Here is a 1,148,410-nt window from a genome sequence, read left to right on the forward strand (position 1 = left end):
CAATCCACAATATTACAACTTTCTTATATTTGATAAAGGGGCTAAAAGCATGCAATGGAGGAAGGATAGCATCTTCAACAAATGGTGATGGGAAAACTGAAATCCATATGCAACAAAATGAAACTGAATCCCTTACTCTCGCCATGCACAAAAGTTAACTCAAAATGGATCAAAGAGCTTGATATCAAATCAGAGACTCTGCGCCTGATAGAAGAAAAAGTTGGCTCCGATCTACATATTGTGGGGTCGGGCTCCAAATTCCTTAATAGGACGCCCATAGCACAAGAGTTAACAACTAGAATCAACAAATGGGACTTACTCAAACTAAAAAGTTTTTTCTCAGCAAGAGAAACAATAAGATAGGTAAATAGGGAGCCTACATCCTGGGAACAAATTTTTACTCCTCACACTTCAGATAGAGCCCTAATATCCAGAGTATACAAAGAACTCAAAAAATTAAACAATAAGATAACAAATAACCCAATCAACAAATGGGCCAAAGACCTGAACAGACACTTCTCAGAGGAGGACATACAATCAAAACAAGTACGTGAAAAAATGCTCACCATCTCTAGCAGTCAGAGAAATGCAAATCAAAACCACCCTAAGATACCATCTCATTCCAGTAAGATTGGCAGCCATTATGAAGTCAAACAACAAGTGCTGGCGAGGATGTGGGGGAAAGGGTACTCTTGTCCATTGCTGGTGGGACTGCAAATTGGTGCGGCCAATTTGGAAAGCAGTATGGAGATTCCTGGGAAAGCTGAGAATGGAACCACCATTTGACCCAGCTATTGCCCTCCTCGGACTATTCCCTGAAGACCTTAAAAGAGCGTACTACAGGGATACTGCCATAATGATGTTCATAGCAGCACAATTCACAATAGCTAGACTGTGGAACCAACCCAGATGCCCTTCAATAGATGAATGGATAAAAAAATGTGGCATTTATTCACAATGGACTATTATGCAGCACTAAAAAATGACAAAACCATGGAATTTGCAGTGAAATAGATATCATTAGAGCAGATTATGCTAAGTGAAACTAGCCAATCCCTAAAAAACAAATGCCAAATGTCTTCTTTGATATAATGAGAGCAACTAAGAACAGAGCAGGGAGGAAGAGCAGGAGGAAAAGATTAACATTAAACAGAGACATGAGGTGGAAGGGAAAGGGAGAGAAAAGGGAAATTGCATGGAAATGGAAGGAGACCCTCATTGTTATACCAAATTACATATAAGAGGTTGTGAGGGGAATGGGAAAAAAAACAAGGAGAGAAATGAATTATAGTAGAAGGGGTAGAGAGAGAAGATGGGAGGGGAGGGGAGGGGAGGGGGGATAGTAGAGGATAGGAAAGGTAGCAGAATACAACAGTTACTAATAGGGCATTATGTAAAAATGTGGATGTGTAACCGATGTGATTCTGCAATCTGTATTTGGGGTAAAAATGGGAGTTCATAACCCTCTTGAATCTAATGTATGAAATATGATATGTCAAGAGCTTTGTAATGTTTTGAACAACCAATAAAAAAAAAAGAAGCACATTAGAAGAACCTCAGGTACTCTCCCTGAATCTGCAGCCAAGGAGCACGCAGCCTTCAGAAACAACACTGAACAAATGGGTTGTTAAGTTTCCTCCACTTTATTACTGTTAGATCATAACCTATCATCTCCACTTTATATCAAACCTAACACAAAAATTCAGGTCTTAACTGTTTCTTCATATCTTTTTTGCCTCCGGTACTGGGGATTGAACCCAGAGATGTTTTCCACTGAGCTTCATTCCCTGGCCTTTCTTAATTTTTTTAGATTTATTTTTGAGACAGTGTCTTGCTTATTTGCTTAGTGGCTTGCTAAGCTACTGAGGCTGGCTTCGAACTTGGGATCCTCCTGTCTCAGCCTCCCAAGTCACTGGGATTGTAAGTGTGGACCACCACACCCAACTTTTTGTTTGCTTTTGAAGATTCTCATGCTATGTAAAACTTACATTAAATATATTTGTTTGGTTTTTTTCCTTGTTAATCTGTCTCTCGTTATATGGACTATAACTGTAAACCTAGGATGGGCAGAGAATATATATATATATATATATATATATATATATATATATATACACACACACACATACATAAACATTTTCCCCTACAGTCTAGAGGATGGAAGATGTGTTGAGGATAAAGAACAAACTTGGATATCCAAAGATCATGTATTCATCTTCCTAATCCTGAGTGCTTTCACTTATATGAAACAAATAACCCTCAAACTTATTCTAACCAAATTATTTTCAAATTTTGTCACTCAGACTGAACCTAATCCTAATTAAAACAGATTGTTTTTTTTTAACCATCTCTATTTGGCAGATGAAAAAACTCAGAGGTTAAGTTGATTGCTCAAGGTCACATATCTAGGAAGTAGCTGAGCTGGGATTGAAAATGGACAGTCTAGAGTTTGTGCTCTTGCCCACCATGATATTTTGTCTCTGCTATTAGAAAAAGAGGAAAATGCTCAGCAGAAAAGGAGCAGTTGATGATATTTTAAAGAATAGGTAGCTGGACTTGGTGGTAAACACCTATAATCCCAACAATTCAGGAGCCTGAGGCAGGAGGATCGTGAGTTCAAAGCCAGCATCAGCAATGGGGAGACGCTGAACAACTCAATGAGACCCTGTCTCTAAATAAAATACAAGTAGGGTTGGGGACGTGGCTCTGCAGTCAAGTGCCCCCGAGTTCAATCCTTAGTACCCAAACAACAACAACAACAAAAAAGAATAGGTAATTGTTAGAACGAAGTTCTTAGGAGGTGATAGAGATGGTAATGAGAATAGATATATTTATAAAGTTCTAGAGAAAAATTTGCACATTCATAAACATTAAATTTAAACATTTTATGAAACTGTGAATTAGGGTTGCTTTATTTTCAAAAGAGCAAGTCTATCTTTCTTGCTTTCTCCTACTGTTTATAGAGTTATTTAAATGACATGTAATTTAAAAATCTGAAGTTCCTAAAATTTCAATTGATACTGCTTATACTTTAACCCAATTTGCTTTAACGTCAAAGTTAATGTTTCCCCTCTACTCAATATATAGACTTCATAGCCTGTGTTTCTGCTTACCAAGTCCCTGAGATTAATTTAATTTTCTTATAAAAGTAAATTTTGCCAGGTATGGTGGCATATATCTATAATCCCAGCAACTGCAGAGCCTGAAACAGGATGATCACAAGTTCAAGGCCAGCCTCAGCAATTTAGTGAGACCCTAAAAAAGAATTGGGGATATAATTCAGTGATACAGGACCCCTGCCCTCAATCCCCAGTACCCCTGCGACACATAAATATTCTATTAATTTTGAAGTACTCACTTCCTGATGAGTTTCTATATGTAATTAGGTCAACATTTACCTGAGATCCATTTGTAAAAGTATTCAGCAAACACATTTCACCTGATGCTAAAACAGTAAGCCCAGTTTTTAACTTAAAAGCAGGGTTGCTAAAATATTTTTCATGTGGAGGCTTACTTTCATGATTCTTGTCATATCTTCTTACTGTGTGTGGTTTTCTGTACCTATTTTTTTTAAATGACTCTCTTTAGAGAACTTTGTTATTGTAGTCCTAGAAAACTAATACATTGGGTCATTACATTCACTGTCATGGTGATGAGAGTTCATTCTTTACAAAATTTATGCTCAGAATGAAATGCCAGTTTCATCATTTCAACACCTCAGTTTATAAAGAATCAGTGTGCAAATAAAATTTGTTAAAAATAATAGAGATGGTTCACTTTAAAAATATTGAATTGTTTGGCTTCTTTCCTGAGCAAATCCTTAAAATCATGGGTTTAAAATACTAAATGACTGCCTCTCTGTATTACAGTTTATACTGCTCATCTGTCTCCTAAGCAAAGAGAGTAGTGTTGTGGACTCCCCTGTGAGTGAAGATTTGCACAGCCACTGACAGGAGTGTGCTCAGCAGATTGCTCCTTTTAGACCTGCAGATGCTAATGACCTTGGAGTTCAAGGTCACATCTTCACAGGCAGCCTGAGCATGGGAACCAAGACAGGCAAGGGTAAACAGGCCTGACCATTTCAGGCTGATAAGAATCAGCTCTGGCAGTATTTGCTTCAGAGCTTTCTACCCCAGGAGTGGCTAAGACTAGGTCAAGCCTGCTTTGTACTTTGACTTTTCTGCCTAACCCTACTTTTGCCCCTTCCTTTCTAAATTGTGGATTCTTAATTAGCAGTTTATATCTCAGTCTCCATCTCAGGACCTGTACCCAGTATCAAAATACCCAAAATATGGTATCAATACCATACTTGGGGAAATACTGTCCTAAATATTTTTAAGGGCAACTGTCAAAAAGGCTTTATAAAGACTTTAAAATATAGCATGCAATTTAAAAATAAAAGCCATGAATGTGATTTTATGTGACTGAAGGCAATTTAGGGGTTTTATACAAGGTATCCCAAAACTCTTAGTGCAATTTTAAGTCATCAAATAAATGCTAAATGTACTAGCTATTTGAGAGTCATGAAAATACTAGAGCTATTCAGACAGTAGTTAAAAATTGAGCCAAGAAAATTATTATGATGGATTTAAAAAAAAAAGAAATTTTGAATCCCAGGACAAATGTTGTTTTTAAAAATTGGAATCAAATTATACTTTTTGTAATTCACAAACTAAGCCTCAAACATATTTCAGAATTTGATTCCTTTTTAAAATGCCCTGCATATAGAGAAATGGGCAGAAGAGAAATTGCTGTAAAAGAATCATGTTTGAAATCCATAGGCATAAATATAATTACTGCTTAAATTTCATGATTTAGGAAAACTGTCCTACTGCCAGCCTATTCTGAGTCTAGGAGACTCAATACATGTGAATCAGCAGAGTACTGTTTAAGGCTGGTATCAAGGAATGTCTTAAAGGATAAATGGCTCAATGAAATCTTTTAATGCTGAAATTATGATAAAACTAGTTAGGTTTTGGAAGAATACTTATTTACCCTTGATTCTCTTATGTTATCTTTTATAGCTAAGCATTGAATAAAGATATCTGTTTCTCAAAACTTGCCCTAATGGTAAGAATTACCTGGAATTCTTTTTGTTGTTGTTTTTATTATTATTATTTTTGGAAGGGGTGGGGTGGGTATTGGGGATTGAACTCAGGGGCACTCAACCACTGAGCCACACATCCCCAGCCCTATTTTGTATTTTATTTAGAGACAGGTTCTCACTAAATTGCTTAGGGCCTTTCTAAATTGCTGAGGCTGGCTTTGAACTCACAATCCTCCTGTCTCAGCCTCCTGGGTTGCTGGGATTACAAGTGTGTGCAACTGCACCCACAACCTGGAATGTTTATAAAATTGATTCACCTACTCTTCTCCTAGATGTCAGAATTCAATTCAATGTGGGGACAAGGACTGAAAATTTGTTTCATTAACACAATCAAATGTACCTCTTATATTTAGACTAGTTTGGAAAATATCTAATTAAAACATTTAAAATATTAAACCTGCTTTTAGAAGTCATGCATTGCTGCTTTAAGGGCTGTGATATGTATTCATAAATACCTGAATAATGTTTGTATGCCACTGGCTCTGTGAATAAGACAATAGTTCATACATTCTACAAACATGTGTTTTGACTAGCTTCTCTCTGTTCCAAGAACAGATTATTCTCCAAATCTTCATCAGCTATCCAACAAAAGAAACTACTGATTGCAAAAATGTCGGACCACCCTCCGACAGAGGTTGAGGAGAATCACTAGACCAGCTAGTGAGTGTCTCTGGGCTGAGCGAGACGGTGAGTGTCGCGACCCAGCCTGCCACCCTGCCTGGCAAAAATCACACCGAGTCGGGAGTCAGCCGAGATGGCGCAGCAACTCAGTTTATTGTGGAGGGAGAGGACTTATAGAGAGAGAGGAGAAGGAGGGGGGGACAAAGGCAGGGGCCAATCAGAGATCGGAGAGTCCCCCAGGTTGGGGTAGCCTAGGCACCCCAGTTACAGAAACAGAGCCCCATTACCCCAGTTACAGAAACAGAGCCCCATTACCCCAGTTACAGAAACAATACCCCATTAGGTATGTGTGCCCCGTTGCTGGGGAGTTATTCTTTGTGTTTGCAGAAGCCATATCTTGGGGCCGTTAAGGCACCTATATGGAAGCCATTTCTCAAGCTCTAACTGTCATGTACATGGAGAATCACAAAACCAGAATCACAAGACTGGGGATTTCTTTTTCCCCAGCGATTGCACTTCCATGGTCAGCAGAGGTCCCAACAAAAAAATACCAGAACCTTCTCAAATTGAAAAATTCAGAGGCTGGGGCTGCAGTTCAGTGGTAGACCACTTGCTAGTAAGAGACCCTGGGTTTGATCCCCAGTAACAAAAAAATTCAAATCTGTCACTACTGCTAGGAAAGGCAAGTTTAAAAATCAAACAAAACTAAGGTCACTTTTATTACTAGGTAAAACCTAAAAGTATTTTTAAACCACCACAATGTATTTCTTAGTACAAACTGAAAGGTTAATAAAATAGGTACTTGTCACTCAGTTTTTCTGTATGCTTAACAAAACACTGTTGAAATCCTGAGAACTGTTTGCTAATCTTGTTCCCAGAATGTGCCGTCCCCAACTGCCAAACTGCATAATGCACTCCCTCACTGGGTTGCAGGCAAACCGCCCACTCGCCCTGACCCATCAATGAACTTCCCTCCCTGCCCTCTCCAAGAAAAGTATATAAGCTCTGCTTAAGCTGTTCTCAGGGCTCTTTGCTTTATCTCTCTTTGCTCTAGTGAGCTCTGAGCCCCAGCATGCTGGTCTCCAAATAAACCCTTTTTGCTGTTGCATGAGACAGTCTCTTGGTGGTCTCTTCCTCCGACGTTTCGCCGGTCCCTTACAAAACTACTTTAAAAACTTAGAAATTCATTAATTAAAATCTTTTTTTGTAAACTTCCTAGTGAAGTGTGTCATACATATAGAAAAGGACTTAAATCATGTATGTAAATTTTCCTAAAATTTATTACATATTTATGGTGAACCATATTGTATGTGAGGTTTTGCAAAGCAGGCACACTCATTAGCAGGACTCATGTCAAGAACCAGAACACTACCAATATTCCAGAAGCCCCTTTATGCCACAGTTCTGCTATTAATATCCTCTTCCCCACATCTTGACTTCAAATAGATTTCATTTTTAAATTTTATTTTTAAAAGAGAGAGAGAGAGAGAGAGAGAGAGAGAGAGAGAGAGAGAGAGAATTTTTTAATATTTATTTTTCAATTTTCGGTGGATACAACATCTTTATTTTATTTTTATGTGGTGCTGAGGATCGAACCAGCACCCCATGCATGCCAGGTGAGCACGTTACCACTTGAGCCACATCCCCAGCCCTCATATTTAAATTTTATATAAATAAAATCATACAGTATATTTTGTTTCGCTTCTTTAAACATTATGTCTATGTATGTTAATGCATTAACTCTTTTCTGTATGTTTCATTGTGTAAATATATCACAATTTAATTCTTCCAAATCACCATTCAAGTAGATTCTAGTTTGGGCTATTACAAATAGTGATACCATGTACATTTTGGTATGTGTCTTTTGGTGAACAATCAGCTCAAAAGGTAGAGCTTAATGCAGTATTACATGCTTTTGTGATGTTTAAAGATTCTGTATTTAATTTATTTTCTGACAGTTTGTATATAGTTAATGCTGTAAATTCCCTTGAAGATGCTGGTAGGATTTCCCCTTCCTCTACTGTTTTCTCTTTGTTTTCTGCTATACAAAGTTTAATCTGTGACAGAAAAGATCCATTCTTTATAGGACATATCAGGGCACATACAGGATTGCCTGGAGCCCTTAATTTGGGCAAGGATTTAGCAGATAAAACCACACATGACATACATATTTTTTCTATACTAGAAGAAGCTACAAATTTTCACAAATCCTTCCATGTCAATGCTAATACCTTGCAAAAGCATTTTAGAATAACTAAGGAACAGGCTAGACATATAATAAAACAATGTCAAAATTGTGTGACCTTTTTACCACAGGTTAATCTTGGAATTAATCCTAGAGGACTAATATCTAATCATATCTGGCAGATGGATGTCACACATTTGCCAGAATTTGGAAAATTAAAATATTTGCATGTTACAGTTGATACTTCTTCCGGATATTTAATGGGCTCCCTTCATACCAGAGAAAAAACTAAAGATATTATATCTCATTGTTTACAAAATTTTGCCTCTGTGGGCATTCCAAAATAGTTAAAAACAGATAATGGCCCTAGCTATACTTCTACTTCTTTCAAGCAATTTTGCTCATCTTTTGGGATTACTCACATAACAGGAATCCCGTATAATCCACAGGGACAAGGAATAGTTGAAAGAGCTCATCAAACTATTAAAATGTACTTATTAAAACAAAAAGAGGGAATTGGGAAGGGATATAAATCCCCCAAAGATAAACTTAACATAACCCTTTTTACGTTAAACTTTTTAAATTTGGATTCATCAGGACTTTGTGCTGCGGAAAGACACATGTGTCCAAAAAATGTACATAAGCCAAAGGTACTTTGGAAGGATATTCTAACTGGACAATGGAAAGGTCCTGACCCAGTGATTGTCTGGAGTCGGGAGTCTGTTTGTGTGTTTCCACAGGGAGAACAGCAGCCAATTTGGATTCCAGAGAGACTAACTAAAGCGATATCTACAGACCAAAAAGAAGATGATTCGGCTCAAAATCCATAACAGCTGATATCCAGAACTCCAGTTTAGTTATCCTTACATTTGTGACAATGGTTCCCCCACACCTGGAGGCTAATGAATAATAAGCACCATTATGGCCTATTTCAAATGCAAAAAACCTTGAGGTTTACTTGTAGGAATACTTTCAAACCCATATGCAAGTTACAAGAAGAATTTTTCTATTTTATTTTTTGAGCTCATATAGATCTGGGATAATGTTTTTCTGATCAGTTTTATTTTTAAATCAACTGTGGAGTTTTTAAACATTGCAATGGAGATTTCACCTGTGAAAAGCTATAAGGCCTTTACTATTGTGTTATGTGTGCACACTTGTGTTATGTGTTGTATGTCTGTATGTGCATATGTCCATATATCAGGAGTGCTGATGAAAAAATGGATCCAAATATCTTTTATTCACGTGATTTAAACAGTTTAATTTAAATTGGGTATTGTTTTAATATGTGAACAAAAAAAGGAGGTTAACAGGTCTGTTTGTTTACTTTCACCTTTCCTTTTCATTATATCTAATAATTCTGTTCAGAATAATGTACTAAATTGTTCAGAAAATTGTTTTCTTAGTGCCTGCTGGAATGCTGCACAATTTTCTTTAGCCATTATTGCCAGAATTCCTACCTTAAGACAAAAATAGAAGAATTTCCAGTATTACTGAAAAACCAAATGAGACTTCAGAATTACAGCTACCATCATCACAGCTGTTGCTGTTTCTGCTGCTGCTACTACAGCTTCTGCGATAGCTATCACACAAACTGTACAAACTGTTGCATTAATATTTACTTCAAGAAGAAACTGACATATTAATGGATTCCTTTGCTTTAAGATGCTTGTGGAACTTACCTGGACTGTGTATCACTTATATGCATTATGAACTGATATAACAAATTGTAATTAGTACCAGGGTATCTTTGCTGACGATGTCATCTGTGGTACAGTTTTTCCAGGGGTTTCTCACTTGGAGCAGTCAATGGCTTGATATCGTGGCATTTTGTATCCTCCTCCCTTCTGCTTGTGGCAGGTTGTTTATGGTGTTTGTGTAAAAACCACTATGGTCGTTATCCAAAAGTATGGCTAAGTGTGTTGGGCCGGTTGTCAAAGACAGGTAAGATCCAATTACAATGGTACCAACCTAAGAGAGGAGGCTGACGATTTGAGGTCAGACCATCCAAGGACCATATATAGTATTGGACAACCTAAAACAGGCACGGTCCCTAAGCCACATACTTGTTTAATAAAACAAAAGGGAGGAGATGTTGGGGATGCAAATCAAGTCAAGATGGCGCCTGGCAGTTTGCCAGAAGGAGTGATTTGTGAAGTAACACCAGCGAGCCATTAGGATGATAATTCCTTATTGACTGACTGCTGTATCTAGATGATGTTAATTGAGTTAAGCTGTGTGTAATTAGTTGGGTATATGTACCTCTGCTGTCCCGCAGAGAAGCGGCTCCTGCTACCTTGGGTGCCCGCTACTTTGAGTTCTTGCTCAGTTCACGCTGAGTTCACTCGCAATAAAGTAGTTCCCATTTCAACCTTCAAGTTGCTTGTCACCCCCTGGTTATTTGGCCCAGCAGGACTGCGGCACACCAAAAATGTTTTTTAAGTTTCAGTTGCTCAAAAATCTCACCAACAGTTGGTATTTCCTTTCCAATTCAGCCATTCTAGCGTGTATGAAGAAAGTTATCATGATATATTAACTTATATTTTCCTAAGGACTAGAATCTGAGCACCCTTTTCACACAATGTGGCCTAAGTCTTATCTATTTACCTTTCAAGATCTTTCTTTTTTTCTTAAAGGAGTTCTTCTTATATTCTTGAGACAAGTTCTTTTACGACATTTATTGTTCATGTTGTTCTTTTCTCTTTAAATACTTCTGTATTAATTTGGTAAAAATCATATGTATCTACTTCTACATTCATTCTCCTAAACTAACTCAATTGTTAATAATTTCTGAATCACATTGTAAATGAGTCCTTCTACTGTACTACCCATGTCCACCTTGTGTAGCCAGTAATTTTTCTAACTTACTTTTTTCCAATTTATTTTTCTCATCTTTATTCAACTTAATTCCTTGGTTCTGAATAAAAAGTGCAGACACAAGGGAAAGACAGTATGATTTAAGTGCAATCAGACTCTGGAAACCAAAAGAACTGAATTCTCATATAAAGAGCTGTGTTTGACATTGAGCAAATCAACTAACCTTTCTGGACTTCAAATTCCTCTTTTTTATAATGGAAGGGCTATAAGAAATGATCAAAATCCCCATTAACTTAAGAAGCTGTTTACTTTCAGGAGCATTAAAACCCACATTGGTCTATTTATCACCATAATTAGCACATGTGTGTGTATACTTTCTGCTCTTTAAAACACATCTTTTCTCCCAGTTTCTTGATCCTTTAAAATGGTGTTTCCTTATTTTGCAGAACAACGGCTTTTCAATTACTGATTGAATAATTCTTTTTTTTTCCTGGGTTCTTAAGAAGCCTCAAAGAGTTGCTGGTAATATTCCACCATTCTCTCTTCAGCTATGAGTTATCATTCAGTGCATGCTAACCTAATATCCCAGGGGATTTTGTATGTCCACCAGGCTTCATCTATCTGTATGCATGTGTTGGGCATTATTTTTCCTGTCTTTGTAAGAACAGTTTGCAATGGAAAATTGATAGGAATTGGCCGTCAATGATTGGTTAAAGTACTCACAGGTGTAATAATTAAGATGCATGTTCTTCATTTGCTCCCAGAATTCAGCAGCAAGATTGGGTTCCATAGTCCAACAGTATTAATTTGTTTAACAATGAATATTTATAATCGCTTCTTTTTATTCTGTCCCAATTCTCTACTCCCCTATTGGTGTTTCCTAGGATCATCTCCCAAATAAACTACCTAAACTCAAATACTTGTCTGAGAGTCAACTTCTGAGGAAAATGGAAACTATTAAAACAATGTCCACAGCATTTTATCACACTGACTTTCAAAAGTGAGTTTTCTTCTTCATGCTCTTATGCATAGCAAACCATTAAAACTAATATGAGGAAGATATTGGGATATTACCTAAGGGACTAAAAACTACCCACTCTATAAGGAAGAAGTCTTCCTGTGAATTCCTAAGTATTCCTCTACATAAACATGGCACTTAGTAGGAATATGAAGTTGTCCATTACACCTTGCTTTTTCACTCCTTTGGAAATACAACATTCAAGGAAAATTAAAACATATCCTAAGCTGGTGTGGTGGCACACGGTAGTAATCCCAGTGGCTTGGAGGCAGAGGCAGGAGGATTTCGAGTTCAAAGACAGACTCAGCAAAAGCAGGTGCAAAGCAACTTGGTGAGACCCTGTCACAAAATAGGGCAAGAGATGTGGCTCAGTAGTCAAGTGTCCCTGAGTTCAATCCCCACTACTAAATAAATAAATAAATTTTTAAAAAAAGCATATCCTAGATAACATATCGGATAACTACACAATGAATGTTGTTCATTGCTACATTGGATCTAAAATAATTCAGCTTGCAAAAGCATGAATTATAAGGCTTTGTTCCCTTGCCTCGAACTGAAGTATCACTGATCTTTTTTAATTTACAAGTTGATTTTCAGAAATCCACTTACATTTCCAATTTAAAGTACCATCAGAATGGATAAAATTCCATGTGCTATATTTTTAAATCATTGTAAGATACAATGATGGGAGGATCTTAAATAATCTATAAAGAAAATAAATAAAAAATTAAAAATGTCATGCTAAAATACTAAGCCCATATACAACAAGGTGGCATGTTTTCTAGCAGATTTTCCTGCCACCCAAAAAGAGAAGACAAATAATTTAAATCCATTTTATTCTTTCATAGATTTTAATAATTATACATAACTTTTAACATAAAGACAGTGAAATCTCAAGGATAAGAAGGCAATATATATGGCCTCTTCTATTCATTCTTTAGGATAGACGGAAATTTCCAAAGGATACAGTGTGTGAGATTTAACACTGGAAAAATACATATGAAACTTGTTTTACTGGCTGCACTTAGGACAAGGTACAACACAATAAATATAGAACTGCATAATCTTTTTAAAAGATTGCTGTAATTTTAACACAGCCTTACTAAAGAAATACTATCAGTGACTAATTTGGAATTCTACAACATATATGTGAAGGGACACTTACAATGAATATCTGAGCATAGTTTCTCAAGCATCTTCATATTCATACATCAGCATTCTTAAAAGGAGGAAGAATGCATGTTTCAAATTCAGTACAACAGAAAACACACTTGGTCAATTAGTTTCTTCATGTCATTCATTATGATCACAATCCTAGCTTGCTGGTAGATTTAACAGAAGTTTTTGAAATCCTTTTAATTTCCACTAGTCTTAGGACCTCTGGGTAGGAAGTCTCCTACACTGGAAGCAAACTGATTAAGCAGCACCATTAAGTCCACATCTCAACAAACCATTGCATAATTCTGTCAATATTCTGAAGGGTTAAAAAAAAAAGTTCTATGGAAGAATATCTTTCCTGAATAGCAGGCTACTGGAAAATATGTAATCTTCAAGGATTTACACAAAACTATACCTGAATTCACTACTGAACACATCTTTCTTTAACAGACCAAAAGAAATGCATTATCCCAAAATTAAATAACATACTGAAGCATAAAATAAATACTTTATTTGTGCTATTACACTGTGTATCAAATCATCACATATGCTCATGTACACCCTTTCCTTTTCCCAAAAAGGAAGCAATGGTGCCACCTCTATTGGTCAGAAAGAGTAAATGGGAAACTTGCTCTCAGTGCTGTTCTGCAGCGTGCCTTAGTACATGAACACAGAGATTTATTATTTTTAGACATATACTTAAAAGATAGGATGAAATGATCTTTTTTTTCACATGACTCAGATTCTGTTACCAGCAGATAAAAGAATTAACTTCATCCCTATTAAACAGAATGGAAACTGTCACACTACTATGGCCATAGATATTCTGAGAAACTCCAAGTCAGAAAAAAACCCACGAAAGCAATATTCTCTACAATTGGTAAACTGGTTGTTCAAACATTCAACAAGCAAATAAACATGCAAGCATGTGACATGTTATTACTTTGTAAAAACATAATGTCACTCTGGCCCCAAGAATCACTACAGCCCAGCTGGTTCTTAAAGGGGCAAATGGCCTTTTAACCACTACTAAGTATCTTACCTGTGGCACTTTACTGATCATCGCATTGCCACATGATTCTTAAAAACTTAGGCTTCCAAGATGTTTGAGGAAAATAAGTATGTGATATAGATCAAGTTTTCGATGATTGTTTTAATGTAATTTAATGTAGTATATAATAGTCCTTGATACTGAATTTTTCCTAGCGAAATAAAGTATGGTTTAACAAGATGATGTTAGCTAAGTTTGACCACCTGTCTTTTTTTTCATGCTTTGAGAGGGTACTGATTCATATATTATGCTGAGCTCCATGAATATCTTTTTAAAAACAATGTAGTTCCCAATAGCTTCCCATAAATATTCCTGATTTATACTGGGAAAGCAATGCATAATTGGAACATTAACCATCAAAGTTTTTTAAAAGTAAAACATTTCCTGCAAAGTAGTTACTTAGCAAAATGTTAAGCTGCAAGTGACCACATAGATAGTAAGTCATTTCACAAAGTACCTGTCAAAAGGTTTAAAAATATGGCCTTTCATTCTAAATCTACTCAAAGAGAGTATATGCAGTAAGTCCTGTTTTCAATTTAATGGAGATGAGGAATGGGCAAACCTAGTACAAGGAGGAAGTTCACCCTACATACAGGTTTACAGTAGTGTAGCCATTGTATATCATATTTACTACATTCACCACTTCAGATAAAGTATCAGGGAGGCCCTTCAAACACTGGAGGAAAGGAATGTTTGTTTTGTATAAGACCTACCAAATAAACAGCAAAACAAAATAAAACACACATAGGCACTAGTCTCAAAGCTGCACAATAAAGAAGCAAAGGGTTTGAGATGAGAAATTCAAGAAAATATACACAGATGAGCTTGCAGAGGAATAGGAGGAAAGGAATCACAGTTCTAATCTTCCAAGCTTCGGAATGCATTCTGCATATCTTCAAGAAGTTGTGCATAGTCACCCTTGATCTTTGCTTCACCATCTTTCACTGGATCCTGAAAAAAGATATTAAAAATTCAATTTACCTTTGGAAAATAATTTTCAGAATGTGTGATAAATTCCTTATATTTAAAAAATTTAGATGCATATGACTGGGTGTATATAATTGGAAATTAGTAAAAACAATATATTATTCAAAGTCTGATAGTATCAAACTGTGATGCAGAACTGAAATATGGAAAATAAATTTTAAAATGTACCATACTTAAAATCCTCATGGAAGGCAATTTAATTGAGTAAAATGTGTACAAGACTTTAAAATGCCCAAAGCTCTCTGACCCAGTAATTCCACTAGTATGAAAATAAACAAAACCAAGTACATGGTTGTCCATACCAACAGCTGGAAATTTCCTAAATGCCTTGTAAAAATATTACTCTCCCAAAGCATTAAAAAAAAACTAGTGATGCTTTTGATACAATAAGCATGTAAATAGAAAAGTTTTCACCTTCAATCACACTACTAGAAATCATTTTTATAGGTTTATTTTTCATCTTTTTCCTAAGTGAATTTTTAAAGACAAAATTTAAATCAATTTATATATGATTTTTTTTTATAAATTATTTTTTTCACTCTATAATGTATTTCTTCATGTTTTTGGGTATTTGGAAAAAAAATTAATGCCTTCATATATTTTATCCTATGGATATGGCATAATTGATAGAGTGCTTGCCTAGCATGTATAGGACCCTGAGTTTAATCCCCAGTACTGCAAAACAAAACAAAACAAAAATCTCTGATTTTTTCCTTGGTTCACATATCTCAAAGTGGAATGACAGGACCCAAAGATTGTTAATAATAATTCTTGATATAGTGAATATTTATACAGATTTATATTTTTAATCTATACTGTAAATATACATATATAAATATATAAATATACATACATATATTCTATGTTATGTAAAAATTTAATACATTATATATACATGCTGAGAATCATTCTCAGTAGGTAATTAGTAAATATGCCTGAATGTCATGACTTAATTAAATTAAACACAATTCAATTGATCAAATATTTTAAAAACAATCTTATACATTTGAGTTTCTACTGGTAATTTAACATAACTACCTATTTTTATCTTGTGGGTCATGTAAAAGTAAAAATGTGTACTACATGATATTTGGAAGAAGTAAATAGAGCAGACATCATTTCAGAAGAACATGGGAGCTAGATGTTAATAGGCACTTGAAGTAAGATAATTGCTGCTCAACAATGAATTTAGCTCTAAATTGCCTGGCAGCTAAGACAAAAGAGAAATAGTCAGCATTTATTTTAGATGTGACATACTATAATTTTTTATCACTGGAATTCCTACTTGAATATCACCTCAAGACCTGTTCTGGTTATATACATCCTGAGCATATATGAAAATGATAAAAGCAAGTTTCATACCCCAGGTTTGGGACTCAAACTGTTAGAGGAAAAAAAAAAAATTCCTACTAAAAAAGTTACAGCAGAACCAAAATATACCTTGAATTTCATGGAGGAAAGTTTATAGAGGATCTCCCCCATGTGCTCACGGATAATCGACCATGTGATTTTATTGTCACTCTGGGCAGTGGTTTCAACAGCTCTACGGGCCATATCATAAAATGCAATCATGTTGGACAGCATCCCTACTGTCTTGTAGAATGGGCAGAACCTAGGGTAAATGAAGGTCAAAAGAATGAACAAAAAAAAATTCCAAAGTGGGTTCATACTTTCAGTATGTAAAACGTTAACTATAAATTACCAGGGAATCAGCTTCTTTATTTAAGTATGCAAACTGCTTATATTTATTAGATGATACATAAGAAAAGAAGAACAATACAAAAAACCAATAATTATTTAAGGAGAATTTTTGGGCAAAGACACCTCAGTACTGGTATGGATGGATATGGAGATATCTATTTTATTTGTTTTAAGGGTGATGTTTATTTTTGTCTGTAAATTCATCAAATAGGAGGGACAATGAAATAATATTGCTACAATATAATGCCCCTCCCAGGATTTGTAGTATTTGTAGGATTTGTAGGTAGGTAAGTAACTCAAATGAAAAATAACTGAGTTGTAAAGACTCCTTTGTGATATTAGTTAAGGTTTAATGAATAATAGGAAGGGGGGAACTGCAAATTGCTGTGAGTTAATAATAGTAGCCTCTTTCTCTTTAATGTGTTCATTTTCTTTTACTCATACCTTTTTGTAACAAAGAAATAGAGACTGTACGTACACATGAGTAAATATCAATTCAATCACATTTGTCCTTATCAGTCTTCTAACACACTCCTAGACATCTGCATACACAATTTCATGCATAGTCCTATCACACCTTTTCCAAAGATTTTTCCCTAGTTGAGTTATCTTTGTGTAGGCGGTTTTGTTCCTAGAGCTTCTTAAGTTCCCGATTTAACAGATTTCGAAGGCTTACTGACATACTGGCATATTTTCTGCTTGCTCTATGGTCTGATTAATCCTATTTGCTTAGTTCTCTGGTTCTTATGTGGAACCAAATATGATTTGAGGGAGAAAAGCTAGCCTGGGAGAAAAGGGCTCAAATCCTCACAGTTTAAAAGAAATAGGAACTTTCAACATGCCACAGGAGTGGCAGAGACAACAGTGAAAAAAAGCAAGCACTGGGCAGGAGTGAAGGGGCTGGGACTGGCCGCAACAAAGGCTTTGGTGGAAAGAAAAAGATACAGGACTCTTGACAAACAAGGCAGGAAAGAATAACATAATTATCTAAGCGAAGAGTACAAGAGACATGGGCAATGAAAGGAATTAGCAAAGATAGTTTCTAATGCAGGTAATGATCCCCAGGCTCTGCACACTAAGCCATAATTTAGTCTAATTATAGACAGTTGTATGAGTGAAAATACTGTCATAATTTCACAAATGAGCAAATTGAGAAAAGGTGATGATTTCAACCATTAGATGTCTGCTATGAATATACAAAATAAACCAATATATTGAGTCAGCGTTTATCTGTGTGAGGAAAAAAAGGTTTTAATGTGTAGGTAGCTCCTTGCCCAAACACAACAGAAAATCCTCAAATAAGGAAAGAAAATCAGAAGGGGAGGTGAAGGGGAAGTACTGGGCAATAAAATCGACAAAATTATGTCTGTGCATTTACATATATATCACAATGAATCCTATTATTTTGTATAATTATAATGCCTCAATTAAAAAAAAAGAAAAGAAAAATCTGTATAGCCTACCTGTCATAAGGTGTATATCCATTTTGTTGTAGGAAGTCATCTTTGATAAGCTTTGCTACCTCCAGAGTGATTTTATCAGTTTCTGCTAAAGAGGCCTAGAAGAGAAAAAAAAATTACATTTTTAGAAATTTTGTTCCATCATGTCGGTACCAATGGTGATAATCAGTTAAGCAAGCAGAAATAATATAATCAACACATTATATTTAACCAAAAATTTTATTTTCCTGGTACTGGGAATCAAACTGAGGGGTGCTCTACCACTGAGCTACATCCCTAGCCCTTTCTTACTTTTTGAGAAAAGGTCTTGCTAAATTGCCAAGGCTGGTCTTTAATCTGTAATCTTCCTGCCTCAGACTCCCGAGTTGCTGGGATTACAGGGATGTATTAATAAATTTGCTTTATGACTGCTTTTGATTGTTCTTGTTTGTGGTTAAAAAGTATATAACATAAAATTTGCCATCTTAACTATTTTTAAGGTTCAGTTCAGAGGTGTTGTGAAGCCGATTTTCAGAAGTTTTCTATCTTGCAAATCTGAAATCATATGTCCGTAAATAGTAAGCCCCTCTTCTTCCCTCCTCCAAGATACTGATAACCACCATTCTATTTTATGTTTCTATGAACTTGACTACTTTATTGTAAGAATATCTTTCATAGTGCATTATAGTTATACATAAAACTGGGGTTCATTTTGATGTAATCATACATGCATGGAATATCATTTGCTCCATTTCAGTTCCTAATACATCCTCTTTCCCTCTTCTCCCTTCTCCTGTTCCCCAAACTCTACTCAAGTCGTCTTCCTTTCATTATTTATTGTTTTTTAAATGTTTTTATTAGTGTATTATAGTTACACATAATATTGGGGTTCATTTTGACATAATCATACATGCTCCATTTTAGTCTCTAGTGCGTCCTCTTTCCCTCCCCCTATCCTCCTTCCTCTACTAATCTTCCCTCTATTCATTTATCCATTTATTCTTAATTGGTGCTTTATAGATATACATAAAGGAGGAATTCACTGTGGTATATTTATACATGGACACAGCAAAATTTTGTCAAGTTGATTCTGCGTTTCCTCCACCTTTTTGTCTCTCCTCCCTTTCCCTTTTTCCACTCCAATGATCTTTTCCCTTTATGCTTATGATACCCGCCCCCCACTTCCCTATCCCCCCTTACTTTGTTGTAATTTCTGCATATGAGAGAAAAAATTCACTGACCCTTGATTTTTTGAGTCTGGTTTATTTTACTCAGCATGATGTTATCCACGTCCATGTATTTACCAGCGTATGCCATAATTTCATTCTTCTTTATGACTGAGTGAAACTCCACTGTATATATGCCACATTTTCCTAATTCATTCATTTATCGATGGGCACCTGGGTTGATTCCATAACTTGGCTATTGTGAACTGCACTATTATAAATATTGATGTGCCTATATACTATAGTATGCTGATTAGTATGTTGATTTTAGTTTAGGATTTTTTCCTGCAAAAATAGCAAGGAATGGGATAGATAGGTCATATGATGGTTCCATTCCTAGTTTTTTGAAGAATCTCCATACTACTTTCCAGAGTTGTACTAATTTGCACTCCCACCAACACTATTATGAGTGCACCTTTTCCTCTACATTCTCGCCAGCATTTTCATTATTTATATTCTTAAAAATTGCCATTCTGATTGGATTGAGATGAAATATCAATGTAGTTTTGATTTGCATATTCCTGTTTGCTAGGAAGTTGAACTTTTTTTTCCTGTTTGTTGGCCATTTGTATTTCTTCTTCTGAGAAGTATGAGTTTGTCTATTTTAGATAGTACTTAAGTGAAATCATAACAGTATTTTTTAAATGAATGGTGTATTCACTTTGCATAATGTCCTCAAGGTTCATTCATGTTATAGCCAGAGAAAGGATTTCCTTTTTTAAAAAGGCTGAATAATATCACATTGTATGAACATACCACTTTGTTCATTCATTTATTTATAGATGAACATCTGAGTTGTTTTCACTCCTAGCGCTGTTGTGAGAAGGGCTGCTATGAACATGAGAGTACAAACTGAATAATGTTGGTTTTTTTTTAATTGCTTTTAGTTGTAGATGAACACAATACCTTTATTTACTTTTATGTAGTGCTGAGGATCAAACCCAGTGCCTCACACACGCTAGGCACCGCACTCTACCACTAACCCACAACCCCTGTCCCTGTCCCCTGATTAATGTTTTTTTTTTTTTTTAAAAAAAATACTTCTTCTTATCCTGGTTTATTATTTTAGTTATTTAAATTCTTAGTTTTAAAAATTTCTTGGGAGTTGTGAGAAAGGGACAGGCAAAGTTAATTGCATTCTTCTATTATTTGTATGTATTAAGTTTCTTAGGTAAGGATCAGGTCTTTTATTTAAAAAAAAAAAAAATCCCTTCTATCTCATATCCCTTCTTCAATCACAGGTAAATATTAGAATGTGTTTTATTGTTTCCTTTTATTTATTTAAATTTATGTGAAAAGTACATTTTGTATTAGTATTTTCATTATGTAAATCATTCTCATTTGTGCCTTAGGCACTGTTTTTTCCAGATCCATCCATGACACCACGTGCCATACAGTTTGCTGCACCTAGCTCTTGTACAAACCATTCTGTGTTTTTTTTTTTTCTTTGTTCTTTCTTTACCTTTTTTTTTTTTTTCGGTCCCCTGGAGAAGATACCCAGATTTCCTCTAATTCCCCACCATCATTAATGTCCACTTTAGGACTTGTTTGAGAATTTCTCTGGAGATAAATATCCAGAAGCAGAGCTACTAGGTTCCATGGCGTGCAAGCAAGTCCCATTGGACTGTTCTTTACAATGGTAGCACCAGATGACATGCCACAAGGAGTACACTAGTTCCTCCATTCCCACAACACTTGGCAATACCCAGTTTTTCTCACCAGAGTAATGTGATACGTCATGGTTGTTGGAGAATTTTACCAAAGGTCTTTAATCTTTTGGGTTTTCTCTTCCATAATCTGTCTGATCTTTCCTTTGGTCATATTTGTTGGGGTTCTAGTCTTCTTGTTAACTTAAAGTTAATATTTTAGAAAGCCCACCAGTTTTACATCAGTTTGTTACCTTTATTCATGGGTAAGCCTTTGTTGAACAAAAATTCTTACTTTTATCAAAAAACCTTTGTTTTCTTTTAATGTGTTCAATGAGGTTTGTTTAAGAAGTCCTTCTCTAATCCTAGATCAAAATGTCATCCTTAATATTTCTTTTCTATTAACCTCTTCCCTCTAATAGTTAAATTGATAATATACCTGGAGTCTACCTTAATATGTGGAATTTAGTAGCAATCCAGTTCTATTTTCTCCAAATAGTAGTTTTCCACTGTTCACTAAAAGAACCTATCCTCCTCTCACTTGATTTGTGGAGTCACTTCACAATATCAAGGGAACGCACAAACACAAGTCTATACCTATTCTGTCCCACCACTGTTTGTTATTTCACCAATACCATACTGTTGTTCTTACTATGGTTTTTATTAAACAATAGAGGGAAGTTCCTTACTTTTTATTTTTATATTATTTTTAAGATTGTGAATCTTTGTGATGGCAAATAGATTTTGGAATGATTAGTGATTTGCTCAGAAGATTCAACTAGAAATTTGACTAGCATCACATTGAACTTATATTTTAAAGAGAAGTGGCAATTTTTTAATAAGTCATCCATCCAAAAGAGTAGACTCTTTTTAGATCATCTTCTGTTTTATTTTTTAGTTTAAAGATATTTTCCATAACAGAAATATGGATTTCTGGGTAGTGCATATACTCTATTTGTTGTTGCTATTACGGACATCTTATTTTAAATTTTATTTCCTAATTAGTATTGCTTGTATTGAGAATTTTTATTTTTCAGTGCTTTGGATAGAACTGAGGGCCTCATGCATGCTAGGCAAGCACTCTACCACTGAACCACATTCCTAATCCTAGTGAAATTTTCTTTATTTATATTTATCTTGCATTGCAACTCCTTCTTATATTCTTATTATTTCTATTCCTCTGTTGTTATTTTTGTAGTTATATGAACATATTATCTATGAATAATGACATTTTAATCTCTTCCTTTACAAGGTGTCTGATTTCTAACATTATTAATAAGGACCTCTGTATTCAATTGAACACAATGATAACAGGCATTCTTATCTTGATATTGATTTAAAAAAAATAAATTGTATCAAATATTTCCCCTACATTTAGCATGCTATTTTTATTTTATTTTATTTTTTTTTTAAGATGGGGTCTTGCTATGTTGCTAAGGCTAGTCTCGCATTCTGGGCTCTTTGGCCACAGCCTCCACAGTAGCTGGTATTACAGACACATGCCATCACATTCAACTTAGTATCTTTAAAATTTTTTTTTTTCTTTTAGTTGTAGATGGACACAATACCTTTGTTTATTTATTTTTATGTGGTGCTGAGGATCAAATCCAGCACCCCATACATGCTAGGCAAGCGCTTTACCACTAAGCTACAACCCCAGCCCCTCAGCTTAGTATCTTTTAACAAACTAAGGAAGTTTACTTCTATTCCTTCTTGCCTAAGAGGTTTCTAAAACTCATAAGAAATAAACTTCAAATATTTTTTCCATATTGATTAAGATATTCTTTTCTGTTACATTAATTATACTGGGAAATTATAATAATACTGTGTTGAATCACATTTGCATTCCTTTACTTGTTCAGGATACATTATTCTATTTTGAATAACCTATTTGGTGTAACAAATAAACATTTCATACTTTTATATCTACATTCATAAACAAAATAAACATGTAATTTTATTTTCTGTATTGCCTTTATCTGGTTTTGCAGGTCTTCTGTTTGTTGTTAATCTCAGAGAGCCACAGTACCCTATAAATAATAAATATTTAATACATGCTATACATGTTAGTTATTTAATAAAACTATCTTTATTGGGAAAAATTAGGAGGTGAATTTTTAAGGTATCATCAAAAGAACAGAATCAGGTGGAGAACTATAATAGTCCTTACCTTTTCTTTTTTGGTACTGGGGATTAAACCTAAGGACACTTAACCACTGAGCCACATCCCCAGCTCTGCCCCGCTACCTGCTGCTAAATTGCTGAGGTTGGCCTTGAACCAGCAATCCTCCTGCCTCAGCCTCCTGAGTTGTTAGGATTATGGGCATCTGCCACCATGACCGGCCCTAAAAACTTATTTTTTCTTTTTGTGGTGCTAGGAATCGAACCCAGGGCCTTGTGCACATGAGGCAAGCACTTTACCAACTGAGCTATATCCCCAGTCCCTCTAACAGTCCTAACTAGTTCTGCATACTATATGAAAAGTCATTCAATTCAGCAATTTAATTAGGCTACATTTAATTAAACCATCACCATCATCACCTTTTTTAGGGTGGGGTACTAGGTACCCAGGGGTACTTTATCAATACCCAGTTCTTTTTACTTTTTATTTTGAGACAGGGTCTTGCTAGTTTGCTGAGGCTGGCTTCAAATATGCAAACGTCCTGCTTCAGCCTCCTGAACCAATGGGATTATAGGTATGTACCACTGCACCTGGCTCACCATCTTCTTGTGAAACATGAAGACATAAGTATAAGAATGTAAGTTACTTGTTTAAGATCCATAGTTAATTAATGGATGGACTAGAATCCAATCCTTGATTCCCAGTCCCAGTGTTCTTAAAAAATTTTATGTTAAAGACACTACCTCTATCACTTCTAGTTTGATTGGTTGATGGATACATTTCATTTAAAGAACTCAAAGAAAATCAAGTGGTGTTTTGTTTTGTTTTTTTCCTCTCTCACCTACAATAAACTCAGGACCATGCTAAGGGCTATAAAGAATAAAAAATTTGGGCTGGGTCGTGGCTCAGTGGCAGAGCACTTGCCTCGCATGTGTAAGGCCCTGGGTTGGATTCTCAACATCGCATATAAATAAATAAAACAAAGGTCCACTGACAACTAAAAATAAAGAAAGAAAGAAAGAAAGAAAGAAAGAATAAAAAATTTGCCAGGTGTGGTAGCACACTACTATAATCCAGCAGCTCTGGAGGCTGAGGCAGGAGGACCACAAATTCAAACCCAGTTTCAGCAACTCAGTGAGACCCTGTCAATAAATAGAATGTAAAAAGGGCTGGGGATGTGGCTCAGTGGTTAAGCATGCCTGGATTCAATCCTCAGTACGCCGCCCCCCTCAAAAAAAAAAAAAAAAGAGAATAAAACATTTTAGTTAGTTTTAAAAATATTTAAAACTTATTATTAAAATTGAATTTAAGTTTAGGATTTATTCATTTTGCTTGGTAAGAATATACCCAAGGTTTTAACTGGCCACTGTAACACTATACCTCATGGGATTTAACAACTCACCTTTCCCACAAGCTGTACAATTTCTGCCAGGTCTTCTTCTTCCTGAAGAATTTCCTTAGCTTTGGTCCTCAGAGGAACAAACTCTGTGAAATGTTTGTCATAGTACTCGTCCAATGCACGCATGTACTTGCTGTAGCTGATGAGCCAGTTGACAGAGGGGAAATGCTTACGTTGGGCTAGTTTCTTATCTAATCCCCAAAACACCTAATAAAAAAAATAATTTTCTTAAAAAGTTTTTAAGAGTATTGAAGCATATTTGTTTTTCCTAAATATGTTATGTTTAATTTACTGGACAAGTTATTTAATTTTTAGTATGTGTCAAGTGTTATCAAAACAGAATAAACTTGTAGAAAATGTTCATTAAAAATGTATTCTCACTTTCAGGGTGGATAATAATACAAATCAAATTCAAATTTTATCTAACTTTCCTTAATAATGTGAAATGTGATAGCAAAAAGGCAAATTGACACTTTTGAAGATTAGTATGGTACAATATAAACATAAGAACAAGAAAAGGCTTACTGAAATGGAACGGATACTTTACTTTGATTAAAAACCTCTAAATGTTCTGATTAAATTCAGTTTCCTATCATTAAGGAGCAATGCAATAAAATTTGACATTCATGCTTCAGAGACTAAACTTTCATAGATATTTTATGAATTTCTAACTCTTCCACCTTCCCTCATAATTTAAACTCAAAATTTTAGCATAGGTTAAAGACTTTAAAAAACGTAAACTTAGCCTCTGCCATTTCTTCTGATACTGTCAGAAACACAGGTAATTATTCTGTTTTTCCTACATGAATTATACATACATACTTACTTATGATTCATTCCTTCATATAAACTTTTTTTTTTTTTTTTTTTTAAATTATAGCTCTGAATCATATATCTTTTTCTGGGTACTGCGGATTGAACCCAGAGGCATCAGGGGCACTCAACCACTGAGCCACATCCCCAGACCTATTTTGTGTTTCATTTAGAGACAGGGTATCTCTCACTGAGTTGCTTAGCACCTTGCTTTTGCTAAGGCTGTTTTTTTTTTTTAAATTTTTTAAAAAATATTTATTCACAATACCTTTATTTCACTCAATTTATTTTTTACGTGGTGCTGAGGATCGAACCCAGGGTCCCTCACGTTGGAGACGAAAGCTCTACTGCTAAGCTACAACCCCAGCCACCCCACCCCCCCCAGGCTGGTTTTGAACTCACAATCCTCCTTGTCACAGGGAAGCAAATGCCAAGGCATTAAGTATATTTTCTGATTTTGCTGTCATCTAGATATAGTTAACAAATGAGTGAAATGACTGGGTCACTTTTTTTTTTTTTTTAAGAGGAGGGGTACTAGGGATTGAACTCAGGGGCACTAGACCACTGTGCCACATCCCCAGCCCTATTTTGTATTTTATTTAGAGACAGGGTCTCATTGAGTTGCTTAGCACCTCACTTTTGCTGAGGCTGGCTTTGAACTCAATATCCTCCTGCCTCAGCCTCCTAAACTGCTGGGATTAAAGATATGTGCCACCATGCCCAGCTACTGGCTCCCCCCATAAAAAAATGTGGATGTGCCATCTCTACAGTTTTCCCTTGTAATTTCCAGATGATTACCAGGCGAGGTGATGGTAGAGCCAGAAGATGGAACAAGCTATGGAATCCAACTATGACAGAATGAAATAGAACCCCTTTTGGATAGGATCATCTACCCTTGATCATACTTTTGAGTTAAAATAAACTTCTAGGTTTTTGCCATTACACAATTAGTTTTTTAATTAAAAAAATTTTTTTTTACTTGTTGATGGACCTTTATTTCATTTGCTTATTTTAATGTGGTGCTAGGAATCGAACCCAGTGCCTCACACGTATGAGGCAAGCACTCAACCACTGAGATACAACTCCAGCCCCTATTACACAGTTTTTGACCTGTTTGGACCCTATAGTTACAGTTATCTGTGCATATTGTCCATGAATATATTAAGTTTAATATATTAAACTTAATATATTAAGTAAAAGAGCTAAGGAAAAGCAGTATTAAAGGCTCTTGGTGTTAAAGATATTTCTAAAACATACTTTACCACTCTTTTCTCTTTAGTGACTAAATTAAATTTTACATGGTGACTTAAGTAGTGTTAGAACAGCTAAGAAGAACAGCACAGGAGGAAAGACTCAGAAACTAAATACACTACGGAAGGACATACCTGAACAATACCAAGAGTAGCAGATGTAACTGGATCAGAAAAATCACCACCAGGTGGAGAAACTCTAAAATAAAAAAATAATAGTAATGATATAGTCAGCAGAATGCTATAAAAAATAACACGTGAAAGCCAAATTTTTTGAAAGTCAATTTTTAAGTTAAAGCTTATTTATTTATTTGTTTATTTTTGGTGTTGGGGATTGAACCCAATACCAAAACAAATTGAACAAAAGATAAACACAAGTTCTATGACTGGGCTGTAATTCAAGCCCTAACTTTTTAACATAAATAAAATTGGAAATTTTATTAGAAATTATTTCTAATTAGAAATAAATGATCCTTGGAAAGAAAAATGTTACATAAAAATCTTAAAAGCCAGAACTACACCGCAGATAACAATGAATTTTTGAACACCTTCTAGTGTGAGAAATAAGATAATCTTTTATTACAATCAATTTCATTATTCTATTCAAACAGATGAATAGGAAGGAAGGAAAAGCTGGAGAACTAAGTATGGCTTTATGTAGTAATCATAAAATCTTCACTATTTATTTATTGATTTTTGGTGTTAGGGATTGAACTCAGAAGCATTTAAACACTGAGCAACATCCCCACCCCTTTTATTTTGAGACAGGGTTGCTTAGGGCCTAAGTTCCTGAGGATGGCATCAAAATTGTGCTTCTCCTGCCTCATTCATCTTCCCCCATTTCTAGGATAACAGGCATGTGCCACCATGTCTGGCTTTACTTTGCTTTTACCATGATTTAATTTCACCATGTCTATAATTTTTTAAGTTATTCCTAAAATACTGTGACTCAAAAACAATACATCAGTGAAGGTACAACTATAGAGTCCGAACATGTAGAGATGACCTGTACATCTTCAAAGAACTACTTTGAAGCTCTGTGGCAATGGAATGCAGCCCTGGTTAAGAATCACTGCTACCAGAGAAAGTAAAAATATTTTCTCTTTTAAATCTTTTTGCTTTTGAAAAGTAAACCATTTGGGTGCTTACGCTCCTACAATGCTGACACTTCCTTCTCTTTCAGGATTTCCAAGACATTTCACTCTGCCTGCTCGCTCATAGAAAGAAGCCAGACGTGCACCAAGATATGCAGGATATCCACTATCTGAAAAATGAAAAGAAATTTTAAAAGAGGGGTTCTAAGCCAGCTCCCAAAGTCCTATCAGTCTTGCTTACATGATAAGCAACACAAAGACTTACCTGCAGGCATTTCAGCTAAGCGACCCGAGATTTCTCTAAGGGCCTCGGCCCATCTTGAGGTAGAGTCAGCCATCATACTGACATGGTAGCCCATGTCACGGAAATATTCTGATAGTGTAATGCCTAAATTGAGAGGAATATTACAAATTACAATGTTAGGATATACATTTCTGACTTTTTACCCTTAAAAACTTTATAGCATTAAATATATGAAGTAGACTGTTAGCTGTTCCCCCAAATCTACCCTTTCCCTTGTGGGCATGAAGGTGAAGCAAGTCACAGACTTTCCTCCATTTTTCTGAGAACACCCAGAAGTATGAAAGCTATGTGTTAAAAACTAAAAAATTCTTTTCATCTTGGACTCCAGCCTAGTTGACAAAGAGCCCCTGACTACCTGAAATAAACATCTATTACAATGAACAATTAAATGTTTGGTAATATTTGATAGCACAGTCTATCCTATCCCAACATAATACACATTTTAAAAAACAAGAAAAATTTTTCCCCCTATTCTGTGTTGAAACAATTAAGTCTGAATTAATTTCCAAACGTAGTTTGTCTAATCTAGATATCACATATACATATGGATACTTAAAACTCAACTAATTAGCTTTTATGGTTATTTTTAAAAAGTAACAAATGTTGTTAATACAAGAAATATTTCAATTTTCAATCTTTCTGGTATGTAGATCAGGTCCTGTCTTGTAAATTCACAAAAAAAGCTAATATATACAAGGAAGCCTCAGGTTCTGATTCCTGTGCTGCTGTTATCATTAGTCTAGGAACTCAGGATGAGTTTTCTAGTTGTCAAAAGCTTTATCTGCGTTGTAAGCCTCAGATGAATTCTTGGTGCATGAAAAACAACTACCAACCAAAAGGAAAATGGAGAGAAGATAGCTTTTAAGGGTTAATACACACAAAAAGATGCTAGTTCACTGTTAAGAAATACAAATAGGATAGCTATCTAATAAAGTAAGAATATTTAAAATGTTAGTTAATCAGTCTAGGTGCTGGTATGTGCTGGGGTATTCACTGTAATATTACTTTAATTTTCTATTGTTTGATAAGCATATAAGAAAGTGTTTAAAAAATACTAGCATTGGTGTAGAGGTGGGTAAACAGAAATTTGTCAATAGTTATTACGTTTTTTTTTTTTTGCAATGACATACCTTCACATTTATTTCATCTTTTTCTTTACAACATCTTTATAATCTGAAAATGTATATATCCTTTACATTTTTCATTTGGATATAGTTATTCCTTCTGAATGATTAACATAATTTAAACTCTATATTAAGTGTTCTATTCTCAAGAATTTTAATTCTAAGAAATTACTCTTAGAAATTGTGTACAAAGAAATAAGCACACAAAACATATGTATGCCCCCGCCAAAAAATCCAACTGACCAACCAAACAACAAAAAAACAAACTCAGTATAAAACACATGCATAAGGATGGTTTAGTGATGCATTGTTTGTGGTAGTAATCAATCCAACTGTCCAATAAACAGATGTTTATTCATTAGATTATGTTATCAAAGGGGCATGGAGCCTGTAATGGTGCATGCCTGTAATCCCAGCGGTGCTGAAGGATAAGGCAGGAAGATCACAAGTTCAAAGCTGGCCTCATCAACTCAGTGAGTCTTAAGCAACTTAGTGAGACTCTGTCTCTAAATAAAATACAAAAAAGGGCTGGAGATGTGGCTCAGTGATGGAGCGCTCTGGGTTTAATCCTTGGTATCAAAAAAAAAAAAAAAAGATAGAAAGAAAAAGGGGGGTGGGGACATGAAGCCACATAAAAAATGAGGTAGATTTTCCATATTAAAATGGTAGATGTTATGGTTTGGATGTGAGGTGTCCCCCCAATGGGTTATGATAGCCTTAACTGAATCAGTGAACTAATGCCCTGATAGGAATTAACAGAGTGGTAGGGTGTGGCTAGAGGAGGTAGGTCACTGGGGGAGTGCCTTTGGGGTCTATATTTTGTATCTGGCATGTGGTGTCTTTCTTTCTGCTTCCTGATCATCAACTGAGCCACTTCCCTTCACTACACTCTTCTACCATGATGTTCTGCCTCTCACCTGGATCCCTGAGGAATGCAGGCAGCTACCTATGGACTGAAACCATGAGCCCCCAAATGATCCTTTCCTCTTTTAAAATTGTTCTTGTCAGGTCAAGTCACAGCAGCAAAAAAGCTGACTAAAACAGTAGATCAGGTCCTGTCTTGTAAATTCACACAAGAAGCTAATATACACAAAGAAGTCTCAGGTTCTGATTCCTGTGCTGCCATTAACCTTAGTCTAGGAACTCAGGCTGAGTTTCCTAGTTGTCAAAAGCTTTACCTGAGTTGTAAGCCTCAGATGAATTCTCTACCTTCTCATAAAAGTTAACTACCAAACAAGAACAAGAAACATATAAATTCAATTATCAAAAGGTAAGAGACACATTTAACACTTTAACAAAATAATGAGGAAAGCCACTTGAATGAGTGAAATCAAACTAAAGTGAGTGGAAACACCAAGAATTCATCTGAGGCAACACAACTCAGATAAAATTTCTAAAAACAAGGAGACACATTCTGAGGAACAAAACCAAAAATCCTTTGTTTGAATCACTTCAAAGGACTACATGATTAGTGGCAGGAGTTCCCTGGATCCAGTATGGCATCAAGGAGAAGCAGGGAGATAGATGTGAACAAAATACATGTAGGCACTTCCTATTTTCACTACATAAAAAGTGTGAGAGGCAGGGTAGGAAAGAAAGAATTTGCCTTACAGCTACTGACTTCTGTTGGCAGGACAAGTAAAAAGTAAAATAATTTAGTTACACAACTGCACCCTGCCACAAACTGTAACCATGAAGAATTCCAGTTACTCTGGACCACAGTCATAGCCAAACCCTGCTATCTCCTACACAGAGATGAATAATAGTGACAATAAATATAAGCATAGGATATCTAAACAAAGATGTAATATGATAAAAGATAGAAGGGGATACAATATTGGCAAAAGAACCTGACAAGGAACAGATGAAAACTATGACCGAGTTGAACCATAATAATGCATCCTACCACAAAATAAAATCTTAAGGATCATCTAGCAAGAAACAAAAAAAAGAGATGTTTCAAGAGCTGGCAGAACTCAACAAAGAACTGGTAGGAAAAATAAAACTATTTTAGAAATAAAGATTTCATTAGAAGCAACACAAAGAATAAATGTCATTTATTCTGTGTACAGACAAAAGGTTAAAGAGAAGGGACTGGAGAAGAAATTATAATATATGGAAGAGAGATAAGATATATTAATAGATTGAACAGTTGTATCATGTCTCAGGAAAAATTAATCAAAGATATCAATTTGAGACTTGAAATTTAAAGAGAAATTCCTTTGGGCAAATAGAAAAACCAACTCTAAAAGAAAAAAAAAAAGGTCAGTCTCAGATATTTCTCCAATATTTAATGCTAGAATAAGAGTTCTCAAGGGAATAATATTGAAGCAAGACTTTTATACTAAGCCAAACTATGGTTAAAGTTGAATAGGCATCAATTCAATTCCATATATCATATCCATTTAATCTATAAAAAAAATTTTACTCTAGTAAACCTAGTAGATCATAACATTTATGAAACTCATATACACTAATGTTTTGTCTGTTTTATCTTCCTCCCAATAAGTGAAAACCACCAGACTAGAATTAATAATTGAACCAAAAATTTTATATTCAAATTACTATTAAAGCTTAAAGGCAACAGGAAAAATAAAACAAAAAAGAAAACTTATGAAGAAACAAGAATTCAGGAAATATAGTTTCCATGAGCCTGTCTTGAAGGAACTTCCAGGCAAATCCTTTTGGATTAGCCAAAGGACTGCTAATGAGCATTAACTCCATTTTGCTGCAGGTCTAAAGCTAAATTAGACTGACTTTTGAAAAACAGAAATAAAAACACTAAAAGTTGAGATTGAAGTGGGAGTAAAGATGGAAGTTAATATATAAACACACCAATTTTCTTATCTTTTCTATCACTCGTCAAAATATATAATTTAAAGCTGATAATCTAAGCATATTTAAAGACAGATCAATGGGAAAAGCTATAAATATATCATTTCATGGTCATTAAAAATACTGGAGCAGTTCTATAAATATCTTCTGTTTACTTACTTTCAAGATTAAAAAAGCAAAATATCTTTTTAAAGTTAGGATGTAACTATATAAAAGTATCATAGAATGAAAGAAAAGTTCTCTGAAAAAGGAAAATCTTGGTGCTAGCTAAGTTTAAGAACAGGTATTAATTGCTTTTATGACAATCTGTAACTCACCAGTATAAATAGAGGCTTCTCTAGCAGCAACAGGCATATTGGAGGTATTGGCTACCAAAGCTGTCCTCTTCATGATTGACTCTACCTTACCATCAACTTCCATAGTGAGCTAGAGGTAAAAAAAAAATCCATAGGTAATCTCCTGAGTTCTAAATGTAACATTTTGGTTTCCCAACTCTATCTTTCACAACTTGTCCATGTTTAATTCCTCTAACCCATATTTCCCAAATAATATTCCCTATTACTCTAACTGCTCTTTCCTGTACCATGGTGCTATGCTATGAAGATAGATATTATTTCCATTTCATAAATGAAATCTATTATTTTATGAAAAAGAAAATATTTCTACAATAGAAACTAGTAGATCACAAAACCTATGTAAAGTTCACATACATAAATATTTTTGTCTGTTTTATCTTTCACCTCCATACCAAAAAGAGAAACTTTCAAGAGTCTGACTGAAAAATTTAAATTTCTTTCCTTCAATATAAAATCATAGATATTTCTTTAAAATATCCTTGACAAAGAAGAGCATTACTCCAGACCCAATATTAAGCTTTATTAACTGCCATGAAAGTTGATATGTGGTATTTTCTCTAGAATAGTATTTCAAGTTTTCCACATACAGACCTCTGGGAAGTCCCGGAGGACTTCAGACATCTCGTTTCCTCTTTCACCACATCCTACATAAATGATCACATCACTGTTGGAATACTTGGAAAGAGACTGTGATATCACTGTCTTTCCACAGCCAAAAGCTCCAGGGATAGCAGTAGTTCCACCTTGTACACACCTAACAAAGAAATAAAAAAAAAAAAAAATTAATGAATCGCTTTGCTTGCTAATAAATACTATTAAATATTTAAAAGTAGGTAAGTGAAAGAAATATAAGGAAAGAAAATGCTCTGAAATATTCTATAAACACACATATAAGATATACACACATAAATATAGTAATTGTTCCCCTTTTTAATATCTTTAATAATATCTTTTAATCATTATTCATCTCTATCATCTTTACTAGCAGAACAGGCCAAGTATATTTCATAAGGCACCTGAGAAAGAGGAGTGTGAAAATACGATAAGATGGTGCTAATGTTCTGAATGCTTATAAAAATTAGTTCATGACAATACAAGACAATACAGGAGGATAGGCATGGTGGCTCACATCTATAATCCCAGCTACTCAGGAGGCTGAAGCAGGAGGATCACTAGTTCTAGGCCAGCCTCAACAACTTAGTAAGACCTTGTTTCAAAATAAACAAAAAAAAGGACTAGGGATGTAGTAGCTCAACACCTAATACTGCTGGGGTAGGGGGGAAACAGTACAGGAATTAAAAATAAAAAATACAAACAACTATAAAGTTTAATGAACAAAGTTTTGTTAAAGTATTAAGTTAATCCTCTTTCAATAACTATTTACTGAGCACTTTTTTCTAGGTACTAAAAACTGTGCTTGGAGATGCTGGAGAGACAACAAACAGCCAATAAAACAGTGATGTTCTTGTATTCACAAAGCTCAGATTCCAGTGGGATAAACTAACTGGTGAATCAGCTGGTGATTATGATACCATTTAGCTGCCAAACTCTCCATAAAAAGTGGCAACAGAAAGTGGATGCCACTCTTTGTGTGTGTGAGGGAAGGGTGTGATCAGGAAAAACGGGATGTAATTCTAAAGGAAAAGTCTTTGTAATATTATGCTTTATCTTAAAAATTCATGGAACCATTGCATCCTTAATTATAAAAACAGACTTTTTTCCAATATAAAACTAATATGCATCAAAACTGTTTTCCTCCAAACCTTTTAGGTATTTGATAGACTAAGGCATGTCACGTCTGACACTGGTTTGGAGCAGGAGGACCTGAAAGTAGGTAAGACTTGAAGGAAATGGAAGTCAGCCAGATAAAAGGAAATACCAATCCAAGCAGAGGGAACAGCATGCCCAAAGGTCCAAGGGCAGGAGAGACCATTGCTTGAGGAATTAAAAGTCTTTCCAATATTCCTAGAAGATGGCCTTTAAGGAAGTAGTTGGGCAGATGAGTGGCTGAGTCAATGCTGGAAAGTAGGCAATAGCCAGATGATGGGTGACTTTGTAAGAAATTCATGATATGTATTATTTTTTAAGAGCAATGAAAAATACATAAAGAGTTTTAATTAAAAGAGTGCAGGATCAGATATGTTTTAGATGGACCATTATGTCATATGGAAAACCACCTAGAAAGAAAGCAAAACTGAGGACAGCAAGTCTGATTACAAGTAATCATTGCAGGAATTAGGGCGGGGCTTTAACTACAGTAATGGAATAGGAATTAAAAACACAGATAAAAATATTTAGAAAACAGAATAAAAGCATTTGCTGAACTAGATATGGGAAGATAGATCAGTCCTTGAGAGGTCACAGAAATGACATCTGTGAAGAGGCAACAAAGAAAAGGAACAAGTTTCAAAGAAGGGGTGGTGATTAAGGTGGATTCAGTTTTGAATATGCTGATACTGAGGCACTTGTAGGATACTCAAAAGGTATTATCAGAAGTAGATATATAAATCTGGAAGTCAGGAAAGGTCTGGGATAAAGATACAGAAAAGAGTCATCACACATGGATGAATATTTAAATCAGGAGAGTTTATAAAAGTCATCCCAAGAGACAGAGTAAGTGACAGAGTAAGGACAAAGAAGCTTTAGAAAAGTAAAAATCCTAAAAAGTACCAAAACTTAAGGGGAGAAGTTTACAACAGAATAAGAACTTGTACACAGAAACTATTAGGAAGAACAAAAAAAAGAGGGTGTTTCAAGGAAAGAGTGACACCAATATTCAAAGCTGTAGGGATTAAGAAAATATATTTCTTGATCAAGAATGGGAGTGACTGATGACAGCAGGGAGGTAGTTCAAGGGATTCATATTAAAAAGGGCAGAGTATGGTGAGAGTGGGAAAAGCAGAGACAACTTTCTTACTCTTTCAAAATGTTTGTCAATGAAGATGAGGAGAAAAGTAATGACAAGTTGGAAAGAAAGAGAGGGTAGAAGATAGACTTTTATCATTAGAGAGGAGAGAAAGGGAAGATGACTCTGATCTTTGAGGAGACATGACAGGAGATAAGCTCCAGAAAAAGAAAAGAGCTGGGCGCAGTGGTGCACGCCCCTAATCCCAATGACCTGGGAGACTGATGCAGGAGGATCAAGAGTTCAAAGCCAGCCTCAGCAAAAGTGAGGTGCTAAGCAACTCAGTGAGACCGGGTCTCACTAAATAAAATACAAAATAGGTCTGAGTATGTGGCTCAGTGGTCAAGTGCCTCTAAGGGGTTCCAAAACTCATGCTTTACAATTTCTCTATGAAAGATCCAGAATGTTCATTTATAAAGAAAGAAGAAAGAAGGGTGGAGTTAAAGATCTGAGGCAAGTGGAATATTTTGAAATAGCTGCTGAGAAGTATAACTAGTGAAATGCAGAAGGATTGCTACCCAATAGTAGAGTTAGATACCTAAGAGTAGAGTTAGGAAAAGGAGCTAGCTAGATTGATTTTGCTAGGTGGTATGTTAAAATACAGAGGAACAACAAGATTTATTACATTAGTAACAAAGAGCCATAAGAATGAAAGACTATTAAGTCTAGTCTAGGCTGAATAGTGAAAGGTATGGAAATAGGAGGTACTGACTAATAAGAAAAAAGAGTCAAAGGATGAAGATTTTTAATTTTTTTAAGTTATACATAACACTAGGATTGATTTTGACATAATTATAAAACATGGAATATATTTGCTCTAATTCAGTCCCTAGTAGTTCTCACTATCCTCTTTCCTCCCCGTTTCCTTCCCTCTATTCTACTGATCTTTTTGCTATTTACTTCCTTTTTTTTTTTTTTTTAAGTTAGTGTCTTGTGGACATACATGATGGTGAGATTCACAGCAGTATATTCATATATGTACAGGGGTAAGTTAGGTCAGATTCATTCTACTGTTCTTCCCCTATCCCATCTCTTCTTCCTTCCTCTCCATGCCCTTCATCTAATCCATCCGTCTCTCTTCTATTCTGATGGAATCCCCACTTCCCTTTCTTTCTCTCCCTACTCCCTCCCCCACTTACTCTGGACTAGCTTCCACAAAGCAGAAAACATTTGACCTTCAGCTTTCTGAATTTGCCTTATTTCACTTAGCATAATAGTCTCCCACTTAGAATGGAGATCTCAAAGAGATAATAATAGCAAGAACAACTCAAAGAGTAACTTAAAATTAAGTTAAGAAAAAGTTAAGAAAATTCCTTAAGAATGCACAGGAGGGACGGCCTGAGGCAGTGGCACAGGCCTGTAATCTCAGCAACTCAAGAGAGTGAGGTAGGAGAATTGCAAATTCAAAGCCAGACTCAGTAACAGCAAGCCCTAAGCAACTTAGGGAGACCTTGTCTCAAAAATAATAGATAAAAAGGGCTGAGGATGTAACTCAGTGGTTAAGCACCCCTGTGTTCAATCCCCAATACTAAAAAAAAAAAAAAAAGAAGTGCATGGGAGGGTGGGAATGCAGCTCAGTGGTAGAGGGCACAAAGTCCAGAAGTTCAATCCCCAGCACCACACACACAAAAAAGTGCACTGGTTTGATCAGAGGTTGAGGAGCTCCTGCCTTGCAGTTTCAGTCTTTTCTGTGAATTAAATGATAAAGTCATTTGTTGAAATAAAGCAGGATATGATAAAGACTAAAATTTACAAATAAAGGAAAAGATTTTTTAGAAAAGAAAATAGTAAGAGCAGACTACAAATTAAGAAATAATGCTGGCTGCATAAAGAGCCTAGCTGATTTTAGAAATCATTAATGAACAGTAACACCAGTCTACTAATTCTAAGATAACTTAAGAGCAATACATTGTTTTGGCACAGATATTCTTATGGAAATTTTAGTTTTTCAGAACATTTTAGAAATAAACAATCGTGTTTGCCTCCATGGGGGAAAAAACTTATTTTTAATGGTTTGACTCTATAAACATGAACCATATTACTCTGGATAAAATTTATTATGGTTTCAAGCACATAACACCTTTATTTACAAAGATAATGAAAAGATAGGCACATATAATAACTCTGAGAGAAAACTGTAGGGCACATCCCAAACTTACGGAAAAAGGGCATCAAGGACTCTCTGGCCAGTCAGCAAAGGATGATTGGCTGGCAGCTTCTCAGTGACAGGACGAACTTGACGAACAGGCCATACCTGGACCATGTTGAACTTCTCCTTTATACCTTCAAATTCAAGCTCCAAGACAACATCCTATAAAAATACAGCATGGTTTTAAGTGCAGTCAAATTTGTAAATGTTTCTTCCTCCAAAATTTAAGTAATCCCCAATTTCTCTTGGGAATAGGAAGGTGGTACATGGAAGTGAGAAGGGAGATTGATATTTTTTATTGTCAATTTTAAATACTGTCCTAAATTATTTTTAACCAGGTACATTATTGTTTTAGTGATTTTTTTAAAGTTTAGAAATATATTTTTAAAAAGGCATATATCAAGCTATAAAGAAACAGTTAAACAAGTTATATGTAAATGCCTGGGAAAATCTTAAAGGATATATAGTAAGATGCTGCTGGGACTAGGGAGAAGTAAAAATTTCATATTTACTTTCCATTCTCTGTTTTGTCTGTTTTATTATAATGATCTTATACAGCTTTAACAAAAAATAGCTATTTATTAAAAATCCTAAAATATTTAATAAAGTTGAACGTTTTTTATTTTTATTTTAGTATATGTGCTGCCGAAGCGAGCACCGTTTTTTATTTTTAGATGAATGTTTTAAAATACTTAAATATTTATACAAGCAAAAAGGTAATGAGTAATATAATAACACTTGTGAACACAGATATTGTTTTAACTATTCACACACAACTTAAAAGTTCAAGACCCTATAGAATTCTGTAATTTTCTTGAAACACAAATTTAACTTATCTGTTTTAGGGTGGTTTCTCCATTTGGAATGAGTGAGTCTTTAAGGTATTATGTAAAGCTAGGTGATTACCCAGAACTATAAACTTAACTCAGCTCTTGTCCTTATATATTTTAGAGCACAGACTTATTTTTGTGAAATTATTTAAAAATTATCCCTTATCACATTTTATTAGGAGGAAATTATAGGTTGTAATGATTTTCTCAATAAAGTTATCTTCATGCCCTGTAAAGATGATTATAATTGATATTATGTGACTATAAATAAAATTAAAGAATTAAGTTTTAAGTGGTTCAAAGTGAGAGTTTGTATTATCCATTAGACAATGTGACATCACATCACATACATATATGATATACATACATATATCAATATGCATACATTATGTGCACGCTATTGACAAAAATCAAAAGTATATTCAATCATATGATATATCAAGAAACATGTAATGTTTTGAACAACCAACAATAAAAATAAAATAAAATAAAACATCCTTAGATAAATAAATATTTGTTGTGATAATAAAGAAATATTTTGTTCGGAGACTTTAAAAAAAAAAAGAGAGAAAAAAAAAAAGTATATTCAATCTAAGCCTGAAGAATAAGGGATTTAAATAAATGTAGCATCAGTTAAGAAGGCATAAAAACAATATTCTTACTAAAAAAGAAACCATATATTCTGCTTTTTGTACTCCCAAGTCCAAGTTAAAACAAAAATAACCTTAAAAAATAAGGATATAGGAGCCTGATGTGGTGGCACACAGCCATAACCCATCTCCCTGGAGTGCTGGGGTAGGAGTATCACAAGTTCAGGGCCAGCCTTGGCAATGTAATGATATCCTTGTCCCAAAATAAAAAAAGGATTCAGTGGTAGAGCATCCCTCCTGAGTTCAATCCCCAGTACCAAAAGTAACTATTATTATTATCATTATCATTATAAGTATAGGACTGGACCTGTAGTTCAATGCTAGAGTGTTTGCTTAGCATGATCAAGGATCTGGGTTTGATTTCCAATACCCACACACACAGATACACGCAAAATTAGGAGTCACTCAAAACCTACATCAATTCTTTTAACTACTTACAGTATCAATCACTTTTTTTTTCTTTGGTGCTGGGGATCAAACCCAGGGCCTTGGGCATGCAAGGCAAGTACTCTACCAACTGAGCTATATCCCCAAACTATTTACAGCATCAAAATGGAGCAACTATAATATATAAATAGGGCTGCTCTGTGGGATAAAGTTCAAGTGATACTTACAGAGGTATCATAATTCCCAGGTGGGGCAATATAAGTGACAGTTCCTCGGTTTCGTGGGGGTAACATGATTTTGTGTTTGATGAGCGAGTTCTCATTGACAATTCCATAAATATCTCCACCGGTGATATGACTACCAACCTAGAGAAAAATGCATTTAACATTTAGTGTTCAAATAAACAAATAGAATCACTTCTGATGCTATAAAAACAATTTGCTTCACTTATCAAAAAAACATACTGGTTCTTTAATCCTACAATGCATTTAAGGAAAAATTTAAACTATGCTCATGTAGTCTATTTTTATTTGGACTAAGAGTACAAAATAGTTCACTAAACATTCATTTCACATTCTTTCACCAACTTCAGAAATTCTTGGTTATGTAGACATACCCGTAGGTTTTTGCATGGTGTAAAATCCCATTTAACATCTCTGCTAAGAGCAGACACATTTACTCCTCTGGGGATGTAGATACTTTGGGTCTGACTGCTGATATCTGACAAAGGTCTTTGAATACCATCAAAAATGGCTCCCATAATGCCGGGACCAAGCTCAACGGAGAGAGGTTTCCCAGTTCGGAGTACAGGGTCTCCAACAGACACACCAGCTAGAAATAGTGGTTGAGGAAAACTCACAATGAAAGTTTAAGGATATGATCAATAAGAATTATCACAGTTTAAAAGTAGAGGTTCCCTAACTTTCTCAATTCACAGCATCCTTAGTAGTTCAAAAATAGTTCACAGTGTCCCAGGACAAAAAAATTATAATTTCAATTAATAAATAGTTATGTTTAAACAACTTAACAAATACATAAATATGTGAACAACTGAGTATCGATGAAAGAATAATATGCATCAGTTGAAAGAAAAAATAGTATAAATTTCAGCCCTAAATAACCGTAATTCTTATGAACAGGATGTATATGCCTATTTTCAAACTTTGCAATCACAATGGAAACCCATATTCCATACTGACTTTTACCTACTTGCTTTTTAGCTTAGCAACCACCAAACACTCAGCTTTGCAAAGATATGACACCACCAACAAGAATGTAATACAGCAAAATAATAAAAATGTTTATTATCTCAAGCTACTAGTTCATGTAGTATCTGACAAGATATCTAATATTTCTGTGTTAACCTCAAAAATTTTAAGTATTCTGGGCATCACATGAGTTTACTGCAGTTGCCCAGTGTCTTTGCAGTTTGGGAACCACAGGGCTAAAGATAAAAGACAAGCCTCTCATTAATTCATCATTTCAAACACACCACTATAGAACAGTAGTCTCCCTAAAAGACAATAGTACCTGGACAAAAACATAAAGAACTAAAGAAGTGACTTTGAAAGGAAAAGTGTAAAATATGTAAATAAGCACAATAAATTCACCTTGTTCTCTAGTATTTGTTCATAAGAGTAAAATCAGTACCACTTTTCACTGAAAGCAATTTAGCAATATCTATTGAAATTAAAAATGGTTAAATCTTTTTTTTTTTAAATGGTTAAATCTTAACCTAGGAGCCAACTTCTGTGAATTCATACCATGGTTACACTGTAGCACTGTTGATAAAAGCAAAAGATTAGAAACAATTAAATTTTCTGTCATTAAGAAATCAATTAATAAACTGTGATACGCCCATATGATGGAATTACATGTAACTAGAAGAAAAGGATAGGAGCATGTATGAATCTCTCTAGAAAGCTCTCCAAAATAAACATTTTTATTCTCAGTATCTGATTATGAAATTTTTTAAACCTAAACAAAGCTGAAAGAATTTTTCAGTAAACTCCCTCTATCATCTAGATTTTACCAATATTTTATTTTATTTAATACATTATTCATGCACATCTTCTGTAACGCACATATTTTTAAGTGAAAAAAGTAGGACACAGAATAGTGCACATAAAATGCCATCTTGTGGGGGAAAAAGAAAGGAAAAATACATATTTGCTTAGTTGTGCAATTAAGAAACAAGAAGGATATATAATAAAAGGAGTCAATTAAAGTGGTTGTGTATTTTGAAAACTGACAATGTACAGGATAACAAAATTAGGAAAGGTTGCCACTGTATTTATTTTCATTTATTTTAAATGTTTAAGCCATGTAAAATATTAAATAGGGCTGGGGTATAACTCAATGGTAGAATTTGTGCTTAGCATGGAGAGGCCCTATTCAATGTCCAGCAGGTCCCCTCAAATGATTAAATAAACATAAAGGTAGCAATAGGAAAAAAAATATTTTTGTTTAGATTTATTTTTTCAGATGATTTTGTTTTAAATTAGCACCCAGTATTTGAACAGGAAAACCAGTTACCAGCAAGTATGAATTTTAGAATGGTCAAAAAGTAGCATAAAATAAAACTTGATTAAATACCCAAATAATTAATGCTGATTTAAACAAAGATATATATGAATGCCCCCAAAGGTGATTCCTCTTCACAAGACTCAAGTCTTAAACTCTTCATTTTTCAAAGAAAATTGTTTAAAAGCCAGTATATTAATAACCAAACAATAAGGATTTCCTAGTGCTAAAGTTGTAATGGAAAGTGTCACCTAGTGCTATTCATCAGAATGAAGACAGACTGGTAACTGATTTAACGATAGCTTTATTATTTTAAACAGAAATTATGGCTAGAGAATTTTAACCACACAAATCAATACTGTTATTCCATTTATGCCTTATGTGTCCTGAAAAAATTCCAATTGCATACCCCTGAAGTCTATGAACTCCTGAAACATCAAGAGCAAAGAAAATTCAAAACATTAATACTAATTCCTTAAAATAACAGTACTGATTCCTAGCACCTTTTCTCCTTTTTTCAATATACTCCTATATCAGAAGCATATATACATATGTATGCATGTATATATAAACATGTGTATATGTGTATGTATGTGTATGTATATATATCCAGACTCTTTATGACATCTACTTTTTCTGCTTCTAATATGACTAGCAGTTGCTGCTTTTACCTTTGGCTTAAATACTTGAATTCAAATACACAGAAAGTGGCCGGAAATTGAATTAAAAAGGATACAAGTTTCTTCATACACCTGAATAGTAGCCATGTCACCTTCCAATCGAATAATCTCTCCAACCAACTCACTGTGACCCACTCTTACCAGCTCATACATGGCTGCACCTGCCATGTCACAGGCCGTAACCACTGAAGAAAAAAAAGACTGTTTAGATGACTTAAGACTTTGGTGCTCTGTAAATACAATAACATGACTTTATAATGCATTCAAAACAAAGATAAAACTACCATTATGGAACACACTCGTAGTTTCACATAAAGATGTATGTTTAGTACATGACATAAAGAGGTAAACAAAATAAATTAGGCTAAAGTTTATTAATTTATACACTATACATGAAAACTATTTTCAAATGTCTGACATCTATTAGGCAAATTCTTTCCTGGTTATCCTGAGGCATATTCTGATGAACTCAGGTTACTATAAAACATGTAATAATGGGGTTTCAAACATTTAAAAAAACATTTTTACTTTCTAATATTTAATTCAGTGGTTCTTAAAACTATCCTGGAAGCCCTTTTTATAAACTAATGATAGCTCTACATAGAATAGCTCACATGCATCTGTCAATTTTTTTTCATAAACAATGTTTATAATTAATCACCGCCATTGGATAAAGTCCCAATTATGAACCCCAATTTCTTATAAAATTTGAGTCAGAATAAGATCTTACTATTTTTTTTTTTGCTGGGGTTGTGGCTCAGTGGTATAGTGCTCGCCTAGTATGTGTGAGGCTCTGGGTTTGATCCTCAGCACCACATATAAATAAATAAAATAAAGATATTGTGTCCAACTACAACTAATAAATAAATAAATGAATAAATCTTACAAATCTGGACCATGTTGTCTAGTAAGCAAAAATCTCTTCTGGAAGGAAAAGAAAGTTGCCATATTTTTAGAAATATGCAGGAATAAAGCCATTCTTAATATTTAGCCTTCTGATATAACTAATTAGAATTACATAATAGGCAAGATTTAAGCGGAAACTCTGAAAGTGTTAATATTTACCTAACCTGTTATATATACAAAGATTTGATATTTACTTTTATATCTACTATAAGAAAAATTAAGATCCATTGAAATATTACAGACAATGATCTTTAAAATCCTATTTCATGAGCCAAAAAGACTGCTATTTCTCTATTAGGTACTTAAGAATTAAGACTGGTACCAGGAGCAGTTTACCACATTTCTGCAGAATGATTTTACCTAAAGTCTTTGATGTTGTTCTTTTCTCTGAAATTTCTTATGTTTACTTTGTCTGTCCTAAAGACCCTCATTATCTTTAAGAGGAAAATTGTTTCTCTTAATGGCAAAAGAAATTGTAAACAATGAAATATATAAATGAATAACTGTTTTATTATATGCCAGTGAGCAAATACCAAGTTCTTAGGAAAAAAGAGGCACAGTGACCGATAGCCTTCATTTGCATAAATAGCAAAAATAGTATAATCATTTCCACCATGACTAGAGTAAGAAAAAGACTATAGCACAAGATTTATAAGAAGACTTAAGGAAAAATGAATTTTCAAGGCATTAACAATAATAAATCAATGGGCATGTTTTACCTAAGGATACTGTGAATCAAATTTTGTAGTGAAAATGTTCTACAACAAAATGAATAATGAAATGAGATTCGTTATGTAAAAAGTAAAACTCCCACCTAGCACAATGGCACAACGCCTTTAACCCCAGCTGCTAAGGAGGCTGAGGCAGGAGGATCAAGTATCAAAGTCAGCCTCAGTAAAAGCAAGACGCTAAGCAATGCAGTGAGACCCTGTCTCTAAATAAAATACAAAATAGAGCTGGGGATGTGGCTCAGTGGTTGAGTGCCCCTGAGTTCAATCACTGGAACCCGCCATCCCCAGCCAAAAAAAAGCAGTATTCTCAAGTTTTGGCAGAATGGATATAAAGTTTAAAAATTACTTTCCATAGCAGTAAGGAAAGTCCTCAGAAAACTTGGAATGGAACTATAATTTGACCCAGTTATTTATCCCACTCCTTGGCTTACACCCAAAGGACTTAAAATAATCATACCACAATGATGCAGCCACATCAACATTTATAGCAGTTCAATTCATAATAGCTAAACTATGGAACCAACCTAGGTGCCCTTCAACAGATGAATGAGTAAAGAAAATGTGGTATATATACACAATGGAGCTTTCCTCAACCATAAAGAAGAATGAAATTATGGCATTTGCTGGTAAATGGATGGAGTTATAATGCTAAGCGAAATAAGCTAATCCCAAAGAACCAAAGGCCAAAAGCTTTCTCTGCTATGTGGATGCTAATTCACAATAAGGCTTGGGGGTGGGGCAGGGAGGTGTTAGGGAAGAATAGAGGTATTTTAGATAGAGGGGAGTGAAAGGAGGGGAGTGGGTATGAGGTAGGAATGATAGTAGAATGAATTGGACATTATTACCCTAAGTGCATATATGATTACATGACCTGTGTAATTCCACATCATGTACAACCAGAAGAATGAGAAGTTATATTCCATTTATGTGTCAAAATGCATTCTTCTGTCATGTATAACTAATTAGAAGAAATTAAAAAAAAAAAAGAAAAAAAACTGCTTTCCATTACAGTATTAGGTCCTTAAGTTTCCCTCTCAAAGGTAGCCAGCTAATTATCTTCTTTGAAGATAATTATTAAAGTTCAAAACAAATTAATAGATTAACAGAATGCCTGCTATCTTCAAGGCATTACATACTAAAAGCTATAAACTTTATAGCTTTTTTTTTAACCTCTAATTTAACAACAAGAAGAAAATAGAAGATATAGGTAAAAATAAACACCAGTTATACATTTACCTAATATAAACATAAATAGGATAACACAAAGTAGTACCTCAATGACTCAAATTTACATGATCAATGCTAGATGAACTCTTATGATAGAGACATTACTTTAGTCCACAGTCATTAAAAGATCTTTTAAAGGCAGAATTTATTTAGGTAAACAGAAACTTGCATGCCTCTACCTAAAACATCCTGAAAAGACATTAATCAAAGTTAGTCTTACACATTACTTACCAGGCCCTGAGACCCCATGAACATAACCAAATGTGCTTTCTTTATCTTCATCGATTATTTTGGGTAGCTTGGAGAAATCCATCATGTTAATTTACCTATGGTTAAAAAAAAAAAGGTCAGTGGCTACAATAGTTATGAGGGAGGGATAAATAGGCAGAGTACAAAGGATTTTTAGTGCAGTGAAACTTTATGTTTTTAAGGTAGACACATGTCATTAAACAATTGTCCAGGCCCACATAATGTACACAGGAGCAAACCATAACATTAAATATGGACTTTGGATAATAATAATGTACCAATGGGAGTTTCATTACTGTCACAAATGTACTACTCTGTTGGGTAATGTTAATAATGGGGCAGGCTCTGCATGTGTTGGGTCAGGGGATATATGAGAAATCTCTGCTCTATATTGCTATGAACCAAAAAATGCTCTAACAATAAAGCCTACTTCTAAAAAAGTAAGTCAAGAGTAAAATCAGAGAATAAAATCACAAAGAGATATAGGAGGCCTTATAAGTGAGCAGTATATGATCTGAGGGGAAAGAAAAATGTCAAAGAACATACAGGTGGCACTGGTAGGTGGTGAGGGAGAAAGTAGGGCAGCTTGGTATTTTGTTTATAAAGATAGGGTGTATTCTGGATACATCTTTTAATTGAGAGACAGAGACCAAGGTTTTATGTCAGACCTACTTGTTTTAGTTAGCATTTTTGCTACTATGATACTACTAAATACTATGATACTTCTAAACCAGATATTACAGTCGCAGATGTCACATAAAAGCAAATAAACATTACTAGGTGTCTTCTGTAGCAAAATTAAATTGGAAGGGAAGTCCAGGGAAGAAGAAAAGAAAGGAAACTGGTTTATTACGATTTTTGTCCTCTTGAAGATACAACAGAAGAAGCCACTAAATAAGAGCAGGTATGGGACTGAAAAAGACTGGAATATAAAGAGACAAAGCAAGGTTTTTAGAAACTACTAGGTAATGGGGTGGGGAATAAACAAAATCTAAAGATAAATATGTTAGGAAATGGATTCGGAAAAGTTTTAAAAGAAGTATGAATAAGCTAATATGGTCAACTTTTAATATTCAGAAAAATCAAAGATTTTCAAAGTCAGAAGGGTATCTGACAATCATCCAGACTAACTTCTTTCCCAAATATGGGCATTTCTTCTGTAGCACTAATGATACATGGTCATCTGCCTTTTAAAGTGGAAAAGAGCACAAGATCTTGAGTCAGCAGACTTGGGATCTCATTCTGGTTTTGCCAATTATATGCTGCAGAAGCCTTGGACAAATCAGTATCTTACTATTTATCTAAAAAATAGAAATAACCCTACCACTTATTCTAGAGCTGTGATTAAATTACGAATTTGTTTAAATGCTCCTTCTGGCATTTAAAATGCTTACAAAAATTTTATCAGCAATTTTACTACTTGAATAGGGCCTTAGTTTTGGAAAAGTAATTTTTATTTTTTATTTACTATTTTTTTTTTTTTTTAGATGGAATTTCACTGTTTCCCAAGCTGTTCTTGAACTCCTAGACTCAAGGAACACTCCCACATCAGTCTCTGGAGTAACAGAAAACAGGTGTGCACCACAATGTCTGACACTGCCATTCTATTTTTAGAAATTTCTTCCTAAAAAGTTTTGCTTAAGATAACCTAAATCTACCTCCTGGTAACATCTGTTCTCTGGCCATGGTTTCTTCCAACTTCTGTAGACATACAGAGAGCATGTTCCTTCTCTAAGCAAACCCTTCTTAATGCCTTCAGCTGTCCCTCAAAGCAGTCTTGCTCAGATTCCTCTCCCCTTTGAAGACCCATTTTCATGATGCCAATATATCTTTTTAAACGAACAAAACAAAACAAAAACCAATACTCCAGATGTTGTATAAGCAAGTACTAAAGAGTATCCATCTATTCTGGATACGTCTTTTAATTGAGAGACAGAGACCAAGGCTTTATGTCAGACATATTTGTTTTAGTTAGCCTTTTTGCTACTATGACCAAAAAAACCTGACAATTTTAGAGGAGGTAAGGTAGAACATCATGGCAGAAGTGTGTGGCAGAGGAAAGCAGCCAGGAATGTGGAAGCACAGAGAGAGAGAAAAAAAAAAAAAAAGAGAGAGAGAGAGAGAGAACTGAGAAGGACAGAAACAAAATACATACTGTAAAGGTACATCCCCCCAATGAAACACCTCCTCCAACCACACCCTACCTATGGTTACCAATCAATACCTATCAGAGAATTAATACATTGATTAGGTTAAGGCCGTTATAACTCAATCATTTTATCTCTAAACCTTCTTACATTGCCTCAAACATGAGCTTTGGGAGACACCTAATAGTTAAACTCTAACAAACATGAATTTATAAATTGTGGACTTGAATAAATCACATTCTTTCATCTTTTTAAGCCTCAGTTTCATCTGCAAAATCTAATGGGGTATGGTGGGGCATCTAATAGTATGCCTAACAGAAATACTGATGACTACTAATTTTACTGTGTTAACTCAAGCTAAGATATGCTTAACTTCTAAAAAGCATCTAATGTATCCTTACCTTTTTGTTATTTGAGCCAAACAGAGGCTGTTGCCTAGTTCCCCCACTAGCTATAATGTTTAATTTACCACAACTTTTTTTCTGGAACCACATGAATTGTTTTTTAAGCATCAATAATGGTCATTTGCTTATATTATGGGGAGAAAATAAAATGGAGAAGATATAATCTTTCCCCCAAGCATATTCTGGTATAGTGGGATAAAAAGACAAATATGTAGTTACAATGAGATGGCACATGTGATCTCATAGGATTGGTACAGGTTGATTTAGAAGAGCATACAGCAAAGTTATCTAACCTAGACTTGGGCAGGATGAGTGTGACTTAGAGTAAGCTGAGACTTCAAAGATGAACAAGAAGGTATTAGAATACACAGTAAAGCTTCCCTACAGATGATTCAATTCTCCTGGGGGTGTAGGAAGGTGTTCTAAAGAGTTCATGAGGTAATAAAAGTGTCCTGATTTTTTAAAAAGTATTTACACGCTTTCCCTTTAAAACTGAACAGTGAGGGTCTCCAAATGTATGAGCAATGATTAGTGGAAATTAAATGGGTTTGTTCATGATTCAGCTGTCTTGTGGGCTTATTAGCCAGCTGGATAATTCTAGCCACCATGGAAATACTGATGAATCTACCATTTTCAACTTTTTAAATTTTAGGTACACATTATTTAATTTATGCCAAAGACAAAAGGCATTAGAAACAGTAACATCAAACTAATAAGTAACATAAAGAGCCTAAGTGATAATTCTACAAATTTACCTACAGAAGACTTTCATCAGAGACACAAATTTGCATTCATTTGATTACTATTCTTACATAGCAAGATAACCCTACTTTTTAAAAAGCCACTGCTGAAAGGAAAAAAAAATCAACCAAGTATGAATAATTTAGCTTTATCTACTCCATTGTATTATATGCAAAGAGGTGGTTGCAAATACATCCCCAAACAGCTCTGAAATATCTTTCAGGATATCAGTTTTAAAGTGTAAAATTCTAAGCACTTTTGATGTTTTAACACATTTAAATTCTTATCTCTGCCACAACCACACAGACTCTGACACTTGCTGTGCTCATGACTGGAATATTTTTTCTTTCCATGGTTCATTTCTTATCATTTGGTCTCTGCTCAAATATACCCATCCCCAAAAGCCCTTGCAATAAAATACTCACCCTCTTTCCATTGTCCTTCTCAATTCTCTTACCCTGCTTTTCTTAACTTCTGACAGAAATGGTCAAAACAACAAAGATAATATACAGAAAGGGGATAACATTGGGGCCTCTGTGGGGGATTAAGTACCCAGATTCCCTTTCAAGGAAGAGCAGGAGAGTGTGGTTAGTAGAGAAGCGATAAATATCTGCCCTTCAGGGTCAGCCTTAGATACACAGAACCACTTAGCCTACTCTCACACCTTTCATAGGACAGCCTGAACCTTGTAACTAAGCAAAGTAGAGGTACAGAGGCCCAGCCATCTCAGCCTCATGTGGATACTATAAATTTCCCCATGTGGTTGGCTAAGGCTTTGTCCTGTTTGCATTGCATTTTGACTTCTGCCAACTCCATTTCCATCTCCTTTCTTTAGGGATCACATATAGATTCCTAAAAAAAACATCTTCCATAACAAACTTTCTTGGCATTCCACTGGTGAGGTGGTGCACACCTATAATCCCAGCACCTCAGGAGGCTGAGGCAGGAAGATCATAAGTTCAAAGCCAGACTCAGCAACTCAGTAAGACCTTATCTCTAAATAAAACAATAACAACAAAAAAAGGTTGAGGATATGACTCAGTGGTTAAGAGACGCTGGGTTTAATCCCTGGTACAATATCAAAACAAAACAAAAAAACCAATATTCCCAATTAGGGGATTTGATTTTTTTTTTTTAAAACAAAGCAATCATGATTATAACTAAAGATTTTACACATCTGTCAGATTATTTCCTTATAACTTTCTAACAATAAAATTCCTGTAGAATTATGTACACATTTATAAGACTTGTTGGTATGTAATACCACCAATTGATCCCAGATAGTTTACATTAAAAATGATCTCTTAATGTTTTCCATTTCAATATTTAACATATACATCATTAAATTCACATATCAATTATAACTAAAAAACTTTAAATGTTTTAAATTTATGTATTTGAATTTCATGATTATAATTTTTAATTTTAATTCCACTTATGGTTATAATCATATTTTATATATAAGATTCAGTGATATTTTGTCACATAGATATGTTTTCTCAATTTATAATTTACCCTTTTAGGTTTTTATTTCTTTTTGTATAATTTTGGCTTTAAATGTGATACCACCAATCACATTTTCTTTATGGTTGCTGTTTTTGATACCAGATTAATAATATATCTCTCTATTGTAAACTAATAAAATATTTATATACATTTTCTTCTTGTATATATCAATCTGAGTAGAATTAATTAGAGGTTTGGTATGTTTTTACCAAATGGTTAGCCAACTGTAAGATATTATAATCAAATATAAGCTTAAAATTCAAAAACCTGCATTTAGAGAATCCAAAACACTCAAATAATGAACAGACTGGAAAATCACTCCCCAGATAACTGAAAGTTAAACTCACACTTAAACCACCACAATTTTTGGTCTGTTTTTCTGTCTGAGGCCTCTTGTAATTATTTATTTTCCAAATGGGGAAAGAGAATCCAAAACTGGCTTTGGAAAGCAGGTCAGATAGAGGATGGATCTCGTCTAAACCAAACAACTGACAGAATCAGGCACTCAAATAGCCAAAGGCTTGATTTCTATAAGGAAGTTGGTCCTCCTCATTCTTCAAAGTAAACCTTAGATAAAGCCCTATAACAATACAGATAGATACCCAACAGTCTATTTAGTTCTAAAGTACTAATTTCTAAGAGTTGGAAAATATGTTCCTAAGATCCAGGAGTTTCAGGTTCCAACTTAACAGTTAAATGCTGGAAAAAACTCCAGAACTGGTCCAAGATAACAGGCCATTTTGAAGTATTTAAAATTCTCACAACTCTGATAGAAGATTTCCTATTGTAATTTTCAAGATTTTTCACCTAAGTACCCCAATTACAGAAAACTCCCATCAACACTCTAGTTCTGGACAAGGAATAGGATGCTTAAGTAATCTATTGTTAACGGCATTTTCTTGGTATGCTCTTGTATATTCTCTTTAAATACAAACAAATTTTACAGTCTAATCTATCAAGTATATTATTTGCTTTATAAGAAAAATACAAAAATGCTTTCCATGAGTAAAATTATTCATCAAGCAGACATGCTATAGTGACTTGATGACTGAAGAGGGATAAGCATATAGCAGTTTGATAAGCATGGTCATACAACATATTAATTTGTTATCTACCTTTTCTTATTATCTCTGAAAATAGTAAAAATAAAAACACCCTACTAAAATTTTCTGCTTATGCCTTTGTGAAAAAGCACAGACTTTTAAAAAAATCTTAATACAACCTTCAAAACATTAACTTTCAATATAAAAATCACTTTGCAAGTTACATTACATTAAAAGTCAATATTATCCCAAATCTCCATGATATAAGAAGAAAGCTATGAAATAATTTAGTGCTTCATAAAACAGTTTTGTTATCTCTTTAACAACTCTTTCCTAATACAATATATAGCTATCTTTGTTCAGTGGTAGAGTAGTTGTTTGCCTAGCATACTTGAGACCCTGGGTTTGATATCCAGCACACTGGAAAGGAAAAAAAGTATGTACTATATACTTTCACATAAAAATATGTGGCATTCAGAGAAAAATCAGCTCAATGATTACATAAAAATTTTGGCTTAGCTGTTTGATTTCTACCTTAAGGATAAAAAGTGAATGCAATTTATAACTAAGAAATCATTTAGTTAAACATTATAGCCCTCCTCCATACTTGTGAAATGTTAAAAAAACAAAACAAAAAACCCTCTGTAGGAAAGGAAAAATCCAGAAGGCAGCACAGGCAACCATCTGAGCCCATGAGTCATCAGTCCCTCCCCCGCAGGCACCACAGCAGAACACTGCAGTGGCAAATAACAACAGGGGCCCACTTATTTTCCCCTTCCATTTTATAAGGCCCAAATTGCTACTGGTTAATACATTATACCTAGCAATTTCATTATTCTAGAAATAATTCTTTTTACTACCAGACTTTCGGACAATGTAGCTGTTAGGAGGAATTGATATATAAAAGCTAAATACTAATGTTCCAAGGTAATATTTATTCACATACAAAATCTTAGGTCACTTCATTGATAATAAAGTATCATTTTTATGTAACACTTGATAAAGTATATTCTATCTAATTCATTATTAATACCTACCTTTGGAAAATATAATTTTTTTGAAAAGATGATGAATTCAACAGATTAATCAAATACTTATTTTCTCATATTGTTTGAATTGTACATATCTATGAAGTACATTATGATCTTTTGAGATAACCCTGTAAATACTTTAGAGGTACTACATATATACTATCTTTATATGTACCACATATTTATGCTTATATAATACTTACATTAATAGTACTATAGTACTATAAAAATAATATATAGTATCATATAAATATAATATATAATAAATGTTATACAGTCATTTTGTGAAGCACTTTCTATTCATTTCATTTAATCCACCTAGCTAGCAACCCTATTAGAAAGGCTTATGTGTCACATTTACTTCACTATGCATACTGAGTTTCCGACTTTTTGCTTTGTCAATCAAACCTCAACCTTGTTTAGATTTTGGTAAGCCTAACATGGCAATTCTAGTTTCCTCGGCAATGACTGATTTAGAAATAAACTTGTTTGATAAACATACTTATTATGAGCAATAAGAATTTCTTTGTTTTTTCAAAAAAACATAGGCTAAACTGAGTATGTGGTGCATGCATGTAACCCCAGCAACTCAGGAGGCTGACTAAGAGAACTGGGAATTTGAGACTAGCCTTGTTAACATAACAAGACCCTGCCAAAAAACAAAATAAAACAAAGCAGAGGCTATAAAAAACAAAACCAAAAACACTCTCCTTTGGGAGCTGGTTATCTGCATGGGATGTCTGGAACTGTGGCAGCCACTGGGATCTTGAAGGGAACTGAATTAAGCAGGCAAGCCACTTTATGAAGAATGACAAAACCATCTATATCCCTGTTGTTTTTATTAGTCCACTGAATTAACCAACATAACAAGAAAAGAGAGAACTTCAAAATAGTTTATACACATACATAATTCATAGTGCTCTATTTTAAAAAAGAACAACAAACATAACAAAATTTACAACTAAAGGCAAACATAAGGGTCATTAGTGAAAGTGAAATAGTTCATAAAAATTAATAAAATGTATAAGGAAATGTGAGGTCAAAAGTGGGAATCAAACAGTAGAGAATACAATAAAATCACAGATGGCAAACTTGCCTAATGGAATAAAAAATATGTATTCCTATCACAATAATTTTTTGAGGAGACACTCCCCCTTCTATTTTTATTTCTTTTCTTCTTCTTTTTTTTTTTTTTTTAAAGAGTATTATAGCTATACATAGTAGCTGGGTTCATTTTGAGAAAATCATACATGCATAGAATTTTATTTAATTCATTTCAGTTTCCATACCCCAACCCTTTCCCTCCTCTCTTCATTTCTCTATTCTCCTTCCTCTACTTAAGACCTTTCATTCACTTGTTTATTTTTGACTCACACTTTTCTGTTTAAGACAGTCCTGGAAAAGAAATAGTGAAAATAAAAGGTAAAAGAAGACATTAAAGTTGAGAAATGAATTCAAATTGTATTATTTTAATGTTAACACTATGCTGGTCCATAAACAATTTTTATAGCATTTCTAAAAATAGATTTCTTTCTTTTTAAATTTTTGTAGATAAAATTTCACAATATTTAGTATGAAAACTCAAAGTTTTAATGAAAGTAACTAAATACTGTACTCAGTGTGTAAATTCCACAATATCTATTTACAGGCTAGAAGGCTATGATCAATGCTAAAACTGTTATATAAGTGGATTCATGTATTCCTGCCCTCAAGAGGAATATTTATTATTCTTATACTTCCTCCATATACCACAGTGCCTTGTAGAGCAGTTAACCTCAATAAAATATTCTGAAATTAAAAATAGATAATATTAGCTACTATTTATTAAACATCACACTCTGACATTATGTTAAAAATAAACATATCCTTTTAAATTCTTAACAGTACTATTAACTAAGTGTTACTTGATTATTTGATTCAAAATGACAAACTGATAAGAGTAGTGACAACAAAATTTGGTCTTATTTCAACATCTAATAACAAATAATTGAAAAGATCTTAACATCTAATAACAAATAATTGAAAAGACCTTATTGTAGCCAATATCTTAGCCTTTAGCTAGCTCTTTTTTTTTTTTTAATCCTATGTTATCATGGACTGAATGTCCATTTCCCCCAAATTCATACGTTAAAATCTTACCACCCCCACCACCCCCTCTGTGTAATGATATTAGAGGTGAGACCTTTGGGAAGCAATTAGTGCCTTCATAAGAAGAGAAAGGAAAGCAATGACCTCTGTTCTCCACCACATGAATATACAACAACATGGCAATCTATAAACCTGGAACTGGAGCCCTCACCAGACAAAGAATCTGCAAGTACTTTCATCTTGAAATTCCCAGACTCCAGAGCTATGAGAAATAAATGTTTGTTGTTTAAGTCTCTGTTATAGCAGTCATACTGAATATAATTCCAGGAGCTGCTTTTCTATTATTTGACAAACTATTTATCAAAATGACAATGGATAATACAAAAGAAAAAGGAGTAAGCAGAAAACAGGAATTGACTGTTCCTAAATAATCTCTCTCTTAAAAACTATTTTCCCTCCCTCCCTTCCTTCCTTTCTTCCTTTCCTTTCCTTTCCTTTCCTTTCCTTTTTTTGTACCAGGGATTGAGCCCAGGGGTGCTTTACTATTGAGCTAGCAAAGAGATAAACCTTCTTTTTCCTTTTTCTTAAAAAAAAAAAAAAAAAGGGAGGGGGAATAGTGAAAAATTTCTGGTTAATAGAACTGTCATAAATTTGAAGCTGCCTAAAACAGTATTGAGTGAATCCTCTTTTTCTTATTTCTTAGATAAAACTTGGTAAACTGAAAAGTAAAAAGTTATAGTAAACCTAATATTAATATTCCATAAGGCTGGTCTGTAAATTTCTAGGAAATTTTCTTAATTTCCTTTATGAAGGAAAAAATGAGACCAAAGAAGGTTCCCAACACTATAAAGTAAGTAAAATACTATAAAAAAAGTAAGGAAAATAAGCATGCCACACATCTTTCTTTTAAAAGTTGTTTTAGAAGCAAATATGGGAACATCTTACCATTTGAATATTACTGGCTTTTATATTATGTCCACACAAGCCATTTTGTTCTTTACATAACTGTAATCAATAGTATAATACAACTTCATACATTAGTTCACTTCAGTTTCTTCATATGCTACATAGTCTTTATAAGTTATCATCTTAAACTGTATGCTATTTGATAAAATGGATTCCATAACTTATCCAGTAACAATATTTCTCACTGGGTATCTAGTGTGTCCCCCCTCCCCCACCTTTTTGTTTTGATTTTTTTACATTTTGCTAGAATATTTTTATTTGTTTTAACTTTAAAGCCAAAGTAAGGCAACAAACTAAGGATCAATACTATAGATATTTTATGCTGATTTATCACAAAAGCAATTTTTATAAACACACACATATACTCCTATCTAGTAGTAATACCATATTTCATCTAATCTAAGATAATAACAATTATACTAAACTCTTTTATTTGATATACTACTAAGGCCAAATGTTGAGGAGAAAAACCTTGACAAATTAAACTATGGCACTTTAAAACTATAGGATTGGTAATAATTTCAGAGCTATTAAAAATGTGTGTATCGGGGGAATGTCCTAGAAGAAATCAAAATTAGTATCAGAACTAAATTCAGTACAGTACATTTTTATACAGGGAAGGGAAAATTGGCCAACTTCAAGTGGAATAATCAGAACCTAAGAAATAAGAACAAAAACATGGAATACGCAATAAGGCCCTTAAATATAAAAATTGTACTTGTGGATTTTCTCAGGAGTGTGAACAAGGACTCAACAATTACTTGTGTTTACTTCAGCAATATAATAATAAAAAATTAGAAATAGCTTTAAAATCTGAAAATAACAAAATGAAATTATTAGCTTATTTGAAATCCTATAGACAGTTTACCCAAAAGTATATACTACTACTACTACTAATAATAATAATGAAATTTCTTATGTCAAACAGTGTGCAACTCCAAATTCATAGTGACAAGGGCTGTTATTAGCAGATTCTCTCTTGGAAAGATCCTCAACCTTCATAGCTTCTTAGTACTACAATAGTTGTATAGGTTTTAAATAGGCTTTTTCTTTTATTTTTTTTAACCAGCTAAATTGCTTATGAAGTGGCTAGCCATTTTTTTTAAATGCAAGTAATCATATATGAAAATTACCCTCTTTAAGAGTACTCTAAAAATTGTACAACTCATTTTTTAAAAACTATTGTTTAAAATACGCATAAATTTCTTTTGAAAAGTGTCTACATTCTCATCAGTTCTTTAATGAAAAAAATTTTGACTGCTTTGTGAAGAAAATATGAGTAGCCAAACAAGCCAAATATAAACAATGTAAGTATTTGAGACCAATGTACATACAAGGCGTATACAAGATTTAGCATCAATAATGGTTCCATAAAAATACTATTATATTTATATTATAAAATGATGTCTTTACAAAGAAAAGAAAGGTCACAAACAGTGCAAAGGCATATTAATAACTCAATGTTTAATTAAATTAAGTTCACCTCCAACTCACAAATTTAAGAAAATCTCTGCAATGAAAATATGAGCCAAAGCACAAGGAAAGAATAAAAGAGGAAAGAATGCTGCCTAATTTGGCAAAAAACAAAACAAAAACCCACTTCAGAACCTGGATGGAATTATGTAACTACAGTCAAATATTCACAGACATATTCAATTTAGAGGGCAAGAAATCTGCATTTCTTGCCCTCTAAATTGAATATGTCTGTGAAGGTAGGAGACCCTCAATGTTACACAATGTTATGTCTGTGAAGGTAGGAGACCCTCAATGTTACACAAAATTACATAGAAGAGGATGTGAGGGGAAAGGGGGGGGAAACAAGGGAGAGAATTGAACAACAGCAGATGAGGTAGAGAGGGATGATGGGAGGGGAGGGGAGGGTGGATAGTAGGGGATAGGAAAAGCAGCAGAATACAACAGTCACTAATACGCCATTATGTAAAAATGTGAGTGTGATTCTACAATTTGTATTTGGGGTAAAAATAAAAAAAAAAAAAGAAATTCCGGGGGGGGGGGGGAAGACATTTGTTAGTTGAAAAAATAAGTTACTAGCTAGGAGAAAATAGTTACAAAACATGAATCTGATAAAGAACACATAATCTGAATAAAGAACTCTCAAAACTCAATAAGAAAACAATCCAATTAAAATAGGCAAAATATTTGAACGTACATTTCATCAAAGAAGATATATTTACAACAAAGAACTACTTGAAATATGCTTATCATCATTAATCACTGGACACATCAAATGAAACCACAATGAAATGTCCTTCAACATGTATTAGAATGGCTAAAAGTTTAAGACTGATCCATGGATTAAATCTTTATTGATATGGATTTAAAGCAACTAGAACTCTAATATACTCCAGGTAGGAATGTAAAATGATAGAACCACTTTGGAAAACAGTTTAGCAGTTTCTTAAAATGTTTAATATACACCTACCATACAATTCAGCCATACTTCTCCCATGAGATAGGAAAGCTGATATCCAAACAAAACCTTTTATATGGATGTTCTCAGAAGCTTTATTCATAATGGTCAAACAATATAAATAGAAATCAAATATCCACGAACAGGTGAATAGATAAACAAATTGTGATATTCCATAAAATGGCACATTCAGCAATAAAAGGAAATAAATTAATAATATATGTAATAACTTCAGAGAATCTTAAAACAATTATGATGAGTAAAAGGCAAACAAAAAAAATAAATATTTATATTTATAAAAAATTCTAAATATGCAGGCTTACCTATAGTAATAAAAAACAGATCAGTAGTGGTTGCCTGGGGAAGTATGGAAGGAATGGATTTACAAAGAGGCATGTTTCTTAGGGCATGATAGTTATGATTCAATATGGACATATTGATTACAGTGATGGTTTCATTAGTGCATACATACATCAAAACTTATCTAATTGTAAATTTAAATGTACTCAATTTAAAGCTCAATAGAACTCAATTAAACCTCAATAGAACTCATTTTAAAAGCACAAAGTATTGAGCTGGGCATGGAGATACATGCCAGTAATCCCAGTGACAGGGGAGGCTGAGGCAGGAGGATTGCAAGTTCAAGACCAGCCTCAACAATTTAGTAAGACCTTTAGCAAATAAGATTCATCTCAAAATAAAAAAAGAAAATGGACTAGGGATGTGATTTAGTGGTAACGCATCTCTGGGCTTAATCCGTGGTATCAAAAAAGCACAACATATTGGCAGTACAATTCTTGTAATGGCATAATATGTACAGTGAATATATATTTACTTTTGTTTTTCTTGCCAACTAACAGAGTAGTTATAAAAGACTACATGGCCAATGAGAAATTGATTTTTAAAAAAATCCACCTTTTAGCTTCAGGGAACCAGATAAAAACTTAAATCAAATGGATTTTGGTCTATTTCTTAAAAATGAATGCATGTGACTCCTTGACAATGGCACTCTCTTGTTCAGTCCAGCTCAATGAATCCTGAGAACTTCCACAGTCTCTTAATAGCTCAGAAGCACAGTAGTCAGATATGCATCTGCAATACTATATGCTCAATATTTTCAGGATAAAGCATAATAGTTTACAAAAGCTTAGATGAGGCATGAGGCACAGAAGGGTTTCTCTTCTAAGACAAAGGCTAAGCTCTAATATTTTGGACATCAAAATTGATATGATTCAATGGCTCCTTTAGAAGGTAGAGATAGGTATTTCCTGTTGTTTCATGCTGCTCTAATTTGAGACAGAATTAATTTAAATGATAAATAATTATTATCTGAGGTCATACTTAAAACACACACAACTATGAACGATACTAAGTACTATAAATGCACATTCAAACACTTGCAGGTGTAGTATGCTGGGGATCTGAGCAGATTCTGTAATTCTAAACGTATCCTTTGTATCACACTAAAGAGTTCAATCACAGTGCTTCTTATATTCATAAGAAATATTTTTTTTCTTTCTTGAAAGAAAGGAAATAGAAGGTATTGAACAGAAGATATTTCACTTGAAATAATTTGTGGATTTTGTAATTCATCTGAATAAAGTTCCTCAATGTCTAATTTTGTATTACCTAAAATTGGAACTCATGGATTTTTGATAATTTATTTTTCACAGAAAAGGATAGTATTACTCCTACATTTGGCTCACTAGTATACTCAATGATCATATTAATTGAAAATTCCCTACTTATGTAAGTCTCTTACATAATTGTATTGGTACACAAAATCAGCAAATTTCACAATTAACAATTTCTAAAATATTTTACTCTTTCAATAATATACACAAACTTCAATTGATAGAATTTCAATGTATAAGTCACATAAGAAGCATTTCAAGTTATTTCTTCACTACTTATAGATTAATAAATCCAAATGTTATGTCTTTTTCTTATACTGACACTGTTACATTGATCCCATTTGACTGTACCCTATGCTATCATATGATAACAGATGGCACACAACTCAGGGAAGCTAGAAATGTTAAATTCAGCTACTCATTCTTTCAAAGACTCAAGTTAAACAGCAGATTTCAACAAATTACTGAGGACAAAGCTGAACTTCTGTGCAGCCCTAAAATGGAAATTAATCTGACAACACCTATCAAAATGCATCCTTTGATCCAGCCATTCCATTTCTAAGGATATTCTGTATGTGTACAGTATGTTCTATTAATAAAACACCCATTACATTACTGTTTCTTATACAAAAGATTAGAATGGACTTGGCATGGTGGTGCTTGGCCTGTAATCCCAGTGACCTTGGGAGGCTGAGACAGGAGAATTGCAAGTTCAAATCCAGTCTCAGCAACTCAGTGAGGGCCTAAGTGAGACCCTGTCTGTAAATAAAATTCAACCCCCAGTACCTCCCCCTGCAAAAAATTGGAATGTCCATTAATATGAAGACAAGCTTAACTTGTGATATAATAGGCTATAAGTTTAGTGTTATTAAGACAGCAATCTCCGGAAAGAGACTCCCAGAGTTCAAATCCTGATTTCTTCCACTTATGAACTGTGTTACACTGTTGGTCATTTAACCACATTTTGCCTAATTTTAATCATTTGTTAAATGAGGATAAAAAAATATTAACTAAATCTTAGAAGGTTGTTCAATGAGTAAATACAACTAAAGTATTAAGAAAAGTACCTGGATCAGGAATAAACTCTGAATAATAATCTCATTGTAATCACCATAATGATGATACATTAGTACAATTGAATACTTACCTATCATTAAAAAGCATGAGAAAGCTTTAACTGTATAAGTTTGGAAAGATCTCCAAGATAATATTAAGTGAAAAAAGGAAGGTCCAAAATAATATGAATAGGTACTACCACTTGTAACAAATATGTAACCGGGGGACAGGCTGAAGATTTGGGACAGTAAGAGAAAACAGAAATATATAAATATATAATTTATATCACATTTGAACATGGATTATCCAACTTAAATATTGTTGAATAATTCAATGAATGCTAAAACAATTGAGTCAAAAAACAAAACTCTCTCTCTCTATATATATATATATATATATATCCAATTAACTAGGCAAATTAATGGCAAATATTAACATTGCTCTTAAAAGTCAAGTTATTTAATCATTTTTCTTATACTATCATTCCTTTAATCATTATAACACTCAATGAAGAAAACTCTTTTTACCTTTATTTGAAAGGTGAGAAAAACGCAATACAGAAAGACATAAGTAATTTTTGCAAAGCCACTCTACTAAGAAGCACAAACCCCTGATTTTTTTTTAATACTTATTTTTTAGGTGTAGATGGACACTACACAATGCCTTTATTTTTTTTATGTGGTGCTGAGGATTGAACCCGGGTCCCGCCCGTGCTAGGCGAGCGCTCTATTGCTGAGCCACAATCCCAGCCCAGAAACCTCAGAATTTGAACCACACTCTCTGATGTCAGTACTAGAGTTCCTCCTATGTTGCCTCTTAACATACTCTGAAATTACTTTTTTCCCCCCATATAACCTAAGTGACTTCAAAACAAATTTGTAGAGTTCACAATAATGGACTATCATATAATGATTCTGTCATTAGAGTAAATCAGTTTACAGAGTCTATCCTTGTACAAAATGCTCTATATCACTAAGGCAGAAAGTATTTCTGGAACACTTAATACCACACCAAAAACAAAATGTCAATTTGTAACTTTATCTGGTAATACCTATTCCTATTATTTTCTAATACAGTATTCATGATACTTATTGGATATCCAAGAGTTATTACATACATAAAATTAAGGATAACTTATGGAGTTATTAGGATAATTTATTCACTTTTCTCTCAGACACCTAAGATAACAACAACAACAATAAATATTTTAGGTAAGAGTCATTTGGCCATTTCAAATGTATTTTTCCTTTTATTAATTTCTTCTTTGCTCTATCTGGCCTTCTATTTCTTTTCTAAAATGTTAAAAGGTTTTGTTTTTTTTTCCCCTAATTACTAAAACACTACATGTTCATTGTGAAAATAAAAACATGTAATAAAGAGCTGGGCATGGAGACGCTCGCCTATAACAAGTTCAAAGCTAGCCTCAGCAGATTATTGAGGCACTTAGCAACTCAGGGAGACCCTGTCTCTAAATAAAATATAAAACAGGGCTGGGAATGTGGCTCAGTGGTTAATCTCTAAATAAAATATAAAAAAGGGCTGGGGATGTGGCTCAGTAGTTAAGGATCCCTAGGTTCAACCCCTGGTACAAAAAACCAAAACATGTAATAAAGAAAAATACAAGGAAGAAAGCAAAAATAACCTGAAATGCCCATTTACCCACTGAGATAACCACTGAACAATTTGATGATCATCCTTTCCTGCAATACACTGCATATGTAGGCATGTGCAAACATGTATTTTTATATGCATGTGATGGCAGATACAGTACCTTTTCTTCCTCCCTTTCTTTCTCCTTCCTTTTCTGTTTATTTTCTTCTTCCAATGTCAACAACCTATATAAACATACACAAAAGTCATGGTGTGTTTTCACACAGTTTTATAAAAATAAAATCTCACTATACACATTTCTTTATACTTAGCCTTTATCACATAAGAAACATGATAGAAATCCCTCCAAGTCAATATAGATTCAACTGCTATCATTGAATGACTTCACAGCATTCCATAATGTGTCATAATTTACATAATTCCCCTATTAACAGGCATATCCCTGTTCCTAGGTTTTTGCCACTACCAACATTTTGGCAATCAACATTCATGTAAACACTTGTTTAATTATTGGTGCTTTTATGTGTAAGGAAAAGATTCCATGGAGGGAGGCTGACTAATGGAAAAATACGTATTTTCAGGACTAACAGACATTATCTGATCATTTACTAAAAATAAAAACCTGTAGTAATTCACATTTCCACTAGCATTTTGTGAGAAAAATTCTTCCTTGTACATCCTTATTAGCAGATTTATCACTTAATTTTTGCTAGTCAGAGATGTAGTATTTCATTGATAATATATTGATCACTAGTAAGGTTACTTTTCATGCTATAGATTTTTCTTCTCATTAACTTCTGGTCACATGCTTTATTTATGTTTGTATCAGGTGAACTTCTTAATTTATAAGAGTTCTTTAAAATGTTAACTCTTTTTATAAGTACTTTAAACTTTTGTCCTTATCACCACTGAAGAAGTCTTTATTTCTATATAGGCTCACATGTTTATTTTTCCTTTATAATTTTTACATTTTCTGCCTTAGCTTAGACTGCATTTGCAAAAAAATTCAGAAGATTAATATTTTAAGTATTTATCTCTTACATTTCAGTCTTCAATCAATCTGAAATAGGTTTTTGTATATGTTGCAAAGCATTGGCTCCATTATATTTTTCTCCAAATGGACCAATTGAATTAGTTATAATATACATGTGCCTATTTTCCCTACTGGAATTTGTTTTATCATGTAGCAAATCCCTATATATACTAGCATTAGCTTCTGCTTTTTAAAATTCTGCTGAACTTACATTTTTTAGCCTAATAATACATCTATACATATAAGATGAAAGAATTCAATGTTTTAATTTTCCATTTTCCATATCGAGCAAAAATTGTTTACAATGTTTATTGATTATAAAAAACCAAATAAATAGATGTAGAGTAATAAATTTTGAATCTTTCTTTAATGTTCTAGAGATCCTTATTTTTTTTGATGCATTTCCTGCCAAATTTTTTCATTCTGTATATATAGTCACTACTATACACATGCCCTTTCTTCAATTTTACAGGTATTTCCCAATCTCGCCTTCTCTATTTTGTTTTTGTTTGTCTATCAGCCGTGCGTGCACACGCGTTATGTGCTTGTGTGTGTGTTGCTGAGGATCAAACTCAGGGCCTCATCCATGTTAGGCATGCATTCTAATACTAAGCAACACCTCAACCCTTTTTATACGTTTTATTTTGAGAAAGGATCTTGCTATATAGCCTTGAACTCACAATCTTTCTACTTCAGCTTCCTATATACCTGGGATAAGGGGCATGTGCCATCATGCCTTGCCTCTATTTTGCCTTTAAATGAACATTTAAAAAAAAATTTAAGAAATAATCAGAATAAAACAAAGTCTGGCTGCTTTTCATTGCTTAAGTACATCTGGAACTCTTGTGTGTCATATCATTCACCATTCACCTTATTTTCAATAAAAAGATTCATCATCAAAACAACAATAAATTTCTACAGGTAGAATTAAGATTTAAAACTGAAAAATTTTGGTTAGTTATAATAACAATAAAAATAATGGTGACAAAAAATCACAGGCTGTAAGAATGAAAAAAAACCAGGATATAAAAATTCAAATCTGAAAATACATAAATTTTTAAAGAAGGCTATTCACAACTGTGAAATGTACTAGAACTAATTACACAGCAATGGACAGGAAGGGGTATCTCACATACATCATTACATAATTTTATTCATAGTAACAACTAATTTTAAGATAGTTTTAATAATTTCCAGTGAAAAGAAAGACCTGGTACTATAAAGATAAAAATCCATTTCAGCTGCATCTGTATAGACACAAACTTTATATATTTATATAATATGTACAATATTGTATAGTATATGTACATATATAACACTACTTAGAAAATACTTATATAACCCAAAGATTTTTTTCATTTCATAATATGAAAAAAACAGAATAGTTAAACTTTAAAATTCTCTACAGAAATTAAATGGAATACATTCTTATTAGTCACTATTTATAATAAACAATGAATATATGTATAAATTAAAAATGAATGTATGCATTTATTATATTTTAAGTTTAAGAACAGAGAACTGACGTTAAAGAAAATATTTAATCTTTTAATAAAATCTTTCCTTAGAATGAAGGAGCAATATTTTTTATGATTAAAATGACATATAAGCTCACAGAAGCTATACTTTAATTACTGTTTAACTTACTGATATTTACCATTGCAAAACTATTAATCCTGTGAGTATTAATTTAGGAAAGGAAAACTATTATCTAGTTCATGTATCCTCGGTTCCTTACATTTCTTTGTCAATTTCATGAAGATAAAAATAAGATATAAAATAACACCACTCTACAGCTTGTACAATATATTTCTATTATTCATTGTGGACAAAAAAATTAGAAATAGAAGAACTGCCTCCTTAAATTGATTCCACACATTAATTACCACATGCTTTGGAAAATCTTCGTGCAGAAAATACTAAATCACTATAATTGATAAAATACAGGACTTTTTTGCTGATATTTCTCAGCTCCTATTAATTATTTGTTAGAAGCTGGGTAAGATGGTGTGCACCTGTAGTCCTAGCTATTTGCGAGTCTGAGACAGGAAGATCATTTGAGCTCAGGAGTTCAAGGTAGCCTGGGCAACACAGTGAAGTGAGATCCTCATCTCATAAGAAAAAGAGAAAGAAAGAAAAGAAACGAAACTTTGCTAGACATATATTTTTTCTGCTTTAATTTTTCCTTAATAGCCTCATTTCATATGCTACTTTCTTCACCATATCTAACCTGGTGCTCAAAAATGGGTGTTAGTCAAGTTTTGTAGGATACAGTCTCTTTCAGGAATTCAGTTACATAAAATCAAAGTAGATGCCAGTAAAGTTAATAATAAAAAAAACTTTACAAGTGTGTACTAGACACTGTACACTCATCTAAATTTAACAGCACCTATGGGATAGAGTTAAACTTGAGGAAACAATCTTACTTAAGTAATGTGCCCAAGGTCATTCAGCTATTAAGAGTTGGGGTGAGACTCTAAACCCAGGCTTCAGTTTGGGAAATCGAAATGTAAAGACAGTGGTACTGAGGGTTGAACCCAGTGCTTCACACATGCAGGCACCCTACCACTGAGCTACAGCCCTAGCCTCACCACTTTAGTTTTTTTTGTGTGTGTGTGGTGCTCGGGATTGAATCTAGGGCCCTATGCATGCAAGGCAAGCACTCTGCCAACTGAGCTATATCCCCAGCCCAACCACCATTTAGTTTTAAAAATACTTTCTAATAGATTATCTAGAATCATCTCATTCTAACTCACAGCTTTATATACCCTCGATATCAAACCCGAAACCAGCACTCCCAACAAAGGCATGTAGCATAGAACTAAGCTGGCACAGCTGAATGAAGATCCTCTGTTTTAGTCTACTGCAACTTCACTTGTAGATAATAGAGTTAATTTTTCATTTAAAATAACTTACTCCTACCACTTCCCTACCATATCTGGATGATAGCCGTATCTATTATTAAATATACATACTGTGAACCTAATGAAGTCTATATGAAGTTTGTTTCTATTCTATTGATCATGACTTGGAAAACTATTATTACTGACTTATATTTAAAAGCTAATACCTTATATTTAAAAATATAAAACTTATATCTAAAAGTGTATGAACTTAGAAGGAGTTATGATCTCCAAAAGTTAAAATAGTTTAATCTCCTTGTCTAATTGTTCAGCATTCACTCAATCAACAATTTAATGAGTACCTCTCAGGTACTTCTGCATTCTTGTGCAGAAGAAACAACAATAAAGACATAGTCCTTGAACTCCTAGGAGCTTTATGATTTAAGGAGGAACAGTCCAACTAACAGCAATATGCCAGAAATAAAAACAGAAAAAGATTGTGTAGTAGTCCACAGGACTGCAAGATTACCTCTGCTTATAGGGGAAGGAAACATTCTTAGTGGTTATAACAATCTATGAAGGCAGTAAAAATGAGAATGACCTCATAGTAAGAAAATAAGAGATATCAGGGGCCCTAACACAAAAATCTTTATGTATTGTTTTATAGTGGATTATAACACACTTTCTCAATAAATGTTAAAATTTCTACATGTAACACTCACAAATTGATAGTTAGTCTGTAAAATGCCTTCCAAACTTCAAATCATGTGTGTGTGTGTGTACCTATACAACAATTTAGTCACCAATTCCTGCTGCTAATTTTCCAGATTTCATCAGTTGTGTGAGTTCTTTCTTTCATAAGTTCCCTAAAATTGGAAGAACTGTGAAATAAAACTGCAGACTCATTCAACCTCTTTCATATTGGTATTTTCCTCTCTTGTACTGAACTTGCTTTTTAATTGGTTTTTTTCTTGCCTATTCTGGTGTACCTGGACAGAACAGGTTTTGATTTCCAGAGCACTTAAAGAATTCTCCTTATTGGTGTGATGTCATCTGGGCAAGGAAGCAACACTATTTTTTTCTCTCCTCTAAAGATCAGGGAACCTCACTCTGGACAAATGAAATGAACAAAAATATATTCACATCTGTAATAGTCATGGCTATATAAATATATCAATGGTTAGTGTATTGTCCAGAATAGGTCATAAGTACAATGTGCGAAAATTCAAAATCCACAAAAAAGACAACAGTGATCTTTATTACTTGGGTAAATATCAAGAATCATTAAGGTTGTGTTTTCTAGTAAGAAACATCAATAGGCCAGTTTTTCCATTTTGCCATCATTTAATAAGGTTTAACTTTGAGCTTTCCTTAACAAAACAAGTTCAATTTGGAAGATACAGAAAAACAAAAATAAGTCAGCACATTCACAACTCAAAAGATAATGATTCCATCTTCCTCATTTTTCAAGACTTTTAAAGAGATTCTTCAATTACACTGGTTAGAAAACTACAAGGTTTAACTCAGAATGTGATTTTTCATATTAGGTGTAATTCAAACTTCAAAAATCATATTTGTAATTTTTGGTAGGGACTTTCAATTTAAAAGAAACAAGAACTTTCTGAGTTTGCGATACAAATAAAAAAGTTTAACCCCAAACTGGAACACATTCTTTCCTAAAGTACATTATTTAGGGTAAAAACATTGGCTGTTGCATTATATATTAAATGGAGAAGCACTGGGTAGTCAAAAATCTAGGCAAAACAATTTCTGTATTTTCACAAAATACTATTCACCACTGGGAAAAACTAAGGAGAAACACAAGCTTTATTTAATTCAAATTTACCACAAAGTTGGTCAAGGTATTGATTGGGAGTGTCAATTAAGTAGATTTTAAGGAGGAAAGGCAAAAAGAATGACAAAGGCAGAAAACAGCCAGCAGTATCTTTACTTAATCATCTTGTCTTTTAAGTTATGGTCAAATAAATTTGGTTTAATTATACGCCCAGCCCAATCAGTTTCCAAAGAATTACTTCCCTTTCAGGAAAACCTAGTCACTTTCCCATAAGCTAGCCTGGGCCTACTGCAGACCAACACACAGCAACACCATCTTTCAAAGACTCTCCATTCAATCGAGAATGTCGCATTACCAACACCCTTGTTTTGAAGACAGCATATCTTTATTCCTTCAACTATCCACCCTCTCGAAGAAGAAAAAGTTGTAAGTTCTGCTTTTACCCTTCCATTCCCACCCAAAGGAGATGGACATCCACAGAACCTCTCCTGCAAGGATGTCAGATAAAACCCTTAGAATTACTGAGAAAACACATTCGAAAGGAAGCTTTTCAGTGACTGCAGTGAGGGCCATATCAGTGACATTCCCTCCCAAGCCTGTTTCACCGCAGACGTCTCTGCCTCCAGGGTTTTTCCTGTCTTCCTGCTCACCCGGGTGAGGGCGTTTGCCAAAGAATAGGCTTTGGGGAATGGGGAGTGGGGGCTGGCGGCTATTGCAGACCCTGAGGAAAGATTGAAGCAATCCTACTACCTGTAGCACCAAAGATTCCAAATAGGGAACCATAATGGCCGCACTCACTCTCAACCCCGGAAAAGGTGGACACCTCAAATCACAGGTAGCGGGACAATCACATTGAGGGGTGGGGGGTGGGGGGGGTCAAGAGATGTGGAGAAATAAGCTCCTTGCCAGTGCACGGTGACAGCGGGGAGGAAACCCCAAGCAGTGGAGGCCACTCTTTACAGTCTCCCTTGTCTTCTCCTACTCCCTTCTACAATCCCCACCAGTCGCCAGTTACCGGTCGCAGCTCACCTGCTGGGGCGCGAGGTGCAGAAACTGTACCGACCACAGATCCAGAGACTCTGTCACTGCGGGAGGGGTTGTCTTCAGCTGCAAGGGGGCGGGGCGGGTCTAGTCAGTCACGTGACCTCGAGCTCCGCCCTGCATCCTCCCCATCCTAGAGCGCTGCATCCCACGAGCTGGGATCTGCAGATCTCTTGAACATTTTTTTTTGTTTTGTTTTGCGTCTAAAGAAAAAGTGAGCATATATTTTTACAAAGATTGTGCAATGCAGAAGGCGAGGATGACAAGGGTTAAAGTGCATTGCTAAGGAAGTGACGTTCAAGCCACAAGCCAGGGACCGGAAATGGCGATGGAGTTCCGTCCCTCTGAGGCCCGCCGGTGAAATCCCAGGCTGTAAGGTTTGGGCCGATCACGTGATTTCAAAATTTGAGCTGTGCTGGAGAGTAGCCAAGTTACCCTGCCGGTTGTTGACTGTGTTTGTTTTAAAAGCACCTCATTTAGTTGAGTTTTCTAGGACTTCCTTAAGAAACAGCTTTATAAAGCCTTATTAGGATACGAGTGTTTGAAGGTCACTCTGGATACTACCAGCTGGGAAAAACGGGTCGGGAAGGGTTTATCTTGCTGAGGTGGGAGAGAAGAAGGAGGGGCAGAAAAATCCGGATTTTACCGCCAGGGCCTACCAAGCTAGCCCCACCAGTAGTGTCGTAAGAGATGGGAGGAGGAGCATAACGCCCGAAGGCAAAGCCCAGGAAAAAGATGGAGGTCCCGAAGTGGGGGTGGGTGGGAGGGAACGTAGAGGCTAGCAGTGCGGCTGCGCGCGAGGCGGCGGACGCGCCGGCGCGCAGAGGGGGCGGGGTTAAAGGTCACGGCGCGGCGGCGGGTCCGGCTGGCGGCGGGTCCGGCTGGCGGCGGCGGCGGGCGGGAGCTGAGTGCCCTGAGTGCACGTGTGAAGAAGCCGCGGCACCAGCGCGGCTGCTGGAGACACCCCCGCCCCCTTCGGAGACTCAGGGCCGCCCTCGACTTTCGCGGCCTCCGTCACCCCTTCAGCTCTGTGCCCTAGGCGAGGAGGCCGGCTTGTGGGGTTGAGGGCGCCGAGAGCTCGGGGCGGCGAGGACGACGGCGTTGATAGCGGTGGTAACGACGGCCTCAGCAGGCGGGGAAGATGAAAGGGTGAGGAAGGGCATCCTGCTAGGGCCCGGCGGGCAGGGTGTTGGGGCCCGGGCCCGTGTAGGGGGAGTGTTGCGAAGAAGGGGAGAAACTAAGGGCGATGACCGGGCGAAGGGAGATTTCCAGGCTTCTCTCTTCCCTCTGTTCCTAGAGGAGGCGGAGGCGACCAAGGCTGTTGGCGGGCTGAAGGGCTAGCGGTGGCAAGAGTGGTGAACCTAGGATTTTGTCCTGAGGATAAGTGTGGCTGGGTAGGGGCAAGAAGGAAAAACTATTGTGAGGCGCCTAGGGCCTCTTACCCCGGAGCGGACTCCTGAGCCACCTCCGGCCCATTTCTGGTGCAATGGTCAGGTTGTCCTCTTATCCAGATCCATGCTTAACAACTGGAACTACAGTCTTTGACACCTTTCCATTTCATTCGCATTTGGGGTCCGTGCAGAACCTTCTGGCGGGAGAAGGAATTGGAATAAAGAGCATGGGCATGAGTATTAAGAGCTAGTGACTCAACTAGATTTGGGTTGGGTCAGAGGGAGTGGAGGAGGGGGAATGAGCTCAAACAGTGTAGACTTGGGGTGCCAAAATGTTTAAGGAAGTATTGTGAATCAGTAGGTGGAGCTATTGCTTCAGCAGTTGGTAATTGCCCCCTAAGTGCTTCTGAAGGGATTCTGGGTTACTATGCTTTCTTCAGCATGGTTGACAAAGTTAAGATTCGATTTTTTTCTCTCTCTTGAATAAAATTAGGGATTATTTTGATTTAACTGTTTCCGTTTGCATACCATGTCTTCTTGCCATTAAATTATATACTTACAGTATTAGTTACATTATAGAATTGCTTAAATGAGTATTTGGGAGCTTGCCTTTAGAATCCTCAGAGGAAGAAAGAGAACCTTGTAAAAGCTTTCTCTGACGCCTGAAAAAAAATTTTTTTTTCTTACTATCGTAAATCGGTTGAAGGATTATAATTATGCTTTAAGTTACCTAAACTATTCAAACTATTCAGCAGCTCTTTTGAAGATGAAGTAAGTCACTTTATGGAGTAACTTCATACTGCCTAAAATTAAGGTTTAAATATTATCTCTATTTATGTTTGAAATGTAGAAGAGATTCCAAGGAAGTTTATTTATTTGGTTTTAGGTCTGTAACATGTTTTCCTACTCTGATTTGCTTTAAATACCCGAGATCCATTTCAGTGTTGAATTGTATGTCTTGAAATTATTTTTCCCAATTGGGTCGTGATCCAGGAAGTTGGGGCTATTTTACTTTGATTCAGCATATTTGGGGAGTCTCTTTTTTTGTTTGTTTGTTTTCTGATACACAGTACTTGAGTGTAGATGCTGTGCTGTCTCAACTCATTTTTTTTTTGTATTTTTTTCCATATGTTCAATACATATTTATCGTGTTTTCTTAAAGTAATAATGAGGCTGAAGAGTTCCCATTTTTGAAACTGTGCCAAGTATCCAAGAAATTGTTCTGGATGTTTTGATCCAAAACCTTTAATCTAGCTCATTCTCCATAGGGTGTAATGTCTTTCTGGTAATTCTCTTGGAAATAGAAATGGGGCCAGTTTCTACTTTGAATTAATATACTCATGAAGCAGTATACTCTTTATTATACTCTTTTTATTTTAAATGGATATTTAAGTGTGGTGTGATGGAGGCAGATCTCTAGAAATGAGGTCGGTGTTAGAGAAAAGTTATTGAATCTGTAATTTATGCCAGCAACCATGCATTAAGAGTCCATAAGCACAGTTCTTATTGCTTATGATTGGGAGCTTAGAATCATGTTCTTGAATGAAAAATTTTAAGATGATTTCACAGGAATAGTCCTTATTCCCACTCACTCCCAGGAAGTTGGGACTTGAAAAAAGTTGTTGCTTCTTAGTATATAATTAAGGTGCTGAAGAAATGAAGTTAAGATATACTGTATTCTTTAGAAGATGTTGAAGTCCTTGAGTTTCAGAACTTGTATCACTATGTGCAATGTAGTCAGTCTTTTAACTCTTGATTTTGAAAGGCCTATGGGAAATAGTGGTCTTGATTATGTGGTTTTTGTATGAAACTTAATTTGCTACATATTGTATATTGATCTAACAAGACAGTAAGTTAAGTAGAAATATCTGGAAATGGGAAACTGTAGGACTCCCAACTCCTTATCAGTGTATTTAAACATTGTGCATCATTACCTGTATTTCCTGTTGTTTAAATTTTTAAAACTTATTTTCTGATTTTACTTCCTATTTTTACTGTTAGTATTCTGTTGTATTGGCATGTATTTGTATGATTTTGTGGGGGGATTCTATTGGGGATTGAATCCAGTGGTGCTTGTTCTCATGTTTACCATTGAGCTACATCCCTGTTCCAGGCCCACCCCCACCCCCTTTATTTTAAAGACAGGGTCTTCCTAAGTTGCCCAGGCTGACCTTGAACTTGAGATCCTCCTGTGAATTGCTGGTATTACAAATGTGGACCACTGTGCCTAACATAAACTGGTTATTTTTGATCTGTTTGTTATTCCTCACTAGGGAAGATGATAGTCAAGCAAGAAATACGCTGTAGATAGCTGTGACTGGGGCGGCAATGTAATTGGTCATTAATGTAATAGAAAAGAAAGCTAAAAAGTAACTATTTTGAATAAAATTAAAATATAAGATTCTTTAGTCAGAGATGAAACTGTGTTGGAGAATTTAGAGTAACAGTTACCACTGATAGTGTATGGACTAGGAAAGGGCACAGGGAGTTTTTTGGGTGCTGGAAATATTCTCTTTTTCTGGATATTGGTCACATAGGATGTGTATATACATGCATGCATACATACATACGTGTGTGTGTGTGTGTGTCTGTGTTGTGTGTGAAAAATCATTGGGCCATAAACACAATTAGTGATCTTTGCCATGTGTCAATAAGATTATATTGCTCTTTTGTCAGGGGGGAAAAAAGCCAGTCAGGCTGAAGTAGCATTTGATAACTTTATAAACCTGCAATTCTTACTCTTGCTACTGTGAAATCAATAATTTGTTGTTTGTTGGCTGAGAGATTGAATTTTAACAAATACTTTACTTTTTGATGTTCCCTTTGCTGTATTAAGATACATTCATATAAAAAATGACTTTAAAAGAACTTTTTAAAAAGTCTGTAATGTGCTAACCTGGTGTAAAAGAAATACAGAAAATTAAAATAAAATCTGTTTTCGTCTAGTGATCAGGTACAACTATAAATAATAGGAAAATCAGTTGCTTACATCTGTGAATGGAATCATTGTATAATAGGAAGTATGCCTCCTGTCTATACAGTTGTGTGCACAGGTGACTAATCCTGTGTTGCCCTCAGTAGTGTGATTTTTTTCTGTCAATTAATTCAGTCCCTAACTCAATAGCAAAATATTAGTCCATTATAGTTGTAGCTGAAACAGTTGGCAATTGAGCTGCTGAAATGTGCCTTTTGAGGCTAAGTAACTGAGTTTTTAAGTTTAATTAAAAATTTTAAATCAAAATTTAAAAATTCAGTTATTGGACAATTTTAAGAATGCTTGACACACCTTGTATATGTAGATCTAATTTAGATTTCATGAAATGTAAATATAGATGAATGATTTCCCAGCAAAATTAACATCTGAATTGAGGTATGCTACAAAAACTTATTGTGGAAAAGGGTTTTTTTTTTTTTTTTTTTTAAGAGAGAGGGGGAGAGAGAGAGAATTTTTTAATATTTATTTTTTTAGTTATCGGCAGACACGACATCTTTGTTTTGTATGTGGTGCTGAGGATTGAACCCGGGCCGCACGCATGCCAGGCGAGCACGCTACCGCTTGAGCCACATCCCCAACCCTGGAAAAGGGTTTTTTAAAAAGATAAATTATTAATGTTCTGTTTTTATTATATGTTGAAATTATTTCTCCTGTTTGGCTTGTTAATATAGGTACCAGAAAATTTTAAATTATGTATGTAACTAAAATTAGGTTTCTATTAGACATTGCTGTGCTAGACCCTTAAAACCAAAGTTGTGACCTGTTACATACACCTGTAATCCCAGAGACTCTGAAAGCTTAGGCAGGAAGATGGCAAATTCCAGGTAAACCTCCACAACTTGGCAAGACCCTTTCTCAAAATTAAATATAAAAAGGACTGGGGATGTAGTTCAGCAGTAAAGCACCCTTGCATTCAATTCCTAGTATCAAAAACAAACAAACAAACAAACCAAAGTTGTGTAAAACATGATCTCTTCCCTTAGAATATAGTTCTCAGATGATAGACATGTCTAAATGTTTCAAGTTGTGGGCCAACAGTTGATTTATGGCTATTTATACTCTGGGAAAGGATTCTGATGCCACTCCTAGTTTTTGTTTAAAGTCTTGTGTTCCAGTCATCTTGACTGCCATGGGTGAGGAGCATAATCAGAATTGTGTATTTGTCTTTCCTGAGCTAGTGCAACCTCTGTTCTGCCTGTTATTATTGAAGTTGTTCTTCAGGGAGAACCTTGTTTTTTAAGTCCTGAGGCTTCTTGTCTTATTCCCCTAAGTGCTGTAGTGGACGCTTGTTCATAAAACTACTTGACAAACATCCTTAATTATTTCTTTTGGATAATTCCCTAGGAATAAAATTTTTGGATCAAAAAATACATTTTTTAAAGCTCTGATGCAGTTGCCCTCCTAAAGTAGCAGTTTATACTGTTAGCCCTGTTATGAGAATGTCCTTTCTTTCTCCCAAGGTCAGATTCAGAAGGGAAAGGAAATTTGCAAAAAACTTAAGAAAATGGATGAAAACGTTGGCTACCATTTCAACCAAGAGTTTTATAAATTTTTGTTTCAATTGTGATATTGACTTTGTTGTTGTAGATGGACACAATACCTTTATTTTAGTTATTTATTTTTATGTGGTGCTGAGGATCGAATCCAGGGCCTCACATGCTAGGCAAGCATTCTACCATTGAATCCCAGCCCACAAGTGTGTTTTGAGTACATATTCTTATAGCCTTAACTCTACTTTTACTTGGCTGATTAGGTGATAAATGGATAAATTTATTTATTTATTTTTGAAAATTTCATTACTTGGTGAAGTTGGGATACTTTCTACTTTTACTGGTATTTATATATCTTTGTGACTTATTTGTTTATAAAATTGTTTTTAATTGGGATACAGATTGCGCAGACTTGAAATTACAAAACAGTCAAAGACACTGCTGTTTAGAAAATGAGGTTGAGACATTCAGATTAGTAAATTTTTGTTAAAGAGTGATGTCAGTTGACCCAGCTAGCCTGAAGGAAAATTCTAAGGTATATTTGGATTTTTTTTCCCCTTCTAGTCTATGTAGTTTATTATATAAGGGAAACTTAACTGTAATACAAACATCATTTAACTAAAAGGCACCATGTTTTGTTCTATTTTTTTTTTCTTTTTTTAAATTAATTTTTAAATTTATATGTGATTGTGGAATGCATTACAATTCTTATTACACATATAAAGCACAATTTTTCATGTCTCTGGTAGTATACAAAGTATATTCACATCAATTTGTGTCTTCATACATGTACTTTGGATAATAATGTCCATCACATTCCATCATCATTTCTAACCCCATACCCCCTCCCTTCCCTTTTCACCTCTCTGCCCTATCTAGAATGCCACCAAGTTTTATTTCAGTGTGCCACAAATGATAGCTAGAAATAGGGTTATTATAATGAGACTCTTGGATCTCTGGGTCTTGGTTTCATTCTTTAACAAGAAAGACTTGAACCTGAACAATGATGACCAAAGTTTCTAACTCAGGTGCAAGTTCTAATTTACTGTTGGTATTTAAGGTGTTGATGGCTTTGTTGAGTTCTCAGACTACAGGAAAAAGTGCTGTTATTGACACCTACCCATGACTGCTATGATATATGTCTGATGTTTAGCACTGACTTTCTACGATACCAAGAAATAAAGCCTTGGAGTCATATTTGAAGTGTACTCTTTTAAACCACTTTCTCTTATTTGCTTTTGTGCCTGTTCTTGTCCTTTTCACTCATGACACTCTTTTTTTTAACTGCTACCTGATATTCCTACTGGGCCAAGTAATGGATTCTCATTTAATCATTAAAATATCCCTGTACAGATGATGTGATATCTATAATCTCCTAGTTAAAAAAAAAAAAAGGCAGAAATAAGCCAAGAATGAAAAACAGCTTAGTGGATTCTGGGATTTTTTTAGTAGTTTTATGTGACCAAAAGTTGTTGAGGGTGGTAGGGAGAAACTAGATCAGTAGCTGTAGCTAGGTGATAAAAGTCTTTGTTTCAAAGTGGTGCTGAGGCGGGAACCCACACATGCTAGGCAAGCATTCTACCACTGAGCTACAATTTCAGCCCCAACAGTTATTGAAAGATTTTGAGCAGAGAAGATTATTTATTTTAGGAAGATTATTCTCATTGCATTGTGATGGCTATCTCCTAGGTGCTAGACTTATTCTCCTTCATTAGGCTCTTAAAATTAAGGCTGAAATAGTGGCCTGAATTATGATGCTAAGAGAAAGGGTATAAGAATAGGTTATGATGGTATTTGAGGAAGCAAAACTAATAAGAATTGTAAAAGGATATAAGGATACATCAGAATTAAATTTCGATATTGGATGAATGATGGATCTATTTATGAAGACAGATATGAATAGAGGTAGATGCTCTAATTTTTTGTAATTTGAATTGATTTTGAGATTCCTGTGCAAATAACCAATAAGCATTAAGGAATACATTTTTGGATGCTAAGATTTGGAAATAAAGACATTAACATTTACTTGGTAATAAAGGTAAAACCATAGCTCAGAAGGAGTTCTAATTTAATATGTGGATGATAATGGAAATTTTTTTCACAGAGTAATTAATTCTTTTTAGGTAAAGGCCTTGAGTACATTGTGTCCATGTGTGTATTTAGCATTAGCAATTAACCAAATAATTTCTGAGGGTTTTTTTTTTTTTTTACACCTCTGATTCTTGCAGTTTAACAATTAGGAAAGCAGTCCACCCACTACCACTTTGTTTTTGTTTAAAGATTTATGCATGTATAGATATGGAGTATATTGGTCTTATTTTTTGACTGTTATATGAAAAAAATAAGTATTTTTAATATTTATTTTTTAGTTGTAGTTGGACACAGTACCTTTATTTTATTATTTTTATGTGGTGCTGAGGAATGAACCCAGAGCCACTAGGTGAGCGCTGTGCCACTGAATCACAACCCCAACCCCCATACTACCACTTTTTTGATGCTGCTAAACATGTAGAACAATGATTCTCTACCAGGAGCAAACCTCTCCTCCTGCACTCCTCCCTAATTACTGATAAATGCTTGAAGAGTTTTGGCATCTAATAGCTAGGGATGCTGCTAAACATCCGACAATGCACAGGAAGGCTTTCTCTCAAGAATTATCTAGCCTGAAGTGTCAGTTGTACTGAAATTGAGAAACCCTACTCTGAAATCTAGATGATATGATAAGAGTCTGATCAGTTAATATTAAGGTCTAGAGTTCTTGTATTTACTGAAAATAATTTGGTGATTCTTTGAAATATTGGGGACTTGCTCTAAATATTATAGTTTAGAAGAAAAGACAAAGTATAAAAATAAATGCTTATGGAAGTACTGAAATGTGTCCTGGAAAGGCAGAAGCAGTAATAAATTTTTTATGGGTAGAAGACTGGGGAGACAGGTTAAGGCACCGTGAGCAGTTAGTATTTAAGCTGTGCTTTGAGAAATTTTGAATGGGCTTTTCTGTGGAAGAAGAAATTCTCTAGAGGAGTTAACCCTTTCATGTAATTACTGAAAGCAAGAGTTTAGAACAAGATTACTGCCAGCTAAGAAAAAATTATCTACCTGTTCGAAATTTTTTATTCTGAGGACCATGGTCATAATTTGATTCTTGCTAGTAGACAAACTTTGAGTTTTATACAACTGCACCATTATCATTACACATAAGATTAACACCTCTTACCCACCTCTCCCCAATACACACACTTTGAGAATTCATGACTTCTTTGAGGGAACATGATATGACTGATCTTGTACTAAAATGGAAATTCCTAGACCTAGGCCTGATTCTGGCTTTATTGATAACTGTCTATAAAACTACAGATTTTATTTGTCTCTCAGGGCTTTGGTTTTATCATCTGTAAAATGAAGGGGGAATAGACCCAATGGTTTTCGAGTTTTTTCTGGTCAAAGAGTGCAAGAAGTGACCGTATAGTTAAAATTTTGTGCCAAGGTATGCTATACCCATTGATAGCATAAACAGGTTTTGAGCTTGCTTTTTTATTTTCACTTTTTACTATATAACTTTAAAAGTCATACTTTGCACAGAAACCCATTTTTGTGGAATCATCCCCATCTTGTGGCCTTTCAGTATAATGCCACTAAATTCGAAATCATCGGCATGATTGACACTCAGAACATTCAAATGCTTGTTATGGTTTATGTTGCTATGCTAAACGTGGGGAGACATTATCTCATTTTGTCACTTAGCTTGTTTACTAAACCAAAAATAAAAGTTTCCTATTTCCATATTCTAATCCCAAAGATTATGGTTATAAGATTTGACTGAATAACAGACTAGTCTTATGCTGACACAAATTACTAGCTAATAGGCTATGTAGATGTATACGGTTATTTCAGATCTGAGGACTTAATTGAGAATTCTGAGTGCCATTGTAGTTGCTCTTTCTTGTTTCTGTCAGTCTGCCTGCAGTTGGATCCATAGTATAAGGATTGCTATATGAAGATGACTTGGGATTTGATAGTTATAGCTTTGAAATCAAGAAAAAAATAATGTCACATGGATTTACTTGAGCTAAGATATTTTAGTTCCTTTAGTAATCGCTGTCTTCAGTTTTCTAAGAGTTGTAAACTCCCATGCCAGTAGGAACGAGCTGGTAATGTACATGAGTAAAATGAGAAATTGCAAATTTAGGCTTTATGTAAAATCCTCTCATTTAAGTTTTAGCATCCAACTTAATTTAAAAATCAAAAAAAAAAAAAACACTGTGGGTCAGTAGCTGTGATCATTTGACTGATTCGGCTTTTAGGCAAACTTTCAGGCTTATGTACAGAATAGAAGTCTTAAACTACTGATAAATGGTCTACCTTGTTAACTTGAACTCTTTTCAGAAGGCAAACCATCATTGTACATTTTTAATCCCACATTGCAGGGACAGATTTGAATTTGAATCACAGGTCCTCTTACACATAAATTGCTGTTACACATAAATTGGAACTATAGTGTAGCATTCTGTGCTAATTGACTAGGGGAAATAATTAATATTTGAAGTCAAATTTACTCTAATCATATAGCATACTTTTTCCATTGACCTAATTCTTTTTGCCATGGCCACCATAGCCTATATAGTGCAGATACATTGGACATACATAGTCTTTATTTCTGGTACTGATTCCTCAGCTTTGTAAATCACACATAAGGGATGTTTTTTTCTTAAAGTAATTCTCATTTATCCCCGGGGTATATGTTCCAAGACCCCAGTGAATGACCTGAAATCACAGAAAGTATTGAACCTGATATATGCTATTTTATGCCTATGCAGTATATACCTATGGTAAAAGCTTAATTTATGAATTAGGCATAATAATAAAATAATAATAAAACAAGAATTTTAACAATATTATAAAAATTATGCATATGGACTTTTAAATTTTTTTATTTAATTTTTATTTATTTTGGGGGGTACCAGGAATTGAACTCAGGTGCACTCATCTCCAGCCCTTTTTTGTATTTGTTTAGAGACAGGGTCTCACTGAGTTGCTTTGTGCCTCACTGTTGCTGAGGCTGGCTTTAAACTCACCATCCTCCTGCCTCAGCCTCCCTAGCTGCTGGGATTACAGGTGTGCTCCAGTGCACCTAGCTTGTGCATGTAGTCTTCTCAAAATATCCTAATGTACTATAATCACCCTTCTTCTGTGACGTGAGATGATACATTGCCGACATGAATGATAGGCCTTGTGATGAATTATTAGGCTACTAAGAAAGGGTTACTTGAACACAAGCACTGCAATACTGGGATCTGATAACAAGATGGCTACTAAGAACTAACTGGCAGGTAGCCTATATAGTGCAGATACATTGGACAGAAGGATGACTCACATCCCAGATGAGACTGAGTGAAAAGGCACAAGACTTTTATCACTAATTAGGATGATCCACAGTTTAAAACGTATAACTTGTTTATTTCTGCGATTTTCCACTTAATGTTTTCAGACTGTGGTAACTGAAATTATAGAAAGCAAAACCTAAGGTAAGGGAGGACTACTATAATTTAAGTGGGTGTTAAAATGGATGTTTTATGTAACAAGATTTATTACAAAAGTAAATTCTAAGATGGAAGTTTGCACTGTGAATTTTGAGCAAGGTTATTATATATTCCCAGGTTAGGAATCTATTGGATTTTGTGACACTGCTTCTCCAGGATTTTTCTCCTACTCTAGAAAATTTTTTTCCAACATCTTTATAGGTTGCTGTTCTACCCCTAAAACTCACATGTTCTTTATGGTATATCTGTTCTGTGTTCAAGGAAACAACTCTAAAAGTAATGTATAAAGAGGTAGTCTTTCATATAAAAAGCTAACTGTATTCCCTTTAGAGTGTTTGACACTAATCTAATGAAAAATATGTCACTGAATCTCATACTCTCATGTCTTAGACATGTAACAAGTTTTCTGTGTTCTTTTTCCTGTTTTAAATATGTCTAGAGACTGGGGTTAGGGCCCAGTGGAGACCCCAGATTCCATCCACAGCACCTTAGGAGAATATATATATATATATATATATATATATATATATATATATATATATTAACATACACATATCCCCTCACACACATACGCATATGTACATACATCAGTATACATACATATCTCAGATGTTTGGTTTAGGTATTTGGAAGGGAGATCTGTACCTAAATGGAAGACTCATTCTCTTACTCAGCTTCTCCCACAAAGTGAAAGCTTGGTACAGCTAGAGATTGAGAAGTTACTATTTGTTAAAAATGTGAAGTTCTTGCCTCCTTTTGCTTGTCTTTTAAACAGTAAAGAATAAATGAGGCATCAAGTGTTGTTGTTTTTTTTAATGAGTTTTCATATCACCAATAACATGTCTGTTCTTTCCTCACCAAGTTGATACAAAACCTAACTTCAAAATTCTGTATCTTGTGCTTTATTTAATGAGTGGTGTTTGTATTTCTTTGTTTTTTTATGGAAATTTTCACACATATAAAAGTAAAGAAAACAGACAATAAACAACATCTTTCAATTCTAGAAAGTAGTAGGGTCGATTCCCATGTTGTTTCATCTTTGACCCTTACTTTCCTTTTCAGCCGGAACGCTTGAAAGGAAATCCTACACCTACTATCTCACTGTACCTTTAAATAGTTCAGTATGAATCTTGAATAGAAAAGTTTTTTTCCTAACATAATTACAATAGCTAATATGATTAAAACTATTAATCTGTAGTTTTCCTGCCTTATAAATGTCCTTTTAATATTTATTTACATCAAATTCCTACACTCCACTGATTGCATTTGGCTGAAATGCCTCATCATCCTTTAAAAAAAAATAAAATAAACTTGTTGGGCTGGGGTTGTAGCTCAGTGGTATAACAATTGCCTAGCATGTGTAAGGCACTGATTTTGATCCTCATCACTGTGTTAATAAAATAAAGGTATTGTGTAAAAAATTTGGACAGAAGGATGACTCATATCCCAGATGAGACTGAGTGAAAAGGCACAAGACTTATCTCGCTAATTAGGATGATGCACAGTTTAAAACTTATGACTTTTTTATAAATAAAAGTAAATAAAATAAAGGTATTGTGTAAAAAAATTTTTTTAAACTTGTTTTAGATTTACAGATAGATTGCAAAGATGTTGCAGAAAATCCTAAGACAAGCCACAATTGGAACAGAGGAGTTGAAAATTATAATTTTGATTATAGGACTTATGTCCAGAATATATATTTTAACTCACTTAAGACAGACAATTCAATTCCTTACGAATTTAGTCATTGTCAAAATCCTAGGTTTAATCCCAGGTCTATGCCATGGGCAAAAAACTTAAACATTTCACCAAGAATATACAAATGACTGGTAACCATACAGAAAGATTCCCAGTGTCAGTAATGATTAGAGTAATGCGTGTCCAGTGTCACATTGCTAGAATGACTGGAAACAGGTAATAAAAAAAATAATGTAGGAAAACTTGGAGGGTTATAACCCCAATACATTAATAGTGAGAATATAAATTGTGTAGCCATTTTGTAAACGTGTAAGTGGTATATTAGTTTTCTGTTGTTGCTGAAACAATTCAAACTTTAGGGCTTAAAGTAACACAAATTTATTGTCTTACAGTTCTTGAAGTCAGATGTCTGAAATGGGCTCCACTGGGCTAAAAGTAAAGGTGTTGGCAGATCTAGTGATTTAAAAGTTACCACTAAATATTCAAATCTACCCAGATTCTCAGCCTGTGACCTTATTTAGAAATATAGTCTTTAAAGATAAAATTAAGTCAAGGTCATACTAGATTAGAGTGGGTTGTGAATCCATTGACCTAGAGTCTGTCTAAGAATAGGAGAGGACACAGACTCAGTGAAGACCCATGTGAAGGTGGAAAACAAACACTACCTTGAACCAAGAAATATATAGGGCCACTAGAGACTAAAAAAGACTAGAAGAATTCTTTCCTATGGGCTAGAAGGCATGGCCCTGCCCTTAGCATAATTTCAGACTTCTAATCTCCTGAACTGTGAGAAAATATGTTTTGTTGCTTTAAGTCACTAAATTTATGTTAATTTGTTAAAATAGCCCTATCAAACTCTTATAGCAGGATTGTATTTCTTATAAAGGCTCTAGAGGAGAATCCGTTTCCTTGCCTTTTCCAGCTTCCACAAGGGCAGCTAGATTCCTTGACTCAAAGCTCTTTCTTCGTCTCAAATCTAGCAGTGTGAACTCTTTGCTGTGCTCTGTTGTCATCTCTATTTATTTTTTTTGGGGGGGGGTGTTGTTGTTGTTGTTGTTGTTTTGATATTGGGATTGAACTCAGGGGCACCTCAACCTGTGCCACATCCCCAGATCTATTTTGTGTTTTAGAGATAGGGTCTCACTGAGTTGCTTAGTATCTCGCTTTTGCTGAAGCTGGCTTTGAACTTGCAATCCTCCTGCCTCAGCTGCCCGAGTCCCTGAGATTACAGGCATGGGCTGTGGGGCCTGGCTTCATCTCTGGTTCTTAAGGACTTTGGACCCATCTGGATAATCTTGGTTAATTTTCATATATCAAGGTCTTAATCTGCAAAATACATTTTTTCCATGTAAAATAATGTATGTTACGTTGGATTAGGAAATGGTTACCCTTTGAGAGCCATTATTATACTTTAGTAAGTAGTTTCTTAAAAACCATTCCTGCTATCCACCCCACAATTCCACTTTCAGGAAAAAAAGTAAGGCATATACCTGTACAAAGACTTGTATACAAAATTCTTAGCAACTTTATTTATAATAGCTAGGAAGTACACATCTGTCAGATGCTCATCAACTGGTAAACAGATAAGCAAAACGTTATATATATTCATACCACAATGAAATAAAAGGATTGAGCTTCTAATATACTACAACATGGGGAAACCTTAAATATTATGCAGCAGGAAAGAAGTCTAGTGTAAAAGATAACATTATTATGTGATTTCATGTTGGAAACGTCCAGGAACAGCAAATCTGTACTAAGAGAAACTGTACATTGTGGCTTACTGTGAGTAGGAAAGAGGATTGACTGTATAAGCACTTCCAAAGCTGAATTGAGGTTGATAGTTGCATATCTTTGTAATTAATCAAATAATCTGTGACCTTTAGTTAAGCAAAAATTTCTTAGGTAAGACCCTGAGAAGTATTTCCCAAAAGACATTCAACCAAAATGTAAAGCTCCTACTCCATAAAATACAGGAAAATTGGGGCTGGGATTGTGGCTCAGTGGTAGAGTGCTCGCCTAGCATGTGTGAGGCCCTGGGTTTGATCCTCAGCACCACATAAAAATAAATAAAATAAAGATATCGTGTTCAACTACAACTAAAAAATAATTTTTAAAAAAACCCAGGAAAATGAAAAAAGCCACAGAATGAAAAAATTTTTTGCGAAATGACTCATAGAGAATATGTATGTAGCTATAACTTATAGAGGACAAGATGCTTACAAAAACTAAGTTTTTTAAAAAATGGGCAGAAGATTTGAACATAAACTTAACCAAGGAAGACATGGTAAAAAGTAAGTACACGAGAAGATATTCAATATCATTTGTTATATAGGGACATAAATAAAAACCACAATGAGATGTCTTAACCCACTAATTAGAACAGCATAAAGTTTAAAGTTGACAATGCCCAGTGTTGGTGAGAATACAGAACAACTGGAATTCTCATGTACTTACCCATAATTTAGCATTCCCACTCCTTGGTATTTATTAAAAGAAATGAAAACACATTCACGAAAAACCTATATGCAAATGTTAATGGAACTTTGTAATCTTCAAAACTTATAAACTCATAATGCTCTTCAACTAGAGGATAAAGCTAGGAGTGTAGTTCTGTGTATGTGAGGGGCCCTGGGTCCAATCTGTAGCATAGCAGTGACAAAGTATGATACATCTGTCTATAAAATGAAATACTACTCAACATTGACAAGGATGGAATACACTGTTGTATCAGGAATTATGCTGAATGAAAAGCTAAACAAGCACTGTGTATTTTGTGATTCAATTTTTGTCACATTCTCGAAGGCAAAATTATAAAGAACAGATTAGTGGTTGCCTGGGAGTGGTATGGTTATATGTAGGAGGTTCTTAGGGTGGTAGAACTATTACATATTTCACTACATGATTATATGTATGTGTATAATAGTGGTTACATGATTTTACATATTTGTCAAAACTCAGAGCTATACACTCTAAAGAGTGAATTTAAAGTTTAAAAAAAGCCAAGAGAAAATTGATTCCCCTATGCCAAAAAAAGTGGAAAATAAAAAACGACTAATAGTTGGTACAAAAAATTGCCAGCTGGTGGACTTGGATTGATTGAATTAATTATTGCATTGAGAGTTTGACTGGACTAGATACTCTAATTGTCAGATGAAAGGAGTAGGACTTGAGTGTGTATTGTTTACAAGAAATTTTATTTTTTATTTTTACTTTTTAAATTTATTAATAGAGTCCCAATGTGTAGTACAGATTGGTCTTGAACTATGTAAGTGCTGCTGCTTACATGGCACTTTAAGGATTTGGGGAAGTTTTAAAAAAAATTTTTTTAATTGCTAAAAGATACACCATGCATCATTGATTAGGTGAAAGCTGTGTCTATGTGATAAATAAAGCAGACTTTAAAATGAGAAATATCATCAGTGAAAATGAAGGATGTTTCAGAATTATACAGAGGTCAAGTTATCAACAGTTTATAACAGTCCTGAGTACTTAACATTCCTATTAACAACCTGAAAATACCTGAAGCAAATATGAGCAAAGCTAAAAAAGAAGGAACACTTCCAAACTTTGAAGCCAACTTAATCCTAATAAGAAAGCCTGTCAAGGACGGGGGTTGTGACTTGGCAGTAGAGCTCTCACCTAGCACATGCAAGGCCTTGGGTTCAATCCTCAGCACCACATAAAAAATAAATAAATAAAATAAAGATATTGTGTCCAACTTCAACTAAATATAATTTAATAAATATATTTTATATAATGTATATTAATAAATATATTTAACAAATATATATCTTTATTTAAAACAAAGAAAGCCTGTCAAGATTATAAGAAAACCATTTGTGTTGAAGTAAGCTTTCTTGAGATGTTATTTGGACAAAGACTAAAAGAAGGCAAGGGCAGTACACAGCCAAGGATGAAGAGGCCACCAACAAAAATGGGGAAAACTGCAGGTTAGACATTTTGGGGGAAGGGTCCGTATTTTTAGTTTCCAGTATATGTACTTGCGGGGAGTGTTACTAGAGTTGTTTCGAATCAGATTTTGGAATTCTGAATGAAGTTTAGGCTACATACAAATTTGGAAGTAGGCAGCATTAAAGTCATAGGAATGAATAAAATCACCAAGAAAATATGTGCAGGGCCCTTGTAGAATTGTTTCAACATCAGCTTTCTTAATGTACCCATGGAGTAATTTATATTTTAGCCTTACCGAACAGGTTACAATTTTGGAAATACACCATTACTATTTTGTTAATGTTTTACCTTCTCCTTAGACTGTACATCTTACCTCTTCCCACAATAAGAACTCAAGAAAAGTTTAAATTCACTGAGTTCTTAGAAACTGTGTTTTTATATTAATTTTCTAATAGAGATTTGGGACTTCAAAAAACTTTGGGAGCTCTTCTACTTTTTGGTTGTTATAGTCATGGGATATTCTCATTTTCTTGACATTTCTACATATCCCTTATGTTGAAATTATCCTATGCCTTTAATACTGCACATGTTCTTTGCTAAATTATAGGTTGATATTATATTACTGATATATTTAGAATATCCACATCTTAAAATAATTTTGGAGCTAAGTGATCAGGATTACAGAAGTATTCCATTTCAATTAGACATATCATGTTAATGAAAATAAACTATATTTGAAGCTAAATTTTGCTGACAGTTGTACCTTTAGTCACCACTTTGAAATTGTTTCTAGTATATTCTGACCATCTAGTAAGAATCTAATTAATTTTTCAGACAGCTACCAAACAGTACATGTTTGCATATAGAAAAATACTGAGAGACTATGTCAAACTATTTCTGGTCTTGTTCCTCAGAATAGTTTCACTTCCTAAGTCATTTCTATGATTATGCACCTAAAAAAAAAAAAACAAGACTTGTAAAAAATTAAGCAAGGAAAGATTAAGCTGCTATACTGTAATGATTCAGTTTTGTTTCTTCAATATAGGCTTGATCTGCCAAGCCTAATGAAAAAAAAATTTTTTTTTAGTACTTATTATCCTTCAGAAAATTATAAATATACTTGAAGCCTGGTAACTGCCAAGAGGTCATTCTTCAAATTTTAAAAACTATAGTCTTTTCACTTATCATTTAGAAGCTTGAGTTCCTAAGTTCTTTAGTTACTCATTATTGTTTAAATTTAAACTTAATGTATTTTTCAGTCACTTTTAAAATACAGAGGCTAAGACTTTTATTTTAAGAAAATGCAGTGGAGTAGTTTAAGTGATATCTCTGAATATAATCAAGAGAAGCTATATTGTATGTAAAATAAATTACTGTACCCAATTTGTGGCACTATGGGAAGTTAAAAGAGAAGATGGTATAGGTAAGATGTGATCTCCTTATTTAATGGAATCCTATATTTTACATGATACCAGTATCTGCAGAATATTTAAAATAAGAGTGGTAGACAGCAAGGCAGTAAGCCCAGTGGATTTCAGTTAAGAAAGGGTTTGGTACAAGATGTAATTTACTTCAGTTTTTTTTTTTAATGTGGTGCTAAGGATTGAACCTAGGGCCTTGTATGTGCTAGACAAGCGCTCTACCACTGAGCCATAACCCCAGCCCTAATTTACTTCAGTTTTAAAAAAGAAAAAAACAAGCTACGCTTCAATGAAGAGGAGAAGTTATTATGAATGAGGTGAAACCTACTTAAAGAAGACATGAATCTTACACAGGGAATTCAATGCAGTTGTCAGATACTTTGGAGAATACCATATTTATTTGTATGACCAGAAAATTGCCTATAGTTTGTGCTATATATTTAAAAATATCCTTTTCAGATATTTTTCTGTAGATATGAACAAAAGTTGGAGTATTGAATATATAGGTGGAATATACTTTTTTCTCCACAAAATTATATTACAACATATTTCTGTGCCAGAAATTTGGATATAGTATGCTTTACTTTAATCAGTCTCATTATCAGTAAACACTTTTTTATCTTTGCTTTTTCCTTTTTACTATTCTAAGTATGGTAGAATGTAGACATTCTTGTTGAGTCATTTGCCCAACACACCCCAAATGTGATACAAATGATTAATAAGCATACTTGTTTGCAATTCATTGCTGTTAGATTCGAATGCCTTTATAATCTGAAACTAACAGCTTTATAGGCAAAATAACTTGGTTACTGTATGAAACTTTTTAGTTTTAATCCCTTTTTCCATGGAATCAGTTCTTTTGATTACATAGTTTTTGTAGAAATTTTTTCCCCCCAAGAGTGACAGAAGTAGGATTTATTCATGTGTGAAGAATAGAAACAGAACTCTGGCGGGGATGGGCAAAAATGGACCCAATTCTTGATAGATAATTTTCAAACTTAATGGGAGTTCATAACCCACTTGAATCAAATGTATGAAATATGATATGTCAAGAGCTTTGTAATGTTTTGAACAACCAATAAAAAAATAAATAAATAAAAAAAAATTTTTTTCAAACTTGTGTTTTTCAAAATATAGATTCTGTTTCCAGAGATTCTGGTCCTGAAAGGTGGGGTGGGATGTCCAAGAACGTGAATTTTGAGTACCACCACTGTGACTTTGAAGTAGGTGGCCCCAGGAGGGCCACTATTCTCAATTAATAGGCACATAATTATTACACAAGTTATTTTCTTGGGATAAATGTTAGAAGTAGGATTACTTATTTCAGTACATTGTACTAGATTTTTTCTCAAGAGATACTGTATATTTACCATCTGCAAGGTTTAAGAATACCATTTGCTACTTCTCTTGCTAATATTAGGTGTCATTCTTTTTGATCAATAGTTGTATCTAATTTTTTGAATAGTAAACTACAGGGAAATCTTTCCCATTCATTGTAAGATATTATTCTGGCTTTCTTAATAGTTGCATACTATATTTGTCCCTTGTATGAAAGTTACTAGCAAAATTGGTATTGAATATCTGGCCATATTTGCTTAAATGGTAATAGTTTTAGGGATATGAAGTCATTATGAAAATGTTGGATTTGTCGATCATGAAAAAAAACTTGATACCCATTTAATATGTTATCTTTATAAATGAGAAGCTAATTATATTTTATTGAGTACATATTGGTTTGTTCCAGTAGCCGGATCGAGTTGGGAGATGTAACACCACACAATATTAAACAGTTGAAGAGATTGAACCAGGTCATTTTTCCAGTCAGCTACAATGACAAGTTCTACAAGGATGTGCTGGAGGTTGGCGAGCTAGCAAAACTTGGTAAGATATGGCTTTTTTCTTTATTTCTGTTTTAAAATTTGTAGTTTTGAACTTCACCCGTTACTATTAGAGCAAGAAGGCTTAACTAATTTGTCTTTTTATTTTACAAGTGAGGTTAATGGAGTGTTTCAGGTTCTCAAAAAAAATATAGAATATTTGAATTTTAAATGGAATCACTAAATATTCTTTATTACTTAGTGTTTGCCTGTATGTTACCAATGATTTAGCTTTACAGCCTTCTGAGACAATGTAAGAGGTTTTTGAAGCCATTGATTTTCATAGGATAGCTAATTAAAATTTAATGCTTATAATAACAACTTAGTCTCTTAGAAAAAATGATTAAATGTGTTGTTTTGTCTATTGAACTTTATGTCTTTATATTTTCTATGGCAGCCTATTTCAATGATATTGCTGTAGGTGCAGTATGCTGCAGGGTGGATCATTCACAGAATCAGAAGAGACTTTACATCATGACACTAGGATGTCTTGCACCTTACAGAAGGCTAGGAATAGGTAATTCATTGTTTCTTTCCTTCTTCCTTCCTCCCTCGCACTTTCCCTCCTTCCTTCAAAGCCTAAGTACCTTGTTAAATCTTTTTGATATAATAAGTCAGTTTATTTATTTTATAAAATAAAGTGAAAATAACTAGTGTTTACTAATATAATTCAATTGAAAAACCCTCCATAGATTTGTCTAATTTTCCCCCCACTTAAAAAAATATCTATCTGTAAATATTTGTATAAAAAATTGCTCTATATTTATCTCTTAGTGTCTAATGTTACCTCTTAAATTTTATTAGGTCCCAATAAGTAGTTCAGTTGGCAAATAGGTATAGAATTTAAAGGTTGCCTTTTAAGGTTACTTATTTGTTGTTTGTATTATTAACAGGAACTAAAATGCTAAATCACGTCCTAAACATCTGTGAAAAAGATGGCACTTTTGACAACATCTATCTGTAAGTAAAATAATATTTAATGTTCTTATCTCAAAAGTTTAAATGTCAATAAAAATCATTACTAGAAATTTTAAAATCTGATCACTTACTGTATCTTAAAAAAATACCATGGAATGATTGTTGCACAGTACCTGTATAACATTGCTTCTAGGACCCACTCCCCTGGTCCCCCTCATAGATACCAAAATATGAGTGATTCAAGCCTCTGTATAAAATAGCAGCGTATTTACGTAAGACAGATATCCTCCTGTATGAAATCCAATTAGATTACTTATAATATTTAATATAATGTAAGTGCTGTGTACATTTATTATTGTACTGTATTGTTTAGGGAATGACAAGGGAAAATACAGTGTACCTGTTCATTCAGATGCAATTTTCTTTCCTAATATGTTAATCTGTAGAAGCAGAACCCCGGAATGTGATGGGGCCTGCTGTAGTTGTAACAATGCTTTGTTGTTGTTGTTATTTATTTATCCCTAGTCCTTTTTTTTTTTTTTTTTTTTTTTTTTTTTTTGAGATAGGATCTTGCTGAGCTGCTTAGGGCTTTGTCAAATTGCTAAAATTGGCTTTGAACTTGTGATCCTCCTGCCTCAGCCTCCCAAAATGCTGGGATTACAGGCTAGCAGTGTATCACTGCACTGGACTACTTGTTACAATGTTTATTTGGTTTGTTTTAGTAATAAATAAAGAATCTGAGACACATTGCTACATTATATTGGGATGGGAACTACAAAGTCATATAAATGAAGTCAGGATTAAAATTCATTCAGATTTAAAACCATTCATATTATTAATATTATTTTTTTCATGCCTTGCTGTTTGTTCCAATTCATTCAAGGTTATCAGTGATATGCCCATTTATACTACAATTTAAAAAAATCAAAATCAGAGGTAATTCTCTGAGGTTATATTTGACTCTTAAAAGGCTGCAGATTAAGAACAAGACTAAGATTATTACTGGATGTTTGTAATTGTAATTCAGTTTGGTGATGGCAGATATTAAATAATATGGTATTATTTTGAAGAGTAATTGAGAAAGCTCTAATTTCTTATTTTTTTGTTGTTGATGTTGTTTTTGCTGGGAGCAGTGGCACACATCTGTAATCCTAGAAAATTTGGGAAGCCAAGGCAGGAGGATTGCAAGACCAACCTCAGCACTTAGCTAGGCCCTAATACCCCCCCCCCCCCAATTCAACATGTGTCTTTCATTTCAAAGGAAGACAACAGATTTGAGACCCTAGTTTTAAAGTTTTTTATCATTATTTTTCTGCTTTTGTCTGTATGGCCTCTGATTCCTGCCTACGGTTATCTAAACCTCACCCCACCTTTAGTTTCTTTTTTGTATTGGAGATTGAAACCAGGAACACTTTACCACTGAGCTACATCTCCAGTTCTTTTTTATTTATTTTGAGACAGCATGTCACTAAGTTACTGAGGGTCTCATTAAGTTGCTGAGATTCCACTTGAACTTCTGATCTTCCTGCGTCAGCCTCTGGAATAGCTGGGATTATAGTTGTGTACCACCACACCCAGCTATTTAATCCATGTTTAATTACAGGAATCTTTTTTTTCCCCCGCTTACTGGCAAAAGTAGGGCTAGTTTTCCCTTTGTTAACTGTAAGACTAAATATTCTTACTGAGCCTTCTTCTCCTAGCCACGTCTTTCGAATGGAATAATTCAGTTAAAAATAAAAAATCATCAATTAGTGGTAATTGATAGTATTAGTTGATTGTGATTGTAAAGAAAATGTACAAAAAAAATAACATTCTAATTCAAAGTTGAAGCTCTGTGTGGAGAACACTTAAAAGCTGATGAAACTTTAATTTACTTTCTTTATAACCTTTTATATCTCAGGCACGTTCAGATCAGCAATGAGTCAGCAATTGACTTCTACAGGAAGTTTGGCTTTGAGATTATTGAGACAAAGAAGAACTACTATAAGAGGATAGAGCCTGCAGATGCTCATGTGCTTCAGAAAAACCTCAAAGTCCCTTCTGGTCAGAATGCAGATGCGCAGAAAACAGACAACTGAACAAATTACAAATGAACTTTCTTGCACTTGCTTGTCGCCAAATAAAAGAGAGGCCCATTGATTCCCTGCCCCTGTCCCCCGCCTTTCCTAAGTTTTCCTCCCTACTTGTTCCTTTTTTTCCTCATTTCTTTTCTTCCTCTAGAAGTTTTAATACTTTCAAGGACTTTTAAAAATAATCATGTTTGGATTGTTTTAGTTTTTCTTTTTCTCTCTCTCTCTTTTTTTTTTTTTTTTTGGTGTGTGTGTGTACGGTGGTTGTCTTGAAAGAAGGAGAAGGTAGATCTGTTTAGTTTCACAGTTAAAATGTATGGTCCCAAAATTTGGGTGTCAGATGATTTCAATTTTATTTTTTTCCTTATTTCCTGCTTTCACATTGAAGGGCAGAGCCTACAGATATTGTTTATTTCTAAAGATAAAAAGAAGCAGCAGCAATATCTTGTTCTGTAATTCATAGACAAGTTTAGTGTGTTTGTGGTACTCTAGGTTCTTAAAAACTATTTGTGGGATGTTAATCCCTAGACATTGCCTTCACTCCACCTTTAGTCCTTCTGAGCACTTTCTCAGAAGTTGGACCATTTTTATCTTCGTAAGAAATATCAAGTTTATTTAGGTTTTTAAAGCAATTTTTTCCCCGACTGATGGATGAGGCAGTTTGGGTAGGTTGTGTTATATTTTGGTCTGAAAGCATTTGAGTTAAACTGCTTTTTTGCTAATGAGTGAGCTGGTTATTAGAAGATTTGTTTTTCTTTGCTATTGATATTAGAGTCATTAATTTTTAGAGTATGAGCTGGTGAAAAAAACTTTTTTTATTCTCCCAGCTAGAGATATGGCCTTTAACTGACCTAAAGAGCTTTGTTGTGATCTTTTTTTTTCCCCCAACCTTTTTCCTTCAGCAAACCCAATAATAGTCTAACCTTAAAAGTGGAGTTGATGTCCTTATAGGTCAGTATCCCTAAGTCAACCTAAAGCAGGTATTTTCTCGTAAACATATTAAAAAAAAATACCTAAAAGGAAGCCTAGATGGACTGTGGCACAATAAATGCATTTAATGTCAACTAATGCAGGTTGTTAATTGAAAGTGTGGCCACTGAACATTTGATTGTATAGGAAAAAATATCTAAACAGTATTTTTGAGAATAACATAGCTACGTTATTGCTTATCTGTTGGAGAACATCCCAGATTTGCTTATACTCTGTGCCTACAATATTGAGTTTAAGGATTTGGGATAAGGGGAATTGTTAAACAAATTGCTTCTAAGAAAGATAGAAGCATAAAGTGTTAATAATGCAGATATCACTGTGACCTCCTCTACTGACAGACTGGTTTTTGTCAGAACATTTTCTGACACGTAGAGAGTGGCTTTAACAGGTTGATAACTTTATGAGAGACATCTGGAATACTTGTGTTTTACTCCCATTGCCCCATCTTCAACATTTAGAATTTTTTGGTTTGTCAGTAGTGATGGTTCAAGAAATGCTCTCATTAGACTTTACAAACAATGCACAGGGCTTGAGTTTTCTGTCATTTGACTTTAAGGAAGTTTGATTCGTAATATTGATCCTCATGTAAAATTCTGGTATAAAAGTCTCATCTCCAAATAGATTAAATGACAATATTATTTTATAGAATGTACACACTTTATATCCTTAAGTTTTTATTTGTAAGTGTGAGAGTACAAAGTAAAATAGACTTCCATAGTCTTGAGTGCCAAGAAAAATATAAGAAAGGAAGATGGCTGGTGAATGAATTTTTAGTGTTCTAATCTTAAATTAGTAAAAATGTAGAAAGACCACACTGTTTTCTTCATTATCAATTCCTTAAACAATCCAAATGTAGGCTTAGAAGAAAAGTTTAGCATTAAGCACCTTTACCTTTGTGGATAAGATTCAGCTTGCTCTTGACAAGAAAAGAGTGCTTGAGTTACAGGAAGTGTAATTAGTGTGAAGAATTCAGCCTTTTTGTAAACTTCCAGATATCAAAATAGATTTTGATATATAACTGAGTTTTCTGAGATGACACTGCCTCTATTTCTATATCCATTTCACCTGGACTTTCTAAGCAGTCCTATGAATGTATCCCTATATGTGGTTATCAAAAACCGAATAGCTGCCTCACGACAATTAAGTACTTGTTATTTAAAGAGGGAAAAATATTAAAGTTTGAATTGAGTTTGTAGGCTTTCTGTCATTTAGTTTCTTTTTCCACACTAGTTAAAAGATTTAACCTAAATTCTGAGTGTTTGTAAAGGGTTAACTATCCTACATCAAACTTGTGTTAAATAATTCCATCCACTTATACAAGAAGAAGATTTGGAAGAAGTAGAAGTTGGGCACTAGTTTGTATGCCTATGAGTCAGTAATACCCCATATTGAGTTGATTATTTTGATATATGATAAAAAATAATCTTTGAGGTAAAACAGTAATTCTGTTAACTGGAAGATCACAGGATATATCCATCATATTTTTCAGGACAGATAGTTTTTACAGTGGGGCAAGTAGGTTAAATTTATACTGTATGGAATTTGCATTTAGGTTCTAAAGAAAAGAATCTGTAGAGAAATCTATGCAATGTATAATTTGTCCAGATTAGTGTTCATTTGAGGAAAGGAGTTCTGAAATATCTTCAAAGTTTACTCATCAATTGAAAATCTTTCAAAAAGAGATTATTAGGAAACTGGTGTGTGGTGGTGGAAAAGAAAAGCTCCCTCAGTTTTTGGAGGGAAAACTTTAAAATTACTTTAATGGCTAAGTTTACTTGGTGCAGTTAAGAATTAAACTTGTCAATTTTAACATTGCTGTTACATCTGAAATAAACTTATGTGATGTTCTGGTAGTGATCTGTGATGTCCATAAGTGTCAAAGAATACCCTGCATTTTGCTGAATTCTGCAGTTGGCAACTGTATATAGTCATTGTATACTGTTGCCCACACTATTTACTTCATATTTCTTTTAAGTCTAATTTAAAACTCATTACAATAGCTCAGGTGTAACCAAAGCATCCTAATTCAGACCTTTTGGAACTCACTAGAAACACTTTAAATATCTATAGTTTAATCCTATCGGAGAAAAAATATCCAAGGAGCTGGCCTGCTACTGTTTTGAATCTAATTTTTAAAAAATACATGGCACTTAGGCTGCAATATAATCAATAGTGTGTATATCTATAGATATGTACATTCAGATTTTTTCTTTTTTAAATATAGTTTTGCACTTAAGAATCAATTAGGGAATTTAGGAATTGGATTCTTTTCCTGATATCAAACAAATATGAATTGAAAATTTTATTTTTAACAGCATGAACTTAATAATACTTAATATTTCAGTCAAGACTGGTAATTTAATTTTACTTATTCCATTCAGGAAACAATGGGCTATCTTTGCCCAGTGTGCCTTATTTATAACATAAAATTAAGCAGCTTAAAATAATAAACACTGTCTCCCACAGTTTCCAAGGATCTAGGTGCGATTTACCTGGCTAGTTCGGCTTGGGATTTCTTCGGGTTTGCAAAGGAGCTGTCAGCCAGGGCTGCTGCATCTTGAAGGTTTGACAAGGGCTAGACAAGCCACTTACGAAATGGTGCAGTCACCTAGCTGTTGAGCCTCAGCTCCTCATTATGTTAAGTGTTGGATTTAAGTTTCCATTACAAATTAATATAAAAATAACCACATTTGGGGTTGGGGTTGTGGCTCAGTGGTAGAGCACTTGCCTAGCATGTGTGAGGCACTGGGTTCAGTTCTCAGCACCACATATAAATAAAGGTCCATCAACAACTAATAAAAAAAAAATACCACATTTGTGATGGAAGCTTAAATCCAACATTTAGGAAGATATCCTACTGTCCACAAAACATTTATTTAGAGTCCACAAAAATTCAAGACATCTGCCAGGCGCGGTGGTGTGCACCTGTAATCCAAGTGGCTTAGGAGGCTGATAGGAGGATCGTGAGTTCAAAGCCAGCCTTAGCAACAGTGAGGTGCTAAGCAACCTCTAAATAAAATACAAAATAGGGCTGGGGATGTAGCTCAGTGGTCGCGTGCCCCTGAGTTCAATCCCTGGTACTAAAAAAATAAAATTCAAGACATCTGAACTCATAAGGGATTTAAGTGGAAATTAAGGATGTGTTAAATGGCTGTAGAGTCAACAGGTTATCTGATTAACAGATTTTTTTCCTTTGGCCAAATTTCTGAACCTCATGTAGTTAGCTCATCTTTGAAAAGTCATTGACAATATCAAAAGTGCTCTGAAGATTTAAACATCTTGAATTTTATCACTGGCAGTCTACCCTAAAGCATAGTAAAACTGTCAAGATTCTGTATATGTATTATTTCCACAAATTTTCTGGGCACCTGTTCTTCTAAATTCTGGGTCTACAGTTAGCAAGGCAGTACTTGGCCTCTTTTAAGGTAAGTAAAATTCTATTTTAAGTAGAATTCATGTGACAGCCTTCCTTTACTAAAGTGAAAATCAGTTCCCTCAAAGGTCTTGATTTTACTTTTAACTTTGAAAAGAACTTGACGGAAAGAAATATTCCCTACATTGATAGGTTTTTCTCTTACCATTGGTTCAAGTATAAACAAAAAGACTTAATGATCACAGATTAGCTTAAATCTGGTGATTTAGCTTGAGATCATGTCAGACAAATTAGGATTGATTTCCTACATAATTTGACACTTTATCTCAGGATCCAAATGCCTCATTAGGTCTTTCCTTCATTTTGGTTTCTGATTAACACAGACTTCTCCTCCAGTTCTAGGAATTCCTTTCTTTTATTTATTTTACATATAAGCTGAGTTGTATGGCTCCTGATTATATTTGCCTGTGCAAGTGACATCATACTTTGTCTTATTTACTATGTGATAGTTTAAACACTTGAATTCAAGTGTAACTTCCCCAACTATTCAGCACTTACTAGCCTCTCCATCCCCCACCACTTTTTCCCCCTAATCTTGGTTTACATAAAATTATCTAGTGTCTCCAAGTCAAAATTCTGCCTATAATATGTACTCGGGAACAAATTAGTGTCCTAGAATATCACAGGTCCTCAAGTTTTTTGTTGTTGTTTTGTTTTGTTTTTAAGTGCTTGTAATTTACAGGGTTAGTATCCAGACTTACAGGATCCCACAAGCATCAGGCACTGACATGAAATAAAAAAAAAAAGGGTGTATGAACCTGCCCTGGTATTGCCTAGTAGAATGGTAGTAAACATTTATTTTTCAATTGTCATGAGAGACTGTTGAGATGGAAGGCATATTTTTTACAGAGTTTTGGAGAAAACAATTTTGAGTCAATACAAACAATAGTTAACAATGTCATTCTTTTTGCATTTTTTTTTTCCCAATTTGTTTCCTCTGACAGGTTACAAGACAGTCTGAATTTGTTGTTGGTTTTTGTTTTGGTACTGGGGGTTGAATTTTACCACTGAACTACATCCCCACGCCCTTTTATATTTTATTTTGAAACAGGGTCTTTATAAGTTGCTGAAGCTATCTTTGAACTAGTAATCGTTTCTCAGCTTCCCAAATTGCTGGGATTACAGGCATGTGCTATAATTCCTTGTTTGCTTGAGTTTTAAGAGTGAAGGGGTGTCTTTTTTTTTTTACACAACAACATTCATTGCCAACCAAATGAATTTAATAAAGCTTAACGGAAATATCAGGAACTTTCTACCAATTAGAAACTGGAAAACACCCATTCACACTGATCACAAAGGAAATAACTCAGTAAAAACAGCTTTCACAAAGCACAAAGTTTCTTTGGTACTTAAAAAGGAAGATGTACTGAATGAGTTAATGGAAGAGATGTCTTATTCATGGATATAAAGGGTATAAATTGTCTATAAAATGTCTGCAAAACATTGAAATTTAACACAATTCTAACAGGCATACTCAACCAGGAAACTGATAATTAAGTTTAGATCACTGTCACGAGAAATGTTGTTGAGTAAAATATTTCCATTGAGATATCATAAGGCCATAGCAAAGAAGTGTCTTATAACTGGTGTGAGGTAACTAGTTAACAATGGCAAAAACAATTTAGGACCAAGGTAATTGATCAAACATCAAATACTAGGGGGAAAATATTAATCATTAATTTGTAAAGCTTTATAGTTGGGCTGTAATAAAAATCAGATTTAATAGAACTACAAACTATGTATTAAGAATGAAAGTTTTAGCTGGGCACAGTGGCACACACCTGTTATCCCAGTTGCACGGGAGACTGAGGCAGGAAGATCACAAGTTCAAAGCCAGCCTCAGCAAAGTCTAGGCGCCAAGCAACAGTGAAATCCTGCCTCTAAATAAAGTATAAAATAGGGCTAGGAGTGTGGCCCAGTGGTTGAGTGCAAAAAAAAAAAAAAAAATTATTATTTTTTTTTTGGTACATGTGGGAGGTCCTGGGCTTGATCCCCAGCACTGGAGAAAATGATGTTTTTGTAACTCAGGGTTTAAGAACTCATGCCCCCCCCACCCCCCAAAATCAATGAGATAATTGATAATGGAAATATGATTAAGGAAAAAATAATAAACAGGCAGTTTACAAAAATACTGCTTTGCTTTTGCTTAATGATGACAGTTTTAGGATATTTTTTATCCTGCCAGGCCTAACTACACTGCTTCGTGTTGGATTCATTATTTACAATCACACTTGAGACCTTATACTGTATTAGGCACTGTGATTGGTGCCATTTTACACTCTACTAAGAGCCTTGTATTATATACTTATAAATTTGCTAAGATTTTGGGGGTGTAGCTGAGTGATAGAGCACTTGTTCAGCATGTTCAAGGTCTTGGATTCAGTCCCCAGTACTGCAAGATAAATATTAAAGTTTGCTAAGAGGGTAACCTTTTGTAAGTGTTCCTGAAGACAGAAAAAAACTAGGAAATGGTGGATATATTATGACATTGTGGTGGTGGCTTCATAGATATGTACTTTCTCCAAATTCTTCAAGTTCTGTAATGTGTGTACAGCTTTTTGTAAGTCAATCATACCTCAATTAAATCCTTTTATTTTTTAAGCGTTGACCAATTAGACCAAATCATGGGCCATAATGTAAGCCACAATACATTTACAAAGGTTGATACTATATCTGCAATATCTCTATATAAATATTTAGAAATTAAACATACTTTTAAATAACTCATGTCTTAAGAAGTCACCAGAAATTAGAAAATATTAAACAAGGAAAATTAAAAGTATATCAAAAGCTGCAGGATGCAGTTGTAAAAGTGTTTGAAGGATAATGTATATTGGATGTATGCATGTAAAAAGAAGATCTTGAATCAAGGACCTAAGTTTAAATTTTAAGAAACTAAGAAAGGCTTAGTGCAATGGCACACACAGATTACCAAGATTAGAATGAAAGAAGAGACTCACTATAGAACTTAAAATAAAAGATTAATAAAAGAATATTACAAACAACTCATCCATTAAATTTAACAACTTAGATGAAATAATTACTAAACTCAAGAATGTCTGACAGTTCTGCAAAAGGTTAAATAGTGAGATAGGATACAAAAATTTCACTCCTCAGTATATATGCCAGAGAAATGGAAGACATACCTACACACAAAAGCATATCTGAATGTTCATCACAGTGTAATTCATAATAGCTACTGTGGAAATGACCCAAAAGTCAAACTGATGGATAAATAAAATGTGTCATACCCATACAATGTAATATTATTCAGCCATAATGGGTGAGTTGTTTAATATGTGAATTATATTTTAATAAGTCTGTTTTCAAAAGAAATAGAAAATGTTAGCCTTACATAAATGAAGGAAACAGAATTTGTAGCTAAAAACCTCATCACAAAAATCCAGGCCCAAATGGCTTCATTTGTGAAACATCAAATGTGGAAGAAATAATATCAACTTTACATAGTCTTTTCAAGGGAATAAAAATAGTTTGGCCCAACCTTTTTTATGAGAACAGCAGCACTACACTTATATTCAAAGTAAATTTTATAAGAAAAGTATAAATCAGTAAATATGAATAAAGACAGAATAATTGTTTTAAGAAAAATATTAACAAGTTTTAGCTAACAATATATTGACAGGACAAATCATTTTCAAATAGGATTAATCCCAGGAGTGAAAAGCTGGTTTTTAACAATTGAAAATCATTGTGATTCATCACATTAACATTAATTTTTCCTGAAAGGAAAAAATGATTTTCTGGATACGGGAAAAATTATTTGGCAAAATTCAACACCCATTCATGACAAATTTTGAACAATTTAGAAATGAACGGGTTATCTATAAAAGCCTAAGAGCTACCGTCATACTGGTGAAGACTATTTTACTCCTAAAATTGGGAGGAAAACAAGAATAGGTGCTCTTTCACTTCTGACACAATTTTGTCCCTGGATGCCCTACCCAGTCCAATAAGAAAATAAATAAATAAATATAAGCATCAATGAAGAAAGTAAAATATTTTTTACTTGTAGAAGACATAATTAAGTTAAAAAATGCTAGGTTTTGTTTTTTAAACTAGGGATTGGTCCCGGTGGCATTTCACCATTAAGCTATGTCTCCAGCCATTTTTCATTTTTTATTTTGAGAATGGGTTTCAGGCTTAGAGCCTCACTAAGTTGCTGAGGTCAGCCTTGAACTTGTGATCCTCCTGTCTCAGCCTCCCAAGTCACTGGGATTCAATATATCCTTAAAGAAAAGAAAAGGAAAAAAAAGGTATTAAGAGTATTAGAGCACTGGGAATATGGCTCAGTTGCCTAGCATGCCAGAGGCCCTGGGTGTGGTTCCCACAACCTGAAAAAAGAGAAAAGAAAACACTGAAATGGAGAGAAATAACATGTTCATTGAACTAAAGACAATTACTGAATTGTCAATTCTCCCCAAATTGACTTATAGATCCTGGTCAAAATTTCATTTTTTTTTAAGTTTTATAAGCATAAGTCTATATGGGGATGCAAAGGCTTTAAAATAGTTAATACAATTTTAAAAGAAGAAAATTGCAGGCCTCATACTACTTGACTTCAAAACATAAAACCACATAAAGACAATCTGGTGCTGAATGTGGTAACCAGGTACTAGGGAGGCTGAGGTAGGAGGATCACAAGTTTGAGGCCAGCCTCAGAAACTTACCAGGACCCTGTCTCAAAAAATAAAAGGGGTTGGGGATGTAGCTCAGAAGAGCACCTCTGGGTTTAATCCCCAGTATACCCAAACAAAACAACATGTGGTCACTTGATTTCTTTTCAAAGTACAATTACAAATTTCAGTGGCTAAGTATAGTCTATACAATAATTAGTGCTGAAAAATTGGAGTTCCCAATACCAAAATATGAACTTTAATCCATACCAACACAATATACAAAAACTCATTTTAAATGTACCTTTGCAAGGTGCAGTGGCACATGCCTGTAATCCTAACTACTTGGAAGGTGGAGGCAGAGGAATGCTTAGCCCATGAGTTTGAGATCAGCCTGGATAACACAGTAAAATCCAATCTCAAAAACCAACCAAACAAAAATCCATAAAATGCACCATGTGTCTAAATGAAAACATAAAGCTTAAAAAAAAAAAAAAAAAAAACTTAGACCCAGTGAAGAGGGTAAATTTTGAACACTTCACCAAAGATGTAGAAATAGTTACTAAGTACATGAAAAGATGCAGCATCATTGTTCAATAGAGAAAGTTGCTTAAAATCACAATGAAATACCACTATGTGCCTATTCAACTTGCTAAAATTTTAAAAATCGGTCATATCAAGTGTTCACAAGGATATAGAACAATTCAAATTCTCATACACTTCTGGTGGTAATATAAAATGGTCAAACTTTGAGCAGCAGTTTTTTAAAAAGGTGAACACATCTACCATATAATTCCAACTATTTCACTGGACAGTTACCCAAATGCTATACAAAGTAAATGAAAGCAAATATGTGTGCCAAGATTTTACCAAGATGTTCATGGCACCTTTATTTGTAATAGTTAAACACTGGAAACAATTCCACTGTCCACAAACAGTGGAGAGATACATCAACATTTATTTGATACATCCACACAATGAAAGGCTTCAGCATGTAAAGCTAATACGTTATTGACGCATACAATAAAATGATATTTTTTTTTTTTTGGTGCTGGGGATCAAACACAAGGCTGAATGAATCTCTCAAAAGTTATGTTGAATGAAAGAAGATGGTGTTACTGCATGACTTCATTTGTTTAAAATTCTAGAAAACAAAAATAATTTATTGTGACAGCAGATTAGTGTTTGCTGGGGAACTGACAACACTGCCTAATGAAAGGAAGAGGAAGGAATTAACTTTACATGAGGAAATGGGGGTAGGAGGAGTGGATATGTTCATTTTTTATTTTAGAGATGTTTTCACAGGTGTGTGTCAAAATTCATCACTTTAAATTGTTCATTTTAAATATGTTCTGTTAATTGTGGGTCCATCGTATCTTAATAAAGCTATTTTGGTTTTGTTTTCAAGGGCATTTCACAACCTGGGTGAAAATATTTGTATAAAGTATCTGAGAAAGGACTTGTATCCAGAACACATAAAGACATTTGAAGTCAATTATGAAACAAGCATCCCTGGTTTAAAATGGGCTAATGGTTACTAGAGATATGAAAAACTAAAATCACAATGAGATATCACTTCATACACTATAATGGCTGGCATTAAAAAAGACTGACAATATCAAATGTTGATGGTGATGTAGACTATCAAACCTTCATATATTGCTGTTGAGCATGTGGAATAAGTAACAGGAGCACTTTGGGAAAGTTTGGCGATTCCTTCGGAAAACAGGGAAGTGGATTTAAGAATTCCCCCTCCTTTTCGGAAAGCAGAAGTTGGGCTTCTAAAAAGAAAACCCAATCCAATTCACTCTCTGACACAGGAGAGTTAAAAGCAAGCCACACAACGTTGACGAGGGGGTCCAAGGAAGAACGTGAGGGCAAGTGAAGAAGGGAAGATGAAGGAGGCAAGAAAAAGTGAAAGAGGCAGGCAAAGGTCATCTGGTGTGAACTTGGCTGCCCGGCCAGGGCGCAGGGCAAGCTCCCAACCAACCTGGCACCGCTAGCGCTGCGAGGACGACTGGCAGAAGAGGGCTATGGGCACCTCCAATGCTCGCATTGGGCCGGGCTCTGCACATAGGGGTCTCCAGGAAGGAGGCACATTTTACTCAGCCCTAATCTCTAGGAGCAAGGAGTGGATAAGTGGAGCTGAGAGAGGTGCCGTCCCTGTCCAGGCTGTCAGTGGCCCCCTCCGGCAGTTCATCTCCTAGGTAAAAAGAAATGTCATGAAATGAAGCTGGGGATGCAAGCGCTACCGTGTAAATCATGCAAATAATCTTTCAGCGCCATGGAAGGATCTCAAGGATGTAGGTGAAAATCAGATTCATTCTGTCCTTCACAAATGAACTTGACCTGGAGACAAAACAGTTTCACTTGACTACTGTATTTTCTTATCAGTATAGGTACTACTATAAGCTCATGCCAGCTAGCCTGAAAATGGGACGACGAATGGGTAAAGCTAATAAAAAAGATCTCTTGTTGGAAGCTGGACTTCAGTTAGGAAATGAAGATTAAATTAAAAAGCAAATATTCTGAACTTTATCAAACAGAAGCTACTGTTAGCTTCACTTCTAAATCCTATCAGAATGGTAATTAATATGTATTTTTTTAATGGTGTTTCAAACAACAACGACAAACATCCCACAAAACTCTTAAATCTTGCTTTCTGAATTAAGACTACTTGTGTGGTTTACTTTAGACACATTAACATTACACAATTTCATGGTGGTGTTATTGACATTACTATTATAGCTCTGAATCATAGGGTCTTTCTGATTGGCAGTTTGAATCTGGGAGTGCCAAATCCATTCAAAGGCTAAAAAATTTTCCAGATTCTATTGGTGCCATAGTTTTCTGGCAACCTTAATGGCCTGTTTCATCACAGCTTTTCAAACTGTTTTACAAACATAAGATGGGGAACTGTTTACCCTTTTTCTCAATGCAGTTCTCTTTCCTATGTAAAGAGACTCTAGAAATTCCCATTAAGCCATGCGCTGTGTGTACGTTCTGGAAGTTAACTAGTCCAGCTAAGGGACATCTAAGATCAGAGACATTTCACAAATCTAGTTGTGGAAGAGCCCAGAAATATTTCAACGCCACGTGGTGGTGGACACCTGTTTCAGGACGAGAGGGTTTATGAAATATGAAGCAAAACTAGGAAAAGGGAGTTGTGACCACGGTTCTAGGGTTCCAAATCCACCGTGTTGTTAGGGGTCCCTCACGTCTCCATTCCATATGGGCGGCCCTACACTTCCAGAAACAGGTCTAGTAACCTAAGCTTGGGTTTCCAAACTTCATCACTCAATGCCAACACTCTCTTGCCTCCGCTGGGAGATCCACAGGGCATTTCTGGAAATAACCATCTCTAGTTCACAGGAATCTTACGATGTTTCAGATACAAAACAACAGGAAATCACAGCCTACGAATTCAAGTAGTGTTAGGTCGACAAGGATCTTGCAGTGAAAGGGAAATCAGAGACCTCTGAATTGTCTTATTTTTCCCCCACCTTCTTATGGAGACAGCCTCTTTCCTTTCTTGCCTTCTATTTCACGAGGAGCTCTCTAATCATTTCGAAAGTTTTCCGTGCCCTCTTCCTCTTCATTTTCTCCACTTCCAAACTCCCATTGAAAGACATGAAAAGCAGAACAGAGACCAGGTCACAAAGAAGTTTCTTAAAACATCTTCTTTTCTGGGTTCTCAAGGCGTCCCCTTTAAGGAACCAGGCCCACCTCTTTCCCAATCACGTACTGGCTTTCCTTCTTGCCCATCACTCTACCTTTAAGAATATTTCCTGTTCCTTCAACCCAACTTGCACACCTCCGCCCCCCGGCTCTCCTCATTGGGCAGCCCGAGGCCCGTTCGCTCCTCGGTTTTTTTCCTCCACCTCCTGCCAGCTTCTAGCCCAGCGCAACGGCGTTCCTGCTTCTGATTGGCCACCATAGTAGCCTTCCCGGCTCCGGATTGGCGAGTTCCGTTACAGGGGCGGGAGCGAAGTGCACCCAGGGTAGGCTGTTCTGGTGCTGAGCGGCGGCCTCGGGAAGGGCGGGGAGGGGCGGGGGGGAGGGGGGCTGGGAAAGTTGAGGCCGCTCTGCCGCCGGGTCTCCGGCCTTGAGGGCTCGGGCTCGCAGCGGCGGCGGTGGCCGCAACAAGAGGCGGCGGGGGCGGGGGGAGAGGAGGGCCTGGGCCCGCGCTCCCCCAGCCCCGAAGGAGCAGGCGGCGGCCGCGGACACAGAGATTCGCTAGAGCGGTCAGACACCCCTGCTTTCCCCGCCTGGGATCATGACCCAGGCGGGGGTCGCCGCTGCTGCCGCCACTACTGCGGCTGAGACCACGCAGCCCGCGGGTAAGTGACTGCGGGAGGGGGCCGCTGACAGCCGGGGCGGGGCGCGGGGGCCGGGGCTGCGGGGGCGGCTCCGGGGGGCGGCTCCGGGCTCAGCTCCACCCACCCCCTTCTTTGCTCCCAGAGGCGAGGGCTGAGCAAAGTGTGCCTTGTTCCTGGGGACCCCTGTGTGCGGAGCCGGGCCCCGTGCGAGCGCTGGAGGTGCGCGCACCCCTCTTCAGCCAGTCTTCCTGGCGCTCTCGGTGCCAGGCTGGTTGCTGCGCCCCGGCCCACAGACGCGCGCTGGTCGAGAGAGGCCCCATGTGGTCCTGGGTGCATAAAGAGCCTGGCAGCCCGGTTCACACCGGATGGCCTTTGCCTGCCTCAGTCACCTTTTCTTGCCTTCTTCATCTCCCCTTCTTTCCTTGCCCTCAGACTTTCCTTTGGACCCCTCGTCAAATTCGTCGTATGGCTTGCTTTTTAACTCTCACCCCTATGTCCAAGAGTTAAGGCTTGCATTTTCTTTTTAGAAGCCTATCTATCTTTTGCTTTCCGAATAAGAGGGGTATAAGCAGATGATCAACTCTTCAATCTGTTTCTTTATTTCTCTAAGAAACACGAGGTTTCTGGGCCCTTGTTTAGGTTCACCAGTTTGTTGAGTTCTCTCCTACTCACTCTTCCAACCCAACCCACCCTTTTACGCTGTGTTATGGGTTTTTGTATTCATTTACTTTATCTGGAAATAAACGAATAATAAGCCCACATACCAAATCCTAACTGATGTGCAGATAACATTTCTGCCAAGCAGATACAGTGTACTAACACCGCACAAAGCAAGACAGTTTTGACCAACTTTTCAGGTAAAGGGATAGTAGAGGTTAGGAAAGGCAGCAGAATACAACATACACTAGTATGGCAGTAGGTAAAAAAGTGGATGTGTAACCGATGTGAGTCTGCATTATGTATATAGGGTAAAAATGGGAGTTCATAATCTGCTTTTCATAATCTGCTTGAATCAAATGTATGAAATATGATATGTCAAGAACTTTGTAATGTTTTGAACAACTAATAAAAAAAGAATATAGTTGCTTACTTATTTTTTTTTTTGAGAGAGAGAGAGGAGAGAGAGAGAGAGAGAGAGAGAGAGAGAGAGAGGAGAGAGAGAGAGAGAGAGAGAATTTTTAATATTCATTGTTTAGTTTTCGGCGGACACAACATCTTTGTTTGTATGTAGTGCTGAGGGTCGAACCGGGCTGCACGCATGCCAGGAGAGCGCGCTACCACTTGAGCCACATCCCCAGCCCTAGTTGCTTACTTATAAACAATGTCCAGATTTCTTGAGTGAAAATTATGGTGAGGAATAGTGACCCTGGAGCATTTCCCCACGTTTACTTTAAGCAAAAAGACTTGCTTTTTGAAAGATCAACAGGCTGTCACACTCTTTATCGTCTTGCCTTTTTCCTCCCCTTGTAGGACTCTAGTTTAATGTCTGAGTTGCTATGTAGGATACATGTGTTTCCTTTTATTTGAAGTGCTCTGAAAGTATTTGTTACAGAATAAGTAAAGTACATTGTAATCATTGGACTTCTGAAACCAGGAGTGATATAATGTTTCCAAGCACTGCAAGAATGAATACTTTATCTCACATTTTGCTGTAATCTAAGCAGTATGACTTTTGTATCCTTTGGTATTAGATTCTTTTTGTATTTGAGAGTTTTATAAAATTTGCACATGGGTGCAGCCTAGAACATTCCCAAATAAGAAAGCACTGCACTGCAGGGATGCAAAGGGAGCTTAGAATTGAAATCACAGAAGTGAATTTCTAAAGTTGCAGACCATACAGCCAGTGAACTAGCTGTCTATGAGAAACTGGTGGATTCTTTTTCTGTATTCATAGCTTTGCCTGTCAACCGGGGGAAGAAACATGAAGAAAACAGACTGTTTAACTTAGCTTAGAAGATAACTTTCAACAGGTAATCAGCCCAACACTGTCGTTTAAAAACAGTCTTAAGTCAAGCTTGAGTCTTAACCATATCTCACATATGTTATCTTTCTGTTGTCTATCCCAGTGGTTTTCAAACTACACCGCACATCACCTTGTGTGACTTTAAAATTTAAGACTCATGACATTTCCCCCCAGAAGTTACTCTTTTTTTCTTTTCTTTTCTTTCTTTTTTCTTTTTCTTTCCTTTCCTTTTCTTTCTTTCTTTCTTTCCTTTTCTTTTCTTTTCTTTTTTTTTTTTAAACCACCAGTGATTGAACCCAGGAGCACATAACCACTAGGCCAAATCCCCAGCCCTTTTTTTTTTTTTTTTGGAGGGGGGGGAGCTACTGGGGATTGAACTTGGGAGCACTCAACCATTGAGCCATATCCCCAACCCTTATTTTGTATGTTATTTAGAGGCAGGGTCTCACTGAATTGCTTAGTGCCTCACTGTTGTTGAAGCTGGCTTTTGAACTCATGATCCTCCTACCTTAGCCTCTGAGTTGCTGGGATTGTAGGCATGCACCACTATACCCAGCTCAGAGGTTACTTTTGACCTGGAGTAAAGGTTACTTTTGACCTTGAGCACATCTTTTAAAAATGTCCAGTGATTCTGTTCAACAGTACTAGGGCTGAAAATTCCCATACTTCTAGAATAATATACAAATTGCTAGGCAAATATTATAGTTTTTCTAATGCAGGTCTTCACTGTGTGCCCCTACTGTGTTCCATTGTGAACCTTTGGAACAACCTCAGTATGTGTGTGTGTGTGTGTACACACACACACACACACACACAATTGAGATTCCTGCTTTTGTTAACAACATTGCCATTATAAGGATATTGGTCCTTCTCTCTGTAATCTCCCTCCTCACCAGCAATAGTTTTGATTATACTTTTATGAAGGTTTTTCCAGACAGCTTAGTCTAGTTCTTAGTGATTGGCTCTCTTTAAATTTTCATAATACATATCATTTAAAAGATTCCCTTAGTGTGCAAGCATGGTATCGTTTAACTTCTTATGTATACATGTTTCATTAGGCTCCAACTTATCTTGATTAAGTCCCCAATGTTTCTCTCTGCATACCTTACTAATATTGAATTCATATGTAGATGTCAGTTATTTTCTTATATTTTACTAATTTATTCAGTAGGTTATTTTCTATTGCCCCTTAACAACTTGCATGTATTTCTCCATTAGCACTTATCACATTGTCATAAGTATGTGTTTATCTACTTTTTCCTCCAGATTTTTACCACTGCCCCCAACCCCAGTTCTTCCGCATTGGTGGATATATATGGTTTACATTATATTCTTAAATACAGTGCAGTGTGGAAGAGCTAGAACCCAACAAACATAGGTCTGTGTTCTTTACCTTTGTATTTTCAGGACCTAAAGTTGCACTTGTCATTAGCAGGCACTTAATAAAGTGTGTTAAATGAGTAAATGACTTCCAGGTTATATATTATTCAAACGTAACTTTATATATATTTAGCATAGGTTGAATTGGCATTACCTTTGCTATTAAATATGATGTTCTGTACTTCTACTATGGATTTACTAAGAATTAGTAGAGTGTAAGTAATTGTCTAAGTAATTACAGTTGTGACAGATCCCTTAAATATATAATCTTCTATCCAGTGTGCACAGACATATGCACCTTGAATCTTTTGCTCTGAGCTTGTTATCCATAAAATATTTGTGGAATTCTTGCTAAGAGAAAAGCTGTTAACTGTCCAATTGGATAATTTTTCTTTTTCTCATTAAATTTGCCATATGGGTACAATTGCAGTACTTCAGAAGGCCAGATCTTTTAATTAGATCAGTAGGACATGATAAGTTACTCCTATTAATGTGCTAATACTGCGTTTTTAATTCAGTTCATCAAGTATTTATTGAATACTTACCATGTGCCCAACACCATTAGGTGCTAAAGAGAATACAGAAGACATAAAATAGTAAACTTGACTCATAAGGTATTTTCAGACTTATTGGGAGAATTGGGGAATACTACATAAGATGCTAAATTAAACCTATGTACACAAGATCTATGATGTAATAATTATACTGAAAAATTAGCAAAGACTAGATATTCTTTCAAAGGACATTGATTACACTTAGTACTGAGTACTAAATGTTGAGAACACAAATATAATATATGTGATTTCTACCATTTAGAAGCTTATAGCTAATGGGGAAAACTAATTAGCATATAGAGTATATTTCATGTTAAAACTTTATGTCATGATGTTTGGAACTATGGAGAAGGGTAATCTAATCCAACTTCTAGGGATCAGAGAAAGTTTCAAAAGAGGACAGTAGAAGTTCCCATTAGAGAATCCATAGGGGCATTCAATTCAAAGGAACAGTACAAAAGCACGGAAATGAGAAAGACATTCCTTGATTAAGTACCTGCAGGTAGATTGATATCACTAGAAAGTGGAGTGTTAAAGGCGTAGACTTTGGAGTCATACAGATGTGGTTTACAAACTTTTGTTTCTGAGGGTCTGAGCCCTTGAAGATTTTGCCTTTTTGAAAAACTGTCATCTTCTGGTAACTTCACTGCTAGTCTTAGTACAAAGAGGTACCCTAAGATTCCTCCAGTTTCTATATGTGCTCTTTGTAATTTCCCTTTTATCTATTGGCTGGCTGCACGAGGAGACACAGATAGCCTTACTTCCCTATTAATGAAGCCATCTTGGGATTTCCTGGTGAAAGCATTCTCATATTAGCTATGAGAAGGGCCAGAGCGGGGAAAATTGTGAAGTAACTGTGAGAGATAACCACTTCTACCTCTGTACCACTTTGAGGACCAGTTCTTTTTGGTTGTGAACAATAGACATTGATTTGGCTAACTTAAGCTGAAAATGGGGACTTATGGGTACATACTGGATAAACTCAATGAAATGAAAGAAGGCAGAATACTGAAGTCTCAGGAATGTCTGAGAACAGAAGTTTCTGGGATCATGTTAGTCTGTGGGATTAACTTAGACCCAGCCAGCTTTCTTTTTTGTGTAAAAGTGTTATTGGTCAGCTACATTCCCACCCCTGAGGTGAGCCAGTATGAAGTTCCATCAGAACTCAGAGATGGAGCAGATAGCTCTCCAAAAGAAAAATGGGGTATTATTACCAGAAGGGCCAAACAACAGGTATTTCCTACAGACTCATTAGGTTTGGCATTGTAGTCTTTTGGTGATCTTGGTGTAAGCAGTTTTTAGAAATGAAAGTTAGATGACAGCTGGTTGAAGAGTAAATGGGAAATGAGGAAGAGGGAACAGTGAGTGTAAACTAGTTGTTTAAGAAGCCTGATGGTTGGGAGGAAAATAGAAAGGGAACACTTAGTTAGAAGTTCAGGGGGAAAAATAGTTTAGGCTTTTAAGTGGAAAAAAAATCAAATAAGGATCTATTTTAATGAAAAAACACTAAATAATATATGAGAGAAAAGAGATTATATAGCAAGTTTATCAAGTAGTTAGAGTTGAGTATAGAAAGGGTTTAGTGTTAGCTAGAAATCTGGGAAGGTTTTATAGATGAGGACAAACTTGCCCTGGACTTTAAATGGTTGGTGGGATTTGAGTAAGCAGAACAAAGTGGAAAGGGTATATCAATGAGAGAATAGCGTGAATTTGGCAAAAAAGTGAACTTGTTGATAAGGAGCATGGGGAAGAACCTATTTGAATTGGAGAGGAGGGAAGAGTTAACCCTGTTCCTCCATGTGTTATAACAGTACATAGGTGGAAGTGGATGGGTGAGACTGGTCAGTGAAGAAGACAGAGTTATAAAAACCAGGACCCACAGTTTGGATGTGATGCAGTTGTCAGTAGGAAATGGTACAGTTCTCTGTTGGTATCTATGGGGGATTTGTTTCAGGACTGCCCCCAACCAAAAGATAGGAAAATTCAAGGATGCTCAAGTCACATATAAACAATGTACTATATACATATAACCTATTACACATCCTCCTGTATGCTTCCAATCATCTCTGTTACTTATAATGCCTTTTATAATGTAGATAGAGTCACTCATTGCTTGATGATGGGATATGTTCTGAGAAATATGTCATTAGGTGATTTAATCATTGTGTGAACATCATAGAATGTACTTACACAGACCCACATTTGTAGCCTGTTTTCTTAGGCTGCAAACTTGTACACTGCTGAATGCTATAGGCAATTATAACAATGATAAATATTTGTCTAAACATATCTAAACATAGAAAAGTTACAGTATAAATACAAGGCAACGGAAATTTTTAGTCCCAGTATGATCTGGACCGCCATTGTATTTGTGAGCTATTATTGATCAAAACATCATTATTCAGTGCATGGTTAATATTGTATTGTTTGGGGGATAAGAAAAACAGACACCTCCCCCTCAATATTTTTTTGTCTGAGATTAGTTGAATTCATTGATGTGGAATTGTTGGTTAAAGTTTGGTGTCACTGATTAAAATTGAGCATTTGGAAGTAGATCTTTTAAGAGAAAACACAATTTCATGTGTTTCAGGCAGACCTGTTTATTTGTTTTGAAATGAAATGTTCCAAAGGGAATTTTGCCTAACAAAAGATTTGGAGCAAGATCAGAGTTGAAAAGTAGTTTTATTTTATAGAACCACCATATGAACCAGCTATCCCACAAGAACTAAATTCAGCATACTGTAATGATACAACCACCTCAATGTTTATAGAAGCACAATTCACAATAGTCAAGTTAGGGAGCTAACACAGATAAGTATCAACAGATGAATGGATAAAGAAAATGTGGTATATGTACACAATGGACTTTTACTCAACCATAAAGAAGAATGACATTATGGCATTTACTGGTAATAAATGGATGGAATTGGAGAAAATCATGCTAAGTGAAATAGAATGAGAAAGTCAGAGACTGGAATGTTTTCTCTCATATGCAGAAGCTAGAGCAAAATAAGGAAAAAATGGGGGGTAGGTAGGGAGCAGATACCATAAAAATAAAGGGGAGATCAGTGGAGGAGAAATAGAGGATTCGGGGGAGGAAGAGGGAAAGGGAGGAACTGCAAATGAAACTGACATAATTATGCTATGTACATATACATGAATACATCACAGTGAATTATCCCTTTTTGTATATTTATAAGTACCAAAAGTCAGCCTCAGCAATGGTGAGGCACTAAGCAACTCAGTGAGACCCTGTCTTTAAATAAAAAATACAAAATAGGGCTGGGGATGTGGCTCAGTGGTCCAGTGCCCTGAGATCAATTCCCAGGACTACCCCCCTTCCCCCAAAAAATGAGATTAAAAAGTAATTGTATTCAATGTTTATAGCAGCACAATTCACAATAGCTAAACTGTGGAGCCAACCTAGATGCCCTTCAGTGGATGAATGGATAAAAAAAATGTGGTATATATACACAATGGAATTTTACTCAGCAATAAAAGAGAATAAAATCATGGCATTTGCAGGTAAATGGATGGCGGAGAGAAGATAATGCTAAGTGAAGTTAGCCAATCTCCAAAAAACAAATGTGGAATGTTTTATCTGAATAAGGAGGCTGACTCATAGTGGGGTAGGGAGGGGGAACATGGGAAGAATAGATAAATTCTAGATAGGGAAGAAGGGAGGGAGGGAAAGGAAGGAGGCAGGGAATTAGCAAGGATGGTGGAATGTGATGGACATCATTATCCAAAGTACATGTATGAAGACATGAATTGCGTGTCAACCCACTTTATATGCAAACAAAGATATGAAAAATTGTGCTCTATATGTGTAATAAGAATTGTAATGCATTCTGCTGTCGTGTATTTAAAAAATAAAATCAATTAAAAAAAGTAATTTTATTATAAAATACAATGACCTTTACACAGAAAAAAGTGAAAACTTTTTAGGGAGAAAACAAACAAAAAAAAGAGCACTAAGACTGGGAACTCAAATGAGAAAGAAAAAGATTCATATTAAAGAAGAGGGTGCATAACTGGATAAGAAGATGACAAGCTAAGGAGAGAGTATTTCAAGGAAAGGGAGATATCAATAGCACAAATCATACCGAGAGAAGATTGAAAATAGACAAAAGATCTTTGGTGAAAAATAGTCCCTGTCCTCTAAGGAAGCAGTTTTGGTTTGTTGGAGCCTTTAAAAGGCATACTGTCATGGATTTAGGAGGCTAATGAAGAAAAGTCAGAAGTTTTTAAGGAGGAGTGGAATGAAATGGAGTGGTAGACAGTTTTTGTTTAATATGAGGAAAATCTTTGCATTTTGAAAGCAAAAAATATATGGATAAGGAGAAAATAAAGTGCTGAAGAAGAAAAAACAAGTATAGAGTCCCTGTTCATGGATCAAAGAGTTAGCTTTAGGAAGGTATGGACAGCTGAAAGAACAGATATTTAGATATAAACAGGGTTTCTTAGGGGAATCATAGGATCCAATTTAGGAATTCATACTAGATGATCTTCATCTTCTTTATCAGTTGGGGGAAAAGGAAGAAGAGCAACTAACATATTTAACACCTGCTATATACTAGGGTTGTTGCTAGATCCATTAAATATATTATTATGTGAACTCCTATTGGTCCTCTCAGGCTTGATGAGACTGTCCCACTTTTAAATGTGAGGCTGCTGAAGAATACTTACTTCAAAACCAAATAGTACATTTTTTCTTGAGTGTGACATTAAAGGCTATTCCCATCTCTTTATATCATTCATTGATGTGGAGTGAAGGATACATGATGGACTGACATTAGTTGTATTAATTACTACAGTGACTGTGCCTCAGAATCATTTTAGTGCTTTATTTTGTTTGTTTTTTTTAATTTTTGTTTAGTTTTTATATTTTCCAGGCTGGCCTTGACTCCAGGTTCAAGGGATTTTCTGCCTCAGTCTCCTGGAAAACTGGGACTATAGGTGCATGCCACTATGCCTGGCTCCATTTTAGGAGCTTTACAAAAATTCCTGCATGTTCCAACCCAGTCATTCATTCAGCAAATTCTTATTGAGTACCCACTATGTGTCTAGTATTGTTCTAGGCACTTAGAATACATCAGTGAATGAAACACACTCAAATGCCTGCCCTCAAGGACACTATCTGCAAACCAATCTCTGGAAGTAGATCTTAGTGATCCAATGATTAATCAGATTTTGGAACCATTACTCTAGGATTAAGTAATGAAAGATAGACACCGACTGCTGAATGACTTCTAATGGGTCTCTTCTGCACAGAGCGCTCAGTAACAGAAACGTTATTGGAAGATGATCCTAGGGGACTAGCATAAGATCCAGGAGTTAAACATGGAATTAACTATTATGGTTTAGACATGCAGTGTGCTTTAAAGGCTCTTATGTTTTTTTTTTTTCTATTTTACAATTTGATTTATTAAAATATTTTCGCAAATTAATTGATATCATTCTCTACTGTTTTCTTTTTTTTTTAATTGTTGGTTGTTCAAAACATTACATAGTTCTTGATATAACATCTTTCACACTTTGCTTCAAGTGGGTTATGAACTCCCATTTTTAGCCCATATACAGATTGCAGAATCACATCAATTACACATCCATTGATTTACATATTGCCATACTAGTGACTGTTGTGTTCTGCTACCTTTCCTATCCTCTACTTTCCCCCCTCCCCTCCCCTCCCCTCTTCTCTCTCTACCCCCTCTACTGACCTTCATTTCTCCCCCTTGTATTATTTTTCCCTTTCCCCTCATTTCCTCTTGTATGTTCTTTTGTATAACCCTGAGGTCTCCTTCCATTTCCATGCAATTTCCCTTTTCTCTCCCTTTCCCTCCCACCTCTCATCTCTGTTTAATGTTAATCTTCTTCTCATGCTCTTCGTCCCTACTCTGTTCCTAGTTACTCTCCTTATATCAAAGAAGACATTTGGCATTTGTTTTTTAGGGATTGGCTAGCTTCACTTAGCATAATCTGCTCTAGTGCCATCCATTTCCCTGCAAATTCTATGATTTTGTCATTTTTTAATGCAGAGTAATACTCCGTTGTGTATAAATGCCACATTTTTTAATCCATTCGTCTATTGAAGGGCATCTGGGTTGGTTCCACAGTCTTGCTATTGTGAATTGTGCTGCTATGAACATCGATGTAGCAGTGTCCCTGTAGCATGCTCTTTTTAGGTCTTTAGGGAATAGACCAAGAAGGGGAATAGCTGGGTCAAATGGTGGCTCCATTCCCAGCTTTCCAAGAAATCTCCATACTGCTTTCCAAATTGGCTGCACCAATTTGCAGTCCCACCAGCAATGTACAAGTGTACCCTTTTCCCCACATCCTCGCCAGCACTTGTTGTTGTTTGACTTCATAATGGCTGCCAATCTTACTGGAGTGAGATGGTATCTTAGGGTGGTTTTGATTTGCATTTCTCTGACTGCTAGAGATGGTGATCATTTTTTCATGTACTTGTTGATTGATTGTATGTCCTCCTCTGAGAAGTGTCTGTTCAGGTCCTTGGCCCATTTGTTGATTGGGTTGTTTGTTATCTTATTGTCTACTTTTTGGAGTTCTTTGTATACTCTGGATATTAGGGCTCTATCTGAAGTGTGAGGAGTAAAGATTTGTTCCTAGGATGTAGGCTCTCTATTTACCTCTCTTATTGTTTCTTTAGCTGAGAAAAAACTTTTTAGTTTGAGTAAGTCCCATTTGTTGATTCTAGTTATTAACTTTTGTGCTATGGGTGTTCTATTGAGGAATTTGGAGCCCAACCCCACAGTATGTAGATCGTAGCCAACTTTTTCTTCTATCAGACGGCGTGTCTCTGATTTGATATCAAGCTCCTTGATCCATTTTGAATTCACTTTTGTGCATGGCGAGAGAAAGGGATTCAGTTTCATTTTGTTGCATATGGATTTCCAGTTTTCCCAGCACCATTTGTTGAAGCTGCTATCCTTCCTCCATTGCATGCTTTTAGCCCCTTTATCAAATATAAGATAGTTGTAATTTTGTGGATTGGTTTCTGTGTCCTCTATTCTGTACCATTGGTCCACCCGCCTGTTTTGGTACCAGTACCATGCTGTTTTTGTTACTATTGCTCTGTAGTATAGTTTGAAGTCTGGTATCGCTATACCGTAAAGGCTCTTATGTTGAAGTCTTGGTCCTCAGTGCAGCTGTGTTCGTGGGTGAGGCCTTTGGAAGATTTGGGTAATAAGAGCTCCAGTCTTGTCCATGAATTAATCCATTTATGGACTCATAATTTGGGAGGTGGTGGAAACTTGGTAGGGGAGCTACTTTGGAGGAAGTAGGTCCTTGGGGTGTGTCCTTCCTTTGGCCATGGCCCCTTCCTCTCTTTTTCTTTTATCTACCATGGAGTAAGCAGCTTTGCTGCACCACCCACTTCCCACTCCCACCATGATATTCTGCCTCACCACAGGCCCAGAAACAATGGAGCCACATGAACATGGATCAAATCCTCTGAAACTATGAACTAAAATAAAATCTTTCCTCCTTTAAGTTGATTTTCTTCTGGCATTTTGTCACGGCGACAGAAAGCTTACTATCATAGTAATACTAGAGTCAGTTATACTACAAAGGAAGCTTATTAATGATCATAATAATACTTTATATTTAGGAATTTAGCTATATTAGTTATAGAGGTGCATTGTTTATTCACCAAACAGTTGAGTAATACAACTGTGCACACATTGTATTAGGCCCTTGAGATTCTAAGACAAAGTTGTCCTCTTCTAAAAGAACTTATATAATGAAAAATTCTAGTTAGGCCACAAAAAGTAAGAAAATAAGGATACACCATAATTTTGAAAAACTGGGAAGAGTATCATGTTCAGATCAGAAACTTTGAGGAATTTGTGAAAAACACAGAATGTAAATTCAGATTGATTGCAAAACTGTGCTGTGTGGAGAAATAGTCAACCTAATTCAGGCTTAAAGAGGAAAGATTTTCCCAGTACAATTCTGGTAAGCCCCAGAGCTCAAAGACTTCAAAATTCACAATGGTTTGAAGGTGGCCAAAAGCTACCAGGTAACATTAATTGCCATATTTGAGAACAGCTGTATCAGGGACTGCTAGAACATGCTTATATAGGTTGGGTTATCTCCAACATGGGCTTCAGGGCCAAAGAGAACACCAGGGTACCAGAGAGAACTGGTTGCTATTGTGAATGTGAATTTCTTTCCTTCAGAGGCATCTCATGGCTGCACACCTCTATTCTTATATGATACTTTTGATAGCCAGAACTCTTACACTCAGTATGCACCTTCATGGCAGGGAGGAATGATTTTCACACAAAAGTGAAGCAGTTGTGTAGTGGTAGGTGCACATAAAAATAACCTAGGGAGTTTGGCACATTGGTATACATCCTAATCCTAGCAACTTGGGAGGGTAAGGCAGAAGGATCACAAGTTGGAGGCCAGCCTGAACAACTTAGTGAGGCTCTGTCACAAAATAAAAATTTAAAAAGGCAGGGAATATAAATGTAACTCAGTGGTAGAGTACACCTGGATTCAATCCCCAGCACTGCAAATAAAAACAAAAAATTACCTAGGTATTTATTTATTTATTTATTTATTTAAAAGTGATTGTCATAGTGCAGCTAGAGTTGGGACCCACTGTGCTGGGAAAACCAATATTAGCCACCAATCTGATTAATTGAATTCAGAATCACAATATATTTAAGGAAAATCAACAGAATGAAAGAGACATCACACTGACCAAACAGAGGAGCCAGACTTTGAGAAAATAAATTGAATGTTTTAGACAAAAAAATAATTTTTTTGTTCAAAAATATCTTCAAAGATTTGAGAGAATATAATTTCCACAAAATAACAATGTGTGCTGTGAAAGAGAAATGAGAAAAAGAAAGTTTGGGGAAATTCAATCTGATTTTTGAGAAAAACTTAAAGTAGTAGGCTAAATGGCAGCATGGTTGTTAACAGATGACTAAATTAATGAACTAGAAAATCAAGTCAAGGAATTCTTACAAAATATGGTGCAAAAGGAAAAGAAGAAAATGATGCATTGTTGAGGCATGGTGTACAGATCCAGGAGGGGAATTAACATTCTAGTACTATATTCCAGACAATTTTAATAAGTCCCTGTGAGGTGAATGGAAGACGGTGGGTGATAGAGTATGTTGAAACTTTAGTAGTGGAAAGAGTGGAGACAATAAATACAGGTTTAATAGGGGAAAAAAGGTTTAAATTTTAATACATTTGGTTCTCTGTATCTGTAGGTTCTATATATAGAGATTTGACTAACTTTGAAAGTATTCAGAAAGGAATGGGAATGTAACTCAGTGGGAGAGCTCTTGCCTAGCACATGTGAGGCCCCACACATGCACGCGAGTACACACATACACACAAAAAAATAATCATAATTAAAAATAAAAAATAGAGAAACAAATTGTATCTCTAATGGACATGTTTTTCATTATTCTCTAAATGATAAAGAACAACTATTTACATAGCATTTACATTGGATTCTGTATTATAGGTAATTTAGAGGTGATTTAAAAATATCCAAAAGGATGTATTTAGATTATATGAAAATACTACACCATTTCATATAATATACCAGAGCATTCTCTGATTTTGGTATTCATGGAGGGTCCTGGAATCAATCTCCTGTGGATTCCAAGGGGTTACTGTTAGGATATTTGAGATTATAAGTATGTGACTCCATTTCTCTGTCTCTCTGTTTTGCTCTTCTTTGAGGGTCTATTTTATCCTTACACTGGCTTCCCTTTTTTACAAGATGTCTACAAGTTGGAATTACATGCTTTCTCTTTTAATCAGAAAGAAAAAGCATAATTTTCCACACCATCAAAGAAAGTCCTACCTTTGTTCTAATTCACCGAACCTGATACCAAACCGTGTGGCTGGAAGAAAGTCACTTGCCAAGACCTGCTACAACCTGGCACTGAAAGCACAAGTGCCATCTTTTGGAGAGGTTACATCAGTGACAGTTTGGGGTTTTCATGAAATGAAGAGAGGAAAATATAAATGTCCACTGCAGTATGTTTCTTAAAATTGTTAAGGGACACTCATGAGTAAGATTGAAATAAAAGGAAAAAAATTGAGGAAAATATTATTAGGCAAGTAAACTAAAAATAGATAAGGGGAAGAGAGGGAAAAGTATGTGACCAAATATAACAAAAATTACAATAAATATGACTGAAATAAATTCTTGCTTTAAAAATGCATTTATAGAAACAAATCTCTAGATTTATGTTGTTTCAGACAATTTAAAATAAAGCAATGCCAGAGGGTTAAAATATGTGTACATACTCCTAGCAAATGAAAGAAAATGCATGGTAATATTGTTATTAGACAAAGTTTAATTCAAGATAAGAAACAATTTCTAAAGTATTTTGTACCTAAGGAACTAATAATATACACTCATGGAACAATAAATAAAAATATGTAAGAGCTACAAAGAAAATATCAAATTCAAAAAAGTAGATATTATTTATTGCCAAACATAATACAAGAAAACAGTTAATAAAATAAGTAAGTAAATAGAAGAGTAACCAAAAAGGAAATATAACTATTTGGAGAGCTCTTTAGTCTAACTCGGGTTGAAGAAGATATAAAAATTGGAGTTAAAGTACTGGGGAGGTTGAATAAATGGTAAAATGTTTGCTTAGTGTATGTGAGATCCAAAGTTTGATCCCAGTACTAGAGAAAAAAAAATGAAATTACAAGGAAGAAAAAGTTGAGGTAATAATAATAGAGAAAATCAAAGAAGATAGGTAAATATTTATAGCATCTGAAAGGTATTCAGCTTTACTAGTCATAAAGGGGATTCAAATTAAATAATACTATGCTACTTTTGTTGCCTTTGGATTGATAAAAATTTAAAAGGTATTTATTACAGATATTTTTCCAGCATGGTTATCTATATAAACATATTATCACATGCACAGAAATTTTTTATAAAACTGAAATCATGCTATTTGTCATTTGAAATATTCTTTATTTTTAAAGTTGATGCCAAATTGATTTCCAGTGGGAGAGATTAGAATTGAAGAGGTAGTATTGGATATTTAATAATTTTCATCAAAAAAAGAAGCATTAGGGGTAATATTCTTTTATTTTTCAGTATTTTATTTACTTTTTTATTTATTTGGTGTTGGGGATTGAACCCAGGATCTTGCACATGATATACATACTCTGCTACTGAGCTATACCCCAGCCCATTTTCAGTATTTTAAATATATCAACAATTTAACAGCAAGTCTTCCTTCCTCACGGGCAATCCTTCCATAGATACTCTCATTCCAAAGGGATAGATATTATATACAATAGTTCATAACTTAAAATTTAAAAAAAATATATAATAATATTAGTTTTCTAGGACTGCCATAGCAAAATACCAAAGACTGTGTACCTTACACAACAGATATTCATTTTCTTATAGTTCTAGAGGCTAGGAGCCCAAGATTAAGGTGTTGGTAAGTTTGGTTTCTTATGCTTGGCTGGCAGACTTGGCTTCTTGCTGTGTGCTCCCATGGTCATCCTTGTATTTGTGTTGTCTGTGTCCTAATAGCCTCTTATAAAGACACTTATCTCATTGGATTAGGGTCCACCATAACAACCTCATTTTAAGTTAATTACCTCTTAAAAATTCTTTATCTCTAAATATAGTCACATACTGAGGCACTGGGGTTTAGTTAGGATTTCAATATATGAATTTAGGGGAGCATAATCTAGTTCTCTGGATACATACATACATACATACATACATACCAGTGGTAGTATCACTGTATTGTATGGATGGAGATATTAGTTTGAATCATCTGAAACTGAGGTTTCAAAAGGCAAAAATGATTGTATATAGGCAATTACAGGTAGTTCAATATAGTAGTGAAGTTTAATCAGTCTCTTTTGATGAGAGTTTAGGTATATCCTTATCTTTTGGTATTTCAGACAATGTTGCAGAGAATATCCTTAAATAAATGTCATTTTGTACACATAGGAATACATCCTTAGGGTAAATTTCTTGGAATTATTGCATTAAAGATCTGTGTGTTTATGTGGAACAGTTGTGGGCAGATGTATGCACCCTGCTGCAGGACTTCCTGACTAGGGCAAGACTGCTTCTGTAGGAGGAACTGGAGCTATAAGGCTACAGGCAAAAGTCAGAGGCTGAGGGAGAAAGAAGATACTGGGTCAGGAGAGGCATTGTCCACATCAGGAGAATTTTATTGAGATATTCTCAGTGAATTTTTCTGTGATTAAAAATTTTTGTTGTATAATTATGGCCAGTAAAGTCACGGGATCTGCCCTGAATTTTATGCAAGAAGTTGGATCACCATATAGAAGAGATTTGAATAGGCAGTGGAAAATATACTATTTGAATTTTATGGGTCTTGTTCTCAGTGTGACACTTATATGTACATAAGTAATTGCTTGGACATATGTAGGAAAATGTGTGGAACTGATACCACCAAATTGTTAAAAGTAGAAAATATTGGTATTTCATTTACAGTTATGCTGCTTAAAGTTTTTACAAAGAGCAAGGATTAGTTTTGCAATTGAATTTTAAAGAAGCCATAAAATGTGAATTTCTCTCCAAATTTAGTTACAATATAATTTCTATGCCAGAAGTATTTGTAGTTTATGTGGGGCAGAACAAGGAAAAGGTTTAAAAAATGTCAAACTGAGCCTGGAGCATTGGCACATGCCTGAGGCTGAGGCAGGAAGATTGCAAGTTCAAGTTCAGCCTGGTCAATGTCAAGACCCTGCCTCAAAATAAAAAGTTAAAAAGGAGCTGGAGATGTGGCTCAGAGATAGAGTGCTTGCCCAGTGTGTGCTAGACCCTAGGTTTGATCCCTAGTATGGGGTGGTGAGGAGCCAAGCTGTTTACAGTGGTTATCCCTTATGAGTGGGACTGTAGAGCAAAGAAAATTTTCCATTTAAATTTACTCTGCTGTATTCTTTGAAAATAATTTGTTTTGCAAACTGATTACTTTTGTAGTTTGAAAATAAACATTTAAAACTGTATCCAATAAATTATTCCTTTGACTCATGTCTTTTTCTTGAGATATAGGTTGGCTGAGCTTCACATGAAATTTCTTTCTAGTGTCAGAACATGAAATAATGAAGTGCATTCCAAGAAGAGAATTTTTAACCTAAGATGCTAGAGAAGATGGTTACAGATAATAGCTCATATAGCAAAATAAATATAGCATTTATGGTATTGTAAATGCATAATCATGATTTTCGTTATTTAATGAAATGGAGAAATGTTCATATTAAGTAAAATTCAGAATATAAAGTTGCTTATGGCCCAACATTTGAGAAAAATCAGATGTACAGAAAAAGATCCAGAAAGGAATTCCTAAAAATGCAGAGTGAAAGATGTAATAAAGTAGTTTTCTATATTGCTTTGTTTTGTAGCTATATGTTACTTTTATTATAAAGTAAAACCATTGGAGCAAGGTGATCAAAATAAGCAGAGTTCTTTTGTTATAGAGTGTAAAAGGACAGTAGATGCAGACCAGGGATTTAAGCTTTTCAGTGGATCATATACTAATCCAGTAGGGGAAGTTATTTTGACTGGAAAAGACTGTAGGTTGCTGGAGTTCTCAGATAAAGCAATGGAACACATTTAAAAACTGTATCTGTGTAACCATTCCATAAATTTTTAAAATAATTATAAAATATTTAAGAATGCATTAAACAATAGTAAAATGAAATTATAGAGATTGAAAGTATTCTGAAACCATAGATAAATATTTAAGCAATAAATCGCAAAATATTTCCTTTTTAAATTATTTTAAATTTTTTAATCATTTTTCTTTTTTGACAAAATATTTTCAAATCAAAACATTTTAATTATAACTTGACAATTTAAGGTAAGAATTAGATTTTTGTTAATTTAATTTATATATTTTTACAATGCAAAGGTTTGAACCCAGGGCCTTGCATATGTGAGGCAAGTGTTCTACCACTGAACCATATCCACAGCCCCTTAGATTTTTATTTTTTGTATCTAAATAACACAATTTAAATGAACCTTTTTCACTATTGTAATTTGCTTGTTGGTGGAAGAAAACATGGTTTGCCACTGAACTGCTAGATTTGGTTTTCTCCTAAGTACTTGCCAGCATCACTTACTCTGGTTGCTTCTCATTTTCCTTAAATGGAGAGATTGGATATGGTTGGTAACTAAATAAAAGTTTGAAATTATGTGCTGAAAGAAATGAGATGCATATAAACTGATGAGGAAGGAAAGAGCAAATGAGTAGAGAATTTCAGATTATCTATAGACTTTCATTAAAGAGCTCCTTTTTTAACAGCTTGATTAGATATAATTCACATAAAGTTTACCCATTTAAAGCGTAATTCAGTAGTTTTTAGTATATTTACAGAGTTATGCAACCATTACCATAATCTAATTTTAGATTAGATTATGACATAATTGATATGTCTCTTTCTCCATTCTAGACTTTTGGTATGAATGGAATCATGTAATATGTAGGCATTAGAACAACTAAATATATATGTGAGAAAAAAGGAATTTTGACCCTATCTCAAGCCATATGTAATATGGATCATTGACCTAAACATAACAATTAAAAATATATACATAGAAGCAATCACAGATGAAAATCTTGGGTAAATGTTTTTCTTTGAACAGGATGCAAAAAAGAATAATCATAAAAGAAAAAACTGACATTACTTTTCATCAAGAAATTTTGCTCACAAGAGAAACTATAAGAGAATAAGTAGGCAGACTATATAATGGGAGATAATATTTGCAAAATATATCTCAGTCAAAGGACAGATGTCCAAAATGTATAAAGAATATAATATGTAAAGACTTTCAATAAATCTGTAATAAAAAGGTATAAAACACAATTTAAAAATTGGCAAAGATATGAACAACAAAAGATGTACAAATAGCCTTAATATGCACATTAAAGTGTTCAATATCATTAATCATCCAGGAAGTGCAAACTAAACTGAGATGGTACTATATTTCTACCAGATTGGCTAAATTAATAGACTGACAACACCAAATTTTGGTGAAAACATGAAGCAACCATAAGTCTCCTACATTGCGGGTTAGAGTGTAAAATGATATTACCACTCTGGAGAAAGTGGGATATCTGTGGATATTGCCTTTCATTTGTCTTGGGTGAATACCAGGGAGTGAAAATGCAGGGTATATGATGAGCATTTCCACTCCTGTGTATTTACCCAAGAGAAATGAAAGACAATATCCATAAAGAGACTTAAGAATGTTTATGACAGCTTTATCCATAATAGCCAAAACTTGCAAACATCCCATGTATCAACAGAAAAAAATGAATAAACACACTGTTATAAGTTCACACCCATTTATAGGTTTACACTTGTCAATATGAAAGAACAGACTACTGGGTGAATTTTGAAAACATACTGAGTGAAAACTTGACTCAAAAGAATTCTCAGTTAATATATTTACATACAATTCTATGGTGAAAATAATTAGGACAGTGGTTTCTTCTAGAATAGGGGAAGGAATTGCCTAGGAAAGGTCATGAAAGAATTCTCCCATGATAATGTTATGTATCTTCATGAGGCATGGGTCACACAGGTGTGTGTATTTGTCAAAGCTCACTGAATTTAGTACTTAAGAGTTGTGCACTTTATGTGTGAGTTTTACTTGTAGCCTTTCAAAAGTGCAGCAGGAGAAAGACTGGAACTAAATTATTAGTCAGATGCTTAAAATTTCATCAGTTAAAGATTCCTGCTTCGAAGTTCTGGAGAAAAGAGAACCTTTACCAGGTGTTGGTAGAATGTAAATTAGTATAGCCATTATAGAAAACAGTATGGTGGTTCCTCAAAAAATTAAATATGGAACTACTGTATGATCTGGCAATCCCATTACTGGGTATATATCTAAAAGAAATGAAATCAGTCTATCTATCAGATATCTGTACATCCATGTTTTTGTAGCACTATTCAGAATAGTCAAGAAATGGAGACAACCCAAGTGTTCATCAGCTGACAAAAGGATAAAGAAAATGTGGTACATATACACAATGGGATTTGCAGCAACAAGGATGGAAATGGAAATTATTAAAATAATTAAAATAAGCCAGGCATAGAAAAACAAGTACCACATGATCTCACTCATGGGTGGAATCTAAAAAAAAATGTATCTGATAGAAGTCAAGAGTAGAATTGTTACCAGCAGTTAGAAAGAGTAGAGAGAAGGGTAGGATGGGGAAAAATAGATTAATGGGTATTAAGATGCAGTTAGTTAGAAGGAAGAAATTCTGGTGTTCTGTTGCATAGTAGGGTGACAGCTGAGAATGATAATTTGCTATTTATTTTTTTTTAAAGCTAAAGAGGATTTTCAATGCCTTCATCATAAAGAAATGATAAGCTGGATATGATGGGACATACCTGTAATCTCAGCAATGCAGCAGGCTGAGGCAGGAGGATGGCAAGTTCAAGGCCAGCCTCAGCAACTTAATGAGGCCCTAAGCAAATTAGTGAGACCCTGTCTCAAAAATAAAGAGATCTGGGATATGGCTCAGTAGTTAAGCACCCCTGGCTTCAAGGATAAAAGTTTGATAGATTTACCCTGATTTGAACATATACAATGTATAAATGTATTGAAACATCACGTTACTCCCTAAATATGTACAATTTCTATGTATTAGTTAAAAATAAAAGTTAAAAAGTCTAGAAATAAGTCTAATAATGAAAAGCAGAGCAGTAGTTTTCTGTGAATAGAGGGAAGAACAGAGAGAATAGATAAGAAGTTTTAGTTAGGTGATAGAGGAATTCATTTTCTTGATTGTGGTGATAGCTTCTTGGGTATCTATACACCTTAAATAAGTACAATTTATTGTATGTATTTATTATATGTCATTATACCTTAATAAAGGTGTTTAAAAAAACAAAACAAAAAAGATATTTCTGTGTTTCCAAATTTTCCCTGTAAGGAATCACCTAGGGCATTTATTAAATTTTAGACTTCTCCCTTTGAGATTGGATTCACTGAGTCTGGAAGGAGCTGAGAATTCGTATTTTAAAACAAGTACAGTTGTCCTTGGATATCTATGGGGGATTGGTTCCAGGATCCTTCTTGGATACTAAAAGCTGAGGATGCTCAAGTCACTCATTAAATACTGTAGGATTTTCATATAACTAGCACTCATGTATTTATCTATAAAATAAATATATATTTACATATAATAAATCTATATTTATACTTAAATAGATATATGTGTATATGTTTATTTAGATATGCTGGGGGCTGTTATTCCTTGTGCATGCTAGGCAAACTTATAATGAGGAGCTGCACCCCTAGCTGCTCCTCCTTTAAAGCATCTCTACTTACAATATTCAATATCACTCCTTCCAGGTGCCATGTAAATGCTATGTAAATAGTTGTTTATTGTTTAGGGAATAATAAAAAAAGTGTGCACATATTTATTACTGATGAAGGTTTTGTCCCAAATAATTTTGATCCATGGTGGATGAATCCATAGATGTGAAATCCAGGGATACAGAGGGTCAACTCTACCTATAGGTAATACTTAATCATCCAGAATGTTTGGGAAACATTGCCCTAAAGTAGAATTAATTTTCTCAGACTTTTTTGTACTGGGAGGGAGAGAAAGATGGAAAGGGAGACAGCCAGGGGAGAAAGGAAGAAGGAAAATTGCCCAAGGAACTTGTTGAAAATGAAAACCTCTGGGTCCTCCCAAACCTTCTCATTTGTCAAGTCTGGGATAAAGGCCATAAATAAACACACACTCAGTGTGTGTGTGTGTGTGTGTGTGTGTGTGTGTGTGTAGTATACACACATATATAGTATATATGTGTATATATTGAGAAAGAGAGAGTGTGTACATACAGTGGATAGGTCTGAAGGCTGTTTTCTAGTGTCATTGCCTTGAAGGAAGGTCCATGGGTAAGTTTTGTCACTTTTACAGGTGAGAAGGTAAAAATAGGAAATGAAGATAATTTTAGAATTTTTTAGAATTTTTTAGAATTAAGAACATACATGGAGGATTTTAGGTAAACTACAGGCAGTGCACCTGCATAAGAGTAGAGGGAATCTCCTCCCAGGTGCCATATATTGACTGTCAGACAATCAGCTTTGTGGGGTGGAGTATGGGTAACCCATTAGAAAGGACTTTTTTTTTTTGGTACTGGGGATTGAACCCAGAAGCATTTTACCACTGAGCTAAATCCCAGCCCTCTTTTTTGGGAGGACAGGGGATGGGTGGGTACCAGGAATTGAATTCAAGGGCACTCAACCACTGAGCCACAACCCCAGCCGTATTTTGTATTTTATTTAGAGACAGGGTCTCATTTAGTTGCTTAGCCTCTTGCTATTGCTGAAGCTGGCTTTGAACTCCTGATTCTCCTGCCTCAGCCTCAAAAATTAAAAATAGATTTAAGGCAAGATTACAGGATTACAGGCAAGAGACACCATGCCCGGCAAATCTCTAGCCCTCTTTATTTATTTATTTTTTTAAATTTAGAGACAGTGTCTGGCTAAGTTGCTTAGGGTCTCACTAAGTTGCTGAGGTTGGCCTCAAGTTTGTGATCCTCCTTCTTCAGCCTCTCAAGGTACCAGTATTATAGGTGTGCCCCATTGCACGTGGCTAGAAAAGGACTTTTGAGAGCAAAGGCATTCATTTACTTCTAGGTGGTAGGGAGAATTCAGGATATCCCACATGTCACAAAAACATCTGCATGCCATTGGTTGCCAGCCCTTGTCCCATGTGCTGCTACTGAATACCTAGAGACCATACACCAACTGGTTTTTCTCTTTTGTAGAAAGAAGAAAACATAATCTATAGACCATCTTCTGGCAAAACATGATAGATTTGGATCAGAAACGGGAGGTATTGGAAGCTAGGAGTCAAAAGTAAAGAAACTCTGCAAGACCTTGGGTGGAAGAGGTAACAGAGATTGCATGCTTATTAATTTATTATTATTATTATTATTATTATTATTATTATTATTATTATTATTCAGTTACCTGATATGAGTGTTCTAGGCCCATTAATTGTAGAGAGAAGGTAGAGTAGGCGAATAGGAGTGAATTGCTGGAAATGGGTCTCAACCACACATTTCTCTGTGGTGTGCTTCAGTCAGTACTTTCTGACAGCCTCTTGCCTGCATTCTTTTTACTTATTTCCCAGGACCCTTCCCCTCCTTTCTGTGGCTGGAGCTTACCCTGAAATACCTCATTAATAATCATAGCTCACATTTATCGAATTGTTATTACTGTCAGGTACCATAGTGTTGTGCTCTCTTTGCATTCATTCCATTTTCAAAATAACCCAATAACATAGACAAAATATTTGAGATTTCAAGTGGTTAGACAACTTGCCTAAGACCTGATAGCTAGGAAATAGCAGAACCAGATTTTAAACTTATGTTTTCTGACTTCATACTGCATACTTGCTGTCTTCTTTCCTCTTTCAGAGGAAAAAGGGCAAGCCACACTAGCACTTCTTCCAGTAAACCAGAACATGTACCCCAACTTGGTGGACCTCTTTTGGAAGGTGTTCAGTTCCTATAATTTAAAAGCATTAAAATTTTTGTTATGAAGTTTTTGACAATCAGAGAAGAGAAAAAAAAGCATTGCTGACCTTTTATAACTATAATTAATAATGTTTCTACTTCCAGGATTTCCCTATATATATGTCCATATTTCCCTATGGTAACATGTTCTTTATTAGTATCCTGATATTTTAAATATCAATAAGCTTTTTATGCCTAGATTTTAATGACTCTCAAGTGATAACATGAGACTTCTAGCAGCTTAAAGTTCAGCTAATGAATAAATCCTTGCTTCCATGTAAGGAATATTACATTTGTTCACTTGTCACTTCTGTTTTTTGTTTTTTGTTCTTTTCTGTATTCAGAGAGGGGGATTACTGTTCTAGTGGAATTTATTTATTTATTTTTAATTTTGTGGTGCTGGGGATTAGAACCCAGGGCCTTGTGTATGCAAAGCAAGCACTCTACCAACTGAGCTATATCCCCAGCCCCTAGTGCAAATTTTGTATTACATTTCAGTTTCATGAACAAAGAATGTACTTTTCCAGCTTAAGAATGTTTGACCTGTCTTTCCAGATATTGTTAAAATTCACATCTCCTTTGGGCTTTTCTTGGTTTCCAAGCCCACAATGGTATTTTTCTACTCCAGTCTTCTCAAGCACTTTCTGGTTATACTTCACATTTGATATTCACTATGTTTTACATCTGCTAGTCATAATATTTTGTACTATTATACTCGTTCCATTCACAATACCTAATACAGTGCTTTAATGTCAGTTTTTTTAGCATTTTTATGTTCAAATCAAATTATTATTGATCAATTTCTCCAAGGTTTTAGAATGACTAACATTCTGGTGTATCTTTCTATCCCTTTATAGGTTCCTATCACTGTCACCATGCCAGAAATGACAGAGCATGAAACTCCTACAAAAAAGCAGCATAGGTATGTCCACAGACCAAAAATAATATAGTGCAGACTTAAGAAGCAGAATTAGATCCCATTTTGCTAAGTAGGTAGTCCTTAATGAACTTTTATTATTCAGGCTAGAAAATAATCTCCGAAAGTACATGTAGATTAAATATAGATTTACTAAAAGTGGTATATGTTTAAAATTTACCTGTCTTCCTTATTGTACCAAAAATGTAACAAGTAATCATAACCATCAATAGTTAAAATAATATATCAAATCTATGCTAAATGTTTAGTTTCTAGTGACATTTTTACCAACATACAGTATGAATTTTTGTAGATCCCAAAACATTTAGGTCACAGTCAGTTTGAATACATATTTTTGCAACATTGTGAAATATTAATGCCAATATGCCTACATAATATGACTTTTGTTTTTGTATAACCCCTTTTCTGAATTTGTAGCATTTTGGGCAATATCTGCTTAGAATTGCATGGCCTGCGCTTTTATTAGTATTGAAGTCACTGTTCTCTTTCTTTGCTGCATAGCTATTTAAAGATAATAATGTATTGAGAAATGATGTATAACAGGGAAAAATCAATGTCTTTAATAGATGGACTTTTAAGAAATTTAAGAGTTTGGACAACCTACTAAGTAAATGCAAAAGATGACTCAAATGTCAATTGTCAGTGCCTAAGTGTGCTGTCACCTACCACATTTCCCTACCTGTGAATTAAAAAGCTACTCTCTACTGTTGCTCATCGCTCACACATTCACTCTTGCCTAGGTTGCCAAGGCAGACATCAGAAGTCACCTATGAGACACATCACTTGAGATTTTACTAGCAACTTAATTACATGTTTCAAATAGTTATGGTCTTCAGTGATTGATTCTATTCTCAACCCATGACTTCTGAGTATCAAAGATTAGAGAATTGTAGTTATAGAAATGGTGCCTTCTGAATTTATATGGAGGTATCTTTAGTTATGTTTTTATACCATAATATATTAAGAAAAGTTTTCTTCAGATGGCTTATTATTGATGCTGAAAATACAAATTTGTAAAACTTATTTTATGGTTCTCAAAATATAAAGTGGTAAAAGTGCTTTCCAGTTATCTTCATGTTACCTTTTATCTATACTTTTTGTTTCAGAAAGAAAAACCGGGAAACACACAATGCAGGTAGATACAGTAATTTAAATTTTACTTGTTAGCATTTTTTGTTTTTAAAATGAAATTATAGCATAGTTGATTGTTAAGTTTTTATGTTATAAGCATAGAACCATTATTTATTGTATTATAAGAAAATGTACCTTTATTGTTTTTAATTGACAAAATATTCTCTGGGCTGGGGATATAGTTCAGTTGGTAGAGTGCTTGTCTCACATGCACAAGGCCCTGGGTTCAATCACCAACATCACCAAAAAAAAAAAAAAAAAAAAAAAAATTCTGGGTCTCATGGATAATGATATTTTGATTTGTAGTCTATTGGATAAATTAAGAGATTAGTATATTCCTGGAGTTAGTGTTTGAGGGGATTTCACCCACCAAAGAAATCCAGATACACTTCTCAGTAGAATGAAGGTTATGTGCCTGTCTGAATAAATTCCAGAGGGGACAGCTATCTAGAGGGGTAAGGAAGAGATGAGCAGTGGACTACAGGTCTTAAAGGGACTTATATGTGAACAGTCTTAAGTTGTATAGTCTTCATTTATAGAAAGAAATGTAGAAAATAAATATTTGATTTTTATCTCAAACATCAAAAGTATAGACCAAAGCTAGATAAACATATATAGAATTGTGCATACATTTTCAGTTTGGCACATTGTATGCCACTTTATTTTCCATCAGGAACTTCATTCAGACAAAAAAAAATGTTATAATGCACACATATATTATTATGAATACTTTTACATATAAGTTGATTTCTATTACTCTATAAATAATATCTTTCCTTAAGGAAAGGACCTTTGAGAAATTTTTATCTATGGAAACATGTCTTAAAAACTGGTGGGATTGTTTTCCATAATAAATAGATTAATGCCTTTGAAACCCCAAATATTACTATAGGCAAAGAGTCTTAATATTGGGTTTAATTTTTTTAACTCCACACATTTAAAAAAATCTGCTCTTAGATACCAAGAAATATTATTATTGGAGAATTCAGAAGAAAGGTAGGCTCTAATTTATTGCTTTGGATTTCTGGGATGTATGAATTCTTATTTGGCCATATGAACTAAATTTTTTCATTAGGATCAACTCTCTTATGGTGCCATAAATATGTCCTGACTGTGCCTTAATAAGAGAGGGTAATTAAATATCATTAAATAGACTATTCTTAGTGCTAGATCATGAAGCAAAAAATATACACATTTTGTAAAACAAGTTCTTCTCAGGGGATAATCTGAAAAAGATGTCTTAGAAGTCTGCTATCCTTTGTTAGAAAGGAAAGATTTTAGAAAACTTCCCAATATAAAATGTCTAAGAGTAGTATTTCTACTTACAGTGCCTTATAGAAATTAGATAATCTCTGTATCCTTTGCCCCTTTTAAAGTTATAGTGTGGAAGTCTGGAATATTTTGCAGTTAATTGGGAAGTTGTCAGTTGCCTGGTTTTTAGATAGAAAGATTCTGCATGACCAGAGTAGACAGCCCATACTCCAGAGAGAAAAAAAAGCCAGTGCCTTTTGCTTTCTGTTTTAAGTCACCACTAATAGCTGTTTCTATTCCAAAAGGGCCATCTGTTCACCCAAAAGGTGTTTTCAGGTTCTTTAACCTGTGTAGAAAGGTCTGATTTTATAAAAAGGCAGTTTTCTGATAACTTAGGTTGCTAATGGTTATCATTAAAATCTCTTAGTTACTTGAACTGTAATAAATGATTTATAATAATATAACACAGTATTAATCATTCCTATTTTTTATAATTTGAATGTAATTATTATAGATGATTTTCTTTCTTTCTTGCATGATATTAGGGATCAAACCCAGAACCTTATGCATGCTAGGCAAGTGCTCTACCACTGAGCTACATCCCCAGTCCATAGATGATATTTTTTAAAATGCTAGTAAATTTATTGCTTATATTGATTTTATAACATTATATCTAAAGTATTGCATTGTTAGAAATCTGATTTGCTTATTATGGTTATTTGTCTTCAGTAGTAATGTTTGATAAACATTTCTAATGGATTTCTTTACCTAAAATTTCTTTGCCCAGGGAAAATTGGGCACTTCAACAGAGTAATATAAGGTTTGACATATGGATTTTTTCCCTTAATCTAGTGGAGAGGCATAGAAAGAAGAAAATTAATGCTGGGATTAACAGAATAGGCGAGCTGATCCCATGTTCCCCAGCTCTGAAGCAGGTAAGAATCCACTCATATTTTCATTCATTGCTTATGAACAGAGAGTTCCCTAAATTTTTTCAGTACTTAGAATAATTATTTTTGTTACCTGCCATTTATGGGAGTCTTTTGAAGTTCATAATTGCCTCATTTTTCATTTGCTTCATTTTTTATATACCTAGTATTAGTTTTCCCCACATTTCTAACAATGTCAGTACAACTTTCTACATGGTCAAATGTACCATACAATGTCTAGATCCTTTTAATAACAGTCTCATGATTATGTTTATATACTCTGCTTATAAGGTCTATAACCTTTTGTTTTCTGCCAATTCATGTGTTTTACTCTTTTTAAATTCTTACCTAGAATCTTCCAAGTATCTCTTTATTTATTCTCCATGCCCTATCAATTCCCAATAGTACTTAAAAATCTCAGCTTTCAGTTTTCCCTCATGGAAGATAGCTTTTAGTTTCTTCTGATAATGAGGATAAAATATGCTCATTGAAAACAAAACAAACAATTGAAATGATATTGAAAGCAAAAAAAATATTTTTTAAAAAATTGGTATCCCACTCCCAAGTTATAATTACTAATAAAATATTGTTGCATGTCTCTCCAGACATTGCTTTCTAAGAATATATGTGTATCTATCCAGCACTGTTTCTTTTTTTTTGTTCGTTTGTTTGTCCTTCTTTTTAATGGTGCTGGGGATCAAACCCGGGGCCTCACACTTGCTACTCAAGCATTCTACCACTAAGATATATTCCCTGTCTTTCAGTTCTTTCACAATCTGCTTTATTACCTTCACTCATTACACAGTAAAATTTTGGTTTTAGATACCTCTTCTCTTATGATCTACTTTCCTTTTAATTTTAATAATAGGATATCATAATTAGTGGTAGCTTTTTGTTAATTAATTTTAATTAAATTCTTTAGACAAAGAATAATATATGCACATAGCAAATAGCACTAAAAAGCTTAAAACAAACATTAATCTCGTACCTGCATCCCAATCCGAACACAGCTCCTCAGAGCAAACATTCTCAACTGTTCCTCCTTGTGAAATGTACTACTGTGTTCTATTCTTTCTTTTCCTTCTCTTTCTTTCTTTTTTTCTTTCAGTACTGGGAGATGAAACCAGAGATTCTCCACCACTGGGCTACCCCTCCGTACTTTCTTATTTTTATTTTGAGACAGGATCTTGCTAAGTCACTAAGGCTGACCTCAAGTTTGTGTCCTCCAGCTTCAACCTCCCAACTCACTGGAATTGTAGACATATGCCATCATACCTTGCTTACTGTTATATTTCAAAATAACATACTTACATTTCTATATCTTAACTTTTCCATTTTAGATATTATCTATCAAAATCCTATTGGAGTTGTGGCTCATTGGTAGAGCGCTTGCCTAGCATGTGTGAGGTACTGGGTTCAGTTCTCAGCACATATTTATATAAACAAAATAAAAGTCCATTGACAATTAAAAAATATTTTTAAAAAATTCTATTGTGCTTTTTCCCTGACTTTCCCATATAATTCTGATTAAAATTGATATTCAGTTTTTATATTTTTTATATTATTAAGAATATGTAACTATTGTTTGTGGTTGACCCAAGGAGTATATTATTATTATGTTTCATTTCATATGTAACTCATAGTTTTTCATTTGCTTAAATTTCTATATATTTGTCTTTAATTCTTTCCATCCTTCCAACAGGCTCTTCATAGTTTTCTGGATGGTCAAGTTTACCACATAATTTCCATTTTCCATTTCCTTCCTTTGAAAGTTTATTTCTGAAACCTTCTGTCTTCCTTTTTCAATCTCAACTAATTGATCTCTTCCAACTCTCCTGTTTAATACCATATGTTAATTATGTGGATTTGATAACATCTAATCTAATTGAATGTTTTCTAGGATTTTTTCTGAAGTTTTCTGATTTCTTCCCCCCTTTTGTTGGATGTTTTATCTTTCTTTTTGGAGGCTTTTCTTAAAGCTTAGTGACAGGTAGCTATTTTTTTTTTTTTCTGACTTGAGGATAGGCATTTAAAAAGCTGATCTAATAAATAGGCTTGTCATTTGGTGTCCCTGACTATTGCATGATTAGATGGTGTACTAGTAGTTTTTTTGTTGTGGTTGTGGTAGAACTAAAAAAAAAAAAAAAAAAATCTGAGGGATAAATACTAATTTTCCCCCCTGAGAAGGAATCTGTTAGTCTCTTACCTGGGAGTGGAAATGGTGGGAGAGGAGTATGAGTTTGTTTGGTAATATTTCGAATTTTGGGTCAAGGATGGTGGGGATAGAAAGTGTCATTCGTTGGTAGGGAGAATTTTACTTTACCCTGTTTTCACTTGGGAGCCTCATCGTGTCCACTTTTGTGCCAAGTATCTCTGAGGTTAAAATTCTCTGGTTCAGATTTCACAGAAAATAAACTTGTTTCTTGTGGTTGGGGCAAGAAGGGGGAAGTCATCCAGCTGCATAGGATATATGCATGGGGAAGTGGTTCCTATTACTGCTTTATTAAGAGCCTTTCAACAAGTCCTCTCGGTCAAGTCCCTGTACCTTGCCCCACCTTCTGTAGCAACTGGTGCTTCTCAGTATTGAAACTTCCTAGGAATTTAGAAGACAAAATCAACTTGCAGCTCAATAGTATCCCCCTTGGCAAGAATGTAGACTTCAGTTTCCTTTCATTCTCCCCTACAGAGTGGATTTAGACTTCCACAAATGTGTTTTTTAAGTCTTCTAAAAATGTATTCTTTCTTTAACACAATGGCAAACTATGTCTTCTGATTTTTCTTTCTCCGAATTTTAATGTATAATAGGTGTGCTCACTAAATATTGGAAGTTGCTCAGCAAAATTATATTTTCACGCTTTGGGCTTTCATGAGTTTCTCTGAAGAAAGGAAAACATACCATTTCTCTTCCTTGGTGTCCTAGAATGTGCAAAGAAAGTCAGTATTTGGCTCCCAGAAGAAGAGTAGCCTAAAGTTTTTCTTGAGCATTGCTGCCGGCTCTGCCTGCTATCTCTAGTAAAGGGTCAGGTGCCTGGGTATTTATCAGGTTCTACCTTGGTTCATATTCTTATTTCAAGAAAGGACAATATTAGTTTTCTCTTCTAAAATAGTTTCCTTGGTTTATATTACTGAGTCTCTACTGGGACTTAGTATGAAGAACACAGAATTGAAGTTTGTTGAAGCAAAGCACTAAATTACAGTGATTCATACATGAAAAAAGCAATCCATAGTTAAATATTTACTGCCACATTGTTCAGTAGCCAAAGAAGGAAATCAGAAATGGCTCTTAGGTAACTTAAATGTTTATCAGGAATAGACTGCTAAGTAAAATAAATACAGCCATTAGAAAGAATAAGATAGACTTCTAAGTTCCGCATGATGATATGTAGAAGATATATCTTTAAATTTTAAAAAGTACACTGTACTGTTTATAGCATTCTTTGATCTGGATTTTTAAAAAAGATATATATCTGAGCTAGGCACGGTGGCACATGCCTATAATCCCAGTAACTTGGGAGGCTAAGTCAGGAGATCACAAGTTCAAAGCCAGCCCCAACAATTTAGCAAGGTCCTAAGCAACTTAGCAAGGCCCTGTCTTAAGATAAAAAATAAAAACATCTGGGGATGTAACTTAGTGGTTAAACACCCCTGGGTTGATTCCTGGTACAAAATTTTTAAAAAATATATATACATGTACATATTGGTATAGCATATTTATGGAAGGATATACAAGTAAGTTTATAGTTATTACCTCTGGAACAGGGTGTGGAGAGCTAAAACACAAAGGAATGTTACTTTTGATGCCTATTCCTTCATATATTTACTTTTTTGCCAAGTGACTATTATGTTTCAGTTTTTAAAATTATCAATTAAGAATAAAGGAGCACTTTGACATAAAGCACAATCTTTTTGAAAAGCTTAGGAATGGAATATACTAGGAATATGACACCAGAACTCAATCAAGTGATGTTTCTTTCTCACCCTGTTACTTTGGATCATTTATAACTGCAGCTAACAGTAGAGAATAACATTAAGGTCTGAAATATTTAAATGGTCCTAAAGGCTCTCTCTGGCCTTTTCTTCTACCACTCTTCCTGATGTGTAGGATTCTCACTCTACTTACCTCCTTGCTGTTGTAGCCTTGCCCAGCCCAGCCCTGCCTGAGAACCTTTTGCCTTCTGACCTCATACCTGGGCCCTCTTCCTCCAGATGTCTACAGAGTGTGCTTTTTACTTCCAGGTTTTTGCTTAAGTATCACTAAACAGGGTGGCCTTCCCAGAGAGTATCTTAATTCAGCCTGCTGTAACAAAAACACCATGGACTGAGTGACTTAAACAACAAAGATTTATTTCTCATAATTCTGGAAGCTGGGAAGTCCAAAATCCATATTTGATTCTTGGTTGTGTCCTCACATGGAGGAAAAGGAGAAATCATCTCTCCCTCTCTTCTTATAAGGTCCCTAAACCCATTCATGAGTAACCGAATACCCTCTCAAAGGTCCCACCTCCTGATACCATTCCATTAGGGATTAGGACGTCAATCTATGAATTTGGTGGGAAGACACAAACATTCAGTGAACAGCACAGAGTAACTTCCACCATCAATTTAACCCCCTCCCTGGGACCCTGCTTTTTTATTTTGTATGTGTGTGTAATCTTGTCATCACCTAATTATTTTGCATATGTATTTATATTCTTCAAGGACAGGTGCTTTGTTTTATTACTGTATCCCAGTGCCTCAAATACAGAGCTTGACACATAGTAAAAGTCCAATAGAGGGCTGGGGATGTAGTTCATTGGTAGAGTGTGTGCCTAATAAGGCCCAAGTTCAACCCCCAGTACCAAAAAGAAAAGAAAGACAAAGCCTGATAGATATTTAGTAGAAGTGTTTGAATATGGTGCCTGCTTTAAATTTTGAAATGTTACATAACACATGTGAGATGAAGCCAGAGATTTCAGTTTCTTCTGGAAAGTTTTTACCCTTCAGTGAAGTTTTAAATCATTAATTTTCTTTGGCAGAGCAAGAATATGATCCTGGACCAAGCCTTTAAATACATAACAGAATTGAAAAGGCAAAATGATGAACTCCTGCTTAATGGCGGAAACAATGAACAAGGTAACAACTTTGAGAGTCTTACTTTATGATTTTTGTTAAATGCTTAGATCTTTGTGTTATAGTGAAATTTATATAGATATAGAAGGGTTCCCTGCCCCACTACCCCCACCCCCCGCCAAAATCCCCAATAACAAAACCAAATCAACAAACAAAAGCATTATTAAGACCTTGCACTCAAGGGGTCTAGGAGAATAATATTTCAAATAAAGTCACTTTAACTCTGCTGTCTCCTCCAGGAACAACTGTAATCTTATGTGTATACATGGTTTTGATTTCAGACTCTTCCGTGGACTTCATGTTTGCCTCACTCATGATACTAATAATACTAAATCTCCTTTATCCCAGTTGGATCTTGTAGCTAGGGGATTCCCATAAGAGGATGTGGGGAGGAGTTCTGCTCTGTGTGACTTACTAACAGGATAGGATAGGCCTGTGCCAAATCTTAACTGCATTAACTCAAAAGGTCAAAACATTCATTCATAATTGTTTGTGTGGATGTAATATATGCATCCAGCTGTCTGATCATTTAATAATATTTGATTTTTAGATAGAAATGACTTTTTTTTATGCTGTCAATGAGTTTTACCACTTTTAGAGAGAAGCCGAAAACAATAATATCCCAGGCAAGTGTAAAGCTCAGGGTGATAGGACAGTTTGAATTGTTCTTTATTTATGGCTCTGATAAGAGCAGAGAATATTCTGTGACAGGTCAGTCAGCCACCTTAAAAGGAGAGAAACAAGGCAGAATTTGCTGGGCTGTTTATTACAACACATGGGAAGGATATTTGAAAGTATATCCAGGATGTCAGATTTTGGAATTCTCTTTGTTAGCTTTTAGTGAAATAACAATTTATCCCCCTCCTAGGTCAACTGTCTTTTATGGTCTAGCCTGTTTTGTGTGATGCTGCCAGAGAGTTAGATACAATAATCTGTGTTCCATTATGAGGTACCTCACAAAAGGAACAGGAAGTCAGAATGATATGTAGACTCTTTTAGAGAAGGCTCCTTTCATTTCAAAGCATGGAGGCTGAGGCATTCATGTTACCTTAGGGAAAAGGGAAGCTGTTGAAAAAATACAGGTGCATGGGACTCAGGAAAAGCCAAATATCCAGGCTAGGGTTTAGGGGTAGCACAGAAATGACTGAGTCATCATTTCTATCACTATTATTTTTCTGGTTCTTTTTGTGCTTCTGCTTTATGCCTCCCCCCCCCCCCCCCGAGTGACTGCTTTTTTTTTTTTTTTTTAGTTGTTTTTTATTTATTTTTATGTGGTGCTGAGGATTGAGCCCAGTGCCTCACATATGCCAGGCAATTGCTCTACCACTGAGCTACAACCCCAACCCCTGGTGGCTGCTTCTTTATACTCATCATTCACATGATACTCCAGCACAGTGGTCAAAGCAACGCCTTGGAGCCAGGCCCACTTGGGTTGTAGTCTCACCTTTGTTCTCTCACTTAGTACCTTTTGGCCAGTTATTTAATCTCCCCAAATTTCAGTTTCCCTATTGTTTTTATTCTTCCCCCTTCCCCCACCCAGTATTAGGGATTGAACACAGGGCCTTGTGCATACTAGACAAGGACTCTACCCCTGAGCTACATTCCCAGCCCCTTTTATTTTATTTTTGAGATAGGGTTTTACCAAGTTACCCAGTCTGGCCTTGAACTTGATCCTTCTACCTCAGCTTCTCAAATAGCTGGGATTATAGGTATCTTAAAATGAGGATAATCAGAGTATCTACATGGATGATTTTAGGCAAATTTGATAATTACTCTGAACCTATTTCTTTTATCTAAAATGGTAATAATAATAATCGGTAGTTCTCATTTTATAGTTTTTATGAGAATTAAAAGAGAGAATAGAGGTAAAACATTTAGACTAAAGCCTCACACATAGTAAATGCTTGGTAAATATTAGCTGTTATCATTGGTGTGGTTATTATTAAGTGAGACAATGAATGAAAAGTGCCAGGCACTAAATGTGTAATAAGTAAAAGCAAAGATTCTTATTATTTGGTTCATAATAGCTATCTTTTAATTCCCGCTTCCCTTTCTTTAGCAGTATTGGTGGAGATTAAACTCAGGGACACTCTACTATTGAGCTACATCCCCAAATCTTTTATTTTTTAATTTTATTTTTTGTAGTTGTAGATGGACAGAATGCCTTTATTTTATTTTATTTTTTATTATTTTTATGTGGTGCTGAGGATCAAACCCAGTGCCTCATGCTTGCTAAGCAAGTGCTCTGCCACTGAGCTACAAACCCCAGCCTGTATTTTTAATTTTGAGATAGGGTCTCACTACGTTGCTAAAACTGGCCTCAAATTTGTGATCCTCTTGCCTCAGAGCTCTTGAGTCCCTGGGATTACAGGCACATGCCACTATGCCAAACAATTATCCTTTAAGATTCTAATATTTGTCTCGTAGTTTAAGTACCTGACAAATATGATCTGCCAATCTCAGGTCATCCTTGTTGAAATAAAACTCTTCATTTTAGGCTACATCCTAGAACATGAGTCTTGTGGGGCAAGGATAAGAATACCTACCACTATGACAAGGCAGATGGGGATGTATCAGGCAAAGGAGTCAAGAGTATAAATACCATCAACCAACGCTGCCCCCGTAGGACCTGTGGGTAAAGCTGTCTCTCTCATAAAGGAGAGGGGTATAGCAGGTGTCTTCACTGCTCAGCAGTGCACCTGCCGTGGCCCTACCAAGGAAAATGCAGGTTCCATTGCTGGTACTCTCTTTGATACTCTACCACTCTACTTCTGATATGTTCTCGTTCCCACTTCAGTCACCATTGTTTGTTTCAGAGGGTAAAATGAAAGCTCAAACCATTTATAAGGACCTATTTGGTACTACCGCAAGTCATGTTAGTTATTGCAGCATTTAAATGGTATTATAGGCATTTTCAGTGTAAGTTTCCTACCATGTTATCATTATATCAATAAGTCTTCCTTTGCTTTACTTGCATAGCTACTCTATTGGAAATTTTCCAATTGAGAATTTTGAGATTTCTGCCTTATAAGTTATTTTCCAGTGGTTGGCCTTTAAAGATAGATACTTTTAAAAGAATGGGATAGGAGCTTGAGTACCATTCTAAAGAGAAGAAAGAACTTGTATTAGCAAAGAGCTAAGAATTCTCAGTTGAGGTTTCTAGAATGCTAGCATTAGAATTCAGTAGTTTAGTATACAGTTATTTCTCAAGTTATTGTAAAAACTAACATTCACTAGTAATTTTTAATTTTTATTTTTAAAATTATAGCTGAAGAAATTAAAAAATTACGGAAACAACTGGAAGAAATCCAAAAAGAAAATGGCCGCTATATTGAATTACTGAAAGCAAATGATATATGCTTGTACGATGACCCCACAATCCACTGGAAAGGAAATCTTAAAAACTCAAAGGTGTCTGTTGTTATTCCAAGTGACCAAGTTCAAAAAAATATCATTGTTTATTCCAATGGGAGTCAGCCTGGTGGAAACAGCCAGGGGACAGCTGTTCAGGGGATAACTTTTAATGTCAGTCATAATTTACAAAAGCAAACCGCCAATGTGGTGCCGGTGCAGAGGACTTGCAATCTTGTGACTCCTGTGTCTATTTCTGGAGTTTACCCTTCTGAAAACAAGCCGTGGCATCAGACCACAGTTTCTGCACTGGCTGCCAACCAGCCTGTTCCTCTTTGTCTTCCTGCTACCATTTCTGCTCAAAATATTCTTGAGCTTTCCACCTCTGAAAGTGAATCAAGTGTGCTTGGTGCCACTGGAAGCTCACTAATTGCTGTTTCAGTTGGGTCTGAGCCTCACCAACATCGGTCTTTGCACACAGGTCTAAATGATCAAAATTCTTCTGAAACTAATAATGGGCAAGAGAGCCCTAAATTATTAAAGAGGACAGCCCCTTGTGTTACAAGTGTCCCCCCAAACTCCTCAGCACCTGCCACTAAAGTGCACCGTGGAACCAAGTCCTGTCTGAGTACACAGGACTTCAGAGGTGACTTTCAAAACACCTTTGTTGTTTCAGTTACCACTGCAGTCTGTTCCCAGCTCCCTAGATCTGCAGGTGATTCTTCTCCAGTGAGTGTTAGCAAGTGCACAGTCTCGACAAGTACAACCTCAGTGGTGGCACCATCTGCCACTGGAGTAGGGAAAACTACTACTCCTGTAAGCACTCTTTCTACAAATCCTTTGGACAGTGGTTGGACTCTTTCTTGTTCTTTGCCTTCTTCAAGTGTTAGTGCTTCAGATTTGAAAAACATTAATAGCCTTACTCGAATTTCTTCAGCTGGAAACACACAGACAACGTGGACTACTTTGCAGCTGGCAGGAAACACTATTCAGCCCTTAAGCCAGACACCATCTTCCACTGTGATTCCAGTACTAAATGAGTCTGGTCCTAGCCCCACTGCAAGCAACCACAGTAGACACATGGCTACAGGCATCAACTTAAATAATTCCCTTCCAACAGATGGGTTATCAGTTGAGCAAGTAGTTGTAACCTTGCCTTCTTGTCCATCTTTACCTATGCAGCCACTAATTGCCCAGCCACAAGTTAAATCTCAGCCACCAAAAAATATCCTTCCACTGAATTCAGCAATGCAAGTGATTCAGATGGCTCAGCCAGTTGTGTCAGCTGTTAATGCAACTCCAGCTAATCAAAATGTTATCATTCTTCAGCCCCCCAGCACTACCCCATGCCCCACAGTGGTGAGGGCAGAGGTTCCCAACCAAACAGTAGGTCAACAGATAGTCATTATCCAGGCAGCTAATCAGAACCCATTGCCACTCCTCTCTGCTCCACCTCCTGCATCTGTTCGACTCCCTGTCAATGGAGCCAGTGCTATAATTGGGTCTAATCATTCAGTGCAAAATGTTTCAACTCCACAAACTTTTGGAGGAAAGCACCTTGTCCATATATTACCAAGACCTTCATCTTTGTCAACATCTAATTCAACACAGACTTTTTCTGTTACCATGTCAAACCAACAACAGCCTCAAACCATTTCTTTAAATGGACAGCTCTTTGCTTTGCAGCCTGTGATGTCTTCATCAGGAACTACAAATCACACCCCTATGCAAATTATTCAACCCACCACCAGCGAAGATCCAAATACCAATGTTGCCCTGAATACATTTGGTGCTTTGGCCAGCCTCAATCAAAGCATCTCACAGATGGCTGGGCAGAGCTGTGTACAACTATCTCTTAGCCAGCCTGCCAATCCTCAAATTGCTGCAAATAGTCAAACCTCCCCAACTAACTGTGTTTCATTAACAACCACTGTTGCACCTCCCATGACAACTGACAATTCGGCCATACCCCCTGGTACTTTTAATCTTGTGACTACTTCCTCAATGAACACTGTTGCTTGTTTGCCACCTACCACAAAGTCAAAAAGATTAAATAAGAAGCCAGGTGCCAAGAAACATATAGCAGCTAGCAAACCCACATGTCCTCTGAATCCAGTCAGAGAGGTGGGCAAGTCAGACTGCCCCAACATGGAAAGCTCAGCAGAGCCATCATGTACTCCTGGACTGCTGGAAAGCCTTCCTATTGTGCTACCACCTGCCACTCTGTCCCAGGCAAATAGTGGAAGTGTTTCTGCTTCACATTCTTTGGACATGCTAAATTCGGAATCAGTAATACCTGAATCTGTATCCAAATCTAACTCAGCAGAAGAGTCTAGCTCATCCTCCCAAGAATCTGGAATAAGTGAACATTGTGCAGTAGCCCCAGCAAAATCCAAAGATTCTACCCCCATTTTGCAAAGAGAGACTTCTCAGGATAAACCACCAACTAGCTTAGCATTATCAGATGCTACCAAATCCTGTACTTCAGCCAATGTATTGATTCCATCTTCAAATCCTCAGATTTTGGTTTCTCAGGTGTCTGGTTTGTCATCCTTCACAAGGACTACAAGTACTGACTGTGTTTCTGAGGTAGAAATCATTGCTGAACCTTGCAGGATGGAGCAAGAGTCATCTGATACAATGCAAACTGCAGGTCTCTTAAAGGGGCAAGGGTTAACTACATTACTATCTGATGTTGCTAAAGAAAAAGACCCCCAGAAATCAACTCTTTCTGACCCTATGGATCATCCTGACTTTTCTTCAGAAAATTCTAAGATAATTGATTCAACTGTTGATTTACACCCCAAGCAGGAACTGTTACTGATGAACAACGATGATAGAGATCCACCACAGCATCAGTCCTGCCTCCCTGATCAGGAAGTTATTAATGGTTCTTTGCTCACCAGTAGGCAAGCTGACTCCCCCTCATCAACCAGCTCTGGAAGTACTCGCAGTTTTTCAGTTGCATCCATGCTTCCCGAAACAACTAGAGAAGATGTGACCAGCAGTACCTCAACTAATACATGTGACAGCTATACCTTTGCAGGGCAACCTGATATAGTAGCTCTTGCAGCAACAGTTATTTTTGGCCATCACAACATTGAGAAGGGAAGAGTTGATATTCAGGCTGATATAAGGGAAGGTACTTCAAAGCCTTCTGAAGCATCATCTTTAGAAGGAGACCAGTCTTTCAAATCACAGATCCCTAAAGAGAATGGCACAGGACAGACAGAAGCAACACCAAATGAACTTAACTCTCAGGATTCAATTGAAGTAACAGTGGACAGGCCCCTTGAAAAACCAAGTTGCTCTCTAGGAATTAAAACATCAAATGGTTCCTTACAGGTTTCAACTTCTCAGCCACCAAGCCTCACCAGTTTAAGTGTGAATAATCTCATCCATCAGAGCAGTATCAGCCATCCGTTAGTCAGCTGTGCAAGTCTGTCCCAACCTTCAGAGCAAACAACTGCTCCTGCGACAGTTAATCTGACTGTTTCCTCTAGCTCCTACAGCAGCCAGCCTCCTGGACCACCTCTGATGACAGAATATTCTCAAGACCAGCTAAGTACTATGAATAATACCATACCGAATTCACAGATTCAAGAGTCCCTCTTAAAGCCAAGTCACGAAAGCCGAAAAGATTCTGCTAAGCGCACTGTCCAAGATGACCTTTTACTGTCTTCAGCCAAACGTCAAAAGCATTGTCAACCAGTCCCCCTCAGACTTGAAAACATGTCCCTAATGAGTGGAACTCCAGACAGCATTTCTGATCAAACTCAAATGATGGTTAGTCAGCTCCCTCCCAATTCTTCAAACTCAGTTGTGCCTGTTAGCAACCCAGCACATGGAGATGGCCTTACACGATTATTTCCACCTGGTAACAACTTTGTGTCCCCTGCATTGAGGCAAAGTGAAGTTCAGTGTAGCTCTCAGCCTTCAGTTGCCGAGCAGCAGCAAACCCAGGCAAGTCAGCATCTACAAGCCCTGCAACAGCATGTTCCAGCTCAAGGTGTATCTCACCTTCACAGTAACCATCTGTACATCAAGCAGCAGCAGCAACAGCAAGCAGGGCAATTAAGAGAAAGGCATCACTTGTATCAACTGCAGCATCACGTACCTCATGCAGAGAGTGCTGTTCACTCTCAGCCCCATAATGTGCACCAACAGAGAACTCTGCAACAGGAAGTTCAGATGCAGAAAAAAAGGAATCTCGTTCAGGGCAATCAGGCCTCTCAGCTTTCCTTACAACCAAAGCATCATGGAACTGACCAAGCCAGACCCAAGAGTGGCCAGCCCCATCCCCACCATCAACAGATGCAGCAACAGATGCAGCAACACTTTGGAAGTTCCCAGCCAGAAAAGAGCTGTGAAAACCCTTCAACTAGCCGGAACCATCACAGCCATCCCCAAAACCACCTCAATCAAGATATTATGCACCAGCAGCAGGACGTTGGAAGCAGACAGCCAGGATCAGGGATTTCTTCTGAACATGTGTCTGGGCATAATCCAATGCAGAGGCTTTTGACATCAAGAGGCTTGGAGCAGCAAATGGTGTCCCAATCGAGTATTGTAACAAGACCTTCAGATATGACCTGTACTCCACACAGGCCAGAGAGAAATCGCGTTTCCAGTTATTCTGCTGAGGCACTCATTGGAAAGACATCTTCTAATTCAGAGCAGAGAATGGGTATATCAATTCAGGGTTCCAGAGTTTCAGATCAGCTTGAAATGAGAAGCTATCTTGATGTTCCCAGAAATAAAAGCTTGGCTATTCATAATATGCAGGGTCGTGTAGACCATACTGTTGCCTCAGATATTCGCCTTTCTGATTGTCAGACATTTAAACCAAGTGGAGCCAGTCAACAGCCCCAGAATAATTTTGAAGTACAGTCTTCAAGAAATAATGAAATAGTTAACCCTGTATCTTCATTGAGGAGTATGCAGTCTCAGGCTTTTCGGATTAGTCAAAACACTGGCCCACCACCGATCGACCGGCAAAAGCGATTACCATATCCACCAGTTCAGAGCATCCCAACAGGAAATGCTATCCCACCAAGGGACAGTGAAAATACATGTCACCAAAGTTTTATGCAGAGTTTGCTTGCCCCTCATCTTGGTGATCAGGTCATTGGGAGCCAGAGATCACTCCCAGAACATCAGAGGAATACACAGTGTGGTCCATCCTCTGCAATTGAATATAATTGTCCTCCAGCTCATGAAAGTGTCCATATTAGAAGAGAGAGTGATAATCAGAATAGGGAAAGTTGTGACATGTCTTTAGGTGCAATTAACACAAGGAACAACACCTTGAATATTCCTTTTTCAAGTTCCTCTTCCTCAGGAGATATTCAAGGTAGAAACACAAGTCCCAATGTTTCTGTACAGAAGTCCAACCCCATGAGGATTACTGACAGTCATGGGACCAAGGGCCACATGAACCCTCCTGTCACAACCAACATGCATGGGGTTGCAAGGCCAGCTTTGCCACACCCATCTGTGTCTCATGGAAATGCTGACCAAGGCCCTCCTGTACGTCAAGCTAATTCTTCAGTTCCCCAGAGATCAAGACATCCCTTGCAAGATAGCAGTGGTTCCAAAATTCGTCAACCTGAGAGGAATCGTTCTGGAAACCAAAGGCATAGTAATGTCTTTGATCCAAGTCTTCCCCATCTTCCTCTCTCTACTAGTGGCAGTATGATTCTTGGACGTCAACAGCCCACTACGGAGAAGAGAGGAAGTATTGTTCGTTTCATGCCTGATAGTCCACAAGTCCCTAATGATAATTCAGGTCCTGACCAGCATACGCTATCACAGAATTTTGGTTTTCCTTTTATTCCTGAGGGTGGTATGAATCCACCAATAAATGCTAATACTTCTTTCATTCCACAGGTTACGCAGCCCAGTGCCACTCGAACTCCAGCCCTCATTCCAGTAGATCCTCAAAATACTCTACCTTCATTCTATCCCCCATATTCTCCTGCTCATCCTACACTGTCCAATGATATTTCAATCCCTTATTTTTCTAATCAAATGTTCTCAAATCCTAGCACAGAGAAGGTTAACAGTGGAAGTTTAAATAACCGATTTGGATCAATTTTATCTCCTCCCAGACCTGTTGGCTTTGCTCAACCAAGTTTTCCTTTACTCCCTGATATGCCACCAATGCACATGACCAACTCTCACTTATCCAATTTTAATATGACATCTTTGTTTCCAGAAATAGCAACAGCTCTTCCTGATGGCTCAGCAATGTCTCCTTTGCTTACAATAGCAAACTCCTCTGCCTCTGACTCTTCCAAGCAGTCCTCGAACAGACCTGCCCACAACATAAGCCATATTTTAGGTCATGATTGCAGTTCAGCTGTTTAAATATAGATAAACTAAATGTGAAGATATTAAAGGTCTTGAGTGAGATTATAAAAGTGTGTGCATGCACACGTACATGTACGTGTACATGAAGAGAGGAATTTTGTGTGTGTTTGTATAATCAATTTTCAATTATCTTCTGAATGTAGGGATCCATGTCCATGTCTGAGATCATGCAAAATTTGTCAAAAACAAATTATGTTTTTTTTTAAGTGCATGGAGTGTTTTTTATGTTTCAAGCTTTAAGCATATTGACATTTCCAAGTTTGATTTGTAATTTTATATTCCCTGAATATAAGTCAACTGAAAATTGGGGGAACCTCACCTTGGTATGTGCTGAGTGGTAGGAAGGGACTGAGATTTTAAGCATCGTCACTGGTAATTTTTAAAATAGTTGAGTTGTTATTCAAAACATAAGCAACTTGATAAAGCCAATGGCTCATAACCAGATGATGGATGGTCAACATCTAAAAAAATTTCTCAGCTGAAACGGTGTTGAATTGATGTTAAATTAAATGTCCATACAGTCAAGCAGATAGCAGATAAATTAATTATCTAATAAACCTTCATCCCAAAGTTTGGCTTAGGGAGAGTCTTCTTTCTTGATTCTAATTATTCATAAGTTATCTGTTCTTCAAAATAGGGAGCCACATTGTACTTTAATGTGCCAGGATCTTTAAAGCAAAAGTCTTCCCAGACAATTAGCCTTAAAAATAGAAAGGTAAAAAGTAAAGGACACAATTGTTCTCCATCACGTACTTGTATTTTGCATCAGGCCATAAGGATAAAAGCAGTTATATAGTGGAGTTTTTCATGGAGTCATTAACAATTGGTGTTTTGTCAATTGAGTTTTGATTTAGTGTTCTCTCTTCATTCATTTATTTGACTTTGAAATAAATTCTTTTCCATTAATTTAAATATTAGGACTGATCAGCAAGTCATGCATTTAGAATATTTACATTTATTTGTAAAGATACATTTGAGTCTTACTTTTAAAAATATTTCTGAACAGAGTTTTAAGCTCTCTCAGCATTTTCATTTAGTAATATTTATATTTTAAATAAGGCATTGTATATTGCATTATTATCCTTTATACAGAATTATCATAATGAGAAGGTTTATTGGTTCAATATTTTCTCTTGATGGTAAATGTGAAATGGTGCTTCAAAAAAATACAGTCTTTATATATGTCCATGTGTGTATGTGAGAGTATATATGAAAACAGACAGATTTTAAAGTATAAACTGGTCCCTACTATTCCACAATGTATACATACTTAAAAATACCATGTTGTGCACCATAAATTCATACAATTTTATTTATCAAGTAAATAAATTTGAGAAAACAATAGGTCTGCCATCTGAAAATAGGAAATTAAGACCTGCTAAAGTATAGAAAAACTTGATGCAGGTGAGGTTTTTTAATAAAAACACCCAGGAATTTAATAATAAATTTTAAAACATGCGTTGAATTTTGAGAACTAAAACAAATGAGCAAAACCCTAAGAAAACAGTTGTAAATGATATGCTGATTTTTTAAACCCTGTTAAACTATGACTTTTTGTTGTTATATTCTGCCCAAAATGGAATGAGGTGGGGAAAATGCATATAAATTGTTCTGTCTGCTCTGTTAAAAAAAAGTAAAACCTGGGACCAGCATTTATTTCCATCCTAACAAAGCCTCCTGTGGCCTGGTCAGAGCAATTACCTCCTGCATCCCTCTTCTGCAGACTGAAATGGTCACTTATGCCTCTTCACTGTTCTCACCAAACCTTACCATCTGTTTCTGCTGCCTGCTAAAGCAGTCTCCAGGAGTAAAGAAACAGCATAAACCATAGAAACCTGTATTGCCTCCCTTCAAAATGGTCTTGGGGAGAAAATAGGAGAACTTCATGAATAAGTTACTTAAATAAAAATGTATAAACACAGCAATTACACTTTTTGGAGAAAAACCACAGCAAGATCTACAACTTGTTTTTTATTTCTCTGAATTTTAAGCTTTAATATTCAATTTTTTTTTAGTACTTGGAAGGTTCAATCTGCCAATTTTGGAGGGGGGAGTACTGGGGATTTAATGGTGTGCTTGACCACTGAGCCACATCCCCAGTCCTTTTCATTTTTTATTTTGAGACAGGGTCTCACTAAATTGCTTAGAGCCTCACTGAGTTGCTAAGGCTGGCTTTGAATTTGTGATCATCCTTACTTAGTCTCCCAAGTACCTGGGATTACAAGATTGTGCCACTTGCCTGGCTAATCTGCCAATTCAAGAAGGGCAGTTTTCTATATATTTATCTCTTCCTCCCCTCCTCCTTCTTCTCTGCCTGTCCCTCTCACACATGCCCCCACATAAAAGTGGCCATTGAGTTCTGTAGAACTAGAGGCTTCTGTATATAACTGGAGCAAAGGTAACAGGCCATAGTGAAGCTCAGTTCCCTTCCACCTCTAGATTGGGTCTTGTTACCCAGGCTAGTTCCAAATTACTGGGCTCAAGAGATCTTCCTGCCCCACCTTTGCAAGTAGCTTCTCTAGGGGCTCTCCACCACACCCAGATGAAGAGTTCAGTTTAAACGTTGCAGTTCAAAGGGCTCAAAAATCTGTTACTTTCAGTTATTTCTATTGCATTGATTGTATTTTACTCTTCATCTATATTCAGAAATAGCATTTTCATTCCTCAGAACTTTTATTCCAAGAATATAACACTGATATTGAATGAGTCTAAGAAAGGCTTGTTGTTTGACTATCTGCAAATCTTTGGGCTCCAGCTTATATGTAACTTTAATTATCTTATGGACAAAAGCATATATATGTTAGAGATCATTTTATATATGGGATCAATTCTGAGTGTTCACACCAAAGTACTCTTATTTGATTTTAAAGCATGAGTACTTACCAGCAGTATTAAGTATTTGAATTGAGGTACATGGTTTTGAGCAGGAAATTTGTTATATAGGACTTAGTGATATCAGTATATAATCTTTTGGTACAGGAATGGCAGAAAATGCAGTCAATTTTGGCTATTGTAAATTGAAATGTTATTCTTGGCTTGCTCACATGATATACAAAGTTAAACTATTTCCACAAATAATTTTTCAACTTCTGAAAATACACAGATGTCTGAATCATAAGTGAGAGTCATTGAATCATTTCTCTTTTAGCATTATTGATTACATAGAATCAGTTAAAGAAAATAGTTGATTCTTCTCAACATTTAATAAGTTCTATGAAGTGAAAAATTTTAGATTTTTCCTCATGTATAAACCTTGTCATTGCATTTGTTAAATATATAAATCATAGATGAAATAAATTAATTTTGGAAGTATTTATTTTTTGGAAAATACAGGTTGCTTTGGGATGTGTCATGTTTTATGCCACGTCAGGAAATTTAATTTTGTTTATTGTCAGATATTTTGGGACACAAGAATTTGCACTTTTTTTTAAGTAAGGATGAGAATTCCATAGTAATCATGATTTATAAAATTTAACATATCTAAACTGTGGGAAGGAAGGCCATATTGTTTCACAGCAACTTCTAGTCATAAGTCAAGGTTATGTTGAACTTTAAAAACTCAATGTTATTAAAGTACAAAATCATTTAAAAATTTTAAAGATAGTTCATTTATCTTGTTCTTGCCTTCTAACATCAGTCATTTCATTGAGAGGCTAAAACTTATACTACAAAAACTGTGGACATGCATTTTAATGGAAGTGATATTAAAATTTTGAGAAAGACTTATTAATGTGCATCATCTCAGCTTTCTCCTTTCTTTTCTACATAGGTACCTATGTTGTTATTATTTTATATCTGTTCCATATCAAATAGGGGACAAGGAGCCTGGTCATTTCCTTAGCAGGATAACTAACTATTCATTTGCCTTGAAACATTTATTGGTTCTATTAGATTAGTTTGTGGGAGTGAGTCATACTTCCAAATGAGTGATTCCCAATTTTTGGCTTTGGGAACCATATTCTTTCTTCCTATTCTCTTAAGTAGCAACAACAGTATTAGTTCAGAATTTGATCTAAAATATTTCAATATGTCATATGGCTCTTCCCTAGGTTTGGTGGACTTGTTTTTTTTTTTTTTTTTCCCACTGTGGAATGAAGAAAGGGCAAAGGTGATAACAAAATGAAATAGCTTTGGGTTGATTTCCTGAGGAGCCTAGAAGTCATTGCAATTCTGTTATCTAGATAAGTGCTGCCTTTCCCTTAGGTAATGCATCTATGGTTGTGTACATCTAAAGGGCAATAGTAATAACCAATGACCAGATAAACTGGTGTGGAGTTGATCTCAGTGGTGATTTTATGATACCAATATGCAAATTAAAGGCAGAAATTAGTTTCTTCCCGATATGCCTTTTTGGCTGAATGTTACAATTTTTCCTTCCCCAGAGTTCTACATAAAAGGGTCCTTTTTGGACTTAACTATACTCTCTGCATTTCACTCTTCCTGGGTTGTTTTATCTAAAAGAGTGAAACCTAGAGAGTGTTTCTATGAGTCTGTAGGCATCACCAAACTTAGATTGAGGCAATTCAGATATACTTGGCATAAATATTGAGGACCTTGTTGGATGCAGAGTTTCTATCTCTTTCCCAATGCCTCTCTGCTAATACTGCATTTTACCTAAAACTGTGCCTCTGGTCCTTAGACCAGATATTGGAATATATCATCACCCTCTCCATGATAGAAAGGACCAGCCAGGATGGTGCAAGGTGCGTAATCAAACACCTCCTAGAAGCAAGTACAATAGATTCTCACTGTTGCCTTATCATTCTCTGAGCCATCTTCAAAGTTGATCTTGTTAAAACAAAACAAAACAAAAACTAGTTAGTAGCAAAACTCCTTTGAAACACAGAGATTATATATGGTGGTCATTTAGCATCCTTATTTCTGGATTTGCACAAACTATCAACTGTAACCTTTTTCTGGCATATGGTGGTCAATTGCTTCATAAACATGAGTTAAGTTGAAGATGTTGGGCATCATATCCACAATGGTGTTACTTTGAATGACCACATAATCTCTCACTAGAGATGTCATGAGACATAGAAAGTAATTTGATTTGTAATGTAACATGTTTTTTAAAAAGATGATCTTTATTTTTTTTTTTTTTGCTTGGTTGTATGTACAGCTATACACCATACTATGCCATAGGAATTTAAAGTTTCATCTATTTAAATCCCTTCTTCACTTTTCTGAGAGCTCTCTGCCCTCCCACCCCTGAAGTCTTAAGATCACTTTCATCTGTGAGGTACCGAGGCACTGGGCTTGACTAGAGTGGTAACCTTGATGGGAAGTTAAACTGTTGATCTTCCAAGAAGAAAGGGACCAGACAGTGTTGCTTAAGATGCTGCAGTTGTGTTACTGTGAAGAAAAGATTTGCTTCCACTTTCAGCAGGTTATATAAATATCTATACATATATATATATTTTCATTTTGGAAAAAAAAGTTTGAAAAATCTGAGAACATAATTCCTTCACAAATTATTTATAGATACACTGGGTGAGAAGCTTACTGTAGGGCAGTCATCAGATAAAAGCTAAGTTTAGTGCTTCAATAGTGTAATATTTGTATCTATTATTATGCCAGCAGGGTCTGCTGTGCATTTTGTCCTATTTCTGTAAATCACCTGGTTTGTAATTCTAATAGAAATCAATTTGTTTTTTTAATGGAATCCAGAGCAGATATGTATAATAAGATCAGGATTGTCCTACAGTTGTAAATAAGAATGGGTCCTGTTTATTTTGACATCTTTTTACAAATGCATTGTATTAGGGTGTGAATATTCTGAACCATGCTCTTGTTTAAAGTTTTGAAATTTTTATTGTTAAATGTAACATTTTAATGGTTGTAATAATTATTTGTATAGATATGAATATAGTATTTTATTTAAGAAAATAAACTTTGCATTTTTTGCATTGTGAATTCAGTTGTTTCTGATCATTGCATGTGCCACTTCAAACCTATTGTCTTCCATACTGAAATATTCAAACAATCTTTAAAAATTTTCCATATGTCTGAAAATAATTCTGTGATACATTTCTATAGGGGTTGTGTTCCTAATCAATTGACCTCAAATAAATAATGAATAATAATTATGATAGAACCATGTTGTTAGAACAAACTATATATCCCTATACTTATAAAAAATTAAAATTAGAATTTCAGTTCTGGAAGAGTATTTAGAAACAATCCAGTTTTAACTCTCTTCTGTGGAGAAAACTGAAACACAGAACTTGGAGATAAAAGATCTATTGCTAAAGTTACCCACAAAAACTTAGTTAATACAACATGATTTTTGAGGGGAAAAATTGAGAGAAATTTGTATTAGATAAAATTATACAAAGTTAAAATGCCTATAAATCAACATTGCCTAGAAATAGCTGACAGGTATAGTAAAAATGATAAATTAAGGAAATGGTAAATGCAAAATTCAGGATAATGAATACATTTTAGGAAAGGCTAGGAGTCTGGTATGAAGGAATGCTTCAAAAGTGTTAGTATTCCATTGCCTGGGTAGGAGATACTCAGATGTTGGTCTCACTTATGCGTGGTCTTATGAATGGATAAAATATATCCTAATATATTAAAAAATGTAAAATAATAACATCAAAGTCATTTATTCCCACATGTACTCCAGGAAATTAAAATTCATGACATTTTCCTTGACTTCAGATTAAAACTAATCTTTCTGCTGCCAAATATTAAATGTTCATTCTACCATTGTACATTACCTCCCAGAGAGATAGCATAGAATAAAGTCTAATATGTCATAAAGGGTATCTAAACTGCAAAGATGTCACTACTTTGTTGAATTCTATCTCCCTAAAATTAATGTGTAAGTTATGGTAGTTGTATATTTTACAGTTTTGTTAATTTTCCAGGTTAGTTAGATGTTTGAGGAAAAAAAAATATTTAAATAACATATCTCTTTAAAAACATACCCAAGAGATTTTTACTTTTGGGTAGGAGATAGTAGTTGTGGCAGGTCATCAGTCTCACTATAACAAATGGAACAAAAGGATAAATTAAAACAATCTTATTTTAAAAGGCATTGAACACCATTAAGTATAAGAAGACTATCTAAACAAAATTTCAGAGAGGGAAAGGCCCTTTGTGGATAAGCTGAGATCTGTGGCATTTCTTTTTAACCCTGGGGACATTTGATGAGTATGGGTTGAAAAGGCAAGTGAAAACTCCCACAGTTTCCTGACAGTTAGGGGATAATTCCTGCAAGAAGGAGCAGTTCTTACCCTTGAGACATTGGAAACCAGATGTGAACTGAATTTAAGTAAAATTGCACCCCAGCTTTCACCCAGCTCAACATTCTGTCTGCCAAACAAAGGTGTGAACTTGCTCTGGTAGAAAATAACATTAAATTCAATCTTTACAGTTTCTTTATGTATGATGTCTATTAAACCATGACACAAAGAAAAGACCAAAGATTCCAATTTTAAATCAAATTAAAGCAAGCTTGTAATTCCAACCAGCCAGAACTGTCCCTCCCAAAATCCGTGGAGCGCAGTTTTATAGCACAAAAAGTTACAAAGGGGGGTGTCTTGAGAACATATAGATATAACAGGATTTTGACAAGCATAATTCAAAGTCAGGTAGTAGGTTAATGGTCTGAATGGTTCAGTACTTCGGGAGTAAATTTAGATCCCAACATCAGAATTTATGAGGTGCCATTAGGGTTTCAGAGAGGGTTGTTATCTGGTCAGGGAAAACCAGACAGGGGTGAGTTCAAGGCATGGGCAGGCATTTCAAGCAAGTTTAAAACATCAAAATAAGGCCAGGCCAAATAAAAATCCTAATATTTTACAGAAAACAGAAATGAATCTTTTATAATTTTTGACAAGATGGCTCCTGATCTTAAGAGGGAATTAGGCTGGGTTTACCAATGTCCAAAAAACATAGTATGTTCAGGAAAATGTGAGCAAGAAGCAGAAGAAAAAGCAGATAGTAGAAGTAGGTCCATCAATGATCCAGATGCACAGATGGGCTTTGAAAAAAGCTGATAAATATGTTAAAGAAAATAGAAGAAAAGCTGGAGAAGTTGAAAAAAATAAGATAAAAATGATTTTTTTTTACAGAGGATTGCAATTTTTAAACCCTTGAACAAGTTTATAGCAAAGCACACATCAACCAACAGAAAATATCAAAACACAAAGAGACGAAACCACTAGAAAAGAGATATTATCAGAATACAAGAGATAATGTGTGTTTTAGTTAGCTTTTTCACTGCTGGGACCAAAAGACCCGACAAGAACGATTAGAGGAGGGAAAGTTTATTTCAGGGCACATGGTTTCAGAGGTCTCAGTCCATAGACAGCTGGCTCCATTCCTTGTAGCCTCAGGTGAGGTAGAACATCATGGTGGAAGTGTGTAGCAGAGGAAAGCAGCTGGGAACATGGCACCCAGTAAGCAGAGAGGTATGGTGGTGAGAGAGAGAGAGAGCGCTCTGATCAACCAGGAATATATATATCTCCCAAAGGTCTGCCCCCCATACCCACCTCCTCCTGCCACACTCTGCCTACTTTCAGTTACCACTCAGCAGGAGATTAGTTCACTGACTGAATTAAGGCTTTCATAAGCCAATTATTTCACCTCTAAACCTTCTTGCATTGTCCCAAATGTGAGTTTTTAGGGGACACCTCACATCTAAACCATAATAATTTGGAACCAGTCAAAATATCCAACATACATATCACTAAATCCCCAAGAGGAGAAAGAATGGGAAAGAAGAAATATTTAGAGAAATAATGACTGAAGATTTTTCAAAACTCATAAATGATATCAAGTATAGATTTCAGATATTCAGCAACCCCAAAGTAAGATGAATACAAAGAAAGCTACACCTACACTTCATATCATACTTCTGAATCCTAAAAATAAAGGGAAAATTGGAATGCAGTCAGACAATGGACACATTACCATCAAAGGAATAGTAAAACTTCTGACTTTAGCACAAAAAAATGGTGAAGGCCAGAAGATAATGGAATGACTTTCTTTTTTGTTTTCTTTCTATCTTCTTCTTCCTCCTCCTCCTCCTTCTCTTCCTTCTTCTTCCTTCTTTTCCTCTTTCTCCTTCTTCTTCTCTTCCTTCTCCTTCTTCTACTGAGGACTGATGCCAGGGTGCTCTACCACTGAGATATATTCTCAGCCTTTGCCTTTTTAAATTTTGTTTTTTAAAATTTTGAGACAGGATCTCCTGAAGTTGCCCAAACTGGGCTTGAACTTGTGATCCTCCTACTTCAGCCTTTTGAGTCACTGGGATTACATGTGCATACCACCACATCCGGATGGAATGACATTTAAGTATTTATTAAAAAAAAACAAAACTCTGCTGACCTATAGTTTTATAAATTAAATGCCCTCAAAACTAAAATATATATATATATATATATATATATATATATATATATATATATATATATATATATATAAATCTGAGCAATCTTGTCTTTTATCCATAGACCGATACTAGAAGAAATTTAAAGGGCATTATTCAGTTCAAGGGAAAATGATCCCTGATGAAAATGAAGAACAGTAATGGAGAGAAGCTGAAAGGATAAATTGAAGTTAAGTGTAAAAGAGTACGAGGGCTTAATAGGCTTATAAGGCTTACGGATATGTAGAAGTAAAATATGTGATAATAGCACAAAATAAGAGTAAAGAGTGGAGTGAAATTTGGTATTGGGATATTTCACTGCTGAAAAGCAAAAATGATAATTGAAGGTAAATGTTCTAATAAGTCAAGTCTGTTTATCATAATTTCTAGTGTTACTACTACTACTACTACTACTACTACTACTACTACTAATAATAATAATAATACAGGGAGGTAATACAAAAGGCTAATAGAAGATTAAAGGGAAAAACAAAAGTACTCGTTAATAAATGCATTGAATCTGACATGTATTTGAGTAACACACTTAAATAAATCAGGAAAAGATATATTAAGAACAAAACAGGGAAAATAGAAAACCAGGGCTGGGGTTGTGGCTCAGTGTCAGGGTGCTTGCCTCACACAGGTGAGGCACTGGGTTGCATCCTCAGCACCACATAAAAACAAATAAACAAAATAAAGATATTGTGTCCATGTATAACTAAAAAAAATATTTTTTAAAAAGAAAAAGAAAACCAATAGCAAGTTGGTCATGGTGGGATATGCCTGTAATCCCAGCAGCTCAGGAGGCTGAGGCAGAAGATTGAAAGTTCAAAGCCAGACTCAGCAACTGAGCAAGGCCCTAAGCAACTCAATTAAGACCCAGTCTTTAGATAAAATACGTTTTTTTTAATTGAGAGAGAGAATTTTAATATTTATTTTTTAGTTTTCGGGGGACACAACATCTTTGTTTGTATGTGGTGCTGAGGATCGAACCCGGGCTGCACGTATGCCAGGTGAGAGCGCAACCGCTTGAGCCACATCCCAAGCCCCAAGATAAAATATTTTTAAAATGGCTGAGGATGTGGCTCAGTGGTAAACGGTCCCTAGGTTCAATACCTGGTACAAAAAAAAGAAAAAGAAAAGAAAACCAATGGCAAAATGTTAGACTTAAAACTAGTATTTATGTTATTATAGATCAACAAATTTATTTAAAATTAAAAAAAATTTAGTCTAAATTGAAAAAGTCACAATTAGCTTTGTGTTTGTTGTTTATAAGAGACAAAAAAAAAGAACACATTTTAATTATAAGAAAACAAAGATGAAGTAAAAGGATGGGGAAAAGGTACATAAGATATGTAAACACTAACAGAAATAAACACAGCTATATTAAAACCAAGGTGTTATGATCTAACTTTGCTGCTGGATCTGCTACTCCCTCCCATTCCTCCCCTTTAAAGCCATTGGATGTCACAGCACAGGAGAGCCATTGACCACAAGCAGTTCAAAGGCTTACTACTTATTCAGGAATACGCAACTTAAAAAGTGGGAGGAGCCCCTGGGGGGTCCATCACATGAAAGAGGGCTCTCTAATGTCTTCGTAGAGGGAGGGAGGGGAAGGACAGAGAGACTTGGAGTATAAATATAATGAGGTTGATATGAAAACAATAAGGATAAGAATACCGCAGAAACTTGCTGATAAGATTTTTGACTCACGCCAGAAGACTGATTCTGGGTGGCTCCTCCTGGTAAAGGATGTAATGGTGGAAGATCAGAGGGGTGGAGCGTGTGAGGTAATCAGCATAGCAGAACTGAGTAGGGCTTAGGTGTCTGATTGGGTTCATCCGGGCATGTGTTAATGGTTTATTCAAATGTCATCTTGCTGTCAGTGATTTCTTGAATCAATACTACTTTTCCACATAGAAGAAAGACTTTAAGGCAAGAAGTATATTAGAAAAGAGACATTTTCTAATAAAATGCTCAATGCTATTAGAAGACTTTTAAAACCCTTAAGTTTGGGAGCTGTTCAAGATGGGAGGTGTTCGAGATGGCAGAATAGAGAGGGTTGCTTTCCTGGCTGCTCCATGGTGTGAAAACAAGAAAGCAGATAGGTAGCTTCTCACCAAGGTGAGTGAAAAAAAAAAAAGGTTGGGTGGGGGGCTTTACTGGAATTTAATACTGGACATTCAGAGCAGATTGGGGACTCAGGAGGTTGGATATAATAAAATAAGAAAGAAATCCCCAGCACCACCACCACTGCCATAGCCTTAGGCACCAGCCAGAGTGGTTTTTCTGTGAGCCAAGTGGAGGGATAAGGGAATTTTTTTTTTTAATTCTGTATTTTTGGAGGCATGAGGTGTGTCTGGTGTGGAGAGTTTAGAGATCAAAGACATTGCCTGAATAAACTGAAAGGCATTCTGCACAATATCCTTGTCCAGGGAAAAAAGCCTCATCTTTCTCAGCTGTGTGCACAGGACAGAGGAAGGAGCCATTTCTCAGCTGCAGCACAGGGGCTAACACCTGGAGGAGCTGATTCCTGGCAAACCCAAGTTTGGCCAGAAATAAAGGCCTGGCAAACCCACACTGCATGACATAGAGTGTGTCTAAGTGTCCAGAAGAAAATCAAATGTGTAGAGGGATTTACACAGGGAAATACTGGTCGTGGAAGCTTGCGGCTCTCCTGTCCCCCTTTAATCTGGCTGTTAGCAGTACCCTCTGCGAGAGATGTGCCTGACTGGGAATTTGAAAGGGCAGGGGAGGGAGGTCTTGACTTTGGAGACTGAACCCAAGACCAGGAAATGCAAGGTCCGCAGGTGATGGAGTAGAATAAGAATTGGCTTTTTCCTCCACTGCAGAAGAGGAATCCAGGGGAGGTTCTTGGGGTGCAGTGTTCCAGCGTGGACTGGCAATTGCTGGGCTCTGGAGGTGTGCTGATTTAAAATCTCCAATTGGCACTCACCAAACAGACTGGAGCCTACCTAAGCCTAAACCCCACCTCCAGGAATTCCGCCTATGGATTACCACTCTCATTCCAGCAACCCCACCCTGAGGGTGAAGCAAGCATCACACTCTAGATGATCCCACCTGACATGGCTGAGAAGGGAAGCAGAGAATCTTTGAACTCCAAGGGAAACAACTCTTTAATTTTTCATGGAGATCTTTTTTTAAAATTGTAACCTTAATGGTTCATGAACATTTATACATATGCATACTTATTTTTTCCCCATTTACAGCATTTTTGAAGTCAGTTAATTTTCATGGATCAGTATTTTGAGGACTAGGATGTTACTGTTTTTACTGTAGGCAATAACTGATCATATAATTTCTATTTATTGTGACAATTAACATTGTAGGTGTCAGAGCAGGAACAATTTGGTTTAATGCTGTATATTGTTTGCATTTTTTGTTGTTATTATTTGTTTCTCCCTAAATGGTGAGGTACTGGAAACGTTCAGGGACACTATAAGTCCACGGGGTAGAAACTCTATTCATATCCTTACTGTTAAATGGGTAGACACACAAACAACAAGAAAAAGTAAGGGAACAAATCTCCCCAAAACTCTAAGTTTAAATGCATTTTTGACATTGCTTTTAAATATATAAAGGAAAATACAACCAAAAGGATTATTAGACAAATTTAATTTGTTATTGTAAATTTTAACACATTTCTTTTAATAATTATGTAGCAAGCAGATGAATATGTGGATTATAGAGACATAAAATGTCTTAGTGTTTACCTAGAGTTAGAAGTTTTGGAGAAAAATGTGGACTAACTGCTAATGAGCATAAGGTTTCTTTTTGGGATCATGAAAATGTTCTAAAATTCATTGCTGTGATGGTTACACAACTCTGAATAAATGAAAAACTACTGAACTGTCTACTTTAAATAGATGAATCTCATAGTGTGTGAATTATATTCCAATAATGTTTCGTGTGTGTGTGTATGTGTGTGTGTGTGTGTGTGTGTATGATTTGCTGGGAATTAAGCCCAAGGCTTCATGCATGCTAAGATTGTGCTTTACCATTGAGTAACACTGTTTGTTTATTTGTTTTAATCTTTCCACAAAGAAAACTTCAAGCCCAAGTGGTTTCAGTGGTATATTCGTCTAAACATCAACCCAAATTCATGAAAACATTAAGAATCCTGCTGAACTTGGTTTAAGAAGTTAATATAATTTTGATAGCCTTAACATCAAATTCTGGCATGATATGATAGTAAAAGAAGATTATAGACTGATGCCTCTAATAAACGTAAATAAGAAAATTCTAAACAAAATGTCAGCAAATTTAATCTAGTAACATTGGAAAAGTATAGTGTATCGTGACCAAATGATGATTATTTCAGGGACACAAAGTTATTTTTAATATTTTTCAAATTGATTTACACAGCTCATTATATTAACAGAATAAAGAGAAAAAGCTTTACGGTAACTCAAACAGTTGATAAAATTCAGCATTCATTCCTGGGGAAAGCTCTGAACAAAATAGGAAAAGAATATTCTCAATCTGATAAAGTGTATCTATAAAAACATAACCTACAGTTAATATCATACTTAATGACATTGCCCTGGGAATTGAGAACAAAACATGAATGCTCATCATTAGTCTATTTAACATTTGTTGTCATTTCCCTGCCAGTGCCTCACCAAGAAATAAAGTTTGCCACCAAAATCTATAAAATGTTGCTGAGAAAAATCAAAGGAGACTCAAAAGATGTCAAGGTGATATAATGTCATTAAGATGTTAATTCTGCTCAAATTTATCTACACATTCATGCAATTACAATTAAATCACTGCAGAAAAAATTATTTTTTTGGCTAGAAACTGTTATGGCTTAGATGTGAAGCCCCCCAAAATACTACATTAATGCAGGAATATTCAGAGGTAAAATGATTAGATTGTGAGAGTTATAATCAATCCATCTTAGTTTGAAGGGACTAACTGGGTGATAACTGTAGGCAGGTGGGTGTTGCTGGAGGAGGTGGGTCAGTAGGGGAGAGGCCTGGAAGGGTTCATCTTCTCTGAAGCCCCTTTTCCTTTCCCTATCTGCTTCCTGGCTGCCATGAGGGGAGCAGTGCTCCTCTGCCATGATGTTCTGTCTCATCTTGGGCTCAGAGAATGGAGTCAGCCTACCGTGGACTAAACTACTACAACCATGAGCCAAAATAAACTTTTTTCTCCTCCTCTAAGTTGTTCTTGTCAGGTATTTTGATCACAGCAAAGAAATTAACACAGAAATTGGTAAATTGGTCCTAAAATTTATATAATATGTAATATAATAACCATATAACTGTAAATGTATAATCTAGACCATCTTAAAAAAAATTAGAAGAAGACTTAATCAGACAATAACAAAGTGGAAAGACTTAAATTACAGAACATTATTGTAAAGTTTTATTAACTAAAATAATGTGATATTGGTGATGGATACAGTAGGCAAAGGAAGGCAACAGAAATTTCAAAAATAGATGACTCACATACTCACTGGATTAATGACAAAGGTATCATTGTATTTCAGTGAGTAAAGAATAGTTTTTTTAATAAATGGGGCTGCAATAACTAGATATCTGCATAGAGGGGGAAAAAGTGACTCACCTACTCACTGGATTAATGACAAAGGTATCATTGTATTTCAGTGAGTAAAGAATAGTTTTTTTTTTAATAAATGGGGCTGGAATAACTAGATATCTGCATAGAGGGGGAAAAAGTCTAGACCCCAACTCCCTACCATATGCAAAAAATTAATTTGAAGTGGGTCATAAACCTAATAGTGATGGTAAAACATTAAAATTTCTAGAGCAGTGGTTCTTAAATATGGTCTTCAGAATTTCTGGGGTTTTTAAAAAACCCTTTTAGGGTTCTTATGGAGCCAAAAATATTTTCATGATGGTACTATGATGTGATAAGCCTATACGTTGTGTTGACAATCATTTGCACTAATGGTGCAAAAGCCACGATGGTTAAAACTTCTGGTACTTTGGCACAAATCAAGACCACTGTGAGGGACTGGGATTGTGGCTCAGTGGTAGAGCACTCACGTAGCACGTGAGAGGCCCTGGGTTCGATCCTCAGCACCACATAAAAATAAATAAATAAAATAAAGATATTGCGTCCAGTTACAACCAAAATATAAATATTAAAAAAGACCACTGTGAGATTGACAGGTTCCCACTAAGGCTTCTCAGATGAGGTCAATGGTGATATTAATACATAATACATATATTATGATTAACAACATATTATACACACATGTATTAACAATCAAATAATAAAATGTGTAAATGTTTGGAGGGTTTGCAGTATTCAGTAAGCCAATATTTTCCAGAAGGCCTAGGTATACTATTGCACAATCACACAGTAGTAAAAAGATGAGTTCAAGTGCAACATAGATCAATGGGTTTCAATGTAACAAAACATGAAAAGTTCACTGATATGGTTTCAAATTCCATATTGTTTTGGTGTAGTACCAAAGAAGAATATCAATAGTTATCTGAAAAGTCCACTAAAATGCTCTTTTCTTTCCAATTATACATTTCTGTGAGATCAGACTTTATATACATAAGCAAAACACATATTGCAGCAGAACAAATGCAGAAACCCATGAGAATTCGGCTATCACTAAGCCAGATATTAAATAATTATAAAAATGTAGAACAATGCCACTATTCTCACAATTTTTTTTAGAAAATATAGTTATTCTTAGAAAAAATATATTTGTGTTATATGGTTGTTTATTAATTTAAACTAAGTTAATAGATATTTATAATTTTTCCATGTTTATTTCTTTTTTAATTTTTTTTAGTTATTGATGGCCCTTTATTTTATTTATCTATCTATCTATCTATTTATTTATTTTTCCTGCCTCTGGATTTATGTGTACAAATAGCACAGGAGGACACCAGTTCCCATAGACAGGGGCTCAGGGGTCACACCAGTCCTTCTGTCCTCACACCCAGAGGCTTTTATTATGGAGCCTTTGCAGGGACCTGAGCACCCTTGGGGGCCTGGGCACCTTTGGGAACAGGAGCTGGAGCCGGAGCTGGAGTTGCAGCCTGGGTCTTGGCTTGGGGCTTTGGCCTTTGGCCGGCTAAGCCTGTGATCCCTGGCCATGTAGGCACGAGCACGCTTCCCGTGCTTGAGATGGGCTAGCAAGGCAAGGCGATCAAGCTTGCGGCTGTCACCCTTTGGCATCTTGGGCTTAAGTTCCTTTGGCTTTGCAAGGGCCTTGATAGCCTTGGCATGAGCACTCATGGCCTTGGCGTTGTTTGCCTGAATTCTTTTCAGGCCCTTCTTATTGTGCTTCTTGGCAAAATGCATATTTCTCAGAAACTTGAGGTCTACCCCCTTAAGAGATTCATATCTTTGTGATCCGGGTTTCTTGATACCATTTCCGTGCCATTTTCGGGACTGGTTGTGTGTGGTGTGGTTCTTGGACTTGGCCATGTCTGCACCTTGGGCCGCAGCTCCTGGAGAGGTTGAGACTGGAAGAGATATTTTTATTTACATATATGTGGTGCTGAGAATAGAACCCAGGGCCTCACACATGCTAGGCAAGTGCTCAACTACTGAGCTACAACCCCAGCCCTCTATGTTTATTTCTAATATGGTAAATGTTACTAGGTAAATTCACAAAAACTCTTTTGAGGTTCTTGATAATTTTTAAGGGTGTAAATTGGTCCTAAGATGAAACATTTTGAGAACTAAAATTTGAAAAAAAAACTAGAGAAAATATCTGACTATACCATAATAGAAAAATTTATTATCTTAGACTTCATTAAAATTAAGAATTTCTCTTCATCAAGACACAGACTATGTTTTCTCTGATATAGAGAGGCTGACTTATAGTGGGGTAGGGAGGGGAAGCATGGGAGGAGTAGATGAACTCTAGATAGGGAAGGAGGTGGGAGGGAAAGGGAAGGGGCAGGGGAGTAGCAAGGATGGGGGAATGTGATAGACATCATCATCCAAAGTACATGTATGAAGATGCGAATTGGTGTCAACATACTTTAAATACAACCAAAGCTATGAAAAATTGTGCTGTGTATGTGTAATAAGAATTGTAATGCATTCCACTGTCATTTATTCTTTAAAAAATCAATTAAAAAATAAAAAAAATAGAAAAAGTATATTGTTACAATCTAAAAAAAGAGAGAGACACAGATTATACATATCTAAAAGATTCCCAAACTGATTTTTTAAATTGGCAAAGAACTTGAATGAATCCCTCACACAGATACCCAAGAAGTCTATGAAAAGATGATCAACATCATTAGTCATCAGATAAAGGCAAAGTAAAATATGATGAGGTACCACTTTGTTGTCACTTTGAGAGGCTGAATGACAAATGCTAGGAATTGGCAAAGATGTGGAAAAACTGGAGCTCTCACACAGTGCTGATGGGAATGCAAATGTGGTCAAACTACTTCGGAAGACTATTGGTAGTATTCTTTACTAATAAAGACATCTGCCCTCTAACCCAGCAGTTCCATAGTGACCTGAGAATATATCCGTGGGAGAAGTTCACCAAAGTACATGTAAGAATGGTCAGAGCAACTTTCTTTACAATATCCCCCAAACTGGAAACTCCAATGCCCATCAGTAGGAGAATATATAATAAAATGTCACATGATCACAAAATGACACTACCGCTTCACGCAGACAGATCTTGCAGATGTCCTATTGAGTGAAGAAGCCAGACAAAGAGGAGTTTATCCTGCATGATCCCATTGATTTGAACTTCAAAAGAAGATTTTTAAAAAATCAATGTGATAAAGTCAGAATATTGATTATCTGTGGGACAGAGATGAACTTAGAACAGGTCTAAGGATGCCGAAAATGTCTTGCATCTGGGTAGCGGTTACATACGTAGGTATGTGTACATTTGTGTACATGGATATTTACATGTGTATGTAAAACCCATTGATCTATATCCACTTAAGATGAGTGTACATTTTGTACATTACTGAATATATCTTATACTGAATCCATTACTAAATATATTTTATACTTAAAAAAGTTAAGGGGGGCTCAGAATGTGGCTCAAGTGGTAGCGCACTCGCCTGGCATGCGTGAGGCACTGGATTTGATCCTTAGCACAAAATAAAAATAAAATAAAGATATTGTGTCCAATAAATATTTTTTTTTAAAGTTAAGGAAAAACTATGGAAGTTTGAACTAACATTGGTGGTTTATCTTGATAAATTTCCTTTGATTCAGTAAAATCTAAAGTTATTTTTCTATCTTTTCTTTTTTCACTGCTGGGGTTCAAACCCAGGGACCTGCACATACTAGACAAGTGCTTTACCTCTGAGCTACATCCCCAGCTTTACTGTCATTCTTTAGAAAAGACAAGATCTTGGCACTTTTTATATGAATCTCCCTTGTTACCTGGCTGAGACTTTAGGCAAGTGGCACAACTTCTTCATGTCTAGATTATTAGTGTCCTTAACTGTTTATTGTTGTTATTACCAGTCCTGCCTTTCTCACAGGGTGTTATAAAGGACAAATTAAGTGTTACATTTGAAAGTGTTTCTAAATCATTGCAAAGTAATACTTAATGCATCATGGAAATTACTTTCCACGGCTTTCCTCACGCTACCCTCCCCACATGGGAGACTGAAATGAGGTATCTCCATTAGGATATATTTAGCTGGTCAGTGTCAACAGATGCTTAGACTATTTCTTCTTCCTGTGAGAAATTAAGGAGATGTTAGTCTGCTTGATAGATAGATTCAAAAGTCAGGTAGGGTGGCTAATTAGTGTCAGTGTGACACTTAATTTTTCACACATTCAGATAAGCTACAGAATTAAGGGAAGTTATGGAAATGCCGCTTTTAGCTAAGTTTGTGCAGTGTGGGTTTAGCTGTTTGTAGTGTTTTCTTATATTGCTTTATCACATTCAGCAATGGCTCAAATGGCTGAGTGGATCACATTTCCAGGCTGTAGTCTGGAAAGAGGCTGCAGTCAAGATTATCATCATGGAGAATTTCTTGCTTCAGGGTGTTTTCTGAGAATTCAGGATTCAATTAGTTTAGGTCCCCCCCCCCTTTTTTTTTTGTGGTGTTGGGAATTGAACCCAGGGCTTTGTGCATGTGAGGGAGCATTCTACCAACTGAGCTGTATCCTCAGCCCTTAGGTCCCATTCTTTTGAATGATGCTGTGGGGTAAATTTGAAAATTCATATTCAAAATAAAAAGTTCAACAGACATCTATCTCTGCACAGAATAAAATTGGTTAGCGTGTTCTTGTTTCTAACCAACTTGTGTCACTTTCTTATTTTTGTTTTGTTTTTGAACAAACTTAGAAACATTTCTCACTATTCTCACTGTACTCCAAATGAAGAAATATGATTCCCTAGTTCAATGCAACTACTTTGCCTAAATGTGACTGTGATGAATCTACTCCTTCTAAGAGGAAAGTTCTGGGCCCAGGACCAAGAGCAAAGATTGTTGAACCACTGAAGTGAGTTGAAGATTTGGCCCTCAGCTCAGGCCAGTAGAGGCCAATTTCAGAGGTAGATTTGGAGGACTTCTGGACTCTTGAAGATTTTTTGAGTCTCTGAATGTTTTTTAGAAACTGAAAAAGCCTACTACATTCCTTTGCTTTCTCTTTATTTAAATTTTTGATTTTGAACCAATGGGCTCCTAGTGGTAACCTGACACTTTACTGGGATGTGTATTTTAATTTAAAATGAATCTTTGGGTCTACTTTGCCAAGTGCAGGACTTTGGTTCTTAACAAGCCCAGAAAATGATGCAACAGCCCTCACAGGAATCCAGCTGTTCCAGTTTAGAGAGACTAACAGATCCAAAGCCATGCTGTAGCTGTATTAGATGGCTTTCCAAAAGCACTGTAAATTTCATTGTTACGTGGAATTATATGATAATCACAGATATTCTGAATTTTGGAAAAACATTCTCTTTTTGTTAATATGTTGAATAGTTATATAATTCTAGGCTGTGTTTTGCCCCTATGTATCTGCACAGATAAACTGTTGAATGCTCACTACAGCACTGTCTATCTTCCTTTTCTCTGGTTGGAACCTGAACTACTCACTTTGATTACTTACCAGAGTTCTGCACCATTCACTTTACCTAGCAAACAGTGGCTTCTCTAAATTTCAGTTTCTCCATTTAGGAAATGGGGATAATGTTAGAGTCCTAACTTCTTAGGGGGCTTTCATGATGAGATTTGCAATGTAGGTAAAAACCCTTGGCAGAGTGCATAATGATGAGTATTTGCTGTTTTAATAATCAATTCTGCTGACTTTCATATTCTAGGGGTTGGAGATGGGAACTGAGGGTAGTAGTGGCCAATGGTAAAATCACACTAAAAGTACAAATTGAGAACTTCAGTTCCATGATTGTCCTCCCATCAGGGAGGGGTTTTCTGAGAGTTTGGGAGACGAAGCTGTTTTATTTCTTCAAGGATGGATTAAAATGATCCCCACCCCAACCATCTTATCTTTCTCTTCAGATTTTTATTCTTTGCGGTGGTTAAAACTGGGACTTGTATTTTTCTTATGAAATGTTTGAGGTTTCCAATTCCAAACATCTCTTATGTTTTTGCTTCTCTGCCTTTATCCAGACCGACAGCTTTTCTTCTCCCCATATAAGTCCAGAGGGGTGTCAGCTTGCCTGTTAGTCCAAGTACGATGTTTTAAAATACTTATTGTAGAGCTGGGGCTGTAGCTCAGTGGTAAAGTGCCTGCCTCACTGTGTGAGGCACTGGGTTCGATCCTCAGCACCACATAAAAATAAATAAAGATATCATGTCCATCTATAACTGAAAGAATTTTTTTTTTTTTCAAATAAAATACCTCTTGTAGTAGCTGCAGTTGTCTTTGTAGTCTCAGCTCAAGTGGACCCAAAGGTCTTTTTCTTTTTGCTATCAGTCTATCTGAAAACAAACAAAAATAAACCCCCCACATCAGAAGTTCGGCCCTCCCTCTTTGGTCCTATCTTCCTTCCTTAACTCTTTTTCCAGAGTTCTCACTAAAATGATGCTCTGTAGGCTTCCATTCATCATGTGTCACCAACACTACCGCGCATGGATTTCCATGAAGTTAATCAATTTTCTTTCCCTTCTAGCTTACCTCTATTTTCATCACTCAAAAGCTATCTTTCCCTCTTTGTCACAAACCAGTCTGTTATGGTTAGATATGAGGTATCCCCCCCAAAACTCATGTGAGACAATGCAAGAAAGTTCAGAGGCAAAAGGATCGGGTTACAGAGCCTTAACTGAATCAGCACATTAATCCACTTCAATGGATTAGTTGGGTGGTAACTGGAGGCAGTTAAGGTGTGGCTGAAGTTATGAAGGTCACTGCGGGCATGCCATTGGGGTATATATTTTGTCTCTGGTGACAGGAATGCTCTCTCTGCTTTCTTGTTACCGTGTTCTGAGATGTTCTGAGGTAAGTGGCCCGGCTCTGTGAGCACGCAGGCTGTCTGCATGCTCACTCCCCTCTGCTTCTGTATGTGGAGCAGCCATGACTAGGTTTACACTTCCATTACACAACCAGAACACAGACAGAACCTATGTAGCTTGCACTGCCAAAACAGTGCAGTTCAGATAGATCAGCATCCAGAATGAGAAACGTGAGTGTTGATTTGCTGAGACTTGTATTTTGGGACCCTACAAGAACTTTCTGGTTGATGCTTGGAGGTTCAAAGTAAGCAGCTGCCACTGTTTGCCCCAAGTAGCTGGCTCAGGGATAACCTTCAGTCATGGAAAGTCCCTTCCCCAGTTAGTCTCTGGTTTTCCACTGGCTTGTCTTGCTGCTAAAATAAAACTAGGGTAATCCCTCAGCCATCCAGCATAACAGGTGGGGCTGTCTCTCCAGCCCCATTTGTCAGAGGTGTGAAGAGGTCATTTTTTACCCTCTGGCTGCCACAACTCTGACCTGCTCCAGCTAAACTGCTCTTATTCTTTCTGGGGTTGCTTTGCCAAGATCATCTTCACAGTTACTGCTTTCTCAGTTAACCTCCCGCTGAACTTGGCCTCCAGAATTAACCTTGCTTTTGGTTTTGAAAAGCTAAGTCTATGAGCATAGGCAGACGTTAGCATAGGCACTGTGCTACCTACCAAAGATATATCATGAAACTACTAAGTTCTGGCTGCTCCCTTCTACCCAGCACTCATATGAATCCCACAGATGCAGCTCCATGACTTTCTTATGTCCTCCAACCACAAGATTGGTGCTATAGAAAGAATTAGCAATACATACACTTAGAATTTATATTTATAAAAGCAGACTTAGTCTGGGTTTTTAGTCCTGCTGCAGAGAACAAAACTGACCACAGTGTGTGACTTGATTGCACAAGACAGACATTACCAGAACACAGCAAGGAACAGTCCACCCCTTTCTGCAGGGGCCCTCCCCATTTTCACTGATGTTTTTCCCAAACAAGCTTCTGGAGACATTTATTTACTTGGGTGGACTTTGTTGTTCATATCTTTAGTGTCTCCTTTGAGTGCCTTAAAAGAATTACGCCAAGTCAGTCATAGTGAAATAGGTTCAAAAATTTTTTTACATGTTAAATTGACCCAACCATTTAATTGGTGGCCTCTGTGTGACCTATGGAAGCCAATAATTTTTAAGGAATAAAGAATAACAGAAGATCAATTACAAATTTAGGAGATTTTTAGAAAAAGCACATAAAATATTTCACAGAAAGCACATTTGTGTTTTTAAAATTTAGGAAAAGCTTACTGTTCAAACTTGCAAAGTATCTTTTTTTGAACAGTATGCAAATATTTGAGAGGAAAAACATTTTAAAGGAGAATGTCCAATCTACTTCTCTAATGAATGACTAGGAAAGTAGAGATGAGAAGTGATTTCAATTTCACAAGCAAACACGTATGTGTGCATACATTTGTATGTCTATTTTCTGATTACATCATACTCCTGGCAACCAGATGTTCTGTCAAAATGGGACTTCTCAGAGGCACAGCTGCCAGACAGTGTGAGAAGGGAACCAGAATGCTAAGCTTTTCAACACCATGCTGGGGAGGGTCAGGTACAAAAAGACACAATGTTCCATTAGCTATACTCTTTGCAACCAGAGAGGCAGAGGAAAATGTGTTCATCCTGAGAACTTCAGGGAGAAAATCTGGAATTCTGATCATACAAGCTGAGGGGCTCAGTTGTGGAGGCCCATAGAGTGATGCCCCTGGTTAGAACAGTTATTTCTCTGCCAAAGGTCACGTGGGCACATCACTAATCTGTGTGAACTGGAGGCTGAGCAAATACTGTTGTTTCACTGGATTTTCTCCAGTAGCCCCAGTTCACAAGGCAAAGCCTGTCTGCTTGATGTTTCCAGTCTCTTAGTTCTGTGAGTGATTTTTCCTGCTCCTCCTACTGCCAGAAGAAATTTTCCCATTTCTCTTCCCATTTTAAGATAAGTGGGTTTAAGGAGTAACAAGGTCTTTCCAAGAAGGTGGAGCCAGAGTAAAGGATCAACACAGCAGTGAGATTAAGACACTGAGAATAGATAAGCACCCAGGCATTGGTCCCAGTGATAGTTTCCTGTTCAGAAGAGTGTGTGACAGTGTCCAATCCTGAGTCCTCATGGTGTCAGGAGCCTGGGGGAACATTCAGTGTTCCTTCTGAGGAGATGACTAGCTGGGCTACCAGCTGGGTGGGGGCTTGGTCCACCTCTGCACCCTCTCCACAGTACAGTGAGAAATCACGATTTCACAGGACCTTGCAGAAATGAGATGCTGCTTTGGACCTCTAGAGCAGTGGGCATCACAGAGGTGCGAAGGCCACACCAAGGTTTCTGGGCAGGAAATCCAAGCTGCTGGTCTTTCTGGGCATTCCCGTGGCCCAGGGAAGTATGCAGCCATGTTCTGATAAATGTCAGGTGAGAGTGGGAGGGTCCCAGACAATGAGTTGATTGTCATGCAGCTTTTGTCCACGTCTAACTTTCTGAGTTGACAATGCAGACACAGGTTGGGTGCTTCTGAGCTTCTCAGGGTTTGCCTCTGTCTGCAGCTGTGGCTTCTTTTCTGCCTCCCTTCTTACAGGGTATAGCTCTCCCCCAGCTCCTCTCCTTCCTGTGTGAATGAGAGTTGACTCCACAGAGACGAGTGGAGTGTTTGGCAGTGGGTTCGTTGCTGCAGTCATTGTGTTCTTCAAGAATCAGCACCAAGATGGATCATTTGTTGTACACTTCTTTATGCTGGAGGCTCAGAATACAGGGATCTGGTCTCTCCGAACCACATCCAGGTCATCATCCAGAGTTAACAAAACCTGAGATGAGAGCGACAGAGAAATGAAAAGAATGCTTAGTCACAGCCACACCACATCCCTATTTTGTGATTCCCACAGAGTAAAAACACTGTTTCCTGAATTGTCTTCCTTATCCTCTGTGGCTCCTGCAATGTCTTGCTCATAACAAGCACTTATTATAACTATATAGTTCATTTGTTAATTAATTCAAATAGTCATGAGAATTTATTAGGTGTTATTCTAGATGCTGAAGATATAGTTGGAGTAAAAGAGAAATATCCCACCCTCATGGAGTTTCCATCCAAGAGATGGCTTTCGACATGAAACAAATGCATGGGTAAAACACAGTATTTTAGAAAGCTATATGAGCTAAGAATGAAAATTAAACTAGGGAATATAGGACATGTGGGATTGGGTGTGGCAAATTTTTACAGGGTGGCCTGGGAAGTCACTTAGAAGGTAACATTTAGGTCAAGACTTAAAGAAAATGCAGTCTTTTGCACAGATTAATGCTATATAAAAAATGGAGCCTTATCCTCCAATTCTAGTTCCCTTGGCCACCACTTTCCCCATATAGAATCCTTAGCTCCATTTTTCGTTGTCGATCTCTCTCAAGAACAGGACTATCAAAAAGAAAAGTCCTACAGAGTATTCATACAGATTGGATGAACTTCCCAAAGGTGACACTAGGGGGTAGCCCTGCTCCACTCCTGAGGTAGTACGGCCAGCCTGAGACTGCTTCAAGTGGATGATGGCTTTGGGAGTCCAGTGGTGGTGTCAAGGGAACCTGTGTGCAGGCATGACAGACTTTTAATTCTGAAATGTGAAAAACAAGATTAGAGGATGCTGGGAGATATCATCCCAGGTTGACATAAATATGCATGGCTTCTGGGAAAGAATTTTGGGCAGAAAATAGAGGAATTACAGCAGAGATTTGGCACAGACGGTTAGAAGGCAACACAGGCCTGGTGGCTGCCCTGAACCACTCTAGGAATCTGTGAATCATTCATAAAATATTAAGTGAGAGCGGAGGAGTGGGAAGAGAAGGAATAACCCAATGTTATAGGAAATTTAGTGAATGCCAAAAGTGGTTCCTGGAGGGACTTCTAGGCATATGAGTCTAATAACCAAGTCAGTCCTGATGTGCTGTGTTAGTTAGGAAGATAATTTTGTCACTCTGTGTCTAAAATTATTGAAAAGTAAAAGCAAAATGAAAATTGAGATACAATATTTTTAAAAAAGAAAATAATATGCATGTTGAATTATAATGAGGAACTGGAAAGGGAAATTATAGAGGAATATAAAAGAGGATGTAAGGAAGAGTGGAAGAGACCAGAATGTAAAGAGAAAAAGCAATAAAAAGACATGATAAACTCACCAAGAATGAGAAAAACAGGGCAGTAGCAGAGAGAAAGTGCCAAATGTCGTGGTCATCAAAGAAATTCAGCAGGATACACTCACGATTCTTCTCTCGAGATTCTGCGGGGGTTCCCTGGAGGAAGGCGAGGCAAGATAGGAGCAAGATTCCCACAATTCAACTGTTTCAGGGTTTCATATCCAGGAAGCCATAAAGATGCTACTAGATAGCTCAAAAAATTAGCTTCCAAGAAAACAGACCTGCACACAAAACTTGTACACAAATTTTCACAAAATCATTCATAAGTCAAAAAGTAGAAACAGCTCAAATGTCCATCTGTGGGTGAATGCATAGATAATGTGGCGTATCCACACAGTGGAATATTATTAAGCAATAAAAGGATACAAAGTACTGGTACAGCTGTAGCTGGGTGAACCTAAAACATTATCCTGAGAGAAGAATCCTGACTGAAAGGCCATATGTTATTTGTTTCCATTTACATAAAATGTTCAGAGGTGGATTTATGTTGCTGATCAGGGAGAAATGGGAGTGACTGCTTATAGTTACAGAGTTTCTTTCTGGAATGAAAAAATGTTCCAAAATCAATTGTAGTGGTTGCCATGATGGAGAGCTGAGACTTCGTCCCTGCCATGTGCCTCAGATACAGTGCTGATTTCCAAGGCCTTAGTTTTCCTATCTTGGAGGGGATGTAGTAACAACCCCAACCCCTCCCAATCCCTTGGTTTTTGTTGATAGATGGAGGGTGATGGTGATGAGAAAGATGGAGAAGATACACTCATCAAACATTTACATACAGTAAAACTTTACTGGGAACAGAATCATCATACAACATATAATGAAGATTGAATTTGCAGTGTCTATAGGTTTACAAATTCATAAAGTATTACTCTGAAAATGATGAGCCCGTGTCATGGTTGAACATTTATGTGTGGACAATAAAACCCATCCCTTGGGTTGGGGGTGAAGCTCAGTGGTAGAGTGCTTGCCTAGCATGCGTGAGGCCCTGAGTTCAGTCTCTAACACCACAAAAAAATGAAATAAATAAATAAAATAAAATAAAACCTATCCCTTCTGGAGGAAGCTTTCAATTTAGAAAATGTAAAAAATATTAAAAGCAGCAAGCACGATAAAGAGGGTGGTAGGAAAGTACAAAGGAAAGATGGAAAGAGAACTGCTCACCTCCCAGCTGCTGAGATTCTGGAAGAAAAAATACAGGGCAGCAGCCCATACCACAGCGGTGGCCAAAATGCAGAAGAGTGGCACTGGCAGGACCTTCTCAGAGCTGCGAAGCTGTTGGGGAAACACAGTGGCAGTGAAGCTGAGGCCATAACCTCTGCCAGGCAGGGGCCCTCCCAGCTCCCCATACCTGCACTTACCTTCATGATGATGTAGAAGGCCAGGTACAGCAGCAGGTTGCAGATGAAGATGCCCAGCATGTAGGATGCAAAGTCTCTGGGCCGGTAGATCAATCCAAAGAGGGCACTGAGGACATGGGAAGAAATATTTGCAGTGGAGAAGGCAGCTTCTTACATCATTGCCTTTTCCCTGCCCTACTCTGTTTTGGAGTGGGAGGAGTTCATTAAAAAACCCACTTTAACACACTGTCACACATCACTTAATGATGGGGATGTTTTGAGAGATGAATCTTTAGGCAATTTGGCCCCTGTCAAATTGGCAAGCATCCTGGAGTATACTCACACAACATAAGGACGGCTGCTACATCACTAGGCAATATCATCTTATGGGACCAGGGCTTATATGTGGTCTTCCACTGACTAAAATGTCACTGTGCAACACGTGACTATATGCTGAACTTTTAAATAACTACATCTTCAAAACATTCATGTCTAATGACTATGTAAAGTTCACATAAGTGAATGTGCTGTATACAGTCATCTTCCCTCTATGGTTGGTTTCTTCAGTATCCTTCAGTTTTTCATGATCATAAACATTTCTGCAATGAATAAAGGAATACCTTCACAATATTGTTCAACCTAATCTGCAATATCCCATGTAGTAGCATCATGTGGTTATTTAAATTTAAAGTTATTAATTAAAATTAAATAAGATTTTGAAAATCCAGTTCCTTAGTCACAGTAGACACATTTCAAGTTCTCAGTAGTACTAATAGATCCTGCATTGGTCAATGAAGTGCAGAACACTTCTATCATTCCAGAAAGTTCTACTGGATAATGCAGAGGTGGTCACTATACTCTCTGTCCCTCCTTACTTCTGTTTATCTTACTTTTCAGGCTTTGAAATTTTCATCTAACTGGACAAATAAATTTCAGAATAAAATCCCACTAATTTAATTCTAGCTCTAAATCCAAATTTATACATTAAATTAAAAACAGATGTCTTTACAATAGTTAACCTTCCCACCCAGACCCTGATACTTCTCTTCATTTAGTTACGTTTTCTTTTGTATCTCCTAATAAGGCAATCGAATTTTCTGAAAAGAGGTTCTACACATCTCTCAAAATTTATTCCTAAGCATGTCAACTGTAAAACTGTTACTAACAGACTCTCATTTGATTCCCTTTGAATCCCAACTGACTTATAATACAGAAAACTTCTGCCTTCCAGATTTTGAAATCTTCAATAAACTAAAAATCTCTTGCATAGACTTTAATCAGATCCACCAAATATTAGCATTTTGCATACTTGATTTTTGATTCTTACTCTCTCTCTTTAATCAAACATATACACATATATATGTATGCATTTAATAGCCACAATTCTGTGTGCACATATATGTATATACACATCTGTACAAATGCATACACATACAAACGTATACTACATACCTCTCTACACACACACACACACACACACACACACCATTATTATTCTTCATATCATAGGAAAGTGATTCTCTTTAAAACACCATTCATACCAACTCACAACGTATCTTTGCAGAGCTACTGAGAGGGAGAAGCTCTCTAGCAGGTAATCAGGGTGTTAGTGTGTTATAGCACCTTGTACGTGTGTAGGCCCTAGTATCTCACAGAGGTGTCTAAGAAGAGAGAGGCCATTTATCTTATCTTGTGAGCAGACTGTGGGTTTGGTTTTGATTGTGTGTGAGGCAGAGATGAGCCAGGTGATTCTGAATTCCTGGGGTCACAGTCATAGGTTGTTCATTATTAAGAGGTTGGTACAGGTGGAGCATGGCGGCACATGCCCACCATCCCAGCTAATTCTTTTGGGTTGATTCTGAAGGTCTGTCTCTTTCTTCATGCCTTCATATGTCTTAATGTGTGCCAGGAGCAGGCAGTCATTTTTCTATCAAAGGTCACTGACCCAGAGAAACATATCAGCTAAGAGCCATAAACAAAAGCAGCTAAAATTACTTGTTTATTTTCAAGTTATCAATAAAATATATCACATGGTCAAAGTGAGACTAGGTTGCATAAAATATTTCAGCTATTTTGAATCTCTTTGAAGAAAAGGGCCAAGAGGATGACAAGAGACAAAAAGAGGAAGAAGAATGATAAAGGTGGAGGAGGAATAAGGAGACCCAGAGGGAAAGAAAGAAATAGGAAAAAGACTTGCTCTTGCTCTTATGCTCCGCCACTCCCCCATCCCTCTTTGACAGACAGTTGCATGCACATAACAAAAAATAGAAATTCTACCAAAAAGAATGCCTATGGGGGGGGGGAATGTGCTCAGCAGTAGCACACTTGCCTGCATGTGTGAGGCACTGGGTTCGAGTCTCAGTACTCCATATAAATAAATAAACTAAAGGCCTATTAACAGCTTTAAAAAAAAAAGAATGCCTATGGGGTAGCCTTTATAGAAAAGTTCTATGAAATAATTTAAAATTGTATTGCATCTTTGCACCTATGAGCAAGCATAATCTATCCATCCATCCCATCCATTCATCCATCCATATGATCTGATCTGTCCTCATAGATGTTTCTCTTCTTGAGCAAATGAACTCAATCACTGTATCAATGCTTTAGAAGAAGCCACTATTGTCACTTTAGTGTTTTATTTTCAGGGAAAAGAAAACAAAATCAAAAAACAAAAACAAAATCTTTTAATCTTTTAATCAAGTCTCTAGGGCAAGCATATGCTTACCCTTTTCTTAATTTCAGATTTCTTTGTAAAAATGACAGTCAAGAAGTGCTGGGACTGTGGCTCAGTGGTAGAGCACTCGCCTATCATGTGTGAGGCACTGGGTTCGGGCCTCCACACCACATAAAGATAAATAAAGGTATTGTCCATCTATAACTAAACAATAAAGATATTAAAAAATGACAGTCAAGAAAAGTTAAACCACAGTATTACAGACATTAATAAAGACAAAAACCTATTTTTCCAAGACTACTTACAAGGACCAGTTAACCAGATTGCCCACAATGAGCAACACCATTCTATCCTGGAAAAGAGGAAAGAAAACATTAAAAGAGAGGTCATACAGGCTGATTTTTTTTTAACCCTATTGTGGTGTAAATATCAACCAAGGGAAAATGATTGCTTGTTGACTACTGTGTTCTGTGGTTCTAAGAAAGCCTTACCTATCATCTGAAACTAAGCCTCTACAAGAACTAGAGGGCAAGCCCCCCCACTGAAAACAGACATGACCTTGTCCCCAGAAAAGAAAAGGAAATGCGGTCAGCAAAGTAGGATGCTGGCTGTTTCCCCCAAGGCTCAGCGGAGCTGGGCAGCTGGACCCACTTCTTAGTGTGAGGCTGGTGGTGAGTGCTGATTATCTAGTAGTTAGATTTCTGTCCCTGGTTCTATGTGATTGAGGACCCATTCTCTGATTTGTGTTTCTTGGTTACCTCCATTGCAACTGTCAGGACCACTGAGGGAGTTAGTTTTGTACTAATTACTCTGGCTCCAAGGAGGCCCTGCAACTCCCAGGCTTCTGGTCTCTACAACACACAGTCTAGACAATATAGCTACTGATTAGAGGATAAAATACAGAGGAACAGTCCATCTTAAAGTGTAATTGCTTTGATAGAGGTTTATTCATAATCTGTTCCTGCTTCTTTGCATACTACTTCAAATTTTAGATACTAAATAATTATATTTTAATTTCCATGGTCACTTATCTTCTGTTTAAAACTAGCAGTTCTCTGTCTTTAGAGGGGATCCACCCAATTTGGAGGAAATGTCTTTATTTAAAAAACAAAACAAAACAAAACAAAAAAAAAAACATTAATTCACTGATTAGAATGGCCCAATTCCCAAACTCTGACAACACCAAATGCTGAAAGGGTATGGAATGATAATAACTTTCATTCATTGTTGATGGAAATGTAAAATGATACAGCCATTTTGGAAGACAGTTTGGCAGTTTCTTATAAAACTAAATACATGCTTACCATATGATTCAGCAATTGCTTTCCTTGGTATTTTCCCAAATGAGTTGAAAACTTATGTCCACAACAAAAGCCTGAACACATTTGTTATAGCAGCTTTATTCATAATTACCAAAACTTGGAAGCAACCAAGATGTCTTTCAGTAGGTGAATGAATAAATAAACCTTTAGATAATGGAATATTATTCAGCACTAAAAAGAAACTAGTTATCAAGCCATAGAAAGATATGGAGGAACCTTAAAAATGCATGATACTAAGTGAAAGAAGCCAACTGAAAAGGCCACACATTATGTGATTCCAATAACATGACATTTTGGAAAATGCAAAACTATGGGGACAATAAAAAGATTGGTGGTTAGCAGAGGTTAAGATGGAGGGATTGATGAACAGGCAGAGTACAGAGGACTTTTAGGGCAGTGCCACTGCTGTGTTTGGCATTACAGTTGTCAGTACATGCTATTATTATTTGTTAAAACTCATAGAAAGCACAACATAAGTGAACTCTGTGCGAACTATGGGTAGGGTGAAGATGTGTCAATGTTGGTTCATTGATTGTAACCCATGGACTGTTCTGTTGGGGATGATGACAGAGGGGGAGTATGTGCATATTCAGAAGCAGAGAGGATACAGAAAATCTCTGTACCTTTGCTTAATTTTGCTATGAACCTAAAACTGCTATAAGCACCACTTAATGTAAAACAACAACAAACAAACAAAATATGAATTGCCCTTCCTGGTTCGCAGCTAAAACATACGTAACTCTCAAAATACACATAGGTCCTAATGGGCTTTTTAATTCACCACCTGAATAAACCCTCTACCCTCAATTTCCTCAATTTTTTAGTGCCTGTAGTTCTTACCCAAGCTATAGAGGGCTATAAGATTCCCATGTTCTTTTACGTAAAAATCAGTCTGATTATAAACTATTAGCAGGTATTTGTTGAACTCCTATGTGCCAGGCCCAAATGTATCACTAGATCTGACCAAAGGCTCAGGCAGTAAGCTCAGAGCAGGCAAGTAGCCTTCCCAAGATCATTAGCCAGTGTGCCAAGACAGCTGGCCAGGGCCCTCGTCTCTAGGATGAATATAGAAATGGACAATATGCTAAAAACTATAAGAGAGGACTTCTAAAGTTTATTTCAACCACAATTTTTGCTTATTGTAAAAACCAAACAATGCAGAAATATTTAATGTAAAATGTATTAAACTCCTAATGAATGTGACTGAGTGACTACATGTCCCAGTATGCTTGAGACAACTCTGGTTTTTACCTGCTGTCCTGGTTAATAGATTAATAGCCTACCTTGTTATTTCACCAGGGTACCTCTTTAGGTGATTATTTATAGGGATATTCTCTCTTGATCCTCTTCCACAACAATTAACACTACTTAAAGTTTGAATTTATTAATTTTCTTTCCCATAGATTAGCAAACACTTCATTTACAAAAATGGGACCATCCTAGCTTGTCTTTTATGAAAAGGAGTAAACAACATGCTTCCTCCACTAACTGGATCCCAGCCACTCTGAGCCATCTGGCCCTTTGGATTTTTGAAGCTTTGAGTGACTGCCCCAAGCCTGTCCCTCCTGCTGTTCCCCCCCCCCCCACTTTTGGGGAGAAGTCCAAGGAACAAGGGAGCATGCACGTACCATGTACAGTGGCCGGCTACACTGATGGATACAGTCTGTGTATATCACCATGACTGCCCGCCGGAAAATTCCCAAATCTGCTGATGATATAATCACACCATGATAGTCAGAGAAAACACAAACACTGGGAAACAGTTGAAGCTTTAGGGGCTGGAATGGTATAGTCTTCATTTATGAAAATGTACTAGAATGCTTTGCACCTAATAGGTGAGCAATCAACGTTTGCTTTAAAAGTTGGTGTTGTCATGGGGGGAATGCCATATCCATGCATCATAACCCAGAACAGCAAGCAAGATGGACATGAATAACAGGCACCTGCAAACGACATGAGTGGCTTGGTGTCCCTTATTCTATTTCCCTGAGCTGGATTCCATTTATTTACAGTTTGCTCTGCAGGTATTTCTTTCACTGCAGAGATGTCATGGGTCCCCTCAAATCAACCTTAAAATATTCCACTTTCCTTAGATAATGGGAAATCTTAGCTTGTGAAGGTTCCATCTCTATTTCTCAGTGTATGAGTTAGTAAGAACTGAACCAAGGGATCCTGGGCTGTACTGTGTTCAGAAAGCCTATCTGTATTGAAGCAATAGTCAAAAGACCCAAAAGAATGTAAGTTAAGTTGAGAAGAAAAAGACAGGGAAGTTTTTTAAAAAATGCAATCTATCAAAGGAAGATATGAAATGTAGTAAGTGTGTGTGTTATAATTGCTATTGAATAGGGTCAAGGTCAAAGGTGGGGCTATCTTTATGTAAGTCTGCCCACATTATAGACATCAAATGCAACACTGGATCTGTGTAGAATAATAATTTTAGTTCCCAGTTCTGTTGAGAATACTATTTTATGCCTATAATCCCAGCTATTTGGGATTGGGAGGCAGGGGGATTGCAAGTTCAAGACCAGCCTGGACAACATAGTGAGACCCCATTAGAAAACAAAGCAAAAAATATCTAGAGGAGAATGAGAATGCTACCCCTTGTTAAGGATACCCCATACACTGAGTTTAACCAGGAGTGAGGGGTCTACCTATGTGACAACCCAGAAGAGGTTGGGTTGGAATTCAGCCTCGGCTCTGAGCCTCCCTCCACTCCACCACAACAATCTTGCCCGACCTGTCCACAGAGCAGAGCTGACAGCCTGATGGGCTTCTTTAATAAGGAAACAATCGAGAACATTGGGAAGGATGGCAGGACATTACCTGTGTCAGACACATCTGAATCAGTGGGAGGCAGAGAAGAAAAGAGAGAAAGAAATTATTTGTAAGAAGGAAACCAAACAGGTAGACTACTGGTCATTTTATTATTTTCTCAAAATGATGACTATAACTTTATTTTCTAATTATAAAGTAACATTTGCTCATCAGAAAGAACACAGAATCTTTCTGCCTATCTCAAACAATCAGAAATTTACTCTTCAAGGAATGAATCAAGACTTTTCTCTCTTCCTATTTCCTTTTGTGCATGAATTACAATTTATACTCCATCCTCTCTCATGAACAATTCCTGAAGTCCTTTTCTAGAGCTCTGGGACTAAGGGACATGGTTGTGATCAGGTAGCTCTATGACTTTCTGTTCTATTTTTGAAATGTTCTGTTTCATCTCTGCTGTCTTTCCTATGTCTATGCTTATTTTCTTGAGTGACCTCAGGCACACTCCTATTTAAAAAGCAATGGTAGCGTGGGAAATGGATAGAGAGGTCAGAGTGGGTTCAACCACTGTCCACTAATCACCTCTGACTTTTGAACTAACTGTAAACATATTCATTGTCACCAGGAAATAGCAAGCTTTCCTTCTGACTCTGGTAAATCTATAACTGCCTGGGAAAGACTCCCTGGGCATAGAACTTGAAAATACTTAGTTCAACTCTATGCCAGCCATTGTCCTGTTGCCATTTGTCTCTTTGTCCTGTGCCTCCCTGGGGAGGCTGTATGACTACAGTGGGTTCACTCTCTGTCTTTGGATGAAGAAAATGGGGAGCACTGGCAAGACACAAGGGACAGAGGAAGGAGAAAGAGCTCAGAGAGGTTATTTCCCTGCAGTCCTCCGAGAGAGGGGAGACCATGTCTGTCACTAGAGGTCACTGTTCCTTTCAGAGTGACTTCCTCTCTATGACACATTTTGGTAGCCATTTCCTACCTTCCTTTGGGGTTTATGGATGGTAAAGGCCCAATGCCAGTGAGCCTTTCCATTCTCCTCTACTCCACCCATGTCTTGTGACTAGTCCCTTTGTGAATAAATTGTCACCAATTTTTGTGTGTGACATCATTTTCCTGTCAGGACTCTCATAAATTATTGCATGGTCATAGCATAACATTGTTTAAAAGGTAAATGAATTTAATATTGTGTTACCATTGGTCCCATTGGGACCATTAGGAATAAATGAATTTAATATTGTGTTACCATTGGTCCTATTGGGACCATTAGGATAGCATGACCATGGCGGTAGTCATTACCATTACCTATGTCTGTTTTCAAGTTGTTGTTTTGTTTCCTTAACTCTAGAAGAAACCAGAATGACAACATTCTAATTTGTTTTCCTTATCAAAGTCTGGTTTACGTGACTTCATTCACCTTTGTGCTGGAAGATGGGGCATGACCAGAGCAACTTATCAAATGTTCTATACCACTGGCTAGTGCCACTGGGGTATTTGAAGGTACACTGGCTATGTTAATGCTAAGGGTAGGTCAACTTACCATGCCCAAAGAAAATTAAACTGTGAGCATGAGAATGTATCTTATTTGATCTTCTGGACTTCAGGCCATTTGTTTATATTGAATTGCTCTTAGACCTGGGCCAAAGGGGTCCTTTATTTTAGAGGACATTCATTCCCCCATGAGTGAGAAGTCTGCAGGGTAAGGGGACTAACCCTTCCTTTTCTGGATCTCATTCTCAATTCCTGGAACTAAAAATTTCCTTCTTGGATAACCATGGTGCTCTCAGGATCTGCAGAGCTCCCTCCTTTGGTTTATATTCCCTGAGGGCAGATGACACCATTAGTGTACAACTCTGTCCAAGGAAGGCAAGCAGAGCCATTTGTGGGGAATGTGGATGGACACTGGATATTGGACAAGGATGTCTTTATGCAGATCTGAGAAACCCCTAAAAACAGAGAATAGAGAACAGAGCCAGAGGTAGGAAGAATAGCTATGTTCTATAGTTGTTCTTTTGAGGGTCCCAAAATTCTAAATCTGAACCTGGACCTTCTAGGTTGTAATGAAGATAAATTTACCAGTTTGTTATTTTCTTTCTTTCTTTTTAAAATTATTATTATTATTATTATTATTATTATTATTATTATTATTATTATTTTGGTGCTGGGGATCAAACCCAGGGCCTTTTATATGCTAAACACATGCTCTACCACTGAGCTATATTCCCAGTCCTTCCTTCTCTCCCTCCCTTCCTCCCTTCCTTCTTTTTCATACTTAATAACTTTGAGCCTGTTTTATAAATTTGACATTTTCACATATATGTAAGTTTGCATTCTTCCCCTGGGCTCTGTGAATATCAGGGGCAGGCCTAAGCTTGTATGTAATGATCTGTCTTTAAATATACAAAATAATATTTAAATTTGACTTCATGCACCTTAAAATGATTTTTTTTAATGTAAATGCTCTAAAACAACTTAAACTTCCTCCAGTGTATGACAACTGAACAGCAGATCACAAGCATGCAGAACCCTCAGTGCTCCCTGATCAGTTCACACTGTCCTTGGAAGTTAAGCAGGTACCTACAATTGACAAACTTGTCTCAAAAAGTTCTTGCTCTAGAGCCTGGAAATGCTATCTAATCTATTCTTGACAACCATTTCGCATAGTTAGAGGAATGCTCCTTTTTGAAAACTGCAAATGGAAAAATGTTCCTCTAGGTGGGACTAGTGGTATGACGAACATACCATTCTTCAAATGTACTTTCAAAGTTGAGCGAATTATATGGTGTTTGCAACTAGGAGCTGGAGGTATGTCTAGGCTCTGAGGTGCAGTAGGTTTAGTTTCTTAGCTGAAAACAAAACTAGTGATAACAGCTAATTCAATCCTATAAGGGAGAGGAATCTCTTGGAGAGAAACACAGCACAGACTTCAGAGCATGCAGTCATGGTGACCTGTTGTATCAGTTAGGGTGAGTGAGGGCAATATCCTGCTTTTTTAGGGGAAGTCAATTCAGGTGTTCACTATAGAAAAATAGGTGACTCACCTATCTTGAAACGACCCATGTAGTAGATCTGGGTACTGAGGGCCAGAGAAGCCAGAATATGGATTGCAGACAAGATGACCCAGAACCACACATCATTTTTTCCAAACACCTAGGAATAAAAATGGAGGTTACCTTGATCTACAGCCTTCTGGGGACTCATTAAATAAAACCATTCTCTTAGGCATACTTAAGGAGTCAAAAACTGAGCTGTGTGTGTGTTTTGTTTTCTCCCCCTTCTTGGAACTCACAGGGATCTTTCTGCACAATGGACAGGAAAAAGAGTCTATCTGGCCAAATGGAAATGGAAAAGAAAAAGAAAGGGGGGGAAGGCAGCAGAATGGCCACAATAATGGGGCCATAGGTCTAATGTAGGGGCTAACGCTCTTCAAATAAATGAAGACCATCAACACTGTGGTCCAGGCACATTCAGAAAGTAGGTTCTGTTTTTTTCAGGTTGGTCTCTCCAAAATCAGCTGGGATGTTTCTATTCCAATCTCAGATGAGTCAGGTCTCAGCTTAATATTAAAACTATCCAGGGGTAATTTTACAGGAGCATGTCACATTGTTAGAAATAACCAGCTGCATAAGTAAGAGTGCCTTGAGTGGACCCAGGATGAGAGTGAACCAAAGATTACTGTAAATCCAAACCTGTGCACTTGAGGTCCAACAAACAAACAAACAATACAAAAAGCCCCTCAAGAGAGCACTTTTTGAGAGCCAGATAGAAGGCACATATATAGAAAGGAACGTACCACTCCAAGGACAGTGATCATGATGACCACGGCAAAGGAGGCATAGGCAGAGTAGGCGCTGGCATTGATGTCCGGGTGGCGGGTCTGATAGAGCTTCAGCATGCAGAGGCCAGCGATCATGTACATGAAGGAGGTGTCTGATGACCCAGAGGAGGAGAGGAGACAAGAGGTTTAGTGGGTGACAGACAGATGACACACTCCTGTGTTTCCTACATACTCTGAGTACCCCCTCACTCAGTGCATTGTAGTATTTGCTGCCTTCAGATGTGTGTAGACCTGCAGCAGTCAGCCTCTCTTGCTGCACTCTCTAGGCAGACCCAATGTGCTCCATTCCTAACCCTTCTCCAAGGCCATGCTTGGCTCTTAAAAGAAAAACACATAATAGGATAACAATCAACTATCCCCACTTGCACAGTGTTTGCTTTTTAAAGGCTGATGTTCAAGAGTGATAGCAAAAGAATCCCTAATGGTGACAGTTTAGGCAGTGTGATGGTAAGATGAATGTCAGGTGGGTGTAGGAGGTTGCTCTCAGCACCCTGAAATATAACCTCATTGATTACTCTGTGTGTGTGTGTGTGTGTGTGTGTGTGTGTGTGTGGTTTTATAGCCTAGTGATGGAAAATAGCTAGTCATTAAATGTAGCTTAGCTGAATTAGAACTGGGAAATGGGAAAATGCAAAGCAGAATGACAATGCAGGGCCCTATATTACTCAAAACTTTGCAAATAAATTAAATGTCTGATAATAACAAAAGTTAATGGTGGTGTGGGGGAAATGGAAACTCACACAGCTAGTGGAAATACAAATTAATACTCTGGAGAGAAATTTGTTAATTTTTGGCAAAATAAAAGATGCATATACAGGTGACTCACAAAATTCTAGGTCTCCCCGGAAACCTCTCTTACATCTGCACAAGGAGACATTTATAAGGATGTTCATTGTATGTAATAGCAAAATATCGGCATCTAAATGTTGTTCAATGGAGGAGTTAATGTGATATCTTTTATAATAGAATATGGTAATCCTTAAAAATGAATGAATTCCATGTTCTTGATTTGGTTTTGAAAAATCCTGAAAACACTGTTGAATGAATAAAGAAGGTAGAAAAACGATGTGATAAATTAACATTAATTTACTACATACGAACGTAATAAAATATAAAAATAAACTGGAAGGATAAATATCAAATTAATCTTAGTTGTTCCTCCAGGGAAAATATTGAAAAATGAATTTAGTTCAATTTTATCATGACACTTTGTTTCTTAAAATGTAAGTCTAAGGTAAATACTTGAAAGTGTTGACTTTTTTCATTCAGAGTGGTGAATGATATTGTTCTCTGTAGTTATTTCTACTAAAAAGGCTTTCTAATTTAAAATATTTAAATATAACAGAATTATGGTGGTGTTCTAACAGCAGGAGGCCAGAGAAGAAATATAAAAATGACTATTTTAAATATCCTTACCCTGGAGTGTGGAGGACATTGCTAATTGGTTACCAGCTCAACTCCTCCCTTCCTCCTCTTGTAACAGCCTCAATACTGACTCAGTTTTTAGCCCTTTCAATTTAGAAATAAACATGCTTCCAGCCCCTTGGCTTCAGGAAAGCTAATCCTGCCCTTGGTTCCAGGGATGGGTCTGATTAGTCTAAGGAAATCCCAACTCCTTTGCTGACTGGTGTAGCAACCCAGGCCTGAGCTAACCAGGATTTAGGGAATAATTCAGGAATGGGCTCTTGAGGTGTAAGAGAACATTCTCTGGGGGTTTCTTGAAGTTTCCTTGTTCTTCAATGATGGCTCCTAGAAGTCAGCTTGAAAGCCCCTCTGGACTTGGGGAATGGTGATGTGAAACCAGCACCTGCTCTAACTACTTTTGCCACCATGAGTGAAGTTAATCACGGTATAAAACCAACATATTGGCTGGGTACAACCAAAGGGATTCCATAGAAAAATGGAAACATAGTCAACAGATTCGTCAACCATAAACCCTTTCTATCTTTGTACTTTGAATGTGCTATTAGATGTCCTTATTACTCAACCCAATCTGAACTGGGTTTTCTATTATTTTTACTCCAGAGCAGTTTAACTGCTAAATTACACCAAGTTATTCCAGAAGTCTGTTGATGGATTCTCCATGACTTGCTGCCTAATGCTTAGCCCATTGTCTTCCTTTAGATCTCTCCATGGGATTATCATTCAGCATCAAGTGTTTTCTAGTCTAAAACATGGTGTAAAGGAAAAGTGGTAAAATGTGGAAATAACACTTTGTGTTAGGTGCTCTCAGATCACTTCACCTCACACAAAATGACTTTTAATTCCTGCAAGTTGAGTTGAGCATTTTTGGAAACGTCCCAGAATAAGACTCCTAGAACTCAAATCTTTGTAGTTGTCATAAATTCTAATTACCAAACTGGAAATTGGAGTAATTAGGACAGACATGGTAACAAGCACTAAGCACTCCTTCCATCATCAGTGCAATGCCCATAGCGTAGAAGAGACCAAAGTGTTTGGGAATCCCGTACTCCTGAAAAAAGAAAAAGGTAGGTCAAAAGGAGGACACTGGTTAGTGATGTGCCCCAGAATGTGAAAGCCTAGGCTTTTGGCCTCAAGCAGCTCATCAAGCCAGATGTCCCTCCCCTTTGCAGATCCTGTCTGGAATCATGGTTATTCCCAGCTCCTACCTCTGATTTGCCCACCCTGTCCTCACCATAGCAAAGATGTCCTTGGCTTCCAGGGCTCTTCGATGGAGAATGTCCCGGCGCAAGACTATCAGCAGGAAGAGGAAGCCCAGAAGCACATGGCCCAGGTTACTCAGAATATTGTTGAAGGCACTAAGGGATGAGCGAGAAACCATGAGGGTGAAGGTTATCAAGAGAATTCAGAAAATGAATGAATGCACAAATGAGTGAGTGAGCTCGGCATTTTTACCACCAACCTGTCCTTAAGATTTCAGGATTGGAAAGTCATAGAAAATCCTCTTTAACCTAGCTCCTTCATTTTAAGATGCTTATTTAGCTTATGATAATATGTCTGTTCCCTTTCAGGAATGCCCGCTCAGTATCCCTAACACTGGCCCCATCTCTTCTTGTCTCCATGGCACAGCAAAGTATAAGTCCTAGGAAAGAAAGCTGACCCAAGTTTGTAGCAATATTCAAGTTATATAGCATATTCACTAACTGTGAACTTAAGGATAAATGTTGGCCAATCACAGCCAACAGCTTTATATCAGGAAACGAAAGCTGATTTAGCCAACCTCCAGAAAAGTGTTCTTTCCTTGTCATCAAGTTCTAGCTAGAGATCAGCCATGATGGCTGCAGGCCTGGGGTGAGGTCCTCACACACTAACAGCTGAGGGAGCTTCAGCAAGTCCCTACCTGGCTATGCCTAAGCATCTTCATCTAAAAAATGCTGGCAATGAGCATCTATCTCGTGAGTTTTTGGATAGACTGAATGAGACCACAGGCTGCCAGCTCACGTCCATGAGCTCATGCCATGACAACTAAGGACCCAACCTTTTCAAAAACACTGATGCCTGCTTCTCAGCAGGTGATTTTAGGAATGTGGCCGGAGGGCTCTCAGGAATGAGAAGCATACATGCTGTTAACCACTGGGTTTAGTTCCTCTTTACCCTAATTGGAGTAGTTTTCCACAGTTGCTTTTAATGTTTTTGAAAACTGAAACCACATTAGACAGAAAGGAACCTCTACATGCCTCATGAGCAACCAGAGGACTGGGTTTACCTCAGGACGCCCAAGGGGTGAGCACAGAGGAAGTTGTAGTAGCAGATGTCCTGGTTGCCAGTGACATTTACCACCTGTAAAATCAAGTATGAGAAGAGGAAATGTGGTTTTTCTCCATCCTCCGAGCCCCACCTGAAGTCACAAAGAGCAGACGGGGCTCCCAGCCATGTCCTGTCAGTGGCTTACTGTGTATAAGGTGAGCTTTCCTTGTTAGGGTTGGATCATTCTTTACCACTGTTGCATATCACAGGCATGTTTCCCATAAATGTTAGCATTGTGCTTTTTTTTTTTTTTTTTGAATTGGGGGATGAATTCAAACATGCTTTACCACTGAGCCACATCCCAGTTCTTTTTAATTTTTGAGTCAGTGTCTCACTAAGTTGCCTAGGGCGGACTGGGGCTTTAGCTCAGTTGGTGGGGTTCTTGCCTCGCATGCCCAAAGCCCTGGGTTCAATCCCCAGTACCGCCAAAAAAAAAAAAAAAAGTTGCCTAGGGCCTTGCTAATTTTCTGAGGCTATCCTCGAATTTGTAATCCTCCTTCCTCAGCCTCCTGAGTAACTGGGATTATAGGTGTGCCCTTCCAGGTCCAGTACCATTGTGCTTTGAATGCAGACATTCTATGTGCCTCACTAAGTGGCCTCAAGATGGAATTCAGCCAAGTGTAGGTCCTTTGTTATCATAATAAAAGGACTAAGAAAGAATACTATAATTGGCACCTGCTTTCTAGGTCTGCCTTGCTAGGCCCTATTTTCTTTATAAATGCTGGGGAATATGGAGTAGCCCCATTCTCTGGGTGGAAGTGATAACCGCCATTAGCAGGTAGACTTGTGTGCATTCTGCTGTCCATATTTATCGCCATCTATCAAGAACCTACCCAAGCCACAGCACGGCCACAGCTGTGTTTTCTCACAGGGGCCCCAAAGTATGCAGAGAATATTTACATTATAAACAGTGTTTTTTCAAACCTCATAAAGTCCTTGCCCTCATTATGTAACAAGTATGGAATGAACTAAATATTTTTAGACCATTAGCTCTCAAACATGGCTGTACTTTGGAATCAGTAGGGGTTTAAACAACATTGATACCTAGTACCACTGATACCCTGATCTTCCTGGGGCCTAGCCTAGACACTGGGATTTTTAAAAGTATCCCAAGCAATTTTAATGCACAGCAAAGTTTAAGAGCCACTGCAACAGAAATGTCTTCAGCCCTGTGCTGTTCTACAGTGGCTTTCTCATGTGCCTCAAATTCTGGAGAATTCACACTTAAAGTTACCTGGACTCCAAATTAAATTCTCACATGTAAGTGATTTAGACCCTCGGGTTCTGTGAAGAAGCAGTGGGAATTCTCAAGCTGTTTTGACATTGTCTTTATTTGATGTTTAATTTTTTTTGTTTACATTTTACATTTTCTTTTTGTTTTAATATTTTTCTAGCTTCACGAAGCTGTTTTTCATTGTACAAAACCTATTTAACCTCCATGAGAAGGCATGGGTTAAAATAGATATCAGATTTCTTTGTTATGGTTTGAAACTTTACTCCTTATTCCATGATGATCAGAGAGCTCAGACTGGAAAATAACAGAAGCAATTGGTAAATATTATAAGTGAATGAGTGCAAGGTAATAATTTCAAGTTGGTAGACAAAACAATATAAAAAGTCCAAGGTTCCTTTGTGATCAAACAGTTGGGAAAGAGATTGAAACCTGGTAAAAATCAGGCAATGGAGAAGTCCAACTGGAACCCAAATGGAAAAGTAATTCTTGAACTGATTCCAAGTTACACCTTTCTGGTAGGTCACAGTGAAGACTTTCCTGAGATTCTGGGGCTAGAGGCAGCACTTACTGTCTGGTAGGTGATGACCAACTGGATCACAGGCAGTGCATAAAACACAGCGATGGTGATGATGTTCCTAAGCAGGCAGAAAGAACCGCAGACAGACATTTCCAAGTTAAGAACAGAATCTTTGTTCAGTTTAAAAAAAAAAACAAAAAAAAAAACTCTATAACTTGCAAAAACACCTAGAAGCTGATATGTGGCTCCTGTTTCTCTAGTTTTTCTCTTCTCTTCTTTTCCATTTGGTACACAATATCTTGACTAAAGGGGAGGTCTGTTTATCATTAGCTTGTGAAAATATTAACTTAAATGATATATTTAAAGGCTAATGATTGGCATCTAACAAATATTAGTCTTTTCCCTTTCCTCTTTATACAACCATTTGCAAAAGAGTATAAAATTTGCTTCTGGTTCAACTGCATAAGAAAGCCTAAATTTTTAGGATGCTGTTATGGTTTAGATATGAGGTGTCCCCCAAAAGCTCATGTGCAAGACAATGCAAGAAAATTTAGAGGTGAAATGATTGGGTTATGAAAGCTTTAAGATAATCAGTGCATTAATTCTCTGATAGGGATTAACTGGATGGTGACTTTAGGCATGTAGGGTATGGCTGAAGAAGGGGGCTCCTGGGGGAATGCCTTTGGAGTATATATTTTGTGAGCTGAGCTTAGTTTCTCTCTCTGCTTCCTGGTGGCCGTGTCCTGAACTATTCTCCTCCACCAAACTCTTCTGCCATGATGTTCTGCCTCACCTCAGGCACAGAGTAATGGAGTTGGCTATCTTTGAACAGAGACTTCTAAAATTATAAGCCCCAAGTAAACTTTTTCTCCTCTAAAATTGTTCTTGTCAGGTCTTTTTGTCACAGCAGTGAAATAGCTGAAAATGGATGCCATTAGATTAAAAGTGATCAGAGTGCAAGTAATGGACTAGTGACTGCACGCCAAGGGTGTAGCTCTCTTAGATAACTCTTAGTTCCATAATGATGGTCCCTCTAGGAAATTCTATGTGGCCCCATTGTCCCTGTTTTCTCAGTAATGTCTGTGTTCAAGGACATAGGGCATTCTTCAGTAGAAAAGAATGGGAAGGGTTGCTTCACAAGAGGGCCTGGGCCTTTCTCAGGGGAGGAGGAGCCCTGGCCTGGTTGCTCAGCCTTTTGGCTGGGTGGGAGGCTGCATCCATGGGTATGACCACCACAGGTCTATTTATCATTAGCTGGTGGCATCATTGCCTATCCCTGTGCCTCATTAAACATTAACTTGTGACATAAGGGTTGCGGTTTTTACAAAGAACTTAAATTTAAGGAGTTTGATTTTATTTAGGGAACCATGGTCCTACGGGTCATCCACTTACCAAAAATAAATCTTATATTTTTTGCTGACAATTCTCCGGTCCTTCCTGGACAGATCTGACAGATAAAGGAACATCTGAGATACCAAAGAAAAAGAGAACACAAATCTGTACCTGGATTTCCTTGCATAAAACAGGGAGACAGACAAATTTCAATTAAATCCTTCCCTAAGAATTTAAATTATTCAACAAGACTTTTCTTTTAATTTTGCTTTCCAAGGATACTTCAATAAAAATCCTTATATTTTCTTGAAATATTAAGAACTGGCTGATGGGAACCATGATTAGGTGTCTGGAGGCTTCTTATATGTTGAGTATTGATTTCCCAGCTTTTAGAGCTATACACCACATGGTTGTTGAATTATAAAAGGTTGAAACTGCATGATTATGTTCATATCTTTTACTGGTACAATATGATAAATATATGGCAGAAAGTAATAAACTTTACTCCTGAAAGACGCTATGTGTAGAAACTGGGAACTGTTGCAGGTCCGCCCCTCTAATGGATCTTTCCCTCTGGTTGAATCCCTTCATCCCTTCTTGTCCACAGTTAGCCACCTCAGATCCTGAGAGTGTTTAATGCTCTATCTTTAATTGCTCACATTTTCCCCTCAAAAAAGTGTTAATGAACAACGTATTGCCTTGATTATGTACTTATGTTTTAACTAAACTTTCTAGGAAATTTCATTTTCTTGAAGGAAACCGAGGTACTGGTGAAGTTTATTCTATAGTTGAACTTTCTTGCCCTCTTAAAAAACATGGCCAGACAGAAGAAGTACCTTTGTCCGGATGACGTTTTTGTCACTCTCAATATCTGGCATGGTGTCAAAGTCACTCTCTTCCACGGAGCTGTCTGTGTCTGAATGGCATGGCTGCCCACCATCAGAGGGGGACATCTGCCTTCCAGGGCTGGAGCTCGACTCATCTGAAACAGAAAACTCACTAGCCTTTAAGAGCCAACGACCCCTATGAAGTCCATTTCTCTGCATAAAGCACAGTGCTGACTCATTCTAGAAAGTACCATATTGGTCAAAAATCACTCCTTGCCCATGAGGCATGCTCTTTCCCTCATACCTTCCCAATGGACATTTAGCTTTCTCTTCTATTTTTATATTTAGCTTGTCTATCTTCAGGGCTGAATATGTTTTAGAATATAAAGACATCTGCTCTATTAACAATTTGGATACAAAAATAACACTGTGCTTTTATTGCATGTCTCATATTTTAAAATGTGATAACAAATATATAAACATATATATGCTTATAGTTATGTGTAGCATCTACCATTAAGATGTGTAAACACACACGTACCCAGCAGCTATGTATTTCTCATGGATAAAGTATTTATACACAGAAATCCCCGACATGCCATATCTATGATTATATAAAGAGAACAACATTCTCAGGCAGAAGGATTCTTCTGTTCCCATGAATGTTTCCCAGAACAGATGGGATTTGTGCAGCTTGAGCACATGAGCGGAGCCTACCTTCCGTTTTATTTCTTCTGTCAGATGGCTTAAAAAAAAAATCCTGTTCTTACAGAACTAAAAATAAACAGCCTACACTGAGCCCACATGCTCAAAGTTACAGAATAACAGGGTAGGAACACAGGACTCCCAGTTCCTGGACATGGACATTTTAAGGAGCATCTTTGACAGGCCCATGGGTATCCTAGAAGGGGCAGGGTGCTCAGTGGGCTCCAGCTCACAAGGCAGGAACAGTGATTCTGTTCTTTTGAGGCAGCTTAATTAGTGCTGGGTTTGCCACAGGAATGACTGGGTGGCACTGAGCAGGCTCAGTTGTGAAGGTAGCCAAAATGGAGGGCTGTCAGGCTACCGCCATGGTTCACCTGCCAAGCTGCCTCAGTCTTCCCACTGCCCTTACTCCACTGAAACCTGAGAATGCAATGACTGATCAATTGATGTCAGGCTCACTGTGACACATCTTTCATGCCCTAAACTGGGGCTGAGTATGTAAAAGTCCCTAGTAGGCCTTGGGAGTTGATGGAAAACATTATAGGGAACAGATTCAGGTGTGTCTAGCAGAACCAAGAAATGGAACAAGAGAACTTCAGAAACTTAGAGCTGGAAGGAAGCTTCCAGATTATCTAACCGACTCCTGTTATAAATAAAAGACTATTTCATAGGAGACTGACTTGCCCATGATCATGGTTCTTAGTGGCTGGAATGCCATTTGTATGTTAATCTATGCAGGATCAGGAAACAGTTCCACCAATAGGCTCATCATAGGAAATACCTATTGTCCCATAATTGCTCCTCCCTTCAGGTGTGCTAGCAGCAATGGGATGTGACACCGCCATGTTTCCAGATCCTGTGAAAAAAAATCAAACAGGCAAACATTTTATGTCTAGCTGCTAACACAAAACAATGCAACTCTAAGTAGCTCTAATCCAGATCACAGTATTTTAGATATAATTTTCTTTTTACTCTGAAAGTCACCAAATTGTAGTCCTTAGGCCAAATCTAGCCTACTAGCTGCTTTTATATGGCTCTTAAACCAAGAATGGTTTTTACGTTTTTAAATGTTTGGGGGAAAGATCAAAATAAGAGTAATATTTAATGGCAGATGAAAATTATATGAAATTCGAATTTCAGTATTCAATTCTAAAGTTCTAGTGAAACACAGCTACCCTTGTTTGAATATAAATATGGTTGCTCTTGTGCTACAATGGCTGGTTGAATAGTTGCAACTTAGAGTATATGACCTAGAAAGCTTGACATATTTATTATTTGACTCATTACAAAAAAAAAAAATTGATGACTCCTGCCTTACAGTATTGCAGAAGCATAGTATCCTGGGTCTGGAATCACTGGGAGGAAGGCTACCACCGAACAGAAATACCAGAGATAAACTAGTACTGTTAAGTCATAGTAGTTTGGAGGTTCATTGTTATACCATTTAGCAGTTCCCTAACTATAGTCAGGAAATCCAGGTAAGATGGAAGTTACTGCACTCACTGCAGCAGTAAGTGCTGACAACATGAACTCAGGACATGGAGACTGTGGCAGTGTGTCTATACTTCTACTGGCTGCTGTTTACTGGAAACTTACTGTACTAGAAACTTTTTTAAGTTCTCCCCAAGAATTTAGTCCTTTGACTTTTCTAGTTCTTTGAGGAATAGACTGGAGGCAAAATAGGTGTGTTTGTAGTCAACTGGTTTTGATAGTAAGAGAAAAATAGACTCAGATAATGCTCCTCAAAAGTTTCCAGTGAAATAAAGACTCCTAGAGTCAGGGAGAGTGAACTCATTGCTCTGAGAATCTAGGGATTTTTCTGGAGCCACCCCATCATAAGCACCAGAGAAAAATATTTCCCAGACTTCTTCTTAATGGCTATTAGGCAAGATGCTATCCCTTTAAGTTTATGCCTTTCTGAGAATTAAACCAAACTGAACCGAGAGGATGAGATCTATGAACTAGCAGGCATCCAGGCAGGATCTCGGAATCTGACTTAGTGCCACAATGTTTGCAAGAGCCGCATCACCTATGGAATTTCATGAAAACATATCTTCACTGCCTTCTGAACTCTGCCAGGGATCTGGATAATGTCAGGCTGATGGGGATGTCAACAAATTCCTTTCTGAGAGGTGAAATTGCTGGTGTCACATGACAGATAAAGAGAGTCTGTGAATCAATTAACCAGTTTGTCTATGTCTCTGTCTCTCTTTTTCTCTCTCTCCAGTGCTGGAGATTAAACCCAGGGTCTTGCACATGCTATGCAAATGCTCTACTAGTGAGTAGAACCCCCAGCCCACTGGTCAGCATCTTACATTTCTTCCAGGATATATGTTTTAAGTGAAGAAACTTAGTAGAGAATATTCTAAAATATCCTTACTATAAATACATTTCTGTGTCTTCAATGAAAATTTAATTTATTATAACTTCCAAGAAAGGTACAATGCACAACACATGTAAAAGAACCTAAAGCCTCAAATATTTCCTAGTTGTCAGTCAACTTTCTTCATCCAACTTTCAAATTTCATTTCCTTTGGTGGGTCGTAAAAATATTCAATACCCACTTTGTAGGTTTGATTTTTTTTAACTCTTTGTGTACCCGTTTGTTTCCTCCAGGAAGAAAAATAATTCAATGTTAAGGTTCCACACTTTTAGCTAGGTGATGAGAAACAAATCTAATGTAGTTGGAGACCCGTTTTCCTTTGGTGTCTTAGCTAAGAGCTGGCTGAATTGCAAGGCTTTTTGCTAATGCAAGTGTTCTTGGCAGGCAAGGTTGTTCCCAGAGCTCGCAGAATGTAGACTTTGACCCTTAGAGTGCATGTTCCCTGGCGTTCTTAGTAAGCTTGATATGTTTATTATTTAGAGAAAGAAAGTTCTTGACCTTCCTTGGGCTAACCCATGCATATGCAACACAGCATCAATACCACCAATGCTTTTCACCCAAGTTTGAGGCAAACAAACAAAAGTAGTTTACCTTCAGTCTCTTAAGTATGAGGGAGCAAATCTTTTGAGCACAATAAATGTTAAGTGAAGATGCTCTGTGCAATTTGTCTTCCTTTTTTTGATGGAGGGCAGATTTGGCCATAGTTATAGCACAGAGCTTTGTTGTGCTTCTGCTACTGCTACTATTGACAAGTACCACCACAATTACCACCCCCTAGTACTGCTGTAGCTCCTAATGCTTTTATTGCTATTATTGCTGCTACTACTTCTACTGGATGCTGTTTATTGGAAACTTAATGTACTAGACACTCTTTTAAGTTCTCCCCAAGAATTTAGTCCTTTGACTTTTCAATAACCTATAGATGTAGGTACTCTTATTATCATCATTTTAAAGATGATAAAATGGAGGTACAGAAGGAACAGTTTGCCCGGTCACTTAGACAGAGGATGGTGAGTGCTAAAGTGTTAAAATTTACCTTCCTTTTAATTTAAATTTTTTTAATTGTTGATAGACCTTTATTTATTTATATGTGGTACTAAGTTTCGAACTCAGTGCCACACACGTGCCAGGCAAGTGCGCTACCACTGAGTCACAACCCCAGGCTTTATCTTCTTTTTTTTTGAGGTTCATTTTTATTGTATATATTTAAGATGTTTAACTTATTTTGATAGAAATATGCATAGTGAAATGGTTACTATAGGAAAGCAAATTAACATATCCACCACCTTTCATAGTTACTTCTTTTTTATTGTAAGAGCACCTAAAAACCACCCTCTTAGAAAAAAGTTTTAATATAAGATACAATACTATTAACTAGAGTCCTCCTGTACATTAGACTCATTCGTCCTACATAAATACAAGTCTGCAAGTCTACTCACTGTTTCTATGTCTTATTCAATGTGTTGTCTGTTCTAGATTTCACATATAAGTAAAATCATACAGTGTTTTCTTTGTGTCTAGATTATATAATTTAGCAGAAGATCCTCTTGGTTCATCCACAGAATCATGTAAAAAATGGTAGTATCTCCTTTTAAAAGGTGAATAATATCTCATCGTATATATATATATATATATATATATATATATATATATATATATATATATATATATATCCCAAAACTTAGGCTCTTAATTGAAAAAGTACAGATATTTTCCTTCAAACTATGAATAACTGGCAACAAACATGTTACTTTCACATAGTGTCTGAGAATATGTTTTAAGGAGGCTGTGGTTCCTTTGTATCTCCACTTTAATAAACTCCTATTTTTTAAAAAGTAAGAACAACTTTTGCTGTTTAGATTGGCTGGTGTGTCTTGTCAATGATTCCCTGTAGGGTAAGGCCACAGTGCTCCTTTTTTTTCTGTCTAGTTTATTGCCAGAGTCTAAAGATAAACCCCTGCTGTGGTCTCATGCTTAGATGATGTTGTAGTCTTTTACATTTCCCTCAGTATTTTTATATTAGCCTTTAAAGTTTAAGCTTCCTGTTTTTAACCATTAACCTATATATTTTGTTTAAAAGATAATTTTGAAAAGTTATTACTTGTGCAAATAGTACATAAAGAATGACATGGGAAACCGTTAGACTTTCAGTGTTAGTGGGATATGGAACAAGTGGAAGTGTGCACAGAAAAATGCCTAAGTTCTTCTGTGGTAGGAGGTTGAAATGTTCCTGGGAAGGTTTCAACCTGTTCTGGGATGTGTAATCAAAAAAGAAACAGGGCTGGGTTATATTTGCCTCACATGTGTGAGGCACTGGGCTTGATCCTCAGCACTACATAAAAATAAATAAAGATATTGTGTGTCCATCTACAACTAAAAAATATTTTTAAAAAAGAAAGAAAAGCCAAAAACTAAAATCAAAGCAAGGGAACAAATAAGGATCACCAGTTTTGTCAGGTAACAACTACATTAAAATGAAAAAGTCAGCTGTATAGGTCTTTACAGACTTGGATGAACCACTGATGTCTGTGCTCTGCACTGGCTCCTAATTGAGCACGCTCTGATTTTGGTTTAGTTGCTGGCCCTGTTCACTTGGAGGCAACTGCAATATCATGGCTTCTGTCATGGATAGGAACACCAAGGTTGTTGTGTACAGTACAACTGCCAGATATAAAAATGAGTGACTCTATGGGTTTATCCATGCACAATTTTAAATATGAGATCAACCAAGGTGAATAACAAAATTCTGTTAATTTTCCTTATGTCTAAGGCCTTTTAAGAATGCAAAAAGTCAAAGCATATCCTTCTAAACTTCAAAGTGTAATCATGGTCATATTTATATTTTAAACTGTACAGCATTTAAAAAGCAGAATTAAACACAAGATAACAGTTTACAGGACAGATCAAAATGTTCTGGATGGGAATAGCAGACATAAGATTGTGAATGAACACATCTTAATGAAGACACTTGTTTGGGTATATTTTTTCTCTGAGCATGAGCCTCTTGCCATCTGTCTCCTTTTTATCCTAAATGCCCTATGTGAAAAGAAGAAATTCATTTCCAGTTGGGCATGTTTGGGTCTTTCAGGGACTTCATATTTATAGTTGTCCTGCCCCTTTCTTCTGTGAAGAGTCATGAGATTGGAAACTGAAGAGAGTCAGAAATGATGTGAACTAGCCATCAGGAAATGTTATCTTTATACCAATAGGCTACTACTCCAACTAGTCTCATGTTTTGTTTCAAAAGTTGAAGAAGACTTGAAGAGAACCATTAATCTTTACAGAGAGATATAAAATTAAAACTTCCATAGAGGAAAAAATGGGGGGGGAGTCAAAGAAATTTTGAAAAAGAGTAGAGATCAGGACTAGAATTTGAAACCCATTTCCAGGCAGGCTGATGATGGTTTTGTTCCTTGAGTTCCCCAAACTCAAAATGCTCTTTGTCTTATCCCCATCGGACCCTGCTCTTTGATAAGTAGCTTATGAAATAATGACTCTATTGAAGACACAGTTTGGTCAGTGCCATGGTTTGAATATGGCTTCAGTGTATCCTTCAAGGTTTATGTATTAGAAGTCTGGTCCCCAGTGTGGCAATGTTGAGAGATGGGCCCTTGTGCAAGGTAATTGGATCAGGGGATTAATAAAGTTCTTACAGGACCCTAGTTAGTTCCCAAGAGAGCAAATAAAAGAACAAGCCTGGGCTTCGAATCTCTTCAGGTTCCTGTGTTGTCATGTGACTCCTTTTGCACATGGTCTATCTACTTCCTCTGTCAAGCTGTGGTGCAGCCAAGGGGGCCCTCACCAGGGGCTGAACATATGGGGCTGCTTGATCTTATACTTTCAGCCTCTAAAACCATGAGTTAAATAACCTCTTTTGTTTACAAATTTTTAGCCTCAGATATTCTGTAATAGTGACCCTGTGGAGAGCAGGCTTTGCTCTGCTCTGAGTTGCTCCATGATTACAGAACAACAATTTTCAGGCTGTGCTTAAACTTGAGTTACTCCATGTTGAGTTTAAGTGCTAAGGTGGAATGATTCCATACCTTGTTTGTACAAGTAAACAACCACTATCTGCCTGGCACAACCATGAGACACAAACTGATAAATAAATTAATCACGGCAATAAAAAAATGACCACCTTTGAACTTATGAAAATAATCAGAAGCATATATGGATGCATGGGCATATCAAACTCATATTTGGAGACCCATATGTGAAGAGCCCCCTCAAGAGTGTATATGGCAGCATCCTGATCCCATCACCTGGTCGGTCACTCATCATAAGCCTTGCCCAGGAAAATCGCCACAGTGACAGACCTCTGAATCTCTGTCTTTGGGATTTAACAAATGGCCATTTCTATTGCCCGGGATGATCATGCATGGCCCACTGCAAGCTGACATCTCAAGCTGATATTGTGAAACTGCTGCCCATCTGGACCTTGGCCTAGAATAAGTTCCTGTGTTTTGACAGCTCTGCACCCTGAACAAATTCTTTGGTTCTTAAACTTATCTAACTACCTCTAGTGAGTCTTTGACTCTGCATTCATCTCTCTCTCTGCTTGTGTTCTTGGCTCAGCATCCTGTAACCCTGTGGCTGCCTGAATCCTTTCTTAACTCTTTCTGTGACCTTTTACATATCATTGTGTGAAGTATGATGTGTGACGTGAGTGTTGTGGATATTAGAAATTAAGATTGGAATAGTAGAATTTGTATTTTCCTGGCTTATGACTATCAGGTGACTGTGAGTATTTGGAGAACCGCCACAAGGGGCATAATTTATTGTTATTCATTGTGGAAAGAGACAAACGTGTTTGGTCTACGTTAGTGACACAGCTTGTTCATACAGACAGAAAATGGACTAACAGTTGACCACTGCTTCTTAAATCTACTATCTTGTTGGGCTTGTCATCTCTCTCACTTGAGAAAGTAACCTCCACTTAACATTGCCCCTGTGGTTCATGGCTCAACCATAAGGAGTCCTGCAAGGAAGGCTTCATTCTCTCTCTTCTCCGTTGGCAACTGAGTTTCTATAGAGGCTCTTTAGTAAGTATTTGAAATTTGAGGTTTCTCCACTGATAGAGCCAGTGGAGGAAATGCTTCAAAGCACAGAGCCTTACCCAGTGTCCCTCAGATCAAAAACACAAAGCCCTTTCCTTTATGAAGTGAGGACTCAAGAATCCACTGTCCAGCTATTCCGACCATGACAAAAAAGTCTCTTCCCGGTCGGCTCTTTACCAGCTGTTTCCACCCCACCCAGGTTCCGGAGTCTCATCTTCTTCATTCCATGAAGTATGAAAGAAATCCATTTGCTTGTTTAGTAGAGTTGGAGCCAACATTTTGTATTTTTCAAATAAAACTTAGTTAAACTACAAATTCAGAGTAGCCAGCAGATTTTCGGATGCAGCCCTTCTATCATTACCTAACAAGACAGAGCCACTGCCATTTGGCAGCTTATATAGCACCTGGCTGCATTTCCTTCGCCTCAATCAAACCTAGGGCGGAAGCATTATACTAAAGTTCTCTTGATGTTTAGCTCCACGGAGGTGTGGGATGCCTGTGAGTCTTGAATCTCTGTGTGATACCATCCCAGTTCCCCTTTCAGAAGCTCTCCTAGCATTTTCTCTGGCCTCCAGCCCTCAGAACATTTCCTGTAGCTCTGAGCTGCAGAGAACTTCTGTGCCCTATGTCACACTGATCCTGACCTCAGGAGAGAAAGACATTTCTGTTTCCTTGTGCTTCTCCAAAGGTCCCTCCCACGGCTGTCTCACATTAACTTTCTGATCTTCCTGACTTGCCTTTGACTCTCTCTCCTGGCTGACTTCTCAAGCTCTGACCCAGTCACTGGCTCTTCCCTCCAGAAGAGCTTGTCTTTTCCTGCTCTTGATTTAAACAAATTGGTCTTGGCTTGCAAGTGGTCATGGGACACTGGAGGTGGTGCCAATTTTCCAAAAGCTTCCCTATATTACAAAGGCTCCTATTCTCTATGCCTCAAGCTGGCATTTCATCCAAGCATTCTCACCTGTGCCTGGCAGCAGATGTGTTAGGTTAGGGATTCTCAAGCAGGAGAAGGGGGTCACTGTTGTCTCAAGAGAATATTTGGTAGGATCTGGAGACATTTTCAGTTGTAAAAAGGAGGAAATGTACTCTGGAATCTAACAGGAAGGCTGAAGGATGCTGTTAAACATCCTACCATGTATAGAAGAACCCCAATGACAAAGGCTTATCTGGCTCATCATGTCAATGATGTTGATTTTGAAAAACCCTAGTCTTAGAGGATCTCCTTCTAATTCTAAAAGTGAGTCTGCATGATGTGTACGTAGACCTTTTCCTTGCAGTGACTAGTTTAACAGTATGTTTCCCTGAAGACCAGTGAAACATGAGAAAGTTGCTGGGGAGGGACTTCGGAAAAATGCCCTCCCTCTTCAGTTGGCAGGTAGGGGTGTGAGCCTAGACGCTTCTTCCCCACCAGTCCTTGGAGCCAAACAGAGTTGAGGGAATGACAGGGAAGTGGACCAAAGCCACTGGACTCCTTCAATCCTGAACCCCATGGCTCTGCTCACCTTCCAGGTAAAGGAACCTCAAATTGTTTTAGTGTGTTTGAGGCATTATTTTGTTGTGGTTACAGTTTTTGTTCTTTGCAGTCAGGTAGATCTTAATGATGTAGCTTCATTATTTTTGGTCACTCATTTATTTCTGCTTGTCCTCTGAAGGTTGTCTGTACCTCTTAGCTAATTTTTAGAGCCTTCTTGATCTTGGACAATGATCTGGTTCAAATATCAACACTGCTTATTTATGCTTTATTGTTCAAGAAACTGGAACATGAATTCCTTTAATTATTATCACAATGAAAAAACAAAAAAAAAAAAACGGCACTTGTACAATAAAAAATGCCATCCATTCCCAATGAAATCCATCCAACTGGACTTAGTCCCAAGTTTGATTAGACCTAAACTAATAGCAAAACCTATCATTATAAGAAAAAGATAAGATTCAGAGGAAGATAAATTTACTGAAACATTTTGTAAATAAAAGAGAAAACAGCACTTGGCATTTAGAGCTATGAGAGTAGGTCTTCTTCTGCACAGTCTTTTATATTGGCAGTTGTTCAGTAAAACAAAGTGCCTGCAAGGCTGGAAAAATAGACATGCTGACTTTAAGGAAGATGAAGATTAAAAAGAAAAGCAAGCCTTCCAGCAGAGGGAGAAATGGTCCTGCTGGGTGGTTGCAGGGCGAATTTGTATCTTTCTAAGATTCCTGTGGACTCATTAAGTGGGGCAGATACAGAACAAAACATCTACTATCTGTGACTTAAAAGTTCGCTTCCCACTTCATCATCTCTTCTTTCAGATTCTTACTCAGTACCAAATACTTTATCAGCACTGAGTAACTTATCCTGATTTAGGCTTTTCAAAAATGAATACTTTTAAACTTTTTAAACTTTTGATAAGATGATCAGGCAACTGAATTCCTTTGTTCAAATTCTTAGATTGGAGGAAAGGGCAGATAATGATGGTTCCATATTTAATCACTCTGGATTACCCCCACTTATCATATTCCTTATTATACTTGACTAATCTCAAACATTTTGGTTTTCTAGAAACCTAGTAAACAAACAAAAAAGCTTCTACCTCAATCTAGGAAATGTAAACTCTTTATTAGAGTTGACACAATAAATTCTTACTGTTGTTCCCAAATCAGTTTTGGGACAAGATAGATATGAACAATTATTTCTAGGAAAAGAAGAAATGCTTTTAAAAGATGAGGGCTGACAGAAGGTCTCTGAATACAAGTGACCCTCCAAGTTAAGGTTTTTAGTGTGAGCTCCATGTCTCAATAATTATCAGCTACAAAATCAATTCTCACTGGCTCTGCTTCTGCAGAAAGACTAAAGATTAGACTATGTGGGATAGGAATCAAGGGAGGGTTTGTAAATTACAAAAGGCAGAGAGTCTAACATAGCACAAAAAGGATGTTATCACGCTATTCAACATCATTCTGAATTAAAACTAGGGATTTTTTTTCTTACCATCATTGGAACCAAAGCTTCCATCAATGGATTTTCTCTGAAACCTGCAAACAAGCACATATATGCTTCTAAGACAGTGAAAACTTCAGCATTTTACATTTGTTTGCCACGCAATCTATTGCAGATTTGTCTGATAGGATCTCTTTAAAATAGGTCTTTGGGGGCTGGGGTTATAGTTCAGTGGTAGAGTGCTTGCCTAGCACGTGTGAAGCACTGGGTTTGATTCTCAGTACCATGTATAAATAAAATAAAAGTACATTAACAACTAAAAAACATTTTTTAAAAAATGGACCTTTGGATATAGGGAAATTGGAACCCTGATACATCACCAATAGGAATGTAAAATGGTACTGTAACTTTGGAAAACAATTTCACATCTCTTGAGAAGTTAGAGTTACCATATGAACCAGCGATTCCATTCCCAGGTACATGTACCATTCATTTAATAGCTCAATAATTTATTATTTTTCAGATATAATTCACATATTGTAAAATTCACCCTATAAAGCACACCTATTCAATGAGTTTTAATATGCTCACAAAGTTGTACAACTATCACCATTATCTGATTGCAGAACATTTTCATCACCCCCCAAAGAAAGCCTGTTCCCATCAGCAGTAACTCCTCCTTCCCTCCTTTCCAGTCCATGGCAATCACTAATATACTTTCTGTTTCTATAAATTTGCCTATTATGGACCTTTTGTATAAATGAAATCATACTGCATATGAACTATTTTGACTACTTCTTTCACTTAGCATAATGTTTGCCAAGGCTTATCCATGTTATAGCATCCATCAGTCAGTATTCATTCAGTCTTTTATGGCTGAATAATATTCATTGTGTGTATATACTACTCTGAAGAGCAGTGGTTTTAGACCATGGTCTTTGACTGCCTTAGAGCTGTGGCTACGCTTTGTTCTGTGAACTTTCTGTGCAAAGGTGTAGGACAAGATTGCCCAGGAGCTATGATGATGCCCTGAGGAAGTCCTGTGTAAAGACATGGAATTATAGTCTTGACCCTGAGTTCAGATACCAGCTGCCCAGAACAGAGTTCTGAGCATAACAAGATAACCACAATATCTTGCAAGTGCTGTGGTTTGCAAGCCTGCCTGCTTTGCAGAAACTTTCCCACAAATAACCTTTTAACGGTAAAACCTATATAAAAAAATGTGCTGTGCTAGCTCTGGGACACTGTTCCTCCATCAGAGGTCAGTGTTCCACCTGGTCCCAGCTTTCTCTTTGTACATGTTTGTGTGTGTGTGTGTGTGTGTGTGTGTTTTCAATGCTGGGGATTGAGCCCATGGCCTTGTGCATGCGAGGCAAACACTCTACCAACTGAGCTATATCCCCAGTCCTCTTGTGTCTTTCTTAGTCCCCTATCACCTCTTGCCGATCTTTAGGGTTTAGCTGTGTAAGTGGCAGCATACTACATTTCATTTATTTATTTTCACTAGATGGATGTTTTTGTTGTTTCCACCTGCTAGCTAATGTGAATAACACTGCTACAAACATTGCTGTACACCATTTTTCTGTGGATATGTTTTCAGTTTGTTTGAGAGTATACCTAGGAGTGAATAGCTGTGTATGAGGTAACTCTGTATTTAACTCTTTTCCCAAACTGTTTGCCATAAAGGCTATGTAGTAAGAACTCTTTTGCATGGATGAGGGTTCCAATTTCTCTACATCCTTGCCAACTTTTCTTTTCCATTAAAAATTTTTATTATAGCCAGTCTTTTGGGTATGACATCTCTTTGTAGTTTTGATTTGCACTTCCCTAATGGGAAATGATGTTGTTGAGCATCTTTTTATATAATTATTGGCCATTTGTAAATCTTCTTTGGAGAAATACCAACTTAAATCCTTTGATGATTTTTTTCCCTTTACCCTATTATCTTTTTACAATTGAGTTGTAGGAATTTTTTATATAGTCTAGATATTAGACTCTTAGAAGATATGTGGTTTGCAAATATTTTTTCCTATTCTGTAGGATGTATTATCAATCCTTTGATAGTTTTTTAAGCATAAAAGTTCTTGTTTTTATAAAGTTCAATTTATTTATTTTTTCTTATATTACTTGTGCTTTCGTGGTCTAAGAGACTATTGCCTAATGCCAGGCCACAAAAATTTACATCAATGTTTTTTTTTTTCCTAGAAGTTTTACAGTTTTGGCTCTTACATTTAGGTGCTTGGTCCTCTTTGAGTTAATTTTGTATATGGTTTGAGGTAGGGGCACAATGCCATTCTTTTTCATGTGGATATCTGGTTGTCCGGGCACCATTTGTTGAAAACAATATTTTGCCAAGTGAATTATCTTGGTATTCTTGTCAAAAATTGACCATAAATATAAGAGTTTATTTTTGAACTCTCAATTTTATTCCATTGGTCTATATATCTTTATGTCAGTCTCAGAGTCTTGGTTAATATAGCTTCACAATAACTTTTGTTATCAGGAAATATGAGTCCTCTTTGTTCTTTTTCCTAGATCATTTTGGCTACTAAGGACCCTTGCATTTTTATATGAATTTTAGGATTCACTTGTCAATTTCTGTAAATAAGCCAGTTGGGGCTTTGATAAAGATCATATTGAATCTGTAGATCAGTTTGGAAGGTATTGCAGTGTATATTGGTTTTCTACCACTTCTGTAACTGATTATCACATATCTAGTGGCATTAAACAATAAAAATTGATTATCTTACAGTTCTGGATGTTGAAACAATAAAACATGTTTTATGTGGTTAAAATCAAGGTGTCAGCAGGGCAGGATTCCTTCTGGAGGCTGCAGGGGAGTCCATTTCTTTGCCATTTCAAACACCTAGAGGTGTTCTACAATCCTTGACTCATGGCCCCTTCTCCATTGCTGCAGCCTCTGCTTCCTCCTTCACGTTTCCTCCTTCCACCTTTGGTCTTCTGGCTACCCTGTCATAAAGGCCTTTGTGATTATACTGGGCTCTCGTGGGTAATCCAAGAAAATCTCCATAACTTTATTACATATGCATGTAAAGTAAGAGATTCACAGGAATTCACTGGAGATTAAGACATGGACATCTTTGGGGACCATTTATTCTTTATACCACACCATCTCAACATTACAGTCTTCCAATCCATGAACACAGGATGTCTTTCCATTTATTTCATTTCTTTCAACAATGTTTTATAGTTTTCAATGTACAGATCTTATACTTAATTTGTTAAATTTTCTCCTAAATTATTATAATTTTTGGTGCTTTTGTAAATAGAATTATTTTCTTAACAGCATTTTTTGGTTGTTCATTGCTAGTATACAGAAATACAACTGATTTTTATATAGTAATCTGTACCCTGCAATCTTGTTGAACTCAGAGCTTCTTTTTTGGAATGAAAAAAAATGTTCTGAAGTTAGATTGTGGTGATGGTTGTGTAATTATGAATATACAAAAATATATGAATTGCATACTTTAAAGGGGTGAATTTTATAGTACACAATTTAATATCAATAAAGCTATTATTAAGCTAGATCTATCATTTGGGAGTATTTATAAAAAAAATTAGGATATGAGTGGCTTTCGTCTCCCAAAATGAGCCACCTTTTTGGATGTGAGGTTGGAAGGACTGGGGAGACTCTCTAGGATCCAGAAGTACTCATGCACTTCCTGTAGAGAAGTATAGAGGTTGCACACCCTGATCCTAGTATGTTTGGTGGAATAACTTCCCCCTCAAATCTCTTTTGTTCTTAGGCCACACAAAACTCATCCCTGCCTCAGGGCCTTTACTCTTGTTCTCTGCTTCAGATCCTTACATGATTGGCCACTCTCCTCAGATCCTTACATGATTGGCTCCTCTTCACTATTTAGGCCTTGGCCCTTAGAGGTCTTCCCTATTGACCAAATAAAATCTAAAGTGGTGTCTCAGTCCAATCACTATCGCACCACTGTCACTAGCTGGAATTATTACTTTTTTAATTGCTTACTTGCTTGTATGTTTCTTCCCTCTCATGTAAGCTGTAGTTGGGCAAGGATCTAGATTCTTTTGTTCTGTTACGTCTAGCCTGGAATATAAGAGATGCTAATTACATATGTGTTGATTGAACAAAGCATATCACTAAGAAAAATGGTTACAATTTGGCCTGACTGTTCTAGCTGGCAAATGAGGCTTTGGTGAAATTGCTTTTTAATAATTGTAGTGATATCAACTGGCCAGCATAGAAGACTATGTGTTTGTATTAATGGTCTTTATTCCACATTTGCACTAGGTTTTGGAACTGATAAGATTCTTTGTTAGAGTTAAATGATTTACAAAGCTAGGGGGAGGCAGGCAGTATCCAGTGAACAAATCACAACATGGCAAATGAGAACTGGTCTAGTTTGATTGCAAAAATGGCTGTTCTTTGTCAATCAAAAGGTAGTGTCTACATCTTCATTTCTGGAATCTGGGCTGGCTTCATGACTTATTCCCCTTCCAGTGGAATGAGGAGGAAGTACTTCTGAACCAACATGTTAAGGAGGCACTGCACTCTTCTGCTATCTCTCTTTGATATAATAATCCCAGGCTAGCTTGCTGGGTGATGAGAGACCAAGAGCAGCTGAGGACAGTCTATAAGAACCAGATCCTAGCTGAACTTCCAGTGAATCACACTTTATGACTGCATCCCGCTGAGATCTCTGAACCCAGGCCAGATTAGCAGAGCCATCCAACTGACCCATGGATTTAAGAGCAAACTCAAATATTCATTGCCATATGCTGCTAGAATTTTGTGGTTGTTTTTTTAAAGAAGTATTATTGTAGAAATGGATAACTAATAAAAGAATCAAAGGGAAGGATGAGTACTCAGGATTAGGTAGTTTGGACTCAACATCTGGCAGGGTTTTGTGAAGAACAAGTAAGAGAACACACATGCAGTGCTTGGCCTGAGGCCTGAACATTCTTTATAGAATGCTGAATGGATTGGGGCTGGAAGATGGGCAGGAAATGGTGCTTACGTGCCAATACAGCATAAAGGTACTACAATCTTAGCTCCCTGAGGGCAGGGCTCTGACTCTTGTCAATATTTCTCATCATGATCTCATAGCACAAATTCCACTTGTACTAATAAATACTAAAGTTTAGGGGACCCATCAAGTAGATGGCATTATGCCGAGAAAATTGGTTTCAAATGGTTTTTTTTTTTTTTTTTTTTTTTTTTTTTTTTTAATTTTTTATTGTGGGTTGTTCAAAACATTACAAATTTCTTGACATATCATATTCCACACTTTGATTCTAGTGGGTTATGAACTCCCACCTTCACCCCATACACAGATTGCAGATTCACATCAGTTACACATCCATTGATTTACAAATTGCCATACTAGTGTCTGTTGTGCTCCCCTGCCTTTCCCATCATCCACCCTCCCCCCTCCCCACCTCTCCCCTCCCCTCCCCTCCTCTCTCTCTACCCCCTCCACTGTATAACCCTGAGGGTCTCCTTCCATTACCGTGCAATTTACCTTCTCTCTCCCTTTCCCTCCCACCTCTCATCCCTGTTAAATGTTAATCTTCTTCTCCTGTTCTTCGTCCCTACTCTGTTCTTAGTTACTTTCCTTATATCAAAGAAGACATTTGGCATTTGTTTTTTAGGGATTGGCTAGCTTCACTTAGCATAATCTGCTCTAATGCCATCCATTTCCCTGTAAATTCTATGATTTTGTCATTTTTTAATGCAGAGTAATACTCCATTGTGTATAAATGCCACATTTTTTTTATCCATTCGTCTATTGAAGGGCATCTAGGTTGGTTCCACAGTCTTGCTATTGTGAACTGTGCTGCTATGAACATCGATGTAGCAGTGTCCCTGTAGCATGCTCTTTTTAGGTCTTTAGGGAATAGACCAAGAAGGGGAATAGCTGGGTCAAATGGTGGCTCCATTCCCAGCTTTCCAAGAAATCTCCATACTGCTTTCCAAATTGGCTGCACCAATCTGCAGTCCCACCAGCAATGTACAAGTGTACCCTTTTCCCCACATCCTCACCAGCACTTGTTGTTGTTTGACTTCCTAATGGCTGCCAATCTTACTGGAGTGAGATGGTATCTTAGGGTGGTTTTGATTTGCATTTCTCTGACAGCTAGAGATGTTGAGCATTTTTTCATGTACTTGTTGTTCAAATGGTTTTGCAGAAAACTTTGTTTCACTTAGTTCAGTGAAGGAAGAGATCTCCCATTAGCATTTCCCCCAGTCTATTCCTCTGTTTAGAATGCCACATGGTTCTTATGTCTCCAGATTTCTATTTTCAGTTTGTCTATCTTTAGAAAGAATATATGCTTGTGCATTTGACTGTAGCAAAATAATTTGCAGGTAGAAGTTTCAACAGAGCCTTAAGCTACAAGTTTCGAAATCTGTGCTCACTTCAGTTGGTTGAATAACAACTTTAGAGAGATTTCTAATCGGCTATTTACTTAATTTTTTTTTTGTCTCTGTGTTGATTATACATGCTAGCTAAGACTAAATCCTATTTTTTAAAATCAGAAGTGGAGATAGTCTAAGAGAGGCAGAAGAGAGCTCCAGAACATTGGAGCTCATCTGAAGCAAAATTGGAAACTTTGGGGACCATTTTAAAATTGTATCCTTGCTGGGGTGCCTAGGCTTTTGGTAAGGTCTCCCTCGCCAGGACTGTCTTCCTTCACATGCCCTGGCCACTCCAGACCCATCTTGATCAGTCTGCCTAAGATATCAGGAGAGGAACCGGCCTGCCTGAGTTCAAAACCTAGCTCTTTCATTTACTGGCTGTGAATTTTTGGTCAAATTGCTTAATCTCTCTGTGCCTCAATTTCCTTAACTGTTACATGGTGATAATAGTGGTAAATACTGTTGGAAGCATGAGATGAGAAAAACTACTTAGAGGGCTCAGCACACTGCTTGGCACAGAACAGGTACTTGTTAAATGTTAGTGACTATGATCTGATAAATTAATAAAGCTGATGATCAGTTAATATATATACTTTCCAGGTATAAAATTTGCCCTACCCTGAGGTTTTGGTTTTTAACTTTTTATTTGAAAATAATTTTAAGAATAGAATATAAAACATCCATATCCCATTACCTACATTCACTTATTATTAGCCTATTACTCCATTTGCTTCTATTGTTCTTTCTCTGTATGTGTATCTAGCTAGCTAGCTATCTATGTATTTCATGTATCTATCTAAATTTTCTTTCTGTACCATTTGACAAATTGCATATGTTGTAGAGTTTTATCCTTAAATATTTCCAAAGAGTAAAGGTATTATCTTACATAACCATTATACAAGTATCAAAATTTCTAGTACAAGATCCAATCTGAGATCAGGTATTATCTTTAGGTGTCAGATGTTTTTACTCACCTTTGATATGAAACAATTTCATATATCCTTTGTCTTCTTCAAAAAAATTTTTTTGTAGTTGTAGATGGACAGAATGCCTTTATTTTATTTGTATATGGTGCTAAGGATCAAACCCAGTGCCTCACACATGCTAGGCAAGCGCTCTGCCACTGAGCTATAGCCTCAGCCCTATCCTTTGTCTTCTATGAACATTTTGTGTCTAGTTTTTCCACATGATTAAATTCAACATATGTCTTTCTAAAACACCACCTATGTGATGTCGTGTCTTCTTCAGGGTGTCATGTTCAGAGGACCACCCTCTCCTTGGTGATATTAATTCTAATCAATGTGTTTGATTAATTCTGTATAGTTCTTATCTTTTCCCCTTACAACTAGAAAGCAATTAGTGAGAATATCCGTTAAGGTCACACAAATATCTTGATTCTCATAGGATTTCCCCTCTAAATTTAGCATCTGTTGAAAATGTCTAACCTGATCTAGTCTTTACTATGATGTTTCCAAAATGATAATTTTTCCAATTCCAGGATCCCCTTCCTATCTACTAGTCAGCTCTTGGTCTTCTGCTGTAGGCAAAAGCCCTCCCTTTTACTGTATTTGCTAGAGGCAACTTTCCCTAATGGGTATCTGTTTTAGTGAAGTTGTTGAATTCATTGGATATATATCCGCAGATATTTAAGTCTTTCCTTTATTTATGATATATGGGCTCATGGCTTTCCATTTTTCCCCTAATGATTTGTAATTCATTGTTTTCAATTATTTTGGTGCTTAAATTCTCCCAGATTTGGCTAGTAATGGTACCAGGGTTTTTGAAGGCAGTATCTCAATTCAAAAGCTTCCTAAAGATCAGAAAGGACTTGGTTGAGTCAAAGATAGTTTTCAATCATTGAGACAGCTGTATCATTGAGATAGCAGAGAGATTTTCCTATAGACTGATTCATCTTGCTCAACAGTCCTAAAACTCCATGCTGGCTTTGTTTTCTTGACATATTCAAGGGGAGAGAGAATATTTGTTTATTGTAAACCTCCTGCCATTCTTTAGTACTTGTTTCCCAGAAAGCACAACAAAGAATGGAATTCTCAAGATAGTCCTGCTGAGAGTGAAAGAAAGATTGGCTTTTTTTATGAAGGGCTTGGGAAGGGAAATTTCTTTGGTTAAATTATGGCACAATTATCTCCCTTCTTTTTCTCCAAAGGAACATTTTTACTGGAAAATTGATACTGTAATAGTAGAAAAGCACCTGGTAATGTGGTATCAGAACATATTACTCTTGCTACTTATGGTACCTCAAGATTTATTTTAGGTATAAAATTTACTTTTTGATAGAATGTTTAAAGCGGTTTCATGTTAGTTCCATGTTAGGGACAACTGATCATTTCCTACAGTCTATAGGATTTCAGTTTAAAAAAATAAGCTGGGCTGGGGATGTGGCTCAAGTGGTAACGCGCTTGCCTGGCATGCGTGGGGCGCTGGGTTCGATCCTCAGCACCACATAAAAATAAAATAAAGATGTTGTGTCCACCAAAACCTGAAAAATAAATATTAAAATAAAAAAAAAAAATAAGCTGCCTTTCGGTTGAGTTTTCATTATGAAAATAGCTAACACCGTATCAGCACTCACCATGTGCATGACCCTGACATGAACTCTGCTAGTTACACTATTCTATGAGGTAAATTATTATCTTATTTTACATGAGAAACCCGAGGCCCAGGATGTTAAGTAGCCTACCCAAGGTCACAGTCAGTGGCTGAGGTAGCTTTGACCCCAGTCAATATGGCTCTAAAATCTCTGCTGTCATTACATGGAGACAGGCAAAGGTGTGAACAGTCCTTGAAACTTTGGACCTACCTCACATAATGAACAAACACCATGAGCAGGCATCCCACGTAGAAGGAAAAGAAGATGAAGACACTGAAAAGACTGGCTTTCACGTAAACAGATTCTGAGAAGAGAGAAATGACGTTGGTCAGGTTGTCCTCAGGAGGAGGAGGACTACGTCTGGAACAGGACAGCTTAATGGGCCCACCTCCATCATACCCCTTCTTAAGTCCCAAGAAATTTTCATTCAGAGCAGCAAAGGTGCAGGAGGTCATCCACACATCACCCCTTCTTATTATCCTCAGGCAGCTGGCTTCCTCAGGGAAGACTTGGGAAGGACTGCTGTATTCAGCTCTAGAACTGGGTTCCCTTTCTAATGAGGTGTCCTGATTCCCTCTTCTATCTCTAAGGCAAATGGACTTTAGTTTTTCTGTGATGATCTTCTCTGGGAGGATGACAGTGTTGAACCATGTGTGAGAAATGTCCTGACATAGGAGTCTCTCCACCACATCCCAGAGTCAACACTGACCTTTAATGGAAGGAACGATGGTCACTTTAAGTTTCTTTGTTCGTTGTAGATTCCAAGTCTGGTTCTCATTTTCTGATAAAACAAAACAAAAACCAAACCAACCAAACAAAAACAAAAACAAAAGACCGAAAACAACAACAAAAACAAAGCAGAAGGTGCAATAGATCAGATATGCAATTCTTGTCCTCTCTTCTGAGTAGTTGTACAAAAATGTCCAGAATTAACTCTGGCTGCTGAATTTCATGTTAACAAGAAAAGGAGGAAAATCTAACTTTCAAATCTTCAAACTATCTAATATTCCTTTTGGTTAAAAGTCTCAATTTGGCCTTTGCCTCAATACATTTTAGTTGTACCAACTGATGCAAAAGAGACTGCAGAGTCCTTCCTTCAGTGAAGAAGGATTTGGTCCTTCTCTTTATGTCCACAGAGATCTGAAGAAAACAGTTGTAAAAACCAGAAAGCTATGTCTTCCTTTATTTTGCATTTTTCTTCTGGCCAGTAAAAAGTTGTTTTTTCCTTGAGCGGCTTATAGTTTACTAAGGAACACTGACACTGGTAAAACTCCACAGCTATGTAATTAAGAGATTAAAGAGCATGCTAGCAGAAATTTCACCCAAACACTGAATAAACCATGTTATACTCAACAGTAAATACTCTCTGTGTTGGTCATAAATTGTTCTTCAGCAGGGGATGGGAGATCTATATTGTCAATTAACAGCCTATTCCATTCCCAAGGGAGAACTGGGTAGTTACCCATAACTCTTTGTACTATGCCTGAGAGCTCACATAACCCCTTATCTTTGGGATAAAGCCATCATACTCAGCTTTCTTACTATCTTATGTGGTATAACTTTGGCAACCTAAATGGTAAACTCTAAATTTTTCTTGTACGTATTTATAGAAATGATTACTACTGATAAATATAAGGGTTCTATCTTAGGAAACTCAGGAAATAGACCTTGACCCACTGTGTAATATCTTTACTTCACAATTAGAAATATTTGCTGAGTAAAGGGCCAACGGAGCGAGTTTACTTACATGGCCTGAGGGAGTATAAGACTTTAAAATGTTAGGATGTATTAAATGACATTTTGCAGCATCAATAATACCTTTAGTCTGTTATTTTCTTCCTCAAGTGTCTCTCAGACTGCCCTGCCAAGTCACTGCTGATGGACCCGTAATGGGAACTAGAGATAAACTTGTGGCTTCCTTTCATTCCCTTCCAGGTATTTCTCACTATCTCTTACCCTGGATGAAGAATGATCCTCCACACGCGTAATCTTCAGGTTTTATCACAAACACCACGAAGAACTGCTCATCTGGAAAATCCTTCTTCTGTGTAAGACATAACAACCTTATGATAGGCCCATAAGGAAGACAGTGAGAAGAAGGGAGAAAGTCCATGGGGGTAGGGACACAAAGAAAGAGGAAAAGTAGAGTTCACGCCAGCCCTTTACCCACTTGGAAAGGACTCTCACATAACTGTAATTGATTCCAGATTATCTACAATAAGATAATTATTGCATCAAAGAAATTAAACAGATACACTACTATGGTTTGAGTCTATTTTGTGCCCACATGAGTGCTTAGAACTATGATAGGCACCATACAAATAATGTCAATAACCTACACTTAATAATTAATATCTGCATATTAAGTTTTTGTTTTAAAATCTAATGATAAATGACTTTTCTAAAAGTTATACACTCAGCAGTTAAATAAATAATTCAGGTGAGGGAGGTGAAGGACCCAAGTTGGGAGTCTTGATTTTGACTTTCTCTTTGAGCTTCTCTGTGTCCCAGTTTCCTCATCTATGAATGTACTATGGTTGATAAGATAACCTTTAAGGTATATTAGAGTTCTATAACCCTGAATTATTTTTTATCATCCTCAAATTTCTGGTATTATGTTTTGCCCACTGAGAAAATGGTCTAAGACTGAAGAGGGGACTCCAAAAGAAGTTTATTGACAAATACATCTAAGGCAGACATGAACTGATATGCCTTGCCCTTCATTAATGAAGTATTCTGGGTGAGGTAAAATCTGAAGTTCCCTATTATTTTTCTGTCATTTTTAAATTTTGGACCACGTGATGCTGAGATGCTAAGGAAGAAATACTAACAACAAGAGAAGATATTTGGGATATCAAGTTTGAGACCCTTGAAAATTAAAGTTAGACTGATAGAATTTGTGAGTCCTGATACCTCTTCATTCTATGCTTATTATTCAAGGAACAATATCACCTTTCCCTAGAGAACAGGTCAAGTCACAGGTTCTTTAAGTCAGTACCACTCCAAGGGCAAGGACAGAGTTTCTTTGAAAATATGCTGCTATGATGTATGTACCTTTTTGCATGGAAATAATAATTTAATTACAAATACCAAAGGAGTAAACTGCTGCACAAAACACTTCATATTGCTTCATATGAATCTGTCATTTTGTCCAGTCGTAGTCATATTTTGCTGTTATTGGTACAGACTATTAGAATATATTTAATTGCTTTAAGTGGATCTGATAAACTTCATTGTAAAAATTGGCAACTTCCAATGAGTAGAATTCTTTTGTCCTTATTTCTCTAGGCAGTGTGTCAGATATATGTCCCACTGCACCATGGGTTCCCAAGAATCCCCATGGATGGGGAGAAATCCCTACCTAGAAGAATAGCATCATTTGTGATCACTCAGCTTTGGTTTTACCAATAACAATCTTAGTTTTAAACCAATCAGAGAGGAAAGAAATCCAAGGTATACAGGGGATAGCCATCTCTTTTAAACACAAATCCAGTAGGTAAACTGACTACTGATTAATCATTGTCATGACAACAGTGGACACAGAAGCAACGTCTCACCTGTAGTGTGATGGCAGCTTTCTTGGTCATGGACTGATAGACACCATTAAATTCCACATTGTGGTCAAGATCATACACTGGGCACTACAGTGTGCATAAGGATTAAAAGGAAAGAATCATTAATGTTACATAATGTCATGTCACATGTAGAACCTGTCCAGGCTTTTCCACCTGAATCACAGATCAGGGGAGTCCTTACTAAGCCAGAAACCATGAAAGGTTTCTCCCCAGCACAGTTATGAAATAGCCCACCTAAGATCTGGTGTCTTTGCCTCTCAAGTTAAAGTCACTTTACACTCAAGATAACTATGAAAAGATTGTCTTAAAGTATATAACATATTCCCCATTTCTTTTTGTTAACACCTGGTAACATTGAATATTACAGTAAAAATTTTAAAACAGAACAAATGGTAGGTTTCTATTCTATTTTCTTGTGGAACCCACAACTTGGTCTTCCTTGTTCTTTATCAAGATCCATATTACCTCTTACCTTCCTCTCTCCTTCCCTCTCTTCAACTCTACTTTCTTTCTTTTGGTGAGAATCCAACTATTCTTTGTCTTTTATCTCTCTAAAAAATGTCTGCAAACATGAACATGCACTTAGGTGCATAAGATACTGTTCTTATTATTGATCAATTTGGGGGAGACACATAGTGTAAGAGGATGCTGTGGTCCTTGCTCTTCTCTTTCATTTATTCTAGATAATACAATACTCCCTATTAGAAAGATGACAAATATCAGGACTCACCATGATGTTCTGGACTGAGACAACAGAACATGGATAAGCCATTTCCGATACCACTTTAATGATAACTGAGTCCACATCTTTGGGAAATTTGTATAGAAAATACTGAGAAAAAGAAAAGGACAGGCATGATTTGTTAATATTAATAAATACTTACAGTGATGGACTCAAACTATTTTCACACGAATAGGACTGTATTCTCTACTATCAAGTACAAAGTTCAGATGCAAATCTCAATGAATTGTTATTATTTCAGATAGCACTCATCTCATACATATTGAGCAACTGACAGCTCTGCCAGATGTTAGAAAGATTTAGCAGGAAATATGACAAAGTCACCCAAAGATGCCATTTCATTTTATGGTGTGACCATTTCTTTTCAATTAAATTGTTCATTTGCTACTTAAGAAGTAACTGCCCAACACACACACAAACCCTTAGAATTAGAAATATGCGGATATAACATGAGGCAAGATTTATTTCTGTGTGGCCAATGTGAAATATGAAGCCTCACCTTGAAAAGCAGGTAAGCCTGTTCTTCAAGCATTTTGACCACTTTCTCATAGGCAAGAATTAGTACTACACCAATCTTTCCCTTGGACCTTCCACCAAAGAATCTTAAGAAGACATTTAGATTCCAAGATGAGATCCTATATCTAGCTCCTAAAATATGTTCACAATCTTGGGCAATCTCAGGCATATTTAAAGGTACTTGCCAAAAAAAAATCATCAGAATCAAAACATTTAAAAAATCATCAGAATTGGGAAACATTTCTAATAGAAAGAAGTTATACTATTTACATATATAGATTAATCCATAAGTATTGACTCTTAAGTTTTAAACATGTCACTAATGATGAAGAAAGGGACAATCTGCTCAATAATGATAAGCTTGGGAAGTCAATGAGAAACTATGTCAAGCTTCTGATTAAGATTTTGAGGAAAATAATGCAAGTGAGCCCCACATCCTAGGACTCTAATAAATCCATCACTTTAAAAGACAAGCAAAACATGACACAATTTGTATTCCAATATCGTTTTTACTAATCTTGTTTTGAGAACCAGAGCAATAAAAATGGAATTTTTTCAATAATCCAAAAGTTTCTGATGGGGAAAAATCATATTAAGATAATGCTGCTGTTTGAAGTTTATTCATACCTTGGAACAGTCAGTAATACCTCCAAGAACCCTCTTCATTTTTGAGTTTGATTCAAATACATATAATACAGGGCTCTTTAAAAGGTAGAGAGCCTGGAATTCCCAAAAGGAATTTTTGATGCTCAGGGGAATGGCATTTTGTAATTCAAGAGGATTATTATGATTACTATTGGCAATGTTGAGCATCATATATATTTCTCATGATGATTTGTGCAAGCAGTTGCTACTTATAGACACCGTATCGATATGTTCAAGTATTATCAATCTTGCTTTCTCTAAGTTACCATAAATCCCAAACAAATGTTTTTGACCCCTGCCCTGAAAATCTATTTCAACTAGAATAAGCAAATGATAAGTAGGCACAGCAATGGCTGGAATTTAGGCTAAAAATCACCATGTGGGTCCTGACTAGCCACCTAGTTTCTGCAACCAGTCAGTTCAGCAACCTGCTTCTACCTTATAGGAGGAGAAGCAGTGATTGACACAGGCTGTCTGGGAATGTACAGTTACATTCACTTTAGATGAGTTTACAGCATTAGAAAATCTCTTCTGTAAGCAAAGAGGATAATAAAATACAGGTCAGATGGGAATAGTTAAGAGTAAAGTAAGACATTTATAGGTATCAAAGACTTTTCATGTTTTATTTTATTAGTTTGTTCTAAGTATTTGTCACTCTATTGTGGGCTTATATACAAAGTATTTAGGTTTTTACATTTACATATTTTTAAAAATAAAAGGAGCCATAATATATAATTGTCATTGATTATTAGATTACAAGCTCTTCTATTATATTGTGTATACAATATTCATGGATCGTATTTGTCATAGTCTGTGCATGCTCATTAGACTGCACTCTTCCTGTAGATAGTGCAAGTTGTTCTGTCTTTTACTAGGTATCCCCCATTGTACCTAGTAATATTCCTTTTTTTTTTTTTTTTTTAATTAAATGGTCAATAAATGTTGAGGGCAACCGATTATGGTCTATGGCCCTCTCCTGCCACAGGGTGGCAGCATATATGCACAGCACAACAGAGACTTTCACTGAAAGGGGCAACTTTTTTTTTTTTTTTTTTTTTCTGGTACTGGGGATTGAACCCAGAGCCTTGCTCATATTAGGCAAGCACTTAACCTCTGAGCCCAAAATCTTTTAAAGGTTTTTTTTTTTTTTTTTTTAATTTTGAGATAGGGTCCTGTTAAGTTTCCCAGGCTAGCCTTCAACTTATGATCATCCTGTTTTAGTCTCTGCAGTCAGCAGGGTCACATGGATGTGCCACCACACTTTTTAAAAGATGTGTAGGAGTCAGTTCATACAGACTTGGGAAAGCTCATTGCATGCATCTCTTCCCAACTCTATGATCTTGAAATCAGCCATGATAGAGGTATTTACACTGAAGGAATGGGCAGATGTTATAAAATAAATGAAGGCATTTTCTCTGAGAAAAGCTACTCAATATTTACCAGCACAACAGTAACTGTAATAGATTTACAACAGTTCAAAAATATTTTAATATCAGATTTACTATATCCAAAGCAAAAGCATTTAGGACCAAAGTTGTATTACAGCCTGCAGAAATTTTATAATAAATACTAAGACAATAAATAAACCTGTTTTAAATTTGCTGTTGATACTCTTTAGAAAATAACCAAAAAAAAATAGCTAGAAATGTCACCAGAAAACAGCCTGAAGTAATCAGCATTTCATTGCATTTATTCTGTTTGTGATTATGACTTCATGAAGAACACCAAAAATAATTAATTCTCCTGTTACATTTTTGTCAGCATTCCTACTCTTTTTTTTATGCCAGGAGAAACTTACATATTCTAGCAATAATATTATAGAAATTAAAATGTGGCTTATTTTTGTTGTACTCTCGAATTAATTATTTGTGTATCTATTTGGTGTGAGCCTTCCACTCCCTAATCCTCCATCCCATCCCAAGTATCACATCCACAGTGATAGAATTTGTATCTCTCTCTTCTTTATCCTGTGCTCTCAGCACTTGATGCAATCTGCATTGTACTTGGGACATAGTAAACACACAATCTGCTCAATGAAGATTAAACCATGGTACACCAGGAAACAAATATCATGTCTTCCATTTCACATCAACTAAGGGGATAAAATTAAATGTTGTGTCCCAAATCCCAGTGACAGGAGGAACAATCTGGATTGCAAATACATCTCAAATTGTGAAAGGTCAAGAGCCACATCTCATGCAGATTCTACGTTACCATGGTTTCTGAGGGTAATACCAATAGGTGGGCTCTTAATAACTCTTGGGGCCCTCACTTACCTGAGGTTGAGAAGGGCTGGCAGTGAAGTGAAAGCCAACATTTGTCCTGAAAAATGTAAGTGGGAGAAGGGAAAGAGGGAAAAGTGAGAAAAAAGCATGAGTTAGCATGCAGAAATCATTTACTTAAAAGAAAGTCATCTTAACCTAGACGGAAGGAGGGCCTTACCCTTTGTGAAGGGAGTTTATACCCTCAAACTGATAAATTAAATGGGGAGTTGGTGGTTTCAACTCTTAAGAATGATAAAATTGGAGAAGATGATTTTTATATCTTTAAATATCCATGAAGACCTACCTATATAAGTCAGTGCTTTGATTGCTTTTAAGGACACTTTTGCCTTTGGGCTCTTATTTTTACAATCAAGTACAGAGTTTTGGTATTAGAAGTGAGTTGAAAGAAAAGAAATGAAGACTTGGGGATAAGGTAAGGTAATTACATTTTGGATAATGTAGGTACCATTTCAAAATAATTTTGATGGATACATGACAGAAGATAATTTTAAAAAGAAAACATGATGACTAGGTAATCACTGTAGCATGGTTGCTGGTGATAAACACATGCTCTTTCTCTCTCCTGTTGCCTGACACACCTGCTCAAAATTCTCCAAGATTTTGACTTTCTTGGGTTAGGCATTGCCTTCTAAGGCCCAACTTTAAAATGTAAATACTACCCAAAGAAGCTATTTTCTCTCCAAATGGAAATTTACTGTGAATCATTTTATTAGATATTTATGACAACAATGATCCAGGCACTAAGGAATGGAGAACTCAAGGAGTATGAAGGATGCATGCTTTGAAGGCTGCCTGGAGGGAACATCTGAGAAACAGCTCAAGAGACAGGAAAACACAAAGGACAAATTGGTTCTTCTCTACACCTTGTGAGAGTTGCTCTTGGGCTGTTTTGCTTTTTCTGGCTCCTGCTTCATTGTTAGCCTTGGAGATCTCACATACAAGTCTACTGTTCTTGAAATTCTCCAAGCTGCTGAAACACCTCTTCTAGGGATGTCATACCCTAAACCTGTCTAATGTACACCCCTCTCTGCTTTTTTGGGAATTTGAACCGGAATTTTTGGAATCTGTCACCATCCTCATCTCCTGGAGCTCTGTGAAGATTCTTTCTTCCCACTCCTAATTTTCCTCTTTTAAAAATTAAATATCTTTTAAACTTAGAGCTTCCTTTATAAGGGGCATGTCAAGAAATTTAAGCAAGATATGTATAATTTGAGGTTTTATTTAGAAGCATAAGACTTGAACACTATTTAAATAAAGACAATGGCCATGATTTAGGCTTTTATTGAACTGGGCTCAGAATTTAGCTCACAACAATGGATGAAATTCTTATATATTCCCTTTCAACAGAAATCGTCATTCATGTAGAAGATTGGTTCTGCTATAGCACTGTTGAAAACTCCTGGCCTTAAGTCACCTAAAGGAGCCCAAGTCCATGTGAAACCCCGTTGTGAGTCTCTACTAAAGATCCACAACCTGAGTCAGGATCTGTGGTTTTGTGTGTGGCCTGAGAGTCATCTGCTGTCATCAGGGCAACAGGGGCACAGAGCTCACTTTGTTGACAGGTCAGAATAGGAAGAGGACACTGATTTTCTTGGTTAGCAACAGACAGCATGAGATTTCCTGAAACAACTGTGTACTTAGGGCAGAAATTTTATTTTTATCTACCTCTTCATTTGAATTCCAATTATAACAGAATTTATGGACATCAATATGCACTTTGTTTTTTTTCTTGTTCGTTATATTTTATTTGCTAGTATAATGCATGAAAACTTTGAAAGTATATCACCATCATCACCATTATTATTATTTTTTTGGTACTGGAAATGGATCCCAGGGGTGCCTTACCAAAGCTACATCCCCAGCCCTTTTTAGTTTTTATTTTGACACAGGGTCTCACTAAATTTCTGAGACTGTCCTCGAACTTATGATCCTTGTCTCAGACTCCCAAATGTCTGGGCTTACAGGCATGTGCCACCATTCCTGGCTGAAAGTACAGTATTGAATTTAAGACTATTACATTTAACTCCTTTTTTTCTCTTGGAGTCAACAGTATTTGCATAATAAATGTTGTTTGTTGGGGATGAAATATTGTTTCTTCTTGTGTGGTTCCTAACAGAGGTGGAGATAGTTTTATCAAGGGTCATTAACCATAAGAGTAAAGCTAATAGAAATTCATATGTACTTTTAGTTTTAGAGAAAGAAGCATCAAATTTTCAACTTGTTTGTTGTAAAAATCAAGAACAGGAAACAATACTTATTCAACAAATACAAGAGATGAAAGTGCAATTTTTGTTTCTTTGTTTTGCAATTTCAAGGAAGGACAGAGGGAAAAGAAACAGATGGAATCAAGGGCAGGTGCAGATGAAGGAGAGGGGGTAAAGAAGAGGCAGACAGGAAACCATGGGGACAGAGAAAGAAACAATAAATCATTTTTTTAAAAAAAATTTTTTGTGTGTGTTTCTGGGGATTGAACCCAGGGCTTTATGCATGTAAGGCAAACACTCTACCAACTGAGCTATATCCCCAGCCCTTCTGTGTATATTTTTTGGGGCAGGAGTACAGGGGATTGAACTCAGGGGCACTCAACCACTGAGCCACATCCCCAGCCCTATTTTGTATTTTATTTAGAGACAGGGTCTTACTGAGTTGCTTAGTGCCTCACCACTGCTGAGGCTGGCTTTGAACTCTCAGTCCTCCTGTCTCAGCCTCCCGTGCTGCTGGGATATAGGCGTATGCCATTGTGCCTGGTGAAACAAGAAATCTTTACAGGAGGATAATAAAATAGATGAAAAAGGAAAGAGGGTTGGGAAGAAAGGGTAAGTGGAAGAAGAGGCAGGCACAAAAGTTCAGTAGTTTTTTTTTTTTTAATTGCATATTTTAAATACATGACAGCCGGAAAAAAGTTCAGTAGTTTTTGAGGTGAGTCCCAGAGAGGTCTCTCAGAATCACAGCATCATACTCATCATCAAGCCCCTGACACAGAGAGCCATGGGTGTTCCAAACTTTTATTTGTTGAAGGAAATGATGCTGTATTATTGCCTTGGACTATGGACTTCATTCCCTATAATCTTCCAACTGACATCTGTGCAGGGTTCCCATCACTGCCCAAACCTTTCTCCAGCCCTTCTGTCATCTCCAACCCTGTCTCTGCCCTTCATCCCTCTGGTCTAAGTATGAACTCTGTGCTTACATGCTAAATTCTATCCTTTCTATCCTTCTTCAGGACTTGGATTTTACAAACCAACTTTTCTGTGAGTTTAATCTGCCTTTCAACCCCTTGGTTATAAATATATCCCAGTCTTGACCATTTTCAAAATAAATAACAAACCACCCCAACATTATTCTTCCCTTATCTCTGTTTCTCCCTTCTTTAATGTAATCCTATACCCTTCCTTTTCTTCACAAGCCAGCTTATTTATTTAAAGAGTTTCTATTCTCATTCATTTTTCCTTTTGCCTGCTCTTGTCATGGTTCCTTTCCCATAATCCCCTTGAAACTGCCTGTGCTGATGGGAACAGTGCCCTCTTGTCTCAGTCCATTTGGGCAGCTGTAACAAAATACCATAAACTGGGTGCTTACGTTTTTGTTTGTTTGTTTGCTTTCTTGGCTGGGTGTGGAACCCAGGGCCTCATGCATGCTAGGCAAGTGCTCTATCACACTGAGCTACACCCATCATCTGTCAATGGAGTACTTACAAAGGTTAGAAATTTATTCCTCACAGTTTTGAAAGTTGGGAAGTCCAAGATCAAGATGCCTGCAGACTTGGTGTCTGAAGAGGGCCTGCCTCTTTATTGATGGTACTGTCTCACTGTATCCTCATGTGGTGGAAAAATGTGAAGAGTCTCTTCTACAAGAATGCTGATCCCATTCATGAGGGCCCCACCCTCATAGCCTTTTCACTTCCCCAAGGTCCCACCTCCTAGAACCATCCCCTTGGTGGTTAGGATTTGAATGTATCAATTTGGGGGAACACAAACCTTTAGACCATAGCACCTTCTAATAACTACATCTAGAGACTTAACCCTCAACTATCTTTATCTCTCCATGAATCTGATATTGACAATCACTTTCTCTTTTTTTTCCTTTCCACATTTTTTAATTGGTGTAATAGAGTTGTACATAGTGATGAAATTATTATTGCATATTTGTACATGAACATGACATAACAATATAATTTGGCCAATATCACTCCCCAGAACTCCCCCCTTCCTCCCACTTCTTCATCCATTTCTTCTACTGATCACCCTTTGATTTTTAGGAGATGTGCCCCCAACTTTGTTTTCCTTTCTCGCTTCCTTATATGAGAAAACCATATGACTCTTAATCTCTAAGTTTTGCTTAACATGATGGTCTCTAGTTCCACTGATTTTCCTGAAAATGCCATAATTATATTTTTCTTTATGGCTAAATAAATCTCTGATGTGTGTGTGTGTGTGTGTGTGTGTGTGTGTGTGTGTATCCAACATTATCTTTATCCATTCATCTGATGATGGACACCTGGGTTGGTTCCATAGTTTGGTTATTGTGAATTGTGCAGCTATAAACATCGATATGCATGTATCATTGTAGTAAGATGACTTTAATTCTACAGGATAAATACTGAGGAGTGTATTCCTGGGTCATATGGTGGTTCCATGCCTAGTCTTTTGAGCAACCTCCATACTGATTCCTATAGTGATTGTACTAATTTATAGTCCCACCAACAGTATAAAAGTGTTTCTTTTTCTCCACAACCTCTCCAGCATTTATTATTACCTGTGTTCTTAATGATTGCCATTCTGACTGGTGTGATATGAGATCTTTGTGTAGTTTTGGTTTGTTTCTCTAATTGCTAATGACGTTGAATATTTTCTTTATTTGTATTTTGTATTTTGACTATTTGTATTTCTTTTTTGAGAAATATTTGATTAATTCATTTGCCCAGTTATTAATTGGGTTATTTGATCTTTTGGTGTAAAGTTTTTTGTGCTCTTTATATATTCTAGATATTAATCCTCTGTCAGAACAGCTGCTAACAAAGATTTTCTCCCATTCTGTAAGTTCTCTGTTCACATTCCTAATTGTTTATTTGTTATGAAGAAGCTTTTTAATTTGATGCCATCTAATTTATTAACTCTTGGCTTTATTTACTGAGCTTTAGGGGTTCTATTGAGAAAGTTGTTGCCCATGCCTACAAGCTTTCTGTGTCTTGAAACACTTCCCTCCCCAGGATTTATGATACCTGCTTTCCTGGGTTTTCTTTCACATATCTAACTGTATTTACTCAGCCTCTTTTGATAGCTCCTATTTCTCAAACCATTTTTTTTTCTCAAGCCATTCTTTACGAGATATCAATCATAGTTCTGTTCTTGATCTTCCCATCTTTCTTAGCCACATGTATATATTCAGTTGCCATAAATACTTCAGAAGTAATGGTGAATCTCAAGTTTCTCTGTCCAGCCATCTCCTGGGCTCCAGTTATAGAACACAGATTACCTGTTAAGCTTCTGCCCTTGACCATTCTTCAAGCACCTCAAACTCCACTCGATTAAAATGGAATGTACTGTCCCTTCTCTGATTCCGACTCATCGTGTCTTTTTGACAATAAACCTCACCAGACTTCTAGCATCACCATAGGCTTCATCTCAGACTTCTCCCTACCACCTTCCATTTGAGTGATCCTCTCATTCTATTAGTGTGAAAGTTACGTGGATGTACTTGTTCCCCAACCAAAACATCATCTTTGCCCACTATAGCATCAATAACAAAAAGTAATATAAATGTTTTGAGTCTCTCTCAAAATACTAAGGGATGATTACATAGTATAACACATAGTAGAATCATCCAAGTGCCTCTTAGCCATCCATTTCCTCAACCAAACAACAAAGAAAACTACTTTTGCAGCATGGTAGTTATATCTCATTTACACATTTTATCTGCTCCAAAAAAAAAAAGATTCAAGATCTTTACTTAGAAGGCTACAGAGGGTCAAAGGCTATAAGTATTCACATAAGACTATAATTTTTATTATGTCTCTTATATCTGTTGAATTTGTGAATTTGCCCCCGGTGTATTACTTGACTCTTCTTCTTCCTTACAACTCTGTTACCTCTATAATATGTTCAGGTTCTAATTATTATGTATTTTTCTCTATTCAACTAACTTTTCATTTGTCCATTTGCTTGTACTCTTTCCTCCACTCTGATCCATCTTCCACACTGCCACTGAAGTCATCTCAAAGGTCAGATACATTCATGTTATTTTGTTGCTTAAAACCCTTCAGTGGTGTCCCAACCCTCTCATTCAGCCTCCAAAACCTTAAACATCAAGGCTGGGTACTGTGTGTTTCTCCAGACCTATCTCCCATAACTCTGTCTTAGGTGCGATGCAGAGGAGCCTTCCTGAAGGACTTTTACTTAGCGGGCCTTTCTTTTGGTACTAAGGATTGAACTCAGGTGCACCCACATTCCCAGCCCTATTTTGTATTTTATTTAGAGGGAGGGTCTCACTGAGTTGCTTAGCGCCTCACCATTGCTGAGGCTGGCTTTGAACCCTCGATCCTCCCGTCTCAGCCTCCTGAGCTGCTGGGATTACAGGCATGCGCCACCATGCCCAGCTCGTCTTCCTTCTACTAAAAGGACATTTTAAAATTTCTTTTAGTTATACATAAAAGTAGAATGTATTTTGACACATTATAAATATATAGAATATAACTTCCCATTTTTGTGGTTGTACATGATGTGGAGTTATGTTGGCCATGTATTCATGTATGACCAGTATGAAAGTTATGTCTGATTCATTCTACTGTCTTTCCTATTCCCGTCCTCCCTCTTTCCCCATCATTCCCCTTTATCTAATCCAATGAACGAACATCTATTTTCCCCTCCCCATCCCATTATTGTGTGTTAGTATCCACATATCAGAGAGAATTTTAGGCCTTTGGTATTTTTGGGACTGGCTTATTTCACTTAGCATGCTAGTCTCCAGTTCCACCTATTCACTGGCAAATGCCGTAATTTCATTCTCTATGGTTGAGTAATATGCTGTTGTGTGTAGATAGCACATTTTCTTTATCCATCATCTGTTGAAGGGCACCTAGGGTGGTTCCACAGTATGTGAATCGAGCTGCTATAAATATTGGGATTGGGCAAAGAGGAGGGAGGAAGGGAAGGGACATGGAAGTAGGAAAGATCATGGAAAGAGATGAACATCATTGTCCTAGGTACATGTGTGACTGCACATGTGATGCGAGTCTACATTGTGTACAACCAGAGAAATGAAAAGTTGTGCTCCATCTGTGTACAATGAATCAAAACGCATTCTGCTATCATGTATAAACTAATTAGAACAAATCAAAAAAAATTTAAAAAGAATACAAGTAACAATAAATGTTGGCAATGATGTGGGGGGAAAGATACACTCATCCATTGCTGATGAGACCACGAAAGCAGTATGGAGAGTCCTCAGAAAACTTGGAATGGAACCACAATTTAACCCAGTTATCCCTGTCCTTGGCATTCACCCAAAGGACTTAAAATCAACACAGTATAGTGACATGTCCACTTAAGTTTTGTCAACTTCACTTCCTAAATTTTTTTTAAAGGAAAGGTTTATTTTATTTATTTATTTATTTTGAGAGAGAGAGAGTGTTTTTATTAATTTTTTTTAGTTTTTTTTCTGCAGACACAACATCTTTGTTTGTATGTGGTGCTGAGGATCGAACCCGGGCCGCACGCATGCCAGGCGAGCGCGCTACCGCTTGAGCCACATCCCCAGCCCCACTTCCTAAATTTTTAAAGTCACCTTCTCTTTATTTATCTTGACCACTGACTGCATCAGCCTTCTAGGTCCTCTGCCTCCAGTCTTGTCCCTTTCAAATCCATTCCCTGTGTGACTATGTAATGTAGACAATTATCTAAATTTCTTAACACCCCTCTGAACCTCCTTCCACCCTGTGATCATGTGCCTGCTTGCTCCAGCAAGCCCCTGCTGCTTCCTGTCTACAACGTCACACTGAGCATGGGGGGGGCACTTTGGGAGTATGTGTAGTAGCAAAGTTGTATACGTGTGTGTGGTGTGTGGAGGGAGTGGGAGAGAACAGCAGTGAGTGAGTGCTTTAAGGCTGAATTGTTTTATTTAAAGTTGGATTTAAATAAATAAATGTTTTATGGAATTGAGAAATATATTTAGGGGAACATAAAAATTGGAAGGACAGTTTTAAGCACAAAGTAGAAATAGCACATGATGATAAGAACTCCAAACTGAGAGTCGGAAGCAAAGTTTAGCCCTGATTTTACACTTTCCTAGTTGTGTGATTTTGGAAAAGCCACTTAACATCTTTGAGCATCTGACTCATAGGTAGTTCATGCCTGTAGTTTCAGTTACTCAGAAGGTTGAGGCAGGAGGATCGCTTAAGCCCATGAGTCTGAGGTCAGTATGGGCAATATAGTGAGACCACCTCTCAAAACAACAACAACAACAAAAACAAAGGAACAAAAATATCCAAGTCATCTTTGAGCATCAGATAGCTCATCTGTATCAATGAAATGGGTACTTTAGACTTCCAAAATTCTTTCAGTTCTTAAAGTGTATGGTTCTAGCTGGGCACTGTGGTTCATGCCTGTAATCCCAATGACTCAGGAGGCTGAGACAGGAGGATTAGAAATTCAAGCAACTCAGTGAGACCCTGTCTCAAAATAAAAAATTAAAAGGGATGGGGATGTAGCTTAGTGATAGTATAACCCTAGGTTCAGTTCCCAGTACCTACCTCCTGCCCATAAAAGTATGATTCAAGGGGGTGAAAAAAACAACCCCAAAACATGTTTCATATATTTTCTTGTCTGCAAAAACTACAATGTCAGGAAATTCTGAGGTAATTCTTAAGTTTTTCTCTCAATAGCTGGAGCCCAATTCTTATAGCAGTCCTCAGTCATAGATTCTTAGCCCCTGGGGCTGGGGTTGTAGCTCAGTAGTTGAGCACTTGCCTCGCATGCGTGAGGAACTGGGTTCGATCCTCAGCACCACATAAAATAAATAAATGAATAAATAAAACAAAGCTATGTGTCCATCTACAACTAAGAAAAAAAAAAGATTCTTAGCCCCATTCTCTGGATTTCTGGGTTATCAGCGATGCTGATAGAGCCAGGGAGGCAGAAACACAAATATCTCAGCTACCATTTTGGACTTATCTTGATCTCATAAAACTTGGTAACACTGTGCATTTTAAAATGCTCTCCATTTCTGGTTGCAGAGGCTAAAAGAGGCTAAATTGTATCATAAGATGTGGAAACAGAAACAGATGTGACAGAATAGATTTGCAGTTTCACTGACATGGGAATCATTCATTAACACTTTCACAGAGTTGTGACTTTATGACTTCAGTTTCTCAGAATTCAGTTCTTCAGGGGGTCCAATTACCTCCCCCAAAACCCACATTATAATTCAAGTACACTGCCACCGGGTGACAGTGGGGTCAGAGACACTGATCAGCAAAGGCAAGTCTTCTCTGAAAGGTTAAACTGCACTCACTGTTCAGATAGTGTGCTGCCACCCCCACTTAATGTATAACCATGGATTCCCATATGGTTTAATATCAAACTGATTTTAAATTATTAAGTTAAACTGGATAACCACATTTGGAAGTTGTTTTAGGGTAATGGTTCTCTACTCTGGCTGCATGTTGGGATCATCTGGAAAACTTTAAAAACTGTTTCAGTGCACAAATCTCCTCACTAAAGACCCTGATTTTTTTTTCCATTCTTTTTTGGGGGTGAACGGAGGGGATGTCTTTTGCTCTTAACATTATCACATCATCTTTTCAACACCAGAATTAATGCAAGGACTTAAAACAAACTGCTGTGTCTACTTCTCCAACCTTCTGACCATTCCTTCAGCCATTTATCCAATTGTTTTGATAGGTACAGTAGTATGTCCAGGATGCGGTGAAGACTAACATAAATATTCAGTTCCTATTAGCAACTCCACTTGCTTAGACTTCTTTATAAATGGCCTTATTAAATGTAAAGAGGGGCTTTCTAATAGAACATTTTGTTCAGAAAAAAAAATGAGCTGCAAAATAAGGTAGCATATACTATTTTTTAAAATCCTGATTTTTAAACTAACTTTTTTTTTTTTAAATTTTTTATTGTTGGTTGTTCAAAACATTACATAGTTCTTGATATATCATATTTCACACTTTGATTCAAGTGGGTTATGAGCTCCCATTTTTACCCCATATACAGATTGCAGAATCACATCAGTTACACATCCATTGATTTACATATTGCCATACTAGTGTCTGTTGTTACTGCTGCCTTTCCTATCCTCTACTATCCCCCCTCCCCTCCCCTCCCCTCCCCTCCCCTCTTCTCTCTCTGCCCCCTCTACTGTCATTCATTTGTCCCCCTTGTATTATTTTTCCCTTTCCCCTCACTTCCTCTTGTATGTACTTTTGTATAACTCTGAGGGTCTCCTTCCATTTCCATGCAATTTCCCTTCTCTCTCCCTTTCCCTCCCACCTCTCATCCCTGTTTAATGTTAATCTTCTTCTCATGCTCTTCGACCCTACTCTGTTCTTAGTTACTCTCCTTATATCAAAGAAGACATTTGGCATTTGTTTTTTAGGGATTGGCTAGCTTCACTTAGCATAATCTGCTCTAATGCCATCCATTTCCCTGTAAATTCTATGATTTTGTCATTTTTTAATGCAGAGTAATACTCCATTGTGTATAAATGCCACATTTTTTTTTTTATCCATTCGTCTATTGAAGGGCATCTAGGTTCGTTCCACAGTCTTGCTATTGTGAATTGTGCTGCTATGAACATCGATGTAGCAGTGTCCCTGTAGCATGCTCTTTTTAGGTCTTTAGGGAATAGACCGAGAAGGGGAATAGCTGGGTCAAATGGTGGCTCCATTCCCAGCTTTCCAAGACATCTCCATACTGCTTTCCAAATTGGCTGCACCAATTTGCAGTCCCACCAGCAATGTACAAGTGTACCCTTTTCCCCACATCCTCGCCAGCACTTGTTGTTGTTTGACTTCATAATGGCTGCCAATCTTACTGGAGTGAGATGGTATCTTAGGGTGGTTTTGATTTGCATTTCTCTAAACTAACTTTTTAATCAAAATAGAATAAACATACAGAAAAGTACAAAAATTGTAAGCATATTTCTTAGTGAGTTAATAGAACCACTATTACTATTTCCTTCTTTTTTTAAATAGATCAAATGATTTTATTCTCACGGTCTAAAGTAGCATATTATTACATAATATGAATGAAAAATTCTTATACTACATATTTAAAAGGATTTTAAAGAAAAATTATGTGACTTCCCTCTCCATTCAATATTTACACTTTTTTCCCTAATATTCACATTTTCCATCTTCTACAAGTTTTATTTATTTACTATTTCCTTCTTAAAGACATCACTATCTTGGCTTCTAATATTACAGAGCAGTTTCCACCTGTTAGTAAACTTTATATAAATGAAACCAAACAGCATGTACTTTTGGGGGGTGCGGGTATTAGGGACTGAACTCAGGGCCACTCGACTACTGAGACACATCCCCAGCCCTAGTTTGTATTTTATTTAGAGACAAGGTCTCACTGAGTTCCTTAGCGCCTTGCTTTTGCTGAGGCTGGCTTTAAACTCTGTCCTCCTGCCTCAGCCTCACAAGCTGCTGGGATTACAAGCATAAACCACATGCCTGTTGCATGTGTTCTTTTGTTCAACATTGTGAGGTTTTCCCATGTCATTAGGTACAGCAATAGCTTGTCCACTTTTATTGTCATGGATATTCCACTGAATAAATATCACAATACCACAACCTCTAAATCCAAGAGTGGAGTATTTAGTTAGGACTGGCACTACATCATCAGGCCTTTCAAATGATAACATTTTGGTAGTTGTAGTGAAATTTTATTGTGGTTTAAATTTATATTTCTGACAGCTTATGAGATGGCTTTTTTTTTTTTCTTTTGAGGGAGCTTCTTTGGTGAAATGTCAGTTTCATGCCTATTTTTTCCAATGGGCTTGCCTGTTTGTTTTGTTTTTTAAAAAACTGGGGGAAATATGCTAGTTACTCCAAAGAAGGACAAAGCCACATCCCAACCTCAATGAAGAAAACTAAAATAGCAATTAGGATAGGAAAATTAGTTGAATCTTCCTTAAAACAAAATCACAACTTCTTCCAGGAGTGTGGCAGTGGTTAGACATATAATGGTATCCAGACACCAATAATTTTTGACTGGATTATAGGCAGGACTGAGCCATCATGCAGTCTTCCAAAAATGGACATATCTATGAGACCAACAGCTCTTTCCCTCTGCACCAGTCTCCTACTACCTCCCTTGTGATTAGATTAAGGCTTTGCTGGGCAGGGCCGTTCAGAATGTGTTAAAATAACATACTAAGTGGATTATTTCCTTGCAGAGTGCTAATCAGTAGGGATGGAAGCCAAATTGAACATCTACAAGCACAGGAAGTACAGACAAGCAGAGAAAGGCCGCATGAGTCCTGCTTACCGGAGCTGGAAGTTCTTGATCTTGGTGACCAGCAGTTTGTAGTGGGCACCAAGTGGTGCCATGGATGCCACGTCTACAAATATCAGTTGTTCCAAAGGTCCTGTTTCATTGGTTGCTTTTGAGGGACATAAGGTGCGACTGACTTCCTGGTAGTTGTAGCTCCTCTGGTATCTGTAGCAGATAAAGGAGGGCAACATCAGCAAGAATAAGGAAGAGACTCCGTAAGCCAGCAGGGGGAAAAGATGATCTCATTCCACTTCTTTCCAAATTGCTTATTTTAAATTTTAGGCTGGATCTATTGATAGTGATTTTAGAACTGGTGTTGTTGGCCAGCCATGGTGGCACATGCCTGTAATCCCAGCAACTTAGTATCCCAAGTTCAAGGGCAGCTACAGCAATTTAGCAAGGCCCTAAGCAAGTTAGTGAGACCCTTGGCTCAAAAAACAAAAAGGCCTGGGATGTTGATCACTGGTTATGTGCCCCAGGTTCAATCCCTGGTACATAAAAACAAAAGTCAAAAAAACAAACTCAACTAGTGTTATTGTGGCCTAATAATGGGGACGTGAGAACTGCTCGGTGATGACCAGTTCACTTAAGCACTGTCTACATTAGGTCAAGCCGTCTTCCCATCTTCCTATTCAGTGAGGAAAAAACATCAGATATTGAGGGGGATGGACAACCTAATTTAAAAAAAAAAACTGGTTGATTCCATTTTTCTACTCTTTTAACTGTTGTTAAAATAGAAGGTAAAGAAAATCCTAGATCTAATAGTCTAAGCTATCAGAGCCACTATTTCAATCTTCAAATTTCTGAACCTTTGAAAATGTCTAATACCATATTCTGTGTCTTTGGATTTTCCTTATTAGTGTGGTAATGCCTTACATAGTTCTTCCCTGAGAAAATGAAAACTCGGTGAGGACAAGGACTTTTTTTTTTTTAATAGTTGTATCCTCAGCACCTACCACTTAATAGTGATCTGTAAATATTATTGAATGAAGAGTACATCAGCATGGGGGTGGGGGAGGTTACTGCTTATTTATATGCTCACTGCTAGGCCTAACTCACCGAATGGCTATTGGATGACCCATTTCCCAACCAGGAGAAAACTATGGTAGATTTAAAAACTGTAAAAGGGAGCTAGGCATGGTGGTACATGCCTGTAATCCCAGTTACTTGGGAGGCTGAGGATGGAGGATTGTAAGGTTGAGGCCACTCTGGGCAACTTAATAAGACCCTGTCTCACTATTTAAAAATAAATAAATGAAGGAACAATTTTTTTTTCCAGTTGCTGCAAATCTAAGAACAGTGCTTATGTGAAATTCAAAGCAGATGGAAATGGAACGGAGATGAACAGTTCAGGGTATGCACCACAAACATTATTTGCACTTTGCATTCATGACATCTCAATGTTCCCATGTCTGATTTCTCCTTTCACTAGAAAACCAACTGATCATTGGTTACAGGACATTGAAGAAAACAAAATGTAATGAAACCATCTGGGAAAAGAATCACTTACAGTCCTTGGAAGAGCAGCGGAACCTGCCAAGATAGCACCTCTTTTTGCTGACGAACCACAACAAGGACTGGATAGTTGAGGTTCTCAGAGGAACTGTTCACATAGACCCGCACGGCAGTCACCTGCATGGCAGGGCAGAGAGAAGAAATCCAAACCATGTGCATGCACACATACACATGTGCACACACACCCACAGCACAGATGCCATCCCAAGCTGAGGCAAACTTTGATTTCTGCCATTTGTTTCTCACAATAATTCAAGTGACCCAGTTGTTTCCCTCATTTTATACTGTAACCGGAGAGAGTCTCAACCTTGATTGTATGTTGAAATTACCTGAGGAAATTAAAAATAAAATTGATGCTTTGGTCCATCCCCTTCCCACAAATTCTGATTCAATTGGTCTTGGATGGTGCCAAATTATAGAGCCTTCAAATAGCAGGCTGAGTTTGAACTGAACAGTTAACACAAGGTTTTAAGAATAAGCCCAGAATAGAAAAGGAAAAGATATTGATGTTTTTATTTTTATTTGAATATAAATACAAAAGATACAAATATCTTTTTAAAAAAACCTCACCTCCCCCCCCCCACCACCAAATTATTACCCGATAAGACCCTCAGTTGCTGACAAACTTTAACTTTGATTTGGGGACTCATTTTGTGTTTCAAATCAAAATGTTATGGCCACATTTTATTAAAGCCTGATAGAGGGTTTGATATTCCCATGGACAAATCATGATGTGTCCCAGGACCAGAGACTACAGGGGCTGAGCGTTCATCTCCTTTCCCTGGTCCAAGGTATAAACCAACCCCTTACCCCACCCCACAAAAGGTTCCTTTATATCAGCAGTTCCATGGCTCCTTCCGAATACACATATCAATTCAAGGTCTTAATCCTGTCATGCCTGTTTTGAAGATAGAAAGTGATGTCGGATGGTTTTGTTGTTCTACTTCCAGTTTTACAATAGCATAAACAATGTCAAAGAGAACAAAAGAGAAGAAAGGCAAGTTAAGAAAGAAAGGTAAAATTTGATTTTCCACATGATTTTCCACACTGCCTTAGTGTTCTCTTGAAAACTCCTTTATAAAATAAGAAAATCTTGCAATCAGACCTGAAGATCTATAACACATTCAAAATGGAAACTGAGAGGACACAAAGGTGTGTGCATTCTATATTGCAACTTAGCTCATAGTGCCCACTCACCTTGATCCAGTCACTGTTTCGCTTTTTAAATATTCACACAGTCTAAGAGTAATTTGTTAATTTGATCAGAAGCACTTGCTCATGAAGGGGAGTGTTTTCCTGTGCCTACACTCTACATGTTTCTATGGAAATTATGCTGCAGTTGGTAATTGTCAAAACTGTATCTCTAGTGCAGACCTCTCTCCTAAGTTCTGGATATTCCACAGGCACTTGAAAGTCAATGTCTCTGAAATGGAACTTATCACTGTCTTCAGCCCTCACTTTAATTTTATTGAATTCCTTTGCTTGATAAATAGTTTTACCATGCAGTTCATCTAAGCCAGAAACCAGAGTGGCATACTTTATTCCTACTTCTCTAGCTCCTTCAATCAATAGTTCTACTGATTCTAAGTCCTTCATACTGTTCATTGCTAGGGCCTTCTTCCACCCCAAAGACATTCTCTTAACTCAGTCCATCACCAGTGTGACCTCCTTGACAGCCCAGTTAGGCTTTTTATGCCTGGTGCTATATCCCTTAGTTAAGCCAGATTTAAAGATAGGTAGTTAGTGGAGTTAGGTAAATCGGGTCTGATATAAACTCTTGTTCTAAGACCCTCTAAACAGTAATCTTTCTTTAGTTTTTCAGAGCCCAGGTCTTCTGATGGTCTTCAGATAACATGAAAGCATGATCTACAGATTTGCTAATCTTGTTCTTTAATTAAATCTGAAATAATGTTTAATTTTCAGGCAAACAACATTTATTGATTGTTATTTTAAGGATATTCAGGCAGAAAAAAACAAACACAAGGCTTGGATGATAAAGTCATATGGCTGTGACCCTGAGAGCTGAGGCTGGTAGGCAGCTCCTGCTGTGATTAGCAGTCAACACTGAAATGGGCTTTCTTGGTTGCAGAGGCCTGAAGTTTACATAGACCCCCCCAACTCCCCCAGTAAATAGGAGAATCAAGTTTTGTCTCAAACTCTGATTTCATAATCTCATCAGATTAATCCATTTGATGGATTTATAATTTGAATGGTCTTCTGGATGGTAACTGGAGACAGAATGGGGTGTGAGGAAACAGGTCATTGGGGGCATGCCTTTGGGGATTATATCTTGTCCCTGGTTCCTTGCTCTCATTCTTGGCTTCCTGACTGACATGAGCTGAGGAGTTTTCCTCCACTATGATACTCTTCCTTACCTTAGGCCCACAGAAATGAAGTTGGCTGACCATGGATTGAATCTCTGAAACTGTGAGCCCAAAATAAACTTTTGCTCCTCTAAATTGTTCTTATCAGGTAATTTGGTCACAGAGATGAAGAACTGACTAACACAATGTTTTTAATACTTTGGGATATATACCCGTGAGTGGAATTGCTGGGAGACATGGTCACTCTAGTTGAAACCTTTTAATGAATGGCCAAAATGTTTTCCCAAAATGTACATCATTTTACATTCTAATTATTTGTATAATCAGTGATGTATAGGTTTCCATTTCCTCTACATCTTTTTCGACACTTGTTTATGTCTTTTATTATAACCATCCTAGTGGGTGTGAAGCTGTATCTCATTGTGGACCACACAATGTTTTAACTGTTAGTTTAGTTTTGGCTCTTGGAAGCTGCGAACTTCATCTTTGGCATGCTAGAGACCAGCAGAATGATTTACATTAGAATGCTTATTTTTGAGGTATAATACAAACACCAGCATTATAGAGCAGGTTTTAGTCTGGCTTAAATTCATAGCAGTCAGAACCAAGGTAATCCTAAGGAAAACTGTGAAATAGGTAAATTTCATTTTTAGCTGTCTTCTTTCCTTTTATTCACTTAGGAATCAACCTTATTTGCCTTTCTTAGGTACTTAGTACCAGAGGGGATTGCCTTCAATTTTTTTTCACACTTTTGAGATAAAGGCAAGGATTCTCAAATCTTAGCAATTCATATCTTTAAGCCAACCACGAAATTTCTGACTTAGAAGATTAGGAATAGAAATTTAAACAATGCATTTTTAACAAGCATGCTGGGGTATTCAGATGTACTTGGTTCGGGACCTAACTTTGGGAAGTACTGTTCCCAAGAAATGATCTAATGGATGACCCCATTTGTCAGCTGATCACCAACTGCCCATTATTATGAGATGCATATCTAGGAGCTCACCAATGTTATAACACATTTGGAAGCTGGTGTTTGCTGGGGCCAAAACTGGGCCTGCACAACAACTGTAAGATTGCCATGTTTATCCTCACTCCACTGTTCATCTTCCCACCCTGGTGGATCTTGTAATCCACTTACTTTTTATTATTTAATAATGTTCTTACTAGTCATACTAAAACCAGGAGCTGACGATGCTGACATAATAAATTACAATGAAAATATTAGAGTAGGAGATAGAGGACACTGGGCAGTTTTTCAAGATGAATAGATAATATATTACCCTCAGGAAAGGATAAAGAGCTCTGTTCAAAATTTGTTTCCAGAAGCTAATGTGCAGCTGAGAAAATTGGATTACATTTGCAGCTGTGAAGTCAGCTGTGTAAAGGCAGAGCTAAATGAAGGATAGAGTACTGACCATACTTAATGGGTTCTGACACCTTGTAACAGACCATTCTTAAGGGCTAAGAGTTTTCCTCCTGTTGTTTCTTACTGTTGTCATGACAACTCAAGTATTTTTATTACGTAGATTTGTTTTCTCCTACATTTACTACAAGCAGGGAATTGCATTACAGCTAAAAGAGAATTTATTTAAGTATTTCTACCTCTGATATTATATAGATCATGATTATGAAAGGCCTCACAGCTTAGAGACTCCCTTTTTAATCTTTTAGAATACGTCGGTAGGGAAAAGTTCAAAATTGTAAGTAATAAATTTCTGTTGCACAAAAAGGACAAAAGTGAGTTTAATTCAAACTCTAATTTATTTTTGCTAAAATAATGACAATTCAGCCTTTTAGTTGGAACATCAGATTACAACTCAGAGAGTATTGGCTTCCATTATTAAGTACACCAGAATTTGCCTGTGTGATCTTCAAAAATAGACTCCACTTGTAAAACAGCTATAAAACTATTTGCTGATGGTCCTTTTGGTTGATGTGTAAATATTTTAACAACTCTCCTGTGTTCACTGGGTGAATATCTGCAGCTGTTTAAGACCTTCCATTCTCCCTCCTTTTCTTCCCATGGTCCTGTAATCATTCATTAAACATTCACTGAGGGTTGACCTAACTTGGGAATTACAGGGGATGCTGAGGATATGCTAAGGCAGCCCTGTCCTAAAGGGCTTGTGATCTACTCAGAGGCACAAATAGTACTCACACTGATAACAGCACAATGCCAGGAGAATTGTGACAGTAATATGAGCAGTTGCTGTGGACACAGTGAGGATAAGGTGACTACTCCATGGGGGCGTCAGGAGAAGTGACACAGAGGCTGTTCCTTCACGTTAGGGAAGTTGGGCTCTCCTGCCACTGCCTGTTTGTGCATAAGAGCATGACTCATAGTGTTAAAAACCTACTGGGAAGGTGCTCAGGGAGATCATCTATCCAACTCTCCCATCTACAGATGAGGAGCCCAAGCCATGGGGGTAATGGAACTCCAGTGATGCTCAGTCATAGAAGAATCATGACTAGAACCCAAGCTTCTTCCTGTGTTCCAGTCTCTACAAAATGGTTGGTCAGAATATCCTGTCATCACTATTTTAGATCCTTGACTCCACTAAACAATACTATGAATCTTCTATTATTCCACTAGGAAATCTGGAAACTATATTAGCACCATAAATCATGAAAATGACAAGCCACAGACTAGGACATGTTATTCTTCCCTTCTTCCCTCGCTCTTTCCTGCCTGCCCCCATCTTCCTATTAAAGATTGAACCAAGGGGCACTTTTATCACAGAGCTACATCCCCAGCCTTTTTAATCTTTTATTTTGAGATAGGGTCTTCCTAAATTGCTGAGGCTGGCCTTGACCTTGAGATCCTCCTGCTTTAGCCTCCTCAGTCGGGATTACAGGTCTGTGCCCAGTTTATTTATACATTTATAATAGCCAGAATACCAGTAGTTTAAACATATAAACATACAAAGAACTCTTAAAACTCATCAGATAAAAACACAACCACCAATGGAAAAATGGGTTAAGGATATAACAGCAACTTAAGGAGACAAAAATGACCAAAGAACATGTAAAAGGACATTCACTACTGTATACTCATCAGACAGGTAAAACCTCAAAAGTGTGATGCTACCATATTTTCAAAGATGTAAAGTAAAAAAGGACTTTTGCATATTGCAAACCAAAATGCAATTTGGTACAACCATTCAGATGGAAGATGAAGATGAATTTGCATTACATTTTAGCATTTACACTCTTAAGTTTATACACAAAAAAAATTCCTACATATGTACAAAGAATCATGAACAAAAAATTTCACTGCCAGCATTATTTGCAATAATAAGACTTGAAACACCTAAATGACACAAAAATAAACTACACAACAAAAGTATGAATGAATAAATTGTATAAATTTAATAAATTAAATGCTATACAATGGTTAAAAGTTAATGGACTGGGTAGATCCATTGATAAATCTCTAGAGGATAAATTGAGTGTATTTCAGGTTTCTGGAGGAAACATACTGCATGGTCCCATTTATGTAAACTTCGAGATCAAGTAAAACAATACTATATTTTTACATATTCATCTTTAGTAAAATATACATAATGAAAATAATAAGTGCTAAATGTGAAACTGTAGACTTCAAGAACTCTGGAGGATCTGAGACTTTACCCCATTTGCTAAAATTTCATCAATACTGGGAGAAGATAAAAGTCTCCTGGCTTGAAGACAAAGAACTTTATCACTACTGTCATGACAAGCGGTATTGGCATCACTTCTGCTTGCCCAGAACTGTAAAGGTATAAATGGGGGCACATACATGCAGTGAGTTGCACAACAGGGTTCCGAGGAACCCTGAGATTTTAGGGAATCAAAATCTTTTATAATGGGCAGTAAGCCTATCTGCTATTTGCTCCAGAGGGAGACACTGTCTTTGTTTCCAGTCAACACTTTTTTGTAAGATGTGCAAAAATCAAGAGGGCTGTGAAGGATCATCTCCTAAAACTGGTTACTTTGGGAGATGAGGAAAAAGGATCAGGGTGAGGGTAAACAGATAACTATAATTGTTCTTTTCCTAAGATGGGTAATACGTCTTTTATATTATTTGCTATGCTTATTTACTTACCTAAAAAGTTTCATAATAACGATAAAAAAAAGCCATGATATGTCGGCCTTTGCATTTACTTACTGATGAGCAATAACTCTCATTTCCTAAGGCTTCTTCTTGCTCAAGGATGTGGCAAACAGGCAGTCAAGCAAAACTTTACTTGAGCTATTGCTTGTCAATTCCTACATTAAGGAAAAATGAAGCTAAAACTAACCAATCAGAAGCCACAGACTATTTTATATTACCTACCAATATAACCAACTTACAACCCAACAGGATATACCAAATATAGTAATTATAAAACTATAACCAATCAAATATTTTCTTTGCTTCATCTCTGTATTTACGTTTCAAAATGTTCTTTTTTCGTTCCTTTGGCTAAGTACCCAAACCATATCTGGTTTGGAGCTGCATGACTGATGAATTGTCATTTGTTCAAATAAACTCTTTAAAAATGTTATTGTGTCTCAGTTTACCTTTCAATACTGTGATACTTTTTTTTCCTAGTGTAGATAATTTTATTAGTAAGTAATTTCAAATTTTTGAGGGATGGATATATATATATATATTATTCTAGACATAGAAATAAAACAACCAGAATAATTTATGAACCAGTTGTCATCAAGACAATCAAATACAAGAGAAATTTTTTAAAAATGAAAGCTATTTTTATATGTAATAGATATCAACACAAAATACTCAATAAACTTCTCTGAAGCCAAACTCAGTTCAACAGTTGAATTATCAAGAACTCAGAATGACCCTGGCCTAGGCCCAAAGGTGCTTTATAAGGAAACTTTTTTTCTTTTTCTTCCCCATGTTTTTTTATTGGTGCATTATAATTATACACAATAATGGGATTTGCTGTTACAATCAATATATGCACAAAATATAACAATATAGTTTGGCCAATATCACTGTCCATAGTTTGGCTATTGGGAACTATGCTGCTATAAGCCTATGTATGTATGTATCACTCACTATAGTATGAAGACTTCAATTCTTTAGGGTAAATACTGAGTGTGGTATCATTGGGGAGTGGTATCACTACTTCTTTTGAGAATTGTCTGTTTAATTCCTTTGGCCATTTGTTAATTGGGTTATTTGATTTGGGGGTGCTGTTTTTTGAGTTCTTTTTATATTCTTGATATTAATACTCTGTCAGAAGAGTAACTAATAAAGATTTTTTCCCATTTTATAAGTTTTCTCTTCACATTCCTAATTGTTTCCTTTGCTGCAGAAGCTTTTTCATTTGATGTGATTCCATTTGTTAACTCTTGGCCTTATTTCCTGAGCTTTAGGGATCCTATTGAGAAAGTCATTGCCTATGTCTATATGCTGGAATGTTTGGATCCCGTGTTTTTTTCTAGGAGTTGCGTAGGTTCTGGTCTAATACCTGGGTCTTTGATCATTTTGAGTTGTTTTTTGTGCAGGGTGAGAGACAAGGGTCTATCAATTTTCATTTTCCCAGCAGCATTTCTTAAAAAGGATGTCTTTTCTCCAATGTATGTTTTTGGCAACTTTGTCAAGGATCAGATTATTGTAGATGAGTGGGTTTTTCTCTCGGTCTTCTATTCCATATCATTGATGTAAGTGTCCACTTTTATGCCAGTACCATGCGGTTTTTTGTTATTATAGCTCTCTGGTATAATTTGAAGTCAGATATTGTAATGCCTCCAGGGTTACTTTTCTGGCTTAGAATTGCTTTGGCTATTCTGATTCTTTTATTCTTTCAGATGAATTTTAGGCCTTTTTTTTCTAGTTCTGTGAAGAATGTCATTGATATTTTGACACTGAATATGTACATTGCTTTTGGTAGTATGGCTATTTTAACAATATTAATTCTGCTTATCTATGAACATGGGAGGTCCTTCCATATCTTTGCGTCTTCTTTAATTTTTTTCTTCAATGTTCTACAGTTATCGTTGTAGCCTTCTTTCACCTAATTGGTTAGATTTAGTCCTAGGTATTTTTTTTTAGACTATTGTGAATAAAGTTGTTTTCCTGATTTCTTTCTCAGCAGGTTCATTATTGGTATTTAGGAAAGCTTTTGATTTTTATATGCTGACTTTGTAATCTGCTACTTTGCAAAATTTGTTTTGTAAGCTTGCATGTCACCGTTGAGAGCAGGACTGGTAGGAGCACTCACATGTAACTGGTATATAAAAACAGCTAGCTGCTGGTCAGCAAAACAGCTGCTCAGTCCTGGATCCCTTTCTCATTGGAGGCCAGGGCATCCTATAAATGAAACATTTCATCCCAAGATTTTCCTAACTATATTACATTAAGCTTAGCAGCTTCAATCAAAAGTTATACTTTTTTAAAAAAAATTATAAACATGAAAACAATTCCTGACATTATTGATGTGACTGTTTTAATTCTCTCAGTCCAATTCAGCCTCAGAAAATTTTCGTATACTTATACCACATTGAAGAAAGATATATAGACGTGGTTTCTATTTCTGGCAGTAATATCTACAAACTTGGTGGCCTTTGATGAATCTGTTAAATTCTCTGGATCTCAGGTTCCTCAATTATAGAGTTAGAATGATGACACCCAGACTATTCACTTCTCTGGGCAGCATCCATTGTCAACCAAATGGCAGGTGATGTGGAATGGTGTTGTGACCTGCAAAACATCAGGCAGAAATGTCCCAACTGTGCTTTGGGTTGGGATAACACTTTTCCACTCCTATCCATTCATCAATCAATTAGTAACTGACTGCCTGTTGCCCTGGTATGGAGACAATCTTATAAGCCAAATCATCCCTGACACAGGAGAAGCTTTAGGTCCATATCCCATAGGGTATTAATTTCCTTTCACAGCCTGGCTTCTAGAAACAGTTCATTCATCTCATTGAAAAGAGCAGTTTATCCCTTGGGAACTATTTGCTTCCTATGCTTTCAGATTCTCAACATTTTGTATTCAGTGCATTTCTCTATGAAGAGTGCTTTATAGACCCCATCACACCAATTTCATTATGCCAACAATGATCTCAACATGAATATACTTATATAAGCCTTTACATTTTAGTTTATGATCTAAATTTTATATTAAAAATTTCAATTCCGGGGCTGAGGTTGCAGCTCAGTGGTGGAGCACTTGCCTCACATGTGCAAGGCACTGGGTTTGATCCTCAGCACTACATAAAAATAAATAAATAAAATAAAAGTATTGTGTCCATCTACAACTAAAAATATATTTTAAAAATTTCAATTTCACTAAAAACATGGGTAACCATTGAAGAGATGTATAATCATTGGTGGCCCAGGGATGCAGAACAATACACAGTCAGACTCTGGTTATTTTAAGATAAACTGTGTTTTTTCAATAAATATATGACTCCTTACCCTGTGTCGAGCATTACACTGAACACAGAGATATGTCAATCATCACCGTGAACTCCTTTCCTCATGAAGATCAGAGGTTTGCATGCTGGATAGCAATTAACCCGTTTTATCACCATTTAAGCTTCTGCAAGAGTGCATAACATAGATATTTGGGAGAATATTTTCCCTAAAAGATGAGTAGAAAAAGACCAGAAAAATGGGTTGGTGGGTTGGGGCAGAGCAAGAAAAGTTTACAAATAAAAGGAATAGTGTAGAAACATAAGGAAAGGGGAAATGAGAGAGAAGGTGAGAAACATGTTTAAAGAATTGAAGGAAAATCAATTTTCCTGAAGCATGGAAGGCCATTATTTTCCTGAAGAGTGTTATAAACCATGTTAGGTACATAAGGGCTTTATTCTAAGGGCAACAGAAAGCCTTTGGAAGGTTTTAAGTGCTGCCACTGTTTCCACAGTCATCCCTGGACACACAACGTTGCTTCAATTGCTGCTGAATAACTTCTTCCTTGCATCATTGGCTCCCAAATCAAAATCTGAGGAAATCTGTTCTTATTGGCAGCACCTAGGCTATATGCCTATGCCTGAGTTGGACGGGTGTGGGGTTGTGAAAGCAGGAGGGAAGATGAGAAAGCAAGTACCTGGTGTTCAACTCTGACATGGAAGGGGAACCACCTCCAGCTGAGACCCATGAAGTGGGGAATTCCTCCAAACACATGGGAATGGGGTTCACATGCTGGACAGTCAAAACATGTCTTAGTTCTAAATGCAGTGTCAAGACTTGTCTTCTAAAACAATTATTCCATGAAGCACACTTTAGGTAATATTGTCCTAGATATTTTTCACAGGAGCTGATGTCAATACAGGTATGTCCAGAAGACTCTAACCTAACCGTGAGCTGCCTGTGCCTCATGCTTCAATACCTACCCGTCTTCTGTCTCAACAGGGTTTCTCTCCATTTTTGCATTGGTTTCTCAATTCCACTGGCTTATCTCTGAGCATCTCCAGGCTCAGTTCCTGGGACACAGCCAGCAACCTGTACTAGTTCACCATTCTTTTGGGTATGAGACTGTTCATTTGTATGTGATTCCTTTTCTCCTCTTTAAATTTCCTGCCTCCTTCTATCTCTTGCTCAGTCTTTTCCTATAAGGAGACTTTCAAAAAATAATTATTTTATGGTTGAGCCAAACCCAAGGATCCACTCCCCAGATTTTATTTATATGCTGACTGATTGCACAGCAGGCAAGCTCCTCCTAGAGCTATTTTGAAGCCTACTTAATTAATGCTCTGAAGATGGAGAAGCATCAGAAAATTTTTGTGATGATTGTAAATTATCTGTGCTTATTAGCTATTTATTTCTGTATAAAATTTATTGCCCAATTGGTGCCATTTATAACTGTAAATAAGTGTTTATAGGATATAAGTGCTATCTAAAGGAACTGCTTTCTAAACAAGACAAAATTGATCATCTACAAACATGTTCCTTTTCAAAGTCTTCAAAGACAACTTCTCAAGATAGCAGAAGGGGCCTTAGGGGAGAAAAAACTATGTCTAACTGTGGAGTGACAATATGGCAGAGGTGAAATATCCTCTTTGAATTCTTTTCTGAAGAATTCAGGTGAGATGCTCCTCTTTAAATGGGAATAGATAGAAGGTAGTGTGTGCATACCAGTGTTCTTCCTGCCAATGTCTGGGTTTACATTAGCTATTCTCCAACAAATGCACTAGCTTCAGTGCACCCCATGAGGCACTTTTCTTTTTCTTTCTTTTTCTTTTTTTTTTTTTTTTTTTGATACCAGGGATTGAACTCAGGGGCACTCAATCACTGAGCCACATTCCCAGCCCTATTTTATATTTTATTTAGAAACAGGACCTCACTGAGTTGCTTAGTGCCTTGCTTTTGCTGAGGCTGGCTATGAACTCCATCCTCCTGCCTCAGCCTCCCAAGCTGCTGGGATTACAGGTGTGTACCACCGGGCCTGGCCCATGAGAGCTTTTAGAAGGGTTTGTTTGTAGCTGTACGGCATCCAAAACTGTTGCATGTTATGGAGGAAAATCCCCTATTCCATCCCACTGTGTGAACTTTATGGGGGATGGACAAGGCAGCCTATAGATCCCAAAGGCTCAGATGCATGACCTATGCATCCATTTGGCACTTTCAGTTGAGAGGAAATGACACAAAGATGAAAGGAAGTTTAGATTTCACTGGTGATGGAGGCATCAATGGGGCACATGTGGAGGCTATATGCAATGATAGTAGAGGCAGTGATGGCAGAGTGGGCCATTCCTGCTGCGTAACTATGGCTGTGGTTTCCTATGGCTTAGTCTCTTGGTCCTCAATGTTGTCTCAGGCTGGTAACTCACGTTTCTCTACTTATGTTAGCAGGTTGATTTCTGTTGTTTGTAGACAAGAAACTTGCCTGACTCTATGTCCTCTTCCCTTCCCTGTCCATTTCTCTTGCACCTAATAGTCATTTGGGGGCTTCACTATTCATAATTTTCCCTGATCCCTCTTCACACCAAAACTTCACCACTGTTTGTCTCTCCTTATCCTTCTGTTTTGAAGATAATCATTGTCTCTCTTTCCTGGAAACATATAATTCTTCCTGGTGAGAGTGGTATGGAAAGGGAGGAAGACAAATACAGGAATCTTTTAGGCGGTAGATGGAAGAAATAAAACTGTGGGCATTCCTGTTTGGGGCTCACAACATATGCTTCCAGTTAGGAAGTTAATTATCATAGCTATGAGTCACTCTGTCCACAACAGGGCAGTTAATCTCGAAGGACAGAAACAGTCAGTTAGTCCTGTTTATTGTGGCTTATCTTCATGGCTGCTTAGTGAGGATCCAGAAATACCAGTTCTAAGGAATAACACTGCCCTGAAGTAACAGGTTAGTTGCATGGGCCTCCAAGCTGCCCTGTATCTTGATGAAAACAAAAACCCTAAAGGGATGAAGACAGGCCCTCTGGGATCCAGAGAGGTCACTTGTAAGCTCATGTTTGGTGGTGGCTGTGGTTCTCTGAAATACTTAAGAAAATCTGCCAACTTCATAGCTTGACTTAGTTTCTGCCCTGCTTGCCTGATATACACAGACCAAAGAATGCTTGGATAATTCATGGGGGAAAAACAATGATAAAAATCTTGTTTCACTTTTCAGTAATTGTAAGGAAGCTAAACATGAGTCTTAAACCAAAAGGTATGGCTGTGAGAATGAGACTATAGTATTTTAAGGTTATTGTTGTTGATAATCATTACAGGTATATATGCTCTTGTGGGAAGGAGAGTGATTTAATAGAAATATCCTGAGAAAATATCTTCTGGAACTTAAGATACATTCTTAGATTTGCTTTAAACTAGATTTGTGATTTTTGGATAAGTAATTTATTTCACTGGCTTTCAGTTTTCCTCCTGTTAAGTGAGAAGAGATTGACTTAAAAGGTTCTTTAATCTTAAGTTTAAAACACAATTAGCCCTTTCTTTTGGTTTCAAAGAATATTTTATATAAGTTTCTTTTAGTGATAGAAAAAAGAACAGAAAGTCTCAAGGGAAGTCTCAAAAAAATTTCATTTCTGTAGCTAAGCAGACTTGAAAAAGACAACTATTTTGACTTGAGCAAAGGAAAGAGTGGCACATGAAGTCAACTCAAATATTGACTGTCTGCCCCAATAACATTTCCTTTTCATCCTCCACTGTTGGTACTGTTCAAACTCCATAGCAAAATCTTGGTCATCAGGACACCAGCTTCTAGTAACTGAGTTATTCATCATGGCTCTGAACCAGGAGTAAGAAACAAAACTTACCTCCTGGAACAAATAAGACAGAGTATCTTTGCAGTTAGCAAAGCCTCAAGCAAGTAGAGGAGATCATGTCCAGAGAAGCAAGGAAAACTTGATGGAATGTCCATGTTCATAAGAGATTGGAAAGTTAAAAAAATGAGAGATTCATAGAAACATAAGATGCAGAGCAAAAAGGAGAGATAAAAGAATGTCAGGCATTAGAGGTGGTGGCAGCAGAAGGGAAGGTGGGGAATGATAATAAGAACACTAAGTACCAGGTGTGGAGTTGCTTTGTTCCAAAGCAGGGCAGTAAATGCAAACATACTAAGAATATAGGGAGGGTTTTTCAACATATGGTGCTGAACAAATGGACAGTATATGCAAAATAATAATAATAATGGCCTAAATAGAAACCTTAACCTTGAGATCTGTTAAATAAATTTGAGTTTGACTCTTAAAAACAAAACAAAACAAAACAAAACAAAACAAAACAAAACAAAACAAAACTTTGCCTTTCACAAAAAGGAACCTCAAATGGATAATATACCTAAACACAAAATATGAAACTATAAAACTCCCAAATTTCTGGATATAAAACCATTGGTTGATATTAAAAAAGCCAAAGATTGTTCTCTGGGTACAGAAATGCATAATACATGTCATTAAAAGACAAATGCGTCAGTTTAATAAACATAAGAGACATTTCCAGGGAAACATTTCAAATTCTATGACAAACATTCAGTTCTGTTATTTAAAGCCTCAGAAGAGATAACCTGTTGTGCAGTGGTTAGATTTTTATTTAAGGGCTTCTTATTACCATCTACCTTACACAGAAACATCTGGTCATTGCCTTGCCAGTCTCTACAAGGATATTCTCATTTCCCGGTACACTTCAGTTTATGCCCTCTGTCCCAAACAGATCCCTGGTGACTTTCCAACAAGGTGATTTCCTTGTAGTATGAATGAGCCCTGTGGTTACAGAACACCCTGTTTGCACAGTGTAACCCTATTCCTCTTAAAGAACGTCTCCAGAAACTTCCTTTCCAGAGAGATGAAATGAACCTGATCTTGCCTAACCTGCATCTTCAGTCATTATCTCCATTATTTTTCTTCACACTAGTCACTCCACTGTTTTAGGTTTTTTTTTTTTTCCCTAAATGGCAACTTCATATTTATATGACTCTATGGCTGGGAGGCATACAAGACTTTTCCTGGTGCTGAGTCCAGCTAACTTAGCATGACACGGCTGGGTAAACCCATCCTCTAGGACAGCATTTGGTATGGAAAATGCGGCTGATGGAAAGTATTAGGAGCAAGGCACCCACAACTCCTTTCTTTCTTCACCAAAGCCTAAATTTATATTAGACATTCTCCTGAAAGGCAAAAGAAAAACAAAGGAAAACAACAATGGCTTGAAGAGGAAGGGGTGAAAGATTAAAACTCAAAATTTTTTTTTCTAAACCTCAATTTTTGCTGATTGAAGAAAGGTGATGGGAAATAACCCTGCAGGGAAAGAGACCCTGACCAACTGAGACATTGGTCAGGTTAGTGGAAAACCAGTCTAGTCTAAGTTTCTGCTCTAGAGATTACAGATCTTTATTTAGCAGAGCTCCTTAGTGAGTTTGAAGTTGACAGTGGAGGGGGAAAAAAAGTTCAACATGAGAGAGTAATAAAAATTTAGAGTGTGGAGGCCAGCATTTGGAAAATGTTGGTAGTTCAGGGCCTGAAAGAAAGAGCTACCCTCTTGAGATCTCCCCTTAGATAGTGTTGCCTAAGTTTCTTTCTTTCTTTTTTTTTGGTGGTGGTGCTGGGGATTGAACCCAGGACCTTGTACATGCAAGACAAACACTCTACCCACTGAGCTATATCCCCAATGTCTCACATACCCTGTGCTGTGGTACAATTCCCTTGTGTTATTTCAAACCTTCAGTAAAATTCTGCTACCCCCACCACCTATGTTCATGACATTGTTCTTCAACTTGGGGCAAAGCAGATCAAGAAGAGAGGAGGCCATCAGTAGAAAATGAGAGTAATGGTTTGGACAGAAAGATCTGGAAATGGTCATCTCTGGAAAAATCAACAGGAACATGGCTGGAGAGAAGAGGGTAATTTCCTATGGTAAGTAGATTGGGGGTTCCACTCTTTCATTTACATATTGAAAATATGTCTCAGAAAACTGTAAGGTTTGACATCTGTTTTATATTAGTGCATACCGACATTAAAATAATTGAAATGATTCTCAAGTTTGTATTTCTCAGACTAGTAGTAACATTTTAGTGAAAATTCAAAGGACTGTAAGGTTGACAACTTTTTAAAAAACATTGTTTCATAAAATAAAGGTACTATCTTTTTTTTTTTTTTTTTTTAATGGTGTCTTATTATATTGCTGGTTGGCTTTGAAGCCAAAATCCTCCTGTCTCAGGCTCCCAAGTATCTGGGATTACAGAAATTGGTTTCAATAAAAGACATTTAAACACACATACAGGCAACATATAAAGGACACAATAGAATATTTAAAAATTTTTTGTTCCTCTTAAAAGTAAAATTTATTTTTGTTTTTATCTGAAATGATCTCACATATTCGAACCTATTAAATTGAAAGCAATGCATATTTTAACTTCAGCTTAAAGGTGTTGTAGACTTTTATTCACTTACTTGTTCATTTTTTTAAAAAAATTATAAATCTATATGTGCCAGGCACTGCACTAGATACTAAGATACAGTAATGAACATGATTGTATCTTTGTCTTCAATAACTCAAGGTTTAGTAGGAAAATCAAGTAGGTGACCTCAACTGCATACACAGCAACTTGTGCTGTAGTAGAGAAATTTACACAGAACTAAGGAGGGAAAATCAAAATCAGCATTTAAAAAGCAGTCAATTTGGGCTAGGGTTGTGGCTCAGTGGCAGAGCACTTGCCTTGCATGCGTGAGATACTGGGTTTGATCCTCGGCACCACATAAAAATTAATAAATAAAATAAAGGTATTGTGTCCATCTACAACTAAAAGGATTTTTTTTTAAAAAAGCAGTTAGTTTATCTCAAAGCAGCACTGCAAGAAACATCAAAGTCTGATGCTAGGATTTACTTTGCATGTGTAAGCTGTTTCCTTACCAATGACTGAGGGAGAAGCTGATATTATACCGCAGAGATCATGGGGTTTTTCAGACTTTTCCATTCCATGGGAATCACAGGGCTGGGAACATACCTCATGGGTAATATATCAACCAACCAACTTGTAGGGGACCTCATGCTAGATAGGAAGAAGTTGAGTGGGTTTGGGAAATAAAAACTGCCCCCTCCCTCTTGTCTGCAATGTAAGTTACTGCCCATAGTCCCTCTGTCCATTACAGGACATACAACCTGAAGGTGACAGGAGGATGGAGCAGGGTAAGGGCTGTGCTGCCATGGACATAGTGCCACAGGGTTGTCTGACAGACTCAAGATGGGAAACTTAGGGCACTTCATCAGTACACAGAATTGGAAGATATCTGGGAGTAGCAAAAGGCACCTTTGTCCCCCTCCCCGGCCCCACCACAATATAAGCCCTTTCTAGTTAAAGCAAGGAGGTTTTCCAGTTGTGAGCCTGAATGAGAATAAGAATCAGAGAAGGAGAAATATGGTGGTATCCCAATCATCTGGTTCTGGAATTTTCCAAAGGAGTTGGGAATGCTGGCACAGTAAGGTACAAATAAACGCATCAATATGGGAAGAAGATCCAGAGGCAGGTACACTGTAGATTCTCTCTCTCTTGTTCTGTGATCCAGAAGGTACCATATTGAAGGGACAAAAAAAGCGAACCACATACATTTTCTTAAAATTATGTAATCAGAGTATATATGTCAAAAGCACAGTTATTGAAACAATCCTCCGCCCTTGTCTCACCTCAACTTTCTCAGAAATAAGTCTAGAACTTTCACACAATTATTCATCCTTATTTAAGATAAAATCCTGGGCAGATCAGGTGATGGCTGCAGTTCCAATGTCTTTGACCAGGTCTTCTCGCTTCTCTGAAGCACATACTGTGACAATGGTACCGAAAGGCAGGACGTGACTATTGAATACACAGAGGTTCTGCAGCTTTCGTCCATTCTCACACGATTTCCATTTTAGAATCTTAGCAGCTCTCCCTCCCCGTGCGCAATGAAATAGAAGGGTCTTGGATCACACAAATGAAAGGAGATTCCTTTCCCGCACGGGTTTGGGAACAGAGGTTCGGTCTTTCCTGCCCTCCCGCAAACCTAGGAATTATGACTTTCCTGGAGAAAGGCCCAGCAGGGAGCAAGGACCCGCAGAAGGTGCAGGGAATTAGCGCCTCTGCAGAGCCCACAATTACCAGTGACCAGGCCGGCGTAGGCGCGAGGTGAAGCGGAGTTGTCTGCGAGGCTGGCTGTGGCAGCTCTGGCAGGGCAGTGATTGCTTTTCGGGAGAAAGGAAATGACGGTTTCTAAGTCCCAAGGCCAATTCTCAGGGGAACCCAAAGCAAGCGACCCAGGTGTTGAAACCTGGCAAGTTCTAGGAGTCGAGCGAGGGGAGCAAGTGTCTTACCTGGCCAGGCTGGCTGGTGTAGTTGAAGGAGTAGATGTTCTCGGTGCTGAGGTTCACTATCCCGCTGTAGACGTGATTGAAATCTGCGCCCCTGGCGGGGTCGCTTGGGGCGCCGCGCAGCGCTGCGGACTGCGTGGGGGGCTTCGCTGGGCGACCCGGCGCCACAGCCCACAGTAGCCAGGGCAGCGCACAGAGCAGCGTGTGCCGCTGGCAGGCGCGCATGGTGGGCGCCGAGCCGGGCAGGGAGGAGAGCCACCCTGGGGAGGGGGTGATCCGGGAGCCCGTCCTTCCAAAGCGGTTTGCAGAGCCGGCGCCGGCTTCAGCGCAGTGAGAGCAGTGCCGGGCCAGCCCCGAAGGGCTGATTAAATATTGATGTGCTGCCTGGGGTCTCCAAGGGAGATCACTGGTGGAGAGTAAGGGGAACGCGTGCTGTGGGGGCGGGGGTCTGTTGCTTTCCCCTCCTGCTTCTAAGTCTCGCCTTCCTCATCGCAGGGAATCTCCCACTTACCCAGACAGAATTTCAACCGATCTCTTCCCCCTTTACCTCAACAAATATAATAACAAAAAAGCTATTGAGCTATTGAATACATTAGCCTGGAAAAATCGACCTGACCAGCCATCGAGGAGGAAATACGGTCCCTTTCAAATATGCACCTTGGCTGCCGGTGAGCAAATAGAAAGCAAAAGAACCTGTCCCCCAAGAGGATGCACGAGTTCGGTTTTGCAGGTTGCTCTCTGCAGAGAACTCTTGGGGGTGTGAATGATGATTATTCTCTATTCTCCCTTCTCTGAAAGGAGCCCTTCTCGGACACCTGTTTTATTTCCTTGTTACCTCCTATTCTCTCAGGAGAGCCTCACGTCATCTCTCTCTCTCTCTCTCTCTCTCTCTCTCTCTCTCTCTCCTTCTCCCTCCCTCCCTCCCTATATGTGTCACGTATGTAAATATGAACAGTCATAAAAAAATAGATATGGTAAAGAGGACAATTTCAGCTCTGCCTGAAGTCTAGTCCCAGAATTTGTCAAAGAGGACTAGAGTAACTAGATTTATGCAGAAGGCATTTCTTCCCAGCGTCTTTCTTGCTTTACCTCTGCAGTGACTTCTTGCAGATTCCAGGAGAATTCCCAGTATCCTAAATTGCTTTTTAAGAAACAGAAATCACAGCCCATCACAAAAATGAAATACCCTTCCAGCAAAAATTGGGGCTGTAGATTTAGAGAGCAATACTACCAGGTAAGGAGTAGAGTAAGAGGATCCATGGTAAGTCCTTGGAAAACAGCCAAGTTAGGTGTGGGAGAAGACTGACTGTTTTATTTCAGCATTTTGTAAACTGGAAGAAAATAGAATTGTTAACCTGAAGGGACATTAAAAGAAAAAATCTACCAAGAAAAAAGACCTTGTTCAAAGATTTAAGATTAGAGATTTAAATCTTAGTACTTGCCATTCAAATGAAGGAGGATGTTTGTTTTCCTCATTGAATTCCTACAAATTATTAAAGTATCAGGAATAAATGCAGTATCTATACAGTTTTTAAACTGTAATCAGAAAACAATGCTGATGGAAGATTGACTTAGACTACTCCTTATTAGGACAATTTTCACTTTAAAAAAATAAGCTCTTGAAAATGTATACACATGTAAGCAAAAAAAAATTTTTTTCCTTCAAAGAAGTGTCTAGGAGTAAAAATTTTAAGTAGAATTTACTATTTTTGAGAAACATAACAATTTCACCCACAATTTGAATGGCTTTAAACTGCTTTATTGATAATGTGTATTTCTCTTTTCAAAATCTAACAAAATTTCACTTTGAACTTGAAATTTATGAAGACCTTTGAAATTAGCTGGGGTGGCCAGTCCAAAGCAGTCTCTAGAGATGTAGGATACTGGAGTCTTAAACATTATGAGACACTAGGAACTGGCTGTTTCACAAAGCAACACCTTCTTTTCTGGACAAGCATCTCATTTGAAAGATATTTCAGATTCTTAGTTGAAACCTACCTTTCTCCCAAATTCACTTATACTAGTCCAGCCCTCTGGAGCCACTGGAATAAACCTAATCCTTCTTCCACATGACAGCCTTGTAGATATTTGAAAGGATTCTTCCTTCAAAACTTTGTCCTAACTTTAAGCCATGAAATTAGGAACAATTGGAACAGATTCTTGGACACAGAATGAATATTTATTATGTAAGTATTATTCCTAAGCCATTGTAGGTGGTATCTATTTTCTTTTTTCTTTTTTTTTTTTAAATTTTTTATTGTGGGTTGTTCAAAACATTACAAATTTCTTGACATATCATATTCGACACTTTGATTCAAGTGGCTTATGAACTCCCACCTTCACCCCATTCACAGATTGCAGAATCACATCAGTTACACATCCATTGATTTACAAATTGCCATACTAGTGTCTGTTGTGCTCCGCTGCCTTTCCCATCCTCCACCCTCCCCCCTCCCCACCTCTCCCCTCCCCTCCCCTCCTCTCTCTCTACCTCCTCCACTGTATAACCCTGAGGGTCTCCTTCCATTACCATGCAATTTCCCTTCTCTCTCCCTTTCCCTCCCACCTCTCATCCCTGTTAAATGTTAATCTTCTTCTCCTGCTCTTCATCCCTACTCTGTTCTTAGTTACTCTCCTTATATCAAAGAAGACAATTGGCATTTGTTTTTTAGGGATTGGCTAGCTTCACTTAGCATAATCTGCTCTAATGCCATCCATTTCCCTGTAAATTCTATGATTTTGTCATTTTTTAATGCAGAGTAATACTCCATTGTGTATAAATGCCACATTTTTTTTATCCATTCGTCTATTGAAGGGCATCTAGGTTGGTTCCACAGTCTTGCTATTGTGAACTGTGCTGCTATGAACATCGATGTAGCAGTGTCCCTGTAGCATGCTCTTTTTAGGTCTTTAGGGAATAGACCGAGAAGGGGAATAGCTGGGTCAAATGGTGGCTCCATTCCCAGCTTTCCAAGAAATCTCCATACTGCTTTCCAAATTGGCTGCACCAATCTGCAGTCCCACCAGCAATGTACAAGTGTACCCTTTTCCCCACATCCTTGCCAGCACTTGTTGTTGTTTGACTTCCTAATGGCTGCCAATCTTACTGGAGTGAGATGGTATCTTAGGGTGGTTTTGATTTGCATTTCTCTGACAGCTAGAGATGGTGAGCATTTTTTCATGTACTTGTTGATTGACTGTATGTCCTCCTCTGAGAAGTGTCTGTTCAGGTCCTTGGCCCATTTGTTGATTGGGTTGTTTGTTCTCTTATTGTCTAATTTTTTGAGTTCTTTGTATACTCTGGATATTAGGGCTCTATCTGAAGTGTGAGGAGTAAAGATTTGTTCCCAGGGTGTAGGCTCCCTATTTACCTCTCTTATTGTTTCTTTTGCTGAGAAAAAACTTTTTAGTTTGAGTAAGTCCCATTTGTTGATTCTAGTTATTAACTTTTGTGCTATGGGTGTCCTATTGAGGAATTTGGAGCCCGACCCCACCGACTGTAGATCGTAGCCAACTTTTTCATATATAAGACGGCGCGTCTCTGATTTGATATCAAGCTCCTTGATCCATTTTGAATTCACTTTTGTGCATGGCGAGAGAAAGGGGTTCAGTTTCATTTTGTTGCATATGGATTTCCAGTTTTCCCAGCACCATTTGTTGAAGATGCTATCCTTCCTCCATTGCATGCTTTTAACCCCTTTATCAAATATAAGATAGTTGTAGTTTTGTGGATTGGTTTCTGTGTCCTCTATTCTGTACCATTGGTCCACCCGCCTGTTTTGGTACCAGTACCATGCTGTTTTTGTTACTATTGCTCTGTAGTATAGTTTGAAGTCTGGTATCGCTATACCGCCTGATTCACACTTCCTGCTTAGCATTGTTTTTGCTATTCTGGGTCTTTTATTTTTCCATATGAATTTCATGATTGCTTTCTCTATTTCTACAAGAAATGCCGTTGGGATTTTGATTGGCATTGCATTAAACCTATAGAGAACTTTTGGTAATATCGCCATTTTGATGATGTTAGTTCTGCCTATCCATGAACAGGGTATATTTTTCCATCTTCTAAGATCTTCTTCTATTTCTCTCTTTAGGGTTCTGTAGTTTTCATTGTATAAGTCTTTCACCTCTTTTGTTAGGTTGATTCCCAAGTATTTTATTTTTTTTGAAGATATTTTGAATGGAGTGGTTGTCCTCATTTCCATTTCAGAGGATTTGTCGCTGATATACAGGAATGCCTTTGATTTATGCGTGTTGATTTTATATCCTGCCACTTTGCTGAATTCATTTATTAGCTCTAATAGTTTCTTTGTAGAGCCTTTTGGGTCTGCTAGGTATAGAATCATATCATCTGCAAATAGTGATAATTTAAGTTCTTCTTTTCCTATTTTGATGCCTTTAATTTCTTTCGTCTGTCTAATTGCTCTGGCCAGTGTTTCGAGAACTATGTTGAACAGAAGTGGAGAGAGAGGGCATCCCTGTCTTGTTCCAGATTTTAGAGGGAATGCCTTCAGTTTTTCTCCATTCAGAATGATGCTAGCCTGAGGCTTAGCATAGATTGCTTTTACAATATTGAGGTATGTTCCTGTTATCCCTAGTTTTTCTAGAGTTTTGAACATAAAGGGATGCTGTACTTTGTCGAATGCTTTTTCCGCATCTATCGAGATGATCATATGGTTCTTATTTTTAAGTCTATTGATGTGGTGAATAACATTTATTGATTTCTGTATATTGAACCAGCCTTGCATCCCAGGGATGAATCCTACTTGATCATGGTGTACAATTTTTTTCATATGTTTTTGTATCCGATTTGCCAGAATTTTATTGAGGATTTTTGCATCTAGGTTCATTAGAGATATTGGTCTGTAGTTTTCTTTCTTTGAAGTGTCTTTGTCTGGTTTAGGTATCAGAGTGATGTTGGCCTCATAGAATGAATTTGGAAGTTCTCCCTCCTTTTCTATTTCCTGAAGTAGCTTGAAAAGTATTGGTATTAGTTCTTCTTTAAAGGTTTTGTAAAATTCTGCTGTATACCCATCCGGACCTGGGCTTTTCTTAGTTGGTAGTCTTTTTATGGTTTCTTCTATTTCCTCAATTGATATTGTTCTGTTTAGGTTTTCTATATCCTCCTGACTCAATCTGGGCAGATCATATGACTTAAGAAATTTATCTATGCCTTCACTATCTTCTAATTTATTGGAGTATAAGGATTCAAAATAGTTTTTGATTATCTTCTGTATTTCTGAAGTGTCTGTTGTGATATTGCCTTTTTCATCCCGTATGCTAGTAATTTGAGTTCTCTCTCTTCTTCTCTTCGCTAGCATCGCTAAGGGTCTGTCGATTTTGTTTATTTTTTCAAAGAACCAACTTTTAGTTTTGTCAATTTTTTCAATTGTTTCTTTTGTTTCGATTTCATTAATTTCAGCTCTGATTTTAATTATTTCTTGCCTTCTACTTCTTTTGCTGTTGCTTTGCTCTTCTTTTTCAAGGATTTTGAGATGAAGTATGAGATCATTTATTTGTTGGTTTTTTCTTTTTTTAAGGAATGAACTCCAAGCAATGAATTTTCCTCTTAGAACTGCTTTCAATGTGTCCCATAGATTCCGATATGTTGTGTCTGTGTTTTCATTTATCTCTAAGAATTTTTTAATTTCCTTCTTGATGTCTTCTATAACCCATTGATCATTCAGTAACCTATTGTTCATTCTCCAAGTGATGTATGCTTTTTCCTTCCTTCTTTTATCGTTGATTTTCAGTTTCATTCCATTATGATCAGATAAGATGCATGTTATTATCTCTACTCCTTTATATTGTCTAAGAGTTGCCCTGTGACATAATATATGATCTATTTTTGAGAAGGATCCATGTGCTGCTGAGAAAAAAGTGTAACTGCTTGATGTTGGGTGGTATACTCTATATATGTCAATTAGGTCTAGGTTATTAATAGTGTTATTGAGTTCTATAGTTTCTTTATTCAACTTTTGTTTGGAAGATCTGTCCAGTGGCGAGAGAGGTGTGTTGAAGTCTCCCATGATTATGGTATGGTGGTCTATTAGACTCTTGAACTTGAGAAGAGTTTGTTTGATGAACATAGCTGCACCATTGTTTGGAGCATATATATTTATGATTGTTATGTCTTGTTGGTGTATGGTTCCCTTAAGCAGTATGTAGTGTCCCTCTTTATCCCTTTTGATTAACTTTGGCTTGAAATCTATTTTATTTGATATGAGTATGGACACTCCTGCTTGTTTCCGAAGTCCATATGAGTGATATGATTTTTCCCAACCTTTCACCTTCAGCCTATGTATGTCTTTTCCTATCAAATGCGTCTCCTGTAGGCAGCATATTGTTGGGTCTTGTTTTGTGATCCATTCTACTAGCCTGTGTCTCTTGATTGGTGAGTTTAAGCCATTAACATTTAGGGTTATTATTGAGATATGGGTTGTTCTTCCAGCCATATTTGTTTATTTCTGTTACTAAACATGGTTTGTTTTCCTCTTTGATTATTTCCCCCCCCCCTTTACTGTCCTACCTCCCACTGTTGGTTTTCATTGTTATTTTCCATTTCCTCTTCCTGTAATGCTTTGGCAAGGATGTTTTGAAGAGATGGTTTTCTAGCTGCGAATTCTTTAAACTTTTGTTTATCGTGGAAGGTTTTAATTTCATCCTCCATCCTGAAGCTTAATTTCGCTGGATACACAATTCTTGGTTGGAACCCATTTTCTTTCAGTGTTTGAAATATGTTATTCCAGGATCTTCTAGCTTTCAGAGTCTGTGTTGAAAGATCAGCTGTTATCCTGATTGGCTTACCCCTAAATGTAATCTGCTTCCTTTCTCTTGTAGCTTTTAAAATTCTCTCCTTATTCTGTATGTTGGGCATCTTCATTATAATGTGTCTAGGTGTGGATCTCTTATGATTTTGCACATTCGGCGTCCTGTAGGCTTCTAGGATTTGGGATTCTGTCTCATTCTTCAAGTCTGGGAAGTTTTCTTGTATTATTTCATTGAATAGACTGCTCATTCCTTTGGTTTGGAGCTCTGTACCTTCCTGTATCCCAATGACTCTTAAGTTTGGTCTCTTAATGTTATCCCATATTTCTTGGATGTTCTGCTCATGGTTTCTTAACAGTCTTGCTGAGCTGTCTATGTTCTTTTCCAGTTGAAATACTTTGTCTTCATTGTCTGATGTTCTATCTTCTAAGTGTTCTACTCTGTTGGTAGTATTCTCCATTGAGTTTTTAAGTTGGTTTATTGCTTCCTGCATTTCTAGGATTTCTGATTGTTTGTTTTTTATAACCTCTATCTCCCTGTATAGTTGATCCTTTGCTTCCTGGATTTGTTTGCGTAATTCGTTGTCGAAGTGATCTTTCATTTTCTGATTTTGCTGTTTAATGTCTTCCTTGATACTCCAGATCATCTGAAGCATGTATATCCTGAATTCTTCATCTGACATTCCATCTGCTGCAGCTGTTACCTCTTCTAAAGTTGCGTTGACCTGCATTGCTTGTGGTCCTTTCTTTCCTTGTCTTTTCATACTGCTTGCGTATCTTTCCTGCAGGTGCAGGCGGCGGCTCTGCTCTCTCCTTATTCCAATTGGGGTGTCATGGCTACCACGCCGGCAGGTCACTGGGCCTGTTCTGGGAGCTGGCGGCGGCTCTGTTCTGCCCCTACTCCAATTGGGGTGACGAGTGTACCACGCCGGCAGGCCACCGGGCCTGATCCGCCAGTCGGTTGCAGGTTTGCCTACCCTGCAGGCGCGGGCTGCGGCTCTACTCTGCCCCTACTCCAAATGGGGTGACGTGTCTGTCGTACCGGCAGGCCACTGGGCCTGTCCCCCTGGTCGGTCGCAGATCTGCCCACCTTTCGGGCACGGGTGGAGGCTCTGTTCTGCCCCTACTCCAATTGGGGTGTCGTGACTACCCCGCCTGCAGGATGCTGGGCCTGTTCCTGGCACGGGCGGCGACTCTGCTCTGCCACTACTCCAATTAGGGTGGTGTTTGTACCACGCCGGCAGGCTCCTGGGCCTGAGCCTGATCCGCCGGTCTGTTGTAGGTCTGCCTACCTTGGAGGCGCGGGCGGCGGATCTGCCCTGCCCCTCCTACCACGCCTGCGGACCCCTGGGCCTGATCTGCAGGTTGATCACTGGTCTGCTCACCCTGCGGGCACGGGTGGCGGTTCCGCTCCGCCCCCACTCCAATTGGGGTCACGTGACCACCGCACCGGCAGGGCCTGATCCGGGCGTGGGAGAAGGATCTGCTCTGCCCCTACTCCAGTTGGGGTGACGTGTGTACCACACTGGCAGGCCACTGGGCCTGACCCGCCAGGCTGTCACAGGTCTGTTTACCTTGCAAGCGCGAAGGGCGGCTCTGCCCTGCCCCTCCTACCACGCCCATGTACCACTGGGTCGCGGGTCTGCCCACATTGCGGGTGCGAGTGGCGGCTCCGCTCTGCCCCCTCTCCAATTGGGGTCACGCGGTCACCATGCTGGCGAGCCGCTGGGCCTGCTCCGGGCGCTGGCGGCGGCCCGGCTCCTCCCCTCTGGCTCGACGACAAATTGAGGAGACTCGGGTGACTGTGCCTCACCCCCCCTACCAGGAGACCAACTGCTTATGTCACCGCTGGTATTGATGAAGTTCTCTCCTCCGCCGCTTTCTGCTGACATCAGATCTCTGCCATGTTGGTATCCTATGCGAATGGCAGCATTTCGTTCCCCTTGCCGGGCAACCAAAGCAACGGGTGAGTCCTGACCGGCCCTCAGCAGGACCCGGACCGAGAAGCAGTTTCCGCGGGCTCCTAGCCCCGGTCCAGGGAAGTTCCGGGAGCCGGAACTCAGCCGCTCCGTGCTTGGTGTAAGCTCCTATAAGTGTGGTATCTATTTTCTACCAGAAAACTTGCCTTATGTACTACACATGATTCTGTGCTATGATCTAATCCTGATTCTGGAGACCAAATCCATTGAGTTATTTTCAATAATTAATCTCAGAATCACAAGATTGTTGTAAGGATAAAAGGAAGAAAAAAGTATTTAAAAGTATATTTAAAAGTTTATAATCGTTGTACAAACTAGCATTATTATTGTATGACTGCCAGTTCAATAACCAAAAAATAAAATATGGTTCATTGGTAGGTATTTTTAATATCTACAGCTCCAAAATTCCACTTTGAGAGACTGAATATCCAAATGGGCATTGGGAATAAAACTTTGGCCCATAACTTCTGCAGCTACTGACTCAGGAATCTGACCTATAAGCTTAGTGGCAACCAGTTCCTTGTACCAAACCACAACCTTGGCAGCAAGTGGTACAGAAAGTTAGGATTGGCCAGTGAGTCAGCTTACCTAGTTTTTGGCCCTGCTTTCAACACAAGATCTACTAGAGGAAGCCAAATATGCTCCTCAAATCATAAAGTGCCTTGCTTCTAGTTAGCCTTCCTTTAGCTTCTCCACACCACAAGCCAATCAGCACGTACCTGAAATGCTCTCTTGTTTTTTTTCACTACAAAGATTTCTCTCCCCTGCCTACCTTTGAGTCTATGCCAAGCACAAGTGATGGTGGCTCAATTTCTTGCTACATCATGCTCCGAATAACCTGTATTTGTTTTCATTTTATTTCCATAATTTTTCAGAAGATTCCACAGAGGTACTATCTGTATATCCTGTTACTGTGCATCCTAGTTATCTACCAGGTGTGATACTCACCCCTTGTGCACACAATATGCATTAACTTGTCAGACCAGCACTGTGTCTGAACCCAGCTGTCTTAGCTTTTGCTTTGGCTATCTAGGCTCATTTTGGTACAGAATTTTGTTTTTGGTTCCCATTGTTGGCCACCATTTTTTTAAAAAAATATTTTGTTTATTTAGTTGTAGTTGGACCTTTTATTTTCTTTTTATGTGGTGCTGAGGATCAAACCCAGGCCTTGCATGTGCTAGGCAAGCGCTCTACCGCTGAGTCACACCCCGATCCCTGTTGGCCATCTTTGTATGAGTTGGGCCATTCTTTTTTAAATCCCCTTTTGCTCTCTTTTCTGCTTCTGTTTTGTGTTGTGCTGTCTAAAAGTGTCACAGAGTAATAGGCCCCATAACCTTTCAGTTTGAGTTGGCCTTTACCCATCAATGCGGTTCTTATTCATTCAGACAAACTTTGCAGTAGGTCACCAATAAAACCAGATAGAATCATCTTTCCACCTGAGAATTTGGTCCACAGAGTGTTCTCTCTGGTGTTCCACCTGCCTGTGAGCACAGATTGTCAAGTCTGCATTTGGAGGCAGCTAACAATAAGTTGGGGGCTCAAGATGCAAAAGTGCAAAGCTTCACTTTTGACCAACCATTGCTGGTTCTTATGAAGTCAACTCAATCTGATTTTTCTCTTCTTCCAGGAAAAACTCCATCTTATATATACACACACCACAATCCTAATTCTTGCATTTAACTCCCTGAATGGCACAACTTCACCAAAGATAATAACAGCTTTCAGTGACTATTCTGGGAAAACAGTAGATTTGAACAAAATTGTGAGATAGATCCTATCAAATTGTTAACACCCAAACTCTCCCCAATATCCACTGAAACCAAAAGCAAAGAATGACTTCAAACTTACAGTTGAGGGCTTTATATCCAAAAGTGCACTAGCCCTTGTAACATTCCTATGCCACTAGGAAAGTAACCAAATGGACAAAGATATTGATTTGTTCAAGATCTCAGGAAGGAGTGGGGATGTAGCTCAGTGGGAGAGTACTTCATGAGGTCCTGGGTTTGATTCTCAGCACTGAAGACAAACAAACAAACAAACAACAAAAATCCCAAAAAACTCAGGGCCACAAACAAATGGTTACTTCTCATTCCTCATTAGCATTGAACCTAAACACTATCCTGTAATTAGCTCCTCCTCAAATTCTTCCTCATAGAGGATTATTGCCTTGCTTTTTTCAATGTTTAACAACAGTTAATATCTTTTTGCTTTCATCTGAGAGGATGACACCATACCGGGATGGTAAGACCCCTGGGACTCAGTGAAATCCTTTCCCATTTCCCCTAGGCCCTTAATCAAGAACGAATAGATCCAATTTCCCTTGTTATTAAGGTTGGCTATATATGTACATGATCTCCTACCTTGTTCAGAGAAACCTAGAAAAAGCATTCAATTTACTTGCTGTAAGTATTAGTAGAAAAGGAACATAAAGTTTCAAGAAAGGTAAATTAGTATTTGCCAAAACATAGTTTTGGAGCATGGCCTATTTAAGCTAAAGACTGTCTAAACTTATTGGAAACCCTAACAAAACTCCACTGGCAATGACTTCCGTGTCTAACTGTATGCTTATGACGATTTTGGATGCCAAGTTTTTTGAGACTGTGACACCTCTATGAAATGGGTAAATCCCCAACTACAGCCCCTGTCTTCTGAGAGCCAGTGTATTGAATGAGTCTTCTATAATCTGAAGCAGGCTCTTCAATACCCTTTTCCCCCTGGCATCTTTAACTACAAAAAACCTTTTCATCTATTTCTGCATGAGTGTTCTGGACAAACCTCAGGGGTTTAACCCAACTTCATGAGAACCATCAAAATACATTACTTACTACAACCTCAGCCTCAACCCAATTGCAAAGCCTTTGCCTTTGGGTAATAGCACCACTCTAAAACCTGTTGAATTTGTCCCAGGCTCCATTATTGACCTTATGGTTCCTCATGCAGTACAGACTTTACAACTGACTGAGAACATGAACACTTTCCAGCCTATTAGCCTCTCTTTTTTAATGGACTATCATTTTACTGCCTATTTCTCTCTCCCTTAAGCTTCTTAATCTCTTCAAAGTTTCTGTTTTTCTTTCTCACATTACTATTCATTGCGGCAACACTCTGACTCCTGCCACTCTCCTGACCTTACCAAAAGAAGAGGAACCTTATGAATATCTTACCTTACTAGAGAATAGCCTTGCAACATCTTGCTCGGATTTATTAGAAAATTCCACCAAAAATATTCACAAATAATCTTATAGTATTTGTTGATGGGTCACACCTCAGAATTGGGATTACTGAGCTACCACAAATGCTATTCCTATCTGAGCTTTCCTCTAAAAGACAGTCTTCTACCTGAGGTAAACCCAGATGAGATTGCAGGACTTGTCACACTTATTAGGGCTTTTCAATTAGCCAAAGACGAAGGAGTAAACCTGTATTAGATGGAAGATATGCTTTTGGCATAGTAAATGATATTTTGGAAATAGAAGATTTTCCTGGAAATGTAAGGGTTTCTTACCTCTGAAGGAACCTTCATTAGATATGAACAACAAATGGAGGGGTTTTTAGACACATTCCTACTTCTAGTGAAATCATTTTTATAAAGATTGATGTCTAAAGGGACAATATGGAAGTTAAACTAAATGCTCTAGCATAAACAAACAGCTTTAATGAAGATTTTGATACTAACTAAATCCCCAAAGGATAGCTTTCTAGACTAACTGAAAGGTGCTTACATAAAATATAAGCATTTAGTGTCTGACTTGAAAAAAGAAGAATGGAAAAAAATTTGGTTTTTATCCTTCATTCAGATAATCTTGACACTCCTAAATTGGCTATTTGGTGGTACCAGGTGATTTCAAATGAATAGTTGAATTTCTTTATGAAACTATTCATCACGGTAAAAACAGATTAATTACTATCTTAAATCACCATTGATGGGGAAACTTTAAAAAGACATCTGAGATTTGTTTTGGGGTAACAAGTTACTTGTAAACAAAACAGTATTGGAAAAATGATTAAGATGAAGAATGGCCCAAAACTGAATCCTCAAGGAATCTTTGAACATCTTTAGATGGGATATTTCCTACTTTTAGGATGGGTTGAATGTTTCCTTGCTGAAAATCTCCAGCCCTTATAGTCTCTAAAAAATTGTTTGACTTTGCACTTGCAACTTGGGTTATATCAACTTACTGAGGCACACAATTTACAGGAATTATTGCAAAATAATTTCACAATTATTACAAAAGAATTTTACCCCATTCTCAACTACTACACAACCCTTACCAACTACAAATTGCTATGCAGATTGAAAATACCAGTGGAATCCTTAAATTAAAATAAGCAAAACTTTCAAAACTTCTTGAGCCACCTTGGCTAAAGACATTCACACTAGCCCTTATGGACATATGATCTATTCTCTCAAGGACACATTGGTTACCCTATTAAGAACCATCAACAGAAAGGCCTCTGTTTTTAGAAATTTCATCCCTAGTACTAGACTCTGTTAGAGTCTGTAAACAAGTCAAGACGGCGCCTGGCATTTTGCAGAGGGAGTGGTTTGTGAAGTAACGCCAGCGAGCCATTAAGTGTGGAGATTCCTTATTGGTTGACTGCTGTATCTAGTTTATGTTAATTAAGATAAGTTGTGTGTAATGTATATATACCCCTCCGGTCCTACAATAAACGGCTCCCACTCCTGCTGTATCAATCTACACAAGTTGCTCATCACCCCCCGGTTATTTTGCTGCAGCCGGACTGCGGCAAGACTCTTCCCTGATGCATGTAGATTTGGTAAAATATTGCAAGGGACTCATGTACTGTACCTAGTCCTAAAAAGAACAAGTTAAGGCCTCCTTCCCACAACATCTTCCTAAATGAACTCCTCATGAACATCAATCAGGAAATTTCATTTATGGAGAGGGACATTGGATAACAAGTGTTGTCATTTGAAAGAAACTTAATCAGGTATTATACTTATTAACAGATACAGCAGTGACATTCCAGCAAGCCAATCTTGACTTTATGTTTCACCACTGTATTAGGAAGCTTCTCATTACTTTAATGAAACTGAAATAATTAACTTATAAAGATCAAAGGTGTATCTTGGCTCACAGTTTTAGAGGTTCTAGCCTAAGATCAGGTAGACTCACTGCTTTGGGCTTTTGTGGGTATGCTGGATGGCAGTGGAGGGGAGCGCATGGCAAAGCAAACCAGGAAGCAAAGGAGAAAGGCATCAGGGTCCAAAAATCAGAAAATTTCATTTAATGAGAGACAAATTGGAAGAAAACTGCTCTTGCACTTCATTGGAAGGAACCTTAATCAGGTACAGTTATTAACTAATATAGCAGTGATAGTAAACTAAGTGACCTCAGGACCTCCACCTGGGCCCCAGCTCCTAAAGGTTCTCCTCCAATAGCACTATCCGGAGGACCATCCCTTTAATTCATGAGTCTTTGGGGACATTCGAGGTCCAAACCCTAACAACAACTAGAGAAAGAACTCAGAATTCCATACTATTGGAAGGCTCCTCCAATAGGGGACCTCAAGCTGAAAATTCTCAAAGATCCTCAAGAAGCAATTTATCTCAGGAAATAGCCACTTGACTATCTTTGGAACAGAGAGATGACCTCTTAATAGATAGCTTCTACTCAAGACCTCAGACCAAGACCTCTGTTTAATTCCTGTTTTGTTTTTAACAGCTTATTGATAATCATTCTTCTCATTTACTATAGGCCACTGGTTACAGACAACTCCAAATAGCCCTTTTTCTGTTTTCACTTCCTCTTTATTGTAATTGTTAAATTAGAACATGTTAATTCTAACACAATTCTTATATTATCCCAAACAGTAGCCACTGTCACCAATCTTACTATCTGTTGGATATGCCATCCATTACAGGACCATTATAATAAAAGTCTGTCGGTGATTCCAGCCTGATCAAATGAGATCATAGGGCCTTACAGCCCATGTCATTTCCACCTACACTTACATGGACAAAATTAAATATTTTAATTCACATTAAAATGTGAATTGGCTAGTTTCTCTTCTTCTAAAAAGAGAACCAATTATTAAAATCTTTTTATCAGATAAGTAATTCTAAGATTGAATTCAACAAACTATGAAGGTTGGTCCCAAATACTTGCCATGTGGAAAAGACTAATAGATATCTAAATACATAACCCAACTAATGTAAGGCCTTGGTTATGACTTCATGTTATGAATACTTTTTTTCTTTTTTGGATTATGGGCCACTACCCCTTTTGGAAGCAGGACACATGGTCTCTTTGCCTCAGACTAACTCTTCATGAACTGTAATAACTGTATGCCAAGTCTTGTCTGCACACAGTCTTTTGTCATGATGCATTGTGTTAGATATATGTCTTTTGTAGATGTATTTAATCAGGTTGAGGAGGTTTGTTTCTTGCTCTTTCTGGTTAACTGAGAGTTTTTTATTAAGAATCAGTACTGGGGCTGGGGATGTGGCTCAAGCGGTAGCGCGCTCACCAGCATGCGCGGGGCGCTGGGTTCGATCCTCAGCACCACATAAAATAAAAAATAAAGATGTTGTGTCCACCGAAAAAAACTAAAAATAAATATTAAAAAAATTCTCTCTCTCTCTCTCTCTCTCTCTCTTAAAAGAAAAAAGAATCAGTACTGGATTTGTTCAAATGCTTTTTCTGTGTCTACTGAGATGAATATCTATATGTCTAAATCTATCTATTACCTATTTTTTAATGTGTTGAATTACATTGACTGACTTTCAAACAAGTCCCATTTGTTCACAATGGATTCTTTCAGTATATTTTTAAATTCAATTTGGAAAATTTTGCTAAGATTTTTTTTTTGCAGTTATCTTCATGGAAGAATATTGGCTTGTAGTTCTCTTTTCTCATAATATTTCCTTCTGTTTTAGACCATGGGGTAGTACCAGCCTCATTGAAGCACTTAGGAAATATCCCCGTCTTCTTAGTTTTTCATTATATAAAATTGTTAATATTTCTTCCCTAAATGTTTGGTAGAATTTGCCAGTGAAGGCTTTGGGGACTATAGCTTGCTTTGAGGGAGGGTTCTTAACTACAATTTCAATTTAAAAAATATGTACATTTTTTAGTTGTTGGTGAACTTTTATTTTATTCATTTACTTGTAGTGCTGAGAAGTGAACCCAGTACTTCACAGGTACTAGGCAAATGCCCTACCACTGAGCTACAATCCCAGCCCTGGCAACTTAATTTTTAAAATAGATTTAAGGGTTATTCAAATGATCTACTTGTTTCTTGAGGCTTTGGCAATTCGTGTCTTTCAAGGAACTTGTCTATTTTTATCTGTGTTGCCACAAATTCAAAATATTATATAATTCTTAATTTTTTTTTATCACAAATGGGTTTCATTTTATTATTCTTTGGGATCTATGAAGTCAGTAGTATTATTACCTTTTTCATTACTGATATTAGTAATTTATGGCTAATTTTACCCTGATGAGTTTGGATAGAGGTTTATCAATTTGATTGATCTTCCCAAAGACCTATCTGTTGATTTTGTCCCTTGGTTTTGTATTTCTGTTTCATTGATTTAGCTTTGATTCTAAATATTTCTTTTCTTCTGCTTTTTTGATTTTAACTTGTTCTTTTTTTCTAATTTCTAATGGTAGACTCAGATCTTTCTTATTTTCTAACACAGGTGTTTAGTTCTGATATATTGCATTTTCATTTTCATGTACTTTAAAATATATTCTATTTTCTGTTTTTATTTCTTGCTTAATTAGTGGCTGTTTTAGTCCATCTGCACTACTAAAACAATACAATTTAGACTGGGTAATTTATAAGTAAAAGAAGTTTATTTCTTATAGTTCTGGAGCCTGGAAGGCCTATAATCAAAGCACCAGCAGATTCAGTGTCTATCCACCATCTTCATAAGGTGGATGGGGCAACTATCACATTTTTACATAGCAGAAGGGGTAGAACGGCTAAAGGTCCAAATAAGCTCCCCCAAACCTTTTTATAAGGGCACCTCATAAAAGTCTCACCCCTTAATACTATTCCATTGGTGAATAAGTTTTAAACTTATGAATTTGGGGGGACACATTCAGACTATAACAATGGCTTGTTTAGAAATATTATTTTTTTCCTTCCAAATTGTGGTGGCTTTTCCAAGAATAATTTGGTTATTGATTTCTAATTTAATTACATTGTGGTCAGAGAACACAGCTAGTGTGATTTGAGTCTTTTTGAATTTATTGAAACTTGTTTTGTCCAGATTATTGCCTATCTCCTAAACATTCTGTATACAATAAAGAACCTGTGTATTCTGCTGATTATTGGAGGAATGTTCTATAAATATTAATCTGCTCAGGATGGTTGGTGTTGTTCAAGTCTTTTATAAACTTGACAGTTTTCTCTTTAACTTGTATTATAAATTAATCAGAGAAGGACGCTGGTTATAATTGTGAATTTTTCATTTCACAGTGGGGTACTATCTTTTTTGCTTCATGTATTTTGAAGCTCTGTTATTAGGTGTGTGGATGTTTGGGATTATTACATCCTTTTGATTAAATGGTTCCTTTGCCATTATGAAATGAGCTTCTTTGTCTCTGGCAATATTCTTTGTTCTAAAATATACTTTGTCTATCATCAATAAAACCAGCTTTTTTGGACATATCTTTTTCTATTTTTGTCCTGTATACTTACTTTTGTCTTTATCTTTAAGGTATTTTTTCCCTTACAGGCAGGAATTTGTAAAATCTGATCTGATAACCTTTGCCTTTGAATTATGGTGTTTAGACCATCTATGTTTAATATGATTATTAAATGCATCATCTCGAGGTTTCTTTCCATTTTCTCATCTTTGTTTATTTTTTGCTCTTTTCTGCCTGCTTTTAGAGTAATCAAGTGTTTGTTTTATTATTCATTATATCTTTTTACTATACATTTTATTATTTCAACCATACATCAGGAATGGTATAATATTCCTAAAATGCATAATTCTATTTCCCTTCTCTGATCTTTATGCCATTGTTCCCCAGCTTTGTACTTTTACATATATCGTATAACTCATAATACATTTTTATTATATTTTTAAACAGTCAGTAATGTTTAAAGAGATTTAAATAATAAGAAAAATAATCATATATATTTATCATAGTAGTTATCCTTTCCATTGCTCTTTATTCTTTTATAAAGTACAAATTTCCATCCGGTATCATTTTCCTAATGTTTGAAGTACCTCTCCCTTTAACATTTCTCATAATGAGAATCTACTAGTAATAAATTCTACCAATTTCTATATGTGTGGAAACATTTTATTTCATTGTTTTTTTAAAATACGTTTTTGCCAAAAAAGACTTATAAGTTGAAAGTTTGTATTTAAGCTATATTGTCTTCTTGCTTGCTTTGTTCTAATAAGAAACTGATATTATCCTTAGTTTTGTTCTTTTATACATGTCTTTTTTACCTTTAGCTGCTTTTAAGTTTTTTTTTTCTTATCACTGGTTCTGAGCAATTTGATTATGATGAACCTTAATGTAGTTTTCATTATGTTTCCCGGGCTCATGTTTCATTGAACTTCTGAAGATGAAAGTAAAGATGAAGTCTGTGAGTAAAGATGCTGATAGGAGGATTAAAGTAGTGATGAGAGCTTATTGAAATTCTGATTAATTCAGTGTTACTAATGAAATAGGTCATTGGCTGAGATTCAGGATAGAAGAAAAGATGTTGAATATGAGAGAAAGTATAAAATTGTCATCAAGGAGGGTAGAAGAATGGAGGAACAGGGAACTTGAATAAGATTTTCAAGCATCTTTAAAGACCCACTTAAAGTTAGTGATCTTGAATTTAAAACCAGCATTGTTTTTTCTTCTATCAGGTTCAGCTGCAAGAGTGCAACACTTAGTAAGTACAAAGTTGGGATGACCAGTATTGGAGAGTTGCCCAAGTGATTACAGCATCTCAGAGATGGGCAGACATTGAGAATATAAGCAAGGGCATGATTATATTGATTGGCCATAAAATAGATCTACATCAAACTTCCTTAATCAGAGTGGAAACTATTAGAAGACAGTTCCTTACATTGAATATACATTGGTTGATCCAGTGTTTATTGGATGTATAAACGTTTCTTAATAGTAGAAAGGGGGCTAAAGGAAGTTGTATCGGAGCCAATTAACAGTTTTTGAATGACGTGTTATGTGTACAGTTTTGCCTGTCCTGGCTCCTGGGCAGCCTCACGTTAATACCAACCACTCACTGTGCTCTCAACTCTAGACACACTGGACTTCTTCCTAACCCTTGCCATACACCTTTGCATATGCAGTTGCCTCTGCAGAAATGCTCTTCCATTACCTGGTAACTATTCATTTTTGCATCTAGGCTTTCCTGAGATATTCAACTATTCCTATAATAAACTCAGTATTTAGTTAGTATACTTCATTCTTAGCACTCATCACCGTTTTACTCTTACATTCGTGTCTTTGCTAGCTTTCTGCTACTATGCTTAAGCTTCCTGAGGACAGAGACTTGTCTATTTTCAGTTCCCATTGAACCTAGCATACTCTCTGGTAGATAGGTAAGTGGTAATAAACATTTTAAAATAGAGGGGAAAGCAAATAAGTGCCATATGCGAAGACTAATGTCTCTCTTTTTCTTTTGTACCGGGGATTGAACTCAGAAGCACTCGATCCTAGCCCTATTTTGTATCTTATTTAGAGACAGGGTCTCACTGACTTGTTCAGCGCCTCATTTTTGCTGAGGCTGGTTTCGAACTGGCGATCTTCCACAACCTCAGCCTCCCAACCCGCCGGGATTACAGACGCACGCCACCGCGCTCGGCATGTCTGTTCTTCTTTTGGAGAATTCTGAAGGCCCTGACTAACACTACTTGCCTATCTTTCAATGCTTTGCCGTGAATGCCACAGAGAGCTCACTGGCTGAAAAGAGACACTAAGAACCTGGTCCCAGAGCGGAGTCAGATTCTGGGAAGCGCCAGCGCACTGAGCTCGCCGGATATGCGCAGAGGCGTGGGGCGGGGCTCTGGTAACCCAGGCAACAGCCCGGAAGCCGCTGGCTGCATTGACCTGTGGCGCGCTCCGTGGTTCCTGAGCCTGAAGTTTTAGTCGCGGTGGAGGCAGTCGGAAAACAGTAAGGCAGGTTGAGATGCGGGGCGTAGGTCTGCAGCCCCCAGGCCCTTCAAGCCGCAGGGACCCGGACTACGGACAGGGTGGGGAGAACCGAAGTGGTGTCTCTTTCTGTCCCCCAGGTCCGGGATCCTTACTACAGTAGGCCCGACGACACTCTGTGTGGTTTGACTGTGTGTGTTTCTGTGTTTCTGTTTAGCGTTTAATGCGCTCTCGGCGCACCTGAGTGTGCGCATGCACACTGTTTTGGGGCACGTTTGCAGCGAGCTGAAAATTGAGGGTACTCGATTGTGTCTTTCAAAGGGTTTACGTACCAGCAGGTGAGGAGACGAGCTACCTTGGGGTACTTTGGGATAAGGAGGATCGTTTCGATTGATGGGTGTTCAGAGGGATTTCTGAGAAGGGCCCTCGAATGTTTTGAGGAGGGAGGAGGAGAAAACCCGGTAGGGAATGGAGTGAGCTTCTCAGGGGTGTGTCAGGCACAGAAAAAAGAATGGAACTATGTGTAAAGATGAGAGCTTGGTTTGGGGATGTGTGGGAGATGTGAGGAAAAAACTGAAAGGTCAGTCGGGTCACATGGAGGGGGAGATCTGAAGCTGGGTTCACAACAGTGGGGCACCCTTAAACTATTTTAAGGAAGTGAGTAAAGGACTGAGATCTATACTCTATTCATGTATCTAGGTAGGGTTAATGAAAGGGTTTGGAAAGAAACCTTATTTCCCATGTAAGTCGAAGTGTATTTGCTGAAATTCTGTTCTAACTCCCTGCTTAAAGTTCTTCAGTGGTTTTCTGTGTGTTCAAATTGCCCTGTCTCCAAGGCCATGATCTGCCCCTCTGCCTTTCTTTTTAGGCTCTTCAGCCTATCACCCTCTCAAATCTTTGTTAAATGAAACTCATCAAGCTGTTGAAGTGCCTTCTCTGCCTAGAGCATCCCCTTCACCCCTTCTAACTTCTATTCATGCTTTAGCTCTCAGATTAAACTTTTTGGGTGAATAGAGAGAGGAAGCAGCCTTTTCTCATTGTGTAGAGTAAGTTAGGTATTTCCATGGCACATGGAATTTACTTCCCACGTTGCTTTTTATTGTAATGACTTGTTTAATTGTGGTCCTCTGAAAAATTCTTGTGAGGGCACAGATGATTCTCCTTTCTTGCTGTATCAGGTGCCTGGCTCTTAGCAAGCTCTTTTAAAATATTTGTTGAACTATTAGGTGGATAATGAAGTGAATGAATGATTGAGTGAAAGGAAAACAAAAGAAATGATGAGAACCTGGAAAAAATGTTCCTAAGAAATAGAAAAGAATGGATAGGTGGGAGACATATCTTAGGTAAAGAATTAATAGGCTCTGGTATCTGAGTGACTTAAGAGACAAGAAGGAATAGGCTGTGATGCTAACTAAGGTTTTAAACTGGAACAACTAGAAGGATTACAATTCTGTAAGTTCAGATTAATTCAGCAGGCATTTACTGAGCACCCAATTATATATCAAGAACTAGAGGTTGAAGGGAATATGGATGATGAGTTGCATTTTGTATACTGTCTTTGAGATATTTGGGAGATATTGTACAGTGGCAGTTAGAAATAAACATTTAGTATTTTTAGGAAAGGTATGAATTTTTGATTTGGTACTCAGTTCAGCAGTTTGTGTGCCCACGGTATTCACAACTTTGTTTAAGGGATTTGGTGAGATCACTGAGGGAAGATGTGATTATCCCTTGGTGATCTAAAAAGTAAGCTCTATAAGAACTGACATCATATTAGAAATTTTAGTATTTTATCTCCAATGCCCAGCCAGTACATGATATATAATCTACTTCCCCAAACAATTTTTGGATTTAATGGAAAGGTAATAGGGCTGGGGAAGAACTGGGTAGAGTCCTTGCTTAAGATGTATGTGAGGAGGAGTCAGAATATTCTGTGAGGGAGAAAAAAAAAAAAAAAAAAAAAGGAGAAAGAATGTCATGGAACCCAATGGAGGAAAGGGTTTCTAAGAGTTGAGAGTCTGCACTGAAGGAAAGTGTCTGAGAAATAAGAAGGAACCAGTAATTTTAGTAATTGGAAAGTTGGTAGTATTTCAGATTTTCCAAAGATAGGCCTGGATTTTCTGGGCTGTACTAATTTTATTTGATTTCTTAGCACAGTAAACCATCAGAATACCTCTGTCCTCACATATTAGCAATAAATAATGCATTATTTTTTTTAATATTTATTTTTTAGTTTTAGGTGGACACAATATCTTTTTTTTTTATTTTATTTTTTATGAGGTGCTAAGAATCGAACCCAGTGCCTCATGCATACTAGGCAAGCATGCTAACACTTGAGCCACATCCCCAGCTCAATAATGCATTCTTATGATCTCTGGTTTCTATAAGTGGCACAAAATTTCTTTGTTAAACCACAAAGTCTGATCCTTTCTTGAGAAAAATGTCATCACTACTATTGGTGATATTCAAGAGAACATTTTTCAGTGCAAAGATGGGATCAGAGTTCTTATGTTAGCAGAAACTTGAGGTATAATTATGTTAGTAAATAAGTGTTAAAATTTGCCTCTTTAGGAAGTTTGTTGGCAAAGGGAAGGCCAGAGATAGGTTAGCTGCGTAATTACTTAATCTTAGTTATCTTACAGGGCTTATTTAGAGTCAGCCGGTTGCTAGTTTACTATTTAACAAATTACCACAATTTAATGATATAAAACAATTACACATTATTGTGTAATTTATTATTATTATTGTGTAATATTGGGCAATTTATTAAGAAAAGTTTTATTTAGCTCATAGTTCTGGAGTCTGAGAAATCCAAGATCAGGTAGCTACATCTGGTATAGATCTCATGTTGTTTCATAACATGGTCAGAAGAGGCAAAACAAGAGGGCAGCCTCTTTTTATAAAAAACAGCCCACTCTCTGGATACCCAATCCAGTTCCAAGAGAATTAAGCCAGTCCTCAGAAAGGCATCAGTCTCTTTAATGACCCAATCATCTCTTAAAAACCCAACTTCGCAACACTGCCACAAAGGCAATCCAATTTTAACATGAGTTTCAGAAGGGACGAACCATATTCAAACCTTGACATTGTCTCAATTTCCATAGGTTATGACTTTAGACAAGCTTAGCTGAATTCTGTGCTTAGGGTCTCACAAAGCTGTAAGAAAGATGTTGGCCAATCAGCATTGGCATCTGGAGGCTCAACTTGGTAAACTCCACTTCCAGACTCACTGAGGTTGTTGGCAGAATTAATTTCCTTTAGATGTCTGTATCACTGAGCCTCCCCTATGCTGCCCTCAGCTTCTTACTGAGTACTGCCCTCAGATCCTCAAAGCTGCTTGAGTTCTGTGCCATGGGCCTTTTCCACAGACATAATGTGGCATTTTGCTTCTTCAAGGCCTATAGGAGAGCATCTTTTGCTATGGTCATATCTATGACTATGTTGTGTAACATAATGCAATCACAAGTCATAGTTCCTGCCCAAACATAAGGGAGAGTTATACAAGGGTGGGACTCATTAGAGGTCATTCACAACTAGCTTTACTAGGTTGAATTACCAAGTGAAAATATGAAAACAGATGCATCCTTTGTTTTATCACTGTGTCACATGAATATGGTTTCATTGAATAACATTTTCTTGTGTTAAAATTGGCAACTTTTCACATTCATGCTAATACTTAGGTATTTGATCATGTCCTTATATTAATTTTCATATATTTTTGCTTAAATTTTTTTGTTTGGGTGCATTGTATTTTCTATCACAAGTCATTATTAGTGTACAAATAGCATGATAAAAGACTTCTTAAATTTTTGTTGTTATATCAGGGCTTCTTCTATGAAAAGAAGCAAATATATGGGCCTTTTGACAACTGGTTTTGGCTATTCAGAAGCCCTTGTGTCCTTCAGATTCAGACTGTTTTTTAGAATTGAGGCTGGTGGAATTTTACTATCTAAATAAGAGTAATATTTTAAACATTAAAACTTCAAATAAAAATTCCCCCTATTTTAAAGAGTAACATAGATTCATTGTAGAAAATTTGGCAAATATGAACTCAAGCACAGTTAATCCAGTTTTATCAGTTTTCTAGTTTATACTTTACAGTCAGTAAGACCTGGTTTTGAGTGTCAGTTTTCTGCTCTTCTTATTATTTTTGTGACTTTGAGCAATTAACTTATACTCTCTAAATCTTGTTTTTCTCATTTGGGAAAGGAATTAATGATTGTTTTTACTGACATCATTATTGACAGCTAAGCAGGACTTAGTGTCTACCAGGCAGGGATTCTAAACACTTTGCATATTGAATTAGTTCCATTTTAGAGTTAGTGGCAAAACCAATTGTGTACCCAGTCTGTATCTAGATTGTTCTCTTCCATATTTTTTCTCAAGACAATACATGCCTCCTAGAGTTGTGGGATTAAATGTGATGCTTTTTAGCACACAGAATTGTTTTATTAATAATGCATATAAGCATCATTGAGGATGTATTATACACAAACTTCTATATTCTATTCATATAGATTTATTGACATTACAATTCCCCTTTGCTTCTACAGACTAAATTAGAAATCTAAGTGGTTAAAGATCTAGGTGGTTAAAATACACTAGGTTCCTTTTATCCAGCAACTATTATATTTTCCTATTTTTTTTTAGATAACACCTTTATTTAGAGATAATTAGCAATCACAAAATTTGTCCTTTTAAAGAATACAATTTAGAAGGTTTTAATATATTCACAGAGTTGTACAAGCATCATCACTCTTCCAGAACATTTTAGTCATCCCACAAAGAGACCCTTTGCTCATTAGCAGTAGCTTTCTTTTCTCTCCTCCCTCCAGACCTAAGCAACTACTTATCTACTTTATATGTCAGTGGATTTGCCCATTCTGGACATAGATAAATGTTCTTATACAATATGTGGTCTTTGTGTTCAGCTGTTCTTATAGTGTAGTTTTCAAGTTGTATCCATGTTGTAGGATATATCAGTACTTAAATTCCTTATTATTGCCAAATAATATTCCATTTTATGGATATATCACATTTATTTATACATTTATCAATTGGTAATTATTTAGGATGTTTCCACTTTTTGTCTATTAAAAATAATACAGCTATGAACATTCATGTATAAGTTTTTGTGTGACCATATGCTTTTAAATCTCTTGGGTATATACCTAGGAATAGAATTGCTGGGTCATGTGGTAGCTGCTTGTTCAACTGTTTGATGCATTGCCAAACTGTTTTCCTGAGTGCCTATATCATTTTACATTCCCATCAGTAAACATATGAGGATTCCAATTTCTCCACATCTGTCACTGCTTATTGTTTTTTATTATAGCAATCCTAATGGTATGAGATGATATCTCATTGTGATTTTCATTGGTACTTCCCTAGGGATTGCTTAAATTGAGCCGCTTTTCAGGTGCTTATTGGCCTTCTGTAGTATCTTTTTTGGAGAAATGTCTATTCAAGTCTTATGCCCATTTTAAATTATTTAAAAAAATTTTTTTTTGTAATGGAGTTATAAGAATTCTTGATATATTTTGAATATACATCCTTTATCAGTGTTATAGTTTGGATCTTAAATGTCCTGCAAAGGCCCATTTGCTAAAGGCTTTGTTACCAGCCAGTGGTGCTATTGGGAGGTGGTGGAACCTTTAGAGAATATTACTTAGTAGAAGGAAGTTAGGTAGTTGTTGGGGAGAGGGTGTTTTTCACAGCAGCAGAAAGCTAACACAATCAGATACAATAATTTGCAAATATTTTCTCCATTCTGTCGTTTGTCTTTTTACTTTACTTTCTTAAAGGATTGTGCCTCTGTGCATAAAATTTTTAAATTTTGATGCTGTCTAATTTGGTTTTTTTAGTTGCTTATACTTTTAGTGCCATAGCTAAGAAACCATTGCTTAACTGGAGTTCCACAAATATTTATGCTTATGATTTCTTTTTTTTAATATTTATTTTTTAGTTTTAGGTGGACACATATCTTTATTTTATTTTTATGTGGTGCTGAGAATCGAACCCAGTGCCTCACGCATTCTAGGCAAGCGCACTACCACTTGAGCCACATCCCCAACCGCTTATGATTTCTAAGAGTTTTATAGTTTTAGCTTTTACATTTAAATGTGATTCATTTTAAACTAAATTTTTATATGATATGAAGTAGTGGGATAGCTTATTCTTTTTTTATATGAATATTCAGTTGTCCCGACACCATTTATTGAACTGATTATTCATTCCCCATTGAATTGTCCTAGCACTCTTATTGGAAAATAAACTGACAATGAATGTAAGTTTGTTTTGGACTTTTAGTTCTATTCTATATCTTTTAAAGTGATATTTATGTCTCTGCTACTTACTGTGAACTTTACAGTTGGATAACTCTGTTCCTTAGTTTTCTCTCTATAAAATAAGTAATAAACGGTTAAGTACTTCATGGAGTTACTGTGAGGATTAAAAAAGATACTATGTGTAAGATACTATACTTAGCATAGTATCTGGCTTATAAGAAATAATCTGTGATAGCTGATGCCAATATTACTACTGTTACAATTATCATCATCATCACCATCATCATGCATTTAAAAAATTTGATATTATTCCTAGATGTCATTGGTCAGAGTGAACCATTACTGTCCCCGGGGAAGTGGAAGAAAAACACTGAAAGTGAAGAAGAAGAAAACTTCAGTGAAGCAAGAATGGGATGTAAGTCTAGGTGGGATAATAAATAATATAATGTTACTCTGGAGGAATAGACACGATGACAAGGGTCTAGCCTCTCAGAACCATGTTTTGAATGGGGCTCAGTATTTAATATGGTAGAAGAAGTTTCTAGGCATGTTGTATCCTTGATTTTAGAGGAAAAAGCAAAATTCTTTGGGATACTCATGTCCAAGCTCTTTTAAAGAATTATAAATTTCATGAGGCATAAAGTATTTTTTAAAAAAGTCCCTTCTCCTCCACTTTGAGAACTCATTGCTCTAAGGCAACTCTGATTAACCTGTGTCACTGAAGTCTATGAATTTTTTAAATTTTGGTACTTTTTTTAGATTAGCCTTTAATAACCAGTGATACCATAATTATGTGGGTGGCACTTTGGACTGAAAACGTGGGTGAACCTGGCTCTCTTACCCCTTGATTTATTTGTTGCATACCCAGAGGGTAGTCAGATTCAGTACAAGATTCTCTTAAGTACCTGGAACATATGAATCCTGGCTTCTAACCTGAGTATTACCTGGTATTATCTTTTGCAGCTTGATACTTAGGTATGGACATTAGACTTTAGGTGCCTTTACTTTCCATTGTGGAGAGTAACTAGTCAGAGACTAGTTTGGATCTCAGGGATTTTATTTTGGATTTGGAATATTCTGGATAACACTGACTGCCTTAGTCAGATATTTTGGGCAGATCTGATTGGCTAAATAGTTATAAGTGTTGTCTCCTTCAGAATAGTTACTTTGGGAGGTTCAGGATTTATTCATTATGTAACTATTGGTCAAAAATTGAATCAAAACCTATCATTTGAAATTGTGTCAAGAACCTTCCTTGTTTATGCTTTTGTTATCTCCAGTGCTGGAAAAATTTTATGTTTTGGAGGTAGACTGCACTTGGAAAATAGTCATAGATTTTTTGGAGTGAATGGGGAGAGATCAAACTAATTAATAGAATTTTGATAAGAATAGCAAAACAGGTGGAAGAGGTAAGATGGCGGCCCTGCGTGCACTTCTCCTTTGTAGTTAGGCTGTTTTTTCACCCTTTCTGTTGTCTCAGAGCGGCTGCCCCTCCTCAGGCAGCTTCGGAGTCGCTCTTCTACTATAGACTCCTGGGAACCAGCTTCTTCGGTTTTGGTATGAACAGGATTCGGATTCACGTCTTGCCAACCAATCGGGGTAGGATCACCCCAGTGCCCAGGTCTCAGGAGCTCCTGTCTTGTTCATTTACTCATCGCCCGTGCTCCCAACCTCGCCTGGAGGGCCAGGAGTTTTGCATTAAGCATATCCTTGAAGACAAGAATGCACCCTTCAAGCAGTGTAGTTATATATCAACAAAGAATGGAAAGAGATGTCCCAGTGCTGCCCCAAAACCAGAGAAGAAAGACGGGGTGTCCTTCTGTGCTGAACATGCCCGTAGGAATGCCTTAGCACTTCATGCTCAAATGAAGAAGACCAACCCAGGGCCTATGAGTGAAACACTCTTGTGCCAGCTGAGCGCATATGCTAAGACAGAACTGGGCTCTCAGACTCCAGAAAGTAGCCGCAGTGAAGCCAGCCGAATACTGGATGAAGACAGCTGGAGTGATGGGGACCAGGAACCCATTACTGTGGATCAGACATGGAGAGGTGACCCTGACAGTGAAGCTGATAGCATAGACAGTGATCAAGAAGATCCCCTAAAACATGCTGGTGTCTACACGGCTGAAGAAGTGGCCCTGATTATGCGGGAGAAGCTGATTCGTTTGCAGTCTTTGTACATTGATCAGTTTAAACGACTTCAGCATTTGCTGAAGGAGAAGAAGCGTCGATACTTACATAATCGCAAAGTGGAACATGAAGCTTTAGGTAGTAGTCTCCTTACTGGCCCAGAGGGACTTTTGGCCAAAGAACGAGAGAACTTAAAGCGATTAAAATGTCTTCGACGGTATCGCCAACGCTATGGAGTAGAAGCCTTGCTACACAGGCAGCTAAAGGAACGCAGAATGCTGGCCACAGATGGTGCCGCCCAACAGGCCCATACCACTCGTTCTAGTCAGAGGTGCTTGGCCTTTGTGGATGATGTTCGTTGTTCCAATCAGTCTCTCCCAATGACCAGACACTGCCTTACCCATATTTGTCAGGATACGAATCAGGTTCTCTTCAAATGCTGCCAGGGATCTGAAGAGGTACCTTGCAACAAACCAGTTCCTGTAAGCCTCTCTGAGGATCCCTGCTGTCCACTGCACTTCCAGTTGCCTCCTCAGGTGTATAAGCCCGAGCAGGTACTGTCTGTGCCAGACGATCTGGAAGCCGGCCCCATGGATCTGTACTTGAGTGCTGCTGAGCTTCAGCCCACTGAGAGTTTACCACTGGAGTTCAGTGATGACTTGGATGTTGTTGGTGATGGTATGCAGTGCCCTCCTTCACCCTTGCTTTTTGATCCTTCATTAACCCTTGAAGATCATTCAATCAAAGAAATTGCTGAAGGCCCAGTGGATATCTTGGGCCAGATGCAGATGGTTGGAGATGGTTACAGGTCCCAGGGATCCCGAAATTCTGAGAAAGCCTGTGCACCATTGCCTCAAAGTGGATTGGCTACTGCAAATGGAAAACCAGAATCCACTCCTAGCAGTTGATAGTTTGTTCTGGGAACCATATGACTTCCGTGGATTTCACTTTCCCATTCTTCAAACAAGTATCTCTGATCATCTCTCACTAAACAGGGGCAACCCAGTTGTTTTGTTCTGGGTTATAGAATGTCGTAGTTAAATAAAACCATACTTAGGGGGATGGGCCAGTAGTGTCAAAGTTGTGTTTCTTTCTACCATGGGCAAGGAAGATAGGGATTACCTATCTCTGAAATTCAGTATTTGGGACTGTGCCAAAGGGGAAAGTGATTCTTCGTAATGGGATTTCTTAAGTCACAGATAGAAATCCACATAGATGATTAGGTGAGGGTTGTTTTTATAAACGGTGCCGTTGAGATATTGGTCGCCCCAGTGCCTGGTTATCTTTACCTAAAGGCCTACAGTTTAGCTTTTCCTCATCTTCACTTAATTGAACAGTTTGCACCCTTTCTTCAGTGAACTCCCATCCTTATCCTGAGACAGTTAAGGACTGGGCCCACCTTAACTATTCATCTTGCTTGTAATCTATGTAAATTTCTGCAGTGGCTATCTTATGTAAAATATAGTAAAAAATTATTGTATATAGTTTCTATTAAATGTTAAAATGTTATGAAAATGTAAAAAAAAAAGAATAGCAAAACATTTTCTGAAATGGCTTATAATTAGATTTAAAGCAATTTCAAAAGAAAATAGTTCTAAGCAATAGTAGTACTGGTAAAATGATATTTTCCCCCATGAAAGCTAATTCTAAGCATGTCACTTTTTTGTATGCCTGAATTTTACTAGGATTATTAAAAATAGTTGTACCTCTCTGCATCAATGTGTAAGGAATAACAGTTTTTGCCTTAAAAAAATCCTTGATCTAAATACAAATCATGGTCAAAAAATTTAGTTTTGAATATATTGGAAATTATTTTGGTTCAGTTTTCTTAGTATATCCCACCATTTAGAAGTGAAACTCAGCCAGTGATAGTGGTACACTCCCATAATCCCAGGACCTCTGGAGGCTGAAGCAGAATGATTACAAGTTAAAGGCCAATCAAGGTCAATTTAGCAAGATCCTGTCTCCAAATAAAAGATAAGAAGGGGTAGGGATGGAGCCTAGTGGTAGAGGGCCCATGGATTCAATCCCCAGTACTGGGAGAAAAAAAAAAGTAAAATTTTAAATTGTTTTTATTTTCTGCCTTGTTAAATCTGTGACAAAATGACTGATGTCATTTTGGAAAGTGCCAAATTTCAGGACTGCTATTTAGAGCTGTGCATCACATCATTCAAGGGGTTGCTATTAACATGGAATAGGATATTCATGATACTTCCTGGAGTTGTGCAGTGAGATAACCCTGCCATGTTGGTTTAATGCCTTTTATATAGGTCACTGTTTTCATATTTTATAAGGTTATGCAATGCCTATACATTTCATCTCTTATTGTAATAATTTCTATATTTAAGGTATTTGAAGATTACAATTTTAGTTAAATTTACTCATTTTGAATATATATTATCCTTGTTTATTCCTTGTTTTAATGTAACTGAGTTACTTATCTTCTGTAAGACATCTAAAATTGGCCTGTTACTTTCTATAACACTGTAAATAATGTGTTAATTTTATATTGAGAATACTGGTTTCTAGAAAGAAAGAATTTTTGGTATTAGCGTTTTGAATCAATTTTCAGCCATCAGAACCTAGTAAATGTTAATATTTTATAAGAAAACTTTTTTTTTAAAGTGTCTTTTTTTTTTTTGGCAGAATACTGTGAATGATCTAACAGTTCATCGGGCAACTCCTGAAGACCTGGTAAGTTTAATATCAAAAACAAAGTCAGTTGTCATTGTTTCATTTGGTATTTGATTTCTGACCTTCAAACTGGAAACCATAGTGACTTCTTAGGTGTTGTTCAGTTATATTTAATTTTTCTTATGCCTGTATAAAATAAAAAACATATCTTCTGGACTCTTGATTTTACCTAGTTATGTCAATTAATCTTAGAATTTCATTAGATAGATTTGTTTTGCACTTCAAATATCTCTAGTCTAAAATTGCCCTGTATACATCTCTTTTCCTATATGTCGATATCTTCAGCATTATTTATTACTATTTCATTATACAAAAATATTGATCTATCAGTATAATAATTTATCCCTTGAATATGCCATGCTCATATTTCTACATTTGAGCTATAATTCATGCTATTGTCCTTACTTTAACAGTTTCCCCATTTTCTTTTCCACCTGTCTAAATCTTGCTTTGCTTCTTTATCCTAGTTCAAATCCTACCATTTTCTTTTTTGTGAAATTTCTATTATAGGTGTTTTTGTCATTTCAGAATGAATTTTTTTAAAAAAAATATTTTTTTAGTTGTGGATGGACACAATACCTTTATTTTATTTATTTATTTTTTTGATGTCCTCAGGATTGAACCCAGTGCCTCACACATGCTAGGCAAGTACTCTATCACTGAGCGACAACTCTAGCCCCTAAAAAATTAATTATTTTTAATTGACATAACAATTGTACATATTTGTAGGGTTGTTTGACTTGATACACATATGTAAATTAGGGTAAACATCTATCTCTTCAAGCATTTATCATTTCTTTGTGGTGAATATATTCAAATTTCTTCTTTAGATTTTTTGAAATATACATTTTCTTTATCTGTAGTCCCCTTAATGTGCAATATACTGTAGGTTTTTAAAAATGGATTTATTGAGATAAAATTTACATAGCAAAAAATTTACTCTTTGAAAGTGTAAAATTCAGTGATTTTTAGTATATTCACAGAATTGTGCATCCATCATCACTATCTAATTTCAGAATGTTATCATCATTCCCCAAGAAAACCATATGCCCATTAAGTCATTCCCTATGCCTATCTCCTTCCATTCTGTGTCAATGACTCATCTGCTCTCTGTGAATTTGCCTATTGTGGAGTTTTCTTATAAGTGGAATACCATATATGACTTTTTGTGTTTAGTTTCTTTTTCTCAGCATATTTTTTTTCTCAAGATTGATACATGTTGTAGCATGTATATGTACTCCATTCCTTATTATTATTGAATAATATTTCATTGTATGGCTATACCATATTTTATTCATTCATCAGTTGGTAAACATTTGCATTGTTTTTTGTTTTTGGCCATTTTGCTGCTGTTAACATTTGCATACAAATTTTTGTGTGAACTAGGCTGTCAGTTCTTTTGTATACATACCTAGGAATAAAATTTCTGGGTCAGATAATATCTTCATATTTAACTTTCTGAATAACAGCTGAACTGTTTTCCAAAGACACTGTATTATGTTTATTCCACTAGTATGTATGGGGTGTTCAGTTTCTCCACATTATTGTTATTGTCATCTTTTTAATTTTAGTTCTCCTTGGGTATAAAATGCTAGCTCTTTGTGATTTTGATTTACATTTTCCTAGTGAGGAATGATGTTGAAAAGATGATGAATATCCTTTAAAGTGTGTATTGGCCATTTTTAGTTTATTCTTTGGAGAAATATCTGTTCATATCCTTTAGTCAATTTTAAAAGAATTATTTGTGTTTTTATTGTTGAATCATACAATTTCTTTACATATTCTGGATACAAACTCCTTATCCAGATATATGATTTACAGATTTTTCTTTACTTGTCTTTTTACTTTCTTTTTTTTAAATTTTATTTTTTAGTTGTAGTTGGACACAATATCTTTATTTTATATATTTATTTTTATGTGGTGCTGAGGATCGAACCCAGGGCCTTGCATGTGCTAGGTAGGTGTTCTACCACTGAGTCACAGCCCCAGCCCTTTTTTTACTTTCTTGATGGTGTCCATTAAGCATGAAAGTTTTTAATTTTTATAAAGTCAAATCTATCTATTTTTCCTTTTGCCACTTGTACTTTTAGTGTTATATCCAAGAAAACTAACCCATGGTTCATAAAGATTTATCTTTCATTCCAAGAGTTTTATAGTTTTAGCTTTTATAGTTAGGTTTATGATTAATTTTAAGTTTTATATTTTTATATATGGTGTGAAGGAGGGGTTCAACTTCTTTTTTTTTTTACAAGTGATATCCAGTTGCCCAACCACCATTTGTTGAGAAGTCTCTTCTTTTTCCCATTGAATTACCTTGGCAGTCTTGCTGAAAAACCAGTTGTCCATTAGTGGGAGGGTTTATTCTACACTTTCAATTCTATTCCATTAATCTATATGGCTTTCTTTATGCAATATCACAGTTTTGATTATTATAGCATTGTAGTAAATTTGAAGTCTTGGTGTTTGAAATTGCCCAACATTTTTTCTTCTCTGAACTGTGGCTTCATTTATTATGTAAATAAAACAGTGAGTATATGACATCTGTTGCATATCATTTAACCTTATATGGATATACCCAGTCTCTCTAGGCAGATTATTAATGCTTTGGGAGATAGAACGTAATTGTACTTATCTTTGTAGACCTTGTAGTCTTAATCCTATTAGGTACTCCTTAAGTATTTATTGAGAATAATAATGATACCCAATTGACTAAACATTTTTAAAAAAATATTTTTCTATTTGTACATGGTCACAATAACTTTATTTATTTTTATGTGGTGCTAAGGATTGAACCCAGTGCCTCACATATGCGAGGCAAGCACTCTACCGCTGAGCTACAGCCTCTCCCCCTTAACATTTTTTTTAATGAAAAATCGCAAACTGAAGTCAAAGTGGAGACAGAAATATAAAGAACTCCTTTGAAACATCAGTTATTAAATTTTTACTATAGTTGTTTTATTTATCACATTTTCTTCCTTCGCTGAAATATTTTAAAGCAAACTCCAGAGAAAATGTCATTTTATGTCTACATATTGAGCTTGCATTTTAAAAATACAGACTTAAAACATACCAACAGTGCCATTATCATATTCAACAAAAGTAAAAACAATTTTGGGGAAATATTTAGTACATGTTAAAGTTTCTGTAATTGTCTCAAAAAATATTATCTTTGGGTTTGTGTGTGTATATGTGTGTGTGTGTGTGTGTGAATCAGAATCCTTGCATATTTGTTTGTTAACCTTTTAGTGGACAGATTTCTTATTTACATGGTGAAAACTCAACAATACCTTTTGTTAGATGACATATGAAGTTTATTTACGTTCATAGTCCTGAATGCTAGAGTATTGGTAATGTCAGTTATCTGCTTTTATTCTTTAGCCACCTCAGTGAATTCCTCCCTTTTAATTCTTAAGACTTGTGGCTGCATATCTCTTCTTCTGCCTGAGGAAATCCAGTTCCCTGGATTTCTGTATTTGCTGTTACTCACTTCCACATGAAACCTTTAGGGCTATAAAAACACTGTTTTACATTGTTCTGGGTCAGTGTGTGTATAAAATATTAGTTTTGACACACTAATTGATATTACCAGCCATTAAATGAGTTCTATTATTTGAAAAACTAGTTTAATGGATAGTCTTATACAAAGGAAGTAGAAATCAGTATTATTTTCACTGTCTTTTTAACTAGGTCTCCTAGTTATAGAGAGCTCCTTTTTTTTAAGATCATTTTTGAAAATTTAGAGGCCTATGAAAATTTGCTGTGAAATATATATAAACATGCGTATGTTGGACTAGAAAGGATTTAAAAGTGATTGAACAAGACTATGTTGTCCCACTATCCGAATAAGCAAACTCTTTGTTACTGACAACATTCCTTCATAAATTTTTTCCTTCTATATAGGTACGTCGTCATGAAATACATAAATCGAAGAATAGAGCTTTAGTGCACTGGGAACTCCAAGAAAAAGCTTTGAAGAGAAAATGGAGGAAGCAGAAACTAGAATCTTCAAGTCTTGAGAAAAGAAGATTGTCTATCATGAGAGAGGTAATGCTAAAATGCATTACCTTTAGAATTAGAGGAAAGAGATAAATAGGTTTCTTTTTCCCTCAACTTGATTGATATTATAGAGACTAGTTATTACTATATCTATATGATCTACATGTAGATTTTTAAAGTAGCAGCAAATGATGATTTGGCAGTTTGAATTCTTGCTCCATAACTTACTAGCTGTGTAACTTTAAGCAATTTATTTACTTTCTTAGCCTGAATTTTCTCATCTATAAAATGCCTTCTTTTGAGATTTTAATGATATAATACTTATATAGTGATCAGCACAGTCCTTGGTAAATAATTAGTTCCTTTTATATGTAAACTGCTATAGTTATTTTTCTCAGTTCAACAGCAGTGCTGTTAAGTTACTTAGCAAAACAACAAAAAATGAATGCTGTGTCCTTTATGGTTAGTAAACTATAAACCTGTGTGATTCCACACAGGTATTTGGCTTAACCTTTTGCCCAATATAGGATTTTTGGACAAGTAATCAGATAATATATGGATAAACAATGTGGGAAATAAGAGGAGACTATAACCATAATTTTTTTCTTTTAAATTTGAGCTGAAATCATTGTAAAGAAATGTATATTGTGCTTCTTGTTCAGATTAGAGTCTATGACACTTAGCTGTCTGGGTAATCTTTCATTGCAGGTGTAAATCACACTGTTTTTTTCAGAAATTTATTAGGGTTTTTAATGAAAAAAGGAAGTCTTCATTTTATACATCATCAGGAAAAATTATACCTACCAAATAAATGTTTCTTGTCCTTGAGAAAAGAACAGTGAATTGAAAAGAGAATGCTCCTTTCCAGATAAATATATTTTGGTGATTTTGGACAAGTTCACACACATTTAAATGTTATATGCTAATTCTCTTCAAAAGTCCTAAAAATACACATCTGACCAGGAAAGAAACCCAGTCCCCCTGAAATGTATCAGACCCTGAGATTTTGTTTTCCTTCTCCAGTGGCTCCTGCTCATGTCCTAAATTTCTCATATAAGTAATAGATGTGGTAGAAGTAAGGTATTGGAAGTTGAGTGGTGAGAGGATGAATAAGGTTGCTCTGCCTTCTTTTGGTAGTGCAGCTTCCTTCAGTTCTAGTGTAGTGGTTCTGCACATTAGAATTACCATGGTTGAGAAGCTTCATTAAAAAATTATTGCTGTATCTAGAGGCTGAAGTTGTAGTTTAGTGGAAGAGTGCTTGCTTAGAATGTGTGAGGCAGTGGGTTCGATTCTTAGCATTATATATAAATAAATAAAATAAAGATCCATCAACAAGTAAAAAATGTTTAAAAAAATTATTACTGTATCTGGACCTTTTACCCAGAGTGTCTGATTTAGTTGACCTGGAGTGTGATTCCACACAGGTATTTTCTAGACAGTTTCCTGTGTGATTTTAATGCGCTGGAGGGGTTGAAAACCTTTGCTCTTAATGGGATTCACTTGTTTCTCTTCTCTTTAACAACGTATTTTGGAATTTATTTCATGTTAATACTTAGAAATCAACATTTTGTGTGTGTGTGTGTGTGTTGCTGAGGATTAAATCTAGGGCCTTGTGCATGCTAGGTAAGCACTCTTCCATGGAGCTACAAAGAGAGCCCTCTAATTTTTCTTTTTAACTCCCAGTAGTGTATAAATATACTAAAGCTTATTTATCATGCTTTTTTTGGTGGACATTTAGGTTTTATATTATAATGCAGTGTAAATTTCTGGAACAAAAATCCTCAAAACATAGTCATTTAAACCAAATAAAGATTTATTTCTCTTTTATAAAATAGTTCATTTGTAAATGGTATTTGGTGGGAGACCTGTAGTCCTTCATTACATGACTTCTGTCTTGAGTATAGAATGACTGTTGCAGCTTTCTTCAGTTGTATGCAAGCCAGCAAAGAGAGGAAAAGACAATGTACTCCTTTTACATACCATCCAGAAATGTTAGTATCTGTCCTGGTGGCCAGAAAGTCATTGCATGACCATTCTCACTTGCAAAGATGGTTGGAAATCTACCTATATACTTGCTAAAACTTGGGAGTCCTGCTGTTAAAGCACAAAGCAGAAGAAAGGGTGTTAGTGGATAAGTAGCAATGTATGCCACCCACAGATTGCTTCCTACCTTGCTACTATAAATAATGTAATGAATATTCTTAAGTATGTTTTTGGAGATATATATTTGTAAGATAAATTATTAAGAATTGCTGAGTCAAAGGATAAGTGTATCTTTTATTTCAGTGTTACTAAATTTGTAATGTCTATGTTTAAGGGATGTCATAATATTAAAAAAATTCTCAATAAGAATATTCATGTAGGCTTAATCATTATACACTGAAGCTCTCAGGACCCATCTCCCTGAAACTGGACTCCTAGATTAATATAAATCAAGAGGAAAGCTCTTTGGCTAGTATAATCTTAGATTTCATTTACTGTATGATATAATAGGCCATAGGAATCAAGCACAATTAAGGTTCAAATTTAAGAGGAAGGGAGCCTTTCATAAAGCCTTTTATAAATTCCGAAAGTGTAATAAATTCCTAAGTATCTTTGTAATTTCTCAATTTCATCTGGTTTCTGTTACCATGCAATAAAAGGGCTAGGATGAGGAGTTTCCGATAATGTTTTTTCTGGGCTCCTGACTGATCCTTTGAAAATCTAAGATGTACACCACTACTTATAAGTTTAATTTTTTGCTCTGCAAAACCATCTGGAGTATAAATATATACAGATGGGTTTACAGAGATCAGTTTACCTATCAAGAGAATTGTTTTGTGAGAGGAGTGCTAAATCTCCAAAGAGCAAAGAAAATCCAGCACATAGATCTTTGGTCATTCAAACCATGTACCCAAGGAGCCTGGTCAGAGGCTAGAAGAAGGGGGTAGAGCAGTAGGTTTACTTGAGACCTCAATTATAACTAGTATCAGTTGCATCTCTGTAATTTCCTTCTGTTTCTTTGTTTTGTTAGATCAGTACTCTCTTTTAAAAAAAATATAGTGAACTCTTAAAAACTTCCATTAGGATTTGATTCCTATCACCACAAAAATAAATAAACAACAACAATAACAAAAAATCTCTTGTCATTAAGAGATAAATTTTTATAATTTTTTCTAGTGTAGTGATAGATTAATAGATCACATTCTTTCCTAAGCTTTTAATTGCATGCACTTGTAAGAGGACTCATCAGTGATAGAAATTTGGTTTATAGGATAATATAATTTACATCATAACAGTAGCTAAAGCTTCTCTAGAGTGCTGCATAAGTTTCCAGTGTGTCTACATCCTTGTAGCATCTCTGTAGGATTGAGGAGGTGTTTGCAACTTGGGAAATTAAGTTTAAAGAGGTTGGATTTTGCTTAGCATTTTTTTGTCTGGGCCTAGAACTCCAGTCTTCCAGCTCCAAATGTGCTCTTGATCTTACCCTTCCAAAGCTTACTCTTTGTGGAAGGAATAAATTCAGGACTTCATTCTTATCAACTGAGCTAGCTGACCTGCTTGGCCACAGCAAGTGAAGAAGGGGAAAAGTAACTTATTTTTCTTTCTGTATCATAAAACTACAACTGAGGTTATATTGTGTAATTATTTCCATGATACAGAAAAATTCTGGTAGGAATATTTGTTACCAGATGTTTTGACTTGAGTCAGTGTTGGAAACTAGGTAGCTTCTTAATTTTGAGACTCCTTTCAATTTAAGAATGCCATCTGGTGGTGGTAGATGGAGTTGACTCATTTTTGGCCTGTGGCTTTGCTTGTAATTATGAAAGTTCTGTCCTGGAAAAGCGTGTAATCAGAAGCAGGAATGTAATGTGATTTCTTTTTTTTTTTTTTAGTTTCCAAATCTTTGGGATTAAAGAAACAACTTTTTTAAAACACAGAGACATCACCTTTTTGTTTAATTCTAACACTCATTTTTTTTTTTTTTAATGTAACTCATGACCCAGTGTAGATTATGAAATCATTTAAGTGGTTGAAACACCTCTGAGTTTATGGCTCAAAGATTTTTATATTTGATCTTTTTTTTTCAAATTGTGGATGATAATTTGTTAATGGATTATGAAGTTGAGTTAGTATCTTGTCACCATCATTAAAAAATAGAAGTGAAAAAGAAAATATAATAGTACTTTTAATGCAGAAAGTTTGTTAAATAAACTTTTGTTTCATATACATTTACATGTATGTGAGTGTTCTGGGTTACAATTTTAATATGTATTACTTTGGATTGCAGCCAACCATTTGCAAACTACTAATTATTGTGATAGCCCCATCTACTGGTACTAAAGGATATTGTAACTGAAGGATTTTAGGTGGTGGTTTATGGTTTATGCTCTGTGCCTTTGTATAGTCTTTTCCTTTGTGATTTGAAGAGTATATATATATATATATTTTTTTTTTTTTCTGAGTAATATTTGTTATTAACACATGTCTAGATTCTTTCTGATCAATACCAGATGCAGGATGTTTTGGAGAAATCTGATCATTTGTTGGCTGCAGCAAAAAATCTGTTTGATGTTCCTCGTAAACGAACAGGTAAATAGTTAATTAAAATAAAGCTTCTTTTTCTTATTAACTATAGCCCACAAGTGGGTGTTTAGAAGAAATTTAAATTCATTTCTCAGGCATTATATTATTTGCATTACAAATATTCAAGGTAGGTAGTATATAAGGTTGTTAGGGCTAAACTTTATGTAATTTTTTTGCTTTTTACTAAGATTATTAACTTATAAATTATTCAGCAAAGGAAGATAAATCATTATATACTAAAATATGGTGTAATACCAGAAAAAACAAGTAACCCAATTAATAAATGGGCCAAGGAACTGAACAGATACTTCTCAGATGATATACAATCAATCAACAAATATATGACAAAATGTTCAACATCTCTAGCAATTAGAGAAATGCAAATCAAAACTATTCTAAGATTTCATCTCATTCTAGTGAGTATGGCAGCTATTAAGAATACAGACCAATACATGTTGGCAAGGATGTAGGGGGAAAAGGCACTTACATTGCTGGTGGAACTGCAAATTGGTGCAACAACTGTGGAAGGAAATGTGGAGATTCCTTGGAAAACTTGGAATGGAACCACCATTTGACCCAGTTATCCCTCTCCTTGGTCTATACTCAAAGGATTTAAAAACAGCATACTACAGGGACACAGCCACATCAATGTTTATAGCAGCACAATTCACAATAGATAACTGTGGAACCAAACTAGATGCCCATCAGTTGATGAATGAATAAAGAAAATGTGGTATATATACGCAGTGGAATACTATTCAAGATTAAAAGAGAATAACATCATGGCATTTGCAGGTAAATGGATGGAGTTGGAGAATATAATGCTAAGTGAAGTTAGCCAATCCCCAAAACCAAATGCCGAATGTTTTCTCTGATATAAGAATGTTGATTCATAATGGGGTTGTGGGGGAGCATGGGAGGAATAGACAAACTCTATATAGAGCAAAGGGGAGGGAGGAAAAGGGAGGGGGCACGAGGGTAGGAAAGACGGTGGAATGAGATGGACATCATTACCCTAAGTACATGTATGAAGATAGGAATAGTGTGATTCTACTTTGTGTACAACCAGAGATAAGAAAAATTGTGCTGTATATGCATAATATGAATTGTAATGCATTCTGCTGTCATATATAACAAATTAGAATGAAAAATTTTAAAAAGATCTTTTATCCTTTATATGGATAAACATAAATCAAATTTTTTCACTTTGTTAAGAAAAAATCTATTATTGTCTGATAATAACAAAGTAGCTTGTGTTGGATCAGTTCTCCCACAGATAACAAATATAAACAATATGAAATATTATCTTGCTTTAAATTTTTAAAAAATATATGCTTATTCAAGGAAAAATATGGTGTAATATACAGGATTTCATAATTTAAAATGAGGCTTGCTTTTCAGCTTATTAATATGTTACCATATAATTAAAATACTTGTATTTATATATAATCTGTGTAAAACAATTTGAAACTAAAGCAAATTTATTTTCTTGCTAAAAGAAACTTTGAATTTTAGTTTACTGATCTGTAAAATAATCATAGTACCTACCTCATACAATTTTGTGAGGGTCAAAATGAGTTAATATACATATAAGCATTTGGAACAGTGGCTGATATATAGTAAGCAATATATAAGTTTAAGCTGTTTTTATTATTTTAGATTTTCATATAATGATGCATATATATGGCATAGTAGAACTTGAGAACTCAATTTAGTTAAACAAAATCATCATGACTTATTTTCTGTCCTCAGGGTTTCCAAATGTAACAATGGCTCCTGATTCCTCTCAGAGTCCCATAATGGTAAATCAAGATCCTATTGCCCAATCTATCCTTAATGAGTCTGTCATAGACCCTCAGGTAATGTGATCTACTCACGACTATAATGCTCATGCTGAAATGAAGTTTAAGTTGATGTAGGCATTTTGGTAAACATTTTAAAAGCTTAAATATCAATAACTTCTAGTTGTGGTTGCTAGTTACTCAAGCACATTGCATTTTATATGAGTACCATTTGCCTAAATAAGATTGGAGACTGGATAGTAATAGCCAACGTTTATTGAGTGTTTACATAGGATCTAGGTACTGTTGTTATTCTCATTTAATAGAAAAAGAGACTGAGGTTCGAAAAAACTAAGTGAGTTGTTCAAGATCATGTAGTTTGCAGCAGAGACAAAATTCTAATTTAGGTCCTGTGGCTCCATAACACTGTCAGTACCTCTTAAGATATCTGATTTTCACAGAGTGCTTTTTGTTCATTTTTATTAAATTGGAATAAAATATACCTGACAACCTTGTTGTATGGATCTTGAGATAGATTACATAAAGTATTTAGCATGATACCAGGAACATAGTACTTCATTAAATGTCAGTCTCTTTTAATGTATTAGTATATTTAAAAGATATCTGCCCAGGAAACTTGGAATTTATGGGAAAATAATACTACATGAGGAAATGATACTATACTAATAAAATATTAATTAGCCAAAATCTAAGAATTGAAATTTTTAGTCAAAATGTTAAGAATTTTGAAATAGTACATTTTTTAAAAGCTCATGAAGAAATAAAGCAGCTTTTTAAGATTGACTAGGACTTGCCTAGTCACCTGTTTATCCTAAACTATATCTTCCATGAAATAAAGGAAGAATCTTAAGTTGGGATGATTCTTGGGAATGCAGGTCCAGAATCATAAAAGACAAGTTAATTATATTGTTTTCTACTTAAAGGAAATTAAGTAAAATGTTAAACATATTTAAAGTAACCAAATCCATTAGCTAAGCAAAAAAACATTTATGCTTTGGCACTTGTTGAAAAATCAACTCTCAGGTATTCAGAAATTTAATCATCTTAGAACATCCTACTGTTGGAATATATTTGATGGAAGCTTTTTCATTTACTTAAATAAATTGTATAATGTAGTGTTCTATTTATTTGGCAATCATACTTTCAGTCATTTGGAGCTGGGAAACAAGTGTACGATGTATCCTAGCATCAAAGAATAAAGCAGTTAGATTTCATTCTGGTGAAGAGAAGAGTCCATCCTCATACGCGAGCCAGTTATGTTATTAGTAATTTCAAAATAATTTTCTTGATATAATTAGGTTTCCTAGCTGGCTTAATTTCTTTCTGAATTTACAACTGACAGATTAAGATCAGTGAGGTAAGCTTCTGAACATAAACCTGAGATAGCAGAGGAAAATGGCAGTGAGGGAGGAGAAAAAAGACACTTTTATAGGTAAGGAGAGAACCACTATACATCAGAAAAGAAACTGATGTTGCAGTAGATATCCTGGAGCCTCCAAGAAAAGATGCATTTATAACTGCATTACTTAAATTCTCTGGACCTTACTTTAGAACAGGAATGAGTGAGACTAAGTTTATATACTTGTTCATAGTGTAGTATATTAGGCCCTTCACTAGAGGTTGGGATACATGGATGAATAACGTATGTCTTCATTGGGATGGAGAAGTGGCAAGATCTGAGGTTAGAGAAATAGGCAGGAGTAGGTCCTGAAGGGCTAAGGACCTGGAAATTAAGAATAGAGCCACTAAAGGAGTTTAAGAAGCATGTAGTCATGATGAGATTGAGTGGTGTGGAAGATGAATTGGAGAGAGGCTAAGACTGAGAGAGGGTCTCTGTCCTAGCCTGGCTTTTTTTTTTTTTTTTTTTTGCTGCTAATAACAAAGTACCACAGACTGGATTAGTTATAAAAATAAAAGTGGTTTATTTTGGCTCATGGTTCTTGTCCAAAATTGAGGGGTCTAATCTATAGATGACCTTGCTTCCAGAGTTTTGATGTGACACAAAACATCACTTGGTAAGAGAGAGGTAACAAGAGAGACCTAGGCATGCTGGCTTTTAAAAGCAGAACCACTCTTGAGATAATCCATTAGCCTATTAATTCATTAATAGCATGAATGGATTTATGTACTCATGAGGGCAGGACTGTCAGTACTCATGAGGGTCCCACCTGGACCTACCTCTTAATATCTCATAATTGGGATTTAAATTTCAACATGAGTTTCAGAAGGCATAAATCATTTAAACCATAGCAGCCTGGTTAGAAGACTTAGTTTGGAATTGTGTTGAGAAATGGTAAGGGCCTGGCTCAAAGTAGTGCAAGAGGAAGTAAAGGATAATGATACATTTGAGAGAGGTTAAAATGAGATAGAGTTGACAGGATTGGGTGGCTGATTAGTTGTGATGGGTGAGAAAGAAGGATAAATTTCTTTTTTGCCAGCTTGGGCATCTGACTAGATGGTGGCAGTGTTCATGGTTTTAGGTAGTATTGGCAGAAAAAGATTTCTGTAAGATTGCTGGGAAAGACTTAGGAAGATGTTCAGTTTCAGACATATTGAGTAGGAATATCTTTTAGGCATTTGAATATAAATGTCTATGGCTCAAGAGAGTTCTGGTTGGAGAAAGAGATTTGGAAATTAACAGCATATGACTTGTAATTGCAACTTTGGACTTGGATAAAATCATTGAGAAAGTAGATCAAATGAGAGGAGAAAAGGCCCAAAGGGAGGACCTTGAGTCCCACCAGATACTAGGGAAGAGTAGAAAAAGAAAACCAATAAGGTAGATTTGGAAGGAGCAGCCAGAGAAAAAGAAGAAATTTTTAAAAAATACAGTATCATGGAAGTTAAAGAACAAGTTTATCAAGAAAAATTTTAAAAGAAAGAAATGAATCATCATCAGAATCTAAGGTGTCATAGAATTGAGGGAAAACAAAGACAGAAATATTCATTTGATTTAAGAATAAACATGTTGATACTGAGTTTGCAGTGAATCATTTAGAGCAGTAGGGCAGAAACAAAATTGAAGGGTATAAATGGCATTTGAGAAATAGGAATAAATCTTTAAAGAAGTTTGGTGGTGAAAGAGAAAAGATAGTCAAGGTAGCTATGAGATCAGAGTAAGATGGGAGAGGCTTGCTTGCATTTAAGTCTTTGATGAACTTAAGCCAACAGAGAGATTAAGGGTGAGTGCTGGAGAGAGAAACTCCAATGGAGTGGAAGCAGGTAAGAGGGTTTGGGTTCCAGAATGTGTATGGAGTGATTAGCCTTAGGGAAGTCTCTTTCTGTTATGATAGAAAGAAAGGATGAGAGTATATATAGTCAGCTTGTGTTGTTATTTTTATTATTGTTTTGAGATAGCCTCTTAATGAAATAGATGATGAAGGAGAAGAAGGAATTGTTAATAGCCAGTCAGAAGAAAGTGAGAATGAATTGGATAACTCTCTGAACTCTGAATCTAATACGAACACAGACAGGTATGTAAATATGGCATAAATAGCTACAGCTTTTACCTTTTTTTCAAGCCTATTTCAAATGTTTATTGCATCTTTTTTTTATTAACAAAGGGTATATTTTTATTAAAAGTTTTTGTATTTTGATATAATTTCTGAAAAGTTTTAAAAATAGTAGAAATACCTCCTCTGTACTTTTCACCCAGATTTACCAGTTATTAACATTTCCCATTTTTGTTTTATCATTTTTCTCTTTTTTGTGAATTTATACACATACACACACATGCATATGTACACATACACATTTTTTTAAAACATTTTTTTTTGTAGTTGTCGATACACAACATGCTTTTATTTATTTGTTTATTTTTATGTGGTGGTAAGGATCCAACCCAATGACTCACACGTGCTAGGCAGGTGCTTTGCCACTGAGCTATAGCACCAGCCCCTACATACACATTTTTTGAGAACCACTTGGAAGTAAGCTACATAATACATGTTCCTTTATCTCCAAATACTTCAGTGTGGACTTTCTAAGAGCAAGAATATTCATTCACAGAACCACAATACACTTATCACAATCAGGAAATTAAGTTAATACCATACTACTATCAATTAGAGTTCTCTAATTGCCCCATTCATATTAATTATGGTCCTTTTTTATTGTTTGGAGAACCAATCATGATAGTTTATTGTATTTATTTTTCACGTTTCTTTGACTTTAAAGATCTGGAACCTTTTAAAATCTGATTATAGTGTTTGTCTGTCATAATATCTTTGTGATTTCCAAGAAGTACACGAGCAGTTACTTTATAGAATTTCCTCTGATTTGGTGTTCTCTGTTATTTCTTTGTTATTAGACTCAGGTTCTACATTTGGGGCAGGAATATCTCTGAAGTGATGCTAAGTCCTTCTCAGTGTATCATATAATTACACAGTGATGTCATGAGTGAGAAAGAAGGATAAGTATTGATGCTGTTAATTTTCATCACTTGGTTAGTGATGCCTGCCTGGTTCCTTTATTAGTTAATTATGTCTTCTATTTTTATGTTCATTTGTCACAGATTTGGCCAATGGGAGCATCTTCAAGTCATTCCTGTGTACTTTTTACAAATTATCCCCCTGTCCCCAATTTAATTTCTGGTACAACAGTCATGCCCTTGGCCTGGAATCAGCCATTTCTTTGAGAAGTCCTTATTTGTTTTATTGAAGAAGGGTGTTTAGAAATCAAGATCTAAGTATTAGGTGTGCTTATTGCACCTGACCATCCTGGTTTTTAGTACCTTTCAGCAGGTACAAACACAGATACACATATGCACCTATGGTCATATGCATATGCACATATCCATATTAATATTTTTTTAGTTATAAATTATGAGCTTATACTGATACTTTCAAGGCCAGTTTAACACTATTGGATTTTGATTAATCTTTCTAATCAATTCTATATTTGTATCTCTCTTCTTTCACACCGAGATGCATGTTTCTATGCATAGTATGTTTTCTTCTATTCAAGCCTACAACGCATAGAAAGTAGTTTTGGAATTGTTGCTCCCATACTACCACAGAAATAAACCTACTAAGCAGAGTTCAAGGTTGTTAGAGGATTTTTTTTAAAGGTTATTCTATTCATTTGAAATATAATTAGGTACATTTTTCTATTTATATTCATTTTTAAGTTTTTCACAAAACCATACAAAAAGCTGTTCTCAGGGTAGTGTTATCCATGCCCTATCCCTTCTAATGATTTGCCATCTGTCCTTACTCTGTACATAACTAGTTTAATTAGTTTTGGTTTTATTCTTCCTGAGTTTCTTTTTATAAATATAAGCAGATGCACATATCTTTTTTTACTCTACTTATGTAGCTTACTATATTTGCCTTTATCCTGGAAATCACCTCACAGCTATTTAAAAATTTATAGGCTCTCTTTTTTCCCCCCACTTTTTTATTGCAAATGAAACAGGTGCATACTTCTGAACTGTGTGAATGTATTATGGTTTGACCACTCTGGCCATTTAGATTTTTTGCAGTTTTATAATTCCAGAAATACTGCAGTGAATAACCTTGAAGATATATATTTTTTTATTATGGGGGAGTCCATATTTAGGGAAAATTGTTAGACATAGGATTTAGGGCTTAACAGGTAAATGCTAAGCATTTTGTGAAGGCCATAATATTTTAATATTTTGCATTCTTACGGACTATATGTATGTGTCTGATCAACAGAGTGTATTGTCAGGATTTTTAAAAAAATTTTGCAATAATCTCATAGGTGGCAGTGATATCTTAGTATAGGTTTACTTTTCATTTCTTTTATGAGGTAAATTGAAATACTTTTCATATGTTTAAGGGACCTTATAGTGAATTCTCTATTTGTGTCATTTGTCTATTTTTCTAGGATTTGATCTTTTCTTCCTTAATTTGCAAATATCTTTGCACATTAAAATATTAGTCTTTTATCTGTGTAATCTAATGTGCTATAAATATTTTTCCTAGTTTATCTTTTACATTTGTGGTGGCATTTTTTTTTCTTGCCAGCAAAATATAGTTTGAACTTAACTTTTTTTTTTTTGCATGTGGATCCTGAATCATACTCTGAAATAATTTCCCAAAACCCATATTATTGAGGAATTCAATCATGTTTTCTTTTAATACTTGTGTGGTTTATTTTTTAACATTTAGTTCTCTGATCACCTAGCTAAGATTACTTAACATTTTTGGGGGGTATATAATATGAGGTCTGTGTCCAATTTTTCTTTTGTTAGATGACTATCCAGTTATCCCAATACTATTTATTAAAAAGACAAATCATTCTTGCCCTACTTATTTGAAATGCTACCTTTGTCACATTGCTGCAGTCTGGCTGGGTACAAATCACGAGCCACTCAAGCAGGAACAAACTTTATTTCCAAACTCCACCAGCACACACCCCGGGAACTCTCCTGAACGCCACCCAAGCAGCTCCTCCAGGAACACACCACACACCAACCGGAACCTCCCCCTCCCTCCCCTGCGTGTGCACTCACTCTTGGAACCTCCCGAACTCCAAAGTAGCAGGCGCCCATTGCATCATCCTATTACCAGACAGTACAGGCGCCCATTGCATCATCCTATTACCAGACAGTAAAGGTCTAATATACAATTGAATCAATCCAGCATCATCTTAATGGCTCGCCTCTCAACCATTACTTCTGGCAAAATGCCAGGGGCCATTCCGACTGGGCTGTGGCTCTCAACATCACATATTAAATTACCATAGGTACTTGGATCCATTTCAGGATTTTGTACTCTAATTTGCAGGCCTTGTTTCTCCAGTCATGCTTCAGTACCACACTGTTTTACTTAGAGACAAATTATAATGTTTTAATAGACTCACTCATAGCTTTTTTTTTTTTTTTTTCCCCAGAGTTTTCTTGGGGATTCTTACGTATTTTCCATTTGAACTTTAGTATTAGCTTGCTTAACTTTGTATAAAAGCTTTTTGATATTTTCTGTTAGGACATGCTATATCATTAATTAGTGAGAATTGATGTCTTTTTGATGTTGAATTTTACTAAGAATAAATTTATTTTTCCATTTATTTCAAGTATACTTTTCTAAAAGGTGTTTTAATCTTTTTCTCCTATAGATTTTACATTTTCTTGTTTATTCTTAAATATTTCATGACTTTTTTGTTATTTTTTAAATGGCTTTATTATATGTTCTAGTTAGTTATCATTTGTGCTTGTGAAGGCTTTTGTATCTATTTTATCTCGATATTCTGTTACTTTATTGAATCTTGAGAGTTAGTTTTAGCATTGATTTTTCTAGGATTTCTAGGTTTACTATCTTGTTATCTGCAAATCAATAGCATTTTTACTTTTTTTCTTAGATTATTATTCTAAATAGTTTCTTTTGTGTATTATTTATAGGAGAGTATTAAATAATTGTGGATATAGTGGCATCCTTGCTCTGTTACTGATCTTATGAAAATGTTTGTTTTTTCTTCTTAAGGTGCTAGCTTCTTTATTGAAGCCTTTAAAAAAATGCTAGCAAATGTCTATCAAGTTTTTTTAACATTTTTTTTAGAAGTAGTTGGACACAATACCTTTATTTTATTTATTTAGTTTTATGTGGTGCTGAGGATCGAACCCAAGGCCTCACACATGCTAGACAAGCACTTTATCGCTGAGCCACAGTCCCAAAGTTATAGTTTTTTTTTTAGTGTGTGTGTGTGTGTGTGTTGATGTTGTTTGTTTGTTTTTTGTTTTTGTGGTGCTGGGGATTGAACCCAGGGCCTTATGCACGAGAGGCAAGCACTCTACCAACTGAGCTATATCCCCAGCCCACTATGAAGTTTTATTAAGTGTTTTTACCAGTAGTGATTGTTGAATTTTGTCAAGAACTTTTTTATTGTCTATAGAGATAATATGAAATTTCTTTAGACCTATTAATATGGTACATTATTTTATAGATTTTCTAATATTAAGCTATCTTTGCATTCCTGAAATAAATTTTACTTGGCCAAGGTATATACTTTTCATTAATATAGTGTTGGATGTTTTTTATTACTATTATATTTAGTATTGCATTAAATTTCGTAAGTGATTTATCTGTAATATTATTGTGTCTGGAGTCAGGTTGAGGTAACAATGTGATACTTGATTTCATAAGAAACATCTGGAAGTTTTTCTCATTTTTCACAACAAACATTCTAGAAGTTTTAAATTTCTTTTGTGTTTATGAAGGGTGTAATTTTGTGTAGCTTTGGGGTTGTCTATTCTTTGAAAGCTAATAGCTTTCTTCTGTAAAGCTGTTTGTGCCTGGTACTTTTTTTTGTTAATGAAGGTTGAAAATATATATATATATATATATATATATATATATATATATATTTAGAATATATTTTCTTAGGAAATTTTTCTATTTTATTTAGGTTAATCACTAGATTTCTGTAAAAGTATGCCAATAGCTCTGTACTTCTGAAAAATTTCTTACTTGGATATGTGAGCACTTGGTAAATGAGCACTGTTACCCATCATATATTTTACTCTTCCTCTTTCCTTAAAATTAGGCTAATTAATGATTTGTCCATTTTGTTAATTTTTCATAGAACCAGGATTTTCTTTATTTATTAGAGCTGCTAGTTTCCTGATTTCTTCTTTATCAATTTTTGCTTTTATTCCTTTCTTATTCTTTCTTTTGGTTTACTTTGTTTTTCTGGCTTTTTGAGTTGGAAAGTTATTTTCATTATTTTAATATCAAAAATAAATTAGTTAAGGCTCTGAATTTTCCTCTAATTACTTCAAATGTATTCCATACATTCTGGTGTAGTAGTGTTTTGTTACTTTAGAAATGAAGTAGTTTCAATTTATATTTTCCTTTTTATCTAAAAGTTGTCTATTAGAAAATTTAAAGAAAATTTCCAGAGCCACCTTATTGTTTCTAGTTTTATTACTTTGCATTCACAATGTGATTTGCAGTATTTCTTCTTGTGGAACTTAATGATGTTTTCTTTGTGACCTAATATATGATCACATTTTTGTGAATGTTCCATGTGTTTGCTTGAGAAGAGGTTATAACTCTATTAAAAAGGTATAAAGTTCTATAGTATTTCCATAAGATCTGCCTCAGGGGTTATGCTGTTTCTTCCTTCCTTATTTTTGCCACTATCTTATACTGAGAGTAATGTATTAAAAGTCTCCTATTAATGTGTTTTTGTTTCTCTTTGATTTTTTGCTTAAGTATATTTAATTGCTTAAATCTTTTTTTATAAAGATGATGTGTTTTTTGGTACCTGGATAGTCATAAATGTTATTATATCTTTGGTTAATGACTTTTTAGAATTGTAAAGTATCCTTTGTAACATTTAATGCCTTTTGGTTCAGTTCTGTTTTATCTCGTATTAAGAGTAAAACCTCTTTTTTTGTTTCAGGTTTTTTTTAATTTTGTGTGTATGTGTGTGTGTGTGTGTGTGTTTGTGTTGGGAGTCTCTCTCTGTTGTTCAGTGTGGTCTCAAACTCATGGGTTCAAGGGATCCTCTTGCCTTACCTTCCCAAATACCTGGGACTATAGGTGCACACCACCTGCCAACTTCTATCTTTACTTTTTATATTTAGTCTTTTTTATTTTATATTCTTTTACATCTTTTTAGAATTGTTTTGTATCAGGTATGTTTCGTATTCGGTGCAGAGTTGAGTGTGATTTTCTTAGACAATTTGAAAATATTCTTCTTTTAATTGGTGAAGTAAGCTTGTACATTTTTTGATATGGTTGGTATGTTTAATGTTAATTTTTTAACATTTTAGTTGTAGATGAACACAATATCTTTATTTTATTTATATGTTTTTATGTGGTACTGAGGATTGAACCCAGTACCTCATGCATGTAGGCAAGTGCTCTACCACAGAGCTACAACCCCAGCCCTTTAATGTTAATTTTGTCTTATTATTTTTTAGTATGTTGTATTGTAATACAGTTTTCCTTTTCTATGAATATTTTTAAAGTATTTCTTTCAGTGTTTAGGAAATATATAATTTTGTTTTGTTAACTACTTTTTTTATATATACTTTTTACAGAGTCTTTAGTCCTGTTTTCTTATTTAACCTTTTTTATCTTTGATAAAATTATACAAACATGGAATTATTCTAATTAGGACTCCACTCTTGTGGGTGGGCACGATGGTGGGATTCACTTAGGTATTTTCATATTTGGACATAGGAAAATTATGTTAGATTTATTCTACTGTCTTTACTATTTCTATCCTCCCTTCCTTTTGTTCTCCTTTGTCTAATCTACTGAACTTCTCTTCTCCACCCTGCCTTTATTGTGGTTTAGCTTCCACATATCAGCAAAAACATTTGACCTTTGGTTTTTTGGAATTGGCTTATTTCACTTAGCATGATAGTCTCCAGATCCATTCATTTACTGGCAAATATCATAAAGTCATTTTTATTTATAGCTGAATAATATTCCATTACACCCCCTCCCCCCCACACACATATGTATGTATGTATGTCACAATTTCTTTATCCATTCATCTGTTGATGGGCATCTAGGTTGGTTATGTAGCTTAGGTATTGTGAATTGTGCTGCTATAAACATTGATGTGGTTATATCACTGTAGTATGCTGATTTTAAATCCTCTGGATATATGCTGAAGAGTGGGATAACTGGGTCAAAGAGTGGTCCCATTCCTAGTTTTCTGAGGATTCTCCATACTGCCTTCCAGAGGGGTTGTATCAGTTTGCAGTCCCACCAGCAATGCATGAGTGTTCACTGTTCCCTACATTCTCACAAACATTTATTATTATTTGTATTCTTGATAATTGCCATTCTGACTGGAGTGAGATAAAATCTCAGTGTAGTTTCAATTTGTATTTCTCAAATTGCTAGAGATGATGAACATTTTTTCATATATTTGTTCATCATTTGTATTTCTTTTGAGAAGGGTCTGTTCAGTTCCTTTGCCCATCTATTGATTGGTTTTTTGGTTTTTTTGGTGTTAAGCTTTTTGAGTTCTTTGTATATCCTGGAAATTAACACCCTATCTGAGATGCAGTTGGCAAAAATTTTCTCTCATTCTGTACATTCTGTCTTCACGCATTCTATCATTTCAACAATGAATCAGTTGAAAGAGAAATCAGGAAAACTATCCCATTCACAATAGCTACACACATAAAAGTAAAATACTTAAGAATCAATCTAACAAAAGAAGTGAAGGATCTCTCTAATGAAAACTACAGAACACTAAAGAAAGGAACTGAGGAAGACTTCAGAAGATGGAAAGATCTCCCATGTTCTTGCATAGGCAGAATCAATATTGTCAAAATCACCATACCACCAAAAGTGCTATACATATTCAATGTGATTCCCATCAAAATTCTAATAATGTTCTTCATAGAAGTATAAAAAGCAGTCATGAAATTCATTTGGAGAAATAAGAGGCCCAGAATAGTTAAAACACTCTTTAGTGAGAAATACACAACAGAATGCATCACAATTCCAGATATTAAATTATACTACAGTAACAAAAACAGCATGGTATTGGCACCAAAATAGGCAAGAAGACCAATGGAACAGAACAGAAGGTACAGAGACAAACCCACCTAAACACAGTTATCTCATACTAGACAAAGGCACCAAAAACATACACTGGAGAAAAGATAGCCTCTTTAACATATGGTGGTAAGAAAATTGGAAATCCATATGTAAATCCAGGAAGAAAGTTAACCCCTGTCTCTTACCAGCACAAAAATCAGCTCTAAGTGGATCAAAGATCTAGAAATTAGACCAGAAACCCTAAACATACTAGAAGAAAAGGTAGCCCCAACATATTGACACAGGAACTGACTTCTTGAACAAGACTTCTAAATACAAGAAATTAAAAATCAATAAAATGGGATGGCATCAAACTAAAAAGCTTCTTCGCAACAAAAGAAACAATCAAGAATGTGAATAGCCTCTATCTCCCTGTATAGTTGATCCTTTGAACCATAAAAAGACTACCAACTAAGAAAAGCCCAGGACCGGATGGGTATACAGCAGAATTTTACAAAACCTTTAAAGAAGAACTAATACCAATACTTTTCAAGCTATTTCAGGAAATAGAAAAAGAGGGAGAACTTCCAAATTCATTCTATGAGGCCAACATCACCCTGATACCTAAACCAGACAAAGACACTTCAAAGAAAGAAAACTACAGACCAATATCTCTAATGAACCTACATGCAAAAATCCTCAATAAAATTCTGGCGAATCGGATACAAAAACATATGAAAAAAATTGTACACCATGATCAAGTAGGATTCATCCCTGGGATGCAAGGCTGGTTCAATATACAGAAATCAATAAATGTTATTCACCACATCAATAGACTTAAAAATAAGAACCATATGATCATCTCGATAGATGCGGAAAAAGCATTCGACAAAGTACAGCATCCCTTTATGTTCAAAACTCTAGAAAAACTAGGGATAACAGGAACATACCTCAATATTGTAAAAGCAATCTATGCTAAGCCTCAGGCTAGCATCATTCTGAATGGAGAAAAACTGAAGGCATTCCCTCTAAAATCTGGAACAAGACAGGGATGCCCTCTCTCTCCACTTCTGTTCAACATAGTTCTCGAAACACTGGCCAGAGCAATTAGACAGACGAAAGAAATTAAAGGCATCAAAATAGGAAAAGAAGAACTTAAATTATCACTATTTGCAGATGATATGATTCTATACCTAGCAGACCCAAAAGGCTCTACAAAGAAACTATTAGAGCTAATAAATGAATTCAACAAAGTGGCAGGATATAAAATCAACACGCATAAATCAAAGGCATTCCTGTATATCAGCGACAAATCCTCTGAAATTGAAATGAGGACAACGACTCCATTCAAAATATCTTCAAAAAAAATAAAATACTTGGGAATCAACCTAACAAAAGAGGTGAAAGACTTATACAATGAAAACTACAGAACCCTAAAGAGAGAAATAGAAGAAGATCTTAGAAGATGGAAAAATATACCCTGTTCATGGATAGGCAGAACTAACATCATCAAAATGGCGATATTACCAAAAGTTCTCTATAGGTTTAATGCAATGCCAATCAAAATCCCAACGACATTTCTTGTAGAAATAGAGAAAGCAATCATGAAATTCATATGGAAAAATAAAAGACCCAGAATAGCAAAAACAATGCTAAGCAGGAAGTGTGAATCAGGCGGTATAGCGATACCAGACTTCAAACTATACTACAGAGCAATAGTAACAAAAACAGCATGGTACTGGTACCAAAACAGGCGGGTGGACCAATGGTACAGAATAGAGGACACAGAAACCAATCCACAAAACTACAACTATCTTATATTTGATAAAGGGGCTAAAAGCATGCAATGGAGGAAGGATAGCGTCTTCAACAAATGGTGCTGGGAAAACTGGAAATCCATATGCAACAAAATGAAACTGAATCCCTTTCTCTCGCCATGCACAAAAGTGAATTCAAAATGGATCAAGGAGCTTGATATCAAATCAGAGACACGCCGTCTGATAGAAGAAAAAGTTGGCTACGATCTACAGTCGGTGGGGTCGGGCTCCAAATTCCTCAATAGGACACCCATAGCACAAAAGTTAATAACTAGAATCAACAAATGGGACTTACTCAAACTAAAAAGTTTTTTCTCAGCAAAAGAAACAATAAGAGAGGTAAATAGGGAGCCTACACCCTGGGAACAAATCTTTACTCCTCACACTTCAGATAGAGCCCTAATATCCAGAGTATACAAAGAACTCAAAAAATTAGACAATAAGAGAACAAACAACCCAATCAACAAATGGGCCAAGGACCTGAACAGACACTTCTCAGAGGAGGACATACAGTCAATCAACAAGTACATGAAACAATGCTCAACATCTCTAGCTGTCAGAGAAATGCAAATCAAAACCACCCTAAGATACCTAAGATACCATCTCACTCCAGTAAGATTGGCAGCCATTATGAAGTCAAACAACAACAAGTGCTGGCGAGGATGTGGGGAAAAGGGTACACTTGTACATTGCTGGTGGGACTGCAGATTGGTGCAGCCAATTTGGAAAGCAGTATGGAGATTCCTTGGAAAGCTGGGAATGGAGCCACCATTTGACCCAGCTATTCCCCTTCTTGGTCTATTCCCTAAAGACCTAAAAAGAGCATGCTACAGGGACACTGCTACATTGATGTTCATAGCAGCACAGTTCACAATAGCAAGACTGTGGAACCAACCTAGATGCCCTTCAATAGACGAATGGATAAAAAAAATGTGGCATTTATACACAATGGAGTATTACTCTGCATTAAAAAATGACAAAATCATAGAATTTACAGGGAAATGGATGGCATTAGAGCAGATTATGCTAAGTGAAGCTAGCCAATCCCTAAAAAACAAATGCCAAATGTCTTCTTTGATATAAGGAGAGTAACTAAGATCAGAGTAGGGATGAAGAGCAGGAGAAGAAGATTAACATTTAACAGGGATGAGAGATGGGAGGGAAAGGGAGAGAGAAGGGAAATTGCATGGTAATGGAAGGAGACCCTCAGGGTTATACAGTGGAGGGGGTAGAGAGAGAAGAGGGGAGGGGAGGGGAGAGGTGGGGAGTGGGAAGGGTGGAGGATGGGAAAGGCAGCGGAGCACAACAGACACTAGTATGGCAATATGTAAATCAATGGATGTGTAACTGATGTGATTCTGCAATCTGTGTATGGGGTGAAGGTGGGAGTTCATAACCCACTTGAATCAAAGTGTGGAATATGATATGTCAAGAAATTTGTAATGTTTTGAACAACCCACAATAAAAAATTAAAAAAAAAAAGAATGTGAATAGAGAACCTACATTGGTAGCCCATTTATTAGCCACCTGTAGATGATATTGTATTTTTGTTGTTATGATTATTTCACATAACTGACTCTTAAAAATATCATAAACATTAGAGATAATAATATAGGTGTCGGACGGGTTGGAGTTTATTTGCCCAAATTGTGTAGAAATCTCATTATAGTACTTCTTGAGATTTATCCGGAAGGTTGGATTTATAAAGGGCTCTTTCTGCTGCTTTGTTAATTAGTTCCCTTTGAATGAACTGTATCATGGACATTTTGCTAAATATAGCTTTTAGCAAGTAGTGTACTAATGTGCCACCCATATGTTGCTTGACTCCCCTAGGCTAAGGTTTTAGAGCCACTAAATAAGATTCCCTTTTCCTCCCTCCCTTCCATCTTTCTTTCAACAGCTTTATTGATTCATAATTCATAGATGTATAGCATGCTCATTAAAAATGTAATATTCAATCCTTTTAGCATATTCATAGCTATACAATCACTAACTGTTTTAGGAAAGTTTTATTGCCTCAAAAAGAAATCCCATGCTCTTTAGTTGTCAAACCCCATATCCTCCCAAACATTTTGGGCCTAGATAGCCACTAATCTACTTTTTATCTATAGAATTTGTCTGTGTATATGTTTTTTATATATATTTTTACAAATATTTATGTATTATATATCTCATATTTATGTATTTAATATTATATATGTGTGTGTATATATAATGCATTATGCTCTGTTTTGTCTGGTGTCTTTCACTTAGCACCTTATTTTCAAGGTTCATCCATGTTGTAGCATATGTCAATACTTCATTCCTTTTAAAAGCTGAATAATATTTTATTGTATGGCTACACCATATTTTACTCATCCATTCATTAGCTGGTGGACATTGAGTTGTTTCTACTTTTTGGCCCCCTACCTCTTTTAAATATCAATCCAAGTAAGAAAATAGATACATGAATCAGACTAGTCAAATATTAAAATATCAACTTAATCAGTATAAAGATGTTTATAGCGTAAAGCTTAGATCTGTAATGAAAGAGCTTGCAAATACTAAGCCCTAAACTACAGCTTTTCTTTTTACTTCTTCTGTTCCCTGCCTGATACATAGGGTCCTGTTCTGCTCCAATGAATTTACTTCAGTAGGAGCAGTGGCTGTCTGCTCAGTGGGCAGATTCTTTTGTAGGAGAGAGAAACCAAAAGGAGCTGAGCTGTATATACTTAATTACTTTAGAGAAAGGGGAAGATGGAGCCATACCACAAAACTGCAGAAGAGGCAAATGCTTCTATATTAGGGATCCAAGGTAGATAGGAAACTGAGAAGCAGATGGGATGATTCCCTCTAACACAAAGAGGATAGATATTTTAGCTACCTACCTATTTTATCAGTTAAAGAGAAAGTTAGTTTTTCTTTGTGATTTCTAAAAATCTTTCAAATCAAATATGTAAACATTTGGACAGTTTTAATGATAGTACTTTTTAACACTACTGTACGTATTGTCTTGAAATTTATAGGTTTCTCCACCAACTAACTGAAGAGAATTCTGAGTTAATTAGTAAACTGTGGACTAATATTCAGCAGAAAATAGCAACACAGTCAAAAATAACAACCCCTCCAAGAACTCCATCTGCTGTTTCATCAGGGGAACAAAGAGGTTTGTTCCGTCTTTGCATTATTCCTAGTAGCCTACTTGATTAGTTTTTTTCTTAAATACAGTAATTTATTTATTTATTTATTTAGGTATTAGGGATTGAACTCAGAAGCACTTTACCACTAGCTATATTCCCAGACCTTATTATTTTTCATTTTATTTTTAGACAATCTCTCACTAAGTTATTTAGGGCCTTGCTAAGTTACTGAGGCTGGCTTCAAACTTGTGATCCTCCCTCCTCAGCCTCCTGAATAGCCGGAATTACAGGCATGCACCACAACACACAGCAAACAATAATTTTCAAATGAATGTTGTTTAACTTTTGACTTCCTTATGTAACCTAATTATTTAAAATACTAATGGATCTGTCATTTAAAAGACTTTTCAGAAAAAGTTTGTTCTCTTGAGATAACCTTTTTTCATTGTTCTTCCTTTTAGCTGCTCTGAATACTACTGATGCTGTCAAGAAACTCCAAACCAGGCTTCAGCCTGAAGAATCTACTGAGACTCTAGACTCAAGCTATGTTGTAGGACAGGTGCTCAACTCAAGGAAGCAAAAACAACTGCTAAATAAAGGTTAAGTCTCTTTTTATTTTGCAAAAATGACTTCTAAACATGTAACCTGATGTAGCTATTTAATCTCTTACTAAATTTTTGCCCCCTTAAGCTCATCTATTGGGATCTAATTAAGTAAGAGTTTGTTGGAGCTTAGCTAAGAAATCCTTCCTAATCCATAAAATTCTGGATGGATGATTCTAGTATATTCATTATAGTATAAACCTTGTTTAAATTGAATTGATTTTTATAATAAAAATGGTAATAACTTATGTAAAAACTTTTTATATATTGTGAATAATTAAAATATTTTTCTCGTAATTTTGTGATTATAATTTTTCCTTGTCTTGAAATACAGTTATTTCTGTCATTCTCAGTGAAAAGAAAACCAGATTTGCGTGCTCCTTCCAAGCAGAAGAAAAACATGTTATCAGCTAGCACTACCTCTGCAGACTTATCAAAAAGCAATAATTCCAGCTTGGATGTCCTCAAACATATGATACATGAAGTGGAACATGAAATGGAAGAATATGAGCGGTGGACAGGACGTGAGGTCAAGGGACTGCAGAGGGGTCAGGGTCTCACAGGCTTCACTTTGTCTCTGGTGAGCTCTCTCTGTCGCCTGATTCGGTACCTGAGAGAGGTAAGTGCATGACATGGCTTCTCTTCAAGCAGAAATATATGTGAATTTTTTTTCTTAGTTTATTGTAACCTTCAAATAAAATTCAGTCAAATTCAAATAACTTTTATTTGAAAATTCAGTTTTAGACTATCTGCAGTAATTTGGTTTTAATCTACCCCTGCTATTTAGTTGATACTTCCTAAAATAGTCTATTTGATGCAAATATGAGCTTTAACAAATTTTAATTAGTAAGGGAAATCTGATGTAAATAAAATTATATCTTGTGCTGATATTGAGATTATTAATAGTCTATAGCTGCCAAACAGCATAGATTCTGTTTGGCAGCTATAGATTAAATAGCACTATTAACTGGGTCTTCATTCTCTTGCCTTTCTCTGCTTGCTATACCCACGTTAGTTCAGTTTGGAGTTCTGTATGTAGATTAGATAGGTGGGAAAATTTCTCATGTTTTTTGTATGATTGGTAACTCAGTATGGCTTGATTTTTTAAGTGGCAGATGTTTTATTGTGAAAATAATTTATAAAACAAGCAAGAATTTTTTGTTTATAAATACTCATCAGTATTCAGAATGCCATAGAATTAGAATTGGCTATGCATTTCATCTTTTATAAAATCTATTTAAACTTAACATTCATAAATCTATTAAACAAATATGACAAAATGTTTAAGGAAATTTTATTTAAAAAATAAAATTTATTACTCTTAATTGAGGTGTTTCAATTGCTCTGGAGCTGTTTTGCTAAGATTGCCTTTTAATGAAAAATTTGTGGTAGTCTCAGACTTTAAATAAAGTGTTAACATTCTTCTACCCTTAAGTCAGGAGTCTTCAGGAATGTACTTCTGGTGCTTGGAAAGTATTGCAGGCTTAGAAGAATGTCCTTTTTAGCTAATCACTTACTTTACAAAGATAAACCATTTAATGGATGTATTTAAGAGAGTTTAATGTTATTTGTTTTTAATTATAGTTTAGCAAACTTAATTTTTGAATTGATGACTTGTCATAAGGTGTGAAATTCAAAGATACAGAAGATATAAAATGAACACTCTAGTTCTTATCTCTAACTTCCAGCTAACCTATTTGCTTTCTTGTGTCCCGCTATCATTACTAGATACCAGTGTGCCTTTCTAGAGATAGTCTATGTATATTCAAACAATATATATGTATATCCCTTCAGTTTCTTTCATGAAAATATAATTATTTAATGTTACATACCATTTTGTTTACTATATTCTATCTTAAAAAGACGAGGATAAAGCAGCTTGTTTTATTCAATTAAATATAATAAACTTTGTAATACAATTTTTTAATTTTTGTTACTATCTTATAACATGTAAATATTTGTAATTGTCTTCTTTGACACTTTGAGTAGAAACTTTTAGTTTTCAATATATGATGCTAGTTTTGATTTTTTTTTTTGGTAGAGTGAGCTTCAACTACGTAAAGAAGTAGAGACAAGGAAGCAACTGGAACATGTATTAGGTGATCATCGAGAGCTCATTGATGCTCTAACAGCTGAAATTCTTCTTCTGAGAGAAGAAAATACTGCCACACAGGTACTCAAATGCTATCCCAGACTTTTCCATGTTTTGTAGTATGGAATATCTTTGCATATGTGCAGGATTCTCTTAGGGGAGTTGATTTTGTTTTAGCTGTGCTGATGTGATTTTTTTGACATATTACCATCATCGATGGTTGGTGTTATTGAACATTTATTATATTGGAGGTACTATAGTAGAAGTTTAGACTACAAATTGTATATAGAATAAGAATATAAAATAAGTCTGCTGCGTTTAATACACATACTATTTAGGGTAAAAGACAGAATATATATTGAAATGATAACTGCCGGTATTATAGTGGTTAACCAAAATGTGCAATGTTTTGATAGCTTAAGTGTGAGTGTTATGGGTGCCACTTTTAATTTCAAAACAGCAGAGGATAGCTGTTGCAGAACTTTCCTGCAAATTGCTTCAGGTGCTATTTACAGTTAACAAGTGTCTTCATATTTGATTTGCCACTTGACTAAATGCCAATGCCTTTTTTTTTTTTAAGGCACACAGTATCTCTTCTAGAAAGCCTATTGCTTGGTTACTGCATTAAGTACTTCCTTTATATATTTTTGATGCTCTCTGGATATTGCTATCATTGCATTTACATTATGTTATGGTTATGTGTATTTTTATATTATCACTTTGTGCTACATGAATGTAGAGGCTATCTTGGTCATCTTTTTGTTCTTATGGGTATTTATTATTTATCAGCTACAAGAGATTAGAAAAGAATAGACAAATTATGTTTGTGTCAATGAACACTAGATGTAAAATGTGTAATTAAAAAAAATTGATAATGTAGTCTGCATATCATTAAGTCCACCCTTTTAAAGACTTGTGTACCAGAATATTTTCAATCCAGAATATTTTCATCTTCCTGAAGAGGAACCATATGCCCATGAAGAGTCATGCTAGATTCGCGTCTTTCTCTAACCCCTGGCAGTCACTAGTCTACTTTCTGTCTCTATGGATTTAATCCAGATATTTTGTAGCAGTGGGATCTGTGGTCTTCTGTGTCTGGCTTCTTTCATTCAGTGTATTTCTTAAGATTCATCCATGTTGTAAAATATATCAATATTTCATTTGTTTATATCACTCAATAATATTCCATGTTATGGATATGCCTTTTATTGGTCCATTCATCAGTCGATGAATAAACATTTGGATTATTTCCATTTTTTTGTCTATTACATTGCTGCTATGAACATTTATGAACATGATTTTGCATGAATATATTTTCAGTTCTCCTGGGAAGATGTGATGTGTTAAATTATACTGATTCATTTCACAAATCTTTATTGTGTGTCTACTAAGGACCTGGCATTATTTTAGATGTAGTAAATACAACTGTGAACAAAATATAGAAATCCTTGTCCTGGTGGAGCTTACATTCTAAATAAGTATTCAAAAATAACGAAGTTATATATGTAGTAAATTAGGTGTTGATATGTACTTTAAGAAAAATAAAGTAAGTAAAAGGCATAGGAGGGGCTGGGGATGTGGCTCAAGCGGTAGCACGCTCGCCTGGCATGCGTGCGGCCTGGGTTCAATCCTCAGCACCACAACAAACAAAGATGTGTCTGCCGAAAAAACTAAAAAATAAATAATAAAAAATTCTCTCTCTCTCTCTCTCTCAAAAAAAAAAAAAAGGCATAGGAAATGCCTAATGGGTGTGGAATATAGTTATAAATGGGATGGGCCATGCCTTCTGTAGAGGTGACATATGAGCAGAGGCCTAGAAGAGGTAAGGGAACGAGCATGCACATAGCTGAGAGAAGAACAGAGGAAAAGGTAGAGGAAAAGCAAGGCAAAGCTGGCATTGTGTCTGTGAACTTAGAGTCATCAAGGATACCAGTGTGGTGGGAATGGAGCATGGGAAAGGGAGAGCATTGGAGACGAGATCAGAGAAGCCAGGTCACATAGGCATTGCATACTATTTAAGGATTTGGGAAAAATGAGATGGGAAACTGGCTTTTGAGAGGATCTGGTTTACAATCTTGAGACTAGATTAGAAATGCTGCCTTGAGTGATGGTACCCTTAGTGATTCATGGCACACCTTGGCCAAAAGAAATATCTAACAGTTCCATTTATTAAGAAGTTAGGTCCAAACAACTCATGTCTAAAAACTTAGGAGCTATTATAAACAATAATATGCATAAATTGAAATACAAAGTGTGTATTTATTTAATTATTAAATAACTACAATTATTTACCAGTGGTATATGTGTACCTTTTGAGCACTGCACAACTTTTCAAAACTTAGAATGTATTGAACACCATTGCTCTTATTTCCTGTATTTCTACTTAGAACTTTTTTTTTAGCATAGCAATTGCTGGAAAACCAGCCATAAGAAGATTTGACATTATTAAAAGTAATGTAATCTAATCTTATGTTGACATTATGAACTGCCTGAAGCTAATAGTTCACCAATGTCTGATAAATGTTGGACTTCACTATTTCTCTTGAAAATTTAAAATGTCTTCTGGGGACCTGTGAGTTCATTCTTGTGCTCTCAGTATCTCTATATACAATTTGGGAACAGGAATAGACTAGGTAGTCAAACCCTGAAGCAGGACATTACATATAGGAGTTATTGGAATAATTCAGTTGAAACATGGCAGTTTGGTCTACAGTAGAAGTGGCAGAGGGTGTGAAATTGATCAAATTCTGAATACATTTTTGAAAACCAGCCAAACCCATTATAGATATGGGGTGAAGAAGAGGATGTGAAAGAGTCAAGGGTGATTCCAGAGTTTGGGACAAAACAATTAACAGTTTCTACTTACAAGGTAATGAAGGCTTCAGGAAGAGTTTGGTTTTGTATCTTAGGTTTGAGAAGTCTATTTGAGTCTTAGGTGGAGATATCGAAGCCACTGCATATATGAGTGTGAAATTTGGGAAGAAATATCAGCTGGTGATATAAAAATGTTTAGCATGCTTTCCCCAGTTATATCATTCTACTGTATCATAATATTTCTAATATGTCTGGATCAACAATGTATATCTGTAAGCCTATGTGATACATTTATATACTTAGATAGTTTATCACTACATATCATCCTTGGTTTCTCTTACTTAATCTTTTCAAGGTCTGAGCAATTTATACAACTTCCCTTTCTTTCCTTCTACCTGCTGTCTTCTGCTATGAAGTATTTGCTAAGTACTTAGCTTAAGAAAGACCTGCATTATGTGGTTGTAATTAAACCTAGTGCTTTTGATTGACTCTTGATCTTAAGTGTGGAAAAGATAAGAACAGCAAGTTCATCTAAACTTTTGGGCAATCTAGTTGACTTTTAAATATAAGAATGGAAATCCAAATACATCCAGCTGTTTGATATAAAGTAAATCAGTGGTGAGGTATTTTGTGAATGATCTTTTAAGTAAAAGAAAGCCTTATATAATTTTCTAAAAATTTATGAATTATGTATACATAGACAAATATGAGAATACATATGTGTGTACATATATAAAAATAATTTAGACACATGTAAAGTGTAAAGTTATAATCATTGAACACGGAATTTTATGCTTTCTTGTTCCTTCACCATTATTTCATATACATTACCATAATTTTTTTTTCACATTTCACATTAAATGAAACATATTTAATAGATATTTATAGATAGGTTTCCAATCAGGGTAGTTTCCTTTGGACTAAGTTGAAATAAGTAATTAAGAAAGCAAAACAAAATTCATCTACTATCACAGTTATTTTAGTGCAACTGAGTTATATTTCAAGACAGTGTTTTGCATTTGGATTGCATGAAGTAACCTGAATCAGAGCAAGGTAGGTGAAAATTTCCTTGGGTGGTCTCTTCAACAACCTTGTTTCAAATACTTTATTTTTTTTATTATTTTTTATTTTTGTATTTGTTTTAATTAGTTACACATGACAGTACAATGACTTTAACATATCATACATTTGAATAGAAGGGATATAATATCTCATTTTTCTGAGTATACAGGTTGCAGACCATAAATCTTTATAGTGTTTATGTTTGCTAGTTTAAATGCTTGAGGAATATTTTATTGTTTCCTCTACCTAATGTATCAGTCTCTTGGGGTAGCTTGAGAGTCAGTTGAAATAATATTATATGAAGAGGTTTTGTAAATTGAAAGCCTTATAAAAAAGGTTAATTCTTATTTTTATAGCAGGGTATTAATTGGCCATGATTTATTTAACAGTTTATCTTTCATGGGACTTTTAGAATATTTATAATTATGAATAGCATTTCTTTAGAGTTTTAATGAAAGTCTGGAATTCTTGGAGTATTTAAAATAAAATAATGATGTTATGCAAACATTCATATCCTTTATATGATTTTATTTCTAGTGATGATTTGATGTTTTTTATGCTGATGATTTTATTTCATTTCTTCCCTTCTCCAGGCGAGACTTCAGCAATATATGGTCACAACAGATGAGCAACTTATATCACTCACACATGCCATTAAAAATTGTCCTGTAATAAATAACTCCAGACAAGAAAGTCAAGCAACAGAAAGGGAAGCCACAGGTAGAATTATAGACAATCCAAGTAGGTATAGTCTTTTTATTCCAGATTGTCTGTGAACTGCTAAATGCCTTTAGAATAACAAGCAAACAAATCAAATCCTGAACCTCTAAACTTATATGGAGTTATTACTACTTGTGGCATATACTGAATTATCACTATTGCAATTGCCACTGCTTTACTAGCTGATATTTATTGAATACTTTCTATTTTCCAGGTACTTTCTGAGTCTTACATGTATTATCTCATTTAATCCTCATAATAGCCATATGAGGCACCTGTTTTGTTATCCCATTTTTAAATGAGGAAACTGAGGCTTAGAGAGGGTCAGTAACTTAGCAGTCATGCAGGTAGTACATGGGAGAACTGAATACCTAGGCCAGGTGAGATGTTAGTGTTAAGTTTAATCATGGTGTCCCAGATTCAGAAGAGATGGTATTGAAAACAAAACACCCCTGAGTTTTAGAAATTCATAACTTTTGTTCAGATGTGGTGATGTTTCAAAATCCTCTCTTCACCTGTGTGCCTTCATGTGTTAATAGGCTGAATAAGACATTTAGGCTTTTTCACTTTTCATTTGTAAGCAATACTTTGATGAGTGTCCATGTGTAGAGTGTTTTATGTATTTAGAAGTATTTTCTTAGGATGGATTCTAAGTAGTGGCAGCCTAAAATTTGAGTTGCATGAAGTATCTATTTTTGTGGGGGATTTCTATTAATATCTCAGTCAAAGATATGTGCTTTGCTATTATCTGAGTCATTTCACTAGTGAGAAAACTTTTAGTTATTCAGAGATGAGAAAGGTGGGGTGTGAGTTTATTATGATTATTGTTAATTCTTTTTATTGTCTGTGGAAAAAGTAAGATTTATATATGTGAAACAAGGTTATTAGCATCTGAGTCTCAGCTCTTATAACACTTTTAAAATAATATGGAAGGTGATAGTACATGACTTGTGAAATTACCTTGTTTGGTAGTGAGCCTTGTATATGGACAGTCCCATTCTTGTCGTTTTGTTACTTCTAGGACCATTAAAAAACAATAAAAACAAATCATGAAAAACTCTAAAATGCCAAGTAAGATTTTTTTTTTATGAGTTCCTAAAAAGTGACTTTCTTTTTATGACTTTGTGGCGCTTCGTACTTTTCTCAAAAATAGCAACTTCTTCCCAGTGCCGGCTCCACAGGAAGCTGCCTATGAATTACTGGCAAAGGAGAATATAGCCTAGGAAGTGAAGGCTCTAGGGGCTGAATGGATTTTGTATTCTATTTATATGTATGTAAGAATTAACACCTGAGGTGTGCTCATACTTTCCTTACATATTAATGTCTTCTTGTCTTCTTTAGAGGGTCCTGTTGTAAGTGCTAATGTCTCTGTGCCATTGATGTTCAGAGGGAAAGAAGTGGTTGATTTTCCACAGGAAGAGTTGCCTGTTAAACTGTCTCAGGTGCCAACCCCCGCTGATAGCGTGAATCTGACCACCAGTTTTCCAGCACGTATTTTTGAGCCAGCTGTGTTGTTAACACCACCCAGGCAGAAAAGCAACTCAGAATTCTCTCCTCTGCAGGATGGTAAGCAGGCTTCTTCTCAGGTTTATGGAAGTTATTTTTTTTTGCTTCATTACATAATATATTGTGTTCACTGTTACCTACAAAATAGAATTGAAAAACATTGATTACTGACCACAATCTTTAGCTGAAGGAGGAATTTTCAGTGTGCTTTTTATTATGTCTTATATGTATAATGAAGTACGATAATGAGTTAATTTCATTATATGTCTGTTCCATTAAACATTGTGAATATTAAACTCAGATCCAAGGATCAAAGTTCTTAGCATTAAGATGCAAAATAAGGGGAATTCCCTTTGTCCCTATGGTCTAGGAGCATATGAAGGAGGAAGAAATAAAAGGAGATTAAACCTCAGATAATAAGGAAAGTTTATACCTCAGATAATAAGGAAAGTATGACTGAGGAAAGAGTAGAACTGGGACTTAAGGATTTTATAAGTCATATCTGATCATGTTAACCTTTTTCTCATTGGATGTTCTCAACTCGGTTGAGGAAATTTTTACAAGAAGTAGATAGACAATTAAAAATAGCTTTAGAATTACTTTTGTTGTCTACATATAGAATTTTTTAAAAAAATATATTTAGATGTAGATGGACACAATACCTTTATTTTTTTTTTAAAATAATTTTTTAGTTGTCAGTGGACCTTTATTTTATTTATATGCAGTGCTGAGAATTGAACCCAGTACCTCACACATGCTAGGCAAGTGCTCAACCACTGAGCTACAACCCAGCCCCATTATAGTTTTGAAAAAAAAATGCTAACTCTTTTGGTAATCCTTCATTCAGAGTTTCTTGCGTTTCATGAATGGTCTTCAGAAGTTCCTCATTGTTGGGAAAATTTGTCTGCATGTTCATTTTTTTTTTTTTTTTTCCTGAGCTACTGCCTTTATTTCATTTTTCAGAGTTTTTTAGTTAAAAAAAAAAACAAAAAGATAAGAACCATTACCTTAGATTCTCCTCTAAAGTTTCTTTGAAAATATTATTGAGCCTTGATTTGCCTAAATTTTTATTAATTTTAAAAGTTTGTCTATATTTTTCTGTTGGGGACCAGTCAAAAATGACTTTTGTTGTCATTGGGAAAGAAAAATTTTGTCAGATTTTTGCACTTTCATCTATGTTTCCAAAAAAGCACATGAAGTGGCCATGAAGGGTTAAAGAAAATGACAAATCCTTGCTATGAAATTTTATTTTGTTATTTATAGTGTAAATGTAGTGATTGTCAGTTCAATGTGGTGTAGAGGAGACAGTGCCAGGCTGAGAGAAGTGCTGGCAGACAGTACTTGTGAGGCGTGGGGCTAAGATACTTACCTTCTCTGGACCTCAGTTTTCCCATCTCTAGTATGAGAAGATTTTTCTTGAATATTTCCTCCTGCTTTCCAATTCTGTGATTCAATATTTCCTCTTTAGAGGGCTGGAGAATGTTATTAATTAAGGAAATTTAATTTCAGTTCTAATATCTGTTAAGATTAGATTTTTTTTTCTTTAAAGTAACTGTTCAGATGTTTTCCTGTTGTTAAGAGGCTGTTCCAATGATTTCTTCTCAAGTATTATAAATCATGTTTCATTAGTAATGGTAAACTAGTTTAAAATTCTTTTAAAGAAATGATTATAATAAATATTTTTACTTTTGATTGCAAATACACTAAGTGCTCATTAAAGCAAGTAATGTAATTACTTATAAAGCAAGTAATTACTTTTACAATGTGCAGAGAAAGATGTTTTGTATATGAATTCTGAATTGGTAACGTTGTATTTTTCAAGCAATGTGCTTGGAATACTCACATGTAAAGAATTGTTCAAAAAAAAAAAAGAGTTGTTCAGTTAAACTTTGCATTCAGATGAAGGTAGATAAGGCCTCATTGGCATTTAGTTATTTATAATAAAGTTGTCCTGTAGAAATTTCTGTGATGATAAAAATGTTTTTAATCATCACAAAAATCCATTTTTTTGAGTGCCTGATATGGCTAATGTGACTAAGAAGTGAATTTCAAATTTTATGTAATTTTAATTAATTTAAATTTGAATTTGAAGAGTCACATGGCTAGAGGCTGCTCTACAACTCTGGGATTTTCTGTCATAAATGTTGTCTTCTGGCTAGTAACTTATTTTTACTTTTTTTTTTTTTTTTTAAATAACTGTCCTTGAAAGAGGGTGCGTACACACACACATATTTTCATTTTCTCTCTCATTCATACTTTATTTTAAAGTATTTTCTAATTCATATTTTCATATGGTTAAAATACATATGTCTCCTCCCCCACCTCTAGGCCTGTCTCCATAGGCAATAATTTTTATCCTAATTTGATTTGTGCTTTATCTATTAGTTATCTTTTCTTGAGACAACACAAAAATTAGAGACCCTCAATTACAGAAGAAATGATGTAACTCACTTTAACACCTATCTCCCTTTTTTAATTTGGATAGCTATTTATTTTTAATTTTTCTGTGCTCAACTTTGTACCTTTAAGTACTTTTCCATTTCTTCTTCATTAATTTTAGGTGGCATCTCCTTGCTTTTCACTATTTCACTCTTCCTCTCCCCTTCCTCTACCTTTCCTGTTTTCTTTCCCCACCTTAAGTCAGCTATACCTTTCATTTTATGTTAATAAGTTTAATTGCACCAATATTCTGTTCTACTATCACAATTATGTTTTCTGTGTTGTTCTATGTGGACAGTGAAAAGTGAAAACAAGTAACATTTTCTTTCTGAGTCCCTTGTTACTGCCAAACCTTATGCCAAACTAAAAAAAAGTAAGTTCTGATTAAAATCAAAGTGAATTCTCATTCTGTCAGTTGTTGAAAACCTTTTGATTTGCCATATCATGACTTTTTGTTCAGTTTTTGCTTTTTCTTGACTTTCAAATTGTTTTTACCCTCTTGTTGATGAAAGAATAATGTGCTTTCATCACCTTCAAGTCCTTTCATCATCTATGGCTTAAAATTCACATTCACTTAGAGATTCTTTCCCTAAGCCCTTAAGATTTGTTCTAGTCTTTACTGATTGCCCTTGGGCCTGCTGCATAGTTCTTATCTTGGGACTTGTTATCCTTATACTTCTAGGTTGAATCAGCTATTTCCTGGGTTTCATTTCTTCTTGATCATTTCTTTCAGTAAACTGAGAAGGAAAAAAGAAGAAATAAAATTGTTTTCATTTTTCTTCTCTAGTTGGTTGATAATATGACTAGATAAAGAATTCTAGGCCATAGTCCTTTTTTTCTCTGTGAACATAATGCATCTTTCTGTTCGTGTCTAGCATCCAGTGTTTAATTGAGATGCCTGATGTTATATCTAATATTTATTTCTTTAGTTTTATGGGATTTTTTTTCTGCTATGAAAGCTTTAAGTATTCCTGTATTTTTATCCTGGAATTGCTCAAGTTATGCCTAAATATTTTTTCTCCTCTTGCTCTGTGGGACACCAGTGGGACTTTTTAGTCTGAAAATGTGACTTTCTTTATTTTCAAGAAAATTTCTGTTGACCTTCAGGAGTATTTTTTTATGTATTTGGCTTTGTGTTTTCCTTCTTATATTCTGAAAGATTTTTTTCACATTATGTTCAGATCTGTCTTTTGGATTTTTTTTAATTTTCATAGTATATTCTTTAATTCTTCTCATTGATTTCCAGATCTAAGGCTGTCATAAAAGCCAGTGTGGCTATAATACTGTATAGCAGGGGATAAAGAATTGTATAAAATGAAATCAGCTTTAAAACCTGTTTTAAGACAATTTATTAGAGCAAAGGCAATGAGATGTCAGGGTAGTAAAAAGGAAGGTGGGGTGGCCCTAGTGAAGGACCAAAGACAAAGTAAGTAATAGCTACACTGCTGACATTTCATTACATTCTAATAAAGACTGTATGCCTGATAACCTAGTGGTAATTCATAAGTTTAGTAATTTTGCAATATTTTTAGGAAACATATAATATTAATATGCTTTTAGTAAGGCATTATAAGAGTGATATGATTACTATAATCCTTTAAAAAAGCCTTGGTCCATTTCAAAAGATCAACAATAAATTTTTAAAAATCAAGAGGAAAGAAAAATAAGTTGTATGCCCACCCCAAATACATAAGAACCACTTGCTGGCATTTGTTTTATATTTTAAAGGCCTGGAATAAAATTGGCCAGATTTTCAAAGGCAATTAATAACTTGTACAAGGACTCGATTCATTTGATTTTAGCACCAAGGAAAATAAGAGTCAGTATCTCATGGAAGACACTGTGGGGTTTTCCTCTACCTCTCAAATTGCACAACTTTTACCAAGCCAGGATATATAACCATGCATCCTTGTTGCCTTGCTACGGAGTCTAAAATGATTTAAGTTTTAAAATGGCTGTTCAGATGACACCTGCAGAGTTTTTTCCCTTTAAGACAGGATCACAATCAATGAATGCTATTAAGTATCAATTTCTTTGATCAAGAACAAAAATCTTCTTTAAGGAATAGTTACTTTCCTGGTCCTTCTTAACCTATCTTGTAAATTCTCTATTGCAATATGTGTTTGCCATTTATGTTGGGTGTTAGTCAAGTGAACATCCTCCAGGTATGCCTGATCTATTTCTATTTCCTTAACGATAAAGTATGCTTACTTTACATAGCACCATGGGTTTTCTCTTTTCTTTATTTTTTCTTTTTGCTATAACTTGTTTATCAAGGCATAGTGTATGTTTAGATCAAGAAAAAACTGACAAGTATATCTTAAACATACATTTCTTAACCTCAGTAACATCTGAAAACGTAAGATTTTATTAAATTTTCCAGTGACAAGTCAGTGTTGGTGCTTACCTAAGAACTTAAAATGTCAATTTTTGACACAAATAATGTCCCTCGGTACACATGTATTTTTCAAAAGAAAATAAGTCATACTAAAGTAATATTTTCTTGTATGCTGACATTTTTATAGCAAATTGAAAATTCTGAGTAAACTGAAGGTATTTCTAATGACAAAATAAATGTAGTATATGTAGCTAGCTTATATGTTTCTTCGTGTAAAGGGAGCAGTGAATTTGCATCTTGCAATGGATCTGTAAATCTAGTTGCTTTTTTCTGGAATTTCATATAGTGTCTTACCATACCATGTTCCATGGGGCTAGAAAACATTTTTTGGCATCAGTCTATGCAGAAGCCTCTGATGAGGTATTTTCCCCAAATGACATGTACTTTTCCAGCTTTCCCAGAAAAATACAAAAATTTTATCAACCACTTTTACTGAACAAAAATGTTACTACTAATTGCTCTTTTAACTTTTACTCTAACAAATTCTTTAAAAATTTTTTGATATCTCTGATGTTTTTGAATTGCACACTCATAGACTATAACTGGATAAAATATACTAGATGATATCAAAAGATCAATCTTAGTATCTGAATCATTTGGCACATCCTTCATAATATCCAGGATAAAATCAGTAGAAATAAAACAATTTTCAAAGAATTCATACATGCTGGAATCTTAGTAAAAGGAGCTGCTAATGCAAAGATGAGGAGGTTCTGCTCATCTTACTAGTTACACGCTTTTCTCCTCATGGAGTAACTGAGGCTTTCTGGTTTGTTTGTGGAACTTTTGTTTGTAGGAAAGTATATACATAGGACCATATCTTGTTGGTTTCCGTTCCAGAAAATGTTTCCAACACCCCTTTTTTCTAATAATACTCCAGAACTGGCTCCATTTGTGCTTCATAAGCCTCAGTCTCTTGATCACTGTCTCTGGTCTATCATCCTCATGCTGAATCAGAGGCTCTCCAGTCAGACCATCTATGCCCACAGTTTTGGGAGGGTTGAATTTAATGTTGTAGACTCGGTCACTGACTGGATGAATCCAGCGAGCAGTGAGGCGGTGTTTAATGACCTCAAAGGGCACATTCAGATCGATTACTGTGTCTATCTGATAAACCTTATCCAGGACTTCTGCCTGTGGAAGTGTCCTTGGAAAACCATCCAATAGCCAGTTACATTGGGTGAAATTTTTCAGCTCATGCAGGGCTAGCCGAGTCATGACATCATCTGGGATGAGCTTCCCTTGGTCAGTGAAAGTCTTGGCTAACACACCAATCTCTGTGCCTTGAAGCATGTTTTGTCAGAGCAGGTCCTCGCTGGAGAGGTGCTTCAGCTCGAAGTGTTTGGTGATGCACGGGGACACGGTGCCCTTGCCACGGTGCCTTTGTCGGAGCCAGGAGTCCCCATGATCACTGTGTGCACTAGCCGCGTGGAAGCCCCCATGGCCGCTGACAGAGGACCTGGTAGGGCGGACAGTGCTCACCCGCTTCGCGGCCCAGGATGGCCCGCTGGAAGCGCTGCAAGCAGGCGGCAGCCCGGCACCCACGCTCTCTGTCTTTTGGATTTTTAAAACAAAGTCTTTACAGGGTTTCCCCAGAAAAACTGGATTTTACCTGTTGCCTTCTGGTAATCTACAAATATTCTGAACTATGGCTTTTGCTCATTTTCATTCTTTTACACACTCCCCATCCACTCTGTGTCTTACAAAAATTTGTTAAAATGTCTTATTTGCGATTGTCTTCCCAGACCATTCTGTTTACTAATGTGTTTATACGTGATTTTATACTTCTTTGCTGTCAGAGAAAGAGATTGAAATAAGTTTGTGCTTGGTCTATTGTCCTGAAATAAAAGCATCCCTCTTCCAGATCATTCCCAATTTGGTCATTCCACCTAAAGCATTCAACATAAACTGTGTTACTAAGTCCAGCATACACATCTTTGTCTCTACCTTTCTAGATCTTACAGTAGTCTGTACACAGTTAACCACTCCCTCTCTGTTTCCTTATTACTACCTTCATATAATATTCTTACTTTCCGGCTGTTCCATTTTAGTCTGCACTGCTGGCTTCCCACTCCTTTACCAGACTCTAAATGTTGAGTTTCTCATGTCTTGGTGCTTCTTTCTTTTCTCATTCTACTCTTGTTCTTTTATCTCTTTACTTCTCATGACCTGTATATCATCTATATACAAGTGACTTCTAGTTTTGTATCTTGGCCCAGAAGCCTCTTTTGAATTTTCAGCTGCTGCTATTGCTGCTGCTTTTCTTTTTAGTACCAGGAATTGAATGCATGGGTACTTAACCTCTGAGCCACATTCCAAGCCCTTTTTATTTTTTTACTTTTTTGAGACAGGGTCTCATTAAGTTGCTTAAGGTCTCAAAAAGTTGTTGATGCTGAATTTGAACTTGGAGTCCTCCTGCCTCAGCCTCCTGGGTCTCTGGGTTTATAGCCATGAACCACCACACCTGACTGTAAAGCTTCTTAAATTTAGCACTTTCAGAGCTGAATTCTGATTATTTCACTTTCCCCAAGTCTACCTTCTTACTTCTCCATCTCAGTAAATGGCATCACCATCAAATCTTGCCATCTTGATATGTTTCTATCACTCTTAACTTCTAGTTTACAACACTCATTTCCTGCTAAAAACAGTTAAGTCATTCAAAAGTCAAACCCTTCTATTGAAAGACTTCTTTAACTATCATGATGGGCTAATGAGTTGATTATAGCACCAATTTATTTGAAAATAATACATGTTTATTATTTTTTAATTTTTATCTATAGTATTGAGGAGAACTGTTCAAACTCGTCCTGCTCCACGAATTCCTCCAACTGTGGAAATCATTGAGAAGGAACAAAATTGGGAAAAGACTTTACCTATTGATACAGACATCCAGAATTCAAGTGAAGAGAGTCATCTTTTCACTCAGAGGTGGAGAGTCTCTCACATGGGAGAAGATTTAGAGAATAAAATTCAGACCCCTTTTGTTAACTTTTCACAGAACCTCTGCAATTTCCATCCCAACACTCAGCAATCAAGAAATCTTGCCTTCTCAGAAGAGCCCTCAGTACAAGGAAATGGGCAACAGCTTAGAACAAATGAGGCATCATTGGTAGAAAGAAAGGACATAATGGCACGAATTGCTGAGTTAACACTGCAGAATTCAGCCATCAAGACACAGCTAAATAATATTACTTGTCCAGTGGGAGAGCAAGGGGATGGACTACGGGAATTGAATAAACAGGAAAGTGCAGGCGATGTGACTGCTGTGAGTACCACTTACACATTAACAGGGGACATGTAGGGATTTAGGCTTGGGCATCTTAAAGAGTTTTTTTTTCAGAAGTGATTCTGGATAGCTTTTAGGCAGTCACTAGATAGCTTATGCTTTGGCATGTTCTCTTCACAAGATAGTTAAAAGATACTGATTAGTTTATATTGAACATAGAAGACAACGTGAAAGAAAAAATACATGAATGAAGAAAATAGGACTAAGGTAAAATGTGTAGGAAAGCTAAAATTAGACTAAAAATAAGGTTTTTAAGTATAAAATATATAGAATTAATATGACTTGAAAGATGCTATACAACTACATTTTACTGAAACTATTTTGACTCTTAAAATAGCTTATAAAAGAGTAATTGGCTTTCCATTTATGACCAGCCAATTTTTTTAAGATATAACATGAATGTGCTGAAATGATGTTAAAGGATCATTAAAGTCAGTGTTTAATGTGCATATGACTTGTGGCGTGGGGGGGGGGGGTCTTGCTTAAATGTGGTTTCTGGATGAGCAGGACTAGGGTAGGACCTGTGAATTTCTAATAAGTTTCTAAATGATGCTAATGCTGCCAGTCCAGGTGTTCTATTTTGAGAAGCAAAATTCTGCATGTTATAGTACAGGAATTTTATAAGTAAAATAAACTTCATGGGCTAACCTGTAACTTAAACCTTCATTTCATTATTTGTGGGGAGAAAAGGGACTCTTAAGTTCCAACTGGGAGTGTTTATAACACACCTTCTTGTACAGTTCCCCATGATAACATATATTTTGTTTTATCAATTTTTGAGCCAAAGTATCTTCTATGTGGGTTCTAATGGGAGCAGTACAATGTTTTTTGCATTGGGAAGGACATAAGCATCCTTATTATGAATTAGGGACTCCTGAGGTGGCTGTGTCTGTGTTTTAAAAGTAATGGATTGAGGGCTTTGGTGGGCAAGGAAGGGAGAGGTGAGTATAGGGGCCACATCTGACATCCCTGGCTCATGGGGAATAAGGAGAATGTGGAACTGAGCCACAGAAGAAGTAGTCAGAGCTGGGGTTGGTGGTGCACATCTAGAATCCCAGATGAGGTAGGAGGATTGCAAATTTAAGACCAGCCTCAGCAATGCAATTTAGGCTCTAAGCAACTTAGTGATGACTCTTTCTCAAAAAAATAAAAAGAGGTGGGCACGTAGTGCAGTGGTAAAACACCCTTAAGTTTAATCTCCAGTACTAACAACAACAATAACCAAAACAAAAAAAGTAGTCAGAAGTGACTGGTAGATGAGGAGCCAGAAAGGGGTTTTAGGAATAGGAAGTAGCCATTGGTACAGGTCTAAGAACAAACTGCCTCAATTTTGAGTAATTGTTTGCAGAGTTTTGAAGATTATTTGAAATAGGTAACTCTTGGTTTAAAAATGATAGCACAGTTATATATTGAGCTTGTGTCCTTTCCTATTTAGAATATACATCAGTCTAGAAAAGACAATCTATTATTGTTGCCCACACCACCTTCTTTTGTTTTAATTGAAAATACAACATGATCTTTAATCATGCTGATTTACTTATTATTTTTTTAAACTAATAGACAAGCTAAAATTTAGGAAATTCTATTAGGGATTGCTTTTTCCCAAAGGAAAGTATTTAATTAAGTGACATTATTGTGAAATTATTGTGAATGATATAAATATACTTCTCTTGGGAGTTTTCAGATTGAACTTAATGTTACATTCCTTTCCAATTACAACTATTCTTGAATCAGTTATCCTAAGCTAAAAGTGGTCAGAAGGAGTAACTGGGTTCTCAGAATCTTTGTCAAATAATTCACTTTGCGTGTTTGAAGATTGTAATTGTAGAAACAGCTGTTTCAAATAAAGCAGATCCTCCTTTGTAATGTGTCCAACTTCAGATCTGTCATCAATAGGTGTGTGGCATTTAGCTTACTAGGAGTTATCTCTTTGCTCATGTGATTTCTTGTGCAGCTCAGCAAATACTAAGAGATGCAGGGAAGCTTTGTCAAACAGACTGTGTGTTCAGACATAGGTACTGGAGGAGGGTATATGTGGTAATAGTAGTAGGAGGTTTAGCATCCTTTTACTTTAGTCCTAATTCTTCAATTAAAGGATTTGTAAATTCTATTGCTTTCCCACTATTCACATTTGTATATAGCAAGGCTAAGAACATTAACTGGCTTACACTTGATAGAAAAATTAAAATAGTGTGGATTTTTTTTTTCCATGTTGAATTTATACCTTTTTTTTTTTTCTTTTTCCCCCAAAGACTTTTCCAGTAGCACAATCTCTAGCACCCAGTAGCATGGAGGAACGGATTGCAGAATTGAATCGACAGAGTATGGAGGCTCGGGGGAAACTACTACAGTTGATAGAACAGCAGAAGCTTGTTGGTTTGAATCTCTCCTCTCCAGCAGTATCACCTGTTCAGTCGCCTCGCAGAGCATGGACTGGTTGGTCACACATTCATGATTTATAAACTAGAAATAGGAAGGTTTTTACTTTACTAATTTTACAAGTTTGTATTGAACCAAAAGAAATCTTCAATTTCATACCAAAAGAAACAGGCTTGTTTGTGTCAGAGTGTAAGTGACAGAGATAGGACTAGAAAGCAGGTCTCCTGATCTTCTTTAGCTCATTTGATCTTTGGTGTTTGAGTTCCTAAGTTGCTCTACTTCTAGATGAGATTCATTATGGTATAAGATTCACTTAGCACATACACTGTAGCTAATTATAAAATATAAGCATCAAAATTATAACTTAAAATTTCATTAACATCAGATTACAAATTAATGTTCTGTTAAAACCATTAAAACATTTTCATTTGTTAATTTAAAAACTTTCGGTTCTCTTGTTACATTTAGGAATGTGAAAAGCTAGAGGGAACTCTGAATAATAGAATAGTAATTTAAAAAGTTATCATAGCATTCCCATTGAAAAATGATACTGAGGAAATGAAGTAGATCTCAAGTTGGTTTTTAGCCAGAATTTCATTTAAGACCCTGAAGGAATGGAGCTACTTGAAGAGCATAGAGAATGATTTAGGTCCAGAATAAGAGAAGATTCTAATTATCAGGAATAGAAAAAGCTCTATCAGTGAAGTGCTCCCTAAGGTGTGCAAACAGGTGTTTTAGAGGACTCATTTGTCTTATGCTAGATTGAAATAGGTTACCTTTAGGGCATCTGCCAGTAAGAATTTTTGCCTCAATTATAAATTATTTCTTTTTGAAATAATTTTCTAGAAAAGCAGATTTTCTGGAAAGTACTGGAAAATGATGAGTAATGCATTTCCCAGGGTCCTTCCTCTTTCTCTAGGCTTCTTCACATGTCAGCCTTGTATTCTAGTCTTTATAGTTTTGAAGTCTAAAACCAAATTTTGATTAGAATAAACAAACTTTTCAAACTACTATGTGCCTGCCACTTGGGTCTTGATTATTCAGATATTCAAGTTGGGGAACAGGCAACAAACAAACAACTAAATAAGTGAGATAATGTCAGTACTGAGTACAATGAAGAAACATAAAGCAGATCACTTTTAAGAATAATTTTGTGATTAAATATGACATCTTTGTCTTATAATTCTGTAAGGTTAAAAATGCCTTTATTATCTCATCTAGAACTCAACACAGCTTAAGTGTAGATAGGGCTGTTATTATGCCAATTTAATAAGTAAGCTGAAGTACACAAAGTTTAAGTGATCTGTCTGAAGTTCGCAAATTGTGGATTTGTGTCTGTGTTCTTTTCATTCCAGTGATTATATCTCAGGTGTTTGTTTTTTTTTGTTTTGTTTTGTTTTGTTTTTTTGGTAAGTAAAATTCTTAGTTGCATAGGAATCTCTCTGGGATATCCTGATAAAAATAAGAATAAATAATTATGCCATGAAAAAAGAAGTTTGATTTTTTTTAGGGAAACTAAGGAACATTTTATAAAATAAAATAGGGCTTTTTATTACCTCTTAATGCCATGAAATCACTGGTTTTAAGTATTGGTTCACAGGAGCCTCTCTGAAACTGCCTGGGATGGACATAAAGTCTTTCACCAGTAAATATGTAATAAATGTTTGTTAATCGAGAACCTACTTTTGAAATATTGAAAATGTACATTAATTATACTTACTTTTGGCAGTATGAGCTTCTCAGTTTCCGCCCTCCAATGTTAGTGTTGTCAACAACCATAATACTGTTATAAATTTAAAAGATTGAAATTTTTACTAAATGATTTCAGAAATTTTTTTCCCTTTTTCTTTCTTTTTTAGGAAAATTTTTTTTTAAAAAAAGCTCTTTTTGAAAAAGATCTCAAATTCTTTAGGGCTAGCTTTTCTGTTTTTTGCTTCCAGATCTGACATGATACCATGTGTCTGAAGATTCTGGCTCTCCATGAACTGACATGCTCCTGAATTGACACTGTAACTAAGTTTCTTGTCTCACAGCTCATTTAAAAAAAAAAAAAAAAATCTTTCAAGTGTGTACCTGTGGGGCATAGTGATAAGAATGTGGAAAGAAATTCCCAAATGTTAATAACATTTGGAAAAAAAATCTTTTTTTTTTTCTTTTGAGTGTACCAGGGATTGAACTCAGGGGCACTCAACCACTGAGCCTCATCCCCTACTCTGTTTTGCATTTTGTTTAGAGACAGGGTTGCTTAGCAACTTGCTTTTGCTGAGGCTGGCTTTGAACTTGCAATTTTCCCATCTTAGCCTCCCAAGCCACTGGGACTATAGGCATGCACCACCATGCCTGGCAGAATTGAGAAAAATTTTTATTTTATCTTATTGAAAGTTAATGAAAATAGTATTTACTTTTATATTTTAGAAGGAGGGAAGAGGACCATTGAGGTATCTATTCCAGGAGCAGAAGCCCCAGAAAATACAAAATGTGATACTATCTCTCCTCTCAGTGGGATAAGTACAAGAAGGTAAGTTACTGCATGAATAGTTACTTTGAAAAAATTAAGAATGTGGTTTGTGTTTTATTCTCTTTGTGAGAAAAGGATGTGTATAATATGTGGCTTAAGTTCAGACTCACTCATGTAGAGCAAGTAAAGTAACTAAAGAGAATTTGGGGGCAATAAAATGAATGAGGAATAAACTTTTAATTAAGTAGATCATGGGTTGGCTACTGAATACAAACATGGGCTTACACATATGTAGAGTATTTATGAGTTATGATTTAGGAGGTATATATGAAGGTAATATATGACAGGGTGGTTAAATTAAACAGTAGTATCTTCCTCCTTTATAGTAGGTGAAACTGAAGCTCACAGAGCTAATTGGGTGGGTTGCCTAGATGGGCCCGATGGTTGGTAATTGGTGACACAGAAAGTCTTCTGTCTCTACTCCACATCTTCACTATTGTACTGTACTGCTTCTGTTCTCATTGCTCTTTACTGTTTTGGCCTTCTTCCCCTCCACTGCACAACAATTTTTCATCTTTAGTGTTAAAAACTTATTTGTATATTATTGTAATAGCATATACATGTCATTATACAGTTGTCAAAATCCACAGAATGTACTATACAAATAGTAAACCTCATGTAAATTATGGATTTTAGTTAATATCTTATCAATATCAGTTGTAACGATAGATGTGCCACATTAATGCTACATTCTAATAATAGAGGAAACTGTGTTTGTTGGAAGTGGGGTGAGGATGGTACTTGGCAGCTTTGTATTTTCCACTCAATCTTTTTGTAAACCTAAAGCTGCTGTAAAAAAATAAATTCCATTAGTTAAGGAAAAAAGGAGTTATATGTTGGTGATATTATGTTATAAATAACTTACCTTATTTGAACCTAAGTTATTCATTCCTTTTCAAGGTTTTGTCAGGATTGAGAATTGTTATTGTTTTCATAATTTATTAAGTTTATTAATAATATCTCACTCTCTGTCACTTTATTTTTCATAAATAGATCTTCAGGGGCAACTAGTAACTCTTGTTCTCCTTTAAATGCCACCTCAGGAAGTGGGCGATTCACACCTGTTCTTCCAAGAACAAAGGTAAATTATAAAATGTCTTTGTAAAATACATGTAGGGATCAAGAGTGAGGGTAGAAGATGACTAATTTTGCTGTTTTCCAATCTCAGTTGTCATTTCTGTTATCCTAAAGATGATATAAATTCTCAGAAGAAATTCTATAATTTACCTTTATTAGAAAAACAACAAACCATATATTTGTTTTGCTTTCCAGGGTAACTAAGGAATAAGATAAAATTCAATAGGATTTCAACAGTCCTTAAAGACTGGATATTACTGATTTCAGGTAGAGCTTCCCAAATATTGTAGAAGGACATCCAGGTGTGCCTTGAATGGGTTGTGGGTACACCAGAATATTGGTTCCCCAGTTGTTCCTGTGTCTAGGTAGAATATGGTATAACAGAGACCTGGTTCAGGCACTTAACGAGCCATATCTGAGTGTGATCCTAGTTAAACAGGTTATGGTTCAAAAGATAAATAAATGTTTTATGTAGTCTTCATGTTTCAGTTTACTACAGGAATGTTTAGAAGCTTGAATTTTTACAAAAGGTGTTTTTATTTTTCTGTGTTGATTATGCAGTAAAATATAGTTCCTTTCAGTGTTTAGTCATAGAAAATTATGAGATAGTCTTTAAAATTATAAAAATGACTTTTGCTGACTTGAGCCAACAGCTGTCTATGGGGGGAATCTTTGTTATTATTAACTTCAGTAATCAGAACAAAGAATGGATGCTTACAGCCCCCACATTGATTGATAGGCTTAGCTACCACAGTTGCCTAGCACTAAAATTTTTCTTTTTCTATTATATTCTAAAAAAGTTTTAAAATTAACTATTTTACGTAATTTATTCTTATTAGTTTCTGGAACTTAGTAACACTTAATTTACTAAGATGAAATAACCTTTTAAAAAATAATTAAAATTATAACCAAGATTCACATAAAATATTAGACTTAACTTTTTTTAAAAATGAGAACTCTTGGGGCTGGGGTTGTAACTCAGTGGTAGAGCTCTTGCTCACTCTATGTGTGAGGCACTGGGTTCAATCCTCAGCACCACATAAAAAATAAATAAAATAAAGGTATCATGTCCATCTACAACTTAAAAAAATACTTCTTATTTTAAAAAAAATGAGGACTCCTAAATCAATAAGGAGGTCTGTTGATCAGTGGTCAGTTATTTGGTGGTGAATAAAAATTGCCAATAATAATTTAATTTCTAGTACCATTTAATGACTTTGTTGTATATACTTGTTCTAAATGATCTGTATATCTTGAGTTGTCTCATGTTTCTGGTTATCTTCTAAATCTTTTCTGTATCTTTGTTCAACAGATTGAGAAACAAAATGAAGAAGGCTGGTTTGCTCTTTCTACTCATGTGTCATAAGTGAGGTTGAAATTGCATTTTACGGAGTTTGTACTCAGTAATTTATTCTTGGCCTTCCACAGTCCTTTCCCTGCTCCTGCTTTCAAGTTTTTATGTACTTCTTCAGATTAAACCTACAGAGATCCTGTGAATTGATACTAATACAACAGAGAAAATTTTATTTTAATTTTTTAGCTTTTCAAATAGATTTTCAACAGCCAGCCAATGTATAATTCCCTGTGAATAAAATTTTGATTGTAGGGAAATTAAAGTTTTATTTTCTAATAACTTCTTAAGTACTTTAAGGTTTTTTGTTTTTTTAAGCAATTCATTTTTACCTGGTACTATCATCTTGAATCCGATTTTGTTGTTGTTTACTGAAGCTTAAATGTTGATATATTTCATTTTTCTTTTTCTTGAAGAAATTAGTTGCTTTGCATGTAACATACAATAGGATGCTTCTATTAGAATCTGGCATTGAGAAAATGTAACACTTTCTTTTGGTTTCTTTTTTGGTGGGAATATATTGCTGTCTATCACCTTTTACAAGTGGAATAGACAGCTTTTTAAAATAGGTATGGGAAGGCTGAGGATGTGGCTCAGTGGTAGAGTGCTTGCCTACCATGTGGGAAACCCTGAGTTTGAGCCCCAGCACCACAAAACATTTAAAAAACAGAATTAAAAAAAAAAAATAGGTATGAAAGTGTTTGTATTTGTTTAAGCAGGTAAGACTGGATGTATTATTTAATTTTTAAAAGTGAAAAATCAATAATGATAATGTACATAAAATAAATAATGACATAGAGCTCAAATGTCTAAAGGTAGAAACATTGATTCAATGGTCTATTTAGTGTTTGAAACAGAATTAAATAAAAACACTTGTCATTAATTTTCTTACTCCAGAATCCAAGCAGATTCATTCAGAATAGGTTTTTCTTTCAGGCACCTGTTTGGTTCTCAAATATTGGTTTCTGTTTTCAACTTGAGTGAAGTGGGACCAGGGAAGGGCAGCACATTGAAACTACCAGGGGAATTTTCTCTGACAACACCTTTCTGCCCTCTGAATTGTAAATCTCTGTCCTAGGAATTGCCCCATGCAACTTTTTACCTGGACCTTTTTATTGTTATGGCAAAAATAAAATTATTTTCTGAAGCACTATGGATTTATTTATGTGATGTCATCTGTATTAATTTGCATTATTGCAGATTATTCCATCATTTGCACATTTTGAAACTCGGTAATTAATTATATACCTGTCAGTGACATAAGCCATTTTAGTGTTACTCTTTATCAAAATGATCTGCTTGCTTCATGAATATATTCTTTTTAAAAAATATGTTTATTGGTATATTTTTGTTATGCATAATGATGGTATTTGTTGTAAATTCATATATGCACACAATATAATAATACAATTTGGCCAGACATTCCCCAGTACTTCTCCCCTCCCTCCCTACCTCTTGCCCCCTGATCCTTTTCCTCTACTGATCTCCCTTTCACTTTTCATGAGATCCCTGCCCCCCACCCACCTTACTTTTCCTTTTTCCTCTATTCCACATATGAGAGAAAAACATATGACCCTTGACTTTCTGAGTTTGGCTTATTTCACTCAACATACTTGTTTTTAGTTTCATCCATTTTCCTCTAAATGACATAATTTCATTTTTCTTTAGGGCTGAATAAAACTTGTGTGTGTGTATATATATATATATATATATATATATATATATATATATATAGTATATATATATAGTATATATTATCACATTTTCTTTATCAATTCATCTGTTGGTGGATACTTAGGCTGGTTCCATAGTTTGGCTATTGTGAATTGTGCTACTATAAACATAGGTATGCATCTATCACAATAGTATGATTGATGACTTTATTTCTTTAGGATAAATACTAAAGAGTATGGATAGCTGAGTCATTTGGTAGTTCCATGACCATTCTTTTGAGGAACTGATTTCCATGGTGGTTGTGCCAATTTACAATCCCACCAAAAAAAAAACAAAAACAAAACAGTATAAAAGTGTTTTTGTTTTTCTCCACATCCTCTCCAGCATTTATTATTATTTGTGTTCTTGATGACTTCCATCATGAATGCATTCTTTTGATATGGATTTCCCTTAATGTTTTCCAACTGATTAGCACTTATTTTAAACCCGAAAAGCCATTGTTCTCAATTTGGGAAGCATTTTAAAAATACCAAATGACACCTGTGAGTAGAGCCTATATGCTTAGTTTCCATCACCCCTGAAGTAGGAGCCCAAAACATAAGATCTTATCCACTCCTTTAAATAGCCCATAGAGATAATACAAGTAGGGTTTAAAAACAAAACACACAGGCACACACTCACCCGCCCCAGGGATTTATCTCTGCTATTGATGCTGCGGGCAAACCTCCTTCTGTCGTCCTAGGAACCCCCCCGTCCTGCCTTTACACATTTATTTTTAATTGGTAAATAATAGTCTAGGACCCTTAAATTCGAAATTAAAATTTACCAACACAGACCGCTGTTCAATCGAGGCCCCTTTAGGCCATTTTGGAATAGGGGGCAGTTATTTTCGAACGTTTCAAAAGTCATTGGTCAACATGACACCCTTTAGGAGTTAATTGGTAGAATGCCGGTCTTATCTGTCTTGCTTTGAGCCAACCTGCGGCGAAACACTTTCCTTTACTGAACTGGGCTGCCTACAGCAGCGCGTGGAAACTCGCCCTAAGCCTGTCACTGGACAGCGCATGCACCTTTAGGTCGGCCCGGGGGCGGGGCGGGGGCGTTGCCATAGTAACTACAGTAAACGAAGGCCTTGTGTGGGTGCAAGGGAGAAAACAGCAGCAGCGGTGAGGACCTCGGGTGGTAAGTTTGTACGACAAACTGCTGCTCCCAGGACTTTTCCCTAAAATTACTTAGCGACCTGCAATGCAGAAGTCCAAGCCCCACTTGGACTTCTTTTACGCTGAACAAGTGTTTTCCAGGTTTTGCTGAAACACGTTCCTTGGTCCTTCCTGCGGTAGATCAAACATTTGACACCCCGTGGGCACCGATCTTGCCGGGAAGGAGCTCGCAATCTGGCCTTGAGAAAGCCTAGCAGGCAACAGCAGTAAGGGTTAGACTAGGCTAAGCCAGAAGCATCGAATCTGGTGAAATCTAAGGACTCTGGGGTCCAAGCAAAGTCATCTCTCCCCATACACATCTGTGTGTGATACTTGGCAAATTGACCCCTCTGCCCTTCACTTTTCTCCTCTGTATAGAGAAAGATGGTAATGCTTACCTCATGGGCTTCTTGTTATAAATAGGATAATGCAGGCTAAGTGCTTAGCACCAGCCCAGCACATAGTGGGTGCACCACAGACACTTGCTGAATTAATACCAAAAAAAAAAAAAAAATAGTAGCAGTGTGTTTAGTCATGAGTTGTTCTGGGTGCTTACTGACTGAAACTTTTTTATGTTTAACCATATTTTATTATTTCTATTCTCCCTTCTTCCTTTTTTCGTTCTTATTAAAACACCTACTAAATTTGAGTGCATAAATATTTAAGCCATGGTGACATCTACTAAATACTGGAATTTATATATGTAGTCTATAGGACTATTTTGCCATATTTCCTTTATGCACTAGCATTTTTCACTTCATATTTTATTTTATTTATTCTTTTGCAGTACTGGAGGATCAAACTACATCCCCACTGTTTTATTTTTTCAAATTTTAATACAGGATTCCACTGAATTGCTGAGGCTATCCTCAAACTTACAAATCCTCCTGCCTCAGCCTCCCAATTAGTTGTGATTACAGATGTGCATCAGTGGCTCATTTTTTAAAACCTTTGAGAAGCTAGCAAGAGATGAGGGAGAGAGAAAGCAAGGGGAGAGGAACCACCTATAGATCCTATGTGGAAGGACATTTAAGTCATGCCAAGTAATCTGAATTCTTATTTTACGACAATGAAGAGCCATTAAAGATTTTAAACAAGAAGAGTGGCACATTAAAAGCTGTGTTTCAGAAATTCAAGAGGCAGTATAGAAAGTGGATTAGAGAACAGAGAGTCAAAGAGATGTAGTGGTGATAAATGGTAGGGGTCAGACACAATGCATATCAACTCTAGCAGTGACAGTGGGACTAGAAGGGAGTGGATGAATTCAAAGGACTTACCAACCAGACCCTTGGTAAATCAACTGCATAAGTTGGGCGAAAGGCAAGAGTAACTACTCTGAAATCAGAGTGATGTCACCTTGTGGAGCACTCAACAACACACTTCTCTGCACCATTGAGTATTGTTATTTCATTTTTTTTCTTTACTCTTTCTTGGGTTGACTCAAAACTGGGTGGTCTAATGAGGTGGTAATAAGAATGGTCTGCGGGCTGAAAACCAATAAACCTGAATCTAATGAAAAAAATTGATGGTCGTTCTGCAAATAGACTCTCAAACCTTGCTAGTAGAGTTGAATAAGATAGGACATAGTGTAGAACACACAAATAAAGTTTTATTTATTCTAGTTACAAACTGATTTTGATGAATCAGTATATGATAATCCTGTCTCCTGTCCCCATCCCCGACTAATATAATTTTAGATGCCTTGAAGTAATACAATGGACGTTCTTAGCAGATGAGGTGATTAGATAAGTAATAGTTCCTCTCTTCTGGAAAGTGTCCAGAATTTATAAAAGTAAGATACAAAATTGGGAGGGATATATTATGCATTGGGAATGTACTTGAGATTATATAGTGAGAAAAGTTAGAATCATGTCATTGAGGAATAATTGAAAGAATTGGGATGTTTAGCTGAGAAAGGGGATCTAGGGAGAAATGAGACCACCTAGAATTATTTGAATGGCTCTAGCATCTACAAAGATTTGTTTTTTATATTTACAGAAAAAAATAAAACAAGGTCCAAATGGCTCCAAGCTGTAGGGAGGCAGATTTCAGCTTAATTTAAAATTAAAAAAAATTATGGTACCAGGGATCGAATCCAGGGTCACTCTACCACTGAGCAACATCCCTAGCCCTTTTTATTTTTTATTTTGAGGCACAGGTTCTTGCTAAGTTGTCAAAACTGGCCTCAAACTTGAGATCCTCTTTCCTCAGCCTCCTGAGTAACTGGAATTACAGACATGCACCACTGTGCCTGGAAAACTTTAGCTTAATTTAAAATATACTAGGAACTAGAGCTGAGTGTCAATAGAATGTGCTCACCCTCTTACCTGAAATATTTAAATATTAAATATTTAAATTGAAGCCAACTGACTGCTGCTTAAAATGTTCCTTCATTTGTTCATTTATTCAGGAAGATATTAATGCATTCATTCCCTCAACCATTTTACGTATGAGTGCTTATGTGCCACTTAAAGTTTTACTCTGTTGACAACCTAAGATGTCAAAACAGTCTTATGAAGTAGGTACTGCATTTTATGAAATTCTGAGACAAAGAGAGGTTAAATGTTTGTTTAACAACCAGGATTTAAACTTAACCAGGATTTAAACTTCACCAGACTGATTGTAGCCAATATTCCCAACCTGCTGCTTAAAATGTTCCTTCATTTGTTCATTTATTCAGGAAGATATTAATACATTCATTCCCTCAACAATTTTACATACTGAGTGCTTATGTGCCACTTAAAGTTTTACTCTGTTGACAACCTGAGATTTCAAAACAGTCTTATGAAGTAGATACTGCATTTATATAAAAGGAGCCTAAAGTGTTGGCTCCTTTATAATGGTGCTGGGCTAGATTTTTTAATGGTGTTGTGAATGTGTGGCCTGTGTTGGATGGGAGGCTGGCCTAGATACAACTTCTTTTGACTCTGAAGATTATATGACACATAGATTGAGTTTAATTGATTGATTGATTCATTCATTCAAGACAGTGTCTCACTATTTGCCCAGGCTGGTCTCTCACTCCTGCCTTAGCCTCCCAAGTAGCTGGGACTTCAGGTGCCCAACTTATGTTCATATTTAATTAAAGCCCACCTGAATTAAATAGACTATATAGTAGTAACAGTAAAAATACCTTTCATTTCTGGGCACCTAGTAGGTGTTTTATATAAACCCATAGTTCTTAAGATTGGTTCTTATCACTGGCTGCATGAAAGAATTGCCATGGGAAGTAAGATCCTGTTAATGGTATTTTGCTTTTAATGTTTTTCACGTGATTCTGAACTGTAGTCAGAGTTGGGAATTATAGATATAAAATCTCATTTAATTTTTTTAAAAAAATATATACCTTTATTTTGTTTGTTTATTTATTTGTTCATTTATTTTTATGTGGTGCTGGGGATCTAACCCAGTACCTCATGCCTGTTAGGCAAGTCCTCTACCACCCATTACAACAACTCTACTAGACAATAGTATTAACCCAACTTTACATAAAAAAGGACTAAGATATTAAGGAACTTATTCCTTGGCCAACCTAGAATGTGAACCCACATCTCTTTAGTGCCAAAGCATCAAATTTTGATCTAAAAACAAATAAACATTTTATTTCATCTCACCAATTATGCTGTTAATCTCCAGGAATCCAGTAGCCTTTGATACATGACTTGCTCAACTGCTTTATTTTTTTTTAATTGTAGTTGCACACAGTACCTTTATTATTTATTTATTTATTTATTTTAATGTGGTGCTGAGGATCCAACCCAGAGCCTTGCACGTGCTAGGCGAGCACTCCACTGCTGAGCTACAACCCCAGCCCTCAACTGCTTTTTACAGATTATTTTGTCACCCTGTAGAGCCCAGAAAAAAACTAAGAATAGATCACAATATTTATCATCCAGTATTGCTAATTAAGAACAGTGGGTCCAGTATTTTCTTTCACACTATATACAACCTGACATTGACTGGTTTGTGATATTAAAAAGTACTGCATGGCAGTGTTAGCCATTTGACAAACTTATTGTTTATGTTAGCATAGAATAAAGTATAGTGCTTTTGTCTTGACACCAAGTTATCTTTTGTTGTGGTTCAGCATCTTTGTTTACTGTAATTGTTCATTACCCACTTTACATTAGATCTTACAGCCTATTTTTATTAGAATCTATATCCAGGATAGAATCAGTTACAGTATGTTAAAAATAAATGTGTTTAGGGAAAAAAAGGCTAAAAGGTAGAAGATGATCTCAAGATGATGTTGATTGGTGGGAAGCAGGAAAGAAAACTATGAGATGCAAATCATTGAAATGTATTTGGTCAATCCCATTTCTGGCTTTAAAGGGGACCAAAACCCAGTGAACACAGGTGGCCTCTGAAGGCTTAGAATGACTGTTAGATGATAACCAGCCAAGATGAAAACAGGGGTCTAGGTCCTACAACCACATGGAATGAAATTTTCCTGGCAACCTAAGTGAACCCAGAAATAGATTCCTCCTCAGAGCCTCCAGAAATGAAGATAGCACTGTTAACACCTTGATTCTAATCTTGTGAGACTAGGCAGAGGGCAGCTGAGTGACATTGGACCTGGCTGGACTTTTGATCTACAAAAACTATAAGATAATCCATGAGTGTCACTTAAACTGCTGAACATAATTTTTATGACAGCAATAGAAAAATTAAAACAATGGAGAACTCTCAGATTAAAAGCTTTCATTTCTTTCTCAATTGATCAGCAGCAATAGAATATCAGTTCAGTTTTGTGGGCAAACCCAGCAGCCACCTTGCCTTTACTTATTGGGGCCTGCATCATGTAGTTTAGTTTCTTTCCAGTATTTTAAATGTTGATTTTTATCAAATAAATGATTACCTATTAATGTTTCATGACAGCTAGATTGTTATTATCCTCAAATAAGAAATGCTGTCAAGGATTCAGGGGGAAAGAAACTCTTAAACACTGGAGTGGGAATGTAAATTAGAATAGCCATTATGAAGAGCAGTATGGAGATTCCTCAAAAAAACTGAAACTAGAACTACCACATGATCTAGCTATTCCACTCCTGGGTACATATCCAGGGGCAATTAAATCAGCATACCAAAGAGATACCTGCACACCCGTGTTTACTGTGTCGCTGTTCACAGTATTCAGAAAGCTAGGATATAGAATCTGCATAGGTGCTTACCAACAGATGAATAGATAAAGAAACTATAGTATTATTTTCTTATATTATTATTCAGTCATAAAGAAGAATGAAATCCTGTCATTTGCAACAAAATGAATGGTACTGTTAAACGAAATAAGCCAGACACAGAAAGACAAGTACTGCTTATTTTCTCTCATATGTAGAAGCTAAAAATAAATAAATAAATAAATAGAAAAATGTCGAATATGGAATAGTGGTTAAAGAGTTTTGGAAAGGTGGGATGTGGAAAGGGAAAGTTGGATTTGATCAGTGCTATATGTACATGTTGAAACATCACACTTAATTCCATTAATATGTACAACTTATAAGTAAAAAATAAAATGATTTAAAAAATCATTATAACCACCACTTTCATATTGACTATCAAACCATACAGTTCTCCTCAAATTCAGATGGATCTGAATCAGTGACTTAGAAGAGAAGTTTATTCTCAGAGTATATTGAAAGAAAATTGTTGATTTCTTCTTCTTGAATTATAAATTAAGGCTAGGGGATATAGATTGCTCATTGTTGTGTCTTCTGCTGTGCCAAGCATAATACAGTTTATAAACATATTTAATAGTTTTAATAATTGAATTCACTTGAATTATGAAGAATCTTGAAAGCAAGGGAGAAAATAGCATTTAGATATTTTTATAGCCTATCTGAACAGTTTTATCTACTGTATGTGGTAATTTGCAACCAAGCTCTGCAAAAACTGGCATTGCCTTGCACAGTTCTTTTTTTAGTCAGTTACTTGCTATAAGCATAAAAAACTATGTGTCTAAAAATACATTGAATGATAGAATATGGATTTTCAAGGATCTTGCTACTTAAAAATTTTCTATCATTCAATTCCTACCTCAACTCCTAAACCCCAAGGGGCATATATCCTACAATGAGATGGAAGGAAGGAAATAAGGAAGGAAGGTAGTAGGTAGGTAGGAATGGAGGGAGAGAAGAAAGGAAGAAAGGATTAAGAAAAAGTAAAACCACACAAATGTTTTTTAAAAGTAAAGCATTATCTTAGACATGAGTATCATGTTAAGGCCTATCATTTTTGCTAAAAGTTATAGCAAAAACATTTGGTCAAGGCACTATTGTCCCCCAAATAAAGAGAGGACATCATTATAATGCAAGAAAACAAGGAAAGAGCCCTAACGGCCAGTTGATGAGAAATAGTCATACACTACTCATTTATCAGTGATCATATAATTCACATCATATCTGCTTATGGCACACTAGTCTATCTTCAGACACCAGGAAAGTATAATAATGTACTAGTTCAATTAATCCTCATATCAGCCTTGTGAGTAGTTTCTCTTCATTCTCATTACAGTTGAGGAATTGATGTAAATTGATTTAATTTATTGCTTGTTACGTGGCAATTCTGAGATTCAAACCTGAATATAACCATAAATCTGGTCCCAATAGAACTCTAATTCTATTATGTGTTCCAGTTAGGCCATGAAATAATGTGGAGGAAACATGGGATGTTTAATGTAGAGAAGTGAAGACTTGGAGGTACCAGAGTTCTTTTCAAAGAGCTGCAATATAGACAGAAGACAGAGAAAGCTGTTATGTCACTCCCTCTTTAAAACCATTCAGTGGCTTTTAATTGCCATAGAAACAAGACCTAAACTTCTTAGGGAAGTTTAGAGACTATTTCTAAATCTGCCACCTGCCGTCTCTTCACATTCCTTTGTCTCCCACTCTAGGCCACAGGCTGCCTTCTGCCTTTCTCTGATGTTCCCTGTGTCTAATGTACTTTTCCCCGTTCTATGGCTGGCCAGCTCTTCATCATTACTTGGGTTTCAAACACCTCTTCTTTAAACTCCAAGCATGGTTTAAGCTTCTTGCTGTTTATGTTTACAGCATCCCATTGCTTCATTTTTGTAGCACTCATTATATTTCAGTTACTTGTTTAATATCTATATTTTTAAACAAGTTCTATAAAGTTAGGTACCATATTTCTCTTGCACAGTATAGTAATGTGGTGCCTAATGTAAGACTTGGTACATACTAGGTGTGCTTAACAAATATATTTAAATGGAGTTTGATTAGTAACACCAGGGGAATTTGATAATGGATAAAGAAAGAGGGAGAGACAATTAAAGGAAGGATGGCGGAGGGATAATTTTAGTGGTGAAGCACTACTTAAAAGATGGACTTGGGTGTCAAGATTCACTGTGGACCTTTGGAAATTCACAGTGCCAGGTTAGCATGGAGAAAGGGAATCTGTGATTATAATTTGCTGTTTTGCTGAGTTGTCTGACGGTGACCACACCCCGCTGGTGTGTCATATTGGATACCCTGCGAACATGACATGTTTTTTAAAAACATTTTTTTAGTTGTAGATGAACCCAATACCTTTATTTTATGTTTTTTATTTTTATGTGGTGCTGAGGATTGAATCCAGTCCTTCACATATGCTAGGCAAGTGCTCTACCAATGAAACACAACCCCATCCCAAACATGGAATTTTCAACACATGGGAAAATTCATCAGGGGAAAAAAAATCTATTAATTTCTATTTTATAGCATTGTCCTTTTATCTATCTCAATTTTGCATTTACAGGTGACATGAAGGAACCAAATGATCAGGATACTGATGGGGGGAAATCAGATAGATCAAAAAGTAGTGATAAACGTTCTAGTAAATCAGAATCAAAATGTAAGTAAAGATAATATACATGCTTTTATTATTAAATTTAGGTAAAATAACTTTAATATTAGTAAATAAATAAATGTTAAATTAAAAATTAAAAAAATTTTAAATAGTACATATCTATATTTATAGAATAGAAATTGTTTACTTGGTTAATTTCCTTTCAAACTTTAAGTTCTTTAAGGGCAGAATACGTGTTTTAATCCTTTATCTTCTGCTTCTGGCACAAAGAAGTTACTGTCATCTCATTACAAACAACCTGTCCTATACATCTGGTCTGGAATTCACCTGTGAGGTCCAATTAAATCTTTAATGACTTCTCTAATATAGTGTAATGGAAAGGGCTAGACTTTGCTTTTGAGCCCTGGGTCTACCACTTAAAGATGTTTGATCTTGGAGGAATTACTGTAGCTTTCTGAACCTCAGTTTTCTTGCCCAGTTAACTAATAATTGTTATCTTTCATTTCTACTTTTATCCCTAGTTTTCTGACCAAAATTGTCTACTTTTTGGCAGAGATTTCGTAGATGTTACTTTCAGCTTTCCATGGATGGATTTAATGATAATGATCCTGTGTCTATCACTGCCTCAGGACCTTGCTTTCTTATGTCTGACCCTCTTAAGGGAAGGCTTTATCAAGTGGCGCCTAGCCCTATGCTTAGCACATTAATTAGCACATCCATCATGAGTATTAGAGCCCCAAATGATAATGTGAAATAATTTTCCTCAACATCCTCTAATGCAGTGTGAAGAGATTTGCCATGCGGACAGTAAGCGTAAGAAGACTGGAGCGGCTATATTAAAGGATCAATTTATTAGGAAGACATAACAGCCATAAATATATGTATGCACCTAATAACAACATAACAATACATGGAGCAAAAATAGAATTGAGGAGAAAATAAATTCCACAATCATAGTAGAGAGTGATCAAGTACCTGCTATCTCATAATGGCCAAAGGGGAAGTTTCTACTATAAACATTTCTTTTTTCTTTCTTTCTTTCTCTCTCTCTCTTTCTTTCTTTTCTTTCTTTTTTTTGTAAAATGAAATAATATACTTTTTAAAATTACAATAAATTATGGATAGTTCACATGGATTTTCTATGGGCACAATCATATCACTTATAGTCTTCCTCATTGTATCCCCAATATTATAGAGAAGATAGAAGAAAACCAAGAAATCGTAGAGGTAAACTATTTATAGAATGTAGTATGTCTCTGTGGTAGCCCCTGAAAAAAAGTCATACGGCTTCCTGTTTTCATTGGCTAAGAGAAGAAAAATATTGAAGAAAATTACACATAAAATCCTGAGCCATATAAAACAAAAATTCCAGCCAGTCCTTTTTATATCTGTGGTTGTGGAATGCTTTCTCCTTCATCACCTCCCTCTCCTTCCTCCTGTGCCTGTTCTTCTTCAGTATGCATTAATTTTACCAGCTTTCTTTCTTTCTTTTTTTTTTGCTATCCCCAATATCCATTTTTGACTTGAAGTGTAAAGTGCTTCTAGTTCTAACAACAACAACAACAACAAATGGAGTTTGTGTTTTTTCCTTCTTGATGTTGATTTAGATTATTTCCAAGACTAGAAAGGCAAATACTTACTGATTTATACTTAAAATCTGAAAGTCATTCACCAGTCTATTTGGGAATTATCAAAAATTATAAGATATTTCTAGGAATTACCAAATTGCTTAGATCTGCTGCTTTGCTAATTTTTGCAAATTTAGTGTTGTTTCCAAACTTTACTTTTTCTTCAGTGACAGCATCCTTTCCTTAGCCTTGAACTGTCTATTATGATTATTATTGTTATTATTATCTGCTCTCCATCTATATTTACTCCTTCTTCCTATACCAGTAATTACCTCATTACCTAAATGGCAGCTTTAAGTCACCTACTGGCAGTTGGAACTCCTTTAGTTGGGGTGACCGGTGATTGAGAGTATTGGTTTTGCCAGGCATGGTGGTGCATGTTTGTAATCACAGCTACTTGGGTGGCTGAGGCAGGAGGATAACAACTTTGTGGTCAGCCTGGCTGAGACTATGTTTTAAAATAAAGTAACATAAGATAAAATAAAATAAAATGGGCTGGGGAGGTAGTTCAGATACTCCTGGGCTCAGTCCCCAATACCACCACCACCACAGGAAAAAAAAAAAAAGAGTGTTATACTTCTTTTAACACCCTAATCTTAAAATGAGGAAATAGTATTTGGTTGCTATAGTCCCCCCAAAAGAGGTCAGGTAATCTTTGGAGAGTAGTTTCCCAGGGCCCACTTTTGGGGAAGCCATGGGGTGCTTAGCCTATTCAGGTACCCAGGACTACTTTCTTTCCATCCAAATGTACATTCCTCCAGATGGTGTCCTATTATCTAGCTAATTAGCTTGACCCAGCTTTTCTGTCTCATTCATATTAGTTTCAGGCCTTGTCCTTAGTCTCTTAGCCTCATCTTAGATAGATCTACTAGAAAATTCTGGTGCACTTACCATTTCTTATTCTGAAAGTACCCCTAGTCCTACCTTTCACATTGTGAAAGTATCTTTTACATTGTATATTTTAACCATGCCCATGGTTGGACTTGATCTGAATGTTGGTTTATCTCTGGGACCATTTCTACTCCCATTCCAATTCTCTTTCCCTATTAGCTTGTCCTGAAGCCAATATTCTTAGTCTTGGTATATAATTTCAAAGATAAATAATCAAACTCAGATAGGTTATTCTTGAATAGCATTGTCTTTGTCTTAACAGATCCTTCATAAATGTTGGTAAAATCCAATTGAATTGAAATTATGGTAACAGCATATTAATCTCTTTTTTCTCTATCATTTACTTTTTTGGTAAATATACAGTGATAGAAAATATACTGGAAATAAAGTGAAAATGGAAATGAACTTACAGAAAAGAGCTTCATATTTTTTTAAAGTTAAAAGACTGATCAAATGAAACGATTCTTCTAGGAATTTTTGAATATGAAAACTTCTTATACTTAGAGCATGAGCAAATTGGAAGTTTTAGCTACTTTTGAAATAAGAAAGTATTTAATTCAAAATTTAGAAATTATCAAAACATTATTTTTAATACCTCCAGCAAAAGATGGTTTCGCAGAAACCACAGATGACACATTGACTGAAGGGGAAGAATCATATTTTGAGGAAGATTCAGATTTGGACGACTTGGAAGGAAGTTCAAGTTCATTTCCATATGATGATACAGAAAGTGGCCCAGGTAAATATTTTTAGTTTTCTATTGGTAATTGCTATTGTTTTAAGGATAAATTTCTGAGTCACATTGCACAGTTATAAATCCAGAGAAAGAAAAATTTGCAGGTAGGGATATGTGTGCAGATAATAAAAGGAAAAGTATTGTATATGGTCAGGTAAGGTAGTTTTAAGAGCTTGGAGTTGAATATTCCATTTCTGAGGCTCACATATAGAGCTCTCATACTTGGTCTTCTGGGAATTGAAGTGATCTAAGGAGTGTTCTACTCTAGATCAGAGTTCACCAACTTTCCCTTGGAATTGATGGGAAATCATTCTTTGAATCTGTTGAAACTATGACCAGAGCTCAACATCCACCCCTAATTCCCACAAGCATGTTCACTCTTCCTCCATTGCTCAGTAGTAGGTAGTATCTTGTGTTCAGGCCAGTGTGGGACTTACTGCCAGTATACTGCCAGTATATGTATGTTCCTCCTGTGTTTAGGAAATGTAATTTTAGGATTCACCAGACACCTTTCTTAGTTAAAATATTTTAATGTTTTAGCATCTCGGGAACCCCCTGGCCAACCTGCAGAAGAAGCAGAGGAAGAGCCTAAGAAGAAAATATCAGAGAGCTTCTTTTATGATTACAATGAACTTGCCTCAATGCCTTTTGTGACTCCAAATTCGAACATACCACTGGATTTTCTTGTACTTGTGTATCCACTCCAGCTACATATGCATAATTTGGGGATTTAGTTTTTTGAGTCAGGGGTTGACAAACTTATAGCCTGTGGAGCAAATTTAGCCTCTACCCTGATTTAGTAAGTAAAATTTTATTGCAGCATAGTCACACTCATACATTTACATCTTATCTATAACTGTCATAATAGTATAGGAGTTAAGTAGTTGTAACAGAGACCATCTGGCCCCTACAACCTAAAATGCATACTATCTTCCCCTTTATAGAAACAATTTACTAACTTCTTCTTCTTCTTTTTTTTTAAAGAGAAAGAGAGAAAGAGAATTTTTAATATTTAGTTTTTAGTTTCTGGTGGACACAACATCTTTATTTTATTTGTATGTGGTGCTGAGGATCGAACCCAGCGCCTTGCACATGCCAGGCGAGTGTGCTACCGCCTGAGCTACATCCCCAACCCCCAATTTACTAACTTCTGTCTTAGATAATTCTAAGAATCTTGGCCCTTAGAGCATTTGATCTTAATTTGAACTAAACTTTTATTTGATGCCAGATAACTATAAAGAGAAATGATGTTTTTCTTTGTACAGGTGAAAAAGGCTGGAGTTCATGAGATGTGATTTGAAGGAGAGCAGGGGGCCTCTTATTTTCACTTCCCTCTTCTATCAGCCTGGCCTGCCTTTGCTGAAACCTTTCAAGCTAAGTCTTTGATCTCTCTTCTTAAAACACTGATGTGGCCATCTTCAAGCTTTAATACTTTATTAGGTATCAGATGAGTCACTGGAGAAGATGATCCCGAGGAAATAGGGAACAAAATAGCAAGTTTTCATTGGTCTGAAGAATAAGAGTCTGTGAAAGTGGGGATAACTGACTGGAAGATTTAATGTTTGTCATTTATGATATTAGTTTGTGAGGCAGATGGTTAAAAGATAATTTCAACTGTGGTCCTCAGCTAGCAATTGAGTATGCTTCCAACTTCAGATAGGTAGTGGTTATTGCCACATGGCCTGACCACCTTCTTATTAAAGGTGTGCTTTCAGAAATGGGGTATATTCCCTGATTCAGTTGTGCCTTTGCATAAAAATAGAATACAATGTTAATGCAGCTTCTAACTCTGGTTCAGTTCCAGACATGACTAAATTCACTCATTCCAAATCATCTTGTAGCTGTAATTTTCTTTCTTTAGGGTTTTTCTTTTTTGTCTTTGGACAAGTTTATGACAACAGTCAGGCTGTTTGCTTTCTTCTAGCCTGATATTTTAAAATGGAATAGGACTGATATATCATAGTTCTCCAGAAGCTTTTCCTGAAGTACACAATGATCTGATGACTTCGTAGACTTACTGTGCTATTTCTGTGTGGAGAAGTTGGGCATTTGTATGCTGAAAAAGCCTCCCAGGTGGTTTTTCACATGTGCCTTCTCCCGGGCCCCAGTACTGGGAACTCACAACAAGGATAGAAGAGTCTTAATTAGAGAATGTGTTCATATTCTACATATTAGTAAGAAGGACCTCAACTTTTTTTTTGGAGCGGGATACTGGGGATTGAACTCAGGGGCACTTGACACTAAGCCACATCCCCAGCCCTATTTTGGATTTTATTTATAGACAGGGTCTCACTGAGTTGCTCAGCACCTCACTTTTGATGAGGTTGGCTTTGAATTCATGATCCTCCTGCTTCAGCCTCCTGAGCTGCTGGGATTACAAGCAAGAGGGAGTTTTGAAGGTGCAGCAATATTAAAATACATTTTAATATTTTTAAAACTCTGATAAGGGACTGCCAATTACCTCTGGGTTAAAAAGAAAAGATCAGACTCTAGTTATGCATTCATTAATTTGGCAAATATGAAATAGCTAATTGGCTCAAGACACTGTACTAGGCATTCTGGGAAATAGAGATGATGAGAAGCAGTTTCTGCTCTTAATATAATTTAGAGGAAGAGAATTTGGGGAGTTATAATCCCATGCATTCTGGATTTTTTAAAATTTATTTTTAACTGATACATAAAAACCAAAATCATACAGATTTATGGAGTATCATGCAATGTTTTGATACATGTATACATCATGAAATGCTTAAATCAGGTTAAGCATGTCTATCTTCTCAAACATGCATTATTTCTTTATGGTGAAAGTATTAAAAGTCTTTCCTTCTAGCTTTTAAAATACAGTGTATTATCATTACCTATAGTCACCCTGCTATGCAATAGCACACCAAAACTTCTCACTCCTATATAACTATAACTTAGTGCCCATTGGTCAATCTTTCCACATTTCTCTTTCTCTCCTTTCCCCAGTGTTTGGTAACCACCATTCTACTCTTTCTGTGAGAATTTTTAGATTCTATGTATGAGTGAGATCATGCAGTATTTGACTTTCTGTGCCTGGTTTATTTCACCTAACATCATGATCTTCTGTTTCATCCAAGTTGTTGCAAATGACAGAATCTCATTCTTTTTATGGCTCAATAATATTCCATTGTGCTTATGTTTCTCATTTTCTTCATTTGTCCCTCAGTTGGTAGCTTCTTGCTTCCATTACTTGGTCATTATGAATAGAAGTACTACGATTAAATGAGAATGTAGATGTCCCTTTGACATAGTAATTTAGTTTCTTTGGTTTCATAGTAGTGCCAATCTGGAATTGAAAAGTCCTTCGATCAGAGGAGCAACATGAAAGAAGGAGTCTTCCCACCATCCCCTGTGAAATTAAAGATTTAAATAAATGATAATATCTTTGATTGCTAATATTGACTCAAGTTAGTGAAGAGATGGTAATCCACTTCTAATCTCATGTATAGACATGTTTAGCCCTCTACAGTATTATATTGGCCCCTGGAAAGAGAAAAAGAAAGGAAAAAAAAAGAAGGAAGTAGGAAAGGTGAGAGCAGTAGTTCAGGGAAATGGAAAAAGAGAGTAGGCAAAACTTACTGCCCTATATCAAGTTCTATAAAGGTCAGGAAATCTTAATGTAGATCCAACTGTCTATTTGTACTATGGCTAATGAGGTCCCAGGTTTTGAGGTCTGAATAGCATCCTTCAGATCTCTGAATCACACATATTCATTCACATTTCTGTTTAAGATAAAATTTTAGGCATTTATGCCTTCAATAAATTTATAGAATTCTTTATTCTTGAATAGAGCAAATGTTCTGAAATGTTTTATCCTCTCTTTCTATGTATCTATTAGATGATAAGTAACAAAATTGGTTATAAATTGTTTATACATCACTATTCAAATTATATTAAACTATTCTTTATTACAATGTATATTTTCTTCTCTTGTTAAAGGTTTCACATAATTTCTCTGATTTTTTTTTCTAACAAAAAATCCTGTAATCCTCTAAAATCATAATTTGTTTTTAAGCAAGAGCTCAAGAACTATTCTTTCATTGATTTTTCAACTTTGGTATTCAGAAATGAATTCTTATAAATTAGGAAGCTATCTACTTAGCATATGTTGTATAATATTTCTTTTGCTAACTCTAATTTTTTCATGGATCCATCTCATTTAGTTTACTTATTACACTTATATCTTGGGTTATTTTAATTTGACTTGTGTATTAACAATGACCCTACAAGGTATTTATGTAACTCAGATTTTTTAAAATTCATTTTTTGAAGTATAGTATAATTGTACTCTATAATATAAACATGTATATAATTGCCCACACACCAATGCACATACTAACAAGGGTGGAAAGAAGGAGTTAACTTATTAATTATATATCTATATACTATTAGTGATTTTCATTATTTTAAATAATGAATTAAATTTCAATTACATTTATGTTAGTTTATTACAGCACTTGTGTTCTAAAATGTTGTATTAGAATTTTATAGAACTGTGAGAATTTTAAATATCTTGTCTCATGGAAAAAGGCCTATATGTTATTTTTTACTATGATTAGTCAACACATCTGTCAGACATCAAGTACAAAGATTTTGAAGACATGGACTGTATCCCATGTTATATGGTGAGAGTTAGTTTTAGTGAAAGAAGAGAAAATGAAATGGTTTAGGTGACAGTTTTCCCTGTGTGTGATTCCTAAGCAGAAGTTCAACATCTTTTTGGATATGTGTGGTACTGGGGATTGAACCTAGGGACTCTTTATCACTGAGCTACAGTTCTACTTTTTTTTATTTTTTAATTTTGAGACAAGGTCAAGCTAAATTTTCCAGGCTGACCTTGAACTTATGATTCTCCTGCTTCAGACTCCCAAATCACTGGGATTATAGGCAGATGCCACCATTCCTGGCTTGGTTTAACATCTACTATTACAAAAAAAATTAATGTGCTTTCAGTATTCCTTTAGGAAAATTAAAATAGTAACTAAATCAGTGTATTAGAATTTTAAATAAATTTAAAAATAGAATTGCGTTAGTAATACATTAAAAAATTATGAGTTTCAGGGAAAAAAAATCAATTACTTTAGCCTTGAATCTTTACTTAAGACTATGGATTTTTAAAATATTTCATCAATCTTCTATCTTAGGATGGTCATTTGTTTCACTTTTTTTCCTTAGCAACTTTCTCTCAGACATTCTTTTGGTTATGACTGCAGAAAGCGAGCCAACCTACAGCTTCTAGACAGCAATACCATGATGTACATCGCTGGGAACCAACTGATTCTTCTTAATTTTAAAACCAAAGAACAGATCTACCTGAGAAGTAGCAGTGGTCAAGGAATTGGTGTCATTGGGGTATGCCTTTCGTAAGAAAACAACATATTTAGAAGAAAACAACATATTTCCTTGTTCTGTGGACCCACTAACAGAAGCTGTTGGGTGCCAACACTATGCATAGTACCCAGGGATCACACAAGAGGCACGGCCATCTTTATCCTAAGGTGCTTTCAAGTTGATTACAATTACTACATTCACTGACCCTGCCTCCACCAATATGATAATAATAATTTCATTATATTCTTATTCCATTTTGTGGAGAAACTGTGGCTTTAGAGGTTAAGTGACTTTCACACAGTTGTGCAGGTTTTTTCCATATTTAGATTTGAAGTGGAATTGAGTGAGGAGGTGTTTGAGCTTCTTGATCTGGGTTCCAAAGCAGGGAATGAAGAACAGGAAGAGAATGTGAGACCCACAGATATGATATAGAGATAGATTGACTATGGAAACAGGATGTCGTGAGATGCTCAAAGTGAAAGAATTTCATGTTTTTTTTTTCCTTGATCATCATCTATTATATATGGCATATGAAAATGATAAAAGTCTTTGTCTTCAGGGACTTTAAGACTAGTTAATAATAAATTCACTAAGAATTTATTATATAGTACCAAGTATCCAATTCTACATATAACATACAGTGAAAGATTTAAAGAAAAAAAATCTATGCCTCTATGAATTCAAAGGGTTTAAAAATTATCTAACAAAGTACATGATAGTGTGACTATAGTTCTGTGCAAATAATATGAACCCAATGTGAAGGTCACAGGTTTTGTGGAGGGAGATCTATCAAAACCATAAAGTATCATGAGCCTGAGACTCACACTATTTGCAGAGGACTAAAAAACTTCTAATTATTATGTTTTTATTTATCATTTTATGGTCATTAATAGTCTTTATATTTTCAATTTTGTTATTAAATAATTTGGTTTGAGGACAGTAGTCAGAGATGTGGTATGGGCAGTGATGCTAATCTTAATTCTCATCCATCTGGATGTGAGCAGTTTTATGTCCACAAGGTTTTCATCATGTGTACAGGAGCTAGATAGCGATGGAGGCCTCTCCTCCACTATATGTCACCTGGTATGAACTATTCAGTTGAGGATACTTTGGCAAGGCTATGAGAAACCTGTGAGAAATGTGTTTAGTGCCTATAAATGATCTTCCAGAAAAGGCAGAGTGAATTTATATGTTGAATGTTAATTTACTAATTCCAGGTCTCTGCTGAAAGCAAAATGCCCAAAACTCAAACCCACAGCAGCTTCCAATCTAAGGGGTAAAAACATTTTTACTTATTTTGGACAAGATCTAAACAGGTGAAGGAATCTCCTCAGGTATCTGAATCTCCAGGTGTCTGTGGTCACATATCCTACACACAATTTCCTTGTCACTGGGTATCTAGACAGGTGTAGTGCTACTCCCTACCCCTACCTCCTGGGATCTTTGATTTCTTAGTCCCATTCCCTTCTTCATTGGTTAGTTGGGTCAGTGAGCAGCAAGTCCCAAAGAATGACACATTAGTAGGAGAGTTAAATTATCAATTATTTCTAGAATAAAGGACAATCTAGATTCAAGTCTAGGTTCGACCTTTTAAAAAAGCTTCTAAAAATAGGTCTGGAAAGGTTCTATTGTTTCTCCTGTAACTTAGTTGGATTCACAACATGGGGTTGAATCCTCTCACATTTACCACACTGCAGCCTGGATGACTGCAGACAATTACTTAATCTTTCTGATGCTCAATTTGCTTATCAATAAGATGGGAATGATAATACTGTGACTGATGTGAAATTTATAGAATTAATGCATGTTAAACTTAGACCTGTGTCTGGTATAGTAAGCACTCAATAAGTGCTGGTTGTACTCGGTGTTACCATTATCTCATTGAGTGTCCCTCCTCTCAACCTGAGCCTATTTTAAGATAAAGTGAGAAGGATTTACTTCAGTCATAGGATAAGAGGCAGCTTGCCAGTAGGAAGTTGACTGATCATAGATCTTATCCTGAGAGTGGAAGGAAGAAGAAGAGCTACTACATTGTTTTGGGTAACAGGACTTGCCATCTGTGTCTGAGAACCAAGCTCCTTGTCTTTAGATATGTAATCAGGAGTTGCAAAACAGTAATTAAAAATAGAATTTTATAGATACAATATATTTTAAATAGCTTATTCTTATAACACCCTACTTTTATTTCTATTTTTTACTATTTTGTTCTTCCTGCATTTGACTGATCAATGAACAAAAATAACAAAATGAATATATAATTCTATCTAATTAATATGTGTTTATTATTTAAAACATTGAAACAAATAGTTTATCCAGGCTGTTTATTATGTTTTCCTGTGTCTGGCTTATAAGTATTGTATCTTTCTCACTTCTGTTACGTTTACAGTCATTTGAGGTAAGTTTGTCCAAGGTAAATATTTAAAAATTGGGATATAATCTACTATGGAAACAATGAATTTCATACTGCTAACCTTTGAATGTGTCCTCTGAAGTTCATTCATTAGAAACTTAATTTCCAATGCAACAGTGTTGAGAAGTATGCCTAATAAGGAATGAGTAGGGCTTGAATGGATTAATAGTGTTTTTGAGGAAGTGGGTTAGCTATAAAGATAGAGGGTTATTTTATTTTTTAATTTTAATTTTTTGTTTTTTGGCCTGGAGAATTTGTTACAACACAGAATTCTGGGTTCTTTTTTTTTTTTTTTTTAAGATAGAGGGTTATTTTTTTTTTTTTAATTTTTTATTGTGGGTTGTTCAAAACATTACAAATTTCTTGACATATCATATTCCACACTTTGATTCAAGTGGGTTATGAACTCCCACCTTCACCCCATACACAGATTGCAGAATCACATCAGTTACACATCCATTGATTTACAAATTGCCATACTAGTGTCTGTTGTGCTCCGCTGCCTTTCCCATCCTCCACCCTCCCCCCTCCCCACCTCTCCCCTCCCCTCCCCTCCTCTCTCTCTACCTCCTCCACTGGATAGAGGGTTATTATAGAAGTGAATCTGGCCTGCTCTTGCTTTATTGCTCTTACCTTCTCTTGCCCTCTGACCTTTTACCATGGGATGATGCTACATGAAAGACTAGATGTAGTTCCTTAATCTTGGATTTTTTTACTCTTCAGAACAAATTTCCATTCGTTATTCAGCCTCAGGTATTTTGCCATAGTATCAGAAAATAGACCCAGACATATACATTCCATGAAATTTTCTATACAAAATTTAGATTGGCATGTATCTAAATTTTGTATAGAAAATTTGCAAGGAAAACAATTTATCCAATTTAGTGGTTCTTAAGGCATAGTCCCCAGATCAGCAGCATAGACATCACATTTTAACTTGTTAGAAATGTGAATATAAATTCTCAAGTTTCAGCGCTGACCCATTGAATCAGAAACACTGGTGTAAGGGCTTCCAGCCTGTGTTTTAATAAGCTTTTCAAATGATTTTGATGCACATTAAGGATTGAGAACCATTGTTCTAGTTTCTTTAATGACAGTTAAAAATTATAAAGTTAAAAATGACTGTCTTAATGAAAGTAAAACTTAAAGTTTCATCTTTACTTTCTTCTGATTTTCAATTCAAATTCTATCCCTCTGGTGATTATCAGATGCCCAGTTTTAGTTTTCTATGGGAGTAGATCCTAATTAGTAAGTTATAAAAAAATGGTCACTGAGTACTATATTAATAGGATTATGTATATGAAAATTTTCCTTTTAATATTTTAGTAAGATTCTCTTTTTCATAGGTTCATCCACATAAAACTTACTTCACAGTAGCTGAAAAAGGGAGTTTTCCAAAGATTATCATCTATGAATATCCTTCTCTGAGGCCCTACAGAATCCTTCAAGGTAAGTCCAGTAAAATCTTTAAAATATTCCATGTTCAAGGTTAACAACATTCTGCATATATGAGATTATTGAATTAATCAGGGTGTTCCAGAGAAATCAAATTAGTAGGAAATGGAAAAGAGATGTATTTAATGGAATTGGCTTACACAATTGTGGAGGGTAGTAAGTATGAAATTTGTAGATCAAGCCTGCTGGCTGAAAACTCTGGGGAAGGAATTGATGGTAGCAGTCAGGTAGAATTTCTTCTTCTGGGAATTCTCAGTTTTACTTCCAGGGCTTTTCAACTTGTTGGCCAGGGGCCCAATGAGATTATCAAGGACAATCATTACTTAGAATCAACTAATCATGGTTATTAGCCACATGTGCAAGATCCCTTTACAGTAACATCTAGATTATTATTTAATTGAATAACTAGAATATTGATGAATAACTAGAGGATTGAATTTTCTGTGTGGCCATACTTATAACTTGTTAATTAGGTTCTACTCCAGTAGAAAATTAACCATCAAATTATTTTATACTTCTCTTTTTCTTTTTTTTTTTAAATATATTTTTTTAGAGAGAGAGAGAGAGAGAGAATTTTAACATTCATTTTTTTTTTTTAGCTTTCAGCGGACACAACGTTTTTGTTTGTATGTGGTGCTGAGGAACGTTTTTTGTTTGTATGCGGTGCTGAGGGTCGAACCTGGGCCGCACGCATGACAGGCAAGCACGCTACCGCTTGAGCCACATCCCCAGCCCATACTTCTCTTTTTCATATAATTCATTTCAGCAGCCAATTTTTGTTTTTGGAGTTGTTTGACAAATTTTAAATCATAGATTGATTTTTCTCTATTTTTTTTTAATTTTTTTTTATTTTTAATTTTTTATTGTGGGTTGTTCAAAACATTACAAATTTCTTGACATATCATATTCCACACTTTGATTCAAGTGGGTTATGAACTCCCACCTTCACCCCATACACAGATTGCAGAATCACATCAGTTACACATCCATTGATTTACATATTGCCATACTAGTGTCTGTTGTGCTCCGCTGCCTTTCCCATCCTCCACCCTCCCCCCTCCCCACCTCTCCCCTCCCCTCCCCTCCTCTCTCTCTACCCCCTCCACTGTATAACCCTGAGGGTCTCCTTCCATTACCATGCAATTTCCCTTCTCTCTCCCTTTCCCTCCCACCTCTCATCCCTGTTAAATGTTAATCTTCTTCTCCTGCTCTTCATCCCTACTCTGATCTTAGTTACTCTCCTTATATCAAAGAAGACATTTGGCATTTGTTTTTTAGGGATTGGCCAGCTTCACTTAGCATAATCTGCTCTAATGCCATCCATTTCCCTGTAAATTCTATGATTTTGTCATTTTTTAATGCAGAGTAATACTCCATTGTGTATAAATGCCACATTTTTTTTATCCATTCGTCTATTGAAGGGCATCTAGGTTGGTTCCACAGTCTTGCTATTGTGAACTGTGCTGCTATGAACATCAATGTAGCAGTGTCCCTGTAGCATGCTCTTTTTAGGTCTTTAGGGAATAGACCAAGAAGGGGAATAGCTGGGTCAAATGGTGGCTCCATTCCCAGCTTTCCAAGAAATCTCCATACTGCTTTCCAAATTGGCTGCACCAATCTGCAGTCCCACCAGCAATGTACAAGTGTACCCTTTTCCCCACATCCTCGCCAGCACTTGTTGTTGTTTGACTTCCTAATGGCTGCCAATCTTACTGGAGTGAGATGGTATCTTAGGGTGGTTTTGATTTGCATTTCTCTGACTGCTAGAGATGGTGAGCATTTTTTCATGTACTTGTTGATTGACTGTATGTCCTCCTCTGAGAAGTGTCTGTTCAGGTTCTTGGCCCATTTGTTGATTGGGTTGTTTGTTCTCTTATTGTCTAATTTTTTGAGTTCTTTGTATACTCTGATATTAGGGCTCTATCTGAAGTGTGAGGAGTAAAGATTTGTTCCCAGGGTGTAGGCTCCCTATTTACCTCTCTTATTGTTTCTTTTGCTGAGAAAAAACTTTTTAGTTTGAGTAAGTCCCATTTGTTGATTCTAGTTATTAACTTTTGTGCTATGGGTGTCCTTTGAGGAATTTGGAGCCCGACCCCACCGACTGTAGATCGTAGCCAACTTTTTCTTCTATCAGACGGCGCGTCTCTGATTTGATATCAAGCTCCTTGATCCATTTTGAATTCACTTTTGTGCATGGCGAGAGAAAGGGATTCAGTTTCATTTTGTTGCATATGGATTTCCAGTTTTCCCAGCACCATTTGTTGAAGATGCTATCCTTCCTCCATTGCATGCTTTTAGCCCCTTTATCAAATATAAGGTAGTTGTAGTTTTGTGGATTGGTTTCTGTGTCCTCTATTCTGTACCATTGGTCCACCCGCCTGTTTTGGTACCAGTACCATGCTGTTTTTGTTACTATTGCTCTGTAGTATAGTTTGAAGTCTGGTATCGCTATACCGCCTGATTCACACTTCCTGCTTAGCATTGTTTTTGCTATTCTGGGTCTTTTATTTTTCCATATGAATTTCATGATTGCTTTCTCTATTTCTACAAGAAATGCCGTTGGGATTTTGATTGGCATTGCATTAAACCTATAGAGAACTTTTGGTAATATTGCCATTTTGATGATGTTAGTTCTGCCTATCCATGAACAGGGTATATTTTTCCATCTTCTAAGATCTTCTTCTATTTCTCTCTTTAGGGTTCTGTAGTTTTCATTGTATAAGTCTTTCACCTCTTTTGTTAGGTTGATTCCCAAGTATTTTATTTTTTTTGAAGATATTTTGAATGGAGTGGTTGTCCTCATTTCCATTTCAGAGGATTTGTCGCTGATATACAGGAATGCCTTTGATTTATGCGTGTTGATTTTATATCCTGCCACTTTGCTGAATTCATTTATTAGCTCTAATAGTTTCTTTGTAGAGCCTTTTGGGTCTGCTAGGTATAGAATCATATCATCTGCAAATAGTGATAATTTAAGTTCTTCTTTTCCTATTTTGATGCCTTTAATTTCTTTCGTCTGTCTAATTGCTCTGGCCAGTGTTTCGAGAACTATGTTGAACAGAAGTGGAGAGAGAGGGCATCCCTGTCTTGTTCCAGATTTTAGAGGGAATGCCTTCAGTTTTTCTCCATTCAGAATGATGCTAGCCTGAGGCTTAGCATAGATAGCTTTTACAATATTGAGGTATGTTCCTGTTATCCCTAGTTTTTCTAGAGTTTTGAACATAAAGGGATGCTGTACTTTGTCGAATGCTTTTTCCGCATCTATCGAGATGATCATATGGTTCTTATTTTTAAGTCTATTGATGTGGTGAATAACATTTATTGATTTCCGTATATTGAACCAGCCTTGCATCCCAGGGATGAATCCTACTTGATCATGGTGTACAATTTTTTTGATATGTTTTTGTATCCGATTCGCCAGAATTTTATTGAGGATTTTTGCATGTAGGTTCATTAGAGATATTGGTCTGTAGTTTTCTTTCTTTGAAGTGTCTTTGTCTGGTTTAGGTATCAGGGTGATGTTGGCCTCATAGAATGAATTTGGAAGTTCTCCCTCCTTTTCTATTTCCTGAAGTAGCTTGAAAAGTATTGGTATTAGTTCTTCTTTAAAGGTTTTGTAAAATTCTGCTGTATACCCATCCGGTCCTGGGCTTTTCTTAGTTGGTAGTCTTTTGATGGTTTCTTCTATTTCCTCAATTGATATTGGTCTGTTTAGGCTTTCTATATCCTCCTGACTCAATCTGGGCAGATCATATGACTTAAGAAATTTATCTATGCCTTCACTAACTTCTAATTTATTGGAGTATAAGGATTCAAAATAGTTTTTGATTATCTTCTGTATTTCTGAAGTGTCTGTTGTGATATTGCCTTTTTCATCCCGTATGCTAGTAATTTGAGTTCTCTCTCTTCTTCTCTTCGCTAGCATCGCTAAGGGTCTGTCGATTTTGTTTATTTTTTCAAAGAACCAACTTTTAGTTTTGTCAATTTTTTCAATTGTTTCTTTTGTTTCGATTTCATTAATTTCAGCTCTGATTTTAATTATTTCTTGCCTTCTACTTCTTTTGCTGTTCCTTTGCTCTTCTTTTTCAAGGATTTTGAGATGAAGTATGAGATCATTTATTTGTTGGTTTTTTCTTTTTTTAAGGAATGAACTCCAAGCAATGAATTTTCCTCTTAGAACTGCTTTCAATGTGTCCCATAGATTCCGATATGTTGTGTCTGTGTTTTCATTTATCTCTAAGAATTTTTTAATTTCCTCCTTGATGTCTTCTATAACCCATTGATCATTCAGTAACTTATTGTTCATTCTCCAAGTGATGTATGCTTTTTCCTTCCTTCTTTTATCGTTGATTTTCAGTTTCATTCCATTATGATCAGATAAGATGCATGGTATTATCTCTACTCCTTTATAATTTCTAAGAGTTGCCCTGTGACATAATATATGATCTATTTTTGAGAAGGATCCATGTGCTGCTGAGAAAAAAGTGTAACTGCTTGATGTTGGGTGGTATACTCTATATATGTCAATTAGGTCTAGGTTATTAATAGTGTTATTGAGTTCTATAGTTTCCTTATTCAACTTTTGTTTGGAAGATCTGTCCAGTGGCGAGAGAGGTGTGTTGAAGTCTCCCATGATTATGGTATGGTGGTCTATTAGACTCTTGAACTTGAGAAGAGTTTGTTTGAGGAACATAGCTGCACCATTGTTTGGGGCATAAATATTTATGATTGTTATGTCTTGTTGGTGTATGGTTCCCTTAAGCAGTATGTAGTGTCCCTCTTTATCCCTTTTGATTAACTTTGGCTTGAAATCTATTTTATTTGATATGAGTATGGACACTCCTGCTTGTTTCCGAAGTCCATATGAGTGATATGATTTTTCCCAACCTTTCACCTTCAGCCTATGTATGTCTTTTCCTATCAAATGCGTCTCCTGTAGGCAGCATATTGTTGGGTCTTGTTTTGTGATCCATTCTACTAGCCTGTGTCTCTTAATTGGTGAGTTTAAGCCATTAACATTTAGGGTTATTATTGAGATATGGGTTGTTCTTCCAGCCATATTTGTTTATTTCTGTTACTAAACATGGTTTGTTTTCCTCTTTGATTATTTTCCCCCCCTTTACTGTCCTACCTTCCACTGTTGGTTTTCATTGTTATTTTCCATTTCCTCTTCCTGTAATGCTTTGGCAAGGATGTTTTGAAGAGATGGTTTTCTAGCTGCGAATTCTTTAAACTTTTGTTTATCGTGGAAGGTTTTAATTTCATCTTCCATCCTGAAGCTTAATTTCGCTGGATACACAATTCTTGGTTGGAACCCATTTTCTTTCAGTGTTTGAAATATGTTATTCCAGGATCTTCTAGCTTTCAGAGTCTGTGTTGAAAGATCAGCTGTTATCCTGATTGGCTTACCCCTAAATGTAATCTGCTTCCTTTCTCTTGTAGCTTTTAAAATTCTCTCCTTATTCTGTATGTTGGGCATCTTCATTATAATGTGTCTTGGTGTGGATCTCTTATGATTTTGCACATTCGGCATCCTGTAGGCTTCTAGGATTTGGGATTCTGTCTCATTCTTCAAGTCTGGGAAGTTTTCTCGTATTATTTCATTGAATAGACTGCTCATTCCTTTGGTTTGGAGCTCTGTACCTTCCTGTATCCCAATGACTCTTAAGTTTGGTCTCTTAATGTTATCCCATATTTCTTGGATGTTCTGCTCATGGTTTCTTAACAGTCTTGCTGAGCTGTCTATGTTCTTTTCCAGTTGAAATACTTTGTCTTCATTGTCTGATGTTCTATCTTCTAAGTGTTCTACTCTGCTGGTAGTATTCTCCATTGAGTTTTTAAGTTGGTTTATTGCTTCCTGCATTTCTAGGATTTCTGTTTGTTTGTTTTTTATAACCTCTATCTCCCTGTATAGTTGATCCTTTGCTTCCTGGATTTGTTTATGTAATTCATTGTCGAAGTGATCTTTCATTGTCTGATTTTGCTGTCTAATGTCTTCCTTGAGACTCCAGATCATCTGAAGCATGTATATCCTGAATTCTTTATCTGACATTCCATCTGCTAAAGCTGTTACCTCTTCTAAGGTTGCGTTGACCTGCATTGCTTGTGGTCCTTTCTTTCCTTGTCTTTTCATACTGCTTGCGTATCTTTCCTGCAGGCGCGGGTGGCGGCTCTGCTCTCTACTTATTCCAATTGGGGTGTCGTGGCTACCACACCCGCAGGTCACTGGGCCTGTTCTGGGCGCTGGCGGTGGCTCTGTTTTGCCCCTACTCCAATTGGGGTGACGAGTGTACCACGCCGGCAGGCCACCGGGCCTGATCTGCCGGTCGGTTGCAGGTTTGCCTACCCTGCAGGCGCGGGCGGCGGCTCTACTCTGCCCCTACTCCAAATGGGGTGACGTGTCTGTCGTACCAGCAGGCCACTGGGCCTGTCCCGCTGGTCGGTCGCAGATCTGCCCACCTTTCGGGCATGGGTGGCGGCTCTGCTCTGCCTCTACTCCAATTGGGGTGTCGTGACTACCCCGCCTGCAGGTCGCTGGGCGTGTTCCTGGCACGGGCGGCGATTCTGCTCTGCCCCTACTCCAATTAGGGTGGTGTGTGTACCACGCCGGCAGGCTCCTGGGCCTGATCCGCCGGTCTGTTGCAGGTCTGCCTACCTTGGAGGCGCGGGCGGCGGATCTGCCCTGCCCCTCCTACCACGCCTGCAGACCCCTGGGCCTGATCTGCAGGTTGGTCACAGGTCTGCTCACCCTGCGGGCACGGGTGGCGGTTCCGCTCCGCCCCCACTCCAATTGGGGTCACGTGGCCACCACACCGGCAGGGCCTGATCCGGGCGTGGGAGAAGGATCTGCTCTGCCCCTACTCCAGTTGGGGTGATGTGTGTACCACACTGGCAGGCCACTGGGCCTGACCCGCCAGGCTGTCACAGGTCTGTTTACCTTGCAAGCGCGAAGGGCGGCTCTGCCCTGCCCCTCCTACCACGCCCATGTACCACTGGGTCGCGGGTCTGCCCACCTTGCGGGTGCGGGTGGTGGCTCCGCTCCGCCCCCTCTCCAATTGGGGTCACGCGGTCACCACGCTGGCGAGCCGCTGGGCCTGCTCCGGGCGCTGGCGGCGGCCCGGCTCCTCCCCTCTGGCTCGACGACAAATTGAGGAGACTCGGGTGTCTGTGCCTCACCCCCCCTACCAGGAGACCAACTGTTTATGTCGCCGCTGGTATTGATGAAGTTCTCTCCTCCGCCGCTTTCTGATGACATCAGATCTCTGCCATGTTGGTATCCTATGCGAATGGCAGCATTTCGTTCCCCTTGCCGGGCAACCAAAGCAACGGGTGAGTCCTGACCGCCGTCAGCAGGACCCGGACCGAGAAGCAGTTTCCGCGGGCTCCTAGCCCCGGGCCAGGGAAGTTCCGGGAGCCGGAACTCGGCCGCTCCGTGCTCGGTGTAAGCTCCTATAAGAGTAGGCTCCAAGAAGCAGTCCCCGCGGGCTCAGTTCCGGGAGCCGGAATTCGGCCGCTTAGTGCTTGGTGTATGCTCTGATAGGAGCAGGGTCCAAGAAGCAGCCTCCGCAGGCTCCGCAGCCCTGGGCCAGGGCGGTTCCGGGACGGTTCCGGGAGCCGGAACTCGGCCGCCCCGGGCTTGGTGTTCGCTCTGATAAGATCAGGTTCTAAGAAGCACCCAGGCACTGAACCCTAGCAATCTGTCTGCAAGCCGCAGGCGAATTGCAGCCTGAAATTACCTGTTCTATGGCTGAATGAGCTGCGGTCAGTCGAAAACAGGGATGGTGACGTCCGATTTTTCTCTATTATGTAATATATACTTTTGTGTTTCCCTTCCTCCAGAAGATGAACATGCTCACAAAAATTTTTCTCATACAAAATATGAATATGTCTTCTCCACTCTTCCCTTTGTATTATGTAATCTATTCTAAAACCCAGGGTGATAGATGATTTTGGAATTGCTCCTTCAAGGGAATTCTTGGCATTCTTACATTAATATACATCACAAGATCTCTTTTTCTCTCTTTAATACACTTTTTGATAATGAAATATTATTGCCCTTATTTACTAGATTCCTATTCATCTTTCCAGATGGAACTGAAAAGGCATATGCCTATGTGGACTTTAACTACAATGGTACCTTGTTGGCCTCTGTTGGTAGCTCCCCTGATTACACACTGACCATTTGGGATTGGAAAGAAGAACAACCCATACTGAGGAAAAAAGCTTTTTCTCTGGACGTTTTTAAGGTTACTTTCAATCCTGAAGATGATGAGCAGCTTACTACAGCAGGATCAGGCCACATCAAGTAGGTCGGGGGATGAATAGAAATGCTGATACATATTGCAAAGGTATTTTCTAAGGAGATCTAAGGCCTGGAGACATTTTTCATATTGTTAAGAAAATTAGGATAATTTCCAAATGTGTTTTTTTAAAATTAACTAGTGGTGTACTTTTTCTAATTAGATTGTGGAATTTTACTTCTGAGGAGAGCAGAGATGAAAGGAAGGCTTTAACGTTAGCCTATTGTCTTCTCATAGGGTCACCTCCTAAAAGAATTTGAATAGCATTTTTTTAAGTTATTGATGAACATTTATTTCATCCATATATTTACATGCGGTGCTGAGATTTGAACCTAGTACCTCACATATGTGAGGCAAGTACTCTACCACTGAGCCACACCCCCAGCCCTGAATAGAGTTTTAATAACTAAATTTGGTATGATGTTTTTAACTTCACATTGAGTTCTCACAACACTATTAAATTTCTTATTTGGAGCAACTCAGTTTTCACCTGTAGGACAATTTCTATTATTCCTGACGGGGGGACCCTCAGTACTGAATGTAGCAGAACCTATTTTTTTTTTCAGTATTTTTTTTATTTGTAGATAGACACAATGCCTTTATTTATTTATTTATTTATTTTTATATGGTGCTGAGGATTGAACCCAGTGCCTTACATGTGCTAGTCAAGTGCTCTACCACTGAGCCACAACCCCAGCCCAGAACCTTATCTTGATCTCAGGTTGCTGGCTCCAATTCCATGCTCATTTCATTGTGTCATGCCCTTGTCTGTTTCCAGGATGGAATGATTTTATCCTTCTCTATTTTTTTTTCCCATCCTGTCCCATGCATTTATTTAACACCCTTCTATCATTACCCCAGAGTTGCCCATAATCTGATTCTCAGTGTCTCTTTTTTGGGAGGTGGGTAACCAGGAATTTAACCCAGAGGTGCTTAACCACTGAGCCATATCCCCAGTCCTTTTTGTGTGTGAGTGTGTGTGTGTGTGTGTGTGTGTGTGTGTGCGCGCGCACACATGGGTATTTTATTTAGAGACAGGGTCTTGCTGGGTTGCTGAAGCTGGCTTTGAATTCATATTCCTCCTTTCTCAGCTTCCTGAGACCCTGGGATTGCAGTGTGCCACTGCGACCCGCCCCAGTGTCTCTTTAAGAGAAAGACATTTTTATCTATCTCAAATTCCTCTTGTCCCAATTTATATTTGGTCTTGTATTATTAACCAGTTAGAAATACAGAAAAACCAAACATATTTTTAAATGTAACAGAAAAACCAAACATATTTTTAAATGTAATCTTGGAGGAAATTCTAAAGAAACTCTCTGCTAGTTATAGGCTAAATTTTTCTTCTCATTTATTAAAGTATATATTTTGTGTGCATTGAATCTTTCGGGAAAGACAAACATTGAATAATTAACTTCATATGTGAAGTGATATGAAAGAAAGAGAATACATGGAATTATATGATTGGGGATCTACAATACCTTTGGAGATGTTGGTAATCTGGACTTTTGGCTTTGTATTACTGGCTTATTGATGCTTCCCATTTTCTGTTTTATATCTAGTTGGTTAGCCAGATTATTTTTGCTAATCTTTAGCATTCTGATTGTGTTTAAATTATTAATAAGAAAATATTAGTATTAATTAACCTGTACTGATTGCACTAAGAGTTTTTCAATAATTTTATAAGGTAGATGTTACTAATATTCTCATTTTATACATGAGAAAATAAAAGCATGCTATCTTCAATAAAATCACTCAGAGGCACACAGCTAGTAAGTTAAAACGTTGGGGGTAAATTTTTATATACCCTAGCACAGTACAGTCCACTAGAACTTTCTTCCAGGCCAGAATGTTCTTTGTTGTCTCATGCAGGAGACACCAGCCATGTGCAGCTATTGAGCACTTAAAATTGACTGAAATGACTGAAACATGAATTCTTAATTTTATTTGATGCTAATTACTTTAAATTCAAATGGTTAGTTGTGGCTGGTGGCTGCTGAATCAAACAGCACAATAATACAAAATATAAACTTCATGATGACAGTTTTTTTCTCTGTTTTTCTTATTGCTAAATTCATATTGCATAGAGCTTTGCCTGACAGATAGTAGATACTTCCTACATATTGACCAGATGAATAAATGAAATAATGTATGTGATTATGAAATGTGTAAGTATTTGGATCATATAAAATAAAAATGAGTAAAACTTACTCAAACTAGATTTGATCTCTTTCTTGTTTGTGTGCAGGTTCTGGGAAATGGCTTATACATTCACTGGGCTCAAGTTGCAGGGATCACTAGGTCGATTTGGCAAAACAACTACTACTGATATTGAAGGCTACATGGAACTCCCAGATGGGAAGGTCAGTATAGCCACTGTTGTACAATAATAAAATTATTTTCAAGTACACATAGGAAAGCACACATATATAAAAACACATAATATATTCTAAGAAGTTCTGCCAATATGAACAACAGATATTATACTTGTCAATGTAATGAATATTTAGTGTTACTTTTTCAGATTATCTGTTGTAATTAAAATATATTCTGAAAATATCATAATCCAAATTATGATAGATATTTGCTAAATATTATATATAAAGTATATAAGCATTTTCATGTGTTAACACAGTGCCATACTTGTTAGTTTTAATTATATCACAGAATTGCAGAATTACTTACCTTTTTCCTGTTTTTTCTTTGCTATAATGCTCTAAGAGGAAATACTGGGTCAGAGATTATATACACTCTTATGACTTTTGTTTTTATCAAGCTCTTTGTAGGGACATCTGTAGCGCTGTAATTCAATCTGTTATTTTATTCTTTAATATTGTTAGTTCATTTCCTCTCTTCCTTTTATAAAACTTATGGGCTTGTTTCATGAAATTATAGCTAATTAGGACCAGTTCTCCATTAATATTTTATTTGATTTCTGAGTAGAATGAATTATATAGTACTATTGTGATTATTTCAGTTATAATATTACTGTAACCTCAAGAAACCAAATGGTCTAGGTATCTACCAAATGGAACAGTCTCAATTCAAAACACATTGTGTATAAAATAAAATAAAATTCTTGGATGCCAATTGAAGTGTGTATACAAACTTATAAGATGATCTTAAATCAATCTAGCTTCAAATTGTGAATATTTTAAGAATTAAGATTAGTACAACCCTTGTAAAGAACATCGTACAAAATACATTTTGGAAAAGGTTCAGTAGAGTTTGTGTAGATATAAGGGAGAAAGAAATTATTTTGAATGATAAAGTCACAAAAGGAAATATTTAGGGCTAGGAATAAATGTTGGATATTTATAGAGCAGAAAGGAATAAGACATTAATACTGGGAAAGAGTGCAAATGCTGAGTTGAGAAGTACAATTGGATCTTAATGCATTGGGAGTTTAACAGCAAGGCAGAATTTCATACACTGACAAAGTAGTGTTACAAATAAAAGAAGAAGTGGACAAATTTGTTAATAAAATGCCAGATGGATTAGAGGAAGGGAAATTGTAAGTCAAAGAGTTAAGCTAGGAAGGGAGATGTTACCATCATCTGAAAAGAGACGATGAAGGCCTTAACTTCTCAGGACCAATAGAAAGGAAAGCTGGGTAGAGTGACACTTCTGAAACAAATGCCTCATAGGTTTTGGTCACCTCCGGTGGCTTTAGGTATGGAGCAGTTGATTTCATAAGTAAAATAGTGGTCACTAGAGTCTAGGAAAAAGAAGGGGAGCAGGGAATAGAGAGTAGTTGGACAATGGGCAACAAAACACAACTATAAAAAAGAAATAAGTTCTAAGTCCTATGGCACAACAAATTATTATGTGTTTTATAAAGAACTAAAAAAGAAGAGTTAAAAGCTTCCCAGCACAAAGAAAGGACAAATGATTTAGGATAATGAAATGCTAAATACCCTGATATGCTCATTACTCATCATGTACGTATCATGTACATGTATTGAATTATCACCCTGTACCCGATAAATATGTAGAATTATTTTGTGGCAATTTAAAAATACTGTAGAAAAAAACAGAAGAAAACAAGTCTAAAGACTCCACTACAAGTGACCAAGGCTTAATAATAGGCAATAGAGGCAGGGTAGGTAATAATCCTTTGTACAGTCATCAGTTCCTCCAGTGGAGGGGCCATGAGAGTAGAAAACCCTTGAGCTGGCAGGCAAAAATAAGGCCAAAGCCTCCTCCACCAGAGGGCCTCATAGGGAACATCAGTCTTCACACAAGCTCTATGAAAATATGACCTTTCTAGTCAAAGTTCTCTGCATCCAGAAATTCTTCTGGGTGATTCTCAACAAATACTTTCGGATTCAAAGTTGCCAGGGTTCCTAGAGAAAAGCAAACTCATTTGACACCTTACTATAGGATTTCCCTTCCGAGGCAGTGTAGTTGAGCCATGTGCTTAGACCGGGATCCTAACTCCTTTGGGAAATTTTGGGCAAGTTACTTAACTGTTTTGTGCTTCAGGTTTCTCCTCTGTAAAATTGGGGTAATAATGGGTTAGCATTGGCCCATATCATTCTTTTGTGGGTATGAAAAAGAGTTGTTTCTTTTGGGAAAAATAAAGTATCCATCATGCAAAACTGTATATGGTATAGATTATAAATGTACCTAGTTCATGTTTTTTTAAAAAAATATTTTTTAGTTGTCAATGGACATTTATTTTATTTATTTATATATGGTGCTGAGAATCGAACCCAATGCCTCACACATGCTAGGCAAGCGCTCTACCACTAAGCCACAATCCCAACCCCTAGTTCATGTTTTTTAGCATTAAATAACTTAATAAATGTTAAGTGTACAAGCAGTGGGTATGCTGATTTAATAAATTAATTTGAAGTGGTTCCAGATATTATCCTTATTTGAAATCAGATACTGTTATGCTATAATCTTCTCAGTTCAGTAACAGCCTCACAACTTATCTAACATCTTATAAAATTTGATAGTATTGTACTTAAAATGCAGAATATCACCTATCAAGGACTTTAAACATATCTCTAATTTTTGATCAAGTAATTTTACTCTTGGATTACACCCTTAAGAAATGTACAAAGAAATCTACATATATACATATTGAAAAATTGCCAATAACATGTATCCTAATCACAGTGATGCAAAACTATTAGTAATGCTAGAAAGATATACATCAAAATGGGTTTTTCTGGGGTTATGGGTTTATGTATGGGGTAGTGGGTTTTTATTTCTGCATTTTCTTATTTTCCCATATTCAAACATTTTACATAATCAAGGCAAATCACCCTTAAAAGTAACTCTCATCTATTATTTGAGACATAAATATATATAGTCATCTGCTTTAGTGACATCTCTTTCCTTCTGCACACTTGCCAGGTGCTCTCAGGGTCAGAATGGGGCAACCTACTGCTTTGGGAAGCCAGTCTCATCAAAGTGGAGCTCTGTCGATCTGGAATGAAGCCTTGTCACCATGGTCCCATTAACCAGATAACGCTGGATGAGGGAGAAGTTATCACTGCTGGGTCAGATGGGTGTATTAGGGTAAGTTTTCTTGATACTTGGACAGTCATACCTATGTGTGAGACTTGCAGATCATTCAAGTCATTTCTTCAGGGTGGTGTTGATGGCATAGTAGCTCAGCTGCCTCTTCAGGTGGTTTCGTCAGATTTTCATTTCTCAAAAAGGTCACGTGGTAAAGGAAATAAGTTGTCATTTATTCCCAAGATCAGCCCTTTCTAAACAATGCTTCTCATGTGGGAAACATTTGCATTCTTGTCAAGTTTAATTTCTGTATCTTAGCACTGAAACTTTCTGAGGGGACTTCTTGTTCTTTTGGGGTTCAGTTGTTGAAATAATAGTTTCAGAAAATGAAAGGCTGTGTTATTCCAAAATTCCCAGTATGAATGGGTCATTTTCTGGAAACAAAAGTGATAAAATTTTGCTATTTCTTACTGAGAATACCAATTAGAAATATATTTGGTGAGCTGATACAAATATATTTGGTGGGTCTGCCCTTCGGCACTATTCTCCTTGCTCCGAATACCAAAGGAACTCACCTGGCTTTCACTTGTGGATGCTATTCAGCTTGAAGCCTGTGTTAAGCAGATACATTGTTTCTGCATCTTAGTCCATGGTTGCTGTTCTGTTGCAGATCTCTCACCCACCCAGCACCTTCTGTGAATATGTACCTCCCTCTTGCTAGCCAATGTGTACTTTTGTGATTTGCATTTGGTACATGTTCTTTCTGGGACCTTTCATAAGAAAGTGATAATATTCTCTTGACATCCTTTAAGAAATATTATCAGAAATAATATTACAATTTAAGAAATAGTATACTGGAAAGCAGTGTGGAAATTTCTCAAAAAACTATAAAGGGAGCCACCACATGACCCAGCTATTCTAGTCCTCAGTATTTATCCAAAAAAACAAAATAAGCATTCTACAGTGATAAAGCCACCTCAGTTATAGCAGCACAATTCACAACAGCCAAATTATGGAATCAACCAGATGCCTATAAGTAGATGAATGGATTAAGAAATTGTGGTATGTATATATGTACAATAGAGTTTTACTCAGCCACAAAGAAAAATGAAATAACGGCATTAGCTGGTAAATGGAAAGAAATGGAGAAAATCATGCTAAGTGAAATAAGCCAGACTCAGAAAATCAAAGTCCAAATGTTTTCTCTCATATATGGAAGCGAGAGCAGAATAAGGGAAAGAACACAGTGGGGGAGGGGATCAAGCATGATAAAGATACAGGAAAGATGAATGGAGTAGATATGGAAGAATGAAAGGGAGGAAAGAAAGGAAAGGGGAAAATAAATGGAATGAATTTAGCAAAATCATGCTATATTCATACATAAAGATACAAAAGGGAATTTCACTTTTATGTTTATATAGAAGAAAGGAAGTTTAATAGAATAGAGGAAAGAGAATACTGGGATAAAAGAGGGGAGGAAAAGGGGGTAAATGGGTTTGCAATCAAATTCCTTCCATGTATGATTTTGATTTTGTCAAAATGAACTCAAGTCCTACATAGAATTATACTGCTCTAATAATTTTTTTTTTTAAGTACAATCATCTGGTCCTTGACAAAGACACCAAAAGCATGGAGGAAAGACATTCTTTTTCACAAATGGTGCTGGGAAAACTGGACATTCATATGTGAAAGAATGAAATTAGCTCTCTATATCTCATCCTGCAAAAAAGTCAACTCAAAATGGATCAAGGACCTAAGAATTAGACCAGAGACCCTGCACCTAATAGAAAAAAAAAGTACTCCCAAATCTTCATCATGTTGGATTAAGCCCCTACTTCCTTAATAAGACCCCTAAAGCTCAAGAAATAAAATCAAGAATTAATAAGTGGGATGGTTTCAAACTGAAAAGCTTCTTCTCAGCGAAATAAACAATCAGTGAGGTGAACAGAGAGCCTACAGAATGGGAGTAAATTTTTAATTGCTAGGATATATAAAGAGCTCAAAAATTTAACACCAAAAAAACAAATAACCCAATCAACAAATGGGCCAAGGAATTGAACAAACACTTCTCAGATATACAATCGATCAACAAATATATGAAAAAATGTTCAATATCTCTAATAATTAGACAAATGCAAATCAAAACTACACTAAGATTTCATCTCACTCCAGTCAGAATGGCAGTTATCAAGAATACAAGCAAAAATAAGTGTTGGTGAAGATGTGGGGGTATAGGCATACTCTTACATTGCTTGTGGGACTGCAAAGTGGTGCAGCCAATCTGGAAAGCAGTATGCGGATTTCTTATAAAACTTGGAATGGAACCACCATTTGACCTAGCTATCCCATTTCTTGGTTTATACCCAAAGGACTTAAAAACAGCATACTACAGGGACATAGCCACATCAATGTTTATAGCAGCACAATTCACAATAGCCAAATTGTGGAACTAACCTAGATGTCCTCCAATAAATGAATGGATAAAGAAACTGTGGTATATATACATAATGGAATATTATTCAGGATTAAAAGTAAATAAAATCATGGCATTTGTAGGTAAATGGATGGAGTTGGAGAATATCATGCTAAGTGCAGTAAGCCAATCCCAAAAAAACTAAAGGCTGAATGTTTTCTCTGAGAAGTGGATTAAGGATGCTAATCCTTAATGGGGGTGGGGGCAGGGCCAGGGAGCATGGGCAGAATGGAGGAACTTTGGATAGGGCAAAAGGGAGGCAAGGGTAAAGAGGAGGTATGGGGGTAGGAAAGATGGTGGGATGAGATGGACATCATCACCCTAGGTACATGTATGAAGACATGAATGGTGTGAGTCTACTTTGTGTACAACGAGAGAAATAAAAAATTGTGTTCTATTTGTATACTATGAATTGAAATGCATTCTCCTGTCATGTATAACAAATTAGAACAAATAAATAAATAAATTTTTAAAAATGCTAGAAATGAGGAAAGAAATAAAAACACATTTAAATATGTATAAATGTCCATGAACCATTAAGGTCACAATTAATCAGAGAAAAGAACAAAGAAAAAAAAAGATCTCCATGAAAAGTAAAAGAATTGTTTCCATTTGTTCAAAAGATGCTCAGCTTTCCTTCTCGGCAGTTAGACGGGGTTGTCTGAAGTATGATACTTCCCTTCTGGGCAGGGTTGCTAGGGTGAGAGAAGTAATTCCAGTAGATGGAACTCCTAGAGGGAGGGGTTAGGCTTTGGGTAGGTTCTTTGCTGGATGCCAACTGGTTTTGAGATTTTTAAGTCAAAGTGCCTCTAGGACCCAGCAATTACCAATCCACTCTGGAGTACTGCACCCCAGGCTCTCCCCTGGATTCCACTTGCATAGTGAAGGAGTCAATTCTTAGTCCATTATGTCAACTGCAGACCTCAAGTTTCCTGGTCTGAGGTTCAGTCTCCACCCCTATCCTTTTGAATTCTCAGCCAGGCATGTCTCTCCCAGAGGGTCCTGTAAGCAGCAGGATTAGAGGGATAGGAAGAGAGCCAGGGGTGTTTCCATGACCAGTTGTCCCTTATGTAAACTTCTCTCCACATTTGATATTCTCCTAGTCACTTAGGCACACTCTATATGTAGTGAAGGGTGGGTTTTCCAGGCCTGTATTTCCAGCTAGATTCAGATTTGCCTGGTCTCAACTCCCTCAGCTGCTGGTCTCTGTACTGTGACTACAAAATGGTTTCTTCCTCTGTCATTTGCACACCACTGGGGGGATGTGGTTTTTTCATGTTTAAGGCTAGAGTGCCATGTGCCTTTCAGTTTAGTAGGTCAATGTCTTTGATCTCTAAACTCTCTCTACGCAGACATGCCTCAGTCCTCTTAAAAATGTCAATTCCTGGGCTGGGGATGTGGCTCAAGTGGTAGCGCGCTCGCCTGCCATGCGTGCGGCCCGGGTTCGATCCTCAGCACCACATACCAACAAAGATGTTGTGTCCACCAAAGATTTAAAATAAATAAATAAATAAATATTTAAAAAAAAAAAAAAAAAAAAAAAATGTCAATTCCTTTAATTTCCTCATCCCTTCACTGTGCTCATAGAGGACTGCTTTGGCTGGTGCCCCCAGCTGTAGGAACAGCTGTAGTGCTGGAGATTTTGTGGTTATCTTATTTTTAATATCTAACCTCTTGAATTCCCAATTTACTTTTGAGTGTCCAGTATTAAATTTCAGAAGTCCCTCTCCGCCTTTTTTTGGTACCAGGGATTAAAACCAGGAACAATTACCACTGAGCCACATCCCCTGTCCTTTTTAAATATTTTATTTGAGATAGGGTCTTGCTGAGTTGCTAAGTGCCTCGCTTAGTTGCTGAGGCTGGCTTTGAACTCGAAATCCTCCTGCTTCAATCCCCACCCTCCTCCCATTTTGCTGAGAAGCTGCCTGTCTGCTTTCTTATTTTCACTCCATGGAATGGCCAGAAAAGCAACCTGCTGTATTCCTCCATCTTGAAAACCCTCATTTCTAAACTTGTTTCGCTTTTCAAAGCCTACCCTCATATCTTCATTCCTCAGACTGTAAATCTCTACCCTTTACCTTCAAGGGAAAACCTACCCCAATTGCCATGGATTTGTCGCTTCTAGAATCTGGCCTTTTCCACCCAACCAGGCTAATCCATGGGACAATAACAATCTTCCAGAAGTTACTTGCTTATAGTTTGGGTCTAGGATAACATGGCAGGCAGGGTATGTGAACAGATCTATCTGGGGCAAGAGTTGGCATTTAACGGAAGTCCTTCTGAGTCTCTGCCATCCATGGTGAAGTGAGACAGTGCTCCTTCAGCCTCCTATGGTATTCTGGACTCTCCTCCCAAGGAGCAACTATCCTTATCTGAGGTAGTAGAGTATAAATTGGTATTAAGGAAGAGAAGCATTTTCTTTAAATAATTTTTTATTGGCTCATAATAATTTTAGAGAATAATGGATTTCATTGTGGCATATTCTTACATGTACATCACATAATTTGATCAATTTCATTCCCCAGTACCTCCTATTGGCCTTTTCTCCTTCATCCCTTTGACCATATTCTTCTACCCTACTGGTCTCACTTGTATTTTCATGAGACTTTCCCCTCTCCTTTTTTTCCCCCCCTGTCTTCTCTTTAGCATTCACAAGTGAGAGAAAACATGTGACCCTTGACTTTCTGAATCTAACTTATTTATCATGATGCTTTCCAGTTCCATCATTTTCTTGCTGATAGCATAATTTTGTTCTTTTTTATGTTTGAATGAAACTCTATTGTGTGTATGTACACCACATTTTCTTTAAGGAACAGAAACATTTTTTTAATGAAGCCATCATCTACATGTGTTTTCTCAGCTTATAATTAAGATAGTACTTGAATCACCCAACAAGTGTATATTTCCCCTTCCAGAGGCATACTTTTATATGTAAGACAAGGCTCTATAATGTCTTGCTGAACAACTGAATTATTTACTTTTTATGGACACATTTATAAACAAAAAACCTTCCAATAAAGCTCCTTTCAGGCAAATTAAAATTATTATGTAAGATAGTACTTTCTCACTGAGCTTGGTGGTGTATGCCTGTAATCCCAGCGGCTTGGGAGGCTGAGACAGAAGGATTGCAATTCCAAGCCAGCCTCAGCAAAGATGAGGTGCAAAGCAACTTAGTGAGACCCTCTCTCTAAATAAAACAAAATAGACCTGGGGATGTGGCTTGTGGTCAAGTGCCCCTGAGATTAATCCCTGGTACCATCCCATCCAAAAGATAGTACTTTCTCATTAATCTCTACACATACAAAGGATACTAAAATGATTTTTTTAAAAATATTTATTTCGTTGTCGATAGACCTTTGTTATTTATTTATTTGTATGTGGTACTGAGAATCGAACCCAATACCTCACACATGCTAAGCAAGCGCTCTGCCACTGAGCCACACCCCCAGCCCTTAGAATGATTTTTTATCCTCAGTTCAGAATAAGATTTCAGAGGTCAGGTTTGGTGGTATTGTAATTACTCCTACTCATTGTTAATTTTCATATAACAAGTATGACTTTTGCAAAAAGTTATAACTTCTGGCTTAGAAATAAATGAAACTACTGATTGACTATTTTCTTATTAATTTTACAAGATATGGGACTTTGAGACAATAGACACTGCTGATACTGTAGATGATACTGGATTATTGGAGATTGAGCCTATTAATGAACTTCAAGTAGATAAGAATGTCAAACTATTTTCTCTGATAAAAATAAATGCACCTGGATATAACTTGTGGTTGGCTCAGGTAAGTTGCATTGTTCTCTTTGGGCTTTTGAAAATCACCAAGATATAAAATTAAAAGAGTAGTAAAATTCATTGTCTGGATTGGATGTCCTTTTAACTATAAGTATTATGAGATTGCTTTGCTTATACTTGCCTTCCTGGACTTTAGTCTTTAGTGGGAGGGAGGCAGAGACAGATGATACACCATCTGTGTGGTTGTATTCTAAAGTATATACAAGCTGCTTTTATTAAATGCCCATCACACTTTATAATATATGTAAGCTTTTGATATTATTGTTCGTTTTTACTTTAACTAAAAAATAGAAGGAAATATTTTTAATTTAATGAAAGTTCAAAATGAAAAAATATAACACATTTAAGTGTTTAATTTTTTAGGATGCCAATGGAGCCATATGGAAGCTTGACCTTAGTTTTTCAAATATCGTAAGTTGTCCTTTTCCCTTACCTTATATAGTAAAAAATTCATTGCAAGATACTTTATATTTCTTCAATTTGGTCATTATTCCAATAAAAAATCTACTAAACATGCAATACTCTTGGACTCTCTCATTATGATTTTACATAAAAAATATGTCTCATAGCCAAATTTGTCCAGAAAGTAGCAATGGCAAAGCCTAGCATTACACAATGCACTTTTTGTAAATATGTGGGATTTTCATTTATATTATATCATGAGATGTTCACAGCTATCTTCTTTAGTAGGCAGGTAGTGGTCATCATTTCATTTTATGGCATTTGAAATAACTTACATAAAGTCACACAGTCATTTGTACAAAACCAAGACTCCATTTGGTTCTCTTAATTTCAAAGTACAGTAACTGGTTATTCTTTTTCTTATTTCTTTTTTTAAAATTTATTTTTAGTTGTCAATGGACCTTTATTTTTATGAATTTATATGTGGTACTGAGTGCCTCACACACACTAGACAAGCGTTCCACCACTGAGCCACAACCCCAGCCCACTTCTTATTATTTCTATTCAAATAAAATCAGACGTGTGTGTAAAAGGGTTCTCTTTAAACTGCTATGAACTTGACCTTAATTCTACATCACTCTGTCTTTGGCATTAACTAAGTTGTTTCTTCTCAGACCCAGGATCCAGAATGTCTCTTTTCCTTCCATTCTGAAGCTATTGAAGCCATGGCTACTTCTCCTCTCACTTATCTCATGGCCACAACTGCCCTGGACTGTAAGTGGGAACTCTTAGTGAAAATATATCTGGCCTTATTTTGTTTTCAATGTAACTTTTTATATGTGTTAATTAAAAACATATGAGAATTTGCCTTTGGGAAAAAATTTTTCCCTTTGGGAGTGCAAGTGAGGTAGGTTGCTGTGGAGTGAAGAGGGTGGAAAAGCATCAAGGTTATTGTGAGAAATTAAAATGAAAACTCAAGCTCTTTAAGTTGTTCATAAAAATTCATTTTGATATTATCTATATTCATGCTCTTTCTAGTTTTTCCATCATCTTTTTTCTTTTTTGATTTATGGGAAATCAGTGTAGCCTGTCCAAGGTGAAACCAATCCACCAGAGAGTCATCAGTTGTCTTCGTCATTATTCATGTTTATGAATTACCTGTATGAGGATGGACAAGGAAAATTTTTAATAATGAATGAAGGGTTGTTGAATTGCCAGCTGATTGGTTATTTATGAAATCTCTTTTTTATAATACTCAACATAAAAGTGAGCCAAGATCATTTAAAGAAATATTCTGTATATAATTACTTTTTCTTTTAAACCATCTCTCTGTAGGTTCTGTTCGAATCTATGATTTTGCTAGCAAAAATCCTTTGACTCAGATGAAATTCAAACAAGGAGGTACTGCCCTCACCTGGGTTCCCCAAATAGTAAGTTTTCTATTATAATAAACTTCTACCGGATTCTATTACTAAATATATCATTGCTATTTTATGGGAAGACAGATATTTCTGACTCAGAATTTCAGAAAAGAATAAAAATTTTGTTAGTTTATTTCACTCAGAACATAATAGAAATAATATCATGATTTCACTAATGTTATGTGGTTGGTCCTATTTTGAATGAAAATGGTATTTTTTAATGCCAACTGCAGATTAGTAATAGTTCAATGTGACAAAGTCATTACCCAGAAGGTTTTTGTGTATCTACCTGCTTCTGATTTCATTCATCCTGTTAATATTTCTAGAGTGTCTACAGCGTGCTAGGTTTTGTTCTAGGTTCTGGGAATAAAGCAGTGAACCAAAAGATAGAAATACTTGCCTTCCTGGACTTTAGTCTTTAGTGGGAGGGAGGCAGAGACAGATGATACACCAAATAAATAAGTTAAGTACATGCTCTGATATATAGTGACAACAACTATTGTGAAAACATTGCCAGGGATAGGGAGTTTTTAACGATTATCTACTACTGTGGGATATACTACCCCAAAGTGTGGGGTTATAAAATAATAGTTATTTAGTTTGCTTACATGCTGTTTGGATTGGAAATTCACACAGGTGATAGCAGGGATGTATTGTCTTTGCTTCAGAGTCTGAGGCCTCATCTGGGAGGACTTGAATGGGGCCTGGAATAATCCACAGGCTTCTTGATCACAAGGCTGGCACCTGGGTTGGATGACTTGAAGGCTGGACTAAGCTGGGATTATCACAGGAGGATTTCCCTAATGGCTTCTTCATGTGACTTATACTTCATCACAGCATGCAAGCCTCAGGGGATCACACACTTTTATTTATTTATTCATTGGCACAGGGATTAACCTGGGGCACTTTACACTGAGCTATATCCCTAGCCCTTTTTATCTTCTATTTTAAGAAAGGTCTTTCTAAGTTGACAAGCTATCACCCACATCCCGTGTGGGTGATGGAATCAGGGTCACTCCACATGGATTGGTCTGGCAACAAAAAGACCACACAAACACGCAAATACATTTTTCGGGGTCAGGAATGGCTCTGAGACCTCAGGTGTCAGCTCCCACCTGGAGGGCAAGAGGAGCAAGGGAGGCAAGAGAGAGAGTGTGCACCTTGAACCCCTATATTTATTAGGGAAAAGACATTCATAGAATATTCCACCCAAACAAGGCAAGGGATTGTGTTACGAGAAACAGGGGCGGGGGTAGCCCAGTCCCATTGGGTGACACCCAAGCCCAGAGCTACACTTCCTTGCCTAGCGAAGGTAAGGCCCACTTGCTTTGTATAACGTGCAATGTTAGTTCAATATCCTCATTACTCAAGGCTGAGGGGGCGTGCTTATCTCTTGTGCAGGGTGGCCCCCTGACAACAAAGGTCTTACTAATTTTCTGAGACTGTTCTCAAACTTGTAATTTTGTGTCTCAACCTCCCAAATCAAAGGGATTATAAGTATGCGCCACCACGCCCACCATAGCACACCCTTCTTACATGGTGACTCAGGGCTCCAAGAGGTAGTTTTCCAACAAACAAGGCAGAAGCTGATGGCCTTTTATGATCTAGTCTCAGAAATCAAAATATTTCTACTATGCTCACTTGGCTAAAGTGGTCACATAGTCACAAACCCCATCCAGATTAGAGAGAGGGGGACTTTCAACCTCATCTCTCCATAGGAGGCATGTCAGACTATTCTCAGCCTTGCTTTAAAATGCCATGAAAATATTTTGGGGAAGCTGGGCATGGTGGTACATGTCTGTAATTCCTGAGACTTGGGAGACTAAGGTAGGAGGATCACAATTTTGAGGCCAGCCTCAGCAACTTAGTGAGGTCTTAAGCAATTTAGCAAGACTCTGTCTTGGCAATAAAAATTAAAAAGGGCTGGGGATGTGGCTCAGTGTTACAGCACCCCTGGGTTAAATCCCTGCTGTGTGTGTGTGTATATATATATATATATATATTTGGGGGAGTGTTTTTTTTTTAAATTTTTATTATTAGTTGTTCAAAGTATTACATAGTTCTTGACATCATATTTCATACATTTTATTCAAGTGGGTTATGAACTCCCATTTTTACCCCGTATACAGATTGCAGAATCACATCGGTTACACATCCACTTTTTTACATACTGCCATACTAGTGTCTGCAGTGTTCTATTGCCTTTCCTATCCTCTACTATCCCCCTCCCCTCCCCTCCCCTCCCATCTTCTCTCTCTACCCCATCTCTGTAATTCATTTCTCTCTCTTGTTTTTTTTTTAACCCTTTCCCCTCACTTCCTCTTATATGTAATTTTGTATAACAATGAGGGTCTCCTTCCATTTCCGTGCAATTTCCCTTCTCTCTCCCTTTCCCTCCCACCTCTCGTCCCTGTTTAATGTTAATCTTCTTCTCATGCTCTTCCTCCCTGCTCTGTTCTTAGTTGCTCTCCTTATATCAAAGAAGACGTTTGGCATTTGTTTTTTAGGGATTGGCTAGCTTCACTTAGCATAATCTGCTCTAATGCCATCCATTTCCCTTCAAATTCTATGATTTTGTCATTTTTTAGTTCTGAGTAATACTCCATTGTGTATAAATGCCACATTTTTTTTTTATCCATTCATCTCTTTAAGGGCATCTAGATTGGTTCCACAGTCTAGCTATTGTGAATTGTGCTGCTATGAACATCGATGTAGCAGTATCCCTATAGTAGGCTCTTTTAAGGTCTTTAGGGAATAGTCCAAGAAGGGGAATAGCTGTGTCAAATGGTGGTTCTATTCCCAGCTTTCCAAGGAATCTCCATACTGCTTTCCAAATTGGCTGCACCAATTTGCAGTCCCACCAGCAATGTACAAGTGTACCCTTTTCCCCACATCCTCGCCAGCACTTGTTGTTGTTTGACTTCATAATGGCTGCCAATCTTAATGGAGTGAGATGGTATCTTAGGGTGGTTTTGATTTGCATTTCTCTGACTGCTAGAGATGGTGAGCATTTTTTCATGTACTTGTTGATTGATTGTATGTCCTCCTCTGAGAAGTGTCTGTTCAGGTTCTTGGCCCATTTGTTGATTGGATTATTTGTTTTCTTATTGTTTAATTTTTTGAGTTCTTTGTATACTCTGGTTATTAGGGCTCTATCTGAAGTGTGAGGAGTAAAAATTTGTTCCCAGGATGTAGGCTCCCTATTTACCTCTCTTATTGTTTCTCTTGCTGATAAAAAAACTTTTTAGATTGAGTAAGTCCCATTTGTTGATTCTTGTTTTTAACTCTTGTGCTATGGGTGTCCTATTAAGGAATTTGGAGCCCGACCCCACAATATGTAGATTGGAGCCAACTTTTTCTTCTATCAGATGCAGAGTCTCTGATTTGATATCAAGCTCCTTGATCCATTTTGAGTTAACTTTTGTGCATGGTGAGAGAAAGGGATTCAGTTTCATTTTGTTGCATATGGATTTCCAGTTTTCCCAGCACCATTTGTTGAAGATGCTATCCTTCCTCCATTGCATGCTTTTAGCCCCTTTGTCAAATATAAGATAGTTGTAATTTTGTGGATTGGTCTCTGTTTCCTCTATTCTGTACCATTGGTCCACCCACCTGTTTTGGTACCAGTACCATGCTGTTTTTGTTACTATTGCTCTGTAGTATAGTTTGAAGTCTGGTATTGCTATACCGCCTGACTCACTCTTCCTGCTTAGAATTGCTTTTGCTATTCTGGGTCTTTTATTTTTCCATATGAATTTCATGATTGCTTTCTCTATTTCTACAAGAAATGCCGTTGGGATTTTGATTGGCATTGCATTAAACCTATAGAGAACTTTTGGTAATATCGCCATTTTGATGATGTTAGTTCTGCCTATCCATGAACAGGGTATATTTTTCCATCTTCTAAGATCTTCTTCTATTTCTCTCTTTAGGGTTCTGTAGTTTTCATTGTATAAGTCTTTCACCTCTTTTGTTAGGTTGATTCCCAAGTATTTTATTTTATTTTTTTTGAAGATATTGTGAATGGAGTGGTTGTCCTCATTTCCATTTCAGAGGATTGTCGCTGATATACAGGAATGCCTTTGATTTATGCGTGTTGATTTTATAGCCTGCCACTTTGCTGAATTCATTTATTAGCTCTAATAGTTTCTTTGTAGACCCTTTTGGGTCTGCTAGGTTAGAATCATGTCACCTGCAAATAGTGATAATTTAAGTTCTTCTTTCCCTATTTTTATGCCTTTAATTTCTTTCGTCTGTCTAATTGCTCTGGCCAGTGTTTCGAGAACTATGTTGAACAGAAGTGGTGAGAGAGGGCATCCCTGTCTTGTTCCAGATTTTAGAGGGAATGCCTTCAATTTTTCTCCATTCAGAATGATGCTAGCCTGAGGCTTAGCATAGATAGCTTTTACAATATTGAGGTATGTTCCTGTTATCCCTAGTTTTTCTAGTGTTTTGTGCTGAGAGCCATAGCCAAGTAGGAATGATGCATGGCATTTTTAGTTGAAAGGTGACGCCAGCAAGCCATTGAGATGATATGATTATGTTAAGATCTGCATTCAATTGGATATTAGACCCCTGCTGTCCGCCTCGGCCTGCTACTTTGGAGCTCTAGCGGGACTCTTGGAGAGTTCCCATTGGTTGGGGAAGTGCGGTAGGAGGGAATTCTGGAGGAGGGATTTCCTGTTGGGGTAGTGTGGCCCGGGAGAACGCTGCGTGTGTGGTTCGGCATATTTCCCGGGAGTGTGCGTGGCATTGGTGGGAGTCTCAGAAATAAAGTTTGTTCCTGCTTGAGTGGCTTGTGATTTTGTGCCCAGCCAGACTGCGGCAGTTTTGAACATATAGGGATGCTGTACTTTGTCGAATGCTTTTTCTGAATCTATCGAGATGATCACATGGTTCTTGTCTTTAAGTCTATTGATGTGGTGAATAACATTTATTGATTTCTGTATATTGAACCAGCCTTGCATCCCAGGGATGAATCCTACTTGATCATGATGCACGATCTTTTTGATATGTTTCTGTATCCGATTTGCCAGAATTTTATTGAGGATTTTTGCATCTAGGTTCATTAGAGATATTGGTCTGTAGTTTTCTTTCTTTGAAGTGTCTTTGTCTGGTTTAGGAATCAGGGTGATGTTGGCCTCGTAGAATGAATTTGGAAGTTCTCCCTCTTTTTCTATTTCCTGAAATAGCTTGAAAACTATTGGTATTAGTTCTTCTTTAAAGGTTTTGTAAAACTCTGCTGTATACCCATCTGGTCCTGGGCTTTTCTTAGTTGGTAGTCTTTTGATGGGTTCTTCTATTTCCTCAATTGATATTGGTCTGTTTAGGTTGTGTATATCCTCCTGACTCAATCTGGGCAGATCATATGACTTTTAAGAAATTTATCGATGCCTTCACTATCTTCTATTTTATTGGAGTATAAGGATTCAGAATAACTTCTAATTATCTTCTGTATTTCTGTAGTGTCTGTTGTGATATTGCCTTTTTCATCCCATATGCTAGTAATTTGAGTTCTCTCTCTTCTTCTCTTTGTTAGCATGGCTAAGGGTCTGTCAATCTTATTTATTTTTTCAAAGAACCAACTTTTAGTTTTGTCAATTTTTTCAATTGTTTCTTTTATTTCAATTTCATTGATTTCAGCTCTGATTTTAATTATTTCTTGCCTTCTACTATGTTTGCTGTTGTTTTGCTCTTCTTTCTAAGGTTTTGAGATGAAGTGTGAGATCATTTATTTGTTGGTTTTTTCTTTTTTTAAGGAATGAACTCCAAGCAATGAATTTTCCTCTTAGAACTGCTTTCATTGTGTCCCATAGATTCTGATATGTTGTGTCTGTGTTTTCATTTATCTCTAAGAATTTTTTAATTTCCTCCTTGATGTCTTCTATAACCCATTGATCATTCAGTAACATGTTGTTCATTCTCCAAGTGATGCAGGATTTTTCCTTCCTTCTTTTATCATTGATTTCCAGTTTCATTCCATTATGATCAGATAGGATGCATGGTATTATCTATACTCCTTTATAATTTCTAAGAGTTGCCCTGTGACATAATATATGGTCTATCTTTGAGAAGGATCCATGTGCTGCTGAGAAAAAAGTGTAACTGCTTGGTGTTGGGTGGTATATTTTATATATGTCAATTAAGTCTAGGTTATTAATTGTACTATTGAGTTCTATAGTTTCTTTATTCGACTTTGGTTTGGAAGATCTGTCCAGTGGTGAGAGAGGTGTGTTGAAGTCTCCCATAATTATTGTATTGTGGTCTATTTGACTCTTGAACTTGAGAAGAGTTTGTTTGATGAACATAGCTGCACCATTATTTGGGGCATATATATTTATGATTGTTATGTCTTGTTGGTGTATGGTTCCCTTGAGCAGTATGTAGTGTCCTTCTTTATCCCTTTTGATTAACTTTGGCTTGAAGTCTATTTTATTTGATATGAATATGGACACTCCTGCTTGTTTCCGAGGTCCATATGAGTGATATGATTTTTCCCAACCTTTCACCTTCAGTCTATGTATGTCTTTTCCTATCAAATGCGTCTCCTGTAGGCAGCATATTGTTGGATCTTTTTTTTTTTTATCCATTCTACTAGCCTGTATCTCTTGATTGGTGAGTTATGCCATTAACATTTAGGGTTACTATTGAGATATGGTTTGTACTTCCAGCCATATTTGTTTGTTTATGTTACTTAACAAGATTTGTTTTTCCTCTTTGATTATTTTTCCTCTTTACTGTACTACCTCCCGCTGTTGGTTTTCATTGTTATTTTCCATTTCCTCTTCCTGTAATGTTTTGCCAAGGATGTTTTGAAGAGCTGGTTTTCTAGCTGCAAATTCTTTTAACTTTTGTTTATCGTGGAAGGTTTTAATTTCATCTTCCATCCTGAAGCTTAATTTCGCTGGATACATGATTCTTGGTTGGAACCCATTTTCTTTCAGCGTTTGAAATATGTTGTTCCAGGATCTTCTAGCTTTCAGAGTCTGTGTTGAAAGATCAGCTGTTATCCTGATTGGTTTACCCCTAAATGTAATCTGCTTCCTTTCTCTTGTAGCTTTTAAAATTCTCTCCTTATTCTATATGTTGGGCATTTTCATTATAATGTGTCTTGGTGTGGATCTCTTATGATTTTGCACATTCGGCGTCCTGTAGGCTTCTAGGATTTGGAATTCTGTTTCATTCTTCAAGTCTGGGAAGTTTTCTCATATTATTTCATTGAACAGATTGCTCATTCCTTTGGTTTGGACCTCTATACCTTCCTGTATCCCAATAACTCCTAAGTTTGGTCTCTTTATGTTATCCCATATTTCTTGGATGTGCTGCTCATGGTTTCTTAACAGTCTTGCTGAGCTGTCTATGTTCTTTTCCAGTTGAAATACTTTGTCTTCATTGTCTCATGTTCTATCTTCTAAGTGTTCTACTCTGCTGGTAGTACTCTCATTTGAGTTTTTAATTTGGTTTATTGCTTCCTGCATTTCTAGGATTGCTGTTTGTTTGTTTTTTATAACCTCTGTCTCCCTGTATAGTTGATCTTTTGCTTCTTGGATTTGTTTATGTAATTCATTGTCAAAGTGATCTTTCATTGTCTGATTTTGCTGTCTGATGTCTTTGTTGAGACTCCAGATCATCTGAAGCATGTATATACTGAATTCTTTATCTGACATTCCATCTGCTGCAGATATTACCTCTTCTAAAGTTGAGTTGATCTGCATTGCTTGTGGTCCTTTCTTTCCTTGTCTTTTCATACTGCTCACATTTCTTTCTGCTTTGTGAAACTGTTGTGTTATTGATTTTCCCCCTATATATTTATATTGCTCTTATATAGTTGCAAAGTCTCTCTTTTGTGGAGAAATACAATGTTAACAGTTCCCAATATTAATAGTACATCATCTAAGCACACGTTTTCCTTATTACTACATTTATAGCTAGACTCTATAGCTACAAATGTTGGTTTCGATTATCATTTGCAAATATAGTCATTAGTTTCATGAAAGGCATACCATTTCTGGTAGCTTGAAGAAAACTGAATTTCAGGTGTAGGATGTTATGTTTAGGGGGAAAGGAGTGAGGGTATGGGGTTAATCTAACTTAGTAACTTTGGAAAGCTCTAACCAATAGATGGGTAATTTATGGAAGAATGTATAGATTCAAATTCCTGTCTGTATTTATAAGATCACCCTACTTATAAATAGTAAAATTGAGGGGGTTGCAAGTGGGATAGAGGAAGTAAGAAGGAGAAAAACAAATAACAAGGAAAGAAAGAGAAAAAAGAGAGCGGGAAAAAGAAAATAAGAGAAAAAAGAAAAGAAAAAGGGGGAGGGAGGTGGGGCATACACAATTCCTCTATATTATATTATTCTGGTGATTCAGTTGTTAAAGACCTTTTTCATGCACAATTCTTGGTTTCATATATGTTGAGGTTGCGAGGACCAGAGGGGGAAGGGTGGAGGAGACTGGATGAATGGATGAAAAGAGGAAGAGAAGAGAAAAAAAGAAAGAAAAAAAAATGTCTCTCAGAACTCTGTTTTCTTTTCTTCCAGTTGGTGGCGTTGTCTATTCCTAGCTTGAGTCTCTGGGTTCAGGGTGGTGGTGGTAGTCAGTGTGAGAGGACTTGAGCTTCCACCTGTGGCCTCTCTACTCTTATTCTCTGAGAATTAAACCAGGTGCCTGATCCGCTGCAGAACCAGGCTGGTAGCCATGCCCACCGGTTGGTGGGATTTTCCAAGATGAGTTCCATCAGTTTTTCTCATAAGGTGTTTGATGAGGTGGGGGGTGTTGGGGAAACCTTATGTTTGTCCAGAGCTCGGTCAGGTGACCGCACGAGCAGGCGGCTGGGCCCCTCCTCCAGTTGGGGTGGTCTGTCTACTGCGCCGGCGGGCGGCTGTGCCCCCTCTACGGGCCTTGTGGTCTGCCTACCGTGCAGGCGGGAGGCTGGGCTCCTCCTCCAGTTGGGGTGGTCTGTCTACCGCGCAGGCGGGCTGCTGGGCCCCTTCTGGGGGAGTGTTTAATCCTTACTCTTTTGGGTTAAAATCAAAGAGAAAATATTCCATCCGAAAAATAGATAGGGAGACTGGAATGGAGGAGAATGTTATAATGGGATCAACACCAGTAAAAGAACTTAGACCATAAAAAGAACTTACGAATTTCATCTTGAAATCATGAATTTCATCTTGAAAATTTTGAATTTGAGGTCTCCTTAAGACCTTATAACGGTGAGGTTAGAATAAGTACAAGTGACAAAGCACTTGGATGCATAGGCCTAGACTTTAAATATAGCCTATGCCCTTTATTCATTTATTCAGAGAGTTGTGTGATGTTCATACAGTGTTTCCTTTTTAACTTTATATCCAAGTAATGATCATACAGATGTTATGCTTGAATTGAAATATCTTTTCTGCATACCCAATTCATTGCCTTCTGGAAGACTCCACATTATTCTTGATGACTTGGCTCAGGTCAAACATCATCTCTTCATGGCTTTCTGTGAACGCATCTTCAAGTAGACTTAGGTCTTCCTTCCTCTGTGAGTTCTCCTCTAAATATTATGCGCATTTCTCTGACAGCATTTATTACAACATACTAAAATTGTTTGCTTTATTGTCTATCTTTTCTATTAGACTTTTTCTGTGACAGCCATACCTTATTCTTCTTTACCTCCTGTGCCTCTACAGTTACTAGTACATTTAGACACTTAGTAAATCTTTGTTGAATGGAGTGCAATTTTCTTATTCCTAATATTCTTATAATTGCCTGGCCTCAGGGATGGTCATTCTGTTTTAAAGGATGCCTGGGCTTTTGCACTTCTCCCCAGTGCCCTCCAAGACAGGATATTTAGTGCATACAGACATTACTAAATTTATATCTCTAGCACAGAATTTTCTTCTAAGCTGCAGATTAAATGTCCTCTCCATTTTGAGATTTTAAGGGGACCTCAAATTCAAAATGTTCAAGATGAAATTCATGATCATCTTCTCAATCCCAGTCATCACTCCCTCTAAAACAACAATGGGAACAACAACCCCCAACACACACAACTAGCTCTCTTCCAATATTTTCTGTTTCAATAAATTCTACTATCAGTCATCCCTGACACATTCCTCTGCTTATTCTCCATATCCAGTCATCACAAATAGGGCTATCATACTGCTTTCTAAAATATATCCACATCCCTCTTCTCTACTGCAATATCTCAGACCAAGTGGCCACCACTGATCTCTTGCAGTACAGTAGCCATCTCTTAGAATGCCTTCCAAAAGGTTTCCTTACACCCTATCTAGACCAACTTACATCTGTTTTGCATACTGCAACTTGGATGAAAGTTTTGAAACAGTCTGACCAATGTCACCTCCCTTTCTCCTATAATCCCTAACTACAAACTTTTTGACAATTTCCTATTACTATTTAGACATAGGCTACCTATGTGTCATGTAAAGCAATTTCATAACCATATGCCTGCCTATCTTCCACTCCAGCCTCTTGTGGAAGCTCGGCTTCCTCACTCTAGTCTGCTATAGTGGAACTATGACTTCCCTGAGTTATGTTCTTTTTTTGACCAGAACCTTTGCACAAATTATATCCTCTTTCAGGAGTTCATGTCCCACCTCCCTGTATCTAGTTAATTTCTGAGTATCCTTCTAATCTCAGATCTACTATCTCTTCCTTATGGAAGCCTTCAATCTAGGTCAGTTTTCTTTTTTATATGTTCTCAGAGAATATGTTTCTCTTGTTCATCACTTGCTTCAGTTCATATTTCACACAAATTTGTGTGATGATAGGGGACTTTAAATTCTGAAACCAAGGATTGAGTATATTTATGTTCACTGTTGAGTCACTGGTGATAGTATCCTAGTGGCTGCAGCAGCCACTCTGCTATGTTTGCTCACTAAAGCTTGGTGATTAAAAAACATTGTCCTAGGATGATAGAGGTTACCTGAAAATGGTATGAGAAATTACCAGTGGGCAGCCAATGTAAATTACCCAAATTGAGATAAAACGACTTATTTGTCCTGTAGTACACATTTCTTAACTAAATTTAGGTCTTGCACATTCAATTTTTTTTTCAGGTGAGCTACTCTGGAGCACAAATTGCTGTAGGATTTGAAGATGGGGTTGTTCGAATTCTTGAACTTTATGATTCGAAAGGGCTCACAATTTTTGCAGGACGGAAAAAAGTTCCCGGTGTCGATATATTTTTGAAACACGTTTTCAAACCCCATACTGCTCAAGTCACTGCTTTAGCATATGAACGTGATGCAGAAGTTCTAGCCACAGGGGTAAGCTGAAGATTCCCCTCCTGGTTCCTATTGCAATGTGATGGTTAACCTTACCCTTATAAGTCCACCTACTTAATTGTGCTTTACTGAAATTAATTATCTAAGAATATATTAATATTTTGCTTTCATTGTATTCATATTCTTTCAGTGTACTCTGTTCACAACATTTAAGATATTCTTACCAATTTGTAAACATTACTCAATTTAGTTTTTATTTATTTTAAATACATAGAAAATTTCAACTGCTAGATGTATTATTTATAAATCAGCATTTTATAGTGTGGGTACATTCTTAAGTAGAATTACCATAGCTGAGTGTGTAGCTTAGTGGTAGAACACTTGCCTAATATTCACAAGGCCCTAGGTTCAATCTCCAGGACTGCAATAGCAACAAAGTTGAACTGGCATAAATGAAGAGAATAACTGAAAAATTTTCATGCATTAAGAAGTGAACATATGCATTATAGAACTTTTTGTGAATTGATTTATGTATAAGAATGATAATCAAAATTTCAGAACCACATGCTAGAACACATGGGGAGATAAAGCAAATATTTGAAGAATTACTTCAGAATAATCTGAGATATATGACCATTGTATGTATAAGTATTCAGTGTATATAACATATACCATTAAATGTTATTCATGTTCTAAAACTAGATTTCATAGTAATGTAAATTTGTTGGTTGTACCTCTTTTAGAGTAAAGATCAAACCGTCTTTTTCTTTGAAGTGGAAAAGAATTATAAGCCAGTTGGTTACATTAACACTCCTGGACCTGTTTGCCAACTAATATGGTCTTCAATATTACATGTGAGTCATTATTACTTTTCCTCAAGCTTCAATCTCAATTACTATATATGTTTTAGTCAGCTTTTTTGTTGCCATGACCAAAAGAACTGACAAGAACAATTTGAGGAGGAAAAGTTCATTTTGGAGCCCATACTTTCAGAGGTCTCAGTTCATAGAAGGCTGGCTCCATTCTTCAGGGCTCAAGGTGAGGCAGAACATCATGGTGGAAAGGTGTGGCAGAGGAAAGCAGCTGGGAACATTGCACCAGGAAGCAGAGAGAGCCTAAGATCAGCTCATAACATATACACCAAAAGACGTGCCCCCAATGACCCACCTCCTCCAGTCATACCCTACCTGCCCAGTCACCACTCAGTTAATCCCACCTACTCAGTTCATCAGTTAATATACTGATTAGGTTAAGGTTTTCATAACCCAATCATTTCACCTCTAAACTTTCTTGTCTTGTCTCGCACATGAGCTTTTGGCGTACATCTCCCATCTAAACCCTAGCAACATAGTGAAGTGATCTTGTGGCTAGAGAATAGTGAGTGGAATTATTAGCCCCAACCTTTGGTTATCAGGTTGCTTGGTCAGCTGAGCCTCATTCAGGACCTCTCTGCTCTCCTCACCACCTTCCTTCTCTTCTGTACTCTTAATTAGGTGGCCATGAACATCTCTCAAAAAACAGGGTTGTATCAAGCTTTCTTCAACAATGATGACTTGGGCCATTGTCAGAGTACACAGAGAATACAGTTGTTGGGTACACATGTCAGATTGCTCTGACTTGGATCAGTCAATTGGTCTCTCTGACAATCAGAAGCTCATTTCTAAGATCTAAGTGTACTTGTCCTTATCTTTATATGTAGACAATGTATGTTGTGAATTTAGAGCAGGGAACTATGAGGAGAAAAGTTACAAATTATTATTATTAATATTTTCTATTATTGTACCTTAATTTTGAGGTCTCATGTCATGTGGAGAGGTGACAGGTGCAGGGGGTTCAAAAGAAGGGAGTGATAACTGCACAGGAATCTCTGTATGAAATGTGTAAATGTTACGTCGCAGCATACAACATAAGTGCATCCTTTAGTCATTTCCCTTGGCACAAAGTTAAAAATCAAAGCAATATTTGCCAGTGGTTAGGAATGGTGAGCAGGAAGGGAGTGGGTATTCCTACAAAGGGGCATCTTGAGGGAGATTTTTGTGGTAATGAGAGAGTTTGTATCTTGATTTCCATGATGATTACATGAGTCCGCACATGTGATAAAATGACATAGACTTATACCTGTTCTATACTGATTTTGATTTCCTGCTTTTGGTAGTGAAAGGTACATGATATCCTTCTGTACTAATTTTTCAATGTCCTTTGAATCTATACTTGTTTCAAAAAAAAGTTATTTTTTTAAATAGACATAAAAGATTTTTAAAACAGCACAATTTTAAAGTCATTTCAAGAAGTGTTGTCTGTCAAGTGTTTGTGTTTCTAATATTATTTGAGGATTACTAATGTCAAAGTAAATTATCCATGTACTCTACATATACTGCACACCTCATTTTTTCAAAAGCAATAGGTCTTTGCTTCTAATACCTTGTCATATCTTGTACCTGCCTGAAAACATTAAGTTTCTGCCTGTTGTTTCTGGGTATTTCTAATGAAGTTACATTACATATGCAGACACAAGCATTTGCCAGTGGGGTGATAACATTACAAGGGAGACAGATCATAGGCAGTGTGTCTATTGAACAGCTGTGTTCCAGACAAGCTGTGACCAGGACATGAAAGACTGGACAGAGATATGTAGAAAACAGAATTTGGTGATCTTTAGATTTTTCTGAGGATTATTTGAAGTGTTTAAATAGAATTCATTCCTGTTTCTCTAAGACATGTTCTTTCTCCTGTATTTCTCTGGGTCTACCATTCTCCTAATCACCAAAGTCAGAATCTTGAAAGTGATTCTAGTTTCTATCTCTAACCACCTTGATCTTCAGTGTTTTACTAAGTGCTATTGATTACACATCTGAAACATCTCTTGAATCTCTCCCCTCCTCTATCTCATTTTTGTTTCTTACTGTTTAATGTTTCATGCTTTGGATCTTGATCTTTTCCACCTACAATGGTCTACCTCCTTGTCATATTGGCACACATAAACTAGCTTTTAACACACACACACAGACTCCATTTGCTAATATTTTATTAAGGATTTTTGCATCCATATTCACAAAAGTGTGGTAGATCATTTCCACCTTTTAAAATGGCCTTGCCAGGTTTTGAATCAAGGTATTTTTGGCTCCTATAAAGAGAATGGACCCAAGTTATTTTTTTGTAGGAGGATTTTTAAAAAATATATTCAGTTTCTTTAGTAGATATAGGACTATAAAGAGCTAAAAGAAAATAATTTTTGAACCACACTTTTATACCCAGGAGTAGCATCTTTCATAATTGATTATGGAATAAAAGATAATGTAACCATTGGGATGAAATGAACAAATCATGTTCCCATATGGCTTAGGGCTATGTAAGTACTTCAAATGCCAAGGCCCAGCAGAGTGTCAGGCTCACTTTTCTGCATTTTCTTTCTTTCTGGGATCTTGTTGCCTTACTTTCTTATGGTTTTGGCCTTCCAACTTTTTCTCCTCATTTCTGAGATAATGCCTAAAGCTCTAGGACACAGCATTCTACTTGGCTTCTAGGTTCTGTGCTGTAATTGACAAATGTACTCAGGAGATATATGTACGGAGAATGTCCAGCTCACCTCACTGTGTTTCTCTTCCCTCTGGCTTCTTGATCCCTTCTTGTTTCTTCTCTGATTAGCTGTTTTAGAAAACTTTTTTATGCTATTGAATTCAGGTTGTTAATATTAGAATTTTTCATCTATGTCATAAGCAACATTGCATTATTTTCTGTCCTCATATTTCATCATCAGACTTGTTGTTTAGGCTATTCTACTCCCTGAGAAAAATTGAGAACTAATTCCTCTTTTTCTGTTCTCTTGAAGATTTTTTATTATACTAGAATTTTGAATGTTTGGCAGATTTGGTACCAGAGACATCTTAACTGTTTTTTTTTCCTTTATTAAATAATTTTAAAGTTTGAATTCAGTGTCTTCGATGATTACAGTGATATTAAGATGAACTATTCTTGACTCAATTTGGGGAAGTACATGTTTTTGCCTAGGAAATTTTCTTTTGAATTTTAAAATGTATTGCTTGTAGTTTTGATAATATCCTTAATATCACAGAATCTGTAGTGATGTGCCTTTTTCACATTTTATAGTGGTTATTTATATCCTCTGTCTTCCTCTCACCCTTTGCTTAATTAGTCTTCGTAGAAGTTGATCAATTTTATTAGTGTTTTCAAGAAGCATTTGGCTTTATTATTTTTTATTTCATTAAATTTTGCTCTTTTACCATTTGCCTACATTTACTTTCTTATGGTTTATTTTATTGTATGTTGCCCTACTTTCATGAAATGACTATTTATACTTTATTATTAGTCTTCTTTATAGGCATCATTCTGAAACTATGTAGATTTTTTGCTATATCTCACAAGTTTTAATGACATAGTATTTTCATTATCATTCAGTACAAAATATTTTATCAGTTTCATTTTGATTTTTTTTTTTACATACTGGCATGTAAAAAAATTAGAAGCATGTTCTTAATTTCCAAATATAAGGAATTTCTAATTATCTTTTTATTATTGATATCTACAGCAATTGCATTTTAGCAAAAGAATAAATCCTATATTATTTTAATACTCTGAAATTTATTGATGAAAAGTTTATAAATGCTCATCTTATGCTTGAAAAGAATATATATTCTTAAAACTATGTGCATTTTTTTTGCATTTTTATAGCTCAAGTTTTTAAATTGTATAGTTAAATTATCCATATTATTTGAATTTTCTACTTGCTTGTTGCTGCTAGAGATATTTTATAAATCTTTTTGTTTCATTGAATATTCTCCCTTCTGAGTTTGACACTTTTTAAAAATAATATTATTATTATGAAGTAAACCTTTTATATCTAGTGATGTATATCTTTTACATAATATAGTTTAATCCTAAAAAGTATCCAAATTGATAATCTTTGAATATTAATTTGAGCATTTATTTTAAAGTAATGTTATTACTATTATGTTTAGATTAAATCAGGTATCTTATTTTGTTTACTCTTTGTCCCATACTTTCTTATTTTTATGAAGAATTTTTCTTTCTTTATGTGCCTTCTTTTGCACTGACTTAAAAAAAAATCATTCCAATTTTCCTTCTATCCATTTGGAAATTTTACATCTATTTCTATTCTTTTAATGATTATCTTTCATTTTAATATATATCTTTAATTCATGGAAGTTTAATGTTATATCAGTACTTTCTTGCTGGAAAATACAGATATCTTAGTGTCATCTCTCTATCTTCCTTCTGGAATGATATCCAATTGTTGTCTATTTTAAAATTAAAACTATCTGTGACATTAAAAAAATAGAAATGGGGCTGGGGATATGGCTCAGTTGGTAGAGTGCTTGCCTTGCAGCACAAGGCCCTGGGGTTTGATCCACAGCACACACACACACACACAAAAAATACACACACACACACACACTTATAATCAGTTAGTGTTCACTAAGAATTTCCTATGTGTTTACCACGTTATTTGCTCTTTATTTTTTTCTGTTCTTGCTACCTGAATTACATTCTTCAGATCTTCTTTTCATGCAGGTCAGCTGTTAGCAAACTCTCTTATTTCTTATTTTACTTTAATTTTTTCTTTCATTATTGAAGCTTATTTCATTTATTTATTTATTTTTGGCATAGAATCTAGATAGTAGTCCATCTACCTAACAAAATAGAAATGGTGCTTTGAATGGGTAGATGCCAGAACTTCTATCCCAGGCTCAGCACAGAGATATCATACAAAAATGAAAACTTCCTGCTTTTCCCTGGGAGGGAAAGAGTTGATAGAGGTTCTAAGGATCTCTGCCTATGTCCATTGGTGGAGGTATTCTTCTATGTAAGACCCATATATGAAGACTGAGAGAAGTATCTGCTTTGTCTAATGCACAGACACTAACACCAGAGACTCACAGAAAGTGAAGAATGAGACAAGATGTTCCAAACAAAGGAACAAGAGAAGTCCCCTAAGACTGACCCTAATGAAATGGAAACATGATTCATTTGATAGGGAATTCAAAATAAGAGTCATAAAGATGCTCACTGAAGTGAAGAAAGTGAACATTTCAACAAAGTTATAGAAAACATTTAAAAGTACCAACAAAAAATCATGGAGTTGAAGAATATACTGACTGAATTAAAAATTTGACTAGAGGGGTTCAACAGCGTACTAACACTAGATCAAACAGAAGAAAAGATAAGTGATCTGAAGACAAACATCTAGATCCAAAATAGATATCCAGATCCAAGAAGTCCAAAGAACACCAAATAAGATGAACCCAAGGAAACACACACTGAGAAACATTCTATTTACCTCTGTATCTACTAGTTCTTCTTCCCACTTTCACAAAAGAAGAGCTCTCTCTATTCCTATGTATTGGCAATTATTTCTCTTGTCCTTTGGATTCTACTTCCTCCCACTTTTTTTCAGTTTTTTACTTTATATTTTTTTCTGTCATATAAATTTTACCTCACCTATTTACTGGATAATTTCTATCAATACTTAAAGAAGTTCTAGCATCTCCCACTTACAAACAATAAATTCATTTGTCTTGTGTTGTCTTCCAGCTACTGCCCATCTCTCTTCTTAGCCAACTCTCTCAAAAGGATTGATCTAGATATTCAATTTCCTTACTTACCATTCCCTCCTTGTGTGTTCTTACCTGGCTTCTAGTTTTATCATTTCAGCAATCAACTCTTCTACAGCCACCACCAATAGCCATTTAATATTTAATTCTTACCTACCTTGACTTCTTAGCATCATTTGACCTTGTTGACATTTTCTTCCTCTTTAAAGTAACTTTTTCTTTGATTTTTATGATGGTTTTCTTTCTTGGTTTCCTCTCTCACATCTTGCCATTCCTTCTTGGTCTCCTTTAACCAGTCAGTGAATGTTAAGTTTTCCTAATGCTCCATCCCAGTCTCTTTTCTCTTCTGTTCCATTGCTCTTGGTGTTGCCATCCAACCCCACATTTTTCTTATAAACCCAATGTGCCAAAAGCCACTTTCACATAGTGTTTTCTTTATATAGCATGCTCCTTCAAACCTTCCCCTAATTCATTATGTTTTATTCAACCTTTACCTTGAAGCTTTGGTACCACATTCTCAGGAAACTTTGCACAATCTGTTTGTTCTGTGCTACCTATGCACGCTTTTACAATTATGGTTTACATTAATATTTGTGAATTTCCAAATGTCAGACTGTCCCTTTGGAGTAAGATCTATAATGGTAGGGACTATACCTATTTTCTTTTTGTTATTTTAATTCTAGTATTTAACAAAATACTGAGTTCATTGTAGATACATAATAAGTATATAATGGGGTAACTGAACAAATAAACATTTCAAATAGTGTGTCTACGTAATTTCAAGATGAGGATTTCTCACACATAGTTTTGGAACAAGAAATAAATCTGTGCTAGTGAGATTAATTTGGAATATGTTTACATACTAGTGGAAATCAGGGAATAAGATTTCTCAGAGAATACTTTTGGAGAGGGATGAGAAGAGGGAAGAGGACCAAACCCTGGAAATATCCTCATTTAAATAAACTCAGGCAGATAGAGGAAGAGCTGTCAAAGTAGTCTAAGAATTAATATGCCATCTATATACTCCAGATTATTTTTGGCACTTCTGATTATAATATTCTTCCCTTTGGGCTAATAGGTAATTCACTTAGAAAATATGTTATGGCCTCTGTACCAAATCTAAATCTAATTTTAACTATTAGTTTACTATTTAGTAATCACATAATAGTTAATAATTAGCTATTACATAATAATAAATAATTAGTTACCTAATAAGTATTAAGAACTAGACTTATTACTAATAACTACAAAAGGAAGGACTAAAGAATATTTTAAATATTGTTTATATAAGTATGAATTATATTTTTTGGTATATAATATTTTTGAATGATGTTTTAAGAAATTTGCCTAAACGTACAATAAAATTTATTAAAATTTCCAATAAAATTCTAGGAAAAGCAAAGTAATCTACGGACAAAAGAAGATCAGTTGTTTTCTGAAGAAGGTCAAAGTAGCAGTCTGGGAGGGCAGGAAAGACAGGGTGGGATAACAAATGTCAACAAAGAAACATCTGGAGGTAATGGATGGTCTTGTGATGTACGCTTATGTTAAAACTGATCAAATTGTACACTTTAAACATGTGTAATTTATTAAAGGTTATGAGATGTCCCCAAGAGCTCATGTGTGAGATAATGTAAACATGGTCAGTGGTGAAATGATTCGATTAGGAGAGTTGTAACCTAAGATTGATCCACTGATATGGATTAGCTGGGTGTAATTGTAGGCAGGTAGGTTGTGGCTAGAGGAGGTAGGTCACTGGGTTGCCTTTGGGTATATATTTTATAATAAGTGGATCTCTCTGCTTCTTGATTGCTTCATCCTGAGCTGCTTCCCTCTGCCACACCCTTCTGTCATGATTGATGTTTTGCCTCACTTGGACCCAGAGCTATGCAATCTGCTGACCAGGGACTGAACCTCAGAAACCATGAGCCAAAACTAAACTTTTCCTCTTCTAATTTTTCTTGTAGTCTTTTGGGACAAAAAATAATTTTTTTTTGTCACAGGGACAAAAATCTGATTAAAATATTGTATGTCAATTATACTTAAATAAAGCTGCTTTTAAAAAGAAAAGAAATTTCCTAAATGTGAATGGCATGTTTAATCTTTCTTTTTTAGCCTGACAGTACTTTATTGATTTTCTGTGAAAATGGTTATGTTCTTGAAGCTCCATGTCCAACCATTAAGGAAGAAGAAAAAGATCGTGATGTAGTTTCCTATGAAATCCATGATATGTGCTTAAAATGTTTCCATTTCACAAGTGTCAAATCTAAGATTCTGGTATGTGATATTGTTGAGGCATTATCTCCTAATATTTTCTCTCTCTTTAGGATATAAACTATCCTGTAAGAAATGTGTTTTGGGAATACCAAAAAAAAAAAAAAAAAAAAAAAACAAGACACAAACCACCCTGACCTTAAGGAGCTTATAATCTGGTAGGAAAGCAGCTATTAGAATGTAGTAGTGAATAAACACTAAAATTAAAGTAGTGTCTACTAGAAGGATCAAGAAAGAATTTTAAGGATAGAAGATACTGATGTCAGAGTGGGAGGAGTGGGAGGAGGTCAAAGATGGTTGCATGGAAGTGACCTTTAATACTTAGAAGATTGGAAGGATTCTGAAAAGTTGAAATGGAGAGAATGACATTCAAGATTTAGTGGGCGAACATCTTGATGGAAGGCAGAGTTGTGAGTGTTTTCAGGAGATGAAGAATGGACTGGTAAATGGAGGAATGCAGTTTGTGGAGGGATATAGTAGAAGTCTGTGACCAAAGAGCCTGGAGCCCCCTTAAATGCCAGCCAAGACATTTCAATTTAGACCACTGGGATCGTTGTGAGTGTTTGAGGAGAATATTGAAGTGATGAGATCCTATGAATTAGGAAGGTAAAACAGCGGAATGAACAAAATAAAGAGGTAAAAGACAGGAAAAGGAGGGACAGTAGTGTTGGGGTATTTTTCAATGACTAGTTGATAGACAACGAGAACCTAAATCACAGAGTTATTAAAGCTGGAAACAACTTTCCCCAGGGACTGTTTCAATCCATCTAGGTCCTGCATGGATAGTAACAGGCTCTGAGAGAAAACTATGTTTAAACCCTCTGTTAGGAGGAAATTACATAATAATTTCTATAAACCAACAATAGGGGTTAAAACAGAAATCCCACAATGATTATTATTTTTAAATGTTATTGTTTGTTACATCAGAGCTATGGGTTTTTCTAGAACCCTATCTTCCTTCTACTTTCTTCTCAATAGTATAAAGGAATGTTACAGTTGTTTCATGTCTCTTTTAAAAGAGATTAATAGAAATTGAAAAGAGAGAAAAGCAAAAGGAGTTGAAGGCAAAAGAAAGGGAAGAAAGGATAAAGAAGCTAATAGAAGAGATGGGAGAAGATGCAGAAAAAGAATTCCAGGAAGAGGAGGAAGAAGAGGAAGAGGAGCCACTGCCTGAAATCTTCATTCCACCCAACCCCTCTCCCATCCTTTGTGGCTTCTACTCTGGGCCAGGGAAGTTCTGGGTTTCCTTGGTGAGTAACAATGTAATAATTTTTACCCCCACCATACTCCAATCTAGTTTATAGTTAATATCACCAAAATTCTTACTTTCTTTTTCATATGTTAAGGTTTTATTTATTTATTGCTATTCAAGTTGTGAGATTTGACAAATGGATGTTAGCTACTTTTTAAATATTATCTTAACATCTCTTTTGTATGTCTGCTTTTAATATCTGCTATTTTCTGTGACAGGCATACATGTTTAAAGCAGGTCAAAGGGAAGAAGGATCAAGGATAGAAGGGCAAAGGGTTAAGGGGTTTTCTAGCTGAGTCTGTTGTTTCTTAGTTTTGCAAATAATAGGTTTCATGGCAGCACCAGCCAAGACTTTTGTTGACATCATATCACTTAGAAATATAGCTGTATGGCATATGGAACTGTAGGAATATGAACTTTTTCTATCTTTTTAAAATTTGTTGTAATCAGTTATACATAACTGTAGAATGCACTTTGACAAATCATACATAAATGGAGTATAATTTCTCATTTTTTCTGGTTGTACAGGATATAGAATCATACCAGTTTTGTAGTCATATGTGCACAGAGGGTAGTAATATCCATTTCATTCTATTGTCCTTCCTACTTCTATACCTACTTCCCTCCTTTCACTCCCCTCTACCTAATCCAAAGTAACTGTTTTTCTCTAAACCATACCCCCCTACATTGTGAATTAGCATCCACATATCAGAGAAAACATTGGGCCTTTGTTTTTTGGATTGACTTATTTCACTTTGAATGATATTCTCCAGGTCCATCCATTTACCTGAAAATGCCATAATTTCATTCTTCTTTAAGGCTAAGTAATATTCCATTGTGTATATAAAGAAAACATGCTACATTTTCTTTATCCATTTATCTGTTGAAGGGCACCTAAGATGGTTCTATAATTTAGCTTTTGTTAGTAAAACTGCTATAAACATTGATGTGGCTGCACTGTAGTATGCTGATTTTAAGTCCAATGGGTATAAACCGAGGAGTGGGATAATGGAGTCAAATGGTGGTTCCATTTCAAGTTTTCTGAGGAATCCATACTGCTTTCGATATAGGCTGTGCCAATTTGCAGATCCTCCAGCAATGTATGAGTGTGCCTTTTTCCCCCCACATCCTCGCCAAGATTTATTGTTGCTTGTATTCTTGGTAATTGCCATTCTGACTGGAGTAAGATGAAATTTTAGAGTAGTTTTGATTTACATTTCTCTAATTACTAGAGATGTTGGACATTTTTTTATATATTTTTTTATCAAATGTGTTTCTTCTTCTGTGAAGTGTCTGATCAGTTCCTTAGCCCATTTATTGATTGGGTTATTTATTTTTTCGGTGTTCAGTTTTTTGAGTTCTTTATATATTCTGAAGATTAATGCTCTGTCTGAGGTGAGTGTGGTGACCAGTGGGCCGCAGGTCAGCAGTGGATGGTTGTCTCGCAGAGAAATAGTATTTCCACTGCTTGAATCCCAGTCATGGAGTGACAGGGAATGCATCCTCTCTCTAGTCCACCGTCTTGTATCAGATCTTTCTATCATGCCCTGTCTTTTGAGGAAACTCAATATTGATTTCCATAGTGGTTGTACTAATTTACAATCCCACTAACAGTGTAAAAATGTTCCTTTTTCTCTATATCCTCTCCAGTGTTTATTATTGTTTGTGTTCTTGATGGCTGCCTTTTTGACTGATATGATATGAGATTGATTTACATTTCCTTAATTGCTAATGATGTTGAAAATTTTTTTCATATGTTTATTGACCATTTATATTTCTTCTTTGAGAAGTATCTGTTTAATTCATTTGCATATTTATTAATTGAATTTTCTTTCTTTTTGGGGGGGTGTTTTTTGATTTCTTTATATATTCTAGATATTAATCCTCTGTCAGAAGAATAACTAGCAAAGATTTTCTCCCATTTTGTAGGTCCTTTCTTTACATTCTCAATTGTTTCCTTTGCTATGCAGAAACTTTTTAATTTGATGACATCCCACTTATTAACTTGACATTATTTCCTGAGCTTTAGGGGTCCTATTAAGAAAGTCATCGCCTGTGTCTCTACTCTGGGTTATTTGGACTATACATTTTCTTTTAGGAGTTGCCTAGTTTCTGGTCTAATTCCTGGGTCTTTGCTCCTTTTTGAGTTGATTTTTATATAGGATGAGAGATAAGAGTCTAGTTTTATTCTTCTACAGATGAATAACCAGTTTTCTCAGTACCATTTGTTTAAAAGACAGTCTATTCTTCAATGTACATTTATAGCACCTTTGTCAAGGATCAGATGACTGTAGATGCATGGGTTTGTCTCTGTGTCTCCTATTCTGTACTAAGACTATTAGTCTTAGTTTTCTTCTTTAAGGCTATTTTGAATGGAATTGTTTTTTTGATTTATTTTTCAGTAGATTCATTTATAGGGGTAGGTAGAAAAAGATTAAAAGGTTGAGATACAATCATGTTTTTGCAAAATGTTAATATCATCACAGTTGCCTCCTCCAAAATGTCAATTACTGATTCATGTGAGCTATTAATACATGTTATTAATAGCAAAATAGAAAATACACACTAAAAGTTTCTAGGTAATATATTTCAAAACATTGTTTTCCTGTATATCACTTTAGTATATGCATAATTCCCCAAAATACTTCATGTATACCCTAGATTTTTAAATATATATTTTAAATATATATGTGTGTGTGTATATATATATATATATATATATATATGTTTTAGTTTTAAGTAAAATTTGATGTGACCCCAATCAAAAGAAGATATAAGGTGGAAAATGCAAACATAATCCCCCTTCTTCAAAGAAAAAGATATGAAAAAAGAAATACAAATCTCTGTTTAGAAAGGAAATTGATTTAAGAGGAACCGAGAAGTAAATTACTTAAAATTTGTGTATTCAGGTGCTGTGTTGTAAAATGTCTGCAATGTTAAGAAAGAAGAATTACAACCCAGCAAACAAAACAGAGTCTTAATTTGCTATCTAATCATTTCTTCAGTAAAGTCTGTCCAGGGATCAGTTAAAGCAATGATTCATTCTCTGCTCCTGACAACAATTATCATTTGAATCTAAAAATTTTGTAAATTTCTCTCCTGATTTCTTCTATCACCTTATTTGTCATTCAAAAGTATATTGTTCAGTCTCTATGTGTATACGTATTTTCTGTGTGGTTTTGTCATGTTGATTTCTAATTTCATTCCATTATGGTCTGATAAAATGTAAGGAATTATATTATTTTTATAAATATTACTAAGAGTTGTTTTGTGGTCTAAAATAGAGTCCCTTTTGGAGAATTTTTGTTGTTGTTGTTTTTGTTTTCATTATTCTTGGCTGAAGCAATCCAATCTGCCATTGCAAAAGTGAAAACTTAATTTGATTTTTAGAGGTCGTATTTTGTTACCATTTATTTCTTATGCATTTATTTTTCATAAAGATGTTCTGGCCATTAATTTACTTCTCTTGGTACGGAATCTTTGGTTCATATAGAAAAAGAAAGCAAATTAGAGTCGGAGCAATATAATCCATCCAGATGATCACTTGTCTTTTTATTATATGGATAGATTTTTCCTAAATAGCCCTTCCTGAAAAATTAAATGTTTGAAGTCACCCCAGACTGAATGCTAGCTATGAAAACAATGACCTGCAAAACCTGTTACAAAATATTACCTATTTCAAATAACACTTGAAGAAATAAAATGGAATTCAGTAGCTAGTCAGAGGTGAAATCTCTCTTGTATTGACTTCTAAGTGGGAATACATTACCATAAAGTATTTATTATTATAATTATATAGTTGTATATAAATGGATAATAGAGACATTTTATAGTAAATAAAACTACTCTGTAATCAAATATAGAAGTAAATGTTTAAAAATATCTATATTGCTTTTTAAATTTTGAAATATATGTTGTATCCAAATACCACCATCTATGTTATTTACCTTTCCCAGGGTGGCTATGATGCTGGTTTTCTATATCACTGTGAATTTCCCTTATGTGACAAAAGCAGCAATTTTGAAGAACAGAGAGATGAACCTTTTGATTTCCGTTTTCTTGAGGATACAGAAGAAAATCCCATCCAAACTATCATTTTCAGGTGAATAGAATGTCAAAAAGCTTTGAAAAATAATATCCTATTAGGGGGTCTATATTTTTGTATATCATGGATATTGTCAATTTTAAATATCCATCCAAATAAAGAGATGCTCAAACAATGTGTAGTTAAATAAATCAAGTGAATCAAAGCTAGTCCTGAAATTATATTAAAATTTTCCCTGTAGATATTCTGTCAGAATTTCTACTTATGACAATTGAGTTGCATGGATTTACCCTCTTTTACTTAGGAGAATGCTATAAACTGCATGGTCAGATAATTAAGGGTCAGAGTTTCAGTGATTCTGGAGAAATTACAAGATGAATCATTAGCTCTTTAGTAATTGAGAACTGAGAATATATCCCTATCATTTTTCTGAAAAACAGATGGACTAGCTCTAATTTTCAATTGACCTTTCCCCACTTTTCTTTGTATTAATTTATTAGGGCTCTGTAACAAAATGCCACATACTTGGTAGCCTGAACAACAGAAATTTATTTTTTCATAGTCTGGATACTAGAGTTCTAAGATCAAAGTATTAGTTGATTTGTTGGTTTCTCTTGAAGTCTCTTTTTTTGGTTTGCAAATATCTGCCTTTTGCTGTGTCCTCACTTGATATTGTGCACAATATCTCTAGTCTCTCTGTCTTAACCTTTTTTTCATATAAGTTTATCAGTCAGACTGGAATAGGGTCCATCCAAATGTTCTCATTTAACTTAATTACCTCTTTAAATGCCCCATTTCACAATATAGTTACATTCTGAGGTATCTGGGGCTAGGGCTTAAATATATGAATTTTAGTGATACACAATTCAGTTCATAACACCTTTGTTATTCAAATATAGACATTTGTCAATTAATTTAAAATTAAATATTACTTTTAGACTAATAGGAAAAATAATTTACTTTCCTTTTGACTCATAGCTTTAGCCAAACAATGATGTTTTGTGGAATGAGAAATGGAGCCATTAGAGTGTATATCCTAAATCAGAATGAGCCTTTACTAAGCAGTTTGGAAGACTACTGGCACTTCAGTATTCATGACAATGATTATGGATGTGTTAAAAGCATGGTAACTAGCTTTGATGATCGTTTCTTGATAACTGCTGGAGCAGATAATAATATCTTTGTTTTCACTATTTTTTCTGAACTTGAATTCCTGAAAATTGTCAAGGCCAAAGTGCCATCTCCCAAGGTATGTAACTAATTAAACAAAGAATTAATTAATAACAACAAACTTTATTCTAAGATAGTGATGTGAAATTGCTCATGTGCTTAAAAAATGAGAACAATTTAGACATACTAACTTTATTATCTAAACTTCCTACCATATTATAATTTTGACTTTCTGATGCTTCTATATTTATATTAATGGTGTTGAATTCCCCTTATTATAAAGTTATGTAGTGCTCAATATTCAAAAAGAATATGTTGACTTTTCTGTATCAATGACTTTTAAAATCACAGCTTCTTCTTTTTCAAAAATACACAATATTTTTCAGACATATATTTTGTTTTTCATTTATTCATTCATTCATCACATGGGTCTGTACAGGATGTACACCATAAAGTACGTTTTTTAAAAGAGGTTGAAAAATATTAATATCTTTCATTTTGGAATGTAATAATGTAGGTCTTGTTCAAAGATTCGCAACAAATTATTCTGTTCATAGGCAAAATAGATTGTTTGCTTTGTGATGAATTTTGAGGGTACACATCTCCAAATTATATCCTTTTGTCATGTCACAGAACCAGAATCTTTTGTTGTCAAAGTGGTGCCTTTGGATAAAGTCATTTAGAGACCATTAGAATTGTTCCTAAAGACTAAGGAGTTGTATCAGAAACATCACAGTTAAAATTCTTAAGAAAATGTTAACTTTCCATTTAACAGCCTATTTCAAAACAACACACAAAGAATGTAGGGAAGATAAGAGCAGTTAATTTTCATTTCTTTTAATAGCAGCAGAATTTGGAGTATGGGCCAATGGTTAAACAGGGTCCAGCTTCGAAAGAGGAATTATGCAGGGAAAGCATATAAACAAGAAGAAACAATTTTATTTTTGTACCTAATGTGAGCTCTCTCTATAGAAACCTATATTTTTTTGGATAGAAAAAAAATCATTCCACAATTTGAATAATAGTGTCCTCTTATTTGTGGATACAGTCAATATTTTTTACATCATTGAAGTTGACTCTGCTTTTAAGAAGGCAAAAATCAGGAAAAAATTAAAATAATTTTTTAAAAACCCACAATAATCAATTAAGCTCTGCAGAAGTTCTGAGGTTCTTACTTTAGGGCACTGAGAGTCCTTAAAAGTACAGATGCCTGAACCCCACCCAAGAAAAATTAAATTAACATCTCTAAAGGTGAAACCTAGGCATAAGTGTTTTATAAAATATCCTCCACTTCATTCGAATGTGCAGCCAAGTTTGAGAGCCTGTGGCATATATTTTGTAACTCTTGGAAACATCTTTGTTTAACTCAACTGTATTGTAAACAACTGTGACTAGGATACAGTTAGTAGTTGGCTGAGCATCAGGGTTAAATCTTGGCACATGGATGTTAGAGAACCAAGGGACTTAGCTCTTGGAGATAAAAAAAATAAAAATAAATTCAATATATTTATGTTTTGAATGAGTAAGTAATGATTGATTAGCCATCACTGGCTCTTACATTAGTCAAGTATATAACTTCACTTTTACTAAAGTCATAAACCTTGACTTCCATAGAAATATATAGGTGTATGTTTCATATATATAACTATTTTATGTTTACATTTCATATATATGAAGATTATAATAAAACAATTTGATCAAAATTTATTTCTTTATAAAGAACAACAGGAAAACAGACCATCTTCTATAAAAGAGAATAGAGAAAAAGTTCAGCTTTACTGAAGAAATGATTAGATAGCAAATTAAGACTCTGTTTTGTTTGCTGGGTTGTAATTCTTCTTTCTTAACATTGCAGACATTTTACAACACAGCACCTGAATACACAAATTTTAAGTAATTTACTTCTCGGTTCCTCTTAAATCAATTTCCTTTCTAAACAGAGATTTGTATTTCTTTTTTCATATCTTTTTCTTTGAAGAAGGGGGATTATGTTTGCATTTTCCACCTTATATCTTCTTTTGATTGGGGTCACATCAAATTTTACTTAAAACTAAAACATATATATATATATATATATATATATATATATACACACACACATATATATTTAAAATATATATTTAAAAATCTAGGGTATACATGAAGTATTTTGGGGAATTATGCATATACTAAAGTGATATACAGGAAAACAATGTTTTGAAATATATTACCTAGAAACTTTTAGTGTGTATTTTCTATTTTGCTATTAATAACATGTATTAATAGCTCACATGAATCAGTAATTGACATTTTGGAGGAGGCAACTGTGGTGATATTAACATTTTGCAAAAACATGATTGTATCTCAACCTTTTAATCTTTTTCTACCTACCCCTATAAATGATGCAGAAACAAATAAATTTAGTCAACACAATTTTTTCCATAGTTTGTTCTGTGTAAAACTACTTTTCAGACCTATACTTGTTAAAAATTAGCAGGTAAAAAACCTTCAATTTTCTTAGATATTTTGAGGGAAATATGCAATTTTAAAGGACTAACTTTTCCTCTTTTGCCTACAGTTTGGAATTGAAACACAGCCACCCACAGAAGATATTGAAGATCCCAAAGCCTACAGGTATGGGAATTTTTAATAAGTATTGCTTAGATAAGTGGTTTTTCTTTCTTTTTTCTTTTTTTACAAAACAGACCAAGATTGTACAGAAGTTGATCAAGCTGAGTAAATTTCCAAATTACTGAATACTGATTTTCTCTTCTGCTGTTTCTGTAGTCTAACATGCTATTCTTTTAAATTTCTATTCTCAGTATTGAGAATGCTAGGAAGAAAAGAGAACATGACAAGTTAATGAAAGAAATGGAAGAATTAAAAGCTGGGAAGAGAGAACAAATCCAAGCTTTGAGGAATACATTTTGGAAGTTAATAGAAATGAACAAAGAATTACCAGAGCATATGCAATTTAAAAGGACAGTAAGTCTAAGTAAAATCTTAATAACATGCAATTTCTGAATTGAGACTACTATTTTGCCAACTAGCTGGAACATAAAAATAATCATTATGCTTTCCTTTATCTGGCTGGTCAGTGTATTTGCAGCAACTCAACTATTGTAAAACTTGTTTGGTTTGGAAGCAGATAAGTCTCTTTATGTAACACAAAGTTTCTACTGAATATAGGTTCCTCACACATGTTTTATTTGTTTATTGATGGGTAACAAAATAAAATATAAATTCGGGTTTTGATTTGGCTATCAACCCTTATTGTACTTAGTCAAAATATCTGTTGGGTAGGTACATGCATATTTTGACTCTTTGTTGTTCCATTTCTATATATTTATCAGATATGTTGAGAAGATAGTACCTAGTTGATCCACAAAATTTCTAAAAGTTGTCTTAGTATAGTTGTAGCTATAAGGACAATCACAAAATTGTTTAAGCCAGTTTTAGTGTTTATTTTTCCTTTTGTGACTTACTGTAAGCCCCATGTGCCTGTTAGTGATAAATTTTTTTTGAGAGAGAGAGAGAGAGATTTAATATTATTTTTCAGTTTTCGGTTGACACAACATCTTTATTTTTTTATTTTTATGTGGTGCTGAGGATCAAACCCAGGGCCCCCACGCATGCCAGGCGAGCGGATTGCCGCTTGAGCCACATCCCCAGCCCGATTAAGTATTTTTTAAAAATATCTATTTTGTATTTCTTCCTAAACAGAATTACTGTTAAGAGTCTAATCAAGTTAAAAGCCAGAATTTATCATCTTGAATATATCTGTGGATTATCCAATTCTGTAATTCTAGAAGTACTTTGTGTATTTCACATGAAAAATGCTATGATGTCATGATGATTAGCTCATTATATTGACTAAAAAAGCCAATTCATAATAGTCAAAAGACCTTTATACTATTTTATTAAGAAAGAGGCTGATACTCCAGAGTATGAGCAATAAAGATAAAAAAAATTGAGGCAAGATATAAAGATAAAGAACAACTGTACCAAGTACTGTGGCAAAGCATTTTACAAATATCACTACTGAAAACACAAACACCTCTGGAAAGAATAATTACTACTCACAGTTTAGTGTGAATGCAGGCTCTGATATTTTTCTGGGAGTGAAGGTAATAAACATGATGCTCATAGGTATCCTTATGGGAGAAAGGCAACCGCTCAGTGAGCAACATCCAACAAGAATGTCAAGAAGACATCCATATGTGAGGGAATATTCAGCTGCCACCAGCTTCTATCCTGTGCAAAGCAGGTTATGCAACAGTACTTTCTTTGGGATGGTGAGAGTATTGTTTTAAATTTTGTATATTCTCCAAATATTATTAGCATTTATCACTTTTATTGTGGGGAAATATTTTAAGTATGTAATGTTGTTTCCATATTATTAATGATTTCTTCATGTATTATGAAATCTACTCCCCACCAAGATCAAAAGATCAAAAGTGAACTATTTCTGTTCTGGAATAAGAGTTTAGGATATTCTGGAGTTATGATGCAGTGTGAAATTGAAGACAAGACTAAAAATATGTAATTGTGTATAAGACAGAGGACTGATAACAATATATTGATTTAAAAAAAAAAACCTTTGTATAAACAAATGTACGTATTTGCAGGACTTTGATCTTGATTCCAAAATTCGGGCTGAAATTGACAGAAAAACTGTTCATAAAATTCACCAACTAGAAAAGGAATTAGCTTGGGAAAAGGAGAAGTATTATCTTGGCCTGAAGAAGGTACAGAATAGGTAAGATCTATATTTCCTATAAATTAAGGTGTTTTAGTGCATAAGTTTGAATAGTTTACAGTAGTGTCAGTGAAGTAGCAAGATAAAAGGTTTTCTGAAGTACCCACTGACTTCAATCTTAAGGACTACTCTTGTCACTAATATTGATATCTCCCTGATCTTTCTGCTTACTCCTTTCTAGTTAAATATGAGTTATTTGGTTAACAGTTGTACTTTAAAAAATTATATAAATACATATTTACTTCTGTTTGTGATAAATTATTTATTTTATGCCACATTAGCATAAGAGCACATATGCATTAAAAATTTTAAAATCAAACAGAATCAAAGGACTTCTAATAAAAGACAACAACCTCCTGCATAGTCTCATGCATCAACTCAACTTTCCAGAGGAAATTACTTTTTTGTCTTTTATTTTGATGTAATTTATACAGAGTATATAAATCTTAATCAAATGGCTTAATAATTTTTTTAAAAATATGAACACATGTATCCACTACTCAGATTAAGAAATAGAACATTTATACAAGTTTAGGAAGTTTCCTGGTGGCATTCTCTTTGTAAATACCTACCTTCCAAATTTAAATCTTTATTGCCATAGATTAGTTTTATCTGAGAACTTTATATAAATTAAATGTTGAACATGAATTCTTTTGCATCGGGTTTCTTTTATTCATATACTAAGATTATTCATATGTCTAAGATTATCCATGTTGTTGCACGTCACCATAGTTTATTCTTTTTCATTTTCTTGCAATATTCCATTATTTCAATTAATTTAAATAATTGTGGCTATGCCACAATTTAACCATTTATCATTGATAGCTTTTGGCTACTATAGATAATGCTGCTAAGAACATTTTGGTGCATGTTTTTTGGTGGACATCAGCACTTACTACTGTTGGTAATATATCCAGTTGTAGAACTGCTAGGCCATGGTTTTTATGAATATTTACTTTTTATTAAGTACTGCCAATTTCCCAATATAATTGAATCACTTTATACTTTGACCTCCCAAGTATAAAATATTCCAATTGATCCTCATTGTGTCAGTTTCTTAGAGCTTCCAACAAAGTATCATAAAATGGTTGCTTTAAATAAGTAACATTTATTGTTATTGTTCTGGAGGCCAGAAGTTGAAAATCAAGGTGTCTAGCAAGTTGGTTCTTTTTGAGGACTGGAAAGGAGAATCTGTTCCATGACTCTCTTTGAGGGTCTGGTGGTTTGCCAGCAGTCTTTGTTGTTCTTGACTTGAGTACTTCACTCCAAGTCCTCTTCTTTCACATAATGTTATCTCTGTGTCTTGTAATATAGCCTTACCTCTGCACATATCTCTGTGTCCAAATTTCCCTAATAAGGACATCAGTCATGCTGAAATAAGGTCCATGCTAATGGTCTCATTTTAAATGGATAACCTCTGTTAAGACCTTATTTTCAGATAAGGTCACATTCTCAGGTACTAGGAGTTAGGACTTGAACTTACCTTTTTAGGGATTCAGTTAAATTTCTAACATGCATGCTTGTCATCAGTGGGGATTGTCAGATGTTTAAATTCCAGCCATTCTTTAGTAGTATCTCATGTGATTTAAGTTTACATTTGTTTCCCTGGTAAGTGATAATTTTCACCCTCTTTTCATATATTTACTAATCATTGGTATATTCTCTATGTTAGGTTTTTGTTCAAGTCTTTCGTTCATTTTAAAAATTGGATGTAGGAGCTATTTATATATTATGGATTTGGTATTTGGTTATCTCTATCTGTATTTATATATGAGCAATAGGTATGTGTGTGTGTGTGTGTGTGTGTGTGTGTATATATATATATATATATATATATATATATATATAAAATACATATGTGTGTGTGCTTATGTAAGATATTTTGATCTAGTCTGTGGCATGTTTCTTTACTCCTAATGGAGTCTTTTGTTGAATGAAAGTTTTTAAATTAAGTTTAGTTTATTGGCCTTTTTCTTTCAAGGTTAATGCTTTTGTGTTGTATATAAGAAAACTTTGCCTATTCCCAATTCATGAAATAATTCTCCTATATTTTCTGCTATAAGCTCTATTGTTTGCCATTACTCATCTTGAATAATTTTTGTAGGTAGTATGAGATATGATCCAATGTCGTTTGTTTCTCTGTCAATGTCGAATTAACTTATTATTATTTGCTGAAAGAACACACTTTCCTCACAGGATTGTGGTGATGCTTTTTCATAAACATGGGTCTGTTTCTGCATTCTTCATTAAATTTCACTGGCCTCTCTCTCTATCTTTGTGCTGGTATCACCCTGTTTTAAATCTTCATGTCTAGTATGGTGAATCTTTCAGCCTTGCTCTTCATCTCCAAGATTGTTTACATTCATTGCTTGTTAATAACTTGCCAACTTTCACAAAAACCCTTCTAAGATTTTGATTGGAATTACATGAAATCTACAGATGTATGTAGGAATAACAGACATTTAAAAACAAATATTGATAGAGGACTCAGAGACAAACCCACATAACTACAGTTATCTTATATTAGACAAAGGCACCAAAAACATACAATGGGGAAAAGATAGCTCTTCAACAAATGGTGCTAGGAAAACTGGAGATCCATATGCTACAAAATGAAATTAAACCCCTATGTCTCACCATGCACAAAACTCAAATCAAAAGGGATCAAGGACCTAGGCATTAAGTCAGAGACCCTGCGCCTAATAGAAGAAAAAGTAGGCCCAAATCTCTGACATGTTGGATTAGGCCCCAACTTTCTTAATAAGACTCCTTTAGCACAAGAATTAAAATCAAGAATCAATAAATGGAATGGATTCAAACCAAAAAGCTTCTTCTCAGCAAAAGAAACAATCAGTGAAGTGAATAGAGAGCCTACATTTTGGGAGCAAATCTTTAGCACACGCATATTAGATAGAGCACTAATCTCTAGGATATATAAAGAACAACACAAAGACAAAGACAAAACAAATAACCCAATCAATAAATGGGCCAAGGAAGTGAATAGACACTTCTCAGAAGAGGATATACAATCAATCAACAAATGTATGAAAAAATGTTCAACTTCGCTAGCAATTAGAGAAATGCAAATCAAAACTACTCTAAGATTTCATCTCACTCCAGTCAGAATGGCAGCTATCAAGAATACAAACAACAATAAGTGCTGGCGAGGATATAGGGGAAAAGGCACACTCATACACTGCTGGTGGGACTGCAAATTGGTGCAGCCAATATAGAAAGCAGTATGGAGATTCCTTGGAAAACTTGGAATGGAACCACCATTTGACCCAGCTATCCCATTCCTTGGTTTATACCCCAAAGACTTTAAAAACAGCATACTGTAATGACACAGCCATATCAATGTTTATAGCTGTACAATTCACAATAGCTAAACTATGGAACCAACTTAGATGCTCTTCAGTGGATTAATGGATAAAGAAAATGTGATATTATATATATATATATATATATATATATATATATATATATACATATATATATATATACATATATATATATATATATATATATATTTTTTTTTTTTTTACACACACACACACAATGGAATACTATCCAGCACATTAAAAGAGAATAAAATCATGGCATTTGCAGGTAAATGGATGGAGTTGGAGAATATAATGCTAAGTGAAGTTAGCCAATCCCAAAAATCCAAATGCCGAATGTTTTGTCTGATATAAAGAGGCTGATTCATAGTGGGGTTTCAGGGGAGGAGCATGGGTGGATTAGATGTACTCTAGATAGAGCAAGGGGAGGGAGGGGAAGGGAGGGAGCATGGGGGTAGGAAAGATGGTGGAATGAGATGGAAATTATTACCCTAAGTACATGTATGAAGACACGAATGGTGTGACTCTAGTTTGTGTATAACAGAGATATGAAAATTTGTGCTCTATAGGTGTAATATGAATTGTAATGCATTCTGCTGTCATACAAAACAAATTAGAATAAAAAAAGAAAAAACAAAATATTGAATTTTCAGCCCATAAACATGATATATCTTGAAAAGAGCCACTTTTAATATTTCCTCTAGTTTTTCTATTTCATCTTTTATATCATTTCTTACATCAGTTATATCATTATGACTATCTTATCATCATTCTTATTGACTTCCTGGTATAATAGGTGAAATTTTTGTTCACTTTAACATTTCCATTCTTTTTTCTGCCTTCATGATTATATAGAGTATATCATAATAATTGATTCAGTGTCCTAATCTGTTAGATCATTAGTGTCATTACTGGGGCTATTTCTGCTGACTAATACATTTCTGTTCATTTTGAGTCAGCTTTTTCTGCTTTTTTGCTTGCCTGATAAGTTTTGGTTAAATGCTAGACACTGTGAATTGTACTTTGTGGGTGCTAGATATTTTTACATAATTTTAAGTAATTTTGAGCTTAATTCTAGGTGTCAGTTAAATTACTTGAAAATAGCTGGATTTTTTTTAAAGCCTTCTTTTAATCTTGGTTTGGTGGGATCAGGGCAGTTGTTAGTCTAGGGCTAATTCTTCCCTACTACTCTTCTGAGTACTCTACCCTAGGACCCATGTAGTATCAAGATTGTGAGGACCCAAGCTGTTTCAACCTGTGTGGAGTCTGGGGATTATTCTGCCTGTTCCTTTTTTGGTGTTTCTTTCCCTGGCTTCAGGTAGATGCCTTCTCATCTTTAGGTAAATACTCACCAGCACTTACCTAAAGAGGGGAAGGGAGTCCTCAGATCTTCAGAACTCTCTCAGATGTGCATCTATTTCCTTTCTGGTACATTGTCCAGTGAATTATAACACTCATTGCCTGACATCAAATCCTTGAATATTTGAATTTCTGGATAATATTTGAATCCCCAAATTATAATCAGATTGCTGTCTGCTTAGAAATGAATGTGGATAAAAAGTTTCTCTCAGAAAGAACCTCAACATTGTAGCATGTTTATTCTTAGTAAATATTCATCATATATTTATAAAAATGTGTGTGGAGGGGGGGGGTAAGTATGAATCTTAACCCACAATTTAGGTATGTAAGTAGTGGAGCTATTCTTTATTTTATTTATATTAATTTAAATTTGACTCTGGGCTCTTATTCTACCAAGAAGACAGGAAAGTCAGTCTTGATACTCCTGAGGGTGCTATACCATCCTGCTTACTTCTTTGTGTTCTTTGAATCAATGGTTCTGTGCTCCGCTGGAGCGGACTATCTTTGTTAGGGCCAGAATCCCCCCAGCTTGCATCAAACACACACACAGCACATACAGCTACCATTGTGAGGCCTTGCCATCTCTCCAGATGCTATCTGAAGGAGGGCACAAGTATCCACAGTGCCAAGATGCAAGTTGCCCATTCTCCTAATCAGAAGGAGCCTTGTCCTCCCTGCCATACTTGTTCTCAAATACATTTTTAGCTATTTTCCTTCCCTGGTCTATGTACTCTCCATTCACCATAGCATCATGTTTTTGGTGGACATATGGAAGGAAGGAAATAATAAATACCTAACTCTTTAATTAGAATGTGGGGAGGGGATAAAATTTGCCACCACATAACTCTGGGTATTATCAGTGTTTTTACCTTTACCAATCTAATAGGCCAAACATGGTAACTCTTGTTTGAATAAGTTGAAGTTTTTTTTTTTATTATTGGTAATGCTCACATTTCTTCTCATGTTTATAGTTAATTTATACTTATTCTTTTGAGAATTAACTGCTTAGATTCCTTGTTCATTTTTCTTTGCGTCCTGTTTATTTTCTATGCTGTATTGTAGGTATTTGACTTTTATCATACATATGGTAAATGCTTTCTCCTACTCTGCCATTTGCTTTGAACTTTGTTCAGATTTTTCTGTGAAGAAGTTTTCATTTTGATGTATTCAAAATTATATATATTTTCCTTCATGTTATCTGAGTCTCATAGGAAAGCCAAATTTAAAAAGTAAAACTCTAATAGGTGAAAGTTAAAGGGAATATGTCTTAAAGAGATGAGAAAGATACTATGCTATGAAAAGAAAGAGAATTAAAGAGAAAAGAAAGTAGTTTAAAAGGGAAAAATAGAATTAAAAGGATTGAGTCATAAAAATAGTTAAGAAAAGCAAACAAACTAAGACTAATAAATTCTAAAATTAAAAATGTGTGAGGGTACAGGGGTGATAGTGAACCAGTGCCCCCAAAATAATAATTTAACTGATGAGAAATTATTTGAAATTTTTTTAAAAAAATTGACAGTTGAAGGATAAATCTCAAATCTCTGTGGGCTATAAGAGAAGGGTAAACTATAAAGTAGTATGAATTTCTAAGTGTGATTTTTTTTTGGTGGGGGGAAAATAAGGATTGAAGCCAGGGCCACTTATAACCACTGAGCCACATCCCCACCCTTTTTAATTTTTTTATTTTGAAACAGGGTCTTGCTAAGTTGCTTAAGGCCTGGCTAAGTTGCTGAACCTGGCTTTGAACTTGTGGTCCTCCTGACTTAGCCTCCTAAGTTGCTGGGATTACAGGTGTACACCACCTCACCCAGCACTTGATGATTTTTATAGAGGCAAGAGTGGAATCTGATAGTTTGGGGGTTTCATGAAACGCCCTTGAAATGGAAAGCTGATGGACAAAGTAAGAGTGGGGAGGCTTACCCTTGTATTCAGTTTCCTAACATCTGCTCCCCTCATAGTTACTATATACAAATAAATCACATTATCACAAGTATATGAACATATCCATATCCATATATCATATAATTTAAGACAACAAAATATGTTTAGATGCCTTAGTAAGGTGGACTTTCTTAACTCTCTTGAAAATGAGTGTTAAAAAATTATTTGGATTCAGGAGCCCCCCACACATATTTGTATATTTTATATATATTTATATTTATTTGTATATCCATATAAATGCATATGAAAACAACATGTACCTATTATATTTAATAACCTATTTTATATAATACATAGGGAGGTAGATTACATTTCCTCAGAGTTTGATATGATCTATTATCCATTAAACTGCAGTCTGCTTACAAAATTTTCATTTATTCACATATTAGCAAAACAATGGCATTATATTAATGATGACTTGTTTAATATTTTCATTAGAAATAATTCCCCCTTCCTTCCCTTCCTTTATTCCCTCCTTTTTTGGCAGGGAGTGGGGGTGATGGGGATTGAGGCCAGGATCTTACTTAGGCTAAGTAAATACTCTATTACTGAGCTATACTCCTAGTTCTCTACTTGCTCTTTATGAAGTCCAATCCAATTTCCATTACATCTTGATAGTATATGCATGGTTAAAGTTTGAGTCTAACCCAGATAGTTTGCAACTGCTAAAAGAAAACAAGGTTAACACTCTAATATATAATTGGAGGTGACGACTTTCTCAGTAGGACTCCTAAAGTTCAGGAACTAAAACCAATAATTAATAAGTGAGAAGGTATCAAATTAAAATGCTTCTGCACAACAAAGGAAACAATAGTGTGAAGAGAAAGTACAGATTAGCAGCTACTATTCTGACAGAGGACTAATATCCAGAACACATGAAGAAATTAAAACAACTTACCACTAAAAATCCAAATAACCCAATCAATAAATGGGAAAATGGACTAATCAAACACTTCTCAAAAGAAATATAAATGCCCCCCCCCCAAAAAAAAAAACAAAAGGAAAAAATGTTCACTATCTTAGCAATGAGGGAAATGCAAATCAAAACTACCCTGAAATTTTTATCTCATTGCAGTTAGAATGGCAGTCATCAAGAATACAAATAAGAAATTTGGTGAGGATGTGGGGGAATAAATGGAACTTGCATTCTATTGTTGGAATTGTAAATTGGTACAACCATTATGGAAATCAATATGGAGATTCCTCAAAAGACTAGGAATGGAACCTATTGGATCCAGCTAGCTGCCACTCTTTGGTATTTATCCAAAAGAATTAAAGTCAGCATACTAGGAGGATGCATGCATACCTCTGTTTACAGAGGCATAATTTAAAATAGTCAAGTTATAGAACCAGCCTAGGTCCTCATCAACAGTTGGATCAATAAAGAAAATGTGGTATATATACACAATGGAGTTTTATGCAGCTACAAAGAAAAATGAAAGTCATTTGGAGAAAAAGGGATGGAACTTGAGAGCATTATGTTAAGTGAAATAAGCCAGACTCCGAAAGATTATATGCTTCTCTCGTATGTGGAAAGTAGAGAAAATAAAGGAAAAGATAAAGCGGGGAGGTCTCATGAAAATAAAAGAGAGACCAGTAGAGTAGAAGAAGGAGATAGGGAGAGAGGGTGGATGTTGAGGAAAAGGAAGGTACTGGAGAATGAAATTGACCAAGTTATGTTATATGCATGTACAAATATGTCACAGTGAATTCCACTATTATGTATAATTATAATGTACCAATAAAATTCATTAATTTTTTTTTTAGTCCAGCACAATACAATGGATTATAAGAATAGTATTTTGTGATCTTCTTTTATTACTTAATCATGCAGAATGATTAAAATGGTCACTATTGCAAACACTTGTTTTGTTTTTTCAGATTTCGTGATCCACTGGAAAATGACACTATTGTGGTTTATGCTATACAAACTGACCACAAGATATCCTCCTATAGGCTGGTAAAGCCCTCTAAGTATTCCAAACACAAACGAGCAAGTCAATCAGAGAGAAGAATGAGTAAACTGGACAGATTTGAAAAAGAGGGATCTGGAAAAAGGGATAGCCAGAGAGAAACAGGTAGCCTAAATGACAAGAAGGCTTTTAAATCATTATTTATTAAAATTTGGAAAGTGAATTATCTTTTCATGAGAAGAAACTTTGAACCTTCTTTGGTGGCTTGAACTCAATTTGTTATTCGTCCCCTTCTCTCAGGATAATCTCTTTAGGAATAAGTTGTCAAGGGAGAGAGAGTTGTGTGGTATGATTGAGAATGAGATGTCACAGTTTTCCAACAATGCTCCATGCTTACCTTCTTTTTTGATGCAGTCTCTAAAGAAAACTCACCCTGGTCATGTGACTGACAGGGTGTGAGACTACTGGATGCTACAGAACTATTCTCCAATCTAGAATTTTCCCATATGGCTAGTTTTTAGACAGTGTCTCTTTCCGTATTCCTTGGCCCCATTTTTCTTCATTGAATAATCTGTAATCTTTTTTCTTGCCCAGGATGAATTCTGAAACCATTATCCTGGTATTTTAATCTTTTTTTTTATTACTATATAGTTTCCCATAGTACCTTATCATGCTGTTCAACTTAACCTGTTTAACTTACTGTCCAGCTTGCTATTCCTTAATTATTCCTGATATGTTTATATCCAGGCTCCTACTGAGTGACCTCTGACCCCTCTTCTGTCTGAATTCTACCAGTTCTTGGGGATCTAGCTAGACTTAACGTATTTGTTATAAAGCCTTTCCACAATCACCCAGGCCACATTAAACCTTTCTTTTTCCCTATTACCATATATTTGACATATGAAATATAAAGTAGTAACTAACTATATTTTTTATTTTTATCTAAAGCATATTTTTTATCTAACTTAAACACAATAATTTTCAAGAAACACTTGTTAAAGCTGATCATGTTTAACTTCCAGATTTGGTTCTCTTTCTGACTAGTTTTTAAATCGACTTTTCTAGCCCCCACCATTATATCACCAACACTCCTTCCAAGCTTCTAAACATCTGTCAGTGGCCCATCATTACTCATTTTTCTAATTGCTTGATTTGTGTTTTATCTTGCCAAATTTTAAATAAAGTCCTTAAGAGCAATAATTGTGTCTTTTATCTCTTTACATCAGTATTTCACAGTAAAGATAATATCTAACTTACGATGGTTCCACATCTAATTTTTCAACTCTATGATTGTGTAAAAGTGTACCCATACAACCATTCTGTTTTTCACCTTCAGTGTAGTGGTTAATAAATTACAAAAGATATTCAACACCTTATTATAAGGTAGACTTTTTTTTGGGTAATTTGTGTCTGACTGCATGCTAATATAAGTGTTCTCAGTCTGTTGAAGGTAGGTAGACTTGTCTAAGTTATGATGTTGTGTAAGAAAGGTGTATTAAATGCATTTTTGACTTAATAATTTTCAGTTTACAGTGAGAATTATTAAGTAAAAAATGATAATCAGGATATATATCATCATAGGTCAAAGAGCATTTGTGCTTATGGAGTTAAATTCATGGTAGTTGCTCAATAAATACTTTGATTTAAAAAGCCAGTATATTCTCTGAATTTTAAAATTTTTTTGGTACTTATAAATGTTTATTTGATGAATGAAAAGAAATATAGATGACCCCTATCAAGTCAGCTTGAGGAGACATTCATTGCAACTGCTTATGCTCGTATCAGTGGTTTGCTGATGTCTCACTCCAGCTGAAATCACCTAGACCAGGTATGAAGGAACTCACACACAGCAATGGCTACCATAGTGGCTAATAATGGCAGGCCATTGGAAGACCAGGAAAACAGTAAAGCTCATGTACTTCACCAGCTGAAATATTCAGAGTGAAAGTCAACAGGCTCTGTCTTCAGGAGATTGCTTGACTTTCAAAGCATGATGCTTATACTACCTTATACACTACCAACAGCTCTGATGTGGGAAAGAAAGGAACCTGAACTAGAATTCTTTAGGATTCCTCTGCTATTCTGAATTGTTCCTTTCATCTTGGGAAAGAGAAAACTGTACCTGAAGACCACAATAGAGATGAAATGTGCCTTCCTATATTGAAGTAGTAGTTTCAGTCTTTAGACAGAAATTTTATTTTTGTTTATGTACCAGGAGAAAAACTAAAGAAGCAGGAAACAGAAGCCACTTCCCTCACTAAACATATATAAAGGTCCATCTTTGAAAGTTTTGTTTTCTGTTTCAAAAAGACTGAAAAAAAAATGTTGATTATTTTTACAGGTGGAAGTATTAGCATGCAAGAAGAATCAATGATAGAAAAAGGGAAGAAATTTCGACCTAAAACCCTAAGTGAAATTATGATACAAAATCAAATCGAGAAAACTAGAAAACTCATACAACAAGCGGAAAGAGCCCAACAAAAGATCCAACAGCGGAAAAAAGAATGGGAGGAACTGTGAGTTTTTACCTAAGCCCTTATCCTTTTAATATGTAAGCCCCAAAATATATCTTAAAAGATCTTTATACTTATTGACATTGCCATTATTTAAATTAAGAAATGAAAAAAATAAAACTAGAGGAGATAGTAAAGACAGTTCAACTAGATCTTTTAAAGTAGTGATACTTCTTGTTGGAACTTCCATGATCCTTAGAGTTTCAGTCCGAGGGATTCCATTTTGCTAATATAGTGATTGATTTGAATATTTGTGATCTTCTATAGTTACATATGAATCATAGGAAAATTTTTTCTATTTCAGTAAAAAAATGCCATCAAAGGAATTATATTGAATCTGTAAATCACTTTTGGTAATAAGGATTTTTAACTGTAGATCACTTTTGGTAATAATGACATTTATTAAGTTTTCTGATTTGTGAATACAGGATATTTTTCCATTTGTATTTGTTTTATAGCTTCCCAATAATTTTACATTTCCAACTACCTGTTCCGTGTTTCACATTACCCATGTACTATGTAGATAAATATCCATCCAAAAACTTAAGGGAGCCTTGTATTGATTTCTGAAGATATTCCTTTATATAACTCTGATATTTTTTTCCATGAGTTCTAATCCTTGGGTCTTTTGATCTCTGTCTCCTCAATTAGTGAGGTCAATAGGTTATATTTGGGTAGTAGGATCCTGACTCTACTTCACAGTCTAGTAATTTCCTCCATGCAGAAAAAAAAAAAGTGATAGTATTACTTCACTTCTCCTCTCTAGGAATTGTAGTTTTATATTGTCTGTATGCAATGTCTCCTGCCTATGTTGAACATAGTTGTTCCATGTATTTTTTTGTTCAATTCTCTAATTTTTTAGATCATGAAGGTAATTGTGGGCCTGTTTTCTAACATAGCTAGAAGCAGAAGTACCTCTTTTTTTTCTCTTCTCTCCTTCCCTCTATTTCTTTATCCTTTCCTTCATTACAAATAATAATTCTTCTTTTTATTTCAGATATACACAATGAATGATTGTCAATTGATACAAAAGGCAGTATAGATTTCCTTTGCTATTTTTTGTTTTTGTTTTCCTAAAAGGCTTTCTCCTAAAGCAGATTGTTGACTGCAAACTGTACATTTTTGTGTTAACTGATACACTTCAATTTAAAGAATTGGAGTCTCCTAATTAAGGATCTTCCAAGGGAATGTTACCTGTACCCATAGATGTCTTAGAACTTCCCTGAGACTTTGGTTCCTATAGAGAGCAATTCTTCCATTTTTGTATTGGTATAAATGTTGCTTGTATGTGGGAAAGTTGGGAGGGCCCAGCTGGTTCAGGAACCCCTTTTCAAATCTTTAATTGATTTTGCTAGATATATCTACCATTCCATTCTACTCTTCACACCTGCTTTTTTTTTGTTCTTGGAGTCTCTTAGGTACTCTACAAAGAAAATCATATTCAATTATTTTATAGCCTTCTCCTACAGGTATTCTGAGCTATATTTTGCTCTGGTCTGATTTATTCATTCATACAATTTCATCTTCTTTCTGTCTTACAGAAATATATCAATACCACTGATTTGCCCATTTTTTAAAAATCCCATTCTCAGCTTTCATAATGATTCACTACTTTTTATACTGTCATTTCCATGGGATTTGGGGAGAGAAGAAGAGGCAAATATATATGCTCATGTTATCATCTTGAACTAGATGACTTTTGTTGACATTTTTGTGACAATCATTTGTGTAATAAAAAAATCTCATTGACTTTTTTGGTGATTTTTTAAAACTACCCAATTTACAAAGCTTAATTTATATTAAGAGAATATATAGCAATTTTAAGTGTGAATTACTTAGACGTGAACCAAAGCCTGACAGTGATTTGTATTATTTCAATACACTGTAGTGATTGGTTTTTATTTATTTAATTGTGTATTATTTTTTTCTTGGAGTTCTTAAAAAAATAGTCATTAGTTTAAAAAAATACTTGGAACCTTACACAAACGTGACAATACAGGCTCAAAATTGTTCTTTTGCTTCATGATTGACTTTAAAAATGTACCTTGTTAAAAGTAGATAAATTAGAGTTTACTATTGTATTTGTGTCTGAGTTACCTTTTTTTCTAATAGTTATAAGAGTAAACCTGATCATGACTATGAAGATCCCAAAGATGTTCAAGCCATTAAAGAAGCCCAAGTGTATATGGGAGATTTCAATCTGAAGACAGCTGCAGACTACAAGATACCTGAACACATGAGAATAAATGCTGCCAAAAAGGAAGAGGAATTGGGACAACTTGTTTCTATGGTACTTACCCACAGATAAAGCACTCTGTGTTTTTAATTGAATTCTGATAAAAACCACCCATTTTTTCACCTGGTCCATAAGGAAATATAACCATAGAAATTTAAAACTAGAAAATACTTTCATGGATATCTAGAATGTCTTCTTTTCATAAATGAGTCCCAGAGAGGACAACAGATTTTGGCTATCATCATTATTGTCAGTTAATATGGCAGAACCAGCCTTCACATCAATTATATATCTCAATACCAGTTTCATGGGTGAAAGCACTTTACTACTTTGTAGACTTTGAACTTCCAACATTCAAACAAATCTTTATTGGACTTAGTTTTTGACTGCCATAGAACTACAAAGGACTTGGGGGAAAAGTCATTGTTCAGTCTTTCTCTACATGACTTCCACCCTTTCATAGGCAACTCAAACTAACCAATGAATGTATTCCTTTTTTTGTCTGCATTCTTCCGAACCTCTTCTAATCATCCTTCATAGTTTACATCTGAAATGTCCCCCTAAAGCTCAAATGCTGAAGGCTTAATTTTCAAATGGTGATACTACTGGGAAGTGAGGCTGGTCACTGGAGGGATGCCTTCAAAGGGTGTATTTTGTCTCTGTCCTTTACTTCTCTCTGCCACTAGGTGAGCAACTTTGCTCTATCACATTGTAATGCCAGATTCGTGGGACCCCAATAGACTTCCAGGAGCCGAATCCAACACAATCACACAAGAGTCTTTATTGCAAGCTTGAGCCTGGACTCACAACCGTTTCTGAAGCAGCGGTCCCAGGGAGTGAGTCCCGGTCCTTTGTTCAGTGAGATTTTATAGGTTTTTGGAGGATACTCTATGCATCACAACATCACACAGCAAATCATTTCACACAGGAAAATCAAACAACAACTCTTAACATTGATTAGCACATTTACTGGCGGGAACAAGTTGGGTAGGAGTGATTGGTTAGTACAAGAGGGGGATTTGTTTGAAATGATTGGTTTAATCCATTAGGGGTGTATGTGCTATACTACATGGTTTCCTAACATGTTATCAACCCCTGAGACTACTTGGGGGTCTTTTGGCATCCCAGGTATTTTCCCTGTCTCATGCTGATTGGTGGTTGCTAGCGGGTTGCTATGGGTCCTCACCTAGCCTGACTGAGTCAGGGACACCTGGCATAGCAGATCTCTCCTGTTATTTACAGACAAATAACTCAGCAGGGAGGAATTGTGCCTAGGCTTCCTCTGTGGGTTTTTCCAAGGACAAGGGTCACGCCCCCTCTCTCTGGACAGGCCTTGAGGTAGAAGCTGTTTTCTTTTTGTTTTTTTCTCACACACCCAACATATATATTTTTATGAATAAAAATTTCATCACAATTACTTTAAAATTTCATTTAACTTTAGTGCTGTCTGGTCTTATGAGAAAGCAAATTGTATTTTCAACATCTAAGCAATGTCCTAAGGCAGTAATATTTCTCCAGAGAGAAAAACAATATAACACACCAGTATAATTTTAAAATTTCTATTAAAAATTAAGAAGGACAGCTTAAAACAATTGCAATAACTTAAACCACTATATCCAAAATATTATTATTTTGACAATAAAAATTGACTAATAAATAAATGTATTTTTCAGGCTTCATCCTAAACTTCACTCTTGACCCCTCAGAGATATCTATGTTCACCACAGCTATATTCCATGTTTGAGATCTATGAATACCCTCACCTCAGCAAGGTGAAAAAACTGGACAACTTAGTTCTGTGTCATAGGTTATGAAATAAATGTACCAAACAACATTCTCTCAGGGCCAAAGAACAGGAGAGACTGTGAACTTTAAGAGAGCTGCCACCTACAACTCAGGAGTATACAACAGTGGACCCTGTTTCTTACAGGATTCTGGGCACAGATCTATTTCCATTTTATATTTTTTTTTCTTTAATTTTTATTCTTGGTTGTTCAAAACATTACATAGTTCTTGACAAATCATATTTCACACTTTGATTCAAGTGGGTTATGAACTCCCATTTTTACCCCGTATACAGATTGCAGAATCACATCAGTTACACATCCATTGATTTACATATTGCCATACTAGTGTCTGTTGTATTCTGCTGCCTTTCCTATCCTCTACTATCCCCCCTCCCCTCCCCTCCCTTCTTCTCTCTCTACCCCCTCTACTGTCATTCATTTCTCCCCCTTGTATCATTTTCCCCTTTCCCCCTCACTTCCTCTTGTATGTAATTTTGTATAACCCTGAGGGTCTCCTTCCATTTCCATGCAATTTCCCTTCTCTCTCCCTTTCCCTCCCACCTCTCATCCCAGTTTAATGTTAATCTTCTTCTCATGCTCTTCGTCCCTACTCTGTTCTTAGTTACTCTCCTTATATCAAAGAAGACATTTGGCATTTGTTTTTTAGGGATTGGCTAGCTTCACTTAGCATAATCTGCTCTAATGCCATCCATTTCCCTGCAAATTCTATGATTTTGTCATTTTTTAATGCAGAGTAATACTCCATTGTGTATAAATGCCACATTTTTTTTATCCATTCGTCTATTGAAGGGCATCTAGGTTGGTTCCACAGTCTTGCTATTGTGAATTGTGCTGCTATGAACATCAATGTAGCAGTGTCCCTGTAGCATGCTCTTTTTAGGTCTTTAGGGAACAGACCGAGAAGGGGAATAGCTGTGTCAAATGGTGGTTCCATTCCCAGCTTTCCAAGAAATCTCCATACTGCTTTCCAAATTGGCTGCACCAATTTGCAGTCCCACCAGCAATGTACAAGTGTACCCTTTTCCCCACATCCTCGCCAGCACTTGTTGTTGTTTGACTTCATAATGGCTGCCAATCTTACTGGAGTGAGATGGTATCTTAGGGTGGTTTTGATTTGCATTTCTCTGACTGCTAGAGATGGTGAGCATTTTTTCATGTACTTGTTGATTGATTGTATGTCCTCCTCTGAGAAGTGTCTGTTCAGGTCCTTGGCCCATTTGTTGATTGGGTTATTTGTTATCTTATTGTCTAATTTTTTGAGTTCTTTGTATACTCTGGATATTAGGGCTCTATCTGAAGTGTGAGGAGTAAAGATTTGTTCCCAGGATGTAGGCTCCCTATTTACCTCTCTTATTGTTTCTTTTGCTGAGAAAAAACTTTTTAGTTTGAGTAAGTCCCATTTGTTGATTCTAGTTATTAACTCTTGTGCTATGGGTGTCCTATTGAGGAATTTGGAGCCCGACCCCACAGTATGTAGATCGTAGCCAACTTTTTCTTCTATCAGACGGCGCGTCTCTGATTTGATATCAAGCTCCTTGATCCATTTTGAATTCACTTTTGTGCATGGCGAGAGAAAGGGATTCAGTTTCATTTTGTTGCATGTGGATTTCCAATTTTCCCAGAACCATTTGTTGAAGATGCTATCCTTCCTCCATTGCATGCTTTTAGCCCCTTTATCAAATATAAGGTAGTTGTAGTTTTGTGGATTGGTTTCTGTGTCCTCTATTCTGTACCATTGGTCCACCCGCCTGTTTTGGTACCAGTACCATGCTGTTTTTGTTACTATTGCTCTGTAGTATAGTTTGAAGTCTGGTATCACTATACCGCCTGATTCACACTTCCTGCTTAGCATTGTTTTTGCTATTCTGGGTCTTTTATTTTTCCATATGAATGATTGCTTTCTCTATTTCTACAAGAAATGCCGTTGGGATTTTGATTGGCATTGCATTAAACCTATAGAGAACTTTTGGTAATATCGCCATTTTGATGATGTTAGTTCTGCCTATCCATGAACAGGGTATATTTTTCCATCTTCTAAGATCTTCTTCTATTTCTCTCTTTAGGGTTCTGTAGTTTTCATTGTATAAGTCTTTCACCTCTGTTGTTAGGTTGATTCCCAAGTATTTTATTTTTTTTGAGGATATTGTGAATGGAGTAGTTGTCCTCATTTCCATTTCAGAGGATTTGTCGCTGATATACAGGAATGCCTTTGATTTATGCGTGTTGATTTTATATCCTGCCACTTTGCTGAATTCATTTATTAGCTCTAATAGTTTCTTTGTAGAGCCTTTTGGGTCTGCTAGGTATAGAATCATGTCAACTGCAAATAGTGATAATTTAAGTTCTTCTTTTCCCATTTTTATGCCTTTAATTTCTTTCGTCTGTCTAATTGCTCTGGCCAGTGTTTTGAGAACTATGTTGAACAGAAGTGGTGAGAGAGGGCATCCCTGTCTTGTTCCAGATTTTAGAGGGAATGCCTTCAATTTTAGAAGCTGTTTTCAAAAATGGAGTCACAACACTTTCTCAACATGCTCCCTGTCATGATGTTTTACCTCATCATAGGCTTAGAGACAATGGAGCCAGCCAACCAGCTGACCTTGTACTGAAACCTCTAAAACTGTAAGCAAAAATAAATATTTGGGGCTGGGGATGTGGCTCAAGCGGTAACGCACTCGCCTGGCATGCATGGGTTCGATCCTCAGCACCACATAAAATAAAATAAAGATGTTGTGTCCACTGAAAACTGAAAAATAAATATTAAAAAGTTCTCTCTCTCTCTCTCTTTAAAATAAATAAATAAATAAATAAATAAATAAATAAATATTTATCCTTTAAGTTGTTTTTATCAGGCATTTTGTCACAGCAGCATTTCTGATCCTTGTTTTTCTTACTAAAATTTCCTCTTCCTGAAGTATTTATTCCCCACTCACTATTCAAACTGATAAGTGACTTTTCACATTTAGAGGTTTAGAAAGTGTCCAAGCTATCAATTATAGGAGAAATTGATACTTGGCGACCTGATGTGATTGTGTAGTTTTCACAGATCAAAGCATCACATCAGAGAGAATATTGATAGTCATATCACATAAACAGTATCTTTGAATATTTTATAATTGTCTGACAAATGGGAATGAAGTATCCATCTGTTTAGAGTTGCTAACTAGCTAACTGCCTATACATGTGTATCTCAAATTACAGATTTCATGTGACCATAATTCATCATTCAGCCTGAAATTTCCTTCTCTCCTTCCCTTCCTCTCTTCTTCTTCCCCACCCCTTTTTTCCCTTCTTTCCTCTCACCTTCCATTCCTCTCTCTTCCTTCCTTCCTGGTGCTGGGGATCAAACCCAGGGCTTCATGCATGCTACAGAAACACTCCACTATTGAGCTGCATGCACCCTCAGCCCATGCAACTTGAAATTTCATAGTCTTGCTAGAGGAGATGGACAGATGTAGTGTTTTGAATGAACTTAAATGCATTACATGGAAATCTACTTTGGTAAATGGTAGTGTAAAATATTATAGAACATATTATTCTATTCTACAAGTCAGAAAACTTCTCTTTCCATCTCTGGCACTAGCCACGTGAACTTTGCCAATATTTATGTTTCCTAACCTTCAATTATCTTATCTGTGAAAAGATATTAATGCCAATTAATACAATAAGGCATGTTCACCTCATAAGGTTAATGTAATGGTCAAAATCAATAAATGGTAATCATTGTTATGGTCAAATTCAAAATCACTGAAAAGTATTAAGAATTTAAAAAATACTGTATTATCCACTTTTCCACTGGCCAGTGTTTAGGCTCATGTGTCATTTGTAAAACTAGAAAGAAAGAGTTGGTATGTAAGGAATGTTTCTCAAAGAAGTGGGCTATGTAGCCACTAGAGTGGTTTGGGTTTTTTTCTTATATATGTAATCCTCAATCCTTCAGGTACTTTAAAGGTGGTTCCCCATTCACCTAAGTGCTAGCTTAATGCTTTAAAGGCTTATTATCAATTATGTAAAACATCTCCTCTATCTTGTTACAGTATTTTTGCTTCATAGTAAATGTATAGATAAATTTTGAAATGCATGAAGAAGTGCCTTTTGATCTTTTTAATTGTATTTTATTTTATTTTTTTGCAAAATAACTCTTAATCTAGTAGGAGCTTAATTGTATACAGGAGGAAGGATTGTATCTGCCCTTAGGCTGTGATAAGAGTATTTAGGAAACTCAAACCAGAGAGAGAACTGGTAGTGAGGGAGGGAACAATGGATGTGTACAGACCCTTTGCTGAAGGCAGAGGCACACTTTGGCTTAGATAAATGGAGAAGGAACCAAGGTAGAGAAGTTCCCTTGTTGTGATGTGATACTACTGAAATTCAGGATCATGACTTTGCTTACATGAGAAATAAGTAACAGTACCATGTGGCCAAAATACAGAATGAAACAGGTAAACTTTTGCTGGTCTCTAAGTGGGCCACTGAGGTAAGTCTAAGCTAAAGTGATTCAAGATCCAAAGCAGGGAAAGGCGCAGGTGCCCATTTTATCAGTCATTCAACCTGAATTTTTATAATGGATTAATTGGTTTTTACCTTCCCTGCTCAGGTATCCCCAGATGAGCACAGGATTCAGGAAGGACTTTCATGGAGAGGTGAAGGAGGACAGGGGAACCCAGCCCTACAAACCAACTAAAAGAAAACAGGGCTACCGCAGGTCACATTCAAACTGTCTTCCCATCTTACAGGGGCTAAATAGGAAAAGCCTAAAAACAAGAGAAAAGAGTAATTTAGTGCTGAACAGAGATGCTCAGATACATTTTTATCTTAAATTTCCACTAGGCCTACTAGTCAAAGGATAAGAGCAAATGCTGTTTCAAATTGTCATTTGTGAGAAGGTTGTTCTTTTCCTTTCTTTTTTTCTATTTTTTTCAGGTCCATGGGAAAAAAATGCACATGAACAAGTGTATCCTCTCTCTTCGAGACCTTAAGGTAGCTGTTATAGAGGAAATACAGTGCCTGGTACAAGAACTGAAGAACATTCAATCGACCCTCGACATATCCAAACACATTCCTATTCCCCAAGTCCCTCAGATACACCCAGAAGAAGTTCCAGAAAAGAGATTTCACTACGATGAGGAAACTCTCAAAAAGTTTAAGCGACGGCACATGAAAATTCAGGAGAAAAAGCTCAGCCATGTAGAACATGGGTCTATTGGCTCAGGCAGAGGATTCCTCAAACTCTCTTCTGGAAAGGATGGAGATGTGACGACACGAGACTCGTTGTCTAGGTCATCCAGGGCATCGACCTTCAGCCTGGATCTTCCAAAGCCGGCTGAGTTTGAAAAAGCAGAGCCAACTGAGGTGGAGTTGGAGATCATGAAGAGGGACGAGATCAAACACTTGTACATGCAAGAGTACTTGACCAACAGGGTATGGATTGAAACTGTCCCTATTTAGAGCTCAAATAAAGGAGAACATTTGAAGAATTAGATTTAGTGTACTATTTATCTATTTTAAATTTCTCTACATTAAACTTTCTCTATCTTGGCCCAGCTCACCTTTCTCTAATGGCTTTGGCTCCCTCCCTATCCCTGGCCCTTCACAAATCTTTGTGTGCTGCCCAGAACTTTTGTGCTGTGTAATTTTATTTATTTTTTTTCTTTTTGGAAAACTGAATTAGAATGAAGGACAAACCCACCATGTTTCAGTTAGTTGCAATCTAAGTGAAGTATTGGTAAAGTACTGGACATAGAGAGCAGCTCTCAAATGATAGATTGAACATAATTAAAAATCTTCTGAGAAATGGGGCACCTGTGCTTTTCACACATCCTCTTTCTCTAACAAGTGATTTGCTCCAGCAGGTGGGAGTGTTTATGGTGATGATTCGATTCAAAATTGTTCTGAAGCTATAATGGCAAATATTGTTTTTTCTAGGAAAATCAGGACCAGTCTGGGGCCAGATGTGTAGGATATGTTCTAAATATGAAAGGAAAGGAAGCTTTCTTAGATAACTAGCTCCCTGCTCCCAGCTATATAGAAAGAGCCCTATTCCTTATTGTCTTTTCAACTTCACCCTTTCCTGGTACACCTGTAGCTTCCCAATGTTATTCTTCTCCCATAATCTCTGCTTTATCCACCCTGTTTCTTGATGTCTCTACCTCCCCCATTCTCTCTTTACCTCCATCTTTATATGTATGCTTTCCCCTTTGTTATTTTCTTCTACATACAATGACTTCCTTCTAGAGTTGAACCATCATTCAAAGCACAACTTAGTTCCAAACCTTCTTGTCAGCTTCTGCCCACAAATGTGCTCTTTCCTTATTTCTAAACTCTAAGTGTGCTTTATGTTTCACACTGGTTTTTCTTACTGTTCCATGTGTGTTATAGTTCATTAGATTATACAATTCATGAGGGAAAGGCCACATGTACTTCCAATTCCCCTACATTGTCTAGGACAATGACAGATATAGAGTGATATTCAGTCATAAGTTTGGGTTCTATTATAGCTAAATTATTAATGCAAGGAGTATTTATTGGACATTCTCTGTGCAGAGACAGTTCTAGCAAAGTGTAGGGATACAATATTCAAGAAAGACACCTTCTGTATCCTTACAAAACTTTCAGGCACTTGGATTGGAGAGGGAAAAAAAAAAAATATATATATATATATACACACACACACACACACACACACACACACACACATATACATACATATATCTCCTTTACAAACTTGGAAACTTGGAGACCTGTGTAGTTTAGTTTCAGAATGGCCTTGCAATGAAGAAAATGTAGTCCTGTCTCCAAAGAAATGTAGTAAAGATTTGTGTTTGTTGAACAAGTGTTAAAGAGGAGCCCAAACACACAATCTGTAACCGTACTTATGGAAAAGCTTTTCTTTTTCTTCTTCTTGGGCTTTTGTTTGTTTGCTTCTTTTAGCTCTCTAAAATTCTCTAGTAATTTCTCTGCTCCAAATCCAGAGATCTCTTCCTCTTCCTCAGCCCCTAGTCTGGGACCTCATATATGACAGGTGGTTTGTCAGTTGAGGCTCCCTATCATGTATATGTGCAACCTAATGAAAAACAGAATGCTTTGCCTCTTCCTGTTTTACTGGTTTCCTCAGGAGAATCAACCCTGGGGCTTTCTCTTGATCTCTTAATGTACTTTGGGATGAGGGGAAGAAAGCTATGCCAAAATCAGAGCAAGACTGAGAACTTACAGTCACCTGGACCACAATGGAATAAGGTCCATATCAGGACTTGGGATACTTGAGTTCTTCTCCCGTCTCTGAAATATAGTAACTTTGATCTCAGGAAAGTCACCTTTGGTCTCATTTGTAAAATAAGAAGAATAAATTTTTTATTATGGCTCTGTAATTCTAGTACCTATTTAAAAATATTTACCATTGTATGTAGAGTAAAAGTTTTTCAAAATAGGAAGTTGGGGAAATATTTATGTTTCCTATAAGAAATGCAGTTCAGTGATGTTGTAGGGGAACGAAGAGGAGAGAAATATAGATACCTTATAAAGAGCTCATTTTCCACACAGTGTAGCAAGAAGGGGATTGTTGATCCACAGCTTAATCAATGTGAAGAAATAGCTTTATGCAAATATATGCAAATTTAATGCCATTAATGAACTAATTTATATGCCCATACATATGAAAGGAGCCTAATGAAAAAAATACTTTTAGATAAATCAGAGCTACTCAACAGTGTAAAAAATACATCTCCTCATAGCTTTTAATTTCTAATATATCTTCACATCTTTTTCTATCTCAGATCAAAGAACTGATTGTCACTTTTGATGCAGAACTTCGTCTCCTGAGACATCAGAAACTGAAATTAGACACTCAGATGAAATTATCTGACTTACACCATGTCACATTATTTCAAGAAATTCTTCTTCTCAAGAATTTTGAAAAACAAGAGAACATACTTCAAGAACGAGTTAATGCATGTGACAAAGAGGAACAGGATATGCAGGTGAGAGCAGCAAGAACCCTGGCTGGCTGCTCTGTTAGTTATGGAGGAAGCTTGGTTCCTTTTTTTCCTTTCATTTTCTTCTTAAATTTCCCTTCTTGTTCTAGCCCTCATCTCTTTCTTGTCTTCTCCCCCGTCCTCCTTTTTTCCTGTCTTTATTATTTTGGGTGAGAAATAATTCAGTATTTTTAGTGAATTTGATCCAATATTTTATAAGATAGGAGAATGAATTTTTTTAAAATGAGTCTTTTCTTTTAGTTCATATATGGATTTTAAATGTCTGTTTTTTTTTAACCAGCTACTAAAAGGAAATTGGTTTTCGATTATGGAATCCTTATGAACATAAGTGGAAAAGAACTTGGTGAATTTCTTAAGTATGGTAACTAATTTCAGTGTGGTGTAAAATTGAATGCCATAGGAAACAGTTTATTTCTGATATGTTCAATTCAAAGAAGTAAATTATACAGTTATTAAATGGATATTATATACTGAATAGTGAGATCAGTTTTGAGGAATATCAGTTTCACAAATGTGTCTTGTTTTAATTATCATATGTCATTACAGAAAAGTCTTTTTTTTTGAGACTTGCAAAAACATTAACTGACATCAAGATATCAGTACAAATTCCAATTTACTTAATTTAGAAATTTTTTTGAGAAAGCTAAACATTAGAAAACGGATCTTCCTGTTTCTTAATGCAAATTATTTTTACAAAAGAAGTTATAAAATTTTAACCAAATAAATGGATGACTCTGCAAATATCAGAAAGCGAACCTCTATGAAGCACATTGCCTTCTAAACTTGGTTTATTAGAAACATTTCATTTATCATTTTCTCTTCCTTTTGTTCATTTAGTGGAAAATAAATGAGCTTCTTAAAGAGATGGAAGAGAGAAAAAATGAAATCAACAAGCTCCAAGAACAAGAAAAGTCACTCTATTCTGGTTTCCAGATAGCCCTTGGAGAAAACAATAAGTTTGCAAACTTCCTCATGAAGGTCCTAAAGAAGAAAATTAAGCGTGTAAAGAAAAAGGAGGTTGAAGGAGATGCTGGTTTGTATTCCTTTGTCACATATTATTCCATTTTCTCTCCTTAACATGAAATAGAGAAGTAACTAAGGTTTTTATTAGATGTCACTATGTAGAGGCACTGTGGAGGGTTAAAGAGGAGGGGATACAAAACTTTGGGGCATGTGGAGTTAATCCTGTGTGTGTGTGTGTGTGTGTGTGTGTGTGTTATGAGCTAACATAGGGTAGTTAATTTAACAAGAACATCTTTTCATATGTTTACCTTCTATCTGTGTATCCTTGGTGCAAGGTATCTTCATGTCCTTTGTCCATGTTTGAATAGAATTATTTGCTTTTTTACAATTGAGGTTTTTAAAAATATTTCTTAGTTGTCAATGGACTTTTATTTTATTTATTTATATATGGTGCTAAGAATCAAACCCAGTGCCTCATATATGCCAGGCAAGTGCTCTACCACTGAGCCACTACTCCAGCCCCTACAATTTTGAGTTTTTTAAGAGTTCTTTGTATCTTTTTTGTTTGTTTGTGGTGCTAGGGATTGAACCCAGGGCCTGTGCATGCAAAGCAAGCACTCTACAAACTGAGCTATATCCCCAGCCCAGTTCTTTGTATCTTTTAGGTGCTAGTCCTATGTCTGACATGTGGTGCACAAATATTTTTTTCCTGATTTTTGTTATGATGAGTGACTGTCAACTGAAATCTAGTATCATATTATGAGACTGTATCTTATTTAAATCTTTGTTTTACTTGGTTCTCCAACAATGCTCTGACAAGGAAGGGGTAAGAAGTACACATTCTCATTCAGCCTTCATTGTCACCTAATGGAAGGGGACCTTTTTGCTGACATGCATGAATTCTAGCTGCACATGTAGTCTCTGCTGACAACATGCTGTGGATGGCCTTGGTATGTCTGGGCAACGGTTAAAGTCCTCTCTTCTAGGGATCTCCTGAAAATACCCCGAGGCGAGAAGAACACTTGCTACTGCTATAGGTTGTAGAAATCCAAGAGACCCATGTGTTTGTTTGTTCGTTTGTTTGTTTTGGTGGAGGGGATACCAGGGATTGAGCTCAGGAGCACTTGACCCCTGAGTCACATCCCCAGCCCTATTTTGTATTTTATTTAGAGACAGGGTCTCACTGAGCTGCTTAGCGCTTCGATTTTGCTGAGGCTGGCTTTAAACTCATAATCCTCCTGCCTCAGCCTCCAGAGCTGCTGGGATTATAGGCATGCACCCCTGTGTCCAGCTCCCATGTGGTTTTTACAGACATCTTGATGGTAGTGGGAAAGCTGGTTACTAGCCAGCAGGGATATATGTCCTGGTTCCCTACTTGACGTTCCCTGACATCATCCTGGTTGGAGTGTTGGGGTGCCTTATCATAGCCCTGTGAGCGTGGATATAGATTCCTCACTTGGCCTTTGCTGATGTGGGTGGAGTGGAGACCATAGATTTTCTGTAGTATTTGGTTTAAGTAAATAGATAATATGTAAATTTTTTTATTATTTTACTAGGTTATCCCTTTCCTGATTGTTTGGCTAGAGATAATAAGTTTTTGTTGAATCTTTATTTATCTGAACCTGTTGAGGGCCAACTTATTCATCTCCAAGTCTGAAATATATGAGGCAAAAATAAGACCCAAGGAACTCTCCACAGCATTGTTTTTCAGGTTTTGAGGTACATTACCAGTTTGCTTTCTTTTGCCCACATTTCAGAGTCTTCTCATTTTGTTTTACACATAATATTTAGCTATATTTTGGAGGGAAAATAAGGAAAAGTGGGTCTGCTTCCTCTTCAGGAAGCAGATATCTATGTAAAGAATTCTAAGAAATTTTAAACTTTTCTGGTTCATTTTATATAGTTGCACAGATTACTTTAAATGATTTTAAGAGTAATACTACATCTTTAAGAATTGAGAACATGTGAGGTCCTTCTCTTATTTTTAATTTGAAGTTCCATAAAACAGGAATTCAAAGTTAGTGATGTATAGTTCATAGATGTACCCAAGGTGTTTTAAAAGAAAATGGGGCAAGGTGGAGCAAAGAGGTCTAAAACTCTTTGTCTAAAACCCTTGGGGGTGGATGTGTTTTAGTATTCAGACATTTTAATATTTTATAAAGATAATATACATGATATTATAATGAAAAATTATTCATGATACTAGTTAAAGAACAAAAAGGCAGACTTGACTTGGGGGGACTACTACAATGGGGTTTTGTAGGAAAGAGAGACCAAGCTCCACTTTGAATACCACGAGGACAGTAGAGATTTGTAACAGAGGAGTAGAAAATAAGTAGCATCATTCTTTGCTCAGCTGTCCTAACAGAATTTTTGCTGAAGGCAGGCCAGAGTGACATGATATCAAGGGTGTGAGCATGAGGAATTTGATCAGATATCAAGGGTTCAGGAGGTTTGCTAAACAGACTCAGCAGAATTCTTCCTACCACTAAACTAAATGGGTTAAGGTTAGAAACTAAGGTTAGTTTTAGAAAGAGGACTCAGAGAAGCCTGACTCAAGTTTGGTGAAAAGAGAAAGAGTCTACAAACAAAACAATCTCAGTAGGATCTGGTTCTAGAGTCAAATGCTTAATACCTCTGCAACAAAACATGAATATTCACACTAAGTGTAAAGCAGAAAAAGGGCCACAAGGCCAGGAACTGCAGAACAAGAATAAGGCACCAAAAGGAATTTTATTGGGGGGGGGGGGTGCTCCTGGGCAAGGTTCACCTTCTGAAAAAGGGTGAGGGCCAGGGGAGTTGCTAGAGGTAGGAGGGCCTAGGCCAACTAAATTGTTACTACCATTAGCAGGTTGACCAAGTGGAGTTTAGGGGCCAGATCTCTTCAGCCAGGTGAAAAGTCCCTGCTATGGGATGGGGAGGGGGAAGGGGAAGGGAAAGGGAAGCGAAAGCTGCCGGCCTGACACTAAGATTCAATGAAAGCTGATGTTTACTTCAGTTCAGGTAAGTACGAAAGTTTCTTCTGTTTTTAGAGCTTTTTGTGATTTAGTAGGAATTGTAGGCCTGTTTTACCAAGTGTGTGTATGTTAGGTGGTTACCACACAAGCAGCTTAGCAAGTGGGCCCCGACACCGTCTGTATTTATGTGTTAATAATAACTATAACCTTCTGCAAGCATTTGAGTTTGTGATCTCTGTGTCCTTAACCATTTCAACTCTTCTAAAAACATTGAGTCATTTCCTACTCTGTGTCTTCATTACTTTTTCAGTGACTGACTCATTGAAAAATATTTTGAAAATCTAGAATTTTGTTTATCATAGGAACTTCTCTGCTAACCAAGTCCTCCTCTTCCCTCAGATGAAGATGAGGAGAGTGAAGAATCAAGTGAAGATGAATCCAGCTTGGAGAGCGACGAGGAGGAGTCTGGATCCGAAGATGAGGTTTTTGATGATTCTATCTGCCCAACAAGTAAGTCAGATAAAACCATGTGTTCTCTGAAGTGTGAACATGGATGGACAGGACTGAGAAGATCACTATTTTTTAATTTCTCAATTCTGTTAATAAAATTTAAGGAAAGGATGGTTTAAAATGTATGAAGTAGAATCTAATGAAACTTTGGGGGGCTCTCTGAATAATTTATTATCTGTTCCTTTAGGCAGCCTTTTATAAATGGCAAATTAAATAATCTGAAACTGATGGTTATAGAATCAGTTACTATGAATTATGTAATAAATTTGGTTTTCTAGAGAAACACTCTATAGTAGTTTCTATAGATTTTTTTTACAATATTTTCCTTTTTTGGGAAAAATCCATTCAAATTTTTCTATTTCAAATCTGTTTTGTAAGAATAGTTTTTTGTTTGTTTGTTTCTAAAGTGTGGTGATATTTTATTTAACAGTCTCATTACAAAAGTAGCAGAGTGAACATGGAAGCAGGATTTAGGAGGAAGCCCCAGCAGGCTGCATGTGAATGGGTCACCCTCTCCCACAGGCTTCCCAGGGCAGCCAGTCTGTAACAGGGACTTCTGTGTTTAAGGAGATAGGCAGTGTGTAGGGAGGCTGTGCCCAAGATTCATGGCCTGAGGGCTTGGCTAACACTACAGACCCTGGATCATCCCTGCCTTTTTTTTTTTTTTTTTTTTTTTGTACTGGGAATTGAACCCAGGGGTGCTTTAACACTGAGCTACATCCCCAGCCTTTTTTATTTTGTATTTTGACACTAAGTTGCTGAGGCTGTTCACAAACTTGGGATCTTCATGCTTCAGCCTCTAAAAAATTGGGATTACAGACTTGCATCAATGCATCTGGCACTTTTTTGGCGGGGGGTAGGGGGGACTGGGGACTGAACCCCCTGGGCACTTTATCACTGAGCTGAGCTACATCTCTAGTCCTTTTTGAAAAAAGTTATTATTATTGATGTGTTAACTTGGGTCTTGCTAAGTTACTATGGATCTCACTAAATTGTTGAAGCTGGCCTTGGACTTGTGATTCTCCTGCCCTAGTTGCCCAAGTTGCTGGCATTACAGGTGTGCACCACCATGCTAAGATCCCCTCCAATTTTAAGCAGCAGTCTAAACAGTCAATATCAGCCACCATCCCTGCCACACAGTTGAATTCCCCTCAATAGGACACACTTCCACCTAGCCAGCCAGGAAGGCAGCAGCTAAACATGGTGATGGGTGACCCTAAAAGTGTTTAGAACAACTTTTCCCAACTGTCCTGGGGGCCTGAACCCTGGCTTGGCCATGTTCCCAAGGAGGCCGCAGCCACTCTTGGGTCCTAGAGTACCCAAGTAGGAGCCAAGATTGAAAGAAGAAGGCTGTGGCGAGCATCCAAAGGGGAGCCCTGAACTTTGTTCCTGATAAACCAGGGGCCTAGGAAGGGCTGCCCCAGGAAGCTCAAGTTTGCTCTGTTGGGAAGGCCACCAGTGGGCAGGGGTTGGCCCCTATCTCTGGGGAAGCCAGCAGAGGGCCTGAGAGGCCATCCATGGAGTTTGTGTTGAGGTCCAATCTCCAGTAAGCTTCTCACAGAGGCAAGTCATTAGCTTTGCAAAGACTCAAGCTTTTCACCACCAGAAACCTCAGGGAAGGACAGGAGCAGGCCAAGAGGAAAGGCAGGGAGGAGGGAAAGCAATATAGAAGCAGAGTTAAGAAAACATGACTAACACCCTACCTGCCTTCCCTTCATCTGTCTGCACTGGCCCTTCCACCAAGGAAGCCTGGCTGGGAGAGGGGCCATGGGGGCCTCTATGGAAGGGTACTTGGTATTGGCTTCCTGGAAATGGTTGGCCATTTATATTTACTGTTTCCATGGTGAAACAAATTTGGGACAGCTAGATCAACCTTCTTATAGTCAAAATGAATGGCTCTGCAGAGTAAATAATTTTCTTTGGTTTATAATTTGACTTTCTAGATATTTAAAATAAAGTTTTAATAAAATTTCAAAAGTTTAATTTCAAACAAACTATAAATCTTGTTTCACTTTTGAAAACCAGAGTCTTATTAAGATCATATTTATAATAGAGGAGGGCACAGAAAGGCAATCATTTTCCGGCAGGATTAAAGCTTGGACAATATCATACGGCCAGCGTAGTGGTGGAGCTAGGGCCAGAACCGTGGTTTCCAAATACCATTTATTATTATTTTTTACATTCCTGATCTATTACTTGGTGGATCCATGTGGCCCTTGGTGCGATGGTGGAAGTAGTACAGAGATAATGCACTTGAAACCCATTTAGTCACATTGTAGTTATATCAGCTGAGACTTAGGGTCTTCATGTACAGGATAAGGAAATAGTTCCTGCCTTGCAGGGTCCAGCCTGGAGTGAGACAATGTGCATAAAGGGCCGAGCATAAAGTCTGGTTCAGAGTGATGTTCAGAATATCAGTGTTAGTGTCATTATTATTGTCTTAATTATTAATACTATTGGTCATTTTTTCCTGGGACAATGGAACCATAAGTGTAGGGGAAATGAGTTACCATGGATCTACACACAGATTTTAATTACGAAGTCCCAAAGTTCACATTTCTAGTACTACTGCATTCCCTAACAAATGGGGCTACATTTTTATTTTATCTTTCTTTTCAGATTGTGATAAGGGTCTTTTTGAACTTGCCATTCAACTTCGAGAAAAAAGGCTGGACATTGAGGAGGCCTTAGTTGAAGAAAAGAAAACTGTTGATAATCTCAAAAAGGAATATGATACATTGTCCAAAAAAGTATGGTGATCTGCCTTTTTATTTGTTCTCTCCCAACTATGATATTACAACTTCATAGCAGTGGCATTGTTAAGAATTCTCAGAGAGAAACATTTCAAATGTTATGAACAGGTTTTTTTTTCTTCTTAAGGAAGTTGTGTTGGGGGTGTTTTTTTTTTTTTTTTAATAATTGGACTTTACCTTAATCATTGGTCTCCAATTATTTTTTTCTTTATTGGTACCAGGGATTAAATTTAGGGGCACTTTATCACTGAGCCACATCCCCAGCTCTATTTTGTATTTTATTTATAGACAGACTCTCACTGAGTTGCTTAGCACCTCACTTTTGCTGAGGCTGCCTTTGAACTTGTGATCTTCCTGCCTCCTGAGCCTCTGGGATTAGATGTACCCCTACACTCAGCTTCCAAACTTTTTTGATTATGTAATTCTATATGTAAAAAAAAAGTAGCACCCCCACAATAAATGGGTAAGTATTTACAAATTGTATTTAGGAAATATTGTTTTAGTAGAGTTTATATGTTATAAAGCATTAATTCACAAGAATAAGATAAAAATAAATCGAAATAGAAACTGATATTTTCTGTTTATACTACAACAGATCATTTTGTTGATCCTCTGGGGTGCATGCATTTCATGTTGGAGATCACAAAGCTAAACTTCTGGTATAATACTGATTACTTTCTGCCTTTTCTGTTCCCTTTTCCTCTGAGGTGTTCTTGTTTAGTACAATATCATTCAACTTGATTCCTATTTAGAAATATAAAAAAATAGAAATATTTTTGATAGATTGGTCTCCTCTTGCAAATAGAAAATGATCTGGAAAACTTTCAGGCTTCTTAGAGATAAAGCATATGCTTTAGAAATACTGAAGTTAGTAGTTTAATTATTTAAAGCACTTTTTCCGTTAATTTATTGAGGTTATTATGAACAAACAAGAATTCTTATCATTTTAACAAAGATTCCATGCCATGGGCTGCTTTTCATGTAGAAAATGAAAGTTAGCCAAGGATGTGTCTTCTAAGCTCTTATTCACAAAAAGTATACAGTTCTGGGATCACAGGTATGATTGAAAAAGTAATATGGATTCTAACTTGGTGGGAAGAGAATAATATAGACTCCTGGAATGCAGACTGGAATGGTGCCCTTAACCACAGCCTGGCCAAAGACACCCTTCTGGCCCTGTACTTCCTCCCTCATTTACCACTTAGGTTTCCATTCACTGAGTCTTGTCAGCATCTCTCACATGGGACTTTCTGCAGGTAAAAATTGTGGCAATGAATCTGAATGCAGCAGAGGAGGCCCTGGAGGCTTATCAGCGAGAGAAGCAGCAGCAGCTGAATGAACTGCTGGTTGTGTTACCGCTCAAGCTCCACCAGGTGATGTGTCTGAGAGGCCGCCCCACCCTGCATGAGCAGAAGAGTCATCATACCAGGCTTCTCTAGAAAACAACTGTGGGTCACCAACGGGGGAAACTATGGTCCTTGGACTGAAGATTCCACTTGTAGAATGACACCAGATTTTTCTTATCTATTAACAGACTGTTTTTAAAGCAAACATCAGAAAACACACAGATTTTCTTGTGGCTCATTATCCCCTTAAAAGTTTAATCATTTCAGCTCTAGAGAAATGATATAAGGATGAAATGGCCTGGAGGTTGAAGTGTTGGATCTTGTACACATGTCGCTTATCACACCACCTGAAACATCAGACATGAACTGAAGAATTATCTTCATTTAATCTCTACTCAGACCCAAGGAAAACATTTTTTCTTTATTCCCTCTCTTTGTTCATTTACACTGTTGTACTGTAATATATTAAATTGTAGGACTATAGATCAGTGAGGAAAAGAGGTTCATTGTATCCTCTTTTCTCAGGTTAAGAAAAAGCTGTATTTTAGGAGAGAAAAGAAACAAACAAAAAAACAAAAAAAACAAACAAAAAAACCCCAAGGTCAAAAAAACCCTCTCTAGCAGTTTGCCTACAGCACCAAGCAGGAAGTGTGAGTTCCATCATTACACAGTAGACAGTAGGCACCATATGTGTGGGAAGATGTGCTGTCCTTAGAGAGGCATAATGTGGCTTGCTATTTGCCAACTTTCTGTTTACCTGGTCACTGTCACTCATGGTGAGAGAGAGAGAGGCCCAAGGGCATTGAGCTAACCCAGGGTGAGAGAAGGCAGCTCTCCCCCTGGGCTTTCTCCACTTTATACCTTTGTCTATTTCATTTATTTTTATTTTTTACAGATAGAGTACATGCAATCTGGGGAAATACCCCATGATCTTTCGGGCACTTTGGTCTTCTCTAACCAGTCCTTGGGACGGCTGCAAGCACGAATCATACAGCTCCATGAAGAGAACTCCAGGCAGCAAAAACTGAACAAAGAATGCCGGGAGAGACGGAAACGGCTCATCCGAGAAAAGAGAGAGATGGTAAAAACCATCCGTAGTGAGTATCTGAGCCCAAGGATTATGTAGGATTAGTTATGGGCCCATAGGGGAACCATCAAGCAATAGTCTCCAACTTAGAAAATAGTGATCATAGAGTCAGAACCACTGAGAGAGGAGACAAATTCACCTTCTCATTTTCCAACCTCACCAACCAGCTCTCCTGATACATTGAAAAGATCACTGTCCTATTTGAAACGAAATCCTTTATCACAGGACTGTTTTACTTTGTGTATGATAAAATATAGAATAGCATCATAATCCACATACCCACTACCCAAGAAATAAAACATCATGTTGTATTGGAAGCTCCTTTTCTTTCTAATGCCATCTGCTGCTCCTTCCAGGGTTAAAGCAGGGTGTGCACCTACATGTATGTATATATTCTCACACAGCATGTAGAACCACCTTACACATTTCTGCAATGGATGTTTTTATTTTGTGGTTCACTTTATTAAGCTGATTTTTTAGTTATTCATCTTTTTTTAAAAGAGAGAGAAGAGAGAGAGAATTTTTAAATATTTATTTTTCAGTTTTTGGTGGATACAACATCTTTATTTTATGTGGTGCTGAGGATCGAACCCAGTGCAGTGTGCATGCCAGGCAAGCGTGCTACCACTTGAGCCACATCCCCAGCCCAGTTATTCATCTTACTACAGCTAATTTATTCACTTTAGTACTCTAGTATTCCATTGTATGCATATAAAAAGATTTTCTTCTTCAGTCTCCTCTTGATGGATATTTAGATATTTCTCATTTTTCATTATTATAATGTTACAGTAAATCTTATATACTTCTCCTGTGCACATGCATGAGGAGGTGAATCCCTAGTACTGGGATTCCTGGGTTATGGAGGGTTTCATACACTTCCTGCTTTCCTAGGTATTGCCAAGTTGCCTCCTCATAGTGAACCAACATATCCTCCCCTGGGAGTGTAGAAGAAGTGGCCCAGCTCCACATTGTTGTCAACCCTTCACACTATCAGACTATAGTGTTTTTGTCAGTCTGGTGAATATTGTATTTCATTGTGATTCTTATTCATATTTCCTCAATAGCTAGTGAATTGAACATTTTTATACACAGTTATTTGCCATTTATTTGTTTTCTTTCTCTAACTCATCTGTCATAGCTTTGGCCCATTTTTTCATTTATATTTTATATATATTTTTTATTAATCTTAAGGAATTCTTAATTTTTGTCCATTAAATGTACTTTGAATCTTTTTTAGTTTGTTGCCTGCTTTTTTTTTTTACCATCTCTGCAGATGTTTGAAATCTTAATAGTGGTGAATTTGATCTATATTTTAATGACTTGTGATTATTTTAAGGAACCATCTCCTATTTCAAGATCATAAAGGTAATTTTCAGTTCATCAATCCCACCACTAGGTGTATATCTAAAGGAAATGAAATCAGTATGTCCAAGAGATGCATGCACACCCATGTTTATTACAACACTCTTCATAATAGCCAAGATATAAAATCAGCCTAAGTGTCCACCAACAGATGAATGGATGAAGAAAATGTGATGTATATACACAAGGAAATATTATTCAGCCTAAAAAAGAAGGAAATACTGTCATTTTAGACAATACGAATAAAGTAGGAGGATATTATATTAAGTGACATAAGTCAGGCACAGAATGACAAATACCAAAAGATCTCACTAATATGTATAGTGTTAAAAAGTTAGACTCGTAGAAACAATAGAGTTTGTGAAGTAGGGTTCGGAGGTTGGGGAGATATTGACTTGAATACAACATTCAATGGGATAGGAAGAAGAGGTTCAGGTGTGCTGTTGCACAACAACGTGACTGTAGTTACACCAACATATTATCTTCTTAGAAATGGCTGAGAGAATAAGTTTAAAATGTTCTTACCACATACAAAAAATTGGGTATGTGAAATAGTATGTTAATTAGCTCAATTTGGCCATTTCACAAAGTGTACCTATTTCAAAAGAACTTTTTGCATACAATAAAGATATATAATTTTTGTCAATTAAAAAAGATAGGTCTTAATAGGTTTCTTTACCAATAATGTTCTTCACATTGTCTTTAGTCTTCCTGGAATTGAGGTAAGTGTGTGAGATGCATAGTATAAAGAGAATTCTCCTTTAAAATACTTTTTGTAATATTTGGTATATGGGATATATGTAGAAGTTATCAAGTATTATAACAAAATGAATCCTGTGAACCCACCACCAAACTTAATGACAACAGTGTTACCAATATTGTGGCTCCTGCCTACGGGGGCACTGTCTCTATTCCATTCTGTCTTCCTATTCCCAGAGATAACCACTATTTCCAATTTTATGTTTAGCATTCCTTTCTTTTTAAAAAAAGTTTTTGTACAATTATATGTATTCCTAACTAACACGTTGCCTTAAAACTTTATATAAAAAACATTATATGTATCTTTTTGAAGCATATTATTTCATTTACTATTATTTTTCTAAGATTAGGAGTGGAGTGAATAAGGAGAGGCCCAGGAAAGGAAGAGGGAGAGACAATGGGCAGGGTAGGGAAGACTGTGAAGGGCCTTCGGCACCACAGCAAGGATTTTAATTTTTACTTGGACATGATGGACTTCATAAAGTGCCTTCTCTCATCCTAATGCTAGATGCTGTAGAGATCAATAATTTAAAAAATGAAAAGGGTCATAAACCAATTGGAGCCTGTTAATAGTCTGAGGAGGGGCAGATGGAAATGTATTTGCCATTTGGGAAATATGAGTCCATTTCACATAGGATTTTGAAGATGAAAAGACAATACAGAAATAGACATTTTAAGTGAGAAAATTAGCAGGTGAAAAAAACAGAGGAAAAATCAACGGGTAACATAAATATCATCTTGCAAAAACTGTTCCATAGAATTTTATTGTTATTGGTGTCCATTTAATAATAATGGGCACCATTATTAAAGACAGTGACTGTCTTTTTTTAGAAATGGAAGAAACCGTCCGTCAACTAATGATTGACAAGTTTGGCCGTGTGATAGATCTAGAAGCCCTTCAGACTCTTTCTGTTAATACAACACTTGAAGAACTAAAGATCAGAAAACTTCGAAAAGAGCTGAATAATGCAAAGGAAATGAAGATGTGGGAGGTGAGGAGAAGGGTCAGGTAGTTTTCTTTCATTGGATCTGGGTGGCGAGTGAGAGCTCTGAAAAATTGTGGTTCCTGGGAAGTATCTGTGCAGCCGGAGATGGGTCTGTGAGTCCTGCTTCTCCCAGGATCTTTGGCCTGCTCACTTGGAGGGGTTTGTCTATCTTGAAGTGACAGCTGCAGCACTGAGTTTTGTTATCAGAGGTTGAGAGTCTACTGTGGAGTGATCGATCCTTGGTCCTTGGGAATAAGGCCTAAGATTAAGGCAGTGACCCAGCACAGAAACAGAAGGACAGCAAACAGGAATGTTTTATTAGAGCAGGTTCATTGTAAGGTAAGGGAAGGGCAAGAAAAGAGATATACCCCAGGGAGAGGGGCAAGCATATCAGCTAAGGACCAAAAGTGTGACAAAAATTATTAGGTTTCTGGTTTTTGTTCAGGCAGGAGGTAAGAATTTGCAGTGGACCAAAACCTTGGAGTGGCAGGTAGCCATGCATCTTTGGGCCTTGTGCTTACACAGCTGCTGCCCATTTGGGGGAGGTCATATACCTCCACTGTGTGAAAATTGAGGTCATGTATCTGTGTATTTGGGTCATTTTGCACTTTCTGGCCTAATGCCCCCAATGACATATCATATAATAGTCAACTGACCCTAAGAGCAGCTTTGGGGGGCATGCATGACCTAGAGAGAGAGATGTCCCCAATGGGAGAGAATGTGAAGCCTCTTTCTGAAATGTGGAAGACTGGTAGTGTCATTCAGTGAGTCTCAGTAGTCTGCCTACCTTCCTAAGATATTTTTCTTTCATAGCCCTACCCATACAAGGGGAAGGGGGAATTTATGTCCTATGGCATGGCACAATGGATATGGAGTCCTCTGAGTGAGTTGCCAGTCAGGGGACCATTTACAGCCTCTGCCCCACCCTAACTCCTTCTGTTCCCTTCTAGTATCTATGCTAATGGTTTTAGGGTACAAGTGAATATAAATATGATGCAAACTGGCATAAAAGACCGTGGACAAGCCAGGCATGGTGGTACATGCCTGTAATCCCAGCTACCTGAGTGGATGAAGCAGGAGTATTACAAATTTGAGGTCAGCCTTAACAATTTAGCAAGACCCTGTCTCAAAATAAAATGAAGTAAAATAAAATAAAATAAAATAGGTTGAGTATTCTACTACTCAGTGGTAGAGTGCTTACCTCATGTGTGAGCCCCTGGGTTTAATCCCCAGCAAAACACACACACACACACACACCAAAAAAAAAAATCATAGGGCCTACTTTGGGGCCTATTTTAAAGTGTAAATGCCCTGAAGGTGTTAGAAATGGAACTGCTATCTTCTGATGCTCCTCATTGTATTATTGCATAGTTTTGGTATGCTGTTCTAATTTGGAAATTAGAAAACACATCTAAATAATAAGTTTTGTAAAAGGCATCAACTGTGTAGCTATGGTGTCTTAGAAGATGTTAATATCTACATATCATTCCCTGATCCATGAGATGAGATGGTACCCCACTTCCAGCTTGATTCAGGACAGGACTTTTAATGAAGTTTTTATAAGCCCTCAAATCATTATGGCTTGTCTAATTTCCAGTCTCCTCTTATCAGCAGATAGGCTAGAAGGAAAGGTTCCTAGGGCTGTCTTGTCCAATGACCCTGTCTTATCTTTGACAATCTGAGGTTGATCACAGTACTTTGAAGAGGCAAGTTGTTTAGGTGTTCATGTCAATTGAACTGGTCCCTATCAGGGGAACATTGGAGATAATATGTGCAATGTAAAATAATTTTTTGAAGCAACTCAAGAACAGAAGAGAGCCATTACACACATAGATATGTGGCCATTCAAACCACCTACCTGAGATAGACTGGGAAAGGGCACTAAATGGGAGTTTTTCTGCTTAAATTGTCATCCTTTTTTGTAGTAAGTACCAGTATCCACACTAATATTATTATTCAATGATACAGGGATATCTATCTGTATCTTGTTTTACTTACTTTTATCTTTGCGCATTCCTACATTCTTCTTATGTTTAATAAGAACAGACTCACCACCATTACTGCAGATTACATCTTTATATTGGCTTCTGATTACATTTTTTTGTGGGGGGGTACTAGGGATTGAACTCAGGGGCACTTAACCACTGAGCCACATCCCTGGCCCTATTTTGTCTTTTATTTGTCTCACTGAATTGCTTAGTGCCTTGCTGTTGCTGAGGCTTGCTTTGAATTCCTGATCCTCCTTCCTCAGCCTCCAGAGCCACTGGGATTATAGGCATGTGCCATCACACCCAGTTCTGATTACATTTTCATATGTACATATCACTCCTTTTGCCTGATGATTTTGACCAAATCTGGACATTTTTTTCTCTTATTCACTTAATTTATTTTGTTTCTTCCTGCCCTGGTAGGAAAAGATTGCTCAACTGCGATGGGAAATAATGATGAAGACAAAAGAACACACCAAAAAGCTTCATCAGATGAATGACTTATGCATTGAAAAGAAGAAGCTTGATACTCGGCTGAATACACTACAGAACCAGCAGGTATGTTCCTTCTCTTCATAGCCTTTTTCAGAATTGAGGGAGCTCTGCCAAGGTGACTATTCACAAGAATGTCGCATGCTGGAATTGAAACAGACCTTGATCTTGGACCATTTCCAGGCCCCCTGCATCCCTGAGGACGCTGAGTTCATATTAGCCACCTTAGAGCGGGGCTCTCGAAGGACTCATTTTATTGGATGTCTCCTGGGTGCCATGAACTTATATAAGCACTAATCTATAAGGTTTGCCTTGCTCCTAGAAAGGTGAGGTTACTTAGGAATAAATGAGGATACCAATACACTCCCTGAGTTTAATGGTAAACATTCACTTCCAATATCGTTATTTCATTTGATCTAAAGCAGGCATCTTAAATTGTGAGAACTTGCATGTTCCTTTGCAAAATGCTTGCTACTTTTTTTGTGTGTATGGATTTCAACTTGCTATTCTATAATATTTATTGAGCCTAACATAGTATTTAAACAGAATGAAGTAGATGCTTTTTAATGAAAGTTTACCCAATTCAAGCCTTGCTCTCTAGGAACCTGATTCCACAGAGCTACTGAGTCAGGAGTTGTGGAAAGGAGTGGAAAGGGAGGCCTGCCAATCTGCACATTAACAAACTTTATAGGTGATTCTGATGCATGCCAGAGTTTAAGAATCATTGGTCTAAACATAAGTTCCAACGGAGGAAGATTTCTTCCTGTGGAGAATGAATAAGGATTCGGAGGTATAATATAATTGGAGATTAGATATGGAAGCAAGACTAGAATTTGGATATCAAGGGCCCTTTATCCAAACTGAAGAATTTTTGAGTGAAGAATCAAGGCAGTGTTTGAGAAAATCAATGCCTAAACAAAATCTTCATGGACTAAGCAGCCAATAAAATTGGTTGACTTGGTGTTTTTTTTTTTTTTTTTTAAGTCCATATGCATTGAAAAGGAAAGCTCAGAGGCAGGAGATCAGTTGAATGGGAAACAAAATCACCAATCTATATTTTTTTTACTTAATATGTCTTTACATGTAAGGCATCTTTACATTGGATATCTCATTTAATCCTCAAAACACTACTTTTCAAAGCTTAGAGAAGTTAAATAACTTTCTCAAGCTCTCAAAGATAATGCATAGTTAAGTTAGTTTTTAAACCCAAGTGTATCTGCCTCCAAAGCTGACTCCATTGCTTCTTACAATAATGATCTAGGAATAAAGTGTGGAGGTATTTGGTAATGAAAAAAGTAAATGTCAAAAGACATATCAAAGTAAGAAAAGCCAAAATTTGATTGAATATGGTAAGAAAAATGGGGGTAAAGTTACCAACTGGAATGATAGGGCATGAGTTGGCATATCAGTCATGCTTTTAGCACAAGTAATCAAAAGTTTCATTGAGAGTGACTTAAACACTTGGCAGACATTTTTTTTTTCTTCTCATTTGACAAGAAGTCTGGAAGGAGATGACTGTATTTTGGCTTAGTGAGTCTGTGATGTCAAGGTCAGTATCTCAGTGATTCTGTCAGTGTTTTTTTTTTTTTTTTTTAAAGTCACAAGATGGCTTCTAAGCTCTGTTCCATATCTATGTGCCAGTCTCTTTTAATAAGAAAGCAAAGATTTTTCTGGATACAGTGGCACATGACCTGGAATTCCTGCTATTTGGGAGGCTAAGGCAGGAGGATCAGCCTGGGCAACTTAGTGACATCCTGTCTCAAAATTAAATTTTAAAAAGTAGGGATAAGAATGTAACTTAATGGTAGAGTGCTTGACTAGCAGGAGTAAGACCCTGGGTTTAATCCCTAGTTATCACCAGGAAAAGAAAAAAAGCAAAGAAAGAAAGCAAAACTTTTTCTGCTTACATCCACTTAGCCACTCTTAGCTGAAAGAAAAACTAGGTGAGATTGGTGTTTAGCTTTCACAGTCTCTAAAATAAAAGTGAGCAAGAGAGAAGAGGCAGAAGGGTATTAGGCAGCCCCTTCCTGTGAAGGTCTGCCACAGTGTTACTGGACTTGAGTCTGACAGCTCACTACTCAAAAGCCGATATTCGGGAGATAAAAGTTGGTGGGGAGGAAATAAGTTTTTTCAAGGGTCAGGGGTGCAAAGGGTTTTTGTAGGGGAAAGGAAGAGCAGGGGCACTGAGCAGGAAGACTGCACGGAGTCACGCATCCAGGCTCACCATTTTTTTTCTCTCTTTTCTGCCGAAACATCCTTGCGATGATAATCAAACTTCATCTCCCTATATTTTTTTTTTGGATAAACATATTATTTCCCTGCAAGTTAAACATTATTCAATTTTTAATTAAAGAACAAGGTTAGCAAGTCCTTGGCCTACATTTTGATGTTATCTGAGGACCCTCTGATGTCCTGGGTTCTGTAAATCTAGAAAAAGGTTACTTATTAGTAAGTTTTATGACAAAAGTGTTTTCAGTTCATATCCCAAGAATAGGCAATCTCAGAGTTACTTATAAAGATGCAAAATGCCTCTTTCGCTGGAGAACAGGAGACAGAGAAAGGCAACTGTTTCAAGTCATTAGTGGGCTTCAGTCAGAGGAGTTACGTGCAGTCAAACTAGTAGGAAACTAATAATGTAATGCTCAGCTACATGACCTCCAAAATTAGTGGTTTCTAAAGTAATCTAACAGCGAGGGAAGGAAAAGGGTTTATTTGGATTTCCTCTTGGTTACAGTGGTATATAGTGGTAATGGAAAGACCATGGACTTTTGGTTTCAGGCAACTTGTTTCTACCCTGCTTCAAGCCCTTAAAAACACAGAACCTGGGGCCAGTTAGCAAATCTGTCTCTCTGAGTCTCAGTTTCCTTATCTGTAAATCTGTAGCTACAGTTGCTATGATGATTAGATGAGAAGACACATTTTTATTGAGCATCTACTTAGTAACAAGCATAAGAGCAGGTAATGAGTAGAATGGGGAGACTCAGTCTTACTGGACCCTATCTCTAGGAGGCATAAGACCCAGAAAGGTGGAACCATGTGAAATTGCTATATTTTAGGTTAAAAATCTGTTGAATGTCATGGTTTCCTATGGTTCAACTTAGTAATGAGCAGTGACTGTTTAAACTGTGAGATCTGCCTTTCTAACAGATAGTTTTACATTCCAAATGATGCCTAAAGCAGATAGGTGTTTTCTCCCAACAGGGCAATGCCTTCCAGAGCCTTCGGAAAGCAGATATTGTGGCAAGAGAGAAGATGGCTGAATTGGTCGAAGCCCAGGCAGAAAGGATTTTAGCCTTAAAGGAAGAGATTGCTCTTTTGCGCAAGAAAGGAGGTCTTATCCTCCCACCCATTCTGGCTGCACAAAAGAATGAATGAAATGAGCCCCATGAACCTTTAGGTCTGCTGTTTTCTCAAATCTGTCCAAGATCTCTGACATGATTCACCAGAACTTTTGTTTCCTTGTCACCTGCAACAATCCTATTATGTTAAAGTCAACTTACCTAAAAATAAAAACCCAGATCCTGTTATGTAGTTTTAATAATTTTTCTCCAACTTGGTTATCTTAGAACTGTCTGCTGTACCCGACATCTAATCATTACTGCACTGAACCATTTGAGACATTTAGACCCTGCTGGATTGAATATGAAATCTCAGAAAGCCATATATCAGAGTTGCCAGAAAGTGTCTGTAATGTATTTTGTTTCAGGAAAATGTGTTTTTCCAGTATTCTAAATATTTAACCATTGGCAAGAAAAACTATCATTTAACAATTTGTGAGAAAACTTCCTTTTCTTGGTTCTTGAATCCTTAGAAAATAAACTTTGTTTGTATTAGAGATTCTTTGAGAGAACACAAGAGAAAAAGAAACTATTTGCAAACAATATCTTAGAATAAGAAATATAAATTGGAATTTTGGCATTGTTGACTTCAGAAAGCAGTGCTTTGAGGGCTGGGATACAGAAAGTGCAGACAGACACAGCAAAGTAGCTCTCTTTAGTTTGCTTTGGGTTGGCAGAAAGCAGAAAAGACACCAGCTTCCTGAATCAAACTCCCCAGTTCTGAGCAGAGCAGAGGAGCAGATTATACAAAATGGTTAATCAGGGGATTTTCTTTGTAGATTTTTTTTTTCAGCTCCATCAGTATCCTAATTATCCCTGTACTTACTTATGTCCTATGCCATCATCTTATAGGTTTGACTTGTCATTTGCTGATTTTGATACCGATCAGGAAGAAATTAAATAGATTTAAATCTCTCCAGATGTCCTCAGTAACCCTCACTTTCAATTGTGCATAACATTTCTAACTAATTTAAGAGTATCTTTTGGATGAAATTCGTGACTGCAACCATTGAAGAATGATCTCCCCAACACTTGATTCTAATTAGTAACAGAACATGGCACTTTGAACTCAGACTTTGAACTCTATGACTCTGTACTAATGAGCTTAGTTGAGGCTGTCCCAAGGTATAAGTTGGTCACTAAGAAGGAAAAGTGAAGGAGGCAATACTTGTATTGCATAAATGTGGAAGGCAACTCTGCAAAGCCATGACTTCCTAACCTGTGGTTAGACTGCTAACCTGCCCCACAAAAATACATAGACTGGATTTGCTTTCTTTGTATGTTAGAGTATTTTTTAGAGGGTGGTCATTTGACCTATTGTCTAAGATCCTTTTACATTCCCATTTAAGAGGACAGAATCATTTATTATTTGTACCTATCACTATAAATCTGTAATATAGTAGCTTCTCTACTGGAGAATATCTTGTCATTGCTTTCTCTGTGTACCCGGAACTATCTGTGCCTTTCAAGCATTTTTTTAAAAAAATGTTCTAGTTATGACTCTGAGTGTTTTTATTTATTATTGTATTAAAAATAACTCTAAGACTTAGTTAAAAAAACATTATCTTACCCAGAGGATTTCTGAGGCTCAAGTATCTGGGAACCAGCTGTGCTGTGCTACATACCTATATCCCAGAGGCTTGGGAGGTTGAGGCAGGAGGATCATGAGTTCAAAGCCAGCCTCAGCAAAAGCAAGTCACTAAGCAACTCAGTGAGACCCCGTCTCTAAATAAAATACAAAATAGGGCTGGGGATGTGGCTCAGTGGTCAAGTGCCCCTGAGTTCAATCTCCAGTACCCTCCCCTCCAAAAAAGGAATGTGAGAACAGCTTAGCTGGATGTCTCTGGCAGATATGATATACCATCACCATTGCCAAATGGTTCCCACAGGCCTGCCCAGGTAAGATGTGGAGTAGATTGTGAATACCAGGCAGTGATCACTGGGGGTTATCATGGGGCTGGTTATGAGAACCAGCACCCAACTGGATAAAGTTGGTCTCTGAATACACTCTTCAGGAGATACTATTCCATTTGCATCACAGGAACCATAAATTACATAATCTTCCTGGGCCTCATTTTATTATCTGACAAGTGAGAAATTTGGATAAACTCACTGCCTCTTTCCCACTCTGAAATTCAATGATTCTAATTGTAGCAAGAGTGAATTTAGAATATATGGAAGAGTGGTGTCAAGAATTCTATGCACATTTCATCTTAAGAGTAAAATCAATCAAGATTGTTTTTATCCCACCTTGAGCTAGACTAAATCTCAGCCACTCGACCAGCACGCTAGCTTCATATTAGAGGTTCGCAACATAGAAATTAACTAGTGAGTTCAAATTAAAGACACATAACTCTCAATTTACCTTTTTCTTGCCCAGTTCAGAGATGGCTTCTCCCAGCTCTTGCCTCCAGCCACCTGATGCCGTAGCGAGGTTTACACAAGAGACCAGCAAGAGAGAGAGAAGCATGCCAGGGAGTGAGCTTTTATTGGGGAACAAAAAATTCAGGGGAAAATTCCATCCAATGAAGGTCGAGGGGGCAGCATTCCAAGGTCGGGGTTAGTGATTGGTTTTTTAGGTCAGTGGTCAGTCACACCCCCACACGGACAAGCCCTTGCACCTGGGGCAGTGTGGGGAAGGCTCTGACACAGTGTGTCTAAGCGCCTCACACCCAGCCAGAGAGGTAGCTCAAATCATGTGCAAGAACTGCTTCCCACATAAATCTACAATACAATAATGAGCAACAATATTCAGGGCTTTGCCCAATGTGTTTGGGATTTGACAATTTAGATAACACTCCATTATTTGATCTTGAGTTGGACACAATGTCTAATTAACTTTACTTTCATTTCTGCTCAATTCCAGTTGATGTCTTGAATCTGTAATTAAGTATTAGCTCTGATTATTTGGAAATTTAAGCTTCAAACAAAACCATCAAGGTGCAGCCTGGGCAGAGGTGGCTGGAAAGCTACCCTGCCCCCTCCCCTGTCACACTGTTCTCTGCCTCCTCCAGTCAGGGAGCAGCCTCACCTCTGAGGACTAAGCCAGATGTCACCCTGAGTTACTTGTGGATCAGTCATTAATATGACTTGGCCATTTTGAATTGTCATCTATAATATCATTGAATTGAGGCACTGAAAAAAAAAAGAAAAGAAAAGAAAGAAAGAAAAACAGTGGATGAGTCCCGCCCCTGGGTCACCACTTCACAGAAGGAGTTCCTCCTTCTTATGAGTCAGCCTATCCCATTAGAGAAGGTTCTGGACCTCAAAGGTCTGTGGTCCTCAGCTGACCTTTGTCCCCCACCATCTCCCACCCAGCAGGTCTTCCTTTTCCCATCAGCAATGTATGTAGCCATGGAAGACTAAATCAAAACTTTCAAAAGTGTAATAATTAATTGACCTGAATCTCAAGAAATACAAAATACAATGAAGTTGAATATCTGAACTGTTTAATTTCCTGGACTAACATTCAAAAGCCTGATATCTTAACTTTTTTCTTTTGCCAGGAATTGGCTTAGTATTTATCTTATTTAACCTGCCTCAGAAGTACTGATTGGTTGATTAGTTGATTGATTGATACCAGGGCTATTTTTTTTTTTTTTTGAGAGCTAAAATCTTTCAGTTTGCCCAAGGCTGGGCAAAAAGTAGGTATTTTATATATCACTTCAATAAAGTTCACCACAATCAACTTTAACAATAAACTTAGATCCTCTATGAGAAGAAACAAAGGGAAATTTTAAAAAACCTTTCATAGTAAGTGATTTAAAGCTCAGACTTGAGGTTACCTGGATTAATTAACAAAGGTGGATTGGAAACATTAGTCCCACCCCTCCTGGAAGTAGCCCTCAAAGTCAGATTGTGTCTGAAATCATGGTGTCTTTTTTCTTTCCTTCCCAAATTTACTTCTACTTCCCCCCTTTTTTATGTTCCTTACAGTAGTGTCAATACACTAAAAATGCTGTTTTAGAGTTCTTTTTCAGATTAGCTGTTTGATGGAGGAAAGGATGCAAGACTAAGAAAGAGAAGGTGCAGAACTACTTCTTGCCAGCAGAGGGTGCACTCACCCTGACAGTCAGAGTGCACCAGCTCCCCCGGATTCCTCTATCAAATTCTGGCACAATTTTAGGGAGATTAAGTGTCTCAAATAGCATTTCATCCGTAACTCAGTTTTTCTTAAATATAGAAAACACCCTCCCACCCACCAAAAACTTAGTTAAAGCGTGTTAAGACATTGCAAGCTTCAGCCTCCACTTAGTATATAAACGTTTTAAAATTTCAGTTTCAAAAGAGAATCTATGATACTTGGATTGGACAACAGTAAGTAAATGTTGATTTTAAACGAGTGAGTCAACTCCCCCAGCAATGCTGGTTCATCTTCAGAATTTGTCAGGCACCACATGTAAGATGGCACTTAACTAAATGGTATTTTGGAAGAAACATTTGGTCTTCAATCTACATAAAAAGGATGTTTCATTCGTCTGGTATGACCAAAGCTTTACCTCAAGCCCAGGCAGTAAGAGAACTACAAATCTACTTCTCCTAGCCTATTGTACAATGTCTCCCTCTTGGAGTAAACAGTTATTGATGCATTCTGCATTCATTGAAACACAACTGATGTTCGGTGTTTAAAAAGAGAAAAAAGAAAAACATCTGCTATCAATTCCAGACTTCATTGCTTGATGCATCTGAAACATCACAAGTGGATATTTTCTCCAGTGATTCAAAGACCAAATCCTAACGTCTAGAGAAAATGCTGACTCATTCATGACTCAGTTGAAGGTTACAGGGAAGACTAAACATTTATTTAGAAGTTACAGTGTTTGTTTTTACAGAGATATGTTGCCACAGATTATTGACTCTGGAACGTTTGTTAATGCTTATAGTGCTGTACACGTCTCAGTCTGTTCTCAGGGCATCTTAGGAAGAGTTTCCTGTGCCACCAGATCCAGCCACCTTCAAGGGTGTCTCCACTCTGCCATACTGTGGCCCTCTCTTTTCCCTCATAATGTTCATGAACAATGTGCCTAGGACCCTGCCTTCTACAGCTGCAGGTCCTGTAGGAGTCCGTACCCTGGCCGATTGCCTTCCTCTCTCCTGGCTGACACCTGGTATGTTGTGGCTTGTTATCCCTCTCACACCTCAATGGGGGAGGATTTCGTCTCTCCAGAATTATAAAAACACATATACATTTATTTACAAGTGCATAAATATATAAATATGGCTATAATAGAAAAATAAATACCAATTTTCTCTGTCTCTTTTAAAAAACAATATATAGTCTGTCTGGGAATATTGGCTTCTGCCTAAACTGTAGGAGGTGGCGTTTCAAAAGACACATGCACCGATGGGCCAGGGGAGAGCTGCATCCCGGGTTCCCGTCCTGTGTAGGCCCCCGAAGGGTGCTGGGGGCACCAGTCTCCTCCACCCACTTGGCAGGAGTCAGGACTGTCCACCTCTTCAACTGGCACAAGGCCCAAGCAGCACGGGGTCCCTGGCAAGGAAAGAAAGTGGGAAACATTAAAATGCAGACTAACCAAGTGGTCCTGGGCCAGTCTACCTGTGGAGGGAGCTGGTCACACTGGCCCTAAAGGAGGGACAGAAAACTACAACCAAGACAAGGAATTTGTGTGCCCTGCAAGGACTCTCACTCATGTGGGGAGGGCCCCTTAAGCTATTCATGTGCCACCTGGCCTGGGACCTGGGAGTGTGGAGACTCTCAAGCTCTGAGCTCGCATACTGATCAAATCGGAGGAGCCCATGGAAGAAAGCCCTGATCTTTCCAGATTCAGGCTGTTGGCCCACCTTTTGGTATGGTGCAAACCTCCCCCTCACAATGCATTCCCCTCAGACTGACCTAACCCAGTTTTCATGGCACTGTGTCTAGCTCTGGGAGGTTACTTTCAAAATGTAATGTCCCAGAGACAGGGTCTAGGATCTGTGTCTGAAGGGACATGCACACCATGGAGGCTAAGAAAAAGTAGGCAATCCTCTAACCAGCCTGTGTCCTAACCAAGCACCCAAGGACTTCCAAGGAGGCGGCACAGAGGGAGAGTGGGACAGGGTGGCATGAGTGGCTCCAAGCCCCATGGAGAGAAAGTTCTATAGAAGCACGAAGAGTCAGGATGATGATGTTGGTAAGAATTTGGCTTAGTAACGATTCAGGCAGCTTATTCCTTAATTAAGAGACAAGACCCAACAAAGCAAGTGATTAGAGGTTCCTATGTGATGAGAGGCAAAAAGAATTTGTGAATGGCCTTGAAACGCAGAGACCAAACAGCTTCTTCCTCTGAACTGGAATGGTGTCCTTCCTCTCAGCCTCTGAGGACCACCGATGGCAAGACTGGTGTCAGGCTGGCCTAGTGTGCCCCACAGACCTCCCAGACCTTCAGCAGGGAAGCACAGAGTCCACCAGCCCCACTCCCTGGCCTTCCCTTCCAGCACCCGAGGAGAGCTCCTACCAAACTCTATTTTTAAGATTGTTGTCTCCCCTCCTCCAAGTCACTACTGGACAGGTCATCCCCAGCGTCTTCAGTTTCTCTACCCTGCCCAGCTTACCTGAGTGAAATGGAGGGTCCCACGCAGCTTCTAGGCCAGGACTCTCGGGTGCTCTCCTCATTGCTGCCTGGCCCGCAGTGGCAGGCTGCTTTTGGAGGTGGCAGCAGTCTTGGGGCTGGAGCAGCTGGTGAGTGGAGTCATCAGGCAGTGTGTACAGGAAAGAGCCCTCATCTGGGCTAGACTTGGGACCCCTGTAGTGCCCAAAACAGATGGGGGCAGTGAATCAGGGGCAGAGTGGGCCTGGACCCTCCCCCATCCATTGGCAACTTCGTGTCTGAGGGGGTCAGAGCTGGTCAGAGCTCCCATGGGTAAGGACGGTGCTCCTTTGAGCATCACGAGGCGTCACACTGTTATCCCACCGTTAGTTCTAGTCCTGTTCCATTTTATCTCATGTGGGGCATGTGAATCATGTGTTTAGGACTGTGGTCAAATCCAGTTGTTTCTGGTCTACCCAGTAAGGATTCTGAAAAGAAGCAACCTACGCACCCCCAAAATGAAAGGGAATCATACCCACAAACACAAAATCAGACAATAGGGTAAGGGCCCTGCAGAGCAAAGCCGGCAGATTTGAGGAACCCTGAGTGAAGCACTTCGGGGCTCTGTGAGACTGACACTGGATTTGAGGAGCTAAAGAGAGAGGCTCTGGGGCTTGGAAATTAAAGAAAGGGCCAGGAGGGGTCTGGCTACCTGGTAATCTGGTGGCTCTGGGGGTCATATCCATTGCCAAGAAGGGTCTGCCTCAGCAGGCTGTTGGTGTCATCCTGCTGCTCAAAGGAAAGAATAAGGAAAAGATCAGGTCAAAGGATCAGGAAACTTACTGCTCACTTTTCAGGAGGATGAACTCTTGCTGATGAAAGGAAGCCTGGCCCAGCCGCCTGGCATGAGAGGCTAGAAGGGAGAAGCCCCCAAAGGCAGCTCAACCATGCCCTCCTATCTCAGCCCGCCTACCCGCCCAGGGGCTATGTTACCTGCTGAAGCTCCCCTGGGCAGTGCTGCTGAGGTTTCATGCCTGGGTAGCCCACTGCAGCTGCAGGGCAGCCTCGATTCACATGTGTCCCATTGGTGCAGGCCCGTCCGCTGATGCCACCTAGGTATGGCTGTCCACTGACTCGGTGGCCGGGGAGTCCTCCCAATGGTACCATAGTGTACTGGCAGGAGGAGGATAGAAGGGCACTTCGAGGAAAACCCAGGTCTGTTGTGTGTTCTGAAGAACAGAAGGACAGGTGTGCTTAGGCCAAGGAAGCCTCGGGCAGCCTGAAAAAGCCCCACTCCCTGCCAGGGTCCAACGATGCAGGTGGGGAGATAACACCGTCCAAGGGGTGGAGAATGTTTTCCCTCAGAACCTTCTTCCTGACTCCTATTTCTTCCTAACTTTTTTCTTATGCAGTGAGGAGGGGAGTGGGGAGAACAGGGGTAAAGTGTGGGGGGAAAGCAGTTGAAAAAGAGCATGAAGTGAGGGTAGGCAGCCATATGTGTCACCGTTTGAGACACATTAGCAGATGGAAGCAGGGGAAAGGGGAACGCTCAAGGTAGCTCCAGGTCCAGAACAGAGGCAGCAAATGGCTGCTGGGAAGAGGCAGGGGCAGTTGGCAAACGTGAAATGAGGTCAGAGAGGCAGCTTTGGCATCAAAGAGGATGGAACCAGGTAAGCACTGAGCTGGAGACACCAAGAGGGCCGACCAATGTCTGCCTCTTCACACTCTCTCAGTAAAGGATCTAGGGGGCATGAGCCCAGTCTGGGGCATTCTCTGGCTCTGGGAGACCTCCAGGGGCCCCTGGAGCTCAAGCTGCCTATGGATGTGGAGTGGGGCACTACTGGTCTTGAACTGGGCAGAGGCCCTCTGGGAGGACTGGGAGGCCCAGGCTCCCTCTCCAGGCTCCTGATGTCACTCACTTTGCTTAGACCAGGCTCTCCACAGGCAGAAGGGGATGAAGGTGACGATGAGGAGGACAATGGAGCCCAGGACGACCCCGACAATCAGATAGGGCAGATCGCTGGCACGTGCCACCATAGCCCCGGTGCCCACTGGCCGCTCTATGGTTTCCAGGGGTGGTGGTTGTGGTGCGGCCAGAGTTGGGGGTGGGAGTCTCCCCGGCAGACCCGAGGACTTCCGAGCTGCAATGGTGGACAAAACTCACGTCAGCATCTATTTCTTTGACATTTCCCTCCCAAGTAAATTGAAAAAGAAAATACCCCAATTCCACGGGTATAGGTAACGGGATGAAACTCAACATAGGGCCTCACAATTCCTTATTTTGAATTCCTTATTTAAATCATGTCCATACTCTGCATGAAATTGGTATCCAATGTGAAATTTGGTGGTGCTGAGGAGGCCCGAACCTTCTATTTCAAAATACATTTGTGAGACCGGCACTGGGTCCGACTGAGCAGAAGTGGCTTTGTTTTTTTAAAAGAATAACTGGAGACCTTTTGGGAGAAAATATTAACAACTCACAAAACCAGCAAAAGAATTGGGAGTGGAAGAATTTAAACACAAATTTACTGTTCTGAGTGGATGAAGGAATGTGACATAGGAGGCTTTCACTCAGGATGCAGAGCATTCAGGGACTTGATGAGACGAAGAGTAATGGGGAAATGCCAATTCAAAGGTGGAAAGTCAAGGTCGTAAGTTTCCCATGTGGGTTTTGCTATTATAGTGTTTCTGACATGATTCACTCTTTCACAAATCTCTCCTCCCTCGACTTCCTGGAGCCTCCAACAAGTGATATTCCACATTTTCCTGCCTCTTCCTTCTGCTTCCTCAGACCTGGGGAACTCTCCCTGGCTCCTCTTGGTCCACTGCCTCTGTGTGTTCTCTTCTAGTCCCACCATTTCCACCTATATCCTAAACCCTCCCATATCAATGTCCCCATGGGACCCCTGCCCCAGGCAGTAGACTTTCCACTTGAGAATCAGATACTCAGTCAATCTTCAAGAGGTTTTACATTGTCCTATCTCAAGAAAACTGTTTCTCTGTTTACCTCCCTCATTTCAATAAAGGGCAATAACACCTGAAGCTCTTTTGAGTTAAAACCTCAAAGTTTACTTTTATCTCTTTTCTGTCTCCCAGCCCTGCATGCAATCAGTCCTGGTCCTGCCCACACCTCCTCAGAAAAGTGGTCAAATGATTCTCATGTCCTTCATTTCTGGGCCCCAGTTCTCTCCCAGCTGTCTACCCCTTGCAGGGTTACTGGTGGCCCTTCTCGGCAAACAGATCCAACAACGACCCTCCCTCACTCCAGAGCCTCAAGAGGTTCCCATTGCCGACCCGGAGCTCAGCCTCAGGTCCTCAGGACCTGCTGCCTGCCATTGTCTCTGGCCTCTTCTCTGAGCTTCTCTCTCTCATCCTCCCACTGGATGCTGCAGCCATTTGGGATACTTTCAGGCTTGACCTATCCCCAGGCTACTCTCTCCTCATTTTAGTCCAGAAGACCAGCATGAAGGCTTGGTGAGCCTCTGTTCTTTCCCTGGGGGCCTCTCTGTGCCACCTGATGCAGGATTTGGCACTTTGCATGTATCTGTCACTCCCGTCCCTGAACCTGGGGGAAGAGGGCAGGACTGGACACTGTAGGTCCTCAGCAGGTATTTGAAAGCAATGCAAAGTAGGAAAAAGAATGTTGATGTCTCAAAGACTGAAAAAAACATGTTTTTATCTCCACTTCTATTCGTTTGTGATCTTATCCTGATTATGTCTTTTGCAATATAACTGCTTAATCTCACCTTCAGTATTTAAAAAATGGAGATAATGTTATATACCCGACGGACCAATGTGCAGATATTAACAAGTTGCTATTTGAATATGTTTAACATGTTTTATGGTGAGAAAGAACCCAGGCTGGTAGTTAGATGGACCTGTTCCAGAGTCACTGACTGGCCACATGATCTTGGCCAATGTATGCAGTTTCCTGAGGCTCAGTTTCTTCCTCATCTCATGAGGTTTTAGTTTCTCAATTAAATAAACCAACCAATATAAGTACCGCATATCATGGCAGGAATCAAGTAATTATAAAAAGTTCCCAGCTTAACAATGAGTTTATGGATAATTCCAAAGTTTTCTGAAATCATCCTGAGGGTGATTCACTTATCCTTAACACGAGGCTCAAGCAAACAAGCAGAAGGGTTCATGGGTATAGGGTATTTGGAAAATAAGGAGTCTTCTTGAGAAAGAGACACCCAGCATGATGTGGACAGTGACTGTGCCCTACCCTGCTGGAAGTAGCACAGAGGGAGAGGAGAACCCAAGGAGAATCACCTTTGGTCTCACAGATCATCACGTTGCTGAACTCACTCTCCCCGCCTTCATTGAAGCACTGCATCTTAATGTCGTAGGAGGTCTCTGGCTGCAAGTGGCTGATAGAGTGCCAGTACCTATCACCTGGGAAAGACAGGAAGAAAATTGTGCAGGATGATGTGACTGAAGATCTGACTTTGCCCAGATCTCATGGTCGGACTCAAGGCTGAACATCTGGGGCTGGTGCCAATGAGATGGTAGAGACACACAGGAGGGAATGTCCCAGGGGTCCGCCTGCATTCCCATTGTCTATCATTATGGGAAGGGAGCGTGTGGGCTTTTTAACTGAACAGATCTGTGTGTATCCTGACTCTGTGGCACGGAGCACAGATGCTTTGTACTATGCCAGACCCAGGTTTTATGCTTTACCAGGTGTCACCAACACCAGACCCCTTGCTGGTAGACGAAACCACACCAAGTGCTTCTCACCTTCCACCATGTCCTTCTTGTAGTCACTGTCATTGTCACTGTCTGTGGGTCGATAGTAGATATAAAAGCCATGGATTGGGGTGTTGTTGTTACTTGCTGGGATATACTACAGGAAATGGAGAAGAGACATGTTGACAGTGGAGCAGAGACCTCGTCATCAGAGCAAAACGGCTGGGGTGTGGAAGTGCTACCCCAGTCTAGAGTGTGAACTGCACTGGGGGCCCCTGGCGAACATTCCTGATGCAGTCCCTGGGGTTCTCTGAAGAAGGCTGTGGAGATCACACATTATTTTATTTTGCCTAGAGGTCCCCAAGCTTCTGGAAACAGATTTCTTCAAAGACTTCAGTCCCTCCTGAGCCTCCCTGGGCAGACAAGGGTCATTATCTCTGGTTAAAAAGAGACCCTAATAATTGTGCTGGGGTTCTCTGTGGTGTCAGGAAAAGGGCAGGAAGGAGGGTGGGTGGAACCAGCTTGGGGTATCTACTGGGTCAAGGCACCAGACCCAACAGGAGACCCCTAATAGCAGCTGCCAAGAGCCTCCCAAATTCCACCAATCAGGCTTTCTGGTGCACTGTGGGGAGCCAGTTCTCAGGCATTAGGTGGAGGGACACATAGGGGAGGTGTCTTAGACAGGGGCTAAGGCCGCAGAGGGACCATCTACCAAGTTCCTACCCGACAGTAGCTTCTGCCCCTTCTTCCCATGGCTGTCCATGGCAAGGTCACTTACCATCCACTTGAGCATGATGGTGGTCTCATTGACAGCGTCCGTGAAGGTGATGTAAGGACCTGCCACTGGCCTCTCATACACGCGGCCACCATAGCCTGACACCACGTAGGGCCGGGAGGGGGCACTGGGCTCGCTCTCCCCCAGCATGTTCAGAGCTCGGACTCGGAACTTGTAAGAGGTGCCTGGTGAGAGAGACCCATGGGAACTCAGGAAAGGCCCTTTCATTCCCCCACAGCCCAACAGGGCCCAGCCTCGAGGGATGTTTTGGGCAGCCCACCCCAAGAGCAAGTCCCCAAAGGACTCACAAGAATGCCCATCCTCATCAGAGAGGAATCACACAGGAAATGGCTCTGGACTCTTGCAGAGAGAGAGAAGGAGGGTCTTTTAGGACCCAGGCAGAACCATAAACTATCTATATGGGCATGCTGGTGGCTGGAGGACCGAGCAGCAAGCCTCCCAGGCTCATTTTCTTCTTCAGTGTGGCCCAGGGCAGCCCAGGGATTGGGCAGGAGAGTGGCCAGGCCCCTACCTTTCTCTAAGCCTGTGATTTCCACCGAGAGCCGTGAGGGAGGGATGGCATTAGTGGCCAGGATCCAGTCTCCCACTTTCTTTAGCTTCTTGTACTCCACACGGAAGGACTGGATTGGGAAGCCACCATTCCCACGGGGAATCCAGGTCACATACACGGAGGTCTCAGAGGCCATGGAGATAGTGGGCCTGTCTGGAGCTTCTGGGGCTATGAAGATCATGCCCAGGGAGGGAGGGGGGAAGGAAAAGGAAGAGGACACTGTGAGACAACCTTGTTTTCTGATTGGACTGGCCTGTCTCAACAGGACCTGCCCCTCCCCTCAGCATTCCACCCACCATGAGGTCCTCCTGCACAGGAGAAGCCTCACACCAAGACCCCTTCAGCTACTCAAGCCAGAGTGCGAAGGGCCAAGGGCCAGTTACTGTCCTCCGCACCCCCACCCCCACCCTCCGCTGCTCTCTGGACCCACAGCGTAATTGTGACTCCAGCTTTTAATTTGAAAAGCTTCAATCTGTATTTTCTCATTATGGTCAATAGGGGAAATGCCAAGAAAATGTCTTAAAGACTTCTGGATCTTCAGAACCAAAACCTCATTCGACCTGCAGCAACAGGCACAACAGGGTGGTCCAGTTTTCACTATTCCTCACCCCTCCCCACCTGCTGATCCCAACTGCTGGGGGCTTACGGGAAAGGCGGCCATGATCTGGCTGGCTGCTGCTCTGGGGACCGGCTCCAGGGTCATCTCTCTGGATCTGTTGCTCCTTGCTGGCTATGATCTCAGGTTTGGGACGCCGCCCTGGGTGGAAATAGGTTGAGATCAGCAAGGGGCACAGCATGCATTAGACCTTCCCACAGAGTCCTTTTTGTCTGAGACTCTGGTAAGGGCTGCGACAAGGTGAGGCAAGTAAGAACACAGGACGCTGACAGTGAGGTCAGATGGCAGTGCTGCCTGATACTGTCATGGTGTGCCACCAACTCCATGACAAAGAGGGCCAAGAGATGCCAAAGAGGCTGGCTGGTCATTCTGATGAGGCGAGAAACCTCAGCCTGGGCACCCAAGCCACAGGGAGACAGCAGTGGAGAAGAAGGACAGCGCACTCAGGGACTGGGTGGGGCAAGGTGGGCAGGATTTCCCACCCAGGCCTGGTACAACTTGCTTGGCTGTGGAAACCCCAAGCTGTGCCCATGTTGACCTTACCAGTTCGGAAGGTGACCATTGCCGTCTGGCCCTCGCCAGCACAGTTGTAAGCTGCCATCTCCACTTCGTACAAGCTCCCCGGGTCGAGCCTGGTGAGGGTCAGGCGGTGCTGGCTGGCTGGAATGCCAGAGATGGTCCAGTCATCAGAGGAGTTGGTGACCTGCTGGAGAAGGTGGTTGGTGTAAGGACCAGCATCTCCCCCTGGTGCTACAGGTGGCTGTGTCTTGTAAGCACAGTAGACTAACAGGTGTAGGTCAGGAGGAGGGGATGGAGGACCAATTTAGGGGCAGAGGGCACTGCAGAGCTCAGACTGGCCATCAACCTCACTGGGGTGCTCAGGTTGGGCTTCCTGGTCTCCCCATCTAATGATACCATCAAGAGAAGCTCAGTGTGGCAGATCTGGAGGCTGTACTGAAACTACAGAGGGTCCTTCCAAAGACCTCCCAGCTATACTTCCCAAACCCTCATGGCTGACTTTTCCTTGCTGTGTCTGAACCAAACCTCGCTCCTCCAGTCTCTACTCTAGTGAGACAGTAGTGAGAATAATGACAAGAGCAGTGGCAGTGGTCAGACAGCAGCATGTCCTGGGCACTCACTATGTGCAAAGCACAGACTTAGGGGTTATACACACTACCTCATCTGCCCTCACAAGGCCCAAGTGATGGCATTGACACTGCTCCCAGTCACAAGAGGAAAGACCAAGCTCAAAGAGGAGGGATTTGCTCAAGGCTGCATGGCTGGTGAGCACAGAAACCCTGATCTGACTCCAAACCATAGCCCATACAGTGACCTGTCCTAGAATGAGGAGCCTGGGAGCACAGAGCCCTGAGTTCAAGTCCGGATTGCGTAACTCTAAGCAAGTTCCCTGGCTCTCTGAGCTCTAAAATCAGGCAAAGAAAATCTCTCAGGTGACTCTGACGATGACTTACGTAAAGCTCCTAGCATTGAGGCTGACACTGAGCCTCCCAGCAAGTGTGGGCCCCCACCCCTCCCCACATCTTTGGCCAGGTGAGGGTTCTAACATTATAATCTTTTCCTCTCCTCAGTCCTTGCTTAGAACGTAAAAGCTACAGATAAATTGCAAATATTATCTGTGAATTTTTAGTGACTAACTCTCTAAAGCTAAAGAAAAAAATAAGAGGGTTCCAGGCCCCCAACAGCTGACTATGAGAAACTACTTCATGTCATCTGCCAACTTCAAGGACAAGCACTTAAGGGCCAGTTTTGCATCTCTGTTGGAACCTGAAGTCGAGGTTTGCTGAAGGCAGAGAACAGCTGGTGAGGAAAACTCCTATTCCCAAGCAGAATATTCCAAAGCTGAACAAAACCGACCATTCAAGGGACAGGGATGGTCTAGGCTCATTAATGTCAGGCTTCCAGGATTCGTTCCAAAGGGAGAAGATTTTACAAACTGAGAATCCCCAGTGATGCTGGAAACCCAAACACAGTAGCCCGGGTCTGCAGATGTACCAGGAAGGAAAACTTGCTTTGTGCAAGTGAAAAAGTGAAACTTAGCTGAATGATTCGCAATCCCCCGAAAGAACCTGGACAAAAAAACACATAACTTAAACTCTAACTTTTGATTTCAAATTTCTTTCTTGAGTGATGATGTTTAAGATATGCGAGTTCCATAAGCAGGATTGGCTTTCAAGGCATAATTTCTGCCTTGGCAACATCCACCTAACAGCTCCAAGCGCCCCACAGGCCGGAGCCTAATAGAAGCCAGACCCAGCAGGAACCCTGTCCGGACTCTTGCTTCCCTGCCTCCCCCACTCTCCCCTGCCCTCCCGGCGCTGGCCTTGCACTTCCACTGGGCATAGAAATGAAAATAAGAAATGCTAGGGTAATTAGTCACTGTCACACACACTGAGAGGGTGAATGCGGCCTCAGCCTGGCATTTCCGGATCGCCACGGCTCGGCCTTTGCCAGCCTGCCTCTTGTGGGAGGCAGTTTCGTGGCCACCTATTGGCCTGAAAAATATTATTCTTGCTCTCATGCTGGTTTTTGTCTCTTGGGGGCCTTGGGCATTTGGCCTGCCCTGATCTTTGTCTACAACTCGAGATGGAGGTGTCCAGTTACAGGGGGAAGTGAGGATGGAGACCAGCCCTGCCCTGGAACATGTGCCGAACAAGGCTGCTTCTTGTTCCAAGCTCATTCACCCCCCTTTGCTGGCTGAGGGTTGATGAGGGTCCGCCCCGCCCAGACCCCTGCACAGGAGGCAGCACAGGGACAACAGGGGCCACTGGGCCGTATGAGGGTTTCTGACCCCTGTCTCTGTGGACGTAAAGCTGCTTGCATTGAGCCTGACACTGAGCCTCCCAGCAAGTGTGGGCCCCTGCCCCTCCCCAGGTCTTCCAGGAGAGTATGTGAAGGAAAAGAAAAGGACAAACTGCAAGAGCCAGTGGGGTTCGCAGCAGGGAAATGGCTTCTGGAGGGTTACTGCCTTCTGCCATGCAGGGTGGAGTTTATTTTCTTGTTTGTTTTTTGAAAAGGAAAAAGTGGATTGAGACCTTCAGTTCCACGTTATGGATTCCTATGTTTTCTACCAAGTGCACACGGCGCTTTTATAAGCAACCACAACATACATGTATAATAAAATCCAGCAGTTATAATGCCAATAAAAACTTTAAAAAATCTGTTTAAGAACAATCAACTTCTATCACATGGACTTAGAAAAATCACACATACATGGGGTGAACAGAAACATCTCCAGGATATTTTCTTATAGGGCACCGCATGTCCTCTTCCCTGCATAGCCATGAAGTGTGGAAGCCCTGTCCTGCCTCGCAGGACAGCATCCAGGAGCATGGGGTTGGCCCAGTTCTGTCACGCAGCCTGTCACAGACCAAGACTCCCTCCCTGACAGCTCCCCAGCATCCCCCAGACAGACTTCCTCTGTCAAGGAGAAATGGCTGAGGTCTGAACAACACCATGTGCTTGCAGCTCAAATGCCTGTTTGTCAGCCAGAGCCACGATGAATTCTGAGAACTGAGGGGTGTTTTCTAGCCCAGAGAAAATACCAGTTTGCAAATATTTGTTTTCCTGGCTTTAGAGCTAGCTTGCCATGCTAGAGTTCCTGCAGGTATGTGCCTAGCGGAGCTTACTTTGGTTAAAAAACAAAACAAAATCAATAGCAAATGACAGAGGAAGGAGGGGAGGATGGTGATGGTAACTAGGAGCCTGCTAACTGTCACCTCCAGGACTGGAAGTTGGCATTAGTTTCTGGGAAATAAATACAGAGCTCAGACAGAAGGGCCTACGCCTGGCCCCTTCCTGGGCATCTCAGGGTGCCACCTGCCCATATCACGGCCAGCTCTCTTGGCAGCAGAAGGGATGGGCAAACGAGGAGACAGAGGACATTATCAACAGTGGGGAGTAGGGGACCCAGGGGAGACGGAGGCACGAGGCCAGGGACATACCTTGCGGTGTTTCACCACATAGTAGAGGATGGGTGCCCGGCTGCTGCCCTCGTGCCGAGGCCGCCACACCAGCTCATATGAGTCTGTCTTGGAGGTCCGGGGCGAGCTCAGGATGATGGGGGCCTCGGCAGGAACCACTGACCCCTTCTCTCCTGGGCACTGCAGAGAAGCAGGCTGCACTGATGTTGGGGGCCTGAGGAGAGCCGGTAGTCCCCTCAGCATCTGGTCAGGGCTGCCAGGTCTGGAGGGTAGTGCAGCGGGTGTGGCAGTGGCTGGTTTATCATCCTTCCAGGGTCTCAGGGTCGTGCCTGGGGACCAAGCAGGAAAGAGGAACAAAGAGAGAGACAGTGTGTGTGTTAGTGCCCCTGGTTACCTTCCAGGGAGAAAACTGAGAACAAAGTCAGAAAGAAGACCTGAGGCCACCATCAGCCCACTATGTGACATATAGACAGGCTCTGTGGAAGAGAGGGCCAGTGTCCGTGCCCTGCCATGTCCCACTACCTGGTCCAGGCCTCTTGCTGCAGCTTGGGGCTACAGACAAGCATCTCTGCAACCTGCTGACTCCCAGTGTCCTCAGGAGGTGCGTCTTGAGAGAACAATCTCAATTTGCTCCTGAGACATGGAAACCCTGCACTTTCCTTCTCTGGTCTAGCTGGGGGGTGGGAACATGTCCCTTCCCTGTGGGATTATTATTATTATTGTTATTTGTGTGTGTGTGTGTGTGTGTGTGTTTCTGGTGATGGAACTCAGGGCCTCATACTTGACAGGCAAGTGCTCTACCACTGAGCTACACCCCAACCCTTCACCATAGGATCTTAACACCAACACAGACTGGGCCTTTTCTTTCTCCACTGAGGTGACCTGGAGACTAGAGACATGAAGGAAATGGAATGCCCTCTGAGAATCTGGGAGCTAAGAGCCACAACAATTCCTTCCAGAAACTTCCACAGACTCTGCCAGCACCAGCCTTCATCGCACCTGATCTTTACCACCATAGGAAAGTGGCACTTGATAATGTTCACAAAGGATTGTTTTATTTATTTATTTTTATTTAACTTTTTTAAAGTTTAGTGCATTATAGTATACATAATATATATACATAATAGTGAGATTCATTTTGACATATTCATAAATGCATACACTACAGGTTTTTTTTTCCATTTCAGTCCCCAGTAACATCTTCTTTCCTCTTCTCCTCCCTTTTCTGATCCCCTTCCTCTACTCTATTGGCCTTTTATTTATTTATTTATTGGTGCATTATAGTTATGTATAAAATTAGAATGGAATGTGATTCATTCATACACAGATATAGCAAAGTTTGGTCAATTTTATTTTGTTTTTTAAATTGTTTCCTTAGTAAGTTTCATCTCTTTCATAGGAATGTTTTTGAAGGTGGGTGGTTGTCATGTTGCTCTGAGTCCCCCACGTTATCTAGCCGGTGCTGACATAGTAACTGCCCAGCCCCTGGAGTCATCAGCTGGTAGGAATGAAGCTGAGGAGAGACCTGCTTTTCTTTATTTCCATGGAACCTTAAGATCCCACAGATTCTGCAAGCTGATAAATGCACTTTGACTTATTAATAAGTTAAAGTAAATTTGAATTGACAACTGAAAGCCTTCTTCATTTAGTTCAAATGCTGGCTTTCTAAGTTGGACTTCATTTGAGAAAATGGTTGTGAGTGCGTTTAGCTGGAATCTCAGAGCCTTGGGTTGCACTCACCTGGCCTGGAGGTCCTCAGCTGGACCACGGCATGGGCACTCCCAACTTCATTCTCAGCCATGCACTGGTAGACACCTTCGTCCTCAGGCCCCACACTGACCACACGCAGGGCCTTGCGGGACAACCGAAGGCGCTGGCTGGAGGTGAGGGGGACGGCGTTCCTTAGCCACAGCACGGAGGGCGGAGGGTTCCCGCGCACCTCACAGGTGAGCTTAGCACTCTGGCCCCATGGGATGACCAGCTGGGACAGCTCCACAGTGACCTCAGGTGGTTCTGCAGGAAAATAAAAGCAGGTGTGGGTAGGGCTGCATCTTCTTTAGGGCCAGACAGCCTGGAAGAGGATGTGGCCGAGGGGCTGCCTTCTTCCCCAGGACTTTGATTTTTCCTAATGGGTAGGAGTAAAGGGAAGGAAAGATCCACTTCTCCTCCATCAAGTCACAACAGGAAAGGGTCTAAAGAAGGTCCAGATCAGTGGGCCCTTGCCCCAGCATGGAGAATCTCCAGCTGTGGTACACCTCCACCACTCACTCAACTGTGGCCTTTCAAAGACTAACTCTCTGACCTGGAGTCATCTGCTTCTAGAAAGACCACACAGACCAGAGAGAAGGTCAAGGCCTAATGAGGCACTTACCAAATACCTGGACGTTGTAGAGAATGACGGCTGCGCCCGGCTCCCCCACCCCATTGCTGGCCATGCAGCGGTAGGTGCCCGAGTCCTCCTCACTGGTGGTGTCGATGAGCAGGTTACCCAGCAGGAAGCGCGTCTTGTTGTAACCAGCGACACTGGACCCGTCCTTGGCCCAGGTGACTCGAGGGGGTGGGATCCCGCTAGCCACACACTCCAGAATGAGGCTCTGGCCTTTAGTGACAATGACAGTCTGGGCCTCCAGGGGGTAGATAATTCGGGCAGCCTCAGCAGTGGAGCCTGGAGGAGCAAGGAGGGGAAGAACATAGAATGTGTGAGACCAGCGCTTCCTGCAGATAGTCACCTCCAGCCTGCCTGGGGTGGGGGTGGGGGGCTGGCCCCAGGAGAGCCCCAGGGAGCATGGATTTGGATCAAATGGCCCTTCAGAGACTTATGACCTATAACCTATCTATGTAAGGCAGGGCAGACTATGTAATTCCTTATTAGAAACAAGAACTTCCTTCTGCAGAGAACACAACTGATATGGTAACACTAGGTGTTGACAAAGACAGACAAAGGCGGGGAGAGTGAAATGATTTAAATAGTGGGAGAAATTTTTCCTGCTTGACCTTAGTCAGCGCACCCTGGGTCTCTTCCCTAAGTGCCCTTGCACTGTGAGCATCCCACTGAGCCCAAGGGGACCCACTGTTTAAGAATACACATTTTTCATATAGCAAGGTCCCCAAGTGCAAATCAACGACTTTGTCCAGTACTCAGTGAAGAAGCAACGATGTTTTTCAGTACCTGGGGAGAAGCTGCCCAGAACTTACTGGAAGGTGTGTTGCTTTCCAATGCCCTGCCTTCCTGGGGGACCTGGAGCTTATGGAATCTGTGATTTTGCTTTATTGTCAATCAGGGGCAGATCTAGGTTTCAGAAACCTAAAACTTCTGCAGTTTGGGAGATCTTTTTTAAGAAAAAAAATATAAAATTACAGATAAAAAATTAGGATAAAATGTAGCTTCAATAGTTTCAGGGAAAATCCTTCTCAGGTGCTGACTCTACAGACTAGCTCTAGCTGGGTGTGGTGGAGCACACCAGTAATCCCAGTGGCTTGGGAGGCTGAGGCAGGAGGATGGAGAGTTCAAAGCCAGCCTCAGCAACTGAATGAGGTCCTAAGCAACTCAGTGAGACCCTGTCCCTGAATAAAATATAAAAAAGGGCTGGGGATGTGGCTCAGTGGTTAAGTGCCCCTGGATTTAATCCATGGTACTAAAAAAAAAAAAAAAAGCTACCTTCATGTGTGATGTCACTTCACTGAGTCTCTGAAACCCTAGAGAAGCACTCAGAAGAGGTAGCTGTTTTTTCACTTTAATGGAGGTACTAGGCAGACGGAGGCTCTGGGCACAACCCAGCATTGCAGAGCAGAAGGACAGGACTGGGAGAACACTAGGTGGGCAAAGCTGGCGTGCAAACACTGTGTCAGCTGCTGAGCACCACCACCTTCCTGGCACACACATCCTAGTTGATCTCACTTGCGTAGCAACAGTGAAGGAAACTTGTCAATAGATGGCAGGAAGAAGATGTCCCCCACAGTGTTCCAATGTGACCAACAAGACCTCCACCTGCCTGAACAAGGGCCCTGGGTAGGGAGGGAAAGGCACTGGGGCTGGCCAGAGACAAAAGGACCCTCGTTGGGTGCTGGGTGTCCCACTGGCCTTGTGGCCATCCCTCCACCCACAAGCACACAAAACTGGAGCTGGACTATGATGCCCCCAATTTCCGACATCCCTTCCCAGCTTTGCCGGTCCCTCCATCAGTGATACTCCCCCACCCCAGTAGGTGAGCCTGGCCCTTACGGCGCACACGCAGCCTGTCACTGGAGCCAGAGGTTTTCACTTCCTGGGTCACGGGGTTGTAGGCAGCGCACTTGTACATGCCCTCATCCTCCTGGCTGGCGTTGACAATCTGGAGGTTCCCTGATGGCATGATCAGGTAGTTGTCTGTAGAAATGGCAAGGGAAGGGGAGATGGGATGAGTTTGGGCCCAGAAGATGACAATCTGCAGCTCCCGAAGAGTGAGGAGTGCAGAGTGGGGGACACAAGCCCAAGCCTAAGATGCATGCACCATAAGACCTTGCACCAAGAGGGACAGAAATGCCAGGGTGAGAAGCTCACTGACCAGCTAATGGCTGGCTGGCTGCCTCCCAGTTAGGGAGCATCTGTAGAAGAGTGTTCTATACTTTCAAGGGAGTTGGGGGAGAATAGAAAGAATACGGGGGTTGGAGTTGGCCAGACCCGGGCTCAGGCTCTGATCTGCTGGATACTAACCATGGGATCTTGAACAAGTTAATCACTCTCTCAGATCCTGTTTGCTCTTTTGTAAAAAGGCCTAATGCACACACCTCACAGCCACTGTTAAGAGTTAAAGGGCCCATGCTGCACACATGGGAGAGATACGGTCATTTCTGCAAGCCACCAAGAAGGAGGGAATTGACTTTGGAACTTCGCAGGAGTCTCTGTCATGGTCACTGCTCTGAGCTACCTCACTATTGAATTTCTGCTGTTGGAGAGGAATATGCAAACTCTCAACCACTGCCCTCCCCATTGCTGCACATTGCTGGTTTGATAGGCTTTGTCTGCTCCTGTTCCTGGGGGGCCATGGGGTGGGCCTGGGCATGTGTTCAGGTTCTTTAGGCAGGAGGCAGATTCACAGCTTCTGGTCAGCTCAGCAACTGGGTGGCATTCATCTTCCTGGCAGGCAGATCACTGGCCATCATCTCTGATCTTTGTCTTGGTGGCCTCTCTGGGGAGTCATGGTGTCACCAAGCCTGGTGCCTGCCTGCTGCTGGGCCACCCAGGTGTGAGCTTAGGCAAGTGCCAGATGGAATGGCACCTCCCCTAGGGACTGTTGCCAAGCCTCAGCTGGGGACATAGGGATTAATACTCTTCTCCTCTCAGTCTCCAGTTACTTGTAAGTAGTAGGATTAGGGTTTCTAACCTATTTCAAAAATAGCTTTCTACGTTTTCTATAATGAACATATATTCCTTTTATAACCAGAAAATCTATAGAGCACTATAAAAGGTGCATACTTTGAGCAGGGTCACATCAAGTGGGGTTGACTTGGCCTCCTGGGCAGGGTTGTTGTAGGAAGAAATGACCTTGTCTCGCCTCTCTGCTGGCACTTTCTGAGCATCTTGTCTATTAGGGTTTATGAAGTTGAACTGTGTGGCCCTCATCACTGCATGGGTGTTCAAAGGGTCTCCTGCCCTGAACCTGCTGTCACGCCCACTGTGGCCTGAGGTGTGGCTGCCAGGACAGCACAGTACTGGGTAAATGGGAGAGGAATGCCCATTCCACTGAGGAGGTTGCTGTATGGGGAGCACTCAATTTGTTAGGTGGCCTTTCTGTGTGTGTCCATGGCAAGGGGCTCACACAGCTAGGCATCTGGAACAGTGTGCTAAGCGTCCTGATCAAATGGCAGCAGCTTGGAAAAATCTTCCAAGGCCTCAAAGGATGAAGAAATTCTCCATGACAGGAAGAGGCCTTCCATAAGGAAAGCCACCCCTGTGGGCCCCACAGGGCTAAACGTCAAGACAGAAGACAGCTGGCCAGCCTGGTCATGGGCCTTGGGAGGTGGCAGCAGCTGACACAGTTTGGTTGGGTAGGGAGGGTTCCGAGGAGGACAGATCTCCTTTTGGCCTTGCCTCTGAGCTCTGGCTCATTTGCTCACCTCTGGAGGCCTCTAGCCACTCTTGCTTGACACTGTACCGGACCTGGGCTTTTGGGTGGCTCTCAGGCAGGTGGCAGGCAATGACTGCGGTGTTCCCCTCATCCACTTCAATCACATGCTGCACATCTAACTTGAAGTCCTGGAGATCTGTGGAGAGAAGGGAAGGTGCTGGTTAGACCTCAACAGAGGAAAACGATAGGGTGGCTGGTGTTAGTCACAAACAACAGTGCAGAACTGCACGCTGGGTCTTGGGGGCAGGGTGCTGAATCCTTTCTGAGCATCTTGTCTATCAGGGTTTATAAGGATGGACGGTTGTGGCCCTCATCACAATGGGCGTTCAGCTTGGTACACACATAAGACATGAGCTGGGGAAGTATAAGGAATTATATTAGGAAGTGCCTCCAACAGACTGAGCTCTTCTGTAACACTAGGACTTGGTGGTGAGTTGGCCCTGTTCTTCTGCACTGGACATGGGTATAAATGTCAAGGCATAAATGTCTGAGCACAGCTGTCAGGAGGCTCAGCCAATGGCGATGGAAGAACATGATGAAAGAGAATATTGAAGCCTTTTCTCCAGTTCAGTCGAGAGCAGCTTCCCAGGTTCTTCTTCTCAGATATCCATAGTGAAGAGCGACAGGCCCAAGATTTCCACTTGACCGCCAACCATGGTTATAGCCAGAAGGCCGATTCCTGCTCCCAGGAGCTACACTCCATGTCATGACTAATCCTTCTTAGGGCTGTGGCTGGGACTCTGTGGATGCCATAGGGTTCCCCTCAGCAAAAAAGGGATCTCCCAGGACAGTAGGCAACACCCCAGCATGGCTTAAGGGCAGTGGCATGTCGGGGAACCCAGGGTCCTGACAGGAGGCTGCTGCCTCTGGCAGCCCCATGGCCATCTCTTCTGTCTTGGCTCTGTGGGAGGAAGACTAAGCGCTAAAATGGGAAAGGATGGAGATTCATCTGGAACAAGGGCAGGATGTTTCCCAAACAATCCGAGAGTCCAAAAACAGATTTCTCTTTGTATGAGCCAAATGACTGATGTTGCTGGACAAAACAGGGGCCATTTGTACAACAAAACCACACTCCAAATTGGAAATTTGGTTTTCAGGAATGGAGCTGAATTTGTTTTAAAAGAGGAAACAAAACTAATGGAGTATAAAGTAGGAGAGATGAAAATCATTTATCTAGACTTTCTTCATCATGGTCCTCAGAGAGCCCTGGAAGTATCTCTCAGAATGCTGACCACACCAAATTCTGCTCAGCCTGGAGGACTGATAGCATCAGCATTGGGGCTTACTGCAATTTCACTGCAAGACTCCACCTGCCTGTTTGTTGTTTCCGCCAGAGACCAGGAAAAGGCAACAGGAGCAGGCGGGAATCAGGTTTCTCACAGAGGATAATTACCAAAAATAAACAACTGTCACCACAGGTGAGCTGTGTTCAAGGTATTCAGCGAGGTCAAAGAGGCTTGTGACTTGATGGAATTTTCCAGAAGCTCTCAGTCAAGCCAAGCCAGCACAGGATAGATCCTCGTTTTTCTCTGAAAGGATCATTGTCCTTTTGATTACAATGTTGACTGTGAACTCCTTAGGGGCTGGGGACCAAGCCTTGTTCACATGTGTGTCTTCTGAGCCTGAAACTCAGCATGACCCAAGTAGACAATAAATGTTCACACTTGGAGACCGAGCCCCACCAGTTAGGTACGAGATGCCCATTTACGCTGCCTATGAATCCAAATTTCCTAGTTGAGTTTGGTCTATGTCGTGAGCTCAAGGACGAAAGCCTAGTACAACAAATATAAATGTTTCAGGAAAGTTTATCAAGTGTGGCCAATAGAAGCTATTTTGAAAACAGAATGTTTCTTGAGAGGTCACTCCTACGGTCACAGGAAAGAGGTGAAATTGTATACTAAGAATATGTGCTATTCATCAACAGGGTAGATGACGGACAGCCTGGCTTTCTTCTGTTGCCCCATTTCACCCTGCAGGCAGAAAGAGTGCCACCTATAGGCCAAGGTGAGCTGTCTTAGATTCCTTCCTGTGGATATAGGGCCTCCTGGGCTTTTAAATAATTATCTCATCATTATTTAATTGTGTGTGTGTGATATCTGACCCTGTTATAAGTGCCTAGTGGGAAGCCTATTACTTTTGTACTGCACACACCAACCCTAAGCAGCTATGTGGGACACACAGCAAATGCTCTACAGATCCTTCTGGAATGGAGGCATAGTTCGGAAGGCTGAGCCCAAGGCCAGCTTCATGGGCATTCAAGCCTTTGGAAGGGGTCAGGTTTTAACAAGGGGCCCTACATTTTATTTTTGCATTGAGCCCTGAAAATTATGTAGCCCAATCCTGATGGAGTGAGTTTCTCAGCCAAGACAGCCAAGGAGTTTTCTCTCTTAAAAGAGGAAGATTTGGACTACGGGAAGGGGGCTGCAGAATCAATGCCTTCTAGCTAAATGTCAGTAACTTTGCTTTTTTAAAGCAATTAACTTAAAAAAGAAATGCTGAGGTCTTAAACCTCTTTTAGGCCAGTGTGTCCTGTACCTACTAAGTCAGAAGGCTTCTCACAAAGCAAGCTATGAGTGACTGACTGTGAGCTCAGGGTATCTGGAAAATTCCTCAAGCACTGAGAAACACTCTCTTCCACGGTCTAATAAATTCAAGGCTACTCCACCAAGGGTTGTTGTTCTTTTTATCCCCTCTTTTTCTTTGCCTCATTCCAAGGAAATTTGCCTCTAGCAAGAATGTACTTAAACCTAACAGATTATTTTGCAAGATGTGAGCAACTGAAAGGAGTTTGGCATCAGAATGCCATCTCCATTTTAATGGCCCCAGGCTCCTTCCTACTATACTTGAGGGCTAATCCAGGCACGGATCATGCACTCCTCTAGGGCCCACCTCACAGACCCCATGCTAAAAACACTGGGCCTCCTTAAGCCCCTCTTGGCTCTTGTTGCCTCCTCTGACAACTGCTTGGGTGGAGACAGAAGGCTGTGCAGTGGGGGAGGTACAAAGCTGGGCACCCATCAGCCATTCTCCCCGACAGCCCCTCTGTTCTGATGCCAACATGTGTGCAACAGCCCATGCAGACAGGACCCAGGACACCCCAGCTGGGCATCTAGATCCCCACAAGCGCCCACTGGCAGGCGAACTTTCCTGGCTTCAAAACAAATAAGCGGCAGTTTGGTCCTTGGCTGTGTCCCCTCTCTGTGCCTCCTAAGCTTAAGCCTTAGCTGTTGCTTAACTAGACAAACACTCCCAATTTGGCTGCTGGAGTAAAACTTGAGTTTCACTAAAAGGATCAAAGACAAGAGTAATGAAGTGATGTATGTTCTAAAAATCAGAGAGCTCCTTTCCTAGTATTTTTGGGCAGGAAGGAGGCCAGAAAGGGGTGGAGACTTCATGATCAATAATGGCCTAATCAGCCATCAGATGGGCAGATGCAGAGAGATCCAACTGGCTGCATATGAAGGAAAACAGCCTGTTCCCAGGCCCTTGGCTCTGCAAAGTCAGTTTCCTGGCCGAGTCCTGGGCTGCACAGCAAATGGGCCCTTTAATTACTGATGGGGTTAGCTGGCCTCCAGGCAGCAAAGAATGGATCAGTTTTCCTAGGAAGTGGTTTGAAAGGACACCTGTTCCTTGCCTATTGGCTGGGGTGTTTGAGAAATGTGTTAGAATAAAGTTTTTGCAATTTTAAGCTTCTCACCTTTCCTCACACCCCTCTTGCATCTTGCCTCTGTGCATTCTTCCCGCTACTTCATTAACTTGTCCACATTAATCAAATGCCAGTGGCCACTCTTGTTGTTTCTCAGTTCCCATGGGCCAAAAGTTCTGGTTTTCAGAGCCATCTCTGGGTTCACAGGCCCTCTTGTCACAGAACTTTGTGCTTTCTGAGAAAGGCTATAATATTTTAGGCTCCGTACAGAACCCTGGCTGGGTTCCTCCTCAAAAGCTCAAATTCCAAAGGGAAAATGTATCTTCTGATGTCTCATTGGCACGTACTCCAATGCCAAATGCATGTTACAGGGATTTATTCAAACACACATCATATAATGTGTTTCCTGTCACATTTAAAGGGTGCAAAGGACATACATGTTCTTGGCTATAGGGGAAAAAAGAAAGCAAATAAAAGACTTATAGATCCATGTGGTATGGCTGTCCGTACCAGGATCACATATGAAACTACAAATGGACAAATTTTATCTTGAGTCCCCGTGAACTTCTTTCTCACCACCTTCTGGTCTCCATCCTTCCTTTATTAATAAGAAGCAAAAGAAGAAGAAGAAAAGGAAGAGGAGGAGGAAGAGGAAGGGAAGAGGAGAAGGAGGAGGTGAAGAGGAAGAGGAGGAGGAAAAAGGAAAGAAGCAGCTCAGTAGATCTATGAATTAAGTTACATATTTAATAGATGATCATTCATTCTCAGCATAAATTGTCAAATCTTAATTGTAGGCTTATCTCACAATTTTGGTTCTTACACGTTCAGTTATAGGGTGTACTGGATATTGGTTCAATGTCCCCAGTGTCATCCATAAACCTAACAATCCCTTTCAAGGTATTTCCTCATTCAGTCTTCTCCCTGTGTCCTCTCTTAGGCTGAAAATCAAAGCTCTATTTTGTTGAGGTAAAAAGTCAAATAATATGGCATCTTTGGCTGCATGTTGTAGGGACCCTCAATATCTCCATCTTGACAATTCTGGTCTTTTGGCCAAGCAGGTTCTTGCATATAGTCCTGTCTTACCCTCCTTCCATGTTCTCAAGGATTGTGAGACAAGCCTTCACTCATCTGCTGAAGTTTGAATGGGACCCACCAGATTATGGGCACTGCATGGGGCTCATTTGGCCATGCTGCCAGGGTGGCTCGGCAGCCTCAAGGCCATGGGCAGGTTTCTGTGCTGATGGATAATTCTATTCCCCAGCCCTCATGGCCTCCAAGCCTTGAATTGTTCCTGTGGCAGCTTGTTATATCTATGCTGATGTTACAAAGCTCAGAAAAATTTGGCCTTAGTGGAGTGCAACCCAGTAGCATGCTGACCCTCTGGTTCTTCTCTGCACCTCAGCCTCTTTTGGAGAGATGGACCACATACAGGGGAAGTCAAGCTTCTGAGAGATTTCTCAGGGTGAGCCCTGGCTGAAATTGGAAGGCCTTGGCACTGCCTCACTGTGTGGCTTCTGTCAAAGCAGGGCTTCCCTTATGCCCTGAATGGACAGGCAAAGAATTATATGCTGTTACCAAACCCTAAGTCACCTGAAGAATCATGGCTTGGCATGACCCTATAGCTAGTCCTTGAAGAAAAGTACTCTAAAAATGGAAAGCCACTGAGGACGTGGGGCAACTATAGAGGCAGAGTAGACATACAGCTGATGGAGCTCAAGAAGTCAAAGATCCTGGCACCTGAAGAGTGGACAGGGTTCCTACATCCTGGGCAAGCTTGTCTGAAACTGCCCATTTGGGAAAGTGACTAAGGCTTTTACTTTAGGGGAACTGAGCAGCTCTGGCTAAAGTTAAACCTAACTGCCCCTCACAAAGCTGGGCCAAACCAATATATTGTGTAGTCAGCATTTGGTACAGTGTAATCCTCCAAGCATCATTGATGCCTTCATTCAGCCAACCAAGCACTCAGAACTGTCAATTGCACCAGGCACTGCAGAAAATATAAAGGAGAAATACCTCTCAACCTTAGGGAGCTTTTAATCTAATACGAGACAGACAAAGAAAACACAAGACAGGATGCAGTCATTCACCAGAGCATGCCCACCAGCATGGTCCCCATCTCCTTCACCAGCATAGCTGCCTAAGCCAGTCCACTGTGATTAGCAGAGAACTTAGAGAAGAAGTTGGCAGAGTGAGTACTGCTCCTCACTTCGCAGATGGGACAGTGGATAAATTCATTTACTGTCTTTGAGATTTTTTTTTTCCTGCTGGTCCAATTGCACAAATAATTTTGGCTCCAAACAAAGCTCTCGCCTGACAGTCATGGAAACATGACATGAAATTTCTCAAACACACTTTCTGATGAAAGCAAGACATACTATACTCTCTTTTATTTAAATAAAACAGTTTCCATAGGGAGGGGAAAAAATAAAACAACTTTGCAGATGCCAAACATATTGGTTGTCAAATCTTGTATTTTTCCTTGCTGTTGAGGTGAGGTGTGCACCCAGATTTGAATGGTGGGAGCAAGCTGAGAATGGAGAAGAGATGAAAGAGTCAATGTGGGGATGGGATAAAGGCAAAAAATTGTCAAGACAGGAGACAGGAAACTGGGTAGGCAGGGGAGGAGACCATAAAGGGAGAAGTGTGTGAGGAAGAAGAGAGAATAAAAAGAATATATTTTGCAATGTCATTAAATGATTTGCAATAAGCTGGCCTAAGGCTTCAGGAATTTCTTGGCTTGAACCAATTAAAAATATTTTTTAAAAAAGACATAAGAGAACAAGAAATGTGATTAATCCTCAAAGACAAGTCAAAGATGGAGCCCTGTCTCCACTGAGTCTGGCAGCCAGATGAACAGTGATGATGGCTGTAGACCATCTTAGACTTCAGTGCTGCTGTGAGGTAGGGCTGGTTCACAGAGCTGGGAGTTTCTTTTGGACTTGAGGAAGGAATGAAATGGTTTGAAAAAAAAAATACACTGAAGAAAGAGAGAAGGAAAAAAAAAAGATTTACTTGTCAGCAACCCACATCACACATATTTCTCTGATCATCTAAATATAAACTATAAACTTTGCAATGGGAAAATTAATGTGAATCCTGGTGGTCCGGACTCATCGGAGCCAGAGCTGGATCCTGGAACAGCCTTCAGCAGGGCTGGCGGCCTGCACAGGAAGAGAGACAGGAGAGAAATGGAGGCCATGGAGCTGGGGAATGGGGATCTTTGGTATATCCTTTATAACCAATTCCAGGTGGGAGAGGCAGGGCCACCGTCCTGGGGACAGGGGGACTCATTGGTGCCCACTTTTTCTTCCCACACACCTGGGAACTGTGACTTCCAGTAGCAGCAGCAGTGTGCCAATTCTGTCCGCCATGATCTTGCCATGGTATCTGCCCTGTGATCGTGTGGCAGGACATAGAGCCAGTCACAGACCTCTCCTCAAGGTTCCAGAGGTTCCTCTGAATTTAATTTCTTTTTAATACCTTTGATGCTTCTCTAATATTCATCAATTTTTACAAACCCGTCTTTAATCTTTTTGTATTTTCAACCTGTTTTCAGGCTGAGTTCCTGCTTCCTCCTTTATTTACTTCTTAAAAACCTTTAATACATCAGAACTTGGTGAAGACATCTTGAAATCTCTTTTCACTACCTGCATGACCTTCTTGGTCTTGCAGATTTCAAACACATTTTATCAGGGAGTTTTCTTCTTCCTCAACGTTTACCCAAGAACTTCCGTGTGCCAGGCGCTGTGTAAAGCCCCATGGACAGATGGGTAATAGTGGCTCCTGTCCTGGGGCAGAGACACCCCGGCAAGGGAAGGTGCTAGAAGTAAACCCAGGACACGAAGGAAACCAAGAAGAGACCATAGTCCAGACTTGTGAAGGTGAGGGGATTAAGATAAGGTTCCTGGAGAGAATTAGTAATGCAAGGGAGGTGGGAAGGAATGGAAAGAGGAAGGTGCCATTCCCAAAACAAAGGGAAAAGCAGGTGGGAGGGGGGCTGAAAGCATCCTTCCCAGGCTTGAGTTTGCCTCTAAGATTCCTGGCGTTACCAAATGTTTTAACTGGAAAAAAAGAACAGATGCTCACTATTAAGCACAAGTCTCCCTATAGAAAAATATGAGAGCTGAGGCAGGAAGATGGCAAGTTCAAGGTCAGCCTTAGCACCTCAGCAAGACCATCTCTCAAACAATAAATAGGGCTGGGGATGTAGCTCAGTTGTAAAGTGTCCCTAGGCTCAATCCACAGTATCAAACAAAAGAAAAGAAAACCCGGGTTCGATCCTCAGCACCACAAACAAACAAAGATGTTGTGTCTGCCGAAAACTAAAAAATAAATATTATAAAAAAATAGGCTATTTTTGCCTCAGCATTTTTTTTTTTTTGCTTTGACTTACTTCATTTTCTCACTGTTAAGTGGTCCCCTTTAATTTAAATTGAACAGTTTGTCCATTTTTCAGGGCTGACATGCTTTTCTATATTTGGGGGGATTATTACCAGATTTCAAAAATGGCTGAAAGTCTAAAAACAAGGTCAACGTAGAAACTAAACTTTTCCACACAAAATAAGCCAAGGGACTCATTTCTTCTCTGGATTTTTTTTTTCTTTTCATTATAAAGGAACCGTTTTATATCATTTTCCATAATGGGGTTTCACTGATTTTAACCCAACTAATCAATTTATCCCTCAGTCCCTCATCATTGATTGGTGCAAAAGGTTCTTCTGTCTAGGCTCAGTGAATCAACACACTATGTGGCCCTCCCTTATTGTCTTAGCTTAAAAAATGAACCTAGGATTTTATTTAAGCATGTGGCTGTGTGTACAAAGGATGGATTGAGGGAAGAGGGAGTCAAGTGTGTCCTCGGTAAATGGCAACCATTGCTACATACAGAATTGGCTCCTAGCTGTTAGGGGCAGGCATTTGCCCTAACAGAGTTCATACCATGGATCTGTCAGGGTGCTTGCTTGCACCTGGTCTGACAGGATTAGGTGGTGTTGTGTCAGAGTATCAGGGAAAGTTCTTGTGACATGTGAATTTCCACCTGTATCTATACAAGTCTGAGAAAGTTAATGTGACTTTGACCTAAGGCTAAGAGGTATTTCTTACTCATTTTCTATTAAGATATGCAAACTGCCTAATACCTTTTGGGGTCTAAACTGTCTTACAACAATTGCCTTGCCCAATTGGCAAAGTAAAATGCACATAACTTGAATAACTAAATTTCAAACTAAGAGAGTTCTCCTTTTCTCTGGACCCGTGTGCAGCTGTCTGTGTCCCTCACAGCAGAGGCGGACTCGCTCTCAGCCCTGGCTTTCAGCCAGAGATTCCCTACCCCTCCTGGGGCGGCTCAGGAAGCCACCTGTGTTTTCTTTCCTCCCCCAACTCTTCTTCCCGCTGCCATCCCTTCATCACAAAGCAACGGGCCTGCACAGGATTCCTAGGGACACCCAAGCCAACACACAAATGTTTTTCCAATTTGGAGCGAATGGTTCCTTCTTGTTTGGTCAGGGAGTCATTGGTGGACTGAGCCAGGAGACAGGGTCGGGGTGGGGGAGAGTGTTGGCTAGAGAAAAACCGCAGGTCTCCTTTCTTAATCAGAACACGTACATCCCTACAGGTAAAAGAGATGAGAAATAGGAGGAAATGGGAAATGAGACGGAGTAGCAAGAGACAAGACATTGCTACTGGTGGTTCTCTATGGAACATCTCAGTACGGAAATGAAACACACTGTGGAAATATCTGCACCATCCCAGTAATGTCCTCGGTCTAGGTGTGAGTGCACAATGTTGAGCTAAATTTAGTTGTTAAAGGTCTTAGAAAAGTATGTAAGGATTTACATACTTTAAAAATTAAAACTAGAGTGGCCCCATACAGTCTTCAAGGCTCATCTCTTGAGTTTTCCTCAGTTCTCTGAAACTGAAATGAATCATTACTAGTCTCTGAGTATCCACTGAAATCTGTTCACATGTCAGGCAACTAATGGGGCTGACTTGCTTTATGGCTTATGAGTTACCAAAGTCCGCCTTAGACCATTAGACTGAGAGGTTCTCAAGGGCTGGGACCAGATCTTAGTCAGCACTATAGGAAACTCTAAACACCGAATCTTAGGACACCAGCCTCCAAAATATCCAAATAGAGAAGTCAGCACTGGGAAATGGATAGTTTTCATTTATTTAAGACTCACAAACTCAGATTTTTGTCTTATTTAGTAAAAAATAAATAAATGAAAGATTCGTGGATAGAGTACATTATTTAGAGGTAAGGTACTGGGAAAGAAACTAAATGCCAGAAGTTAGATTATGAAGAGAGAATTTATTCCTCTATTCATATTTTCATATACTCTGGGAGAACACTAGAGAAGTTGCTATAAATGAAAGAGACATTTTTTGGACTGACTGACATTAGTCCTTGCATGCTGCCTATTTCTCCTCCCGTCCTCTTGTCCACAAAGCATTGAAGTGCCTTATAAGAATATATACTGTGAGTGGGCTGGGGATATAGCTCAGTTGGTAGCTTATTTGCCTCATGTGTGCAAGGCCCTGGGTTCAATCCCCACCATACACACACACACACACACACACAAAGAATCATCAAGTGTGTTGGTGATGTTCTCCTTACTAAGTGGAGTCATTCATAGATGGGTATTCATTAAATTATTTTTTTAAAAAAGAATATATATTGTGAAACAGAAGGTAAATTTTACAGTAAAAAAAAAATCAAAGAGCCGGGTACGGGGGCATATGCCTGTAATCCCAGCGGCTCAGGAGGCTGAGACAGGAGAATTGCGAGTTCAAAGTCAGCTTCAGCAATGGTGAGGCACTAAGCAACTCAGTTGAGACCCCGTCTCTAAATAAAATACAAAAATATGGCTGGGGATGTCACTCAGTGGTTGAGTGCCCCTGAATTCAACCCCTGGTACCCCCCCCCCACCGCCAAAAAAAAATCATGATACAGATATATATGTGAGTGTATGTGTGTGTGTGTGTGTGTGTGTGTGTATGTATACATACATACATACATACACTATATATATGTTACTATTTTTTTTTTTTTAAAAATCAAGGTAGGGGAAAATTAAAATCCAGAACTGAAAGCCTTCATGAAATCTGAGCTACCTGTGTCCAAAACAATTCCTAATAATACCCATGTTCCAAGGCAAGAGACTCCATGAGCTGTTCCTGCAACTCTGCCAGCATCTCTCGGATGGGACCAGACAACAGAACCCCTGAGTCTGTATTTTCAATCGCACAACTTCATCTAAGGTGGAAATGTCAAACATCCAGAGGGCTGAATCGAGTCCAGAAACGTTGAGAAATAATCATTTCACTGACAGTGTGCAAACATCTATGTTTAAAGAGACCATTAATGGCTCTAGGGGCTGGACTTAACAGGGAATCTAATTTCTTCATAGTAGCTCCAAAGAGAGATGTTCCTAAATTACCCCAGCACATGGTATATTTGAGGTGGACATCCAAGGGGTTGTGATAGTTAATTTTATGTGCCAACTTTGTTAAGACAATGATGACCAATTGTTTGGTCCAACACTAGTCTAGAGGGCGCTGTCAAGGTGTTTCGGAGAGTTTTGTTATCATTTACAATCAGTAGACTTTGAGTAAAACAGATTGCCCTCTATAACAGGGGTGGGTCTCATCCAATCAGTTAAAGGCATTAGGAGCAAAGACTGAGGTTTCCCAGAAAAAGACAACATTAAAAATCTGCCTGAGATCCCAGTCTTTAGACTCAAGGATGAAACATCGACTTTTACCTAACTCCAGGCCGCATGAGCCAATTCTTTAAAATAAACTCCTTTCTTGGTATAACATGTAATTATACATGTATTATGTCATACACACATAATTTGATTTATCTCATATATATGTATGTGTGTGTGTGTGTGTGTGTGTGTGTGTTTGGTGTTGGTTCTGGTTTTCTGGATAACGTTGACTCCCTTGATAAAGGAAGCTAGAAATATTTTAAGGAACAATGTCTCCAATGGTGCTTAATGACCTATTCTAGCTCAAAGCCAGAATGTAAACGATTTTAATGAAGTCTCTCGTAGGAATCAGAAGTGAGGAGAGCTGAGCAAGAGGAGGCATGGCCTGTTTGAAGAATTTGCCATGCTGAGGGCCCAGGTCAGCATAGCCTGTCAGCCCAAGCCAACCTCTGTCTGAAGGAACAGTGAGCAGCACTGAGCCCACAGAAACAGATGGGCAGCTCTGTGGGCTACAGTGACAAACACAGTGACACCCGTCTCTAAATGAAACACAAAATAGGGCTGGGGATGTGACTCAGTGGCTGAATGCCCCTTCAAAATATAGACATCTATATGTCATTTGACCCTGTGTCTGGTGATGAGATGGTTATCATGTTCATTCCACACAATTGGCAATCTGAGCAATTAAATGATTTATCCAAATTCAGAGCAAAGACTTAAACCTAGGATTTTTAAATTTTATTTTTTTTCCCATTATACTAGTGTGGCTGTTCATTGTATTGATGGGGTAAATTAAATTATGATCACAAAGGGCACCTTGTCCCTTTCTGACGTTTCCTCAGAGTCGTGAAGGTGGCTCCTCAGAGGGAACACTTTCTTTCCTGTCAGCCTCTCTACCTGCTGATCTCTGAGACGTGAGAAAGGATCACTAGGAGTACATGCCTGATCTTCATGCTCAAAGGTCTTATAGAGAGTTCCAGAACTCCTCTCAATCATACCAGCATCAACTGAAGACTTCACATTAGCCGGAAGACTAAAATTTCCACATATAAAACTATAGGTAGGTAACTTCCCCGTTACCGTCTATTTTATTTCCAACTACAACTGGGACCGTGGATGCTTGGACAATTGGGAGAATTGCTTAAAGAACAGAAAACATTGAAAGTAAAGGATTAGGTAGGAGTTATCTGAATGGTGGGTTGTTAGAGGTAGGGGACAAAGAACAGCCTCCCTGTGGCATGGTGGCTCTGAGGAACCCTTGGGCCTCCTTGCTAGGCTGTGGTATTTGGTGTTCTCTTGGTGGTGTCTGCTATTGGTTCAGGAGCATAGTAGGAATATTTGAGCCACTTAAAGTGGTTCACCACGTGGTATAAAGCTTCTGACCAGAAAGAGGAAAAAAGGCAATCAAAGTCAAAAGCATTTTAAAAATAGGAATTAGACAAGATGATCTGAAATGAGGCACTAGCAGCAAGAGCGATTTCTCAAAAATGAAGTTTAAATAGGAAAGAAAAACATTCTCCACAGGGGAGTGTGAGATGCCCTGTCCTCAGAGTGAGGGTGACTCCATCTGATGTCCAGGATAGCCTGGGTGGAGGGGGAGAATGCCCAGGTGAGACTTTTCGGGGGATCTCAACTTCTGGCTCCATTTTACCTGAAACCCAGAAGTAACACTGGTGTAAGAGAGGCCTGGGTCAGTAGAGTTCTCCAGAGGCCTCCTGAATCCTCAAAGCAGGTCCTCAGCCCCATCATCTAAAGCTCTAAGTGATGGCTAAGAGTTAGGCCAGGCGGTGGCATTTTGCCAGGTTGGCCCAACAGCACCCACTTTGTTTCAGGATGAACACGGGAAGGCAGGCTCAAGAGGCCAGAGGAAGAGAAGGCAAATGCTGAGAGTGTGTGGGTGCACATGCCTGTGCCCAGCCTTTCCTGGAGACACAGAATCCCGTCTACCCTGCAGCCTCCTTGTCCACCAGCCAACCAGCAAAACACAGCCCCCATTCTGCTCAGGAATGTGCTTTCAGAAACTTAATCTAACTGCTAAATCCAGGCCAAATCCCTCAGTGGCATTAACCCAAAGACAGCACCCCTTTCTCTCTCCCCCACTTGCCTTCCCGCCACTGCTGTCTCCCCCAAGCTTGGGAGGCTGCGGTTCCATTCCACCAGCTCCACCTTCTGCGAGACACGGACCCCCAGTCTGCTCACCCCATTTCCAGTGCTTTCTTTCCCTCCACTCAGGCCCACACATTTCACTTGTGATTCATGTCTAAATGACAAGCCAATAGTTCTTGGCTTTCAAACAAGACCGCTCCGCTCTCGCACATGCCCCTTCTTCTCTCGCTGTGTCTTCTTGGGCTGCAACCAAACCCTTCCCTTTGTCCTCTCTGCCAACCACACATCCCTGCAAGCACTAGAGAGAGCAGCAGCCAGGAATTTTTTTTTTAAATAAATTGTCTATAAATTGTCTCTCTTCACCCAGATACACCTTGAAGCAAGAGGAGGAGTCCAAAATCAATCTTCTCCTTTCCAACCCTCCCTTTGCCAAACAGTAAAAGTTCAGCCTGATTCCTAATTAGCCTGAATGAATGGTTATGGAATTTCTGGAGCCCCCACAGACACGTGCAGACCATTTGTAGATGAAATCTCCCTCCCAGATACCCTCTAAAGGCATAAAGTTGCTAAAAGGCATGTCTTATTTATAATAATGAACAGCTGGAAGTGAACTAATTGCCCAGCAATAGGAAGAGAATTCAGTTCCTTATGGAGGAGCCACTGGGGGATGTGCTAGGGCCATCTGTAGTTAGGAGCATGTTTTGCTGGAGCCGAAGGATGGAACAACCAGGAAGGGGCATGACGGGATGTGTCAGAGTGATGGTTACACAGCGCACTGGATGGTTCACTAAAGATCAATACACTTTGTGTATTTTACTGTGAGCATTTTATACTTGTCTATAAAGAAGTAAGTAAATTATTTTATGGTCAATGGCAAATGCATATTATATATACAATGTCAAGGGAAGAAAATACGTAGACACTGGAATTTAGTATCATCATTACAATAATGTAAAAATAGGGGTATGGATAAAGACTTGAAAGAGTATGTGCCCAAATGACAGTAGTTGGTTTGTAGAGATGGCAGGCTTGAGAGAGCCATTGTTTTTATATATTCTAAAATTTCTATACACAATCACAATTTCCAAATATAAAAGCCAGCCTCAGCAAAAGCGAAGCACTAAGCAACTCAGTGAGACCCTGTCGGTAAATAAAATACAAAATAAGGCTGGGGATGTGGCTCAGTGGTCAAGTGACCCTCAGTTCAATCCTGGTACCCTGCCCCCCACAAAAAAGCAGAAGTAGAAATTATAAAAAGAAGTATAGTTATGACCTCAGCCCTTCCATTTAAAAACTTTATGTTGGTGGTACTGGGGACAAAAGCCAGTGCCTTGTGTCCACTAGGCAAGTGCTGTACCCCTGAGCTACACAACCCCAGCCCAAGTCAGCCCCTATTGATGTGGTGAGATGTCCCTTCCCCACCTCCACCCTCTTCACCTAAACCTCCAAGCATCCTCCCTTACACAGAACCGGCTGGCGATGACGGCCTGCTGGTACTCAGACTTAATGGTGCTTCCTCTTCCACAAAGGAAAATGGCTCCCACTGTGTGGGGGCTTCCGGGGGCAGCCTGACCCCTAGAGGAGATAGCTAAGGACACGCTCTGCCTCCTCCCCTTAGAACATGACTGGTTTGCTCAACTATTTCCCAAGGAAACGGCGGGGGGGGGGGGGGGGCACAGCCAGCAGCAGCCTGTGTTTCACTCTCCCACAGAGCAGAGTCTCTCCAGGGAATCTGGGGACCAGAGGGCTGGCTTTTCTACTTCCCCATCTCTTAGCATTTTTCTGCCAGAGCTCATGCCTCACACACCCCAAGGGCCCCAGCTGCCCACGACAGAGGTGCATTTCAGAAGCTTACTGTCTTAGGTATGGGCCACGACATGGGACCATGAACTTCCTGGAACTTTGTCATTCACGAGGGTGGTGATGGCAACATGGAAGCCCAAAGCAGGGGTGTCAGGGATAATGGGATACTGCTAAATCATGAGGGAATAAGCCCTGGAAATCTCAAAGTGAAATCCAAATGCCATTTAACAAATTTCCCTATTTTCTACACCTCAGGCTCCAGAAAAGGGCCAAGATGGAGGCTATTCTTTATCCTTCCAGGTTCAACGTATCATAATGAGTGTTGGGACTGCTGTACAGCCTTCCGTAATTAATCTGCCAAAACTCAGGTTGCCTTATTACAATGGGTGGAAAATTAGGTAACACAGGTACAGTGCCCAGGACGTAGCACACAAAAACAGTGAAGCCCGTGGTGTGTCAGATGGCCAACCCTGGTCACTCCCACCTGGCACAACATGACAGGGTCCAGTAGGGTGGGCCCATGATGGTGGCGACTGGAATACCTGTCCTGCATAAGGCTCCTCTTCCTGCTGTGACTACGTCAAATCACTCGGCCCTCACTTTGCTCTGTGGAACCCTCATAATATATATTTAGGTAATTTTGTAAAAACCATGACTCACTTTCACAAACATGAAAGAAATAAAAGCAGTCGTGAGACAATCTGGCAGGAAGTGCCTGGAAACAGAATCCACCAGATTTTATCAGGTTGGGAGCAACCTTAGAAGCCATTTGGCCCTTGGATTTCATATGTTGGCCTGAGGATCTATGTTCATGGTCATGTAATAATCAGAGAAAATAGAGATCACAGATAACACTGATTCTATAACAAGCAGAATGTCTGCAGACAATGACTTTAATAAACTACCTTATGCTGAGTGTAACAATATGAAAGGAAGAAAGAAAGGAGGGAGGGAGGAAGGGAAGGAAAGAAAAAAAATAAACCTTGGACCAAATTGCCACTGAAGGTCTTGGTGGTTTCTGTTTTCTTCATCTTTTTCACTATGCTCTACAACTTATATTCCAGGCATCTGAAATATGCTCGCCACTCACAGAGGCCAAGTCCTGGAAGGACAGGCTCTGTTACCCAGCCTCCTACATGCTCTGACTATAAAGGTTAAGAGAACAGGGTGATGGTGATAGAGGTGCAGGGTGACAGCAGCTGGTCCATCACAAGGTGACAAAGTGGGGACACAGGACGTGGCTCAGCTCTGGGATCCCCAGTACTGTTCACCCCCTGAAGATGTTTGCTCCAGATACTGTCTTGCTCAGAGATTCCCCAGGCCATGATGGTACCCCCAACATTGCCCTCTGATTGAAAATTTCAACAATTAAGCACCCTTTTATGGCATGATTAATGACAGGAGGTACAAATGGTAGGGGGAAAGAGAGTGGGAGAGAGGAGATGGGAACACACTACAGCAAAGGAGAAGACTCACTGGCTAGTGTCACCGTGGCTGGCACACTGGCCACAGCCCCTGCAGGCATCCGGGCCACACACTGGTAGCGTCCCACGGTGTGGTTGTTGAGAGCAGTGATGACCAGGGTCCCTCGGGTGAGGAGGACGCCCAGAGCATCATCTGAGCCATTCAGCTCCTTCCCGTTCAGGCGCCAGGTTACGTTCACCCAAGGGGGTTCCACCACACAGCCCAGGATCACAGTTCCTCCCAGCTTCTGGACAGTGGACACAGGCTGGACAGTGACCCGAGGGACCTCGTCTGGAAAAAGAACAGGCATATAGCAATGACATCAAGCCCCCAACAAACCAACCTTTTTAGAACCACTGCACCCTGGTACCCTTCCAGAATTAAGCACCCAGGACTTAATCTTTCTCTGAGTAACATGACCGCCACTGCCCAGCCTGTCTTTGCTCCCAGCAAACAGATCCAAAGTGGCAATGTGTCATAGAGACAAGAGCTCAGGCACCAGAGTTGGAGAGAAGACCTGGGCTGAATCCCAGTGTCACCACTTCTGAGCCATGTGACTTGCCTTTTTCAGTCTCATCTGTAAAGCGAGGCCAATCATATTCATCTCCCAGGGCTGGCAGGAGGCTTACCAACCATGCATGTCCTGCCACGGTCTCATACGATAAACGAACAGTTATCATTTCCTCCTCCTCCTTGGGTACATCTTTGAAATCAATAAAATACCAACATGTAACCAATATGGTATCATGATAGTTCTCATCTTGTGTTCTGGAATGTGCCCTTGATCGGTGGGAGCAAAGTGTTTGTTTTTGTTTTTAAGAATTATGATAAGATGCTTTATGCATCCACCCAGCTCCAGGACAGAGTCCTTCCAGGGGAAACGGGCTGAGGGCAGGTGGGAACTCACTCAAGTCAGCAAGGCAGCCCACAGTGGCCAAGATGAGCCAGACGAGGGTGATCGCCGGCCTTTTTCCTTTCTGCCTTGTCATCGTCCCATGCAGCATGGTGTGTCAGAGGATCCCAAGGCAACGTTCCATAGGCCACCGGGTCACTCACAGAGCTCTTGCAGTCCCCTGCAACACTGTTGTAAGACAGAAAGAATGGGGGTGGTGAGAACACCTGTGTGTGCTGGTGGCAGCCGCAGGCCAGGCTTCACCCCACTGGCCGGGCTTCACCCCACTGGCCGGGCTTCACCCCACTGGCCGGCTTCCCTCGCACTTGCTGGCAGCATTCCAAGTGGGGACCTGCCAGGCTGTGGGAAGACCAAAGAACCCCCTCATGCCACTTCTCATGTAAAAGAAGCCTCTTGTCAGGTGTGCCCTTGAGCTAGAAGGTGATGTTATTGTGGTAAGGATGCTAGAGCTTTTCCCAAGGGACAACAAGAGGTACCCAGGACATGGAGCCAAGGATACAGACAGGCTGGGATCTACAGCCCTGTCCAGGACACAGGGCAGGGAGTGTCCAGTGCAGAAGCTGGAACAGATAAGATTATTCTTAGCATTTGCTTGCCAAAGGCCAGGTGGCATGCTATGCTACTAGAGAGGAACACTGTGGGACAGCACTGTCACTTGTGCATGCACCTGTGTGCAGAATTCTCCTTTTAGGGGAGGTTCCTGATTAAAAAAATCCTATCAGTATCTCATGAAACTGCTTTGACTTTTCTCATCTGGATTCCATGCCTAATAGATCCCTGTGAATGCTCTTTATTCCTGGAATCAGCCTGCGCTCATGGGGGTCATCTGGCTCATCTGTAACCTCCACTGCCAGCACAAACACAGGCACAAGTCACACATCAGCCAAGGCCCCTCACCTTCTCAGAGCATGGGTGGTTGCCACTTCTCTATCCCTAGTGCTGAAATTCTGGAATTTTCCATCTCTACAACATCTGTGCTCTTGACCACTACCTAGGTTGCATTTCTACCCATAAAATAGTCCCTTGAGGATTTGCATGGCTCCTCCAGCTACCTGGTGACACATCTCAGCCATCATCCACCCCTTCACGCCCACCTAAAACATTAAATTCTCCCCTTCCACAGTATTATTCCTTACTCTCCTGTAAATTATGACCATTAAAAGATCATGGAAATCACATAGCAAGTATATATTCATTCTCATTCTCTCTCTCTCTCTCTCCTCTTTTTTCTCTCTCCCTTTCTGCCACAGCCCAAACCAAGGTTTTGCTTGTATGTTCTCACTGGTGTATTTTTAAAATATTAGCAAATAAGGAAGGTGGATCACCACCCTATTGGACAGGGAGGCTTCAAAATGAGTTCCTATAACACTGAGGGCATCATTCCTATGACAGCACAGTAGTGAATCTTCTTGAATCCTGTGCATATGGCAATATCATTATTATCTTTCTAGGAAAGTGACCTACATTCAACATGTTGATTCTTCTGGACCAACTGACCTAGTCAGAGATTTTTGAAGATTTGCAGTCACCATTGAAAAATCTGGGAAAGTAATTAAGCTTCCTAGCAGACAGCAGAGTGGACCTCGCTAGCTGGTGGAGCTCTGGCAACCTGCACCGTCTGCTGGAAGAGGAGGTCCCTAACCTCCAGCCCAACATGCCTGACATGGGGACTGCAGGCTGGGCTTGAGGCTCTTGCTCTGTTTTTGGAGGTGCTTGGGATTTGCCTAGATATTTTGCTTCTCCAAAACCTCTTCAGAGGGAGTGAAGGGGACACATCCACTCTACCGAAAAGCACCCTCCAAAACAGACCTAGGGCCTGTCCCCACACCAATGCTCACAGTGTTTTCCAAGAAAGAGTCATTTCTCCTTGATTTTTATTCTCTCCCTCTGCCTTGTGCCTTCAACATCAGAGGACCCACATGACTTCTCAACTACTCTGGGAAAGGACAAGGACACATTCTCTAAAAGGGGTTTAGAAGAAAGTTTTTACTTTTCAGAAGTTTTTTTTTTTTTTTTTTTTTCCTGGCAATTCAAAATAATTTCCTGTTAGGGGAAAGAGTGCTTTTGTCTTTTTTCCAAACAATTCAGTGAATCAAAAGACCATATTACTAGCAAAGTGAGATCATGCAGCTGCAGAGGATGTGAGCTGGGCCTGGCAGGGCAGTGAAGGCCGAGAGGTAGAGTGGCCAGGGACCAGCTGAGCTCTGCGCACAAAGTGTCTTCTTACATCTACACACCAGCCCTTCAAGGGGGAGCCATCATCCCCATTTTACAGGTGAGGAAACTGAGCTTCAGAGGTGAAGTAACTTGCCTGGATTCACACAACTGTAGGCTTGGGCTGAAACCACAGGTCAGGTGGATACCAAAGGTCTATACTTTTTAGCCACAATAGTAGCTTTTTCCCATTTTGTTTTCCATTGGGGCTAGGAACTCAGTGGGTGTTTAAATAGTTGAAACAAGAGTGACATAAAATAAAGATCTCTTTATAAAGGAAAAGTTCCTACTAAAAAAGCAAGCTTTTGGTGTCCTCTCAATTTTCCAGACACTGGAATTAATTCTCTAAACTACTATTGTCCAATTAGATGGCATATTAATATAGAACACCGTACGAGATCCCAGTCGTGGGATTTTAAGGAACTAGATTATTCACGACATGCCCCAGATTCCCAGAGTCCTTAAGCAGAATGATGTCAAGCATTCCTTTTCCTGCCCCAAGGAAGGAGAGAGGAAGGGAGTGGGGGAAGAGAGGAAGGGAAGGGAAGACGGGAGGGAAGGAGACTGAAAACGTATATGAACTACTAAAGGGCAAAGAGGAGAAGTCGACAAAGAGGGACAGGGGGGCTGTTTCTTATCTGAGCACAGGGCGGCTACAAAGGTGTTTGGGTTGTAAAATCAACAAAGGTTTTACTGAGGAAATTCAGCCCAGACACCCTCCTGATTAACGAGGACAAGGCAAACAGTGCCTGTTACTTTTGCACCCTTGGTAATTTATAAGGTTCAAAATGGAAACAAACCCCACTTCTGCAGCCAGCCACCAACCTGCTTTTAAAAAACAACAAGGAGAAAAGAATGCAGCGGAGAAGTGAGAGGGAGTGCCAAGAAGCAGGTATTTCTAGACAGAGAAGAGGGTTCACTCACCCATCCTCGTGATCCTCATGAGGAAATGGTAAGCAGATGCTGTTTTAATGACCCCAAAGCAGGACAATGGGGTCTCAATGTAAAGGCAGAACCATGACCAAAAATTGGGTGTGTATTGTGAGGGGTATCACTGAAGGTATGATGCTGTAGTTACTTCTTGGACCAAGCTACCTTGTGAATTTGTTCCAGAAAAAGAAAAATTCCAGAGATTTAGGTGACAGACAATTTTACTGTAATTTTTTTTTTTAAGGAAAGCAAGGCTTAAATTGGAGAGTCTAATTGCAGTATAACTTTGTCTCATTGTGAAATAAGCGAGGTACAATTTCAGAGTAAAGGCAAGAGTAAGGTCTGTTGTTTTTCTTGGCAATGCAAAGTATGTCTGGATCCTTCTATTTTCTTATGCGTTTTCTCAGAAAAAAGAGGAGAAATCAAGGGGAAAAAATCAAAAGCAGAAGGAAAAGGAAAAATTAATTCTTGCCATGAATTCCTCACTGAGGTCTAGGTACTTGCCATTTTTAAGGGTAATTTGGACACGAAAAAGAAAATAGGTCTGAGAAGTTTCACTGCTGACATATTTGTTTCCCACTGAAATAATCACCTCCAAACAGACATTTCTGAAACTTTCCAAAAACAACAACAACAAAACATACTTCTGGGTTTGAGACCAAGCATGAGAAATTGTAGCCTTGGAATATTTATTTTTTTGAGAAAATTACAAACAACTGAGAGTGGATCTGGAGAAGGCCTTCTCCCCCTCCCCCGTAGAGGGCGGCTGATTACATGGACTAAGAGTGAGACAACGCCACAAAGGTCACAGTCTCATCCCCTAGACACCCATGCCACAGCAGCTGCTACGGAAAGGGAAGCCTGTAGGAGCTAAACCACAAAACACACCCTTTGGATGTCTTGAGACCAAAAACCAAGATGAGTGCAAACTGAGAGTAGGATGTAGCAGACAGTATGCAGAAACTTTCTCAAAAACATCCTTTAAGGGCAAGAATGAAGTCAGACAAAGTCCTTTGCTCCATTGGTTGAGAAGGGCTATCTACAAGAAAAAAATAATCTCTGCCCCAAGGTAGACTTTTTGCGTGTTCCCAATTTTGTAGAGTAAGATTCCTATTTCTGATGATCTATGAGGACAAAGCAAAGCTTTGCTCCTAGATGGGATGCTGAGTGGCTGGGTTCAAGTGTCAGCAGTTCCTGGTCTCAAGAAAGAGGACGGAACTCCTGCCTGGAAGAGTGGCATGGGGGTGATGCCAGGGAAACTCAGAGGGCTGAAAATGTGAATTTTGATAGCCTTAGGAGGAATTAAGAAAGAAAGGTTACTAAAATACCATACTGGACACCTTTAAAAATATACAGTAAAAAGTTCATTTTTACTTAAGAAGTGTACTTTACCCACAGACCTAATTAAAAGGAAACATTTTAAAATGGGAGGGACCTCAAGAAAATACAATAATAGCCTAGACTAATACATGTGTTTCTAGTCTGTGTGAGTCTGTAACTCACAGAGGATCTCCCAACCAGTTAGAAAGGATGGGTTCAGGACGCAAGTCAGGTCTCCTGCTCCTAGACTAGGATGCTCCTCACTAGTTCAACATTGCTTCCAGCAAGTTGTTTCTGAGGCCACATTAACTGACTGCTTAGAATTGGCTTTACCACTAATTTTGCAATGTTTCTGATTTTACTTCTTTATGCATGAAAATAACATTACCTAGATTATCATCTCTAATTGTAACTTTTTTTTGAGAGGTTGTACAATCTTTTTGTCTAATCTTTTATTGATTTTATTTTTTTAAATACACGACAGCAGTGGAATGCATTACAATTCTTATTACACATATAGAGCACAGTTTTTCATATTTCTGTATATAAAGTATGTTCACACCAATTCATGCCTTTACACATATATTTTTTGCATTACAATTCTTAATACACATATATACCACAATTTTTTCGTATCTCTATTTGTATATGAAGTATGTTGACACCCAATTCAAGTCTTCATATATGTACTTTGTATAATGATGTCCATCACATTCCATCATCCTTGCTAATCCCCTGCCCCCTCCATTTCCCTCCTACCCCACTTCCCTATCTAAAATTCATCTAATCCTCTGAGAAGGAAATGAGGAAAACTACCCCATTCACAAATTCCTCAAAAAAAAAAAAAAAGATACTTGGGAATCAACTTAACAAAAGAGGTGAAAGATCTATACAATGACAACTACAGAACCCTAAAGAGAAAAATCAAAGAAGACCTTAGAAGATGAAAAGATCTACCTTGCTCTTGGATAGGCAGAATTAATATTATCAAAATGACCATACTACCAAAAGCACTACACAGATTTAATGCAATTCCAATCAAAATCCTAATGGCATTTCTCATAGAAAAAGCAATCATGAAATTCATCTGGAAAAATAAGAGACCCAGAATAGCTAAAGCAATCCTTAGCAGGAAGAGTGAAGCAGGTGGTATCACTATACCAGACCTTAAACTCTACTACAGAGTTATAGTAACAAAAGCAGCATGGTATTGGCACCAAAGCAGGCTGGTAGACCAATGGTACAGAATGGAGGATACAGAGACTAACCCACAAAACTACAATTATCTTATATTAGACAAAGGTGCCAAAAGAGAAAAGAGCATCTTCAACAAATGGAGAAAAGAGCATCTTCAACAAATGGTGCTGGGAAAACTGGAAATCCATATGCAACAAAATGAAATTAAACCCCTATCTCTCACCATGCAAAAACTTAACACAAAATGGATCAAGGATCTAGAAATTAAACTAGAGACTCTGCATCTAATAGAAGAAAAAATAGGTCCTAATCTTCATCATGTGGGATTAGGCCCCAACTTCCTTAATAAGACTCCTATAGCACAAGAATTAAAACCAAGAATTAATAAATGGGATGGAATCAAACTAAAAAGTTTCTTTTCAGCAAAAGAAACAATCAGTGAGGTGAATAGAGAGCCTACATCCTGGGAGCAAATTTTTACCCCTCACACATCAGATAGAGCACTAATCTCTAGGGTATATGAAGAACTCAAAAAGCTAAACACTGAAAAAACAAATAACCCAATTAACAAATGGGCCAAGGACCTGAACAAACATTTCTCAGAAAAGGATCTACAATCAATCAACAAATATATGAAAAAAAATGCTCATCATCTCTAGCAATCAGAGAAATGCAAATCAAAACTACTCTAAGATATCATCTCACTCCAGTCAGAATGGCAGCTATTATGAAGACAAACAATAATAAGTGTTGTCTAATAGTAACTTTCTATGTGATCATATTCATCTGCCTACCTTTTATATTCTAATCTAGAACACTCTCCTACTGTTTACTGCACCAATCCCTTCAAGAGAATTTTCTGTGGTGATGGAGACATTCTGTATTTGTGCTCTCTAAATACTTGAAATGTGGCCAATGTGACTAAGGTTCTGAATTTTAAATTTTCTTTAAGTGGCTCTATAGGGCTAGTGGTTGCCACATTCCATAGCATAGGTCTAGATAAAAATCTAGATTACTGGCATCTACCCAACCACGTTGATGTCAAATGCGGACAATAGCCATGGTTTAATGTTCTTAAATAGGAGTCCCACTCTAGCCAGTCTCTAAATATATTTGTCCTTTAGTCCTTATCCAAATTCTGTGTATGAGTCTTTTATTAAAAAACCTATATGTATTGTGATTTTTAAAATTATTGGGAAGAAAAATATTACTAATCTACCACATTCAAGAGAGAATGCAAGTAACTGAGAGTATTCAAAGATGAATTCAGTCCCTAGGAGTTTAAAGTCAAATTGTGGACACAGATCCACTAGCACTGGGCAAGTATCGGTAACATCTTCATCACTCCCCAGCCTTCTCTGTAGTTTGCTCAGGACCATGTGACTCGTGTGGGCCAATGAGGTGTGAGTGTGTCAGGTGTCACTCCTGGAGCAGGGCATTCAGGAACTGGAGATGCTTCCATCTCTCCCTCACCTGGTCTGGCAGCCACATGCCACATGTTTAACAAAGCACAGCTACAAGACAGAAGGGAGCAGCTTGAGATGGGAAATGAGAAAAAAAAATAAACCTTTGTTGTCCAGAACAACTGAAGTGTAAGGATTACTCTCACATAGCAACTGTAGCACGCTTCCCTCCAACAGCTTAAGTGACCACCAGGGCAGTCACAGATGCCATGTGGCAAATGAGAGCACTTTCATGAAGGTGCTCTGGAAGTGGTGTTTGAAATTGGGACTTCAGGGGTATGACTATGTAAGGAGAAGGAGGGCACAAGAAGGTAAAGAGGGGACACTGGCCAGGTGGGGGCATATCTCCTGTGTGCAGGGCAGCCAGTAATCAGACAGGCAGAAAGTTCTGGAACAGGGCTCTTTACACATTACCTTACGCCCCAGGAGTAACATATTCTGGGCAACCATCCCTAATACATGCCCATGTATTTATTTAAAAATTGAATGCTTATGCTGCAGAACCAAGATCTAAAGAACACTGGGTAAAAGTGAAACCATATTTTAATGACCCCCTTAATCATGATTGTTTTTCATCAGTTAATGCCTTAAGACAGAATGCCTATTTAGGATTAGGATCATTACTAATGGCATGGGTGTAATCTCTTTTAAATAGTCTGCTCAGATGTTAATTGTGTTGTTGACTTCTCATCAGATGTGATTTCATTATCAATTTTTTTTTAGCTTCTTAATGTGGCCTGAAAAGGGTCAACTCTGCCTTTTTCTTTCTGTTTGCATGTGCTTAGATTATCAGCATTCTCAATCCAGTTTCTTTGCAGCAATCTCTTTAAGCCACTTGTCCTTTTGTGAGAGTTAATTTAGTTAAAACTAAATAATATAATCTGTAAATCCACTTAACAGAGAAAACAGGAAAACGGGAGTGAATGAGCAAGTGAGATCCCTACTGTCAAACCCTCCACACAGGGGAGATGTCTTGGATACTGTTGTGACACACAGTTAACAACTTCTAGTTTCTATACTAAATATTAGGAAAGCTGGACTGCTTTACTATTTCTCTTTTTTTAAATTATTTTGTTTTATTTTGAAGTGCTGGGGATTAAACCCAGGGTTTCACCCATTTGCTCCACCACTGAGCTCCATTCCCAGACATGCTTCCTTTTTTAGATAGAAATAAACATTAAGGGAATCTCTACTATTTTCTTCCAGCACCTAATAGAACCATGTGTGTTTCCCCTTGGGAACTTGTACCCTATTTTGTAGACTACTATGTTAGAATTAAAAGAGTCAGGCAGGACATTGTGAACGAGTGGAAGACCAAGGAAAAGAGTTTGAAATTAACCCCATGGACAGAGTGAAGGTATTGGGTTTTAAGCAAGGGAACGTCTACTCCAAATGACACTTTGAGAGATTAGCAAACGCAGGCTTCTCTCTTTGAATATGATTTATAACAAGCTGCTATCTTCTTATTTCAGGTGGGTGGGATGTCAAAACAAGCAGAAAGAAAAGAAGCCTGAGTAGGCTCTGGGGAGGAACCCCCATAAAGATCTATCTAAGCAAAGGTCTCAGTCTCTTGATTTGCCCAATAAGCATTTGGTAAAATGCATCTCATCCTCTTCCAGCTCCTGCACTGGGGGAAAAAGTTACTAGGGAATCACATTGTCACCCCTCTCTGTAAAGAGATTTAAAAAAAATATCTATCCATGGGGGTGGAGAATGGTTTATTGCTAAGCTGGAAAAAGAGAGAAAATAAAAACCACTTTTTCTTCTACACTCTCTTCTCAATTCCCCCACCCCTCTTCCATATAAATTCAATTTGACAACCCTGCTAATTGGATAAACGCAGCTCATACACTCCTAGAAGGCTATTCCCTTTTCTTTCTTTTTCTTTTCTTTCTTTCTTTCTTTTTTTCTTCTTGTTTTGTTTTTGGAGAGCTCAAAACAGGGTGATTGTGCTGTTCTTCAACACGAATTCCATCTGCTTTATTTCTCTCTCTCCATTCAGAGCTGCTCCTGAATATTTATGAAGACTTCCCTCCTCGCCTCTCCCCTTTCTACCCCACCTCCACCCTCCTTCCTCCCTCAACTTCCCGCTCCCCATCGGGCCTCCAGCCTCCTCTCCCATCTCAGAACTGGGACAAAAAACTTCCAGATGCCCCCCCTCCCTTTAGATAAACACAGGCCGTGTCAAGTGTGAGGAGAGGGGGAGGTGGGGAGGGGGTTCAACTGCCAGTCAAGCCCCTGGCCTTCAATGCTGCTGGGGGCCTACCCTAATCTGCTGCATGCTTGCCATATGGGGGCTGTGTTGCCCCGGGAGACACTAACAGGCAGAACGGAGCTTAATAGAGTCCATATTCATTGTGATGCAGTGAGATAGCTCCAGGCACCACTGCCCTTCGGGCTGGTTTCATTCTTATGTTGCCCACTTTCTGTTTTTCCTCCCTTTTCCTTTCTGTCTTCCTTTTAAAAGGGCCTGGTCTCCAGAGAGTTCTAATCTGGAGAGATCTGAGCAGCTGGGAAGGGTGGACTTTGGGGTTAGGAGTGAGGAAGGTGATGGTGGTGTTGGGAGGTGCTGAGGTAATGAGAATTGAGAGGTAGGAACCCCCTGTGGGCCGGGGGGGGGGGGGGGGGTACAGCCACCACACAGCCAGGGAGCACGTGGTGTTGTGCGCGCAGATGTGGGCGGGCTGGGGTCCCTGCACATGGGTAAGGTGGGTAAGGCGGGGTGGGTGGAAGGGTTGGTGCATCTCCTGGCTGTGCCTTCAGGGACAGCAACCTTCATATTTACTCAGCAGTCTAAGGCCTCCTTTGGCCCATGTCCTTCTCTGGCAGGTCTGGCACCAAGGAGGAGGTGACAGTTGTGTCTGCACAACCAAACTAAAGGCATAAGAAACCTCTTATGAGTGAGCCGTCCAGCAGGTCAGGCCCTGTCACAAGTATATGTGTGATAAGAGACCTGGGGTTCTGTGAGGTCAGCGGTGGACTCCCTCCACCCAAGGACTGCGGGAGAGAACAAACATGCATTTCCCAACAGGTCAAGAGACTAAAAATTATAACCAAGATATGGTAGAATTCCCCAGAGAATAGTTTCATAAGTTGCAAAACAAAGCTACTTGTTCTGTGATTGTGGGGGGGGGGGGCAGAGGGAACAACGCAAAATTAAGTCAAGACATAAAATAAAGCAAAGGAAAACTGGAAGAACTGACAACCACAATCAGGATTGGGGGTGGGGGGAAGGGGCGTTGGGGGTGTGCAGTAGAAGCAAAAATGCTTGTACTATTGGTGCACCAATACCCCCACCACAGTGATGTGACCCCCTCTTCCAGTACCAAAGCAGCTTAAGTCAGATGAAATTGTTAAAACCAAGGTAGATACTAGTAGTGTTGATATATATATTTTTTAACCTTCCAAATTTTCTATGCTCTACATTCACTGCACTTAATTTCCACTGAGTTACATCACAAATCTGTGCTTCTTAGCTCAACCCAACTCTGTATATATCCCAACAATCCTTCAGGGATTGGTGCACTGGGTAGTTTAGGGGCCAAGTACAATTTCACTTCCTGGTTCTAAAGCCTAAAATGCATTTGGTTATCAGAAGTCTATCCAGAAGCCAGCCATATCTCCCTACTCCTCAGTATCCACTCCTTGAAGACTCGTAGAATCATTGAGAAGTCAGAATAGAAGATGCACAAGCCAGCAGGGTCTTTCAGGACATGGAGAGCACTTACCCTCCCTGCAGGAGAAGCCTTCCCTCCCAGTTTTTCTCTACACAGTGCTCCTGCAGGCTGTTTAGGCTCAGCATGTTACATGCACTAGAGGACAGCTCAGCAAGGGGTGGTGGGGCTACCTGGAGCTCTGGGGTGAGCCAGCCTTGGAGCTCCAGGCTCTTCCCAGTCTTCCCTGCAATGAACACACTGGTCAGTAATCTTCCACTCTGGAAGACCCTGAGCACCAAGACCCTGAATCTGGTGACAAGAACATGCCAGCCATATGGACCATGAGAATATAAATGGTGGGCAGAAGTCTCCCTAACGAGTCTTCAGGAGTAAAGGGAAGGATGTGAATTAGTGGGAGCCAGAATGGTCAACTTATAAGAAAAACAGAGCCAGTTACTCTAGTCTAGGCCAAATCCTTGTCTTTTATGTCACTGTTAAGAGGACCCTCCATAGATAACCTGCCTATACCAACATACACTCAAACTCATCCACTCTTCCCTGACTTTCCTAAAGCCATGAAAATATGCACCACCCACTCTGCTGCCCAGCCTCGTACTCTTCCTCTCTTGCCTCCCCCTAGTTCTCCACCTCAGTTTCTGATCAGTCACATGGGCTCTAATTCTGGCAAAAGCAATGTTGCCCAATAAAAATGCAATTCCCATCACGTATATAACTTAATTTTTCTGATAGCCACGTTGAAGACATAGGTGAAAACAATTTTAATAATATCTTAACAAAATATATCTAAAATTTATCATTTCAGTAAATAATCAAGATAAAATTAATGGCCACATGGGCTTAGTGGTTACTGTATTGGGCAGCACAGGTCTAGGGCCCTAGCTCTCTTCTCTGCATTTAATCAGCCTCTGCATCTACCTTCTTTCTACCTTCTTTCTAAAATGTCAAACACAACCAAACAGTAAAAGATGATAAATGGGCAGCTCCCATTCCTTGAGCAAGCACCTCCTATTAGTCAAAATCATAATTCATTTAATTTGATATTTGCACATTGTCCCTATAAGGTAGGTGTACGATCAACCCATTTTAGAGATGGGGAAACAGAAGCTAAGGGTGATTAAATATCTTGTACAGGATCACATGTGTTACCAAGGAGAAAACTAAATAAAATCCCTAGCTTCACTCCTCTAGTTGACTTAATAATTTTGGAGGTCACACAGCTGGGCAATATATTATTAGTGTCCCAGTAGCTTTTCTGTAGATAACACCTGTGATTTGTGGGTTATGATGATAACAATTGCCTAGATTACTTCTCAGGGACCTGAAGGCAACTGTGGCTGAAAATACTGTCTCTTCCTGTGGGCCTAGAGACATCCCATAGGTGACCACAATGGGACAAAAAGGCTCAGCATCTCTGTCTTCATAGTATGGCTGTCTCTTTTGTGGGTTAGATTTTTCTCAGCTCTGCATGTAGATCTGTTCAACATCTGTTGAGAGATGTTTTGTCCAAAACTATAACATAGGGCTAACTTGACCTAGACTTGCCTAGTCTCTCTCCCTTCCCCGACCTGCTTGCAGGGATAAACACGTGTACCAGACACGTGTTTATAACCAGATCAGACCATGAAAGAGTGAAGAGAGGTGCCACCCAGTTCCTAAATCTCTACCTATTTTCAGAAACGATGGGAATATTCCTCTCATTTGTTAGCTTCTCCCTCTCCCTACCATTCGTATCTATCTATAACTCCTCTAGCCCCTAGAGTTGAGAAGCTGATTTATGAGCAAAGCTCCCTCTTCTTCATACTTTGGCTACCAAATCAAGCCTTTCTTTTCCCCAATGCTCTCTGACATTGCTTTTCCATGGGATGAGCCTTTGAACCTGGAGTCAGTAATTTGTAGATGGTAAATCTGAGTCAGGATTTGAACCAGGTCTTCTGATTCTAAAACCCTTTCACTTTACCACGATGCTTTACATAAATGAAGGAATAATAACAATGGATTATAATGCAACCATTAAAAATAATAATTAGAAAGATCAAGTAGCAACATGAAAATAAATGTTTAGAAGATGTAAAAATAATAGATTCCATCTTATAAAAGGCAAGTGGATGAGGTCTGAAAGATACATGAAAAAAATAAAAAATAAAAATGCAGTTGGTTTGAAAATTGGAATTATGAGTGATGTTTTAACACTTTTGAAATCAGTTTAAAAAAAATAATGAAATAAGTGTACAGACCCACCTTTGATCGTTCCCTGGCTGAGAATGATTAAAGTTCAAAGGCCGCCATACAACCTATCTTTATTCATGGCCTCCAGTGAACCTTTGACGTGTCTTCCTCCCACGTTCCTAAGATGTTGACAAGCTGCATCTTCACACACTCTAACCACCTTCCTTTTTCCCTTCATTCCAGAGAAAGTTACAACTATCTTCCAAAGCTAACCTCAAACATCACCTACTTGTGAAGCCTCCTGTGACTGGGCCTCATTCCAGTTCCCAAAGCACTTGCACGCCTGATATAACATTTCCACAAGGATGCGTGGATTTTGATCATGAGTCTGTGAGAGGTCTCCTATCTCTTCCCACAACCCAGACTATAAACTGCTTGAAGGCCAGGATGTAACAAATGTACCTTGGTAACTTAACACCTAGAAAAGCCTTGGCACAAGGAGCTTATTCAATGTTTGCTAAAGGGAAGGGTTTGGTCCAATCAGAAATTTAAGCTTCAAAGGGATGTTAATCTGGTGCAGGGACAGGTAGGAGGGACACACAAAGAGAGAGAGACACTGTAAACCCTAGTGGAAACAAGGGTTTTTCTGAGGGAAAGGCTGTGGCCTTTATTTTTTAAAACCCAAGGGCCCTCAGTCAATGGAGGCAGCGCTGGAAGGGGCAGAGTGCAGAGGAGGTCCTAAGCTCTTCTAGGCCCGAGGCTGTGCCCCTGCCCATGCTCTGATGGCTGGCTCCCTTCAAAGTGCAATGGTTTTCCTTCCCATCTCCTCTCCCAAAATAAATATCAACTAAGCTTGCAGCAGTCATGGGGATGCAGGAAAATCCAATCTAGGATGACACCATGCCCATGCACTATCACCATGCCCTGAGCCTCAGGCTAGGCAGAAGGAGGTTGGCAAAGACGGATGGAGAGAGGGAAATCAGAAAGCTGTTGAGTCAGAAAGAGAAAAGCAGGTTCAGGCCTGAGGAGTTCAAGTTCAAGAAAAGAGCAAGGGGAGGGGAGGAGGGATGAGAATGGAAAGGTGGGAGAGCCAATTAATTATGCTAAGCTCCCATGATATGCTGAGTCCAGGGCGGGTGCTTTGTGTCCAGGATCACTTTTCATCATCACCACCCAGGCAGTGTGACTGTCCCCACTTGATACATGATCAAAAACCCTTCTTGATGCTTTTTCACTTAGGGACTTTAGGGTTCCTCTCTAGTTTGTACTGTAGTCAAAGTTTCTCTACTAGGTGACAAGGTTGGAACTCGGCTGGACTGTGGAATCATCCTCCCCAAGGAGCTACAGTATGAGCTTCGTAGCTTCTATCCTCAATAGAAGGTGACTTTGGGTGAGTTACTTAATGTCTTTGAGCCTCAGTTTACTCTCTGTGAAAATGAGAAAGAGTACTCGGATGAGCTTATGAAAAGAGTTAATGAGATAATGTGCAAAAGCAGCCTGGTACATAGCAATCATGCAGTCATTTTGGAGAGTGGTGGTCATGAACTTTTCTACGGAAAGCTGTTCACTGGAGCTTTAATTTCATGCAGTGGCATTGCCACCTGGTGGGCTTTTCAATTAATATTCTTTAAGACCAAAAGAAGCAGCGTTGCATTTTAACAACTCTAGACACACATATCATTTCTGCTCTCTCCTCATAGGCTGTATAAAATTATGCAATAGACTGACTTTGCTACCCTACACACATGCATCTGAAGGTCAAGAAATAGTCTTTTTTGGAAGGAAAAAAAAGCAATATATTCTACAGGATTTTACAGAACCTCACAATAACCCTGTGGGAAGGGGACTGCATGGAGAGCTCCATAGTGTTCTCAAGTCTGTGGCCAGATTCAATTTCTAAAGTCTTGATCTACACCCAACACTATTCAACATTTAATATCACTTCCGCTAATAGCCTCCTCCTTTCACATATGCTTTTCCGCACTCTTGATGATGATAATGACAGTAATGATCGTAATTTCTCCATAGTGCCTCTACTTGTTCAGAGAGAAAGAGCAAAATATCCCCAACAGTAGGTCATCTGGGAGAAGGAGTTCAGGAGAGGTGTTTACACAAAAGAAAACATAACCCCTGGCTGCTCTAGTCCCTATTCCCAGCTCCAGAAAGGAGCTAACCTTTGACCTCATCCAGCAAACACACATGGCCACCCCAAAACCACCTGCTCTTTTTCGATCTACCTGCTTCTAATTACAACTTATGACCAGGGCTATACCCACATGGATCTTGCAGATAATGAACTAAAATGCTAATATAGTGACTGGAAAGAAAACAGGAACATCTACTTAAACCTGGTGCTTGGAACTGACAAAAAGACCAACTCAAAAGGAAAGACTTGAGAGGCTGTGTAGATGGTCCAAAAAGTATATAAACAGACCCACTTAAGGAAGACCTTAAAATCTTAGTCCTGTCTCCCAGGACAAAGGGGAAAGGGTCTCACTTGCAGGTAGTGTGTGAGCACAAACCTCACCATTCCACAGTCTGGGAAGGTAAGAATACCCTTTCCACCCAACAGGGCCCACTGAAGGCAATGGGCTGAGAACAGCTTGGTACTGCTCCAGGGCACTCTCCAGGGAGCAGGCCAACCTGCACCGGGCATAGAACCGAAGAAAAGATTTTTCCCTCAAATCATGCAGAAGGCTAATGGGATTTGGTTCAGAAGTGGAGTAGGAAAAACAAGGGCATCCTGCTTAGTGTTCATGCTGTAGAGAGGAGAAGATCAGTTGCTGGCAACTCAAAGACACTCCTGATGAGGGGCACAGGGCCCTGGGGTGGGCACTGGGCAGAATTCAGTGCAGTACAGCAAACTCTAGTTACTGTGTATTGTACAAAGGGTTGAGGGGGATGTGGAGAAAGCAAGGCAGCCTGCAATCCTCAAAGAGCTTAGAACTGTTTGACTCTGACAATATCTTTCTGTTATACCAAAATTAAATTGCAGCATGGCCTCAAGAAAAAATGAGTCAGAAGATAAACTGTGGATTTCACTAATCATTAAGTAAAGGAACCAGAACCACTAGCAAAGGCATCAGAGGAATGATAGAAGTGTGGACGCATGTCCCTACATGTATAGGTGCATATGCACACAAGCACTCATGCCCTGTTCCGCATGGAAGGCCAGTTCTCCAATGTAGCTCCGTTCATAAATCCTAAAAGAATTCCTCTGTCTCCCATCCATACCCATTGCTCACACAGTGCTGAAAGTCATCAAAGTCTGTCAGTTTAGGCAGGACAAGGGCTTAGACCTAACAGAAGTCCATGTGACAGGATCTTTTAGGCCTCAAGTTTTATCACCTATACTGGCACTTGTCACTGTAACTTATTAGTTTATAGTCTCCTCCTTGACGTATAGTAGGTACTCTACAAATGTTCGCTAAACTGTGGAGACCTCCTACCTCCAAGGTCTTCCCAGGCCTAGCCATGGTCCATGGAGTTTGGATCTGATGAATCCGAGGTGGGGGTCCCACTGCAAAAGCAGAGCTTGTGCAGGTGAAAGTGACATGAGAATGCTCCTGTCCTTGTCTCCCTTAGGGATTTGGTTTGGGAACCCACTGGGGTTCTTATTCAGAAGACAGGCAGGACACAGGCCATGTCCCAAGGAAGCATAGCATGTGTGAAGTGGGTTTGCCAAAAAGGAGGTGGAGGACAAGAATGTGGAGGACAAGAATGTAAAGAAAAATGGGTTCCTGAGGAAGCCTGTTTCCATTGGCCGACTATGTTCCTAACGCCCATCCCGTCAGGGGCCCACCAGGCAGGGGTGAGGCACCCTGCTCTTCATTCACTTCATTAATTATTTGCCTCTGCTTCCCACTAGACCAAAGGCTCAGGAATGGTGATCTTATTTGCAAGAGTATCTGCAGCACTAGCACAGCTCTAGGTACTCAGCAAATACCTGCTGAATGAACAAATAACGACCCCAGACACAAAGGTGAAAGGTTATGGCAGAGGAGAAAGAACTGTGATCATAAGCCAGGGGGGAGCCGTGTTGTTAGCAGAAGAAGAGGGGCACTTTAGGGAGCTTTGGGGAGTGAAAACACTTTGACTTAATTAGGCAACATAATTACCATAACATAATTGGAGGTAAGCTGTCACTTCCAGTCACTTTCCGTATTCCTTCCTCACAATGATTAAGCACCACCAGGCTTACCCACATCTCCACCCTCCACATGACTCAAAAAAGGTCTCAGGTGCTGTGACCCGGACTGAAAGAGGATCAGTTTGATTCTTGATCTGTCTGGTTTTGAGGCTGATTTGGGTAAATGGCAGGCAAAACTGGCCCTAGCTACCCCCTTCCACACACACACATATACACACACATACACACACACACACACACACACCTCTAGCACACTCGTGCAGGCTCTCAGGAAATCAGAAGCATTCAAATATAGAGTTAAGCCTTGGAACAAAATGGCCAAACTGCTGAAGTCAAGGCCAAGTCAGGAGATGACAGGGTTCCACTCTTGGGTTCACATCTGACTGCACTGTGACAGTGAACTTGAACTGAACTTACAGATGAACCACTTACCCACGGATGCTGAAGGAAACACAGGTTACATTAGTAAAGCATCTAGAGTCAAGACTGGTACAAAGTCCATGGTCAATTCATAACAGTGACTTTTTCAATCTGAATAACTCCTTTTAGGATCATTTTTAGGAATATTTTCAGTACACTGATCCCTGCTGCAGATGCATCCCTGGCATTTTGGACAATATCTCAGGGACTTTATAATCCTATTCTGGCTCCTCCAGTGCCTTATACTGGTCATACTGGTCATGTGCACCCTCCACCTCTAAGATACTCTCTCTCTCTCTCTCTCACACACACACACACACAGCAAACATCTGCAGCTCCAGCTGGTAAGCAAGCTTTAGAATCCTGACAGTTTACTTTCTTTCCCAACTAACCTCATGCAAATCCACTTTCTTCACCACCTTTCTGACCCCCAACTGTACACATTTAATGCATCACCCAACCCCCAATCTTTCCTTTCTCAATCACACAGTTCTTTTAAACCACCTAAAACTTAAATAAATACCTATCTGGAAATCCAAAGCATGCTGTAGTCCATCAGTCAGTCAGTCTCTGCCTTCTGCTAGAAGCACCCCCCATTCCCTGCCAGCTCTCCCCAACTTGTGAAGCCCAGTGGCCCTGGTGCAAGGCTGGCACATGCAGAGAAAACAAACACATGGAGTCCCGCCAGCTGGATCAGCCACTGCTGTTTACAGCAGGAGCAAAGTGTGGAGAATTAGAGAAACATGGTGTGGGGAAGGAGCAGAGGGGGCTGGGGAATTCTAGCCTCCTGCTCCTAGGTTCACCACCTGCAAAGAGGATCCCCTGCAGATGTTCTGCCATTCCTAGGTGTAGAACAGGACGGCAATCCTTCAGAGGTGGGACTCATGCCATCATGGTGCTGCAAGCAAAGTGAAAGTCCTTGCCAGTGGAGAGCCTATTATGTGCTTATTATTCTGTCCCCAGAACCAATAATAGTGCTAGGCACATAGTGGAAAAGCAGTGAGCATTTTGTTGATTATATGAATAAATGAGCTGTTTTCCTGCTTGGCCCACAGGGTGGGCAGTAGGAGGATCGTGGTGGAGGGGTGGTTAGCAAGGAATGCCTAAGACCATACTTCTAAAAACCTACCACATGTTAAAATATGCTACAGAGCTATCCTGAAAGTAATTAAGGAAAATGTGGTACTGTGAAATCTTACCAGATTTCTTCTTTTTGGAGCCTTTAATGTGCTATTATACAGCACGAATCACCAAGAAGGGCATAGACCTGGGTGCAATGGAGCACGCCTGTAATCCCAGCAGCTCAGGAGACTGAGGCAGGAGGCTTGCAATTTCAAAGTCAGACTCAGCAACTTAGTGAGACCCTAAGCAACTTAGCAAGACCCTGTCTCAAAATGAAATATATAAAGAGTTTGGTATGTGGCTCAGTGGTTAAACGCCCTTCAGTTTAAACCCAGGTACAGGAAAAAAAAAATAGAGCAAGATAAAGTATGCACTGAAATCTATAACCACAAGTATGGATTTATTTGACTATGAGACTGGAATTATTTGAGAGCCCCATTTTTTCCCTCAGAGTACCATTGGCAATGAGAATTTCACCAAATATACTTTTTGGAAATTCTGGCCTAAGAAGTTCCTGCAGAATGTTCCAGCAACTTGCAAAACAACATGATTCTATTTTTGTAATTAAAAACAGTTACGTATGACTCAACAGTGTGTAGTTATTTAGACTGTCATCAGAAAAGGTAAGGAGACATATAAACTTTAACATCAGTTGTCTCTGAAGATTAGGGGATTTGCACTTTTTACATTAAAAGCTTCAGAAATATTCAAAATAGGGCTGGGGTGTAGCTCAGTGGCAGGAAGCCCTGGGTTAGATATTAGCACCAAAACCACAATAAGCAAACAACAACAACAACAACAACAAAAAAGAAATATCGAAACAGGTATAAAGTATCACTTTTATAATTAAAAAGACAAATTGGAAAAAAATAAAAGCTAATCCAAAATATTAACATGTCATCACTGATAATTTATCCTTCCACAGGCCTAGGGCCTCATTTCCCAATAACCCTTTGGAACATAAAACGTTGCTGCCCATTATCACATCTAAAGAGTTTGCTTTGTCTGATTGCAACATTACATTCTTTTGGCTTATAAGGAATATCTCCCCTAATTCCAGAATTTTGTTGCAAAAAAACGTGAAAACAAATTCAATACTTTATTAACAACCTTTAGAGATCTTTTACTTTTACTTTTAACATCCTTTACTCTGTTTAGTAAGTTGTAAAAAATATACCATGTAAAATTCAGTTTGATGAAATTATTATGTTGAGCATATTAACATTTAAAGACAGCCTTTTTTCCTGCTAAATTACCAATTTCCTACCAACTTGTAAACACAATTAAAAGTCATTGAAATTTATTGAATGTAGTAAGCCAGGTTTTGTCACAACATATGATTAAGGCACATATTTTAGAATGAGACCATCAATCTTAACATAAAAAAAAGAAAACTATGACCATTTGCTGAATAAATATATGCAAAATAATGAGCTAATACACAAATATCATCTTGCCTAACCTCTAAACCACTCTAGGACATAGGCAGTATTCTCATCCCCATTTTACAGATACAACAAGTAAGGCTTGGAGAAATCAAGCAACTTGCTCAGATAAAGGATTTAAAACCAGGGCCCTCTGCCTCCTCTGTCTGCTGGTCCTAGTGCCTGGTAGCTACAAGCAGGCAAACAAAACTGTGTTCAAAGAAACAACTGAGAAATGCAGAAAAAACGAAAATTTGAGTTGGAGTCACAAATTAGTCACTGCGCTTCAGGATGGATTGTTTTGGCACACTCCCACAAAGTACACTGCCTCCAAACTCCTCAAGGTGCATGGAACCTGTACTTCTGAAAGTTCCCTGAACCTACCCCAGTTCAGTCCCCAGTGTCTTGAGTGCCAAACACAACCCTGAAACTGATGGTAGCACTTTGAGTTTGGAATCCAAGTTATAAGCCCCAGCATGCACAGAGAGACAATAAGAAACTTCCAGTTTCCTCATCTAGTCTCTTGTGGGGTTTTGTTTGTTTGTTTTTGTTTTTTAGTCTCTTGTGGTGTTTTGTTTGTTTGTTTTTGTTTTTTAGCGCAGCATCTCACTAAGTTGCGGAGACTGGTCTTGAACTTGCAATCCTCCTGCCTCAGCCTCCTGAGTTGCTGGGATTACAGGCATGTGCCATGATGTCCAGCTCTTCTTCTGTTCTTATACTGTATTAGCCCTCATATAGCAGCTCTGGTGGCACAGAGAATCATCACAGAAATGCCAGGAATGAGGGGTGGGGGAATGACACCTCAGGTAAATAAAGTTAGAGCCTCAGTCTAGGCATCAGTATTTTAAAAACTCCTCCTGCAAATTGTAACATGCAACCAGCTGAGAACCCTGTGAGGGTGTCTTTGCCACGGATTCTGGGGCAATTTCAGAAAAAAAAATATCTGCCAGGAAAGCTTTGGTTGTACTGGATTCAATGGTTAGAATTGAGAGTTTTGCATAAAGATGGTATATATTATATATTATTTTAAAGAAATTCTTATAGTTTTAAAGCAAAAATAAATATTTCTTACCCTACAAATTAAATATTAACCCATTTAAAGGAAGAAAACTTTTTTCTCCAAAAAGCTTCTCTCAGTTTTCCCAAGTTTTATTTATAATTTATTTGTTTGTTTGTTTATTTTTTTATTTTTGCATTTTCAGATTCCTGACTGTCTATTCCTTACACAGAAATAAAAATCTCAAAAGAGGTCACCATGGTAACAGCCTCCACAGTGCAAAGACAACACTCAAACAGGTCTCTGGGCCACTGTCACTTCTGCCTACTGGGACCAGGATCATGTACTTCTGGGGGAGCATGGAGGTGTGGGAGGGATGTTTTCCACAGATGCAAATTTGAATGTTTGCCCTTCAAAGTCTGAGAAACTAGCCAGGGTTCCCTTGCCAAAGCCAGATCAGTCTCCAGGGGCTCACAGAACACGAAGAAATTCCTCAGGTGTTGGCCTTCTGTGGTTTTGGCTCCACTGGAACCTGCTGTTGACAACCCAAAGGGTTAACAGCTCAACTTCTGCCTTCCTGGTCCCCATACAAGGGGAAGAGGAGGAGACAACCCACCTTGGAACCCCAGCCCTGGCCCCTCCCAGGCCCTCCCACTTCAGGAATGAAGCTGCCTGCTGCCCAACATATACCCAGACTGGTTTCATCTCCTTCCAAATCCATTTTATGTCTTAACTTCTGCCAAGAATAAAAATTAACACATACACACACACACACACACACACACACACACACACCCCATACATGCATGGGAGGAGAAGATTTGGTTGGAAATTTAAACCGAAAAGACCAGGCAGAGAGGAAAGGGACAGATCAGCTGCTGAAAGTCAGGGCTTGGTGACTTCTCCCAGGGCTGGCACACCCTGCCTGAGGTCTCTCGGGCTATGTAGACCTGAGGTTCAGATCTGAAGGGAAATGTTTGAAATGCATCCCCGTCTGGCCCCCCAACACCCTATTTCCTACACTTTAACCATCCTTCCTCCCCAGACCTGTCACCAGAGTGGCTCAGAGCAGCCTCATTGCAGTGTCCAGAGGCAGGGAGCAGATCCATGCCTGTGGCAGAGCCCTCTCTTGTCAACTCCAAAGTGAATCCAATAGTACTGGGGATGGCATGCAGGCCCTGGTGGCACAGGCAGCTTGCAGGCTGAATGGCCACCCAGAAAAACAGACCTGGAGCCTCCTTAGAATCCTGCCCCACCTCCCCCAGGGCCTGTGCATGAACACCTGAATCTACAGGCAAGTAAAGGCCACATCTCCAGGAACCCATGAGGCTCTGTCCTTCCTGCTCAGTGTCCCCCAGGATTGGCCTTCCCTCAGCCCTGTATATCATCATCCCCAACACTGCAGATGGTGGGTCCAGCCCTCGTACTCACAGTACTCACACCTCTCCAGGTGGAAACCCACTGTCTCATGGAATCACTTGCCTCACAAGTCCATAAATGTTTATTGAACACTTGTTAAACACTAGGTCCCAGGAATCCAAAGGAAAAGTTCTCCACAAGAGGTTAAGCTCTGGTGAAGGGACACAGAAAGATCTTAAAGCACCACAGAACAGTTTTATGAATCAAACCCCAGGACCCCAAGCACATGTTCTTTCCCACTCCACTGTCAGAGGTGGGAAGCCTGGATCACGCACTTTTGTGGAAGGAGTAACTTTGTGGCATCCAATTTTGACCCATCTAGCACACGGAGCACTGTATTAGAGTAATATTTTTTTTTTTTTTAAAAAAAGACACAAAACTTTTGTTGTCTTGCTCCTTGTTGAATCTACCAATTCCAAATAGATGGCATTGGCATATTCTGCTTATTCAGAATAACCACAGACTTCTACAGACACAGGAATGGCTCTGAAAAGCTGCCCTTTTATAAAAAAGAAATGTACATGAGTAAATAGTGGATGCAGGCCCAGGCTTTTCTGTTCCTCCTGACCAGGGTCTTTCCACAGAAGGAGGAGATAGGGGTCTGACACCTGGCCCAGACAGAGAGGTCCACAGGTGGCTGTTACCAGGGAGACTTCATCTACATAAGACAACCCTGCTCACTGTGCCCCCACCCACCCACCCACCCTTTTTTTTTAGCTCTCTCTAAGGTTCAGCCATTTGCCCCTGAGTCTCATCCTCCTGTGCTCTTAAGTATGTGATAAAATTTGTATGTTCTTTTTCATAAAGTCTTTTTTCTATTTTTGGTTTGTTTCATAGACTAATAATATCAAGCATTCAACTAGAAAAGAATAAATTTAAAATGTCCATACAGACTCATAGGGTTCATGATATTAATCTTTCTGCTTTTATGCTGTTTGAGTTTTTAAGTTAGAAAATAATAATAATATTTTTTTAAAATAAACCAATAGGATAATTAGAATAAGACCTCTCAAATCTTCCCAAACGTTGCATTGGCTTTCAGGAACCCCCATCCCATCCCAGTGTCCTCTAAATTAAGACAATGGCACAGTCAGGGGGGATTGAGGGAATGCCCAGGTTCTGATGGAAGAGGGGCATGCTCCCTTTATGATCTTCTGGATGCATCAGACTCCAGAGGCAGCCTCAGCCCTGACAAGAGGACTGCTGGTGGCAGCTGGAACAGCCAGTCCTTGAGCAGCCTATCTCCCTCACTCTTGGGACCCAAGGACCCCAGCTAGCTGGCTTCCCCCCATTCTCTCTGTTTCCTTTTGGGGATGGGACCTGCCTGTCCAGGAAGGGCCTTCCCCAGACCTGCCCATATCTCACTAATGACACGTCCCCAGCACTGGCTGACTTTTCCCTGGTTGCAGAAACCACCAAGATGGAGGCCTCAAGGTCCAAGACAAAGACCATCAGGGTCCAAACCTTCTGACTCAGATTTCTGAACCTATGACTTTTCCACTTGTCTACCTATCAAATTCTGAACCATACCATGACAAAATGATTTGTTTTTATTGCTACATATTGACTATACATATTAATGACATTCAGTGTGTTATTTCCAAACAGGCAAACAGTGTGTGTTTGTTGTTTATCATATGCACCCATATTACTTCCACCTTCACCCTCTTCCCCCCTGGAACCGTCCAATTCCTCAGGTGGGCCTTTTTTTTTTTTTTAGCTTTTGCATATGAGAGAGAGCATGCTGTCCTTGACTGTTCTGTATCTGGCTTATTTCATTTAACATGATGTCCTCCAATTTCATCTATTTTCCTGTAAGTGACAGAATTTCATTTTTCTTTATGGTTAAATAATACTCCATTGTGTATACATGACACATTTTTTTTTTGAGGTGCTGGGCATACGAGGCTAGCACTCTACCAGCTGAGCTGTATCCCCAGCCCTCCACATTTTCTTTATCCATTTATCTGTTAATGGGCATCTAAGCTGATTTCATATGCAAGCTATGTTAATAGTGCCATAGCACACAAAGGTGTGCAGGTGTTACTTTTGTATGCTGACTTCCTTTCCTTTGGCTGTATACCCACGAGTGGTATAGTTGTATCATATAGTAGGTCTATTTTTAGTTTTTTGAGGAATCTCCATACTGTTTCCTGTAATGGCTATACTAATTTGCATTCCCACCAATATGTACAATTTCCTTTCTCTCCTCACCTGTACCACCATGGTATTTTTGTTTGTTTTGTTCTTTTTTTAAAATTTTCTTTATAACAACCATTCCAACTGGGGTGAAATGGTATCTCAATACAGTTTTGATTTGAATTTCCCTGATGGATAATAATATTGAGCATAACAATATTGAGCTAATGATATTGAGCCATTGGCCATTTTTTTTTTTTTTTGGTGTTATTGTTTTTTAGTACTGGGGATTGAACTCAGGGCACTCAACCACTGAGCCACATCCCCAGCCTCATTTTGTATTTTTTTTAGAGACAGGGCCTCACTGAATTGCTTAGTGCCTTGCCATTGCTGAAGCTGGCTTTGATCCTCCTGCCTCAGATCCTAGTGATCCTCCTGCCTCAGCCTCCAGAGCCAATGGGATTACAGGCGTGTGCCACCACACCCAGCTTGTTAAGCTTTTTTAGTTCTTTATAGAGTCTGGATATTAATCCTGTCCCATGAATAGCTGGCTTATATGTTCTCCCATTCTGTAGGTTGTCTTTTCACTGTGTTGTTCCTTTCTTATGTAAAACCTTTCTAAGTTTGATGTAATCCATTTGACAAGTGTCAAAACTTTTTAAATAACCAAGTTCTCCAAGAATTTGGGCTCTTGGGAGAGAAATCGGCAGCTCGTCTCGGGTCAAAGTAGTAATGATATGGCAATGATGACAACATCTGTTACGGTTTAGATCTTAAAAGTTCCCCAAAGGCCCAGGTGCTAAAGGCCTATGGTACTATTGAGAGATGGTGGAATATTTAGGTGGATAGAAGGAAGTTAGGTCATTGGGGGTACACCCGGGAAGGGGATACTGAGATCCTGACCTCTTCTGCTCTCTCCTTTTGCTTCCCAACTGCCATGAGGTAAAAAGCTTTGCTTTACCATGTGCTCCCCACCATGCTATTCTGCCTTACCACATGACCAAAGTGATAGGGCCAAACAACTACAGACTGAAACCATAAGCCAAAATACATCTTTCCTTCTTTCAAGTTGATTATCTCAGGTATTTTGTTACAGCAACAGAAAGCTGAATAACACAGCACTCACTCCAGACTAAGCACTCTTCTGTGAATAATGCAATTCAATGTTTTGATTTGAGAAATCTTCAGAAACCAGGACACAAGCACCTTAAGGACAGTAGACACACCACTTGATAAACATCTATTGACTGACCAATTGAAAGGCCACTCTTTGATGGCTACCAATGTCTTTAGGCTCCTGTGGCGGATGTCAACAGAGGGCAAATATGCTGTGCTCAGGCAAGAGTTGCTGCTGGATATTGGGATCAGCATCCAAAACTCGGCATGAAACCTCAAGTGACCACTGAGAGGCAGCAGAAGTGAGCATCCTGAGTTTTAGTGGGTGGCATTCTTCACACAAGGGAGCCTGGTCCCAAGCCCCTGGCCTGGGGCAAGGAAACATGCCTCATCTTGGCTAAGATGCAAAGAACAAGGTCTCAGTGCCTTTTCCCCACCCAGACCACGGACATTAGCACTGGCATTTGGGTTAATTTCACGTGTGGGAAAAATTAGATCTGCTTGCCTAAGATCCCATCTCAATCGGACACATGATTCCTTTTTTACTTCTTGACTTTCAAAGCATGTAAAACTTAGTTAGGAAGGATCCTCCCATTGCTTTGGAGCCTAGCTTTTTCTGGAGAGGGGTGGAGGGTGGTGGGTAAAATTGGGATCCTGCCCCATTTCTACAGATGGCTCTGGTGAAAAAGTACTGAAGAAGAGCCAGACCACACCAGAGACTTCCCTCCATCAACACTCGCCCCACGTGGACAGAGGCTGGCGCTGTGCCTCCAGGCACCTCTGGCAACAACAGGAGATGGTGCCATCAGGAGGTGCTGGGATGGTCCCACTGTACCTTATTCTGAAGGCAAGATTCTTTAAATGTATCACAATATATTTATACAATCAGCTTTTCTGAAATCCCCACCCACCCTCAACATGAGAGAAAAATGCTTTGATAAGTCATGGATTTGTCTGTTGGTTCAGAAAATGTGGCACCTACTTGTACACAGGCATTACCTGGCATGCACCTACAGAAGCCAGCCTGGGATTCTTTCTCAGGGCTCTCATGATCCCTTCTTGAGAGTGAGGGGACAGAGTGTAGGGTGGGTAGCTTAGGGGTGAAGCCTGAATTTGGTAAAGAACATGGGTCCCACACTCACAGGGCTCATCAGTTCCCTATCTTCTGCCTCCCCAGGCAAACTGAGGCAAGGGCCAAGACTTCCAGATGGTCAGTAATCACTGGGGTAGCTGCAGGGATGCTGGACTAAGACCTGAGAGGCCAGGCCAGCAGGCTCCACCCTGGAGCTATCATTAACAACAAAAGCCAGAGGACAGCTTGCCTGGAGAGTGCAGTCCTCTGAAGTTGAAAGACTTTAAAGATTGCACTGCATTAGTGCTCACAGTCTGAGGGATAAGCCTGGGACGGGTATCATTAGTGCACCTACACGGGAGACAGCTAGGCAAAGCACTGAATGCCATTCCAGAGCCATTACTGAGGCACTGCCCAGGCTAGGAGAAGACAAGAAAACCAGGGGAGGGGGTGGTATGAATTTGGATCTTCGGCATAGAATCTCCATAGTCCAAAGGCACCTGATGAGTCTTATTCCTCTGTACTGAACTCTGACACATGTGGCTTGCATCTTGCAACGTGAGAAAGTACCAACAGATTTCAGCTCTCTGTTCAAGCAGGAATGGAAGCCAGGCTCTAAATGTAAGTCCCTATTCCCCAGGGTTAGAACTCCCTCTGCTCAGTATTCCTCCCTTTCTCAATTCCTGGAACTTTTCAGCCTGTGGTTCAGATGATCCACAGGATTCCACAGTCACACCCGCTAACATTTCCCCTAGATGTGGTCCCGAGCTGGAGCAGGGTTAGAGGAGTTCTCTCCTTCTGCTCCCATTATCAAATCCATCATCATAACCTGTGCCCCAGAGAGCCACACTATTTAAAGTGACTGCTAAGTGCTCTGAATACTGGGCTCCTACTCCCAAACTCCCAGGGAATCCCAGTTTTCAATGCTGACTCAAGAAAGAAATACTTTTTGGCAGGAGAAACACTCTCAATCTCTTTGTGCCTGATTGATAAGTCTTCCCCTTAATGACCACAAAACAAGCCCCTCTGTTCTCCATTGCTATCTGGGCTCAACAAGAACACCACTGGAACCTGGGCTGAAAGCAGTGATTTTAGAGACGGAGGGACCTGTGGCCCACCACCGGATATGAGCGCATAGTATCACGGCCTGCCCAGGGGACGCACACTTCCCCACGCTTCCCCTAGCCTGCAGCTCCAAAGTAAGCAAAACAAACTCCCAAGGAGGAAGACAAACAGCCCCATGTGCTCTTCCCGGCTGTCTGTTTAGGGGTGGGAGGGAGGGTCTGCACAGCTGGTACTTCCAGATGTGGAACCCAAACACAGGCAGCTCCTGACAGTTTACCAGCCTGGTTAAACTCCAGTAGCACCAGGGCCAGGCTGCTCGGCAGAAGATGGCAATGGAGCTGCACAGTAGACCCACAGCTCTTGTCAGGAAGGTTTCAGCACTCGGCTCTGAGCCCCTCCTTTTCCAGCTCCTTGCTCACCAGCTGCTTATGTGTATGGGGCAGGCAAGAGAGAAAACTAGAGAAGTTGCCAAATGAAAGAAGCCAGTCTGATAGGGGTATATACTTCATGATTCCAACTATGTGACATTCTGGAAAAGTCATAACTATAGCATATATATATATAACACATACATACACATATATGTAGTAAAAATATATATAGTAAATATATATGCTTACTACAGCAAGATGATAGTGGTTGCAAAAGTTTTGGGGGCAGGAGGAGGAGGTGACTAGGTGGAGAATGGGAGACTTTTAGGCAGCAGAATATTACGATCCTATCATAGTAGGTACATGCCATCATATATCTGCCAATACCCAGAAAATGTACCACACAAAAAGTGGACCCTAATGTAAACTATGCACTTTAGTTAATAATGAAATGTCAATTTTGGTTCACCAATCATAACAAATACATCACACCAGCAGAAGATGTTAATTACAGGGGAAAAGGGTAGGGTTAGGTGGTAGAGGTGATTTGGATGACAACTCTGTTTTGCTTCACTTTTCTGTAAACCTAAGACTGCTCCAAAAGAAGATTATTCATTTAAAATAATAATAGCAATAAAAAAAAAGAGGCATGAGCTATTGCCCAGCTCCATGACATGCTTGCTGGGTTGGGTTTTGGCATCTGGTTGTACTATTGCTGAGGCACATTTTTCTACTTTTATTGTCACCACAAGACCTCCTGGGATCTTCCTCACTATTTTTATTCTTCCTCTGCTTCTAAATCTTGAACCAAGTCAGAAATGTCTAAGATGCAACTTGAAGTCAGATCTATGTCCCCTCTGAGGTGGCATCCAACACACTCTTCCTTACTTCCAACAGCTGGTACCATCTCTGTCACTGGTGTACCTAGCACAGGGGCTGGCCCCACCAAGACCCCTGTGTATGGGGACTGAACTATTGTCAAATCCATCCCATGCCCACCAGATCTGAAAGACCTCCAGTTGGACTCAGGTGATTGGAAGAGGGTAGCATCAAAGTGGGTGGCCCAGGCCCACTTAGGAAAGCCCAGATGGACAACCAGACTATAAACAGTGGTGGGATAGAGGAAGAGCCAGGCCATGCACAGTGCTGGGCACAAAGTGGATGCACAATAAATTCTTCTAAAGTGTGTGATAAGGACTGGGGCTGGGGCTCAGTGGTGGAGCACTTGTTTAGCATGTATGAGGCCCTGGGTTTGATCCTCAGCACCACATGTAAATACATAAAATAAAGGTCCATGTACAACTAAAAAATATATTTTTTAAAAAAACAGTGCCATAGTTAAAATAATAATAATAATAATAATAATAATAATAATAATAAAGTATGTGATGAGGAAGGGCAGAGAGGACATCCATTGCTTTTTTTCTTCTTCTTTATAGTACTAGGGATTGAACCCAGGGCTGCTCTACCACTGAGCTACACCCCCAGCCCTTTTTCATTTTCATTTTGAGTCAGAGTCTCACTAAATGGCCAAGGCTGGCCTTGAACTTGTGATCCTCCTGCCTCAGCCTCCCAAGCCACTGGGATTACTTTGCATGCACCACCACATGCCTGGCTTCATTCTTGTATCTCTCTTACAGATGGAACCACCTGCCTAGCCATGGACAATTGCTGAAGTCTGTTACCTTGGGGAAGAGTGAAGGAACTGGGCGATCTCTGCTGAGGTCCTGCACACGTCTACTGCCTGGCTTTTCTAAGAGACTCTCGTCGTTAGTACTCTTAGCACCTTCCCTCGAGGTTCCCCATATACATACACCCCTGAATGCATTTTCTTGTATAAATCCATGCGTAATTATAGTTGCCCCTTGGTATTTGTGAAGAATTGGTTGTAGGACACTGCCCCCCCCCCCGCCAGGATAGCAAAATCCATGGATGCTCAAATCTGTCATAAAAATGGTGTAGATAGTATTTGCATGTACCTAAGCTATACTTTAAATTATCTCTAGGTTACTTAAAGTAGTGCATACAGTGTAAATGCTATGTAAGTTGTTGTTATACCGTGACAAGAAAAAAGTCTGCACATGTTCAGTACAGACATGATATTTTTTAAAAAAATATTTTCTATTCATGGTTGATCCATGGTTGACTGCATCCACAGGTGTGGAACCTGTGAATACTGAGAACTGACCGTATTTCATCTTGTTTGAAATTCTTACGCATTAATTTTGCAATTCAGGAGAGTACTGCAGATAAGAAAGGAAAGAGAAAAGGAAAGGAAAGGAAAGGAGGTGCTGGGGCTGCAGCTCAGTGGCAGGGAGCTTGCCTAGCATGCATGAGGCACTGGGTTCGATTCTCAGCACCACATAAAAATAAACAAATAAAATAAAGGCATTCTGTCCATCTACAACTACAAATTTTTTTTTTTTAAAAAGGAAAGGAAACGATAGGATAGGATAGAGAAAGAGGAAGGAAGGAACGAAGGAACGAACGAACGAACGAATGAATGAACGAACCAAAATCTCTTCTAGTCCCTGGGAGAAAATGAGAAATAAAACAAAGTCCCTGGGTCTTTCTTCCTTCTACAGAGGAAGCAGGTAATATGCAAATGAACAAATAGATACATATCAGAAGGTGACAATGCTGAGGAAAAATAAATTAGGTTGAAAGGAGAGAGAATAGTGGTAGGTGAGCAGGGCAGCAGGGAACCCACTGAAATGGGAGAGGAAGCTATACAGGAATGTGGGGTGAGAGCCTTTCAGACAGCTGGCAGAAAACCTCTGAGGAGGAGAAGGCTAGTTGGAGGAGTCCTGGGGAGGCCCATGTGGCTGTGAGGTAAGCAAGGCAGTCAGAGGTGAGGCAAAGAGCATGCGGTGGTTCCAGGGTATAGATGTTTGAAGCCATGGAGAGTTTTGAGCAGAGAAGTCACCTCCACAGTCCTGGTCAGAAAAGTTAACAGAAGACTAGAGTGGTAGGAGATCATAAGATTCTACAAACACTTGAAGGTAAACCCAGTATTGTTTGCCAACTTAAAGTGGAGTATGAGGACCCAGGCTGTCTCTCAGTGTAAGAGTGCTTGCGCTACCACTTTCAAACAAGATGCAATATGTGTGAGGCCCTGAGTTCCACCTCTAGCACCACAATAAATTAATAATGAAAATAAAAGCAAAAATAAAATGGAGTATGAGAGCAAGAGCAGAGTCAAGGATGATCTCAAGATTTTGGGTACGCTGAGTTGGGGGGAAAGCAGAGGGGAAGGCTGCAGGGGCGGAGTGGGGTTGGGAGTCATGCTTTACCCAGGGACCAGGCCTGGCCCAATCTTGTGCTCCTCTTTCTCCCCATCCTCATCCCTTTCTCTCTGTAGACCTTGAGTTAGTTGGGGCTCCATCAACAGGCCTTCTGCTGGCTCATTCTCCTCTCTGCCTACTCTACCAAGAAGGCCCCTTTCACTCTGTTCCTCCTTCTTTTCCTAAATAACAACAGCTACCATCCACTGATGGCTCCCAATGCATTTCCTGAGTTTTACATACATGACCTCGTTTCCCCTTTGCAACAACCTTAAGAAACTGGCGTGGGGGGTTTATGTAACTTGCCCAGGATCACACACCTAACTATTGGCAAAGCCAGTATTGAAACCCAGGCTGGTCTATTTACAAAGACTCCCATTAACCAGGATGCTATACAAATCCCAAATCTGGAAGTGATTCCAGAAACATGCTTGTCTCCTGAAAACTTTCTTTCCTAGCACTTCACCTGCCTTCTCACAAGATGCACTCCAGACTTCTGTCCTCTCAGATAGGACCTCCTAGAAACGCTCTGGACTCCTTCTGTATCTTCCTCTCTCAAGGAAGGATGTTACCCTAAATCCAGTTGCCAGAAGTTATTTTCCTTCCCAACTTCTTCCAGACCCTGAGACTCTAAGTTGTCTTTTCCCACTAGTGAGGAAAAGAAAGCTGATCTGGAGGGATCCGGGGTGGTTTCTGACACTATGACCAAAGAGAATCTGATTCAGGTTCCTACACTTAGAAAACAAAAACACACCACAGAGTTGACTGCATTCCTGGGTCCAAACTGACTTCTCCATGGTTCCCTAGAATTTCTTATCTCTTTAGAGTGGGTGAGTACAGATGCCAGGCACCTGAGGCTTTTGAGGTGAGTAAGAAATTTTCAATCAAAAGTGTTCCCTCAGGCCATGTCACAGCATCCTCATGGCCCTTTAAAAGACAGCATGAGTACAGACTGAAGAGAGGGACAGTTGGGTCAAGTGGTGGTTCCATTCCCAATTTTCAAAGAAATCTCCATACTGCTTTCCATATTGGCTACACCAATTTGCAGTCCCACCAGCAATGTATGAGTGTACCTTTTCCCCCACGGCCTCGCCAACACTTACTGTTGTTTGTATTCTTAATAGCTGCCATTCTGGAGTTACCCAAAGGGCTTAAAAACATCATACTACAGGGACACAGCCACATCAATGTTTATAGCAGCACAATTCACAATAGCTAAACTGTGGAACCAACCTAGATAGATGTTCTTCAATAGATGAATGAATTAAAAAAATGTGGCATATATACACAATGGAATATTACTCAGCATTAAAAGAGAATAAAATCATGGCATTTGCAGGTAAATAGTTGGAGTTGGAGAAGATAATGCCAAATGAAGTTGGCCAATCCCCAAAAAAACCAAATGCTGAATGTTTTCTCTGATATAAGGAGGCTGATTCATAGTGGGGTAGGGAGGGGGAGCATGGGAGGAATAGATGAACTCTAGATAGGGAAGAGGGGTGGGAGGGGAAGGGAAGGGGCATGGGGTTAAAAATAATGGTGGAATGTGATGGACATTATTATCCAAAGTGCATATATGAAGACACGAATTGGTGTGACTCTACTTTGTATACAACCAGAGATATGAAAAATTGTGCTCTATATGTGTAATAAGAATTGTAATGCATTCTGCTGTCACATATAAATAAAAAAATAATTTTAAAAAAGACAGCTTGAAATGAGAGGGGATGAAAGGCACAGTTTCTCTGACTATCTCCTCATTACCCTAGTCACATCATTATATTTTAAACCTGTGTCTTCCCATACCCAGAGCATCTTGGCTTCAAGTTTCCCGTGTTTGCTAAAGAAAAACAAGGAACAAGGGTAACTACATGTCCTCCGCTGCCAAACCTCACCACCCTCCTAAGCCAGCAGGGAGTGGGGTGCTTTGCTCTTCTGCAGGTACCTGCCTGTCGAATTCTTTCTGCTGGCTGCCCTGTGAGTATTTGCCTGGAAGGCAGCATCTCCTGTCAGTTACCTGTCTGTCAAAGCTGCTACTTCCTTCCCCAGGGTATTTTTCTGTACAAGCTGCCACTTTTCCTGACCAGTAAAAGTATCTGCTGGGCCAAACACCTTCTCCCCCTCAGCTCATTGTAAGCACGGAGGACCTGCTTGATCAGACTTGCAGAAAGCCTAGGCACAGATGGATTCATCTGGCAGCTATAGCAGGAGCAGAGATTTGGGACAGTTGATTCAGACAATGTCCCGGAGGAGGAGAAAAAAAATATCAAGAGACAAGTTCAGAAATGAAACCCAAGATGGAGGTGGCTTTCACCACGGCCTGCAAAGTCTGACACAGCTGGACCACAAAGCCTGGCTTCCCTGGTGCTGCTGCTTCTGAGCCATTCAACACCTTCCACTTGTGGTCCCAGTTCTATATTCATGTGGTTTACGGCAAGTCTCATAAAGGTCCCCACATGCCCCTTACGTGTAGTTAGCTGCAAAAGAAAGTTTTCCCAAACTGAAGGGAGTCTGCTTTGGGAAGAGAACTTATCTGGGTGCCCCCTCCACACACACATTAAGTTTGGCAGTCAGCAGATCTGCAATGAAATCTTGGCTTTGCCACTTCCAGTTGTGAGACCAGAGCAAGTCAGTACAATTATTTAAGCTTTAGCTTCTTATCTGAAGAATAGGATAATAATGCCCAGCTTCACAGGACCACTGGGTGATCAAAGGGATAATGCCAGTAATTCTTAGCACAGGGCCTGGCACCCAGTAGGTATACACTAGATGGCTGCTATCAATCTCCCCATCACTGGGAGGAAGTGGAGGCAGGCAGTGCTGCCTACTTGCAACTGAAATTAGCATGCCTGGGCCTGTGCTGCTGGTCCACGGCTGATCTCCCTGATCTGTGGGGTGAGAAGCTGCACTAAGAGCTTTGCTTTTCTGTCTGGCAAGTGAGAATCATCATTGTTCCTTCCTCAGTAATCATAAGGAAAGGTACCTGCATACTCGCCCCCTTGGAGGGAAGGCTCGCCACCTAAACACAAGGCTTCATTTGTAAAATTGGGGGAACAAAAATTAACTCCATCCATCACAGTGACCACTTCAGGCAACCTGTTCAGTTCTTTTCACCCACACTCAAGACACTATGGTGTGTCAGTGACAAGGGGATTGGTCGCCAATGTGAAACCCACCTATAGAAAGCCACCTTGTTGTTCCCCTTTGGGGAGGAGAGCTAAGTTCCCCCGCCCCCACCCTCTTCTTTCATTGTCAAAGACCACCCACTGAAACTTGCTGGCAAATTGCCATAGTCCAGACCGGCTAAAGCCAGCCGCCCTGCAGCAGCCTCCACCTCTGCTACAGAAGCCTACAGAATGGAAAGCACCTGACTGGGGCCTGTCCCCTGGAACTGACTCAGAGCCTTCACAGATGGCAGACCACCAAAGGACTCAAGGAAGGGGTGCAGGTGATTATTTCAGAGTCCTGTACATTGAATGATCCAGAGAATCTAACTCTTGTCTATAACTTGGCAGGTTTTTATACAATTTGTTCACTAGCAAAAATTCATTCATAAATACAGGAGTAAACATCTCCGCCTTTATGTGATCTCACTTGCAAAAGAAGATATTTTGCTGACTGCCAGCATTAACAAATCCCCCTGACTTGGGCACAACTATCTAAGAAGGAAAAGCTACAGTAACTCCACTATAGTGTGATAGTCATGAGGCAGAAAACAGAGAGACAGAGAAGTGGGAGAGATGATCTGTGAAATAATTAAGAGCAGTTTCTGCTTTCATAGAAAACCAGTAAACCCAGAACCCCCCAATTTTCCTCTCCAATTAACTATGACCCATACCTAATAAACCTACTGGGATTGTAATGTTAGGTAAGTAAAGACTAGTAAAGGCACTTGGCTTTGACTAATCTGGAAAAATATTGGCAGAACCAGGGAAGGTGGGGGAGGTTTTCTTTGAGAGTAAAGTTGCAGCCCAGGCTGGATGGGGGCCTCTGAGGCCAGGTAAGTCCACATACTTTCCTCCCCTACCTGGGGCTCCCAGCTCTTGTGATATTCACCTCTCAGCATCCCAGGAGGTTTTTGAGCAAATGAAAAGCCCAGTGATTTTTATACCTGTAAAATAAATTTCCCCTCACCTGCTACTCTGGGAATAATGTCAGAGTCAAGCAAATCTAATGGGGCCAATGGAATTCAAAGGTAAAAGGATGAATTCATACATGTGTTTCTAAGATTCTCAGTTAAAATCTGATATAAATGAGAAAGAAAGGAAAATCACTAATTTTTTTCTTTTCCTCCTGAAAACTACTCAGTAACTGATTTGGGAAACATGGCCAAAACCCAGATTTCTGAGATTCTGTATTTGATGCAGAAATTTTAAGTCTTAAATTTCCTAAAATTAAACAAGTAACAACAAAGACATGACTTTGAAATCTCCTGTGTCTACCATACTTAAACCTATCATCCACCAAGGAAAAATGAATTTGCTGGAACAAAACAATGAACAATTCATACAAGCAGAGTAAAAAAAACATTCGGTACTACCTGTCTGTCTCTAATTTTAACATTTCCTGAGGTATTCTCTCCCCTCCCTCAAAAAGTCTTTCTTAACTGACCCACTGTTAGTATCATCGTAACACTAGAATTTGCATTTCACTTCCCATGAGCAATGGAATTCTGGATGCCCGTGGGCTCTGGTATTGATTCCTGCCAGTCTAAGCCATGATGCCAGGCACATAGCAGGTACTCAATAAAAGCCTGTTGAAAGAATGAAGGCTCCAACCTATACACACTTCATCACCCTCGTTGTCCAAACTCATTTTGGCAAAGAATAACATGCCTTTGCCCTACTTTCCACTGCTCAGCTCCTTTTGGGTTGTTTTTCTTCAACGCTACTTACCCCGTCCACATTGGCATTTTCCTGTTACTCACCAGGAGAACCAGTTGAGACTTTCTCAACATTTTCTCTGGCAACCAAATTAAGTTGACTACATATTACTGACTATAGTCTTTCTGCTATGATTTCCTCGTATTGCCCAATAATCCTGTCCCAAACATCAAAGGCCTTCTTTGAAAATAAGGCCAAATTTACCATTAGGAAAAGAGAAATTATTTCCTGGTTTCATTTCAGAAGACGCAAAGAAATGGAATCCCTCTGGTTTTTGTGAGATAAACAATGCCCAGTACATGAGACCACAAGGCATTTGCTGTAAGACCACTGACGGAGACGTAAACACTTGGCTTTCCTCACCCAGACCTGAGCAGGACTTTTCCACAGTGAGCTTAGATCCTGAATCTCACAGTTAGTGGTTTGTATCCAACAAGGCTGACAGTTTGCCTCAGGGCAAGGGGGGGTTCATGGAGCCAACATAGGCTTCGACTAAGAGTGTACTAGCCACTAGAACCAACCTGAAGGTTAGTTCAGATTCCACTCAAAGCTGGATTTTTCCAATATTAAAGGATGAGAAACACAATCTTCAAGTGATAACACAAAACAAGGGAAAAAAATAGTTGATCTAATAGGATAGAGATTCCAGACTGTGAGCAGAAAACCTCACCTACTTCTTCTACTCCTTTGCTGCTACCCTCAGATGGCGTGAATGTTGACAAAACTTCAAGGGTCATGGGTTCCAGGAAGCCTGAAACAGGACTGAGGAAAAAGAGAATTGTTTCATCTTTTGAACAATAAAATAAACAGTTCTGAAGTATTTGCTTTTTGTAAGGTGCATTGCTATAAACCATAGTAATTCCACATTAACCCCTTTTATGAATAAGAAAACAGAGGAAAAGCAATTCTTCTAAGATCACAGGCCTCCATCAATATCCAGTTACCTGGCTCCTTGCTAAAAGTGAAAATAGTGGATTAAGAACAATACTACATTTTACAAAACCATGAACTTTTCATCCAATAGTGTATTTTCATCAACACTCACCAAATATTTCTTCAAAACACATTATAAACAGGCCTCATACATAAGTAGGCTTGTGTGGAAGGATTTATGGTGCTGGGCAGCAGGCTCCTACTGAGGGAGAATTATCATGAAGGAGGATGGAGTCTCATATAACAGGTTGAGAAATTTGGATTTTAAAGCTGAGTAGTGACTTGATTGTGGGACTGATGGAGAAGAATAGTGGAGTGATGTTAGGTGGACAGTGGGAGCCCAACCACGTGTCAGCAGCAACTGTCAAGGGCATCAATAAGCAGAGTGGAAGCAGATCTGGAAAAGATGGTACAGATGGTGGAATTACAAAAGGAAGAACAGAAAAGATTGTGCCAGGTTGGGGAAGGAGTCTTAACTCTGCAGCAGCAGAGATGTTGGAACAGATTAATGTTTTGATTTGAGGTGGTGTAAACAGAGGTCAGAGGCAGAGCTTGGGCTTCAGAGGGATCCTCTAAACCTCTTTCCTACATTCTACCTCCCCTTCTCTATCCATGACCAACCCGAAGGCTCCAAGGTGGCAAAAATCTTCTTTAGGAAGGTTTATGGTAAACATAGACTTCTAGATTAAAACTAAACATCCTCTCCCATACCATTCTTCAATCCCAAATACTTGATTCAGGCTCATAAGTTATGAAAATATTGCAAGTTGAAGTTCCTGTGGGAGCATACTTAGGATTTGGCTCATTCCCACCAAAAGCAAATTAGTTGAATATATGTGTTCTCTGTGAGTCTTTGGTTCAAATGTAGATATTTTAGGGCTGTCTGATGACAAGAATCTACTTTTTATCATAACTATATAGAAGGTATATATGCACATGGATGAACAAAAACAAGTCATGCTATAGCATGGGGGGATTGTGGGTAGCTGTGTGTGTGTGTGTGTGTGTGTGTGTGTGTGTGTGTTGCAGGAGATTGAACCTAGGGCCTTGTGCATGCTAGGCAAGTGCTTGAACAAAGCTACAGCCCCAGCCTGTACATAACTGTGAATAACTTTAAAAACACTTTTATAATTAGTAGTAGATGTTTGTGCAATGAATAAAATTTGAGGGTAATCACTCTTTGATTAAGAAAACTTACTTTGTTAGGACAAGGAAGCTCCCAATTGGGTGTCTGATGCACGATAAATATTTGTTAAACTGAAGTATGGAGGTAACAAGAAATTACTTATGTTAAAGTAGATAAATTTTTTTAAATGGGAAAATCACTATCTTTCCTCTCCCTCCCCAATTTCCATTCTAGTCCCAGATTGCAAGGAGGTTTAAAGTTTGGAGGGAAGAAAGCAAACTGCAGTGTATAATATCTTTTGGAGCCAGGTTAATACTTCTTTATTCAGGGGTCACAAAGTACTGGACAGAAATTATCCAGCACACATGGGTCTTCAGTTAAGTTTTGAAAGGCAGAGAGAGAAACCTTTAATTCATTAAGCATGTCAGTGACAGCTGAAATTTGAACCTAGACCCCCTAGGGCCCTTGGAACACTGATCATCAGGCTCACTTCTTGCCCTCCTTTCTTAAACCCCAGGGGTCTTTGGGGAAGTCAACTGAATTATTTCATGAGTAAAATCTCCTATTCATCCTTAGGCTATGGAAACCACAAACAGAGTTGTTGAAGAGAGAGGGGATCCCAAGTACTTGACAAAGTACTTCAAAAAAAGTAAAATATCTGGGTCCATTTGGAGGATGGCACTGGAGTATGGAAAGAAACATAAATCATACTCCTTATCGTGATTGACTGATAATTAGCACCTAAGCAGGTTTTTCCCCCCTCACACCCGTCTCCTCATTTGCTGTCAAAGGACCTATTATACTAGCCTCTACCAATTAACCCTCCCAAGTAAAGCCAGCTCCCAGAAGCTTGGGCAATATCTCTTGAGTGAACTTCTCCTGCAATGTTGCTCTGCTGAGAAACCTTGAAAGAGAATAAAAGGGGACGTCTGTACTGCTTCTGGCCTCCTGAGGGCCAAATTCTGAGTAATATATTTCCATGAGGGAGGATGGTGTCAGCAAAGAGGACTAAGGAGGGAATTCTGGCTTCTTTCATTTTTTTGTATAAACTTATTCCAAAAACTCATCTGGAAGGAAAATCTTAACCCTACTGCTGTTTCTACCCGCCTCTGTCCTAACTGACCCCAAGGTGCTTCAAGAGTACCATGGGAACCTTCTGGGTCTCAATTATGAGGCCATTAAAAAGTGCCAATTATAAGACCTCAGAAATGTCCCTGGGAAACCTGTTACACACCTCAAAATGGCCAACCTCTTGCCTCAGATTCACTTTAAGTTCAGAAAACAGGTCATCCAGATGTATGGGTGTCCCAGCCCCCACCTGGGTCCAACAAGACTGTGCATTAGTATTTTCCATGTTGCCCTTGAGAACATGGAGATAGATTTATTAGCTGTAACCAAAGGGCTAAAAAAAACCATCACAGAGTGGTGCTGCCTGTTCAGAACCCAGTAGTGGCATAAATTAGAAATGTTTACACATTCAAGAATTTTTAAAACCACGTTCATTTAAGGGTCTATGCTTGCAGAGTTCTGGGCAAAAAGAGCTAAGTGACAAATGTGGGCTGGGTACAGGGCATTTGGAGGTGGGACAGGGGCCTGCAGCCAAATATACTTTTCACTTAGTCTACTCAGAGAGGTAACTCTGAGTCAAAAACTTATGTGAACCCATTTGAGTTTGCAGGGAAGAGATGGGGGGAGCTGCAGAACACCCACCACACCCAGAAAGTGCCTGTTTGGGATTGCTGGTGTGTGGTTTGGGTATTCTTAGCTCTAACTGCCACATCTCTGGAGGAACACAACTTTCAAGGGACTCTGCCTCTGCCACCCCAAAACACAACTAAACAAAACCATCTCTAAGACATCTCTAATCCTTCCAGGTCTGCCTGACTCGCACCTCTCAAAAGTTCTTCTATTGCCTGGAAAAGCAAACTAAACTGAGTATCTGAAAGTCAAGCAGGCCCTTCAAGAATCCAGCAGAAGATTCTTCCTGGGTTCCTGGCCCTCCTCTCAGCTCTTTCCCACTTGTCCTAGAGATTCATGCCCCCACCTTCTCGAAGTTACATAAACAAAAACCCGAAGAGTACAACCCCAGGAGTACCCTGCGGGCGCCAACACACACACACACACACACACTCACACAGGCGCGCGCGGACTCTCTCTCTCTCTCTCTCTCTCTCTCTCTCTCTTACAAATGCCTCAGTCTCACAGACACTTCTGGACACTACTTTAGCCTCTCCCCTTCTACTTCTCCTGTTAGGGGATCTTTTCTGAGGCTGTTTGGGTTCGCTCAGTCCATCATTTTAGTATTTTCCTTTAAAATGTCAAGGGTGATAACCTCGTCCCCGGAGTCCAAGCGCGCATTGAATGGTTCTGTGCATCTGCTGACACCGTGTGGGATTCTCCCCCACGGCCCGGCCGGGGACCCAGGACGCCGGTGTCAGCCTTCGGGGCAAGTCTGGGAGGCGGTCTGGGCCCTCCTTTTACCCGAGAAGCTTCCGGGAACCACGACCCGGCCAAGGAACCTGAAAGCACCGGCCCGGGAACCCGGCGCGGCGTCCTGGCCCCGGCTGCCCTCCGGGCCCAGCTTGTGGGTCCTGCTCCTGGCGCGCCCGGCCAGCCAGTCCCCAGCCCCAACCCTAGCCGGCAGCCGAGCGCTCAGACCCGGCGCCAACCGCCGCGCATCCACCGCAGCCACTCGCCCGCGCTCGCTGAGCGTCCGCCGGCCTGCGGCAGCCTCCCGCCCCCTCCTCTCCCCAAACTAACAAACAGATACAACTTTTTATGAAAAGAAAACAAACTTCAGAGACGTGACTCACCTCTGGTGCAGCCGCAGCCTGGGAAGGGTGAGCCGAAGCCCCGGTGTCAGCGTGGTGGGCGCGGAGAGAGCCACACAGCGCCGCGCTGCACAGACACACAACACGCACTGTGACACCCGGGGACACACAACACGGGAGAGCGGCTGCAGCCGGAGCAACAAAGGAGCCTCGGACCGAGAAGCTGCCGGCCGGGGAGGGAAGCGCGTGTGGCTGAGGGTGTGTGCGACGTGTGTGTGTGTGTCTGTCTGTGTGTCTGTGCGGTGCGTACGCGGCGGCTGACACTAGCTAGCCGGGGATCAGGGTCCCTGCTGCAGGAAGCCGGGGCCGCGGTGGAGGCGGCAGCAGCAGGAGGACGAGGCAGGGGACGCCGCGCCCAGCGCACCCGATCCCTCCATATGGAAGAAGCTTTTTTGGATGACTGAACTCGCAAACAATTCCTTCTTTTGCTTCTCCTGCCTAGGAGCCTCCCATTACCGCGGGAGGAGGGGAGGGGGGAGCAGAGGAGGCGGGGAGGAGGGGGAGGAGCGAAACGAAGCAAAGAAAAAGTCTTGGAAAGGAAGCTGGGGGAAAAAAAATCCACACAGTCCCCCAAACTCCATTTCTCCCCCCCCCCAACACCCACTTTCCGTTGTTCGTTGGACCCGCGCTCATTTCTAGCTTCTTTTTCTTTCCCATGCAAAAAGCAATGCCCTGTGCTCCAGGGGCTCTCTTGACCCTCTTTAGCTTCACCTCGCACCCTTCCTCTCTGGACACTATACTTCCCTCCTGTAGCCCAGTCTGTTCTCCCCTAGCCCTTTTCTGCCACCCACTTCTCAATTGCCTCCTTCATTCTGCAAACTATTAAATAAACCAGTAAAAGCAAACTTAATATTATTAAAGGAGCTACCTCCCCACCTCTCAAAAAAGTGGGTCGGGGCAGTCGAAAAAATGATAAGGGAAGCCCCAAGGCGGCCTCCCCAGCCCACTCGGTGGGCTAGAGAGGGTTTGCCGCGTCCTCAGTTGACAGCTCCCTGACCTCCATTCATCATCCTAGATGTAGGAGCCAGGACAAGCGGTGGGGGCTGGTTAGTAGTCACAGAGAGAAGTTTGTTGCCTCTGTGTGTGTATTGGGTAGAAAACAGCATAAGTTCTTAAACTTGGGCTGTAACAGAACTCCTTGGAACGTTTTTGTTGTTGTTGGGTTTTTTTGTTTGTTTTGTTTTGTTTTACAATGCAGATTGTTGTTGTTGTTATTTTACAATGCAGATTGCTGGGGCCCTCCTCCAGTTTCTGATTTAGTACCCCTCTCCGCCAGAATTTACCTTTCTAATAAATTCTCAGGTGATGCTGATGCCGCAGGTCCATGGCCACACATTAAAAGCCACTCTTCCAAATTATTCAGAAGTCAAACAAATGCTGAGTTGATGGCAAGTTGGTGTTCTAATTTAGAGATGAAGCTGTTTCATAGATAGTGAAGAATCATTACTCCAACACCCTCACATTGCCACTGAGAAAACCAAGACCTGGAAGTTAAGCCATTTGTTCAAAACAACCCAGAGTGCGGTGCCAAGGTGAAGGAGGTGCTGCCTCTCCTCTGTGGCAGGATAGCAGCACTGGGATTCAAGGAACTGTGACTTTGAGAAAGTCACTTAACCTTTCTGGATCATGGGTTTGTTTACTTTCATCAGTAAAAATAAATATTTTATACTGATTATTTGATTCTGTTTGAATCGGAACCAAAAAATGTCTAAAAAGGCAACTAAAATGTTTTTTATTCCATATTTTGCACTTTTTTTTTCTCCTGCATTTCAGTTAGGCAGGAGCATATTTTCCCATTGACTTATTTGGTACTTTCAGCTCTGTGTGGCTGGATTCTTGGGCATGTCCTGGGGGCAAAATGGATCAAGTGCATGACCCATTTTCAATAAGGTGAGAAGGTTCTAAATTCCTTCTTTGAAACTTCCATCTACACTCCCCTCTTTTCTTTTTCAATTTTTAGAACTCTCCCAGAACATTCTTAAAGACCCAGTTATCTCCTTGTTCAATGGCAATGTTAGCTTTCACCTTCTCATTACCCTCCTTCTGAGGTACAATTCAGGACTAAGAAGTCTGAGGACCATCCGGGTACATGACTCTTAATTCCCCCAAGGAATCAAGTTAGCTAATCTACCACTGTAGTGAAACTGCCTCTCCACGGACCCACAGGCAGGATATCCAGCTTTGTATTTCAAAGATGGTTTCCAAGTACGACTCACGTTGGTGATGGTGAGATTCCAATGAGAACAAGATGTGTGAGGTTCTCAAATTGATTCTTCTGTATTCCTATTATTTCTACCCTTTCATGTTGTCTTTCTCCTAGGACTCCATACCCAACACTCCAGTCTTTGGGTTCACACAGCCCTGGGTTCTAAACCAAAGCTTCAGTCTTTATCAACACTATTTAGCAAGAAGAATGACCATGACCTTGTATCTCCCTTAGCCAGGCTGATCACTGTGGCTATTATTGGCCATCAGAATGGTTTAGCTAGAATGCATATCACAGCTTAATGGAGAAGAGTTAATTCTGCTGTAGCATCAAGTACACTTGATGTTGGCATGTCAGTGATGTTTATTACTTTTAATTTTAATATGCATTGTTTGTGATTGTGTTTATTATTAATTATTATTAACACTTCCACAGATGCAGTGTGTCTTTGAACTCTCTCCCCATTCTCCTCTGCCTGGACCCTGTTCCTTGCCTAATTCTCCCTTCCTCTTTAGATGAGTTTCCCTATCCTAATCCACCCTGCTCCACTCCAGTGCCCCAACCATCTTAAAACATTTAGATGGACTGAGTGAGGTGCTTTTTGCATTTCTTCATTATGTTAATGGTGATTTACCACTGGTATCTTTCTTGCGGGGGAGGTGCTTTTGGGGCATCCACCAAGAAGAAAGTGTTTAGTTTAGAAATGATCACATTGATTTATTAATCTGGAAGGGTGAGCGAGGAGAAGAATGGGCAGGGACTGTAAATCTACACAAGTCACCATGTCATTAGGCCATGCAAAATGAACTGGAAGGTATTCAGTGAGGAACATTAAAAGATATTACTCCCTCCTCAGTGTGTTGCACCCTCCCCACCACCATATCATATAAACAGCCACCTCCTTGGATGGGAAGAGTATCTGGAGAAGATAGTGCTGACAAAATTACTAAGGTCAAAGACAAAGTGGCATAGGGAATTGGTTTTCTATATGTTTTAATATAAATCAATTTTCCTGAATATTAAATGTATTCACTGAAGAATAAAGAAAAACACAAAAAGGGGGAATCACATTTAAAAAAATACTACCCAGGGATAATGCTGTTAACATAGTAGAGTGCTTTTTTCTAATCCTTTTTTCTTGCTTTTGTTTCTCTGGATACAAATACATACTTTTTGTACACTGAGTATATGATTGTAATAGAATCAGAATTGGAAGACACTTAAGGACATCACAAATGAGGCATTATTCAATAGTTGTACTATTTTCTGCTCTTATGCATTTAGTAATTCAGGCAGAAGCCAGTTTCTTCATTGATTTATCTGACACTTTCATATTTGCAAACTTAGGTTCATTGTACACATAGGTTGTTTTTTAACATTCTAAAATCTAAAGCTATGTCCCTTGTTAGATTCTAATGTGATTATTTTCCTTGTCACTGAATATTCTTCAAAGTTCAACTTTAACAGTTGTGTACTATTTCACCAAAGAGAGATGTTTACTCAATCATTCTTCTATTGCCATATATTTGGATTGTTTTTATTTTTATTATTATCCTGCATTGCAGTCAGCTAAACATCTTATCATAAATATTATTTCTTAAGGGTGAATTCCTATGAGTCAGAGTCTTGGATCAATGAATAGGATATAACATTTTAAATTTTAAAGGCTTTTGGTTGGTAATATAAAACTGTCCTCCTGGGGTTCCAACGGACATTTTCATCTCTTGGATTATTTTAATCAAAAGCAACAATGAGATCATCAAACACAAGGAACCAAGTGGAGACTTGATTGAGTTAACCAGTTTGGATGATTACACTTACCAGTTCAAGAAGACAACTGCCAGATATTCATTAGAGTGGAGATAGTGTTAAGTGGGAAGAGTGGAACAATAGGTGCTTACCATGTGAACTCAGTTATATTTATGATATTATTTAATCTATCCAACAATCCTTTGAGAAATAAGCTGTTTGAGCACTTTCCTCTCCCAGCCTCTTTGCTGGGTTCTGTGTGTACTTTTAGTTTTGAATTCCCACAACAACCCTTTGATGTAGATTCAATTATCTCCATCTTATAGATAAGGAAAATTATGTAATTTGCCTAAGATCCCTGACAACTAAGTGATGATACTAATCCAAACAGTGCAACACACTATTTTCTCATAACTATTTCATGAGTTATAGGCTACCCCTTGGAATAAGAAAGGCACATTTTAGAAGATGACTGAATTTGGCAAGCCTTTAAGAAATCTTTTATGTGTTTTCCAAAGAGTGTTTTTTTAAAAAATTTTTTTTAAAGGAGCATCCAAGTGTAGTCAAAGAGCTAAGGTAACTTACTAATTGTAACTAATGTAAGAGTCTAAGGATTGTATACCATAAGAGAATAGAGTTCTAATGTATGAGTTAAGATTAAAGACTAGATACTAAAATTCACAGTACTAACAGTAATTAGTAAATTGGCTTTTGTATACATTCCTATTCTCAAAGCTAATGTTTGAGTAAAGATGTTTCATCTTGATAAGAGGTACTAGAAATAAAATATTCATGAACCCAACATTCTTACTTAAAATTTTGGCTGTTGACTATAAAAAATTTTTATTTTGAATTTATCAATTCATTTTTGAAATGAATACACAACTTAATTCATTAATTTAGAGTTAGTAAAGTCAGCCCCCATTTGCTCTTTAGCAGGTCATTAACTAGTTATGTGAGCTGGCCTATTTCTCCATGCTGGGAACCACAAAGGCTACTGGACAAACTATGTGCCAGTCATTCTAAAATATTTCTTGTCTGAATGAAAGTCTAAGATTGACCGATGCAAAACAATTAGTAACCAATGCAAGAGAGCATATAATTAAAGCTTAAATTGCAGGGTTTAGGCAGAATTACACGTGAGCCTGGCCCAATGCCATCTATTCCTCATACAAGTTGAGCTGCCTGGGACTGAATTCTGTAGCCCTGGGTTGCTAACTCAGGGTTCCTTTTGGCCATGTGCTCTGTTGACCTTGAAAGATTATTCTTCAGATCTTCACAAGTCTGCCTATGGACAGGCGTACCAAGAGGGAGGGTGAAAAGCAGCCAAAAGGAGTACACTGAATCAAGACAAATCTGGGTTTGAATCCAGTGTTAAATAACCTGTGCAAGTTTGGGTGGATTACTAACCTCTTGGAAGCCAGTTTCTTTATCTGTGAAAATTAGAGTTAGTATATACAAAGTATCTCTATATGACTGTAAATGGGTTATCTGGTACACCATACCAGCTATTTGTGGCTAGTGGTTATTCTGACTGTTCAGTTCCCACACCATGCACTGTGTGTGTGTGTGTGTGTGTGTGTGTGCGTGTATACACATATATACTCACACATATGTACCATATATGTGCCATATATATGATACATATATGTGTGTGTATATATACATATACATATATGTATATGTGTGTGTGTATTTTTTTCCCCAAACCCTTGATAGGCATTCAGTAAAGAGAGTTATATTAGTACACATTTGAGTCAGAGATAAAGAAATGGAAAACAGGGAGTCCAAAGTCATTTCTGTTTCCCATTCTGCATGCTTGATTTTACATAGTCCTTAAGCCCCAGACAAACAAAATCTGTCTGTTGACAATAAGTTCCACTTGAGACCACTTTTTCAAGATATCAGATTCTCTGAAGCAGGCGCAGCCCCCATTTAGTGGCATATGACACCCTCACCTTCCACAGCTCCTCCATCTGTTCTCCCCCTGCTCGCCTCACGAGTTAGGCTGAGAAACGGATTCTGGAGCTGCCCAGACTCCAGCTGCTTGATATTGTGCGGCAACTACAGCAAAGAAGGCAGGGGCGAGGGATTCCAGATGAAAGCAAAAACTCAAAGAGAATTGGACCTCAGAGCTTTGATACCAAACTCAGTGGGTAACAACCTCCGTTAAATTTGTTCAGTCAGCCATTTAAGAGGGAAGAAGTTTCTCACACATCCTATAAGGGTTTTTAGCAAGGGATGCTTCACCAAGGCAATCAATGTTCCAGGGAACTGAACAGAGCAAAATTGAATACCAAAGCTATGGTTGCAAGCTTAGAGACAGATAGTGTGCTGGCTTGGTTTTTGTTCCAAATATATAATTTTGTTTCTTTTTCATAAGTTACTAAGGATTCATTAAGAATCTGGGCCATAGCAATAGCACATCAACAATGCCTCACCCCACTCCACTCTATCCTGCTTCTCAGCCCTGCATCCATAGGCAAAATTTAACAAGGAGATTCAAGCTATGCCACTCTCTGGCCATAGAGGGAAGGCTGATCACTGTCTCTGGACAGTGGTTGGAAGATCTCTTTGGACCTCCAGGTAAAACCATGAGGGAAGGAGGGAGGGGAAGTGAGAGAAAGATGCTGGGGTTGTAGAATCCTCCCTCCCACCCCTTTTACGCCTATTCAGCGACCAGTCCTGTCTTCTTTGCCTTTTTACTGGTCGGATTCATCAACTGGGAAATGGAATTGTTTGAGGCTTCATGGGCCCAATTTAAGAAAGGATTTGCTTATGAACCTCTGCCTGGGATAAGGAAGGGTTAAGAAAACTAATCACACAGTTCACTGATTTCTAATTCTTTTTTGGGGGAAAAATCCCTCCATAAACCTTGTCCTTATTTATGTAGGAGAGATGAAGATGGAATCAGTCATGCCCCTGCCCTTCTTTGGCGGTTCCCCTGATATAAGAAGCCAGTGCTCCTTGAGCTGCTCCAGCTCAGTCCTCCAGACTGGCTTCTGTGTGGCTCACCTGCCTGTATCTTTTGGTCCTTCCTCAAAGCACCACACTGTCTTATGCTTCCCAGCCTACCCACCTTCTGTCCTTTTGACTTAAACCCTTTTTCCTCTTCTCTACACACCGAAGTCTCAAACTTTCCCTCTAACATCATCTCCTTTAAGAAGACTTAACCTGAGCCTCTTCCCCCAGCTCCCCAATTCCAGCTATGCTCCCATGAAGCCCGGTTCTTGCCTTTACCTTGAATCTGTCATGAGCATTGTAATTATAACGGTAAGGAAAATTGTGGGTCTGTGTTTTTCCTTGGCTGGACAATCCTCAATCCCTGTTTGTTTCATCTTTGCACAACCAGTGTTCAGCGCAAAACCTGGCACATGGTGGGTTCCCTATACAAAAATATATCAAATGAATAAGGGAACAAAAAAATTTAATAAAAACCGGGAGCAGTGGCACATGCCTGTAATCCCAGTAGCTCAGGAGGATAAGGCAGGAGGATCACGGGTTCAAAGCCAGCCTCAGCAAAGGTGAGGCACTAAGCAACTCAGTGAGACCCTGTCTCTAAATAAAATACAAAATAGGGCTAGGTATTATGAAGCCAAACAACAACAAGTGCTGGCGAGGATGTGGGGAAAAGGGTACACTTGTACATTGCTGGTGGGGCTGCAAATTGGTGCGGCCAATTTGGAAAGCAGTATGGAGATTCCTGGGAAAGCTGGGAATGGAACCACCATTTGACCCAGCTATTGCCCTTCTTGGACTATTCCCTGAAGACCTCAAAAGAGCGTACTATAGGGATACTGCTACATCGATGTTCATAGCAGCACAATTCACAATAGCTAGACTGTGGAACCAACTTAGATGCCCTTCAATAGATGAATGGATTAAAAAATGTGGCATTTATAAACAATAGAGTATTACTCAGCACTAAAAAATGACAAAACCATGGAATTTGCAGGGAAATGGATGGCATTAGAGCAGATTATGCTAAGTGAAGCTAGCCAATCCCTAAAAAACAAATGCCAAATGTCTTCTTTGATATAAGGAGAGCAACTAAAAACAGAGAAGGGAGGAAGAGCATGAGAAGAAGATTAACATTAAACAGGGACAAGAGGTGGGAGGGAAAGGGAAAGAGAAGGGAAATTGCATGGAAATGGAAGGAGACCCTCATTGTCATACAAAATTACATATAAGAGGATGTGAGGGGAAACGGAAAAAAAAATCAAGGGAGAGAAATGAATTACAGTAGATGGGGTAGAGAGAGAAGATGGGAGGGGAGGGGGGATAGCAGAGGATAGGAAAGATAGCAGAATACAACAGTCACTAGTATGGCAATATGTAAAAACATGGATGTGTAACCGATGTGATTCTGCAATCTGTATACGGGGTAAAAATGGGAGTTCATAAGCCACTTGAATCAAATGTATGAAATATGATATGTCAAGAGCTTTGTAATGTTTTGAACAACCAATAAAAAAAAATAGGGCTGGGGATGTGGCTCAGTGGTTGAGTGCTCTGAGTTCAATCCTCAGTACCAAAAACCAAAACAAAACAAAAAATTAATAAAAAACAATTATCCCTGTTACAGCTGTTGGAGCCCACTGGATCTCTGTGGCCTACAATGTTGAAAGCATCTCAATAACTTGGGCCCAAGGTAGAATCATAGTTTTAAACCAAAAACCAGGTTCTTGCCTAAAGCAAGTTAAGACTGGTTTGTCTTAGATATAAAGGCGCATGACTATTATATAGTATTTTGTGTTTAACACTAATAGTATGTTTGAGAAGATAGCATGTGACTGACTTTTAGCTGAATTGTTTTACTTTTTATTTTGAGATAATTATAACATGCTATATAAGAAATAATAATAGAGAGATCATGTATACCTTTCACCTTACTCTCCTTTAACTACAATATGACATCCACTCTAACTATAGTATAATATCTTAATTAATTGACATTGATATATGAACTTTATTCAGATTCTCCCAGGTTTACAAGCATACTCATTTATAAGTAGTTCCACATTTTAAAATGTGGTTTGTGGATCCAAAGCAATTTATGGATTCAGCATATTCTGTATCAAAATCCCAAAAACATTTTTTATAGAAGTAGCAAAAAAAAATTAAAAGTCATATGGATTCTCAAGGGACGCTGAAGAGCTAAAAAGAATCTTGAAAAAGAACAAAGTTGGAGGCCTCTTACTCTCTGATTTCAAAACACACTACAAAACAATAGTAATTACTATGGTAATTACTTTTTCAAGATATCAGATATGTTGGTGACATAATGATAGACAGGCAGATCAGTAGAACCAAGTAGAGAGCCCAGAAATAAAGCCTTGCATATATGGCCAAGTGATTTTTGACAAGGGTATGAAGATTATACAATGGAGAAAAGGCTTTTTGACAAATGGTGATGAGAAAATTGAATATCCACATGTCAAAGAACAAAGGTGAACCCAAATCTTACACATATACAAAAATAAACTCAAAATGATTAAAGATTGAAGACAAGACCTAAAGCTATTACAGTCCTAGAAGGAACCATAGAGGATAAAGCTTCAGGGTGTTAGACCTAGCAATGACTTCTGGATATGACATCCAATGCACAGACAAAGAAATAAAAAAGAGACAAGCAGGACTATATCAAACTTAGAACCTTCTGTTGAGTCAAAGGAAAGTGAAAAGATAGCTTACAGAAAATAGCTGAAAATCATAAACTGATATGGGATTAATATCAAGAACATTTAAGGAACTTCTGTAACTCAACAACAAAAAACCCCAAATAACTTGACTAGAAAATGGACCTGTGCATGGTGGCACACACCTCTAACACCAGTGACTTGGGAGGCTGAGGCAGGAGGATCGCAAGTTCAAAGCCAGCCTCAGCAGCTTAGGGAAGCCTTAAGCAACTTGGCAAATCCTGTCTCAAAAATAAAAAATAAAAAAGGCCTGGGGGATGTGGCTCAGTGGTTAATTGACAACAGGAGCTCAAAGAGATAGATACCCTGGGTTCAATTCCCAGTACCAAACAAAACAAAACAAAACAACAACCACAACATAACTAGTGTTATCAAGGATTTAGAGAAATAGGCACCTTTGCACATTGCTGGTGAGACTGTAAAATGGTATAGCCATTAGAGAAAAGAGTCCTTCAGTAAATTAAAAACAAATTATTATAAGATCTAGCAATCCTATTTCCAGGTCATGGTCAGTCACATAATCACTTGGAACACTTCCACCAACCGTTTTGTGCCATTTGCCAACATACCCATTTTGGTTCCTGGTTTTAGAGGTTTCAGTCCATGGTCTCTCAGCTCTGTTGTTTCTGGGCCTAGAGAGAGGTAGAACCTCATGGCAGAGAGCATGGGAGCTTAGCTGCTCACCCGATGGCATCTGGGAAACAAAAAAGAGAGAAGAGAGAAGCTAGGACAAAACACACCCTTCAAAGGTATGCCCTCCGAGACTACCTCCCCAAATCAGGCCCTACCCTTGGAAGTTTCTACCACCTCCCAACAGTGCAACAGTCTGGGGACTAAACCTTTAACACAAGAGCCTTTGGGGTGACATTATCCAAACTATAACGTAGATCTATATCCAAAAGAATTGACATCAGGAACTCAAAGAGATAGATACCTACATTTCTATGTTTATTGAAGCACCATTCACAATAGCCAAGAGGTGGAAGCAGCCCATACATCCGTTGACAGATATATGAATGAACAAAATGCGGCATAGACATACAATGTAATGTTATGCAGCCTTTAAAAAGAAGGAAATCCTGTCACATGCTACACTATGAATAAATCTCAAGAACTTTGTGCTAAGTAAAATAAGCCACTTACAAAAGGAAAAATACTGCACGATTCCACTCATATGAACTATCTAAAGGAGGCAAAATTAGAGAAACAAAAAGTTGAAAGATGATTACCAAGGACTGAGGGAAAGGGTGTGGGGGAATTAGTGTTTGGTAAGCAATAGAGTTTTGGTGTCACAAGAGGGAAAAACTCTTGAATTCTATTGCACATCATAACACTACTGAACTGTATGCCTAAAAATAGTTCGGATGGAGAATTTAACATTGTGTTCTTTTTTTTATGATAAAAAAGGTAGTCTGTAACTTATTGTGTCTGTACAGCCCAGCTCGGCATGTAGCTCAGAGGCAGAGCACTTGTCTAGCAAGCACAAAGCCCTGAGTTTAATCCCAGCATACAAACAAAAACACAACAACAGCAAAAAACATAACTCCAACTTGCCTGCAAAACTCTGCTTTTTAGACCTTCCTCTCCCAGCACACCCTATTATCTGAGGAGTCTTATCACTTGGTGTTTATTCTTATCAAAGCACTTACTGGGCTGTTGCATAATTATTTCAGGCTGCCATATTTCTCATTGGAGGGAATACATTCACATGTGGTCCCTCTTCCGTTTTCTCTACCTCCTATGAAACTTCTGAAGCCCGGGTGTGGCCTTAATCCCAATTTCAGTCCTAATGCCTTGTACAATTTCTGGAGCAGGGTGAACAATGTACAGATGTTTGCTGAAGAAAGGAAGGAAACCTGAGAGGGAGGGAGGAAGAGCTGACCAGTGGCCAGCCTCTAATAATTATTTTCTCCCAGCTGCCTGGTGTTTTAAGAGGCCTTATAGATGGGCAGCACAGCCAACCTAATCGATTATGCAGGCACAAGTTGCTTGGATAATGGAAAATGATGTTTTGACCAGATGCCAGTAGTGGCTTGTACAAACACAGCAGACTCCCTATTTTTGGAGTTCTTCATGTGAGACCTGACACCTGTCATGTGGAGAAGCTGACACCTTTCTCCCACAGGATTGGCCAGGTTGCAATGTTATTGTAAAGCACTTCAAAAAGTAAACACAAATATCTAAAGATATACAATAAGAAAAAAAATTTCCAGTGTTATAGACACAGAAAAACAACTAAAAATTTTGTATCACAGTTGGGCGCAGTGGTGCATGCCTGCAATCCCAGCAATTTGGGAGGCTGAGGCAGGTGGATCTCAAGTTAGAGGCCTGTCTCAGCAACTAAGCAAGGCCTTTAGCAACTTAGTGAGAACCTGTCTTAAAATTAAAAAAAAAATAAAACTAGCAAGTTAATATCACACCTTTGTCAAAAATTCATAAAACTATAGTCCACAAAGAGAAAATCTTACTTTAGTATGTAAATTTAAAAAATCAACCAGGATGATAGGGAAGACCCCCAAATGGAGTAAAAACTGAAAAAATTAAATCTAACTAAAATGCAAAGGAGTAACAACCATAAAAGAGAGGCAGGGAAGGTAAGACCCAATCTAAGTTGCTTTGGAAAATTGTTGGGATGGATATTGTGAGGCTAAATAAGAACTGTACACAAATACTGTGTTAGTTAGTAAATCTATTTCTCACATGGGTATGTTGTTTATATTAGGGTTGAACAAATAATTAAACTTTGCTGTTGGATTAGAGTCAGAAGTATCAATGTTCTAATAAATATTTTCCATTTCCCTAACTCCTCCTTTGTTTATTATTTAGTTATTATTATTATCATTCATTCATTCATTTGGTTATTCATTTATAACAGGATGCATTCATAAATATTTAGTGTGTTCTATAGTTATAATCCAACACAATTGTTACTTGTTTTGCTGTGGTTTCATCTTTGGCTACAGGCTGCTCCTTTACTTTTTCAACACCCTCCCCCACTTCTTTTATTGAGCACTGCCTTATCTTTTTGTCAACAGGAGATACTTCTGATTCATTGTGAATTTTTATTGCCTCCCTGACATCAAATGCTTTTCTAAGAAGCTGTACTTCTTTTATTGAAGAATGGTCCACAGAAATAGATTCACTCCTGGGCACGGTGGTACATGCCTATAATCCCAGCAGCTCCGGAGGCTGAGACAGGAGGCTCACGAGTTCAAAGTCAGTCTAGCAACTCAGCAAGATCCTGTCTTCAATAAAATATTTTTTAAAAGGGCTGGGGATGTGGCTCAGGGGTTAAGCATTCCTGGATTCAATCCCCAGTACCAAAAAAAAAAAAATTACTAACTAGAGTATAGTATTTGTGCAAAATTCTTTTTTATCTTCACAATACCCATAGAACAGCTTTTCAGTGAACTTAGATCAGTTTTTATTCTCCTTACCAGCATGATTATATTATCTTTTTGTAATATGGTTAAATTTAATTTTTACAGTTTTTATTCAAGTCCTTCTATCATCCAGTTGATTTTTTAAATTTATACCAGTAAGATTTTTCTCTTTATGGAGCAGTTTTATGGTTTTTGTCAAATGTGTTATGAAATTGGTTACAACACACATTTTTTTTTGTCACCTATTGAGAAGACCAACCAGACATAACAACAAAATACAATGTTGGAACTTGGATTTAATCCTCAAATGGAAGAAGGGCATTAAGAAAGAAATTGGGAAATCCAAAGTTCCTAGTTTAGTTGGCAGTATTATAATGCTGTTGATGTCATATTTTCAATCATTGAACTCAGTTGTTGAAGATGATAACAAAAGGGGGAACTGAATGAGGAATGTATAGGAACTCACTATATGACACTGAAACTTTTCTGTAAGTTTAAAATTATTAAAATATTGGTTGAAAAACTGAGAGGGATCGTGCAGGTAAAACAAGGACAAGAAAGAAGGATGAAATTCTCTGAGAATAAAATGCATTGTGAGAGTAGAAGAGAGTTCAGAAGCACTCAACATAACAAGAAGGTGGCTTTTTTTTTTTTAAATCACTCATTTAAAACACTAGTTACTAGGCTGGGGATATAGCTCAGTTGATAGAGTGCTTCCTTTGAATGCACAAGGCCTATGGGTTCAATCCCCAGCACCACACACACACACACACACACACACACAAATAATAATAATACATTTTAAAAAACAGAGTTACTTTGGTGAGCATGGACATAACACAAGGGTTAGTTCTGTGATCCAAATACGAAATAGTATCCATCACCATGATGACCAAAGTGTCTATGCCACTGGGCTTGCCAGGGTCAAGTTGTTGAGCCATAGCACATCCCTCCCCACAAGGGCTCACGTGGGTCTGGGCTCATGTGGGTCTGGTCACATTTGTGTCTGGGATGATGACTAACTCCCCCTCTGCCTGTCACATTAATCCTTAGACACATTAAGACATCCATTCAGATAATCATAAGTTTGGGAGTCATTCTACCTTGTAGGTGACTTGGAATGTCTTTTACTATCTGTTAGAGTTACCATTATAGTGAATTCTCCTAGGTAATCTTATTTCCAGGTTTTTGAGAGCTAATTAAGTATGAAGGGTTGAACTGGCAGCCCCCCAGAATGAACATTCTTACCATCTTTTTAACTTTTTAAATGCCCCCCTGACTCTACCATCTCTCTCTCTCTCTGTCAAGGACATCTGAAATGAACAAAACGTGAAGGTAATCAGCTCTGAAACAGAACTACAGCATCCTAGTGAGGACAACAGATGTCCCCATTCTCCCTGATTGTCAGAGTTCTGGTAACAACCTTTAGCACTGTGATAGCCAGGTGGCTTTAAACGAGTCACTAAGCTTGCAGTTTATCTTCTCATCTATCAAATGAAGATAATAATAGTAACACCTAGCTCACAAGATTATTTTGAGAATGAAAGGAGATATTTCATGTGAAAATACTTTTTAAATACTTTTTAAAAAGTGAAACACGATATGAATGTTAATTGGTGTCCCAAGACAAACATATGGCATTTTTTTCAATACACACACACACACACAAAATAACTCACAAGGAGGCATAAGTTTCTAGAAACAAATAATTTCTGTACAACAATGCTTCTTTAAAATCTTTAAAAATCTAAAACATATATTCATATATTTTAGGATGAGGCTATAAAATCAGAAGTTCGACGCAGCCATTCTTTTCCATAGTGTCCTTAGCAATGTGAGCCCAGTCTGGTTGCCAGGCTCATAAAAACAAGGAGCCTGTTGATCATTAGTCTGTGTAAAACATAGCACTTGGGCATCTCACTTGGAACTCGCTTTTTAACTTGTTTCAAGAGGTGGCGCTTAGAACTGAAGAGAGTATTGTATGCCTGAATGAGTGCACCAAAACACCAGGCCAGACCGGGGTGTGGGCACCCACTTATGTGTGCAACTGCCTTTTTACCTAATTAATCCTCTCCTTGCAAGCCTGAACGCAGCCTGTGAACTTCACATGCCGCTGGTAACTGGAACTCTGGATCCTACAAAATTGGACGCTTTAATGGAACGTTATTTGTTCAGAGCCCTTGAAGCAATGATATCTAATGGAGCAGAAGCAAAGAGAAAATGACCTGAGCTTTAGTGAGAACAGTTGATTTCCATCACAGATGTGGCCTTGTCACTCCCCTGCTTAGAAACCTTGGAGGGCCCCTTTCCTGGATGGACTCCAAACTCTCCTTAACCAAGTCTGGTCTCTTTTTCCACATACTAATACCACTTGACGCCCCCTCCTCATCCCCCTTCCCGAATCTCTGAGCCTGTGTTTCCTACAGTGTGATTTGCAGACTACCTGTAACAAAATGATTTGGCAGTGCTTGTTTAAAATGCAGGTGCCCTTCAGGGAAAATGATTCAGAATTTCTGTGAGACCTCAGGAATATGCATGTCAAAACACCTCTAGCAGCTTTTAGGAGACACTGATCTAACCACACAACACACACTCTGTTTCTTGAGTGCAGCAAGCTTTTATTTCCCGATTCCTCTGCCCCTTCTTTTACCTTGCACCTTCTGAAGATTCCTTTATAGAGTCCGTCCTGTATGCCAAATGCAGACAATGCATTAAGGCTTCGAGACCCAGCTCTTGTCTGATCTTTCTCAAGCAATGAAATTAACTGGGCACCTACTAAGTATCAGGAATGGGTGCCGAGAGGACACAGACATAGTTTAGATTTGGTTTTTGACCCAGGATGCTCATGCAGAATGGCAGAGACCTCCTGTGTCTGTACCTCTCCTTTCTCCAAAGACAGACTAGACTCCTGGAACCATGGTACTGGATGAGGCTGTGGAGGTGGCACGAGGAGACTCTCTGTGGCACTGAGATGCAAAGGCACTTTATACCTAGACATTACTGCCAGCACCATCTTTCCAAAATGTTTTTCACGAAGCAAATTCCACAGTGCTTTTCTGGTAGGTTTGATTTGGATCAAGATTTACGAAGGGCCAACCTGAAGGTTTGATGTATTCCAACATCCTTCTCCAGAATTAAGAAGCAGAACTGAGTATACGAGAACATTTCCAGTGCATCCCTAGCATGGCTGCACAGAATAGGCCCTCAATACATGTGTGCTCAGAGAAAGAATGCATTGGTGAGTGATCAATTTGCTTTATAAACTTCTAAAAATATTAAGGTCCCTCTGATGATGCTAGCTTGGATACTGAATGCCCCTTGCATTCTGGGACTTTGGGTTTACTGGATCATTCTTTTGCTTTTCATTTATTATTATTATTATTATTATTATTATTATTTTAGCTTTAATATATCCAAACTGTACCTTCCCCTAGTTTTGCAAATCAGTTTGCTTATATTGTTTTGTTCCTAGGCAGGCCTGCCATTTGGTCCTTTTGATGTTCTTTTTTTCTCTTCCCCACTTATTTTCCTGCTCTCCCACCCCCTCCCTCTCCTTCCCTCTCCCTGGCTCCTCCCTGCCCCCTCCCTCCCTGTGGTCCACATCCTGAGTATGAATGCAGGCAGGATTAATCCAGCAGGGAACACAGTGTCTGCCAGCCAGGACAGATGCACTAAAGCATGCAGGGTGATAAAAGGCAGCTCTGATGGGCTCTGTCAGGAATCCTCAGAAACACTAAGGGGAAACATTTACTAACAACCCTATTCTGGATGCAGGCCCTCTGGGCTCCAGGATAGAAACATACTTAGAAAAGTCCAGGGGACTCTATTTTATATACTTTATTTCTATTAGAATACAGGATTCTAAAGAATACATGTAACTTGTTTTAATTATTATTTTTACAGAAGTCATTTGCATGTGAAACTTTTAAAATCAATTAAATAATACTCTAGCAAGTTAAAAAAAAGAAAAAGAAAAGTCCAGGGGAAAAAGTTGGGAAACTAGAAAGTCTCCTTCCCCTCCTAGCACTCCATGCAAGAGACTTCTCCAGAACCAAAATTCTCTGGCATTTTTCTTGAAAGACCCTATGTTAAAACTGTGAGTGGACACAAATGGATTTAAGCCTGAAGTTGTTGAAGGAATGCTGTAGAGTATTGTGGAAGAGAAGGCTGCATCACCTACTTCTGACTTGCAAAGGGAAAGATGAGTGAAAGGAGAAAGGATCTCTTGAGCTCTGTGCCTAATATAATACCCAAGGTGTGTGCACACACATGTGTGTGAACATGCAAATATGCATAGGCATTTAGCTCTATTTCCAAGTAGGTCCAAGTAACAAAGATTGGCCTCACCCACACATTCCATAGGTATGTAGGACAAGAAATGATAACTTAGCTGATTGCTAGTCAATTACAAATTTGAAACTAGATTGAACAAATTACCAAATAAATAACAATTGCTGCACCCTTTGTAGAAAAGCTACAAAGGTCAAGATGATTCTCATTATTGATTCACATTTACTTTTGTTTGGTTGCTTTAGATTTACTCTATTCCCTAGACCCATCCCCGTCCTGAATGTCTCCAAGTGAAGGTCCTTCTTGGCTGTCTGGACCACAATCACCACCCTGTGGCTCTCCGTTGTAGGCTAGTTATTTAAAAGTAGTCCCACGTGTGCTTCATCTCTGTCCCTTTCTCTCTTCTTGATTTCTGGTTTTCCATCACTACTCTCCAGGTAAGTAGGGGCCCCAGTCTGGCTAATGGCTGGCTGTGGAATGTTTAGAGATAATAAAGGTCAGGTTTCTAAACAGCCTCAGACCAAATGCTCACCACTTCCTGAGAACCTGATTCTCAGCTCTTTTCCATTAGCATTTTAGCATGAATTAGTTTATCAGATTTAGCTGGTTGATACTAAGGTGATAAAATACTCTACTTAAAAGTTTCCCCAAGAAGAAGCAAGTAACAATAAAATCCATTCATTTTTGAAGTGGGCAGAGGTCACAAGGGTATCATAGTAGGGCTACTTCTTATTGATAGGAAAGCAAACCAATTATGTTGCTTGAACAAATATTTCCCACATTCCCACCGTGTGCTAGACACATTGCATGGTGACAGACACTTGGAGTGAATAGACAGGTCTCTACCCTCAGAAGCTCAAATGGGCTTTCAGTGACAGATACTTTAAGAGAGGATCAGTCAGTGTCTGGAGAGAGCCCACAGTTTGAAGGACTCTGGAAGAGGCATGCAGAAGGGGTGAAAAAAAAATCAATGAAGTCTTCCAGGACTAGGCCCTATAGCTGCGGTGAAGGAAGTAAAGAAGAATTCAAGCTGAGCTCTGGCGTCACTGTACAGTGCTTGCCTAGCTTGTGCGAGGCACTGGGTTTGATTCACACATAGATAAATGAGTAAAATAAAGGTCCATCAACAACTAAAGATTAAGAAAATAATAATAAAAAGAATTCAAGGTGAAAAATGGAAAATAGAGACATTCTAGGGGGAAGAAACAGTGTACTAATCACATGTGGAAGAAATAGATAATTGAGAACTTTGAGGACCTGTCCAATTTTAGGTTTTCTTTCATATTCACTGGGAAGCAGAAAAGTGCTTTGACTTATGTTTTATGAAAGATGGTAGGGACACTGAGCTAGGGTGTTATTGTAATAACCTGGGTAAGATGTAGAAAGAGTCCAAACTGGAAGTAAGAATGAAAGAATAGGTGAATATGAGAGAGGAGGGGGGGGGTTAATCAAGTGTGTCATGGTAGTAGTAAAATATAATTGAGGCTTTAGAAAATAATGATGATAAGATAGAAGGGAGGGCATCTTTCAAGGTATCAAAGATTTCAACATATTTATGGAAGACTGAAAAGAGATGAAAGAGTAATGAATGATGATGCAGAATTTAGAGCACATGCAGAGATGTCTGCAGCCAAGGAGGAAGTCAGCCTGTCTGCGGAGCCCCACCAGAAGAAGCTCATGACCTACAGGGAGAAGCCAGGCCCAAAATACAGGAAGAATACTCAAACATCTGTAAATATAACAGTCAACTTTCCATATACCCTCACCAATCTGGCAAAACACCAGGCAGTCAGGTGGTATCCAGTAATGGGAAGAAAGAAGAAATCTCGTCTCAAAAAACAGAGTGAGGAGTACCAGAATTTGCCTCCCCAAAATATGTACATATTAGTCTACTTTTTGTTGCTATAACACAATACATGAGGCTGGATGCTTTATAAAGAAAGAAGGCTTATTTAGATCATAGTTTTGGAGACTAAAAGTCTTAAGATCAGGCAGTCCCATCTCTTTGGTCTCAGATGAGGGCTTCATGGCAGATGGTATCACAGTAGTGGTAACAGATGTCTCACATGGTAAGACAGGAAGTCAGAGGGAGGCAGAGGCCAGGTTTGTTCTTTTTATAATGGCTCATTCTTTTAAGAACTAACAAGGGTCCCATGAGATGACCACATAAGTCCTTTTCAAGGGCAGTGTTCTCGATGACCTAATCACCTCCTACTAAGCCCCAGCTCTTACAGGTTCCACCACGCCTCATCATTGTCACATTGTTCACCCAGCTTCCAGAACAAGAACCTTTCAGAGAAGAATCTCAAGTCATATCTGAGCCATGGCATGCCTCGTTAGCATATGGATTATTTTGAGCCAAAGGCAACTGACAAAGAGAAAAAGTGTTTACGTCCCCCAGCTTCCTACAAATACAGGACCTAAATTTATTTGTAAAGATGTCTCCACACCAGGAAGAGAGCTACCAACTGGAGACACCGATCACTTGAGGGACTCACTCTTATCTGTGTGACAAGATGATCCCATTTACCATATATTTCCTCCCTCCACTTTCCCATAACTTGCTCTCCCATCCAGAAGCCCAATGCCCTTTTCCTTTTGATTAGTCTAAGATGACACATAAGCCCCAATCATTAGGCTGCCTTTTGAATCACATTTTTTTCCTGATCTCCTGTGCCTATATACGTAATCATAACTACTTTTTCTCTTTTTATTTTGTCTTTTACTAATTTGATTTGAATGCCCCAACCACTGAACCTAGAATGGTAGAAATAAAAATAGTTTTCCTCCCCCTCCAGGGCAAAATATCCAGGTAAAACCAAGGCATCTATTGGGGATGCACTAATGCCCTTTTGACATTTAGGCATCTAAGCACAATGGCTTGTTCGCTGTCCACTAGCCCATGGAGTGGACATTCCCTGTTGAACTGCTCCACCGATACATACAGAACCCCTAATTAGCCACCTGCTTCCTTATATTGAAAAATGAATGAGGAATCACAGATCTTAAGTCTACACTATGGAAGAGAAACATGAGGATAAATTAAGACAAAAAGATTAGAAGAAGAAGAAAATTTAGAGAAGCAAAATGGAGCTATAAAAGAGAAACTAAAACCTTGTTTATGGTGCCATAATTTCTCAGATCTCTATGGAAATACAATTTGTCATGACTTAAGCAAAACAAGAACAGCATAATATTTTGAAGACACTTAAAACTATGGCTGCTTGAAAAAGGACAACAGTAAATTTCTCTTTCTGAATTAGAAAGTAAAAGAGAGGAAGTCTCCCAGAAAGTAGAATTAAAAAGACAAAAGTGTATAAAAGATGAGGAAAAAGATTTAAAATATCTCCCCAAGTTTTCTAACATCAGATTCATAAAAATGTCTGTATAAGAAAACTGAGGAAAAGAAATAAAATTATAAAAAAGTAAGAGAATTTCACATTAATTTGAGACAGGGTCTCATTGGGCTACCCAAGCTGACCTCTAACTTGTGATCCTCCTGCCTCTATCTCCTAGATCACTGGGATTATAGGGGTGTGCCACTGTGCCCACCAAGTCCTCATATATAATGTAGCACTGAGTATCTAGAAGGAAAAAGGTGATTACCCAGAAACCTATTGTGAAATTTTAGAACATCAAAATGAAGTAGAAGCTAGGGGTGGTGGCATACACCTGTAATCCCAGCGTTTCAGGAGGCTGAGGCAGAGGATCATGAATTCAAAGCCAGCCTCGGCAATTTAGCGAGGCCCTAAGTAATTCAGTGAGACCCTGTCTCAGAATAAGATACAAAAAAGGGCTGGGGATGTAGCTCAGTGGTTAGGTGCCCCTGGATTCACTTCCTAGTACCAAAAAGAAAATCCCCAAAGCTTCCAAGAAATAAAAACTGAACACTTAACAAAAACCGAGGCTCAGATCAGCATCATCTCTCACGACGGAAATAATTAAATATAGACAGCAATGGAGCAACGCCTTTGGATTATGATTTTCAATTCAATCTATATCCTATAGAACTATCAATGAAATACGAGGTCTGATGAAGTGCCCTGCACTGTAGGGGATGACAAAGAGGAAGGGAGGGTGCTGCCCTCAATGATCAGGAGGTCAGGACCCTTGTTCTCTGAGACCAAGGGCCTGGTCAGCTGCCTGTGCTCTCACACCAGTGCCAGGACTGAAGGTGGGTGCTCATGTGGTTCCTGTGGCCCCTCTGCCCTGTGTAGCACTCAGGTGCTGGTTACTCATGGAGCAGGGTGGAACATCACGGTTCCTTCTGCTTCCCTACCCATAGGCTGTGCTGAGGGGGCTTGGATCTACTCTGTGACTCCAGTTGTTGCCTCACCCCTGGGTGAGCACAAGGGCTGAAGGAGTGGGGAAGAAAGAGCAAGAGAAAAGCCCTGACTCCAGCCATTGCCCTGCTCCCAGGTGCACACAACCAGAGGACTCAGAGGAAATTTCCTTGGTGTTAGTTAGCCCTAGTCCTGCTCCTGGGCATGCACTGTCACCAGCAAAGAGGAACACACATACATGGTTCCTGCCTGCCATCCACTGACCAGTGCCCAAAGTCATTAATCACAGCCACAGTAACTACAGGGAGTCTTCTGGTAAATAAAGCCACCATTGCATAACAAACCAATACCCTAGGACACAGCTTCAGGAAAAAAAATGCTTATTAAGTAGGATACATAAAAGTGGTAGAGATCATTGATACCCAAGATGTGCATATCTTAAGGTAGGAGCACAAGAAATATGAAAAAACAAGGTAATATGATGTCTCCAAAAACATTTCAAAGAATGATTACAAAAAAATCTCAGTTAGTTACAAGAGACTATAGATAAACAGTAATAAAATTTGGGAAGATAATGCAGAACATGAATGAGAAACTCAGCAAAGAGAGAAAGATTTTGAAAAAGAACCAAATAGAAATCTTGGAAATAAAGAACTCAATAAGTAAAAACAAACAAACAAACAAAAACAACAACAAAACCCCCCCAAAATCAAAACCCTAAAAAAAAATCAGTTGAAAGCCTGAACAGCAAATGAGAAGAAAGAATATCTGAAAACAGGTTTGAAAATAGGTCTTTTGAAATATCTTCATCAGACAACAAACAGACAACCCCCCCCCGCCCCCATTTTTAGAGTATCTGAAGGTGAGGGGAAATGTTAATAGCCTAGAAAACTAATTCAATAAAATAATAATAGAAAACTTCCTCAATCTTGGGAAAGATAAGGACATCATGTATAGGAAGACCCCAAGTAGATATGACCAGAAACAATTTCCACAGTATATTACAGTTAAACTGTCAAAAGTGCAAGACAAAGAAAAAAATTAAAATCTGCAAGAGCAAAGTGTCAAATTGTATTTAAGGATATCCCCATTAGACCAATAGAAGATTTAACAGAAGAAGCCCTATAGCTCAAGGTGTATTGCAAGTCTTGAAACAATATAAGTGCTAACCAAGAATAATATACCAAATTAAGACTATCCTTCAGAAGTGAAGAATAAAGTCCTTCCAAGACAAGCAAAAAATGACTACCAAATTAGCCTTATAAATGGACTCCTAACAGAGTCCTACATCCAGAAATGAAAGAAAGATAACCACTATCATGAAAGCATGTGGAAGTACAAGCCTCACTAGAAGAGTATACACAAAGAGAAACAGAAAAGAATCAAACTTAATCGATAAACCACCAAACCACCTAGATGAACAAGAGAAGAAGAAAAGAACAAATAATATTCAAATCAGTGAGAAGAAAATCAACAAAATGACAGGAGTACATTAATATTAGCCTTGAATGTAAATATATGTAATGTAAATTTTTCAATTATAAAATACAGACTGGATAAATGGATAAAATAAAGAAACAAACAAAACCCCCAGCAATATGCTGCCTACAAGAGAATCATCTTATAAGACTGAAAGTGAAAGGAGGAAAGGTTATTTTGTAAGCAAATGAAAACCTACAGTGAGCAGGAGTAGTTATATTTATTTCTGACAAAATAGACTTTAAGACAAAAACTGTAAGAGAAAAAGAACGTCACTCTATAATTAATAAGGGATCAATTCAACAAGAATGAATATACGTATATATATATAGTGATTATAAATCTCTATGTGCTTAATGTCATAACACCCACTTTTATAAAACAAACATTAGACCAAAAGGGAGAGAGAGACTCTAATACAATAATGGTGGGAGACTTCAACATTCCACTTTCATCAGTAGACAGATCATCTAGAAAAAAAATTAACAAACAAAAATAATCAGAATTAAGCTATACTATCGATCAAATGGACTTAACAGACATTTACAGAGCATTTCATTCAACAGCTACAGAATCCACATTCTTCTCATTAGCACATGGTACTTTCTCTAGAATAAATCATAGATTTGTCCACAAAATAAGTCTTAATAAAGTAATTAAAAGCATATGCTTTATCTTTTATCACAATAGAATAAAACTAGAAGTCAAGAGCAACATAAAGTACAAGGAGATTTAATCAAGGAAAATTTGAAAATTTCTCAAAACAAATAAAACCAGAAATACAACATATTCGAACGCCTGGAATATAGCAAAAGTAGTACTTACAGGGAAGTTTCTACCAATGTGTCTACATAAAATAAGAAAGATTTCAAATAAACAACCTAGCTATGCATCTCAACGATTTAGAAAATCATGAACAAACTAAGCTCAAAGCTAGAAGAATGATAAAAGTAATAAAGACCAGATCAGAAGCATATGAAATACAGACTAAAATGATAACATCATAGATCAATGAAACCAAAAGTTTGCTTTTTTGAAAAGATTAACAAAATCAACAGAACTTTAGATGAAACACGGAAAAGAGAAAACTCAAATAAGTAAAATCAGAGATGAAAAAGGAGACATTATAACCAATACCATAGAAATTCAAAGGATTATTAGGATCATTATGAAAATAATGTATGCTGTCGGGGGCTGCCCTGAACAGGAGCTGAGCTCACCCCCTTAGCCTTGAGTAATGGGGGTGTGGAACTGCCATCTCTCGCAGAGCAAAGCAAATGGGCCTTACCTTCCTTGGGCAAGGAAGTGCAGCTCTGGGCTGGGGATTCACCCCATGGGACTGGGCTGACCCCTGAGGCCTAGGAGCCATCCCTGACCCCCTGAAAAAGGTATTTCTGTGTTTGTGTGGTCTTTTCATTCCCAGCCCAATTCACGCTGAGTGACCCTGAATCCGTCACTGGCACGGGCGGTAGGTGATAGCTAACAAATTATAAAATCTAGAAAAAATGGACATGTTTCTGGGCATGTATGATCTACCAAAAGTGAACCAAGAGGCCATAAAAAACCTGAGTAGACCAATAACAAGTAATGAGCTTAAAACAGTAAAAAGTTTTCCGACAAACAAAAGTCTTGGGCTGGGGTTGTGGCTCAGTGGTGGAGCGCTTGCCTTGCATATGTGAGGCACTGGGTTTGAGCCTCAGCACCACATAAAAAATAAAATTTAAAAAAGTCCAGATGGAATGGTCAACTGATGAATTTGACCAAAATTTTAAAGAATTAATGCCGATTCTTAAACTATTCCAGAAAATCGAAAGGGGGGAACACTTCCAAACTCATTCTGAGGCCACTATTAACCTATTAACCAAACCAGGAAGGTTTGGTAGGAGAATGTTGGAAGAGGTTCCTTCTATAGCAGTTTTAGCAAAGCTAATGGGCAGCTCTGGAGACATGGTTGCTTTTCCAGGAAGTTCCTCACCTCCCGGCAATGGTCTGTCTGCCTTATTATCCCTGACACCCTTGAATTATGACCTCTGTATGAGGATGGATTTCAGTGCATAGCAGCAGGGGCCTGTGGTCTAACTGAGAGACCTAAAAGAAGTATTCATACTAGTGACAGATACTTCTTTTTGCACTTTTTTTAAAATTTTTTATTGTTGGTTGTTCAAAACATTACATAGTTCTTGATATATCATATTTCACACTTTGATTCAAGTGGGCTATGAACTCCCATTTTTACCCCATATACAGATTGCAGAATCACATCAGTTCCACATCCATTGATTTATATATTGCCATACTACTGTCTGTTGCGTTCTGCTGCCTTTCCTATCCTCTACTATCCCCCCTCCCCTCCCCTCCCCTCCCCCTCTTCTCTCTCTCCCCCCTCTACTGTCATTCATTTCTCCCCCTTGTATTATTTTTCCCTTTCCCCTCACTTCCTCTTGTATGTACTTTTGTATAACCCTGAGGGTCTCCTTCCATTTCCATGCAATTTCCCTTCTCTCTCCCTTTCCCTCCCACCTCTCATCCCTGTTTAATGTTAATCTTCTTCTCCTGCTCTTCGTCCCTACTCTGTTCTTAGTTACTCTCCTTATATCAAAGAAGACATTTGGCATTTGTTTTTTAGGGATTGGCTAGCTTCACTTAGCATAATCTGCTCTAATGCCATCCATTTCCCTTCAAATTCTATGATTTTGTCATTTTTTAATGCAGAGTAATACTCCATTGTGTATAAATGCCACATTTTTTTTTTATCCATTAGTCTATTGAAGGGCATCTAGGTTGGTTCCACAGTCTTGCTATTGTGAATTGTGCTGCTATGAACATCAATGTAGCAGTGTCCCTGTAGCATGCTCTTTTTAGGTCTTCAGGGAATAGACCAAGAAGGGGAATAGCTGGGTCAAATGGTGGCTCCATTCCCAGCTTTCCAAGAAATCTCCATACTGCTTTCCAAATTGGCTGCACCAATCTGCAGCCCCACCAGCAATGTACAAATGTACCCTTTTCCCCACAACCTCGCCAGCACTTGTTGTTGTTTGACTTCATAATGGCTGCCAATCTTACTGGAGTGAGATGGTATCTTAGGGTGGTTTTGATTTGCATTTCTCTGACAGCTAGAGATGGTGAGCATTTTTTCATGTACTTGTTGATTGATTGTATGTCCTCCTCTGAGAAGTGTCTGTTCAGGTCCTTGGCCCATTTGTTGATTGGGTTGTTTGTTCTCTTATTGTCTAATTTTTTGAGTTCTTTGTATACTCTGATATTAGGGCTCTATCTGAAGTGTGAGGAGTAAAGATTTGTTCCCAGGGTGTAGGCTCCCTATTTACCTCTCTTATTGTTTCTTTTGCTGAGAAAAAACTTTTTAGTTTGAGTAAGTCCCATTTGTTGATTCTAGTTATTAACTTTTGTGCTATGGGTGTCCTATTGAGGAATTTGGAGCCCGACCCCACCGACTGTAGATCGTAGCCAACTTTTTCTTCTATCAGACGGCGCGTCTCTGATTTGATATCAAGCTCCTTGATCCATTTTGAATTCACTTTTGTGCATGGCGAGAGAAAGGGATTCAGTTTCATTTTGTTGCATATGGATTTCCAGTTTTCCCAGCACCATTTGTTGAAGATGCTATCCTTCCTCCATTGCATGCTTTTAGCCCCTTTATCAAATATAAGGTAGTTGTAGTTTTGTGGATTGGTTTCTGTGTCCTCTATTCTGTACCATTGGTCCACCCGCCTGTTTTGGTACCAGTACCATGCTGTTTTTGTTACTATTGCTCTGTAGTATAGTTTGAAGTCTGGTATCACTATACCGCCTGATTCACACTTCCTGCTTAGCATTGTTTTTGCTATTCTGGGTCTTTTATTTTTCCATATGAATTTCATGATTGCTTTCTCTATTTCTACAAGAAATGCCGTTGGGATTTTGATTGGCATTGCATTAAACCTATAGAGAACTTTTGGTAATATCGCCATTTTGATGATGTTAGTTCTGCCTATCCATGAACAGGGTATATTTTTCCATCTTCTAAGATCTTCTTCTATTTCTCTCTTTAGGGTTCTGTAGTTTTCATTGTATAAGTCTTTCACCTCTTTTGTTAGGTTGATTCCCAAGTATTTTATTTTTTTTGAAGATATTTTGAATGGAGTGGTTGTCCTCATTTCCATTTCAGAGGATTTGTCGCTGATATACAGGAATGCCTTTGATTTATGCGTGTTGATTTTATATCCTGCTACTTTGCTGAATTCATTTATTAGCTCTAATAGTTTCTTTGTAGACCCTGTTGGGTGTGCTAGGTATAGAATCATATCATCTGCAAATAGTGATAATTTAAGTTCTTCTTTTCCTATTTTTATGCCTTTAATTTCTTTCATCTGTCTAATTGCTCTGGCCAGTGTTTCGAGAACTATGTTGAACAGAAGTGGTGAGAGAGGGCATCCCTGTCTTGTTCCAGATTTTAGAGGGAATGCCTTCAGTTTTTCTCCATTCAGAATAATGCTAGCCTGAGGCTTAGCATAGATTGCTTTTACAATATTGAGGTATGTTCCTGTTATCCCTAGTTTTTCTAGAGTTTTGAACATAAAGGGATGCTGTACTTTGTCAAATGCTTTTTCCGCATCTATCGAGATGATCATATGGTTCTTATTTTTAAGTCTATTGATGTGGTGAATAACATTTATTGATTTCCGTATATTGAACCAGCCTTGCATCCCAGGGATGAATCCTACTTGATCATGGTGTACAATTTTTTTGATATGTTTTTGTATCCGATTCGCCAGAATTTTATTGAGGATTTTTGCATCTAGGTTCATTAGAGATATTGGTCTGTAGTTTTCTTTCTTTGAAGTGTCTTTGTCTGGTTTAGGTATCAGGGTGATGTTGGCCTCATAGAATGAATTTGGAAGTTCTCCCTCCTTTTCTATTTCCTGAAGTAGCTTGAAAAGTATTGGTATTAGTTCTTCTTTAAAGGTTTTGTAAAATTCTGCTGTATACCCATCGGGACCTGGGCTTTTCTTAGTTGGTAGTCTTTTGATGGTTTCTTCTATCTCCTCAATTGATATTGGTCTGTTTAGGTTTTCTATATCCTCCTGACTCAATCTGGGCAGATCATATGACTTAAGAAATTTATCGATGCCTTCACTATCTTCTAATTTATTAGAGTATAAGGATTCAAAATAGTTTTTGATTATCTTCTGTATTTCTGAAGTGTCTGTTGTGATATTGCCTTTTTCATCCCGTATGCTAGTAATTTGAGTTCTCTCTCTTCTTCTCTTCGCTAGCATGGCTAAGGGTCTGTCGATTTTGTTTATTTTTTCAAAGAACCAACTTTTAGTTTTGTCAATTTTTTCAATTGTTTCTTTTGTTTCGATTTCATTAATTTCAGCTCTGATTTTAATTATTTCTTGCCTTCTACTTCTTTTGCTGTTGTTTTGCTCTTCTTTTTCAAGGATTTTGAGATGAAGTATGAGATCATTTATTTGTTGTTTTTTTCTTTTTTTAAGGAATGAACTCCAAGCAATGAATTTTCCTCTTAGAACTGCTTTCATTGTGTCCTATAGATTCCGAAATGTTGTGTCTGTGTTTTCATTTATCTCTAAGAATTTTTCAATTTCCTCCTTGATGTCTTCTATAACCCATTGATCATTCAGTAACCTATTGTTCATTCTCCAAGTGATGTATGCTTTTTCCTTCCTTCTTTTATCGTTGATTTTCAGTTCCATTCCATTATGATCAGATAAGATGCATGGTATTATCTCTACTCCTCTATATTGTCTAAGAGTTGCCCTGTGACATAATATATGATCTATTTTTGAGAAGGATCCATGTGCTGCTGAGAAAAAAGTGTAACTGCTTGATGTTGGGTGGTATATTCTATATAAGTCTAGGTTATTAATTGTGTTATTGAGTTCTATAGTTTCCTTATTTAACTTTTGTTTGGAAGATCTGTCCAGTGGTGAGAGAGGTGTGTTGAAGTCTCCCATGATTATTGTATGGTGGTCTATTAGACTCTTGAACTTGAGAAGAGTTTGTTTGATGAACATAGCTGCACCATTGTTTGGGGCATATATATTTATGATTGTTATGTCTTGTTGGTGTATGGTTCCCTTAAGCAGTATGTAGTGTCCCTCTTTATCCCTTTTGATTAACTTTGGCTTGAAATCTATTTTATTTGATATGAGTATGGACACTCCCGCTTGTTTCCGAAGTCCATATGAGTGATATGATTTTTCCCAGCCTTTCACCTTCAGCCTATGTATGTCTTTTCCTATCAAATGCGTCTCCTGTAGGCAGCATATTGTTGAGTCTTGTTTTGTGATCCATTCTACTAGCCTGTGTCTCTTAATTGGTGAGTTTAAGCCATTAACATTTAGGGTTATTATTGAGATATGTGTTGTTCTTCCAGCCATATTTGTTTATTTCTGTTGATAAACATGGTTTGTTTTCCTCTTTGATTATTTTCCCCCCCTTTACTGTCCTACCTCCCACTGTTGGCTTTCATTGTTATTTTCCATTTCCTCTTCCTGTAATGTTTTGCCGAGGATGTTTTGAAGAGATGGTTTTCTAGCTGCAAATTCTTTCAACTTTTGTTTATTGTGGAAGGTTTTAATTTCATCTTCCATCCTGAAGCTTAATTTCACTGGATACACAATTCTTGGTTGGAACCCATTTTCTTTCAGTGTTTGAAATATGTTATTCCAGGATCTTCTAGCTTTCAGAGTCTGTGTTGAAAGATCAGCTGTTATCCTGATTGGCTTACCCCTAAATGTAATCTGCTTCCTTTCTCTTGTAGCTTTTAAAATTCTCTCCTTATTCTGTATGTTGGGCATCTTCATTATAATGTGTCTAGGTGTGGATCTCTTATGATATTGCACATTCAGCGTCCTGTAGGCTTCTAGGATTTGGAATTCTGTCTCATTCTTCAAGTCTGGGAAGTTTTCTCGTATTATTTCATTGAATAGATTGCTCATTCCTTTGGTTTGGAGTTCTATACCTTCCTGTATCCCAATGACTCTTAAGTTTGGTCTCTTAATGTTATCCCATATTTCTTGGATGTTCTGCTCATGGTTTTTTAACAGTCTTGCTGAGCTGTCTATGTTCTTTTCAAGTTGAAATACTTTGTCTTCATTGTCTGATGTTCTATCTTCTAAGTGTTCTACTCTGCTGGTAGTATTCTCCATTGAGTTTTTAAGTTGGTTTATTGCTTCCTGCATTTCTAGGATTTCTGTTTGTTTGTTTTTTATAACCTCTATCTCCCTGTATAGTTGATCCTTTGCTTCCTGGATTTGTTTGTGTAATTCATTGTCGAAGTGATCTTTCATTGTCTGATTTTGCTGTCTAATGTCTTCCTTGATACTCCAGATCATCTGAAGCATGTATATCCTGAATTCTTTATCTGACATTCCATCTGCTGCAGCTGTTACCTCTTCTAAAGTTGCGTTGACCTGCATTGCTTGTGGTCCTTTCTTTCCTTGTCTTTTCATACTGCTTGCATTTCTTTCTGCTTGGTGAAACTGTTGTGTTTTTGAAAAATTTTTCCCCCTATATATTTATATTGCTCTTGTATAGTTGAAAAGTCTCCCTTGCAGGGTCGGGCGGCAGTCTGCCTACCTTGCAGGCGCGGGCGGCGGCTCTGCTCTGCCCCTCCTCCAATTGGTGTGAGGTGTCTACCACGCCCGCGGACCCCTGGGCCTGTTCTGCCGGTCGGTTGCAGGTCTGCTACCTTGCAGGCGCGGGCAGCGGCTCTGCTCTGCCCTTACTCCAATTGGGGTGTCGTGACTACCACGCCGGCAGGTCACTGGGCCTGTTCCGGGCACGGGCGGCGGCTCTGCTCTGCCCCTACTCCAATTGGGGTGACGTGTGTATCACGCCGGCAGGCCACTGGGCCTGATCCGCCGGTTGTTCGCAGGTCTGCCTACCCTGCAGGCGCGGGCGGCGGCTCTGCTCTGCCCCCCCTCCAATTGGTGTGACTTGTGTACCACACCCGCGGACCGCTGGGCCTGTTCCGGGCGCGGGCGAAGGCTCTGCTCTGCTCCTACTCCAAATGGGGTGACGTGTCTGTCGCACCGGCAGGCCACTGGGCCTGTCCCACTGGTTGGTCGCAGGTCTGCCCACCTTGCGGGCTCGGGTGGCGGCTCCGCTCCGCCCCCTCTCCAATTGGGGTCACGCGACCACCATGCCAGCGAGCTGCTGGGCCTGCTCCGGGCTTGGGCGGTGGCCCCGCTCCTCCCCTTTGGCTTGATGACAAAGCGAGAGAGACTCGGGTGTCTGTGATTCACCCTCCCTACCAGGAGACCAAGTGTTTCTGTCGCCGCTGGTATTGATGAAGTTCTCTCCTCCGCCACTTTCTGATGACATCAGATCTCTGCCATGTTGGTATCCTATGCGAATGGCAGCATTTTGTTCCCTTTGCCGGGTGACCAAAGCAACAGGTGAGTCCTGACTGGCCCTCACAGGCCCCGTCTCAGTCCTGTTGCCACTGCCCACGAAGGCTTGGTTGGTATTTACCTCCACAGTACTCAGCAGGACCCGGACCGAGAAGCAGTTTCCGCGGGCTCCTTAGCCCTGGGCCAGAGCAGTTCCGGGGATCCGGAACTTGGCCGCTCCGTGCTTGGCTTTTTGCACTTTTGAATTTATTTTTTTTGTTTGTGTGTGATTTTTCTCTAAAAAAAAAAAACCATAAATAAGTGATATTATTGAAAATATGGGAGAACTACCAGAAGAAAATGTTAAAAACAATTACTTCCATCCAGTAAGTCCAAGCTTGGAAAGGGTGAGAAATTTTTAGGTGGTGCTGAGGATCCAACCCAGGGCCTCATACCTTCAAGTCAAGCGCTCTACCACTGAGCTACCACCCCCGCCCTACTTCAGTACTACTTAAAAAAAAATCCATGTGCATTTATTACTTTGATGATTTTTTTTTTCTTAAGTAAAAGAGCTAGGCATGGTGACACATGCCTGTAATCCCAGAGACTTGGGAGGCTGAGGCAGGAGGATTGCCAGTTCAAAGCTAGCCTGGGCAATTTAGTGAGACCTTGTGTCAGAATAAAAAATAAACAGAACTGGGAATATAGCTCAGTGATAGAGTGCCACTGTGTTTAATCCTTAGTACAGAAAAAGGAAGGAAGGAAGGGAGGGAAGGAGGGAGGGAAAGAAAGAAAGAAGGAAGGAAGGAAGGAAGGAAGGAAGAAAGAAAGACAGACAAACAGAAAGGGAAGTCAGGATAAAACAGTAGGCGTGGGGAAATAAGTTTAATTTTGATAAGAAATCAGTAACATTTATTGCACCTTATTATTACTAGTCACCAAAATACTTCTAAAAGCAGGAAATATTATCCTCCTTTATCGTAATGAAAGTAGAGTTTAGGTATAAGTCTTAAGGATTTTGCTAACAATTACACACATAAGTTGTGGAGTCAGGATTTGAACTCAGATCCAGGTCGGTAATCTTTCCCTAAGCAAATAGGGAAGAAGCATTGGACCCATGAAGGCCACATGGAAATGAGCCATCTGACCCTTGGCCCTGAGCCAGCCTAAACAATGCCATGGCCCAAGGGAATTGCCAAGTCACTGAAAAGGCCAGTTTTTGTCATTGTTTAACTACGTTATACATATTCAGTCTTTTAAACCTTTGCTGAGGAATCATTTCTTTCTACTCCCTTAACCATCCCTGAATATCCTCTTATAATAAAAAAATACATGGAGGAAGACGCCTGTGGCTGAGAGCTGGGACCTGTCTGGGGGAGGACTGGAAGCTGGATGAAGTCAGAGCCTGCTTTTTCTAGAGACAGAATGTGTCCTACCCAGTCCTGTTCAGGCTCCCTGCTCAGGGACCCGCCCAGAGGACAAGCTGGCCAATCCCTCTGTTTATCCTACAGCCTGAAAAGACTCTTTGCCGACAAGTGTTATCTTTTTTGATAAACATATCAATTTTCTGTCTTAGTTCAGTGGAGACAACCACTGGATTTGTAATACAAGTGCTAATAATATTTTCTGTTTCTGTGATGGCTTCTCCTATGTTGGTTTAGACAGTAGAGGAGAAAGTTGGAGGGAAACTTCATCTTGGACCTCAGGATGCATGAGATCATGAGTGACACATGCTATTCCACTGCTGTGGAGGAGCAAATGATTGTCAAGTAGGCCAGGTTTATGCCCAAGAAAGCCCTGCAAAGGCAGTATGAGAAGTCATAGACCTGGGTAATTTGACAAGTGCTTGATGAGACTACCCCTGTCCAGCTCAGTTCTAGTACTTACAGCTATGACTCTAAGCACCTATGTATTAAGGGTTGATAGAAACAATGTTTAATTAGCTTAAGTTTGGCCTAAAGCTGACTCCATACGTATTTTAAGATTTGTCTAAGGATTGCTCCATATATAGTGAACAGTAACCTAACCTGATGTGTAAATAACCTACCCTTGTAACAGGTGAGTGAGTCTCAGACAATCACAACAGCTTAGCTTCAGTCAACCACAAGCAGCTAGCCATTCAAACAATGTTCAAGCAAGACACATGCTAAGCTTTAACCAGTACAGCCATTTCTGTACCTCATTTCTGCTTTCTGTGGTTCACTTACTTTTATTTGGCTATAAATATATCCTATGTATGTGGTGGAGAGGAGCATTTTGAACCATTTTTGGTCTGGACTGCTGCCTGATTCTGGGATCACAAATTAAAGCCAATTAAGATGTGCTAAACTAAGCTGGGTGTGGTGGCACACTCCTGTAGTGCCATCGACTCTGGAAGCAGAGAGACCAGGATTGCAAGTTTGATGCCAGCCTCAGCATCTTAGCAAGACGCCCAATAACTTAGGAAGACCCTAATCAATTTGATTCCACCAAATAGTAGCTCTATTCCTAGAAATTCTTCCTGAAAGAAATTAAGAAAAATTTATGTCTATGCATAAAATTTCAGAAAAATTATGTATATGCAATTTTTTTATGTAGTCATGTGCAAAGTTGTGCTGCCATTGTTTGTAAAAGCAAAAATCAAGAAACTGTTTTGAAGGGTATTGTAACTGTTTTGAAGGGTATTGTTATGCAAATTATATCAGATAATGGAATACTAGACAGTCAAAACTATTTTGAAAAATTAATACCACAGGAAATGCATTTTTATTATTAAGTAAAATACAACATATAAACTTTTATGTGTAATGTTATATCAGTTATTACTATTTTTTTAAAATCTCCTTGAACATGTTCTTTCCAGCTTCCAGGACTTTGCATATTCTGATTGATTTCCATGCAAAAAACTTCACATGTTTTTTGTAAGGCTGGTTCGTTTTTATACTTCTTGGCTTAAATATATCATTTCTGACAAGCTTTCCCTAACTGTCCTTAAGTGAGAGTAAATACAGATCCCCTGCACCACTAATCTTAGTAGTGAAACATCTAATTATCCTTTAGGTGAGTTGTATCTTTCCATTTGGAAGGTGTCTTAGTAGATTTTGTGATGTTGTAACAGAATACCTGAGACTGGCTAATTTATAAAAACAGAAATTTATTTCTCATGGTTTCAAAGCCTGGCAAGACCAAGACAAAGATGTGGGCAGGCTTATTGTCTAGTGAGGGCTTCTTTCTATGCTTTCAATATGGTGCCTCCAATACTACCTCCTCCAGAAGGAGGAACACTTTTACTTATGTGGTGGAAAAGCAGAGTAGCAAACCCACTCCCTCTTGCCATTTCACAGTGGCATTAATCCATTTATGAGGGCAAAGCCCTGATGAATAAACATCTCCCATTAGGCACCATGTCCCAACACTGTTGCACTGGGGATAAAGTTTTAACATCGAAGAGAGCAAAAACATTCAAACCAAACAGTAGACTTACTCCTCGAGGTCTAGGACCATTTTTTTTTTCCTTCTTCTTTCTCTTTTCTTTTCGAAGTATTCATTTCTGTGATCTGGATGCAAAGGAATACACACCGAATATTGCTAATTATGTTACTTGAATCACCTTTCCATTTATTAAGGATTTGATTTGGTTTTTATTTTTATTTTTGGTGCTGAGGATTGAAACTGGCACCTGACTCATGCCCAGCACTACATTCCAGGCCTATCTAAGGATTTTAAAACTCCTGATTTGTTCGCTATTAAAATAAGCATCTCAGTGTGTGAACATTGTTACTAGGACAAACTTCCCAGAGGAGTAAGTTAGTTGCTGATGATGAAACTTAAGGAAGATGTAAAATATAAAACAGTGATCTATTTCCTGAGGGTGTGGGTCAGCAGTCAGGGGCCCCTCTTCCACCTGGTTCCTTTAAATTCACTTCAGAGGGTGGATGAGCATCTGTAGAGGGTGAGGTCAGGCTGGGAATCAGAACCAGATGCAGTTTCTCTTCTAGGTGGATGGGATAATTGCATTCAGGTGTCTGGGGGAGGGGACCAAGAGCTTCAAGGTGTAATTGAGTCTACTCTGCATAAGATTATAAATAGGTGTGTCCTTTGCCTGTTAAGATACCTTCCGATCTGACAGGAATCTCCAGTTCTCTCCTTCAAAGAAATACCTCTCAATCCCCTGCTATTTCCCATAACCCATTCCACATTGCCCCTGAAGGGGGCTGTTCCAATTCTTTTCTCCACTCCAGAATCAATCATTTGAACCTCCAGCAGTGAAACCAGTTTCCAGGATTCTCAAGGTGATGCTCCAAATGGGCAAAGAGATGGAGCCCAGCCTATCTGCAGGATGGGATGGCTCTGTGGCAGTCAATTCCTGGCAAACTGTGCAGTGATTGCCACGCTCCTGGCATAAGGCCTGGCTTTATGCAGTTCATGAAAAGCACACTAAGGACAGAAGTTCCACGTTCACAAGTGAAACACTTGTAGGTTTGACAATTTTTGACAAAACTTCTGGATTCATGAAAATCTTTCATTTTCTTATGGACCATATCTGAGTTTCCTGTTTGAGAACTAAGATGTGAGGACTCATGTGGTTGTGCTGAATCAGTGACTTAGCACTGACATTTTAAAACAACTTTGTGTCTTTTCTAATACCATACAGGTGAATGTTCTCCCTAAGAGGACAGAAGAGACTCCTTTGCTTTCACTTATATCCTGCTGCAATTTGTGGTTGCAAACTATCTGCTACAGAGGTAGACACAAACTTGGAGATCCAGGAGCGACAAATACCTGTTGCTTTTAGTGGGTCTGTTGCAGTCTTTGCTTTCTAACTCCTCTCCCAGGATTCTAAGACAAAGCAAGATAAATTCCATGTCCACAGCGGACTCGGTTTACTTAGTATCTTCAGACTGTTAGAGGTAGAACATCGACAAATGGGATTAGCATCAGGACAGTGTCTACTTCACAGACCTTAACCACAGAGATGGGCAAACCTGTGACATGCCCTCAAACTGTCCCCAAGGTCACTTTCTCTAATGCAAAGGGAAGGAAGTTCCTGCTGTAGCTTGCTCAGGGGTCAGTTGCAGGCTGTCCAGGGAGGCCTCCAGAGGCCCTCCCCTCCTTCCCCCTTCACAGGCAGGATGGGGCTGGGGCAGGGGGCAGCCTCCCTGTGGAGAGTTAATTGGAAATGTTACACTTCAAGAAGAAAAACAAGAGTAATGGAAAAGGCATCTGTGTGTGACCAAAGTTCTAACTGAAAACAGGCTTTCTCTTCTCCCAGTCTGGGAAACCAAGGAGGAGAAGCAGCAGGGGGAGAGCAAACACAGATGTTCACTTGGGGATGGAATGATGCACTGAGTGTGCTTGGGTGTACCCACGTGTGCATGAGAGTGCACGTGTGTGTAAGGGTTTAAGGGAACTGGAAGGTTTGGGTGTTTGGGGTTGAGAGGGAAGAGTGGGGAAGAATGGGGAGGGAGGCGAAGTTGTTAAGGGTTAAGGGGCGAGTTCCAAGACTCCCCTTTCTTTTTTGTTCTGGGGTTGAGGCTCAGTGAGCAATGGAGGCAGGATTTCTTTCTAGGCAACTAGGGTTTTATCTAGTGGCCTCCTAGAAAGCTGGAGCTCTTGATTAATCCATGACTTAAGCAATTCAATAAATATGAAATCTATCAGTATATATCTCTACTTTTCTCTGAACTCATTACTAGTTAGATAAATGCACCCCTTTCAGGGACCTCTCATTGCTTTTCTTGGCTATTCTTCTACACTGACTTTATTTATGTATATTTTAAAATAACCACCCCCCCCCCCCCCCCCCCCCCCCGCCGAACTGAACATATAGGCACTGTAAGTTCAAATGTCACAAATGAAGGCTCCTTATTTGGCACTCTCTGGGCCCAGTCTATTGTTTTCAAACAAAGTCATTCCATATACTTTTTTTTTTTTTTAAAGAGAGAGAGAGAGAGAACTTTCTGATATTTTTATTTTTTAGTTTTTCGGTGGACACATCTTTGTTTGTATGTGGTGCTGAGGATCGAAGCATGCCAGGCGAGCGTGCTACCACTTGAGCCTCATCCCCAGCCCCATTCCATATACTTTTGCTACTGAGCCCATTCTGGCTCTGAAATGGTGCCAGACACTGGAAATAAATACTACGCAGTCACTTTTCTTTAGACTACGAAAGACAAATAAATAGGCAACTGGAACCCAAGGTAACATAAGGAATCATGAAGCCCCAGAAGAAGAGCCTGCAGCCCAGTCTTGAGAGAGGTGAGAGCTTCTCAAAAATGGTGATTGAACCAGTTCTTGAAAGGTGATTGGGAGCCACAGGCCTAGAAGAGGACCTGGGTCATGTCCCACTGCTACTGCTGCCAAACCAGAGGAGCCCTGTGTGGCCATCTGTGTTGTCCCTGGGAACACCTACTTCACTGGGTCCTTATGAAGGCTAGAAGAGTCCCTACACTGCAGACTGCTTGGCACTCAGCTGCCCAGCCTTTGCCATCCCTGGTCACTATGGTCTGCTGTGCCTTCAGCTGTCACCTGTCCACTTCTCCCACTCATACCAAAGGGCTCTGCACCCCTTTGTGATGTTTACTCCCTCATTCTCCCCCTCCATCTTAGTCCATCTGCCCCCATGACCTTATTTGCCTTTCCTGCACATGGGTCCTCCAGGTCAGCCAGTAAGTGATCTCTCTGTTCCTGTCACATCCTTGTCTCTTGGTTCCCACTATTCACATCCCCAACCCATGTTCAATTGTATGTCTTCTCCTGATTCCTGCTCCTGGTATGAAATTCAGAGAAAGCACGGAACATAGTTCCATTGCTCTGTTGCTTTTCAATTGTCTCTAAGCCCTTGCTACTTCTTAGTCATCTTTTAAAAATTATTAATATCTCTATTGAAATAAGTCAATGTATGTAAAGGGCCTAACCTGAAACATCATAGGAACCAAGTTAAGTTCTATTTCTTTTCCTTTTCTCCTGATTTGCCATCACATTGCCGAGTGTCTCATGTAAGCTTTTTCCATTCTTCTGATGTTTCTGATTTCCTTTAGCTCTGAGCTTTTGCCATCTAGCACAAACTCATTCTGTTTTCCCTCTTTCTCAGTTTAGATGTAATGATTACAAGCACATACTCTCAGACAGACAGCTGGGTCTAGTCATATCATTGAGCTTCAATTTCCTCTTCTGTAAAGTAGAAATTGTAATAGAGATGATAAATTGTACTCCTGCCACAGAGCTATTCAGGGGAGTAAATAAGAAGATATGTGTTCAGCACTTAATTATCTTTCACATGGTACCCTCAAGTGTTGGTTGAGACCCTCCCCAAGTGTGAGCAGCACTGCCCAGTAGGTTGGAGGCCTGGAAGGAATAAGAGTTATAAGAACAAGGAAACAGCAGCAGATTGTTCTTGAAGGGGTTCTTGATTGCTGCTGTGGTCACCTGAGGACATCAGACTCTAGCTCCTTCACTATTCCAAAGTGGATTCTGCCGAGTGATTCTCCAGGGAGTTTTCAGAAACCTTCAGTCTTGGACTAGGGTAGCATTATTGATCCCTCTTGTTCTGAGACTTCAGTGTCTTGGACTTTACAGCTACTAGTTCCTCTAGGCATCTGCAGAGGGCCATTGTGGGACTATCCAGTTTATGGCTGTATAAACCAATCTAATAAATCCCCTTCTTATACCTCCTGTTGGTTCTGTTCCTCTAGACAACTCTGAATAATACAGTGTGTGTGAGTGTGTGTGTGTGTGTGTGTGTGTGTGTATATAAGTATAGGTTATAAATAAATAAATATATTTATAATCTCTACTATGTTATATGTAACATATATAATATGTACTATATTATATATTATATACATATATGTAATATACAATAAAAACAAAATAAGGCAAAGGAATTACAGTATTCTAGATCATGGTGTTTCTAGAGGGGATAATGGATGGTCACTTGGCTTTTTAATGATTAGTTCTTGTGTTGGGTTCTAGGTTCACAGTGTTCATTATAGTATTAAAGAGAAAAATGGACTCAAATAAAATAGGGTCATAGATGAAGAAATCTAGTTCCAACCTCTCTCAGGACTCCATTCCTGTTTTTCTAACTACATACATTTTCACTTGAGTATTTTGATTGCTCTTCACTCTCAAAATATGTAAAGTTTGCTTTGCATTTATCTTTGCTCAGTCTCCTGAATCCCAAATACTTATAAATAGGCCTCACTTCCTCCACACTAGATTTATTTTTATTTTTAATTAATTTATTTATTTCTTCTGATTAGTTATACATGAGAACAGAAAGCATTTCAATTCATAGTATACAAATAGAGCACAATTTTTTCATGGTGGTACACAAAGTAGAGTCACACCATTTGAGTCATCATACTTGTACCTAGGGTAATGATGCCCATCTCATTCTACCATCTCTCCTACCCCCATGCCCCATTCTTCCCTTTCCTTCCCTTTGCCCTATCCAAAGTTCCTCCATTCTTCCCATGGCCCCCACCCCCAATTATGGATCAGTATCCATTTATCAGAGACAACATTTGGTCTTTGGTTTTGGGGGATTGGCTTATTTCACATAGCATGATATTCTCCAACTCTATTCATTTACGTGCAAATGCCATGATTTTATTCTCTTTTAATGTTGAGTAATGTTCCATTGTATGTGTATATCATAGTTTCTTTATCCATTCACTTATTGAAGGGCATCTAGGTTGGTTCTATGATTTAGGTATTGTGAATTGGGCTGCTATAAACATTGTTGTGACTGCATCACTATAGTGTGTTATTTTTAAGTCTTTTGGGTATAGATCAAGAAGTGAGATAGCTTGGTCAAATGGTAGGTCCATTCCAAGTTTTCTAAGGAATTTCCATACTGCTTTTCAGAGTGGTTGTACCAATTTGCAGTCCCACCAGCAATGTAAGAGTGTGCCTGTCCCTCCACATCCTTGCCAACCCTTATTGTTGCTTGTATTCTTAATAGTTGCCATTCTGACTGGAGTGAGATGAAGTCTTAGAGTAGTTTTGATTTGCATCTCTCTAATTACTAGAGATATTAAACATTTTTCATATATTTTTGATCAATTGTATATTGTCTGAGAAAATGTCTGTTTAGTTCCTCAGCCCACTTATTTTTTAAAAATATTTTATTTTTTATAGTTAGACACAATGCCTTTATTTTATTTATTTACTTTTATGTGGTGCTGAGGATCGAACCCAGGGCCTCACTCATGCTAGGCAAGCGCTCTACCACTGAGCCACAACCCCAGCCCCCTCAGCCCACTTATTGATTAGGGTTTTTTTTTTTGATGTTAAGTTTTTAAAATTTCTTTATATATCCTGAAGATTAGTGCCCTATCTGAAGTGTGTGTGTGTGATAAAAATTTGCTCCCATTCAGTAGTCTCTCTCTTCGTCTCATTGATTGTTTCTTTTGCCAAGAAGAAGCTTTTTAGTTTGAATCTGTCCCATTTTTGGATTCTTGATTTGATTTGGCCTATGCGTAGATTTCCGAGAGACTCTTGGTTTCTCTTACATTCAACTGCATCACAATAGAGCTAAAAAATTTCTGTTGTCTCATGACATTGCAGCTGTCATAACATCACAGTGCAAAACCATCACTCAGGTGTTTGTGGTGATGCTTATGTAGACAATCTACCATGCTGTCATACTTGTATAGCACATGTATGTACAGTGCATAATAGTCAATGATGATGATAATAAAGGACTGAGGTACTGGTTTACATATTTACTGTGCTTTTAATCATTATTTTAGAATAATAATACCTACTAAAAAGAAAAGTGAATTAGAAGAGTAGCCGTGTAATGCAGGCAACAGTCTCATACATCCTGTGTTTATTACACCTCTTGAGTGTACTATTTTCTCTTGTTGCTTGATTTCAACTGATGTTGTTCTATTCATGATAGCCCTAGGAGCAATAAGCTATGCCATATATATATTTGTCACATAGCTTAGGTCTGTAGTAGGTTACACCATTTCTCTTTTGGATGTACAGTTTATAATGTTCAAACAATGATAAAATCACCTAACCACACAGTCCTGTTGTTAAATCAGCAAGACTGTACTTAGTGAATCTTACTTCAACCCTCAATAAGATCATATAGGAAGAGGCAGAGTACAACCTATACTTTTAATCATCTCTGTTAGTAACACAGGATCACAGTGGCCCCTGGGCACTGATCTTAGGCATCAAAACCTGAGGGTTCATCTGCTCTTCCCTTCAGGGAAGCTGAGGCATATATCTGCTTTTTCCATAGCTCCCACTTTCTGTTGAGGGCTGCTAAGCACCCATCCTCACACCATGAATTCCTGCCCAGTGTTCTGGCTTTGGCAAAAATTTGCCAGGCCTGCTGGACAGCTCTTAAGGCCACCCTGGAGGGAGAAAGGCTACAGTGGGCTCAGTGTTGGGGAATAAACAGCTCTTGTGAGCAGCTGGGATCAAGGCAGATCCAGCCAGATGGAATCCCTGGGTTTTTCTTTTCTTAAACCCTGCCAAGAGGCAATCTCAAAGAAGGACCATAGAATACAACTTCAATGAGTTCCTATGAGAGGAATGGGGAGAATAGGCAGGGATTTGGAGGAGAAAGGAATTCTCGTGCACAGAATGTGTTTAAATGCCTCAACAGCCCCTTCTTTGCCTGGAGAAGTGATTACTCCTAATAAGGACAGAGCAGTTCCTGTTTACAGTTGCTCCAAACATCCCTCACACCACAACCCATTGCAAAATACATGCCAAGGCCCAGCAGCCTCTTCTGTTTAAAGACTCCTCTGGCTTTACAGCTGGATAAGTCTACAACCTGCTGGTTTCTGTTCCCTCATAGAATAGGCACATTCTGTTCATGTCTCAGACTAGATTCTCTGCTGCATGCAGAAAGCATCTTGTGAGCAGCAGTGCCCTCTTTTCCTTCTTTTGTGTCTACACACATGGCTCCCATTGTAGGCTTAAGCCTGTGAGCAAGGAACACCTACAGCGTGACTGGGACAATGGCACGTATTCAGCTGTAAGGTTACCAAAGACAGGAATTCCTCAAAATGCAAAGTAGACAATTCTGAAAGACTGCCTGGAAAGCAAAATTATGCAACTCAAATCTGGATGCTACATGTTGTGAAAGATGCTTCCTGGTTGGTTCTGTCATGAGTCATGACAGAGGGTCAGTACAGAAAAAGAAAGATCTCAGAATACTGAAAGGAAAAAAAGTTTTCCTTCCCTAGTTTGAGGAAGCTTAATTTTTTTCTCAATCATTCAACAAACATTTATTAAGGACCAAAGGGTCAAAAGGAGTGCTATTTCCAGGAATGTTGTCTTCAAGTTTTTAAAGAACTGGGTTCTTGACCATATAAGGAAGTTTCAAATTTACTGTGTTCCCCCTGAAGGGTCGATAGTTTTATCATATGAACTTAACCTGCAATGTACACATTAAAAGGGATTTAAAAATACAAATTTATTAATATGCATATGCATGTAAGCCATATGCAAAGCTTGAGACTCAGAGGGGCAAGAAGGCTGAATCTTATAAAGATCTTAAGGTAGGGGCTCGGCTTCTGGGGAAAAGGGAGGAGGAGGCTATGGAAGGCTGGGGGAAGATGTGCACATGGAGCTGGGTTGTCTTATGCAGATGAAATTTCCCAGGTAAAAGCTACCTGTGGACCTCTAGGGGCCGGGTGTCAATCTCTTCTTCCTGTGGAAAGACCCTGGTGGTGTGTGTATGGGGTGGGAGTGGGGAATAGAAAATCCTGGGCTGTTTACTAATGTAGACAGATGTACATTTCTTTTAATAAAAGGATAGCTTTTCAGAGCCATTCTGTGTCTGTGTAAGTCTGTGGTTTCTCTGAATAACCAACTCAGAATATGCCAGTGACATCTATTGGGGGTAGATATTTTGATCTTCCTCAACCATTACTTTCTTTTCCTCCCTTTCCTTTCTTCTTATCCTCTCTTTGCCTCCTTCATCGAAAGGACCTACCTCCTATCCCAAAGTCTGAGTGTCTAAAAGCACTTTGGAATAATAGGAAGCTGACATAGAATTACGTGTGATAGAAGCTCAGGCTCTGGAGTCAGTCAGGCCTAGTGGTGCCTGCTGTACTGACTGCTCGAGGACCTTGGACAGGCAATTAAATTTCTTAATGTCAGTGTAGAGACTAAAATAGTTATCCTCCTGTAAAGTGAGGATTGAAAAAGGTAGCACAGTTAGCCTTGCAATGATCAATAGATGATGGCTAATTTTTATTAATATCTTTGATTATCTTTGATAGATTCATCCATTTGAGACTTAGCCAAAAACTAATGTAAATCCAAAAAGGTCTCCAAGCAGCTAAAATTAGTGTCTGTAGGCTAAAACAAAAATACTTTATTTTTTACAGATGCAATCCTCCTTTGGAGCCTAATAATATGGTATATAGAACTCTGACAAGCTCAGAGCAACCCAACAAGGAAGCTGCTGATAACACGTGAGTGCCAGAGCTGAATCCTGATCAGTAACCAGAACTTCAAAAATAAGACACATGAATGATACCACACACCATTCAAAGGCATTTAGAATGGAGCAGTTCATGGAATGCCTACTGGGTGACGGAGACTTTATTTGGTACACGGGGTCTATTGCTCCTTCCCTTCCCATCCCTTTCCTTTCCTGGATTAAATCTGTGACAGAGTAAGATAAACCTGCAAAGTTAAAGTGACTGCAGGATGTCTACAACCACAGGTTCTTGCAGTCTTCCCTGAAGAATGTCAAGTGAGTTGCACATTGCAGCAGGCAGGATTTTATTAGAAGGGTTAAGAAAAGGGAAAGGGGACATTCTCAAGGGAGAAAGGTAGAGAGTAGATCCTCTCAGAGTGGAGAGGAATGGTGTGCCTCTCCTGCACTCCAGTTTTATTGGGGATCCCAGAGAAGTTTCCAGAGAGCCCCGCCCAGGTCTACCTCTTGACTTTTGACTGACAACAGGATGACATCAGACATTCAAGTCCCAAATGCCATGACAACTCTAGGTCACTTTGGTCCAAGCTGACACATTCTAATTGGATTCTTTTTTTTGTGTGTGTGTGGGGTGGGGGGGCAGGAAGAGTCTACTGGGGATTGAAATGAGAGGGGCTTAACCACTGAGCCACATCCCCTGCCCTTTTTATTTTTTGAGATGGGGTCTTGCTAAGTTGCTTAGGACTTACACACCGCCAGCGAAGTTGCTGATGCTGGCTTTGAACTTGTTATCCCCCTGTGAGCTTCCCAAATTGCTGGAATTACAAGCATGCACCACCATGCCAGGCACTAGTGGGATTCTTAACCATAAATTCTTTCTGAATTCATGCTTGGGAAGAATTATTCTTATCTCCCTGAGTTCCAGGATCTGGTCTGTTAAAAGGATCACAAAACTCTCTCCCTTCAGGGTAACTTGGGTTTCTCTTATCAACATTATTTCGGGCCTGCTTTTCTTCTGAAGATAACAGGTAGTTTATTAAGGAATGTAACATCCCCTGTCCATTTGAACTAGGCAGGGCTGCAGGTAAATTGCTTCTTGGGAAAGAAGGGGGTCAGTACAGTGGGTCCCTTATATAGAATTATTCCTTTAATCTTGTGTTTCCACCATTCGCAGCTGTCTGTCCCCTATCACTTTATCCACTTGATGACTGAAACAGAGTTCCTGACCTTGGAGTATTTTTCCTAACTTTTTATTTTGAATAATTTTAGACCCACAAGAAACTATCAAAATAATTTCTATGTATCTTTCTCTCAGCTTTCCCAATGACATCATCTTACACAGTTAAGTCCATGACCAAAGCAAAGAAATATACATCATTCCAAGACTGCTAATAGGTTGTACACTTTATATGGATTTCACCAGTTTTTGCATGTACTCATTTATTGTGGCATTTGTATTCTAGAATTCGTCTTATTATAGCACAGTTTGTAAGTTGGTGGTCTATTGAAATTAAGTCTACCTTTAAGAAGCTTGAGAAAGACTTCAAAATTATTGAAATAAAGTTTTGTTACTAAAAGGGTAAACATTTTGCTCTCTGGAATATATAGCCCCTCAAAAATCATGAATATTCCAAAACATTCTTGATGACCAGAGGTAATAGCCTAAGACCTCTCTAGAGCATGGCAGAAGGGGTCAAATCATCAGTGATCTAAAAATCTCATAAAGCTCCCAGTCCATGCTCAAGGTGTCTGTGATTAACCATGGAGAGGTTTTCCCTTCACGGTCCTCTTCATTTTCCAAAGCACATCAGGACACCATATTACACAGTGTGGGTGGAATATTTTTAAACTTGGTGATCTCCTCAATTCCTTCCATGTGTGCCATGGAATTTAAGTGCTGAAGTCAGGCATTTTTTAATAGAATTTTCCATGTGTGGATTCAATACTACCACGGAAGCCACACATCCGATCTGGTTTATTGGAGCATTGTTACAGAGCAGGGTCCCTCCAGGAAACTGAGGCAGCATGAAGACCCCCCTTAAAAAAGATTTCAGAAGTGTTGCTCAGAGTAACAGGTATGAGTTTATTGAAGGGATAGGAAAAGGGAAAAGGAAAGGGGACACTCTCAAGGGAGAAAGGGAGAGAGTGGGGCCTCTCAGAGTGGAGAGGTTTTGGGGAATTCCACAGAAGTTTCCAGAGAGTCCTGCCTAGGTCCCCCTCTTAACTTTTGACTGACAGCAGAATGACCTCAGACTTTCAAGTTCCCACTGGCATGACAATGGGATAATGTCAATTCTAGGTCACTTTGGCTCATGCTGACCTATTCTAATGGGATTTTTATTTTTATTTTTTTTGTTGTTGCCAGGGCACTTACCCACTGAACCACATTGCCAACCCATTTTTATTTTTTATTTTGAGACAGGGTCTCACAAAATTGCTGTGGCTGGCTTTGAACTCCTGCCTCAGCCTCCCAAGTTGCTGGGATAATAAGCATGCATTATCACATCCTAGTTGGGTTCTTTTAAAATTTTTTTTAAAATTTTTTATTTGTTTTAATTAGTTACACATGACCATACAATGATCTTGACATATATACATTTGAATCAAATGGGGTATAATTTCTCATTTTTCTGAGTGTACAGGTTGCAGAATCACATTGGTTATACAGACACGTATATACATACAGCAATAGTAGTGTCTATTTTATTCTGCTGCCCTTCCTATCCCCCCCTTCTCCTCCCCTCCCCCCATCACTTCTCTCTACCCAATTTAATGTGACACACTTCTTTTTTTTTTCCCCTCACATCGTCATATATGTAATCTGTATAACAATGAGGGTCTCCTTCCATCTTCCGTGCAATTCCCCTTCTCCCTCCCTTTCCCTCCCATCTCTCTTCCCTATTTATTGGTAATCTTCTTCTCATGCTCTACCTCCCTATCCCATTTTGAGTCACCCCCCTTATATCAGAGAAGACATTCGGCCTTTGTTTTTTGGGGATTGGCTAACTTCACTTAGCATAATCTGCTCTAATGCCATCCATTTCCCTGCAAATGCCATGATCTTGTTATTTTTTTAGTGCTGAGTAATATTCCATTGTGTATAAATGCCACATTTTTTTTTATCCATTCATCCATTGAAGGGCATCTAGATTGGTCCCATAGTCTAGCTATTGTGAATTGTGCTGCTATAAATGTTGATGTGGATGCATCCCTGTAGTATGCTGTTTTTAGGTATTTTGGGTATAGTCCGAGAAGGGGAATAACTGGGTCAAATGGTGGTTCCATTCCCAGCTTTCCAAGGAATCTCCATACTGCTTTCCAAATTGGCTGCACCAATTTGCAGTCCCAACAGCAATGTATGAGTGTACCTTTTTCCCGCATCCTTGCCAGCACTTGCTGTTGTTTGACTTCATAATGGCTGCCATTCTTCCTAGAGTGAGATTATATCTTAGAGTAGTTTTAATTTGCATTTCTCTGATTGCTAGAGATGGTGAGCATTTTTTTGTGTATTTGTTGATTGATTGTATATCCTCTTCTGAGAAATGTCTGTTCAGGTCCTTGGCCCATTTGTTGATTGGATTATTTATTTTTTTGTTGTCTAACTTTTTGAGTTCTTTGGATTCTTAACCATAAATTCTTTCAGATTTTATGGTTAGGAGGAATCATCCTTATCTCCCTGAGTTTCAGGATCTGGTTTATGAAGAGAGTTACAAAAGTCTCCCCATTCAGGGTAACTTGAGTTCCTCTTATTGACATTATCTCAGGCCTGCATTTCTCTTGAAAATAGCAGGTAGTTCGCTGAGGGATGTAACATCTCTTGTCCACTTAAGCCAGGCAAGGCTGCGGGTAAATTGCTTCTTAGAAAAGAAAGCATGTGGGGTCAGCACAGTGGGCCCATTTTATAGGATTATTTCCTCAAGCTCATGTTCCCACCATTCACATCTGTCTGTCCCCTCAGTATGAGATGACTCTTTAATGTTGACAATGATTACAGTGATCAGAAGTGAGATGGAGTGATGTGGCTCGTTCTAACCAAGGCCTACACAAGCCCAGATAGCCAATGGTTTCTACTGGCTCTGGCTAGCACACAGTCCAGAAAATAACCCCGCTTTAAGAAGGGCTCTTGTGATTTCTTATTTTGTTCTCTACTTGTTTTTGCTGTTGGTATATGAAGTTTCTAGGCAGCCTTTTTTTTTTCTCCAAAAAGGTTTCTAAAAACAACCCCAGCAGATTTAGCAGGTGAGCCCCAAACTAACCCTAGTACCATCACACTTGACTCTTTTCTTTTTGCACTTCCTGTTCTGCTGGTATCATCAATAGCTTTCCTGAATCCTGCCCTTTCCCTTGTGGTTCACATGTGCTCAGGGCTCAGGCTGTTTATTCCATCTTGCCTTCATCTTTCCTTCTGCCCCTTGTTTCCATTCACACTACAGCAGGCAGAATGGAAGGTGGTCTCTTTGCCAGAGCATGAACCCTCTAAGGGTAGGAACTGAAATCGTAGCCATCATTGTGCTTGGAGATGACAGATGGCAGGCCCTCAGTGACTGTCTGTGAGTTTCCTTCCTGGGGGACCCACTCTCCCGGGAGGGCCCTGCTCCTTTTAGGCTGAGCTTCAAGAAGGCTGAGCAGGGAGGACAATGGATGCAGACTGATGGCCTCAGAGCATGGACCTGCCTATGTCTCTGCTTCTCACCACCTGCTAAGGCCACTGCTTCCTGCTCTGGCCCATCTTATTCTCTAATCCCGAACTTCCACATTCCCATGTTTGGAACTGGTGAGCCTATTGTCTGGGACTAGGAAGTCATGGATCCAAATTTTTTATTACCTGTTTTTTGTTAATAAATATGCATTGAATTTCTTTGTGTTGGAAACACTATAGTTTTCCTTTCATTGGAATCTCTTATATTCTTTCTCGTTCACTCACTTTGTCCTCACTGCTTTAACAGGACATTTATGTACGTGTGTGTGTGTGTGTGTGTGTGTGTGTGTACACATTAGCATTGCTTTGAAACCCACTCACCCCACTCATTTTCTGATTTCACTTATATGTGGATCAGAATTCAGAGACCAAAGTTGTGGCTCTTAGTTTCCAGTATGGATTTTGGATAGGGCCTGAATAGACATGGACATCCCGCATTTCCTGACACTTGCCCCACCCTGAGATCAATCAGATCATTGCAAGTATGTTCCACAGAATCTACATCTTTGCACTATGTTCTGATGGAATTTTTTTTTCCAGATTCTTCTTTCAAACTCTAAAGTTTATCTGAACACCCTGGGATTTATTTCTCAACTGCTTCAGAAGATAATCAGGCCATAGTCAGGCATTTTTGCAGAACTACACATTGAACATGCTTCTGGAATACTGGTTGTAAAATATTATCATGAGTCTACAGACAGAGTAAGCTTTCTCACTGTCATGTGTGAAAGGGCCACAGATTCAAATAAGGCACAGCTGCTTGAGATTGCCATGTCTGGGACCTCCATCTATGCGTCACTGAAGAGACAAGGGGTGTGAACTTGGGCTGTGCTGGCTCTGAACCCCTGAAGCCCTGCACAATTAAGATTCTAGAAAGGCTCTCAATTCTTTTTGTTTTAAAGGCAATGTGTTTTGGAAAAATCCAATTTCCTGTATTTTTTTTTTTCCTGAAGCAAGGTTTTTCAACTTCCAAATTAATGCTCATAAAGTTTCTTAAACATCAAACAGGTCTTGCATAACAATATTTTGGTGACTTAAGTGTAAGCAAATAAAAAACATATGGATTAAATATCCCTTAAAATATGCATGTGTTTTGAGATTATGGGGGGAAATGCTTGACAAAAGACACACTGGGTTTCATGCAGCCCTGGATGTTTGAAAAATAGTTGAGGCATTTGATGAATTCCAAACAAGATCAGGTTCTTCTATCTTTGGCAGGACACTGTGAGCCAGATTTCTATATCTCCAAGAGAAATAGTCTGCCTAAGCCTGGGGAACAAGAGTCCCCTTCCTTTGCAAGGAAAGCTGAGAAAAGAGAGTGAGGTAATGGCCACCACCTGCAGCTAGCTCTTGGGAGTGGCCTGATTTACAGCTGCTTTGGGAGTCTCATAATATTACATCTCTTGATTTTGTACCCTCGTAACATCTCAGCCTTCCCACCCTGCAAATATGTTAGGTGGTATTAAAGGTTTTCCACTAGGGCATGTAAAACCCTGGCTTTTATCCAAGCCCAAATTCAGCCACCCCTTGAGCATTATAATTGAGTTCTAAGTAGAACTTGGCATCATCCTAGGGTCTCTCAATCAGCTAACATTAAATACCTACTAGAACAAGAATTTATTAAAATGGAGAGTGGGAAGCAGGGAGAAGAAAGGGCATAATGAAATTTCAGAAACTCAGAAGAGAAGCTTAGACACATGAGAAATTATCAAATTCCACCAGGCAGGCATAGGTAAGGAGTGTTGAACTAGAAAGGCTCTTTGGAAAAAGAATGACTCAATTTTTTAAAAAAATGTTTATAGTTAAACATAGCAGTTGGGTTAATTTTGAAAAAATCATAATGCAAGGAATGTGATTTCAATCCACAACCCCCCTCACTGCTTTCCTCCCCTCCTCCCATCTCTCTTCTCCTTCCTCTATTCTACTGAAGAAGAGTGACTTTTGATAGGCCTTGAGGACTGAGCTGGTTGATTCACTTATGAAGTGTTTATTAAACAACTGCTATGAACAACACACAAGGCTAGTACTGAGGATTCAGAGAACAGGTAGGTCTGGCCCTTGCCCTAGGGCAGTTTGCCTTTGAGCTGGGAAGATAGTCAACCAGCAGCTTATTGCATTGTTCATCCTTACTAGTAGCTATGAGTGCTAAAAAGAAAATGGACAAAGTACTGGGAGAAGATGTAGCAGGGGACTTGACCAAATTATACCGAGTTGAATTGTCCTAGACCCTTAAGAGTATGGTCCACCCATCAGCTTGAAATAAATGCAGAATCTCAGTCTTTTCCCAGTCCTGGTGAATCAGAATCTGCATTTTTAGCTCAATGCCAAGAGATTCTTGTGAACATTAAATTTCTAGAAGCAGAGCCAAGATAACAGTACGCTGCAAGAGAGCAAAGGGATTCCTGAATCACACAAGTGTATCTGGATTAAGTGGAACTGACACCCATTTTCCTGGATGACATTTAGACACCCAAACTGAGTGTGGAGGGCCTGTGTCTCTTGCATAGATACTCAAGGATACCCGAGATAAGATGACAGGACTCTGCACTTGTCATTGTCTATTCATATCTCATTGTCGGTTTTATGTCTACTGGGTCAGATTTCTTTCATGTTACAAAATAAGAAATCTATTCTGTTTGGCACTAATATTTCCCCATGTCTCCCCTCTCTCAGGGCTGGCTAATGCTTTCCAGATGAGGTGCGAGCAGCTGCTAATTGTACCCGGATCAGTCTTGATTTGTGTTTCAGTCAGCAAGGCACCTCACTAATGGGTCTGAAACTTGGCAGCAGGCCTGGGACCAGTGTCAAAGGAAACAGATCCGAAAGGCACACCGAGAAAGGCAAGGAGACAGGGAGGCGATAGAAAAAGGTTTGAAGGATGAAAGGAGGGGGAGGGAATCAAAGGGACAGACAAGAACTAGAGAACATTTGGGGCTGTAGAGAAGCAGACCTGGAGAGCAGGGGCTGCGGAGAAAAACGGGGAGAGGTTGGGAAAGGAGCAATTGCTTCTGCACCCCTGAGAGGAGGCAAGGTGATCTGAGTGCTTTGTAACGTTATCCCCATCACTGTCACCAACAATGCTGCGATTGCTACAGGGCAACCATCATGGGGAATGTCCAGTAGGCCAGTCCCTATCCTCTCCACAGGCAGAAATCTGACATCTTTGTCTTTCTGTCTCTGTCTCTCCCCAGGCTTTCCAAGGGCTTGGCAGGAAGCACTGAATCCTGAGAGCCCCCAGTGGGTAAAGGATCGAATTCCAAGCCTGACAGAGTCCAGGGGCTCAGACACACCTTGCCTTTATAAGCTGAGGCCCAAAGTGGCCTCTCCTGGCTTGAGTTCCTGGAGCTGGCTTTCCTGGAATCGGCGTTGGAAGGGGGCCTTGTTAGGGGAAGCTGAGAATTAAGGCCCAAGGCTTTTCTGAATTGGACACATTCACTGTACTTATTTAAATTAAAAAAAAAATTTACCTCTATAAGAAGGAGGAAATCCACTTGCCAATATGAATTCCAAATTGCTCAAGGTGGGGGAGAATCCACACACGTAACATTTGTGCAGGAAGCAGAGGGTGAAAGAAACAAGAAAAATGGATTGAGGTTATTACCAGTGGACAGGCTAAGCAATGCTGAGGACATCAGCAAAACAGTGGCACGCCCATCCCTACCCCCAGCAAGAAACAAATAAACAAGCCTGTGTTTTGGAGGAAAAATAAATACTTCAAAAAAAGCATTCATGTTCAAACAAAAACTTTTATATGAGTGTTCATAGCAGCACTATTCATTAATAGCCAAAGGATGGAAACAACCCAAATGCCCATCAAGTGATGAAGAAACAAAATGTATTATATCCGTATTCATATAAATGTTATCTAGCTATAAAAAGGAATAAAGTTCGGATACATGCAATGGCAGAGAGGAACCTCGAAAACATTATGCCTAGTGAAAGAAGCCAGATGCAAAATGCTACCCATTGTAGGATTGCATTCATTTGAAATATCCAGAAATGGCAGATCCACAGTGACAGAACACAGTTTAGTTGTTACCAAGGACTGAGAAAGTTCATGTGATACTTTTCAGAGGAAAAAAGGGAGGTATGAGCTTAGTGGGTATAAGCTTTCCTTTCTGGAACTAGATAGTGGTGATGGTGGTACCACATTATGAATGTATATAATGCCACTGAATGACACACTTTACAATGGTAAATTTTGTGACATGTATTTGCCACAACAAAAACATGCAAAAAAATATTGAAATAATCATCACATTGACTGTCTAAACAACAACAACAACAAAAATCATCTTGGTGTCCTGTACTTGTGTTTTATAATTAGGTACTGCTTTTATTTTTGCTTTATATTTAGCATTAAAATGTCTCTAGCTATGACCCTGATAGAGAAAGAGGAAGAAGTTTTGAAGAAGAAAGGAAAAAGGGAGAATGAGATATGGAGATAGGAGAGGAAAGACATCTATGGGGAAGAATATAAAAGGTCAGAAATGGCCTGCTGAAGACAGGTGGCCAGGATGAAGTGAGGAGAAATAAGTCTGAGTTTTGTTTTGGAGAGAAAGAAATCTTAGGCATGGAAAGAGAGAAACAAAAAACAAGGCTAGTCTTTCAAACAAGAGGGAAAAGAAACTAGGATGAACTAAAAGAGATTCTTCAAACAAAACAAAACAGAAATCCCAAACCCTGTACACTTGCATTCTTCTCATTCCTCCTTTTGTATCCTCTGAGATGGGTCCTTAAAGCCAAGGAAGGACCTTCTGTCCTGGGGCTGGGATCTCTGGGTGGGAGCTATGAAGCTTGGTACTTTCAGTTTACAAGGTGGACCTTCTCACTTGGGCCCTGCAGTGAGACTGGCTGGTCTCCCTCCCCTGGTTTCTCCATCCTGGGGCATGACTATGCAGAGGCCAGATGGGCCCTAGTTATGGGTAGACCAAGGAGAGCTGAGCATTGAACTGGCAGCTGGGCAAGATCATTTCTGAAATCTCTTCCAATTCTGTGTTCCTGTGGATAAGTACCTCTAAGCCATAGGCAGGTGCCTAAAACAGGAGGATTGGGCAGCGGGTCAGGGGATTAGTGCATGAATGTTTACTACACACATGTGCTCTATTTCAAAAAAGATTTGTTGGAAGGACACATGAGGTCCCATCTTGTAGGGAGTATGGCAAGATAGAAGGACTGAGGGGAGATTGTAATTTTTTGACATTATGTCCAATTGGTTGAGATATAATGTCTTCAAATTTTTGAAAATACACATAAACAAGAAGAAAATAAAAATCACTCTTAATCCTACCACCATGGTGGTTATACTGATGCTTATTTGCCCACTTAGAACACACACACACACACACACACACATACACACACAGATGTTCATGTGATACTTTTCAGGGTATTAAATAGTGGGCAGTGACATGATTTTGGTGTGTGCATGTTCAAGAACTTTATGATAAAAACAAAACAAAACATACAAGTAACAGTAAAGCTGCCTTTTTTTTTTTTTTTTAATACCAGGAATTGAGCTCAGGGGCACTTGACCAGCAAGCCACATCCCCAGCTCTATTTTGATTTTATTTAAAGACAGGGTGGGCTGGGGATGTGGCTCAGTGGTAGAGTGCTTGCCTAGCATGTGTGAGGCACTGGGTTTGATTCTCAGCACGGTATATTAATAAATAAAGCAAAGGTCCATTGATAACTAAAAGAAAAAAAAAAAGACAGGGGCTCACTGACTTGCTTAGCACCTTGCTTTTGCTAAGGCTGGCTTTGAACTTGAGACCCTTCTGCCTCAGCCTCCCAAATGGCTGGGATTACAGGCACCTGGGTTTTTTTTGTTTTGTTTTGTTTTTGTTTTCAGTACTGGATTGAACCTAGGGGTGCTTTACCACTGATCTACACTCCTACCCCTTTTTATTTTTATTTAGAGACAAGATTTTGCTAAGTTGCTAAGGGTCTTGTTGAGTTGCTGAGGCTGGCTTTTAGCCTACCAAATTGCTGGGATTGCTGGTGCAGGCAACTAGGCTCATCTACCAACTCTATTTTCTAACATTTCTGGGAAGCAGACTTGTGAAAGAAATCAGCTTCTGGGTCTTAATTCCTTCTGTGCACATGTCTGCTACTGTATTCAAATATTATGAGAAGGGCAGGGTTTGATTTTGTCCCTTCAGTGCAAAGTGGTTAAGCACTCTTTTATTCAATCCCTGGCACCAAAAACAAAACCAAACAAAACCAAACAAACAAAAAACAAACCAAGCCTGTGGAAGAAAGATACTTACTAGTGGACATTTAAGAGAAAAGAATATAATAATGTTACCAGGCACAGTAGCACATACCTGTAATTCTAATTACTCTGGAAGCTATGGCAGGAGGATCATAACCCTGTCTCAAATTAAAAATTATGGGGCCTGGGATGTAGCTGGGTGATAGAGTGCTCCTTGATCCAAGCCCCACTACCACAAAATAGGAAGAAAAAAAAATAATAATGACATGAAATGTGAGAGATGAACAGCCTCATTCATGATAAGTAAAATTAATTTATAATACATCAGCAAAAAATACACGGACAGACCATTTTTCATTTACAAAATTGGTGAAGTCCAAAAAGTTTGATAATCTATTGGTGAGGTTTAGGGAAATAGGTCCCTTCATACATTATGAGTGGGAGTGCAAAATAGTACATTTCATGAAAGGTATTTGGCAAAATTTATCATAATCACAAGTGCTTATATCATTTGACCTGCTTCTAGGCACTTCTCATGAAATATACTCTTATCTGTTAAATGATATATGAAGCTATTCATTGCAACTTTTTTTTTTTTAATAATAAAAGGTTGGAAACAACCTAAATGTCTATCAAGGCTTAGTTTAACTATAATAACATTTATAACTAGGGACCACTTTTCAGCTTAAAAGAATGAGAGTGCTTTTTATGTATAGACATAGAATGATTTTGAAGATATGTTAAGGGCAAAAAAGCAAGGTACAAAATAAGGTGTATAGTATGCCATCATTTTGTGGAACTAGTTGTCTGTATTTACTTGTATATAAAACTGTATTTACTTGTATATAAAATAGTTCTATAAGCACGCACAAAATCCTGGCATTGTTGGTTGTCCTGAGCATGAGAGCTAGGTGGCTGAGGGACAGAGCTATGCAGGAGATATTTTAAGTATGTCCTTTCATATTTCTTAACTTCTGAACCAGGTGAATGTATTACTTTAAAAAAAAATACGCAATTTGTTCTTGTTTTTGAGAAACAGGAATTAATCCAATCATCGTCCTGAAAAATTTTAGGTTTTTGTTAAAAATCTCAATAAAAGCAGCAAATAACCTTGTAAATATTCTTCATTCTTATTTCATGATTGGATAAGGGAGAGAGAGATGGAGTGTGAGAAAGTGGGAATGTCAGATGCCACCAAGGAGACTAGAGGTGATGGGGCCCCAGGAACGAGATGAAGAGGGACAGAGTCACAGAAAAGGCAGGAGCCAGGCTGGACCTTGGTTGCAGACCTGGGTATTGCTGTTGAATTAAAATGCAGCTACTATACTTTGGCTTTCACTTCAGGGTATGCCTCAGACCAGACTGTCCTTTGTTTCTTCTGCTCTTTGAGATTGGGTTTATTTTTCCATGGACTTCTTGGGGTTTCTCCTGTGTAAAAGAAATTGGCAAAGGTTTGAAAAATTTACTTAGCGAACATGAGGGTCCTCTGACCCCATCAGAAAAAATAAACAAGTGTAAAGTAGTACTTACAGGAGGATAAAATAACTGTGACTTCATGATTTGGCAGCTTTTGTCAATAATATTAATTGTGGCTATTCAGTGCTCTAATAGAACTTACCCACATGTGTACAGTGTGAGGACATAATACGGAGATAAATTCCACATGATTTGCCCCAGTGTATTTTGCTTCCTTTTAATACTAATTATGACTTTCCAATACAAAAACCTCCACTTTAGAAGATATGAAGATAATGATTTGATTATTTATCTTTTTTAATGCACTTGATGGTGAAGTTTTTTAGAATAATGAGCTAAATCTTTTTCACCTTTGTCTTCTCAGACCTAGCACAATACTAATTCATGGTATGTGTTCACTGCTAAATTTAACTTGATATGGGTTGCTATTGGTTAAGGGCTATGCTTGACTGCATACAATGAAGACTCAACAAACCATGGGCTTATGCAAGAGAAGAGGACAAGGGTGGTATAGCTCAGTGATAGAATGGTTGCCTAATATTCCTGACGCCTTGGGTTTGATCCCCAGCACAAGGATCAGGCCAACAAACCAATATATGGATCACAAAATAAAAAGTCTAGAGATTGCAACCAGAGTTAGTACAGTACAGTATTTACTGGGATCCATCAATAACCTAGGCTCTTTCCAAATATTTCCGTTTGCCAGACAAGCATTCCTCATTGTTCTCAAGGTCCACACCCATCTGGAAGAGAAGTTGGGGGCAAAGAAAAAAGTCTAAGTTAATAAACCCCAAACCAAGAAAGTCCACTTACCCCTCGTTGGCTAAAAGTGGATTGCTGGGCTTTGCCTAAGGTACAATGGCTTCTGGGAAACTGAGCATTTTAACTGAGTGCACAGCTGCAGTCAAAATAAAATGAAGGTTCTTTTAGTAAAGTAGAAGGAGATAATGAAATAATGAGTACTAGTATCGATCACACGGATGAAAGGCACACAACAAACATTTCCAATTCTGAAGCTTCTCTTCTATTCCCCATATTTCTTCTGCCTTTATTATTATTATTATTATTTTATTTTTATATTTTTGCAGTACTGGGAATTGAACATAGAGTCTATCCAAGCACTCTACCACTGAGCTACACCCCCCACTTCTCTTCTGTCCTTTAGACTGGAGATGGTGACATTCCTTTCTCTTGTAAATCCCAGTGGGTTCAGTTTGACTAAGGCCATGGGAAACCATTCATTACTTTTCTCCTCTCACCCTTTCATCCCCAACAAGGTAATGTTCTAACTAAACTAAGTATCCTGGCTGCATATTCTCTAAACCCATACTCAGGTCTTCCGGGAGTGAGAGCTAGGATATTCTCTAGGGCAGAATTGGACACTTCTCTCTCTCTTCTGCGATTCCAGCGCCCTCCCCTCTGTGCAGCAGACCTCTGTGGATCATGTCATGGGATTGTCTTCATTAGTGGATTTCCTACAAACATCTGGCAGTACAGCCTGGCCCGTTTCAATCCTCTGAGTCCTCCCAGACCACAGGCGTTCTCCGGGATGGTCAAGTGATCTTTCCCCAGAGTCTGTAGAGGAAATTTGTGCTGGTCTCCTGTGCTTCTCTCAGAGCAGGAGAAGGTTGTTTATTCCACATAATTAATGGACAGAGAAACTAGGCCTAATTTATTTTACTCATAGGAATGCAAGTCTGTTCTTTCAAGAGAATGTGTGTCTTTGCCTCACCCAAGCAGACTCATAATTTCCCATAAAGGATCAAGGATGGGGGGAAGGAGCAATTCTCAAAAAATCTGGAAAAGGAACTCAACCTGGTTTTTAAAGAAATCCTGTTTCTGTTTGGGTCATATCGCCTTAAGTGCCTTGTGTCATTGTTAAAAATTATTATCGAAAGGCATTTAATGAGGATTTTTGGTTTAGAGTTCTGTGCTACAGATTGGATTTCGGTGACTTCTCAGATTTTTCTAACTCTTCGGGAAGTCACTGTCATTTAACTTCCCTGGAACCAGGAGTATTGGATTTTACTCACACATCTGACGTGATTTAAATAGCCAGCTCATTTCAAATGCCTGCCTGCTGTATGGAGCAGTGAGCAAGGGATAAATTACAAGTGATAAATTACAATGGCTGTGGCTCTGAGACCCTGTCAAATTACATTTACAAAATTCCTTGCAGAGGGTTTTATGAATTCTTTGGGGGTAGATTAGAAAAATCCGCATCATTTCCAGAAGTCATTAGTTAATTAATTAAGTCTACATCCCATAATAGTCATGTGTCTGTGTAGTGGTAAAAGCTGATAATGGGATGGAAAAAGAATGGATTTCAGACTTAGGGCTTTGTCTGAATTCCAGCCCTGCAGTTTCATACTGGAAACGTGATCCTGAACCAGTAATGAAGCTTCTCTTTGCCTTGGTTTCTTCGTCTGTAATTCTGTCCTGCAGGATTATTGCTATGAATGTGAAGTTCTTGACTCATGGCAAAAGGCTTGATAGGGGTAACTGTAAGTAATATGCAAAGTGTTTTCCAGTGTTCTAAGTCCTCTGAAACCTGCAAAATGGAGATGGGCATTGGCCTCAGCACTACCTCCTATGACATAAATACTGTCACTGAGTTAAGGTGGGACTGTCCTACTCTCTCCCTTTCCAGTTCCTCTGCCTAGTTTGTCATCTTCTTTGGGAAAACTCCCCTGGGCCTTGAGATTGGGTTAGGCATCTGGGTTCTCTCATCACTCCCTGGGCTCGTCCTGTGGCAGCCCTTCACGGTATTCTAGATGTCTGCCTGCTCTGGAGTCCGTGTTTTGCTTTGTTTCAAGAATGCACAGGTCATGGTAGCCACATGGTAAAATAATTTTTTAAAACTGAACAGTTTTATTAAAGTATAATTTACATAACATAAAATCTGTTTTAAGTACTTAATCCAGTGGTTTTTCAATCAAATTACAGAATTGCACACACTTTACCACAGTCCGGCGTTGAAATGATTCCATTCCCCACAGAGATCCATCATGGCTGTTGCAGTCACCCCTTTTCTGCCTCCAGCCCCAGGCAACCACTGATCTTTCTATCTCTATAGATCTGTCCGGACATTTCATATAAATCTACAGGGATATTTTCCTTTGGTTTGTCTCAACATTTTATGTAAGTGGAATCATACCATATATATTCTTTTGTATCTTGCTTCTTTCACATTGCATGAAGTTTTTGAGGTTTATTTGTGTTACAATGTATACCAGTAGTTTGTTCCCTTTTTCTTTCTTCGGTGCTGGGGATTGAACCCAGGGTCTTGTGCATGCAAGGCAAAATGAACACTCTATCATAAACTGAGCTATATCCCCAGTCCTGATCCCTGTTTCTTGATGAATAATAGTCCATTGTATGAACATTACAGGAGCATGGTCTATACATTAATGTGCATGCTGTGACTAGTGCAGTACCGGAATACAATAATAAGAGCTAATTAAAATGTTTCTTGCTTGGGCTGCGGATGTAGCTGGATAGTAGAACATTTGCTTAACATGTTCAAGGTCCTGGGTATAATCCTCAGTGCTGCCTGCTCTCCCTCACCCCAAAAATGTATGTTGCTTGAATTAAATTCACATTGTGAGCCAAGTGCTATGACACTCGCCTGTAATTCCAGCAACTTGAGAGGGTGGGGCAGGAGGATCATAAGTTTGAGGACAGCCTGGGCAAATTAGTAAGACCCTTTGCAACTTAGTGAGGCCTTGTCTCAAAACAAAAAATAAAAGGGACTGGGCATATACTTCAGTGAATATATTTCAACATCCCTAGGTTTAATCTGTAATACAAAAATTCACACAGTGATAATATTGAAGTTGGTCTGATATTAATTCACATGGTAAAGGGCAGGGTGGGGAGAGACAAGAATATAGAGTCAAACTTGCATGTTGGGTATGGCTGTGTCCAGTCATTTTACCTGACGGGACACCTCAGTAGCCTTCTTACCTTGCCATTTCATCTTGAATGGATTTTGTAAATTATGAAATGAAAAACAAGTCCTTCCCACTGCTGTTTTCTCCTTCCTTCCTTCCTTCTCTTTCTCTATGTCAAATTTGAACCATTCATATTTGTCCCAAATATAGTCAATTCTCAAAAATATGAAGTGACTATTTATTTATTCATTCAGCAATCATATATTGAGCACCTACTGTCTACTTGTCATTATTTTAGGTGTTTGGAGTATTTCAGCAAGTAAACAGACAAAAATCCTCGGTTTCCTGATGTAAATGTATTTACACTTGGAAATCCCTTAACTATCAGTATTACTTAAAGATTTGACCCACAAAAGCCCAGCATGTTTTTCAAAGGATCATGAAACATGACATCAAAAGATGTGAAGAAATTATTCATATGGAGGGAAATATAGAAAATGGCCCAAGACACAGATTAGCCCAATAATGATGAAAGAAATGAAAATACAAACAAGTTTACAGTAGTGTAAAAATTATACAATTTTTAAGTTATCCAAAAGAAATAAAAAATTATTACATGCAAGGTAGAAGAGATTAAGGGAGAACAGAAATGCTCATAAACTGCTTATATCATTAATAAATTGGTGAGTCTTTGGAAATGCAAACTGATGACATGAAGTGGGTGCTACACATATCACTATTTTTAGGTATAGTTTTTTTTTTTTTTTCATGAATGTCCGAAGGAAAAAATTTAGGGGAAAAGCTATACCAGTGCTATTAATAAAAAGATTGGATATACTCCAAAAGTCCCACCATTAGGCTGTAGATAAGAAAACTATGGTATGATGGGATGGAATGCTTTCATCCACTAAAAAAACGAGAAGGCTATGAACTATGTGTTACATAGACTGTCTATACAACACAGTGTTAGTTAAAACAAAAGAATGAAGGAAGTTATATATGAACTGATTATAGTTATATAAAATATTTAAGACAAAAGCACAAAGTGATATACGTACTTGTATTTGACAAGTTTCTTGTGACATACAGAGTAGATTTTTTAAAACAGTATCTACTTTCCCCACTATATCAAAGTCTTAAGTTCTTTCACATAGTCCCCACATCTACCCCCTCCTTTTCTAGTTCTTTACACTAATAAATGAAAGGGACACTGTTCCTCTCCTTAGATGCAGCACCCAGGCTGCTCCATCAACATAGATGCCCATTAATTGTAGAGTAGCAGGTTTGGAAAGGCATGCTTTTTTGATCTGGGAATTGATCAAGGCATGCTTCTATTCTATAGAGGCATAAATTGGGGTCCACGGGGGAAGGTCTTACTTGGGATCTCCCTGCTAGTTAGTCACAAAGATAGTCTCAATCTTCTTCCCTACCTGACACAGTCACTGGTTCAAAGCAGGAATTCATGAACGTTTGTTAAATGACTGATGGACTTTTATAATAGAAGGTCATTGCCGAATTTCATTGGAAAGCCCACATCCTAGGGTCTAGTCTTTGGCTATCCAGCTGAAAGTCAACATCTGAGCATGAAAGATTTAGACTCATAGAGCAGAACCAAAACACACATACACACACACACACACACAAAGAAAAGAAATGTAAAAGCCATGTGGAGAGGCAGGAGGATTGTAAGTTCAAGGCCAGCCTCAGATAATTAGTGAGGCCCTAAATAATTTAGTGAGACCCTGTCTCAAAATAAAATATAAAAAGGGCTGGGGATGTGGCTCAGTGGTAAAGTTTCCCTGGATATAATACCCAATACAGAAAAAAAAAGAAAGAAAGAAAGAAAGAAAGAAAGAAAGAAAAAGAAAAGGAAAAAGAAAACTAAACTTGTTTCACCTGAAGTTCTTGGAACAGACCTAATCTTCATAGATGTACCCAGTACTCTGCTGATCTCAGTCCTGGGCCAGCTAAAAAAAATATGGGTTTTGTTTTTGTTTTTGTTTTTTTTTCTTTGGTTTATTTTAGGCTTCTTGCTGTAGTATTTTCCTTTGTGTTTGATGATATTGTGTGGATGGGTAAACCAGCTTTTATTTCTATTAGAGCGTAAAGTTCATTATTTGTTTCAAAGGAAGCAGAGCTGGTATGGGAAGTTCAGAGAGGGTCATGAAGGAAAAGAGGGTTATCTGTCTTACTGCCAAACTATGCAATATGAAGAAAACCAGCATGGAAGAAGACATCTGGCTACTCATGTTATTTTGGATGTAGTATAGGCTAAGGGCAAGGATCTGCACTCTAATTAGTGAAGTGATCTTGACTTCACTCTGGTCTTAGTTTCTTCAAGGGTTAACACCAATTTTGATTAAGAAGCTCATAGGAGGTACAGATATAAAAGATTTTTGAAAAATGCAACATTCTATACAAACTTGTAGTGGTAATGGTTGAAACTGAATTCAGCACGGGGAATAATTTCTTAAAAAGGCAGTTGGTGTGATGTCATTCCTTTTGACAGGAGAGAGTGAGCAGAGGATGCTGTCTTGATTCATTTTGTGCTGATGTGACAGAATCCCACAGACTGAGTAATTTATAAACAAAGTAAGCCTATGTGTCTCAAGTTTCTGGAGGCTGGGAAGTCTAGGGCTTGGTAGTGGCATCTGCAAGGGTCATCCCATGGTAGAAGGCAGAAGGGCAAGCAAACATATGAGATAGGGAGAGGAAAATCAGGTTCCAGCTCATCCTTTTTTTCAAGACCCCATTCCTGCAGAAACTAACTCACTTCCCTATCATAGTATCAATCCATTCATGGGGTTAGAGCCTTCAGAACCTAATCACTTCTTTAAAAAGACACTACCTCTTGATATGATCACAATTTGCAATTAAATATTAGCATGATTTTTTTGGAGGGGACAGACGATACTATACTTACAAAGAGGGAAGTATCATAGACAGTGGTGAAAAATCTTTGGTCATGATTTCTTTTTGTCCACTCATCTACCTCCTAGCTGCCACTAAACACTAAACAGTAATGGACTTTGGTCAAAAGATATCCTTCCCATTATCTGCATCTTAACACTATCAGCCTATTGCTAACTACAGAACCCTGTCAAGGAGCTGTGTTTGAATAGAAGAACAGTTAGATTCAAGAGCTTGAGTATAGACCTGAGTTCTTGCCCATGTTGTTTGTGTGACCTGGAAGTTTTTTGTTTCTATTTATCTTTCTCATCTTGAGTTTCCTCATCCATAGCAAAGTAAGTATAATTGTTTACCTCCAGGCAGTATCCAAACAAATAATATTTGCAAAAACACTTTACAAAGTATAAAATGCATTAGAAATGCTCATTCATTGTTATTTCTTTTTTTTTAAATTTTTTTTGTACTTGTTAATGGACAGAATGCCTTTATTTGTTTATTTTTATGTGGTGCTAAGGATCGAGCCCAGTGCCTCACATGTGCTAGGCAAGTATTCTGCCACTGAGCTACAGCCCCAGCTCTCATTGTTATTTTTTAAGCTGTTTTTGCCTGGGTTTCTTAATTTGGAAGTAGGGACAGTAACACCTGTCTCACCAGGCTACCATGACTCCATATAGAACCTTGTGTATGTAATTGTGTCTCACATTGCAGTTTACCCTAGATTAGGCTCCTGGTTCTCTGCCACAATGGCATCCTTCTTGTCCTGTTGATAAATTTCACCTTCAGAGAGCTTGCACTTGACTTTGTGAGCTAAGCCATTCCCATGATTGACCTGGTCACCTGGGTCTTTTCTTAGGCTCTGCCACTTGAGGAAGCTGTGACCCTCATTTGATAAGAGGTCCTTGGTGCTCTCCCCAAAGGGAATTTAGATATTCACTCTGCTCCAGATGTTCTGGCCACCATGGTTAGAGGGAGGCCCAGGAAGAGGTGGAAAAGCAGAGAGGGTGGTGACACTGAAAAACACTAAGTCAGAAGACTCTGCCACTAAAAGCCCTAGGACTCTGGGCAAGAGGAGGGGCCTTGGGCAAGGAGCCGGCCGCCTCCTGTCTCCCCTCACAAACGGACAGCCCTTCCATTCATGTCCACAGGCATCTATTCTCAGCCTCTTGAGTGGGTCTGAGACTGGAAAACATCTGCACTGGTTTGGTCTGGGTGTGATTTATAAGGACTCCCTGCTGTAACCTCTGTGGGTCTCCTCTTCACCTCTGGGGCTTGAAGGTTTCTTTTTCTTTTTCCTTTTTTTCTTTAAAAAGGCTTGTGTTTCTTGAGAGTGGGTCACCTTGATTTATTATGCCCTGGACTCATTAACAAAGACTCTGGGACAGGTCATTTATTTTCTGAGTGGTGATTTCCTGTCCCACCCCAGCCCTGCTCAGCAGGGGCCTAGTAGGGTGCAGATTCTATTAGCTGCACTGTCACCTGGGAGGGGGCAGGAAGCCAGGGGGACTCAGAGGGCAGAAAACATCCCTTCAGCACGTCTCTCCTCCCTCCAAGGATTTCCTTCAAAGTCCCTTTTGGTTCTTTCTTTTCTCCTACTACAGAAAATGGGACAAAGTTTAAACAACAAAGTTGCCTAGCTGCCTTCTTAAAGGAGCAAGCACCGGTCTTTCTTCTCTATTTATTTGAATTATCTAACATTTAAAGGCAAACCCCAGCAAGATAAAAAGCAAAGTAGAGCAGGTAATTGTAGACACATGGGCTGAGCATGAATTAGATAAGTGAAATGGTCAAAATTTCTGTCTGGCCCTTATTAAAATATTATATTCATGTTTGGCATTCAAACCTGAGGTGTTCCTTTTTTACAGAGAGTAGAAGACAAAAATGAAACTGTTCAAGATTTTTAGAGAGGATCTCAGGGGGAAGATGAAAGAAATTGACATTATTTAGCCTCAAGTTAAGTTTAGGCTGAAGAAAGATTTATTAACTGTTTTCAGGTTTCTGAAAGGTACTTATACATAGGAATGATGGTGACCAGCTGTTTTTTGACTGCACTGAAGACAGAATGAAAGTAAATGAAGTTAAATGAAGTTGTTGCGAAATGATGGAGTAAGTAAGTAGTCATAAAAGTGAGTAGCCACAGCTAAGGTCTATTGAGAAAGCTGTGATAAATATATACAAGGTTGTAAAGTTGTTAGCCCCATTTTATAGACTAATGAATGGAGGTTCAGAGAGGTTAAGAAACTTGCCTAATGTCACAGTTCTAGGAAATGACCAAATGCTCACTTATTCCATAGCAGGCAAAAATGCTGGCTTTGGGGCAAAGACATGCACAATTAATACAGAAAGAAAAATCATCTCATGAAGTGCGGTTAACCTAGATGGTTTTATGTGCAGAGTTCAGGAGATTTGATTCTGTGGACTTTGGGTCTTGGGATTCTATGCTATACCTGTTTCTGTGCTGTAAGAACAATACTCCAGGAGACCAGCCGAGCACCACCCTCTCCCTGAAACACTTGAAGGGCTTTTGGCTCTGTTTTGGCTGGTCATCTCTGTTGCTTGTGGTGGGCTGCACTCCCAAACATAGGCTCTGGTCTCAGGAAGGGCATGGAGTTGATGCTCATGGATGGCTGAGGCTCAGGAAGCTCCTCTCTGCTACTCACAGTGCATATTCTGTCTCAGGTCTGTCCCTCCATGGGAAGGCCAGTCCAGGAGTTTCTGTTTTTCCATCCTGAGGACCAGAATTAACCCAGAGTCACCAAAGTGGCTGGACTTTTTTTTTTTTTTTTTTGGTGATTCTAGGGATTAAACCTAGAGATGCTCTACTGGTGTGTCACATACTGGTGTGTCACATTCCCATATTTTCATCTCTCTCTCTCTCTCTCTCTCTCTCTTTCACTTTTAGACAGGGTCTTGCTAAGTTGCTGAGACTGGCCTCATACTTTTAATCCTCTTGCCTGAGCCTCTAGAGTCTTTGGGATTACAGGCATGTGTCACGGTCCCCAGTAGTGCCTGAACATTTTTTGAGGAACATGCAGGGATGGGAGGAGCACATCCTAGCTGGATCATTGTCTATGCACTTGAGTCAATTTAGGAATGGCCATGATGGAGGAGCCAGGCTGTAGGACACCAGGGCTGATTTATGGAATGGGAAAGATGACTAAAGTTGACTGCATACTTACTCTGTTCAAAGGTCAGCAAACTATCTTAGCTCATTCAGTCTTCCCAACAATCCTACCAAGTCAGTACTATTATTACCCTTATTTATTTTTATAGAAGAGGAGAAGAAGTACAGTAAGGTCAATAACTTGTTCAACCCAGCAGCTAGGGAATGCAGAGTCTTGAAGGCAGAGCTCCAGACAGTGTGACCACAGCGGCTGCATCCTTAACACCCAGGTTTAGCATGAGGAGCTTGCTGCCACCCCCACCAGAGGAATTCTAGTTCTGGGGTCGCTGGCTCAGCAATGACATAGCTTGTTGCTGCCTGGTTTATAAGAAGTACTAACAATTGTAAATATTGCTCTATTTCCCTGCCTCTTTATCTTAAAATAGGCTAGAGGAGAGAAGAACAAGGAGTCAACATTTGTATGCTCCTTAACTCAGATCTTGGGTATTCAGGCCTTAATTCTCTGGTTGTTCAGTTAATTGCTGGGAAGGTGTCTTGAGCTGGTGGAGGATGAGGATGGGTTTTTTCTGTGGTCAACCTCATAGAGAGGGGCAGGAGGAGAGATCCAACATGTTTCCTGCAGACCTTGAACTAAGTGTTTTCCCATTCCTTACCTGACTTTCATCCTCCAACAGTGGGTTAAGGTAGGTGTTGTCAACACAGTTTTACAAATGAGGGAGGTTATGTAACTTGCCAGAGGTCAAGTTGACTGTGTACACATTCTACTATCTGAACTCCACAATATCACCCCCAGTTCCGTGCCCAAGACACTACTCACCATCCAGTACTAAGCACAGGACAGCCTTGATGGAAGGCCCACCAGACTTAGCCAGGAGTATCACTGAGTGCACAGACTGGGGTGACCTGGGCAGCATCCTCCAACTCAGGCTGACCTCAGCCCTGCTGCTCCCCTGGGACGACCTCAGCCTTCTCTGTGTGGAGCAGCAAATTGGACAAATAAGAAGCCACCATTCCTGGGTCCTGTTCTGCTGGAGGCCTGGGCCATGGCAGGATGCTTAATGCAAAGCTTGGCAGGCCTTCCCTTCTTCATTTAGGCCTCCTCCCAGGAGGGGATCCAGAGGCGGGAACATGAGAAAGGGAAAGGAAAAATAATAAGAGATAAGTGAGAAAAGAGAATATTTATAGGGCTTGTAACATCTAATGGAAACCAGCTGCCTGGTTGGGGGGGTGGGGAGCTTTCTTTAGTTTCGCCTGAGGGGGGGATTTCTAGGTCTTCCCTTTCCATACCTGTAGGGGGGTGGTGGAGGGGGAGAGAGGCCCAGCTTGGAGACTTGGGGAGGGCTGTGCTCCCCGCACACTGGGCATTAGAGAACGGCTCTCCCCTCCGGGCCTCACTCCACCCCCACCTCCTGCCTTCATTTTAAGCTGGAGCTGATTCAAACCTGCTGCTTTTGGAAAGAGGCCATCAGTACAGGCTCCAACAGAAAGATGATCCGCGAGGGGATAGGAGTGTGAGAGAGTGGGGCAATCAGAAAGAATGAGAAAATGAGACAGGGGAATGGAAAAGGTGAATAAACAGGGGATGAGGAGGGAGGGAGAAAGATTGAAAGATTAAAATGTTGGCTGAGCAGGGAGCTTGCAAAGGGAGTGACTGAAAGCCTGGAATTGGAGCAAATTCAGGGCTGATCCTTCTGGGCCCTTTCTGTCTCCCACAGATCTTTCGGCCTTAAAGATGTGTCTGCATGAAATTTTCCAGGGCTTTTTCCCATAAATCTGTAATTTCCTTTTTCTCAAGGTCTCCGGACCAAAAGCCTCATCCAAGAATTGTATAAAGAACACTGAAACTAGGAGGAGCTTTGTAAATGGAAAAAGTGTGATATTTTAGGGCTGGAATCTGGGGCAGACTTTTAGAAAGACAGCTGCCAAAAGCAAGGCATGTTACAGAAGCTGATTTTTCTTGGGGCAGAAGCTCTGGGTGTTAGACTTCAGCTCTCTCTTAGGTCCTCAGGTGAGCTGAAGACGGCAGGCATGTCCACCACCCATGAATCAAGCCTGTGTGTATTCAATGATGTTTGTTACAGAAGTTAAAAAAAGTGGGGGGGAGGGTCATTTAAATAGTGAGAATGATTTTTCCATCCTTCAACTCGAAGAACAGTGGTATTAGGTGAGCTGAGCTGAGACATTTGAATCTACCCTTCCTTTGTCCCTTTTGGCCTTGGCTCCCAGATATGAGTGGATTTGCATTTAAAGAAGCAATAACTTACTTCATAAAACATGTTCCATTAAGTAAAAGTCCACTGTTTTATCTCCTACCCAACTGAAAGAAAATACCCCACAAACTATATTGCTTTCAATGAAAGAGTGTGTAGAAAAAATAATTTTTCTCCAGCTTTTCTAGATTCTTAGTTGCAATAGACCTCTATAATAAAAGACAAATTAATCAGAGAAAAAACAAATGGAAATTTATTAACATGAATACTTCATATATACATAGAGCCATTAGTCTCTCTGAAAGAGGTGACTTTGAATGTCAGCTTGTATAGATCATCTTCAACAAAGAACAGTATCTTTAAAGAAGTGACATAATGGAAAAAAAAGGAGTTTAAGTCTTTAGGGCAGCAATTTAGGAGAAGCCAAATAGAATAGTCCTTTGTCTGTGGTTCCTCTTCCTATGATTTCAGTTGCCTTCACACAACTGCGATCTGAAAATATTAAACATAAAATTCCAGAAATAAACAAGTCACAAATTTGAAAGGCATGCTATATCCCCTATTCTGTCCTGCCCAAGGCATGCATGAATTGTCCTTTTGTCCAGAGTATCCACGCCATATATGCCACTAGCCCATTAGTTACTTAGTAGCCCTCTTTTAGATGAACTGTGGAGGTGTCAACAATACCTGTACTGAAGGAATCCTTAGATGGTAGCCTAACACAATGCCTACATCATTTGCCTCACTCGTCTCAGGCATAGGCATTAGATCATCTCATATTATCATAACAAGGGTGAGAATTGTGAGAGAAAGACCACATTCACATTGACTTTGATTATAATGCAGTGCTATAATGGTTCTATTTTATTATTAATGTTGTTAATCTCTTACTGTGCCTACTTTATAAAGCAGTGTTTATTATAGGTGTATATGGATAAGAAAAAAGTGTAGGGTTTGATACTGAGGTTTCAGCATCCTCTGGGGTCTGGGAGGATGTTTCTCTCTTGGGTAAGTGTGAATTACTATAATTGGTAGAGAAAGAGGCGTTAGTAAAGCTTTTTAATGTGATTCCTTTTGTACTGTCTCTGGGCTCATTAACATCCAAAGTTATCTTCACTCATCACTTTTTTTTTCTCCTCCCTGGTAGAAGGAGATAAGGCAGGATATCTTTGTTTATGAATCCATGCTCTGCTTAGACCCCCTTTCTTTTTTACCTTAAGTGTTACCTATGGACTTGTTGTCAGTTGGGGTTAGTGAGAATCGGAGAATGTTGAGTATTTGGACTTATGGCTGGATTAATTGATGACTTTCTTCTGACTATCTAGCAAATTCACTGGTATGTAATAAACTGAGAAGAGTCCACAGACCCTTGAACTCATAAAAGCTCCAAGAAGGGAACAGTATGTGCAGTGAGACAGAAACTCTCTTCTGCATCCTTCCTTCTTGTAGGGACACACTTCTATCCCTGCCTTGCTGTCTTCTCGTGGCACTCTATATAGGATAGCAGGTCCTGGGCACCATCAGAATCCGACACACCAAGAGAAGACTCCAGTCTCCTTTGTATCCTAGTGGGTCCCTTTTTATCTTATTCGACAAGTTGACTCTCTTTATTAATTTAGCAACAAGTCTTCTGTGCCTGCAAGATTAGAAAGAAAGTCAGTTCAAAGCCCAGGCTAACAAAAATAGCAACTTTCCCTCAGCAGAGAATGATTATTACCACTTTAAGGACTGCAGGGGAAAACACACACACACACACACACAACAAAAACAAACAGACAAACGTCCAAACAAAAGGTGAAGATGTTTTCCCCTTTGGAAGAAATTTTGATTAAACTGTCAGATTTTTCTTTTTTAATAATTGTTCCCCTTACACTGGCAGACTATAGCTCTGGGCAGCTTCATCTTGCCCAAGGAAGCACCAGTCTTTTGTAAATGAAGTTTCTTCTTGATCGTTGCAAACACTCCTCATTGTGAGAACTTCTGATCTTATTAACTCAAGGGAAGGGATTAATTTAAGGGAAGGAATTCGAGAAAACTGCAATCTTCCCATTTTGACTTCCAGGTCAAAGGGCCCCAAGGTCCTTATACTAAGACCTGCCAGGAAAGCACTTTTTAACCTTTCAAAGTTGTGCTAGAGAAAGAATTTGCATTCCGTGTGCTGAACCTTGCTGATTCAGTACTGATTCACGATTCATGATATTTCCAGGTCAAAAAAATTATATGGCCAGGTGCGGTTGCACACGCCTATAATTCCAGTGGTTCAGGAGGCTGAGACAGGAGAATTATGAGTTCAAGCCAGCCTCAGAATGGCGAGGTGCTAAGCAGCTCAGTGATACCCTGCCTCTAAATAAAATACAAAGTAATAGGGCTGGTGATATGGCTCAGTGGTTGAATGCTATATGTAGGTCAACTACTAAATTTGTGCTAATCAGTGAGTATTAATGGAAAAACACAGCATAACTCCTATTTTCTTTTTCTTTTTTTTTAAGAGAGAGAGATAGGAGAGAGAGAGAGAGAACTTTTTTAATATTTATTTTTCAGTTTTCAGTGGACACAACATCTTTATTTTTATGTGGTGCTGAGGATCGAACCCAGCGCCCCCCACACATGCCAGGCGAGCACGTTACCACTTGAGCCACATCCCCAGTCCCCTATTTTCTTTTTTTTAAATATTTTTTAGTTGTTGATGTACCTTTATTATTTATTTATTTATATTGGTGCTGAGGATCGAACTCAGTGCCTCACATAAGCCAGGAAAGTGCTCTGCCATTGAGCCACAACCCCAGCCCCCCAAACTCCTGTTTTCAATGGCAAGAATATTACATGGGTACCAACCTTTGATTTCCTTCTTCTCACCACATGAGTTGGTCTAAGTGGAAACATTAACTTATCTAAGTGGTCTGGCATGCCTCATTGTCAATGTAAGTAAAAGGTGTGAGGGCTGGGGATGTGGCTCAAGCGGTAGCGCTCACCTGGCATGCGTGCTGCCCAGGTTCAATCCTCAGCACCATATACAAACAAAGATGTTGTGTCCGCCGAGAACTAAAAAATAAAATTTAAAAAATTCTCTCTCTCTCTCTCCCACTCTCTCTTTAAAAAAAAAAAAAAAAAAAAAAAAAAAAAAAGGTGTGACTACTCTAGGAGTGGAAAATATGAGGGTCCAAAGTTCTATGTGAAACATTTGTAATCATGTTTTTTATGCTCTACATTTAAGTCTTGCAGAAAGTTGAATTCTTTTAAGGCTGACAAGTGCTTCTATGAAGACATCGTGGGATAATTCACCAGTGCTCTGATCTGCATATGAGGTGACATTTTTAGAAACCCACTACCAGTTCCACTATATAAATGGCCCATCATAGAGATGGGGAAAACATGAGAAGTGCTGGATTTGGGAGCAAGAGATGAGTACAATTTGGGTCCTGTGATTGAATGAGTTATAAATTTATTAATTTATACATTTATTTAACCATGCTTTTCTCTATTTGGTCTGAAAATTTCCTGAGAGCTTTCACCACATTCTTGGCAGGTAAACTTTCTCCATGCGTTCACTACTGGACCCCCCTCAATCATGAGATGGTCACTCCTGTCTGGAGACACACAAGCAATCATGGATGGTGTTAGAATGGAGCCCAGAGCTGCCAGTGGCTGGCAGCTTGGTTGGTTCCCAAGTAAATGTATCCAGTCTAGTTCTTCACATTGGCTTCCAACAGACTCTTCTTATACTCCTTTCTCCCTCTGTAGGCCTTTCAGTCTGAAAGGCCCTCAACCTCTGTTTGCATACCTGAATCCTGCCCATCCTTTATGACTCAGGTTCATTTCCTTTTCCTCTGTGAAGGCTTCCTCCCTGCAGTTCAACACAGTTCTCTCCCTCCACTTGCAGCTTGGAGTACCTACCCCCATTCTTCTTCTTGGGTTTCTGTACTCTTTGTACTCTTCATTAGGGTTCTGGGTATTTAAGAGTGGCCAGCTGGCAGTCTTTGCAGATTATTTCCAGGACTCCTCTGGCAGAGAAATGGTGGAGTCACAGTGGAATCAATCTTATTGGACAAGGGGGGCATTAATTGGGGGCGAGGGGACAACTGGATTCACATGAGAATGGACAGTTGATATATTCTTCCTTCAATGGGAAAATATTTAGTAGGGAGAGCTTTCTTCATTTCCTTCCCTCTTCTTTGTTCCGGAGAGAGGGATAAAGAGACCCAGACTTGAACCCGAGGAGACCAGACTGGCTTAGACTGTGAGGCCTGGGTTAAGCTGCAGTAAACTGTTTGTAGTTTATAAACAAGTCCTGACATCCCAATTTGGGTGTTGGCAAACAATGTCTTCCAGCCCAGAGAAAGTTCTCAGAGTCATACCAAGGCCTTAGGCTAAATTGCAAAGTAGGCAAAACTCTTCCCCACCCTTTTTCCTGCTCTTTTAGTTCCCCAGCACCTCGGCACCCTGGGCCTCACACTGCCATCTTTGGGCCTCTCTTCCCTGGTGCCTAACTGGGCTTGATCTTCAGAAGAAACTCACGTGGTACAGTTAGCCTTTTTCCTTCTACCCTGTACTGATCTCTTAAAACCAATAAGCTGTGGGTAATTGAATTCATTTTCTTTTCATCACTATAACAAAATAGCCCAAACCTGGGTATTTTACAAAGAGAAGAAATTTATCTGACTCCTATTTTTAAAGGCTTAAAGTCCAAGATTGGGCAACTTCATTAATTAAGCCTTTCTAGGGCCTGATGGCAGGAGTGAGAGTCATCACACTGTAAGAAAGGAAGCCTCCCCAAGTCTTGGGGCCAGTCTTGCTCTTTTATGATGACTCTGTCTCTCACTCTCTCTTGCAAATGAATCAGGGTCTCATGAAAACTACATTAATAGTTTTCTAGGGCAGGGCCCCCTATGACCTAATTGGATTGTCCAAGGATCACCTCTTAAAGGTCTATTACCTATCAATATCACAACACTAGAGACCAGTTTTCAGCATATGAACCTTGGCAGGAGAACTACATCCAAACCACTGCAGTAATCAAGTAGCTTAATCTTTCCAGTAGGTATTCTGGGTTGAAATTTCCACTAAACTTGCCTACATTGATAAGAAGAATATTGGAAGCCTACGAACTTTGTCTGTCTCAAACAGCTGCTGTCCCCTTTCCCAATTCTAGACATTATATAAAATACCCAGATCATGGATTCTTGGACTTAGTATCTTTCTTCCCATACCTTCTGTGCACCTGTGTCTTGCAACAAGCCAGTCATTGTTGTGGGGAAGACAAAGAGTTGGCACAGAGACAATTGGAAACAACTGTGATCCCAGAACAGCGCATCTCCTGGTCATCATCTTAGTGAAAGTTTCTTGGGGACTGTCGGGAATCTCCAGAAGGGAGCTCCACTAATTGTACACCCAGATAATCACCTACAGAGCTCTCAACTGGTAGAAGCTGGCCTTGGAGGAGGGTCTTCCTCTGGGGGGAAGTTTAGTTCTTTCCAAGGCAGCCTGGTCAGTTGTCTGCACTTGTTGGAAAGCTCTTTCTGCATAAAGCAGAATCCGAGTTCCAGTTTTACCTCTTAAGGGATGCAGAATGGGGTGCAGAATACATCTTCTCTTCCCCATGACAACTCTTCAAATTGTTGAAAGGAGGTTGTGGGTCTCATTACCCGCCTCCCTCCAGCCCTACTCCTCTACACATGCACACATGTTTCTCATCTGACCTGATTTCAAGACCTTGCCAACCCCGATTCCCTTCTCTGTACATTTGACTTTGTTCCTGTCTCTTAAAGTTTGATCCAGAATTGGCCATGTTCCGTTTCTATAAATGGACTGGAGTTGGGACTCTTACTTTCCTTAGTTTGAGTTACCAAATCCATTACCTCCCTTGATTTGATTTTTTATTGAGTATTTAATATGGGCCATGAATTAACAATGAATCTGTCCTTAAGGAATTCTTTTTCATTATTGAGATTCTTTTTCATCATGCTGATGCTGTTAGCAAAGCCCAGGACTTTGCTCTAAGTGTCTTCATCACACAGTTTGCCCATCCTAGTTTATATAAATAGAACTCACATTCAACTTTGGTTTTTTTCCTCCCTTTTGCTATTAGATAATATCCTTTCTTTTCCAATGTCCTGTTTCTCCGGAGTCAGGTAACAGCTGAGTGATGGTTCTACCTGCTTTGTTCATTTGATGGATCTGTTAGTTATGGTAGCAGAACTGCCACCACAAATACACCCCAAATGTATAACAGCTTAAATTCAATAGAAACTTGCTTCGCATATAATCATTCAAGGCTGTGCTCTGGCTGGAGTATATCTCTCCTCCAGAAGGTGATTAAGGGACTTGATTGGGCTTCCTAGACTTTCCAGCTCTGCCAACTCCTATAGCCACATCATGAAACCCACAGAAAGAGTGTGAAAAAACACAAAGGAATTTTTGTATGGTTCTGGGGACATAACTCAGTGTACTGCATATGCTAGGCAAGTGGTTGACCACTGAGCTATCCCTGCAGCCCTCACAGAGGAATTTCTTTATTTTTTTCAGGAAGCACGGCTTTATTCTGCACATGCTTTGCCCACCTGACCCAGACATAAATCATTACCACTCAGGAATTGGCCAGCAATGCCCCTTGCGGACCCCTGGCAGGGTTCTAAAGACAAACCAGAGCCCAAAAATTCTTTCTTCCCTTAAACACACCCATATCATTACTTACAGAATTCACTTTTATACTGGTATTAAATATTATACAAAAAATTTATCATTAAACTAACTTTATTATATTTTTTCCCTCTTAATTTCTTTGCTAAATATCTTCACTGTCATGAAGACTTCTTATTTCCTTGGTGTATACTGGGTCTTTATCCTTCTTTAGATTTTCTGCACATCTCTTGGCACTTTGAGAGGAATTTTTATGGGGCAGACTTGTTAAGGATATATGATACTTTCACTCACAATTTTGGAAAGAATCTAGTTATATGGCTCCAAGGAAAATTGGGAATTGTGGCCCAGCTACATGTGAGAGGAGAACTTTCATAGGTTACTTGTGAACTACTAGGATGGCATAACCCCATTTCTACTTTTTACCACTACTTTTCATGACTCTAATTTATATATAATTTCTATGATTTCTTAACTATGTTGTTGGATGACCACTGTTATATAAGAGTTGAAGGTGTGCTTCAGGGTCAAGGCCAGACCTTAAGGGTAAATGAGCAGGCAGATCCAAGCAGTGGCATCACGGCAGCAGATATACTTAGAGGACTGGAGGCAGTGGTAGGGCCACAGGCCAGAGGTGATTGGGAGGATGAGGCCAAAGGCACTGTGTGAAAGTTAATCTGCTGAAAGGTGCAGAAGACTGAGGCAGAAAATGTTTTATTTAGTTTTAGGAAGGACTTTGTTTTTAACCCTTCAGCCTGGCCAAGAATATATGCCTAATACCTACATGCTTTACAGGAAATTTCTAAATATGAAGAAAATAGGCATCTGTGATAGTTTGAATATGAAGTATCTTCCAAGACTCATGTGTTGAAGGCTTGATCCCCAAAGCAGCAGCCAAAATAAATCTTTCCTTCTCTAAGTTGATTTCCCCAAGTATTTTGTCACAGCAATTAAAATACAGTACCTTTTCTAGCCATGTGTTTAAAATTAACCAATCAGTGAGAAGGCACTTGTGAAGTTCCCATTATCTGCTTGGTTCTATGCTTGGTACTCTTCTAAATAAAAACCTAATTCTTAAGGAATTTCCAATACAACTAGTCAAACATGACAGGTACATGCAATGACTAAATAACATAGGAGAAGAGTGAGTACCAAACAGATGATGTCAACTCTCCAGGTTAAAGAAACTCAAAAGAAAATTGATCATTGACAGTCAAAATAGTTAAGAAAGACAAAGAATCCGGCCAGGTGGAAAAGACCAGAGTGAATAGTTAAGAGTGCCAGAACACAGAGAGAGTAATAGGGGCAGGATAATTAAGGCAGATGTTCAGCCTGACCATGGATGATTTTGAAAAACCAGGTCTAGGTATTTAAACCTTTAAGAAATAAATTTTTTTTCTTTAATTATTACAGTGATGTTGGAAACATTAAATAACCTACTTGAAAGAATTTAGCCCTTAACTTGATAGATGCTTAGTAACCATTTACCTTAACTTGATAGATGCTTAGTAACCATTTATTTTCCCAAAAGAGGAAGTAATGATTTGGCAGGGAGGTGCAGAAAATACCACATCCATTCATCTTCAAGCATTCACAGAGTACCTTCTCTACAGAGGATGCAAAAATAATAAAATCAGGTTTTTCCTTAGTGTTAGATCTATCCATGTTCTAGTAGCATGGAAAATTCCCTTGCCCGTGCTTTGTCTCCATGTGGCCCCCTGTCAAGGTAATGCTGTTGCACTTTGAGATATGACTCAGAAGTCACCTGCTCTGTTTGTATATAGAGCAGGGCTTCAGCTGATTTCCTCACTCATTAAGGCAGATTCAGCTCACTCAACTTTTAAAAAACAAAACAAAAAATGTAACATTTTACAGTCTGGGAGGGAACATCTGAGATAAATCACATAAAAGTGTTTCAAATACTGAGGAGGGCTGTACAAATGCAATGAATAATCACACTGATGACCACCAAAGTTGATCGGTCCTTCATTCCTTGAAGCATGGCCTCTGAAGGGCTGGGTTCTCATGATGATATATGTGCAAAAAGGCCCTGACTTTTGGACCCTTCTCTTATTGACCAAGTTTGGCAGCCACAAGTGGCTATTTTCAGGCACATTTATCTGGTTTAGTTGTTGGCTAGTTTGTCTTCAGGCAGTGTGGTCTGCACACAGGGCTGGGAATCAAGCTCTCCAAAGCTAATCCCTGCTCAGCTTTAGCTTGCTGTGTGGCCTTGGATGACCTGCTTAACTTCTCTGTGTCAATGGAGTCTTAACTGTCACCTCAGAGTCATGCTGATTTGTCTAAGAGATTTTTTTGTGAGGACAAAGTGATTATTACCTCTAAGCCGATTTTAAAATACTGACATAAGGACTTCTGGTTTCCAGCTTGATGCATAAGAAGCTTTGAAGTCACCACTCTAATCCTAAGAACAAGTTAAAAAAAAACAATTCAAGCACAGAAAGTAAAATAGTAGTTACCAGGGATGGGGAGGGGAGACACATGGAAATAAGTCAGGTACAAATTTGCAGTTACCTAAGATTAACAAATAAATCTAGAGGTCTAATGTATAGCATGATGAGTAGTTAATAATATTGTATACTGAAAATTTGCTAAGAAGTAGATTTTAGGCACTTAGCTTTTGCATATATATACATAGACACACACAAGATGATAGATAAATTAATTTGTTCAACTATAATAATACGATTTGTTTCTCAAAACATCATTTATATGCCCTAAATATGTGTATATGTATATACCTACATATAATATATATAATGTATGTAATATGTATATAATATATATTATATATACATATATACAAATATGTAAATACAAGTGTGTGTGCATGTACATGCATGTGTGTGTGTATGTGTATCCTCTATACATACCCTGAGTGAACTGGAAAATCAGCAACTCTTTCTAGTCTGTCAGAGAAGTGAGATGACAGGGCAACCACTGCTCTCAAAATTGGAGAGACCAGACAGGTGGATATAGTGAATCACCACTTAGCAGAGCAGAAAACCACCTATGTGGGAACCAGTGCTGGGGTAAGGAAATCTGACCTATAATTGCCAAATTGCTGGAGGCTTTGCATGGACAAGTCTGAGAGTTGAAAACTCTAGGGGGATCCCTGTCATATGGGAGTGGTGCTTATACTTTTGTCTTTGGTGAATTTTTACCTTTAGGAATTCTACTGGGTTCCCACAGCAAAGATTGGAGAAAAATCCCCTTGTGCTTTTGGCAGGGGAAAGGGAAAAGTAATAATTCTGCAATATGTCAGAGCATTCTCTTCTTCTTAATAAGGCCTGCCCTCAGAAGAAACTTTTTATGCCAAAGTCTAACCTGCCAAAGTTTTATCAGAGCCTAAAAAACCTAGTGGAAGGGAAAAACACCTAACTCTAGACTACTTTGGTTATCCTGTCCCACCTAAGGAGAAAAAACTGAGAATTGCTGATGAAGTTCACAGTTGCACAGGCTCACCAAAAGAATGAAACCTAATCATAGGGCTATATAATGCTTCTCCTGTCCCTACAGCTTATGACCACATAAAAAAGACCATTTTTTAATGCAGTTCCCTTTACTCAGTAAGTACTGTCTATCTTTCAACAAAAATTACAAGGCATACTAAAAGGCAAGAAACACAGTTTGAATAGATAGAGCAAGCATTCGAATAAAATCCAGATGGGGCAAGGATATTGGAATTAGTAGACTGTGAATTTAATTCAACTCTAATTATATGCTAAGGGTTCTAGTGGGAAAACACTGGAACAAAGGCAAGAACAGTTGGGCAATATAAGTAGAAGTGGAAATTCTAATAAGGAATAAAAATAAAATGTTGGAGACCAAAAGGTCTGTAGCAGAAACAAAGAATATCTGATGGGCTCGTTAGTGGATTGGATATAGCTGATGGAAGAATCTCTGAGATTGAGGATTCTCAATAGAAGCTCTGAAAAAGGAAAAGCAAAGAGAGAGAGGGGAAAAAAAGACTAAGAATGAAAAACTTTCAAAAAGTCAGATTATTCCAGAAACATGGGACAACTGCAAAGGATATAAATGCACAAAAAAGGGGATATCATAAGGAGGAGAGAGAAGAAATATTTGAAGAAATAAGACTGAGACTTTCCTCCAAATTAATGTCAATCATAGACCCAGGAAGCTCAAAGAATGCCAAAGAGAATGAATATCAAAATAATTCCCCCAATGACTTTAGTTGAGTTAAAACTAAAAATAAATAAAACCCCACCAAACCTAGGCATATCAAGTTCAAACTGAAACAAAACAAATACAAGGATAAATAAAAAAATCTTGAAATAAATTCTATAGAGGAGTAAAATGTAAGAATTATATTTGATTTCTCAAAAAACATGCAAACTAGAGTTCTGTACCCTGTGAAATTGTCCTTCCAAAGTGAAAAAGAAATAGTTTCTCAGACAAACAAAAATTGAGGAAGTTTTTGCCTGTATACCTAACTTGAAAGAAATTTTTTAAAAGTTCTGCAGGGAGAAGGAAAATGAGTCAGAAACTCAGACCTATGTAAAGAAAGGAAGAGTAGTATAGAATGAATAAATGAAGGTAAAATGAAAACAGATGACAAGTGGTTCAAAATAATAAAAGTAAAATGGTGTGAATGTGTGTGATTTGAAGTATAAATCCAACAAAATATGTACAAATTCATATGAGGAAAACTACAAAATTCTAAATGAAAAGATTCCCTTTTCGTAGATAGGAAGACTCAAAATTGTCTAGATGTCAGTTCTTCCTTACTTGATCTGTAGATTTACTACAATCCCAATCAAATTCTAGCAAGCCATTTTGTAAATATTGACAAACTGATTCTAAAGTGTATATGATGAGGTAAAAGACCCAGAAGAGTCAACTCGATACAGAAGGAGAGCCACACTGGAAGAATGACAATATTCAGCTTCAAGACTTACTATAAAGCTATAGTAATGAAGACGTGATATTGGCCAAGGAATCAACAAATAAATCAATGGAACAGAATACAGAGCATCTGCTGCTCTCTGACAAAGGGGCCGATAATGCAGTGAAGCAAAGTAGTAGTTTCAACAGATGGAGTTGTAACAATTGAACAGTGACATGCAAAAAAAAAAATTGATCTAGATGAGGTCTGTACATCCTTTAGAAAAATCAACTCAAAATGGATAACAGACCTAAACCAAAAAATGCAAAACTATAAAACTCTTAGGAGATAATATAGGAGATAATCTCTAGATGAACTTGAACATGGCAATGACATTTTAGATACAACAGCAAAGGTAAATCTATGAAAGAGATATTTATAAATTCTTTATTAAAATTAATTAATCATATTAAACTTCTGCTGTTAAAGATAATGTCAGGAGAATGAGAAGACATGTCAAAGACTAGGAGAAAATATTTACAAAAGATACCCTGGATACATGACTATTGTCTGAAATGAACATTCAACAATAAGAAAATGAACAACCCAATTTTAAAAGTGGGCCTTAAGACCTGAACTGGTTTCCAAAGAAGGAAATACAGATAAAAAGCATATGGAAAACATTCAACACCTATTAGAATGGCCCAAATCCAACAGATGAATGGAGGCAAGGACGTACAACAGCAGGAATTCTCATTCATTGCTGGTGGGAATACAAAATTACATAGCAACTTTAGAAGATGATTTGGCAGTTTTTTACAAAATCAAAAATTGTTTTACCATCTGATCCAATAATCGTTCTCTCTGATATTTACTCAAATGAATGAAAAACTTATGTCTACACAAAAGACTGCATATGGATATGTATGGTAGCTTTACTTATAATTTCCATAACTTGAAAGCATCCACTAAAAACTTCAATAGGTGAATGGATAAATAAACTGGTATATTCTAGATAATGAAATATTATATAGCTCTAAAAAGAAATGAACTACCAAGACACAGAGGAACCGCTGAGCATGGTTGTGCACACCTATAATCCTAGTGGCTCTGGAGTTTGGGGTGGGAGGATCATGAGTTCAAGGCCAGTCTCAGCAGTGAAGCCCTAAGCAACTCATCAAGATCCTGTTTCTAAATAAAATATTTAAAAAGGGCTGGGCATGAGGCTCAGTGGTTAAGTGCCCTTGGGTTCAATCCCTGGTACCAAAAAAAAAAAAAAGACACAGAGGAAACTTAAATGCATATTATTAAGTGCAAAGACAACCTGACAAGGGCATATATTGTATATGATTCCAACTATATGACATTCTAGAAAAGGCAAAATTGTGGAGTCAGCAAAAGCTCAGTTGTTTCAGGGTTTGAGGAAAAGGGAGGGATGTGAATAGGAAGAGCACAAAGGATGCTTGGGGCAGTGAAAATACTGTATATTACAAAGGTGGATACATACCATTACATACTTGTCCAGACCCATAAAATATACAACAGCAAGAGTGAATCCTAATGAAAACTATGGACTATGGTATAATGGTGGGTCAGTGCAGGCTCACCCATTTTAACAAACGTACCAATATGGTGGATGGCATTGGTCGTCAGGGCAGTTACACATATGTGGAGGTAAGGAGTAGAATAGACCCTTTATATTTTCTGCTCTTTTGCTGTGACCCTAAAACTGCTGTTAAAAAATAGATTATTAAAAATATTGACATAAGTAATTTCTTTGTTTATTTTTTCCTTTGATGTATATTTTTTCTTTCCAATTGTAAAATTTATAACCAGTATGGTAAAATATTCTATTTTTTCCCTTGGAAGGCATAGTTTAGATAATATGGGTGTTTTGTATATTGGCACTGAGAAATTTTGAGCTCCTGTTTTCTCATTAACTTCCTCTCTTCTGACTGTGGCTATTCCTATCAGAGTTTGGCAACTACCCTAATTCTAAACTCTCTCTCACTGGGTGTCTTATTTTTGGTGAAAGCAATGCTATTTTTCATATTCCAAATTATATAAATGGTATTCTTCTCCATTGTGGCTGGGCTATGAGGGGAGAGGAGAAGCACAAGGGAAGGGAGGGATGAATGTGTAAGGCCACTTTAGATCCTTGGGCCAATTCTCATAGGCCAGCATCCAGGCCACCTGTGTGGAGCAGCCACGAGTCCTCTGAAGAGCCCACTGCTCTGCTGCGTCTCCAGCTCCATGGAATTAATTGCAGTGACTATTGCTAAGCAAGGTTTAAAAAAAAAAAAAAGCAAGAATCTGTTGGTTGACAGCATGAATAGTTAAACTACAACTCGGCACTTGAAAAGAGAATGATCTAGGATTTTGTCTAGTCAGAGCCTTCATTTTCTTATTAGCACCTTATAGCTAGGCAAGAGAGTTAACCTTTACAGGAAGTAAAAGTTGCTGCACTTTTATAAATGACCAGGCAAAACCCAGCTTGGTATCTCTGGATCAGGTGACAGGGAGTCTACTTTTATTTTTATTTGGCTGGAGAGCCTATTATCAATTTCAACTCTTTGATTCACATAAAACATGCAATCCTAAAAAGAAAAGGAGATGTTGTGCTCAGCTAATTGGCTTTCAGCTAGCTTATTTGAGAGTTTTAGAGGATGTTAGGAGAGATGTAGGCAGTTCTAGTTTTTCTTAGTGCTGCAGGGATTTAGAACATGTTGGGGTAATTTATAGGCCCTTTCAGCAGTTGCCATACCTTGTTCATAATTCCTCAACAACTTGCTATGGATTTATATTTATTCAAGACTAATAAAACATTAAAAATTAATATCTTAATATTAATTTAAGCCTCTGATAATATGAGAATCAATTGATATTTGCAGAAAAGTTGTGTTAGTTTGCTAAGGCTGCCATAACAAAGTGTCACATATCCAGGGGCTTAAACAACAGAAATTGATTTTCTTATTATTCTGAGGCTAGAAGTAAGAGATGGAGATGCTGTCAGGGCCATGCTTCCTCTGAAGGTGCTAGGGAAGAATCTGTTCCACACCTCCCTCTTAGCTTCTGCTATTTCTTTGGCTTATATCAGCATAACTTCAATTTTTGATAGCTTTATTCCTGTGTCTAAACTTCTTTTCCATAAGGCCTCACTTTCCAGTATGACCTCTTAACAACTGCAACATTGCAATGACTCTATTTCCAAACAAATTACAGTTTAAGATAGTGAAGATTAGGACCTACTTCATCACATTAAGTTTCACGGAACACAATTCAACAGATAATGAGGTCAAAGATGAGGAAAAGATTCTCAACTTTTTGTCATAAAGCTAAAATCCAATTACAGACTATATAGAAGATTTTCACAAACAAAGAGACCAGAACATCTGAGAATAAATGGATAGGCAGACACCAGCAAATGCAATAGCCACAATCTTACTATGATGAAAATAAAAGCTTAAGGAAGTCAAGAATCATGTTTTATAATGTTTTCATACTATTATTTTTTTTTAAAGTTAGAAGATCAACGAGCACAGAATCAATAATCATGAAGCAAAACACATGAAGTGTTAAGAAAAGCAATAGTTTAGAAGCAGAAACTCTTAATTCAGCTTCCTCAGTCTGTGACAGACCACATAGAGGAAAATAGACAATAACTATGATATAAAAGACCTAAATAACATACTTAATGAGGGAGATCTCATGGGTATATATCAAACTCTGTACTAGGCACTACGCCGTCTCTTCATGTGCAGCTGGCTACTAACAATTGATCATATTTTAAGCCAAAGGAAAACATCAATAAATGTCAAAATGTAGAATTAGTGCAGAATATAATCTCTGTTCTGGATGCAATAGAGCTAGGTTTTAGTAATAAAGCAAGAAAGCAGGATAAACACAACACTCTAATACTTGAAAAACAAAGAGACATCACACCTCTTTTAAAAGTAACTTTTAGGTCATAGAGGAAATCAAAATTATGGAATATACAATAAAATAATAAAACTTTTTAATCTAACATAAAGTATATTTTAAGGATAGATAGGTGCTATAAAACTATATAAAAAGAAAATAAGGAAATTAAAACAAATAATTCAGCATGATGCCTTTCTCTGGTGGTGCAGAAAGAGCTCAGGAGGAAGCAAAGATAGAAAATAAGAAGGACCATTCAGGTAGATGGAAGTTATTGTCAAGATATGTTGAGTGATGGGCCCACATTTTAAAAAGTACAATGTTTAATAAAATCAAGGAACTAAATAAATACAATGGTGAGAACATGCCATGAATCAAGGATGATGATTCATTTGATTTTGTGCCCAAGCTAAATTTAGAAGTAACTGCATGCCGGAATCTATGGGGTGCAACTAAGCAGGGCTCAGGAAAATTTGTAGCTTCACATATGGAGAATAATAAGCAAAAAAAGACTAAAAATAGACATAACATCCAATTCAAGGTGTTAATAAAAGAATTGAATAACAATAACCATAAAGAAGAAAGTAGAAATTAAGATTAAAAACAGAAATCATTACGTAAAACAAATAAAAGTAGGGCATATAAATGCAAGAGCTACTTCCTAAAGGAAAAAAATATATATTTACCAACCTAGATGCCCTTCAATAGACGAATGGATAAAAAAAAAATGTGGCATTTATACACAATGGAGTATTACTCTGCATTAAAAAATGACAAAATCATAGAATTTGCAGGGAAATGGATGGCATTAGAGCAGATTATGCTAAGTGAAGCTAGCCAATCCCTAAAAAACAAATGCCAAATGTCTTCTTTGATATAAGGAGAGTAACTAAGAACAGAGTAGGGACGAAGAGCATGAGAAGAAGATAAACATTAAACAGGGATGAGAGGTGGGAGGGAAAGGGAGAGAGAAGGGAAATTGCATGGAAATGGAAGGAGACCCTCAGGGTTATACAAAATTACATACAAGAGGAAGTGAGGGGAAAGGGAAAAAAAATACAAGGGGGAGAAATGAATGACAGTAGATGGGGTAGAGAGAGAAGAGGGGAGAGGAGGGAAGGGGAGGGGAGGGGGGATAGTAGAGGATAGGAAAGGCAGCAGAATACAACAGACACTAGTATGGCAATATGTAAATCAATGGATGTGTAACCGATGTGATTCTGCAATCTGTATATGGGATAAAAATGGGAGTTCATAACCCACTTGAATCAAAGTGTGAAATATGATATATCAAGAACTATGTAATGTTTTGAACAACCAACAATAAAAATTAAAAAAAAATAAAAAATATATTTAACTTAAAAAAATACCCACTAATACATAAAATAAGAAAATGAAAATTATTCAGGGAGACAATAACTATAAATATAGGAGAAATCATGAGAAAAAGAGTTTACCTTTTCCAAACTTTTGCAGTTTGAATTTCTAGTTTATAATCTTCTAAAAATAAAAGTTAATTAAAATTTATTCAGAAAACAATTTTAAAAACTATACATTAAATTATCTTATTTATTTATTTATTTATTTATTCTGCAGTACTGGAGACTGAACCCAGGGGTACTCTATCACTAAACTACATTCCCAGCCCTTTTAAAATTTTGAGACAGGGACTGCTAAGTTGCAAGACTAGCCTCAAACTTGTGATCTTCCTGCCTCAGTTTCCCATGTTGCTGGGATTATAAGTGTGCAGCACTATGCCTGGCTCAAATTATTATTTTTTAAAAAGAAGAGTTTCAAAATAAATAGTACCCTCCAAGCAACCAAACAGTGCTAACAAAGCACCAGAACCAGCTGAACTTGCAGAGAATTCTACTATATCATTAAGAAGGATAATTTGCAGGCTGGGCTGTAGCTCAGTGGTCAAGTGCTTGCCTTGCATGTGTGAAGCACTGGGTTCGATCCTCAACACCACATAAAAATAAATAAAGATACTGTGTGTTCATCTACAACTAAATAAATATTTTCTTTAAAAAAGAAGCATAACTTGCAATGATTTTATTCTTTTTTTCCACAAATAATAAAAAAGAAGAAAATCTCTTAAGATAACATTGATAACAAAATCCAACACAGAAACATACAATAGGCCAATCTTGTTTATTAATATCAATACACAAATCCTAAAGAAAATATTAGCAAACAGAATGTAGAATCTAAAAGGGTAATATACTATTATCAAATATATCCATTAGGAATGCATACATGATTTAATATTGACATAGAATTCATTATGTCAATAGACATAAGGAGAAAAAGCATATGACTATTATCATAGATGCTAAAAAGCACTTGTTAATTTTTAACAAATTCCACAAAAACAAAACTAATTGAAAACAGAAGTATCTTTGTTATCTTAATAAGATTATATATTTGCCAACCTAAATCCAGCATTATGTTTAAACACTAGAAACATTACTTTTTAATTCTGAAACAAGAGAAAGATGTTAATGGTTATCACTATTATTTTACACTGTTCTGGTTCTGGCCAATAACATTTAACAAAATAAAAAATTAGAGATTGCATTCATTTGCTTGAGCTACAATAACAAAATACCATAGACTGAATGGCTCAAACAACAAAAATGTATTTCTCACATTTCTGAAGTCCTAGTTCAAGGTCTGCCAGGATTGATTTCTGGCAAAGACTCCCTTCCTGCATTGCAAATGTCTGTCTTCTCACTATATAAGAATCTCTAGGACACTAATCCTATTGAACCAGGGCCCTGTCCTTATGACCTCATTTAACATTAATTAATTTCTTACAGACTCCATCTCAAATATGTCCTTAGGTTAGGGCTTCAACATGAATTTTGAGGAACACAAACATTCAGTCTGAAACATATAGAAAATTATCATTATTGAGTCAGGTTATGATGGTATGCCTGGAAGACCTAAGTGACTCTATTACAAATAATAAGAGAATTTAGTAAGACGGTGAGGTGCAACCTGGGCACAGAAATCAATCTTCTCACTTAGAAGAGACAGAAGGAAATATCCCTTTCATAATAGCAGCAATAATGATAAAAGTACTAAGGAATAAATTTAAGAAATGCACAAGGTCTATATGTAGAAAATATTCAATGACTACTGAGAAAAAGCACCTTAGCAAACAAAGGCTTATCACTCAAGATCACAGTGATCTGTTCTCCTTAACTTAATTGATATACATTTAATGAAATTTCAATAAAATTTTCTACATGAAATCTTTTGGGATGAAAGCTAATTCAAAAGTTGACAGGAAAGAAAAATAAGAAGCCAGATAAGAAGGTGCATGCCTGCAATTACAGCGATGCCCAGCGTTCCTTCACCAGTTTGAGGCAAGCCTCAGAAACTTAGGGAGACCCTGTGTCAAGATAAAAAATAAAAAGGGCTGGAGATGTAGCTCAATGGTAGAGCACGCCTGGGTTCAATCCTAAGAGAGAGAGAGAGAGAGAGAGAGAAAGAGAGAGAGAGAGAGAGAGAGAGAGAGAGAGAGAGAGAGAGAGAGGAGATAAACAAACAAGAAGAGCCAGAAGAATTCTGAAAAGTAGGGTGTTAGAATGTTAGAATGCAAGGATACAGGCACTCTCTTCTATCCCTGGGGGTACAACTCCTAAGGATAGTTTTGTAATATTCATTGAACTTTAAAGTGTACATATCCTTTGATCTATGCTACGAATTTATCCTTTAGAGTATTGCCCCAAATGACGTCTTTGCAAGGCTATTCATGGTAGGCAGAATTGTTTGTAATAGCATGCAATTAGAAGCATTTTTACTGCCTATCTGTACTGGTGTGATTAAATCAATTATGGACTGTCTATACAATGTAATACTCTGTGGTCATAAAAAAAGGAAAAATTTCTTTCTGTACTCATATAGAATAATTGCCAAGATATGTAACTGTTAAAAAAAAGTATAAGGTGCTTTTGTAAAGTATGCTATCATTTGTGTAAAAACAGGGAAAAACAAGGGCTATTAATCTATCTATCTACACATATTTAACTACTAAGTATATAAAGTATGTCTGGAAGTATTCATGAGAAATTAGGAGCTTTAGTTGCTACTGGCTGACAGAAGGAGTAGAAAAGATAATTTTAACCTCTTTTACCTTTTCTATTTGGAATCACATGAATGTGTATACTTGTTCTTAAATTAAGTTAAATAATTGAAAAAGCAATTTATTTTTTATTTCTAGAAATCTGAAATTGAATCAGTTTTTAAATTTAAGATCATGAAATACAACAGTAAATGATTTTTGTTTTTTGAAGCTTGTATTTATTATTAATCTTTTAATTCCAAATTTCCATTCTGTTATTCCAAATAACTGAAGGAAGAGAGGGAGAGAGAGATTGTGGGAAATAAAATGAGTGATGAGCCCCAGGAGAGGTGAGGAATCACGGAAAATGAGAACAGGAGTTGGGCAGGAGTCCTGGAACCCACCTGGGAGAGAGAACTAGAGAATTTTAATCTGGTGAGCAGAAGAAAGTGTGGGCATTCTGCAAGTTTTGGGGTGAGGATAATCGGATAAGTGGTTTTGCAATACTGTTACCTACTTGGTATATGAGTTTCAGAGTAAACTATACTGTTACACTGGTCTTTGGAATTCTTATTGAAAATGGAAAGTTTATGTTTCTCCACTGAAATCTGTGGGTTTCTCATGTGTGAAAGGAACTAACAAAAGTTTGATGAATCCCCTTAGAAACCTAGAGAATTGACATCCAATAGTGGTCTATTTGCTTCATCTCTGTTCAAATCAGAGTTTGGGTTCAGTTCATTAAAATAATTCTGAGAGATTATTTTGAAAGCAGCATTTATTTCACTTTTGTAGATTCCCTTGACTGCAAATAAGCCTAATTTATGGTACTATAAATATTTTCATTATGATTTCCCAGTTTTCAACCAAAAATAGCAAACTCCTAGAAGAGCCACTCAGAAAAATGAAGCACAATAGCAAGAAACTCAGTGAAGAAAAATTTGTTTCTGGCTATAGTATTTTAGCTTTAAAAATTCCATCTCATAAAATGAAAGCAGGGCAGAGTGATGTAGAAGTTGGGAGTCGATCTGTTCTGAAGGTTCCCATCTCTGGCTTATAAAATAATAGAAATCTAATGTTTTGGGAGACAAAATTACCTCTATTGCCACCTGCTGGTAAACATGTCTCATTTAATTCAGTTAGTGACTTTCCCACCCCTAATTAAACAGTTTGAAGGAGGAGAGAGAGATGTACAACAAAAGTTTGCAGATTCAGAGGTGGTCACTAGTTTTCAGACACAGTGGCTGGTGCTTTAGATGCATTCTGAGGGTGGGTCATGCTGAGCCATGTCTTTCAACAGGTAGCACAGCAAGAGACAACCTGACCCAGAGTGCAGTTCACTAAGTGTATCTACTCTCCAGTCCATCCAAAGACAAGATTTTTTTTCCCCTGGAGGAGAACTGTTTTTAATAAACAATGAACAATTTTAAGTGTTAATTTTTAATAGTTTAACCAAAGCCTTTGAACCTTGCCAATAAATATTGTTCCCAACCCCCGCACACATGTACATAGGCACCATGATTCTGATTCTGGCACTGAAGTTAGTTTAATGAACAGAGACTCATTTAGTCTGCATGCAGCCTGTTCTTGCTTCTCCATTCCGATTACTCCTCTGCTTTATTAAATTGTACATTTTGTATTCAATACACTTAGACACAAACACTTATAAATGCACAGGGGGTGCTAAGGTAAGCGTCTGTTCTCTTCCTGGTAGCCTTTCTGTATTTTTGTTTGTAGTAGCATAAAATCCTCAAATGAGCTTATTAAGTAGAAGAAAAAATATAACCATTTTGCCCTTTGATGGCATCACCTCATAACACTAATTAACCATAATGTATCCCCCTAATACTGTGAGATTCTGATACTGTAGCTTTTGTTTACCCATTTACCTTCAGAAGGACATTGGGTTGTTTCAAGCTTTTGTTGATTATGACTAGAGTGGTTATAAACATGCACATACAGAGTCTTGTATGAACCTAAATTTTCATTTCTTTAAGATAATACTCAAGTGTTAGAATCACTGGGTCTTAGGGTTTATGTACTTGTTAAGGAATGGCCAAACCATTCTCCAATGGCTTTTCAATTCTGCATGTACACTCGCCATGCATACACTTGTTCTGCACTCTTGTCAGCACCATTAGTATTTTTTAAATATTAGCCATTATACGAAGTAGTCGTAACTCCTCATGGTCTTAATTGACATTTCCCTAATGGCTAATGTTGTTGAACAACTTTTTGTGTGCATATTTATCATCTGGCTATCCTCTTTTGTGAAGTATGCATTCAATTATTTTGCCCACTTTAAAAAATATTGAGTTGTTTGTGTTCTGTTGTGTTTTGAGAGTGTTAATATATTCTGGATGTGTCTTTTGGTGATAAAGCTCTTGAATCATTAAAAAAAGTATATTTAGGATCTCTTTGTGTGAGCCTATTTAATATCCTTCTTGGTGATTTACATATGCATTGCACATAAGTCTGTTAACTAAACTTTTCCATTACCTAGATTTGTGGGTATTATGAATGATGAGGTGCTTTCCAAGGAGTTGCAGAGGGAAAGCTGATGAGTTGCTCAGGTCCAACTCTGGAAGAGCCATTTGCCTTGGTGGATCCCCCAAAGTCCAGGATTTAGTCTTAAGCTTTGAAAGTTCAGAAATGTGATTCAACCAGTGTTCCCAGAAGCTGTTCCCATTTGAGGACATTTATTCATATTAGTAAAGCTCTCAGGAACCACTGTGCAAGGCCAATTTGGTAGATAATGCCCTGTGGGAGCCTCTGGTGTCTTCTCCCTTAATCCTATGTGATATTCATAAGGTTCCTTGGTGAACTTGGAGTTGAAGCAAGCGGATCTTGTTGTATCAGTGGTTGTGATGAAGTTATCACTGGGCCTTGGTGAAAAAAAAATAGTTTAACTTTCCCTAATTGTTTCAATTTTAAGGGCTATCTTTTATTCAGAGGTTTTATTCTTTCTACAATTTTGACAAATTCTACGCAAGTCCCCACCTTCTCCCCATGGGGTTTAGTGATGACTTGCTTGCCTGGAAGGTATTCTGAAATTGAAAGGTCATTTTATACTCTAATTTCAGTTTTATCTCCTGAATTGCTGAGGCCTTGGAGGTACCACCCCTTTCTCCCCATCTATATATATTGATGTCAACTGAACTTTACATTTGAGGCCTTGTACAATCTGAGTCTTCGTTTCTGATTTCATTTCAATCCACTTTTCCATGTGAATCCTCTCTAGGTAAAAAGTCTGCTTGCAATTTGCTGTGTTTTGTGTGGTTTCTTGCCTCTGTGATTTTCATGTGATTCCAAACACACCTCTTTCCTCCACCTGTCTTCTTGGATATTTTCTAAATCAGGGTCTGTGGTTGTGGCTCAGTGGTAGAGAACTTCCTAGCATGTGTAAGACACTGGGTTTGGATCCCAGCACCACCTAATAAATAAATACAAACAAATAAATAAAGTTTTATTAAAAAAAGTGAATGTAGGACCTATCCTCAGGACCATTCTTAGGGCATCTATCCCACAATTATTTTCACTGTGAGTGATCTGTGTATTCTTTGGTGAATGATCAGAGAGTACCTCCATTGGATGGGAAGCGTTTTGAAGTAGGAGGAAGGGAGGACTCCTTCAGAAATCCTAGCACAGGGCTTCTCACGGTAGGTGCTCAGTAAAGGTTTGTGAAATGATTTGATGAAGAAATAAACAGATGAAAAATGGTATATTTAAATTTTTGCCACAAAATTCCTCTTTCACCCATGGTTACCAATGTATTTTGATCCTTGCACATTCTTATGCACATGTCCTACATAAATATACAGATCAAGGGCTCCCTTGGGCTGTGTCCTCAGATGTACAAGAGTGGGGCCTGAACACTAGCGTGCCCAGGCAGAAGAAAAAACAAGCAGGCACTCCCAACTGGGAAGCCATGTGCAGCTCCTCCCATTATTACTGGCAGAATCTCCTTATTTAAAACAAACAGAGAGCTGGAGGCAGCAACTCAAGTGGCCGGCTATTAGCAAGTTCCCCTATCAAAACACAGACCTGGTCTTTAAACATAAAAAAACAGCAAATTCTGAAGGTCCACTCCTGACCTTTAGCATCTCTGCAGTGGAATCTCCCCTAGCATGGTTCTTTAGGACCCTTTGGGGTTGTGTCTTCTTATCACATTGAGGCTATTTTTAGACTTGACTCTGCTGAGGATACTGGCATTCCTCTCAGAAAAGGCTTTGCTCCCCTTTTTTTGTCTTCTTATCTCACAGGGCAAGGACTGCATTCCAAAGGCAAGCCAACTACCATTTTCTACCTGGTCTGTGGTTAGTTAAAGAAGTCTCTGAGGATTACAGAGAAGGCAGGCCTGCTGTCCAGGTCCCAGAGACAAGAAGGGCTCCTCAATAGTCAGCAAAAATGACCCAAGGAGGAAACTGGAATATAATCCAGACCACATTAGGGAGATGTGGTTCATTTCCAGTTTCTGATGTCCACTGAGTGGTCCCACAAGCTGCTTATGTGCAGACCTGTTCAAGCCAAGGGAGAAGTGCAGCGAAACCTCCTCTAATTTGTGATGCTTGTGAATCATCATCATTGTGGTCATCGGCACAGACAACAATCCTCATTGTGCCATAGATGGAAAAGGGGTGGAAATGGAAAGGAATCTATGTGACCACAGGCCAGATTCTGGCAATGTTTTAAAATAAATTAGATCTCTCAACTTACTTGTTGTATTTTACCTTTTTCTCTTAAAAATTAGACGGCATTAAGATACTGGTTACATCAATATTCTGTTCATTTGATTATATAAACTACGTATAGAGTTGAATAAAAAGAGATACTTCAATTAAAAATACTTTGCATAGAACTGAGCTTATAAATATATTTAAGGAATGACAGCTATTTGGTCAGTTCCCATACTGCTATTAGCAAAAAATTCATTATGTTAATTGGAAATGCCTACTGAATTCATTCTTGGTCTCCTAAAAGAACTGCATCATGAGATTGTGATCTTAAGTATACAAGGAAGAAGAGAGGTTGAAATAAATGACTTAGCTGGGTGTAGTGGTGCACCTGGGAGGCTGAGGCAGGAGAATCACAAGTTTAAGGCCAGCCTGGGCCACTTGGTGAAACCCTGCCTCAAAATAAAAAGGGATGGGGATGTAGCTCCTTGGGAGTTAAGTACCACTGGGTTCAATTTCCAGAAACAAAAAAAAAAAAAAAAAAATCTTGAAGGAACTGTAATCAAATTAACAGTGGTTGACTCTTTGGGTGGTAGGGTCATGGATAACTTTTTCCCATAATCTGGAAAAATACTGCCCCCTCCCCAGTTTTTGTTTCTTTCTTTGTCCTCTCCCCCTCCCCCACAAAGGTTACATTGTTGGATGCAGAAAGATTCTTTCCAACTCAATTTATCTTTGAAAGACTTTGCCATTTTCCAGTTATGTGATCTTGATCTATTTAACCCTTTGAGTCTTTGTTCTCTCCTCAGTAAAACTGGGATAATAAATGTGTCCTTCCCTCAGGTGTTGTGTGAAGATGAAACGAGAAAACAAACGAATCCCCTAGCTCAGAGCTGATGGATCACAAGTACTCCAGAGTGGGGGCCAGAAAACCTGTGGAGGCGCATCTCTTGCTTCTCACAGGATAAGCCTTGGAAAGAGACCATTTGGACCAGTCTTGAAAATGGAGGGACTTCATTCACTCACTGCCACTGTCATAGTCTGCCATTGCATGATTTCTTGCTATTCAATTATGCCTGAGAACTGCTTGACCCAAATTTCAGAAGATTAATGCAGTCCTAAGGGCAATCATACGAGTGTAAATAATGGAATGATGTGGTAAAACGCAGGCACATGTGCTTTGGATTTGGAAACACCAGAGTTTAGATTTTACTAATTACTAACCGTGTGATCTTGGGTAAGTAGACTTAAGTTTCTGGCGTCTTGATTTCCTTACAGTTGATAATTCTAACTAACATCCATCAAGTCCTTATTTCACACCAGACACTAGGTTAAGTGATTTATATGCATTATCTCATTTAATCAATATATTAACCTCATGCTGTGTAGTTATTGCCCCCAATTTACAGATGAGGAAGTGATAAAGAAAGCTGCCTGAAGTCACACAGTTGTGTGTAGCAGAACTTGGATTTTAACAACTCGGGATCATTCAACACAGGAGTCTGTGCTCTTCTCCACTCTGCTGTAGACTAGGCATTCCATGCTCAGAAGGTATTTAAGAGTTCTTACAGAGAAATTGCAATTGCATACACAATGTTTCCTTCCTTCCTTCTTTCTTTTCTTTTTCTTTTTCTCTTTTTTTTTTCCTTTTTTTCTTTTTTTGCATATGCAATGTTTCTAAAGGTCAGAAGTGGGAAAACATGTTCTAGCTCTATCACATCTTTGGCATCTCTCCCCACATTACTGTATTCCTTTTCTTGACACTTAGTAGAGCACTTCAAGGAAAGGCAACAATTTTTTTAAAAAAATCCTTTCTTTTGTTATACATTGTTATAAAATGTCTTTTAGCTGTTACAGGGTGATAGTTACCATTTACTGAGTACTTGTCAGTTATCAGATACTGGCTAAGGGATTTGCATGTTTTATCTCAGCTCTTGGTGTATCCTAAAAATAAATATATAAATTTAGCTTTATTAGCTCATTTTGCAGAGGAGGACGCTGAGACCAAAAAGAGTTAAGAAACTTGCCAAAGTTCACATGAGTAGTTGATGGTGGAACCAGAAACCAAGCCCAAATCTGTTTGTTTTTGAAATCTCTGCACTTAATTTCATTACACTAGCCCCCACTCTCCTCCCCCGCCCCCCCCTCCACCTCTCCCTCCCTTCTTCTTTTTCTTTTGTTATATGGTTGGAGAATGGCATAAAGGGTCATTATGGGATCCAATTATTCTAAAGAGATCTCTACCATTTTCTCTTTAACTTGAAGCTGGGGAGGCAGGATTCACTACACCAAGAGGCCAGGATGATCCATTGGTCTAGCATCCCAGGATTGAGATCAGCATCTGCCAAATCTACCATGCACCTCTTCAGTGGTCAATAGTGCTATCTTCCAAATATTTCATTTTCCTCACTTGTAGGCACAGGTTAGATTGAACTTCTTGGATTCCTATGATTGAGTGAAATCTTTTAACTAACTATGGTCTTTAAAATTTTTTTTTTCCCTTGCAGTGCTGAATTTCCCTTGCAATATTGAATCCAGGACCTTGAACTTACTAGGTAGGTGGTCTATGACTGAGCTATACCCCCAGTTGTTGGCCTATGGGTTTTGTATAGAAGGGACCTGTGACACTTCTAGGCTTGACCCTGGAGCTTATTTGAGATTTTCTAGAACTTTCTTTTCCCTTTGGTACAAAAATCTGCAGCATTCAAAATAGTGGTTACTAAATCAGCCTGAGTCTCCCAGTGATTACAGTGAATGACCAGCCTTGCTGACTTGCAATGAATATGTAGTGTCAGTGAAAAATAAATCTTTGTTGTTTTAAGTCACTAAAATTTTGGAGTTCTTTGTTACTATAGCATAGTCTACTCCATCCTGACTGTTGTATTATAATCTACTCCATCCTGATAGTTGTATCATACAAAGATATTAGGTGCTAGTTCTAACATATTCTGCCTATGACAAGTATAGGGAAAGGGAGGGAGACAGAGGTAGAGATATAAGGAGAGAGGAAAATAGAGAGAGGAGAGATTGATTTTCAATTCTAGCAGAACTTTTAGGAGGCCGTGTCTTTTACTTTGAAGAAACATCAAAGAACCACGAGAGCTGAGACTGTCTTGCTCATTATTTCCAGTGCTCAGTAAAGTGACTGACACTTACTGAATATTGTTGAATTTCTAATATGTTGGATTATCATCTCATGAGCAATAAAACCTTTAGGGATACATATTCCTGGAACATTTCATTTGGTTCTGGAATTTAATTTAGCCAAAATCAATACAACTTTCCTGGTTAGCTTTTAAAACTTAATTCTTAATTCTTTGCTTTTCTCACTAGTTCAGTTTCCATCCCTGGGGTCTCAGGATATGGGGATACACACACATTTTTTTTCTTTCAAATTAACAAATCATTAGACTTTCAGAGGGGATGTTGAAGGATGTTCATCTTCAAATATGAGTTTTTCACTCCTTAAACTCTTTAAAATAAGTGAATATATCAATTCAAATAAAGCTTAGTTTGAAGACCCCGGTTCCTTGCCTGGAGCATGGAGTGCTGCTGTGTGTGGGAACTGGTAGAGGTGACTCATCCTGTAGAGCAGTGGCCACAGTCCTCAGAAGGGGCATTCCGCCAGGCTCCACAGGCTAAGAGGAAAGAGTGGGAGGGGAAGGAGAAGGAGGAAGAAGGGACAGCGCTGCCAGCACAGAAAACTGACCTGTGCATCCAGGAAAGACTGCAAGGTTGAATGCCTCTCCAGGTGATTCCAAATGTCCCTTCTCCTTCTTGCCAGTCATTATCCCATAACTTATTCCAGGAATCACTTTGCCAGCAAGCCAACGTTCCTGCCTACATTAGACTGTGATTCCGGGAGTGCAAGCACCGTGTCTTATTCATCTCCCATTCCTCCAAACCCACACTCTGTGCCTGGCGCATGACAGTTTCTAGCCGATGCTAGCTGCAGTCAATAAGCTGGCCCAGAAAGGGGAGCCCCTGAACATTTGCCTCTGGACCCACCTGATGTTGAGAGCCTTGTGCCCAGCCAGACTGCGGCAACCTGAGGACCAGGATTGCTCACTTTTCAGTCCATTTCTTCATTTGCAGGTGCTGCCATCTCTTATTTGATTCCTTTGCTGCTTGAAAAGCTGCTGTGTGGGGACTCAGCTGAGGGTCCACCCAGTTCCTATGGGCAGCTTGGAAACAAGGCTTGAAACTGGCTTTACTGGAGGGATGAGGTTACTTTAAAAGCCAGAAGAGGGACAACGAGTGGAGTAGACAATTTGGTTTCTGTCTGTGACACCCAGAAGTGGGACTTGTGATGGATTTGTTTCTACTGACAAGCCAGAGAATTAGAAGACACTGTAGGGACTAGAGGCCAAAAAAGATATGGTCTAAGTCTTTAGAAATATTGTTTGTTCTAAGAGATAAAAGATGGAAAGCCATACACAAGGAGTGTGGTTAACCATCTGCGGAAGTAAACCAGATAATTACCCCTGAGTGTGTGATATTTTGTGCGAGAAAGAAGACAACAAATTAATGAACAAAATATCAATATGTCAAAGCCAAATTGAACTGAAGCTGAATCTGATGATTTATGTTTAAAAACCAACTTTTTTTAATACTTATTTTTTAGTCATAGGTGCACACAATACCTTTATTTTATTTATACACAGTGCTGAGGATCAAACCCAGTGCCTCACACGTGCCAGGCAAGCACTCTACCACTGAGCTACAGCCCCAGCCCTTGACTACAACATTTTAAGTCACCCTTTACTGGTTGCAATAGATGGAATAACAAGGGGCCACCTAATTTACGGGTAAAAACAAATCACAAGTAGAGGAACTCAGAAAAGAAATAGAGCTGAACTCAAGAGAAAGAAATGGATTTGTGGGTTTGCCAGTGTTCACTTGTGATCATGAGTATTTGTAAAGGAAGAAGACATGTCTGTCGTGACAACATAACAGTAAGTTTTAACTCCATGGAGAGAAACACCTGAACACAATGAACTGTATGCTTTATTTTCAGGACTTTTCTTCTGATTTTCATAGTAGACTTTTCTGAAAAAAAAAAAAATCTTATTCTTCAATAGTTAGAAAATGTCTCAATTGTAAACCTCACAAATAACTTCCAGCAGCTCCAGCTCCTTTCTTACAACTATGCTCATTTGTTGAAATGCTATAAATACAATGTTCATGTTTGTAAACTTACACAGACTTACTTTGGACCAATGCAACTGATAGTTTGGGGAGGCAGACAGTACAAGTCACATGATAAAACACATGAGTGCAAAAGAAAACATTTTAATTATCTAATTTTATGAGTCATGCTTATAATAATGTAATCTTCCAGATACGTTCAGCATCGGACTGAGTTTGGCATTTATACTAGAACAGAGAGGGGTAGAATCTTTTCCCTATTTCCAGTGGGGTTATTGATTGTTTTGTGGCATTTTAGTTGCTCATCCTCCTTCTGGAACATTCCCTAGGAAGGGTGGTGACAATCTCTCATTCCAACCACCATCATTTCAGGGACATCAATCACACAGGTGATGAAGTTGGCGCAGGTTATTATATTGGCCAATGGAGGACATAATAAGCAGTCATAGGAAACATAAACTCGGTTTTATCACTTATAAAATGGGGCTATACATAATCTTCGTTTCTTTACCTGATGAGTGCCACAACGTTAAAATTAAAATGTCTGTCTAGTGCCTATATTTGGGAGCAAATTTTTGCCACACGCACATCAGATAAAGCACTATTCTCCAGGATATATAAAGAACCCAAAAAACTTAACACCAAAACGCCAAACAACCCAATCAATAGATGGGCTAAGGAGCTGAACAGAAACTTCTCAGAAGAAAATATATACTGCATCAACAAATATTATGAAAAAATGTTCAACATCTCTAGTAATTAGAAAAATGCAAATAAAAACTACTCTAAGATTTCATCTCATTCCAGTCAGAATGGCAGTTATCAAGAATACAAATAACAATAACGATAAGTGTTGGTGAGGATGTGGAGGGAAAGGCACACTCATACATTGCTGGTGAGACTGCAAATTGATGCAACCAGTCTGGAGAGCAGTATGGAGATTCCTTAGAAAACTTTGAATGGAACCACCATTTGACCCAGCTATCCCACTCCTTGGTCTTAAAAGGACTTAAAATCAACATACTGTAGTAACACAGCCACATCAATGTTTATAGCAACTCAATTCACAATAGCTAAACTGCGAAACCAACCTAGATGCCCTTCGATAAGTGAATGGATAAAGAAACTGTGGTATATAAACACAATTGACTATTACTCAGAATTAAAAGATAATAAAATTATGGCATTTGTAGGTAAATGGATGGAGTTGGAGAATATCATGCTAAGCGAAATAAGCCAATCCCAAAAACTAAAGGCCGAATGTTCTCAGAACTTTGGGCAAAGAGGAGGGAGGAGAGGGGAGGGGTATGGGGGTAGAAAAGATGGTGGAATGTGATGGATATTATTAAATGTATGACTGCATATGTGGTGATGCTACATTGTGTATAATCAGAGAAATGAAAAGTTGTGCTACAATTGTGTACAATGAATCAAAATGCACTCTGCTGTCATATATACCTAATTAAAATAAATAAATAAACATTTTTTAAAAAATTAAAAAGAATCCCACTATATGATATTTGTAAAAAAAATACATCTAAACCAAAGTGATTTAGGATGGCTTAAAATAAAAAGTGATAATATGACTGATTAAAAAAACAAAAGTCTGCCTAGCTAGACATTCTACAGAAGTATTACAACTACTATATTTTAAAAAAAATATTTTATTAGTATTGTTTTATTTGTGCATTATGATTATACATAATAGTGGTATTCATTGTGATGTATTCATACATGCACATAACATAATTTAGTCAATTCTGTTCCCCTGTACTGCCCCTTGCCCTCCTCTTCTCCCTCCCCCTGGTCTCCTTTCATTTTCATGAGGTACATTTTAAAAAGTTTTATACAGAAGTCCATGCAAGAATTACATTTGTTGTTTTCTTCTTCTTTTCTTTTTTTTAATTGATTCTTTTTAGTTATATATAACAGCAGAATCCATTTTGATACACAAGCATGGAATATATCTTATTCCAGTTAGAGCCCCGTTCTTATGGATGTACATGGTCATGGGATTCACGTGTTGTTTTCATATATGTACATGGGAAAACTGTGTCAGATTCATTCCACTGTCTTTCCTTTGCTTATCCCCACTCCCTTCCCTCCATTCCCCACTGTCTAATCTACTGTACTTCTATTCTTCTCTTCAATCCCTGCTCCCACCCGCTTATTATGGATTAGCTTCTATCTATCAGAGAAAAAAATTGACCTTTAGCTTTTTAGGACTGGCTTACTTCACTTAGCATGGCAGTCTCCAGATCCATTCATTTACTGGCAAATGTCATAAAGTCAAAGAATTCCATTTTGAATCTCAGCAAAGCATTCCTTGGTTATTAAATATAAAAAAAGTAATAGAAAAAAATTAAAGGATAAACATTCCTAAAGCTTGTTGTAAAAGGTAATGCTGAAATGAGGATGTCTTTCAATTGTATCAGCTATGCAGCTATCTGCAGCTACTGTCTTTGCAGTTTCCTTCTGGAAAACTGCGACCTCCTTATCTTCCTCAGTCTGTGTGTTTGGTGTGTGTGTGTGTGTGTGTGTGTGTGTGTGTGTGTGTGAGCATGCACATGTGTGGGGGGATGGTGTGTGCATACCCCAACCCTCAGGCTCTTGTCTGCTGGGGACCCAATGGGCTCAGGTCTTGGGAAGAACACAGAAGCTGTGCCTGCTCTGCCAAGTGAGGCTGTGATTTCCTTTGTTCCTGCTGCTGGAGCCTCCTTGGCTGATTAAGTCTGGGGCTTCACCCAGGTTTTGTTGGCCCATGAATGGAGCCTCTTCAGTGCTCACTGGAGTGCAGTATCATTGATACTTCCTCCCCTGCCTCCCTCCCCCTCCCAGTACATCTGAGCTGATGGATTAATCCTGTTGTGTACTTGGAAGGCTCACAGGCAGAAGTGTACTCTGGGGTAGAAAAAGAGGGTTAGGGTTAGTGGGGGTGATGAGACCTCCTTCCTACAGTCTAATTTCCACATTTTGCCTAATTGGGATTAACTGAGACCTGGGACAGAATAGAAGAGTTAAAGGACCTGGCCTATGTCTCAAAAAGGGTTGAGGCAAGCTTGACTTGCTGGGCTTTCTACTCTTATCACTGTAGGATCTTCTCAGAGGGAAGTCAACAAGAAATCTGTTACTATTGATATAGAACAATCACACTGTATCTAGACACAGAACAATGAGCCTGGGTCTAGATACAGAGCAATAACACTGCATCTGAACACAGAGCAGCACCACATATTCAGACACATCTTTCACATTTTTACAGCAAAGCCAAGGATCTGGTGACTAAGACCATGGATCTTTCTTGCGGAAAATGAAGATCTCAAGTTCTTTCTGGTAAGAGTCAGAGAACTGTGTGCTAGTGATTGTTTTGCCTGTAATTTTTATTTTCCTTCCATATCTTTCAATCTCACACACATGCTCCTGGAACCTTGGGTCTACAGAGATTTACCCTCAGTCCAGGAAGAGACTCTGGCTTCTGACAATTTTCCTCTCTAGAGACAACATTTTATAGCATTTATTACTGCCTGACATCACATATGTTTCTGTGTTTGTTGACTCTCAGTAAAACATAAGCCTAATTAGGAGAGGAACCTTGTTTTGTTCACTGATGTATTCAGTGTTTATTTGAATGCTTACGTTATGTTAAGTACTCAAATAAAATGTGGAGTGAATGAACTACCTTCTCATGCATTCGCACTGAAGAGGAAAAACAATGCACTCTAGCAAGATGAGAGGGAAATGACTTGTACCTTTGGGGTTCTCACTCCCTCTCTGACAGCTTTTCCTCCTCCCTGTCTCTTTGGAACTCCAATCAGTCATTTTCTTTATTTCTCAAAACAGTCTGGTTCCTCATCTTCACAAGGGTGTATAAAGAGCTGATTGTCATTGAAAAGCATCACCTTCTAGAAAGTAAACATGTGTGTGTGTGTGTGTGTGTGTGTTGGTGTGTATGCACACACGTGTGTTATGGTGCTGGGGGGTCTCATGAAAGTAGAAGGGAGACCAGTAGAGTAGAGGAAGGAGACCAGGGGGAAGGAGCAGGGAACAGATAAAGGGACCAAATTGTGTTACATGTATGTATGGATATGTCACATTGAAACCTTCTATTAGTTATAACTATAATGCACCAATAAAATTTTTAAATGATTTTAAAAATGAAAAATAAAAGTATCACCTTCTAAGGGGCATTTCAGAAAAACTCTAAGCCTTAAACCAAAATGATGAATCCCTAGTGGTAGAATTATAGGTATTGTCCAACAGATGGAAGCTAGAGTATGAGGAAATGGACTTTTGGGAGCCCATTATAATCCAGCATGTTCATAGCCTTAGAATGCTACTGGCCATGGAAATGAAATTTCTAAAATCTTTTGCCCTTGACCTTGGAATGGTGAGAGAGAGCACCATCAATAAATAGATGGTGTTTTAAAGGATGTGAGAAAAATAGGTCCCACTTATGTTGACATTCCCTGTATAAACTAGCAAAGCATTAAAAAATGTAATTTAACAATATATAGTAAGAGCCAAAAAAAAAAAATCTAAATTATTTGGTCCAAACATTGTGTACTGCTACAAATTTATTCTAAGAAAAAAAAAATCAAGGGGGCTGGGGATGTAGCTCAGTGCTACAGCCTGAGGCCCTGAGATTAATTCCCAGTACAGGAGTAAGGTTGCCCTCTGGAGAAAAATAATGAAATAATCAAGAAAAACTTTCTGGGGCTGGGGATGTGGCTCAAGTGGTAGCGCGCTCGCCTGGCATGCGCGTGGCGCTGGTTCGATCCTCAGTACCACACACAAACAAAGATGTTGTGTCCTCCAAAAACTAAAGAATAAATATTAAAAAATTTAAAAAAAAAAGAAAAAGAAAAACTTTCTGCACAAAAAGTACATTGTCAATTATTTCTAGTAGTTAAATTTTGGGAAAACCACTTAAATCATGAATAATGAAGAGAAAAAAGCCAATATAAACTACACAAAAATGTCATGTCTGAACTACATTGAATCTGAATTATTAGCTGTAAGGACTTGGGTAAACTATGTAACAACTCCAAGATTCACTTTTCTTTATTTATTTATAAAATTTTATTTCTCTAAAAAAGAAAAATGAGAAAAACAGGTCCCATTTATGTTAACATTCCCTACTTTATGAAGCTGTGAGGATTAAACAAGATCATCATAGAAAAAGTATTTGACACAATGCCAGGCACAGTAGTTACTTATCATTTCAAAAGGTGGCATTACATCTTTGTGGAATGAATCAGTGGACCAAAGTATTTAAATCCCTCAACATTCTAGTTAAATGGATATTACAGGAGCCATATTGAGGCCAGGGCCCCCATTTTAAGTAGATAGCTTTCTATTGACATTGCTTTAAGATTTGATTCCAAACAGGCAGGACTCAGAGTTCCTTTGTCCAGAAGTTGCCTTATATTTTAACCCTCAAACTCATAAAAAAATAACCTGGATTTGAGGACCAGGGAAAATAAACCATTTCTGTGCAGGAGGAATTATGGGTGAATAGAAAAGGAAGGAAGTTAAAAGTGTCCAACATATGAGATATTTCTTTCCTCTGACTTCTCAGCTATTTCTGAACTTTTTTCCCCCCTTTGGTACTGGGGATTGGATCTAGGGTGCTTAACCACTAAACCACATCCCAAGCCATTTTTTTTGTATTTTATTTAGAGACATGGTCTCACTGAGTTGCTTAGGACCTTGCTAAGTTGCTGAGGTCGGCTTTGAACTCGTGATCCTCTTGCCTCAGCCTCTGAGCTGCTGAGATTACAGGCATACACCACTGCACTCAGCTCTGAACTTGTTTTTAACCAAGAAGCCTCTCATGATGTTTTGACCTCCTCTCCTTCTCCCTTTAGATTCCCAGTTCAATCCTCTGGGCCACAATAGATCCAATCTGATGCCATTGTCAAGTTGTGCTGACCTGGAACTCCTCAAAAACAGGGGACAAATGCCTAATGGGGAACTCTGAGAGTCATCATTGATAAGCATCCTGAACTTGAACCTTTAAAATGTACAGCCTCAATTTGCAAATTTTATCCTTTTTCTTACTTGCTCTTGCCCCTTTATTTATCTACTGCAGATGGGGCTCCAAATCTGGGAATTTTCTCTGTTTAACTGCTTATGGGAAGGTAATTTGATATCCTTGGCTCCCTTGTCTATTTGTTTTATTGGTGTGTGTGTGTGTGTGTGTGTGTGTGTGTCCTATGTTTGCAGTGGAGCTCCTTGGCTTGTACTCCCACTTTGACTTAATACCCATTGGCAAGATGAGGTATAAATTCTTGGGTATAGCCTGTATGTTTTCAGCTTTAAGTATCTGCTCCATTTGTCTATCTTTAAGTATTTGGACATATTTGTATCAACTTTTGTGTTCACCAAAAAGAATAGCCTGCCAAGTGAAGCATATGTTTTCTACTTAAGGGTTTCTAGAATGATATAATTCCCCAAGTGAATGACAGAGGAGGCTAAGCTGTGCAAAGATTGCAATTACGTACCATGCAATTACTGGATTATTTAGGAAAGCATGCAGAGCCACATTACGATTTTCACAGGTCCTTGGTAATTTTGCCTTTGTACACCCCTTCTTCTATAAGAAAGTGTTAAACATTATAAATTATATTCATTTTCCCTTTTGATTTCATAATGAGTTAAAATGTTTGTGAGCCCCTTTCAGGGTTGTGGGCTCCTGGCCCTGTGCCTGCTCTGCCATTGGATGTGTACTTGGAGCTGGGATGTGGCTAAGGGGAGGAACTGTGGTGAATGGGGCCCAGGACACTTTCCACAATGCTCCATCACTGCAATCTCCCATTTCCACTATCCAAGAGATTAGATGTTTTTCATATAATACCTCTGTTATGGTTTAATAAGAAGTGTTCCCCAAAACTCCTGTGTTTATGCTGGAATGTTTATTTGGAGGTAAAATGTTTGAATTGTGAGAACTGTAACCTAATTAGTCTATCCTAGTTTGAATGGACTGGGTGATCACTTTAAGCAGGGGTGGTGTGACTGCAGGTGGTGGGTCATTGGGAGCATGCTCTGGAAGTGTTCATCTTCCCTGGGACCCCTTTTCCCTTCTCTCTTGGCTTTCTGATCACTATTAATGGAGCAGTGTTCCTCCACCATGCCCTCCCGCCATGATGTTCTGCCTCCTTTGGACCCATAGCAATGGAGTTGGTCCACCGTGGATGAACCTCTGAAACTGTGAGCCAAAATAAACTTTTCCTCCTTTAAGTTGTTCTTGTCACGTATTTTGGTCACAGCAATGAAAAACTGGCTAATACAATGACTGACATTCTTGTTTATCAGCAGAAAGTAAGTATGTTGCAATGGTTACGAATATGATTCTTGTAGCCAAGCAGTCTTAGAGATGAATTCCAGCTCTGATAATTACCAGTTATGTGATCTTGGACAATCACTCAAACTCTCTGAACCTCAGTTTCCTCACCTATAGTAAAAGGGAAATATTGCATACCTCATAACATCATAAGAATTTATGGAGTTGATGCATGTTAAATGCCTTAGCCCAGTGCGTGGCACTTTGGGTAAGCATACACTAAATAACAGCTATTATAATGTATTTCTCATTTCTGTTCTGGAGCTTTGGTGCAACATGAATTTGGTCACTTGGTTCAAATTGTAATTAAATCTTGAGGTAGAGATGTATCCCTGTAAGAGTCAGATGTTCCAATCAGAAAAGCACACTTGTCAAATGCCGAATGTCTTCTCTGACAAACGCGGAATGCCTTCTCTGATATAAGGGGTGTGACTCAAAATGGGGTTGGGAGGGAGAGCAAGAGAGGAAGATTACCTCTAGATAATCTGTTTATCAGCAGAAAGTAAGTATGTTGCAATGGTTAGGAATATGATTCTTGTAGCCAAGCAGTCTTAGAGATGAATGGGAGGGAAAGGGAGGGAGAAGGGGAATAGCAAGGATAGCGGAAGGAGACGTCATCATTATACAAAATTCATGTATGAAGATGTGAATTTGGTGTCAACATATCATATACAAACAGAGAAATGATAAATTGTGGTATAAAGGTGTATTAAGAATTGCAATGTGGGCTGGGGATGTGGCTCAAGCGGTAGCGCGCTCGCCTGGCATGCGTGCGGCCCGGGTTTGACCCTCAGCACCACATACAAGCCAAGATGTTGTGTCCGCCGAGAACTAAAATAAATAAATATTAAAAGATTCTCTCTCTCTCTCTCCTCTCTCTCTTTAAAAAAATATATATATATATATATAAAAAGAATTGCAATGCAAAAAATTATGAATGTCATGCACTCCTCTATTGTGATGTATGTAAGAAATAATAAAAAATAAATTAAAAAAGAAAAAGAAAAAAAAGAAAAGCACACTTGTGCCTGGTATGGTGGAGCATGTTTGTAATCACAGAAGTTCAGGAGGCTGATGCAGGAGGATTGCAAGTTCAATGCTAACCTCAGCAACATAGCAAGGCTCTGAGCAAATTAATGAGACTCTGTCTCAAAATTAAAAAAAAAAATTGAAAAAGGCTGGAGATATGTCTCCTTGGTTAAGTGCCCCTGGGTTCAATCCCTGGTACCAAAAAAAAAAAAAATAAAATAAAAGAGGGGCGGGGCGAAGCTCACACATCAACTGCTTTACAAACTCAACATCTACACACTGGTTCCTATTCTAGCTGGAATTTCTAGATGCAGTGTGCTATTTTCTCACTGCGGCTCAAGGCACCTAATTTAGATCCTCCAACTTTTGTTGGACCACTGTCAAGTTGCCATCCTCCTGACTGTTGTCCCTTACTCCTTCCCATTCTCCAGGTGGCTTTTCCATTATAGTTTGCTCCCCTCACAAACAAATCTAAGTTTCTTCTTTCTTTCATTTTCCTAATTCATCCTTATATTCCTTCACATATTCTAAATAGAACAGAAATCTTTCTTTTACCTCGTGTCAGGTGCTACTCATGCAATATTTCATTTAGTCTTCTAAATAATGCTGTACAGTAGCCACCATATGGCATTTTTGCAGATAAGAAAACTGAACTTCAGAACAGTTGAGAAACTTCCCCCAAATCAAACTGATGAGATATTATTTCTTGTGCCATAGGCTTAGTATGCTTTTTGTATTAAATAGACCCATAAGCTCTTTTCTGCAGTTTCCAAACCTAAAAAGAGCTCTGAATATTACAAAATATTTTTTTTTCTGAAAACATTTTTGGTTAAAATCCCCTGACCTAAACTGATATGTGTCTGATTATAATGTTCATTTATTTCATTATTGTTATCAGTAAAGTTAGGGCTTCCTAGTACTCTGCTTTTTCTACTCTAATATGTTATTACTTAAAGTTTTAAAAAGAAGCAATAAGCTCCAGACCAGAGTATTCCCCTATAAGCTGAGCAGCGCAGGGTCGTGTGTGTCCTAGCAGTGACCCTGCAGAATAAGTGAAAACAGCAAGTTGGAATTCTGGACCACTACCCTGCAGCTCAACTAAAGCCATATTCCGTGTGGGCGGATACTGGATTTCCCATCCAGGTCCCCTCAGGGCTGATGCGAACTGGTTCTGCAGCAATTTCTCAGTAAGCAACCTTGGGCCTTAGTGAAACAAAATAAATCTTCCTACTTGGCAATGGAGGAGAGAGAAGAATGAGTCCTGTTGCTCACAAAGGGGGCCTGTTGGGACAGCTTGTGCAAAAAGTAAGAGCAAAACAGGCAAGGGAATGTCCTCTGTTTAGGTTACCAAGATTTTTGAGTTACAGGATTGTCTATGTGACTGCTCCTCAGTGACAATTCCTACCCTGCCCTTTAAAATGCTGAGATAGAGTGTCTGGGTGCTCAAAATGTAACAATATGAGCTCAGGAGACAGGGACATATGATACCCTGTGGACTTGAGGCTAGAACTGAAGATATCTTGCCCTGAAATTTCCCTCCAGTGGGTGGTGTGCTTCATTCCTTCTTGCCTATGAGAAGAAGTTAAAGATCAGGCATAAATACAGGCTTTCCGGGTGTCTGAGATTTGGAACTCTGACAAGAGGGAGACATGAGAAGAGGCAAGGGGTCTATGGGTTTGTGTTTGTAAAGCTTGAGAAGGCTCATCTCTGTTAGGGAAATGCCAGAGTGATCCTGTGAAGCGGTGTGCATAGCTTGCACTGATGGTCCTGTCACATACTGACCATAGACCAGTAGAGTGCAGAACCTCATTCAATAGAGAGAAAGGAAAGCTGTATTGGGCCTTGTCTCTCAAAGCAACCTCCAACTTTAAATCTTAGCTCCCCATCCTTATTAGAGAAATCACTGCAAATAAATCCTTGGCTTCTTCTTTCTTGAATGGTGTCATTTCTATTTGGACCTTGCTTTGGTGAAATGATGTGATCCATCCCTCAGCAGAACAGGGGAAATAACACTTTTTGGTCTAGAGTAAAGTCTAACCTAGCACACTCTTGGGCATTGCAAAGAGGGCCTGATACCTTATCTTTAATTCCTGGGTGTTGTCTCAGTTGGGAGTGGGAAGGGTGGGAGAGGAGGCTCCCATGAAAGGGAACATATGGGTTCTTGCTTATGCATTAGAGTCTCTCATCAGTTGGGAAAGGGATAAAGAATAGCTTTTCATTTTCACCATCTTGAGGCCCATGGAGACACTTGGATGTCATCAGAAGCAATTGCTCTTGATAGACTAAAGAGTATTCAGAGCTGAAAATTCTGGATTAGTAAAGATGCCTGGAGACCATCAAATACTACCCCTCTAATTAAGAGATAAGAATACTGATACTCAGAGAGGCTGAGGGATGTTCTTAAATGACTTAAGAAATGTGGATTAATAAACTACAGAGTTTACTGTAGGACCAGAGGCAACTTGGCATAGTCCAGGCTCTGGTACCACTAACTACATCTATTCCTTTCTGATAAAAAAGAAGAAAGTTCACCCAGGCAAACTTGTCTTTTCTTATATGTAGAAAAGGAGAAGGGGAAAGGGAAGGGGAAGGGGAAGGGGGAGAAGGAGAAGAAGAAGAAGAAGAAAAAGAAGAAAGAAAAGTTGGATGATGTTATGTGTTGGCAGGGATGGGGCACAAAAGACCCTCATGTACTATTGGTATGAACAGAAATAGTGGAGGTATTCTGGAAAAACAATCTGGTTCTACGTAGACAGTTAATATTTTAAAACCTTATGATTCATCAATTTTAGTCCTAGATGTACTATTCCATTGAAATGCTTACAATGTTCCATAGGAGATAATTCAAGAATGCTTATTTCAGCTGGGCATGGTGGTGCATGCCTGTAATCCCAGTGAGTGGGGAGGTTGAGGAAAGAGGATAGAGAGTTCGAAGCCAGCCTCAGCAACTTAAAAAGATGCTGATTCTAAATAAAATATAAAAAGAGTTGGGGATGTGGCTCAATCCCCAGTAACAACAATAACAACAAAAAGTATTTCCCTGTGGTGTCAGGGAGCTGAGGCCAAACTAGTAATCCTTGGGAGTGGATAAAGTTTGGTGAAGCCCATCTTGGAACAACAATTAGAAGTAACAGATTAGATGAGTCCAAAGCAACATGTGTGGTCTTAAACTGGTACTCCAGGGATAAAAATTAAGAAATAAGGGCTGTGGTTGTAGCTTAGTGGCAGAGCACTTGCCGAGCATGGTAAGGCACTGGGTCTGATTCTCAGCACCTCATACAATAAATAAAATGAAGGTCTATTGACAACTAAAGTATTAAAAAAAAGAAATAAGATGCAATATTTTATTAATATAAACACCATCTATTGTACTATACACTATCATTTTATGTGCCACTAAAACAAAACAAAACAAAACAAAACAAAAAATTCTGTCAGTGAACCTATGACATGCCACTGATTGTAAGATGAATCCTGATATCAGATCAAAATGTGAAAAAAATATTGTCTTAAAATCCAAGGACACAGAATAATATGTATTGCAAGAACATATTCCTACATATGTTAAATAAATTGCTTACTGAGTGTGAGGGTGGGAAGGGAGTGGCATACAGTAATAAGAAAGAATAAACCAACAAATGAAGGAGTTTTGTATGAACCAAAGATGATAAAAGTTCACATGGAGCAACTGTGGATAAAAATGTGAGAAGACAAATAATAACACCTGCTTCAGAATCTGTGGTGACAGTTAATCAAGAGAACCCAGACATAGTCCTCAGCATGAAACAAGGTTTACAGGTTGTTTCAACTCTCTTTCTTCTTCTTTGTATTTAAAGATGCTGCCGGGGTGGGTGTTTAAAAAAAAAAAAAAAAAAAAAAAAAAAACCTTCAGCATTCTGACCACGGTTTACTTCCTTCAAATGTGAGTAAATTTGAGTTTGCTTTGCATTTAAGTTCCGGAACACTGTTGAAAAGGGTGGGAAACAGCAAGCATATTTTTGCATTTCTGACACCAGGAATCCATTTGATTGTTTATGCAAAGACTTAAACAGCCAGTGCCAAAGAAAAAGATGCAGTGAGGGTGTTGCTGTGATGGATGAAGCCAGTGTCTCAGGGATGCCTGATCTCTAGGAGAATGTGCAACACATATGCAACCCAATAGCAAATAATGTACAAGCCAAGACTCTGCTGACACCACGGGGAAGGGTGTTAGCAGCCTGGGAAGGAGGTCTTACGTTGTTGACCCAGTAACATGTTCCATTTGAAAACACAAAGCCTTTTGAAGGAACACTGAGGAAAGAGAAAGACACTTATTATTGTGCCTTGGTAACGACAAATGATGTGCAATGGAAAGTACACAGGTGACAACTATCACAACGTCTTCACTTTAGAATCCAAAGTAAAAGTTTATCTTAGGGATTCATTAATGAAAATGCTAAGCTGTCCCCCATTCCAGAATGAATCAAGAATCCTAGATTTGAGGAGGGAAAAAAAATCAATCTTGGTGGTTAAAAGTCAGGCAATAGTAAACCTCTTCATCAAAATGGACAAGGCGATAGATACCCTCTGCAAACTTTCCAGAGCCAGCCCCATGACCATGCTGGCCGCTGTGAGAAGAGCTGCTGACATCAGTGCCGTTTTCTTCTGGCAAAAAACACCACCCTGGATTTTCTGCACTAATGGAAGTTTGAATACAATGAATTTCCACCCACAATGTCTACAATATACACTATTATGAGGTATTAAAGAGAGGAAATAAGTGTGAAGTCTAATTCTCTGTCCCAGGACAAGGGGACAGGGACAGAGGAAAGCAACTCCAGAATCCCCAAGTTTCTGGATGTGTCTTCCTTTTTCTTTCCTCTCCTTTCTCTCAAGTTTCATCCAAGTGGCTGTTTTCCATTGTGTAAGGATTCTCTGGGGTCTCTAAAGTTCAAGAGCTCTCTGATGTAATATGTGGGGCAGAGAGGAAAAGAATCTTTCTGTCCATCTCTTGTATTCACAAAGCATCATTGGAAATGAGCAAGGAAAGCTGTTTTCCTTAAATTTATAGACCAAAGCACTTGGGGAAAATTAAACAGTGCAAGGACTTAAACCTAAATAATGACTGTTTCTTCCATTCTGAAGGGTTTTTATTGTTTTCCCTTGTGAGGACAGAGCAAGCCTGCTCTGAGTGGGCAGTCTAGCCAGTGAGTAACTCTGCTTTTCAGGGAGCATAAGCAGGGTCTCTGAAAGGAGGGGCACATCTGGGCAATCACAGCTTACTCATTTACTCTTAGTTTCCCAAACTCAGAGAATCTTAGCATTGGGAAGTTCCTCAGAGATGACCTGGTGGCCCACTCTAGAGTTTAAGTTTGACACCTGACCAACCCTGGTGTTCCTGTTCAGGTAGGGGATTCACAAAGGTAAAAATAAACAAACAAATAAACAAAACCCAAATTAAAATCTATCCAACAAACAACAACAAAAGTTTAAAAGTTGTTTTTCAAACTTTAAAAGATTAAAAAGAATTATTCTTTTGCTTTAAACAAACTCCTTAACCAACAATTGTGCCTTAAAATTCAGTTGACAGCATGAGAATCTGAGGCCTTGGCTGGCTGGTGATGACATCAATGCAAAAAATACAGGGATGAGGGTCTTATTTAGCTGGAAACCTAAGATCTAGGTTGAGCCTTTCTTCCTAGGTTTGAAAACTGAGATTCTCAGTGGATTGTGGCAAGTTACGCAGAATAATCAGGTAGGCTTTTTTTAGAAGCTCCCGCCACAATGAACTAATTTTCTGCCTCCAAGTTCAAACACAATCCCTGAATACATGAGGATTTTTTTTTTCTCAGATTCAAGATTAAATTTAAGTAGGTGGCATTCCACTTTTTCACAGTTTTATTCTGCTTGGAATCGGATGCTGAGGGTGGAACGTGAACAGAAGCTTGCCTGTTTTTTCCCAACTTTCCTTAGAGATGCAGTTGGCCCAAACCTTAGAAAGGGCTGCAAATACCATGTGTGAGCTCATTTCCTCCTCCTTTTATAGAATTGAGAAGACACCAGCTCTCAAACCTGAGATCCTGTTGGGCTCAACAGTCTGTTGCTAATATCTTAAATGGTGTTTAGGACTCAAGATTTTCCTTTGCCAGTGCTAAACAAGCAACTGAAGTAAGTGTCACATGAAATTCTGTTGGAATTGTGTTGTGTAAAGTCAACCACATGACCTCACAAGACTGAAGTGACCATGAAAAACAAGCACTTTCAACATTAGGACATTGTGTGCTGTATAGTTATCTGTAGGGAGCAGGTTCTGATTGAACAGGGAGGTTAATTCAACAGAAGGACTGATGGCTAGATTTTGTTCTTTATCATCATCCATATGGAAAATGATTTGGGTTCATTTAAATGCCCTGGACTCTAAGGGAAGGGAAAGTATTCCATACAGACACTACGAGGTTAACAAACATTGAATTAGGTAAACAGGTTCCCTGGAATTTTGTTAATGCGAACCTCAGGTAACTGGGACCAAGTGAAAGAGATTTATCTCCAGGACTTTTCACCCTTGAAAAGTTAACACTGGTCTTAGAGAAATATTCAAGAAGAAACTGAGCTTCTCTTATTTAGTCACCTTACTTGTATGAGATTTAACCATTCTTGGTTCCAGTAAGATTTTCAGAGCATTTGAAAATCCAGAAAAAACCTGGAAGAGACTTTTAGGTAATGACTAGGTCCTGGGAAGTAGCAAAGGCACGAGAAGAGTACTCAATGTCAGGAGTACAAGGAGAAGAGAGATGCTAGTCCATGGCTGTAGTTTGTGCTTTTAAATTTATTTTATTGAAATCTAACACATATACCATGAAATCCACCATTGGAAAGTATACAATTCAGTAGGCTTTAGTATATCACACAGTTGTACAACCATCACCACCACCTAATTCCAGAACATTACATTTTATCCCTCTGGAAAGGAATCCTGTCCACCTTTGCAATCTTGTTGGATGGTATGGCAGGTCTGTCTCAAGCACACCACGTTATGCATCCATTTGTTCATTCAGCAAACATTTATTGGGTACTTACCAAGCTCTAGCATGGGATCATTTACCCCTCCCCTTTACAGCAGGGGCACACACAGTACAAAGTGTTGAGGTTTACCTGAAGGGTTACATAAAGTCTGCAGGTGTGACCTTATGGGAGGTAGAGGTGAGCCATTTATCAATGGTTCAGTGAGAGCCACGAGGAAGGAATTGGAATGGACAAAAGTATACAGTGAAGTTGTATGTTCTTTGGGAAAGTTTGGTCCGCTGCTTAGACTTCTTTTTAAAAGTTCATGGCTTTCAGGAGTCATTACCTCCCCAGGGGAGGTGTTTGCCAGCAGACCAAACCCTGTACATTTTTAGACTCCTACGCCTCTCCTTCACATTTCCTGTTCATTCTGTGTCCAGCTGTATAATTTCTTTCCATCTCTGACAATTTCCATATTCATTTCTTTCATTTAATTTTCGCCTGTGTGTCTTTCCAATTATTTTTCCACTTGAATCTTTTTTTCCACCTTTATCATCTTCTCTATTTTCTGTTTTCTTCCATTTTACTCTTTCTCCTTACACCAAAGTTACCCAGAAAGTTTGAGAGCTGCCACAGAAGGGACTGTTTGTTCGGAGATAAGGAAGAGTGTTTCCTTTTCACACACTCACATTTAGAGAAAGTGTGAATTCTTCTGGACAGCCTCTTGGATGCATGCCATTATTTTAATTACATTAAGATAAAATAATATCTATTAAGCCTGTTCTGCAAATCAGACATTGTGCCAAGCTCTTTTCAGGCTTTATCTTATTTAATTCTCTACAACAACCCAATAGGGAAGGTGCTGTTATGATCTCCAGTTTCTAGGTGGGAAATCTGAGCCTTGGAGTGATGAAATCACTGTGTTAATGTCATAGGCTAGGAAATGGTGGGAAGCCACCCAAAGCCAGCTCTGTTTGACTGCAGCCCCTACGTGGTGACAATAATGTCTTACTTATGTTCTGGGCTCCTATCTTTCTGCCAGCCCACCTCCTACTTAAGCGAGCTCTCTGTCTCTTCCTGGAGACAGGGCAGTTGGCTTCATTCCAGCTTGAGCGAGCAGGAGGATTCTTGGCCTGGGCTCAGCTAGGAGTTCTATGGAGCATTGTAACTGCTGGTACTAGGGCAATAAAATCTTAACGGTCTCCAGAAAAGACGGCTGTAAATTCTTCCAAAGCCCACTTTGGGTGTAAAGGTTCACGCCTCTCTTCCCCCTCCTCCTCTCTCCTCCACCCCCCACCTCTGTTAACTGCCCTGGGTTTCATGAAAGGGGCCATGCATTAAAACAGAGCACAAAATCCCAGCAGCTTCCAGCTGCAGCCAGGTTTGTGTTTTGTCTAAGAAACGTTCTTAAAAAAAAAAAAAAAAAAACTTTTGGAATCAACTTTGTTCAGATCACATACACATAGCTTATACATTTGGGGAAAATACAGAGAAAGAAGAGGCCAAGGAAAATGGACAAGAAAGATAATAGAAGGGAACAAAAAAAAAATAACCCTAAGGATGGAAGGATGCCCAGAAGAAAAATTTGCAAAAAACGACACTCAAGGGGTTCTGGGATATTTCCTGTCTTAGTTCTGTTCACATTGTTACCTGGGTCTTGACAAGCCTGCTGTGATCTTTCTGGAAAAATCATTTCGCTGTTTGGAACTGAGCTGAGAAATAAATAGCAACAGAGGTCTGAGAGGAAAGGAAAATTCGTTTCTTTCTTTAGGGAGCAAGTGAGCAGATCGCAAGACACCTGGAGGGGGTGACGTAGGGGAATAACAAAAGAGTTTATTTTACCGACTCCTTTCTGCTCCAGCAATAATTGACTCACTTGCATTGAGACAAAACATGAAAGTGGGGCAGGAACCTGGGAAAGTGACCACTGGGAAGATACTAAGGGAACCATGGGACCTAACTCCTGGCCTTCAAACCACAGCAAAGTTGCTGTGACTTCTCTCCCCAGAAAGAGTCTCTCTAGAGCGGGAGGCTGGAGGACTGAGGCTCAGATGGAGAATGGAAGGGTTCTGCAAGGGTGGCTGAGATCTAATGGGCCTGGGGCTGTGTTAAATAGGACAAAAGGGTTTTATGTGTCCTGTGAGATAAAACCCCAAATGCTGTCCAATCCCTATTCATTTCACAGGAAATTAAATCTGTGTTTGTCAGATTCCTTTACTCTTACCTCACTGAAAGGAGGTAAGGCTGGAATTGGCTTATATACCAGAAACTGCTAGGATTTCTTTCTTTAATTAACTTTGAATGCCTGTCTGATCAAAACTGTAGTACAGGCAGGGCCATCAGCAACCAGGCCCATCATCCAGTGGCCAGCTGGGGGAGAATACACTGTTAAAGTGTGTGTGTGCCTGAGTGTGTGTGCATGTATATATCTCTCTGTGTGTGTGGGTGTGGGTGTGTGTGCACATGTAAAGCAGAGGGAGTGGATAATTTGCACTCCAACTGTGTGCTGAACCCCAAATCTCAAATCTCAATCAAATGTTTAAAGAAACATTGAAAGTATTGGAAGTTACCTGTTTTATTCCTTTCTTCAGATGTTATTTTGGGGTGGTGGATATGCCAATCTATTTATCTCTCTTCCTTTCTTCCTTCCTTCCTCCCTCTTTCTTTTTCTCCCTCTCCCTCCCTCTCCCCCCCCCACCCTCTCTCTCTCTCTCCCTCTCAAAGGAGCTCCTGCAGGGCAGAAATTGTGTTTTACATACCTGTCCCCTCTGAGTCTACTAAAATATCTGGCATCCAATAGGCACTCCATGATTGTTAAAGGACACACTATCCAAAATAGGGCAACTTGGGCATGGAGAAAACTGCAGAAACAAGAGGGTCACTCTCTGACCTTCTCTTACCTGCAGGAGAGCCAAAAATGAACACTTTGACCTACTTCTCCTGAGAGTAGATTATAGGACCTTCATGTGGCAGGTGTCTTCTTCTATACCCAGAGGAAAGGAAAGAAAACATGAAAACACCAAGAAGAATCTGAAGAAGTGAGTCTTGCTAAGTCCCCTGTTTGTTACATTAGATCATGCATCCTTTTGTCTGATCATACTTCTGTACAACTGTCTAGTCTTCATCAGATCTAAGCATAGAAATAGTTTCCCTAAGTCTTTGGGTCTTCATTTCTGAAAGCTCCTGTGTCAAGTAAAACTTTTTTTTTTTATTTTTGCTTTTCTCTTGTCTGTCTTTTGCTGTAGGGCGTCAGCCATGAAACTTGTCATGGATGAGAAAAAGAGGTCAACTTTTCTTCCCTACAAAGGGAAGTAGCGATCTTTACCCAGCTCCTTAAGCACCTCTTCAGCTTCTGCCTGGGGACTCCTTCTCTTCCTTTGACTTCTATGGACAGGAACACATGGTTTCTCTCTGAAGCCCCCAAACTTTTCTCTTTCTTCGGGACTTGCACATACTAAGCAAACTTTTCTGCTGCTGAGCTACTACACGAGCCTCCCATCAATGACTTTCAAATTCTTTTGTACCTACCTCTCCAAGTGGCCTCTTCAATTCTATCTCTTCAGGATCCCTTGTTTGGGTAGAAGAGAATCGCCAGATACCCTGTATTGGTAACTCAAAGCAATCCAGCTGGGATGGCTCTCCTGGGACCCTTTTCCTGGCTAGATTTTCCTCTTTGCACAAAGTCTAGGGCAGGAGCCTCAGACTTGTCAGCTCTCATCCTGCAACAGAGTGCAGAAGTGCAGTCTGCTTGAGTCTCAGGGTGAAATGAGGTGAGAGGCACAATGGGCCTTGACATCTGGAGAGAGGCAGGAGGTGTGAGGGCGAGAAGGCATCCTGAGATCCTGAGGTCTCCCAGACACCACCAGTGGCAGGGTTTGCACACGAACTTTTGTAAAGCATACTGTTACTATGAGATGCTGCCCTTTGCCTGGGCCCTCCAAACTGCAGTTCATCCAAATTTCCTTTCTTCCCAAATCCCAAATTCACAGTAGCTTAAGACATCTTTGCCTTAGTTTCCTTGAAAGATCTATGTCCAAACCCTTTTATTAATTTTTCCTTTTGCTCTATGGGGATTGAACCCAGAGGTATTCTGAAACTGAGCTGCTTCTCCAGCCCTTCATAATTTTTATTTTGAGATAGGGTCTTACTAAGTTGCTGAGGCTGGCCTTGAACTTGCTATCCTCCTGCCTCAGCCTCCTGAGTAGCTGGGGTTACAGGTGTGGGCTACTGTGCTGGCTCCAATCTTTTCTTTACCACAAATTGCTTAACTTTAAAAAAGATTCTTGCTGCTTTCCAAGGCACTAGCCTTCAGGTCTTAACCTACCCCAGTAGTTCCATAACCTTAGTGTGGTTCAGAGTCACCCACAGGGCTTACCACACAGGTTTCTGGGGCCTGCTCCAGTTTTTGTTCAGTACTTCTAGGGTAGGGCCTAAGGTTTGCATTTCTAGCAAGTCCTTAGTGGATGCTGATGCTACTGGGGGAACCAAATCAGACCCAGAGGCTCCTAGAGTACCACTCATCCACAGTCTCTCTCATTCAAAGTGTGGGCTACCATTTATTCGGTTTGCTTTCTGTTTTAGATGCTTCATCTCATTGAATCCTTAGAACAATTTTACCAGGTAGTTACTGTTAATATTCTCATTTTACAGAGGAAGAAACTGAGGCACAGAGAGGTTATATGTCTTATCCAAAGTAAGTGATGAAGCCTGTCAATATTGCCTCTGAAGCTAGTGTATTTAATTGCCCTGACTTAATGGGCTAAGGACTTTTTCCCCATGGGCCTCTCAGATTATCTACTTTTAAAACCCAGGGCTTTGTGAACAAGGTGCCCTTTCATTCTGGACCACCCTTTCCCCAAATTTCTCTTTGCTGCTGGCTGAGTACAACAAGAGAAAACACACATTTAATCTCCATTAAGACTCAGACTTTTTTGAGAGGAAGTCTCATCTGACTTGGGAAAGAAACTTGAAGTATTGCAAATTTTAAAGAAAGGCAGTTTTATTGCTTCCAATAGCATATGGTAATACAAATGAATGACTAAAGGAACATTTCCAAGAATTCCTCTTAGCTTTTTAACTAAATAAATATGGCTCATTTGCATATGAGCAACTGTATTTAAGATTAGGGCTGACTATTGTGGGGACTGATTTAAAAATGCACAAGAATTTTTCAGCTGAATTTTTAGAGGTTTTATGTGGGTTCTTATGTTAGGAATGTGCAGGCTTCAGGATCATCTCCTCAAATGGATTACTTTTCTTTTGCTTTTATATTCAGGTTTTGGTCTCTCCAGAGACATCTCTGGCAGAAACCACAGACATGTAACTGTAATGTCAAGGCTAAATGTGATGCATCCCAGGCAAGATAGGATTTGATTTAGAATAAAGACAGCATAGCCCCTTAGTGCTCTGCCTTAGCAAGGATTCCCTTTCTTATTGGGAGTTTGTGTAAATTATAATGTTTTTATTCACAGGAATTTTTACTGTAGATTGTCTGGTGAGGACCAGGAAATCTGTAACATATATGTTCTCAGATGTTATTTTGTCCTTTTAAAAAAATTTTCCTTACCAAAGTGTTTTGCTTTGTTTTATTTCTGATGGAGTTCTAATGAGGCCCACTTTGAGAAACACTGCCAGGTTGTGGGGAGGACATGGGGACTTCAGAGGTGAGGATGGGTTTTTAGAACTGCTCACTCACTAGTCCTCAGACACTTAAGTAGCTCCAACTCTTGCTGCATGTTGGACTCACTTATACTCTCCTTAGAGATTTCTTGGGCTTTACTCAATATCATGGACAGTGGTGTTTTAAGACTAAACTTGGACGTCAGCATGAAAAAGCAAATTAAAAAAAAAAAAAAAGCAAAACAAACTCCCTGGGTGATTCTCATGTGGGAGGGCAGTGTTGAAAACCACTAAGATATATCTGATTTGGAGCGACAGAATTAGGGGTGTATTTAGATGAGGGCAAAGAGTGGAAAACTAGAGGTCAGGGTATGGGTGGATGGGTGTGTGTCTTTCCAAATTAGAGTGAACTCCTGTGGCTGGAGGACCCTAACTTAGGAAACAGGTGCAGCCCAGCCAGGACATCTGGGGCCAGCCCCAGGATTCATTCTCTCTCCATCTCTTTGGCCATTGGCTTAAGATATCTTGGGCAGGGGCCTCACACTTGTGCTGGGCCCTGCCTGGCAGAGCAATTAGCCCCTCTGCCTTGGACTTCTTTCTGGATGCTAAAATCTGGCAGCTGCACCAACCTCTGTACAAACCCAGTGGTTTCTAAATGATATCCCTTCAGCTTTGACCCAGGGACTCTGGCTTTTCTGTTTGTTTTCTTTTTTCTTTCTTATTTAAGAAGCTCAAGAGAACTTAAAAGCAGACCCTTGAAAGTTAAGCATTTTTAATCACATAAAGGTGTCTGTGGGGGTGGGCTGAAGAGAGTTTGTCTGGGGGCTTTCATCTTTCTCTGTATCCCCTTCCTTCTTCAAACAATCTTTCTGGGCTCTTATCCACCCAGCTCCTTGCTGGATGCCCACCCCCATCATCTCCATGTTTGGGGCCCAGAGGGTAAAGGGGGGCTGGTCAGAGGGCTGGTGTGGGGAGGGAGGAAGCCCTCGGCCCCCATGCTGGGCCCAAGGAGACTGTGAGAAAGCCCCTCTCCATCTGCAGCCCAGCCCGGTGGGAGTCAATTAATTCTGAATAACCTAAACCGACAGAGGTATTTGCATTCACAACCTGACTGATGACCGTATAAAATTGATTTATGAATTAAAGTGCTTCCCCTCCCTTTATCCCGATTCAGTCTGTAATTGATTATACGTGCTGCAGCGAAATTAAATAAAAGAAAATTAAAAAGAAAAGAAAAAGCAAAGTGAAAAAAGGGAGAGACCCTTGCTGGGGAGGGGTGGGGGTGTCCAGCATTCTCAGGACTCCCTGGGATTAGCCATTCTATTCATCACTTATCATTTTTTATTTAAAAAGTTACTTCCCTCTTTGTCTCCACCCCACCCCACCCTCCCCATCTCCACCATGGCCAATGCTCTCCTCTCCAGCTTCCTGACACTCACTGGACCTTTGGGGTGTAATGAGTTCCCTGGACCTAGAGAGAAGAGAGAGCATGCGCAGGGTATCTCCCAGGTAGCTCTGCACCACAAAAATCTGAGGAATATTCAAGGGCATCTTCAAGCTCTGCCACTCTCTTCTGTGTTGGTCTTTCATCTTGTTCCTTTTCTGACCGACTCGTCTCCTTCTGTTTGACTGTCTCCTCACTCTACCTACACACAGTCAAAATTTCCTTGGGCAAATTCTGTCATAAATATGTTCTCAGCAAGGATTACATCAATGACCAAGTTTTTAATGGATGATTCATCTCAGCAGAAATTTTCCAAAGAAAATAAAGCGTTCAAATAAAGGAATGATCTCTATTTGTAAAATCTCAAGTTCTTTTTACCCAAGGAAGGAATGTTTTATTAGTGGGAGGATGATCTTAAGAGGGGAAGAAGGGGAGCTAAATGCAGCCCACCTCGAGGGCCTGAGAACAGACTTTGGAACCAGCTGGATTGAGGTTCTGAAAATTACTAGCTTTGCATCACTGTGCAAGTCAATTAACTAGTCTTACTTTTTGTGACTGTTTAAGATAGAGACAACTGTGAACTTGAATAATGGATATTAATCCTCTTCAAGTGTGGCTCAGTAAATATGGCAGGTACTCTGTAAAGATCAGAACTAGAGCCCACTTCCTTGCTTATTCTGCTTATGAAACAAGGCAGCTCTCTGACTGAAGGGTATTTTCTTCATCCGCTGTTGGATGGTTCTCTCCCAACTCAAACTCAGTGCTGCTATTTGAGTGACAAATACACACAACTGCTTTTCTTACAAACCAGGTTGTGAGAGCAGATAGTGTTCTCTACCTTGGCATCCTCAGAATCCTGTACCCAAAATACATCATAAGTAAACCGCCTCACTCAGTCTTCCCTCACGTCTTTCTCACCTTTTTTCTTTCCCCTTTTACTTCAAGATGGCCAAGATTTTATCCCTAGTCTGGCTACTTATTTTCCTACCTCAGTTGCTGTCTTAAGAAGTCTAGTTTCTTCTCTGATCCTTTGACTGTCCTTGACAAGTATAATGTTGGCTCAATTCCTCTAAGGTTTTTTTTTGTTCTTGTTTTTTAATATATATATATTTTTAAGTTGTAGATGGACACAGTATCTTCATTTATTTTTATGTGGATGCTGAGGATTGAACCTGGTGCTTCATGTGTGCGAGGCAGGCGCTCTACCACTGAGCTACAGCCCCAGCCCTCCTCTAAGGTTTTAATGAGCAGTTTAGAGGGAATCCCATATTAACTGGTTTTGACCACATTTCACAGAAAGTTCAACAAAATCAGGAGCAACTGCTTGGGCCTGGCTGACAGACCTACTTTGATACCTCACAGGTACTCCCTACCCAGAAGAGAAGGAGCTCTTCTGAGAGCAGATCCCTGGGCAGGTATACAGAGCAGGAATCCCACGAGAACACTGAAACAGGGACCCTTGTCAGGAATATTGAGAAGGTGGGTTATACGATGAGTCAATTTCCATTAGGTCTTGAGGCAGCTTAAAGTAGGGGTGATAACCTGGAGAGAAAGTTTTTACACGATTTGAAATCTTTCTTCTAGCATCTCAGCGGGGCTAAACACTGCCTTCTTGAGGTAAGGTTAGGCACCTTGAAGATTCACCTATCTTGGTTTCCTCCTGGAGGAAACGGAATAAAGGAAGGAAAATGCATATGCTCTTCTCATTTCTTCACTGCTTGGGATCATTGTGGTTACTAGAAAGCTTGAAAGCAAATTATGAGAAGATATGGGTTCTGAGGTACTAAGTCCTGGGTACTGTAGTACTAAGTACTGGGGTACTAAGTACTAACTACTAAGATGCATTCAGAAGGACCATAAGGTAGTAGGAAAGAAATTGCTATGGATGGAGGCTGAGGAGACAGATCACCTCTGTGACTGTGCTAGCAAAGGACCTCATATTGACAGGAAAAAAAAAAAAGAAGAAGAAAACTCAAAATGCATCTTAAGTGTTTATTGAGGTTGAGAGGATAGCAAATTAATATAAAGAAGGAATCTGTAGTAGATATCTAAACTGGGTGGTTCCAGTTACTTAAGCCCTTCTCTTTCTAGGTGAAACAAAGAACTTGATGACTATTTCCCTAAGGTTAAGCAAGGTTAAGCACACAAGTGGAAAGACATTAAGGTTGGGACTGAGTATAGTATCTAGTTAGCTGGGTATAATGAATGAAATGCTTGTGTCCCCCAATTTCATAGGTTGAAATCTTAAGTTCTGAAGTGATGGAATAAGGAAATGAGATCTTTGAGAGATGATGAGATCATGAGGTTGGAGCTGTTATGACATATTATTACCTTATCAAAAGACATTGCTGAGCACAGTGGTACACACCTGTAATCCCAGTGAATTGGGAGGCTGAGGCAGGAGAAACACAAGGTTGAGACCAGCCTTGGCAATTTAGAGAGAACTTGTCTCAAAATAAATATAAAAAGGGCTGGAATGTTGCTTAGTGGTAAAGTGCCCCTGGATTCTGACCCCAGCATTGGAAAGTAAAAGAAAAAGAAGAAAGAGGAGGAGGAGAAGGAGGAGGAAGGGGAGGAGGGAGGAGAAGATTAAGTAAGCATCTCTTTTGGCCTTATGAGAATACAACTGGAGACAGCCATTTGCAAACATGAAACTAGGCCCTACCAGACACCAGCTCTAGCTGCACTTTGATTTGGACTTTTCAACTTCAGAACCATAAGAAATAAATGTTGTTGTTTAATGTTTAAGCTACTCAACCTACAGTGTTCTGTTACAGCAGCATGAACTGAATAAAGCACTAAGAATTGGCCTTGAAAGATGAAAGGCATGGAAATGTTATCTCCAAGTGACCTTTGGTAACAGAAGCCCAAGTTCTGTGGGCTACAGGCCCTATGGGATCGGCCCCTATTGGTGAGCTGAGACTGTCTATCCTGCACAATGGTGGTGCCTTACAACTGTAATCTTTGCCATGCTAGGTTTGGTGGAGGACCAAGAGCAGTTGTAAGAATTCAGAGAATTCTGGGAGGCTTGCTCTGTCCCTCAATTTCAAAATGAGAAAAACCTGCCTAAAAAAAAATGTTTATAGCAGCTTTATTCATGGTAGACAAAGCTTGGAAGCAACCATGATGTCCTTCAACAGATCAAAAGATAAGTAAACTGTAGTACAATAGGAAGTATTCAGTGATAAAAAGAAATGAGATATAAAGCCACAAAGGGTCATGGAGGAACCTTAAATGCATATTGGTAAGGGGAAGAAGCCAATCTGAAGATGCTGTATATTATGCAACTGTATGATACTCAAATTATATGACATCCTGGAAAAGGCAAAGATATGAAGACAGTGAAAACAGAGTGAGAGATTTAGGGAGAGCAAAAGAAGGAAAGATGGATAGATAGATGGAGCCCAGGAGATTTTTAGAGAAGTAAAACTACTGTGTTGATACTCTATAAAGTTCATTATGCATTTGTTAAAATCCACAGACTCTATAACACACAGAATAACTCCTCAAGTAACTACAGACTTTAGTTAACAAATAATAATAGTATTGCAATATCATTTTATTGATTATAGCAAATGTATCACATTAATAAAAGATGTTAATAATAGGGAAAACTGGTGAAGGAGGTGATAAATGGGGAGGACAAAGGGATATATGAAACTCTCTATATTCTTCATTCAGTTTTTCTGTAAACCTAAAATTACTCTAAAAATAAAATCTAATAATTTAAGAAAACAGGGAAAGAGAGCCCTTTTGTCCTTATTGACTTTTGAGATCCTTGTTGGAAAGATCCTACATAAAGGCCAATTTATTTTGATCCTCAATGAGAGGGTGAGAATGATTTCTGAAGGCATGAAATAGCCTACAACTATGTACAAACAGATGTAGCATGAAATAGTGACATTAGAGGATATGAGTGGCCATTGTTGTAATGGTGACAGGTCCCAAGTCTAGGACAGTCCATAAGACTCACAAGCAGAATGTGATTCTCTTTACACAATGACTTCCTAGAGACAGAGTGAACAAAAGACCCAAACTCACACCTATGATAAGAGGGGCAAACCGCAGAGAATGGATGGAGAAAGGGTTGTTAAAATCAAAATGAGGTGTTGGATCAGTTTTATCATAATAGATCAATCAAACATTTTTGGCAAGTCACTCAGCCACGTGGATGCTTTTCTTTGAGCACCTTCCCTCTGGAGTCCCAGGTGTTTGCCTTCTATTCTCAGAGCAGATTTCTCCACAAATGACACAGAGAAGGTTTCTTTGTTGGTTCAGGGAAACCAAGTCTTGCTCCTGGGTTATAACTTTAGCATCTTCCAAAGTTCTAGATGGTCTTCCTCATATAGTCCCACTACCACAGGGTGGCTTAAGCTTGAACCAGCTCTCATCTCTGCTGTTTTCTATGCTCTTATCCCCAGCTAAATGCTAGAATCTGGCTCGGTCTGGACCTAATTTCCACTTGGCCCAATTTTCCAGTCAATTCAATGCTCTGGTACGCAGCAATTACACTTCAGGAAAGTTCTTATTTTTCATTTATTTACTTATTTTTGTGCTGGGGATTGAACCCAGGGCCTCACACCTGCTAGGCAAATGCCCTACCACTCGGCAGCAACCACAGACCTGTCATTCATATATAGTCCTCTCCCTATTCAGCTCAACAGATTTGTCTAACTTACAAAACAAGGTTCTGCAGAATCTGCAAAGAAAAACAATAGCGCTTTTCCTTGGAACTTGGTTCTGAAGTTAAGAATTGCAAAGTTAAATGAATAGAGAGCGATTCCAAGCCAAGATAATAAACAAGGGCTTGGCAGTGAGGCCCTGCTTATGTATGCATGTGCCAAGAGAATTCAAAGGAAGGAATAGATACCTGTGGGAAAGGCTCACAGTGAAGACTTCTGGAAAAAACTGAAGGGTAAATGGATTTCTGAAAAAGATCTAGTAGAAAATTTATTGGTCTAATACATGCACTTTCTTTGTTTCAGCAAAATGATTAAAAATAAAGAAGGTCTGAATCTAGAGGAAAGACATGGTACAGTAGTAACATATTGCTTTCAATTGAATTTTTCAGTACACAGTCCCCACTGAATCCAGGATAATTTCGAAGTTTCCCAGGTGACTTCAGAATACTTCTATATCATCCTTTCCTGCTTCTCTTATCTTGCTATGATTTCCGGTGGTGTTAGGATATGAACTTAATAGGGAAAAAATAAAAACATAAAGACTAAAAAAGTAAAGTTGCCAAACATAACTTAGGGAGCTTCAAATAAGAAATAGCAAAGACTGCAGAGTTCAGGGCAGACTGGGAGGAGAGGCTGCAGGGAGGAAAGAGGAAGAAGAACCATATTGATTATGTTCTTTGAAAGACTCATCCCTTTCAGTTCTGCAGATGAGCAGGCCATCAGAAAACCTAATGCCTGGCAGTCACCTCTAGAGGCTAAGGAACAAATGTAGTCAAGAGCACCATTTATGTCATTAACAGTCTCTCTTTGGAAAAGGAGGATGATGTCTCAAAGAGTATTGTGATTATGAGGTAATTAAAGTATGTAAAGCACTTGGAACAGTGTCTAGCTCATAGATACTGTAAAAACTGACTTTCATTATTCACATACAATAAGCATACAAAAGAGTAAAAACAAAAACAAAAATCCAGTTACTTTTAACATCAACATTTGGTTGGTAAATTATTTTTAAGTAAGTACATATTTGCTTTTTCCAAAATAAACGATATCTAGGATGAGAATGACAAGTTAAATGAATGCTATTCTGGGTTTAGTAACAAATACAAGTTTTGTTCAGATGAGGAAATAAACCTTAATAATTATATCAAGATAACTTTTGATGATGGCCTGATATTAAGATGCTTGAAACAGAATAATGTCCAGCCTATTTGAAAACATCATATTCTTTCTGATTAAAACAATCTCACTGGAAATAAGAGAGGCTTGTTTCATTAAAGAACCCTCTTCCAACCCTTGATTCAATTTGTTCCAAACTGCTCAGAAGAGTGAATCGTTGAGTTCTTTGAATTTCTCTGGTGGTCTGCATTCCATGTGCCATGTCAAGCCTCTGACTCAGGAGGTATGTCCTCACATGTAATAGGCCTGGTCCAGGCATACAGTGGCACACACAGGGACAAAGGTTCCCTGATGGTTCCAGGCTGTGCATTTGGTGGAGCAAAAGAAGACCTGCCTGGAGAACACCTTTGTTCTGACAACTTGGAGAGGAACATCCCAGTCACTGCCTTACTTGCTCCCATGAAACTGCAAGAGGGGGACAAACAATATCTTAGCTGCCTGAATGAAGGCTCTTCTCATTCCTTTCAGCTTGCAACATGTAGGAGTTTATGAATTGTGCTTCTGAGGACAGCCCTAATGGTCCTCAGATCTGCTTGGTTACCTTAGAGAAAGGAAGAGCCTTCACATTGATTTCAATCACTAATCTTTTAAAAAAAAAGTACAATTCTGTTCTCCAAAATTAAGTTTTCTCTAAATGTAGGAAGTTTGCTTATCTGATTTTCAAGAAATAGTCCCTAAGGGCTCGAAGGGAAATCTTCCATCAGATGTTGGATAACTCAGCAGCATCCTGGAGAACAGGGAAGCTCGTACCTGCAGAAGGTGATGAAAGATTGGAGTTAAAGTGTAATTTGAGGGAAAAGTTAGTGTTTTGAGAAAAATGTACAGAAAACTTATCCTTAATGTTGAAAAGCCAAAATTAATGTTAAAGTCTTTTGTATGTGAGAAATTAAATATGCAAATATTGTTTTTGAAATAATGAATGAGTGCAAAAAGGCAATACCAATAATAAAATAATAGAAATAAAAATGAAAGTCATAAGTTTATAGGCATCTTAGTAACAATTCTGGTTTTGAAAAAACAACTTGGAATTCTTAAATTCTTTCAAAATGCACAACTTAATGTGATATTCATAGCAGGGCTAGCTGCTTTTGTTTTATTTTGAATATCTTTAAAGACTATATTCTATAAAGGTATGAATTTTTAAAATACAAATATCTTTTGGAAGGCAATTCGCTGTGAGTGTGTGGTGAATCATTCTTTTAGGGTATGTTTTCCTAATTTTCTATGTGGCGTAAACAGCTTTATTCCATAAATATCACCATTAATAGAATAAAAAAATAAATGTACCTTGTTATAAAAACATGAGGCTGCCCAATAAATTAAATCTATTCTAAGATTAAAATTAGATTTTAACTCTGAGGATGAAGTTGTAGAAAGTTGGCCACTTTTGATTCTGAAATGGGCTTTTGTAGTAGTTTTCTGAACCCCTGGAATAAAGAGGGTTGATTTGCGATGGAATCTCCAGAGCCTGCAGTCATATATTACAATATGTTGTAAATCCAGAGGGTACAATATAGATTTCACAGGGGGCCCTGGGGTTAATTGAAATTCCATCTGTTTCTTCTGTGTAGCAGACATACTAGCTTAGGATATTTGCTCAGGATAAGATATGAGTTTTATGATTTTTTAAAATTTTAGGCTCAAGTAAAAGTTTGCCTAAATCTGCTCTTCCTTATTTCTACTTCCTACCTTCAATTAAAGAAAAAAAAGTTTAAAAGACAGCCTTTATTTTCCCCACAGCTGCCCCCCAGGCAGCCCCCCTTCCCTCCAGTGCATGCCGGGTAATGCCATGTATTCTTAGGCTCCCAAAGGCCTCCATTACTGTCAATTAGTTACGGAATGCTACAGAGATTCATGCCTGACAGCTCGAGTAAAGGCAGGAGAAATGGGCTCAGTAGGGAGCGAGGGGCCTGATTCTTTTTTGTGCACAAGAAATACCTTTCTCAGCAAGGCTTTTAATGGCCTTGCCTTCTTTCAGTCCCTCTGCCCAGGCACCTCCCACGATCCCAACATACACCATATACACACATGCTCATATGTTCATACATCGATGTGTTTGTGTGAACATGGCACAGGACTGTGAGAACTCAGAGCGAGAGGCTCTGAAATGTTCCTATAACCTCTGAAAACAACAGAGCTTTTCAAGTCCTGACTCCTAACTTTGCTGTAGCCTGATTCCTAACTTCTTTCTTCAGGTGTCTTATTGCTAAGTGCCTCCTAGGCCTTTGGCTTATTAGTATATTTTCCTTCAACAACTCTCCTCCCTCCAAAGCAGAAACAGTGTGGTCACAGCCCTGGGTAGGGAGCCCCCTGCTCCTGTGCTGCTGCCCCACAGCTTGGGCAGGGGGTTGTAGTTGGCCATCTCCACCACACCCCTGTTCTCCTGACTTCTCGTTCTCTATCTTTTGCCTTTTTCTCCTCTACTTCCTCTACTTCCAGCATTTATCCCTTCTTCCTCCTCCTATCCCTGTCTAGCTCCTTTCACTTACTCTGAAGACTTGAGGCCAGGGATTTCATTTTATCTGTGTATCTTCTTTCTCTCCCCTAATCTACCCCAACATGTATCATTATGGGACTCTGCTCATGTCCTTTGCTCTTGTTGTCCCTATTGCCTGGAACTGACCTCAGATGCCATCGACAGAATCTTTTCCTGACTTCTCAAGTCCAGTTGCTCTTTCCCATCACTGTCTTTTATTTTACACTCTTCATAACCTGACTCATCATCTGAAACTGTATTCCTCATCTGTATGTTTTCATGCTTATTGACCGCCTCCTCCATTAGAACGAGTCTTCAGGAGTACAAAAGACTGGTTTGTTCACCAACAAAACTGAGCTCCATAGAACACCACCTGCCACAAGCAGGTATTGAAAATGTGTGAATCAAAAGAAAAAAAAAAAGTAATGTCATTGGTCATTTTCAGGGTTAAGGAAAACTTAAGATTGTAGGTGCCATGACTCACATCTATAATCTCAGGTACTCAAAAGACTGAGGCAGAGGGATTCCAAGTTTGAGGGCAGCCTGGAAAACACATCAAGACCCTGTCTCAAAAAAAAAAAAAAAGAAGGGCTGGGGATGTGGCTCAAGCGGTAGCACGTCCGCCTGGCATGCGTGCGGCCCAGGTTCGATCCTCAGCACCACATACAAACAAAGATGTTGTGTCCGACGAAAAAAGCTAAAATAAATAAATAAATAAAGAGAGAGAGAATTAAAGAGAGAGAGAGAGAGAGAGAGAGAAAATAAAGGGGGGCTGTGGATGTGGCTCTCTCTCTCTCTCTCTCACACACACACACACACACACACATATACATACACACACACACAGGAAAATCTAGCATCACACCAAAATGTCTTTCCTGCTGCTGGTCTGCTTTCTATTATATGAATATTGGACTTTTCTCACTATTCAATTACACACTTAGAAAAAGCCTAAGAAGAAGACAAGAGATGCTATTAGGAAATAATGAATACATTGCTTTGAGTGATCATATTCCTCCAAAAGGGTTTGAGAAAGATGACAGGGTAAAGGCAGCAGAAGATGACACACCAGGGAAAGACAGTCTTCGGCAATTTATGCCTGGATTCTTCATAGTTCAAGGTCCTTCCTCTCTTAGAGCCCAGCCTTGTGCAGGTGTCTCCCACAGGCAGGAGCAGGGAGACTCTCAGTCTGTCTCATCCAGCATCTGAGGGAAGGCAGGAGGCCCAGAAAGAGGGCAATATGGTGAAGACGAGTGAGACCTGGGTCGTGGAAGTGACTCTTGGAGCCCAAGGATAAGGTTGCAGTCACATTTCCTGCCCCTTGCAGCCTGTGGAATAATTGGTAAGACTCTACCCAGAGCAGGACTCTAGCCTGCAAACTGTTACTACTTTATATTTCAACCCATCACCACTCACATACTGCCTCAAGATGCCTCCAGAATCATCAAGCTTCACATTTATGCCCTCTGAGGTAAATTTTGAATGCTTTCTGTCTTCTTCCTCAATTTGCCTTACTTCAATGCTTTTCAAACTTTAACGCACAGAGTTTACCTGACAATCTTATTAAAATGCTGATTCTGAAGAGGATCCTGGGATTCTCCAACAAGCCTGGGTGAGCAACAAGCTCCCAAATGATGCCATAATCTACAATATACTGATGTTGGTCCACTGGTCCACAACACACTGAATATAAGCATCTCTTCACTAGCTTGGCCAGAAGCACAGCCAGCACTATAGAGATGGATGATCTATAGCCTGAATATATGAAGTGAAAGTTTCATTAATACCTATTTTGGTTCTACAGAAAAGAAAAAACACTGTGTTTCTATCTGTGATTCCTGTAACTTTCTTATTAGAAGGTGTTGTGAAATAATAAGTTAACTTGTGTCCTAGATACACTAAAGCTGTTTGTCCACTGTAAATATCTATTTTTTCCACACACTTGAATCAAAACCCCTTGCAATGTTTCCCCTCCCCTCCCTTCCCTTTCCCTCACTTCTCCTCTCCTTTCTTCTCCTCTTCTTTCCACAGTGGAGCTACTTCACCTTGCAGGAGGAAATTAGTCACTGTATGATAAATGAGGTTACTTTGAAAAGAACATACTTGCTGTCTACCTTGCTTCTCCTTTCCTCATCTGCTAAAGAAAAGGCAAAATATGATGAGGTGAGATAAGTGTGATTTTATAGTGCTGTGACTGGAATGCTTATTTTCTCCAAAATTCATGTTGAAGTTTGTAACTGTGACAGTATTAGGAGGTGAAACTTTTAAGAGGTGATTAGGCTATGAGGGCTCTGCCCTCACGGGTAGGATTCATGTAACTATGAAAAGACCAAGTTTAGCCTTCTCTCCCTTTGCCTTATGTAATGTTTTCTTCTAAGTCAAGACACAAGAAGGGTCCCGCCAGATGCTAGCACCTCTATATTGGGCTTCCCAGCTCTCAGAACCATGAGCCAACAAATTTCGGTTCATCATAAATTACCCAGTCTTAGGTACTCTGTTATAGCAGCACAGTCAGATTAAGACACACAGGTGGACAATATATAAGGTTTTGTTTGGAAGGAAGTACACTAGAATATCTACATCTGCTCATAGTTAGTCTTGCCACAGGTGTCTGTGCTCATGAACATGCAGGTCTGGAATTCAACTTACAGAGGCAACTTACATTTGTAAATCCAGGGAATCCCAGAAGAGGATGGTAGGTAGAATTTACTAAACCTGAGCTAGGCTGTTGTTGGGGGTCCAGATCCAAAAGAAGGAAGCAATCTTGGTGGGAAGATAACAAGCAAAAAATAAATAATTCAACATAAAAATTTAATTTTAATAACTTCATAAACTTCCAGAAGTTTATGGGAATTAAATGGAATTCATGGGAAGAAGAGATTAATTTCAATTGAGATGGCCAAAGACCATTTTCTGAATGGCAGGATTTGAATTGGAATTTGAAGGAAGATTAGGCCAGCAGAGATGGGAATAAGAGGAATGAGTATAGCAGGTGGGTGGAAGGACATCAAATATTGTGTAGATATTGGAGAACACAAAGTATTTTGGAGCTTTTAAGAACAAGTTTTCTTTCTTTAAAAGTTTCATTTATTTGAGGATAATCTGATAGAAGGAGAAATGGTGGGAATGACAAAATTGGGATTAGATTAAGGAAGGTCTTGAATATCTGGCAAAGGTTGAACTTGATTCTGTAAATAATGCGGTACATTGAATATTTAAGTAGAAAAGAACATTTTAACAAAAACATTTTAAGAGATTAGTTTCAATAGCCCATATATGGGGGATAAAGGCCAAAATTAGGATGGTGGCAAAGGAAACTAAAAGAAATGGAGTATAAAGCAGATCTAAAGGAATCATAGACTTTTATGACTGGTGGGATATTATGATCAATAGTTGGCCAGAGATCATAGGCTTCAAGTTAGTGAATGAAAATGAATGGTTATGGGGGAAATAAATTCAATTTGAGATATTTTAAACTTAATTAAGATTAAGACAGACATGTGGAAAAATCCAGTAGACCACTGGAAGAGGAGCCCTACTTAGAGGTGGTCCTAACTAAGGCCATGGGGTGAAGGTCTTGTCAGAGGAAAACCACACCAAAGTTGAGTCTGGGAAATGCCCATAGGGGAGGACTGGATGGGGAAATAGCAGAAGCAGAGGCCTGTGGAGAAATAAAAGGAAGACAGAATGTAGGACCTGCCCGTCAGTGCCCACAGCACCAAAGGCTGCAGACAAACCATGCAAAATGAGATCAAGGACAGGCTCTTCCCAACCATGGGGGACTTTCCCAGTGTGGACCATACAGTGCAAAGGTAGAAACCATGTGACAAGAGATCAAGGAGCAGGCAAGTCATAACACATTTGTAACTTGTGGACTTTCCTTTAGGAAAAATTTGACAGACACTGGAAGTAAGTATGGAAGCATGGAGATGTTTGGACTGCCCATAGTTTTAGGAAATCAGAAAAACGAAAACAGAAAGTATTGCTAAATGACAGTTGAGATGAGCATGAATGGGCCAAGTCAACATAACACAGACCCAAAGACAGTGGACAGTGGGCACAACTCAGAGATGGGCACCAACACAATAGGCAGCAACAGAATGCCAGGTGCTGGGGAAGGCAGCTCAGCGCAGCTGTCCTTTGAGTCCATATGGGACCAGTACACCTCAAGGGGAGAGTCCAGACACTACAGCATCTCATGAAAAGAGGGGGATGATTAAGAAAGGTGACCAGGAACAACCAAGAGATTATTTCAACCCCAAGCATCCCAATTTAAAAGGCACTTGTGCATCCACTGAAGAACAGGCCCTCCCTGAGCACCACATCAGCGTGGGGCTTGAGCATGTCAGGGATAGAGAATTACAGACTTCCTGCTCCCAGGGAGCTTCAATGAACTTAGTGAGCCTGGGAGGAGCCCCCTTGAGCCCTGTGAGAGCATCTGCTTCATGCAGCAGAGATAGGATGTAAATACTGTGACTAGATGGCTGGAGCAGAGCCTGTTGAGAAGCTGCCAGGATGACAGGATGGGAGCCTGTCGCCTCACTCAATACCTTTCCATCCTCCCCAGTCCTCACAGCCAAGTCACACAAGCTGCACCTCAAGAGACTGGACATGGAGCCAAGGAGAAGTTCATTGTGATTTTTTATATGTGAAAGACACCTGAAAGCTTCAGGTACTACCTGCCTGGTGTCAGATGTGAAAGCAATACACATTTTCCTTCTGTCCTACATGGGACACTTTGCTCAGTAGAGCAAACTGGATTAGTAGGAAGATGATTTGGGGAGGTAGAGGGACGTTTGGACTCCTTGATGAGAAGGCAACAGTCTGAGACACCCCATAACCCACTGACATGGAGCGCAGGAGCAACCAAAGAAGCCTTCCTGTGACAAGGGAGGGTCTGCTCTGGCCTGCTCTCCTCTCTCCTGTTCAAATCACTCAACCTCAGAGAAGTTCTAGCTCTGCCACCTACCAGGTGTGTGACCTGGACAAGTCATTTGGGAGAACTGTTTCATTTCCCCCTCCACAGGGGCAATGATCCTTGCAGGACAAGGGCCTGGAACTGAGCAATTGCTTGTTGTTATTTTCAGTTTCTCTTACCTTCCTCTTCACTTCTTGACAATGAGGGATTTTTCTTTTATCCAGCCACAATGGTTGGAAACAGAGATGGATCTGTCTCAAGTAATGAACCATTCGCCCAGCTCTGGATTAGTGACTATTATTTGACTAATGTTGCTACAGTCCACTAAAGGGAATTTCAAATGGCCATGTGCATTAAGATCCATCTCTGTCTCTGTGTCTCTTTCTCTGTCTTACACATGTACACACACACACACACACACACACACACACATCCTGAACCCATTCAGAGCTAATAAATTAGAATCTTGAAGAGGTGAGGCCTGGAATGTGTTTTTAAAAGCTTCCACTCTTGGTTAAGAATGTAGTACCTATTCAGACTCAGGCACCCTGTGGGAATATATAACAATGTTTTAGAGACATGGACAAATTATTTTCTGTGAGCTGAGTAAGTTCAGAGACTGTGACTGCTTCAATCACAGACTTAGGAACAAACTGAAAGAGATTTGTCCAGTCAGGGACTTTACATTACAGAGAAGTTCACTATGAAAACACCACCACCACCACACAACACTTTTTTTTTTCATTTATTCTTTTGTGGACACTAACACAATTTAAAGTTCAGGCCTGGGCTTGCTCTGATCTTAACTTCCACTTTTCTTGGCTGCACATCACTTTCATTCCCGATGTGGATCTCAGCTTCACCTGTCGCAGGCAACTCCTATCCTTCCCCAAAGAGTCGACACTCCCTCAGCTTCAGCCTCTCTTGGTTTCCCCAGGCACCCTGGAAGGAGGGAGGTGGGATGCACAACAGAAGAAGGAGGGATTAGAGGCTGGGAAGAGAGGCAGAGAGGAGGGGCCAGGAGTGGTGCGAAGAGAACATCCTGCGGGAAAATCCAGCAAATCTGCTCTGAGAAAGTAACTTTCAGACATTTCTAATGTCTTGGTCACTGTCCCACACTTAAGTGTGTGTGTGTGTGTGTGTATGTGTGAGCGTGTTGGGGAGGTGGGACGGCTGTATACTTAGAGTTGAAAATAAAAAAGCTCCCTCTATTGACTTCTGAAAGGCGGAGATAAAGAGAACCACATGGGACACATTGTGAGAAATGAGAGCTCAGAAGCTGGCCTCCTTTTTCCCATTATTGTGCTATTCTCTCCCTTCCCCCTACCCTTCCCACCTCAAAATGTTCTCCCAGCCCCCACCCCCTTTCCCTCTCACAGCCCAAAGACCCTCTTTTCAAGCTCTTACTGCTGAGGCCCCTCAGCGGAGCCCAAGACCTCCATTCAGAGTCACTGGTTTGGGTAAAATCCCTTATTCACCCCCTTCCCACCCCCCTGCCCTATCAGCTGAGCCTCGGTTCAGACCTCACAAAACAAAACAAAACCAGCCCATATAATTGATGGTGGCTGCAGGAGACCCCCTCCGCTCTCCCCCTGGGGCTCCTGCCCAGGCAGCTTCTATTCTCCACATTTCCCTCCCTCCCTGCCCCCAACTCCTGCTGGATGCTCGTAGTTAACAAGTGCGCCCTGGTATTATTGTGCCCCCTATCATATTTATCCCCTTTCAGAGCTGATCTGCGCTTTTGTTGGAGGCAACCGGCGCATCTTTTGACATTTCAGCCTTTCTGGCTGCTGGGAGGCGGGGGGGCGAGAAGAGTGGAGGCAGCGGGGCAAATCGAGCCTCTGGATGGAGTAAGCAAGGACAGCGGAGGAAGAAGAGAACAAAACCCCAGAACAAGGGGGACGGGAGGCAAGAAAAAAACATTGTAACTTGTTAGTGACCCAATGGGAAAGAGGCAGGGGGAGGAGGGCGCTAAACGAGTGTGATCCAGGAGCATTTGAAAGAATTTCACTTGCCTGGAGGTTGAGGTTGGGAGGTGACTACCTTTATTACACCTATGCTGAACTTCATTTTTACAAGTTCACTGCACATTAGGGAAATGAGAGAAACTGAGAAAAAATGAAAAAGGAGTGAAAGCAAGAGAGATTCAGAGAGCAATAGTAACAAAGAAAGAAATAGGGAGGAAAAAAACCCCCACGTATTTTTGGGTATTCTTAATGAAACACATAATTGAAAGGGGCCAAGAGATTTGGCAAAGGTTTCTTAAGACCTTTTTAAATACAAAGCTTTAGAAACATCCCAGAATCCCCAAACTTTAGATTAAAACTTCCTGGGTTCTTTCATATTCCTTTCCATTGAGCATTGAGTCATGGGATAGAAATAATGTCTGGAAGTGTCCAACGAGTGACTGCGGAGTGCTGAAATATCAATGGAGAAGAACTTAAAGAAAAGGCAGCTAATTAATTTTCACTTGACCTCCCAGAGAGTGGCATTTTTATCCCAGTGGTGCAGATGAGGAAGTGGAACAGCTCCGTGATTTACATGAGGCCCAAGGTGGAGCAGGGGATCAAGAACATCTGCCTGCTGGGCCCACAGCCAGCTGCTCACAAAACCACAGCCATGGTCGTTCATGGTCATGATTCTGGGGAAGAATGTACACTGATGAGGAAATCTGAAGGACAGAATCCCAACATTCTCCTTAGGAGAAGAGTGTGTGTCCGGAGGACATTGTGGGTAGAGATTAGCCTGTGGGATTAGTCATCTCCTGACTTGGTTTTCTTCCCTTATAAGACAAAAAAGAGAACTCTCATAAAAGGGTTCCTACAGGGAGCAGCTCCAACCTTCTCTCAGGCTGCTCTTTCACTTTTCTAAATAGTATGCTGTATTCACAAAACCCTGGTCCTTCCCAATGGCTCACAGCATTTACAAACATTAATTCAGCCTCAGGATGGTGGTGGGCGATGTCCATTATTACCCTCAGCTTCCAGATGGGGAAACAGGTTTAGAGATATTAAATCTCTAAACAAGGTAACTCAGCATGGTAGAATGAGGACTTGAATCCATAATTCCTAGACAGAAATCCACCCACCCTGCTGTTAGAGCAACGTCATCCAACACGTTCTTTAACAAAATTTCCAACAGTTCATTTTCACTTTCACGTCCAGCCTTTTCTTCTTGTCTTCTTCTTGTACAAAACTTACTTTTTAAAAAATCTATTTATTTTTGGTACTGCAGATTGAACCCAGGGGTGCTCTACCACTGAGCTACATCACTTGTTGTTTTTATTTATTATTTTGAGACAGGGTCTCACTAAGTTGTTGAGGCTGCCCTCAAACTTGAGATCCTCCTGTCTTAGCCTCTTGAGTTTCTGAGCTGTGCTCCACCATGTCTGGCTTGCACAGACTTTTAAAGGCACCCTTTAAACCTTTATAATCTGCCCTAAAGTATGAAAGTTGAGATTCTCACAGGTTTACTTCAGACTAAACCCATCAACCTTTATTTTCACATTATACAATTTTTACCCATATTAGGTTTGACTTGCTTGTATTCAGGGCAGAAACAGGATTCCTGCCCTAACCCCCTTTTCTCAGGATTACACGGCACATTTTAGCAAAAAAGAAAAAACAAAACAAAACAAAAACAGAACCAACCGCTTCCATGACACTGCACAGTAATTCATATATTATAAAAAGATTTCAGATAGCCTTCAGTTGAACTTCACTATAGCGCCGAGAGTTATTCAGCTCAGAAAACTGAGTCAGACTTAAAGAGGTTACATGTCTGAGGTTGTACAGCTAAGAAGTTGTACTGGAGGAGGAAGACAAAACTTAGGTCTTTTAGGCCTGAGGTACAGAATATTTTGTGCTAGTGCGAGAGAAAGTCATTATAAAATGAATTTTCTCTGTTTATAGCAGTAAAGTTAATGTTGGCATTATAGTATCTCAAAATAATTCAGCCTTGAGGAAAATATGTAGGTATGATAGAATAGAATGTTTCCCAGGCCTTGCTTAGGAATCTAGAATCATTACTAAAAGGAAAAAAAAAAGACAAAATGAAATATTTTGATACAAGGACCTATGATTTGGAAAGACATTGAAATGCTCACTTTGTGGGCATAATTTATTTTGGCAAACTCCACATTTTGGAGTCAAAAGTATCATCCATTTTAGAAAAGATCACATATTCTGTTAATGTTTGGTAAAGTGTTTTAATATATTAATTTTAATATATTAATTAATGTTTGGTAAAGTGTTTTAATATATTAATTAGGCCAGAATGGTTAATATGCTATTTAAATTATCTCTCTTGACTAATTTTTTGTCTAGTTCTGTTATTTGCTGAGAAAGGGTGTTAACATCTCTAACTGTGACTGTGGACTTATCTATTTTTCCCTTTAATTCTGTCCATTTTGCTTTATGTATTTTGAAGCTTTGTTATTAGATGCATACTCATTTATTATTGTATCTTCCTGATAAAGTGAGTCCCTTATTAGAAAATGTCTCTCTTTATCTCTGAAAATATTCTTTGCCTTGAATTTTGTTTTATCGGATATATTATCCTAACTCTATGCTTAGTGTTTGCCTGGTTGGCCTTTTCTATCCAGTTTATTTCAACCTTGAACATCTACTCTAAGTCAATATGTCCAAATTCCTATTTCTACAATTTCTTTTTGTGAATTTTATTATTTTGACTAAGAGATTGAGATTATGATCATTCTGGGTGAATCAACAAAAGGAAATCTCCAAACCCAAATAGTCAAGGTCAGGTATGTGTGCCCCAACTGACAGAAGTGGCTGGCTGCTGTGACCCATGTTAAAACTCATCCTCTGACATCTCTATCCTTCTTCTCTCTTCCCATACAGACTTTCTGCAAATTTCCTTACCTTCCAATTGCCATTTTTCCCCTTTCCTCTCCAGAATTCAAATGCTGGTTGTGATCTTGTCACCTTCATCCATCATCAGGAAGGTTTCTTTCATTCAAATGTCTCTGTCTCCCCACTCCCCAACCAAAAGACTGAAGCAGAAATTCTCATTGAGTTCTTTCTTTTCCTGGGCTTTCTCCCCATGTTCTTTTTTTTTTTTTTTTTTTTTCCTTTTTAACCCTTTGGTTTGGTAAAGTTTCTTGCATGTCTCTTGAAATAACCCACATTTTTCATGTTCCTTTTTTTTTCTCCTTCAAATCCCTCCATAAAACTCATTTCTCCTGTTGGTCTCCCAGTTTTTTTCCTCCTTTCCAGCCACATCAACTCAAGTAGACGTCTCACTGTTTATTCAGGGTTTTGTTTATGTTTAAATCAGACAGTCAACGCCTCGAGGCTGGGGTTTCATTCTTAGACTTCCATGCTTTGCAAAATGCCATCTGCACTCACCACACTATATAAATAATAAATAATCAGACCAAAGAATCAGTAAACGGGTGCCAGGTCACTGATTAGCATAAGTACTCAACCATCGAGAGAGTTGCTGCTGCTGAGACAAAAAACGTTTTCTCCAAGAAAAACAAGAGTAGTGAAAAAAAATCTTGGAAAAGACGCTTGGTCACAATTCAATTTGGACGAGGTAGAGGACAAAATGACTGTAGGGGAAGGCTCCCAGGGCTCCTTCTCATCCTGTCTCTTTAAAAGAGCTTTCCTTTGGGCTGAGAGCTCTCTTGAGATCTTGTTCTCTTCTGCACCCTGGCACAGTGCCTGACAGGAAGTAGGCATAGAATAGATAGATTTCTTGAACTGCTCCCCTGAACATAGAGAATTAACATTTAGCTCATCTCAGTGCCCAGCTTTGGTTCTTCCTCGAGACAGATCTTTATTCTTAATTAACTTCTGGACCTATCCAATTGTCACAGGAACTGGATTACTACATTAAACCACTTTTGGTATTCATAATTTGATGCTCAGAATAGTGAATTATGTGTAATAGGCTCTGATAAGATGGCAGATGGGTATGTAAGTATGTAATACATGTTTTTATTATGTATGACACAATTTTCATTCTATAAGCCTCTTATAAGAAAGGGAAGGCTGGAAAGATGATAAAACGTTCTTCATTGTGTGAAGAGGACTTCTTCAAGAAGACTCAGTCCCTCTGTATTTAAGGAGTTCTGGGTCTGTGAATTGACTGGAGCTTAGAAATTGGTTGAGGGGGCACAAGTCTCTATTATGGTGATTCAACTCAGACTGGTGTTGGGCAAATGTAGAGCTTTTCTGCATGTATGAATTCAGTGATACTTCAGTAGATTGTATATTCAGACTAAGTACCTGACACCAGGCCTTCTGTGTTCCGAATCTTCTGTTTACTGCTCTATTGCCTATGACAGTGAATAGATTCACCTTGTTTTTGGTGATTAATTCTGCCACTTGGCCTCTGCAACTCCTAGATCCAGTCATTCACACTGAATTCAGGGGAACTCATTCATTAGAAGGCAACAGAAAAGGTGAAGGATGCTGGGGCTCCCTTCATGAATATATTGCTTACAGACTTGGGAAAATGAATGTCCTCTGAACTCTTTTCAGAGACATAGTTGAGAGGAGCAATCTTTCATGGCAATCTATTCTTTTTTATTTTTACTGTCATTTTTTTTGCAATATTAGGGATTAAAGCCTTACATTCCCAGCCCTTCTTATTTTATTTTATTTTTTATTTTGATATGGGTCTTGCTAAGTTGTCCAGGCTGACATCAAGTGATTTTTTTTTTGTTAAAATCCAATGGTCTATTTTGAACTTTGAATAAATTTTTATGGTTTTGTAACTTTATGCATTGATCATTTGAAAAATGACCTGAGTTATGCAGATCTAAATGTTGACAAATTACATTGTACAAGGATAATATTCATATATTTTTTTAATATCAGAAATTAAAAAGTGCTCAAAGCTTATAGGGGCAGACACAAGTTTTCCATTACTGATTTTCACTCTGAAGTTCAAGTTTTGGTGCATTCCGGTAATCCCAGCAGTTTGGGTGGCTGAGGCAGAAGGATTGCAAGTTCAAAGCCAGTCTGGGCAACTTCAGCAAGATGGTAATTCTCAAGACAACTATCATATATACATACACAACAAAAGTGTTTTATATTTACTTTCCACTTCACTACACAGAATACTAAAAAGATGTACCTTCAAGTGTTGAAATTCAAAATATTAATATTTTTACTGCTCCATCAGAATGTTCTTAAACAAAACTTGCATTCTTCTTTTTATTGAGTAGATTACAGTGACCACCTTATAGCATTTGCTGCCTAGACTCTTGGTTCTAAGACCCTGGCAGCATTACCCATTATTTCTTTTGCTCCATCAGTTGAACTATCAACATAGTGAAAAATGGCAATTAATATTTTGGGATTTTTATGAAAATAAATTCAAACTTATGTACATATATAATAAGTCCAGAGGTCAGTGAACCACAACTTAAGAACTGTTGTTGCACAGTGTACAAAGGAAGTTCTGGCATTTTTATTTAGGAAGGTCATCTTGCATCTAGATTTCAATGAACCAACCACTGTCAGAGCTAGTATCTCTGTGTAGTATACCCTTACCATTGCATTAGAACTTATCTATTTCTGTCCCTATCCATTACTCCTATGATCCATTCCCATACATTTTCCAAGTTTCTGTCAATAAAAATGGGTAAAAGTGTGTAATTCTTTTTGAAAACATTGTACCTTCTCATGGTCACCCTTTTTTATGCTAAGCTGTAGGCCTGCTGAGATCTGAGTCTGATCATAGGTCTAGAAGCAATGAGAATGTCTGAGAGTAGATCTTGAAAAAGTTCAGGAGTCCCTTGCAAGGCAGGGACCCTGGGATCTGCCACAGCAGGTGATGAAGAATCAGGCAAGGGGAGATTAATTTCCTCAGATAGGAAGGGAAGGGAGCCTCCTTCTGGCAAAGATTTCCAGAAGAATGTAGGGGTTTTAAGTCCTATAGGCTGTGGCAGGGTCCTGAGAGGTGGCGGGTCTTCTGAATGGTAGCGAGCTGCTTCCTTCTCCAAGGTAGCCTCCTCCCCAGGGGTCAATGTGTCTCCGGGATTTAAAGCTGGATAAAGGCTGTTGATAACCATTGGAGCCTTATTCATTAGGGTGGGATTTTGAGGGTGACCAGGAAGGTTCCCAGGGTCCTGGGGAGACTGAGAAGGATTTATGTCTATAGTAACTGAAGGGCATGCCGAGGGGGGACGAGAGGTCTTTTGCATAGCCTCTTCCCCAATCCTGACAAGTTTTAAGGTACCATTGTCAAAGGGTGAACTTTTAAGAATTTCATTAATTAAGTTCTAGTAAGAAAAGGTGGAAACAGGCACCTTTTCATGGCCAAAGGATTCATAATAATCTTTTAAACAGTCTCCTACTCTAAGCCATCTTTTACCATCAATGGTCCCTTCAAGGGGAAACCACGGACACAATTCTCCTATGTATGAAAAGAATAATTTTAAGTCCTTTTTCTTAACATGCGCCCCCTGTGTCTTGAGGGCCTCCTTGAGGCCTGACAAAAACAAATCATGTGACAAAACTGCTTGTCCCATGGTGGGTCACTCACCGTGCGTCGTCCCCACTCTCCTCCTGGATCTGTCTCTCGGTCGTGTCTGCCTGCCGCAGTCTGGCTGGGCACAATCAGGAGCCACTTGTCAAAAGAAACTAACTTTATTTTTAGAACCACACACGCCAAACAAAATAGCCTCTCAGGAAAAACCCTCAGAGCCTCAACTGCCACCACCGGCTTTCCACAAGCCTCTCTCTCCCACACAAGCTTCTCTCCACCTCCCACAATCCTCCTGCTCTTGAGGCCGATTGGCTGGGTCACGTGGGCGGAGCCAAAAAAGTCCCCCAATGAGCAGCTCCGTGGTCTGAAAGGGCAGGGAAACAGCCCAATGAGCATCACCGCAGAGGAGCCAATCAGCTAGATGTTGCTGGGGCCGAGGAGCCAATCAGCTAGATGTTGCTGGAGCCGCTGTGAGCCAATCATCAGCCAGCAGCTGGAAGTTTGCTGGCAGCTGGAAGTTTGCTGGGGCCCCTTTGGCTGTGGCTCTCAACATCTCCCCCTCTCTGTTTAAACAACAAGCATGTGGCTTAGGGACCGTGCCTGTTAGGCAGTCCAATTCAACATATGGTCCTTACCCGTCATCGGATGAACTGACCTCTAGGCGTCAGCCTCCTGTCTTAGGTTGGTACCACTGCAATTGGATCATACCCGTCACTGACTACTGGTCCAGCATACAGCCATACTTGTGGATAGGCCTTTGCACCTGTGGGGGGGTGAGGTTCTTTGCCTCACCTCTGTTGGCCCCCAAATTTTAGACCATCACTAGTAGAGGAGGATGCAAAATGCCATGACATTAAGCCAATTGAGGGCTCCTTTGAAAAATTGTACCACCGGTGACATCATCAGCAAAAATACTCCAGCACTACCACAATTCGCTGTACCAACAGATAGTTCACAATGCATACAGGTGAGCTCACAATGTGTCCAGGCAAGTTCTGCAAGCAGTTCAGTGATGGCTATTGTAGAAGCTGTAGATTGGTTTTATCTTTCACTTCACCAGCACTGGGATGAAGATAGGAATTCTGGCAATAATGGCTAAAGAAAAAATTATGTAACATTACAGAAGGCACTAAAAGAAAACAATTTTCTTAACAATTTACATTGTCTTCACCGGCACTGGGATGAAGATAGGAATTCTGGCAATAATGGCTAAAGAAAAAATTATGTAACATTCCAGAAGGCACTAAAAGAAAACAATTTTCTTAACAATTTACATTGTCTTCACCGGCACTGGGATGAAGATAGGAATTCTGGCAATAATGGCTAAAGAAAAAATTATGTAACACTACAGAAGGCACTAAAAGAAAATAATTTTCTTAACAATTTACATTATCTTTAAGAGAATTATTAAATATAATGAAAAGGAAAGGTGAAAGTAAACAAACAGATCTGTTAACCTTCTTTTTTGTTTACATATTAAAACAATCCTCAACAGTTGTTTACCCAATTTAAATTAAACCATATAAATCACGTGAAAAAAAAAATATTTGGATCCATTTTATCCTGAGCGCTCATCATATATGATATATGGACATACGTACATTCAAACATATAACACAAAACACAAGTGTGCACACATAATATAATACATACAACACATAACATTATAGTAAAGGCCTTATAACTTTTTACAGGTGAAATCTCCATTGCAATGCTTAAAAACTCTATAGTCAAAAAATAGAACTGATCAGCAAAACATTAACCTAGGTCTGTATGAGCTCAAAAAACAAAATAGAACTTCATGATATGGCAAAGGGCAATAATAAAATAGATATTGAAAAAAGCATCCTGGTTCTGTTGCAGATGTAAGAATAGCCAAACTGGAGTTTTGGATATCAGTTGTTATGGATTTGAGCCAAATCATCTTCTTTTTGGTCTGTAGAAATCGCTTTAGTTAATCTTTCTGGAATCCAAATCGGCTGCTGTTCTCCCTGTGGAAACACATAAACAGACCCCCGACTCGAGACAATCACTGGGTCAGGACCTTGGTTAATCTCTCTGGAATCCAAATCGGCTGCTGTTCTCCCTGTGGAAACACACAAACAGACCCCCGACTCCAGACAATTACTGGGTCAGGACCTTTCCATTGTCCTGTTAGAATATCCTTCCAAAGTACCTTGGGCTTATGTACATTTTTTGGACACATATGCCTTTCCGCAGCACTAAGTCCTGATGAATCCAAATTTAAAAAGTTTAGAGTAAAAAGGGTTATTTTAAGTTTATCTTTGGGGAATATATACCCCTTCCCAATTCCTTCTTTTTGCTTTAATAAGTACATTTTAATAGTTTGATGAGCTCTTTCAACTATGCCTTGTCCCTGTGGATTGTATGGGATTCCTGTTATATGAGTAATGCCAAATGTTGAGCAAAATTGTTTAAAAGAGGTGATTGCGAGCTCTGCTTGGCCAAGTCTTCCCGGAGGACTGCGTTCCTTCTCAGTCAAAGGCTCGAGCACACGTTGGGCGCCAAATGTCCCAACCGGCAGGACACATCAACGAGGGCCGCGAACCTAGGTGGGGAGGAATGAAGGGACAAGAGACAGGAGGGATGACAGCAAGACAGGAGTTCTGATCAAGCTGCAAATTTTTATTGTTCACACAGGGGTATTTATATGCTGGGGATAGGGAAGCTCTCTAATCAGCAATTGCTGGATGTGGGTGGTAAAACTGCCAGCTGCAAGATGTCTGATGATCCTGATAACCGCAGGATATTCCAGGGAGATAGATAGCTGCAGGATGTCTCCCAAGCAGGATGTCTCCCAGGAGGCTGTTTCTTGTAAATGTCAGGCTATTCTTTGAAGGAGAATTTCCTTCTAGCCCCTGACAGTTTAAGGGCCCAGCTTTTCAGAATCCACCCATATGTCCCTACTGAAATGTAAGCTGAAACCTTAAAGCCCTTAAGTCATCATTCTCTCTCCCAAATTCTCTATCATCCAACCAACTTCAATGTCTGTATTTCTATTAGAATGTTCTCTAGTGATAGTTGCTTTGTCACAAAGAAATCTTGACTTTTACTGATCACATGTGTTTGTGATAGATAATAATAAAAGTAAAATTTGCCTCATCCAGCTATAGACTACTAGTATCCCTTTCACCACTGGAAATAGAGTAATTAATGTCTTTAAATCTAATCAGAGTTTAAATTCCAGAAAATCCAAGTCAGTTCAAAGAACCCATCCCTAAGCTTCTCTGAAATAGCTTCCAATACCAATTTCTATATAATTAGGGTTTGATCAGAGAAGCAGAAAGATCAGTGATATAACATGAGGGATTTTTGACAGGGATTAGATGTTGGGCAGTCATGTAAACTGAGAAAGCTGTACATTTAAGGGTACTGAGTCTGTGTCTCATGTTGGGCCAAAGTCACCAGAACCAATAGCCAGGAAAGAAAAATAGCCATAAACCGGAGAAATAAAACACATGTTAAATGCTTACTATTTTATTCCCTCTATTCTTCTGAGTCCCATAGCAATATCCTTGTTCACTGTTCACTCTGGCCTTGTTGGCATTGGAGGCTAAAGCCAGTGGCTTTTTTGGCTCCATTGGGGGATAGTAACATCCCAGGCAATTCTGGACCTTTCTGTACTTGAACTAAGACCTTATTCTATATTTGATCTTGATCCAGGTGTTCCTCTCTGCTAAGTATCACCTGAGACCCTCTTTGGCAAATTCTCCAGATAGATTTAAGTTCTACAACCATGGACATCAGAAAGTGAGGTAGGAAGCTAGATCTACATGCCTTTCTCTGCTTAATTATTCTGTATTACTAGGTTTGCATTCAAATAACGTATTCCATGTTGGTCTAATAACAGGCTAACAGGTAGTGTCTTTCCAGATCCCTGAATGAGAAGCCAGAATAAATCTCTCTCTTCTTGGAATTCACCTGACTTAATTAGGTGCTTCTAAAGCACTTGACATTGTAGCTCATAGTCCATGGTGTGTGTGTGTGTGTGTGTGTGTGTGCACATATGTGAAAGAAAGAGAGGGACTGAGCGCTCAAATGAGTGCTCATCAGCCAGCAGCGTGTGGGTAACCTAGACCTATGAAACAAAAGATCCTGGTTTAAAATTTTTGCCTATTTCTGTGGCATAAATATTCCCACTATGGCTCATTTCAAACTACTAAAGATTTAACAACTTGCTTAGAATATTTATTTATTTTAGTTTATTTATTTATTTTAAATTTGTTTTACTTAGTTGAATGACAGCGAATGCATTTCAATTTATTGTACATCATTCGTGCAATCACACATGTACCCAGTGTAATCATGCCCATCTCATTCCACCATTTTTCCTACCCTCATAACCCTTGCACACTCTCCTCTTTGCCCAATCCCAAGTTCCTCCATTTTTTCAATCTGCACCCCTCCCTGTATCTTAGATCAGCATCCACTAATTAGAGAAAACATTTGGCTTTTAGTTTTTTGGGATTGGCTTACTTCGCTTAGCATGATATTCTCCAACTGCATCCATTTACTTGCAAATGCCATAATTGTATTCTCTTTTAATGCGGAGTAACATTCCATTGTGTATATATACCACAGTTTCTTTATCCATTCATCTGTTGATGGTCATCTAGTTTGGTTCTACAATTTAGTTATTGTGAATTCAACTGCCGTAAACATTGATGTGGCTGTGTCACTATAGTATGCTGATTTTAAGTCATCTGGGTATAGACTAAGGAGTGAGATAGTTGAGTCCAATGGTGGTTCCATTCCAAGTTTTCTGAGGAATCTCCACACTGCCTTCCAGAGTGGTTGCACCAATTTGCAGTCCCACCAACAATGCATACATGTGCCTTTTTCCCCACATCCCCTCCAACATTTATTATTGCTTGTATTCTTGATAACTGCCATTCTGACTGTAGTGAGATGAGATCTTAGAGCAGCTCTGATTTGAAGTTGAACGACAGCAGAATGCATTTCAATTTATTTACCTTACTAGCCAGCAAAGCAGACTCCAGTACTCCACTGCCCGGATCCTTCCTTTACCTGCCTTTATTTATTTAGCTCTTCTCATAATTCCCACCAGAAAGAGTAAGCTTTCTTTTCTTGCCAGTGTCTCATATCTTTCTTCCACTATGCGGTAGCAAGCCTCTTAGTATGGGTGATTCTATTATCCAATCAGAGCTTTTGGGGGGTGAGGAGGAGCGTTCAATTATTCATCAGGACAACACATGTACCTAGGGTCATCATGTCCTGTAAACGAGGACTGAATAACTGGAATGCCTGCTTTCCCTATTTCAGAACTAGTTTTGATAATCAGGAGCTATGTGATCTTTAAAAAGTGAGAAATACTCCATGGTCTGAGTTCTTTCTGCTTCCTTCCCAGAGAAATTCAGGAAATCTTTCTCATCCTAGCCTGGTTTTTAAGTCTGCTTTCTTTTACATCATCTTCCAGTGTGGAAGAATACAAGCAAACACCTATGTAATATTTTGACACCTTTCTCTGTCAATATATTTATCATCGATCTCATTATAGGTCATTGAAAGGAAAGTCCTGTTTTTGAAGTTAGATTAAAATATAAACTCAAGTCCTGCCATTAAATAGTATGTGGTCTGGAGCAAGTTTCTTAAATTCTTAAAAGAGTTTCAATTTCCTAGTCAATGAATTGGGATGCAGAGGGACCTTGGGTTCAATGGCATTACCAATTCTTCCCATTTCGTCCAGGACTATCCTGATTTCAAACTAAAATCTTGCTTCACAAGAACCCTCATGGTTTTGGAAAAAACTGAGATGGCTGGTCAACCTCTAACCCAACAGATTTGTTAGGAAGCATCACGTGATACATGAGCATCACGTAAGAGACCATCTTATGTAGATGGAGCTGCTGTCCTCACAGTGGTCAGAGCATTACTATGTGGAAAATGTGTTCTGTTTTGCTTTTCTCTAGGTCCACTATGTGGGGTTTGCCATCTGTTTGGTGGACATATCTACGGATGATGAGTGGGCCCCTTTAAGTCATCTCAATTATACAATTAATTACTAGACACAAAGAGAGATTTTGAAAATTCATCTCAGATAACTCTTCTTCCTCCAGATTAATCCTCCAAAATGACACTTTGAAGAAAACCTCTGAAATACTCTTGCTAGGGAAAGCTCATGCTGTCCAAGGTGGATATGAATCTCCTTTGTTGTTTCTGTTGGAATACTCCTTGCCATCAGAGAGGTGGCAGGGCCATCAAGCTCCAAATTCCATCCATCCCTCTGGGACCTGCAGGGAGTTGTTCTTCCACAAAGGCTTTATTTAGCCTGGCTTAATAAGAATCTCTCTTCTTAAAATATAATGTAAATTTAATGCTGATGACAGGGGTTGGGCGTTGAGCATAGGACCAAATCTTCTACTCCCTGAGAAAGTGCAGCTGTGCACATTCCCTGTCCTCAGTGCGAGAGGTGCAAGCCTGACAGGTAGGAAATAGATCCAGAAGGGCCTGTTTGGTCTCAGGGACTCCTTCCAACTTTGACACCTCTACCTCTGCTGCCCTGTTAGGCTAGGCAGAACAAAACGACTCTCTCAGAGGCAAGCTTAGGGATGACATCAATATTTTTCCATCTGGAAGGAATTGAAATCACCAGCTCATTTTTTGATAGTCTCCTCGGGAGTACAGGTTGTGATTGAGAATCACGACTTGGAACTCAATTTAGGACAAATGACACTTTTTTTTCCAAATTACGCCAGCTGGTACATACACAGCATCTTCATTATCAGCATTTGAACCTCACATCCCTTTTCTAAATTGGCAGGTTCTTCATAGTTGAAAATAATAAACCTAATTCTTCCCAAGACAATATCAATTTAGTGTGCTGGCTGCAAGGGAGGGGCTAATGAACTTCTCTTTGAGTTCCATCTCTTTCTCCTACTTGTGAGCAAGCTGTATTAGAAGTAGAAGCAGGAAATGACAAGGTTAGGACACAACACAGCACCTGACAAACAGTCGGGGTGATGGGTGAGACCAGGTTCCCAGGCCTGGCTGTACTGTCATTTTCCCTATTTGGAAGTAAGGGGTTGTGTTCAGTAATCTTCCAAGCCCTCTCATCCCTAAAAGACAATGAATCCTATGTTAATAGCTATTCTGTTTTTCCCTTCTTTCCTTTGAGTTCCTCTCTTCTTCTCCCTTGAACAGGCAGATGGGATGCCCTGGATGGGGAGGCGAGGGATGGCGTTGAAGGTTGGCTAGGAGAAGGCACAGGCATTTCTTTCCTCCATTTTCCTCCAGTCCTGCCTTCAACAGGGGTCTCTCCATGACACAAAATGGCTTTGCCATGTCCTGGAGACCTGCTCTCTAGCAGTCACACTGTCTTTTTTTGGATTATGTTCCCTCTAAATCCATCATCTCCCATCTTGGGGGAGGGCCCTTTTATGTGATATAAACCAGCTGTCTGAAAGCAAAGTCCCAATTAGTAACATTTGTCCATTTTCATGGCTTACATATTCTTTTTAAAACTGTCAATTTCCAGGAAGAAGTAGTTTAATAATCTGCATGAGAATTTTCTGAATACTTCATAATCTGCTCTCACAAACCAATCTGAGCACAGCACGGGCCTGGCAGAGACTGTAAGTAGGAACAGGCCTTATTCTTCTCTCATCAGGCCTTGTGTCAGCACAGTGGGCACAAAAGTGAAGCCTTTGATTGAGCTTCTTCTATCTCATTGACAGAACCATTGTTCCTTACCTTCATAATCTTTCTTCAAGTAATTGTAATAATTTTCCAGCCCAGTCTTGGCCTGAGGCCCCAATTTATTTCAATTTATTGTGGTATTCTCTGATCATCAGAATTTGGTTTATTTCTGTTCTCTTTCTCTCCTGATACTTTTATTTTCAACACATGAACACATGTGCATGAAGACAAAATTAAATCTATGCTTCTCTTCTTCTATCTTAGGAAAGATAAGGTGCTGATAGAGCTAATTCTAAGCAGTATGATCTCCTCTTATAGGTCATGTCAGCCTGGATTTACTCAAAGACTCCTTGTCAAAATGCCATGTATGGCAATCTGTGGAAACTCAGATGGGGGAAGATCCAGAGACCAACCTGCTACTGCTAGCAAACCAGGTACTCATGATAATTTCTGTGGATCTTTCCCAAAACTTTACTAAATTAAAGAGGCTACATCTGTTGGGCCTTTTCTCTTTCCACTTCTTCCCTTGTTTGACTTGCACCCTGACTTCATTGTGTAAGTTTGCTTTGCAGGGCTGTGCCAGTTGTGGCTCTGGGACAAAGTGTTCCTTTTCCAGGCAGAGATGTTTCATCTGGAGCCAGCCCTGACTTTTCTTTCAGCTATAATGTAAGCAAGAAAATATGAAAATGAATAGCACAAATAAGGTTTTATGGCTTTCACCAGCAACATAGAGAGCCAGGAAAGACAATAACAGAATTCAATCACTCTCCTTTCCCATTAACTTGATTTTGGTTTCTCTTCCAGAATAAATATTTGACAAATTTCTTCATTCGTGTGGAGCCGGAGGAAATGCAATAACTTTGGCTCAGGTGGATTAATACTGCTTTACCTTGGCAGTTCTGGCCTGTGGAGTTTAGTTCTGGGTTTATAATTCCTACAGGCCATATGGCAAAGACCAATAAAGGCAGCAATGAGGTCACTGAGTAGGGGTCCAAGGCTAGAACAGCCAAAACAGACATCATAGGTCAAGGCTGAGGCACTGGAGAGATGAGCTCAGGACAAGACAGTGTGTCCACTGATTGCACTCCATCCCCAAGGAAGCCCTTTCTCCAAGGTGGAAAATCACAAGACCTCTAAAAGTGGAGGAAATTCTTCAATAAACTATCAGCACTTGCATTCTTCATGGACTTCAGGAATCAAAGGAGGCTGATGGCAAGTTATGATTAGGGAGCGGTGACTAATACACACTCCAAAAGGGCACAAGAGAAGGGCCAGCCTGAAGCAAAATCATGTTTTTTTTTCATGGCAACTCTCGCTTCTGTTATTCTCCCTTCAGTTATGGAATGAAGTTTTTTTTGTCCCCTGCCCCAAATTCATAAGTTGAAATGTTAACTCCCATGTAACATTAGGAGGTGGATCTTTGGGAAGTTACTGGGTTATGAGGCTGGAGCCCTTTTGAATGAGATTAGTGCCCTCATGTGAAGACACTCAACAGCTTTCTTCCTCTCTTTTTCTTTCCCTCTCCCTGCCTTCTTTTTCCCCTCCCTTCTGTTCTCTGTCATGTGAGGATGCTACAAGAAGATGCCCATCTGCTAACCAGGAAGCAAGTCCTCACCAGACACTGGATCTGCTGGTACCTCAATCTTGGATTTCTCAGACTCCAGACTGTGAGAAATTGTGTGTGTGTGTGTGTGTGTGTGTGTGTGTTTCTCTAAAAACTAATAGTCAATAATGGAAGAATGGGGTAAAGGGGATAAACTTCTTGAAGTTTCCTGTTGTTAGAAAACTATTTCAAAGATATCCATAAGATTCAATACTACTTCTTAAAGTCACAAGTACCATTTTTGCACACAGAAATTATTTATTGAGCACTTGCTAAGCCCCAGGGTCTGCTCAGGCACTTCAGACACCTCAGTGAACAAAAGGGGTCACTTGCCTGCCCTTGTCCTGCTCCTGTGTCACATGGTGCTCTGTGTGTCTGTCCCTTCCTGCTGAGGGCGGAAACTGTCCATACTGCTCCTATAACCCCAGGAAACCTAGAGAAGCTCTTTTAAGGTATAACTAAGTCTCCTTGGTAACCTGTCCGTGTCACTTCTTGCTGTGGTGGACATACAGAGTCTTCAAAACAATCCAACATATCTTAGCCCCTGCTCTCCACTGGACAGAATCACCCACTGAGGGTGTCTGAGGCAAATACACCAGAGCAATATGTGTTATTATTGTAACTTCTAAACACATGGGCATGGAGTACCTGAGCACAGCCCTTCTAAAGGCTTGGTTACTCATTTTAACCACCCAACAGTGGTCCTAAGAGGCCTCCCTGAAGGGGCTTGACAGAGCTTCAGTTTAGTAAACATAGAATATCTGGGATTTGGGTACCACATTCCCTCCCATCTGTGTCGGCTTTAGTAGGCTCCTGGCCTTAACCTTGAGCCCGATGTCCCCCTGGCTGCGCTGGCAATGACCCCCACCTGATCCTAGCTAAACAGCTTCCCCAGCATAAGAAATACATGTTGGGGAGGTTTGGGCAGCAGAGAGAGGTATTTGGTGAGACGCTCAGTTAAAGATTTCTTTTACCACCAAGTAGACATTGTGGTTTTGCTGGAATCACATTCAGGTTTATGTGCATTGGGTTTTATGAAAAATGCAGGGCTATTTGCTCAGGAAGTGAGTTGACCTGGCTCAGCCACAGATGATATTTTGACTAGAGATAAGCTCCTGTCCAATGGGGGAGGCTTTCAAAGACTCAGGATGAGAAGACACAGGAAGGACCCTGGGATCCTGGATTTTATTGTTGCTTTGCCACTAGTGAGCAGTGTGACCAAAGGCAGTGAGCTTCTTTCTTGGTGACTCAGTTTCCTCATCTCTAAGATGCACAGGGGTGAAGTGGATGACCCCTTAAAGCCCTGCCAGCTCCAACATGCTGACTACTACTATTGTGTGCATGTCCTTGAAGCTGGAGTTGATTCTGTGTGTCCCCACGACTACCCTTCTGTGATGGTACTTGCTGGAGCATTCACACAATAGAGTGGGAAGAGCAGGGCTTTGCAGCTAGAAAGACTCTGTCTTTAATCTTGGTGCTGCAGACTGGGGTCTAACCTCTCTGCTTCTTGCCTCAGTTTCCCCATGTCTAAGACAAAGGAAATCACCCCAAGTAGCAGAGAGATCATGAGATAGACACAGGACCTATGGTGGGGCTCAGTACAAGCATCACTGGTGTTGCTGGGTACCATGAATTCACATTAAGTTCACCAAATTCCATCTGAAACAGGATTTCATGGAGCTGTGACTTTCAGCAGCAAGGTTATGCTAGAGAGACAGTCAGATTCAAAACAGAATTTATGTAAAAAAAAAAAATGAGGGTTGTTTTCTTACAGTGAGCGCATCTGTAGTGCTCAGCTCTCTGGGGCACACGCTCCATGATTTAGGAAGTCATTCTGTTCCCAGCTGAAAATGATCTCTTGGGCCTTTTTTTTTTTGTTACCCAGCCCTGGTCAGACCTCCTGCTCTTTTCTTCTGCTGGTCAGGATAGCATATGGGTCTTGAGAAAACCATTTGCATTTCACATTCATTTCATGGCCATGATTGTTCTCATGTGCTTTTATATCCACATGTGTGGTTTTTCTCAGATCTTGTGCAGCCAAAGAAGCAGCGCTGCCTCTCCTCAGGACTCTCTGCTCTAGTTAATGGTGCTATCAGCAGAAGTGAGCTTCCACCAGCAGGGGAAATGTCAGTTCACTCCTTTGTTCGCTCACTCATCACTATTTGAGTACCTAATGTGTGTGAGTCATGGCCCCAGGTGCTGGAATCCAGAGATGAATTAGAAGCTTTGAGAAGCTCAGGAGAATAACTGAGTGAACAGAATTTCAAACACAACATGGTAAATATTTTTATAAAAATCTTGGAGGTGAGGAGATAAAATGACTCCCATGGTTCAGTTTCCATCTGGATGTGTCAGAGAAGGGAACACTGAAGTTGGATGTTGAAGGGCGAGTAGGAGTTTTTCAGGAAAAGCTATGTCCACCTGAAGGGAATTGTGGAAACTCTTCTGGCCTTGCAGTCTTTTAAATCAATTCTGGTCAATTCCCTGGAATACCTGTTGTAGGATCATCAGTGTGGAACTCGGATTTCACAAACTCTGCAGGCCTCTATGCACAGTCTACCGTATTGCTCGAGCAGGGTGGGAATGTCTAGCAGTGAGGTTCCTCCATGCTCCTCTTTGTTTTGGTGATGTGACTCATTACTCCTAACCCCTTCTTTACTTTTCTCTAAGGGGAAGATGCCCTTACTCCTTTCAAAGGCAGCCCTTCCTCAAGGAACCAGATCCCATCCCACTTCCTTGCAAGACTTTGCTTATTAAGTTGTCTGTCTTAAAGCTTCAGAATCTTCTACTTCTCTATTCCTTTTGCTCTGTCAACAAACAAGTTCCAGTCATGCACAACCTAAAAACAAACAGAACCTTTCTGAACCCTGCTATCCCCCTGAGCTATTGCAGGGCTGCCTGCCTTCTTCCTACTAACTTTTGCATTGAGGGGTTGGTTTCTTCTAGCTCCACCGTCACAATCTCCATGGTCCTCTGCTTCTCACAGTTTGGCTTTCAGCTCCTCCTCCCCCCTAGTCTCACCTCTCCCAAGTCAACAGACCCCCTGATCAACAAACCACTGGCCCATCCGAAGCTCTCATTCACACCAACTTTTGTCCCACTGAAATCCTTGAAATGTCACAATCTTGAACTGTCATTCGTTCTTGGCTTCCATAGCATGTGGTTCCTGGCTTCCCTCTTGCTCCTGCTTGGCGTCCTCGCCAGCCCTTCTTATCATAGATCCCATCTGCCCTTCCTCAGTCATCTTGTACGGTCCCTTGGTCTCAGTACTAGACTCCCAAAGCTGGTCCCTGGGTGCCTCAGCTCCTCTGGAGCCTCACACTCCCATTTCCAGCCATGTCTATGACCTTTAGCCCACTGGTATCCCAAATGCTGAGCTCAATCCCTTCATTCCCTAATATTTACATTTCGGTGAGTGGTCAATCAGCATCCCAGCATCCAGACACAAGATTTGATGATATTATTTATTACTTTTATTATTTACTACTTACTCCCCTTCCCTTCTTCCACTTCCAATCCTGGGTCACTCTGACATGGTTCCTGCCACCTTTTGTTAGGAAAGCAATGGCTTCTCCTTGCCTGTCCCGGGGTTGCCTGATCCTGATTTTCATTCATTTCCAGCCCACATGAATTCATGTGGTAAAGCTTCACTTGGATGGTGTCACAACCCATTGCCTTTCTGTATTCACCCACATTTGTCTCTGATATTAAGGGAGTATTTTTAAGAAAACCTCCACTGTCTCTATTCAAATCAACTTGTTCTTACCCAGTATCCAGTAGAGGTCTGGAGTGGTGGGGGTCCTAGACAAACTAAAATCAGTTTTCTTGATAAATTCTAAAATTCCTGTATTCCTTTAGAAAATATAGTAAATGACATAGCTTACAACTTTGGCTTATGCCTCAACAAAAACATTTACTTGAGTAGAGTGCTGTGTATATTTGTCAGGACACACACACACACAGAAACCACGCTGGGCAGTAGGGGTGCACAGAGCTTGCTCTTAAGGAACTCATGGCCTCTTGGGAGAAGGGGGAAGGGGGAACAAGTCACGGCAACATCATATGGTGAACACTTTTTAGTGTTTGGGACTAGGGAAAGAAAATTGAGCTGGCACAGACTGCCAGCTATAAAGAGCGGCATTGGATTTACACCTTAAAGAATAAGCATGAGTTTCTCAGTGGAAAGGGGGAAAAGCAAAGTGTTTCAGGTAAAGGGAACAGGAAGATAGGTGTGTATGTGTATGTGTGTGCATGTGTGTGTGTGTTGGGGGAGGACAGAGGAAAATGCGTTCATAGAAGGGAAGCTGTCTTATGAGTCAGAGTAGTGGTTCTGGGTAGGGGATGGATTTTTCCTCTGGTGGCTCTTTATGGGACACATGTTCCCCATGGGACACACGATAATGTCTCCAGCCATTTTAAGGTTGTTACCACCTTAGAGGGTGAGGGTATATGCTACTAGTATTTAGTGTGCAGAGGTCAGAGATGCTGCTAACTATCCTGTAATGCACAGGACAGCCTGCTAGAAAAAACAATTCTACCATCCCAAATGTCAATAGTGCCAAGGTTCAGAAATCTTAAGGTAAAGCATGGTAGTTCTAGGAAGAAATAGCGCTTGAGTTATCCACCTGAAAGATGGTTTGGTGTTGTTTTGCAAAAGGTCTGAAGGGTCTATCAATATGATGGAAGTTTCTAGAAAGGTAAACATTTTATTTTCATTAATTTAATTGGTCTCATTTGATTCAAGGGTACTCATTCACAGCATAATTCAATAAAAAGTGATAATGCTTACAAGTAACAAAAGAACATTTTCTTTACAAGATTCTTAGGATTTAAGTGTTGAGGTCTTTTGATTGTGGATCTTCTAGTGGAAAGGCATCTGTGTGTACTGGCTGATTCCTAGTGCTATTGGTGCCTGGGTGCAGAGTGCTGAGCCTTCCAGAAGCCTTTTGGGGGGTGGGGGAAGGATGGGGCCTGGAGGTTCAGACTATCCAGGTAGGGCTGTAGAGAGGGGGAGCTGGTAGCCTCCCCAAAGGCTTGTGGAGGTCATGGGAATCTTCTCTTCTTGGAGTTCTTGGTATAATGTCTATCAATAGTGTTGGGGCCACTGCCTCTGCCACTCCTCCACCCCCACTCCTGCAAAGCACTAGGATATCTGTCCATTGAGGCATCAGGCAAGGCAGATCCAGGAAGGACAGGGTTGAGCTCAGGGTGAAGATGGACCTGTGCCTTTTGTAAGGTCACAGCTAGGTATGGGTTCTCAGGAAAGACTGGCTCTGCATGTTTGTGAATAGAAGTCTGGAGATCACATTTTCTAAGTCATTTTTATGTTGGAAAGGTTGAATTTATGTCATCATTGTTTAATCCTGTCCTCCTTTTTTCAGTTTCCCATTGTGACGCCCTGACCCACCCCCAGTATTGGGCGTCAGATCCACTCTATCATGAGGAGGTTGATAATTGACTGGAAGTTATGTAGGAAACACAAGGCATTCTAAGCCTATTTTCAATTTTCTAAACACAGATATCTGCCAAGAAATTATTATATTAAGTATGGGGCATACCCTTTGTTTGATCAAAGAATGATTACTGAAGGTTCTTACTTGTGGTTCTCAGAACTTTGAGCTTAGGGCTTGGCACCTGAACTAGAAATGAACCAGAATATCCCTCCCTTCCTTGGAGGAACAGGAGAGGTGGAGATGAGAATACCTTCATGCCCAGAGTTCCCAGGAGCTAGGAGCTGGTGGCCCCAGCACTATTGATAGTACTTGATCCCAGACCTTCAAGACTGGAAACCACCAGTTGCTCTACTTCTGCTTCCTCCTCTGGGAAGCCAGATGCCATGTCCTAGAAATTCCTTACTGAGGCCCACACAGGGCATCCCCAAGCAAGAAGGAATCATGGTGGGTAGGCTAGCCAACCGCAGGATGTGGAAACCATGACTCCAGCCCAATTTGAAGGATCTGTGTCACAGATAGGAGAGGAAGTCATGACCACCCAGTGCTCCTGGACTGGCCATCTCCCTTGTGAGTTTCCCTGCCCATGCTAGCCTGAATGTACTCAAGCAGAGAGAAAAGAGCCAACCCTGACCATCACCAAAAAGCCCAATGCCTCAGTTGACAGGAAGCAGGATATTCCATGCAGAGGTTGCCCCCTCACCTGGGAGCCTGGGTCCAGCCCACTATGGAGGGGAGAAACAAGGACTATCCAAAGCCTCAGGACTTGACAGTGGCACCAGGTGAGCCTTTGAAGCAAACACAGCAGTTTTTTTGTAATGTACACTCTTGAAAAGCAAGAAGCAAACAAAACAAAAACTTTAAGCTTGAGGAACATTTCCAAATACTAGATTTTTTATGACTCATTTAATGGGATTCAGTGGAATCCACTGTCATCATCAACCTACAATAGCATTCAGACACTGAAGTTAAAGGCTACAACCCCTGTGGCCAGGGAGAATGAGAGATCACAATTTCAAAGGTTGGGCAATCTTTTTACCCTTCTACTTAGAAATTGTATACCCCATGGTAGGGTTGCCAGTTAAAATACAGGATGCCCAGCTGGTTTTGAATATCAGAGACATACTTTTTCTTTTTTAGTATAAGTTTGTCCCATGATAAATTCATTGATCTGAAATTCAAATTTAACTTAACACCCTGTAGTTTTATTTGCTAAATCTGGAAACCCTATTCCTGAGACCATATGAAATGGGAATTTTCCATGTGTTTGGTCAGTATCAGTGCCCATGCCCTTCTCTAGGGTGAGCAACTATCTGGCCCCTCTAACTAAGGTTATTTCTAAAATGCCCACAACATGATTCTTACAGCCCAGCCATCAACTCCATCTCTCTGAAGAGACCATCATCTGTTTTACTGCTGGAAGGAGAAAAATATCATTGAAAATAGATTCACTAAGAGACAGTGTGTCGATCTCTGATGTGGTGGTGCATTTTTAAAATGCTTTCTTCATTTAACAAATATTAACTGAGCATTTGAAATGTTCAAAGCATCTGGAATTGAATAAGGAACTAAATATTCCTGTTCTTAGAGTACCTGCAAGCTTATAGGGGGAGATTTTGGTTTTCTTTTTTCAATACTGGAGATTGAGCTCAGGGCCTCATACACTTACGGTAGGCAAATGCTTTACCACTGAGTTACATCCCTGGCCCACAGGGAGGGATTTTCAAAGTTAATTTTAATATTTCTAAAAATGTTTTCATTAATGCATTATAGTTACATATAATAGTGGGTTTCATTCTGACATAATCACACATGCATGGAATACAATTTGCTCCATTTCAACCCCCAGTGCTTCCTCTTCCCCTCCCCTCTTCACCCTGATTCCCCTTCCTCTTCTTTACAGGTCTTCCTTCTATTACTTACTGTTTTTTTTTTTTAAGTTGGTGCTTTATAGATATAAATAAAGGTAGAATTCACTGTGACATATATGTACATAGAGTAATTTTGTCATTTTCATTCCGAAATTCCTCCCTTTCCTGTCCCTCCCCCCCTTCCCCTCAACTCCTTTCCTGTACTGCACTGATCTTCTGCCTATTTTCATGGTATTCCCTGATTTTTTTCCCCTTACTTTTCTCTAGCTTCCACATATGAGAGAAAACATTCAATCTTTAACTTTCTGAGGCTGGCTTATTTCACTTAGCATGATGTTCTCCAGTTCCATTCATTTACCAGCAAATGCCATAATTTCATTCTTCTTCATGGTTGAGTAAAACTCCATTGTGTGTATATACCACATTAAAAAAAAATCCATTCATCTGTTGGTGGAGCATCTGGGCTGGTTCCCTAACTGGGCTATTGTGAACTGTGCTATTATAAACATATATGTGCCCATATCTCTGTGATATACTGATCAGTTCTTTTGGATAAATACCAAGGAGTGGTATAACAGGATCACATGGTGTTTATATTCCTATTCTTTTGAATAATATCCATACTGCTTTCCAGAGTGATTGTATTAATTTGCAGTCCTGCCAACAAGTAAGATGAAATCTCAGTTTAGTTTTGATTAGTATTTCCCTGGTTGCCAGGGATTTTGAATTGTTTTTCACATATTTGTTGGCCATTTGTATTTCTTCTTTTAAGAAGTGTCTGTTTAGTTCTTTTGCCAATTTATGACTGGGTTATTTGTTTTTATAGTCTTAAGGTTTTGAGTTCTTTATATATTCTGAATATTAATCCTCTGTTGGAGGTAATACCCTTCATTTTAAATTTTAGATGTGACCCTACATACTGGCTTAATTACACTGTAGTTCCTTGTCACTATTTGAATATATCTGCGCACTGCTTTGATCGTGTTTTCTTATGTACTACTGAGGCAAAATTCTTGCTATGCCAGCATCTCCCATGGTATATTTTATGAGAATAGATAGCAATAAATACTGGTTTAAAGAGAAAGCTTCTAGGAACATGACTCTCCTAATTCTGTTTCTTAGCGTGTGTGTGTGTGTGTGTGTGTGTGTGTGTAATTGTACAGATAAAGGATATCTTAGAAATGTTGGGTGTATACAGACTATCTTTCTTGACCAGCACTCTAAATCCAGCACTTTAAAGATTCCAGTAACAGCTTCTTGGGCAGAAAAGATGGTTCCTCGCTTTAGCAGCAGACACTGAAACGTGGCTTGGCTCTTTCCCTTGGCACAGTTCTAAGGTGTTACGTTCCATTAGAGGCCCTGGTGGGAGGAAGTACTTGTACCTTTTCTGAAACTCACCAAATCAGGCACAGACTTGCTGGCAGCCTTGATGGAGGGACCTCACTGATCCGTGCCCAGCTCTCAGGAGGTAACTGGCAAGAGAGAAGAAAGCAAAACAAGCAACCAAATCCCTGTACACCTTATAAATTTGACTTGGAAATTTTGCCTCAAGGCTATAAAAGAGGAGAAATAATGATTCCATTTTCTCCAAGTCCAATTTTTGGGCATTTAGTCTTTAATGTGGAGAAAATACATCCAATTATCTGATTATCAGCTTTTTCCTTTTTTCTTTTTCTTTTCTTTTTAGCCTAGCCATTTCCAGGATCAGGTGATTCTGCTCCTTGAGAATGAATTTAGGTTATGCTACCCCCATCCAAAACTAGGCCTTCAAATCACATGACTTGCCTCCTCTTCAGGGGCCAAGCCTGGAAATCATGTGCTTCTACTTTGCCTGGGAGACATTTCTTTGATTATCTGAATCTCATCTGCCAAGTATAAATCGATTTGTCTCCATTCTGTTTGGGTTTGTGAAGCTGGGATTATCAGGTTTCTCTTGGTGGCTTCAGTGACCAATTTAAAGGGTAGTATGTGTACAGCTTCCTGCTGCTCTCTGGTGGAAACAATGCGTATTGAACAAGCCATAACAGAACTTAAGGTGTCAGTGCAAAGGCTCATGGGAATAAGTTCGCTTCAAGCTATTCGTGTCTACTAAAATGTGAATCTAGATTTATAAATGAAAGATAAATTAAATGAATGGAGCTATGAGAGTCTGTCTTAGCAGTTGAAGCTTCAATCTCACCTTTCTCTGTTTGCTGGCAGCTCATTTCTCCTTTCTCTTTCCCAACCTCTTCCTTTTCTTCAACTCTTATTTCATGTATATTGGGATAATCCCAAGATTCCCGTAGGGTTATCTTTCAACATTTCTGAAAAGTGAGGATCAGCATTTGGCCCAGGAAATGGGTGTATCCGTATACATTCCACATTTCAAATTACAATTGATACTTATCCATTCAGATCAAATTGCAAATCAAAATTCACTTCAGGAATACAAATGGAATATGTTAGTCTTATACCTTATGAGAATTTCTCAGTGCAAGTGAGAGTCTGTCTCCTTAAGACTTGGCATGCAAGTTACATTTTGAAAGAGAATATGTTAATTTTTAAGGCCTACAATTGACAAAATTCTCAAAAAGTACACCAAGGTAGAGGCATGTTTTTAATTAAAATATACTCCATGAAAGAAGCCTTTTAGAATTTTAGAATCAAGGAAAATTTTTGAGACTAGTATATAGGAACATTAACATATTATGCATCAGTATTCAGCCATGCACTTTCAAATGTGTTCCAGTGATTTCTAGAGCTATTGTGAGGTTCTTTTTATTTATTTTTTATTAAGAAATTATCAATGCCAGGCTAGTACTTGGTTCATATCAGAAGGCTTTTCTATTATGAGTTCATTCATTCATTCATCATTTTTTTCAGTGAGTATTTGCTGAGTGGTCTTGTGGCAGCACTATGGGAGGCATCCTTCACCTGCATGAAGCTGCTTGTAGAACTGAGCCAAATATCTCAAGAACAAGGCAGACCAGGCAGCATCATGGGAGAGGTGAGAGGGAAGTGAGATGGGGGTTCAGAGATCAGTGAAAACCAGGGACATCTGAGTTAGGGTTTTATTTATTTACTTGGTGCTGGGGATTGAACTGAGAGCCTCATTCATGCTAAGCACATGAGCTACTACTGAACTATATATCCTATGAATCTAGGATTTAGATCAGTGGTAGAATATTTGTCAGGTATTTTGGTCACAGTGATGTCACCTGGAAAACTTGTTCCTCTCCATCCCAAGTCCTCTATCATCCCAGGTACTTCATTATTCTCATCTCCAGTCACCTTCACATCCATTTAACTTCAGCCATGTACCCTCAAGTGAGAGCCCAAAAGGTTCATCAGGATCATCCATCTCTACCACATAAATTCAGACACTTCCCTGACAATAGCTTCCTACTTTTAAACTTTCCTACCCAGTTTACTCCTTATAAATCTCGTCTGTGCTCTCCTTATTCTTGGGTGCACATTGGGCAACTTCTTCCAGTCTCTGAGTTAAGTGTGGCCAAATCGCTGAGGAAGCCATTTTCAGACCAGTGCTGTTAAGCAGCAGTTGTACCTCTTCCACACTCTCTTTCCCCTTCAGCAGTGAGGGTGAAGCTGGAGGACAGGGAAAGCCACCAGATGGGATCAGAGCTGGAACAAAGCCACTGCAGACCAGGAACCCCTGCTCAGAACCTTGGGTGATCTAGGAGTATATTTCTGTCAAAAACTGAGGTTCAAAGAGATTAAGCACCTAGCTCGAAGTCACATGGCAAGTATTCATGGGAACCCAGATTTGAATCCAGTCTTCTTTCCACAGTCCAGGTTATAAACCTTTGTGATGTATTGCTTTATCATATTCATATATATATATATATATATATATATATATATATATACACACACACACACACACACACATACACACACACACATACACACACACACACACACACACACACATATATATATGTATATATAAATATATCCATACACATATAAACACTTGTTTTAGTCAGCTTTTCATCACTGTTATCAAAATACCTGATAAAACAACTTAGAAGAGGAAAATTATATGGGTCTTATAATTTCAGAGATCTCAGTCCATAGAAAGCTGGCCCCTTTGCTCTGGTTCTGAGGTGAGGCAGCACACCATGGCTACATTGAGGGTTTTGTTTTGTTTTGATTTTAGTGTGAGGATCAAAGTCAGGACCTTGGGCATGCTAAGCAAATGTTCTACCACTGATCACATCCCTAGCAAATGTTCTACCACTGATCACATCCCAAGAGTTTTTATTCTTTTGCTTAATGGCCAACATAAGTTTTTTGTTGTTGTTGTTGTCGTTGTTGTTTGTTTTTAGGGAAAAGGACCATGTGAGTGCTTGCTATATGTTGCCTTCCAGTCCCTAGCAGAGTATCTGATAGATACACAAGAGAAATTTACCAAAGGTTCTGGCCTGAACATTGTATCCTCTAAAATTCATATGTTAAATTCTAATCACCGATTAGAAGGTGGAGCTTTTTGGGGAGGTGATGAGGTCATAAGGGTAGGTGTCCTCAAGAATAGTATCAGTGCTCTCTGATTCTCTGTGACTTGAGCTAGGACTTGAGACCCAAGAATGTTATTTTCTGAAGGGTCTCCAGTGCATTCAGAAGCATCACTGTTACAGTGGAGATCATCTGGTCCCCTCACAATCACAATCAATCTTGGATGACTAGGTACAATGACACAGCACACTGTGGATTTCTAATATCCATTTTCCCCTCATGAAGAGATTGTTCTGTGTTCATAACTCCTTAGTCCTTACATAACCGAACTAGTTTCAGATACCAAATTGGGGGGCTGTTTCCTGGCATCTCCTCTGTTTCCAAAAAATGTTATCAGTATTTCACCAGAGAGAATTTAAGAAATGTAAGAATTTATTACATTGGTGTAAATGAAGTGCAAAACCACACCACTGAGGTAACACAGAGGTGTATGTGAAAGTAGCTACAATCCCTGAAACAAAGCAAAGAATTTGGGGTTAGCAGAATTTAGACTTTTAGAGAAAGGGGACCACAAAATTGGCACTCAGATCTTTGGGAACGCCTTCTAGGCATAGCTAGTACCTCTAAGGGTAGTTCTAAGAGTATGTTAAAGGGAGCCAGGGCCTGGAACCAACTGCACTTACCTGGGCTGAAGAGTGGTTGTTGGTGGGCAACACCATTAGAAGTAAGTTCTCCTCCTCCTGCCTTCAACCTCCCTCTAGTGGCCTGTATTGGAATAACAACAACTGGCAAAGAAAGTAGTTTGCAGAGTCCCAGTCCCAGCATCACAGAGCAGTTTGAAGCACCAGATTGAAGTTCAAAGGCCATAGGTGAATGGGCCAAAAAGTATATCTGAATATATTGGTGCATATACACATGCTCACACATGCACAAACACACACACCTTAAGACTTTGGCGCACAGTATTTTGGCATTGAAAATAAGGTTGTTTTTTTTTTTCACTATAACAGCAACATTTCTATTTTTCTTGTAAAATGGAAGATACAAATAAGTTCATAGAAGGAAAGATATACCCTATTGTTGGAAAAGTTATCATGGTTTTGTTAGGATCCCCCAGATCCTCTCTTCAATGTGTAGATACATATTTTTTTTTTTCATGGAATTATCACTGAAGGGGGTGAGGGTGGGGGGTAAGGACGTCCCTCCAAAGAGAAGAAATGGACTTTAACTCAGCCCGGTAAGTTCTTCACTTTCATCGCAGAAGAGAATTTCAGGGCACTTCGGAAGCAAGGCACAAGCAAACATTTATTTAAGGGCAGCAAAGGTGTACACACCCGAAGGTAGGGTGCAGGTGCCCCTCACCTCTTAGAGAAGATGAGTGACACACCCATGACTGAGCTCTCTGATTATATATAGAACTTTTCTGGGAAGAAATGTGCAGGTTCTCAGACAAGTTTCTTTGAAAATCAACCCATGATGATCATTCTATATTTCAGAATGTCTTTTTAGTCAAACAGTCTAGCTGCAAATCATTTGTGGGTACATTGTGTAAGTCTTTGAATCTGGTGGCATTTAAATTATATTTTTGTTCTAGTTGATCTGTTGCAAGCATATGCTGGAAATTATGTTCATCTAACTAAAGAGACAAGCATGACTAGTCATGCTCATAAATCCTGGTCTCCAGCTACTAAAGGTCTTTTTTTTTTTTTTAAATCTATCTCCCAGAGCTACCTCACTAAAGTTTCTTGTGATCTGCCTCTAGGGGCCTGGGGCAGGAGGCTTTAATGGGACAACCCTGCATTCTACCATGCTTCTTAACAAGTGCAATTCCAGTTTTATGTATTTATTTTATGCATTTGATTTCCTTGTAAGATTTGTGTGTGTGTGTGTGTGTGTGTGTAGGGGGTAATTACACTGCCTAAATTTTAGAACAGATTCACTGTGTGGATACAAAATCATTTTCAATTTTTAGGATTACAACAATGAAGGATAACTTCGAGTCTAAATTTTTTGGGAAAGACCTAGTAACAAGACGTCCATCACACTTTTTACTTTGTCTATATGATAGTACCTCAAAATTATTTTATTTGTGTTTCTTGGATAATGAGGTGGACAAAGTTTTGATAGTTATTGGTCATTTGCATCTGTGACAGTCTTTCTTCATCGTACAGGAAATTTAAAGCATGGCCTTAAAACCTGACTTCCTTATGTACACAGCCTGCATTCCTTCCATATACCCCAGTTCAAGAAAGTTCTGATTTCCCTCCATTATTCATCCAGAATAACATCCCTATCTTCTACTCTTGGTAATGATCTCAAATCCTCCTCTACTAATACAAAGGCTCTCATTTTTAGGCTCCCTCATCTTTCTATTACTGCATTCAAAACATATCCATATCTATGGCTATCTTTATTTTTCCTCCTGGCTCAGATACTAAAGGTTCTTTGATAGACAAGTCAATCCCTTTACTTAAGCACTCGATACATTCCTGTTGTCACCTCTGGTACTTGATATGGTGCTAGTCAAATACTTTGTTGAATGAGTAATGGAATGGGTCTTGTCCATCAATTATCTTCCTTTTGTCTCTTGAGTATGTCCAGCTTTTCTTACTCTTTTTTGTTTCCTTCTTCTTAGCATGTATACGATCAAGTGATTTTCCATTTGCAATGGCCAGTTTCATGAATCAACTTGGCTAGGTTACACAGTACCTAGTTATTCAACCAAACACTAATCTAAGTGTTGCTGTGAAAGTATTCTGTAGATGTGATTAACATCCACAATTTGTTGACTTTATGCAAAGGAGAGTACCCCAAGTAATTTGAGTGAGCCTGATTCAATTAGTTGAAAGGACTTAAAACAGGTTTCCCTAAAGACAAGAAGGAAGAAGATGAAATTCCACTATGGACTGCTCCTTCAGTTTCTGCCTGAGAGTTTCAAGTCTGCTATACATATTTTGGACTTTCCTATCCAATCCCCACAATCACATAAGCCAATTTCTTTAACAAATACCTTCATATGCTACTATTTTTGCTTGACTGGTGGACCCCTGATGAACACATCATCTTTAAAAATCTGAAAAAAGGAAAACAATACCCTTCTTGATTCTCTCTGTTACCACATAAACTCTGCCTTCCCTTCTCATTTAGGCTTCTAAAACATATTATCTCAAAGTCATTATTTCCATTTTCTCCCTCTGTAATCACACTGCAGCTATTTATTTAATTTGTGAATTGGACATTTTCTTGTGAACAGCCAATGGGTCATCTCAAATTCAGGATATCAATAGTTATCTCATTATTCCTGCCACCTATCTAATTTGGTTCTTCTTCTGAATGCTATATTTCAGATGCAAGGTGAAAATCTAGAAAACACCCTAGACAGGTAAAAATCTAAATACTAGACCTCTACCTAAGTTACACTCTCAGTCTCCAGCACCAGTGCTTGAAGGTTCAGGCTTTCCTCATTTCTATCCTCAGCATTTGCGATAGACTCTTTAGTCTCCATGTCTCCAGCCTCTTCCCTCTCAAATCTGTTCTTCAGAGTGCTCTTCCTCTGATGCAGAGTGACCAAAATTGCCCTGTTGAAGAGTGAACAAGGAAGTCCTTTGTCACATATAGCAAGGACTCTGCAACCCACACTGTGGAGCTCAGGTAAAGGCCGCCTGTCGCTGCGCTCTGGGCCCCGCCCCTCCCCATTTACCCGCCTTGGCCTCTCCCCCCTCCTCTGCCGCTCCACTTGGTCTCGCCCAGCTCCGCCCATCGTAAGCCCGCCCCGTCTCCAAGATGGCTGCTGCCATGCCGCCCGGCCCGGAGCCGTGGAACCGCGTGAGGATCCCTAAGGCGGGGAGCCAGAGCACCGTGACCGTGCGGGACCCTGGCGCCTCCTTGAGTGAGTGAGGGGTCTGCGAGGAGCGCCGACGTTTCCGGAGGAGCCTTCGGGCCGGCCGGCGCCCGTGGAGCGGGGCGGGACTTCCTGAGTCCGGGGAACGCTGGGAAGGGGCGCTGAGCTTCGCAGGGTGTTCCGCTGCACCGGGCAGTGTGCGGAGGGCATCTGTCGCCCCCGGTTCTGGTTGTTGTAGTGAACCCACGTGCTAATGCAGGGCCTGGCTGGAGGGGGTCAAGGGCCAAAGTGCAGCTCCGCGCCCAGATGACACAGCTGGCGCCGGATTAAAGTGCCGCCTGGGAACGGGTAGAGTTGGCTCAGGCCGCCCAGATCTTGCTCTTGGACAGTTAAACCACTCCGGCCCGAGGAGCTGGGGAGTCACCCAAGCACTCTGGACTTAAGGCACAATCTTGCTGGACCTTTGGCTCCTTATCTGTAAAACAAGAATTTGCCTCCCTTACCCCTAACTAGCATGATGGATCTCCTGATGCAAATTAGGAGAGTGCTCTGTGAACTCAAGTGTTAGTAACATGATATATTGCTGTTTTTGGCAGTAGGATATAGTAGGTAGGAGCCTGGGAAAGTTATTAAACCTTTTTGTGCCTAAGCTCATTTTCTAATGAGAGTAGAAATAGTACCTTCCTCTTCAAGTCTGTCTTGGGGAATGCGAGTCTGTACTATATGGTGATAGACAAATGCTAGCATTTGTTAAAATTACATTAATAGAAAAATTTAATGACGTTTATTAATATTAAATATAGCCTATCAAATAAATCATCATCCCCGCCCCATTCCCTTCCATCCATCCTCTCAGTTTACCAATTAATCTTCCTTCCTCTATTCAAGAACTTTTAAAATAGAATTCCCGTTAGGCACAGGACATTGACCAATTCACTTCTCATCCCCAAGGCAGCCTTTTCTGACTTCAGATATTTGGGACAGTAAGATAATTCTGCATGTTGTATACAAACCTGCCTTTGGGTTACCTCCACCTAGAGTGCTTGCGTTCCCTTAGAGCCATAGAACAGTTGACTTCTTTTACTTGACACCTTTGCAGATTAAGAAACTTCTGGGCACTGGTGTTCAGTCAGATATTCAACTAATATAACTTCTAGTGGACATGGTGGTTTCTCTTTTTAAATATGATCATCCTTCTGTTCGCATGAGAGATTGGTTCCAGAAACCCCTTGAGTTCCAAAAATCTGTAGATGCTCAAGTCCTTTATATAAAATGGTACAGTATTTGCATATAACCTACACACATTCTTCTCTATCTTTAAATAATTTCTAGATTACTTATAATACCTAAGTATAATGTAAATATCATGTAAATAGCTTTTATACTGTATTATTTAGGAAATAGTGACAAGAAAAAAGTCTATACATATTCAGTCAGATGGATTATCCCTCAACCTCAAATATTTTCAATCTGAGATTGGTTGAATCCATAGATTTCACCCATGGATATAAAGGACTGACTACATATTCTTGTCTTTTTATGGTACCAGGGATTGAATTCAGGAATGCTTAACCACTGAGCCACATCCCCAGCCCTTTTTTATTTTTTATTTTGAGACAGAGTCTTGCTGAGTTGTTTAAGGCCTCAATAATTTCCTGAGGCTGACTTTGAACTTGTGATCCTCCTGCCTCAGCCTCCTGAGTCTCTGGGATTACAGGTGTGAGTCACCATGCCCTGCTTTTGTCTTTCTTAAAAGTGATATCCGAATACAGTTTCTTTGACTTTAAAGGCTATGAATCTATCTGTTCTGTTTTGCTTACATGCATAGCAAAATGGGAGATTTAGAGAAGTATGTATGCCCAGCTTCAAAGTATTTAAAGTGTACACCAAATGAGTGACCGTATTCAGATGAGAAAAAAATTACTTAAGTCATGGTAAAATGCAGTGTAAAGATATATGTATTCTTGTAGAACAGATGTTCTCTTAATGATTTCTTGGAGTTTATATCATTGGTCACCATTTTCTAACTTCTCACTTATTTAGAATCCTTCGTTGTTTGTACAGTTGAGGTTGACTGTATTAATTTCATTTTTGATTGCTTTAAAACAAATAAGGAAAGGTATTTCTTCCAGTGTATTTTTCATATAGTATCCTTAATGTATAAATACATATTAAGTCTTATTAAATGTCTCTTCTTTAGACCTTTGCATTGCAGCTGTAATTAAAGAATGCCATCTTGTCACACGGTTGCTGAGGAGTCAACCCTTAGATGCAGAAGCAGATGTGTTATGTGCAGTCCTTTACAGCAATCACAACAGAATGGGCCGCCACAAACCTCATCTGGCCCTCAAACAGGTGAGGAGGAAGCCCTATGTTCAATGCCCAGATTGTTACTTGAAGAAGATGTAGATCACACTCTCACTATTTTATTATAATGGAAATCTCAGTAAATTACTTGTGATTTATAGGTCTGTAGCCCAGAGTTAAATGTGAGCCTTTCTGAAACCATTTCAAAAAAGTATTTTTTTTTTTTTTTTTGTTTGAAAGTAAGTATGTTTAGATTAATTCTTTCCCAGTTTTTTCTAATTAGGAAGTAAAAAAAAAACATTTTCGTTTTGTGCAATCTATGTAATAGTGCCTTTGCTTACCTCAAAGATAAAGTGATCAAGGCAGAAGTGTCAAATATTAACAAACAATTATCTGAGCATATTTAAATCCTAAAATCCTAAAAAGAACAATATTTTGGTTTATTGTGGGGCACATAATCTAATCAATAGTAAATGAATATATGGCAAGTTTTAGTATAAAGTGGTTTCCTGTAATTATTAGAGCTTAAGACAAAATTGGGTCCTGCAGCTTGGACTAAAACATAGAGTAGAGCCTCTTAAGCTACATTCATTATGTGTTCATTCATTTATTCACTTTATTTGTGTAACAGACACCTTGCAAATATTGTTTACAACTTTTTTGTGCCAGGCACTGAGCTCCGTGCTGGGTATATAGGAGTGAAAAAGACAAACATTGTCTCTAATCTTATAGACTCAACTTTCTTGTTAAATTTTTCCTCCCATTATTTAAGGCAAAAGGATGAAAAACTCTTCATTAAAGAAAGATCATGGATCATGGTCTTTTCCTAAAGATTCCCTAGGATAACTTTTATCTGAGTGGAAGTAATCCAAAAGCAAAATTATTAACTCTCAGATTTAACATATTTTCCTCCTGGCTTCTAGGTGGTATATAATCACCCAGTCAAAAAAATTTGGTGTTTTATTGTCTCAGTTTCTTCTTTTTGTGTAGCTCTCCCAACCAGTTTATAAGTTGGAACTTTCTCTGCATCTCCTCTTTAGTTCTGGCTGCCATTTTTGTGTTTAGACCTTTTCAGCATGTAGTTCTTATTACCCTAACTGATGTTTTTTTTAGTCTGGCTTACATTTTGGTGTATTCAATTTAACAAAACTAGGTTATTAACCATCCTAAAACAACTTTGATTTTTAGTAATTCTCCATTGTGTCCCGAATAAAGTCAAAACTCCTTCGTTTGGCTCCTGGTATACTCTAATGATCTAGCCTCATGAGCCTTTGTTAGCTCAGGCTTCTCTCTGGCCTTCATGTATCTTGTGTTCTGGCCAACCTGAACTTTTTTTTTTTTTTTTTTTTTAAAGCCGTACTGGAGATTGAACCTAAGAGCACTGTGCCACTGAGCTATGCTCCAAGTCTTTTCAGTCATCTTAAAAAAAAAAAAATTGAGATAGGGTCCTGCTGAGATGCTGAGAGTGACGTCAAACTTGCAATCCTCCTGTCTCAGCTTCTTGAGTCACTAGTATTACAGGAGTGCACCACCATGTCTGGACAGCCTGAATTCTTAATATATTTACTATGTTTGTTCCCTCTTTTGAAAGGCTGTCTCATCTTCTAAGTCCCCTGGCAGTGATAATTTTTTTCTTTCTAAGATGTAACATGAGTGTATGTTATGGCAATCCCATTTTGAGTTGCATTTTTATTATTAATAGTAAAGTTGAGTTATTTTTTGATTATTTACTGTCTCGGCTTCCCTTTCATTTCTCTTATAGCATTTAATACAATCTGTGTTGAGGTACAGTTATTTGTGTATATGTTCCTTATATCCTTTAGCAGGGAACTTGTCTCATAGTGTCTCTTGCTGCTGCAGCTGTTACTGTCACTGCTACTGCTGCCTTATATCTCTTTAACATTTCACAGTTTACAGAGAACTTTCACATACATTTTTACAAATGTGAGATTTAATATTTTCTCTTCAAAAGCCAGATACTGGGATTTGCCTCTTAACACTCCCTCAAATGGAGCACAAAAAATATTTTTGATTCCTCTTTTGTGTGACAATTCTTTGAGTGTAGTAAGACTTGTTATGTTCTTCCATGTCCTGTCTCTTCTTTGCTCAAGTTCTCAATTTTTTTTGGTCCTGTCTCTTGAATCACAGTTTATTTAGTTTACCAAGCACCTTACCTTCTTGGTTTGTTGTTACCTCTCTCAAAGAGTGGCGTTCAGATTTAAAAACTGAAAAAGATAGGAGCGGATCCTTAAATTCTTAAATAGAATTTAAGGATTGTTACTTTTAAGTATTATTCTGAAAATTGCTGTTAGATAGAATCCTTAACTTTCATTCAATTTCGTAGTATACATGTAACTCCAGCAAGATACTATTGTTGCTGGTACCAGTACACATCCAAATCTATATAGTCTTTAAATTATGGCTACAGTTCCATGCATACCCTTTGTGTGGAATTTCTTGATAACTACAGAATTCTTGGACCATTCTGTATAATGAGTAGCTCTTGCCATTTTAAAAAAATGGTATTTAGTGCCTACTTCTAAGAACTGGATTATACCGGTGATCAAAATGGACAAAATACAGTGTGGTGCTTAGAGAACATTTTGGAGAGAAAGGCAATGAATCAGTCAATTAGTTAATAATGATATGTCAGTGGTGGTAAGTGCTGTGAAGAAAAGGAGGGAATTGCAATTTTTAATAAAGTACATCAATTTTTATTTTAGCATTTAAATATTTTATATATCATCTTATTTTTACTACTAGAAATTGGAAAATGCCTTACTATATCTCCTAGCATGCTTCATTGAGATAACATTTGTTCAGTAACTCAGTCACTTTTCTCATATTTGTGGTACTTTATAGACTGTTGAAATTTAGTAGTTAATAATTTAATATCTTGTTTTAATGGCTTCACTATTATAAAGCATGTTGCTTCATCAAAATCATAATCAAATACTCATTTTGGCTCCTTTTATCACGTTCTGGCATTTAGTAATTTCTTAATCATTATCTTATTTGAGCAGTTTGTTGAGTAGGATAAATTCCATATTTGTAACCAGAAGCAATTGTTTTAGGTTTTGGATTTCTTTACCCTTAAACAAAAGGTATTCTGTAGTATATTTAGCTTGTTTTCACATTTTGAAAGTATGGTTTTTTTGCTTTCCTGGTCATATCAAGTGAACCTTGACTGCATTATACTGACTTGACCTGCTCTTTCTTTTTCAGGTTGAACAATGTTTAAAACGTTTAAAAAACATGAATTTGGAGGACTCAATTGAAGATGTATCTGAGCTGCTTTCTTCCACGTAGGTGGTCTATTGCTTTGTGTTGTGGTGGGCTGGGAACTTGATGTCCTGTCGTGTTTCCCCTTTAGATTTTCTCTGCTTGGTGGTGGGGTATAACCAGTTATACCTCAGCTATACAGTTTTGTTTTATATAAGGGGCATCTGGTGTTTGCGGTTATCTCCTTCTGTTGGTCTGTGGGAAAGAGTGGAGTAACTTTGAAAGCTGGATCACAATACGCTATATTGAAACATCAGTTGGTTATTATTGAGTATACTTTTTGAGCTTCTCTTGAAAACTGCTATAGAAATGTTTTTTTGTTTAAAAATGAAATAATGCACTTTTCTGTTTTTGTCAAGTGAAAGTCAGCCTGCATCTGCCAAAACGTGTGTCATCCCCAGCCAACCAGTGGTGGAATTGGTGTTGATGAAGGTTTTGGGAGCCTGCAAGTTGTTACTCCGCTTATTGGACTGCTGTTGCAAGGCATTTCTGTATCCTTTAATCTATTAAAATAACTTCCTGTGAGTGGGCATTGTCTGGATATATTTAACAGTATTTCTGTTTGAAAGCAAGGGCCTGATAAATGTTATAACCTGTGAGAATTTTAAAAATTTTGTTTTTTGGCCTTCTTTTCCTCGTAATTGGTGGATATGGCCATTGGCAGACATTCTTTCTCTAGCACATATTATCTTCAAAGCACTGGCAGCTAGAAAATTCTTAAGCTTAGAAGTTAAATTTAAGAACTTCTAAGTTATGTTGATTACTATATTTTTACATTTTTGTGACATTAAGGGGAACATGCTTTAAGTCTTCAAGACGATTCTTTTTACTTTCAATCTATTTCTTCTTTCATAATTATAACTTGCAAAGCACAGATTACTTTTGTTTTGTTTTCCCACCTTAAATTGATTCTCCAGCTTAACTGTGAAACATCTAGGATTGCAAGAGTTTATTATTTTAAATCTTGTGATGGTTGGGCTGGTGAGCAGATTCTGGTACGTACATGGCCTTTAACATAAAAATAACAGATTTTTATTTCTTTTTCATTTCTCTACCTCAATCTAGGTTCTTATTAGTAGTTTTTATATAGTTTCATTTCATATTGTTTTTTCATGGGATGCTGAAGGTGCAGGAGTCCCTTTCTTTATCTGATCAGTTTACTTTTGGTAGATTGGGAAGCTAAGTGCTGATGATTATGTCAAAGGAGTAGGCTTTGAATCTGAAACCAAAAAATTCAGCTTAACATTAAACAACTGAAGAAATGAATTCCTAGGATTTGGAATAAAAAAAATTGGTGGCAGAGATTGCATTGCAATGGGCTTTTTTTTTTGGTACTAGATATTTAACCAAGGGGCACTTTACCACTGAGCTACATCCCTAGTCCTTTTTTTAGGGGGTGGAGTGGGGAGGGACAGGGTCTTACTAAGGTGCTTAGGGCTTCACTTAGTTGCTAAGGCTGCTCTGGAATTTGTGATCTCCTGTCTCAGCTTCCTGAGCTGCCAGGATTAAAGGTATGTGCCATAACTGGTGGGGCTATTTAAAATAATGATATTCTTATACTGGCTATACCATGATTCTTTTTGCCACTTAGTTTCTAAGTTTTTTAAAAAATATTTTTAGCTGTAAATGGACACTATATCTTTATTTTTATTTGTTTATTTTTATGTGGTGCTGAGGATTGAACCCAGTGACTTACAGGTGCGAGGAAGAACTCTACCACTGAGCTAAACCCCAGCCCCTAGTTTCTAATTTTTAATGAAAGTGAAAAATACAATTTGATATTCCTTATGTGCTACAGATTTTCCTACCTCCTGAAACAGCACTGTTTTTAGAGGCCTGTTTAGTTGATGTAAAGAAAACTTGGCAATACTTGCAAACTAAAGAGACATTCTCTTGAATTTCCTAACATACATATTGTGAAAATGATTTGATGAATAGTTAGATTCAGAATTGGTTCATTAGCTCTAATTTTTGAATGTAAAACTGAAAAATGTAGAAAATTCTTTCTGCATTCAGTGACTGAAAACCTTGCTTTGTTGTCTTAACTTGGATCTATCATGTACTATTTCTTATCACTTTGCTTTTTATTCTGCTTTTTCTTAATCAGAGGGAATACCATTTGAATTACTGTCATTTATCTTAAAATGTTTAACGTTTGTTATTCTTTTCTGTAATGAAAAGAGATTTAACTTTTGCTGATTACAAGCATACATGCTTATCTTATAAAAAACATAAAAATGTGAAGTATTTGAAATTTGCTTAAAATCTCATCAAAATAAAACCACCTATTAAATTTTTATGTGCATTCTTTGACATAGCTCTCTACTCTTTGTTTTTGAGTATTGTTTTGTACTTGAATTTGTCTGTTGTGCTGGATTAAACCAACTACTTGCAACTTGCATAGTGGTGTTATTTTTAAATCTATACTGATAGAGCTTGATAACCATTTGTTTTCAGTTTTGAATCTTATAGTTTATTATGTAATCTACATTGTAATTACTAGCTAATCTATGAGCTCCTGTTCTTTCTAGGGTTCTCTATAAAGGTGTTTTAAGAAGGTTGATTTCTTTATATGAGCCATTGTTTGGATTACTTCAAGAAATCACTAGGATTCAACCCATGCCTTACTTTAAAGGTTTTACCTTTCCTTCTGATATTGCTGAATTTCTAGGACAGCCCTATCTTGAAGTCTTTAAGAAAAAAATGCCTACAGCTTTTGCAGCTAAAGGAGTAGCTAAGCTACTAAATAAACTCTTTTTAACAAAAGAACAATCTTCAAGGTCCAGCGAAGACACTTTACTTAGAATTTCCAAAAAAGCTAAACAAATGAAGACCAATATACAGAATAATGTGGATCTTGGACAGCCAGTAAAGAATGTCTTCAAAGGTAATTTGCTTTGATATAGTACATCTTCTAATTAAATAAAACTTTTAAAAGCATGATGTAGTCATACATTGTATAGAAAGAAATTCTCTGTCTCACTGCTGAATGTTAACCCACCCTGATTAGAGAGGTATAGTTACACCTATGTTTTCCAAGACTGAGCACTTAAAAGTTCTTTGTTAGAAATAGTTTTTTGCTTGTTTTATTCCCTTTATTTCTTTTGTAGTAACTTGGCAAGAAATGTGCACTTAAGAATTTGTTGGAGATTTGAAAATACCATTCCTAAGTTTTTCTGTCTGATTTTTCTACCTCCACAGAAAAATCTACAGGATTTGATGTGAGGTCTTTCTGCAAACAGCTGAAACACAAAGCCACTGAGGTTTGTCTGACTTAATTTAATACAGCTTTTGATTTCTGCTAATTTGTAGAGGATGTTACTCACCAAGAACAGGGAATAAATCCTAGTCCTCTGTTTATGCCCAGCTTTAAGGTTGGTGCCTTATTAGTTGTGTGTATGCTTTTGAATGAATAGAGGCAGGGAATTTTTTAATGCTTCCAGTTAATTCAGTTAATAGAATGCTTTCAGAAATGTTTTAGTAGGAGTTTCTTTAGAATTTTAAAGTGACCATAAGTATGGACTACACTACAGTTTAGTAAGAGTATGGGCTTTGCAATCAGACAGATGTTTTGAATCCTAGCCTTGGTTTATACTAGCTGTGTGACCTGTCAGTTCCCTGGTCTCTTCATACCTCTATTTTATAATAATAGTATGAACCTCACAGGGTGTGGATAGTTTAATACATACAAAGTGTTCAGTGGGATCTGGAGCGTGGTAAGCATTTAATTGGTGTTAGACATTACTAGCAATTGTCATCATTTTTATCATCCTCCTCATTTGTTATGAGGTTATTTTCTTCTTATTGAGTTCAAACTTTAACATGATTCCTCTCTTTAGTTAGTGCCTGTAAATTCTGTTTGTTCTGTACTTAACAACAGTTAAGTATGTCAGTGTCAACCCTTTTTCACCATGATAACTACTTGATTTTTATTATCCTTTATCTTTGTAAAATGTCTTTCTTCTCGTTTCATTTGTCGTTTTTCTTCTTCCATTCTATTTAATAATTATTAATCATTTCTAATAAGTCACAGTTTTTACAAGGACTTCAGATTGCCAGAGGGAGGGATAAAAATAATAGCTAATATTTTCTGTGCCTGACATTGCTCTAAATGTTTTATGTGCATTAACTCATGCAATCTTCTGAGAAGTCCTGTGAAGCAGATAATTTTATTACTGATTTCATGTTTCAGATGGGGAAATTGAGGCATAGAAAGACTTAAGAAATTGCCAGGCCACACACTGAATGAGTGGAAGAGCTGGATGCAGGCAGTATATTTTCTTTACTACTATTGCAGCCCCCAAATATTTTTAATTCAATTCTGTCTCAGAGAGCTATGGTACCTTGTGATCCTTGAAACTTTTGCAGCTTGTCCAGCTGCTTGTAGATGAGCTGGTTTTGAAACTGGTTGGTTGATGTCCCTTTCAAGAGTAATAACTACCATATTTTTAGAAGTTGACACTATTGTGCCATTTGCTTTTAAGGGTAAACTTGTTTTATTGATCACCAAACAAAATGTTGATGGGTCTCTACTTTTATATTTTGCATTTCTTTTTTAAGACGAGTGTGAGAAATTTAGAAAGAAGGTAAGCTTTGAAAGGAGAATAGAAGCAGACTTAGTAGGTGGCATGTTTTCATAGGAAATAGTAAAAGTTAGTAAAATCCAAACTTGACTTGATATATAGAAAGAAGGGATTGAAAAAATAAAGGTGCCTTGTAAGAAAATGGTTTAACTGAAATGGAAATGTTGCTCACTTAAGCATTTTTAACATGTTCACTCTTTGTTAATTAAATGATTGGTAGGTCTGCTTTGTTGGATACTTTGCAAGCTCCACGTCCCCCCATCCTCAAGTATTTTCAGTAACATTTATGACTCATTATTGAAGAAGGTTACTTAGCAGATAGACCAGCTTTGCGTTTAAAGGTTCTCAATCCAAACTGAAGTGTTTTTCCATTATTAGGCTTTGACTGGTATTTAACCATTTGGAGTTTCATTCTTGTGTGTATCTTGATGTGTGCACTAGAAATATTTATATTGAGTTTCATGGGTCCATCTAATTCAACTGTCTTAGTATAGAAATGGGGAAAAAACAAATTGTGCTAGGAGATGAGAATAAAAAATTAAGATTTTTAGGACAAAAGGATAATACAGCAAAGTTTTCCTTCTTTTAAAAAGACTGATTATTTTAAACTTCTGATTGAGTCAGCTTTCCTTCTTGTCATATATTTACAAATCATTAATGTATTTAATATATTTTCTTCATCTTTTCACATTTCAGGAGACCAGCTTTGAGTTTAAAGGTTCTCAATCTAAACTGAAGCCAACAAAACATTCTCAGAAAGTGATACGAACTACTCCTGCCAGAAATTTTGTGCAACGATTCCGAGAGGCCAAGACTTTCAAACAACTCTCTGAAGCAATTCAAATGGCAATTACATGGTGCAGGAGCACAAAACTCAAGGCTCAGGCTACCTTTCTGGGTAACAAACTTCTTAAAAGTAACAGGCTTAAACATGTGGAAGCTCAAGGTTATAGGTAAGGATATTACAAAAATTATATTTCTTTTTCTGTTGTTGCTTAGGGCAAAAGTATTTATATTCAAGTCTCTTTTCTTTAAAATAGGATGTCTAGCAGCTCTAACTGTGCTGAAAGTGAGATCTACTCAAATTGTAATTTCATTTCTTGCTTTTGTCATATGGGCATAGTTATGTTATTGGGAGAAAGAAAGCAAACTTAGGTTAATTGGACCTACTCACTAGTACTTTTTATCATTCCCATCTATTCATTCAGGAAGCATTAAGAATGTCTGGTGTGCAAAGCTTGAGGACACTGATGCAGGAGGAAGACTGGTCCTTAGGAAGCTTATGCTTTAGTGGGACAGGTGGCCTTTCTGCACACAGTGTAGTGAGATGAAGGTGTGAGCGCAGGAATGGGAGCCTGCACCTCAAGGTCCCCCACACCAGGCTGCCAGCATCCAGGGTCAAGCTAGATGTTCAGAGGAGTTACTCCTCATGTATTGATGTCTTTCTTTTCCTGTGATTTTTATACTCATAGAACTGTTTATGATTATAGGCCAGTGTTGCCTGAAGCATTATTTGAAGTTATAGCTACTTCAGGGCTCTTATTTTTACTGAAAATAATAGATGCTGATGGTACCAATTCACACATAGACAGGCATAAAGATCCTTATTCCTTTCACAGAGGCAGTTATCACTCTGACTAGTTTTTTATGTTCAATAAATATTCTATCACACACCGTAATTTCTTACTGATAGCCATAAACATGTAACTACCCAGGGCTTTATAATGTTTCTTGTGGATGAACCACCGTAACTGTCTGAAATTTAAGGTTTGTTTTAAAAATTATGAAAAAGATATTTCTACTTTAGAAAAAATGTGGTATATAATGGGGATTTTTGTAGCAAATTCTCACAACGATGCTTGGGAGAAGTTGTTGAATATTCCTAGGGATGAACTAGAAGGTTTTTAACATTGGGATCCCCTAGAGGTCTATAGTCATCTTAAAGGGATGTATTCTAGGGTTGGAAACAGCTAGAGATGGTGAGAGGCCCTTTATTCAAGATTGGGTTGGATGAGGCAGAGATGATGATTAAAAGTTAATGAGAAATGGGAAATAACCAGGGAATGAAATTGACCAAATTATGTTATGCAAGTATGAAAGTGTCATGATTCCACTATTATGTATAATTGCAAAGCATAATAAAAATCATTAAACAAAGAGGGGAAAAAAAAAAGATCTCATCAGCTTACCTGAAGGGGACAGCTCTGAATGTCTGTGGAAGGAAGGGAGGGAGGGAGGGAGGGAGGGAGGGAGGGAGGGAAGGAGTTAATGAGAACAATCACAAAGTTGTTTATTGGTTAAGCCACTATAGTCTGTACTTCCCTAAGTGTAGTCCTCTTTCACATTGTCCTATTTAGCTGTTTCATTTTTTTTGTACTACACTTTATATTTAATTTCCACAATAACTCCATGAGGTAGGCAGCATTATTCTCATTTTATAGATGAGGAAATGGAGGATTTTTGCATAAGGTGTAATTACTGGAGGCTTAGAACTCAATTCAGGTTCTCTAATTCCTGTTCCTATTCATTCTCTCTTCATTTCAATATAAGAGTTACACCTACACTTTCTCTGTTAAATGTCACCACTTAGAGTAAGAATAGTTTCGAAACAGAGATCATGGATTACTTCAAATGTTTGTATTTGTTTTAAAAGTAACAAGGGAAGTGGGATAGGGAGTGTAGACCTATGTTAATATTTTAAAATTTGGCCATTACAGTGAGGCAGTTCAGTAAGCATTGATGAACCTATGGTAGTGCACCCTATTTAGAAACAAAAATACCTTTTAGAATCAACTGTTTGAATTCAGAATTTTGAACACTTGAAGATGATGTGCTATAGACTGCATTTCAGGTAGCTCAAGGCTACCTGAAGTTTGTATGGCAGAGGACCTGATTCCTTTTTTCTTGTTCATTTCCTCTGTCAACATGAGTTGCTTGTCCAGATGTGGATAACTGTGTACTGATGGATTTTTTTCACTTGTGATGTTTTGCATTTCCACTTCTGATACACTATGAGGGCAGAGTTGATCATTCAGCAAAACAAAGACACATCTGCCTATAATCTGAATCAGAGGGAGGTTTTGCTCTGAAAATTTGAAACTCCAGTTTCCTTATTTCCTTCTTTTATGATTCTGAGATTATACATAGGGAGAGGACTTGTAAATAAATTGTGTCCTTTTCTGTAGGAAGTTGGTAGAAAGGAAATGTGTTTAAAAAGTGCTTGAATTATTTGCATCTCAAAAAGTTCAGACTTTTTTTCTTTTTGTCCTTTAGTTTGCCAAAGAAACTAGAGTGCATAAAAACATCTATTAGCAACTGTCTTCTTCGTGGCTCAGGAATCAAAACTTCAAAGTATCATCTGAGACAAAGGAGATCACAGAATAAATTTTTTCTGAGACAAAGGAAACCACAGAGAAAGTTGCAGTCAATTCATCTGAAGGAAATACAGCAGTTCTCTTCAAAGAGTGCTACAGACACCAGTGCTAAGTGGAGACTCTCATGCCATACAGTTCAGAGAACTGATCCTGGTCCTAACAGTAAGCAGCTCTTGAGTAGCAGACTTTCAAGTCCTGTCAAACAAACTAAGGAGCAACAGATTCATGAGAACCTCCTAGGAAGCAATGGAAGTGAATGTGATTCATGGATAAAAACACAAATAAACAAAGAGAGTATGCCAGAATCTGTTAAGGAGACAGATGACATTGATGACATTTTTGCTTTAATGGGAGTTTAGATGTTCATATGTGAGACTTTTAAAGTAGTTAACAATCTGAGTCAGTCTTCTGCTGTTTTAAGAGGAGCTGCTTCTGTGTAACATCACATAGGAGTTCATTTTGGTTCAGTAAACATTTATAGTTGCTTTGTGCCATTTATCAACAAGTGTTTATTTTGTTTTGACTACATGACAGGTATTAAGATGAAAAGTCTGTCAGTCTGCCCTTGAGAAACAAATGTAATTCCTTGACTGGGGCTGATAGGTCCCTAAAAATTTGAATAGTTTTATGATTTACCAGGGAATGAAGACCTGAATAATAAAGTTTGCAAAAACTCCTGTGCCTTAAGGTAAATGGGGAGTAAATTGGAGACTAGCAAGGAAGTACCCTTGAGGGTCACTTAGTCCTTTAAGTCCACCTCTAAATACCAATGTTTATAGCTTCCATCCATTGTGCTGTCTTGTTTATGTATTAGACTGAATTATCAAAAAGACTTAAATGTTTTGTCAGTAATTTGTATTTATTACCAGAGACAGGGAACAACCATTATTTCTCTTCATTTGTTCACCTTATCCCACAGGAGGGTACATTAAAATACTTTTGAAGATTTTCAATAGATTTTTAGTTATTTGTTAATATTGTTGATGTGGTACCAATCAAGGATTTTTTTTCTCCCTAGTAAACCTTTTCCATTAGGGATATAAGATGGCTTGTGGTTACATGTGAAATGCAACAGGATAACAAAGAAGTATTAGGAGACACAAAATATGCCCTGGAATAAAGGTATAATTTGTCGTTGGGTGCTGATGATATCTGGTATTTGCATGTGTTTGTACAATTGGCCTGAGAGGCTAAATCTTCATGTATTTCCAAATAATGATGTGAAATTTAAGGTATTGCTCAAATGTACAGACTTGACTGGAGTTAAGTTATTATGCTTCTCAGGTAGCCTTAAGTTTTATGTTGTTTCAGAGACAGGAAAAGAATACAGTGCCCTCACATATTCTGCATCCTTCCTTTCCTCAGCCATCCTACCATTTTTTTCCTCTGTATTTCCTTTCCATTTTTTACCCACCTTTGTTCTTTCCATCTGTTTTCTTCATTTTCTCACTTATCTGTATCAGTGGTTCTTGAACTTTTCATTTTTTTGAGTCACCTGGTAAGTTATTTAAAAATAGAATCATAGCCTCTTCTCTTAGATTGATAAACATGGACCAGGGATGAGGCCAGAAGTCTGCATGTTTATTTTAATAAGGAGCTCAGGAGATTTTGATTCAAGTGACCCCAAATCCAGAGCCAATGATATAAATACTGGTTAGCTTCTCTCCTGAAACACTGTTAAACATCCTGTTTTTAATTTGGAATTCTTAATTTCTAGACTAACTATTCCTTCTGGCCTTTTGACAAATGGCAGTAAGTAGCTACTTGGTGCCTTAAAACATGGACAGTGACATACACATACCACTCCATCTTCTGCCATGTGAAGCCTAAGGACTGCTAGCAAGAAAGCTATCACCAGGAAAGAACCCTCAACCTTGTTCCCCTAGGACCATAAACCAACATAAATCTCTTTTCTTGATAACTCTGAAGAAAAATTATCAAAAATTCCAGGACAATATCAAGGATGTTGTATTCATGACAATCTAGAAATGTGATCAGTGTCTAAATGGCTTTGTATCCTGTGTATTTCCTTTACATATTGGGAAATGAAGGTAAATTAGTAAGAGAAGAGTTGGTGTAGAATAGCTTTGTCACCCTAGGTCCCGGTTTATTTTGGGGAATTGTTAATATTCAAACACCTATTTACTATCCCAAGAAACTTCTTGGAAGATTTCACATCCTAATTTCTAATTTAGAAGATAAAATGAAAGGTCCCTACATTTAAAAAAAATTTTTTTAGTTGTAGGTGGACACAATAACTTCATTTTATTTTTATGTGGTGCTGAGGATTGAACCCAATGATGCCTCATGCATGCTAGGCGAGCACTCTACCACTGAGCCATAACTAACTACCCAGTCCTAGAATTAAGATTTAAGGTCAGTCTTGCTGCTGCTTTTACTTTGATGTGATTCCACTGAGCTAGTCAGTTTTCCTATGTGTAAGTTTCAGCATCTGAAGTGGCATTTTTGTTCAAAAATCATGAATTTTTATAGTTGAAAGAAACTTTGGTTATCATCCCTCATAAAAACCAGAGTGGTTCAGTGAGTTTAGGTTGAGTTATAAAGCCTGGGTTGGACTATCAGCTGAGCATTTTTTTCTACAAACCTTTGGGTTAATCATCTTCATTGCTTCCGTTTTCCTTTACAAATTAATCTTGCTTAAAGCTCATTTTTGTTTTTCACTAGAGAATATGTCAATTCCTTAATGACAATGTTTTATAATAAATACCTATGACTTTTGCTATATTCCTTGGTTAGTTTGAATTTACAAATATGTAGCCATATATCACCTCATGTAATACCATTTCAATCTTAATATATTGTTTATGTCATTATAGTTACAAATGAATTTAAGAGAACTAAGTAATTTTCCCAAGGACCTAGATATTAGATCTGGAACTTAAACTTAAATTCTTGTTTTTTTTTTATTCTAATCTTGGGTTTACCTAAAGGTGAATGATTCCAGGCTGAAATGATTGGTGTTCCAACATGGACTGACAAGTTTTACCAAGAATAATTCTTTTAATACTCAACTAAGGACTTAGGAAAAAATTAATTATAAGCATACAGCAGTATCCTTCAACTTACCTATTAATGCTTAACAGAAAAGCAGCTACTTTTATTTAGTCCATTTTAATATTAAAAAAATATACATGATAGACATTTTCTTTAAAAGATAAGCTCAATAAATAACATGGCAAACCTTTCTCTACATAGTAGTAATAGGTTTTCATTTTATGGATTTTTAAAAATATGCTCTTGCTTGTCACTTTGTTAAAATAGGAAAACCAACTAGCATTTGTTCTACTGAACAGATAATTATTTATAAACCCTTTGTCCCCCAGGCACCAATTCATTCTTATTTTGAGAAGATGCAAGTTTTAAAGCTTGCATCCCCTGAAGTGATCCTCCTGCAAGTTACAGATATACAACATTTAAAACAATATTGAAATTTTTCTAGATGTTGAACTCTAGTGGCACACAGAATTTTGAAACTTCATCTTTGAAACTAATGGATACCATTAGTTAAGATTTCCTGTTATATTAGCTATAAAACATTTCAGCAGATGGATTCCAGAATAGGTCACAGCACTGTGAAAAGAAAAGAAAAATATTTTTTTTCTTTACCTCAGAGGTAGTAACAGATCTTAATTATCTCACTTAAAGTTATTTACAAACTTTTGTGATTCCATGTATGAAGCAAAATGTCTTTTAATTTGTTCTGCCTTTACTCTGTTCCCTCAGCTTCTTACAGGATTTATTATCTGATGATCCACAGTATCTGCTCCATTTCCCTCATAATTCTAAAAATTTTACTGTACCTTTTATTTTACTATTTCCCAGAATTAGTTTTGATATTTTTAGTTTGTTGTTTTCATAACAAAAATTCCACCACCTTGATAATTCAGAACTTTCTTTAGGTTTTTTATCTTTTTTAAAAAATCACCCTCCATTATTGTAAGTTTTGTTTACCTGTCTCTCTCTATCCAATCATTAAGCCATTCCTCCCAACCTTCCTGTCCATCCATCCATCTATCCATGGAGCTCAACCACATCAATTCTCAGGTTTTTTTTAAATACATTATGATTTTATATATAGGTAGAATATTTCCTACAGTATCACTAATTCCTTTCATAATTAAGTAAGCATTTCCTGGTCAAAGGTGCTTCCTTGAGAAAAGCCCATAATGATTCTTATAATTGGAGTTACACGTACATAAACATTTAAAGAGAGACACAAGTTGGATGGTTCAAACAGTATGAAACCCTGAATTTATGTGTAACAAACATTTCTGTCAGCTCATAATTTTCTCTGTCCTTAAAATCAGTTCTCATTCACTTGGAATTTTACACATAGACAACTACAGAAGCAATTTTATAGTGCCTACTTATATATTTCTTCCATACCATTTATGAAACAGATTGATCTCAGTATTCAATCTTAGGGAAGCCTTTCACCATTGATATTTTCTAGGCTGCTGGGTTAGAGTTCATACATAAAGATTAGCACTTGACCTTTGCCTACAAGCTTGAAAACCAAACCTTGCCAGACTAAATGTCTACCACACAATTCACCGTTCTCCTACCACAAGCAAACGAAGAATACCTGATTTCTTTATAATGACCATTTGTGAATAGGCCAAACTCTCTTCTGAAGGCCTCACCATAGGGTTGGTCATGCAAGTAAAAGCAGGAAGTCCATACATCTATTTTCTGCATGGGGTTTTGGAAGCTGTGAGTACATTCCTATAAATGGTCACTGTTACAGTGAATGCTTAAGCTCTTGAAGCTCAGTAGGCTGTCATGTCTCAGTTCTTAAAATGTGAGTGGTGTAAGACTTTAATCATTAATCACCTGTGTTGAGGATGGATGGTAGCAGCAGTGATTCCAAGGTCATGCTGGCAGAGAAAGTTGGCATATCTAAAGAAGAAAATGTCCCTAAAAAGTACCAGAAATCTGATAATCTGGGTCACAGGCCTGACTCTGCCATCCACTATCGACTGGCATTATTAAACTTAACATTATTATATGCCTCATCTGTATGGCAATTACATTCTAGCATCACATTTTTACCGGAGAGAGAAAAGACTCAGAAAATGAAATAAGCTGCTTTAAAAGCCATAACCAAGAAGTACAGGAACTATGCTATGTAAGATCAGAGTGGTCTGACCACTATTTAGCAAATAACTGCAATTCTCAATTTCTCTGATTTGCAACCTTGTCTGTGAAATTGGCATGTTTACTATGAGGATCAATGAAGTATTTTGAATGCTTAATAGCCTCCCTTCAAAACCATCTGTTTTCAGACGTCCTAATTGTTCTTAATGTCAAGTCACAATCTGACAGGAATGGTCTAGTGGCACAGAGCCCACAGAAATATGGGACTATTCCTTGATCACTGCCTTGTTTTGAACATTGTAAGTCCACTGATGTAGCCTAAAAAAAGACCCAAATTTTCTTCCAGTCACATGTGGTAGTTCAAACTCAACTTATGGTCAACTAAAACAATATTTTTCAACAAATGATTTTGTTTAGCCATGATGTGCTAATCTTATGTTTGAGTGATCTTTTTAGCTGAAGTCTCACTTCCTTCTTATTAAACAGTTAAAAGAAATAGCTGTTTTTATGACAATGCCCAGAGCTCTAAGAATTAAGATTTCTCTCCAATCTCTACGAATTTCCATTATGTATGTGGGACAGACAAAAGAACTGGATAGATAACTGAATGTAAGTCAAAAGAGAACAGCATTTTGTAGGAATGAAGGAAGAAGGGTTCTGATACGCATATTCATAATTATAATTTAAATCGGATCCAGATTGGTAGGACCTAAAAAGCCTGCTTATGGACATCTAGGTTTTATCTGGTTTCATTATTTTCTTGTAGCAACTAGCATAGTGCCTTCCACAAACAAGTCAGAGAAAGGAAACAACAGGAGTGGTGCTCTATCTCTGCCACAGTATGTTACTTATTGTACCCAAGATACACCACGAAAGTACAAACCCATGCTTTGTCATGAAACCACATCATAACATATCAAAAATTACCAGCTCAGGAAATAACCATTCTGTCTGCTACCACTGTTTAATCTGAACTCATATGAACCATTTTTTCCTTCCTATCTATCCTTTTTAAAGGAAAAATGTAAAAGGAAAAATTTAGTCCCTCTTAGCCTGACTGGGCTTTTTATTATAAACACAATTATTTCTCTTTGAAATTAAGAAAGAGACCTTTATTGTGGCTGTTTTTAAAAAGTCAAATTTTCATTTCTGCCATGGTCTAGAGTTGAGCTAGGCTGAGGCAGAAATAAAATGAAATGCCTTTAAGGAAGATCCGATGAGAAAGAATAAAAGGAAAAAAAAATATATAAGTACTAAAAGACTGTACCAACAAATCATGGCTAAGTACATAGTCTTTCAAATTTTAAGTGATACCTCAATTTAAGAAACACTTACTTAATATTAAAGGTTTTAAATATATAAAGTTATTAGAACAATTCAACTCTTACCTTACAGGAAACAATTGAGGAAAACATCCTTGTGTTTGAGTGTTGACAAATTTCTGGATCTGAAGTACTTGTTTTAAAAGATGTCCTTTGGAAGATTTGTCAATTTTTGTTAATACCATCTATAGGAAAATAAAATTAGAAATAAAATATTTCTTAATATGCAGTTATACATATTTTAACTACAAATTTTCAGTTACAACTAAGTGACCCATGCATATTTCTAAATCTTTCTAGACCCATTTTCTCATCTACAAAATAAAAACAATAACCCAGAAAGAAGTTGCTCTGAAGATGAAATCTGTTAATATGTATAACATAAAGTGCACATTATGTGTCTGTGATTTAACAGTGTTATTTATTTTTTAGCATTTTTTTAGTTGTAGATGGACACAATATCTTTGTTTTATTTATTTTTTTATGTAGTACTGAGGATGGAATCCAGTGCCTCATGCATGTGAGGCAAGCTCTCAACCACTGAGCTACAACCCCAGCCCTTAACAGTGTTTTAATTACACAGAGCCACCATACCATGGACTTAAGATTAATAAGAAGGATCCTGGAGCCATATCTGTAATTGCTATCAGCTATTTCATATGATTATAATATGTCTTGTGATAAAAGATATATAAATGAATATTATTAGGTTGATTTATTAAAACTGCAAACTTAAGATCATTTTGAGTTATAAAATGGTCCAGCCTAATAAGTGATATTCTAAAAGAAAAATTTGAAATTGGGCTATTTGTAGATTTTATCTATTATAGTTACAACCCAGTTAAATGTTAGAATTTTACTTGTCCAAATACAGCTATATACTGGAGAAACATTAAAGCATGGATGCTTAAAAATCCATTAAGATGTAAAACACTGATCCATCAGGTTTTCTTGGAAGCATTTCTATAAAATTAAATTTCGTGATGAATCATTTATGCCTTTTACAAATAAAAATGCTAATGGCAAAAGGAGTGAGAATTCAGAAAAGTGTATGGTTTCTAATGACCTATGAATCAACTCAAATAGGAGTCTTTCCTCACAAAGGCAAATGTGCTGAAATACATACATGCATGGACATGTAAAAATATATATGAATATATGTGTGTGTGTGTATATATACATATATTCACATTTCCTCAGTTAAAGCTTAGTAAAATATGATTTTACAAACTGGTACCTATGATACAAAATTATGAAAGCTATTACTTAATAAAATCAATTTGACAATATTTAGGCATTTTTACTATGTAAGACTATCATCCTTTGATGCCTTATGAGTTATTCTGATTTACAGAATTTTCGCAAACCCCAAGATTTTCACAACCTAAAGAAGATAAAAAAAGTGGCTATTAATATGATTTGATTTAAACTCCACTGTTATATTTTAATCATTTTCTAACACTTGGTGGAAAATAATCTAAGGTCATTAAGTTCTTCACTTTTCTTTATAAAGGAACTTTAAGAATGCTATTTTATCTGGAAATATAAGGAAATAAAATCAATATGGATTCTAGCCTGCTAATCTGTATTTTATTCTAGGTGAGATGACAGAAACAGTGTTAGTAAGATATTCCCAGAAGTAATTCTGTTTCTTTAAGGGTACAAAAATCATACTGTGTGTGCTGGAGTCTGCTATATTCTTGGAATGATTTTTAAATTCCAAAATAAGTTCACAAATTTTTCAGTTTGTACTTCTATTACATTTGGTAAGTATTATCTGCCAAGCTGCTGTTAAAGAGCTATTAACATGTTTTATTTCCATATTTAAAAAAAAAAAAGGAAAAGCAAAGCACTTAGGAACACTAAATGAACAGCTTAAAACACTTTTACTTTAATTATAATTTAAAAAACTTAAAACTGAGAGAAAGAAAAATGAACAAAAGTGCCACTCTACATAAAGTGCCAACATAAAGTCACTTTCCTTTGTATTTTGAGAGGGAAAGACCTATTCATTCATTTAAATGTTTGCACACATATATAGCCAAACAGAACTGATGTTTCTAACTGCAAACATGAGTCCAAAGAAAGACTTACCACATAAGGTAATGCAAATTCTTCACACATTTCTATGGCAATATTGTCTGTTTTTGTAATTCCAACGGCACTATCCACTAATAAAAATGTTCTCTTCAAACTATAAGGAAGAAGAAAAGATTAATGGCAGTATAAGATATATTCATTCATTTCTCTTCCTATCCATCCTTACTATATTAAGAAATTTCCCTTTGAGTATTTTTGATCCAAAATTTAAAAATTTGTTTAGGCAAAAGGAATTCTAAATTAATCAGGAAGTTTATCCTAATAGTTTAATAGGTCTCAAGGCTGCTTACTTTCAATAACTTAATTTGTTAAATATTAATTTATTTCAATAAGCATGTATTGAACATAAGTCTGACTGGGATTTTTGTTCTGATGAGTAAGTCCCTTCTTCTAAGACCTTAAAGTTTGTTTGTTTTTTTTTTTTTTTGGGGGGGGGGAGACACAAATCCAATTTTACTATACATTATAGAAATGTTTAACTTTTTAAATATTAAGACAAACAGATAAATCGAAACCAGATACATGATATATTGCATTTTCTTTTGTAAATATTTCACCTTACTTTCTATGTAAAGCTATAAAACCAAGATTGGTACCAAACTTTATTTTTTAAATTGGTGGGCCTAGAGATCAAAACCAGAGCCTCTAGCATGTTCAGCAAGCACTTTACCACTGAGCTACACCCCCAGTTCTAGACAAATTTTTACATTTCAGAAATTTAATAGTTTTCTCTATATTGTGCAATTCCTGAAACAGAACTGTCATTTCACTACCAACAGAGACATGAAAGTAAAGATAACATTTTCAGAGGATAAAGCTGAGGTATTTAAAAAATAATCTGAATTTACTATAGTTTATTTAAATCTGGTAAATAACACATTAACCAATTATTTTCATTTTTAGAAATTAAGAGTTTGGTTTTTAAAAAAATGAACACTACTGAAGTATTCTAGAGTTTCAATTTAGGAAAACACTTGAAGTTAAGATTACAGACACCTACAGGCAGAAGCCAAACAAACATACTTTTTTCCTAAATATTATATCATAGAATATTATGAGAATAAAATGGACCTTCTAAATTAAGTCACTTCATAAAAGTGAAATGTTCATCATGTGCAGAATATTCCACTGATAAAAAATGTATTTGGGGATTAAATGTGTTAACTACTATAAGAAAATAAATTTCCTTACTTCCTTCGTTCTTTTAGATAGGCCTCTACCATGTCAACAAAATCTTCTGGTGCTCTATAGCCATAACCTGGCATGTCCACCACTGTAAAATACTTTCCAACTTTGAAAAAATTCATTTTCTTTGTATGACCCTGATAAATGAAAAAATAAAAGCTGACTTAAAATATGTCTTTTATGTATTTCATGTGTTGGAATGTTTTCTATTCAACTGTGTCAAACATTTATTAAAAGCCCCGTATATGATCCCCAAGGATTCTGACGATGACAGACGAAAAGAAAACAGAAGGGAAATGGCTGGATATAAGGTTGGCTTATACTACTTTCTCCTTCCAATTCATTGTCTTAAAATAGAATCCGTATTAAGAGCTTTAGATTCTGTATAAGAAATATGGAAAAATACAGTCAAAATGTTGTTGAGTCTTGCCTATTTCACTCTCCATGGAAAACGTCAGTCTGTTCTAAATTGTGTGATTGCCATAGTCATAACAGGTTTTTGTAACATCTAGATCCAAAACCTGATAAGTTTCTTACCCCTAAATTATTGCTCTCCTATAGTTGTTTTTCATGTTTTATTATGTGAGTTTTAGTGCTCTCATTAAATCATGTACTATAATTTTAAAACTAAAATTGATGTAAAGGTAATATGTGGTTTATTTATGATTTTGTGTCCATGAGACATTTATTAATCATGAAAAGAAAAGACAATTTAGTTAACTGTTTTGATCTTAGAAAAAATATTATCAAAGGTTTTTTTTTTTTATAAATGGTGATTAAACTTCCAATAGGCTTATTTGTCCATCAGAAGACGATTTTAGAATTATGTGACTTGACAAGACTGAGATTGACAATGTCAAGAATAAATTTCATCCATTGTCCTCTTACATACATACACCTCTGCCTAGAAGTTATAGTTTAGCTGGTTTATATGGTAAGGCAGGGTAGGAGTGAGGATGGGAAGGTTAAGAAAGGAATCTTTAGTGATAAATCCAGAGAATCAACTACTTCAAGAAGTGAGGAACAAAAGATTAGTGAAGCCTCATGGAAAAGCTTAATGAAAGGATCAGGGAGTAGTGAGCATTGGAGTCAGTGGTTTTGCCAAGGACAAATGATATGGTAATGGGAAGTGAGGGTGATTTGAGAATATAATGTCATCTTAGATATCGGTAGAGTCTGCCTCCTTAAAGAACAGAAGGAACTGGAAAAAGACAGAGGGGATAAGAAGTGCATGGTTTGGTCTTGGGTAAACACAATATGCGGGACAGGTAAATGTGTAAGAATGTGTATGCTTCAGAGAGTGAGAAAATTAGCAAGGTATAAAAGATTACTGGAAGAAAAAAGCAACAAAACTTTGAAGCTGTTTCCCCTCAAACCTATATGGAACTAGATGATCATTATTTAGAAGGAAATAATACAATTCTAATAAAAGACTTTGTTAATTCTTTGGAAAATAGGGGAAAAGGAAGCTTTTGAAAAACATCTTTTCTCAAGGCACTTACCAATTATTTATCATCCAATATTTATTACTCATCTTAGTCAATTTGTGAGACAGTCTACTGGTATTTAAAAATATCAACATACCGGTTTTTTGGAGACTCTAACTTCAACCTCCGGGGCCAATGAAAATAAAGCCTTTATTAGGGACGATTTTCCAACATTGCTTCTGCCTATAAAACATACCTTACACAAGAAAAAAGAAGAGAATTGAGCACTAAGAGAACTGAGTACTAGTTTATTTATTAAATGCCACATTCCCCACAGAACCAAATTGTTCAGTTTTGTCAAGGCACATAAAAAAAAATGGCTTCTATGTGGTCAAACCTCACATTCTAACACACAGCTAATATTTATGAATAATTTTAAAGTGCTAAGTACTGTAAGCATTCAACATTATTTTCTTATTTATTTTTCATAACAACCCTATGAAATGGGTAATATTATCATCCCCATTTTAGAAATGAGAAAATATAACTGGCCCCAAATTAAACAGTGAGAGTGAAGGAGCTGGGATTTGAAATCGGGGCATTTAGATCCAGAATCTGTGCCTTAAATTACACTACTCGAGAATACCAACATGTTTTTGTTGTTGTTGTTGCTGTTGTTTTTTGGTGCTGCTGGGGATCAAATCTAGGGCCTTGTGTAAAAGGCAAGCACTCTACCAACTGAACTATATCCCCAGCCCAAGAATACCTGCATGTTTTATTAAGCATTACATATTTACAAAGCTTTCTGGAGTAACCAAAAAAAAAAAAAAAAAAGTTATTTCAACAGAACTGGCTCAAAAATACAACTACATGCTTGGAAGCACATTTTCTCAAAACTACCACAGTATACTGTAACTCCATGGTATTTCAGAGTTTTTTTTTTTTCCTTGATCTTTTTATTTCCAATTAAGATTTTAAGGCTGGGGCTGTAGCTCAGTGGCAGAGCGCTTGCCTAGCATATGTGAGGCACTGAGTTAGACATAAAAATAAACAACAACAACAAAAGGCATTCTGTTCATCTACAACTACAAATTTTTTAAAAAGATTTTCTCCTCTGTAATGTGGAAAGCAACAAATATTCTTGAGAATCACCATCACTACACGTGGCTTTGCTTAAGAGTAGACACCTCCAATCAGTTCTAAATGAGGTCAGAACTGCTCCTTGGAGGACACTCTGGAAATCTTCAAGGGCATTTTTGGTTATCAGTATGACTGGGAGGCATTCAGTAGACAGAGGTCAGAGATGCCACATATTCTACAAAACTGTTAGTCCTTCAAAATGAATGATAAGAAAAAACAATAGTATACAAAAGTCCATTAATTATAGCAGTTCTACATAATTTAGAATAAAAATTTCAGGGCAGTGTTCCATTTACATGGCAAAGGCGATCTGAACCGCCTTTCAGCAAACTCAAAACAAAATACATTATTAAATTGTAGAACAAGGAGAAAATGCACACTCCGAAATTTCACTAATGAAAGTTTAAAAGTCTCTCGTTATTGCTATCTAAAGATAATAATTATTCCTGCAGATGATGAGAAATTTAGATAGGGTGAAAATTACATATTGATAAAGATCGTCTCATTTATGAATCTATATCATGTCTCCTTCCCTAACTTCTAATTTGTCTCAGCAAGCTTTTACGTTTCAATTAAAAAGGAAAAAAAAAAAATAAAAGGACAGAATTTTCTTCTTGAACGCTTAGTTCATGTTTCAAAACCTCTTAAAGTCTTCAGTATCCGTCATCATAATAATTAAAACTATATGTGTGTGTTTTCGTCTTTATTTTTGGTGCTGGGGATTCAATTCAGAGGCCTCAAGTACACCAGGCAAGCATTCTACCACTGAGTCACATCCCCAGCAAAACTATATATACGGTTATCTAAAACATGCGCCCACACAAAACCAGAAAACCTCTCTCCTGGGTGAGGAGAAACCAGTGGTGGTAACCCCCCACCCCGCAAGCCTCCTTCAAGACCTGCAGCAGGCGGTGCTCGGGTGGTCTGAGGTTTAATATCTTGGGGACCGTGAACCTGAGCAGCAGCAGCTCTCACCTCAGGTCGGGAGAGGTCCGGAGCGTGATCTAGCCGCACAGCGGAACTGATGTACTCAATACGGTTCCGGGCGGAGGAAGCGAAAACACTCTCCGCTCTCGAGATATCCTCCAGGCTAGGGTCGAAGACCCTCAGGTGAAGGTCGGGCATTGAGTCCGGAACAAGGTGCTGCTCGAGTTCCTGTAGTGGGTACACTAGCTTGGTCAGCTGCTTCTTCGGCAGCCGTAGTACCTCAGCAAAAGTCTGGGACGTGCTGTAAGCTCGGCCTTGGTGCCCCATTGCCGCCGGCATCTTAAAGAGCTGCTTCATTCCAAGCCGTAGGCAGGGCGCAGCCATTTTTCTTTCCCAGAAGCCCCGCGGCGGAGTCCTTTTGGGTCTGGGCAGCGCGTGCGTGAAGGCCGCTGCCGCGGCGCCTGCTGGGAATTGTAGGCTCCCCTGGTCTTTCCCGCTCCTGCGGGCGGTGAACTGTGGATCAAGCCTGCTGGGTTCCTGAAACACCCTTGCTTTAACGACTGTGCCGCGGACTAGTACCTTACTACAGGAGGGTGCTTAACGGTTTCCAGAGGTCAAAGACCTATCTTGCTACGTGGTCCTGATACGAAGGTCCTTGTCTCCATTGGCAATCCAATAAGGAGAACAATGGTTTTAGAAAAAGGAAAAGAGTTTAACTGATTTGCTAGCAAAGGAAAAACACGGAATTCCTGTCCCAGAGGCTGTGATTCTGTCAGGGGGAACACAGAGCTTTAAAAAGAGGGGTGGGATCCAAATATTGTCAGTAGATTAGTGCTCATCGGAGTTCTTGAGAGAGCCGTTGCTTCAGTTCCCGGGTTTGGAGTTCTTTAGTATTGCCGGCCTGACACTTGGGGTAGAGAAGAATATGATAGGTTACCCTTGGACAGGAAAAATGTTAGTCTTGTTCCTGCCTGCCACTCTGCTCTTTGGGATGGGGAGGGGCAAGAAGAAAAAGGAAGTAAGAAAAACAAGTCAGTTTTAAAGTAAGCCTTATGAAGTGAAGCAGCAAGGTTTACTGGGGCATAAACTGGACCCTGGTTACAGTCCTTGGTTCTCAAGTGAGGGCGTAATGCGGAGTGAGACTCTGGTGGATTTCAAAGCCCTTTTATTTTCACAGTTTTTTTGTTGTTTAAGGAACAGTTGACCATTGTCATACATTCGCATAACTAAGAAAAACACTTTTTTTTTTTTTAAACAACTGGTGAGAAATGTGGTTGGAATAGCACCTCATTTTCAGGAGAGGGAGTGTTATCTCTGCTTTTCTCTAGAGGTGCAGGAAATGTCATTAAAGTTTTAGAGATTTCTTACAAAATAAATGTGAAACAATTGTTGTATGGAAGTTCCATAACAACATTTTATTTCACAAGTTTCTTCTTAAAGCAATTTAAACTGATCAGCGGTGGAATGGGAGATAACAGGTTTCAATTTGATGAACTGACTAACTGAAAGATATTCCTGTGTAAAAACCAAAGATCTTATAAAACACCAGCAGAAAATAGCAGTGGAGTGGTAACTCACATCTCTCAGCCGTTTCCCGAGTTGTTTGGTAACTAAACAGTGTAATTCTTGAGTAAACACAATACGAAAATTAATGAACAGAACCAAGGAGTTCCTGATAGCCAGAATAGCAGCTGGACTAATGTTGGCTGGCTAATTTTTTATTGATTTTTGCATTAGGCTCTAGGCCTCCCCTCTATTTCCTAGACTCACTCCCCCATAAAACAAACAAACAACAACAACAAAAAAAACCCCACTTTATTGTGTACATCCAGAAACCTGGGATCCATATATTGCTTTAAAATGCCTTCTAAAAAAAAACGTTGGAGCATCAGTTTTGGAAATCAACCAGAGAATAAAGGACGTTTGGCAATTCTCAGAACTGTTTTGGGGGCATTCAGGGATTAATAGATGTCATGGTACTCATTTTGTAATCTTTCATGGGTCTGAATCCTAAGTCATTTTGGAATTCACTTGATAGGACAAATCATTTTGAAATCATTTGGCAGGACAGTTTTTGCAACTTAGGACAATCTTTACAAACTAAATCACCATGCAAAGGTTGGCAAATCAAATAATCCACTAGAAATAAATATGACTAGGAAAATAACTTGAAAATTTATTTAATCATCTTTTCCCCTCTTTCACTCCATTCTTTTAAGGCATATAAAACTTCAGAAAGATAGTTTACATGATATGTTTTGTTGGGCACATGTGATCAAACTCTTCCTTAATTTCCATTGTAGGTGAAAGATGAAACATGGATAGCAGCAAGACCTACTAGTGAGGGGAAAGGCCTAGAATTTGGAGGGATTCCGAGAACTAACTCCATTTTACAGCTGCAATGGAAATCATAGAGAATACAGAGTATTCTCAGAGTCCAGGAAAATCAAGCCAAAATCAGCATCAAAGGGAATCAAGTCTGGTGAATGGGATGTTGCAGTAGGACTCTGAGTTCTGGCGATACTCTGATCCTATTGTTGGAAGCATCCTGGTTCCTGGTGGTCTGTGCTTATAAAGTAGGACTTTAGTCAAGAACTGTAGAGTGGGAGTCAGAATCTAGCCTCCTAGATCAGGGCTTGGTCTTGGGTAAGATTCAGAATAAGGTTTAATCCTGGAGCTGAAGGGAGGAATACAGATTTAAAAACTATGCTGTTTTTAAATATACACACCTCCAACTTATAATATCCCAAACAGGAATCCTGATATTCTCTCATTCTCTCCTGAACTGGTCTTTTTGTAGTCATTCTTATCACAATAATTGGTAATCACAGTCTCCCAAAGGACACAGCCAAACAACTTGGGAACAAAATTTTTGATTTTTTTCCCACTTAAGCTCTACATTCAATCTGTTAGCAATTCTGTTTTTACTTTCAAAATGTATCCTGAATTTGATACTTTTTGATACATCCCATTGCTACCATCCTTTTTTTTTAATTTTTATTTTTTATTTATAACAGCAGAATGTATTACAATTCTTTTTACATATATAGAGCACAATTTTTCATATCTCTGGTTGTATATATAGTATATTCACACCAATTCATGTCTTCATACATGTACTTTGGATAATAATGATCATCATCCTGATGCAAGCTCCCATTATTTCCTGCCTAGTTTATTGCAAGAGCCTCTGAACTGATCACCCATCTTTGCCCTTTGCCCCCTTCAGTATATTCCCAGTACATCAGTAATCATTATTTTGTCAAAATGTAAGCTAAAATCCCCCATATCTTCTTTTCTCACTCAAAGGAAGGCCAAAGTTCTTACACTAACCTAAAAGGCCTGCATGGTTTTCTTTTCCTGTTCCCACTTTTATTCATCTGACTTCATCTATTATTATTGTCCCTCTTCTCTACTCTATGCAAGGCACACTATTATCCTTGCTGTTTTCAAACAAGCTATACACACTCCTATTCTTAACTCCTCACACTCCTGCCAAGAATGCTTTCCTAGTTAATCACACGGCTTATTCCTTTCCATTTAGGTTTCATTGATGGTCCTTCTCAGAATAACTGCCTTCTATTTTGAGAACTGAGGAGGCAGTTCACCACAAAGTTACCCCATTTTTAAAAATCTATGATGAGTTGGACAGACCTTACATACCTTAACCCATAGCTCATGAGTCAAGTTTTATCACTAAAATTAATCTTACCTAAATGCCATAATTAAACTCTTGTCAGATTGAGCTACCAAGAATAGGAGGAAGATAAAACAGTGTTGAGGTCTTACCACTAGATCAGTGCCATCTCAGTTATTCCTTTCATGATGTATACCTCTGTAATGAATGGCCATTGGGTTCAGAGTGATCTCATTTTATGTCAAAGTCTCAATGGTGTCAAGCTTAGAGAATCCTTCTAAGACAAGAAGAAGGTAATCATTGTAAACCTAGATAGGTGGGCAGAATCTTGGACATGAGAGAGGCATCATGCAAAGTATACACATAGGTTAACTCTCATTCTAGCCTAATCATGCTTGGAATACCCAGACAGAATCAAGAGCAGAAGTAAGGGCAGCGACACTAGGAAAACTTACTGCTAGATATAGAGAGAAGTAATGGATTAAGTCTTGGCATTTGATTTACACAAGACTTTTTCCTACCATCACTTTTTCACATGTTTTAACAATAATTAATATTGAATGCATGCTATATACCAGCTTTGATCTGGGCTCTGGGGCTTAAACATGGGATTTACCTGTTCATGTTGAAATTGGGACCTCAAACTCTTGTAGAAAGAAGAAAATATTGGAGAAAGGAAGAAGGAAGAGGCATTATGTAAAGGACACTGACACATGAAAATCTTCCATATATAATTTAAATTGCCTGGTTTGTAATAACTACTGTCTGAAAAAATGATTTAAATTTAAAATGCCTTTAATTACACTTTCCTAAGTTATACATTTCATTTAAAAAATTTATATTAAAGATTACCTACACATTGATACAATTTGTGGCATACACATACAACATGATACATGAATTTTCCATCTTATTTGTCAATTTGGTATAGGTTACTATTCTTGGGATTTATTATATAACTATCATTCAAGAAAGAGCACAGTCATATCTACCATAATCTTCTTTGGAAGCTTATTAAATCATTGAATTTCACTCATATGTCATTAAAGGACCTTTAGAGAATGTCTCTAACTTCAGAGAGTTTCTTTTCTTCTTCAGAAAAGCTTTTTGAGCTTTCTCTTGAGGTTGTATCTGCTGTACCAACAAATTTCTCTAAAGAGATCTGAAGATTAAAGTATCAGACAGTACTCGTGTGGGAGGTGAGTTCTTAGAATGATTTGGGTTCGGAAGGAGGAGTACAAATTTACTTACCTCAAAGTTGTTTTTATCAATATAGAGAAAACCGTTGCCCTAAGTAATATTAATTTTTCTCATTGGTAATTGTGTATTTGGCTCTGTCATATTAGTGCTATTAAAATATATTGGAATGTTTTGCTATATTCAATTCATGTTTTTATATTAGTAACAAACTCAGGATTTTGTTGAAAAAAGCATGGATCTTGCTGTTATGACTGATTAATTAACATTTAAGTATATGTTACTTAGTAGGCAAGGCTATTCTGATGGGAGATACTTTGCGTACACCTCTAATTCACATCTCACTGCCTTCTTGCACATGAACAATATGCTCTATGACACCCTGATAACTGAGACAATGTTCCACAGGCAAATATACTGATATATATTCCAGTTTTTTACTTATTCTCAGGTAGTGGGTCAGGAGTCCCTAGACCTAGCTCCCAAAGGTGAAATACTAGTATTCACAAGATTCAGCATGTAACTGTGCTCTTGGCTATGGTATACTCTCATAGCCAAGGGTACAAAGCAGATGAGGTCTGTAGAGGCCAGGCACCAGCCTCCAGAGTTCTCTCCCAGTGAATCTATACAGAATGCCCTTAATTCTGCTAGCAGTGGTGTAATGGGTGAAATGCTGGCCACCAGGAAAGCTTATCTGAACATAGGAGTTCAGGGTTTTTGGGAAGGGTTGGCCATGTAATCACCTAGTGTCTGTGTGACTGACGGTATTTGCCGCAGTCTTGCTGGGCACAAATACCGCAGTCTGGCTGGGCACAAAATCAGGAGCCACCACACAGCTTGTAGATTCAAACAGCAACTCTTTATTCCGGAACTCACACCAGCCGTCTACAATCACGTTCTGGGGAAATCCACGTTCTCTGCCCAAATCCACCTCCACTGGGCTTCTGTCTCCCAAAAAATACTGTCTGAATCCCGTGAGAACTCAAGGGGAACTCAGGCAGCAGGATACGCCCTATTCCCAGCAGGAATAATCTTAAACCTTAAACCTGGAACCTAAACCGGGAACGCCCTAAACCTGATTATCCTAAACCGGGAACACCCTAATCCGCCCTGGTCCTTGAGCAAGGTAACCTACATGCAATGTCACTGCAAAATGTCCTATTTCCACGAGTCCTTCCACTAAGCAACATGGGGTACGCTGGCAAGGAAATTGTCATACCTACTTGGCTAATGGCTCCCAGCATCTCCCCCCTTCTGATTAATTAAACAACAAGCAATGTGGCTTAAGGACCGTGCCTGGTAGGTTGTCCAATTCAACATATGGTTCTTACCCGTCATCGGAAAACTGACCTTTAGGCGTCAGCCTCCTGTCTTAGGTTGATACCACTGCAATTGGATCATACCTGTCACTGACTACCGGTCCAGCATACAGCCATTGGCCCCCAAATTTTAGACCATCACTAGCAGAAGGGAGGAGGATACAGAAATGCCACGACACCAAGCCAATTGATGGCTCCTTGGGAAAAATTGCATCACTGGTGACACCATCAGCAAGGATATGTCAGCACTACCACAATTAACATGGGGTGCGCTGGCAAGGAAATAAAAATTGCATCACTAGTGACACCATCAGCAAAGATATGCCAGCATTACCACAATTCGCTGCACCAAACGATAGTTACATAGTCCAGGCAAGTTCTGCAAGCAATTCAAAGCAGAGGAATCTATCAATATGTCCATTTCCTCCCAAAATCCGTTTCCTCCCAAAGTAAGTTGACTCCTTGATTGAGCATTACTTGTTGAGTTATATTCATTGATGCATCAGTTTATACAGTTTACTGTGATAGCTATCATAGAAGCTGTAGTTTGGTTTTATCTTTGTCTTCACCGGCACTGGGATGAAGATAGGAATTCTGGCAATGATGCTAAAAAGACATTATCCTGAAAAGAATTATTAAATATAATGAAAAGGAAAGGTGAAAGTAAACAAACAGATCTGTTAACCTACTTTAAAAACAATCCTTAACAGCTGTTTACCTAATTTAAATTAGTAAACAAACAGATCTGTTAACCACCTTTAAAAACAATCCTTAACAGCTGTTTACCTAATTTAAATTAAACCATTTAAATCACATGAATAAAAAAAATAGTAATAATAATTCGGATCCATTTTTTCATGAGCGCTCCTCATATAAGAAATATGGACATACGCACATACAGACATACAACACAAAACACAAGAGTGTACACAAACGTACAACACATAAGAAAATAGTAAAGGCCTTGTAGCTTTACCTGGGTAAAATCTCCATTGCAATGTTTAAAAACTCCACAGTCAAAAAATAAAACTGATCAGAAAAACATTAACCTAGGTTTGTATGAGCTCAAAAAATAAAATAGAACTTTATGATGTGGGAAAAAGCAATAATAAAATAGATATTGAAAAAAGCATCCTGGTTAATCACTGTCGCAGATGTAAGAATGGCCAATCTGGAGTTCTGGATATCAGCTGTTATGAATTTGAGTCAAATCATCTCCTTTTCGATCTGTAGAAATTGTTTTAGTTAATCTCTCTGGAATCCAAATCGGCTGCTGTTCTCCCTGTGGAAACACACAAACAGACCCCCGACTCCAGACAATCACTGGGTCAGGACCTTTCCATTGTCCTGTTAGAATATCTTTCCAAAGTACCTTAGGCTTATGTACATTTTTTGGATACATATGTCTTTCCGCAGCACTAAGTCCTGATGAATCCAAATTTAAAAAGTTTAGAGTAAAAAGCGTTATTTTAAGTTTATCTTTGGGGGATATATACCCCCTTCCAATTCCCTCTTTTTGCTTTAATAAGTATGTTTTAATAGTTTGATGAGCTCTTTCAACTATGCCTTGTCCCTGTGGATTGTATGGGATACCTGTTATATGAGTAATACCAAATGATGAGCAAAATTGTTTAAAAGAGGTAGAGGTATAGCCAGGACCATTATCGGTTTTTAACTGTTTAGGAACGCCCACAGTGGCAAAATTTTGTAAGCAATGAGATATAACATCTTTAGTTTTTTCTCCGGCATGAAGGGAGCCCATCAAAAATCCAGAAGAAGTATCGACTGTAACATGTAAATATTTTAATTTTCCAAATTCTGGCAAGTGTGTGACGTCCATCTGCCAAATATGGTTAGGTATCAGTCCTCTAAGGTTGACTCCAAGATTAACTTGTGGTAAAAATGTCACACAATTTTGACATTGTTTTATTATATGTCTGGCTTGTTCCTTAGTTATTTTAAAACGCTTTTGTAAAGTATTAGCATTAACATGAAACCTTTTATGAAAATTTGTAGCTTCTTCAAATGTAGAGAAAATATGTATGTCATGTGTAGTTTTATCTGCTAAATCATTGCCTAAACTAAGGGCTCCAGGCAATCCTGTATGTGCCCTAGTATGTCCTATAAAGAATGGATCTTTTCTGACCCAGATTAGACTTTGTATAGTGGAAAACAAAGAGAAAACAGTAGAAGAAGGGGAAATCCTACCAGCATCTTCAAGAGATACTATAGCATTAACTACATACTGACTATCAGAAAATAAATTAAATACAGAATCTTTAAACATCACAAAAGCTTGTAAAACTGCATTAAGCTCTACCTTTTGAGCTGATTGTTTGGGTACTAAAAATGTAAAAGTTCGATCTGGGGTAACTACTGCTGCTGTACCATTATTTGACCCATCAGTGAATATATTTGGAGCATTCATGATAGGTGTTTTTCTTGTCATTTTAGGAAAAACTACAGGATGCTTAGACCAAAAAGACAACAAAGGATTAGATGGTAAATGATTATCAAATGTAACATTAGATTTACACATGATTATTGCCCAAGTATTTAACTCATTAGCTAACTCATCAATTTGATCCATAGTATATGGAGTAATAATTTTATTGGGAGAAATTCCAAACACTCCCTTCGCTGCTTTTATTCCTTTGAGTATTAATTGTCCTACAGCCTCAGGATACCTAGTAAGAATAGTGTTAGGAGAATAAGATAAATGTATCCACAATAATGGACCTTCTTGCCAAAATACTCCTGTAGGAATATTTTTTGTTGGTAGTACAATAAATAATAAAGGCAAACTTATATCAATTCTATCCAAATGTATATTTTCCATATATGTTTCAATAATTTTTAATGCCTTTCTTTTTTTTCTTTTTTTTTAATTATTTTTTTTATTGTTGGTTGTTCAAAACATTACATAGTTCTTGATATATCATCTTTCACACTTTGCTTCAAGTGGGTTATGAACTCCCATTTTTAGCCCATATACAGATTGCAGAATCACATCAATTACACATCCATTGATTTACATATTGCCATACTAGTGACTGTCGTGTTCTGCTACCTTTCCTATCCTCTACTATCCCCCCTCCCCTCCCCTCCCCTCTTCTCTCTCTACCCCCTCTACTGACCTTCATTTCTCCCCCTTGTATTATTTTTCCCTTTCCCCTCATTTCCTCTTGTATGTTCTTTTGTATAACCCTGAGGGTCTCCGTCCATTTCCATGCAATTTCCCTTTTCTCTCCCTTTCCCTCCCACCTCTCATTTCTGTTTAATGTTTATCTTCTTCTCATGCTCTTTGTCCCTACTCTGTTCTTAGTTACTCTCCTTATATCAAAGAAGACATTTGGCATTTGTTTTTTAGGGATTGGCTAGCTTCACTTAGCATAATCTGCTCTAGTGCCATCCATTTCCCTGCAAATTCTATGATTTTGTCATTTTTTAATGCAGAGTAATACTCCATTGTGTATAAATGCCACATTTTTTTAATCCATTCATCTATTGAAGGGCATCTGGGTTGGTTCCACAGTCTTGCTATTGTGAATTTTTAATGCCTTTCTTGCTTTAGGAGTTAACATGCGGGGTGAATTTGGATCTGATGGACCTTTTAGAATATCAAATAAAGGTCCCAACTCTCCTGTTGGTATACCTAGATAAGGCCTTATCCAATTTATGTCTCCCAATAACTTTTGAAAGTCGTTAAGTGATTTGAGTTGATCTACTCGTATTTGAATTTTTGGTGGACGGACCATGGTTGAGGATAATAGAACTCTTAAATAATTAATTGGAAAATTTAATTGTACTTTATCTATCGCTATCTCTAGATTATAATTTTTTAATAAGTTTGTAAGTGTGGCATAACATTCCAGCAATATGTTTTTATCTTTATGTGCCAATAATACATCATCCATATAGTGAAATATTTGTAGTTCAGGATTTTGATTTCTAAGTGGCTGGATTGCTTTGTTAACATATATTTGACACATAGTTGGACTGTTAGCCATCCCTTGAGGGAATACTTTCCATTCATATCTCTGATCAGGACCTTCATGATTTAATGCAGGGATAGTAAATGCAAAACGTGGACTATCCTCGGGATGAATTGGAATTGAAAAAAAAATCTTTAATATCTATAGCTAAAACATGCCAGGTTTTTGGCAAAGCAGACAATTGAGAAATCCCTGATTGAGCAGGTCCCATAATAACCATCTCATTATTAATGGCTCTTAAATCTTGCAATAATCTCCATTTACCAGATTTCTTTTTGATGACAAAAATGGGAGTATTATGGGGAGATATGGAAGGTTGTATATGTCCTTCCGCTAATTGTTGTTTGACCAGATCATGGGGTACGCTGGCAAGGAAATTGTCATACCTACTTGGCTAATGGCTCCCAGCAGGTATTCACTGAAATCTTAGGTTTTCAGAAAGAAGTCAGTGTTCACTATTACCATAGTTTGAATCTAAAATGTCCCCCAAGTGCCCATGTGTTAAAGGCTTGGGTGGTCTCCAGAGAGGCATTATTTAGAGGTTGTGTAAACTTTAGAAGGTGGGGCATAGTGGGAAATTTTTAGGTCACTAGGTTGTGCCCTTGAAGAGGATGGTTTGTCCCTGGCTTCTATTCCTCCCCCCTCTGTCTTTTTACTTCCTAGTCACAAGGTAAATGGTTTTGCTTTGCTACATGCTCAGCCCATGATTTACTGCCTTACCATAGGCCTCAAAATCACAGAAACAACTGATCATGGACTGAAACCTCCAAAGTTGTGAGCCCAAATAATCCTTTTTTCTTTATAAGGTGATTATACTAGGTATTTGTTATAGTGATGGAAAACTGACTAACATAAATATAAAAAACATTGTTCATATAGACAGTTTAGGTGCAACAAGATACTCTTCTCATTTAAAGAACATTTTCTATCAATGGAGAGAATGATTTACCAGTCATGTTCTCAAATGTTATCCCAGGGCTAATTATATAAGCAAGTCTTTTTAAAGATACTAGTTATAGGCTCTCTATGTTAACTCTTTCTGCACGTATATTAAAAAGTAAAAAACTTAAAAATAAGAAGTTTCTCATCTACCCTTATTGTGAGGTCATATACCTATAAGAAAGTTCTGTTTTAAATAAAAACTCCAAATTCTGCTTTAATTAAAAATTATCTCTGGAAATTTTTCGAGAAAATTGGACAGACCTGCCATAGTCATTAGTAGAACATGGTAAAACCAGAATTCTTTAGGTTGAGGAAGTTATCAAAGTTTCTCCTTCAGCTACCTATAATGAAGTATTGGGTTTCTATAGAGCAGTGCAATGAATTTTTTAAAAAATATATTTATCTTTTAGTTGTAGTTGGATACAATACCTTAATTTTATTTATTTATTTTCATGTGGTGCTAAGGATCAAACCCAGGGCCTCACACGAGCTAGGTGAGCGGTCTACCACTGAGCCACAACCCTAGCCCAAGTGCAGTGATTTTAGTTGGTATGAACAGCAAGTCCTCAACTGACTAAATGAGCTCTTGGGTATTTAGTTAGAGGTCAGTGTAGCTAGGTCATTGAATAGTCTCTCCAACCTCCTTACACATCTTCTTCCATGAGTTGGACAATAAATTACAAAAGTTTTTTTGGTGGTTATTCTCTAGAAAGATATAATGCCTGAAGTAGAGGTAGTAGGGGGTTGTCTGATGGACAGAATCTGAAAAATGGAAGGCAAGAGAGTAGTTAAATCTATATGGTCTTCATGCTGTAATGCTCCCTCAACTGCCTAGATTATTTCACAAGAGCCTAGAATAGTACTCTTTACTCTTAATATCTGTTATTTGACAAGGTAGGTGATTTTACATGATAGTAGGACCTCACAAACTCATATTATGAACCCCCAAGTGTATCAAGTGAAAGACACAACAACAAACTATTCTAGAAGTAATCAGAGAAAATAAACCTGGTGGACAAAGAATTTAAAACAAAACAATAAATATCTTCAAAGAGATAAAGGAATAAATGACAAATGACAAAGACAGGAAGCTTCAAAGAAGCAGCAGATGGACATGTTGGATATAAAATATATTGTTGAAGTAAAGATGGGTTTAATAATTAATCTCGAAGGATGGGTTAGGCCAAGAACAAAATAGTGAGCTAGATGGTTAAGTTGTAGAATATTTCAAGAAAGAATTAGGAAGAGAAAAATATATGAAAAATTCAAGGGTCAAGAACTGTGGTGGTAAAAAAGAAATTTTAATGTAAATATTATAAGAATCAGTTAAAATAAATGAAAGGAGGGAATATTTAAAATAATTACTAAAAATTTCTAGAATTAAAAAAAGACTTTGGTTTGGAAGGATTCATACAAAAGACTATATAATACAAACCCAACATTTAAACATATCAAATTGTAGGGTCAAAGTAAAAAAGCAAATGCTAAAAGTTTTCAGAGGATTCATGCAGTTTAATCTACAAAGCAACAATAAGAGTCCGATTACATTTTCTGTGTTTTACCACTGGATACAAGCACGACAAGACCAAATTAATATTTTTAAAGTTGGAAGAAAGTGAATGCAAACTTAGAATTTTAGATTTACGCTATTAAACATGTAAAAATGAAGAGCCACAGCATATAAGGCCAGAATAAATTTGCTGAACAACAATAATTTTTAATAGCATTTTTGAAAAACATATTCAGGCAAGGAGAGAAATAAATCTAAGAAGGAGAAGTGAAACCTGTGACATATAGGTGAATAAATAATTTAGCAAAGGTCATTGTTTACCTGAGCAATGACACACAAAGTCTATTCTAAGATCCAGAACTGAAACTCCAGTCTGGACTGATGCTACTCAAAGTGCCATCCATGAATGGCTTGTTTGCCATCTATATGAGAAAAGGAGCTCCAGTAGGAGTGCAAATCAACAAACAGATGTCAAGTTGTTTGTGAATCAGTGCCTGTTCACACACCACATTTTGTTAGCATCCTGGGGTGGGTATGGGGTGGAAGTATATAAGACCTGAGAATGTATAAGGAATATATCTTGGTGTTGTGGTGGAGAGAAGACTTAGATATTGATAAACCTTAAAACTTTGTAAGAAAAAGTAAGTATAAGAATGAATCTTTTAAAGTTGAGCTATCCACTGTGGGGAGCCATATTGAGTTACCACGCCTTCCATTCCTGATGTACCACAGGGATCTGAAAGATCACTGTGGTCTGGCTTGGTAGTGCCATGACTCATGACTGGATCTTTTCCTCCACTTGGAAATCAAGGCCAGTCTTCTGAGTAGGCATACCCCTGGGATTGAGCTACACTCACCTATTCCTTTGTAATCCTACCTCTTTGCCCTGTTTGGGATAGAATGTTCCATGGAAACTCCCTTTATATGTCCCCTTCTCTTGCTCTGCCTTTGGGTGTGCCCTTCCTAGAGTCAGTCAATCTGCTGACAGCAGACATCATGAAGCTAGACTCAACCCCTGCCCCAAACCTGACCCCTTGCCTCCTTTGACTCTCTTCTCCCCCAATAAAAGTGTTCAGCATGTGTTCTCTCTCTCTCTCTCTCTCTCTCTCTCTCTCTCTCTCTCTCTCTCTCTCTCTCCACGTACCCCTAGGGTCAAAGGAGTCACCACAGGACCCAAAGAAAAAGGTATCTCTGTCTCTGGTGTGATTATTTCATGCAGCCCACTTCACCTGGAGCGACCCTGAGTGTTTTAGTCGTGGGGAACGAGATAACTCACAATAAGGACAAAAATAGTATATTGATGTCTTAAAATATAATAAGAAAATTGAATTCATGTATAGTAGTAGAGAAGGGTAAGTAAATTTTAAAAGTATGGTCAATAGGAAACTGGGAATATGAAGCAAGAGAGCTACTATGAAATGAGACCTATAATAGCAGTAACATAAGAACTGTAAGTAGTTCAAACTGACCAAAAAAGTTATAGGACTCTCACATTATTAAAAGCAAGCAAACAAACAAACAAACAAACAAACAAAAAAACAAATAAAACAATAGAATTGCAAGGTTTAAACTTAACAAACAATAGTTTGATATAAGTATTCCATCAAATAACTCTAGTAAAAATATACCTATAACCCATATTTTAAAACATGTAGCCTTTTATTTTTTCTCTTCCAAAATTATTATAAGCAAAAAGATGGTGTGGGTGTAAGCCAGAAGGCAGCTGAGGGGATACATATCTAAAATATAAGAAACTTAAGTATATTATCAAAAATATACACAGTTAGCCTGTATTAGGATTCTCTAGAGAAACAGAACTAATAGGATTTATCCAGATATACAGAAAGGTATTTATTATGAAGGTTTTGTCTTATGCAGTTTCAGAGACTGAGAAGTCCCATTATCTGCCAAATCCAGGCTGAAGGCCCAGGAAAGCTATTGGTGTAGTTCCAGTCCTGAGAAGGTCTGAAAACCAGGAACACTGGTCCAAACACATCCAAACGTGGGAGAGAATGGATGTCCCTGCTTGAGGAGGGAGGGAAAAGGGAGAGAGACAGACAGACAGATAGACACAGACAGAATATGAATGAATTCACCCTTCCTCAGCCTTTTTGCTCTATTCAGGCCTTCCTTCAATGGACTGGATGATAGCCAGCCACATTGGTGGGAATGTTCTTCTTTACTGAGTTTCTCAATTCAAATGCCAGCCTCTCCTAGAAACACCCTCACAGACACACCCAGAAATAATGCTTTACCAGCCATCTGGGCATCCATTAGCCTAAAGTCAACCATCACATAATCTAAATAAAAAAGAGAAAAGATTAGACAAAATATATAAATAATCAATTCACCAAGAGGAAAATGGAATCATAAAGACCCCCCCCCAATTTGTGGCATAATTTTACAGAGGCTTATGAATTATATGTTTTATGACTCTTCCAAACATAGTTGACCTATCAAGAGAACACCCAGACATGCAATTGTAACTGAATTTGGCCATCTTTGATATTTTTCTTATATAACATTTTGTCTTATACAAATCACAGGTTTTGTGTAAAAAATTGTTTGGAAGTTATATATGATGAAGTAGTAGGATAGAACATATTTTATTTAACATTTGTTATCATGACTTACACTTTAAAATATCTAAAACATGGGATATGTGACCCTTCATCTTTGCTTTCACCTAGGCTTTACAAATTTCAGAGGTGAGCCTAATAAAGAGGGAAGAATAATTAAAGAAAACTGTGGCAGGCTTTTATACATTCTGTGGAAAATAATATAAATGCAGGAGAGACTAAGTGATATACAAATATCCTCTTGCTACTGTAACAAAATATCACAAACTAAATGCCTTGAAACAATACAAATTTATTGTCTCAAAAAAGTTATGGAGGTCAAAAGTCCAAAATGGTTTTTAGTAGGGCAAATCAAGGTGTCAGCAGGGCTGTGCTCCTCCTGAAATATCTTTTTTTTTTTTTAAATATTTATTTTATTTATTTATTTTTTATGTGGTGCTGAGGATCGAACCCAGCGCCTCGCACGTGCTAGGTGAGCTCTCTACTGCTGAGCCACAACCGCAGCCCCGTGAATCAAGATCTTGATGAGAATCTGCTTCCTTGTCTCTTCAGCTTTGAGAGGGCCTGCATACCTTGGTTCACACTCCCATCTTCAATCTTCAAAGCCAAGAGTGTAGCATCTTCTGTCTTTCTCAGCTTCTACCTCTCCTGCCTCCCTCTTTCCCTTTCAAGGACCCTTATGAGTACATTGAACCCACCAAGATAATCCAGGATTATCTCAATTTCAAGATCCTAAAACTAATCATGTCTTCAAAATTCTTCTTGCCATCTAAGGCAATGTACTTATAGATTCTAGGGATTAGGACATGGGCATCTTGAGGGGAGGTAGCATTTTTTTTTTTCCACCACAAGTGGAAAGTGCAAAAGGGAAGATGGAGATTGGTGTCCTGGAGAGAATGTTTTTACTTTTTCCTTTACATAATTTTATACTGTTTCTATTATGTTTGACAAGCAAATATTACTTTTATAATAATACCCATTTTAATAGACATTTCAATCCCTCAATCATTGTGTCTTTTTGTAGAAAATTAATTTTATATTATACCTCTCTGCTTTGTAGAAGCATTTTCAATGTCTTCTTAAGAGTCATTGTTTAATCCCATTTGATAGAGATACAAATTGGTGTATGCTGAGCAAATCTGAGTTACCTAATATTTATATTTGAATAGAAATACTTTTGGAAGAAGGATGACAGTGGAATTAAAAACTGTAAACAAGGCAAAAAAATGCTCAGGAAGTATTTCAGCATGTCACTTCCTCAGAACTGATTCTTATCTGTGTATTTAGTCTTATTCATTAATTCTCATATCCCAATTCCAATGAGTATTTTTCTTCTAAAAGGGCCCAAGGGAAACATAAGGTTAAACACCAAGGGACATATTTCTGGAAAGCTTAACTCTTTCAGCTGTGATAATAGTTTAGCCCTCTTTTCTTGATTAGATCATGTGAGTAAACCAAATTTAAGCAGTCATAAAATGCATTATTTTAAAGGGGATATTTAATACACCTTGCTGTGATTTGGTCATGGTTTGTCCCCCAGAATTTCATGTTCTGCAAGGTGGTGGAATCTTTGAGAGGTGGGGTCTAGTGGGAAGAATCAGGCCCACCCTTGGAAGACATGCATGCCCATTTCACAGAAGTGAGTTAGGTCTGTGGGACTGGATTAGTTAACTTGAAAGTTCAGCTTTTTCAACTCATTCTGTTTCTTCCTCTCTTGTCAAGTGACCTCTCTCTCTCATGCACATGTTCCCTCCACGTGATGCTCTGGGCCTTGAGGCCTCATCAGAAACTAATGCTGGATGGATTTGGATCTTAAGAACCGTGAGCTAAATCCACATCCCTTCTCCCAAAAAGTATCTCCCAAGACATTTCCATGCATGGGTGTCCTCCTTCTGGATGGATGTGTCTGAAGACAGATGTTATGAAGGTGATTTGCTTTTGAAGGCTAGGGCATCACTGCTTTGGTCTCTCTGTCATTGGTTTTGAGATACTTCTTTTGAAGAATCAGGATTTATAGATCAACTTTTGTGCTAGCTCATGCCTAGTTCATTTTTACCAAGGCTGCTAACTCACCAGTGGAAGTTAAGTCATAATAGGTTTATTTACTGTTAGGACAAATTCGTTAGACACAGGACACCACCACTTATCATAGGTTTAGTTGCTTTATTATGTTCAGCCAAGTAAAATATAGAACCCCAAGACAAAAAGAGATCTTATCTACTTCCTTTTCTTGATGCAGAACATTCAACATCTAAACATTTTCAGCGGTCTCATAATCCTTACTTCTTCTTTTCCCAAGCTGAGATAATCATAACAGTATTTTTAATAAAATTCCCCTAGAAACACTTTCAAATTGTATTAAACCACTCCAAAATTACAGGCAGTAGTATATATTAATGCATGAATGAATTAAAGTGCACAACAAAGAAAGATCAATAGCAGGAAAATAATCATAGAAACATGACTTAGATGTTAATGTAGCATAAACAAAACACAATCAATGCCTGACACAAGAGAAGACCAGATTTTACAGAAAGAACCAATAGAGACTTATCCATAGAAAATTTAAAGTATGCATTTTATGTTCTAGGATACCAAAGAAAAAAGTCTGGTAGAGAACTGGAAATTATAAAATGACACAAGATTTTTTTTTTTTACTTAAATAGATTTTGTAGAACTTAAAGAAAATACAATAACCAAAAACTAAGTGGAGGATCTAAAGTTCGAACCCAGGAAGTTCAAACTTAGGAGCCACAGTCTTAAGAACTGCTCTCAAAATTAGAAATTGTGACATCCGTAATTTAACATATTGGAATTCAGCCAATAAACTGCTTTTCAGTTATTCACTGAAAATATTACATTGTTTTATAAAATATAAACAACATGGTCAAACATGTAATTTGGGGACACAAATTTTAAGCCACTGATATAATACCATGACAGTCCAACTGAACACTTGTCATTCACCTGAGAAAGGCCCAAAGAGGTTTGAATGAAATTGCAGGCAAATGCCAGCTTCTATACTGAAATGCATAATTTTTTTGCTTCTTATGATTTCTCTAGAAGTTATTCAGAACTCATTTATTTATTAATTGAATTTTGCCTGAGACATGTAAGGTAATCCCCCTTAGCTCCATCTGGAATACTCCTTTTAAAAATGTTCTGATCCTTCTTGACTTTAGTCATTAGGGTGTTTGGAGATCAGATAATACTGGCATCTTTTCATAATGCCTTGATGGTAATTTTTAGCCAACTATATAACTGGGATTTTTCATTTTTTAAAAAATTATTTCTGTATTTTTCTGGACTTCCCAGTGGCCAGTCATAAAAGCAAATAACATAACTACCTCAAATAGGAAGCATCTTAATGCAGAACTACTTCAAGTTTATATTTTCAACAAGATTTCCCATAAATTTGTTTTTTTGGGTAATGGACAACTGATTGAGTGGAATACCACTGTACTTGAGACCAGAATTAGGGTAGAAGATTTTCCAGTATTTAAATGTTGTAAAGGCCAATGGCAGACCCTGTGAGGTGTCATCTGATTCCTTGCAAAGAGACACTTTGTTACTCCTGTGTTGATGGTGTCTGCAGTTCAGCCCCCTCATGGATTGCTTCTCCCAACTAAGTCCTTCCAGTGGCTATCTCCAGTGACCCATGGATGTGGCACTCTAAAGGCCTGATCGTTGGAGGCCAATAGAGGACATATTTAGAGGGTAGTTCAAGCTCCAGAGTCTGTATGGGGTATCTGAGTCAGGTGCAGACTTACTTTACAGTTTGACTTCTCTCCCTGTCTACCAGTTTCTGTCCCTTCATTTCCATAAGCGATGAACTGACATTTCTGCCAAATGATCATTCTTCACGTTAGACTCCATCTCAGAGGTTGTTTCTCAGGGTACCCAAATATTCCTCAAGTGAGGATGGAATCTATCATCCATCCACCAATCTGTCTATCCATTTCTTTACACTATTGTTTTTATTAAGCCATCCTCCATGCAATTCAGAAGATTCATTATTATTCTTTTCAATAACATTTCTTCAGGTTATAACACACATCCTATTCACTAGATAGCCATTTGTTATGTTTAACTAATTTCCCAAAGTTTTATATTAAATGTGCAATGTTTAGGCATATTAGCATATTTTGTGATGAAAATCTCAAAGTGCATCTATTACTAAATTTGATTTCACCAAATTATCTGCAGAGGGCAGCAAAGAATAATCTTAATGTAAATAGATGATAAATGACCAACCATAAGTTTTGTTTATTGGAACAAAAGAGACAACTATGAAGTCAGTGTGTCCAATTTGGAAAAAAAAAAGTGAGGGAATAGATGAATAGATCTATTTATGGAAGATGTATCAGAGACAAGACAGAATTAAAAGGCAGGGCGTTAAAGAAAGTATAATTAGCCATATAGTTAAGAAATAGATTTTGCTGTGAGATTTCTTGGGCTTGAGTCCTATCTCCATCATTGATCATCTGTATTTATCATCTGGTAAAATCTACTTAATTTTTAAGGCTTTAATTTCTTAAACTGCAAAATGGGGATAATAATATTTGCTACATAGGGTTGTTGAAAGTACTAAATGAGGCAATATTTTAAATTGTTTAGAACAAGGCCTGTGTGTTCAGTTTAAGGCAAATATTTACTCTGAATATGACCAGTGAAATCTAAAATTCATACTAGGCATCAAACAAAATATGGTTACTAATTTCTCTGTTGGGTGTAGCGAATATCTGCTCCTAAACTTTCCTTTTTGTACAGTCTATAAAATCATAATGAAAAAAATAATCAGTAGCTTTCAGGTGGCTATATTTTTTTTCTAAATTTCTAAGGATAATTTTTGTGTAGTGAAAATTTCAAGATAAATATCAGTACAACAGTGGATGTAAAAATAGATATGTGCATTTTGTGAGGTTCTTTTAAGTTACCAATCAATACATTTAATTGTGCATGGAGGAAGATCCAGGACTTCAGACAATTTTTGAGAACTTGGGTTGATAAAAATTGTAGAGAGGTGAATTGGAAAATAGAAAATGGATATGTCTAGGAGTGCAGAGATTTGATTTTACAGTGTTCTGCAGTAATGGTTAGATTTGGATCTCTAATTGTGCCACGGGGGCAGGGAGGAAATAAAGAGTGAAATGTTGTGGAGTTTGGGTTTCTTGAAATTCTTCATACCATTAGGCATTGTTCTTTTACCTTTATGAAATTTCTAAGTTAGACTTGGGTAGTGGTAGCACAGGGTAGATTGAAGGAAATGGGACTAAGTGATTAGCTGGTGTGTTTGTGTATGCGTTTGAAAGGGGACATCAGACCAGATAGCTGAACTAGAGAGCTTGCCGAAAGTAAAGATGCCAAAGAAGCAGGTACTGGACTATTTTTGCAAGGATGCATATCCAGAAAATTCAGCTATGTGCCTGGGAGCAGGCAGGTAATGAAATTCCAGGTGGTTAATACTCAAATAGAAGGTGAATGATTAGGCAGTGATCCTGCATAATAAAGAGCCCAAGGAACAAGGGGCCAAAGAGACTGCAGTATATATAAAAGCTCCGTGTTCAGTTTCTTCATAATGGGAGGAGTCCCCGGGCAAGACTGCAGTGTCCTACCTTAAATGATGGTGGCTAAATCTGAATCTGACTTGGAGACAGAGAAGTACACCTGATCAGAAGAAATTTACTTCAATAGCATTTGTAGGCAGATGAACCAATTTTGAGTTAATCAGCAGTGAAAGTTTGGGGATATTGTAACTTAATTGAGCTCTAAAACTTACTAAATCTTTTTTGTTTTAGCTGCCACAACCATTAATTGGCATCACATCATTTTTTTCCCTTTTCACATGCCCTGATTCTTAGTAGGTATTATTGAAGAAAAGACTGGTAGAGTAAAAGGTTGGAGTTTCTGGCTTGACCAAAACTTTTCTCTTGCTCTTCTGCTGTTTTCTGGGTCCCTGTGCTCACGGGGCACAGCCAAGAAGAATTTGGGGTCTTTAGATTTTTTCAGAAAAATACATTTACCAGACATGCATATATTTCTCTTATTATACTGAGTTTTGGGGCATACTTTAGGTGGATAATTTTGCTAACTAATCCTTGGTCCCTTTATTATTTTGAACACTTGCTCTCTATACGAAGTAAAGGTAGGGGTTTGAAGGTGGAAGAGATAGGGAATAGAAAGAAAAACAATCTCATTCTGCCAAATCAACTTGGTGAATCTGTCATTTTTGATACCACTCAACTAACTCCTGAACTGCTGATAGCAGGCTGTAGTCTGATCTCAGATGAGCACATGGGAGTGTTCTTCTCGAACTAGCAAATGTGAAATATTTCACTTTCAACTGTGTTACCAAATCACTTTGAAACTTTGGGCAGAAGATCATTTAGCCCTTCTGTGGTGAGTTTTGGTTGTGTCACTGAGCAAACATTAAAATAAATGATCATCAAGAATTTTTGATGACTTACAAAAAAGTTCCTGTCAATTTAATAATAAGTGGAAAAAAAGGCTATAGACTTGATTAAGAAATGTGCCTCATGACATTGGACTATTAATTGCATAGCAGAGACAACTCTAGGTCTGTTATCAAAATCCATGGTCTGATCTGCTATATGTGGTGGAAATCAAGAGTGTTTTATTTTAAATGACATTTTCTCACTTATTTTTCTGACACCTGGTTAAACATTGGACAGAGGAGAAGATTGCTATAATCCACTCAAGGTCATAACTCATTCTCTCAGTCTTCCATGCCGTTAGAGACCTTGTTTTACTGTCTGAGCCAAATCAATTCACTGGGAAGAAAGCCAGAGAAGGGGGAGGGGAAAATATATATAGTTTAATGTTTGGAAAGAAGGAAGATGGAATTGCTAACTTAGAAAAAAAATGCATTGTGTTTAATCTTTTTCCTGTTTGCAATGTTTTCTTCCCCTTCCTGGAGGGTTTTGCCATGGGTTAGGAAATTCTTAACACACAGAATATTTTTTTTTTCTCTCTCTCAGATGTATCTAAATGCAGACTAACTGGCAACATTAGGCAGAGTTTTCCTGGAAAGTTGGAATTCCAGATGGGTGTCAACTAAAAGATGAGTGTTTATTAATTTTGTTAAAATAACAGTGTAACTCTTCAAAGATGAAAGTAATTGCCAATGAGTACTGAACCGTGACATAAAATGATGCTCCCCCCATGTCTACTTCATGAAAATATGTCACCTTATAGGGCAAAATGGACTTTGCAGATGTGATCAAGGATTGTGAGACAGAGAGATTATCCTGAATTATCTGATGGATTCAATACAAACACGAAGGGTCTTTATAAGAGGGAGGCAGGGGAGTCATGATCAGAGAAGGAGATATGACAGTGACAGAAAGGTTAGAATGATGTGGCCACAAGCCAAAGAATGCAGACATCCTTTAGTAGCTGGAAAGGACACAGAAGAGATTCTCTCCATAAGCCTCCAGAAAAGCTGTAGCTCTGCTCACGCCTTGGTTTTAGTCCTATAAGACTCATTCCAAACTTCTGACATCCTGCCTGGTAAGATACTAAGTTTGCATTGTGTTAAGCCACTAAGTTTGTGGTTATTTGTTAGAATAACAATGGAAAACCAACCTATTTATGACACTTCCAGACTTGTATGCAGATTTCCTTCCTAGACAGCAATTTTATCCAGGATTTTTCAAGCAGACATATTTCTTCCAGATCTGAATACTAAGGCTGTACACTTCAACCTGGAGAAAGCTTCTAAAAGGTATCATGACTGGGAAATGTATAGCCATGAACCCCAAACAGAGAAATATCCTGTCTTACTTTTTAATGTAAGTTTAGACAAATCCGTTTTTCTTGGGCATGTTCAATGTCTTACTGTAAAGTTTATCTGTGAGCAGCAGAAGTGAGAGGGGAACCAATGAGCTGAAAGATAACTCAATCAATCTGCTTCCTCTGTCTTTGCTTCAGCGCCTTGTACAGGAAATCCAATGCTGTGTCAAGTTCCAGAGAAGAGTTTCTTCTCTTCCAAGTTACTAATCAGGCTAAAACACATCCAGTAGGGGAAAGGGCTTGGAGGAAAGAAGTCCCCTGCTGCTGCTGGACTAAGAGGAACCAGCACCAAGAAGTCGACTGGAGGGAGCCTCGCCATGCTCACAGCTGCTCCTCTACCTGTCAGGAGGAAAAGTACTGAGTGAAGGGCAGAAAACAAAACAGAAATGCTCTGCCCTTGCAGAACTCATGACCTAGGGCTACTCTTGATGTTGACCTCCTTCTTCGTGTCGGGTGAGTCTGAGTTCTCTTTGGGAGAATGACTGGTGAGAGACCTGGACTTAGCTCCTCTGGGGTTTTCTTTGCCTTTCTTATGGGACAATGCAAGCCCATTGTAGCCATAGATGTAAGACATTACCCACAGGTTTATTTGATTTTATCATCTTTACTTTCTGTTTTGTCTTGTTTATTTTACTTTATCCTACCACAATATGTATATTTCTATGATTTGCCTTACTGCCCCTTCCTTATCCCTCATTCCCCTTTTTCTGACAGGGCAGGCAAAAATTAAACACATACTAGCAGCAATCAAAGTTGTCTGGGTTCTCTTTATCTTCTTTGCTTCTTTAGGAAAAAAAATAAATAATTATCTTATCCCATTTAAGTCCACATTGTTGATAGCATAGATTAGGAAAGTTTATTGCTTTCTACTGGTTTTTATGACTAGGTACTTTTGAAATATAATATATGCATGCAGTTTTGCTGGAACACCTGTGATGTGTGTCTGTATTTTTCTTGAAGGTGTGTGGGCTGTAGGAAACACTTTCTGAATTAGAGGACACACTCCTCATCTTAGGTTCCTGTAGGAGTTGAAGAGAACATGGGGGCTACTGCGGGGGTGTCCTGTTTCACTACAGAGGGTTGTTAAGAGTTGATGTGATAGGGAGTTTGCAGGTTTCACTTTTAGTAGATGGAACAGTGGCAAAGGAACAATGTAGTTAGTTTTAAATTTTATAAATTTTGTAATTGAAAGAGAAAAGGTATTTTTCCCCTCATTGGAATAACTCTAAAGTCATTTTTATCTATCTTTCAGCAAAAAAAGAAATATCACAGGTTTATCTTACTGGTGGGTACACACAAAATAACCATCCTCCACTACTGTACCTTTCTGAGAATTTTCACATATTTTTTTTCTCTTTTGATCTGTACAGTAACCCAGTAAAGTACGCATGGAAGACATCTCTTCATTTTACAAAGATAGAAACTGAGGCTTAGAGAGATGACATGATTTGTTCAAGGTTAGAACAACTAGTATGTGTTCATACTCAGTTATAACATATGTCAGTAAACATCAGGAGACATTTGAAAGAGTGATTTTCTTCAATGTTTAACCCTTGTGCTACTCTCTGTTTCTCACTCCACCACTATTTAAATACCACTGAAAAAAGGGAGAGCCAAAAATTTGTTATAAACTCACTATGGACTGTTATTCACTTAAAAAAAAGTGATCTGAATCTTTCCACAGTTGGAATCTTGTTTTAGAAAGCTCTTCTAAAAGGCTGTGCAGTGCCCAATGTGGTCAGGGGAAGCCAGATAGTTGAGGTACTGTTTATGGTGATTCGAACTATTACTCTTGGGAAAGGGAAAAGCATAACAAGATGAAAGTATAATAATTTGAAATTTGAATGTTTAATGGTGTAAAATTTAAAATGATTTCTGTGCACAACAAGGAGATATTGCATACATCAAATCTCTGAAGTCTGTTCTTGTATCATTGTAAAGTTGTCAAAATGTTTAGGAATCAAGATATTAAAAAATCCAATTATGTGCAGTGATTTGGTGTGATAAATTCCCCAAGAAATGATTTAGGAGAGTGAGAAGAAAACCACTTGTGGTGATGGCTTTATGTTTCTTACTGATATTGCTTTGTTGTCAATACTGCCTAATAGAAGCAACTCACTGTGCCCACAACACATTCACCAAGGAGCAAGAGAGCTCCTGGCTTCAAGTTAACCATGCTTAACTGTTTACTTTTATCTACTTATTTGCTTATAACTTTAAGCAATGTGGAGGTTAGTAGACAAAATTTAATAACAAAATACCTGAGGGTGAAACTAAAGGTAATTTTGATTGTCCATTCCAAAGCCAAGTTCCAAACCTTGTACCAAGTCATCCTCCCTTCCACTGCTCAATATTCTCTGCTGCTCCTATCTTTTGAGTCTTGTCTTCTAGATTTTTTTGTATGTGTTCAAATTTTATTTTCCCATTTCAATTAAAAGCATTGTACCTTTTACAAAAGTTATTGATTTCACCAAAATGAGTTGCTGAATAGGAACCCTCATCTTTATTTTGGGGGGATAATTTTTACTCATTTATCATCACCTTCCACTAGAGGGCAAGCAGGCAACAGAGGAAGTAGATAAAAATCAAGACTGAGCTATGGGGTAATTTGAGCAGAATTGCAAAAGATGGAGAAAGAGATTAAAAGCAGTTGTGAAAAAAAAAAGAAAGAAAAAAAGAAAAGATTTGTCTTTCTTTAATTTTAGCCCTTTCTTTTTTAGTTTGTGATAGTTGTGAATTTACATATTAAAATAATTTATAAGTATATTTTCCTATAATTGTTTAAGCAATTAATAAATATATTGGAAGGCCTTATTAAGAGCATGGAGTGTATTCAAAGCTGAGATGAAGTCTTTGGGAAAGATTTAAAATTAGTACATCTTGACTTTTTTTTTGTCTTGGAGCCCAGGAACAATCTGAAGAAAGTTGAAATGATGGTGGGTTGCCTTGCTGAAGTCTTCATGGAGGAGAAGTATCTGGAATTGGGCCTTGACTGATAGGTTTGGGAAAGTCAGTAACTTTGTAAAAGGTGGAATGATTTTAACTGGAGCAGGAATATATAATTCAAACACATACCCCAAACCTAGAAGATGAAAGGGGTAAAAGGAGGAAGAAGTAGTCTAAGAGATGAGGAGTTGAAGGAAGGGGGACCAGTTACAAGGTTGGGAACTTGACTCGGTGGTGGATGATTTAAATTATTTTTAGTTTCCCCCTCAGGTATTTTCTTATTAAATCTTGTCTACTAACCAGAAAGCAGAGAAGGAAATTGGGAGCGGGGGCCATGTAATGTGAGCAAAGTCAAGGGTTTTCGGTGGAGAAAGAAATCTAGTTTGATGGCACAGATATCATGTGCTGTATGATAATAGGAAATAAGGCTGGGTTTCAGGGGTCTTTGGTAACTGAGTAGAGAAATCTAAGAACTGTGCATTAGACAACGAGGGGTCATCTATTATTTTGTGAACAGGAAAATAATGTAATAAGGTAATATTTTGGGAGAATAGTATAGCAGCAGAGTCCCATTGAATGTTGGTAGCACTAAGTAAAAAAATTATTTTGAAACAGGAGCCAAAAGATTCTACCCCAGTATTCAATGATCCACATTGTTGGCTGAGAAGGGAGTTTGTAGAGGAAGGTATTCAGCTCAGTTTAGGGAGGAGAACACTAAGGAGGGAAATTCCTGTATGTACTTGGAAATGTAGCAACATCCAGGGTTTGTGGACAATTTATGAAGAGGATAATTCCACAAAAAGACTACCCATCAAAATACACATAACAGAATAAGCGCTAGAGATTTCTGGATTGGATCCTAAGGAGCCTAATTATCTCATTCCTCTTTATAACAGAAGGCAAGATCTAAGAAGAGATAGGAAGACACACATGATGAACTATGAATTGTGTAGATAACCTTAAATGGGAGGAAAGATACTTTTGCTGAAATTGAAGAATGAGAAGTTGAAGTTGAGTTGAATGAGAAGAATAGAAGTTGAGTGTGGGAAGACTAATAAATTAAGAATATCAATAAGGAGGCCAGGCATGGTGGCCCATGCCTGAAGTCCCAGGAAGGTAGAGGCAGGAGGATTGAGAATTCAAAGCCATCCTCAGCAAAAGCGAGGCACTAAACAACTCAGTGAGACCGTCTCTAAATAAAATACAAAATAGGGCTGGGAATGTGGCTCAGTGATAAAGTGCCTCTAAGTTCAATCTCTGATGGTAGTTGGGGATGGCAATAAGGAGATGTGAGAATATTAAAGTGTTTATTGTATAAACTGCTTCCCAATAAGATTATGAGTATTTTAATAAATAGTGCTTGTTAATAAAATCAAACAGAGGTAATATGATTTTATAATGTATCAAAATATTCATCTATACAGTGATTAAAATGTAATAGTCATTAATATATTTTTGCCTTTTCTCCCAAATATTATTCAGGCATCAACACCAAGAAAACAATTTCCAACTTTTCCACAATAGAATTTATAGGCCTTGCATATCTGAAAACCTAGACCCCATTCTGAGAACAAAATCTCATTTGTGTTTAAGGGAAGCACTATAGAAGAGTCCCAGGACTGAAGCAGGACTGGAAGTTTTTTCATTTCTAAAGATATAATTTTCTTCAAAAATCTCTAGTACTTTGAGTTAGTGATGGTGTTGCAGATTATCTTGGAATCAGACTGATGTAGTTTCATGTGCAGAATATTTACTGGTAGAGGGAAAAGTCTTCCTGGGATCTCAACCAGCTGTTACCCACTCCTAACCCTGTGGGGGGCTTTAGAGATATAATGGCCTTAAAGAGAACCTTCGTTGTCAAATTGGCTGGTACTTTGTACTTTCAGTCTGCTGGTTATTGGATGAGGACTGTTCTAGGAAAGATCTGACTTTGGGCAGAAAAACTGAGGTAATATTGCTGAAGATGCTGGAGATGGAATGCTGTATTCTACCAGTGCTCCCAGTAACAGCCGTGGAGTCATTGCTTGAAGGAGATCCTGGAGCATGTCCACATCTACCATAGTTGGGGTTTCCAGTACTCTTCAGTCCTTTTTGATTTTCCCAGTTTCTATCTAGTATAGTATTATTTCCCTTTAGGTTGAAAAATTTCTTTTGTCATTTCTAGAAGTGTAAGTTTTCTGGCAAGGAGTTCTTTTAGTTTTCTTTTATATAAAAAAGTATTTGCTTTCATTCTTGAAGCATATTTTGGTTGGATGGAGAATTTGGGGCTGAACTTTTTTTTTCTTTCAGTACCTTAAAAATGTTTTACTATCTTGGATGAGAAGTCAGTTGGCCATATACACCATTGTTTTCCTGAATATAATGTGCTATTTTTTTTTCTGGCTGCTTTCAACCTTTCTCTCTCTATTGTATCTAACAATTATAACATGTCCATTTTGTGTGGTTATTTTCATCTTTAAGGAATTGCTTAGCCTCCTTAGATAGTAATTTACTGATTTGTGAAATGAAGAAGATGTACAACACTATTAAGAAGTGCAGAGGTTTCAGAAAGGAAGAACTTTAGAAATATCCAAATAAAATTATTTCGTTTTATATGTAGGAAAATAAAGCCCAGGCATGTTTGAGAAATTGTTAATGATATCTATCACTTAACTTTACGGTGGATGAGCTGAGTTTGGAACACCTTCTTAGTACCAAAAAATAGAGGGGAAAGAGATGCAACAAGTGTGTGGGGGGAAATCTAGGACATTTTGATGTGATCACTTGAAATGATTCAGAAGGAATAGCAGCTAGAGCTTTGTGATTCTTGTTTAGGAAAAGTAAGTTATAGCTAAAATGTGGGTCATTTATACTGTCAGCCAATAAATAAAGGAGTGTCTGTCATGTGTCAGTCACTATGCTTCATGTTGGGGATACTTGATCAAGAGAGACACAACATCCCACTCTCATGGAGCTTAGAATCTAGTAGGGAAGATAGAGATTAAATATATTGTTGCAAATACCTTAATAATGAAGAGTGTGAAAGGGAAAATATAGGTTGATGAAGAAACACCTCACTTATGAGTTGGAGCTGGTCTGGGGGTTAGAAGGCTTCCCTGAGAAAGATATTTAAGACAAACAGAAAGAGCTAGAGTTGTGAGATGAGCATTCCAGGCAGGTCAAACAGCTTGCATGAAGCATAGAGGAAGCTAAGCCATGACCAGAGGGACAGAAACAAGGAGATCAAGTGTGGAGAGGTCAACTTGAAGTTCTGGGGGTTAGAGAGAAGGATGACAGAAGATGTAAAGAGAAAGAGGAGCAGGTGAAACTTTGGGGAGAGGTTGAAAGCACACTTGCATACCTGAGGAAAATACAGCTTGCAGAGAAGATATGGGAGTAATTGGTGAAGACAGGGAAGGAGATAGAGAGAGGCAAACATATTGGTGTCGTGGAGGAGAAGAAAGTGATTTGTTGTTGATGCCTTCTCCAAGCATTCATAAGTGGATTCAAGAGTACACTGCAATAGGGACACATGTGTCATAGTAAATCATGTGTGTATCAAAGAGGTTGAGGCAAGGAGAAGTTTTTAAAGGCAAATTGAGGGGTATTGTAAGGTATTTTGAAACAATAATTCTTGTCTATGAGGGTCAGTAACAGGGGTGGGGGCAGTCTAAGAAAGACAGTTGTTGGCCAGATGTCCTCAAAGAAGTATTGTTTGTGTACGGTTATAATAGCCTTTATGCCATATTTATAATTGTTCTTATCAGACTTAAATATGGGATTTCCTCCTCTATTTATTTTATTCTGCTTTTAAAAACTAAGCCTTTGGGCTGGGGATATAGCTCGGCTGGTAGAGTGCTTGCCTTACATGCATGAGGCCCCAGGTTCAATCTCCAGCACCAAAACATATACACACTAAGCCTTCATACAAACAACCTCATTTTAATTCGAACAACTTTCATGGTACCAAAATCTGCCAAGCAGAGCACAAGAGTTGCAGAGGGGCCAAAAGTTTGACTCTACAATGCTGGTGACCTTCGAAATTGCATTTTGAGTAGAAAGTGTGGGAGCAGCCAGATTGCTGCTCTTGTTGAGGGAGTGCGTGGGAAGGATATTGAGGCTGTGGGCACAGACCACTCATTCTAGAAGTTAGGTAGCAAAGAAAGGGGAAAGGATCATCTAAAAGGGGAAAGCAACATCTATTTTTTTTTTCTGTCAACACAGGGGAAACCTGATTGTGCTTGAAGGAAATTATTTGAGAAAATTTAGTGACTCAGTAAAAGTGTCTTTCCAATCTGTGTGTGTTCATACTGTTTTAAGGTGGTTATTGATTTTTCTTGTTTTCTTGACATTTTCTTACTTTACCATGGAATGCTCCTTTGCCCCAGAGGTTTATCCATTATATACTAAGGGAATATTTTGATTATACAATTCATTTTGTTGTATTGACAATTTTTTGAAAAAAATGTCAAACTGGTAAATATTTGTGGATTCCAAATAATGGACTCTAGTTATTTTCAGTCTCCAAGAAAAATCATTCTATCTATCCTTAATTGACTCCATCCTAGATGTTCCTCAGTGGTTGTTCTAAGCCAGTAATTTTAAGATAGTTGCTGGACAGAATCTTCTATAAAGCCTAAAATATTAAAGATCCTGGGGTGCTATCTCAAACCTATGTACTCAGATTTTTCTATGGTCTAAGCAGGTAGACTTCATGAATCTTTGCAGGTGGTTCCGATAGGAGCAAGGATTAGAAGCACTGTTTTTTTTTTTTTTTTTTTTTTTTAACTCAAACTATCCCTGCCATCCCTCTTACCCATTAGATGGCTGCTCACCTCCTGATTGACCCATCATTCAATGTAGACTTTTTTTTTTTTTTTAATGTTCCCGGTTGGTAGGGCTCCTCAGAGCTGGGAGCTTGCCTCACGGATTCTGTCATGCCCAGAACTTTACACAGCTACTTGACACTGAGTAGCTACTCCAATAATGTTTGTTAACCTGAACTTCTTCAAAATGTCTCAAGTGTCTGTGATCATTCTTAATCTTTTTGTTCCTCTCAGAGATGAAATATCTGTCTTTTCACAAGCAACCCTTCATGTCTCATGGCCCTCCAGTAGCTCTAGGATTGTTTTCCCAGTTAGCCTCCTCCTTCACCCCTGAAATTCTACCTCTCCCTCTTCCTATCTACAAACAAGCCTCGCTCCCTGGTTCTCAAATGCCTCCCCAGTCCTTACCGCTCTAGGCGTTGGTCTGTCTCTCTTTTAAATCTGACATGAACAGATGAAGCTACTGTCCCATTTCGCCCTCTTTCTAAGTCAGAATTCTTGAAAGCCTGGGTCTATATTTGTTGACTGGATTGCCTCTGCTCAGCCCCTTTCCGTCTGGTTTCCACTGCTACCTTTCTACTGAAAATGCTCTCTTACAGATCTTAAAGGTCATCTGTTGACATTCTTAGTACAGAATCATACAACTCCTTAGATCTTACTTTAAGACTTTCCCCATGATTTGATCTTGATTTTTCCTGTCATGAATTCTCTTACCCTGGCTTCATGGCTCTGCATTTACTGTCTACTTTTCTTCGTTGTTTTTGCTAACTGTACTGCTTCCAACAGAACCCTGTGTATAAAAATTTTCAAAACTCTAGGTTTGGTCTTTCCCCTAATTTCTACATCAGAGAAACAATCTGGCAGCCCGTCGGATAGATATGGCTATGGATACTTTTAGTTGGCTCAGGCAATATTTTTAAAAATGTGTAGTAGCTGCCAATTAAAAATAAAATTGGGAATGGTTTTTTATCTAAAATCTCTGATCTACTGTTGCTGTGAGGATTAAGTCAAATGATGCATATGAAGTACTTTGTACTATGTTTGCATTAATAAACATTGCAAAAATGGAAACTTTATTATTTTGCTTTCTTCAAAGCCTTTGTACATACTTCATGTTTAAATAGCTCCCTACAGGTTGACTTTCTGATTAGTTTCAGTTTTTTAAAAACTAAAAACCATGCTGGAATTAATATTTTAGCATACATATCCTTAGATATATGAATGTGCATATATATATTCAATATCAATACATTCACTGAACACGTTATTCTTTGTGATTATGGATACATATTTGTACAACATCTGCCTTAGGTCAGGGAACAAGTCTGTTTCCATTAACAAGTTTTAGGTTAAATGACAGAAAATACCTCAAGAAAAGGAAAAAAAAAAAAAATATATATATATATATATAAAGGTACAGCAAGATGGCTCTCGTCAGCACTGTGATCTACCAGTTGATACAGATGTTATGATTATATTATCTTGGAAACTAGGATGAAATTTATTATTTACCAGGATTCTCTTTTGCTTTTGTAATTTTATTCACCCATTGATTATTATTCAGTTCTTGTATTTTAGAACTTATTACTTTCCTTAAACATGTCTCATATTTTCTTTTTATAAACCATGTGGCTATTTTATTTTTATCTCTGTGCTGTATCTGAAGAGTAGAATTATGTTATTAGCTAAGTAACCTTCAACATATTATTTCTTCTTTTATCAGTCTATTCATATCTTTTGTCCAATTTTCTTTCAATTGAATTGTCTATTTCTTTTTTATTGTTTATGTGTTTTCTGTACCATTCTTTCTTTTTTTGGGGGGGTGGGGAAATAAATGTGAAAAATTCTCCAGATTTTTGCTTGATAGCATTATTTAATTACTCAATTTCATTTTGGTCATACAGAAGGTTTGGTCATACAGAAGTTTTTAACTGAAGTTTGCAAGAAAACAGTTTTGAAATTTGAATGCTAGAACCACTAAATGAAGAAAGAAATAATCTTATTTATTTATTTATTTTCTTCATATAATGTCAGGATGTTTTCATAGATTTCAACATATATTTATTTGCATCCTGTATGTCAGAAGTAGTAAATTTATTAAATATTAAATAATAATAAAGATGACAATTTGTAAAGATCATAATAAGCAGTAAGAATGAATTCTACTTAGCTTACTACTAGTTTAGAGGCTCCCAGACCTGTAAAGAAATATTAAAAGTGTAAAAACTAAACTATAATACACTATTCTCTCTTAGGTTATATAGTTATCTTATGGAATCGTAGCGTTATTATTATTATTTTTTAGTCCACAGTTTCATCAGTTACCTAATTGTGTTGTTTGTATTCCATCAGAAGACCTGCAAATGAATGAAAGCACAGGACTTTTTTTTTTTTGCTTACTATCTCTAAACTTTAGTAATAATAAATAAATGTTAACAATGATATTAACTATTTTAGTTTGGCATAATCCATACTCTATTTGGTTAGTAACAGTTACTGAATCTGGAGTTGTTATTGGGAATGATGAAATTTCAGAAATACTATTTCTAGATTTTTTTTAGAGTATAGCACAGACAGTACAGCCTTTTACAACAGACGAAAACTGTTGAACATCACAAGAAAGTCACGCGCTGTTTCTGAGAGCCTTTCCTCTCGCTGGAGGAAGCTTCATGGAGTCTGGGTTTGCATAGTCATGGCTATGCAATGTCTGCTGCGTGGGTGGTTATGTGTTTGCTCAGGCGTATGACAGTGATGACATGGAAAAGGAAACTTCTGTTGCTCAAAGTTACTGAGAGGTTTCACTAGTAGTAAAATTACAAAACATTCTTACATCTGCTGATGATTTTGACTTAAACGGAAAAGGAGTTTTTTCTTTTTTTAACATTATTTTCAGTGTCAGGAGTTTTTGTTTGTATTTTGTTTTGTGTTTGTGTGGATACACATTCTAATGTTATGTGTGTTAAATCCTCATGTTTCTGATACTACTTTTAATATCCCATGTTTTAAAAATGGAGTATGAATGAAACCTAAGAGTATTATCCTAGAGCACTTTTAAACAACCAAGTCTTAACGGGTGGGAGTGATTTGCCCCCACACATACCAAGCCTCCCCCATTATTGACATTCCCCCACTTGAATAGTACATTTGTTACAGCTGATAAATCTACACATTTGATACATCATCACTACACAGAGTCCTAGTTTGTTATGTGTTCAATCTTGTGTTTATATTCTATGGATCTGGATTAATGCTTAATTACATTTTTCTACCAGTATAGTATTGCATAGAGTAGTTTCACTATCCTAAAAATCTTTTTTGCTTCATTTATTCATCTTACCTCTTACCCCTAGCAACTCACGATCTTTTACTGTTTTTATAGTTTTGCATTTTTTAGAATGCCATGTTGTTGGAATGATACAGTATGTTCCCTTTTCAGACTGGATTTTTTTTCCATTTAATAATATGCATCTAAATGTCTTCCATGTCTTTTCATGACTTGCTATTTCATTTCTTTTAAGTAATGAGTAATATTCTATTTTCTTTCATTCGATTATCCTTTCACCTACTAAAGAATATCTTGATGCTTCCAAGTTTTGAAAATTAGGAATGAAGCTGCTCTCAAGGGCTGGAGTTGTAGTTCAGTGCCTTGCTTGAGCCATTCCCTGGGTTCATTCCCCAGGACTACCAAAGAAGGAGGGGGAAGGAATAAAGCTGCTATTAATATCTGTGTTTAGGTTTTCATGTGGACATAAACTATGAAAGTAATTTTGTATCTGTGTTCATATCTGTATTTTCTGTAATCCCTTTTCTTATCTAAATTGCATTCGTGAGAACATCCAGTTGAAAAGCAATAATGAAAGTGATTGTCCTTACCTTGTTCCTGATCTTAGTAGGAAAGCTCTGTTTTCTCACCATTAATTATTATTGGCTTATTTATTGGTACCAAGAACTCAGGGGCACTCAACCACTGAGCCGCATCCCCACCTTATTTTGTATTTTATTTAGAGACAGGGTCTCACTTAGTTGCTAAGCACCTCACTGTTGCTGATTATGGGTTTGAACTCGTGATCCTCCTGTCTCAGCCTCAGGAGCCACTGGGATTGCTTTTTTTTTTTTAAATCATGAATAAGTGTTGGATTTAATTTAGTCAAGTGATTTTTCTACCTATATTAATATGATTATGTGATTTTTTTCTTTTTTAGTGATGTGATGATTTTTTAAATTGATTTAATTGATATTTGGATGTTGAACTAGCCTTACATATGTGGGACTAATCCCACTTGGTCATGGAGTATAATCCTTTTTACATTCTTGGATTTCATTTTCTAAAATTTGTAGAGCATTTTATATCTTCTAAAAGAGATTGCACAGAACCAGAATAATTTCTTCCTTAACTATTAGGCAGAATTCACCAGTGAACATTTCTTGGCCTGAATTTTTTTTTTTTTTTTGGTTTATAAGGTTACTAATTATTGATTCAACTTGTTTAATTTATATAAGCCTATTAAGATTGCCTATTTTTTCTTGTATGAGTTCTACAAAATTGTCTTTCATCCAAGTTATCCAATTTGTGGACATGGAGTTATTCATAATGTTCTTTTATTTTTCTGTTAATGTCCATATAATCTGTAATGATGTCCCCTCTTTCATTCATATATTATACCTTGCATGCTTTCTTTTCGTTAACTAGTATGGCAAGGGGCTTATCAATTTTATTGTTCTTTTCATAGAACAATCTATTAACAAATCTATGGTTTGTTAATTTTTTCTATTAATTGTTTTCCCAATTTCATCGATTTTGCTCTAATTTTATTATGTATTTTCTTCTGCTTCTTTTTTTTTGGGGGGGGGGTTTACCGGGGGTTGAACTCAGGGGCATTCAACCACTGAGCCACATCCCCTGCCCTATTTTGTATTTTATTTAGAGGCAGGGTCTCACTGAGTTGCTTAGAGCTTCACTTTTGCTGAAGCTGGCTTTGAACTTATGATCCGCCTGCCTCAGCCTCTGGAGCCGCTGAGATTACAGGCATGCACCACTTTGCCTTGCTGCTGCCTTCTGCTTCTTTGAATTTAATTTCACCTTTTATTTATAGTATCCTAAAGTTGGAGTTTGGCTGATTTTACATCTTTTATCTCTAATATAGGCATTCAATGCTACAAATTCTGTGTAAACACAACTTTTGTTATTTCCCCCAAATTTGGAAAAGTTTATTTTCATTTACTTCAGAATATTTTTAAATTTGTGAGATTTCTGTTTTCATCCATGCATTATTTAGTATGTGTGGTATAATCTCTAAAATTGTGGGATTTTCCAGTTACCTCTATGTTAATGATTTCTATTTTAATTTCACTGTGCTGAGAGCAGACATTGTATGATTTCTATTCTTTTATATTTGCTACTATATGTCCTATGGCTTCATAATGTGGTTTATTTTTGGTGCATCTGTTAGATGAGCTTGATGTGAATGTGGGCATAGAGTTATTCATAATGTTCTTTAGAGGTCCATTATGTCCAGTTGGTAGACAATTTTGTTAAGTTAAGCTAAATTCTGCCCATTTTATGCCTGCTGAATCTATTTCTCATACAGAGGTGTTGAAGTCTCCAACAATAATAGTGGATCATATATTTCTCTTGAAGTTATATCAATTTTTGTGTCATATGTTTTGATGCTTTTTTCTTAGGCACATACATGTTAAGGATTGTCATGTCATTTTGTAGAATTGACCCATTTATCATTATGTAGTTCTCTTTGTCTTCGATGACATTCCTTGGTCTTATCTCTTTTCTGCCCCAAGTTAATATAGCGATTACTGTTTTCTTCTGATTAGGGCTAGCACATGATATACCTTTCTCTCTTCATTTTAAACTATATGTGTCTTTATATTTATGGGGCATTTCTTATGGACAACATACAGGTTCATCTTGCTTTTTAATCCATCCTGATAAAATGTCCTTTAATGGTACATTCAGACTATTGATATTCAAAGTGATTACTGATATATTTGAATTAATATTTATCATAGCTATTACTATTTTCTATTTGTTGCCCATATTCTTTGTTCCTTATATTTATTTTTATGCCTTTCATGGATTTTAATTATTTTGTATGATTTTTTTTTCTTTTTTAGCATATCAGTTGTGCTTTTTTACTTGCAGGGGTTGTAATATATTTACAGTTGGTCCAAGTTCACTTTCAACCAATACAATAGTATTTCATGGGTAATATGAGGACTTAAAAAAAATAGTCTTAATTCTTCCAACCTGTCCTCTGTGTAATTGCTTTTAAAATAAAATGCTTTTTTTAAAAAAAAAAACACAACAAAGTACATGTATAAAGACATGAATTGGTGTGAACATACTTTATATACAAAGATATGAAAAATTGTGCTCTATATGTGTAATGAGAATTGTAATGCATTCCGCTTTGTGTATTAAAAAAATCAATTAAAAAAACCACTATCATGAAATTGAAAAATGAGGAATGGAATAGAAGATAAACATTTGCAATACATACACACAAAAATAAAATAAAATTGCAATTTAGCAATCTTTTAGAAACTGAGTTTGAAGTTCATGAGGTCTAAATTGACTTTAAGCAATTCTATAGAACCCAAAGGAAGAAAAGCATGTGGGTCTCAGGAACTATTGAACTAGAAAGCTGAAGGCTATAAGGACTCTAATCTAGGTTCCTCCTTTTGATTCTGCATATTTTTCCTTTATTTTCTTCCAAAGTAGGGAACAATAGGGAAAGAAGAGGGATGGATTGACGCTTGTCAATTCTGATTCTAAAATCCTTGAGGAAAGGGGCTCTGCTTTGTCCATTTGGGTGAGGTGCCTGTCATTGGACCAACTTTAAGTACGGAGTGGCACATGGGGAAGAGAGTTTAACCAGATCAGTTCATGTGAAATGCCTACACTGGATCAGTCCCCCAGGGGCTGAGAAGGGGGCTGGGAGTAGAAGAAGGGAGGCAGGGTTATCTTTTATAAAATGGTTGACAAAGTTAGGTATTTCATAAATGGAGACTCTTTAATAACTTATGAGTATCACTGTCAAGATAGTACCATGATTTTACCCCTACGTGGCACACTTCTAATTTCTATTTTGCAATGATTTCTGTGTAATTTTAGTGATGGTTAACTGATTGTCTTTCCTGTAAATGAGACTTTTTTGAGAGATAATAGATCCACATATTTGAGAATATAAAATTCATTTAATTTATGCCTCTCTAAATATTTTCTAGATTCAAGTAGTTCATGCGTGGATGGAAATCAGACATTATCTCCTACAGAAGGTAATGTGCTTCCTTATCGAGGGCCAGCATTGAGGGGTTGAACTTTGTTAGTTACAGTGGCTGATGGCCTGACAGTGGCCAGCCTCATGTATAACTATAGAATATGGTGATCTCAGTGCTGTGGTGTGAGGTACCCCGATGATCCAACCACTGCTTGCTTCCCCAAACAAGGCTCAGTCTTACTTGCCTCTACAACTTTGTCAAGTTGGAGTGGTGGAAAGAACATGGGTTGAACTTCCTCTCAGCCCTAAGTTCAAGTCCTCTCTCTTTCTTCATCTAGTTATGTGATCTTTAGCTGACCATGAATACCCAGAAGAGACAAGTGACCCTATAATGGAAAGGAGAGATGTTGTTGAGTACAGAGTTTAGCACAACCAAGGTTCATTCACATAAAAAGTTTGTCCCACCATAGCTGCTTCTGCCCATGTTAAAGTGATGATGACACTGACCTCACGTTTGTTAGAGATGAGCTATGGCAGATGCATTGGTTGAGTAATCATCTCTCGGCAAACCACTCTCAGTCATGGACAGCTCATGTTGGTTTATGAGAAGTGTGAGGGTCTGTGTTAAAAATTGCTTGAAGGTCACAGAGCTTAATTTTTTCCTTTAAAAGAGGTACAAAAGAATCTACTTTTGTATTGAATCTGATAACTAGATTGAACATACAGAAACCAAATCTGTGATCAAAATTTACTTAAAAGCAATTGCAGGCAGGCCATCTGCACTCTCTGGAAGTGTATGTTTAACTGAACTGCAAGAAAGCAAAAATTATCTAAAGGCTGTATTTGACAATATAACACCTTGGCAATCCAAAAACAATTTTTTTCTTTGTTTCTTAATTTATATGCCACACTGTTTTTTCATCAGAAATAAATATTTTTAGACATCTCTTATCACTAGACATCATCATTTTTAATTTTCATGTAATTACTAATTTGATGAAACAGCAGATTATTCTAAATTCTGTTAATTCCCCTGACCTTTTTATTGCCCGAAAACATAAAGTTTCTAGCTAGTTCAACCTGAATTCCATTTGAGTTACTTTTAATGAAACTACCATATACTTTTCACATCTGTGTCAACAGTTAAGGATTGGCATTTAGATTTGAAGTTACTGATATTTTTTACTTATCAAAACTCAAGGGGAGACAGCCATATGACCAATTATTCCATCATAAATTATATGATAAATCCAACATTGCTCATCACCAAAACATTAGATTTAGGACACTGCTTTTGTCATTTAATCTATAATTCTCTCTTTTGTCTGTTTCTATATACCAAAATTCTGATCTAATTCCAATATTCTCATAATGAATATTCTTTCTACATTAATGAATAAATTAGAATAAATTGGTCAACATTTGGATTTGGTTTGATACATTATATATTTTTGTGAAAGTTAACTTATTGTGTAAATCTGGAATAAGATCACCAGGAAAGCAAGGTTCTAGTACAACTTTATGTAATCTTCCGTGAGGCAGGGTTATCTTGTATAAAATGGTTGACAGTTAGGTGTTTCATAAATGGAGACTCTTTAGTAATTTATGAGTACCATTGTCAAGATAGTACCATGAAAAATCGAAAACACAAAGTTCTTTATCAAGGCTTTCTTTTCTCATTCTCCTTGTGTATGTCCAGATAACACTTGGCTGGCTGTGCAGATGGGTACAAAGGCTGTGCTCTGTTGCCCTCATATTCCACCAACATCAGTGTTGATACTAACATCATGGAAAATACACCTCAGAGACAAGCCTTCGTGCACCATTTCCCTCAACAGAGAAACAAATGAGACCGGGAAAAACAACTGTACTGATGGGAGAATCTCCTGGGCCTCCAGACCTGACCAGAATCCTGAACTTCAGATCCATCCAGTGTCCATCTCACATGAAGGGGATTACAGGTGTGAAATGGGAACAACTGATGGAAATTTTGAACGTACATATCACCTCCAAGTGTTAGGTAAAGAATGCCATCTATTGTGATATTTTGGGTTACTGGATTTGTGACTGAAACAGATGTCTCTGTAATCCCATAACCGTATGTTGAGACTGAAGCATGATTTCCCTTCCATCTCTGCAGTGCCCCCTGAAGTGACCCTGTCTCCGGGGAAGAATAGAACTGTGGAGTGCAAAGCAATTGCAGGAAGGCCAGCTGCACAGATTTTTTGGGCCCCAGCGGGGGATTGTGTCACTGGGAAAGAATACCAGGACAATGGCACAGTGACGACCAGGAGTAGGTGCCATTATCCAGATGGCAATGTGTCCACCGTGACCTGCTTGGTCTCCCACCTGACTGGCAACAGGAATCAATCCATAGATCTGCTTCCTGGTTAGTAATTCTAGTCCCCCCCCCATTCTTTTAGAGGCATTATGTCAGAAAGGAAAAAAGAATGTACAGAGAAATTTCATTTATAGATACTCCACTTTAGCCTCCACTTTAATCTCTGGTTTCCAAAATAAAAAGATAGGTCTAGAAGAATATCACATACATTGTTGTAAAAAGCAATATTTTAGAATATAGTTTATTCTACTTTTAAAGCTCACTTCTATGCTGATCATAAATCGGGTTGAGTAGTATATTTTTAAAAGAACACACATGTACTTAATAGAAGTATTTCATTCTCCCTTCCCAGACCACTGACGGTCAGGCTTTCCCTCTGAGGCAGGAGACTGGAGAGTTATTTTCTGAAGGCACTTTTCAGAGCCCAGCCCTCCCTCTAGTATTGCTCTGCAGTCTGGCACCTCATCTCCACACTCCATGATGTCTGGATCCTTGACTCTAGATCACCTTCTGAGACCAGACGCCCCTTTTACTGTTGGGGAAGGGTGTGGCAGGGCACTTGGCAGCTTACCTGTTCTTTTTCTTTTTTTTTGAGAGGGGTACTGGGCACTGAACTCAGGGACACTTGGCCCTCTGAGCCACATTCCCAGCCCTATTTTGTATTTTATTTAGAGACAGGGTCTCACTGAGTTGCTTAGCGCCTCGCTGTGCTGAGGCTGGTTTTGAACTCCTGATCCTCCTGTCTCAGCCTCCTGAGTGTCTGGGATTACAGGTATGCACCGCTGTGCCTGGCTGCAGTTTATCTGCTCTAACACAGACTTTCAGAGATACTCCCAACTTTTAGCCCTACACTTTAGTCCCCTGCCAGGTACTACTTTTTCTATTGCTTTTACACATTTATCTCTTTTTAAAGCTCTATTTTATTTGTAATTGACATAATAATTTTATATATTTATGGGATATAAAGTGATAAATTGATACATCTCTACATTGTGAAATGATCTTTCACAGTAATTAGCATATCTCTCAACTCAAATATTTATCATTTATTCATGGAAAGACCATTTTAAAGTCCTCTAGTGATTTTAGAATATTTGATGCTTTCTATTCTTTCTGGAGGTTTGTGGGCACTAAAATTTTCACTTATTTCACTGTTTAAATCATTTGCAATTCTTCCATTTATTTTCTTTTTACTCAAAAACAGGTTGTAATCTTTCATCTGTTCTTGTCTTCATTCCTGTTCTCTTTGTCTTTGGAAGTCTGTATTTTAAACCTTTTCTTACTGATATTTTAGTAAGTTTTAAAAAGGGAGAAGAGCAAAGTCTGTGTTTAAATCACAATTTTTCAATATTCATTCCTGTTTTGTTTTAAAAGAATCTAGCAGTATTTATTGAGAAGAGTAATTGTGTCTTGGTGGTACATGAAATCCACCGTCCAGTGTTATGACAAGATGCCATATTTATAGAATGTAAAATCGAAGGGACCATCTAGTCCAAACTTCCATATAGTGCAAAGATCTAGTCTGCCTTCCTTGCACATCCAGTAAGAGATAGATCATCAGTTTGGAAAAGAGAATTTCAAAAACAATGTTATTGTTTTAACAATAAAAGCCAAGTATTCTTTTTCAAATAAAATACTGAGAAGTTCAACTTTTAAAAACGTGAATTATTGAAGGAAGTTGAAGGGACTGGACCCCAGCCTGCTCAGCCTCTACTTCCTCCTCCTTCTGCTGCCCTCAAGCCACATTCATGAAACACAGGAGCACAGTTTTGCAAATAGTGCTTCGTTTTTTTTTGTTGTTGTTGTTTTAATTAGTTATACATGACAGCAGAATGCATTTCAACTAATTGTACACAAATGGAGCACAATTTCTTACACCTCTGGCTGTACATGATGCAGAGTCACACTGTTCGTGCAGTTATACATGTACATAGGCTAATAATATCCATCCCGTTCCACCACCCTCCCCACCCCCAAACCTTGTCCCCTCCCCTCACTTCCCTCTGTTCAATCCAAAGTTCCTCCATTCTTAACCTAGCACCTCCTCCCCCCCCCCCCAGTATGGATCAGCATCCACATATCAGAGAAAATATTTGGCCTTTGGTTTTTTGGGGATTGGCTTATTTCGCTTAGCACGGTATACTCCAACTACATCCATTTACCTGCAAATGCCATAATTTCATTATTCTTTAAGGCTGCATAATATTCCATTGTGTATATAGACTACATTTTCTTTATCCATACATCTGTTGAAAGGCACCTAGTTTGGTTCCTTAGTTTAGCCCTTGTGAATTGAGCTGCTATAAACATTGATGTGGCTGCATCACTATAGTATGCTGATTTTAAGTCCTTTGGGACTAGGATAGCTGAGTCAAATGGTGGTTCCATTTCAAGTTTTCTAAGGAATCTCCAGACTGAAAACAATGCTTCTTGATCTGGCAATTTATTTTTTGACTTGTGCAGTTTGACTGAGTTATACTGTGGCCAGAAGCTAACAGATAATTTAAGGTTGCTGCTTTACCTTCATCTTAGTTTCAATGCCTGAGAAGAAAGGTGACTTTAGAATTAGGGTTCTTTTCCCAATTACCTTCCTGTTTTATAATGAACCATTTTTTCCTGAATGCTGAAGGTGAGAAGCACTCTGCTCTTACTATAACAGTGATATCTAAATTTTGTATCTTTCTAGGAATTCATTATTTGTGAACCTTAAGGCAGCAAATCTTCACTAAGATTATGTCTTTCTGGAAGCTCTAAAGTCTAAGCTGATAAAACAATTTAATTATAATAATTATTTGAACTATCAATGGGTCAGAAGTGTTTAAAATAAAATTAAAAAAATGAATTTCATGTACTTTGAGACATCATTGAATGACATACATATTGTATACTTGAATTGATTTTATTTTTTAGAGCACTTTAGGTTCAGAGAAAATTTGGGTGGAAATACATAAAATTTTCATATAACCCCTGGTCCACCCAGGCACAATCCCCCCTACTATAGGCATCCCAAACCACGTATTATATTTATTACCATCCATGAACCTACATTGGCATACTACCCAAAGTCCACAGTTCATATTAGGGTTCACTCTTGATGGTGTACGTTTTATGAGTTTGGACAAATGTATATTTCCATGTATAGTCTGACTGCTATAAAAATCCTCTGTGCTTCCTCTTTGCCTTCTATTCCTGGCAATCATTGATCTTTTTATTGATTCTGTAATAGTTTAGATATGAGGTGTCCCCCAAAAGCTCATGTGTAAGACAATGCAAGAAAGCTTGGAGGTGAGGTATTTGGATTATGAGACCCTGACTTAATCAATACATTAATTCCTAAATAGGTATTAACTGGGTGGTAACTGTAGGCAAGTAGGGTATGGCTGGAGGAGGTGGGTCATTGGGGCATGCCTCTGGGTATATTTGGTCCATGATGAGGGGAATCTCTCGTTCTCCTTCCTGGTTGCAATATTCCCATCTGCTTCCCTCCTCTACACCCTTCCACCATGATGTACTGTCTCTTGTTCAGACCAGAGCAATGCAGTTGTCTGTCTATGGACTGAGACCTCTGAAACCTTGAGCACCCAAATAAACTTTTCCTCTTCTGATTGTTCTTGTAAGGTCTTTTGGTCACAGCAGTGAAAAAAAAAAAAAAAAAACTAAATCAGTCTTCTAAGATTTGCCTTTTCTAGAATACCATATAGTTGGAATCATATAATAAGTAGACTTTCAGTTTGGCTTGTTTCACTTAATAGTATGTGTGTTAGTCAGCCTTTTTATCCTTGTGACCAAAATACCTGACAGGACCGACTTAGAGGTGCAAAAGTTTATTTTTGCTCATGGTTTCAGAGACGTAGTCCATGCTTGGGGGTTGCATTCCTCTGGGCCCACAGTCAAGTGAAGCATCATGATGGAAGGGCAGCAAGGAGGAAAGCTGCTGAGTTCATGGCAGCCAGGAAGCCGAGGGTGGGGGGAGGGCAGGGAAGGAGGAGAAAGAGAAGAGAAAAGAGAGGAAGCAAGGGAGGAATCCAGGGGGATAGGATAGAGTCCTCAAGGGCTCACCCCCAGGAATCCACCTTCCCCAGGCATTCCCCACCTGCCTCAGTTATCTCCGAGTTCATCTGTTCAAATTAGAATGCACCGATTAGGTTACAGCTCTCATAATCTGATAATTTCACCTTTGAATATTTTTATATTAACATAGGAGCTTTTGGGGGAATACCTCATATGCAAACCATAACAATATACACTTAAGTTTTCTTCATGTGTTTTCATGGCTTAGTAGCTAATATATTTTTTAATCACTGAATAATATTCCATTATCTGAATTTGCCACATTTGAATCATACATTTTTCTGTCTATGTTGCAGGTGCCAAAGGAACAGAAAAACTGTATTATCTATACATCTTCATCCCTGTTATTTTGGTCATTGGGGGATTCATTTGTTGTTTGAAAATCAGCGGTTACAGGTATTGACTGATGAATGTTTTTCTGGTCTTAGCTTTATTGGACCAGAAAAGAGTCAGACATACAGAATTGACAGACTGGGTAACTTAGAATATTAATAGCCTTTCTCTCATAGTCAAAAAGAGTCTCTTGGAGGTGTTAGATATGTATACTTTGAAGAGTACTCAGGCATGCAAGCATGGGGAATTAGGCTATTTAGGTCAGGATCTTGGGAGACACAGTGCATATTAATTTTTTTTTATTTATGAAAATAATCATAATAGTTCCTTTAATGTACCCAAAAATGTGCCACATATATTCTATTGCTTCAAGTTTCTGTTGCATAATTTTACTTCCTTTTCTAAAATTCAGAATTTTCTCGATTGAGTGTATTAAGCACAAGCAGTATTCTTCATTCATTTCTGGTAGTTCATTCCCAATTTATTTTGGTTTCTATCAAAATGAACTTTGGTATACTTTTTTGCTTTTGCATTTTTCAATCTAAACAATGACATTTTCTGCATTCATTTCAGCTTATTTCATCTTTATAGAAAATGTAAATTGAAAAAACCAGAAGCTACTACAGTTGTTGAGGAGGTAAGATAAGACAGAAAAGAATATTTACAAGCTTTTAAGGTGCATAGTCTGAAAATTTAGCAACATCATTTGTAATTTACATCCGTTGAGTTTCCATCAAAACTAAAAAAACTCTGATTTTACAATGCTGATATTTAGGTGTACTTATTTTTGTTAATTATCTATCAAGCACTATTTATGCATCACCCAAATCCACATTTTCATCTCATAAACTATATCCTAATCATATAATATTTGCCTCCTGTGGACTTTGAAGAAACTGAGTTGTTGTTTCCTTTCCCATGGAACCATCTGTAATTCTTGACTTCCCTTTTTCAAGACAATTATCATTTCCTGTAAAACCTATCTTGCTCCTTAATTTCTTGTATGCAGTAGCTTACTAAGTCTTTAACTCTCTCTTTTGAGAAGTACTTATTATAACTCCAACTACCATGTATAATACTTTAATAAAAAAAGAAAAATACTTCTTATGTCACTCCAGTGTCTATTTCTTCTTCCACACAGCTATCACCTCACACACAGATGTAAGTAATCAACAAATACTTTTTGATAGGGTATTAGAGCAAGACCTTGCTCCAATGTTCATGTAAGCTCAGAGACACAAATATAAGCACTATTGATATGCACTAAAGCTGTGGGCATCTGTTAGAAAAAAAGCAGGTAATTTCTATAATGATTTTTGGCCTTTCTGAACTGATTTTGACTTTGACTTCTTTCTTAGGATGAAATGCAGCCCTATGCCAGCTACACAGAGAAGAATAATCCACTTTATGATACTATAAACAAGGTAGAGATACCTCAGGTGTCACAAAGTGAAGTTGATGGCACGGGCCTCCATACTTTATAAATTATTGGACTCTAACACCAGGAAAAACAAATCAAGATACAGTCCAACTACTGTTTGGCTTTTCTTACAGTTCTTGAATAGAAGACCTATTTTAAAATTAGTCTTTCTAAGGTTCTTGGAGGACAGAGGTTTTCTAATGAATTTGCATGTCTATCTTTCTGCAATTGGAATTTTAGACTCAGCTGCTATTTTTTGAAGAACTGACATTATTATCACAAAGAAAGTGCATGCTCATGATAACATTTGAATGGTGCAATACAATGAATAGTGAAATGTTTCCTCAAGAAATAATTTTCCAGAAGGAAGAATCATCAATAGTTTTTTATGTATTCTTCTAGAAATTTCTATGTACATATGACATGTGTATATGCCTGTGGTGGTTGTATGCATTAATATGCCATTTTACATATGTTTTTGTACTATATGTATATACATATATATATTTACACATTTCTTGTCAAGATACAAATGGGAACATACTGTAATGCTGTTATATTCTTATAAAAAGCTAATAATGCAAACTTAGAGATCTTTTCTTATCAGCAGAAGCAAAGCTACCTCATTCTTTTGTAATGACTACATAAATTCCACTATATGATAATTTAATTAGTCCCTGCCCTAGCAGTGAACATTTAGATTGTTTTAAGTTTTGTTTGTGGTATAAACAATATAATGCCAAATGTTTTATCTGGATATATCTCTTTGCATTTGTTTAAGTGTGTCTGTGAAATAATTTTCTTGAGTGCAAATGGTGGATCAATTGGTGTTCGTTTTTATGTCAAATTGTATGAACTTACTTTCCTTTCAACAGTGTTTGTGCCATTCCTAATACTCTTATTGTGATAAGAGAAATTCTCAATTCCTCAGTTCCATTTTTTTCTTTTCATTAACCAGTGGTCTAATATGACATAAAATTATAATAATAATCATACCTTTTAATAATAAATTTGTATTTTTTCATGTTTGCAAAGGAGAAAACACACGTGAAAACTTTGTATTCTTTTGAACATATTGTATCTCTAGATAAGTGTTGATACCTAATGCCTAAATTTTGTAGACATTATAAATTGGCATTATGTATTTTTATGCTGTGCATTTTATTCTGATATATTTATCAAATAACAAATGTCTATAGATGATATAATCAGCTAAATATGCTATGGAGGACTTGGGGAATCAGTATGCTAAGAGAATGGTCATAGAATGCATGACCCTTGGGCTGGGGATATAGCTCAGGTTGGTAGAGTGTTTTCCTCGCATGCAAAAGGCTCTGGGTTCAATCCCCAACACTACAAAAATAACAACAAAAAAATTACACAATCCTCCTATTTTTCCGTGGAGCAAAATGTTTGGAATATGCATATTGATTATTTTTAATATCATGAACAATATTTTAGCTATAAAAATTATGAAGAATAAGCCTGTTTGCTCCATAGCAGGACAAACATTAAAAGATTTTTCATCATGATATGATAGAAATTAAAACAAAATCAGTTGTTTCATCTGAGTCATTTAAGACAATTATTTGGTTGTTAATATGTTTTCCTCCCTTCAGACATTTAGTTATTTTAGGCTTTATCATTAAAGGGATTTGTAATCTATTTAAGGACACTGGACACATGATACTTTCATGAAACCATTTTGACTTCACCAAAGAAAACTCTAGTCCATTGTTTTTGCTTAGAAATATTGTCGAGCAGTGTTTTAGTCAGCTTTTTCACTGTTGTGACTAAAGGATCTGACCAAAACAACTATAGAGGAGGGAATGTTTATTAGAGGACTCACGGTTTCAGAGGTCTTAGTCCATAGAGTGCTGATTCCATTTCTCCGAGCTTGAGATGAGGCTGAACATCATGGCGGAGTGTGTGGCAGAAGGGAGCAGCACACATCATGGTGATCAGGAAGCAGAGAGAGACTCCCGCTTGCCAGATACAAATATATACCCCAAGGCCACGCCCCAATTCCCCCCTCCTCAGATGCACACTACCACTTCAGTTACCACTAAATTAATCCCTACCAGGGGATTAAACACTGACTAGGTTAAGGCTCTTACAACCCAATCATTTTTCCTCTGAACCTTCTTGCATTGTCTCACACGTGAGCTTTTGGAGAACATCTTATATCCAAACCATAATAAGCATTATGCACAATAGATAACATTACCCTGATCTTGACATTTATTAATTTTTATCCATCTGTATTTGGGATTAGGCTCATATTTAGGTAGAAGACTGTTTAAATATTGAAAAATAAAACAAAAGTTGACAATGTCAAAACAGGAATAGAAAATGCACCATAGTAAAGATTCCAAGATAGTTTATTAAAGTTCAATTTTATTGTACAGGAACCAACTTATGAAAATTGCTCACTGTGGAGGTGAAGCATGGTTGAATGATAGAATTGTGGAGAATTTTTTAAAAATAGAGATTTATCAAATTCACTCTAAATCTGCTGAACAAGAAAGATAAGGATTAATTAAGGAAGCAGAGGCTGAGATGGAATTAGGAGTAATAAGAATTAATTGGGAGAGGAGGTTTTACCTCTGAAAGATTGAAGGGCAAGGAGGATAGGGATGGCAAGCCTTCAGACCACCATGTGCAGATCTGAATGAAGCCTGTGAAAGGAAAGAGGGGAGGAGCACATTTGAGAAAGAAGAACCTCAGACCACAATATAACTATTGTCCAAGTCTTGACCAAACCAACCGGCAGCAGTGTTTCATATGAGGAGTTGATCTACTCCTCATAGGCATCAGCTGGGGGCTGTCCAGGAAGAACATAGCCTGGCTCAGAAGCTGAAATGGCTCCTGAAGGTGTCAGCAACTGGGGACTGTCAGTTAACTGCACTCACTGCTTGAAATGGACTGCTAAGTTTTTTTATTGATGGGAAATCTGAACAGCACATTTACATGACTATAGTATGCTATTTTCAACTCTTCAGTGAATTTTATTGTAGTTGTACTTTTATAAAGAAACTACCACTTTTTTAATAAAAAAGATGCAACCAACTTTTATTAAATACTTTGAGAACTTTATATGGGAGTTTAAACCACATATATTTCTTGTGACTACTTACAAATTTGGTCATATTTTCACAGTCTTATTTTATATGTCTCACTATGCTTTCTCCTGCCCCTTCATTGTACTTTATTTTTTTTCTTTTATATGTTTTACTGAATTGTAAATTCTTTTCCCTCCACCCTACCCTCTCTAATACTTTCAAAGTTATCCATTAGTAACTCATTATACATACCTCTATTAGTAGTTATGTTTTATTTATGGACATCTATAAACAGCTTTATTAAGGTTGATAGTATATGCATTATTAAGTTTACACATAACTTTTCACTTGAGAACACATCAGTACAGTCAATATACTTTTTCATCACTCCAAAAAGTTTTCTTATGTCTCATTTATAACTATAAGCCCAAACTATTCTTGTTGCCCCCATTCCCTGCTCCCTAGGTAACAAAGATCTGCTTTCTGTAACTATGCATTAATTTGTAGTTTATCCTCAACTTTATTCCAGAAGTTTTATAGTTTTAGGTTATACACTTGTATTTATGATTTACTTTAAAGTATTTTTGTATGTTTTGTGATATATGGATTAAAGTTCATTTTTTTTTGCATGCGTATATCCCAGCATCACTAAATTACCTTTCAATTTTTGTGGAAAGTCATTCATCACTACCCATATAGGCCTATTTGTAGATGCTCTGCTTTGTTTTATTGAAAGATTTGTCTATTTTGATGTCTGCATCACATTGTTATATAGCTTTATAAGACTTGAAAGTAGTAATATTAGCCCTCCAAGTTCATTATTTTTCAAAGTAGTTTCGGTTATACTAAATAGTTCGAGTTTCCATATGAATTTTGAAATAAATTTGTCAATTTCTGCAAAGAAGTCTGATTGGGCTTTAACTGAATTGTGTTAAAGCATACATCAATTTGAGGAAATGGATTCCTCAGCAACATCGAGTCATCCAGTCCATGAGTATAGCAGACCTCCCATTTATCTAGGCCTTTCACTTTTCCCCTGTAATGTTTTGTACTTTTCTGTGTACAGTCCTTGCACATCTTTTGTCAGCTTTATCCCTAAATATTGCATTTTATACCTTTTGATGCTATTATACATCTTTATTTTATTTTTATGTGGTACCAAGGATGGAACCCAGCTCCCTGTGCACGCCAGGTGAGTGCGTTACCGATTGAGCCACATCCCTAGCCCCGATGCTATTCTAAATGGCATGTCTTAAAAACATCAGTTTCTAACTTTTCCCTGATATGACATAAAAATAATATTAAATTTTGTATTGACCTTATATCCTGCAACTTTGTTAAATACAATTATTGGTTCTAACAGCTTTTTTGTAGCCACTGTCATATTTTCTACATAAAAGACCCTGACATCTGAGAGTGAAGACTCACTTTTCTATCCAAATGACTTATTTGTTTTATTTACCTAATGCACGGGATAAAACCTCTAGAATTAGGTTGTTTAGAAGTAGCAAAAGTGTACTTATTTGTCTTAATTATGGTTGTAGAGGGAAAGCATTAAGACTTTTACCATTAAATAGTAATTTATCTGAAAATTTTTTTGTGTCATGCCCTTTATTGGATTGATAAGGTTTCCTTCTATTCTTACTTTTCTGAAAGTTTTTTAAAAAACAAGGAGGATGTTAAAATTCATCAAAGCTTTTTCTTTGTCTATCAAGATGGTCAAAATAATTTTCTTTTTTGGGTTTTTAATGTGCTGACCTCCTCTTTGTTTCTACTGTTATCAAGTTCAGTAACCTTTTCTTCTGCAATATATAAACTGATTTTCATTGCTGTAGTTTTTATTTTTAGAAATTAGATTTGGATCTTACTTTATGTCTTCTATATCTTGATTTAGCTTTTGGAACATATGGACTAAATTCATAAAGATAGTTTAATGCCCTTGTCTGCTGATTCTTAAACCCTTGCCAGTTTTTGCCTTAGTGTGGATTCTACTTTTTGGTTTCTTTGAATGTCTGGTAATTAAATTTATTGTCATAAATATACATAACATAAAATTGATTATTTTAACTGCAGGATGTAATGAAATTAAGTATTTTCTCATTGTTGTATAATCATGACCATTATCCATCTAAAATATTTTTTAACTTCCTGAACAGAAATTCTGTACCAATAAACAATTCGTATTGCTTTCTCTTCCCTGCCCTTGGTGACCAACATTCTACTTTTTAACTCTATAGATTTGGCTACTATTGTTACCTCATATAAGTGGAATTGTGCAGTATTTATCCTTATATTTCACTTTTATTTCATAATTATCTTTTAGTTTTATCAGTGTGATAGCATGTGTCAGACTTCCTTTTTTTGGCTCAGGTATGGATGCTGCTATAAACATACATATACCAATATCTGTTCCTATCTCTGCTTTCAAATATTTTGAGTATGAACCCAGAGGTGGAATGACTGGATTACATTATTATTGTATTTTAAATTTTGGGGGGAAACCAATACATCTCTTTCCATTGTGATTGCACCATTTTTCCTTCCCTCTAACAGTGTATAAGTTTTTCAATTTCTCCATCTTTAAAAACACTTAGGTGTGAAGTGGTAATTTGTTCTTTTGATTTGCATTTCCCTAGTGATTAGTGATGTAAAAACCTTTTGTTTATTGACTCTTTGTATGTCTTCTTTGGAGAAATGTCTCTTCAAGTCCTTTGCCCATTTTCCCCTCAAATTTGTTAGTTTGTTTTGTTTTTGGTACTGGGGATTGACCTCAGGGGCACTCAACCACTGAGCCACATCCCCAGTCCTATTTTGTATTTTATTTAGAGACAGAGTCTCACTGAGTTGCTTAGCACCTTGACATTGCTGAGGCTGACTTTGAACTTGCTGTCTCACCTCCTGAGCCCCTGGGATTACAGACATGCACCACTACTCCTGGCTCCCTGGAATTTTTTGGTTGCTTTTTTTGAACAGTAAAAATGTCATAGCTTCTCCTGTACCTTCATTGCCTCTGATCTAGCCTAATTCATTTCTCTCAGAGCCCTAGTTCCTTTTGGTGGGAAATGGTGTAAGAATCACTGTCTGGATTTTGGGTGTGCTCATTGACACTGAAGTATGCTCATTATCTCTGGAGTGGCATTGTTTATAGGATGAGCTTTCTCTTGATTACGGTTTGTCTTTTAATCTCTTTTTTACCCTTTTAAGCTCTATCTTTACATGTTCCAAAGATTTAGATGAGTTTTTTGTTAAGCATCACATAACTGAGTTTTAAAAATCAAATATGACAATTTTGATATTGTTATGTTTATATGCTAAAATATTTAAGTATTAATATTCTATATATTTATTCAGAATTTTTTAATATATTTCCTTTGTTCATTTCTTGCTTCCTTTTGGATGTACAGAGCCTATAAAATTCAATTTTTCTTGTGCTCGAAATTACTCATTCATCTTCTGTTCCTTTGATGTTATCACTCAAAACTTAACATTCATACATAAAATCAAAGTTTAATTGATACTATTCTTACTTACACAGTTAAATGAACTGACAATATTTTAACTCCAATTATTCCTTCATTTTTGGAGTTATTGTTATGTAATATTGAAAATTTATCATCAATTAAAACCGTTCTGTAGACCAACTTGACATTACCTAACCAAATATCAGCTTACCAGTGGTTTAAAAAGCTTTACCCAATCATTTGCCATTTTTTTGATACAATATTTCTCCCTCAATGTTAGACTTTCCTTTTGAGTTCATTTTCCATTTTCTCTCTCGTTTTCAAGCATATTGGTCAGAAGTTCATGTAGCAAAGGTCTGAATTAATAAGGTCAAGTTTTTGTTTGTCTACAAAACAGGTTTTCAATTTTTTATTTATAAAAAATACATATATACTTTTTAGATGGATTTCTCTCTTTATCTTCCTTTTTCTCTTTATTTTTTCTTTCTCTTAGTGCTGCAGATGGATCCCAGGGCTTTGAGCATGTTTAGCAAGTACTCTGCCATTAAGCTAGATCCTCTTTATTTTTTTGTTTAAATTTTTTTGTGCAACTGCATCTGTTGGAGAACACCATCCAAACCATGAGATAATGGTGCCTTTTTATTCCTTCCCATCCATTGTAGCCGAGGATGCTTTTCTTCAATCTGCAAATTTGCCACCATAGATCCCTTGTTTTATTTAAAGAGATGTTCTCTGTGAGTTTTGTTTGGGTGCAAATATGACTCAGAATTTCTGCTTAGAAGGTGGAAGAAGCCTATTGATTTTGTATCCTGTAATTTTACTAGCTTCATTTATTAGTTCTAACACCTTTTGTCTGTATGTTGAATCTCTAGTGTTTTCTCTATATAAAATCATGTAATCTGAAAACAGGGACAATTTTACTTCTTCCTTTCTGATTTGGATTCTTTTTATTTATTTTTCATGCTTAATTTCTTTGGCTAGAACTTTCAATACTATGTTGAATAGAAGTTGTGAGTGTGAACATATCTTGTCTTCTTGATCTCAGTGGAAAAGGTTTTAGTTTTTCACCATTAGCTATAATGTTATCTGTGGGCTTTTCATACATGATCTTTATTATGTTGAGGTACATTCCTTCTGTATCTAGCTTGTAGAATGTTTTAAAAAAATTATGGGAGGTTTTCAAGATGGCAGACCAGAGGGAGGTAGCATTCTGTGTTGCTTTGTGATCCAGATCTCACCTAGTTGGAACACTGCATCTCTGAGAGTGTTAGAGGTACCCCTAAACAGCTACTCTCTGCAGAAATCACCAGCACTGTGACCCCGCACAGGGCTCTGGGCCTCAGTGTTCGAGTAGGATCCAAAGCCCAAAGTTCCAGTTCACCCAAGACTTGGCGAGTGCCTTAGCAGAATCACCTACCAACACATCTGCAGACAGCCAAGACTTCGCTCTGCTCCCTTCGCAGGTCCCTCAGCTGCTACCTACCCACAGCACAACGCCATGGCCCAGCTCCCCCAACCTCACCAGACACCCGGTGCTGAAAACAGACCCCTGCCATCTTGGCTCAACATTCCCGCCATATTAGGTGGAGGAAGTTCCCAGATCGGATCTCCAGGGGCCAGTGGATTTTCACAGACATCACCAGCGCTGTGACCACCCGCACAGAAATCAAAGCCTCTGGGCTTGCGTAAGTCTCCAGACTCCGGACCCAAAGCCCGCAGTTCTAGCTCAAGAACAGCTCACAAGTGGCTTAGCAGAAACACCTATCAGCACCTCTGCAGAACTCCAGACTATACGCCACTCTCATGCAGGTTACTCGGCTGCTACCTACCCACAGCACAAGGCCATAACCCAACTCCCCCTACATCACCAGTGTAAGACACCGCACCGCACTACGAATGGAAGACACCACAAGACACAAATCACTGGAGAGGTTCCGCTTTATTACAAAAGGCTGTGGGCTTATATAGATCTAAGGAGAGGTGGCAGGGCTTAGGTAAGTGATGGGCCACCCGTTTATTGGCAAGTTCTTCCATATGTCAGTTCCGGAGCCCAAGAAGTTAATTCTTATTGGGACTAAGGTTTCCCGCCCCCGGGATTTGAATATTGGCACTGGCGGGAGAACTGGCGCTGTCGGGAACTTTTTGTGCCAGTGAAAAGAAGGGAAAGTAGGAAAAGAAGGTCATTAGGTGCCATGTTGGGGTTTTTCTCTGGGGTGCGGCTGTCGTTTATAGTTTTCCCAACAACCAGACACCCTGGCACTGGAAGCAGACCAACTCCATCTTGGAAAACTTTCCTCGCCATTTTGTGGTGGGTGTGGCTACCAGATTGGATCTCCTTTTGAGCAGGTACCTGATTTCCAATTCCTCCTCCCTCCCCAACAGCGTTAACTTGGCACAGTGGCCACCAACACAAGAATAGCTCTCAGTTGGACAGGAGTGCAGTGTGAACAGGGCACCACCCACCTGGTGTGAGCCTGAGGATGAGAGGTTCTGCAGTTGGGACCTGATAAATAAGAGAGGGGAGGGGACTAAATCTGGAGCATAATAGAGAGATCAGGATTTGGGAAATCTTTAGGCAAAAGGGGGAGATGATACCAGGGCCTCAAGTCAATTGAGTGGTCACAAAAAAAGACCCGTGAGGCACTATTTCCCTGCTGGGACTGGTGGGTGGCACTCCCCGCTTCCATATGCTCCACACCAGGTCCAGTCTTCACACCCTGGTTACCTATACCATCTTGAGGGCAGAGACACCTACTGGATGAGACAACCCACTTACTGGATGCGAAGAGGAAGAAAGAAATCTCTAACAGTATTTTTTTTTCTCTTCTTCTTTCTCTTCTACCCTTCTATCCTCTGGCACTCACATTCCAACATATGTAAAACCAAGAACTTTGCATAAAATAGGACTTTGAGGACTGAATCACCTGAATAATATAATATAGAGGAATTGCATACGCTCCTTTTTTCTTTCTCTTTTCTTTTTTCTTTTTTTCTCTTCTTTTTTATTTTCATTTTTCCCTTTTTTTCTCTTTCTTCTTCCTTCACCCTCCAAATTATATTTTAACATTTGGTATTTTTCTAAAAACATATGTGTTTGTTTTATGTATTCGACTATCTTCCCACATAATTGCCTACCTCAAATTACCTCCTATCTATTCTCCTGCTACTAACTCTCTTCACTAAATTTCTCCTTCACATTTCCTAAGATATATTAACTATATATCCTCACATCTTCTCCCCTCAACATATCGTCCTATCCTAACACCCAGTTCATTGTCTACCACCAGAAACTGTAAACCTTTTTATGAAACTACTGATTATATTTTAAATAATAATTGAATCCAATATTTCTGGACATTGAGACTAAATAGTAAATGTCTTAATAACAACAATTTGTTCATAGGTGATGTATTGTTGTTATTGGGATCTGTTAACATTGTCCTTACCCACAAAGGAGAGATCTGGGAACCCTACAAGAGCACTACAAATCTATAGGATAAAAACAATAACACACCAGATCCACAGAGCTGGAAAGGAAGACACATGAGCAACATGAAAAGACAAGAGAAGAAAGTACCACAAACAAATCAAGACAACACATCATTAGAAGAATTGGCAGCTACAGCAGAAAAGAGTTACAGAGAAAGATTTCAGGATATACATGGTTAAAATGTTATGGGATCTCAAAGAAAACATAAAAGGACAAATACAGGCAGGGAAAGATCACTTCGACAGTGAGCTACATAAACAAATCCAAAAAGCAAAAGATCACCTCAACAGAGAGATAGAGGTTATATATATAAAAAACCAACAACAAACAAACAGAAATCCTTGAAATGAAAGAAATAATAAAGCAAATTAAAAACTCAAATGAAAGCATCACCAACAGAGTAGAGCACTTAGAAGACTGGATATCAGACAATGAAGATCAAATAAATCATCTTGAAAAGAACATAGACCACACAGCAAAAATGATACGAAACCATGAGCAGAACATTCAAGAAATATGGAATAGCATAAAAAGATCAAATTTAAGAGTTATTGGGATAGAGAAAGGCATAGAGGTTCAAACCAAAGGAATGAACAATCTATTCAATAAAATAATATCAGAAAACTTCCAAACATGAAGAATGAATTGGAAATACAAATTCAAGAAGCCTACAGGATGCCAAATGTACAAAAACATAACAGACCCACACCAAGGCACATTATAATGAAAATGCCCAACATACAGAATAAGGAGAGAATTTTAAAAGCCACAAGAGAAAGGAATCAGATTACATATAAGGGAAAACCAATTAGGATAACAGTAGATTTTTCAACACAGACGGTGAAAACTAGAAGATCCTGGAACAACATATATCAAGCTCTGAAAGATACTGGGTGCCAACCAAGAATCTTGTATCCTTAGATTTGAAGATGAAATAAAAACCTTCAATGATAAACAAAAGTTAAAAGAATTTATAGCTAGAAAACTGACACTAAAAAACATCCTTGGCAAAATATTTCATGAAAAGGAAATGAAAAATAGCAATAAAAATCAACAGAGGGATTAGGAAAAACTAATCAAAGAGAAAAACCAATTCAAGTAAAATAACTAAAATAAACAAATATAGCTGGAAATACAAACCATATCTCAATAGTAACCCTGAATGTTAATGGCTTAAATTCACCAATCAAAAGACATAGTCTAGCAGATTAGATTAAAAAAAAAAAAGACCCAACAATGTGCTGCCTCCAGGAGACTCATCTGATAGAAAAAGACATACATAGACTGAAGGTGAAATATTGGGAAAAATCATACCACTCATGGACTGAGGAATCAAGCAGGGGTTTCCATACTCATATTAAATAAAGTAGACTTCAAGCCAAGGTTAATCAAACGGAATAAAGATGGACATTACATCCTGCTCAAGGGAACCATATACCAACAAGGGGCGTAAATATTTATGCCCCAAACAATGGTGCAGCTATGTTCATCAAACAAACTCTTCTCAAGTTCAAGAGTCAAATTGACCACAACACAATAATCTTGGGTGACTTTAACACACTTCTCTCACCACTGGATAGATCTTCCAAACAAAAGTTGAATAAAGAAACTATAGAACTCAATAACACAATAACTTAGACTTAACTGACATATATAGAATATTTCAACCTGTATCAAGTGGATACACTTTCTTCTCAGCAGCACATGGATCCTTCTCTAAAATAGACCATGTACTATGACACAAAGCAACTCTTAGCAAATACAAAAAAATAGAGATACTACCATGCATTTTATCAGATCATGATGGAATGAAATTGGAAATCAATGACAAAATAAAACATAAAAATTTCTTCATCATCTGGAGACCAAAGAATATGCTATTGAATGAACAATGGGTTACAGAAGACATCAAGGAGGAGATTAAAAAATTCTTAGAGGTAAATGAGAACTTAGACACAACATATCAAAATATCTGGGACACTATGAAAGCAGTACTAAGAGGAAAATTTATTACATGGAGTTTATTCCTTAAAAGAAGACAAAGTCAACAAACAAACGACCTCACACTATATCTCAAAGCCCTAGAAAAAGAAGAAAAAATCAACAGCAAAAAGCAGTAGAAGGAAAGAAATAATTAAAATTAGAGGTGAAATCAATGAAATCGAAACAAAAGAAACAATTGAAAAAATTGACAGAACAAAAAGTTGGTACTTTGAAAAAATAAATAAAATTGACAGACCCTCAGTCATGCTAATGAAGAGAAAGAGAAAACTCAAATCACTAACATATGGGATGAAAAAGGAAATATCACAATAGACACTACAGAAATACAGAAGATAATTATAAATTATTTTGAAAACTTATACTCTGATAAAATAGAAAATATTGAATGCATTGACAAATTTCTAGAATCTTATAATTTGCCCAAATTGAATCAGGATGATGTACACAATTTAAACAGATCAATTATAAGTGACGAAATAGTGGACGCCATCAAAAGTCTACCAACCAAGAAAAACTCCGGACCGGACGAATACACAGCCAAGTTCTACAAGACCTTCAAAGAAGAACTTATACCAATACTCTTCAATTTATTTCAAGAAATAGAAAAAAAAATGCAGCACTTCCAAACTCATTCTACGAGGCCAACATCATTCTGATTCCAAAACAAGGCAAAGACACATCAAAGAAAGAAAACATAAATGCAAAAATTCTCAATAAAATTCTGGCAAACTGAATACAAAAACATATCAAAAAGATTGTGCACCATGATCAAGTGGGATTCATCCCAGGGATGCAAGTTGAGTTCAACATAAGGAAATCAATAAGTGTAATTCATCACATTAATAGACTTAAAGATAAGAATCATATAATCATCTCAATAGATGCAGAAAAAGCATTTGACAAAATACAGCACCCCTTTATATTCAAAACATTAGAAAAACTAGGGATAACAGGAACATATCTCAACATCATAAAGGCTATGTATGCTAAGCTTCAGGCCAACATCATTCTAAATGGAGAAAAATTGAAGGCATTGCCTCTAAAAACTGGAATAAGACAGGGATGCCCTCTTTCACCACTTCTATTCAACATAGTTCTTTAGACACTGGCCAGAGCAATTAGAAAGAGGAAAGAAATCAAAGGGATACACATAGGAAAAGAAGAACTTAAATGAGCTCAAAGGCATTTTTGTATATCAGTGACAAAGCCTTTGAGAAGGAAATGAGGAAAACTACCCCATTCACAATAACCTCAAAAAAAAAAAAAAGTGATACTTGGGAGTCAACTTAACGAAAGAGGTGAAAGATCTATACAATGAAAATTACAGAACCCTAACGAGAAATCAAAAAGACCTTAGAAAATGGAAAGATATAACTTGCTCTTAGATAGACAGAATTAATATTATCAAAATGAACATACTACCAAAAGCACTACACAGATTTAATGCAATTCCAATTAAAATCCCAAAGGCATTCCTCATAGAAATAGAAAAAGCAGTCATGAAATTCATATGGAAAAATAAGAGTCCCAGAATAGCTAAAGTAATTCTTAGCAGGAAGAGTGAAGCAGGAGGCATCACTATACAAGAACTTAAAATATACTACAGAGCAATAGTAACAAAAACAGCATGGTATTGGCACCAAAACAGACTGGTAGAGCAATGATGCAGAATAGAGGACACAGAGTTAACCCACAAAATTACAATTACCTTCTATTAGACAAAGGTGCCAAGAACATGCATTGGAGAAAAGATAGCCTCTTCAACAAATGGTGCTAGGAAAACTGGAAATCCATATGCAACAAAGTGAAATTAAACCCATATCTCTCACCATGCATAAAATTTAACTCAAAATAGATCAAGGACCTAGGAATTAAACCAGAGACTCTACATCTAATAGAAGAAAAAGTAGGCCCTAATTTCATCATGTGGGATTAGGCCCCAACTGCCTTAATTAGACTCCTATAGCACAAGAATTAAAAACAAGAATCAATAAATGGGATAGAATCAAACTTATTTTTTTTCTCAGCAAAAGAAACAATCTGTGAGGTGAATAGACAGTCTACATCTTGGTAGCAAATCTTTACCCCTCACACATCTGATAGAGCACTAATCTCTAGGGTATATAAAGAACTCAGAAAGCTAAGCACTGAAAAAACAAATAACCCAATCAACAAATGGACTAAGGACCTGAACAGACACTTCTCAGAAGAGGATATACAATCAATCAACAAATATATGAAAAAATGCTAATCATCTCTAGCAATTAGAGAAATGCAAATCAAAAATACTCTAAGATATCATTTTACTCCAGTCAGAAAGGCAGCTATTATGCATATAAACAACAATAAGTGTTGCCAAGGATGTGGGGAGAAAGGTGCACTCATACATTGTTGGTGGGACTGAAAATTGGTGCAGCCAATATGGAAAGCAGTAGGGAGATTCCTTGGAAATCAGGGAATGGAACCACCATTTGACCCAGCTGTCCCTATCCATAGACTATACCCAAAGGATTTAAAAACAGCATACTATAGGGACAAAGCCACATCAATGTTTATAGCAGCTCAATCACAATAGCTAAACTGTGGAACCAACCTAGATGCCCTTCAGTGGATGAATGGATAAAAAAAATGTGGCATATATACACAATCATATTTACTCAGTTTCTTTGTAGACCCTTTTGGGTCTGCTAGGTATAGAATCATGTCATCTGCAAATAGTCATAATTTAAGTTCTTCTTTTCCTATTTTTATGCCTTTAATTTCTTTTGTCTGTCTAATTGCTCTGGCCAGTGTTTCGAGAACTATATTGAATAGAAGTGGTGATAGAGGGCATCCCTGTCTTGTTCCAGATTTTAGAGGGAATGCCTTCAATTTTTCTCCATTCAGAATGATGCTAGCCTGAGGCTTAGCATAGATAGCTTTTACAATGTTGAGGTAAGTTCCTGTTATCCCTAGTTTTTCTAATGTTTTGAACATAAAGGGATGCTGTACTTTGTCGAATGCTTTTTCTGCGTCTATCGAGATGATCATATGGTTCTTATCTTTAAGTCTATTGATGTGGTGAATAACATTTATTGATTTCCGTATATTGAACCAGCCTTGCATCCCAGGGATGAATCCTACTTGATCATGGTGCTCAATTTTTTTGATGTGTTTTTGTATCCGATTCGCCAGAATTTTATTGAGGATTTTTGTATCTAGGTTCATTAGAGATATTGGTCTGTAGTTTTCTTTCTTTGAGGTGTCTTTGTCTGGTTTTGGAATCAGGGTGATGTTGGCCTCATAGAATGAATTTGGAAGAGCTCCCTCTTTTTCTATTTCCTGAAATAACTTGAAAAGTATTGGTATTAATTCTTCCTTAAAGGTTTTGTAAAACTCTGCTGTATACCCATCCGGTCCTGGGCTTTTCTTGGTTGGTAGTCTTTTGATTGCTTCTTCTATTTCATCCATTGATATTTGTCTGTTCAAATTGTGTGTATCCTCCTGACTCAGTCTGGGCAAATCATATGACTTAAGAAATTTATCAATGTCTTCACTATCTTCCATTTTACTGTAATATAGTTTTCAAAATAATTCCTAATTATCTTCTGTATTTCTGTAGTATCTGTTGTGATGTTGCCTTTTTCATCCCGTATGTTAGTAATTTGAGTTCTCTCTCTTCTTCTCTTCGTTAGCATGTCTAAGGGTCTGTCGATCTTATTTATTTTTTCGAAGAACCAACTTTTAGTTTTGTCAATTTTTTCAATAGTTTCTTTTGTTTCCATTTCATTGATTTCCACTCTGATTTTAATTATTTCTTGCCTTTTGCTACATTTGCTGTTGTTTTGCTCTTCCTTTTCTAGGGCTTTGAGATGAAGTGTGAGCTCATTTATTTGTTGTTTTTTTCTTTTTTTGAGGAATGACCTCCAGGCGATGAATTTCCCTCTTAAAACTGCTTTCATTGTGTCCCATAGATTTCGATATATTGTGTCTGTATTTTCATTTATCTCTAAGAATTTTTTGATTTCCTTCTTTATGTCTTCTGTAACCCATTGATCATTCAGTAACATATTGTTCATTTTCCATGTGATGTAGGATTTTTCCTTCCTTCTTTTATCATTGATTTCCAGTTTCATTCCATTATGATCAGATAAAATGCATGGTATTATCTCCATCCCTTTATATTTACTGAGGGTTGCCCTATGGCATAATATATGGTCTATTTTTGAGAAGGATCCATGTGCTGCTGAGAAAAAAGTATATCCACTTGATGATGGTTGATATATTCTATATATGTCAGTTAAGTCTAGGTTATTGATTGTGATATTGAGTTCTATAGTTTCTTTATTCAACTTTTGTTTGGAGGATCTGTCCAATGGTGAGAGAGGTGTGTTGAAGTCACCCATAATTATTGTGTTGTGGTCTATTTGATTCTTGAACTTGAGGAGAATTTGTTTTATGAACGTCGCAGCACCATTAATTGTTGCATAAATATTGATAATTGTTATATCTTGTTGGTGAATGGTTCCTTTTAACAGTATGTAATGTCCTTCCTTATCCCTTTTGATTAACTTAGTCTTGAAGTCGATTTTATTCGATATGAGGATGGCCACCCCTGCTTGCTTATGAGGACCATGTGCGTGGTATATTTTTTCCCAACCTTTCACCTTCAGCCTGTGTATGTCTTTTCCAATCAGATGTGTCTCCTGGAGGCAGCATATTGTTGGATTTGTTTTTTTAATCCATGTTACCAGCCTATGTCGCTTTATTGGAGAGTTTAAGCCATTAACGTTTAGAGTTACTATTGATATATGGTTTGTACTTCCAGCCATGTTTGATTATTTATCTTTTTTTTTTAAATTTAGTTTGTTTCTCCATGATTAGATTTCCCCCAGCCCTCTGTCTTTACTGAGGCACTTCCCAATGATGGTTTTGGTTATTGTTTTTCATTTATTACTCGTGTAGTGTTTTGCTCAAGATGCTTTGCAATGCTGGTTTTCTGGCTGCAAATTCTTTTAACTTTTGTTTATCATGAAAGATTTTTATTTCATTGTCGTACCTGAAGCTTAATTTTGCTGGATACAGAATTCTTGGTTGGCATCCATTGTCTTTCAATGTTTGAAATACATTGTTCCAGGATCTTCTCGTTTTCAGCGTTTGTGATGAAAAATCCGTTGTTAACCTTATTGGTTTACCCCTGAATGTAATCTGCCTCCTTTCTCTTGTAGCTTTTAATATTTTCTCTTTGTTCTGTATATTGGATATCTTCATAACAATGTGTCTTGGTGTTGGTCTACTGTGATTTTTGTATGCTCGGTGTCCTGTATGCATCTACAATTTGTATATCCGTTTCGTTTTTATTTCTGGAAAGTTTTCTATAATTATTTCATTCAGCAGGTTGCTCATTCCCTTGGTTTGAACCTCTATAACTTCCTCTATCCCGATGACTCTTAAGTTTGGTTTTTTTATGTTATCCCATATCTCTTGAATGTTTTTCTCGTGATTTTTTACCAGCCTTTCTGAGTTGGCTAGACTCTTTTCAAGATGATATATTTTGACTTCATTATCTGACATTCTGGCTTCTACTGGCTCCACTCTGTTAATGATACTCTCATTTGAGTTTTTAATTTGGTTTATAGTTTCCTTCATTTCTAGAATTATTGTTTGATTTTTTTAATAATCTCTATCTCCTGATAAAGATGCTTAATTTCTTCTTTTATCTGTTTATGTAATTCATTTTCAATGTGTTATTTCACTCTTTGAATTTGCTGTCTCATATCCTCTTTAAGGTTCCATTCCATCTGTCTAAGGTATTCCTTGAGTTCTTTATTTGACCATTTTTCGGATGCCTCTAGGTTCTCCTGAATATTTAGGCTGTCCTGCATTGTTTGTACTCCTTTTCTTCCTTGCTTTTTCATGCTGCTCATGTTACTTCTTGTTCTGTTTGACTGCTGAGTTACTGTTTACTCCTATAAATTTATTTGATGCTTGGGAGGAAAGGTATTAGAAGGGAAGGGAAGAAGTCACTAAAGAGAATGAGAGTAAGCAGGTAGAATTCAAGGAAGGGGGAATAAGGAAATTGAAAAGAAATAAAAAGACAAAAGAAAAAAAATAGAAAATAAAAAAAGAAAAAAAATTTAAAAAATAATAAAAATAATAAAAATTAAAATTAAAAAATAATAAAAAATTTTAAAAACAACAAAAAAAATGAAAATGAAAAAAATAACCCAAATAAAAAAAAATTAATAAATGCAGTTTTAGAGTTTGATTAACTTCTCTTCCAGTAGGTGGAGCTGTGCCCACCAGGCCAAGCTTCTCCTCTCAATATGCGGGAACCAATCACTGTGCAGCAGCTCCTCCTCCCAGACTGGGCGGGTCTCCAATCCTGAGTGCCTAGGGCCTTATCTTGTGTCTAGTCACTTCCCCACTTTTCCTCAAGCCAGGCCCCGCTCACTGGTGACGCTCACCACAATACTGCTACACGCCAGGTCTGCTGCTCCCGGGAGCCCTATTTTCATGAATGACTGGGCACACTCTCCCTGTTTGCCATTCCCTCAGACCCTAAGTTTGTGGAGCTTGGGGCTGAGAACCCTCAGCAAATTTTGCTTGCCCTCCGGTAGCCATGCCCCCAGTAGCTGGTGCAAGAGACCTCAGTTGTAAGCACTGGTGGGAGCGGTGGCCGGGAGTTCCGCGCCCCGGGTCCCGCGCCACTCCTGATTCCCTCAGTCTGGCTATCGTGCTCACGGGAGAGCTGGGAGGGGCCCTTAAGTTTTCCCCGCTGTGTGGGGAGAGAGGGCTAGGGGATTACACACCTGTCGCCGCTGGTTTCAATGAATTTATCTCCTCTGCTGCATTCTGGTGACATCAGTTCTCTGCCATGGTGGTATCCCATGCAAATGGCGACAGTTCGTTCCCCTTGCCGGGTGACCAATGCAACGGGTGGGTCCTGATTGGCTCTCCCAAGCCCCATTTCAATCCTATGGCCACTGCCTATGAAGGCTTGGTTGGCATTAACCTCCGCAGATTCAGAAGATCCGACCAGTTGTTTCAGCGGGATCGTTTAGTGCTGCATCACAGCAGTTTGTCTGCGAGAAGCAGGCGAACGGGAACTTGAATTCAGCAGATCTGGGCTCGGTGCTTGTTCTGAGAGGCCCAGACTGTTCGCCCCAGATCCACGTCAGCTCAGCATTGCCTAGTGATCCTGAGCAAACAGCATTTAGATGGTTTACGACTCCCTATGCCCGCACAGCTGAAGAGGTCAGAGACTTGATCTCTCCGCGCCCGGCACCATGTTGGATCTTGGTTGGTAGGCTTTTGATGGCATCTGCTACTTCCTTGCTTGAAATTGATCTTTAAACTGTGTATGTCCTCCTGATTCAGTTTAGGTAGATGATATGTCTCTAGAAATTCATTGATGACTTCAAGATTTTCTACTTTACTGGAGATATATTTTCAAAATAATTTCAATTATCTTCCATATTTCAATAGTGTCTGTTGTGATATTTCCTTTTTCATGACAAATTTTAGTAATTTGAGTTTTCGTTCTTCTTTTCATTAGAGTGGCTAAGAGTTTGCCAACTTTATTCATTTTTTAAAAGAACAGGATTTTGTTTTGTCAATTTTTTGAATTGTTTCTTTTGTTTCAATTTCTTTGATGTCAGCTCTGATTTTAATTATTTTCTTTTACTATTTTTGGTGTTGGTTTGTTCTTTTTTTTTAGGGCTTCAAGATGCAATGTCAGGTTGTTTATTTGTTGACTTTTTCTTCTTTTAATGAATGAGCTTAATGCAATACACTTTCCTCTTAGCACTGCCTTCATAGTATCCTAGAGATTTTGGTATGTTGTATCCGAGTCCTCATTTACTCCGAAGAATTTTTTTTTTTTAATTTCCTAACCGATGTCTTCTGTTATTCATGCATCATGCAGTAGCATATTATCTAGTCTGTAGGTGTTGGAGTAGCTTCTATTTTTTATTTCATCATTGATATCTAATTTCATTTTTACGGTCAGATAGAATGCCGGGTAGTATCTCTGTTTCTTTTACATTTGCTAACACTTGCTTTTTGGCATAACATATGATCTGTTTTGGAGAAGGATCCCTGTGCTGCATTTGCTTGTTGATGAAATATTCCATATATGTCTGTTAAGTCTAAATTGTTGATTGTTTTATTGAGTTATAATGTTTCTTTGTTTAGTTTTTGTTTGGAAGATCTATCCAGTGGTGAGAGGTGTGTTAAAGGCACCCAGTATTATTGTGTTGTGGTCTGTTTGTTTCTTGAAGTTGAGAAGTGTTTGTTTGACATACATAGATGCCCCATTGTTTTGGGGCATAGATATTTAAGATTGTTATATCTTCTTTATCCTTTCTCACTGACTTTGGTTTGAAGTCCACTTTATTTGATACTCTGCTTCTTTTTGTGGTCCATATGAGTGATATGTTTTTTTTTTTTTCCTCATCATTTCACCTTCAGTCTGTGGATGTCTTTTCTTGTGAGATGAGTCTAGAAGGCAGCATATTGTTGGGTCTTTTTAAAAAATCCAATCTTCCAGTCTATGTTTTAATTGATGAGTTTAGGCCATTCACGTTCAGGGTTATTATTGAAATATATTTTGTATTCTTAGTCATTTGGGTTTATTTTTGATTTTTAACTTGACTTTGTTTCTCCTTTGGCCTTTCCTTTAGTGTAGTTCCTCTCTTTGCAGATTTTCATTGTTGTTTTCCATTTCCTCCTCATGGAATATTTTGCCAACAATGTTCTGTAGTGCAGTCTTTCTTTCTGTAAATTCTTTTAACTTTTATTTCTTGTGGAAGGTTTTTATTTCAGAATCAACTCTGAAGCTTAATTTTGCTGGATATAAGATTCTTGGTTAGCATTCATTTTCTTTTAGTGCTTGGTATATATTATTCTAGGATCTCCTGGCCTTGAGGGTCTGGGTTGAAAATTCTGCTGAGATACAAATTGGTCTCCCTTATATGTAATCTGATTCTTCTCTCTTGTGTCCTTTAAGATTCTATCCTTATTCTGTATGCTAGTCATTTTCAGTATAATGTGTCTTGGTGTAGATGTGTTGTAATTTTGTACATTTGGTGTCCTGTAAGCCTTTTGTATTAGATTTTCCAATTCATTTTTCATATTTGGGACATTTTCTGATATTATTTCATTGATGAGATTGTACATTCCTTTGGTTTGAAACTCTGTGCCTTCCTCTATCCCCCAAAATTTTAGATTTGGTCTTTTTATGTTATCCCATAATTCTTGGATTCTCTGTTCATGGTTTCTTACCATCTTCACTGTGTGGTCAAATTTATTTTCCATATTGTATATTTTGACTTCATTGTCTGAGGTTCTGTCTTCCAAGCAATCTAGTCTGTTGGTGATGCTTTCTATTAATTTTTTTTATTTGTTTTATTATTTTCTTCATTTCAAGGATTTCTGTTTGTTTGTTTTTTCTTCAAAATCACTACTCTTTCTTGAAGTAATCTTTTTCTACCTGTATTTGCTTTCTTATTTCTTTGTTGGTGTGATCAATAGCTGCCTGTGTTTCCTCTCTTATCTCTTTATTGGAGTGTTCAATTTTTGCCTGTATTTGCTCTTGTAGGTCATTCTTTAATTCTCAGATCATTTTAATTATGTACATTCTGAACTCCTTCTCTGTCATTTCCTCTACTGTGCTGTCAATGGATTCTATTTTATAGTATATTGGTTTGTTTGGGGCATATTCTCCCTTGTTTTTTTTTATTTTGTCTATGTGTCTTCCTCTCTTACAGTGCAGATCTGAGGTATTGCAGTTTCTACCCTATAATCTTTTAGTGTCCATGCAGGTTATAATCTCCACATTTAAGGGGACGATCAATGTTTACAGCACCCAATGCTGCTAATATGCAGCCATAAATCAATTAGCTTCTTTTGGCCATGACCCATGCAGATGAGGCAGACTGGGTTAAATGGGCTGGCTACAACATTAAGCTAAGAAGAAGATGGTGAAAATCCCACAACACAGAAATACTTTTTAAATTGAGGGCAGGACGGCTCTGCAAATTTAAGGGTCCTGCTTCCACACCCAAATGACATAGGGCCTAAGCCCATGTTTGGTTTATTTTATAACAGGGACATCAGAGGCAGAGATAAGTTTTCAAGTCTTGCTTGAAAACTTGCTTGGAGTCTTGCTTCTGTTCTGCAGATTGATATCTTGGCAGGTCGCACCCATCTCAGGTGCTGTGTGGGGTCTGTGTAGAGGTTGAAGGGTAGGCTCATCTGCATTATGCAATCAATACCTGACAGGGAGTTCACAGTGCCAGACCTATCCCCTCATTTGGCTCCTATGCACAAGAGTCCACACACACAGCCCATGGACAGCTGGTGACAAGCTTCTATTTAGAACCTTATGGTTTTGATGCTATAAATAGAAATGAAGTTTATGGTTATCTTCTACCAGGTAGCCAGTAGGTTTGCATAAGGGCTTATAGTTTCTAGTGGAGGACAAAGAGTGAAGGGGTGGGAAGGATGTGATTTTTATGAGGTAGGATGTGAAAATATAGAGGTATTGGATTATAGGATGAGTGAAAGTGAAATCAAAAAGAAGTTGGCTGTTAGCAGGAGAAAAATAAGAGAGAGAGAGAGAGAGAGAGAGAGAGAGAGAGAGAGAGAGGCGACCCCATGCAAAGCTTCTTGTTGCCTCTGCAACAGGATGGTGACTGTTAGCACACCTAGTAGGGATACCTCTGGTGTAACTGGGCTCACAGGGACCTTGGTGATGGTCTTCCAGATCCTACTTGTTGTCCCTAGATGGAAGTGACCAGGTCACTAGTTGGTGGTGGCAGTAGTGTCAAACCTGTAGGTACCTTGCTATTGGGCTTCCAGGCCTCAGTTGGTGTCCCAAGATAGAATCTGCCCCAACTAAGGATGGGTGAAGTGGCAGCAGAGGTAACCTAAGATGATGGTGGAGGTGTCCTAAGATGGAGGCAACCGCTTTCAGAGATGAGGCTGAAAGTATGGGCTGTGCGATGGTGCTGGGCACCTCACTGTGGCACTGTGGTGGGAGATGCTGCAACAGGTAGCTGCCTCCTGGTCCAGTCCCTTGTCTGATGGTGGAGCTTACCACTTGGGAATGGGTATGGCAGTGGCTGTAGTGTCCCAAGATGGAGGTGGTTTGGGGTGTTCCTCTCCACATGGCACAGTGGGTCTGGGCTGTGGGTGTGTAAGGACAATTTATGAGCAGAAACTTTAGCTTACTGGTCAGCTCCTTCACTTCACACTCTATTGAAAAACCTTGAGTTGTGGTAGGAGACAGCATAACTCAAATTGATTTAGCCAGAAAAAAAGCCAAAAAAAAAAAAGTATAAAGTAGAAGTTAACATTTAAGTAGAGAATTGTTTGCACTATCTTTTAAATACTTACTTTTAAATGCTTTGTGTCTCACTGTTTCATACTCTAGGAGGGAGAGATCATGCTTAACTTCTCTTGTAAATTACCAAACAAACATTCATAGAAGCACACCCACAAAATACAATGAAAGATAAGGGAAACTACCCATGAAAAGATCTTAATTTTTCTCCTACTTCTACTGAACTGTCTTTGATTGACTTCAGCTAAGCTGCTTAAACTTTCTCTCTACTTCCTTATTTATAAAAACAAACAAAATGATACATGATTCATAATAATTATTTTGACATAGTTAATATCATTGCAGTTGAGTATGAATCATGAGTCAGATGCGCATGTTTCTCTAGAGATAAAGAAATGTAGGAAAATGTTTGATTCTCAGCACTGCATATAAATAAATAAATGAAATAAAAGTTCATCAATAAAGAAAAAGATATATATGTCTTAAAAATAAATAAATGTAAGAAAGTACAGACAAGGAAATTCAGTATTTATCACCTCAACTCTACAAACAGAAAACATTTATTTTTATATTGCTCATGAAGCAAAACTACAAAGGGCTAATAAGGCGAGGGATTTTTCACCAGTGCTAATGATGCAGCAAAGAAAAGTAAAAGACCACAGCCTGCCTAGGATATGGTGGAACAGAATATAGAGGTGACAGAGGTAAGCACAGCTCAAAAATTCCTTTTGGAAGATGGCTTCAGGTTTTGGGATATGAGTCCCAATTTATCTTCATGTCATAGCTGGCAGGTCTGTCAGGGGTAAGAGATCTTATGGTGGATTAGAGAGAAAATCATGATGAGAAAACACACTAGAACATTTCACACTAGAGAGACAGAGAAGATGGCGGTGAGGGGAGTGCATTGCCCCCGTGTGCTGCTTCACTGTGTGGGAGTATGACAAGTCAGGACGGCTAAAGGATATCTTGTTAGGAATTTCCAGCAATAGTGGGGTGCTCCGGAACCTGGAGGAAGGATTTCCATCTCACGAGGATCAGGAACGGGGACTCAAACGTGAGAGGTTTGTCGCACGGAGGGTAACACTGCTTATTCAGCAATTCGCCCCGCGGCTAGAGTCTGCAGCACGCGCTGGGATAGAGACGCAGGGTTACAGCGCTGCAGTTTCTGCCAGCCGCGCAAGCACCTTACTCAGGGCTGAATTCTGGGTTCGAGACGGGGGAAGGAAGCAGTCCATCTCGGTTCTCCACACCTGTCAGACCACAGAGGAGGCCAGCAGCCACCATGTTGGTAAACTGACGTCACCTTCCCTGTTTTCGACTGACCGCAGCTCATTCAGCCATAGATCAGGTAATTTCAGGCTGCAATTCGCCTGCGGCTTGCAGACAGATTGCTAGGGTTCAGCGCCTGGGTGCTTCTTAGAAACTGACTTTATCGGAGCGAACACCGAGCGCGGGGCGGCCGAGTTCCGGCTCCCGGAACCGTCCCGGAACCGCCCTGGCCCAGGGCTGCGGAGCCTGCGGAGGCTGCTGCTTGGACCCTGCTCCTATCAGAGTATACACCAAGCACTAAGCAGCCGAATTCCGGCTCCTGGAACTGAGCCCGTGGGGACTGCTTCTTGGAGCTTACACTTATAGGAGCTTACACCGAGCATGGAGCGGCCGAGTTCCGACTCCCGGAACTTCCCTGGACCGGGGCTAGGAGCCCGCGGAAACTGCTTCTCGGTCCGGGTCCTGCTGAGGGCCGGTCAGGACTCACCCGTTGCTTGGGTTGCCCGGCAAGGGGAACGAAATGCTGCCATTCGCATAGGATACCAACATGGCAGAGATCTGATGTCAGCAGAAAGCGGCGGAGGAGAGAACTTCATCAATACCAGCGGTGACATAAGCAGTTGGTCTCCTGATAGGGGGGGTGAGGCACAGTCACCCGAGTCCCCTCAATTTGTCGTCGAGCCAGAGGGGAGGAGCCGGGCCGCCAGCGCCTGGAGCAGGCCCAGCGGCTCGTCAGCGTGGTGACCGCGTGACCCCAATTGGAGAGGGGGCGGAGCGGAGCCGCCACTCGCACCCGCAAGGTGGGCAGACCCGCGACCCAGTGGTACATGGGCGTGGTAGGAGGGGCAGGGCAGAGCCGCTGTTAGCGCTTGCAAGGTAAACAGACCTGTGACAGCCTGGCGGGTCAGGCCCAGTGGCCTGCCAGTGTGGTACACACGTCACCCCAACTGGAGTAGGGGCAGAGCAGATCCTTCTCCCATGCCCGGATCAGGCCCTGCCGGTGTGGTGGTCACGTGACCCCAATTGGAGTGGGGGCAGAGCGGAACCGCCACCCGTGCCCGCAGGGTGAGCAGACCAGTGATCAACCTGCAGATCAGGCCCAGGGGTCCGCAGGCGTGGTAGGAGGGGCAGGGCAGATCCGCCGCCCACGCCTCCAAGGTAGGCAGACCTACAACAGACCGGCGGATCAGGCTCAGGCCCAGGAGTCTGCCCGCGTGGTACAAACACCACCCTAATTGGAGTAGTGGCAGAGCAGAGTCGCCGACCGTGCCAGGAACAGGCCCAGCGTCCTGCAGGCGGGGTAGTCACGACACCCCAATTGGAGTTGGGGCAGAGCAGAGCCTCCACCCGTGCCCGAAAGGTGGGCAGATCTGCGACCGACCAGCGGGACAGGCCCAGTGGCCTGCCGGTACGACAGACAAGTCACCCCATTTGGAGTAGGGGCAGAGTAGAGCCGCCGCCCGCGCCTGCAGGGTAGGCAAACCTGCAACCGACTGGCGGATCAGGCCCGGTGGCCTGCCGGCGTGGTACACTCCAATTGGAGTAGGGGCAGAACAGAGCCGCCGCCAGCTCCCAGAACAGGCCCAGTGACCTGCCGGCGTGGTAGCCACGACACCCCAATTGGAATAAGGAGAGAGCAGAGCCGCTGCCCGCACCTGCAGGAAAGATACGCAAGCAGTATGAAAAGACAAGGAAAGAAAGGACCACAAGCAATGCAGGTCAACGCAACTTTAGAAGAGGTAACAGCTGCAGCAGATGGAATGTCAGATAAAGAATTCAGGATATACATGCTTCAGATGATCTGGAGTATCAAGGAAGACATTAAACAGCAAAATCAGACAATGAAAGATCACTTCAACAACGAATTACGCAAACAAATTCAGGAAGCAAAGGATCAACTATACAGGGAGATAGAGGTTATAAAAAACGAACAATCAGAAATCCTAGAAATGCAGGAAGCAATAAACCAACTTAAAAACTCAATGGAGAATACTACCAGCAGAGTAGAACACTTAGAAGATAGAACATCAGACAATGAAGACAAAGTATTTCAACTGGAAAAGAACATAGACAGCTCAGCAAGACTGTTAAGAAACCATGAGCAGAACATCCAAGAAATATGGGATAACATTAAGAGACCAAACTTAAGAGTCATTGGGATACAGGAAGGTACAGAGCTCCAAACCAAAGGAATGAGCAGTCTATTCAATGAAATAATACAAGAAAACTTCCCAGACTTGAAGAATGAGACAGAATCCCAAATCCTAGAAGCCTACAGGACGCCGAATGTGCAAAATCATAAGAGATCCACACCTAGACACATTATAATGAAGATGCCCAACATACAGAATAAGGAGAAAATTTTAAAAGCTACAAGAGAAAGGAAGCAGATTACATTTAGGGGAAAGCCAATCAGGATAACAGCTGATCTTTCAACACAGACTCTGAAAGCTAGAAGATCCTGGAATAACATATTTCAAACACTGAAAGAAAATGGGTTCCAACCAAGAATTGTGTATCCAGCGAAATTAAGCTTCAGGATGGAGGATGAAATTAAAACCTTCCACGATAAACAAAAGTTTAAAGAATTTGCAGCTAGAAAACCATCTCTTCAAAACATCCTCGCCAAAGCATTACAGGAAGAGGAAATGGAAAATAACAATGAAAACCAACAGTGGGAGGTAGGACAGTAAAGGGAGGGGGGAAATAATCAAAGAGGAAAACAAACCATGTTTAGTAACAGAAATAAACAAATATGGCTGGAAGAACAACCCATATCTCAATAATAACCCTAAATGTTAATGGCTTAAACTCACCAATTAAGAGACACAGGCTAGTAGAATGGATCACAAAACAAGACCCAACAATATGCTGCCTACAGGAGACGCATTTGATAGGAAAAGACATACATAGGCTGAAGGTGAAAGGTTGGGAAAAATCATATCACTCATATGGACTTCGGAAACAAGCAGGAGTGTCCATACTCATATCAAATAAAATAGATTTCAAGCCAAAGTTAATCAAAAGAGATAAAGAGGGACACTACATACTGCTTAAGGGAACCATACACCAACAAGACATAACAATCATAAATATTTATGCCCCAAACAATGGTGCAGCTATGTTCGTCAAACAAACTCTTCTCAAGTTCAAGAGTCTAATAGACCACCATACCATAATCATGGGAGACTTCAACACACCTCTCTCGCCACTGGACAGATCTTCCAAACAAAAGTTGAATAAAGAAACTATAGAACTCAATAACACTATTAATAACCTAGACCTAATTGACATATATAGAGTATACCACCCAACATCAAGCAGTTACACTTTTTTCTCAGCAGCACATGGATCCTTCTCAAAAATAGATCATATATTATGTCACAGGGCAACTCTTAGACAATATAAAGGAGTAGAGATAATACCATGCATCTTATCTGATCATAATGGAATGAAACTGAAAATCAACGATAAAAGAAGGAAGGAAAAAGCATACATCACTTGGAGAATGAACAATAGGTTACTGAATGATCAATGGGTTATAGAAGACATCAAGAAGGAAATTAAAAAATTCTTAGAGATAAATGAAAACACAGACACAACATATCGGAATCTATGGGACACATTGAAAGCAGTTCTAAGAGGAAAATTCATTGCTTGGAGTTCATTCCTTAAAAAAAGAAAAAACCAACAAATAAATGATCTCATACTTCATCTCAAAATCCTAGAAAAAGAAGAGCAAAACAGCAAAAGAAGTAGAAGGCAAGAAATAATTAAAATCAGAGCTGAAATTAATGAAATCGAAACAAAAGAAACAATTGAAAAAATTGACAAAACTAAAAGTTGGTTCTTTGAAAAAATAAACAAAATCGACAGACCCTTAGCCATGCTAGCGAAGAGAAGAAGAGAGAGAACTCGAATTACTAGCATAAGGGATGAAAAAGGCAATATCACAACAGACACTTCAGAAATACAGAAGATAATCAAAAACTATTTTGAATCCTTATACTCCAATAAATTAGAAGACAGTGAAGGCATAGATAAATTTCTTAAGTCATATGATCTGCCCAGATTGAGTCAGGAGGATATAGAAGACCTAAACAGACCAATATCAATTGAGGAAATAGAAGAAACCATAAAAAGAGTACCAACTATGAAAAGCCCAGGTCCGGATGGGTATACAGCAGAATTTTACAAAACCTTTAAAGAAGAACTAATACCAATACTTTTCAAGCTACTTCAGGAAATAGAAAAGGAGGGAGAACTTCCAAATTCATTCTATGAGGCCAACATCACCCTGATACCTAAACCAGACAAAGACACTTCAAAGAAAGAAAACTACAGACCAATATCTCTAATGAACCTAGATGCAAAAATCCTCAATAAAATTCTGGCGAATCGGATACAAAAACATATCAAAAAAATTGTACACCATGATCAAGTAGGATTCATCCCTGGGATGCAAGGCTGGTTCAATATACGGAAATCAATAAATGTTATTCACCACATCAATAGACTTAAAAATAAGAACCATATGATCATCTCGATAGATGCGGAAAAAGCATTTGACAAAGTACAGCATCCCTTTATGTTCAAAACTCTAGAAAAACTAGGGATAACAGGAACATACCTCAATATTGTAAAAGCAATCTATGCTAAGCCTCAGGCTAGCATCATTCTGAATGGAGAAAAACTGAAGGCATTCCCTCTAAAATCTGGAACAAGACAGGGATGCCCTCTCGCTCCACTTCTGTTCAACATAGTTCTCGAAACACTGGCCAGAGCAATTAGACAGACGAAAGAAATTAAAGGCATAAAAATAGGAAAAGAAGAACTTAAATTATCACTATTTGCAGATGATATGATTCTATACCTAGCAGACCCAAAAGGCTCTACAAAGAAACTATTAGAGCTAATAAATGAATTCAGCAAAGTGGCAGGATATAAAATCAACACGCATAAATCAAAGGCATTCCTGTATATCAGCGACAAATCCTCTGAAATGGAAATGAGGACAACCACTCCATTCAAAATATCTTCAAAAAAAATAAAATACTTGGGAATCAACCTAACAAAAGAGGTGAAAGACCTATACAATGAAAACTACAGAACCCTAAAGAGAGAAATAGAAGAAGATCTTAGAAGATGGAAAAATATACCCTGTTCATGGATAGGCAGAACTAACATCATCAAAATGGCGATATTACCAAAAGTTCTCTATAGGTTTAATGCAATGCCAATCAAAATCCCAACGGCATTTCTTGTAGAAATAGAGAAAGCAATCATGAAATTCATATGGAAAAATAAAAGACCCAGAATAGCAAAAACAATGCTAAGCAGGAAGTGTGAATCAGGCGGTATAGCGATACCAGACTTCAAACTATACTACAGAGCAATAGTAACAAAAACAGCATGGTACTGGTACCAAAACAGGCGGGTGGACCAATGGTACAGCATAGAGGACACAGAAACCAATCCACAAAACTACAACTATCTTATATTTGATAAAGGGGCTAAAAGCATGCAATGGAGGAAGGATAGCATCTTCAACAAATGGTGCTGGGAAAACTGGAAATCCATATGCAACAAAATGAAACTGAACCCCTTTCTCTCGCCATGCACAAAAGTGAATTCAAAATGGATCAAGGAGCTTGATATCAAATCAGAGACGCGCCGTCTGATAGAAGAAAAAGTTGGCTACGATCTACAGTCGGTGGGGTCGGGCTCCAAATTCCTCAATAGGACACCCATAGCACAAAAGTTAATAACTAGAATCAACAAATGGGACTTACTCAAACTAAAAAGTTTTTTCTCAGCAAAAGAAACAATAAGAGAGGTAAATAGGGAGCCTACACCCTGGGAACAAATCTTTACTCCTCACACTTCAGATAGAGCCCTAATATCCAGAGTATACAAAGAACTCAAAAAATTAGACAATAAGAGAACAAACAACCCAATCAACAAATGGGCCAAGGACCTGAACAGACACTTCTCAGAGGAGGACATACAGTCAATCAACAAGTACATGAAACAATGCTCAACATCTCTAGCTGTCAGAGAAATGCAAATCAAAACCACCCTAAGATACCATCTCACTCCAGTAAGATTGGCAGCCATTAGGAAGTCAAACAACAACAAGTGCTGGCGAGGATGTGGGGAAAAGGGTACACTTGTACATTGCTGGTGGGACTGCAGATTGGTGCAGCCAATTTGGAAAGCAGTATGGGGATTTCTTGGAAAGCTGGGAATGGAGCCACCATTTGACCCAGCTATTCCCCTTCTTGGTCTATTCCCTAAAGACCTAAAAAGAGCATGCTACAGGGACACTGCTACATCGATGTTCATAGCAGCACAGTTCACAATAGCAAGACTGTGGAACCAACCTAGATGCCCTTCAATAGACGAATGGATAAAAAAAATGTGGCATTTATACACAATGGAGTATTACTCTGCATTAAAAAATGACAAAATCATAGAATTTACAGGGAAATGGATGGCATTAGAGCAGATTATGCTAAGTGAAGCTAGCCAATCCCTAAAAAACAAATGCCAAATGTCTTCTTTGATATAAGGAGAGTAACTAAGATCAGAGTAGGGACGAAGAGCAGGAGAAGAAGATTAACATTTAACAGGGATGAGAGGTGGGAGGGAAAGGGAGAGAGAAGGGAAATTGCATGGTAATGGAAGGAGACCCTCAGGGTTATACAGTGGAGGGGGTAGAGAGAGAGGAGGGGAGGGGAGGGGAGAGGTGGGGATGGGGGAGGGTGGAGGATGGGAAAGGCAGCGGAGCACAACAGACACTAGTATGGCAATATGTAAATCAATGGATGTGTAACTGATGTGATTCTGCAATCTGTGTATGGGGTGAAGGTGGGAGTTCATAACCCGCTTGAATCAAAGTGTCGAATATGATATGTCAAGAAATTTGTAATGTTTTGAACAACCCACAATAAAAAATTAAAAAAGGAAAAAAAAATAAAATGAAAAAAAAAAAACATTTCACACTAGAATGTTTTATGTATTTAAAAATGCTCTATTTTCTTCTTCTCGTCTTTAATTTCTTGGCTAAAAATTTTACTGAATGTTCTGTGTTTCTGACAAGCTTCCAGGTAATGCTGATGCTGCCCATTTTCGAATAGCAAGGCTTCAAGGAAGTCTTATTATTTGAAAAGACAGTCTTACAATAAATCTTAGGATATTTCATTGCACCATATACTAAAAAAAAAAAGAGTGAAGAAGAAATTCCCACATAAATGCAAATCTCTTTATAAATGGGCATATGTTATTTAATCCACTTTAGCGGGAATTAGTTTGTTTCTTTATTCTTACGGAAGTGTTCAGGAGGCAGTGTGATGTAGAAAAGCCCTGGCCATTCTCTGTGCTCTCTCTTACTGACTGGGTTTGAATATGCTCTGTTCCTTTGGAGGTAGACTGCATCTGTAAAATGGGATAACTATTTTGCCCTCATAGAGAATTTATTTTAGTACTGAATACAGAAATGCTTCTCACAGGGTAGGTGCTCAGTAATTATTTTCTTCTCTCTTTCTCATCATATCTTTTGAAGAATTTATTTCTATATTTATAAATAACTAACATTTTTACATTCAAACCAACTTTATGTCTGGTTATTATTTCTTCTTGTATTCTGAACAATACAGTTTAGTAATTTAGTTTTATTACTGTAATGCAAGCTAACAAACTTTCATTTGTTTAAAAAGTATTTTATGTGTGGCTGGGGAGGTGGCTCAAGCCGTAACGCGCTTGCCTGGCATGCGTGGGGCGCTGGGTTCGATCCTCAGCACCACATAAAAATAAAATAAAGATGTTGTGTCTACCGAAAACTAAAAAATAAATATTAAAAAATTCTCTCTCTCTTTCTCTCTCTTTTTAAAAAAAGTATTTTATGAATACTTTTCTTCTAGGCTACAGTGATCTTCATTTCAGTGACTTTGAACAATCAAGGAAGCTTTGATAGTGAGAATAATACTGGTATTAAATTGGACATTGAGAGTTAGAGCTATCTGCTACTAATAATATTTGTCAAATTATCTCACATCAGTTTCCTCAGATAAAATGAGGACAATGTTTTTTCTCTCAATGAGATGGTGTAAAAGTAAGTGTAAATAAATATAAAAGTACCCCATGCTAGAGAATAATGAATCACCACTATTAACTACTAAGTATCCTTTGCTTAGTTTGCTTACTTCCTCCTGGTTTTCTTCATCATAAATATTCTTGAACAGTTTGGTACAAGTTTGTACACATGCATTTTATTTCCCAGGGGACATATTTATATTTTCCCCCATTTAATAGAGAACAATTCATGTCATTTTAACCAATGAAGAAAACTGAACTATAATGAGATTAATGATCATTGGCCTTAAGTCCACGTGGTGATTACACAGTGATTTAATAACAAAAGTTTTTTTTTTTTTTTTAAATCTTAGCATAGTGTTTCATGATACATGGGGAAATGAATTCAAGGAGAAGTGATAAAAATAAAAGCAAAGCAATAAAGTAAACCAAAACTCATTAACTGAAAGAAATCACCTTTATTTTAAAATTGTATAAATCTTAAATTTCTGATTTTTGATGTTAAAATACTGTTTTAAAAAGTAAATAGAGGGTGCGAGTGATTTTCAAGTGCCTTTACTTTAAAACATTTCCATTAATTTTTTAAAAAATAATTCATAACTTCCCAACATCTAAGTACCATTTTCGAGAATAGAAGAATACCACCTTAAACAAGTGGCGGTACTTGGGTTATCTAGAGAATGTGCATACAGGAAGATGATTACTATTCAGTAGAAGATGATATTTAGAGATTTCTCTACTCATCTTTTAGTTTTTCTTTTTATTTTCTTCCTCCCTTCCCCCACCTCCCTCCTTCCCTCTCCCTCTCCTTTCTCTGATATTCATGAGATAAAGATACAGTAGAAAGATTTTGAAGTGACAAGTCTGTGTCCTAGTTTGCAATCTACCCTAACTGTAGACCAAAGGGAAATATAAAACAAAGTGGAGTTTGGGACCAAGAAAACAAACAAAAGCAAATGCCAAAAAGCTAAGGAGGGAAGCCAACATTTACCAGCTTCTGTTCCTCATTCATTTTAACTACTTCCCCTTTATCTCCCATCTCTTTGGGTCTTTATCTTTTGGGTATTTCTTCACTTCTATTACACCAAGGGGTGCAGTATTTAAGTGAGAGATTCTTCTTAATAAAATGCAACGTTCTTTTCAATCATCTGCTGTATAAGAGTCTTTTCTCACCCTTATCCTCAGGAAGCCTCGTTGCATTTGCACCTTAGCGATTCATTCGTGTTCAAAAATCCTGGAGCTAGTTATCCTGTTGTTTTAATCTCCCAGCACTCAGCAATGTGCCTTCAGATACAGCTTGCACTGGTAGCGCCCAGATATACAGGACAGAAGTGTCAGCTGTTCTATCCAGAAAGGTGCCATGTCTCCCATCCCCTTTACAGGACTCACCCTAACTTATTATCCTCCCCCTGGAGTATCTGATCTAACCCATCTCCCTATGCTTAGACTCTTCTTCAGAGACACCTTTCACAATGCAACCAAATAGCTTCATCAAGTAACCCATCTGACAAAACCATCCTCATATTTCCAGACTCTTCAAGGGCTCCCTACTTACTCTGTCCACTTGATAAAATATTTATTTTTTTTGCCACTGAATTCTAGACCTCTGTTAACCAACCCATCTTTACACAATTCTCTTCTTACTAGGTGTGCCCTTCTCATTTGGCCCTGCTAAATTGCTTCCAAGGACTTAGTTTATCGTTTATTTCTGTGTGAGCTTGCCCCACACAACTCTTTTTCAATAGCGAGCCCTCAAAGATTCAGCTCTAAAGTCATCTTCTGTTTGACTTGAGATAATCAATACTGAGTTATTCATGTAAATTAAATGCTTATTAAATTTTAGATTTTTAGTTACTCAGTAGAGAAGAGATACGTGACTCATAGCAGTCAAATGCTGTAGTTATATGCATATGGACACTGGTATTTATATCAAGTGGATCTATGAAGGATATTATTTAATATTCATCTTTATACAATAAAAATGTTTTAGGTAAAAGATGTGTGATTAGTGAGACAGATTGAATAGCACCCTTTAAAATGGCAGGTTCATGGAGATCTTTATCAATACTTTCTTTCTATGTCCAGTGTTATGGTCTGAATTGGACCGTCCTCCAAAGACTCAGAAACATAAAGCATTGGTCCCTAATACAGTGATGTCCAGATGTGGGCTTGTAGGAAATGATTGAATCATGAGGGCTTTACCTTACCAGTGGATTGATCCATTTGATGGATTAATTATTTGAATGGATTATTGGGCAGTGGGACCTAGTTGGGGGAAGTAGGTCACTGGAGGCATGCCCTGGAAGGGTTTATCTTGTCTTTGACTCCTTATTCCTTATTCTCTCTCTCTCTCTCTCTCTCTCTCTCTCTCTTTCTCTCTCTCTCTCTCCTTCCTTGTTGCCATGAGCTGAGAAGCTTTCCTCTTCCAGGCCCCTCTGCCATAAAGTTCTGCCTGTTCTTGGGCCCACAGCAATGGAACCAGCTAATAATGGACTAAAACCATAAACCAAAATAAGCTTCTCCCCCTTTTAAAATTCTTTTTTCTCAGTTACTTGTCACAGAGACAGAAAGTTGACTAACATATCTAGTTAATATTTACCTGTTCATACTAGTAGCTATAAAGGCTATGCCCTCTTGTCCTTCTTATGCCTCTGACAATTGTGATGCTGACAGCATGGGAAATAGTCTTTAGAGACAAACCTTCCTGAATCAGAGCTTGCAGGTAAGAGAGAAGTGACATGATAGAAATGAACTGTGCTAACAGGAGAATAACTTGGGCCTCTAGATGGACCAGAATCCTGCCCTTCAGAGTAGTCAAATGGCCATCACTCATGGATGTTGAGTTTTTGTGTATTCTTTTAATGCTCAGTTGGGATTTCCAACATGGCCATGACCTTCTTGTGTGGGTAAAGAAGCACATCTATTGGCAGAATGATACACCTGTCTAGGTCTGGAATGGAATGATAACATTTGCCCAAGACTCTTAGAAGTGTGATTTGTCTTTTGACTTTTATTTCTATGATTCATATCACCTATTCCAATGATTCAAATTTGCTAATGTTGGTATTTGTTGAATATTTATTACATTTCAGATACTTATCTAGGTATTCAAGTGCATTGATTCATTTAATCTTCATAATAATAATAATGATTAGCTTTATTTTACAGAAAAGAAAATGAGGCACAGAGAGGCTAAGCACTCTATTTCATTATATCTAAAATGCAGATTGTTTTTTTACACATTAAAGTCTCCAAAATGAGATGTGCATCAGTCAGAGCCACAGCAGGAAGCAAGTTACACACCCTCACTGGGTAATTTGAGGAGTTTAAGAAAGAGGTGTGTATTTTACAAAGATATGGTCAATGTTTAGGAAAAATAATAAGAGATACTGAAGGTCTGTGAAGCTTGCCACCTCTGTGAGACATTCCACTCCTTAGCCTCAAGTTTCAAGATAAAGGAATGTAGAGAAAGTAGGATTTTTGTATGTTTTGTTGTTTTTTTTTTAAAGAGAGGTCTGGCTATAAGACAGTGGTTAAAGTAGTGAGATATAGAAACCCATGGCATCCCCACAGGAATAACATTCTGACCTTATTCTCTGCCTAACCTCTGACCTACACTTAATTCCCTTTTACTGCCAGTGTTTTCACAGGGCACAGAGAAGTTTGCACAGCGAGGAAACAGTAGTGGCAGCATATGAAGTCAGATGATCTAATTATAGAGGCATTCCCTTAACTGATATTCACCAACAATCCTCACTAACCATTCATAAACTCTTGGTTTGTAAAAATTAAACTTGAATCAATTTTCTGTCTTATCAATGGTCTTCAGAGGTGTCCCTTCTTTCAAGGGAAAATAAAACTGAAGCCTGCAAAACCAGGGGAATAGATATTCTGGGCCCCAGGAGGAAATTGCATCACTGAGCATGAACCTCAGATTAACAGGATGGTGACTATGAGGAGAACATACCACTGGGTGGATGGCAATGTGTCTCAGGCAACTTGCTCTGTTTTACATTTAGGAACAAGAGTCTGACAGGAGGTAAGTACGCTTATAGTTACTGCTCTGATTTTGAAAACTTCATTCACTCAATTAGCTCCTCAGGAAATTTTAATTGAATTATATTGGATTTTCATATTCTGTCCTTCAATTTATTACCTCGTTTATAGTTTCCTCCTTGCTATATTTTATTGTTGCAGTAAGATTGTTCTCAGATCAATCTTTCACTTTACTATTTCTTTTTAACTATCTACACTTTTTTAAAATCCATAATTGAGATTTAATGTCAGTGACTTTATGTTTTAGTTCTTTGTTCTTTCAGTTTGCTTTCTTTTCTTTTTTAAAATTATCTTAATCATGTTATTTGATGATGGTCTTCATAGTGCCCCATTATTTCTAGTTTTTGTGTTGCCAATTCTCCTCTTGATTGCTGTAATAGAATTATGGAATTATAGAGCAGACAGTGACTGTTGTATGGTAAATAGGTTGGGAAGAACCCAAAGAGTACTTTGCAAAGGAGATGAATTTTATACTAGGCCTAAAGGGTAGGTAGATATTTCAAAAGTTAAACAGGGGGCTGGGGCTCAAGTGGTGGCGCGCTCGGCTGGCATTCGCAGGGCGCTGGGTTCTATCCTCAGCACCACATAAAAATAAAAAAGAAAAAATAAAGATGTTATGTCCACCGAAAACTAAAAAAAATATATATATTAAAAAAAATTCTCTCTCTCTCTCTCTCTCAAAAAAAAAAAAATCAGGATGACACAGTCAAAAGAGGACATTCTAAGTAAAGATTTTTGCATATACAAACAGAGAATCATGAAATCTCATGTTGGCTAGAGAAGGAACATAATGCAGTGGGTGGGTGGTGAGTAGAGCAGAGGTAACAAGGAGCTTCAGAAGCAGATAGATACCATAGATGAGCCCCAGGAGCCAAATGGGACTGTAGTGAAATGCAGAGCCATACTAGGTAGAAAGGGTGACAGAAGGTACAAGAGTAATTTAATTTTTCAGCTCCAGCTGATGATTTACATTTGACTATGAGAACCTGGCATTACCAGACCTTTGTTTCTCAAGACAACCTGACATCTATATTTTATATAAACCTTTTCTAATTTAAAAAATTATATTAGCTCAAAACAAATATAAAGATCTATATAGTTCAGATTAGCCCAATCTTTTAAATCTATGGCCTGGATATAAAACATGACAAATAAAGGTCCAATTGTAAAAAGCCATGTATGCTGTTCTGAGAAGTTTAGATTTTACTCAGTAGGCAACAGAAAGGAATGGAGGATCTCAAGTAAAGGAATGGCATAACCACAAAATATTTTGCTTGTTTTATTATTATTATTTTTTAGTGGACTAGAATTAAAACAAGATAATGTCAAGGAGATCAGGGTGGAACTTATTTTAATAGTCTGAGATGAGTATAATTGTTGGGCTTGGATATAAACAAACAGAAAACAGAATATTCAGAATACTTAGAAGATATTTTAGTTATAGGATCAACAAAAATTTTATATCGATTAAACATGGAAGTTCAGTAGGGGTTGCTGATGACAGGGGTATTTTCCTCAATGTGGGTGACATTGCCATTGATCACCAAAAGAACACAGTTTGGACAAATAGATTTTGAGATGAGTTGGAAATGCAGGTTTGAAGCATAGGAAATAATGAATGAGATTCCGACTTGTAAGTTATTTTTTCCTAAGTTATGGATAAGCCTAGGAGCAAATGAACATTTCCTGGGAAGAAGATTGCATTGGATAGAGAAAGACACAGGATGGAATCTGAAGAATGTCACATTTTTAAGGTGTGGGACAGAGAAGAGAGACTAAAACAAGAGAGGAAGTACAGTTCTACTTCGTGGAGAAATAAAATCAATGGAAACCAATTATAGAGTTTGAAGGAAAAAAGTTGCAAGTATTTCAAGTTCCTTAAAGAGATTAGGTGGAATAGTAATTTAAAATACCCTTCAGATTAACCAGCACAAAGGCAATTTCAATAGACTGTTGTGAAGAGTAGCAGCACTATGTTGGAATGACAGGTACTAACTCTTCTGCTTTTCTTCTTTGAATTACTGTGAAACATATCTGGAAACATTTTGAAATATGTCAGGTTTCTTTGTGCAATATCATAGTACTAACAAGATGCCAAAAAAATGTATGCTAACAGATTCCCCATTTATATATCCATGTATACCTCCAACCCTCCACCCTGCAAAGATCTTCCTTCTTTTTTACATTTTTAAATTTTTTTTATTTTTAAAAAAAAATTTATTTATTTTTTATTTATATATGACAGTGGAATGCATCAGCAAATCTTATTACACATATAGAGCACAATTTTTCATATCTCTGGTTGTATACACAGTATATTCATACCAATTTGTGTCTTCATACCTGTAATTTGGATAATAATGATCATCACATTCCACCATCATTAATAACCCCATGCCCTCCCTTCCCCTCCAATCCCTCTGCCCTATCTAGAGTTCATCTATTCCTCCCATGCTCCCCCTCCCTATCTCACTATGAATCAGCCTCCTTATATCAAAGAAAACATTCAGTATTTGGTATTTTGGGATTGGCTAACTTCACTTAGCATTATTTTCTCTAAATCCACCCATTTACCTGAAAATGCCATGAATTTATTCTCTTTTATTGCTGAATAACACTCCATTGTGTATATATGCCACATTTATTTTATCCATTCATCTATTGAAGGGCATCTAGGTTGGTTCCACAGTTTAGCTATTGTAAATTGTGCTGCTATAAACATTGATGTGGCTGTGTCCCTGTAGTATGCTGTTTTTAAGTCTTTTGGGTATAGACCGAGGAGAGGGATAGCTGAGTCAAAAGGTGGTTCCATTCCCAATTTTCCAAGAAATCTCCATACTGCTTTCCAGATTGGCTGCATCAATTTGGAATCCCACCAGCAGTATATGAGTGTACCTTTTTCTCCACATCCTCACCAACACTTATTGTTGTTCGTATGCTTAATAGCTGCCATTCTGACTGGAGTAAAATGATAGAGTACTTTTGATTTGCATTTCTCTAATTGCTAGTGATGATGTACTTTTTTCATGTATTTGTTGATTAATTGTACATTATCTTCTGAGAAGTGTCTGTTCAGGTCCTTGGCCCATTTATTGATTGGGTTATTTGTTTTTTTGGTGTTTAGCTTTTTGAATTCTTTATATACCCTAGAGTTTAATGCTCTATCTGATGTGTGAGAAGTAAAGATTTGCTCTCAAGATGTAGACTCTCGATTCACCTCACTGATTGTTTCTTTTGCTGAGAAAAAAAACTTTTTAGTTTGATTCCATCCCATTTATTGATTCTTGATTTTAATCCTTGTGCCACAGGAGTCTTATTAAGGAAGTTGGGGCCTAATCCCACATGATGAAGATTAGGGCCTATTTTTTCTTCTATTAGACACAGGGTCTCTGGTTTTATCCTAAGTCCTTGATCCATTTTGAGTTGAGTTTTGTGCATGGTGAAAGAATAGGTTTAATTTCACTTTGTTGCATATGGATTTCCAGTTTTCCCAGCACCATTTGTTGAAGAAGCTATCTTTTCTCCAATGCATGTTCTTGGCACCTTTGTCTAATATAAGATAATTGTAGTTTTGTGGGTTAGACTCTGTGTCTTCTATTCTGTACCATTGGTCTACCAGTCTGTTTTGGTGCCAATTCTATGCTGTTTTTGTTACTATTGCTCTGTAGTATAGTTTAAGTTCTGGTATAGTGATGCCACCTGCTTCACTCTTCCTGCTAAGGATTGCTTTAACTATTCTGGGTCTCTTATTTTTCCAGACAAATTTCATGACTGCTTTTTCTGTTTCTATGAGGAATGCCATTAGGATTTTGTTCAGAATTGCATTAAATCTGTATAGTGCTCTTGGAAGTATGGTCATTTTGATAATATTAATTCTACCCATCCAAGAGCAAGGTAGATCTTTCCATCTTCTAAGGTTTTCTTTGATTTCTTTCTTTAGGGCTGTGTAATTTCCATTATATAGATCTTTCAGCTCTTTTGTTAAGTTGATTCCCAAATATATATATTTATATTTTGAGGCTATTGTAAATGGGGTAATTTTTCTTGTTTGCCTTTCTGAGGATTTATCACTGATATACAGAAATGCATTTGATTTATGGGTGTTGATTTTATATCCTGCTACTTTGCTGAATTCATTTACTAGTTCTAAAAGTTTTCTGGTGGAACTTTTAGGGTCTTCTAGGTATAGAATCATATCATCAGCAAATAGTGCCAATTCTTCTTTTCCCATGTGTTTCCCTTTAATTTCTTTCGTCTAATTGCTCTGGCCAGTGTTTTAAGAACTATGTTGAATAGAAGTGGTGAAAGAAGGCACCTCTGTCTTGTTCCAGTTTTTAGAGGCAATGCCTTCAATTTTTCTTCATTTAGAATGATGTTGGCCTGGAGCTTAGCATACATAGCCTTTACAATATTGAGATACATTCCTGTTATCTCTACATTTTCTAGTATTTTAAACATAAAGAGGTGCTGTATTTTGTCAAATGCTTTTTCTGCATCTATTGAGAAGATCATATGATTCATATCTTTAAGTCTATTGATGTGAGGAATTACATTTATTGATTTCCTTATGTTGAAACAATCTTGCATCCCTGGGATGAATCCCTCTTGATCGTGGTGCACAATCGTTTTGATATGTTTTTGTTTTTGATTTGCCAGAATTTTATTGAAAATTTTTGCATCTATGTTCATTACAGATATTGGTCTGAAGTTTTCTTTCTTTGATGTGTCTTTGCCTGGTTTTGGAATCAGGGTGATATTGGCCTCATAGAATGAGTTTGGAAATGCTGCTCTTTTTCTATTTCTTGAAATAAATTGAAGAGTATTGGTATAAGTTCTTCTTTAAAGGTCTTGTAGAACTCGGCTATGTATTCATCTGGTCCTTGGCTTTTCTTTGTTGGTAGACTTCTGATGGCGTCTGCTATTTTGTCACTTAAAATTGATCTGTTTAAATTGTGTACATCATCCTGATTCAATTTGGGCAAATTATAAGACTCTAGAAATTTATCAATGCCTTCAATATTTTCTATTTTATTGGAGTTCAAGTTTTCAACATAATTTCTAATTATCTTCTGTATTTCTGCAGTGTCTGTTCTGATATTTCCTTTTTCATCATGCATGTCAGTGATTTGAGTTTTCTCTCTACTTCTCTTCGTTAGCATGGCTAAGGGTCTGTCAATTTTATTTATTTTTTCAAAGAACCAACTTTTTGTTCTGTCAATTTTTTTCAGTTATTTCTTTTGTTTCAATTTCATTGATTTCAGCTCTGATTTTAATTATTTCCTGTCTTCTGCTGCTTGTGGTGTTGATTTGTTCTTCTTTTTCTAGGGCTTTGAGATGTAGTGTTAAATCATTTATTTGTTGACTTTTTTTTCTTTTAAGAAATGAATTCCATGCAATGAACTTTCCTCTTAGAACTGCTTTCATAGCGTCTCAGAGATTTCGATATGTTGTATTTGTGTTCTCATTCATCTCTAAATATTTTTTAATCTCCTCTTTGATGTTTTCTGTAACCCATTGTTCATTCAGTAGCATATTATTTAGTCTCCAGGTATTGGAGTAGATTTTATTTCTAATTTTATCATTGATTTCTAATTTCATTCCATTATGATCTGATAGAATGCAGGGTAGTATCTCTATTTTTTTATTTGCTAAGAGATGCTTTGTGGTATAGTATATGGTCTATTTAGAGAAGGATCAATGTGCTGCTGAGAAGAAAGTATATTCTCTCGTTTAAGGATGGAATATTCTATACATGTCAGTTAAGTTTAAGTTATTGATTGTATTATTGAGTTCTATAGTTTATTTGTTCAGCTTTTGTTTGGAAGATCTACCTAGTGATGAAAGAGGTGTGTTAAAGGCACCCAAAATTATTGTGTTGTGGTCTAATTGACTCTTGAACTTGAGAAGAATTTGTTTGATAAATATAGCTGCTCCATTGTTTGGGACATATATATTTATAATTGTTAAGTCTTGTTGGTATGTGGTTCCCTTGAGCAGTATGTACAGTCCTTCTTTGTCCTTTTTGATTGACTTTACTTTGAAGTCTACTTTATTTGATATGAGGATGGAAACCCCTGCTTGCTTCCACAATCTATGTGAGTGGTATGATTTTTCCCAACCCTTCACCTTCAGTCTGTGAATGTCTTTTTCTATGGGATAAGTCTCTTGGAGATAGCATATTGTTGGGTATTTTTTTGTTTTGTTTTGTTTTTGATCCAATCTGCTAGTCTATGTCTTTTGATTGGTGAGTCTAGGCCATTAACATTCAGGGTTATTATTGAGGCATAATTTGTATTCCCAGCCATTTTTTATCTATTTTTGGTATTTAATGTGACTTGGTTTCTCCACTGGTTAGATTTTCCTTTAGTGTAGTTCTTCCTTCTGCTGATTTTCATCATTGTTTTTCATTTTCTCTTCTTGAAATATTTTGCTGAGGATGTTCTGTAGTGCAGGCTTTCTCATTGTAAATTTTTTAAAAAATATTTTTTAATTGTAGATAAACACAACACCTTTATTTTGTTTTTACTTGGTGCTGAGAATCGAACCCAGTGTCTCATACAGGCTAGGCAAGTGCTCTACCACTGAGCCATAACTCCAGCCCTCGTTGAAAATTCTCTTAACTTATGTTGTTTGTCATCGAAGGTTTTTATTGCATCATCAAACCTAAAGCTTAGATTTGCTGGATATAAGATTCTTGGTTGGCATCCATTTTTTTCCAGAGCTTGCTATATGTTGTTCCACGATCTTCTGGCTTTGAAGGTCTGGGTTGAAAAATCTGCTGAGATATGAATTGGTCTCCCCCTATATGTGATCTGATTCCTCTCTCTTGTGTCTTTTAAGATTCTATTCTTAAAATGCTAGGCATTTTCATTATAATGTAACTTGGTGTAGATCTGTTGTAATTTTGTACATTTGGTGTCCTGTAAGCCTCTTGTATTTGGTTTTCCAATTCATTCCTCATGCTTGGGAAATTTTCTGATATTTTTGACTAAAAATGTAGTGACTATGTAGTGAAGGACACTGTCCAGGAGCTTATGCACAAAAGATTGTGCATTCTTTTAGTTTAAAACTCTGTGCCTTCCTCTATCCCAATGACTGAGATTTAGTCTTTTGAGTTGTCCCATAATTCTTGGATGTTCTGTTAATGGTTTCTGACTTTCTTCACTGTGGGATCAACTTTATTTTCCAGATTGTATACTTTGTCTTCATTATCTGAAGTTTTAAATTATCTAGTCTGTTGGTTATGCTTTCTATTGAATTTTTTATTTGATTAATTGTATACTTCGTTTCAAGGATTTCTGACTGATTTTTTTAGGCTCTCTATCTCTTTCCTGAAGTAGTCTTTTGTTACTGTATTTACTTTCTTGTCTTATTGTTGGAGTGATCAATTTTTTGCCGGTATTTGCTCACTTAGGTCCTTCTTTAATTCACAGATCATTTTAATTATGAACCTCTGAACTCCTTTTCTGACTTTTCATCAACTTCGCTGTCCATGGGTTCTGTTATTATAGTGTTCTGGTTTGTTTGGGACACTTTCCTCCCTTGTTTTTTCATATTATCTATGTGTCTTCCTTTCTTGCAATGTGAATCTGAGATATTACGGTTTCTTCCCTATATTCTTGTGGTACCCATGCAGATTGTCTGTACCTCACCTTGATGTTGGGCTTCCAAACCCTGCTGGTGTCCCTCAATAGTGCTACTGCATCCTGGATCTGGGTCCTGTGCAAGTTGGAGTAGGTGGATCTGGGCTGCTGGGCTTGACTTCTTGCAGTAGTCTTCTGGTCAGAAGGGGTGGTCTTGCACCAAAGGCTAGACTCTGGTGGTGTCTGCCCCACTGGGAAAGGGGTGGACCAGGCCTGCTGTGTGCCTGGGCTCTGCAGAGGCTAGTGTGGGTAGATCTGGGTCCCTGGGCTTGACCACCCACCAAGCTCTACTTGGACATCTAACAATTCAAATTTGATATGTCCCAACAACTCCCCTTATCTTTCCAAACATGCTCCACTCCCAGATTTTTACTCCTTGTTGATGGCAACTCCGTTCTTTTACTTCTGGGAACTAAATTCCTGAAATCGTCTTTAAATTTTATCTCTTTCTTTTTTTGTGTACTGGGGATTAGTCCTACAGCTCACCACCTGTAAGTCAAGTGTTCTACCACTGAACTATATCCTCAGTCTGTGTTTTTTTTTTTTTTGTCCTATCATTTAATTCCTCAAAATATAATTATGTTTTGAAAAATATTCTTGTCTCTTGCAAAAACAATTTCAAAGTAACTTTAAGGAATAAATAAATTTCTCTAGACAAGAAAACAATATGGTATGACTTTTAAAAAAAGAAAAAACTCCGTTTCATAATCTGAAACTGGGGATGTGGCTTAGTGATAGAAAATGTGCGTAGGAGGCCCTATGTTTGATCCACAGCATAAAAAACCAAAGTTTTTAGTGTCAAATAAATAATTCATTTGACTAATAATATAGTGACTACGTAGTGAAGGACACTGTCCAGGAGCTTATGCACAATATATTAGAGGGATATTTTTATTTTCTGAAAGAGATAAAAGATCATCTTTTAAAAAATGTATATTTTTTGACTTCTCCGGCATATGTCATCCAGTGACTGTCCCTAACCTCCACTTCTCATTAGCTTTCAATTGCATGCATTTTTATGTGTTCTCAGAAAATTACTTTATCTTTTTTATTAGGAAGAATGTGAATTATTTGGTTAGGATGTTACTGAATTTTCCACCATTTAATTCTCAGCATATGTTTTCTTTGACATCTGCTTGACTAATCTTTTTCCCTTAAAAATAAGGAAAAAAAATCAAAAGTAAGTAGGGTTGAGGGAAGAGCATCATTTTTGGAGCCTGTAATGTAATCTTGTAACCTTCAGCTTTGCCATCTTTAAGATGAGCATACTGACAGCTGTGTCACCAGACTGCTATGAGATGCCTCTTACAAATACTTAGTAAAACATCTTGTAAATGGCTGGTGCAAAATAATTGATAGCTCTTATAAAAAATTATTTTCCCCCTTTTTATTATTTTATTTTATTTTTGCTGCATTAAAAAAATTCATTCTAATTTGTTATATACGACAGCAGAATGCCTTACAATTCATATTACATATATAGAGTACAGGCTCTCACTAAACTGCTCAGGTGGCCTCAAATTTGCTATCCTCCTGCCTTAGCTTCTTGAGTAGCTGGGATTACAGCTGTGTGCCACCTCACTGACTTTGTGGTATATTACAGAAGTAATCCATCAGCCACTCCTGCAGTCTCTGTCTTCACAGTATTTCAAGATTCCTACCACTTCTTAATACTTTTACTAGTATCATCCTGATCTAAGCCAAAACCAGACCTGAACTGCTGAGTAACTGGCCCCCACCTCAGCTCAAACATAAACTATTTGTAACACAAAAGCCTGAGGGAGGCTGTTAAAACATACATAGATGACGTTGCTCCTCTTTCACCATCTAGTGGATCCCCACTTCACCTTGAGCTTCTGGTGTTCCCCCGCAGCATTATGGGATCTGCCTTCCACTCCTTGGCACCTCTGTCCTCACCTGGCTAATTACTAGGATCCTCATCACCCACTTACCCTGGCCACTCTATTTTTCTCTCCTTCAAACATTCATGGGATTTTGCAACTGCTTATTTCATGGATTTTTGGATTGCTGTGTTTTTCTTTTTCTTTTTTTCTTCTTCCAGATATTCACAGGGTAACTTCTTCATTTTTTTTTTCAAACTTCTGTTCAAAAGTAATCTTAAGGGAGCATGGGAGGAATAGACGAACTCTAGATAGGGACAGAGGGGTTAAAGGGGAAGGGAGGAGGCTAGGGGTTATTAATGATGGTGGAATATGATGATCATTATTATCCAAAGTACATGTATGAAGACACAAATTGGTGTGAATAGACTTTGTATACAACCAGAGATATGTAAAAGTGTGCTCTATATGTGTAATAAGAATTGTAATGCATTCCACTGTGTAAATACACAAAAAAGTAATCTTTTAACTGAAGTTTAACCTTGCCATGGGCCTTCCTTGGGCTCTGTGTGTGTGTGAACTATGTGCTTTTGAGTGTATGGGAGGACTGGCCTGGTGTTGCATGCTTTTTAGGCCAAGCAACACATGCGTGCACTTTCCTCTCACTCTGCCTGTGTTCCCACACAGCAAAGATGGGTGTGACTTGCCAAGATGTCAATTGATCTACTGACCACAATCACCAAGCTAGACTCAACCCACTGCCTTATTTGGAAAAAACATTCCATGAACCTCCTTTTGTGCTCCAGCCCCCCTCATAAAAATAAGGAATCCAGGTGTACACTCTCTTTCCAACAGACCCCTAATGTCTAGAGCTGTTCCAGATTTTGAAAAAGTATTTCTGTGTGCTTGTGTGCTTTCTTTGCCATTTTCTGTTATTGATATAGCCAGATTTTGTGAACCCAGCATAGGTCACCAGCCTGGCTAGCTGGAGATATAAACTGACTAACAAACTTAAAATTATTACCAATTCCTACCCTAAATTTTCATCCCCATGTTTTCTTTACTAATTTTTTTAATAATGTAGTTCCTACAACACTAACATAGTTAGTTCCTTGACTATTCTTCTTTTTTAAAAAAAAATATTTTTAGGTTTAGTTGGACACATTGTATTTTATTTATTTATTTAAAATTCATCCATCCATCCATTCATTCATTCATTCTTACGTGGTGCTGAGGATTGAACCCAAGGCCTTGCATATGCTAGGCAAGCACTCTACCACTGAGCCCCAGCCCCAGCCCCAAATATTATTCTTTATTATAGCATTTTCAGATACATCTATTCCATTGTTGAATAACTTGTCTAAAAATTATTTCAAACTGAACTAGAAATTTGCATCCTATACTCTATTGGTTACCAACTTTAAGAGTATGACACAGGAATGGTTTATGAATTCTTTGCTACTGATTTAATTTTGATCTCTTCAGAAGGTTTATATATTCAAAACTTGGAAACCTACTCCAGATGTCAAATGGTAAATAAGAAAAATTTTTGAATGATTCACATCAAAGATTTAAACAATATATATTGCCATAGTTCATATGTTTCTATTGGTCTCCCCCTCCTCCTCCTCCTTCTTCTTTCTTTCTTTTTCTTTTTTTTTTTTTTTTTGGTAAGGCAAACAGATCATGCATTTATTTCTACATGTGTAGTTTCAGGGTTATCTTTAATCTTCTTTCTGCCAGTTTTCCCCTCAAAGCTTGTGTAAGCAGATTTTATGTGCAACCCCTGTATTGTGTGTGACTGTAAACACACACATTTGCATAGAGAGGGATGAACATAGTGATGAGTAGTCTCATTTTTGTTATAGTTTTTTTTTAATCCTCGTCTGATTTATCTGGATTAGAAACAAACAGATTTTGGTCAACTAAATGAAGAATAAATCTCATTGAATCACTAAGTACAGATATTCCAGACTATGAGACACCAAACCCAGATGTCCTGCATACTCTCTTGGTTAATTAATTATTTTTGGTACCAGGGATTGATCTCAGAGGAATTTTACCATTGAGCCACATCCCTAGCCACATCTTCTTTTTATTTATCTACTTTTTTATTTTGAGTCAGGGTCTCACTAAGTTGCTCAGGGCTTCAATTAGTTGCTGAGGCTGGTCTTGAACTTGCAATCCTCCTGCATCAGTCTCTGGAGCTGCCAGGATTACGGGCATGCACCACCATGACTGGCTCTTTTGGTTAGATTTATCAACTATTTGTGGGATCATGAGGGAAAAAGTAGATTTGATGGACCCTCAATCTTGTGTGATGATTTGAATATGAGGTGTCCACCAAAAGCTCCTGTGTTGATGCAGAAATATTCAGAGGTGAATTGATTAGATTATGAGAGCTGTGACCTAATCAGTCCAATGTAGTTTGAATGGACTGGGTGGTAACTGTAGACAGGTGGGGACTGGCCGGAGAAGGTGGGTCACTAGGGGTACCCCTAACCCCTTCCCTCTCTCTGCTTCATGGTTGCCCGGAATGGAGCTGCTCCCCTCCGCCATGCATTTCTGCCTTACCTTGGAATTAAAGCAACAGACTGGGCCAATCGTGGACTAAACTTCTGGAGCCATGAGGCTAAACAAACCTTCCCTCCGCTATGTTGTTCTCTTGGGGTATTTTGGTCACAATAATGCAAAGTTGACTAACATAGCTTAGATTGGCATTGACCTCAGATTTCTTCATAAATGGGTAGCAGAGACCTATGTCTATTTTATGTCTGTGCTATTGTTTATCTTTAGGTCATCATTGAGTGGCTTAGTGTATCAATAATGTCTTTTGAACATTAAGGAGGAAAAATGAGAATCATAAGGAACAGTTTTCATTCCTAAGAAGTTTGTATTCTATTTAACTAATTTGTTTTAGAACCACCAAATTCTGATAGATTTCATCTGTTTTTTTCTCATGATAATGATGAAACTAAAGATTGAGGGGAGTTGATTATTTGTATGAAAGTTTTTATGTCTTATATGCATAATTTTTGAGATATGTTAGGGTGTAGCAGTGATCTTTGTGGGAGAAAATAACAGAGAAACATGTTTCCCTTTATAAGTGGAAATTCATTAAATTTACAATTGTCAGTAATCTTTGTGGAGGAACATAATATAAAAAGAAAAGAATTTCCTTTTATAAGTGGAAATAAGTTTTTTTTAAATTCACAATTCCTTTGCAGAGAAAAACTAATTAAAATCAGATTACATGGTCTTTCTTTTCCAACTTTCTAATGTCTTTGATACTCAAGAGGAAAGAATAAACTTTGGTTTTCCAAGCTTGTTTTAGCTTAGCTGTAGTAAAAATGTGATCCAAAGACCAAAGATGGTCCTCTGGGAGAAGTTCTTAAGGTTGTTTCTGTTTTCACAATAATGTTAAGATATTGTTTGTCTTTTTAAAAATATTGATTTTTATTAAATGTCAACTCCTAATAGATGTTTTAAAATATTCCATTCGGTGAAATGTGAAGTATACATAAAACACTTGTGATACCTCTCAAAGTATGATGGTTGTCTTTAACACAAATGCTTGTGTTACTTTTGAGTTTTGAGTTGAATGAACTGCTAATTTTTTTTAAAGAGAGAGAGAATTTTAATATTTATTTTTTAGTTTTCGGCGGACACAACATCTTTGTTTGTATGTGGTGCTGAGGATCGAACCCGGGCCGCACGCATGCCAGGCGAGAGCACTACCGCTTGAGCCACATCCCCAGCCCAAATGAACTGCTTATTATTTTTTCTGGAATACCGTCTTACTTGAATGAACAACTGACACACACTATTGTTATTACAGGTTGAGCACCTCTCAGGTGAAATGCTTGTGACTGGAAGTGACTGGAAGTGTTTTAGATTTCGGATTTTTTTGGATTATGAAATATTTGCCTATATATAATGATCTATCTTGGCAATGGGACCCAATTCTAAGCATGAAATTAATTTCTGTTTCGCATACACTTTATACATATAGACTGCAGTTATTTTTATACAATATTTTTAGTGCACCTGTTTTGACTGTAACTGGTCACATGAGGTCATGTGTGGAATTTTCCACTTGGGGTGTCATGCCGATTCTCAAAAAGTTTTGAATTTTGGTACATTTCAGATCTAAGAGTTTGGTTTGTTTGTTTTTAACAGTTTATTTCTGAATGCACAATCATTTTCTAGATCCTACATGACATGTTCATATTATTGCTTTAATGTCTTACAGAGTACATACTTGTGTAATTTTGTGTTTTCTAGGTGCATTTTTTGGGATCTTCAAGATACTTTAAGAGTACAAAATTCTTTTATTCACTTTTTCAATTTTAAAATTTAATTTTTAAACCTATCGATTGAAAAAATTAATGAGTTTTGTTGTGCAATTTCCATACATGCTAAAGGAATCTGAAATTAAAGGAAAAAAAGGAAAAGAGAATTTCATCAGTTGTTTTAGTTGATAAGAAATGTATATTATGAGGGCTGGGGATGTGGCTCAAGCGGTGGCGCGCTCGCCTGGCATGCGCGTGGCCTGGGTTCGATCCTCAGCGTCACATGCAAACGGGGATGTTGTGTCCGCTGAGAACTAAAAAAATAAATATTAAAAAAATTCTCTCTCTCTCTCTCTCTCTCTCTCTCTCTCTCTCTCTTTTAAAAAATGTATATTATGGCTGGACATGATGGTGCATACCTGTAATCCCAGTGGCTCAGGAGGCTGAGGCAGGAGGATGGAGAGTCCAAAGCCAGCTTTAGCAACTTATTGAGGACCTAAGCAACTCAGGGAGACCCTGTCTTTAAATAAAATACAAAAAAAGCGCTGGGTATATGGTTCAGTAGTTGCATGTCCTTGAGTTCAATCCCCAGCACTGTCCCCTCCACCATGTATGTTATGATCACCTAAGATTAAATTAATTTTAACTTTGGAGACATTGCTTTAAACTTATAGAACATTTTCAAGTGTGGAAAAGTCATAAAAATTTATCAACAGCATTAATTGGTTTATGTGAATGGGCCTGTGAGTCTTTTCTTTCTTCCTTCCTTCCTTCCTTTCTTTTTTGTGGTGCGTGGGATTGAATCCAGGGCCTTGTGCATTCGAGGAAAGTACTCTACCAACTGAGCTATATTCCCAGCCCTCATTTTTTTTCTTGTTATTAATTTGCACATTCTTCAACCTTAATAACCTGCCTTCTGCATACACACATGATGTGCGTAAGCCACTGTGATTGTTTATGCAGTCTAGCACACTGTGGAACAAGTCTAACCTGCCTTAAACAGTGGCCATGATTGATGAAAATAGTTTCCCAATTTTAACCCTAGTAAACATTTGGATTTTTCTACTTATTGCTCTTATTGCTCTTATCTTCCCAAATTGCAAAGCTTACTATATCTTCTTCTGGGGTCTTTCAAGTTTCTTACTGGTTTTCAAGATAAATTTCTAAGACAATTTTGCCAAATATGTTATAAATCAGCATTAACATTTATTGAGGGAATATTTATCGGGATTGCTTAAGCATTTAAAAAAATGACATTTTATTTTTTTGAAAATGAAATATACCTATATTAAGTTCAACCAATACAGAAAAACCTAAGTGCTTACAATTCCACCAATCATAAACAAACATGTTAATATCAGCTGCATACTTTTCTATTGATGTATATAAAAAGGAGAAAAAAAATAATTTCACAAAAATGCTTTTATCTAGAAGTCTTATTCTAAATAAGAAGTATTGTTACTTGATCTTAAAGTGTGAAACTGAAACAATTCTAATTTGGAGATACAAATTTCTTCACAATATTTAACACTGAGAGTGAACACCAACATAAACTGTAGACTGAGGAATAATCTAGAATCAACATAGGCTCATCAGTTATAGCAGATATACCACTTTGGTGGGAAATGCTGATGATGGGGGAGGCTGCACCTGTGTGTGGGAAAGGAGCACAGAATGCTTTGTACTTTCCACTCAAATTTTTCTGTGAACTAAAACTGTTATAAAAGAGAAAGTCTATAGGGCTGAGGTTGTGGCTCAGTGGTAAAGGGCTTGCCTCATACTTGAGAGGCACTGGGTTTGATCCTCAGCACCACATAAAAGTAAATAAATAAAATAAAGGTATTGTGTCCATCTACAACAAAAAAATTAAAATAAAAAGACAGTCTATATCTGTACAGAAAAGTGAGCTTTTCAGCAGTATTTTATGGTTTACCATAACAATGTGGAAAACATTCAGTGAACTTAAAAGAAGAACATGTTGAATAGAAAGAGAAATCTTCATAAATATATACTTCAATGGATTTGGATCATTGCCTTCTCTATTTTGAAAAGAAAATCTTTGCCAATAAGATACTAGTTTTTATTTTTTTGAGATACTCATTTTTAAAGGAGTTCGCTAAAGAAATTATGAACTATATTAGGAGATGTAACTAGAAGTAACTAACCACTCAATTTTTTTTGTTTTTTAAATTTAATTTTTATTGGTTCTTTTTAGTTACACATTATAGTAAAGTGTATTTTGACATATTATACATACATAGAATATAACGTATTCTAAATAGGATCCCATTCTTGTGGTTGTACATGATGTGGAGTTTCATTGGTGGTGTATTCATATATGAACATAGCAAATTTATGTCTAATTCATTTTACTGTATTTCCTATTCCCATCCTCTTTCCCTTTCTTTTATTCCCCTTTGTCTAATCCATTGAGCTTCTGTTCTTCCCTTCCCTCACTTATTGTGTGTTAGCATCCACATGTCAGAGAGAGCATTCAGCCTTTGTTTTTATAAGATTGGCTTATTTCACTTAGTATGATGGATCTCCAGATCCATCCACTTACTGGTAAAAGTCATAAAGCCATTTTTATGGCTGAGTAATATTCCATTGTGTATAATATAGCATATTTTCTTTGTGCATTCATCTGTTGAAGGGCACCTAGGTTGGTTCCATGGCTTAGCTATTGTGAATTGTGCTGTGATAAACATTGGCGTGGCTGTGTCACATCACTGTAGTATGCTCATTTGAGGTCCTTTGGGTATATACCTAGGAGTGGGATAACTGGGCCAAATGATGGTTCCATTCTAAGTTTTCATACTGCTTTCCAGAGCCTGTCTGTTTATTTTTAAAGTTAGGTTTTCACTGTCACACAATGTCCATTGACTCCATGCAAAACTTGCTCTTTTTTCCACTTTCTGATTTTTTATTTATTATTTTACATTTTTGAGGATTTAAAGCATTTGCATTCTGTTGTTTAGACATAGTTCCTTCAAATATTTAGTCTTAACTATATATTTAAATTAATTTTTTGTTTATCATCAGCATGGTTTTTATTTTGATTTGTCTCTTGGTTGATTGGACATCACTATCTGGAACTGTGTTGTTTTAGAGAAATATAAGAGGGAAGAAGAAGGATTAAAAGAAGAAGTGTGGGGCTGGAGTTGTGGCTCAGTGGTAGAGCACTTGCCTAGCATGTGTGAGACACTAGGTTCAATTTTTAGCACCGCATATAAATAAATGAATAAAAACAAATGTCCATCAACATCTAAAAAAAGAAGAAGGAGTGTTTTCTCATTCTCTTCTGTTCCCTTTAATACAGATATATAGGCAAGATGAAATAAGACCCATAATTCCTTACTTAGCTCAGCATGTCTATTTTTGTGATGCTGCTCATTTAATATACGGTAGGATCTATTGCCTGATAATATAATCATGAAGTAATTAGTAGGGCTAGTTTTTATTCTTAGGGAGGAAAAAGAAGAAGAAGAAAAACAAAACAAAACAAAACAAACAAACCCAGACCCTCAGAAACAAAGCCAATTCTGGCTCATTATCAAAATTATTTGAAGACTACTGATTAAACAATGTTTTTCTCAAATGTTAGAGCAGATATAGAAACTGTAGCATTCAAATGAACTTGACTGTGGTTCAGATGAGAAATAAACAAAGGATAGTGTATTCTAAGCTATGATGCTTGTAACAACCACAAGTGACCACACCATGAGAACACAATACCTGCTTTGTGCGTACATATATTTGTGTTTGTGCAATTAGTGCTATTATGAAATGCTTGTATTAGTGGTGGAAATATCTGTGATAACATCAACCTGAACAGGAAGTTGATGTGGTAACTATTTCAGGGTTAAATATGCAGTTTAGAAAGGCTGGTGGAAGAAAACGGGGGTATACTGCCCAACTCAATGGGGGCTGGTGATTGCAGCTGGCTGTGGAGGGTGATGGAGTCCCTGAAGTCCCTGGCATGTTTAAGCAAAAGCAGGTGAAGTCATATTTTGTGAAAGGCTTTAAAATGTCTAAAAGGAACTTTGAAAGTGAGCATATTTTCTGTACAGGATGTAGGTTGTCTCCAATGGGAATCGCAGAGTTTAACTTTTGAAGACAGCAAGATTTTAAGGGTTTGTAAAATGCAGGGTGGTTAGGGACTATGGCATAGAAATGATCCAAGGTCATTTAAAAGCCAATATATTGAGTGACATCAACAAAAATGTAGGAAACTCCAAAACTCTGTTCCTCTAGTTCTTTGGAACTCTCAAACTTCATTAAAATACTTTATCAAAACCAAGGGAATGCGTAATGCAGAGAAAACTTACTAAACTTCAGTAAGAGAATGATAATGACATTTTAACTTACCTGCCTACCATCTCCACACCACAGCTGGACAGTGACTGTCAGAAAGGGCAATACAAATATCATTCTCAAACAATAATCGTGGTGGCATGTTTTGGCTTCTCTAGTGACTCTCTGAGGGTTTGGCCCCCAGGTAGGGATCTTGACTTTATTTTTTTCACTTTGAAACTATCTCAGGGCTGGAACCCCTTGAATGTCATCTGCTGAAAACCATTAAAAGGCAAATGTTCTAGGAATGGCTCTCTGGGGTGAGGGATAAAAAAATGGGATAAGCAGGACACAGACTGAAGAGCTTAGGAAGAAGCTAGGAAGGGAGATCTGTGGGAGGCTATGTACTTTGCAAAGCTTCCATATGCATTGGGGAAACTAACATCTGTCCACTTGACCAGGGCTGGACATATGCTCAGAAAAGGTCTGAAAAGGCCCTAAATTCTTACATCTGGCTAACATTCAGGTAGGAAGACAGTGAAGTTTAAGGTGTATTTGTAAACTGCCTGGTGCATGCTGAAGGTTTTCCTAATGTACACAGAACTCATCTGCAAAGACTAGGAGATATTCTCTTTGGGTTGCAGGTGTTTAAGGAAATTATTGTCAAATCAATGAATAATTAATAAAATAGTGGAACATAGAAGTTATTAGGCACACACAGCAAAGAATTTATATTTTATTTATTTATTTATTTTTTATATTGTCACTCCCAAAGAATTTTTAATATCCAATATGTAATATAAATACATAGCATGGATGTCCTTCTTAAAATATCTCCATAGTCAATAGGAAAGGTAGCAGAATACAACAGTCACTAATATGCCATTTTGTAAAAATGTGAATGTGTAACCGATGTGATTCTGCAATTTGTATTTGGGGTAAAAATGGGAGTTCATAACCCACTTGAGTCAAATGTATGAAAGATGATATGTCATGAGCTTTGTAATGTTTTGAACAACCAATAAAAAAAAGAATTTATATTTTAAAAATTAGTCTAAAAAATTCACTAAACAAACAACAAGAACTATGGCAGGTAGCAACAACAAATCCAAGGAAGAAGGAAGAATCTGATTTCCAGAGGTATTGCATTATAATATTCAAAATGTTTAGTTTCAAAACAATTAAAAAAAATTCTCAGGAATGCAAAGATACAAGGAATTTTGACCCATACACAGGGGGAAAATAAAGAAAGAAAATAGAAAGTGTCTCTAAAGAAACATGGATATTTTACCTACTAGTCAGAGGGTTCAAATCAAGTATTTTCAGTATGCCCAAAGAATTAAAGAAGACTTTGTAAAAAGAAATAAAAGGAAATCAGAAGAGTCCAATTTCACCGAATAAAAAAATACCAGCAAAGATAGAAATGTAATAAAGGAAAAAAGTAGAAACTTTGGAACCATAAATATAATCACTGACATGAAAAAATTCATGAAAGACGTTAAATAGCAGATTTGAGAAGGCAGAGGAAAGAGAGAACTTGAAACTGAGAAATTGATAATCCCAATTGAGATTATGTAGTCTGAGAAGCAAGAAAAAATAAATAAAAGGAAGAAAAATGAACAGAATCTAAGAGCCTTGTAAAACATTATCAACTGTACAATGTGTACAAGATGAGCCCTAGAAGGAAAGGAGAGGGGAGAGAGGCAGAGAGGTAAAGGGGGGAGAGAGAGAAAATGAGAGAGAGAAAGAGAGAGAGGAGAGAGACCAAAAGAATATTTGAAGGAATAATGGCTGAAAAATTCCAAAATCTGATGAAAGACATGTGTTGACATATTTAATGAACTCAATGAATGCCAAGTAGGATGAATTCAAAGAAATCCACACTGATCCACATTATAAGCAAACTGTCAAAAGACAAAGACAAAGTGAGAATCTTGAAAACAGTAAAGAGAAGTGATTTATCTGCACAAAAGAACTTTAACAAGATAAATGGTCAGTGACTAATCAGAAGCCATGAAAACCAGAATGTGGATGAATGACATACTTAGAGTGTTGAAAGAAAAATAATTTTAAGGCAACAATTCCATGTCTGGCAAAACTATCTCTCAACATTAATGGAGAAATTAAGATAGTTCTAGAAAAAAAAAAAAAGGAGTTCATTCCCCATAAACAATAACTTATAGTCATAAGAGGAAATAAGAAACATTGGTAAAGATATCTACATGTGTGAATATGTCAGTATTATTTTATTTTTAGTTTCTAATTTTTTTCCTACATAATTTAAAAGGCAAATTCAAAAAGTTTATCTATGTTAAATGGGCCCATATGTTTAAAAGATCGAATTTGTGACAATAGAAATATTAAGGGAAAAAGATGAAGTTGAATAGGACCTAAAGTTTCACCTTCTTTTCTTTTTGTTCTGTTGAAGCTAAGTTATATTGATTTAAACTAGATGGTTATAAATGTAAGTTTTAATTATAATATCGAGTTCAACCACATAAATAAAAAACAAGAAAAAGGAAATGAAAAAGAAAACAAAATATTTCTCTAAAAAAGAATCAGAAAAGAAAGTATTATTGAGGAACTGAGAAACACAAACAATGTATAAGATACAGTGAAAACAAATGGAAAAATGGTAGAATTAGTACTTCCTTATCTGATTATGATAACTGCAGATTAAATTTTACATTTAAAAGTCAGAGATTAGAGATTGGTGGGAAAACAAACATGATCCAATTATGTGCTATCTAAAAGAGATTAATTTTATATCCAAAGACACAAATAAGATGAAAAGATGGAAAAATATATTTCTGTAAGTAGTAATCAAAAGAAAGCTAAGATGGATATACCTATTATCCAACAAATTTTAAGGCAAAAGTGTTACAAAAATACAAAAATGCCACTTACTATTGATAAAATGTTAATATGTTAGATACAACAGGTGATACACACTTATAAACATACACACCTAACAAAAAAGCTCCAGAATGCATGAAGTAGAAACTGACAGCAGACAGCAGAAATAGTTTATAATAATTGTTGAAGGTTTCAGTTCCCTCCCTTCAATAATAGATAAAACAACTAGATAGATGGTCAATATGGAAACAGAAGGCTGAAAGCACTATACACTACAATACAGCTAGACTCAACAGACAGATACACAACACTCCACCCCAAAACAACAGAATACAAATTTTTCTCAAGGGCACATGAAACAGTCCCCAGAATAGGCCATATGTTAGGCCACAAACCAGTCTGAATAAATTTAAGAATGTAATAAAATAAAAAGCATCTTCCCTGGAAACAATGTAATGAAAAGGAAATCAGTCTCAGAAGGGAAACTGGGAAGTTCACAAATATGTGAAAATTAAACAACTAATGGAACAAAGAAAAAATCATGAGGAAATTAGGAAATACATTCAGATGAATAAAATTGATCTCAATTTTAAAATTTTAAAATTGATCTCAATTTTCAATGTAGTGTTTCTATTTCTCAGTGAAAAATTTATGACTGTAAATGCCTATATTAAATAAGAACAGCTCAAATAAATAACCCTAAATATACAACTTAAATAACTAGAAAAGAAAAACAAATTAAATCTAAAGCTAACAGAAAAAGAAAATGATAAAGACTAGAGTGGAGATAAAGATAAATCAATAATAGGAAAATAATAGTCAAGAGAACCAAAAGTTTGTTTTTAAAAGATAAATAAATTTGGCTAGTTGGCTAAAATAGAAAGAAAGAAGGAGGTTCAAATTTTTTGAAATTAGAAATGAAAGCAGGGACATTATTACTGATTTATGGAAAGAAGAATTATGAGAGAACACTATGAATAAGAGTATACTGATAAATTAGATAACCTATGTGAAATTAACAACTTCTTAGAAACACACAAAGTACCAAAATTGAATCAAAAAGAATTAGAAAAATCTGCAGAAGTCCAAGGTAGGAGATAACAAGTTCAAGGCCAGCCTGAATAACAGAGTCCTTGACTCAAAAATAAAACAAAACAAAAGAACCAGGAATGTTCTCAGAGCATCTCTGGGTTCAACCCCCAGTACTTAAAATTAAAAAGAAAAAAAAAAAAGGAAATATGAATAGGCCTGTAACAAGGAAAGAGATTGAGTCAATAATCAAAAACTTCCTCACAGAAAAAAGGAACACATTTATACTCTTGGTTGGACTGTAAATTAATATAACCAGTATGCAAATCAGTATGGAGATTCCTCACAAGACTAGAAATGGAGCACTAAATGAGTCAGTTATACAACTCCTCGGTGTTTATCTTCAAGAATTAAAGTCAGCATGTTATAGTGATATATGTATACCCATGTTTATAGCATGTTTATAGTACAATTCACAATTGCCAAACTATGGAACAAGACTAAGGTGTCCATCACTGAATGAATGGTTAAAGGAATTTTGGCATATTCACATGATGGGCCATTAGGAAAAATGAAGTTATGTTGTTTTCAGCAAAATGGATGGAACTTGAGAGCATTATGTTAAGTAAAATAAGCCAGACTCAGAAAGTCAAGGGTCATATATTTTCTCTCATATGAGGACAGAGAAAAAGAAAGGTGTCAGAGGAATCACATGAAAGTTTAAGGGAAATCCGGTAAAGTGATGAGTGGGGTGGGGGGGGGGAGGTAGAGAAATAATCCTGGGGAATGCTATTGACCAAATTTTATTGTTAAAATGTGTTCATGTATAACTATGTAACAGTGAATCTCACTATTATGTATAATTATAATACACCAATAAAAAATATGGAGGGAAAGAACCTCTCTACAAATAAGGGCTCAGGACTAGATGACTTCATTGGTGAATACTACTAAACATTTAAACAGTTAACAAATTAAATTCTTCCAATAAATATAAGTGAAAGGAACACTTCCTAATTAATTCTATGAGAGCAACATTAACTTGATAACAAAGTCAGACAAAGACATCACAAGAAAATATAGAACAATATCTCTTACGTATATTGATAGAAAAATCCTCAACAAAATACTGACAAACATAATGCAGTAGCATCGTAAAAGCATTATACAGCATGTTAAGTGGAATTGAACCACAGAATGCAATGGTTCAACATATTAAAATCAATCAATGTAATAAGCCACATTAATGTAATAAAGAAAAAACCCTACACATGATAATCTCAATGATACCAAAAAAAAAAAAAAAACAAAAGACACTACACAGAATCCAACACCCTTTCATGACAAGAACACTCAGTAAACTCAGAATAGGGAGGGAACATCCAAACACGATAGAGGACATTTATTAAAAACCCACAGCTAACAGAATGCTCAGTGATGAAGTTCAGAAGCTTTGCCCCCAAGAACAGAAACAAGGCAAGAGGGCCCACTTTGTCCACTTTATTTGACATTCTACTGGAAGTTCTATTCAGAGTAATTTGGGAAGTAGAAGAAATAAACATTGTCACAAGTGGTGAGAAAGAAGTAAAATTTCCTTACTCACATATGACATATGTCTTAAACATACCACAAAGAAACCCCAAACCCACGAGGACTAATGAAGAAATTCAGCAAGGTTTGGGGATACTAGAACAACATGCCAAAATGAGATGCATTTCTGCTGTATGCAGTGTAAATGCCTGTAATCACAGTGACTCAGGAGGCTGAGGCAAGAGGATCACAAGTTTGAGGCTTGCCTTAGCATCTTCACGAAGCCCTGTGCAATTTTGTCAGATCCTGTCTCAAAATAAAAAATAAAAAGGGCTGGGAATGTAGCTCAGTGGTAAGGCACTCCTGGGTTCAATTTCCCAGTACCAACCAACCAACCAACAAAAAAGAGATGCATTTCTATACATTAGCAATGAACAATCTGAAAAGAATATTAAACAATATTAAACAATTCAGAAGAATCTGAAAAGAATATTAAACAATTCGATTGACAAAAGCATCAAAAACATTGACATAGGAATTAATTTAATCAAGGGGTTACAAGACTTGTACAGTGAAAATTATAAAATATTGTCAAAAGAACTTCAGAAGATTTAAGTAAATGGAAATACATCCTATGTTCATGGATTGGAGACAATGTTGTTAAAAAGACAATACTTCTCAATAAGATCTACATATTCAATGCAATTCCTATCAAAATCCCAATGACTTTTTTCAGAAGTGAAAGCCCTCATGTTCACATGGAATCTTAATTTAAACCAAAATAGTTAAAAATAATAATGAAAAAGAATAAAGTTGGAGGACTCACATTCCTAATTTCAAAACTGCCTACAAAGCTACAGAAATCAAAATAGTTTAGTACTAAAAAGATAGACACATAGGTCAATGGAATAGAATTGAGAGTCTAGAAATAAACCCACACTTTATGACTCACTGATTTTCTACAAATGAGCTAAGACCATTCATGGAGGAAGAATAGTCTATTCAATAAATGGTGCTGGAATAAATGGACCACCACATGTGAAAGAATGAAATTCATACCATATACAAAAAATAACCCCAAAGAGACCAAAGCCCAAATAAACCAAAGCTATGGTTTGGTTTCTTTGGGCTTTGGTCTCTTTGGAGTTAATTTTTTTTATATGGTATGAATTATATGGTATTATTCACTACCTTGTATTTACAATAACTTAGTTGTTATGATACCATAAGGGCCCAAGAATCTAAAGAAAATATTAAAAAATGAACTTCATCAAAATTATGACTTTTGTAGTACTGGCGGGTAAATATAGGTACTTGCATATGCTAGGAAAGTGCGCTACCTCTGAGGTACATCCCCAGTTCTTTTTAAAATTTTAAATTTTGAGATAAGGTCTCACTAAGTTGCCCAAACTGACCTCAGACTTGTGATTTTCCTGCCTCAGCATTCTGAGTAGCTGGGATTACAAGTGTATTCCACATATGTGACTTCAAAATTACAACTTTTGTGCATCAAAATATATTATCAGGAAAGTGAAAGATAACCTACATAACTTGAAAAAGTATTTGCAAATTATATGTAAGGTTGTAGTATCCAGAAATTTTATAAATAACTTGTACTATTCGGAATAAACAATTTAATTTAAAAATAGCTGAAAGACTTGAACAGACATTTCTCCAAAGGAAACACACTAATAGTCAATGCATGCAATAAGGCGGCCACTGTCACTAGTCATCAAAGAAATGCAAATCAAAACCACATGGAGATGCTACTTCATTCTCACTAGGATTGTTATAATGATAATTTTTTAAGTGGAAAATAACAAATGTTGACAGTAATGTGGAGAAGTTTGAAAGCTCATATATTGGTGGTGGGAAATAAAAAAAATTGCAGCCATTATGAACAAAAATTTGGCAAGTTTTTAATAAGTTAAACATGGCCTTTAATAAGTTACAATATGGCCTTGAAATTCCACTCTATGGCCCAAAGAATTGAAAAGAGGTATTAAAAAACCTCTACAGTAATGTTCATAGTAGCACTTTTAGGAATCACCAAAATTGGAAACAACTCTCAAATCCATCAGCTAACAAATGTGTAAGCCAAATGTGGTATATCCAGACAACTGGATATTATTCAGTCATGACAAAGAATGTGTTTGTATACACATGACATGGAAGAACCTTTGAAACATTTTTATGAAAAAAGCCAGGTACAAAAGGCCACATATTATATGATCACATTTATATAAAATACCCATAAGAGGCATATTCATAGACATATGAAGCAGATGAGTGTTTCCAGGGTTTGGGGCAGGGGGGATGGGGAGTGACGGCTAGAGGGATTCCCCTCCAGGTGATAAAAATCTCCTGAAACTTAGTACTGGTGGCCCAAGATACATTTTTTTAATTGTTAATTATAATTTCTACCACATATTAATCAGTGTTCTCTAGAGGAACAGAACCCATACTGTGTGTATGTATAAACAAACAAACAAACAAACAAATAATTTTGCTCAGGCTAGCCTTGAACGTGCAATCTTACCTCAGCTCCCAAGTAGCTGGAATTACAGGCAGGTGCCGCTGTACCTGGCTGTAAGTGCAAATCATCTAAAATTATATGGTAAAAATAATTCAGATTGATTTTTTGGCAATATTCTCAAGGTCTGAGAAAGGGTTCAACATATTTGGTTCTGGGAAAAAAACCTTTTAGGAGAATATTTTGGTGCATCAAGATGGTGATAAAAACAAATTTGTTTTAGAGCAGGGGTTTCCCATTCATTAGCCATGACCCACAAAGCCTGCTGAACACTTAAAAATGGGCTTAATGTGAACTGAAATGTGAACTGTGGAGCATTGGGATGGGAGACGTGCAATTGTCCCTTTAGAACATGAATGAAAACGTCTCTACTGGTTTGGGAGTGTGTTGGTTTGCTAGGGCTACTGTAACAAATGACTTCAACCATAGAAACATATTGTTTTATTGTTCTGGAGCCTAGGAGTCTGAGATCAAGGTGTAGGGGGAGGGGGTGTTGGTTTCTTTTGAAATTTATATAATATATATTTATATATTGTTCAAAAACATATTTTATATACATAAATATATAAATTAGTATATATGTTATTAAAATAAAAATAAATGATGTATTGACTCAGTTTTGAGGCCCTTGTTGGGGCAACAAGTTTCCCTCTTGAGAACTGGTTGAAGCCAAACCTAAACCACTTCCCTTATCTGGGCTCTCATGCTCCTGGCTGCTATGCACCTGTTCTAATTGCCCTATGACCCTATACCAGACAACTAGGAATGGCCCTTATGCTTTGGAACCCACAAAATTATTCAAATTGCTGCACAAGGAGTCCAGGAAAGCTTGCCAGCATCACCTGGTTTGCAATAATATGCTGCCCCCATAATTCTAGCTGTGCCTGGTATGACCCTTCTGTGACCCTTTTGTGATCCTGTGGCAATCCTCTCCTTTTGAAGTTGTCAGTAACAAGGGTTATTTTTACCAGAGCACCGTGTGGTGTCCCACAATCAATAAACTCTGAACTTTATGAAACAATTGGTGAGCAGAACAGCATGCTGATAAACTTGGTTCTGGCATAGCTTCTCAGAGGTCAGCTGTTGGCTTACTAATTGGTTTCAAAACCACCAGAAGAGCAGCTTGGGAAGGAGCTATTGCCTGTGGTGAGTTTCTGCTTTAGATTTGCCTGCCGTCTGCTTCTATGTCTATTACTGGTTTCCACATCTCTCCTTTCCCACACTTCCTTTGTGTTGAAATATTAAAAATGAGCAGTTTGGGGCTGGGGTTGTAGCTCAGCGATAGAGCGCTTGCTTAGCATGTGTGAAGCACTGGGTTCAATTCTCGGCACCACATAAAAATAAATAAAGGTCTACCAACAACTAATATAATATTAAACGAATTATGAGCACTTTTAATTGGCTAAACTTGGTGGGCTAGAGACTAGGCCAGATGGGGCTCTCTGGTAAGGCTATAGGAAGGACGGATCTCTTGAGTCACACTTTCCTGGACCAGGTGTTTCAGCATGTTTCCTGTCAGCCTGTGGTTGGCAGAGGCCTATTCAGGAGGCCCTCACATTTTTGGCATTGGTATTTATTATTATTTGGGGCGGCACCCTGGTTTGTTCCTGTGTTTGTACAGCCCATATGGAGGAAAGCGGATTGGGCTCCCCCACAGAAGAGCAATGGTACCTGGGATACCAACCTATCTCAGGTGGGATAGCAACCTATCTATCTTCTTTATAGTGACCACCTGGCTGCATTCACTGTGAACTTCATGCTCCCCAGACCCTCAAGGGTATTGTTGGTCTTACCCTTGAAGACCAGCTCCCGGTTTGATTCTAAAGGAGTCCTCTGGAACAGGGGAACAAATAGTTCATCCTTATACTGCCAACCCCACCGCAGTGCTTGCCAAAGATACCCATTGATTAACCAATGTATAATCAATCCCCTGTTGGTGTGTTTGAGCCTTAACAAGTGCTGCCGCATGTCAACATGCAAGGGGACTGACACATGGGATTGTCTAAGTTAGGCTGCTAGAACAAAAATATCATAGATGGGGTGGCTTAAATAACAAATGTTTATTTCTCACATTTCTTATAGGAGGCTGCAAAGTTGAAGATCAAGACACTGGAAGATCTGTTATCTGGTGAGAGCTTGCTTCCTGGCTTACAGAAAGAATTCTTATATCCTCACACAGGAGGATACTAATATATAACTTTTAGGAAAACACAAGCATTTAGTTCATAGCAGGAGCTTAATATGCTGTCTAAGGAGAGACATGTTTCCAGAGTCTTCATTTTTACTAAACTCACATTATAAAGCCTCACGGAACACTGCTTATCCCCTTAAAAGTTCCAAATATAACTAATTGTAGCACACATTTCACCTTTCAAATACACAATGCTGAACTCTTGGAAAAGGCATTCAGTAGAATTGTCATGTCCCTAATGAGACCCAAACAGCCTATTTAATGAGACACATTTATATCTTCACCTCCTTTTTTAAGTCCAATCTGGCAAATGCATCCCTTAATAAGCCTTTATTTTGCTTCAGATCTTGATCTCTCATAATTCAAGGCCCTTTGGCCAATTCACACCACACATCATTTTTTAAAAACTTTACCAGAATTCTTACATGTCCTTAAAGAGAGATTTATTCCACTTTCTAATATTAAGGACCGATTATATATGAAGACTTTTAATAATGTCTGATACAAGACCCATTTAGGTCTGAATTTCTACCACTCAAAACACCCTCCCTCTATATTCAGATCATAGGGAGAGGGTAATTTATCTGGACTTTCCTTCTGCTACCCTCCAGGAAGTTCAAATTAGTTCTCGAGGGTCATTACTACAGACAGTTTGTATTACCAAGATGGAATATAGTCAATATAGTCTCCACACAGTCATTAAAAATCATATTTACAGATAATAGTAAAACCAATACCATATTAATCATAAACCCCAAACCATATAAAGCCTCCTTGATAACAAGGCCTGCTGAAAAAAAAATCAGTATCAAAGAATAAAAACCTTTCAAGTGGGCTGCACATCTTTTTGTTGCTGGATGCTCTTGTTGCTATTTGTTTGTAGATCTGTGATCCAAAAACATAAACTATCCAAATAAGTCCTGTTTCAACCAAACATGATCAGTGCTTAGGCCTGCATGCTATCGAGTGGGGTTAATGCAAACCTTGCAGCCCAGGGGTCTCATTGGCTTGTCTATCATCAACCGAATTGACAACAGAGGCAAAGAGCCTGTAGTAATTGGTGAACCAGAGAGCCTGCCCATATCTTAGTCTAATCTTAGACATTTTAATTAGCAAACAACCTGGCACTCTATTTAGCTCAAATAAAACTATATGATTTAAAATCTATTTGTAAGGGGCTACAGCTTAGTGATAGAGTGCAGGACTAGCATGTGTTAGGCCCTGGGTTCAATCCCCAGCATTCCCTGCCACCAATAGGATTAAAAATAAAAAATAATTGGCAGAAAAACATATATTATCATTCCAAACCTTAGACTGTTAGGAATTTTAGATTTGGCCATCCTTAACTGAAGCTTTAATTATGCTAGTGCATTCTGTGCTTTGGTGCTTTATAGCAGTATCATGGATGCTTACATCACTTTTATTTTCTGTGCACCCACAAGCCCCTTAACTTTGAAAGACATTTGCAAGTCAACCTTCCAGGTCCAACATTGCATTTAAATTTTGTAAACTGCTCAACTTTGTATAATAGCATACATTCACAAAATAAAGACCTATATCAACCAGAATGGGTATCCACTTGAAAATAAGGGCCCTGTTCAATGTTGTAGAAGACATTGCTCCATCCATGAGGGGCTTGGAACATATCATTCCAAGTACTTTTGGATTTTAAAATTTTTGCTGAAAAATCAGAAGTATTTCTGATTGACTTGCCTATATGTGACCTGATATTTTTCTCTTGAGATTTTAAAATTCTATCCTTGTTTTGTATGTTAAGCATTTTAATTATAATATGTTATGAAAAGGTCTTTTTTGATCTTGTCTAGTTGGGGTTCTAAATTGCCTTTTTAAAAAATATTGTTTATTATTGTCAATGGATCTTTATTTCCATTTATTTATATATAGTGCTGAGAATCAAACCCAATGCCTTACACATGCTAGGCAAGCACTCTACCCCTGAGCCATAACCCCCACCCCCAAACCAATAAAGTATTGTTGAAGTTTCAACATGGTTCACTTATGTGTGGAGCAAGGTGTACTCTGTTTGCTGATTTCAGCTCAGCAGCAAAGATTCTACCCTGTGAACTTGTGGTGTCCCAGTAATTTTCTGGCACCTCCCAGAAAAGGGTGAAACAAACAATAGCAACAACAGAAGCAAATTACAGCATTACAATAAATACCTGGTGCCTATTATGACTTACACAACACTAATTACCACAGAAACAGGAAGGGTCCCCAACTGCCAAAAGCAAAACCATTAATTAGCCACAAAGTAGATCTGGCACTAAAGTAAACTTTAGGTGTCAACTACTCCATACACAGTGTTAGTAAATTCAGCAACATGAATGGTGGGGGCTGGAATTATATGAACCAGAAATTCTAAAAGATGATAATAATAGTTCATTAAGAGAAAATAAAATGTGATAGAAAGGTAAAGGGAAGTTGAACATGTTCAAAATTTTAACAGAAAAAGAAGAGATATAGCAAGTGATGGCTATAAAATGGAAGAGAAAAAATAAATAAAAGAAAAAGTAAAGGGATAGAAAATGAGAGAAGAGAATTTGGCTATTAGAGGAAGAAGAGAGGAAACACTAAAAATAAGCACTAAAAATAAACAAAAATAAAAACAAAATAAACAAAACCCAATCCCTCAAAAGACAAGACACAGAAAAATAGCAGTCATTCAAAAATGCTAAAAGTGAGAGAAAAAGAAAAAAATATGTAAATGTACATATATCCACATGTACTTCCATATATTCAGCTCAGCATGAATACACACATCACCACTACCACCACTCCATGGAAAACAGACTCAATGAAAATGAAGATATTTTCTTCACTGAGTTGGTCAAAACTGTCAAGGAGAATGGATGATCATTGCCTATTCCTGACTATCCTTTCCATTTCTTCCTGGGTGGTGTATCCCTTAGAGCAAGGGCTGAGTTTTTTCAAATCTTTTCTCTTTTTGTGTGGTTCATTGAACTGCCAGCTGGCATGGCCTCAACGGAGGCTTCCCTTCTCTCCAGTCTAAGGCAGGACAGAATGAGAAGTACGGTTGATAGGGATTTTGTCTGGACAAACTGGATCGAGACACTCTGAGGGTGGGGCTGCTTCAGAGTTCTAAGTAGGCAGTTCTGGTGGCTTGGGTTTTCTGATCAGGCTTTTGGAACTTTGTTGGGTGGTACCTGCTCTAGAAAGATTAGATCGATGCACCTGTAGGGCCAGCCAGATGCCAATCTCTGCTGGATGGATCTCAGGAGCCCACCAAGAATTCTACTTTAATTTCACATTCTGCTGCCCACAAAAATGGCCTTCCCAAATTCCATCCCTGAGGATATTCATGCCTGCCTGTTCAGTTTCCTGACCCTCTTCAGCTGGTCATGTGAGCCATCAGATTCAGCCTACCCTCCTTATGGTTAGCACCCCTCCATATCTCTGACTTGAGTCCTCCTGGGTACAATATTCTGTTTGTGCCTGTTTCAATTATGTTCTTGTAGGTACACTCTGGTCTTTATGGTAGATAGATGCTTGCTAGAACAGTATGGCAATGTTTGCTCTGATCTTCTGAGCTCTCCAGCAGCAAGTTGCAATGTGGGCTCCTCATGATGGCTCCCTGTCTCATCTCTCTGTTTGCCAGTTGGGAAACCGAAATTTTCAAAGACAAGTTTGCTATGCAGTTGCTGGATCAGCTAAGTTCAAACTCTTTTTTATCCTACAGGTCTTTCCATGTCTTTGTCCATTGTGCTTTTCTCTTTGTGCTATCCCTCCTCTCTGTAGTGAACTGGCACTGGTTCTGCAACTGGCCTGGCTCCAATGTACTCTTCCTTGTTCTTTGCACAATGCACCTGAATTTCTGAGTCTCTATGAGACTATCACTGTATGATATTGAATTTCAGTGAATTCCCACTTTGACCCAGAGAAGAAGTACACCTGATGCTTGAATCCCAAGCAGTGGAGCAACTGGAAACTCAGATTTCCTCTCGTACACCATCTAGCTCCATTTGAGAGGCCTTGACTAGAGGCTGTTAGTTTCCCTTCTTGAGCATCTGATTTAATTCCATGTCTCAACCACTTCTCTCATGCAGATTTCACATTCCAGGTCATTGGGCACCCACCCTTAATTGTTCCAGAACCAGCTGTCAGAAAACTAGGAATCACTCATAAACAGCTAACCCAGATCTCATGAGATTATTCAAATTTTTCAATGTACAAGAAGCCATGGAGACCAGTCCCCTCTCCCTAGCTGGCCATATATTGCTTGTCCTCTATAGCCCCAGCTTGTTGTGACCTTATCTTCAGGTATAACTCCTGGGTAGACCTTCATGGGAGCCTTCTCTGATTTGTAGCTATAAGTAACAAATAGTTATGTCCTTCATTTATCCAAGTGTCTTTGTGTTAAGGCCTTTTGTCAAATTAGTCTTTAAATTCTATAAAAACAAGAAGGAAGAATCCATTCCTTGTCTCTCTTCTACTTTCAAGTGTTCTGCTGACAGTCTTTGGCACTTTTCTTAACTTATAGACAAAGCAATACCCTGGTCTCTGCCTTTATCCTACATGCTTCTTTTCCTGTGTGCATGGTTAGCCTAATTTTCTTCTCTTTATAAGGACATTGGTCATATTGGATTTGGTCCAGGCTTATTTCAGTACATTTCATCTTAACAAATTATATTTGCAATGATGCCATTTCCAAATAAGATCACATTCCAAAGTACTGGGGTTAGAACTTTAATATGAGAATGGGCAATTTGGCTCAGGACAAGAAGTATTTATTAAAACCACATATACAACTTTCCTATGACCCATCAATTTCTTAAATTGTGCTTCATTTTATTTTGTATTTGTTGTCTTTAGTTATACATGACAGTAGAGTGTATTTTGACTATTATACATACATGGAGTACAACCTATTCTAATTAGGATCTAATTCTTGTGGTTGTGGAGTTACACTGGTAGTGTATTTATGAGAAAAGGAAAGTTATGTCAGATTCATTTTACCATCATTCTTATTCCCATCCGCCCTCCCTACCCTTCCTATGGTTAGCATCCACATATCAGAGAGAACGTTTGGCCTTTGTGTTTTGGGGACTGGCTTATTTCACTCAGCATGATAGTCTCCAGATCCATCCATTTACTGACAAATGCCATAATTTTATTCTTCTTTATGACTGAGTAATATTCCATTGTGTACATATATAATGCATTTTATTTATCCATTCTTCTGTTGAAGGGCACCTAGGTTGGTTGCATAGCTTAGCTATTGTGAATTGAACTACTATAAACATCGATGTGGCTGTGTCACTGTAGTATTCTGACTTTAAGTCCTTTGGGTATAAACTGAGGATTGGGATAACTGGGTCAAATGGGGGATCCATTCCAAGTTTTCTAAGGAATCCTTAAACTGTTTTCCAGAATGGTTGCACCAATTTGCAGTTCCACCAGCAATGTATGATTAAACTTTTCCCCCACATCCTCCTCAACATTTATTGTTACTTGTATTCTTAATCATTGCCTTTCTGATTGGAGTGAGATTGGGGTCTCAGTGAGATGTTGAACATTTTTTCATATTTTTGGACCATTTTTATTTCTTCTTCTATGAAGTGACTTTTCAATTCCTTTGCCTATGATTATTATTTTTTTGGGGTTAAGTTTTTTGAGTTATTTGTGTGTCCTGGATATTAATTTTTCTATCTGAGGTGCAGGTGGCAAAGATTTTCTCCCATTCTGTAGTCTCTCTCTTCACATTCTTTTTTTCAAGGGGAGGTACTGGGAATTGAACTTAGGAGCACTTGACCACTGAGCCACATCCCCAGCCCTATTTTGTATTTTACTTAGAGACTGGGTCTCACTGAGTTGCTTAGCACCTGCTGGTGCTGAGGCTGGCTTTGAACTTGCAATCCTCATGCCTCAGCCTCCCGAGCTTCTGGGATTACAGGTGTGTACCACCTTGTTGGCTGTCTTCACATTCTTAATTGTTTCCTTTGCTGTGAAGAGCTATTTGGTTTGATACCACCCCCTTATTGATTCTTGATTTTTCTTCCTGTGCTTTAGGAATCTTATTGAGGAAGTCCATTCCTGAACCAACATGATAGAGAGATGGGCCTACTTTTTGTTCTAGAACGTGCAGGGTCTCTGGTCTAATGCCTAGGTCCTTGACCCACTGTCAGTTGAGTTTTGTGCAGGGTCTTAAACAGGGGTTCAATTTCAATCTATTACATAAGGATTTCCAGTTTTCCCAGCACCATTTGTTGAAGAGGCTCTCTTTTCTCCAATGTATGTTTATGGAGTCTTTGTTTAGTATGAGATAACTGTATTTATGTTGATATGACTCTGTGTCTTCTGTTCTGTTCCATTGGTCTTCATGTCTGTTTTGGTGCCAATACCATGTCATTTTTGTTACTGTAACTCTGTATTATGACTTAAGGTCTGATATTGTGTTGCCTCCTGCATACTTCTCTCACTATGAATTGTTTTGGCTATTCTGGATCTCTTTTTTTTCTCAAATTAAATTCATGACTGCTTTTTCTATTTCTACTAAGAATGTTATTGGAATTTTAATAGGAATTGCATTAAATCTGTATAGCACTTTTGTAGTAGGGCCATATTGACAATATTAATTCTGCCAATCCAAGAGTATGGGACAACTTTCCATTTTCTAAAGTATTCTTTAATTACTTTCTTTAGTGTTCTGTAGTTTTCATTGAGAGGTCTTTCTCCTCTTTTATTAGATTCACAATTTTTTTGAGGCTATTGTGAACAGAACAGCTGATTTCTCTTGCAGCTGATTTGTTATTGGTGTATAGAAATGCAATCGGTTTATCCATGTTAATTTTATATCCTGCTACTTTGCTGAATTCATTTATGAGTTCAATAAGCTTTCTGGTGGGCCTTTTTGGGTCTTCTAAGTATAGATTCATGTCATTGGCAAATGGGGACTGTTTGAGCTCTTGTTTTCTTGCTTGTATCGCTTTAATTTCTTTCTTTTGTCTAATTGCTCTAGCTAGGGTTTCAAGGACTATGTTGAATAGAAGCAGTGAAAGAGGGCATCACTGTCTTGTTCCAATTTTTAGAGGACATGCTTTCAATTTTTCTCCATTTAGAATGATGTTGGTCTTGGGTTTAGTATATATAGCTTTTTCAAAGTTGAGTTATATATCCCTAGTTTTTCTAATGTTTTGAGCATGAAGGGGTTCTGTATTTTTTCAAATGCTTTTTCTGCATATATTGAGATAATCATGTGATTCTTGTCTTTTTGTGATGAATTATGTGTATTAATTTCTGTATGTTGAACCAACCTTGAACCCTTGGAATGAACCCCACTTGATCATGGTACACTATTTTTTTAAAAAAAATTTTGGTACTTGGTATTGAACTCAGGGGCATTCAACCAGTAAGCCACATCCCCAGCCCTATTTTGTATTTTTATTTAGAGACAGGGTCTCACTGAATTGCTCAGTGCCTCGCCATTGCTGAGGCTGGCTTTGAACTCACGCTCTCCTGACTCAGGTTCCTGAGTCACTGGGATTACAGGTGTGCCCCACCACGCCCAGCATACTATCTTTTTAATTTGTTTTTGTATGCATTTGCCAGTATTTATTAAGAATATTTGTGTCTGTGTTCATCAGGGATATTGTCCTGAAGTTTTCTTCCCTTGATGTGTCTTTGTCTGGTTTTGGTATCAGAGTAACACTAGCTTCATAGAATGAGTTTGGAAGGGTTTCCTCCTTTTCTGGTTCATGAATAATTGGAGAAGTGTTAATGTAAGTTCTCCTTTGAAGATCTGGTGGAACTCAGCTGAGACTCCATCTGGTCTTAGGCTTTTCTTTGTTGGTAGGCTTTTGATGGTGTCTTCAGTTTCATTGCTTGAAATTCATTCGTTTAAATTTTCTATATCCTCCTGATTCAATTTGGGTCATAAGTCTCTAGAAATTTGTTGATGTCTTCATGATTTCATATTTTATTGGAGTATAGACTTTCAAAGTAGTTTCTGATTACCATCTGTATTTCAATAATGTCCATGGTGATAGTTCCTTTTTCATCACAAATTTTATGATTTGCATTTTCTCTCTTTTTTCTTATTTAGCTTGGCATGAACCACTAATTTTACTCATAGGTATATACTCAAGAAAATGAGTGTGTACATAGACCAAACAACATGTGCAAAGCATGAATGTTCATAGAAACTATATTTATGTTAGTCTTAAACTGGTATCATCCAAATCCACAAAGAAATTGATGAATAAATTATAGTACATTCATTAAAAAAAACCCTACCACATAGCATTTAAACTTGAACTATGTAAAGAATTTTAAATATGTGATTCTATAAAACAAGCAAAATGAATTAATGATGTGGGGATGGGTATGTAGCTTAGTGGAAGAACACTTGCCTAGCTTCTGTGAGGCTCTGGATTCAATTTCTAGCACCATAAAAAAAAGAATCAATGATGATATAAATCAGAGTGGTATTGACCTCCGAGGAAAGAATATTGAATAGAATAAGTTATACTGCATGTATGTATAATATATAAAAATACATTCTACTGTCATGTATATCTAAAAAGAACAAATAAAGAATTAAAAAACAGAATAGTGAGAAAGCTTAAAGGAAATTTTGAGTAATGAAAATGAGAGCCACCTTGGTTTTGAAAATGTTTATGTGAGTGTATGTATATATGTACAAGTTCACCAAGGTGTAACCTCTCTGTGCATTTTATCATATATAATTTATACTTTTAATAATGTTACTTTTAAAATAAAATTTGACCAATTATACTATGTGCATATACAAATATAAAGAATCTCACTCTTTGTATAATTATAATGCATCACTAAAAATAAAATAAATTGGTATGTCATTTATTTTTAATAAATAAATTAATAATTTTTTTAAACTAGTGTCTTATGGATGTACATGATGTTGAGATTCAATGTGGTATATTCATATACAAATGTAGGAAAGTCAGGCTAGATTCATTTCACTGACTTTCCCTATCCCATAAATTGCTATATAATTAATTTTGTTACTTTAGTGCTATGGGAGAATCAATGATTCTTGGCTTTTTTCCTTTATCACTCACCAAAACTAATTGTATATCCTTCCCATGACTAATCAGCTAAAATCATACAGAAAGAAAATGAAGATAATGATAAACAAAATGAAAAGGAGAAATGACATGTAATCCTGTCGAACTGAGAGTAAACACAAGTGACCAGAAGGGACAGATTCAATGAGCCCAGAGAATGATTCACAGTGGATTTGTGTTTAAGTAGAATACCACTCCAAATGCATACTTTGAAGAGTACTTTGGCTTTGAGGTTACTGACCTCCATCATTATCATGGTACCTGGTAAGTGTGACATTTTGACATTTTTAGAAGAAAATAAAACCATCTTTAAATAGGGACAAGGATTCTCTTGATTCAATTGTAAGATGCTTTTTGAATTGTCCTGTAGTGATAAATTTGTGCACTATCTGGCACACTGCTTCTGATGTGTCTTACTCCAGTGATGCACTAACTGTGGTCACCATGCAGTACAATAGACCATTAAAACTTATCCCTCCAGTCTAATTAGAATTTTGTACCCTTGGATCAACACTTTACCTTTTGCTGTTCCTCCCACAAACCTCCAGTGTCTGGTAACCACGTTTTTTACTCTTTGTTTCTATGAGATCTACCTTTTTGGATTCTATATAAAAGTGAGATCATGGGCTGGGGATGTGGCTCAAGCGGTAGTGTGCTCACCTGGCATGCGGGGCACTGGGTTCTATCTTCAGCACCACATAAAAAATAAAATAAATTTGAGATGTTGTGTCCACCGAAAACTAAAAAATAAATATTAATTTTTTTCTCTCTCTCTTTTAAAAAAAGTGAGATAATATAGTATTCATTTTCCTGTATTTGATTTATTTCACTTAGCATAATAATTTCATTTAGCAGTTCCATCCCTGTTGTCATGAATGACAAAATTTCCTTCTTTTTAAAAGGCTATTCTGTTGTGTGTGTGTGTGTGTGTGTGTAATTGTTTTATCCATTTACCCAGTGATGGACATTTAAGTATTTGCATATCTTGGCTATTTTGAATAATGCTGAAATTAAGAGAATAGTGCAGATATACATGACATATGTATTTCAGATCTTTTGGATATATGGCCAGAAGTAGATTGCTAGATGATGTGAAGTGAGGAGGGATGAAATAAGAAAAATACAGTAAAATGAATCTGACCTAATTTTACTTATGTACATGTATCAATATACCACTGTGAATCTCACTGTCATGTATATCCACAAGACTAATTTAAAAAACTATTAAAAACAGAATATGTATCCCCTTGTGGTTGAAAGTAGCCTAGAGAGGTCAGTTATACCCAGTTGATTGATGGGACTATTGAGTTCAGATATGGGTGTCCTTCCTGATTTTATGCCTGTTGGTTCTGTCCATTTTGATTTCTTCTTAATATTATATCAGTTTTAGCCTCACACATTTTGACACTCAGTTGTTAGGTATATATGTGTTAAGAATTATTAAGTCTTCTTGGAGAATTGATCACTTTACCCTTACACAATGCCTGTCGTTAACTCTGATACTTTTCCTTGTTCTGAAATCTTTTCTGACCAAATTAATGTAACTATTCACACTTTCTTTTACTAGAATTATCATAGTAACCTTTTTTCTCCCTTGTACATTTAAACTATATTGATCCTTATATTTACGTGAATTTTGTATAGATATAGTACAGTTGGCTCTTGCTTTTTGACCTATAGTGAAGAATTTCTCTCTTAATTGGAGTGTTTAGATCATTGATATTCAAACTGACCTGATGTATTTGGATTACTGTAGTTTCTACTGTTTTCCTTTTGTTGCCCTCTTTCCTTTTTTCCCCTTCTGTCTGCCTTTTATGGTTTTAGTGGAGCATTTTTAATAATTATGTTTTGTCTCCTTTCTTAGTATAACAAATATGTTTCTATTTTTACTTTTCATAGTTGCCCTAAAATTTGCAATATGCATTTACAACTAACCTGAATATACTTTCATAAAACAGTATTTAGCTTTGTGATTAATATGAGTACCACATAATAACAAAATAATTTGAATTTCCCACTCCTGCACCTTGGATTTTCTTAAACACAATAAAGCAAGCTCTCAGTAATCATATTTAAGAGTGTTTAGGACTACTTTGATGAGAAAAAAATTCATCTCACCCAAGGGTCTTAGGAACCAAGAAGTTAGAAAATTGAAGGAAGTAAGGACTTCCAATTTTGTACCCCCTTCTGACTTAGCATCACTGCCTCCCCTTTTTAAATTAAAAAAATTTGGGACAAAAGAGAGATAAATGAGGGCTGGGGATGTGACTCAAGTGGTAGTGTGCTCCCCTGGCATGAGTGCGGCCCGGGTTCGATCCTCAGCACCACATACAAACAAAGATGTTGTGTCCGCTGAGAACTAAAACATAAATATTAACATTTTCTCTCTCTCTCTCTCTCTCTCTCTCTCTCTCTCTCTCTTTAAAAAAAAGAGAGAGAGAGAGATAAATGAATTCTTCTCAATTCTGATCCTAAATTCCTTGAGAAAAGGCTCTCCTTTTCCATCTAGGTGAGATTCCCATCCCTGGACCGTATAACTTTAGTTAGGAGGTAGCATATACAGTTAGATGCCCATACTGTACCAATCCCCCTAGTTGGAGAAGGAGTTGGGGGTGGAAGAAGGGAGACAGGGTTACCTTGTATAAAATGGTTGAAAAAAATGAGGGGTTCCATAGTGGGAAATCATTGATTAATACCTTCCAAATATAATTTTCAAGATATTAAATTACTTTTATTGCTAGATGGCATAATTTCTAATTTCTGTTTTGCAATGATTATATGATTTTAGTGATGGTTAACCAATTGTCTCTCATGTTGAAGGAGAATATGGAGAAATAATGGCTTCTAGTCTATTTGAGCATATAAAATTGATTTCATTTACTCTTCTCTAAATATTCTCTAGATTCAATTAGTTCATGCTTGGATGGAAACCAGACGACACTCAGCCCTACAGAAGGTAATATGCTTCCTTATCGAGGGTCAGCACCTAGGGGATGGAGAGTGGAACTTTGTTAGAAACAGTGGCTGATGGCCTGGCTGCAGGCTAGCCATAAGATGAACTTTTCAATGTGGTGATCTGAATGTTGTAGTTGAGGTGCCCCAAGTGACCCTACCACTACTTGCTCCCTGAACAAGGCACAATCTTATTTGCTGCTACACCTCTGTCAAACTAGAATGGTGGGAAGAGCATGGGTTTAACTTCCTGTCAGGACTGAGTTCAGGTTCCATTCTTTCTTCATCTAGTTATGTGATGTTTGGTTGACCATGAAATGCAAGCACTTGTATACACAAAAGAGAGAGTGGTACTAAAACAGGAAAGGACAGGTATTAATTGTAGATTTTAGTGAAAGAAAGTTTCATTTATATAAAAGGTTTGCTCTACTCTAGCTGCTCTGCCTGTGTTAAGTGATGACATCAATGACCTCACCTTTGTTAGAGGTGAGTTGTGGCAGGTGCATTGTTGAGTAATTGCCTCTCAGTAAACCATGCTCAGTCATGGACAGCTTATGCTGGTTTATGAGAAGTGTGAGATTCTATGTTTGATGATATTTATAGGTCAGAGGGCTCAAATTTTGCTTTAAAAGATAAACACAAGGGGTCAACTGTTATATTTAATTCTGAGAATTGGATTGAACATACTAAAACAAAATACGTAAGCGCAGGTCATAATTAATCTATCTGTGGGTATATGTTGGTCTAAACAAGAAGGGAGAAAAAATATCTAAAGTCTATGATAATATCACACCTTTGCAATAAAATCCTTTTTTATAAAAAAATTTCCAAAGCAGAACAAATTTTGGTTTTTGTTTCTTAATTTACATAGCACATTTCTTTTTCACCTGAAGTGAATATATGTAGACATCTCTTGTCACTAGGCATTGTCATTTTTCTTTTTTATGTAATTACTAATCTGATGAAATAACAGATTATATTAAAATCTGTTGATTTCACTGAGTTTGTTATTCTCTAGAAATATAAAATGTTTCCAACTAGTTCAACCTGAATTCCATCTGAGTTACTTTTAATGAAAGTATCATATACTTTCTAGATGCATGTTTATCTTAAATGTTACCATGAGGGACAGATATTTAATTTTGATGCTACCAGTTTTTTTTTTGGCATTTATCAAAATTCAAGGGGAGACAACCACATAACTAATATTCTGTTTTCTTTTGTTTCCCAAGGAGCATATATTGTGTGACTAATCCAACATTGCTCACCACTAAAACATTAGATTTAGGACATTACTTGTCCTAAATTGTCATTTTATCTAGAACTGTTTTTTTTATGTCAGTCTGTTTTTAGATATCAAAACTCTGATTTAATTTCAACATATTTCTAATGCATTTTCTTTCCATGGTAATGCATAATACTGGATGAAATTGGTTAACATTTGGATTTGGTATAGTATATTATATATATTTTGTGAATATTAATTTATTGTATAAGTCTAATATTTCTGGAATAAGATCAACAGGAAAGCAAGGTTCTAGCACAACTTTATGTAATCTTCTGTGAACAAATTGAAAACACAAAGTTCTTTATCATGGCCTCTTTTCTCATTCTCCTTGTGTGTGTCCAGATAACACTTGGCTGGCTGTGCAGATGGGTACAAAGGCTGTGCTCTGTTGCCCTCATATTCCACCAACATCAGTGTTGATACTAACATCATGGAAAATACACCTCAGAGACAAGCCTTCGTGCACCATTTCCCTCAACAGAGAAACAAATGAGACCGGGAAAAACAACTGTACTGATGGGAGAATCTCCTGGGCCTCCAGACTTGACCAGAATCCTGAACTTCAGATCCATCCAGTGTCCATCTCACATGAAGGGGATTACAGGTGTGAAATGGGAACAACTGATGGAAATTTTCAACGTACATATCACCTCCAAGTGTTAGGTAAAGAATTTCGTCTACTGTGATATTTTGGGTTACTGGATTTGTGACTGAAACAGATGTCTCTGTAATCCCATAACCGTATGTTGAGACTGAAGCATGATTTCCCTTCCATCTCTGCAGTGCCCCCTGAAGTGATCCTGTCTCCGGGGAAGAATAGAACTGTGGAGTGCAAAGCAATTGCAGGAAGGCCAGCTGCACAGATTTTTTGGGCCCCAGAGGGGGATTGTGTCACTGGGAAAGAATACCAGGACAATGGCACAGTGACGACCAGGAGTAGGTGCCATTATCCAGATGGCAACGTGTCCACCGTGACCTGCTTGGTCTCCCACCTGACTGGCAACAGGAGTCAATCCACAGATCTACTTCCTGGTTAGTAATTCTTCTAGTTGTTAAAATTTGTTTGATTGTTTCCCATTATTTTAAAAGAGTTATGTTAAGAAAGAAAATATGGTGAAATTTTATTCATAGTTGTTCTTTTCAGCTTCCATTTTATCACTCTTCTCTTCCTAAAGAGGTGTCTAGAAGAATTTGTTTTAAAAAGCCATATTTTAGAATGCAGTGTATTCTCCTTTTTGAAAATGTTTTTAGTGCATCATAGTTACACATATAATCAGGTTCATTTTTACATAATCATACATGCATGAAATATAATTTTTAAATTTCATTCCCCAGTGCTTCCTCTTTGCCTCCCTTCCTCCCTTCTCCTGTTACTCTACCTCTATTGTTCTTCCTTCTTTTTATATGTTGTTTTTAAATTGGTGATTTAAAGGTGAAAGGTGAGATTCACTGGTATAGTCACATAAGTACACAGCATAATTTGATCGATTTCATTCCTCAGTTTCTCCCTTTTCCTGTCCCTCTTCTCTCCCCTTCAATCTCTGTCCTTTATTCCACTAATCTTCCCTCTATTTTCATGGAATCCTCTCAGTTACCCTAATTTTGCTCTAGCTTCCACTTTTGAGGGAAAGATTCAACTCTTAACTTTCTGAGTCTGGCCTGTTTCAGTTGGCATTATGTTCTCCAGTTCCATTCATTTACCAGCAAATGCCATAAACTCATTCTGCTTTTTGGCTGAGTAAAACTCTATGGTACATATATACTGCATATTCTTTATTCATTCATCTGTTTAGAGTCACCTGGGCTGGTTCCAAACTTGGCTATTGTGAATTGCATCATCAATAGATGGGCAAAAGAATTAAATAGACATTTCTCAAAAGAAGAAATACAAATGGCCAACAAGTATACAAAAATAGTTCAACATCCCTAACAATTAGGGAAATACAAATCAAAACTACATTGAGAGTTCATCTCACACCAGTTAGAATGGCAAGAAAGGGAAGTCAGAGCTATAATAATAATAAATGCTGGCAAGGATGTTTATGGAAAATGTATACTCATGCATTGTTGGTGGTCCTGCAAACTAGTACATCCACTATGGAAAACAGTATCAATATTACTCAAAAGACTAGCAATAGAACCAGAATATGACCCAGCTATCCCACTCTTTGGTATTTATCCAAAAGAACTAAAATCAGCATAGTATATTGATATAGGCTCATCAATGTTTATTGCTTATTATTCTTTTAATGCTCCCTTCTATACTAGTATTGACTTGAATAGTGTATTTTTAAAAGCATATTCATGTTTTTAAAATATTCTTTTAAAAATATTCTAATTAGATATACATGACAGTAGAATGTTTTGACACATATTTCTCATTCTTCTGGCTCTGCATGGTACTGAGTCACTCCAGTAGTGTAATTATACGTGTATATAAGGTAATAATATCTGTCTCATTCTCCCATCCTTCCCATCCCTATAGCCCCATCTCTCCCTTCACACCCATCTATACAAACCAAAGTTTCTTAATTATTCTCTGTCTCACCCATGCAACTATAGATCATCATCCACTTATAAGAAAAAACATTCAGCTTTTAAATTTTGAGGATTGGTTTATTTCACTTAGCATGATATTCTTTAGTTTTACCCATTTACCTGCAAATGCTATAATTTCATTCTTGTTTAAGGCTGAGTAATATTCCACATTTTGTGTGTGTGTGTGTGTATCTCACAGTTTCTTTATCCATTCATGTGCTGAGGACATCTAGGTTGGTTCCACAGTTTAGCTATTGTGAATTGAACTGCTATAAACATTGATGTGGCTGTGTCACTGTAGTATGCTGATTTTAAGTCCTTTGGGTATAAACCAAGGAGTGGGACAGCTGGATCAAATGGTGGTTTTTTTCTAAGTTTTCTGAGGTATCTCAAACTGATTTCCATAGTGGTTGCACCAATTTGCAGTCTCACCAGCAAGTATGAGTGTACCTAGTGAGGACATCATCACCAACATTTATTACTGCTTGTATTCTTGATAATTGCCATTTTGACTGGAGTGAGATGAAATCTTAGAGTAGTTTTGATTTGCATTTCTTTAATTGCTAGAGATGTTGAACATTTTTTCATTTATTTTTTGATCAATAGTATTTTTTTTTCTGTGAAGTGTCTGTTCAGTTCCTTAGTCCATTTATTGATTGGGTTGTTTTTTCGGTGTTACATTTTTTGACTTTTTTATATATCTTGGAGATTAGTGCTGTATCTGAGGTATGTGTGGTAAAGATTTTCTTCCATTCTGTAGGCTCTCTCATCATGTTACTAATTGTTTCCTCTGCTGAGAAGAAGCTTTTTTGTTTGAATCCATGCATTTATTGATTCTTGATTTTACTTCCTGCACTTTAGGAGTCTTGTTAAGGAAATCAGGTCCTAAACCAACATGATGAAGATTTGGGCTTACTTTTTCTTCTGTTAGGCTCAAGATCTCTGTTCTAGTGTCTAAGTCTTTGATCTACTTTGAACTGATTTTTGTGCATGGTGAAAGATAGAGGTTTAATTTCATTTTGCTACATGTAGATTTCCAGTTTTCCCAGCACCGTTTGTTGAAGAGACTATCTTTTCTCCAATGTATGTTTTTGGCACCTTTGTCTAGTATGAGACAACTGTATTTAGTGGGTTTGTCTCTGTGTCTTGTATTTTGTACCATAATATCAATACCATGTCATCTTGTTACTATAGCTTTATAGTATAGTTTAAGGTCTGGTATTGTGATGCCCCCTGCTTCACTCTTTTTGCTAAGGATTTCTTTGGCTATTCTGGGTCTCTTATTTTTCCAAATGAATTTCGTGATTGCTTTTTCTAGTTGTATGAAGAATGTCATGGGCATTTAATAGGAATTGCATTAAATCTGTGTAACAGTTTTGGCAGTATGGCCATTTTGACTATATTAATTGTGTCTGTGACATTTCATGTACTGTGCTGTCAATGGATTCTATTATTGTAGCATCTTTGTTTGGGGCACTTTCTTCCCTTATTATTCATAGTTCTAATTGAAAGATAAAGTATAATTTTAAAAAAATGCTTATGGTTTTAGTAAAAGGATAAAGTTATTCAAAAAAAGTTGCCTTCATGAACTTTAGTGTGGTAAAATTTCTCCTCTAGGCTCTTCCTGATAAAATTTCTTAAATGCTTTTATAATCACATCTGTAATTTGGTTTCTTGGTTCTCTGCTTCAATCCTACCTTCATTTCCTTTTATTTTAAAATTTAAATATTATTAACATCAATGTAACATACAGAATTAAAAGTCAAATTGTTCTATAAGTCAGTAACTGAAAGATACCAGCCCTATTAGTGCCTTTCCAACCCCACAACTGTGTCCTCATTCAAATCCCCAGAGGCAAGTACTTTGAAATCTTTAAGTGTTTCTTGTGGTAATTAACTCCATTTTCTTAAACCACATTCTCACAGTGCTGTTTCTTAGTGTGTTGAATTTAGACTTTATGTACTCACTTTCTCTTATGGTAGATGAAGATTTAACCTTATCTTACTCCCTTTCCTCATCTTTCATGTTATTAATATATCAGCACTTCATTAACTTAAGTGGCCAATGTTTGCATTAATTTGTTATTAAGTGCTGAATCAAGAAATAAAGTAATTCTTTCTCTTTTGAATAACTTCTTGTTTTTCCTGGACTTCATAATTGCTTTACTTTTTTGGGATTCCTTAATGATATATATATACCTTTTGTTACTTATTATTGATCTCACTGACTGAACTAGAGAACACCTAGTAATATTTTTTTCCCTCTGAAGACAAACTTTCTTGAAGTTTTTTTAATGCTCTGAGACTAATAAGTTTTTCTGGTCACTTGACTTTCTGCAAAGCTATGGGCCTGGACATTCTCCTTGCCTCAATCTTTTGCTTGATCCTATGTTTACTTAATCTGAGCTCCTTTTTTCTCCTGGATATTGGTTTGTTTTTCATCTTTTTCCCCACATACAATACTTTTATTAACCCTTTGGTAATCCTTGCTCTCAATAAATTTCAAATTGAGCACTAAAGAACCAATTCAAAGCTGTATTATCTGATGGTGGGATTTACAAACTAATAAGTTTTGATACATGAACAAGAATGTAAATGATTTTTGTCTTAAAAAAAATTGGTTCTTCCTTACATTTCTGAAGGTCTTTTTCTCTGGGACTGTTCAGACTCTTTGGAGAATTACTCTTCAGTACTTTGCCCTGGAAGAATAAACCTGACCCTGGTGTTCTGGAAGGGAGAATGCTGTGTGTGTTCACACATTCCACTGTTCATAGCTCAGACTTTCCTTTAATATTGCTCTTTGGTTTGGCACTTCAGCTCCACCCTTCCTAATGTCTGGATCCTTGACTCAGGAATCTCTAGTTTTACTATGAAGGTGCTCAGGATTATTTTCATTATAAAAAATATTATAGCACCCAAGGGAACTATTGCATGTGGGTCTTGGAACTATGAAATTAGAATATTGAAGTAGATAAGGACTCTCACCTCTGTTCCTCCCTCTTATTCTGCATCATTTCCCCTCCATATTTTTTTTATCTTCCAAAGTAGGAAAAATATGGTAAAAGGGTAGACAAATGAAGTCTTCTCAATTCTGTTTCTAAAATCCTTGAGAAAAGGCTCTGCTTTATCTGTCAGGGTGAGGGTCCCATCATTAGACCAAACAACTTTAATTAGGGAGTGGCATATAGAGAAAGGAGTTGAGTCAGATCAGTTCATGTGAGATGCCCACACTGGACCAATCCCTCTGGCTGGAGAAGGGAGACAGGGTTACCTTGTGTAAATGGTTGACAAGATTAGGTGTCTGAAAAATGTGAAACCTTTGATTAATACCTTCTGAATATAATTTTCAACGTATTAACATAGTTTTATTACTAGATGGCATAACTTCTAATTTGTGTTTTGCAATGGTTATATAATTTTCGTGATGGTTAACCAATTGTCTCTCATGTTGAAGGAGAATATGGAGAAATACTGGCTTCCCCTCCATTTGAGCATATCAAATCGATCTCATTTACTCTTCTCTAAATATTTTCTAGATTCAAGTAGTTCATGCTTGGATGGACAGCAGATGGCATTACCCCCTATGGAAGGTAATATGCTTCCTTATTGAGGGCCAGCACTGAGGGGATGGAGAGTGGAACTTTGTTAGAAACAGTGGCTGATGGGCAGCCTCTTGTCTGGCTTTAGAATATGGCAATCTGAGTGTTTTGGTATGAGGTGTCCCAAGTGACCCTATCACTACTTGCTCCCTGAACAAGGTACAGTCTTACTTTCTGTCAGGACTGTGTTCAAGTCCTATCTCTTTCTTCATCTAGTTACATGATCTTTAGTTGACCACAAAATGCAAAGGCTTGGGTACCCAGAAGAGAGAGTGATACTAAAACAGGAAAGGACAGATGTTGATTGATTGTAGATTTTAGTGTAAGGAGGTTTCATTTACTCAAAAGGTTTGCTCCACCATAGCCGCTCTGCCTGTGTTACAGTGATGACATCACTGACCTTACTTTTGTTACAGGTGAGTTGTGGCAGGTACATTGGTTGAGTAACCACCTCTCAGTAAACTATGCTCAGTCATGGACAGTTTATGCTGGTTTATGGGAAATGTGAGATTCTATATTAGAAGATGTTTATAGGTTACAGGTCTCAAGTTTCGCTTTAAAAGATGGACACAAGGGGACAACTTGTATATTTAATTCTGAGAACTGGATTGAACACGCTGCAGTAAAATATGTAAGCACACGTCATAATTCATTTATCTGTGGATATATGTTGCTCTATAACAAGAAGGAAGGGAAACTTCTCCAGATACTATGTTTGATAATATCACACATTTACAGTAAAAACTGGAAGTTTTTCATTTTTTTATACACCAAACTACTTTTTTACCATAAATAAATATTTTGAAGGTCTCTTTTCATTAGGCATTATCATTTTTCATTTTCATGGAATGGCTGAACCCGTGAAACTGCATATTATTTCAAAATATATTGGTTTCACTGACTTGTGATTTGTAAATAATAAAAAATTAAAAATTTCCATCACACTCAATCTAAATGCTATATTATTTAACTTTAGTAAAAGTGCCACAAACTTCCCACATTTATGTTGTCTGGAATTGCACCCTTAGTAACAGGCATTTAGATTTGATGTTACTGATAGTTTTGTACTCATCAAACCTCGGGGGGAGATCACCGCCTGATAATTATTCTATTTTATTTTATCTCCCTAGGAGCATGAATTGTATGATAAAATCAGTATTGCTCACTGCCAAAATATTAGAATTAGAACATTGTCTTTGTCATTTAATTTAGAATTCTGTCTTCTTGTCTGTTTCTAGACATTGAAACTCCTGATTTAATTTCAACATATTTTATAATGCATAGTTTCCCTAATAATTCATACTACAGGAGAAAAATTGTTAACGTCTGAATTTCCTTTAATACATTATGTATATTTTGTGAATGTTAATTTCTTATGTAAATCTAATATTTCTGGAGTAAGATCGCCAGCAAAGCAATGTTGTACTAGGACTTCAGTAATGTGCGGTGGATAAATCACACACACAGGTCCTTTATCAAGGCTTCCTTTTCTCATTCTCCTTGTGTATGTATGCATGTGTGTCCAGTTACCACTTCATTGTCTGTGCAGATGGGTACCAAGGTGGTGCTCTATTGCCCTTGTATTCCATTGACAAGAGTACTGATAACAACATGGCGAATACGCTTCAGAAACAAGCCTTCATGCAAAATTGCTCACGACAGGGAAACAAATCAGACCATCGAAACCAACTGTGTTGACAGGAGAATAACCTGGGCCTCCAGACCTGACCAGAGTCCTCACCTTCAGATTTATGCAACAGCCATCACTCATGATGGATATTTTAGGTGTCAAATGGCAACATATCATGGGAATTTCCGTCGTGGATATCACCTCCAAGTCTTAGGTAAAGAATGTCATATGTTGTTGGGCTGGGGATGTGGCTCAAGCTGTAGTGTACTTGCCTGGCATGCATGGGGCACTGGGTTCAATCCTCAGCACCACATAAAAATAAAATAAAGATGTTGTGTCCACCGAAAACTAAAAAATAAATATTAAAAAATAAAAAAGAAAGGAGTGTCATATGTTGTGAATATGATATTTCAGATCATCAGATTTGTGACTGAATTAAGTGTCTCTAAATTTCATATTTCTTGTGTTAAGATTGAAGCATGATTTCCCTTACATCTCTTCAGTGTCCCCTGAAGTCCCTGCTTTCAGGGCAGAATAGAACTGGGGTGTTAAAGCCAGTTGCAGACAAGTCAGCTGCACAGACTATTTGGACACCAGAGGGGGATTTTATCACACAGACAATTCTATGACAGTGACACAGTGGCAGCCGGGAGTATGTGCCACTCTTCAGATAGACACGTATCTGTTATGACCTGCTTAGTCTCCCATTTGACTGGCAATAGGAGTCTATCCATAGATCTGCTTCCTGGTTTGTGATTTTTCTAGTTTGTTTTGTGTTTAAGAACTTGATGCTCTTACTTCTTCACTCTAGCTCTTGTCTTCTACTCATGTCCAAGATTCTTTACAAAACGAAACCTACATTTATTGTCTCTTTTATGTTACCTCACATCTATCCCTTGACATTTATTCCTTTGTGTCTGCCTTCCCAGAAAGTAGTTGGACAAAAAGCAACAAATATTCCCCAGATGTCAAATAAAATATAAATTTTTCTTTGTTTGTTAGCTTAATTAGCTTTATTGTAAGTTTTCACAAATATTAATGTTAAATATTTACCATTCAGTGATATTGAATAATTGGTAACTTTAAATAATATTTATCAATTCTTAATAGTTGATTTATTTTTTGTTAATATTCAGTATGGTCACTCCTCCTTTCTCATGTGTTTCCCTCCCATTCTCACTTGATTCTCTTCCTTTTTCTTCTGTATATTTTTTGATGAATGATAATTATGCATAATAGTGAGATTAATTTTTACATATTTGTAAATGCACATGACATAGCATTATAATTAGGTTAATATCATTTCCCTGTATTTCTCTTTTCTGTGCCCTCTGGTTCCCTTCCTCTATTCTACTGGTGTCCCTTCTATTTTCATGAGACATGAGACCTTCCCTGCAACCTTTTTCCCTTTTTCCTCTACAGTTTTCACATATGAGGAAAAAAAAAAACAGGACCCTTGATGTTCCGAGTTTGGTTTACTTTGCTTAACATAATGCTCTCAGGTTCTATCCATTTTCCTGAAAATGACATAATTTCATTCCTTATGACTAAATAAAACTCTATTGAGTATACATACCACATTTTCTTATCTATTCATCCATTGATATCCCCAGGCTCATTCCAAAATATGACTATTGTGAATTGTCCTACTATGAACATGAGTATGCATGTACTATAGTATGCTGACTTTATTTCTTTGGGATAAATACCAAGGAGTGGCATAGCTGGGTCACATGGTGATTCCATTTCTAGTCTCTTGAGGAATATCCATTCTGATCTCTGTAGTAGTGTACTAATTTATAATTCTAACAACAGTGTAAAAGTGTTTCATTTCCCCCCACATCATCACCAACATATATTATTGTTTGTATTGTTGATTACTGCTATTCTAAGTGAAGATAAAATCTCAATGTAGTTTTGATTTGCCTTTCCCTAATTGCTAAAGACATTGGACACTTTTTAAATATATATGTTTGTTGTAATTTGTATTTCTTCTTTTGAGAAATGTCTGTTTAGTTCATTTTCTCATTTATTGATTGGGTTGTTTTTGGTGTTAAGTTTTTTGAGTTTTTAACATATGCTGGATAGTAATTATCTGTCCAAAGAGTAGCTAGGAAAGATATTTTCCCATTCTGTAGGTTCTCCCTTCACCTTCTTAATTATTTTCTTGGCTGTGCAGAAGTTTTTTTTTAATTTGATGCCATTCATTCATTAATTCTTGATATTATTTCCTGAACTTTAGGAGTCTTATTGAGAAAGCCATTGCCTATGCCTATATGTTAGAGTGTTGACCCTACATTTTCTTTAATGAGTTACCAAATTTGTTGTCTAATTCCTAGGTCTTTGATCCACTTTGAGTTGATGTTTGGGCAAAGTAAAGAAATAAGGATTTAGTGTCATTCTTCTATATTAGTATAACCAGTTTCCCCAGCACCATTTGTTAAAAGCCTGTATTTTCTCTAATGTCTGTTTTTGGCACCCCTGTCAAGGATCACATGACTATAGATGTGTGTGAATCTGTTTCTGTGTCTTCTGTTTGGTACCATTGGTCTATGAGTCTGTTTTTTTTTTTTTTTTTAAGAGAGAGAGAGAGAGGAGAGAGAATTTTTAATATTTATTTTTTAGTTTTTGGCAGACACAACATCTTTGTATGTGGTGCTGAGGATCGAACCCGGGCCGCACGCATGCCAGGCGAGCGCGCTACCACTTGAGCCACATCCCCAGCCCTATGTGTCTGTTTTTATGCTAGTTCCATGCAGTTTTTGTTACTATAGGTCTGTAGTACAAGTTCAGATCAGGTATTGTGATGTCTCCAGCATTGCTTTTTTTTTGTTTTTTTGGTTTAGGATTACTTTTGCTATAGAGCATTTTTTTATTCTTCCAAATGAAATTTAGGACTGCTGTTTCTAGTTCTATGAAGATTGCCATTGGTATTTTAATAGGGATTGCACTGAATCTGTACATTATTTTTGGTTATTTGGCCATTTTAACAATATTAATATTGCCTATCCACGAAAATGGGAAGTCTTTCTATATTGTGTCTTATTTAATTTCTTCTTTCAATATTCTAAAATTTTCATTGTAGACATCTTTCATTTCCTTGGTTAGTTTCATTCCTAAGTACTTTATTTTTGTTGAAATTATTGTGAATGGGATTATTTTCCTGATTTCTTAGCAAATTCATTGTTGGCATATAGGAAAGCTACTGATTTTTGTATGTTGATTTTGTTTTCCATCCCTTGGTTCTCTTCTTAACATTCAGTTGACTTATTTGTTTTCATGTATTCATTCTATGAATGAAAGTATTTCTATGGGTTGCATCCTTGACCTGATTCTCACTTATCTATGTTCCTTGAATAACCTCAAAATCATACCCATTGCTTCATCTATCAGCTAATTCTTAACTCTCAAATCTGTGTTTTCTTTTTGCCCAGATTTTGCTTCTTAGCTCTCTCAACTTGAAACTGAACAGGTTCACTTAGATGCATCAAGGGCAACTCAAATATTTTTACCCCTTCATGAGTTCTGCATGTTTGTTTTATAACTTTAAATTTTTGTACATTCTTTTGTACAAATCTTTCTGCACATTCTCTTCAATTATTCTTTTCTTCATATTTTTATTTGTGCATCATAATTATGCACAATAGTGGGATTCATTGTTACATATTCATACATGCACTTTATAACTTGATAAATTTCTTAAGCTAGAAACTTAAACAGATTCTACAACATCCTTCTTTCTTATTCCTCATATTCAAAACCAGTCACTCTGTTTTATTGATTTGACCTTAGAAATCATTCTTAAATATGGAAGCTTCTCTTTCTATCTTAGTTATTTGTATGATCATCTCTCACCAAGATTATTGAAATGGCTCTAGAGCAAGACTACTGGCCCTTAGCTTACTTAATTTCAATTTATTCCCTGGATTATTTCACAAGGACCATTCTAAAATGAAAAATGTTCCACTCCTCTACTTACATGACCCCCAAGGCTCCTTTGGCTTCATGGAAAGCTAAACCCCTTTGACAGCTTGCACTACAGCAGCTCTTTTCTGCCTCATGTCTCACTCTTCTCCAGTCTGCACCCCAGGTATGTGGGTCCTTTTCGGCTTTTCAAAAGTATTCTGCTCTCTTTCTCTGTTGCCTTTTACACTCAGCTTCAACATCCCCACAATGTACTTCTTTCTCTGTGCTCATTTCTTTCATTGCATTTGATCAATTCTTATTGAGTTTTGAGCCATTGCTCCTCTGGGATGATTTTTTTCTTTAATTTGAAGCTTAGTCAACTATTTATTCTCTGTATTGACGTAATGCTTCATGCGTGCCTCTGTCAGGGTACTTCCATATGTCTGTCATTGATGGCTCTGAACTATTTTCACTCACAATATGACACCAAATGAGCATGGTTCTTTTCTTTGCACACCAATCAATACTCGAAGTCTCCAGTATTAACCAGGTGTCTTGCAATTCAATTTAATTCTGATGCTAACTCCTGGGATTAGCACAGATCCCACAGCTTAGGGTGTCAGTCTCACATACTGCCCCCACTTGAGACACCAGTAACCGGTTTTAGTGCCACCTGTACTTATAGCTAATTGACTATAAATTCAAGGAGTTCCCACATTCCTCCGATCAGATTCAATAATCTGCCAGAATGGCTCACAAAACTCAGGAAGGCATTTTATTTACTGTTATTCATTATTATAAAGAAAACAACACAGGAACAGCCAAATGGAAGAGATACATAGGGCAAAGTACAGGGGAAGGGGCCTGGAGCTTCCATACCATCTTAGAGAAAGTCATTCTCCCAGCTCCTGGATATGTCTGTCTCCTAACGCAGAAGCTATACAAACCCCATTGTTCACTGTTTTTATGGAGACTTCATTACATAGGCTTGATTGACTAAATCATTGGTGTTTGGTGATTAACTCAATCTCTAGCCTCCTTAGAGCTCAGTGATGGTGGTTGTGGTGGTGATAGAGGCTGAATGTTACAACTCTAATCATGCCTTACTTTTTCTGATAACTAACCCTCATTCTGAAGATATATAAGGTCTTCCAGACACCAGTCATCTTGCTAGCATACAAAAGACACTCTTACTATGGTGGTATTTCCAAGGTTTTAGAAGCTATGTGCCAGGAGCCGGGTAACAAAGACATTATATTTCTCTTTGTATCACAACTACAGATGTCTTTGATTTCCAGTACGTTGTTGTAAGTTCCTTGAAAATAGGAACCACTTTTTTTTTTCCAATTCTACATCACTAAGATCTGTCACAATACCTGACACAAATAATTGCACAATTAGGTTCTGATTATCACAAAACCCAATCTCTACATTTTTCACTCTATGCCCCAAATCTTCAAAGCTTTAAGTTGTTCCTTTCCCTTGAAACATCCTTCCTTCTTCTCTTAACCTATTTAATACTGCAGACCAGCAAAGCTCAGTTTAAATCCCACTTCTCTCTGACCCTCGGAGTTGATGAACCATTCTTATTCCTCAGATGGCTTATAATGTAATGCTCACCAGCACCATTTGCTCTCTCATGACTTCTCTTTCATTTGTGTGTGTTTGACTTCTCCAGTTAGACTTTGAGCTTTTGGGGGACTGCATTCATATTGTCCTTTTTTTTAAAAATTTATTTTTAAAATTTTTTAAAATTTTATTAATTTTAATTTGTTATATATGACACTAGAATGCATTTCAATTATAGTGCACATTCGTATCTCTGGTTGAACACAAAGTAGAGTCACACCATTCATGTCTTCATACATGTACTTAGGGTAATGATGTCCTTCTCATTCCACTGTCTTTCCTACCCTTGTGCCCCCTCCCTTTCTCTCCCCCACTTTTGCCCTGTCTAAAGTTCATCTATTCCTTCCATGATCCCCCACTCATCCCCAGTATGAATCAGCATCCCTATCATATTGTCTTCTTATCCCCTCACTGTGCCTTTTCATAGAAGAAAAGATTGCAGAATAATGATCCGATTAGTCTGCTTTTATCTTTTAAACAAATCCCAGGGGGCATTTTACAGATGAGTAAAACGAAAGTAGGAAGACATAAAACACTTTATTAAAGTGGTTCTATCTACTCAGTGACAAAATCATTTCACTGTGTGTTGAAAGTGTTATCAGATCATGCCCAAAATATTCAGAATAAGATTAAACTTTGCAAGGGAAATTTTCTTTTTGTTTTTCTTTTTTTTAATATTTAGAACAACTAAAAATGCTTAGAATATTCTCATTCTTTCAGAAAATATGTGTTAAAATGTACCAAGTACAAAACAAAGATATGGTTCCCGAACTCAGTCATGAAATAATGATACATTAGTAATATTTGAAATATAATTTAGATTTTTTAAAAAAAATTTTGACAATCTATGAACTTTTAGGAATATTTTTAAAGTATTCTTTTAAACCATTGACTCTAATTTGTTAATTATAAGAATCTTCAAACAGACTTTTAACTCTTACCTGCATTTAAAGGTCTCGGAACACCAGAATCTCCAGGTTCAACTCTGCTGATCATTCTCTATGCGAAACTCTCTCTTCTTGTGGTCATTCTGGTCATGGTGGGATTTGCTTTCTTCCAGTGGATAAATGATTGCAGGTAAGAACTGAGGATTGAACTGGTAAGACTCAGTAGGAAGCAAACATCACTGGGAGACTTTTGAGTTCCTTCTGTGCTGGAATGAGCTTGACACATTTCATGATACATTGCGTTCGCTGCCTCAGCTGCTTCTTTAACATTAGGCTTTGTGAACAACCAGAAGACCTGGCAGAGGTGTCCACAGAACTGGGGCCAGAGCTTGGTTGTGATTTTGAACCAAAGAGTCCTAGCCTAGCACACTCCTTGAGATTCCAGCAGGAGGTTAAGAGGCTGCTGGTACTTCTCAAGAGTTTACTTCCATGTTTCCATGATTCGGATGACTTGTTTCTTGCATTATTATTATTATTATCATTATTAATATTATTGTTATTATTATGTTTCTTCCTAGAGAATAAAAATCAGAAGAGCTGGAAGTCAGTTGATGAGACATCACAAGAAAACAGCCATTTGTAATCAGCCTCATGTTCAACATCTAGCTGAAGTGCACTTTCATACCTAAGCGTTTATGAGAATGGACATAAGTTGCAGGCAGTTTCAGTCTCTTAACATACAGTATATACACATATGCAAAAGCTTGGTGTTTGCTGTCATAAATGTCAAGGGTGCTTTGTCTATTCTTCCCTTTCCTTCAGTGAATGCTTATTAGACAAAGTAAAACAATCCTGCTTCCCAGCCTAAAGAAGAAGATGGCTCAGCAATTCAAACAGCAATGCTGAGCAGTTTTTCTACACCCCTTGAGTCCTTTGGATGGTGCTTTCATCCAGCTTCTTGGTTCCTTTGTCCACTTGAGATGCTATCAAAGTTGCAATGGCTAGAGCCACTATAAACACTGCCTGCAAGTTGGCCAGTAGCGAACCTTCTGTCCTTTTTTTTTTTTCTTCCTAGCAAGTACCAGGGCAGTCACATTGCATATTTGGACTGAATCCTAAGTGAATGGCTTAAAGTCTTTTTTAGCAATAGTTGCATTTTAGTAGAAGTTATAAATTGTTCCCAACTAAGGAACTGCCAGTGTCCTTGGATACAATGCTGAAGGTCCCCTGACCTTTCAGAGCTCTAAGTGTCTCAGTACTGTTTGTTGTTTATATTCTAAGTTACAGATTGGAATGGATTAATGAGGGTAAAGGGTGGGATACTGGTGAAGCCCTAATATCTTGAAAGGCTGCTGATTCAGATGGTAATCCTGTAGTAAAAAGTGTTGTTTTACCTAAATGTATCTTTCCGCCCCCCGCGCCCCCCCCATACTGTAGATTGAACTCAGGGATGTTTCACCACTGAGCCATGTCCCCAACCCTTTTTATTGTTTATTTTGAGATAGAGTCTCACTAAAGTTTCTTAGGGCCTTGCTAAATTGCTGAGACTACCCTCAAACTTGTGATCCTCCTCCCTCAGCCTCCCAAGTTACTGGGATTACCAGCACGCACCACCATGCCCAGCTAAAGGAATCTTTTCTTATGTAAAGTTGTGAGTGATTTGGGCTACTAGTTTTGTTTTCAATAAAACTGTAGGGGAGAAAATGAATGCTTAATATTGGAAGATGCTACACTAGTCCAGTACTCTAATTAGGTGGTGCTTTCATCCTAGATTCTTGGTTGCCCACCAAAAAAAGTTTAATTCTTACTCAAATCACACTCCAATGTAGTTGGTGGGTCTGGGACAGTGGTTTGACAGGTATTGCTCCAAGCTAGCATTTTATCCTCTTTATGCTATGACTCTGATTTCCTCAGAGTACTCTGTAGTCACCTGGTGAAAAGGCAGCAGGATTTTATGTGGGAGGATTTTACAGGCCAGACTTGGAGTAGCAGTTACTTCTACTGGCATTCCATTGTCTAGTGTTCAGTCTGAAGGTCATGGTAACTTGTACAGAGCTTGGAAAATGGTCTGACTGCTTTGGAAGAAAAGGAATCAAGCTTGTTATACATCTAGCCAATAGTAAATAATAGGACTAGTGCTAAGATTAATGCCTACTCTATTTGTCATCTAACATGAATTAATAAATATTTTCATTAGTAAATATCATAGATATTTATTAGATTTTGTATTAGATTTTTTTCATGTTTATGATAGCATATTGAAAGTGAAGGAGTCTTGTAATTCAATTCTGTAATAGACTGAAAAAGACAGCAGAGATTGCAAGTTGCCTGGTCCATTGTGGTCCTACCCTTTCTCTTTGTGGCCATTGATTATGTTCACACCCCCTTTTACCCATGCAAGCTTTCAGCGGATTTCAAAGTCCTTTCCCTAAGGAGAGTACATGCTTATCCACCATATGTAATTTGCTTTGGCCAATAAAATGAGGCAGCAGTGGCAGTGTACCATCTGAGCATGGGTCTCATGAGGTCCTTCATGTTTCTGCCTGCTACTCCAATGAGAACATGTCTGGCCTAGCCTGCAGGGGAGTGAGAACCACATAGAGTATAGCTGAATCACCTCACTCCAACCTGCTTACCTCCCTGTTGAGTTTTGGCAAATGAAATATAAGCATATCGTCTGTGATATTTTCTGGAAAACTTTTTGAAAGAGAAAGGAAGGGTGCTTTTCTGCTTTTCCTCCTTATTTCTTGGACTGCAACATTGGTGTGATGACTGGAGGTCCAGCAGCCAACTTGAGCTATGAGTGACCCTTGAGGAAGAAGACTATTCACTGAGATGGATTTAAAAAAAATGGAAAAAGAAAGATGGAAGCATCCTGGGCCTGATGACCATGGAGCTGCCCTACCAACCCTAGTCCATCTACCTATTGACTTTGTATAAGAGAATAAACTATTTTATTCATGGCACTGCTATTTTGGGTTTTACTGTACACAAAGCCGAACTTCATCCTTATTGTCATAAACACCTAGTTGGTCAATCTGAAGGTTTGTTGTCAATCTTGCAAAAACAGGTTATGTTCTACTTATGTGCATATAGTGATCTATTTTTGTTCTTGACTTAGAGGTAATAAAACAGGCATAACATCAGAGGTTAGGAATCACAGAGCCATTTCTATGAAGATTTTGCAAGAACGGTTGGTTATGTAAAGTTAAGTGATGCTGTGGCTTGTGGTGGGTGGGAAAGGACTTGGGAATCTGGGGCTGTGAGAAGATCATCTAGTTGTCACTAGACATGAGAGGACATATCTGCTTTGTAGGATTGGAAAGACCAACATACCATTGTGAGTAAGAGAAACAGAGGAATTGAGATCTATTGGACTTTATTGTGTTAATTCTTTTTCACCAAAGGGACTCAGTCATTTGTGGGAGAGACTTACGTGAATTCAGGCCATCTCTCTATCCCATTCTCACTGGCAGGACGTTATTGATGGCACTTGACTGGAAGAGTAGAAAACTATAGCCCCTCCTTCCAACCTCCATCTTCCTATCTCTACATAAAAAGAATAAAATGTGGTGGTGGTGGGAAACCCATATTATTTTTCTTTCTTGAACACCCATATGTATTATATATGCACCTACAGAAAAATTAATCACAGTCTCAAACTAAAGAAAATCTGGGGCTACTTGTGGCAAGACACAATTGAGGGCCACTAGATGGTGCTTCAACTTAATTCTTTTAACATTTTGAAGCAAGTTAAAAAAGCTACTTAACCTAAGGCAAAATAATCCTGTATTTTTTTTCTTTAATTTTTCCATACAACTGCCCTACCATTTACTAATTCTTCAGGTCTTCTTGGTTGGTTTTGAGACAATTACATCAGCAGTGGGTGGGGAATGTTCTAACTTAAAATTAAGGAGAAAAAAAAGTTTTTTTCACTTCCTAAACCTGTACTACTCTTTTCACTAATTTAGTAGAAACATTATCTTTACTGAATGAGGTAGGAGTGGATTTTAACAGCCTGGCTGCAGGGAAAAAGTAGTGTGAGTCTTCATGGTAAACCAAGATTACTACTCATTTCTTCAGATGAAGAGTTGAGATCACCCAATTCTTAAAACTCGAACTGCTTGTTAAGTGTTAATGACTCCAGATTGTTAGAGCTATGGATAAAATTAGCTGGCCTTCTGCACTTCCTAGGCCCTCCCCAGCATCTTTGAGAAGCATATTTGGTATTCTAAAACTGGAAGGAAGCTACAGATAAATTAGGTCAACTTCCTCATTTTTCAAAAGAGGAAACTGAGACTCTCAGAATTCAGTGGCTACTGGGTCTTAGAAAGAGGCCTATTTTTCTTAGTGCCCAAAGGGAGGCAGGCAGCCATCATATGGCAACAGACAGACAATGGCACTTCAGAGGAAGAGGAATGTCCCTCTCTTTCTTGGATTCTGTCTTCCTAGTGAAAACCAAGAACCCCCATGTGCTTCTTCTCTCCTTTGATGGTCAAGGCCACAGGACAGTTAAGAAACAGATACTATGCTTATGTTGATTGATCTTTTGTGGAGCTAGGGCTAAGATCAACAATTTTCACCAGACACATATCTTGGTGGGAGAGATGTGAGTGGAGACCTGAATAAATTTGGGGCATTGCTAAGAAGGTAGAAGTGGAGAATGGGTGTGAAGCCTCAGTGAAGGAGATGGTAATAGTCAAATTGAGTTTTATACAATGCCTTGGTGGATCAGGACAGGCAAGAAAGACTGCCAGAAGAGAAAACCTCATGGGCAGCAGAGACATACGTCAGGGTGCTTATCTCTCCAGGCGATGGGGAAACTATCATCTCATAAAAATCTTACATTTCATGAAGTCATGTGGGGACAGAGGACAGTTATTCTACTAAGAATGCCAGGAGAGTTTTGCAGATCCAGCAAATCTTGATGAATTTATAATGTTCCCTGAACAGAATGTCCAAATCTTCTGACTGATTCACCCAACACTGACTTTAAGATCAAATGAGGAGCCAAGAACATTGGTCTGTACACAGAGGAGAGCTGGAGAGGCTGGGAGAGGCTTGGGTCTGATGGATAATGTCGCTGAGTCTCAGAAGGGTGGGACTCGCTTTCTGATCTGGGTGAAGCTGGCAGAGCTGAGTCGTTTCTCCTAATTCTGGTTTTGCCTCATGAAATAGGAAAATAATACTAGCTCTTAGTGTAGCTGAAGAGAGCATTTTGAAGATAATCATTATATATTTATAAACGTCCTTGTGGAAAGTGGTCTAGGAAGACAAGATCTTATTATTTAGCCTACCTGCTGCCAAATGTACCTCCTGTACACATGAGTGTGTGTGTGTGTATATATGTGTGTGTGTGTGTGTGTATGTATTCTTTTCTCCTATGTAAGAAACAGAGAGCCCATGGGTACCATAGACACTGGATTCCATTTCTAGTGTGCCTTCTCTATTCCAAAGCTCCCTCATATTGAAGAGAGCTCTTCAGAGACACAATCATCACCAGGGAGAAAAGAAATGAGCATCTTTGCACAGTAGAGGGAGGCTATAGAGCAAAGCAAGATAATTTGCAACTTTTTAACTAGAGGAAGAGAAAAAATATTCACAGGTTCATATTAAAAACAAACAAATAAACAAAAAACAAATGTAACCAGATATGCTAAAACAATAGGACTTAATGAAATTCAATTCAGTGTTCTGACTTTTAGGAAAAAGAAAAAAAATCACTTTCTAAATTGCTGTTTCAATTCACCTGTTGGTAAGAATGGGATCCCCCTGGGAAAACAAGGATGTACATGAGAAGTCAATCATTTACTGCTACCCTGTAACCTGATGAAAACACTTGAGGACATCATGACTTTGCAGTTTCTCTTTCATGCTATCTTTCTGAAAACAGAGCAAGAAACCTACTGAGGAGGGTGGTCTGTGACTAAGACGAGTTTTACTCTGATTCTGAGGGGCATCTAGTCTGCCATGCAGCAGGCGGGCATTCAGTGGGGACCACAGAACCTAGAAAGGAAGTGGGTTTCCTCCTTTGTGGGTACCATGTGGCAGGCCACGCTATTGGGAAGACTAACCTGGTGTGTGGCTGTGAAGCCTTTCAGTTGACATGAATGCTTCTGCAGTTCTGAGGGAGGCTGGGTGGGAGTCAGGAGGAGATGAGGTTATATATTTTGTGTCCCCCTTCAAGAACTTACAGTTTATTTACCAAAAATTCCTGCATTCCCAGTTTTAAGGCTTTTGGCCCCAGACAACACCATCCACAACATGACACCTTTGAAAAAACTCTGCCACAGACTTTCCCCATATTCCTTGTAATGGAAAATTGCAACATAATTTACAAGACATTGAAAACCAAGGAGCAGCCCAAGATGTCAGCTCCAAGAAGCTACAGTAAATGTCTTGGGACTAGAAAGAATGATTAAACAACTAGCATTCCAGCAAGAAGCATCTGTCTTTTGTCATTCTCCCCACAGCTACATAAAATGTGCAGAGGAAGGCCGCCATTTCGGTGGAGGCGAAGGAGGTCAGCTGTATGTAACATTTTCCACTAAAGCACACATCCCAGTACTCTCCAGCTGCCTATCAAATGTAGCTCAAGACGGCCTGTTGCTGTCCACAGTAACCCATGACAGCCATTGCATCCTGCAGGTGGAACTTAGGGAGGATCGGATAGGAAAACTTATTCTTAAAAAAATTGGGCCTGGGTTTTAAAATTTATTTCAATTTTGCTTTTTTTTTTCCCCTCTCTGATTTCTACCCCAAACATGCTTTCTTTGGCAGTCTCCCCAGAAAACTGTGAAGTCATAGAGCATAAATTATTTAATTCTCACCTCTACAGGATGGTAAAACTTGCAAACCACAGCTGTTCTTGGGCAAGAGCTCTGGAGAGGCAGAAATCAGCTGATCCCCGAGCAATGCACACGTAGACGCTGGATGGACTGTGGGACAATCCATCTTCAGCTGTTATCACATGTCAGGGTGAGGCTATCTAGGTTTACATGATCTCTCCAAATTTTTACTTAATTCCTCATAGTCAGTAGTGTTCTTTTCTTTAATGACTGCTTCTCAAGGAGACTAGGAAGTGAATTTATTCCCATGTTTCTTATTTATGGGTAAAAGATTGAGACAGCTATACCCTACTTTTGTGTTCTGTCTTCCTCTATGATCCTCTTATTTCGATCCACACACCTATTATCCAAGTTTCCTGGAAATTTATCTCTAGTCCTTTCTTGTTTAATTTTCTGCTTTGGTTTGTGGTGTTCCTGCCTTTGTTCCTACCCCTGCCTTCTCTTCAGTGTAACAGTATCCATAAAATCTCTCCAGATGCCTTGTTCTAAGTGAGGCATGGCCCCACCATAGAGCTTCTTAAAATAGTATTTTGTGGAAATATCCTTGATTTTTATAGGTATTTGTGAATATTTGTCTCCAACACTAAATTGTAAAATCCATGAGAACAGATGCCACAGGGCATTTATTTTTATATTTTCTTGCTTAGCACAATATATATGTATATTATATGTATTATATATATCTTTTTTGCTTAGCATAGTGTGTGTGTATGTGTGTGTGTGTGTGTGTGTGTGTATATATATATATATATATATATATATGTATATGCACTGGATTTTTGAAATTGAACTTAAACTTTCCTCCAAAAAAAATATTGAAAAATATATGACCCACAAAGGGATATGTGTATGTGGATACTTTTGACTATGTGAATAGATGGAATTCTACCCATGAAAGACAGAAAGGGAGGAAATATTTGCAATATATATAAGACAAAATATTATTACCTTGACTGTGTTAACTCCAACAAATCAAAAGAAAAAGACAAAATAAAAATCCCTTGGAAACATTGGCAAAAGATATGAATAGCCATTTTATAAGATAGAAAATAAAAATATCCAATAAATAGGAGGGAACAGTGGCACATGTCTGTAATCCCAGTGACTCAGGAGACTCAGTCAGAAGGGAGCCAAGTTTGAGGCCAGCCTCAGCAAGTTGGCCAGACCTTCAATAACTTGTCTCAAAATTAATAAACAAACAAAGAAATAAATAAAAAGGGGATATAGCTCAGTGGTAAAACACCCTGGGTTCTATCCCCAGTACTCCTCATCTATCTATCAAATAAACTTGAAATGATATTCAAACTAGTAATCAGGAAAAGGCCAATTAAAAAGAAAACCAAATATATATATATATATTTTACATATCACACTGGTAAAAATAATAATTTTGTAGTATCAACTGTTAAAAGAGACCTGGGGGACAAGTGGTTTCTAAAGGGAGTGTAAGATAATGCAGCCATTTCAGAGAGCTGTTGGCAAGTAAGACCTCATGATTCCTCCTTTCAGTATCTACTCAAAGTACCATTGCTCATGTGCACAAGAAAGTACATTTTAGCACACGGTTTATAGTAGCAAAAAATGGGCCCACACCTCACCATCCATTTTCGGGGGGGTGTAATGTTGCACAGCACTGACACTGTCTTAGCAGAGAGGCACTCCTGACATCTAATGTACCACCCTGCCTGCATCCCTTCACCCACTTTCTTTCTTCTTAGCACCCATTCCTTCATGTTCTGGCGTTAGTCATTCTCATGCTTATTTGACTATTATCTTTCACCATCTCTAAAATTTAAGACAGATGGAGGCAGACTCAACCTGTTTTTCCTGTGCCATGGGTGCAGCCCTTGGTGTGTATTTTCTAGCACACAATAGAGGCACAATAAATTTTTATTGACTATACAATGTGGAGCTATATGTAACAACACGGAAAGATTTTCAAGGCACAAACAAGAAAAAAAAGTAACTTATAAAATAATATCTAATGATTCCATTGTCTCCTGACACCCTCCTATTTCTAACATGGCCATACCCAGCAGAAAGATGTAAATGGACAGGAGGTAGGGAGGTCACCTATAAATCTCTTCCTAATATTGGTTTTTAAAGGAACAGAGAGAATTTTGAGCTTCTTTCCTATCTTAATACCAATGCACCCTAATAAACAAAGCAAAACTACCTTGAACTGAGAGGATTTGGGCATGTGGAACAAGTGATGAGAGTCTGGACTCCTTTGGGGATGGGGGACTATTTCTTCCAGGCAGAACCCACAAAGTAAAAGGCCCCAGAGGGAGCATTGTCAAAAGAACCCGGATGGCACTGGGGCATTCTCTTTAGCAAACACTAAAGTAGAAGACTGAGTCTTACTTCTTTCAATGATGATGTGGCAAGAGCAGTCTCTAGATCCAAAGAGGTGGGCAAAGGGGAACAAGGGTTTCCTCTCTAATGCCTATGGCATAGATGGCACACAGGACCAACCAGGTACTTCTCTGATGACCACCAAATTTAGATACACAGGGTGAAAACGAGGAGAGAAGGAGCTGACAACTGGGAATACTTTTTTTTTCATGTTGCTCAAACAAGTCCTCGAAATGCCATGATTTTTCTTGCATACAAGAGTAAGAAGCTGAGCTTTTCACCTGTGCTATCATTCAATGTGTACCTGGAAAATCATCTGGAAGATTGCAAGCTTGATGATGGGTGATGGTGAAGAGAGGCTTGAGCTTCAATATTTGAGTTTTGCACCGAGAATATATCCATGTAATTAAAGAATGCATTTTCCCAAAAAGTAGAAAGTAAAACAACCTAATGTACTTTCTTGGCAGAAGGTAAGGCAAAAGTTCTAGGGTTCGCTAAGACTGACTAAGGGCAGATCCAAATAAGGCTGCAGGGTAGCCGACCAGATATGACCTACAGGAAGCTGTGATTCTGTACTTTTGTTTTTTATTCATGAAGATCATTTTTTTCTGTCCTGCTTACAGATTTGTTTAGCAGTTTAAAAATACTAGAATTTATGAGAGTTTGTAACTCAAGAATTAATGAAAGACACATGGTAGGAAAGATGAACCATTAAATCCAAGTACTGTCATGCATATGCCTTTTTAATTACTTGAGAAAACAGCGTAAAATCTGAAATTTATGACTATCTCATACATTTTAGCTGGTTTCAACTTCAAACATGTTAAATTGTATACATATTAAGTTTCATGTTCTTGGTGTTTTTGCTTTAACTAGAATGGCTTTGGAATTAATTTTATTTTGCATTTCTTGATACCTCTGTTTCTTGTTGTTCATGACAGGTTAGAAGTTATTTTAGTAAGTTAATAAACATTTAAATACAAGGCTAGAGAAGAAGAACTTAGACTGAAAGCTTTTTTTTTTTTAAACAAACCACTAGTGTTTGAGAATCCCAAACCCCTGGTGCACTGATGTATACCTATAATCATTTATTTTAGAAATTGTGTCCTTTTACTTTATCCTTCCCTAAGGTGACTCAGTTTCTCCCTGTCCATTACATTGTACTTTTGAAGACAGAGTCAATCAACCAGAATGAGATAATCTTCTCTCCTAAGTAGTTCCTGTTGACAGCAGATATTTTACATATCTGATTCTTCCTTCATGTCTTCCATTATAACTACCACGATGTAGTGTGTATATATCAGATACATATTTAAGCAAAAAATAAATTTACTAGGTAGCTCATAGAATCTCTGACCCTGGAAAGCTAATACTGGGAAATGGGCAGGAACAAAGCCATCTAGTAAAGAAGGGCACCAATGTCATAACGTCTAGACCACAAGATGCCATAGCTTACAATGTTGCCATTTGGCCAACAGATGTCAGACACTTCACCAGCTCTCATTGCCTGCATATTTGCATCTGCTAGCTCGTGATGTAAGATCTTAAGTGGACAAGTGCACCTGATGAGTCATGCCTGGGTCCCTTGTTCAAACCCCAGCTACCAGAGGTCTGCATGGGAAGGAACAGAAGCTTCTTGCTGACATTGCCAAAGTAAGTAAGTGTCTGGCACCTTGCATTTGCTAGGTCTAATGCATTATCTAGGAAATGCATTATCTCTTACCAGAATCCAGGAGGTACAGAATTCACAGAGGAAGGGTGCTCAAAGGCCAAGGAGTCACAAAAACCCAATAATGTCTATCACAGGGATTAAAATGCAGCCTTTTAGGGCTGGGGCCGTAGCTCAGTGGCAGAGTGCTTGCCTAGCATGAGCAAAGCACTGGATTCGATCCTTAACACCATATACAAATAAAATAAAGGCATTTTGTCCATCTACAGCTTCAAAAATTTTAAGAAAAAATGCAGCCTTTTAACTCTTACTGACCTTGAGAGGTTTTTAAACACTGGTTCTCAGAATATTAGCTTTTAAATCTCTAACTGATTATATTAGTTTTGTATTGCTGCATAGCAATTTACCTCCCAAAAGTAGCAGTTTAAAACAAAAATAAACACTTATTCTTTCACACAGTTTATATGGGTCAAGAATTTCAGGAAGCTAAAATAGAGGGTTCTTGGAACTCTCATGAGGTTGAGTGGAGGTGTCAGCTGGGGCTGCAGTTCTCTGCAGACTTGATATGGGTTTGGGCATCCAGTTTGAAGATGGCTCACTCACTTGCTGACAGTCCATCTGGTGTTGGCAGGAAGCTTCTGTGCCTTGCCACGTAGACCTCTTTGTAGGGCTGAGTGTTCTCATGATGTGGAAGCTGTTAGTAATCCAAGAGTGAACAAAGCAGAAGCTGCAATATCTTTTATGACTTTTCTACACCACAGTCTGTTGGTCACACAGTCAATTCCTAGTCAGTGTAGGAAAGGATGATGGTGGGACATGGGCACCAGGTTGCAAGGCAAATAGAAACTTGTGAATTATCTATTTAATTTCTTAATCAGAATGGAAAGTCAAAAAGATCCATTCTCCATCTGACTCTGAGATATGTAGACATATTTGGTTTTTTTTGCAATGAGGATATCATTATTACTCGATTTGAAGGCCAAAAGTTTTGCTGACTCCATTAAGTTAGAATGATTAAACAAAATCCAGAAACAATTCAAAGCCTATCAAACAGATTCAAGAATTTTTTTCAATTGAAGCCAATTTGGAATTTCTTTATTGAAATATACTTCCCATTTCTCTTTCAAACTTGTCAGAATAAAATAAAATTGAAAATCTAGAAAATTAAGGGGATTTGCTCTTCTTGAAGTTTTTTATTTGGCTGATCAGAAAGTTTTAAATTATTTTAAAATATTAGTTTCTTTTTGCTTAGAATTATGAGCAGTCATGAGGTTTTGGACCCAGATTGGGAACAATAAAGACCATTGTTTTTCTCAAGCTTTAGGACAAGTCTTAGCCTTTTTTTTGTTCAACTCTCATGAGTTTGGCTCTGTCTTTCTAATCCTATTGCTCTCATGAGATCAGAAGAAATTACAATTTAGACAAAATTTTCCTTCTTGGGTCCCAAGTGAAAATTTTTTGTATATATGTTTATCTTAGTCCATGTAGGCAGCCATAACAGAGTACCAGAAACTAGGTATTATTAGCAAAGGAAATGTATTTCTAACTTGAGGACAAGGGAGTTTTCGGTAATCTCTTTAAGAAGGGCCTAAGTACATGTATGGAGATGCAAATGGTGTGATGCTACTTTGTGTACGACCAGAGAAATGAAAAATTGTGCTCTATATGTGTACTATGAATTGAAATGCATTCTGCTGTCATGTATCACAAATTAGAATAAAAAATAATTTTTTTTAAAGAAGGGACTTTGAACTGAGCATAGTGGCACATGCCTATAATCCCAATGACTCAGGAGGATGAAGCAGGAGGATCACAAGTTCAAGGTAACTTTCTGCAGTTTAGCAATACACTGTCTCAAAAAAATATGGGTATGGGACTATGGATGTGGCTCTGGGTTCAATCCCTGGTGCCAGGAATAAGGAGCTCTTCCCTTGTGACCTGATCACCTAACCAAAGATCACCTCCTAATACTATCATATCAGGGGTTAGGATTTCAATATGAATTTGTAGGGGACAAATAGTCTATAGTATGTCTCTTTGGTTTTAAATAAGCAACACAGCATTTAAGAGAGTAATAAAGAAAGGAGAGAAGAAAGACAGAAAATACTTACCAATCATCAACTTCTCAGGGGCAGAGAAAATGAGTTTCGATCTAAGGAGGAAAGTGGACTTAATATCTAGTCCAGAAAGTGCTCAGAAATTTATTGAGTTTAAGGGCATGCCAATCATTTCATCACTATGAACAGGTTCTAAACTAGAGGTGTCCCTAATGCTGGAAGCAGGGCATAGTAGAAGTTCCTATGAAACTTCATGGTGGTTGCAGAGTCTGAGAAGATCTCTTGAACAAAGAGAAAGAGTATTCAACTGGAATGACATCAGTCATGTGCTGGAGCCTGCTCTTGGTAGCTTGTGAGATTTGTTACTCATTATTCAGATAATTTGTGAATTGATTATTAGACTGTTGGTAGCTTGAAGTAGGCCATTGTGGCAATATTCACACCACAGTGTCATCAGGGCTCCCCCTGTGCCCACCTAGAAAGCATCAATTAATCAACATATTGCAATGAGGATACCCTGAGAAGACAGGCTATGATATGGAATTTACAGCAACACCGTGGTGGGGGAACCAGTGGGGAAACCTGAGGAGCCTTGGGAGACAAAACTGGGTGAACCAGCCAAAGACAGTGCTCACAGGACAGAGAGAGCTAGTTCAGGGAGATGTACAGGGATTAGAGAGCCAAGGAAGCTTTTTAAAAAATAATAAAGGTGGGGCTGGGGTTGTGGCTTAGTGGTAGAGTGCCAGCCTGGCATGCTTGAGGCACGGAGTTCGATCCTCCACACCACATAAATGTAAAATAAAGATATTGTGTCCACTTGAAAAACTAAAAAATAAATATGTTTAAAATAATAATAATAATAGTGACCTCAGACCAGAGTGGTATAGTCTACAACCTAAAGGGGGAATTTAGAGTTTAATTAGGTAAAGGAGACAGGAGCCAACACTTATAAAGAGGCACTTGCTTCACAAACTTAATTGTTTCATTAGTCTTTTGAGGTAGATAGTTAGTACTGTTTTTTTTATATATTTTACAATTAAGAAAACTGAAGCTCTATTCATCTGTTGAAAGGTACCTAGTTTGTTTCCATAGCTTAGTTATTGTGAATTGAGCTGCTATAAACACTGATGTGGCTATGTCACTGTAGTATGCTGATATTAAGTCCTTCGGGTATAAAACCAAGGAGTGGGATAACTGGGTCAAATGGTGGTTCCATTCCAAGTTTTCTAAGGAATCTCTATACTGCTTTCCATAGTAGTTACAACAATTTGCATTCCTACCAGCAATTTATGAGTGAAACTTTTCCTCACATCCTTGCCAACATTTATTGTTATCTGTATTCTTAATAATTGCCAATGAATTGGAAAAAGAAAGTGTGGTATATATACACAATGGAATATTACTCAGCCATAAAGCAATACACTGAATAAAAATATGGCATTTGCTGGTAAATGGATGGAACTGGAGACGGTCATGCTAAGTGAAATAAGTCAATTCCCCAAAACTAAAGGCCAAATGTTCTCTCTGCTATGTGGATGCTAACACATAATAAGGGAGGTGGAGATAAGAACAGAAGTTCTTTGGATTAAACAAGGGGGAATGATGGGAAGGGAGGGGAAATAAGAATAGAAAGACAGTAGAATGAATTGGACATAACTTTCCTATTTTCATATATGAATATATGATCAGGGAAACTCCCCATCATGTACAACTGCCAGAATAAGATCCTAATTAGACTGTTATACTCCATGTATGTATAGTATGTCAAAATATACTCTATTGTCACATATATCTAAAATGAACAAATTTAAAAGAAAAAATTTTAAAAAGATAAAAAACACAGAGAAAGAAAGTTGAAGCTCCAAAGGCCAACAAGTAGAGTTGAGCTCCTAACTCAGAGTTTTCCCACAGTCCTGTAACCTCCTAGATCTTCTTCTAAGAAGTTGGAAAGGGGAAAAGGAAGACAAAGTGGAATTGTTCTGGGACCAGAAATCTCCAGAAGGAGCAGAGAAGTGAATGCAAAATCAGTAAAGAAAGAAGTGAAGTTCAAAGGAAGAATGTCTGAGTGGATTCCTCACCAACAGAGGAAGGTAGGCTGGCTTGAGAAATGGGTTTTGTATCTAAGTTTCTGCTCTAGAGCCAGGAAAGGGTACACAGAACTCGAGTATCATGGAACCAAAGGAGCAGCTTTATAAATTAGACCAGGGTTGCCACCATGTGCAGCAACCCTATAGCTATTCTGCAGTCCCTACCCAAAGAGTCCAAAGGAAATTGGTGAAGACTTCTCTTTAGCTGGAGATGGACTGATAGTGAGCTTCTCTTCGTCTCCACTCTACTTCTGTTACCTTATTTGAACCTCAGGTTCTGTAAACTGGCACTCTTTCTGCGTGAACAAGGAATGAGATTCCATGCTCCTGGAGGGCAGGAACTTGGCCTTCTTCATGGGTATGTCTCTTGACAACATGACATATTGGATGAACAACAATTACTTTTCAGATAAATGTGTTGAGCAGACATCTAAAGCCTCTGCTAAAAATAAAATTGGCTGCAGGTTTTGTCGCTCTACCTCTGTGGTCTCACTGCACACACATATGTTTTAGATCTGAGGCTATTAAGGACATGTGTTCTGACCTATTATTTATAACAAACTGAAATGGAAAATGCAACCAGAAGCTTAAAGAATTTGCCTGTGGACTATAAATGCAGGCTGTGAGGTGGCCAAATCAGGGATCCAGGAATAATCAGAAAGCATTCAGTAAAACTATGTGGCTCATGACCCTTCGGTGGACTCTTTCTGTCCTGCTGTGTAACTTACCCTACCGAGGATCTGAGATCATGCACCCAAAGTTTCTTAGAACTTCAAGCGCTGGTTTATTTTTATTCTTGCTCAAAATCCAGAAGATTTTGAGTTTTTAATCTGGGCAAGGACAGCCTCCTATCTCTGCCTTTCCAGGGATAGCTACAACTCTTCTGAAGTTAGTGATGCAGGTTAAACCATTCTTATCCTTTTGTCTTGGCAAATAAAAGTACTAGCAGTGGGAAAAAGATGATTGCTGAAATCCGGTGTTCATGTGTTTCCTAGTTTTGACTGTAGAAAATGAGGGAATGAAAGATCACAATTAAAGGGAAAGCTTGAATCCCCTCCTGTTGCTGAGGAAGCCTCAGGATAGTTATGACTGCTGATTCCAAACATGTGTGCCCATCCTTGCTTTTAGACATAACAGCATTTGTGCTGGTCAGTTTTATGTTGCTGTGACAAAATACCTAGAATCAACTTAAAAGGAACAAAGGTTTATTTTGGCTCACGATCTCAAGAGGTTTTGGTCCATCGTCCCTTGTCCTATTGCTTTGGGCCTGTGGTGGCACAGTATCTCATGGCAACAGAAAGCAACAAATAAACGAATAATAAGAGAGGAAGGGTTAGGGTCCCAATATCCCCTTCAAGGAAACACCCCCAATGATCTAACTTCCTTCTCCTAGGTCTCACCTCTTAAGTAGTCCATCACCTCCCAAGAACACCACAGAACACCTCTAGCATTTAGGCCTTTGGGGAATATTTAGATCCAAACCATAATACCATCCATGATATTTTTGAGATACTTAGATAGTAGACAGTAGATATACAGAATATATTATTCTAGTCCAAGATGTTTTCATTTCCTTTTTCTTTTGCCATAGATAGAGTATAAATATATAAAATACTTCTGAGTTTGAACTTAAATTTAACAGATTTCCTTTCAATGCATTAATAAGAAAATGAAAAAATTGAAGGTTTGACAATGGTTCTAAATTCTTTTCTTCTTTCAGGAGATTGATAGGGGAAAACACCAGAATTTGTTTGTGAAATCGGCAGTCTAGAAACCCACATTTTTTAATGGAAGACATCCCAGCTGAAAACCTAAAGATCTGAGTTTTAACACCAGGTTTCAGATACTAAGCTTTCCCATGCCTTAGTTTGCTAAACTGTGAAATGAAATTTAGATAATGCTTACCTAAATTGCTTTCCTTCTGAGGTCCTAGGCTTCTGTGGTACCTGGATATAAACTGCAAAACATTAGTCTAGAAGAAGATTCTGGATCCAAAGATAATGGGTCTTAGATCTGAGTTTGAACATTTTGTGGTTTTATTTCCTCATCTCTGAGAAATGGAGAGTAATATCTGTCATTTGGTTACAAGTGTGATGTCAGATTACACATTTCCTTGAAATAACTTAACAGTATTACAATTAATTGCAAAATACTTGTAATACTACAATTTGCAGGTAAAAAACAAATGGAAGTCTTCCCTTTCAAGATAGTAAAAATATGAAAAGCAAGATTAATGAGATACAATGTAGCATCTACATAGGAAAAAGCAAAAGATTAAATATGTATCAGCAGGTATTTTATTGAAGAAAAATATAAGTAAATAATACACTAACGAAAAAGTACTAAGTAGAACTACAAGTCAAAGAACTACAAGTCAAAGAAATACAATTAAAAGCATCCTTTGTTTAACACATAAGTTGAAATGTTCAACATCAAGTTGGCAAAGATATAGAGAAATGAATACCATGAACACCAACAGTACACTGTTGTTGAGAATATGAACTGATACAGGCATTTTTTTTAATTAAAAAAATTTCTTAGTTCTAATCAGTTATACATGGCAGCAAAAAGCTCATCAATTCATTGTGCACATATGAAGCCCAATTTTTCACTTCTCTGGTTGTACATGAAGTAGAGTCACATCATTCGTGCAATCATACATGTACCTAGGATAATGATGTCCATCCCATTCCACTATCTTTCCTAACTCCATGACCTCTCCCCCACATTTGCCCCACCCAAAGTTCCTCCACTCATCCTGTGCTCCCCATGCCCCACTATGGATTAGCATCCACTTATCAGAGAAAATATTTGGCTCCTGGTTTTTGGGGATTGGATAATTTCCCATAGCATGATATTCTCCAACTCCATCCATTTACCTGCAAATGCCATAATTTTATTCTCTTTTAATGCTGAGTAATATTCCATTGTGTATATGTACCACATTTTCTTTATCCATTTATCTGTTGAAGGGCACCTACTCTGGTTACTTAGTCTAGCTATTGTGAATTGAGCTGCTATAAACATTGATATGGCTGCATCACTGTTGTATGCTGATTTTAAGTCCTTAGGGTATAGACTGAGGAATGGGAGAACTGGGTCAAATGGTGGTTCCATTCTAAGTTTTCTAAAGAGTCTCCATACTGCCTTCCAGATTGGTGGCACCAATTTGCAGTCCTAACAACAATGTATGAGTGTGCCTTTCCCCCACATCCTCACCAACAATTATTTTTGCTTGTATTCTTGATAACTGCCATTCTCACTGATGTGAGATGAAATCTTATAGTAGTTTTGATTTGCATTTCTCTAATTACTAGAGGTGTTGAACCTTTTTTATATATATTTGTTGATTGGTTGTATATCCTCTTCTGAGAAGTGTCTCTTCACCTCTTTAGCCCATTTATTTATTGGGTTGTTTATTTTTTTGGTGTTAAGCTTTTTGAATTATTTATATATCCTGGAGATTAGTGCTCTATCTAATATGTGTGTGGCAAAAATTTACTCCTAAAACGTACACTCTCTCTTTATCTCATTGATTGTTTCTTTTTCTGAGAAAAAGTTTTTTAGTTTGAATCCATCCCATTTATTGATTCTTGATTTTATTTATTCACTTTAGAAGCCTTGTTAAGGAAATTGGGGCCTAATTCAACATCAGGAATATTTGGGCCTATTTTCTCTTCTTTTAGGAGAAGAGTCTCTGGTCTTATTCCTAGGTCTTTGATCCACTTTGAGTTTGATTCCTGCCACAATGAAGTAAACATTGTCTTCTACTTCACGCTCTTGCTGGCACGATGTATTGTGCCACCACAACAGGGCAAGGGGTCATAGACCAAAACCTCTGAGACCAAGAGCCAAAATAAACCCTTTGTCCTTTTAAGTTGATTCTAGGAATTTTATTACAGCAACAGAAAGCTGACTAATGCAGAAGTGGTTCAACACAAGATTGTCTGTCCATAGCAAGGAGTACTATGCAATTGTTAAAAAGAAAGAGTTAGCTGTCCCTTAATGGACATGAAACTATCACTAAAGCATACTGTAAAGTAAAAAAGATAGTTATAGAATAGTTTAAATTACTTATGCATGAACACATACAAAATAACAAAAATATATATGTATGTGAAAATGCCAAGAAAAAAGTTCTGGAAGGATACACCATGAGCTGATAATAATAGTAACTTTTGCAACTTTGAGAAGGGGAATGGTGATAAACGGGACTTACACTATCTGGAACATTTACATTGTGTGTGTGTGTGTGTGTGTGTGTGTGTGTGTGTGTAAGAAGGCATTCTTGCATTATTTAGACATTAAAGAGGATTTTTTTTTCCAAATTGAAGAGAGTAAGATAAATTGCCTTGAACATTTTCTATTCAATTAAACTAAAATATGTCTTGAGTTATTTTCTTTCAGGCAAGGTTATATAAACTTCCACATATACTTCATGCGCTAGAATACCACCCAATTTACTTGGTTTGAATCCTTTAAATAAACTCAGGATTTCATAAACTTTATTCTTTGATTTACCCTAAAATACAGCCATTGATGGTAAAATTTGATTTCCCAAGTGTTCAGAAACTATTATCCAGACTCTGTTTAGGTAAAGATAATTCTGGGATTTAAATCATTATGGAATTATTCAATTTTATTGAAGTTGAAAGCATAAGGTCAGAGAATGTGGTGGTATTTCTCCAGAGGTGGATAATTATCTTAATCATTGTTGTTACAAGTACTCTGCTATGGAGATACTGTTTGCCTTTGCAAAAGAGCAGATTGCAGAATTCCAGAACCTAGCTATAATTCTTCCACTGGACTTTTAAAAGTCTGTCCTTTTCATCAGAAGTTAGTAATTTGAGAAAACACAAATGCATGCTAAACAATAGTTGTTAATTTTAGAAACATGAAGAATGCAGAACGTGAAGTTGGTGACCCACAGTGACAAACCTTGTCCCCTTCAACAATCTTGAAAGTAGAGAGGGAAGATATTGTTATGTCCCATTTTGTACATTAAGAAAATCAGACTCAAAAAGTTCAGAAATTTGTCCAAAGACACCTGGCAAGTAGTAAGAACAATTTAGTTTTTCTCCTCAACTGCAAGTCTAGCATTCTTTGCACTCCATTTAATCCCTACCATCTTGAAACTAGGAGCTGAAATTTGAAGTTACAAGTCCAAGTTGACCTACTGAGTCAGTTCACATGTCACCTAACATATTTTGAATGCTTACCAGGCATCTGGTTCCATTCCAGATTCTTCCATAATATTCTCTTGAATTTTATCAGAACTATGTAAGTTATTATGATCCCTGGTTTAAAAATGAAGAAATGAAGCAGTTTACTCATGCCACCTCACCAAGAAGTGGAGGGGTAAAACATTCAAGCCTGTGACTTCCTGTTAGCAACTCACTAGGAGTCATTCTCGGCAGCAGACAATGCAATCCTTGAAGAGTTTATCCCCAAATAGACTTATGCCCTTGAGTCTAGGTTAACTGCCTTTTATAGGACACTCATCAAGCAAAGCAGTGTGGCCAGCGTGGGTTGTTTTTATATATGGCTTGGAGTCATCTGGTCATATTAGCAAAACAAACCATTTCTAAATAATGGCATCTGTGAGCCAACAAGAGATCCTTTCTTTCACTTCTCCTCAAGGGGCCTCTCCACCTCCTCAGCTGGAATGAGTGTTAGGGCTCCCCTTATACTGACCCAGAGTAATTTGTTTTAGTAATGTCTGAGCACTCTGAGGTAATAGTCTCATGACCTCAACTAGTGCATTTAAGGAAGAAAGAAATGTGACTAAGTAGAACACTTATTTTTTCCTCTTAATTTCTAAGTTCAGAAATAACTAGAAAATCATCTGAACAGTAAATTTGGGTGCATGTTACCATAAGCCTCAGGAAACCTATTTGAATGAGAATATTTTATTACAGGGCAAATTTGAAAATGGCAGATACGGGGAGAAAGAAAGAATAAGAGAATCAAAAGAGGCTCCCCTAGACTGATGATTTGCCTTGATCATGACCACATTATTTACGAGCACGTACTGCATATCAGGCACTTCGAATGAAGTAACTGATTCAGTCTTCTAAAAATTCAATGAGGAAGGTTTGTTTTAGTTCCACTGAATAATGAAGAAACTGAGAATAAATCGTGTCTATGTCAGAATGCAAACCTAAATCTATCTCTGGCTTTAAAAATTATTGTTCCTTCCCCTACTGGCTCCTGGGTTGAGGGCAGAGCATGTAATCTATACTAGTGGTTTGCTGAGTATTGTTCAAGAAAATCCAGGCAGCACTTATTTGTCTATGATGGACTTCTGAATTATCTTCCTTCTTTTATGTGAGATGTAAGCTCATTCACAGCCAAGATCCAAAGAAAGCAATGCATTCCAAGAGTGCTTGGCCCATTTCGTCAGATGGCATTGAGCTCTGGGGATATTGTAAAAAATTGTGATATAGGGTCGGGATTGTAGCTCAGTGGTAAAGTACTCACCTAGCCATGTGTGAAGCCCTGGGTTTGAGTCTCAGCACCACATAAAAATAAATAAATAAAATAAAGGTATTGTTTCCAACTACAACTAAAAAATAAGTATTTTTTAAAAAATATGATATATTAAAAAAAGTAAAACCAGAAGATGTAAACAGTAGAAGAGAAATTCCTGACTCACTTCTGGGCTTGAGAAACAAAACTTGACAAATCCAGTAAAAGCCTTCTGTGTGCCCCACTCTGATTTCATCTACTCTCTCCCTTCTAGAGATAACCACTATCTTTCATCTAAAGTAAGTCATTGTGTCGAAATTTTTCACAGCTACCACATATGTTCATTTGCATCTTTATAAAATACATTTTATAATTTTACATATTGTAGATTTTAAATTTTATATAAATGGCCTTATATTTATGTATTTTCTGTTCTTAGATTTTTTTTTACCTTTTTTTGATCTGAAGAACTGAAACACTATCTCATGATTTTAAAGATGCATATTTTAATTATTGGTGATATTGAGTGCCTTTTCATATGTTCATAAACCATCTGTTTTTCTTGTTCTGTCATTTGCTTATTCATTTTAAGTATGTATTGGATTACCAGTTTTCCTTTTGATTTATAGGTATTCTTTATATATTCTAGAGAGGTCTATATGTAGGTATATAGATATCTAGATAAAGATATATAGATATATGTCTGTATATACTTTCCAAATAACTTCTCCTGGTTTATCTTCTTTGTATCTTGACCTGACTGTTGGTAATGCTAAATAAACAAAAGCAATCATAATTTTACAATTTCTGGTACTACCATTTTCACTTATGAAGAACATTAAAATAGGGCTGGGGTTGTGGCTCAGTGATAGAAAGCTTGCCTACCATGCAGGAGGCATTGGGTTCAATCCCCAGCACCACATCAAAAAACTAAATAAACAAAATTATGTCCTTCTACAACTAAATTTTTTTTTTAAAAAAAGAACATTAAAATAGGCTTTCTAGAAATTAAAGAAGACCATAGAAGACGGAAAGATCTACCTTGTTCTTAGATAAGCAGAATTAATATTGTCAAAATGACCATACTACCAAAAGCACTATACAGATTCAATGCAATCCCAATCAAAATCCCAATGACATTCCTTATAGAAATAGAAAAAGCAATCATGAAATTCATCTGGAAAAATAAGAGACCCAGAATAGCCAAAGCTATCCTTAGCAAGAAGAGTGAAGCTTTCCTATACCAGACCTTAAACGATACTACCGAGCAATAATAACAAAACCAGCAGGATATTGGCATAAAAATAGACTGGTAGACCAATGGAGCAGAATAGAGGACACAGAGTCTAACTCACATAACTACAGTTATCTTATATTAGACAAAAACACTCCCCCAAAAAAAACATTGGAGAAAAGAGAGTCTCTTCAACAAATGGTGCTGAGAAAACTGGAAATCCACATGTAACAAAATGAAATTAAACCTCTATCTCTCACCATGCACAAAACTCAACTCAAAGTAGATCAAGGAATTAGACCAGAGACCTTGCGCCTAATGGGAAAAAAAAGTAGGTCCAAATTGCCATCATGTGGGATTAGGCCCCAACTTCCTTAATAAAATTCCTTTGGCACAAGAATTAAAACCAAGAGTCAATAAATGGGATGAATTCAAACTAAAAAGCTTCTTCTCAGCAAAAGAAACAATCAGTGAGGTGAATAGAGAGTCTACAGAATGGGAGCAAATCTTTACCACAAGCACATCAGATAAAGCACTAATCTCTAGGATATAGAAAGAACTAAAAAAAAACTTAACACCAAAAAAAAGAAATGACCCAATCAATAAATGGACCAAGGAACTGAACAGACATTTCTCAGAAGAGGATATACAATCAATCAACAAATATATGAACAAATGTTCAACATCTCTAATAATTAGAGAAATGCAAATCAAAACAACTCTAAGATTTCATCTCACTCCAGTCAGAATGGGCAGTTATCAAGAATACAAACAATAATTGTTGGCGAGGATGTGGGGGAAAAGGCAATGAGTATACATTGCTAGTGGTAGTGTAAGTTGAAGCAGTCAATCTGGAAAGCAATATGGAGATTCCTTGGAAAACTTGGAATGGAACCACCAATTGACCCAGCTATCCTACTCCTTGGTGTTGAACACCGACACAAAGAAAAGACCACCGACTCCAATTTTAAATCAAGTTAAAGCATGCTCATATTTGTGTACACAAGGCTGGCCATCGACAGTCTCACCTGAAATTCCGGGCTAGAGATAAGTACCCCAGCTTTCAAGGGACACGGTTTTATATCACAAAAAGTTGCAAAGGGGGGGTATCTTGAGAACAGGATTTTGACAAGCATAATACAAAGGCAGATAGCAGGTTAATGATCTAAATGGCATGATATTTCAAGGTAGGGAGTAAATTCAAATCCCAACATCAGAATTTATGAGGTCCACTAACGTTTCAGAGAGGATTATTATCTGGTCAGGGAAAGCAAGGCATGGGTGAGTTCAAAGCATGGGCAGGAATTCCAAACAAGTTTAGAAATCGCAGTAATTTATAGTAAAACAGAAATGAACTTTTCATGACTTTGTAATGAGATGGCTCCCAACCTTAAAATGGAATCAGGCTGGGTTCATCACTCAGTTTATACCCAAAGGACTTAAAAACAGCATTCTACAGGGACACAGCCACATCAATGTTTATAGCAGCACAATTCACAATAGCTAAATTGTGAAACCAACCCAGGTACCTTTTAGTAGATGAATGGATAGGGAAATTTTGGTGTATATACACAATGGAATATTACTCAGCATTAAAAGAGAATAAAATCATAGTATTTGCAAGTAAATGGATGGAGTTGGAGAATATAATGCTAAGTGAAGCAAGCCAATCCCCCAAAACCAAATGCTAAATGTTTTCTTTGATATGAGGATGCTGACTCATAATGGTGGTGGTCGGGGGAGCATGGGAGGAATGGAGGAACTTCAGATAGGGCAAAGAGGAGGAAGGGAAAGGGAGGGGGCAAGGGAGTAGGAATGATGGTGGAATGAGTTAGACATCATTACCCTAAGTACATGTATAAAGACATGAATGGTGTGAAAATATTTTGTGTATAATCAGTGACTTGAAAAATTGTGCTCTATATGTGTAATATGAAATAAATTGCATTCTGCCATCTTGTATAACAAATTAGAATAAATAAATAATTTTAAAAATAGGCTTTCTATGAAGACTCCTGTGGCTTAAACCATTAATATTACTGGTACTTGCAGTAAGTTTCTGCAGAGGTCTCTGTTTTAGATATATTTGAATTTCCATGTGATTTTCTTATAAAATGAAATGATCTTCATGTGATCAGCTCTTTAGAAGTTTTTGCATGTGAATAATTTGGAAATAAATTTATATTTGGGTGCAGTGGTACATGTCTGTAATTCCAGCAATGATTGGGATTATCGAAGAAAGGCTGAGGCAGGAGGATCACAAGTTCAAGGCCAGCCTCAGCAACTTAGCAAAAGTCTCATCAATTTAGTGAGACCCTGTTTCAAAATAGAAAATAAAAATGACTGGGGATGTAACTGGTTTTCATCCTCACCACCAAGTGATGATGATGATGATGATGATGATGATGATAATTTATGTGACTTTTTCCCTTGCTCTAGGAGATGAAAAAAATAATGTCTTCTGCAAGGTAATTAACTTTATCATTTTTTTCCAGTACTGGAGGTTGAACCCAGAGCCTGTGCATGCTAAGCAAGTGTTCAATCACTGAGTTACAACCCCAGCCCCAAATTTTATTATCTTTTTAAAAACTGTTCCCAGTTGTAACTGGAAAACTTACTGACTATGCTTATGAGGGGGGAATTCTCTTCAAAGTGAAGATCAAGATTAAAGTTATCCTCCAATTCATGAGGGTGGCCACTCAGAGCTGTTTTTGGTGACCTGTTGCCAACTTCCATCTATCCTATGTGGATAATTTATCCTACCTCATCCCATCTCCTTGGGAAGAAGTAAGATACAGTTGTTAAGACTTTGGGGTCAAAAGCTCCATCACTTTCCAGGGGAACTTTTTAGGCAAATTATTTACAGTATATGAACCCTAATGTCTGCATTCAAAATGTGAAAATGCTTTGTTTGTCACAGCCTTCCTTAGAGGTTAAATGAGATCACATCTATCTGGTACCTTTGCATTAATGGTTGTTACTAATACACAGTCTCTGTGAAATCCTCATCCAGTTGAAAAATAGGCTTTAAAAATTCTCCAACTTCTCAAAGAAAACATGCCCTCTTTTTTTTTAAATGGAGGCACATGCTGGGGAAAAAAGATTTTTCTGGAAAAGACATAGCTTTATGAAAGGAACTGAAAATTCTCTCCTTCTTTCTCAGCTCCCCAAATTGAACTATTGGTCTTGTTTGGCAACTCAGCTACACAGGAACGCAGTGTATTAGGCTGGACCATAAAGGCCAATAGAACCTGAAAATATAACCTGTTCCTACAGAGATGATAGAGGACTAACCCATGTTGCCCCTGGCAGAACATTTTGTTTAGCCACAATGTTTTTCAAAGCTACAGAACACTCTAGTTGTTCTGTTGTATACAATGTGCTTATTCTTTGGCCTTACTAGCTCTATATTAAAGCTTATTTGTCTACCCCATGGACACCTCTAACACTTGCACACACACACACACACACACACACCCAATATACACACTAATGCTTAAATTGAACAAGGAGACTATAAATAGAAAACAACTCTTCTCAAGATAATAAATAAAGGATCAGCTTAGATTTCCCTCGCCAACTGTGATTCTATTGGAGTTCCTCAGAGACACCAATTTACTTAGAATTTTATAAATATATGCCTAGTTTTCCTAACAGGGACTCAGTCCATCTTGCTGTTAGGAAGTTTTGGTATTCTTGAAGCATTTATCTTAAACTAACAAACAAATCTAGAAACTTTTTGATGAAATAAACATCGGAATAGGTTACAAAATGGGTGAAAAGAAATAGAAATATTATCTTAGAATCTTGGACTATATAATTTACTCTCTGTGGGACCTGAAATAGTCATTTATTTAATCCCCCCTGCACCTTATCTAGTCTGTAAAGTGGACCTACTAAGAGATATAAACCAGAGTAAGAACTCGGGCTGCTGGTGCCTGGACCAAAGTGAAACGTTACAAATACTTGTGAAACATAACTGGTCCTTTTTTAGACTCTCTGTCTTAGGTTATGCAAATCTATATCCTTCTACACTTTCAGGTATGTCATTTTTCAGGAGAATAGTAGGGGGTTTCCACAGAACCCCTCTGATATCTTATGTCAGAGTTCAGGTGTCAAAGGGACCCAGATAGCACCAAAAGCTTCTGGTTCTGAAGGTCATCTCACAGGTCACGGAGTTCAGGAAAGAGGGGAACAGCAGCCATGCCCTAACTCCTTTTCTCCTCTCAAGTCCGTCCGTGCTGGCCTGGGGGAAGTGTAATGTCCACTCAGTGCCAGGGCTTGGGCTGCTTCCACCCAATGGGGAAAGCTACAATTTCTGTTTTTAAGGCAGCGGCATCTGGCAGGAGTCAGGTAGGACAGGGCCTGCCTTTGGCTCACAACCCAGAATTATTGCTGTCATCTCCTAGAGGGCAGGGGTGGGGCAGGAAAACATCCTCCTCAATGTTTACTTCTCAGAGTCCATTCAACACCACATCCTGGCAGGCAGGTCTCACAGGGTGGGCAGGGAAACTGAACTCAAGGGAAGGTGGGCTACTCCACCCTTAGCAAGAAGCAAGCACACTGTGTTCAGAGATCCCAAGGTCATTGCAGGTGAGTACTTTTTATGGTGAGAATCTCAGTTGTGAATTTTCTGCTTGGAGGAAATAAAAGTCTCACAAGCATTGGGATAGCATGAGAAATGTTTCTCCAAGAACAACATGTGCAAATTCAAGATTGTCTCCAATGCACTTAACCTCAGACTCGGCCTAGTCTTTCTGTAGAGGGCCCATTGTATGACCTGAAAGGAGCCAATTTAAAAGGCCCATTTCTTGCTACTTCTAGCAATAGCTGATATAACTGTAGTTGCTGAGTATTTTTTATTGAGATAGTCGTATTTTCTTCTTGCAATATGTTTTCCTCTTTTTTTCCCCCAGAAAGCCAGCTTGCCCTTTGAGCCCCTCCCTTGTCTCAGGGGAGGTTTGCGTTATGGGTACATGAAACAAAAATTATCTAATGTAGATGAGAAAGGCAATGTCTTTTTCTGACTCGGGGGCTGTGCTTCTTGGGAGGATTATGCCAGAGAGATGGGAGAAAAGTGAGTACTCTTTGAGAAGGTGCCTCCCAAGACAGGAGCAAATGGAAATCTGCATAGGAGAGGTAAGATTCACTCCATGGACCAAGGAGACAGGAAGGAAGGAGACAGGACTGAGGAGTTTGGACCCTCACAAAGAGTTCTGCCTTGGCTATAATTTCTCTGCCCTCACACAGCAGGTAAAATAGTGGGGATACCAGATCAATGCTATTTGGACAATGGATGTATCTCAGCAAACCCAGTGTGGAGCTGAAGTTCTCTGAAGAAGTCACATCTCCATTAAAGATTCTGAAGACCGACATTGACTGAGTACAACATCGTGATTGAGGAGAGATGAAATGCTGCAGGTCAAGAGCCAAAATTATCTTGGGCTGTCTTCGGCCTTTCAATAGCTACTTTCAACCTCTGTATTTGACCTAACATTCTTATGACTCTTAACGTAAGACTACTGGAAGTTATGCCTAAGCTCAGCAGACCTCTGACTTCCACAAACCCTAAAGCTAAGACTTCTATGAGATAATATCTGAAACCCACAGGAAAGGTATCCCCGCATTACTGGAATCCACCTAAATAATGCCCTGACCCATGTATTCGGTAATTGCATTGATTTATGATTTCCTCTTTTCCTGTGACTTTAAATGTTCGCGTAACCTCTTTCATGGTGGAGTATGTTATTCAGGGCCATCTGAATCAGTGTTCCCAGACCTTGGTCACTGATATTTGGCTCAGAATTCTCTCTCTCTTATTTCCTTTGAAACAAGATCTGTATTTTGTATTGATGCTAGAATGATCTGATGTTTGATTTTTCTATGATCTCAGGAAGGAAGACTCTTATCAGACAGAAAAAAAAAATTCTACCCACTGAAGTTTGGTCTTGGAGGCCTGCTAATTAAACTGGCAAAAAGATACATTCAGAGGCTGGCGCTGTAGCTCAGTGCAGAGCCCTTGCCTAACATGCCTGAGGCACTGGGTTCAATAGTCAGCACCACATAAAAATAAACAAATAAATAAATTTTTAAAAAGATATGTTCAATACATGACTGATTTTTACTTTGTCTGTATATAGGAGTTCAAAGAAAAATGTGACACAAGGTGTTTGGAATCTGAGGTTTATATACCATCTTAGGGGAAGGGGAGGGAAAGAAACCAAAGAAATGAAATAGTTTTCTCATCTCTGAGTTCATGGAATAAAACTTGTACAGGCTACAAATGCAACTGCCCCTAAGATATATAAAATATATTCACTTATTACCAATTATTAACACTCTACTGCATATTATTCATCAATAGGATCAAATTAGAACTAGTTCTCTGAAAACAGGAAAAAATGGCAGGAAAAAATTGAAAAGAGATAGCAAGAAATGAAGGCTCACTGGTGGAGTTGGAAAATCATCAGGCCATTTAATTGGGTATATGACCTTTTCTTTCCATCCACAGCTGAAACCTCCCCTTGAGTTTCTTTCCCTCCAAAACTAAACAATTATTAGCATCTGGGGAAAAATACTGATTGGTGCCTAGGTGTTCCTGTATGTGAACTTGATTCCTCTCTCTACCTTCAGAGGATGGTGTGTGCAAAGTTCTTTTAAAACAGGCATTCTGCAATAAATGCAACCACGAGAACACAGGAAAGAAATCAAACTAGAAGAGTAGATAAGAAAATGAGAATTAGAAAAGAAAGAAACATTAGAAAAGCAACAAAACAACAGACAGGATTTAGTACATACCGTTCAACAATAATCTTAAATATAAATGGTATTAATTTTCCAATTAAAAGACATGCACTGGCAGATTGGATTAAAAAACAATACCCTACTCTTTGTCACCTGTAATAAACTTACTTCTTTGACAAAGACATACACAGACTGAAAATGAAAGGATTGAAAATAATATTCCATACAAATGGAGTCCTAAAGCAATAGGAGTAGCTACACTCATATCTGATAAAGCAGACTTCAAGCTGTTTGGTTGAATTATAGTTTGGATCTAGAATATTCCCCAAAGTCTCATGATAAAGACTTAGTCCCTAATGCAACAATGTGGGGTTCATAATTTGGTGGCATTGTCGGAAGTGGCAGAAACTGTAGGAAGTGAGGATTAATTGTAGGAAGTATACCAAAAAGCACATCTCTGGCCCTTTTAATTCTCTTTTTTGCTTCATATCTGCCATGAGGTGAGTAGCTTTGGTCTGCTACATCCTCCTCACCATGTTCTGCCTCACCACAAGCGTACTGGAGCCAAGTAATGACAGTCTGAAACTGTCAAAATAAATCTGCCTTCCTTCAAGTTGTTTTCTTCATTTATTTTATCACAGAGAGGGGAAAACACACAGGCCAAAATTAGAAGAGACAAAGAAAATCACTGCATATTGTTAAAGGGAAAAATCCACCAAGAAGATATAAATGTATACTAGAACATCAGTCTGCCAAATTTCATAAAACAAACACTACTTTACATAAAGAGATAGATAGACTCTAATTTAATAATAGCGGATGACTTCAATACCCTACTTTCACAAATAGATAGGTCATCTAGACAAAAAAATCAACAGAGAAACATCAGAGTTAAACTACACTATAGATCAAATGAACTTTTATCTACAAAATACTCTGTACAATAGCAGACTATACATTCTTTTTAGAAACTCATGAAACTTTCTCCAAATAGATCGTATTTCAAGCCATAAAGCGTGTTCTAACATATAAAAAACTGAAATAACATCTTGCATGATATCAGATCAAAATGGAATGTAATTAGAAATCAACAAGAGAAACTATACAAACAATTCAATTTTAGATTGAAGAATAAATTTTTGAATGATCAATGGATCATTGAAGAGATCATGGGAGAAATATTAAATATCCTAGAAACAAATGAAAATAGAAACATGGCATACCAGAATTTGTGGGATAGAGTAAAGGCAGTTCTATGAGGGAAGTTTATAGATATGAGTGCCTATATTGAAAAATCAGAGAGGTCTCAAATAAATGCCTCTCAAGGTCCTAGAAAAACAAGAACAAATCAAATCTAAAACAGGAGAAAAAAAGAACTAATATGGAGCAGAATCAAAATTGACAAAATAGAGACTAAAAGAGCAAACAAAGGATCAGTAAAACAAAGAATTGGTTTTTTGAAAATATGAGATTGATAAATCCCTACCCAAAATAACCCAAAGGAAAGCAAGAGAAGACCAAAAGTAATAAAACTATATGTGAAAAGAGAAAATTACAACAGATACCACTGAAGTTCAGAGGATCATTAGTGACTATTTTGAAAGTTTATGTTCCAGTGAATCTAGAAAAAAATGGATAAATTTGTGGACACATAAAGCCAGCCATAATTGAATCACAAGGATATAAAAACCCAAACAAATTAATAACAAATAGAACTAAGGCAGTAATAAAATGTCTCCCACCAAAGAAAAAATCAGGACCAAATGGATTCCCTGCTGAATTTTACCAAATCTTTGGAGAATTAAATCCAATGATCTTCACACTGCTCCATGAACAAAAAGGGAGAGAATGATTCCAAAGTCATTTTATAAAGCCATTATTACCCTGATATCAAAACTGGATGAGAACACACAACAGCAAATATAGACCAATATCCTTGATTAATATGGATGTAAAAATCTTCAATAAAATACTTGCAAACTTATTTCAACAATACCTTAAAAAGATCATAAGCCACGATCAAGTTGCTTTCACTCCAGGGATGCAAGAATGGCTCGATGTATACACATATTGATTATAAGCATAATACACTACAGAAATGGAAAAAATAACATGATCAGCTCAAAAGCTGCATAAAAGTCTTTGGTAAAATTTAACATCCCTTCATCATAAAAGCCCCAAAGAAACTAGGTATACAAGGATCTTGCCTCCACATGACGAAGGCTATGTATAACAAGCCCATAGCTAACATCAATCATACTGAATGGGGAAAAACTGAAATAATTTCTTTAAAATCCAAAATAAGACAAAGAAGTCCACTCTCACCACTCTCACTCAACGTAGAAATTTTAGTCAGAGAAATTAAATTAGAGAAAGAAATATAAGTTATACAAATAAAAAAAGAAGTAAAACTTTTCCTATTTGCTGAAGATAAGATCCTATACAGAGAAAATCCTAAGGATTTCATCAGAAGTCTTTTAGATCTGATTTAAAAATTCAGCAAAGTAGCGAGGTACAAAACCAACATACAAAAGTCAACATTTTTTTAATAAACTAATGATGAACCTGCAGAGAAAGAAATCAGAAAACAATTCCATTCACAATAGCTTAAAACACACACACACACACACACACACACACACACACACACCTAGGAATAAACCTAACCAAGGAAGTGAAAGACCTCTACAATGAAAACTATAGAACACTGAAGAAAGAAATTGAAAAAGACAGTAGAAGATAGAAAGATCTTCTATGATCATGGATCTGCAGAATAAATAATGTTCAAATGGTATATTGTTAAAAGTGATCTATAGATTCTATGCAATCCCCATTAAAAAAAAAACACACAATGTATTCCTTACAGAACTAGAAAAATCAATCCTAAAATTCATATGGAAGCATAAAAGATCCAGAATAGCCAAAGCAATCCTGATCAAAAAGAGCAATGCTGGGGACATCACAATACCTGATTTCAAAAGTAACAAAAACAGCATGGTTCTGGCATAAAAACAAAAAAGAAGACCAATGGAATAGAATAGAGAACACAGAGAGAAACTCACATAGCTACAACCATCTGATTCTTGTCAAAGGTGTAAAAACATATGTTTGAGGAAAGATGGCCTTTTTAACAAAAAGCACCAGGAAACTGAATATCCACATGTAAAAGATTGAAACTAGATTCCTATCTCTCACCCTGTACAAAAATCAACTCAAAAATATCAGAGACCTAATACAAGGCCTGAAACTTTGAAACTGCTGAAAGAAAACACAGAGAGAACACTTCAGGATATAGGCACAGGAAACAACTCCCCGAATAGGGCTCTTATAGTTCAGGAAATAATAGAGTCAACAAGTGGGGTTGCATCAATTGTAAAACCTTCTGCACAGCAAAGGAAATAAAATGGATGAAGAGAAGGCCTACAGAATGGGAGAAAATCTTGACCATTGTTCTTCCAACAAAAGATTAACATGCAGAATAGGTGAAAAACTAAAAAGCTCAACACACACACACACACACACAAATAAACCAATAGATAAATGAACAAATAAACTGAACAGACACTTCTCAAAAGAAGCACAAATGGCCAGTAGAATCAGTTGAACACTAAAAAAGTTCAACATCTTTAGTCATCATGGAAATGCAAATTAAAATTACTTTGAGATTCCATCTCACCCCACTCAGAATGGCTTATTATCAAGAATACAAAAACCAATAAGTACTGATGAGGATGTGGGGAAAAGGAAAGGTTTATGCACTAGTGGTGGGAATGTAAGTTACTACAGCCACTCTAAAAATCATTATGGAGTTTCCTCAAAAAATACTCAAAGTAGAACTACCACATGTTCCAGCTATACCACTTCTTGATATGTACCTGGAGGAGGAGTTAAGGTCGGCATGTTACAGAGATACCTGTATACCCGTGTTTATAATGGCATGATTCACAATGGGCAAGTTATGAAATCAGTCTAAGTGCTTTTCAACAGATGAATGGATTAAAAATGTGGCATATATACACATTAGGGTATTTTTTTTAGCCACAAAAGATAATGAAAATACGTTGTTTGCAGGAAAATGGATGGAACTAGAGGTTATCACATTAAGTGAAATAAGCCAGACTGAGAAAGACACTTATCATAAGTTTTCTCTTACATGTGAAATCTAGAAAATAAATGATGTGAAAAAGTAGAAGGGGCTGGGCACAGTGGTGCATGCCTATAATCCCAGTGGCTCAGGAGGCTGAGGCAGGAGGATTGTAGATTTCAAAGCCAGCCTCAGCAAAAATGAGGCACTTAGCAACTCAGTGATACCCTGTCTCTGAATAAAATACAATATAGGGCTGGGGATGTGGCTCAGTGGCTGAGTGCCCCTGAGTTCAATCCCCAGTACAAAAAAAAAAAAAATAGTGGAGGGGATACCATTAGAGAACAGGAAGGGAAATTGGGAGAGGGGAGAGTGAAGGAAGACAATGGGGGGATGGATATGATCAAAGTAAGTTATATGCCATAATGAAGCCAATTTTCTTTATAATTAATATGCACTAATAAAAAACAGGTCTTCTATGATTAGGTGATACCTTGAGGTAAATCATTATTTGGAGTTTCCTTTTTCTTTTCAGTAGTTTGGCCCTGCTATGTCTTTATCAGTGTGTGGTAAAAATTTCAGATGGTCTCTGAATGTAGTCTTTCCTACCCTTTCTAATGTCAACACCTCTGCATTTCCCTGAACCACTAAGAAAAGAGAATTATTAAGCAATATATTATTTATTGAAACTCTGGTAAGGATGACAGAAAATAAAGTTATCGTATAATGCACAGTGAACTCTTTAAAAACATTGTTTAAAATCTCTGTTCCCCAAAATTTTCATTTTAGCTACTCAGCAACTGTATGTTCTGCTTTTTATTTTTTCCAAACATGGTCAAGCTTCTACTCTTCTGCTGAGCAATTCAATTCTTCTCCTAAACTTGCAATCCCTAGGTGCTCAATAAAAAAAATCAAAGTCTACAGTGTATAGGACTTCCCTCTCCTATTAGGAAAATGTTGAGCAACTGTTTATTACTACTTAAAAATGAACTTGAATATCTCACTCTACCCTCACCATGTAGTTGATTGAAACGTATTTCCCCAAATATGTAAAATTATTTTTTGTAGAAGAATGATGGTAAATATACATTTCTCTTCCTGATTGCATAATAATGTGGCTGCTTATCAGGGTCATTAACTGTTAGCAAATTCTAGGAATGTCAGGATGTTGAAAAGTTCAAGAGTCTCAGAAAAGATGTTCCTTCCCTGAGAGTGACCAGAAACTTTTTATTTTCTTAGATTCTGAAACAGCCTGAAAATTTAAAAGTAATTCTGAAATAATTCTATTTTGGCTTTGTTGTTACATAAAAAAAAAAAAAAACTACCATTAAGGTGTGGGGTTGTGGCTTAGTGGTATAGCACTTGCCTAGCAGGTGTGAGGCACTGGGTTTGAGCCTCAGCACTGCATGAAAGTAAATAACAAATAGGTTTCCATCTACAACAAACAAAGAATTTAGTGACTTAAAAATGATTTTATTTTTGCTCAGGACTTTTTGGTTCAGAAATTTGGTAAGAGCTCAATTAGATGGTTCTGGTTTGGGATCACTGAAGAAGTTGAAATTAGACATCGCTGGGGCTGTCATCACCTGAAGGCTTGACTAGTCTGGATGGTCAAGAATAACTCACAGTGCTTGTGGTTGATACCTTCTGGAAGCAACACCAGGAGTGTCAAATGCAGTACCTACATGTGGTCTTTCCACAGAGTTTGGCTTACTGTTGGCAGAGTGATCTTCGGGTTTCTTATGTGGAGCTCTGTACTCCATGGAACCATTCTGGTGAACAAGGCAAAAATCACATTGCCTTTTATGGACCAATCCTGGAAATCACAAAGCATTGCTTTTGCTATACTCAGCTATTAGAAGCAGTCACATGTCCTGCACAGATTCAAACCAAGGGGAATTAGACTCACTTCTTGATAGGGGAGTAGCAAAGTCACATAGAAAAATAGAGATATTGTTGGTAAAAACAATCTCTCCGATAATGCAAAGAGGATCAACTGTGCTGCTTGTACGTGAACAAAAATGAAGTGTGAAATAGGTTTATAAAAGTCTTTTCACAAAACCCTCTTCCATTGCCATTGTCTCCAACCAAATCATTTATCATTGCTCATAGGAATTTCACCTGAAAAGATGTGGCTTAGATTTCTAGGGCTCTCAGTAGAAAGAGAGCGTGTAGTGGTCTGAAGGTATATGATAGATTTCTTTCTTGAGATTTAAGTTCACAATTTTATATAGAAATAGGAATGATTTTGTTGTGGTTGATTGGACTTAATCACATCAGAGTATGGACCATCTGTTTCACTGGTGAGGCCTACAGATGTCCAAGGAAATACTAGATCTTCAGTGTATGAAAACCTACATTGTATGTAGGACTTTCTCTAATAATATGTTTCTCCTGACACCTGTTACAAAGTCCACAAAATACCATGTGCACAGGTTAGGCTGAACTGTTATTGTAACAAGGTTTTAGACTTGATTTTACAAAGCTTCTTGCTGGGTTTGTTTCATGCTACAGAGAGGAATAGAATGTCCTAATTAGGTCACCCAACTCTGTATCAAGTAGACTCAAGAGCTAAGCTACATTAAATGGAATTAAATTGCAAAAAGTGTGTGTGTGTGTGTGTGTGTGTGTGTGTTTTGAATCTATAGTGCCTTTTCTTCTGATGAAGAAATTTTAGAATTTCCTCTTCTATCATATTCAGATTCCTGTATTACAGAGAGGGACACTGTTTAGTATGGGAACTTTGTTCTCTCCTAAAAGAAAATATAATTGCAAATCACACTGAGCAAACTGTTTACATTTCTGCATAACTGAGGAGTTCAACTTTATTTAATGGGATCTTTGGTCTCAGCATAGTGGGAAAAAACAAAACAAAACAGGATACCATATCTGACAGAGAAATGTGACAGTCTTGCAAAAATAAACTTCTGATAAAGCCGTAATCCCTTTGTTGGTTTAACCATGATTAGATTTGAGACTCTGGAAAAGTCCACAAAGGACTTTCACATAGCATGGACAATAAATTTGTTAAGCACATATTCACAAGGGAAATAGGGGAAGAGTTATTAGGCCCTTTGCTAAATGCATCATTTCAGCAATGCTTTAAAGTTGGACATACCCCTAATTCTGAGAGATTTGAAGCTTTTGTCTTATTCCCACTCCCCTGAGAACCAGATGGGTTTAGTTGGCATGGCAATAAGGGAGGCAGAAATGAATCCAAGTCAATCTAGATTATGAGAAAGAAGATGATCTTAAATGATTTTATTATAGGTTTGAATTCAGCTTGACTCAACATCTTGTTCAAGAAGCAAACTGTGTTCCAACAGGAAGTCTTCTTGTCCCATGGCTGCCACCTAGTTTAGGGGGATAGTCAGGCTCTGATTAGTCTAGTAGTTTGGACCTCTTACTAGTAAGGTTTTATATTTTATTAAAAAAGGAAATTGGAAAATCTAGCAGTCTACAAGATAAAGAAGCTTTAACTACTTCTTAAGATTTGAATCCATTTGGAAGGTGATCTATGCAAGTTACCGGGAAACTCAGTTAAAATGCCACAGCACTCAGGATCCAGTCAGTAAAACCTAGTCCATGCCAGATATTCTAATAGAAATAATTTAGTGTAGGGCAGTAGCTACCAAGGGGCTGGAATTGCTGAGAGGGCACATAGAGTTTCTTAAAGATTGGTGGTTTAGAGATTAGTAACTGCAGGAAGCCACTACCATCGGCAATACTTCAGGGACAAAGGAAGGAGATAATGTTTACCAGAGCTCTCAGGATCTAAAAGATGGATGATGAGTGGAAGCTGGACCATGGAAGAGGGCCTGTTGGCAGTGTCTGGGATTATGGCGAGGACAAAGCCAATAATGGAGACACTACATGAATTAGAGGAAAAGGGGAAGAAATACCTTGGCTTCTCCTTTCCTGACTCAGATTTCCTGCTAGGGCTGCTGATGACTAGATCTGGATGAAATCAACTGGCCATGGAGTTTGGAAATATCATTTTCAGGGAAGAGTGCAACTGTTATGGTTTGGATCCAAAGCGTCCCCCAAAGACTCATGTGTTGAAGAGTTGGTCCCCGGTACAGCAGTGTTCAGAGGTGGGACTTGTGGAAAATGATTGGAGAATGAGGACTCTGACTTCATCAGTGGAATAATCATTAAGGATTCTTGCTTACTGGGTTTTGGGAGGAGAGCTTTGTTGGAAAAGTAAATTCTCTCTCTTGCTTCTTGGCCACCATGAGGTGAACAGGTTTACTCCATCATGTGTTCCTTACCATGATTTTCTGCCTCACCACAGGCCCAGAAACAGCAAAGCCAAATGACCATGGACTGAAACCATGAGCCCAAATCAATTTTTTCTTCTTTAAGTTGACTTTCATGGGTATTTTATCATAGCGATGGAAAGCTGACCAACAAAGCAACATAAATCTATAAGCAGGTAAATTACCAGTACAATAGATTAAATAAAGAGGATTTATTTTCCTACTTAATAAGAGATCCTGAGGTAGAAGCTTGTTCATACTGGTTTAGTGTCTATGATAGCAAATTATCTCAGGTAACGAAATACCTGAGATAATGAACTTAAAAAATGAAATTGGCCCAAAGTTTTGGAGACTTCAGTTCATGGTCAGTTGACCCATTTCTTTGGGGTCTGTTGTGAGGCAGTGTGTCATGTGGGAATGAATGGCAAAGGAAGCTGCTTACTTCATGGTGCTTGGGAAGTGATAAAAATAGAGGAAGATACTGGTGTCCACAGTCTCCTCTGAAGACATGTACTCAAAACCATAACTTCTTTTGAATAGGCCCACCTCCAAAAGGTTCTGCTACTTCTTGATAATGCCATGGGCTAAGATCCAAGCCTTTAACACACAAGTCCTTTGGGGGACATTCAAGATCCAAACTACAGCAGTTTCTAATGACGTAAAGATGGAGGAAACTGAAACTCTCTTGGCTATTCCCTCAGGCACCTGAGTTGTCCAATGTAGCTCCCATTCTTATGTCCACATTCTACAGAGGAAGAGGAGGGAAGGGCCATATGAATTATTTATGTCTCCTTTTATCAGGAAAAAATGTTTGTTTCCCATATATGCCTGAAAATATATATGCATTTAATTCAACCTACTATGCACCAGGTGCTATTATAGGAAGCTGGGAGAAACCAGTAGACAAAACTGTCAAAAGTTCTTAACACTTCTAGGGCTTATATTCTGGTGAGGAGAACAGACAATAAAATGAAATAATAGTCTGTTAGAAGGGGATAAGGGCTATGGGAAAAAAACAGCAATTTGAAGGTGATACAACTCTCCATAAAGAGCAAAGGTATTTACAATTTTACATAAGATGTTCAGGGTAGGAATCCTTGATTCTAATGCCACGTATGAAAAAGTAAGGTTGGACTTTCTCATAGTTGGGGACCACATCACTTCTTCTTGATCTTTTCAAAGCCATGGGGTCCTTTTTTGACTTCAAGTTTCTCTATCTTTCAAAGACTAATAATTCTCTGCTCTTTAAAGCCAATATTTGTATGCTTGTTTTTTTTCTGGGTTGCCACAGAGAGCATATTAAACAGCTAAATCATTTAGAATTTAAAAAATAACATTCCACTTATATCAGTAATTCTAAAGTTTGATTAATTACCATCAACATATCCTTTAAACATTTCTGAATTAGTTTTGAAATAGATATACTAGTGCACATTGGAAATACAAATGAAGAATTTTCAGCCACAACTTCACATTTAACTTCATGCTTGACCAAACAATTCTTCTAATTTAAAATTTTGATCTTCTGACTATTGTACAGATTTTTCTTCCAGGAAGGTGGTGCTATATAAAGATGATTGTACCTCTCTTCCTGGCTTTCACCAACTCCAACGATGCCAATCCTCATTTCCCATCCCATTTCCATCCTTCCCAGGAGCCATACACATCCAGAACTAGGTCTGCAGACCCACCTACCTGCTCTAACCTGAATAAATAACCAACCAAACCTGCTCAGTTCTCAGTAGAATTGCCTGCAATTGTGGGTGGTTGCAGTTTTCTGAGAAAATCAATAGCAATTCTCACTTAAATTCAAAGTTTCAGTGTTGTTCCAGTTAACATTGTCCTTTTCTTAGAGAACACCTCATTTCTAACAATACTTTTCCCCTTTCCTAGGACTTTGCATTAGGCTTTTCCTTCTTTCCATGACCCTAGAACTAAGCCAGGAATACTTGTAAATTTTGAAGTAATCTGGGATTCATGTTTAAATGTAAAAGTCAAGACGATTCAGTTCTGCTTTGTTATTCTGGTGCTAGATAATTTTTTTTAATTGAGCTGCTTGCCAAAAATCCTTCCATCTTCTTTATGATGATGATAGAAAAAGACATTGTTATTTCCATAGGTCATAGAGAAGACAGCTGAGGAATTCACTGGCAAGCTTGTGAGTATTGCTTTTTACAGTGTTTAATTGTGAAATGTAGATGAGTCATTGTCAGATCATTGCTACAAGACTGCAGTATTCTCAAAGAATTTTTATGTAATTCAAATGGGTTAGAAAATAAAAAGACCTCTGAAGAAAGAGAAAGAGAGAGACACATATCAGCTATGTCCATGCATGGCACTACATAAAGGAGTCCTTGAATGATTTTAATCCCTCTTGGAATGTGTGGAACTTGATGAAATGTGGAACATTTTTGTTGGAGCTGTGTATTCTTACTGTACCACCATCTGACTGGAACCAGAGTTTGCTGTGATATTTACTATGGGATCATAACACTATGATTGCAATAATCCATCATGTGGAATTATAGGCAGAGTAGATCTGTTAGTCAGTCAATACAAAGATTAAACATTTTAACAAAAGTCTATTACAGACTACCATGTATCCAATAGTTTTCAAGGTGCAGAGATGAATAATCATAGTTCTTACTCTCAAGAAATTTACATTCCAGTCCAGGGCCAATGTGAGTCTTTTTTCCTTTGAAGGCTAGATATTCAGTATACATATTTCCACACAGCCCTTAGGAAACCATCTCTAAAATATTGGTGTTGGTATGAGATAATTCCACTACTTACAAGGTCATGATTTTACTGGTAGCAGCAACTATCAATGATGGGGGGCTGACTCTGTAGCTAGAGGGCTATGCCTTTTCTGTGTATTACCTCATACAATTTCCACAACACTTCTATTACTATCTCCATTTTATAGAAAAGAAAACTGAGCTAAGACAGGCTGCCTAACCTGCTAGCATTGACAAGCACAGTAAGCATTAAAACTAGGATTTGAACTCTGGCAATCTGAATCAATCCTGTACTGTTAGGATTATATAATAGTACTTCTTACATTCCATCTCTAATTAAGGTCTTCAACTTTTTAAATTAAAATTTTAACTGTTAAATTCCTCTTAAATTTTCTCTTCTTAACACAGAGGAATCAAAACCTCTTTATTGTATTTATTGGATTTTCCATTTTTCTGAACTTGTAATTCCTTTATTCAATACTAAGTGTTCTGAGCCCTGCACTAGATTTTGGGAAATAGCAGTGAATAAGACAAAGAAGTTTCTGCCTCATGAAACTGACATTCTTAGCCTTTCTGAGTCAATGACCTCATCTTCACTATAGGGCTCTGAGATTGAATTTAGGCGAAGGTTTGGCATAGGGGACACTGTCCTCAGAGACTCAAGAGTCAATGGGATCATTGCCACTCCCACTATCATATACTAGTGTCCCACAACCTGAAGGAGACGGTGGCTTAGTTATCATGGCTTCAGCTTTAGGCCAGTGGGATCAGGGAAGAATGGTGAATCAGCTTGTTCAGGATGTAGCAGAGGTTGGGTATTGAAACTCTGAGAAGAGGCCCTGGGGGAGTGTTAGAAGGATACACCTACAAGTTCTTGAGTCTGAAGTAAATTAGTCCACAACCATATTCATTGCCTCCACCTGATTCTAAGTTCCAGAGAGTCACTGTGAGCCTCACTGAGACAGGAAGGGAGTTTTCTGGGTAGGCAGGAGCAGATAGAGAGTAGGGCATCAGATGCAATGAATTTAGCCGTGCAATAAATGGTTTTTAGGTAGACAACCAAGGCCTCTAAGTACTAATGGATTATATTTCTGGAGAACTATGTAAAAATCCAGGTAACTTTTAAGATTTAGGTCCCTGGGAATAAGTGCATTGTAAAAGATCAATTGAATGCATTGTGCAAAATGAATTTGCATGTAAGCTTATATGTCCCTTGATTCATATGTACAAAAATTAAAGGTATGAAAGATAGTTATCATGGATGATCAAAAAGACCAGTGGGGTTTGAGAACCAGAAAAAAACATTCCTCTGAGACAGGCTTATCAGTTTCCTGATAGTCTAAAGGTGACCAAAGATGACTAACATAGAAATGAGCACAGCATATCTGGCTCTGAGAGATAAGATCAGCATCAGATGACTGGTCTCCTGTAAGTGAAAGGCCTGCTGATAGTCTGCAAAGACAGAGACCAAGGTGGTAGTCTAAAGGACTGCTGAGGACTCCTGTGGTTCTTCCTTTTTTCAGTGTGGTGGACACCAATGCCCATGATAGGCAAACAAGGGATGGTACAGAGGCCTTGTGTGGGGATAAGTGATTTGTCAGCACCACTCACAGTTTAGGCCCACCTGTCATTTTTTTGTTTGTTTTATTTATTTTTTTGAACTCTCCCTCCAAGAATCATTTCTCCTAATGTAATCCTAGGACTCCCAAGATAAGAACAGGACCATTGAAAAGATGGATCAGATATTTAGTTAAGTCTTATTATAAACCATATTCATCACCACCATCATATTGCTTAAGGACAAATTTGACTCTAAAATATGGACCTATGCCTTATAGACTCAGATTCAAAGATCAGGGTGCAGGGGACGGGAATAAACGTCATTGTAATATGGACTGTTTTGTATTATGATGGGAATTAAAGGGACTAAGATTCTACAGAAATAAAAATCCCCTCAGTGCACTTTTAAATTAATAATGAAGACAATTAGCCATGGTTTGAGGTGCTATGGCAAAGATCAAAGATCTTGGAATCAGCACCAAAGGAGCTGCCAAAGCAATATTGCAATGCCCACTGGGCTCAGGCAACCTGGCACTGGACATGATAGGGATGGGGATTAAAGTAAGAAGTAAAGGTATCTGAGTAAAAGCAATAGAATATCAGCCAATAGATATGAGGGGGACCAGGCTACTAGCAATATGCTCTTCACCTCCATGTTCCTGCTTTCCATAGGAAACCAGCATTCTAGGATCCATCCTTGGTTAATGGTCTTTGGGCATGAAACCTAAGAAGCAATCAAGTTGAATAGATGAGCTATGAACTCACCATGGCCCACCTAATGGAAGCACCCACAATTGGTACCTACAAAGGAATACAAAGTGAGGTCCCTACCTGCAACTGTGAGGAACAGGGTTAGGGTAAGCATGGTTGGGTCTGAAGAATGCAAATAATTGCTATGGTGACTTTGAATCTAGGAAATATAGTTAATCTTTTTAAGCTGTTCCCTTCTGTAGAGTATGTTCATTCTTGCTGCTAAGTTCCAGTTATTTGAGAAAATAAAGTAAAGCTATGTTTAGCAACTATTATAAGCCAGATACCAAGTAGGTTCTATCACTATGCAGGGGAAGGGAATCAGGTCATTGTAACATGAACTGTTTTGTATTGTTATTATAAGCCATATTCATCACCTCTACCCTGTCATTTAAGGACAAATTTGACTCCAAAACATGGAGCTGTGACTTATAGACTCAGATTCAAAGGTTATTAGGGTGCAGGGGAAGGGAATCAAGGTCATTATTTACCCTCCATAACTCCGTTGAATAAATACTGTTTTCTTTATTTTGCAAATGGGAGAATTGTCTTAATGAAGACAAGTAGCTTGTTCAAGTGACATAGAGCTAGTAAGCAGGGTAGCCTCTATGACTTTAAAGCCATAGTAAGTTCAGATCCTGAGCCTGTCCGACTTTCTTTAATCTCTGGGCCATTGAACTTCCTCCTACATCCTTCTCCCACCCACACCCACAGACCTCTTCTCTGTTTGGTTTAGTACTTGTCCTTTGCATCAGGGTATAGCTCTCACTTCCTCTGAAAATCTTTCCTGCCCCACCCTCCCTCCTCCAGTTTGGGTTAGCTAGCCTCCTACGCACTTCCATTTCCCCATCCCAGTATTTACCACATTTTACTGAAACTGCCTATTTACTGAACCCTGTCTCTCCGTACGCTGTAGTCTCCCTGAAGATAAGGCTAATGTTTTTATTTATAACTGTATCTCCAGTAGGGACCAGAATTCAAGGTAGGGGGTTTCATAATGTGTTTGAGTTAAGACTGAAATTCAGTGTTTAGAATTGGGGGGGGGGGTGTCAAAGTCAGGGTCGAAGTCTACAGTAATTGAGACCAGGACCTAGATGGCTGGGTAAGATTAGTTCACATTTCTCCCCTTGGACCTGTCTCTTCAGGATCATAGAGAGACTTGGGGTGGGGGTGGGGAACAGTCTCCCTCAGAGGGCCACAGAGGCTAGGTATGTAGCAGAGCCTGGTTCTAGAAGGCAGAGACAAAGGACACTCACTGATATGAATTTGGCACCAAACCAGGGAGGCAAAACCTCAGAAGATGCCCCCTCCTGGATGTTTTGGGTTACACCTTGAGCCCTGCTGTCCATATGTGGGAGTGTGGGTGATATGGGTGGAATATGCTATAGCCTTAGCATCTTTATTTCTCACTCTTTGACTCATTACAACCTCTTCTGCCCTTGTACACCTGATCCCTGCCCCCAATCCCCAGTATGACCTTCCAACCTGGCTCTTCCATCAGATGCTCTCTGTTTAATTCATCCTTGCTCTGCAGCATCAGTCCTTGCCTTCTAAGCGTTCATAGCAATCATCATTGTCCCTCAGGCTGGCACACTTCCTAACACTGGTTCACAGGAACTTCACTTCCCTTTCCCTTGAGCCTGCTGTTGGCCTGACTTAGACCCCTCAGACCTCATCCTGCCACAACTCAGACTAGTTCTTCAGTGAGACTTCACCAGCCTCCAGCTTGGATTTTTTTTTTTATTTTTATTTTTTTAGATGTTGATAGACCTTTATTTTATTTATTTATTTATTTATATGTGGTGCTGAGAAATCAAACCTAGTGCCTCACACATGCCAGGCAAGTGTGCTACCATTGAGCCATAGCCCCAGCCCCCAGCTTGGATTTTTATATGATGTTTCACCATATGTTTCTGTTTTAACTAATATGTGTCTTATAGCATCAAGAGATTCTGTGGAAGGTGAGGGTGGGTTCTGTTCTCACCTGAAATCTGAGACCAGAGTAAGCAGCCCTGTCTTTTACTGACTAATCAGTCATCAGAAAACATTTATTGAGAACCTATTACACATCATCTGATTGATCCACAGAAAAAAAAATTACTTGGAATACAAAGTAATAAGAAAGAATAATATTTAAAAATTAGTGATACATTTCTATGCCAATTTTATTTTTTCCCCAGTATCTTCTCTAATGTGTATAACATCGAACAAATAGCAGATATCACTCAGACCAGAGTGAGAAAGCCTCGAGCCAAATTGTATCAGAATTGTTACCTCACCAGGGGGGCATTAGTTTGCCCATGACCTGATTCAGGGCTTCCTTCTCTGCTTCTCTCATCCCTGAGTGCTACACATCTTCATACATCCAAGGGCTAATTTTACTTTTGAACACCTTCAGCACAATCAATTGCCTGAGTTTCTTTTTCAAAGGAGAAACCAACTCTGTCCTAGAAACAGCTCACCAGTAGTTAAGGCAATGGCTGAATAATCTAGTTTCTGCTTTTGAAGTTTAATGAAATCTTGTGAGGCAGACACAGAGGAAACAGAATTTTGCTGACTCAATTGCTCATAAAAATAGATATTTTTGGAAGTTACTGAATTCCAGACCTAGATCAGGTATTACTATCAGCTATTCAGTTTAGTATCTTTATGAAGATGTGGGTGTCAGGCTAGGTGTAAATGATACCCTGAAGTGAGCCTCATAATCTCCCCTGGAGCTGAACTCACTATCCATGGGGATTACAAAATGAACATCTCCCAACCCCATGAGACATTTATCATACTACTTCATCTACCAAACACTTATTAAATGTCCAAATACCTCTGAGACTACTGCTTGAATGCTTACACTCTTTGGTAGTAATAGGTTTTGTTACTAGAGCCCTCTCAGGGAATGTGCTAATAAAGCACAGGCTTCCAGAGATAATGTGGGCTTAATCCACAAGACTGAATTAAACAGTGGCATTTCTGGTATTCTCTAGGCCATGAAGAGAACTTTGACAACTGGAGAGTTTTATGGACATGGGGATGGTCAGTGCCTTCTGCTCCATCAGTCCACACCAGCAGCCTCCAACTTCTTCAGGTTCCTAACCTACTGCGGGCCTATTCTTCCCTCTCTGGTTCTCATCATTCATCATTCATCATTCATCATTCATCAGTGATAGTGGCTCCCAGAGCCAAGGATTCTTACTTGAGAGTAGGAAACAGAGGGTTCTGTCCACTGAGAATGTGCAAATCCTGGGGAAGTACTTTGAACTCCACCCCAGGGTGATTCTGATTCCCCCGTTTGATCATTGTCAAGAACCTAGGGTGCAGAAGAGCACAGACTGCTGAACTGTCATAGAGAAGTCTCTCAGACAGATGATATCAGAGCAACTGGAAGGGAGACTTTTTAAAATCTGCGCCTTCACTGCTGAGAAAACCTTTCCTGGAACCCTCAGAAATTGACGGTGGGAATGCAGACTGGAGCATTCTTTCTGGAGAAAAATTTGGCAGTATGTGCTATACTTAGGTGAGCTGCCATATGACCAAGCCACCTCTCTCTGGAGTCTACACCCCCGAGAAACCCAGGCACTAGCTTATAAAGGGATGTGTATCAGGGTGTTCACGGTGGCACTGGAATGGGGATAATAGTGATGGTGATGATGGTGATACTGATGTTTTCTAACTCCCGCTGGATGCTTGTGGGTGCTAAGGAATTGACACATTCCTAGTATGCCATGAAGTAGATACTTCTACTATTCCATGTTTTAAAAATGAGAAAACTAAGGTTAGAAGTTGTTTAGTAGATGTGTTTAGTTGATGCAGATTGTTTTCACAGGTTATGACGCCCGGCAGTCTGACTCCTGAGTACTCCTAACCACTGTGCATTATGATCTACTTCTGTAACTGCCACCTGAGTAGGGTGCATCAAGCTCATGGACAAATCTTAAAAGCATAGTGCTGAGTGAAACAATAAGTGAGAAAAAGAATGAGTTCCATAATCGAATCTTCTATCCATCTATCTATCCATCCACACACACACACACATCTTTACAATGTACACAGAGATAATCATAAAATTTCAAATGTATTACTATGTGCACACACCCAAGTACATATTAGTGAGCATCTATGAAGGTGGCAAATAGAAGCCAGGAATGAAGAATACACGTATAATATGAAGTATAACAAACAAACAATAGCAACAGTAAACAAGGAAGAGCCTTGCCTGGAATGGTGATGATTGGGTGCCATGAATTGAGGTTGTACTTAATCCTGCCCTCTCCTCCTTCCCACCCTATAATTCCTTTCATGAAACTGAATCCAAAGCTACAACCCACCTATATGCAGAATCAGAGGAGTCACATTCATCCTCACTCTCTTCTTCAGGGCTCCATCTAGTGAGCACAGACTCCTGCAATATGTGTGCCTTCTAGCTGATGTTTTATTCCCCCTTACTCTGTATGTGCACTTCCTCCCGTTTCACAGATTCAAAGAGAAGCAGTTCAGAGAGGAAGCAACTTGCAAATTATCTGCACATCAGAGATTCAGCCTTGTGGTTTACAGCATACCACTGCAATGGTCCTGATGGCCACCAGTTTCATCTATAGAAATAGCCACGTGTTTCCTAGAAACTGAGATATTGCTCTAGTTACTGCTTGAGAAAGACCACAAATTAAGGACGAGATATGCAGCAATGATGAGTAGTTTCCTAAGGTTATACAGAAACAGTGCATAATTGCAAAGTTTTGAGAACATTAGTTATTTACATATCTCTGATGGACCCTAACACTTGGCATCGCTTATGACATGCCAACATCTGCATGGCATGCTTGTCTGTAGATGAACCTCTCTCAGTCTGTTCTTGCCTGAGCATCTAGAAATGTGAATGCCAGCACTTCTAAACGAGATCACTTGACTGCATACGATTTGTTTCTATACAGATGCAGAATTAATTCATAGTTAAAGTTGTGATCAGACAGACTTCAATAAATGATTCAATAGGACAATATTTGGCAAATGCACAATAAACCACAGCTACTTCAACTGCCCTCTTTTAATAGATCTGGTGGCATAAGAACTCTGTTTCTTTAAACCCTTGTAGGTTTTATTCCCACAACACTTATAAGTTGCTATTATCTATCTGACACTGTGCCCCCCATAGAAAATAAAACTCTGGTTGGGGGACAAGTTGGCTGTGAAACCATGTTGGATGGTGCAGCTCACCTGGTAGGTCATGTGAAGAATCTGGATCAAAATCCTAAAGAAATGATGGAGGAGGTTTGGAGATGCTAGGGGAGGAGGGAAGAAGGCAGAGTAACATCCCTGAAAGTGTGAGGTCAGGGACGAGGAGGAGGGTGGAGGTGGATGGGAGGAAGGAGGACAGTGACAAATGAGCCTGAGAAGAGAGTGCCTGGTGGGGAGAAGAGGCACAGGGCTGAGGAGGCGAGGTTGTGCTGGTGGAGAAGCAGGGTCTTGGTACCAGGCTTGGCCGTGGACTTACAGGGGTGTGCCTCAAAGCAGGTTCTCCCTCACACTGACTCATGGGTGTGAAAGCCCACGGGACTCAGGAACAGGCTCATTTGTATGTGGACTTTCAGTTCTCTCTAATCTCCAGATGCAGAAAGGAATACCAAGGCGTAGAGTGAACATCCCCCGAAGCAGGTTTTCAGGCCTGCAGATTCAGACAGTTCATAAAAGATGCCCCAAATGCTAGAGGACTTCAACCCAGAGCTTTGGCACAGGCTGTTCCTCGCACTGGATAGTGTTTCTCTTTCCTCTCCACCTCTCTAGACCTGTGCTGTCCAATACAATGGTCACATGAACACTGGAAGTGTGGTTAGTCCAAATAGATTAGAATTGTAAAGAAAATATTCACAGGATTCTGAGGACTCATTATTTAAAAATAGTGAACTACCTCATGGAGAAATTAATTTAAAAAAATATTTATCTCATGTGGAAGTGATAATATTTGGTTAAATGAAATAATAACATTAAAATTAATTTTACCATGTCGCATTTTTTTATATGTGACTACTAGAAATTTCCAAATCGTTTATGTAGCCTATATTACATGGCTACCGAGCAGTCCTTCCTTATATTTTATTCATCTTCAGGAAGGTGCACAGCATAGGAGTCGAGTCCCCAAGCTCTGGAGCCAGGCTGCCAAAAAATTTAAGTGTTGGGTGCAGATCTTGCCTATCTATACCATGTACTGTGTACCTGGGTCCCTAAACTTCATGCCTGCCACCAGGAAGAGCAAGGCCTAGATGCAGGCTCTGCTGTCCCTCAGAAGCTCCCCCTGGCTCCTGTTGCTTGAGGCCTCCCTCTAGCTGTGGCTGTGCTTTGGCACTGAGTACTTGGGCTCATGGTGTGTAAGTTGTTTCATCAATTTCCTGAATTGCACTTTGATAACTCATTGTTGCCTCTCAGATCTTTTTGCCCGTGTATAGGTGTTGTGGATGGGATGTGGCATCTCCTCCCAGAAAGGCTGCAGAGTTCCAGGTCCTCTGCAAAAATCAGGCTCACACAGGTTCCACATTCCACGGGTCACAGTGATGCAGTTCTCTATGAGTGGGGGAGGGGAGGGCAAGTTTGACTTCATTTACGAGTAACCTTATTTTTTATTTGTGTGTAACACATCCAGAAAAATACAAAATTCATTAACAATGAGTTTTTAAGAAAGTAAAATTTATTGTGACCTTCATATATTCAAGAAATACAAGGAAAACCATTCCAGAATCATCCATGTACACAAGAGCCGAGCCACTTATAGTCCCTCTTCCTTCCCAGAAGATAACCACTTTTTCAGTGTGCTTACTGGAGATTTTTTTTTTTTTTTTGTCATTTTGATTTGTTGTGAGTGAAATCATCCTCTTATGTTGGAGTTTCTTAATGCAGCATTAGGTTTATGAGACTCATCCGCATTGCTGTGTTGCTGGTAGGAGTTTGTTCATTTTTAATGCTAAAAATGGTATACCATTTTAATAAATTTAACACACTTAGCTAATTCATTCCATTGCTAATGGATATTTGACCCATTTTCAGAAGATGCTATTGTGAACAATGCTGCTTTGAATAATCCTGAGTACCAAGGAGTGGAACTTTGGACTTTAGGATAGGCATATATACCGCAAGAGTAGATAATTATGTTAAGTAAAATGCGTAGAAGCCATTGGTTTGGATGGAACTCCTGCACTAGGCCCAACAGACCTAATAAAAAGGGAGTCACTCATGCCAAAGTTCTAGGTCACCAAGCCCAATCTAAGCTCTTCATCTGAATTTCTGAGTAATCAAGAGGGAGATAAAAGCCAAAATCTCAAATTTAGCTGGAATGATAAAGTTGCTTTAACTCACAAAAGAAAAGTTAACTTTGTTATACTCCTGTCTTTTTCTTTTTCATTTTTTTTCCATGTTGGAGTTTGAATCCAGGGGTGCTTTATCCCTACACCCCAACACCACAACCCCTTCCCCTTTAAAAAAAATTGTAGTTGTAAATGGACAGAATGCCTTTATTTTATTTGATTATTTTTATGTGGTGCTGAGGATCAAACCTACTGCCTCCGCATGCTAGGCAAGTACTCTACCTATAAAATCAAACTCTTCTGTGGAACTCACAGACATGATCAGTCTATTTTATTGAATGATGTGTTGCCAAATTTTAGGATCGAAAATAAAACTAACTAAGATCTTAACACAGAATTTGTTGTAATTTTTGTCTTTTCACACTTCTAAACTCACTTTTAAACTGTTGGGACCAATTTCCACTCCTGATAACAATGTATGAAAGTTCCAGGTACCAGCATTCTAATCCCATCTCTAAGTATTTGGCCTTAACTGCTATAGCAATTTAGGCCTTGAATTAGGCCAGACATTACTAATTTGAAAGGGCCTCTCTCTCTCTCTTCTGTTGCAAAACCCAAACCAAGAAGTCCTGATCTCATCTGTGCCAGCAGCATGGTATGGTGGTGGAACACACTGCTTTGCTCAAACCTTGCCCTTGAGCTTTATTCTTTTGGATTTATGGGGAATTAAACCTTTTCTAGTTCTTGCAAAATTGAAGAATATGAACCTAGAAGGTATACACTCTTCTTTTTTTTTTGTTCTTGCACTGCTTTTCAGAGACTGTTCCATTAAAAAAGCAATGAATAGCATCTGCTCATGAAATGGCACAGACTTGCTGAGCTGAATGCCACACCTGGGGAATGGAATGGAGGAGGAAGTGGAATTCAAAGCATTTGACATTCCCTTGTTTTTGACACAATTCATTCAGTGACCTTGATTCTTGTAAATTCAGGTGGCTTAGAGGTTTTTAGCTATGAAATCCACTTGGACAGAAAAAGTGCAGCAGAGTGGCTTTTTAATTAGGAGAGGTGAGGCTCCGTGGGAGCTTGTTGTTTCTAGGGTCTCCTTAACTTCACAGGGACAAAGTTTTGAAGCAGTTATTGTTTCTATAGGTCAATACATTTTCTTATACTTTATTGCCTTTTGGGAAGGATTTAGAACATTGCCGATTTGACACACTGAAATGTTTTCTCGAACTTCATATTCTGTTTAACTATGTCTGACCCTAGAAATCAAAGAGAGGCAAAGCTGGCCAAAGTTCTATTACATGCCACATAAAAAAGGGTCAGGTTTGGCATATCATAACCATGTCAACTTCCTGTCATCTCCCCCATGGTGGCTCACACCAAAGACAAAGGAAATGATGGCATTTCCTTTAGCTGTGAGTGGGATTTTAGGAGAGATGCCTTGCTGTTGTTAAAATTAATATGCTAAGCAAACCTCCCCCAGGCTGATGGCCTACCATCTGCTGCTGTGTGTGTACCTCACCAGTGTTTTGGGTCAGTTGCTTGTGAGCTTGTTATTAGATTACAGTTAGGTGGGTAGAGATATATCTTATCAGCTTTTATGTCACGAGACGGTAGCTGCTTCATAGTAGAAACGCAGAGAACATTTTCATACTTAGCTCTAGCATATAGCAAGTCTGAGATGATGCAAATAAATCCAAAAAACCAGGATATCAGGGGTCCATGGTATGGTGAATTGTGTCCCCCCCAAAATGATTATGTGATTTTATTTGGAAAAAGGATTTTTGCAGATGTAATTAAGTTAAGGGCTTCGAGATAGGATAATCTCATATTATCCAGATGGGGCCCAAATTCTATAACAGGTGTCCTTCCTGGAGACACAGAGGACAGACACACACAGAGCTGAGAGAGGCAAGGATTGGGATGATATATCTACACTAATAACTGCTGGCAGCCACCAGATGCTGGAAGAGAAGCATGGAACTGATTGTTTCTTGGAACTCCAGAAGTAATCAACACCACAAATACTTTAATTTTAGACTTCTAGGTTTCAGAAAGGTGAGAGAATGAATTTATATTGCTGTAAACTATCAGGTTTTTGGTCATTAGTTACGGCAGCCATGAGAAACTGATATAGGATCTACAGGAAATTCAGAGAAAGCAGAGCACAATGTTTATTTTTCAAACATCTCTGTGGAAACTGACAGTTCCCACCCCATGGTATGTATAGGAAGACAGGCCAAATGAGGGTCACAGTGTCTAACCCAGGGTGTTGCCTTCTCCTGTAAAGCTCACTGAGTAAGGACTTCCTGTTTCCGAATTCTGGTCCAGTTTCACTTTGGGTAAGTCACTCTTTCTCCCTGGACTTCAGTTTCCCGGTTACAAAAGGGAGGTGCTCTCCAGCTGCACCTCACAGTATCTCCAGAACTGTTTGAGGTGGGGGAGGGGAGTGAGCGGGCGGTAGGGGTGTGATGTGAGAGAGAATCACATGACTGGCACAAGTTAAGGGCTGGCTAGTAGAGCATTAAATAGTAGAAGATATTTAGATTTCCCGGTAGCCTCCCACCAAGGAGTTTGTGGCTCCTCTGTAATTCTGGAGTGGGGACACTTACTCATTTATTTTCCAGACAGACCCAGACCAAAGCTTATATATCACTGCCTTTTTATGAGGAATTAACAGTCTTTTGGTGACAACACAGCTATGCCAGCTGAATCAATATAAATTTTAACCAAGAACACTGTAGGCTAGAAAAATGGCCTATGCTGAAAGAACATCAGTCCCAAGAGAGGCCACCTGGAGCCTTACACTCTGTCCTCTTTGGCCCCATGAACTGAGCTGTCCTTGCTGTTCCATAATTAGCTTGGTTCCAAGAAGCCACTGCATGAAGTGACATAAAAGCAAATGAGATATATCACTACCCACCAAACTATAATCTAATAACAGGCTCACAAGCAACGGACTCAAAACACTGATGCCTCCTCCCTTTACCTCATGATGAAGCTCATTTGAAGGACCACCCTACCCTGTGTGCTTAGGGCTGAGGCTCAGCTGAGGGTGGGGTGTGGGGTGGGGTTCCCCCAGATAGGCACAGAAAGTCATGGGGTCTGAGGCCCACAGCAGATGATTCTAAGTCCACAAGAGGGCTCTGCACCCATCCTTGTCTGGGTGCCAGGGTGTTGTTTATATAAACTGAGCAATGCTTTCTTGGTCACCAGCTATGAAGAATCTGCCAGTGGATTTAACCTTCTGAAGGATGCATGCCACAAAGCCCACATAGAAAATTCTGGGATGAAGGCAGAGTTATCGCACATGGCTCTTCCTACCACAATGTCTACAGTCAGAGAGTCTGGATTGGAATCCCAGGCTCTGTCCTTACCAACCATGGTACTTCTTCTCTAAGTCTCAGTTTTATAATTTGTAAAATAATACTAGCACATGATGTCATTGTAAATATAGAGGTACTTTGGATTAGACAGCGGGGAATGAAGGGAGGGGAGGTGGTATGGGGGTAGAAATAATAGTAGAATGAATTGGACATTATTACCCTGTGTGTATATATGATTACATGACTGGTATGATTCTACATCATGTACAACCAGAAGAATGAGAAGTCATACTCCCTTTATGTATGATGTTATACCTGCTTTCAACTGTCAGGTACAACTAATTAGAACAATTTTTTTTAAAAAAAGGGGTCCTGGGGATGTATCTCACTGAACCCCTCAGATCAATTCTCAGTACCAAAAGAGAAAAGAAAAAAATATAACAATTATAAATATGCAGGCTCTAATAGCAGACTCAAACATTAATGAATAAGCAGAAGAAATGGGCAAGTCAACACAGTAGAAAATTCCAACTCTCATTCATCAGCAATGGCTGGACCCTAGACCAATAAATAAATAAATAAACAAAAACACAGAAGATAGGAACAACACAATAATTCAACTCTACCTATGTGACATTTATAAAGCACTACACATAAGTGTAGTATATACATTATCTTCTAAGTCTACATGCTAAAAATCATGCATAATTTATTCTTTGACCATAACACATTTCTATATCATGAGCCATGATGAAAACACAAGGGAAATTAGAAAATATGTGATCTAAATGAAAATCAGAATATAAAGGGAAACTATAGCTTCAAATGCTTATTACAGAAATGATGCAGGTTCTAAAAATGCTGTTTACAGCTGAAGAATTAAGAAAAACAAGAGCATGGGGCTGGGGATTTGGCTCAAGCGGTAGCGCGCTTGCCTGGCATGCGTGTGGCCCGGGTTCGATCCTCAGCACCACATACAAAACAAAGATGTTGTGTCCACCAATAACTAAAAAATAAATATTAAAATTCTCTCTCTCTCTCCCTCTTTCACTCTCTCTTTAAAAAAAAAAGAAAGAAAAACAAGAGCAAAGTAAACACAAAGTAAACAGAAGTTTAAAAACATGAGACAATGATTATATTTTTAAAAAAACTTAACGAAACAAAAAGATTAGCAAGTAGAATCCAGCGACAGTAAAAGGATAATACATAAAACATAACCAAGTAAGTGTTATACCAGGAATCCAAGTTTGGTTACCATTCAAAAATCAATCAATGCCATTTATCATATTAACAGCATAAAGGGGAAGGGTCACATTGTTTCAATGTGTGAAGGAAAGCATTTGAAAATTTCCACCCCCTTTCATGATAGAAAGTTAGAAATAGTAGTAAGTTTTCTCAAACTGAGAAGAGTATTTTTTAAAAACTTTTAAGTATTTTCCTTAAAAAAGAAAAGCAAAATTATTACTCCTTAAGTCAGGGCTAAGGTCCCTGCTTACTCTAACCACTTGTATTTGACACTGTTTTTCAGTTTTTAACCAGTATGGTAAAAGAAGGAAGAGGAAAGACAAAAACTGGCAAAAAACAAATATTTGCAGATGATATGATTGCTTAGCTAAAAGAAAACTAAGGATTCTGCAAAAGAACTACTAGAATGAAATTATCAAAGTCATGGGGTACAAGGATAATATGCAATAATCAATTGAATTCTTATAGACTACTTGTAAGTAATTGGAAAATTAAATTAAAAAATACAGTCCCATTTACAGTAGCAAACAAACATATACAATACTTAGGGATAACTCCACAAAAGATATCTAAGACCTTCACACTAAATTTAAAAAATATTGTTTAGAGAAATTTGAGAAGTCCTAAAGAAGTCAAGAAGTATGTCATGATTACAGATAAGAAGACTATAACATCGAGATTCAAAATATTCCCAAATTTGTCACTACAATACCAATAAAACTTGTACCAGCTTTTATTAATAGATACTGAAAAACTGATTTGAAATTATAGAAATGCAAAAGACTTAAAGTAGCAACGGAAATTTTTTAAAAAAGAAAGAACAAATTAGAGGATTTACTGTATTTGATTTCAAGATTTACTCTAAAGTAGTAGGAGTAAAGACATTTTGGTATTGTTAAAAGATTATCTATGCATCAATGAAACAGAGTAGAGTCCAGAAAGAGACCCACATATGTATGGTCAGTTGATTTATTACAAAGGTATGAAGTTTATTTAATGAGGAAAAAGGTCTTCAAAAGTTGGTGCTGGAAAGATTAATACAAGGAAGGAAGCCGGGGCAGGGGGGTGGTGTAAGGAGAGATTCTGGGGCTTAATTAGAATAAGATATTCCATGCTTGTGTATTTAGGTCAAAATGGATTCTACTGTTATGTAAAACTAAAAGAACCAGTAAAAAAAAAAAAGTTGATTTTGGATATCAATATGAAAAAAATATCAACCTTACCTTATTTCATACGTAAAATTATGCTAAAATAAATCAAATGCCCAAATGTAAAATCAAACATTATAAAAAATCAAGAAGAAAGAAGAAAATCTTTGCTATCTTGGGGTAGGCAAAGTTGTCTTAGACAAACTGTGAAGAACAAAAACCGTAATAAAATGATAAAATTGGACTTCATCAAAATTAAAAACATTTGTTTTTCACAAGAAAGCAAAAAGGCAAACCACGAACTTGGATGAGATATTTGCAACACATATATCTGCCAAAAAGACTTGATTTGAAAATATAAAAACTCTTGAGAAGAAGAAGACAAACAACTCAGCTAAAATATGAACAAAAGATTTAGACACTATCAATACACTTATTAGAATGACTAAAATTAAAATAACTAAGTTTTGGTGAGGATATGGAGCAACTGGAACTCTCTTGAACTATTGGTAAAATGGTAAAACCATTTTGAAAACAAGTTTGTAGTTCCTTGAAAATTTAAAACTATACCTATAGCCCCACCATTCCACTCCTAGAAAATAGAATTGCTCATAGCTGCTTTATCTTTAATAAATAAAACCTGGGAACAACCCAAATGTATATCAACAGTTTAAATGGTAAATTTAGGTTTACCTATATGGAGGGATACTATACTCAGCATTAAAAAAATGAAATATTGATATACGTAACAATGTAAATAAATCTCAAAATACTGAAGTTGAATGAAAAAATACAAGCAAAACAAACAAACAAAAGGAGTGCCTATTATATGATTTCACTTGTTAAAAGATAAACTGAGGAGCATTAACTATTAAATATTTTACCTGAACAGACAGTGATTCATGAATCAGACAGCTCCAGACCACATGTGTGGGCTCCCCAGCAAAAGGTACAAGGGGAAGATTTTTTTAGATGAATGAAGAAGCAATGTAAAAAAATAATTGGGGTTGGTCAAAGTGGAGCAGTACATTTATTTAGGTCATTCTAGTGAAAAGTCCCTAATTGGAGGTTAGTTGGTGGTTTCTAATTTGTTAAGTTCAAATTTTATGTTACTATTTACAATTTGAGTTTCGGTTCGATTACACAGAGACCCAGAGTGCAGGAGTTGCCTCAGCCTAATTGTCTCCCAATTAATCATTTTAAACACATTTTTATAAAATTATAGCAAATGAAAATAATGAATAGTGACAAAGCAGATCAGTGGTTGTCCAGGGACTGAGATGGAGGGTGAGATCACAAACAAGCATGAAGAAAATTTTGGGTGATAGAAATGTTTGTTACCTTGATTTTGTAAGTGTATATTAAAACTGAATAAATTACAGGCTCTTAATGTGTGGGATATACTTCACTTACACCCTAACAAAATTATAAAAGATTTTAAAAATATGTAAGCACAGCAAAAATGGAAAAATGAAAGTAAGAGATAAAGCATATGTTACATTATACTCTACAATCTTCTTTTGCATATATTAGAAAATGGTCCTAACATAATTTGTTTTAAGTACAACTAAGTTGCCACTTTGGAAATAGTATTCTGCAGAGCTAAGGTGATATGAATCTGTAACCATTATATGGTTTTGTGTTCTGTGTCTTGAAATTTATAATATGTGGGTAAAGAAATCAAGTGGTGGAATGAGTGGTTCCTGCCACCAGTACTACCAATGTCTTTCTGGGGAATTTGTACTTTCCATCTCAGCACTTTTAGTCTTTGCTTGAGTGAAGGTTCTGGTTCATTGGGAATGGTCACAAATCTCAGGGAATAAGGTAAACGTCCCATTAAACCTAAAGAGGTCCCCAATGATTTGGTCTCAGGACCATTTTAAATTCTTTGTAGACCCCCATAAATTTTATTTTTTTGAGTTTTTCTCTACCACTAATTATTCTATTATTTGCAATTAAAGTTGAGGACTTTCAAAATGTTTATTAATTAATTTTAAAATACTAGTAAACCACTACATATTAAAGTAAATAACATGTTTTAATAAAAAAAAAGTTTTCAGAACAAAAAATTTAATAAGAGAATGCCATTGTTTTACATTTTTGTCAATTTTCTTAATATCTGACTTAATAGAAGACACGAGGATTCTCATACTGCTTCAGTCTTCAATCTGCTATGGTATGTTCTTTTAGTATATGAAGAAAATCTGGTCTCTTGAAGATATGTAGTTGAAAATGTGGACCCCAGGAGCACCATGAAATAGTCTTGGGAACTCCCAGTCTCTTCAGACTTCTCTTTGAGATCCTCTTACTGCAAGTTATGACTTCTGCTTAGTCATTTTGGACTCCTCATGATAGTAGATCAACAGGAAACAAAAAAATAAAAATAAGTTACTATAGTGGGAAGTATAGGTCCTGATTATCATAAGGAGATAGGAGACAGGATTGCTAATACATGATATTAGCAGGCAAAAGGTCTGAATTCAGGAAATTCACTGTAACACTTTTTATTGATTTCAAACATGGTAACCATCATGACCAGGGAAGTCAAACAATTCTCCTTTGACAAACTCATGATAAATCCGGGACTCAGATCCTCAGACATGAAAGTGAGGTCATCACATCAACATAGCAACCTAGACCAGCAAGATTGCCAAAAAGGTGATACAGGAGGAAGATGGTAATTATTAGTTATAACTTTGGGAACACTTGTAGCTGTGGAAACTATATCTTGCCCTAGTAACTTTACTGACTCTTTATTTTTCTGTTTTGAATATTTGACCAATCATTTTCTAAAGAATCAGGAACAAAACAGCTCAATGCAGTGTCCAAGGAGATCTGAGTGATACAAAGCATCCTTCTTCCACAGCAGAGCTGTTGGTGCTCAACCCATATCTTTTCAACAGTCTCCAGCCCCTTATATGCTGGTGAATGTCTGCTTCAAGCTCCTGAGACTCTAAGGCTGTTCAACACCACACAAATGGAACACTGGGCATGCTGGGGGGACCTAGGTTTCCGAAAACATCCTTGAACCAATGCTGAAAGGCAGTTAGTGGATGAAACGACTTGGCTGAGATTTGTGTTATGCAGCGTCCTATAGGTTTCTCGTCATCTAAATCCCAATTGCCATTGTAGTAAATTGCTTATCATCACACCCTGCATTGCATCTGTGTTTACTTCCCCTCTCCCCTACCAGTGATTCTTTAGATCTGATCTCAAATAAATTTATATCACTGTCTTAACTGCTGTTTCTGGGAGAACCCAAAGTAAGCAACCTTTTTTTCCACTAAAACCCAACCTCCCATCCACCAGAGTGTCAGTACACCAGAGTCATTGTCTCAGAAATCATCACATTCAAGCAAATTGTTTCAATGAATGTATATGCTATTCCTCTCATGTAATGACTTGAGGTTATAGTAACCTCAAACACAATAAAGAAATGTGATATGAAAATAGAAGATAGTGGGCGTTGTGTTGGAGTATTAGTTGGTTGAGGGGATATTTCTTGTTCTGTCATGAATAGAAATGAGTTTGGTACATGGAACTACTCTTTTTTTTTGTTTTTAATTAACCATGAGTTCTAATGTGTTAGCATCCTTCTTCCAAAGTATGTTTAGTAATTTTTAGAGTTTATTTTTTAAAAAAGCAAATTAGTTACATTAAAAATTTATATTCGACTTCAGAGACATCTTTCCATATGCTGTTTCTTGTGAAATTTTCATTTTACAAAGAAATGTATCTGAACTTCAGTTAAAATGTTTTGAAGGCAAAAACAAAACAAAAATGCCAAATGTTCTGTCCTGTTGTACCTGTTTTTCAAAGTAAAAGAAAAGCATGTGTTTGTATTGGTTATGGGAAAAAAAAGGCAAATAACCACTGCGTATATATTTGGAATATATTGTATTTACATGATTTTTGTTTATTTAGCATGATATACCCGAAATCTTAAGTTTTAGAAAAAATTAAAGCTATTCCTAGAACAGTGTTTTCTATTTTTATTTTGATTGTTATAACCTGGGGAACTGGTGAAAATTCATATTTCTGGGTGTCACTTCAGAGTTACTGACTTACAGTCCCTTAGAGTGGGGTCCAGGAATTTTCTTTCTAGGTGTTAATCCCTAATGATCCTAATGTGAATGGTTCTTGGTCACACTTTGAGAAACACAGCATAAATTGGACTATTTTGACTACAGCTTGGATGAAATGCATACACTGAATTTATCCAAAGGCTAAGAGGAAACCCCAGAGGGACAGTTTTTAAGATGGTACCATCCCTACTGAGGCAAAGTAGGAGGAAGTTAGAAACCCGAGCAGGGTCACATGTGAAGTTCAGACACTAGGATAAAAAATAGGACATGATTTGTAAAATCTAGGTTATGGAAAAATTATGTATTTTGAAAGTCAAATTTTATTCATCAGCATACTCTTTGCTCCTGTTCCTGTTGTTCTTCTGTGGTTTATAAAAAGTCTTCTTAGAAGCTGTGCCTGTGTCTGGCCTAAAAAGGGAATTTACACACCTTTGTGGTCAAGTATGGTGGTGGCTACCACAGTCTGACTTCAGAGAACCCCATGCAGAAGAATGAGATCCTTGGAGATAGAATTAGGGCTACTTAACTAGCTGCCTACGTCTCCTACACTGAATGGTTTTTCTTTTTGGCTGATCACAGAGAATTGGGGTTTTACTTTAATAACAAATAGGTTTCATTATTAGCTTTCTGGGTGCCTCTAATAAGGATTGTAAGTCAGTTTTCAGCTACAAGTAGTAGGTCTTCAAAAATGGTTGGTTTGGGGGGCTCAACAATGTCTTCAAACATGATGATATTTTGAACCAACCTAAGATTGCTTCTCCTTGAGGTAATGTGCCGTTAGGAATCAAGGTGATACACTTTTCTTTTTTCTTTTTTTTTGTCCAATAAGAACAATGATAAAACCTCTCCCAACCTTAAAATAAAAGTCCTTTCTTTCTAACTGGGCCAAAACCACAGATAGTTCACATGTCCTAGCCCTGGACCAGTATAGTCACAAGGGAGAATATCAAGAGCTAGTTGGCTTAGGCATGTGTTCTGAATCAATCATTGAAAATGGGGATGAGGTCATCATGGGATGCTGTCACCATGATAATATTAATAAGAACCCACCCCAAAATAAAAGGCAGGGTCGGATTTCCCTAAGTATGGACTTCAAAGAAAAGGGATGGTGGACACCTAAAAAGTATGTGAGATCTATTGGTAAAAGACGGTAAATGGAACAGATATAGGAGAGACAATCAATGGTCTACTATGCTATGTCACAGAGGTATCCATTAGAAGATCTGTGTCCCATCTTAAACATAAGCTTACTCCATTTAGTTGGAGAGGTTTTTCCCTGTGACTCAGTGAAGAGTCCAGGAAGCCCTTTGGGCTAAGATGTCCTGGTATGTTGCCCAAAGAGGACATAGCCCAAAGGGGCCCACTACAATATAGGACAATGCTCTGTGGCAAGAATACTTACCGTGTCCATTGGGTAGTCAATTCAGTGAGGGGGTTGGTACAGATGAAAAAGAACCCTCTGAAGTGCCAGTCAGAAACTGTGGGGTGAGCGCCTCACTTGTTGTGAGCACTAAGGTAAATGGAGTGAACTGAGTCTTCATATTCAAGAGTACTTTCCAGTTTCTTTCCCTGTTTCCTGTTCAGTGCTCCTTTTAACTATTCCCTTCATTAAATCTCTTTTCCCAGACAATTCTTTCTCTCTAGTAACTCTCCCTTTTTCTTGCTCACTACCTCCAGGTTTTAGTACTTTTCAGAGCCCTAGCCCTAATCCCTCTATCCAGCAAGTCCAAAGCTCTATTTGATTTACTTTTCCTAGTGCAATAATCTTCAACAGCTTTAAAAGCCAGGGCTCAAATCCCTAGCAACTGAACTCTAATTTCCCTTTTCAGGGCAAGCAGATTCATTTATCAGATACTTCCTGGGGAAAAAGGAGAGGTGTTTGTTTTCTCTCCTGGGGTAGGGGGTGATGGGAATGGAGAGAGGGTAGAGGAAGTTTCTTCCCTCTAAAATGGGTAGAATGGCTCATTGCAGAAAAAGCAAAGAAAACCAGAAAAGAGAAGACAGATAGTCTTCCATGTCTTCGATATTTAAATTTGTTTAAAACTGTCCTGTTATCTTTATATTGCTATGTAAATATCTTGTATGTCTAGAATAATTCCTTATGATTAAAAAGAGAAATTTATGGTGACCCGAGTGTTCTATGATCTTGGCTTCTCTTTGCCCTGTGTTTGATGGTATGGGCTGGTGAAATGGAGCTGATATCAGTGATTCTAGTAAAGACTTCTCTTTTTTATTAAGTCATCTTGATCCTGGCCACCAAACCTCCCCAATATCTTCAGATTAAGAGCAGAGTCAGTGGTGGGATTTGTCAGCTTGGATATGGTTATAGAGTGGAAATGTAAAATGAATATGAAAAAGCAGGTGTGCTCTCACTAGAAAAATTCTTAGTAACTCCAGCCTGTGAGTCAGAAGATTGGAATTAGTGATGGAGTAGAGAGTATGTTTTTCCATCTGTTGAGTTGATTCCTTGACTCTTTAGTGGGTAAAACCCCACCGCCACCCCAGTGTGCATGGACAAAGAAGTGAGGTTTCAGGTTTGCTTGTCCTTTATTAAGAGGAAAGAGTAATAGTTCTGTCCCTCCTACATACATACAACCATTTCATTTCAGATCACAGAGATCATTAATATTTAGTAATATTTGCACAGATAAAAGTAACCAGGCCATTTCATTGAGAAACCAGCTTGCATAGGCACAAGCTTCTTTTCTTCACTGCTCCATATGTAACTGGCTTTCTCTGTCTGCAGATGACAATACATTTCCTACTAATGACCAGCATATGGAACTGTAGTCACTGTCACTTGTTTTGTGACGGCTGTACCCTTTTGATCTCTACCCATGATCAACTTTGACTGCTTCTTTTTCTGCTGCATTTTTATCTGCACTCCCATTAAATATTAAAAACAGGTGAAATATTTAATAAATACCCCTGTACCTGTTAAGGAGAAAGATTCTTTTCAAGGATGAGGTGATCTCTGGTCATCTCCAGTACTACAATCTGCACACTATTGAGCTCTGCTGTGCCTTATGGCACTTGGTAGCCACATATGGATATTTAAATTTAAATGCCTAAAATAAAACAATTTACTTCTTCAGTTGCACTAGATACATTTTAAGGGCTCAATAGTTGCATGTGGCTAGTGCCTACAATGTTGGAAAGGTGAATGGAGTGGACTGAGAACTTTCCTCGCAGAAAGTTCTATTGGACAACACTGCTATAGAAGCCTAATGAAGTAATGATGTCACACAAAAGGACATTTAAAATTCTAGTTGGCCATAACTATAATTTTTATACCCATTCAGGAATTCTAATTGAGTATAACTAAAAGTTTGTGGATTTTTCCCCTTTTGTTTTTTTATAAGTAGTTCATTTATTTCAGTGAAATTGAATGCACAGTTAGGAGTGATGATCTGCAAATTAGACAGCCCTGGATGTATTTCATGTGACACCAATACTAGAAAATCATCTCTTTTAATCTTCTAGTGTAGACTCTGTCCAATAAGATGGAGACAATTATGTACCTGCTTTATTATGTCCTCTTGAGTAGGGAAGGATTGCATCTCGTGCCTTATTTATCTTTGTACCCAGGAAGCTTAGAACAGTGAGTGGTACATAGCTGGTGCTCAGTAAATGTTCACTGAGCTCAACAACAAAATAATTTACATGAATTTCTTTGGTAACTTTAACTTTTTCTGTAATATATAAATGTATAACTAGATGAAGTACTTTATTTCAACATTTGAAGGAATGTGCCTCTGGCATTATGAAACTTGGGGGAAAAGAAAAGATGGCTACAGAGAACTTTTAGAAAGTTTTATGGGAATTACAACAAAGATCTAGTAAATTCTTGAAAGCTTTCTGAGTCACAGTAGTATGGTTTAACTATTACCCTTGACTGCATTTGGCTTTAAAATAAGTGTAACCAGACCTCATTTTATGTGTGTTACAATCATATAAGAGATTAAATATTGTAAATTTGCTTTTTTTAGAATCCTTTAAATGATAATTTTCTTCTGTTTTACCCCTTGTTTTCCACAACCCTCACTAGCTCAAAGTTAGTATATAGTTTTGGGAGAGTTTCAAGAGAGCACAGTAACTTCCTGAACTGTAGAAGCTGGCTTTCTTTGCTGCAATCATACACAAAGTCACATTTTTTTCAAGAACACTAACTTGGCAATGCCCTGTAGAACACATATGCCAATCAACACTTAGAGTTTTGTCAAGTGCCTTCTGAATTAATAGGGAAACAAACTTGCCAGCCAGATGTGTGCAGGAGAATTCCAGCTGAGAGGTGCAGAGTCAGGCTGTGCTGGTGGCTTGGAGAAAGGGTTGGGTTACTTCAGGAAGACTCTGGAAAGAAGGACTAAATGTTCAAAACAGGTAAGCACCCTGACAGATTGGGAATAGGTTTGAGAGTTCTGGGGGCCAAAGGACTATGAGGATTACATTGTTCCTTGCTTTTCTTTGCAAAGCCAGAGCCCAGATGTGCTATGTTCCAGGGGTGAGCTGGCCAGGCACATAGCCCAGTCTCAACTCTGTTTTTATTTCACAGGGGTATGAAATTCAGCTCTCTTCTTTCCTGCAGTATAGAAAAACCTGGTTTTGTGCTTTATTATTCATTATATGCTACTTTTATTTAGATGGCTTCATGTATTCTCACCTTTGTTAGTGTTTGGTGAGTCTACATTCATTTGCATGTTTTAAGAGAGTTCCCTTATATAATTGAAGTGGCAAGATGGTCCTATTTTCCAACTGATTTCTATATCTTCTTTCCTTTTTTTAATTTAATGAAGGTGGTGCAAAAGAAAGGAGGCATAGAAAGGTCTTCCTTTTTTTTTTTTTTTTGTATCTACTACTACTTTAGCTGCTGTGGCTGACATTTTCAAAATATTCTAAGGATGATAAAAAAAATACAACCTCCAAATGTTGATTTCTATGCAGACTATGTTCTGTAAATTCAGTTTAAATAACAAATTAAAATTCCAACATCCTTTGTGCCACTTTGTTTTTCTTTTTAGGATGTGATTCCAGACCTGAGTTTTTTCAAGATGTCAGAACTCTTTTGCAGGCAGCCGGCATCATCTCAAGGCTAGCGCACTGTATGTCTTTGGGCTGCTTCAGGTGCACTGAAGTCTGGGTTCATTGGTCTAATGGTGGCTACAGTCACAAAGTGATGGTTAATCTTGAATCCTGAGCATTGCCTCACTCTCCTTTCCCAAAAGATGTATAAGCATACTTCATCCTGAGAGAGAACACTGGAAGAACAAGGCATTCCAAAGGCCTGGGTCCTTGTGCAAGTAACCAGCATAGGCAAATCTTCCTCCCCTCCTCTGTTTTCCTCAACTGCAAAGGATGGAGCTAGAGTAGGTAATCGCTAAGGCTCTGGCAAAACTTCAGCCTATAAAGTCTGGAGAATACTAAGGCAGATAATTTGGGTAGGGATGACAGAAGCACCCCCTCATTGCAAATGTAAGAAAATTCTAAGCAGCAGACCATAGACTTCTCAATTGTTCCTGTTCATCTGGTTTGAAAAGAAACCAGAAAATAAGAGATAGTATAACAACATACTTGCTCAAAACTACTCCTTTAAATGAATTCATTTTTTAAAAATGTACTAAGAGTTTCTCCAGAAAAAAGAGATTTCTTCTTTTTCATATCTCCCAATTCCAGGAACTTTCTAAGATCTCTATGTTGCTCAACATTTGGTAAAATATTTGACTTATTGTATGAGGTTATGAATATGATAGACTTATTTTTGGATACTTTATTTAAATCTCTATGTACTTTAAAAATATGATTTATAAATGTGAAAGTGAGTTTTTTGGTGGGCATTCATGTCTGGAAATTTATAGTGTGCATCAATAGATTTCTTATTGGGGGATCAATTCCTCCAAAAAGTGAAATTTCAGAAAGTTATCTGTTGTATAAAATAGATCTACCAGCACAATGTTTATTCTCTTCCCCAAGGTCCCACATTGAATTTTTGTGTCATGCTGTTCCTCATCCTGATTTGCTCTTTTCTCACTCCTCTGCCCCATCGACATACATTCCAGGGTTTAGAGCCTCAGCTTATGGACTGCTGCCATGATTGCTGGTCCTGGCAGAATTCCTATGGAACCTTGGTCTTTGTAACACAGTCATTCACTCACTCAGCTAATCCAAAGAAGATTTTATACACTTAATAATTTGCAAAGTAGTAAAGATGCAGCAGTAAAAAAGATGGAAGGAACTCTGCTCAAGCTCTCCCACAGCACTATGGGAGAAATTGATATTGAATGAATAAAAGCTGATTACTTTATCATAATTATAATATTGCTACATAAGGGAAGTCAAGGGACCTCAGGAGTGTAGAAGGGGAACCTAGAGTGCATGTGTGGGAGGAAGGTTTGGGAAGACATCCCAGAGAAAATATTTTTTTAGACTAAAAGAGGATGAGAATTTGTCGGATTGAAGTAGGGTGATAGTGAGAATGGAAAGGAGAACGAATCTCACCAGTTCTCATAGGTCTGTCACTGCAACAAAATGCCTGAGATACCAATTTACAAAGAGGAACTTTTGGCTCACAGTTTTGAGGTTTTAGTTCATGACCAATTGATTCCCTTGCTTTTGGGCCTGTGACAAAGTGACACATCATGGTGGAGAAGATGTGGCAGAGCAAAGCTGTCCATCTCATGGCTAAGAATTGAAAAAGAGGAAGAAGGAGGACTGACATCCAACTATTCCTAACAAGGGCAAGCCACCAATGGCACTGAGTTTGGAATTGAGCCTTTTACAAACAGGCCTTGGGGGGACATTTCAAATCCAAACTATTGCGCAAAGAATATTTAAGGTTAAGCCTTCAGTTTCTAATCCCCTTCATCAGCTCTGCCAAAACAAACAAACCCTTAAGACACACTAGTTTTTTAAGCACAACAATTCATAATGAAGAAAATATTCCCAAGTTAATAGTAATTATCCCTAGGAGTTTCTATTATGAATATTAATTTATTTTTTGTACCTTCCTATATTTTTCATATTCTTTACTATGATCACATATTTTTACAACATATATTTCATAACATAGTGAATTTTATTTTTAAAGAAAAAAAAACCCAAGAGAACAATGATATACACATTATATAATTGCCTAGAATGAAAAGACCTCTCTCATGTAGATTGATTGGCACATGGTACATTGGTTGGCAAAATGCCCAGGAGAGACTGGACTCTCAAATGTTTGTTCCATTCTCCCTTATTCATCTCTAAATGCCTATTACTGGGCCCAGTGCCTAGCATATTGCTTAATAAATATTTGTTAAGTGAATCCATAAGCAAGACTTCCAGCTAGAATGGTAGGTATTAATTTTGAGGCTTCTGACCATAGGAATTACTACCTGTAAGAAAGAGGCAAAAACTACACATTTTAGGAACAGCCAGTGAACTGCAAATTAGGCCATAAGACCTTACGAGACCATACTTTTGATCACATTAATTACTGAACAGATAATTCTGTTATCTGAATATATTTAAAGGATCCAATTGGAAAAATAATGAATCCATTAAAAAAGAAGAAGAAGAAGATTCCTGATCACAATGCTGTATCTAAATTGAAATCTAACAGAATAAACCCTAGTTGGCCCACATGGTAAAACATTTATATTTTTAATAATGACCATAAAAAGCCACTATAAAATCACAATTTTGGTGTTTCATATCCACCATTGTTCAATTTTTCTTTCTTTTTTTTTTTTTTGGCAAAAGGCATCTTCTGGGCTTTACAGACTGTCATCCATCTTCAAGGCATCAAAAGCAGGAAGCATAAAGTTGATTGGAATCCCAAAACTTTCACCTCCCTTTGATTCCAATCCTATCCTAGACTTTCACCAAAAGTACATAAATTCCTTTATATGATGGTAATCAAGGGTTTGAAATGTAAATTGCTTCACTCTAGTGGAGAAAACTTTGGCTTGCTGCTTCCCTCCCTGGATTCTTTCCCTTGGCCTGTGTGAATGGAAATAAATCTCGCACCATCTCCAATTTACCTGGATGTGCTTCCTGCAGGGCTTCAAACTGTCCTACAGACACTGCTTCTGTGCAAGGGGTTTCATGAAGCAACTTACCATTTCCTCCCACTCTCAATCTTATGGTCATGCATGTGGGTATGACCTTTTATCATAATCCTATGACCTACACATCTCTCTCTTTCTCACCCTATGTCATCTGTCCCACGGAAGTAATCAAAATCAAATGATTTTAAAATACCAGCACTCCGAACTCTAGGGCTAATAGCATCTGGAGTCTTTATTAAGTCTACACACAGTTTTTAGGTTTTCTAGAGAAAGAAAAGTAATACAAAAAGGACAATTCATGTTTAAAAACCAGTTTCCCCTAAAATTTAATACAATGGGTGACAGAAAATTTATAGACTGCATAGACTTGGCTTGGAAATCCCCAAAACACTTAAAGGTGTTTCAACTTTCATACTCTTAGAATATGTAGTTTTACCTGTTTTCTTGATTCTCTGATGGCCACAGAAAATGTAGTACTTATGAAGAAGAAAAAATCTTACCTCTGCAAAAAATTCCACTGGAATAAAGGCTCAATTTAATGAATAGGTCAAGGGTCAATAGTATAGAAAATGGGGTTTAATCATAGAATTTACAACAACTTTTAACATTTTCAGGCCTAAATTTTGCCTATATGTAAAATGGGAAGAAAAAAATCTCCCTATTTCATCCAGAGTTTTAATGAAATATTCTATAGCTTCAAATTAAGGACAAATTTGCTTAAATCCTTTACCAACATCAGAGTTGTGGTTCCAGTATGTGTGTGTGTGTGTGTGTGTGTACATTTTCTATGTTAAATACTGAGACTGTTTTTAAGTTCAATTATAAAAGAATGAATTTGTAAGATGGCTAGAAGATACCAGAGATCTTGCAAATTGCAGATATCATTCTAGATGAAAATTAAGTGATGATCCTGTACTTCTGCATTATCTGTCACTATATCATAAATCATTTGTATATTATTGCTCTGAGACATGGAATTTTACATGATTTGAGGAGAAAAGATGAGTTGGAATCATGGAAAAGTGATATTGAACACAAATATCACCTCAGATTGAAAAGATGACCTCCCAGATTCTTTAAGGTATTTTCTGTCATTCTACCTACATCCTCCATTTTCCTTAGGACCCACAAGTCATGTGTTTACAATGAAATAAAAAGCCTCCAGATTAAATTCTTCTGTTAAAAAGAAAAAAAAGGGCTAGGGATGTACCTGAGAGATGGAGTGTTTGCTCATGATGCACAGGCTCTGGGTTCAATTCCCAGCAGAAAGGAGACAGAGAGAGAGAGAGAGAGAGAGAGAGAGAGAGAGAGAGAGAGAGAGAGAATCCTCTGAAGAAGAACAAATGGAATGACAGTATTCAATATCTTCGAGTAGCATTTGCTAATTCAAACCACACTGAGGTTGCCAGCATAGGGGGTAACCCATGAGCATAAAGAATAGTGAACAAATTCTATAATCTTTTTAATCCTTTGGCACTTTTGTGAATTGCATGTCCCCCTTTCTCCATGAACTCAACAAGGCTAAAAATGAGATCCTCATCTTCAAGGTCCTCATCTTCAATACACAAGGGGTCTATGTATCCACTTTGAATCACAGATTGGCCCTTGGGACTCTGCTTTTTCAGGTTCCTCATTTGCCCAAGCTCCCTTTGCAATACCAACTGCTGTACCCAGAGCAAATTTCTGGAGGTTCCAATGCTTTGCCCAGTACCTGATGTCAAGCTGCAGTGTGTTCTTTCAAATATCATTGCTAATGTGGGCCATTTTACTTCCTCCAACAGATCCAGTCAGTGTTTTTAGATGACTGATTCTTGTAAATCAGGGTAATTAGATTATCAGGTCTGTAACTTCTTCATTGGTTTCTTTTGTTTTCCTGTCTTTGAACTTGAGGAAAGTTGACCCTGGATAATCACCATATCAACTACCCAACTAAAACCACAGTACCCAACAGGAAATTCTGCGCTTCTCTCAAAAAAAAAAAAATGTAAAAATCATCATTGGGTAGAACAATAGAAGGTTTGGATAACTTACTGCAGGTTGGAATTTCAGACTGATTTATAGCCAACACTTTGGGGAGATTTTCAGGAGAGATGGTTACATTGCAAGTCTGTGTGCTGGCCTTTATTCTTTCTAATTTACTAAGTTCTTGTCAACTCTGATCACTTTAGTTAAGCCCGTTTCTAGTGCCAGTGTGCACACTCTCTACTAATAGAAAAAGACAGGGGTTTTCACCTTGAACTACATGAAAGGTTGTCTGAGAAACTGCCTCAGGGATTATTGTGGGATAGGGAAGGTTGATTGAGTCAGGAATCAGATCACACTGTTTCTACTACCCAGATAATTTTTTTAATTTTGTTTTGAACAATGAAATTCTGTATTTAACTTTGTTCAGAGAAAAGAGTTCTAGAACTCTTAAAATAAGTTCAAAAAACCTTTGAATTGAATATCCAAAAATGTATGTGTTGTTGGATATAGCCCATAAACTCTAACTAATATAGGGAACAGAAATTGACAAGATCATACTGCTCTTGGTTAAGCTGTGCGTTCTTCAAAAGAACTCAGGGCCTGTGTACGAGCACAGGCCATTTAGTCATGTATGTTACTTTCATTGACAATTTGTGTATGAAAGGAAAGCCAGGAACTGTGAGATGGACGAGTGAGAAATGAAAGACAGAGACCAGGCAGAGATACACATGAGAGTTTATTTGTCAGAGCTGAAGAATAAAGGCACATCTTTCCGCAGACAGAGAGAAGCAACACAGGCTTGGGGTTCAAGACTTTTATGGAGAGAGGCTTAGGGATTAGAGCCAGGTGGGTCCTAATGGGGGCAGTTCAGGGTAGGGTTGGTAGGTCCTTGGGCAGAAAAGAATGTGTGGTTAAAGGTGGGGCTGGTATGAGGGAGTGGTGAGCCTTTCTCAGAAAGGCCCTTGGGTGGGAAAGCCTTAAAATGGCGGCTGTCACTTAAGATGGCCATCCAGATGCTAAGCAAGGACCTTACTCTGTGTGTGTGCGTGTCTGTGTGTGTGTGTGTGTGTATCCCTGGAAACAATATTTTTCTCTTGGGAAATACCAATGTTTTACCTATATTTCTAGTGACCAGATCCTTAATGAGAACAAAGCACTCTTAATTTAATTGAGTGCTTACCATATTTTCTCATGTATTCCTTTGACCTAACCTTTAACATGAAAAGTACATACTATTATATGCCTGCTTCAGATGAACAAAGTAAATCTCAGAAACACTAAACAATTTCTGCACAGTAATTTACCAAGTAAATAGTCTTTGCACTCTCAGCCTGGGGCTCTCCAGTCTATCAGCTCAACTGTAGGATTGGATAAGGCACACCATCTTTGAACTCAGCTGAATCATGTACAAAATGGAGATGATATCTTCCCTATATTATCTGGTTGGCGAAATCAAAATGAGCTGAGAGGTGATAGAGAATTTGAAGGCAAAACCAACCCTATACTAGTAATAAGTGGTGTATTATTTTTTGAGACTTTGTTTGATTTTACCTTCTGGCTATGCTAGTCAGAAGGTCAGAATCGATGATCACATAATAATGGCACAAGAGTAAGTCAGTAGTTATTGGAAAGACAGATCAGGACAGGGCTTCTCAAACTAGTTCTAAGTTTAAAATCCAGCTAGTTCTAAGTTTTTAGCTCCTTGTGGATGAATATACCAAATATAAAACCCTCTTTTCATGATTAGCTTCAAGGAATTTAAAACTGTTGTGACAAATGGCTGAAAAATTCTAAACCTGTATGAGTGTTGTCAGGGACTATAAGAGACAGTTGGAAGTGGTCTGTGAACATTTTCAATGGTGCTGGGTTAAGAGATCTGCAACTGATTGGAATTGAAGTTTTTCAAAACTGTTATACAGAACCGTATTTGACCCTACAAATATGAGTCCCAAATGAGCTTATAAAGAAAAGAGAGACGGGTGAAAAGAAAACATTCTTCATACTCCATATCAGGGTTTCCAGATTAGACAAATATAAAGGGGAAATTTTATCCAAAATCAGTCATTCCATGGTTTATGCAACAGAAATTTCCCAGTGAAAGAGAGCATAAAATCAGCTTGTGTGAAGGAGGCTACATGCATATCCATTAGAAAACTCCTCCACATACTGAGATTGAGATGAAGTTGAAAGATTTTCTTTTCTCCTGTATAGAGCAGGAAGCTATATTAATGTTCCTTTGATGTTAATATTTTGTGCTTTTGAAATGGAGTCTGCCTCAGTGCCGGGCTATTATAACAAACCAGCAAAATCTCTCTGATGGGAGCTTTTGGCTGTACAGGTTTTGGCCAGAGGCCTCTCCTCCAATGCTGTTGCCTTGCTCTTATTCACAATTCCTTGTAAGAGTGCCCCTGTTGTAGTTCTCTTCTTTTCCCTGAATTTATAGTGTCTATTTGAGCCACATGTGGCATACCCTAAATTATCAGGAGTTGTCATTGTCTAATGTATGCAGGAAACACCCCTGAATTAGATAATACTTTAGGTCATATACAATGAACAGACCAACAGTTAATGTTTCAGAAAGCTCAAACCTATTTAAAAGAAAGTATATTGTTGGTTCCTGGTAGTCTGCTCTATAGTGGAAGGTGATAGTCAGCTGATTTAGGAAATATATTTTGGGTGCTTTCTAGAGCAAATACTTTGAATGGTGCCAGCAGCAATTCTCTGTGAGTTGAAGGGTTGATGCAGTCTGGTGGTGTTTGTCCTTTCAGAAGTAAGAACAGGTTCTCAGAGGCCACATCCTGCTTTTCAGAGAGAGATATCAGCTTCCACCAGAGAGAGTTTATTTCACACTACACATAAATAGGTAGTGAGAATAATCAATGCCAGCATAGGTTTTCTGTTTGTTTCTTCCAACTGCGGTGTGCATTATGAGGTTTTTATGGTGATAGAAATTTTCTCTATTGGTCCTCAGTTTGTGAAGACACATTTCAGAGAGTCTTAAATTAGATTATTATTTTTTTTAAAGGCACAGACAGAAGTATATTTGGTAAGGTAGATTCATATCCAAGGGAGAATGCAGGCTGTCTCAAGAGTAAGAAGCCTAAGGCTAGATGCTTACAGGTATACCACCAGCCAGACTGAGGCTCTGCCAGTATGCACCAGCACAGTCCTATTGTTTGCAGCTGATATCTAATCCTGATTGGCTAGTGCCTGTGTCATTCTAGTTGCTCCGGGTTGTGAATACCCAGCCTGTGTGCAAAGATACCCTCTGAGAGCTAAACTGATGAAATACAACACATAAATGCATGCAGTGAGCTATCTTTAGAAACAACCCAAAAGAAATCCCATGAGTGTGATCCTGAGAAAGTATAAAAGTACCTGAATTCAAGGTGAAAACTGAAGGAAGCAGGCCTGAAATGTGACAAAACTAAGAAAACCACTCGTAGACAATCGTTATAAACTCTGTCCAAATGGTAACGAGACAGTGTTTGTCTACAGACCTAGGACATGGCCTTGCAATAACCTCCTCTCTCTGAAGTTCATGTAGGAAACAGTCATTAAGGACAAGACCAGAAAATGCAAACTTACTTTTGTGAACTTTAAAACTAAATTTCAATGTGGTCTCCTGAGAAGCCAAGCTAAGAATCTTACATTTCCCCATTTTTCTTTTGGGTTCAAATCAAAGTCTCTGACTTCTCTATGGTACCATATGGATGACAAGAAAAGTGTGATTCCAAAGCCGCCAGGGAAAAGAGAGGGCAGGCCTTCATCTTTTAAAGGTATGGAACGCTGTCCCTCCCACCCCCCACCATCTGAACTGCCCATTCCAGGCTTGCTTAGGGTGGGATGGAGCAGTTCCTGGTCATCCATTTATTTTACCCCCTGTGCAGATGAAAGAAAGCCTCCAGAGAATGAAGATGCTTGGGAGGAGACAACACCCTTTGTATGGCAGCTCAGTAGGTCTTTCTTGTCCAGGTGTACAGCTCCTCTTTGGGATTGGAGCCCTTGTTTTTGTGTGGGGGTTGTTGTGGAAAGGGGAGTGAAACTGGAGGCCTGGAGCTCCCCCTAGCGGCCCAATATATTCTACCCTGACTGAAGAAAACGGAGTTGGAAGGCTGGTGGCTCTAATCTAGTGGACACGGCTGTGTACTTGAAAGGAAGTGAAGGTCCAGGATCCTTTATGACAGCACATAGCTCAAAAAACTTCAAAAATAGAGGATGTTTTGAAATTCATTTGGCAACGAGCCTGAGCCTGAATTGATAACAAGGCAATTTATTTTTATCCTTATAACAGATATATTGATGTGTTTGATCACAAGATGTTGCCCCAATTCCCACTAGAGGTGTTATATACAATGTAAAAGAGTTATAATACACAGTCATGTAGGGGCATTATAATGTGCAGCAATGGAGGAGTGTTGTAAAGTATAACAATGTAGGTGTGTTATAATGTACTAGTAATTAAGGATGTTATAATGTATATTTCCAACATGAGTGTCAAAATGTACAGCAATGTAGGTGTATTATAATGTAATTATAATAATAATTAGGCATGTTGTATTATTTCCAATAGTAGCATTGTAGTGTAGTTTCCACTAGGAGTGTTAAAAGGTATACTACATCAACTGTTGTCATCTCCAAAATCTTAAGACTTCTGAAATCTGAACTGCAGCTGGCCCCAGGCAGGTAATGGAGGGTCAGTCTGTGTATCTTTAAGCTTAATACCAAGTGGCCTCAATTGCAGCTCAGTCACTCCTGTGGCCATATGAGCTAGAACAAGTGACTTACAGATTCTGAGGTTTGGTTTCATCTCTAGTAACATGAGACTATTGCAAGTTTAGGTATTAAATGTGATCATGTATAGTGTTTAGCTGAGGGCCTGGAAAATGATGGTTTGTGATTTTTATCATACTTTCTTATTATTTTATTATTATTTGACCTGAAAGAGTGCATATCTTGCTTTCTTGCTTTACTTTGATTTATAGTCACCCAGGAGTCTTCTGACTACCAGCTACCAGGCCCTCTGACCAGGAAGGTGGAACCTTGGGTAATAGAGGTTTTTCTGTTTGGGGTTTATGTTGTTGTTGTTTTATTTTTCTGGTGATAAAGGAGATTGCTAGAGCCTGCTGGGTCTCTGGAATTATAGACATGTACCACCACACCCAGCAAATTGATCGATTTCTTTTTTCCAAAGGGCAACCATTCAGAGTTAACCCTATGACTTCAAGGCCTGTAGTAGCTCTGAATAGCCACCTTGAAATAAAGCAAAAATGGGGGTTCCATATAATGGGGTTCCTCAGTAACCACAAAGGCCTTTTAAAGTAGAAAAGGGAGGAAGTAGAGGTCTCAGTCAGAGAAAGACTGCTGGCTTTGAAGATGGAGGAAGGGCCCACAGCCAAAGAAGGACAGGGGCCTTTAAAATCTGGAAAAGGCAGGAAAATGAAGTCTCTGTAACCTTGATTTTAGCCTAAGGAGACCCATTTCAGACTCCCATTCTCCAGAAGTATAAGATAATAATTTGTGTTATTAGTTGGGCATCGTGGTACTGCTTGTAATCCCAGCAACTTGGGAGGCCAAAGCAGGAGAATTGCAAGTTCAAAGCCAGCCTCAGCAATGTAGTGAGGCCCTCAGCAACTTGATGAGATGAGACCCTGCCTCTAAATAAAAAAAAAATAAAAAGTGGCTGGGGATGTAGCTCAATGATTAAACACCCCTGGGTTCAATCCCTGGTACCAAAATAATAACAATAATGATAATTTGTGTTGTTTTATTCTACTAAGGTTTGTGGTGTTGGAATTCAGAAAGTGCTACCTCCAAGTACTTTGAACTGAAGAAGAATGGAAGGGTCTTAAAAGGACACTGTGACCCCCCCCACCCCCAACTCCCTTCACTGCCTTTCTATGTGAGAGTTAGCCATAAATAAATTCTCTGACATGAAAATTACCATAAGACCTTAATTCCAGAGAGTTCCTGTTCCCTACCTGGGGGGAAAGAAATGTTACCATAGAGGAGGGAAAAACGGCTTTGCTCTACCCTGCTACGTTCTTATGCTGGGCTACATATTAAATTGACATTAAACAGATTAATAGAAGAAAAAGCATTTCAACTGACTACATATGGACCAGAGTCCCATAAAATATGAGACGTGAAAAAGGTTCAGACAATGGAAATGAAAAGAGAGACTTGGAGCTTCTGGGGCTGATAGTAAAAAGTTATGGGAAGGTAGGAGGAGGGGATGTCTGGTGAGTAAAATTAGTTTTCAGGGGGAAAAAGTGTCTCAGTTAATAAAAGTTGTCTTGAAGCAGCCTATTGAAGAGCAGACACTTGTCAGGCGTGGTGTCAACCTCCAGCTATCTCTCCTGTGATCGAGCTCATCTTGCCTGATAAGTAAGATTCCGGAGAGTGGATTCTCAATAATGGAGTTGTTGGAGGATCCAACTCTAGGCAGGCAAAAAGGGGCTCAGAGAAAGCATCTGCCTGCATCCACTGTTTCCCCAGGTGCCATCAGTTCAGAGTAATCGTGTTCCCAAAACTCAAATTTTGAGGTGGCATTTCTTGAACTCCTTCACCACATGGAGAGGTCAAGAAGCATTTGATCAGGCAGGTCTAAGTTTCCCTTGATGTAATACCATTAGCTCTTATTCTTTTGTCCAGTTACATTTCTACACCACTATCCAATTTTCACTGAAGGAGTCTACATGGAAAGTTTTCTCCAGGTCTTTGGATCTTTATTTCTGAAGGTTTACCATGTCACATAAAACTCTGATTAAACAAATTTGTCATGTTCTTCTCTCATTACCCTGCCTTTTGTTATAAGAATGTCAACTATGACCCTTATGGAGAAGGGTATCACACTTGCCCACTCCCACAGTGGCAATTAGTCACTGGGTTACCTTGCCCTGGTTACCATAATGTTACCACTGCCTGGATGGCCTAGCTGAAATTCTACCTCTCCTCAACTTGCTAAGCTCAGAATCTGACGCCTGGGATCCAACATTTCCTCTTCAGATGGGCTGGCTGAAGCCGGTTGGATCACGATGGCTGTCAGGGTGAGGCAGACAACCTCTACCTCATTGTAAGAAAACGTTTCTTCTGTTTATTAGCCTATCTCTCCCTCCCATTTCTTTTACCCTGTATCTATAACCTCCTGAATCCTACAGAGTGAGAAGCTGATTTTAAAGTTTACCTCCTACCCATTTTTAGCCAAGAAGAGAAGTCTCCCCGGCTACTCCATCTGCACTCAGTGTTGTCACAGTTCCAAAAGAAAAAAAGGACTTGGCCTCGGGTTTCAAAAACCAGGAACAACAAAACTAAGAGAAAACAGATAAATACATCAAGTTATCTCTTTGCCCATTTCAAAGTCTTTTTCAAACTTTCCTAATATGAAGAAGTCCCCAAATTGTGAAAAGTAAATTTAAAAAAGCCATACATGCTTCTTTCAAAGCTTACAATTCATTATGTATAATAGTGTATGATAGTATAGACAAAGATACTGAAAATATTTATCAGATAAGAAAATGACAAGTATAGTAAAGTCATTAAAATATTTGTGTAGGATTATGAAAAATCTAGATGTCTCTTCAGACTTTTAACAACAATGAAGTTTTATTGCTTTTATGTGGAATAAGGAAACACTGTGATACTACTACAAATGTCTGTTAAAGGACATTCCCTAGTGGCCTGATCCAGAGATGGAGACTGTGTTGGAAGATTTTTGCTTAGACCAGGTACCCAGGTAGATCTCACTCTGAATTCAGTGGCCTCTGTCTACAACTAGATAGAGATTTTGTTGTGCAAAATCACCAAATTTCAGAAGCCTGCAAGTTTTCACTAAAGAGTATTTCAAAATATGTGAACTCTTTAAGGGATTCCTTTGAAAACATGTGAAAATTTTCCCCCTTCACTGTTTGAGAAGGGTTTTCTCCCACAGGCTCATAGAGAGGGAGGTTTCCACATAGTGGAAAGAGGTGGTGTGTCAAGTAGAAATGGAATGATCCCTTACTTTTTCCCTTCCCTTGGGAACTTTAATTGGAAATAATCATTCATCCCTTGTTCTGCAGGTGAAACCAACAAGTTTTAGAAGGCTGAAGTAAGAGGGTTTTACAGTAGAAAATAGAAAAAAGTTGTTGGTGGCACAGTGGTGGTGTATGTGTGTATAAATTTGAGGAGAGAAGGTTACTGAGTAGGTCTCCCTGAAAAATTTGGGAAGTCATAGAGCACAGGATCAAGCAATGCCATACCTTGGATGAATGGATGAGCACGACTCTAGAACTGTAGCCAGCACCCTAAAGCTATGTGGAAACGGGGCAACTAGGCTCAAAGGCAGCAAAGATTCCTCCACTTGCCGCCTGAATTTCCCTCTAGGATTGGCAATTTGTGGGACCTTGTGATTTCCTCATGGCTCCAGAGAACTTTTGATATTAGTTATTAGTGTACCTTTATTTTCTAACTCTAAGAAGCCATACGACCAACCAATGGGTTACAGAGACATCAAAGGATGCTTAGTGACTTCTACCTGGGGTAAAAGGCACAAGTGACTACAGTTTCCTAGAATCAATTAAAGCCGCAATTTTTAAGGAGAAAGCAGTTGTTACATTGCAGCCAATTTTCACTCATATCTTTCAATGTCAGGTGCTGAACTTGGAACCCAATTGAAATCTATACAATTCAGACAGTGCAGGAAGATGTTGAGAAAGGGCTGCTGCCCTTCGGTCTCTCCAGAGCTATGGATCCGAAACTGACTTTGGGAAAAAAAGAAAGAAACATTTGTGTGACCTGGATTTTGGTGTGATCATTATGAACTTGACTGGATGAAAATGAGTATCATAAATTTAAATTGTCTGTATTGATTTTCTGCCATCATCACAAATAGGGACTTGGAATCACAAGATTTATACGAAGTTACAAAATAACCTTTTTTTATATATTTCTGAATTTGGTAGACAATTGTAACAATGAAACTTTATACAAGTTTCAGCAGCATAGAGAAAATAATCCAGGGGAGAATTCAGGAGGGAAAACATCCCAAGAGATCAAACAAAATTGAACCGAACATCAAGAAGTCAGTGTGGAGAGAAAGTGACTCAGAGGAAGGGGTGGTAGAATCTTCTGAGAAAGCAGCAGCAATTGACTCTCTCCTCAAACCCACTAATTACTGGCTGTTTTTCTGTTCTCTTTGGGAATTAATAATTTAGCAGCCAAAGAAATCTGGAATGTATTGCTGGTGACTTTGAAGTCTAGGCTTCAAATTGAAGCATTTGGAAAAGAAAAAGTCATTGGGAAAGTGAACCATTGGCCACAGAAATGGTTTGAAAGTATTTTAGACCATGATTTTTCATGCCAAAACTCCTGAGTCTTGGCAAGGGATAAAGTGCAGTTCATAAGTAGAGGAAAACTGTGTTTGACAGAATTCCTAACCTGTTCAAAAGGATGTAATCTGAAATATAAAAAAGAATGGGAAAAAACATAGATAATGCTCAAAAATAAATTTGGTGATTAGCTGATACAATGTTGGAAAAACCATTATGAGGATGAAGATAGTGCTTGGTTATTCTAACAATACCAGAGAAAAGAATCAATAAGTCAATTTATGGCCCTGCCTTGTTTTACATCACATTGCCTAGATAGTGGGTACACACTAATAGAACTGGACACTTAACACAGGTGGTCAACATGATGTCATAAACCTCTTCATGAAGACAGAGGGAAGGAATTTGTGATTCTGATGTATGATTTGGAGGGTGATAACTAAGACCTCTCCATCCTGTGCAATCATGTTAGAGTGAGGTGACAGCTCTAGGTTTAGATTTACTCTATCTATGTTGACAACCAGCAATTTGGCTTTGGGTATATATCACAGAGAGAGCCTTAACATGGATCCATAATTTATTGCAGAAATTTTAATGGTAATAGGGAGTTATAGACAATCAGGGTGTCCAACATAAGAGAAGCAGAGAGTCAAACGTGGTAGATGAATACCATGGAGCATCATGCAGCAGTTAGAACCAGCAATTTGGGAGTAGACATAGCCTTGTGTGTGGAACTATAACAGATGGGTCTTTGAAGATAGCATATTGTTAGGTGTTGTTTTTTAAATTCAACCTGTAGTCTGTCTTTTGATGAGTTTAGACCATTTACATTCAACATTATTATTAAAAGGTGCTTTTTATTTCCTGTCATTTTGATTTATTTCTATTTTTAAGTTGAATTAGATTCTCCTTTTGAGTATTCTTGTAGTATAGTTTATCTGCTGGTTTTCATTTTTTATTCTCTACTTCTTCATTAATATTTTAGTTAGTATATTTTGTAAAGCCAGCTTTCTAGTTGTGAATTCTTTTAACTTTTTTTTTATTGTAGAAGTTTTTATTTCATCTCCAAATCTGAAACTTAATTTTGCTGGTCATAGTATTCTTGGTTAGCACCCATTTTCTTTCAGAGCTTGTTGTATTTTATTCCAAGACCTCCTAGCTTTTAGAGTCTGGAATGAAAAATTGGCTGAGATCTAAATGGTTTACCTCTAAATGTGAACAGTCATTTTTCTTTTTTTTAATATTTATTTTTTAGTTTTATGTGGACACAATATCTTTATTTTACATCTATGTGGTGCTGAGGAGCGAACCCAGTGCCTCATGCATGCTAGGTGAGCACTCTACCACTGAGCCACAATCCCAGCCCCGTGACCAGTCATTTTTCTGTAGCTGCTTTTAAAATTCTATCCTTTTCTTTCATGTTAGGAATTTTCATAATAATGTGTCTTGGAGTGGTTCTGTTGTAATTTTGAACATTTTGGAATTCTGTATGCCTCCTGTATTTGATTTTCCATTTTATTCTTAAGGTTTGGGAAATATTCTAATATTATTTTATTGAAAAGATTGTGCATTCCTTTAGTTTGTATTTCAGAGCCTTTATCTGAAGTTTGATAAATCTTAACTTTGGCCTTTTCGAGTTATACCATATTTCTTGAATGTTCTGCTCATGGTCTCTTAACAATATTTTTCTATAGTCAACTTAATTTTCAAGATTATATACTTTATCTTCGAGGCATGAAAAAATTTATCTTCCAAGTGGTCTAGTCTGTTGGTGATGCTGTCCATTGAATTTTTAACTTGGTTAATTGATTCCTTCCTTTTGAGGATTTTCAATTGATTCTTCTTCAGAATCTCTATCTCCTTACAATATTCTGTCTCCAAGAAACTCACCTCATAGACAAAAGGGATCCACAGACCAAAGGTGAAAGAAGAGGAAAAATACATTATTTACATGGACTTTGTAAACAAGGAGGGGTTTCAATTCTAATATAAGATAAAGTGGACTTCAAACCAAAGTTAATGAGAAGAAACAAAGAAGCCCATTTCATATTGCTTAAGGAAGTCATAAAATAAGAAGAAAATGAGTCATAAATAATGTATACCCCAAATAATGGAGCAGTTACATACATCACACAAATCCTTCTCAATATCAGAAGTCAACTAGATCACAACACAATAATACTGGGTGACTAATACACCTCTCTCAACACTAGATAGATCTTTCAAACAAAAACTAGACAACGAAGTTACAGAACTAAAAAATACAGCCAATAATCTAGACTTAACAGACATTTATAGAATATTTCATCCATCAATGGCTGAATACATCTTTTTCTCAGCAGCCCATGGAAAATATTCTAAAATATACCATATTTTAGGCCACAAAGCTACTCTTAGCGAATACAAAAAATTAAGATAATATCCTGCATCCGATCATAATAAAATGAAGTTGGAAATCAAAAATAAGACAAAAAGTAAGAACTACTTAAACATCCAGTGACTAAATAAATAATTCACTACTGAATGATGAATGGATAGCAGAAGAAATCAAAGATGGAAAAAAAATACTTGGAAATAAATGAGAATAGTGATACAGCATATCAAAATCTCTGGGACATTATGAAGTCAATTCTAAGAGAAAAGTTCATAGCATTGAGCTCATTCATTAAAAAAAAAAAAAAAACAGATACCAAATAAATGATGCAATATTACATCTCAAGGCCCTCAAAGTAAGAACAAGTAAACATCAAAATCAATAGAAGATAGGAAAAATCAAAATCAAAGCCAAACTCAATGAAATTGAGATTTTTAAAAGGCTCTACAAAGAAACTATTAGAGCTAATAAATGAATTCAGCAAAGTGGCAGGATATAAAATCAACACGCATAAATCAAAGGCATTCCTGTATATCAGCGACAAATCCTCTGAAATGGAAATGAGGACAACCACTCCATTCAAAATATCTTCAAAAAAAAATAAAATACTTGGGAATCAACCTAACAAAAGAGGTGAAAGACTTATACAATGAAAACTACAGAACCCTAAAGAGAGAAATAGAAGAAGATCTTAGAAGATGGAAAAGTATACCCTGTTCATGGATAGGCAGAACTAACATCATCAAAATGGCGATATTACCAAAAGTTCTCTATAGGTTTAATGCAATGCCAATCAAAATCCCAACGGCATTTCTTGTAGAAATAGAGAAAGCAATCATGAAATTCATATGGAAAAATAAAAGACCCAGAATAGCAAAAACAATGCTAAACAGGAAGTGTGAATCAGGCGGTATAGCGATACCAGACTTCAAACTATACTACAGAGCAATAGTAACAAAAACAGCATGGTACTGGTACCAAAACAGGCGGGTGGACCAATGGTACAGAATAGAGGACACAGAAACCAATCCACAAAACTACAACTATCTTATATTTGATAAAGGGGCTAAAAGCATGCAATGGAGGAAGGATAGCATCTTCAACAAATGGTGCTGGGAAAACTGGAAATCCATATGCAACAAAATGAAACTGAATCCCTTTCTCTCGCCATGCACAAAAGTGAATTCAAAATGGATCAAGGAGCTTGATATCAAATCAGAGACGCGCCGTCTGATAGAAGAAAAAGTTGGCTACGATCTACAGTCGGTGGGGTCGGGCTCCAAATTCCTCAATAGGACACCCATAGCACAAAAGTTAATAACTAGAATCAACAAATGGGACTTACTCAAACTAAAAAGTTTTTTCTCAGCAAAAGAAACAATAAGAGAGGTAAATAGGGAGCCTACACCCTGGGAACAAATCTTTACTCCTCACACTTCAGATAGAGCCCTAATATCCAGAGTATACAAAGAACTCAAAAAATTAGACAATAAGAGAACAAACAACCCAATCAACAAATGGGCCAAGGACCTGAACAGACACTTCTCAGAGGAGGACATACAGTCAATCAACAAGTACATGAAACAATGCTCAACATCTCTAGCTGTCAGAGAAATGCAAATCAAAACCACCCTAAGATACCATCTCACTCCAGTAAGATTGGCAGCCATTAGGAAGTCAAACAACAACAAGTGCTGGCGAGGATGTGGGGAAAAGGGTACACTTGTACATTGCTGGTGGGACTGCAGATTGGTGCAGCCAATTTGGAAAGCAGTATGGAGATTTCTTGGAAAGCTGGGAATGGAGCCACCATTTGACCCAGCTATTCCCCTTCTTGGTCTATTCCCTAAAGACCTAAAAAGAGCATGCTACAGGGACACTGCTACATCCATGTTCATAGCAGCACAGTTCACAATAGCAAGACTGTGGAACCAACCTAGATGCCCTTCAATAGACGAATGGATAAAAAAAATGTGGCATTTATACACAATGGAGTATTACTCTGCATTAAAAAATGACAAAATCATAGAATTTACAGGGAAATGGATGGCATTAGAGCAGATTATGCTAAGTGAAGCTAGCCAATCCCTAAAAAACAAATGCCAAATGTTTTCTTTGATATAAGGAGAGTAACTAAGATCAGAGTAGGGACGAAGAGCAGGAGAAGAAGATTAACATTTAACAGGGATGAGAGGTGGGAGGGAAAGGGAGAGAGAAGGGAAATTGCATGGTAATGGAAGGAGACCCTCAGGGTTATACAGTGGAGGGGGTAGAGAGAGAGGAGGGGAGGGAAGGGGAGAGGTGGGGATGGGGGAGGGTGGAGGATGGGAAAGGCAGCGGAGCACAACAGACACTAGTATGGCAATATGTAAATCAATGGATGTGTAACTGATGTGATTCTGCAATCTGTGTATGGGGTGAAGGTGGGAGTTCATAACCCACTTGAATCAAAGTGTGGAATATGATATGTCAAGAAATTTGTAATGTTTTGAACAACCCACAATAAAAAATTTAAAAAAAATTTTTCAAAAAAATCAACAAAACAAAAAGTGGTTCTTTAAAAGAATAAACAAAATTGATAAGCCCTTAGCCAAGCTAACTAAAAGAAAAAGATGAAAGATGGTATTGAATGAAAACAGTAAGAAATAGGATGATATATACAAAACACAATATCAATTATATATTCTAAAAATACACTCGCATGGAAAATCATGCACATCTTGAAAGTAAATTTTATAAGCACACATATAAATTCATTAAACATGAGAATGATTTAGGGGTTTTGATGTAAGAATTTGGACAGACCTACAGGGTAATAGAAGAAGTATGAAAACTCAAGTCCAAATTGTAGGATGTACAGAAGGAAAAGGAGAGAAAATGCTTTAGCAGCTCTGGAGAACAAGGAAGACTGAATGACACTTGTAGAGAAACACATGTGTTCTGGTCACAATGATTCACACCTGTAATCCTAGCTACTCACAAATCTGAGGCAGGAGGATCACAAGTTCAAGGTCAGCCTGGGCAACTTAGCAAGACACTGTCTCAAAATAAAATTTAAAAAGCTAGGGATATACCCCAATAGTAGACTGCCCTGGATTGAATCTCTAGTACTGCAAGAAAAAGGGAACTAAAGAGAGAAGGAGGGAGGGAGGGAGGGAGGGAGAGAGAGAGAGAGATGCTACTATTTTGGATAATGAAAATCAAGGACACCATCTTGAGAGCAACAAGTGGCACCCAACCCTAGTACCAGTGTCTTCTTCTGATGGTGATGTTTAACATACTCATGTTGAAGAAGAGGAATCTGGAGACAGGAAGCCAGACTTCTAAAGAAAACAGGGTTGTATCCTTGGATTTATGAACAATCATTGACTCAATGTTTTTCCACTGCAATGGGAGACTCTCTGGAAGAACACCACCCTGCCCTTGGGATCTGAGATGCCTTGATCCCATAATTTTCCCTTATGGGAAACATAAGGAAATAACTATATCATTATTATCTATTTTCTAAAGCAATGCTATTAATAACCAACTTTGCTATGCTTGTACATTGGGCCTAGTATTGTTATAAATCCTTTGCATGCATTATTATTTTTTCCTCAAATAACCCTATGGGATATGTGCCCCCATTAATCCACATTTATAGGTGAGAAAACTAAAGAAAGTTAAATGTCTAAGATTACACAGCAATAGGTTGTGGAACTAATTCTATTTTGGTTCCACCACCTAAATCCATACCCAAACTTTCTGACTCCAAAATCTATTCTTTTAACTTGCACTCCAGATCTTCTTGATCTGGGCTGTATATTGTACTAAAGGAGGAGAATATGAAATACCCAAAAATTCTGCATCAGAAAGCTCCTTTGGCTTGGAAATCGTGTTTGCTTGTTTTATTTTATTTTTCTTTTTTCTTACTTTGTTTTGTTCTCCAGTCACTAAATGATTTATTTAAAATAAATAATTTTATAGTCAGTTTTATAATCAGCTTTATACTTAGTTCTCTTAGGCCATACCTACACAGCTTAAAAGCAGATGAAGACCATGCTTTTCTAAGAAGCATTTGGACACCTGAGGACAGGGCCAGGGCCAGAGCAATCCAGTGCTCTAGTTCATTTCGTGTTCTTCAATACTCGTTTGCTTTTTGCATGTCTGATGTAAGAAAGAGAACCCGGCTCACAGTATTACATATTTGATAGGAAAAAAGTGATTGTATGTCACTGTGCTGCAGAAGATATGTCTTCTTTCCTTCCAGCCTCAGGGAACTGAGGAAGTAATGTCAGACCTGGGGTCCAGAACCTTCAGAGAAAAAAAAAAAAGAAACCTTTCAGACAGAGGGCAGACAGACATGGGAGTAATTGCTGGGGATGGCTTGGAACTACATATGATGGTTAATAAAGAACATGTGAAATCTTACGTTTTCACTCAATGCCCTGAAATTCTATTTCCTCATAACCCAAAGGATCACTATATCATGCCCTGAAAGAGGCAATACTTTTAATTTTGATAGTTTTAATGTACTCCTTCTTCCGATCTCTTATTTTCAAAAGCTATGTCCCATTTCTTCACCCAGTCAGGAAATTTCAATCCTTCAAATTATTTCTCTCTTCCTCTCTTCTTCCCTCCCCTCTTCTCTTTTCTCTTCTCTCTCTCTGTGTATTTTGTTTAGTTGTGTACTTACCTGACATCCCTACTACATTTCAAGTTTGTTGAGAACATCTATAGAGCTTATATTTTCCCCCTTTCTATCTCACATCTGCCAACTTAGCATAGTATTTTGAATATAGCATCTCTCAGTAAATACTTGGTATGTTAATGTACATATGCATGCATCGATTAGCTGTGGTTACTAATTTGTTTCTTACTAGAAACACATAGGTAAAAGTCATTATTTCTAGTTATCCATTGATATTATTTCATGGATTTGTCTGAACTTCTCTTCTACTTTCCTGATAAATGTAACCTAGGAGGTCTATAGTGGAAGCCTGGCAATTAATTCTCCTCTCTCTCATTTAGTAAAGAATCTTATTCCCTTCTTTCTCTCTTTCCACCCTTTACTTTTCTCTTCATTTAATGAAAACTTCAATAGACTTTTCCCCAAAGAAATAGAATAATTAATTTTAGTAAGACTTAGGCTAACAATAACTTTAATAAGATACAGGCCTTTCATATGTATGTATTGATCTATTATGTGTTTGTGTGTTTGTGTGTGTGTGTGTGTGCGTGTGTGTGTGTGTTTTCCTGGGGATCTAATCCAGGCTTCACAATGCCAGGCAAGTGCTCTAACACTGAGCCACACCTCAGCCTTCACATGTATTTATTGGTAAGACTATTTTTCTTGAACTTAATGACCTAGGCTGAATTTGATGGATTTTTATTGTCACAAAGATGTTCTGTTGTCTTTTATTTAGGACTGGGGTTGGGTGGGGTGGAGCTAAGTGTGGTCAGGAGAGCCAGCCTTGGCTTCAGGAGTTTGATTTGGTGCCAGTTGGTGGAAACTTGAACATTTCTAGTTCTTTTCAATATGATTACATAGTGAGGACAAAAATGTCCAAACTAGGCAGCTGAGAAATTATTTCCCTCAAACCATATAATAGAAAACTCAAGAAGCATTTTTTACTTTATTTGGCTGCCATAAAGCAGGAAAAATTAAGGGATATATAAAGGGGTATTAAAAGCCCATGGCAATTTAAATAATCCTTTAAAAAAATGTATGCATTTTTTCCTATATGAAGTGAGCATAACTTAGCCTATTTTGAAATTACAAAAATGTTAGTGCTTCAGGTGGGATTCTAGACGATGTCACTTGTTAATCAACAGGTCTTAACACTACACTAGGATATTTCTCTGAAACTACTAATAGTAAATGAATGACAGTCCCCACTCCACCCCCACCAACCTGTTCCCTTTTTTTGATATATTTGTGACATATCCAAAGATTCTTCATTTCTCCCTCTTCCAAACATGCATTTCTGTCTCCCTTGCACTCCTGGTCATACATATTGCAGATGCTCATGCTTCTGGAATGTGATTGGGATGGCACAACCTCATGGGGACATTCCCATCATCCCAGCTTCATTTCTACTCTATATGTGCTCAACTTATTCATACATCACTGTAACGGGTTGATTGTTTGTGTTATTATTTTACAAATAGATCCACCCAGGACCACAGCATCTAGTGCTTAATTGCATTAACTTTTTGTTCTGGGAAACCAATGCAGCATGTCTAGGTCAGTAGTAAAAAAAAAAAAAAAAAAAAAAGTGATAAAGGTGTGTTTTTGTCTCCAGTGTCTAGATTGCCCTGCACATCTCTGCTAATTTCTCTGAAGTTTTATATTTGTGTGGGTGTAGGTGTTTCGAGGGGAGGGAACTATCCCTCTCAAAGAGATTCCACATTGCTAATTCGATTTTCCCAGACCTCCTCTTCTTCCTGGATACATTATTGTATTATGTTTTCCAACCCTCTTAGAGTTAGGTACGGACATTTGATTGAATTCTTACCAATAGAATTTGAATGAAAAGAACATGACTCCCTAGCCTAGCCTGTGAGATGTCTGGATTGTTTTTTATATCAGTGGTCTTTACTGAGGCAGGGCAATTTTGAATGCACATATGTTTGTGAACACATGAGTGCATGTGCATGTGCGTGTGTGTGTGCGCGCGTACAAGGCAAGGGCAGAGTGGAAAGTAAAAAGCTTTATTAAAGGATAGCAGAACCAACACCTCACCACCCCCAGGAAGAAGGAGACCTGAAAGGCGGAATCCGTGGGATGGGGAGGTCTCTAAGGTCTTCCTTTGTCCTCCTACATTCCTGTTCCTTATCTTGCTTATTTCCCTGTATCCTGCATGTGATGGGGGATGCAAGTGGAAGGCCTGAAAGCCAAAGGTGGAAAACAGGTTGGGGGTGGGGGATGGATCAGGGCAGGAAGGGCCTAGGATCAATTAATTAGCACCCCCCTATCTGCTGGGAGCTGCTTCATTAACAGTTCTTAGGATGGGCGGGGGTGAGGGGGGTCCTTGGGCACATTAACATTTCAATCTCCCAGGTGTAGTTTCTGATTTCTGGAACTCATATCTGACTCCATTTTCTTTATTAGACTCTACTCCATTTTTCTCTATTAGACTGGATATCAGACCCAATTTACCTAGCTGCACTAACTACCTATCTTTAAATCTGGCTTCAATGACATTAAGTAGGTAAAGGCCAAGGATGCTGCTAAATATCTTACAACACACAGGACAGCAAGTAAAGAATACTTCAGTCCAATATATCACTAACAATCTTAGAATTCTGCATTGAAACAAAACCAATAGGATATGATTAGATCAATATATATTAGAGGAGATTTATTATGGAGATTGGCTCACAGGAATATGGAGACTGCAAATGGCAGCTGGATACCCAAGAACCAGTGGAGTTGTTGAGGGCCTAAAGATGGGGCGAGCGGGGTTGGGGGCCAAGGTAGAGAAGATAGAAGTCCCAGCTCAAAGAAAGAGAATTCACCTTTCTTCCACCATATTTTTCTATTTCAGCTCTCAATGGATTCTATAATGCCCTCCTATATTGGTGAGGGTGTATTTTCATTGCTCAGTTTATCTGTGACCCTGTGTAATGGTTTGGATAGAAGGTGTCCCCCAAAAGCTCATGTGTGTTTATGGACTGAGGTCTCTAAAACTATAAGCCCCAAATAAATTTTCCCTCCTCTAAAATTGTTCTTGTCAAGTCTTTTGGTCACAGCAATAAAAAAGCTGATTAAAACACCCTGTCCTAATCTTTTACAGCTTAGGCAACCTGGCTAAATATCTATGCTGTCCTAATTGTGCTTATCTTTGAAGCCTGGATGCCTGAGGAGGGCCCCAGAAGTTCTTCAGGTGGACTGGCTGAAGCTTTGGATTTAAGATGGTTGCCAGAGTGGTCCAGACAACTTCTAACTTCATTAAAATCCATTTTCATACTAAGTGACACACCCCTGGCCCCTTGACAGTTGACTATTGCCATGAAAATGACCAGAGATAAAACAGGTGGTACCTGAATTTCCAAGGAATCTCCACCTATTCCCAGAATAAACATTAATACCCTTCCCTTTCATTAGTCCATCCCTTCCCCTCATTTCTTTTAACCTATATCTATAACCCTCCAATCTGCCAGGTTTTTTGAGTTTATTTTTCATTTCTCCTATTCTTAACCAGAAAAAAATTTTCACTGCTCTGTTGGTTGCTTGATTTATTTATTGTTTCCACAATTCTAAGAGGGGAAGAAGGATCCAGACTTTGGGGACAAAAAAAATGGTAGCATACCAATTCAAATTCTAATCCCTTTGAGAAACATCCTCACAGACACATTCAGAAATAATGTTTTGCCATCTATTTAGGAATCCCCTAGCCAAGTCAAGGTGATGCATAGAATTAATTATCACAAATGCTGAAATTGAGAAGCATTACTTTAAGCACTTCTTTACTCTGTGCTGTTTAGATGCAGAACATTGGTAAGATTCTGAGAACCTAAAACATTGTCTACATCACTAGATTGGAAGAGACTGGAGCTCTGGATCCCAACACAATGGTTTTAACTGAACATCTGGTTGGTCTGCAACTTAAGCAAGGAATAAAACTTTTACTGTGCTAAGTTACTAAAATTTGAGAGATGTTTATAAAGCCATTAAAAAATCTTTGACTAATGTAAGCTCAAATCTTGTGAAACCTACCAAATTTCTTCTTTCTCATCTAGGCAATGGCAATAATAATAGAACCTACTGATAGGTAACATGTAGATATTAACAGTGGAACATGATATTAAGGGGATAATTCTATGAATTAGGTCTACTGTCTTTGTCTTTCAAAAAGCGATTTACCTGTGACCCTATTCTGGCTTAAGTCAACAGAATATGCTATAGTCCTCAGCAACAACCTGCTGTCTGTAGGAAAAATGCAAGTTTCAAAATATTCCTCCTTCCCAATAAGAAGAACACAAATTACCCGAAGGGGGCACTTTTGTGACTTACGTAGACTATTAGGGCAAAAAGACCAGGACAAATACAAACTTCATAAATCAGGTCAGCATTTTATTCAGGAATGAAGTTTCACATAGAAGCAGAGGATGCAGGGACAAAATGACTCTGTGGTGGTACTCACTTTCCTGATGGAAAAATGAGCCCCCGAACAAAGAAAGGACCTGGGCTTATATAGGTTCTTCTGAGGGGTGGTCTAGTGAGCATATCAATTTTCTTTGGGGACCCAGGAATTCGGAGTTTGTTCTATCAATCAGTAAAGGAGTCAGTTTTAGTGCTTAGGGATTTAGGGTCTGGTTTATGAGGTGAAATGAAAGGGAATCTAGGGTCAGTGGTCAGTTTCTGGAAGATATTGTACTGGACCTGATGGAGGGCCTGAGGTCAGTGGTTGGTATCTGGAAAGGATTTGTTTACAGAAGGATTAACGCTTGGGCCTCTTCCCAGAGACTTCCTTTCCAGGTTTGATGGACACCTCTTCTTCAGGGTTTGGTTTTATCACCAGGAAAGAATGTATTGGGAAAGGATCAATGCTCTCAGTGTATGGCTTTTCTTCTCACTCCCCTTTCCCTGGGTATCACTACTTCTGGGGTTTGTCATTTTCCATATCTAATACAGACCAGATTCTAGAACTCAGGGAGAAAGGACAATTAGAAGCAAAGCCCCCCAAACACATAATCTGTAAAAATTAAGTTCCAATTAGAACTGGTCAGTGCTAGTCAAAGTGACTCAAAATTGCTTTTTTTTTTTTTTTTTAGCATGTCATTTCAATGGTAGATATCCCCTCAATGGGTAAGAACATGCACAGTGGGGACTTAGAAGTCTGAGGCAATATGGCTATGAGTAAAAAGTCAAGAGGTGGATCTGTACAGGGCTTTCAGGAAACTTCCTTGGAACCGTCAGTAAAACCAAAGGGGAGTACTGCCCCTCTCCTCTCTGAGTCAACCCACCCTGTCCTTTGAAAGTATCTCCCTTCACCCTTTTCCTATCCCTTTGTAATGGTTTGGATGTGAGGTGTCCCCCAAAATCTCACATGTGAGGTAATGCAAGAAGATTCAGAGAAATGACTGGGTTGTAAAAGTCTCAACCCATTCAGTGAATTAATCCTCTAACTGAATGGTGACAGAAGTGGTAGGGTGTGCCTGGAGGAGGTGGGAATTAGAGGAGTGGCTTTGGGATATATATTTGTATCTGGCAAGTAGAGACCCCTCTCTCTGCTTTCTGATTGTCACGTGAACTACTTCACTCTGCCATACTCTTTTGCTAAGATGTTCAGCCTCACCTTGAGTCTACAAACTGAAACCTCTGAAACCATGAGCCCCTAAATGAACCTTTCCTCCTCTACAGTTGCTCTGGTCAAGTCTTTAGTCACAGAAAAAACTGACTAAAACATCCTTCTAATAAATTCATGTCCACTGCTCTGTGCAATCCATCTGAAATCTTGCTGGCAAAGAGGACATCTGTGGTCACTTCAGCTCTGCAGATGGCCTTACTCTTTAACACCTACCTCATAGGGTTTTGTGAGGATCCAATGAATTTACATTTGTAAAATACTTAAAGCAATGCTGAACTAATTGGCTAGTAATTTATCCACAAAAAACTAATATGCCCCGCAACCCATTTCTACAATGGATTATTCTATGACACACACTTAGTGAGTACCTCTGTTTGTTCAGGCCCCAGAGTTAGCTGCATTACAGATATCATCTGCATTTAATCCTTTTATTAATGCATTTAGTCCCTGTGAAGTACTATCACAATTATATTATTCTTATAAAGAAATTGATTGGCTGAATTTTCTCAGTTGATCCAGTTCAAGTAAGATTCGAATCTATCTTTAACTCAAGAACCAGTGCTTTTCCTACTGTTCCATTTGTGGTGCTATCCTTCCCCAAGTAGTATACAATGGTCTCATTCAGAATTTAACCAAAGTGGGAGACTAAAAGTGGAGTCTTCTCTGGTGATAAGCCATTGCTGTTCAGTTGAACTTTCTGTCAGGATGGAAATTGTCTATATCTAGCTGGTTGGTTTAGTAGTCAGTAGCCACATGTGGCTATTGAGGACTTAAACACAGCTAGTGAAGTTTAAATTTGATTTTAAAATTAATTTAAATAGCCATTGTAGCTAATTTCTACTATATTGATTGATGTAGCTCTAGAGTACAAATTCTCTGAGATCAGGCAATTGTTCATATTTGTTCATTGTTGTGTCCTCAGTGCTCAAAACTGTGCCTGGGACATAGTAGCTGCTCAAATAATATATGGTGAATGAATTTTGAACCTTGGAGAAGATTGTTTTTAGGGGAGATATGTATCCGCATAATGTAATAAAAGCAAAATTAGTAATGTATGCTCTGGGCTTAACCATAATTTGTTATCCTTTCTCCTCATTAAAGAGCTCCAGATGTGGGCTGGGGATGTGGCTCAAGCGGTAGCTTGCTCGCCTGGCATGCATGCGGCCCAGGTTCGATCCTCAGCACCACATACAAACAAAGATGTTGTGTCCTCCGAAAAACTAAAAAATAAATATTAAAATTCTCTCTCTCTTAAAAAAAAGAGCTCCAGATGTGTGTTATGCATTGGATTTTGAATTTCTAACTTCTTCCACACAAGTATCTGTATAACTAAATAAGACAGTACTCTCTTTGACTTTATTGCTGCCTTACATACAAGCCCTTCTTTCCTATGGACTATCTCTGAAGTAGGTACAGTTATGGGTTGGATGTGAGGTGTCCCTCAAAAGCTCATTTGTGACACAAAGCAAGAGGGTTTAGAGGAGAAATTATTGGGTTAAGAGCTCCTTAATCCAGTCAATAAATTAATCTCTGGTGGGATTAACTGTGTGGTGACTGAGGTGAGTAGGGTGTGGGTGGAGAAGGTGGGTCATTGGGAGCATGGCTTTGGGGTACATATTTGGTATCTGGCAAGTGAAGTATCTCTCTGCTTTCTGATCATCATATGAGCTGCTTCCCTCCACCACACTCTTCCACCATGATATTCTGCCTCACCTCTAGCCCTGAGGAATGGAGCCAGCTCTCTATGAACTGAGACCTCTGAAACTGTTATCCCTCAGATAAACTTTTCCTCTCCTGAAATTGTTCTTGTCAGGTCTTTTAGTCACAGCAGTGAAAAAGCTGACTAAAACAGTACCCGATGACCTGTTTCTTTCCCCTGGGGCACCCTGATACTGCTGAGAGAATGGAAGGTGCTTTTCTTAATATTAATGAAAAAGAAACACTGTAAAAATGGTCATCACTTCCCAACTATAAGCCTCTCTTATCCAACCTGAACAGGTTGTCCTGAAGTTAGTGGCCTCATCCAGCACCAACAGAAATCAGGACTTTGAACATTTGTCTACACTTGCCTGTAGAGGTTAGAAATGAAGTAAAGGAGGGAGGAGTTTTGCAACCTATAGGCACAATGGGTTCATGCAGAACCTCAGAGACTTGGGTTAATGTGAGAAGGTAATGGAGAGACATTGGGAGAAACTTAATGTAGCCAGTTCACATAGGCTACCTGGTCAGTTCTTTAGGATAGAGCATGTACATTTTCCTTTTCATGTTTATGCCTTTGCTGACTTTCCAGCTTGCCATTGGATATGTTGTGGAAGATTCTCACTTTGTGCATCAAGAATGACTCACAGAATAAAATCATGGCATTTGCAGGTAAATGGATGGAGTTGGAGAATTTCATGTTAAGTAAGCCAATTCCAAAAAACCAAAGGCTGAATGTGTTCTCTGATATGTGGATGCTGATCCATAATGGGGGTAGGGGTGGGGAGCATGGCAGAAAATGGAGGAACTTTGTATAGAGCAGAGGGGAGGGAGGGGAAGGGAAGGGGGTGTGAGGGTAGGAAAGATGGTGGAATGAGATGGACATCATTACCCTAAATACCTGTATGAAGACACAAATGGTGTGACTCTACTTTGTGTGCAATCAGAGAAATGAAAAATTGTGCTCTATATGTGTACTATGAATGGAGATGCATTCTGCTGTCATGTATACCAAATAAGAATAAATAAATAAGTTTTTAAAAAACTAAAAAAGAAAGAAAGAAAAAAGAATGACTTTCAGGATAAGCTAGTTTCCAAATAAAAATGTACATTATAAATGGACTTTCTAAGGTAAAGGTCTAATGCCTCCCACCCAACCAGGGAAATCCAGAGCCAAATAGGCAAGTTCAGCAACTTATGTGGAAGGCAGTGGCCCTCAAGAAGAGAAGGTAAATGGGAAAGTACATCTGCTCTTTATCAGGCTCTTCTCTTTTTCTACTATTCTTGTGCTTCTTCCTGCCTACCCTGAGTTTCAGCACTGTCTCATGAACTCACACGAGTCTCACTGCTGCACCCACCCAGGGCACCAACAGTTTCCTTCATCATCAAACACTAAGTTCTATGTGATGGCAGCTTTTACCATTATCCTGTTCTTTTTTTCCCCCTTTACAATTCTTCTTAAGGATTCTGAAGTCAAAGTCCATATTCATCTAAGGAAATGTGGTATGACAGAAAGCTTCATTTGTACTAAGAGAAACTATTCCAGCTCCTAATAATTATTTATTTAGACTTTCACTGTATCTCCAAATAACCTGGAGAAAACTACAGATACCAGGCTCTATCACACACCCCATCATGCCCAAGCTTGGTATCTTTTAGTCTAATGTACAGCCAGAGTTGAGACTGCTGATATAGACTGTCATTTATAAATACAACCAATATCCCCCAATATTTGAAAACATCAGCAACATAGGGGATATGAAAACAGACTAATCAAACTGAGAGAACAGATAATTTTATTAATAGATCAAATCTTTAAATATACACACATATGCATACACACACACAATCAATCAATCTCTGCATAATAATGCTTCATCAACAATGTACCTCATGTATGATGGTGGTCCCATAAAATTATATCACCTAGTGAAGTGGCATCACAGCCATTTTAGTTTCGGTAAATATACTCTTTGATGTTCACACAATCACAAAAACGCCTAGAGACCCATTTTTCAGAATGTATCCCTGTCATCAAGGGATGCTCAACTATATGTATGTATGTATATGTATGTATCCATGTATCTATATTTTCAGTGCCATTTGAGAATTTTAAGAGACTGCCACATCTTTGAATTAAGAAAAATGTTATATATAAAAAAAAGAAAAAACTTTGCATATAGCATGTAGAACTCTTTTAAACCTTTTCTTCTCCTGCTTAAATACCCCATTCCATCTGTCCCAGGGTGTTTTAACCTTAGCACTAACATTTCGGGTGGGATAATTCTGTGCAGGTATAGGAGTATAGAAATATCCCTGGTTCTACCTACTAGATAGTAGTAGCATAGTTTCCTCCAAGTTGTGACAACTAAAGTTATCTCTAAACGTTGCCAAATAACTCTTGGGAGGACAGGAGAAAATTGCTCCCAGGATGAGAACCACTGCTCCACTCCAAGAGAAGGGCAATGACATTTAAGAAAGCGAGCCCCAGGGCTGGGGTTGTGGCTCAGTGGTAGAGCGCGCACCTTGCATGTGTGAGGGACTGGGTTTGATCCTCAGCACCACATAAAAATAAATAAAAGTATTGTGTTCATCTACAACTAAAAAAAATATTTTTTAAAAAAGTAAACCCAAAAGAGAAAACCTAATATAGTTGGCTGACTCATCAGGAAATTCTGATGTGGGTTATCTTGCTAACCAAATTTTGGGGAGGCTGATTTTGTTTTAAGTTTCAACGCTGGTTTATATAGTTGCCCAAAATAGATGTAAAGATGCTTCTAATAGTTATAACAATAATGAACATGTAGTAGTTGCTTAGTATATTTCAGGATCTGAACTAGTATTTTGACTAGATTATTTCATTTAATACTGAAAATAGCAACTAGCCAATCAATTGGATATTACTCTTGACATTTTACCTAGGGGAGACTGAGGCACAAAGCTGTTGAGAAATTTGTCCAAGATCAGGCAACTAAAAATAGAATTCCATGGAAAGACCAGGTGGTCTGACTTCAATTATTTCACCTCTAAACTTTTCTGCATTGTCTTTACACAAGCTTTTGGGACACACCTAATATTGAAACCATATATTTTGCCCTTTATTCCCAGAAGTTTATGCCAATCTCACAATGCAAACTACATTCAGTTCATTTCCAGGAATCCCCATCATCTTAACAGTTTTAGCATTGTCCAAACCTTCAAGTAAAAAGTCTTCTCTGAGACTCAAGGCATATCCTCAGTATGAGCTGCTGTAAAAATCAAAAGCAAGTTACATATATCCAATATATAAAGGCATAGAATAAACATTTTCATTCCGCAAGGGAGAAAAAAAAGGCATAGAGGGAATGCATGGGAACAAAAGAGGACTAAAATCCAGCTGGGCAAACACGTCCTGTAGCTCCACATTTAGCATATGGGGCACATGTCGAAGTGAAGTTGTCTCCAAAGGACTTGTGTAACTCTGCCCCTATGGCTTTGGTAGTTGTAGCCCACATGTCCTCTCTTGGGTTGTTTCTGCTCAATTTTTGCAGCTTTCCACACGAGTCATCCCACGGTACTGGTGTTTCTTAATCTCGGGGGTCTCCACTGCAGCTTTGGCTTCCTTCTCATTTTTCCATGCATCCCCTCTTTCAGAGACAGCCCAAGGGACTCCAATGCTGCTACACTTTGCCTGGCTTTCCAGACCTTCCTTTGAAATCTTGGTGGAAGCCTCCATGATTCCCTAATTCGAGCATCCTGCATTCCTACAGAACTAGCACCATAGGGTTAACTCCAAAGTTTGTCACCACCTCAAGTAATAGTCAACCCCCTGGCTGCAGCAGCCTCTGAATACCTGGGTGGCTAAGAATGGTCTAACAACTTCCTAGGCCACGCTGTCTAAGTAGGGTGCCCCACTGATCTTTTCTCAAGGGAATTTTTACTTTTACTCCCTTGAGACTGAAATGGGTGTGGTCTTGCCAGTTCCTGAGATGCCCTTAAACCATTTTCCTATTGTCTCTGGGTAAAGTTTTTTTTTAGCATTTCTTTGGTGGCTGTAATCTCTTTAACAACTATACCTTGCTTAGCCCTAGTCTTAATCTCATTTTAATGGCCAAACTGAAAGTTTTTTAGTCTTTCTGCTTTACTTTCTGCTCCTGATTATCATAATTAAAGCCACCATTAATACCCATACTACCCCTGAAGACTGTGCCATCTTGATATTTCCTCTATCAGATTAATTAGTCTATCATGTTTAAATTCAGCCTCACAAAAAGTCTTAGGACATGGGCAAAATGTAGACACCTTTTTAGACAGAATGTTATACGAATGGCTTCTAGTTCAATATCCAATTGAGTCTTCCTTTTCCTCTGAAAATTATTGAGTCCATTCTTTACTGTCCACAGTGATGTTGGCATTCTGGTCAACTGAGCCCCCAAATTTCCCACGAAGCTCTGCTTACAACATCCTAAACTCTTCTACATTGCATTTCTGAACTTTTCAAATTTTCTTCCAGAAATTTCAAAAAGCTTCAAAAGCTCTGAGTTAGTCATAGTGACAAGTTAGTCATAGTGACAGTACCACCTCCCGTAACAATTTGTTTTAGTTAGCTTTTTTTGTTGCTGAAACCAAAAGACCTGACAAGAACAATTCTGAGGAGAAAAAGTTTATTTGGGGCTCAGAGTTTTAGAGTTCTCTGTCCATAGATGGTTGACTTTTACTTTGGGCCTGAGGGGAGGCAGAACATTATACCAGTAGAGTGTGGAGAAGGGAAACAGTTCAGGAAAAATCTATCAGGAAGCAGAGAGTTTTCCATTCACCAGGGAAAAATATACACCCCAAAGACATCACCCACAATGACCCACCTCCTCCAGCCACACTTTATCTGCTTATAGTTATAGCCTGGGTAACCCCTATCATTAGATCAATGCACTGATTAGGTTACAGTGCATTAATCTAAGGTTAAATGCACTTTAAGGTTAAAGTTCTCAAAAACCACTAATTTCACCTCTAGACTTTCTTGCATTTTTTTCACACATGAGTTTTTTGGGATAAAACAACAGTTCCTTCTACCCTCATCAGCACAGTACTGCCCACCTGACTCATGCCTTTGGCAGCCCTTTATATGAACTGGTAGAGCTCCTGTGGCAAAAGGTATAGGGAAAATACCTTGTATAGTGCCACCTGCACATCATCCTTGGACCATTTACAATGGTAATGACCAAGAGGGCAGACAGACTGAGAATATCAGAAACTTATCCAGTGTCCATAATACCTATAGGAAAAAGATGACTTATGATCACATAGCCATAGGTTCAAAATGTTTTGTGGTCAATGAATTTCCAGTTCTGAGACTCACTTTCTTCTGCTGCACATTGCGGGTCATAAATATTAAACCTGGCAGGGTTATGATGTGTGTAAGGTATCTAACAGAATGCCTGGTACATGGATGAATTCAGTTAATGGCAGTTGTGCTAGTGGTTAAAAGATGCTTCCTTACTAATTTACCTTTGAAATTGGAATGTATCTGCTTTGAACTCTGCCTTCAATTTTGACTTCTTTTTGCTGTTTGTTCCTGGCCACAGCATCTAGTCTATAGTTATGTGGTTAAGAAGCACTTGATCACCACCTCTTTTGGTCAACCCACAGTAGGGGCTTTTGTTTCCTGGGGTTTCTCTGTGCCTCATGTGATCCCTGGGTCACATATTGCTCTATGTGCCTAGTCTTGCTGTGCAGCTTCCTGTACTTGTTTCTGATAAAACTACTGATGAGCTATGACAACTAGGATTCAAAGAATGAACATTCATTAAAGGTGCTTATTCAACAGCTAAAGAAAGAATAGTTGCAGAATGAGAAAGCCATAAATACAGAAGTAAAAAAACAAAACAAACAAAAAAAACCCACTGATGAAGCAATAGCAAAGATTGCATAATGTGTGTGAAAATAAGTCACAGATCTTTTCTCTCTGACCTCTATGTGCTCATCTGCTCTCACTGCTGATGTAGTAGTGAAAGCAACAAAGGTTGAAAAACTTGAAGGAGTAAGGAGCCAATGCTAAGGGAATTCTTTGAATCATGATGGCTGTGCCCAACTGCTTGCTTACAGTGGGCAAAACTACAAAAATATATGTTGGCAAAACAAATTCTGACTTTTTGTGTGTTTGAAAGCTGCCAGGAACAAATTATTTTCTTCTTTTTTGCTAGGTCTCCTGCTAATACCCACGTGCAATGGTAAATCTTAGAATAAGATATACCCTCCAAGTGAAGTGGCACAAACCTATAATCCCAGTGACTCAGAAGGCTGAGGCAGAAAGATGGCAAGTTCAAAGATAGCCTGAAAATTTAGCAAGACTCTGTTTCAAAATAAAAAGGGATGGGGTTGTGGCTAGTGGTAAAGCACCCCTTGGTTTCAGTCCCCAGTACCAAAAAAAAAAATCACCTATTTCAGGTTGGTTTTACAAACTTCAACCACCATCCACAGGATAGAAAACATGTGTATACGATACTTCCTCTTCCTCCATACAGTGGTAAGGTGGTGAGATGAGGCCTGTGAACCTGAAAGCTAGAAACAGTACCTTTAATGGAACATATCTTCTAATCTGGTAAGAAGATGTCAGGACCCAACACATCAGAAAGGCTCATTTATTTTATTTTATTTGTTTTTATTTATTTATTAGATATAGATGAAAATCGTCTATTTTGACATATGTGCATAGAGTATATCTTATTCTAATTAGGATCCCATTCTTGTGGTTGTACATGGTGTGGAGATTCACTGTGGCATAATCATATATGAACATAAGAAAGTTATGTGAAAGTTTTATTAAAATGAGGGAAATATTAGCACTAACAACTGATAAGTTAGTGTTATGGCTTGGATACAAGGTGTCACCTAAAAGCTCCTGTGTGAAATGATGCAGGAATGTTCAGAGGTCGAATGATTAGATTATGAGAGCTTTAACATAATTGGTGGATTAATCCACTTGAGGGATTAATAATTTGAAGGAATTAATGGATCATAAGTGTGGGCAGGTAGGGTGTGGCTGGAAGAAATAGGCCATTGGGGGCATGATTTTGGAGATTATGTTATCACTGGCTTTTTTGCAGTTAAGTTCTCCCTGCTTTCTGGCTTTCATGAACTGAGCAGTTTTACTCTGTCACAGCCTTCCACCATGAGGTTCTGCTTCAAAGGTGAGCACAGAGCTATAGAGTCAGGTGACTATGGAAAGAAACTTTGAAATCATGAGCCAAAATAAACTTTTTCTCCTCTTGATTGTTCTTCTCAGGTCTTTTGGTCACAACAATAAAAATCTGACTAACACAGAAATTGATACCAGAAGTAAGGCTAACATGACCATGTGGTTCAGACTGATTGGAACTGGTTTATGGGACAAGTTTGGAAAAGCTTGGAAATACAGGCTGGAGAAGCATTAGGATTTTGTGAGTCTAGCTTAATGGGTAGTTCTGGTGGGAGCTCAGAAGACCAGAATGCTGATATGACTGTGGACAGTAAAGAATGGACTCAGGAGGTTTCAGACAAGAAAGGAGATTCTATTGGAAATTAAACTAGCGACCATTAATATTACATTTGGGAAAGAAGTTGACTACATTTTGTTCATGTCCTCAGACTTTTCATGAGGCTGAATTTAAAGGTGATGGGATAATCTGGTGGAGAAAATTTCAAGATAGCACAGCCTTCAGGGGATGACATAGATATCGCTGGCAGCTTTTAGCCAGGTTTACAGTGATAATCAAGAGCAGAAATCAGAGTGCAAAGGTTTGAAAAACTTGAAATTTAGACAGAAACGTGCACATAGAACTGGGGCTAAGGAAGTTGTGGTTGTTAAAGGCACTTCGGTCACTAAAGAAATGCTAAGTACTTTGCATAAAGACAAAAGGAAAGATGGCTTATAGCAGCTCAGAAATTGGCAAGATCACAGCCATCACAGGCGTAAGGTGCAAGAGTAAAAATTCCTTTGAGAAGAGATCACAGGGATATTCTGCTGCACAGGGTTCTAGGAAGTTGTTTCACCATTCTCAGGCACTCAAGCGCTCAGAATCCTCTCTCTGTACCCTTGGTCCCAGTAGGCTTGGCTAATGCATAAGATGGCAGCAGACATTGCCATCATCCAGGTACCACCTCTGCAGGAATTCATAAATTAGGGGGTCATAGAGACTTCTACCAAGATTTCCCAGGAAGGCCTGGGAGACCAGACCAATGTAGCAGAGTCACAATCCCTGAAGCCAGCTCCTTAAAGGATAATATGTAAAGATGTGAGAAGAAAGCTGATGGTGTGGTAGAGACCCCTGAGGTTAAGAAATGCCAGTAATGTGGAATATCTGCCAGAAAATCTGCAGAAATCAAGCAGAAATAAGCCTACAGACAGGCCATGCATATTGTAACCAACAAAGCCATACAGGTAGAGCTGCACAAGCCCTTTGGAGAGAACTTAACTTTGCCAAGTGCCCCCGATGCTGGACATGGAATTGCAGGACTTGTTTGCTTAGCTACATTTCAGTCCGGTATTTGTCCTACCCCTTCTTTCTATGTCCCCATTTCTCCCTTGTGGGATGGAAATACTTCTCTGTGCCATTATGTATTGGATAAATGTAACTCGCTTTTTACCATTACAGGGGCTCACAGCCAAGGGTTTGCCTTGAGTTTTAGATGAGATTTTGAGCTTGAACTTTTGGGCAATTCTAGAACTATGAAGACTATGAGAATTCTTGTAAATGAACATAATGTGAGATGGACATTGTGAGATGGGCATGAGTTTTGGGGATCCAAAAGCAGAATATTATGATTAGGATATGTGGTGCCATCTAAAATCTCATGTGTGAGACAATGAAGGAATATTCAGAGGTGAAATGATTAGATTATGAGAACCTTAACGTAATTGGTGGATTAATCCATTAAGGGTTAGTGATTTGAATGGTTTAATAGGTCGTAACTGTAGGCAGGTAGGACATGATTGGAGGAAGGAGATCACTGGAAAGTGTGCCCTTGAGGGTTATATTATCACTTGTTCCTTGCATTCAAGCTCTTTCTGCTTTCTGGCTGCCACACAATTTCACCATGATGTTCTGCCTCACCTTGACGCCAGAGCTATGAAGTTGACTCATCATGGACAGCACCCCTGAAACTGTGAGCCAAAATAAGCTTTTCTTCCTCTAAGTTGTTCTTCTCAGGTCTTTTGGTCACAGCAATAAAAAGCTGACTAAGCTGATTAACAGTGATCAACATTCTGCCTGTACCCACACATCTGGGTGAAGATTATTTTATTTAATTGAAACAAATATAGTCTGTTCAATTTGTGATACATTTTTCAACAAAATGAGGGGTTTTATTGATGCTTATAAATCATATTATTGCCTCCAGCCAAAGAGGATAAAGAAACAGTTTTCATGCCCTCTCTGTTCCTATCAAGCCTGTGAGCATAAGGAAACCTGGAAGTAGGTAGTGAGAGAAGGGAACAGGGAGTACAATAAATATGAAAGTGTCTGTTTATTGAACATGAGCTTTTACATTCTACCTGGAACGAGTCACAGGACAGTTCCTGGCAAAACTTGAAAGAAGTTTTTATGTCTCAACTTTGGTGGGGTAAGCTTCTGTAATTCTCAGCACGGCCAGTCCTTAGAGAATGAAGCACACAGAATTCACATGTTCCAGACTTATCCCCTTATCTCAGTCTCACCCCCATCCTGATTCCCAGCTGTGACCTTTCCAGACATCTGGAGACTTGGCTCCATTTTTCAGCTGGACTTTTGCTTTATCTATGCAGTACTCTTTCCTCTGGCTCTGGCAAGTTCCCTTGTGATGGAAGAAGCAGACATTGAGGGATAGGAGCTGATGGGTAGATGAAGCAGGGAAAAACTCACAATTTGTGCCAGCTACAAGGGCTTCAATGGCAAATGAGGTGGTCACCAGCTGAACTTTAAGGAACCTACTCTAATGTGTACTTTAGTCGTGGGAGAAAAGTTATTTCTAAAGAAGAGTCCAAGGGCTGGGGATATAGCTCAGTTGATACAGTGCTTGACTTGCATCCAAAAGACCCTGGGTTCAATCCCTAGCACTACACACACACACACACACACACACACACACACACACACACGAAGGGTCCAAGGAGTTGCTCTGGAGGTGATGATTTTCTCTTTAAGGTCTCTTTTTTCTCTTTCAGGTCTCTTTCAAAGAGGGAACAATTCTGGAGTATGGATGGAGGTTCAGATGTAGTTCTGAATATTGTAAGGAGAATAGGTTTTTATTGGTCTTTCCTCCCCCCTCTGGACATGATGAGTACCTTAGGAGAAGAGGACTTTGCAGACTGTTTAGGGTACTTTCAGGGCCAATGTGTCTCCTCTTGCCAATTGGAGCCTAGGGCAGGTCCTGGGGATGTTAGCTCTGTGTTTTGCTTGAAACCAACCAGCCTCTTGCAGGACATTTTCTTTGGCGAGGCATCTATCTCAGATCACAGCATATCCTCTGGCTATTACTCAGCATCTCTGGCAAATTCTCCATCCATCTGAGTTTGCAATGATCTTCCTGTTTGGCTGAATTGCCAATCTTGGGCCAAGATTTTTTAAACATGGGTTATGTTAGTCCCTATTGGTACATGCAGGAGATTTGGAAAATTTCAAGTTATATCAACAAAACTATCCTAGGGACATTAACAGGAAATCTGCTTTCTCCCCATGGTGGGAATTCTCTACTATCAAGGAAATGGTACATCCCAGTAAAGCAAAGAGCTGGGAAATTGTTTTCAAAGACATAGACATTTTATCATCCAGGTCTGTAAAAATAAGCATGGTTCCTCTGGGACAGAACCCTTAAATTCAACTATTGTTTAAACTCCCAGGCCCTGCAAATTCTGTTTGATTAGTGGCTCAGCAGCAACATCGCTGCTGTCAATCTCCAGGTAGACACAGTTTATTTGGTTGGCAGGACAAAGCTGGTCTTCTTTGGGAAATATGGCATGGTTCTAACATTGAGCCAGTGAAGCACCACAAGAGAGGAACATATCAGTTTCAGACCTACATATAAATTGCTTTCTTTACTGAACAGACCCAAGGTTAGAAAAGGAGGAGATGTTAGTAATAGCAATGGTTTGTTTCAAATCTGGAAACCCTCTGCTTTTTTCTTTTTTTACCCATGAAGAAGCAGGTAGCAGAATGAATGAGATGAAGTCCAGGAAATAAAGCGATTAAGAATTCTGGAAAGAAGTAAATTCTAAAACTGATAATCTTTCAGTCTCTCCCAGAAATTTTTAATCTTACCAACTGATTCTCTCTTTGGAAGGTAAGCATAATGATAATTAGTGCCTAGCCTACTCTATACCAGACACTAGTTGCTTTTTTTTTTTTAACCTATATTAAGATCTGACCTTCTACAGCACTCTAAGAGGTTAGGCAGTATTTTTATTCCCATTTTTAAAAAGTAAGAACAAGGAACAGAGACTATCAGGAATTTACTTCAGGTTTCATAGCTACTTAAGTGGAAGTCAAGGGTTGAATTCAGGTAGTTCAGATACAGTAGCTTAAAATACTCCAAACACTTTGCAATAAAAGGGAGAATGTAAAGACAGATGAAACTGCATCGGTCATTTCTTTCCCTTATGTAATTGATTAGGTTTCATATTTGAGTGACAAGAACTATACGGTAATTTTCCAAACATCACTAATGGTCTATGGCTTTGAAATTCAATTCTTTGTCCCTGTGCTCTTAGCGCTCCCTCCCTGGCCTTGCTACTCATGTGTTAGCTAGTATCTGTAGGCTGAGTATGTTAGAAATGGAGCTGGGGAATGTGGCCTGTGTTCACTCCTAAGAAAAGTCACCTTAGTGTGGACCTGCGGTCATCAGTTCTGGGTGGGTTGAATCAAGTTGCTTGTCTTTTAGATCCATTCTGGGAGCCCACACGTGGATGCTGGTTAGATGGTATGTCATTTTCCAGCTCTCAGCACGTGCTTGCCAAATTGAGATTCAAGGGTGACATTTTATGAAACACCAGATGTTCTTTGGTGTCTGAGTAAAATTAAGTGTAAAAACAGCCATGAATCCATAGGAGTGGAACAATAAGCTCTCCAGGAAAGTTTTCTACCTCTCAGATCACTGACTAATCACTGCTTCATCCAACTAGATGAGAATGCTGCCAATTTATGACAATCAGTTATAATGGAAAGAGATGCTGGCTGAGCTAATCCAGGTTACAAAATAAATCTTTGTCATTAATTTGTTTATCTTGTGCTTCCAAAATTCATCTTAAAGGATGAAAGACCAACTTTCTAATTTATGACTTTTTGTTTTTCCTATTGTAATATTTTCTATTTTATACCCAGGGTCTCACTGATTTGCTTAGCACCTCACTTTTGCTGAGGCTGGCTTTGAACTCTCAATTCTCCTGCCTCAGCCTTCAGAGCCGCTGGAATTACAGATGTGTGCCACCACACCCAGCAAAACTGTATTTTCAGTGATGGATCTTGAAATATCCAGACAGGGGATAAACATTTAAAGGGACCGAAATACCCTTCTTGAATATTTCCAACACTCAAAGGAGTGAAACATATATGTTAAACAGGGTAAAACTTTGTTTCTCACAAAAAAGATAGAGGTGTATAGAGAACCATGTGAGGTTTCACTTCTTTGGTGAGTAGAGATGAGTGGGAATTTAAGACCATTTCTCAGGTGAAAATTCATCAGTGAATCCATAGGATGGTAGAGGATAGCCCTCAGAATAGCATCTGAAGATAACAATAGAGAACAGGGTAAGGACTACACCCACTACTGCAGTAAAAGAAAAGGAGAGTGAATATTTCACTAATTGTCATGGTTTAATGTAATGTGCCCCCCAAAAGCTCACATGTGAGATATGAAAGAACATTCAGAGGTGAAATTGAGGGTTCACCTTTGGGTACACATTTTGTCCCTGGTGAGTGCAAAACTCTGTTTCCTGATTGACTTGTCCTACTGGTGTGGTGTTCTGCCCAACCTTAAGCCCAGAGCGAGAGTCCACTGTCCTCAGTCTATGGACTGAGAACTCTGAGACTGTGACCCCCAAATAAACCCTTCCTCCTCAGAACTGTTCTTGTCAGGTCTCTGAGTCACCGCAGAAAAAAAAAAAAAAAAAAAAAAAAAAAAAAAAAAACCTGACTAAAACACTAATAATTTCTAAAATTTATTATTTATATGAGTCAATGGACTTATGGAAACCCTGGTAAGAATGGATCCCAAAGAACTGAAAAATGATTTTGATTGTTTTTAGAATATATTATATTTTCTTTAGTAATATGTTTAACTCTGCCATGATATGCTAAAAAAAATGGGTGTCTAATCTGTTTTTAAAGAAGCTACAAAGTAGGCAACCTACAGATATATATGTGAAGAAGCTACTGTTCAACTTCAGATCTAAGAAGGAATTCAGGGTGAGTTTATTCTTATGTCTCAGAATTTGAACGAGAGTAAGATTGTATTAAACCGTGACTGCGATGACTGAATTTGGTAACAGGTAATGGTCCATACATAGGTGTAGAGATCTGTACTCTTTAAAATCCTGTTTCACTTTATAAAATTCTTTCTTGTACATATCTTATAATTAGATATTAATTTCATTAACCTGATTTTTCATATGAAGTTAAACTTTTCAAAGGAAATGTTTCATTTATGTTCTTGTTTTACTGAGTCAGGGAAATACTATGGGCCAAACACAATTTGTAACTAAGGCATCGCATGTCCCCTGGGGACAACTGACAAGGAAGAGCAATCAATAAAAGGAAAATAGGATCTTTTTATTTGTGGCAAATATTTCAGGATACTTAGAAGCAGAGTCTCATTTTGTTTCCAAATGGTGAAAACAGAACCTCTGAGTTTCTCTGACCTGACCATGATCATGCAATATGCCAAAGGAGGAGTTTACAGACTGTTCTATGCACCAATGTGTTGTATTTATCTATTCGATTTCCCCTCACTTTGCAGCATCCAAACGTGGGTTTGTATTTCGATGGCTTAGCTATTTTCTCAGATAAATAACTCCAAAGTCAGCTCTGAATCATGCTTGCCTGAGAATAGTTGAGTATACCATTTTATGAATGCCTGTATCAAAAGTCTTTAGAGAGTAAGGAAAACAGCCTTAAACATCTTAAGGAGTTGACAGGGGCCAGGAAATGTGACTCTTATTACAGGGAATTTCATTGAGACATCATGGGAAGGAAATGCCTTATTGTTCTAATTTCAACATGGCTGGTGAAAGGGATGCTGGCTGGATGCCCAGATAAGGAAATGAAACCTGTAATAAGAAAGCCTCACCTTTGGAAATAGAACCACATCTTCCCAGTACTTGTTTGAATTTTGTAAAACAACTTTTACAAAATGACATAAGTATAAACGTGATATTCGTATCAACCTACTGCATTCATCTGCCTGGGATAAGATGATCTTTAGCTCCACCAAACAGAGAAATAAGGGCATTCCTCACATTCTCCCAGCCAAATAATTTGTGGTCTTAGGCAGGAAGAAACTCTAGGTAAGCTGAGCCCAGCCCTCACTGGCTACCTGCAGCCAACACAAGCCTATCTAGCTTCAAAAGAGACGCCAACCCACCAGAGCAAATCTTGACAGAAGTCAGAGTTAACCTGAATTTAGGCGTAGCTTGGAGAGCCTATCAAAATCAATAAATTTTGAATTATTAAAAGCACATGAGCTAGGCATGGTGGCGCAAGCCTGTAATCCCAGCAGCTGCAGAGGCCAAGGCAAGATCTCATGTTCAAAGCCAGCCCCAGCAAAAAGAGAAGCGCTAAGCAACTCAGTGAGACCCTATCTCTAAATAAAATACAAAATAGGTCTGGGGTTGTGGCTCAGTGGTTGAGTGCCCCTGAGTCTGATCCCCAGTACCAACGCCCGCCCCCCCCCCCCACCCACACACACATGAAATACGTTCTCTGACTATAGTGGAATAAAATTAAATTTCATTAACAGAAATAAATTTAGGAAATTCATAAATAGATGGAAATAACACATTTCAAAACTGACTAAAAATAAATAGAAAATCTAAACAGATATGTAACAAGTGAAGAAAATAAGTCAATAATAAAACCCAACAAAGACCATATGAGTTCAAGATAGTACAGTCATAAGACTATATGGCTTTACTGGTGAATTCTTCCAAGTGTTTAAAGAACAAATTAAACCAATCCTTCTCAAACTCTTCCAGAAATTAGAAGATGAGAGAATGTTTTCCAACTCATTCCATGAAGCCAGTATTCTCTTGATATCAAAACCAGAGATATGCTAAAAGAAGAAAACTATAAAATATCCTTCATGAAACTAGATGCAAAGTTCTAAACAAAATTTAGCAATACAAGTTCAATAATGCAAGAAACAGATATAATCATGACCAAGTTGTATTCATTCCAGGAGTGTAAGGCTGCCTTAATATTAAAAAAAAAAAATCAATGAACATAATTAATCATATTAACAAACTGGAAAAGAAATATTGTGCTGAAATAATTGGATATTTTTATGTGAAACAAAATCTAAAAGGATTTTACATTTCATACCACATTAAAAAATGTATCATAGACCTAAATACAAAATCCTAACTTTAAAACTTCTGTACAAAACGTATGAGAAAAATTTTTGGTATCTTGCGGTACACAATTTTTTTTTCTTTACACAATGACAAAAGCATTATCCATAAAAAAATTTGACTTGATAAAAATTATAATGTCTGCTCATCAGAAACACTATTAACACTCTTGGTACAATAGTGAGTGGATAAAGTGGTATATTTATACAATGGAATAGTACTTACTCAGTAATAAAAAGGAATGAACTATTAATACATGCAACCAAAGGATGGCTATTAAAACAATTATCCTGAGTGAACAAAGGCAGACAAGAAGGGACATGCTGTATGATTTGATTTATAGATGACTCCAGCCAGCAAGTGCAAACTAATCTGTAATGATGGAAAGCAAATCAGCAGTTTACTGGTATTAAGGAGTGGTGGGGAATGTGGAGGACCAAGAGGACTAAGGAGCCTGCTATGCTCTTAATGTTTCTAACCCCCTCAAATTTATATGATGAAATCCTAGCCCCTAATGGATGGTATTAGAAGAGGGGACTTGTGGAGAGGTGATTAGGTAGCTCCCACGAATGGGATTAGTGTCCTTATAAAATAGGTACAAGGGACCTCATTTGCTCCTTCCACATTAAGAAGACAGCAGGAAGCTGAGAAGTCCCCTGCCTCCAGCTCTCTTCCTCTTCCCCTTCACCTCATTGTTCCACTGCGGCAGTCCGGCTGCAGCAAAATAACCGGGGCGTGACGAACAACTTGTGTACATTGATACTGCAGGAGTGGGAGCCGTTTATTGTAGGACAGGAGGGGTATATATACATTCCACACAGCTTATCTTAATTAACATAAACTAGATACAGCAGTCAACCAATAAGGAATTTCCACACTTAATGGCTCGCTGGCGTTACTTCACAAACCACTCCCTCTGGCAAAATGCCAGGCACCATCCTGACTTGTTTACAGACCCTAACATTCCACTGCTACTAGTAGCTTAGAATCTAGAGGGAGATTATTTTTTGGCTTTGTTTTCTGTGTGTCTTTGAGTGGATTACTTAACTGGTCTGTGCCTTACTTCCTTATCTCTAAAATGAGGCAAATAAATATATCTTGCTTATAGGATTGTTCTGGGAACAGAGTGAATTAATGTTTTAAAAGCCCTTAAAATATAGTAAGCCTACATAGTAAGTCAGAACAACCCTGCTGCTTCCCTGTGCTAGTCATGCTGACTTCCTTAATGCTCCTCATGTAGACAGGTTTGCTCCTGCCTTAGTGCCTTTGCAAATACTGCTTTCTCTGCCTGGTCCTGGCTGACCAAGGTACACGTGGATTTGCTTTTCCATGAACTCTTTCAGGTCTTGCTTACCAGTATTTAGGGCAAATCAAAAATTCCAGAATAAAAATCAGAATAAAAGATAGATCAGAATAAAAATAAATAGCCAACCAGTTAGAAATGAAGCATGTTGATTGAATTCAGGAAATAAATGGAAAAGATAAAATTATCTCAACATAAAAACTTAATCCAGCCAGGCACCTTAGTGCACACCTGTAATCCCATCAGTTTGGGAGGCTGAGGTAGGAGGATATTTAGTTTGAAGTCAGCCTCAGCACTAAGCCAGGCACTAAGCAACTCAGTGAGAACCTGTCTCTAAATAAAATACAAAAAAGGGCTGGGGATGTGGCTTAGTGGTTGAGTGCCCCGGAGTTCAATCCCTGATACACTCCCACCAAAAAAAAAAACAAAAACAAAAAACCATACACACACAAAACACACATACACACACACACACACAAAACACACACAAAAAAACTCAATACAAGTTTAAGGAGAAGAGAGTCAAATAAAATTTTAATAAGAAGTATGGAAGAAAAACTGGACAATAAAACCAGGGGATTAAGAAGTGTGGGTTTCTGCCCCCCTTGAATCGATGAGAACAGATGAAGCATAATTAGTTACGGATCAGAACTGTTCAGGGTAGGATTTCCCCGAGTAAGTCATCTTACTGTTCCAGGTACTGTCCAAGCATCTAGGACTAGGTGGCACCATCGCTGACTATCACAAGACTGTTATGCCATTTATTTCCATTCTGCTTCTTTCCCTTGAGCAGGCTGGGCTGTGTCATCTGGCCCCAAGGCCACCCAGGAAGCAGCAAATCCTGACCCTCTGACTTGCCCAGGCTGAGACACACCTATCACCAGGCACCTCCAGCTTTCCCAGCAGCAAATTATGCCACATCCTGGCTTCCCCCGCAGCTCCACTCCCTCTCCATCTCCGTCCTTCCTCACTGGTCTCTAGGTCCTCCTCTGACCCTTCACTTCTCCTGAGAAGAAAGCAATAGTAATTGCTTCTATTTCTGCTTAGCATGGCAGAAGTCATTGCTTCTATTCATTCATTAGTAAAGACTTATTTGAAGCAATGAAAACCTGGTATGCTTTTTTTTTTTTTTACAGAGAACTTTGAACAAATTCATGAAGTTATCTTTCTTATTCCCAGAGTGCTGTAAACAATCATAAATGGAGACTTCAGTATGAGTAGATAGATATCACCTATTTGGAGACAAGGAGAAGATGGACTAGGGGTGCTCTCCACATTCACCTTTTGGTTTAGAGAGGTGGGACCACAAAGAGGGGTCTCATCTAGGCCGTCTGGAAATGTGTATAACTTTTGATCCACTCTGCTCTTGGCCATGCCTCTTCTGGGCTCCAGGCACTGTGCAACTATGTAGACAGGCTCTGTTTGAACAGTAAGAGAAAAAAAGACATTTTTATCTCACTCCTGGCAAGAACCTACCTCCCACTTTTAGCTGAAGAAGTGAGGCTAGACCCAAGCTCATTAAAGTGGACTAAAAAATAATATAAATTATCAGAGGGGTGAAAACGAGTGCCATATGATTGAAAGGTTTTCAAAATATTTATAAAAAAAAAAACTTAGGGTGGGCAGAGGAACATAAATAAAGGAAGAAAACCCAAATCTCTAAACCAGTGTGTGGATTTTGTTTGATATCATTTGAACTATAGTTGGAGGAAGAGTGGTGAGGACAGAGTTATTGGCTTTTCTCTTGGAAACTTTTTTTTTTGTTAAGGGACTTATGGAACTCAGATGTTGCTTGATTTTTTTTCTTTCTTTTCAGAGAACTTGTCTAATGGAGTCCTCATCTACCCACTCTCTGCCCATTCAGATGAGATCATTGTTTTTCTAAAATGCTTGGGATGGAAGAGAGTTCTGTTGAGTTTATTCCAGAATAGATAGTGTCAATTTGACTAAGTTTCACTCTATGAATACAAAAAGTTTTTCTTTATTGAAATGCAAACAACTTCACCATTCTGCTATCTCCCTTTTGTCTTTTCTCTGCTCCTTGAATAGAAGTAATGTTCTGTGACCAGAGTGGATTCCTACCCAGATGAGCCCCAATGAGCATCGGAATTACTCTCCTCAGAATGGGAAGGTCCCTGCCCATTGTCTCTGGCTTATGGCAGAAGGAGGAAGAAAGACAAAACAGCACCAGGGATAAGGGCCAGTTAAGAGGCTGAATATACCATTCACAGATATTTTTAAATTAAAATTGGTTTTTACACAAATAACAATTCTATAAACACAGATTCCAGAGAAATTCTAATTTGCACATTTTCACAATCAAACAGCATGTTAGAATTAATTTTTGTAGTTACACAACATACTACTTCCCTTTTTCTCACAAACTCCAATACTACTACAGCGTGTGATTATATAAGATTTTTCTCCTTGAGTTTTAGAATAAAAATGTCATAAACTATGAATAGGAAAAGAAGAACTCAAATTATCCCTATTTGCAGATGACATGATTACTATATTTAGAAGATCCAAAAAATTCCACCAGAAAACTAATAGAACGAATAAATGAATTCAGCAAAATAGCAGGAGCGAAGATAAAAGTCCTGTGCCTTGGGCAATCTATTTTGTGGGAGAACCATGGATAGTTCCCAAGGTTAAACCTAAAATCTCCTTGGCTTCATGCCAAGAGAAGATCCTCATGTGTTTTCCACAAATGGCTCCCCAAACACACCCTCTTTTTCTCGATCTCTCTGTCTCCCTGTCTGCTTCTTGTTGCAATGTCCTGAGCTTCTTTCCTCACTATGCCTTTCCATCATGATGTTCTGCCTCACCTTGGGCCCAGAGCTGGTTGACTAACCATAAACTGAACCTCCAAAACCATGAGCCTAAAAGTATTTTTCCTCCTCTATATTTTTTGTCAGACCTTGGTCACAGCAACAAAAAGCTGATGAAAACAGATGGAATAAAAGAAGGATGTCTGATGGAAAAAGTTTTGAGGACATTAGTCCTCAGAGATAGTCTTGTGGAAAAGGACCAGGAGGCCAGAATTCCATATTAATCAGCCTAAACCATTTGCATTCATAGCTGAGTCTCCTTGACTCAGTCATCTTTGCTTTTTAGCCTGCCTTTCCCCTTAGTATTACCTGAGTTTGCTCTAAGAATTTCCTCTAAGAACTCCTTTTGGAACACCTAGAACCTCTTAACTGATATAAAAGGAGAGATCAAAACCAATACAAAGACAAGATACTTAGGAGGATATGAAAGTTACTGGGTGTCAGCGGTGGGGATTAGCCATATACATCTGGGGAGACAGAAGGAGAAGGAAGGAACCAGGGGTATGACCTGATTGCTGATCCCTTTCTGCCTGCCATCTTTCCACACAAGATCTTTCCTTGTGCTATAGTTCTTCCTTTACACAACCAAAGCAGAAGCATTCTTCACTGAAATACTCAACACCTAGGGGATGGGAAGGAAAGCCTGTGAAAGTGAGTCTTGTGATCATCATCACAAAGGCACAGGAATCCTGTTGGCTAACTGCCCCCTTGGAGTGCACAGAGGGAATAGGAATGGAGATTTTGAATGTAGGGTAGAGCTTTATAGTAGGGGCTTGGAATGCCTACCAAAAAACATGGGACACTGAGGCCAGGACTCTAGGGATGATGAGCTAGGACCAAGGAATTGATCTCAAGGGAGAGAAACTCATGAAAGAAGTTAACTTCATGACTCCCTTAGGACTGTGTCTGTGATGAATAAACAATGTGATGTCACCTTTTGATTGACTTGCCCCTGGGTACATATACTCTCTGTATGTCTCTTGAGTTTGAATCAGTTTTGAATAGTTTTGGGGTACTATTATAAATTGTGGAGATTTTATTTTTAATAAAAATGGGGTTGTTGGGTAGGAATTGGTGTTTTTTTTAAACGGATGAAATTATAGGGCCTCCACCACCAAATATCACAAAATTTCTAAACTTCCTGATGTAAAGGCATTTTACAATTCAATTACATAATTGACCATTTATCTCTTTATGTGGGTATTTTGGCCTTAATTAAAAAATGCTTCCTCTGGTCAAATTCCAAATTCTGCAAAAACAATTCTTTTGGTATTTCAGGTTCTTCTGTAAGAAATTTGTGAGATATTTATGATGTCTGCCATCTCTAATTTAATCCATGTCTTCTTTGTTGCCAACTTCCTAATTTATCTTCTCTGGTATTTTAGCATTATCTTAAAATCATGGGCTGATTTCTCAAAAATTCTCAAAATTTATAGAATTTCTCACTATGAAGTCTTCAAATACATGATAAATATCTGTATCATTCTTCAGTCTGTGGAGAATCATCTCTGTGAAAAAGATGGAGTTATCATAGAATTTTCTCAGGATGCATATCCTGTATTTATGTATTTACTTCAATAATAGTTTGTACATAACACTTCCAATGTGACTGATCAAAAATTATACAGTACTCTGTGCATGGTTGTTGCAAACTCTTTTCTATGACTCGTTTTTTATTGAAGTAGAGGAGTAAAAATTAATTAACATATTTGTATAAAATTTGTTTATTCCCTTCAAATGGCCCTCATAGATGTATTGGTTTATTGCTCATTGATTAAAAGTGTCAGTTTTGTTCCCTTGTTTTATCACTGTAGTTTTATCTATTTTCTTTCACTCACTTGGATTCACAGGCTCCATGACAAAATTAGATGAGTAGAGCAGATAAAGAAAGCTAGAGATATACAGAATATAGGAGAGGATGGCACCAGTTATAGGGAGCACAGACAGGGTTTCATATGTAATATGACATTCCTTAAGTCTAGCTCCTTCAAAATTATTATCTCTATTCATTATATTATACTCACTGAGCATACCTTACCAAAACCTGAGGATGAACTTCCCCTGGGTCAACAAGCTAAAGTTTCATACCCACTTAGATCAGAAAGAGGCAGTAAAGAGCTTATATAGTGGGAAATTCCAGTGAGAGAAGGGGACCAGAAGAGTTTACAGATGGTAAGTAAGAAATAGAGATGTAAAATGTCTCTGAGTTCTGACAATTGAAGTGGAATGATGTCAAGCCTGATGACCAAGAAATAATAAGATACTAATGTGCATGATCTTTGTGAATCCTTAAAGATTTTAAGTAAGGACTATCTGACAATGCCTTAATACCTGGTAAAAGAAGGAAACTGCTCATATAAAGCAGGTGGAGGTAGCAAGGCAAACAGAGATTTAGATATCTTCAGGAACCCTTTCTCTTGCCTCATAGTTCTTAAAGGAAGCTGATCTCTCTAAACTTGGGAACTCTGCCAAACTGACCTTGATCCCCAGAGTATATGCATAGACATGAAAGCCATCAGGAAGATATGGACCTATCTCCAGAAATGGAAATATTTCTGTTTAAATTGATGTAATTGTTTTAAAAATTCTATTTAGGAAGTGAATTTTTAAAAAAATATTTAGAGTTGGTATTTCAATGTTCTAAGTTTCCTTTGCAGATGTTTCTTTCAAGGAGGTCCTTAGGTGTGAAAAATTGCTTGGCAATAACTTTGAAGTGCCTGGCAATAACACGATGAAGATTCTGAAAAGGAGATATGAGATAATATCCTTTTAATTGTTCTTCTTTTTAAGAAAAAAAAATAATTGTATTCACATAAATGTTTTGCATCACAAGAATAGCCATAGAAGAGAAGTTTCTACAAAAGTTAGTGATATTAGTTTTGGATTACACTTGGGGAGTAATAGAATTTTAAAGGCTGCTAGATAAAAATCACAGGTCACACTTAGAAGTAAACCAATCCAGATTTCAGCTGGCTTCTCAACCCAGATCATAAAAGGTAGGAGGTCTTGGAATAATACATACCAAGCTCTGAAAGAAAATGATAACAAATAAGAATATTATAACCAACAAATTAAACCTTCCATAATAAACAAAATTTAAAAGAATTCACAACGAGAAAGTTGGCACTACAAAACATACTCAATAAAAAATTTCATGAAGAAATGAAAAATAAAGTTTTTCATTTTAAAAATGAAAACCAGCATAGAAAGGAATACACTAGAAGAATAGTCAATCGAAAGAGTAGTTAATACAAATTAAAAACTAGAAATAAATCAAGATGACATGGAACAGAAATCATCTCTCAATAATAACATTGAATATGAATGGCATAAACTCATAAATCAAAAGACATAGGCTGGCAGATTGAATTAAGAAAAACAAGACCCCAAAATATGCTGTCTCCAAGAGATTCACCTCATAGGCAAAGACATTCACAAACTGAAGATGAAAAGATGGGAAAAAACATATCACTCTTATAAATACACAAGGGATTCTATCCTCCTTTTAGATAAAATGAACTTCAAGCCAAAGTTAATCAGAAGAGACAAAGATGGTCATTTCATACTGCTTAAGAAAATTATCCTACAGCAAGAAATAACAATTGTAAATTGGAACATCTATGTACATCAAACAAATTTTTCTCAATACTGGATCACACAGACTACAACACAATAATACTGACTGACTTTAACACACCTCTTTCATCAATGGATAGATCTTCCAAACAAAAACTAAATAAAGAAATTGTAGAACTAAAAAATAGAATTAATAATTTAGAATTTATATATATATAAATTCTAAATAATATATATATAATATTATATCCATCAATGACTGAATATTTGTAGTACATGGATCATTTTCTAAAATAAACCATATCTTAGGCCACAAAGCAACTCCTAACAAATACAAAAAAAGAGATAAAACCTTGCATTCTATCAGATCATAAAGAAATAAAATTAGAACTCAATGACAAAGTAAAAATTAGAAGCTACTCTAACAACTGAAGAATAAATAATATGCTATTTAAGGGTGAATGGACAGCAGAAGAAAACAGGGGTGAAATAAAAAAAAATACTTAGGTGCAAATGAGCCTAATAATACAACATATTAAAATCTCTGGATCACTTGTAAAGGCAGTTCTAAGAGGAAAGTTCATAGCGTTGACCTTATTCATTAAAAGAATAGAAAACGTCAAATAGATAACATAATATTACATCTCAAGGCCCTAGAAAAAGAACAAATCAACACTAAAATCAGCAGAAGGCAGGAAATAATTAAAATCAGAGCCAACATTAATGAATTTGAAAAAAAAAATTCAAAAAATCAATGAAACAAAAAGTTGGCTCTTGGAAAAAATAAATAAAATTAGTAAATGTTTAGCCAAGTTTAATTAATAAAATAAATACCTTAACCTAAAGAAAGAGGAAAAAATACTTAACTTATTAGAATTTGTGATGAAAAAGGAAATATCACCACAGACATTACTGAAATACAGAGGATAATAGAAACTATTTTGAAAATTTATACTCCAATAAACTAGAAAATCTTGACTATAATGCAAGATCTACTCATATTAAACTCAGAAGAAATAGAAAACTTAAACAGCTAACTTTCTAGTAATGAAAACAAAAATGCCATCAACAGTCTACCAACCAAGAAAAATCCAGGACCGGATGGATTCTCAGCAGAGTTCTACCAGAACTTAAAGAAGAACTAACACCAATCTCCTCAAATCATTCCATGAAGTATAAAAGGAAGGAACCCTTGTAAACTCATCCTATGAAACTAGTATCACTCTGATACTAAAACCAGGCAAAGGAAAGAAAACTTTATATCAATATCCCTGAAGAACATAGATGTAAAAATTATTAATAAAATATTAGCAAAATCACATATAAAAACACATTAAAAAGATAATGCATCATGATCAAGTGGGTTTCATATTAGGGATGAAAGATTGGCTCAACATATGGAAATCTATAAATGTATTTCAGTACATAAATACACTTAAAGACTGGAATCATATGATTATCTCAATAGATGCAGAAAGAAGCATTTGACAAATACACTATCCATTAATGTTTAGAACACCAGAAAAACTAGGGATAGAAGGAATATATATTAACATTGTAAATGCTATATATGCTAAAACCAAGGCCAACGACATTCTAAAAACTGGAATAATTCCCTCTAAAAACTGGAATAAGACAAGGATGCCCTCTTTTACCAATTCTATTCAACATAGTCCTTGAATCTCTAGCCCGAGCAAATAGACAAAAGAATGAGCTAAAAAAAAAAAGAGGGAGAAGGGGAGTTGCACAGAAGATGGAAGGAGAACCTCATTGTTATACAGAATACATGTATGATGTTGTGATGAGAAAAAGAAAAAAAAAGTGTGTCACATTAGATTGGATAGAGAGAAAGGATGGGAGAAGAGGGGAGGAGTAGGGGGGATAGGAAGGGCAGCAGAATAGAATAGATAATATGATTGATGTATGTACATTCCATGTATGTATTGTATATCAAAATGCATTCTACTGTCATGTATGACTAAAAAAAAATAATAAATAAAATTTTTTTAAAAGTGTCTTTCTAAAGACTGTGCAGAAAATTCAAATCTGTTTCACCTTATTTTATAAAGAAAATAATAATTAAAAGAGAAGACCAAGTTTTAAAGAAAAAAAAAAAAGAATGAGCTAAATGGGATACAAATGGGAAAAGAACAGTTCAAACTATTTGCTGATGAAACAATTCTATATTTAGAAGATCCAAAAAATTCCACCATAAAACTTCTAAAACTGATAAATGAATTCTGCAAAGTAGCAGGATATAAAATCAACACCCATAAATCAAATGTGTTCTTATACATCAGCAATGAATATACTGAAAGAAATTAGGAAAACTACCTTATTCACAATAGCCTAAACCAAAATAAAATACTTGGGAATCAATCTATCAAAAGAGGTGAAAGACCTGTACAATAAAAACTATAGAACACTAAAGAAAGAAATTGAAAAAGACCTTAGAAGATGGAAAGAACTCTGCTCTCAGATAGTCAGAATTAACTTTGTCAAAATGGTCATACTACCAACAGTGCTATACAAATTTAATGAAATTTCTATTAAAATTCCAATGACATTTTTCATAGAAATAGTAGAAGTAGTCATAAAATTCATTTTGAAAAATAAGGGGCCCAGAGTAGCCAAAGCAATCCTTAGCACGAAAAGTAGAGCAGGAGACATCACATTACCAGAACTTAAATTATACTACAGTGCTGTAGTAATAAAAACAAACATAAAGAGCAATGAAATAGAATAGAAGACACAGAGACAAACCCAATAAATACAGTTATCTCATATTAGACAAAACACCAAAAACACACATTAGAGAAGATAGTCTCTTCAACAAATGGTACAGGGAAAACTGGAATCCATATGTAATAGAATTAAATTTATCCCCTTTCTTTCACTCTGCACATAAGTCAACTCAAAGTGGACCAAAGACCTTGGTAGTAGATCAGAAATCATGGCACCTACTAGAAGGAAACATAGGCCCAACACTCCAACATGTCAGTTTAGGAACTGACTTCCTCAACAAGACTCCTGAAGTACAAGAAGTAAAATCAAAAGTCAATAAATGGGATGGTATTAAACTTAAAAGCTTCTTCTCAGCAAAGGAAACAATCAAAGAGTGTGAAGAGAGAGCCTAGAGAATGTGAGAAAATCTTTGCCATCCGCACCTCAGCTAAAGTTGTTAATTTCCAGAATATACAAAAAACTTGACCTCCCGAACAAACACCACCACCAATTAATATATAGGCAAAGGAACAACTAAACAGACACTTCTCAAAAGAAGAAATACAAATGGTCAATAAATATACGAAAAAATTTCAACCTCTCTAGCAATTAGAAAAAAGGAAATTAAAACTACGCTGAGATTTCACCTCACTCCAGTCAGGATGGCAATAATCAAGATTACAAGCAACAATAAATGTTGGTGAGAATGTGGGGGAAAGGTTGGATTGCTGGTGGGACTGCAAATTGGTGCAACTACTAAGGAAAGCAATATAGAGATTTTTCAAAAAACTAGGAATGGAACCATTATCTGACCCAGTTATACTACTCCTTGGTATGTATTCAAAGGATTTAAAATCAACATAGTACAGTGACACAGCCATGCCAATGTTTATAGCAGCACCATTCACAATAGCTAAGTTTTATTCATTCAACAGATGAATGGATAAAGAAAATGTGACACACACACACACACACACACACACACACAGTGGAATATTACTCAGTCATAAAGAAAAATGACTTTATGACATTTGCCAGTAAATGGATAGATCTGGATACTATTATGCTATGCAAAATAAGCCAATCCCAAAAAAACCAAAGTTCCAATGTTCTCTTTGATATGTTGATGCTAACCCACAACAAGGGGGTTGAGAGGGGAAGAATAGAAATTCAGCAGATTAGACAAAGGAGAATGAAGGGAAGGGAGGGAGGAAAGGAATAGGAAAGACAGTGAAATAAATCTGACACAACTTTTCTATAGACGCATATAACACACCACAGTGAATCTCAACATCATGTACATCTACAAGACTGGGATCCTTGTTAGAATATGATATATTCCATGTTTGCATAGATATATCAAAATAGATTCTATTGCCATATGTAACTAAAAGTAGCAAATAAAAATTTTAAAAAATAAAGAAAGAAAAAAAAAACATTTTGACTACAGTCACAGTAAATACCAAAGATTCAAATTAGATAGTTGGTCATAAAGGTGGATTAAGGTAAACTTCTAAACATAATTCATGTCTACTGCACTTATAATTCATGTGGAAACATGCTGCCTTTCAAAGGAAGTAGCTTTAGACTTGGTCCCCAAATGCCAGTTGAGATGAAGAAGTTAAAGAAATATATTGCCAGCATGACAAAAAGCAAAAAAAAACACATTTAATAAATAATAATAGTAGTTAATACAATGAACACTAAACTCTCACCTTTGCATCTTGTATTAACCAAACACAAAATTTCATGCCCATTGATTTGACCACCAACCACACTGAGAAATCACTACAGAAACAGAGGCCTGAAAGTATGAAGTGAAAATTTCTACTTTTGACATAGGTAAGAACAATGTCAAAGCAGAAGAAAAATATCTTTTCCCAAGTTCACATAAAGACAAAGCAGAAAATTTGAACAATTCAATGACAATTTTTCAGTTGAAATTTCAAAGAAATTAAAACAAAGAATGCTTAGAAATAAACGAAGGCATGTCTTCATTTTTAAAATAAAGGTGATAATAATATCTACCTCATCAGGCATCAGGTTTTCATCTCAATAAAGTCCTGGCTAATGAGATTGCTCAGCATATTTGTTTCCTCTCTTCAAAAAGAATCCTTAAAATGTAATTGTGAATATTCTTTCAGAGCACTGAGAACAAAATAAATTGAGGGGAAATTTAATTATCATTTACTCTTAGATCAAAACAGTTCTTTCTTTTCGAGAAAAACAAACAACAGTGGAAGTAGAGATATCTTTGGAAAATCATCCCCTTCCTTCTAAGAGCGTACCCCATCAACCCGAACAACACAATACCATGGGACTTGGCAATAGTAACTAACATACCATCCACTATTCTGTAACCCTGGTGTCTGTGATGACCAGAAACAAAAACTTAAGCTGAGGGGCTGGGGATATGGCTCAGTTGGTAGAGTGCTTGCCTTGCATGCACAAGGCCCTGTGTTCAATCCCCAGCACCACAAAAAAAAAAAGAAAAAGAAAAAAAAACTTGAGTTAAGGTAACTCTTGAAATTTTCTTTTTGCTTTTTATAGCAATTGGGAGTAAAAATGACAATAAAAAGGAAGACAATTGAAAAGTGACTCAGGGGAGGCTGATGGTATAACCATGGAAACCAGGGTTTCCATTCCAGCTACACACTTAAGTAGTGTATGCTGTGAAGACTACGTTTCCTTGACAGTGCAATTAAGATCCTACTTGCTGCAAGATCAAAATAGTGCACATAGTATACTCAGCCACTGCCTGACTTGGTATTCACCCATTCCTTCACCTAACATATGTTTAATGAGTTTTTACATTACGTATAGCAGAAAAAAAAAAAAAAAACCCTTTCATGCAGTTTAACACTATGGCACAATAATGAGGCAAGTAATAGTTTCATAAACAAAAGTTAATTCTCTTTGTCTTCTCCTTATTTGTAATAAAGAGAACACATGTTCTTTCTACTTCCACTTATGAGAATTAAGTGAAGTAATAAATATGGATCCACTCTGGAAATCCAAAGCTCTCTACAAATATTTATTTATGGATTTGTAACAGAAACAGGCACATGCTATTTCCAAGGCCCCAGGGAAAGTAGAAAGATTAACTAGATGGACACTGTCTGTCCTGTTTGAGGAAGGGAGGGACAACTGGACAATGTGGACTCTTCTAGGCAGAAAATACTATGGGAGTTTGAAGGTAGGGATGGGGAAAGGGATTGGATGTTTGAAGGAAAGAGATTTGATTCCGTTGAGAGGGTTCAGGGAGCACTTTATAGAGCAAATGTATTAGAACTATGTCAAAACAATCAGGGGCATTTTGACTTGAGATCATGGAACAGAGTAAGCAAAAGCACCGATGCTGGCAAACAAGGGGCAGCAAAAAACAGTAGGTAGCACATTTCGGTTAGATCGAAAAAGGCATTAACGGCAGTTGTCAGCAATAAGAGTTTGGACAAGTGGTTTGGAATCAGACCATAGAGGACCTTGAGGCTGGGCTAAAGCGTGGGAGTTGTTTTTGACGTCTGTGAGTCTTGGAAGGAAATTGAACAACACAATAACACAACTGGAACTGTGAGTCAGGAGGAGAAATCTACAACTGTGTCTGGGGTAGACTATTATGGCTAGTGATAGAATTTTGCTGAAGTCTTTGGGCCCTGTGAAATCTAAGGTTCGGAAGCTGTTAAAGTTGGAGTGACCTAGGAAACTTGAAATATTTTCATACTTGGTGGCACTGAGTCATGTAAAAAACAAATTCCCTCATATTAATAATATGGAACTCATACAATGGATCCAAAGAGCATAGTTTCTTGGTGGAAATTATGCACTCCTTGTACTACATTTGCCTCAGCACAGGTCACATTATCTATAATCTCATACTATGGAAATAAGGAAGAGAGACAGCAAGAAGTAAAAAACAATATCTCTAAAAACTAAGCTGCTATGACTCATAATCCTAAAAGGTACATACCAGACCCTCAGCCTGCTTCACACCCACTCTGGGCTGGCCCTTTAGCATGCAGAAATGGCTGATCAGAGAAGCTGCCCTGGAGCTCCCAGGGGCTGTGTGCATAGAACAAACTGACCCTGACCCTTTCCCCACCCATGAGCCTCATAGAGCCAAAACAGCTGTGGGGGACAGTGGCAGCCACTCAACCAACCTACAAGCAGCTGACAGCTGACAGGCTTCATTTGTGACTCAACACAGATTGTGGAGAAAGCCAAGTTGTTCTGCCCAGCTGTGTTCAGAACTTCTAGACTAAAAGAGAATAACAGATGTCCATTAAAAAAAAAAAACTACAAACCTCAAATATAATTTTACTACACAAATACATGCCAGTGAATATTTGGAGAATAAGAACACTTTTTGCCAGCCCTCACAGGGCGTCTGGATGACAAACACAGAGAGGAGGAACTACATATTTCTAATCTCCATCACATTTCCATGATGTACTCCAGAGAGTGTGAGACACTGTCTTGGTATGTCCCACAGGGCACTCTCATGGCTGGTGAGGTATTTTAGAGCCAGAGATAAACATGGGAATAGGTTACCTATTCCCAAGGCAAGGATAATTAAGTAGGAGCAAGATAGGTAGCTAAAGACTTTTTCCTATTACCTCACATAAAGTCAGATATTAAATAAAAACATCTGGCATAAATTTACCAACATGGAGGGAAATGGTACTAAGCCACCCAGATAAGCTTTTAAAAAGTTCAAAATTAAAAGTTCTAAATTCTCTTCATCCAAATAAGCAACCAACTCCTTGGGTTGGGCCCTCGGAGATTAAGAGATTTTGTAATCATGAGAGGCAGCCAGAGGTGAAGCCCTTTGCTCCTATCGATGAGCAAGTAAGTTAAAAATTTCCCACAGAGGGAATGCTACTTTGGGACCTGTCTTTTCAAAAGCTTCGCCTTGCTACCTTGGCCCAAGGGTCACTATGTTTGTGACCAAGATCTGAGTTCCTGATCTCAATAAAGGGCAGGAAAAGTGCCAGGAAAGTCTTGAAGGACTTGTCTTTGGCTCCAGTTTCACATATGGTTCTACGTTACCTGAATCTGCCTCCAAAACCTTCCGAAGCTCAATTATGAGAAAACATAACCTCTTCCTCAGTACCAGGAATTTCTTCCATCAACTCCTTCCTGAAGTATTATTCTGTGTCTGGAAGAAAACCAAATTGTCTTCCAATAAATTGGAGATTGAACATGTCTTACCCATGTGTAGGGCCCTTTTTGTGGTGGTGGGTCGGGGCTAATTCACTCTGTCTTAAAATGAGCCCTCAAGTGGAATGAGACTTACTTTAAGAAACTTAGATGATACAGCTGAGGATTGCAGAAGTAATTGAATTCATTGTCTTAGACTGATGTACTGGGTCCCAAAATGCTGGAAAGAGATCAAGAAGCCAGGGTAGAATTCAAGGAGCAGAGGTCACAAGCAGAGCTGCAACAGACCTAGATCAGAAGTAAATACCTGAGTCTAGGTGTGTTGAATCTCCTAAAAATATCATCCATAATTGCAGTCAATGACCAACACCCATGGGATACTTCCTGGTTCACTTAAACTGTTTTTGCCTAGTTTGTTAATGGTTACCTTCAATTTCTAAGAAGCTTCTGATACAAGAGGCTCAGGCTTTACCCCTTGTGGTTAGTGTACACTTGCTTTTTTCTGCTGTGGGTTTGGGTAAGGTGGAAAAGTTTAAGTAATTAACTCTTAATTGCCTCTTTCTGGTGTATTTGTTTTCAGATTGTTTTAAGGAGCTTCCTTTGAAAGTCCAAAACATTCCTGTTAATCAACAAAAATTTAATTCTGAGAGAATATTACTAAGATAAATCCATCTCAACAGGTATTAAATGTCATAGAAAACTAGGTTAAATTTTGCTTGAAACCTTATCTTGAAATCTGAGGGGAAAACATGAAATATTTATTTTATTTTACAGTCAACAAATTGAGTTGTAATTGCAAAAATGCCCTAAAATCTTAGAAGGATGAAATAGTTATTCTTCATCTGAAGGAAAGTAAAAGTTTCCCAATAAAATTACTTGATAACCTGATCTAGTTCATTGCTTCAGAGTTGGACTACTGTAGCACAATCCAATGAAAATCACATTTTAGGCATGTTCAGTGCCTAAAAATTTTACTTTTATGTATAAGTAGAAAGAACCAATCAAACATAAATAATGTGCATTAAAAAGATCAAGAGAGTAGAGGAAAGAGAATGCAGGGAGAAGGGAAAGGAAGAGGGGGAAACATGAACTGACATCAAATTCTATGCATGTACTAATTTGTTGAGATCCAACTAGTATATATAACACCCTAATAAAAAGAAAAGGTGAGGGGATAAAAAAATAGCAAGATGTTAAATTTAACAATATATCATTGTATATATTTCTATGTATAATCATTTTACAGAATCTTGATAATTCAGATATACTAGCTCATCGTAGATAGGTATACATGTCATATTTTTAATGACCATATATTTTGAGACAACATTAAATTAAAAATGAAACAAAGCCACAATATGTTAAAAATAAAATAAATTATTTTATTCTTAAAAATAAAAATTCAAACTACAATCTTCTTCCTGCCTTTAAAAAAAAAAGCTTTATGTATAGCTAGGTTAATTTTGTTCAAGCATATTAAAAACAAATTCTTTCCATTGTATTCCAAATTTGGACTCAGGCAAACTTTGTTATATTCAAATTGTTAAAACCCTGAATGGAATTTCTACTTCTCAGTTTCCTAATCGTGCTCTTGAGCTCCTCTTTAATAGGAGGCAGAAGTTCTGGTGTCTTCTATTTCCCCTTTATACTTGGGGACCATCACTGCTCAATGTGCTCTGTGAAGCGTGTGTAGCATGCTTCACAATTCCAGTAAACCTATGCAGCCCACACTCAAATCACCCAGTGGGTTTCTTCCACCTTCCATGGCATCCTGTTCATCACATTTACCTTGTGGTTAGAATTCAAAAACTTCTTTGAAGAAGGAAATCGTGGAGTACCAATCTCCCCTCAGTTATTACAATGCAGACAACTCATTGCACCTTTCAACTTGTTGCAAATCCACACCATTATCAGGTTCACATTATTACATCTAGGTTCAATATTTTTCAGCTACTTATAGGCCAAGTTAAGTCTTGAGTTCTCTCCAGAGTGCTATGTTCATTTGAAGAAGCAAGGCATTTTCTTATCTAATTCTCCAGATCTTATTATTTTTTCCACATTTTTATTGATGTGTTATAGTTGTACATAATGTGGGGATTCACTGTTTCATATTCATAAATGCACATGATACAATTTAATTTGGCCAACATCATTCCCCAATGTTTCCCCTTTCTCTCCCCTCATATCTCCCACTGGTCCCTTTCCTCTGTTCTACTGATCTCCCTTCAATTTTTATGACACAATCCCACCTCACTTTTTTTCCTTTTTAGGTTATACATATGAGAGAAAATACATGACTTTTCTGAGTTTGGCTTATTTCTCTTAATGTAATGTTCTCAAGTTTTATCCATTTTTCTGCAAATGACATAATTTATTCTTCTTTATGGCTAAATAAAACTTCATCTTGTACATATACCACATTTTCTTATCCATTCATAACATTGATGGACACTTAGGCTGGTTCCATAACTTGACTATTGTGAATTGTGCTTTGTAAACATGGGGGGTATGCTCATATTGTTACAGCATAATGACTTTATTTTTTTACATTAAACACCACAGAGTTGTATACATGGGTCATGTGGTTCCATGCCTAGTCTTTTAAAGAACACCCATAATGATCTCCACAGTGGTTGTACTAATTTATAGTAACATTAACAGTGTAAATGTTTTTCTTTTTCTACATATCCTCTCTAGCATTTATTATTATTTGTATAATAATACAAATAATAGCCAGCCATTCTAACTGGAGTCAGATGAGATTTCAATATAGTTTTGATTTGCATTTATGTGATTACTAACATTTTTCATATATCTGTTGGCTATTTGTATTTCCTTTTTTGAGAAGTATCTCTTTCATTCATTTGCCCACTAATTAACTAGGTTATTTATTTTTTTGTTGCTAACTTTTTTAATTTGTATATGTTCTGTAAGTTAATCCTTGTCAGAAATGTAGCTATCAAATATTTTTTTGAATTCTGTAGGTTCTCTCTTTACATTCTTAATTGTTTCCTTTACTGTGAAGAAGATCTTTCAATTTGATGTCATCTCATTTATTAACTCTTTGCATTATTTCCTAAATGTTAGGGGTTCTATTGAGAAAGTTGTTACCTCCGCCTATATGTTGTAATGTATACCTATATTTCTTATAGAACTTGCAGAGTTTCTGGTATAATTTATAGGTCTTTGATTGATTTTGAGTGGATTTCTGAGCAGGCTGAAAGATAGGGATCTAGTCTCACTCTTCTATGTAAGGCTAACCAATTTCCCAGCACCATTTGTTAAAAAGACTGTCTTTTCTCCAATATATATTTTTGACATTTTTGTCAAAGATCAGATGACTGTGCCCATGTGCATTGTCTCTGTGTCTCTTATTCTGTCTGTTAAACTGGTCCGTTTTTTTTTTTTTTTTTTTCATGGCAGGACCACAAAGAATTTGTTGCTATACCTCTGTATTATAGTTTCAAGTTAGATATTGTGATGCCTCCAGTATTTGCATTTTTGGCATAGAATTGCTTTGGCTATTTGTGGTTTTTTATTCTTCCAAATGAACTTTAGGACTGTTTGTTCCTGTTCTGTGAAGAATGTCTTTTGTATTTTAATGGTGATTGTGTTGAATCTGTATATTGCTTTTGGTAATATGGCCATTTTAGCAAAATTAATTCTGCTATCCATGAACATGGGCTATCTTTTCATCTTCTGTGGCTTTTACAATTTCTTTCTTCAATGTTTTATAGTTTTCATTGTAGAGGTCTTTCCCCTCCTTGGCTAGCTTTATTCCTACATATTTTATTGTGGCTATTGGAAATGTAATTGTTTCCCTGATTTCTTTCTCAGAAGATTCTTTATTGGTTTTTCAAAAAGACATTCATTTTTGTATGTTGCTTTTGTAACCTGATACTTTGCTGAATTTGTTTATTAGCTCTAACATTGTTCTGGTAAAGCCTTTTGGATCTTCTAAGTATAGGATCATATCATCTGAAAACAGTGATAATTTTATGTCTTTCTTTCCTATTTTTATACTTTTTATTTTCTTCTCTTAGCTAATTGCTCTGGTTGGAATTTTTATACTGTATTAAATAGGAGTGGTGAGAGTGGACATCCTTGTTTTGTACTAGACTTTAAGGAAAATGCTTTCAGGTTTTCCCCTTCCACTATGAACTTGGCTTTAGGTTTGATGTACATTACCTTTATTATCTTCATGTTGTCTTTTTCTATCCCTAGTTTCTTTGGTGCTTATTGTGAATAGGTGCTGAATTTTGTCAAAGGCTTTCTCTGCATCTTGAGATAACTAGGCAATTTTTGTCCTTAATGTTATTTATATGGATAATTACATTTGTTGATTTGCATATTTTAAGCAATCTTTGCATCCCTTAGATAAAATCAACTTGTTCATAATTTATAAGCCTCTTAATATTCTGTTATATGATTTGCTAATATATTATTAAGAAATTTTGTATATAAGTTCATCAGGGATATGGGTCTTTAGTTTTCTTTCCTTGATGTGCTCTTCTCTGGTTTGGGTATGAGTGTGATATTGGCTTCATAGAATTAATTTGAAAGTTTTAAGTCACTTTCTATTTCATGGAATAATTTGAAGAGCTTTGACATTAGTTTTCTTTAAACATCTGGTAGAATTCAGCTGATCCTGGACTTTTCTTCATTGGAAGCTTTTTATTACTGCTTCTATCTCATTGTTAGTTAGTGGTCTGCTTAGATTTTTTTATGTCCTCTTGATTCAAAGTTGGCAAGTCATATGGGTCTAGAAGTCTATCAATTTCTTTTAGGTTTTCCAATTTATTGGAGTATAGGTTTTCAAAATAGTTTGTAATGATCCTCTGAATTTTTGTGATGATTTCTTCTTTTTCGTCTTTAATTTTATTAATTTGGGTCCTCTCTCTTTTCTTTTGGCTAGTTTGGCTAATGGTTTATCAATCTTGCTTATCGTCTCAAAGAACCAACTCTTTGTTTCATTGATCCTTTGAATTCTTTTTTTATTCTCTATTTCATTGATTTTGGTCCTGATATTAATTATTTCCTTTCTTCTACTAGTTTTGGAATTGGTTTGTTCTTGTTTTTCAAAGACGTCAAGATACATCATGAGGTTGTTTATTCGGAATCTTTCTGATGTTATTCTTATGTAGATATTCATAGCTATAAACTTTCCCCTTAGAACTGTCTTCATAGGGTCCCAGCAGTTCTGGTAAGTTGTATCACTCTCATTTTGGTTCTAAGAATTTTTAAGTTTCTTCCCTGATTTCTTTTATTATGTATTCATCATTCATAAATGTGTTGTTCAATCTCAATATGTTTACGTAGTTTCTGTAGGGTATTTTGGTGTTGGCTTCTAATTTTATTCTATTATGGTCAGATAAGATGCAAGGGATTATATCAATTTTGGTTTTTGTATTTGCTATGAGCTGCCTTGTGACCGAAAATACAGTCTGTTTTGGAGAAGGTTCTATAAGCGACTGAGAAGAAAGTAAATTCATCTATCGTTGAATGATATATTTTATAGATGTCTGTTAAGTCCATTTGGTTTATTATCTTTTTTTAGATCTGAGGAGTCTACTGAGTTTATTCCTGGATGGACTATCTATTGGTGAGAGAAATGTTTGAAATCATCCAGTATTATTGTGCTGGGGTCTATCTGAGTCTTTAACTTGAGTAGTGTCTGTTTTATGTAATTAGGTGCTCCAAAATTTGGGGCATAAATATTGGCTATCATTATATATACTTGAGTTTTTCCCTTTAACAGTATGATGTGACTATTTTTTATCTATTCTGATTCATTTTGACTTGAAGTCTGTTTTGTTGGGTATGAGAGTAGTAACTCCTGTTTGTTTTGGGGCTTTCTTTGCTTGGTATATCAATTTCCATTCTTTCACTTTCAGCCTATGATTATCTTTGCCTATAAGGTAACCCTTTTGCAAACAACATATAGTTAGGTCTTGCTTTCTAATCCATTAGGCCAGCCTATGTCTTCTAATCTGGGAACTAAGACAATTTACATTTAATGTTATTATATAGAAATGTTTATTAATTTCTCCCATTTTGATTGATTCCTAATGTTTCATTTGGTCCTGTTTCTCATTTGCTTAGCTACTCTTCAGATAAGATTTGTCCATTTGTAAACTCTGGTATTTGTTTTTTATTTCTTCTCTGTAATGTATTTTTTAAAATATTTTCTGTAGTGCCAGCTTAGAAGTCATGAATTCTTTTAGTTTCTGTTTATCTTGGAAGTTTTTTGTTTCTTCTTCAATTCTGAAGGATAGCTTTGTTTGATAAAGCAATCTTGGATGACAGTTATTTTCTTTCAAGGGAACACATCATTCCAAGCCCTCCTGGATTTTACAGTTTGTGCTAAGAAATCTGAAATAATTCTGATTGACTTGCCTCTAGATGTGACTCAATGTTTTTCTCTTGAGGCTTTAAAAATTCTGTCAATGTTCTGTATGTTAGGCATTGTAAATTCTGTCAATGTTCTGTATGTTAGTTATTGTTTTATGAGTTCAGAGTTTCAGTTTGGAATATTTATAGTTTAGATATGAGGTCTCCCCCAAAAGCTCACGTGTGAGACAATGCAAGAAAGCTTAGAGGTGAAATGATTGGGTTGTAAAATCCTTAATCTAATCAGTGCATTAATCCTCTTATAAGGACTAGCTGGGTGGTGACTGTAAACTGGTAAGGTGTGGTTGGAGGAGGTGCATTATTTGGGACCATGCCTTTGGGGTATATATTTTGTCCATGGTGAGGGGAATATCTCTCTCTCTCTCTCTCTCTCTCTCTCTCTCTCTCTCTCTCTCTCTTTCTCTCTCCTTCCTGGTGCCTTGTTCCCAGTTGTTTTCCCCTACTACACCCTTCTGATATAATGTTCTGCCTCACCTCAGACCTGGAACAATGGAGCCAGGCCTTCTAGGACTGAGACCTTTGAAACCAAGAGCCTCAAATAAACTTCTCCTAATTGTTCTTGTCAGACCTTTGGGGTCACAGAAGCAAAAAAATCTGCCTGAAATAGGGATGATGAAAAGTTCTAGAGATGGACAACAACAATTGCACAAAAATGCAAAAGTACTTAATGCCACTGGACTTAATGTTTAAAAATGGTTAAGTTGGTAAATTTTATGGTTTTATATATATAATTTTATGAATTTATGACTATATACATATATATATGCAATAACAACAAAATAATGAGACTTTTGAGCAAATCAGTCCAGAAGCTTGCCCTACTTTGGTACATTTTAATTTTTTGAGCCAACAATTCTCTATTGTTCACTAGAGTTAGATGTGGATTTTCTGTTATTTAAACTATGAAACACTCTAATAATATCATGTTTTGCAAAACTTTAGTTCTATTGTTTATGTAAAAAAATAACCACTCACATTTTTGTAAATGAAAAAAAATGAGGTTCAAGGAGGTGGCAATTTGAACAATTCACACTAGTGAACAGCAAACCTGGGATTCCAGTCTAAAACATGCTTAGATGACAATTTTGTGTTCTCTTTTCATATGTAGAACAAATATCATCCAATGAATGAATGTAATCTCGAAATATGGGAACTGTTCTCAAATCAGAAATTGTCTTTTTCAATTTAATCTTTTTTGCTGGTCTTTGAAGCAGTAACTGACTAAAAACATTTATTTGTACTGATTCTTGAGTTTTCTCAATAGTTAATGACATGACTTCCACCAAAGACCACCATCAAAATTATTTGTAAAGAAACCATATGCTTTTATTTTCCGTACTGAACTTTTAAATAAAAGCAACATTTAAAATTTTAGAATATTAGCTGTTACATTCAGAATGGATTCTGCATTAGACTTAATTCAAAGACCATATTGTATTCTGAACTATTTGCAATATACTTTGGTTGAAAAGTTATAAATTAATGTAGTTTTTAAATAGAGTTTTATGAAATGCAATTATAAACAAATGTGACTTTTTAAAGAAAACAACAACAGAGTTCAAATTAATATTAACTTCAAAGCATTTGTTTTGGGAGACTATAGACAGTGGTGTTCAGATTATTCATTTATTTAAATATGTAGTTTTATTTAGTGAAACATTTATTCTATGCCAGAAACTCAATGCATTTTTGAAATTCCTTTTACATATTTCTCCAAAGCCAGTTAATGAATTATGCAGAAAAATTATTACTCTATAGTCCTTATAGTATCTACCCCAATCAGAACTAAACTATTTGATCATGTACCTCATTCAATAGAGATTTCACACTACGACTAAAACTCAACTCCACCTTCAAAAGTTGAGGAACTGACAAAATTAAAGATATGCCAAAGATTCCTTTATATGTCAGATATAACTAATATGAAAAAGCTAGCCTGTGACAATGTCTTGTACCCCATTTTAAATAACAGATTTCATCTTTCACTTACTATTACTTTTCATTGAATTGTAATTGATTTTCTGCAAAGTGCTTATCTCTATTGTCATCCATTTGTCTCTCTCATCAATAGAATGTGAGTTCCAGCATATTAGGGACTTGATCCATTTCATTTATTGCTCTATTCCCAACTGGAAAAATGTCCAATACATAAATGATTCCCCATAAGCAGGTTTGAATGAATGAATGAATAAAATGAAGATTTAAAGTAAGTTACATAAAATATTTGGCCTTAATTTCACAATTCCATAACTTCATGCAAGTATAAGGTTTAATTTTGATGACTGGAATTGCTATGTCTTCAGTTTCCAATATTATTATTTAATATGTAGACCTAAAGTTATCCCCTGGCTCAATAGCTATGTAGATTTTCTTATTCTGTTCTTTCCTTCTTTAAAGTGATCATTCATGGTTGGGCTGCCTTCTGGGGTTTTCTCATCTCTCTTTTAAACAATGCCAGGCACTGTTGTAGTTACTAGGGGTATGGCATTGAGAAGACACTTGTTCAATGAATGCTTTGCCATGTTATTGGCTCACACTTTCTGATGTAAAATGATATTCTTGAGTCCATGTGATCAAAACACGGAGTGCAAGGTCAGTACAGTGAAACAAAAAAGAAAATCAAGGCAACCCTGCCTATAAAGACAGGAGAAGAAAGAAGAGCCAAGATGGGCCCTGGAAAATGAGAATGAAAGGACAATCAGGCAATGCAACACATCCTGCCAGACAGAATATCTATGCTTCTCATGGATCTAGTGGACTCTAAGAGCCAATGGAACATACTGAGCAAAACCATCCAGGTACTACACAGTTGTTGCTATGAGGATTCTGTGAAAAGCCTTATCCAGAAACCAAAGAGGCAAAGTCTCCAACTGGAATGGACTCTGCACAACTGGCTACTTTCATATTAGCGCTGAATTACATGAAAAGAAAGTTGGTAGAACTGCTGTGGTGGGTATAATATTCTCATATATTCTATGGGCTGTGAACTTCTAGGGGAAGAGACTGTTTGGTTCTCTATCACTCCTGGTGTAAAGTCTGTACTTTGGGCAAACATTTTAGAAAAGGGCTAAAAACAAGAGAAAAGAAATTGGATCTTCTTCATCTTCTCAGCTATACCTAAGGACATGGAAAGAGGCACAATGAGAATATTCTCCTTCAAAACATGATTGATATAAATCTTCTCTATGGATTAAATGGCCAATGGATAAGACTTGGAAGCTTCCCCTCCCTAATCCCAGCATCAATCTCCCAAACATTAAATTTATAGCTCATAAATTTACACCTCTCACACAGAATAGCAACCAACAAAGATCTGAATTCTAAATCACTTCCCTGTAGGAAGAGTGTCTTTAAGGTCTCCCCAATAAAGCTTAAAAATACATATAAAGTTAAAAAAATGAATGTTAGAAGTTACATCAGGTAAAACTTTGCTTTTTTGAAGAAGTATGCAAATTTTTTCAACTTGGGATTAATCACATGAGCTTGTTGACATTTCAGGGCCAATATCAAGTATTTGGGTGCTACAGTATGGTGGAGGGTTGCCTTTTTTCAGAAGTTCCCTGGGCTGCTGCAGCATACTAACTGTGTATGAGGAGGGTTTCTTTGCATTCTGAAGGACATAAATGTGGCTGAAGACTAAACATTTGATTAAGGTCTGCAAGTGAAAAGGAAAAGCATACAATACTGTCCTCTCTGTGAATACTGTTTGTGTCTCCTCCTCAAAGTTTCCATAAAATGGCTGGGTTAATTTCCCTGCTTGGGGGGTACTATAGAGCAAGAGAGGTGGTTTCCCTCCGATAACACTGAAGAGCCCACTTGTTTTTTTCCTCTATTTATGTTTAATTTCCTTTTAAACAAATTATTTTTTAATAATTTTTTTTTTTTTTAATTTCAGTTCAGTAACATCCACTGTTACTTCATGCAAGAGAACCAACAGCAGGTGATGGAAACCCTGGTTTCTCTGGAATGCTGGGACAGCCTGCTGCTTCCAGGTCTGGGCCCCAGGTTGCTGAAGCCTTTGGTTAGTATGCCTCTAACAGCACAACCCTTTCTGGATTTCTCCTTACATTCACTCCAACTCTCCCCTCAAAACCTTCCCCAAACCTCATTTCTCTAAAGCAATTCTGGTTTGCACATCCTTTCCTTCCCTTACTCAAAATTGCTTATGCAACCAATGTTCGGTGGTTTCCTGTCAGTGAATCCCCAAGTTAGCATTTCTAAAATCTTTAAGGTTTTATCTATTTTATTATTTTTGCACCTTTCTTGGACTCAACATCAACTCAACATCAATTTCTCGATCTCCAGATCTGCTCCCGGATCAGCATTAATTGTTTGTTTCTCAAGTTGCAGAAAAAAAGAAAAGATATAAATGGAGAACTTTTTAACATAGAGTTTTTAAATCATGCACTAGAATCCTCACAGGCCGTAAGGGGCTTTCTGGCTTCTTCAGTAAAGGGCATAGGTGAACCTGTTCCCCAATCGCTCTTATTTGGCCTGTGTTTCCCAGACTTCCCACAGGGAGGTTTTCTGAGGTCCCAGGTAAAGGTTTAGGCATTAGTCATTGACTCATTGAGATGGGAAAATCCCGTAAAAGCTGGAGAAGCCTCACTTTGCAGAGTGAGAGTGTGTGTGTGTGTGAGAGTGTGTGTGCCCTGAGTTGGAGTCCGTGGGCGGAGCGCTCTTTTGTCCTGTCCTGCGCATGTTTAGCGCGCCATCTAGTGACTGAAGCTTAGCAGGGACGGAAGCTCGAGGTCCCAGGAAAACAGATGCCACTCAGAGTTGTAGTGGTTTTCCCTTGGTCTGACTTCAGGTGGCCCAAAGTAAAGTAGTTGTGTCTCAGTTTAACCAGTAGGCAGGTTCAGAATGTCCTGCACATTGTCGGGAGCTTGGTGGAAATGGATGAAAGACTTTAAGGACCTATTGAGAAAGGCAAAAAGTATAGCTACAAAAAGTACAACTACCTCAGAAAGTAGGACTCTAAAAGTGTAAATGCTCTGGATGAGCAAATAAATGAGTCTTCTGTGTAACGGGGTGCACAAAAATTGTTGAAGGAAAATAGATAGAAAGTGTGGGTATAGAATGAAAGAAAGGAGGCTGAACATAATACCTTGTGGATAGTTCTAAACCCAGCTTCAGACTTCAGAGCTACTACTTACCATTGTGTGGCAACAGGTAATTTATTTATTCTCACCAAGTCTCAGTCTGTTGGCATATAAGGTGAAGATCACCCCATTATCTCCTAGAGATGCCATGGGGGTTAAAAAATATTGAAGTGCTGAACCTAGAGCTTCACATGCTCTACAAATAGTTGTTGTTGATAATAGGGAGGGAGAAGATAAAGGAAAGGGGTAAAAAAAAAACATAAGGGAGGAGGGCCAGTAAGGGATAGTGTGGAACATATTAGAATATAATGAAAGAGGAAATAACATTTAGAATGTCCAACTAAGCACAAGGCATTTGATCACCTTCACAGGTAAATCCATGAAAGTGGTAACCATCCCTGACTCCATTACTATATTCACAAGGGTCTATTGAGCGCCACTGTAGAACCTTCTTTTTTGCTATCCCTGACCTCAAACTATGGGTCCAGTGCTCTACACTCAGCCCTCTTATAGGCCTTCCTCAAATCCTAGCTTGGAGCTTATTATGTGAAAGGGCAAGCGTGACAGGGGGTTATGGGGCTGATCAAGGGAAGCAACTAGGAATGAGATTTTATCCACTCAGAGAAGCCATTAGCATGGCTTTCCTTAAGAGGAGGTTTCCGAGGACCAGGGTCACCATTGTTGGTGGCAATTAATGCTGACTTGGAGAGACTGGAAGAAATATCCACATAACCCGAGTCAACTTCCTCCCCACTTAAAGTAGAATCCTTTGGAAGACCAGGAGGTAGAAGTACCAAAGTGCCTGAGGATGTCCTTTGGAACCTCACTGGATGATTTCCATACCTAAAACCTCTGGAGAGCAAAACATGTAATAGGCTCCTGCCTATTGTCCACTGATTCATGTCTTCCAGGGAAGCTGTTCCTCATCTACCATCTAAAGCTGGAACTCTGAAACTGGAGATCAGAATACCCATTCCCCAGTGTAACAAGCAACCATAGTCTCAGGGGACAGTAGTCATTGCCTGCATTTCTACCCTTTTACCAGCTTCCATCCATGCCAAGGAAAAGTTAGGACCAAGAACACAGTAATATAATTCCTAATTAGCATAATATAAAAACAACCTAGTCATGTTTTCCATGGGCTTTTCCAACCTCAAACTAAAAGCATGAAGTAGAGACAAAGAGATAAAAATATTCACTGGTACTATAAATAGATCTATACTGCCTATGTGTGCACAGCCAAGCACCCTGACCCAAATGAGTGTCTGCCTCTGGGAAAACCAAACAGCCAGATTTTTCCTTTTCCAAAGTTCAAAGTGAGAACAGACAGGAACAGACGGGCTGGGAAGGCATCCTGATTACTTGGTATGGAAGGGGTTAAGTCCTCAGTCATCCTATTCTAAAGTGATTTATGATGATGTGTAGAGTTTCAAAATTTTCCCCAGCCCGAAGTACAGCCCTCTCCCTTCTCACTGAGTCCACTCTGGATGTGCCGCAATGAAAAGGCGGCGTGTTTTGCTGATCTGTTAAATTCTTAGTGAAGTTTCCTTGATTTCCAGTGGCGGCTGTTGTTTGAGTTCGGTTTGGAGCGAAACCGAGGTAGTCCTGACACTTCCGGGACTGAAGCCAGACAAGAGGAAGAAGAAAGAGAAGGAGAAGGAAAAGAGGAGAAGAAAAAAAGGTGGGGAGAAATAAAGGGAGGAGAGAAGTATAGGAAAAGGGGGTGGGGGAGTCCTTTTCAACATTGCATTCCTGTGTTTTCCCTCAGCCTGGAAAACATATTAATCCCAGTGCTTTTACGCCTGGAAACAAAGGGACTGAGCCAGACTGTGGGGGAAAGGGTGATAAGAAGGATCCCGGAACTCTAAAGAGGGATCGAGTGAGATTCAGAGATCACTAAGACTCCACTTTAAGGGACGTCCTGTGTCGCCACAAGAGACGGGCACTCGCAGACACACAGGACCAAGGAGAAACTGCGGGCAAATGGAGATACAAAGACTTACAAGGACAGCTCCTTTCTCCTCATCCCACTTGTCCAGAAGGTAAAAAGACGCAGCCAGAAAGGAAAGGAGTCAGACCAGGAGGAAGACAGGCTGCGATCCGTGGTGATACTTTGCAGGCTGGAACGGCAGCACACCCCTTTTGTATTGTTCACCCTCGACAAGCCGAGAGAGGGTGGGGAGGAAAAGTATTTCATCTAGGAAACTGTCCTGGGGACCAAACTTCAGCTTTCCTTTGAAATCCTCTGCATTCCATCTCTATGAGCCACGATGTAAGTGTGTGATCTTTTCTGTTTTTGGTGTGTTTGTTTGTTACTTTGTTGCTTATTTGAAGAAAGGAATTGTGAATGTTGTCATAATTAATATGTTCAGTTTGCATTTTTTTTTTCTGGAGCATCCAGTTAGTGGAAACACAGCAAGCACACTAACCGGGGAACTAAGTTGGATTTCCTGCTTAATGGAACTGTTTCTATTAAGCACTGACAAATTTCAAGGACTTAAAAGCAACAGAATCTCATCCTATCTTCCATTCTCTGACCTCCCTCCTTTTTCTTCTCCAACTACCCCTCCCCCATCCCCTTGACCAAGATAGAGAAAGAGATAATGACCTGCTCTGTTTGCAATTAAATGATTTTCTTTCTTTTTCCTCCCCTCCCCTTTCTGTCTCATGACCCCTCTGCAACCCAAAGTGGATGACACAATGAAGTCAAGACTGGGACCCTGTTTCACCATGCTGTTGGCAATGTGGCTGGTGTGTGGATCAGAACCCCACCTCCCTGCCATGAATAGAGGGACCCATGGAGGGCGGAAGGTGCCTTTGCTTTCCTCAGTCAATAGCAGGCCAGCTCGGTTTCTGAGGCACACAGGGAGGTCTCGTGGAACAGAGAGATCTACCCTTGAAGAACCAAACCTTCAGCCTCTCCAAAGAAGAAGGAGTGTGCCAGTGTTGAGACTAGCTCGCCCGACGGTGCTACCAGCCCCCGTGGGCATCAAAGGGGCCCCTGTGAAACCTGAGCTGAGACCCAAGGCCAGGGGCTCCCCTGGTGAGATGGTCCGAGATGAGGGGTCCTCTGCTCGGTCAAGAATGCTGCGCTTCCCCTCTGGGTCCAGCTCTCCCAACATCCTCGCCAGCTTTGCTGGGAAGAACAGGGTGTGGGTCATCTCGGCCCCCCATGCCTCAGAAGGCTACTACCGCCTTATGATGAGTCTCCTGAAGGATGACGTGTACTGTGAGCTGGCCGAGAGGCACATCCAACAGATTGTGCTGTTCCACCAGGCAGGCGAGGAAGGGGGCAAGGTGCGAAGGATCACCAGTGAGGGCCAGATCCTGGAGCAGCCCTTGGACCCCAGCCTCATCCCCAAGCTGATGAGCTTCCTCAAGTTAGAGAAGGGCAAGTTTGGCATGGTGCTCCTGAAGAAGACACTGCAGGTGGAGGAGCGCTACCCTTATCCAGTCAGGCTGGAGGCCATGTACGAGGTCATCGACCAAGGTCCCATCAGAAAGATAGAGAAGATCAGACAGAAGGGTTTTGTCCAAAAGTGTAAAGCCTCTGGTATAGAGGGCCAGGTGGTAGAGGAGGGGAACAATGGTGGTGGAGGAGCAGGAAGGCCAAACCTGGGCACTGAGAAGAAGAGAGAGGACTCAAGGAGAGTACAAGTCCCCCCAACCAGAGACACTCGGGTGAAGGTGATGAGAAAGCCGGCCACTACCACGATGGCTCCTCCCCCACCACCTCCAACCCCAAGGGCCACCACTCTTCCTCCTGCTCCACCCACAACAGCCACACGGGCCACACCCCGAGTGGTAACAGTAGCCACGAGACCTACGACCACCACTGCTTTTCCAACCACCCAGAGGCCTTGGACACCCAGGGTGCACCCCTCCTCAACCTCCCCCAGACTCTCAGGCTCAGTTGAGTTGACCACAGCCCGGGGCTCCTCAGTCTCAGAGAATCTCTACCCTCCACCCAGGAAGGAGCAGCAGAGGGAGAGGCTACAGACCACCAGGAGGCCCAGCAAGGCCACCAGCTTCGAGAGCTTCACTGCCAGCCCTCCCACCACCATCTCAGAGCCCAGCACGAGGGCTGCAGGCCTGGGCCGTTTCCGAGACAACCACACAGACAGGCGAGAACATGGCCATCGGGACCCAAACGTGGTGCCAGGTCCTCACAAGACAGTCAAGACAAAGTCGCCTAAAAAGAAGACCCAGGACAAAATTCTTAGCAATGAGTATGAGGATAAATATGACCTCGGCCGGCCCACTGCCTCACAGCTGGAGGAGGAGCTGCAGGTGGGAAATATTCCCTCCCAGAGCTCAAAGGAGTCTAGAAAACATGAAAAGCTTGAGAAACCTGAGAAGGAGAAGAAAAAGAAAGTGAAGAATGAGAAACCAGACAAGTTACTCAAGAATGAAAAGCAAATGAAGAAGACTGAGAAAAAGAGCAAACAGGAGAAAGAGAAGAGCAAGAAGAAGAAAGCAGGTAAAACAGAGCAGGATGGCTATCAGAAACCCACCTCGAAACATCCCCCGCAGAGCCCCAAGAAGTCAGTGGCTGACCTGCTGGGGTCCTTCGAAGGCAAACGAAGGCTCCTTGTAAGTAACATCTTTGGCATTATTTTGTGGGCTGAGGCAGGCCACATTCATGTTTGTCATATTAGTTTTGTAAAGTCACATTGCTAAGTGCCAGACTGTGACTGAACCCCTAGGATGTCAGGAAGCTCAGGCAAGAAAGAACAGCCAGGCAATAGTAGCTCCCTTTGGTTCAGATGCTCTGTGAACATCTATCCACACAGCACACACTCCTATAATACAGACTCCATGGATGGAGGACCCTAGACTTGAATCCAGGAAAGCACTGTAGCACTGTAGTCAGCTTCTTCCAAACAGGAAGGAGCAGCAGAGGGAGAGGCCACCATCCTTCCTGCTCTCTTTCAAAGTACCCCCCCATCCTTCCTGCTCTCTTTCAAACCCTGTTTCTGGACCATCTCTCTTTTATGGAGTTCAAAGAAGGATGAAGGAGTTCCCCAAGTGGAATGCTTTGACTCTAGTCACAACTCAAGAAAGGCATTTCTCTCTGCTAGAACCTAGGAACTAGGAGCATAGGTAACATTCCTCCCTAATTAGGTCTGTAGCAATATTGGAAGTCTCCAAGGGGGGGGGGGAGGGTAAGGCAGCCTGTGTGGAGAGTGGGTTTGATTGGGAATAAGGGTCCTGGTTGTTAGGATCCTCACCCATGCTTTTATAACTAGCTAGCAGAAATCTTCTACCCATAAAGGCTGCATGCTCCATCACTGCCTGACTGACTCTCAGAGCAACAGGGATGGAATGTGGGGAACTGGGTTAATTGCTCCACTCTGTAGTACATTAGAGATGCATCTGAATTTGAAATACAGATGAAGTACAGATGAATTTGAAGTTAAGCTGTATAAAGTATAAAGTGTGCACCCACGCATGCGTGTGTGTGTGTGTACACCCAGGTGTGTGAACTTGTGTGCAAAAGAGAGACTGTCAGTTTCCTACTTCTCCTTTGCCTGTGATTCTGTCACTAGTGTGGAGTGAGCCACAGATTCATCTCAGTAACCCTGTCTTTTGGCCATTACTTGTCACTACTATCCAGAGGATGAAAACAGAATTCAGTTAGATCAAAGGAATGCTTTTACAGGAGTAAATCCATCCTGAAAATAAGGGCAGGTCTCACCTGCAATGTGAAAATGGCTCCTTCTCTTCTTCATGTCTCCTCCCAAGATTTCTACCCTGGGCTTCTTAATGCCATTGTTTACGTTACAATTAATTCAGAGTAAAAGATAAATGAACTGATGTTGGGTAGTGTGGGTCAGGGATGCTTTTCTCAGATACCTGGTGAGGGAGGCATCTTATGCCATCGTGATAGTGCCCATTCTACTATACTCCACTCACTACATTCACACTGCAAAGTGATAAGCACTCTTTTTCCAAGGTGTTTCTTGAAGAAGCGTCTTTTAATTTTTCCAGTCTGGCCTAAATTTAGATTAATGATCTGGGAAGAGGGACTCTGATGCTCATTTATCTTAAGTGGTTTCAAAAAGCTTAAATCCACATTTGAAATGTTATTCAGAGCAGAAGTTCTTGTGGTGCTTATCCTGAGTAGAACATGTCCCCCATTCCCTTGCCTGTTCCATTGACAGTGGAACTATGGATTAGAACAAAGCCTAAGCTCTGATTCATTCTAAAGGGTGTGGGTAGCGGGCTGGCTGTGGATGTGTTTATGTCTTATTATGTACTTTTTATGTTACTACATTTTTTAAACAGAGCTTTACAGTGACAAACAAATGTAGGTTATTAGACAATAGACTATCTGTTAGAGAGTTTAACACGTGCTTGAATAATCCCAGAGTCTATATAAACTCAAATGGGAATTTTTCAGTTAGAATCACTGACTTCAGAGTAGAACTCTATCTGGTACTTGGATGTTTATTAGGGGACCATGGGGGCAAGCTGCTCCCTGGACCGTGGGAAAGTATTAGTGGTGTGCTCCATGGTCTCCTCCCGAGTACCTGGGACTTTGTCCAGCCCATAAAGCACATCACCCAACTCTGTCCATTGAGCCAACAAGGAGGCAAAGTGTTCTCATAGTCAGGTTTTAACCAACAAAAAGTAATCATGGGTAAAATGTCAGGATTGTTATTGTGCACCCATCTGGCAAATACTTCCATTGCCTCTAGGTTGTGAGTCAAAAGAAAGGGGTTTTCATACTGTATTCCTGATCCTAGTCATGCTCTTGATTTCTCCCTCCTTTCCTTCACTCCCTCAGTCAGAGATCTGAAAGCCCAGCTGGGTATTTTCTGCTTTTAACAGTATCCTTGGTCATAAATTTCTAGCAAATTAAACTCAAAGGACAGCTTCTGCTGATGTCATGTGAGGCAGAACAGAAACCAGCTGGAATTGCTCCTGGCAGCACTGGCTCTTTGGAACTAGCAAGAGAATCCGATTTGTTATTAGAAAGAAAATACCAACAGGAGGCATTTTAGTCTTTCAACTCTGTGTATGCTTAGCTGATAATCATATCACAAATGTACTTTTTGAAAGGCTAATGATGTATGAAGTAAGAGTGAATTAGAAAAGGCCAGATGAAATTAACATGATAAAAAAAGAAGAAGAAGAAGAAGAAGAGTTTCACCAGACAGGGAGGAGACCAGTGTTTCTGGATGAAACATCATTAATAGTACCATTAATCCTTTTTCCACTCATTTTTTCCACCAAACTCTGCTGATGTTATTCAGGAAGCTTGGTGATTCAATTAATATTCATTAAGGCTTAGCACTCTCAAGCAGTTCAAATACAGCTGAGAACATTTATGTCTAACTGGCCTCAACTTAACCTAGTGTGCTCAAACAGAAAGCAGGTCTGCATTCCAAGAAATAGCTCAGGCCTCTCCCCTCATCTTTTCCACTTTTCAGTAATTTGATACCTAACTATAATTTATTGTGAAAACCTAGTGCTTTGTATTCTTTTATACCATTCTTCAGATGTGAAAACACCACGTAACTCTTCCTTACTAATTACTTAGAAAAACACTGGTAGTGACAGTGTAGGTCATGGTTGGGCAATGGCATCCCAGAGGCCTTTAAGGGCATTGCGGGTGGAGCCAGAAGTCCCATGCTTAGGCCATAAGTTAGCCCTTCAAACCTTCTGCTTCTCAGTCTGTCAGCAGAGAAGGGTGTGTCCTGCGGGATGCTTTGTAATTTAATTCTGTGTAGTTTAATTCTCCTAGCAATCCCATGAGGAACTATGTATCAGTCCCATTTTATAGATAGGAATATAGAAGCTGAGAGAGGTTGAGAGGTTACCCAAGGTGGATAGCGAATGTGTAGCAAAGCCCAAATTATATTTGCTTGATTTTAAAGTTCAAGCTCCAATCATGCCCATTCAGTTTGAGCTTCTCATAGCAGATAGAAGGGGAAACCAAAGAATGATGCTGTTTGCTAATAAATATGAACATTTAAAGCTTAATTTTGACACTTGAGTTACCCAGATAAGTGGTAAGGTGTAGAAATGGTTGCATTTTGTGCCAAGCACAAATGCAGAGTTTCTGTCCTTAATACCCAGATACTTCTCTGTATCTCACCACTGGCTTTCCAGCAGTCAATCAAGAACAGTAGAATTCTAGTTGATCTAATCCTTCAGACTGTTTGGGATCAATTATAGTGAGAGTGTAGGTTAACTGTTTATCACTAAGACAGTGGACTTAGATAGAGGACAGCTGACAAGCCATCATTGAATACTCTGAGATCTACATACTTATCAGTTAAACAAAGGGCCTCAATATGCTGAACTGCATAAATTCAAATGCAAACTTAAGCTTTCTTTGGCAACCGAGTCTCCTGTAACTCAAGTGAGTTAATATTTTCAACCCTACTTCAGAGATCCAAATATTGGAATGACAACCTGCTTATTTAGTTTAATATTAGAAAAGAATTTAAGGCTCTGCTTTAAAAGAGACTACTAGCTTACAAGTTATTTTTCATAATCCTGTAAAACTTTAGTGTTTCGAGTCTAACGATATTTAGAATATTCTGAGACTTAAAATATCTTCCCCTGGCATCTTCCCATTCCTGTTTGTTGCCTTTACATACACAAACAAGCTTCCTTCTCGCCCAAGGCTCTTGGAGCCAACATTACCAGTTGGAACGGAAACATGAATAAGAACCACATCACAATTTTGAATTCATGATATATGCCCTGATTTATTGCTACCAAACAGGAAAGAGGCCAAGTGACAGATAAAAATGTTTACTGAGGAGTTCTAGGATGCTCTTTTTAGGAAGGAGAGACTGGAAATGGTTTTCATTACAAATACTGTTTGAAATACTGCCAAACTAGAAAATGAATGTAATGGAGATGTTAATACATAGGGGGAAAGTCCTTGAAATGTGTCAGATGATCTGTCTCTATTTGCCCTGGGCAAGTTGGAGGAGCACATTAAATGTAAGGAAGAAGGTCTTTCCAATTGGTTTGTGGGCAGCATCTAGATATTCATAACCAGGAACCCCTGTGTTCCTGAGTCCCTCCCTTCTCTAACTGGAGTCATCTCTGTAGCCTGAGGAACATGGGCCAGTGTTTACTTCTCCATCTGAAGGACAGGAACAGGTCTGAGGTTCAGCACCTGAGGAACTTAATATCAACATAGAAGATAATAGTAAATAAAAGAAGTGGAAAAAATTCCATGAGAACTGTACAGACAACCAGAAGAGTAATTATGAGGAGAAAGTGACTGAGATAAGGTACTGGGGGTAGGCCTACATGGTGGGAGAGGTGACAAGGGGCAAAGAGAGGAAGGAATGTGGGTGAATATGAGAGGCCATAGACAAGCCTATATTGCCCAATTTTTACAACTTATGAGGTTGGCACAGATGTTGTTCCATTATAAAGATGACAAAGCTGAGGTTTATAAGATTAAGTGGCCTTGTTGAGGCTACAGGCAACTTGCGGTGGGGATGGGGCGTATTGAACCAGGATAAAAACACCAGCCCTCCAACTTTTATTGCACTTTCTCTGCGCCACTCTGCCCAAGGCTCCTTTCGTTTCTTAGTTTAGACTGGTCTGTCTCTGGAGGGGAAAAAGGTCATGTCAGGGAGCAATTGGAGGAGGATTAACAAGACAGAGTCCAGGGCCAAATCCTGGAGGGCTGGAAACCAGAAATTGAGTCATGCAAAATGAATGTCACCTCACAGGAAGGTGAAAGCATGTTTGAGCAAAGGTTTGAGATACAAATAAGCCTCAGGGAGTTCTATGTATTTGAGATTCCCACTGGATATCTAAGGCTTGACGCTACTGTGTGCAGAGCGCTGTGGGAGAAGCTGTTAACACAGGGGAGGAGGAGGTTCTCTATGATTACATATCATCTGAAATTCTTAATTATACACACCCAGTGGTAGGAGAGGACTAGAGGAGGCTTCAAGAACTCTTAAACTCCTGTCATCTCAAGGTCTGTCTGTGGGTTACAAGGATCCATGGTGAAGTTTGAGAAAATAAAATGAAGTCTGTATGTGGATTTGAAGTTAAAAAGGCAAGTAATCATCAGTCACCTAGCATCTGGGCAGCTGTGCTTAGAAACTCCTCTAACATATTCTAAGTATGGGCTTATCAAGTTAAGGATAGGGGATCCAAAATCATTAACAGAAATCTCTTTCTCTTACCTTTGAATTCATTGTTTGATGTTTTTACTTAACCATTCATTCTCTTCACTTCAAAATAGTGTATTGAATGGGCAATGAGGCAGAAAGGAAAACTTGAAATATGTCAAGTTAAAATAGAACTCCAATCTTTAGGCTGTCATCTCAAATCTCACGTAGTTAATTAAAAACCAACCAACCAAAAATACCAGCACCACATCTTTTTAGAGCTACCCTAAATCCTTTTGTTGTTGTTGTTTGTTTGTTTTCTTTTCTTTTTGGCTGAGTGTGAATTAATGAATAATTTGGAGAAAATTTTATTATTTTTTCCCCTTGGGATATTACCTTCCTAAGACAAATATTTCTTAGCTATCATGTCCATCTGAACAGGCATATAATCACAAAATCAAACATGAACATCATCATGTCAATGTAAAATAAATAACAATCTGAGAAAGAAAAAAGTCAAAAAACTTCATCCCAGGAAACCTTTGTTAATGTTCCACTCAAAGGCCATTAAACACATTTTAATTTCCTTGATCGAGAATATTTTTGTCAGGCATAAAGAACTCATACCAGAGAAAGCTTGCAGACAGCAATAAACACATCTGACAGAGAAAACTAAACAGCAAGATCAAGTTGGGACCAAGTTTATTGACCACTTTTGATAAAATATTTGGAGAGGTTAACAACATAGTGACTTCTCCTGGGAAAAATGCAAAGCAAATAGCCACAAACTTCAGAAATAGTTTGTAAGGTTAGGTGGGTAAATAGAAAAGTGGGTGATAAATTTGAATGTGGTCAAATGCAAGAAATTGTTTACAGAAATAAAATTATTGAGGCTTACCTCTGAGCTAGGTGATGAGTCAACAAAGAGTGAATAAATGGTGTTCACTGCAGATATTAGCCTGATGAGCTATTTGGGGTCAAGAAGATCCACAAGGACTTGGTCATCATCAGAATAAAATTTCACATCCTTTCCCCTCCAGGGGAACAGCATCATGCCTGCCCATTGAGGGAGTGTGGAAAATGGTTCTGGTTTCTGCTCAGGAAAACCTGGTAAAACTGGAGAATGCTCAGAGAAGGCAATTAAAATAAGGAAGTAGAGAAGCTTTTATGTTAAGTTAGATAAAAACATTGAGACTTTCTTAGAGAGTTCAAGAGGACCTTTAAAAAAAATAGAGGTATCCTCATTTGAACCAAAATAATGAAGTACAGTTTCTCAGATTGCTGGTGACTATAGTGTCTCTTTTGATGGCTCTTTCTTTCTAATTTTCTCCCTAAAGAAGGCAGGGACCACAAAGAGGGAATGAAAGGGGGCTAGGTGAAAAAAAAATTCCCAGTTCTCAATGGTAGGGAGGGCTAAATTAAAAGAGTTAAAGCCCTGCTATTGGGGAACTCCAATATCAAAAGAAATTCACCATGAGTTCTGTGCAGGCAAAAGGTGACAATAAATATGATGTCTGTGACAAAATGTAGGCCAAAAGATCATCATCAAAACATTCTACAAGGTTGCCTAATAAAAAATTTTAAACCATAGAAAGGCCTGGCTATCAAACTCTCTCATTTCTGTGGAATGTGAAAACACATAAACACTGAAATAACCCATGTCTGATTAGCCAATTAGGATAATAAGGATCAAAATAAGGGAAGGGAGATAACACCGGTCGAACAAGTATTGCATGCCAAATGTTTTACGTATTATCCAACAGCCTTGCAAAATAAGTATTTCTGTGCAGAGTTCACAAATGAGAAAACAGAGGCACAAAGAGTAATGAAAGAAACTAACTGAAGTGTGTAGAAAACTCTAAGCTGTCTGGAGTCATTAAAAAATAGAAAAAAGAGAGAGAGAGAGAGCCCTACTCAGTGGCCTCCTTTGGCTTTAATTATGCTAAGTGTCCAACACAATAGTCTGTAGTTTTGGTGTTAGTTATTATCTGCCAGCTATTCCAAATCGTCTCTAAAGATTTTGCCGCAGTTTGAGCCTGACACTATAAATTACTGTGTACTTCTCCTCACCCACCTCCAGCTGATCACTGCTCCCAAGGCTGAGAACAACATGTATGTGCAGCAGCGTGATGAATACCTGGAGAGTTTCTGCAAGATGGCCACCAGGAAGATCTCCGTCATTACCATCTTCGGCCCCATCAACAACAGCACCATGAAAATTGACCATTTCCAGCTAGGTTGTCTTAAACATTTTCATTGTATAATCGTTTTTCTTGTATTTAAGGTGGGACAAACATTGTGGGAGAGGTCCTCGGGGATCAAAATGAACATTTAGATGTCTGGAGGGCCCTTTGATTATGGTAACAGGTCTGTCCACATAGCCCTTCCAGGAGGGTCTGGTGTAAGTTTTCAGTGCTTTAAAATGAAAAACATGCAAGCACTCTATCATTCTCTGACTGTCAGTAAGGTGGAGGAAAATGAGAAAAGCAGTGCAGTGTGGAGAGGATAGAGAGATACTCAGCCCCATCCCCTGCATTCTGAGACTTCTTGCCCATGAGCAGCACCATCTGATCTGATCTGCCTGCAAGCTTTATGCTGTGGGTGACTCATCACAGATGGGGACCTGCCAGACCCCTGGAAGTACTTGACTCTGGCAAGCCTGAGGATGGAATTAACCAGAGTCGAGAGAAGCTATTAAGCTAAATGAAAAGTCACCAAAAATATGGACTGAACTGTGCCCAAGTCCTTTTGGAGACCAGAAGAATTTGGCTGAATTTAGAGTTTTCACAATTTTTCATATTAATGATACATGTGAGACTTGGGAGGTGTACAGCTCAGCTTTGGGCAGCTCAGAACTAACTCTCTGCAGTTCTCATGGGGATGTTGCAAGACTGACTATGATTAGGTAAGCCTCACAGCCAGAAGTTCAAACTCTAACCCACCCAATTTCTCTAACAATTACTGTATCTCTAAAACTTTTTTTAAAAAGACTGTTTTTTACATTTATTTTCTACTTTTGCTATTATTGTTGTTTGACTATAATGGAAATCCTCATATTACATAATCCTTCATACTACTCACTTACATATTCTGCATAGTTTTCATAAAATATGTCATCTGATATATAAAAATATTTTCCCTATTAACATTTAAATTTAGTACATATAACACATTATCTCACAGATTATTCTGACATGTGATCTTAGTACAAATGGACATGTCAGTTATAATTATGTCAAGATAATTCCAATTTGATTTGATTATGGTCTAGTTTTCAAAATTACATATTTTTATTGTGGTAAGAACACTTCACATATCTACTCCCTTGACAAGCTTTTAAGTTCAAAATATTGTATTGTTCTCTACAGGCATAATCTTGTACAGTGGATCTCTAGAACTTATATAGGCATTAATTTTCAATTATTAATTCTCTACTTTCATTACCTAACTTCCCCAGAGATGACTCAAGAATAAATAGCATCTTTTCCAATGTCCCATAATAAATCATGGTGCCTTAGTGATTTGTGGATATTTATCCCTGTTCAGTGCATATGTTTCAGAAGAGAAACCAAAATGAGAATTAAAAAAGACTGGCCTTAATCAAAACAACAGTAACAACAATTATCATAAAAACAAAAGATGCAAAAGAAGGAGTTCTAAAGGCAAACAAAATCAAATTCAGAGTTACAACTTATTTGTTGTGTGACCTCTGGCAAGTTACTTCTTGTCTTAGCTAAGAAGACAATCATATCTACTTCCAGGCTATGGTGAGTACTAAATAGGATAATGTACACAAAACCTGTCCAGTAATAATCACCATGATGTGGTCATCATCATCACCACCATTGATCTGTCAGTTAGCTAGAGACTAGTGAGAAGTCACAGTTGTCACGGATGCACCTATAATTGCAAAATAATTGTAATTGCTTACTACTAATTATAGAGTGTTGACACATGAATCCTCACAACTTCTCTTTAGGGTCAGACATCATTAGTACTCTTGGTGATAAAAGTGAAGCCCAAGAGACTAATACTGTAAAGCTACATATTTAGTGGCTAACAGGGATTCAACCATTTGTTTCCTGGAGTTCACAAAGTAGCATGAGCCAGTGGACTTAGTTATACTCCAGATGTCTAGAGAGGAAGTCAGTATTCCATCCAGTACAGAGCCTGGTGCTGGCTGCTGATGAAAGCCTTTCTCCAACCAGGTGTTCCCAGTGTCAAATGTGCTACCCACCAAGTCTGTGACAGTGTTCCCATCCCTTATTTCAGAGTTTGGAAAAGTAATTATATCTTCCACTTCAGCAGCTGTATGGTCTTTATATAAGCACCTGGTGCTGCCTTGGCAAATTTTTAGCATAATCCTGCCGTTTTCTAGACATCTGGATTGAATACAAATTGCAGGAGGGCTAAGGTTTTCTTTTCTGACTTATTGGAATGCAGGTGTTGTGACTTGGGTATTTGCCTCACTAAATGGCAGCCTGGACCTGATCTGGAGTGGGCAGGGGCTTTATTTTGTTCTTCATCTAATTCCTGGAAGGCCTTTCTCTCCTCATGTTGTGTCCCAGGTTACCCTTATGGGAAAGTCAGCAGCACTTTCAGCCAAGACTGGGAGTCAGCCATGGGAAAATAAGAACTGGCATGAGCCCTGGTCTCTGTGAACCGAACCCCAGCCTTGTCCGACTTTTAGCTGGAAATCTATCCAGTGGCCTTACTTCTCCTTGAAAATAAATCAAGCACTCCCTACTTTTCCATACTTTTACTGAGCCTTTTAAGCAGACGCCTACATCCAATTGCAGTGTAGGCTGTACTCACCAGCTGGTCTGTCTTGCCAAATGTAATCGTACTATCTATACTGGACCTACAAACGTCAGGAAACTTACCTTAAGATTTCAAGCTTTCCTCTAAAGAAAGCTATTTATGCTTTATCAAATTCCAATGCCCATCTGGTTTTACCAGCATGGAGTATATATGAGAGCTTAAAATGGCCTAACACATAAAGGTATTCTTTATCATTAGTGGTATTTAAAATGTCAGTCTAGGGTAAGAATATCAGAGTGTATGCTACATGGGTGGATCATAAACAAACTACAGATAGAAAAAAGGTGCTAGTTAAAAGTACTTTATTGAAGAATTTAAGTGGGCAGCAGGGATACAGCAAGTAGGGGTTTTATTTTATTTTTGTTCCCCTAGCAAAATATAGAGAAAAAAAATATTTGGACATTGGTATTTAATCACCAAATTTTAAAGATTGTAATACAAGACATTTTGCAGGAAAAAGGAAATTTTTGATAGCTTCTTCTGAAGAAAGGAGAGTTTGAGGGTAATTGATAAAAAAAAAATGAGGTGGAAAGTTGATGGGGGTGGAATATAACAAGAAGGGCTGAAGTATTGATTCCTTACTTATATGAGCAAGGAATTTGTAGATAAATTTTTTAAAAATTATAAATAAGAATGGTAGAATGCATTTCAGACTAAAATACCCTTTTGTCTTTGATCCTGTTGGAAAGAATTATTCTTTATGGAGCAGCTTCATAGTTAGCAGGATTCACAACAATCCACAAATACTGCTTTCCCTCTGAGGAAGTCCTGAAAGACTGATGCTTGGCCTCAACTCCACCTTTCATCAGTGATGACAGAGCCTGGCAGCTGCCTTCTTTAGCCCCATCACCCTGAGGTGGGAGGAAAGGCTGATGCGTGCTCAGATTTCCATACACAGGCTGGTGTCTGCCATTGTGTTTATTCAGTCTTTGATTATCAATCACTCTGGGCCCCAGGGTTGAAAGCCTTTCTCCTAACCTGTTCAGTTATCTGTTTTGAACCCAGACCAGGGCCCTTTCTGCCTCTGAAGTGCCTAAGTCAAACACACAAAACAAGTGTTTGAAGACTGTGCTGGAGGGTGCAGGTCTTTGATTGCAGTCATCAGAGAAGATTTTACAAATGTCAGAGAATTTTGAACAGTGGGTTGATTTAATGCAGGAACCTTGAAAAATGTATAGGTCTTTTGAATAGATGATGATTCTATCAGGGTATTTTTGCTTTTTGCTTAACTTTTTTAAAAAAACGATACATTTTCTGGATTCCAAAGTCAAAAATATATGAAAGGTATATACAAGCCAGATGTAGAGGCACACACTTGTAATTCCAGTGACTCAGGAAGCTGAGGCAGGAGGATATTAAGTTTGAAGCTAGCCTCAGCAAGTCCCTAAGTAACTTAGACCCTGTCTCAAAAAATAGAAAGGACTGGGCATGTAACTCTTTATTGATAAAAATGGGGAGGGAGGGGGTGGTTAAATTCAGTGATAAAGATCCCCTGAATTCAATCCCCTCCATCCAAAAAAAAAGGTATACACAGACAAGGTATATACAGACAAGTCTTAAATCTACTCCTGATCCCTTTGCCCTGTTATTTACTGCCCCCTATAGGGAATCATATTTGTGATTCCTTGTTTATTCATTTAGTGCTTCTTTATTCAAATACAGGTAAGTAACCAGGGGCCTCACATGTGCTAAGCAAGCGCTCTACTACTGAGCCACAACCCCAGCCACTATTGATGTATTTTTATAATAGAATCTAAGAAATAGAATTATTGAACCAAACAGCAGTTATATCTAGTTTTGGTGGTACTTCTAGATTTTTCTCCATACAAGTAGTATTATTTTGCAGTCCCACCAGCAATGCATAGGAGCACCTATTTCCCAAACCACTCCAATTAAGTGTGTGTTCAAATTTTTGGATATTTTGAGCAATGTGCTATGTGGAAAATTGTATCAGTTGAGGAAAGAGTTTGAATTTTCTTTTTATGAGTATGTTTGCAAATTGTTTCATGTGTTTAAGAAGCATTTGTCGTCGTCGTCCTCCTCCTCCTCCTCCTCCTCCTCCTCCTCCTCCTGTCTTTGCCCATTTTTTTTAGTTTAGGGATGGGGCCCAGGCATCTATATCTTTGAAATGTTGTTCAGGTGACTCTGATTTGTACCTAGGTTTGATCTAGAGCATAATGTTAGATGTAGGAGGGGAGAAGAACCAAGAACTAGAAATGTGGTTTGGCATCCAATCTCAGCAGATTTCAAATACCAGGACAAAGGATTCAAGCTTTATTTGGCACATCATGTGAAAACTCTAAAGATTTCTGATTATATTTTTCAAATAAATTTTAAATAACTCTTCAGGTTTTAGTGGAGTTAGACTGCAAGACAGAAAAACTCCTGGGTAGGAGGATAAGTTTTTCATTGAGAGGAGAAGTTGCTCTTTCTGGAGACCAAGTAAAAGTAGCTTGATCAGGAATGGACAGGTTAATCCCACCTATCAATTCTACGTATTTATTCATCCCACAGTGGATATAGGTGGAAAAATGACCCACTCATAGAGCACAGCAAGCAAATCAACTGCCATTTAAATTTATATGTTTTCAATCAAAAGGAAGTAAATTCTGTAGCTAAAGGACAAGTTTGTTTTAAATAAAATATCATTCTACAGACTGCTCAGACATCTTGGAAATAGTCTTGAGATTAAAACCATTTAAGCTTGATGAAATTATATTATGTGTATGAATATGGTATAATTAATCCTAATATTATGTATAATTATAATGAACCAATATAAGTGCATAAATAGATTTTTTAAAAAGCAAGTAAGTGGCTGGAGTCTGCCTCTAGATTTATCCAGAGCACAACCAAGAGTTTTTTTGTCCCCATTGACTTATTCAATATGTTAGTTACATTTTAAATTTCTTACAGACATATCTTATTTAAAATATCAACTACATGAAAATTTAGAAGATAAATATATATGCATGTAATTTCTTAAATCAGACTAGCTGTGCTGCAGGCTCACAAGATCAAAGGAAAACGTATGGGTTCTGTGGTGGGTTTTCGACACAGACCTGAGGTTGCGCACCTTCTTTATCCTCTTTTTTTCATATGATATTTTTCTTAGAAGGGAGTTTTCTTAATTGCCAAATATTTACTCAAAGTTTATTATATTCCAGGAACTGTGTCAAGCTAAAAGAATATAAAAGATGACCAAAAAGTCCCTATTGTCAAGTTGTTCATATCTAGAAGGAAGATAGACATATAAACAGTTTGTTGCCCATGCTCGGTGATAAGCGTTATTACAAAAGATTGTAAAAATGTTGAAAGTGCACAGGGAAGGTACAGAGAAGTTGTGCAGGTAATTAGGTCTGCCATGTGGACAAGGGTTAGGCTTGCATCCCAGGAAGAGAGGACATGATACTAGTAATGCAAATTGAGAGCTGGAACCCAAGATACAAAGGAAGGAAGAGTTAATAGATAAGTTAGTTAATACTGGTTGAGTTCATAGGACTAATGGCCTTTTGTGCTATAACAATAATTTGGATTTTTATCCTGTGAGACAGTAACTCTGTCCTCAGAGTACATTGCAGTCAGTCAGGAACCTTATTGAAATGCAGATTCTTGGGTCTCTCTACTAATGATTCTAATTCATTTGGTCTGAATTCCAAGTATTGTGATTTTAACAAGTTCTCCAGATGGTTGTGGTGAAGACAGTGGATCACACTTTGAAAAACTGCCAGGTGAAATATGGCACTAATAAGGCAAAAGAAGGAGCTGACTTGGTCTAGGCACTGGGGGAATGGCTTGAACTTAGGGAAAACAGGGTGAGGGAGGAGAAACCATGGATATCACAGAGAAGAAGCAGTCCCAGGTAGAAGCTCTGAACATAATATCTGATGCCCACTTGTTCAATAGCTTATAATTGAACCTAAATTTTCTACAGTGTCATTTCTGTCTGTAATCAGTCATGGAAGAGAAAATACATGAAGAAATTCACTACCACCTGAATTTTTCCACTATCCTTTGGGGTTGAGGCTCTTAAATCAAGAGGAAACATCCGACTTCAATTGCCACTCCTTGCCAGCACATGACAGAGTTCACCCTCCCTGCTCACCGTTCTCCTCAATGATCTCAAATCCAAATCCTACTAAATATGCTTGGATCTGCGAATAATTCTAGCTGGATTGAAAGCATGTGGACACTTTATAAGACATTTCCTAGAGAATTTTTGCTTCTAAGTCCTCTAACACCTAACAGGAACTAGAGCACTTAGGCAGAATTTGAATAAACTTCACAAGAAGTTGCCAAGTCTATGTTCCTTTTCCAGATGGAAAAGAGCCTCTTGTTTTCCTATCCCTGATTTATACAAAATGCAGAACATGACAGAGACCTGCGACCCGAACAGGCAGCAGGAGACAGGAGCTGGCCTCATATGCACCTTCCTCCAAAGTGACCTGGAATAGATTCTGTCCCGCTTTTGAGTTGCCCCATCCTAGTTGGATCCAATGTCAGTTGAAGCTTTCATTGTTTTTCTCTGGCAGATTCTCTTACTTGGCACAACATGTAGATACTTTAGTAGACTCAGAGTGCAAAATGTTTTATTTCTAATGTTTGATGGAAATATTTCAGGAAACATTTTGATTGGAAGGAGAAACCAGACTGTGGAATCAGTTTTTTTGCCATACACTAGTAGAGCAAAGTTTTGCTTAAATCTTGCTTTTGAGTTCTCTATGGGTATAGTAGGAAGAGCCCTGGGTTGGGGTGAGTCATGTTACCTGAGTGTTAATCTTCACTCTATTATTAACTAACAATGTGAGCTTGAGCAAGTCACTCTTCAGGATCTGTGATAAATTGGGCTTTCTGAGAAACAGCTTTGAGACTCTAAGTTTTGTGTGCATGAGGTTAAGGGGGTATATTCTCAATATCTATGAGGAATGAAGGATGAAATATTGGACAGAGGGTGAATTGGGGCTGCAATGTCATTGGCCCTTCAGGCTTGTTTACTTTGAGGCTAGAGGGACAGCTTTCACATCTAACCCTTCTACCCACTGCATCAACCATTGAATTTGAGTTATACCCGGATAAGGATGTGACTGGGGAAAGGCAGAGCTCTTCTAAGGAGCACAGTTTTCAAGGAGGGATCCAATTAGGACTATTTCTAGAAAATTCTGTTTTGAAGGGAGGAAGATATGATCAGTACACCACAGTTTCCACTGTCATTCCTTAGTTTCCACATTCATCCTCAGTAATGTGATTGAATGGGCTAGATAATACCTGTATCAGTTACCTGTTGCCACAATAAAGGTATATAGAAAAGACTCATAGCCTTTATAATAATAACAAACATTCATTTAGTTACAGATCTGAAGGGTGTAGCTGATCTAGATTGGGCTAGGTTGGGTTTGCTTACACATCTGCTGCTGGCTATAGGTTGGCTAGGTGAGTCTGCTGATATTTGCTGGGCTTACGTATGCTGGGAGTCACCTAGCTGTCAGCTCTGAATTGCCTTGGCTGAGACGAGATGAAGGCAAATCAGCTTGATTTATCCTCTAGCAGGCATGGCAGTGGCAGAGGCAAGAACCATCCAAATATGCAGACCTCATTTCTGTCTTCTACAGTGTCAGCTGTGCTGATGTTTCATTGGCCCAAATAACTGGCAGGTGAACTCACAGTCAAGACATCTCAACCTGTTCACTATAACAGGAAGTGCAATTACTGGGCAAGGATACAGGTTACGGGAGAGGTGAAAAATTGGTGCTATATTAAAAATCTACTACAATCCCTAACTTCCTTCCATCTCAGCCTTTCATTGGATTTTGTGACTTTATCTGTTAGACCCTAAAAATGGTCTAATTTGGGTTCTAATTAGGAACTTGAATTCTGTCCAGGTTACTAATCTCTGAATCTAGCACCTAACCCAGAACCAATTCAAAACGCTAGTGATGAGTAATAAGTTGAATGAATAAAAGCAAAAAAGAATGTGTTCGGAATTTAAGATTGTAATTTTAAATGTAAGATAAAATCGGCGTTGTAAAGTCTTAGAATATCAGTTGTTAAGGGAATTTTAAAGAATCAGCCTTTTAATGATTTTCTTTATTATTATTATTCACAAAGAAAAACATGCACTTTCCACTTCATCTCTCCCATTTCACTTCCACTATTACCTGCTATGTGTCTGTCTGGACCTCTTGCTGTGTATATTCCGATTCGACTGTATTTTCTTTTGACTGTATTTTCTTTTGCTTTACTTCTTTTTAACCCCAAACAGTCACATCCTGTTTTTATTCTGCAACTCGCTTTTTATACTGAACAAGACATACTAAAAATAAACAAGTGTGTTTTTATATAACATGAATCTGACAATTTTTAAAGATTAATTTATATTTAGTTAATGATGACAAAAATGTACAACTGGAAAATAGTTTACTTGGCTGAGACATGCCATTTTTTATGTTTCAGTCAGCACCGGGTGGTGTTGGTATGGGCTCTCAGTTCCTGTGCCTGTGGACTCCCTCCAGAAAGCAATGTTGTAACTTTGGGGAGGAAAACAGATTCTTTTCCCCCTCATTGTGATATTTTCTTAGAGAAATCCAGGTCCTTATTTATATTTTTTTCAATTTTTCTAATCAAACAAACCAAAGTATTAGTCAAATTATAATTGTCTCCTTTTTATCAGAAAGAGTAATATATAATGTACTGTTTAGTACAATAAGAAATAAGCTTCCATACAGTTGACACAACCTCCTATCTGCTACATTGTGGTTGTTTCTACTGTAATACTGTTCAGTGGATATTGATGTTGGTAACAGACTCTCTTTGTTAATATTCTCGTTATCACATATTTGCTAATTTTTTTTCACATTCACTTTTAATACAGAGAATTATTTTTATGATAAAAAGGTGAAAAAATGTTTTATGAAACACTATGACTTGTTTGAGAGCGAATAAGTAAATACAGATGCTTTTTACCTTATGATGGAGTTATGTCCTGATATACCCATTATAAGTCGAAAATAGAATCTGAGTCAAAAATGCATTTTACTGCCAGGCTCGGGGATCCACGCCTATAATCCCAGTGGCTGGGGAGGGGGAGGCAGGAGGATCGCAATTTCAAAGCCAGCCTAAGCTAGCCTCAGCAATGGCGAGGCGCTAAGCAACTCAGTGAGACCCCATCTCTGAATAGAATACAAAATAGGGCTGGGGATGTGGCTCAGTGGCTGAATGCCCTGAGTTCAATCCCTGGTGGTATCTGCCTCCCCCAAGCCTCTGCAATCTATTTTATAAATATAACTACCAAAAATCTAAGCTATGGCGTGTAGCTCAACAACATAGTATGCGGCAGTGTCTGTTGTTTGGCCTCATAATTGCATGGCTGACTGGGAGCTGTTGCTTGCTTCTGATGCCCAGTATCATGAAATGAATACCAGGAAAAGATTAAAATTCAAACTTCAAAATATGGTTTCTACTGAATACATTCCCCTTTAACAGCATCATAAAGTTGAAAAGTCTTTAAGTCAAATCATTGTAAATTAAGCCTGTTTGTAAAGTTGCCCTGTATTTGGAAATGTTAAAATGCCTTTCAGACAAAGAAGTTCCGTGTAAAGGGGCAGCTACCCTGATTGTCATGCTTTCCATTAGCCCAGTGACACCTTCAGGATCCATTCTGAATTATGATGATTTATTTATCCTAGGGTTTGATGATTGAGAAAATACATAATGATTAAAGACTTAATAAATTCAGTCATATTTTGCTTACAATCGTATTAACTTACACAACTTGTATTATGAATAGCTTGACTTCTTTGGGGAGTTAAGACGAACCTGTGACTAAGTTTGAAAATAGCCTTTTTAATTTTTCTCTATAGTTATAATTTGTTTACTGAGTACCAGAGTTAATTTTGTACTAAAAAAAGAGGAACATGCACACAGGTTTCAGACTCAGAATTATGTTTAATGGAAATAAAACTTAACAAAAGTGGGTGAATCTAGTTCCCTGGTGATCCAGGGTGAAAACTTATTCCCTGGGGGAGGTGACTCAGTGGCTTCACTCTTGCTTTCCCCTTCTGAGTCTCTATGAACAGGATGGACAGAGATGGGGCTTTATCCTCTTAGAAGAGTGGCTTTCAAAACTAGCTTATTTACTCATGTGTTTTTTTTATATGTTTATTATTTCACCCTGGAACCTACATTCACACACAATGTGAGTTGAAGATCTAAAATAAACCAAGAGTGGTCTGATGAGAGCTGGATGGAGTCTAGAGCCTCCACCTATTCCCTTCCTGTATCACCACACCCACATTTATTCACATTTCATTTGCCTTAAGATAATGAGAAACCCATGCATGTGGTGCATGATGAAGACCTGGTAGACCAGCATCTCATCAGCGAGCTAAGGAGAGAATATGGAATGACCTACAATGACTTCTTCATGGTACTGACAGATGTGGATCTGAGAGTCAAGGTACAGATTCTTGTTGTGTTTGATGTGGTTCCATTCCTTAAATAACAAGGATGATTTTTTTTTCTTTCTTTCTTTTTTTTTTTGGTCAATGAGTCCATTCGATGTATGAGTAAGCACAAATTATTTCTTAGATGGAAAAGTTTTGAAATGGCCCAAATATTTTCAGTTGCCCCATGAATTTGCATTCAGAAATGTTCCCTCCGGAAAGTCTGGGTTGGAGTGACCTCCAATGGCCCAGCTATTTGACTCAGACTAAATTCTTCTCTAACATCAATGTTGTGCATTCATCAGACACTTGTTGAATAGCTGTGGTGTTTGTTCCAAGCCCTGGGGATAAAAGGTGAAAAGTGGTTTCTGCCTTCAACAAATCCATGTTTAACATAGGCCTCTTTTGGAAGGATCTGGAAGTTTACCTCTTGATCCAACTTGGACAAGACTTTAGGATTTCACACCTACTTTCTTTCTGAGCTGAGGGACAAAGTTTCTGAATCATGAAAACCTGTGCTATGTAGCAATAATAGTAATAATAAAATTGCTAACTTTATCGAGTACAGTTCTTATGGTAACACTAGGCTCAATCCTTTGCAATCCTCATCTCAAACGTCTAAGATAAATACTAGCATTATTTTTGTTTCATAGAGAAACAAACAGGCCAGAATGGATAAATAACTTGTCCAATTGTACTCAGTGATGGGCCTGATACCAGAGACTGGCTCCAGAGCCCAATGTCTTAATCATTCTAGTAGATTGACAGAGAAAAATTGTTGTCTGGACTATCAGAATAACTGACTAGATTTGCAGTGTTTGTCTGAATTTAGGGAGAAATCACTTCAACAATTCATTCTGTATATGTGTTGCCCCATATCTAAAATGAGAGTTTGGATGATATGATCTTCATGGTGAATTCCCTTGATGTTGCGGCTCCATGCCACATCCAGACTGCTCTCCAGTTTATGCCGGTGATGCTCATCCAGCTCCTGAATCTATCTCAGGTTGCTTTTGTATGTCCAGACTGCTGTGATCCAGGAAACTGAATTTCATGTCTTTACATTGGATCCCAACTTGTTTCTGAGAATACATAAGCACACATGGCCTAATATTAAGTGTTGCTCCATCAATAAAACAATCCCTGGGACCACAAGGCAGGCCATGGTGGGAACAAGTTCACATATTCTCAACACGTCATTCCATTTGGTTTCCTGTGTTATGTGCAGTGCTTCTCACTTTCCTGATTGTATATTGAATAACCAACTTAATCCCAGGAGCAGGAAAGCAAACCCAGGATTTGGGGAGGGAGGGATGCAGTCAAGAAAGTAAGTGTGGCAGTTGCTTCATAGACTCTGAGCCTCAGAAACATCAGCAGAGGGTACACTGCAGGAGAGTGTTTATAGATCAATGAGCCCTCCAGGTCTAACTGAAAGGATTTCCCTAGAACGCCCCTGAATACTCCAATTCTCTGTGCATTGAACAGAGTGAAAAAAAAAAGCACCTATACAGTCCATGCACTCTGTTTTTTCTTAAACAGCAATACTATGAGGTGCCGATTGCAATGAAGTCTGTGTTCGATCTCATCGATACTTTCCAGTCCCGAATCAGAGATTTGGAGAAGCAGAAGAAGGAGGGCATTGTTTGCAAGGAAGACAAGAAGCAGTCCCTGGAGAATTTCCTATCCAGGTAAATCACCTTCGCAGTCCTGGAAGAGGCAGGTACAGATTTGTTCTAAATGAACTAATGAAAATGCCAAAGAAACACAGGGCCACTCATGTTTCCAGAGTGACCCTCCCTGGAGAGAGGCCGTCTGTCCTACAGTGGGCTGGCTGCTAGGCTTAGTCTTCCTGTTGAAAGTAGCTGGCTGGGTTCAGCTCCAAGCGTGAACATTGATTTTATGGTTTTGGATAGATCTTTACTCTCTTTTTTCTGTTCCTCTTTGGTACAGAATATGGAATTCTGAACTGTGAAGATTAATTTTATTCAGCAGTTAATTTAGAGAGCTCTGTTATAGCATTTTAATTTTACATATTTATTTGTTAGGCCCCTTCTGGTTCTAAACAGCACACTGTCCTTGATTTTCTCCTTCTTACAATGCCAGCAACCAACAAAAGCCCCACAAGACCTCAAAAGGAGAAATCTTCTTGACCCACATCCCTGACTCTCCAGGGAACGTCGTTTATGAAAAACTTTTTACCGCAACCCCCATATAACTGGGGAAGGAACATACCCAGATTAAAGTGTTTAAAAAAATCTAATTTCCTCTCTTCTCCGTTTCTCCCCAATGCTTAAAAATTCTATAGGGACGTTAGGCCCTAGAAAGTGTAAAACTGCCCAAATCCACCACCAACAAACAAGTTCCCAGAGAACTCAGTATAAACACCACCCAACTGTACTGTGTGGCCAAGGGGTTCCAGAAATGAAGTTAGCTTTGCCAAGAGGCTCAGTGTTGAATGTATATCACTTAGGCGGAAGCACATTTTCCACACCCTATCAAGAATTAGATGATTAATAGATAATCTAAATTCCTATAGGTTCAGGAGGTTTGGGTGTCTTAGCACTTAACATCAATGTAACAATATAATTTGGCCAGTATCATTCCCCAGCATTTCTCCCTGTGCTCATTTTTTGGGTGCTCATCTCTGTGCCAAGCATTTCACTTTCATTCCCTAATTTAATCTTCAGTATAATCCCATGATCCATAACAATCGTTACATTACAACTGAAGCTAATGAAGATAAACAACTTTCTCTAATCTCAGAGCTAGAGTTAATTACAGGAGTCAGTGGCTCCAGGACAATCTGATTTCCAATATCTACCTTTTTATCTTACGCTCCTTTTGAAAATATAATGTGAATTATTTTTAGTTCTGAATCTAGAGGTCCAGAGTTTGAAGTGAAGGAAGACACTCTTAAAATCACAGGATTTCAGAACTGAAAGGAACCTGAGACTTCCTTAATCCAGATTCTCAGTCCAGTGCAAATATCCCAGATAGAAATGGAAGGGGGTACCTTCATTAATACTTAAGCCCAACCCAGCCTTCAGCCACTCTAGGCTGAGAAAGGGCTCAGGGTTCCACTGAACAGATGACTTTTCTTCAAGTTCTGGGGCACTGAGACATAACAATCAATGTTAAATATATTCATGTTATAACTTGAAGACCTCAGTTCTCTCTTTAACTTTTAAGTTAAAATTTATTTTTTTATTTATAACCCAGCACATGTTGGCTACCACATTTAAGAGGACTTTGCTATTGTTTACAAATCCAGTATAGTTTAATCATTTCACAGACCCATTATACATTTATTTCTTTTAATTATTTGAAATACACAACCCAAGCCTCTGAGTATTTAAATGATATTTAACTTTAATAAGTTAACTTATAGATACAGGGAATCTAAAGTTTTCTTAGATGTTCTGAAACTGTGTACAGTTAGTAAGATCTCAACTTAAATTACACTTCCTAACCAATTATTCAGATACACATTGTAATTTGAATTTTAAGGTTGTCATTTTATTAGACCAAATGTTTTTAAGCTATACAAGAACATAAATTGTAAGTATAAAAAAGAATCTTTTTAAAATATATGATAAAGTGTATCCACATTTATAAATACATATTCTTAAATATATATCATATAAATATATAATTATTATGATTTTGATTCTTTGGCAACTTTTTCATTTTAATTTTGAAATTAAATCTTTTCACTCCTAGGAGTGAAAGATGCAAACCTATTGAAATACAAATCTCCAGGTAAACTCAGTTGCCCACTCTCTAAAGCAGATACCTATCATCTAATTCATTGATGTTACTTAAAACCAAAGATTTGGGGCAGTTTTGAGACCTGCAGCTACAGGCATCTTATGGGATTCTTTCACCCTCTCCAGGGAGAGTATTTTTTTTTAATAATCATTATGTCAAGGATTTCAAAATTTTAAAGGAAAGGTGACATTACCTTGATTTTGTTCATTCACAAAAGCTTACATTATTACCCAGATTGGTCATTGGCTTGAATTTGGCATTTCTTTGATTTTTATGACATGTACAAATATTTTGCATCTACAGTCTTTTAACATAGATGGGGTCCTAAAATATGCCAAGGTATTTTCCATCTAATTTAAGAGCCTTAAAAACTTCTCCAGTCATTACTGTTTCAGGAACATTTGCCTACTATGGATATTCAAGATGGCATTTGATTTTAACTTAATTGTCCCATGGTGGCCACAACTCACGATATTATTCTGCTGATAATTATCATTGATCTTAAAAATTAAAATGGAATAGCATATTACTAAAGGAGTGACCAAGACATCCCTGAGTTGGAATCTTGGTTTTCAACTCACTGTGTGTGACCTTGGGTGAATTAAATACTCTGGGATTTTGCAAAATAATAAGTGTGTCTATTCTTAAGATTGCTGTGATGGATAAATTCAATATTAAAGGTAATGATGGCCTAGGACCTAGCACAAAGTAAGTATTCAGTAAGTGCTAGCTAATAGTGGTACTAGGGTCAGTTAATTCAGCTCCTATTAGAGAATTTTGTCATTAAAGGAGAAGTGAGAGAGATTCGGTAAATACTTGAGAATTGAAACAAGGCCAAGAGAAATGAAATAAACAAAGTGGTTCTGTGAATACCAGTATCCAAATGGGAATTTTCCTTCAAATGTGCTGAGTTGTTGGTGAGTCTGCACAGTCTGGTTTCAGCTGACCAGACCCTGAAGCCAGTCTGGTCTTTAGCAATCCTCATTTGGTTCGGGCTATAATTACCTTTTCCTGAGACAGAAGCCCCAAAGAGTGGGCATATGCACACTAAATTGGGAATGCCAGCTAAGAGAAACGAATATATGCCTAGCTTGTAGGATTTTTATTTACCGAAAAGCTAAAGTGACAGAAAAACAATTTTTCCAAAATAAGGATCTGGGTCCAGTTCACATCTCTCAGTTGCATGTGTTGAAGTTATTTCCTTCAGTGTCGCGTATTGGGGCCTTGTATCCTCATGTGAAGGTCTGTGGGAAGAATGATGATCATTACCTGGGGGAAATGACTTCTGTCAGTTGTGTCTGGGACAAGGAATCTCAGCTCCCATCCCTCTCCCATCAGGACTACACTCAGTGGTGCACACAGGTAAACAAGCCAAAATAGACTTCACCCAAAATAGCTCCCTCCAGGACACCCTACTGCACTGCGTGAGGCCAGGAAGGCTGGCCTGGTTGGGATCCTGGCTGGGGACCAGTGCTGGTCTGGCATGCCTCCTAAGGAAGCAGGGAAGTACAGGAGACCGTGTTTGTGACCCGACAGCCTTCACTGTTCCTTTTCCCAGGAAACTTCGGACAGTCTCAGATACTCTTTACCTTTCCTCTGTGCCAAAAACATTCATCTCTTTATCCTCAGTGGAGATTTGAGTTTTTCTTTCCCTTTGAAGAAAAACAAGCAGAGGAAGCAAATGTAATGTCACAGCAAGCAATTCTTGGCAAGCCTTGCGACAGCCATCCATTCAGAGGTTGTATTTTGTCAGACTATCATTTTCTCTCATTCTCCCAAACCACCGTTCCCCCAAGAGGCCATTTTTTTCAGAGTTGAAAATTCTCATGTTCACTCTGAAACTAGAAGGGGCAGGGAAGAAGCTGTGAATAAAATCATCTGGCTGCCAGCTTGGTGAAGTGCCTAACGCCCTGTGGTCATTTGCACTGAAGGCAGAAGACACTCTCCATCTTTCATACCTCATTGGGGACCCTGAGAGTGCTAGCTAAGCGTCACCTCGGTGGGTGGCAGACTAGGGAAACCACTAGACCAGGCGGCATAGAAATCTATATTTTGGTACCACCTGAGATTTGCCAGTTGGGAAAGTTACTTACTTCTTTAAGTGTCATTTTGTCCTCTGTGAAATGGAGGAAATACAGTATGCTCTCTTTGACCCTGGTGAGGAACTTACTGTGTGGTGAAAGTGAGCTATAAAATGCTTTACAGTCATAAGAATTGAATAGGTTTTCATATGGCATTGCAATAGATAATGTCTAAGGTCTGTCAGTAGATAAAATTCTATCATCAGGAGCCTGCAAATTTTGATATGCTCTTCTACACCCATGTTATTGTGTGGATAAGTCACACTGTTAGGTTTTGGAGTTTAATTCTTGTAACATTCCTTTGAAGTAGACACTGATATTTTCAGTTCTAGACTAGGGAAAAATGGAGACCTAGTGAATTGTGTGACATACTAAGGATACCCCCAAAAATAGTAGTGAGAAACTTGAACTCAGGTTTCCCAGCTTCAAGACAAGAGCTCTTTCTACTATCCTACCATGTCAGAGCTGTAAGAGCATAAGTCAAGTTTACTATTATATATCCTAAAATCCTCTGGCGCAGGGTTTAACACCTTTCCATGTCATAGGAGTACTCTGTGTTGACTCTTATTAATGATAAGAAGGTAAATTTTAGACCTGCATTTGCTCTGGAAGAACCACTGGCTCCTGAGGAGGGTATATGATGTTTTGCTTTTTAAGGAACCCTCTTTGACCCTTTGAGCAGCTTTTCCATTTCTCTACTTTCTGTCACTATCATCTACTTAAAATTCAGTTGTCATTCTCTCCTCTGTTTCTTGTCCACATATTTTTTAACCCCTTATAAGCCTTTGAAGGAACTGAGCCAGGACTTGAGTTCTCTTCATTTTTCTTCTGTGTTCCTTACTTCTGATGCTACCGTTTAACATCCAGTTTTAGCCAGTTTTCATTACATTTGAGAGCTTTGTTCTCTGCAAGTGACCTCATCAGGCAAGTGACCTCATCACCATTGACTCATATGTGACCCATCATACAAACACTGAAGTAGGCAGACTGTGAAGATACAACAGAAAAAGTTCAAGAATGTGGTAATGCAGCTTAATTTGAGAATTCCCAGGACAGTTTTGTGGGTCAGTGATTTTTATTCTGGGCATGGAAAAAACTGACAGCTAGCGTTATGTTGCAATCTTATACTGGCATCTATTGTTTGAAGCAGTGGCCCTAGCCTTGTGCTTCTGTTCCAGGTTCCGATGGAGGAGGCGTTTGCTGGTGATCTCTGCTCCCAATGATGAAGACTGGGCTTATTCACAGCAGCTCTCTGCCCTCAGTGGTCAGGCATGCAATTTTGGTGAGTGGGGAGTCACCTCATTTCTGCTTTCCATACCACTCTTTTTCTGGTCAATTCTGAAAAATAACACAGACACTTAGATCATCCAAATATTCCCCAGTCCAGTCTGCAGATTCCCAGACACATGCTCCATTATATTGAATATAAAGTTGCCTTCAGACTGGAGCTTTAGTCAATTATAGAATTTTTTCTTTTAATGTTCCTCATTAAGGTATTTGAAAATATCTAAATATCTACTTCTTTACTTTTGAGGATCTTTACTGTTTGTTGTCTGATTATGTTTTTTAATAAACATATCTAGATGGTAAAGCCTAGATATCATTATTTATTTTGGTAATATTTGGGTATTTACTTAGGTACCATTACTGGATTCTTCTTCACAGATTAAATATCTTCTGTAAACTAGGAATAGCTTTGTGAATGTATATATTAATTAAAGCAGACTATACTCTTACCTTTCCCTTAAAAAGGATTTTGATCTATACCTGGACACTAAAAAGACAGAAAGATCTGTTAAACAGAACCTTGTTTTAAATCCAAACAGGTCACAAAGAAACACAGTTTACTGTTCATTTGTAGTGAATTGCTCAGTATTTTGAAAACAAAGAGATAACATTATTTACCAAACATTATTATACTAGTGGGCTGAGTATGGACATATAGACAGTACAAAGCACAATACATACAATTTAGTACTAAGTTCAGTGGTGAACTTAGAAGATGATAGCAATTTCAAAAATGGAAGTCACATATGTGCTATGCATCTGCACAGGGGAAATTAGGAGTTACTAGGGACATAGGGGAAAAGAGGAAGTAGTTAAAGGTCACAGATTAAAAAGTTCATAAATAGAACATAGATGAATCAGCATTATTTTGATACTCTATTTTTTTGCGGTACTGGGGATCAAATCCAGGGCCTTATGGATGCCAGGCGAGTACTCTGCCACTAAGTCACACCCTCAGCCCTTCTAAGTTTTATTTTGAGACAGGGTTTCTTGCTAAATTGCTGAAACTGACCTCAAAATTAACAATCCTCCTGCCTCAAACTCCCCAGTAGCCACCATTCTTGGCTTTATTTTAATACATCTATTAGGATGAAGAATCATTAGTTAATTATAAAACTACTTAATTTAAAAAAGGATGTGTTTACTGGCCAGAGCAATTAGACAAAAGAAATTAAAGGGATACATATAGGAAAAGAAGAACTCAAATTAGCACTATTTGCTGATAACATGATTCTATACTAGAAGACCCTAAAAGTTCTACTAAAAAACTTCTAGAACTAGTAAATGAATTCAGCAAAGTAGCAGGATATAAAATCAACACCCATAAATCAAAGGCATTTCTGTATATCAGTGACAAATGCTCTGAGAAGGAAATGAGGACAACTACCCCATTTACAATAGCCTCAAAAAATAAAATAAAATATTTGGGAATCAACGAAAGAGGTGAAAGATCTATATAATGAAAATAAGAGAACCCTAAAGAAAGAAGTCAAAGAAGACTTAGAAGATGGGAAGATCTACCTTGCTCTTGGATAGGCAGAATTAATATTATCAAAATGACCATACTTCCAAAAGCACTATACAGATTTAATGCAATTCCAGTCAAAATCCCAATGACATACCTCATATCAATAGAAAAAGCAGTCATGAAATTCATTTGGAAAAATAAGAGACCCAGAATAGTTAAAGCAATCCTTAGCAGGAAGAGTAAAGCATGTGGCATCACTATACAAGACCTTAAACTATACTACAGAGCAATAGTAACAAAAACAGCATGGTATTGACACCAAAAACAGACTGCTAGACCAATGGTACCGAATAGAGGACACCGAAACTAACCCACAAAATTACATTTATCTTATATTAGATAAAGGTGCCAAAAACATGCATTGGAGAAAAGAAAGCCTCTTCAACAAATGGTGCTGAGAAAACCGGAAATCCATATGCAACAAAATGAAATTAAACCCCTATCTCTCACCATGCACAAAACTCAACTCAAAATGGATCAAGGACTTAGGAATAAAACCAGAGACCCTGTGTCTAACAGAAGAAAAAGTAGGCCCTAATCTCCATCATGTGGGATTAGGCCCCAACTTCCTTAATAAGACTCCTGTGGCACAAAACTTAAAATCAAGAATCAATAAATGGGATGGACTCAAACTAAAAAGTTTCTTCTCAGCAAAATAAACAATCAGTGAGGTGAATAGAGAGAGTACATCTTGGGAGCAAATCTTTACTCCTCAGACATCAGATAGAGCACTAATCTCTAGGGCATATAAAGAAATAAAAAAGCTAAGCACCAAAAAAATAAATAACCCAATCAATAAATAGGCCAAGGACCTGAACAGACACTTCTCAGAAGAGGATACACAATCAATCAACAAATATATGGAAAATGTTCAACATCTCTAGCAATTAGAGAAATGCAAATCAAAACCACTCTAAGATTTCATCTCACTCCAGTCAGAATGGCAGCTATTATGAAGACAAACAACAATAAATGTTAGCAAGGATGTGGGGGAAAAGGTACACTCATATGCTGCTGGTGGGACTGCAAATTGGTGTAGCCAATATGGAAAGCAACATGGAGATTTCTTGGAAAATTGGGAATGGAACTACCATTGACCTACCTATCCCTCTCCTTGGTCTGTACCCAAAGGACTTAAAAAAGCATACTACAGGGACACAGCCACATCAATGTTTATAGCAGCACAATTCACAATAGCTAAACTGTGGACTCAACCTAGATGCCCTTCAATAGATGAATGGATAAAAAAAATGTGGCATATATACACAATGGAATATTATTCAGCAATAAGAGAATAAAATCATGGCATTTGCAGGTAAATGGATGGAGTTAGAGAAGATAATGCTAAGTGAAGTTAACCAATCCCAGAAAACCAAATGCCAAATGTTTTCTTTGATATAAGGAGGCTGATTCATAGTGGGATAGGGAGAGGGAGCATGGGAGGAATACACAAACTCTAGATAGGGCAGAGGAGTGGGAGGGAAAGGGAGGGGACATGGAGTCATTATTATCCAAAGTACATGTATGAAGACACAAATTGGTGTGACTATAGTTTGTATACAACCAGAGATATGAAAAAATGTGTTCTATATGTGTAATAAGAATTGTAATGCATTCTGCTTTCATATATAAATAAAAAATAAATAAAATAAAAAAAATGTATATTTAAGTTTTGTGGAGCATTATCAGGACCTGGTTCCTTGGTATAAATTTGTACCTGTAAAATTATAAGTACTTTTCAATTTTAAGATGTCAATTAACTCAAAAGAAAACAAAAAACTAGCTCAAAATGGTAAGAAAAATTCATGGATTTTTTACTCACGGTCCTGTTATCCAGGTTCATAATTTTAGACTTTGTATCAGCATATAGAAAATTCAGTTGTGCTAGTATTCTTAAGCATATTTAAAATTATAGTCCTCAATGGTGCAAGGTAAGACAGAAGTTCTTAGAACAGTTAATTACTTACCACAGTAAGCATATAAATAAAATCATGGTTTGCTAACTTTTTAAAGATGCCTTTGCAGTAACTACTAGGTGGTGTTTTATTTTTAATCTCTGTGCACAAAGCTGGTCCCACATCAAACCCTTTTGTAATATCCAGGAAATGTGAACAAGTTATATTTTCCAGGAATGATTAAATTCATGATATTTCCTTTTGAAATATGACTCACAATATTTAGACTAGAATGCTTCACCTCTCTGGGAAAAGGGTAAAGGCAAAAAGAAAAACATAAAATTGTGAATAATAACATTTCATCTTGATTTTGGCTCTTTAACAAAAGCCTTCCCAAGGCAGCTTTTAATTTTCGCCCCTGAACAATAAATACCATCAATAATCTTATTATTAGCTCCAAGTTATTACTCTGAGAATTTGTCTAAATTCTTGACATGAGGATTTGACAACCTCTTTGTCTTCACAGTTTCTTTTTTTTCTTTCTTTCTTTCTTTCTTTTGTCCCCTAGGGCTCTTATGTTGAGACAAGGGCTCCTAAGTTGCTCAGGGCCTTAAGTCACTGAGGCTGATTTTGAACTTTCTATTCATCTGTCTTAGCCTCCAAAGCCACTGGGATTACAGGCGTGCACCACCATACCCAACTCATTTTCCAATTTTCTTTCTTCTGAATCTCTTCACATGCATTTCATCTTCAAAAATATTTCAACAAGCTAATAAGGCCTGACCATCTATCTCTCCATCCCTGAAACTTTCGCTGAGGATGTGAAGGCTCCCTTGCATCTTCCAAATAAGTGATAAAAACTTGCAAGTTAAACTAACAAACTATTTCAGGATTAAGCAGGGCTAGTTCTTTAACCATCCTGATAGATGGAACCTGCAGTCTTTTCTCAAATAAAATTATCTAATAAAAGCTATTATCACTTTAGGTTCAACTTTTTTCAGAAAACTAATCAGCTTAGATTGCAGACTTCAGATATTTTAATGTTTCAATGTTCATTTTCTTCATTTAATAGTAAGAATGACAGTTATAGAACAGATTCTTCCATTTCAATCTATAGCCCCCAATCTGATTCTTGTTACTCCTAAAATCAGCAATTGGTCCCTTTTCAAGGTTTTAAAAGTACTCCTTTCTTATGGATAAAATTAAAATAGATTAATTCTGCTTGGTTGTATTTTTATATTCTTTTTAAGAGATTTTGAATTGTTAGCTATCAGGTCCTTGGCAGTAAAAGATATCTTAGAATTCATTCCTCTAACTTGTGTCTTTCTTTTTTCTCTCAGGTCTGCGCCACATAACTATTCTAAAGCTTCTGGGCATTGGAGAGGAAGTTGGCGGAGTTTTAGAACTATTCCCGATTAATGGTAACATGAGATTTTAAAATAATATGAATGAGTGTTAAGTTCAGTTAAATCATATTAAGTTAAATGCAAGCAGTAGATATACCTCAAAGATGAACAAAGTTTCCTCTGTGTGTGTTGTGTGCATGTGTGCAAGCACGGGTGTGTGCGCAGGATACGTGTAGGGGAAGGGGGTGGAATGAAAGGACAAATATTGTTTCTAATATAAAATCCTTCAAAGTAAAAGTAAAAATACCCATTTTCTCAACTAAAATAGCAGTTTTTTTTTTGTTTTTTGTCTGCGTAAGGCTTTATGGTTTAGACAGCATTTTCTTTTTGGGTTATTTCTCAAAATAGTTTTATGACATAGGTCATATTTCCTTGCTTCCCATTCAACAGATAAGGAAATAAAAAAGCTTAGAGAAGCTGAGAGAAAATGACTATTGACTGAAGGTTTCAGAAAGCAAATCCAATCCTTCTAATCCTTCTTTCCAAGACCAACAAATCTTTAAATGAGATATGTGTAAACACCTGGCACAGTGCCCCACAGAGCAGATCCCTAGAAAATATTAGTCCTTTTTCTCTTCTTTCTTTTTTTGTCCACTCACCATAATACTTTAATTAAATTCATCCAGATTATAACATAATTAGTATTTTTCAAAGAAGTAAGGTATTTGTTATAAAGATGAGCATCAAAAGAAAAATTGTAATTGCAAAGAAGTCACTAAGCTGATTAGAAGTAGACTTAGAAACATGAATAATATCTTTGTTAGTGACAAATTTTAAAGAAGTTGATCTTGGGAAGACAATGTGTACCAGTTGCCTGAGGTGCACAGATATAAATTCAGGTCGATGGGCTTTGCTGTCAAATTTTTAAATTAAGGGATTGGTTTGATATTTTTAAACATTCCTACAAAAGAGGTGTCATGTGCCCCAAAGTTTGACATTAATAATGTTGCAGAACACTAGGAATACTTAATTTCTAGCAGGAAAAAAACCCAGATGAAACTTCTTTAATTGGATTTTGAGCTAAAGGGAAGAGGCTCTTGGACCTTCTCTCTATTCTCAGAGTGATTTCCTCTCACTTTGATGTTTTTATGAGCTCTGACTCTTTACTTCACTAACAACTATTCCAATGCTGTTCTAGGGAGCTCTGTTGTTGAGCGAGAGGACGTTCCTGCCCATTTGGTGAAAGACATACGTAACTATTTTCAAGTGAGCCCAGAGTACTTCTCCATGCTTCTAGTTGGAAAAGACGGAAATGTCAAATCCTGGTACCCTTCTCCAATGTGGTCTATGGTCATCGTGTATGATTTAATTGATTCGATGCAACTTCGGAGACAAGAGATGGCCATTCAGCAGTCATTGGGGATGCGGTGTCCAGAAGATGAGTACGCAGGCTATGGTTACCATAATTACCACCAAGGGTACCAGGATGGTTATCAGGATGACTACCGTCATCATGAGAGTTACCACCATGGATACCCTTACTAAATGGAAATATGTAACGTTATCCCCAGATTCCCCTAAAGTTGACAAGCCACACATGGCTAGCTACATAAGGAGTTCTTCCACACTGTCACATTCCCTGCCTATTTCTTTCAGTGTTCTTCCAAGACTAAATAAAAAGCAAATGTTCACCTACTCATGAGTTGTTACTGAAACTTCATTAATAGAAAAATTTGGAATAATTGTTTATCTAACTGGAGGGTATGTGGTGCTAAATAATGCAAATGGATATTATTTCCCATTTCTTACATAATGGAACTTACTTGCTATGCAAAATCCTATAAAATAAATATTTATACCTTCCCTCCTTTTTTTCACAGTTGAGCGAAAACTGTGATTATTAAAGACAATTAAACATCTCAGCACAAATGTCTTCAGGAAACATTTGGACAGAATAGAGAATATATAACATTTTTTGAAATGTCAGCCTGAAAATATATAAGATAGATTAGACTGTGTATGAGTTTCATTAAGCTTGATACCAAAGGCTAGAGAAAAAACAAACCTACCTTTGCTATAGACACTTCCTGCCTTGTTTCTGATATTTTTTTTGTGTCTGATTCAGAGAAAGAGAGACTAGGGGAGAGGGGAATCCTCACCGGAATCTGGCCAAAGATGATACTCATTCTTACCAGAGCATGGAATATCTAGGCCCCTTGTACTTAACTTGCTAAATGGGTCTATTGCCATACTGGATCTTAAAAAAAAAAAAAAAAAAAAAAAAAAACAAAAAAACTTGAAAGGAAGGATATTGTGTCCCAGGGTTCTTTTATTTTTAAAAGGAAATATTATCAAGTTATAGTGGATAAAAGTGCAGCTGGACTGCAAAAGGGTATAATTCTTGTCTTTGAAAAAGAACATTAATTTTTTTACATATAGCATGCCAAAGCAATTTTTTTTCTCCTTCTCTCTTTTCCTTCTTTCCTTGCTTTTTTTCTGCTTTTCTTTTATTTATTTCAATAAATATTTACCAAGTAATATTAGGCAATATTTATGAGATTACTTGCAGTCAGGCAGTCAGGCATCTAGCATCCGGAAGGCACCATCCTCTGTTAATTATGAGGAAGCTTATTGTTTGGCACTGTGGTTAAGAACTAATTTGCCAAATCACCTGGTATTGGTTTTTCCCTATAATGAGCACATATACTAATAGATGTGTTCAAGCCCCATGTAAATGTTTGCTATTAGCTCATATGTGCCAATTTATCTTTATATCATCTGTACTTTGTTATGAATAAATGATAGTAAAAGTGGAATTTGTTGCTCAATGAACTTCAGAAATTACTTGTTCTATTCCTCATTATCCATAAAGACCATTAATTCTGACTTGTTTTACAGGCAGTCAAGGTCCAGAAAGTTCAAGTGACATAAGAAACACAGTACTTTCAGTGTGTAAACTATGCTCTCACCTCACACCTCTCCCATGGTGGACAGCTTTCCTGTTCTTTCTAGACAATCTGTACCAGTTGCCTCAGGTGCACAGGTGGAAATTCAGGTCGATAGGCTTTGCTGTCAAATTTTTGTCAAGGTGAAACACAGTTTAAAATTGCCAATAAAATGGATTTCTTTGCCATTTCTTCTGAAATTGTAAGGACTAAGTAAGGCATCCAAATACTCTGAATTTCAGGAAACATAATAATGATGAAGTTTCATCTCCCAAGGAAATGAATTAGATAGGAATATTTAAAAATTTACTTACAAACTAATATTGAAAAAAATTCTAGTTCCTTTAACTAAAGAAAGACACTACTCTTTCATAACCTGAGATTCCTTTTTTAAAAAAGAATTCTCTGGTTTCACTAGGAAGCAATGAATTTAAACTTTCCCTTCTTCTAAATGAACGGGTTGAAAACTCATGAGTCATCATTTGAAGTGCTGTAGAATAAGCCACAGCTTAGCAGAGGGACCAGAACACAGAGGAAGATGCTGTTGTTGACCAATGTCCTTAAATTATATAATCTGGAAAATACAAAGTATATTTCAGAAAATGGGAAGATTGAAGAACTCGGTAACCTGTATCTTTGTCTTCTGGTGATACAAACTAGATAGTTTAAAATCTAGATATTAGTTTTATATAAAAGCATTACCTTCTAACAGGAAAAAAAGAAAACTAAGAAAAAACAAAATACAGGTTTTAAGAAAGATTGTGGAATTAATAGAATTGGGGAAGTCTGGAAGACTTCTTTTTTTAAAAAAAACTGCTTTTTTACCAGAGATCTGCTAGAGATCTGAGTTGAATACTAATTTAGGTCCTTGAGGGAGTGAGAATAGATATTTGGGTTGTGGTTTGTTTGATACTTGTGAATCTTTTTTGGCAGTTAGGGTGTACAGTGCTAAATTCAGAGACTTCCAATGATTGAATCTACACTGAGTTCTCAGAAAAGCCAGACTTGATAGCTCAGAATCGACTTCTAATTTTATATATATATATATATATATATATATATATTTATTTATTTATTTATGGGAATGGAGAAAGATATTAAATGACTTCACTGAATTCTTTCCAACATAATATACTACCCAGTGGGGTCACCACCTCTACTCCCCATAGCCAGACATGAGATTCTAAGGCATTCATGTTAGTAAGGACTGTGAGCATCCTGAACATTCAGAGGCACTCTAATAAGGCACATACTTGTTCTTCAACAATTTCCTAATTTGGTGACCATATGTGCATTACACTTCTGACATCCTAAAGCTTAGACAACTGCACAGCCTGCTGAACAGACTGCAGAGAACTTAACTAGTAGCACTTCTACAAAGTAAACAAAGAGTCTTCTACCCCCAAGTGCATGGGGCCAAGGGAGCCAGGCAAAGGAATGGGGTGATTTTAGATAAGTAAGACTGAAATCTCTTTGGCTTTCCTCCTCCCTTCTTCCTCTCTCTCTTTGGCTTATTTTTCTATTTCCATGATTCATCTGGTTCTGATATCTACAATTGATTTGATGTAACTAATATTCTAAAGGTGTCACCTTTCCAAGGCTATCCATAATATGAAAGGAGATTCATAAAGAGGAGGAGGTAAGGAATAACTTGGCAAATAATTTCTGGAAGATTGCCCATCCCTGATGGAAGCAAGTCTGACTTTCTTCTCCCTCTCCCCAAAATATTAGAGAAAGGGTAAGTTTCTCTTATAAGCTTTTCCACTATTCAATTTGTCTCCTTTAATCCTCATTTTAATCTTTGGCTTGCTTCTTCTCACAAATTGTCCCTTGAGAAGCAAATTAGAACAAGGATAGGCCCTGTTCTAGAAATATGCTCAAATTTGGGAAGACCTAGTTAGGAATAGGTAGGAGCCTTGATATATGCAAATACCTGATACACACGGGCATATAAGACCATATGTGTGTTCAATGGTGAGTCTCTGTGTGGAGTAGAGGAAGGTAGGAGGAAGAGACCAGGGAGAATGATGAGTAATGATAGTTCTACAATCGTTTGGAGACTAGAATTATTACATTGCTCTTTCCTCAGGCTCCCCATGATTTGAGCAATGACCTCATATTAGCTACACTGTCATAATGGCTTTTGGATACTCAGAGTGCAGACACAGCTTCTCCTAGGAATTTATTACCTCTCTCAAAAAGCTATCTGGGTGTCCATGAAAGATGCTGGCACTAGTATTAATTCTTTTTTAAAAAACTACCTTCTCCTTGAAGTAAACCAAAATGGATAAAAATCAATGAATTCATAGAAAAGAAAATTCATTAAGATTGAGGGAATATTTAAAATCTCATAGCATAAAGCTGTGAGAAATATATGCCTATTCACCATCCCCAACATGGAGAAATTGCACAGTTGGAAAGATAATTAACACACTTGTAGTTCATTGCCTGTAACATAGGGTCAATTGTGGCTGACAGGCCTAAGATAGGAAATATAGCTATGCCAACTCATTTTTTTTTTCCTTTCTGTTCCACCCAGCTTCCTAACAGGAGAAAGGAGGTGTGAGGAGGGTACAGGGAGGTTCATGGCTAGAGTGATAAAGCTCTATCTTTATCTTTGGGGATATATCAGTATGTTCAGCTTTTGATTCTTGGCCAAGATAAGTGCAATGAGATTTATGATGTGTTGTTTAATGTCTGACACTACCCTGGTGATCCCCTAGGTCAGTTTCTTTAATGATGGTTTCCAGCTGGCATAACAGATTAAGTAAGCCTGGCTGATGACACAGCCTAAAAGGCATTAAAACCTCTGCTCAGAAATTTTACTTTGAGGTCATCCAAAGTCAGGATTTTTTACACAGAGCTTGTTGGTTTAAGTTGGAGACAGTGGACACAGTGTGGTCTATGCATACAAATCAAGACCCTGGAGAGCTTAGGCACATGATACCTTTTGGATTCTCAGTGTCTGTATTTTCTTTTGTTTGATGTGCTATATCTTGTGACTTTAAATAAAAGTTTTATGTGAGTATATTCTGTGGAGTCTGGTCAGCCATTTCAAACTTATGAATTTGCTGGTCTGGGGATGTGGCTCGGTGGTGGAGTGCTTTGACTAGCATGCCTAAGGCCCTGGGCTTGAACCCAAGCACCAGAAACAAATAAAAACAAATATACGAACTTGGGAAATCTTTGCATATGGGAAATCTCTACATAACATATAACTTCACATATAAAGATACAAAATATAAAAATACTTTATATGCTCTATTAAATGTATATACATAATACAAAAATATATACAATATTACATAAGTACAAAATATTAAAAATTCTAGTAGACAATTTCTAAAGAAAACTTATGTGCTGCTTTCAAGGTTCTTCAGTTTAAGCTGAGTTATCACCAAAGCAGGGAGCTTAATACTAAACCAGGGAACAAAGTAAAATTCAAGTGATAACCCCTTTTCATATATAGTACCTGGTGTGTATTATTCCTACCTTTTGAAACTGGCCCTTAGAGCAAAAGTATCAACGATGTATGGGAAAAGCATGCAGCCACACAGTTCCCTCATTGTAGATTTCTGTGGCCACTCCTTCCCTTCCACTTCCTCAAAGCAGCTTTCAATCATGTAGCCTAACTTCAGTGTATAGGCAAAAAGGATTAGGGAAAGGAGATTATGCCTATCTTATTTTATGGCAAGTAACAGGCCTAACTGGAATGTTAAACTGTTTAAACAATAGTACTTAGAAACTTTAAATAAAAGGGCTGGGCATGGTGGTGTGTGCCTGTAATCCCACAATTCGAGGGGCTAAGGCAGGAGGATCATAAGTTCAAAGCCAGCCTCAGCAATTCAAGGAGATCCTGTCTCTAAATAAAATACAAAAAAGGGCTGGGGGTGTTGCTCAGTGGTTAAGTGCCCCTGAGTTCAATCCCCAGGATCAAAAAACAAACAAACAAACAAACAAAAACCTTAAATAAAATAAAGGACCTGTACGAAAGGCATTCAAGCATAAAGGCTTAAAATATAGCTCATCTACAGTCAGAAAAAATATGTAATATATAAATGTATATACATACAAACTCATACATCTATACATTTATATTATAGTAGGAAAACTTTACTTCTTAGCAACACTAAATGGTACAAAAAAGATGATTTCTGATGGAAAAAAAAGGTGACCCAAGAATTATTTTCTAAACAAGTTGTCATTTGGGTTAAATGGTTGTAGAAAATAATCAAAAGTGTAAAACCTCATTGAGCAATAATATGACTACAGAAAATTTGGAGATAATAAATAACACCTCAGGAAGTATTACCAGCCAAAAACTTGCAGAAAAATAAAGTCTACTGTTAAAACAGCTTCTTGTTGAAAGATTAGTTAGTATTAAAAAGTTGTGAATGAGGAAGTAATGTCATTAAAATATTGCTTAATGAGCTATAATTTAGATTATAAACAAAAAGGCAAACAAACTATTCTTAAAAGTCACATAATAAATTTTTTTAAATAAACTTCCAAATTATAGCAAATTTATGACAGCATCAATTTTAAGAGACACCACTATTTTAGATCCCATTAAGATAGTACACTGCCAATTTAAATATAATAAATTTTTATCACTTTAAATATTTCATATTTGTTTGAAGAGCTTTTAAAGATATTTATCATGTCTCACTCTTTTTTAATGGTACATTGTAAATATACATAATAGCAAGATTCATTATGCCATCTTTGTGCATGCACATAACATAATCTGATCAATTTTATTCTCTAGAACCTTCCCTTTTCCTCCATTTTTCCTTCTCCTTGATCTGCTTGCTGTACTTTACTATCAGGTACTACTCTTTAATAACATAAAAGGAAAAATACAAGCTAAATAAATTAAACTATTCCTAAAGTATCTTCCCAATTCAAGCCGGAATTTTTTGAGTCACTTTTGGATGATAGCCTTTGATGTCTGAGGTCTTCCACATAGAGCAGTTCTCTGTACCTTAACACAACTAATTATGAAACATTTATTTCTTAGAAGAGATTTTCTGCTATCTCCAGGATTTTGTTTTCTAAGCTGTTGACACTCATACAGTAAAATCAGAGGCTAGCATGTTCCTGATCTTACCAGAAGATATCAATGGAAGATTTTCAGACAATAGCCAGGACCACTCTCTCCTTAAAAGTGTCCTAAAGTGGCTTGTTGTTTGAGACATCAAGTGTCACTATATAGTTATACCAAATGCTTGCACATGAAGGCAAAGATAACCTCACCAATATTGCCACCAGGCTGCAATTGTTTTAGCATATCATCATTTAAAACAGCAAATTTCATAGATGGCAACAAAAACTTTTAAACAGATGCAACACAGTAAAACATATTGGATGAAATTCCCAGCGTTTATAAGAAGAAGTGATAGTTGGCAGGCAAATTATCATAAATTTCTCATCTTTCAGGGAAAAGAATCAATGACTATCTTTTAATTCTTGAAGTTGATAAATTTGTAAATAAAGTTCTAAATTTACTTTTAAAAATAAAAAAAGCAACTTTGAATAAAACAGACTAGAAATGTAAATGGAATAAATTTCAAATATCTTAAGAAACTTTCAGATTTTTGTCAAAATATCAAGCCAATACTAATTTCCTCAAAAAGTTTACTGTATGCTAAAGGAAAAGCCAAACTATACTTAAGGATTCAGTCAAAACAATGGAAACAAGAACATGCAAATAATATAACACTGATATCAATATTGTTGAAGTTAATTAATACGTCAACATTATAACATTAGCAATATTATCATTAATATAGTTTATATTTGTTATGAAATGTGCAACATTATTAGTAACAACACTGTTCAAATTTAAAATTAAAAAGCATTAAATGAGAAAAATGGTGACTTTTTAATTATTAAGGTAATATACAAATTGTTAAGCTACAGCTGGCGTGCACCTTTCTGTGCCAAAAGACACAAGTGAATGATAAAAAAAAAAAATTGTCAAAACCACAATGGGAAAGTGACAGACACCCTGTAATAAATTTGTACTAAGAAAATAAAGAGTATACTTTTGTCTAAATGCTCATGAAACATGCATAATAGTGATCATGATGAAAATATCCCTTATCTCTAATAGAAAAGAATAAAGATATAATAGAAAAGAACATGGATCTCATTCTCTAATCAAATATGTGAAAACTAGAAATAAACAAAAATATAAATCAAAACCTCAAGGCCATTATCCTGACTCAAAATAGAACAGTTAGAAAATAATGACAATGACAATAGTATATTTCAGTCTTTGTGGATTCATTGACATCCCTCCAGATGATGTCTACTAGTTTTAAACATATTCATTAACAAACCAAAAAGGAAATACACATTTTTTTTCAACAAGGTAGAAAAAGAACAAAAGCCAAACCCTTAAAAAATTGAACACATTATAAATTTTAAAAAAGTAAAAATTAATTAGAAGACAGGATTCTGGTAACATGGTGGCACAGGAGGCACCAAGAATCTGTTTCCTCACCTGAATAACAAATGTACTGGCAGATAGGCCTCATGCAACTATTTTGGAACTATGAAGCTATTGAAGACTTGCAACTTCCAGGGGAAGGTTTGGATTATAAATTGCAGTTAATTTTGGTCAATGTTAGCTCTTAGCACAGTGACAGCTATTAATCCCACACCCCTTAGCCCCGCCCCATGGCAGGGAGCTGTGCTTATATTCCTGGTGTAGACTGCTTGCAGCTAGACCCAGGGTGAGCAAAAAGGGCCCTGTTCTCCAAATATTGGGGAGCTATGCTCTGATCATTGCTTCTGATCACAGAAGTTCAAAGTGGTGAAGCCAATGTCATCACAGCTTCCTCCTCTCAATATTGTGCAGCCTTCAACTTTGGACTGAAATGATTTCCATAGGATTTAAAAATCCTTTCCCCTCTGTGATGGTTAATTCTAGGTGTTAACTTGACTGGATTAAGTAATACCTAAGGAAATATTATTTTGGAGTGGCTGTGAAAATGTTTCCAGACAAGACTGTCATGTAAGTCAGTGAAATGAGTGGGAAGGATCTGCTCCAAATGTGGGGTGGGGGTAATGACAGCCAATTGGCTGGAGGGCCTGAATACAATAAAAAAGGGGGAAAAAAAGGTGATTTCCTCTCTCAATTCAGGAGCTGGTACACTCTCCTCCTACCTTGAAGATCAGAACTTCAGGGTCTCTGGTCCTTGGACACCAGGATGTATACTAATGGTCTCTTGGGTTCTCAGGCTTTTTGCCTCAGACTGTAAGTGCTACACTCTCGTGGTTCTGAAGCCTTTGGATTTGTACTGAGTTAAACTAACAGCACCCCACATATCACTACCCTAAGGAACTGAGTGTGTAAACTTTAGGATAATAAATGTAATCATTATGGTAACTACAAAGAAAACTAAAGAATATACATAAAAAGAAATGAGAAAGGAAAACACAAAGGAAGATAGTAATACAGGAAATGAGGGATTAAAAAATGCTCTAAGGTACATAGAAAATAGTAAATGGCACAAAGAAGTCCCTCCTATCAGCAATTAATTTACATGTATATAGATTAAGCTTTCCAATCAAAAGTTAGAGATTGGCATAATGAATAAAAAATCACGAACTATATGCTAAATACCAGAGACTTGTTTTAGATCTAAATTATTTTGGATCAACTGATTTCAACAAATAAGTTGAAAATAAAAGAATAAAAAGGAATCTTCCATTTGAATAGAAAACATCATATTCAGTGGTAAAGACTGAAGCGTTTCCTCTAAGATCTGCAACAAGGCAGGAATGCCCAATTCAAACATTTATGTTCAACACAGTATTCATAGGGCAATTAGGCAAGAAATAGGGGGGAAAAAGGCATCCAAATCAGAAAAGAAGATAATACAATTCACAGATAGTACAATTTTATATATAGGCAACTCTTAGAGATTGCACACACACTCCACGCACACCCACAAATCCATTAGGGCTAATTAACAAAGTTAGCAATATAGTAGGATGCAAACAAAGTCAAAACACAAAAATCAGTTGTAGTTATAGTTAAAATGAAAGAATAAAAAGGAATCTTTCAAAAAATTGAAAAAGAAAACAATTTCAGGTAATAGCAGCAAAAAGAGTAAAATACTTAAGAATTACATGTAACCAAGCAGGTGAACAACTTATGAAATAAAAACTACAAGATATTAAAGACATAAGAAATTAAAGACATAAATAGATGGAAAGACATCTCGTGTTCATGTATTGGAAGACTTAATCTTATTAAGATGTCAATACAAAGTAATATATGGATTTAATGCAATCCTATAAAAATGCCAAATTTTCGTGTTTGCAGACATTGAAAACCCCATAATAAAATTCACATGGAATCTCAAGATATGCTGAATAGCCAAAATAATCCCCAAAAAGAAGAAGTAAGTTGGAGGATGCACACTTTAAGATTTAAAAATTTACTACAAAGCTACAGTAATCAAAACAGTGTAATACTGGCCTAAAGACAGATACAGACCACGAAATAGAATTAAAACTCTCACAAATATAGTCAAATATTTTCAATAAGATTGCCAACACTATCCAATGATGACAACAATCTTTTCACCAAATGATACTGGGAAATTTGGATATGCACATGCAAAAGGATGGAGTTAATTATATACATTATAATATACATAAGTCACAATAGTCAAAAATTAACTAAAAATCATATGTAAAAATTAACTCAAAATGGATCTATGATCTAAAACTTATAAAAATTTTAGGATAAAATATGGTGAAAGCTTTATGGCATTAGATTTAGCAATAATTTCTTGGATATGATACCAAAACCAAAGACAACTTAAAAAAACAAATTGGATTTTATAAAAAGATTTTTAAAAATTGTGTTATCAAAAGACTATAAACCGTGTAAAGCAGCAATCAACAGAATGGGAAAAAATATTCACAAATTACATATCTGAGAAGGGATTAATATCCAGAACATATAGAGAACTCAAAAAATTCAATGGCAATAACAAAGCAATTTCATTAAAAAATGGGCAAAGGACTTAAATAGGCATTTCTCTAAGACATACAATGGCCAATTAGCATACGAAAAGATGATTACCATCACTAATACTAGGAAAAAGCAAGTCAAATTTTATGAGGAAATGCCATCTTATACTCATTAGGATGGCTATTATAAAAAATAAAAAAAACTAACATCAGAAAACAAGTGTCAGTGAGAATATGGAGAAACTGGAACATTATTGGTAGCAATGTAAAATGGTATAGCTTCCATGGAAAAACAGTGTGGAAGTTCCTCAAAATGTTAAAAATAGAAAGAATCACCACATGATATAGCAATTCTACTTCTAGGTCTATATTCAGGAACTGATAGTAGGGTCTTGAGGAAACATGTATACCCCCATGTTAACAGCAGCATTATTTACAATAGTCAAAACATGAAAGCAATCCACCAACAGATAGATAAGCAAAATGTGGTCTATACAAATAAGGGAACAGACAGCCTTAAAAGCAAGAAAATTCTGATATGCTACCACATAGTAATTGAAATAAGTCAATCACAAAAGACAAATATTATAAAATTTCAATTATATAAAGTACTTAAGAGCAGTCAGACTCATACAGACAGAACTAAAATGGAAGCTGCAAGGGCTAAGGGGACAGGGAATGAGGAATTATTGTTTAATTGATGTAAAGTTTTAATTTTGCAAGAAGAAAAAGCATTCTAGAGATGGAAAGTGATATTCTACAATATGAATAACATACTTGGTACCACTGAACTATACACTTAAAAATGTTAAGATACTAAATTTTATATTATATATATTTTGCCACAGTAAAAAGTCTGGAAAAAATTAAATAGAATCAACTAACATAAAACAATAGATAAACCAATAAAAAAAAACATTCATATGTAAGACTAAGAAAGAAAATACCAGCAATAGAGGAAATTAAAGAAATTAAGAGATTGATTTGCAGCAACTAAGTCATTCAGGGTTACCCCAGGTAAATTGGGTTGGCACAAAGTAATCACATCGAGATAGAGAAAATACCTTTTTCTTGGGATTCTTTAGCCATGACCCCTCTGCTCCAGCTCCCACAATGGTCTGAAGCCCCTTTTTATTAAGGGAAGACACAGGAGAAAGTTCCACCCCAATGAGGGGGGTCAGGTTTCATGAGGTTGAGTCTAGCTTCCTGATGTTTAGTGGTCAGCAGATAGACATCTCAGAAGGTCACGCCCATCTCGTGCTGTGTAGGGATCATAGGCAGAGCTATCCCACACAGAGAGGCAACATCAGTCCAGTCCTCTCGTGTACTCATGCTCATAGTTCACACACACATAGTCCATGGCTGGCCAGCGAAAATGATTCATACATTCTTATTAAAATAAATTTAAAAATCTGATTGGTTAGTTTGCAAAATATAAATGACTAAGAGTAAACCAAGAAGAGGATAAGAAATAGAGAATGTTGTGTGTGTGTGTGTGTTGGGGGGAAGTACTCCTCCTTAAAAATAAAAAAGTAAACCCAGGCAATTTTACTGGTGAGTTCTTTCAGAACATCAGGGAACACATAAAGCCAATGTTTTAAAAACCTTTCCAGCACTCAGGCCAGTAGGAATTGGCAGCCTGGCCATGCCACATCTGTGTGGGATTGTTGGAGACATGGTTTGATAAACCCCTGCAGGATTAAACGTATTACTAGCAATATCAGCAGGTTTCAGTAATTTTAGCAGAGACATGTTGGTTCTTGAAGCAACTAAAACAGCAATAGGGGAAGAAATTCTGCAGGGCTGTTAGAGGGTCTATTGTGAATCTATTGACCAAAACTTTATTAAATTCATATTTGAATTAAGAATTTATTGGTTTTATAGCTTTGTATCTTATTTAGTAAATTTGTTTTGGTTTTCATATGTAAGTATAAGCAAGCAAGTGTATACTTCCTATTATATTTTTTTGTGTGTACTTAAATAATAGTAAAATAGAAAAAAAAATGTTCAACCTGAGATTTGTAAGAATTTTTTTTCCCCTTTAAATGGAGAATGTGTATTATTTAATTTCAGAAACTCTGTTCTTGGTTTTAGAAAAGAAAAAAATCACCCTTTTTTCATTGCAATTAACATTTTCTGCCTCCTTCCCCTACTGGAATGTAAGAACTTACGGACAAAATCAAGACACAGTAAAAGGAAAAGGAGTCAACGATGTGGCTGTGCTTCATTCACTTGTTGGAAATGTTTGAAAGTGAAAGGATTCTCTGCAATAGTAGCTTTTACAAAACTACAAAATCTACCCCACTTTACTAGTTGGCAGGGCACCCACAAAGGGAGGCAAAAAAAAGCCTTAGCTATAACCAGAGTTAGTTCTGCCCAGGGTGTTTTCTACATGTGGACCTTAAGCACCTATGACTACAGGATGCAGCTGGCCAAGGATTTGGAATCCTGGTCTTAGCCACCTTTTCCCCTATAACCAATAGCAATGCTCCTGCTTCCCCTCTTTCTTGCTGTCCAGAGCACGACAGCAAGAAATTCAGTTCTAGGACAAATAACAGAGCTGGATCAGGTTACTCATTGCAGGTAGTATCTTGTGCCAACCAATGGCTATTCAGAAGCCATGGAGTAGATTCAGTGCATTAGTTCTGAGTCATAAGAAGAGAATCTAAATACAGAAAGGGATTTTAGAAATTATTTGACCCAATTTCTATACCAATGAAGAAGTCTCTTCTAAAACATCCCAATAGGGGCTGGGGTTGTGGCTCAGTGGTACAGCGCTTGCCTAGCATGTGTGAGAATTGGGTTCGATTCTCAGCACTGCATATAAATAAATATAAAAATAAAGATCCATCATCAACTAATAAAAAAAATTAAAAAAATCCCAATAATATAATCTCTCCCTAAAAACTTCAATGTTAATTTACTAGTACTTTCTATTCTTCAGGAAGGCTTTTTCTACAGAAAAAATGTAATTTGTTGAGAGTATTTATAACGTTACCCTATCACTCTCACTGGAATTTAGTTTCCTAAAGTTGGAAAGATGCCTACATGATACTCTTCCCTCCAGGTTATACAAACCCTTGATTACAAGAGCATCTAGGATATGGTTTCTAGACCTCTCACTTTCAAACCATCCTCTTTTAAAAGTATGCCCATGAAGTACTCTAGGGCATCCACATCAGAACCTATCATTTTACCCTCTCTTCCTTTCTTTCATTAAGTGGTCAGTTAAACAGTAGACTTGACATTGAGCAATAAATACTTTCTATAAAGGAGGGTGGAAAAAAAGAAAGAAAACCTTACCTCCATGCACTTCTGAAATTTGCTATTTAATGTATTCTATAAGATTATTATTATTTTTTAACTTTGGATCAAACCTAGGAGCATTCTACCTCTGAACTATAATCCTAGCTCTTTTTTCATTTTTATTTTGAGATAGATTCTCATTAAGTTTACCCAGGCTAGCCTCAGAATTGGGATCTGGGATTACAGGTATGTGTCCCCATGCCCAACTTAAAAACAAAACAAAAAAACATTGTGTATACTGTATTTCCTAAAAGTTAGGTCCTATACTTTGTGTTCATTAACTTCAAAATGGATTGCCATAATAGATATCATCTTCATATTTCACGAATGCTTATTTTCTATGTTAAGGTATGTAGTTTTGCTATTTTTAGATGTAAAAATATACTCAATGAATTTTCAAAGTTGTTTCAGTTTTTGCCTCACTCCATTTTTTTGAAATTAAAAAGTTTCCACATCCCACCTCATATGAAAGAGTGGTGACACAAGATACAGGTTTAATAATTAATTTAATTACAAATTGTGACCAATTCTTGACAGTCATATTATTCAGGATATCAGAGATGGATTATATAATAGCATTATCTTACATATATAAAAATTAAGAGGAAATAAAGAAGAAATGTGTAGGCTCCATGACACCTTATCACTTAAATTTACAGTATAGAACTTTGTAAACATACAGTGTTATAAGCTAAAGCCTGTCCTCCTATCACCATTCAGCTGCATGACCTTGAACAAATCACTGTTTTCTTGTTTTTAAATTATCTATCACCTGATTGCTCTATCTAATAGAGTCAATTGGCTGCATGCAAAAGTACCTTAAAAAATACCATGCACTTATAAGTGAGAACAATTACTGTAAAGTGATTTGCTATTTTTAGAGTTATACTATTCATATTTCATTAAAAGTCAACATTTATTTGCAAAAGCATCTTTTTTAAAGGAATTCTTTGGCATTAGTCTTAGTGATAATCTTGTAATGATTTTGAAGCCAGTGTTTTGACTCTCAGAAACAGAATATGATATAAAGACATATTAACAGTCACAAGCTTTAATTAATAACTAATAAAACAAAATGCCTTCATATTTATTTTCCAAAATGTAATAATCCAAAAGCAATGATGCAAAGATGTTGAGATATACAAATTGAAGAGGAAGGAACAAAAAACTCACAATGGTTTGCTTAAGTACAAGTGCTGACTGTGGTAACTTGGGAACCAACTTCATTTACACAAAGCTTACTTGTATATAAAACACTGAAAGATAATTACAAAAAAAATTTCTGTAAATTCCTAAAAACTAAAATTCTGAGATTTTGTTTCAGAAAAGTTACTTTTTCGGCAAAACATTTAGCACAGACCACATCATCCTGAAACTATGGCACAGTCAGATAGGCCCTCCAGCCAAAATTTTTACTTTCATTGCTTTTTAATTGCAAAATGACTCTCTCTACAGACTCTAAATTGGAGAGGAAACCTATGTTATTTATCATAAAAAAAGGGAAGACTGTCACATGCAGACTAGAACCACATAATTATGAATATCTGGCAAACTGATCTCTATCTGTATATTTATAGGATCTAGCTAACATGATTACTTCAAATTTGGAAACTTGGAGTACAAGGAAAATAATCTGCAAATATTTGTTGCTGACTTACCAAACACTGGGTTATTAATATAGTCTCTATGCTATGATATCTGTGTCATTTCCTGGGAAATTTTTCACACTTTGGGTACTTTAAGCCTTGGGAAACTGTTTTAGGAGCGATTAGATAGATACAAAAAGGGTTATACTTTAGTGCATCCTTGGTTTATCAAAATGAAAACATACATATTACAAATATTGAAAATGTGAAAATACGATTGTGAGAGATGCCAACTATTTGGGTACCAATTAGAAATTATCTTCATCTGATTCATCACTCTTGGGCTTGGTAAGCCTTTCCAGTTCCTCTCCATCCTATAAGGAAACAGATAAAATTAGTAATTAATTAAAACAAAATTCAAAAGGTCAAATTTAGATTAGTAAAGAGAAGTCTTACTTAACATGTAAATCAGTATCCTAGTTCATTAAATTGTGAATATCATCTGGTCAAGTTAGATAAGTACTTGGAAAGTTAACTTTAGAAGCATAATGAGGAATAAAAGGAACTTACCTCAATATTACAAAGGATATATGTGGCAAACCCAAAGCCAATATCAAACTGAACAGAAAAATACTGAAAGCATTTCCTCTAAAATGAGGAACAAGACAAGATGTCCACTCTCACCACTTCTATTTATAGTTCATAAAAACTCTAGTCAAAGCAAACAGGCAAGAGAAGAAAATTAAAGGATACAAATAAGAAAAGAAGACATCAAATTATCTGTTTGCTGATGTCATGATCCTATATCCAGAAGACCCAAAAAACTCCACTAAACTTCTAGAGCTGATAAATGAATTTGGCAAAGTAGCAGGATACAAGATCGATATTCATAATTCAATAGATGGCCTATACTCTAATAGTGATTCTGCTGAGAAATAAATCAGGGAAACTATCCTGTTCACAATAACTTTAAAAAACAAAACAAAACAAGAAACATCAAAACCAAAAAAACCTTGAGAATTAATCTAATCAAGGGTGAAAGATCTCTACTAAGAAAATTATAGAACACTGAAGAAAAATTGAAGAAGACCTTCGAAGATGGAAAGACCTCCCATGTTCTTGGATAGGCAGAATTAACATTGTCAAATGGCTATCCTACCAAAATCAATATAAGATTCAATGCAATTCCCATCAAAATATCAATGACATTCTTCACAGAACTAGAAAAGCAGTCTTAAAATTTATCTGGAAGAATAATAAAAGACCCAGAATATCCAAAGCCACCCTGAGCAAGAAGAATGGTGCTGGAGACATCATAATATTTAATCTCAAATTATACTACAGAGCTATAGTAATAAAAGCAGCATGGTACCAGCATCAAAATAGACATGAAGACTGATGGAATAGAAGATAGAGAGACAAACCCACACAGATACACAGTCATCTGATACTTGACAAAGGAATAAAAAACATGTGTCAGAGAAAAGATAGCCTTTTTAACAACTAGTACTAGGAAAACTGAATAGAAATATGAAACCAGATCCCTATTTCTTTCCCTGCCCCCAAATCAAATCAAAGTGGATCAAAGATTTAAGAATTAGACCAGAAATTTTGCAACTGCTACACGAAAACAAAATTAACGCTCCATCATATTGATGCAGGCACTGACTTCCTTAACAAGGCCATTAAAGCTCAAGAAATAAAACCAACAAGCAATAAGTGTTCAGTATAGCAAAGAAAAAGATTAAGAGCATGAATAGGGACCCCCATAGAATCAGAGAAAGTCTTCGCAAGCTACTTCTCTGACAGGGAATTAATATCCAGAATATATTAAAAAACTCAAAAAGATTAACCTCAAAGAAACAAATAACCCAAATCAATAAATGAGAAAAACAACTAAAACACATTTCTCAAAAGAAGAAAAACAAATAGCCAACAAATATATGAAAAAATGTTCAACGATATCTAAGGAAAACACAAATCAAAACTACACTAAGTTTTCATCTTGCTCCAGTTAGAATGGCGATTATCAAGAACACAAGTAATAAATAAATTGGGGAAAAAAATGACACTTAAACATCGTTGATGGGATTGCATTTTAGTATAACCACTCTTGGAAGCAGAACAAAGATTTCTCAAAAGACTAGGAATGGAACCACCATACGGCTCCACTATCCCACTACTTGGTATTTATCCAAAAGAACTAAAATCAGCATACTACAGTGATACAGTCACATCAATGTCTACAGCAGCACAATTAAAAATAACTAAATTATGGAACTAGCTCAGGTGCCTATTAATAGATTAATGGATTAATAAAACGTGGAATATATACGCAATGGAGTTTTACTCAGCCACAAAGGATGATGAAATTACGGCATTTGCTAGTAAATGGATGGAAACAGAGAACATCATGCAAAGCGAAATAAGCCAGACTCAGAAAATCAAGGTTGAATGTTTTCTCTCATATGTGGAAGTTAGGGCAAATAAGTGGTGAGGGGGGGGAGTGGGTGGGAAATTGGGTATCATAAAGATAAAGGGAAGTTCAGTGGAGTAGGAGATTGGGGGAGGGCAGGAAAGGGGAGAAAATGCAAAAATGAATTTAACAAAATCACACTATGTGCATATATAAATATACCACAGTGAATTCCACCTTTATGTATATGTCAAAAGCACCAATCAAAAATAAACAAATGTGCAAAACAAAGATCAGTAGAGTAGACAAAGAATAGGAAAAGGGAGGAGGGAAGGGAAGCAGAAAGACAGGGATCTAAATGGAATAAATCAAATTCCATGCTTGTATGATTTTGTCAAAATGAATCCAACTACTAAGTATAACTATAATGTTGTAATAAAAAATTAAACTTAAAAAAAGTAAAATGTACTCCAAAGTTAACAACATGAGTAAAGTGAGGAGCACCACCTGCTGGTCTTGAGGTGAAACAATTAAAGGATGGAAGAAAAAATATAAACTAGTCTTACTACCTAAATTGATGTTATTTTACTTAAAAGTTGGGGCAAACATCATTATCAGTCCATTGTGGGGGGAAAAGAGGAATTCTGAATGTATTCTGGCGGGACTGGGGCATCTGGGATGTAAACTTCTAAATTTTGCATCTTCAGATTTGTTTTATTACCACCTGAGAGGCATGACACTTACAGAAGGTCTGTCATGGATGCTAGTAAGTAACAGATTTCCCAAAGGGTGAATATGTAAATGTGTTCACTGTGAGAAACAGTTCGTATTTTGTATAATCATGAAAATTGTCAAGCTAAAGCTATATAGAAGAGTTCATTGCATTTTTCATCTAACCATATATTTAACTCCTTAATAGAATCTCCAAGATTATGAATTTACTTATAACATGACTGAAATATCCTTCCACATGATTATAAGCAACTGGCATATATTCAGAATAACTACATATGTGTTTTTCTAGAAATTTTTTTCTCCTACTTGTAAAGATCTTTTTGAAAACTACCTTCCTTAGTGAATTAAAAGAAACTGTCTTTCTGGCACATTGTGGTTTATAAATAACTACAAGAAAAATTAAAGAGCTAGGTTTTCCATGTAAGAAGAGTGATGAAAGTAAAAGATAAACTTCTTTTTATGAATGAGGCTTATTTTTCCACCTATTGTGCAGTGGAAAGAGCAAGAGACTAGGAGTCAGACCTCATGGGTTTAATATTAACTCTTTCACTTATTACCTGTAAAACACTTAGCCAGTTTCTTCAATCATAAAAGTAGGGAAACTGGACAAGACCTGGGAAGCATCTTCCAGGTCAGTGATACTATCAACACATAAAGTCCTTGAGAGATGATTTAAACTTTTTCTCCATCCCTGATAGCATTTATCATGAGTCCTTGCAAACATCAATGCACATCTGTTGACTGCTTTCCAACAGTCACAGAGATCTAATACTTTTCTTATTTTTTCTTGAATAAACATGTTTTCAATTTGGGGAAGAACAAGCAAAAAGCAGTATCCTCACAAACTTACCCCACTGGAACGCTCCCAAAGATTGCCACTTAGATCTCTGACCCTCTCTTGCCTAGGTGGATATTCCAGGCTTTGAGGCTTGCTGGCATTATAAATAAAAATGGAGAGAAGGACTGACGGGGCTTCCAAGAAAAACTCCAGGGAGGGCCTGAAGTCAAAGACCAGGACAGATACTGCTGTGATGATGACAGTGGTGACCTGAGCCATCAAGACATGGAACATGTTATCCAGGAACTTGAGAATGAAAGCCACTGAAAGGCCCTGGAATGCAGTTACAAAAATAAGGGCTACTGAAAATACATTGTGTCCATAAAAAAATCCACAGTTCTTAATCTGATCACGGTTACTGCTCTGAAGGCCCAGTGTCAGTCCATTAAAAAGAATGCCAAAGAAATAGAGTTTGCTGTTCTGTATGAAGATGTTTTCAGTGAGCTGGTTCCCTTCCTTCAATATTTTTTCATTATAAATATTGGCCATTGAAGAAATAAAACACTGTACTATAATAAGGATATGGCCCAAGCCAAGGCGAATGTGACTGAAAACTCTAGCTGTGGTGTTCCATTTAGTTTCAGGAAAAGTCCACTCCTTTGCCGTACAATTGTCTTTTCTGGAACATTCACTTCTGAAATGAAGGCATGAATTGGATGGGGTGAAGAAGGCATCATGATGAAATCCATGTCCTGCCAGGTTATGCTGTGAAGTTTTAGTGCCAGCAGTTAGGGCCACAATAGACAAGAAGAGAATCAGGAGGGAAGCCCACTGTGTCCAGTTTAGATGCCGCCTGTTCCAAAGATGAAAAACAAGATTTTACTACTGTCTTTCCCACCTGTATCCACTGTTTCTACTGAAAACCCAGAAACTCAAGTGCTTGTTGAATAAACTATACCCAGTTTTGCTAGCATTCCCCACACTTCAAGTTCAAAGAAAACCTGCTGGTGGTATCTCTGTGTCTCAAATTTGACACTTTAATTTGCTTTCATAATAACTTCCCTTAAGGCCATTCAATCATTTCTTCTTCTTGTAGGTTTCCTTTTAGGCAGCAAGTTTAACAAAGCACCATCTCTACATCCAGAGCTATCTTGGTACAGAAACCTCTGTGCTACAAGATTGGTTACAGCAGTGATTCTCAAATTGGTTTCTAAAGACCAGAAAAAATGCAGAGTAGCTTCAGAAATCTTCTATATAGATGAATCCCACCCACCAGCCCCCTGAAAGGAGATCTATTCTTCAGAAGTGTTCATGACCCAAAAAATATTTAAGGAAGCTAGCTCCTGAATGAAGGTCCTAATCAGAAAAGCATTATATTGTTAACTACTGGCTGATAAGGCAAGGAAAAAAAAAGATTTTTGGGGTAGCATTTCAGTTTAAAAATCTAACAATGCTTTATTTATTCATTTTACCTTACAACAGACTTGTGAGATACAGGAGATATGAATTATTATTCCATTTTGCTTAATCATTCAGTTCAACAGACATTTAATAAGCAGCTACTACATGCCAGGCAAACTGGGGAGATAAAGACTTGATCTTTCCCCTTAATGAATTTATGCTTTAATAAGGAGAGTTATAAACCAAATAATGGCAGTAGAATGTGTGACAAATGATACACGGAACCACTGAAGTACACTGAGGAAGGAGCACTTGAATCTGTAAACAAAGTCAGGTATAGCTTCAATGAGGAAATGACACTTGAGATGAAAAACATCTAAATGGACATTGGTCATCCCCAGGCAGAGTGACGTATCTATATAAAGGCAACAATCATTTACAATGTTAACGAAGAACAAAGGAATATCTCAGGTTGTGGTACTCTGGGATACTTCTGGAGAGAACAAAATCTTGATACTAGAAAATCAATTAGGTTAAAAAAGGGAGAAGCCAAGAAAAGAAAATGACATAAGTAAAGGCAGAAGAGTAAAGTTATATATGAGAACCAGAAGTCCTAAGAATTTTATTGGAGTACTTATTGAGCACCTACTTTTGGGGGTCAGGCTCTGAGGGAAGAAAGCTGTCTTGAAAGGTTAACTGATTTCCCTAAGGTCTATATTATGAAGGAGTAAGAAAGGGATTTGAGTCACAGTTTTGTATGTTCTAGATCATCACAACTTTTTAAGAATAATTCTGAGGGATGGGGATGTAGCTCAGTGGTAGTGTGCTTATATATCATGCTAAAGGCCCTGAGTTCAATCCCCATACTGCTAAAAAAACTAAAACCAAAACAAAATGACAACAGAAAAACTTCAGAAATAATTCTGAGCTCCCATGATATATATATGAAGGGTAAACACATAGGTATGATTCCACTAATACTTCTATATAGCTTCATGCTCTTACACTGTGAAACCCATACCAGTCTAGACAGCAACACACCTGTCTGCACACTCTCATGTCTTCTCATTTACATAATTTTCTAATTAACTAGAGCTAGAGCTCAGTGATGGGGTTAGCTATAGCTCTATGTCATGAGGTCAAAAATTGTGAACTAGTTTCCTAAATTTCTGAAGGTACAGCTGGTACATACTAAGTAGTGGAAAGCAAACAGAAATGGTAAGACAAAATTACAGAGATGAAAAATGGATGTCTGATTTATTAAAATAATTATATAAACAAATATTATACATAAGAACCGAGGCAAAAACAGTATCTTTAGAAATTTTCAATTCTTGGAGATATAGACTCTCCCTTAATATTGAAATTGCAAATAAAGAATCTAAGGAAACGAACTATTAAACTAAATAATACCTACTCTAAACAATTACTCACCTGAGGTAATATTCCAGAGAAGGTAAAAATTATTAAAAATTATTAAGAAATTGTATGCTTTCCAAAAAATATAAAGCTTCATAAATTATCCTGCAAAATTAGCTAAGGACTTGTGTATTTATAAATGATGACCAATTCTGTATGGAAAAGTTTATTCTTCAGCTTAATTAATGTAATAAAATAGTTCACTTATCTAATCCTTTCTCTGTTCAAGTAAAACAGAGTCAATCACTACTAAGAGCTGACTGCTAAGTGAACTGAGTGGCTAAAAGACCACTTTTCCTGATGGCCTCTGCTCCCAAATCTCTGTTCCCAAATGTGTTTTTACCTGGTGACCTCCTTATTGTCATAACATATTTTAACAACTACATAAATGATAAACTATGAAAAGGGATACTGTTTTATTTAAAACTGAGCTGAAACTTTTAGAAAGACTAGGTAAAGGCAAATAATTCAGAAGATAAAAAGCTGGTTGTAAATTATATATAGGTAAGCTAATTGTAAAGGTTAGGGAAAAATAATAAAAATCTTGATGAGTTATCTTTCTTAGAAGTATTTTCAAATACTTGATGTGCTTTAAGGTAACTGAAACCAGAAGTCATGGATCATAAGTGACTATAGCTTCATACAAGAAAGAAACCAAAGAACTCCAATTAGCAAACCCTACATATACTCAAGGGAAAAACCCTAGCTCAACAACAGAAAGATGTTTATCAAAAGGATGAACAGATAAACAAAAGTTAAAATAAATTTAGATTTACACACAAACACTATCCCCATTTGCAGTTTTGTTTCTCATGCAAACCCCAAACTAATAAATGAAAGACTCCAGACAAAACCATTTATAAGTTTCAAATTCTCTGATGTTGTAGGCAGGATAAAATCTCATTACAGCAAGTCTGCCCCACCTTAATATGAATCATCCCCTTTCCCTGTGTATCTGTGTTGTATATGCTACCCACCCATCAGTCAGTTATCATATTGACACTTGAGGTATCACAGAGCTTGTGCTCAAGTAATGCTCATTTTACTTAGTAATAGCTTTAAGGAGCAAGAATAATGATGCCAACAATTCAGAAATGCCAAAGAGATGCTGTAAAGCACTTCCTTTAGATGAGAAGGTTAAAGTTCTCAACGGGGGCGGGGGGGGGGGGGGAAGGAAAACAAAATACATGTTTTGCTGTCAAACTTCAAACTGCAAAAATTGTACTCACAGTATATGGCAAATATTTAGTTAAGATGGAAAGGGCATTACATTTGTATATGTATATAGAGAAAAAACTACTGTAACAGGGTTCAGGCATCCACTGGGAGTATTAGAATGTCTATCTCCCATAGATAAGGGGCGGAGGGATTACTGTTTTGGCAGTTAGCCCTCTGTATGCATAAGTGCTGCATCAATAGATTCAACTAACTGCAAACCAAAAATATTTAAAAAATTTTTATCTGATCATGTACAAACTTCATGATTTCCTAAACAATACAGTATGATAACAATTTACAAAACATTTACATTGTATTAAGTATTTTAAGTAATCTAGAAATGACAGAGTATATGGTAGGTTACATGCAAATACTAAGAGACCTGAGCATCCATAAATTTGGTATCTGCAGGGGTCCTGGAACCAATCTGCTATGAATATCTACGGATGACTATATATTGAGATTCTCCATTATGAGTTTACCTAGTAACTGAACAATCACATTCAAATTGTGTCAGATAAAAATAATTCTACCATCTTTCTACCATATTTGGAAAGATGGTAGAATAGTAAATATGGTAGATAGTAAATCAAGGCAGAGCATCAAAACAATTTAGTAGGTTATGAAATAATTTATTTTCTCAAGGCACTGTACAAAATACATTTCCTAGTAGCAAAGAGACCAACTGGAGTAGATTTAAGAGAAATCATAAAGCTTTGTAAAGTAAATAAATAATTTTGAAGAAAATGCTTACAATCCTGAGTGGGATATTTCTTAATTCTTCTGCTGGTTGGGACAGGGTGTGTATCAAAATGTGTTTGTTAATGATCTTTTCCCACAGCTTTGCTTTGGTAACATCAGAGAACCTTATACATATAAGTAGGTAAAAATAACTGCTAATCATGGTTATTTTGCTGTAAAATATAAATTTCCAGGTTGATGCTGTTATTTTCCAAAGCCAAAGCAAACAAGATTAAACAACTCTGCTAAGGTGCAAGAGCAAACCAATAAGGCAGACTTGAAGGCAGAATGTCTGCCACCAGTTTCCACTTTGAATTAGTGGCTACATTTCAAAGAACAAATCTATATTCACATAGAGTTTCTTTAGAAAAGCCAATAGGACATTTAAATGGTATTTTCCCCCCACTTTCAAATTCCTCCAACTAATTCTTGCATTAATCACCACCTAATTTTTTCTACTTTTGCAGCCTTATTATACCTGTATAGAAAAGTTGTTTGATGGCTCTGTTAGAGTCAAGTATAAAACAACTATATTCTAAATGAAAAATGAGTTATGGCAAACAAACCAAGAACATGTGATAGAACCCTTAAGGTGCTACTCCAAAGTCAAAATTTCATGGCAAAGGGCAAAGGAATGATCATATGACCCACAAAGAGTAATATTAAACAGGGAAAAACAAACAACATATACCACCAATGACAAAATGATTAAAAGAGAAAACAGTTAAGGTGAAGAGAGGAAAATTATTCAGCTTCTAAAAAGATGGAAATCCTGTTGCATGCTACAACACAGAAGAACTTTGAGAACATAAATAAGTGCAAGAAGCCAGTCACAAAAAGAGAATGTATGATTCCACTGACATGAGGTTTCTAAAGCGGTCAAATTCACAGAAACAAAAAGTAGAATGAATGGTGGTTACCAAGCGTGGGAGGAAGAAAAAGAGAGTTGTTTAATGTGTTCAGAGTTTCAAATCTGTAAGTTGGAAAGCATGATTGGTTGCACAATAAAATGAATATGCCTAATATACAGAATCATATAATAAAAAATGGTTAAGATGGCAAATATGCTGTGTTTTTAACAATTAGAAAAGTTAAAAATGTAATAAAAGCTAATACTAAATAAAAGAATACTTAAAAGTCATGCTCATAAAGACAATATTAATTAGCACACTATTGTGGCTTTATTATTTAGAGATGCATCAGTGCTAATTTTTGAATTAGTACAATTAAGACCCACTCAGGTTGCTAATTTAGCTTTCCTGGAAGAAATAAAACTGGAGTGGTTTTATTATTCTTTACTATAAACACTTCCAAGGGCTCAAAACAGAGAGATATTTATTAACATGTCTAAGAACCAATATTATTGTTCTGAAAATAAGAGGTAAAGTGCATGGAAAATATTTTTAGCTTTAGTTCATAAATGTGATTACTAAAATTTGCAAAATATAATTATTATTATAATTAATGTTAAAACAAAATTTACAGTACAAGTAGATTTGAATTTGCTTATATGAAGAATTAACTTTCTTAATACAAACAGTTAAATGCTTAAAAATTTAACTAGATTTACTAGAGGGTAAAGTTAGAACAACTAACGAATGAATTTCAAATCATGTATGATTTGGCAAATGAAGTTTTAATGTAATCTCAATATAAAACTTGTATATTATCTAATAACTTAAGTTTTATACTATGTGTCCTAATGAACTGTCATTTCACTGGAAAAAATTTGAGGCCTCTACTCCCTTATTAAACTGTGAACATTTTATTAAATGTTGGAACCAGTTTTTTTTTTTTGGTTCATGGAAGTACATCTCCATTTTATCACAGGAACTAAATACAAAAATATTATCACTTACACAAATTCTCCTAGAATGCAATTTTTTACAAAGTGAATTTCATGTTGATTTCAAAGGCTTCAAAACATTTTTTGGAATCGCATTCTTTTAACTTGCTAGTTATAGAATTATTTTTACAATTCACAACTAAAGTGAAGAACATGATGCACAAAGCAAATTTCAATGTATTCTAACATTTAAACTTAGTATACTGTTAATTTTTAAAAATATCTCACATTAACTATCAAGTTGAATGTTTCCTCAGAGTAAATGTTTCTAGAAACTCAAATAATTTATATAATAAATGTATCATGGATTCAACAAACATTTAGGCTGCCTCTATATAAGCTATCCATCCTTTAGTACACATAAATTATTAAGGAACACCTATCACATAACATATAAATAAGAAATTAAGAAGATAAAAAGAATGTAAAATTTAAAAACCGTCATGACAAATATAACAAAAAGTTAATTTTATTCTTTTATCGTCATTATTAACAAATTCATTTGAGATTAAGTACCTACCATCTTTGTATCAGCCTACTTCAGACTATGATATTTTCCTTTTTGCTTTGTAACAGAGCCTATTTACTGAAAAATGTTTATACTACTCAGTGGTCCTCCTGGATATTGTAAAGATGGGTGAAAACATTTTTAAGTCTAAAAGTCCATCATTCTTATTCATTTTGACTAGATTCTTCAAACAAATTGTCTTCCAGTTAGGGATCAAATCATGAACTTATCTCAAAGGGTTAAAAAAAGAATTTGCCACTCTATCATCTCCAAAGAACTAATGTATTAAATATCTTAGGAACCTCCTGATTCCCTATTAAGTGTCCAATCGACTGTATTTAAAAAGCTTATGAATTCTTTCTTGAAAATCTGGCACTAAAAATTAAAGTACTAATTATAGCCCAATTAATTATCTTATTTTTGAGATGCTCAAGACATTTTATATATATCTGATCACAGAAGTTTTAGACAGGCTATCACTGGAGTTGCTTTCAACATGGGTTATACAATGTGCCCAATACACAAAGCCAATTAGGAACAAAATCCTGGTCTTGGGATTCGGAGGGCTCAGTGCCCCGGGTATATCATCTGAAACCAGGCTGTGCCATTTTGAAGTATGATATATGCTTTCACAGCAAGCTACTTACTTCAGCACTATCCTGAATAGAAGAGCTGTTGTTATAATGCTAAAATTTGAGAAGATAACAGCCATGGCCTAGAAAGAAAAAGAAGATAGAATTACAATCCAAACAGAGTACTGACCTAAGAAATCTCCCAGTTTGGTAATTCACCTGACAAAAAAAGCTTTTTCGTAAAAAACCAGAGGGGTTATTAGGGCAGCTATTTCACTAGAGGATTAAATTCCATTTTTATTGCTTGTTAAATTTATGGAGATATGATCAAATTATTGTTCAGGCTTTGAAACTGTGTGTTTGAGTTCAGGCAATGCCTGTGTAAATAATCTTTATGTGTAGATCTGGAAATACTTATGACTTGTAAAGGTTTAGGTCTAGAAATTAACAGCTACCATGCTTATGAAATATACTTTCCATTGCTTTCAATACACTTTATAGATTTTTAATACTGCTTCTATAGGTGAGTAGAAAGGAAGTACCGTTAGGCCCATTTATATGGTAATAAAATTTAGATAGATTTTTAAGGATCTTTACTGTTCTAGAAATTGAATCAATTTTCCAGCTTGAACTGACATGACTCAAAATCAAACTCCACCCTTTGGATTGATTCAAGTTATTCTAAACACTTAGAAATATGTTAGCCAGATTTTATAGTGGTCTGTTTTTGTGAATTCTGTCACACTTCATAGGAACAGTATTAATCTGAATGTGTATATAGTTTGCTCAGAAAGCATGAAAATCTATCACTGCTCTATACAACTGGACCTGACAATATCAATAATTTTTAAAATAAATCCTATGATTTGGTTCACCCTGCTTTCTTCCTTGCTATCAATTTAAGTTGATTAAACTCCACAGAGAGCCAGGTGTAGTGGCAAATCCTTGTAATCCCAGTGAATCTAAAGGCAAAGGCAGGTGGTTTGCAAGTTCAAGGCCAGCATGGGCAACTTGGCAAAACCTTGTCTCAAAAAAAAGGGTTTGAGAAGTAGTTCAGTGGTAGAGCACTCCTGATTCCAATCCCTAGTACCAACAGTATAAAAAAAACTAAAAATAAACTCCAAAGAGTACAAGCAGTCTTATGTAACCACTAATGATAGCAAACATGGTTAATAAGCAGCTACATTAAAACTGAAAAAGAATAATTCAAAAAAACTAACAATAATTCAAAGAATATACCATTGTTGCTTTTCTACTGAATTTTTAAAAATTTTCATTGATGTGCAATAATTGTAAATATTTATGGGGTACATAAAGGGTGATAATTTGATACATATATAATGTAATATAATACGTGTAATATAATATAATGATCAAATCAAGGTGATTAGCATTTCTACCTTCTTAACCATTTATCTTTTCTTTTATTGGAAAACTTTGAATTGGGTTTTTTCAGAGTATGTCTCTGTAAGACAAATTCTTGTGAACCCCCAGTTAAAAGAGAAAATTAAGATGAGGAAAATGTTTGGTAAGAGTAAAGAAGTGGTGGTCCTGGATAAATATACCAAGGGCAATGCAAACACACCTAACTAAGCAGCCTGGTTGGTTTGAGGAATTCTAAACACTGTTACCATATAGTACTATAGAATAAATCAAACATAAGAGCTATTTGCCCCTAAATTTCCATGTATCTCCATTTAATTCTTTCAATAGGCTCAAATAGAAATACAAGAGTATGCCATGTGGTTTGTTTTATAATATCTGTGTTTGTACATTATTGGGAAGGAAAAGCAAAACAATAAATACAGAGGAAAAAGAAGAAACATGCAGCAGGCATGGTGGAGCACACCAGTGATCCCAGTGGCTTGGGAGGCTGAGACAGGAGGATCCCAAGTTCAAAGTCAGCCTCAACAACTTACTGAGGAGCTAAACAACTTAGGATGACCCTGTCTCAAAATAAAAAATAAAAAGGGCTAGGGATATGACTCAGTGGTTAAGTATCCTGGTATCCAAAAAAAAAAAAAAAAATAGAGAGAGAGAGAGAGAGAGAGAGAGAGAGAGAGAAGGAAAGGGGTATAAATTTAGAGTTTCTCTGTTGGATAAAAAAAAAAAAATACAACAAATATTTATTTACTGAATGTGAATAATTATATTGTTAGGCACAGGAATTCTCAAATCTAAAAAAAGAAGTGGAAACAAGAATTTATGAGAAGACACGTTTTAGATGGACTGAGCACTAACTACCAACATGGGTCAAGGAGCTAAAAGTAACCTCAAGTGATCAACTAGTCCAGATTCCTGCTTTTGACCTAGATTAGTTTATTTCTACTTAAGAGAGTAACTGAAACTTAGAGCAGTTAGGGCCTAACTCGTTACATAGCTTTTAAGTTGTGAAAAAAATGTTAAAATCTCCTCTTTCCTACTATAGTGCTATTGTGCCTTTTCATCCTGTTCTAAAATTCACCTGGTTACATGTAACAGGTTTCACAGAGATCAGTGACAATAAAAATCCTACTTACAACCAAAATGCCCACTTTAACCTTTTAAAGAAACTTAAAACACATTTTGGCAATAAAGGCAATAGAGATACTCATTTTATAAGATGTTAATAGGAATACATATTTGAGTATCAAACTGAGTAATGGGTAAAAGCAGAAGACCAAACTTCAATGTTGATTACTGATGGCTTTCCAAAGTGACACAAAGGCTTTTTCTGTTGGGAGGATACAATCCTTACTCTCAAAGAATTTGCTGGTTAAATGATAAAATTAATAAAAAAGAAAATCTACACAAATAGAAAGCATTTAAACTACATTAGAACAGATGTAAGAGAGATATTTTCTGAGTTAATAACGGAAGTCTGCTTGGATGTTGAGATTGAGATTAGAGGCTGATTACAGTATGGCTCAGAATACAGGCAGACTGACTAAGGTTACACAAAGAGGCATGGCTTCAGATCTCTTGGGACAAGGAGCAACTCCACCATAGCAGTCAGTACACTTTAATATAGTAATCTCTAACAGTGACAGAACCTGGCAAGCAGATCCATAATTTCACTTTCTAATGAATCTGGGAAAATTTCAGCAAGGTCAGTCAGAGCCACAAGAAACTAAGACAGTCGAGGAAAATGATGGGGAAAAAAAAAGGAAGATACTTTCTGGGACTCATTTCTCTGTTATCGTTTCAATGGCATTCTGTCACATTTACTTACAGGCTGAAGATAGGATAGGACATAGAAGACAATCAAGTTGTCCAGGAAATAGAGAAAGGCAGGAATGGACCACTTCATGAAATTAGAGAATTCCTTCCAGGAAGCACATCTCAAATTTCTACTTCGATGAGGTTCTACAGAAAAAAACAGAGCAATAAATAAATAATCTTGATGAGAAAGCCTATATTTTTAGAGAAAGTACATTATATCTGATCACTGATAGAATTCGTCAAAAGGGGTTTTATAAGCTTGCTTCCTAAGTGGTCATTAGCCTATAAAAAAAAGATAATATGGAACTTTACTAGTCTCTCTCTAACCCACCTTTGTGTCCCATCACTGACAATCAGCAACATCCTTATTAGGATAATACTGATTATCCTAATTCCTATCAACTTAAAGCAGAAGTATTGTTTAAGTTGACTCAAGATACACATGTGGTTTCTCTTATATCTCTGAGAACATAAGAATAAGAGAAAAATCAATGTTGGAATAAGTGTGTTGGGGAAACAAGTTTCATGTTGGGATTCCTTCCTACCCTGCAGAAGACCAGGAAACGGAATTAATATGTAGAAATTTATACATATGGAACTAAAAGCAATTAAAATTAACTTTTACTAATTCTAGTGTGAGTTTTTATCCAGTTCCAGACTGCCAAACACTGCAACAGAGAGAATGTAAAATGAAAAGAGAAGCAAACAGTTTAAACTCTGCAAGTAATGCTTGAGTTTCATGAAATTAAACTAACTAGTATTCCACTAACTAGAAACTCTACACAGATTGAAACCCTTGAATGTTAAAAGTCATGTTCCCAGGCAATCACTTTAATGCTTTACATTTTATGTTTACCTCATCTGAGAAGACAGATCAAAGAAGCAGAGGGTTAAGGGTTCATAACTGGGGAAATGAGGTGAAGAATTACGACAAAGACCTGTACATTCCATAAAGGGTAATACTTTTACATTTGAGGAAAGGATTACTATCCCTATTTAATAGTTCTACCTCAAAACATAGAACCTCTTTGACTCCAGAGTTTCTATGGTGACTTCCCTGTACAAAATGGGAACTGTTTTGCAATATGATGCATAGCACCTCACATTAGCAGTGATTTAGAAAATCCTGAATTTAGATAAAAAACCAACGGGCTTGTGAAACCATAACAAGAACAAGTATGAGGGAAAGCAGTGGACAGGATGTGTGGGTTCGTGTACTAGCTTTGTCCTTTCTAGTACAGCTCTACAGAATACTTTGAGCATACTTCTCTACCTATAATAAAACACAATTATGTTAGTGTCTTAGCTTCCTCAGATATAAAAAGGACCAGAATGATATAAACTGTCATTTCCAGTTCTAATGTTTTTTGATTCTGCGATTACATAGTACCATTTCAAGACTCACCTTTCTTTATAACACAGAAGGACACAAGCACACAGAAAACTAGCTTCACCAGTTCTGAGCATACATTCACAGTAGTTGGTAGATAATCATACTTGTTCTCTGAAATATAATAGAAATGTTTTCTTAACTATACTTTTTATTCTATATGTTTGTATGCAGTTAATAATTATAATTGTTTTTAAACTTAAAAGCTGGCTTTGCACTGACTGCAATAAATTTCTTACCATTTGCTATGCTTTTATGAAATTTTGAAACAGTTCATCCAGTGTATTAGCTATCTCTCTTTTATTTAGCTTTAAGTTATAAAGCATGCCTAATGCTTTCATCTATGTTACTAATAAATATGTTGAATAGACTAGGGCCAATAGCAAAGAAAGCTCTGTAGCAAGGCATTGCAGACTGCCTTCTAAATTGACCATTTAATTGACACTTGGGAGTCTGACTAATCAAGCTGTTATGATTTCACATGCTGTATTATTACTCAGTTTATGGTTCTTCTTATGTGACCTTTCTACCTTATTAAAATCAAGGTATACTTTATCAATGGCATTTCCTTAACTCAGAATTTTCCAGTGTATTTCATATCATAGTACACACAGAAAACATTTTTAGCCTTTTTATCCACTATATCTGCATCTTTGACATATTTCTATTTCTGTTTTCACAATGTGTTTCTATGTATGTCTCCCCAAATAAAGTGAGTTCTTAAGGATAAGGTCAATAGCGTATGCACTTTGAAGTCATATCACTAAGACTTAGCCTAGGACCTGACAGAAGTTAACTGACATTGAGACACACAACTCCCCAAGCAGATCATTTAGAGTGATGATATCATGGTTTTGAGTGTTATCAATAAGTAGTGAGAAGTACTCATAACAATTTTATGGAATTGACGTATTTGCTTAAATTCTTACATTTAAAAAAATAATAATTTATTGGGCACATACTTATCAACTACATTATAAACTATATTAACCAATTGATATAATAATTATACCTCAAAAACAGCAAGTGACAAATATATTCTCCCATCTACTTCAAAATAGGCTGAAATTATACATTTTGTTATATGCCCAGAAACACCTGCTGATTGAAGCAGTGATCAGATGTTGTAAGATGTTCTATACAAAGGGTTTGATTTAGTGCTTGCCTGAACCAGACTGCACTATCAAAATTTTGTCTTGCTGAGGAATGAAAGGTTAAAGAATAATATTTAAACATGGTTTATCATTCATATGAAGGAAAGCACTTCATAAGGTTTTATTATCTCCATTTTATACACAAGGAAACCAAAGACAGGAGAGAATGTGTTATTAAGTATTCTATATAGTTCTCCTCTTGCCCCTGTAAGAGTTATTTCTATTCTTCACACTTGAATAAATTCCACTCCTTCAATTCTCTCTCTCTCTCTCTCTCTCTCTCTCTCACACACACACACACACACACACACACACACACAAAAGGATTCTATATGGACTTGTAAGTCTTAACTTACCTTCATTGGCAGAGTATTTTACCAGTAAGATGCGACTTGAGCTTAAAGCAATGAATAAGGCACCTAGCAGGAATGTATACATTGTCGAGAAGGGCCATAACCCAGGCCGCCTACAGCACTTTCTTTCCATTCTACTGATTTTAAATTGCCTTAAAGAGAAGAACACTTTCATGAGTAACCCTGTTGTCAGACCTAGAGATTAAACATAATGCAAATATCACTGACTGTGCAGACTAGGAAATTTTCAGTAATCTGGCTATGGCTATATCAGAATCAAAAAACTTGAATACAGGAGAAAAATGGGGAAAGGAAATGAAAAATCAAAATCAAAATCTGTTAAGAGGGGGTACTCGAGAGAGAGAAACGGCAGGGCCGGATTAGAAATGCTGACCAATTGTAGCATGTGAGAATCTGACATTTTGGTACTGCAAAAAAGCAGTCCAACTCATCTGCAACTTCTCCCCGAAACCAGAAACAGGATTTTGGAATTATATTTTGAGTAGCAGCTCTTCCCTCAGATGAAGAAAAGGGGTTTTCTGGAAGAGATTTCGTTGTCATAATGACCAAAATGAAAATGTCTAAAACACAGCTGCTAATTTTTACTCCACTGGTGTGGGAAACAGAAGAGCCAATCTTTGGGTTCAATGAGTCTCAGGCCCTCTTTTGACAGCTTGAGGACACGAAATCCCAGGCTGGCTGAGTACATGCCCAAAGCCTCCCAGCATACCGGTAAGCACTGCACATGGAGCCCGGGACTGGAGAGAAAATGCCAATTCTACAGCGCAGCCAGGCACAAGCATGACAGAACCAACGAGACACCTCCAATTTACAAGGAGGCCAGGTTTCCCTCCACAGAGAGGGAAACCCTTTCATTACACCTGCGCAGTAAGGAGCTCGACAGGCAACACTCCCCCCCCCCCTTTATGCGCACGCGCAATACTTTGCCTGCGGGGCGCGGTTACCTCAGCCGTCAGAAAAGCTTCTAGTGAAAGAACGCACATCATAGAGCTAAGACAGTGACTGTTTAGCTCCTTAGTAGCAGCAGTAGGTTTTTACGGTCCATAGGAAGGGAAGCTATAAGAGGGAAACAGAGGCGAAAAAGCCTCTCCCCTCGGCTCCTTATTCCGGAACAAAAAGCAAGATAACGTCTCGACCTGAATAGAGCGTACTCTGCGCCCATTGCGCAAGCGCGCTCAGTGTTAGGCTTCCAGCGGGAGGGGAGAAGAGGCGCGATCCCGCCCCGCGCGGCCTTTCTGGTGTCACGTGACGGGGGAGTCTGGTGTCACGTGAGGCCCAGGTGGCGGCGGAGCTACTGCGAGAGTGAGAGGAAGGGGAAGTCGGAAGGGGTGCGAGTGAGGCAAGGGGGGCGGGGGAAAGACAGCTCCCGGGAGGGCCAGGGGTGCGTGTACCTTTGCTTCTCCCGGTAGCTCTCCGGTCGGCCCTACTTTGGTCGCTCGCAGCCAGGTGACAGCTGGGCCCGGCCGGCCGCGTGCTGCCTGGGGCGTGAGGAGCGCGCGCCCTGTCCTCTCGTGCGGCGCTCGTCGCCCCTCCCCCCCCCGTCCGTCCCGTCGCTTCCCGTCCAGTCTTGTCCCGTCCAGTCTGGTCCCGTCCCTTCGGGTGCTGCCGTCTGGGTGCCTATGCGAGTCGGAGGCATTGGGGACATCTTTTGACTTCCCGGCCCCTATCCCGGCTGCCCTCCCCATCGCGGGGCCGGCCGCTGTTCCGGCCCCAGGATGCAGAATGTGATTAACACGGTGAAGGGAAAGGCACTGGAAGTGGCTGAGTACCTGACCCCGGTCCTCAAGGTAAGCCGGGCGGGCTTGCCGGGGGCTGTCAGGCTCACGGTCAGCTCTGCAAGAACCGGGCGCCAGAGGAGACCCCTGTTATCCGATGGGGAACAGTGTAGGAAGGTGTAAGGGTGGGGGGAGCCCCCATCCCTGGTCTCCCCTTACCGTTCGTCAGGGCTTTCTGGCTCCTCATTGATAAACTTGGAGCGACGCTCTGTGTGTGTGCTCAGGTCTCCACCCTTCACAACTCTGCGTCTGGTTTGTAGGGTTGGAAGGTGGTCGGCAGCTAGGACGATTTAACAATGTTAAATCCTAACATCGGAAGTTTAAAACATTTAACCAAGGATTTTGCTTATTTTGGTGGAATGAAATAAGTCTTGGTAGCAAAATGACATATGACACTCCCCCACCCTCAAGTTTCGGAGAAAGACTTTTTATAAGTATGAAATACGTAAATAGTGACTGAGGTTCCTATTCCTTAAGAGTTTAGAGGAACGAAGTGAAATTGGTAACATTAACATTGTACTTGAACTAAAGAGCAGAACTATGCTTTCCCACGTTTTAAAAATATCAGTAACTGGTTTTTAATCTTGGACTTTCAGTGATAATAAAGAGCAGCTTGACTCGCTTGAATACATAATTTTTAGTATATTGGCAAAATACAGCACTTACGAAGTAAAAATTGTAACACATTAGCTGTTACAGCAGTGACTGGATTGTTTCGTATTTTCAGAGATAAATTTCTAGAACTGCAGTCAAGTTTCTCTTATTCTGGGGTATCTTTATTTTTGCACTTTTTCTGAAAAGTGCATCGTGATACTAAATGACTGGCAAGTGCTCGCTTAGTTTTCTTTCATTTTGTTCTTTTATTAACTTTTGATTCGAATTTTACTAATCTTAGTGTAGGGATAAAATATTCTGATATAATAAGAGAAATGGTTGGCAGTTTTACTTCCTTTCCTTGACATAGAGAAATGTTAGATCTGTATGTTTTTTTTTTTTTTTTACATACTTCCAAGACTCGTTTTGAAATGAGACCTTGTTGGGCCAAGTAAGAAAAAAGTCAGGTGCAGTTAAATGGGATCCTAACTCTTGCTTTCATTTTGTTTGTTTACTGTGAAAGTCATTTTAGTTAATTAAGCTTTTTCAGTCAACTATTTAAAATTCAAAAATAATTTTGACATTGAATCAAATGTTTCTACCTCATCTTATACTTTTTCAGAATAGCATGTTTACCTAGGTATACAGCATTTTAACAATCCACAGTGTTACAAATTTTTAGTTTCAATGAGAGATGAATCAAAGATCTCTTAAATATAAAAGTTATTTAATAGTCTGATTGTATTTTATTGAATTTATGACATAGATTGTTTTGAAGAATCATTTTACTTGTTTCTCAACTGGAAAGAAGTGTTAACCTGTTAGTATGTAAGGTGTATATTTTTACTATAAAGGAAAGCAGAATTATGACCCTCTCCTGTCACTCCTTTGCTCTTGGTTTACAGAGAGAATCCTTAAAGTATCCTGCTAAATGAGGGAAGGAGAAAAAAGGGAAAATTCCTAAGAAAGAAATAATGAATTCTGCTAAACTTAAGAAAAAAATCATGTTTTGTTTAGGGAACATACATACAGTAAAAACTTAAGTCCTGATAATGATTTTCAAGGCTGTACTTAATTGGTAGAAATTGCAATCTCAAGTACTACTCTGTCTCATGAGCACTTTTGCTTTAAGCCAACTTGACCTCTTTAGCACTCCATGGAACACAGTCCTGCTTCTAAGCTTTTGTATTTGCTCTTCTCTCAGCTTGAAATGCTCTCCCTCCAGATGGCTTTATGGTTTGTTCATTGACATAGGTGTTTAAGTTACTTATCTTTATTCTCTTATTTCAATTTTTTTGTTTGTTTGTTTTGGTGGTGCTGGATATTGAACCCAGGGTCTTGTGCATGCAAGACAAGCACTCTACCAACTGAGCTATGTCCTCATCCCTTATTTCAAACTTTCATGGCCCTCTCCCTACCACCTGGCAGATTCCTCTCTGCTTCATTTTTTTTAATAGTATGCTATTCATTATCATTTGACTTTTTTTTCCTCAACTAGAATTAAAATAGTTTTTGAGAGCAAAGATGAGTTTGGTCTATTTTATTCATACATACATACCATTGCCTGGCACAAAGTAGTTGGTAAATATTTGTTGAATGAGTAATGTTTATAAATGAATCTTTTCATTTTTTGTAGGCTACCACAAAATCTTACTTATAGCTTAAAATTTAGAAAAATTTAATAAATACCATACCTTACTTAGAGGGAAAGAATATTGTTTTAATATCTTGGTGGAGATGAGAGTAATTGGAAATATTAAATGATTCCTACATTTGATTTCTAATATTACTCAGTTTAAATAAGATTTGTTAAGATAAACATCTTTGAGTCATTTTTATGGTGCTGTTAAATAAAGATATTTGTTCATTGCACAGAATCATTGTAAAGCTTCATGCTTATTTAAACCTTTGAATGTTTTTTCTTAGAACTGTGATCAAATTGTTTAAGTTTTCTACATTAGGCTTTTATATATCTTTGGTCAAGTACCAGTGACATACACGATATGCACAGTGTATAATTTTTTGAATGTACTCCATTGCGTAGAAGAATTCATTGCCCCTGCAACATTTTGTAATTGAAATTGAAAGATATTATTATATTATTGTTTTTGCTTTCTTTAGGAATCAAAATTTAAGGAAACGGGTGTAATCACCCCAGAAGAGGTAAGTGTTTGAGATATTTTAAAATCTTTATTTTCTAAAATTGTATTAAACTGGATTTTTTGCTTTGTGAGAGAACATCTTGAACTGTTTGGTTTCACTACAGTTAGATTTTGGTGATTTATGGGAATTTCTGCTTCCTATAGAAGAGAATATGTAACTTCCTTCTCAGTTTGCAACTTCTCCTATTTCTCTGTAGTTCCTCTTTATATAGAAATGAAGGTGTTTGAGGGAATGGGAAAGATTCCTATGGTCACACCCTTTATTCATATTTATTATTGTATTGAGCTTTACAGTGGGCTCATAGGGTTGCTGTGTCAGGCTCTGTCTATACCAAATGTGAATTTTTGTAGCTTTCTGTCTGGAAACTTTACTCATTGCTAAAATTTTCTCTTAATATTCAGAATTAAATGTATTGTTACCTACTGGGCGCTCATTTAGTTTACCTTTTCTACTAAACAAGTAATGTTGAAACTACTTGGTACTGGAACTAACAGCTATGTGATAGGTCAGTTGTATTTTATTGAACTTTAAACATAGAATTATGTTTTGAAGAATCATTTCACTTATTGACCAAATCTGTATGACAAGAGTTCTCTTTCATTATGTATTTTATCCCTAGAAAAGTTAAGTATATACTGAGCTAAAAGCCCTTTTTGGTTCCAGCTTTGTATCAGATTTATTTTGTTTTTTAAGTAAAAGGCAAGGGATTTATTTAAGTTTGATCTTGAACTCACTGTAAACACTGTTCATTGGCAATCTATATTCATTATTTTAAAAGAAATGTTTTGAAATAAGTCATATTACATGATGGGACCACTGTTGCAGCTATACATTCCAGGTCCTCAGGCCAGAGAATTAACTGATCTATCAGTTTTCATTATGATGGCATCTTCCTAGTCCCAAATCCTTCTGAGATTTAAGAATGGTTTCTTAAACTGATCTTTTATCTAAAACTGCCTTTAATTTTAATGAAGACACATGGTAGAATGAAAAAAAAAAAAAAAGCTTAGAAGACCTACTTTCTAGACCCATTTCTCCAATTTCTACTTATTTTGGCACATCGATTAAGCTGTCTAAGTCCAGGCCTCATGTTTCCTCATCTGTAAGAGGAAGAGCTTGAGCTAGACATTCTCTGAAGAATTTATTCTACCTTAGGCTTCATGAGTTTAATACCTTGAATACCCCCTCCAAACAAACAAACAAACAAAAAACAAACAAAAGTTATGATCAAAAGGCTAACATTTTCTTGGCAACCAGAATTATAATGTAGACATGGCTCTTTAAGTATCTGAAATCAAGAGCAGAGATGAGCATTTGTTGTTCTTGCACTCTCAGGCTTTATCTTGACTACGTGAAGATGACTAATTATTAGTGGATGTTAGAGATGCAATCTATGGTTGTTGAATAGAATTAAGCTTAAGATAGGGATTCATCCTAAAATGAGTAGCTGTTATACTTGATACCATGAAAAAAGTTAGTTGTTTTTTTCTTAAAAAATAATCAAGACAAAACTACCCAACTTGGGTACCATCCACGTAATGTTGGGTTGGGATAGAGCACAATTACAGGATTTGAGTTAGTTTAAAATGACACTGGAGAAGGAAAATGGGAAGACAGTATTTGCTTTGAGTAAATACTGTATACAAAATTCATTTGTTTTTCCTGTTTCTGGGCTTCTTACTGTCAGTCTCCAACTATCGTTTTGTTTTCATTGAGAGGTGTAAAAGTATTTGTGTTTAAAAAGAGGGACAGCCAGTGTCTAACATGATATTGTCTGGGAAAAAAAATAATGTTGGATGTGTGTAATGACTTGATTAAATTAGAATTCTATTAATAAAGGGTAGGTTGAGGAATAAAATTGCTCACCAAAATGTAAATATTGGTTCTATCATATTGAAGTTATTCTTTATTATCTAGTGACAAATAGAAAATATTTAATCAGAAAGAGAAAGGTACAGCAAACGGTTGATAATTTGAAATTTGACTATATTTTACACGTTATTTCATTTGAAAATGCAAAGCAAGTAATGATGGCCATTGCTAATGAGTGTAACTGCACACATGTGCTAATTATTCGTATAATTCTGTGTTCTTCAAAATAGTTTTCCTTACTTTCTAGTGTTTGATTTTTTTTTTTTTTTTTTTAATTAATGGATACCAGTAGAGTGACCCAGGAATAAAATTAGTCTTGTGACTTCAAGGCAATATAATTAAATAATTTTTATTTTTAATTACTTAATTTAACTTCCATTTTGTTAAATTATTACTTTTTAAAAATGTATGAATTATTTATTTCTGGAATTTTCCATTTACTATTTTCAGACTACATTGCACTATGGGTAACAGGAACCATACAAAAGAATACTGTGGATAAAAGGGGTAAATTCTTACTTTTGCTGCTGATAACCACAGAACTAAAGTAGCATTTGTTCCAGTGACCCCAAAATGCTTGATTTAAGAACAAAACTATTGTTTTCATTTTGTTTTTTGTCTTTACTTAACTAGTTTAAATAATAAAAAGATTATATGAAATGAAGGAAAAGAAACACTTAGAAATTTCCTATGGGAATATAGTTGATATATCTTGATGATATGTCATCTTAAAATAGGTTATTCTAAAAAATTTTTACTTGATAGGAGTTTTACTCTCAAAAGAGTATTTTATATAGATATACTTTCTCATGGAAGCATTAGAAGACTAAATATATTGTGATTTTTTTGGCTGTTTAATAAACCCATAAACAATGCAATATTTTAAGTTAGAGCTGTTGTGAAATAGAAGCAATTGGGAAAGTATGTGCATATATTGCTTGAGTTTGGACACTGTAGTTTTGCTTCTTCCGTTTTCTGCTCAAAAATAAGTGGATTACCGTCCTTTAGTAAAATCACCTTAAGTGATTTTATGAACTGGAAATTTTCAAAAGTTTCAGTTATTTCTTAGTCTTTTTTTTTTTTTTTCTGAAGGAAATAAAATGCACATAGTGTTCAACCTGCTGTAAAGCCTAAGAATTAGAATTTCATTTCTTAGTTTTTTTATGTGTTTTCAGTGTAAGTTCAATAATTTTTAACTTTTCCCCTGTTGTTTGGCACTACATTTTTGTTATTAATGATTTCTTAAAGAGTATGATGAAGTTTTCAAAATTGGTCGTTACTTACGTTTTTAAAAATATCATAAAGAGAGTGCTAGGGTTGTAGTTCAGTGATAAGAATGCTTCCCTAGCATACATACAAAGCCCTGGGTTCAATCCCTAGCATTGAAAAAGAAAAACAGAGAAAAGGAAAGGGACAAGAACAAAGAAATTAAGGTTATTTAAAAAAAAAAAAAAAAGCCACATAGAGCACCACTGATTGAATCCTTAGAACTACAATAAATAAGTAATTATGTACGTATACACCCATATATACATGTATATTTAATATACAGAAATGTTAATTATATAAATAAAAGAAGCATACACTGTGATGTAAGAGTAGTATTACATCTGATACCTGTACCTATTTAGTTATTTTTTCAAAGGTTTACACTGAGTTTTTCAGTCATTACCAAGAATCTCTATATTTTATTAATCAATATTAATAATCAGGGCTGGGATTATGGCTCAGTGGTAGAGATGCTTGCCTGGCATGTGTAAGGCACTGAGTTAAAACTCTAAGAACCACATATAAATAAACAAAATAAAGTACAGTAATAATAGTCAAAAATAAGTGTTGGAGCAGATAGAGCCGGTTTGGTGCTTTTTACACCTTAATTGATTGACAGGTATCAAGGTTACCCAGAGTGATCAGTCTGGTATTTTGCAACCCCACATTTAGTGATGTTCCATTTTTCTTTTTCCCTCTTTCATATTCCTTCCAAATCAAGTTTGTGGCAGCTGGAGATCACTTAGTACACCACTGTCCAACATGGCAATGGTAAGTAATCTTAAGTGAAAAATAGAAAACTAGAAAAAGAATGACTTCAGAATTATGGCAGTTTGCAAAATAGGTTAATGTCTGGAAATTAGAATAACAAGCTTAACCTACTTCCTGTAGCTTTTTTTCAAACAATATCCCAGTGATAGTCAAAGTAAAATGAAGGAAGAAAATGGTGTTGTACCTTTTTATTTTGCTCCATTAACACAAAAGATGGACATATTGGAGATTTATCTGTTTACCTTCTTTACTAGTATTCCCTTTGTAGTGTCTGTGTCTAATTTTGTGGTTCTTTAAAAAATAATGTTCAGGTATTTAATAAATTTAATTAGTTTCTTTATTCAATTTAACAAATGTTTATTGAATATTTTTTATGACAGCAAATACAAATATTTGGTATCCTTTTATGTTTTTTAAAACATAAAGTATGAACATTTTTATTAAGGTTGAAAAGTATGTACCCTTTTTACAAATTGCCAAAGTTAAAAAAGGTTCATTATACTAATTAAGATCTTGACTATAAATCTACTTATGATAGACTTAAAGCTTTTATTTTCTTTATTAACTCATAATTAATAAAGTAATTAAATACAACATATACTTTGAAATATTCTGAAAAATAACAAAGTTTTAAAGCAAATGAAGTTTCATTACTTTCAAGTACTAATTAAAGGTTACAGTTTATAGAAAAAGAGATCCCAATACTAGCAGATGTATTTATTCAGTTTAGAATTGTTTGGAATTAATCATCTTGTGTGAATGTAGCTGTTTCAATTTATTGTGATTTTTTTTCTTAGTAAATTTTTTTTTAATTTGTAGCTGAAAGATACAGATTTGGTTGGGGACAGTGGTTCTAGAATTAACAGTTTTAATTGACAATGTTTTTTTCTTAATTTCTAAAGAACTTAAATAGTTTAAGTACTTTAAGCTAGTTTTATTCTCCTTTATATTTACCATGTACCTGAAACACTGGTTGTTGCTTTTTCTCAGTTTTTATATTTTAGGGCATTGTTTTTTATGTATAAAAAAAGCCAAAATATCATCAGCTATATCTATTTTTATGTCTTTCTTTTATACTTGTATCTCTGTTCCATATTTAAGAAAATTAAATTCATATCATAGAAGTTCTTTGATTCAAGAAAGTTATGGGGTTTTTTTCCCTTATATTCTAAGCTTTTTGTGAAAAGTAGGTTCTGGTCTATAATTTAATATATTTCAATACAAATAGATATAAAATATTAATGTTTCTTTTGTGAAGATATGACATTCATTTTCTATATTGTAATTTCTTTATTGTAAACTTTAATTGTCTAAGTTTAACTATCTGATTGGTAGCATTGTGATAGGGGTTTGTATATAAGGACAAGATCTTCTAGTAGTAGATCTATTTTATGAATAGGGGTTAATAGAGTTCTAGTTTATGAATTATGATTGTTGAAATAATTTTTTGTAACTTAGAACACAATTATATTCCACCCAGTGTCCATGCTTCTGACTGAATTGCTGGGGCCAAAGGAATAATCTTAAATCATTGATAGAAACAGATTATTTCTATGTCAGTACTTGTCATGTGCTCAAGTGCTATCATGAACTTTTTTTAACTTTTTCCTTCATAACCTTAGGCATTGTCATCATATTGTTAAAATTTGACAACTGAGATTAGTTGAAAGAAGAGATGTTAAATGTATTAGGGCATTTCCTAGTTTTATCTTGTGCTCCAGACTATGGCTCAAAATTTCTGCAGAAGCTTAAAAAGGCAGTCAAACTCCCAAGTTTGTGTTCTTACATTTGTGAAGAAAACATGTGCCATCTCGGTTCTGGCTAAGCCTAGTAGATAGCCCACAAATTCTTGATGAGAAATGTCAGAATAGCTTAAAAAAAAAAAGTTACAATTGGTTCTGACCCACAGAAAAAATAATTTAAGAGTAGAAATCCTGGAGTTGCTTGGCTTGATCCTCTTTCTTTACACCTTCTGGTTTTGTGACTGTGGGCAACCTGACCCCTTTAAGCTTTAGTTTACCTGCCTATAAAATGGCATATTAGCTACGTCTTAATATTAGCTATGTCTTAGAATTATGAAAATTAATTAATAATAGTGTATGTTTGAGTTCTAACATCCAATAAAAGAAACTTTTTAAAGCATTATTGTTCTCAATATTATCATCTTGTGATTCAAAGCCATCTTTTCTTAGTTCCAATTTTAATACAGTGGTAGGAACAGGGATCTTGCCAACCTCCTACTTTATTATGTAATGACATGCAGCTTTTTTCTTCCTTCTTTTCTTTCTTTCTTTCTTTCTTTCTGTCTGTCTGTCTGTCTTTTCTTGATTCTCAAGATGAACTACAATTTGGATTGATAATGTGAAAGATTATTCAATGAAATACAGCTCCCTGAGAGCAGCATTTTCTTTTTGCTTAGAGGCGAGATATAATGGTTGCTTGATAGTTCTATTATCTTACAGTTTTTGTCAAATATTTAATCCAAATTCTCTGAAGTCTGTCTGCATCTCTTAGTATATTTCATTTATATTATTGTTATGCTTTTCTGTGTCCTGACACAATCAGTTAAAGACATTTTTCCCCAATCAATCCTAAAACAATTCCCATAGTAGTGTGGATTCTATAGTTTTGAGATTTACTTTTATATCTTCTGTTCCATATTTGATAAAATATATTTTGTATTTTGGTGCTTTTCACTATTTTTAAAGGGCTACAGGGGAAGAATTGAAAGTGAAGGCATACCTACCAACAGGCAAACAATTTTTGGTAACCAAAAATGGTAAGAATTATGTTGTATACATTGGTAAACTTTGCACAGTTATATTAAAAACAACAGTTGACACTTACCAGATTTCTAATTTATTCGTAAAACTGATCTAAAAACTTTTTCAGACAGAAATGAGGAAATTTTATGAAGCTCTAAATTTTCTATTCTTGGAGTCATTTTTCTTAGTTGATTTTTGTCTCCTCTTCCTTTTTGTTATTTATTTTTGCCAAAAAAGAAAAAAATTTGGTTGTCAAGATATGGAGGAAGAGGGTCCTAAGAAAAGTTGGATTTCTTCTAATTGGATATTTAACTGATACTGCCTACCTTTGACGTTTAAAAGTTCAAAGCTAAATATTTTATCTTCCATGTGCTATTGAAGGATTGCCTATAGGCAAAAAAAAAAAAAATGTTTTGAAGCAGATATCTTATTTATGAAGTTAAAATAGCACTAAAAGTTTATGATAGTCTTTAAATAATCACATAACAATATATTGATTTTCATTCTAACTTATCCCATATGGGAAAGGAAAAATAATATGTAAAAAAACAGTATTTTTTTATTCCCTTCAGTATATTTACTTTTAGAATTTATTATTTATATTCTGATTAAGTAAATCAGGAGATTCATAGCAATTTGTTTACCCTACATCATGTTCTTACCTTATAATTGTTCAATTTTAAGGCTTATGAGTAAAAATACTTATTAATTGACACATTTGCTTTGTGAAAAACTGGTCACCAATATTGTATAAGGGGGTAAAATTTAGCAGTTTGTTTAATTTTAAACTGTTTTATCCATTAGAATAACTAGAACTTAAATATGAATTCTGACATGTGGTACTGCCATGTTCTGAGAGTAAAGCCATTACTTCAAGGTTATTGTTGGATTAGCCTGAAATTGAACAGTGCCATCTAACTTCAGCCTACAGTTCTTTACCATTATGGTAAAGAAATATGTAGAACACTCCCACCAGAGCCTTTCTACTTGTCTTCTGACAAAGTCATTCAGGGAAAAATTAATGTGGTCAAATAATTAGTTATATGTCTATGGGCTGAATGTAATTCTTAACCACTTTCATTTGAAGTGAAATATATTCACTTAATAATTTTATAGCATAAGTAAATATAATGGAATAAGCATTCTCTTCTTTTTAACAGATTTGTGGTTAACGGATTGTGTACTAGTAACTGTGTTTCCCTTTTTTTTTATAGTGCCATGCTATAAGCGGTGCAAACAGATGGAATATTCAGATGAATTGGAAGCTATCATTGAAGAAGATGATGGTGATGGGGGATGGGTAGATACATATCACAACACAGGTAAAAAGAGAATAGAATGACATATATTTAAATTTTATTAAACTTTTCAAAATCCTTCATTGTAATAGGTTTCATAAGAAAAAGAGGTATTGTCCCAGTAGACTTTTACCTAAAAGAAGTAGGAGGACATATTATGGGAGAAAAGAGTTTAAAAAAAAAGAATCCTTGGAGTATATTAAATTTCTTTAGTGCCTGCTGTTTCAGTTGCAATTTGAAATATCCATGTTATTTTTGTTATTTCTAAGTTATAGGCAAAAATAAAACCATTCAAAAATACTAAAACTTTGCTATAGAAAATCTCTTATTTACATGTTGTTGCATTATTGGATTATGAGCTCCTTTATGTCAGGAACTCTTCTATACTCATACTGATTTATTACTTACATGCAGAGAACTAGCATCTTGAAGGAATTTAAGTGTGAGCTTCACGAGGGATTCATTGTTGAATCCTCAGTATCTATGTTAGTGTCTAACATAGAAGTTGTTCAATAAGTATTTGTTAATTGAATTATAGGGATTTTTAAGTGCATGTTTGCGTGTTATTTGAAACACTGAATAAACTTTATTATTACAAATTATAAAAAATTCTATTTTGCCGCTGTGTTTATGTATCTTTAAAAAATACATATTATTATGTGCTGCTGTAGCTACTGCTTATTACTTAGTTTTAATAAAGAAAATGTGTTCTAAGTTTAAGTGCATGATCTAAAACCAAGTTTTCTCTCCCTGAATCCTAGAGACAAATAGGTTTATCCTATAGCTGTGTTTCTCAACCTCAACACTATTAACACAATTGACATTTAGCCCTGGATAATTTTTTGTTGTAGCCTTTCTCGTGCATTATAGAATGTTTAATAGTATCTTTGTTCTCTGCCTACTCGATGCCAGTAGCATCCTCCAGTTACAACACAAAATACCTCCAGACATTGCTACATCTTTCATGATTAGCAAATTGTTGCTCTTAATTGTGATTTATTGCAATAGACAATAGACTAAGTCTCTGTACAAGTAAAAGTACCACCTTAGAGGTCAATTTCTCCTCTACTCTAAATGAAGAACACTGCCATCTGTTTTCTTATGAAAATATAGGCACAAATCCAGGACTTGAACTTCTCAAACTGAAACTTGTTTGCTGCTTAATGAGTTGAGTGATGTTATGTCAAAGCTTAGAGGAAATAACCGATTCAGCAGCTTTTTTTTTAATATTTACTTTTTAGTTATAGGTGGACACAATATCTTTATTTTTATGTGGTGCTGAGGTCGAACCCATGCTAGACAAGCGCTCTTCCACTAAGTCACAACCCCAGCCCTCAGCAGCTTTTTATAATGATTTTTTAAATGGTCCTCTTTTTTCCCCCACCAATTAATGCTATTAGACTTCTTTTTTTTCCTGACCTTTACAAAATCTTCTAATTGTTTTACTTTAATTTTCTCATGACTGGAAGATGTAGTCAGTCCATTGTTATTAAATTGCCTATTGACTGACTAGAACAGTTGGTTATAAAGCACTGTTTCTGAAGTCAACATAATGGGTTACTCTATTTTTTAGTTGTATTCTATTTCATATTCATTATTGAAAACTCCAGGGGTGTATTTACAGTATCATTTGTCTCAGAGATAAGTTGGTGTCAGTATGATTGGAGAAACAAAAATCTTTAGAAATTCAACAGGTAAAAAATAGTGCTGTAGTGATAGAGAACAGGCAGTGTCATTTTTTGCATGTGAAAAATAACACAGTATTTTATTTCTGTTAATGTAAATTCTAATTATTTATGAGATGTAAAACTTTAGACTATTCAGTGGATCATTTTGTAATGTCAATTTGATATGTTAAGATTTGGGTTTTACATATCATTTAAGATATAGAGTATAAGATGGATTCTATATAATACTATGAATATTTAAGGTAAATACCATTTATGGATCTCTAACTGGTGCCCATCCAATAACTACTATAACGAGAGCTGTTGTTTTACCTTTCAAACTTCAACTGTTACACTGATTCTTTTTTTTTTTTTTTAGTTGTAGTTGGACACAATGTTTTTATTTTTTTTTATTAGTTGCTCAAGACAATACAATGATCTTGATATATCATACATTTGATTCAAATAGGGTATGAATTCTCATTTTTCCATGTGTACAGATTGCAGGATCACATTGGTTATACATCCATGTGTATACATACAGCAGTCCTAGTGTCAGTTGTATTCTGCTGCCCTCCCTATCCCCACTCCCCTCCCTTCCCCTCCCATCACCTCTCTCTACCCATTCTACTGTGACACTTATCTCTTTTTTTTTTTCTTCCCTTCCCCCTCACACCATCCTATATGTATTTTGTGTAACCATGAGGGTCTCCTTCCATCTTCCATGCAATTCCGCTTCTCCCTCCCATTCCCTCCCACCTCTTTTCCTTGTTCTGTGGTAATATTCTTCTCATGCTCTTCCTCCCTACTCTGTTTTGAGTCACCTCCTTTATATCAGAGAAGACATTAGGCATTTGTTTTTTAGGGATTGGCTAAATGACATCTTCTGTTTGTGAAAGTGAGTATATTAAACAGATGTATTAAAGTTTTAGAGGATGAATGCTTATTAGGAGCTAAGCATATATTGTATTTAAGATATTTTTTTCCCTGTAGTATCTTTAACTACTCTTGTCTTAATTAATTGTCTATCCTTGTTAAACAGTCTGATTAAGAATGTTGACAGGTATTTTGAACTAGAAATATTATTTAGCTGACTAGATATATTGCCACCTGCTTAATACTTCCAATGAGACAAAGGAGGTTCTGAGGAATTTGCTTTGTGAGGTGCAATGGAGAATCATTGAACCAAATGTCAACTCATATGTATTTTAAGCCCAGCTTCTTCATAACTGTGAGACTCAAGCAGGGCATTTTGCCTCTCCAGTGACTTCATTTCTGCATGAGGAGAAATTATTATTATAATTGCTTTAGAAGCTAGTGTTTAGAAGAATTAAATAGAATGTGTAAACACTTGGCAAAGCAGTAAGCCATATGTAAATGTAAAATGGTATTATCAAATATTCTAAGTTTCTGAACCAAATAGCATATTTTAAATATTTGAAGTAAATAGCATATTAATATAGCCATACCTAGTTGAGAAAATTTGGATACAGGTTTAATCAAAATGTAAATGTGAGTACTGTAATCTCTTAATAGTTTCACTTTCTTAGAATGTATTGTGATAAATTAAGTTGAGGAATAGTAAATTAAGGATGAGAAGGATAAGTCATGGAGAACATTAAATTAGTTTATATTTTTAGTTTGAGGCAGCATCTTTGGGATTATATTTGTATTTATCTCTTTACTTCAGATCAGTTATGAGAATTTAGATAATTTTAAGTGTTTTTATGTTGCTTTATTCAAATAAATGTGATGTTTACAGTTTAATTTTAGTTACTCTTTTTCTGCTGAATTGTAAACAGGTATTGCAGGAATAACTGAAGCAGTTAAGGAGATTACATTGGAAAACAAGGTACTGGTTCGTTAATATTTCTAAAATCAGTGACCTAGTTATTTGCATATGTAATATGTCTATATCTATATATCTATGTTGAAATCATTCATCTTTCTTATACACACTTACCATTATCAAACTCATTTAAATTCCAATTATTCCCCCCCCTCTCATTTTCTGCATCAGCATATACTAGAACACTACTGCTTCTTTATACTTCCCTTACTTTTCTTTCTTTCTGTTTCTTTTTTTATTTTTGCAGTGCAGGGGATCAAACCCAAGGCCTGATCTCATGCATACTAGGAAAAAGCTCTGCCACTGAGCCACAATACAACCTTCCCTTATTTTTCTTGTAGTATGGCTTAAAAACCATTCTGGGGCTCTGGGTTGTAACTCAGTGGTAGAGCCCTTACTCAGCATGTGCCAGGCCCTGGGTACAATTGCTAGCACCATTAATAAAAAAAAAGAAGAAGAAGAAAATGCAAGAAAAAACATTTTCAAGATCGTTACTACTACTACAAACTACTACTACTACTACTATTTTTCATTAATTGGAAAGACTTAAGGTAGTTGAAGTGATTTTGTTTTTAAGTATATTCAGTACTAGATGCTAATGGTATCTTAATATTTAAACTTTGTACTCTAAATGTCACATAAGTAATTATTCTCTGTTTTCTTAAATTACTGACTATGTGGGGTTTTTTTGGCTTTCATTTTTGAAAATTTAAGTGTATACTTCAGCTTAGCATCACCAAAAATCATGATATTTTGAATGACTAGAAGCTAAGTTAGTTAATTTTTATTATATGATTTATTTGGGGGGAGGATAAAATATATAATTGGGTAGAATTATCCTGCTTGTAAGTTTTCATTTAATTCAAGTTGCATATATTATATTGGCTTTCCATTTCTTGGAATCATTGAAATTGTTTTCAGATTTTTATATAGTCATTTAAAATTATATAAAAAATACAAAATGTCCTCACTTTGATCTTTTCTTAATTATTTCTTTTAATCACCAAGTCTCTTGGAGGATAGACTATTTGGATGGAATAATTGTGTCCCTATTGTTCTTAGGAACATTCCCTAAAACAGTTACTAATTTAAGATATTCTTTGTATTTTTGTCATTTCCTCTTTGGAAATTTTTAATTGCAGCTTAACAGAAGTATAAGAAAGTAAAATAACTTCTGTTTTTCAGTTTTATACTAGGGATTAAGGTTTGATTTATTGACCTGAGATTTCATCCTTTTGAATTTTTATTTTTTGGAAAAGTTTGATTGAGGAGCAATCACGCAAATGGTTTTGCTGCTTCAGATGACTTTATTTGCTCTATTAGTATGTATGCTTCAAATTTAAATAAGTGGCAGAGCAATGTGGACAGTTTTTTTTTTTGATAGATTTATGGTAATTCAAAAATTTTTAATAAATAATGGTTATTGTGATGCTTGGCATCCCACTAAACATCATTATGTGATGCTAAAGAATGAATGCTCATAATTGAAAACTGGGATATATCTTTCATATCATTTTTTAATTAACACTATATATAATTTATATTATTTTAAAAATAACAGTCCTAAGAATATTTGACATTTAGACCGAAGTATTAATTTTGTTTTTTGTTTAGATAATTGGCCCTGAAGATTGAACCTAGGGCCTCACATATGCTGAGCTCATATTCCTTCACTGAACTACTCCTCTAAGCCCTAAGAATAACCTTGGTTCTTGATTTTTTGTTTTTTTAACTTTGTTCTTCTATATCAAGTATGACTATTACCAGCATGATTAAAATTTTTCTTAATAATCAGTTTGTTAGATAATAGCTCATTTAATAACTATCCAGTAAATATAATCTATTTACTTTTATTTACATTTTGAGTATAATTAGGGTGCATTTGATTTAAATTTCTAGAGGTAAATAAAACTCTTCTAAATGTAGCCTAAATGAAACTAGATGTCTATTCACTTACTTTTATCAATTTCATATTTTTAGAATATTAGTTTTGTGTATATTATGCATACCACTGGTTAGCATTATTGTTTCATAAGAGACATTACAGTTAAGATATTCAATGGAAATCTTATGTGTTATAATAACTAAAGTTTGATAATTTTGGATTAATTCAGCAATTTTGGATTTATGAACAAATGAGAAATAGTGGGGTTTCTTGTTTTTTTTTGTTGCTAGGAATTGAGCCCCATGGATGTTTAATCACTGAGCCACATCCCTAGCCTGTTTTATTTTTCATTTAGCAGGGTCTTGCTAAGTTGCTTAGGACCTCACTAAATTGCTGAGGCTGGCCTTGAACTTAAAAATCCTCCTGCCTCATCCTCCCCAGTTGCTGGGAGGCTATGCCACCATACTCAGCTAGAATATAAACGTGTTTGATTTATAAAATATTTTAGCTTATAAATGTGTTGTGATTTTTACAAATTTTTCTTCTTTATACAATTTAACAAAATTTTTAAGTGATTTTCTCATACTAATAATTGGTTAACTAAAAAAATTATTTCATTGGGAGTTCAACTGTCAGCTGTTTTTAAAATAATATCTTATTTGACTCTTGGTGTTCCCAAAATACCTTTGAATATTATTCAGTCACAACACTTAGTACATTACTTTCAATGATTGACTTATGGATTTGTCATCTCCACCCGTGGTGTTTCAATTTCTTGAGAATAAGAACTGCTTTGTCTTTCTTATTTTCACAGTGGTTAGTTAGCACTGTGCTAGTATGATTGTTCAATGTTTGAACTAATGAACTTATTTAGGTAACTTTAAATAAAATTAACTTTGAATGGGGGTATAACTCAGTGGTAGAACACTTGCCTAGCATGGTTGAGGTTCTTGGTTTGATCCCCAGCACTGCAAAATAAATAAATAAATAAACAAACAAACAAAACAAATGTAATTAATTTCAAAGGACAGTATAAAACTCCAAGATTGCTCAGTGCTTTGTGAAGAGGAAGAAGAGGAAGATGAAGGAGAAGCTGCAGACATGGAAGGTATTTGTGCTCTAGATTTGCTTTAATCATACTAAAATACTGATTCTACAATATTTATAATTTCTTTGGATTAAGAATTTTATACTCTAAGCTGTGTCTCTCCTTCTGGAGATGGCCCACATTTTCACTTGAATGTGAGTTCCTTGTTTTACTCCAGAAGCTTCTCACTGTCCAGATGGCTGGCATTTTCTCTTAAATATGTATTTTTTTATACTCTACCCTCAAAGACATCTCTCCCCTAAGATAGCCCACATTTTTCCTTGAAATGTAATGTGATTTTACATAAATATGTGACTTTAAAAAAAAATTTCTATCCCTTTGAATTTTAAGTTTCGACATTTAGCAGCCCAGGGAATATTTTGTTTAAATTTCATCAATATAAAACTTCCTTTGATCTTAGACTCTTACATAGTCTTGACAGCATTATTTCTGCTGGAATAAATATCAAGTCGTAAATCTTTAATGCTGGATGTAGCTGCAAAATACTAGTTTTTAAAAATTGGTTCAGAGCAACTTTGTATTTTGTTTCTCCTTTGTTGTTGTTGTTGTTTTGGTACTAGGGGTTGAACCTATAGGTGACTAAGCACTGAGTCACATCTCCATCTCATTTTTTTTTTTTAATTTTGAGAAAGGGTCTCACTGAGTTGCTTAGATCTTCACTAAGTTGCTGAGGCTGGCTTTGAACTTGGCAGTCTTCCTGCTGCAGCCTCCTGAGCTGCTAGAATTACAAGCATGTGCCACCACACCCGTCCTATTTCTCCTTTTTAATAGCATCTTTTAATTAAAACATTAAGATAGTGATTTTTTTTTTTTTTTTTTTTTTTTCTGAGTAGGGGATCTTGCTATGTTGCTTGGGCTTGTCTTGAACTCCTGGGCTCAAAGGATCCTCCTGCCTCAGCCACCTGAGTATTGAGAACTCCAGGTGTGTGCCACCAGGCCTGGCAAAATAGGAATTCTTACTGAAGCCTTTTTGGCCACACACAATGCCCTCACAGTTCCTTAAAATTCTGAAATGTCCTCTTGGGGTTACCAGTTAAGAATCATTGCATGAGAGAATCACTGTTACAAGAGATGCATTAAAAGTTAGAAAAAGGAAGAATATGAAAAAGGGGGGAGGCAGGCATTGAAGTCTATAAGGCAGCTACATCCCCAAAATACATAAAATTTAGTTAGTTGTATATTGTAACATGTAAAAATAGAAGATGGTGTCAGAGTTGAAACACCATAAAGGCAAGTAGTTTTTACTGAACTATAAGTACTTTTCAGGGCTTTTTCCCAAATTGCTTTCAAGTATTCATAAAAATCTAGCTGGGTATCTGTTCCTAAATTTTCGTGCAATTCTGTTCCTTATTTCCACACCAAACTATTGTCCCTGAAATCCATGAGTTTGGTCACAGAAACCTCATATAAAATTTCTATGCTCTGTGGACTCTCATATTTAAACAACTTCAACCTAGATCTCACAACTTCAAACTGTTTGGTGGTTTTTATTTCCAGTTGGATGTCTCACAGCTGATAAAAACTGAACTTACCCTTTTCTTGCACAATTACTTTTTCTAGGTTCAGTTTCTGTCCAGTCTAGGATGGGGTTGCGGTGGTAGAGAGGAAACCACTGTTTTTAAAGTACAAGTTATGGGACTCCCTTAAATATTTGACAGCCTTTTAGTATTGTTTATTACATTTTCCTTAGATAGAGTTAAAGAACTACTAATGTGGAATTTTGCTCATAAACAATATTGATGGTATGAATATAAAAAGTAATTTTTACTCATTTAGTCAACAAATGTTTATTGAGCAATATAGTATCTGTGTATTAGGGATGGTTCTTGGTGCTGCAGAAAAACAATAGACATGATCTCTTTAAACTTGAGTGTCTGGAACGATTCTAATCGGGGGATATGAAAATAGTTAAAATACATAATGTGTTAGATTTATATCAGTGATAAGGAGAAAAATGAGGAAAGGGCATAAGTTTTTTGGGGGGCAACTTTTTTAAGTAAATTGTTCAAGGAAAACCCTATTGAAAGTATGCCATTTGAGTAAAATATGGTAGGAAGTGAGTAAACAATCTATTTTGTTATCTGGGAAAGAGTGCAAAAGCCCTGAGGTAATAATATGTGTGACTTACAATATTTCATATAATATTGTAAGGAATTTTCTCTGTCCAGAGAGAGAAGAGTAGTAAAGAGTGGACTCAGGGAGATACAGGCCCAGATTGTGCAGGGTCCTAACTAAGACTAAGACAAGCAGCCATTTTTCTAACAATTTAATATTTTAACAAAATCACTGTAACTGCAATGAGAACATGTTGAAGGGGAAAAGAGACAACAATTAGGATGTATTTTGATAATCTTGGCAATAAATAATAATGTTTTGAACTACGGTTATAATATTGGTAGTGATAAGAAACAATAGAATTCTGGACATATTTTGAGGGTAGGGCCAAAGGGATTTGCTACTAGATTGAGCATGGGATATAAAAGGCAGAGTAGTCAAGTATGACTCCATGGTCTTTGACTTGAGTGTCTGGAAAGATTCCATTGACTGAGGGTGGCTGGCAGGGGTGGGGATTCAGAATGATTAGCTTTGGAGAGGGAGTATCAGTTTTAGACATGTGATACTTAGGGTGCCCATTAATCATCCAGTAGAATCATAAACAGTTATATATCCATGTTTAAAGAAATACATGTGGGATTCATCAGTATTTGAAGCCATCAAGACTAATAAATTCATCACTGGAGTAAACGTGGGTAGAGAAGAGACAAGATCTAAGAATTGAGCTGTTAGTTACTGCCCTACTATTGTATTTGTATCCAGAATTTCTAATTGCAGCCTCAAATATCATTTGTGATATATGAAGAACGTATTAAAAGAGCAGCCAGTGAGGTGTGAGGAAAGCCAAGAAAATATTATATCTTAAGAACCAAGGAAAGAAAGTGTTCCAAGGAGGAGAGAATAAATCATGTCAGATATTCCTAAGAGGTCAACATTCAATGTTACTATTGAATGTAGAAAAGTGGAAATCACTGATAATATAATGAGCATATTTTATGTAGTTATAGTCATCCCCCCTTATCTGTCATTTTGCTTTCTTTTGTTTAAGTTATCCAAGGTTAGCTGCAGTCTGAAAATATTAATGAAAATTCCAGAAATAGAAGTCATAAGTTTTAAATTGCATGCCATTCTTAGTAATGTGATGAAATCTCATGCCGTCCCACTGTGTTCCATCCTTGACAAGAATTATCCATTTGTTTAATGTATCCATGTTTCTTGCCATTTAGTCACTTAGTAGCCATCTCATTTATCAAATCAACTGTTGCAGTATCACCTTACTTGTGCTCAGGTGACCCTTATAAAAAATGATCCCAAAACACAAAAGTAGCGATGCTGGCAATTCAGATATCAAAGACAAGTTGTAGAATGTGTTCTCTAAGTGAAAAAGTGGAGGTTCTTGACAGTAATGATAAAAAAAAAAAAAAAAAAAAAAAAAAATCTTATACCGAGGTTGCAAAGACGTAGAGTAAGAATCTCTCCGTGAAATTGTGAAAAACAAAAAAGTTCCTCTTAGTTAGGCTCATGCTCCTCAGACTGCAGAAGTTAAAGCCACATGCGTGATACCTGCTTGAGACAGAGGAGGTATCAAATTATAGAGTTTAATACTGTCTAGTTTCAGGCATCCACTGAGATTCTTGAAGCATATCACCTTCACATAAGAGGGAAGGGGTTGCTGTATACAATGGCCTTTACCAAGGAGTCACCAAGATCCCTTCAGTATTATTATGCCAGTTGATATTTCTAATAGACTGCAGCACAGACCAGGCCTTGAATATGCTGACTTTTTCTGAGCTTTTGACATGCAAGGTATCTGCTGGTTTGGAAATACAGAATTAACTCATTTATATTGCTTCATTATCTTCAGTTAAAAACAAGCAAACCCCAGTTTTTGAGTGATACTCTGAAGTAATATTTAATATATAATATGTATAAATATATATAAACAAAATTTAATGAATCTTGAACTTGATTCATCTTTTATTTTTATAACAGAATACGAAGAGAGTGGATTATTGGAAACAGATGAGGTTTGTAAATTGTTTTCTCAGTTAATTTTTAAAGAGTATACTTGAGGATTAATAGTATTGTTAATGACATATTACTCTTTCAAAGAAATTTTTAAATATTTATAACACGAAATTTTATCCATGAATTTTAAGTTCATTTACTTTTAAGGAAAAAACAATATAGAATGGAAAAAATAGATTTTTCTAGAATGTCACATTCATACTAATATAATGGCTGTCAATTTTTCTCTATTATGTGCCAGGCTACCCTAGACACAAGGAAAATAGTAGAAGCTTGTAAAGCTAAAACTGATGCTGGAGGTGAAGATGCTATTTTGCAAACCAGAACTTATGACCTGTACATCACTTATGATAAATATTACCAGACACCACGATTATGGTTGTTTGGCTATGATGAGGTAAAAATAAAGAAAAATATATTTCAGTATAAATATTTTAAGTTGTTGGGTTTAATTCCTTAGTTAAGTACTTGGTTATATGATCTTTTAAATTTTAGAAATCATTTATTTTACAGTTTTATGGTTGATATTGAACTTGTTTTTTATTTTGAATAAACTGAATTATTCAATGTGACACTAATGCTAATTAAGCACAAATGATCTGTTATAAGGGTATTCCTTTGCCTCTAAGCTTATCCCTTCAAAATGTGAGGGAAATTCAACTGGGTATATTTTCTTAACTTTTGTTTGGGATTACATCTGTTGGATGTTTAAGCATTTGCAAACTGATCATGTCACATGAATTTGTCCTTAAGACCATTTAAATTCATGTGCTTAATGGAATTAAATGAAAGAGTAATTAATGTAAAATTAACTTTTTGTTGTTGCTTTTTTGGTATTGGGGATTGAACCCAGGGTCACTTTACCACTGAACTGCATCCCCAGTCAGTCGTCCTTTATTTTTTTGAGACAGGGTCTCTTATTTGCTGAGATTGGCTTCAAATTTCCCATCCTCCGTCCTCAGCCTCCTAGGTCACTGGGATTACAGGTGTGCACCACCATGCCTGGCTCAACTTGTTTAACCTATTATTCCTATGACTGTAAATAGGAAACAAGAAAATAAAACAATAGCCCTGAGAAATGAATTGAATTTTAAAATGTTTTGGCAGCCACATTCTTGCCTTTTAAAAAAAAAAAAAATATATATATATATATATATATATATATTTTTTTTTTTTTTTTTTTTTTTTTTTACTTGTAATTGGATATAATATCTTTATTTTATTTTTATGTGGTGCTGAGGATTGAACCCAGGGCCTTGCACATGCTAGGCGAGCGCTCTACCCCTGAGCCACAACCCCAGCCTCCATACTTGCCTTTTTGTGGAATCTTTTCGGCATTAGGTGGTGACTGATATTGGGTAGCCTGGATATGTAGGCTCCTTTTCTGCTCCCTGCCTTGATCTAAATGTTGTAAACTTTACCCCAATTCTAAATAATCTGCAATTCTAAATTGTAGTTAAAGTTAGATGGGAGAATAAGTATATTAAAGATATGAAAGCTTTTAAAGAGTACTTTCAAAGCATTTTTTACGATTTCAGCAACGGCAGCCTTTAACAGTTGAGCACATGTATGAAGACATCAGTCAAGATCATGTGAAGAAAACAGTGACCATTGAAAATCACCCTCATCTCCCACCACCTCCCATGTGTTCTGTTCACCCATGCAGGTCTGTATATAGAGAGAGTGTATGTATATTTCATAGGATTATTATTTTGGAACCTATAAATATAGAAAAAGAGAAAAATTCATAAGTAAATAAACTTTTCAGAATCTTTAGAAATATTCTTGCACTTAAATATGTGAAAGAAAGGAAGAAAACCTCTTGTTTAATACATTAAGAACTTTTTTGTTCTGTTAAAGTATTTACGTATAGAAGAGATCTTTGTGGTCTTCCTCTTTGTAGCTTGGAAGATCTGTTTTGAACTCAAAATTACTTATCATTATGATTTGCGTTATTGACAGTGCATCTTTCTATGAATGTGTAGTATAAAATTGAACCCAACACTCTAGTGAAGATTAAAGGAGGGAATATTTTATGACTATTACATGTTAAAAAATTCACCAACAACAGGTTTCTTTACAAATGGATGTGTGTTTTTCCTGTTTTCATCTGTTTCATCTACACTAATAAGATTTGCTTTTGCTTTCAGGCATGCTGAAGTGATGAAGAAAATCATTGAAACTGTTGCAGAAGGAGGGGGAGAGCTTGGCGTTCATATGTATCCTTTCGTGCATATGATTGATGGCAAAATGTGTTGTAGGATTTTTTTTTTTTTTCATTTTTGGGAAATTTAGTGACAAAAACCTTTATGACTTAGTACTTATAACTTGTTTTGGCTCCTCATGTCTGAAAGTCCTAATGGGAGTCTAATTTATTTAGGGCATATTATATTGTGATACACCATATTCGTTGGGTAGAACATGTCCCTGTGCATTGGTTAGCTTTGCCTTGTTACACAGGTAACCTGCTAATTTAGAATAACATAAATATCTTTTCTTTAAATACATTTCCAATTTAACATGTTACCAAAAATATGCTTTCCCATCATGTAAGAGTAAAGTTAGGTTGTATCAATTTGAAGTCTCCCTGAAGCAAAGAATTCAATTTTAAAACAATTTGGTTAATTAAAAATTAAAGTACAAGAAGTGCTTTAGATATTTAAAAAAAATACTATTTTCTTTTTCTCCAGTGAAAATTATCTATCTAGTATTTTACTGTGGTTCTCTGGAGTTGCCAAGAGCATTAAATGAAAGTCAGTTTCCAGTACATAGTTGGATTCTGAGATACGTGTATCTATAGTCATAGAAATATTCAGATTCAACAATTTAGATGCCATATAGCTTGAATTAGTTTGTTTTTGGGTTGCTGTTTAAGTGATTAGTTCAGAGCACTCAGTGTTAGATGTAGACTGAGGGGTCATGAGTATCATGAAGGTGCAGATAACTTTAAACGTTGATAATAAAGCTTAAGTCCCTCAGAGAAACTTGGGGCATATCTGACATTGAAATAAACCAAGAACTTTCTTGTTACATATAATTTTCTCATTCATCTCTATATTGGAGGCTAGGTAGCAACTTGGAATACTCTGTGTAATTCGTTACAGAGTCATTATTTCTCCAGTAAACCTTAACTCACAGTGCTTTCCAGTGCAATATAACATTTTTTTAAAAAATTGCAAAATTTCATTAAATATAGATCAATATAGAAGTTCTAGCAAATTTATAAGCTATAAAGGGATAAAGAAAATGAATAAATTTTATACTTATTTAAACATGGGTAACTTTGTCCTTATTTTTATATCAAAGGGACCTATATGAACTTCTATGCATTAAGAAGTTTAAATTCAAATATTGGAATAGGTAGTCAGGCAGTCTTAAAGTTCTATGATTAATTATCTTTAATGAAATTGAAAAAGATTTTGTCATTTTTTCTAAGGAATTATTGCTTAATAAAATGGATAATTACAATATGGATTTAAAACATAAACCATTTACAAGTCTTATTTTCCTTAGCTAAAGGCCTTCAGGTATCTTCTAATTTTTTTGAAATTTGTACAAGCTGTCATTCCAACAATAGAATATGACTACACAAGACACTTCACAATGTAATGAAGAGAACATAGAATCTATTCCAAATTATTGGTTCTGATTTTTAAATAATTAACACATAGGTGTGACCATTGACCATATTCACCAATATGTATAATTTCTCTAATAAAGGGACTTATATGTTTATGCATTAAATAAAAAAATGTTCCACTACCAGCCTTACTTGTTTAATAAAAATGTGTGTAAAGAGACAGTTTTTCTCAGTTCTTATCAAAAGGTCAGAGGATTTCCCCTCAATAACAGCTCTTTAAAGTGAAGATGTGTCTAATTTAGAGTCATGGCAGTATTTTGGGTTCATATTTATTAGAAAGGCATTAAAGCTATAATAATGTCAAAGCTATTACTAAAAAATATTGCCTGCTGGACTGTCTTTCCTTCTACTCTTCATTATTGTTCCTTTTGTTTTCCTTCTCAGCAATCATCTATCTGCTAATAGTATTTATAAAGCACTTACTATATGCCAGAAAATACACTTAGTACAATTACACATCTTGTTTCCTGATTATAGGAGTTCAGAACAACACTTAAAGCCCAAGAGTAGAGTCCAGGCCCTTTCACACTTCCTTTTTTTACATTCTCTTTATATCCTTGCGTTGTCATCCTGGAGTGCTAATTTTTCCCCTCAAGAAACTTTTTTTTTTTTTCCTTATCTTTCAAGAATATTCTCCTCACCTTTAATGCCTCTTTATTTTCCTTTCTTTTCCAATTGTTGTTCAGTTCTTATATTACATAAAGAAAGCTCCATAAGAAAAGTTCTGATAGAGTGGAGGTAATGTGGTATTTTTGGTTGGTACACATGAAGATGTAAAAGCAGATGTCATCCTCTGTTGTACTTCAGATATCCTGCTTGCTTATGTAGCCAGCAAGGTAGCGTGCTTTAATAATTTAAATTAATCTTCCAAACTGATTTTACCAGAATATTTTATTTTTTTAATACCTTTAATTACCTCTATTACAGATATTTTATCAAATTTTTAGTATTTTTCTCATGGTTTTAAGACTTCTTTCTTTTTTTTTTTCTTTTATACTGGGGATTGAACTCACGAGCACTGATCCACTGAGCAACATCCCCAACCCTTTTTATTTTTTATTTTGAGACAGGAATTCACTTAATTCCTTACGGCCTCACTGAGTTGCTCAGGGCTTCACCAAGTTGCTGAGGCTTACCTTGAACTTGTGATCTTCCTTCCTTAGCCTACTGAGCTGCTGAAATTATAGGCATGCACTATCATGCCCAGCAATACTTATCATAAGTACGGAGACGAGACGCTCAGTTCTTTTGTTTGTTTTTTGGTCAGGAAAATAGTCATATTTATCTCAGTCACCATGAGGTAGCATAAATATTTTTGGTCCAACCTTTGTACTTTCAGGGTTTTTTTCCAATTGAAATTTTTATATGGATTCTCAGTACATATGCAAAAGATTAGTGGCATAAATGTATTTTTTTATGAAGTGAACAGTGGAGTTGATGAGCTTAAAATTGAAATTCAGATTCTGGTTAAATAAGAAGTCTTAATTTATTTTAGTTTCATAGTATTTTAAAACATCTGATTTACATAAGTAGCAGCAAATGGTGATTCATGTTTTTAACTTTTCATTTTGAAATATTTTTTAGATTCATAGAACTGTTCCAAAGGTAGCAGAGAATCCTGTAATCCTTCACCTAGCTTCCTCTAATGTTAATATTTTACATAATCATGATGTAGTATTAGCAAAACCAAGAAACTATCATTGATATATTATTTAAATTTTATTCTTACTTCACCAGGTTTTCCACTAAATTTTTTTCTATTCCAGAATTCGAACTAAGATACCACTTTACATTTATTTAGCTGTCATTTGTCTTAGTCTCTAACAGTCTGCCACAGTATCCTTGTCTTTTTTTCTTTCATGACCTTGAAATTTTTGAAGAGTAATGGTCAGAAATTGTGGATGATATCTCAGTTTGTCTGATATTTTCTCATGATTAGCCTGAGGTTATGAATTTTTGAAAATACCACCATAGTGATGAGCCCTTCTCTTTGTATTATGTCTGGGAGTGCTTTGTTAAGCTATATCTGCTAAGGTTTTCTACTGTAGGTTAATATTGGTTCTCTAGCATTGTTGTAAATGAATGGATGAGTATATACAAGTTTATAGCCTCAAGGGAAAAGAGATTAGTCTTTGCTTCCTGGAGAGATGCATATGAAAGAACATGTGGCTATGTTGAAACCACCACAAGAATTAGTACATTTTGGGACTTATGAGGTAGCACAAAAAACCAGTTTCTCACTTAATTTAGTTTTAACCAATTGTTAACATTGAGTGGATATTGCCTGCAATAACTATTACTATGGTGTTCTAATGTTGTGCCTGTTCTTTTGCCTATCCCACACTGCCTTGATTAAGGTAGTAAACCTTGATATTGGGTAATGTGAGACTTCCAAATTTTTTCTTTTAAAGAATTGTTTTCACCATTATGGTTTATTTACCTTTTCATGTAAATTTTAGAATGAACTTATATATACAAAAATGCTTGCTGGGCCTTTGATTGAAAGTGCCTTGAGTCTATGGATGAAATAAGGGGAATTTACATCTCAACAAGATTGTCTTTATGAATCTTTCTCTACCTTTATTTATATTTTTAATAATTTTCATCCTATACATATTTTGATATATTTATACCTAAGGACTTTGTTATTTTTTTGGTACAATTATACATTTTTTAAAAATTTCAAATCACAGTTGTTTATTTCTTATATATGTAGGAATACAATTGACTTTCATATATTGCCTGCTCCTATGTCCTGCAACCTTACTAAAGTCATTTTTAATTCTAATAGTTTATTGTAGCTCCTTTCATATTTTCTCCATGAAATATGTCACATGAAAGTATTACAGTTTTACTTTTCAATATGTCACATAAAAGTATTTACAGATTTTTTTAGGTTTTTTTTAAATTCTAATTTGTTATATATGACACCAGAATGCAGTTCAATTCATATTACACAAATAGAGCACAATTTTTCATGTCTGGTTGTACACAAAGTAGAGTCACACCATTTGTGTTTTCATACATGTACTTAAGGTAATGATGTCCATCTCAATCCACCGTGTTTCCTACCCCCATGTCCTCTCCCTTCCCCTTCCTCCCCTCTGCCCTATCTAAAGTTTGTCTATTCCTCCCATGCTCCACCCCCACATCCTCATTATGAATCAGCATCCTTATATCAGAGAAGACATTTGGGTTTTGGGGATTGGCTAACTTCACTTAGCATTATATGCTCCAACTCCATCCATTTACTTGCAAGTGCCATGATTTTATTCTCTTTTAATGCAGAATAATATTCCATTGTTTATATATACCACATTTTCTTTATCCATTCATCTACTGAAGAACATCTAGGTTGGTTCCACAGTTTAGCTATTGTGAATTAAGCTGTAAAACATTGGTGTGGCTGTGTCCCTGTAGTATGCTGTTTTTAAGTCCTTTGAGTTTAGGCAGAGGAGAGGGATAGCTGGGTCAAATGATGGTTCCATTCCAAATTTCATAAGGAATCTCCATACTGCTTTCCATATAGGCTGCACCAATTTGCAGTCCCACCAGCAGTGTATAAGTGTGCCTTTTTCCCCACATCCTCGCCAATACTTATTGTTGTTCTTAATATCTGCCATTCTGACCAGAGTGAGATAAAATCTTAGAGTAGTTTTGATTTGCATTTCTCTAATTTGCGAGAGATGTTGAACATTTTTTCATATGTTTGTTGACTGATTGTATATCTTCTGAGAAGTGTCTGTTCAGTTCCTTGGCCCATTTATTGATTGGGTTGTTTTTTTTGGTGTTAAGATTTTTGAGTTCTTTATATATCCTAGAGATTAGTACTCTTATCTGATGTGTGTGTGGTAAAAATTTGCTCCCAAAATGTAGGCTCTGTATTTACCTCACTGGTTGTTTCTTTTGCTGAGAAGAAGCTTTTTAGTTTGAATCCATTCCATTTATTGACTCTTGATTTTAATTCATGAGCTATAGGAGGCTTATTAAGGAAATTGGGGCCTAATCTGACATGATGGAGATTTGAGCCTACTTTTTCTTCTAATAGGTGCAGTGTCTCTAGTTTAATTTCTAGGTCCTTGATTCACTTTGAGTTGAATTTTGTGCATGGTGAGAGTTAGGGGCTTAATTTCATTATGTTCCATGTGGATTTTCAGTTTTCCCAGCACCATTTCTTCAAGAGGCTATCTCTTCTCCTATGTATGTTTTTGGCACCTTTGTCTAATATAAGATGACTGTATTTATGTGGGTTTGTCTCTGTGTCCTCTATTCTGTACCATTGGTCTACAAGTCTGTTTTGGTGCCAATACCATGATGTTTTTGTTACTATTGCTCTGAGATATAGTTTAAGGTCTGGTATAGTGATGCCGCCTGCCTAAGGATTGTTTTAGCTATTCTGGGTCTCTAATTTTTCCATACAAATTTCATGACTGCTTTTTCTATTTCTATGAGGGATGTCATTGGGATTTTGTTTAGAATTGTATTAAATCCGTATATGCTTTTGTTAGTGTGGTCATTTTGACAATATTAATTCCACCTATTCAAGAACAAGGGAGATATTTCCATCTTCTAAGGTCTTCTTTAATTTCTTTCTTTAGCATTCTGTAGTTTTCATTGTCTTTTTTTTTTTCATTGTCTAGTTTTCATAGGTCTTTCACTAAGTTGAGTCCCTGGTATTTTATTTTTTTATTTTTTATTTTTTAAGGCTATTGTAAATGGGGTGGTTTTCCTCATTTCTCTTTCAGAGGATTTGTCACTGATATACAGAAATGCATTTGATTTATGGGTGTTTATTTTATATTGTGCTACTTTGCTGAATTCATTTATTAGTTTTAGAAGTTTTCTGGTGGAATTTTTTGGGTCTTCTGTGAGTAGAATCATCATCAGCAAATAGGCTAATTTGAGTTCTTTTCCTATCCATATCCCTTAAATTTCTTTCGTCCGTTTAATTGCTGTGACTAGTCTTTCAACAACTGTGTTAAATAAAAGTGGTGAAAGAGAGTATCCCTGTCTTATTCCAGGTTTTAGAGGGAATGCTTTCAGTTTTTCTCCATTTAGAATGATGTTGGGCTGGGGCTTAGCATAGATAGCTTTTACAATGTTGAGCTAAGTACCTGTTTTCCCTAGTTTTTCTAGTGTTTTGAACATGAAATATTCGACAATATTTTATCAAATGCTTTTTCCACATCCATTGAGATGATCATATGGTTCTTATCTTTAAGTTTATTGATTTATTGATTTCCATATGTTGAACCAACCTTGCATCTCTGGGATGAACTGCCTGCCCCTCCTGCCCCTTGATCGGGTGTGCTATTTTTTTGATATGTTTTTGTATTCAATTTGCCAGAATTTTATTGAGAATTTTTGCATCTATCTGAGAATATTTCACTAGAGTTATTGGTCTGAAGTTCTCTTTCTTTGATGTGTCTTTGCCACATTTTGGAATCAGGGTAATATTGACCTCATAGAATGAGTTTGGAAGTGTTCCTTCTTTTTCTATTTCATGAAATAATTTGAGGAGTATTGGTATTAGTTCTTTGAAGGTCTTATAGAACTCAGCTATGTATTCATCTAGTCCTGGGCTTTTCTTGGTTGGTAGGCCTCTGATGGTGTCTTCTGTTTCATTGCTTGTAATTGATCTGTTTAAATTGTGTATACCATCCCCTCTGCCCCATCTAAATCATGTGTCTATAGAAATTTGTGGATGCCTTCAGTATTTTTTATTTTATTGAAGTACAAACTTTCAAAATAATTTCTAATTATCTTCTGTATTTCTGTACTGTCTGTCATGATGTTTCCTTTTTCATCACAGATGTTAGTAATTTGAGTTTTCTCTCTCCTCTTTGTCAGCATGGCTAAATGTTTATCAATGTTATTTATTTTTTCAAAGAACCAACTTTTCATTTTGTCAATTTTTTCAGTTATTTCTTTTGTTTCAATTTCATTGATTTCAGCTCTAATTTTAATTGTTTCCTGTCTTTTACTGCTTTTGGTGTTGATTTGTTCTTCTTTTTCTAGGGCTTTGAAATGTAACATTAGGTCATTGATTTGATTTCATTCCATGCAATGAACTTTCCTCTTATTAACTGCCTTCATAGTGTCCCAGAGATTTCAATATGCTGTATCACTGTTCTCAATTTCCTCTAAGAATTTTTTAATCTTTTCTTTGATGTCTTTTGCAATCCATCGTTCATTCAATAGCATATTATTTAGTCTCCAGGTGTTAGAGTAGCTTTTATTTTTTATTTGATCTTTGATTTCTAATTTCAATCCATTATGATCTGATAGAATGCAGGGTAGTATCTCTACATTTTTGTATTTGCTAAGAGTTGCTTTGTGGCATAATATAAGGTCTGTTTTAGAGAAGGATCCATGTGCTGTTCTATATATGTCAGTTAAGTCTAAGTTACTGATTGTTTTATTGAGTTCTATAGTTTCTTTGTTCAGCTTTTGTTTGGATGATCTATCCAGTGGTGAAAGAGGTGTGTTAAAGTTATCCAGAATTACTGTGTTGTAATCTATTTGATTCTTCAACTTGACAAAGAGTTTGTTTGATGAAAGTAGATGCTCCATTGTTTGGGGCATATATATTTATAATTGTTATGTCTTGTTGATGAATGGTTCCCTTGTGCAGTATGAAATGTCCTTTTTTTTTTATCCCTTTTGATTAACTTTGGCTTGAAGTCTACTTGTTTTGATATGAGGATGGAAACCCCTGCTTGTTTCTGAAGTCCGTGTGAGTGGTATGCTTTTTCTCAACCTTTCACCTTCAGTCTGTGGATGTCTTTTCCTATGAGATGAATCTCTTGGAAGCAGCATATTATTGGATTTTTAAATCCAATCTGCCATTCTATGTCTTTTGATTCGTGAGTTTAGGTCATTAACATTCAGGGTTATTATTGAGACATGATTTGTATTTGCAGCCATTCTTGTTTATTTTTGGTATTTAACTGACTTGGTTTTTCCTTTGATTTTTTCCTTTAGTGTAATACCTCCCTTTGCTGATTTTCATTGTTGTTTTTCATTTCCTCCTCATGGAATATTTGCTGAGGGTATTCTGTAGTGCAGGCTTTCTAGCTATAAATTCTTTTAACTTTTGTTTATTAGAAGGTTTTTATTTCATCATAAAATCTAAAGCTTAATTTTGCTGGATATAAGATTCTTGGTTGACAGTTATTTTTCTTTCATTGCTTGGTATATGTTTTTCAGGATCTTCTTCTAGCTTTCAGGGTCTGGGTTGAAAAATCTGCAGATATCCTAATTGGTTTCCCTCGTATGTAATCTGATTCCTTTCTCTTGTGGCTTTTAAGATTCTTTCCTTATTCTGTATGATAGACATTTTCATTATAATGTGCCTTGGTGTGGATCTGTTGTGATTTTATACATCTGGCATCCTGTAAGCCTCTTGTATTTGGTTTTCTAATTCATTCTTCGTGTTTGGGAAATTTTCTGTTATTATTTCATTGAATAGATTTCTTATACCTTCGGTTTGGAACTATGCCTTCCTCTATCCCAATAACTCTTAAATTTGACCTTTTTTGTTATCTCATATTTCTTGAATATTCTGCTCATGGTTTTTTTACCATCTTTACTGTGTGATATACATTCTTTTGAGATTATATATTTTGTCTTCATTGTCTGAGGTCCTGTCTTCCAAGTGGTCTAATCTGTTGGGGATGCTTTCTACTGAGGTTTTAATTTGGTTTATTGTTTCTTTCATTTCAAGGATTTCTGTTTGTTTTTTCAGAAGTAATCTTTTGATTTCTGTATTTGCTTATGTAACTCTTTATCGAAATGATCTTTTGCTGCCTGTATTTGTTCTCTTATGTTATCCTTTAATTCACAGAACGTTTTAATTATATACATCCTGAACTCCTTCTCTGTCATTTCTTCTGTTGTGCTAACGATGTATTCTAATAATTTAGTATCTTGACTTATTTGGGGCACTTTTTTCCCTTCCTTTTTCATGTTGTTTGTGTGTCTTTCCTTCTAACATTGCGGATCCAAGGCATTACCATTTTTTACATCTTTGGCTTGTGTCCCTGCAGATTTCCAATACTTCTCCTTTGAGGGGAAGAACAATGTTAACAGATCCCAATATGCAACCTTAAATCAAATGGTTGCTATTAAGGTGTTTATAGTTTGTCACAATATACAGAAATGGTGAGTTGAATTAATTTCTACAATACAAACAGTAGGTTTGCAAAGGGTTTACAGTTTCTGATGGGAGACAAAGAATCAGGGTGTGGTATAAGATGAGATGTTGAGGGGGTAGGAGGTGAGGATATAGAGTTATTAGATCTTAGAAAGCATGAAAGAGGAATCTAAAGAAGATGGTTAGTAGCAGGGGAAGAGAGAGGAAGTGATTTTGGGGAGACAGTAGAGAATACAAAACAGACATATTAAGAAAAATAAAAAAGATAAAAATAGGAGATAAAAGAACATACAACCCAACTGTAATATACTATTCAGACATCCCCATCCTCAGTATCCTAATTCATGCAAAGTACTTTGTTTCACAAATGTTGGAGATGTGAGGGCAGGAGAATAGAGGGAGAAAAAAAAAAGTCTTGAAGAAACAAGGATTGTTTTGGTTGGAGTTCAGTATCTTTTCTGCTTCCTTTCTCATCCAGTAGGTCGTGTTTTCTGTTATTTGCTGGTATCTCCACCCTCAGGATGTTGAAGGTTACCAGGGTGGGAGGGTTGGTCTTGGGTGCAGGGCACCTGGAGGTGGGGTATGGCACCAATAAAGGACTGCACCTCAAGCATCTCCGTTGAGGCCTACTCATGTGATGTGGGCACCTGGTTTTATTTATTGTCTATAGACCTCACAGTTCCTGGTCTCTAATTTAGTCTCTAAACTGTATCTCTCTCACCCTGTCCCTTTCTACTTCCTAAATGGAGACCTTTCTCTTAGGAGGTCTCATGGGTTGCACTCTGAGGGCTGCACACCTGTGTTGGAGAGCTGTTTTGTATTGGTCAGTCACTGTGCTGGGTTAGCAGCTTCTGGGGAGAGAGGGATGTTGGGGACTATTGATACCTGCCCAGCTGGTGTTCCAAGATGGAAGTTGCCACAGCTAAAGATGGCCCCAAAGTTGTCCCAAGATGGAGGCAGCTGCTTTCAGCAATGGTCAGATCAGGTGGGGGTGGGGGTGGGCTGTGGCTTTAGGTGACGTGTTCAAAGATGCAGCTCAGACTCAGTGTGGGCTCCACAGGTGTCGGCAGGGTGTCAATAGGGCTCCAGTTTTACTTTTTTTATGTATGTTTTTTCTTGCCTCATTGAACTGTCTAGCAAGTGTTGAGGAGAAATGATGAGATGGGACATCTTTGCATTGTTCCTGATATTTGAAAGAGAAGTTTCTCGCTATTATGTAGAATGTTAGCTGCAACTTTTGAAGATTCCCTTTGCTGAGAGTTTTATCATTGAATGTTGATTTGGTCTATTTTAGTGACCATATAGTTTTTAAAATTTTGGTTCTGTTAATTTGGTAAATTATATTGATTATTGAGAGAGCCTTGCATTCTGTGGATGAATCCCATATTATGATTTTGTACATTGCTTGAATTCAGTTTTCTAAAGTTGTATTGATGACTTTTGCATCTGTGCTCATGAGAATCGGCCTGTGGTATTCTTCTAGTGTCTGTTGGTTTTGGGTTTTGAATTGGGAAGTGTTTTCTTTTTTATTTTCTGGAATGCATTATAAAGAATTAGAATATGCTTGATCAGAACTGGACATTTCATTTCCAAGGGCACTCATTCACACAACTGTCAAGTTGGTGTTGGCTGATCTTTCTCCTTTGAACCTCTTCAGAAGGCTACTTAGTGTCCTTGGACTCATGGCAGTGGGCTTTTTCCAGAGCAAGACATCTAAGAAAATAGGTCAGAATCCATAATCTCTCTTATGAACTAGTCTCAGAAGTCACATGCTATACTCTGCTCAGTATTCTGTTGGTTTCTCTGGTCAGTCTTTTCAGTGTGGGAGGGAACTATACAAGCAAGTGAATGCCAACTGGCAAAGATCACCGTGGACTGTGTTGGAGGACCACCGACATGGCCAGGAATCCCAACTTAAAGATGAAATATGAATAGGTAATTTACAGAAGAAGAAACCCAAAAGGTCAACACCTGTGTAAAAGTACCCAAACTTAGATGAATTAAAATAACCTGTTACCTCTTTATACTTATCCAGTTGGCAAAAATTAGATTGTTTAATGATAAGCATTCAAAGACACGAGAAGATAAGAGAAACGCTTATGCAGCGCTGATAGAGCACAGATTGCTGCAGCCATTTTGGTTAAAATTTTCACAGTACTTAGTTAAGTATATTCCACTCCTGAGTGTACACCCCAAAGGAATGGATGCAGAGGACTTACAGGAGGATGCTCATTGCTCTTTTGTTTGTGGTGGCAAGAGTTGGAAGCAATCTGGTCATTTATAACTGGTAGAATTACAAACTACTATGCAGCAATTAGAAACATACACATGAGACAACAAGATTAGATGTTAAATACAGATTGGAATAAAAAAAAATTTACTTTGTGTGTTATCTACTTGGCATCACAAACATAACACACCCAACCCCAAACTCCTAATTTTATGTCTACTGCCAAAATAACTACCACAAGTGAGTTAACAATAAAAACCCATGATCCTCTCCCAATCCTTCCCATCTCAATTGATGTTACTGCTGTCCAACCAGTTGCTTAGCCAAAAGTCTTATTTAATTCCTTGTGGTCTTTCTGCGCCCCACCCATTAATCCCATTTCTAGCATCAAATCCTACTTTTTCCATCTTAAACACATTCTGTGGTCTGGGATTGAGGCATGGATCCCACTGGGTGAGAAACCTTTAGAAGCATTTTTTCCTACTCTCAAGAAAGAATTCATCCAGCAGAGGGCAGTGAAACAGCACAAGATTAAGCACATAAATATCTTCTTATATTTTTATTTTAATGTCTGACGAGATGGGTGGTGTTGGTGAACCTCTTATGTTTGAGAGGTGAGGAGTCATCTTCCTCTGATAAATTTGGGGCCTTCTCCAGAAAGAAAAGTTAATGGAACATGTTTATTTGGGGCTTTTTAGAATAAAGGTCATTTCATAATTCCATTGTTATTAATCAGTGAATCAGTAGATAATCAAGTGGTAATACCATTCAAGATTAATCACCAATGCAGTTGAAAAATCGAAAGTTTATATTTGATGAACATAAGTTACAAAGTACTGGTCTTTAGAACCAATATTTAATTTTCTTTTTTAGTTGTATGACCTTGATTGGTTTACTTACTTCTGAGCTTCCAGGTTCTTGACCAACAACGTGAGGATAAAGTATTCCAGCCATAGAGTAGTTAGGATTAAAGGAGCTCAGGATGTAAGCATGTGACTCAGTGCTTGAGCTCAACAAAGCTACAGCTGGTATGATGATGGCAGTGATTGCTGTTCCCTGTGATTTGGACTATAGCTTCATTTTGAGGCCACAAATACTATGCTCATCCAGTAGAGGGCAGTGGAACAGCACAAAATTTAAGCACAGATATGTCAGATTTACCAAATATAGCTTCTCAGGTTTATGGTTGTAATGTATGAGGTGAGGGATGAAATTTGTAAATCTCTGTTAAGTTTAAGAGTCTCACTCCTATATTTGTTGAAGGATTGGGGTGCATCCAGATATAACATTGGCTTGTAATTATTGGCAGTCTCACACTCCTAACATCTTTATGGTCCTTCACAGATATCTAATACACTTCACCCCAGGGTCCCCTTTCTAAAATGAGGGGAATGGATTAAACAGCATTTAGTTTTTAAGTCCTGTTCCCAAGAGTCCTTGCTGTTACTGAGCTGTAAAGGGCTATCAGAGTTGGAAATGGCAGTTCTACTTCTCTCCCTACTACTGTCTTAACATGTGCATGTGTTTGATATAGGAATTTCTCCTAAAATTCTATATGGGGGGTAGGTGCTTTAAACAATGGATGCCCACTCTCGGGCTGTAGCTTAGTGGCAGAGTGCTTGCCTAGCATGTGTGAGGCACTGGGTTCAATCCTGAGCACCACATACAAATAAATAAAATAAAGGCATTTTATCCATCTACAACTACCCCCTAAAAAATAATTAATTAAAAAGTTCTGGATACTAAAGAAACTAAAAATTTGACACCCACTAAAATCCTTTCCAGCTCTATTTTGCCATATATCCAGTTGGCCAGGGTCTTTGTTGTTTCAACAAATATAGTATTTCTCACTAGAATTTTTCAACACTTGGGCAATTCATTGATTAAAAATCAGTTATGGTGGGATTGTGGCTCAGTGGCAGAGCCATTGCCTTGCAGGTATGAGGCTCTGGGTTTTATCCTCAGCACCATATAAAAATAAATAAATAAATAAAGGTATTATGTCCATCTACAACTAAAAAAATTCTTTAAAACTCAGTTATTGTAAATTTTTATATGAATTAATGGAATAGTATAATACAATTGAAAATATCAACATGCACTGACTGTACTAAGGGAAATTGTTTTAAAATGTTTCAGATATGATAAAATGAATTTTTTTTATTGGTTGTTCAAAACATTACAAAGCTCTTGACATATCATATTTCATACATTAGATTCAAGTGGGTTATGAACTCCCATTTTTACACCAAATACAGATTGCAGAATCACATCGGTTACACATCCACATTTTTACATAATGCCATATTAGTAACTGTTGTATTCTGCTACCTTTCCTATCCTCTACTACCCCCCTCCCCTCCCCTCCCATCTTCTCTCTCTACCCCATCTACTGTAATTCATTTCTCTCCTTGTTTTTTTTTCCCATTCCCCTCACAACCTCTTATATGTAATTTTGTATAATAATGAGGGTCTCCTTCCATTTCCATGCAATTTCCCTTTTCTCTCCCTTTCCCTCCCACCTCATGTCTCTGTTTTTTTTTTAATTGGTTGTTCAAAACATTACAAAGCTCATGATATATCATCTTTCATACATTTGACTCAAGTGGGTTATGAACTCCCATTTTTACCCCAAATACAAATTGCAGAATCACATCGGTTACACACTCACATTTTTACATAATGGCATATTAGTGACTGTTGTATTCTTCTACCTTTCCTATCCCCTACTATCCCCCCTCCCCTCCCCTCCCCTTCCATCTTCCCTCTCTACCTCATCTGCTGTTGTTCAATTCTCTCCCTTGTTTCCCCTCCCCTTTCCCCTCACAACCTCTTATATGTAATTTTGTGTAACATTGAGGGTCTCCTACCATTTCCATATGATTTCCCTTCTCTCTCCCTTTCTCTCCCCCCACTCGTCTCTGTTTAATGTTAATCTTTTCCTCATGCTTTTCCTCCCTGTTCTGTTCTTAGTTGCTCTCTTTATATAAAAGAAGACATTTGGCATTTGTTTTTTAAGGATTGGCTAGCTTTGCTTAGCATAATCTGCTCTAATGCCATCCATTTCCCTGCAAATTCCATGATTTTGTCATTTTTTATTGCTGCGTAATACTCCATTGTGTATAAACGCCACATTTTTTTTACCCATTCATCTATTGAAGGGCATCTAGGTTGGTTCCACAGTCTAGCTATTGTGAATTGTGCCGCTATGATCACTGATGTGGCAGTATCCCTATAGTACGCTCTTTTAAGATCCTCAAGGAATAGTCCGAGAAGGGCAATAGCTGGGTCAAATGGTGGATCCATTCCCAGCTATCCCAGGAATCTCCATACTGCTTTCCAAATTGGCCTCACCAATTTGCAGTCCCACCAGCAATGTACAAGTGTACCCTTTTCCCCACATCCTCGCCAGCACTTGTTGTTGTTTGACTTCATAATGGCTGCCAATCTTACTGGAGTGAGATGGTATCTTAGGGTGGTTTTGATTTGCATTTCTCTGACTGCTAGAGATGGTGAGAATTTTTTCATGTACTTGTTGATTGATTATATGTCCTCCTCTGAGAAGTGTCTGTTCAGGTCCTTGGCCCATTTGTTGATTGGGTTATTTGTTATCTTATTGTTTAATTTTTTGAGTTCTTTGTACATTCTGGATATCAGGGCTCTATCTGAAGTGTGAGGGGTAAAAATTTGTTCCCAGGATGTAAGCTCTCTATTTACCTCTCTTATTGTTTCTCTTGCTGAGAAAAAACTTTTTAGTTTAAGTAGGTCCCATTTGTTTATTCTTGTTATTAACTCTTGGGCTATGGGCGTCCTATTAAGGAATTTGGAGCCCGACCCCACAGTATGTAGATCGTAGCCAACTTTTTCTTCTATCAGATGCAGTGTCTCTGACTTGATATCAAGCTCCTTGATCCATTTTGAGTTAACTTTTGTGCATGGCGAGAGAAAGGGATTCAGTGTCATTTTGTTGCATATGGATTTCCAATTTTCCCAGCACCATTTGTTGAAGATGCTATCCTTCCTCCATTGCATGCTTTTAGCCCCTTTATCAAATATAAGAAAGTTGTAATTTTGTGGATTGGTCTCTGTGTCCTCTATTCTGTACCATTGGTCCACCTGCCTGTTTTGGTATCAGTACCATGCTGTTTTTGTTACTATTGCTCTGTAGTATAGTTTGAAGTCTGGTATCGCTATACCTCCAGATTCACACTTCCTGCTTAGAATTGCTTTTGCTATTCTGGGTCTTTTATTTTTCCATATGAATTTCATGATTGCTTTATCTATTTCTACAAGATATGCCGTTGGCATTTTGATTGACCTCGCATTAAACCTGTAGAGAAATTTGGGTAATATCGCCGTTTGTCTTCATTGTCTGATGTTCTGACTTCTACTTGATCTAGTCTATTTGTAATATTCTCGTTTGAGTTTTTAATTTGGTTTATAGTTTCCTGCATTTCTAGGATTGCTGTTTGATTTTTTTTTTTTAAGATCTCTATCTCCTGGTAAAGCTCGTTCTTTGCCATTTGAATTTGTTTGTTTAATTCGTTTTCAAAATATACTTTCATTGCTTGGACTTGCTGTCTCATGTCTTCTCTAATATTCCGTCCCATCTGAATTAGGTATGCCTTGAGTTCTTTCCCTATCCATGTTTCTGATGCTTCTAGTTCCTCCTGTAGATTTAAGTTGTCCTGCATTGTTTGTAATCCTTTTTTCCCTTGTTTTTTCATGTTGTTCACGTTACTTTCCAGCTCTATTTGATTGCTGTGTTTTTGCTCTCTCCTATAGATTTGTTTTGGTTTTGTATATCTCTGTTGTCTCTCCTTTGTGTTGATAGACTATGCCTGCTAAAGTGGATTCCTCTGGGAAGGAATTCCGACGGCCGAGCTCCAGTGACGTCACCTGTCTGCTATCGCGGGCCCCAGGCTCCTTGCTGGGGTGTCCGAAGGGGGGGGTGGGACTGGACTGTCTCTGGTTGGCTTCAGCTCCCGGTTGGCTACTTCATGAAGGCCTGGCTATAGACCTCTTCCTAGAGTCTCTGTGCCGTACCTGCTGGTCCGCACCTTGGGGTCTAGCCGCACGGTCGCCGGCGGGTGGGCGCTCTCCAGCCACCCATTCACAGGAGCCGCAGACGGTCGCCTGCGGGCAGGCGGTCTCTAGCCGCCCAATCGCACGGGCAGTGGGCGGGCGGTGCTTCGCCGGTAGGCGGGCGGTCTCTAGGCGCCCAGTCGCGTGGGTGGTCGCCGGCTGGTGGGCAGACTCCAGCCGCCCAGTCGCGCGGGCAGCGGGTGGGCTGTAGCCGGCGGGCGGGCGGTCTCTAGCCACCCAGTCGCGAGGGCCTAGCCTCTAGTCCCCTGGTTTCTCCTGCTAGTCCTGGCTTCTGCTAGGCCAGTCTTCCCCTGAGTGATGCCTCTCGGTAGTTCAAACTGTACTCTGAGCCTGCAGTTTGCTGGGTGTGGAGGGTGGCTATTGGGAACCCCAGCACTCTATTGTTTTGATTTTTTCCGCTTGCCCCTCCCCCAGCGCTGGCAAGACAGGTTTCGTTTTCACCGCTGATGGGAGCGGGAGTTGGAGGTCAGGTGTCTCTCCCTTTTCCCACGTCTTTATGCAGGCTCGTTCTGATAATCCCTCCCCCGGAAAGCCTAGGAGAGATTTTATCCGAATTCCCTCGCTGTATGGGAGATGGGTTGAGTAACAGACACCTGTTTTATTGTTGCAATCTGTCGGAGACTGGCAGTGGTTACATCAGCCACCCAAGATGGTGGCCGCTGGCTTCCTTGTTGGAGTTTCCGTTGTGGGGGATAGAACTGGACCGCTTCCTTCCCTGTCTGAAATCCTGAACTCAGCCCGGGGCTCTGTGAGAGCACAGCCGGCAGAATTCCACAGAATCCGTAGCAACGTTTCTCTCTGCTTGCGGGTCGCTTCTCAGCGGCGCCCCGCCGTCTGTAGCCGTGGGGCGGGCCACGCGGATCAGTCAGCCTAGATCTCTGGTCGCACAGTTGGCTCGTGTTTGAGACTCAGTTACTGGACCTCTGTGCTCGAAATCCTTCCTCTAGGTTTCGATGCACCCCAATTTTGCTGTAAATTTGTAACAAGATAGTTTTTTGTCATTCTAACTCATTATTCACCTGCGCAGTGACGCGGTACACGGGGTGTGATGCACTCTATTCGCGGCCATCTTGGAGTCTCTCTCATGTCTCTGTTTCATGTTGATCTTTTCCTCCTGCTCTTCCTCCCTGCTCTGTTCTTAGTTGCTCTCATTATATCAAAGAAGACATTTGGCATTTGTTTTTTAGGGATTGGCTAGCTTCACTTAGCATAATCTGCTCTAATGCCATCCATTTCCCTGCAAATTCCATGATTTTGTCATTTTTTATTGCTGCATAATACTCCATTGTGTATAAATGCCACATTTTTTTTATCCATTCATCTATTGAAGGGCATCTAGGTTGGTTCCACAGTCTAGCTATAGTGAATTGTGCTGCTATGAACATCGATGTGGCAGTATCCCTGTAGTACGCTCTTTTAAGGTCTTCAGGGAATAGTCAGAGAAGGGCAATAGCTGGGTCAAATGGTGGTTCCATTCCCAGCTTTCCCAGGAATCTCCGTACTGCTTTCCAAATTGGCCGCACCAGTTTGCAGTCCCACCATCAATGTACAAGAGTACCCTTTTCCCCACATCCTCGCCAGCACTTGTTGTTGTTTGACTTCATAATGGCTGCCAATCTTACTGGAGTGAGATGGTATCTTAGGGTGGTTTTGATTTGCATTTCTCTGACTGCTAGAGATGGTGAGCATTTTTTCATGTACTTGTTGATTGATTGTATGTCCTCCTCTGAGAAGTGTCTGTTCAGGTCCTTGGCCCATTTGTTGAATGGGTTATTTGTTATCTTATGGTTTAATTTTTTGAGTTCTTTGTATACTCTGGATATTAGGGCTCTATCTGAAGTGTGAGGAGTAAAAAATTTGTTCCCATGATGTAGGCTCCCTATTTACCTCTCTTATTGTTTCTCTTGCTGAGAAAAAAACTTTTTAGTTTGAGTAAGTCCCATTTGTTGATTCTTGTTATTAACTCTTGTGCCATGGGTGTCCTATTAAGGAATTTGGAGCCCGAATCCACAATATGTAGATCGGAGCCAACTTTTTCTTCTATCAGACGCAGAGTCTCTGATTTGATATCAAGCTCCTTGATCCATTTTGAGTTAACTTTTGTGCATGGCGAGAGAAGGGGATTCAGTTTCATTTTGTTGCATATGGATTTCCAGTTTTCCCAGCACCATTTGTTGAAGATGCTATCCTTCCTCCACTGCATGCTTTTAGCCCCTTCATCAAATATAAGATAGTTGTAGTTTTGTGGATTGGTTTCTGTGCCCTCTATTCTGTACCATTGGTCCACCCGCCTGTTTTGGTACCAGTACCATGCTGGTTTTGTTGCTATTCCTCTGTAGTATAGTTTGAAATCTGGTATCGCTATGCCGCCTGATTCACACTTCCTGCTTAGAGTTGCTTTTGCTATTCTGGGTCTTTTATTTTTCCATATGAATTTCATGATTGCTTTATCTATTTCTACAAGAAATGCCATTGGGATTTTGATTGGCATTGCATTAAACCTATAGAGAACTTTTGGTAATATCGCCATTTTGATGATGTTAGTTCTGCCTATCCATGAACAGGGTATATTTTTCCATCTTCTAAGATCTTCTTCTATTTCTCTCTTTAGGGTTCTGTAGTTTTAATTGTATAAATTTTTCACCTCTTTTGTTAGGTTGATTCCCAAGTATCTTATTTTTTTGAGGATATTGTGAATGGGGTGTTTTTCCTCATTTTCGTTTTAGAAGTTTTGTCGCTGATATACAGAAATGCCTCTGATTTATGCGTGTTGATTTTATATCCTGCCACTTTGCTGAATTCACTTATTAGTTCTAGTAGTTTCTTTGTAGACCCTTTTGGGTCTTCTAGGTATAGAATCATGTCTTCTGCAAATAGTGATAATTTAAGTTCTTCTTTTCCTATTTTTATGCCTTTAATTTCTTTCATCTGTCTAATTGCTCTGGCCAGTGTTTCCAGAACTATATTGAATAGAAGTGGTGATAGAGGGCATCCCTGTCTTGTTCCAGATTTTAGAGGGAATGCCTTCAATTTTTCTCCATTTAGAATGATGCTAGCCTGAGGCTTAGCATAGATAGCTTTTACAATGTTGAGGTAAGTTCCTGTTATCCCTAGTTTTTTTAATGTTTTGAAAATGAAGGGATGCTGTACTTTGTCGAATGCTTTTTCTGCGTCTATTGAGATGATCATATGGTTCTTATCTTTGAGTCTATTGATATGGTGAATAACATTTATTGATTTCCGTATATTGAACCATCCTTGCATCCCAGGGATGAATCCTACTTGATCATGGTGCACAATTTTTTTTAATGTGTTTTTGTATCCGATTCGCCAGAATTTTATTGAGGATTTTTGCATCTAGGTTCATTAGAGATATTGGTCTGTAGTTTTCTTTCTTTGAGGTGTCTTTGTCTGGTTTCGGAATCAGGGTGATGTTGGCCTCATAGAATGAATTTGGAAGAGCTCCCTCTTTTTCTATTTCCTGAAATAACTTGAAAAATATTGGTATTAATTCTTCTTTAAAGGTTTTATAAAACTCCGCTGTATACCCATCTGGTCCTGGGCTTTTCTTGGTTGGTAGTCTTTTGATTGCTTCTGCTATTTCCTCAATTGATATTGGTCTGTTCAAATTGTGTGTATCCTCCTGACTCAGTCTGGGCAAATCATATGACTTAAGAAATTTATCGATGTCTTCACTCTCTTCTATTTTATTGGAATATAGGTTTTCAAAATAATTTCTAGTCTTCTGTATTTCTGTAGCATCTGTTGTGATATTGCCTTTTTCATCCCGTATGTTAGTAATTTGAGTTCTCTCTCTTCTTCTCTTCGTTAGCATGGCTAAGGGTCTGTCAATCTTATTTGTTTTTTCGAAGAACCAACTTTTAGTTTTGTCAGTTTTTTCAATAGTTTCTTTTGTTTCAATTTCGTTGATATCTGCTCTGATTTTAATTATTTCTTGCCTTCTGCTGCATTTGCTGTTGTTTTGCTCTTCCTTTTCTTGGGCTTTGAGATGAAGTGTGAGCTCATTTATTTGTTGGTTTTTTCTTTTTTTAAGGAATAACCTCCAGGCAATGAATTTCCCTCTTAAGACTGCTTTCATTGTGTCCCATAGATTCCGATATGTTGTGTCTGTATTTTCATTTATCTCTAAGAATTTTTTGATTTCCTCCTTTATGTCTTCTGTAACCCATTGATCATTCAGTAACATATTGTTCATTTTCCATGTGATGTAGGATTTTTCCTTCCTTCTTTTATCATTGATTTCCAGTTTCATTCCATTATGATCAGATAAAATGCATGGTATTATCTCCACACCTTTATATTTACTGAGGGTTGCCCTATGGCATAATATATGGCCTATTTTTGAGAAGGATCCATGTGCTGCTGAGAAAAAAGTATATCCACTTGATGATGGTTGATATATTCTATATATGTCAGTTAAGTCTAGGTTATTGATTGTGATATTGAGTTCTATAGTTTCTTTATTCAACTTTTGTTTGGAGGATCTGTCCAATGGTGAGAGAGGTGTGTTGAAGTCACCCATAGTTATTGTGTTGTGGTCTATTTGGTTCTTGAACTTGAGGAGAGTTTGTTTTATGAACGTCGGAGCACCATTGTTTGGTGCATAAATATTGATAATTGTTATGTCTTGTTGGTGAATGGTTCCTTTTAACAGCATATAATGTCCTTCCTTATCCCTTTTGATTAACTTATTCTTGAAGTCGATTTTAGTCAGTATGAGGATGGCCACCCCTGCTTGCTTACGAGGACTGTGTGCGTGGTATATTTTTTCCCAACCTTTCTCCTTCAGCCTGTGTATGTCTTTTCCAATCAGATGTGTCTCCTGGAGGCAGCATATTGTTGTATTTGTTTTTTAATCCATGTTACCAGCCTATGTCGCTTTATCGGAGAGTTTAAGCCATTAACGTTTAGAGTTACTATTGATATATGATTTGTACTTCCAGCCATGTTTGATTATTTATCTTTTTTTTTTAATTTAGTTTGTTTCTCCATGGTTAGCTTTTCCCCCACCCTCTGTCTTTACTGAGGCACTTCCCACTGTTGGTTTTGGTTATTGTTTTTCATTTCTTCCTCGTGTAGTGTTTTGCTCAAGATGCTTTGCAATGCTGGTTTTCTGGCTGCAAATTCTTTTAACTTTTGTTTATCATGAAAGATTTTTATTTCGTTGTTGTACCTGAAGCTTAATTTTGCTGGATACAAAATTCTTGGTTGGCATCCATTGTCTTTCAGTGTTTGAAATACGTTGTTCCAGGATCTTCTCGCTTTCAGCATCTGTGATGAAAAATCCGTTGTTAACCTTATTGGTTTACCCCTGAATGTAATCTGCCTCCTTTCTCTTGTAGCTTTTAAAATTTTCTCTTTGTTCTGTATGTTGTGTATCTTCATAACAATGTGTCTTGGCGTTGTTCTACTGTGATTTTGTATGCTCGGTGTCCTGTATGCATCTACAATTTGTATATCCATTTCCTTTTTTATTTCTGGAAAGTTTTCTATAATTATTTCATTCAGCAGGTTGCTCATTCCCTTGGTTTGAACCTCTATACCTTCCTCTATCCCGATGACTCTTAAGTTTGGTTTTTTTATGTTATCCCATATCTCTTGGATGTTTTTCTCGTGATTTTTTATCAGCCTTTCTGAGTTGGCTAGACTCTTTTCAGGATGATATATTTTGTCTTCATTATCTGACATTCTGGCTTCTACTTGCTCCACTCTGTTAGTGATACTCTCATTGGAGTTTTTAATTTGGTTTATAGATTCCTTCATTTCTAGAATTATTGTTTGATTTTTTTTATAATCTCTTATCTCCTGATAAAGATGCTTATTTGCTTCTTTTATCTGTTTATATAATTCATTTTCAATGTGTTCTTTCACTGTTTGAATTTGCTGTCTCATATCCTCTTTAAGGTTCCATTCCATCTGTCTAAGGTATTCCTTGAGTTCTTTATTTGACCATTTTTCTGATGCCTCTAGGTCCTCCTGAATATTTAGTCTGTCCTGCATTGTTTGTACTCCTTTTCTTCCTTGCTTTTTCATGCTGCTCATGTTACTTCTTGTTCTGTTTGACTGCTGAGTTACTGTTTACTCCTATAAATTTATTTGATACTTGGGAGGAAAGGTATTAGAAGGGAAAGGGAAGAAGTCACTAAACAGAATGAGAGTAAGCAGGTAGAATTCAAGGAAGGGGGAATAAGGAAATTGAAAAGAAATGAAAAGACAAAAGAACAAAAATAGAAAATAAAAAAAGAAAAAAATTTAAAAAAATAATCAAAAAAATAAAAATTAAAATTAAAAAACAATAAAAAAATTTTAAAAAATTTTAAAAATAAAAAAAAAATGAAAATGAAAAAAAAACCCAAATAATAAAAAAAAATTAATAAATGCAGTCTTAGAGTTTGATTAACTCCTCTTCTAGTAGGTGGAGCTGTGCCCACCGGGCCAAGCTTCTCCTCTCAATATGCGGGAACCAATCATTGTGCAACAGCTCCTCCTCCCAGACTGGGCGGGTCTCCAATCCTGAGTGCCTAGGGCCTTCTCTTGTGTCTAGTCACTTCCCCACTTTTCTTCAAGCCAGGCCCTACTCACCCGTGACGTTCACCACAATACTGGCTACACGCCAGGTCTGCTGCTCCCGGGAGCCCTATTTTCTTGAACGACTGGGCACACTCTCCCTGTTTGCCATTCCCTCAGACCCTAAGTTTGTGGAGCTTGGGGCTGAGAACCCTCAGCGAATTTTGCTTGCCCTCCAGTAGCCACGCCCCCGGTAGCGGTGCAAGAGACCTCAGTTTTTAGCACTGGTGGGAGCGGTAGCCGGGGGTTCCGTGCAGTGGGTCCCGCGCCACTCCTGATTCCCTAGGTCTGACTATCGCATTCACGGGAGAGCTGGGAGGGGCCCTTACAGGAGAGTTGGGAGGGGCCCTTAAGGTTTCCTCGCTGTGTGGAGAGGGAGGGCTAGGGGGTTACACACCTGCCACCGCCGGTTTCAATGAAGTTATCTTCTCCGCAGCATTCTGGTGACATCAGTTCTCTGCCATGGTGGTATCCCATGCAAATGGCGACAGTTGGTTCCCTTTGCCGGGTGACTGATGCAACGGGTGGGTCCTGACTGGCTCTCCCAAGCCCCGTCTCAGTCCTGTGGCCACTGCCTATGAAGGCTCGGTTGGTATTAACCTCCGCAGGTTCAGAAGGGCCGACCAGTTGTTTCAGCGGCATCATTTAGTGCTGAGTCACAGTAGTTTGTCTGTGAGACGCAGACGAACGGGAGCTTGAATTCAGCCGATCCGGGCTCGATGTGTGTTCTGAGAGGCCCAGACTGTTCGCCCCAGATCCACGTCAGCTCAGCATTGCCTAGTGATCCTGAGCAAACAGCATTTAGACGGTTTACGACTCCCTATGCCCACGCAGCTGAAGAGGTCAGAGACTTGATCTCTCCACGCCTGCCGCCATGTTGGATCTCCGATAAAATGAATTTATATTGTAGGTTGTGATCAGAAGTTTGAAAGCCATTGATGTGACTCCTTTTAACACAGTACTAATTTGCCAGGACTGCTCCAACAAAGTATCCTATCCACACCTTATCTGTCCACTAACCCATGTTGAGAAACAGTTCAAAGGAATTTCAGGATATCCATAAAGTTTACCCAAACTACTTTAATGTGCTTATCATTAACTAGAATTTAATGTTCTTTTAATTTTTATCTTGATGTAAGCTGTATTTACAATGGAATGCACAATCCTTAAATTTCCTTTATTGAGGTTTAACAAACCCTTATGCCTGTGTAACCCAAATCGATATCAAGATATAAACTTATTACCATAGAAAATTCTCTCAAGCCCCTTCCCAGTCAGTCCTTCCCCTCATTCCTCCAGCAACAACTTCTGCCCTGATTTTTTTCCCTAGAGCAGTTTTATTAGATAATTTAATGTAAATGGAATAGCATGTACTTCTAAACTTCTTTCACTATGAATATATTGCTATATTGCAGACTAATATTTCATTGTATGAACATGTCAGTTTTTTTAAGTTGGTATGTAAGTAGAGCATACTTAATTAAATGAGGGAAAATGCAGCTAAAAATTCAACATTTTTATTTGACCTAATCTGATTTAAACTTCTAGGAATCTCTTCTCACATTTCTAAAACTTAGGGGCTAAATTAGGAACACCTGAAATCTTCTTCAAAAAGAGTGAAATAATTTGTTAGCAGATCATCTGCTTTGAAAATGAACATGGTAAAATTTTTGCTGTGCTATTATTCTTAACAAAAATCTTTTTAAATAGTTCAGTGCATGATGCAGTATTGTTAAGTATGGCCAGAATGTTATACATCAGACCTCTAGAATTTATTCATTTTGTATAACTGAAATTTTATACATGTTGAAGAGCAACTCCCATTTTCCTCTCCCACAGTTCCTCACCACCACCATTTGACTCTTTTTCTATGAATTTGACTCTGTTAGCTGTACTTCATGTAAGTGGAATCATGCAGTATTTGTCCTTCAGTGACTGACTGACTTTTTAGCATAATGTCCTCAAGGTTCATCCACATTGTTCCATAAAGTAAGATTTCCTTCTTTTTTAAAGATGAATAATATTTCATGTTATGTATATACCACATTTCTTTATTTACCCATTAATGGATATTTAGGTTATTTCTACATCCTGTGTATTGTGAATAATGCTTTGAACATGACAGTGGATAGCTCTTCAAGATCCTGATTTCAATTCTTTGGGTATACATCCAGAAGTAGATTGCTGGATCATATGGTAGTTCTAGTTTTAATATTTTGAAGAATTTCGATACTGTTTTCCATAGTGGCTGCAACGTTTTACATTTCCACTAATAGTGTACAAGGGCTCAAATTTCTCCACACACTGACCAATATTTATCTTTTGATTTTTTTGAGTTAGCTGTCCAGATACATTTTTTTTTTGTTGCTATGACAAAACACTTAAAGCTGATTACTTTATAAAGAAAAAAAGTTTATTTAGCTCTTAATTCTGGAGGTTCCAGAGAATAACATCCATATCTGTTGGGTTCTGGTGAGGGCCTCATGACAGATGGCATCAAAGTGGTGGCACATGTACACAGAGATCACATGGTGAGAGAGCAAGCAGTAGAACAGGTAAGGGCTAGGCTCATTGAACCCAATGTGATTGAAATGAAATCCGTGGCCCACTTACCTTCTACTAGGCCCCATCTCTTAAGGAAATTAAGCTCTCAGTACCTGAAATTTCGAGGGACACACTCAAACAGATCATAGTATTCCAGCACTGGTCCCCAAATTTCATGTCCTCACAATTCAGAATGCATTTATTTATGCCAAGAGTCCCCAGGGTTTTAACTGCTTCAAAACTCTGAAGTCCAAAGTCTCACCTGGAACTCAAGGGTAACTTCTTTTAGCTGTGCCTGTAAAATCAAGAACAAGTTACATAGTCTAAGGTAACAACAGTGGAATAGGCAAAAGGTAAACATTCTTAGACATAACCCAAAAGAAAGGAGTCACAGGCCCTCAACAAGACTGAAACTGAATAGGGAAGGCAATGAATCTTAAAACTCCAGCACTGGCGTCCTGTAAACCATTGGGCACGGACGGCCCCCAAAGCATCAAGCAGCTCTCCCTGTGGCTGTGTCAATGCAGCCAATCTCTTTGCTACTTCATAACAAGAATGGGCTCTAGTTTCTAATGTGATATTCCCTATTTCCATCTGAAGCATTGTCCACATGGCCTTTATTATCCACATTTCTATCAGTATTCTGATCATGAGCACTCCACCAATCTCTAAGGAGTTCTAACTCTCCAATTCTTCTCATTTGATCCTTTTCTGGAATTGTTCATAATACTCAAATGACTGTAAAAGTATGGAAATACGAGAGTCTTTTCTTTTGTTCCTTTGATCTACTTGTCAATCCTTATGTCTTCATTGATAAAGCTTTATAGAAAGATCTGAAATAAAGTAGCATATATCCTCTAATTCTTTTTCTCAAGTTGGATGTTCTGAGTCCTTTGAATTTTCATATATAGTTTTACATCAGTTTTTATAGGAAAATCCAGTTGAAATTTTTATTGGGATTGTAGATAGTGCAACTTGAAAGATAATTGACATTTTTAACAAGATCAAGTTTTTCAGTACATGAATGTGGTATATCTCTTTATTTAGGTTCTTGGATTTCGGCATTGAACCCAGGGATGCTTTACTACTGAGCTATATCTCCACTCGTTTTTGAGATAGGATCTTGCCAAGTTTCTCAGAGTCTCACTAAATTGCCAAGGCTGGCCTCAAACTCTGAATCCTCCTGCCTCAATCTCTGGAATCCCTGAAATTATGTGCCAGCATATTCAGGTCTTTTATTTCAGTGGTACTTTTTAGTTTCTAGTGTACATGTTTTAATCATCTGAATTTTATTTCTAAATATTTTTAGAATTCCTTTTCATTGTTTGCTGCTAGTATGTAGAAGTACAAATTTTAAAATATTAAGCATTATCTTAGTTTGAACACTGGGTGGTTTAAACAACAAACACTTATTTCTCACAGTCCTGGAAGTTAGGAAGTTCAAAAATCAAGGTGACTAGAGACTGTTGTCTGGTGAGGACACTATTCCTGGGTTGAAGATGACTATCATATATCCTCATGTGCCCAAGAGGGAAATGATCTGTTGCGTTTCTGATAAAAGCACTTTTCCCCCTCATGAAGGCTCTAAAATCAAGGCCTAAATTTCCTTCCAAAGACCCTGCCTCCTAATACCATCATGTTGTGTTCAATATGTAACTTTGGAGAGACAAAGGAGTTAGGGCAGGGGAGGGAGAATGAGGGTGGGAAGGATGGTGAAATGAGATGGACATTATTACCCTATATACATGCATGACTGACTACACTACAGGTGTGACTCTGCACCATGTGCAGCCAGAGGAATGAGAAGTTGTGCTCCATTTGTGTACAATTTGTCAAAATGCATTCTACTGTCATGTATAACTAATTATAACAAATTAAAAAATAAAAAAGTATTGCACAAATACCATCTTAGTATGTAACCTTACCAAGTTCACTTATTTTTAGTAGTTTATATAGGTTCTTTAGGATTTTCCATGCCAAGAATTATATCCTCTGAATAGGGAGATAGTTTGCTTTTTTTTTTTAACACATCATGTTTTTATTTCTTTTTCTTATGTTATTACAATGAATAGGACCTCAAGAAAATATTGAATTGAAATGATATAACTGCTCATACTTGCCTTGCTCTTGATTTTGTTTAAAAAGTATTTAATATTTCATCATCAATTATGTTAGCTGTGGTATAATATAGATTGCTCTTAGGAAACAATTCTCATGTTGCTATATGGCTTGTAAGCAGATAGACTATCATCTTTTTGTTCTGGACTATCTTGTAAGGATATTTATATAGTCAAGAACCTGTAAAGTATAGTGTCTCCCTATAGAGTAAAGAGCAGATTGGTTTACTATCCAATTTAAGAATAACACATCCCTCTGGGAAAGTTTGATCATGTTTCCTTATTGCCTATTAAAATACATTTTGGTTCACTAAATTCAGAGTTCCTCTTCTGTCACACAAACCACTGTGTATCAAGTGTCACCCTGCCCTTTGTGTCACCTTTTGGGAACTGGGACTTGGGACACTGATACCAAAAAATGAAGATAATCAGTGCTATTGCTTTGAAAACCAAACTGTCCTTTACAGCTGACCCAGGAGCCTAGTATCTTCTGCCAACATCTGTGAAACTGTGGCAGACTAATTTATGACCTTGCAAATAAGAGTAAAATCTCAGAATTTCAGTTTCAGTTCTTAGCATCCTTGATCAGATTTTGAAAGGTCCCTTATTTATAATCATCTGATGATTTTTTGTCATGATAAGTGTTAAGTTTTACAAAACTTTTTTAATCTATTGAAATTATCATTTGTTTCACTTCATTTTAAAGTATTTTATAAATTACATTGATTGATATTTGAATGTTAAATTACTCATGTATTCCTGAGATACATCCTATTTACTTGTAATGTATTATTCAGTTTATATACTACTACTGGTTTTGATTTGCTAATATTTTGTTAAAGGATCTTTTATATCTATGCTAATAATAATAATATATGCTCTGTAATTTTCTCCTCATCTGCCCCATCTTTTCCCTCTCTTTCTTTATTGAAATTCTTTTGTCAGTTTTTGATATTCAGGGCATGCTGACCTCATTTTTAAAAATTGTAAATTTTCCTTTCTTTGCTATGTTCTGATAGGACTGATGTGAGATCAGTCTTATTTTTTCCTTAATACATGATATAATTGACTAGTACAACTGTCTGGCCTGGAATCCTGCTTCTGGTCAAGTTTTGATGACATATTTAATTTCTTTAACATATATAGGCTTATTCAAATTTTCTGTCTCATTTTATATTTGTATTGATTAGTTATGTTCTTCAAATAATTTGTTTATTCATCTGTCAAATTTGTTTGTATAAAACTATTCATTATATTTTCTTATCCTTTTAATGGGTGTGCGATCTGTAGTAATAAGTTTCTTTTAATTCCTTACATTTGTATTTCTGTTCTTTATGGCTCCCCCTTCACCAATTTTGTTAATCTTTTCAAAGAATGAACTTTTGGTGTTGATAAGTTTCTCAGTTGTTTACTTATTTTGTTTTAAGTATTTCTGCTCTTACCTTTATTGTGTTCTTCCTTCTACTACTATGGGTGTATATTACCTTCCTATTGCTAGTTTTTGAACTCTAAGATTAACTAATTTCTTTTCTAAAATAAGCATTTTAAATTATGAATTTCCCTGTAAGCAGTGCTTTAGGTAAATCCACGAAGTTTGATATGTTATGTTTTCATTTTTCTATTAGAAATAGCTTCTTGACCCCTTGGGGTTGGGGTTGTGACTTGGGGCAGAGTGCTTGCCTAGCATGTGTGATGCATGGGATTTGATTCTTAGCACTACATATAAATAAATAAAATAAAGATCCATTGACAACTAAAAACAATTTTTTTAAAAAAATAGCTTCTTCCCCTGCCAACTTAATAAGATACAATTGACAGTAAAAGATGCATTTTTACAACTTCCAAAATAATGTTTAGATATAGTATTCATTGTGAAATGATTACATAACTAATTGGTATATCCATCATCTCATATACTTATTTATTTATTTTTGTGAAAATATTCAAGATGTTCTCTTATAGTAAGTTTCAATTTTGCAATCATTATTGGCTATAGTAACCATTCTTTACAATAGATTGCCCGACTTCTTCATCCTATTGCTGCCCGCGGCCCACAGGGACAGCTGAACTTAAGGTCCCTTATGTGAATTTCCAGGGACACCAAATAAAACACAGACACACACTTTACCTTTAAACAAGCTTCAGAATGGCTTCTCCTCTCTCGGCCTCAAGCTCCCCAAATGGGAGAGCGAGGAATAGTCTTGAGAGGCTGGCAAGAGAGAGTGAGCATGTTTGGAAATGGGCTTTTATTGAGAGGACCCTCGTTCTTAGTAAGTTCCATCCAAAAAAGGCAAGAAGGGGTGGAGTTACAAGGGACATGTGAGTGTAATTCGACCAAAGGGCTATAGGTTGATGTCTATATCTGAAGACTTCTGGGACTTCAAACTTCTGGGACCAGGGCAATGTCCAAGTCACTGCGAGTTGTAGTAAGGGTCAAAGCCTCTCTGCTCCAATATGGAAGACGTGAATCATTCAGAGTGGCTCCCCACACCCTATAAAACATTCAAAACAATTTCTAGTTTCTCCTATTATTTTTTTCTTTGTTGCATAAACTGTTGAGAAGTCTGTTGTTTCCAAATTGGGGGATTTTTCTAAATCTCTTAATAATTGAATCTATAAAGCATATACTCCGTATGATTTCAATTATTTAAAATTGATTGAGATATTACATACAGTTCAATATTTTTCCATCGTAGTAAACATGTGCACTTGAGAAAAAATATATGTTCTGCAGTTGCAAGATTTATAGTCCTGTAAAAAATCAATTTTACTAAAGCGTTATTTGATCTGTCTTAATTAACAGTTTAAATATATTCACTTCAGACTGTATAGTATGTATGAAGAGGGAAGAAAGAAGAGCTTAATGTTTAGAACTCTGACTTTATTATAATTTACCTAAAACATTTTTTTATATATTTACTAATTAGAGCTAATGGCTAGGATCATAATGGTAAATTCATATACCTACTAATGGAGTCATAAGCACTCCCTCTTAAAACTTACATAAAGACATGAGTTTATTGGTAACCCAGTGGGAAAACAAATAGTTAAAAGTAGGCAGATTGCTTTTAAGACTTACATAGTTTGGGGCATGGTTATATGTATTCTTCAGTGTGTCCATTGTGTTATGTCGAGTTTACTGTCCAATCTCACCTTGGGAAGAAAAGAACCTACCATTACTGAGCCCCAACCATGTGAAAGCACTATACAATGAACTTTATACATGTAAGTTAATTTTCATCTCCAAGAAATCCTGTTAGGGTGAATATCCTCATTTTCATTTCTTAAAAGAGGAAACAAACAGGTTAATTAAATCACCAGGTTCATGAGGGTAGCGAGAGAAGCAGAGACAGTGCTCTGTGATCAACACTTCAGTTGGTATTTTTCCACCCTGGAAGTGGAAAGTTTATATCCAGTCTGCCTCGCTATTAAGTACATTCATGTGATTGTTCTTTTCAATGAAATATGAGATGAAAATGCCATGCATAAGTCTTCAATCTCTCTGTTCCCCTAATGCTGAGATAATAGAACTACCCATAGGAAAAAAACTGAACTTCTGAGTTACTGCTGAAAGAGTCTTGCCTTACAGTCACCTGATTTTTAGCAGATGTTTTTAAAGTGAGGAATAAACAGAGGTTTGCAATTATATCAAAGCTTAATATTCTGATTAAAATAAAGGGGAAACTGGTATTTGCACTCAGATCTATTAAACTTGGACCCTTGCTTTTTGTACTCTTCTTTTTCCCCAAAGGCTCAGTAATCATGGTGGATCTAGCAAGGAGCCAGTAAACAGCTAGGGTACAGAAGCTAGGGTAGAGAAAATGAGTCATTCTCATCCATTCATTTACTTGTTTGAGAAATAATTGCATATCTACTGAGGCTCTAGCTTATGCTTGGCTTTTGGAGTTTATAAATATTATAAACGCCACTGACACTTTCAAGTTGTTTGGGGATGAGAGAAACACTACCACACAGATCTGCGCAAGACACTGGTACTTAGGATGCTGAGCAAGTGAGTCTTGGATCCTATTACATAAGCTGGCGTCTGTGATTCAAGTTAATGTTTACATTTTTTATTTCTTGTGTGTTTTATGGCACTATGATTAAAGAATAGTTTTGCAGAAAATATGCCTCCTTGAAGGCCTGCTTATCCTAACTAGTCTTCCAGCCTCAAACCATAGCAATATACCTCAAAATATTAGGACTGGGAAAAGGCTCTCAGAAGAAAACAGTTCTCACTAACGTAAGAACCAAGTATGGGCAGAATGGTAATTTAGTCAGGCCCATTCATGGCCAACTAACAGTTAAGCACAATATAGTCTATAGAGTTTTAGGACATTTTAAGTTCCTTTATTCTACAAAAAAAAAAAAAAAAAAGGAACTTAAGTCCAGAGAAGTTCCAGGGATTGATACAGAAACAGCTAATACCACTTCATAGTGGGAAACTGCCATGAAAAGTCAGTTCCTCAGTGCTACTCAGAGTGTATTGGACACTGTCTACCTAGAGACAGCTTCAGATTACACAGGTTGAGGGCTCGGTTCCCAAAATGTTCCCTGAACTTCAGAGGCCAGCTGCAAGCTCCAGGTTGTGATCTGTGCTTCTGACCTACTAGCAACAAATTGGGGTTCCTACAACTCCTTCCTCAGGTTCAACGAATTTGCTTGAGTTGCTCCCAGATCTCAGGGAAACAGTTGCTTACATTTACTGGTTTATTGTAAAGGATATTACAAAGGGTAAGATGAAGAGATGCATAGTTTGAGATATGAGGAGCTTCCATGTGCTCTCTACACTTATCAGCATCCAGGTTCTCCATGTGCTCAGCTACCCAGAAGCTTCCCACTTCCATCTTGTTGGATTTTTATGGCATTATGTAGACATGATTGCTAATGGACAAGGTGAGAAAACCAGAAAGGCCTCTCTGTTCAGATTCTTCTTCCAGGGTATGAGATAGGATCCCTCAGAACTGAGGAGGATCTTATGACCAACTATCAGATATGGTAGGTCAGAGAATTTCTTTATGGCCGACTCCAACATAAAAAGGCGAGGGAAGATTAGAGTTTCTAAGACTTACCTTGAGAAAGAGAAATTCTAGTTTCTAGTTCTGCATTTTGGAGGGAATTAGGTGCCAGGAACCATGGTTGAAAACCAAAATAGAAGCTGGGCATGGTGGTGCATGCCTCTAATTCCAGCCACATGGGAGGCTGAGGCAGGAGGACAGCAAGTTCAAGATCAGCTTCAGTAACTTAGCAAAGCTTTAAGCAACTTAATGAGATCCTGTCTCAAAATTTAAAAAAATAGAAATATCTGGGGATGCGGCTCAGTACCCCCCCCAAAAAAAAAGAAAGAAAGAAAAGAAAACCAAATAGACATATCATAATGTCACAGTATGACAAGGTGTTTCAGTTTTCTCTGAACATTTACTTCTTCAGGACTTGAGTCAGCTATTTTTCCAAGAAGTCAATTTAAACTGGGTTGATTGTTGTATCTAGACTTCTTCAGCAGCTAGAACTACAAAAGGTATTCCTTCTGTCCCTTCTTCCTTCTTTCTTTCTTTTCTCTCTTCTTCTTTCCCTCATCCCTTCTCCTCTTCCTGTCTTTATTTATTAATTAGTTTATTTATTTTAATTAGGTATATATGACAGCAGGATGCATTTTGATTCATTGTACACAATTGCAGCACCACATTTCATTTCTCTGGTTATACATGATGTAGTATTGCACCATATGTGCAGTCCTACATGTACCTAGGGTAATGATGTCCATCTCATTCCATCATCTTTCTTGCCCCCATACCCCCTCCCCACCTCTTTGCCCAATCAAGTTCCTCCATTCCATTCCCCCATTCTGGATCAGCATCCATTTATCAGAGAGAACATTCAGCCTTTGGTTTTTGGGATTGCCTTACTTCACTTAGCATGATATTCTCCAATTCCATCCATTTACCTGCAAATGCCATGACTTTATTCTCTTTTAATGCTTAGTAATAGTCCATTGTGTATATACCCCACAGTTTCTCTATCCATTCATTTATTGAAGGGCATCTAGGTTGGTTCCACAGTTTAACTATTGAATTGTGCTGCTATAAACATTGATATGGCTGTGTCCTTGTAGTATGCTAATTTTAAGTCCTTTTGGTATAAACCAAAGAGTGGGATAGCTGGGTCAAATGGTGGTGCCATTCCAGATTTTCTGAGGAATCTCCATGCTGCTTTCCAGAGTGGTTGCACTAACTTGCAGTCCTACCAGCAATGTTTTTCCCACATCCTCACCAACATTTATTGTTGTCTGTATTCTTGATAACTGACATTCTAATTGGCGTGAAAGAAAATATTGGAATAGTTTTGATTTGCATTTCTCTAATTACTAGAGATGTTGAACATTTATCTAATACTAGACAAAGCCTCCAAAAACATACATTGGAGAAAAGATAGCGTCTTCCACAAATGGTGCTGGGAGAACTGGAAATCCACATGCAGCTAAATGAAACTAAACCCTTATCTCCCACTGTACACAAAACTCAAAGTGGATCAAGGATCTAGGAATTAGACCAGAGACCTTGCGCCTAATAGAGGAAAAAGTAGGCCCAAATCTTCATCACATCAGATTAGCCCAACTTCCTTAACAAGACTCCTAAAGCTCAAGAATAAAATAAAGAATTAATAAATCAAGAATTAATAAATGGGATGGACTCAAACTAAAAAGTTTCTTCTCAGCAAAAGAAACAATGAAGTGAAGAGAGAGCCTACATTTTGAGAGCAGATTTTTGCTATATGCATGCAGATAGAGCACTGATCTCCAGGATATATACGAAAAAACTAAATACCAAAACCCAAACAAACCAGTCGATAAATGGGCTAAGGAACTGAATAAACACTTCTCAGAAGAGAATACACAATTGATCAACAAATATATGAAAAAATGTTCAACATCTCTTCTTTCCTTTCTTCTCTTTCCTAGCACTATGTATGTATGTACAAATTTCAGGATAAAATTCAAATTCAGGAACTCTACAGTTCCTGAATTATGTTCCATTATGTCTACATCTCCCTTCTATCACATGAAGAATCATGGTTCTCAACACAGGTATTCATAGAATTAAATCATTCCATAATTACTTTATTTCATATTATATATGTAATAGTCTTAGAATAGCATTTGTTATTTCAGGGGAAAAAATTAAATATTCTTTATTATTTGTTCTCCTGCTCTGGTTTTCCCCAGCAGGGGTTTCTTCTAACCATATATTAAGTCTTTTTTGCCTAATTTCAATATTTGCTTCTTTCTCTCAAATTGTATTTATTTCTTTTGAATTTAAAGTTGTCTTACACCTTCTGTTTTTATTAAAGCATTATATATTGTATCAATTCAATCGTTTGTTTCTTTTAGTTTAATTTTTGCTTCTGAAATAAGCTAATTTCCCCCCTGATTCTTTCTGAATTGCTGCCTCATTTTGAGTTTTTCTGGTTCTAAATCTTGTTGTGCTTTAATGTATTGTGTTATTTAGTCTCTTTAATCTCTTTAAAAATATGTTCTGTAGATATGTACTTCTAGCATGCTTTCGTTGTTTACAGGAAAAACATTCATTGTGTTCTTTAGTCTCTTTTCTTATAAAAACTACATGAGACTTGACCTCGATAATTTCCTGCTTCTTAATTAGTTTTTCAAACTTTTAGAAGGAGAAATGACTTGGCCTAGCTTTTCTATTTCTAGAGACCTTTTTTTCTGAATTGTCTTTTGTTGTTGTTGTTCTCTATTAAGAGTTTAAAAATAATTGTGATTTGCTTTTTGTGCTCTGTTTCCCACTTTGCATAGCTTTTATTTTATTTTTTTTATCTCTAGAGAACTTTTTTACTGTGGGTTTTTGTTGTTGTTGTTGTTGTTCTCTCTTTATAAATAGTTAAAAAACAACTGTGGCTTGCTTTTTGTTCTCTGTTAGCCACCTCTGACTTCTTAGAACCATCATAAGCATTTTCTTTTCTTCATCTTTATTATTCCTGTCCTATTCTACTTGGATACCACTACTATCAATTTCTACTCAGTGTAGGGTCCTGCCCTGCAAGAAGCCAAGTGGCTCAATTTTGAAAGTTCATACAGACTAATCTTTCCCAGCCTCTTTCCTTCTTACAGCAGTCTCCTGTGATTTCCTGCTAAGGGAGTGGGCACAGCCACCCTGGTTTAATTGCTGTTGCGATTTACCCACAATATTCTCCAGTGAGTTCCTCTTGGCTGTTTGGGGTTGTCCTGTTCTCCAATCTGTGTGATTGCTGCCCTCTGGCTGCTTTCTTTTGCGCAAAGGCTGATGCTTGCAGACTTCTGCTGTTGGAAGTTTGTCCTCATTCACTTGTCTTCTGTGCTCTGTGGAGAACATTGTTATGGTATTTCACCCCATAATTGTTGCCCTGCTAATGTACATCCCTGAACACTCCATGCATCCATATCTTCCACCAAAAATGGTTTAGTAATAAATGATTTTTAAGTAATATGGGCACATTTTTTGAAAGCTCATATAACAATCACACCCCACTTTTAAAAAATTGGCATAAAATCTGCAATTATTATGTGGTGAAATAGGGTGTCTATTTTTTTGTAAATGTTATTTATGTATTTCTCATCTTTCTATACAGTTTCCATTTGTTTTTATTCAAGGATTTGGTAAAATTAAAAAGAAATGCCACTGCTATCACCATCTTCCTTAAACTTCCTTTAATAACAATGAACTCTTAAATCATATCATGAAGTTTCCAAAAATATGGTATGTTCCTTTTAATAAATCTTTTTCAAAGGGAGGAAGATCCATAAAATTTTTCAGTTGTTTCTCTTTTTTTTTTTTTTACAGGATTAAAAATATGTTGTCTTGCTTTTGGAACTCTGTGTCCCTCTTCCACCTTAATATGAACCTTTTCTTGTATATAAACAATATCTTTTGTATAGGTTATCCTTTCTCACCCCTTCCCTTTTAAAACAAACAAAGAGTAAATAAGATTGTCTGTACCCTCCAAGTATTGACTTATATCAGGAGGATTTGGAGCAGATTATATCTGTTTCCATCAGCTTTTTAACTGCTGTGACCAAAAGACCTGACAAGAACAATTAGAGGAAGAAAAGTTTATTTGGGGACTTAAGGTTTCACATGTCCCAGTCCATAGATGGCCAACTCCATTCCTTGGGGTTAGAGGTGAGGGAGTATACCATGGTGGAAGAGTATGGCAGAGGAAAGTTGCTTCGGGACATGGCCACCAGGAAACACAGAGAGACTAAGCTCAATATACCCCAAAGACACACTCCCAATTACCCAACTCCTCCAACCATGCCCTACCAGCCTGCAGTTACTATTCAGCTAATCCCTGTCAGGGGATTGATTCACTGTTTGGGTTAAGACTATCAGCCCAGTCATTTCACCTCTAAACTTTGTTTATTGTCCCACACATGAGCATTTGAGGGACACCTAATATCTAAACCATAGCAGTATCTGACTCATGCCTACATCCCTCACCCTCACCACTTTTTGAGCACTGCCCCAATTCCAATTGACAGTACCTGCATTTCTTTGCCTATGAGTTTTCCCTAGCAAACAGAGCCTACTTAGCCTGAGCACAGATTGAAGTTCAAATTCTCCTCCTGGAATCTCTTCAACAAATAAATAGTAGGTGTATACAGTACAGCATAATGGTGTGCCCAAAGATTATATCCCTATCCTCCAAAATCTGAATATTATTTTACATGGTAAAAGAAACTTTGAAGTTATAATTAAGTGATGATGTTAATATGGAAGACTGTCCTGCATTGTTCAAATGGTCTTAATATTATTACATGAGTCCTTCTAAGTGAAAGAAGGAGATCATGGTCAAAGAGAAAGATGCTTTGCTGCTGGCTTTGCAGGTGGAGGAAGGGGACCCCTGACGCAAAATGCAGGTGGTCTCTAGAAACTGAGAAGACTATGAAGTATTCTCCTGCAGGGCCTTCAGTGGCAGCCCTGTAGTCACATAGATCATAGCTCAGTATGATCCATTCTAGACTTCAGACCTCCAGAACTGCAAAGTAATAAATATGTTATTTTAAACCACAATGTGTTATTGTAAACCACATTGGTGAGAGTTTGTTACAGGAGAATGATGAACCTAATAGATTTTGAGTGGGATACCTGAGGCATGTGTTAAATATTAGCTTTTACTGTCTTATAGGTAGACATTTCATGCCTAATCTATACCTAGAAAACAAACCAATGATTAGTTGCCTTCCCTTTCCTGTCTGATGTTTTCATTTCCGTACTGTGTTGAAAATATCTCCAAATAAACAATTTATACTAAAGTCCTCAAATTGGAACTCACTTCTGGGGACCTCAATATAAAAAAGAACTTGGATACCTTTAGTGATAGAATAATGTAGGCGTTTGTCAAATTCTTTAAGATTGAATTGGAAAAGAGATATTTATATTTATAGCAAGTTTCAGTTCCAAGATGCAGAGATGCAGTGATTTGCTAAAGTGGGGTAGAAGTCTAAAACTTGGGTAGTTCCAGTATGTAGTGCTTATTTTTCTTATAAAACTTTTTAAAAGAGAGTTTTATGCATATCAGAGTGGGTCTTCAGTATTTAGAATAAGACTCTAAAATCCAGAACTCTGCTTATTATCTCCAAAAATGAATCTTAGGGTCCCCCTGCCACCAGAGTCTATCAATCTAAGAAGGAACCTGTAAGTACATTTTCCAGATTAGCTCACTTTATCCCATGATTTCTCAATCTTGTGTTATTGACATTTGGAACTGGATAATTCTTTGTTGTGAGGTCTGTCCTGTGCATTATTGGATAGTTAGCAACATTCCTCTCTTCTCTTCCAGTTGCTCAGATCATCCTCACCCGAGTTGTGATAAGCAAAAATATTTTCTAACATTTGAGAGTCACCCCTCTATCTACCTCTTCCAGAAGTCTGGAAGTTAGGATTCATCATGTCACAGCTTCTGAAAACACACCAAGGTGAGGCTTGGCATATGGAAATGAAAATCATGAAGCAGACACCACATGAGTTTTCTGACAAGCATTGACATGAAGGTACTGTAATCCTCCCTTATCCACAGGAAATGTTTCAAGAACCCCGGTGGATGCCTGAAACTGTGGATGGTACCAAATCTCATGTATACCATGATCTTTCCTATACATATACATTTAGATTTAATGTCTTTTCCATCTTAACTAAGCACTTGCACTGTGCTCATAATTTGCAGTTGGAGATGCAAAAGTAAAATTAGTATAAATCTCTTTTCTCCTTCACAATTTCATGAACAGATTTGTTCTTGCTATAGATATTATAGATCTTGGTAACTGTAGTATACAATCTTTTTCTTTATTAAGTTGAGGATTTTCATCTTTTTACTTAAAGGAAGTACTTGAGGACTTCTCTTTGGCATGTCTGAATTGCCAGCATCACTGTTCTTATACTTTGGGGACATTATTAAATAAAACAGTTACTTGAGCACAAACATTGTAGTACCATAATAGTTGATCCTATAACAGAGATGGCTACAAAGTGATGAATAGGTAGGTAACCATGTATGGCATGGATAGGCCGGAAAAACAAATTCCAACTCTTAGTGGGATGGTGGAATTAAATGGTATGAAATTTCACCATGCTACTCACATGGCATGCAATTTAAATCTTTTTACTTATTCCTGGAATTTTCCATTTAATATGTTTGGATTGCAATTAATTATAGGTATGTGAAATCACAGAAAAATAAAACTATGGATAAAAGAGGACTTTTTTTTTTTAAAGTAGTGATGACAGTCTATTCTGGCTTCCGAGATACTGAGCAGAGTGGCAACAGCATGAATTTTGCTAAAGCAATCTTTTTGGATAATTGAACATATCTTCTTCTCTAATTCCTCTTAGCTTACAAGCTACATGATAAGAGGAATTTAAGAAATTTGAACTAAATCCTTTTTTGACTCAAGTAGGCAGAGTTGATTCTGTTATCTGAAATAGAGTTATTTTTGCCAGGATTGTATAGAGAACATCACAACTAAATAGTGGCTTTGATTCCATGAAGGAAGTAGGGAGAAAAATATTAAGTATTTAGATTGGAAACACTGATTGAAAAGCTGCTGAGCCTAATTTTGTGATGTCAAATAATCCTTGGATGGCAAAACCCATGCTAACTAAGCTTGTAACACTAGCCAAGATATTAGCACCATGTTATGGTGTTGGTATTAGGAGGTGCTGTGGGGCTTTAAAGGGTGGGGCCTAATAACAATGGGCCATTTGGGGAAATTCCCGTGGAAGGGTTTATGGGGCCCTAGTTCCCAGTCAGACTGCATTCTGGTTCATGTGAGTTCATGTGAGTGGTTTGCTATGACGTGTATTTTTCACAATTACCAGCTGGCACCTGAGGCCTAGAGCCATAGGGTCGGTCTCCTGGTCCTGGACTGGAATTATTAGTTAAATAAACCTTTTCTCATTATTAGTGAGTTGCTTCAAGTATTTCATTGGTAGTATGAAGCTAATAAAAATTCAAAGTAATAGTGTGTATAAGCTGACTCTTAGTACTTTTAGAAAAGTCCTGCATGATACAGACAAACTAGAAGTAAAAGAAAATAGCACTTGGCTAAAGAAAGCCCATGAATCTATGGCCTATAACCTAAGTCAACTGAACCTTCATTAGTTTGGAATTTTGCACAGGTAAAAAATTCAACTGTGGTATTTTCTCAAAAGAATCAGAAATTTACGTGTATATGATATGCATACAGATGTTTATAGCAGCTTGTTCATGATCGCCCAAGTCTAGAAGCAACCAAGATGTCCATCAGTAAATAAACCAATTTGAGAGGACTATAGATAATTCTAACTATATGACATCCTGGTAAAAATGAAACTGTTGAGACAGGTTGTCAGGGATTAAAGAAGAGAGAGGGATGAATAGGCAGAGCATAGGGGATTTTTAGGACAGTTAAACTCTTTTTTGTGATAACATAATAGTGAATAAATGTCACAATATATTTGTCAAAACCAGTAGAATACACAGTACCAAATATGAACCCTAATGTTAACTATGAGTTTTGGGTGCTGCTGCTGCTGTATCAGTGTACAAATCAATTGTGACAAATTAACCACCTGGTGCCTATGTTGCTGCTGGAGGAGGCTGTGCATGTGTGGGTAAAGGGACTATGTGGGAACTCTGTACTTCCCCTAAATTTTGCTGTGAAGGCTAAAAGTACCCTAGAAAATAAAGTCAGTTAAAAAAAAAATCAACTTCCTTAGAAAGAAATAAAGTTTTGACCCCCAAGTTCTTCAAACAAGTCATAAAAGTTCTGTGCCTGACAGTGGGAACTAGCTCACCGATAAAGATCAGATTAAGAATTGCCTTCCCAGCTGTTAGATAGACTCAAGATATCTGTCTGGGCAGAGTATAGGTGGCAGGGGCTCAAGGGACCTAGGTTTAGGATGTGAACACATTTGAGAGTCTGTGATTCAGCCTGCCACACTGACCTGGACTTCTGGATTAGAAATCATCCAGGAAAGGATTTTTCTAGCTTAAAAGCAATGGAAATTGATAGATATGACTACTTTAAATAAAACTTCTGTAAATAAAAAATTACTGTTAATATGTTAAAAGGAAAAAACAAATTATGCTGAAATATAACACACAAGGTGACAAGGGTTTTAAATATTCAATATATAAAATATTACCTCTAAAAGATAGTAAGAAAAGCACTAAGAATCCAATGTTTTGAGAGTTAATTGTGCATGAACACAAATTCACAAAGTGAAACACCCCTAAATCTATTCCTTTTCATCAGGCATAAAATCCCCCAAATAAATAGAATGTTTTACTTTTAAGATTATGATGATCATAACAAGATAATCTCAGTAGTAACAGTGCAATTAAACAAATTCATGTACTCTTATAAATTACCTGGAAGAGTGAACATTGGTCTTTCTCAGGAGTTGTATAGCCCTAGGTATCAAGAACATTAAAAAATGTTCATCTCTTCAACTCCGCTTTTGGGAAATCCTCCAAAATAGAACAGAGAGAAAATATTGTCTTTAGGTAAAAAAAAAAAAAAGGAAACACCTAAATATCCTAAAATAGGAAAGTGACTAAGTAAATTGTGATAAAATCATAAGATAGAATATGCTTCAGCTATTTAAATCTATGCTACTCCCGAGCATGTGTTTTTAGTTGGAGCACTTCCTACCATAAGGGCAGGGAGGGTGATTGAATAAGGAAGTGGAACAGATGTGAAAAACATGCGTCTCCCAGACCTGGGCTTTCTGAATGCGTATTTCCACTGCTATACTTGATAATTTAGATATGACTGTGTGGGTTTGTAGACTCTGACTCCAACCAGCCTCAGAGGGATAAACAGGGTGGAAATTCCTGCAGTTGTCATTGCTTTGGCTCTCTCTACCTAATGTTAAAATATGAAACACTGCATTTCTGAATTAGTTGTTGAATGGCAAATGGTTGCTGGACTGGGTTGATCCCTGGGATCCTCCCTGCTTCTGTTGCTTCCTGGGCCCCCTCATTGGGGCCCCTCATTTTTGAATCTCCTATTTATTGGGCAACTAATAAGACTGGCATAGCTGGGCACCCAGGAGCTGCTCTAGCTTTGTGACCTTCATGGTAATTGTACCTGTGCCTGTACTGTAGGATTTAATGTATGTTTATCATTATGCACAAACTTCTCCCAAATTCTTTCTTTGATCTTAGCAGAAAGAAAGAGTAAGAGAGAGAGAAAGAGGTGGGGGGGGGGATGAGAAAGAGGTGGGGGGGTGGAAGAGAAAGCAAGCTCTTTCTTTCCACTAAGAAAGAAAGAGGGTGGGGGAAGTAAGAGAAAGAAAGAAAGAAAGAAAGAAGCTCACTCCATTCTATTTTGCTTCATTTACGTGTTCTTTTTCTCACTATAAGGAAGGGACTCCATACGAAGACAAATCTGAGTGGAGCATATGCACTGTAGCTCTGAAAAGCTCTAAAAAAGCCTTTTACTTTATTTGGTTCAAATGCTACCTTGCTCTTAGTACCCTCATGTTTATGGTTAAAAGAATGTGAATTCTCCATGTTGTTGTCTATTTTCTGGGCTTGTTTTTTACTCTGGCTGAACTTTGGTTTCTCTCAAATTGATTAATTTAATCCTACAATTTCTACTAACTGGTTTTCATGTCTTCCTACTTCCTGTACATTCCTGCTTTGAAAAATATTACCTGTTGACCTATGGTAAGAGAAAACAAAATTGAAAAACTTTTATATTCAGGAAGGGAGGGAGGAAGAGAAGAAGAAAAAGAAGAAAAAAAGCCCTTAGTATTCAGTATTGTCATAACAGTACCAAATGATAGCTTTGGATTGGGTTTTCCAAGAAGCAGATGCGAAGAGAGAATCAAATGTGCAAGGATCTGATTACAGGAAATTCCTCTGAGAAAAAAATGGGGAACTAGGAAAATTATTAGACCCAGTGCAAGGTTCATTCTGAGTCAAGGAAAGCAGGAAGTAGATTGAGTGAAAGGATCCTAGACTGCTGTGTACCCTAAGAAGGACTGGCAAGGCCATAGGGAATTCTTAAGCCAAGTCATTCCATCAGAGGATCTTTTGTCTCCCAGAAATGAGGCTGCCTCCTTATTTCTCTTGTCATCCGCCAGTGGCTGGGAAGCATGGCCTCAGCACAAGTCAGGTAATGAATTTTCAGAGTGCAGAAACTGAGGCCTCTAGTCAATTACAGTGCCTGAAATTGTAAATCCTCCAATTACTAGGCTAGGGTGTCTATTCAGTTCCTCCTGGAAGAACCATTTCATGGCTTCAGACCCTAATTTTTGCTGATATATCAGACTTTAGACACATCAAAAGCTGTACACATCTATAAAATTAAAAGACAAGACAATTTGCAAAGCAGTCATGAATCCATCTATACATTGGTATCATAAAGAAAGCAATGAGGTAAACATATACAATGGCACAAAAATGTTAGCACATAGTAAATGTAATTCACTCAGATGCATCTGATACACGAGAAGTCAAGTTTCTCTATGCTCATGCTTCAAGGAATATTTATAAACTTTTCTTCAAAGATTTTTTTTTTTTTTTACAAATAAAGAATATCTAGAAACTCTCAACTTTTCTTACTGAATAAAAAAAAGAAAAATGCATTTATTAGGATCCTGGTCTCATGTCAGACACTGTGATAGGTAATTTATTGTATGCTAGCTTGAAATGCTAATTTGTGTCTCTAACATTAATATCAGTCTTCCAGGTAGGTGTATTCCTGTTTACTATTGCAAATATGAGGATTATAATAATAAATGTGTATATAAATATATATAAATACATATGTAAATATACAAATATACATATATATGCATGTATACGTATGTATGTGTGACATGTGGAAGCCCCTGGATTGTGTGATCAGCCCACAAACAAAATCAAACCATATATATATACATACATATATATATATATATATGTATGTATATATATATGGTGTATGTGTGTGTATGACACACACACACATATACATATGTATACATGCATATATATGTATATTTATATATACACATATATAAATATGTATATATACATACATATGCATATGTATATTTATATGCATATATAAACCAGAAACCATGCGCATACTAGAAGAAAATGCGCATATTGGCTTATATGCTTGTGTCTGTGTGTGTGTGTGTGTGTGTGTGTAGTTTTGTTTGTGTGCTGGGGATCAGACAACCCAGGGGCTTGCTTTGTTACGCATGTGCTCTACCACTGAGCTACATTCTCGGCCATGTATATTTTACTATTGCAAGGAATTTTTTTCCCCCTAAAGCTTCTTCAGTCTTCCAGCTTTTGCATCTGAGGCTATTTCACACCATCTTTTGGATCAATGCCACCTCTGCCACAGCATGGGACCAAATCTCTCAGCAGGAGATACTTAAAGGAGCCAAGGGGAGGAATCAGGATGGAGTTAGCAGCTTTTTCTGTCTCAGGAAGAGTTCTAACACCTAGGATCCTTTCCTTATCTGATTCTCATTAAGTAGTCCCTGGTTTTTACTTGTCCAGCCCTCCTGTTGTGCTGTGACTCCATGCCTGTTTTGATCACTTCTAATCTTTCAGAGAGTTAAAATTCTTTCTCTGATAGTTCCACTGCACAGGCCCTCTTTTAGGCCTCTTACCCTCTGGACTCTATTTCTTTCTGCCCTTCAGTTCTTTTTTTTTTTTTTTTAGTTGGTTCTTTTTAGTTATACATGACAGCAGAATCAATTTTGATATCATTATATATCTTATTCTAGTTAGAGTTCCATTCTTACGGATGCACATGATGGTGGGATTCACTGTGTTGTTTTCATATATGTAAGTGGGACAATTATGTCAGATTTATTCTGCTGTCTTTACTGTGCTTATTCCCCCTCCCTTTCCTCCATTCCCCATTGTTTAATCTACTACACTTCTATTCTTCCCCTAACTGCACTCCCTTATTGTGGGTTAGCTTCCACCTATCAGAGAAAACATTCAACCTTTGGTTTGGGGAGTGGCTTACTTCACTTAGCATGATAGTCTCCAGATCCATTCATTTTGCTGGCAGATGTCATTATTTCATTCTTCTTTATGACTGAGTAATAATCTTTGTGTACATATATATTAAATTTTCTTTATCTATTCATCTATTGAAGGACATCTAAGTTGGTTAATAGCTTAGCTATTATGCATTGAGCTGCTTTAAACATTGATGTGGCTGCATCACTGTAGTATGCTGATTTTAACTCCTTTGTATATATGCTGAGGAGTGGGATAACTGGGTCCAATGGTGGTTCGATTCCAAGATTTTTGAGGAATCTCCATACTGCTTTCCAGAGTGGTTGCATCAATTTGCAGTCTCACCAGCAATGTTTAAGTGTACCCTTTTGCTCACATCCTAGCCAACATTTACTGTTAGCTGTAGTCTTGATAAATGCCATTCTGACTTGTGTGAGATGGAATCTCAGTGAAGTTTTAATTTAATTGCTAGAAATTTTGAACACTTTTCCATATATTTATTGACTATTCATATTTTTTCTTTTGAGAAATGTCTGCTCAGTTCTTTTGCCATTTATTGATTGGGTTATTTGGTTTCTTTTGCTATTAAGTTTTTTGAGTTCTTTATATATTCTGGACTTTAATCCTCTGCCAGAATAGTAACTAGCAAACATTTTCTCACATTCTATAGGATCTCTCTTCATGTACACATTCTTGATTGTTTCCTTTGCTGTGAAGAAACTTTTCAGTTTGATGCCATCCGTTTGTTGATTATTAATTTTACTTCTTGCACTTCAAGGGTCTTATTAAGGAAGTCAGTTCCTGAGTGGATTTGTTGGAGTGTGGGGCCTAACTTTTCTTCTAGTATGTGCATGGTTTCTGGTCTGTTATCTAGGTCCTTGACCCACTTTGAGCTGAGTTTTGTGTAGGGTGAGAGATAGGGGTTAAATTTCATTCTTCTACATATGGTTTTCCAAGCACCATTTGTTAAAGAGGCTCTCTTTTCTCCAATGTATTTTATTGGCATCTTTGTCTAGTATGAGGTAACTGCATTTTTTTTTTTTTTTGTATTTGTTTGTCTTCTATTCTGTTCCATTGGTCTTCTTGCCTGTTTTGGTGCCAATACGTGTCATTATTGTTACTATAACTCTGATATTGTGATGCCTCCTGCTTCACTTTCCTCAAATAAAGCATTGCTTTATTTGCCCTTCAGTTCTGGGACTTACCTGCATAGCTGATCCATCTTTGTGAACACTTTTATAATTCAACCATCTTGAATTTGCCCCATTCCTGTGCTTATCAAAGCCTTATTATGAAATAACTAAAAAAGAACAAGCAAAAAAAGTTACTATTCCCCCCCTCAAAAAAAAAAAAAAACCCTATTATGACACCTTGAGTCTCAATCTCTACATAATGATGAGTCTCATTAGCAAATACACATTTTCAACTTGTGACACCATAAATACTTTTTGGCTTATTAGTATAGGACTTGGTACCTACCTTCTCCAAATAAAACCTCACCTTTGGTTTTAGAATAGTTTTATGTGCAATTTACTGATCATTTTCATGTATCACCTCAGTTAACCAACATAACAGATAGGTGTTGTGCTACAGAACCAGAAATTGAGATATGAAGCAGGTTTGATTCTCTGGAAGAAGATACTGAGATAGATTAGGAATCAACACCTGTGAAAAGAAAAGAAAAGAAGGGAAATTGAATAGAGGAAGAAATTAAACTGGGATGCTGCCTGACATAGTCTTGATCAACTTCATTGAGAATGATAAGTATCGCGCACCAGCATTCCATGTCAGCTCTTTGTACGCTTTGCTTGCTTCATCACTGGCTGTAGACTTTCATGGGAAAGGGTGACCTTGGACAAGGTGGGTACCAACTGAGAAGACCCTAAGGGAATTAATAATGGAAAGTTATCCACTGATTGCATTCTTCACAGCTAAGAGCAAATAATCCTTAAAGGGGGTATTTGTGGTACATCTCTGTGTCTACTATGGAATCTTAAGAATTTTATAACAATCTGTGTACAACTAGTAAGTAGCGAAAGCATTATGCCACATCTTTTGTGACTCTAAAATTCATCTTCCTACCCAGGTATGGTGGCATACATCTGTAATCCCTGCAACCCAGAAGCCTGAGATAGGAGGATTTCAAGTTCAAGGTTAGCCTCAGCAGTTTAGCAAGGCCCTAAGCAACTTAGGGAGACCCTGTCTCAAAATAAAAAAGGGCTGAGGAATGTAGCTAAGTGGTAAAGTACTCTGGGCTAAATCTTCAGGATCCCCCCCAAAAATAGTCATGCTCCCCACTAATTCATAATTGGCTTCCAAATATCCATTTAAGCTACCGTATCAGAATCACCTTTGGATTTTTTTTTAAATAAAATATGGATCTCTGCATCCACTTTGTGAGATTTTGACTCAATGAGTATGAGTAGGACCCATATAATCAATCTGGGCACATTTTATAAAAAGTGCCCATATTGATTATAAAGTATACTAATTTATAGAAACCATTGCTAACAATAATATTAGTGCAGAGAGTGCACGAAGCAGAATGGCAGAGGTTTTAAATGCTGAACTTTATTTCTGATAGAAAGTATGGAACGTTTTGGGAGGAATTTAAAAAATTGGATTATAATTCATCTCACTGGGGTCAATGCTGTCTGTCATTGGTAGCAAGACCTCTCGAGGACCTTGCATCTTGTTTTGTGATTGCTGATTCTCTGATCACTGGAGGATGGGGGATCTTTCAGAAAGCACAACTGCTTCATGATTCATAAAAATAGTTGAGTCTATAAATAAACTGAAAACTTTGCTCTTTGGGTAGCTACTGAGACGTTAGTAAAGAGAATTTGAAAACATCAAATTCAATTTTGCCTTTTGTCTTTCAGTATAAAATTGGCAAGAAGTTTGTGCTTTAAAATTTGTTTTGGACACACAATACAATCACTTTTAAGAATGCTGTAAACTCTCTAAATTTGTACATTTAAATGAAAGTTATAATTTGGTCATCTAATGATAGGAAAGGGGTCAAGGCAGAAGTTTAATTACTAGATATGTCTCATTAACAGATAAGGTATAAACTTAAGAATAATTTGACTTATTACTGAGCTAAAAAAAAAAAGAGAAAAACTTCTGAATTTAGCTTTTTTAAAAAATTTTTTCCTTACCAGAATAGAGATAGCAGTTGGATTCTGAGGCAATTTTCATCTAGTTGGTCTCTCAGGATTCCAACTATGGAGAGATAAAGAGCCAGTCACACAGATAAAGCTATTAAAATAAATATCTTTTAAGACACACAATAGCTGGTACATTAAATTGTTTTCAAATCTTATCTAATTTCTATCGACTCCTTTATATAAAAAACATTTTTTAAAATAGTGAATTGTGAAGACTTTGAATTGAGATAAACAAAGTGAATGTGTCTTCTCTCTGGTTTTGGATAATATCCTG

General features: G+C 37.6%; 15 protein-coding genes, 1 long non-coding RNA gene and 2 pseudogenes across 41 annotated transcripts; 10 read left to right on the top strand and 8 right to left on the bottom strand.

Annotated features, from left to right (window-relative positions):
• Positions 1 to 12,567: 12,567 nt before the first annotated feature.
• On the bottom strand, positions 12,568 to 68,994 carry Atp6v1a (ATPase H+ transporting V1 subunit A). Its single transcript, XM_046425164.2, has 16 exons — positions 68,849 to 68,994; positions 62,309 to 62,372; positions 45,473 to 45,567; positions 42,434 to 42,562; positions 39,791 to 40,005; positions 39,402 to 39,539; positions 37,318 to 37,469; positions 32,845 to 33,007; positions 32,215 to 32,323; positions 27,900 to 28,022; positions 27,690 to 27,804; positions 26,676 to 26,739; positions 24,481 to 24,684; positions 18,109 to 18,203; positions 16,385 to 16,556; positions 12,568 to 14,908 (listed from the first exon to the last, which is right to left on the bottom strand). The coding sequence occupies exons 3-16, from the start codon at positions 45,555 to 45,557 to the stop codon at positions 14,816 to 14,818; spliced, it is 1,857 nt and encodes a 618-aa protein (XP_046281120.1). The 5' UTR covers positions 45,558 to 45,567; positions 62,309 to 62,372; positions 68,849 to 68,994; the 3' UTR covers positions 12,568 to 14,815.
• Positions 68,995 to 69,715: 721 nt separating this feature from the next.
• Naa50 (N-alpha-acetyltransferase 50, NatE catalytic subunit) lies at positions 69,716 to 95,021 on the top strand. Of its 2 annotated transcripts, none has more exons than XM_046425165.2 (5): positions 69,716 to 70,009; positions 89,055 to 89,191; positions 89,585 to 89,704; positions 90,081 to 90,147; positions 92,006 to 95,021. In XM_046425165.2, the coding sequence occupies exons 1-5, from the start codon at positions 70,002 to 70,004 to the stop codon at positions 92,181 to 92,183; spliced, it is 510 nt and encodes a 169-aa protein (XP_046281121.1). In that variant the 5' UTR covers positions 69,716 to 70,001; the 3' UTR covers positions 92,184 to 95,021. The 2 variants fall into 2 exon arrangements, with proteins under 2 accessions (XP_046281121.1, XP_046281122.1); XM_046425166.2 differs by having other exon boundaries at positions 89,058 to 89,191.
• A 5,579-nt stretch (positions 95,022 to 100,600) lies between these two features.
• On the bottom strand, positions 100,601 to 105,238 carry LOC131423430 (uncharacterized). The gene is made up of 2 exons (XR_009225023.1): positions 104,735 to 105,238; positions 100,601 to 103,434 (listed from the first exon to the last, which is right to left on the bottom strand). It is a non-coding gene; the product is annotated as an uncharacterized LOC131423430 (long non-coding RNA).
• Positions 105,239 to 105,304: 66 nt separating this feature from the next.
• Usf3 (upstream transcription factor family member 3) lies at positions 105,305 to 154,012 on the top strand. Of its 2 annotated transcripts, XM_046425161.2 has the most exons (8): positions 105,305 to 105,571; positions 107,445 to 107,520; positions 128,264 to 128,388; positions 129,874 to 129,938; positions 131,060 to 131,088; positions 133,188 to 133,270; positions 138,280 to 138,376; positions 141,642 to 154,012. In XM_046425161.2, exons 4-8 carry the CDS (start codon positions 129,892 to 129,894, stop codon positions 148,091 to 148,093), a joined length of 6,708 nt encoding a protein of 2,235 aa, XP_046281117.1. In that variant the 5' UTR covers positions 105,305 to 105,571; positions 107,445 to 107,520; positions 128,264 to 128,388; positions 129,874 to 129,891; the 3' UTR covers positions 148,094 to 154,012. The 2 variants fall into 2 exon arrangements, with proteins under 2 accessions (XP_046281117.1, XP_046281116.1); XM_046425160.2 differs by lacking the exon at positions 107,445 to 107,520.
• Positions 154,013 to 164,339: 10,327 nt separating this feature from the next.
• LOC124079554 (large ribosomal subunit protein eL29-like) lies at positions 164,340 to 164,924 on the bottom strand (annotated as a pseudogene).
• Positions 164,925 to 170,709: 5,785 nt separating this feature from the next.
• Positions 170,710 to 254,458, bottom strand: Sidt1 (SID1 transmembrane family member 1). 2 transcript variants are annotated; one of them, XM_046425163.2, is made up of 25 exons: positions 253,625 to 254,458; positions 235,558 to 235,679; positions 234,042 to 234,212; positions 221,530 to 221,575; positions 218,081 to 218,182; positions 217,333 to 217,416; positions 215,732 to 215,819; positions 214,485 to 214,556; positions 213,986 to 214,079; positions 204,807 to 204,850; positions 195,180 to 195,254; positions 193,703 to 193,848; positions 192,927 to 193,000; positions 191,586 to 191,652; positions 189,743 to 189,816; positions 188,711 to 188,834; positions 188,410 to 188,527; positions 186,010 to 186,146; positions 185,258 to 185,366; positions 181,067 to 181,143; positions 178,422 to 178,468; positions 175,464 to 175,569; positions 175,267 to 175,377; positions 174,088 to 174,201; positions 170,710 to 172,730 (listed from the first exon to the last, which is right to left on the bottom strand). In XM_046425163.2, the coding sequence occupies exons 1-25, from the start codon at positions 253,844 to 253,846 to the stop codon at positions 172,668 to 172,670; spliced, it is 2,487 nt and encodes an 828-aa protein (XP_046281119.1). In that variant the 5' UTR covers positions 253,847 to 254,458; the 3' UTR covers positions 170,710 to 172,667. The 2 variants fall into 2 exon arrangements, with proteins under 2 accessions (XP_046281119.1, XP_058428849.1); XM_058572866.1 differs by lacking the exons at positions 213,986 to 214,079; positions 214,485 to 214,556; positions 215,732 to 215,819; ... (4 more) ...; positions 235,558 to 235,679; positions 253,625 to 254,458 and adding an exon at positions 208,756 to 209,911.
• An 18,930-nt stretch (positions 254,459 to 273,388) lies between these two features.
• Spice1 (spindle and centriole associated protein 1) lies at positions 273,389 to 336,742 on the top strand. Of its 10 annotated transcripts, none has more exons than XM_046425176.1 (18): positions 273,389 to 273,490; positions 280,067 to 280,165; positions 284,527 to 284,574; positions 288,475 to 288,618; positions 293,043 to 293,142; positions 294,889 to 294,995; positions 298,296 to 298,411; positions 311,232 to 311,371; positions 311,807 to 311,944; positions 312,301 to 312,566; positions 313,989 to 314,120; positions 318,509 to 318,656; positions 319,977 to 320,201; positions 327,759 to 328,243; positions 330,517 to 330,700; positions 333,059 to 333,161; positions 334,155 to 334,242; positions 335,551 to 336,742. In XM_046425176.1, the coding sequence occupies exons 2-18, from the start codon at positions 280,067 to 280,069 to the stop codon at positions 335,602 to 335,604; spliced, it is 2,577 nt and encodes an 858-aa protein (XP_046281132.1). In that variant the 5' UTR covers positions 273,389 to 273,490; the 3' UTR covers positions 335,605 to 336,742. The 10 variants fall into 10 exon arrangements, with proteins under 10 accessions (XP_046281132.1, XP_046281133.1, XP_046281137.1 ...); XM_046425177.1 differs by having other exon boundaries at positions 273,394 to 273,485; XM_046425181.2 differs by having other exon boundaries at positions 273,443 to 273,564.
• LOC124079563 (KAT8 regulatory NSL complex subunit 2) lies at positions 281,268 to 282,949 on the top strand. The gene has a single exon (XM_046425184.2). It carries the CDS (start codon positions 281,310 to 281,312, stop codon positions 282,786 to 282,788), a length of 1,479 nt encoding a protein of 492 aa, XP_046281140.1. The 5' UTR covers positions 281,268 to 281,309; the 3' UTR covers positions 282,789 to 282,949.
• Positions 325,491 to 326,420, bottom strand: LOC124079564 (GTP:AMP phosphotransferase AK3, mitochondrial-like; annotated as a pseudogene).
• A 1,391-nt stretch (positions 336,743 to 338,133) lies between the features above and the next one.
• On the top strand, positions 338,134 to 453,736 carry Cfap44 (cilia and flagella associated protein 44). Of its 2 annotated transcripts, XM_046425256.2 has the most exons (35): positions 338,148 to 338,445; positions 346,212 to 346,307; positions 349,383 to 349,520; positions 350,058 to 350,211; positions 354,731 to 354,893; positions 358,629 to 358,731; positions 366,826 to 367,042; positions 369,283 to 369,397; positions 372,402 to 372,566; positions 378,615 to 378,770; positions 379,145 to 379,192; positions 379,858 to 379,957; positions 380,519 to 380,613; positions 391,671 to 391,880; positions 392,582 to 392,692; positions 400,544 to 400,705; positions 401,722 to 401,952; positions 405,911 to 406,056; positions 406,978 to 407,248; positions 409,727 to 409,782; positions 409,971 to 410,133; positions 411,777 to 411,907; positions 420,430 to 420,626; positions 422,803 to 422,977; positions 425,087 to 425,264; positions 431,939 to 432,436; positions 434,788 to 434,991; positions 435,844 to 436,039; positions 439,326 to 439,436; positions 442,056 to 442,186; positions 443,446 to 443,562; positions 444,431 to 444,632; positions 447,575 to 447,735; positions 450,141 to 450,275; positions 453,411 to 453,736. In XM_046425256.2, exons 2-35 carry the CDS (start codon positions 346,217 to 346,219, stop codon positions 453,582 to 453,584), a joined length of 5,505 nt encoding a protein of 1,834 aa, XP_046281212.1. In that variant the 5' UTR covers positions 338,148 to 338,445; positions 346,212 to 346,216; the 3' UTR covers positions 453,585 to 453,736. The 2 variants fall into 2 exon arrangements, with proteins under 2 accessions (XP_058428856.1, XP_046281212.1); XM_058572873.1 differs by lacking the exons at positions 420,430 to 420,626; positions 425,087 to 425,264; positions 431,939 to 432,436; ... (7 more) ...; positions 450,141 to 450,275; positions 453,411 to 453,736 and having other exon boundaries at positions 338,134 to 338,445; positions 422,803 to 422,949.
• Positions 453,737 to 458,327: 4,591 nt separating this feature from the next.
• On the bottom strand, positions 458,328 to 536,182 carry Boc (BOC cell adhesion associated, oncogene regulated). 6 transcript variants are annotated; one of them, XM_058572874.1, is made up of 21 exons: positions 535,728 to 536,179; positions 531,901 to 532,185; positions 531,526 to 531,617; positions 494,421 to 494,594; positions 493,526 to 493,804; positions 476,772 to 476,918; positions 474,898 to 475,041; positions 473,047 to 473,340; positions 472,416 to 472,688; positions 470,697 to 471,004; positions 467,278 to 467,440; positions 466,765 to 466,875; positions 466,080 to 466,286; positions 465,551 to 465,732; positions 464,824 to 464,929; positions 464,356 to 464,478; positions 461,997 to 462,218; positions 461,071 to 461,306; positions 460,790 to 460,866; positions 460,103 to 460,293; positions 458,328 to 459,038 (listed from the first exon to the last, which is right to left on the bottom strand). In XM_058572874.1, exons 4-21 carry the CDS (start codon positions 494,515 to 494,517, stop codon positions 458,851 to 458,853), a joined length of 3,348 nt encoding a protein of 1,115 aa, XP_058428857.1. In that variant the 5' UTR covers positions 494,518 to 494,594; positions 531,526 to 531,617; positions 531,901 to 532,185; positions 535,728 to 536,179; the 3' UTR covers positions 458,328 to 458,850. The 6 variants fall into 6 exon arrangements, with proteins under 6 accessions (XP_058428857.1, XP_046281203.1, XP_046281206.1 ...); XM_046425247.2 differs by lacking the exon at positions 531,901 to 532,185 and having other exon boundaries at positions 531,530 to 531,617; XM_046425250.2 differs by lacking the exon at positions 531,901 to 532,185 and having other exon boundaries at positions 467,278 to 467,437.
• A 158,164-nt stretch (positions 536,183 to 694,346) lies between these two features.
• Gtpbp8 (GTP binding protein 8 (putative)) lies at positions 694,347 to 729,609 on the bottom strand. Of its 4 annotated transcripts, XR_009225024.1 has the most exons (7): positions 729,260 to 729,609; positions 727,302 to 727,400; positions 725,724 to 725,854; positions 724,527 to 724,626; positions 722,499 to 722,617; positions 699,289 to 702,183; positions 694,347 to 696,453 (listed from the first exon to the last, which is right to left on the bottom strand). XR_009225024.1 is itself a non-coding variant. In XM_058572878.1 (6 exons), exons 1-6 carry the CDS (start codon positions 729,593 to 729,595, stop codon positions 702,015 to 702,017), a joined length of 954 nt encoding a protein of 317 aa, XP_058428861.1. In that variant the 5' UTR covers positions 729,596 to 729,609; the 3' UTR covers positions 698,995 to 702,014. The 4 variants fall into 4 exon arrangements, 3 of the variants coding, with proteins under 3 accessions (XP_058428861.1, XP_058428862.1, XP_046281131.1); XM_058572878.1 differs by lacking the exon at positions 694,347 to 696,453 and having other exon boundaries at positions 698,995 to 702,183; XM_058572879.1 differs by lacking the exons at positions 694,347 to 696,453; positions 699,289 to 702,183 and adding an exon at positions 713,537 to 714,830.
• On the top strand, positions 702,372 to 718,737 carry Nepro (nucleolus and neural progenitor protein). The gene is made up of 9 exons (XM_046425172.1): positions 702,372 to 702,494; positions 704,647 to 704,801; positions 707,979 to 708,058; positions 708,395 to 708,526; positions 708,953 to 709,030; positions 710,567 to 710,922; positions 711,237 to 711,298; positions 713,315 to 713,571; positions 715,892 to 718,737. Exons 1-9 carry the CDS (start codon positions 702,389 to 702,391, stop codon positions 716,349 to 716,351), a joined length of 1,686 nt encoding a protein of 561 aa, XP_046281128.1. The 5' UTR covers positions 702,372 to 702,388; the 3' UTR covers positions 716,352 to 718,737.
• A 22,726-nt stretch (positions 729,610 to 752,335) lies between the features above and the next one.
• Positions 752,336 to 776,917, top strand: Cd200r1 (CD200 receptor 1). 2 transcript variants are annotated; one of them, XM_046425253.1, is made up of 7 exons: positions 752,336 to 752,655; positions 767,196 to 767,246; positions 768,888 to 769,208; positions 769,329 to 769,577; positions 773,897 to 773,996; positions 774,507 to 774,570; positions 775,292 to 776,917. In XM_046425253.1, exons 1-7 carry the CDS (start codon positions 752,589 to 752,591, stop codon positions 775,415 to 775,417), a joined length of 978 nt encoding a protein of 325 aa, XP_046281209.1. In that variant the 5' UTR covers positions 752,336 to 752,588; the 3' UTR covers positions 775,418 to 776,917. The 2 variants fall into 2 exon arrangements, with proteins under 2 accessions (XP_046281209.1, XP_058428863.1); XM_058572880.1 differs by lacking the exon at positions 767,196 to 767,246.
• A 35,175-nt stretch (positions 776,918 to 812,092) lies between these two features.
• Positions 812,093 to 870,800, top strand: LOC124079588 (cell surface glycoprotein CD200 receptor 5; the record flags this gene model as incomplete). Its single annotated transcript, XM_058572881.1, has 9 exons — positions 812,093 to 812,098; positions 840,215 to 840,260; positions 852,309 to 852,362; positions 853,989 to 854,309; positions 854,430 to 854,678; positions 859,720 to 859,773; positions 861,309 to 861,626; positions 867,901 to 868,024; positions 868,413 to 870,800. Coding segments are annotated over 9 exons (1,179 nt in total), but the record flags the coding sequence as incomplete, so codon positions are not given.
• A 134,571-nt stretch (positions 870,801 to 1,005,371) lies between these two features.
• On the top strand, positions 1,005,372 to 1,041,084 carry Ccdc80 (coiled-coil domain containing 80). 2 transcript variants are annotated; one of them, XM_058572882.1, is made up of 9 exons: positions 1,005,372 to 1,005,490; positions 1,005,685 to 1,005,806; positions 1,006,815 to 1,008,718; positions 1,016,306 to 1,016,462; positions 1,027,362 to 1,027,498; positions 1,029,024 to 1,029,172; positions 1,034,512 to 1,034,615; positions 1,039,384 to 1,039,464; positions 1,040,588 to 1,041,084. In XM_058572882.1, exons 3-9 carry the CDS (start codon positions 1,006,826 to 1,006,828, stop codon positions 1,040,932 to 1,040,934), a joined length of 2,868 nt encoding a protein of 955 aa, XP_058428865.1. In that variant the 5' UTR covers positions 1,005,372 to 1,005,490; positions 1,005,685 to 1,005,806; positions 1,006,815 to 1,006,825; the 3' UTR covers positions 1,040,935 to 1,041,084. The 2 variants fall into 2 exon arrangements, with proteins under 2 accessions (XP_058428865.1, XP_046281147.1); XM_046425191.1 differs by lacking the exons at positions 1,005,372 to 1,005,490; positions 1,005,685 to 1,005,806 and adding an exon at positions 1,005,813 to 1,006,397.
• Positions 1,041,085 to 1,055,121: 14,037 nt separating this feature from the next.
• On the bottom strand, positions 1,055,122 to 1,075,487 carry Slc35a5 (solute carrier family 35 member A5). Of its 3 annotated transcripts, none has more exons than XM_058572883.1 (7): positions 1,075,365 to 1,075,487; positions 1,073,956 to 1,074,104; positions 1,072,461 to 1,072,559; positions 1,071,066 to 1,071,199; positions 1,067,930 to 1,067,997; positions 1,060,222 to 1,061,002; positions 1,055,122 to 1,056,594 (listed from the first exon to the last, which is right to left on the bottom strand). In XM_058572883.1, exons 2-7 carry the CDS (start codon positions 1,074,083 to 1,074,085, stop codon positions 1,056,529 to 1,056,531), a joined length of 1,278 nt encoding a protein of 425 aa, XP_058428866.1. In that variant the 5' UTR covers positions 1,074,086 to 1,074,104; positions 1,075,365 to 1,075,487; the 3' UTR covers positions 1,055,122 to 1,056,528. The 3 variants fall into 3 exon arrangements, with proteins under 3 accessions (XP_058428866.1, XP_046281126.1, XP_046281123.2); XM_046425170.2 differs by lacking the exon at positions 1,075,365 to 1,075,487 and adding an exon at positions 1,074,918 to 1,075,107; XM_046425167.2 differs by lacking the exon at positions 1,075,365 to 1,075,487 and adding an exon at positions 1,074,683 to 1,074,837.
• A 38-nt stretch (positions 1,075,488 to 1,075,525) lies between these two features.
• On the top strand, positions 1,075,526 to 1,100,872 carry Atg3 (autophagy related 3). The gene is made up of 12 exons (XM_046425171.2): positions 1,075,526 to 1,075,760; positions 1,078,464 to 1,078,505; positions 1,082,368 to 1,082,417; positions 1,085,126 to 1,085,196; positions 1,086,397 to 1,086,504; positions 1,089,950 to 1,089,999; positions 1,092,908 to 1,092,989; positions 1,097,037 to 1,097,071; positions 1,097,314 to 1,097,469; positions 1,098,611 to 1,098,738; positions 1,099,223 to 1,099,291; positions 1,100,600 to 1,100,872. Exons 1-12 carry the CDS (start codon positions 1,075,689 to 1,075,691, stop codon positions 1,100,679 to 1,100,681), a joined length of 945 nt encoding a protein of 314 aa, XP_046281127.1. The 5' UTR covers positions 1,075,526 to 1,075,688; the 3' UTR covers positions 1,100,682 to 1,100,872.
• Positions 1,100,873 to 1,148,410: the final 47,538 nt, after the last annotated feature.

Source organism: Marmota monax, unplaced genomic scaffold (genome assembly GCF_021218885.2).
Source record: "Marmota monax isolate L192 unplaced genomic scaffold, Marmota_monax_Labrador192_F-V1.1 WCK01_AAM20220418_F8-fsc00119, whole genome shotgun sequence".
NCBI lineage: Eukaryota > Metazoa > Chordata > Mammalia > Rodentia > Sciuridae > Marmota > Marmota monax.

Coding starts and splice junctions, on each gene's coding strand:
- Atp6v1a (XM_046425164.2), bottom strand. CDS start 45,557: ATGATGGATTTCTCCAAGCTACCCAAAATAATCGATGAAGATAAAGAA. Junction 18,204..24,480: donor TTGTACAGCTTGTGGGAAAG/GTGAGTTGTTAA, acceptor TTTCTCTTCTAG/GCCTCTTTAGCAGAAACTGA. Junction 14,909..16,384: donor TTTCCTCCATGAAATTCAAG/GTATATTTTGGT, acceptor ATCTTTTTTCAG/GATCCAGTGAAAGATGGTGA.
- Naa50 (XM_046425165.2), top strand. Junction 89,705..90,080: donor TTACAGAAGGCTAGGAATAG/GTAATTCATTGT, acceptor TATTATTAACAG/GAACTAAAATGCTAAATCAC. Junction 90,148..92,005: donor ACTTTTGACAACATCTATCT/GTAAGTAAAATA, acceptor TTTATATCTCAG/GCACGTTCAGATCAGCAATG.
- Usf3 (XM_046425161.2), top strand. CDS start 129,892: ATGCCAGAAATGACAGAGCATGAAACTCCTACAAAAAAGCAGCATAG. Junction 129,939..131,059: donor CCTACAAAAAAGCAGCATAG/GTATGTCCACAG, acceptor TTTTTGTTTCAG/AAAGAAAAACCGGGAAACAC. Junction 131,089..133,187: donor CCGGGAAACACACAATGCAG/GTAGATACAGTA, acceptor CCCTTAATCTAG/TGGAGAGGCATAGAAAGAAG.
- Sidt1 (XM_046425163.2), bottom strand. CDS start 253,846: ATGCGCGCCTGCCAGCGGCACACGCTGCTCTGTGCGCTGCCCTGGCTA. Junction 188,835..189,742: donor CACCCCTTGGGCGTCCTGAG/GTAAACCCAGTC, acceptor CTCATCCCTTAG/TGCCTTCAACAATATTCTGA. Junction 178,469..181,066: donor GTAGCCGGCCACTGTACATG/GTACGTGCATGC, acceptor CCTCTTTTCCAG/GATAGAATGGTGTTGCTCAT.
- Spice1 (XM_046425176.1), top strand. CDS start 280,067: ATGTCATTGGTCAGAGTGAACCATTACTGTCCCCGGGGAAGTGGAAGA. Junction 312,567..313,988: donor TGATTCGGTACCTGAGAGAG/GTAAGTGCATGA, acceptor TTTTTTTGGTAG/AGTGAGCTTCAACTACGTAA. Junction 328,244..330,516: donor GTGCAGGCGATGTGACTGCT/GTGAGTACCACT, acceptor TTTCCCCCAAAG/ACTTTTCCAGTAGCACAATC.
- LOC124079563 (XM_046425184.2), top strand. CDS start 281,310: ATGAACAGGATTCGGATTCACGTCTTGCCAACCAATCGGGGTAGGATC.
- Cfap44 (XM_046425256.2), top strand. CDS start 346,217: ATGAAGGAACCAAATGATCAGGATACTGATGGGGGGAAATCAGATAGA. Junction 409,783..409,970: donor GAAGATCCCAAAGCCTACAG/GTATGGGAATTT, acceptor TTCTATTCTCAG/TATTGAGAATGCTAGGAAGA. Junction 447,736..450,140: donor AGGAAATGAAGATGTGGGAG/GTGAGGAGAAGG, acceptor CTGCCCTGGTAG/GAAAAGATTGCTCAACTGCG.
- Boc (XM_058572876.1), bottom strand. CDS start 494,517: ATGCTGCATGGGACGATGACAAGGCAGAAAGGAAAAAGGCCGGCGATC. Junction 493,805..494,420: donor GGGCTGCCTTGCTGACTTGA/GTGAGTTCCCAC, acceptor TTCTTTTTCCAG/ACGAGGTCCCTCGGGTCACT. Junction 459,039..460,102: donor GGACCCTCCATTTCACTCAG/GTAAGCTGGGCA, acceptor TTTCCTTGCCAG/GGACCCCGTGCTGCTTGGGC.
- Nepro (XM_046425172.1), top strand. CDS start 702,389: ATGGCTGCTGCCATGCCGCCCGGCCCGGAGCCGTGGAACCGCGTGAGG. Junction 704,802..707,978: donor CTCATCTGGCCCTCAAACAG/GTGAGGAGGAAG, acceptor TTTCTTTTTCAG/GTTGAACAATGTTTAAAACG. Junction 709,031..710,566: donor GGGCTGGTGAGCAGATTCTG/GTACGTACATGG, acceptor TGTTCTTTCTAG/GGTTCTCTATAAAGGTGTTT.
- Gtpbp8 (XM_058572878.1), bottom strand. CDS start 729,595: ATGGCTGCGCCCTGCCTACGGCTTGGAATGAAGCAGCTCTTTAAGATG. Junction 727,401..729,259: donor CGGACCTCTCCCGACCTGAG/GTGAGAGCTGCT, acceptor TTCTTGTGTAAG/GTATGTTTTATAGGCAGAAG. Junction 722,618..724,526: donor AATTTGCATTACCTTATGTG/GTAAGTCTTTCT, acceptor ATTTTCCTATAG/ATGGTATTAACAAAAATTGA.
- Cd200r1 (XM_046425253.1), top strand. CDS start 752,589: ATGCTCTGCCCTTGCAGAACTCATGACCTAGGGCTACTCTTGATGTTG. Junction 752,656..767,195: donor GACCTCCTTCTTCGTGTCGG/GTGAGTCTGAGT, acceptor AATATTTTCTAG/ATTCAAGTAGTTCATGCGTG. Junction 769,578..773,896: donor ATCCATAGATCTGCTTCCTG/GTTAGTAATTCT, acceptor TCTATGTTGCAG/GTGCCAAAGGAACAGAAAAA.
- Ccdc80 (XM_058572882.1), top strand. CDS start 1,006,826: ATGAAGTCAAGACTGGGACCCTGTTTCACCATGCTGTTGGCAATGTGG. Junction 1,027,499..1,029,023: donor ATGTGGATCTGAGAGTCAAG/GTACAGATTCTT, acceptor TTTCTTAAACAG/CAATACTATGAGGTGCCGAT. Junction 1,039,465..1,040,587: donor AGAACTATTCCCGATTAATG/GTAACATGAGAT, acceptor ATGCTGTTCTAG/GGAGCTCTGTTGTTGAGCGA.
- Slc35a5 (XM_046425167.2), bottom strand. CDS start 1,074,828: ATGAAAGGGTTTCCCTCTCTGTGGAGGGAAACCTGGCCTCCTTGTAAA. Junction 1,074,105..1,074,682: donor TCCATGTGCAGTGCTTACCG/GTATGCTGGGAG, acceptor CTTCTCTTTAAG/GCAATTTAAAATCAGTAGAA. Junction 1,067,998..1,071,065: donor TCCTATCCTATCTTCAGCCT/GTAAGTAAATGT, acceptor TTTTCTTTCTAG/GCCATGGCTGTTATCTTCTC.
- Atg3 (XM_046425171.2), top strand. CDS start 1,075,689: ATGCAGAATGTGATTAACACGGTGAAGGGAAAGGCACTGGAAGTGGCT. Junction 1,078,506..1,082,367: donor GTGTAATCACCCCAGAAGAG/GTAAGTGTTTGA, acceptor TTCCAAATCAAG/TTTGTGGCAGCTGGAGATCA. Junction 1,097,072..1,097,313: donor GATTATTGGAAACAGATGAG/GTTTGTAAATTG, acceptor ATTATGTGCCAG/GCTACCCTAGACACAAGGAA.